Raw genomic sequence first — 1,125,507 nt, forward strand, 5'->3', positions numbered from 1 at the left:
TTAATAGTGTGACATCATAACAATGGGGAGCCTGAAAGAAAAGTAGCACAACACAGTCCCCCATCGGATAACTTTTTCAGTTTGATGTGAAAGGAATTGACACGGAATGGCTTGGAGGGTAGCACCGTAGCCGTTTTAGGGGCATGACGGCGTCTGTGTGGAAAATAATTGGGTGTATGCTAACATGCTAGCCGTATAAAATCTCAGCCAGCCCAACTATTCTCAATTGTCATTTCAGCCTCCTGTTAAGATTTTTTTAATGCATTGAAGGAAAATAAAAAGTTTGTTCATAAAACAAAGCACCACTTCCACGCCATTTTAGTTTTTCTTACATTAGCCGTGGATGAGGAGATTCAATGTCAATGGATCGCTGCCATTGGCAGGGACAACTTCAGCATGACACTTCAGATCCAGGTAGCTGGCATTTGAACAAAGACTACTACCGAGTACGATATTGTCAACCTCACACTTGACAAAAAGAAGCTGTCAGGTGGGCGGCAGTGGTAGAAGGATGGTGGTGGACCCAAATGCGGGCATGCAAGGCAGTGAGACAGGAAGTGCAATATGAGGAACTTTAATGAAATATAGGGAGAATGGTGAGCAGACAACCATGAATGGATGGGACGTGAGTGGACTGGTCGCCATGGATGGAACGAGCGTGGTGCGACAGGACCTGATTTGCCTTGACTTGACTTGACTTGCTGTGGAGTGACTTGGGCCAAGTTCGGTCCTTTCGGTTTTGATGTCTCCCTCCTTGAACACAGCTGAGAGGCTCCTACCGAACGTAATTATGAGCTGATGATTTGAAACACCTGGGTTGGAGTCAGGAGGCACCGAAAACATGCTCTCTTGGCTACGGCTTTTGGCTGTGACGAGGACGACTTGGTTATGGCGATGATGACTTGGTGGGGACAAAGGCTACTTGGCTGTGACTAAGACGACTTGGCTGTGACAAAGACGACTTGGCTGTGACAAAGACGACTTGGCTGTGACAAAGACGACTTGGCTATGACTAAGACGACTTGACTGTGACAAAGACGACTTGGCTGTGACAAAGACTTGTCACACGAACTTCCACACATGACATAGGCAATGCACCCACACAGACTGGACAAACACAACAGATTAAATACACTAACTAACACTAATGAGACTCACCTGGGGAAGGGAAGACACACACACAGGTGGACGTGGTAAGACATAACGAGACAAGGGAAGAAACCAGGAACACACGACAAAAAAACACCAACCACAGACAAAAACAACAAGAACACCCATAACAAACAAAATCGAAACATGACAAAAGCTAAGGTTTGGAATTCATTGTTTGGCATCCTCGGATAAAGACATTCGGATCTTCCTCGGGTAAGACAAATTCACTTAACACCAATAACAACTATAAAATGCAGCACTTGAAAACCGGATATATTGAACATTAAGATGTGAGGTGCCGGTTATTGCAACCGGGTTTTGGGTTTTGTTAATGATGATATAGATCAGTGGTCCCCAACCACCGGGCCGCAGACCTTTACCGGGCCGTGGGCACCTTTGGACCGGCCCGCACAGTTGAAAGAATAATTTTTTTTTTACTGTACTTCCGGTTAATAGATTAGCCGAGGCTTAAAAATATTTTATTTTGAAAAGTGACCAGATTCTCTCTGTTTACGACGGGCTCTTGACACGTCAAGATGCTAATCATCTCAGTCGCGTTTTGTTACCTTTGTTATGGTAGTGGACTTGCGTTTGTTGTCGTAGCCTTTTATTAATCAGCCGACGAACAGCCAAGCACCCCCCCCCCCCCCCCACACACACACACACACCCTCAACCCACTGGGTTGCCGGTCCGCCAAAGTTGTGGACATGTATGAACCGGTCCGTGGTGAAAAAAAGGTTGGGGTCCACTGAAATGGTCCAGGCTACATGACATCTGACAGTTAGCAGAGTATTTTTTACGGGAATGTCTCAGTAAATGATCCTACTGAAGATAACGTGCATAAACAGACGATAAACCACATCCGCGCTAAACCGAAGACCGTGTTTGGTAAGTTAATGACAGTCTCAACCGTTTACGGCAGAGGTTATGTTTAGTGTCTGCCCATACGTGTTAAGACTGCTTGATTTGGTCGCCAGTTGAGTTTTACTACTTTGTTCACACCTGACCAGACAAATGGCAGGCAGGGGGAAAACGATCAAGACTTTGATTTGACACTAAAGAATGTGAAAGTAGGCTAGCAGGGGGAAAATATGTGATGACAAAAAGGAGACCTCGAGCTACGTCGCACGCCACCTACGTGGTTTCGACTTTTTTCGTCCATCAGGCGCGTCACATTTAAGCTTAAACTTGAATTAGCTCCGCTCTGCCGTCCGTCAGCAATGATTGCCCGTGCGGAAACACGAAATATTGGTTCCGGCGTCTTCCGGGGTCACGCAAATATCTCCCAAAAAAAAATTACCGTACAAAGTATTTTGACGTAAATATCGTCTTTAACGGGGAAATCTGACTCAAGTTGGAATTCGGGTTTTATCGCCGTAACTTGAGGACTCCCTGTAAGAATCGCAGTTGCAGTTACAGTCCTCTGCCACAGGCGGCCCACTCAGCTCATGACGTGAAAGCTAGCGTGCTTTTAACATGTAAAGGTTCAAATTAGCGTAAAAGGTGTTAGCTTGACAACTAATAACAGGGATGTGATTTGACCAAAGTGAAATTATCTGAAAATTTAGCCGGGGGTCTGGGGGCCGCTGGCACCAAGCTAGGTCCAGGTGTTTTTAAGTACTTTCAATGCACTCACATGACAAAGAAATAGACAAAACAACAGCATAAATTTTCAATGTTTATTGAACTATCCCATATAAAATGGCAGTTTTAGTCAACTCAAAATCAGTCACATTCAAAAACATTGGACTGCCTTTGCTTTTAAAAACTATCACTGAGAATATCATCATATCTAACTAATGTGATTACTAAGTTAACACATAAATAATGTTGAAGAGTTCAAATTTCATGAACAAATAATTGTATCATGACCAAATGAAAAGTAACTCATATTAGAGCATACCACAAATGTCTTTGTTATAGCAGAAGATGTTATCTGTCGGAGTCATGTGCATACACAATGAACTACTAAAAAAAAAAAAAAAAAAAAAAAAAAAAATCGGATTTTTTTTTTGGGGGGGGAGATAAAAAAAGCGGAATTCCGCGAATTAGCGGAAAAATCACATCCCTGTAATAAACGAGCTTGGAGAATCAAAGGCGAGAAGAACTAAAAGGATTGTTTGTTAAATGAACCCAAGACAGTTGACTGGTTTGCTCTCTGGCAATACTACGGCAAAAAAAAAAAAAACAATGACAAAAGCCAGGGATGGATTTTGTCCACACAATCTGAGGCATCGGGGGTCTCTTACAAAAGGGAATTGATTTTGTGACCTCTTTAATTGGTTGGCTGCGTCCGTGGTCCTCCAAGCAGATGGCAAAAGGCCATGACATCGATAGACACGCCGCAGGGGATGCAGCGCCAGTTTGGAGCACTGACGTGTGCCCTTGAGTTACAAGCGCTAAATTCTGCCGCTCAACAAACAATCAACGCTGCAGGGTCAGTGGCAGAAAAGCGATTACAGTTCATCACACATAATATCCTCTATAGTGACAAGGGTTCTTGTCCTGTGTTGATGTGTGGAGGGGAGAGGTTGGAGGGGGCAAAAGCTCAGACTGACCTGCCTCCTGAGACTTGGTCTAGGTCAGGGGTCAGCAATCTTTACTGTCAAATAAATAACAAAGTCTGTCTGGGGCCGAAAAAAACATTTGAACATTATGATCAGATTCATTTTCTTCTACATTTCGTCTTCCACTTTGGGATTTTATTTTTGGCCTTTTTTGCTATCCAGTCCCAAGGTGTACCCCTATCTAGTAGTATCTGGTGGTTCTGAACAGGATCAGTTGTGAAGTAAAAGGATGGATGGAATATTTGGCATTTTGATAATGAGATATAATATTTGTAAAATAGCAATGCCCGTCCATTTTGGACGGTAGTGAACAATACATTTATCCTTAGAATTCTGTCTGAACTTGAAATTGATCTTCGGGTGTCTTCTGTTATGGTACTGGCAAGAAAACAACAGTTCAGAACATTCAGAGAGCTTCACCCATTATTTTAGAAAATAATATTTCTAAAATGATACTGAAGAGGGTCTTCTGCCCGGATTTAGTCATAACTGTTTTAATTTCCTTATTTCCTCAGTAGAACTTTTATCTGTGGATGTGTCTTTGTGAGTGTTGTCGCGATTTCTGCCGGCCATGTCTGGAAGGCCTCTATTTCCACAACAATAGACAATTTGTCTGTGGTTGAAGTCAATGTGTTAGTAGGATGCCTTTAAAGTATCTCATGTGCGGTGAACTCCGGGGTGGGCTGTTTCCTGGGGCCTTTGTGGTACCGCCCTTCAAGATAGTATAAGAATGTTGTAAGTCCTCTGTAACTTCCCACTTGTGAGAGGCTACAGCCATTGTCTGGAACTCACTTGTGCCCGGAATATTCTGTAGAAATAAAAGCTTTGAAGTAACTGTTCGTCGATCTCCAGCCTGCATTCGGATAACCAACATTCTCACTACCCGATAGAAAACGAACATGCGAAGAAAAAGATTATTTTTCTTCAACAATACCTATTTTGGAGAGTAGTGCACAATAAATGTTTTTCAATTTACTGAGTGTTTTCTGGCCTCAAGATTGTTTGCAGTGTTCCGTTTTTCACTGATTTGTTTAGTGCCAATGTTCTCCATTTTTATTAATATTGAAATTAGCTTCCCCGCAAATTTTTTTTTAATAAATACTGCAGTGTTATTAATGTTCTATCACTGGACACTGTTGTTTTGGAGCGATACATGGGAGAGAGAAAAAAAGTTACTGTGATCCATTACCGCAATAAGGGAGCGTTAAATGGGAATTTTACTCAAGGCTGCTCGTTAACTGCTGAGCAGCAAAAATGTGAAGGGAAAAAAAATGTGGGCGAAGGGAAGTCTGTGTGACAGCCGTGATGAATGGCAAGATAGATGAATAGATAAACACAGTGCAATGAGAATGAAAAATGGTACAGATTTTCTCTCTGCTTTTAATTTAATGGCAAAGAATGGCCTGCCACCTTCTGTAATAACTTTTAGCGAGCATGTTATAAAAATGTAAAAATGTACCCAGCAGTGTCCTTTGCCACGTCCCCGGGGGGGGGGGTGGGGGGGGGGGGGTTGAGTTGCAGACGCACGCCGCGGCGTCACATCCCGGCATTGAGCGCGACTCCGTCACAAGAGACTCGTCTTTGCGCCGCTCGTGTCAGCACGCGCTTCTTCTGCTCCTTGCTAAAAATAAGATGTTAAGCCTTTTAAAAAAAAAAAAAAAAAAAAAAAAAAAAAAAAAAATCGCTGCCTGCCTCCCTTCTCACTTCGTTTGCAAAGTTGTCTCAACAGGGAGATCCTTTAGATTGCGGCTCCGGTTGCAAGCCTCCTCAACAACCACCAGCGCCAAAGAATGAACTGCTGCTATCAAAAGAAGGGCTTTACATCTTTGCAAAGGCTTTTGTTGCCAACACGGCTTTTCCTCACCGCTGATTTGAAACAATTCCAAAAAAAGAGCGCTGTGATGTGGAGAATTTGTAAACCAGGAAGATCCGACTGTTTGCCACAGCTGGAGATCCGTAAATCATCACCGGGCGCCGTCTGTGCACTACGTGATGTTTTCTCATCACGTCACATCTTTTGACATCTTGTCCATCTGACCTCCGCACGAGACGTTACGAAAGGTCAGTGAGTATGTACAACATCTAATACACACGCACAGTCTTGTGAAATCCAAAAAAAAAAAAACGAGCTGCATCATTAAGACCATTAGAATGGCACAAAGGAAACGGAAAACTCCAACAACCCTAAACACATTCATCTAATTAAAAGAGTTTTGGTCAATTCTGTTCCTGTGGTATTTACTATATACTTATTAGGTCAACCACACAATGTATTCAACTGAACTGTTGCGCTATGGGCAGGGTTTTCAAAAATTCCGAAATCGGCAACTGAGAACCGACTGAATGAAGCAGGTTTTTGTTTTTGATCCTTCTCAGTCCATGTATTTGTTTAAGGCTATCAAAGTTAAAGCTTAAAAGCTTTAACTCGGGACAAATTTTTATGAGGCTTTGCGTCAAAAAAGCACTCGGCGAAAGGTGGGCTAGGCTGGAACCTCCCTCGATAAACGGGCTTTCACTGTTTACTAGGGGTGTTAGAAAAAATCGATTCGGCAACATATCGCGATATTACAGCGCGCAATTCTCGAATCGATTCAATATGTGGCCAAATCGATTTTTAAACATCAATTTTTTTTATGGGAATATTCAACAAAACATCTTACTTAGGGTTAGGATTTACACATTAAGCATGGAAGAATGTTATGTTAATGGAACATTAAGCCTTAATATTTGATTTCAGAAACATGAAACGGACTGCAACCTGAATTTTCAGATAAATAAATACATTTTCATACAAATCTTACAGTGTGCATGTACAAGTTTACTGATTAGTATTTTCTAAATTTAAGTTTTAAAAAAAATCGCAATAATCAATTTATGGATTCGTATCGGAATTAATCGGTATCAAATCGAATCGTGACCTATGAATCGGGATACGAATCGAATCGCCAGGGACGGGGGGGCAATTCACACCCCTACTGTTTACATAATAGCACTCAAATACTAATTTGAAACCGTCCTTGCGTGATGAGCCTGTAAATCAAATATTTTCTTGAAAAGACGTCGAGAGTTTTCAAAGACTTTTGCAGACGCGCCGGCAGAATCAGAAGTCTCCGCTCGACACCACCAAACAAAAGGAAACGGACGCTGCCTTGCGTGCGCTCTCGAATCCTCTCACGTATCTTCTGTAGTCCCATCTTGGTAAATTAAAGTCAAGGCTGTCAGATCAAACGGACCACCTTTGCCTTTGCGTCCCCTTTAGAACACGTAACAACCTTTGACAAGGATGGCGGTCAGCGAGACCAAGACATTAATGAGTCTGTTTTCAGGTGAAGTTAGAGGGAATTTTGGCAAAAATGACGAGATTGAATTTTAGTAGTTTTTTTTTGTTTTTTTACATCAGAAATTTGAATCCCAAGGTCGTACTATTCGTTCAATGTAAATTCCACCTCTAAAGTGACAAAAAAATGCAAAACGTGATTGTGGGTCACTCGTGAGACAGGTTCAAGTGTTTTGCATTTATTTGAGCTTTAGAAAGGACAATATGACTATTTCACTCTCCTTTCTTTTCTTTGGTCCTTCCTCGGGTCTCCTGACGGCCTCCCGACTCTGGCTGGAAGTGTGAACTAATGAATACACGCACACTCGCACATACAAAAAAAATTAATAATATTTTTTTTTTTTTTAAAAAAAGGAGAGCAATGATGATGACATGTCAAATCGGTAAAATTACCGAATGAACAATACTGAGCTCTCCAGAAAAAGAGAAAAAAAAGAAAAAAGAAAGGACAATATGACAACTGCTGGCATGATGGACAGAACCACATGATATCGCCAATACGGTGTTAACGTCATTTTTATCTCAGCATGTGGAAGGTGTTCCAGCAGCAGCACTTTTGTTCTATTGTCATGAATGGAAAACGGTCAAGCGGCTGTAATATTCCCCCCCCCCCCGCAAAAAAAACATGCTGATTTAATTTATGTCAGGAAACAAAAGGCCGCCGATATTTCTCTTTTCTTTTTTGTATGAGTCACACGCACGCCTGCTGTCCAGCGCACTCACTGTGAAAGCCTCTGATGGGCTTTTATTGTCGAAGCTCAGCATCTGTTGCGCAATGCTCGCACCTACGTACATCTACCCACAAGTGTAAGAACACGACGTCCGCACAAGCTCGCAACCCACACGCGCGCACACACACACACACACACACAGGAAAACATCGATGTTGTCAATGTTAAAAGTCAGCAGCCCTGGGGAAAAAAATGAATTTAAAAAAAAAAAAAAAAAAAAAAAAAAAAAAAAGGTTGTTGTTTTTAGATTGATAGAATACTGAAGACTGCACTAAACTGACACTCTTGATAGGCCTTGCACATTCTCACCGCGGCTCAGAGGTGCTACCTCAGGCAAGGTCAGGCGAAGGTCAGGCTGATTGAAACCTCAACGCACGCGGGCGCGCGCGCGCGATGCATTAAAAATGAACGACGGGCGACGGCAAAAATACTTAACAGGATCCGGCTTTTTATCGTTAGTATAAAGTGAACTGCTGCCTCCGCCGCTTGGATTTACTGCGGCGTTAAAGTCGAACAAACAAGGCGATGAGCGATCGTAACGGCGAGCGATAAACACGACAGCAGTCGAATGAGCTCGGAATTAGCGCATAACTGTTGTGCGTAATGGCTCGTCTGTTACTTGCTGACACAACGGCAGAGGGTAATTACAGGACGGTGAGGATGTGACAAGGCTGAAATGTTGCTGGAAAAACTCAAAGCCAAAAGTTGCAATGCTTCGTATGTACATTCATTAGCTTTGTTTTTATTATGCCACTTTTTGCACTGGGTATACAAAATTGGACAGTAAATAAAATAGTCAAATGTACTGTATGTTTATGGACCAGGTGTGAATATGAGCGTAAGTGTAAATGTCTTGCTTCACCATGTGTTGCTAATAAAGCTACGACTATTGATGCTAACTGTTAGCATATCAATGGCATTTTGTTTTGTTAATGCAAGGATGAGCAAACTTTTTCAAAGCAAAGTTATGTAATAAAACCGCAACGCTTATGCTAGCATCGTGTCAATGACGTTTTCCCTTCTGTTAGCGTTAAGCTAACACGCCGGCCCTTGAGGCAGCGTTTGTGGTCGTTTTAAACGCATTAATTACGATAAAATTTTTAATCACCTGACGTCCCAAAGTTTTAATAATCTTTTCTTTTTTTATTCATTCACGGCTATAAACGTCAAAAATTCATTTTAATTATTTCTATTAGTTAACATTTTTTTCCACTTTTAACAAGAGTATGAAAACTTATAAAAAAAATTCATTGTACATTTAGAACAGATATCAAATTTGCGATTAATCGTGAGTTAACTAGTGAAATCATACGATTAAATACCATAAAAAAATTTAATTGCCTGTCGCCCTTCATTTTTTTTTAAATTAATTTATGGCAGTGAATGAGTTAAGGACTTCTCTGGTCTGAATACACCCGTAGGCAAATGGACGCAATTAATTCTGTTCTCGCATAATTTACTCACGTTTCCTTGTTGAATGTTGAACAGCGAGAGGCATTTCGTGCATTCTTATCCGGTAAAGATGTTAGTTCTTTTATTTATTTTTTCCCTAAGAAGTTGATTCCGGCTTGTTGGGCATCATATTGAGTGTCAGTGTTTACACATTAATAAATGTCATTGATGACCACATTGTATGATGTTATTTGATGATTTTATCAACTTGAACCAGATTTAATTTCGCCATTAAATACAAACAATAATAAGTCGACACAAACCACCTCCACGGCTCAGCCATAATGTGACCAAAACATTGCCGAGTTGGCGCTCGGAGGATGCATTGGCAGCGGCAGCCCGAGTCAATAAAAGTCATTAGAGCTTCTACAAACAACTGTTTGTAAAAAGAGCGCGAGCAATCAGTCAAACAGCTGCCATCAATTAGGACGCCGGGAACTGGTCTGTGCAATCAGCGCCTCGCTACCGCCCGAGCGCAACAACACTCGCGCCCCATGAATGTTTAATAACGTCCAGCATTCCCCTAACTGTTCATTAACTCATTTACTGCCATTGACGGCTAAAAACGTCAAAAATACATTTGAACTATTTTTATTAGTTTAACTTTTTTTCCCCTCTTTTGTTAACAAGAGTATGAAAAGCTAGAATTTTTTTTGTAGTCATGCAATTAATCACGATTAAAATTGTAATCACCTGACGCCCCAAATTTTTAATAATATTTTCTTCTTTTTTTATTTTATTCATTCGCTGCCATTGACGGCTATTAACGTCAAAAATTCATTTTAACTAATTTCTATTAGTTTAAGTTTTTTCCACTTTTGTTAACAAGAGTATGAAAAGCTATGATTTTTTTGGTACATTTAGAACAGATATAAAATTTGTGATTAATCCTGAGTTAACTAGTAAAGTCCTGCGATTAATCACGATTAAAATTGTAATCACCTGACGCCCCTAATTTTTAATAATATTTTCTTTTTTCTTATTCATTCGCTGCATTGACAGCTATAAACGTCAAAAAATCATTTTGACTAATTTCTATTAGTTTAAGTTTTTTCAACTTTTGTTAACTAGAGTATGAAAAGCTATGATTTTTTTGGTACATTTAGAGCAGATATAAAATTTGTGATTAATCGTGAGTTAACTCGTAAAGTCATGCGATTAAAATTGTAATCACCTGACGCCCCAAATTTTTAATAATATTTTCTTCTTTTTTTTTTATTTTATTCATTCGCTGCATTGACGGCTATAAACGTCAAAAATTCATTTGAACTCATTTCTATTAATTGAAGTTTTTTCCACTTTTGTTAACAAGAGTATGAAAAGCTAGAATTTTTTGGTACATTTAGAACACATAAAATTTGTGATTAATCATGAGTTAACTAATAAAGTCATGCGATCAATCACGATTAACATTTTAATCACCTGACGCCCCAAATTTTTAATACTATTTTCTTCTTTCTTTTTTAAATTCATTCGCTGCCATTGACGGCTATATACGTCAAAAATTCATTTGAACTAATTTCTATTAGTTTAAGTTTTTTCCACTTTTGTTAACCAGAGTACGAAAACCTAGATTTTTTCATTGTACATTTAGAACAGATATAAAATTTGCGATTAATCGTGAGTTAACTAGTGAAGTCATACGATTAATTACAATTAAAAATGTAATTGCCTGTCGCCCCTAATTTTTTAATATATATTTTTTAAATGAATTTATGGCAGTGAATGAGTTAACTGGAAGTGCAATTTATTTTATTTTTTTAAATGCTAATCTTATCATAAAATCAAAATAAGATAAAATGTGTCTAATTTCGACAATTTGCTTTCAAAACAAAAGGGTGGCAAATATGAGTGTTACGTACAGTTCGTACGTGCATATCAGGAAGATCATTCCGGAAAAAGGTACAAATTGTATCCAATTGATACACGAGGTGTTTATTTGGTAGCAACTTTTTGTTCTTGCCACCAGGCTTTAAGTGTAGTTCACAGTTAATGTGATAATAGCTTGCTTAATTAGTCTCTAGGTAAGTAGTACATAAAAGATGTCCCACTTAATGAGAACTCATTTAAATAAAAGTGTTTCCTGTTAGTGGTTTCGCTGGGAAAATAAAAAATAAATAAATAAAAAGATGAATACAAAGGATTTTTTCTGCCAACAGAATTGTCCGTCATTCTCTGATCTTGAAATTCAACACAAGGTCACTGTGGGTTACCGGGGAAAAAAAGGGGGGAAGAAATCCTTTTATCCCTTTGGAATTGATTTTCCAGAAAACACCAACATTGAAGAGGGAACTATTTGTAAATTGAGGCCAGCCGGCCTTCGCTGGCTCCTCGGAATTCTTTCATCAGACGTGGCAGTGTTGATCTTGACCTTGACCTTTTGGCTTGATCTTCCAAATGATTTTGTGTCACACACTCAGCTAAAATGAAGCTTCTTGTTTGGCGGCTCCGATACTCTTTACTCCTTGGGGTGTCCAAACTGAACAAGGATTAGCGGAGTCCCTGCTCCTTGATGCGCCGTTGTGGGAGGGAACACAAGGCGAACAGAGTTTGATTCAAAAGGAAAAATGTCTAAGTCCAAGGATAAAAAAAAATAAATAAAGAAAACTGATGAATGCTTTTGTTTTCTTGCCACTCCGGTTCGCCCCCGTTGCCAACCCAGGACTGTTGCACGTGAGGGCAAATGCTCTTGCAGCTATTATCAGCCACCCCCAGACAGAGATCGGGTCAAATGTGCTTCGGCGTTGCCTCGCCGCGCTAAATAATTGTCAGCGTGTGCCACAAATGCATACATTGGACATGACAGAGGCCTCCGACCCGCAGGTGGAAGGTTTCTCGTCTGCCACTCATCATTCCAAATTGGGCCCTTTAAGTGAACGGGGTCGAGTCGTAATGAGATTTAATCACGCTCGTTTTCATCCGGCTGAACCGCTTGAAGACGTTAAGTTAAATGTACTACTGCTCAAATTGGAAGTTCTTGAAAGCTGTTGTTAATTTCTAAAGTGCAGGACACGTTTTTACAGCGCACCAATAATCGAAACGTTTATGTTGGATGTGTATATTTCTATTATAGTTCTCAAAATACTTCACGAGTTGAAATACTACAAACACAACAAAATGTCGGCTGAATAGCTGCATTCAAGATTTTGGGAAATCTTAAAAATGGCTTTCCTTAAAATGACATCGTGGAATACTTAGCACCATCTAGTGGTGAACTAATCCATTAAAAAAAACACTATTGATTTTAATATATAAAGGCATTAACGTACTTTTTTCTTTTTTTTTTTACATTATTGTAGATCTAATAATAACTAATTATACTACCTCATTAACTCCCAGCCATTTTCACTGAAGCAATCCCCTTCACTCACGGCGGCTTTACTGGATTTTGACTAATTTTGCAAGGCCCACAGAATATTGTGTTCCATTGCTATAAAAACATGGAACCTGCCAAAAGAAAGATTAGAGTCTCTTCTTTCATCAGGAAAAAAGTACATCTCTATCTGTTTCCGTTTTGCAGCAATTAGCATTAGAATATAGCTAAATGTCATCTTTATTCACAAATCTATTTAGAAATGTGAGTAAAAGAGCTTTTTTTTCAACATGGCCCTGGTTGATGTCTTTTGCTCTGCTGCCACCTGCTGGCCGTTTGTGTAATAACTACCATTTCTTCAACCGTTCTTTGCAGTTGAGAGGCTGCGTCAAAGCTGTCTGTATGCGCTAGCATCAAAAAACGTATAAATACGTCTTTGGGACAAATAAAATGTATTTAAACATTCGCGAACGTAGCACTGGGTTGACCGCCGCTTACCTTCCATAGCTGGAGCAGGCATGTCGAGGTCGTCATCGCTTAGTCCCGGGGTTCGGGCTCCCATGCTTGTCACCTTCTCCTTTGCTCTCTCAACCTTTTACTAGAATTTTTTTTTTTTTACTAGCTTCTCTCGCTAGCCACTCTTATTAGCCGCGCAGGCTAACTCCCGCTAGCCACTCTCGTTAGCTGCTGCAGCTAAATCTGGATTGAAAACAAACGTGAATGCAGGAGACGTGATCACCAGCAGAAGTATAACATTTTGATACTTGCCGTTTACAAAACATATTGTCATTGGTTGTTTAGCGAGACGATTGTTTTTCACTGTACAGTGATGATGTGGAAGTTAGAAAACACAAGAGCCTCTTCACCAACGCGGTCCATCGCCGCATTGCTAAGACGCGCTAATGTGTGACATTATGGTGAAATATTGATTGAAGCAGCTTTTAGATGTTTGAATCTTTAATGAAACCGCAGGGTCGCATTAAAGTTTACTGGAGCACTTAATATGGCGTCGTTAAAACTATGCGAATGTTTGCTTGCTTGTTTGAAGACTTGGAGAGGCTAAAACTAGCATCTAAACAATCCACAATGCAGTTGTACGCTATACATACACACACACAAAAGCTGACCAAGATCAATGGACACGATAATTAAGAGGCAGCTTCGGCTCAGCTCTTCTTATCCTGCGCATGAATAATGATGGTTAATTAGAGGCAGCTTCCAATGAAAGCCCAGATTGTAGCTAACCCGAGCCAGGTGCCACTAAACACAGCCTCGCGCACAGATTCTTATTGATTAGTGGGGACGCGCTCTGTCACACTCCATTTAAAGCGGCTAATATCGTCTTGTGAGTCTAGTGAGAAGGGTGTGGGGGAAAAAAAGAGCTAATTCAGGTATTGGGTTCTGTTGGACCACAAAAGCATGTTAATGTCAAGTTTTGCTCAAAACAAAATCCGATCATGGTCACTAAAATTTTAGCCATGCCCCCCCCAAAAAAAATCAGGACAACTGTTGTAGTAGTAGTAGTAACTATTGGTAGTATGGAACAGGAATACATTCAAGAAGCTAACGGTTAGCTTGTCTGGTGATTACCAGAGCTGGGCATTCTACAAAATTTTATCAGGAAAACTAGTAGTAGTAGTAGTAGAACGAGAGGAAATTAAAAACTTCCAACTTCCAAACACAAGGTGTTGGAGGCAAATGTAAACAACTCGTGAGACAACCTATATAAACACAAGTAGTCGTAGTAGTGGGAAATCAAAGAAGCTAGGCTAACTGTTATCTTGTCTGGGGACTACATTTTAAGTTGTGAGACAACACATACACACACAAGTAGTAGTAAATTGAAGAAGCTAGGCTAACTTTTAGCTTGTCCGGTAACAACATTTTGACTTGCGAGACAACTTATAGGCTACAAACACAAGTAATAGAGAATTGAAGAAGCTAGGCTAACTATTAGCTTGTCTAGTGAGCGGTGACTACATTTTAACTTGTGTTGGTAGTTGTTGCAGTATTTCAGTATCAGTATTTGCTCCTCTTATTTGCAGTACAAGCTACAGGTCGCTTCATAGTTGGCTATTTTTCTTTCTTTCTCTTTTTTTTATGTCACAATAAGAGTCGGTGATCTCCAGAAAAAAAAAAAAAACTTGCCGTTCACCCCACATGTAAGGGCCTGGACTTTCAATCTGTTGACTTTTAAACTGTAAAGCGTCTTTTGAAAAGCGCTTATATTAAATGTATTATTATTATTATTTCGAGCCCAATGAGCCTTGCGCTACATCTTGTACCAATCCTTCATTTTACAGCCATTAAAACACCATTTAAATTCGTTATCAATTTGGATCATCAATAAGCTTGCTTCGGATGCATATAATATTAAACCAAAATTCATTCTGAGTGCACTGTGGGAGGGGGAATCCAAAACCAAATACAAATAACTAAAAGACTTGACATGGGCCGCCGCCTCTACATTTGCTCATCATTAAGCAGCATGAAGCTTTCGGTTGGAGACGCTTTAGCTTATTTTTGTGTTTAATTCTGAAACTACTACAAAACAGTTGCAGGAAAGGCAGCTTGTTTATTACATTTGTTGCTGCAGTATTACAGATAATGTGGCCCAGTGTGCTATGCAGTCGGAATGAATGACGTGTTTCACCAAAATAATTGCTTTTTGCTTGCATATGCATAAAGATTCCAGGAAGTGCACAGCCAATCTCATCCGTATTACACACTGTACACCCCCTCGGGCATTTTATTTTTCCAGTAACCATCACAACAAAAAATACCTTCATCTCCACAACATAAAATAACTATTTATGGTCCCCCCCCAAGTAAAAGTCTCCAAGAACGATAATGACAACAGGGTTGCAGTAAATAGACAAAGTGACCTCACGAATGGCTGGGGGGGGGGTTTGGGGGGGGAGTTAGCAAAATGGCAGAAATAATCAAATGCCACTTTTTTGTTGTTGTACGGAGCACGCAGTGTGTCAAAGATAAGGCAAGGATTGACACTTTTACACAACTGGTTGGTTTGAAATCCACGTTACAACTTAGCTCGTAGTAGCTTCATCCTCGCTAAAGCTAAGCTAGTTCGGCTTTCGTCCTCGCTAAAGCTAAGCTAGTTCGGCTTTCGTCCTCGCTGATGCTAAGCTAGTTCGGCTTTCGTCCTCGCTAATGCTAAGCTACTTCGGCTTTCGTCCTCGCTGATGCTAAGCTAGTTCGGCTTTCGTCCTCGCTGATGCTAAGCTAGTTCGGCTTTCGTCCTCGCTGATGCTAAGCTAGTTCGGCTTTCGTCCTCGCTGATGCTAAGCTAGTTCGGCTTTCGTCCTCGCTGATGCTAAGCTAGTTCGGCTTTCGTCCTCGCTGATGCTAAGATAGTTCGGCTTTCGTCCTCACTGATGCTAAGCTAGTTCGGCTTTCGTCCTCGCTAATGCTAAGCTAGTTCGGCTTTCGTCCTCGCTAATACTAAGCTAGTTCGGCTTTCGTCCTCGCTGATGCTAAGCTAGTTCGGCTTTCGTCCTCGCTAATGCTAAGCTAATTCGGCTTTCGTCCTCGCTAATGCTAAGCTAGTTCGGCTTTCGTCCTCGCTAATGCTAAGCTAGTTCGGCTTTCGTCCTCGCTAATGCTAAGCTAGTTCGTCTTTTACGCTTCATATGTGCAAACTGCTCCCTTTTCGTCTGTTGCTAAGAAGACGTCTTGCGAGAAGCGGCTAGCGTCCACGTTTGCAAATCATTATCTACTGTGTGTTTTTATAAATATTGTACACTGATTTTTTTTTTAATTGGACTAAACTAAAAGAAAATGCTGTTATTTGTTACAGCTAAATTTGTTCTTGTCATATTCATGATTTGGTTGAAAGCATCATTTTCAATTTAAGTTTAACCAACTCAGGTTGAACCCCACAAATGTTGTTCATACTGAATTAGAAATTCTATTTGGGGTAAAGTCGTAAAATTGGCTTTAATTACTTAGTAAAAAAGTTACTTGGATGTAACTTTTTGTATTTGGCTTGGAAAAAGTAAATGTATCTGATTTATATTAAATTGAAAATCATGAATATAACGAGAAAAACAAAAAATTAGCTGTCACATATTACAGCATTTTATTTTATTTTTTTAAGTTTAGTCCAATAAAAAAAAAATCAGTGTAGTGATATATCTCATTTTGGTTCCTGGATTTTTGTACAAAAAAAACCCCAAAACATCCATTTTTGTTCCGAGGGTCTGTATTTCTTCACTAAGCTTTATTGACAGTAGTCCCCACGATCTAACAGTAACAATCCCGATAACACCGGACCCTGGCCTCCATTTTCTTTTATCTGTGCGCCCAACACGGCAGGGACAACCGAGTGTGTCGCAGTCTTCGAGGGTGCTCGCCAATTCCAGGCGTGACAGACATGAAAGAAAGGATGAAGTTGTTGACCCGAACATCTTCACACCTGCTTTGATGGCTGCGACTGAAGTCTGGATTGGCTCGCCGCCGCCGCCCTCTCGCTCTCTTCCCGCTCCCAAATCTAATCCTGTACAGGGTGCGATGTGACATCTTTTCTATAAGCACCTCCGCTCTTGTAAGGTTTCCCGTGTGGCTTAACGTGCAGCCACGGAAGGGATAAAGCATCCAAATGCGACGGGACCATTTAAATTCCCCCCCCGACGGGCCCGTAAACTCGGGTCACTGCTGGGTCAAAGGACTTACTCGAATTAGGAATGGAGTGCGGCTGCTGGTCGTGGAAGAGACATTCCCACCCACACTGGAGCGTTATCTGCGCCGCTACAGACAAGCATGCATCGCCTCGGGTCCTTCACATGACAGAGTTGGCATTCTGACATTCTTCAGTAATTACCGTTTACCTCTTTAAAGTCATGTCGCACCTTTTATTTGTGCCACCAAAGAAGTGTCACAAAGCATCCCTTGGCTTGGCCAGCGATCTTTTCGTTTGTCAAATGTGAAGCCAAATGTCTCGCATGTGACGAGGTGAAAACACAGCTGCGGGGCATCTGCCGAATTAAAGGCGGCGGAGAGTTGGCAGAGCGCAACGCGAGGTCCCTTGACAGACGGCCGCCAATTGCTGGGTTATTCACTTAAAACACAATCAAGTTCAAGTCTCACGTCAGGAAAAATGAAGCAAGCGCCTGCGCTGCCGGGACTTGCCGTGCTCCGCTTAGTGGCTCGGACCAAACTGATGTTAGATGTGTCACAACAAAGAGGTCATGCTGAAGAGGCTCCCGTTGGTTTGCATTTTCCTTAAAGCGTATCCTGAAGTCGAACCCGGGTGGACGACACACGGGGTTGTTGTGAGCAGCGCGCAGGCGTGAGAATGGATCCCACTGCTGCTGCTGCTGGAAGTAAGCTGTTAACCACTTTGATATTGGTGACCCATAAACATAAAATGTTGGCGTCTCACCGAGGGAGAGAGGAAGGGGTGGTGGTGGTGGTGTGGGGGGAGGGGCAGCGGAAGGAAGGAAGTGAGGGAGAGAGAAAGATTGGGTGGAAGGAAGGAAGGAAGAGGGGAAGAGAGAGATCAGGTGGAAGGAAGGATGGAAGGAAGGAAGAGAGATCAGGTGGAAGTAAGGAAGGAAGAGAGAGATCGGGTCTAAGGAAGGAAGGAAGGAAAGAAGATAGAGATTGGGTGGAAGGAAAGAAGGAAGGAAGGGAGGAAAAGAGAGAGATCGGGTGGAAGGAAGGAAGAGAGAGAGAGATCAGGTCTAAGGAAGGAAGGAAGGAAAGAAGATAGAGATTGGGTGGAAGGAAAGAAGGAAGGGAGGGAGGGAAAGAGAGAGATCGGGTGGAAGGAAGGAGGGAAGAAAGAGAGATCGGGTGGAAGGAAGGAAGGGAGGAATTAAAGGAGGGTAGGAATGAAGTGAGGGAGAGAGATTGGGTGGAAAAAAGGAAGGAAGCAATGAAGTGATGAAGGAAGGAAGGAAGGAAAGAAGATAAGAGATTGGGTGGAAGGAAAGAAGGAAGGAAGGGAGGAAAAGAGAGAGATCGGGTGGAAGGAAGGAAGGGAGGAAAGAAGATAGAGATTGGGTGGAAGGAAAGAAGGAAGGAAGGGAGGAAAAGAGAGAGATCGGGTGGAAGGAAGGAAGGGAGGAATTAAAGGAGGGTAGGAATGAAGTGAGGGAGAGAGATTGGGTGGAAAAAAGGAAGGAAGCAATGAAGTGATGAAGGAAGGAAAGAAGATAGAGATTGGGTGGAAGGAAAGAAGGAAGCAAGGGAGGAAAAGAGAGAGATCGGGTGGAAGAAAGGAAGGAAGGAAGAGAGAGATCGGGTGGAAGGAAGGAAGGGAGGAAAGAAGATAGAGATTGGGTGGAAGGAAAGAAGGAAGGAAGGGAGGAAAAGAGAGAGATTGGGTGGAAGGAAGGAAGGGAGGAATTAAAGGAGGGTAGGAATGAAGTGAGGGAGAGAGATTGGGTGGAAAAAAGCAAGGAAGCAATGAAGTGATGAAGGAAGGAAGGAGGGAAGGAAGGAAGATGGTAAGGAAGTAAGGAAGGAATAAAAAAAAAAAAAACTACTCGTGGAAGCTTGAGAGTAATATAGTATAAACAATGCAGGTGGATCGGGTTCGGGGCCGGGTCATGTTGGTTGGTTAGTTGGTTTGGTCGAGCCGGGTTGGGTGATTTGAGTTTGTTAGTGGGTTTGATTGGGTTGGATTTGTGCTGGTTGGTTGGATTGGAGTTAGTTGGTTGGGTCGGTTGTTTAGTTTGTGTGGTTTTGGATCGGTTGGGTTGGTATGTTTAGTTTTGGTGAGTTGACTTGATTGGCATTGGGTTGGTTGGTGGGTTTGGTTGGGTGGGGTCGGTTGGTTAGGTCAGGTTGGTTGAGTGGGTGAATTGTTTGGCATCAGGTATGGCTGGTTGGTTAGGGGGGGTTTAGGTTAGTTACTGATTTTCCATGTTTAATAAATGTGTGCGTGTGTGTGTGTGTGGGGTTGGACAAAAATAGGACACATTTGTATCAAATTGAAGACGTAATGGTACGATCAAGTATTACAGTAAGTACTTGGTGTAAAAACCCATCCCAGGTCCTCTGCATCATATTTTGAAGCGGCGACATCAACAGTCTGTTTCAGCTTATACCGACTAACCCACAAAGTTACTAATGGCCGTGAATATTTGATACGTTTTGGGCTTTGCATTCATCTGAATATAGCCTGAAAAGGAATTTGCAAGTCATTCTGTTTTGATGTTTTTACACAGTGGCCCAATTACCGCATTGCAGTTTTGAGTTTTTGGGGATTCAAAATCTCTCCGTTTCAAAGCGGGTCGTGTCTCTTGTTAACACCTTCAAGGAAAACGCGGTCACCATGTGAACGCACCCGAAGCGCCGGAATGAAACCAGTGGAGAACATTTCGGACTTACTTCTTGAATTCAGCTGCGTAGCGTTCACACCAACGACTTTTAGATCCCGCCTGGCCTTCAAGAATCAGCGGCGACATGTCAAACCATCATCGACGGCAAAACGCGCCGTCAGCTCCTGCAGCCATTAACCCCCCCCCCCCCCCCTTCTATTTGACAGTAAGTTAAGAAGCCAGGAGCTCTGCGGTTTGAAGGAGGGGGGGGGGGGGGCTGTGTAAATGTGACACAGTGTTACTGCGGCAAGGAAAATGACTGTGTCACTACGGTGCATCAATCACAGCGAGGAAGGGGCTGAACTATTCCGATGTTTTGTAACCGGGGGGCCCGAGGCCACGGCCTCTCCTCGAGGTGGGGTCTCGCTCCTCTCCGAGCCTACTTGACATGGAGATATAATCTGTAAGGCCGGGAGAACGGCGGGGCGGCACGCAAATGTTGTTTTCCAAAAAAACGAGCCCACGCTTGGCATAAATTTGAGCAAACATGCGAGAAACGCACGCTTTTGGACTTCTGCTGCAGTTAGCAGATAACGTGCAGTCTCCAATTCAGCTGTGCTAACGATGGGTAATGGTGTGTAGTGTCATAGTATAAATTGTGAGAAGGGAGAATGATGCATGGCGATTAATCGACAAAGATTCATCGATTTTTTTTTTGTTAGTTGCCGCCGTAAATAAAAAAACTCAAGAGTTCAAACTAAAAAAATTTAACTGATTCACTGACAGTCCAGTTAAAATGGATTTTTGACGTGTATAGCCGTCAATGGCAGTGAACGAGTTAAAAAAAAAAAAAAAAAAAGTGAGGCGGATGAGATGGGAAGGAGGCCGGAAAACAGAGCTTTAACTGCTAGAATTTGTCTATGTACGACACCCGTCTCAAAATATTTTAATTGAATTTATATTAACTCTTTGACTGCCACGGACGTTAAAAGACGTCAAGTAAAAACCTACGGAGGGCCGCCAATGACGTTAACTCTTTGACTGCCAGACGTTTTCAAAAACGGGTTGTCGCCAGGGCCAGCCGATTTAAGCATTTTGACTGATCTTTCAAGGTCCACAGAAAATGTTGTGTTTGGACTATGGAAACACACATACTACCAAATGAAAGATTGGACTCTCATCTTTCATCAGAAAAAAAAAAGTTTGTTTCTACCTTATTCTGTTCTTCAGTAATCAACAATAGAAAATGGTTACTTTCGCCGAAATTCTCTCTTTTGAAACAAAAAATGGAGAAAAAGAGCTTTTTGTGAAACGATGTTATTTCATGCACTCTAGTGAATTGTACACTTCTTTTTGTCCATGAATGATGCCACAAACACCTAAATAGTGCTTTACTTCTGTAAAACGCTTTCACCAACAATGAAAAAGTGTTTTTTGATTGCAAAATACGTTTATTTCCATTCAACAGTGTAACAATTTAACAAAACAATTTCGCAAACTATTTACAAATGTGTGCAACTGTGGTACTACTTACAATTATGTGGATGTTTCAAATACAGTTTTTCTTTTTGCACAAAAGTTTACTTTCACTTTCGCAATTGTCCGTTCCGCGTGCAAACGTTACACTTTCTTGACGGCCTTTTTTTCCGTGGAATAAATAGCAAGTAGCAGACTATACACACTCCTCCGATGAATATGCATTGGACTCGGGGCACTCTTCGTCGTCCGATTGAACGTCCGCCTGAGCGTTGTGCTCCGTGTTTTCCGGTGTCAGCATCGCTCGCCCGTGAACCTTTATGACGTCGTCATAGCCGCCGCGTCAGCGCTTCCAACTTCGCCGTCAACCTCGGAGTCACCATCATCATCATCGATGATGATCATCGTCGTCATCAATGTGCTCTTTATCGTTGGTCGATGTCTTTGAAAAAAATGGCTCGACCGTGAGCTGCTTGCAAGCGGCCGCCATTATGGCTTCTTCAGCCAATGTCCCCTCAACACTCTAGCCCCGCCTCACGTCTTCTACCGACGCCCACCCAATCTTGTCAAAAGAGAGTCATCGCTGCTCTCTAGGGGCCAAAAATAGTCATTAGGCACAACAGACTTGATGGAAACTTTCACCTAAGATGCGGAAGGGTTCCCTCTACCCGTTTCAAAAAAAAAATTTAAAAAATGGGTGTACGTCTTTTAACGTCTTTGGCGGTCCGTAGGTTTTTGCAGAACGTCATTTAACGTCTTTGGCAGTAAAAGAGTTAAAATTAAAAAAAATTGTTTTACTTTGGGTTGTGCAAAAACAGATAACTGGCACTCAGCTCACAATATTTTCTTAGACAGTAAACCCCTGACCATTTATACCAAGAAAACTAGTATTCCACTTTTTCATTGCGCCCTCTGGTGGAGAAGAAAATTGCAATGTGACAACTTACTAGCCCATCTCCCTATATAAAGTAATAGTAACAGTAATAGAGAGTAGATACTGAGTAGTGGAAAGAGGACATCCTTCACTCAACAACAAATTCTCGACCGGAGGCCATGTTGCAAGATGGCCGTCTTTTTACTGCGACATCCATAATAAAGCCGTCGGGTCCTTCAAAGCGGCAATCTAATCACGTGTTGTTTTGACACTTTTCGCGAACCCGCAGAAAATGACGCCCCACTGAAGAGCAGCCTTTTGTGCACAGCCATCCAATTAAAGCCCCCCCCCCCCCCCCCGCTAGAGATAAGGTCACCTGCGCCCGTACGCGCGCAATGACAACCTGATGATCTCGCCGCCGCCTTTGAGGGGCTTTACAAAAGACTAACATGAAACTTCAAAGTTATTTTCATATCGGTCGGCGTACTCGGAATAGTAATTTCTGCCCGGGTGATGCCGAAGCTTTGATGTGTCTTCTTTTATATTTATTTCTTTACCCTTCTTCAATGTAATGAGGATGTGAAAATGATTCCACTGGCGCCATTCAAGGCGCCCCCGTGGTGCCGATACTAGTATTCTCCAAAATAAAATGGCCGCAGGACATCCCACTACTATTATCAATCATTCATATGGAAATTACACTCAAGACTCACATTAGATCTCACACTTTCCCAAAAATCAGATTTTGACTTTGACCTTGATGGGGAGGGGTGGGGGAGGGGGGGGGGTTCCCGGGTTCCCATTGGATTAACTGCCTAATATGATTAGTTTTAGATATTAAAAATGCATTAGATATAAAATAAATACAAAAACTGGACTGCCAGTATGGTAATGCAGCAATGCCGTTAAAATCAAATTAACGCTTTACTCATGAAGATATACATATACTGACATAAAACCGCTTTTTTTTGGTTGTTGCTCATTTTGTGCTATAAATTTTCAGCAAAAAAAAAAAAAAAAGCTCCAGTACAGTAGTTTCATTTTATAAAAGTTCATTACATAGTCTTTGTTTTATTTCACAGCTTTTTTCCAACTTCATTTAGTTTTGTCTCATTTATAAATGTAATTTCAATGTCGACCACAAGATGGCGGAACACTAGCTTGACACACAGTATTACTATTTATATAGTACCTTTCAAGCAATACAACACAAAATGCTTTACAAACAAAAAATACACATAAAAGCAATCGAACAGCTACAAGGAAATTGGAAAGAAAGAACGAAAACAGGAAGTACTTTTGGCTACGCCTCGTTTTTGCTGAGAGTTAAAGGGGAAGTCAACCACAAAAAACATTTCTTGACAGTAATATGTTCTATGCAGCTCCACTAGTCTAAATGTGGTATTCTTGTTAATATTGCGTTAGTGGAATACGAGTTAAGCAGCAAAATCCAGCCGTTTTTATCCATCTCAGGGGGCGGCCATTTTGCCACTTGCTGTCCACTGAAGATGACATCAATGTTGCTCAGCGATCAGGCAATAACTAATCACAGCTCAGCTTCAGAAAACAGGTGAGCTGTGATTGGTTGTTACCTGAGCAACTGTGATATCATCTTCAGTCACCAGCAAGTGTCAAAATGGCCGCCACCGGAGATGGATAAAAAAGGGCTGGATTTTGCTGCATAACTCATATTCCACAAACGTAATATTAACCAGAATGTCATGTTTAGACTAGTGAGGTCACATAGAACATATTATTGTAAATGCAACAAAAACATACCTACATAATATGTAAAGTCGTTGTCGTGATGGTGGAGAGGGGCGGATGATTTCGAGCTACACCCGCTGCATAAACAAAAAGCGCCTCGGGTCCATGGCTAGCTGGATTGCGCTCCACACCGCCTCGGGACGCATTGGTCATAAGACAAATGGCCGCTTAACAAGCTGCAGAGTGGGCAAGGTCACAGCTTGACACTCTTTCAGCACAATAACTCAACACGTGCACACCGGGGCTGCGTCAACAGAAGTCGAGGAGAGCACAGTGGGGAGCTTTTATTGTAGTCGTCGGGATCAATGTTTGACTTGTTTACTATTCGCTCTCCTATTCCAGGGGCCATTTGTGGCCCACAGCAAAAATTTCATTGGCCTACTCTGTATTATAGTACCCGACCGATCAATTGACCGGCCGTTATTTGAAATAAGATCAAGAGAGTGGTAAAAGGGTCATGAGAAAAAAATGAAAATGCTGAAAGATAGCACACAATTTTTGCAAAAAGTTGAATTTTTTGTTTTAATTGTCAGCTGTACAAAAATTAGAGATAGACCGATATGCTTTTTTTCCAGGGCCGATACGATACCGATTATCGGTAGTCAGGGAGGCCGATAACCGATATTTGAAGCCGATATACATTTACAGAAAAAAAAAGAAAAGTTGGGAGTCCAAATTTTTATTAATAAAATAATAATAAAAACTCCAGCACTTGACTGCTTAAATTCCTTCAAGGACATGTTTATTAAACAGCTTTTGTGATATGCAACATGTTAAAGGTTTTTGTTTGCCATCAGCTTTTGCACCAACTATAATGTGGCTTCCGCACACTAACTCCCAAATAGCCGCTAATTTGCGGGCTAACTTAGCTTGTGGGCTAACCATTCACCCACACACTAACCCCCCCGGATAACTCCCAAATAGAGGCTAAAAAACGGCTATTAGCATTTAATTTGCGAGCTAGCCGGTTAGCTTGCGGGCTAATAGCAGCAACCATTCACCCACATGCTAACTCCCAAATAGCTACTAATTCGTGAGCTGTTAGCTCGCGGGCTAATAGCAGCAACCATTCACCCACATGCTAACTCCCAAATAGCTACTAATTCGTGAGCTGTTAGCTCGCGGGCTAACCGTTCACCCACATGCTAACCCAGGGATAACTCCCAAATAGCCGCTAAAAATTGGCTATTAGGTTAGCCTGCGAGCTAACCTAAAAGCCAGCAAGCTAACGGTTAGCTCGCGGGCTAATAGCCGTTAATTGCTGCTTATTGGCTGTTAGCACTCCGCGAGCAACCAAACAGATGGTGCTGTGGGCGGGCCAATGCTGCAGGGAGTCAACAGCCGCTGACTCAGAGCAGCCGGAGGAGAAAAGCGCCCGTCAGAGCAAAAATAACAGTTTTTTAATTTATCGGCCATCAAAACCACCGATTATCAGTCCATCCCTAACAAAAATATGAAAAATCAACTTGAACAATGAAAACCACATCTACTAAAACGTGCAAAAGAAAATATTTTTATTTTTTGTTGGCGCAACTAACAACATCATACAAAACCTAACGAATGACCCCAGAAATTGTGTCTTGCTTACACGACAAACAAGTCGAAAGTACACGTGAAAAGTCGTACAGAAACATTTTCAATCAAAGATCTCCTGCGCTTGCAAGTCAGAAGAGGAACAGTGAGCATAAACAAGACTTATCAGGGCGAGCGCAGCCTCTTGCAGCTTGTGAAAAAGGGGGCATGGGGGGGGGGGCGGGGGGGCATTGGGGGTCTCCCGCCATGACCGCGGCACCGTGAAGCGACAACGGGCGGACTTAAAACAGACGCGAAGCTTGCGCTGGCGTGACCGCGCTTGCAAAACAAGAACCGTTCAAACAAGACAGGCCCAACATTCACTTGCTTTCGGGCCAAGAGGATTACACACAAGAACACGAAGAAAAACAGAGGAGGGAAAAAAAATAAAGAGGAATACGTTTTAGAGCCGTTTCTTGCGGCTTTCTACTTGCCGGCCATTTTCCTGATGTTTAGGATCAACCTTTTGCTGTATTCCTTGTGGTCCACGGGCTTCACGTCCATCACCGTGGCCTTGATCCTGGACTCGTCCTGGCGCACGACAACAAAATATGTTCATTAGGAACTTGAAAACATCACGTCGAGCAGTGCTGCGGTCCCCGACGTGGAGGATTGAAGACTAAGGGCCTGACCGATATGATTTTTTTTTTTTTGGTCGATTCCGATATTTGGCAGAATAAAATTTTAATAGCCAAATTAATCAGCTGAATAATAAAAAAAATTATAATCTAAAATTAGTAAATTAACTTTTGTTTTGGTCCCTTAATGTGTACAACAATAACAATTTTAATGAAGGCAAAACATTTGACTGTTTTGTCAAAAATTGGGGGTAAAAATGAATGTTATTGTAATCTGTTAATGTGGTGGTGGTGGTGGTGGTGGTGGGGGGGGTGTTTACAGATCAGCTTGATGAAATCGGGAGGATGATTAATCTGTTGGGCCCTAACTGGAGAATCCAAATATTCCAAAAGGTGCAAATCAACGGTTATATGTACAGACGTACCAAATTGGAACCGATTGGAGGCATTCTAATTCGTTTCAATGGGGAAAATGTATTTGATATGGCTATATTGAGTTAAACTTGTATATCAAGGTACCACTGTACTTGCAAGGTGGCTTAAAAGGGGACCAACATCTAAAATGATTGCTTGTTAAAAAAAATATACATACATGGGAAGGTCACCTTGCAAAAAAAAATGCATATCAAATAGCAATCGCAATATGGAGGAGAAAAAAAAATTGCAATAATTTCTCTTTCAAAATCATTCAAACCCTAGTGAATCCAGTGCCTGAAACACGACCCTTTTATGAACCGACCCACTCTGGATGAAAATGCATCCCGATGTAACAATAGTGCAAATGCAGCGTATATGACAGCTAATGGATAATGGGCTGTTCTATTTCTCCACTTCAAAGTGCTGAATGCGACACACGCGGTTAATGTGACAGCAAGCAGCGGGCCAGCCAAAATGCCACCAGCGCCCCCGCAGCCGTCTAGACGCCGAAGGTCAGCCATTATTCCCCGCAAGTAAACAGGTTGTGCTCATTTTTGTCTCCATTAATCCCTCCTCCGCCGCTTCAAAAGAACATTTCCATCAAGTTCCGGGCCACTTGTACAATTCTGATTTAGCGACTTTGTTGTAATTTATTTTTATTCATTTCTTTTTTTAAAGTTGGGTGGAGACTTTTCTCTTTATGGCTATCGGGATGAAACGACCTTCAAAATATGCCGAGAAAGCATATTTGTGCCTTTATGGTGTTCCGATGAGGTTATGCCTCTGAAAAGGGCAGCTATAAAACAAGTGAAAGTTGCTCATTTACTCCCAGCAATTTTCACTGAAGCAACCCCCTTCTCCCGTCGGTTTGACTGGATTTCGACTGATTTTGCAAAGCCCGCAGAATATTGTGTTCTATTGCTATAAAAACATGGAACCTACCAAAAGAAAGATTAGTCTCTTCTTTCATCAGAAAAAAAAAATCTGTGTTTGTTTTTGCAGCAATTAGCATTAGAATATAGCCAAGTTTCATCATTATTCACAAATCTGTTTAAAACTGTGGGGGAAATAATTTTTTGCACCATGGCCCTGGTTGATCTCTTATACTCTGTTGCCGCCTGCTGGCCGTTTGTTTAATAACTACCACTGCTTCAACCGTTCTCTTCAGTTCAGAGGCTGCATCAAAGCCTTCTTTAAACTCTGGCATGAAAAACATAAGTAAATTTTTGGGACACTGGTAATATTTAAAATAGAACGTATTTATACGTTTTTGGGAGAAAATGAGCTGAACAATCTGAGAATATGTTATTCCGCGGGTTGCAAACCTCAAGTACAGTATGAAGGGTTCCACTGTAAAACTGTACATAACACATTGCTAATGAATTATGCTAATCACTTAGCATCTCTTTATTTATCCCGATGGATGAATTTTTGCGTTTCAAATCAATTCAATGTGAAGACCGTCAGACCGTTTCTTTCGATTTCTCTGGAGGACAAAGTTTGGACAGACCTTCTTCAAACCCGAAGATGATGACGGCGGCAGAGCTCGGGTCACACAATGGCTGGCCCGCAGTAGTGAAAAGGAGGCGTGTTTGCAGGTGCCTCTGCTGAAGAAGCATCAAGTTTTGGCGGCGAGAGTCACACACACACACAAACACACTGGCCTGGTCTGTGCGACACGGGCGGATGCGGCCGCTGGCTGAGCTCCAGACTTCCTGCTCAGAGGCCCAGCCCAATCAATTCTTTTATGCGCCGCAAAACAAAACTCGATCTGTGTGACTGCGACAAAGCTGTGTGTGTCGTTCCTAAAAAGCCGTGGAAAAATGAGCAGCATTGGCAAGGCCAAAAGGAGAGCGCTGGGCCGTGTTAATGAATGCGAAACCATCCGCGACCTGCTGTACTTACATTATAAGTTTCGAGCTTGACTCTGTTGCGGAACACAAACGTGTTGAAGTTTGCCTGCTGGAAGATCTCGTCGAACGCCGCTTCATTCTGAAAAACAAGCGCATCATTTTTACAGCTCTGGCAATACGCAGCTGAAGACTTCATGCACAGGATTATAGCAAAAAAAAAAAAAGAAAGAAAAACGTGTCCTACAGAGTCCTTGAGCTGTCCCAGGTAAGCCGCGTTTTGGCCCAAAATGGCCTCGGCGCTCTCCTGGAAGCAAGTCACCCACTGGTTGTCGCCGTAATCGGAAACGTTGGCCTGGCAAAAAGAAAAATGGAACACGGCTCAGGAGGTTCTTTTTTACTTTTAGGGTGTGAATTATTTTCTCCAGAGAGAAATTCATTCATGTTTTGTTTCAGGCAATAAAGTTGGAGAAAAAACAAAAAAAAGAGAGAGAGGGAAAAAAAAAAGACAATTAAACAGCACCCCTTGTGGTTTGAGCCAAGCAGTGCAGTTCAACAACAATTCCACGCAATCAAGCAAAATCTGACTCGGACAACAAAGAAGGAAAGAGGACATGGCCGCTTCATACCGCAGAAGAAGATAGATGCTTAAATAGACGTCTCGAGTGAAGGACACACATTTGCTTATATCAGCATTTCTATGACAGGAAGGTCTCGTCTCAATTCACATGGGGGCATTTGCCTCCAACAGCATTTTTAACACAACCCCATTTATCGCCATGTGGATGTGATATTTTTTTTTTGCATTCTTTTAGTGCATAATCTATCATCCAGACCAAAAATAAATAAAAGCAAGCACATCACAATGGCTGTGGCCTGAGGGAGCCCGGAGTCACTCACTGATAGGATGAGGCGGTACTTGAAGTTGGGGAATTCTTTGTCGCACTTCTCGCATCGGAACATCCCGTTCTGCTGGTCCACCACTTTCTTGTTGCAGTCTTGGCTCGGGCACGCCTGGTAGAGGCAGTTCTCTTTGCGCAGGTACACGATGGTGCCGATGCACGTGAAGTAGTCGGCCTAAAAAATAGACAAAAACATACGATGGGGGGGGGGGGGGGTCAAAGGTGGATTGCGCGCATACTGACAACCGGGGCCGAGTTTAAAGGGGGAGTCCATCCGGCGGCGGCCGTTTTGCAACTTGCCGCTGACTAAAAATGACATCAAGGTTGCTCGGCTCCGGTACTGACCAATCACGGCTCAGCTGCCATGTGTAGAGCTGACAAATTGAATCGATTAATCAACAAGTAATCGATTATTAAATTAATCGACAACTACAATCGAGTAATGGTTTGGAGCCATTTATTTTATTTATAATTGTCCAAATCCTCGGATTTCAGCCTATGAACAATAACTGTTCAATGATTTCTGTAGTCCTTCATGAAAGACGACTGATTAATAATAAACATAAAAATAATCAAAATGAAAATGAAAAATGCTCTTGTAATAGACTTTAATGCAAAATTAAAAGGAATCTGTTAAGTTGATCAATCGATTGAATAACCGGTGGGTAGTAGGTGATGGTCGGTGCTGGATTTCACTTTCTTTTCTTTGATCCTTCCTCGGGTCTCCTGACAACTTCACGACTCTCGCTGGATTCTGAAGTATTCGGTTTAGGTGAACGCTTTGGGATTTTTAATAGGTTTTAGGTGAATTAATGAGCACACGCTTACACGCACACCCGCAAATGCACATACAAAACAAAAAAAAAAAAGAGAGAGAGAGAGAGAGCAATGATGATGACATGTCGAATCGGTAAGATTACCAAATGAACAATACTGAGCTATCTCTTAAAAAAGAAGAAAAGAAAAAAAAGAATAATCGATTCTAAATATATTCGATTGGTCACTACCTGAGCTCTAAGCGGCTGTGATGTCATTTTCAGGTGACAGCAATTGGCAAAATGGCCATCCCCTGGGTTTGGAAAAAATAGGTCGATTTTGCTGCTGAATTCATATTCCACAAACACAATTTTAATCAAAATGCTTTGTTTAGACTAGTGAGAGCACATACAAAATTGTAAATATATTTTTGGGATCGACTTCCCCTTTAAGTCAGAAAAGGTCTGATTATCGGGTCGCTCTTAAAAAAAAAAAAAAAAAAGTTGGTATGTGTACTGCAGCTTTCATGACCTTTCTATGCTCCTAGCATGAAGAGTGCAGAACATACATGAGAACGACTTTCAAGACGTGTGGGTGGGTTGTTGTTGTTGTTTTGTTTTGTTTTAGCGCACGGGGTGCAGTGGAATCCTAATGGCGGGGATGCAAATGAGCGCTCGCTGCCTCTCCAAGCCCGAGACACCGGCTGCACATAAATAGCTTTTAGGAGGCATCCCTCGTCGGCATGGAAAATACCCAAAGCAGGGGAAATGGATTTCACATTCACAAATAGATGAATGTGAAAAAAAAGAGTGGAGGTGCAGAAATGAAGAAATGCAAACTGGGAGGCGCCTTTCCTGTGGATTCATCCTATTAAGTCATTGTTCTACAGCAATCCATTTAACTCTTTGACTGCCAGACGTTTTCAGAAAAGGGATGCCGTGGGTGCCAGCCGATTTAAGCATTTTTGACTGATCTTTCAAGGTCCACAGAAAATTATGTGTTTGGACTATGGAAACACACATACTACCAAATGAAAGATTGAACTCGCATCTTTCATCAGAAAAAAAAAAGTTTGTTTCTACCTTATTCCGTTTTTCAGTAATCAACAATAGAAAATGGTTAGTTTCACCTCTGTTTTGAAAAAAAAAAAAAAAACGTCTTTTAACGTCTTTGGCACTCCTCCATAGGATTTTACTGAACGTTATGTAACGTTTTTGGCAGTCAAAGAGTTAACCGGAAGAGCTTTTTGGAAGTGAGACGTCACTGATGCTGGACCTGAATGATGTCCTACTTGTTTTTGTTTTTATCCAAAAGGTGTTTGATGAGGTCTTTTTTTCCTCGACCTTATTTGGAACAAAAGTGTTTCTAAAAGTGTTCCCAGAAAGTTGGAAGGACTTAATTGTCCAATATCTCTTGCTGACTGTGTGAGAGGCGGGGCACACCCTGCTCAACAATCAAAGCTTCTTAAAGTGGAAGTCAACCTCAAACATTTCTTGACAAAAAATATGTTATATGTGACCTCACTAGTCTAAAGATAACATTCTAATGAATATTAAGTTTGTGGAATTTGAGTTATGAAGCAAAATCCAACTTGCTGTCGACTGAAGATGACATCACCGTTGCTCAGGGATCAGGCAGCGACCAATCACAGCTCAGCTTCAGCAAACAGGTGAGCTGCGATTGGTCGTTACCTGATCACGGAGCAACGGTGATGTCATCTTCAGTGGACAGCATGTGGCAAAATGGCCGCCCCCCTGAGATGGATAAAAACGGCTGGATTTTGCTGCTTAACTCATATTCCACTAACATATTATTAACCCAGTGTTTGAAACAGATTTGAAATCTACTTCATTGAGTGGACGTCTCTTCTAGCCTCACGATCCACAAGTGAGTTACGCCAAACTAATGTTACATGTGCTATTATATCCTGTCGCGATATTTTTAAAACATTTTCTTGAAAATGTCTTGGGTGGTGGCCCGCCCAAGTATTAACTCTTGGATGACGTCTTTTGACGTCATTGGCAGTGCTCCGTAGGTTTTTACTTGACGTCTTTAAACGTCAGTGGCAGTGAAAGAGTTAACATGGCTAACCAGGGCAACGCATTTTAGACTAGTGGTGCTGCATTGAACACATTGCCCAAAAATTTTTTTTGAGGGGGGGGGGGGGGGGGGTTGACTTCGATCATAACTCTTTGACTGCCAGACGTTTTCAGAAAAGGGATGCCGTGGGTGCCAGCCGATTTTAAGCATTTTGACTGATCTTTCAAGGTCCATAGAAAATTATGTGTTTGGACTATGGAAACACACATACTACCAAAAAAAGATTGGACTCTCATCTTTCATCAGAAAAAAAAAGTTTGTTTCTACCTTATTCCGTTTTTCAGTAATCCACAATAGAAAATGGTTAGTTTCACCTCTGTTTTGAAACAAACGTCTTTTAACGTCTTTGGCACTCCTCCATAGGATTTTATTAAACGTTATTTAACGTTTTTGGCAGTCAAAGAGTTAAGATACATCGTTCACAAAATCCAACCAATAGGAGAGGCTGGTATGAGCTCAAGGTCAAACCAGGAAAAAAAATGAATAAATCAACTCAACGTACGAAAAGACGATTGGAGTTTGAAATAAAGCAAGAAAAGCTCCCTGAAATTGAAAGAGTCCACATTAAAGCGCTTCATGATGTTGGACGGCCATTACAGTTGTTATGTCAACAAATGAATCTGTTATAAAGAGGGGGTCACTGTGAAATGTTTGGCTCATGTTGAGATTTTCCAAGCACGGTTCCAAAAACTCACAATTTGTTCCAAATAAAACCGACTTGTGTCCCGGGCACAAAAAAGCTTTGTGGCGACGGTCAGTCCAATGTCTCCCCCACTGGGTCGGCCTCAGTGGGATACAATAGAAAGGATTGTTCCAAAAGACAAACATCCCCACTGAAGCCCATCTCACGTTCCCGTTTTCCAGCCATTGTGTTGTAGCACGGCTGACATTTAACCCTAATTAACGTGCTGCAGAAAACGGAAATGTCACTTTTGATAAACCGGGGGGGGGGTCTTGGGAGGAAGGACAGTGCATGTTTGTCGCCAAGGCAGGTTACTGTCACAGTGGGGGGCAAGGAGGTGGGCGCGAGGAGTTTGCGGCACTGACACTTGCTGACAGGAGCAATTAATCGCAGCGGACTTCCTTAGGGGAAGCGGGCCCTTCAGGGGCCTTGACCGCAATGTTGGGTTCGACAGCCTGGGCTCCTCTGTCATCACGTGGGACGAGCGCGAGCTTCCATAGGCCGGGGTCAAACCCTTTTCCTCTGTGGAAGCATGAGAAAGCCTTCACCTGACAGCCGGCTAAATGCTCGCAGTCTCGGTGTGGACGGGGGGGGGGGGGGGGGGGGGGGGATACCAAGAGGGCTTGTTGGGCTCCAGATGACAGAAGAGTTTTAAAAGGCAACTCAAAAAGGTGAAGCCATAAGTAATTTCTTAGTGACGGGGAATTTGGACAGACTAGACTAACAATAACATTTTATGACGCATTTTATGCTGACAGCATTTGCAGCATGAAATAAATAAATATGAGAGCACAACGTTTTTGGATTGATATTTAATTATACGATTACCTATTTTTATTTTTGCACTTATTTCCACATTTTTGGATAAAAAATAAATAAATTTCCATTTATATATATTTTTAATGACATTTTTGAATTAAATAATTTTTTTGATTTTTACATTTTTACTTACACTTTTATAATTTTTTTATTTTGTCAGTTTTCGTCCTCCACAATACTGATCCTGGTCGGTGCACCCCTACAAAAGTTTTTTTCAAATGTACAAAAACCAAAACATAATTTCATCAAAAAAAAAATTATTTTCATAAGAATCGCGATTCTCTTTAAGTATGATTAAGAATCGATTTTAAATGTCCCAAAATCTATTTTATTTCAATTATTTTATACTGTCTTGCCCTTGTTTGTGTGTGCCTTTATTGGGAGCACTGTTCATGTTGTATATGATTTGGCCACTTAGGGGCAGTGTGGTTCCGCTCGTTCTGATACACTGTTAAGTTGTAGCCACATAGAAGCGAAAAGTCATGATCAAGTTATTCCAATAAAAGTTTTTTTTTGTTTTTTTTTTTGCAGTGTCTGATGCTTCTCTGTATACATTCCTGAAGCGTTTTGAATGAATAGTCGTGCTTTTGAGTGATAAGTGCCACGAGTAGCTAATTAGCATTAGCGAGTCAGACTGGAGTAGATCATGACAATTCTTTGCATATCTATAAATTGAAGCAGAAATCAATGTCAATTAAAGAATTTTTTTTAACTAAAATCGTTCTGAATCAAATCGCAGGCCCAAAAATCGGAATCGAATCGTGAAACAGTCAAAGATTCCCAACCCTAATAATTTCGGCCCAAAATAAATAGAACATACGAAGGTCAATATCGCACTGTTTAGTGCATGTCGGGAGCTCTGTGGGCTAATTAGCATGAAAATGACCAGAGATTTTGGCCAGCCAACGCCATGACTAAAATGCATACAAAAATTACAGCTATATCCATGAACTGCTATGGTAGGAAAAATATGAAACAGAAATAATCATGCTAAAAGAAGTAGAAACAAAAATAATAATAAAAAAAAATAGAAAGAAAGAAAAAGTAATCTGGTGTATTTTTTTTGCGTGTGTTTCCATTATTTTTAGTCCATGAATAAACAACTGTCCCATGTTTTAGCACCCTGACAGGTCACAGTATTGTGGTATGAAATGTGGCAGATTCCTCCCCCCCCCCCAATTTTATTTTGAAGGAATTCCACAAGCTCAAGACTGATGTTTGCACCCGGGCTTCACATGTCCGTGTCATCGCTCCGCAATTTGCTCTTTAAACTTAATCCCCTTCAACATATCGTGATTCCGAAACGCGGCGCGCATGCTAAATCAAGTTAAATGGCGTCTGCTAATACCTCAGAGCCGGTCATTTTCCGCTCCAGTTGATTTATACACTCCCGCGAACACCATTTCCCTTTGCAGTGCAAACAAGCAGCGAGGAAATTAAAGAGCACATATTATTGTACTTATCCACGGGCGGTAATTTCATTACAGAGGGCAAAGAAGAGGAGGGGGGGGGGGGGGGTATGTAATCGATAGCAGAGATAAATGTGACTTTCAGCAAGAGCAAACAGGCAGCCGGAGAAGACGGCAGATTAATGAGCTGGAAGAGGAGATCAGGAACCTTTTCGGTATACATAACGGCTGTTGCGGCGATTTAATAAGTTAATGATTAGAAAGGATGATCGGGGCTGCTGGCGGAAAAGAACCTTCGCGATGTGACAAGGTGACACCGGGGAGGGACTTTACACCTGCAGTGTGCACGTTGGCCTTTGTGTGGCCGCGGGTTTCACGGCGACAAACCTCTGCGCGTGGCGTACCTTCTCTCCGTGTCCCAGGTGCTCCGTCTTCACGTCAGACAGGGTCTTCCAGTTGGCGTTTCCTCCCATGCCGCCGCCGCCGCCGCCTTTGGACTCGGTCAGAGACTGTCCTTCCACGCTGTGGCCTTCCTTGTCGTACCTGCACGACAACAACAGAAGAAGCTGAATGTTTCTTGCTCTGACTAATGGTCAGAAATTTCCAGAAAAGTTAACAATATTGAAGGTGGACAGATGTTGGGTATTCACAATATCATTCTATTCTATGTTGAGCCCCAAAAAAAAAAAAAAAAAAAAAAAAAGTGGTCGGACGGCTATGTGTATAAATTCGAACGGGAGGAGTTCCGCAGGGTTCAATTCTGGGGCCTCTTCCGTTTCCATTGTATCTGTTGCCCCTGGGTTCCATATCAAGAAAACAGTGGTGGTTGTTTTAAAGTGCTTTACAAATGTAGAGTGATGGGAGTCAGCATATTAACTGCATGATTTGCAATGCCAAGTTGACCAATTTTAATGCAGCACAACTAAGCTATCTAGCAAAACTAAAGGAACACTTCCTAAAGCTGCATGGAGATGGGGAATACAACATTTTCTGATTTCAAGGTGAAGAGAGCCTAATTCACCGAAAAAAAAAGCTCTCTTAGTTCATTTTGGTCACCAGTAAACCCGGTCTTGAATTTGAAAAAATAAATAAATATATTTTTCAATAAAGAAGGTTCGGTGAATGCGCATAGGAAACTGGTCGGTTTCAGGAACTCCAACAGGGATCGTGTGTACTCACTGCGACAGAAGTAATCCTGCTTCACTCATTTGCTCCCAAAAACATATAGATACGTTCTATTTTAAATATTACCAGTGTCCCAAAAACGTATTTAATGTTTTTTTTTTTATGCTAGAGCGTACAGAAGGCTTTGATGCAGCCTCTGAACTGAAGAGAAAGGTTCAAGCAATGGTAGTTATTACAAAAACGACCAGCAGGTGGCAACAGAGTATAAGAGATCAACCAGGGCCATGTTGCAAAAAGCTGTTTTCCCCCACAGTTTTGTGAATAATGATGAAACTTGGCTATATTCTAATGCAAATTGATGCAAAAACGGAAACAAATACAAATATACTTTTTTTTTTAATATTATATACAGGGATGTGATTTGACCAAAGTGAAATTATCTGAAAATTTAGCCGGGGGTCTGGGGGCCGCTGGCACCCAGCTAGGTCCAGGGCAGTGCCCTGGTGGGGGGACAAGGGGGGTGAAGCCCCCCGGAGCTCATGGGTTTTCCGTGTTTTTAAGTACTTTCAATGCACTCACATGACAAAGAAATAGACAAAACAACAGCATAAATTTTCAATGTATATTGAACTATCCCATATAAAATGGCAGTTTTAGTCAACTCAAAATCAGTCACATTCAAAAACATTGGACTGCCTTTGCTTTTAAAAACTATCACTGAGAATATAATCATATCTAACTAATGTGATTACTAAGTTAACACATAAATAATGTTGAAGAGTTCAAATTTCATGAACAAATAATTGTATCATGACCAAATGAAAAGTAACTCATATTAGAGCATACCACAAATGTCTTTGTTATAGCAGAAGATGTTATCTGTCGGAGTCATGTGCATACACAATGAAATACAAAAAAAACAACAAAAAAAAAAAATCGGATTTTTTTTTTTTGGGGGGGGAGATAAAAAAGCGGAATTCCGCGAATTAGCGGAAAAATCACATCCCTGTATATAATATTCTGTGGGTCTTGCGAAATCGAGTAAAACAGCCGGGAGTGAAGGGGGTTGCTTCAGTGAAAATGGCTGGGAGTAAATGAGTTCTCTCCACTTCCTTGTTATAATAAAGAGGTACCAGATTGGCCATGTATCCCATGAAAATGCCCGTTTAGGGATTGGCATAAATCGGACCATTTTGGACAAGGTACCCGAGTCAGATGGACGATGCTAACGCAAGAAAGATGTTCGCCTTCTCTTTGGCTTAAAATACCCCCACCTACTTGGTTGGTTTGGGCGCTTAGACCCGTCGTGTAAATCCAACCTAATTGAGGCAGGGGGTCTATTAGAGTGGAGTGAGTGCTTCTTCAATCCATCGCAACCAAAACGCAACACCCACCCCCCCCCCCCTCCCCCACGTCTGCCAACCAGCAGCAGTCGGAACATTCATTTTTGTGTGTTGTTTGATGGCTTTGTGGAAAGCGAGGAAGGCTCGAGAAATAAATCAAGAGAAGAGGGATAGCCAAGTCATCCAATGTCGGGCTTGTTGCCGCCATATCAAAAAAGCCATTTTCGCACAGTCTCCCCTGTAATCCGGAGAAGACAACGGCAAGAGGGAAGAAAAAAAAGAGCGAGAGGGGAAAATAGCGGTAAAAAGCAACGATTGGCGAGGAGGGGACAGGTTAAAATGGTTGCAGAGATCGAAAATGTTGGCTAATGTGTTGGGCCACGAGGCACGGCAGCGCACGGGGTCAGGTTGTAAATGCATGCCTTGCTCCTGAAGGCGTGACTAATTGAAAGCAGTGTTGCCAAGGCAACGCGCCAGCTGCCATGTTCCACTTCTCGCTGACTAACGCCGGCAAACCGATTCACGCAAATGCAGGCTTTGCTTGAAATTGTGCATGTGAGATGTAGCCGCCTCGGTGTTAGCCTGACTTGTGGAACGACACCGCGCGGATGCGCATGACGTCCTTGCTCAACATCCACTGCAGGTACTCAGTGGAAGGTCAGAGTTCAACATGGATTTTCGGTGAAAATGTGCCTTTTAACTCTTTGACTGCCAGACGTTTTCAGAAACGGGATGTCGCCAGTGCCAGCCGATTTGAGCATTTTGACTGATCTTTCAAGGTCCACAGAAAATGTTGTGTTTGGACTATGGAAACACACATACTACCAAATGAAAGATTGAACTCTCATCTTTCATCAGAAAAAAAAGTTTGTTTCTACCTTATTCCGTTCTTCAGTAATCAACAATAGAAAATAGTTACTTTCACCGAAATTCTCTGTTTTGAAAAAAAAAGCGGAGAAAAAGAGCTTTTTGTGAAACGATGTTATTTCATGCACTCTAGTGAATTGTACACTTCTTTTTGTCCATGAATGATGCCACAAACACCTAAATAGTGCTTTACTTCTGTAAAACGCTTTCACCAACAATGAAAAAGTGTTTTTAGTTTGCAAAATACTTTTATTTCCATTCAACAGTGTAACAATTTAACAAAACAATTTCGCAAACTATTTACAAATGTGTGCAACTGTGGTACTACTTACAATTATTTGGATGTTTCAAATACAGTTTTTCTTTTTGTAACGCTCTCCTGCGTGCAAGGAGACGCCGCTGGACTCGCACAACAGTTTGCTTTCACTTTCGCATTTGTCCGTTTCGCGTGCAGACGTTACACTTTATGACGGCCTTTTTTTCCGGGGAATAGCAAGTAGCAGACTGTACACACTCCTCCGATGAATATGCATTGGACTCGGGGCACTCTCCGTCGTCCGATTGAACGTCCGCCTGAACGTGCTCGGTTGTGCTCCGCGTTATGACGTGGTCATAGCCGCCGCGTCAGCGCTCCCAGCGCCGTCAACTTCGGATTCACCATCATCATCATCGATGATGATCATCGTCGTCATCAATGTGCTCTTTTCGCGTTGGTCGATGCCTTTCGTCTTGTAAGTGTAGAGCTGCTTGCAACCGCTCGCCTTGTCCGTTTCCTCCTCCTCCATCGAGCTCCCCCCCACGTCTCCTACTGCCGCGTCAATGCTTTCCAACCACGAGTCACCATCATCATCGATGATGATCATCGTCGTCATCAATGTGCTCTTTATCGTTGGTCGATGCTTTTGGTCTTTGAAAAAAACGGCTCGGCCGTGAGCTGCTCGCAACCGGTCGGCAGTTTTCCTTTGTCTTCCATTCTCATCTCCTGCTCGACGCTCTAGCTCCGCCTCTACTGACGCCCACCCGATCTTGTCAAAAGAGAGTCATCGCTGCCCTCTAGGGGCCAAAGATAGTCATTAGGCACAACAGACCGGCTGTAAACTTTCACCACAGCTCCGGAAGGCTTGCCCGCACCCGTTTCAAAAAATAAATAAATAAATAAAATTGGATGACGTCATTTAACGTCATTGGCAGCCCTCCGTAGGTTTTTACTTGACGTCTTTTAACGTCAGTGGCAGTAAAAGAGTTAAAGTCAGATCAAATTTGGGGGGGTAACCCCATAAAGCCTGAACCATGAAATATATGAGCTAAAATTCAAATTCTTTGTACATAGATCATTTATTGGTACTTTTGAGCAAACAAAAAAACGTTTTCACATATAACTTTAGATTTGTGTCATATTTGATACATCCGGTCGCAACAATGCTTTAAATTCGTACGTTTCTAACTGTGAGAAATATCATAATAAACAAGACTTATCAAAAATATTGATATTTCCAAAAATCTGAAAGAACATTTCCCACTATTGATAAACATAGGTGGTCTCTCCGTTCTCATTATTGAGGTCCAGACGTTGGACTTTACGCGTTCCAAAATGGTCGTTGGCGCTACCAATTTGGCAGCATAGAAAGCGCGTCTGTCATTTTGCGTAAATGTCAAACGCCACTCGGGGTCTGCTCAAAAAATTGATGCGGCGATACGTCGTTTCGGGCCTCATTAGAATAGCCTTTTTATTCCTTGCTGTCAACCAACAATGGAAAAATGTGAGAGTTTAAGGCCACTTTATTAGGTACACCGGCACACCACATTAAACCCAAAACGGAAAGAAAAAAAAAAAATCCTTCCTATTGTGAAAATGATGGCCCAGCTGACTTTTTGAGGGAGGCCCGATGCAGGTATAATAAAGTTCTGATAACCGATTAATTGGTCTGTTAATTTAAAAAAATCTATACAAGTATAAAATAACGTTTTGGTCCCTTAATTATTATTAGAATAATTATGTAATTAGAATTACAGGCAGATCGTTTGACGGCTTTACAATACTTTGTTCAATAGTATTTGTTAAACTGAGTTAAAAAAATATTAAGAATAATTTTGAAAAAAATGGCTAATTAAAATGGTCAGGCTTGAAAATGACTTGGGTATGCATAGTAAATATTTTAAGTTATTAAGTAAAATATGTGCCTTGGCTCGATAAGATTTGGGAAACGCTTCCATTAAGAATGAAAAAAAAAAGGGGGAATTTGTGGGAAAGTTGAGATCCTCAAACAGCGATTCACTGGTTGCAATCATTTAAATAAACTGTTTATTTCTTACTCCAAGTAGATTTATGTTTTTAATATGCGCAGTAAACAGCCAGTATAACATGTGCAAGGACCCGTATGAAAGAAGCGGGAGCTTATTTATTGCATGTGCGAGCAGTCGAGTGCACGCGCGAGTGCACTCGCACCAGGCTTGCCACCACACTTGAATTTTGAAGAGTTCTCTCTCATAAACAGGAAAATCAAGCACAAGCAAATGGGAGTCCCTGGCCACAAATTCCGCCGGCGCTGCTCTACAAAAACGTTAGCATATCAGGCTAATAATAAGAGCAGAATGATAACGAAGCGTGAGGGTCACCGGGCTTCGCCGAAGGCGCCTCGTTTGCTTCCCCCCAACCCCACCCGCCCTCCCCTGCACGGCGGATGAGTGAAGGGCAGGAGCGCCGGCGAGGCTGACACGGAACGTCGGCATGGCCTTGAGTGACAACGTGGAAAGCTTTTGACGCCATCCGCATGTGGGAGGAAACACGCCAAAGTGAGAGGCTGTACCGACTGTGAGGGTTGAGGTTGCTTTCTAGAGGTGCTGTTGCCACCTACTGGCACAAAATAGTAATGCGTGTGTGATTTTTTTTTTATTTTATTTTTTTTTTTACCCAGGAAAAAGGAGCAACTTTGTTCTGTTTGACTGGAACGCATGGAATGTATTTGAGCTGGGACAGACAGAGGAAAGGGTGGACTTTAAAACCACAATCTAACATCAACAGCCCATTTTGCTGTCAAACCAGTCTCGGGGTGGACGCATTCTCCTCTTTCGCTAGTTCGGGATAAGTGGCGCTTGTCTTCATGTCGAGCACGTTGCCCCAAACACCACTTGAGGCCAGACTCAAAGGGGCGAGCGCAGGAAAACTTAGAGGGAGACGCGTAGATGCGTACTTTGATGTCAATCCTCAAACTTTTTAAATGACATTTTATGTGGCCCAAACGATATCGATAGAGTAATCCTGCTAACCAAACAAACGAGAAAACAAACTCCCTCACAAAGGTAATTCGCAGAAGAAATGCTAATACTGAGTAAAGACAATTCTTCAGACAAAAGTCTCACAGGCGTGTGTGCGTGTGTGTGTGTGACGCCAACAGCACAATGGCTGAAAGGGCCGCGCTGAAAAGAATCATCGCAAGAGTCTTTGGAAGCTTAATTGATTTGCTCCCTTCTTCAGTTCGCCATCACGGACAGGGCGTGTGGCGGCCGCATAGAGACCAAGGGATTATTAGAATTGCAACAAAGCGCGCCGGCCTTGCGAGGTCTGAATGAAACGGGCACAATGGCACACTGCGCATCGGCAGACTGTATGAATGTGAGGCAGCCTTGGAATGAAGACTCTTTTCTCGCTAGAGGCACGTTTGCTTCGGTTTAGAGCAGTAAGATGTGACATTTGTTGTGGGCTACATGCTAGGGACAGACCGATTATCGCTGCAGATGTTTGGCATTGTGACCGATGTCAGCATCGGCCTCATTACGAATCTGAAAGCCGACAAAAGCTGGTATCTCGCAAATTTAGGGTTTTCATCAGGATTTGTAAGATGGTCACAGACTAGTTTTTACTGTCTGCGAAGATCTTTTGAACCCTTTTACAACCCCTGACAAAAAAACAACTAATTAGCTACATTTGCATGCATTTGTCGTCAGTGGGATACAGGGGACTTTAATTGATTGATTGGAATTTCCACTTTATAAAAAAAAATGATGCTGGCACTGGAAACGCCCTACATTTTTTTTTTTTATTAAAATTTGGAAAATTTTCACAACTTTATTTACAGCAGAAAACTTTAGGGGACTATTTACATCCTGGAACTTACCCACAATTTAAAAAAAATAATTTTAAACAAAGCTGGCAATTCTTTATATTTGATATATTTAAAAGTAAAAGAAAAAAATACACATATAGCGTGTATTTTTTTTCTTTTACTTTTAAATAAATAAATATAAATAAATATAAAAATAAAAATAAATATAACGCTAATATTCTCGCTTTTACTGCAAAAGAATATCGGCTTAAAATATCGGTTATCAGTCGACTTGAATGCTAAATGCTAATAATCGGTATCTCTTGAAAAACCATACCTGTCTAATCACTACTACATGCCGAACATTTGACTGTTTTACAATACTTAGTCCTTTAGTATTTAACTTTGCTGTGCGTCACAAGTTGGGTTTCCATCCACCCATTTTTATTAAAATTTTCAAGATACAGTGATACCTCGGCTGACGAACGCTTCAGCTCACGAACATTAAATTCGCGAGCATATAATCTCAGCTGACGAACTAGTTTTCGGCGGACGAACCAAATCACGCGACACGAGAAATCACGAGAACCTGACGCACTCTCACGGCGTCCCAAATCGTCACCCCCTTTTCTTTGAGTGCGGACGTGGTTTGTGTTCGGTAGACATTTTGGACCATTTTGGAGTGTACTTTTGCTATCATGGGACCGAAAAAGACCCCACCACAGGCCAGTGGTAAGCCTAAGAAGACATTAAAGAAAATGACGGTCGAGCAGAAGAAGGAGATCATCGAGAAACACGAACGAGGTGTGCAGGCTTTTATCGAACAGCACCATTCAGAAAAGACTGTGGCTATGAGAATCATCAACATGATGAATGATAATGTGATGCCTCAGTTTCGTAAGACTTTACAACTCAGAAAGCAACAGGTGTCAATTAAGAGGTTTTTAGTCAGCACAAAGGATAAAGAGTCTCCTAAGAAGCAAAGAAGAGAAGCCGCACCGGAGGTTGAGTTACCTACAGTCCTTATGGAAGGTGACTCTCCTTCCAAACAGTAACTCCCTCCCTCCCTCCCTCCCTCCTCCCACTCCATTCCATCAAGCCATCAACTACTGTACCATCACAAAGGCAAATAAAACGACTTTATTATACAGTACAGTGTATTTCTTTAATTACAATACAATAGCGCATTTATTATACATAAAATAAAGGTATATTTTGTGTAGTTTTAAGGCTTATTTAGTAGAAAATTATGTTTTATGGAGACCTGGGAACGGATTATTCTCATTTTAATGGTTTCCTATGGGAAATAAATGTTTGGAAGACAAACTTTTCGCCTCACACACACTTCCTGGGAACCAATTAAGTTTGTGAGCTGAGGTATCACTGTATGTGAAAATGAAACTGAAAGGAAACGAGAAAAAAAAAAAAAATTACGCTTAGAAAGGGTTGATTTTGAAGCGTACCGAAAAAAAGCCACTTTTGGCTAATGAAACACTTCCGGAACGTCACGCGTACGTTTGTCGTCCCAAAGCAATGTCCAACAACCGAATGCAATTTTAGACGGAAAACAGCAAAGAAATGCTACGGTTGATCAAGAACTAGAAAAGAAAACTCGTACGCTTCCTGGTCTTCTTCTTCTTCTTTTAAATTACTGGTGGATCACATCTCTAAGGTGTATACCGCCACCTGCAGCTTGTAATGTGTTAACACACTCCACTATTAAAAGAACAAAATCCGCCTGGGTCGTGCCCTAGTCACGTGGACTCTGGAGGTCTTGTTGGTCGCTCTCAATCAGCAAAGACAAACGACTGTCTCCCACTACATGAAGCGTCGTCTACAATTGGGAGAGAAGCTGCGGGGCGAACACAGAAAGCCGCCATCAAACAATTAGAGCGAGTCAAGATGTCCGATTTAAGCAGTGCTCTTAATTTGTCTCCTCCTCAGCTGCAAAGTAGAGTCACAACTCAATTGTGATCAAGCCCATAAAAGCTCTCGCGATGGAGCGGAAAACACTTAACGGCGCACGAGGAAGCGAGCCGCGATGCACTCCAAAACGTGCGCGCTCGTTTCGATGGGACCGTCGTAAGAAACTGCTCAAATGTCGGGTACTGGATTATTGATGACGGTATTCACGTAGCCTAGTTGAGCCGCGGAAGGCAGCACTGCTCGAAACCTCTCGTTAGCCTTTGCAAGAATGTGGTCGATGATGTAAACAAACCCTTTGGGTTCCAGTAAGTAGACGCAGGAGAGAGGTTACGTGCCAAGCAAAGTTTCTGAACTGGAAATCAGCGTTGTTACAAGGACATGAGTATGGATTTCATTCCACCTGCAGATACATATGCGATAAGGACGCCGATAAAGAATGACTTCCATTTCCATGCAATGCGCTCACTGGAGCGAGCAAGCCCGTCCGCCCCTCCCTCAACCACAGCACAATGCGGGGAAATCTTTTCCACTTTTCTTAACAAGAGTATGAAAACCTAGACTTTTTTTTTAACTGTACATTTAGAACAAATCGTGAGTTAACTATTGAAGTAATGCGATTAATTACAATTAAAAAATTTAATTGCCTGACGTGATTAAAGAAAAGAAAAGATTATTAAAAATTCGGAGCGTCAGGCGATTACATTTTTTTTAATCGTAATTAACTCTTTGACTGCCAAGAATTTTCAGAAAAGAGAACATGTGGGTGCCAGCTGATTTAAGCATTTTGACTGATCTTTCAAGGTCCACAGAAAATGTTGTGTTTGGACTATGGAAACACAGATACTACCAAATGAAAGATTGAACTCTCATCATTCATCGAAAAAAAAAAAGTTTGTTTCTACCTTATTCAGTTTTTCAGTAATCAACAATAGAAAATAGGTTAGTTTAACCCAAATGCTCTGTTTTGGACCAAAATACGGAGAAATCAAGCTTTTTGTGAAACGATATTATTTCATGCACTCTAGTGAATTTGACACTTTTTTTTTCCCATGAATGATGCCACAAACACCTAAACAGTACTTTACTGTAAAACATACTTTCAGCACAGCTGGCCAGAGCTTTCCTCCACCCGTTTCCCAAAAAAAACAAAAACACATAGTTAACGTCTTTTAACGTTTTTGGCGGCACTCATTTGGATTTTACTAAACGTTATTAAACGTTTTTGGCATTCAAAGAGTTAATTGCATGAGTTAACTCACGATTAATCACAAATTTTATATCTGTTCTAAATGTACAATAAAAAAAATCTAGGTTTTCATACTCTTGTTAACAAAATTGAAAAAAAAAAAAAAAAGTTAAACTAATAGAAATAGTTCAAATGAATATTTGACGTCTATAACCGTCAATGGCAGTGAACGAGTTAACTTGAGAATTGAAAACGCATCATTCCTTGTGCTTCGTCCAACCATAACAAGGATGCAAAGAATGTAAATTGTATAAGATGTCGCCTACTTCCTGTTCAAAAGCACCTCGTCGCACGTGTACGAGGAGGAAGATGGGAAGCAATTTCCCAAAGGCGCATCGCATCGTGTGCGAGCCTCGTGCGGACTTACCAGCCTCGCAGCTTGTGCGCCTCGGGGACGTCCGGGTTGATCATCATGGTGCTGCTGAAGGACGCCGAGAGCGAGCGGCCGCCGAAGTCAGAAACCTTGGCGCTCTTAATGGCCACGATGGGCTGGGAGGTGCCGTCGAACTGCTCCGCCTGCGTCCCGAAGGACAAAAATCATTATCAACGCAACAAATGAGGCATCGCATCTGTTTTGATCCACATTTGAAAAAGGTCCAATTCTAATCTATGAATATCCAACTGCAGGTGTTTTATTTTTTCCTATTTATGCTGGCATGAGTCATATTCCATTCGTGCCACCAGGAAAAGAATCACAATTGTATCACCTGAACCCGCCTAAGAGACGGGACAGTTTACTTGGATTTTAGCCGTACACAAAGAATTTAGGAACTAAATGTTAGCACAAACAAAGCAAGCAGGGGGGGAGGGGGATCCTTAGCACTTGTTGTTTGGCATAAACCAACTTGTGTGGCTTCAGCGGGTCCCTTCGGTGAAGAGCGGATAAACAAACAGGAGAAGCTTGCCCCCCCCCCCACCCCCGTCGGAAACAGATAAAAACGGGCAAACTGAGCACAGTCCCAGCGAGCTGCAGGTAAAGAGTCAACATCTGGAGCGACTATAAGCGTCAATAACGCAGCATTTGGAATGTGGAGTTGTGAAGGTAAGAACAGAAAATAAGGCCATAGCGAGAGGGGATAAGCGGTATTGTACATATGTGGAGTTGTATAATAAATGACTGAATAGATTATGAGCATGTCATCCTAATGTAGCCGAAAAAAAATGAATAAAAATCTGCCCAAAAGATTAGCATTGGCCGATTAAATTAGGCGGTGCAATTAATCAAACTTCAAATACAATTAATTTCACTTAATTACAAAATCAGGATAATTGTAAATAATAATTAAAAAAAGATTAATATGAAAGTACGGAGCTACCTACCTTCTCTTTAAACCTAACTGTTTTGGGAAAAATGGATTGTTTTCTAAATTTAAAAAAGTGACTCTTGAGCCACTGCTGTAAAAAAAAAAAGGACCTGTCATTACTGTACTTTATTTTTCTGCTATTTGAAATTGATGACCAAATGTATTTTTGTTCTATCTGAAAAGTTACAAAAAAAATAAAAAAAAAAGAGATGAATACTCTTTTTTTTTTTTTTTATAAATACGTGCATTTGCATTAATTTTAAATAATTTCATAAATTGGTTTCATCCAAAAGAAACTTGCATAATTATTAGGGGTGTTAGAAAAAAATTGATTCTGCAATATATCGCGATATTACAGCGCGCAATTCGCGAATCGATTCGATATGCGGCGAAATCGATTTTTATACATCAGTTTTTTTTATGGCAATATTCAACAAAACGTCTTACTTAGGGTTAGAATTCACACATTAAGCATGGAAGAATGTTATATTAATGGAACATTAAGCCTTAATATTTGATTTCAGTGCTGTTTAAACATGAAACAGACTGCAACCTGTTTGTTAAATGCGGTGGCTCAGTTATAAGCCAGAATTTTCAGATAAATAAATAGATAAATACATTTTCATACAAATCTTACAGTATACATGTATTTTCTAAATTTGAGTTAAAAAAATAAAATTAAAAAAACCGCAATGATCAATTTATAGATTCGTATCAGGATTAATCGGTATCAAATCGTGACCTATAAATCGAATCGCTAGGTACCAGGCAATTCACACCCCTAATAATTATAGTTTCAAACAATCTTAATATTTTTTTTACTTTTAAACATTTTCTTGTTTTGTACAAAAAAATAAACGATCGTCCAAATCGTGATTTCAACTATTACCAAAATAATCACGATCACTATTTTCTTCCTAATCGAGCAGCCCTAATTCCTAGCAACTACTAATCTGTACTCACGTCTTCTCCCCACAACGTGAGCGTCACCATCTTGCCCGACGCGTCCATCAGGCTGAGCGTCCGCTTGGACACTTCCCGGTTGGTCTTTGTGGTGAGACGGGTCACTTCGTCCACACTCTTGCACACGCCGATCACGTCTGTAGGGTCGGCGGTCATTGAAGCGAGAAGGACCCGGCGGGAGGGGGAAAAAAAAAAAAAAAGCGGCTTTGACCGGGCAGACGTCTCGTCTCCTTACCCACAACGGAATCCTTCTCCTTGTTCTCCAGGTCGCCGATGGAGATGAAGTCGCACTGCAGTACGGGGACGTCGCAGTTGTCCTCGCAGGGAATGATGGAGGTCTCGCCGTTCAGCGTGATCTCGTAGTCGTTCTTCACCGAAGTGTACTGCTTGTTGGCCACCTTTAGGGAGCCCTTGGAGATGTAGTAGACCTGACCGCGTCGTTAAAGACACCGTTCAGAATTTTTCTCGCGCCCCACTGGCACACAAATTGGATACAATAATAATAATAATAATAATAATAATAATAATAATCAGCAAGGCGATGTTAGGGGCACGTGTGACGACCTCAAGGAGCTTCTTTTGTTTGTACTACAATAAAGTGTAATTGCACATCCAACACAGTAGGTGGCAGTGGTGCACAAGGAGTATTAGCGCCTCTGTAGAGTTGTACTCAACAATTGTATAGACAAATAATACTATTTCTAGTGGTGGCGGAGTGTTGGGTGGGCACAAAACATTTTGGGTACTTGTTAATCCAGCCAAATGCTGACACACGACTTGAAAGCCAAATTCAGCTCTCTAAATAATTAAATTATAAGGTCATCATCATCATCATCATCATCAGGAAGAAAAAGCCCCACCTTGCCGACCTCAATGAGCCCGAAATACTTGTCCACTTCTTGGTTGAAGCCGGTCACCCTTATCTCTCCCTGGCACCGCAATAAAAGTTGAACGTTACAACATTTCCACACTAAAAAAAAAAAAAAAAAAAAAAAAAAAAAACGTGCACAAGTAACACTTACGCTCTCGTCCACGATCTCCATGGAGAAAAGTTTGCCTTCGCCGCGCGAGTTGCTCCACGTGCGGATGCTGCTCTTGTTGGTGACGCGGACGCGGATGGTCCATCTGAGGGCGGACACCTCCTCATTTATAATATTTGACTCTGCTGGCCAAAGGCTGCATTTTTCATCATTAACTCATTCACTGCCATTGACGGCCATAGACGTAAAAAAAAAATCATTTGAACTATTTCTATTAGTTTAAAATGTTTTCCACTTTTGTTAACAAGAGAATGAAAACCTAGAAAAAAAATATTGTATATTTAGAACAGATATAAAATTTGTGATTAATTGTGAGTGAAGTCGTGATTAATTACGGAAAAAAATTCTCGCCTGATGCCTCTAATTTTTAATAATCTTTTCTTCTTCTTTAAAAAAAAAGGTTCTTTTAATTATTATTTTTAATAATCTTTTTTCTTTTTTTTAAGAAAAGTTTATTAAAAAATTAGGGGAATCAGGCGATTATTTTTTTTTTTTAATCATTATTAATCGCATGACTTCACTAGTTAACTCACGATTAATCACAAATGTGATGTCTGTTCTAAATGTACAATAATTTCTCCCCTATGTTTTCATTCAAGTGGGAAAAAAAATGTAACTACTAGAAATAGTTCAAATGAATTTTTGACATAGAAAGCCGTGAGTTAATATCCACTCGCTGTCAAATAAGGATAACGTTGAAACATTGTGCATGCGCAGACGTTTGAGTGAGCGCTCACTTTGACAGGTACGGGTTGAGGCTGGCGATGGGCACCACTTTGGCGGCGGCGGCGGCCCCCGCCGGCGTCTTCCCGAAATCTCTGCCGGCCGCTCGGTTCACTGGGGGGGGGAAGGAGGCGGAGGAGGGCGCTAAATGGCGTGTGAAGAAGAGCGGAGTGAGATGTACTCGCTTGATGCTGCAATGACCTTTTTCCCAGCAGTCATTTTGGCACAGTGACACAGAAAAGGAGGAGCAGAGACACAGTAGCTTTGTGTCATAATACATGCTCAAATATAATGAAAAAAATAAAAATAAATATAAAAAAAAAAAAAGTTCTCCCAGGCAGGGCTGAACGATTTTGAATATTAATCCAATTGTGATTATTCCTCCCTCACTATTGTCATTGCTATTTAATATGCAATTTTTTTTAAAGGTCTTTTCCATATATTTTTTAACAAACAAGCCAATACATTAATTTGTATTTAAATTTGGGATGGACTAGTTCCAATTCCAGGTACCTGTTTTGAGTCGATACCACCCTTATTTTATGGGTACTCAAAAAAAATAATAATTACATCAAATAAGTCACCCTTTGCAGTAGTTGGGGTTATAGGCTGGAAGTTTGACAAACAAAGTTAATTTTAATCGTGGTCAAAATGATTTCCCACGGTTTCAAGGTACCAGTACTGATGATCAGCCCTCTTGTGCCTGTTTCACTATCAGGAACTAGAAGAATATAAAATTCCAATTAATTACATGCAATTTTAAGGTAAAATGCTATATTCAGGGATGTGATTTGACCAAAGTGAAATTATCTGAAAATTTAGCCGGGGGTCTGGGGGCCGCTGGCACCCAGCTAGGTCCAGGGTAAATTTTCAATGTATATTGAACTATCCCATATAAAATGGCAGTTTTAGTCAACTCAAAATCAGTCACATTCAAAAACATTGGACTCCCTTTGCTTTTAAAAACTATCACTGAGAATATCATTATATCTAACTAATGTGATTACTAAGTTAACACATAAATAATGTTGAAGAGTTCAAATTTCATGAACAAATAATTGTATCATGACCAAATGAAAAGTAACTCATATTAGAGCATACCACAAATGTCTTTGTTATAGCAGAACATGTTATCTGTCGGAGTCATGTGCATACACAATGAACTACAAAAAAAAAATAAAATAAAAAAAAAAAATCAGATTTTTTTTTTGGGGGGGAGATTAAAAAAAAGCGGAATTCCACGAATTAGCGGAAAAATCACATCCCTGTATATTTTGATATGCAGTAGTCTTTTCTTTTCTTTTTTTTTTACCCGTCTAGAAAATGTATGTTTCAAAAGTAGTAGTGGTATCAGTTAAAGTTGTCAGGTGATTAAATTTTGTAATAATAATAATTAAATCACATGACTTCAATAGTTAACTCATGATTAATCACAAATTTTAAATCTCTTCTAAATGTACATTTTTTTTGTTTTCAGTCTTGTTAACATAAAAGTGGAAAAAAAAAGTTAAACTAATAAAAACACGGCTGCATCTTTTAGTCATTGATGCAGTCATTTCATAATTCATAAAATTGTACTGTAATTTTTTTCTGCCATTAGATGGCATAATTGCATTTGCAAGACGTTAGCGTCTGACAGCTCAGTGCATTTTTTCTTTTCATATGAAGATCCATCCAATCTGTAACATGAACTTTTTTTTTTTTTTTTAATTGCAAAACAACTTGACCCCAGTCTCCACAAATATATTATTATTATTATTATTATTATTCCGGCTAAATTTTGACAGACGTGTCTTCTGCATTGCGACAGGAATTCCTCCAGTGCAGGCTCTCCAAGTAAGGGATGGTCATTCATCGCGGGTTAAAGGAACTCAAAATTAAGACAGCCCTAGTATCGGTACATGGTATCAGATTCTGTGACTCGTACTGGTATCTGTCTGAAAAAAGACAAGTGCTATGGAACATCACAATTTTTTTTAAGCAGTACTTGGTGTAAAAAAAATTGAGAGTCCCTGTATTAGAGGAAATACGGTACTTGCCACTTGCTTTATGGAAACCGTTTCAACTGAATTACACCACTTGCAATGGTGGCCCGAACTGTCATGTGCGTTTCGAATTGGGCACAAAAAAAAAAATATATGTCATCAATGATCATTTAAATGATGTACAGTTTGGCGGCTCAAGTACAGCAGAAGGAAGCAGCACATAAAAAGGGTGCGAGATGGCAGCCTGGCATTGCGAAAGATGATTCACAGAACAGAGGCGAGTGTGAAACGCTGTTACCTCCACCCAGGGAGCGCGAAAGAGCGGTCCAAACACGTGAGCCTCCCCCGTTTTGACGGTTGGATTTTTTTTTTTTTTTTTTTGCCTGCAGCTCACGCGGAGGATTAGAGTTCAAAGTGTCCGCTTAAATCCTCCCACTTGGTCAGCGGCTGCACTTGCGGTAATTAAGCCCCCGGCTTGAGGCGCCAACAATGACCGCGCTGATGAGGAGGATGCTCGGCCCGAAACTCAAATCCTCCTCCGCACGGCAGATTAGAGGGATGAAGGAGACGCGATGACATTAGAGAGCCGAGAAGAGAGAGAGAGAGGGGAAAAAAAAGAAGAAGAAGAAGAAGAAAAAAAACACCTTCCTCAGAGCTGGATTACTCCTGGTGCAGGTTCTGCATTGAGGAGCTCATCCAGTACCGTCGTATTCAAAAGACACTCACAGTTTCAACAGTTATTCATGTGGGACTGTCTCGCTTTTTTTTTTTGCAAAAAAAAAAAAATGGAGACGTCTTCTTCAAAGGGGTTGACAAAATGTCCTGCCTGCCACCTTGTATTTAGAAGAGTGAAGAGATGCTCCCATCTGGTGGTTGATATTAAATATAAATGCATTTTTAAGATTTTAGCAAAGTTTTAAAAATCATTTTTGAGGTTGTCTATTCTAAGTATTAAGGGCAAGGCATTTATCAGGTAGGAGGCCTTTTACTTACTTTTCAAGATGACCTCTTAACTACAAAATCCCAATTCCATATACAGACGCTCCCCACCTTACGAACGAGTTACGTTCCGGACGATCGTTCGTAAGTTGCTTCAGTGCTATATTTTGTATTATAATTTATGTTTAAAGCCTATATAAGTATATTGAAGGTTTATATAAGTATGTTTAAGGCTTGTACAAGTAACCTGCATTGGTTTGTACTGAAAAAAACTTTTAATAAAATGGAGAGAATACGTACAGTACTGTACTACGTATGTTAGAGAGAGAGAGAGCGAGAGACACACACAGTATGTACATGTACGTAATAAGATAAATAAAATGAAGTTTAACTTACTTTTGGAAGATGTACTCGATGCTTAAGGAGATGATGGAGGAGGAGGAAGAGGAGGATTTTATATCATGAGAGATTCTTCGTCGTCGCTGGAATCGGCTTCAAAAGTTATTTCCTGCTTCATGGGGACCGGCGTTTTCTTCCTCCTCCTCCTCGCCACGTTGCTCAGCCTCCAATGAGCTCTCACAGCGCCAAGCGTCGGTATTAGCGGCGGAAAGAAGCACTACGCGCAATACAAAATCGAACTTACAGCATCTCTTTCCGAACATTTTTCGACATACTGTACGCGCAGACATGTTCGTATGTACCGTTGTTCGTAACTCGAATGTTCGTAAGTAGGGGAGCGTCTGTAACCGAATAGAATAATTTGCAATTCCTTTTCAACCTATATTCCAACGGAATAACTACAAACTAAGACGAGATATTTAATGTTCAAACTGATTCACGTTACTGTCTTCTGCAAATATGCCCAAAAAAAAAAGCTGGGACCGGGGCAACAAAAAGTTCAAAAACTGCAAATAATCCAACGGTGAGTTTAAGAACATTTCTTTCAGAGCTGTTACTCTTATGTAGAGTGGGAAAGTGTGCTGTGGTCTGACGAGTCCAAGAAAATCATGGACGTCGTATCTAATATTTGTTTTTCTTTATAAAAAATAATAATATGAAAACTAAAGAAAGCATTAAGCAAGCAACACTCACTGTCATTCCCAATTTGAGCCTGAAGTGGAGGACGGCTGACGGGCGCGGCTGGGGGCGGGGCCTGCTGGGCGGGGGCTTTAGTCGGTCCTGCACGCACGACCATTCGAGACACGTCGTCCAGATGACGAAACAATTTCACTTCTAGTTCCACATGAAAATATTTTGGGCCGCGCTGAAGCGTTACCGTCGGTGTAAGGCGTCGGGTTGCCGATTCGGCCGTTGACGTCTGCCGCGGGCCTGACGACCTCGATCTCCAAAATGATTACCACACGTCTGGCATGGCGATTAGAACACACAAAATGAGCTTCCGTATTACCAAAGGGAAGAAGAAATTTTAAATGAAAGACATTCAATCCATTTGTTAATTGTATAATAAAGTCTACCGAGTAAACAAATCTCAAAAGACAAAAAATAAAGCGACATCAAAAAATTTGAAAATAGGAAAGGGAAAAAAATAGAAGATTTTACATTTTTTGTTTTGCTAAGAAAAACCCAAATATTCTGTCCAATAAAAAAATTAAACTATATATGAATATTTAGTTTTTTTTGGTTTGAAGCATGTTTGCTAATGACAAAACAATATGTTCATTACTGCTTACATACCTCGACACTTTGTATTCCATTCTCATATAAAATTTCCTACTTGCCCAAATTCAACATTGTTTGTAAAATTAACTCATTCACTGCCATTGACGGCTATAGACGTCAAAAATTAATTTGAACTATTTCTATTAGTTTAACATTTTTTCCCACTTTTGTTAAGAGTATGAAAACCTAGAATATGTTTTATTGTATTAGAACAGACATAAAATTTGTGATTAATCGTGAGTTAACTTGTGAAGTCATGCGATTAATCACGATTACAAATTTTAATCGCCTGGCGCCCCTAATTTTTAATAATCTTTTCTTTAAAAGAAAAAAAAGATTAAAATTTTTTTTTTGTTTGTTTAAAATAAAAGATTAATAAAAATTAGGGGCATCAGGCGATTAAAATTTGTAATCGTGATTAATCGCATGACTTCACTAGTTAACTCACGATTAATCACAATTTTTAAATCTGTTCTAAATGTACAACATTTTCTAGGTTTTCATACTCTCGTTAACAAAAATGGGGAAAAAAAGTTAAACTAATAGAAATTGTTAAAATTATTATTTTTAAAGTCTATAGCTGTCAATGGCAGCGAATGAGTTAACAAGCACAACTTCTCATCAGAAGCATCCACAACATGTCCAAAAAAGAGAGACAAGATGAGACGTTACCGTCCATCCTTGAGAATATTGGTCACGTGTCTCTTGAGAAGAACGACACAGTTGGGGGCCAGTCGGTTGTCTTCGGCCATGCAGTTGAGTTGTGTGCAAAGCATGAATGCTGCGTAAGGAGGGGAAGAGTAAAAAACACTTTTTATAACCATGCCACATTTTATCTTACAATACAGACGACCGAGTCCAGGGAAACATGATCCTAATAGTAAATGGTGAATAAAGGGGGGTGGGGGCCACATTTACTTACAAGACATGGTATGTCGTCCATCGCTCATCATCACACGAAAACGAGCTGGACCGCTTCCACCCTCAATTTTACGGATGCTCTGAAATAAGAGAAGTAGTTTAGGGTGTGTATTATCTGTTTTCTATAGTGATTGTTCCCATTAACTCATTCACTGTCATTGACGGTTCTAGACGTAAAAAAAATCATTTTAACTATTTCTATTAGTTTAACCTTTTTTTCTACTTTTGTTAACAAGAATATGAAAACCTAGATTTTTTTATTGTACATATAGAACGGATATAAAATGTGTGATTAATCGTGAGTTAACAATTGAATTAATGCTAATAATTATGAGTAAAAATGTTAATCGCCTGACGTCCCTAATTTTTAAAAATCATCTCGTCAGGCTTTTTTTTTTTTTTTAATTGTAATTAATCGCATGACTTCACGAGTTAACTCATGATTAATCACAAATTTTATATCTGTTCAAAATGTACATTTTCATACTCTTGTTAACAAAAGTGGGAAAAAATTTAAACTAATAGAAATAGTTCAAATGAATTTTTGACGTCTATCGCCGTCAATGGCAGTGAATGAGTTAATGATTCAAGACTTTTTAATTCCATGTTAAATTAAATTTAAGACCAACTTCTAAATATTCCCAAACTAAGTGGATATTTTGCCATGACTGGCAACTCACCACTTAGTGCTATTTTTGCTGTGAATACAAGTACCAATAATGCGCCAGAGAATGTGTACTACCTTTGCGGCCCTGAAAGTGCCAGGTGATGAGTTAAATTGCTGCTTTGTGCATTTTTTTTTTTACTACTTTCTTACTGCCTGATAACCTTGCTCTAGGGGTTATGGTTCGGCTGGCAATGCCTATCTTTGGTAGCAAAACAAAATGGAAACTTTGTGAAAAGACTTTCTGACTGGTGTTAGATATTATTAACATTTAAATTCTTTATTTTCATATATTAACCATTGTTATACATTATTAACATCTTAATTCTTTATATTAACCATGTTGAAAGGTTTTATAGACGTGTAAAGCAAGTAGTGTTGAACTCAGTATAATTTGACCTTAAGCTGGGATATATTTGGTCTAGAAGTTCCTTCTCTGTGGGAAAACACATTTGGTCCTTGAGAACAGAATCTGTTTCGAACACGCACCCCTGACTCTGTTTTCGCCATCGCTCATGGAAAAGTACCCAGAGAGTATGTTTTGTCTACAAATGAAAGAGAGGCGGTCGGTTTTAACTATAAGAAGCCATTTTACACGCGGAAGAGGCACATTCGGCACTCTGAAATTCCACCTGTTATGTGATGTTTGGAGACTGTCACGATGTCCAGAGATCTCTGTTAGATTAAAATCATTTTTGCAAAGGTGTTTTTTCTTACATTAAATCTGTCTTCAAGTTTTGGAACACGCAAAGAGGACAAATAATTGTATTCCTCTTCACTGGGTGTGAAGCATTTCACGGCGAAATAGAGCTAGCAGGAGAGTTGCCGGTGTTGTGCTGTAGAATACACCCCTGGCCTTAAATTATCATTAGCTATTTTAGGCTAGGATGCTCATAGGTGCCTCATGATCACTCCGGTTATGCTTACTAACACCATGAATAAACAACGGAAAGCATTGATTTCGCAAAGGGATGAACAAAACCGGTTTTAAAGGTGGGGGCATGCCTGATGTTTTGTACCCATCGGTTGATAAGAAGAACCTGGTTCATTAAATTCATGCGTTAAATTCATTAAAGCTGCTTAAAAAAAAAAGAGCAAACTAACTTCACCTCAGTAAGGGAATTTTCAGGTAGGGTGCATTCTACGGCACAACACCTGTCCGATCACGGCAAAATGCCTAGACTCAAAAAAGACCGTGAACTATTGTGTTGAATCATAACACTCACCACCAATTGAAGCACAGCGTCGTTTCCACCGTTTCCACTGGACAAGGCCTGGGAAGCAGCAGTTAATCGAGTCAATAATGTACGTTAGTCCACAACACATTTCAAAACTCCTTTTTGCTTGACGTTCATGTAAATATCAGTTTTTGTAAGGCACGACGACAACAGCAAAAGTTGAATACATATTCTAACGTTTGACAATTTAAGCTAGCTGACGTTATCGATGGAGACGCCACACAAATAAAGTAAGTCAGCCATACCTCTATCGCTCCTTCCGTCAGCGTAATCATGTCTGCGAAGAAGATGTACTGTTTTTAAACACTGTATTTTAAAGAATGAGAAACACTCCGGACTTTGGATGTCTTCTTTCTTCCAGATTGTGAACGCAAGTCAACTGAACGGTTATCAATGGCGCCAACGCTTCGGACCGTCCCGCCAGGCAGCGTCTACTTCCTGTTTCCGCTTTATTTTACTGATCCCGTTGCAGTGGCGTTCAATGGTGCCAATCGGCAATAAATGCGTCCCGAGACCAAGGAACTGACCGTAGATCAGCACCGTGACAGAGCCGGGAAAACGCAAAGCGCATTCGTTGTACGTCACCACGATGCGTTCGATGACATCGAAAACATTGGAAATTTCTGAATGCAGCCCTGCAGAGTGAACTTTTGCTGATAAAAATCGGTGCTGCGTCATTTTTGGGCTGATATATTGTTCTGTGGGAGGAAAGCAAGTGCAGTAAACACCTTTTGTTTTAATAAGAAAAAGATTTGTGGTAAAGAAGGAAGGCTACGACGAAAATAAGGATAGGAAACCCTAATTTGGTCTTTCTTGATACTACTGTCAAGACCCAATGGGGTCGATACCACGTACTTCCGACTTCCGGGTTTCACACATCAACGTCGTTTCCTGCCACTGATGGCCGAGTTCCAACACTCGCACCCCCACCCCTGCGCCCCCCAACCGCGTCTCAACTCTCTGAAATGCTTCGGACAACCGAGACAGACACACTACACACTCGCACCCGTCAACGCGCAACTGAGGGGCACAAAGGCGGAAGCGCAAAGGAAGTCCCGCCTCCTCCCTGGCATATACCCCATTAAAACTTTCAACTGAATTTTTTGCAGTTCTGTGTGTTTTAGAGTTCTGGAAAGATTTGAGGAATTTATGTAAAGCCTGAGCATTTAAATACATTTTAAAAATGAAAAAGTGTTTACCTACCTTTCTCCCATCCTGTATATAAATAATTGACATAAAAGTCAATTTTCAAGTTTAATATGTATTTAATTTAGTATATTGATGGCAAGTATGACTCAAATGTTACCCACGGTTTATGAATTAGTTCAGCGTTTCCCAAATATCGAACCAAGGTACATATTTTACAATGGAAAAATCTCTCAGGGGAGCGGTAAACAACAATGCCACAACAAGTTTAGACATTGACTTAATGACGATCTTGTATTCATTTACTCACATGTGAAATGTGGGCTTGTCGAGTTGAACACGAAGCGATGAAAGCATTCGGTTACAAAAAGTAAGGTTAATTGCGCCTTGCCTGTCATTATTTGTCACAACCAAAAAGATACATCGTTTTTTTTGTAATTCAATAATATTGGGACCAATTACGTAAAATTTCCAAAGCACACACACACACAACAAAGCAATTTAATAATGACAGATTATTCAAAATCAACCACACGTGTTTATTTGATGTATTTTAGGATGTAAAATTATGCCCACACATTTTCACATATGAAATAAAGTCAAGAGGGATATACATAATGTTACTTTTTTTGTACTATGATTTGGAAAAAAATATAATAACCATCATTTTGCATCTACAACATTTTCTACTGGAATATCAAGGTCGTACACAACGGCGGAACCCTCAACAAAGGAAAGACAGAATGACGGTTTTGACATTTTAATCGAGCTATCTCATATTGTACAATCACAATGCTCTTGTTTTATGTGTTTGTTTTTGTACCAGGTGACAGTCCCTACTTGGGGGCGGTCATTTGATTCTTATCGTTTTGCAGAATATCCTTAGGATCCAGGCTTTTGGTTTCTCCTCTGGGCAAGACCGGCGCACCGGGATTGGGGTTGTTGATGACGCCCATGAAGATCGGCACTTGCGTCTTATCGTCCACGAGGGCGAAGAGGAAGGGATGGCTCAGGTAGAAGACGGGATTGGACGAACGCGAGATGACCACGGTGGTGGCGGCCGAAGCCTCCGCTCCCTCCTCGTTGAGCTCCATGGCGGATTTGTGCAGGATGCTGGACACCAGCAGGGGGCCGTCGGCCATGTCGGCCAGATTGGGGCCGGAAAAGATGCTGCCCAAGCCTAGTGTGGAGGACGTTGGCATTTATTTCAGTGAAAAATAAAGTCCGAGGTTCGAAATGAGCCACCTGATGATCTGACTTGTGACGCGTTTAACCCAAGTAATGGCTTGACTTAGTTTTTGCCAAAGTATCCGGACTTATTTGAAATTTGAAAGTTAACTCTTTCACTGCCATTGACGGCTATAGACGTCATACATTCATTTGAACTTTTTTTATTAGTTTAACATTTTTTTCCACTTTTGTTAAGATGAGTGTGAAAACCTAGAAAAAATGATTGTACATTTAGAACAGATATAAAATTTGTGATTAATCGTGAGCTAACTATTGAAGTCATGTGATTAATTCCGATTACAAATTTAAATTTTACAATCCAAAAATTTAATCGCGTGACGCAATAAAAAAAAAAGAAGAAGATTATTATCTCATTAACTGCCATTGACGGCTATAGACGTCAGAAATTAATTTAAACTATTTCTATTAGTTTAACATTTTTTCTGCTTTTGTTAACAAAAGTATGAAAACCTAGAAAAAAAAAATACATTTAGAACAGATATAAAATTTGTGATTAATCGTGAGCTAACTATTGAAGTCATGTGATTAATGACGATTACAAATTTAAATTTTACAATCCAAAAATTTAATCGCGTGACGCAATAAAAAAAAAAAAAGAAGATTATTATCTCATTCACTGCTATTGACGGCTATAGACGTCATAAATTTATTTAAACTATTTCTATTAGTTTAACATTTTTTTCTACTTTTGTTAACAAAAGTATGAAAACCTAGAAGAAAAAAAATTACATTTAGAACAGATATAAAATTTGTGATTAATCGTGAGCTAACTATTGAAGTCATTCCGATTACAAATTAAAATTTTACAATCCAAAAATTTAATCGCGTGACGCAATAAAAAAAAAAAGATTATTATCTCATTCACTGCCATTGACGACTATAGACGTCATACAGTCATTTGAACTTTTTCTATTAGTTTAACATTTTTTTCTACTTTTGTTAACAAAAGTATGAAAACCTAGAAGAAAAAAAAATACATTTAGAACGGATATAAAATTTGTGATTAATCGTGAGCTAACTATTGAAGTCATGTGATTAATTCCGATTACAAATTTAAATTTTACAATCCAAAAATTGAATCGCATGACGCAATAAAAAAAAAGAAAAAAGAAGAAGATTATTATCTCATTCACTGCCATTGATGGCTATAGACGTCATAAATTAATTTAAACTATTTCTATTAGTTTAACATTTTTTCTGCTTTTGTTAACAAAAGTATGAAAACCTAGAAGAAAAAAAAAATCAAAAATTGAATCGCATGACGCAATAAAAAAAAAGAAAAAAGAAGAAGATTATTATCTCATTCACTGCCATTGACGGCTATAGACGTCATAAATTAATTTAAACTATTTCTATTAGTTTAACATTTTTTCTGCTTTTGTTAACAAAAGTATGAAAACCTAGAAGAAAAAAAATTACATTTAGAACAGATATAAAATTTGTGATTAATCGTGAGTTAACTAGTGAAGTCATGTGATTAATTACGATTACAAATTTTAATCACCTGACACACCTAATTTTTAATAATCTTTTCTTTAAAAAAATAATAATAATTGTAATTATTATTTTTTCCAATTTTTAATAATCTTTTTTTTTTAAGAAAAGATTATTTAAAAATTAGGGGTGTCAGGCGATTACCATTTTTAATCGTAATTAATCGCATGACTTCACTGGTTAACTATTAACTAACAATTATGCACACATTTTATATCTGTTCTAATACAATAAAAAACAATTCTAGGTTTTCATACTCTTGTTAACAAAAGTGGGAACATTTTTAAACTAATAGAAATAGTTCAAACGAATTTTCGACGTCTATAGCCGCCGTCAATGACAGTGAATGAGTTAAGATGAACGACTTGCACCTTGTGTGACTTCCTCCCACCTCTGTCGCTTACCCATTTTCATGAAGACCTCCTGCAGCTCCTGAGCGTACTCCAGCTTGAATTTGGGGATTTTAACGTGAACGACTCTTTGCTTGGGCAGACGGGCGTAGATGCTGGAAATGTTCAGCTTGGGAGCAAGCGAGGACACGTTCACGTGTCCCGACAGGGGCATGATTACTAAAAAGCTCATCCCCTTCACAAATGGAAAGCTTGCTACCTGCATTGGAAGAAGAAAAGATGTCATAAAAATGTAAATCGACGGGTTGGAGGCAGATTTGTTTGTGAGGAGACTGAGATGAAAGTAGTGGCGTGTTTTTTTTTTTTTTTTATGGAAGGCTAACAGCTAAATCAGACAACTATAGAACATTTTAATTGCCGAAATTGCAGGCAGCAATACTAAAAGAAAGCTATGCTAGCAACAAATTGAGAAGTTGTTGCAAGGCTTTTGTGAAATTTAACTCATTCACAACCATTGACGGTTATAGACGTAAAAAAATCATTTGAACTATTTCTATTAGTTTAAATTTTTTTTCTACTTTTGTTAACAAGAGTATGAAAACCTAGATTTTTCTTATTGTAGATTTAGAACAGATATAAAATTTGTGATTAATCGTGAGTTAACAATTGAATTCATGTTAATTACGAGTAAAAATTTGAATCGCCTGACGCCCCTAATTTTTAAGAATCATCTTAGGCGATTTATTTTTTTTGTTATTAATCGAATGACTAGTGAAGTCATGATTAATCATACATTTTATATCTGTTGTAAATGTACATTTTCATACTCTTGTTAACAAAAGTGGATTTTTTTTTTAAACTAATAGAAATAGTTCGAATTAATTTTTGACGTTTATAGCCGTCAATGGCAGTGAATGAGTTAATGTCAGATCAGACACTAGAATAGCTGCGTAATTATTATTATATTAATAAAAAATAATAAATTCAATTTAAAATGATTTTTTTTCTCTCTAAAATGTGTCACTTTATAGCTTGCAAAGTTTTTATTCATGCAATTTTTTTTCGGAATATCGCCCCCACCCTCTAAAAAAATATATTTACACGTGACCCTAATACGCCATCGTACAAACTAGACAACATTGGAAAAAATTTATTTATTTTTTTTTCACATGCTGCTCCACCTCCCCAACCGTTGAAACTTGTTGCTAGGCAGATTTACACATGCACACTGACATTAACTGGGTAGGTACAAAAAGGATCATCTGAAGAATGAGGAAAGGATTTAAAAGGCTGACTAAAATAATTTTAAATTGACTGCTCTTCCACCACAGTGCCATCCGGTGGCTCGGATAGGGCACTGCAACACCTGCCCCCAATGCAAAAATGTCCCACAATCAACATCCTCTCACCTGAGAGTCAAGTTCACTGTCGACACGTGAACTCAAAGGATGCTTGGAACTCTCCATGACTTCGACGTTGACCATGTGCTTGTCGTCCAGGAAAAACGCACCCGTGGTGGTGAAGCGCGGGTCGAAACGAGCCTCCCATTCGCCTGAGGCAAAAACAGTAACGACGTCAGGGTTAAAGAGGGTCCCGTCGCCGGCTGGCTCGACGGTTCACCTTTGAAGTGGACGGCGTTGATGAGCATGAGCAGCATGTTGGGCGGCAACGCAGACAGGAAGTCGGTCATCATCCCGTTGGTGGCGTTCTCCACCCAATCGTTGAGCTGCTTCACGCTCTCCAGGACGGCCGGCTCGGAGTCGTACAGGCGCTTGGATTCCTCCAGGAAGTCCTCTTTTGGCTTGAACCCTAAAAGAGAATATTTGAACGTAAATCTACAATTATGAATAATGAATAAAATACATATACGGTATGTATGTTTTAGGACCTTGACGTAGGAAGATGCGTGTGGCGATTTTCAGGTCACTGTTTCGGAGCTGCCCCATGATGTGATTGACGGCATGGTGGTAGCATGTGATGTTGTTGCCATGGAGATGTTGCATCAGCAGCTCCTCGGTCTCATTGACGGCACCTGGGAAGAAGACAGACGGCGGAGAGAGAGAGAGAGAGAGAGAGGGAGAGAACAGGTGACAAATCTATCAAATTCAAGTGTCACACAAGTCCACAGCCAAGATAGACGGACGGATGGATGGGCAGTTGGTAGCTAATTACATGGATCGATAGATGTTAACCAGACAGACAACAAATATAAATCAATTAGAATTGCTCAGCCTTGCCAATCTCGGTGGAAATTTACTGTGAAGCTAAACATGAAACAAAGAGAATTACACTTTGTGTACTTAAAACAACCAGAAAGCTTACCCTATCAGTTCACTAGCTTAAAGCTAACCCTAAATACTACTACTAACCTACTGTATGTTGCAGTATACTCCTTTGATTGAGCACAACAGGCAGTGAATGAGTGAACATTCACTGCCATTGACGGCTATAGACGTCAAAAATTAATTTTAACTATTTCTATTAGTTGAACATTTTTCCCACTTTTGTTAACAAGAGTATGAAAACCTATAATTTTTTTTTATTGTATTAGAACATAGAAAATTGGTGATTAATCGTGAGTTAACTAGTTAAGTCATGCGATTAATTACAATTAAAAATGGTAATCGCCTGACGCCCTCAATTTTTAAATATTTTCTTTTAAAAAAAAAAAAAATATATATATATATATATATATATATATATATATTAAAAATTTGAAAAAAAAATACAATTATTTTATTTATTTTAAAAAAAGAAAAAAAATTTGTGGTGTCAGGTGATTCAATTTTTTAATCGTAATTAATCGCATGACTTCACTAGTTAACTTATGATTAATCACAAATGTTATATCTGTTCTAAATGTACAAAAAAAATCTAGGTTTTCATACTCTTGTTAGCAAAAGTGGGAAAAAAAATGTTTAACTAATAGAAAGTTCAAATGCATTTATGACGTCTATAGCCGTCAATGGCAGTGAATGAGTTAAGAATGACTATTATTAGTGTCATACTGATGAAGTAGGAAGAGTTGAGAGAATGCAATGAACAGTATATCATCACACTTATACTGCCCCCAGGTGGTCACACCAGAAAGAGCAAGACAATGACACATTGAAATACAACACTGCAATAATTTAGGGTTGTCAAAATGAGTGCGGTAATTTTGACTTAATTTAAAGTAACGGTACAAATTAAGGTTGCACCTCAAGACACCATTGTATTATAATTACCAACCGCGGTCCCTTCAAATCAGAGGGGCAACTATTAATCCACAACGAATTGATCATTAAATTAAATGCTAACCAAAATCGACACATTCATTGATCAAAAAAATTACCATCAGTGGCAGCCGTCATTTTAACACGCCATGTGTCAAATTGTGCAAAAACCTCCATTTGCGAGGCTGTCACAAGCCTACCTAGAGCCAGCTGGGAGAGAGCCAGTGCGATGCTGAACGGCGATATGATGACATTGGGCTTCTCGGGCGTCGTCTTGAGATTCTGCAGCAGCTGCAAGCCCAAATTCTGAAGGGCGGCGGCGATGGCCTCCCTGGCCTCGGCGTCCCGGCCGATGGACGCGCAGCCCCCGTCTTCTTCCGACGAGTCCTCCTCGCCGGGTGCGCTCGTTGTCGGTATGGATGGAAGCGGACCGGGGGTGGCGCTCACCGACTCCGGCGTGCTTTCGTTTATCTGGAAGTCATTTTTAAAAAGACTGGTAAAAAAGTACAGATTCAAATCCTGTCCAAAAAGCAAAAGCACAAAATGTACCGAATCTGATGTATGTACTTTGTACTTGTTTGGATAACTTAGCACAAACAATTTCTGTAAAAAATCGATTTACATCTGGCTTGTTCTAAGAAATAACACATCGCTAATGTTATTTAAGCTTGCCTTTTATGCTATCAAAACCACTTGTTCCTGTAGCTTTGCTAACATTATGAATTACAAAAAAAAAATGCTAAGCTAGCTAACAAAGACAACTAAAGTCATTATATATATATATATATGTATGTATATATATATATACGCATATATATATATATATATATACGTATATATATGTACGTATATATATATATATATATATAAATATATATATATATATATATATATAATTACTTTAGTTGTCTTTGTTAGCTAGTCGTATATGTATAGATATATATGTACGTATGTATATATATATGTACGTATGTATATATATATATGTACGTATATATATGTACGTATATATATGTACGTATATATATATATATATATATATATATATATATATATATATATATATATATATATATAAAACTTTAGTTGTCTATGTTAGCTAGCTTAGCATTTTAAGACTTTATATATATATATATATATATATATATATATATATATATATATATGTGTGTGTTAAAAAATGTCAGGAAAATAAAATACTTAAAGACAGTGACAAGTTTGACAACGTATTTCTACTTGGTTACTTGGCAGTCATTGAAAACTGAGGAGGCCACAAATGGAAAGACTGACCTGTTGGCTGGGGATTAACGGAATCAGAGGCATCAATGGCGTCACCTCTTCGTCTGCTACCTGTTGTGTTGATAAATTAAATTGCGTGAAATTGAGGATAGGAAAGATTGAGAATTTGAGTGCCACGCGGCCGTCTTACGGTCACTCCTCGGTTGTAGAGACAGATGAAGACGAGCGTCAAGCGAAGATCCATGTTCTAATGTAACGTAGCTGCAAAAGACCGCCTTTTTAGTATCACGCACAAAATGTTTTACGGTGAGAGTAGATTACCTTTGTTTGTAGATTTTCTGTAAATTCTTCTTTTCTTAAAAAAAATAATCTAGTTGCCCTTTTTTTTGTAGGAAACCAAGTTACCTGAAACATCAGAATCACAAAACATGATTCTGGATTTTGAAATTTCTCGATCCCAAGGTATCACATTAAATGTTACGCAACACTCACTAAAACATTTCTTGGGAGTGTTTTATTTCTATTTTTTTAGCTGTGAGAAAACATCCAGTAGTTTAGTTGGATGATGAGTTTGTCGTGAGCTTATCGTGTCCCAACGCACGAACGATCAACAAAAGCAAAGCAAACATTCAACACACAACTGTCAAAGAAGCAACATTTTCGATATAATCGGTATTTTCACTTTACCTTATATTTAAATAAGTATAAAAACAAAATGCAAAAAAAAAAAAAAAAAAAAAAGCTGGCGTCTTGTCCAAAAAAAGGCGCGAGTAAGTGAGTGCGGATGGCAGAATTCCTGAGAGTCAAAGATTGGCCATTGCACGGGAAACGGTTAAAGATCAACCCCCATTGATCGGGGCCTCATTTAAGCCACTATTTGTTTGGAAATGCAGCACTTCGAACCTCGTGCACAGTTAAATATCAAAGCGCCACAGATATACATGACTAACATACAATCATACATCAAAAAGTCTTTTTCGTTTCCTGTTGGGATGTGCGACTGCCAAAGTGAATCAAATGCGGGGAAAGAACATGTTGAGTCACACCGGATTTTTCCTAGAAATGACTGGTCGCACACCTTTTTTTTTTTCTTTTTTTTTTTAATGGTCTCGACCACCGTTTCTCAATTAGAATTCCTAAGTAAGCGAACACGACGCTCGCTCCTCTGCAAACACGCCAGAAGACTTTGTCCAGTATGATTTAACCCAAGTGGAAATACCGAACAACACGTACACACAAACACACACAAAATAGCCCCCAAAAAAGCACATTAAGGCATTTTTTTTTTTTTTTTTACCTAAATGATAAATAAGGGTTACCATAGACCTCTTGATCAATACGCAACTACAAATGAGAGTTTAAAACACACCACTTGGTCAATTCATCAATATTGAGCTTCGGTGGGAGTCGTCCCCCCCCCCCCCCCCCCCCGGAAAAAAAAAAAGCTACGCTGACGTGTCAGGGCTTTTGAGATTAGAAAAATACGATAGACAGCAGAAGCATACAAAATAACATACAAAGCCGTTTGAAGTGAAACCCAGGCCGTGTTTTAAGAGTGCATTTTCTATACAATTGACCTTATATGAATGATCGAAGCCGTTTGGTAGAAATGTTCAAGTACAAAATCTTGGCCTTGACTGAAAAGAATATATAAAAATAAAATAAAAAACGGACTAAAATCATTCAACTTTCGAATCTAAATGTTGACGTGAGGCAGCTTGCACTTTTTTTCCTCAACACGAGATGAAACAAAAATTCAAAACAAAATAAAGACTTGACCTACAAATACTGCATAGTTTAATCAGTGCATTGAAGACAGGTAAAGGGTAAGTCAAGATGTCGCCTTTTTTTTTTTGGTGTGTCGATTTCAGTGGTGGGCTACTAAAAATGTGTGACAAAAAAAAAACATGACTGAATAACACGATCATATATTATAAGAATTTGTGGGTTAAATATTATGGAGCATTTTAAATAATAGTTCCTCTGAGGTTTCATGTACTTTTACAATTGCATCCAGGCTGCATATGGCCCACGGGCCGCAAGTTGCCCACCCCTGTGGAAAAAGACGAAAGAAGAGGTCCCTGAGCAAGCCTGTTCTGAAACACAATCACAGACCAGGTCCAAAAATTGTTGAGAATTTCGAAACTGTACGAGACTTACTATACGGGAACATTTTCAACCGAGCGCCGCTTGTTCGAGTGGTTGGGGCGGGCAAATCAAGCCAGTAAGCGGATGGCGCCGTTGTCGGAGCCCAGCAGCAGCAGCCGCTTCGTGGGCAGCACGGCCAGGCTGGCCAGCGTGCCGCGGAAGTTCTCCGAGCTCAGCTTGGTGCTGCTGACGGGGCTCAGCGAGATGTCCGCCGCCGAGTACACGCCCACCTTGTTGGCCATGGTGCCCGTCACGATCTCGGAGGCGTACAAGTCCAGGGCGTGGACGGGGTCCGACTGGGACTTGTACAGGCGGAGGGGCTTGTGTTCCAGGTCTTTCCACACGGCGAGGGTGTAGTCGGTGGCCGAGCTGATGACCAAGTTGCCTTCCGCCGCCTGGAGGGTGAAACGTAGCGGTTACCTACAGAATGGCGGGTGTTTCCCCTATGCCGAATTCTAGTGGTGGACCAGCAAGGCCTAAACACTATCACAGTGGTTCTTGACTCATTCACTGCCATTGACGGCTATAGACGTCAAAAATTCATTTGAACTAGTTCTATTAGTTTAACATTTGTTTCCAATTTTGGTAACAAGAGTATGAAAACCTAGAAAAAAAATATTGAGAACAGATATAAAATGTGTGATTAATCGTGAGTTAACTATTGAAGTCATGCAATTAATTACAATAAAAAAATGTAATCGCCTGACGTGATTAAAAAAAGAAAAGATTATTAACTCATTCACTGCCATTGACGGCTATAGACGTCAAAAATTCATTTGAACTAGTTCTATTAGTTTAACAAAAAAAATCACACTTTTGTTAACAAGAGTATGAAAACCTAGAAAAAAAAATATTGAGAACAGATATAAAATGTGTGATTAATCGCGAGTTAACTATTGAAGTCATGCAATTAATTACAATTAAAAAATGTAATCGCCTGACGTGATTAAAAAAAAGAAAAGATTATTAACTCATTCACTGCCATTGACGGCTATAGACGTCAAAAATTCATTTGAACTAGTTCTATTAGTTTAACAAAAAAAATCACACTTTTGTTAACAAGAGTATGAAAACCTAGAAAAAAAAATATTGAGAACAGATATAAAATGTGTGATTAATCGCGAGTTAACTATTGAAGTCATGCAATTAATTACAATTAAAAAATGTAATCGCCTGACGTGATTAAAAAAAAGAAAAGATTATTAACTCATTCACTGCCATTGACGGCTATAGACGTCAAAAATTCATTTGAACTAGTTCTATTAGTTTAACAAAAAAAATCACACTTTTGTTAACAAGAGTATGAAAACCTAGAAAAAAAAATATTGAGAACAGATATAAAATGTGTGATTAATCGCGAGTTAACTATTGAAGTCATGCAATTAATTACAATTAAAAAATGTAATCGCCTGACGTGATTAAAAAAAAGAAAAGATTATTAACTCATTCACTGCCATTGACGGCTATAGACGTCAAAAATTCATTTGAACTAGTTCTATTAGTTTAACATTTGTTTCCAATTTTGGTAACAAGAGTATGAAAACCTAGAAAAAAAAATATTGAGAACAGATATAAAATGCGTGATTAATCGCGAGTTAACTATTGAAGTCATGCAATTAATTACAATTAAAAAATGTAATCGCCTGACGTGATTAAAAAAAAGAAAAGATTATTAACTCATTCACTGCCATTAACGGCTATAGACGTCAAAAATTCATTTGAACTAGTTCTATTAGTTTAACAAAAAAATCCCCACTTTTGTTAACAAGAGTATGAAAACCTAGAAAAAAAAATATTGAGAACAGATATAAAATGTGTGATTAATCGCGAGTTAACTATTGAAGTCATGCAATTAATTACAATAAAAAAAATTAATCGCCTGACGTGATTAAAAAAAGAAAAGATCATTAACTCATTCACTGCCATTGACGGCTATAGACGTCAAAAATTCATTTGAACTATTTCTATTAGTTTAACATTTTTTCCCCACACAAATACGCTGCCCGCCACTGCCCAATTCCCTTGAAATACAAGCTATTCTGTCTAACTACTTTTAAAAAAAAAAATGCAAGAAACTGCAAAAACCACACCACACTGACAAAAACATAAATAAACAAAAAATAATAATCATTAAGTTCTCCTGCATTTTTATTTTTTTTACAGGTTATAGGTCGCATTATTTTTTTACTTTTCAAAATTCATTATTCATCTCTTAGAAAAAGCTGCTATAATCACAGGAACCTCCTCACAATGTTGTCAATGAAATGACTCCTGGTATGTATTTTTCTCAATTGAAAGCCACGTGGGTTATCAGTATCCGAGTTTGAGACCGAATGCAAAAATACCAAATGTTCACCATCCTGTATTCAGACACCAACGAAGCGGCGTGCGTGCACGTACGTTTGCGTTACTTAACACTAAACAGTCACCGGTTGTAATCTCAAGTCCGACGGTGCCAACGGGAGCCGCTGTGCTCCTTCTAATGAGTAACCTGTGTCCATATTTGCATAAACCTGAGCCTTTAAAAGCACAGGCACAATCCTTGACCCAATCTGGGGTTAAATAAAGTTTGCTCATCCTTTTGGTCTGTTGACAGCAGATTGGCAGGGTACAACATTCGCCCACCCTCCCTGCATCCGCAAGCTGCCACCCTGTCAAAATAAAAGCTTGCACATGAGCCGTACGAACGCGTCTGACGCAATCGGATTAACTCGTTCACTGCCATTGACTGCTATAGATGTCAAAAATTCATTTGAACTATTTCTAGTAGTTTCACAACCTATATTTTTTTTTATTGTACATTTAGAACGGATATAAAATGTCTGATTAATTGTGATGTGTCATGTGATTAATTACAATTAAAAAATGTAATCGTTTGACGGCCCTAATTATTAATAATCTTTCCTTTTTTTTATATTAGGGGCATCAGGTGATTATTATTTTTTAACTCTTTGACTGCCAGACGTTTTCAGAAAAGGGATGCCGTGGGTGCCAGCCGATTTAAGCATTTTTGACTGATCTTTCAAGGTCCACAGAAAATGTTGTGTTTGGACTATGGAAACACACATACTACCAAAAAAAGATTGGACTCTCATCTTTCATCAGAAAAAAAAGTTTGTTTCTACCTTATTCCGTTTTTCAGTAATCAACAATAGAAAATGGTTAGTTTCACCTCTGTTTTGGAAAAAAAACGTCTTTTAACGTCTTTGGCACTCCTCCATAGGATTTTACTAAACGTTATTTAACGTTTTTGGCAGTCAAAGAGTTAATTGTAATTAATCGCATGACTTCACGAGTTAACTCTTAACAAATTTTATATCTGTTGTAAATGTCCAATAAAAAAAATTCTACCTTTTCGCACTCTTTGTTAACAAAAGTGGGAAAAAATTTGAAACTAATAGAAATAGTTCACATGAATTTTTGACGTCTATAGCCGTGTCAAGGGCAGTGAATGAGTTAATAATAATAATGATAATAATAAAACTATAGTGATGAACCTTCATTCTGTCATTCTCTTTCTCTGATTGCTCCCCTCTGTGGTGACATCATAAATTAGCACAATGAGGTTTTCTCGCACTAATTGAAGCACATTTTTCCATAAATTTTGGGCTGAACTCCAAATTGTTCCTGCTGGAGTTTGGAGTTCCCGTGTCTTTTTTTTTCCACATAATTATGTAAAGACCAATCCGTAACACATTTACACAAAATCACTTTCTGTACCAGGTTAGGATCCTAACCGAAGCAAAACTGTTTTGCCCAAATGCATGACAGGCGGTGTGACCCGAGGTCCTCCAGCCCACGCCTTGTTCAAACAGCTCGAGACGTATTCAGAGAATGGAGTTGCAAAAACACGCACATGCTCCAAAAAAAAAACAAAAAAAAAAACTCTAAGCTTAAGTGGCACATCTGTTTTTATCAGTATATGAAAAGGACAACATGTGATTTTGTTTGACCATTTTTCCCATATAGACTGTGTGACTTAAGTAACTTTTCATAAAGTTATTGAAAAAATGCCACAGTCGAGGCTAAGACGTCCTCGGTTCTGCCACACGTTTGGTAGAATTTTGTTGCGTTGTTATAGTGAAGGCTTAAAGAGTGCAAGTCTGAAAGTATTTACTAAATGAATAATTCATTGAAATAGCTATACGGACTGTTTTTTCATATTCATTAATGCTTCATTTGCCTTGAGTGCAATATGGATTTGTTTATTGTAGGGCTGTGCAATTAATCGAAATCCAATTACAATTTCAATTATTACACTGTACAATTACAAAATCAGCATAATCTTTAAAAAAAAAAAAAAGATTATTAAAACTATTTTTGGATTTGTTTAAGTTTATACATTTGCAACTTTTTTTTTAATTTTAAAATAACTAAAACATTTAGTTCCATCCAAAAGGAACTCACATAATTATAGTGTTTCAAAGAATTTTATTTGTCTTAATATTTTTGATTTGTTTACGTTTAAACATTTTCTTGTTTTGTACCAAAAAATTAATGATCGTTCTACTGCACAGTACACTGCAAGTTTTTGCCACCATAAATAAATACATATATATTACTGCAAATATATATTATTATAAATTCTGTTTGGTCCAAAAATAACTTACATAATTAGAGCGTTTCAATTTTTTTTTTTTTTTACTGGTCTTGTGTAAACATGTTCTTGTTTTGTACCCCAATTATTCTTTTCTATTCTTCCTACTGCACAGTAAACAAGCTGCACTCCAACTTCAAGTTTTTGCCTAAAATAAATAAATGAATAAATAAATACATTCTGTTTGGTTTAAAAGGAACTTGCATAATTATATTGTTTCTTTTTTTTTTTTTTTATTGGTCTTAATATCTTTAAATGCTTAAACATTTTTCTTGTTTTGCACCAAAAAGTAAATAGACGAAACAAGCTGCACTCCAACTTCAAGTTTTTGCCTAAAATAAATAAATAAATACATTCTGTTTGGTTTAAAAGGAACTTGCATAATTATATTGTTTCTTTTTTTTTTTTTTTTTTTTGGTCTTAATATTTTTAAATGCTTAAACATTTTTCTTGTTTTGCACCAAAAAGTAAATAAACGTTTGAATAATCGTCATTTCAATTATTGCCAAAATAATAGTGATTATTATTTTTTCCCCATAATCGAGCAGCCTTAATTCATTGCATGGTTGTTAAAAAAAATATATGGGAAGAGGGCCCTGGAGGGAAAAAAAAAAAAATCACATCGCAATATTGAGGATTTTTTTTTTTTTTTCTACTCCAACCCTGAATTTTACCAATCACAAATAGCAACAAAAAATAACCCCACTAGAAATCAATGTGACCGATAAATAATATTCAACTGCATATATTCATATTCTAACTGTAAATACACCACAAACTATGATCCTATAGCAGTTTCATATTAAAAATGAATGACAGATTATTTGACTTTTTTTTTTATGCACCCAAAAGTCAATTCTTCTACTACTATACCTTCATTTGGAGGATGTCTCCCTCGTGTGCAGGCCAGCCCCTCAGTACCAGACCCGTGCGCGCATCCAGCAGGACGATGAAGCCGGATGAGAACCCCGCCGCTACCGTGCGTCCCGTCGGGCTAACGGCCAAGTATCGGATGAGCCCGGCGCTTATGTTGTTGTACGCCAGCCGAAATTCATGCTGAGGGGATCGAATAGCAGACTTTTAGTCAAGTACTATCGGGACGTTTGTCTCAAGGGGGGGGGGGGGGGCACGTTTGTGCGGATAATTTAGTACCTGCAGTCCCGGCTTGCGGGGATCAATGAAGCGGAGGACGGAATCGGCGCTTCCAAACACGACGCTGCAGTGGGGCGCAGGCATGGTGGTGACGGCTGTAATTGGATTCTTCCCATCCACTGCTTCGTACGAGCGGATCTGTCTCCCTGGGACAAGAGAAAGATCGCATTCCCTGGCTTTTAGAAAAGAAGCGACGCACGTTCTTTTGACGCTATTCATGCCTTCGTAGCCTCATATACACTACATTAGGCACAAGTTGATGAGATGGGGGGGAAATAAAAAAAAACTAGCTCATATTCAGTTTTGAGTGACAGAGAGAGAGGTGCATATTACCGTGGTTGTTGCCTCATGTAGCTTAGTAAGCAGGGATGTGATTTGACCAAAGTGAAATTATCTGAAAATTTAGCCGGGGGTCTGGGGGCCGCTGGCACCCAGCTAGGTCCAGGGCAGTGCCCTGGTGGGGGGACAAGGCCGGAGCTCATGGGTTTTCTGTGTTTTTAAGTACTTTCAATGCACTCACATGACAAAGAAATAGACAAAACAACAGCATAAATTTTCAATGTATATTGAACTATCCCATATAAAATGGCAGTTTTAGTCAACTCAAAATCAGTCACATTCAAAAACATTGGACTGCCTTTGCTTTTAAAAACTATCACTGAGAATATCATCATATCTAACTAATGTGATTACTAAGTTAACACATAAATAATGTTGAGGGGTTCAAATTTCATGAACAAATAATTGTATCATGACCAAATGAAAAGTAACTCATATTAGAGCATACCACAAATGTCTTTGTTATAGCAGAAGATGTTATCTGTCGGAGTCATGTGCATACACAATGAACTACTACTAAAAAAAAAATTAAAAAATAAAAAATAAAAATTTGGGGGGGGAGATAAAAAAAAGCGGAATTCCGCGAATTAGCGGAAAAATCACATCCCTGAGTAAGGTTCTATAAGGTAACAAAATATTTTGAAGACTCAGCATGATGCAACATCCAGTAAATGTACCATATTTGCTGAAATAATAAAGCTGCCATGTTTACTATACCAGCATCATCGCTTCAAGTCAAATACTGTACATGGCTCAAATACATGCTTCCATTTTCCCAATTGTGCTAAATGTAATCATCTTAGTTGATCTTAACCAGGTGCTCCTGGTTTGAACCCGGTTGCTAAACAAAACAGCAGCACTTACTGAAAAGTCTGCAAAAAGTCTTTCAATACCTTAACGTTATGTGGAGATGATGGCTTTAAAGACGATGAACATTCCAGTTGAACCTGATGAAGAATCACTCGGCAACGTTGTGTTCCGGGGCAGCGAACAACCGTATTTGTTTTCACCTAGTTAGTCTCAGCATTTCTTTGCTATAGTCCATTTTATTTTAAACTCAATTTTTACCAGTTTGTGATTTTTTTTCCCCTGTGGAATCGATCCTCTGCTATTCGTTGAAAAGGGCACCCATCTATGTTTTTTTGTGCTCTTTCCTGTGTATTTTTTTGAATCATCTTTTAGCCATTTATTTTAAGAGTGATGTAAAATGAGCTTGAAATGATACATTATATAATACTATAAACTACTCGCTGTTTCTTGCCATTTGTGGCAGGGTTCTGTCCCTCTCCCAGGCAGAAAATAAAAAGGAAATTTACCGTGCATAATTTGCAAAATACAGATTACATACATTATTGGACAAACGCCTTCCACCTAAATCAATATTCTCCGGAATGCAATATTTCAGTTCTTATGGTGGAAACCAGAATTAACTCACACTACCGCAATAAAGTCATAATCAGAGTTACTATTTGTATGAAAAAATGTTTTTGTATTCCATAAATATTACAACAAGGCACTGAGCGTGCCTTCTTACGAGTAATGAGTTACATTTACTCCGCTACATTTACTTGAGCAACTTTTTGGAAAAAAAAATTACCACACAACACGTTTTACTTTTACTTGAGTAGATGTGTGAAGAAGAAATGCTACTCTTACTCGGCTACTCTACATTTAGACATTTTATATAAAATTTGCGATTAATCGTGAGTTAACTAGTGAAGTAATGCGATTAAATACAATAAAAAATGTTAATCACCTGACACCGCAAATTTTTAATAAACCTTTTTTTATATAAATAAATAAAATAGTTGTAATTTTTTTTTCCAATTTTTAATAAAAAATTACGAGCGCCAGGCAATTAGCATTTTTAATCGTAATTAATCGCATGACTTCATGAGTTAACTCACGATTGATCACAAATTTTATATCTGTTCTAATACAATAAAAAAAAAATCGAGGTTTTCATACTCTTGTTAGCAACAGTGGGAAAAATGTTAAGACCATAGAAATTTTTTTAATGAATTTTTTACGTCTATAGCCGTCAATGGCAGTGAATGAGTTAAGCATGATGTCCCTCACCTGTAAACTGGTCCCACAGGTGCACCGTGCCGTCACAGCTGACCACCTCCTGTGAAGCTTCCAGTTGTCCAACATAGAACACAGACTTCTTATGGTCCGCATACGTTAGCCTGGGCTCCACTTCCTGTGTGCCGTCGCCACGGTTATAGAGGGGCCACAGCTTCACGGTCTTATCTTTACCCCCGGAGAGGAAGTAATCCTCCCCCGCCAGCGGCGCCAAACACTTGGTGGCGCCCGAGTGACCGAGGAAGCTCTGCAGTCGTATCTGGTGAAAGTGGAAATGGGGATCTTGCTGGTTCAGGCCGATTTCGTACTGCCAGTAGGCCAGCCAGTTTCCCTGCAAGGAGCGGCCGCTACGAGCCAGCTCCTGCTTCAGGGCGCTGTCCTCCGGGGGGGGTCCCGTTAACCAGGATGATGAGAAAGGGCCTGTGCCGACAGATGGGGCGGTGATGGTGGAGGGGGCTGTGTTAATGGTGGCGCTAGGGTTGGAGCGTCTCCAAGAACTGGCCAAACTCATGCTAGAGTCTCGGGACACCTGGATTCGGTTTCCTACCAGGTGGCTCCCAAAAGTTCCCGACTCGGGGAGGGGTTCTCCGAGCGGGGTGGAACTAGTGGCAGGTGAGGGGAAGGGGCTGCAACCTGCCAGCCTGCTAAAACCAGAAGAGGAGGATGGAGGCATGTCCACCCGTGAGGCTGCGTGGCTTACGCTTTGATGGTACGAGGAGGCTAACTGCCAAACCAGCTCATGGTTGGGAACCAGTTTGCGGATCGCCATATCGCCTGGCGAACACAGCAGACACACTAATAAACGCAAACTCTACTCTTTGCAAGTCAAATGCTAGAACGAGGCGTTCCTTACCAATGAGGCAGTAAAAGGGGATGTATGAGGCATGCGCCATCTCTGCGCTAAACACCGACTGCAGTTCCTCCAGGACGGACAACTCGTAAGTCGCGGTGGACTCTTCGGGTGTGCTGACGTCCACCACCGTAACTTCCCCTACAACTCTGCGGGGCGCGCTTTCCATCTGCAGTTTGGAGGAATCGGTTGCAACTCAACACAAATGAAGAGCACTACAAAAGGAAAAAACTTTTCTAATTGTCGTGCACCGCACATCCTCACAAATACATTCCTACTCCTTCCTCTTCAAGTGCCTCCATTCCAACTTCCTGTCTCCCGTTTCTATTTTTAGCCTCGTTTTCATCTGGCTTGTGTGCTATTTGTTTCTTACAAAGCTCGCCTGGCTGCTGAAAGCCTTCTGGAAATAAACTCGACGAGACAGTCGTCAGTTGCTGTGAATTACAAATGCGCGAGTACCTGAGGCCGCAGACAGTGCAGCAGGGAGAAAACGGCAAAGAACCGGCGCAGCGTGTCAGCCATGTGCTGCTGCACCATCTCCCTCCCAATACGCAGGCAGATGAGAGCCATCAGGCTGAGTGTCTTGAGGCACACCACGGTTCGCGTCTGCCCTCCGCTGGGGAACCTGGGCACAGCAGGAAGTGCACAACCAGGGACGGGTAAACAAACTAATGCAGGAAGTAAAATAAAAACAATGCCTCGTTCCATGCGAAATCAGCCAGTGGGTTTAACCAAGCACATTTTGATTTTAAAAGGGGGAGCCAACCCAAAAACATTTTTTGACAATAATACGTTCTATGCAACCCCACTAATCTGTATTTTGCGTTAATGGAATATGAGTTAAGCAGCAAAATCCAGCAGCTTTTATCAATATCAGAAGGCGGCCATTTTGCCACTTGCAGCCGAATGAAAATGACATCACAGTTACTCAGGTAACAACCAATCACAGCTCGGCTTCAGAAAACAGGTGCGCTGTGATTGGTCGCTGAGCCCTGAGCAACTGTGATGAAGAAATGCTTAACTTATTTGCTCTCAAAAAACGTATAAATATGTTCTATTTCAAAAGTTTTAAGTGTCCCAAAGACGTGTTAATACGTTTTTTAAATTATTATTATTATTTTTAATGCAAGAGCATACAGAAGGCTTTGATGCAGCCTCTGAACTGGGGAAGAAATGGTAGTTATTACAACAACGGCCAGCAGGTGGCAGCAGAGTACAAGAGATCAACCAGGGCCATTTGCAAACAAGCTGATTTCCCCACAGTTCAAAACAAATTTGTGAATAATGATGAAACTTAGCTAAATTGTAATGCTAATTGCTGCTAAACGGAAACAGATAGAAATATACTTTTTTTCTGATGAAAGAAAATACTTTTGGTAGGTTCCATGTTTTTTATAGCAATTGAACACAATATTCTGTGGGCCTTGCTCAATCAGTCAAAGTCCAGTAAAACAGCCAGGAGCGAAGAGGGTTGCTTTAGTGAAAATGGCTGGTAGTGAATGAGTTAAGGTTGACTCACTACGTACTTGTTGATAGTGATGGCACAACACTAAATCTCAAATTTTAAGTCAATTGGAGCAGTGGTTTGGGGGCAAATGTTGACGTTTTTGGCACACCTTCCTTTGATCTATGATAGCTCAGGAACTACTGTGTCAATCTTCACAAAACAGGCATCATTTAGAAGGTGCATATACCTTAGTAACCTTTTAACCTAGTGACCCTACAAAATTTCTCATGAAATGCCATCTCTAACATGGTTTCTAAATATATAAGTTTTAGCAATGTAACATTGGCCATTGATTGGCCTAAAATTGTAGATTTAGTTTTGGCTCATCACTATAAACAAGTACACCAAGTTTGATTCAAATCAAAGTCTTCGGACTTTAATTGTTCAGATTGTGTGTGTGGTTTGGCATTGAATAACCCCGATATAGTGATTCAAAAAGTCTCTTACCCCATGCGGGGGTTGGTCAGCAGGTCGAGGAGTGGCAGTAGAACATCCCGATTGATTTTCATGAGCATGTCCATTAGCGTGGTATCAGAGAGGAAGACCACTATCTTCTGTGTAAGTGCAACAGCTCCCAGCAGGCTGGCCTCCTTACGCGTGTTAAGACGCTGCGAAGACGGCGGAGACACCTGCAGGCATTTCACAAAGATGCTTTTATATGCTACAAAGTGAGTGCTTGACTAAATCTGCTTAGTAGTGATAGATATTGTAACATTTTTAATACTTCATTTCATATATTAACCATTGTTACACATTATTAACATTTTAATTCTTTATATTAACCTTGTCGAAATGTTTTGTGTCCTGTGCAGAGCAAGTGGTGTTGATTTCGGTATAATCTGACCTTAAACTGGGACATACTATTTAGTCTAAAAAAGTTCCTTCTCAGCGTTTTGTGCGAAAACACATTTGGTCCTTGAGAACAGAATCTGTTTTGAACACCCACACCTGACTCTGTTTTCGCCATCGCTCATGGAAAATACCCAGAGAGTATGTTTTGTCTACAAATGAAAGAGAGGAGGTCTTTTAACTATAAGAAACCATTGTACATGCGGAAGAACTACATTTGACGCTCTGAATCCCACCTGTTTAAGTGATGAATTAGAGGCTGTTATCTGTCCAGAGATCTCTGACTGATTAAATCATTTTTGCAAAGGTGTATTTTTCTTACATTAAATCTATCTTCATTTTTGGAACACGCAAAGAGGACAAAATAATTTTATTCCTCTTACAGTAGTTAGGATTTACCAGGTATCCTATGTATGGCAGGTACTGATAGGTGAGCACGGGTTCGCCGTAAAGCTGAGCGATGTAAATGAGACAGTCCAGCACAGGCGCGGCAGTCTGGTCGCCCACCACGGGCCTCTTCTCATAGACGCTGCCCATGCCCACACTCTCCAGAGTGCTGTCTTCGGGTCCGGGAGTTACAAAATGATGACTGTCAGCGCCTGTGGGCAACAGTGCAAAAGGAAACTGCCTTCACTTCCACAAAAGTCAAAGATCCATTTGAACTGGACTGAGTTATGAAATGCTATCTACTGTATGTCTACGCACCAATGTAGCAATTTGTGAGTAATCTGAGCAGGTTCCTGGCCACGCATCGAGACGTCACGGTCGGTCCGAGTTTGGCTGAGAGCCACCGAATAGTTTTGCAGACTGTATCTGTGTGAAGAGATTTTCCTTTAAAACACAGTCTTGGAATGAACATCATCGTCACACGCTCGCGTTCTCACCGAGAAGGATTTTGTGCTCCTTCTCCTGTGATTCCTCTGACGGGTCCTGGTCTACCTCTTCCTCCTGCTCCCTCATAATCCCTTTCTCCGCTTCATCCAGTACCAGTCCGTTCACAAAGTCACTCTCCAGAGTGGCAACGGTAGCGGCCGAAACTTCTGTGCAGCCAGAGAACGAGAGCTCCAGCTTGGGGGTTGAAGGGTTGTCTGCCGCCACTTTGCAATCGTTAGACTCCGTCACCTCCTCTTCATCCAGCTCTGCCACCTCCTCTCCCTCACTGGCTTGTTTCAGGTCCTGACTGCTGTCAGCTGACTTAAGACTGGCTCGATCCCGCATGGAATCTCCGTCGCCTAATGAGAGTTCGCTTGCGCTGCTTTTGTCGCTAAGCTTGCCCACGCTCAAAGATTCCTGGTCCGGGTCCTTGGCAGCAGAGTTCTGGTCCGCCTGTTTTGCGCCGTCTCCCCCTGTGCCGTTAGCATAAAATTCGTTCTGAAAGTCCTCAGCCTCTGAGAGAAACACTTGGTCATTGAGACTGATGCCAGAGGAGTAGTCCACCAGCCCGGCGTCCCCAACCACACCGACGCCTCCGCTGGTCCCGCTGCCGCCGCCCATGTTCCCGCTGGCAGATCCGGATGAGGAGCGCACATCGCCAGCCTGGAAACACTCCTCCTCCTCTTCCCCCAGAGTACAAGTAGCGCTCCGCATCCCTTTGCAAGCTTCCCCGGCAGACCCGGAGGTCCCGCTTTCAAAGCCGGTGAGGACCAGCAGCACGTGTGGTAGCAGGTTGGACAAGAAGGCCTGCAGGCCGAGCCTCGCAATCAGTTGCAGGACGAAACAGTCGGTGTAGAGATAGAAGCGTCCCCGCAGGCAGTGAGGGTTCTCGAAGACATTGACCAGTGGCTTCAAAAGGTACTTGTTTGCATTTCTGGGACCCAGGACTCTCGAGATGGGTTCAAATAGGTACCAAGCAGCATAGACGGCGGTGGACTCTTCGAGCATGAGGGCCAGGATGAAGGGCAAGAGAATCTCAAGGCCCTCGGCTGTGATGTTGCCTCGCAGAAGCGTTTCTAATTGTTGCCACAAATGGAAGACTACGTCCCTCCCTTGAAGGCTACACACAGTCTCCATTTTGGCGTGGTAGGAGAAGATAAAGCGATGGAGTGCTGCAAAGTAGGACGGGAAAAGAAACGGGGTAATGAATGTGTTCAGTAACTGGGAGGGGTTTGGAGGGGGGAGGCCATCACAGATGGGATCATAGTTGAAAAGAAGCGGGCGTCGACACTGATGCGCTTCTCCGAGTGCTGCTCCAGAGTGCTTTTCTATTAGCAGCAGTTTCTCCAGAGCGTGATGCAAAGACAGCGGCACCTCCCGGAGGCCAAGGGAGCACATTTTCAAAACGGCGTGGAAACGTTGTCTGAGGGGAGCGCCCAGTTTCAAGCCTCTGACTTTCGACCAGTAAAATATCTCAGCAATGAGGACACCGAGGGCCTGCATGTCTCTTTCGTAGAGCATCGTGAGAGACAGCGGAGTTTGGATCGTCCCGAGCTCGCATTCAGAGGCTCCTTCCGGACGCAAGACTTCAGCGTGCAGACTCTTGACCAAGAAATTATTCAACTTCTCCAGCTCTTCTAAAGGTTGCAGCGAGTTGAAGCCCTCAGGGAGAAGGATCTTGACGTCCTCTGCATTGGTGGTGGTCACGCTTCCCTCCGCGTGCTTTTTGTTCACCGGCCCACCTCTTTGAAGCATAGCACTGCGTAAACCTGGGCCTAAAGCGCTCGTGAAATCGCCGGAGAATGAAGTCGGGGAGTGGGATATAATAAGTGGTGCGTCCCCGATCTTACCCCCCGTTGTGCTGATACTTGGCAGTGGGACAGAGCAAGCGGCGGAGTTAGAGGAGGCTGCGGACATTAAAGAGTCCAGGGCTTCAGTACCTTGTTCTAGCTCTTCGTCCCGGTCTACCATGGTCCAGCCGCTGGATTCGCACCCTGTGGTCTCCGGCACCATTCCATCCACAGAGTCAGCCGCCATGTCAATTTGTGGGATGTGTAGAGAAGGCACGTCGAGGGCGGCGAGGCCGGCGAGTGGAGGTTCTGCCGGGGCATACTGGGAAGCCGATAAGCGAGGCGGGTGGGGCTGGTCGAACAACTGGACAACACCAAAGGTGGTCAGATGGGTGTGGTTGTCCACGAGGTGCAAGCAAACATTCTTGGCTTTGACCGCGTCTTTGCCCGACAGCTTGAAGCCAAAATTGAGGTCTATCCAGTGGTGCAGGTTCTGAGACACCTCCCTGCTCTCCAGGAGGCGTCGATGGACCTCAATAAACTCCTCGCAGGACTTGCACCAGGAAGGCACCTCCAGGTCCGGCATGTCAGGGTGTATTGAGCGGAAAATAGAGGGGTCTGTGTAGAACTCGGGAATGCACTCGTCAGGGGTCCAGCTCTGCATGCGCTCCATACTGGAGGGGTATTCGTTCGGCTCCCACTGGGACCTCACGTGGCTGCACAGCACCCATTTGGGTGTCTGTCGGGCTTTGTAGACATAGTACGTAATGTCTGAGAGCACGTCAGATACGTGATGAGGTACGTGGAGGTGGTCCGGCTGTGCGGCTCCAGTGGCGCTGACCGATCCACATAAGTCTCCCCCAACACCAACTCCCCCTATACCGCTGCCCACTGCAGCCGCTAAAGCCTCTTTGGTCATTTCATAGGTGAAGTCCAGCTGCTTATCGCCCTTGTTGAGTCTGAACTTGGATCTTCGGAGGTCTCGGAATTTTCCAAATGGCACCGTGAAATCCACCACCCACGGCAGCACCGGGTGGTAATTTGGGTCTCCCTTTCGCCGCCCCGCTAACCTGTTGAGTTCCATCAAGTAGCAAAAGTTGCTTACGCGCCCATGCACCCAGTCCAGAACTAAAGTTTTGAGCTCGTCAAAGCAGTCCTTGCAAAGCATTTTGTCCTCCTGGCTTGAACACACGTCGACTTTTGGTGGAGCACTTTTGGGCACCGGCCTAGCAGAACCATCACCACTTGGAGTCTCCAGTTCCTCATAATGGGCAAGGTTGATCTTAAGACGGCTGCAGAGTTGCTCATCCACCGCTACGTCCAGCAGGGACAGATCCCCGCAGGACAGACCTGCAGCATGGCAGGCCTGCATGGCTGTCAGCAACTGGTAGAGAATGAACAACACTTTGGCGTGACTATTGGCGAGCTTGGCTGGGCTGAAGGACACGATGTCGTGAAGTGAATACTGCGTGTAAGGTAGAACCACGTAGAGCATCTCCGCTGTCTCCAGCAGACATTCCGCCGGTAGGACATTGGGACACAAGCGGTCCGATTTCAGCTTGGAGGAAGCGGAGATGGTCGACGGCAAGGAGTTCTCCTTCTCTTTGGCCGGCGAGAGAGAGGGCGAGACTTTTTCACATGAGATGAACGCAGAATTGAAGAGCTTTTGAAGGGCGTGGCGAACCGCGTCCACGGCTGCAACGTGCATCTGCTCGCTGGCTCCGGCGTACGGCTGCACAAGTCTGGAGTGAGCTTCACGCCACAGATTCCTGGGAGGGAAACAATGATTCTCATAATAACACATTTATGTCTAACATAGAAAACACAAAAAGTTATTTAGAGTTTCTGATGACATATTTTGATCAAACCCACAAACCACCCCAATATATCCAACAAAATGTCGGCCTTTGCAAAGATAATGCTCCATTTAGTTACTGTATCTAACTATCAGAGGGGTATTAATGTATTAATGTTTTTGAGCACATTTCATCAGACATGAGTTGTACAGACTACTATTCAACTTTACTATTCCACAATGATGTTCAGAACTTGACGTCTGCTAATTTCTAATGATGTGTTTTGGGCTTGAGGATGAAGCCGAGTCAACGTGCTGAATAAAAAAATGTGTCCGTCACCTTATTTGATTGATCGTGTTGCGGTAATCGTCCCTCCTTAGACGCAAACACATAACGACATCTGACATGCTATTAAATTTATTATTAGTACATTAGGAAAAAAGACTACACAAATTTCTAATAATAAAACTGTTGTTTTTTTTTTAAATAAAACTATAAATCACATTTTAAAAAGTACAAAAAATGACAGAAATATAACAAATGTAACTAATAAAAACTATACACAAGTCACAGTCCTGCTTTTTTTTTTTTACTTAAACGAAAAAGAACTACATGAGAAGTTACATTAACTCATTCACTGCCATTGACGGCTAAAGACGTCAAAAATTCATTTGAACTATTTCTATTAGTTTTTTGCTAACAAGAGTATGAAAACCTGAAAAAAAATGATTGTACATTTAGAACAGATATAAAAGTTGTGATTAATCGTGAGTTAACTAGTGAAGTCATGCGATTCATTCTGAAAAAAAATAATTGCCTGACGCCCCTAATTTTTAATAATCTTTTGTTCTTTTTTTAAAAGTTGTTTTTATTTATTATCTTTTTCTTTTTTTTTTTAAAGAAAAGATTAGTAAAATTAGGGGAGTTAAGCAATTAAATTTTTTAATCATAATTAATCGCATGACTTCACTAGTTAATTCACGATTAATCACAAATTTTATATCTGTTCTAAATGTACGATAAAAAAAAATATAGGTTTTCATACTCTTGTTAACAAAAGTGGGAAAAAAATGTTAAACTAATAGAAATAGTTCAAATGTTTTTTTTTTTACGTATATAGCAGTCAGTGGCAGTGAATGAGTTAATAGACAGTTGGAGTGTTGTGCAATTGCACAACACTCCAACTGAGAAGTAGCGCTTCCTGGTTATCATACCCCCCCCCCCCCAAAAAAAAAACACAAACAATACTTTTATGTGCTTCGTGTGCATTCAGTACCTGACATTATGCAGCGACACATGCTGCATGGTGCTAACGTAGGACTCCTTTGTTGACGAGTCATTTAGTTGAAGACACGGGTCTCTGACCAGCCTGTAGCTCAGCTTGCTTTTCCTCAAACCCTGCACGCACACTCGCGTCCAGCCATGCGGCAGCTTCGCCTGGGAACACTGAAGGCATGTGTGGATTTCCCCTTCGCTGATACTTTCCAGGCGGACGAAACGGACAAGCTTCCTCTCCCGGAGAGCGGCCAGCCACCGAACAGGCACCAGAGCCACAAGCTCCTGGCGACGCGGTGCGGCGCCCAGATGACGCCGGTCGATCCCCAGGTCTTTTTCGACAGCGCAAACCAGCCAATCCATTGTGACGTGCTCAGAGCTGCAAAATGTCCGGCTACATTCACATGTAGACAGAAGAAGATGGGCACATTTAATCGCTTCTCACACATGTCCTGAGAAGGTAAGGGGGGGAAAAAAAAAAAACATGATCGCCTAGAGAGAAAAAAAGGAGGTGGTCGCAATATTACAAGAGTCATACTAAGGTAGCCACATGACACTACGGGTGAGCTCACATGACAATGTGCCATAAACGTACACTCAAACTAAACTATTATTTTCTGTTACTTTAAAATGCAAAGTAATACTCTATTGAAAGGTTTTCATGACCCTTCTACCAACTATTTTATTTTGGCAGCAATCTTCGGTGGTATTATATTATTCATTATCAGATTGACGGTTTGTTTTATGAAGTTAAATTGTTGGACATTTTAAATATTAATTTATCAGTGATCATGTTCAAATTCATTTTGTTAAAAACTTTGATTATATTAATTGTTTTGTAGCAAGAGAAATAAAGCAAATCCCAGACCAGCAAAAGTATTCTATACAAAAAGGGAACTTCCTAAAATCGGAAGCTGAATTTTTTGACCACAAATTAGACGTTTTATTTCTTAAACGGCTAAATGAACAAGTTAGACTGTAAAGTCCTGGTTCCCTCCTCTTACTTTTAACTGCACAATCCAAAGAAATCTTGACTACATAGTAACGCAGTCAACAAACAGGCTCATCACTTTCACGTTCATTGGATTTACACAAGCTAGAAGCAACCTTGAGCTAGGAACGAGCTAACACCAACGTGCAATTCGTGCAATCCAGACACTCGATGTGGGCATTAATGTAACACGCATTTAAGGTACAACTAGTTACCCCCCAAAATAACAAATTCATGTTTAGCTCACCTGGGAGAACTTTGGAGCCCTTAACGACTTTGCCGAACGCGCCAGCTAGCGTCAAGCTACCAGCGCCGACTCGTCTCAAATCCCGACATTGTGAGTCTGTTGACTACCTAAAGTGAGACCAGGCACTAACGGCGATGGGTATCCGCTCCAACTGCTGTGGTAAGGGGATCCGTGTCAGCGACCAGACGGCGACCAACTGGTCAGCTTTCCTGCTAGACGCGAGTCGGGAGCCATGTTTGGAGAAGCGCGATGTCACGTGACACAACACTAGGCTCGGGTCATGTGACTCACGTGACCCGTAAAAAGCGGCACATTTTCCCTCGCATATTTTTAATTTTGCCTCGTTCAAGAAAAAAAAACTAAACTCTGCTTCTTGTGGTGCTGTTTGCAGTGTTTATAGTGAAAGTGTAAAACTAAAATAATAAACACAAATGGTGGTCGGTCGTGCGTCCATCTTGTAGAGTTTTGTTTTCACTCAGAAATTCTAATTAAACTCTCCCTATAAAATTTACCTAGTAATTCTGAGTGAATATGTTTTAAAAAAATACATAAATGTACAACATTAAATAACGTGAGACTGCATTATTTGGTTATTGAGTTTATATTTGACACGTAAATCAGGGGAGAGCGCGAACGCAGTCCCCCACTACCAGAAATTATGCAGTCGAGATTCCCACATTTGGGGAATTCGCAGGGGTCAGCACAGCCGGAGTGCAATGGCTGAGCCTCACCCTGGGTGAACCACCTTCTTGATCATGGTATCTCCCCTGCCAGGTAAGTATGAGTTGGATGGGGCGCAAGCACGAGAGTCATTCACGCGCACACTATGTGAAGCGATGGTTTCATATCACGTGAACAATCATACGGACACATCGGAACACATTGCACACATACGCAAATTTAAAAGGTAGTGTAAGCAAATACACTAACAAATATGCGTTTTATTTGAGTATTTGAAGTTGGAGTCGGGAGTCAGTGGCTTCCCATAATGCATAGCGGCATCAAGAGATGATATCCTGTCATTAAACGGCGTCTATTCACACATTAAAACATGCAACGTCTCAAATTGGAATAAAACAGAGAGAAATTACCCGACTACATTCAAAACAATAAACATAACCGTAATGAGGTGCGTGCGTGTGTGTGTGTGTGGCGGGGGGGTGGGGTGGGGGGACGTGTGTTGGATGTGCATCTGAAATGCTACTGCCACCTACAGGACCTCCATTCACATGACATGGCGTGTCTACTGTCACAATCACAAAACTTTTAATAACATGACAGCAAAAGTTGCACACAAATGAATTTCTTACTAAGATTAAACACTTTATTAGTTTTACCTTCTCCAATAAGGCTGGTGCAGCACCCACTGCACCGTAATGTTCATCTAAAATGATCCTGTCACCTCATCATGTAAATATCACGTTTCTATTATCGTACATACACGAATCAAAACGAAGTACTGATCGTTAGTATGTGATGTATTGCTTAAAGATTCTAGAGATTTTTATTTGACAACTTCAGGGGGTGCACCGTTCCTGGAAGTACTGCAATACCAGGTCGATGCGTGGAGTGGACGGAGCAAGCCCCTATTCCATCTCCCAGTTCCAAAAATCAATTTAATATATGGTCCCCGGGTAGGGGACGTATCAGATATTAAACTGATAAGAACAGATACTACACTTGATCTTAGCCAAAAGGCCGAGAAGCGATACCCACAAAGGTTCAGAGGCAAGAACTTAATTCCAGAGACTACAACTTTAAGTTGCGGTTGCGTACACAACACCCGACGCGCCAAACAACTACACACAGTTTAGAATGATAACGCGTCAACTGCGTTGTTTTCAACCTGCGCATCGAACGTGTTGAACATTAATGTGAACGTTTTCAGATGTTTGTGTATGTTTTGTGTCACGTGCTTCACGTCGACCCAATAGAATTCGGCAATAAACCATGGATGAATTAATAAACTGAACTCCTGCCGTATGAGAATAGTTTGTTTTTTTAACTAACGAAAATAATTACTAATTCGCAATAACAATAAGTTGGTATAATGCAGTGGCTGAAACAGAGTAGCCGTGTGACCAACATTTTGACAAAAATTTACTATGCGGCTACTATTGACTACTTCCTGTTTCCTGCTTGTTGGCAAAATGACAATAGCACTCGACCGCCATCAACGTAGTGGAGGTGAACTACACCCATTCATCAATTTGGTCGAGAACCAACGAACTGCAATATTCGTTACATTACGGTCTGGGAATATCTATGTGAAGCGATCTCACACTCTGATGTTACTTTGCGTCTCATATTATCTTTCACTTATTATCAGGGGAGAGCGCGAACGCAGTCCCCCACTACCAGAAATTGTGCAGTCGAGATTCCCACATTTGGGGAATTCGCAGAGGTCAGCACAGCCGGAGTGCAATGGCTGAGCCTCACCCTGGATGAACCACCTTCTTGATCATGGTATCTCCCCTGCCAGGTAAGTATGAGTTGTACAGATCACCAACGCTGAGGTCGTTAGCACACACACCATCTTCAGTCATGTTCTCTTTTTGCACACACGTGAAAATTCTAACACACACGCATACAACGCTGTATGCGGAAGCACTCGCACACCCGTTAGTAACCAGTTATTAACATTGACTAAACAATCGTCAAATTAGGGTTTAAGAATCTGCGAAAATCTTCCCATAATGCATTGCTCCTTACTCACAGTCCTATCCCCACGCCTTTACACCCCTCGCTTGCTTTGTCCTTGTCAGTAACAACATATCAATAAATTACCGCTGCTGACATCTAGTGGTATGTAGAAAACACTACACTCTTCAACAACAATGACTTTTTATTGTACTCATATTATTATGTATGTATTATTATTAATATAAGGCCATACATTGTAAATATTAAATAAACATCTCTGTGAGAAATTCAAGGTAAATATTCGCGAGAAAAGTATTAATCCCATAAGAATTACATTAAAAAGATAACGTCATATACGTTAAACAACCGCCTTCACAGATCATCACGTACAACACAAATATCAGAATAGAAATCCCAAGAGTTTTGTTTATTCGAGCTGATATCGATAGAGTTTGATTTGACATTTAAAGGGGGTGCACCGTTCCTGGAAGTACTGCAATACCAGGTCGATGCGTGGAGTGGACGGAGCAAGCCCCTATTCCATCTCCCAGTTCCAAAAATCAATTTAATATATGGTCCCCGGATAGGGGACGTATCAGATATTAAACTGATAAGAACAGATACTACACTTGATCTTAGCCAAAAGGCCGAGAAGCGATACCCACAAAGGGTCAGGAGCGACGTATTAATTCCAGAGACTACAAGTTAAAGTTACGGTGACAAACGTCAAATACACACAACAACACTCATTTCCCACAAAACAACAACTAAACACACTGTGAATGATAATAGGACAAACGCGTTGCTTTTCTGCCTTTAAATAATGGAACAATTGCTTCAAAAATGTAGAAACGTTTGAAACACGTGACAGGCGTTGGTCCAATAGAAAAGCAGGAATACATTTATCTCCTTTAACGGCATCACACCGTTTAGACAAGAAAATAAGCAATTGAGTCATTTTCAATAATAATATTTACATAATGAATCATAATACAACATGATCGTTGTTGTTTTTTAACCCCATAATGAAACCAGCGGAGACCTCGCTCGCAAGTCACGTGATACACGCCAGCCACATATAAACATCTCATATAATCGCGCCAAACCAGTCACATATATACAACCAAAGAAAAACAGGGTTTCATTTGTGAAACGTTGTGGCAAAAAGCAGTTTAGCAGCAGCTGTTTGATCAACATTTGACAAAAATGGTCGCGAAATCATACAGCCCGCCTCGCCAAAATACTTCTCGTTTCCTGTTCCCCAACTGTCAAGTTACTGCTATAGCGCCACCAACGCAGCGGAGGCGAACTAGCAAACACATTAATGACTTCCAACAATCGCTTTGCAAACACATTATTTTGCTATAAAGTGGATAAAAATACTGCGCAGTAAACATGCCCTGCCCTTATAAGTGCAAAAACATGCATATTCGCAACCAAGTGCCAATTAAGTTAGAGTATTATCGTGTGCTTCGGTATGCATCTCTTACCTGGTGTAAAATGACGTGTAGTCTCATTTTAACTTACTTAAAACCTCCCGACTTGTCACCTGAAGGACATTTTGTCAATTTACGGGAGACTTTTCGTCTGCAATAATATTTTTGAGTCAGTCTCGTGTCTGCGGCGAATATTCAAATTTGTAGCTGCTCGGCTCTATCTTAACCTTTTTTTAAGTGACGTTCAGGGTCATCCAGGACGTCTCGTTGTTCTTACGTAAAAGAAACTGCCCCAATAATACATTATTTAGAATAAATAAATCAAGCTATTTTTTTTTTTGCTTCATTTAAAATTACTGAAGGACATCTCATACAAGAAAGTATTTTTCTTTCCCGTGTGGCAATAATAATAATATATTATTTAATATTTTGTTATATGACTTTTATTGAATGATTGGGGGGGTAATTTTGTTGAAGTAGTTTTTGCAAGTTTCTTTAAAAAAAAACTATTGGAAAAACTTTGCTCAGATAAATCAAACTTTTATTGTTGTTAAAGAATTTTGAACAAAAATATTGACAAAATTACTACTTTGCAATGAAAATTTGAAGGTTCATTTTTGAAGAAAAAAAAAGTCGATTTTTTTTTTCCCCACATTAAAAAAATGCACATAGAATTCTTAAAAATGAAGCTTTCTTCCAGGAACACAAGAACCATTCTAGTACGACGGCATGATTTTTCTGGTGAGACTGTAACTTTATTCCCGTAAATGAAGTGATTTAATTTTGTATTGTGTGGTATGAATGAAGCAGTTTAGCAGAGCCAACAGAAACCGCAACTCAAAGCGTCTCGCTTACTTTTCCTCGAGCGGAAAGCTTCGGTTTCAGAGTTGCACAAAAACCACAAAGGGCGACACACTCGTGAACGGTCATCTCAACTGCACTACTGTACGACTGTATTGACAAATACAATAGAGCACCTCCTGTATTGTGTAGTTACATTAACAAAAAGGCAGCACGGTGCGCTAGTGGTTTCCATTTCTGCCTCACAACCTTGAATCGGGAGGGACAAGAAATTGTTTGTCTAAATCATTTGTTTGTTTCTTTTTTTGTGTGTGTGTGACATTTTATCTGTGATGAAAGTTGAGTGGAATGTATGTCAGCACTCAGATGGAATTCAACACTTCTGCCGAACTGGTTATTAATTACACTGTACTTGTTGGCTAAGCTGCTACCGCTAATGCTAAGCTAATGGCGGCATTGTACTGTATTGTGTACAGTGTGCGTGCACGCGCGTGTCAACGTTTTCCACCATTGAGTTGCGCGCTTAGAACACGCGCCTGCTGACATGTGATCCAAACAAAGCACTCAATTCTACTCCCCCCATTTTAGTGTATTTTGTATTGTTTCCCGCGGCTTATTGGACATTCTTTAGTCTAGTGTTCTAGGGTGAAATAAACTTCACATGTTTCTTGGGGCATTTATTCTTGCGAGTGATACCAGTGAGGATATTAACTCAATTACTGCCATTGACGGCTGTGGACGTAAAAAATACATTTGAACTATTTCCATTGGTTTTTATTAACAAGAGTATGAAAACCTAAAAAAATATATATTGTACATTTAGAACAGATATACAATTTGTGATTAATCGTGGGTTAACTTGTGAAGTCATGCGATTAATTCCGAAAAAAATTTAATTGCCTGACGCCCCTAATTTTTAATAATGTTTTGTTCTTTTTATAAAAGTTATTTTAATTATTTTTTTTAAATTTTAATTATCTTTTCTTTAATTAAATTATATTTTTTATTTGATTAATCGTGAGTTAACTAGTGAAGTCATGCGATTAATTACGGGAAAAAATGAATCCCCTGACGCTCCTAATTCTTAATAATCTTTTCTTCTTTTTTTTTTCTTTTTTTTCTTTTTAATAATCTGTTCTTCTTTAAAAATAAAAATAAAAATTCAAATTCCAAGTAAAGCAAAAGAATGAAAGGGGATGGAAGGAAGTCAAATTTGTTTTGTCTGCCCCTGATCAACTAAAAAACAAAAAAAACCTCACATTTAATCACAAATATTGTATCTGTTCTAAATGTACAATAAAAAAAAATGCGAGGTTTTCATACTCTTGTTAACAAAAGTGGGAAAAATGTTAAGCGAATAAAAATAGTTCAAATGAATTTTTGACGTCTATAGCCGTCAATGGCAGTGAATGAGTTTGGATTAGGCCAATGTAAGGTTAGTGTTAGCTTAAAAACTTTCCCCGATTCATGTCTTGTTTCCTTTTTGTTGCGAGTTTCTTCATGACAGAATTCTTTTTGCTCAGCACGCCTCTGAGAAATAGTGAGTTGTGAGAAGTGTTGACTCATTAGTGTTTTTTTTTTTTGTTTTTTTTTTAGGGTGGGTGGTGGGCGTCATACTGTAGGACCTGTTGAGTGATCAAGCTGTCAACTTGCTCGTCCGAGGACGGATTGAGTTTCATGTCCGTCCTCCTTAATGACCCGTCAGCGGAGAGCGTGATCTCTGTGTGATCCCCACCACACCCTCCTTCACATTCCCGCGTTCCGCTCAAATGCGACCAATCTGGCTGACATCTGCGCCCCCACCCCCGGCCTCACCGTATTATTAGCTATAGACCACTCGGACACCCCACTCGAGGGACCGGGCTCGTTCTTTCGGGGACAGCCCCAGGGAGATGAACCCTCTCCATTGAGGGGAGAAGTGGGGAGGCGGGTGTCTCCAGGGGAACCGTGGACCAACAACTGTTGTGAAACACCAGGAGGCGGTACTACGCCCGAGCTTGTAAGTGAGCTAAGGAGCGGCTAACATGCTAACGTGCTTCGGCGCAAATGCTTTCGATCAAACACTGAAATGATTCTTGCATTTTAATTCCAAATGTAATAAATGACTAGTCATTGTCATTTATGAACATATTTCTTTATGGTTTCTAAATTGTAATGACGAACTGTTCATTTTATTTTTATTTTTATTACTAGTCTCATTTTTGTTGTTTATAGCATAAAAAATGAAATACAACTTTTCATTATTTTTCTTTTTTTTAATAATTGGGATAGGTTCGTCACTACTGTTAATGTCAAAATTGTCATATCGATTTTCATAATTATTGTGCTGTTTTTAGCATTTAAACAAATATGAAATTATGACAATTTTACTGCTTCTGGTGTGTAATGACAATATTTCGCTATTATTATCATTATTATTATTTTTTACAATTACTAGTGTCTTTTCAGTTAAATTAAATGTTTTGCATGCATGTATGAATATGTGCTGTACATTATATTGACTTTTTTTTTTAACCAGTGAAATAATTATTTTGGTTATGGACAAGCACAAAAGTGTGAGTGTGGAAGTCATAAGTTAATTGAACAACATTTTTATTAAATCATAGAACTTTTCACTTGCTTTACAGGTGAAATGTTAGCTTAGCAACCAAGACACTCAACTAGTGGCCAAAAGGGACAAAATACATTTTATTTAGCTCTTCTGTGTAAAGCCAATCAGCGATACTATATTTATATTTCAAATACACATTACCATGTTTATTTCTTCCTACAAACAATCAATTTAGCAACCTAGACACCCGAGTACTGTGGCCTTAAAAGGACAGAAGGCAAAAGTCAAACGTGTTCTGATTTAGCTGACCACCAACTGACATGAAACCACAGCTATTAGCTTAGCAAGTTAAACATGCACCTACGGTGGCCTTAAAGGCTCAAAAGACGAGGGTGAAGCTCTCTATCGTAGTGTTAGAAGTTCAAATTCAAAACTACTTGTCATCCAAACTGTGTCAGTAGTTCACTAGAGCTAATTAGCTTAGCGACAGGAACCCTCTTGACTGTTTTTCCTGGTTCGCTGTCTAGTGACAAAGGTGCCGATACGTTTGGGCCATTAGCTTAGCAACAAAGAAGCCCAACTACGGTGGTGTTAAATAGACAAAATTAACTTAGTGAAGCCCTCCAATGTGTTCGGTGATGTTACAATTTCTATTCCAATGTACTTCAGTGTGACTCTTTTCATCAAGACTTTGCCAGGTAGTTGACTGCAGTTATTAGCTTAGCGACCGAGACGCTCAACTACGGTGAACTTGGAAGGATAAAAGGCACAAGTCAAACTTGTTCTAAGTTGGCGATAAGTAAGTTATTTGTGAGTATCCTTGAGTCAGCTCTACGGTTCTACGCCCTTCGAAAGTCCACCTCCTGGGTTCTGGTTTCTGGAGGTGTGTGCGTGGGCAACCAAGTGAAATTGCAGCGTCCTTGGGGGTCCCTCCTGACAAAAGCCTGCCCCTGAGGATAGCTGAGTGTCTTAACGCTAGTGGCAGGGCTCAGGGACATTGCGAAGGCCAAGTCCGAATGTCCACCTTCACAATGACCAAATTGTGATCGACTCTGCGGGGTCCAAGTCCAGTTTTGGACCGGAGACTGGCTGAAGTGAGTCCCCTCGGAGAACTGGGGTCCTGATGGCGGACTCGTGTGGTTAGGAGTGGACGTCGTGAGGGCAAGAGGGCTTTGTGGACCAGCGGTCCCGTAGCTGCAGTCTGACCGGTCGCTCTGGATTTGGCCGGCGACCGGTGAGACTGCTAAGTTTTGCTGGTACGCAGTTGGCAAAGATGATGTGTCTATGGTGTCTGGGTCCTTCAGACCAAGAGTCTTCAAAACCCAAAGGTCCAGTGTGGGATCGTAAGAGGAGAGACTGGACTCGGTGGAACTGAACTCAGCGCTGAGGTTTCGGCAGACACGCTTACTGACCTGAAGGTGGTGCCCAGAGGAGTTTTGGAAAGAGCCAACATGGTACGGCCTCTTCCTGTTTACATTCCTGGTCCTGTCGGAGCTCAACCTCTGCACAACATTGATTTGTGTTCTGAGTGACTGCTGTGTGCACCAACTCACCATCTGTCTCAAAACAGTGCCAAAGTGTAAAAGTTTGTCTCACTTTAGATTTGTCTCCCAAGTTCCTGACAAAAGGCGAGTTGAGGAATTTTCGCAGTTTGTCGTTCTCCTCCTGGAGGCGGCTCAGTTCCTCCTCCCGCTGCAGCAGCGTCTCCTCAAGCTGACAGCGACCATTCCATACACACACATACACTACATTTAGCATTTTTCTGTTCAAACAAACACATTTGAATTTGTTTTGTCATACAATTCACATGTTGCACATATTAGCATGCTACCTGTTTGTTCCTTTGGAGGTGAGGGGAGAACTGCTCTGACCACAGTCCACCAGCAGGGGGAGACCTGCTAAACACACACTCTGGCACACACGCACAATTAACTTTTAACATCAATTTAAGCCTGAATTTATTTACAATTGACCACCTGATTTCATTTTTTTTTTAAAATTACTTTAAAAAAAAATGCACATTTATTTTTCAACTGACCCCAGCCACGCGGGGAACTGTGACGCTTCTCTCCAACATTGGTGACGTCACATTGATCGATAGGGGACCACGTGGAGGTTAGAGTTTCCATGGAAACGGACGAGGAGCCAAGGATCTCTCTTAAAGGGGAATTAAAATATATGTACAAACTGTGCATTATTTAAAAAATGAAATACATACTAAAAAAAAAAAAATTACAATAAAACATTGTCGAATACAAAATATCTAAAAACAAGATTTACACATTTTTAATTTTAGAATAAAGCATCAAATGAAAAGAAAATACAAGAGAATACAAATAATACAGTTTAACATATTTAATGTATTTGTTATATTTTTAAAATAATTATTATAAATTATGTATGTAACTATTTTATTAAATTTATCGGTATTACTGCATACAAAACATTGACATTTACATATATTATACTACACAAATACTGTAAATATATTACACTACACTTCTTTTCCTTTCGGCTTTTCGCTTGAGGGGTCGCCACAGCGAATCAGTTGCCTCCATCTAACCCTGTCCTCTGCATCCTCTGCCATCACACCAACTACATTCATGTCCTCTTTAACTACATCCATAAAAATACTGCAAAATATGTTGAAACGAAACGAGTTTACGTGTACTACTGGTAATATATTGACGCAACATCAGGTGGGGGGAAAAAAAATACTAAAACATGTTCATAATTTATTTTTACGTTCATGTGGTTCACGTGCAATCAAAAGCATTGCAAAAAATATGTAGGTCTATACTACTAAACCCCTGGGCGTTATTTGACCATTTTTTGGCTTTTTGTTGGTTCTGACCAAGCCATTTCAAAATAAAATAACGCCCAGGGGTTAAGACGATTATCATGTAAAAACATTTGAAAGAGACTCCAAATGAATGTCGTCTTGAGTGATTCAGTAAATCGTATTTTTTTTTTTTAAAGATAAGCAAAGATAAACAATATAAATATTTCTTGCCACACCGTGAAGCATGAAAGGCACCGACATACAAGTGAAAGTGAACTCACCGCAGACACGCTGATGTTCCCCGCGTGCACGCGCGCCGCTAACGTCCAAAGTTACAGCAAGTTTAAAAACACAGTTCTAAATATTTAAACGTAATAAAAAATTAGCAGAATATAAAAAGGGCACGTGAAAATCCTCTGCTCACTATAAAAGTCACGCGCACACACACATACCCGCTACTTAAGACACGCAAGACAACTAATCACAGCTTGCCCAATCATATTCATTGCCTGCTTGTGACGTCATTCCTCCATGCATGTAGAAAATCACGTGAGCAGCCGAGGATCTTAATGCCAATTTACTGTCTGAAAAGATTTTAAGACAATTATATTTGCACACACATGACAGATGAAAACACAAAAAAAGGACAAAATGTGTAGGACACACACAAAAAAAAAGAGTAGATTTATGACACTCAAAAGAGAAAATGGGGGAAGTCGCTATAGGACACAAGTAGATCAGATGAGGACATAAAGCATGGACACAAATAAATGTAGGACATAAGGATATTACTGATGACACCATGTATTTACCGTGACATTTGCTGTCATGCTTTGCAGCTGTTAGGTTTATCTGTGTCATGTGTTGAGGTCCACGTTGTAACCATGCTTATTATTATGGGATGGCACGAGATGCTTGTGTTCACCATATGTACAAATCAAATTCAGTGGTCACTTTGTGAGTATGTGTCAGGTGGGCGTGTCACTCAGCAGGTTAGCCACTTTCATGTCCGGCTTGTTGCTGCGGCGACACGCTAGCTCGCTCCTTTTCCAATTAGCCCCCAAGTTGCCGTCGTCGGGACGAACGCCAGAGGCCTGCTGCGGGACGTGGGATTAGCCAGATGCTAGCCTGTAGCGGAACCTGGGCTAGGCGGGCCGGCGGGCAGACCCCAAGTTCAACTTTGGTTTCATCGAACCATTATATTACACGTTACTTTAAGGTTGTCTTAAAATGAGCGCTTGCTATGTGCTGTGAGGGTAAAAGTACATACTATATAGACTTGCTACACAGGCAAATAACTAGTTAAGTAGCATAAGAAACATCATTTATTTACCCTAACATTTCAAAACAATACATTTTAAAGCAGAATTTTTGCTCTCAGTTAGGATCCCGTCAGAATCTGACATTGGTCCATTGTCTAGTCCGGATTAAAATGTGTGTCCAAAATCCAAAATAAGCAATTTATGGAACAACAGGTTGTCTACCTGGTGGTCTAACTCCGGGTGTGAGCACAGATGCTAAATCCCGCCCGGCCCGCCTCCCGTTTTGCGTCCCCGCTGGGAACCTAATGACGGGAGGAGGACGGCCGACGGGATTTGTTGGACAACAACGCCGGCTGCCGGCAGTCTGCTCGCGGCTGGACTCCTTTGACGGGAGAGCGGCAGGCCCTTGACGCACGTCAACGTTAGCAGTTAGCGTTTGTTTTTTGGTCAACTTGGAATACAACGGGGGGTCTTGAACAAACCTAATGTGTTTTAGGAAACAGAGACAGCATAAACTTTAACTAACCTGATGTGTTTTTGAAAACATGGAGAACATTTAGTTATTATTACCGCAATGAATTCTACAACATAATCGCAAAACGATAGCATATTAGCGCGTTAGCCTGCCTGGTTAACCTTGAGTGACCCCTGTGGAGATGAACTAAAGACACTAAGATGGAGCGTTTGACTTCTGTACAGAAGGTCACTGCACAATTACAGACACTCACGCACACATCAACATTGTTTTCCGTGTATGTGCGTCCATAAGAAAGTAGTGATTATGTGAGAGCTTGTTGCCGCTAATCTCAGCTAAGACCCCCAAATAATGGTAGCCTGCTGAGAGCTGGAGGCCAATTAAAGCACCCATGAGGAAGAGCGAGCGACACGTTACCTACACACCTCCAAGCTCCCTCGCCCCGGGGTCCAAGCAGCTGCTTTCAAGAGGAAAAATTGACTTCTGGTGTTTATAAATAAGTTTGTGTGTCTAAGAGTGACTGCCCACCCATTGAGTGTCAAATTAAACCACAAAGTCAAACGTATGCTCCATCTGGAGAACTACGCTCACCTGGTCTTTTAGCCAGAGTTAAAACCAAGTCAAATTGACTGCTGCCTTCTGGATTTTGGCCTGTTTTACTGCCGCTTCTCCTCCGCAGCTCAGAGGGGTCGCTTGGTGGCGATGAGGTCAAAGTGAGGTTTTGCATCGATCAACCAGGACAAGATTTGAGACGGATGCTATGGAAGATTCTGCATCGACCGACCGCGACAGGTCCTGGCCCAAGCGAGAGCAAGTGTCATTTAAGAGATGCTAACATTGTTAGCTTCTTAAAAGCGAGCACAAATCGATTCCAGTGCAAAATCACTGGTGGATGTGAGTTTCTTCACCTAGCCACTAACTAAAAACACACTTGCCAATTAGTGTAGTGACATAGCAAAATTATTACATGATTATCAAAAGCTACTGCTGCTAACGCTAATATGTGCTAGCACTGCAGCTCTGCTTACCTTTGCCTTTGACATGTTAGTGCTTTGGCCGACGTGGTTATTTTGCCCTTAAATGCTGCAAAGTCATTGGCTGAGACACTCAGAGGATGCTTATGTTAGCTCATTCAATGCCAGGTGTTTACAAACCAGACTGGCAGCCATTTTGACTGATCCTTCAACACCCACAGAAGTGTTCTGCGAGAGCACAAAAGAAGAATAGCATTGCTTCTTTCTCCAAAAAAGAAATTTGCTTCAAGCTTTTTCTGTTCTTTAGAAGTCCAGAAGTACAACAAGGTTCGGTTTCACCCAAAATACCAAAAGACTCCTCAAACCTCAATGACTTCCAATCCGAGTTTCGACGACATTTTCTCCTGTCGGATGCTCCACCTTCACGCCTGCAAAAGAATTGCGGTCTTGTTACAATCATCCACAAACATTATATCATGAGGATTATTTCCACCGCGAGCGGCGACGTAATGACACGTTACTAACAGCGAGAAGGCTCGGGTGTCGCCCGGCGGCATGCCTACCCGCGCGCCGGACGACATCACCAGCCTGTGAGTCTTCTGATTGGTTGTTTGATAGAGGTCCCCGCCGGCGCGTGCCAGAGGTGAGCATTGTGAACGTCTTTTTGTTGAGTTAGAACAAGACCTTCAGAGATTGGATAAGTCTGCCTGTATGTGCGTGTGTATTGTGTTACAATTAAGTCCGCCATGAAAGAAACGCAATGAACACGAGGTCCTGTGATTGACATCCTCAAAGTCCAGTCAATGGCCCACATGACCTGTATCACATTAGCAATGCATGTGTGTGTGTGTGTGTGTTTCAACAATAATTTAGAATTACTGTAAAAAATATTTTTATCTTTTTTTTTTCTTTAGCGGCAACATCCCACCGTTGCGCTTCTAATTGGTCGGTCCGCTGATGCTAATCAGTATACCATCTTTTCGGCCACCTTCTATTGCGCTATCAAGTAATTATGTTGTAGGGTACTCGGTGAAAACAAATCTTTAGAATCCACATTTTAGACTCTTTATCGTCAACAGGAATCCAACACGCCAAGATAACCCGCATGACTTTACTAATTAGCATGCTGTGCTAACATAGCTTGGCAGAACCTCACAGCTGTCTCCTCGTTTCATCGCTGCCACCTACTGGACAGGAGGCGCACACACTGGAGTTGATATGGTGCTCTGACAGCAGCCATGCTAAGAAAACATGTCTTGTGCTAAAATTCTGGCTCATCTCAGGCTCTGAGTTCCTAATGTCAGGTTTGAACACGATACTGCAAAAAAAAACAAAAAAAAAAAACTACAGCACACCTAATGATTCAACTTCAATGTATTTAACACACTAAAGTTAGCCATTCTATTATGCACCGTTTGAAAACATCTATTCCAGTTTTACTTTTGCATACCACTAGTAGGAGCCCACGTACGTCTTGTGGTACTCGTGCCACATTTGGAGGATGACTGTTCTTCAGGATTTAAGTAAGAACCACAGATGGATTGACATCCTCAAAATCCAGTCAAGGGTTCAAGGGGATTTATGTCAGAATTCAATAAAGTTGACGTTTTAAGGGAGTTAAATCGGAGCCAGAGGGGATGTGGTTCAAAACCAGATAGACAGATTTAGACGTTAGAAACCGGATTAAGACTACATAGTCAAAAATTCTAGGTCGCAGGTGCAGAATAACCTGAAGTCCATCTGTGATTGCTCTTGGCTTTAAAGATCTGAATCATTCTTCTGAATTTATTACCTCATGGTGTCTAACTAGTTCCTGGCAAGCAATGCGCGTTTAATAAAGAACTGGAATGGAACAAGAAGAGGTGACGCATTGTCTTCCGGGTATTAGTCAGAGCTTGTGTCTCTTCTGGGAAAGGGGAAAAATGCTAGCATGTTGTTGTGACACTTAGATGCGAATGTGCGTTTTTATATTGGAATACATTTAAGAGGAAAATTGAAAAGTTCAAGCTCTTTATTAATGGAATGTGGGAATTTCTTCCGATTCTGTTCGGTACCCCCATTTCATGTCAGGGATAGAGGAATTTTGCGTACTATGTAGCTTAGCATCGCTGACGACAAACATCATTAAAGTGAACCTTGGCCTAGTCAAGACTCACCGTACACAAACTCAACAAGTCCGTTTTTCTGTTGTTGCTAACTAACAACTATTTGCTAAAAAAAAAAAAAAACACTTTCTAAGGTGGAATGCTAGCAAAGAAGCAGTTGGGGCTGATAGCTAGCGAACTTGATGGCAAAGAGCAGTACAATAAGCATCCAAATAAAGATTTGTTTTGCCTGGCTAAAAGGTTAAAAAATAAAATAAGTAAAAATAAAAAAATAAAAAGTGTGTATGTTTTCATTGTCTTCCCAACCAACTGATTATTCGTATAAGTGATCATAAACGCCCACACATGAAAAACGGAGCCTGATATGAATGTGTTCAAGAATGCAGCATAGAGGAAAAGTGGGGGCGTGGAGGGCGTGGAATGACATCAGTGCGACCCGAGAAGGTCGTCGCCAATTAGCGGTCCGGTTATTTCCGTCATTATTAGCGCGTTAGCCGCTATTAATAGCGCAGGTGTGTTTTCTCAATGAGGGCGAGCGAGACGAGGAGATGGAGGCCACAAGGCCCCCCGAGAGGGCTGACGGCTGACGGTGGAGGCTGCTGCCCGTGGCGACGGAAACACAAAGCAAAATCATGTCCACCGCTAAAGCCACGCAAGTCAGCTCTTATTAAAGTTGAATACAGACATATGGATACACATGGAGCTGGTGGAAACTTTCAGTAAGTTGCGGCAATGTTCATAGACGCTCCTCGCAGAGGATAAAGAAAAACACATGAACCCCAAAAAAAAATAACCCAACACAAATCAATCAATACTAGAGTGCATCAATATGTATGTATATATATATACATATATATATATATATTTTTTTTATTTTTTTTATTTTTTATGAAGCATCATTTGAAGTATTGACGAGACGAGGGAAAGAAAAGGAGACGTCCTATTATTAAGGGCTAATTCACCTGATGATGCCATCACACACACATTTACACATTACACAGTGGAAAGGGGGTACAGGAAGTGATGTCACATGAGAGGCTGCACATTGGAAAGACAGGCAGACAGCTGCTATAAAACCTGACATCAAGTCTGCACAGGGCAAAAGACAAGAGGACACGTTGAAGGTAACGCACGTCTCCAGGTGTGTGCATGCTGTTCCACTATACAAAAATTCTTCATTTTTAACCTTTCTAATTAATTTTCTCACCTGTTGCAGCATGATTCGCACTATTACTGATTATGTAAATGATTTCAAATGCCTGCCGCACATCATAGGCTGATATTGATTGATCTTAGATACGACACTTATTTTTACAGCTAAATAATTTGAGCTTTTTATTTGCATGATTTCGTGTTTGTGTTATTTTAATATTTGTAGCTTATCCTGGTGCATCAATCAGCACGTCTCAATGTGGAATCATCAACCAAGAAATATTTGATTCAGATACATAAATGTTAATGTATTCATCACTATACATCTGTTTTTTATATATTTATATAAAAAATGGCAATATTCAATGTTAGTTTTGACTTAAACATCTTTAACAAAGTCTGGCTGATATTGAAAATGAAGGTCAGGAAAGACCAGTGTATTTTTGTGAATGGAAGAATTCACTGTGTGTGCATGTGCGTCATGAATGGGACATGCATGAGCAGTGTGTGTGTGTGTGTGTGTGTGTGTGTGTGTGAGTGTGCACGTGAACCTACATTGTGCATCATCAAGAATGTGTTTGACGTCGGCGACGTGTGTCTTTCCTGGTGTGTGTGCGTGCACTAGCGTATGCGCGCGTGTGTCTTGAGGGAACTCGTTTTTGGACGGTCAAAAGGCGTTTATTTGCAGGGGATGGAAAATGCTAAAATTAGCCTGATGTTGCTGGACAATACGCATCCCAGTCAGCAGTGCTAAAAGTGGCCTGCGCGTGTACGTGTGTGCGTGTGCGTGTGCGTGTGCGTGAGTGTGTGCGTGAGTGTGCGGATTCTGCTCCAGGTGTTAGCGCGCGGCGCAAATGTGTTTGTAGGCTAATATGCTAACGTCCGGGTCGTAGGTGTCAGACTAGTGATGCGTTTTTGGGTGCCGTGTGTTGCAGATGCACTTGTGCGGCTCTCTGCTTTTCATCTGTCTGCTGTCCATCAATGCGCCTGAATGCAACGCCCGTGAGTCGACGGTTCGACAACAGGTCAGCTGTACGCCACTATGAAGAGAATTAAAAGAGGGGGTTTGCAGGGTTTTATTTTTAAAAAAACTCCATGCCCACGGAAGAACAAACTACCAGAGACATAAGACGTGACTGACAAGGTGTCGATCGTTTGCTGTGCACTCGCGAGCACATTCGTAATCCATCACCGGCACCTGTTAGCTTGGGATTCCCAAGCTTTGCTCAAAGTATCTCAGAATATGCACCATTAACAATTCACTTACGAATAATTCATGCAACCATAAAGACCTGGGGAGTTGCTGCCATTTTTCAATCATTATTTCATTGTAAAAAAATATATGATTGGGTGGTTTTAATTAATTAATTATTTATTTATTTATTTATTTTTTCCAGGAGAGCTCAGTATTGTTCATTCGATTTGACATCATCATTGCTCTCCTTTTTTTTTAAAAAAAAACAAACAAAAAAACAAATAAATTAAAAAAAAATTTTTAATAAATGTTTTTTTTTTTTTTTTTTTAAATATATATACATTTTTAATTTATTTCAATATCTCCGTTTTTTAGTAAAAGGTGATCGAAAGGTTATTATTGTAATTATTTGTAAATTTGTGAAGGAGATTGAAAAAATGTTGTCAATTATTACGGATTCCGACTTTGTGGTCATAACAGGAGACTTTTTTGAATAAGAACACCAAAAAGGACTTTCTAGCTATTTTTGGTCTGTCACGACACATGAAAAGTCAAGTATCAAGGTCATGTGCTTGGTCTATTTTTCTCTAAAGACATTTCATCTGCTGATGTAAAGGAGTTTATTTTTTTAATATAAGCCCTTTCTTTTTTTCGCAAAAAGGTCAAATTTTATAGATTTTTTTTTTTTAAATCAAAAAAGTAAAATAAAATAAAATAAATAAATATATTGTGGTTGTATTTTTTATGATTAAAATTAATATACTTAGCCAGGTGAATTCAATTAACGAAAAAGTTGAATTTATGAAAGTAAAAATGTTGTTTTCACTAATCAAATACGTACTTAAATTCAACAAAAATGTTGTATTAGTGTATCATTATTGTTAGTATGAGTGCTATTTATTTATATTGAATTACACTTTTATATCAATTAGACATTGGACAAGAGTCTTTATCATCAACTTTGTGCCCTTGCCCCCAAAGACCATATAAGTCGCTCATGGGCCTGTTCTAAAAATAGCTCACCTGTGATTTCCGGGGAATGCTGAAGAAGCGATCATTTGAATATGTCAACACTTGCCGAGATTTATAGAACTAAAATCTCGCATATCGGATATTTATCTCTTTTCAACTTTGTTGAAAATTTCTGTTACGTGGACGTCAATGTTTCACATAGATGAATATAATTAATTATTCAACACAAAAGGTAATTTGGGCAAATTTGTTATTGCTTTATTATTTTTACAGTGTATTATTACTGTTGTAGCCACAAAAAAAGAAAAAACTCCAGGTGTCCTAATACTTTTGTCCATGTGGGTGCACCTTGCACCAACCTGATCCCACCCACCTGTGTTGGTGTTTCCAGAATGTAGACGACGACGCGCCGATGTGGTCCGGGCCGGCCGCATTAGTCCACCCGGACAGGACCAAAATGCTCCGACCGGATCATCGAGCAAAGGCGGAGAACGACGTCACGGAGCCCAAGAGGAGGACGAGTTTCCCCGGGAACGGATCGCTGCTGGATCGGCTGTCCATCGGCACCGTCAATACCAAACATACGGCAAACAGGCAGAGGTCAGAATACACTGAAAAGAAAAAGAGCTCATGGAAAAAGTTGTTGTTGTTGTTTTTTTTAAAGAAAAAGGTAGTAATCTATAATTATTATATATAACAGCATATTATATTATAATTTATAGTTTTTCTTAATAGTTGTATGAAAAAACAAACAGCATTTAACCACTGAGGAAAAAGCAAGGTATTGAGAGGTAGTATTTTTTGGGGTTATATTTAGGGGAAAAAATATTAATGTTATTATTATTTTTAAAACAATGTAATCTATCAAGAGTAACAAAGAGTTGTATTCTGAGAAAAAGTGGAAAAAGTAGACATTTTCTGAGAATAGCTTGACGTTTCCATGTTACATTTTGACTTTATTCTCACGGCTTTTTAATTAGAAAATCATTTATCCTTATAAGATTATGACTTAGTTCTTGCTTGGTGCTTTCCCCCATAGTGTCTCTATTAGTGTGTAAAAAAAAAAAAGAAACTGAAAAAGATATTGGGTAGTACCTGAAGTATAGTTGTCATTTGTGTGGCTATCAGAGTGATTGAGTTGCCCCGGCAACGCCTCAGCCTTCCTCCCATGGACAGGATTGGGATGAGACACCTGCCAAACAGGAGAGGCTAAATAACCCCACCTCTGGACACTTAAGGTACTGCAAGTCACTGTCACATCACTCATTTCACGATTGATACTAAGTATGCTCCGCCCCTTGTCACAGATTGCAGCCAATCAGCAGCTGCAATGCTCGCCACCCGTCAATCAATGCACCTGGAAACCAAAGCAGAAAAGCAACTTTTTTTTTTATACTTTAAATACAAAATAAATGTTCCGAAATGTGTCGAAATCTGTTCCTGCTCCTTAAAAAAAATGTTTTGTTATATTTTTAATAAAGAAAAAAATTGTACTGTGTGTAATTGTACAAAAATATTAAAGAATTAAAGAAAGAAAGGCTGGTTTTGTTAAGTGTAATTACTGTATGTAGCCTACTGCTACTGTTAGCATGTGTTGGATGGCCTACTGAATGACTTCAGGATGTAGCTCATTGCCAGTGTATTCATTTTGTATTTGTGCTTAATTGTTTGTGGGGTTAACACTTTTGAAGATTTTAATACAAAAGACTACATAGTTTAGACGCAAAGAAAACAACACATTGGGGATGCCTTACCCAACACCAACAGCAAATGGCCGTTGTTGTTTTTTTAGACGCCACAAAGTACCCGGATGTTTTGTCTTCCACTTAAGTTCTCTAAAGGAACTCACACGCTCAGACGTTATTTTATGAAGCTGCCACCTAAACATTATTTGAAAAAAAAAACATGAATATACATTCTTCTGTGGTTTACTAAATGGCTATCTTATTAAAGTGGCCGGACATTTTGTTTTAGCAAGGATAACTTGTGTAACTTCTAACAGCAAGCTAACAATAACACACACAAATATGAAGTACAAAATACGTCCCTAACTTTACCACTGTGAAGACATCATGATGGTCGGTCCAACCACTTTGAACATTCACGTTGGGTGTTCAGGTAATTGTTCGTTCGACGGTCGTGTGAATTATGGAGGTTTCTAACCTAACAGGATAGAATCATCGCCATTTCTGTGTTTCTCAAAACACGACTCGGTCCTTCCCGCCACAACTGCAATGCGTTGCGATGACGTCATATCAGCGAGTGAAAAATATTCGGGGGGGAAATAAAATTTAAAAACCCATTCCTTTTATCATGTGGAATCTTTATATCTAGATATCCAGCATGTTTTTAAATGAATGTGTATCAGCGCAAGGAAGAGCGTGGTTACTTCAAGTACAATACGGAATTTCTCATGTCTCACATGTTACAACTGTATCTTAAGTCTCCCCCTAACATGAGCACCACATGTTTCAGAGGCATGAACAGATCATATTATGATGACAATGATATAATTTTATTTAAGCACGTGTGAGAAGAAGAGGCCAGTTGGTTTTATTTTTTTTGTTTTTATTTAGAAAATTATCCTGGACCCAGAAAAGAACAAAAATACTCTACAAAGTGACCCTGGACAAGCTGTGACATCAGCATTACTTGAGGAGGCCTGAATGGAGCAGCAGCAGAGAGGATGTGACATCACTCCCGTGTAATTTCTGCCTCTCTCAGGCTTAGACCATTATTTGATACTCTAGTCCTTTAGAATAGAGGACAGCATATTTTAATTCATGATGGAGACAACCAAGACCATGTGACCAAGCGGACAGTCCTAATGGATGGGACTTAAAAATGGCAACATTGTAGAGCTGAACCAAACATAAAAAAAAAAATAAAGTGAGAGAAGCAATTGAAATTCAACAAAAACAATTCCTATAGCGGTTCAAATCAGAGTGGCATGCGATTTCCCTCCACACTGATTTTAACGGCGTGACCCGTCTTGGTGAGGCGGCGGATGTCTGCAAAGCGGCGCATCTGCTTGTCCACCCGTGTCATCCCTTTCTTCATAGAACTCTGGGGAGAGAAACGCGGAACAAATTTTTCCCAAATTGCCAGGCATTTTAGATTTTTTATTTTTTTTTAAACCAGATTAACCAATGAAATAATTGATTTGCAAATCTCCACTGAAGATTATGATTGTGAAAGGTTTCAAAACAATCAGTCACCCTGCTGGACTCCATCTCCACGTTCCATTTGGGTCGGACGACGTAGTCTTTGTTGGAGGGCATCGGTACTCGAGCCCTGGCGCAGAAGCCCGGGTCGCCTGGTCGGAGCGCTCTGTGGACATGAGCACAAACATATTAACACATTTCTAAAGAATTATGTTATTATTTTTAAAAGGAACCCTGACTGTCATGACAAGTTTGCTTTGTATTATTCTCCAAATATGGTTGTTACTAACGTAACTATGAGATTCATTTTTCAAAAATGCGATGTTCAAGAAATGTTTTTGAAACATTGATGATTAAAATATTTTTTTTTTCCCACAATAGCAAGACATAATGGCATTATCAGATATTGGTACTCTGTCCCAGCGAGTACTCAAGTACTTTTACTCTTGTCTGGAAAAGGTGCATCCATAATAGCAGCACACCCATCACTGCTCATTCTTACAACACGGGGGGGGGGGGGGGGGTTACCATGGCAACAGATCACACTGAAACAACACTTTTAGTCCAATCTTCTCGACTAATCTTACTTCTCCTCTCCCGTCAGCTGTTTCTCCAGGTCTCGACGAGGAGTCTGTCCTCCGGCGCTGAGGAGACAAAGCATGTAGAAGGTGAGGTTAGCGTGGACGTGGATGGACACGACCGGATCTGCTCAGCCCAACTCGCATGCGGTTATTGGCCACTGCAAATCAGCCGGTGTGACGTCACACCCAAACACACATGAACCGTTTGGACCACCTTGAGTTACATTCGAACCTTGGTTTCACCCCAGCTACTGGGGGAAAAAAATGTTCCAATAAAATGTGAAAAGTGAATGCTCAACTTTAATAAAATATTAAAATGAAATAATTTTATAGATGCCTTTAGGTTATTTGATTTCTCTGTATGAGGCCCTGAGACGTACAATTTGGATTTAGTCAGACTTTTCGGAAACGATTAATCATGAAAACCAAGATTCCACCGTTGTTGCTCTGTCACTTCAAACCTGCGATGGCGGATTGAAACACACGCATGTTGGTGAACAAGCAACAACACACCAAATTCATCAACGTAACCTAACAGTTAGTAGTATAGTGCTACTCATCCGATTTGGACATCACCCAAAATCTTCCATGTCGCTATTTGGGGACCGTAAATGGACAAGTGGCCACACCCCGAACTCCAAATAAGGCGAAGGAATGAGAACAAGCAAGTCGAGTGAGGCGGTCACATGTTGTTCACATGTAACATGCGTGATGATAGCGATGAGAGAACCTGCTGGGTGGAGAGAAGACGTCCGGTTCCTCCGCCCTCTCCACCTTCTGAGGCTGACTGAGGAGGATGAAGAAGAGGAAGAGTAGGAAAAGGAAGGAAAGGGTGCGAAGAAGAGAGGACCGCAGACAATGAAAAGTAGGGCTGGGCGAATTATCCATTTATTGATTAGTTCTATTTGTCGGGTCGGGACGGGACACCCCCCACCTCCTCCAGGAGAGAAAATAATGTAATTTGCTTCCCCCCCCAGTGGTTTAAATCTGATGTTAAAAAAAAAAAGGGAAAAAAAGGCTTATTCTAAGGCCATTTCGCCCAGCCCTACTGTTGATGATGATGATGATGATGATGATGATGAAGTGAGGACTCAAGCTAGTCAGCGTATTACAGGAGGAAACGGAAACATTAAGGCAGGAAAGTGCAGCCGAGAAACAGGAAGTAAACGCTGGAGCTACCTGAGTCGCCTGCGCTGAGGCATCTGCTGGTCCAGGTCACGCTGCTGCCGCTCCTCTCGCGTCATTCCCTTGTAGTTGGACGTCAGGCCGAAGATGGGCCGCGACCACTCGTCTGTGACGCAACGGCGGGAAGTGAGTTTTTTTTTTTTTACGGGAATGAAGAGCAAGGAAGAGGCGGGCTGTGTGATGAGGGGAACTTACTAATGAGCTTGAGGGCCAGGTCTTTGTTGGATCTGGACTCTTTGGGGTGCTTGTACAGGAACATGACGGAGCGACCGATCCCACTGTGCTTCAGCGTTTCCTGACTGACGCTGGGCAGCTGAAGGCAACGATTGGGATTGCAAGGTAACCAGTTACCACAATGCAGGTTTTAATGGTCAAATCTAATGTTTTGCTCCCATCTAGGGGTGGCAGCGTGGTTGAGGTTGTCTCCATGGCAACGAGACGATGTGCCGGAGGCCTCAGGCTTACGCGCTCACACAAAGCAATACACAACCCTATCATAAACGCCTTTGTGCTCACTTCTTGCAGGATCCTGAGCAGCTCCTCTCGGATCCGAAGCGCCGGCAGCGACTTGTCGGGAAGCGGGCTGATCCACTCCTTGATGGCCGACATGACGCCGCTGTCGATAAATGTATCCTTCAGGTCCTGCCTGAGAACGCACATAATTAATAATTAATTAATTTGTAGAAATCTGCATATAGTCGCCTAAAGTCACTGTAAATTCATAAACAAACAAAACAAAATACTTTTTTAGGTGCATGACCACTTGGGGCAGTAGAGTGAGCTTCTTCAGCGCCGGTTTCTTGGCACTGTTCAACGTTCTGTCCTCCTGAAAGTAATGAAGTTGAGACTATTATTAAGTGGAAGCATCTTATAGTGGATTTTGGTTTCATTTGCCGGTCAGACCTCCGCGGCCTCGTTCATTTTGGTGATCATGGCGCTGACCACGTCGTCAGCGTCGCTGATAAATGTTCCCCCGTCACGGTGCCGCCGCCGCTTGCCGCTCATGGCCTTCTTGCGAGCCAGCATGATGTCAAAGTCAGACATGAAGCTGGTGCTGAATGCACACAAAGGTAAAAAGGGCGAGTTACAAACGATGAAATCCCTCTTGGCTTTACGACAGGGATGTGCAAAATGTTTTTGTGTTTATAAAAACAGGCCAAATATCAATTCAATATGCGGTAGATATGCGGTTCAACATATTTAAAGCACAAAATAATACAATATCAGCTTGTTTTTTGAAATTACAAATTGATTGACACATTGTACTTAACTTGAAAAATAAATACAAATGTAATGTGGTAATATTTATTTTATTATTTTGTATAAAGTTTTTTTTGTGTATAAAAAGATACCAACCATAAGCATTTTTTAAAAATAGTGTAATGTCAGAATATTTTTTATAAATAAAATGTATTTTTTTTTTAATAGAATTTTTCTTGAAACATTTATTCCATTATTGGTAGTTTCACAGAAAAAAACACCAAACAAACTTTTTCTCAACCGTGTTTATGCGGCCCAAGCTTAAATATGATCATTGGAGTGCGCGACAAGTGAGCAGACGTGGTGCGGCGCTTGTGTGACGCTTACTCTTGGCCTCCGCGGCGGACGCCCTCGTCAGAGTCCGAGTCCTCCACCTGATGCTGCTTCTCCTTAACCTCCTTCTTGTCGCCCTCCAGATCCTCCTGGTTGAAGCCCTGCACACACAAACACAGATGTAGCATTAGCATATAGCATCACCCATTCTTTACAAAGACTGTGGGGAAAAAAATATGATACAAAAGAGCATTTGAAAGATAGGAAAAAAAGTTGAAGCTTATTGCAGCGCAGTCTCACACAATATATTTCTTCATCTGCATCTTAATTCAGATAGTCATCAAAATGTAACTTAATTTCCTTTTATAAAAGCTTGTGCTGCACTATGTGGTACTCACCGTGAACTCTTCCTCCTCCTCATCTCCAGATTCTCCAAAGATGTCTGCGATCATTTTCCTTAAAAGACACACAAGGATCGGATCAGAGATATTAAATCACTTGAAGCCACACTGGTCTGAACTAAAGGTTAAGAAAAAAAAAAGTTTTACGAACACTGTGTGTGTGTGTTGTACGTCGCACTCACTCCTCCTGGTTGTCATCGTCGTCGCTGTCGCTCCCAAAGAGCGCCTTCTCGTCCTTGTTCTCCGACGCGACCTTGGAGCGGAGGTCGTCGTCGCTGCCGCTGTCGGAACCCAGCTCCCGAAGCTTGGCCGCCATGCTCTTATCGATCCCGCCCGACTCGGCGTCACTGTCTGAGTTGTTGTCATCGGAAACTGCGCGACTTCTCTTAACAGCTGACGATACAACAAGACCAGAAAACTTTGGTGCCACTTTGTATTTTTTTTTTTTTTTAAACTGACAGCTCAATCATGACATTCACAAATAAAAAATAAATAAAGAAAAAAAAGTGTTCTAATGTGGATGTAAACTAAAATAATAGAATATTAGTTCAAATGTTTTTAGTACTGTTATTGAAGATTACTTACGGTAAATTCTAATTATTTGTTAAAATAAATATAATAAACAAGGTTAAATGTTGGACTAAAAAAAAAAGTTATTTTATAACTATTTATATAAATTAAGAAATAAAGTAACCAATTATTTCATAGGACACATTAATTAAAAAAGTAACACATTTTAAAAAAATAAAAAAGGCTAACTAAATGCTGCCGTGTCGGACGTCTATTGTCTCACCTGGTTTTTCCGTCTCCTCGTCTTCCTCGCTGTCTGACAGGATGGCCTTCTTCCTCTTCACTACAACACATGAACATCCAATACTGACTGATTGATTGACTGATTGACTGATTACCACCTCCATTTACAACACGTTTGCACCAACACAACTTTCTCCTCAGGGCACAATCACACTTCTTCATCTAAGATTACGTGCTCACTTTTTTGGCATGTTGGACGAAAAACATACAACATGTAATCTCAGAGCCCAGATTCAAACCAGGGATCTCTCAGCTGCGAGGCAGCTATGCTTACCACTAACCCACCGTGCAGCCACCTCCTCCAAATCCCTGGATAGCAACTGTTCAACTTCATTCTATTTTCTACAAACGTCATAATGAAGCCTTGGGGGTGGTCGGCAGTATTTTGACATTGTTACCTGGCTGCTCATCGTCATCGTCGCTGTTGTCCGAGGCTTTCCGCGCAGCTTGCGCTTCGCCGTCACTTCCCGCGACATTGTCGGCGTTCTTCCTTCCCTTACCGCCGTCGTCGTCCTCCTCTTCCTCGCTGTCCGACCGCATGACGGCCTTCCACTTTCCTTCCCCCGCCTTCTCAACCTCTCCCTGTCGCATGTCGGACTCATCATCATCATCATCATCAGAGTCCAGCGCAGCTGCCGGCGTCTTGCGCCTGGCCGGCGTCTCTGTGTCAGAGTCACTGTCAGCGGCGGATTTAGCTTTGGCGTCCTCGTTATCAGAGTCACTCTCCACAGCTGCTGCTTTGCCGGCGCCCTCCTCCATGTCCGAGCTGCTTCCCCTGCGCTTCGCGGGGGAAGACGCCTCCTTTTCCTCGTTGTCCGAGGCGGCATGTTTGAACGCCCTCTCGTCGTCGTCCTCTGACACGCTCATCCTGCGTTTGCCCACAGAGTCGTCGTCATCGTCGCTGTCGGCGGGCCTTGGACGTTCCACCTCCGAGTCGCTCCCCTGGTCGTTGCGGCGAGCGGGAGCCTCAGCCTCTGAGTCGCTCCCCTTGTCATGACGGCGAACGGGGGCCTCTGATTCCGAGCCGCTTCCCTTGTTATTGTGACGACCGGGATCCTCAGCCTCCGAGTCGCTTCCATGGTCGTTGCGGTGAACGGGACCCTCAGCCTCTGAGTCGCTTCCATGGTCGTTGCGGCGAGCAACGGGAGCCTCCGCCTCCGAGTCGCTTCCCTGGCCGTTGTCGCCGTGGTGACGGGGCGCTTCACCCTCCGAGTCGCTGTCGCCACCTCGTCGGACGTCATTGTCGGAGTCACTGTCGTCCCGCCGTTTGTTGTAGGATGCCTCCTCGTCATTGCTGCCCTCGTCCTGACGACACAAACAATAAAATCATGTCACTGTTACTTTTTAAAACCCTGCTGCTCTGCTTCTGGCAAACAGCCCAAATATCAGAAGAAGTTAAGACACTCCAGAAGTATGTAAACCTCCTGGCTATGTGCAAAGATCGATGCATTGCACTTCTCTTTCAGTCTAATCAACGGGTTTGAAGAAAGTTGTATGTCAAAATACAGATTTTTTTAAAGCTTATTAATTTAGCAAATAATCAACAAGTTATGCATGCTTACACAAATCCTACTAAATGATTAGGTCTTACCTCAGAATGATGTTTGTTGCTGCTCATGTCCTCGCCGTCCGACGCCTGATGTTCATCCTGAACTGGAGTTCCACCACCGTCATCTGTGGAATAAACCATTTACAAAAAAAAAAAAAAAAAAAAGACAGTGGTTATTTTGTCTTGACCATCAACTCTCCTGCTAGTGTCAGTTTGCCTTTAACGTCTCTGATTGGTCAATTGGAATTCTTGGCCTGGCGTGAATGGCTATTTTACCGTGATAAGATTAGGTTGAGGATGCAGTGTTACGATCAAACTGTCTTTGAGATTAACCGACTTCTGATTCCAGCTGTGGCCGATAGGACAATATCAGTCCATTAATTTTGTTTGCAGATTCGTCACTAGCAACATCGAAAATGTTCATCTGCATAATCATTGAGTTTTTTAATAAACGAACAACAAAACGTCTCGATTACAACTCTCGACTGGCTGCACGAAACTGTAAACATAGTAAACAATTAAAAAGAATAAATAAAATGGTACAGAGCGGTAAGTAGCTCCTTCTGGGCGAGCAATCAGGAACACATTCACCAGTGCAGAATTTTTACTTTCAGTTCTCGCGCGATTCACGGCAAAATAACCACCGCGGGGAAAAAGTAACTTTAATCCTGACATCACTTATTAACTGTGACACATTGGGAAGACATGTACTATTACCAGTCAGAATAGTTAAGATTCCCAATATAGGAGATGGGCTCCAACTTCACTTTTAAATACATGAGGTGTATGCCCTGTTATACCGTTTCCTGGAGGATGAACAATACGCATTTTCTAAAACACTTCTTCCTAGGTGTAAAGTAGACGCAAGTAGGTCTCTACAGACGTGGTAAAATAAAATAAACACTGGGTGTATACGAATGCAAATGAGATTTAGTATTATGAAAGAACTGCGTGAGCTTGTTATGTAGCAAAGACAAAAGTGTTTACCGGAATGGCTCCCAGACATGAATTCGTCCTCTTCTCCGTCCATTTTTAGCCGAAGACGGCTTCGAGTTTAGACTAAAAGAAAGCGTGACAGCTCTTTTGTTATCCACGCTTTGTTTCTATCGAGGCAGTCAAACAAAACATAAAGCAAAAAAGACGATAGGCTGCCAACTCGGTGACCGCTTGAAGTAGGGAGACGACGAGCCAAAATGGAGCGGCCTGGCCATATACGCATGCGCAGAGGTCACCGGCGCCTTGTAGTGACGTAACAAACAAACGGACAATCATTTAGTTCTATTTATTTTAATGCTTCATAGAATAAATTGCACATTCAACTGTAAATACCAAAAAAGTCACATCAAAACAGTGCAAACTCAGAAAAGAAATGCCGCACACACCCATTTTAACGTCAAACTGCAGGTATGGTCCCGTTTTATAACATCATGTCTTTTAAGGAGTAACTGATTGATTGTATAGCCAATTTCAGTGTCTGACTCGCAAAGTTAAAAATAAAACAAAAACACAAACAAATCTACTTTTTTTTCGTGCTTTTATTTCTGCATTCAACCATTCCAGTAGGTGGCGATAAAGCACCAAACGCCACTAAACACCAAAGGAGAATAAATATTTTAAGGACGTCATTGACGAGCGACTCGGCACCGACGAGGAAACGCGTGTTTGGATCAAGAAGTCAACAAAGTGTTTCGAATCGAATCACGCCGCTTCAACGCGTAGACGCTGTCCTCGAACCCGCGTGATGGGCGAAAACAGCCGGCCGTGCACCGTGTGGCTGGGCTCGGAGACGGGCATCCTAAAGGGCGTCAGCGTCTCCCGCAGACAAGCCTTCAACTTCTGCGACAGCTCGCAGCTGAGCCGCCAGCACGAGGTCCGGACGCTGTGCTGGGCCGACGAGGCCGAGAGCGAGCTGCTGGTCGGCGCCGTGGACGGAACCGTCAAGACATTCAGCATGGAGAAGGGAGCCTTCACCGACATGCGTAGCTGCGGTGACCCTGCCGAGGGCAACTTCGTCGGGCTGGCGGTGCTGGATAGTGGCGCAACGTTGGTGACATGCGTGGAGAGCGGCTTGCTCCGAGTGTGGAGGGACGAGAGCAGCGAGCCCGCCACGGAGATCCGCGTAGGTAGCGACGTGGCCCGCATGAGGCAGAACCCGGAGCACCGGCACAAGGTGGCGACCGGCGGCAAGGACAATTGTCTTAAAGTGTGGGACCTGGAGAATCCCGAAAAGCCCGTGTTCACCGCTAAGAACCTGCGGGACGACTGGCTGAGTCTACGGCAGCCGCACTGGGTCAAAGACATGGCCTTCATACCGGGATCCGACAAAGTGGTCACCTGCACGGGATACCACCAAGTGAGTCCGCAAGTTGCTGGACTCCTTTGAAAAACAGACCCTTTTAACCTAAACAAAAAGACAAGGTTTACATAGTTTGAACATTTTGATATTTTTTTGTGTGTTAAAAAAAAAATGTATTTATCGCCATTCGTTATAGTTTCTTTTGGTCCTGGTCAGTGTGTATAATTACATCCGACCTCAACCGGCTCGTTTACCTGCCGATTGTAAGCACTTGTGGCTAAGGCCAAAGGGTTTTTAGTTTTGCCGATATTAATTTAATTATTCAGTCCTACTTATTATACATTATTTATATTTGCTTTGTCCCACCAGGTGCACGTGTACGACCCCTCAACACCTCAACGTCGCCCCGTCCTGGAGGCTACCTTCGGGGAGTATCCGCTGACGGCGTTGTCTCTTCCCGCCGCGGGAGGCTCGGCAGTGGTTGGCAACACGCATGGTCAGATCGCCGTACTGGACTTGCGAAAAGGCCTGGTGCGGGGGTGCTTCAAGGGCCTGTCCGGGGGTGTTAGAGCTCTGCAGTGCCATGCCTCGCAACCCCTGGTGGCGTCCTGCGGCCTGGACCGCTTCTTGCGGATCCACAGCCTGGAGGACCGGCGGGTGCAGCACAAGGTTTATCTGAAATCCCGCCTCAACTGCTTGCTGCTCGCCAGCCGGCAGCTGGAGGAGCCGGCGGACTCCCAGGGGGACGCCGAGCAGGAGGTGAAGGAGGAGGATGAAGCGGACGACGTGTGGGACGCCATGGAGCAGGTGGAGGAGCGAGAGGAGAATCTCAAGAGAAAAACATCGGAGGAGGAAGAGGACAATCCTAAAAGGAAAGCATCAGGTGATGAGAATCCCACGCAGAAAACAGCAGATGAGGAAGGAGAGAACTCCAAAAGGGAAGCATTGAGTGATACTTCAGGGGAGGGAGGAGAGAATCCAGGGAAAAAAACATCGGAGGAGGAAGAGGCGCAGACGCAGAAGAACAAGAGAAAGCGAAAGAAAGCTCAAGCCTGAGAGGCGTTTGTAGTGCACTCAGAGCGTAGGACATTTAAAAGTCCACGCTCCTCAGACTAAGAGCGAAATGGTGCCGTGCAAGTGTTTCTTGTAGGATTTGCATCATTTGTCATTTTATCACATGAATTAAAAACTTTTTTTTGGTCATTGTATTCAAGTGCCTACAGATGCTTTAACAGGAAAATACAACGGTCAATGAACGCATCAAGTCCAGGGAAGAGTCATTCAATTTGAAGGAAAGCATCAAAAATAATTTCTGATTTTAATAAATTTTTGTAAAAAACCTTATTGTATGTGGTTTTGTATAGACATTGCATTTTAGGTTCATCCTGAATTACTGTACACCCAAGACAAAACTTTTTGGAAGTAATGTATTTAAGACTTTGTGGTTTTAAATTGTGTTTAATACACAGATACATTAGTAACAGTCAAAAATGAAATGTATACAACCTAGTAGACATTGAAATTACTTTTTTTTTTTCACAGCAGCAACTCATTTGTAATTCCAAAGTAAGATGACCACAACAAACGTGTTAGCAGCAGTGTAAGAAGTTCGCTTTAAAACATCTAAATAAATAAATAAAAAAGGGCAATGTAGCTGCTAGGTAAATGTGACCTCCAAAGTGATGAAGTGGTTAAAAAAAACGAGGCAAAAGTTCCCTTTCTGACCTAGTAAACGTTGAAAATGCCACCTTTTTATGTTAGCTTAGCTGTGAGGCTAACAAGTATGTGTTCCCTCACAAAAGTTTTCACTTTTTACTGTTTGAGTGTAACATTCAGATGCATGATGGGTAACAAGAACGGCTTGCGCTAAAGTCAACTACTTCACAAACAATATTTATGTTCCCATAAAGCACAGATAGATAAACACACACGTTTGTGAAAAACACAAACATTGTTAATGTAATAACTAATAATAGTGGTAATAGTTAATATTGGTTAACTGATTTATTGTAAACATATTGGTAAAAATATTATTTTTACCCATACATCCAACATTTATTTTTATTAAATAATTGGTCAATTATTAACATTAACCAATAGTATTATTTTTACTAGGTAGGTTAAATATAATTACCTTAATTAAAAATACAATTGATTATATTAAAATGAACAATTTTATATTACACATTTAATGTGTATTTAAATTGGTTATTTATTATTCCAAATAAAGTTTAAAAAACTATGAAGTATTATTAAAATAAACATTCACTACATATGCAATTTTTTTTTAATTTACCTTCTACAAATGAGTTGACCCATCTATCTGTTTTAAAAAATCAACTGTGGCCCTTGAGCATTAAAGTTTTCAAAGCTCTGGTTGACCATGAGCGTGTTAGCAACTCAGCCAGATTAATGCAGTTCCTAGTTTTCACCTGATGGTGGCGCTAAAGGAAAAACTGATTCAAAGTACTACACAGGCTTATTGTTTGCTTATTGCTGTATTCAATTCCATCAGTCTGCTGGACACCCTGTATGTCCAAATATGGTCAATTTAATTTATTTTCACAAATCAATACTATTGGTCTTGCTCACATTTTAGTCGATATAATTCGGCAATAAATGAAAAAAAAAATCATTGTCTTAACTTAGTGATCAAACATGATTTTAGCGTGTTGTTGTATTGATGGGGGCGACATGGCTCAGTGGTAGAGTGGTCGTCTCCCAGGTTGTGGGTTGGTTCCTCACCCCTGGTGACCATGTCGAAGTGTCCTTGAGCAAGACACTGAACCCCGATTTGCTCCTAGTGGACCTGGCCGCGCCCTGCATGGCAACAGCCGACCACTGGTGTATAAATGGGTGAATGTGAGGCTTTGTAAAGCGCTTTGGGCACCATATGGTGTCGATAAAAGCGCTATGTAAAAAGCAGTCTATTCACCATTTTTACCAATGGATGGTGGTTTTGGTTGTTGTTGTTTTTTTCTCCAAATACCTGAAAAGTAGCCATTTTAGAGATGTGAGGATTCTGCCCCACAACGATGTCAGGTGACAAGACTGCGCATGAAAAGCAGATAACGCCTTCACGGGTTCTCGTCATCTCCTTCGCGGCTGAACGTACGCCTGGCAAGCCTCTCCGGGTCATGCGACGCCATGTCGCTGAAGTCTCGGAAAATGTCCTGAAAGGTTTGGTCGTCTCCTGGAAGGACCGCACGGACGCACGCTGGAGCGAATATCAAAGCTAAATGTTGGGAGTTTTGCGGACTCACCCGCAGCCCCGAACACGCCTTCGGAATCTCGCATCTCCTCGTTCATTCTGGCCATGCGCAGCCTGAAGTTACCAACATGGAAGAAATGCACAAAAAAATGGCACTCTTTACATATGATATCAAATTGACTTTTTAACATCCACTCATCAAAGTGTGAAATTAAGCAAGCCAGTCTTTTAACTGACCTTTTGCCCCCACTACAACATAACAATTGGGCTGATTTACATGGCCCCACCTCCACAGCTTCTCTGCCAATAACTTAAAAGCTAGGCTGTCTGACAATCCAGAGCCACTTTCAAGCAACGTTCAGAGTCCAGAGTCAATTAGTAAGTCTTAGCAAAGATTAGCATTAGCAAATAGTGTAAGCAGCATTAGCTTATGACAGACGTACTGGAAAAGTAAGCCGTTTATGTTGAGCGGTGACAACTGGGCGGCTTGGTGATGAAGTGCAGCCTCCACCAGGGAAAATTCAATCAACGATTTCGGAGGTGAATATGGTTAAATTATCCCTGAGAGTATTATCGTATGCTCTGTATGAAATATATAGTACTGTAACATTGATGCTAAATTCTGTTAGCCCATGTATGGAACATTGCACTATATGTTAACTGGGCGGCTTGGTGATGAAGTGCAGCCTCCACCAGGGAAAATTCAATCAACGATTTAGGAGGTGAATATGGTTAAATTATCCCTGAGAGTATTATCGTATGCTCTGTATGAAATATATAGTACTGTAACATTGATGCTAAATTCTGTTAGCCCATGTATGGAATAGTGCACTATATGTTAACTGGGCGGCTTGGTGATGAAGTGCAGCCTCCACCAGGGAAAATTCAATCAACGATTTCGGAGGTGAATATGGTTAAATTATCCCTGAGAGTATTATCGTATGCTCTGTATGAAATATATAGTACTGTAACATTGATGCTAAATTCTGTTAGCCCATGTATGGAACATTGCACTATATGTTAACTGGGCGGCTTGGTGATGAAGTGCAGCCTCCACCAGGGAAAATTCAATCAACGATTTAGGAGGTGAATATGGTTAAATTATCCCTGAGAGTATTATCGTATGCTCTGTATGAACTATATAGTACTGTAACATTGATGCTAAATTCTGTTAGCCCATGTATGGAATAGTGCACTATATGTTAGCATTAGGCTAGCAGACTTTTTGTTACAATGTGATCCGGTTGAACGTTTTGATTTTGGAATGTATCCCCCAGCGATAAATGACGGGTTCACTTTATAAACTTATTTGTTGACTTTTGACTATTTGACTCCTAAACAGCTCACAGCGTGACGATGTCCGCGTGCGTCGTCTCCACGGCGATGGCCAGTGGGTCGCGTCCGCTCTCGTCCACCGCGTACTGATTGGCTCCTCGCTTCAGCAGCAGACACACCTGCCTGTGGTGACCAATAGGAATGTCACATTCAGTGTGCGTGTGTGTGTGTGTGTGTGTGTGTGTGTGTGTGTGTGTGCGTGTGTGTGCATGTAGAGACCCTGTGTGTCCGGCGGTGGCTGCTGCGTGCAGAGCTCCTTGTCCTCTTCGGTCTCTGTGGTTGATGTTGGCGCCGTTCTGCAGCAGGAACTCCGATGCCAACAGCGACCCCTGCAGAGAAATGAGAGCTGATTGGTTCTCAACAATAATCGGTACCATAATGCGAATAGGCTTCCTGTTATTTTAGACTGATGTTTGGTTTTAATTATTTTAGTCAAATTATATTAGATTTTATCATGTTTTTTTTTTTAAATGTCTGAATGATATTTTGTTTCTTTTTGTAATACTTTTAATGTTTTGTGTAAAGAATTTTGAATTGTTGTGTGCATGAAATGTGCTACACAAATAAACTTGCCTTTAGTCTTGTGTCTCACAATATTCCAAATTGATACCAAAAAAAAGACAATCATTGTAATGACTTAATTGATTAAAAAAAAATTTTTTTTAAATGACTACTGCGATATTCTGAATTTATCAAAAATAATAGAATTATTCTGTTAATATTTTGAACTTGTTAAAAACCAAACACTTCATTCTCAATATATTCCAAATGTATTTTAACCCCATTAACATATATTACAACTGTAATATTACTCACTCTCTAATAAATGACTCGTACTATTAGAAATGTGTTACATTTCTTGTAAAACTCCAAATGGATTCTGGGAAAACTGACTTTACTGTTGTATTATTATGACTTTATTCCCCCTCCATAGAAGTTATGCTTTAAGAATTGTTTCTCCTATTATGCCTAATAAAAAGACCTAATAAAATGTATAAATATATATTTTTTTGATTTTTTTTTTTACCCCAACACCCCCCCCCCCCCGGAAAAATCTGTTGCTTCATGGCGACCGACTCATCCAAAAAGTAACCCCCGTGGCCTCACCCCTTGGGCCGCCCCGATGAGAGCGGTGCGTCCTTCTTCCTGGGCAACGCTTCCGTTCACCGCCGCCCCCTGGGCCAGCGCCGTCACCAATGCCACCATGTCTCCGGCCACCGCCGCTTTGTAGAGATGCAACAGCGGCGAGGCCTCAACGTCGTCATGATGCGCTTCAAACAAATTCGTAACTACACATTAACAACAACACATATGCAACACACAGTGGATGCAAAAAGTCGACGCCACGCCCTGTTAGATGACACCAATTAAAATCATTGTAAAATAATTTCTAAAAATAAAAATAATTTGGTTCATACAGTAAATGCATACCCTTTGGTTTAGTGTGGAACTAAATTTTAATCCTAATCTTAATTCTGTTAACACTTAACTCAGCCACATCCCCAGTTATAAGACAGGGAAGTGATTTGACCAAAGTGAAATTATCTGAAAATTTAGCCGGGGGTCTGGGGGCCGCTGGCACCGTGTTTCCGTGTTTTTAAGTACTTTCAATGCACTCACATGACAAAGAAATAGACAAAACAACAGCATAAATTTTCAACGTATATTGAACTATCCCATATAAAATGGCAGTTTTAGTCAACTCAAAATCAGTCACATTCAAAAACATTGGACTGCCTTTGCTTTTAAAAACTATCACTGAGAATATCATCATATCTAACTAATGTGATTACTAAGTTAACACATAAATAATGTTGAAGAGTTCAAATTTCATGAACAAATAATTGTATCATGACCAAATGAAAAGTAACTCATATTAGAGCATACCACAAATGTCTTTGTTATAGCAGAAGATGTTATCTGTCGGAGTCATGTGCATACACAATGAACTACTAAAAAAAATAAATAAATAAATAAAAAATCGGAATTTTTTTTTTTTGGGGGGGGGAGATAAAAAAAGCGGAATTCCGCGAATTAGCGGAAAAATCACATCCCTGTATAAGAGGGTGTGCACACTTACGCAACCCCATAACTGTATCTCTGTTATTTTTACTCCACCTCTGAAAAAGATTTTAGGCTATAGGTTTTCTATTCTTTTTTTACATCACACAACGTAGGCAATTAAAAAGCACCGCGTAGACATTTTATGACCACTGCCCAAAAACAACCACCATTTTGTTGATGAACCTTACGTGTGCCATCATCGTCGCCATTCCGCCTCACAAACGCCTTCTCCGCATACTTGTCTCGTATCCAGGCCTCCTTCTCCGCGCTGACAAAGAGATAGGCTGTCAATCATCCGGGATTGATTACAGAGTGATTGACAGGCGTGTGGCGTTTACTGCGGGCTCTCCGAGGTGGGTTTGACTCTGCGCAAACACTGCGCCTCGTAAATGTCGTTAATGGTGTCATTTCCCAGGACACACAGCAGCTATGACACAAACACAGAAGTCTTGTTGTTATGATACCATACTTCTTTGGAATGGTGAGCCCCTTTCACGCAGCCTCAGCCCCAGCTCATCAACACAGTCCTATCAACTCTAATTTGCGGCTTGCCTGCACTGTAAAAAAAAAAAAAGTGCAACCCCTAAAAACATGCTTAAAAATATGAGATCAAGTAGGGACGCAAACAGTGAACGGCAATATAGAGGAGGCGGGAGCGATGTGAAAGGAGCTAAAGAATGACCTTTCACCTTGAGTTGCTCCGCCTCCCACGAGTCCAGCGTGAGCGATCGCACCTTGGACACGTGGACACCCAGACTCCTGTATGCACCGTCACAGGGGAGAAAATAAATAAATATATATATATTTTTTTTTTAAATAAACCCTTCCTGCAATTGTCCTAATCCCTTATTTTTGGAAAACATTATTCTTGTAAAATTATGCCTTTTTTCTTCTGTAAAATTAACCACATATTCCCATATTTACAATAGATTTTTTTTGAAAAATTATACTACACTATGGTAATATAAAAAGGTAATATCTCCTTAATTTTTGTGATATTTAGAATTCATTTTGACAACATTTTAGGATTTTTAATGATAAAATGCAAATGCAACCATTAATATACAGTAAGTCTTAAAATAAAGTGACTTTATTCGCGTGAGATTACCATTTTTTTCTACATTTTTTTCCATAGTTTTATTATCATCGTATTACAGCTTTTCTCTGAAAAACATCCCTTTATTTTCAAAATGCACCCTTTTTCCTGAATGATTTTATTCTTAGTACATCTTTTTTGGTTTAAAATAAGACAAAAATATGTGTCATAATATTCTGAAATTCTTATTGTCGAAAGAAGACTTAATTCTCGTAACATACTTTTGAATAGACATGACATCTTCCATTTAATTATTTTCCTTTCTCAATATTGTGATAGAATTTTCGAAAAGTTTATTCTTGAAAATATATTTATTACTAGCTACAATTTTCTAAAAAATAAAATAAAATCAACCTTATTTGTATAGCACATTAAAAAATCCACAGGGGAACCAAAAAGTGCTGCACATAAAAACAGGAAAGTAAGACAAGATAATAAATAAAATTGAAAAATAAATGAATAAATAAAAATCACTTGACACATAAAATGAAATAATATAAACAGCTTCATGCCAGTTTGCTGTTTGCAAATATCAAAAACAGACTTGATTCTCATAACTTTTTCTTCCTGGTAAATACTTGCCATGTGTGTGTATCCGTGTGTGTGTGTGTGTGTGTGTGTGTGTACCGGTGTATCCCAGAGCACTGAATGCAAACGGTAACGCCCAAGTTGACGACCGCCCACCGCGGCTCCTGCTCGCCACAGTCACAGCATCGACTGTTGCCGGCGCCCTGCAGAGCCACGCCCAGCGCCGCTGTCCTTTTATTGGCCGCAGCGCTGTCGTCGCCGCCGCATGGCGAAAGGGGCTCCTGAGGCTACAGGAGACTTTTATGAATGTTCATCTTATTAGTTATTGGATCATTGTTGTGACGAGGAGCATGCCTGGGTGTGCGCGGCTTGGCCTCGCTCTCGATACGCCATATCGATGCTGCCCTGTAGTGCGCCCATCCATGCTAGCCTGGCGTGCTCAGAGTCTGCCTGAAGGGCACAACACCTGATGGGACATAATAGGGGGCATTATGGGAGAGTACAGCATAAAATTGTAAATACTGTAATGGGGACATTTGTGGGTGACTACTGGACCAAATATGGGACATAATGAGACAAAAATAGAACATGATGAGACACAATAGGAGACCCATAACAATAAACGGACTGTCATCCTCAAGTTTCGTCTTTGTGATTTTGTCTACTCAAACTCGTCCATCAATCTTCAGGTACAATTGTGTTAACTTCGGGTTACGTTTTTGTGTGTTTTGGTCTCACTTGTGCACAGACATCAGTTGGAAGCAGAAGCGTCGGTCCATGTCTTCCATAGATTTGACGGCACACAATCGCAGGTCCTCAAACAGAAGCATGGAAGCTTCCTGAGGAGCCAAATGAAAAATTAACCATCAACACCACTTCCTGTTCTCATTAAAAAAAACAATAACATACATGTATGACTATGATCAATAAGTGGATACAAATGTTTTACTTTGTGTGACTTCCTGTAGATGAGTTGGTTGTCTCTGATGGAAAACCAGCATCTATACATAAAAAAAAAAAAAAAACACCAAGATTTTTTTTGAAGGCTTTCATAAAATTTAGAAAGTCATCATTAATTATTTGACTGCCAAAAACGTTAAATAACGTTTAGTAAAATCCTATGGAGGAGTGCCAAAGACGTTAAAAGACGTTTTTTTTTCAAAACAGAGGTGAAACTAACCATTTTCTATTGTTGATTACTCAAAAACGGAATAAGGTAGAAACAAACTTTTTTTTCTGATGAAAGATGACAGTCCAATCTTTCATTTGGTAGTATGTGTGTTTCCATAGTCGAAACACATAATTTTCTGTGGACCTTGAAAGATCAGTCAAAATGCTTAAAATCGGCTGGCACCCACGGCATCCCTTTTCTGAAAATGTCTGGCAGTCAAAGAGTTCAGCAAATAGGACAGAACCGTAGCTGCCAAAATATAAGAAATTCACTTCCAGAACAATTAATCTACATTTCCATATATTTAAAATGATAAGGGAACACATTAAGGCCTCTATTTTTGCAATTCATTGTAAGGCACCAGGTTGTGTCACTTTGGCGTTACTGTCCATCTTATGCACGTCTGCATACACAAGACAACTTCATGCCTTAACATGATTTTTCCTCTGGATGAATAAAGGAACTAAGTACAATATAGGGTTCATCTTCATCAACACAAGAAGACGCGTGACCTCTTCCATGTTTTCGATTTCCTTCGGGAGCGTTTGAAGAGGTAACCTTGGATGATGTTGTCAGCCCCATGACACAAACGGAACATCGTCTCTCCTAAGGCATCCTACACACACACATGCACACATAATTAGATTTTTTTTCTCCCCAAAAAATAAAAAATAAATAAAAGATTATTTTTGTAAGATGGCTTTTATCCTTGAAAGAACATGTTTTCCCCCCGATTTTTTTTAAAACTGTTAATGCGAAAAAAATAGGACAGGACTTCTTCCTAGATACACTAACATTATTGTGAATTTTAATTGTAAGTTGCATATATAGAACACTGATGAATGTCCACCATAAACCGTAAGACATTGAAATGATTTCTTTCTATTCTACTTTCTCCATTGAGAACTGATGGCGGACATGTTATGATGTTCATTGCCACCACCTAGTGGCAGAAAGCCCAAAGTGCAAACATTTAAAAAAAAATGTGCGCTGGCCTGGTCATGTAGGTCAGAGGTCCCCAACCCTGGTCCTCAGGGACCGGTATCCAGCCTGTTTTCCACAGTCTCCCACAGCCAACACAGGTGGAGATCGTTATCAGCCTTCTCCAGAGATTGCTGATTAGCTGATGATATGAATCACCTGTGTTGGCTGTGGGAGGCATGGAAAACAGGCTGGATACCGGTCCCTGAGGACCAGGGTTGGGGACCTCTGATGTAGGTGACTTACTCGTTGCTGGATGAGCAGGTGAGCGTTCTCCAGCTCTTTCCTTTTGCTCACACACTCGGCCGACCGCTCGCACAACTAAGGACAGAGTCAAAAGATTCAACTTTAGTAGAGCACTCACAGAAGAACTGTACAGAACAAATGAACTTTGTGTCATATGTTTGTATGCAAGTGTGTGTTTGCATCGACCTGCGCGGCCATGACCTTCATGGCGGGCTCAAGGTCTCTGAGCAGGTCAAAGCCTTGATGGAAGAACGTCAGCTGAACGTTGACCAAGGAGAAGACCTCAACACAACAACATAACCTTACTTACACTTACTATAAATATCATTATTATTATTATTATGCATTGCTGATGTACAGTATGGCTTCATCTACATCAGTCTGCATGTTTGCATTAGCATTTGCATTGCTAAAAATAAATAACTAAAAACTTCTGGGGGGAAAAAGGCAAACGGATGCCAAGTCAAAAATGTTCTTTGCAGTAAAGACAGGACTTTGTATTCGCTAAATAAATAAAAGTAGGTCAATTTTTGATGTCAATTTTGGTTGACAGTAGGGGGCGCTAGCGCATAAAATGTCAGCTCTGTGGATTATTCTGCTCAATTCTTATTCCACAAACACAATAGTATTATTATTGCAAAAAAATATTTTTGACTTGGCTTCCGCTTTAAATCCAGATTAAGTAAGAGCTGCGTAAAATGTCAGCTCTGTGGATTATTCTGCTCAATTCTTATTCCACAAACACAATAGTATTATTATTGCAAAAAAATATTTTTGACTTGGCTTCCACTTTAAATCCAGATTAAGTAAGAGCTGCGTCCCAATATTAATGCTAAGCAAAGCTAAGCTAAATTCTGAATGCAGTCATAGTCATACCGAGTTCAAGATGTCCACCTTCTGCTGAGTCTTGAACGTGTTGAGCTGAATGACAAACAAATATTTAAAAATAATAATAATTAAAAAATAGAAAAGAAAAAAAATCAAAATATATGACAAAATGTGAAAAAAATCAAAAAGAAAATTTAAAAATTGGGCTAGTGGTCAGCATTAATGTTGTTTGGGTCTGTTTGTGCGTGTGCGGATGTATGTTTTTGTGTAAGGTGTACGTGTCGACATATTTGTGTATTTTTAACTAGAAACTATATTTACTGATTTATTTATTATTATTATTTTAATTAGCTTATGTTTTATATACAGTTGCTTGTTACAGCTGTGGTAGTTGTTAAAGTGCTATACACAATAAATTGAGTTGACAAGTGTTAGTGTGAGCGTGTGCATAAACTCTGCAAGTGCGTAAACGATGCTTGAAGATGTGAAATGCGGCACCTGCAGACAGTAATCCAGGGCAAAGTGCTGGTAGCATTTGCGTGTGGCTATGAGCAGGTGACTCGCTCTTTCGGCCTCCACAGTTTTGTGTCGAGACACCTGAGCGTTCTTCACAGCTGCCGTCTCCAGATCCTCACCGACACGCACAAACTCCTCACGCGTTTCTGACAGCTGAGGCAGGAACCTCAAAAACAATCAATCAAAGATAAGCATGTGGTACTTGTTCAGCAAAGATTGGCGTTTTAACCCTGGATTAGGATGTCAGGATTTGGGTTTCAAACCTGTATTGAGTGTTTTGAAGGAGGGTTTCTGTTAAAGACAGGGTTAGAGCTTAAAAGGAGAGTTTTTTTCCACTGAGAGTTTCAAGCCAGAGATGGAGTTTCATATTAGGGTTTCAAAGCAGAGATAGGGCTTCAATTTTTTTTTTTTAAAAGCCTGTAATAAGTTTTCAAATGAGAGTTTCAAGCCAAAGTTAGGGCTTCAAATTAGAGTTGCAAGTGCGTGTGTACTTACTGCTTGCATAGACTGCTGAGCTGATGGCTGATGGCTCGCTGGCTCTGATCCAGCAACATCTGACAGCACACACACACACACACACACAAGTATGACTAGTGTGTGTCTAAGTGTATGTGTGTGCATGAGTGCGTGCATTCTCACGGTGTGGAAAGTGAGCAGCTCCTGCAGGCCTTGCTTAAACTGGCTCAGACAGTTCTACGAAGACAAAGGGGAGAAAAAAAAGTTGTATGGCACTATTGTGTCAAATGAGCGCTCTCTAGTGGTATGTGAAAGAACTACTCCATAACATATATAATTACTGTGACTAACATGCAATAATCGTGTATGGCGATAAAAGGATTACTTTGAGGACTTTTTTTTTAAAACTAAATTAGATTACAAGCTAATTTATTAGTTATTCATCAGCTGCACAAGGCACATTAAAGGTTGGGTCTTTAGTTTTGACCGTTTTAGTGTTTGTAAAAAAAACAATTCAAAGCTGACTCCTCCCATGGCTCAATCCCCCCACTCTTCTGTCAACATTGCGCCTGCCTTCAGCGACACGCCCCTCGCTCTGTGATTGGCTGGAGGGGTAAACATTGACTTTCCCCACCTTTAAAGCGGTCCAAGATACATAAATGATAACAATCGTAGTATTATTTGAAGAGGCAAGTATTTTATTATTTTTTTCTAGAATTTTAGTGTAAAAACTCTGAGAGGCACTATTCTAGAAGGTTCTAGAAAGCCTATCAAACGGGTCCTCACCGCTATGACGCCGTCCTCCTTGTGCAGTGCGAAAAGCTCGGCCAAGCCGGCAAGGAACATCTGATTGGCTGCGTTGTACGCTTGTCCCGCCTCCACCATCTTCCCGCACAACCTTGTCACCTAAATGGTCGGATGACAAACACTGTTTCGACCAGTTGGATGTTGACAATTTAAAGAAACATGTAAAAATTAATATGGCAGGACCATATTTAAAAATGTTTTTTTGACATAGTTTTACCCCTCCTATACACTTTACACTAATTAAATAAACCCACTGTAAATATTTGAACACACATAACAAAAACTAATTGCAAACATAAAGGATTATACAGTATTTTCTTGCAACCATATTGTGGCATCGTTATCAAGGAACTGTATGTTGAAATGAGTTAAGGAGCTTCATTTTGAAAAAAGTAGCGCGTAGCCACTATGTTGTGGTATCTATAGGCAATTTTAAAGCATTGCTATGGATTTTGTCTATTTGAGGTTGACTGTAGTGTACAGTCCAAAATCGTACCTTGTCCAGCTGTGTCTGTAGCAGAGAAACATCCTCCTCACACTGATCCAGGTTCAGCCTGAACAACACAACATAAGAAAGTTGAGTCACCAGCGCATGCGCGTTGACGAGGCCAATTTATTTCAGCGACAGCTGCTCACCTGAAGCCCGGAGAATCCGCGACGCACTCGGAGAAGTCCAGCAGCGCGTCCATGTCGAGTAAAGGCACTTGGAAAATTGACTGCCACCACAGAGTGTGCTGCCCCCACACTAACCTGTTAGCCGGATACCTAACACTCACTCACCAAGACTGCTCATAATAGGAACAAAAGTTCGTCCAACATGCACGTTAACGACAAAGACGAAACCTACTGAGTTTTATGGTTGCTGTGACGCATAATGTCTTATCAGCTAAACTTGTGTAGTGGTAGGACAGTTGTCTGCATCCCACACTCAAAGTGATGCTAACGCTGACCGTAGTACTGTAACCGCGCCTCCAGCCCACATCCGGGTTGTATTCAGCCTGCAGAGACACCACCTGGCGAACGGGAGTAGTACTGCGTCTGTTTGGACTCAAAACTGGGCTGTTTTCTTAATTTTAATGTAAATATTTTTACACTAATGTATATATTAAATAAATGTGATGTGATATGTACAGTCAGTATACATCTTACGCCGCTCTAATTCCGTATACAGTTTGGGTAAGTAAGTACAAACGCCAGCCGAGAGCGCCAAAGGTCGTCGCACGTAGCAGCGCCGCTATATTGCTCCGGGCAAACTGCTTTTAACGCAAGCCCCATGTATGGGGTAGATGCCACGTACTTTCGACTTTTACACATCAGCGCAGTTTCCAGCCACTGCTGGCCGCGTTCCAACACTCGCACCCCCACCCCTGCGCCCCCCAACCGCGCGCTCCTGCTAATCGGCTGGAGGGCTATCTGAAACGGGTAAGCGGCCCAAACTTCGCAAACTGGAAACAGAAACAAAGTTGATGGGTGAAAACCCGGAAGTCCCGCCTCCTGCGTGGCATATGGTCTATTGAATACAGGAATTGGTGATGTGGGCTCAATATTATATGGTTCCAAGTTTGTTTTTGGTCTAGTACTCATTTGTATTGTATACAAGTAACACAGGACTAGACTTTGACAGTGGAAGTCAAGTATTTTATTGTAAAACAAAGTCAAAGCATAATTGTGTGTGCGTGTTCAGAAGTCAATAGAAACAAGGATGACGGTGACATTGTCAGCGCAGCCCCGTCGGACCGCTTCGCTGGCCAACTGTTGGCAGGCCGCTTCAAACTGGTCCTCCTTGTCTGTCAACTTGCTTTCCTATAACCACACAATGCAACGCGCACATACGCACAAGACACGAGCAGTATAGATGAAAACAAGATGCAGAATAGAACAAAGCTGAACTAAAAGGAACTTCCTTTTCGGTACCTGCAGGACGTCAAGGACGAATCTAACGGCTTCATCTGCGGAAAACACTTTGAACAAGCCGTCGCAGGCGAGGATGATGAACCTGAGGTCAAAAGTCACATGTTCTTTTTCTGCTTATTTGTGCACGTGTGTGCGTGTGTCCCTGCTCTTGCCTGTCATTGGCCGTCAGTTGACACCTCCTCAGGTCTGGGGTAGAAATGACGCCGCATCGCTTATATTGGCCGTCTCCAATGGAGCGCGAAACCTCTAGTACGCCCAACACCCGCCCATCCCTGCAACAAACATATCCACCATCCATCTCAAAAATATTCATAAAACAAGTTTATTAGCAGTTCCTACTTTGGGATGTTACATTGCAGATTGTGCCTTTGAAGTGTCATACAGAATTCTACATACTAAAAGAAAACGTCCTCCACACTAAAAGAGTCAAATGTGGATGTAGATGTTGGTACCTGACAGTTCCGCCTGCTCTCTGGATTCTCATCCTCTCTTCGTAGATGGTGGGGTTGTGTTCTCGACTGAGCGCTAGCGTGGTCGGTCGCCTCCGCCGCCCCTCTGGGGATTCTCCCTCATCCTCCATGCGACACAACACCGCCTGCAGTACCACAACACACCATTAGGAACACTGAAAGCCGTTTGAGCGTTTACTCCATGTCCATGATATCCAGCACTACAAGTGATGACAAAGCGCATACGAGTTCATGGACCTTCAACTAGATATCAAATAAATGCATTAACAATTTAATCACAAGCCATTGTAGCGCAGTAGTTACCTTGCTGTCTCCCAGGTTGGCCACGTAGACCACGTCGTCCAGCACCAGCATGCAGGTTGCCGTCGAACCATCTTTCCACGCTGGCTTCCTGTTTGACAAAGATCCAAAATGATTAATTCATGAACAAATGCAAAAAACACAAACGTTTTAAATCATCTATAAAGATAGTGTCCAATAGGACTGGACCATTATGTAGTAGTTAAGGAATACGGTCACTTTCTACTTAACACTTTAGCAGCAGATAATCAGGAGGCTTACTGGCTGGTCGCTTTCTTCAGAAAGTCCTCGTCTGTCTGGCGGAAAGTGTCCACCAGGCATTTTTTAATCAGCTTGTCCAGGTTCTCACTTTCACCTTAAAAGAAACACACAAATTTATAGACTGTGTAGATCTCGATAGCTTTTCAAAATCATATTTTTCTAGGCATTTTGCCCATTTTCCCCCACACGCAAGTTAGGTTTTTTTTTTTCTAGTCAGGTCTTGCTTCTTCTTACATTGGGGTTTTGTGTGGTTTTAATTCATTTTAACCATTTTATAATTTGTTTGGAAGATGCCCTTTTGCACATTGGTGGAGGATTTTAAACAGAATTGTGTGATTTTAATTAAACAATTTACAACTAAGGTGATTATTTTAAGCTAAAATTAGCATTTTAAGGGATGACGTACATCAAGATTATTTTAGACATAATTTACTGTAAATCCAAAGCGATGATGACATTTTAGATGTTAAGGAAGTAAACAAAGGCAGAAATAATTTAGGCATAACTCATCAACTATTTCATATGTACATAGATTTTGGTGTGTCCGTAATAGATTTTTACTTTCTGCAACTAGGAAACTAGAGCTTTTTAAAAAATATTAATGCATCCGTGGACTCGGCCTTAATCCTGTATTTCTTTACACAGACTGTGTTCTTTCTGCTCACCTCGGGGAAATTTCTTTGCCAGAATGTGATGAAGATGTTCAGCCGCAAAGCTTGATGCCCGAGTGCCGCCATGGCCGTCAAACACGGCAAAATACGACGCCCCAGATCTTCGGAAACAGCAGAAAATGTTCACAAACAATGGCATCAGGCAGAATTTTTTTTTTCAATATCACACTTGAGTGTGTAAATGAAGGTGTTGTGTTACATTTGAGCAGGTAGATTTGATAGACAGCCACTCATGTCGGGAAGTAGAACGTGAGCATCCTGCATTTCTTCACGCTCCCCACGCCTCGCAGCCACGTAGCCTCGTAGCATGGGGAGACCTAAAAATGCATGCGTGGACCCACACACACACATGCACAGAATAAGCCAAGCTGCATCATGGACGCTGTGCATTATCAGACATGGTGGCAAAAGTGAAAACCTTCTCTACAAACTTTCTTGGTCTCCTCTTCATCTTTCGTAGGCACTTCACATTCTTCATCCTCTCGTTTTCGTTTGACGGTCTTCTCCTCCTCATCGATGTCTTTGGCTGATCGGGGGGAGACTGGACCTGACAACATACAAAATACTAAAAGTCACAACAATGCTGATCATGACTTAAAATTTTACGATTTCATGATATCCTGTAATTATCCCTTGTGGGGACATTTTGATGTTACAGTAGTATATCTACTATTACTGTACGTTGACAATAATACATTAATGTTTCAATGGAACTCTTCATTTATTTCTTATCCGTCGTAATAAAAAGACTTTAAATGAACCAAAACGAGCATTTATGAGGTGAAAAGTGAAAACCACCTTATAAGTTGTTAGTGGATCGGGGTGATCGTCAGCGTTAAGCCGAGAAACCTGCGTCACTCACCGGTCTGAGCGGGCTCCGGTAGGTCGTCAAATAGATCCATTCTTCTCCGGAGCTAGCCTAGCCTAGCTTATTTTAGCCGCCTCTCAGTCTGAACCGCCGAACGTCGTACTCGCGAAAGCAAGTATGGTTTACCAACAGGTAAGATTACTATACAAATCACTGCCAGGATGACAATTTTATCGGCGTTTGTATTTGTACTTGTAGTATTTTTTCATAATCTAAATCTTGAACGACAGCCACACTGCTTGAAAACAGCAGGCGCAGTCTTCTTCGTAATCATTTTTAAAATGTTGAGGCGGACGCGTTGGCGACAATTACTGCCCCCCAACGCTTTGTCTGTTAACTGCATGGAATTTCCTTTTTAGTTTGGTAATATTTTAAAGTGGGACTGAAATATCGGTAATAAGTATAAAAATATATTATTTAGGCTTTGTCTAATCTAATAATGAAATTAATCTAGCACTAACAGGTGGCGTCCTACGCCGAATATTCCCCCCCATTTCGGGTTTGGAAATACTGTATTTATTTATATGTGTTTTGACGTGTAATTATGCATAAAAATAAGATTTTTTAGTAGTTTTTGTGTTTATTAAACAAAAACAAAGATGTGATTTGGTTTGAGTTGCTGAGTACTACATCTCCCATAATGCCTTTCGGCCAAACAGTCATGGTTCCGCACATCACCCGCCGCCACTCATGGCTTTAAATATGTGTTCAACCAAAGCGTTTGCAGTAATGCACGCATTTATCGTCCTGGCCATCCTTTTTGGAACTTGTGCGACTACCTCCAATACAAAAGGTGAGCTTATTTAAATTTGTATTCAGCAGGAAACAAAAGTTATGTTCACAAAACGAAGGGGACGCTTTTAGCTAGCATACATGACATAAACTTCACAAAGCAACAGCGCGTTTGTGTGGTGCTTTAGACCAATTTAACCCGTATCCTACTTTCAGTCGTCGAAATAAACATGTATCTTTTGTGAGGAAAGGTCTTTTAATGATTAAATAGCCGTAATAGTTTCCTCTCTACATCAAAGTATCATTAAACTAATGAATTAGCGCCTCCTACTTTTTTGTCATCATCGTAAATTAAACACAATACTATTTTTAAAAGCGACATTCAATGGGAAATTGACTTATTATTTGTATGCAGATAGTCGAGTCTTCAGAGTGCCTGCCTACCCAACACAAGTAAAATTAGGCTTGCCTAGTTTACATAATCCCGCCCTCGCACCAAGTTTAATCAACAAAGACTTGATAGTGATCATATTGACAAAAACATATCACAAGTGCAATACTAACTCTTTTAAATTATAAAACAAATTGCATATCATCCAAATCTCAAAAAACAACTCGGTGTAATAAAAGGTCACCGACATGGTCTTTTCCATTTGCTTCACATTTTCTTAGGCAAATCTTGCTCATGGTGCATTTGTGTTGATTGTGATGTGCCCCCCCCCCCCCCCCCCAGTTTCACACTCTTCGCACAGTGCCTACGAAAACTACGCCACGTACATATGGCACAACCGGCTCTACTTGTACATGGCTGCTGCACTCGCCTTTGCGCTTTGGGTTTCCCTCAAGATGATCCTAAAGAAGGTACATTGGCCAATGTATTCAGAGCAAAACCTGTGTCATCAGTAATATTGTTTTCATAACAGTACAATAACACCTTTTTTGCTTTTTTTTTTTATTATTTAGAAAAGCCTCTCAAAGGAAGTCAGCTCCCAGGTGCAAGAAGATATGAAGAAAGATGAGTGCTGTGATAAACGTGCTGAAGTTCACGTGTCAGGAGTGAAAATCTTCTTTGGATCTCAGACTGGAACGGCTCTAGTACGAATATTGTTAACACTTGTCACTAATCCACAAAGCTGAACTTTGCTTTTTGATTTGGGTTGCAGAATACTGTGGATTTTCAAAATGGAAAAGTTTCCATGGGAATTAACAGGAATTCGGCTGTTAATAGGGAATTTAAATGTACACCTAGACACGTTTAATCCGTTTTGTGACCAAGCTTGTAATTTAATTGGCCTATAAAATAAACCTGTAAACATTCTCAAAATTTACCGGTAATATTCCAGCGCTTTGACACTGTAACGGTGACACTAGCTCCCCCAACCACTCCCCGCAGAGTTTCGCAAAGGAGCTTTCAGCAGACGTGAGGAGCTTGGACCTTGCGACGGAGGTGATTAACATGAAGGAGTACGATCCAGACGATCGGCTGGCTGACGAGGTAAGACGGAGGCTCCTCTGGCAGAGGTCCCATTAGGACTAAGAAAATATTTATTATATTAATGTGTAATTTATTGATCTTCAATTAAAATATAAAGTGTTCCATCTACGGGTGTGCTGCAACATTTTGAACAGGTGCATCATAATAAATCAGAATATTGTAGACATTACAGTTCATTTAGTTCAGTAGTTGAATTGAAAACTTGTTTAATACAGATTCATTTAAGGCAATTCCTGCTTTGTTTCTATCAAATCATTTTGGGTCTTTTTTGAGATTGTGAATTTGGCATGTTTGTTAGTTGTAAGCTATAATCATCAAAATTATAAGTATATGATACAGCAATGTTTTGCTTGATTTGAGATGGCACGCTTATAACTCCAAACTTTTTAAAGTGTCATTTTTAATAAGTGCTTAAGAATTCCACACTGTAGTATCTTTGACTTTGAACGTGTGTGGCCTGGTGAGTGACGTGGGTGTCAGCGCATGAGTGTGTAGTGTTTGCTGGCTGTTAACTGGCTAACCTTGTTAAAAAAAACTTAAAAAAAAACTGTTGTGAAACTTGTGCTTGCAAAAGTTTACACAAGGTCAAATTAAATCCCCCCGTAGAGGTTATAGTGCATTTTCAGTCCATCTTGAAATTTCACCCAAAAGCGTCATGTTCCGAAGGGGAATTCCTTTGCTCGTGTTGTCTCATTTGTGCCACCCAGTGCGGCAGCAAGTGTGTGTGCGTGTTCCTGGTGTCCACCTACACAGATGGGCAGCCCACCGACAACGCCGAGTGGTTCTGCAAGTGGCTGGAGGAAGCGTCCACCGACTTCCGCTACGGGAAAACGTACCTGAAGGGCCTCCGCTACGCCGTGTTCGGCCTAGGCAACTCACTTTACGCTGCACACTACAACACGGTAAGGCATGGGCCTTATGGACTCAAAATAAAATCCAACCTCTTTTTCACACATACAAAAATAATCTGAAATTCATATCATCCATCCATCCATTTTCTTAACATTTTATTTCAATATCAAAATTTTGTCTTGAGAAGTTGCAACTGTCTCTGAACTAAAAACGCATCCACAAATAGCTGTATACAACTTTTTGTTTTTTTAAAAAGGTATTTGTTATCTTGATAATATATGAATGTTTTTGTCGAAAAACACAAGTTTTATCTCAAAACTACAAATATTTTCTCAAATATGTGACTTTCTCTGAAAAATTAAAAATTTTTGCTCACCTTTTTCCTCAAAAACACAACTTTTCCCCCTATATTAAAAAACTTTTTAATGTTCAATTTATCCTTGAAAATAGAAGTCATATCTTGAAAACTTGAAATACTTTTAAGTTTCCCCCCCCTCCCCTCAAAACTATACTCTCAAATCTACAATGTTTCTATCAAGAATATGTGACTTTCTGTCATAATATCTGTTTCCATTTAACAGCGATTAGCATTAGAATATAGCTAAGTTTCATCATTATTCACAAATTTGTTTAAAACTCTGGGTAAATGAACTTTTTTCAACATGGCCCCGGTTGATCTCTTATACTCTGCTGCCACCTGCTGGCCGTTTTTGTAATAACTACCATTGCTTCAAGCATTCTCTTCAGTTCTCAGGCTGCATCAAAGCCTTCTGTATGCTCTAGCATAAAAATACATTAAAAACGTATAAATACGTCTTTGGAAGCATGGTAATATTTAAACACTTTCTCATGTGATTGTAAACTGTCCAAACTTGCGCCTGGTATTGTATAAGTTTTTATCAATATACAACTATGTTTTTCTCATGTTAAACCTTCCTTCAATTATGCTTTTTTTTTTCTCTAAACAACGTTTCTCCTTGGACTCTCAAAACGAAACTCTTTTCTCGAATATGTGACATCTTTCTCCCAAAAATATGACATATGAAGCACAATTTTCTTAAAATACTACAACTTCTACTAGAATTTGTGAATGACTGCATACACTCTCTGTCCAGGTGGGCAAAAATGTGGACAAGTGGCTGTGGATGCTGAGTGCCTCTCGCATCTTAACCCGCGGCGAAGGCGACTGCAACGTTACCAAGAGCGTCAACGGCAGCATCCAGGCCGACTTCCTGGCCTGGAAGCTCAAGTTCCTCAAACGGCTGCGGGTTCTTTGCCAGGCCGACGACAATTGTTGCGGGAAACGCAAGGAGGGCACTTCCTGCGTCAAGACGGATGGACAGGAAGTAGAAGAGGAGGAGAATGCCGCTCTGGATAATAACGACTCTGAGGTAAGGTGTTCTAAGAACAACTACAAATTTAAACGTATTCAAAGACTTTTTCAATTACTGTACAGCGTTACGCGAGTAAACATCTCCCAATGAATATGAAATGAGTTAGCAGCTTTATTTAAGCAAGAGTAGAAATGCTTTTCTGTCATTTATATAAAACACTTTTTTTTTTAAGTTGCACATTGTGTCATCAGATTTTAAAGTTAAACATGAAATAAATGGATGTTTTATGCTAATAGAAGCAATGGACGTTCTCACAACAAAATAAGCAAATAACATTAAGTGTTTAAAATGACAGATAGCATTTACTGTACCAAAAAATGGCAACAAATTAGCTGAAAGAATTAATAAAATCCAACAAGGTCTGAAGGTTAAGTATCAAGTATATACATAATGCTGCTGTGCGTCTGTATTTAGTCGCGTTGGTTACAAAATGTCCTACACGCCTCACATGTGACATTTCTGTCAACTCCGCCGTCCGTCCTCCAGACACACTCTTTGCTCTTCTCACCAATCACTGCATTTTCACACACACACGCTCGCTCGCGCGCACGCACACACACACGCAGTGTGACAGCTCACAGATGACCCGTTGTCATGGCAGCGGACACCTCGGGAGACGACTGTGTCGCCGGGGACTTGTTCCTGGCAGCAGCTGACAAGCGTGGCCGTCATCTTTTTTCCTTGTATGAATTTTAGTTTTACACTAATTTCAGTTTTTAATTTGGCAGCCTAATAATGGTGAGAGGCAGGTTCAACACAGACATGGTTTTGGGGTCTTTAAGGGGGATTAGTGTTGCTAATGACATGTTTCATGTCTGTCAGGATGTGGCATTTACAAACCAGTGTGTCACACCTACACAAAGGCTTCCAGTTTTGTCATCAGTTAGCGGCTGAGAAAGGAGACAAGGTGTTATTATTTGAAGCAAACGTTTGTGCTCAAGGTCCACATTTAATTTTGAACTTGTTCACTTTTCTGTGGACGTTCATATTTGTGGAAATTGGATGAGTTTACACTTGAACAGGACTGTGTATGTACGGTTTAAACGGAATATGTGTTGCAAAAGAGTGAATGAGGACTGCCATGTAAAAAAAAAAAAAAAAAGAAAAGAAAAGAAAAAAAAGCTACACTTAAGCCATGTGGTGAGTCGATGTCACTCATGGTGCATTTCTTGGCACCCAAACAATTTTTGGCTTGTTTCGTATAAAATAACCCAGAAATTTGGGTCAAATTGACCCAAGTTATCAGGTCGGTCCGATTTTGACCCAAACAGTTTTTTGTTTTTTTTGATCCAGAGTCTATGTTCAATATATTTACAGTTGACCAATTAGTGGATGAACTAAGAGTTTCTCATGAATTTATTTACATAAAGTTCTTTTTTTTAGTTGGTTTATAATTCCATTGTTTCTAAACAATCTATCCGTTTTTATTGGGCTTTTCATAACTAATGTCGCAGGTGGGACGGGGCCTTTCCCCTGTTACTGGTCATCAGCCAATCGCAGGGCTCATATAAACAAAAAAAAACATTCACACTGGGATTTGCACCTCATCCTATCTTCAGTGAACCAAACATGCATTTTTTTTTTTTATATGTTTAAACCGTCAACCAACTCAGTAGCTGTTAGCATGTACTGTAGCATGTTGTTTCTAATTTGTGCTAATTAATTAATTAATAATTAACTAATTAATTTTGTGATGACCTTCTTCAGGAGGAGCCGGTGGAGTCCAGCAGTGAAGAAGACGACTCGTCAACCTCCCCCTCCGTGTTGGACGTGGAGGATCTGGGCAGCCTGATGAGCAGCGTCAAACAGGTCAGCGTGCGGCCGGTCTTATTTTTGCGTTCCTTCGCCTTTCCGCGGAAACGGCAGATGGCCCGGTAGACTCCACACACCAGGCCCTGGCGTCAAGACGGAGCTTGCGTAAGAGCGCAGACGCCCACTAACATGATAAGTGACTCAAGGGACATTTATTGTGGAAAATTATTTTTGATTTTTTTTTTTCTTTAATTCAGCTTTCTTGACAAAAATAAAAACACGTTGTATAGGAATTCTGAATATAATTGTATGTTTCAGAGGGGGGAAAAATTGTACTGTATTGATGGTGGTTCGCCCCACACCAAGCTTGCGTTGTGAACTGGGATCAGTGCCAACATGAGCAATTAAGGCCTGCTAATCCAACCTCTTGATTGATTTGGAATAGCGTCTTGATACTGGATAATTTATCAGAAGAGCAGACTTGTGTCCATGTCGTCAAATAATGATTCTGGCCCTTGGTTAAATTTCTGATTCACCATCCTCAATTTGCCGAATATATGGTAATAATTAAAAAGTAACCGCGTTAAAAATGGAGTCTTCGGCAAGCTCTGCTCCTAGCAACAGGGATGTGATTTTTCCGCTAATTCGCGGAATTCCGCTTTTTTTTATCTCCCCCCCCCCCCCAAAAAAAAATCCGATATTTTTTTTTTTTGTTTTTTTGTAGTAGTAGTAGAAGATCATTGTGTATGCACATGACTCCGACAGATAACATCTTCTGCTATAACAAAGACATTTGTGGTATGCTCTAATATGAGTTACTTTTCATTTGGTCATGATACAATTATTTGTTCATGAAATTTGAACTCTTCAACATTATTTATGTGTTAACTTAGTAATCACATTAGTTAGATATGATGATATTCTCAGTGATAGTTTTTTAAAAGCAAAGGCAGTTTTTGAATGTGACTGATTTTGAGTTGACTAAAACTGCCATTTTATATGGGATAGTTCAATATACATTGAAAATTTATGCTGTTGTTTTGTCTATTTCTTTGTCATGTGAGTGCATTGAAAGTACTTAAAAACACGGAAACACGGTGCCAGCGGCCCCCAGACCCCCGGCTAAATTTTCAGATAATTTCACTTTGGTCAAATCACATCCCTGTAGCAATGACTGGTGTTTGTCTTCCTGCTTTCTTCTTTTTCCCTCTCTCCTTCCATCAGTTAGCATGTCTTCCGGCGACGACATCACATTCTGTGTGAAGAGAGTTTGCAACCGCTCATATTCGTTGCCCTTTGTTCCTGCAAACCATTACATCCATCCATTACAAGACAGATGCTCCAATCCATAATGTCTTCTATGTCTTGATACAATTTTCCTCCCCCACAATAGAATGTTGATGGATCAGTATAACCCGTGACTGTCTCTGGCCTGTTTATATCAATCAGTCAATTATTGTACTCAATAAATACACGACATAGATTGTTAGCAAAATTGAGTGCAAACAACGCTCTTGTCTTGTCCATTAGCAAGTATCATTTACGGTTTGTATGTGTTCCCAGGTTCCTTCAGATGGCGGGCAGGTAGCCAAGCGCTCCAGGAAAGTGGCGAGGAAGACCCAAGACGAAAAAGAAGAGCGACGGGAGATGATCACGCCCGCCCTGAGAGAAGCTCTGAGCAAACAAGGTAACGGCGTGCCAGCGCGCTCCACTGAGTTCCTAATGTAGCGGCGAATAGCTTTTTCTCCATAGGAGCATCTGCCAGGTGTTTGTGCATCATCATGATGATGATGATGATGATGGAGCAAGAGCATCATTGCTTGGTAGTAATAAAAATCACAGGCCATCCCCGAGGGAAGGCAGCCAGATGTTTGCCGCCACTTGCCTCACCTTGTCGCCACAAGGACGACAAAGTTTGTTGACTTATAAGTCATCAAACTTCTCTTCATTTCAACCGTGGATCAATCACAATGTGGTTAACTCTGCCAGAGGCTGCGTGTTGTTGATTGTTTATTAAGTGCTAAATCCAGTGGATCAGAGCTGTAATGCGAGAGCCGTGACTCGAGAACCGCACCGCGACAGACCCACTTGAGAGCCGTGATACTGCAAGAGGCCTAACATTTGTGAGCTTTGACTTGTGTTAGAGATAGCAAGAGGCGAAAGAATACAAACGCAACCGCAAAAAAGTTACCGGTAGTCACCTTTTCCCCACACTAAGATCTCGCCAAATTGACATCAAACTGAAGAAGTAAAAGAATCCGATGCCTCTATCAGAAGTCTGACATTTTCTTAATGTTGCTGCTTCACCTTGTCATTTGAATTATTAACTCTTTGACTGCCAGACATTTTCAGAAAAGGGATGCCGTGGGTGCCAGCCGTTTTAAGCATTTTTGACTGATCTTTCAAGGTCTATAGAAAATTATGTGTTTGGACTATGGAAACACACATACTACCAAATGAAAGATTGGACTCTCATCTTTCATCAGAACAAAAAGTTTGGTTCTACCTTATTCCGTTTTTCAGTAATCAACAATAGAAAAGGGTTAGTTTCACCTCTGTTTTGAAAAAAAAACCGTCTTTTAACGTCTTTGGCACTCCTCCATAGGATTTTACTAAACGTTATTTAACGTTTTTGGCAGTCAAAGAGTTAAGCACTTTATTTGTTGTTTTTTTTTCCCCACCCAATATTTTTAATCAAGGTGTCTGGAACATTTTTATTTAGGACCGGAGCGACCGGTTTGGCTCACTTACCTGTGGAAGTCATTGAGCAGCCTCTGGCAGCAATTCAGCTTCTGCTCCTGCCGCTACGCTATAAATAGCAACATGTCACTCCCGTCCACCCCAAATGTTGACCTGCTGCGTTTTTTAAGGAACGCGGGACATTACTTGCCGTTAGTGAGCAGCACGGCTGGACAACGCAATGCCGTTCGCCATCATGAAACCTTTCCTTTGTTTTAACTTTGTGAAATGTCATACAGGTATCAACTGTAGAAGAAGTTAGCAGTTAGCAAGAAGCTAATGTAGCACTAAGCAGTCTACATCCATACTCTGTGTTTCTTCTTGTCAAGTAGCCTATCACAAGATAAACTCAAAAGATGCAATTGACAAGCCTATGGCTAGCTCGTGGTTAGAATGAGAAGCTAACAATACAGTCTAAATCTTAGCTCCATGCTCCTTCTTGTCAAACGTCACAAACAATATTGGACCCAAAATTCAATATCCTTGTTAGTGGCTAGTGCAAGAAGCTAACGTAGCAGTGTAGATAATTTTTCAGTGGTCCTTCTTGTCTAAGATAACAAACAAGATGGACTTAAATGCAAGATCCATATAACGAGAATATGACAGCTAGCAAGCCAGACTAGCCTGTTAGTGGCTACTGAAAAAAGCTAGCTACCTAGCGGCTTTGCAGTTCGTGCTTTTGATTAAAACTAAAATCAGTACTTGAGTAGTTATTTTTTTTAACTACAGAATGCTTAATCAAGTAATTTTTTGAGGATTACTTTTAAATTTTAGTGTAGTCATATTATTGTAGCTATGGGTACTCTCTGACTTGAGTACAGTTTCTGGCTACTGTACCCAACTCTGGTTATAGTGCTGTTTAGTTTAATCTTGAAATGTTACCGCAAAGCACAATATCCCAAACTTTTTTGGGAATATCGTATGTCATGTCCAGATCATGTCTCGTCATTCAGAGTGTCTGTACCTAATATACTGTCCTGTTTGTTGTCTCTACTCAGGGTATAAACTGATTGGAAGTCACTCAGGAGTGAAGCTTTGCCGCTGGACCAAGGTACGAGACGTGAGCTTTTAAAACCCTTTTGAGTAGCATGATTGACAGCTAAAGTTTTTTTAAATTTTTTTTTAATTTAAAGTCAATGTTGCGAGGACGAGGCGGCTGCTACAAGCACACCTTCTACGGCATTCAGTCCCATCGTTGCATGGAGACCACGCCCAGCCTGGCCTGCGCCAACAAGTGCGTCTTCTGTTGGAGGTAAAACCACCATCGACTTCACTCCACATTCCTCGCGTATGTCCTTAGTGGGATTTGGAAGAAATCTACTTGAGTCAAAGCTATATCGTAAAACTTAAAGTTTATAGAAAAACTTTCCGCTATTTTGGACTGTAGGATACCTTTATCTCCAAACTTGTGTTTGCTAGGGACCTAACAACAACTGACTTACCACATAAACGATTTTAACCTACACTTGTAGCCCTTACTATCGCTAAAAAAACAATTCTTGTTAACTGGAAAAATAAACAAACTCCGAATATCGACCAATGGTCTAACCTCCTCATAAATCACATTTTAATGGAAAAAATATCTGCCTCAAATAAAAACCAAATATCAAAATTTATAGAAACATGGTCTACGTATATAGAATTTTTTAACCTAATTCTGGTTACTTAATTCTGTCTGTTAGCGAGAGCCACCACATCGTGATAACTTACATTGATGTTTCTGCATTTGGCAATTTATTATTATATTATATTATTAGTATGGGATTTTTTTTTAATGGGCTTTAGGTGAACTGATGAATACACACACGCACGCACATGCACATGCTCACCCACATACAAAAAAAAAATATGGGTGTGTGTATATGTATATATATTTAAAAAAAAAATAAAAAAGGAGAGCAATGATGATGTCAAATCGAATGAACAATACTGAGCTCTCCTGGGGAAAAAAAAAAAAAAAAAAAAAAAAAAAGCTAAATCGTAAAGGCATCAGTCTGAGGCTCCGAGCTAATTGAAATGTCAAAAGAGTAAGTCGATTATTGCTATAACAAATTTTTAATTGATAATTTATTCATGGGATTGTACATATATTAGAAATCAGCAGTAGAATGTACAAAAAAAATGTTTGAATGAAATTTGTGTCATCGCCGTAAGTAAGCAGCATGCGGTGAGAATGAGGCAAAAACACTAAAAGGTGGATGCTGCTGAGTCATTGCAGCGTTGGCGACTGGCGAAGTGTTTGTCACCCCCCGCTGAAAGGTTGCTGTCAGCGTGCCGCTCCCCCTGTCGCCACATGTACGACATTTTGTCCAGACGTGGCAATGAATGGCGACAGGAAATCAGCAGCCACGCACCCCCCCCCGTGTGCAACCACCGTGCGCCCCCTCCGTGCTGACAACCTGTAGAAAATGTCTTGGGTCATCGTAGGGTCAGCTTGCTGACATTTGAACAAGTGTTAATATCCAAAGGACAACTGGACTTTTTTGGAATGTAGAATCATTGAATCAAACAATGACGTTTTTTTCTTTTCTTCTGGTATTGCATTGTGAAGATTACAGTAAAGTGGTCTCCAGGTAGTGCCAAAGTTAATAGAGATCCTAATAAATGAAATGACTTTGTACTTATCTTACTGTTACTTTTAAGATTATGACTTCAGTGCATTATATATTTTTTTAAATGCAGCTTTATTCTTGTTAGGTTGGAACTCTTTTTCACTTTTGCAATTTTTTTTCTCCAGTGGGATGAGATTACTGTAATTTTTGTAAAATTACATTTTCTTTACTTAAAAATGTATGTGTTTTTTATCTCGCTATTAAAAAAACAAATCTAGATAGATAGTGACTATATTGTTTTGAACAACTTTATTTCCGCAATATTACATCATCACAAAAAATCTCGTAAAAAAACAATTTTGTGTTTAGGCTCGTAAAATGTCACTTTTTTCCCCCGTCAAAATAATGTGACTTTATTATCTTTTTTTTCTTTTTTCTTTTTTCTCAGGGAAGCTCAGTATTGTTCATTCGATTTGACATTATTATCTTAAGTTTGCAGCTTTTTTCTCTCTCACATTTAGAATATATTTGTTTTGTTTTGGTAATATATAAATTCATCTCATAAGATGACAACTTTTTTTTTTTATTGAATTTTTTTTTTAGTTTTAAAGGTGCACTGTGCCGTTTAAAAAGGTAATATTAAAGCTTTTTCTACATCATGCATGCTCCGCCTATACCCAGACGAGTACGACGAGCCCTGACTGTTTTACCCTGACTGCACCTGTCAGCTTTTATCTTCCCTTTCTAGTAGAGTGTGCGGACCCTGCACACTTCACAGTTTCTTTGGGGAGGGGAGGGGCGAAGTTTTTCTTACATCATTTGAAGTCATATCTTCCTTTGTCAACTGCGGCTGTTGCTTTAAGATCGTGCATGTACTCGCACGCGCACCATGAACGAGCCTGACACAGATGCTGCAGTTACACTTTGGGCCATAGGTGGCAGTCGCGAGTATAAAAAAAAAAAGTGGCAAACTGCAAGATGCTTTAATCTCCTAAATACAACTTTGTTATAAAATGCAACTCCATTCTTGAAAGATTACATATTTTAAGACCCTTTAATTAAAAAAGTGACTTTAATTAGCAAAATGTGACTATATATAGGAGAACTGGGCCGGTTAGCGGAAAATCCACGTACAATTAACAAACATTAAAAAGCATTGAGTAAAGTAAAAGCGTCGATGAAACCTATTTTGACTTTTTTTGTTTGTTTTGTGTGTGCGTGCTTGACTTCAAGGCACCACACAAACCCAGTAGGCACCGAGTGGCGTTGGAAGATGGACCCCGCTGAGAAGATCCTGCAGGACGCACTGGAGAAGCATCAGAACATGATCCGACAATTTCGAGGTCAGTGGTGCAACGTGCAAAGAGAAGCTGAAGTTGAAATGACGGCACTCGTGCGTTTTGGCCCACCAGGCGTCCCCGGCGTGAAGTCGGATCGTTACGAGGAGGGTCTGACGGTGCAGCACTGCGCTCTGTCCCTGGTGGGCGAGCCCATCATGTACCCTGAAATCAACCGCTTTGTCCGCCTTCTTCACTCTCAACGCATTTCCAGCTTCCTGGTCACCAACGCTCAGTTCCCCGAGGAAATCAGGTAGCATTGGCGTTTGGTATCATGACTTGCATCGGTTTATTTGTCAGATTAAATTCAATTAAAGGTAAAAATGTTAATTTTTCATAGAGCCATTTCATTGGTCCTTTATGTTTATTTCAAATTGCTTTTCGTATGTTAAACTGTAAATATTATCTAAAAAAATAAAATAAAATAAAAAGTATATTTTTGTTAATATAGTTATCCGGAACAGATTAATTGAATTTACATTATTTACAATGAGAGGTATTGCTTTGTTTTTTTTTTTGGTACAATTCGGTTATAGTCAAACTTTTTGGACCGGATTAATTGCAAAATCTTCTATATGTATGGCAAATCGAGGTACCCCATTGAAATGAATTAAAATGCCATTAATCCTTTCCACGAGACTCTGCTTCTCCATCCTCCTCCTCCTCCTCCTCCTCCTCCTCAACAATGTCTGTGGGAGTTAGTAATTGTTGAAGGCTGAGTAGTAAGTAGGCTATGCGTTGCTTTCAGGAGCTTGGAGCCTGTCACTCAGCTATACGTTAGTGTGGACGCCAGCACCAAGGAGAGCCTGAAGAAGATCGACAGGCCGCTCTTTAAGGACTTCTGGACACGATTCCTGGACAGCCTCAAGGCTCTAACTGAGAAGGTCAGACCACTTAACCACATGACATGACAAACTCGATTCCTATCATTATTGTAGTTGGTTGCCGTTTTTTTTACTTGGAAAAAGATGACCTTTTAAAGAATGCAATCCCAGTATTAGGGAATAAAGTCCACATTAGCATTTTGGCAGTCACTAATTAAAAAGTTCATTTTTATTTTTATTTTTTACGTATCTGAGAAAAAAAGATTTTTTTTTATTGGTCTTCATTTTTAAAGAAAAGTCATTAAGTTGATTTAATTTTCCCACAAAGAATCAAGTCACATTACCAGAACAAGAATAAAATTTTGTCCTGGAAAAAAAAGTATTACTTTGATAGTATTTTTTTTTTTTAGCTTGGGGTGGAAAGTTGTAACATTCTCAGAACAAAAGTATATTTTTTAGACATATTAAAAAAAAAAAAGTTGCACATTTCTTGTCAGGTTGGAGGAGGGAGGGATCATTGATCATTTTCTGTTTTTGTGGGTTTTCAAGAAGCTGTTTTTTGTTTTTTTGCCAAAATTTTATTTTTTTTTATTTTTAAGAAAGTCTTATTTCAGATTTGAAAAAAAGTTATATTTTTGGGAAAAATTATTATTTCAATAGTCATAATTTTCCAAAATAAGATATGATACGAAAATAGTAAAATTGTATGCCTTTTATTAGGAGTGGTCTTATTTTTCCTACTGGTATTTTGAATCGGTTATATAAGTTTTTAGAGAAAAAAAACATAATTATGTTTAAGTTAAACTATACTACAAGTGTAATATTTTTTTTCATTAAAAAAATCCACAAACTTGTTCCTTAAATCATGAAAAAGGAATTTATGTTTTTTAAAGTTATTTCAATAGTGTGTTTCAGAGAATAAAGTTACATTTTTTATTTTTTGCAGTCTTTTCAGTCTTAAAAAGTTTTTTCTCAGTCATTTTTTAAAATTCATTTTCTAAAGAAAAAAAGACTTTCTTTTAGTCAAACTCGTATTTTAAGTTCAGGTTTTTGACAGGTTTATCTTTTTCAAGAAGTTCTTTCTTATTCAGAATTTTTGAATTTGACTTTTTTTTTTCTTTTCTTTTTTAAGAAACGCTACGCATATTTCTGATAGTCATTACACATTTCCATTAATCATAATTTGCGAGTGATGTTTGTGTTGCTTGACCACAGCACTGACATTCATTGGCGACTACCTATAAAGTGTGTGTTTATGTTTGACTGCGTCAGACAGTAAATGCCAAAACACTTTACCGGCTTCGATCCACTCTTATCAATGGCTTTAAAACGTCAGATTTTTGTGTTCGTTCCCACTCCATGTGAGGCTGTGCCAGCGTGCGTCCATTTCTATTTACAACATATCCGTGTCTCGCGGGACCCCCCCGGATAAAAGGTCGTGCTAGCCTTTTTCTTTTCAAGAAAAGAAACAAAAGTCCATTAGGACAGCCGGCATCCTGCGGCTGCCTGGCCCGCCTCAGTCGATACGTACTCTAAAGACAGAGTTGTTTACATTTGACCCCAGTTTAACATTGGGGATATGTTCCTGGCCCATCCGGTACAGGAAAAAATTTAGAGTAAGGTTGAACAATGGATTAAATTCAAATTCAAATTAACATTGCAATGTACTAGTATACCGTATTTTCCGCACTATAACCGACAGTGTGCCTTATAATCCGATGCGCCTTATATGTGGATCAATATTGGTTAAGTAAGCTTACTAAATTGCAATCACATTATTAAGGGCGGGAAATTGCAATGAGATTACTTTTCGAAATCGTTTAGCCCTACTCTAGAGAGGAAAAAAAAAAAAGAAGTTTTAGCAAGGCAATGACCAGTATCATCTGATGGTATGATAACGCGCAAAAATATTGCAGTTTCACCCGTCACGACATTGCAATTACAGCTCTAACATCGCTCTCCCTCTCCCTCTCTCCATCCGTTTCTTCTTGCTACTCTCTTCCACCTGTTCACTCTCCTCCACCACCTGTTCTCTCTCTCTCTCTCCCTCCCGCCTGCTTTCGTCTCCCCTCTAGAGTGAGTGTGGCTTTCAAGCTGCTAGTACATTTTTTTTTTCAGTGTGTTGCAGGTTGTCAACAGGTTTTTAAAACCGGTCTTATTTATAGAAGGGTTGCACAGTATTAGAAAAGGACATCGCCGTCAAACATGAAACAATGATATGCATTTTCAGTGCCAGCACTTGTAAATACTTTGGCAGAACATAAGCAGTTGTCCAAAATAGATGCTTAGAGCACTTGCTTCAAGCTGTTACTTCCACCCCCCCCGTAAGATGTGTGTGTGTGTGTGTGTGTGTGTGTGTGTGTGTGTGTGTGTGTGTGTGTGTGTGTGTGTGCGCGTGTGTGCGCGTGTGTGAAAAAGCAAAACAATAAAGAACAGAAAGGAAAGTGAAAAAATATCTCCCATTTTATTTTACTAGGGTGTTAATGTATATTTATATTCCGTACAACACTGTAGAGTGATTTATTTATTTTTTTAAGGTACAGTTTTTGTGAGGTGTTATTGGGGGCTAGAACGGATTACATATTTGCAGTTCTACACTCACAAATTTATCTGTTGGCAGATTTTTTGAGGGAACCCATTTGCTGAAAAACTCAGACCAAAGCCATGTCCAATATATTAACATAGCTTTGGCGCCATCTTGTGGCAGAGAAATTATTAAAGTGAGGGAAGAACCATTTTGTCAGGCCATAGCCTTGTCTAATAGGGAAAAACAAAAGTTTTTGGACCTTTTTGGATGGGCATCATTTACTCGCAGATTTTTGCTCTTGGGGGCAAAGTGAATCTATTTTTTAATTGATTACCAATCTTCCCAACAATAACTTGACTAATGCCATATAAATTGATTTTGCATTATTATTAAACAACAAAACCACAACAGATATTGGTATTTTTGTCCACTTTTGGGTCACCATCCTAGCTAGCCATTCGCCGGTGTGCGCGTTGAGTTCCTCTTGGCATCATTTGTGGCTATGCAGTTACTTTACGAATGTGCTTGTTAAGTGGTTGTTTTGATTTGAAAAGTAGTCACTGCCAAATCCGACAAAATTCAGAAAACTCTACGATTATAATATCTACGATTAAAAATCTGTGATGCAGTGAGAAAATGAAAATTGAACCAAAATATAAAAGGATGAAATGCGAGGGGCAATTGCTTATACGCAATCACATGAGGTGATTATACATTTTATGTGATTTTTCACAGTCATTACAGCCCTTTGAGGGAAAACACAAATACCATGTGGACCATGGTGAAAATGAGTTTGACGCCCCGGCCTACGTCATCCTGCACCATTCAAACACCAGTCGTCCATTTTTTTTCGCCTCGTTTTTGTAATCCGCCCAGGGAAAGTTCACAGTGTACAACATATTCCCTCATCCAATTGCTTTTGTTGCAGCATTAAAATGCCGGGCGACCCCTCCTTTTCCATTCTATTTCCATTCCCTCTCTCCGGGCTCACTGCAGCGTCTTTCACGTGGAACATCAAGAGTTGTGTTCCTGGAATCAACAATCAACTTCTGGCTAGGCACCAAAGGGGAAGCTGTTTTGTTTTATTGCAATTTACATTTCAGGACGACCTTGATCGTTCCCCTACCCAGCCTACTCTTGTGCTCCAAACAATCTTCCGCTTTGTGTAGCATTTCTAATGCATATGAGTGGAGTCATGTTGATGTAATATTTGTACTAATATATGAATATTTTTAAAATTTCTTTTTCTAATACAATGGAACCCTGTATACTTTGTCAGACATGGATTTGCATATAAAAAATGTAATAATAATAAATAAAAAGATCTTAAGGTGTTTTTTTTTCCATTTACCCCTGTTTAGTGTGGAAAACGCATATTGAATCTTTTATCAGCATTATTATTTTTTTTAATGTTTAGGGGTTTTACCCCCCAAGTGCATTTCAATTGTCGTCAATTACAGTATATGCAGATTTTTGCTATTTGTGGGCGGGGCTGGTCCCCATCCCATTGTATTTAGATTTTTTTTTTTTTTGGCGGTATTGTAGTTTTAGATTTGCTTTGTAGTATTATTTGGCTAATATTATTCTGCTTTTAATTTTGTTTTGTAAAAAAAAAAACTCCAATATTTTTGTTGTAATATTTTGATATATTTCTCCTATTTCTGTTTGTTTGTTCTTTTTACAACAATGTTTATATTTTCCTTATTTTTTTACTACTAATTAAAATGCTTGAAAGTAAGCATTTTAGTCAGATTTGTGTATTTTTTCCCCCAAAATATTTTGTTGTAATCTTATTTTTTTTTATTTTTAACTATGATTTTCTTCTAATAATTTGTATACTTTTGTGTAATATTTGCCGTATTTTTGCATTTTCCTAATGCGTGTGTATGTGTTTTGTCTGGTTCAGAGGCAAAGGACGGTGTACCGGCTGACGCTGGTCAAGGCGTGGAACGTGGAGGAGATGACGGCCTACTCAGAGCTCGTCGCTTTAGGCCAGCCCGACTTTATCGAGGTTAAGGTAGGATATGGTTTTGTTATTGTTCTTGTGTGTTTGTGTGCGCGCTTTTATTGGAGTGCATCCACATGGCAAGCGTCTTGAGAGACATCAGACAGCAAAGCCTCTTTTGATAATGCGCGTGAATGCCAAGAGCGGCTGGCTGAAGAAAACTGGCTGGCAAGAAATCTGTCGTCTGTGTTCATTTCAAAGTTCTACAATTAAAGAGCTGGAAGCGAATTTTGATTATTATTTTTTTTCCTGCAGATTGTCCAAATCTGTCTAAATACTTATGTTGAACTTTAGAAATTTTAAAATATTCTTTTATTAGTAGATATTTGTAAGATTTTTGTTGCAATACTTTTGTCATAAACTTTCATATATTTGTATTATGTAATTGTAACATTTTTGTATGTTTAAAATGTTTTTTTTGTCAGAATAGTAATAGACAGATTTTTATATTTTTTGTTTTAACTTTAACGATTGCTAATATTACAGTAATGTTTTTGCATTTTCTTCATTTTTTTTAGTGCTCAGGTATTTTTGTGACAAATTATTTTTCTCAATATTTTTAGATTTTATTTTATTTTATTTTAATTCTAATATTTTGTCATGCTGCTTTTGTGATATTTTAGTTTTTAATATATTTTTCACATATTTTTATGTTGTATACTGTATTTGTCAATATTTGTTTTTTATATTTAAAAAAAAATCTTCATATTTTTCTAATTCTAATTGTAAAAAAAATAGATATTTTAAATTGTAACTATTAACTGTCATTTTTTCGTTGAAGTTGAGCATTATTGCTAAGGCTCATTTATGTCGGCACAAAAGATTTGCAATGAGTTAAAAGTATTAGAATAAACTAAACTAAAAGCATCTGAAACGAAATGTAAAAACTCAAATCACAACTTGTTGTCTTCCAAGTATAAAAAGCCCAGGAAAATCGTATCTTGTCAAGTATTAGGATTCCTTTTTAGCGCAGCCAAACAGACAAGAAGGTTTTATTATTTAACAACATGCGGTTCCTTTTGCATGCGAGTCTATTTATTTTTGAACAAGTAGATGAATAATTGACTCAGTGAGGGACTGTGACACGTGTCCTCATCAGACAGCGTTTGCCCTGTTGTCAGCAGCTCAGGCTGGATTTCTCAAGTGTCGCAATTGGGTATGCGTAAAGAGAAAAAAATCGGATGTACAAATCGCCCGCTTTCAAATGTGGATAAAAATACGATAAGCTCAGATCTGATTTTTTGTGTGGGTAAAGAAACCATATACTGTATGTCCAAATATGATCAATTTAATATTTGCATGCATCCAAGCCTGACCAGGATGTTGACTATAATGTAATAACACCGCCTGAAACATTTACCCTGCGTTTGCTGTGAACATAGCATTAGAAATATAATAAAAAAAAAGGTGGTATTTAATACAGTGTTGCTCAATGTTGGCAGGGGATTGTTCCTGATCTGTGCAGCCAAAAGGGAAAATCTGTGAGTCATTGCCCTCTCCCCCCACCAAAAAGGTATAGAATTACCTACAGATACCAAAAGATGGTGGCAAAGCACTACTTTTGTCTAAATGAAGCTAATCGCTTCACTTCAACTTCCTTGTACCACGATGCCATAAAATGATTCCAGTGCACTACTTTTGTCTAAATGAAGCTCTTAAACTCAGTTCAGCTTAGTTCCTTGATGCCACAAGATGGTGGCAAAGCACTACTTTTGTCTAAATGAAGCTCCTCAATTTAGCTTCTTGACGCCAAGTTTCCTCAAGGTCATTCCAAAATGCTACTTTTGTCTAAATGAAGCTCTTAAACTCAGTTCAGCTTAGTTCTTTGATGCCACAAGATGGTGGCAAAGCACTACTTTTGTCTAAATGAAGCTCCTCAATTTAGCTTCTTGACGCCAAGTTGCCTCAAGGTCATTCCAAAATGCTACTTTTGTCTAAATGAAGCTCTTAAACTCAGTTCAGCTTAGTTCTTTGATGCCACAAGATGGTGGCAAAGCACTACTTTTGTCTAAATGAAGCTCCTCAATTTAGCTTCTTGACGCCAAGTTGCCTCAAGGTCATTCCAAAATGCTACTTTTGTCTGAATGAAGTTCCTCCATTTAATTCAGCTTACTTTGTTGGCACCAAAATGTTACAAGCTGGCAACAAAGCACTACTTTTGTCTTAATGAAGCCCTTCAATACACTTCAACGTAGTTCCTTCACACCAAGCTACCACATGATGGGAACAGAGCACTACTTTTAAGTAAATGACTGTTCTCAAGTCACTTCAACTTAGTTCCTTGGCACCAAGTTGCCACAAGATCGTTCCAAAACAATACTTTTGTCTTACTGAAGCTCTTCAATTCAGTTCAACTTAGTTACTTGATACCAAGATGAATTTTTTTATTTTTTTTTTAATGCAGGCCACTCTGTTTCTGTACCAGATCAAAAATGTCGACAAACAGATTTAAAGGTTCGTAAAATCCAAGTCCTTATGATTAAATAAATCACCAAACTGGCAAATGCATTTTTTTCCTTCCAGGTACTGACGTGGTCTCACAATGCACCCCAATTTTTTTTTGTGTTATGCCATTGCAGAAGCAAAAGAGCATGCAAGGCTCTTTGTTAGCATTCACGAGGCAGCCTCTCGCGGGAACATGTCCTCTTTTGCTCTCATTCGTAATCAAGAGCCCGCCGCATTCCCCCCAGCCTATTACTTCCCCGAGGGTGAGCCCGGAGTCCATCCGTGGTAATCAGGCAGCAGAAGGGCCCCCAAATGATGATGGAGGGCGGGAGCGAATGGCCGCCTCGCACGTGTGACAAACTGGAGTAAATAATTGAACAAGTTGTTACGCCACGGCTTCATTTTTCTTGAAAGTCTCGCGTGAGGCTTTTTGTTTTTGTGCAGGTGCAGGAGGAAAAGCTCCTCGCAGGTGTTTGCGCTGTGGTTGTTTTGTCATTGGAAAAAGAGGAATTGTAGAGTAGATGGAATAACACTGGAGGGGCAGTGCAACACAACTGCGAAGCATTTGTCAACAACAGTGTTTACACACCTAATTAGTTCAGTGATTCGCAGGAAAGCCAAATATTACAAGCTTTTTGGGGCTAATATTAGTTTTGTTGGTCAAAACAAATATTTTGTATTTCTAATATTTTTATAATGTATTTTTGTCATATGAGTTAGATTTTTTTTGTAAATGTATATTTTTTCTTAACTCTTTGACTGCCAGACATTTTCAGAAAAGGGATGCCGTGGGTGCCAGCCGATTTAAGCATTTTGACTGATCTTTTGACTGATCTTTCAAGGTCCACAGAAAATTATGTGTTTGGACTATGGAAACACACATTCTACCAAATGAAAGATTGGACTCTCATCTTTAATCAGAAAAAAAAGTTTGTTTCTACCTTATTCCGTTTTTGAGTAATCAACAATAGAAAATGGTTAGTTTCACCTCTGTTTTGAAACAAACGTCTTTTAACGTCTTTGGCACTCCTCCATAGGATTTTACTAAACGTTATTTAACGTTTTTGGCAGTCAAAGAGTTTATGTTATTTTTTGCTTCTTTTTTTTATTTTTTTTTTAAATTTCTGCTTTTTTAAATGTTAGATATTTTTATAATGCATTTTTGTTTTATTGTAATTTTATTACTTTTTATAACTTTTTTTGCCGTTGTGCATGTTTTGCGTAATTATTACGTTTTTATATATTTATATATCATTTGTTGATTTTTTAAAAAAATATATTTGTCATTTTCTTGCATGCTTAGATCATTTTGTAATCTGATTCATATCAGTTTTTAATATATTAGATTTTTTTTACAATTTCTCCTTTTTGACTTTTTTGTTGATATTTATTTATAATATATTTGTAATTTTAGATTTATTTGTTTATTTTTGTCATAAAATAGATTTAAAAAAAAAAAATCCTAATGTTTTTCTTTTTTGTTTTGTTTTGTTTGATATCTAATTGATTTTAGGTATTTTGTTGTTACTTAATTTATTTTAAATCATCTCTCCCGATAGTTGATGATTGCTGTTCAGCATTTTGTGGCATATCATGGTCCTACACTCAAGACGCAATTCTAAATTCAGCCTTCAGAAAGGACTGTAATACTGTGAGGATTTGCCGCAACGCACAGTTCTGTTTATACTGTGAATTTTCTATTGCTGAAGAAAAATGCGGACGCTGCTGCATAATATATAAAGTGTATGTGCGTATCCATGTGAGGAGAGGAGAACACTGTAGTGCATATAAAGTACAGTCGTGAGTCCAGGGACGTATCACTGTAGTTAGAAACAAAACTTTCTGGCTCAGTGACAAGCATGTGTGTGTGTGTGTGTGTATGTGCGTGTTTGCTGTAATGAATTGCGTTTTTGGAATCTTGCTTGCTTGCATTGCACTTTGCTACCATATTAAAGCTAACAAGCTAAACCCGTGTTAGCTCATCCATCTTCTTCTAAGCTCTCCGTCAACAGACGGGGACAATCTGCGTTTTGTTTGCTCGTCTCAGAGCTTTTTCCCATTGGCCCGTCGTGTGTGTTTGCGTACCCAGTGGGAACAAGTAGACCTCAGTGATGATTCTGATTAGGATGATGTCATCAATTGCATATCATACAGTCAGCAAGTACTTTATTGGGAACACACTCGCTCTATGTAACGATAGCCAATGGAGTTGTAAAAGTTGGTTTAAGACTTTATCTTAGTCATATTGAATTTATGTTTTCAATTTGATATAAATAATTTTGTAATTAATTTTTTTTTTTTTTTTAATCCAGTTCATCAATTAATCAACAAAATAATGGACAGGATTAATCGATTATTAACTCATTCACTGCCATTGACAGCTATAGACGTCAAAAATTAATTTGAACTATTGCTATTAGTTTCACATTTTTTTCCACTTTTGTTAAGAGTATGAAAACCTAGAAAAAAATAACTATTGAAGTCATGCGATTAATTACAATTTTTTAAAAATTAATCGTCTGATTTAAAAATAGTAATAATCGTCTGAAGCCCCTAATTTTTTAGTAATATTTTCTTTCTTTTTAATTAGGGGCATCAGGCGATTAAAATGTTTTATTGTAATTAATCACATGACTTCACTAGTTAACTCAATAGTAATCAATACTTTTATATCTGTTCTAAATGTACAATAAAAAACATTCTAGGTTACCATACTCTTGTTAACAAAAGTGGAAAAAATGTGAAACTAATAAAAAAAAAAGTTCAAATGAATTTTTGACGTCTATAGCCGTCATTGGCAGTGAATGAGTTAAAATAATCGTTAGTTGCAGCCCTAAAATAATTTTCACATTTATTTCACACTTTTTTCTTTATTTGTCTTTATTCTTTTTGTCTGAGTATTTTTTTTATTTTTTTCATCTTTTTCATCATCTTTTGCGCATTATTACTGATGTGAGCGAAGGAACTGGGGAACGAGGTCGCGAGGGAGAGAAGGCGTGCGTGTGCTGGTGCTCGTTATCTCTCGCCGGCTGACTGATGTTGTCCCCGCAGTTCTGCCGTTTAGCAGCAAAAACCAACTGTGATTAGCAGCCTCTTCATTTTTTTATTGCCCCTCAAAGGACGTCCTTTGCTCAAGTCACTTTCTGTCATTTGAAAAACTGCTTACGCGGCGCACCGGGTGCTGCTGTTTTGGTCGGCAAATGGGCTCGGCAGTTAACTCATTTGTAAATGCTGAACCGCAACTATGCAGGGGTTCACTGTGGTATTAGCGATCTCATGGCGTCCCAAGACTTTTGCACAATCCTACTAGCTTCATTTTGGCGCCACCGTGGTTTGAATGTTGAATGCAACTTTGTGAGTCATGAGTCAATGTGCGCTGCTTGCAGACAAAGTGATTGAATTTTAAAGAGCTCCCTAATATCTTTTTTTTTTTTCTTTTTAAATATTGATTTAACCATGCTGTGTTTACAAGTCCGTCGCCCCAGTGTTGCCTGTGGAGAATGTCGCTGTGCTCCTGCGAAATGATATCCGCTATCGATTAGCACCGAAACCTTCTCATTTGTCACTTGGCAACAAGTGCTGACTAATGTTTATATCAATACTGCTACTACGTGACTCGCTCATTGATTGCGGACATTTGAGCCACTGAGAACTAGAGTGGGCTTACTCCATTCATATATTTTTAGCTTTTAAAAGATGACACTTTTTGTAACAACAATTACATTCTAAAGTTACGTTTATGGGATGATGATCTGAACGGCGTATATCAGAGAAAATGTGTTCTGTTGCGTATGCATGTCCGTGCACATGCGAATACCTCCGTCTTTTGATCTGCGCGGCAAAAAACAAAATGATGGCTACTAGCTTGAAGGGCGGATGGATGGATAGTCGGACATGTTTGTTTACATCCCTGTACTGGCACATGTATGGGGCGTGTATATGGGATAATTCACATTTTCTATTCTGGAGGGTGGTTTCAAATTTTTGAGTATTCAAGCCCCCAGAACGCCATCACCGTCTAAACAAAAGGCACTTTTGAGTTTTTACCCGCAAGCGTTTTCTTATAAATCTTTCAACGCGTCCCTAATATCCCTTCGTACAAAATGGATCGTTTTCAGTCTCCACAGTATTATTTTGTCACATTTTATTTCCAAGAATATTAGCACAAACTAGGATCTTAACTGAACATTTAGATCACAAAAATAACATCAAGCAATTCACAGCAAAACTAGTGCAGTGTTATTGCATTCCTGGTGTGCCTAATGAAGCGTCCAATGAGTGTACATAATGTGTTCTTTAATTTATCAGGATGTGTGCGCATTTTTGCGTGTGTGTGCTTGCGGTGCAGAACGCAGGCAATAATTGAATTCAGTGTCACATTTTCTTCCGTTTTTCTAAGGATAACCCCCACCCCCCCCATGAATCATTTTCTTCTTTTGGTGTCTTGTGCTCATTGGAGGCCTGATAGATCGTCTCCCTGCTGCATCAATAACGTTATTGATTATACAGACAGTGCTTTCAACACATCCCCCTGGACATTTGTGCTCCTTAAGGATTCCCAGACCTAAAATGGAGGTGAAAAACATTTTATAGTGGCCGAAAAATAACATGCACAAAATGTTAATTTGTGGCTATGGAATGCAATGGTGCTTGATTTTTATTTTTGTTTTTATTTTTATTTTTATTTTTATTTTTATTTTTATTTTTATTTTTATTTTTATTTTTATTTTTATTTTTATTTTTTATTTTTATTTTTTTGTAATTTCACCTCACTCGACTCAAATTTTTAGTACTCTCATTTCTTGACAGCGAGAAAATGAGAACATTTGCTAAGGAATACTTTAATAAGTTCAATGTTAATGTGTTTAAAGTGCACTTTATGTTGATATTGTGACTCAAATTAAAGTGGAAATCAACCTTAAACATTTCTTGACCATAATATGTTATATGTTAAATATGACATTCTAATCAATATGAAGCAAAATCAAGCCGTTTTGATCCATCTCCTAGGGCGGCCATCTTGCCACTTGATGACAAATGAAGATGATGTTGAAGTTGCTCAGTGATCAGGCAACGACCAATTACAGCTCACCTGTTTTCTGAAGCTGAGCTGTGATTGGTTGTTACCTGTGACCTGAGCGACTGTGATGTCATCTTCAGTCGACAGCAAGGGTCAAAATGGCCGCCCCCTGAGATGGACAAAAACAGCTGGATTTTGCTTCATAACTCATATTCCACAAATGTAATATTAATCAGAATGTCATGTTTAGACAGTGAAGTCACATATAACATATTGTTGTCAAGAAATGTTTACGGTTGACTTCTCCTTTAAAACGTTTCTTTTTCGCCATGTCGGGGTTAAAGCAGAAAATCCGCTTGGAGACAAGAACACAGACTAGAGTCCAATACTTTTTATTTTGCAAAAGGAGAAGGTAATTTCTTTGATTCATTCCAATGCCTTCTGGCCAGAAAAGCCGCTCTCCTTGTTTTTTTATTTTCTTATCTCTCAGACAGGGTGTGTTTCACAAGCTATCACAAAGGAATTCAAGTGACCCACTCGTCTCCACCAGTTTAGGAAATTCCACAACACGTCCGTCCCCTTGTAGCATTCTCTTATCTAAACAATGTAAAACAACATTCTAATGCCTTCTTACTAAAATAATACACAGGTTTATATGTGTGATCATTCCATCACCCGTCATGTTTGAAGATCACTGATTGGAGCAAAGCCAGCAGCCTGAACGGATGCGCGGCTTTTCATATATCACGGTTATCATCCACCCTGCCGCCAAAAAACACGCCACCAATCCCGCCGGCCGTCGTCTGGGCCTCTACCAAGTGATTTATGGCGACGACGGTGTGCCGGGCTGTTACGCCAGGTGCAGCCCGCTGCCATCAATTGCGTCCCGAATGCACAAACAATCTGCAAAGGGAAGGAATGTCAGCTGTAAAAAAAAAAAAAAAAAAAAACATAAAATAAACGTGTCACCTCTAAACTCAGATTTCCAATCGATACTCCAGCAAGGAGCTGCGGGTTGCGTGCGACTTGCTGTTTCCTCATGATGCACTTTTCACAAAAAACGTTTGGGATATTGGGGCTTTGAGGTCAAATTTAAGGATGAATCTAAAATGCATGCATAGGATTCACACCTTCACCTTTCCGTATTGTTCTTCATAATAATAGTGATGCATTGGGGCAGGCTGACAGAAAAGTGGCGGCCAGTGTGCGCCTATGGCCCCTCCCACCACCACCAAACATTCGCACCAGTGTGAGTGGCACTCACACGCAGTTCAGTTTTCATTGACGTCCCTGACGTTGTTTGGTTACCTTTCGTGTTCGCATCATTCTGGTTTTGAAAGCAGCCGAACTTGGATTGTATCCAGATTGACAAAACGTGAGCTGTTCCTTATTTAGTGTGTGCGTGTGTTTTCAGGGTGTGACGTACTGCGGTGAGAGCTCAGCCAGCAGTCTGACCATGGCCAACGTCCCGTGGCACCAGGAAGTGGTCGCCTTTGTGCAGCAGCTGGTCGACATGCTGAGCGACTACGAAATCGCCTGTGAACACGAACATTCCAACTGTCTGCTCATTGCCCACAAGAAGGTAACGCTTTTCTTACCGCCCTGTCCGGCGTCCTGTTTTGTCCTACCCTGTCCTGCCCTGTCCTGTCTCATGGTGGCTTTTCCAGTCCTTTCTTGCCATTTTTCTTGTTTTGTTCAGTCTTGAGATATTGTCTTTTTCTATCCCGAGTCCTGTTTTGTCCTGGCCTGTCCTATGTTCTGTCCTATGTTCTGTTTTGTCCTGCCTTTTTGGCCTTAGGTGGCTTTTTCCAGTCCTTTCTTGCCATTTTTCTTGTTTTATTCAATCTTGAGATATTGTCTTTTTCTATCCCGAGTCCTGTTTTGTCCTGGCCTGTCCTATGTTCTGTCCTATGTTCTGTTTTGTCCTGCCTTTTTGGCCTTAGGTGGCTTTTTCCAGTCCTTTCTTGCCATTTTTCTTGTTTTATTCAATCTTGAGATATTGTCTTTTTCTATCCCGAGTCCTGTTTTGTCCTGGCCTGTCCTATGTTCTGTTTTGTCCTGCCTTTTTGGCCTTAGGTGGCTTTTTCCAGTCCTTTATTGCCATTTTTCTTGTTTTGTTCAGTCTTGAGATATTGTCTTTTTCTATCCTCCTGTCCTGGCCTGTCCTGGGTACTCTTTTATCCTAACCTGTCCTATCTTTTGGTGGCCTTTCCAGTCCGTTCTTCCCATTTTTCCTGTTTAGTTCTGTTTTAAGAGATTGACTTTTTCTATCCTGAGTCCTGATTTGTCCTGGCCTGTCCTGTTTTGTCCTGCCTTTTTGGCCTTAGGTGGCTTTTTCCAGTCCTTTCTTGTAATTTTTCCTGTTTTATTCTGTCATGAGATATTGTCTTTTTCTGTCCCGTGTCCTGTTTTGTCCTGCCTTTTTGGCCTTAGGTGGCTTTTTCCAGTCCTTTCTTGTCATTTTCCTGTTTTGATCCGTCATGAGATATTCTCTCTTTTTAATTTTTTTATTCTGAGTCCTGTTTGGTCCCGCCCTGCCTTGCAGCGTTTTATCCTGCCCTGCCCTGTCATACGGTGGCCTTTCCAGTCCTTTATTGTCATTTTAGTCTGTTATTTTCGGTCCTTACTTTTCTTTCTTTTTTCTTTCCTGCCTTGTCTTGATGTCTCATAATCAGTTGTCCTGCCCTTTCCCACCCTGTCTTGCTGTTTCCTGTCCCACCATGAATTGTCCTGTCTTACCCTGCCCTGTTCTATCCACCTTACTGTATTTAGTCTTGTCTTGTCCCCTGCTGTCCTGCCCTGTCTTATTTGGTCGTCCCCTGTTCTGTCTTGCCCTGCCCCCAAACTTTTGTTCTCTAGTTGACCATCATCATGACCACCAATAAATCCAGTTTGACAGTTTTTAAATTGAGCTTTACACATTTCTCACGGGCCGCTGCCGTTAATGTGTGACGCTTGGTTTCTTGTTGCTGCGGCTCATTTTCTTAAATCGTGTCATTATTTCTTTGATGGGGATACAGTCCAGTTGAGGCGTGGGCAGATGTTTGAGTATTTAATGGTGAGTCATTGTCTTGCAGTGCACGCGCATACGCACACAATATATAGAATTTTTAAAGTGTCTTATTTTGTGGTGTTTTACTTTTGGCCACCAATTTGGCCATTCAGTCATTCTCTGAAACTGTGTCTCTCACTCACTCTTCCACACGATCCATATTCCAACCCCTTCGTTTTTCCTCTCCTGCGCCGCGGTGGCCATTTGCGCGACAGCTTCAGACTTTGCTTCATTTGCGCGCCCTTCTCGCCCACGCCTGTCAGCGTTTCCTAATATACTTGTGCGCGCGCACTCACACGCACACTCAAAATCTTTGCACTTGTGGCCCAGATTGTTGTGTTGCGGCGGTGATGCTTTCTCGGAGCTGTCGTCCTCCGTCTTCCTTTCAAAATGGACGCTTCCTTTTTTTGGAGAGTCAACATTAAACAACATTAAACAAAATAAATATGGATGTGGAAAATGCAAAATTGTTCATTTTAATAATTAAATAATTTATTTTTTTCATTTTGTTACTTATAATTAATTTAAATTAACTGATTATTTAATAAAAATCAGTCAATGCTTATGTGCAGTAGACTCTCACTGACTCCCTCTCTCACGCTCAAACACACACAATCACATTTGATCACTCACACACACACTCATAAACACTCTCACAACTTGCTTACTCAATTGTAGTGACTCTAAGGTACCCACTTACTCTCACAAACACACACGGGCACACGCATACCGCCCCACAATGTCGTGGGCGTTTACTTCACACCCCTGACAACTAATATGACAAGTATTAAGAATAGGGGTGTCAGGCAATTTTTTTTTTTTATTGTAATTAATCGCATGACTTCAATAGTTAATTCACGATTAATCGCAAATTTTATATCTGTTCTAAATGTACTATAATTTGTCAGTTTTCATACTAAAAGTGGGGAAAAAATGTTTAGTAGAAATGTGGCTGCATGTTTTAGTCACCAATACACAAATTTTATAATAATTCATAAAATTTATTTAAAAGGAAAAAGATGTACAGTAAAAAAAAACAAGTGATATTGATTTGTGTTGAGGTCATTTTTCTGCCACTAGATGGCATAATTGCATTTGTAAGGCGATGACAGTTCAGTGCATTTTTCTTCTTATATTAAGAGCTATCTAATCTTTAACATGAAGTAACTTGTGAAATTCTGCACATTTTTAAAATGATAAAATGCAACTTGCCCCCAGTCTCCACAAATATATGCATTATTATTTATTTTATTACTGCAAAAATGTTGCAGTTGCAACTGGAAATCCCCCAGTACAGGCTTTCCAAGGAAGGAGTGTTAATCAATCACGTGTTAATTTTTTGGGTGGTATTAAAGGAACTAATTAACACACTCATTTTGACACCCCTAATTAAGAGTACAGTATTTTTAATTGCATTCAAAAGACGATTTGAGATGATGAGAGGGCAAATATGTCGCGTTACTTTACAAATTGCCAGCATGTGGCCTGACATGCACATGACCGTTTTCACTGTATGAACGTTGGTACGTTGACACATTACATGTTGAGTGCAAAAGTGACGCATTGACGTGCTCTCGCATTATTTTTGTCAACGTTCTGCCCTAAAAGCTCATAGAACCTTCCGTTTACTTCCAATGAATGAATGAATGAGGCCCAATGAGACGGCAGTACCGCAGCTGGATCGTCCTCTGCATGTTCTTTACATGCTCGCTACGTGTTCACTGCATGTGACATGTGGAGCGCACCGGACACGTCATTAGGTTCACCTGTACATTACAAAAGTTGTCCATGTGAGAGAGCACAGCTGTCGGCCGTCTTGCCTGTTTTGTCCCGTCCATCTTGTATTGCGTTGTCCTGTCATTTCTTCTTCTGTCATGACCTCAAAAAGGAAATTGCGCCACTTCCTTTTCCTTCCAGTTTGCATGCCAGACTCAATTAGTAGTCTCTTCCACACTGTCCACTGAATTCTTCACCGCCAATCAATCAGTCAATTGATTTTTCTCTCTGGTGTTTCGTGTGACTTTTAAACTTTTTTTTTTGTTTTACCTCTCACCTCCAATGGGCCATTTTTTGTATTAAACATGACTGCAAATCTCATTATAGGACATATGGCATGTTCGCCCCGTTAGCTTTTAGCGCCTCGGTGGCCGCTTATTGAATCTGGCTTATTGGATCGTCATCACTGGTGCATTGTGGGAGAGACGAGCGGTCACTTGCTTGCCTGATTTGCTTGGATTGTATGCGAGACACGCACGCACGCACGCACGCACGCACACACACCTCCAAACGCATACAGGTCCACGTATCGGCCTCCCGTGGGCCCTTTAACAAGATGGATGACGGCCTGTGCTGTGAGAGTCGTGATTGATATGGAGGAGGAAGTCTTAACAAAATGCAGCACAACCTTGAAACATTTATTCTGAAGGACGACAGAAGAGAAATGACCACAGAAGTTCGAATATATGTCGGCGGTTAAAAGATTGTGGTTGTGTCCAAGTACGCTCGTCCACAGGGTTTGTGTTGATCTTACTTTTTTTGTTCATAGAGAATTTTATGATTCACTTCTCGTCAAACTTTTTGACAGGTGTGACGTCACTCCCTATCCCGCCCATTTACTTCTGGTCTAAGTCCCGCCCCTTCAGGTCTAGCTCCCGCCCCCTTGACCCAAATATGGGCGTATTATATATGACATCATACTTTGACATGTAATAATGAGTAAAGAAGTAGACTGCATCCAAAGATTGTTGACCTGTTTTCTTGTGAAATGTCTATTTTATTATTATCAGTTTTTCTTGTATTGTATCTTTAACTCATTCACTGACATAAATAAATTTTTAATAAAGATTATTAAAAATTTGGGGCGAGAGGCGATGACATTTTTTAACTCATTCACTGCCATTGACGGCTATAGACGTCAAAAATTATTTTTTATTTTCATTCGTAACTATTTCTAGTTTAACATTTGTTCCCACTTTGGTTAACAAAAGTATAAAAACCTAGATTTTTTGGGTATTAGAACGGATATAAAATTTGTGATTAATCGTGAGTTAACTCGTGAAGTCATGCAATTAATTCCGTTTAAAAATTGTAATCGCCCAACGCCCCTAATTTAAAAAAAAAAAATCTTTAAAAAAACTATTAAAAATGAAGTTTTTTTTTTTTTGTTTTTTTTTTTAAAGAAAAGGTTATTGAAAATAGGGGCAACAGGTGACTGAAATTTGTAATCGTAATTAATTGCATGACTTCACTGGTTAACTCACGATTAATCACAAATTTTTTATCTGTTCTAAATGTACAAAAAAATCTAGGTTTTCATACTCTCGTTAACAAAAATGGAAAAAAAAATGCTAAACTAATAAAAATTGTTCAAATGAATTTTTGACGTCCATAGCTGTCAATGGCAGTGAATGAGTTAATTGTAATTAATAGCATGACTTCAATAGTTAACTCACGATTAATCACAAATTTTATATCGGTTCTAAATGTACAATAAACAATTCTAGGTTTCCATACTCTTGTTAACAAAAGTGGGGAAAAAATGTTAAACTAATAGAAATAGTTAAAATCGTCAATGGCAGTGAATGAATTAAAAAGAAAAAGAAAAGAAATGATAAAAAAATTGGGGCGTCAGGCGATTAAAGTTTTTAATCGTAATTAATCGCATGACTTCACTAGTTAACTCGTGATTAATCACAAATTTCATATCTGTTCTAAAAGTACAATAAAAAAAATCTAGGTTTTCATACTCTTGTTAACAAAAGCGGGAAAAAATCTTAAACTAATAGAAATGGTTAAAAGCAATTTTGACGTTTATAGCCGTCAATGGCAGTGAATGAGTTAAGATGAACAAAGATTTTGTCAGATATCTTTGCAAGACATGTTCGTATGTTCTAGAATGTAAAGTTGTGTTAATAGAAGCATTAAAAAAAAAAAAAGTAGACTGCTATGTTAGCATCGCACTAGCCACAAGCTAGCTAGCTAAACTAGCTAATCTAACTATCCATATGCTTGTCCTTTGTGTCTCGCATGTTGAGTCCATCTCATTAGTGACGTTTGACATGAAGCACCAAGTAACGATCGAGACTACTACGTTGCCATCCGCTCATCCTTTACACTCCTGTTTTCAGTTCAAGGTGGACGGCGAGTGGCGTACGTGGATCGACTACGAACGTTTTCAGGATCTGGTCCAGGCCTACCAGGAGAGCAGCGGCCAAAAGGTTTTCTCCTCGTCGGACTACACGGCGCGGACCCCCGACTGGGCGCTCTTCGGGGCTAGTCAGCAGGGCTTCGACCCGGCCGAAACCCGCTTCCAAAGACGCAACAAAGGCAAAGATGTTTCTGGATGCTGATTGCACCACTTGGACGAGGGCTTTTAATTGGCTTTTATTTTTCAAGACATTCCCTTCCTCATTACTGCGCTTCTTTCTCTCTCTCTCTCTCTTTTTTTCAAGTTTTTCCTAATGAACTGACAGAATTTAATCTGGTGAGCGTCTAATGCTGGTTGATTAAGTCAAATTGATCCTCTCTGTAGCTTCATTAGCGGTCTCGTTATAGAGCACAGTTGTCAAACTCGAGGCCCGGGAGCCGGATCTGACCCACTACTGATTGCTAAATGGATTTTTTTCCTTTGCATTTTAGCAAAAAGGCACATTTTTCCTCACGTTTTGCCGATACTACAAGCTTTTTTTCCCCCCTCACCCAGACCCTTCTAAACATAAATTGACAAACAAATTAATGTTTGGCAGCATCCATATTGAATGCACTGTGTGGTATTCGGCATTTTACAAATGGATTTTTTTTCCAGTTGAAAAAAAAAAATCTAGCCTCACTTTATTGGGGAAAATGAGCTATGCTGAACTGAGTTGAGGATTTTCATTTGGTCAAAAGTAGTTTTTTGTCTTCACCCTGTGGCATGTAGTTGTCAATGAATTTTGTTCAAGTTAGTTGAGAAGCCTCATTTAATCAAAAGTAGCTTCTTTGCCACCATCATTTGGCATCCATAGACAATTATAAACTTTTTTTTTTTTTTTTTGCCTTTTTATTAGATTTTCGTTTTTCGTGTCAGGGCTCAGTCGTTAGCCTCTGCCTACAGTAGGGAAACATAATTCGTGGGTGCTATCATCTCTTATTTGCTGTTTTTGTGCTCAGGCCAAAGCACTGTCAAATAAAATGTATGCTGAAGTGAGTTGAGGATCTTCACAAAGTGCTTTGACGCCATTAATGGCATCTTAAAGCAATTTTAAACCTTTTTGGAGGGAACTGATTTAAAATTGAGTTTTGGTAAAAAATATATAACATTTAAATATTTAGCTCTACATAATATGATTAGGTGACGTAATTTTTAGTCATTTGGGGTGTTTTACCATGAACTCATTGGATTAGGTTACTGATAAATTACATTCGCTTTTAAGCTTAGAAATGTTGAAACGAGCATAAAATACTGGTGATGTATGAAAAGTGAGCACATAATTTGGAATTATTATCTATGTTATTTTTCTACTTTTATGGTGACCTATGGCGACATTAAATTCAATGTCATCCATCTGCCGCAGAGATTTTCTTTCCTGTCTGTAACACAAGTTAGCATTTTGTTAATGTTATCTTAAAAAAATGAATATATGGCTTTTGTAATGTCATTCACATGATGGTTAAAAGTTGCATTGAACTGACCTTATTATAGCAACCTGTTATGCTACATAAACAAGTTTTTCCCATTTCTCTCTATTTTTATACAAATGTGTTTGTTTGGCTACTGATGGAAAATCAAAGTAGGGATATGTCATTGTTGTATTGTAGTCGTGCATTTCTCTTTCAAATACAAGCAGAATGTAGAAGTTGCTTTTCTCTGAATTTTGCACAAAGAAATGTGGTAACACACGCACATACAGTACATTCACCGATGCATCCGCTTTAAAATGTTGCGTTGCGCTTGGTGTGTTCTTTTGACTTACTTTTGGTCTTTGATTGACAGCAAGCTGAGGGATTGACATTCGGGAGGAAGTGCTCTGACTGACCTCATCATCTTTATAATCACCAGAACGTCTTTGCTCAAAGTGGTACCACGGAACGCTCTTTATACATTCTTTTATATGTTTATATTCCAATTTAATAACCAAGAAAGGAATTGAATTGAATTAAAAAAAATATTACAAATATGAAATAAATAAAGGTTATAGGGTATATGCTTAAATTAGGAGCAAACATATTACAAATATGAAATAAATATAAAATGTTTGTAAATACCATAACACGTTGCATAGGCCTATACTGTATTCATAAAATATATAAAACTGTTTTTCTATATTGTGCTTTAAATATAGAAATATTTTACAGACATTGCATTATTTATAATTTAGCCAACATTAAAAAAATATATTTTTTTAATTCTACAATTCCTTTCGTATTTACAAACATTTTATATTTATTTCATATTTGTAATATGTTTGCTCCAAATTTAAGCATATGCCCTATAACCTTTATATATTTACTTGCATTATATTGATAATATATTAAGCTATAATATATATAATATATAAGCTATGACAAACACGCACACCTTATTTTTTTTCAAAAATTTAAGCTCATTTTAATAGCAAAGAAGCTTGTAATGTAAAAAAAAAAATTATAAGAAAACTTTAAATTTTGAATTAAACCAAATTTATTGTATTTCTTGTTACACCCACCCCTAGAATAAAGTAAAATAATATATATGTATATAAATATATATATATATTGTAATTTGTGAAACATGCACTTTAACTCCTAAGCTTATAGCAAAGAAACTAAGAGGAACAAGTAAGTAAGTATAAAGACCCCCAAACAACACAAATTGCCTGAATCAAAATCCGGGCCACTTCATTAGTTACACAAACTCAGGCTCAAAATGTAATGTTTATTTTTGATTGACACGGTGAGCTATTCGTTCGACAAAGTCTTTAATGTGAACACACAGTGAACGGTTTGTCATATTTTAATCATGTGAGTTGTGTTGGGACGTGTTTAGTCATCACAGTGAATGCAGGGAGTGTGAAATTATAAAGCACGTTGTTTAATTGTGGGCGTGGTTTCCCGTGCGAGTGAGCACTTTACTACGTATGATTCACGTGTGTGTGTGTGTGCGTGCGTGCGTGCGCGTGCGCGCGCGCGCGCCTGACAGTAAACCTACATTGTTGACTGCCTCCATTTTGTGACTTTCTTTATGAGTATGTGTACGTGTTCATTGGCTCATTTGCCAATTTTCCAGGGGACAGGACTGAAGGAATGCCCCCAAAATGGCTGACTTCCTGCTCAGTTTGGAACATGAGTCTTGTTACGATTTGTCATGCCCAACCAATTTTGTGTGGATAGGTAAAGTCATCAACTATTTTCTCTTAACTTTCCACAGTGTGCTAGTGAATTTAAGACTAACGTCAATTACGTCTTTATTTGTAATCATTATTATTAGATGAGTAAGTGGTTAAATTAGTCTTGCGTGTTGACGGCAGTGCGTTAGCTTAGCATAGTGCTAAAGGCCAGCAGTAGTGCGATGACTCACAGGCGAGTGTGGGATGATTGACAACTGTCATATGGTCTGCTAGAATATTCCTTTCACACCTTTTTAGAGAACGCTATGCTAAATGAGCTCCTGGCTAAATGTAGACTAGAGCACGATTAGCATAATGTGAAATAGTGGATGTTGCTGCCTGATGTGTCTTGCGCGTCCATCTGTATGTGTCCCTTCTTTTTCTTTGTGTGTGTGTGTTTTATTTTTTATAGAGCAGAGTAGAGAAGACTTTTTACACAGGAAGTGACATCATATCCATATTTCTTGCCACTTTTGCCCCATCCTTAACTCATTCTCTGCCATTAACGGGTATAGACGTCAAAAATTCATTTGAACTATTTCTATTAGTTTCACATATTTTTCTACACTTGTTAACAAGAGTATGAAAACCTAGAAAACATTTTTTTATTGTACATTTAGAACAGATGTAAAATTTGTGATTAATCGTGAGTTAACTTGTGAAGTCATGTGATTAATTACAATTTTAAAAAATTTATCGCCTGATGCCCCGGATAAAAAAAGAAAAGATTATTGAAAATTAGGGGCATCAGACGATTACAATTTTTTATTGTATTTGATCGAATGACTTCAATAGTTAACTCACAATTAATCACAAATTTTATATCTGTTCTAAATGTACAATAAAACAAATTCTAGGTTTTCATACTCTTCTTAAAAGTGGGAAAAATGTGAAACTAATAGAAATAATTATACAAAAAAAAAAGTTTTTTTTTCTTTCTCTCTTTTTTTTTTTTAAATATATATATATATTTTGTATGTGGGTGAGCATGTGTATGTGCGTGCGTGCGTGTGTGTATTCATCAGTTCACCTAAAGCCCATTAAAAAAAATCCCATACTAATATAATATAATATAATATAATAATATAATAATAAATTGGCAAATGCAGAAACATCAATGTAAGTTATCACGATGTAGTGGCTCTCGCTAACAGACAGAATTAAGTAACCAGAATTAGGTTAAAAAATTCTATATACGTAGACCATGTTTCTATAAATTTTGATGATTTTTTTTTTTTAATTATTTGTTTTTTTTTAAAAGGAGAGCAATGATGATGTCAAATCGAATGAACTGAGCTCTCCTGGAAAAGAAAAAAAAAAAAAAGAAATAGTTATACAAATAGAATTTTTTTACGTCTATACCCGTCAATGGCAGTGAATGAGTTAATGTGGCTCACTAGCTTCTCTCCATCTTTGTTTCCATAACATCCGTCCTTGATTTTTCTTGCTACCTTCTCTTCATTTCAAAATTTCTCTTTTAGCGTCTCTTCATTTTAAATTTTTATCACGCTACCTTCTGCGGGTCTCGCTAGCTTCTCTTTGTCTCGCTCGAATTTTCTCGCTAACGTCTATGCGGCTCGCTAGCTTCAATCCCCTGTATTTGTTTTGCTACCTTCTGTATTTAATTTTTCTCACTAACTTCTATCTAACTCTCATGTGGCCCGCCAGCTTCTATCCGTCTTTGCACATTTTTTGTTTACCATCTTGTCTCCGTCTCTCGCTATCTTCTCTCCATCTCGAGTGTGTCGTGCTAGCTTCTCGCCTTTGTTTTGCTACATTCAATATTTCTTGCTAGCTTTGCCACGTGCCATCTTTGTTTTGCTACCTTCTCTCTCGTTTTTCTCTTGTCTACTTTCTCTTCCTTGTCTTGCGTCCTTCTTTCTTTATCTTCTGTCTTTACCTTCTCTCTAAAATGAGTCTGCTAGTTTCTTTACCTTCTCTCTGTCTCCCTCTGAAGTGTTGTAAATAACGTTTTAATTGTCCCATAGACTAAATTGGTCATTCGGCTAGATTTAATTTCCGCTCTACAACAAATAGGACAGACTCAAACTTTCCCTCCGTATGATTTGCGTGGGAAACCCATGCGCGCAGTTCCGAAAGTCTTTGAAAGTCCCCATTTCGTGCCTTTTAAACTAACAAACATGTAACCACAGTTAGCGGTAAATCCACACCGGACACGCGCGCGGCATATCAACAAAAAAAAAAAAAGTGTGTCATTGACAGAGAGAAAACCAACGGGGCGACGACGTCACCGCCAGCAGCCAATGGCGCCGGCTCTCTCATCCGTCTTCTTCATCATCATCCTCACCATCACCTTCATCATCTTCTTTTTCCCGCCGCAGGAGGAGGAGGAGGTGGAGAAGGAGGATGGAGGGAGAGCAGCCCGCAACACGTCGTCACGGGAATGTAATATTCATATTTTTTGTTTTATGAGACACGTTGGAGACATGGAGGCAACAGACGGCTGCGAATTTTAGGAAGTAGGACAAGAAGAAGAAGAAGACAAGAACCTGGAGGGATCGGATCACAGCAGTACTGAAATAACAGAGGACGTTGCCGCCGCACTCACACTGGTAAGTTGGCACCGTTCATGGATGGGTTATCTTCCAACACCTGTTGGTTGATTGACGTGGTGTGTGTGTTTTGTTTTTGGGGTGGGGGGGGGGGGCACTGTCTGTGTACTCACTCCCCCCAACTAGAGGGTTGCACCATAGGTTGTTGCTTCAAACTGTCTGTCTGTGTGGTGTCCGCAGAACCACATTTGACATTCTTTGACGTGGTACTTTTTTTTTTTTTTTTGCAAGGTTTTCTCTGTCTTCTTGTTTGTGTCTCTCCACGACCGACTCTCTTGTCTTTTTTCTTTACTACATTCTCTCCAACGGGATCCACCGCTGACGGTAGTCACCACTTGACTTTTTTTTTTTTTTTCAAAAAAAAAAAAAAAAAGAAGTCAATTTATTGATTATAAAATCAAAATATTCCGAAATATTAAAGTGGAGTGAAACCCAAGATTTCTAGATGTAAAATGAATAAATGATCAAAACGTCACATCTACTTGCTTACAGTGCCACCATTTTAGCTGTTTTCACTCTGGCGAGAGTGCGAATTTGCCAGATTGTGGCACATTTTCAACAATTCCTCAGTTTAATTTACTCTCAAGTAGTAGTAGGGGTGTGAATTGCCTCGTACCTGGCGATTCGTATCCCGATTCTTAGATCACGATTCGATACCGATTAATCCCGATACGAATCTATAAATGGATTATTGTGATTTATTTATTTTTTACTCAAATTTAGAAAATACAAATCAGTAAACTAGTACATGTGCACTGTAAGATTTGTATGAAAATGTATTTTTTTAACTGAAAATTCAGGCTTGTAACTGAGCCACTGTATTTACCAAACAGGTTGCAGTCTGTTTCATGTTTGAACAGCACTGAAATCAACTATTAAGGCTTAATGTTCCATTAATATAACATTCTTCCATGCTTAATGTGTGAATCCAAACCCTAAGTAAGACGTTTTGTTGAATATTTTCCTAAAAAATTGATGTTTAAATATCGATATATCGCGATATATTGCCGAATCGATTTTTTTTTTCTAACACCCCTACTAACAAGTTACATATTAGATTTAACGCCATATGTAAAAACGACATAATAATCCATGATCAGAAACTTCATCATCTACAGAGCTTTGAGCCAATCAGAATTTTTTTTGGGGGGGGGGGCCTAACTCTTTCACATCAAGACATCGATGGGACCGTCTTTTTACTCAATGATCGCAATATGTTTTCCGTCCCAGCCATGATCATCGTACCCAGAATCGAATGATGAAACCTGTCACTCTCCAAATAATCTGTCAGTGGACGTACACGGTAATTCAATAGCAGCAGGCAAGGCGACATCACTTCCGGTCTGCAGCCGAACCCGAGCGTTGATCAACTATTCCGGTTAAATTCACGTAAAATTAATCACAGTGCTGGCACATACAAAATATTCAAAAAATTTAAAGGGATAGTGTGTAGAAATTTTTGATTTGTTCATTTAAAAAAAAAAAAAAAAAACGTTATGAATTTGAAAATATGTTGTTATTAATATTTTTTATATAATCGTAGGTCTCGTAATCGCTAATTATACTAGACGTGTAATTTCTGGAGAAATTCCGTGTGAATGCTAATATTTGAATGCATGTTGAATGTTGTGTAAAGCTGCGATTGTTGTCGTTGAAAATCCATCCATCCGTCCATCATCGTGACCGCTCATTCCTGTCATTGAAAATATGGAATGATATTGCGGAGGAAAAAAATTATGTGAAAGGACATTGAATATAATGGATGTTAAATATTTGGACAATGATTATTTAATGACACACTGTCCCTTTAAATAATTTTTTTTTAAACTCTTTAAATGTGTGATGTGCAGTCGCTGCTTTTCAATGCAAGCGAAACCACCAAAACGGCGTACTGTATTTTTTGCACCCCGAGCTGGCTGACTTTGGCGTTCCGTGTTGGCATGTCAACTTGACGTCTCATCTACTTCCTGTCTAGTTCAAATTCCCAACTACCTTCTCTTGCTTTGTAAAGTCTCTCCACTGTCTCCAATGTGTCTTGCTTGCTGTTCTTAACGTCTCTATCTTGTCGTTATCTACTTCCTCCCCATCTTTAACGCCACCCTACATTTCCCTCCATCTCTAAAGCTTCTCTCGTCTGTAATTCGTCTCGCTACCGTCTCTAATGCCTCCTCTTTTGGTCTCCGTTTCTTTCTACCTTCCGTCCTCCTTGTTTGCAATATGTCTCTCTGTCCGTCTCTACCTTTTTCCATTTCACGTGTCCTTCTATTTTCTGCATCCTACATTTGCTCAAGCGTCAGTTTCTCTCATCTCTCATCACCTGTCTTTCAAAACTGTCAACAGTCTGTCTGTATCTCATGTGTCCCTCTACCTTGTCTCTGTCTCTACCTTCTTCCCGTTCTCGCGTCCCATTTCTACTTTCTCTGTCTTTTGGCATATCTGTTTCGAATGACCTTATCTCTGCTTCTCGTGTGTCTCTTTCTCATCTGTTTACATTCTCTCGTTTTCAAGCTCGTCCCTGTACCTTGTCTCACGGGTCTCTACCATTCTCTCCTGCGTCTCTAAATGTTTGCGTCTCTGTCTGGAGTACGTCTCATTGTTTCGCAGTGTTTAAGTGGGACTCGGGGAGTGCGTCTTGCATCTGTAGGAATGGCAGCAGGGTGGGAGGGAGTCGCTTTGAGGATGAAGAGGGAGAGAGGGAGGGGAGCGATGATGAAGAGGCGGCGGGGGAGAGCGGGGACGAGGAGTCGGCGTTCGGTACCTGCTGCTTCCACGCTCAAATATTCAAAGCCGTGCGGCGGCCCGGGAAGGCGAGCGGCGAGCATGCTGGTCGTGGTGGTCGTGTCGTCGTGGGTGCCGAGGCTGCGGGGCTGCCGGTCGGAGTTGTGATGGAGGAGGAAGGAGGGGGAGCGGTCGAGGCGAACGGCGACCTGCCGGGCTACCTGAGGGACGGCGGGGCTTCCAACCACGTTCTTGCGCAGCATCCCGCCGATTTGCACGGCGGGCATTGTGGGTAAGGACCCCGCTGGTTTGTCACGGTACACTCGAACCGGGTCACAGGTGGCTTTGAGAGATTGAAACCGTGTTTGCTGCAGTGTTGGAGTCGGACCGCTCGCTTTGCTGTTGAATGTCATCCATCCGCTCGTTTTCAGTGGCATTTGTCCTCTTTAAGGTTGATCCCAGTTGATTTGGGGCAGTAGGCGGGGCATATCCCGGACTGGTCCCCACTCCCCAGTCAATGCCAGGGTGGGTCCTGACATTGACTTTGCCTAAATGTGTTTAGAGAAAAAATTTACTGTTTGGCAATCAATGGTATGATGTAGTGTTCGCCAGTCAATATCAAGACATGTATTGACAAATAATAGACTGGTCGCCAGTCAAAGTCAGGGCACACAAACCAAAAATGGACTGGTCACCAGCCAATGACAAAGAGCAGATCAACAATTCCCTGGTCGCCAGTTGGTGTCGGCGAACAGATAGGCACGCTATTGAGTGGTCGCCAGTCAACATCCGGGCACATGGGGACTGGTCGCCAGCCACAACGTCAAGACATATATACAAACGATTGGTCGCTAGTCGACATCAGGGCACATATAGAGAAGCAATTGACTGTTCGCCAGTCAACAACAGAGAGAAAAAAACTATTGACTGGACGACTTTCAACAATGGACTGGTCACCAGTGAGTTCAGGATACCCACAGACAAACAAAGGATTGGTCACCAGTCAACATCCGGGCACATGGAGACTGGTTGCCAGACATATATACAAATGATTGGTCGCTAGTCGACATCAAGGCACATATAGAGAAACAATTGACTGTTCGCCAGTCAACATCAGAGAGAAAAAAACTATTGACTGGACGACTTTCAAGAATGGACTGGTCACCAGTGAGTTCAGGATACCCACAGACAAACAAAGGATTGGTCACCAGTCAACATCCGGGCACATGGAGACTGGTCGCCAGCCACTATGTCAAGACATATATACAAACGATTGGTCGCTAGTCGACATCAGGGCACATATAGAGAAACAATTGACTGGTCGCCAGCCAATGTCAACACAAAGACAAACAGCGGACTGGTCACCAGTCGTGTCAGTACATATAGACAAACAATTGGTCGCCAGACAACATCACGGCTCATACAGTCTAACAATAGACTGGTCGCCAGCCAATGACAACGCAAAGACAAACAGTGGACTGGTTGCCAGTCAACATCAAAGGAACATAATAGATTCCTTTGTGGCCAATCGTCTAGCGGCGTGTTGTCATCCATCAGGAAGTGACATCCAGGGGGTGGGGCTTGTACCAGCTGACCAATCGCAACTATGGAGACACCTGGAGGTGCAAAAAATAAATAAATAACACCACCACATGAATGGAACGCCATCCTGTTGCTGTTACATTCATGTGTTATTTTGTGTTTGTGATTCTGTGCGTGCGTTCGTTTCGCAGCCAGTGAATTGTTGAGGTGATTTACTATTATATGATGTCAGAGGCGCTGAGGCTCGGGCGGCGTTAAACGGCGTCGTATTTAAGGGCTTTTATGCCGCACATAAAACACTTTCACGCTGTTTTAGTGCACAAATGATTAAATTTAGTTAATACACACACATTACATCAAGTGTGTAATATGCAAATATTGGAGATGAGATGAGGAAGAACAATCAGTCTTTTGGAAGAGAATATTGTATATTTTATAACGTATACTAGTTGAGATCAACCAATATATATATTTTTTCAATATTTCTTTATGTCTTTTTTAAGGGCTGATAATGATACTGATTATTAGTGTGCCAAAAAATTGTGATTCTCATTTAGTACGATTCAGAAACGATTTTAAATGTCCCAAAATCGATTTTATTTAAATGATTTTAGATTGTCTTGCCTTTGTTTGTGTGTGCCTTTATTGGGAGCGCTGTTCATGTTGTACTCTATTTGGCCACTTAGGGGCAGTGTGGTTCCACGCGGTCTGATACACTGTTCAATTGTAGCAGGAAGGAAGTAGAAGGAAAAAGTCCCGATCAAGTAATTTCAATAAAAGTTGTTTTTTTTTGCTGCGTGGAGCCGTTCTTTTGAGTGATAAAAGTGCCGCGAGTAGCGCGCTAATTAGCATTAGCGAGTCAGACTGGAGTAGATCATTACGATTCCTTGAACATCTATAAATTGAAGCAAAAATCATTTTGAATCAAAAATCCTTCTTAATCAAATCGAATTGCAGACCCAAAAATCGGAATCGACTCAAATCGTGAGACATTCAAAGATTCCCACCCCGACTGATTTTTAAAACTCCAGGAGGCCGATAATCAATAATTGGAGCCATTGAAAGGGAAAATACAGTTGTCAAATATTGTTGAAAAGTGTTTTAACAAATGTTTATTGAACAACTTTTCAGATTTGTTGAAGTCTTGTAACAATAAAGTAAAAAATAATTATTACGTTTTTTTGTTCAGGAAACTAAAAACTTAGCAATGCTGTGCATCTGTTCCCCTAAAAAATATACAAATATTGAGTAATGTTATCAACAAGTTAAAACTTCATGATAGTAAAGTTATTTTTTATTTTTTTTCGAAATTTTTTCAAGGAAAAAGTAGAAAATGTTTTCGTAAAATATCATAATTTTTTTGAAGAAACAAAACTTGTTCTTTCCAAGAAAAATAATAATAAATAATCTTCATTTTAAGTTCTGTCATACAGCAATGCATTTAAAAAAAAAATTGTAATCTGCCAAAAATACAGATGTATTGTATGGTTTAGTTTTTTCTAAAAAAAAAAATAAAATACAGTAGGTATCTTGCAAGAAAAATCATATTGCATCCCGGAGACCATCTTCCTCTGGATCCCCACAAGTCCATGCAACACAAACACACACTCACACGGAGTCGTCTAGTAGTGTGTCCCGCCCGCTGTGTGACTTTTCCATTTAGCGGATGAGTTGCGCTTGTTTTATTGTTGTTTACGGCCCTCTTTATGGAAGCGCTTGTTTTAGCTGGCACTCCATCCCCAAGAGCCCCGGGAGGCCGTTCATCACCTCTGTGAACATTTCACTTTCACGGAACAAATTTCAAGACACTAAAAAGTCAACTTCCAGATAACTAGGGTAACACTCTATCAGAACCTTCATCCCTACAACACATTCCCAATTCAATGTAAAGAATTTCTTTGAAAATTCAAACCAGGTTGGATTTACCGGTAATTTGGTAGACATTGAGTAGACCCACAAAAAGTCTCAAGCAGCCATTCTGGTTCGAAGTGGCCATTTTGTAGCCCAGTTGCGCCCAACTGGATTTATTAAAAGAAAAAAGACTGAAGCCTGTTTGACATAGCATCAGGAATTTTGGTAGACATGTCTGTCATATTTAGACCCACAAAAAAACTGTTTTGGTGTCTTGGAGACATTGAATTTGGTTCACATAAACGACTCAGCGAATGGATGGATTAATGTCTAATCATTAATAGACCCACAAAAATAATCTCAAGAAGTCATGTTTGAAAATAAACAGAAAGGGTGTCAATTTGGTTTACAGCGGCCATTTTCACTGAAGCAACCCCCTTCGCTCCTGGCTGTTTTACTGGATTTTGACTGTTTTTTTTGCAAAAAAAAGTGTATTTGTTTACATTTTGCAGCAATTAGTATTAGAATATAGCTAAGTTTCATCATTATACACAAATCTGTTGAAAACACTAACAAAAACAGCTTGTAGCAACATGGCCCTGGCTGATCTCTTATACTCTGCTGCCACCTGCTGGTTGTTTTTGTAATAACTACCATTACTTTAAGCCACCTCTTCATGTCAGGAGCTGCATCAAAGCCTTCTGTAAAAAAAAAAAATAATAATTTTTTAAAACACACACATTGAATAAAAACGTTTTTGGACAAAGTATTTTAAAAAAAACTCATTTACACATTTTTGGGTTTGAATGAGTAATTATCAGCCTCTGGAGCCAGTTTGACAAACCTGACATTTGGTAGACATGTTTATCTTGACCTAAAAAAAAAAGTCTCAAAAAGCAATGTCTGAAAAGACACAAGAAGCCATTTTGTTTTGAAGTAGCCATTTTGTGGCCATTTTCAACACCACTCTTATCTTTTTTTCCCCTTTTTATCTAATTGCTATCAATTTTGAATCATGTATGCTATATTGCTAAAAAACACATGAACTCTTTGACTGCCAAAAACGTTAAATAACGTTTAGTAAAATCCTATGGAGGAGTGCCAAAGACGTTAAAAGACGTTTTTTTCAAAACAGGTGAAACCAACCATTTTCTATTGTTGATTACTGAAAAACGGAATAAGGTAGAAACAAACTTTTTTTTTCTGATGATAGATGTTTCCTTAGTCCAAACACATAATTTTCTGTGGACCTTGAAAGATCAGTCAAAAATGCTTAAATCGGCTGGCACCCACGGCATCCCTTTTCTAAAAACGTCTGGCAGTCAAAGAGTTAAACACAAAACTAGCTCATGAATATTTTTAAACCAACAACCCCCCCCCCCCCCCCAGCCCCACCCCATTTGGTAGTCACGTCTATCATGAATAGACCCACAAAAAAGTCTCAAAGCAGACACTTCGGGTTATAATAACCACTTTTGGACCACGAGCCACATGCTGCTTCACCGAGAAGCTCAACCTGATAGCGTTGTTGTGTGTTGCCAGGGAGAAGATGCCGTTCCACCACGTGACCGCAGGCCTACTGTACAAAGGCAACTACCTGAGCCGCTCGCTCTCCGACACCGACAGCGACGTGCTGGCCAGCATCTCCGTGGAAGAGCTGCACGGTGAGTCGCATCTAATCTCATTTCCATTTCGTATTTCTCTTTGATGTGACCTACCTGAGACGAACGCTCACACCATTCCAAACAGTACCACACGAGCGAATTAAGAAACTTTTTTTTTTTTTTAAATCTCATTATGAACCCAAAGCACGAGCTTTTGCGCATCGTTCATCTTTTCCGTCAGGAGTTTCAAATTAGCCTGAAGATGTTTTGGGTGATTTTCTATCAAGCTTGTTATAATAATCCAAAAGTGGAGTGTCTGTTTGTGTGTGCGTGCGCGTATGCGGCACAGCTTTTCCGTTTTTTCCAGACGAAGCCGGCGAGCGGTGCAACTAAACACATCAAAGTCAGAGCAGAAAAATATGGGCTGCATACTAATCAACACGCGCACGCATGCACACGCACACTCGCGCACGCTGACTGCTGCACCATGACAAGCAAATGCATGCTATATACGCAACAAAAATAAACTACCGTATTGCAATGTCTGCATCAAAATATAAAATATAAAAGCATATTTGTCTCAAATTTAGTTCCTCAACTCATTCACTGCCATTGACGGCTATAGACGTCAAAAATGTATTTGAACTATTTCTAGTTAAACATTTTTTCCCACTTTTGTTAGCAAAAGTATAAAAACCTAGAATTTTTTTTGTATTAGAACAGATATAAAAACCTAGAAAGTTTATTTGTATTAGAACAGATATAAAATTTGTGATTAATCGTGAGTTAACTAGTGAAGTCAGGCGATTAATTACGATTACAAATCGCCTGATGCCCCTAATTTTTAATAACCCTTTCTTAAAAACAAACAAACATCTTTTAAATTTTTAATAATGTTTCTTTTTTTTTTGAAAAAAATATTTTAAAAAATCGAGGCGTCGGGCGATTACATTTTTTAAACGTAATTAACTCATTCACTGCCATCGACGGCTATAGACGTCTATAATTCATTTGAACTATTTCTAGTTAAACATTTTTTCCCACTTTTGTTAGCAAAAGTATAAAAACCTAGAATTTTTTTTGTATTAGAACAGATATAAAAACCTAGAAAGTTTGTTTGTATTAGAACAGATATAAAATTTGTGATTAATCGTGAGTTAACTAGTGAAGTCAGGCGATTAATTACGATTACAAATCGCCTGATGCCCCTAATTTTTAATAACCTTTTCTTAAAAACAAACAAACATCTTTTAAATTTTTAATAATGTTTCTTTTTTTTTGGAAAAAATTATAAAAAAAAATTGAGGCGTCGGGTAATTAACTCATTCACTGCCATTGACGGCTATAGACGTCAATAATTCATTTGAACTATTTATTTTAGTTTTTTTTCCACTTTTTTAACAAGAGTATGAAAACCTAGAGTTTGTTGTTTGTTTGTTTTTAAGAAAAGGTTATTAAAAATTAGGGGCATCAGGTGATTAAAATTTGTAATCGTAATTAATCGCATGACTTCACTAGTTAACTCACGATTAATCACAAATTTTATATCTGTTCTATATGTACAAAAACAATCTAGGTTTTCATACTCTTGTTAACAAAAATGGGGGAAAAAAATGAATAAAAATAGTTAAAATGAATTTTTGACGTCTATAGTTGTCAATGGCAGTGAATGAGTTAATTTGCCTAAATCTGTGTCAGTAAGCACCTCTTCTTTGCCGAGATAATCCAACCACCTCACAAAGCAGTTCAAATTAGGAACGCAACAATCTGGCAAAGTCATTGGGTCACAGGCTGGATGCTGTGATTTTAAGTGAATTTAATAAGTGTGAAGGTCGTTTGAAGGCCATCAGCCTCTCTGTGCTCCGGCGGCCATTTTGACGATAATTCCGTCCCCGACTTTTTTAGTCATTGACTTTTTATTTACATAGTTAATAATGGCATTGGCCGCTAATCGCTAACATTAACTTTTATTTTACAGGCTGATGTCGAGTATTTTGTTTAGCACTGTGACCGCTAAGAGGCTCCATCACCTGATGGATTATACTGCGCCACACTCGCGCGCACACGCACACACATAATGGGAATCCAATGGTGTCACATTAGAGCACCACCTGGAAAATTGCTTGTGCAGAGAGAGCGAGAGTGAGAGACTGTGTCAAGAGTGTTAATATGCTGGAAAGCATCAGCGCCGCATTAAATCCGTATTCCATTCATATTCATATGCGTGGACAGTATCTGCACAGCATTGATAAATCCATATTTTATATATCATAACGTTTTCCCCTGCTATATCGCTGTTCTACCTTTGCACCGTTGATATTGCGGATGTTTTTTAATAGGTTTTTACAGTCGACAGGAATTCCCAATTAAGTTTAGTTTTTGCTGTCAAGAAAAATGGGAGACTAATCCATAACATCTACTTGAGGTAATGAAAATAAGACAGGTGACCAAATAAGAGCAAAGAATGCTTGCTTCAATTTGTTCATTTGTCACTCCCAGTTGACGTTTACTGTATAGTTGACAAATAAAACAAAAGAAAATTAAACATTGTATATTTAATCACCAAAATGTTCAGCTAAAACTAGCAGTCCACTCGCTTTTTGATAAAGTTATCGATGGGCTAACATAAATTAGCATTGATGTTACAGTAAATTTAACGTTCAAACAATTGCCATTTTAACACACATAATGATCATAAAAATAAATTGAATTCAATTTTGCGTATTGTAACACCAAAATGTTCAACCACACCATACAGTGCAATATTATTCACAATCACAAACATAAAGTAACCTCTCGGCTCTGTGAGCTTACTTGGGAACCGTCTCTACTTTTAAATCCACGGTATCTCTTTCAATAGAGCTCAGTGCTGCCAGACCCTGGTGTGGTGCAACGTGGTACTACAGTCAAGGCACGCAACTTTAAATTTAATTTTTTTTTTTTTTTTTTTTTTACTGTACTGTAAAAACTCATTAACCCTCTTGTTACGTTACGGGTCAAATTGACCTGTTTGGAAATTGTAGGGGAGAAAATGGATTAAACATAGTCTGCTGCCCTCCGTTTTTTCATTTTTGTGTTTTTAACTCATTCACTGCTATTGACAGCTATAGACTTTAAAAAATTCATTTTAACATTTTTTTCCTTTTTTCTTAACAAGAGTATGAAAACCTATAAAAAAATTGTACATTTAGAACAGATATAAAATTTGTGATTATTTGTGGGTTAACTAGTGAAGTCATGCGATTAATTACGATTACAAATTTTAATGGCCTGATGCCCCTAATTTTTAATAATCTTTTCTTTTTTTCAAACAAACAAACAAACATTTTTTTTTTTCAACAAAAGATTATTAAGAATTAGGGCGCCAGGCAATTACAATTTTTAATCTTAGTTAATCGCATGACTTCACTAGTTAACTCACGATTTTTCACAAATTTTATATCTGTTCTAATACAATTTTTTTTTAATTCTAGGTTTTCATACTCTTAATTAAGAAAGTGGGAAAAAAATGTTAAACTAATAGAAAAAGTTCAAATAATTTTTTTACGTCAATGGCAGTGAATGAGTTAATATTAGAAATATTGATTGTGTTATTTTTTTGATGATTAAACATTAGAGCAAGTCACATTGACCCATGAACATCATTAAGAAACAAAGACATGAGGATTTTATTTTTTTAACTCACTTAATTTTTTTAAACTAATATAATTTAACATATTTGGATAAATGTGTCAACATGTGTTTTTTTTTTAAAATACCATTTAAATGTTTTAGACAATCAGAAGGTGTAATCTCTGCACATTTAACATGAAATAACTTCAAACAAGTGGAATGTTGCGTGAGACAGGAAGTGGATGGACCTCGTCAACTTCCTGTTTGTGTGGCAGAGATCCGGGAGGCCTTCAAGGTTCTGGATCGCGATGGCAACGGTTTCATCTCCAAGCAGGAGCTGGGAATGGCCATGCGCTCCCTGGGATACATGCCCAGCGAGGTGGAGCTCGCTATCATCATGCAGAGGCTCGACATGGATGGTGAGGAAGGCTCACACGCACACACACACACACACACACACACACACACACACACACACACACACACGCACACACACTTTTGCATGTCTGGTTAATAATTCATCAATAGTTGTCACTCCAGACGGAAACCAGCATTCGCTTGATGATGCAACAGAGCAAGGGAGCCAGCGATGTGTGAGCTTTTATTTTGAAGTGATGACAAATCGGCTGCCTTGCGACAGACATTCTTGTGTGGCAATTTTTATTGAGAAAAAATGGCTGCTTGACCTTGTTGATTAGCAACTTTTGTTTTGAATGCATGACGAGCCTTTTATTTTGAAAGGATGAAGAACCAGCCACTGCTTGACCTTGTGTTTTTATTTTGGAACGATAAAGAACAAAATGTGCCACTTGTGTTGTGGTATCTTTTGTTTTGGAAGGTTGAAGAACTTGCAGCCTTGTGGTCTTTTGGTTCATCAGCTTTTATTCTGAAAGAATGAATAATCAGCCAATGGGTGGGTGACCTTGTGATTTGACTGCTTTTATTTTCAAAGGATTGAGAATTAGTCAGGATATGACCTTTTTATTGTATGTGTTAACTTTTATTTTGAAAGGATGAAAAACCAGCCTGGCAGGTAGCTTTTATTTTGAATGCATGAAGCAGCCTTGTGGTGTACACACTTTTATTTTGGAAGGATGAATAAATAATCAGGGTGACCTTGTCGTCTGTTTACTTTTATTTTGAAAGGGTAAAGAACCTGCCACCATATGACCTTGTAGAGTGTTGACTTTTATTTTGAAAGCATGAAGAACCTGCTACCATGTGACCTTGTGGCGTGTCAGCTTCTATTTTGAAAGGATGAATAGTCAGTTGATGTGTGATCTTGTAGCATGGCTGCTTTTATTTTGATAGGACGCACAATTAGCCATTATGTGACCTTGTACTATGGTAGCTTTTATTTTTGGAAGAATGAAGAACCAGCCTCCACGTGCTCAGGCAACTTTATTTTGAAAAGGGGATGCACCATCCACGACATGACCATGTGAATGAAGCATTACATTTTATTTTGAAAGGATGAAGTAACAGCCTGCGTGTAGTGGCTTCGCTAGGCTTTTATTTTGAAAGGATGAAGCCCCCCATCTGTTGAATCTAAAAAATATATATGTTTTTTAATCTACCAAGTTTATTTCCAGGTGCTAATTTGTGTTTTATTGTGAAGGTGACGGCCAGGTGGACTTTGAGGAGTTCATGACCATCCTGGGGCCAAAACTTCTCTCTTCCGAGACTAGAGAAGGTTTCCTGGGAAGCACCATAGACACCATCTTCTGGCAGGTATTGTAACTGAATCAACACCACCATTTGGCCTGACACTTCTTGTGTTACACGCGTCGGTTAAACGTGTTTGTGTTACACGTTTACGTCACACCTATTTGTGTTACATGTCAGTGTGACGCATTTCTTTGTAGTTCGCCATGTGTTTGTGTTACATATTTTACACGTTTGTGTTCAGCGTGTTAGTAACAGACTTTCTTGTGTTACGCTTTTGCGTTACACGTCAATAAAAGGGAGCACGGTCACCCTTTGCCCGTCTTGCTTTCTGTTTCTCATTTGGTGAGCGTTAAGAGACCCCCCCCTGGTAGCTTTTATTGCGCTAATCGTCGTCCGTGTGATGATGATCAGACGCCCTTTGACTGCCTGCTCCCACATGAAGGCTTTTTTTTTTAATTAGAGCTTAGTGTGGCGTACTCCGATGATCTAATTCATCCATATGCAAATGAGGTGTCACACGCAACACAGCACAATGAGCGCATGCAAATGAACCGCATACGTTCATAATGACGTTGTGATTACCATTTTTTTTGTTTTTTTTTAGTCATATTGATGACATGTCTTAGCTTTATCACAAACATAGCTGTATTGTTTTAGAATTTTGGTGCTGAACAAAATACTGTCTGTGTCATAGTTAATTAAACCAACTGGCGAGGCTGCACTTGAATGCAAATAAGCCTGGGTGAAGATGAGATATGCAAGTGTGTGTTTGTGTCTTCTGGCCGACATAACATTGTTTACATTTTATTTCAAGTTAAAATGTGAAAGACGTGCAATCCTCCAAGTCATTGTCGTTTTTCCTGCCCCTAAGTATAAATGTATTGTTACCTCCGCCAAGGACAAAGAAATGTGAGGCAGAAGATTTGTTTGTTTGTTTGCAGCAGCGTTTATCGAGCGTGGCTGAATCTGCGGCGCGGTCGGCTAACGAGCGACGAGGCCTCCGGGTTTAATAGCGCTAATAATGAATCACGCTGACACTAATTGGCTATTGATGACTTTGCTCTTCACCTTCGAGCTGCTAAACGACGTTGGGAGATACAGAGGGCTCTCCATCTCATGCACTACCCCCCCCCACCCCCGACCCCCACCCTTTCCTCGCTCACGTGTGCTCTCCGTGGGAAACATAGAATACCACACATGATTTTGAGAAGTCGTTTCTTGTCGTCGTACTTGTTTATCTGGAAACACGATGTAATTATTTAATAGACTGGTCATTTCCCGATTGGACGCTTTTGATCGTGGTCCATAATTTGATTGATTTATACGTCGGCCTCTATATTCACGGCGGCCCTGTTGTCCCGTAAAGGCCGCTGGGCTCTGCGGAGGACAGTGGACGCTGGCTGGCGCAGGAAAATAAATTTTTCATACTTTGCTTATCTGCCACCACCTGCTTCTCCCCGTCGCTGGGGGCAACCAGCTTCAGGCAGCAGCAATCAGTCCACTGACCTCCCCCAAGGACAGGTGACATGCAGGTTTGGCTTGGATGGTGCCAGACATGCGTCACTCTGTTTAGGGCAAGTCAGCAGATTTTATTTTTTTTCTTGACACTACTCATGGAGTCCATTAGGAGGCCAAACTTCAATCTGGATCCTAGGCTAACTTGATTGTGTTTACCTAAAAAAACACATATAGCAGATTTTTTTAAATTTTTTTTTTGATGCAGTACCATGTTGCGCCACAATTGTGTGTTTGTGTGCAGTTCGACATGCAGAGGATCACGCTGGAGGAGCTGAAGCACGTCCTCTTCTACGCCTTCCGAGACCACCTGACCATGAAGGACATCGAGAACATCATCATCAACGAGGAAGAGAGCCTCAAGGAGAACGCGGGAAACTGTCAGACGGAATTTGAAGGAGGTACCTAGTGTACATCCGTGTGTGTGTGTGTGTGTGTGTGTATGAGAGTGTCTGTCAGAAAGTATTTGACATTTCCTCGTCAAATCTCCCGTCACCTGCTGATTTATTGATTTGAAGTTGCTGTCATCTGGGGGAGGAGGAGAGGATGAGAAGAAGATGGATAGGAGGTGAGGATGGGGTGGTGAGGAGGATGAGCAGATGGATGGAAGGAGATGAGGATTGGAAAATAGGGCTCAGGAGATGAGTAAGGTGAGGTTGGGAGGAGGAGGAGGAGGATGTTCAATGGATAGACAGAGAGATGGATACAGTAGATGATAGACAGCTAGATACAGTAGAAGATGGATGGATGGATGGTCCGTCCGATCGGACAGACAGGTGTAGATAAGCGGACAGCTAGTTGGCGAATAGATAGGCAGAAGGATAACTAGCTTGCTAGCTTCTTAACATTCCAACTAGCTATTTAGCTATCACTATAACAAAAAGAAAAAATGGGGAGTAATATTTACTTGAAAAAATGTTACTACATTTTTTCACCCAGAAATTCTAAATACATTTTACAAGGAGAATTTTTAGTACATTTTACTAGTTTCTTGAAAAAAAGAAAAGAAAAAAAAAAGCTATGTAAGCGTTGAGGAACGACGTCATGACCTTCAGTTTGGGAGACAGACATGCTAGCACCTGAGCCATGCCACGCTTGCCGTTTGCCACTGTACTGCGTTGCTGGTGTGTCCAAAACGAGACCAAAACCGGTCTCGTGGAGGTACGAGGATTCCACCTGACTCAAGCAATATACTAATATACGGAAGTAGTGGCATGGCTCAGGTGGTAGAGTGGCTGTCACCCAAGCTGAAGGTCATGAGTTCGTTCCTCAACGCTTACATAGCTTTTTTTTAAATATATATATATATATATATATATATATATATATATATATATATATATATATATATATATATATATATATATATATATATAAAGTCAGAAAATGTACTCAAAACTCTCCTTGTAAAAGTTATTTGGAATTTCTGAGTGAAAAAGTAAATATTACTCTTTATTTATTTATTTTTATTTTTTTTACTGTGTAGTTGGAAAATAGCGCCCCATCATGGTCCTTTCTATTGCATTGCTGAGAAGCTATTGTACATGTCAAGCTTTTAACCCCAGGTAGACGGATCGCTAGCTCGCTGCTAGCTAGCTTGTTAACATTCCAGCTAGCTAGTTAGCAAGTTGCGCCCCACCTTGGTCCTTTCTGTTGCATTGCTGAGACGCTATTGTGAATGTCAAGCTTTTAACGCCAGGAAGATGGATAACTAGCTAGCTAGCTAGCTTGTTAACATTCCAGCTAGCTAGTTAGCAAGTTGGAATGTTGCGCCCCTATTGCATGGCTGAGAAGTTGAGCATGTCAAGCTTTTAACAACAGTCAATGGGTAACAACTTTACTCATTAATTATATTGAAAAATATCAAAACATATGATTAATTATGTACTATTTATCCTGGTCATTTTTTTTATAATCAGTATTATTATTTTTTTATTTTTGGTCTTCAAGAAAGTTAAAATGGCCACCATTTTAACTTTCTTGAAAACCGCCAAACGTGGGTCGGTGTCCTAGCGCCGTCTATTGCCCACCTGCCACTGACGGATATCTGTATTGATAGAAATGAAAAGTGATGAACCGTGAAATGATTTCAGGTTGTGACTGACACGCTGCATTCAAGGACATGCCGTAAACTCTGCGGCTTGACTGTTGTTCTTTCGTCCTTAGTGCACCCGTCCAAGAAAAACCGTCAGACGTGCGTGAGGAAGAGCCTGATCTGCGCCTTCGCCATGGCGTTCATCATCAGCGTCATGCTGATCGCAGCCAATCAGATGCTGAGGAACGGCATGGAGTAGCCACGCCCACTGTGACATTAATACACACACACACACGTACACACACTTCCGTATTTTCTCGCGCTCCACCCCTTTACTTCGACAGCAGGGACTCTCAAGGGCTGCCGTTACCCACAATCCTCCTCTGTCCTCTTCTGATGATGCAATAACACGGCACCGGCGGCAGGAAGGAGCGCTTGAATTTTTGTTTGTGCAGATGGACCCCACTTACGGGAAGGAGCGCTTGATTCTGAAGATCCGCGCTCTGCGTATGGAGGGACAGGACACAGCCAACCTGGCAACCTCACACAAGTATGGTGAACACACGTGCTGGCTGCCACAAGGAATGCTGGGAATTGTTGTTTTTTAATACAGACTGGCTGTTTGGACTGTAATTCCTCCGAGCGGGGATCGAACAGGGATTTCTTTGAGACAAGGGCCCCCGAACACCTAACGTCCTCCTTTCTTGTCTTCCTCCCTGGTTCTCCTCCTGATCTTGTCCTTCAACTTAACTGTGGTCCCTTGTCCAGTCCTCTTTTCCTCCTAGGCTTCCTTGTCCTCCTTCATCCTCTCATTCTTCTTTCTTGTCCTCCTTTATCCTGCTCCTTTAATTCTCTCTCCTCCTCCTCGCTTGTCCCCCCCACCAGTCTTCTTCTCCTCCTAGGCTTCCCTGTCCTTTCCTTTCCTGTCTTCCTCCCTTTGTACTCTCATTCTTCTCTCTAGTCCTCCTTCATTCTCTCTAATCCTCATTTTGTCCTCCTCCCTCATCCTCTTTTCTCCTACTCTCTTGCATCCTCCTTTCTTCTCCTCCTGCCTTCTCCTTTCTACTCTTCCATTCCTCCTCTTTTCTCCTCAACATCATCCTTGCATTTATTTTTCCTACTCCTTTCTTTTCCTCTGCTCCTCGTTATTGTCCTCCTTCATCCTTGCGGCATACTCTTTTTTTTGTACTCTCCTGCATCCTCCTTTCTCTTCTTCCTCTTGTCATCCCTTGTTTTTCTCCTTCTCCTTCTCCTCCCTTTTCCCTCCTCTTCTCTTCCTTTATTTTTTTCTGCTCCCTCCATCCTTGCTCATCCACCTTTCTTGTCCTCTCTTTTAGTCTTTCTAATCCTCCCCTCATCTTCCTTTCCGTCCTCCCTTGTCTTCCTTTCTTCTCCTCCTCTCTTCCTCTCGTCCTCCACCTTTCTCCTCCTCCCCGGACGGCATGAATATTCTTCCCATTTGTCGCCATCTTCTGACTTCCTGTTTCACACGGCGACCGAGTGTGTTGAGGAGACCAGGCGGCGCTGTCCCGTCTCGTCCATCTGTGCTGTTTCTGCGCGCGCGTCCACTTCCATCTTCTGACTTCATGAATCAATTCAGTGTTACTAATTGACTGATTAATGATTGATTGACGAGTGAGGTGACTTTGCATAATAAGCTTTACACATGATCAAGCACATTAAGCAGCAATACCGATATCACAATACATTTTGCAATGACAAAGTCTAAACGTAAACCTTTAAGTTATAGTAGTCAGTAGAATAATGTATATTAAACTTTATTATAACTACAGCTCATCAAAGGAAAGTGGAGCTTAACAATAAATTAGTTCAAATTCAACTGCATCATTTTATTTTTATCTGTATATTGGTGGTACTGTTCAGGCCACAGAAACAATTGTGGTACTACACTGAACTCTAAATTGGTTCATGACTGTATAGTACAGTGTACAGTTGTTGTTTTTTTACAGTACACAGTGTATACTGTACTGTAAAAAACATTCAAAACGATGGCTTCTAAATCTGCGCTATAACGGGGGGGTTCATTCAAGAACCGAGTCTGAAAAGCAGCATAAAAGTCACCACACCTTCACGGCACTTATAACAAGGAGGAAGCCACGTGGTCGCTTTGGCCCCGCCCACACGCCATACGTGGCGTTGTATGTGAGTTCTATGAAGTAACAAAACACTGTGACCGCACAACTACAGCAACACGTTTGCGCCAGATGACGTCACTCTGAGGCGAAATGCGTGTTTCAAGCCATAACCGAAACAAAACAGGATGACCAGCAAGCTTTTGTGCAGGCGCGCCCTCTAGTGGACATCAAGCAAACAGCGTGTTGGTAACTAATGACATTAATATAACAAAAGATTAGAATTTAAAGATGTGTTTATTATCGTCATTATGATACAATATTTTGTTATATTAATAATATTCAAGGGCGAATCTTTACTTTTTTTCTTTTCTTTTTTATTCTTTTTAAAAATGGAATGTGTACCTAATGATGTGTCCAGTGAGAAGGATCAAGGGGTGGGCAAAAAAGATTTTCAAAATGGACAGATGGGCCACGTCATTTGTAGATAAGATACAGTTAAAACGTGTATGTAAAACATGTTAAACAGTTTTATAAAGTAATGGAATAATAGAAATTATGCTACATTTGTTAATGAATTGCCAATTAGGCTATTCATGAAAACCAACAATGACATGTATGCATAATTCAAATTGTTTATTTTAATGATATACTAATAATTAATTCTCATTTTTTTCATTTTATGCTTAGTATATTTATAATGAACCAATTATGTATTTAAAATAATTAATATCTAATGCATGTGTGAACTATTTTAGTGATAAAATAGTTAATTTTTATTGTTTTATTTGATAGTTTATACTAAATGTAATTAATATGAATGAACCAATTATTTATTAAAAACAAATAATTACCTAGTAAATGCATGACTAAAATTGTTTAATAAACAAACTAATTCTATTTTTATTTTATTATTCACAATGAATGGATTAAAGAACATAGCGGGCTGCACTTTGCCCACCCCTGGTCTTACAGCAACGTTTGTTTTCAAAGCATCAAAACACAAATATTAAAAAATGTACAGAAAACCACACTTTTTTTTTTTTTTTTTTTAGTTTTTACCTCCAACAGTTTGTGTGTGCGCTCCTACCATTCAGAGTAACTTCTTATTTTGGAAACTAGCCTTGCGGGAATGTTTGCATGCCTTCATTCCTGGGCTTTTATTTTGGCAGGGAAAAGGACGAGGGGGTGTCTCTGGAGTAGCATGGACACACTCACCACAATATATTAACCAAGCACATACACACACTTTGCATGTGCGACACTGAACAAACGCGTATAGACTTTAAATTGTCATATTTAACAAGGCTCAGTGTGTAAATACTGAACATGTGTACAAGATGATGCAATAAAACTTTGTTTTTCTAATACCCACTGTGTGGCTCAATTTTTTTTTAAACGGTACTAGTACATGGAACTTACGATGAATATCAAGCCTATCAAATATTGTAAATGTTTAAATGGCTTTGGGAACTATGTTGAAGTTTGCTGAGGAACTTCATTTAGATTAAATATTGCTTTGCTCTTGTGGCATCCATAGGCAATTCTAAAACTTTTGGCAGAGGTACATCAATTACTTGGTAGATTTTCGCTATTCGAGGCAGGTCCCTATCCCAACTCTGTGGTCTGTATGCATGTTAGCAACAAGCTAAACCAGGAAGTGAGGCACAAAAACATGGTTTAAAGTATCAAGAACTTAGTTTATTGGAAGACGGTCTTGTTTGGCACAGCAAGTGACATCATTGAGACATAACAATACAATCTTTCATGTATATACATTTGTTCATGTCTCAAAAGCACACTGAAATTAGGTTTATTTTGAAAATCAGGTGCATCGCAGTCACACGACATGGAACAAAACCCACAATATTTGCTTCCATTCACACCGGTTGGGTTTGTTGCTATTTGACTGGCACGCACCGAACCCGCTTTGCATAATATGTCACGAAAGGCTTGCAAATTTGGCAATGAAGCTATTAAAACGGCTTCAGTGCGTGGAGCTCAAGCACCCAGAATTAAAAAAAAAACAAGCCTTTGCAGTTTTTTGAAAGAAAAAAAGAGTACCCCAAAATGAGACTGGCTTGTTGAAGAGAAATGTGGAAAAACTAACTTCAGTCTTATGTAAAGTTGTATTTTCAATAAATTGTTTTAATGATGTTGCATCAAAATATGACTTCAAAACGGTCAGAAGAGAGAAAAAAAAGTTGGGGATTTCTGTTCTCTAAGAACCCGCTTCAACATCTTAACCAACCAGATTCATGTTTTTCCCCAATTCACTGTCCTGCTAGAAGTCGACTGACGCATTTGCCAACTTCATATCTGAGGCGATCATCACTGTCCCAAAAACTGTCCCTGACGTCCCCATGTATCGAATCATCTGAATGTGTGACGCTGCAACGGCCCTGCTAACCAGACACAGCAACCTCCTTCATAGTGTTCTTTATGGTCCACTGCTGTCCAGAACATGCCTTTAGCACCACCTGGTGGCCAAAGTGCGATTTGGCGGGCACCACCTCCAAGCAGCGGCCCGTGGCAGAGTTTACCACGGAAGAACCCTACAGGAGAAAACCACGAAGGTCAGTTTTATGGACCAAAAAGACCTCAACCTTTAGAAGTAGTAGTAGTAGTAGTGACTATAGGTAGTATAAGTAGTAGTAGTTAGTTGTGAAGAGTATGATTACAAATAGAGGAATTAAGCTAGGCTAACAGCAGTGTAGACGGACCAAACACGCTGCCCTTGCTAAGTAGTGGTAGTAGATGCATGTAAAAAAAAAAAAAAAAAATACTGTCAAAGAAGCTAGGCTAACTTGGCTAATTAAACATAACAGCTTAGCTTAAATAGCTTAGTTAAAAGTATGATAGACCAACCAAGCCCTCAACATTCATGAGAAGAAGTAGTGGTAGTAGTAGTAGTTGAAATAGAAGAAGCTAGGCTAACACTATTAGCTTAGCAAGCTGTATACAGTCACGTGGTAGTTAGACGTAGTAGTAGTACGTGGAGAATAAGCAATAGAAGCTAGACTAAGAGTATTTTAGAACACACAAGCCCTGGCCTCAACCTTCATGAAAAGTAGTAGTAGTAGAAGAAGAAATAGAAGACGCTAAGCTAAAAGACCAAGCAAACTGTAAGCATTTGTTCGAAGAAGCTGTCACCTGAGAGAAAATCCACTTGGTGCCATGTTTTTCTTTGTCGCAGTCCAGGAGTTGCGGTAACGTGGAGTTGGCGTCGTCCTCCACACAGAGTGTGTCCTCCCCGGTGCTGCCCAGCGGGCCCACGAACAGATGACCCTCTTTGGTGTAACGTGCTATCTGAGAGACATGAACACATGAACATGACATTAGTAGCAGGAGCCAGGTAACGTGTACAAATTTGTACAAAAACATAATTTTTTTTGGGGGGGGGGGGGTGTCTCTAAAGTATGTTTTTCTAATAACTTTTTACTTCTACTTGCATCCTTTCATATCAATATGATATCAATACTTCCACTTTTACCAGTCTTTGCACGTGTAGGATTTGTACTTCTACTTAATTACAGAGTATGAGTACTTTTGACAGCCCCAGAGAGTACTCTGTTGCCAAGCGCATACTTCAGCTAATTGCCAATCCTACCTGTGGACCCCAGCCATGGCAGGGGTGCAGGATGGCCGTGTGGTTGTCCTTCACACCCTGGTCCAAACACAGGTGGCTCGCTTTAGAGTTGCGCATCTGAAATGACAAACAAGCAGTTTTGACTTACGAGATGCTAAAAAAACCCAAAAAAAACACGTTTGAGTAGTTTAGCAAAACATTACTAGTCAGGGCTAATTCTAACACTTGCCCAGCAAGTAAGTTCAGATAATGTCTAGGCCAGGGATCGGCAACCTTTCCTGTTAAAAGAGCCATTTTAGGCCAAATAAAGAACAAAAAATCTGTCTGGAGATGCAAAACATTAGAACATAGTGATGAAGTAAACAGTGTGTGAGTGAAAAATATGCAGCATCAAATACCTTGAGATTCATTTTCTTATCTTTTGTCTTCTTTTTATTATTACTATTATGATGATGATTATTCTTATAATTGTTATTATCATTATTATTCATCCTTTGTTTTTCACATTTTTAAAAAAAAAATTCTGCTTTTCTATCAAATTTCTGACATATTTGGCATATTATTATTATTTTCTGCCTCTTCTTTCTTTTTTGGACATGTTATGGCTATTTTTTTTATTTCTGTCTGTTTTGCTATCAATTTCACACATTTTTGGACATAGTGGAGGTTTTATGGTAATTTTTGTTTTGGGACATTTTATAGTCTTTTTTTATGTTCTTTCCTGCTTTTTCTTAAACCAATTTTCTGACTTTTTTTGGGCAATTTTGTGGACATTTCATGTTAATTTTCAAGATTTCTCCTTTTGTTTTTTGATATTATATAGGTACTTTTAAAATGTTTTCATTTCTGCCTTTAAAAAAAAATAAATTCTCTGACGTTTTTGACAACTTCATGGACATTTTATGCTAATTTCCCTCTTTTTCCTGTTCCTTTTTGGACATGTTATGGCTATTTTATGAAAAACATTTCTGACGTTTTTGCTATCAATTTCAGACATTGTCAATTTTGGGGGACATTTTATGGTAATTTTTGTTTTTGGACATTTTAAAGTTACTTTTTTAATCTTTTTGTTTTCCCGCCTTTTCTTAAATCAATTTTCAGACTTTTTTGTTGTCAATTTTGCGAACATTTCATGGTCATTTTCAGGATTTCTTCTTTTATTTTTGAACATTTTATACCTCCTTATAAAATGTTTTAATTTCTGCCTTTCTTATTCAATTCTCTGACATTTTTGGCAATTTCATGGAGGTTTTATGCTAATTTCCCTCTTTTTCCTCTTCCTTTTTGGACACGTTATGGCTATTTTTTGAAAAACATTTCTGCTGGTTTTGCTATCAATTTCAGACATTGGCAATTTGGGGGGACATTTTATGCTAATTTTTGTTTTTGGACATTTTAAAGTTACTTTTTGAATTTTTTTCTTTTCCCGCCTTTTCTTAAATCAATTTTCAGACTTTTTTGTTGTCAATTTTGCGAACATTTCATGGTCATTTTCAGGATTTCTTCTTTTATTTTTGAACATTTTATACCTCCTTATAAAATGTTTTAATTTCTGCCTTTCTTATTCAATTCTCTGACATTTTTGGCAATTTCATGGAGGTTTTATGCTAATTTCCCTCTTTTTCCTCTTCCTTTTTGGACACGTTATGGCTATTTTTTGAAAAACATTTCTGCTGGTTTTGCTATCAATTTCAGACATTGGCAATTTGGGGGGACATTTTATGCTAATTTTTGTTTTTGGACTTTTTAAAGTTACTTTTTTAATCTTTTTCTTTTCCCGCCTTTTCTTAAATCAATTTTCAGACTTTTTTGTTGTCAATTTTGCGAACATTTCATGGTCATTTTCAGGATTTCTTCTTTTATTTTTGAACATTTTCTAACTCCTTATAAAATGTTTTAATTTTTGCCACATTCAATTCTCTGACATTTTTGGCAATTTCATGGAGGTTTTATGCTAATTTCCCTCTTTTTCCTCTTCCTTTTTGGACATGTTATGGCTATTTTTTGAAAAACATTTCTGCCGTTTTTGCTATCAATTTCAGACATTGTCAATTTTGGGGGACATTTTATGCTAATTTTTGTTTTTGGACATTTTAAAGTTACTTTTTGAATTTTTTTCTTTTCCCGCCTTTTCTTAAATCAATTTTCAGACTTTTTTGTTGTCAATTTTGCGAACATTTCATGGTCATTTTCAGGATTTCTTCTTTTATTTTTGAACATTTTATAGCTCCTTATAAAATGTTTTAATTTCTGCCTTTCTTATTCAATTCTCTGACTTTTTTGGCAATTTCATGGAGGTTTTATGGTAATTTCCCCCCCATTCCTCATCCTTTTTGGACATTTTATGATCACTTTTTGGACATATTTCTGTAATTTAAAAATGTATATATTTTTGATCTACCCTTTGTCTCTCTTTTTCTGCCATCTTAAAACATTTGGAATCTGACATTTTTTGAATATTTAATAAAATAAAAAAAATCTTAATCATTTTAAGAATATTTTATCTAAAAAATAAAAATGTTTCTACCAATTTTTTTAAAGATCCATATGGCTTCAGGTCTAGGCTAACAATGGTTTCCCATTGGTTAAGATGACTGCAATGGTTTCGTCATCATTGTGAGTTTCGTTTGAGTCTATGCATATATATGAAATCCATATCGGCATCAGCCTCAATTTTTTGACGCTGAGATGATGATGGATGATTTTATGTGGACTCACCTCACCATAGTACAGCATGTTGCCATACGTCCTCATCTCGGGGTAAATGTTATCCAGGTACCACTGGAAATCCTTACACTGCAGATTCTTCCTGAGCGCCGCCCTCTCGGAGATGTCTCCAAAGTCGATGCCGTGATTCTGCGGCGGTTTTGTCACATTTTTACACCAGGTCGAGCGCTTGACATGCTTGTCGTAACGAGATCCTAGATGATGTGGGCGTCACCTCTACGGGGATGTTCCAGGCCACGTAGACATTGGTCTTGAAGTGGTCCATCCAGACCTCAGCCACGCGCAGGGAATTGCGGCGCGTGTGTAAGGCGATGTTGGTGAGGTAGGGCTTCTTCGTGCGGGTGATGTGAGCCACGCGGGAACATGGCAACACCTCCATGCTGCCCCCGCATGTCCACACCTACAAGCGAAAATAGCTCATTTTTTGGTCATCAGTATAGATGAGGAATCACACTAAATAATACACATTGCTATAATATTTGGGCTGAGCAGCAGAAGGATGCCGATAGACTAACCCTGATGCCCAGTTCGATGTTCTCTCCCCCGTAGAATTCCATGCCAGGGTCCAGTAACCCAATCTCGCCAAAGAAGTGCCGATTGGCCACGAAGGAGCAGCCAATCATGGCGGGACTCCTGTCACATGACCAAAACACATAATCATTTACGAGTCGCCCACTGGTTCACACATTTTGAATACCATTGATTTTAGGATTTTGGACAGAAAAATGTTTGTCCGATTAAGTCTGGATTTGGAGTTACATGTGTAGTACCATGTTGGGCCACCACAATACTGGGCAGCACTGAGCTCTACTAGCTCTCAGAGATGCAACGTAGCCGAAACATCGATGCTCATTTCTATTAGCCTGTCTATGGAGTTCCCCATTATATGTTAGCATTGAGCTAGTGGAGGTTTGTTGGATGAAATGATATAAATGACATTCTCTACGTGAGGCGTGCCCACCTGATGGGTGCCGTCACGTCCCCGTCGTCCCACCACTGTTTTGGTGGGTTGATGTACATGCACCACAGCTCCCAGTTGAAGCCGTGACCCGAGTTCTCGTAACGCTCCACCTCAAAGGTGTCGTGATTAATGTTGTCGATGGATGGGAGGACAATCCTCCTGCGGTCCTCCTTGATTCGGGTCAGAACCGGCTCGGCCCTGGTGAGTAAATGTGAAGGAAAACACACACGGCAGTGACTAATCAGGTCACGGCATCTATTGAAAGGACGATACACGATACACTTGAATGCCTCACCAGAAGGGTGTGAACTCCACGTGGGCATCAAAAATTCCCATCACCTCGGCAGTGGCGGCCTTCCAACCCTCGATCCTGGCCCGAATCAGACCCTCCCTCTTGTGGTTCCTGACGATCTTGACCAGACCGGGGTAGCGCTTATTCACGTAGTCCTCCAGAGGTCCTTTCAGCTGCTCTACAACACAACAACACCTTCAACTTCTTCTTTACGTTAAAGACAATAATACTGTACACTAGCATAAAATGTCGCTACACTAGCAGGTATCGATATTATATAATTAAATGTCCGTCCGCTAACATCAGATATGGATACACTAGCATCATATATGCGTACGTTAGCATCAGGAAGCGATTTACTAGCATCGGGTGTCGCTACACTAGCATGTATTGATATTGTAGCATCAAATGTCCATCCGCTAGCATCAGATATTGTCACACTAGCATTAGATAGCAATACGTTAGCATCAGGAAACGATACAATAGCATCAGGAATTGCTACACTAGCAGGTATCGATATTCTAGTGTCAAATGTCCATCCGCTGACATCAGATATGGATATGTTAGCATCGGATAGCAATACGTTAGCATCAGGAACCGGATTTTATATTCTTACATGTCACCGTTTCGAAAAGAGGACGTTTTTCTGGACTACTTAAAAAAAAAAAGGTAAAAGTTGAGAGTATGCCCACTTGTCGAGGGACCACTACACCATTTTTATGCTCTGCCAATCTCATCATTCTTATCCCAGAGCCTTTTGTAATGTAAACCCTATTCGGAGACTAAACAACAGACGAGCTCCTTTTGATCTGTGGCTCAACCCGTCAGATGCTTCCTGCTCAGCCCAAACGCTCGCACGCACGCACGCACTCACTTCCTCCTCTTCGTCATCATCTTCCTAATTAGCAAACAGTTCCCAAACAAAATAGCACAATAACGAATTTTCCACCTAAACTTTCTTTGTACTCCTTCAATAAGAATCTCTCTCGTTTGTTTGCCGTACCGTCGTCGCTGTGGTCGTCCACCAGGATGATTTCCTTGAGCAGGTGGGCCGGCGTGTGATTGACAGCCGAGTGGACCGAGCGCAGGATGACGGACAGGGCCTCGTTGACAAAGATGAAGATCAGCGCTATCTGGGGGAGGTCCCGGGGGTGGCTGACATCTCTGCACCTGTACGTACAGACGATATATATATAAGAATGAGCACAAAAGAAAAATACAAACAAATCAATTAACCGAAAAAGGACATCATTCTTAAATGTTTTACATCTGTTGGTACTAGTGTCGACAAACGCTCGTTTTGCGCAGTGGTTTTAAACTGACCTGTCGGGTCTGTGGTCCGGGATGGTTCGGTCCAGAGAGATGGCGTTGCTCAGGTGGGCGTTGTAGCCGTATTTGTTCTTCAGGTACTTGACGTCGCTCTCCTCACCCGGAGAAAGGCTGGCGGGCAGGCCGCCGGCCCCCCGGCTCCCGAAACCCTCGACGAGGCCCAACGATTTGGACAAGCCTCAACACAACACATGAGGAGATTGTTAGCTTAGCAGTTAGCACATTCCAAGCCACGATCATTCCAACTTCACTCATTCACTGCCATTGGCGGCTATAGACGTCAAAAATTCTTGGGAACTATTTCCATTAGTTTCACATTTTTTTCCCACATTTGTTAACAAGAGTATGAAAGCCCAGAAAAAAAATGTATTGTACGTTTCGAACAGATATTAAATTTGTGATTAATTGTGAGTTAACTAGTGAAGTAATGTGATTAATTACAATTAAAAAGTTGAATCGCCTGATGCCCCTAATTTAAAAAAAGAAAAGAAAAGATTATTAAAAAATTAGGGGAGTCAGACAATTAATTATTTTTAAATTGTAATTAATCGCATAACTTCACTAGTTAACTTACGATTAATCACAAATTTTATATCTGTTCTAAATGAACAATAATAAAAACAATTCTAGGTCTTCATATTCTTGTTAACAAAAGTGGAACAAAATCTTAAACTAATCCCAATTCTAAACTAAGAAATAGTGTTAATATTGAATTTTTGACGTCAATGGGTAAATTATTCAGGACATTTTCATTATTTCACAAATTCCCGCTGTAAAATTCGGCCATTTTTTGCGCATTTACTTCCTCCGTGCACGTTCCTTGACCATTCAAACCGACTTCAACTTCACTGTGCTGAACCATTTAACTGATTTTAGCATCATATATTATTTGTTATATCCTCTTGTTTGGGCTGTGTTTGTTGATGGCGCTGTGAGTTGGCAGCTGTCTTCGTCTTTCTTCTCGTCATGCGGTGTTTTGTCCTTGGTGTGGACCCGTTGTGGAGTGGACTGTTGTCGGCGTTTTGGCCGTAAACATTCCTCGAGGGACGGTGTTTGAGCTGGTTGAGCTGAGGACGAGAATGTCGGCGCGAAGCGCGACGGCGTGCGCGGGATGCGGAGATGGCGGTTCGGCGCTTGAAAGTGAATCCGATTAGATGGGACTGGAAAATTGGACCATTCTTTTATATGTGTACACTGTGACAAATTTCTGTAAAATCTACAGTAAAAAAAATTTTTGCAGCATTTTCTTGTTTTTTAATTGACTGCCAGACGTTTTCAGAAAAGGGATGCCGTGGGTGCCAGCCGATTTAAGCATTTTTGACTGATCTTTCAAGGTCCACAGAAAATGATGTGTTTGGACTATGGAAACACACATACTACCAAATGAAAGATTGGACTCTCATCTTTCATCAGAAAAAAAAGTTTGTTTCTACCTTATTCCGTTTTTCAGTAATCAACAATAGAAAATGGTTAGTTTCACCTCTGTTTTGAAAAAACGTCTTTTAACGTCTTTGGCACTCCTCCATAGGATTTTACTAAACGTTATTTAACGTTTTTGGCAGTCAAAGAGTTAATGTTACAGTATATAACTATACAGCAATGCATTGTGGGTAAAACAAAGTACAGTAAATGACTGTATATTTTACAGCAACTATGTTTTGGCACGTATATCTGCGGATTACAGGTAAATACTAAATACTGTAAAGATTGTTGGATTTTGGCGGGTATCTCTATAGGAAAAGAAGCAAATAGCGGACCCTGTATTGTCAGCGGAGCAAGGACAAGAACAATATTTTAGCGCGAGGGCAGTCTGCGTTGTCTTCACGTCGCATTTCTCCGATAAACAGGCAACATTCATGGATGCACTCGGCTGCAGAACGAGGATTGATTTTACGACGAGGGTGGGACAGTGGTTAGCACATCCGCCTCCCAGCGCTGAGGGCGTGAGATCGAGTTCGGGCTTCGGCCTTCCTGGGTGGGGTTTGCATGTTCTCCCCCTTGCCTGTGTGGGGCTTTTCATCTCCCCCCACATTCCAAAGACGTGCATGGCCGGTTAATTGAGCACTCTAAATTGTCCCAAGGTGTGCATGGTTGTTCGTCTCTGTGTGCCCTGTGATTGGCTACCAACCAGCTCCGGGTGTTCCTGCCTACTGTATACTGCCCAGAGCCTCAAGGACCGGAGTTTGACACCTATGTTGTAAAGCGCTTTGTGACGGCTACGGCTCTTTGAAAGCGCTATATAAATAAAGATGACTTGACTTGACTATTTCTCAACCATTTCAAAACATTCCAGCTTCAAGCTGTTCATCTTATTGAATTTTGTGAAGCTATTAAATAGCCGCATTTTCATAATTTCTCAGCAAAAGTAAATAACTAAGACATTTAAAAAAACAACATATTTACCAATTCCTTCACATTCTACATTACAACAATTCGATTCATTCCCCAGCTTTTGAGTCAGCTCTTTGACATTTACACGCACATTCTCTTCAAATTGGATTCTCCAGTGGCATATGTAGGCTTAGCTATGATTTTGTTTTATATCATTCCAATTCTAGGCAAAAAAAAAAATGCTTAAATAAATGCTCAAACGTTGCAATTTGCTATACCGTTCAGCTGCCGGTAAACGACGTCCTCCAGCAAGCTGAGCCTGCTGAGCAGCTCTTGGTGGCTGACGGCGGCGGTTCCGTTAGCCCGGCTCGGCCTCCTGCGCTCGGGTTCGGCGTCCGGAGCGTCCGCATATTCCGGAGCGCGCACGCTGCTCCAGCGGCTCAACAGCGTCATGATCCCGGCCACCGCGAGCACGTTGAGCACCAGCAGAAGCCTCCGTCTTTTCCATTTCAAAGCCATGGACAGCCTGTGATGGAGGTTCGGGTTCCGGCAACCAGCAGAATACGAGGAGAACTCAATGCGACGAGCGTGGGGTTGAGCTACAGTGGGGGGGGGGATCAACATTGATTTGATTGAAGATGGTGTCTCCGTGGTTTGACTCCACGGTTTGGGGGTCTTTAACCGGGTCGGCGTCGGCGAGGCATCCCGCGGACGGCGCGCTCTCAGGCGGGCAGCAGATGTCCGTTCCTCGGTACCGGTGCCACCCACCTCGCGTTCGTGTTCATGCTCGTGTTCATGTTCGAGTTCGCTCGCTTCCGTCGTCGCTCCTTCTGCTCTGCTGATGACGGTGAGGATGATAAGGAGAATGCGCGTGCACGCGATCAGCGTCCGTGCGTGCCGAGCAGACGGTAACATAGGCGCGCATGCGCAATCACAGATGATACACGCTACAAGTTTTTATTAAAATTATATAACCACTTTTTTTTTTTATATTGTATACCTTTGATAAACATTAATTATTCAATGTAGGCTATCCATTGTATTTCGGACTGGGTTCTTCTTTACCTATTTAACTCAAATCAAGTTCTAAAGTCTAAACTGAAACTTTTCTATAGAAATATATACAAATCCAAATAAATCAATTTGCATTTAAAACGCCTTGCTCCTGACAAGAATGTGGACTCGTGGCCGGTCGATGTCGACGTCGGCTTCAATTCGAGAAATGCTTTAACTTCCACATTTAGCTCCACAAACGTCCAACTTTCAATTTGGTGTATGGCATGTTACCATTTTTAAAATACATATATTTGTAAGTGAAGAACCAGGTGTTTAATGAGACTTTTTTTGTTGTTGAGTTTATATATATGTATATTATACTTTTAATAATGCACTATAAAATAACACATTCAATCATATACTGTGCTGTAAAATACGACAGTGTACTACACATAACCGTGCTGTTGTATAGAAATGTATAATTATTTATAATTTACATCGACGATATATTTTGCATATGCACAGATTCCTCTAAATTATAAAATAATTTGTACTTTAATGTAATGTGTAAATGCGGATGGCTGAGTAATATAATCATTCGTATACACTGTATCATTTGCATAAGTTACACCTTTTTCTTTTTTTTTAATCAATTGATGACTTCAATCTGGGAAAAAAAAAAGGAGTTAATCCTATCCAAAAATGAGGACGACAAAACATGAAGCTGAAGATGCAACTGAGTGAAGGAGACAACACGAGCATGGGAAGTTTCCCGCACAACTCTGAGATCACATCAAGCAGACCCAAACAATAACACAAAATATATCACAACACACAACAAGCGTGGTAATTGACGTGTGTCAGTATCAGTTCAATCATTTTCATGGCCGAGGTGTGACTTGTCTAATTCATAAACACGGCGAGGCTCATTTTACGGCTATAGTGAATGTCTTGGCTTGTGAGAAAATATACATCTTAATTCACGTAATATTATGAACTTAATCGTGAAAATACATCACTTTAAATATCCAACATTTTTGTCAAAATATTTGACTTTATTCTTGTAAAATTTTCAACACTTTAATCTAAAATCTTATAAATGTAAATTTTTTCTCAGTTTAAAAAAAAATATATGTCTGATTTTGCTCTTTCCAACTTCAGCTCTTAAATGATATCAGTAATACACTGTGTTCAATCAAATTGTACATTTTGTCCAGTTGAAAGCCATGAAAACTACATTTTTGAATTGTTTTCTTAGTAATTGAATCATACTAGTGTGTTTCATTCTACAGTCACCACAAGTTTTTATTTCTTTTTAATGTTTTTTTTATTTAATTTTTTTAATATTCATCATTTCCGAAAGAGACGTTTAATCAAGGTCTTGCTCCACTCTAAAGGCGGAAATGAATGACACGATTTTGATTTTCAGAAGTAGAGAACAATTATGTTTTGATTTAATAAGTGGAAGTTCAATCCCTCTGCTGGCTGTTGAAAGACTGACCAAATAGCAAAAAAAAAAACAAGTAATTTTTTAGGTTGTTTTACAAACAAATTGGAAATTAAAGGGTTTTTAAAAATTAAAAAAAAAGATCGGGTATACTAATGACAAGCTCTGGTATGTAAAAAACTTTGTACAGTTAAAGAATCCCTAAAAAATCTTTAAAATCATGATAATGATGATGTCAGTACGTGGCCAAAAAATGTCTCTGAACAACCTTGAACGGTAATAAAATCCAGGAAAGGGTTAAACGTGCCCTTTTTCCATCTCAAGCGCAGACGCAATAAATATAGAAAAACAGTTCGGCACACAAAAAGATGTCTGTGCCAGACCCGAGACCAGGACAATGCAATAACTGCGCCAGCGTTTAGGACGAGCCCGATCCAGCGAGTCCGCCGGACGCTTTGCGCAGAGTCCGGGAAGTAAAAGTAGATGACGACTCAGAAACGTACGTCAGGAATCGTCAAGTTCCAACTCTGGCCGGAGCATGGCTGCATCACCACTTCGTAGAACGGCTTTTTTGGACTGGGCACCACCTCCATGCAGCGCCCCGTGAACAGGTTTCGGACTGACTGACCCTGGAGGTTGACAGAGTGAAGCCAAATCAGACTAGTCTGACCTCTCGAATTTGATGCGGTAAGAACAAGGTGTCACCTGATTGAAAATCCACTTGGTCTTCGTGATGTAAGTCACGGTGCTGCAGTCCAGGAGTTGCGGCCTGGTGTTGGGGAGACTATCCGCCAGGCACCTGGTGTCTTCTCTGCTGCTGCCTAACGCGCCCACGAACAGTTGCTTGTTTTTCGTGTAGCGTACCAACTGTAGAGATGACAGGGAATGAGGGCAAGATCAAGATAAAAAAAAAACACCAAAAAAGCGCCAGGTTGTTTTTAGAACTGGATGTGTAGGTATGGATTTTGATCAATTTGGGTTGACTCCAGCATCGCCATCACTTGTGTTTTTTCAAGTGCTTTATAAACAAATTGACTCCTGTGAAGGCAGCGTTGTGTTGTTTGTATAAGGAAGTGCTACCTGAGGAGACAGGCCGTGGCATTCGAACAAGATGGGGGCGTGGTTTGTTTTTTCACCCTGGTCCAAACACAGATTGGTGACGTTGAAGTTGTACATCTGGTGTGACAAATAAATCCAGTTTTCATCTCCAAGCCATCAACAATGCCAAAGATGTGACTATATAGTGTGCAATGGAATTGTTTGAACAATTTGACTTAGCAACATAGAAGCTTGTCTATCATGAGTAGACTCATAAAAAAAAAGTCTCAGGAAACCATCTCAGAAAAGACACAGGATGTCTGCCATTTTGATTTGAAACCTCCATTTTAGTTTCAAATATCGCAGTTGTGCCCAACCAGATTAAACCAGCAAAAATTCAGCCCGTGAAGCCGGTTTAACTAAAAATCATAAAATTTGGTAGATATGTCCATGTTGAGTGGACTTACAAAAAAAGTCTCAAGAAGGAATCCAAGAAAGAAAAAAAATAACATTCATGATTTTTTTTTTTTTTTACTAGCCATTTTTGGCTCAATTTGTTCAGTTGCGCCAAACCACATTAAAATCTAAAAAAAAGTTTGACTAAGCAACATAAAATTTGGTAGACATGTCCATGTTGAGTGGACTTACAAAAAAAGTCTCAAGAAGGAATCCAAGAAAGAAAAAAAAAATAACATTCCTGATTTTTTTTTTTTTTACTGGCCATTTTTGGCTCAATTTGTTCAGTTGCGCCAAACCACATTAAAATCTAAAAAAAAGTTTGACTAAGCAACATAAAATTTGGTAGACATGTTTAACATGAGTAAACCCACAAAAAAAGTCTAAAGAAGCAAAATCTGAAACGACCCAGGAAGTCCGCCAAAATTGGAATGGCATATTTTAGACGCATGGACGACACTAAATTGAGACGAGTGGACTCACCACGCCGTAGAGGTCCGTGTTGCTGTGCGTCCTCATCTCAGGGTAAACATTTTCCATGTACCACTTGAAGTTCTTACACTGCAGTCTCTTCCTGAGTTCTACCCTCTCAGAGATGTTTCCATAGTCGATGCCATGATTCTGGACCAGATATCAGGTCAAGTTAGTATGTCGCACACATAGCATCACTTGATTAACTTGAATTGGAAGATTATTATTTTATAATAACCCTAACCCTAACCCTAACCCTATTTGGATTGGGTTGGATGAGTGAGCGTTACCTGCATTGGAATGTTCCAAGCCATGTAGAAGTTGGGCTTGTACTCGTCAAACCAAACCTCGGCCACGCGAAGGCCGTTGCGCCGCATGTGGGTTGATAGGGAGTTTTCCAGGTAAGGTTTCTTGAAGCGCGTGATATGAGCTACGCGGGAGCATGGCAGCATCTCCATACTGCCACCACACAGCCACACCTGCAGAAAACGCAAAAATATCAACAAAAAACGTAGATGACTACTTTTTGTGAACAACGGTTGATTAATTGGGATTTTGTTCCACTGCTGCGTTTTAGTCCAGCTTTTTCTTTTTTCTTTTTAATGTTTGACAAGAACGAGCACTGAGTAACTGTCGACTCCTTTGTGTTAACTTTTGTGCTGGCCGCTAAGTAGCTAGCTTTTGTGTTAGTCACTATCTAGTTAGACTGGCCTTCTATGCCTTATGCTATTCACATTTTCAGTCCATTTTGTTTGTGATGTTTGACAAGACGGTTATGTTAACGACTTCTAGCTTTTGTGTTAGTCACTAGCTAGCTCGACTGGCTTGCTTGCTGCCTTGTGCTTTTCACATTTTCACTCCATCTTGGTTGTGATGTTCGACAACATGGCGTAAGGAGTGAGTGTCGCCTGCTACATTTGCTTTTGTGCAAGTCAGCCACTAGCTAGACGTGACTTGCTAGCTACCATATGCGTGCTACATTTTCAGCCCATCTTGTTTGGGATGTTTGACAATTCAAAGTGATTATGTCAACTACTTTAGCTTTTGTGTTAGCCACTAGCTAACTCGACTGGCTTGCTAGGCTAGCTGCCTTATCCTTTTTTACATTTCAACTCCATCTTGTTTGTGACGTTCGACAACATGGTGCACGGAGTGAGTGTCGTGTGCTACATTTGCTTTTGTGCTAGCCCCTAGCTAGCTCGGCTGGCTTGCTAGCTACCACATGTGTGTCATATTTTCAGCCCATCTTGTTTGTAATGTTTGACAAGACAGTGATTATGCCAGTTACTTTAGCTTTTGTGTTAGCCACTAACTTGAAATCATTTGAGATACGAACCCTGATCCCGAGTTCCACATTCTCTCCCCCGTAGACTTCCATTTCAGGGTCAAACAGGCCTATTTCGCCAAAGTAGACCCGGTGGACCGCGAAGGAGCAGCCAATCATGGCAGGACTTCTGTCGCATAACCCAAAAAAAACAAAAACATGTTTACGATTCTAACATCACATCGTATTTCCATGAGTCCATCCATACATAATATCTGACGGTGCAAACGTTAACACAAGTTTTTGACATGGCGTATTGTGGGTTACACGTAGTGGTCTCGGCCCACCTGATGGGGGCAGAGTCATCATTCAGTTTCTTCCAAGCTGCGGGGGCGCTGATGTATTTACACCACAGCTGCCAGTCGTAGCCGTGGGATGGTTGCCCATAGGAGCCCACCTGGAAAGTGTCGTATTCGATGTTGTCGATGGCAGGCAAGATGATCCTGGTGCGGTCCTCCTTGATCCGGGTCAGAACCGGTTCGGCCCTGAGTGGAGAGCAAGCACATTACTTGTTTTTTAATGTAATGTAAGAACTGATAGGACCATCTGATCATGAATGACACCTGTTTTCATCTTTCACATTATATTTTACTTCATCTGAGACACTGTTTTTTTTGTCTCAGTGGGTGCTGTTGTTTTGATTAGCAACAGAGGTCCAATGGGTTTCAGTTACCAATTAGCACCAGTTTTTGTTTTGATGGGAACAAGGGAGGCGTCTGAGGGAGGTGTTCATTTGTCTTCAGTGGTTGACACACGCCATGCTTCATCTGTGAGACCGTTTACATTCCAACCAGGTGCTGCTCTTTTGGTTAGCAATACAGTTCCGATAGGTTACAGTTACCGCCTGTTTTTGTCTGCTTGAGCGAGCAAGGTATTTTTTTGGAGGTAGACGCATTCCACATTTTATTTCGGCATAGGAACTCTTAACGTGCCTTGCTAGGTGCTCCTGTTTTGGTTAGCAACAGGATTCCAACGGATTTGTCATGTCTTATTTCATTCTGCCCTCTGCTGGTCATTTGTTTCCTGTCTTTTTTTTTTGTTTTCCTGGAGTGTCGGTGGGCGGAGTTCCTGTGTCTCAGCTGCAGGCAATCCTAATCAGCAGGCTATTTAGACACAGGACTCACGTGAGGAAGATTGCCAAGTTATGGTTCTTGCTGCGTGCCATTGCCTCAGCATTATGTTACTCTCGTGCTTTTACCGGTTTTCTCCTAGTTCCTGTCAGCAGTGCTTTTTGTCTTCTGTTGTTTCTTGTAAGTACTGCTGTGGTTGTTCTAGTTGTTGATTTGTACGTACCTTGTGTTGGGCTTTTTGTTTTCATTCTTCCTCCCGTGGTACTCCGCCTACCTTCCTTGGTTAGTTATTTTGTTTTTCTGTAGGTACACGTTGACCTTTTTGTCACGTCGCTTTTTGTTAGTGTTCAGTAAATGCGTCAAGCTCCTTTTGTTCAATAAAACCTGTAAACCTTGCCCACTATTTGAGTCGCATTTTGCATCTTTCACCTGCGCTTTTGCGCCGCCTAACAGGATTACCGTATACTCTTACTGCTTTACAATTATTACCTTTTTTTTGTTTGTTTGGTGGAACAAGGGAGGCATTTATCTGTCTGAAGTGGGTGGCTTACAACCCAGATCACACTTAGGCACGTTCTCATCTTGGAAACTCTTGACGTGCCTTAATAGGTACTGCTGTTTTGGTTTACCAGAAATGGTTCCAGTTATTATATTACAGTTTACTACCCAATTTTTGTGAGGCATCTATTACAAAATTAGTTTGATGGCCTCACCATAAGGGGGTGAACTCCATGTGGGCATCGAAGAATGCCGTCACCTCGGCGGTGGCCACCTTCCAGCCAATGATTCTGGCCCGAATTAGACCCTCCCTTTTTTGGTTCCTGATGATCTTGACCAGATCAGGGTAGCGCTTATTCACATACGTCTCCAAAGGTCCTTTAAGCTGCTCTGCAACAAAAAAAGCAAAAGCAGACATTTGTTCTATGGATTACAGTTTGATTGCTAATTTGTGAAGCAGAAGAACAGGTAACATTTTCATGGAAATCAAATTGAAACGGTTTTGCTTAGATTAGTTCACTTCAGTAGCATAACATTGACATTCGGAGCAAGATGTGATGGCCAAACTCGTCTGTCCTGTTGAAAAACAAGCTTGTTGTGAGCACACTCGCAAAATAAGGTCAAACCTCAAGTAATGATGTCTGCTGAACTACACGTGTTGGGTTTGGTCATCACAGAATTATTAGCATGTTATTTATGTCCTGTCTGACTCTTGTCCCAACCTTTTCCATCTTTTTTTTCTGTTATATGGGCCTAGAAAGGTTTATATGGAAACGCTGCTCTCCTTACAAACTGGATAAGACCATATGAGGGAAATAAAGACAATGTCCCAGTGAGCTGCGCTAGTTAGCCTTCTCAGTGCTCATTTTGACTGGCCGTACCGTCATCGCTGCAATCATCGACCAGGATGATTTCTTTGAGCAGGTGGGCCGGCGTGTGATTGACAGCTGAGTGGATGGAGCGCAGGATGACGGACAGGGCCTCGTTGACGAAGATGAAGATGAGGGAGATCTGCGGTAGAGCCGTCGGGTAGGTGTACTCTTTGCATCTACAGAAACGCACACACGCGTCGTTTCGCGATGCATTATGAATGAATCAGGTGTTCACCCGTTCGTTACAAAGTCGGAAGTCAAGTTGACTGGCATGAGCTCAAGAACGACGCAGTGCGCTTGTCCTCATGTGAAATGTGGTCTTTCGTCAGGCATGACATTACCGTCCATATGGTGCCGCCATAATCAACATAAACTGAAAGTTGCTTAGTGTTGCTTTAATCAGAGTATCATGTTTAGACTAGTAAGGTCACATATAACATATTGTTGAGAAATGTTTAAGGTTGACTTCCCCTTTAAGTCAGTAGGATGTTACCAATTTGAGCTAACAATACCATAGCATTATTTTATTATCTGTATAGCATTTTTAAAAGCCGTTAATCACAAATGCTTTTGTTCATTGTAGAAAATACTCTTTTCCGTTTAGTGGCAGATGTGTACTCACTTGCTGGGTCTGTAATCCGGTATGTTTCGGTCCAGGGAGATCTTGTTGCTCATGATGATGTCATAGCCGTATTTGTCCTGTAGGATGTTGGCTTTGCGCTTGTCTTCCGGGGACAGTGTAAAGGGAGCGCCATCTGCGCCCGGAGCCCCAAAGCCCTCGACCAGGCCAAGAGGTCTGGAAAGACCTGAACACAACACAACCATTGTGTTGTGTTGATGACCATGATTCCGTCATCCGGAAATCAGCTAAAGGATTATACTTGTGAACAATTTGAGGAAAAAAAAAATCTCTTGCGTTACATTTTTAAATGGCACAATTTTAAAAATAAAAATAAAAAATAGCAACTTCATTCATCATCGTAATTATTTAGGTGTGTGGGAGCAGAAAGGAATTACACATCTCCACCATCTCTTCTCAGATTATATGTTTATATCATATACATCCTTGCTCCAAAAAATACAAAATAAAAAAACTGATTTTTTTTTTACATTATCTAAAAGTTAAAAATATGATAAAGAAAAAAATTCCAACACTTCGGGGTACGCTCCAACCGCCTGTTTTAGCTAAAGATATTAACAAGCTTTCTCCGACAACAACAAAAAAACTCAAAAATATATAAATTACTTTCATATACTGATAAAATGTCTTTACCCATCTCGAAATGGGAGACAGACTTGTCTATAGCAGCGGAATCTGACTTTTGGATTCAAGTTTGTGAAAACGCATTTAAAATGACAAAACACACAAATTTACAACTTATCCAATATAAAATTATTCACAGAACATACATTACTCAATATATGATGAAGAAAATGGGACTCTCAGACTCCGACATTTGTCTCCAATGCTTACAAAACACTACAGACACTTATGTTCATGCTTTATGGTTATGTACTCCGGTTATGTATTTCTGGACTAAAGTCTTAGAAAAACTTTCCGCTATTTTGGACTGTAGGATACCTTGATCTCCAAACTTGTGTTTGCTAGGTGACCTAACAACAACTGACTTACCACATAAACAATTTCAATCTACACTTGTAGCCCTTACTATCGCTAAAAAAAACAATTCTTGTTAACTGGAAAAATAAACAAACTCTGAATATCGACCAATGGTCTAACCTCCTCATAAATCACATTTTAATGGAAAAAATATCTGCCTCAAATAAAAACCAAATATCAAAATTTATAGAAACATGGTCTACGTATATAGAATTTTTTAACCTAATTCTGTCTGTTAGCGAGAGCCACTACATCGTGATAACTTACATTGATGTTTCTGCATTTGGCAATTTATTATTATATTATATTATTAGTATGGGATTTTTTTTTTAATGGGCTTTAGGTGAACTGATGAATACACACACGCACGCACACACCCACATACACTTTCTCACCCACATACAAAAAAAAAAAAAAAATATATATATATATATATATATAAGGAGCGCAATGATGACATGTCAAATCGAATGAAAAATACTGAGCTCTCCAGGAAAAAATAAATAAAAAAATAGCAACGTCAATGTTGTTGAATTTGGTTACGTAACCAGGAAGTATGTCAATATAGGTTGAATCCTACCACTCATTTGTTTGTACACGATGTCCTCCAGGTAGCGGAGCCTCTCCTTCAGATCGTTCTGCTCACTCTCATTGGTCCTCTCCGACTCAGTCTTTGTCTCCGGCTCCGTCTGCGGCAACTTTTCTACTATCTGAGGAGCATCCAGAACCGGAGCTTCTAAAGCCGGAAGCAAATGCCCAATTTTGGACCATCTAGTGTTGGTCAAGAGAACAAAAATTCCCGCCAGCCCCAGCACATTGAGCAGAAGTAGAAGCTTCCAGTGCCTACACCTGAAAGCCATGGCGAGAAGACAGCAGCGACGTGTGCGTAAGTGAGCAAACTGGATGAGATTGTGTGTCTTAAAGTATTGAGTCAGATCACCTCGCACACGCCCAAGCCATTAACTTGTAATTAGTGAACTGGTGTTGCCGGCAGAATGTGAACAATGAGCTGACGTCACGCCCCTTGCATGAAGTGGTGCATCCAGAAAGCCACGGTGTTTCTATTTTTTCACATATTATATTACAGGAATATTTCCCATCTCTTAATTCTACATACAACCTCATAATGAACTGAAGAATCATTTTTGTTCAATGATTTCTACAAATGTATTCTTAAAAACGAGTTCATAAGTATCCACGGCCTTTGCCTCAACTTATTTTTGCTGAAAGCTATTGGTCTGAACAGTTAAAGAAATTAACAATTTTCAATATGCGAACCTTTGGTTACATGGCGTACACTTTAACGGCCTTCCATTTCTTGCCAAACGTTTTGAAAGTTCCATCCAAAATCTGCGTTAAACACCAGTCATTCTTGTAAAATGCAATGAAATCAGTCCAAACGACATTTTTGAGACGCAACAATGGCCTGACAAGACCGCCGCAACTGAGCTCACGCCAGTCAAATTGACTTCCGAGTTTGTGACGAATGGGGCAAGCGACGTATGCCGTAAAGCAGTCAGCACATTTGTAGTTTTTTTTTGTGGGGCAGTGTTCCTACCATCCTCCTCAAAGTTGTTTAGTGCCAGTAAAACTGACACACACCCCCTCAGGTCATAGCAAAGCTACCATTCAAATAGTTTTAAGTCGATGTTTCATCGGAAGAGTTGTGAAAATATTTTATAAAGGTTGAAAAGTTCCTTAGTGTCACTTTAAGTCAAGTTGGGTGAGGCAGAACTAAAGCTAAAACTAACGACATTTCTCGCAGGGATGCATTTTTGTCATTCTTTTGTGGGGGGGAAAAAACATTCCATTGCTCAGCGAATTTATGTTGAACAAAAACAAACGCAACACTTGTTTGTGCTGCCATTTTTTGTGAGCTGGACTCAAAGATCTCAAACTAAAAGTTCTACATACCGGTACGCAAAAGGCTCACATATTATTAAAAAATTTGTCTAAAGCTTTACTAAGCATTTCTTGTTTGTTAAATTAATCCAATCCACCTGGCAGGTGTTGATTAGACATAATTATATCACAGGTGTGTATGATTACACTTTCCAAAAATAATAGGCCATTTTGGCCACATAATGAATGCAATGCCACAAGTTTTTAGGGAGTTTCTCTAAAGGCGTACCAGACAATTTGGCAGTACATCCGACCGGCCTCACAACCACATGACATCCAGCATGTTCACCTCCAACATCGACTGTGACCAGCCATCCGCACAGTTCAGTGTAGAATGGACAAAAGCCATTATTGGCTGGCGACCAATCCAAAATGAACCGAAATTCGTTTTTGGTTAAATGAACATTCAAAAATGATCCCGAAGTTTGAATTTGAGTGTGAATGCTTGTTTGTTGTTTCACATGATTCCAAAAAGGCCTCCCTCCAATATCCAATCGATGCCTCCTCTCTCTGCAGTTGAGCGAGTATTAGCTAACCACGACGCTCACCGCTGCGTCATTCCCAACAGTTTAAAATGACAATCATGCGTCATAACTTGGAGGAAACGAAAGGAACTTTACATGGGTTACCTCACCAAACAAGAAGTTCCACTTATGAGATGGAGCTAATTACTGAGTATGAGGCCTTCTATCAGCAACTCAACACAGTGATGAACTCGTCGAAATCATCTTTTAGTCGGGGGTAGTACTATTTTTAGACTTATAGATGGGACCAAAAATGTTTTCTGCGTCTGACCTCTACAATGTAGATGAGGTAAGACTTTTTTTTTTTTTTTTTTTCCTCAGGAAAGCTCAGTATTGTTCATTCGATTTGACATCATCATTGCGCTCCTTTTTTTTTAAAACAAACAAACAAATCAATTAAAAAAAATTTAATAAATGTTTTTTTTTTTAAATATATATACATATATATATACATATACACACATATATATATATATTTTTTTTTTATTTTTTTTTTGTATGTGGGTGAGTATGTGTATGTGTGTGTGCGTGCGTGCGTGCGAGCGTGTGTGTATTCATCAGTTCACCTAAAGCCCATTAAAAAAAATCCCATACTAATAATATAATATAATAATAAATTGGCAAATGCAGAAACATCAATGTAAGTTATCACGATGTAGTGGCTCTCGCTAACAGACAGAATTAAGTAACCGGAATTAGGTTAAAAAATTCTATATACGGAGACCATGTTTCTATAAATTTTGATATTTGGTTTTTATTTGAGGCAGATATTTTTTCCATTAAAATGTGATTTATGATTTATGAGGTAAGACTTCTGACATTTAGTTCCTGGAACTACTTGGTTCCCAATCAGATGTGCAAAACCTTGTCCCAAAGATACTAAGTAACTGATATTAAAATACACATTCATCCTTGAGATATGGAAGAGAATGAACAATGGAGTCTAATGACATATTTCCATGATTTTTACCCAGGAACTAGTTACTGTAGTGTTTGGACTACAGGAATGACTAAATATAGTTTCAGAAACCTTTACCTCAGAACTAAATTTAGACAGTCATTCCTATAGTCCAAATCCAAAATAATCCTCCAAAAAGTTCCCAGGGATGTGATTTTTCCGCTAATTCGCGGAATTACGCTTTTTTTTTTATCTCCCCTTCCCCCCCAAAAAAAAAATCCGATTTATTTATTTATTTATTTTTGTATTTCATTGTGTATGACTCCGACAGATAACATCTTCTGCTATAACAAAGACATTTGTGGTATGCTCTAATATGAGTTACTTTTCATTTGGTCATGATACAATTATTTGTTCATGAAATTTGAACTCTTCAACATTATTTATGTGTTAACTTAGTAATCACATTAGTTAGATATGATGATATTCTCAGTGATAGTTTTTAAAAGCAAAGGCAGTCCAATGTTTTTGAATGTGACTGATTTTGAGTTGACTAAAACTGCCGTTTTATATGGGATAGTTCAATATACATTGAAAATTTATGCTGTTGTTTTGTCTATTTCTTTGTCATGTGAGTGCATTGAAAGTACTTAAAAACACGGAAAACCCATGAGCTCCGGGGGGCTACGCCCCCCTTGTCCCCCCACCAGGGACCTAGCTGGGTGCCAACGGCCCCCAGACCCCCGGCTATGTTTTCAGATAATTTCACTTTGGTCAAATCACATCCCTGAGTTCCCCGTTTGTCAAAAATGCACTTTTGTTTATTTCTTTATTTTTATTACAAAAGTAAATTATCAAGAGCCATTAGCAGATAAATAGGACAAAAAGACAAAAAAAGTAATACAAAAAAAGTGCTTCTCAAACTTCATATTAAGAAGTTTCTTAAAGGCCAAAGCTCATCAGTTCTCCCGTGGTCAACGCAACACGCAGATCCTCTTCTTCTCGTTCACTCTTTCACATGAAGTTGTCCAATCGCGTCAGCCTTCTGGCACGGAGCTCCTCATCCGTCAGGCGGAAGCCGTAAGGAGGTGGGGCCGCAAACTGAGCCGGACCGTATCCGTGGCGTTGCCGTCCTGACAAACACATTAGCATAGAGATATGTTGTTAGATTTTTGCGCTAGCTGCTACGTATGTAGCTCAACTGGGTAGCTAGCTACCATATGCTAGTCACTTGGCTACCGCATTTGAGTCCATCTTGTTTGTGATGTTTGGAAATAAAAGAGCACAGAGTAACAATGTAGCCTACTAGCTACTTAACTTTTGGAAGTTTAGTCCATCTTAACTCTTTGACTGCCAGACGTTTTCAGAAACGGGATGTCGCCGGTGCCAGTCGATTTAAGCATTTTGACTGATCTTTCAAGGTCCACAGAAAATTATGTGTTTGGACTATGGAAACACACATACTACCAAATGAAAGATTGGACTCTCATCTTTCATCAGAAAAAAAAAGTTTGTTTCTACCTTACTCCGTTTTTCAGTAATCAACAATAGAAAATGGTTAGTTTCACCTCTGTTTTGAAACAAACGTCTTTTAACGTCTTTGGCACTCCTCCATAGGATTTTACTAAATGTTATTTAACGTTTTTGGCAGTCAAAGAGTTAACTGCTAAGTTAGCATTTAGCCTTAATTGCTCTTAATGAGAAATGTCGTCACTGTGGTAAGAGTAATAATAGAGCTATATAGTCCCCTTGAGGTAACTAGCCTGTGTCATGCAAACTGTTCCTGATGGCCGCCGCCAGCTGCTCCTCCTCTGTCATTTCACCGGTGTACGTCGATGACCCATCACCTGCCGTGTGCGGATTGTTTCTAGAGTCTCTGCCACTGTAACCTACACACACACACACACACACACACACGTACACACACCTACAGTGACTGTTTGATGGGCCAATTTGTGGTTTGACAGCTTACTGCGGTTCATCAACGGCTGTCACCGCCCTCTAATTAACACTTTCGTTTATTTAGTTAAGTCTAAGCACGTAACACCTTGCAGATAATGAATAAAGGAATCTAGGTTAGTTGGCTCCAGTTAACATTTTTTTCCCTTCTCAGCATGTGGAGGTAAATGGAGGGCGATACTCTAAACACGGATGCCTTTTTGTTCTGATTAATGTGCATTGTCCTAAAAAAAACAAAAAAACAGCAGTACTAGTTGGCCCTAAGGACATCATGAGTAGCACCGGGGGGTCTGTTCTAAAAATAGCTCGCCAGTGATTTGGACACTGAGTTAATTAGAGGAATTAAAATAGAAGGAAAATGTTATTTATTTATTTACACTTAACATGCTACACGTCAAGACAAGTAAAACAAAACAAAATAGATTGCATTCAATGAGGAATTTTAATAATATATTTTTGCTCACGGTTAGCATACCGTCAGAATTTAATATCAGCGCATGCCTTAGTACAGGGTTTGTTTTTTGTTTGTTTTTTAAAAAGTGGCGTTATGTGGTGAGCGTGTTACCTGAAGATCTGTAATACGTTCTGGATGAGAAGATGCTGGATGGCATCAGTCCTGATGAGAAGAGCAAAAATAGTATGTGCAGTAGTCTGCTACGTTTGTAATATAATATTGTATATTTAATCATGTAAAGTACAGTGTTGCCAAGCTATATGGCGATTTGTCATTCCCGCCCCCAGCTATTGCAGATTTTTAAGTGATTGTTGTTCGATGGGTTCTTATCCTGGCTATTATTCACATTATTGCTTTAGCTCTCGTTCACCTGCACACATCTTCATCATCATCTTCAGTGGACCAGCAGTGTAGAGCAGGCCCACCAGGATACCGGCTAAATGACCAATCAGGGAGGTCCTGTTGGGGAGGATGAACAAAGGTTAATGCCGCCCCCTGCTGGCCGCTTCACTCCATAGCGACTAGGACTCACCCCGGTGCCGTGATGTGGATGAGGACCAGCTCCACCCAGCTGGCGTAGCGATTAGACACCGGGAAGCCCATCACGTATGTCACACCACCAGGGTGGTAGTGGTTGTTAAGGACCTTCAGTGCAAAAATCACACCTAAGACATGTCAAAATAAATATGAATACAAAATCAAAGACAAGATCAGTTCACATTGTTACTTAATTCTGCTTTCATTTTTTCCCCACACGGTGAATGCAGTGAGCTTGAGCATTACATATTTTGTCTGTCTTCCTTTAATTTGTCAACTGTGTCAAATTCAGCCAATATTTATAATTGTTACATAGCTACTTTGTGTGTCAAGTCCAGACTGCTAGGTTGATTTGTAATGTATTGATGCTTTAATTTGTTCATTGTGTCGAGCAAAGTCAATATTATTATTATTATTAATATTTCTAGTTTGCCTTCTATGTTGTTTGCATAGAAATCCGACCTGAGAATCCGACGGCGCAGGCGGCGCTGTACGACTGGTCCTCGGTCAGCTGGGTGAGCCCCGCCTCCATGGCCAGGTAGAGCACGCCGGTGAGCAGCGAGAAGACGGCCAGCACGTACGCGAACCAAACGCCGCCCATACGCCGCTCCAGTCGGATGCCCTTCATGACGAACGACACCATGTTGAAGTAGAGGTGCATGTCGTCGGCGTGGTGGAAAGGAGACAGGAGGAGGCGAAGCCACTCGCCCGACCTGTAGGCCTGATTGACGCTCACGCACGCCTGCGAGGGAGAGCCAGCTGGTGAGTGTCACAATCCTTGTTTTTAGTTGGAGTTGTTTTTTCCATGTTTTTTGTTCCTGTCTAATACATATTTTTACGAATATTTTTGTATTTCTCATGTTTGTATTTTTTTCACCAATTTTGTATTTTCTAATGTTTTTTTTTTTATTGTCTTGTAATTTTTTAAGTATTTTTTCACCAATTTTGTAAAACAAAAATTCAAATATGCTTTTGACCATCCATCCATCCATTCACGCATCAATTTTTCAAATATTTAAAATCTTTCAAATACACTTATTTATTTATTTTCATTTTTATCTCTTTTTTTCCAACTAATATTGTCTATTTTATTTTATTTTTTATTTTTTTGGGGGGGGGGGGGGGATTCTGTATTTTCTCATCTGATATCAAAATTCTAAAATGTGATTAATCTGATTTTTAAAAATAATCATTTGATTTATGTATTTTAGTCTTCTTAAAAGGGCAAAAAGCAATTGCTATTATTGTAATTATTCAGAATGACACTCAACTTTTGAGCTGTCATCAAAACTATGCTATGGTACTTTGTGTCTTATTGGTTCTATATCGTGTTTTCTTTTCTAGTTTTGATCTTAAATATTACTCAGATTTGTATCCCATGTGTTTTAAATAAGTTGTAGAGCACTTTGGTCCACAATGTTGTTGAGAAATGTGCTATATAAAACAGGATCAGATAAATCTGTGTCACGTACCTTCATCAGTGGAGCTGCGGGGTAGAGGAAGAGGTATGCATTGAGGGCCAGCACGGTCAGGGTGACGGGGGGGATGTTGTCCAAGCCCATCTGGTAGAGCTGCGAAGCCAGCAGCAGCAGGCCGAAATGCGAGCTTCTGTAACGGCCCCGCATCCTCAAAAGCCGCGTTTATCTGATTCGGAGCATCAACACAAAATGTCAGCCATCATTCATGACCATCCACTGGTAAAACTACATGTGGCTTATAAAATGCAAATATAGTATTTTGGGTTAAAAAAATAATATTCATATTCAAGTAAATTTAACGCAGCACAGGGACTATCGGTAGAAGGCAGCAGGATTGTTTAGTGTTTATTAACGAATGTTTTTGCATTTTTTTCTATTCTCTTCCAGTATTTTTATTTATTTTTTGGTCTTATATGTTTGTACATGTGTCATCATATAGTATTTTCTATTATTGTCTGATATCTTTGTCGTAATAATTGTTTACATTTTTGTAATACATTTGTGTTTTTTCCTCCCCATTAGACCCTCATTAGAGATATTTAAACCTTGTTTATATTCCTCCATGCCTTCCACACGTTCCAAAATGCAGCGACAGCTTGATGATTAATACTGTGTTGCATCACTTTTCCGTGTAATAATAATGCTTAGTAACGCTTGTCTTACGGTACAATATGCAGTTTTTTTCCTAACGTGTACTGTTGTAGTATTGTATTTACCGTACTATTTACGCAACAACGTTGAGTTTAAAGTTTTAAAGTACTCGTGCATCGATTAAATAAACACAAAACAAATCTCTGACGGTTTTCTCAAAGTAACTGCAGGTACTTGTTTTGTGTCGTTAACTCGTAATATAGAAAATGGACTTACTTTCGGTTTAGTGCTGTTTCTATGTCGAATGCTAATGCTAAATAATGAAGTATTCAAACTGACGCTGCTCGAAGCGTGTGGCGACGAATCCAGGAAGTCCGCGTCATCGTTGATGGTGACGTCACAGGTTACGTTCGTTCGGGTGACTCCAACCGGAAAGCAAATATATATTTAAAAAACAAAACTAAAAACTAAAATCCTTCCAACCGGGAAGACAAGTCATTTTTTCTGTTTCATCTGAATTACTTTTTATTTGATTAAAAATAATAATAATACTGTTGCTTAAATTGAAAACGTTTGTCTCGGTTGTTGTGGTACGTGATTTTTTTAAGTTTTTTTTCCAACTTTATTTAACAAACGTAATTACAATGAACAATTAACTTACAATAATGAATTATATTTTAATATTTATGAACACTGAACATATTGCTAGGAGTTTACATATGTTACATACATTCCCAAAAAATTGATACAAACATATTACACTCAGCACAAGCCTGCTGTCATCACTGTGACATCACTTCCTGGTTTGATTTTGGCGCTCCTTTTGATTTTTTTTAAACCAAATTATCTTTATTTAATATAGCGCTTTCACAACGCCTGCAATTGTGATAGAGCACTTTACAGAACAGTAGTTCATTTAGTTAAAATGGGCGAATCCTGCTAAAAAAATGTCTTGCATGTTTCTTATCAAGGGGGTAAATTAAATTTAAACTTTTGTAGATTTTTTTTTTACGATATTTCAATATTCATTCATTGTAAATAAAAATACTTGTATTATTTCAAAATAATATTTAGTACGTCCTTCAAAAAAGAAAAACAGTATCACATATGTACTAGTTTGGTGTGAAAGACCCTGCCCGCTCAGAGATTGAAAAGGTCCGTTCTTGTTGACTCATAAATGACATATTTTTATATTTTTGTCTGACCTCGGGGGAAGTTTCATCATCCGTGAACCTTTCTGCCACTTCCTGCTTGGTTATGTGACATTAACAACAAAGATCCACATTGCTGTTGTCGCACTCACAAAATCTACTTTTCCATTACAGGTGCCAGAATAGCCCGCCCTGCACTGCTACAGCCTAGCTTGGCCTGACCTCCAATTTCCAGGCCAATTTCTAATTAAACAAGCACTAATCAATTAAGTCAGGATCAACTGAAACTACATTTTATGTTTAGAAAGCTAACTAAAACTAACTATAATTATAGCAAAAATGTCCTTTGCTTTAGTTTTTGGTAATTAAGTTAATGCACCTTTGGGGATGATTTTAAATGTGATTTTAGGCATATTTATTTAACCGGAATAAGGACGTTTGAAAGTGTCACACAGAAGTGACGTCATCTAGCAGCAGCAAATAGAAAAGCACCTTCAGATGACGTCGCTTTGAGGCGACAACAAAATGCAACGCTAGGTAAGAAATTAGTTACTTTTTTCATTTTACCATGGTGTTTATTAAATATTGCGCAATAGCAGAGGTGGCAAATCCAGGTCCAGAAAGTAAAAACTTAACCCCAGGTGCTAGGTAGCTAGCTAGCTAGCTCCCATGGTGCTCGTTTACCTGCTAGGGAGCAAGCTAGCTAGCATCAATGGCTAAAGTCAAACTGTGGCAGGGTTTTTACTCTCTGGACCTGGATTTGCCACCTCTGCGCACAAGTAATACCCTTTTCTTAAATAAAATAAAAAAACTAATACTGAAACTAACTAAAACTAAGCATTTTTAAGTAACTAAAACTAATAAAAACGAACAGAACCACCCTAAAAACTAATTTAAACTAACTTAAATTAGAAAACAATCCCAACATGGCCGCCCACACCCGACGCCCGGCGTCCTCAATTCTTCTCAATCCACATGACGTCACGTGACGCTCGTTGGCCTCTGATGCCGTCAGTCATTTGAATGTCAAACGTGGGACAGTTTTCCCCTAGCCGTTGCTGACTCAGACACCACCGGCGGTGTGACTCAACCTCGCACGACACGTTTTTAAGAACTGAAAATAGAAAAACATGAAGTGTCTATTTTCTTGCTTCGTCATTATTTTTAGCACCAGCATCAGCTACAGTTGCAATGATGCTAGTGCTAACAGCGCAAGAGGCGTCCGGGTTGGTCCACTTTTCCAAATGATTATAATTTTTTCCCATTAAGTCAAATGCAGCCAATATTTTGAGGTTGCGTTGTTACATCATACTTTGATTTGTCAATATGATGGAAGTGTTGTTAACATAATATGGATCAAATGTTGGTTAGTGCAGTGTGATGGAAGTGTTCCCCCCTGCGTTATTTATGACCGCAGAAAACTTCCTGCTTCCTTATAAGGAAACAGGACACTTCCTGCATCCTTATAAGGGAGCATGCGTGTGTGCGTGTCCTACTATATACATCTCCTCAGCTTCCTCTACTGGTCCACTCAAAGGTGGACGTCCATCAGATGGTGAGTGGACCTGCATATATATATTTCATAATAACAACAATGCTGTCGAACAAAATGTAATTTCTCGAGAATGCAATTTGTCTAGAAATTGCGTGTGAATGCTAAAGAGCTGAATTGAAATGCTTTGCAATTCATTGAATTGTAGAATGTGATAGTTTTAATGGAAGGTGTTGGTAAAATAGCTCTTAAATTTGGGAATTTTATTGGAAAGTGTAGGAATTTATAGGGAATGTCATAAATAGTTTAAAGCTGTAATGATTTGAATAGGTCAAGAAATTTGGAACGAGGAAGTAAATAGGTCAAATATCTCTTAAAAAGGAGAAGTCAACTCAAAAATTGTTTTTATTATTTTTTATTCTCATTAGAATTTTTGGAATATGAATTAAGCAGCAAAATCCACCTATTTATATCCATAAATCTGATGCATTATTATTATTATTATTATTATCTCAGGGGGCAGCCATTTTGCCACTTTTTGTTGACTAAAAATGACATCACAGTGCCTCAGGGCTCATCTTGTAAATGTCACATGACCAAACCCAGGAAACCGGTGAGCCGTGATTGGTCGTTACCTGAGCCTTGAGAAACTGTGATGTCATTTTCAGTTGACAGCAAGTGGCAAAATGACCGCCCCCTGAGAGAGATAAAAACGGGTGGATTTTGTTGCGTAATTCATTTTTCACAAAGTCAATATTAATCAGAATACATTGTTTAGACAATTCTGGGCATATATAACATATCATTGTATTATTATATATTATGTACAGTATATTATTGCATTAAGATTTTTTTTGTTTGACTTGATTTCCCTTTCAATTTGGGAATTTTACTGTGCAAAACTGGGAATTTTGGGAATATGATAAATTGGCCCAAAAATGTCCAGAATCATCAGAATATTTTGAATTTGAAATTGTTTCAATTGGTTAAAAAATGTGGAATGAGAAGATCAGTATGTGAAAAATCTCTTTATTTGGGAATTTTATTGTAATGCATGTGGAATTTTAGTAATGTCAAAAAGTAGCTTCCAAAATTTCCTGAATGAGATTATTTGAAGTTGAAGTTGGAATGAGTTAAATCGATCAAGAAATGTGGAAGGAGGTTGTTAATATGCCAAATATTTCTGAAATTGAAACATTTTGGGAATGTGATTGCTTTGCCGCGACGTGTCTCAGATCCCAGGATGTGCGTGGCCAGGTGTCTGCGCTGCGTGGGCGTGGCTCTGCTTGCCCTGGCGACCGTGTGCGCCGTGGCTAACGTCCTGCTGCTGCTGCCGGAGCTGAAGGTCCACTTCCTGTTGGAGGGTCACGTGACCAGAGAGGCCTCCTGGGCCACGGGACTCTGGAGCTCCGGACTCCTGGTGAGACATGCACAACAGGACTGTCATCGTGGTCATGTCGTTGTTGTGTGACTTGCTTGCGTCTTGTGATGTTTTGGCTTTTCAGAGATTCTTGTGGTGCTTGGAAAGCCGCTTGGATTGCATATTGTTGCTTTATTTTTTGGGGTCATGCATTGTTACATGTTTCGGCTTTAATTTTGTTCCTTCATTTGGTAACGTATTGTTGCGTTAATTTATTCCTTAATTAGGTGTTGCATGTTTTTTTCTTTAAAGGGATACTTGACTCAATGAGCCATTTTTAGCAGCAAAAAAAAGTTATTTATTTTGTCCAGAAATAATTTGATAACTTCATTATTTTTCATGTACAGTTAATACCTTTAAAAACAAATTTTGCTAAGGAAATAAGTAACGACCAATCACCTTACTTCCTCAGCACAGACGATGTCATCTTCAGTCAACAGCAAGAGGCAAAATAATTTTTTAAAGGTTTTAATTCTACATGAAAAATAATGAAGTTGTCAAATTATTTCTGGACAAAATACTGTATTATCTTCTTAATGCTGAAAATTTTATGAATTGATGGAGTTTAACCACCTTAAAATATTGTGCAAAGCCCATCATTAAATTTTACCAGTTAATATACAAACTAAACTTATAAAAAGGGGAAAATTAAGAGGAACTGATTGCATTGTCACATTTGGTTGATTTAATTTGTTCCTTAATTTGGTTGTATTTGTTTAACATGTGAAATGCTGCAAATTATTATTTATTTTATTTATCATTATTATTACAGGGATGTGATTTTTCCGCTAATTCGCGGAATTCCGCTTTTTCTATCTCCCCCCCAAAAAAAATAATTCCGTTTCTTTTTTTCTTTTTTTTTTGTAGTTCATTGTGTATGCACATGACTCCGACAGATAACATCTTCTTCTATAACAAAGACATTTGTGGTATGCTCTAATATGAGTTACTTTTCATTTGGTCATGATACAATTATTTGTTCATGAAATTTGAACTCTTCAACATTATTTATGTGTTAACTTAGTAATCACATTAGTTAGATATGATGATATTCTCAGTGATAGTTTTTAAAAGCAAAGGCAGTCCAATGTTTTTGAATGTGACTGATTTTGAGTTGACTAAAACTGCCATTTTATATGGGATAGTTCAATATACATTGAAAATTTATGCTGTTGTTTTGTCTATTTCTTTGTCATGTGAGTGCATTGAAAGTACTTAAAAACACGGAAAACCCATGAGCTCCGGGGGGCTTCGCCCTCCTTGTCCCCCCACCAGGGCACTGCCCTGGACCTGGACCCAGCGGCCCCCAGACCCCCGGCTAAATTTTCAGATAATTTCACTTTGGTCAAATCACATCCCTGTTATTATTATTAATATAATTTGTAGCTTTAGTTTCTTCTTTGTTTTTACCTAGCAGTGGTACATATTGTAATTTGTTACTTTAATTAGTTCTTGTGTCGAATGCACCAAATGTGTTTATGTTCTGTAACGACATAATGACACGTTAGTTTCTTGATTGTGTCCAACACGTAGTGTGACGTCGTGTTTTTAGGTCGTGCTCGGCGCCCGAGCGTTTTTGCAGAGCAGCCAAACACCAGGATGCTGCGCCTTCAGGACACAGGTAAGCAACAGTCTCAAGTAGTCATTTATTAGTAAGGGTAGAAGTAGTAGTTTGTATAATAGTAGTTTTGGGTTAGAAACAGTAATATTTTGTTTCTGTGCACATACACGCTACTTGTTTACATGAACGAGCCGCTGAGAACGCTTTTGTTTTTTTTGTAATAGCAATGTGCAGTAGTCGTAGTAGTAATTGAATTGTTGTTATGTTGTGCGCAGATGTTGCGTCAGGCGTTGTACTCGTGCGCGTGTCTGCTGTCTTCTGCTTTCTGCTGTCTGGTTAGCGCCACAGGGCTGGTCCAAGGTCCTCTTTGTCTCTACAACACCACAAGTGGACCAGCCTGGGGCGTGCCGCTTAAACCCACCGCCGACAGGTAGCAAACACAACCTCACGTGCTCTCATACACACACACACACGCACACACACATGCACGCACAAATGCTGCTACTTCTACTAAGAGAGGCCCAACACATGAGCATGTGTCACGCACTAGTAGCCTCCTGGAAACTACTAGTAACACCAAAATGCCAACTAGTAGTTTTGCCTCACTAGCAACATGTAGTTGTCCTACAAGCATGCCAAAGTTGCCCTATGCAGAGAAATATAGGAAGTAGTAGAATTTTTGTTTACTAGTGCTGCTACTACTACTACAAAATGTACTTACTAGTACAACTGTTGCATCACTACAGAGACGCTGGGTACCTCTACAACAGAAGTTTGTGGTCGGGCGTGTGTTTGGAGCCCAGAGGGGTGGTCCAGTGGAATGTAGTTCTCTTTAGCATACTAGGGGGCGCCAGTGGGCTGCAGGCGCTCCTCTGCGCCGGCAACGTCATCAACACCCTGCTGGGCGTGGTCTTGGGACGCGGTGTGGGCGACAATAAGGTGATACCGTGACTGATGTTGACGTCACGTTTTGACAACTACAGTGGGCTAGCTCTATTTTTATCATGTTGCCATCTCCCTATTAGAGCGTAATGTTTGTGTTTTTCAGGTGAGCCCCGTTTCAGTGTGACATCACGGAGACGTCATCAGGTCAAAGACACTTTAAAAAAAAAATCCTTTCTATATACTGGTGCACTTTACAATTAATGAAGCTAAATTATACAAAACTTGAAGAAAATAAGCTTATCGACGTGCAATGAACTTGTTTTTGTACTTATCGTCATCATTAATTTAAGTTGATTTCATAAAAAATATAACATGACAGCAGAATGATTTAAGTGGTGACATGATTGTTTGTTTAGTGTTTTTCCCCCATATGCGGTAATTATTTATTTATTGTTAGTATTTTTTTTAATGTCAATTATAATAGATTTTACATTCAAATCAAGTACTCTATTACTTTTGTATGGTTACCAAGTTTCACTGATTTAACTGTGTATTTATTCTTATATCAATTCTCTTATTATATTTTATTTTTAATTACATATTTTGTAGTTTTCACAGACCAAGAAGTTGTTTAAAACATATTCATAATGTATTCTTATAATTTAAATACTAGTTTATTAGCATCCTCATGTTTACACTTGTGAATGGCAGTACCGTATTACGCCTGTAGGTGGTGGTGTTTCCTCCTTTATAACACAGCAAAAGTGTTGGACTTTAATTTCCTCTTATTTTCCTACATTTAAATGTTTTAATTTAATTTCCTCCTATTTTACGAGTACATTTGAATGTTTCTGTCACCCAATTGATTAATTTTGGTCAAATGATAACTCTTGTCTGAAGTACCAAATAAAATATACAGTGTGCAACGTGACTCTTTTCAAACTAAAATAGGTTGTTTTTTGTTGTTTTTTATTTCAAAACATGTACAAACAGCTGGAACCTCACAAAGGTGTGTGTATTACAGTATGTATAATTTATGAACCGTGTGTGTGAGTGTGTGTTATGTGTGCATGACGTTATGTGTGGCAGTAAACAAGACTTGAGGCTGAAGTGTGTGATAAATATTTCTGTGCGAAACAGGAGGCCGCACACGCACACACACGACCTTGTGAAGGTCTGTGAGGTGACATCACACGTTTACAGATCAAACAGACGTCTGTGTGTGAGAGACACCAGGAAATGAAACCAGTAAGAGTATAAGAGTGATCAGATTATTTGTCAAGCATCACAAATACTTTTGGATCATCATCAAAGTTCTGAGGGTCCACTTCCTTTTGTGCTTCAAGGTTCTTGCTGGTTCTGAGGTGCGCTTGTTTTGCCTCACGGCTGAGGTGTTTGGAGTAAGGAGGTGGAAGGATGCGGGATTTGGATGCGCTTGTTTTGTAGTCCAGCTCCTTCCTGGCAGGTGGTCGGGCCGGAGTGGGGTTGGTCGAAGGGGTGCGCTTGCTTCCTCAGTGCAACACCTCCCTGTCGGCCGATCCGGGGCGGGTGGGGTAGATGTGGAGCTGCGGTAGGTCGATGCCGTCATTGTGTAGCTCCTCCTGCTTCTGGAGGCCGTGAAGTTTGGACACCAAGTCGCCGATGAAAACCTGCCAGGACCACACATGCACACAAGCATTACATATAAACAAACTACAAGCAGATTTGCTGATGAATCACGAAGAAGACTGTTGCAAGTGTGCAACTAAGTTGCAGTAATAATATTTTTTTTGCAGAGGATAAGAATACATGCCTCTGAGTATTGTTACATGCTCCGTCCATATTTGTTGTGCACTGTTGGTGTTCAAACATCAGTTATTTAATGTTTGAAAAGTACCCCAATATTGATGCTATTTTTGTTAGCACAGCTATAGCATTTCACATGTGTTAGCATTACGCTAACAAACTTTTGTGGGTCAAAGTTATGTGGTTTAGTTAAACACACTACACTACTTGTATTTTTTTCTCTTAAATACACAATGTGTCTTTTTATTTTCTTACAACATGAAGCAAACAATCAACCAAGTGACATCTCAAAACTCGTCGGGGTATTTGTAAGTCAAGGTACCACTTTGATACTAAATTTGCAAAATGGTTACAAGTTGCAAGCTGGGATGTTTTGTTTACCTCCGTGTTGTTGTTGCAAGAGTGAAGAATCTCCTGGAATGAATACACACACATGCAGAGTCAGATACACACACGTGAGGATACAACACACACAATGATTTTTACAATTAGTAGTATTTTGTGTATTTAATTAACTCAAGGAAACGAGAAGCAGTAAAAGAGCGCCACCTGCAGTCTGTGCGTCCTCTCAGCGTCCGTCTTCAGGTCCAGAAGATCGTCGATGTTCACCTCCTCTGGCATGTCCTCCTCCTGATCATCACCAATAACAAACAGTCAGTACACAATTACAAGTTAGCACAACAGCTAAAAGGGCTAATTGCACTTCCCGTGTGTGCCTACAGAGGGAGACAAACAACAGAAGGGCGATGAATGAAAATGGCTATAGCGGCAGGTATGTTTCATGCTTTCATCTGCGCATGCGTGTCGTGCGCATGTTTACCATTCTCACACATTCTCAGTTCTGTCTATATATGGTCAATATAGCCAAGGACACTTGTGCGTGTGTGTGCGTGCTATTTGTGTGTGACAAATTTGTGTTTATACTAATGAGTGGCGGTCTCACCAACTGTGACATTGCAACAAACATGTCTTGAGATTTGATTTGTAAGCACACAACTTTTCTCACCAAAATCATTAGGAGGTAGCAGGTGTGCGTGCTTGTGTGCGGGTGCAATAGGCTCCGCCCCTGTTGTTTATCTGCTGCAGACATCAGTGTGACGTCATCACGTCAAACTGATGAAGTGTGTGCGTGTTCAGATTATTGTTCAATGACTGATTTGTGGTGTCAGCAAGTGTGGCTGTACACACAAGGCCACTCACACACCCACGCTGCACACAAACACACACACTAATCTGCGCGTTGGGCCATAATAGAAGCTCTATTTGACCTCGTTAGGTTAATGCTGACTTCTTTGTGCGTGTGTGTGTGTGTGTGTGTGTGTGTGTGTGTGTGTGGGGGGGGGGGGGGGGGGGGGTTATGGTGTGGGGGAAGGTACAAACTAGGAAAAACACGACCAAACAAAGACAAAAACACACGCCCACATTCATCAGGGACACATTTTAACATAACATAACACAAGTAGGAGTACAAATAGTTTTAGTAGTTTAGTTATATTAGTTTTGGTTTAACATTATAGTAATAGCAGTAGGAGGAGGAGGAAGAGTAACGTAGAAACATAGTTTTAGTAGTACCAGTAACAATGCAACAACAAATGTAGTTTTAGTCAGTTTTCGTTTTTTGAAAAGCATTTTCTTTTTTTAAATTTCATTAATGAAGATGTTGTGTTGTGCTATTTTTTTTAGTTTTCGTTTACTGTAATAACATTGACGGGGGGATGAAGGATATATCCATATATTTCCACTGACAACACACACACACAACACAGGCAGATGTCAAGCTGATAAATCAATAGCGCTAAGAGCTGTTAGCATCTGTCTTCGTCTTTGTCTTCTTCCCGTTGGTCTTCATTTGCATGTGAGAGGCTTCCTCAATTGGCTGTTCCATTCTTTTATTGATTGATGACTAATTGGACAAACACTCTCATCATCACTATGACATCACCAATGGAACATCATCAACCAAGCTAGCGGCCAGCGTTAGCGCGTCATCACCACTGTGGGTGTGTTTTTGATACGCACTGATGGATTACTAGTGTGAGTGTATTTGTGTGTGTGTGTGTGTATGTGTGTGAGACTTGTGTATATGTGTGTATTTATGTCCGTCTGTATATATAAGCATTAGTGTGTGTACTTTATTTTTGACAAAGTGTGTCTAAGTGTACAAACGTATATATGTGTGTCTTAAATTAATTTGTGTATATTTGTGTATGAGTGTGTTTATACAGTATGTGTGTGTACTATGGGTGTGCGCAGTGTGACTTTGTGTACAAATAGTCACAACATTCTCAGCTCTAGTGCGCGTGTGTGTACCCAGATGGGATGTCTGACAGGAAATGAAGCAAACGGGCAGATGTAATTATCTATTTATCAGCGGACACATGCTTGCAGACGCACACACACATACAGTACACATGCGCACACACGCATGCACACACAAACTGGGTAATATCAGGGGACAAATAATTGTCTTCCTTCTTACCTTCATCTATTATGCATCATTTCGTGTGTGTGTGTGTGTGTGTGTGCGCTTGTACATACTACATTGTGATGACCAAAATATGTCTTTAACCAACAGAATGAATACATTTTTGTGAATTGAGGACATTTTGGCCGGTCCTCACAACTCAAGACCTCTTTTTGAGGGTCAAGACTTGGTTTTAGAGTTTAGGTGTGAATTGGGTTATGATTGAGGTTAGGGTAAGGAATGGGGGTAGGCAATCATTTTTGATGGTTGGAGTTAGGGCAAGGGGCTAGGAAATGCATTATGTCTGTAGATGTCCTCACAATTATATAAGTACAAGGATTTTTTTTTATAAATGGAAAGGAAAGGAAAGGGGAAACGAATACATTGTTACGAAGTCAACAACATACTATTCAAACTCATCTTCAGGAAGTATTTTGACATTTCCATTACAAAATGGTGATACAAATAGCAGTACAACTACTAGTATTAGTGTGTCTAGTAGTAGCATTAATGTAGTTGTAGTAATAGCCGTACTAGTCCTCGGATTAAATTAATAGTATATCCAGTTATCCACCCATTTGATACTGCACAATAAAACCCTCAAGATGAACACGAGTGGCAACCCAACGTCAACGGAACAAAATCTCCTCCGTGTCTTGTCAAAAAGTGCTACTAGGATGTCTGCACACACACACACACACACACTTTGTATCATCGTGGGGACATCTCATAAACTTTTCTTTGCCCCTTGCCTTAACCCCAACGCTCAAAAATAATTGTCTACCCCCTTCCCTACCCTAACCTTAACCATAACCCAATTCAAACCTAAACTCTAAAACCAAGTCTTAACCCTCAAAAAGAGGTCTGAACTAGTGGGGACTACCAAATCCCCATAATTTCAAGTCGGTCCTCACAATGGTCGTTAAACCTGGAAAAACATGCGTGTATGGACCCCACAATGTAGCGAAGACAAAACCACACACAGCCTGCAGCTGCGTCTGCGCTGTCAGCTCCACTTTGCGTCCTCGCATCCAATCCTCCGTGTGACCTTTAACAATGCTTCTACTGCGCTCATTTCATCATTGTCTTCAACTATATTTTTCCAACTAGCAACCTATTTATTTTGATATTGTGACAAACAGTAAAAAAATTAAATAAATCCTCCCTGTTTTTAAAGGCATTAGACAGTAGTTACACAATATAGATAGATAGACTAATTTAAGACTCCACACTTTTTTCCTCACACTTTCTCTGTGTGCTGCTGTTTTGGTTAGCAACAACAGTTTAGTGGTGCCACTAAAGCAGAATACAGTAAAAGTCCAGTACTCACCCGGCCCCTGTAGAGCTCGTCCAGGCCGCAGTCGATCCACTTCTCCACGTCCAGCCTCCTCTGGAGCTCCTTGCGGTTGTACTTAACGGTGACTCGTGCCTGGCGCCGCTGCAAGCTGTGGCCGCTGGGCTCCCGCCCGCCCACGCCCCTGCCTCCGCCTCCGCTGCTGCCGCGCGCCCGGTTGGGTGACTGGTGGTTGCACACCTTGTTGACCCGCCGTCCCACCCGGTTGGCCGCCATCGGGAATGCGCAATAACCGAGAGAATGACTACTGGTTATCTAAAATTAATAAATAAATACGCAAATAAAATATCTGGAGAAAGTAACACAGTGGGTGTTATTTTACTTCAGGTATTAAGAAAACTGCGTGTGAAAATATTTAGAAAATACAGGAAAAATAAATGATAAGTAATGATGCACACTGGCTGAGGCGCGTCCACACACGCAGGACTGAGCAGCCGGGTGGGAAACCACGCGGTGGCTCACGTTGCCTTCAAATGCTTCGGGAATCAAGGCTTATACATATTCTATCAGATTTTTGATATTACCAACAATTGGAATTTTCATGTTTACTTTGAATAGAATAGGTGTGCAATTAAAGCTATGGAATAATTAACTTTATAGTTGTCAAATTTCCGGTCGGAGTGCTGCTACAAAACGGATTTACCTTGTATTGTATAATGTACGAGTAAGCCTTAACGCACCATCAAGGCATGCTCTCTAAGGTCCTAGCGCCGATCGTGTTCAAAGGGGCCACACGTGAAAAATCCTCAAAAGCGCAGCAACAGCGCTACCAGCGGGCTTAATTTAGCAAGTACACGAATGACTGCTAGTTAATTACGTCACTGATTAACTCTCAACAAAAGTCAGATAGATGGGTGTCTCAAATTTGTAGACAAGGTAAGAGTAAAATTTTAACATACTATTTGTTTATTTCAAGTCTGTCTATATAATCTATATTAATTTACTTTATTTTTTATTATGTAATATGTAATCATGTTTTATGATTTTGTAACTGAACTACCATGTCTGAATGTGTATACAATATTTATTGAGTCTGTTTTAATTAGTTATATTGGCAAAGTTTATGTTACTGTATTGTATCGTTTGGCGCAAGCCCAGCTTTATTTTACATTGTATTCTTAAAATGGCGAGTTAACTGCCTATCGTAGCGTTTCATTGTTCCGACTCTCGAAATAAAAGAAAATATAATTTAAATATAATCGACTTGGTGTGGAAAACGTCACAAAGTTTCTGTGGGCGTGGCCATGAGAGCCGCCTCACCTGTTGAGTCAGGTTGAAATCTGCTGCGACATAAAGAAGCAGGAAGTGAATCCGCTCGACCACGATCTTCCTTTCCTCCTCGGGAGAGAATTATTTTCAACTGTAACATAAAATAAGAAGATGAACGTGAAGTGCGCGCCCCTCCGTTGTGCTTTGTGGTTTTTCTTTGTGGGTCTGGTGTGGTCTCGCCTGCCCTGCGGGTGGAAGCCATTAGTTGACAATGACATGAAAGAACCATCTTTCGAAAACGGAGCGAAACACCTGCGCTGGATAATGGACGTCTCTGACCCGGAAGCCTGTCGGGATGCCTGCTGCTTGGACAAGCACTGTCATATGGCTCTGCTGGGTTTCCCGATGGACGCCCCGGCGCAGTGCCGACTGGTGAATTGCGTGGTCAACGGCACCAACGTTTGCGTGCTGCAAAACAGCTCCGCGTTTCAACTGGTGGGATGGAAGACTCGGCCGCTGACGGCCGAGCTGCTTGATGGCAACTCGGAACTTTCCAGACAAAAGGCAGACGACGAGACCCTCGCCGTCCCACTTGTGGAGACCTCCAAAAACAACAGCTCAGGTCAGAACCGTTTTGTTGTTAAGCGACACTTTAAAGTACGAATACTCCGTTACTCTACTTACTCTAAGTAGTAACTTTTTTTTCTCTCCATTGTGCTAGTTAATTAAAACGTTTTTTTTTGTTGACAGTTAACATTCGTTTTTACTTTTGTACTTTGTTTGTTTCGGCTTTGTTACTTAAGTAAAAGATATGGCTCAGTGAGTCTACTTTTTTTTGTACTTTTCCCATATCTCAACTTTATTTATAGAGCACTTTAAAAACAACCTTTATAGTATTAAAAGTCCTGTACATGGAACAAAGACCAATAAAGCACATCCTGAGTTGCAAATAGACTTGCCTTGCCTTAAACTAAGCAGTAAACATAATAAAACGCCATAAAAGCATTATGTAATGCCACTGTACTTGTACAATAGCCTACATATCCTTCCATTAACCATCACATTCTCTTATATTAATTTAGAAAAAAAATTAAATCCTTAATTTTGGAAATGTTGCTCATTTGGCCATTTATTTTATGTTTAAGTCTACCAAGTATAAAACATTCTTTACAGTTCACAGTTGATTATTAGTGTTCTAAATGAATGATTTATTTGGTTAGTTAATGAAAATGTTAAGTTTTGACTAGAACGACACTCAAGTAAAGTTAACCTTTCTCAAGGCCCAGCAATCCTAATTTAGACCGCACCCATTGTAAGTGACTATTTTCTCTCTTTTTTTTTTTTTTTACTCACAAATGATGTAACATGGAAAACATGTCAAATGTATGTCAAACAATTAATACGGGATTGTGTAATCCCTCTAATAAACAAACAAGATCGACAACATAGCTTCCTTGGTGGGGGTTGAGATAACGTGTGTGTGTGTGTGTGTGTGTGTGTGTGCAGCAGCAGTTCACTTCTTCTAAGAGCTGGAGAAGGAAGTCAATTAATTAATTCATCGGCACTGAAGAGGCAAAACCGTACTATTTCCTTACTGAAAACACCGCAGTGGTGCCTTGATTTACGAATGTTCCAACTACAGAGTTTACGAGTTAGATGTTATTTGGTCACTTTGGTAAAATACATTGCTATTTTTTAAAAAAAAATTAAAATTTCGAAACATGTATTTCTTTTTGTGGCGTTGGAACAGTTTCAGTTCATTTCAATCTGGAAAATTGATTTGATATTCCAGTAAATGTAGTCGGGAATGCTCCCAAACACGTCGTTGAGTAAATTGTTTTTCATTTTGAAATGACGACCTCAAAGTTTGTGTTTCGTTTGTATCGTGAATTCATATTTTCAAGTACGACGTGTGAACTGTTGAGGTGACTCAACAGGAAGTGTTTCAAGATACTTAGATCAACACCAGCACACCCTTCCTCGAACCCATTTTGATGTATTTATTTTTGCCCTCAAACAATCGAACGGGAACATTTTTGTCATTCTCGCCGACCGCGGGCTTGTTATACCGGTCGGTCGGGTTCCTTCCAGCTTGCAAGACGACGCCTGTAAATAGAAACAAAGGCGATCCGAGCACAAATAAAAGGATTGAGGTGAGATGTCACCTCCGTGGTCATTTTTGTGTGTTTGTTTTCTTTCCTGAGCGTCTGCGTCGATACGAATGCAGACATTGAAAACATCAATGTGAACTCTGGCCCGACCGATTTAATCAACCGGTATTAGCAATTAAAAATATTTTTTATTTTTTTTTTGCTGATTTTTTTTAATTTTTTAACTTTCAAATGTTATGCCCATATTTTATAGTTTTTTTAAGCATTAAAGAAGTTATTGTAGTTATATATTTTTAAATAAATCAACCAAGTAATCAGATACCAGAATTGTATTAAAAAAATAATAATAATAATTAGATTGTGTCTACCACTTTAAAGCGGACATAAAATTTGACCACTGTATATGAATTCTTGTTTCAGATTTGTGTCACCAGCCCATGAAGGTCGGATCATGTCGCGCCGCCTTCCCCAGATTCTACTACGACATCAACACCCAAACGTGCCGCGGCTTCACGTACGGCGGCTGCGACAGCAACGCCAACAACTTCGAGACTCTCCAGGAGTGCGAGGCCGCTTGTAGTGGAGTCACAGGTGACCTATTTTTTTTTTTTTTTTCATCCTGGAATGTGATGTCAGAGCAGAAGTTGGGCAAAATATGTCCTGCAAGTTTGACACGAATTCCATCATTCTTTTAAATCAGGGGGTCTGCAACTTGCGCCTCTGGAGACACATTTGGCTCTTTATTCCTTCTCTTGTGGATCTCTGGGGGAAAAAATACTCTAAATTAATATATTTTTTTACATATTTATTTTAAATTACCCTCTTTAATTCTTGTTGATATCATGTCACTTCCTGTTGAAATCAGGTCTCTTCATGTTGAAACGGGTCACTTCCTGCTAATTTTAGGCCACTTATGGATCACTTCCTGTTGTGATTGGGTCACTTTCCGGGTCACTTCCTGTTAAAAACAGGTCACTTCCGGGTCACTTCCTGTTGAAATCAAGTCTCTTTGTGTTAAAACAGGTCTTCTGTTGAAATTGTTTAATAAAGTTATATGAGAGGGAAAAAAACGCTACGCTAAAATGCAAAAAAAAAAAATATATATATATATATATATATATATATATATATATATATATATATATATATACAAAGTTAAAACGGGTCACTTCCTACTAATTTTAGGCCTCTTATGGTTCACTTCCTGTTGTGATTGGGCCGTTTCCGGGTCACTTCCTGTTTAAATCAAGTCTCTTTGTGTTAAAACAGGTCTTCTGTTGAAATTGTTAAATAAAGTTATATGAGAGGGGGAAAAGCGCTACGCTAAAATGCCCAAAAAAAGTGTATATTAAGTTAAAACAGGTCACTTCCCATTTTAGGCCTCTCATGGGTCACTTATGTTTAGACGTGTGAAAACAAAAAAAGTTAAAAGTCGACTCTGGTGGGACTCGAACCCACAACCTTTGAATATCTGCTTCCAATTCACTAGAAGTCCAACGCGCTATCCATTGCGCCACAGAGCCTCAAGTTACAGAGGGAAAGGGGGTGGGGGAGTTGTCGGAACACAAACACCAGCTATAAACCCTGAGAAGCGACGCATATGGAAAGCATTTGAGCATTTATTCCATTTCCTTGATCCTTTAAAAAAAAATAATAATAAGATATGAGGTCTATGCAGTACTAATAGTGCACAGTTGAAGAGCTCAAACAGTTTGCCGTAGTACTTCTGATATAAAAAATTTAAAAAAAAGTCTAAGGTAAAGAAATATATGATATTGTCCTGTAAAGCTAAGCTAGCTGTCCCTGGTTGTGTCCTCAGGTTCAGTTAACCCCGAAGAGTCGAAAACAGCGGCATCTGGAGGTTCAGCTAAATCTGCTCGAATGGCGCAGCCCATTGCCGATCTAAGTAAATATTTACAACCATACGAAATGATACAAGGCGTAGCGGCGGGAGCTATGCTAACAGGGGGTTAGCATGTTGTTGAGACTTGACTACAACACAAGCGCAGTCACTGTAGCAGTGTTAGCATGTGGCTAACTAAAGTAGCGCCACAGTGAAAGCTGAACACAGCAACAATAACAGTGCTAGGCTAGTAATCTTCATGCTAGCTTAGCCTATTACGAGGGTTCGTAGTAGACTTAGTGCAACTATCGTACAGTACCAGGGTCAATACTAGGATCAGTACCTGGATCTGTACTAGATTCAGGACTACTATTGACGTTTGGACCAGTAGGCTTACCAGCATTGGTATTGGAATTTAGGACCAGGATCATAGTACAGACCTAGTACCATTATTGATACCTGTACCCGGATTGGTTGTATATTTAGTGGCAGGTTCTGTACTAGGATAAGCACCAAAATTTGTCCTAAATTCAGTATCGGTACTCGAGCCAGTACCAGGATTGATAATTGTATTATTTCTCAGTTTGGTACTATATTTAGTACCAGTGCCGGTACTAGATTTGAGTACATCTAGTACTCAGTCCATTACCGGGGTTGGTACTAGAATAGTTACTTAGTTTGGTACTACCTAACAAGGTTGGTACAAGACCAGTACTGTATTTAGTATCAGTCTGTCCTAGGGTCAGCACCAGGGATGAGTCAGATTTGACACAAGTATAAATATTTGGACCAGCATCTGGATCGGTACTTACGGTGTGTCTTTGCAGGTGCACTGCGGTACGATGACGAGGTCCAGGATGAAGGTAAAGTCGCCTTGATACTGAGAGATGATTGATTTATTGATAAATTCCGTGAATGCGACACATAGTTGTCTCTCTCTCTCTCTCTTTCCTGTAGTGTTGTTCTCTGCCGAGGACTATTCTGGTATGTAACACTTAAAAAAATAAAAATAAATAAATATAAAAAAAAATTATATATATATATATATATATATATATATATATATTTTTAATATAGAAGTTGTCGAGCATTCTCTGCATTTGGCGGCCATTGGTAACGTTCCAATGTGGTTGACTTTGACTCGCTGTGGGCCAATCAGGTCGTTGTGAGGCGGAGCCGGATACGGGCCTGTGCAGGGCGGCGTTCCGCCGCTGGTACTACGACAGCCAGCAGCGCGATTGCAAGCTCTTCATCTACGGAGGCTGCGAAGGCAACAAGAACAACTACTACACCAAAAAGAGCTGCTTGGAAGCCTGCTATGGTAAAATTAATTAAAAAAAAAACTGCCTATTATTATTATTATTTTAAATTTAAGATGTTGGTGAACAAAACGTCTTACGTCAAATGATTACAATTTTGACATGTATTTTAATTATTTATTCATTTTAGTGACAGAAGAAGAATGTCTGTCCTCTCCCGACCCGGGTCCTTGCCGCGCCGCCTTCCCCAAATTCTACTACGACTCGGCCACCAGCAGCTGCCAATCCTTCACCTACGGGGGTTGCCGCGGCAACAAAAACCGATACGGCAGCGCCGAGGAGTGTCAGGCCCGATGCGGCGCCGCATTCGGTAATCGCGTGTGTTTATTTTCACTCTCACCGCCGTCCTCAGTAGCGGGGTCGCTACTTAAATCAGGACCCTGATGAAGTACTCCGTTCGGTACTGCAATTGCAGTGATGGGAAAATGAAGCTTCATCAAGCACCTGCGATATTTTTGGACTCCTCTAGATGGTGCTCTTGGCTTTAAGATGTAATGGAAACTAATCACATTTCCACAAAGTCTTTATAGTGGAAGTCAACCTTAAATATTTCTTGATTATGTTATATGTGACCTCACTAGTCGAAACCACGGTTATTATAGTTTGAGTTTTGTTTTTTAAATTTAGTTAGTTTTAATTAATTTTCAGGGCACTTCTCTTAGTTTTTATTAATTTATTAGCAGATTTTTCATTTTAAAAAATGCTTAGTTTTCGTTTTGTTTTAATTAGGTTCAGTATTATTTTTTTATTTTTTATTTTATTTTTTTAAATGTGTATTCATTACTTGTGGCAAATCTAGGTCCAGAGAGTAAAAACCCTGCCACAGTTTTGGCTTTAGCCATTGATGCTAGCTCCCTAGCAGGTAAACGAACACCATGGGAGCTAGCCATGGAACTAGCTAGCACCTCGGGTTAGGTTTTTGCTTTCTGGACCTGGATTTGCCACCTCTGGTTGTGCGCTGCCTTGTTGCTATAATTATAGTTAGTCTTAGTTAGTTTTATAAACATAAAATGTAGTTTCATCCATCTCATGGGGCGGCCATTTTGCCACTTGCTGTCAACTGAAGTCGACATAACAGCTGCTCAGGGCTCAGGCAACGACCACTCACAGCTCAGCTGTCTTCTGAAGCTGCGCTGTGATTGGTTGTCACCTGAGCAACTGTGATGTCATTTTTAGTCGGCAGCAAGTGGCAAAATGGCCGCCTTCTGAGATTGATAAAAACTGCTGGATTTTGCTCCTTAACTCATATTCCGTTAACGCAATATTAACCAGAATACCATATTTTGACTAGTGAGGCTGCACAGAACATATTATTGTAAAAAAAAAAAAAGAAGAAGTTTGGGGATGACTTCCCGTTTAAAAGCAATAGTGCCATCTAGAGGAGTCAAAAAATATGACAAGTGCTTCATGAAGCTTCACTTGCCCTCATTTTCCTCGCTTACGATGTCTCCCGTTGTTGTTCCGTCAGGTTCCCTTGCGGGTCGGGAGCAAACACGCACCCGCTGGACCGCAGGTAGGTCCTCGCCATCCGGCGTCGTCGTCTTGGTTTTCCGCGTTACTTCCGCGTTGTCCGTCCAGATGGAACTACTATTCCGTCTTCATTTTCTTGACATTACTCGCGCTGTGTTTATCTTCCCCTCAGCCTTCTTTGTTCTCCTGACCCTGGCGGCCATTTGCACCCTGCTGGTGTCCGCCCTGGTGGTGACCGTACTGAGACGCCTGACAGTGACCCGCAGAGCCTCCGTCTTCAGGTAGGTGGCGACATCGCGCAAGACACCATTGTGACAAGATCCGTACTAGGATGAGTATCGGGGTCGATCGAGAATTATTCTCGGTGTCAGCGCTTTAAGTATGTGGGTTGGTCTGTCCCGCAGCGCCTCTGCCATCAGGTAGGTGGCGCTGTGACGCCAGTCCTCAACCGCCTTGTGTGTGATTTGTGATGTTTGTTTTTTTTTTGTCTGCAGCGACAAGGAGGAACTTCTTCCAGAGGTGCGCTCGTCTTTGGAGTCTCTGAACCTCCCACCCTCGCCCACCGTTGGCAAAGCCTGATAAGTTGGGGGTTAGTCACTTTATTAGGTACACCCTCTCATCAGAACTCGCGCAAATTAAATGTTCAGATTTAAAGGAGAAGTCAAGACTTGCATTTATTTACAATATGTTCCTTTGTTTAAAATGCGAATATTAGTAACAGTCGCCAGTGTTACATAATCCGTAAAAAACGATTATAAACAATATTGTTACATTCAAATTTTTTCATCTTGGGCTTTTGAGGTGGTGTGCCTAATAAAGTGACTTCTGCTTGGTTGTCTACTTCTTGTCTTTATGCTAAGCTAAACAAATGAGTACAAACTTAAATTAAAGGATTTGTTGTCTTTTTTTTAATGCTGGTTAGTGGTTAAAAGTGTTGATTTGCACCACTTAAGTGTTTTGTTTTTAATGTTTTTATTTAATTGCTGATGATCAGTAAGCAGCTCGAGTCGAGTGACCTTCAAAACATTTAATCACTTTTATCAGCAGCATTTAATTGAACAATTTGTTTGCGTTGTTGATGTTTTTTCTTGCATTAAACATGTTACAGCACATTGCATTAATATACTCATTATTAAACATTTATTTGTATGTGACGGTTTTGACAAATAAAGTTTTAGTTGCATTTAATCACCTTTCATGATCGAATTTGAAATTTCCGTCAGATTTTCAGGTAGATTGAATGTAAAAAGTTGATTTGCTGTTGATGGAATCATTAATAAACTCAACTGATTTCAACCAGTTGTCTGCCATTGGTCATGAAAAATAAACATTTTATTCATAAAAAACAAACAAACCACTGTACATGGAAAAAAACATTTAGAGATGCTTCTCATTGACAAAATAATGCAGTACAAACTTTGAATTACTTCAACCCTAGCCCTTGAAATGATTTTACATCAAAGTTATTTTTCAAGAATACACAAAAAAAAGCATTTTTTTTAAATATATATATATTTTCAAACTTCGGTTTCAAGGCAGCATTAAGGACCACGGTAGGGTTTCATACCAAAGTTAGGGTTTCAAATTAGTTATAGGGTTTTAAGTATTGGGTTCAAAGGGTTGCAAGGCACTTTGGGATTCAAATTCGGGTTTCTAAATGGGCTTCAAGTCAGCATGAAGGTTTAACACAGGATTAAAGTTTCCAATTAGTGCTTCAAGCCAGAGTTCAATTGTGGTTCCAAATATGGGTTAGGGTTTCAAACTAGGGTTTTCAAAGTTGGGATAGGGTTTCAATATAGGGTTAGGGTTTTAAATTAGGGTTTCAAGCCAGTTTCATGCAATTATTCAGGTGTTAAATGAGGATTTGAAGGCAAAGTTAGGGTTTCAAACTAGGGTTTTCAACGTTGGGATAGGGTTTCAATATAGGGTTAGGGTTTAAAATTAGGGTTTCAAGGCCAGTTTCTAGCAATTATTCAGGTGCTAAATGAGGATTTGAAGGCAAAGTTAGGTTTTAAATTAGGGTTTCAAGATATTCATTTTTCAAAGTAGGGTTTCAAAGTGGTCTGAGCATTTTAAACGATTGTTAGGGTATCAAACTAGGATTTTAAGGCAAAATTGGGCTTTTGAATTGGGGTTTCAAGCAATTATTCAGGTGTTAAATGAGGATATCAAGGCAAAGTTAGGGTTTCAAATTGGGGTTTCAAGCCAGAGTTTCAAGCAATTTTTCAGGTGTTAAACGAGGATTTCAAGGCAAAGTTAGGGTTTCAAACTTGGGTTATGGTTTTAAAAAAAGGTTTCAAACGAAAATTTCAAACTGGGTTTAGGATTTCAAACCAAAGTTATTGTTACAAACAAGGGTCGGGTTTCAAGCTTTCCAACAGTTGCGGAGTGAGTAGCAAATAAAAGTCTGAAGTTTCACAATCGAGTGCAGTCAAGACGAATGCTCCGGCGCTGCTGCTCTTGCGCCAACGCCACTTCCTGTTTGGACGGCTGTGCAGTGTTGTCATGGTGAACATTGTCACCGCTGGGGGAGGTGGAAGGGCCGATGGGTACGGCGTTGAAGGTGATGAAGCCAGCGAAGATGAGGACCAGAGACACCACGTACAAACCTGAGAACTGAAGCAAACATGGCTTTCGGAGTAGGGTTTACGGGGTAAGGTATAAAAATAGGTTAGGTTTTTAAATTATGGTTTCAATTCAAACGAGGGGTAATATTTCAACTTTGGGTTAGGATTTCAAAATATGATTATTAAGTTTTCAAAGTAGGGTTTTTAACATTGATTATGGTTTCAAAGTAGGGTCTCAAATTTGGGTTTGACACAAATGGTAGAGTTTCAACTTCTAAAGTAGAGAAGTTTTTTTTAGCCAAGTTAGGGCTTTCAAATTTGGTTTAAAATGTTCATAGTCGGGTTTTAAACAAGAGTGAGGGTTTCAAGGCATGGTTAGGGTTTCTCATCTTCCTCTTCATCGCCATCTTCACCATCACCTTCATCATCTTCACCCTCATCTTCGTCATCATGGCCTGCGTCAGTACTCACGTTGTAGCGGAAGATGAAGATTCCGCAGAAGATGCTGAAGATGTCGGCGGTGAGCATCGAGAGGTTGACGGCGGCGGCGCTGCTTTCCTTCATGACGACGGGCATCAGGCTGTACAAGCTCAACATGCAACACGCGAAGGCTCCAAATAGCACAGCTGACCACAAAATAAACATGACAGACATTTAAAAAAAAAAAACTAAAAAAAAAACAGGTCATGTGACATGATGCTGTCATGTGACACTGACCGACTTGCCAGCTCCATTGGATGGCTGACACTTGATGAAGCTCCACCAGCACCCTGAGCAACACACACCATAAGACTTCATGCTTTCTTGTGAACACACACTTACATATGTTCACTTGACGTGCGTGTAACCTTACATTTGTACGCTGCTTATGACGCTACCAAAGAGTCCGAGCATACCCAGGAACTCGAGGCGGCTTCGGTTCTTGACGGCGTACTCTTGCCATACGTTGGACAGGCCGTAGAGGGCAGCACTGAGCAGCACCAGGCCGTCACCAAGCAGCATGTTGGAGGCTGCGCTCACCAGGACAAAACACATCAAGAGAATGATTTTGTGTGAGGTTTTTTTTGGAAGTGTGAAAAACTTACTGGCTCTGTGAAAGTTTTGCTGTGTGTGTGTTTTGGTTTGTGTAAGTTTTTTTGGTAGATGTGAGAGTGTTGTGAGAAAGTTTGTGTGAGTATGAGATTTATTTGGTATTGTGAAAGTTTTTTTCTTTGTCAATGTGAGAATTTTGTTGGGATATGAGAGTTTTTAGCTTACAAGTGATTTCTGGGGTATGTGTGTGAGAGTTTGGGGTACTAGTGAGAGGTTTTTGTGTTTGTGAGAGACAAGTTGTTTTTTGGGTGAGTGAAGTTTTTTTTTAATTTTAGTAATTGTGTTATGAGAGAGTATACTGAAAGATAGTGAGAGATTTTTGGGTCTGTGTGGTTTATTTATTTTGTTTATTTATCAATTAATTTTTTTATTTGGGTGTGCGTGAGGTTTTTGGTACAGTATATATGAGTGTTTTGTTGGGTGTAAGAGGTTTTAGGGTCAAAGTGATTTTCGGGATATACGTGAGAGTTTTTGACCTGAGATATGAGTGAGTTTAAGTTTTTTGGTGAGACCTTTTTGGGTATTGTGAGAGTTTTTTTGTTTGTGTTTTTTAATTTTGGTACAGTAAATGTGAGAGTTTTGTTAAGTGTGTGAGAGTTTTTAGCTTCAATGTAATTTTTTGGGGTAAATGTGAGTTTTTGAACCTGAGAATTTTTAATATGAGTGAGAGATTTGTGTGTTTGTATGTGTAAGAGAGAGGTTTATTAAGGCTGGGAGTTTTTTTGTTTTTTGTTTATGTGATTTTTGGGGGTAAATATGAATTTTTGGTACCAGTGATAGTTTTTTTTTTTTTTTAAGTGATTGTTTTTTTAGTTAAGTATGAAAGTTTCTGGTGAGCCTGAAAGTTTTTTTGGGGTGTGTGTGAGAGAGGTAAATGTTATTTTGGGCCTATCGGCACCCAATAACAACTCAACACATCACCACACGTCGTTTCCATGTTGTTTGCATTGATGCAGACGCGGTTAAGGAAAGTAGTAATCTTACAGGACCCCTGGTCTCGACTCGCCAGCAGGTCGGCTCCCACCATGGCGCCCACGCCCAGCAAACAGATGCAGACAGACACGTAGTGAGCGGGACGGTAGCGCGTCTTCAGGAGCCACCAGGACAGAAACATCACCACCGGGATCACAAAGCAGTCCAAAAGCTAAAAACAAAAAAAATCCCCATAACCAATTAATCGGCCTGGCCGATTATAAGTTGATGGGTGGGGTTTGTCTCACCTGTATGCTGGTGAGTGTGGTGTACTGGTAGGCTTTGACCACGGCGTAATTTGCCTCTACATCCACCAGGCCAAGCACGGAGTACTGCAGCCAGTGTCGGTGACCCATCTGGAACACACTCTCGGGACCTCTCCATTCAAAAGGTCTCAGATTTAGTGACCGATTAGTTCCGACGTGCTTGAACACATCGCAATCAGACTATATCAATGAATCCTGATGTAGGCTAACAGTGGACTGGTCGCCATAAGATCAGGGCACACAGAACAACAACAGACTGGTCGCCCATCAAAGGCTGAAAAAAATGACTGGTCGTAAAAAAAAGTTAGGACTCATAAGGACAAACTTTAACATAAATTAAAAATAAAATTAACTGGTCAGACTGGTCGCCGTAATGTTAGAACACACAGAGACAAACAGATTGGTCTCCATAATGTCACAACACATTGAGACAAAGACTGGTCGCCATAATGATAGAAGACATATTGACAAACAACAGACTTCTCGTCAATCAATGTCAGGACACAGGTAGACAAAAAATGACTGGTAAAAGCACTGATTGGTCCCCAGCCAAAATCAGGGTTCATAAAGACAAACAGTGACTGGTCGTCAGTCAATATCAGAATTCAAATAGACAAACAACTGACTGGTCGCCATAATGTCCTGGCACACACACACACACACACACACAAAACGGACTGGTTATCACTAGAAGAGGACATATAGAAAAGTCACTGACTGTTCGCGAGAATGTCACAACACATTGAGACAAACAGAGTGGTCGCCATAACATCAAGTCACATAGAGACAGAATGGTCACCATAATGTCAGAACACATATTGACAAACAACAGACTGGTCGCCAATCAATATCGGGGCACAGGTAGACAAAAAATGACTGGTCGTTAGAAAAAAAGCACTGATTGGTCACCAGCTAAAATCAGGGCTCATGAAGACAAACAAGGACTGGTCGTCAGTCGATATCAGGACACAAATACAAAAACTACAGACTCGTCGCCATGATGTCAAGTCACAGAGACAAACCAGACTGATCGCCAAAAAGTTCAAAATGGACAGGTCGCCATTGATTGCGATTGATTAATCACCTGTCCTGCAGAGCAGCGCCGGCGTGTAGGCGGCGCAAAGGAGCACGTAATGCAGGACACTTTGCAACAGGGGCGCATCCACCCGGAAGGCGGAGCTTAAATACTGAGACGACACGGCCGTGCCGCACACCAGCACCGCCAGGACCTGACCCAGCGCCAGGGTCCGAGCCAGACGCCTGCCGCCAAAACAGCTCACAGGTCAGAGGTCACATTTGCTCGCCTTTCCCGGCGGACTCACCACGTCAACGCCTCCCTGATCCTGGCCGGCCCAAAACGGAACGCCGGCAGATCCGCGTCGGGAGACATCTGGGAAGAGTCGCTTGCTGCCAGGGACTGACTGGATGTCTTCAATGACTTTCGGTGTCTTTACCCACTCAATGATTAACTACGAGAGGGCAATAGTCACACGCTAGCTTATCTAGAAGTGTGTGAGTGCGCATAATGACATGACATGACATAGCTACTGTTTACATAAATGAGCCACTGACAACTAGCTCGGGATAGAATTTGGTTAGAATGCATCTGGTTCGGATGCCTCCAGGACGCCTCCCTGGAGAGGTGTTGTCCCACCGGCGGCAGGCCCCGGGGACGACCCAGGACACGCTGGACAGACTAGCCGGGTTTACATGGAATTTTTAGTGATTCCGATTGAAATCATTCCGAATAAAGATCTCTGGTCACCTGTTTACATGTGACGTGATCCATCCGTGGCAGCCGCGGGACGCACGGACATCGATCACGTGATTTATAAAGATGGAGTTCATTCGTCATTTAGCACAGTAGTTGTGATAGTGTTAACACTTTTATTGAAGCAACGTCTTGATAAAAAACAAGTTTTAAGTGCTTAAAAACAAGTTCTCCCCTCGCAGACAAGCTTTGGGGAGACGCCGCCATATATGTGGGCGGGAACGATGACGTCAAGACGCGTTTACGTCAAGACAGCGCATGCGCATGCCGGACGGAGCCTCGCCATTCTGAATGAAGTGGACATGACGTTCGTTCGGATTGACGAAAAGAATATACCACCCCTGTGATTCCGAATGGAATTCTATTCGGATTCAGCCTTTTCATTTCGATTGAGGTGTTTATATGGAACATTTCCGTTTGGCCGTTTGGATTCATTCTAATCGGAATACATGGCTCCATGTAAACCATATGTCTCTCGGCTGGCGCGGGAACGCTTTGGGATCCCGTCGGAGGAGCTGGTTGAAGTGGCTGGGGAGAGGGAAGTCTAGGCTTCCCTGCTGAAGCTGCTGCCCCTGCGACCCGAACCCGGATAATCGGTAGATGATGGATGGATGGAGTAGCCATAAATACATTAAAACCATGATACGTTTGGAAATGAGTAATAATCAAGTAATACGTGACTTATTCATAAGAACAGTTATGGATGAATAAAAATAAATAAGTAATAAATGAGTTTAATAAAAGAGTGGACAAAGCAGATATTGGCATTTTGAAATGTATACACGCGTAAACAATGGCATCAAAGTGCAAAGCATTCTGGGCTATTTCATGGTTATAAACCTACAATTGAACATTTAAAATGTTGACATTTTGACACTTTACTTCATATTTTTGCATCAATAATAATAGTGGTACTTGTAACAGCTCCAGACACTCAAGTGGGCGGAGACAAAGGTAAAACAACAACCAACCATCGGTAAGGTGCCTGATGATTGACAGATGACAAGTCACTGCCGAAAGAAATTGTCATAATGTACTGCATGTAAACTGGCTACTTGAAAAAATCATTCTTGATAACAACATGAAATCATTTAAATTCATAAAAAGTTGAATAATAATAATAATCTTCAAATGAATGAAATGTGTCACTACAGTAAACGTGTTTCAAGATAAAAAATGTTTTTAAAGATACATTTAAAAAAAATTTAAAAAAGATGATATTTATAAAATATATAAGAAATGAAATATTAATTGAATGAAATTAAAGTTAATGAAAAGTCAAATGTAATTATTTTAAAATTACAACATAGAATAAAGGTTAAAATATAAATTTGATATAAAAATAAAGTATTGGAATAAAGAATAATTTATAAGTTGCAATATTTTTGGTTAAAAATTTGGAAAAAAATGAATGAAATAAAAAAATGAAATAAAATTAAAACAAAATTAAAGATAAAATGGAAAAAACAAAAAAATGTGAAATACAAAGATAAAACAATAAACATAAAAAAAACAGATAAAAGTAAAACGGAAACCAAATCAAATACGTGAAAAAAAAATAAAACTGTTACAAAATAAAAGTAAACAATAGAATGAAATACAATATAATTTAAAAGATGGAATAATCAAAAAATTAAAAACTAATCAAATTAAGTAAAGCAAAAATGAAATTAAAAACTCAAATTAAAGAAAGAAGACATCAACAAAATTAAGTAAAGGAAAAAATAAAATGCAATGTGTTTTGAATGAACAAATGAACTTACAAAATTAAACAATGAAAAATAAAACTCAATGAAATGACAAACAACAATGTAAAATAAAAAAAAAACAAAGAAATGTAATGGGGGAAAAAAACAATTAAAAAAAGAGAATCAAGTGGAATAAAGAGGAAGAGAGTAGTGGTGGCGATGTCTCAGATGCTAGTGAGCACGGCGCTGGTCACCATGGCGATGTTGAGGGTGCCAGGCAGCTCGTCCCGGCGGCCGCTTTTGGCCCGCAGGTGCAACGTCTGCCTGATGTCGCCCGGCTTGGTGGACAGCGTCACCTCGCCCAGGAACGAGTCCGTCAGCCTGTTGCTGTTGTACACCTGACACCACAACAAGGTCAACATTTTCAACAACACGCGCACACGCACGCGCACGCACCTGAATGACGATCGACCCGCTGTCGTCCTTGCGGTAGAAGATCCCCTTGGTGTCGAAGTCGGGATTGCGCGTGCCGCTGTGGACGGCGGAGCGAACCGTGTGGCCTTCGCAGCGAATGGTCAAGTACGTGTCGCTACCTGCGCACGCACATGAACACACAAAAGATCGTGAAATTACAAAATGGATCAGTCCAAGTAAAATGCCAAACAATAGAAATCAAATCGGAGTAAAACATGAACATTAAAAACACAAATGCAATAAAATGAACTAAATGACAATTAAATAACTAAATGCATTGAACTTAATTGGGTGAAAACGTATTGTAGTGGAACAGAAATAAAATGTCAAGAAATGATAGAATGAAATGAAAAACAACAAAATATAAATGCAAACCCCCCAAAAAATAATATTGCATAAAAGATTAAACAAATTAATGATTTAAAACTAGATAAGGGAAATATTAAAGAATATATATTTTAAAAAAATAAAATGAATCAATGCAATAAAAGTGAAACTAAACCAAATTAATTAAATTAAACATTTAATTTGCTAAATAAAACACATTCAATTTGAAATATCATCATGGTTTAAAATTTTACTAATAATAATGCAGTTAAGTCTATAAACTACAAAAAATATTTTAAAATATCTTGGGAGGAAAAAAAGAAAAATAAATTCAATATTTCAAAATAAATATATAAATGTTCTTACAAGGAAGGATTTTTTTAAATCCATCAAAATAAAATTTAAAATTATACGATGAAACATAGATAAATAAAAATACATTTAATTTTTTTTTTTTTTTTTAGTTTAAGTAAAGACATCATTACTCAAGAAAATATTTTCTTCAAAGGAACAAAAATGAAATAAAGTTAAGGAAATAAGTTAATGTAGTGGCTCCACCTAGTGGTGAATTACACTTTCACCAACATTACCTTCCATCGATTATCTAAAACACTTATCCTCATTTATTCCTAATTCACAATCACCAAAATGTCAACTTAATATTTCTCTAAAAATATTACAGGTCCACTATAATCTTGCAATCTTACCACCCAGTGACTTGGCTTGGAGGACATGTACTTGCGTGACCAGCGTTGGGAAACCACACAAACCCGTCCAGCAGGTGCGAGGGGGCTCATCCTCACGCAGCTCCCTGCAGCACACGACACATGAAACTCATTATAGTCAACCCCCAAAATTTCGTCCTTTTTGCTTAGCGACGCTTTCAGCCATGAGAGATTTCAACCTACAGTAAGTGGCCGCTACAACAACAAATCTCAAAAGTAAACAAACAGCAACTGAACCGTCCACAGTTCGTTTGAAGTGCATGAGGAGTTTATATACCGTACTGTGCTGTGTTTGTTATATTTGTAATATTAAAATCTTAAAAAAATTTAATTAAAAATTTAATTCACTTTTATTTTCTTGTGTTTAAAAAAAAATATCTATTGCATGTCCATATTACACACACACACAAATATCGCCTTCATACTTGCAGTGTGAAGGCACATCGGTGAAGACGCGCAACAGGAAGTCTCCCTCCTGGTTGGGGTCAAAGGTGGTTGGCAGGATGACGTAGCGGCCCTCTTTCAGGTCCACGCGCAGGAACGCAGACCTATGGAAAGACATTTGAGATTTGATTTCATATCCATGTACTAGTAGACTCTTTTTCTTCACTAGTAAGACAATTCGGCGCACTAATAGAATAATATTGTCAGAAAAAAAATACATTTGCAACATTCTGATTAATATTACATTTGTGGATTATGAGTTATGCAGCAAAATCCAGCGTTTTTTATCCATCTCAGGGGGCGGCCATTTTGTCACTTGCTGTCGACTGAAGATGACATCACAGTTGCGCAGGGCTCAGGCAATGACCAATCACAGCTCACCTGTTTTCTGTAGCTGAGCTGTGATTGGTCGTTACCTGAGAGCTGAGCACCTGTGATGCCATCTTCAGTCGACAGCAAGTAGCAAAATGGCCACTAGTTTTTGTTTGGTTTTGTAAACATAAAATGTAGTTTCATCCATCTCATGAGGCGGCCATTTTGCCACTTGCTGTCGACTGAAGATGACATCACAGTTGCGCAGGGCTCAGGCAACGACCAATCACAGCTCACCTGTTTTCTGTAGCTGAGCTTTGATTGGTTGTTAGCTGAGAGCTGAGCAAGTGGCAAAACGGCCGCCTTCTGATATTGATAAAAACTGCTGGATTTTGCTGCTGAACTCCTAATCCACTAATGCAATATTAACCAAAATACCGTATTTAGACTAGCGGGGCTGACAAGAATTTTTTTTTGGGGGGGCGGTTCGGCTTTTCCATACAGACCTGGCGTTGCTATAGGGACTGCCAGCCACCTTTTGCTGGGGGGCGTGCATACGGTACTTCCGATTCAACTCCACCTGTAAACACCACGAGGAACACGCAGTTAAATGTTACTAGTGTTCTGCACTGGAAATGTTAACAGGCGAACTAGTACGCATGTGTCGTGCACTAGTAGCCTTCTTGGCCTACTAGTACCACCAAAAAAAAAACATTATTACCGGTAGCTTACTTTATTAGCAACATGTAGTTGTCCCACTAGTAAGCCGAAGCTGTCCTTACTAGTGTGTGCTACTAGTAGTAGTCACACACAATTGTTCTACTAGTGCAGGGGTGGCCAAGTTCGGTCCTCGAGAGCCACTATCCAGCCTGTTTTCCATGTCTTCCTCCTTCAGCGCAGCTGATTCTAATGATCAGCTCATCAGCAAGCTTTGCAGAAGCCTGACAACGATCCTGATCATGAATCAGGTGTGTTAGTGGAGAGAAACATGGAAAACAGGCTGGATAGTGGCTCTCGAGGACCGAACTTGGCCACCCCTGTGCTAGTGCACCATTAGGCGATATAGGTGTCACTAGTAAGACAACTGTATGCTACTAGTGAAGCAGAACTGCACCTCAGTCGACATTTGCCCTGTGATTGGCTGGCGAGCAGTCGAGGGTTAACCCCGCCTCCCCGACCTTGTGTATTTCAAAGCCGATGGCCAGGTTCTCTCCTCGTCCTTCTCTCAGCGAGGCCCTGCGGTCCTTCTGCTGCAGACAGATGAGAGCCTCGTCCTCGCTTTTGGTCACGTCGAAGATGTACTGCGACACAAACACGCCAAACGTTGGACAATCGAGCAATTTGTGGACCGATTGGGGCAACTGTGCCAATTATTGGAAAGTAGTGTGCACCTGAGGGTTTTGGAGGAAGGTGTGCTTATTGTTAGCGCACCCCCCGGCCCGGTTCTGCAGCGCGTCGCCATGGCGACTCCAGGAGCCGCGCAGGCTCACCTCCGCCCAGGTCTTGTGGACGCTCAGGTACGACGTGTTGATCAAGCGGCACAGGATGAGGTGCGTGAAGTTGGAGATGAAGTCGCTGAACGTCATCCTGCGTGAGGACGAGCCGGGCAAGAGATGACGTCGGGGGTGTCAATAAACATGGCCGCCCACCAGGGGGCGACATTGCGGGGACGCTCACCAGAACTCTCCATCGTTCTGCATGACGACGCCCATCTTCTCACGTTCACTGCTACTGACCTTTTTCCACTCTTCTGAACTGTGAGCACAGAATATATATATATATATATATATATATATATATATATTAGGGGTGTCAAAATTACGTTAATTTTGAGTTAATATGAAAAGAAAAATGCACTGAGCTCTCACCAATGTGTTACAAATGCAATTATGCCATCTAGTAGCAGAAGAATTACTTCTACTTAAATAAATATTACACTCGTTTAGTACATCTTTTTGAATTTTAGCTCATTTTTATGAATTATTATGAAATTACTGTATCATTGACTAAAAGATGCAGCCATATTTCAATTAGTTAAACATTTTTTCCCACTTTAATTTAACAAGAGTACTCTCTAAAAACAGTTGGGTAAAAAATGGATCGATCCTCTACTTGAGTCAATTTGACCCAACTTTGAGTCAAGAAATTGGGTCTTTTAGTTTAAAATAAGTACTTATTACTAATACAAAAAAATGGGTCACTTTGTATAAAACAACCAAGAAAGTTGGGTCAAATTAACCCATAAAGTGGATCGGCCCATTTTTGATCCATAATTGGGTTACTTTTGACCCAACAGTTTTTAGAGTGTATGAACTCAGAGAGAATTTTTTTTATTGTACATTTAGAAAAGATGTAACATTTGCGATTAATTGTGAGTTAATTATTGAAGTCATGCGATTAATTACGATTAGAAATTTTAATCACCTGTCGCTCCAGGGTCCGTTCCACTCGCTGCGCCCCCAAGGGTTCCTCAGCCGTATCATTTCGAGTTTATTTGACTTGAAAAAGGCCAGCAAGCCGTGACCTAGACGCACGCGACGAACGTCCGTCACGCCGTAGGCGTGACCTTTGACCAGGCCGTTGGGCATGCGGGCCTCCATGTCGGACGAGCTGCTCGCCTAAAGGACATCAAAATATGGTAAGTGACATTAGCGCCACCCACTGGCGGTTAACGACAAGTCTTGAAAGGAGAGTTCCATGGGTACCGAGACTTACGGGTTTAATTGGTTCTGCGACAGAGTTCGTAACTGTAAAATCATTACTCCTCATTGAAGTTAATTAAAAACCAACCACCAAACCGTTCCACTATTCCTTGTCATCAATTTTGTGTCTTATTTTTGCAAAAATCAACTCACTCAAAATTTTGGCCAACTCGGTTTCGGAGGGTAACAAGATGGCGTCCATATGTCATGTATGTGACCAGCAGTTGACCAATTACAGCATGATTGGTCAAATGCTTGAGAAACTCTCTCTATATATAGCTCTGGTGCAACTAAGCCATGTCTGCCATTTAGTGGTGAATGGTGATAACTGATATTACAAGATTCGAGATTTGCACGTTTTTTTAATTCAATTTTTTTCCCTATATTTTGAGTATTTTCCCCACAATTTTTTCTAGGATTTATTTCCCCATTATTTTATTTTATTTACATTTTGTGAGGTTAGTAATAAAAAAATAAGCACTTAATTAATTATAAAAATGTATTTTTTTAAATTATTATCCAATATATATAAATATATATATATTTTTTTTTTAAAAGACTACCTTGTTTTTTTTTTAAATTGAACCACAAAAACATGGTGTGATTGTCATAAAATAAGCAGATGGATTTCATTTGCCTGAATACTGTTAAAAAAAAAAAAATGAAATCTATTTTTATAGCAGGGTACAATAGGAAATGTTGGGAGTTCACAATTAAAAATCCATCCAATCAGATGTTCACCTCTACGGAGGCGCTGATGAGCCCTCCTCTCTCGTGTACTTTGACGACTCGCTTGAACAGCTCGGCTTGATTCTCCTCGCTGTCGTTGGAGCCGCTTTCACTGATGCATATGGACTGCGACACGCCGCCCGTGAAGTCCACCAGCGCGTCTGCCGTGTTGCCGCCGTCCAGCGCCTCGTAGCAGCCGCACGTCCTGGAACGATGACCGGACTTCAGTTCACGCCGCAGCGAAAGGATGTCCACATTTTTGGGAGTAAAGATGTGGATTGCAAGTATGCTACGTTACCTTTTTCACGCTAACCATGATGAAAACACAAGCGTGTTGTATTTTGCTGGTGTGAGAGCTAACGCTAACAGGAAGTGGGCGTCGGCTTACGTACTTGGCGTAGGCCTTCTCCACCAGGGCGCTCCAGAACTCGTTGGAGTCGTTAGAGTGGCAGTAGACCAGCTTGCCGTTGATGGTGGGCAGCCGGTCGTCGATCACCACGTCGGCCCACTCGCCGAATCTCCAGAAGCGGAAGTGGAAGATGCCGGCGTACAATGCAGGACGGTTTTTGTCCCACTCCTGATCTTGCCAGTCGGGAATGACCTGTCACGGGAAATCACAATCATTTGTACTGCACTGTGTAATGGGCGGCAGTTTGGGAAAGTAACTAATTACATGTAATGAGATTATATAATTCAATTACAATTTTAGATACATTTGAAAAATTACCTCAAAAGCAAGCATTGTTTTTGTTTTTTAATCACTTCCTGCTTCTAAAAGCTGAAGCTTGTGATTGGTTCACTTTGGTCATGTGCCGTCTCAAACGTGACATTTTTCCAAATAAAATGTAAAAAAGTGATGAAATGTGGTGAAATTTATTAGTTTGTCTGACATTTCCAAAAGGTTAGACTCTTCACTTGAACACATAAGAGAATATTGACTATTGACTTTCAAATGTTGTCTTTGTTTTAATCCACAAGGTTCTTTGTGAGACATTCATTCAAAATTAACTCATTCACTGCCATTGACGGCTATAGACGTCAAAAATTCATTTGAACTATTCCTATTAGTTGAACATTTTTTCTGCTTTTGTTAACAAGAGTATGAAAACCTCAATTTTTTATTGTACATTTAGAACAGATACAACATTTGGCGCCAAAGCAATATTTTTTTTTATTAGACATGGCTTTGTCTTGAGCACAAATAACGAGTAATATGTTGCACCAAAAGAAATTTCGCAAATGCCAAACCATGAACATGCGAGGGTTCGGTTCGCTCGGCAAGCTGCTTTCCAAAAGGCGACATCATCCCGACGCATCATGGTGACACACCAACATGTTCGCTGGAGCGCACACACTCAGATTGATATAAATAAAGAAATAAGTGATCCATTGAGCAGAGGCATCCCCAGGAGGCGCCGGGAAACTCCCAGAGTTCCCTGCTGTACGTCATCAGCGCCACCTGTTGCCTGGCAACAACACACACACACACGCGACTCCCTCATTCTTACTTTACACCCCCAATTTAAATTGTTTTTTTTTTTGGGGGGGGGGAACTATTGTGCCATTTACAAAGTTACATAAGTTGACAAAAACATTGATGTCATGTCCTCTCTGCTAATGTGAGGGTCAATCAATGCAATGTCGCCTGCGGGCCTGCGTGCGTGCGTGTGTGTGTGTGTGTGTGTGTGTGTGTGTGTGTGTGTGTGTGTGTGTGTGTGTGTGTGTGTGTGTGTGTGTGTGTGTGATGGAAATAGATGTGGAAATGGAAGGTGGGAGGTGCAAAAGTGGAGAGGAGAGAGAGACAAAAAGCAAAAAGTCCATCAGAGATGCCTCATAGCATCCGATCCGTCATCACATCCACCCACTCATCCGTCCGTCCGTCCGTCCGTCCATCCGCATTCAGCCATTCAGAACTATTCAGACATCCATCCCGAGAGGACGGCGGCGGGACATGGAGGAAGCGGGAGCGGCGTCCGACTTCATCGTACTGGAATTTAAAGAGGACGTGGCGCTGACGGAGGTGAAGGTTTTGCTTTTTCAGCAAAAAATGTAATACAATTATTCAAACAAATATGGAAATGGAAGCATTTCAAATCTTCTTACTACATTTTTCTAAATGACTGCTTTACTTAATAATGTACTGTGAGAATGCCTTATAATATTATAAATATTTAATAATATTATTTAATCATTTTCTCAATAGAATAATAGTGTCTCTGACTGGTTTAATCATAATTAATTAATTAATTTCTCTTTCTTTCTTTATTATTTTTTACTATATTTTTCTATATTTTATTTTATATTTTATTTTGACTGCTTCACTTAATGTAAAGTGAGAATGCCTCAATATTATTTAATAATTTTCCTAATAGATTAATAGTGTCTTGGACTGGTTTAATCATACCATAATTATTTATGTATTTATTATTTATTTCTTACTATATTTTTCTATATTTTATTTTCTATATTATTTTTTAATATTTTATTTTATATTTTATTTTGACTGCTTTACTTAATAATGTAATGTGAGAATGCCTCATAATATTATAAATATTTAATAATATTATCTAATCATGTTCTTAATAGATTAATAGTGTCTTGTACTGGTTTAATCATACCATAATTATTTATTTAATTTACTTATTATTTAAATATTTATTTATTGACCCTACCGCAAATGGTGAAAATTCAGAAGTAATTGACAATCGCACTAAAAAGTTTTATGATTACATATAGCTGCCACAAGATGGCCCCAACTTGCCACAAGATGGCAGTAAACTACGATTTTAGTCTAAATGAAGCTCCTCAACTCGCTTCAAAATAGTTCCTTGGTACCAAAATGATACAAGATGGCAAAAAAAGTGTACTTTTGTCAGAATGAAACGCCTGAACTCACTTCAATTTCCCTGGCAAAGAGATAATACAAGATAGTTAAGAAAACACTACTTTTGTCTAAATGAAGCTCCTCAACTCACTTCAATACAGCACCAACATCCCACAAGATAGCAGCAAATCACTATTTTTATCTAAATGAAACTCAACTTACTTGAGAGTTCCTCACTACTAACATGGCATAAAATAGTGCCAAAGCACTATTTTTGTCTAAATGACGCTCCTCCGCTCACTTCCACAAAGTCCCTTGACACAAATATGCAACAAGATGGTGGCAAAGCACCACTTCTATCGAAATGAATCCCCTCCATTCACTTCAACATAGTCCCTTGACCAGCATGCCACAAGATGGCGGAAAATCACAGCAACAAAATGGCCTAAGCAACCACAGCCGTGACTGATTGAGTGTTGAAAATGAATCTGTTGCTGCGATCCCACAGAAGATGCGTCGGCGCGTGTCGTCTCTTCAGTGCTCGGCCCAAAAGCGTCAGGACGGCGAGCGGCTGCTGCTGCCCCACGAGGCCGTCTACCGGCTGGACTTCCGGCAGCAGGATTTGAGCTTCCGCCGCTGGAACGTGTCGATGGGCGGGCGCGGGCGGTTCACCGTCACGGGCATCTCGCAGCACTGGACGCCCGACCTCACCCACCTGATGACGCGCCAGCTCCTGGAGCCCGTCGGCACCTTCTGGCGCGGCGCCGACGACCCCGACGGCGCCGGGCTCAAGTGGCTGGAGGCCGACATGCAGGAGTTCGGGGAGAGGATCGCCGAACTGGCCAAGGTGCGCAAGGTCATGTACTTCCTGTTCGCCTTCAAGGACGGCGCCGAGGCGGCCGAGCTGCAGTGCTCGCTGGCTTTTTCCTCCCACGAATGAAGCTTGTGTTCCGGCCAGTCAACTAGAAACACTTGTGTCGTAAAACTGATGATTTGTGTATGGAAATATATGAATAAATCTTATGTAAGCACACCTGTATTTGTTTTATTAATACTGTCTGATTTAATCACAATGATTATTTAATCATTTTTTAATTCAGGTGTATAATTATTTTTAACATCTTATTTATTCATGGTATAATTTCCTTATTTTTTTTTATTTTATATATATATATTTTTTAATATGTCACAATTATTCATCTTAAATTAAATATGTTGTAATTGCTCAGGCTAAAATTTATTTTTAATGTCTAAAATTAATTGAATCATGTATCAAGTATTTTTAGATCTTATTTAAACATGCTAGAATTAAAAAATAAATAATATTATTCAATTTTATTTCAATTTTAAAAAATGTCATTATTATTCAGGCTAAATACATTTTTTTAAATAATTACTTACTTAATTATCTTATTTAATACTTAATTTAATAATGCTATAATTGTATTAAAACTCTGATTTAATAATGCTTTAATTTTTAATCACGTCTGATGTAATATAATTATTTATATAATATATTATAATTATTTAATAATATCTTGCTTAATTTTGCTATTATCATTTAATCGTGTCAGATTTTACAATGCTACAAAGATTTAATTATCTAATTTAATCATGCTACAATTGTATGGTAATATCTGATTAAATTGTGCTATAATTCATTGAATCATGCATTAAGTATTTTTAGATCTTATTTAAACACGCTACAATTTTTTAAATAATTTCTTATTCAATCATATTCCATTTAAAAATGTCACAATTATTCATGCTAAATTTGTATTTTTTAATAATATCTTATGCTCTAATTATTTAATACCTGATTCAACAATGCTATAACTGTATATAAAAATCAGATTTACTAATGCTTTAATTTTTAATCATGTCTGATTTAATCAGGCTATAAATATTTAATAACATCTTTCTTAATTTTGCTATTATCACTTAATCATGTCAGATTTGACAATGCTACAAAGATTTGCGTAGCTTGTCAACGATGTAGGTGAGGGCTGCTGTTGTGTGTGGCGAATCGGTTAGCGTGTTAACAAACAAGATGGCTGACCTTCTGCCATAGGCTATCTCGTGACGCCAGCGTGGAGCAGGCTGCCACGAACCAACAGTTTCCCAGCTGGCCTTGGTGGAGGTCATGTGCACTCAGGCCGTCCACAAAAAGGTGCGGCTCTCGGCATAACTCCTGCTCAAAGTGGGAAAGAAAAGAAAAGTCAATAAGAGAAGAACGTTAAACGCCTGCTGCTACTTTTTTTACTTAGCTTGTACAAGGATGTCATCTTAGTGGGCGGCGCAGTCACTCAACCAAGGCGAAGCAAGCACATACATGCGTTTATTTACGATATACACACACACGCACCTGATCAATTTGTTAAGGAAATGCACAAACAATCAAGGAAACGACACAAGGACATATACAAAGGAAACAAGGAAACAAAGACACACTAAAGAAGGGAACATGGGAAAAGGAAACACAGTGAGGAAAGGAACCAAGAAACAGAACAAGGAAACACCCCTCTTATTATGTCGCATGAACCACACGGAGCCTGAAAGCTTGGCAACTAAATGACAGAGAACATAAAAACCACACACACACACACACACTCTCACTCTCACTCTCACTCTCATACACTATTGCCATTTTGTCCGATTTGAACATTCGCACAAATGGCAAGCGGTACCTGCGGCCTCTTCCAGACGACGTTGCCGATGCGGTTGCCCTGGTAGAAGAGCGATTGGTCAGTGGCGGGGAACAGGGGGTCCTCAAACAGGAGGCCATTTTGGCGACACTGTTTCCGCAAGGCGGTGAACGATTGGCCCTCGTAAGCCACCACCATCCCGACGCTTCTGACATACATCAGAGATGACAAAATACGCTTCTTTTTTTTTCTACATGTGTGAAGTTAAACAGTTTATGAAGACATGAAGATAAGGCAAGAGATAGAGAGTGTGGCTCAAAGCGGCCACCACCCGCAGAACAGATGTTCAAACTTCATATTCTTCCCTTTTTTTTTAATCACATGCCACCAAAATAGAACTTTTGCTTTAAGTTGTCTTGTGACTGAAAAGGGAACTTTTTCCCCCCCTTTCAAGTGGTTTGGAGCCGTGTCAAGTCACATGTAAAAAGATGGCAGCCAAAGGAAATCCATCTTCAAAATAAACAAGACTTAAAAGAGCTGTACAGTTTTATCGTGGACCATCAAACTGCGTTGTGTTCAAGGACCACCAGATGGAATCTGACTGAATATTCAAAGAGTAGCTGAGAACATGGGCCCAAACTGTAGTTTACTGTAACTAGCTTGTGGTGCGTTCAAGGACCATGTTATGTGACTGAACGACTGCTCGAAAGGTGCATTCCAGGGGAATCCGGCCAAATAGGACAGAACAACTTTGTTTAGGTTTACTGATTGATTGTTAGTACAACTGCAGGTGAGTTCCAAGGTAATCAGATAATGTGACTGAACGAATGAATTCATTTGCATACGAAACGCCAACTTTATGACTTTTCTCTACAATGAAAAAAAAAGCACTGTTTTCGGTCATACATTATTAAAATGTGGTAAACTGATGGAATACAACCCTAAACTGATCCCCACCACTTTCGATGTACATGTTCAAATTAGGTCATAGTTAAAAAAACAAATCCCCCTAAAAAAAACGTGAAATAAATAGTAACAGCTGAAACCGCTACCAAAAAACAAAAACAAAACAAAAAAAAACACTAGCAACGAGTTTTCACTTTTAATTTGAAATTTCGTACAGGAAGTGATCTTGTTTACACGAATTTATCAATACAACTTTTTTTTCTTTCACGATGTGCCACATTCTTTTGACGATTTTTCCGATGTCAACATGTCCAATTTTAACGACTTCAATCCATTTAACTTACTTCACAGTGATGTGAACTTTGTCAAGGCGACAAGAGTGAAAGTAAACTCATACGTGGCAAAAGAACAGACATTTAAAACATGTAAAAGATTAAAAAGTTAAGAAAAGCCAGGCGCTTACCTCAAAAATGCCTGTGACGTCGGCAGTGGGATTTCTTGTCTTCTTTAGCAGGACAATTTTCCGTCTTATTCTTTGTGTGGTGAGGAAGACGATAAGTTTTTAGCGTTGCTCTCAACCGAGAGAGAACGTCAGGGAGCTCGCAGGCACACGACACCGTGACAAGCCCACCGACGACCACAACAGCAACCAGCACGCCTCCTCTCACATCTGGGGGCAAGACAAGACAAGAGCTGGGCTGCGTTCAAAGGCGATATGACAATCTGGTACCAGAAAACGGCTTCATTGAACGTGACAACAGGCCTTCGTTCAAGGTCCACATACTTTATCAAACTGGGGTCGAACAAGTTACTATTACTAATACTAACTAGCAACTATTTGTTTTTACGGTGTACGGTATTGTAATGAGGTAGACAACATTTTACTGGATGCAATTAATTTATTGGTGCGTTCAAGCGCTTTTTCACTGGAACTGAACACATGCTTAAATGTTGTGGAAAGAGGTTGGCGCTGCGTTCAAAGACGATCTGACATGAATGAAGTGTCAGGAAGTTGGGGGCGCATTCAAGGACCATCTTGACAAAATTGGACTAAACAATAATGTAAGGAAGTCAGTGTTGCATTCAAGGACCAAATTACATATATATGTGTCTACATATGTATATATGTACAGCAATTAAGTTGTGCATTCCAGGATCCACTAACAAAATTGGACCGAAAAAAATTATGAAATGGAGTGGTGGTACGTTCAAGGGACATTGGACTTCCATAGAATAACTGTAGATGAATCTATGTACTGTATATTAATAATGTTGGTGGTACATTAAAAAATCACTGATAAAATATGATGGATTGACTATGGTTAGATCAACGTAATAGTGGTTGGTGGTGCCTTCAAATACATTTGACAAATTGAAACCGAACAACCTGAACTGGTAGGTTTGTTTAACGTACAGATGTGTTACACGGTTTTGACCACTAGATAGAAGCAAAGGCTGGAAGACAAAAGATGTTGCGGCGGAGGCGAGCATGGATGTCCCTGTGTAGATATTAATCTTTAACATCTTCATCAGAAACACAGTTTATGGGTCATGTGAGAAAGTTGCACTTTACACTCGAATGCTTCCAGCAGGCGACATACTCACATGTCAATATCAGGTAAACAAAGAACAATTCTTTCATTGAACTCATTATTACAAGGCCGTAGTTTGTGTACTGTATTTATTTTAATCTGTGTACTTTTTTATTTATTTAACATTCTTATTACTGCTTCGGGGAACCATAATGTCATTTACATCACTGAATCACTACAGATGTGTTATTGATAAATAAATGCATTATCTTATTTATTCTAAAATGTATATACGTACGTACTACCCTTTTTAGTGAATAATTTTACATATTTTTTTTAATTTTGCGGTTTTTGATGTGGTTGATTTTTTTACTGGTATTGTTGCTGCAGGATGCCAACATTTTGTTTACAACTGGAAATACATTTTTTAAAGAATATATTAAACTTCTTGTATTTTATGTATTATTACACAAATTCCTCATTTTTTGTGTTTTATGAATACAGGTATATATTTTTAAATGTAATTTATTTGACTGTTTCTTACAACAATTTTCATCAACAATATGTTCCTAATCTTTTAAGCTCAGCGTGGCTTTAAAGGTTAAAGAAGAATCTGTAGTTAAAGTGAACGCTTTTTTTTTTTGTCAATGATTGAACGCTTGAAAAAGAAAAAATGATCATTCTGTTTGTCTTTTTGTTGTTGTTGCTCATCTCATGATCCGTGCTGCCATGCAGCTTTAAAATGTTGGCCTGCTGCTTCATGGTCACAACATTCCTGGCTGTGTCGTTCTATCCTGGGGTAGAAGGACGGCCCAACGTCCTGATGGTGGCCCCCACCGTCGTGATGGACGCTCACCCACAGGCGGAGGTGACAATCAAGTGTGGAGATGGCGACAAGGCAGGTTAGTGATGTAATAAATCCACATTTGTTTACATTTTCACTCTAAAAAACAAACAAACAGCTGGGTTAAAACCTAATTATAGTTGAAAAAGTGACCAACCCGCACTTTTTGGGTTATCACTTAACTTAAAAAGTTAGGTCAATTAATAACCCACAAAACAATCAAACACATATTGCATGTAATCAACCCCGGAAATTCACGTCTTCTTTCACCATCAGGTGTGGTGCTGTACTGGCACACGCCTTTCGGCCCCCTCCGCAGACCCGGCATCCGCACCAAACCGGTCCCGGTCCACATGCGCCAGGACGGCAGCCTGGTGGTCCATAATCTGAGCGACCTCCACCAGGGTTTGTACTACTGCCTGCTGCGGCATGACGACGGAGGGTCCACGCTGTTCCCCTACCAGCTACACACAAACCCACAAGACGGCGGACGTGGTCCGAGGTTCAGGAGGGGTCTGGGGAGACAGGAAACGGTTTCTGACGAGCTCTTTGTGGGAGCTGTGACGGCGGCCGTGCTGCTGACTTTCGTGTTCGGGTTCAGCGCAGGTGCAGCGAGCAGAGCCCAAATTCTCAGGTGAGACAAACGTTCTGTTTTTCTGCCTATACGTGGATTTTTGTAGACATTTTTTCGAGTCACATGTAGATGACAAATTGTGAAAAATCAATCGGCCATCATCCCTCCCAAATGCTATTTGGTTTACATTAGCCAACGATCATGAATACATGCATTATCCAAATCAGCCAGCAGATGGCAGTGTATTACTAGTCCTGTCATTCAAGGTATAAAAGTATTGGGACAACTACCAAGGAAAAACGTTTCAATGTCTTGCAGTCTTATCAGAACCATTCCAACTTTGTTCCTGCAGATGCTTGAGTGCAGTCACTAAGCGGCTACCACCACCACGGCAACGCCGACCTGACATCACCATGACGACGCTCACCAGCTGGCCTTCATCGCCATCCTCGCCCTCATCGTCGTTATCATCCTCTTGTCCACCTGCCAAACCTCAGAGAAGTTTCCGCGACAAACGCGGCCTGGAAGAGAAGCAGGAAGACAATCGCGTCGCCGCCTACCTGGAAGCCTGCGACCACGGGGATGACGGGAAAGGAAGAGCAACAGGGGGAGGAGGTGAGGATGAGGAAGGGAGGAGGAAGAGGAGCAGGGTGAAAGACGAGCAGGAAGTGCGGGAAGATGGATCTTTTGTTGGGATGGTGGAGAAGATTGAGAGCGGAGGAGAAGGGGATGATGAGGATAAACAAGAGAAGAAGAATGATAAAGATGACAGAAAGAACACAAATGATGATGAAGATGAAAGAAAGAATCGGATGGACGATGAAGAAAAAAATGTCATCTGCCAATCTTCACAACCAGATGAAGATGAAAACCAGGAAGTAGAATATTCTCCTCCTCAGCCCCGTACAAGTCGGGTCATCCGCGTCTATCAGTACGACCAAGATGGCCGCCGTTACGGCCACCTTCCTGACCCCGAGCCAAGCCCCGCCCCCAGAATCAAGCAACGCTCAGTCTCCCTAACCCGCCTTAACGCCATCATGGCTGCCGCATCACCGGGGCCCATGGACGCCACGCCCCAAAAGGTGCTCTCTGACGTAGAATTTTAAAACAGGTCATACTGATCACGTGCCAGCAGTTAACTTCCACTGATCCACTTCTGAGCCACTTGTGATATAAGTGTATTCCACTTTGGGTTCACTTATGATCTATTTCCAGTCCACTTGTGATTTACTCATTATCCACTTGTAGTCCACTTTTGATCCATTTGGAGTCGAAGACTAGATCTACACACATTCCACTTTCGGTTCACTTACGATCCATTTGCAGTTCACTTGTGATTCACTTATTTTTGTTGTATATTCCACTTTTGGTCCACTTATTTGTGATTCACTTGTGATCTATTTATTGTGATTAATTTATAATCCATTTGTAGCCCACTTGTGATTCACTTAAGATCCACATGTAGTCCACTCTTATTCCACTTCTGATCCATTTGCAGTCGACTTGTATTACAATTGTGCTGAACTTTTATTCCACTTGAAGTCCATTTATGATCCAGTTGTCTTACATTTGTGGTCTATTTCCAAACTATTTGCAGTCCACTTATGATCTACTTTTATTACAATTGTAATCCACTTGTGGTTGATTTGCATTCCACTTTTCGTCCACTTATGATCCACTTGTATTATATTTGTGATCCACTTAAAGTCTCCTCATTTGAGTGTAACGTGCAACTTGTGACACGTAGATTCTTGATTCTATTTACACTCCACTTGTGATCCAGTTTTAATCCACTTTTACTCCATTTGCAGTCAATGTGATTTTACTTGACATGTTTTGCACTTTTGGTCCACTTTTAGTGCACTTGTTTGCTACTTCGGTCAAACTTTGTTACACTTTTGGTCCCATTATGATCCACTTGTCGTCCATCTCAGTCACCATTCTGGTAAATCAAAAAAAACCAAACAAGGATTACTATTCTGCATTCTTCAACACAAATGTTGCTAAAGTTTGAATATTTTGTTCAATATGGATGGATGAATTAATTGAATATTCTAGTTTTTTTGCAACCATATTAGATTTAGCTGGAATAAATGTAAAACTGGATCTTGTTGTCAACTTAAAAACAAGCAAGCATCCAAATCAACGTGTGTGTGCGTGTGTGTCTGATTACACCCCCCCTGTAGTGTCGTCGTGTGCCAGTAACATGGGTCAGTGACAGTGAATGAGTTGCTCACATGACGCCTTAATAGCCATGAGGAAGAGGGAGGAAGAAGAGGAAGAAGTCAAACGCTCTTTAAACACACGCGCACACACACACAATTGGCAACAGGAGGACAAGGATGGAGATTACGTAGCGACCGAGAAGAAATGAAGGACATGAATGGAATGGACTGAAGACGAAGCATAGGAATGTGATTTCTTCCCCCACCGCCCTTCAATTTTGGACTAAATTCTTATTTTTCATTACCCGTGTCTTTTTCATCGTCCTTTGATTGACACATCATGAACGGTGAGAACTCGAGAATAAGCTCTTCAGATAAATTAGCTAAGAGCTGTGCCTAATATTTTTCTGTCCATATCTGTGATTCCCAAAAATAGTGTGCTGTGAGAGATCATCAATATCCGATTTTACTTAATTGGTCTAAAAATCATTTCTTTTCGAATTACAATAGTCATCCATCTGTGCCAGAACATTATGCAAGGCTCTTGCATAAGATGGCAGAAAGTACAATTAATTAAACTTATTTGATATTTTTTTTAATATATGCGCTATATAAATCTAAGGCATGAAATATTAGAATCATACCTCAGTATGAAGCAGGACAACATGCTCAAAAATATTCCCACAGAATTTGAAAACAGCCTTCTACACGTTCCAAGTCTGAAACCCGAAGTTGTCGCAGTTGAACTATTTTAAACTTTGACCTCAACCAAATAAAAAGCCTTACAATAGTCTAATTGTGAATGACTGTCGCTAAAATGCTAACAGTTGGTATGCTAACATATACCAATACTATCATGATCAGTATACAAAGGCATACAAATTGATGGCCTGTGGTCAGGAACTACGGTAAAACATATTAGCTCAAATGTTAGCATGATAAAGGTTATTGTGCTAACATAGCAAGATAGCATCTAAGGTACAAAACAAAAAGACATTTTGTTAACGATTTAACTTTGTGTCCTGTGGTTGGGTACTATATTGTGAAACGGAATAGCTCAAATGCTAACATGCTAACAGTCATTGTGCTAACATTTAGCAAGTTAGCGACCGGAGTCATTTTGCGGTGGATCTCATTGGATGGTGTACCTAATGAAGTGTCCAGTCATACTGAACCATTTGGTGGGCCCATGTCATGCCATAGGGGTTCTTCATGTGATTTGCAACAAAATTGTCAATACATTGACATTGAAAAAGTCCTTCACCTTACATTTGTGCCGCCCCAGAAAGTTCCCATAATGCATTGCTGCCGAACATTAGCAGCTCACACTGGGCCAGTGTGTCCCTCAGTGGGGGGGCGCAGGACGGGTGTGGGGCTGATGATGGAGATACCCTCAGGCTGCATGGTGACTGGATCAGGTTCTGGGGCGTAGACAGGAAGTGAGCCGGACAAGTCTGCATGTTGGCGAGACAGCAAAGTGGGTCAGCTAGTTCTGGTTGGCCCTTTGAAAACACCAGAACACAAATGTTTATGTGACATGATACAGGTAAGCCTGCATGCAAGCTAGCTGATGCTAAAAGCGAAAAGCTATGGCTGATGTCCAGTTTTGGTCCACTTCGGTCATCCATAGCTAAAAGTTAACAATGATCCATTGCAGTCAACTTTAAGTCCACTTAAGATCCACTTGCAGTCAACTTCTAGTTCACTTTTGATCCAATTAAATTTTTATTCCACTTCTAATCCATCTATATTCCACTTATGGTCCAGTTGTTGCCATCGAATGTTTGTTGTATTCACGTTGGCCCCTCCCTACTCTGTGGTGGCCATTTTGTGGTGTGATGGAATTTCAGACGGCATCCAATCAGACGCTTCGCTGCCCACGCACAAAGACAACATGGAAGGATACATCCAAAGTCCTTTCACACTGCCTGGAAAAAGTCTTTTTACCCCGACTTTGCTCAAATGTGACTTTTGTAACGTAAAGCTAACACGCTAAATGTGGCTTTCACTATCATGCTAACATCATGTTAGCATGCTAAGATGTGACTTTCACTACCAAGCTAACATGATGCCAACATGCTAAAATGTGACTTTCACTATCATGCTAATATGATGTTAGCATGCTAAAATGTGACTTTCTCCATCATGCTAACATGATGCTAGCATGCTAAAATGTAACTTTCGCTATCACGCTAACATGATGCCAACATGCTAAAAAGTGACTTTTAATGAGACGCTAACATGCTAAAATGTGACTCACTGTCATGCTAGCATGATGCTAGCATGCTAAAATGTGACTTTGAATGAAGCGCTAACATGCTAAAACGTGACAAATAAGACAACCATTACCGAGCACACTTTTTTGTTGTTGCCCAGGCTGCGTTTAAGTACAAAGAGAGGCTCAAACAAAATGTCGGGTTGCCAAGAAAGTCAAAGGATCAAAGTGACAGCTCATAAATGGCAACATCAATTATACACACACTGTAATTGTAACCGTGTCCTAGCTAAATAATACAAGGAGAATACACACCACAATACAAAGAGCAAAATAGATGTACGGTAATTAGCTTCATTACGTGTAAGCTCATTTTACAGTCACACCAGATAAAAATGATGACTCAGCAAAACATTAACATTGGGCTATATGTTGTTGTTTTAACACAACAATACTGAAATGCAACTGGAAATGACAAGATCGGCATAGAGGTCCGAATGACTAAAATGTTGCTAATTATGTCGTAACGTGAATGTATGTGCAGCGCACCATACTGTATGTCCCAAGATGTCTGCTATGTGTTTGTCAGAAGCAACACACCGCTGCTGATGTCCTGGGGGCAGGAACAAGAACCAGAACAGCAACCATGGTCATCCTGCAGCAGGTTAGCATGCGCACACTCACACACACACTCCAACATTAATTGATATGAAAAACTCACTAGTCAATGTTTATCTATAAAACATTATAAACACTCATTTTCACTCTCTGCTCACCTTGCATACCACCACCCCCATTTTCTATTCCAGCAGTTTCATTAAAATCTTAGTTCGCACTACTTTTGGTCGATCTTCTGCATTTGTGTGTTTGTTTGTGTGAAAGTGAATGTGTGTGTTGTGCTCATTAGGGAGCAGACAGTCATTAGGCTGCACTGTAGCCACTTTGTATTTCATTCATTTTTGTGTGTGTGTGTGTGTGTGTGTGCACCTATGTGTTTGTATGTGTGTGTGTTCATACGTGTGTGTGTGTTGTGGGCCTCTTCAAGAGTCAGTGAACGCGCTGATGGACTCGTCAGTCTTTCTGACAGACTAATTTGCTGGGACAGCGGCCCCCTTTGATTGGGGGTTGCTTTAGTAGGGCGAGCCAATAAAATCAGGCAACACTCACGCAACACACACGCACGCACACACACACGGATCATTAGATATCCTGCGTTGTGGCCATTTGACTTGTGTGTTCACATTGAGCGCGACAGCAAGTTGTTTAGTTACTTTTAAAGTACTCGAAACTACGGTGGTTCCGTTCTACGGCCGCGCATGTTGTAACCATGGCGACCACGTCCAAGAGAAGGGGCTCCAATTGGCCCCTGGAGGGTTGGGACCCCAACGTCCGCCGTCTGAGCTACATGTACACAGCTGTCATCAAGGTAAACGCTTTGTGGACTTTAGCGTTAGCATTATTATTAGGCGGCTATTTGTCATGCTGTGACCTGTGTCTGACATGTCTATCTATATGCAAATGAGTCACATGACCAATTCAATTATACATGATGCTGCTGCTTGACTTAACCGCGCACATCTGCACTGGCGGGGTTCACCTGCAGGGCGTACAAACGTACCGTCTACATGCGTGTGCGCATTCAGCCACAACTCTTTTTTAATTGTAAATAGCATGAACATTTCGTGACTCTTATTTAATCGTCAATATCCAATTTTTTTATATTTAGTTTCTTCGTCACATTCCTCTAATTTAAATGTGGGCAAACCGGGTCATTTGTGGATTAAGTGAAAAATAATAGCTATATTATGCCGGGTATATGATATATGACTTTGTGTTGTATTATTTATATGTAATTGAATTATAATTAATGAAGTAATTATTTAACAAAATAAATACATGTTCTCACTAATATTTTTTATTTGAATTAAATAGCTATTGTTCATAATTAAGTAATAATTCACTTTTTTAATTGTTATTTATAGTTAATGTAATTAATTATAATTAAGCATTTTTTTGTAATTCTTTTTATATTTATATTTTTTATGGATATAATTAACTGTTTTTAATTGTATTATTTAGAATTAATTAAAATAGAATTAATGAAACCCTAGTTTCATCCAAAATGCATATCGTACTAATATTTTAGTATTATATAAAAAAAAAGTTTTTGGAATTATGAGTCATTTGCATGTTTAAATTGTATAAATTAATTATTTTTGCTAAAATATGAATATTTTACCGTTATTTTAATGTAAAATTAATCAATTAATAATTGATTGCCAAGTTTAAATGTTATTTACAAGGAATTTAATTATAATTCATTAGCCATTTTTTAATAAAATAATTTTGTTTCACCATTTTCATTTTTTTCATTTTTTAAACTTTCAATAAACCAGTTAATTGTTAATTTAGTGAGTTTAATTAATTAAATCAAATAATTGTTAAATACATTTGAAAACATTAATGCATCAAATATTACGGACATGTAGTTTTTAGGTTTTTTGTTTGTTTGCATTTGATACACTCTGATGTATTTCTCGTAAGCGAACACCTGCTTGAATAATTTAATGGAAGAAATAGATGCGCATGAGGTGCATAAACAGTCCTGGGATCCGTGGGCGTAAATGCTACATGTGTCATCAATGTTACTTTCTGCATAAAGAAAAGTAAAGTGGCCTATTAAAGAAAAAAAAAAGCGTTCATTATTTTGGACAGTTGGTCAACATGTTGACAGCGTGTGTCGTCATGGTGATGGCAGAATGCGACTGGGAGACTCACTTCAATAATGAATGCAGAGCAACCGATCGCCATTGCAAACAAACACGTGTTGATCTTTGACAATGCACCCCCCCCCCCCCACACACACACACACACACACAGACTCATTACTCCAATAATATTAGCATGTAGCATGTGCTTCGTTTAGCATTAGGTTTAGGTTGGGTTCAAATTAAAGTTAGGTTTGAAGTTGGTTTCAGGTTTAGAGTTGGGTTTCATTTTGAGTTTGTGTAATGCTAAAGTTGGCGCTGGATTAACTTTCTAATCTATTTAATCATTTAATGTTAAGGCTGAGGCTGTTTTTAAGTTAAGTTTAACTTTAAACCAGTTTACTAAATTTAAATCCACTTAGAAATTACATTTCTAAATGGATTAAACTTTGCATTACATTTAGGCTTGAAGTTAAGTTTATAACTGGTTTAAAGTTTATAGTTGGTCTTAAAGTTAGGTTTGGAGGTGGTTCAACTTCACTTCAGATTTGGATTTGAAGATACATTTAGAAATTGGTTTAAAACTCAGGTTGAAGTTGAATTTCAGTTTGAAGGCTACAGTCGGGTAGAAACTTTAAATTGGAGTTGGGTGACGGTGTGAAGTTTGAATGCGGGAAGAAGCAGATAAGTAAAAATTGGTGAAGCAATAATAATACAATTCAAGTTTTTTTTTATGCAGAATAACATGCACGTGAATGGTTTTCATTCTAATGATCTTTAGTTGAGTTGCTCTCGTCACAAGTCACAACTTCCTGTCAGGATAAGCTTGTAGTGTCTTCTATCCAGAAATCCAACACCTGCTTGACACACCTAAAAGGAGGAAGCGGCTTCCTGTTGCCAATGACGACCGAGGAGAGCGTGTGGGAGTCAGACTCAACACACAGCAAAATATTGATGGACCTGAAAACGAGGCTGAACATTTGCAGCAGGTTTCTTCGAATCTTGATCAAGACAGAAGAGAAAACCAGGATGGTCATCATTTCGGACTTTTTGATGGATAAGTGAATAAGTGGACGCTGGACCGGTTCAGGAAGAAACTTCGTGATCACTGAGTGCGTGTGTGTCTGTGAGTGTGTTCGAAAACCATGTACAAACGACGGGACTATGTGGATCTTTACGAGAAGGATCCGGCCAAATGGGCTCTGCTCCGAAATGTCAACACTGTCGTGAAACAAAGCACGCTGCTACCGGTATGATGCAGCCTCGCCACTGTTCGGATATACTGTGTGTAACATTTTATAATGTTTGTCAACAGTAGGCAGGAGGATACTTCCAGGTGGCGAAATGTTTCTTCTCTGTAATACTGGCTAACGCTGGCATCACTGAAATGTCTTTGCCAGGGCGACTACGTGTGGTTGGACCTGAAGAGTGGTCGGGAGTTTGAAGTCCCCATTGGCGCAGTGGTCAAACTCTGCGACTCGGGACAGATCCAGGTGGTTGATGATGAAGGAAATGTAAGTTGGAAATGTAAAATGTTTTCCTAAGATCGCAAACATTACGATTACAAGAATTCCTTTGTACATTAGTTCGCAGGGTCAAAATGTTTTAGATCTGGGTTCAAGTTCTGTGTCGAAGGATGTTAAAGATCCATGAAGACCATGAGGCCCTAATGTTACTGTGGCTACTGCATGAGTATTACCCCCCAAGGAGGGTCATCTTACAATCCCCCGGAACTACATTTTAGGAAGAGTACCCAACATCAAAAGTAGTCCAGATCTGGGTTCATGTTCTTGCCCTTCATTTGATGCTGAAGATCTGAAGTGTCCTCAACCTATGAAGATCATTAATATGTAATCCTTACTGACCTCCAGGAGCACTGGATCTCCCCCCAGAACGCCACCAACATCAAACCCATGCATCCCACCTCCATCCATGGCGTGGAGGACATGATCCGTCTGGGGGACCTCAACGAGGCCGGAATCCTGCGCAACCTGCTCATCAGATACAGCGAGAAACTCATTTACGTGAGTCATGCGCCACGTTCTTGCCCCCGTCCTGGCCAATCTATTCATACCAGACAGACTTCTAGCTCATCTTGCATTTTACTCATGTACTATTTTCTGCTCTTTTCACCTTTTTGTTCTTTTCTTTTGCCTTTTTGTCACTCCTCCACCTGTTTCCTCCAAAGACAAACTGTGGTGGTAGGGTAAGTCCACACATGAATGAGACACCACTGACAGAGGCTTAACATCCTTTTTGTGGCATGTTTAAAAGCTAGAAACGACAAAAGTTGCGCTTGATAGATGAACCGCGTAGTTACAACGATGCCTGGTCGTAAGCGAGATGGGCATGCGTGCATGTTGAGCGCTTCCAATATGGCCGCCTCTTCTCTCATGGCCGACGGCGATACGCTCATCGTCCACCTGAGATGCCAGATGCATGTTACATCATCCGTCCTCCGTCGGCCCTGATGTGCCCGTCCTACAACACACGCAGCACTTGTTATTGTTGGGTGAATGTTGAGAGACAGCTTGGTAGGCTTGTTATCCAAAATAAGAGTCCTTGTTTGGCGGCATGAATATTCTACAGGGGGTTTCAGAGTCTTCCAGACAGACTTTCGGGTGTCTTCTTGGTGCACAGCACCTCCAAGGTAGTGAAAGATCACTGCGTTATTTCTGGCTTTAAACCGAGTTGAACCAAAAGAGGCCAAGGTCAGAAATTGGTGAGTTTGGCCCAAGGGTTGGGAGTCAAGCCCTTCCTTAGATGCAGGAGTTCACATATTAAAGATTCTTCTTCAAAACTGTTCCTAACCCTCTCACCTCTAAGTCGGGAATCCGAGACTCCCATGTCTCTGGTGACCAAACTTCCAACGGAGATACCAAGGCTTTTCCAGGTCAACTGTGAGACAATGTCCCTACAGGGTGTCTTTGGTCTTCCTGTCTGGACATACCAGAAACACTTCACCAGAGAGTTATCTGAAGGGCCTTCTGAATTACTAAATCTAGCTCCTCAATATTTCTCTTAGCAACAGTCACAGTGTTGTTTTGTCAATCACTCCAGTTGCAGTTAATTGCTCACCCTTATAGGAAGAGGGGCCAGTTGAGGTGACTCGAGCAGCTGTTTCAGTTGCCCTTAGGACAACTCCCTGGCATGTTTAACCGGGAGGAGACACCAAAGGCTAGATTGAGTACTGTGTCTCAAAGCTGGCCTGGGACCAACACCCTGTTGACCAGGTGGTACTAGAAGAGGTGTCCAAAGATATGGAAATCTGGATTACGGCAAGACTGCTGCAAGGGTCTGGTCTTCCCTACTCAGATAGCTTGATGAACCTCCAGTCTTGGCTCATGTTAGCTTTCCCGTTTTCTTCTAGACATACACGGGTTCCATCCTGGTGGCCATCAACCCATATCAACTGCTTCCCATCTACACTGCAGACCAGATCCGCCTGTATACCAACAAGAAGATCGGCGAGATGCCTCCTCACATCTTTGCCATCGCAGACAACTGTTACTTCAACATGCAGAGGAACAACCGCGACCAGTGCTGCATCATCAGGTATGCTTGGAGTCTTACTTGCTTTAGTCGGGTTCCTAAATGTTCCCTACTCAATAGTGGGGAGTCCGGAGCGGGAAAGACTGAAAGCACCAAACTGATCCTACAGTTCCTGGCAGCCATCAGCGGTCAACACTCGTGGATCGAGCAGCAGGTCCTCGAGGCCAACCCTATTCTGGAGGGTAAGTCCAGTGTTACTCTGTCTTAAGAGTGCCCCACCTTGTATTGGCCAAGTCTGAATGGTTGATGATTTCAGCCTCACTGCTCGCTCGTTTGCCCCGCAGCCTTCGGAAACGCAAAGACCATTCGCAACGACAACTCGTCCCGCTTTGGCAAATACATCGACATCCACTTCAACAAGAGAGGAGCCATCGAGGGAGCCAAGATTGAACAGTACCTGCTGGAGAAGTCGCGAGTCTGTCGGCAGGTATGACTCATTCCAGCCTCGCCTGGTGTCAATCGAAGACTGTTCTGCCACACCCGAACTCAAAAACTGACATGTCAGTCTTGGGACTGTTAACCAAACTGCGTGTGTGCGCTCAGGCTCAGGATGAGAGGAACTACCACATCTTCTACTGCATGTTGAAGGGCATGGCGGCGGACGAGAAAAAGAAGCTGGGCCTCAGCAAGGCCACGGACTACACCTACCTCACCATAGTCAGTAAACACCTTAGTACTGTCTCCTTCTTCTAAGTCTCAAGACGAGGTATACGTAAAACCATAAATCCTGCGGTTTGATGTTACAATAAAGTGTGTTTGTGTGCAGGGAAAGTGTACCGTATGTGATGGCCGCGATGACATGAAGGAATACTCCAACATACGCTCGGCAATGAAGGTAACACAGGGTACACCTTACTTCCTGTGTTAAATCTGACTTCCTGTATGCCACCTGATTTCCTGTGTTTCACCAGACTTGATGTATGACACCTGAATTCTTGTGTTACATCACTTTTCCTGGATGATACCTGACTTCCTGTATAACATCTGACTTCCTGTGTTATCTTGACTTAGTGAATCTTGACTTTGTGTATGATACTCAAAGGTGGCAAATCCAGGTCCAGAAAGTAAAAACCCTGACACAGTTTGGCTTTAGCCCCAGGTGCTAGCTAGCTAGCTAGCTAGCTAGCTAGCTCCTCGGATGCTCGGTTACCTGCTAGAGAGCCAGCTAGCTAGCACAAGGGGCTAAAGCCAAACTGTGGCAGGGTTTTTACTTTCTGGACCTGGATTTGCCACCTCTAATAATACTAGAGTTCCTGCGTTACACCAGACTTCCTGTGTTATACCAGCTTTCCTATATGACACCCGAATTCCCGTACAACACCTGACTTTTACACCTGACTTCCTATATTCCATCTGACTTCCTGTATGAATCCTTACTTCCAGTATGACACTTGATTGCCTATGTTCCTGCGCACCCATTTTTCTATCTGAAAGCTGACTTCCTTTACAACACCCAACTTCCAAATTCCGCCTAACTTACCTTACTGACTTCCTGTTACATCAAGACATCCTGTATGACGCCTGACTTCCTGTCTTACACCTGACTTCTAGTATGATATCTGACCTCTTGTTACAGAATTTTTCTCGCATGATACCTGACTTCCGGTGTTACTCTTGACTTCCTGTTTCCCACCAGACTTCCTGTATGACACCTCATTACCAGTTTTCCTGTATGAACTTGGCTTCCACTTACACACCTGACTTCCTGTACAATTGTGATAGTAATATTACAATTATGAATATGGCACATTGCAATGTGTTTTCTTTCTTTCTTTTCTTTTACAGGTTCTGATGTTCACAGACAAAGAAAATTCGGAGATCTCCAAATTATTGGCCTCCATTTTACACATGGGCAACCTGCGCTATGAAGGTCTTTCCAAACTCTTCTATATTTTCTTGATCTGAATTCAAAGTCAGATGTTTATAGTCATTTAAACACACAATTAAACTCCATTTAACCCTTTTTGCTTTTATGCCGACAATGTATGGATCTGTAGCGCGTACGTACGACAACCTGGATGCTTGTGAGGTCGTACGCAGCCCGCATCTTTCCACGACGTCAACACTGCTGGAGGTCAGCATGTTTTGTCACTTAATAGACTACTACTAGTTAAACTACTCTGAGTATGAATCATTGTGAACAACTACTTAAGAATGTGCTTGTCATCATCATTAACTCATTCACTCATAGCCATTTTCATTGAAGCAACCCCCTTCGCTCCTGGCTGTTTTACTGGATTTTGGCTGATTTTGCAAGGCCCACAGAATATTGTGTTCTATTGCCATAAAAACATGGAACCTACCTAAAGAAAGATTAGAGTCTCTTCTTTCATCAGGAAAAAAAAATTGTATCTGTTTCCGTTTTGCAGCAATTAGCATTAGAATATAGCCAAGTTAGCTGATCTTTTATACTCTGCTGCCACCTGCTGACCATTTTTTGTAATAACTACCATTGCTTTAAGCCACCTCTTCATGTCAGGAGCTGCATCAAAGCCTTCTGTTTGCTCTTGCATTAAATTTTTTTAAATAAAAGTATAAATACGTTTTTGGGAGTGAAGGACAAAGTATTAAAACACGTATTTACACGTTTTTGTGTTTGAATGAGTTAATCAGTATTTTTGATATTTTATATATATATATATATATGTGAACAGTTTTCGTTTCAGTTGAGCATGTGTAAAATTGTAACAAGTACGATCAAAACTGACCTGTGAATGTTAGTTTTAATGTCACTATAATACGCACGCGTGTGCGTGCAGGTGGACGGCAAGGACCTGATGAACTGTCTAACGAGCAGGACGTTGATCACCAGAGGAGAAACCGTGTCCACGCCGCTCAGCATGGAACAAGCTCTGGACGTGCGAGACGCCTTCGTCAAGGTGAGACACTCACACAAAACGACTCTTTTTTACTGTGACGACTGACACTTTTTGCGTGCGTGTGTGTGTGTGTGTGTGTGTGTGTGTGTGTGTGTAGGGTATTTACGGGCGTCTCTTTGTGTGGATCGTGGAGAAGATCAACGCCGCCATCTACAAGCCTTCGTCCTCGCACAGCAAAGTTGTCAGGCGTTCCATTGGACTGCTGGACATCTTTGGCTTTGAGAACTTTACCGTCAACAGGTCAACACACACACACACACACACACACACACACACACACACACACACACACACACACACACACACACACCATTGTGCATTTGCCTAACCCTAACTCCAACCAGAACCCAATTCAAACCTAAACTCTAAAATCAGGTCTTGACCCTTAAAAAGAAGTCTGAAGTTGTGGGGCCCACCAAAATGTCCCCACAAAAATAAATAGGTCCCCACAATGATAGTTAGACCAGAAATATGGGCCCCATAATGTAGCAAACATTCCCCTCAAGCAAAACCCAATTCAAACCTAAACTCTAAAACCAAGTCTTGACCCTTAAATAAGTCTGAACTTGTGGAGCCCACTAAAATGTTCCCACAAAAATGTTCGTCCCCACAATGATAGTTAGACAGATAATATAGGCCCCATAATTTAGCAAGCACACACACACACACACCCCAAGCAAAACCCAATTTAAACCTAAAGTCTTAAGCCAGGTCTTTGCCCTCAAAAAGAGGTCTGAACTTGTGGGGCCCATCGAAATGTCCTCACAAAAATGTCGGTCCCCACAATGATAGTAAGACCAGGAATATGGGCCCCAGAAGGTAGCAAACAGACACACACACGATGTTAAGCGTGTGTGTTTATGGCCGCAGTTTTGAGCAGCTGTGCATCAACTTCGCCAACGAGAACCTGCAGCAGTTCTTCGTGCGTCACGTATTCAAACTGGAGCAGGAGGAGTACAACCTGGAGAACATCAACTGGCAGCACATCGAGTTCACCGACAACCAGGACGCCCTGGACATGATCGCCATCAAGCCCATGAACATCATCTCGCTCATCGACGAGGAGAGTCGATTCCCCAAGGTACGTGCCAATAGGTTCGACGACCAATTCATTGATTCTGCTGGAATCAATAAATGTGTGTGTGTGTGTTTTAGGGTACAGACAACACCATGTTGAACAAACTTAACTTCCAGCACAAAGTCAACAGCAACTACATTCCACCCAAGAACAACCACGAGACTCAGTTTGGCATCCAGCACTTTGCCGGGGTGGTCTACTATGAAACCAGAGGTACTAACGTTTAGATGACATCAATGAAAAATGGTGCAGATAAGGATGTGTAAGGCCCTGGCATGTGGGCAAGGAGAGCCACAGATGCACATCAACTTTTAGGACTTGATTGAGACAGCTAAACACAAAACTCACACTCACGCAGACTAAACAGCCGGCTTTTGAAGCCACACCCCTTAAAGGCACACATCAGGTTGGATTCTTTACATTTTTTCATGCAATAAAAAATATTTTTCCTTATGAAAAACAGAAAAAAATGTGATTTTTTTGGGGAGGCTGGAACGGATTAACGGCATTTCAATTCATTTCAATGGGGAATTTTGATTTGATTAACTGTACCAGTAAATTACGTCACAAATTTGCTCACAGAACCAGACCACAAACGCTCATAAGCTTTCACTGTGTGTGTGTGTGTGTGTAATATGTGTGTGTGTTTTCCAGGCTTCCTTGAAAAGAACAGGGACACATTATACGGTGACATCATCCAGCTGGTTCACTCGTCCAAGAACAAGTTCATCAAGCAGATTTTCCAGGCTGACGTTGCTATGGTAACGCGGATATTTGATTTAAACGTGATGACTTGAAGAAAACATGAGCAGAAATGGAAGTAGATGTGTGTAACTTTTTCCTCTTGCATGTTTTCAAACGTCTCCTTCTGTGTTGTTTGCATGATTTGTTGGTTTCCTGACAGTTTCTGTGTGGTTTTGCTCCTTGTCTACATCTTCCATCCAGTCCTCTCCCAAAGGTAAAAAGTAAAAATAAATAATAATACATGAGCTGATTCATTCTCTTTTCTGCATGAAACTTATTACATTTTTGCCAAAAAACGTACCGGGAGTTACTCATTTAAGCAAAATGTAAGGGGAAAAAACTCAGTGTACATCATTATGGCAATGCTTGTTGGGCCAGATTAAAGAACGGAACACGGGCCATACTTTGTCCACCTCTGTTCTACACTCACCGGACACATTCACTTTTTTTTTTTTTTTTAACTTTTAGACACAAAGAGGAAGAAGCTCAGGAAGGACAAAATGACCAACTATGTGTGTGTGTTTGTAGGGGGCAGAAACCAGGAAGCGTTCTCCTACTCTCAGCAGTCAGTTCAAAAAATCTCTGGAGCTGCTGATGCGAACGTTGAGCGTCTGTCAGCCTTTTTTCGTCCGCTGCATCAAACCCAACGAGTACAAGAAGCCCATGGTGAGTCGCCGTGTGTGATTGTCTTGCAACGCTGCTTTACAGTGGATCTGTTACGTTTTCCAGCTAGCTGTGTACGTTATCTGTAACAAGTTACAACACGCAAGTCCTAGCTGTTACGCATAAGTAACCGTAAGTAGCTGTTACGTGTTACACACCACATTCACAGATGAGTTGTATCATAAAATAACTAGTTACAAACTTGCTTTTACATATTAAAAAAAGTAGCTGTTGCATTAACTCGTTGCTACATGTAGTAACTGTGTTATTACACATGAATAGGTGGTTACATGTACTTAATAGGGGTCACATCTGATAAGTAGCTGTAAAATGTAACATCTACTTGTTTATTGCATAAAACTGAGCATGTACTGTAAGTGCTACTTAGTGCACGTGGCAGTGATTTATTTGTTAGCTGTAACGTCTGCCAATTTATTGACTGTAACAGCCAGTTAGTACTTCTACTTATTTATTACATGTAACAACAGATTCACACCAAATGGTTACAGCATTAAAATGCAGTTGGCAGTTCCATGTTGATTTTTGTTTGCAAGTGTAACAGCTCGTTAGTAATGTAACAGCAAGTTTGTAACATCTCGCTAAAGCATGAAAATTCAGTCACAGCTTGTTTGCAACAGCTAGTTAGTAGCTGTAATTGATATTTATGTAACAACAGTCGTTATTACATGTCACAGCTACTTATGTGTAATAACTTGTTCTTACCTGTAATATAAAAGATAATCCTTCTAAGCACTAATTATTTTTTTACAATAACTGTCTGTGACATATGATGCCTAACTATTACATATGCAAAGTGTTACACATGCACTAACTAGTTATTACATGTAATAACTTGCTTTCACACACAAACAGTGCGCAACAGTAGCTTGTGTGTGCGTGTTGCAGCTGTTTGATCGGGATCTGTGCGTGCGCCAGCTGAGGTACTCCGGAATGATGGAGACCATTCGCATCCGCCGCGCAGGCTATCCTATCCGCTACACCTTTGTGGAGTTTGTGGACCGCTACCGCGTGCTCATGCCTGGAGTCAAACCCGCCTACAAGCAGGTAGCCTTTCCAGACCACGTGACCTTGATGTACAAGGGACTTGACTTACAAGCTTTTGTTTGACCGGTTGTTTGCTTTGGCTTATAAGTACAGACTTCACATACAAGTGCATTTTCAATCCGCTAAAGTAATGCTAATACTAAATAGCATCTATGATGCAGTAACACATTGAACACAAACGTGCTGCAACACATGTAGACAGACAATATAACAGTACTCACAGTCATTTATTCTTTGTCCTCTGCGTAGAATGATCATTATTAGCGCCGTACTGATGAGCTGACAACCTCAGATACGCCGCTGCTTGAGTGAAGGGGAAACAAATGAAGCAATTAAGTTAGTGTAATACCCTGGCATATGAGCAAGAGATATTATTTGCATGCGTGTCTTCCAGGAGGATCTGAGGGGAACCTGCCAGAGGATCGCAGAGGCCGTGCTTGGCCGAGACGACGACTGGCAGATGGGTAAAACCAAGATATTCCTCAAGGTGATAACCCCAACGTTAATAAATAAGTAGCCGTTACATGCACTAACTAGCTCTAGCACTATAGGGACAAATGTATTGGGATGAGTTTTATTATTATTATTATGTAGTCAGGGACATGTTGCTGGTCCTTCTACGTAAACACAGCTGACTAGGAAAAATCTAACAACTGCAGATTCCACTGCGTGAGAAGTTCTGTTGTGATTGTTTCCAACCATGGCAATTGCTGACAGGAAGTAGTGCGTGTTGGTGTTCCCCTATCTTTATGTGTGTTTGAACTGTAGATGACCAGCCTAATATTTTCTGTTTTGATGTAGTTTTATCTCAGTGCTGCCTCACTTTGGTGAGTTCCAATGACACACTTAGGGAAGGTTACTTTGTGTCGTTCCACACGAGTCTCTGGACTGGTGTTTGCTCACAGGCTGTCCTCCAGAAGGCCTGACAGGAAGTAGAAAGTGCAGGAAGGAGCCTCATGCTCATTTTCCTGACAGGAACTCGACTGACAAAACCGCAGTTCAAAGGGTTGAATAATGAGAAAAGACGGACAATTACTCAGAAATTGTCTCAGGAATCGTTCATGGCTTTTTGGCACAGTCTGCCCCGTGTTCCGCAAATGGCCTCGTTGCATTTTTCTAATCCGGCCCACCGAGCATGGGATGGTCTCCATGGAGATAGCTAATGAATTGTTGGTTCCTCAGGATCATCACGACATGCTGCTAGAGATCGAGAGAGACAAGGCCATCACGGACAAGGTCATCCTCATACAGAAGGTGGTCCGAGGTTTCAAGGACAGGTAGGGTCCTCAACTAGTTTGTTTCGACATCGGAATTCCACGATTTAAGTCTTTTCATCCATCCATTTTCTATAACAACACAATGAAACAGCACCATCTACAGGGATCCGGCAGTTATTACAATGCTTCGTCTATGTCTCGTCAGATCAAACTTCCTGAGAATGAGGAAGTCGGCTATGTTGATCCAGAAGACGTGGCGAGGATATCAGTGCAGGAAGAACTACGGCGCTGTGAGAATCATCATAACCATCATCACACCATAAAAAGTAGGTAATCTAGTCCCGATGTGGTCCCTAAATCCTGGTCCTTACCCTTTCAGATGCGGGCGGGCTTTTCTCGTCTCCAGGCGCTGGTGCGCTCCAGGAAACTGTGCGCGTCGTACCACGTGGCCCGCCAGCGCATCAGCGGGTTCCAGGGTCGATGCCGAGGCTTTCTGGTGCGCCGCGCCTTCAGACACCGACTTTGGGCCGTCATCACCATCCAGGCGTACACCCGAGGGATGATCGCACGCAGGCTTTACCGCAGGCTCAGGGGCGAGGTAGAGGGCATTCCGTAATGTTTGTAAACAATAGCTGGAGGATACTTCTGTGCATGTTCGTAGTTTGGAATTTAGAAATATGCCAAACCAAATATCCGTCATCGGGGTTTGTGGAAGACATTTTGTCCTATTTGACATTTTCCCATTGTGTTCCGTATGTCAAGAAGCAAAGAAAATCCCAGAAAGGAAAAAGTCATAGTCATCGATTTTATTTTAAGGCCGTATTACCCAGTCCTAAGGTACACTCACTTACTTACTTGTATTCTTTTCTGTGTCGTCGTCAGTACCGAAGGAGGCTGGAGGCCGAGAAGTTGCGTCTGGCCGAGGAGACCAAGCTGAGGAACCAGATGTCTGCCAAGAAAGCCAAAGCTGAAGCGGAACGCAAACATCAGGTAAGCTTTCAAATTTTAGGACATATTAAGCTTTTTGGGGATATAAGTCGACACAACACTTGTTTAACAAACCAACAGTTCTTAGGAAGACACATTTAGTCCCAGAGGTAGGCACTTCCGTCTCTCCGTCAGCCCCGTCGTTGATGGATGGCTACCTTTTGACGCATACTTCCACATTTTTGGCGAATACTTTATGACGCGAAGCCTTGAAAATAGTTCACGGACTGAGCACGGACCGATTCAGGTTTTCGTCCGTCAAGCCAGGTAAGTACAGATGGTTCTTCTCAGTCCGTGTATTTTTTGGACGCTTCACGTCATAAAGCACCCGCTGAAAATGTGGGCATCCGTCAACGGACAGATGGGAGTGTCCACCATTTTTTTCCCATTTGAAATCATCGTGTCTTCTGCAGGAACGTCTAGTCCAGCTGGCCAAAGAGGACGCCGAGCGCGAGAAGAAGGAAAAAGAAGAGGCGAGGAGGAAGAAGGAACTGGTAGAGCAGACGCAGCGAGCCCGTTTGGAACCTGTCAACGATTCGGACATGGTGGACAAGATGTTCGGTTTCCTGGGGACCACCAGCTCCTTTCCCGGTCAGGAGGGACAAGCTCCTGCCGGCTTTGAGGTAAGTTTCCTTGTTGGATTTTACCACCCTTTCAGCTTTTAGCCATTTTTGTTTTTCCTTCTTTTACTGTGCAGTTTTTAATCAACATCAGCTGAGCTGGACTTTTGTCTCTTGTCTGCAGGACTTGGAGCGAACCCACCGGGAGCTGGAAGAGGAGGACCTGGACGAGGCTCTTCCTCTGCCGGAGGACGACGACGAGGAGGATTTGTCGGAATACAAGTTTGCCAAGTTTGCCGCCACCTACTTCCAGGGAACCACCACACATACGTACGTCCGGCGACCACTCAAGCAGCCGCTGCTTTTTCACGAGGATGAAGGAGACCAGCTGGTGGGCCAAAGACGTCATGTCCAATCGCCAAGTTTTTGAAATGATGATGACCATCTGGACCTTATCCCCGGTTTTAGGCGGCTCTGGCCGTGTGGATCACGGTGCTGAGGTTCATGGGGGACCTGCCCGAGCCTAAATACCATACAGCAATCAGTGATGGGAGTGAGAAGATTCCGGTCATGACCAAGATCTACGAGACCCTAGGGAAGAAGACGTACAAGAGGGAGCTGCAGGCTCTTCAGGTGGAGGCGGAGGTAAGGTGGGTGAGGATCAGAACAGGGGACACGAAAAAAACGGGAAAAAAAAAAATTATTAAATTTTTTTTTAATTGATTTGTTGGATTTAAAAAAAAAAAAAAAAAAAAAAAAAGGAGAGCAATGATGATGTCAAATCGAATGAACAATACTGAGCTCTCCTGTAAAAAGAAAAAAAGAAAAAAAAAAAAAAAGCAAAGGGGACACGAGCTTCTGACAAACTGTAATGATTAACGTACAGCATTCAATTAATGCTACCTGGTCTGGGAACCATAGTGTTCTGGTTCTTCTAGGAACTGAACATACGTGTTTCATTTTGCTGTTCTGGCATTTCAGGAAACCAAACTATATTACTTATCTCTGATTGCTTGAGAAACTGAGCGTATTCATTTTGAGGTCTATCTTCAGTCCCAAATTCTGTTTTCTTGTCTCCAGACTCCTCAATCTGACAGCCATCGCAAGAGCAGCATCCGACACAAGCTGGTGTCTCTCACCCTGAAGAAGAAATCTAAGATCACAGAGGAGGTAAGAGAAAAGATCATTTTGATCTTCTCATGCAACTTAAGTTAAAAAGCGACGGACAACTTTTAGGTCACTAAGCGTCTCAATGATGGCGAGCCCGGTCTCCATGGCAACAGCATGTTGGAGGACCGGCCAACGTCAAACCTGGAGAAACTTCACTTCATCATCGGCAACGGCATCCTGAGGCCAACGCTGAGGTGAAAATTTTTAATCTAAGATTTCATCCCATATATAATAATAGTGGTTTTCCCGGGTTAGACTTTAGGGTCATTTTGGACCAGGTCATGGTTTTTGAGGAACATATTAAAACTAAAAACCTTCCTGCTTTATCTTTTTTTTTTTTTTTTTACAGGAGAGCTCAGTATTGTTCATTCGATTTGACATCATCATTGCTCTCCTTTTTTTTTTTTTTTTTTTAAAAATCCAACAAATCAATTAAAAAAAATTTAATAAATGTTTTTTTTTTTTAAAATACATATACATATATATATACATATACACACATATATATATATATATATATATATATATATATACTTTTTTTTTGTATGTGGGTGAGTATGTGTATGTGCGTGTGTGTGTGCGTGCGTGCGAGCGTGTGTGTATTCATCAGTTCACCAAAAGCCCATTAAAAAAAAAATCCCATACTAATAATATAATATAATAATAAATTGCCAAATGCAGAAACATCAATGTAAGTTATCACGATGTGGTGGCTCTCGCTAACAGACAGAATTAAGTAACCTTCCTGCTTTATCTAAGTCCAAGTTCATGCCTTCTGGACTACAACTGATCATTTGTGCCTTTATCTCCTTGGCTTGCAATTGACTATTGCAATTGTCTCTTCACCTATAAGATATTTACAATCCTCTCACAATACAATCCCATGAATTTTGTCTAGATCCCCAGTCCAGCCAGGATCCTAATGACGATAAGCGCTATAGGAATGTATGTCCGGACTTAACTTTTCACTCAGGTGGCCTGGGTTCAATAATAATGTTGCGGGTTGGCAACAATTCACTATGTCTGTGCGTTAGGGATGAGATCTACTGTCAGATCTGCAAACAGCTGAGTCAGAACCCGTCCAAGAGCTCGCACGCTCGAGGTTGGATCCTCATCAGTTTGTGTGTCGGCTGCTTCGCACCGTCCGACAAGTTCCTCAAGGTCGGGGCAAAGACTGTTTTATCCAGATGTGATGATGATACCTGATAGTGCGGTGACAGTACGGTCTTGCACATTCACCTGCAGTACCTGAGGAACTTCATTAACAGTGGGCCGCCAGGTTACGCTCCATATTGTGAAGAACGACTGAGAAGAACATTTGTGAATGGCACCAGAACACAACCTCCATCCTGGCTGGAGCTACAGGTACACACTCATATGCTACTCACAAAAAAAGTTTAGCATAGTTAGCTGGTTTGGAATTTCAGGATAAGTCTAAAATGCATCGCAATCTTTACGGGTGAAATTCCGTCACATAACAGTTGTTAAATGCGTATCCAGGCAACCAAGTCCAAGAAACCCATCATGCTTCCGGTGACGTTCATGGACGGAACCACCAAAACACTGCTGACGGACTCGGCGACCACCGCCAAGGAGCTCTGCAAAACACTGTCCGACAAGATCAGTCTGAACGACCGATTCGGCTTCTCTCTCTACATCGCACTTTTCGATAAGGTTCTGCGATATGAACACACGATCTTGGTGTTCAAGAGTTTCTTCTTGGCGGAAGTGCTTTCCATCATTAAGATGTGATCCGATGGCGTTGTCCAGGTGTCATCTCTGGGCAGCGGGCACGACCATGTGATGGACGCCGTGTCGCAGTGCGAGCAGTACGCCAAGGAGCAAGGAGCCCAGGAGAGGAACGCCCCCTGGAGGCTGTTCTTCAGGAAGGAGATCTTCACACCATGGCACTGCGCCTCTGACGACACCGTTGCCACCAATCTCATCTACCAGCAAACCGTCAGGGGTGTCAAATTTGGAGAGTACCGCTGTGACCGGGTAAGTGCTTCCACCATACAGAGTATTTCTTCTCATCTTCAGTGGCCATGATCTTTCTTTTCTTCTGTTGACATGCTTCTTCTCATCCATGGAAATTGTCTTTCTTCTTCTTTAGAGATAAATCTAATCTTCCCTAGAAATGATCCTTCTGCGGACCTGTTCCTTCTCTTCTTTTTTTTTTTTTTTTTTTTTCAGGAGAGCTCAGTATTGTTCATTCGATTTGACATCATCATTGCTCTCCTTTTTTTTTAAAAAAACAAACAAACAAATAAATTTAAAAAATTTAATAAATGTTTTTTTTTTTTTTTTTAAATATATATACATATATATATACATATACACACACATATATATATATATATATATATATATATTTTTTTTTTTTGTATGTGGGTGAGTATGTGTATGTGCGTGTGTGTGCGTGCGTGCGAGCGTGTGTGTATTCATCAGTTCACCTAAAGCCCATTAAAAAAAAAAATCCCATACTAATAATATAATATAATAATAAATTGCCAAATGCAGAAACATCAATGTAAGTTATCACGATGTAGTGGCTCTCGCTAACAGACAGAATTAAGTAACCGGAATTAGGTTAAAAAATTCTATATACGTAGACCATGTTTCTATAAATTTTGATATTTGGTTTTTATTTGAGGCAGATATTTTTTCCATTAAAATGTGATTTATGAGGAGGTTAGACCATTGGTCGATATTCAGAGTTTGTTTATTTTTCCAGTTAACAAGAATTGTTTTTTTTTAGCGATAGTAAGGGCTACAAGTGTAGATTGAAATTGTTTATGTGGTAAGTCAGTTGTTGTTAGGTCACCTAGCAAACACAAGTTTGGAGATAAAGGTATCCTACAGTCCAAAATAGCGGAAAGTTTTTCTAAGACTTTAGTCCAGAAATACATAGCCGGAGTACATAACCATAAAGCATGAACATAAGTGTTTTGTAAGCATTGGAGACAAATGTCGGAGTCTGAGAGTCCCATTTTCTTCATCATATATTGAGTAATGTATGTTCTGTGAATAATTTTATATTGGATAAGTTGTAAATTTGTGTGTTTTGTCATTTTAAATGCGTTTTCACAAACTTGAATCCAAAAGTCAGGTTCCGGTGCTACAGACAAGTCCGTCTCCCATTTCGAGATGGGTAAAGACATTTTATCAGTATATGAAAGTAACTTATATCTTTTTGAAAGTTTTTTTGTTGTTGTCGGAGAAAGCTTGTTAATATCTTTAGCTAAAACAGGCGGTTGGAGCGTACCCCGAAGTGTTGGAATTTTTTTTCTTTATCATATTTTTAACTTGTAGATAATGTAAAAAAATTCCGTTTTTTATATTGTATTTTTGGAGCAAGGATGTATATGATATAAACATATTATCTGTTCCTTCCCTTCTGTAGACATGCTCCTCTATTTCCTCGACACATGCTCCTTATCTTCTTCTGTAGCTAGTTGTTTTTATTCTTCTGTGGAGAGGCTTCTTCTCTTCTTTTGCAGACAAACTACATCTCTCCTGTAGAAATGGTCTTTCTCTACTGTAGACATGGTCCTTCTTCCATTCTGAAGGATGATCTTTTTATGTAGACAAGCTCCTTCCACTCTCCTTTTCTTAAGAAATGTTCCTTTTCTTATTAAGCCGAACCTTGACACAAGACTCTTGTCTTTTCATTGGCCTAGGACGATCTAGCAGAACTGGCGTCCCAGCAGTACTACGTGGACTATGGCTCAGAGGTCCTGCTGGAGCGCCTGCTGAGCCTCATCCCATCCTACATCCCCGATAGAGAGATTAGCACAACCCGAACGGTGGAGAAGTGGGCTCACTTCATCATGGCAGCACACAAAAAGGTGCACTTCATAAGTGGTTGTGATTAATTCTTTGACTGACAGACGTTTTCAGAAAAGGGATGCCGTGGGTGCCAGCCGATTTAAGCATTTTTGACTGATCTTTCAAGGTCCACAGAAAATTATGTGTTTGGACTATGGAAACACACATACTACCAAATGAAAGATTGGACTCTCATCTTTCATCAGAAAAAATAAGTTTGTTTCTACCTTATTCCGTTTTTCAGTAATCAACAATAGAAAATGGTTAGTTTCACCTCTGTTTTGAAACAAACGTCTTTTAACGTCTTTGGCACTCCTCCATAGGATTTTACTAAACGTTAGTTAACGTTTTTGGCAGTCAAAGAGTTAATTTCATGAGTGAAGGAACTGAATTTTCTTTTATCTTTGTTGTTCAGGGCATATACACTCAGAAGAGATTTGATCCCCAGAAAGTGAAAGAGGAAGTGGTGGACTTTGCTCGCCACAAGTGGCCTCTGCTCTTCTCTCGATTCTATGAAGCCTTTAAGTTATCTGGTAAGAATCAACCACCAAGTCTGCCCAAGTATTGAGCCTGGACATACCTGATGATTTGGTTTCCTTTGTTAACAGGTCCAAGTTTACCCAAAAACGACCTCATCGTCGCCGTCAACTGGACCGGCGTTTACTTTGTGGATGAACAGGAGCAAGTCCTGCTAGAACTCGCCTTCCCAGAAATCACTGCTGTGTCCAGCAGCAGGTGAGGCATGCTGGGAAATGTAGTCCCTCTTGTGGCATTTGAACTGGGAACTGTTGGTGCAACAGTTCCTCAACTCTGAAAGAACTTTGGAGACTAGAAGGTTGAAAGCTTAGGAGAAGGTACTTCAAGAACTTCTTCAGAGGAATCACTGGTGGTGGTACGCCAGGAACTGTAGTCCATATTTTGGTCGTAGCGATAGTTATCTGTTTTGACTTTGTGGTGGGGCGACAATCCCTCATGTCTGTAAGGACTTACCTGGAAACCACAGGATTGAAGGCCCAAGGACCAACGGTATTGGTCAAGACTGGTTGGAAGGCTTGCTGAAATTCTTAGCAACAATGCCATGGATCATTAAACTTCGTGTACGCAAGTAACTAACGATAAATATTCTTGTCTTTCAAGGGGCGGAAAGTTGCAAAGTCAGAGCTTCACTCTGGCAACCATCAAAGGAGAGGAATATACCTTCACCTCCAACAATGCCGAGGATATTCGTGACCTGGTGGTGACCTTCCTGGAAGGCCTGAGGAACAGGTCCAAGTTCGTGGTGGCACTACAAGACAGCCCGAACCAGAGTATGCTCTCGCTGGACTTGGGGACGGCGGGTTCTTGTACATGTCGAAGTCACAAGTTGTCCTCTGACTGTTTGGCAGATGGTGAACCATCCACATTCCTGAGTTTCCAGAAGGGAGACCTGATTCTGCTGGACCAGGACACCGGTGAGCATGTTCTTAATTCAGGCTGGGCGCATGGCGTCAATGAGCGGACCAATCAGAGAGGAGACTTCCCGGCGGACTCGGTCTACGTCTTGCCCACTATGACGCGACCGCAGCAGGAGATTGTGGTGGGATAACGAGGCCTGGTATAATTATGAATCAGGCAGATGACTTGCTGTTGATGATGGTTATGTCATCCAACCAATCAGGCACTGGTTACCATGACACCGGATCAGAGGCAACAGTCGGTGAGGGTCTCACAGCTTGTCCTGCCTGACAGTGAAGACTCCGTCAAACCTTACACACTAGAGGAATTCTCCTATGACTACTTTAGGTACACACCCAGAACACTTAAATAGTCACAAAGTATTTATTAGTAATTACATAGCGTGAACTAAAGTCTACAACAAGTGGAGTTTCCTCTTCCATCCCAGCTCATACCTTCCCCTTACAGTTAGGGTTTCAATATTTAAAATGTAGGCTTAAAACCAGGGTTTCGAATCAGGTTTGAGCGTAGTACTGTAATCAGTGTTCTTGGTGCAGGCCTCCCCCCAAACACACTCTGAGCAGGGTGATGGTGACCAAGAATCGAGGCAAGGACAAATTGTGGAGCTGCACCAGAGAGCCTCTCAAACAGCCACTGCTGAAGAAGGTGGTCCACCACGAGGAGCTCGGTCAGGAGGCCTGCATGGCCTTCATTGATATCCTTTCCCATCTTGTTACTATATTACGATGTTATAAACTTCTTACCATATTGCATTCCAATGGTAATACTGTTACTACCAAGTTGTTTCAATTCCATTACTGTCAGTACTATGTTTTTAACATGTTCCCATTTCGCAATGTTATTGTATTGCTGCATGTTATTATTACTATGTTGTTACTATGTTACAGTACATTGTTATCATGTTACAATGTTTTTACTGTCACATATATTACATATTACGCCACTTCCATGTTAGAAGCATGTTGTTACCACGTTATCACCATATTAGCAGCTTGTTACAATGTTATTACACATTAAGCAGTTATTAAATGCGTTACCATGTTGTTAGCATACTATTAACAAGTGATTACCGTGCTAGTTATTACACTGTTGTTACCATTTTTTTTTAAATTATATTACTACTGTGTTATTACTAAATAATTTCCACATTGCGACCATGCTTTTAACTGTACCAATCAAAAGCAACACCTTCCTTAGCAAGTGTCCTTACCTGTGATGAAGTACATGGGCGACTACCCATCCAAGCGCACTCGCTCAGTCAACGAGTTGACGGACCAGATCTTCGAGGGCGCACTAAAGGCCGAACCCCTGAAGGACGAGATTTTCTGCCAGATCATCAAGCAGCTAACAGACAACCACGTCAAGTGCGTACTCACCTTTGACGTAGACGTAGGGCAGGTAGAAGCTGACCTTCCTACACTTGACCCCCCCATGGCTGCGTCCTGACTTTGTTTTGAACAGAGACGTTGGAAAATGACAGAAACCGTCAGTGGATGCCACAAAAATGGAATCGCCCACGACTTTCTCTTTTGTACATTAAGAATGATAAACGAAACTGAACTATGTGAGTTTGTGCTGGCAGGTACAGTGAGGAGAGAGGTTGGGAGCTTCTGTGGCTGTGCACCGGCCTCTTTCCTCCAAGCAACGTTCTGCTGCCGCATGTCCAGCGCTTTTTGCAGTCCAAAAAGCATCACCCGCTCTCGACCGACTGCATGCACCGGCTGCACAAGGCCTTACGGTAAAAGCGCAATTACAAATCACAGTGTATGACTTGATAGGTTGTGCGCAAGGGTCATAACTGATTTTCCAAAAAATAAAATAAAAGCCGGGTCACCTCATTTGTAAATAAGGTAAAAAAATATATATAATTTGAAATGTGTACGTAAAATAGTCTATTTCAACAATAAAATCATTTATTCTCATGTTTAATTGATTATACTTAAACTTTTGAAGAATTTACTAATATTTTTTATTTTATTTATAATAAACATATATATATAAAATCTATGAATCTGTTGCATAAATACAGTAAAATGTAACATACAAATAAATGTTCTTTAATTTACTGGAATCAAAAAATTAAAAATAAATAATAAAATAAACTATTTACCATGTATATTTTAAATTTCTTTCTGTACTAACAATAAATAAAATGTTTTAGGTAAAATACATTTTGAAAGTGTTAAATATATATCTATAAATGTTAATTTTAGTAATATATTTCCCTTTATTAGTTACAATAAATAAATTAACCAATAATTAAATTAAACAATGTTTTAAAATGTTTTTATTAGAATATTTTATTTTACTTTGTAAAATAAATTCACCAATTGCAATGTGTCATTATTTTTTTTTAATGCATATTTAAAAAGTTATTTAATTTAAAAATATTTTTATCTTACTTAAATGCACTCACACATACTAATACTAAATAAAATAAAATTATTTGACAATTTTTTTTTTCATGATTTCCAATAAATTACCCAATTTTTTTTTTTTAAGTGTTGAATGAATATTTAAAAATGTTTATTTCACTAATAATTATTGTGTTATTATTTACAGTAAATATTTTAAATGATTAAGTTAAAAAATGCATTTTAAAAAATATATATTTGTTGTGCGTTTTCCTTCTATTATTTTTAATCTGAATAAATACATTTGACCTCTTGATAATGTAAATGCATGGTGGGCCTGAATTTGCACATCCCAGCTGTAGACTTTAAAAAAACTAAAACGTCTTCAACGCGAACCAAACTTCATTTGTGTGGTGGTGGTGGTTGCCGTGGTAACAGAAACGGCTCCAGGAAGTACCCTCCTCATCTGGTGGAAGTGGAGGCCATCCAGCACAAAACCACGCAGATCTTCCACAAGGTTTACTTCCCTGACGACACGGACGAGGTGTGACACAAAACACACGACGCCAGGTAACATCAATCTTGTGAGAACACGTTAAGCTTACATATGAACCGTGGCAGGCCTTTGAGGTGGAGTCCAGCACCAAAGCCAGGGATTTCTGCCAGAACATCTCCGCCAGACTGCTGCTCAAATCCCCGGAAGGTTTCAGCCTCTTTGTCAAGATCTCTGACAAGGTGCCTTTTCAATTCTCATCAAAACGGCTTCATTTTGAGTCTTCGTGAGATTCATTGAGCGTCTATGTCGGTGTGTCAGGTGATAAGTGTTCCAGAGGGAGACTTCTTCTTTGACTTTGTCCGACATTTGACGGACTGGATCAAGAAATCGCGGCCAGTAAAAGACGGTATGAGCATATTTTTTTTAGAACAGCCCTCGAAGCCGGTTAAGCTTGGGCTGGCAAGCATGAAATTTGGTTGGACCAACAAAAAAAAAGTCTTCGGAAGCCGTTCCCGAAATGACACAGGAAGTCAGCCATTTTGGTTTAAAGTATCTATTTTGGGCCCAAATAGCTCATTTGCACAAATTTAGCCAAAGAATACCATTTGACAAAGCAACATGAATTTTGGTAGACATGTCTATCATGAGCAGACCCACACAAAAAACTCAGTAAATATGGGATAACTTGGATACAGAAATGTTCACCATTTCAGGTTAAACGTTGCCATTTCCAGGGATCCTTGGAATATTTTTTTTTTTTAAAAAGTTAGCTCCCAATGCCAGTTTGACTTGGCAACATGAAATTTGGTAGGCATGTCTATTACGAGTAGACCCACCAAAAAGTCTTTAAAAAAAAAGTGTTGCCTAAAACCAAAAAGACACAGGAAATCAGCCATTTTGGTTGGAATCGCCAATTTTTGGCTTAGTTGCGCCCATTTAGCAACATGAAATTCGGTTGACGTCTTTAATGTGTAGACCCACAAAAAGGCCTTAAGTAGACATGCCCGAAATGACACAAATTTGACATTTGATTTGATTTGGGTTCAAAGTGGACATTCTAGGCAATTTTGGTCCGGAGGTCATTTGATTATTTCGAATATTCAGCCCCTCAAAGTAGTTTGACTTCCGAACATCAAGATTGGTAAGGATGTCTTGTCATGAGTAGAACCCACAAAAAAAGTCTGAAAAGTCCATTTCTGAAAAAAAACAGGAAGTCCGCCATTTTGTTTTGTGTGGTCAATCTTGGTTAAAATGTCTGTTTAGCCCCAAATTCAACCCCCAAAGCCATCTTGACTTTGCACCGTAGGCCTCCTCTAAGTTTGATAGGCATGTCTATCATGACCCACAAAAATGTCTCATGAAGCTGGCTTATGCCTAAAAAGACAGTAAATCTACCATTTTTGAATATTTGTTCAAAGCAGCCATTTTAGAGGCCTAACCAAAGATCCTTTGATTCACCCTGTAGGAGCAGTTCCCTCTCTGACCTATCAGGTGTTCTTCATGAAGAAGTTGTGGACCAGTACCGTTCCGGGAAAGGACTCTTTCGCCGACTCCATTTTCCACTACTACCAGGTCAGCCCTGCTCGGCAGAAGACAAGCAAAGAAGGAAGCACGACTTCTTATATTTTTGTGACGACCACTCCAACCAGGAGCTGCCCAAATACCTGCGTGGCTACCACAAGTGTTCACGAGACGAAGTCTTCCAGCTGGCGGCGCTCATCTACCGCGTCAAGTTCGAGGACGACAAGTCCCACTTTCCTACCATTCCCAAGATGCTACGTGAGCTGGTCCCTCAGGATCTCATCCGGCAAATGTCCCCGGACGACTGGAAGAGGGTCAACCTGGATATTCTATGATATCATTAACTCATTCACTGCCATTGACGGCTATTGATGTCAAAAATTCAATTGAACTATTTCTGTTAGTTTAACATTTTTTCAAGTTTTGTTAACAAGAGTATGAAAACCTAGGATTTTTTTATTGTACATTTAGAACAGATATCAAATGTATGATTAATCGTGAGTTAACTATTGAAGTTATGCGAATACAATTAAAAAATGTTAATCACCTTATGCGATTTTTTTTTTTAAATAGAAAATATTTAAAAATTAGCAGCGTCAGGTGATATTTTTTTATTGTAATTAATTGTATGACTTCACGAGTTAACTTGCGATTAATCACAAATTTGATATCTGTTCTAAATGTACAATAAATAAATAAAAATCCTAGGTTTTCATACTCTTGTTAACAAAAGTGTAAAAAAAAATAACTAATAGAAATAGGTCAAATAAATATTTGACGTATATAACCGTCAATGGCAGTGAATGAGTTAATTAAATTGAAACAGTAAATTGACTTATTTTGAAAAATGGTGTGTGTGTGTGTGTGTGTGTGTGTGTGTATATATATATATATAGTCCGTGGTCGCCTTCTTCAACAAGCAAGCCGGTAAATCCAGAGAAGAAGCCAAGTTGATGTTTCTTAAAATCATCTACAAATGGCCGACATTTGGCTCCGCCTTCTTTGAAGTCAAGGTAAAAATGGGAAGCGTCCTCTCTTTTGAACCCAATGCTGCTTCATGCCCAGATTGAGCACGATTTTGTCTTCAGCAAACGACAGAGCCCAACTACCCAGAGATCCTCCTGATCGCCATCAACAAACATGGAGTCAGTCTCATAGATCCAAAGAACAAGGTTGGTTTTCGGATCAAATAAGCACAATATGGTTGCCAAATATCAGGAATTTTCAAAATTAGAAAATTTCCATGGGAATTAACAGGAAATTACTGGAAATGTTCCACATTATGCAACCCTAGCAACACAGCCACACGATGTGACTGATGATGTCATTGTTTTGTCACGGCAGGACGTTCTGGTCACACATCCCTTCACCAAAATCTCCAACTGGAGCAGCGGGAACACGTACTTCCACATCACCATCGGAAACCTCGTCAGGGGAAGCAAACTCCTCTGCGAGACCTCCCTGGTGGGTCACAACATATTTTAAAAGGAAAAAAGTCAATCTATAAATGAGAGGTGACCACAAATTCTGCCTAGTAATAAAGAGGAAATACGGGAAATACGTTTTTTCAATTAGCATTTCTTTAAGTACGTTAATACGCTTTCTGCCTAGCAACAAGGAGCAAAAACAGGATTTTTTTTTTTCAAAATTACAATTTTGTTTTATTTTAGGGCTTACAGGCACAAAATCTGCCTAGCAACAAAGGGCAACCAGGAAATCATTTTTTTTTTGTATTTGCAACAAATTCTGCTTAGAAACAATTCCACAGAATTGTGCGAACAACTCCATGTTTTCTTAAACTTTCACAAAAAAAGCCTATCAAAGCCCTAATTCCTTATTTGTGATCCGCATTCCTCTCAGGGCTACAAGATGGACGACCTGCTGACTTCATACATCAGTCAGATGTTGACCGCCATGAACAAGCAGCGGTCCGATCGCACGCACACCAAGTGAACGTCTTATTGGCAGGAGGCCGCCGAGCTCGCTCGCCTGCTGCGCCCCATTGGCCAGCACTGCAGCTGGGGGCGGACCTTCAGCCACCAGCTGTGGTGGATGAGTCATCGGCCTTCTGTCAGCTCTGAACCCTGGAAGCTCCCCGGCGAGAGTTCGATCGGAAGTGAAAGCGACGATGACCCCGGTGAAGGTCCCAGCAACTACCACATGCATTACCATGACGACAAGGACGAGACGTCCAGTGAGGACGATTACCTCTGAGAAGAACAACACACTTGGGTGAGATCATGGCTAAGCTAACTATTCCTAGCAACAAGAAGCTCAATGCTAAGGTAACTCAACTACTGAGCTTGTAGAACCAAATTCTGCCTAGCAACAAGTAGCAAACTTGTCATGTGACCAGGAAATAAAATTGGCAATTTTCTTTTGACACAAATTCGGCCCAGCAACAAACCGCAAACATAACATGTGGCTGGAAAATACTTTCATTTGTACTCTGTTTCTTTTCTTTTCTTTGAATGAGGAATTATAGGCAGGAAACTGTGCACAGCAACATGGGATAAACGCGTCATGTGACCAGACTTTTGGCATTTAGAGTGTATGAAATATTTTGTAAATGGGCTTCTGCCTAGTAACAAGTAGCATGTGCATCATGTGACCATTGATGTTAGCACGGATGTTTTTTGTGTGCGACAAAAAAAACATTGAGTGGGTTTATTAACTCTAACTTATTTAGTTGAGTAAATTAAAATAGATAATAGATAACTTGCTTTTTGGGGTGTTATTAACGTGCTTACGTTTTTGGATTGTAGCATCTTTGTTAGCTTAAGAGGTAGCTGGCGCATTTGTTAATGTGCTAAATTTACTTAAAGCAAGGAGCTGTCCTTGAATGCTTGGAAAATGTTACAAAAAGTTTCACCGTGCCAAACTTTACATTATTCTTTTGTTGCTCAGTTTGTTTTTCTTTGCAAAATGTTGTGATTTTAATAGCATTTGACCAGTGCAAAATATTAAAATGTACTCACAAAGAAAATGTAGCGCATTTATTTATTGATTGAGGTAACGGCTATTTATGTGTTATGCTATGCTAGTGTTTGTTTTATTGTTTTACCACGTAAAGTACAGTAATATATTTTTCATCACATTAGTATACAGATTTTTTTTCCCGCTGTGATATTCATTACTCTTGCTAGCCTTTCAAAACATGCTAGTCACAAATAAAAGTACAAAAAAGTGCTTTCAATGTCCCCAAATTTTATTTTTGTTTGATAGCAGTTGACATTGTAAGAACATTTAATTGAGAATCTAACATGGATCTTTCCACAGAGGACCACAGAAACTTTAGTAAGTGCAGCACTATTTTGTCCGTTTTTTAAAAGCTGATTCTTACTCAGTCTTTTGGTAGTTTTCTGATAGTTTCAAGTTCAACACAAGTCATTTTTGTATTTTGTTGTGTAAAACATGCATAGTAGTGTGCATGTTGAAATACTCACACAAAGCAATCTATTGCCGTTAAGTCGTCGTATCCTACAATACGTACTACTGGAACAAGCTTTTATTTGGGGAAATGACTCATACAACGAGAAGGATAATGCTAAGACTGAATAAGGTTGACAAACACGTTCAGAGTGTTACGAAAGAATGTTGAAATACATTTTTAGGGGAGCTACTTCCTGTCATGTAACAGCAAATGTTAATGGCACACGCTGTTTTTGTAACAATAAAGTTCTACTTACGCTTGCATTTTCATCAAGATTGCCAGGTTTCGTTAAGACTTCCAGGAGAACACCCGACTAAACACACAGCAAACCCATCTCTCACATGTAGGGGGATAGCTGCCTTATTTGGCAACCCAAACAACCAAGACCCGCATGGCCCGCATGTGACGTCAAAATGTAAAGCATGATGGTAGCTTGGAGGCGGGGGAACTACGGACTACTACTGACTTCATTAGAGAGAGAAACTTTCTCATTAGGACAAGAAAACTCTTGATCAAAGCTAGCGCATGTGTAGTGTGGTGCAAAATGCAATCTGTCGCTACACATTTAATTTTTGTGGGTTTTTATTTCGAGTTTCTGGAAAACGCAAAATTATGTTTAATTCACGACTGTTTCCTCTTTCCACATTGCGTGTGGCTCTTCTTCGCTTTAGAATGCGAAGCTTCCCTTAAGGCCATGCACACAATGTAGCAAATGCTGCCCTCTGCTGGTCAGCGTTAGTAATTACAACCTCCTTATAAACTACCACATTTTTCTAATTTCCCTCAACTATTTAGCAATGACGCAAGATGACCACCCTTTTAACATGGGCTGCACTATAAATTAACATCAAATACCCGTAGGAAACCATATATTTCTAAATATAATAATTTTGAATGTAGCTGTGTACTACACACGCACGTCCAGACGTTTATCATCCCAATAATGATGAAATAGGGAACAGCAACACATTGAAAACAACCACCAACAAGTTCATTATATTGAATTGCGACAACAGAAGATCATAAAATGGCGTTGGCTTGACTAATTTGGCACAAAATGGAGTATTCCATTACCAACTAAGTTGAGTACTACATTCACCTTGTAGATCAATATGAACTAGTAGCTACCTTGTGGAGCGTCCTGTGGTACATTCACTTTGTCAGTCCATCGAGCAGCGTCCATTAAAATCAGGCTAAAAGGACAGTTCAAGTTTTGGTCTAATGCAGCTGGTACCTGTACACATCTAAGAAAAAAAAAGAGAGGTCTTTATCTTCTCCATCAGCTTTGAGTTCATCCTGTCCATGATGATGTGTACTTTTATCCACTGGGAAACTGAGAGCTTAGTTGATCCAATGGTGCTAGAAACGTGGAGAACAAGGTGCGACCAAAGAGTTCAGCAGTGCAGTCACTTTTTGAAAAGATGTCTGTAATTCTGCTTTTCTTCTTTCTTTTTTTGTCTTCACTGCAACATCTCAGAATTCAACTGTGCTTGTGGTTTGAATTCCTGTGAATCCGGAAATTATACACAGTGCTTCCCTATTTACACATTTTGTTTTGTTGCAGCCTTATTCCAAAATTAATTTATGTCATTTGTCCTCAGAATTCTATACACATCCTGTCATTAAATGAGATGCTCCGGATGAACACGTTCTGTAGCAGTTGTGTATAAGTTAAGAATTGCGGTCGTCTTTGCTAATAACCAATAGCCTCTCTATGGCTTTTCACATTATTTATTAGCATTAAGCTAGCAGACTTTGGTTAGCTCTGTTTATATGTATCAAAATGATTGTTTGAAAGTTGATAATTACTGTAACATTGCTTCTATAGTGCCTTTAGCCTCACTAAGGAATTTCACATTTTAAGTTAGCATTAAGCTAACAGTCTTTCATAGATGAAATGTTTGGTTGAACATTTGGTGTTTAAATGCACAATATGTATGATTCTCAACATTTGATCTCTTTTAGAGTAATAAACTGGTTATTTAGTGAATTATGCAAGCAAACTATTTAAAAAAAATAAAATATGGAGGGGTAGTTACCCTTTCAATAAACAGAGGCTCACTATATGTGATTTCTCATTTTAGAATTGATCCCAATTTGGAAAAAGGCTGTAATGTGTTGCAAAAGTGAAATGCTGTGTATACTTTGTGGATGCGCATGTTGTCGTTACTCCTCAGCGATGGTGGGCAGATGGGCGTGCGCTGGCGACGTGGGCGGGCTACGCTGGTCCGGTGCAGCGTTGACACTGGAGATGGACCAGACGTCGCTCAGCTCTGGAAAAAGTTGAAATGAGAGGTCAACGAAGTCAATGATAGCTACAGTGTGGGGAAATGAAGACATTCATGTTGATGACTTTCGGGTTGTATACACAGTGTGAACCTACAAAGTTGAACACTGGAGAGAAAAAAAAATCTTTCACAATTTGGGCCAAATTATATATATATAAAAAAAAATTCCTCAATTGTTCCTACAGGGTTTGGACATGCGGGGGCTCATGCAAGATGCGATTGGGTGAGGACCAAAGGGATGGAGATGAGGGATCCGGTGGGGGGGTCGGAGTGGAAAGGACTCCAACGAATGCAGATCACCTCAAAGGAGTCTAACACACGACACATACACAGAATACAAACACATTTAGGACACTTGAATATGGAGGGCTCTCCCATTAAAAGAAAAAAAAAAAAAGCTTTCCCAGCTCTGAAGTAAAAGACAGTCATCAAGTCCGAATGATGAACAAATTGGTCATACCCGTTCTAAACTTGCTGTATGGTCCGTTTTCATGAGCCTGACGACTGCCAGACAGGAAGGGCAGACCTCTCTCTCGCCACCTGTATCGCACACAAGCAGGTTTGATTTGCTGTATTGTTGCTCTAAAAATATCTACAGAATATGAGCACAATATTTTTGCCTGTCTGTGTGTGTATGTACGCACCAATGGAAAATGAAAATGGCGATGATGAGGACTGCAGAAATGGCGTCAGTGAGAATCCATATCATGTTGTACTCCTCAGGAGTCTGGAAAGAGACAAACAGTGAAGGAGCGTTTATGTGAATATGATCATTTACACTGCAGACTAACTGTATTCTTGACTCAGGGAATAATTATGCATTTGAAAGATCACTTTTTGACAACGTTGGGTACTTTTGTCTATTTTATTTATACATATTTAAAACATATTACATATTTTTCCTATTTTATGATTAACTATCATTATCTTTGTCTTATATTAATGTCATCACGTGAAAATAAATAAATAAAAATACATTCTGCAAAATTTTTGGGTTGATTTCAAAACAGCTAATATTGGCCAGCTGGGTCCTAATTTCTTCTAATATTGTGTATTCTTCCTCTAGATTGAGCTGAATTGAATACAAATGACGTGTTCACCATGAGAAAGAGCGGCCTTTGGACTTTCGCCAGGATGTGTATGGAGTTGGTGGTGACCGAGTGCGCCCCAGCACACCAGGCCAGCGTGTAGAGCCACGGCTGGCTGATCACAAACAAGTTGGTGCTGATATTCACCGAGCTGTACTTGCTGCGGGCACACAAAAGAGAGAGACGAACCTCTTACACACAGCGTTGCCGCCAAACCGCCTCGCTAATCCGGTTTTGCCCGTGTGTACCTGATCTGTTGTTGTGACATGCGGCTGTAGTGAAGATTGAGAGTGGTGATGTGCTCGGCCATCAGATCCGGAATGGACAAGCGTTGTCCTGAAGTCTGCTGCAGCTCAGGGTCAGCGGACTGTACCTGATCCCTCCCCTCAGATGGCAGCCATAGTACCTACAAACACAGCCATAGAAAACTTACCTTTAAAATCAGGGGTGTCAGGCGATTCAAATTTTGAATCATGAATTCAATAGTTAACTCACGATTAATCGCATTTTTATTTTCTAGCTTCCATACGATGGTTAACATAAAAGTGGAGAAAGAAATTGAACTTGTAGAAATAGGGCTGCATCTTTTAGTCATTTCATAATAATTAGTTAAAATTAACTCATTCACTCCCAGTCATTTTCACTGAAGCAACCCCCTTCGCTCCTGGTTGTTTTACTGGATTTTGCAAGGCCCACAGAATATTGTGTTTTATTGCTATAAAAACATGCAACCTACCAAAAGAACGTTTAGACTCTCTTCTTTCGTCAGGAAAAAAAAAGCAATTTTGTATCTGTTTCCATTTTGCATCAATTAGCGTTAGAATATAGCTAAGTTTCATCATCATTCACAATCCTGTTTAAAACACTGGCAAAAAGAGCTTTTTGAAACATGACGCTGGTTGATCTTGTATACTCTGCTGCCACCTGCTGGCCGTTTTTGTAATAACTACCATTGCTTTAAGCATTATCTTCAGTTCAGAGGCTGCATCAAAGCCTTCTGTATGCTCTAGCATAAAAAAACATTTAAAAACATTTATAAATAAGTTTTTGGGAGCATGGTAATATTTAAAATAGAACGTATTTATATGTTTTTGGGAGCAAATGAGTTAAAAGTAGTGCACTGTGTTGAGGTCATTTTCCTGCCACTAGATGGCATAATTGCATTTGTAAGACGGTGAGAGGGCATTTTTCTTTTCATATTAAGAGCTATCTAATCTTTAGAGTAACTTGTGAAATTCTGCAAATTTTTATATAACTTGACCCCAGTCTCCATAAATATATGCATTATTATTACATTTATTACTGTTAAATTAAAACAAATGTGTTGTGACTGGAATTCCCACAGTACAGGCTTTCCCAGTAAGGGGCGTTAAAGGAATTTTAATTAACGCACTAATTTTGACACCCCTATTTAAAATACTAGATGGAAAAATATGCAATTAGTGCAGAGGACTGCTTATAGTCTAATATTGTTAGCCTGGTTATTTTTCGACTTGTTTCCAAATAAACAAAAAATACCATTTATTTTTCCTTCTTTTCCCAAAAACATGACTTAAGCTAACTATGCTATCAAGCTACGGCTATTTCCGATTGGACACTTACCTGAGAGGAGTTAATATGTTCCAACACCACTTGCAGGGTGACGTTTATGTACGAGTCCTCGAAAGGATGCCCCGAAGGCGGCTTACGCAGGTCAAAGAGAACGCGTCGGTCGCTGCGTGACGCCACATCCAGGAAGTTAGCCAGCGAGGGAACCGATTGGTTCTTCGCCCGCTCGCGGTCTGCCTCGCTCAAGGAAGACACGCTGCCAAATGGATCCCTCTGTAACAAACAGCCAGAGAGGAGGGATTCTGGGTTGTGCCACAATATGCAGGCCAACTCTCACTTTTTTTTCTTCTTTTTTTTTACAACTAATCCATGAGATTGTTATCAATATTGGCAGATCTCAGTAATTTTGATCGAATCAGAATCGACAATATAATACTTTGATCAAAAAACACCCCTAAAAAAACTTTCAAAATAAATACCAAAAGGATTTTTTTTTAAAGAGAAAAACTTATTTTGAATCATGTCATTGTCGTTTTTTTTCAATTTTTTTTAATAACCTAAGGATGGGGGGAATCCATCAAAATCCGATTTTGGTGCTAAAAACGTATTTTTATTTGAAGGCCATACAGCCCAGCTGTATCAGTATGTTTATCTGCGTGTTTCCCTTACAGATAAGAACCATTCGCCAGCGTTCAGCTGCTGTAGCTCGGCCCAGGAGAACATGGAGGCTTCTGCGTCCGTTCTGTTTGGGAAAACTTCTGCGACGTTGGTGGTTCTTTTTAGGGTGGAGTCGTGCATCAGGAAGGGAACGCCGTCATAGCTGGAATGTGCAAACAACCACAATAATGAGCATTCATGGCAAATCCATCATTCCTACACTCACAGTGTGGAAAGTAGCGCTTTGTTGCCATTTTGGTGCCAAGGAACTATGTTGGAATGAGCTTAACTCATTTGCTCCCAAAGACGTATTTATAAGTTTTTATGTTTGTTTGTTTTTTTACACTAGAGCATACAGAAGGCTTTCGATGCAGCCTCTAAACTGAACAAAATGCTTGAAGCAATGGTAGTTATTGCAAAAACGGCCTGCAGGTGGCAGCAGAGTATAAGAGATCAACCAGGGCCGTGTTGCAAAAAGCTCTTTCCCCTACTATTTTAAACAGATTGGTGAATAATGATTAAACTTAGCTATATTCTAATGCTAATTTCTGCAAAATGGAAACAGATATAAATATTTTTTTTCCTGATGAAAGAGACTCTAATCTTTCTTTTGGTAGGTTCCATGTTTTCATAGCAATAGAACACAATATTCTGTGGGCCTTGCAAAATTTGTCAAAATCCAGTAAAACAGCCAGCAGCGAAGGGGTCAGTGAAAAATTGCTGGGAGTCAATGAGTTAAATTAGACAAAAGTAATCCTTTGTTGACATTTTTCTGAACTATGTTTAAGTTAAATGAAGAGCTTCACGCAGACATCTGTAGTGCTTTGACAGCATCAATTCCTGGCGGATTTTCGCTCTTCACAGCAGGACTAAAAAATTGAGATGACTCTCCTTGCCCACATGTGAGGGCATTAGTACTTTATAATAACTCTACTTTCCTCCACCATTACACTTGAGCGACAGTGTTTCTGAAATAACCCAATGAACGAAGTTGGGTCTGCTCCACTGAACCCGTTTCTGTTTTCCGCTAACCTGCCATGAGTTGTAGGTGTGCGAGAGGGCCAAGGGCTAACTGGATTAGCGTGGCGCTAAGATGATTAGAGCCACGGGCAGCACGCTAGCTTCAGGGCACGCCGCATCCGCTCATTCGCCACCCGTGAGGTTGCCCCGTTAATTATAGCAGTGAGAGAGAACCAACATAAGCTGACCCCGATTCTGCTGCATCATTCAGCGGATCACGGACATTTTCTCTCTCTTACACACGCACACACACGCAGAAGAGCACCTGATGGAGACATCCGTTTCCAGTCCGACACCTCCGGCCTCCACCGCCTTCTCAAAGGACATGAGCGTGTTCTCAGGAGCCAGCTGCAACAAAAAAAGCAGGAGAAACATCTTCAGGCTCTTCACACACGTTCAAGTGAGAGTCACACTTGTGATCGGGTGCGACCATCTTACCATGGGCACTCCTCGGTGTCCGATGAGCGCCGGGGCGGCTCCCAGCGTCCCCTCGACTTTAATGCACGGCGAGTACATTCCCAGAGGGACCAGGTAGAGGGAGAACAGCCCGGACAGGTAGAGGCCCAAAACAGCCACCTGGCGCGCTGTCGAAGAAGTTTTTTGTTTCAATTTGACAGTTTAGACAAGTATTTACAGTGTCAGTCATCGACTCGTGGCTGTTGTGATTCTTTTATTATTGTAACCCCTTCATACTATGTCAAACAAAACAAAAAGTGGTCAGACGAAGGTTTCAAGTGTATAACAGAACGCATGGTGTTCCGCAGGGTTCAATTCTGGGGCCCCTGCTGTTCTCATTTGAACTGCTGCCACTAGGTTCCATCTTAAGAAAACAGTGGTGGTTGTTTTGGTTAAAAACCACTGCGTTAGCATTAAGCTAGCTGACTTTAGTTATAAATATACCATGCTTAATTCCTTATAAATCCAATTCCTTACTGATTTGATCTAATAATATTGACTAGAGGTGTGAATTGCCTAGTACCTGGTGATTCGATTCGTATCACGATTCATAGGTCACGATTCAATTCGATACCGATTAATCCCGATACAAATCTAAAAACTTATCAGTAAACTTGTACATGTAAACTGTAAGATCTGTATGAAAATTTATCTGAAAATTCAGGTTGCAGTCTGTTTCATGTTTGAACAGCACTGAAATCAAATATTAAGGCTTAATGTTCCATTAATATAACTTTCTTCCATGCTTAATGTTTGAATCCTAACCCTACGTAAGACGTTTTGTTGAATATTCCCATAAAAAATTGATGTAAAAAAATAAATTCGGCCGCATATCGAATTGATTCGAGAATTGCGCGCTGTAATATCGCGATGTATTGCCGAATCGATTTTTTCTAACACCCCTAATATTGACAGTGATTTATAACGACATAATGTGGCGACATACCTCTTTTGTTCATGCGAAAAAAGTGCAAAGCGACGGGCCAGGCGATGATTGACATGAGTAAGACGGCAGCCACGTGAAGCACAGGCGCAGTCACCTGATGACACACCCAAATGGCACAATTAGTCACAGATGAGGGACGGAAAAGTCATTTCTTTTTTTCCTTTTTTTTGTCAACCTGAAGCGAAAGCAACAGCGTGGTCCATTCGTTGCTCCACAGGTTGGACAAGATGATCGTGGCAAGCATGTAGAAGGCCAAAGTCACCGTGATGCCAGTCTGAGATAAACAGGCCACAAAAAGCACATTTAGGTACAGTGGTAGCTTGAATTACATCTTTCATTTTCATTTTGCAATGCTGATTCCGTATTTGGCTGATAATATTTGTTCTTGTTTGGAGAACATCAAGTGTACAAAGTGGTGATGGTCTACCTTGTGGCTCCAGTGAAGGTACAACCGCTGGCCCTCAGACAGAAGACACACAGCCAACACCTAAGGGACATTCATACATTTCTTGTTATTATTATTAGAAGACATCTATGAAAGGTTATGTTTGTAAATAAAATAAAACACAAAACCACAGGCCACAAAATTAGGGATACACAAACACAATCTCTTGATACATTAAAATAAAATAACCCATTTAACATATACATTTAACTTTTTTATTATTATTATTAAATAACTGGTTAACTGATTATTATTAAACGATTTATAAAAAATTTAAAAATTGGAATAATTTTTTTAACTCAACATTTGTATGCACATTTCAATTATTTAATTAGTTGTATTAAATAATTGGATTAAATAATTATTTTACAATTTGATAAAACCATTAAAAATACAATGTTATTGCAATATTAAAATAAACCACATATCAATGTAAATTTTGATTACATCATTGGTTAATAAATTTCAGTAGTGGGCGCTGCCTTTTAAACGTAGGCCTTTACTAAGCACTCCTGCGTCTGAAGGTCTTGGGAAGTTTATGCTGATATAGCAACACACAGAAGCAGAAATCCAATTGGATAAATAATACTGATGATAATCCACAAACGACTGTAAAAAGCACAGCCAAGACACATGCCATTAAATGAAGATAAAAGATTGTTGGAAATACATTTTTTACAGTGCTTGAAATGCTCTGTGCTTTTGATGTTTAGGCCAGCAGAGAAGGCCTTGAAGGCTTTGACGACACGCCGCTTAGAAATGTAGCAACTTTAAAATGAGACAAAATGTTATTATTGAAAATAACCATGTTACAGATTCTCACTGTAATGTATCAAGCATACCAGTAAGAGTGCAATGTATGTGAAGAGCGCAGCAGCCACCACCAGCAAAACCAGCGACCAAGGGAACCAGAAACCCAAAATGCCAAAGTTGAACCTAACAATATAAGATAGGGAGGAAAAATGAATCTCATTCACTGCCATTGACGGCTATAGACGTCAAAAATTCATTTGGACTATTTCTATTAGTTTCACTTACACCCCCCACACACACTTTTCTTTACAAGAGTATGAAAACCTAGATTTTTTTTTATTGTTCATTTAGAACAGATATAAAAAATTATGATTAGTTAACTATTCAAGTCATTAAAAAATGTAATGTCTGATGACCCTAATTTTTAATAATCTTTTCTTTTTCTTTTTTTTAATTAGTGCCATCAGGCGATTACAATTTTTAATTGTAATTAATCACATGACTTCACTAGATAACTCACGATTAATCACAAATTTTATATCTGTTCTAAATGTACAATATTTTTTTTCTAGGTTTTCATACTCTTGTTAACAAAAGTGGGAAAAAAATGTGAAACTAATAGAAATAGTTCAAATGAATTTTTGACGTCTATAGCCGTCAATGGCAGTGAATGAGTTTTGAGGACAAATGTGTTTGTGTGTCGTGACGAGCACCCACCAGTCAAAATCATTGTAGTCATTTTGAGCTTCGATCCAGAAATATAGAAACATTAAACTCACAAGGAAGGTGAGCATCAGGAGGCCCAAACTGCTGCACTCCACCTGTAAACACACAGAGACTCATCTAGAATCATTCCAAATATGAACAGACAACATGAAAGGAATCACTCTGGTGTGTGCGCACCTTGCCGCAGCAGCATTCTCCCGGCTGTACTCGAGCTCTTTGGTATCGTCTCCACTGGCAACCGTACAAGCCGGCCAGGCAGGAGACAAAGGGCTGGTGTTCATACCTGAAAGAAACGGGCAGTGATGTCATCAATATGGCGCGGTCGCCAGGAGGTCGGAGCGCCGAGCTCAGCAAACGGGCTACCTTTGCAGCAGCTGCCGCCGCACCACCTTTAGCTTCCCCAGCTTGGGACTGGTCGCGGGCCGCCCTCAACCGCAGGCCGGCATCACAGGACGGCGAGGGTACGCGATGGACTTGAAGCTTGTCCACCTTATGAGCTTGAAAGGGAAGTCAACCCAATAAAAAAAAAAAATTGACAATATGTTCTATGCAGCCTGAATAAGGTATTCTGGTTAATATTGTGTTAGTGGAATATCAGTTAAGCAGCAAAATCAAGCAGTTTTTTATCAATATCAGAAGGTGGCCATTTTGAAAATGACATCACGGTTGCTCGGGTGTCAGGTAACAACCAATCACAGCTCAGCTTCAGAATACAGGTGAGCTGTGATTGGTCGTTGCCTTTCCGTCGACAGCAAGTGGCAAAATGGCCGCCCCTTGATTTTGCTGCACAACTCATATTCTACAAATGTAATATTAATCAGAATGTCTAGAATAGTGAAGTCACATCTAACATATTGTCAAGAAATGTTGTAGGCTGACGTCCCTTTTAAACGGGAAAAACACGCACAGTACAATTTGCTAGCAACTCTTATTAATCAAGAATCGAGTTTACAAATGGCTACTTCCAACCAAAATGGCCGACTTGCTTTTATTCGTGCGGAACATTATCATAGACATGTCCACCCAATTTTGGTACCACTAAGATATTTTTGGATGTGCCAATGTGACTGGCCAAATTGACCCAAACTGGCTGCTTTGAAACAAAATGGTAGACTTCCTTGAGACTTTTTGGTACAACCTGTTACGATAGACACCTTAACCCAATTTAGGGTCAATCTATAAAACCGGTGTCAGGGGCTCTTTTTTCACATTTGTAAATATGGCCAAATTGACCCTTACAATGGCTGCTCAAACCAAAATGGCAGACATCCTGTTGAATTTCGGGGCAAGGGTCCTTCAGACTTTTTCATGCCTTCGGCAGGCTGATTCAAGTGGAGTCATTGTTCGTTGGCGTGGCAACTGTGACGTCACATTGTTATTACTGCTGCTGCTGCTGCTGGGAGGGGAGAGGAGGGGAGGGGAAGGGAGGAAACAGCGCAGCAGATGGACGAATAAAGAATAGCAAGTGAGGTAGGAGTCGTAAAAAAAAAGGCAATGAACATGCGATAAAACTCAATGAGGTCTGCAAAGAATATCCTCTCAGGAGGAAGAGGACAGAAGAGAAAAAGAAAGTTGAAAAAGAGAGAAAGGTGAGATCAAGCTTGACAAATTCCAAATAGCAAATTCCATGTTATGTATTTAAACAGCCACATAGATTTGCCTTTAAAAAACAAACTAACAAAAAATTATATTATATTATATTATATTATATTCCATTTATTTTAAGGCTGACAAACAATGCAAAACGTCACAGGCATGCTAATAAGTGGAGTAAATACACAACAATCTAATTGTAATTTTTGATTGCCATGCGATTCTTTTTATCAAGGTTTTCTTCCCACATTTTTTTTAAATAAACACAATTAATAAATTAATCTATATTACAATAAACAATATCAGATTATATTATTATAAATAAATATATAATAAATAAAAAAAATTACTGTATACAATAATAAAAATAGTAAATAATAATACATTAAAATATATAAATATTTTTAGTTTTAAAGGTTAAGCTTATGCTAAAATAAAAGGCAAATAAACCACGAATTAATATGAAATGATCTACTTCAATTACAGCCGCTAACATTTTTTTGTTGTTTATTATTGTTGCAAGACAGCTTTTAAAATATCACACATTAGACTGATTTGTGTCATTCTTCTGTTTAGTTTGTGTTCATTTCTGTTTTTGATGTGGGCCTAAAAATACACAATAATATGGCACAATTGAGAGAGAAACACATGAGGTCAAAATGTAAATACTGTAGGTTAGATTGTGTGGACACTAGCAGGAGACAGGACGCATGATACAATGCTCCACTGTGTGTTTGTGTGTCTGTGCATGAGTACGACACATTTCCTCACTTTCGACACGCAGAGCGGCGGACTATTTGCAAGTTAGCTTAATAAAATGCTAACAATCATTGGTTTTACTTTACATAGCTACACTGTGTGAGAAGAACATGAAGTCACTGTAATTAAAAATGAATCCGGTAACAGACTTAAAGTAGGATTTTAGTAAGCTCCTTACAAAAACAATAAAGACGGGGAGGCCGGATTTATTTGTTCCAAAAGGTGTGCCAATGCTCACAGCAGCACACAAAATTAATAAACCCGCTGAGAGGAGATCAAAGTGTGATGGAAATAATAATCTGTTCCAGAAAAAGTTCCAGTGGGGAAACTGCAAGCAATTGAGCACTGCACATCAACATGCACGCTGCAATGTATCAGTTTTTCGGGCACTGCAAACAACATACTGTGCAGTATTATTGTTTCATGGAACCACAAAAACATGGTGCGATTGTCAAAGTACATTATAATGTGAGATTATGTAAAATAAGAAAGGATGTATGAGATTGTGATTTTGTCAGCGAAACATTGTGGTCAAATCTGATGACACACCATTTCACAGGAAACTAATAAGTCAACAACACAACGTCACAACCTGACCGAATGTTTCACTGAGCAACATGAAATTTGGTACGCATGACTATCATGAGAAGACGCACAAAAAAGTCTCAAAAAGTTATTAGTAATATTGTCATTTTTCTGGGGTTAGAATAAGTAGTTCAAAGAATGAATGAATCAATGCTCTTCTCAAGTTTGACTACTCTTTGAAGTGCCTTCAGGGACTTTGTTTTAAAAATGCAGCCCTTGAAGTCTGCAATTTGAAGCTCAACTGAATCTATTGGACAAGAAAAAAAATAATCTGCCCTAAAGACAGATTCGAATTTTCGAAGCCACACCTGACAAGACACGTGCTAGTTTGAAGCCGCAATTTTACACTAATTGACTCAGTTGTGTGTTAGAAAAATATATATTTTTAAACCCACCACCAAAGCCAGCTTCACTTAGCAACGTTAAATTTGGTAGACATGTTTATCAAGTGGACAAGAAAGGGTGACATTTTGTCTTGAAGCGGTAGAGTTCTGTTCTGTTTATTTGTTTGTTTGGTTCTACGTAAGTACATAGTGCAGTTGGTCATCTCTGGAAACACCACATTTAAGTTGTAGTTTTAGAGAGGTACTAGTGATTATATTAGGCAAAATCAATCAGAAGTGCTACGGTACAGAATACTGTATTATATTTTCACATAGTTAGCTAAAAGTATGACGACATTCGCTCATAAAAAAACACACACACAAATATTTACCTTTTTAAAGGCACGACAGATGACTGACTGGCGTGTGGGACGTTTAAGTCTTAATAAACTACAACACGTGAGCACAACTCAACATTTTAGCAAGAAAAACGTTCATATTTTGTCCTTACCGAAAAACGCCGCCGCTTGACCGCTGTTGCATTTCGAGGAGCTCGAAGCGCGCCGCCGCTGTCGCCGCCGCCGCAGTGCTCTCTTGCTTGATGCTTGTGCGCGCGCCTGCTGCCACCGTTTCTTTTTTTTAGTGGCCGACAGTATTCATGTTTTTCCTGTTTTCCAACTTTATTTAAACAAACGTAATTAACAATAAAAATGTGTATAGGCCTACTGCATTGTTGTTTGTGCTCTAATCTCAGAGGGTGAGCACAAAAAAAAAAAAATCTGAAAAACGTGAAAAATATTCAGATAAACAGGAAAAAAAATTCTGAAAAACTTTTTTTAAACAAAAAAATACGAGAAAGAAAAAATCTGATTCACCAAAAAATTTCAATAAAACAGAAAATAGTTTTTTTGTATTTTCTACAAGTGAACGCAATACGTTTCCATAATAATAAAAAATACTAACATTTATGAACACCGAACATAACATTATGGGATACATATTTATTTAATATTATTCATGACTACCAAATGCTCCGTTGCAGAGTAAAAATAATTTGTTTTGCAAAATATTACAAAACTTTTATCAATATAATTTCTTACAAAAGTACATCGATTATACAAGAAATTTTTCACACAGGGTTATTGCCAAAATAGATTAACCACAGTTTCTGGAGTCAGAGCATAAGATACAACTTACATCAACGTTTTTCTTAAACGTTTTTATAATAAATACAACGTATTATTTTAAATGAGGTTTCTTTAATCTTATTTGTAATCAAGTCTCAAATAGCCAAGAGCCGGACTTTCTTCCAAATATCATCCACAAAACTAGACCAAAATGCAATGACATGAGGTAATGTGCAATATATTTTTGAAAAAGCATTCTTATTTTGTTCTTACGAGCAGATTAGGAAAAACGTTCTTTACCTACAAATCTGGGCATCAAGCCTGGTTTGGGAATTAAAAGCATACATACCGCACCTTCCTTTCAAGTGAGATCTCTCAACAGCCATTTTTTTTTTTTTATGTTTTGTAGGCTAGGCTTAAAATTCAGAGGTTCTCTTTACTTCATTTTTGATTGGGATACCATGAAGTGCAGATTCAGCATATTCCTCATATTATTACAATATAATTGTGCATTTTTTTGCAGCACAAAGTGCTGGCATCTTTTTTTTTTTCCTGTTGTCCATACAAATTTGCCCCTCCTAGCTTAGCTAGCTAGCGAGAGAGAGAAAGAGAGAGAGCGAGAGCGAGTCTGTCTTTTATGCGTATGTGTGTGATTCTTCATCTCTCTGCAGTGCTCTTCCTCTGCAGTGGAGGATGTTATATAATACAATGAAAGTGGGGGTGTGTGATTGAGGGGGTATTCCACTGCAATACAAAGGCACCGCCGATCAGTACACACGCACAAATTGCACCAAATGACTGCTGCAACTGCTCCATTATTTTATGCTTTTATGATTTGGGCCATTTACAGGGATCTTTCAAAACTTTTGAAAATGAATCCCCCATAGCCATTTTGACTCAGCAAAGGAGCTCTTAGTAGTCTTGACGTCAATACAAAAAAAGTCTCAATAAGTCATGCTGGAAAAGACGCAGGAAGTTAGCCATTTTGGTTTGATGTTTTCCGGGGTCCTTCAAGAACATCATATGAGGAAAATGTAATTTGTAGTATTGAGAATGTGGTGCCATGTGATTTGTATTCAAGGCAGGAAGCCAAATCCGAGGTTGACTCATCGCAGTTTATTTCTTCATTTGTACACAAGCGTTCTTGAAAGGAGTCATCACTTTACTATCGTACCGAGAATTTTTTTTCAAAATGTAAGGAAAATGTAAAGAAAAACATGCACATTCTTCACACCGACTGCGCTGACGGAAGCCGTTTGAGATGGGTAATCACCAGTTAGCTTTCATGAATTAAAGGAGACATAATATGTTTTCTTTCTTTTGGTCGTCTCATGCAAATAAGCCACTGCTCACCTCGCCGCATTTTCAGATTCAGTCAAAATTGCAAAAGTGTAATTTCATACTTGACAGCATGTCAGGCTCACCAGATATACAACTATTTGGATACAAGACAAAAAATACATCAATTGAGCATAATATGTCCCCTTTAAATTTTGACTTGTTTTATGCCAACGAGTCCTACGACTTCATTTGCCTTCTTTTGCGTCAACGCTGAAGAGCATTCGCACGCGATTTCTTCATTGCACACTCTAGCTCAGGGGTTCTCAAACTTTTGAGTCCAGGGACACGTTGCAGGGGACACATGGACACGAAGCCACAAAGCTAAAGTAGTTATTTATTTTTACAGACCCCCAAGCTATGGCTTGTGGACCCCAGTTTGAGAACCCGTGCACTTGTTATTATTATCTCTATTATTATTTTTCATCTTCTCTAACTCACAGTGCAGACTGGACCACGGACGCAGCTATGCTAAGCTAAGCTGCATCGATGCTACAATCACTTGATATCCCAGCATTAACCTTTTCCCCCACGTACACACACTCAATAATACAAAAAAAAAATACAATAAAAACAACAGATGCACATCCTGACAGCAGACAACACGCACACGCACATAGAAAACAGTGAATTGAGTCCTTCTCTGCTGATGACATCACTGATCGGACCAATGACATCATTGGCTTGGTCCCCGCCCCCTCTAAGAGTCCAGTGTAGAGGAAGAGAAAGAAGAAGAGGAGGAGGAGTGGCAGGCGCGAGCTAGCGGTTGTTCTTGGCCGCCTCCTTAGCGGCCACGATGAGCGGAGTCAGACTGGAGAGAGGTTTCGCCATCTTCAGGAACTGGTGCTGAGCAGGAAGGGCGAATACAGTTAATGCCTGCGCGTGCGTGTACTGCAGATAATTATTTTAAATGGGTTTTAATATTTCTTGAAGTGTAATGAGGACCTTCATTTAGAGAAAAGTAGTGCTTTGCTGCTATTTTGGTGTCAAGAAACTGTGTTGAAGTGTGTTGTGGAGCTTCAATTAGACAAAAGTAGTGTAAATGGGTTTTAATATTCCTTGAAGTGTAACGAGGACCTTCATTTAGAGAAAAGTAGCGCTTTGCTGCTATTTTGGTGTCAAGAAACTGTGTTGAAGTGTGTTGTGGAGCTTCAATTAGACAAAAGTAGTGTAAATGGGTTTTAATATTTCTTGAAGTGTAACGAGGACCTTCATTTAGAGAAAAGTAGTGCTTTGCTGCTATTTTGGTGTCAAGAAACTGTGTTGAAGTGTGTTGTGGAGCTTCAATTAGACAAAAGTAGTGTAAATGGGTTTTAATATTCCTTGAAGTGTAACGAGGACCTTCATTTAGAGAAAAGTAGCGCTTTGCTGCTATTTTGGTGTCAAGAAACTGTGTTGAAGTGTGTTGTGGAGCTTCAATTAGACAAAAGTAGTGTAAATGGGTTTTAATATTTCTTGAAGTGTAACGAGGACCTTCATTTAGAGAAAAGTAGTGCTTTGCTGCTATTTTGGTGTCAAGAAACTGTGTTGAAGTGTGTTGTGGAGCTTCAATTAGACAAAAGTAGTGTAAATGGGTTTTAATATTCCTTGAAGTGTAACGAGGACCTTCATTTAGAGAAAAGTAGCGCTTTGCTGCTATTTTGGTGTCAAGAAACTGTGTTGAAGTGTGTTGTGGAGCTTCAATTAGACAAAAGTAGTGTAAATGGGTTTTAATATTTCTTGAAGTGTAACGAGGACCTTCATTTAGAGAAAAGTAGTGCTTTGCTGCTATTTTGGTGTCAAGAAACTGTGTTGAAGTGTGTTGTGGAGCTTCAATTAGACAAAAGTAGTGTAAATGGGTTTTAATATTCCTTGAAGTGTAACGAGGACCTTCATTTAGAGAAAAGTAGCGCTTTGCTGCTATTTTGGTGTCAAGAAACTGTGTTGAAGTGTGTTGTGGAGCTTCAATTAGACAAAAGTAGTGTAAATGGGTTTTAATATTTCTTGAAGTGTAACGAGGACCTTCATTTAGAGAAAAGTAGTGCTTTGCTGCTATTTTGGTGTCAAGAAACTGTGTTGAAGTGTGTTGTGGAGCTTCAATTAGACAAAAGTAGTGTAAATGGGTTTTAATATTTCTTGAAGTGTAACGAGGACCTTCATTTAGAGAAAAGTAGTGCTTTGCTGCTATTTTGGTGTCAAGAAACTGTGTTGAAGTGTGTTGTGGAGCTTCAATTAGACAAAAGTAGTGTAAATGGGTTTTAATATTCCTTGAAGTGTAACGAGGACCTTCATTTAGAGAAAAGTAGCGCTTTGCTGCTATTTTGGTGTCAAGAAACTGTGTTGAAGTGTGTTGTGGAGCTTCAATTAGACAAAAGTAGTGTAAATGGGTTTTAATATTTCTTGGAGTGTAACGAGGACCTTCATTTAGAGAAAAGTAGCGCTTTGCTGCTATTTTGGTGTCAAGAAACTGTGTTGAAGTGTGTTGTGGAGCTTCAATTAGACAAAAGTAGTGTTTTGTTGCCATCTTGTGATATTCTGGCACACAAGAAAAATGCTGTGTCGTCATGGTGTCAAGGAATGATGTTGAAGGGGGTGGATGGGCGTCATTTGGACAAAAATAGCGGTTTGCCGCCATCTTGTGGCATCTTTAGGCAATTGTAGAAAAAAAATGTGATAAATACTATGGTAGACTGGAACTTACAAAAAAATAAATAATTGGAACACATTGTAAATATTCCACAATTTAACATCATACAATGAGCCATCATCTCCAAAAAATTATTTCGGCTTGGAAAGACAGACCTCGGATCAAAAGTTTCCAACATGTGGATAAGTCACCGACCATGGAATTTATCAATCCGTTTTTTGTTTTTTTTCTCTCCGTACCTGCAGCAATTCCTTGGCCGAGCCTCTCTTCTCCACGTCCATCTCCAGACATCGATTCAGGAAGTCCCTGAAGGTGCCCGACAGTTTCTCGGGGTTCTGTAGCTCCGGTGTCCCGTTGGTGGCGATCAGATAGAGTGCCTGGACGCAAAATGATACTTATAGTACACTAACATCCGGTGATGACGTCAAGAAGTCTGCAGTCAACTAAGCTGGCGGCTCTCAAAACTGGGGCCCAACAAACATACTAAACCAATGGCGCTTACCCTGAGCGGGTTTTCGTTGAGGTACGGCGGCTCGCCCTCCACCATCTCTATGGCCATGATGCCAAGGGACCAAATGTCCACTTTGGGGCCGTAGGCTTTGCGGGTCACCACCTCCGGAGCCATCCAGTAGGGCGTGCCCACCATGGTGCTCCGTTTACTCTGCTCCGGAGTGATCTGAGCGCAGAAGCCAAAGTCGGCTGCAAACAAAATTGAAAGAAAAAAAAAAAGGGGGGGGGGGGGGAATTTACAACAAATATATAAATAAGTTCAAGTGTGTACTTAAAAAGGAACATCAGAAGCTGCAAAAGTTGTTTAAATGGAACCAGAGCACCCCCTACTGGTATAAATAAGAAACTAATAATAACCACAGTTTGTTTAATTACACCCAAATAATGATCAAACAAAAATAAATAAATCACTTACTTCAAAATGATGAACTGACCAACTAAGTTAATGGCCAACTAATTAACATCCTAACAACCAATGAGCTAACTAACCAAATAATGACGACTATAATGCACTAACAGACCTAATGGCTTGCATACATTCAAAATGTCCAAAATACTGTAATAATAATAATAATAATAATAATAATAATTTAAAAAATGGATGAAAAGTGGTCCACTGACTGAGCTTGACAGATCCGTCCATCCCAAGGAGGATGTTGTCACTTTTGATGTCTCTGTGGATGACTTGGTTGGAGTGGAGGAACTCCAGCGCTTGCAGACACTAGGGGGCGACACAGGCCATCAAAATCTTCTCGTGCTACTGTTACTACGAGTAATTATCATGAATTAATTATAATTGGCCTTCTTTTTTCTTACCTCTCTGCATACAGCCGCAATCTGCGCTTCGTCCATGCAGGTTTCTGTGACGACATCCGTCAATGAGCCGCCAGCCAGGTACTCCATCACCACCCACAGCTCGTCACCCACCAGGTAACTATGGCGACCGATTGCAGAAGATGACATGAGACGTATGTTCCGTTTGGTGGCACCGAAAAGTCGGGCCGAAGAAAAAGTGACTCACCTGTCCAGGTAGTTGACGATATTGGGATTCTTGTTTTCCCTCATGACCAGGATCTCGTTGATGATGAGTTCTTTCTTGGGCTGCTGTTGCAAGTTCATCTGCTTGATGGCCACCTGATGTATAATTAATAATTATTATCATCGCATCTTGTGTAACATTTACACAGCTCAATGATGACCCATTTGGCTCCAAGATAAGTGGAATGAAACAACTAAAATTATAGTCATCTTTTAGTTAGAGGGAACCAAGTGCAAATAAACTCATAACTAACTAACTAACTAACTAACTAACTAACTAACTAACACCAACAAACAAATGAATTGATCACCTAACTACCAACTGCACAGATAAACCAACCAAATGGCCAGCCAATCAGCCAACAAACTAACCGAATAACAAGTGTACTAACTAGATTAACGAACAAACAAACCAAAACTTCCTTATACCAACCAAACAACAATGTAACTAAATTGCCAATTAATCAAATAACTGACCAAAAAACAGCCACAAAAGATCAAACTAACTAAAGACATAATTAATGAATCAATTAACTAAATAATTAACCAAATAATCAAACTAACTAAACTGAAAACCTAAATAACAACCAACTAGCTAACTAATTAACTAGCTAGCAAACTAATTAATCAGGCAAAATAACGATCAACGTAATAAATTAACTAAATTACTGAGTAATCAAGTAAATTAATTGACCAATTAATGGAATACCTAACAAAATTAACTAACTACCCAACCAAGTCCCTCACCAAGTAAACAACTAGCCAACCAGTGAACAATCAAACTAACAAACACAATAACAAACAACTATACTAAACAAATAAACTAAGTAGCCAATAAGTGGATTAGCTTACAAAATAACAAAACAACTAGCCGGTAAACTAATTAAGAAAAAAATAATGGAACTAACTCAGAAACGAACCAAAAACAAATAACAGTCACCACTGTACATGTACAAACTAACCAAATTAGCAACTAACTAACCAACTAAAATAATAACTGACAAAACCAATAACCAAATAATGATCTAACTAATTACCCCATTTTACGAATACAGGCTTTTACCATTTGTCTTCACATTTTAATCATATATTCTGCCCCCCAATCAACACACAGCACTGTCTAGCTCCACCTTTTTTACAAAAATGAACTGACCTCTTGTCCGGTGGCAACATCGATGGCCGTGTAAACCGTCCCGGACGCGCTGGCACCACAAAACAATTAGACAATTAACTTTTGGTACTAGAATTTGACTTTCCAAAAGTCAAGAAAACAACACCAGAGATCTACTCACCCCTGTCCAATCTTTTCAAAGCGATTGTATTTCTTCTTTGGGTCTCCGACACTCACGATGGTCCCTGCATCACACGCACACACATTTTTTGGGGGCATTAATTAGGTAGTAAAAAATAAATAAAAAATCTCTATTGGGATCGAATCATGATGATAGAACAGCGATACGTGTCTATCATCCTTGTTTATCTGTGACACTCTGTAGCATGCTGACTGACATGAAGAACAAAATGGAGAGAGAGAGAGGGGGGGAGAGAGAGAGAATTGAAATAGTAAATACATTAGAAATGTATTCAATATAAAATAGCAGTACAACAGAGAAAGAATTTAAATAGAAACAAGTTTAAAAAAAAAAAAACATAAAAAATCTAAATATTACCAGAATAGGATAGCAATAAAATGTCAGAAATAAAGATGAAAAGAGCAATAAAAATAAAATAAAGAGAAAAAAAACACTATTAATGGAAATAATAGATTAGAAATACAATAGGAGTAAACAAATATAGAAGCAGAATATTTGCTTAGTGAATTAGGTCATCACAGCAAGAAAGTTTTGGATAAAACCCTGGAAAAACAACCAATCAGATAAGAGGATTGGACAAAAGGGGCGGGGACAGTGTGCAGGGTAGATATCTGGACTGTCAATCATAGAGGCAGACAGACAGTATCCTCATCTTACCAGCAGAGGGCGGCCTGAGCACATCTGGACAGGCATGTGCAGTTCAGGAAAATATACAAGCATACACTTTTTAAAAATGTATTTTTTTTAATTCTTTTCTATATTTTCAAGGCCAATTTTTCAATTTCATTGATTTTTTTTTTTTTTTTAAAGACACGTGAAACTTACTGAGCTTTTCCAGGATCTCCTCATCAGACATCTTCTTCTTGCGTCCTTTGTCCTGAGGGCGGGGCAGGGAGGGCCCAGGCGCAGGGGCGGCCCCCGGGGGGCTCCCGGGTGGGGCGCCCTCCGCTGCGGGGCAGCCGGGCGGGGTGACGGCCGTGGCGGACGTCGTAGAGGAGGTTGGCGCCACGATGGGGGAGGTGGCCGCGTCTTTGGTGGGAGGAGGCGGCAGGGGCTCGATCACGGAGCGGGTGTAAATCTGACAACAATCATTTCAATATTTATCTTATTATATTTTTAAATGACAATATGTGTGTGTTTGCGTGTTTAAATGTTTTGGTGTCATTGCAGAGCGTTGTTATGCATTTGCTTTTGTGTGTTTCTTTTTGTGTGTATGTGTCGTGCTGTTGATTCTGACCAACAGTCACGTGGTGAGGAAATAAGTTCCCACAATGTAAATCATTAGTGAAAGTTTGTCTAAAAGCTTTAATGAATGTGTGTGTGTTCCAATCAGGTCCAATAAAGTCATCGCCATGGAGACGCTGGAGGGTACCATAGCAGCAGCCTGTCAACCGCCAACGTGTCTGAGAGCAACTATGTGCGTGCGCGCGCTTGTAGGGTCATTTGTTATTAGTCATTGCCTAATATTGTGTAATTTGTGTGTGTGTGTGTGGTGTTTTTGTGTCAGTGTGTTTGTATTTTTGTTTTCAATAGGTATTTGCACATCAGTTTGTGTGTGTTTGTGTATGTAACTTGTATTTCTATGCAGTTTTAAAGTTTTTTTTTTTTTTTATCAAAAAGTTATTTTATTTTTTGTGTTTCTCTTCTTTTGTGTGCGTGTCCTCTTACCGATTTGGTGTGTTCCGGCCGTGGGGCGATGATGGGCGGCGGCTCGGCTTCATCCTCGTCTTCATCTTCTGACACGGTAGCGATGGCAGGCGTCTCCGAGATGCTCTTAGAGTTCTGAGACAAACGCAGACATGCAAGCATCAGTGACATCACTTCCTGTTGGTCATCCTATTCTAAGACACACTTTTCTCTCCCTGCCACTGACTGAATGTTTTCTTCGTCATGTTACTTTTACTCTTCAACACTCTCATCAAACGCATCCGTGTACTAGAACACAAGGAGACTAGTTTACAAGAATACTAGAACACAAGTAGATTGGGGGAAAAAGTCGACCAAGTCAGATAAGTCGACTTTAAAAATAGATTGAAATTTTCTGCACGTAGTACTGAAATGACTCCTGTTATTTCATTTGTTAGTGCACCATCTAGTGGCCGAATGGCAGATGTTATTTGTCTGCTGGAAAAAGCTCACTGACTTTGTACTTAGTGGGTTTTTATTAAAGACAATACAGCGCATCGAGCTTCCCAAAACACAGGAAAGTAATTTCTGAACGTTCTAAAAAGAACTTGAGCTGTAAATATTCAAAAATATAACCTCTCACTCAGGTTTTAGGTGTTCATAATTTTACCAGTAGAGGGAAGTCATGCACTAAACGTGCCCAGAAGAAGACAGGAACAGGAAGTTATTGCCCTCATGCGGCTAACAGATAGCTACCTTTGTTTGCTAATGGAATAATATATAGTGATTGATTGATTGATCAATATTGAGTATCCGACTGACTTTTAAGACACTATTACGTGTGTAATGTTAGTTAGTGTTTGTTTACCTTAAGTGGTAATCGCTAGCGCGCTAATGCTAATCGCGATTTCTAACCTGTTAGCATAGGCTAATTTTGCTGGTGTTTAATAATGGCTATGTATTGAAGATAACTTATGAGTACTTATATCCTATCAATTCAACTCATGTCCAAAATTTGTGGATTAACAAAATAATAATTTTTTAATTGATTATTTGATGGAATAATCGGCAGGATTTTATTATTTTTTTTTTTTACAAATTGAGGATGCAAGGATGTTAAAAGACTACGATGCAAGGACACAATTGTATTAGGATGCTTGAATGCTTGCTGGGCTTGCGTCCAAGCTGCATATGCAAGGAGATCAAATGTGCTGATTCACGTTGCAGGGAAAAGCAACAAACAGCTTCTCATCACTTTTTGTCCTCGTCTTCATTGTCACCTTGTCAGCACACCATCAACACATCAATAAAAACTAATACATGCAACGGGAGATAAAGACGACGCATTTGCTTGATGATCACGTTATCTTACCGCTGTGGTGGACGATGCGAAGGCGTCTGCACTTTTGTCTGTGTGAAAACAAATAGATTAGGTCAGGTTGCTTGAGTGTGTGCGCATGCGTGCGTAATTGCGTACCTGTGAAGCTCATGTATTTCTGGCTGTTGCTGGTCTCCTTGGAGTCGTAGAACTTGAGAACATCCAACACAGCCTGGAAGAACAAGGCAGGCATGGTAGTCAGGGTGGGTAGGTAGCTAGTGTAGGTAGTTACTGTCAGTAGTTATGGTAACTAGCTCTTTAGTTATGATAGGCAGGTAGGTAATTAAGTACATTTTGGTTTACTTATACTCCGAAGCTATTTGTTTTTTCTCCTTCATGAAGTATTTTTTGACTCTTGTGACGAAAATTACAGTCAGTAGGTAGGCAGGTAGTTACGGCAGGTACCTGTAGGTAGTTATGTTAGGTAATCACAGGTCGGTGGGCTGTTATTGATAGATAGCAGGCCTCTAGTTATGCCAGGTATATTTACCTGAGGATTCTTCTTCTGCTCCAGTTTGGTGATGTTGGACGTCTGCAGGAGGCGGGCCCATTGCTCGGGCATGCCCTACACACACGCACGCACACACACCATAGAAGATGCCCTATTTGTCATCACATAAATGGGTTACACAAACTTGCTCTCAGACTGGGTCAGCACATCAAAGTTTACACTTCACTTCTTCCCTGCTAAAACAATTCAACCGGAGTGACTTGACTACAAAAATACACACAGACACACACACACACACAGACTCAGACGCGCGCACACACTCACGCAGCAGCTAAAAGAGCTCAGTGAGGCAGATCAAGATTGAAACTAAACAAGGCCCCTTTGTCTGATGGGATTATTCAAAGCAAAAAAAAAGTTCAGTGGTGTGAGACCAACACACTTTTATACACACACTTACAGTAAATTCCCCCGTGACGGCGTCAAATCCGACATGGATGGTGTGTTCGAAATCAGACGGCAAAGAAATCTCAGGCCGCTCTTTCTTTTTGTACGCTGAAACACAAACATTGGTTCTATGATGGTTAACGATACAAAAAAATAATAATAATAATAATTCCCATGCATGTGCATGCCAGATTAACAGGGGGCGCTATAGTCCATAATTGGGAGGCCATTTTAGCCAATCGGAAGTGTTTGTAAGTAGGCAGGTAGGTAGTTATGGTAAATAGGTAGTTATCGCAGGGAGGTATATAGTAATGGTGGTGATATAGCTAGTTAGTTAGCTAGTAGGTCGTTTGGTAGTTATGTATGGAAATTATATTAGGTATGTAGGTAATTGCGGTATTTAGTAAAGTAAACAATTTTGAAAAAATCTAATCCCCCCTCAGTATTGCGATTTAATGTGATTTTTTTTTCTTCATGCTCCTCCTCCCATGATTTTTTTTTGAACAAACTAACACCTAAGTAGAAATTATAAAGCCCTTTCACATTACACACATTGTGGTGTCTGTGTGAAAGGTACAATGTGATTTTGTGGCCTCTCTGTATAAAAGGTTTAAAAATAAATAAATAATTAAACTCACTCTTGTCACCGCCGCCTGTCAAGATGAAGCGAATAGATCGGTCTTTCTTCTTCTTGTCCTCGGGGTTGGGGGGCAGGGGTTTGGAGCCGTGATTGGCGGGGGCGGGGTCTTTGCCGCACGAGCCAATCATGGTGCTGGTGTTCCTCATGGGCGGGGCTGGAGGCTTGTCCTCCACCTCCCCGTTGTCGCACATTTTCTGTTACTGCCTGCACAACATCATTACGAATTAACAGCCTGCACAATAAAGTCATTTATAAACAATAGTAAATTACTACTACTTTTCACTCAAGTAATTTTTCCACATGAAAGTGCAGCAATCATTTCACAGTTAGCAACCTTTACATTCATTAAATACATAAAAACAATTTTCCACATTCAACTTGAGTATCACTTCACACTAAACTTAATTTTTCCATGCTCAACTAAAGCCCTTTTTTTTTGTTAACAAGTATATTTCCACAAAAACAAAACAACTAGTCACTGATTACACAAAATCAAATAAAGTACATTTTCAAACTTAAAGTAGAGTAGTTTTCTGCATCACAGCAAGTTACGCACAAAACTTTGCTCTTAAAAAAGTAAGCAAAATTTTGCAGACTAAATTAAAAATAATTTTCACACATAACTGAAAAGTTTGTCTTAAAAGCCAAAAGGAGGATCCATGGAAGTTTATGTGTTAAACACATTTACACTGCTGTGCAATCTGCATCCAATCTGGATTCAACTTGTTACCCCACATACACACAATACAGACATTACTTTTGCACTAAATAACAACATTTGATATAAACATTTTTGCTTCATCATAGCAACATTTGGCTAATTAAAATTCATGCAGTATTATTTTTTTTATTTCCTTGTTATTCACATTCACTGGATGGAATCATACAATTATACCGTGGAAATTCGGTTGTATTCTAGACTCAACAATGGAAAATTGTATATATATATTTTTAATCTATTTTTGGGCAATGGAGTAATGTCATGTAATATTCTTATTTTTCCAAAAAGGGATTTAATGCGTTACTGCATTTCAATGGAGCAAATGAATGATTAAATTTGGATTTTAAGAAGTAGAGATTCACTCTGCGTTTTTACTTGTTTGTATCCGAAAATGGCCACAAACAAGCGGAAAGTAAAATCATACAAAGCATGAGGGTGAAAAGATAAAGAGGTGTTTTTATTTTAAACATAAATACACCAATAAAATAGAAAATGAATATCTCACCTGAGAGGAGACACAACCACCACAAGAAACAAACCACAAGTGTATAGCACGAGCACCTCGGACATCTTTTTACACAACCCATGTGTGATGTCACACACTGATGTCACCATGTGAGTCAAATGACACACAAACAAACGCACACATAATGATATAGTGTCACGTGGAGTTTCCCCCCAAAGAGAAAATATGACAGTTGCGTGTCTCAGACAACAATCAAGTGACACATTAAATAAAACACTTTTGAACTTTGCTCATATTGATTCTTCCTGAAATTTACAGAGAGACTGGAAGAGTTACAGAAAGTCACACACGCACACAAAGCTCACTTTGTTGACACTTGTCAAGACGTTCAAACGTTTGCCGTTTGCGAGGAAGTGGCTATCTCTGTGTTGTTTGTTGGTCTTGAACACACACACAAACACGGGTGTAAAGATAGTGTATTTGGTCTGAGCTCTTATAGGAAGTGCCACAATAGAATGTAACATGATACAGTTGAGTCGTGTTACTACTGTCACTATTCCATCACACGCACGACCGTACGTACAGCGAACCGTCTGTACTCATGGTCGATCGGGAATATCTATCCGCCAGCCGCAATACAGTCTTTGCAACATCTTGACGTGCTTACCACCCCTGCTTTCTCCACTCAAACCATTCAAACTTAAAAAATATTCACAAAAGTCAGAACATGTGAGGACATAACATTGCAAAATACACTGACCTTTTTCCAACCGAAAAACTCGCCGGTAGGTGAGGTCATCAATGAGCCGTTCGCCAGTCAACAAGATTTTATTGCTAATGTACTTTGAAATTAACCGCCAGGACGACTATGTCCGTGTGTGTGCAAAGTTCAAAGGTAAAACGCACACTGCAGAAGTGTCACTTGATTGTTGTCTGGGACACACAAACTGTCATATTGTCTTTTTGGAGGAAACGGCACATGATACTGTGTTCGTGTGCACCTGACGGCAGCGTCTGAAATGAGACACTCCATCTGCACCTCCCTGCGAGCTTCTGTGTGTGTGTGTGTGTCTTTGTGTTGTATAATGTTGGTAAGGACCACACCTACTTGTTCGTCTTCACAAAGCTGTACTTGTTCTCCTGCTGGTAAACCTGAGGCCATGTCAGTAGACAGAGTTTGAAATCAAATGAAGAACCAAGATGGAGCTATGGCTTGCTATTGAGCCAGTGGGGGGCGCCGATGAGTCTCCTCACTTGTGGGACATTTGTCACACGGAAAACATTTGGTTGAATTTAGTACTTACCTCATTGACTCCCAGCCATTTTCACTAAAGCAACCCCCTTCACTTACTAGATTTTGACTGATTTTGCAAGGTCCACAGAATATTGTGTTCTATTGCCATAAAAACATGGAACCTACCAAAAGAAAGATTAGAGTCTCTTTTTTTCATCAGGAAAAAAATATGCTACTATCCGTTTCCGTTTTGCAGCAATTATCAGTAGAATTTAGCTAAGTTTCATCATTATTCACAAATCTGTTTAAAACACTGGGGAAAATAGCTTTTTTGCAGCATGGCCCTGGTTGATCATTAATGCTCTGCTGCCACCTGCTGACTGCCGTTTTTTGTAATAACTACCATTGCTTTAAGTGAACTCTTCTGGCCAAAGGCTGCATCGAAACTTTCTGTATAGCATATTAAAAATAAAAAAAATAAAGTTTTTTTTTTATTTAAAAAAAACGTATAAATACGTTTTTGGTACCATGGCAATACTTAAAATAGAACGTTTTTATACGTTTTGGGGAGCAAATTAGTTAATTTATCAAATTTTGCCACTATGCTGTACCTGGAAATGACCGCTACAAACCAAAATGGTTTACCTCGTGTGTGTTTGGGCATGACTTTTTTGTAGGTCTAAGGTACTCATCATTATATATATGACTCCGATATTTCATGTTAGGTCAAACTGTCATGAGAGGCTAAAATTTCAAAAGACAAGGACAACTAGAAATGATCAAAAATACTAAAAATATATATATTTTTAAACCAAAATTCCTGACTTTCAATGAATGGCTTCTTGAGATATTTTTGTGACGCTACTCATGATCGACATGTCTACCAAACTTTGTGTTGCTAAGTCAAACTGGCTTCAGGGACAGAATTTTCAAAAGATTCAAAGAAACTAAAATTTCTGACTACTACTCTTTAAAGGCATGGCCTCCTGAGACTTTTTATTTTTAATGAATCTACTCATGATAGACATGTCTACCAAACTTTGTGTTGCTAAGTCAAACTGGCTTCAGGAGCTGGATTTTCCAAAGAGGGCACAAGAAGAAAAAGAAATGGGCCATCAAGTGAAATGGCCCAAGAAACCAAAGTCTTCATCACTGTGACACACACACACACACACACACCCGTGTGTATGTGTGTGTATGTGTGTGTGTGTGTGTTTGTGTGACAGCTTCCTGGAAGGAGGCATCGCGGAGTCACAGCCAAGAAGAGCTCATCGTCTGAGAGGATGCACGACGCTACGCCCAACAACAACAACGTTGCCAAGGCAACCACAACCTCTGTATGTACGTGTGACAGGTCATCAAGGCTATGCAATAAAACAATGAGGAAGTTGCAAGTTAGGAGTAAAAACTAACACGTCAATAAAACTACCACATAAATAAAAAGGAGAAAAATCTCAAACAGGCACACTTAACGTCACACCCATGTACTTAACATATCACACACTGTAGTCTCAGCTGGTCCCTAAATGCAATATAGATGGGGGTGCATGACAGATGGCTGAATGTAACTGCATGAGTGTGTGTGTGTGTGTGTGTGTGTGCGCGCGCGCACATGTGTCTGTGTGCATGCATGTGTGTGTGTGTGTTCAGTTAAAAATGAAAAAGTATGACATCATTAGAATATAATGTCATATAATACCACTGTGTCTGTTTCACATCAGGTTTATTATTTGACAGACACGCCCAGATGGAACAACATCATTCATAAGTCAACATTACACACAATATGTCAATATTAATATACTCCAAGTGTGAATGATATACTTATACACTCACTGTAAGTGCTGCCCAAAAACAGGCCTCCTGGCTGAGGAGCTAGGAAGCTAGCAGTTGCTAATGCTGGAAATGTTGTTTGACAGTCAGCTTGGAAAGAGTTTAAAAGTTAGTACCCGCAATAGAAACCAAAAGTAGAAGTTACTACCAAAAAAGTAGCACAAAGTAACAAGTCACGGAAACAAGTAAATGCTACAGTTGCTATCAAGGCCATAAGTAGAAGCTAGTGGCAAAAAAATAATAATAATAATTAATGGGAACATGTAAATAAAGTGGTTGCTTTAGAGGACAAATGTAGCTGTTACGGGAAATAAAATGACAGAAAATAACAAATAATAGCAAAACAAAGTTAGAAGTTGCCATTGAGGCCATAAGTCGAAGCTAGTAGCAAGAAGTAGTAGAAACAAATCTGAGCTAGAAGCCACCACTAGTGTTATCTGCAAGCAAGCTAACATTGATGAACTGCTAATAGCAACGAATAGAGGCTAGTAGGTTTCAGTAGCGGGCTCAGAAAGGCCAAGAGCATAACATAGAAGCCAAGATTAGCAGAAAAAAATAGCATGTAATAGCAACAAGAAGCTAGAAGTCACTAATATCCAAGACTATCAGAAATAAGTCATAAAACCAACAAATTAAAGCTACTAACAAGTAGCAGCCAAAAGCAGATTCTAGTACCCAAGAACAGTAACACGTACATGCTAGTAGTTGCTAATAGCAGCAAAGAATACAAACTTGTTGTCACTAATAGTAAAAAAGAAAAGAAAAGAAAAAGTAATAAACGAGCAAAAGCTAGTAGTTGCTAGCATCAGCAAAAAGTAGACACTAGTAGCCCAGATTAGCAAGAAAAACAAGTAGTATTGTCCCAAGAAAAGTGAGCGGACACTAGTATCAACTTGAAGCGGCCAAGAAGAGAAGCTTGTCGCTAGATACAGTATAAAGTAGTAGTCAGTCATTAGCAGCCAAGAATAAAAGCTAGTAAGCAAAGACTAGCAGAAATTAAGTAATAAAAGCAAGTAGCCACCAATTACAGAAAAAAAGCAGAGAGTAGCCAAAAGTAGAAGCTAGTGGCCAAGAACAGCAGAAACGAATCATTTGAAGCTAGTAGAGGTTAGCTTTGGTTAGTAGAATTTAGCGCAAGGTGTTCACCAAGGTGAGAGAGTTTGTAAGACGCCATAGAGGAGAAGAGGCGACATGCTGATGGACTGTGATTGTGGCTCGCTGTCACACTCAACTAAAATCACATTTATGCTCCAGTTCACTCTAACAACACTCCTGATAATAGCATAGCAAGCGCACCTCTGCTTTCTGAAGTGTAACATTCAAGATGTAGTGTCTTGTTTGTGTTTTAGTCATCGGGCTACTTCCTGGTTCTTGGAGGATGATGTTGGATTGTAACATTCAATCATCCCTTTGACATTTGCTATCAAAGTTAAAACTTAGTGTGTTTTTTCTTAACAGTACTTAACTGTCCGGTTCTCTTATCTTATTGTTAACAAACAATGCTAAGCATCATTGACAAACAACAATTTGACATTTTAATTGGGTAACAATGAGCGTTTTAAAATTTATGGATTTTTTTTAAACACAAACACAAATGTAAACAGATAATATAACAATACTCACATTCAAATATTCTTTGAATTTTCTGTATTTGTAAATACAACAAACATACATTATTATTTCTGCCACTTCAATGCAGTCAGTCTGCTATTTATCATGCGAGTGAGTGAACGAATGAATGACAGCGTGAAGGAACAAATGAAGTGCATTAGTATAGAAACAACAATGGCAAGTGTGAAAAACACACAAAAGGACAAAGGTAAAAAAAAAAAGAAAAAAAGTAAGTGATGATACAAAAGCAAAAAAGTGACGCTGATTGAAACCTCTCGCTCGCACTTGTTCTGTGTTGCTGAACCTCACGGGCCCCTCTCTCCATCCTTTTAACACATTGTTACGCTTTTTAAAGACTCGCTTACATTCATTATTACACACACACACGCAGCTGTCGGGTGGTTACCATGGCAACCTCATCAATAATGGAGGCCACCCCAGTGCATGATGGGCGGGGTCTAGCTTGTTAGAAGGTGAACATAAACAACATCAAAATTCAATGGAATTTTACTTGGACATAGAGCTATTTGATTGTTTGTTTGTATTTGGTTGAGAATTTTTTTTTTTTTTTTTTGCCGAAATTTTGTCCCATTTCGTTCATTTGAAAATGCTCTGTACTAAACTTGCTCAGACTTAAACATATAGATTTTTTAAAAATAACTATTATACTAGGACCTTATCAAATTTGTCAAATTTTGACTATTTTCGCTGATTTATTTTTAGGGCCAAGTTGTCACACCCGACTGTCCTCTCTGCTCTCAGCCATGTTGTTAGTGTAAGCAGTGCACATCAGCAGTGACGCACTTTCAACTCTAAGAAAAACACAAACATGAACAGAAGGCTGACAGCTGTGCACAGGTTCACACCTCGCAGACACAATAAACACACACAAATCACCACACACACACACAGCCGAGATTTAGCCGCCGCTAAGCTCTCATTACAGCAGGCTAATGCTACATTTCGCCACCTGTGAATCTACTTTTCGTGTACAAGTGTGTGTGTCTGTGTGTCTTGATCACTTATGTTAAATACTAGTACACACACATTGAAAGTCTCAGTGACAGTCGGCTCATCTGAAGCTTTTGCTAATCATACCGCATGCTAATCAATGGAGACACACGCACATGCACGCACACGTATTTATTCAAGAAAATTTATGAAGTGTAAAAGTGTACTGTATGTATGTGTGCCAGTGCGTGTGTCTGTGTGTGTGCGTGTGTTAGAGTGCACATGGAGGGCACGTAAAAGGTGTGGCGTGTCGGCGTCGTTTGCTACTGAGGTGTGAATAAATCGCATGTCCCCTTTGGTTTGGGGTGGCGGGGCTTCAGAATGTGTCAAAGTAAGAAAAGAAAAAAAAGGAAGTAGGTCAAGACAGTAACACTAAAGTTACTAATTGACAGTCTACCTATCTTGCTGCCAACTGACTAACTGGATAACTGACTAACATACTATGACTGCTTGATTACCTGACCAACTGACTGACCTAATGGCTAAGTAGCTGACTAGCATAATAATTGACACTAACTACCAGACCAAAATACTGACTGACTAACCAACTGACTGACTAGTACTACAGGCCAATTAACTGACAAACTAACCAAATGACTAAAAGAATAACTGACTGAATGAATGACTGATCAAGTGACTAAAAGTTAACTGACTGACAGTCTAGTTGAATAACTAACCAACTGACTTACCAACTGGGACAAACAGACTGACAACCTACTCAACTGGCTAACTGACCCAACGGCTGGCCAACTTACTGACTGACACTAATTAACCAACTGACTAACAGACTAACCAATTGACCAAATAACTTAATAACTAATTAACTGGCTAACCTACCAGCCAAGTACCTGACTGAACTAACTAGCCGACTGATTAAATAGCAGGCTAATAGACCAATTAATTGAAAGACTAATCAAGTGACTAGCTAAGTGACTGACCGATAGACTTTCCTGCTTTGCTACAGGATCTTTTGTCATACCTCTGTGTCGCCAACTTTGCAGCTTGAAATCTACTATTACTACTAGAACATGTACACCATGGTAGATTTCTCTGATCAATCCTATTCCACTCCAGTACTGCAGGTGGCAGTAAAGAGAATTTTAAACTGCGTGAAGACTGAAGAAGACAGCTACTGTTTGTCTTTTTTGACGTTAACCTAAATTCTCACGGAAACACTCAGTGGCTTCTTGCTTTTGCTGGAGGTCCTAAACGTCGTTTTAAATTCTTTTCAGCAACGAGAGCAGGAGAGACTTCCTGTGTGATGGGAGTATTTATAGATGACGAAGTTAGCGTTGCTCCACTGCACACGTCAGACACACAAGAGCCGGAAAAGAGCTTGCAAAAGCCTGAGGAGCAACACACCCAGCATCTAAGATAACATTGGGCTGGGTTTAATTCATCCATATTAACAACAATTCACAATGATGTCACAAATTCTTCCGGGTGGCAAAAATGGAGGTTTTTCTGATTTGTAAACAAACATGTCCATGTCATTTAACCTGAGATTTTATTTTAAGGCACCCAGCCCAACAAAAATATTGACATTAGACACTAAAACACAGAAGAAGAAACAATTAGGTCATTCTGTTGCCATTGCAAAGTACAAGACAAGCCAAGATATAGTTTTACTAACAAATTTGTCTCCATCCAAGAAGAAGAGACAAGTCACCACAGTTGCATTCTTTCACTCATTGCTTCATTAACTTATCCATCGATTGATCGATTATGTAAATGAGTGACTGGGCACTTTGTGCTGAGGCGTGCGGAAACATCAGAGTCTCGTGACCATCTGGGAACGTTCTCCGCCATTAATCAGCTCCTCCAAGAGCACCGCAGACACCCACTGAATCACTCCAGATTAAAGCGGCAACTTGTTATATCCGCCAAGGAAGAGCATCTTTATTAATCTACTTGTTTATGTGCAACTTCCTGTCGAGTTTATGATTAAAGTCAACCTGGTGTTATTCCCGCCATGGGAATCCACACACTAGTCACACCATTATAAGTATTGACAAAGTTTTTTTTTTTTTAAATCACTAAATCAATTAAATTCGACATGTGCATACTGTCATAATGAATCCGAAAATGTGATCCGGATTGCATCATTTACAGTTTACACTAATCTAATATTGCAAATACATTTATTGATTCTACCTATCATCCATCCCTATCTCTATGTATCGATTTATCTCGTTAGCCTATAGTACGCCTGTCTCGTATCTATCTATTTATCTATCTATCAGTTATTTCTTATAGTTATCTCAACCCAATGATCCATCCACACATTTGTCAGTCTGTCCACCCATTAGTCAGTCTGTCTGCCTGTCTAACTAAGTATCTATTCATCTGTCTCGCCACATTAAACAAAGATGAATCTGGATCTGATCCCAATTGCATTTACACTTATTTAAAACAACAATGCCATTTATCACTTTTCTGTGCCCTTGCTGAGGTATCTGCGGTGCCAAATTAAACTTCAGCGCGTGTTCACAGGACACTTTGTCATCTTTTTATTTATTTAATGAACACAACGTGACCACAACACTTCAATTAACAGCCAATTTGACCACAGCATTTTTTTTGTTCTAATTGGAGTTGATATGACCATATCAAGCACAGTTCACTTGTATAAAAAATGAGAACAGTAAGAGAAAAACAATAAATAAAACGAAACTAAAAGATATGGTCCATGTGATATGTGTTTTTAACCCTTCTTGTGCTTCTGGTCCGCCACACCTCACCTCGTTCGAACACTGATCACAAGTTGAATGAAAAAGTAGAGAAACGAAGCTCACCTTTCGTCTGCTGTCTCGTCAAAATCCACGGGGAGTGGAATAGGAATAGGAATGGTACGGATCCAACACGGGGCCACGCTGTGTGAGGTGGCCGCTAAAGTGTCTCCACCACCAGGGCTGCTTCGTCCTGCTCCCCCAAGCCGAGCCCAGCCGCCTCTCCCGGCCTATTGTTAGCTAGCCACCAGGGACCCTCCCCGGCGACGTAATCCCCGCCCCTTTCTCGTCAGAGCGGCCACGTCATTGGCCGGTGCGTCCTCTCCCTCGCTGTCGATTGGCTGTCGTGAATGTTCCTTAAACACCACGAGGTTTTCACAGAATCAAAAGGAGGGAGCGCAGGTGGTGCGTTCAGGGACAATAGGAAATTAACGGCGGCGGCATGCGCATCAACCGGCAACGCCTTCCTGGCTGTCATCCACGTGCTATTTTTTTCTTCTTGTTTCATGGCACCCGGTCACGTGACACGTTCATAACCAAAATAATAATGAATAATGTGTCGTAGCTCCCATGAGTAAATGTTTTGTTGTTATTGTTTGTCGATCGTTGTTTTTCTTTTATTTACGGATGAAACAAAACAGAACATTTTATTGAAAGGCGTTTTGTCACAAAAATAATCCCGAGTTGCTGAGTCTGTAATTATTCCGATTTGGAGTCTGTAGTGTTAACTAAAACCACCAGAAGCTCTTTGGAAGGGAGGAATGGAAGAAGGGAAGAAGGAAGGAAAAAAGGAAGGAAGAAAGGACGTCAGTCTGTCTGTCTATCTATCTAGCTATCTATCTATCTATCTATCTATCTCACGTTCTGAGTGAGACCTTGATTACCCCCCCCCCCCCCCTTTTTTTAATGGTATATGTAGGGCTTTGAAAATTCTCGCGAGAATGGATCCAAATTCCAACGAGAACAACCCAGGCGCACTTGTGCGGCCAAGTCGCTGTGACAAAGTGACAGCAATCTGATGGAAGATACTGCCCTCTAAAGGATTGTCCGTGCAATGCATCTATCTGATCAATACATCAAGCTTTTTAGGACGTTAAATGGTGATAAGTGTGGATTTTCTAAATAAGCTAAACCGACCGTTTTGATTTCAATCTCTTTATTCAAGACCAAAAGAACATTACAAAATGAATGTGCAAAATGTGCGCAAGTCTCAGGTTGCTGCTTGAACTTTCCTGAGCATCAGCAGACGGAGGACAACACGGACACTTCCGCACCATGTGACCTAGCCTGCGCACCCATACTTCTCTGGCATTGAGGAGCATCAAGACCACGCTGCGGCAGAGGCGGCCAGGTCACCCAGAATGTCCGCGGACGTCGCGGTGTCCCTGGCGGTGATGGGGTCGGCTGTCCTTCTGAGCGACGCCGCGCGCCGGATCTCTAAGCGGCTCCTCCGGGGCACGGCCATGCGCGCGTACGCGGCGGAGTTTGCGTCCGCCTTCCAGCTGTGCTGCTGCACGCACGAGCTTCGGCTCCTGGGCGAGACTGGCACGCTCCGAGCCGGAGGTGGAGCCGCGCTGGCGTTGACGTACGCGGCGGCTGTGGTGCACGCGCTCACCTTCCGCGGCGCCACCGGAAACCCCATTGGCGCGCTCGAACACGCGTACCGCAGCGGGACGTCGGGAGCGCGCGCTCTGCTGGGGATCGTCTGCCAGTTGTCGGCCGCCGCCGCCGCGCGCCCCGCCATGCAGGTGCTCTGGGGGCGGGGCCTTTCCGGGATGCACGCCCAGCACGCGCTCAACAACTTCCGATGCCTGAGCGCCATTCGCGCGCTGCTGCCCGAGGCCTTGTGCGTGGAGCTGGCATGCTCGTTCGCCGTCCAGAGTGCCCACGCACACACGCGCAAAATACAGGAGAAGTACCGCGTGCACGTCGTGGCCGCCGTCATCACGTCTGTTGTCTATGCAGGTATGACGTCAACACTGACCATGCAGTTACTGTGTTTTGATGTTACTGTCTCTATTCCTGCGTATGATATGACGTGAGTGCTATTACTGTTTGTCAAACTTGCTGTACTGTCCTTGTCAAGGTGTGCTGTTATTGTACAGTTGCAGTAATCGTGTGTTCATGTTACTGTGCATTTTCCTGTATGCTCATGTTACAATGTATATGAGAGAAAGAAGAGAGAGAATACTGTGTTTGTCACTGTATATGATTTTCACTTTGCTTGTTCCTGTGTTGATGTAACTGTACCTGCTCCTGTGTATGTTTTTAGTGTTTATTGATGTTACTGTGCCTGTTTCTGTGTATGTTGTGACTGTGTTGATGCTACAATAGTGCCTGTTTCCTGTTTGCTTGTGACTGTGTCCATTCCTGTCTATGTTGTTAATGTGCTCCTGTTCCTGTTACTGTGCCAATTTCTGTATGTGTGGATGTTACTGTACTTGTTGATGCTACTTTTACTTTGCATGTTTTTACTGTGCCTGTTCCTGTACACGTTGGCAGTGTGTTGTAACTGTGTGTGTGGATGTTGTGCCTATGTTAGAGTGTTACTGTTCCTGTGTTGACTTGACTTGTTATTGTCCATGTCACTGTGTGTTGATTTTGTTGGACAGTGACACAGTAATGGTGCGTGCATGTTACTGTGCCTATTCCTCCGTTACTGTGTCTTTGCATGTGCTGTTGTTACTTTCCAGCTCGGTGTATTAATGCCAACGTGCAGACTACTGTGAGTGTAAATGTTCCTGTGTAGTGATAAGTGACCTGTGTAGTGTGTGTTCCTGCAGGTGGCAGTGTGACAGGAGCAGTCTTCAACCCTGCATTGGCATTCTCAACTCAATTTGGCTGCAGCGGAAACTCTTTTGCAGAATACTGCCTGGTTTATTGGATGGGACCCCTGATGGGTGAGACACACACCGTCCTGCTAAGGAAAGTCCTTTTGAGCATGTTCTCCATATCCTTGATATCCATTTTTTGGGTGCATATATGGACCTTAAGATGGACATCAGGGACGCGGAAGACGTACTTTTCCATCCTCCTGCTTCCTCTGCCTTAACTTGTCCTTGTATTGCAGGCATGATGGCTTCCGTGTTGGTTTTTGACCTCATGTCCAGCCAATCGTCTCCTCAGTATGCCACCAAGAGGAAATGAATCTTCAATAATGGCACATCACAGGAAGCGCACAAACTAAAGACATATATGTTCGGCGTTCCACCTCAAGTTTAAGGAACTTTTAGGTCTTGTTACTAATAGTTCCTGGAACTACTGATATGTTCTCTTGAAAGTACAATGTTATACAAATGTTAATTATGTCGAGTATTTGCATTTTCAGGGTAGCTATTTCTAATAATTAATTAAAATTGCACATTATCATTTACTAACAAAATTAATTTAGCGCAATCATTAGCCGTGCTTTTTGTTCAATAAAGTTTTCAATTCAAATCAATTATAGGGTGGAATTCCCATGAATGCAGCACAAGTTTTGTAAATAAAAGATCAATAAAAAATATATATAAATAGAAAAAGTAATCTTTTATTGATAATTGACTAAGGACACCACATTGTTACATTTGTTAACACACACAAAGTAACTTAAAAACGGGAATGAACTAGTTTGCTTCACAACACGAGTTGGGATGATTGAACGAGACAAACAAGAAGTGCCTGGGACAAACAGGAAGTGCTCAGGAGGCCTTGAAGCAGCGCGGCTCCCATGATGCACGTGTGGTCCATCTACAAACAGGAAACAATTATGTCTTTTTTTGGTCCCTCAACGGTGAGGTCAATAAAAGATGTGAATTACAGGCAGAACATTCGACTCTTTCACAACTTTAAAACATAAAGCAACACAAAATTTGACAAAAAATTGCTTTTCTTCCTTCTCAATCCACATCATTTTAACCCATTGAAATGAATGCAAATTACCATTAATCTGTTCCAGAACTGTTTTTTTATTTAAAGAAAAATAGTAATCTATAATATTATACTTTATAAAATGCATATAGCGACAACAATTAAATACAAAGAATGAAGCAGTTTGTTCATCATGAGTGATTCATTATTGCACCTTCCGGGGTAAGTGACTTGACTGACTGCCCGTCTATGGATTGCATTTCCAGCTATGTATAGTTCTATCAATAGTATTTTTACCTCTGAATCTCAGTCATATCCATATTAATTCTGTGTTTATTAGTTATATAGAGTGTGGATCCATGTATATCTATATATGTATTAACTCTTTGACTGCCAAAAACGTTAAATAACGTTTAGTAAAATCCTATGGCGGAGTGCCAAAGACGTTAAAATACGTTTTTTTCTTCAAAACAGAGGTGAAACTAACCATTTTCTATTGTTGATTACTGAAAAACGGAATAAGGTAGAAACAAACTTTTTTTTCCTGATGAAAGATGAGGGTCCAATCTTTCATTTGGTAGTATGTGTGTTTCCATAGTCCAAACACATAATTTTCTGTGGACCTTGAAAGATCAGTCAAAAATGCTTAAATCGGCTGGCACCCACGGCATCCCTTTTCTGAAAACGTCTGGCAGTCAAAGAGGTAAATGTGTGTGACTAACCAGTGGTCAACGTCTGCGTCCTCAAATTGTCCCGCCTCTGCGTTGGCATCTCCATCCACCTCCATGCCATCTACACACACATACAAAAACACATCAATGTCCACAAGTGTCTATCAAACCATAACTTCAATTTGCTTAGATCAGGAAGTAAACGTTTTATAATGTCTATTTAAATCTAATACACAGATCATTAGCATATAACATGAACAGTTTGGGACCCAGGATTGACCCCTGAGGGACTCTACAGGCAATCTCCAATCAGAGCGTCAGTATGAATTCAACTAATTGCCCATTCTCTACACTTAACTGGTACATAAAAATTGTTCTTAAAGTGGAAAAGCCGTTAAGTTGGGCACCGGTAAGTCACGTACTATGTACTTTCGGCCCACCTTCAAAGCGGGAGTCTCCCTGCTCGGTGCGTACGCCGCCCATGTGAAATCTCTGCGCCGCGCTCTGCGCCAACATGCCCTCCAGCCTCTCAAGCGTGGCCTGGCCCTCCTGGGTTAGCGCAGACAGACCCTCGTCGCACGTGTAGAACGTCGGGATGTCGGCGTGGCCGTGCTCTGGTCCAGACATCAATATAGATACACCGTGTTTAAAATGGGTGACGTTGTCGTGGAGACAATGGGTTCAAGGTCAGCGAGTGTGATGGATGCTCTTACCAGCTTCTGTAAACACATTAAAGGAAAGACAAATAAATAAATAAATGAGGAATTCACGTTACTGTAGTAGCTTTAGTGAGTAGGTAAGTAGTTATGGTGTATGTCTTACCGGCCTCCTCCACGTCATACTCTTCTCCTTCAAAGTCGTTGTCAGAGTCGTCCTCGTCTTCAGGGTCGGGATGCAGCGCTTGACACTCGCACATAGCTGCAAACATTGACTCCACTGGAGACACACAGACACAAACGTGTAGACACCAGGACAGACAGACCGAGGGAGGCATAAGAACAGATAGACAGATACAAGGATGTAAGGTTGTGACACACGCTGATAGGATTTTGTCTCTTAAAAGTCTTAAAATAAGAAGAGAAATTATCATGGGGTTCCTAAATAAAAGAAATAAAGGACTCACATGCTGCTTTGTCATCGGGCACAAATCGAATCTCCGTGATACCGCCTTCCTCTTCATTATCGCCACCATCTTCATTCTCTTCCTCACTACCCACTCCATCATCCTCCTCATCATCTGCCGGCTTCTCTGCCATTTCTGCCTCATTCTCCTCTGGAAAGAATGTAGCATATTAAAAAAATGTTTTGATTAAAGAATTTATTTCATATCCTTGAAATACAGTTTAAGATCTTTCTACTTGTACATTATTTGTCATCACAAAAAAAGACAATTCCACCTTGTCTGTCTTGCAAAGTTTATTTTCCCCCACGAGTGCCACTTTTGGCCTAAATAAATGCTCAAATAGCTTTAAAGCCATTTAAGCATGTGCTCTGTATCATTGATATCCAGTTTAAGTTCCATGCATTAGAATGCTTTGTCATGTATTCCGTATCTGCCTGGTGAGTGACATGGGTGTCAGCGCAAAAGAGAGTAAAGCAATTCAAAATGCACCAACTACTGTGTTGACGGAGTCACATGAGTTATTTGATTAATCGTTTCAGCCAAACATACGCCAACATCTTTCCATAGAAGCAAAGACCAAATAATAAGTTCATAGGAATGAACAGAGTGTTAAAGAGTGTGAAGAGTCCCAACCGCTGAGTTTTCCATTGACCATGACGTAGAGATGTTCTTGGGGGTACGCGCTGACGTCTCTGGAGATGGCATGCAGGCCAATGGTAGGGTACTCCAGACAGAAACCCAATCCCGCGCCGTCAAACCACGACAGACGCCTGCAAACAGTGCAATCAATGTGTCAATTTCATCTCTACCACGCATGTAATGTTTTGTCTTAATAAACTTATATCCAAAATATTAACACAGGGAATGCCTGGATATTCATGGTTCAACATTTCCTTAAAAAAATTCACCTTCACCGTTTTTGTGCTCAGGTCAAAACCAACACAAGTAAAACTGTTACTAGTGCCAACAAAAGTGCGTTCTGTCTGAATTGAACTTCAACGTACAAAACAAAGTTTGGATTTGTTTTGTTATTACTTTACTCTACTTACTAAGTTTTCTATTGATAGCGTTACCGGAAGTTCCTGTTGCTGCTAGCGTGTGCGTGTGTGTGTGTGTAGTGTAAAACTGACATTTGTATCCTAAATAGCTTAAACACCAACAGCTTTCAACACTGCTATAATAATTTCAAAATAAGTTTAAAACACGTACACATGCTAAAAATAAGAAGTTGAAAATGAAAAGTAGCATTAGCAATAGCATTCCGAATGCTCCACAGACTTACGTTTCGGCTACATAGAGCGTTCCGTTGCCCAGCTTGTGTCCGTCCAGGACGGCGGCTGTGTCGGCCTGCTGTAACCGAACTCCCTCGGTAGGAGGTCGAAGGTTCTTCAACAAAACCATGGCGCGTTTCCACAAATGAGGACGACAACAATCCAAAAATCTCTCCGAGTGGCTAAACCTTAGCTAAGTGTGGGTGCGTGTGTGGAGCAGAAAAAAAGCCCGAAATTTATTTAGGCCTACCCCGCGGAGAACACGAACCAGCCAACCGGGCTGTGCGTGGGTCTGCCGAGCTTTAAAACCCGAACTCGTCGTGTCCGAAAAACTCCGAGACGAATAAGAAACTGGGTCGATCGACGTAAATTAATGCGTGCATGAAATCTCGCGAGAACACGATAAAACGTGGCCTTGCGTTGTCAAGTTGCGAGTGATAACCGGAAACGACAAACGTAAATTCCCGCCCTTGAGTTGGTACGATGGATTATATATTTTAAAGTAGTTGACAAAGTGAATAATTAACTAACTTGAATAACAACCAACACTAAAAGTTCACATACATCGTATGTTTTAATAGGATTAAATTTTCTAAGCAGTAGTGACATAATTTGCACTAGTGTGGTTTCCATATGTTAAAACAATAGTTTAAAAAACACAAACACACACACAAGCTTTTAATTAAACAACTATTTATTTATTAGAAAACTAAACAGCAGCCAAAACAGGAAGTGAACCGTGAATATGCTGGAGCTTATTGTGGTTGCTTGGCACCAAGATACCAAGACAAGATTGGCACCGAAGCAATGTTATTATTTTTCAATATTTTCCAGTGAGTAATGAAGGATAAGTTTTCCCCAAAATATTATGAATAACTCATGACTAGGCAAATTTATGAACAAACTAAAAAGTGAATAGGTGGGGGTTCATTGAAAATTCCACAACATGGCGGGAAAACAATTATTTTCTGTTAGACTTGCTTTTGCCCAGAACACAAATACAGCAAAGAGGTAAGTTTTCAGTGAACAACATCATATAGGTCTCTGACCAACAAAAACGTCACGAGACAAAATGTCGAACCGAGAATTCACTGTAAATGCTATACGTTGTGTCAAAATAATATTTTCACGTTAAACATGCCTCAGGCCTGAACACAAAAGCAGCAAATACATGTTTTTTTTTCAGTCAACAACAGAAAATAGGTCCCCCACCCCAACACCTCAACCAAAATTAGCAAATAGGCTAACTTGCGAATGGCAAACTACAAATGTATGCAGGTTCACTGTATTAAGGCTAAAACTGGTCTCTTTGTTGTCTCTGGAACTTGGAAGCAGCTTTTAGACCCCATTGTGGGGCGAAGGCACAGGGGCCAACGAAGGGGCTCTTTTATGGGGAGGGGCTTCAGCTTCCCAGGCCAGAAAACATGTCAGTGAGGGTGGTCTGTCGGCCATCTCCGTTTTGTGAGGACGAGGTGGACGCTTCCAGAGAGGAGGAGGAGGGTGAGGATGATGAGGACGACAGGGACGTATGGGAGATTTTAGTCCAGGACGTTCTCCTGTGGGGGTTGATGGAATTGCGTCTGAGCTGATACGCGTCGGCCGAGCCTTTCCTCCGGTCCGTTTGCTGCTTCTTCTCCTCCTGGTTGAGCTCCTCTTGCAGGAGCAGCGCCATCTCCCGGTCGGCCTCCTCCTGCTCACGGCGGCTCTCCAGCTGGGCCTCCAGTTCTGCGTGTAACAACAGGGCGCCCTCTAGGGGCAAAGATGAAGAAGATGAAGGGGGCAAAAGGTGGCACCCTCGCTTGGCCTCCTCCTCCTCCTCGTAGTCAGAGCTCTTCCTCTTTGACGTTCCTTCTTCAGCGTGATGACTTCTGTAGCGCCGCACCTCCAACGGCGAGGCCGGACCCGGGCGAGAAGGTTCCGGTTGGTCCTGCTGAGTCCCGTAGAGGTCGGCATGAGGGACACGATGGCCAGGAGAGAGGAGGATATTCTCCTGGAAAACGTCAAGCAGTCAGAGTGACATGCAGTTATGACAATGATCTTATCTTAATAAGCAATCCATTTGGTTTTTGTCATTTTAAATAGGAACTCAATAAAAAAAATATTTGCCATAATATTCATGCTCTATGTGCTCTCACTAATCTAAACAGTATTTTTATTAAAAATAAGAACTCAGAAAATTAATCCAGCGTTTATCCCATGCTCAATTTTGACATTATACCGCCCTCTGCTGGCCATTAAAATTGACATCAACGCACCCTCGGACATCATTTTTGTTCGAAATTAAAACTAGAAATGTGAAAGTTTAAGATTTAAGGTATTTCTTAATTTTGGAAAAAACGATTTACTGTAGAAAACTATAGAGAGCTATGGCATTGTTCCATGTAACCTTTTAAGACGTACTGATAATCTTGGGAGCTCCCTGAACATTTTGTCAGAAAGGATGTCTATTGTCTACGATTAAAAAAAAAAAAAAAAAACTTTAAAATGTTTGTAAAGTCTGAAAAATTCTTCAAAAAACATGCTTTAAGATAATACAACAAAGATAATATTAGCAGTTGTATATAAAAAAAAAAAAATTAAGCCAAATATTTTCCCCCACCGTACTGAAAATGAGTATTGGCTCCAAACATCGGTTATCGGCCTCCTTGACTACTAATAATCGGCATCAGCCCTGAAAAAAACATATCTGAATGCATTAAAGGACTTGCTACAGACTTAAAAAAAAAGTTCAATTTCATTGTACCTCTTACAACGACAAAGACATTCTTATTCAGGGGTTTTGGACTGACCTTGTTAGAAATCAAAGTGGAAGCCGAGCTGGAATCAGACGTGCTCGACTTGGATGGAAGACGACACAAGAACCTGAACACACGCAAACACGCATGCAAAGGATAAGAATGTTTTAGACGTGTGTCAATAATTTGAGTTGTATCAAAATTTTTTTTGCCTTTAGCTAATACAAAAAAAATAATAAAATCATTGTCTCATATATTTGCATATGTGTTTAATGAATTTGTACAAGTTTTACTATTGGAACTATTGAAACGAACTTCTCTATAATATTCTGAATTTACTAAGCTGCACATAAATGAAAACACACACACACACAAAATGGTGGACCTGACAAATTAAGCAAAAAAAATAAAATAAAATTGGAAAAAGATCCAAATAAGTCACTCACTTTTCAATACATCCCACCGTGTTGACTTTCTTCTTGGCTGGAGTGTTGTCAGCAGGATGACGTTTATCCTGGGTGACGGGAGCAGCGTTCTACAAGAGACGCGAAAGACTCGCAACACTGGATCTTTTTGTCTGACCTTCGACATCATTTACAGTGAACCCCCGTTTCGTCACGGGGGTTACGTTCCAGATCCACAAGAGTGACTGACCAGCTCTTTGCTGAGCACCCTGGCCAACCTCTCGTCCTCCTCGCTCCGCCTCTGCTCTTCCTGCATCATCATCTCCTCCTCGGCCAGGAGTCTGTGGATGTACTCCTCGCTGGCACGCTGCTCCTCCTCGTCCAGCTCTCGCTTCTCCTCGTCCAGCTGACAACAAACAAGTTAAGAGTGACCCAGTGTAGTGTGACCTCACTAGTCTAAACATGACATTCTGATTAATATTGCCTTTGTAATATGAGTTATGCACCAAAATCCAGCCGTTTTTATACATCGCAGGGGCGGCCATTTTGCCACTTGGTGTCGACTGAAGATGACATCACAGTTGATCAGGGCTCAGGCAACGACCAATCATACCTCAGCTGTTTTCTGAAGCTCAGCTGTGATTGGCTGTCACCTGAGAACTGAGCAACTGCGTTGTCATTTTCACTCGACAGCAAGTGGCAAAATGGCCGCCTCTGATATTGATTTAAAAAAAAAAAAACTGCTGGATTTTGCTGCTTAACTCTTTGACTGCCAAAAACGTTAAATAACGTTTAGTAAAATCCTATGGTGGAGTGCCAAAGACGTTAAAAGACGTTTTTTCAAAACAGAGGTGAAACTAACCATTTTCTATTGTTGATTACTGAAAAACGGAATAAGGTAGAAACAAACTTTTTTTTCTGATGAAAGATGAGAGTTCAATCTTTCATTTGGTAGTATGTGTGTTTCCATAGTCCAAACACATAATTTTCTGTGGACCTTGAAAGATCAGTCAAAAGATCAGTCAAAATGCTTAAATCGGCTGGCACCCACGGCATCCCTTTTCTGAAAACGTCTGGCAGTCAAAGAGTTAACTCATATTCCACTAACACAATATTAACCAAAATATCGTATTTATACTAGTGGGGCTGCACAGTACATATTATTGTCAAATTTTGGGGGGTTGACGTTCCCTTTAACTCATTCACTGCCACAAATTAATAATATTTTTCTTTAAAAACAGCTTATTAAAAATTAGGGGCGACAGGCGATTAACATTTTTAATCGTAATTAATCGCATGACTTCACTAGTTAACTCACAATTAATCACACATTTTATATCTGTTCTAAGTGTACAATAAAAAATTCTAGGTTTTCATACTCTTGTTAACAAAAGTGGATTTTTTTATACTAATAGAAATAGTTTAAATGATTTTTTTTACGTTTATAGCCGTCAATAGCAGCAATGAATTAAAAATAAAATAAAATAAAATAAAATAAAATAAAAAAATATATATATTCTAAATGTACAATAAAATAATCTAGGTTTTCATACTCTTGTTAACAAAAGTGGAAAAAAATCTTAAACTAATAGAAATAGTTAAAATTAATTTTTAACGTCGATAGCCGTCAACGGCAGTGAATGAGTTAAAGATTAGGTGTCATCTTTAAAGAGGATTAAGTAAGAACATCATGTAAAAAAAAAAAATCATTAACTTTGCATGTGGTCTGTTGAATATAGTTACTATGACTATTATGATGATGATTAGACGTGCTTTTTATGGCTATCAAACTTACTTTGCTGATCTGGTCCTGATATTCTTGTCTCACCTCACCAGGCTGACTCATCCTGGGAAAAAAAACTAACACACACGCACAAGGATGGACAGACATTTGTAAACCAACACAAAAAAAAACACACACAGATGCAAAGTTGGGGGGCGTACCCGCCACGTCGTCCTCGTTGACGGCGTCCTGTCCGCCGAGGCGTCGCTGGCAATGCTGCGGGAAGTTGACCTGAATCTGCGTCCACAGCTGTTGGTTGACCAGAGTCTTGTTCTTGCTGTTCTGGCGGGCCCAAGTGGACACGCGCTTCCTGCACATGGGACAGCACAGCGTGCTCTTGTCCACCGACTCCAGGAAGCAGCCCTGACCACAAAAACAAAAATACGTTCATTTCTCCGTTCCTGGATTGGCGGCACGGTGTGTTAGTGGTTGGCCCATCCGCCCTGCAATTCTGAGGTCTGGGTTTTGAAATTGGGCTCTTTCCTCCCGTATTGCAAAAACATGTTATTTTCATTGAAGGCTAAATAGTTCATAGGCGTCAAAGTAGGAGTAAATGCTTTTTTTGTCTTCATGAGCCCCGAAAATGACTGACAATGACCTCTCGACTCCAGCTCACCTCAACCCTAACCACAACGTATTCATGGCGTTCGTGCCTGCGAGTGCGAGTGCTCACCTTACAGAAAGTGTGCTTGCAGGGTAGGGTCACCGGCTCCAGAAACAAATCCAAACACACGGGACACAGACAGTCGTCCAGGGACAGCGTCTCCTCTCTCTTCCCTTTGCCCTTCTCCTTGCCTTTACCACTCGATGCAGTTGGGGCTGCCAACTCGCCGTCCGGATCCGGCAACATCATTTTCCTCTTCTCCTCCTTGTTTTGGTCAGGCACAGAGACAGAGTATTATATATATATATATAGGCACAGCAGAAGGAGCGGCACAATTAATTGAATTGCAGCATTTCAGCAGGTTGGACGTAGATGTTTATTGCTATACAATTTATTTCATTACTGTATATTACTACTCTGTTTTTATCAACTGTAATATAGTATTTTTTTTCCTTATATAAAAAAAAAATATTTAATTTTAAGAAAACAACATTGAATGCTAACTTGACTTTATACAGTGGACCTCCGCAAATAGAGACCGGAAATCCACGGGTGCCGAACGGTGAATATACGATTTGGTCAAGGAAGATCCATTCGCAAACTTACATATTTTTCTCTCATGTTTCTGTATAACATAAAACTATTGGCACATCTCCATTTAGGGGCCTAAACTAATAATATAGGCTGCGATGGGGAATCCAATTCCAACAAGTAGAAACCCTCTAACAGTTCGGGTCTTGTTTAACTGTCAGTTGAACTTTGGATAAAGCCTATCTGTGACAGGTTTTGTACTTTCTGGAACTGGATTTCCCATCCTTGAATATAGACAATTCCAAACATCTGGGCATTTCTGTTATTCACGTAATGCAACGCTTACTTTACCAGTGGTGTCAAAGTCTGGTCCTCTAGGGCCTGAGTCCTACATGTTTTGCATGTGGCCCTCCTCCCAACGCAGCTTAATCCAAAAATCAGATAATCAGCAAGCTTCGCAGAAGCCTGATAACGATCCTGGTCATGCATCAGGTGTGTTGGTGGAGAGAAACATGGAAAACAGGCAGGACTCAGGCCCTCAAGGACCGGACTCTAACACCTGTGCAGGTTTATACAGTGAAAACAAACGGCATATTGTGTTGCTCTTGCCTGTGACTAGCATACAAACCAGGCAGATTGTTATAGAAAGAACTTGAACATTCCTTGAGACATTACATATTCCCCAAATCAAATTATGTACATTGACACGTTAGTTGTAAGAAAGTAGTCAATAGAATACAAGTAGAGAAGAAATACTGGATATAGTGCAAACGTGTGTCAAAGTTGAGCTGCTAACTTTAGCAAAACACTGCAAAATGAACCTCGAACGGCAACGAGTCACAACTTTTCTCCTGAAAAATTACAAATCTAGACACTTTTACAAAACATCTTCTTACCGGTCCTAACTTGTATTAGCTCCAGCGTTATCTCCCCTCCGTAGCTTTTTCTGCTGGTCCCAAACAAGCAGAGTTAGCCGTTAGCTCTCCAGCTAACACGACTAACGGCCACCCGGCCGGACACAGCTCCAGCTCGGACGGACGAACAAACCCCAAAGTGCTCCCCACCCCCCCAAAAAAAAGGTTAAAAAAAATTGTTGTCCCCTCACGCTGACACTTCTTTTATTAGATTTGAGAGTAAAAATCTGACATTAACCGCCCAAGCTAGGCGGTAACGTCTGCGCACGCGCAATCAGCACGAAACGTAAACGTATGACGAGTAGTGTCGCAAAAAGCTGATGACAACAGTTTCGAGAGTTGCTTATAAAATGTGTTTTAAACAGATTCAAACATCGCATGTATCAGGAGTTGCTGCTGCAAGGTAAAGACAACATGGTCCTTTTCAATTTGGTTAAATATTTTTATTGTTTTATTTTTTTTTTTTTAATGCTGGTGTTTGTTTTTATTATATTATTCAACTAAATCTCATAAATACTGTACATCAAATGTAGGTTAGTCCATTCCTGGACACAAAATGTTCTTTGGACTGTGATTGGCTAAAAGCAGCCGTAATGTCATCATTGTAATAAACTGGCATTAATGTGGAAGTCTTGATGCTAATCAGTCATGTCGCTAATCACTAAATCACCCACAGTTCAGGCAAGCTTTTGCTTTAAAAAACTGAATCCTTGTGCCTTTTTTATTATTGATGACAAGTTAACCACATCTTTATTTTGCTGAGTCTCTCGTTGAATCACTCAGCTGTCCCTCTGTGAGAAAACACTCTTCTGGTCTCAGAATCCAAGCACTATTCGCTCTGGAGGAGGGAATCATAGCGTTGTCTTCGAACTGGCACTTTCCCACCTTCTGATGTATCTGTTGTGGATACAAATCACTCGTTGACAAAACTATCACTCCAGGGGAAAACTGCGCTCTTCTCTTCCTTGCATTTGCTTCCGGACCCGAGCGAGTCCTTCAGCCCGTCGCCGCACCTGTGCTTCTTGAGCTGCCTGGAGTCGGAGAAACCGCGGCCGCAGCTCTGGCACGAGTACAGCTTGACGCCCGTGTGGATCTGCATGTGCGACTTGAGCTGGTTGGACTGGCGGAACTTGCGGCCGCACGTGACGCACTCGTACGGCTTCTCGCCCGTGTGGACCAGCAGGTGTCGGTGGTAGTTCTGCGGAGTCCTGAAGGCTTTATTGCACTGCTGGCACTGGTGCGGCTTGGCGCCCGTGTGCAGCAGCTCGTGCTGGCGCAGCTGCGACTGAAGCAGGAAGGCCTTCTGGCAAACGCCGCAGACGTGCGGCCGGTCGCCGTTGTGCTGCCGCATGTGGTAGATGTACAGGTGGCGCAGGTGGAAGGACTTCCCGCACGTCTCGCAGACAAACTCTTTGTGCTCGGCGTGGCTCTTCTCGTGCGTGCGAAGCGTGCTGACGCTGCTGAAGCTCTTGCCGCAACTCTTGCAGCTGAAGGCCTTCATGCCCGCCGATGGCCGCCGACGGCTCCTGCTGCCGCTCGCCTTGGTGTGCTCCTTGTTCTCGTGGACCACGAGCTGGTGCTTCTGCAGTTGGCAGTTGTAGAAGAAGGTCTTTCCGCACAGGTCGCACATGAAGGGCTTCTCCACACCGTGCACCAGCATGTGCGTCTTCAAGGCCCACGTCCCCGAGAAGCCTTCGCCGCACTTCTCGCACCTGCCACACAATTACAATTAATCCAATTATAATTGAAATCACAATGTAGTAGAAAGTAATTTTCAAATCACAAAAAAATAAAATAAATACATTATAATTTAAATTTAATTTAAAAATATATATATAATTTATTATTTAAAAATACAAATAAAAAGCTCACTAGACTATTTTTTATATGCATGAATATTTTATTGATTAATTTAGTGTCTAGATAAGTTTATTGCTTAAGAAGTGACTTCATGAAACAAAAACGTGTAGCGTGATAAAGCCAAGTTTTAAGTTGTTGTAGTGAACGCTTAGAAGACTGCAAGTCAAAATGTAAGAAAATAAAAAAAAACTCTAATTGAAGTAGATAAACTAGAGATAAACCAATTATAATCTGGGCCAATATTCAGCTATTTAGGCATCTGCCTTAAAAAAAAAAAATCTGATGGCCTATAAAAGATTAATTTAAAACAGTCTTTACTTCAGGGAATTAATTAAATTTTTGGTTAAAAGCTATACGTATCTTTTGTTTTTGTTTGACATTAAATCAAAGGTAAGTGAAAGTTTAACATTTCAGTTACTTAAAAAAATTTGAAAACTATTTACCGTAGAAAATAGTAGCGAAATATTGACTTGCTAAGCTTTCATACACTTTTTTTAAGTCATGCTGATTATCCTTTGAGCTCTCTAACATTTTTCTTAGAATTTTAAAATAAAAATGTTTAAAATAAAAATTGTCGATAGCCTCGTTTAAAGATATTTCAACAAATTTAAGTTGGATTTTTTTTTTAATACCAAGATTTTTCCTTTACTGAAAATGAATATCAGCTCCAAAATTCAGTTACCGGCCTCCTTGACTACTCATAATTGCTGTCAGCCCTCAATCTATCTCTAAAAAAAAATATATGCCTTCTTTATCAAATGGGTGCCACTGGGAAATTCTTGCCGTATTGTGTAAAAAGGGTCTAACATACAGGAAGTCACACGAGTAATTGGTAATGTCTCCCGGTCGGCTCGGCATAATTCAAGTTGGGGCAACACTAGTGTCAAAATTCAGGCCTTCAAAATAAAAGCACGACGGCACACTTTTTTGGCCCTGTGGTGGCATATTCAGCTGTCAATGTGTTATAACGGCTGCTTTTATTTTGAAGGACTGACTTGACAAGATGTGCTATGAGTTGTTCATCAAATCTTGCATTGTGGAAAGTGCTTTCCTATTTGTTGAACCCTTTTTACACAAAACACGAATAGAAAACCTAATCATACGTCATCATATATATTAAATACACTAGGTTTTTTAAGAACAATAAATATTACTTGAAAGGTTTTTCTCCGCTGTGGAGGCGCAGATGTCTCTGGAAGTTGTACTTGAGTCCGAAGCTAAGTCCGCAGGTCTGACAGACGAAAGGCTTCTCCCCCGTGTGGACCACGCGGTGCTGCAGCAGGCCCATGCGGCACTTGAAGGCCTTGTTGCACTCGCCGCACTTGAACGGCCGCTCGTCCGAGTGCGAGCGCTTGTGCACGCGCAGGTTTCCGGCGGTGGAAAAACGTTTGCCGCACATCTGGCAGGGGTACGGCCGCGCCCCCGTGTGGACTGTCTGGTGCTCGCGCAGACTTTTCTTCCTCAGGAAGCCTTTTCCGCACACGTCGCACATGAAGGGCTTGACGTCGGCGTGCGAGATCTCGTGGTAGCGCAGCACGGCCGCCGAGGTGAAGGTGCGGCCGCAGGTGGCGCAACGCAGGGGCGCTTTCTCCAGCCTGTGCGACGCTTGGTGGGCGCGGAGCTGCCGGGCCAGACGGAATTTACGATCGCACTGCTCGCACGCCAGCATGTTGTCGGGGTCTCGCTCCTGGGCCTCGCGTAGCCGGTGGGCCTGCTGGTGTTTGTGCAGCGTTTTGGCCTGTGTAATGAAATAAATATATATATATATATCAAGCCATCAGCTTTCGCTACAGACATGTGACCCAGACAAGATTTTTTTTTAAATTAAAACTTATACTAAAATACTCTCCAAAAGTTACCAAACACTCTTAAAAACTACAAAAACTCCCTATCTAAATATTTTTAAAACCTATTAAATACTACCTAAATACTCTTGAACTCATTCACTCCCAGCCATTTCCACTGAAGAAACCCCCTTTGCTCCCGGTTGTTTTACTGGATTTTGACTGATTTTGCAAGGCCCACAGAATATTGTGTTCTATTGCTATAAAAACATGAAACCTACCAAAAGAAAGATGAAAGTCTCTTTTATCAGGAAAAAAGTACATTTATATCTGATTCCGTTTTGCAGCAATTAGCATTAGAATATAGCTAAGTCTCATCGATATTCACATCCCTGGTGAAAATACTGTCAAAAAGAGCATTGCCCTGGTTGATCTCTTATACTCTGCTGCCACCTGCTCGCCGTTTTTTTGTAATAACTATCATTGCTTTAAGCCACCTCTTCATAGCAGAAGCTGCATCAAAGCAGTCTGTATGCTCTTGCATGTTTTAAAAAAAACGTATAAATACGTTTTTGGGAGTAAAGGATAAAATATAAAAAAAACTTATTTACACGAATTTGGGTTTGAATGAATTAAATGACTGAAATACGTAGTTTGTAGATTTCACTGGTTATGATCCATCACATTCACCCTGTATCAGCACCAAGGTTATTATAGTTTTGGAATGTTCATTTTAGTTTAGTTTTTATTTCGTTTTGAGTTTAGTTTTTTAAGTTTAGTTTTCATTAGCTTTCAGGGTGGTTGTGTTAGTTTTTATTAGCTTTAGTTTTTTTTTTTTTTTAATGCTTAGTTTTAGTTAGTTTCAATATTAGTTTTTGTAATAAAAAAAAACTGCATTACTTGTGCGCAATATTTAACAAACACGATGGTAAAATGGAAAAAGTAACACCTAAGCATTGCATTTCGGCTGAGTTGGCAAATTTGTCTCCTAGGAGCAACGTCATGTGAAGGTGCTTTTCTATTGGCTGCTGCTAGATGATATTGACTCACTTCTGTGTGACACACTTTCAAACGTCTTCATTCCGGTTTATATCAAAAATAATAAATATACTTAAAATCATCCCCAAAGGCTCATATATTAAATTAATTACCAAAGACTAAAACGAAGGACGCTTTTGCTATAATTATAGTTAGTTTTGTGAACATAAAATGTAGTCTCAGTTATTTATTTATTTATTTTTTAATAATTTTCATTTGTATTTTATTTCGTTAACAAAATTGGTTTTTGAATTTTAGTTTTAGTCTTTCCCGTTTTTGTTTTCGTTAACTAAAATAACCTTGATCAGCACAAGTATGTTTTTTCCACAACACCTGGTAGAAGCCTTTGTCACACAGCGTGCATGGGAAAGGCTTGACGTGGCGCAACACGTGTTTCCTCAGCTGGTGTTGCTGGTGGAAGCCTCTGTCGCACAGCTCGCAGAAGAAGCGCTTGTGCTTGTAGAGCTCGCGCCGGCGCTTATTCTCCTGCTCCTTCACGTCTTCTTCGCTCGCAGCTGTCATGAAGAAGACGTTTTCATCAAGTCCAAGGTGATAACACGCATAGATAGGCATGCCACATGTGTTAACATGGCAGGGTTACATATTTGAAAATTTTACAAATTTACTCCAATTCGTGTATGTTTACTTCTCACTGAATCCAATTTAAATCAATCAAAATTGAATTGCAACATAAAGAACTGAAATTGAATGGAATCCTGAGATACTTAACAATACCCAGCGTTAGAATTTATATTTAAAATATTTGTGTTATTTATATTATAAAATAATCAAATTGTATAAAATCATGGATCAGAAATTGAATTTGGACTGATCAATAGACAAACGGACAGACAGACGGGAGTCAATGATTTTATTCATCGCATGAGGGAAATTGAAATTGAATCCATCACCTCACCTGGTTGTGCGAGGGCCACCAGCTCCGTTTCGATTTTCACTTCAACTGGTTCTGCTGTTTTCTCAGCCTCCTGAACAATAAATAAATATACAGTACATCATTAGTCTAGCAAAAACTAACATCATAGTGTGAAGGAAATTATTATTATTATCTCTTTGACTGCCAAAAACGTTAAATAACGTTTAGTAAAATCCTATGGAGGAGTGCCAAAGACGTTAAAAGACGTTTTTTTTTTTTTCAAAACAGAGGTGAAACTAACCATTTTCTATTGTTGATTACTGAAAAACGGAATAGGGTAGAAACAAACTTTTTTTCTGATGAAAGATGAGAGTCCAATCTTTCATTTGGTAGTATGTGTGTTTCCATAGTCCAAACACATAATTTTCTGTGGACCTTGAAAGATCAGTCAAAAATGCTTAAATCGGCTGGCACCCACGGCATCCCTTTTCTGAAAACGGTTGGCAGTCAAAGAGTTATTATTATTATTTTACTTCAAGCCAGTAGTGTCTATAAATTTCTACCACCCATAAATATCACCCTGCCACCTTTTTTTTGCAAATATTATGAAATGGCCAATAAAACATATCCAACCATTGCATGAAGTGCCATCTCATATTTGCCGTCCGCCAACGCCTCAGTCTCCTGCTGCTCATCCGTCGCAGGAAGTGACATCACTTCATCCTGTGTGTGATCCTCAAGGTTGTCCTCAGATGGCGTCCCCGAGGGGCTGCTCGGCACCCTGAATGCGGCGTGAAGCGGCGAGCTGATGATGACCAGAGGAACTTGTGCCGTACCACCGCTGTCACCGCTCGCTTTTCCAGATGACATCCTGGCCGAGTTGATGATGGACATGGCGAGGCTCATGGGGGCGGCGACAGGTCGCTTGGCATCTGTTGCTGAGAGACAAAAGCAAATATGTTCACTTACCGGCAACCCTGACAAACTGTTTGAATTGAAATTATACCTGTTTTGACGTAATTATTTTTCAAGGTCCTCTTACCATGTATTTTTTTCTTTACAAACACAAGCAATAAATAAAGCTGTATTCAAATGAACAATATCAGATTTATTAAAAATAAATGTTTAGGCTTATGCTAAAATACAGGCAAATGAACCATGTTTGTATCTGGCGGCAGTGTTCATGGGGGATCTTAAAAAAGTCCCCTATAAAAATCTGTAGTTCATAATTTGACATTAGACAATTCTTATGAGAATATTCTTGGCCTGGGTCAAAACTGATCTGAAACATTCCATGTGTGCATGAAAAATGACTTGTCTTAATCTATAACATCCTGTTTCTTACTCTTTGTTTTCTCTGTTGTAGACGTTTGCTTTTCCCTTGAACTCAGCTCAGCCTCCAGCTGCGGCATTTTGTCTCGCAGGGTGTCATTCTCCTTCATCAAGCTTGCCAGGAGCTGTTTGAACATGCTGCATATTTGGCGGAGGGCCTCCTTCACCCCCACATTTAAGATGGCTGTTAGCTGATGCTGCGGAGAGAGAGGACAAGATGATGCTCTGAGTATTCGTTTCATTTCATTTTCTTTTAAAAGGGACAATGCACATTAATGAACAACAAATTAAGTTGTAAAGATGCTAGATCCTAATTTGCATCTGTAATCCCCTATACATAAATACATTAAAATACACATCACAAAGCAATACAAAGTCAATATAAAACAAATAAGAACATTGCAATAAGACAACAGAATGTCACAGTAACACGACAAGATAAAAACAAAACAATATAAAAAGAGTTAATTTAAGATTTCCTTTGGCAGACTGTTCCAAATGTTGAAATTTGACAAATGAAATGGCGCCCTCTTCTGTAGTGGAGCGCAAAGGATGTATCACCAATTAGAATCGATTTAATGAAATATATAAAAATAATCCATTATAATATGGGATATTAGATATTTTATTTGCGTAAATGAAAAAGAAAGTACTTGGTGTTGGCGGTGTTGTTGATTTATTCGTCTCGGCGAAAAGGGAAGTGACGACGGGATAATTATCTGGCCCTCTTTACTCTTCTCGGATAAACTTCCAGCCCTCGCTTCGTTCGTCTTCATGCTGTGATTTACAGCAAAACACAGCCGCTCACCTTCAGCTCGACGCCGTCTGCAGCCTCCATCTGCCCACCGACGAGTCTCCTGTGCAGAACCTCCACGGCTGCCTCCACCGCCACCTCCATAATGAGCGCAGCCTGCGAGCGGAAAGTTTCGGCGGTTGTCGCCTCGTCGTCGCTCGGTCGCTCCATTCAGACTTAAGGCAGCTCACCGGAACAAATGTTAAGTTTTTAAAATATCCTTATATTGAACCTCAAAACTACGTCTGAGGAATGTGGGTGCCGTCTTGAACAAAAACAGAATCAAGCTTTTGGGATGGTTATCTGCATTCGGGAGGTCCAATATGGCTGCGATGTTTACTTCCGGGTCACTGTTGAGTCTGACGTGTGACGTAATTACGCATAAATGTAGCCACGCCCCTCTGTCTATTCCCATGTTTTGGAGTCAGCGGAGGAGTCCCTAAAATACGAACAGTAGAGGCGCATAGAACATATTGCATTTTTGGGGACTTGACAAAAAAAATTCTGCGTTCAGAATCCTTCTTCAATCTTCATTGCCCACTCCTTATAACATTTTTTGAGGAGACCATTGGATAGACATAATCTGCTTTTATTGTTGTTAATCAATTTACATAAATCCACATATACAAAGTCAACAGAAGAGCGGTCAGTAAACTTCAATTTCTTTTCACCTGGAAAGAGTGCGCAGTGCTGGGCAGATATCTACTGAGTAGCTCTTAATTTTCAACAAGATGTTCATTAACAGTAAATATTTCCACCAACGTGTCACATTCACTACTAATAACTGTGTAAGTTAATGTCTTATTTCCCCACTGTTGATCTTAGAAATCCTTAAGAATAAATCTGCATGTACATTAAAAGGTAATCATTAGAAGGTCAGTTATTTGTTTTCCCCATATTTTTTTCATTCAATGATCATAATTAACCACTCAAAAAAAATCTTGTTTGTCCCACATTTTACATTTTAAATACAATCAGTATGACGTCATCTAGTACCATGATTTATATTTCTAGGCATTTTTCTTCATGTGCAACAAAAGAAGTGAGAAGAAAAAGAAAGACAGGGATCCATCCTGCTGGCTAAAGTGCTCTCCGGAAATTTGAGAATGTTGGTAAAAAGATGATTGCATCAAAAATTTAGTCAAAAAAATCTCTTTAAGACAATAGGAAGCATCTGCAAGTGGAGTTTGCCACAAATCGAATAGAATAGCTATCTATTGACTTTCATGGTGATCCAGTCATCCATCATTGATCTTTCTTGGATGTCTTAATCATCCATCATGAATCCATCTATCCCCTAATCTTTCACCATCCAATTACATGCCTTTGCTTTTCGGAGGGTGCACTAACTCTGTCGGAGAAATGTGCAACGTTTCTTAAAAACCTTCGGAAAGTTTATCTTAGCTTAGCTTAGGTTAGCTTAGCATCAAGGTGGCCTGAGTAGAAACAGAAGGAATAGAAATTGTGGAAGCAATGAGTCGAAAGTGATGAAATTGCATCAAACTCATAAGAATGCTTTGAAGTCTTTGTTCGGAAAGCGCAAGAGATTCCCAATCGATCTCGCCTCCACCTCAGAGGACGTCGTCCGGGTTGTCGTGCGTCGACGTCCGAGCCTTTCGTCCGCGGGGTCGCAGTGCAGCATAGCAGGAGGAAGCGGTGAGGGCCATGCGGCTCAGGCCCACATTCAGGCAGTGAACCTCAGAAGTCACGGGGACCTCGGAGAAGAGGGCGCGGTCCCGGGTAATACGGGCCGGACCCCCGCCACATGCGGCGCCGTCACCCGCCCCTGCGCCGCTCTCGATGTCTTTGACGATGTTGAGGATTTCCTGACGCTCGCGTTGCCGCGTCATACCGCGGATGTTCAGAATGGCTGATACGTGCTTCTTTCTGGAAAGGGGAACAAAATGGTGCGTTAACAGCTAGTTGACTGGTTGTCTAACAATGTCAATGTACAAACAATGGACTGGTTGGCAGTCAATCTCATTGCACGGATAGACAAACAATGGAGTGCGCTAAAGAAGAAACTTTAGACTGACCTGACGTCTGGAAACTCTCGGACCAGAACGCCGACCTCCATCTGGATAGAGGGAACGTCCTCCAGCTGGATGAGCTCCGAGATGTGAGACAAAGCTCCATCCAACCAGCTCGACGGAGACTCCTGACACACACACACAATTATTGATTTATTATTTCACATCACTGATGAGTCTTCATACATCTAAATGTAGCTAGCTAACATGGCGTAAAAACAATTAGCATGTAGCTAGCGTGAGTTTAGCTAGTTTTAACAAGCGTGCTTGAGATGCATTCTGTCTATATGGAATACATCCTGTTAACTAATATGAATGACGATAAAGCTATCTAATCTTAACTAATGTATTGCTAAAGTTAGCTAACTTTTCCCACTCTAGATTTAGCTCATTTGGGCTACATGTTCACAATACAACCTATTCTGAATACAGTCAGCTGGCTTTTATTAATGTATACAGTTAACTAGAGTTTACCACTTCATGTTCAGTTAGCTAGTTTAAAGTAATCTGTATAAAATTAGCTCGCTTTGTCTACTTTATATCTAGCCAGTGACGGCGTTCAACAACCCATCTTAACAATGTCCACTTTTTCTTAAAAAATAATTTTTGTGTATGACCTTCCTCTGTCACCTTTAGCCACTTAGCAGGTTTAGCAGTGCACATCTCAAGACTACTAAAATCAACCAATCAGAGGAGTGAAGATTGCAAGGCTATTAAGTTCAGCCAATCAGAAGGCAGAAGAATGCTGACATCACATCAGTGGTGAATTTGAAATCTGATTGGTAAAAAAAACAACAAAAACAAAAAACAGCCATAGCTAATGGTTTGTATGTATCATGGGCCACAAACAAAGAAGCTAAAATCTGATCTCAATCTCAATTATAAACAGATTTTCACGATTCGTGGGCTGGCCTGGACGCTATCCATGTCAGAGAAGAACGCAAACCACTGCTGGTAACTATCATTTGGCTACTTGAACTGTTTCATATGTCTTAAGCTAAATTAGCGCATTAGCTTTGCTGAATGTAAGTGTCAATCAGCAGTCATTTAAAAACAAAATAAGGATTTCCTGAAATAAAAGTTATGCTTTTCGTAAACGGCGACGCACTGACCAGGTCCTTGAAGAGCACTTTGATCTGCCGCCCTTCGTCTCGGAGGCGTCCGGCCATCCTCTTCCTTGTCTTCAGCGATGTGCAGATGACCCGACCTCGCATTACCGAGCGAAGGTACTCCATCAGGACACGCCGGTGAACCTCCGCCACCAGCAGCTAAACGCAACAATCAGTCACACACGGCACCCCAAAAAGTTTCTGTACATGTGTGTGTGTGTGTGTGTGTGTGTGCGTGTGTGTGTGTGTGTGTGTACCTGGTAGGGAGGGGCATCCATCCTACGATATTTCTTAAAGTGTTCCTTGATGGCCGCTTCGATTTGTTCGTACGCCTCCGTGTTGCTCAACCACTTTTTCTTCACCAAGCGCTCGAAGAACGGCTGACGCACAACACACACGAGCAAACACACACACACACAAATTAGCATTTAAACATGGTAATTACTGGTGTTGATCATGAGACGTAAGCAATATTTTTTGATTTTTTTTGTGTGTGTGTGTGTTACCCTGATGTGGAGAAAGAGGCGCTCTGAGAGCACTCGCACCCCCTGCTGGACGATGTGGTCAAGCGCTCTGTTGGCCCGCCGCAGTGAATCGTCACTGGCCGTTGACGTTATCTCGCACGGAATGCAACGCTGAACGAAACCTCTGTGCGCACACACACACACACACACAGGTTAAAATGGCATATGGGGGGGCAGCAGTGGCAAATTAGCGCACTCGTGTGGCCACTATCTGAAACAACATCTTGCCATAAACTTTTGCTATCAAATGCAGTCTGTATCAAGAACCATCCAGTCATCTGGTTAAAAGTTTTTAATGACATTTGACGGGCACGTCTCTCATCTTGTGTGCGTGAGGTCAAAAGTAAAAACCTGAAGGGCGGGCAGCAGTTAACGAGCGCCACCGTTTTGGACACGTAGCCATCCTCATGCTCTTCGAACATTCCGCTCTGCATCCCCTCGTGAAACATCTCCACTTTACGCTGGAAACTGAGACCACAACATCACCAATAAAGAGAATGTGAGAGAGACCGTGTGGTTGAGTGTGTGCGTGTGTGTACCTGTAGAGGAAGTCCGCCAAGCCGTTGAGGCTGCACTGAGCCACTCTGGAGCCCAAACTTCTGTTGATGGAGGCAGAACGTTCCAGGTCAACTTGCAGCCTCTGCAAAAGAAAAAAATAAATAAAACTGTATTATGTAAAAACAAAACATTTACTCTATATTTGAGATAACATTTATGGTCAAATATTTACTGTATACAGGTATATGGAAAATTATATTTACTGTATATTAAAAACATTTACTATACTTGTAAAGCATTTACTGCACATGTGTGGCAAAAAAAAAATCAAAATTAAAAAAAGACAAGTTACCATAATTCAAACAAAATTTAAAACCTGTTTTTATGTGGCTCCCTGTGTGTGGGTGGGTGTGTGTGAGGGGGAGGGCTCAAAAAAAAAAAAATATATATATAATCGAAATAAAAATAATAATATTATCATGACTAACAAAATTCTAAAACGTTCTTTTTTGCTCTGTCCTTTCGGTGGCCACTGGAGGGCGATGTCTGCTCCCGTGATGATGTTCAAGTGAGTGTTTGCGTGCGCGTAAGAGGAAGCTGCTTATGTTGATTTTGGCATCAACTGAAGGACAAAGCCAGATGATAATCAGAGAACAAAACCAAGCGGAATGCACCTTTACGCAACAACATTTCAATTGCTCAGGAGACCAAACAGAGCGAGTGTGGCGGCTGTGGCTCAGGGTGCAGAGACGGTAGTCCAGTAACCAGAAGGTCGGCTGTTCGAGCGCCGCTCTCCCCATGTCACTGTGTCCTTTGGCAAGGCACTTCACACACCCTCCAGTGCTACTCACACCGGTGTATGAAAGGTGCAAATGTTTGGTGTGAATGTGTGAGTTCATGAATAATCTATCCATTCCGTTGTAAAGCGTTTTTGAGTGTCTAATTAGATAGAAAAGCGCTATATAAATCTGATGCATTATTATTATGTTATGTTACCGTGAAAACAAAAGTAGTGCGGATGGTCACCTGTATGATGGTTTTTGCCAGAGGGATGTGGTACTCCTCCACATTTAGCGTCTCCATCCATCTCCTTTCCTCTTCGTCCAGTACCTGACTCAACTCGGTGGTCACTTTCGCCTGTAGGGGCAAGCCAGAAGTTAAAACAAACGCACCTTGCAGCCGGCTGGGAAATCAGACATTTTGCTTTTCATTGTCCTGCTAAATGAGCACGTGGCCCTTTATCATCAAAAAACTCAAGCTGTCAATCAAACACAGACACACCCATTAACTACGGCTAATCAAATAGACACGCTACAGCTTTCAATCAAGATCAGACCTAGAGCAGAAGTATTGCTTTGGTGCCATCTTGTGGCCAAGAAACCACGTTGAAGTGAGCTGAGGAGGCTAAATCAAACACAAGTAGTGCTTTGGAATCACAAATAGATGAAGTACAGTACAAAGTACTTCTTTTATTAGACAAGATGACAGCCTGACAAAATGAAGCTCCTCCCCTGGCTTCAACAGAGCTCCTTGGCCACATGGTGGCGCCAAATCTATATATTTGCATTAGACATGACTAACTTGCCAAAAGAAAAGAGAAAAACGAAAAGACCTTCCTCGGAAGTTCCCGTCAATCAAACCCACAAATGTCCACGTTCAGTTAACCGTCAATGAAAGCCATCTTGGTGTGTAGTTGTCGCGTGCGTCTCACCCTGACAGAGTTGAGGCAGTCTTGTTCCAGCCTGTCCACGACATCTGAAGGCAGCAGAGGTCCCAGTTGAGCGCCTCTCAAAGGATCTGATACGCACACTTTTGCCAAAACATCCCTAACACACACACAACATGATTAAGCACACGTACGCAAGTTTTGCCGTGATCCGGGTTTGTGCGTACCTGTTGTATATGTTGTGTAGCCAGTCCAGCAGTGAGTAAATGTCGGTGATCTGCAGCTGCTGCTTGGTGATGGCCTGCAGTCGCCGAGCAACCGCCTGGTGGTAACTTTGCATGTACACCTGGAAGGTCACAAATAAAAATAAAAAAAAATGTAAAAATATATATTTTTATGAAAGCACTAACATACTAAAAATAAGCCAATCATATTTTATAAATATATTATTTTTTTTATTGATAATAATAAAATTAACATATATTACAAGTGAGTTATTTTACAAAACATTGTAGTTAATTATTATAAGTCTACACACCCTTGTTCCTATACGATTTTTGTGACATAATTTTTTTTTACCAAGATAAATAATTTAAAAACTTTTTCCACCATTGATGTGACCTGTACAACTCAAATGAAAAATATATATACAATTTTAGAAATAAAAATAAATCAAGATCAAGCGGTTGAAACCAACACACGTCTGACATGCAGTGGATATTAAAAGTCTACACACCCCTGTTCAAATGTCAGGTTTTTGTGATATATATATATATATATTTTTTTTAATATATTTTTTAAATCCACTACACTATTAATGTGGTCTATAAACTTTACAACTAAATTCCATTTTTTAAAGAAAATAAACTTTTTGAGAAGAGAAGTCAAAATAACAAAAATAATATGGTTGCACAAATCATCAGAATTTTAAACACATAAGTTCACCTACATTTGGTTTAAACTAATATAAACAATTATTAAAATAGAATAATTTAGGCAGCTCTTGATCAGCCAATATATTGCGTCGGTCCATGACTGAATCCCTTATTTGCCATCTCACCTGCCAGGCCTGGTACTCCTCGGGGTAGATTTTGACCACGTTCCTCTTAGCAGCGTCCAGGTCGTCTACCACGCGAGCCCGGATGCGGTCCAGGTACCCGGCTAGCTCCCCGGCCGTAAACTCGGCCCTCTGAGGCAGCGACCCGTCAGCCGCGTCCTCCACCGCCTCCCTCCAGCGCCGCTTCAGCTGCCGCGGTCTCGGCCCGCCCGGCGAGGACCAGTCCACATCTACCAGCTCCTCCTGCTGCAGAACCTGCACGAGATCCCATAAAGTTGAGTCAAGCCATAAATGAAGTCATCCAATCCAAAACTGGAGTGAAGTGCTTTGGCGCCCTCACCTGAACCACCAAGCCGAGGTTAGGCCCGGCGGTGGGCGAGCGCAGTGACTCCCGGACCACCGCCCACAGCTCCTTCTGCAGCTCCTCGTACAGCAGCTCCACGTCTTTGGCCTTCCGCCGCCCGCCGTCCTTCACGCCAACGGACGGGCTGCCCAGCTCCTCTGGGGATGAGCCACCCTCGGGCCCGTTACACTCCTGCTCCAGCTCCAGGATGTGAGTGTCGGCCAGGAGGAGGTCGCGCTTTTTCACCAGCTGAAGGATCTCCAGCACTGGAGGACGCAAGGACATGAGAAGATGAGGACACAGGAAGACAAGTAGCTGAGGAAACCAGGAGGTCTCTAAGAACAGTTGGGTAAAAAATAACCCAATTTGAGTAAACAAAAAAAAAAAGGGAAAAAAAGACCAATCCCCTACTTTGGCCAATTTAACTAAACTTACCCCAAAAAATGGGTTATTTGTATAAAACAAAAGAAAAAAATTGGGTCTTAGTTTCTGGTTTTGGCGTTCTGGCATTCTACAAAATGACCCAGTAATGGATCAGTCCATTGTAGACCCAAATTGGGTGTGTGAGGTCACGAAGAGGGTTAGAAGGAAACAAGGAGCTGGGGACACAAGGACACAAGAAGACAAGGTCACAAGGAGGTATGGACATAAGGAGGAGTGGACATATGTTTACAAGGGGACAAAGACAAATCGATGAGGACACAAGTAGTTGATGATACTGGGTGACAAGGAGCTGAGAAAACCACAAAGAGACAAGGAACTGAGGAAATGAGGAGGCAAGGAGCTAAAGACAATAGCATAAGCAAATGAGGACAAAAAGGAAATAAGACAAAAGATGACAAGGGCATGAGGACACAAGGACATAAAGGGATGAGGATAGAAGGAAATAAGGAGCTGAGAACAAATACACAAGAAGACAAGGTCACAAGGAGACAAGGAAGTGTGGACACAAGGAGCTATGAACATAGGGGACAAAGACAAAGCGATGAGGCCAGGAGATAAGGTCACAAAGAGACAAGGAGGCAAGAAGATAAAGACACCACTAGGAGATAAGACACAAGGTAACAAGGACATGAGGACACAAGGAAATAATTAGATGAGGACAGATGGAGACAAGGACATGAGGACATAAGGAGACAATGTTATAGTCATACAGTACAAGGAGAAAAGGACATGAATTGAAAAGGGGACAAAGACACAAAGAAACAGACGCTAGGATGAGAACATGAGAAGACAAGGGGACAAGGACACAAGAGACGCAAGCATACAATGTACATGTCAGCCCTAAATGTGTGTATTCGCGTGAGCGAGGATGTGCAGATGTTGTGGTGTTTGCCTCAGCGTCCACAGAGGAAGACAGGATGGCACACGCACACGCACACACAGGAAGAGTACGAGTAAAACGGAACAATGTGGGTCCAACATGGCAGGTTTGAACTTCCACTCAAATGCACATGTTTAAATGTTTAAATGTGGAATGCGTCCATGTCCACTTCCTGGTCATTTTCCTGGCCGGGAAAGTGACATGGGAGCCAACGAACGAGAGTCTATAGAGCTGGCTGTTGATTGGCTCAGGAGAATAGCGGCTGGCTGTTAGCTGTTAGCTGGCTAACCGTTAGCTGGTCTGCGTGCTGAGTACCGGCTGTGGCCATGCAGATAGTGCTGTGCTTGTTTCACGTTCACTTGTTTGATACGGCGATTAAAAACCTGTGATACCATGAAACCGCAATATGGCGAGGGCTGACTGAACCTTTTGGGATTAGTGTACATTGACTGGAAGAACCGTGGACGTCAGCACTGACAGGGCAGGGCCACTGTAAGGCGATATTACACGCACACATATGTTATGTCATGGTGGTGCATGGACACTACTTTTATTGTTCCGCTGCAGGAAATGTCTTCCATCTGGGTGGGTTTACGATGCCACATCCACCTACACCTGCTTCCTTATACCGTAGTCGCCATACACTGAATTTCATTTTCTGACAGCTGAGTCGACATTTCCTTGGGCGGTAACCAAGAGGGCTATGATAAATGTATTGGAGTAAAAGTATACCGTTGAGTTAGGTAATGTTGTGGATTAAAAGTTATCGCCGAGATGGAATGCCTTAGCTCCACCCATGGCCAGAATTGTAAAAAAAAAAAAAAAAACTAATATGGAACAAACTGTTAATGCGCTATAATTTATAAATCATTTTCAAATTTTGTGGCGTCATCCCCAGGGGCGGACTTTGAACAGAACACCTTTCTCTACTCGGAGGCGTGTTTTGAGTGATTAACGGAGGGTCACACTTTTATGGCGGCGCTGACCTGCGTCAAGGCAGTGAAAGACATGCTAATCATTGACCGGCCCCATTAGACGGAATGTGAGCGTCTTATCCACAACTGAAAAGTTACGCAACCGGGAACCAGATAGAACACCACGAAAACTCCATGGAAACGCTTAACGGAGTTTTATAGCATCCACTGCTCAATGATTTTTGACATTTCAGATTTTATTGGCAGTTTAAAAGGAATGTTGGGAGTCATGTTAGGATTAGCTAACTTAAAACAGACAGTGATAGTGATCAGCATTAGCAATAGCATTAGAATTAGCTGTGTATTCCAATAGATGAAACCTTGGGATGAGTTAAGTTTGGCCTGCCATTTTGAGACAAATTTTAGTATTAACATTAGCCTACTATTAGAATTAGATGTGTGTTTCAAAGAGATAGTGATCTCATTAGCATTAGCAATAGCATTAGAATTAGCTGCGTAGTCCAGTAGAAGAAACTTTGGGTTGAGTTGAGTCTGAGCTACCGTTTTGAGACAAATTTTAGCATTAGCATTAGAATTAGCTGTGTGTTTTTAGTAGCGGAAAACCTTGGGTTGAGGCGAGTTTGGGCTCTGTTTTGACTTAAATTTTAGGGTTAACATTATTAGCATTGGCATTAACATTATAAGCAGAATTCGTTGTGTGTTGGTGGATGAACCCTTAGGTAGAATTGAGTTTGGGCTGCTATTTTGGGTTAAATTTCAGGGTTAGCATTAGCATTAGTTGTGTGTTCCGATGTATAAAACCCAGGGTTGAGTTGAGCTTGTGTTGCTGTTTTGAGTTACATTTTTTCCCTCCTCATTATCTCGGTGTGGCCACCAGAAGCCTGCAGAGAACTTCATCTCCATCTTTTCTTCTTCTATTTTTTCATCATTGCATTCTTCACGCTAACGTGCATGACCGCAACGAGCACAACAACAACTTGTTAGTTCTTGTTGGCTTCTAAAGGTCCTCTGAAGGACACGTTTCGCCAGGCGGCTTTCAGCGTGGACACAGCGTGAAAGGGTAGAAAGTAGGCGTGGGCGCGTCCTTGCTATCGCCTGTGTGTCAACGGTACACAACCCTGATGAAGGTGCAAACAGGATCATGTTTGGAAATCACACATCATCACACGTCAGCGGATCTGATGGCAACAAGCCCAAACTTGAACGAACTTACTGTTGAACATTCCCAGTCGGAACAAACACTAAGAGAAGATTCAAAACATTTATAGTAGAAGAAAATCGTCAACATTCCCAGGATGGGCAAACACAAGTAGGACATCAAGAACATTAGCTTACCAGTAGCAACAAACACTAGGAGTCCTGCATGTTTTTGAGGTTTCTCTAATCCAACACACCTGATTCAATGATCAGGATAATTAACAGGCTCCTGCAGAGCTTACTGATGGGCTTAAATATGAATCAGCTGTGTTGAACGTGGGAAACCTCTAAAACATGCAGGACTATGGCCCTTGAGGTCCGGACTTTGACAGCACTGCACTAGGAGAACATCTAGAACAGGGTTTACCAATTTCAGTCCTCAAGGTCCGGAGTCCTGCAGGTTTTGGGTGTTTCCGCCCACTAGCACACCTGATTCATATAATCAGCTCATCAGCATGCCTGATAACGATCCTGATCTTTAGTATCAGGTGCGTTGGTAGGTGGAAACATCTCAAACCTGCAGGACCCCAGGACCGGAATTGGTGAACCCCAATCTAGAACATTTCCAGTAAAAACAGACCTTAGAACAACAATCTGTAACATTCCCTATAGGAACAAACACAAAGAACATCTAGAACATTCCCAGAAAGAACAAGCAGGAGTAAATATCTAAAACATTCCCAGTGGTAAGAAGTTAGAACCATCTTCCACATGTCCATGTTACCTGACAACGGCTCCCTGGGCTTGACTTCCACTACGGGCTCCTTGTGTACCGGCTGGTCCTCGGGACCATGCATGGAGGGGTCCGCCCCCGGCTCTCGCTTGGTCTTGCCCAGGCCGACCATCTTCATGAAGGACAGACGGCGGCTGGATGAGTCGCACTCGCTCTCCGAACAATTCACGTCGCCGTTGGCTAAAGACTCTTTGCGGAAGCTTAGGGTGTCGCGATATTTGCCCGCAAACCTGCAAAGGAGCCAGAGTTTGCAGTTACTATGACTGTCCCATGTCCCAGACTCTGATTTTTTCCTGTCACTAATGTTTTCCAAACCAATAATTGTTTTGTCAGTGCATCTGTTGTTAAGTAGAAACTGTAGACCAGGGTTCACCAATTCCGGTCCAGGAGGACCGGAGTCCTGCAGGTTTTAGATGATTCCGCGCACTAGCACACCTGATTCATATAATCACCTCATCGGCATGCCTGATTACGATCCTGATCTTTAGTATCAGGTGTGTTGGTAGGCGGAGATATCTAAAACCTGCAGGACTCCAGACCTCGAGGACCGGAATTGGTGAACCCTGCTAAAGACCTCCAGTAACTGTGCCTGTGTAACATTACGACTATTTTTGCCAAATTAATACCTTTTCCCATTATTGTGCCTGCGCAGTCATGATGACATTTTGCAAACTTTTCAGTCTTTTCGTCACAAGTCCTGCACAAGGTTATGACTACATATTCCAAACTCAGATGTGTCTTGTTCCTGCGCCTGTACAAATACCATGTGACATTTTCCAAAATGTTCAGTTCTTTTCAGTTATTGCGCCTGCGCAAAGTGATGCAAGCAATTTCCTAGACTTTGAGACTTTTTCAAGTCGCTGAGACAGTGCAGACTAAAAATTCTGATCTTTCAAGTTTTTCAGTGACTGTGCCTGTATATAGTTGTGACGACATTTTTCAAAGTTTGAAACTTTTTCCCGTAACTGTGCCTGTGTGTAGTTAGGATTACACATTCCGATTTTTTTCCTGTTATGTTCCTAACTGAAACATTTCCTGTGAAGGACTACATGCATGTTTTGCAGTCATTGCACCAGTGCAATTATGACTGTAGATTCCGATTTTGGAAGCCAAGTTGGAAGCTAAACGCTAAGTTCTGACATTTTCCCAACTTTATGACTTGTTCCTGTTACTGCACCTGCACAAAATTCTGACTAAATTTCCTCAACTTTGAGTCTTCCCGTTACTGACTCTGATTCTTTTCCCGTGAGTGTATGTTTACTTGAGAAGACTTCCTTCTGAGCTCCTGCGACCTCTCTTCTTCTTGTCCGCTGGCGACGGCGTCCCCTGCGGTGACGGCGTGCTGTCCTTTCCTCGTCCCGACAACCTCAAATTCTTCCCCAGCTTCCCCAAACTCTTCAGGGGCGACTTAATGAAGGATCCCTTCCCCGAGCCCCCTCCTCCCCCTTTGGCCTTCTTGCCCTCGTTGGCCTCATTCTCATCCTCCTCGTCCTCGAAGGGGTTGCGGTCGCCGGGAACGTTGCCGTCCAGGAAGGATCCGGCCGGGGACCAGGATCGGTCGCCGCGGCTGTCGTCGTCATCGTCGTCGTGGTTGAAGGGGTTGTGGTGGCGGGGGTTGATGTTAAGGCTCATTCTGCGAATGAACAGGGCGTTGTCCAAAGTGGGGCCGCCACCCTTCAGGCGCACCGGAAGGTTCTTGAGGATGGGCATGGTGGAGCTGGGGGCGGGGAGGAACCTGAAACAGAGACGCGTGGCAGGTTAGGGCATACACTTGACGACTGTGTGAGAATTGCACATGTATGCATGGGTGCGAATGCGGATGTTGTTGTCATGTAGTTAGTTTCCAGTCTCACCAGCGCAGGACACACTGCCGCTGCCAGAAATAGACACGCACACACAAACGTGTCAATGCAGAGCGGGAAACGATTCCGCGGCGTGGCTTCCATAAATACCCAGCAGCCCCGACGGCAGGCCAGGAAACGCACGCCGAGCCACCGCGCTGTTTTCTTCAAGAGGGTCGCAGGGCATCGCGGAAGCGTGCCGACACAAACAATGAAGCGGAAAGGACAGCGATAGTGTGAAGGACATCAACAGACGGCGGGGCGGAGGAAGGGGGCGCCACTGAGACGCTCAGGGTGCCCGTCGGTGGCAAATGGCCAGGGGCGGTGCAGCACGCCGTGTTTATCAATTTGGTCATTCATGTGAATTTGAAAAACGGGCCCAAGCAACATGTGGGGCATGTCTATCATAACAAGACGCATCAAAAAGTCTTAAGGGGGAAGTCAACCCCCACTAATTTTTTTTTTTTTTACAATAGTATGTTCTATGCAGCCCCACTAGTCTAAATATAACATTCTGCTTAATATGGCGTTAGTGGAATACGAGTTAAGCAGCAAAATCCAGCAGTTGTCATCAACATCAGAAGGCGGCCATTTTGCCACTTGCTGTCGAGTGAAAATGACATCACAGTTTGTCAGGTCTCAGTTAACAACCAATCACAGCTCAGCTTCAGAAAACAGGTACGCTGTGATTGGTCGTTGCCTGAGCCCGAGCAACTGTGATGTCATTTTAAGTCATCAACAAGCGACAAAATGGCCGCCCCCGTAAAATGGATAAAAACAGCCAGATTTTGCTTCATAACTCATATTCCACAAATGAGGTCACATACAACATATTGTTGTCAAGAAATGTTTAAAGTTTACTTCCCCTTTAATAACTCGAGCCTAAAACTCAACAGAAAGTTGACGATTTTTGTTTGAAGCAGCCATTTTGTGCAAATTCCTTCAGTAGCATCCACTAAGAAGTTAAAAGAAAAACAATTAAGCCCCAACACGCGTTTTCCCCAATCAACACCAAAATCGTTGGACATGTCAATCATAACAGGGTGCACCAAAAAGTCTCAAGGACCCAGGACTGAAATTAAACAGGAAGTCAGCCATTTTGGTTTGAAGTAACTGTTTAACAGTCAATTTGGCCATTCACGCAAATTTTTACAAATTAGCCTTCAACACCATTTTCACAGATCATTGTGAAATTGGGTGAACACGTCTATCAAAATGTAAAAAAAAAAAAAAAAAGGGCCGTACCAATAGGCCTGAATGACCCATGGGCAAAATTTTACAGCCAGCCATTTTAGGTTTGAAGAAGGAAATTTTGGTTAAAACTGAGTCAGCCAGTCGTTTTGGTTAAAAGCAGCTATTTTTGTGTCAATTTGGTCATTCACACAACTTCAGCATATTAGCCTCCCACACTAGACTCACCAAACAACATTAGAGGGACATGTCCATCATAACAGGACCCACGAAAAAGTATGAACACCCATGCCAAAAATTGAACAGGAATTTGACCATGTTGGTTTCAAGTGATCATTTTAGGCAAATTCCTTCAGTGGTGCCCCTTGGAAAGTTAGCCAAAATTAGCTAACGACTTCAGTTCCACCAACGGACAAGAAATTGGGTGATCATGCCCATCATAACAGGATGCATTAAAAAGTCTGAAGAACTTGACTTGTAGCCACTTTTGTTCATCTCCAATAGTGAGCCTCCGTTTAAGGAGGCCAAGAGGTTGTCACCTTCCAGTCTCAACGCACAAACAGGAAACCAGGAAGAGAAGACGATAGCCAATCAGACGGCAGCCCAAACCTCATTCTTGACCTGACTAATGTGCATTTGTGTGCGTGTGTGTGTGTGTGTGTGTGTGTGTGTCCATGACTAATGACAGTGCAGATAAGCTGCCAATGTCAAAGGAAGCAGCCGGGAACACACAACAGGCACAAATAAGTCATAAGCACTTCCTGTAAACTTTATCATCACTTCCTCTTCAGCGCTTGTCTTTTATTTGCGCAGCAAACACCTAACATGGCGTCACATGTTATGTGACGTGTGAAAGTGATATTATTAGTACAATGAAGACGGATGCTTTCGAGGAGTGTTATCTAAGAGCCGAGACATGAAGAATTTAAGGTAAACAAGAGCCACATTTTAAAGTGGAAGTCAACCTTGAACATTTCTTGACAATAATATGTTATACGTGTCCAAACATAACATTCTAATTAATATTATATTTGTGGAATAAGAGTTAAGCAGTCATTTTTTTTATCCATCTCAGGGGGCGGCCATTTTGCCACTTGCTGTCCACTGAAGATGACATCATAGTTGCTCAGGTCTCAGGCAACAACCAATCACAGCTCAGATTCAGAAAACAGGTGAGCTGTGGTTGGTTGTTGCCTGAGCAACTGTGATGTCATCTTCAGTCGACAGCAAGTGGCAAAATGGCCGCCCCCTGAGATGGATAAACACGGCTGGATTTGTTTGTGGGTCTACTACGCATCTTCCAAATGTCATGTTGCTCGGTCAAACTGGATTTCGGGCAGATTTATTTATTCATTTTTTTTAACCTGCTAGGCACAACTGAGTCAATTAGGCTAAAATAGCTGCTGGCCAGCTTCCTGTCTTTTTAGACCTGGCTTCTTCAACCTCTTTTTCTTGGGTGTACTCATGATAAACATGACCAAATTTCATGTTTCTAAATCAAACTGGTATCAGGGGCTGAATTCTAAAAGAACTCTGGGAGGAGCTAGCAAGTCAATTTATAATAAATAATGATAAATGACTATAAATAAAACGACTCATTCAGGTAAGAATTGTGCATTTACCATGTGTACTGAAGTGGAAAATCCCATAATAATCCCAGGCACCAGTGCGCCACATGATGAATGCAGCCTGCAGGCTGACATTCCAAAAGGATCAATGAGTCATTCTTTGGGATCTTTGGTGACTTTGGCCGAAGAAAAATGTCTGCTCAGCATCAAAACGTGAGCAGAAACATCTGCGGCCAATACCCCAAAGTCACATGACCGGAATGACGGCCACACCCAGGAAGTCTGTCAAGTTGAGCTTCGGTGTCGCGGGATAGCATGCCCCGCCCACAATCGGTGTGCGGAGGTTGCATTCCGGACTGATCAGCAGTCAATCATTGATCATGGATCAAAGTCAAAACTACTGTATGTACATGGATATCTATGAATATATACTGTCAAGAAACACCTGTTCAAATGGCAGGTTTTTTTTGTGATCGAAAAAAAGAGCAAAATAAAACGAAATACAATAAGAATAAATAATAATTCTAAAAAATACTTATCGGTTTTTCGGTCGCATTAATGGTGGAAACAATTTTGCTGTCATTTTTTTTTATACTGTATCACAAAAAACAGCCAATTGAACTTGGATGTGTCAACTTTTTACAACCACTGCTTGTTATTGTGTTGCTTTCATTGGCAACAAGTCTGCATTGAGACTGCGTTTACAGTCGGGTGTGTCGGCATTTATTACAGCTCAAAGTCCGCATGAAATTAGCTAGGTGATACGGCCAAAAAATTATATCTGAGATTTCTTTTTTCTTTTATACACAAAGTCCGATTTCTGGTTATAATTCTCTTATAGAAAAAGTAAATGACAATTTATTAATGGACCAGTACAACAGTGGCGGACACCAACAGCTAGTAGCTAGCAGTTAGCGGCTAGCGCTGAGGTCAACAGTGAGCTCTCAGCCACCGGGGTCATGCGAGTTCAATGGAAAGTTCTTTGATTTTCACCAGGAAGTGAAACATGCCAACCTCAGCAAAAAGAAAAACACACCCCAGGGGGCTTTTTCTTTATAAAAAATATTTTAAAAAAACATCATTCATAAGAGCTTTTGATTTTTTTTCTGGCTCATTCATTCATTCATTCATTCATTGGTTCACTGCTGGACAAAAAGTCAGGAAATGGAGAGATGAAAAAGACGGATGTCAACTTTCAACTGCGTTTTCTTTCATGTGCCAGCAAACGCAGCGTGAACACGTCATTGAAAGGGACACACACACACACACACACGCACACACACGCTTTTTGCCTTTCTTTGACAAGTGAGAAAATTCCAGGGAATGTTTTGTCTGAGTCATTCCGCATGCAAACAAGCTCCATTGTCTATCACAGTCAATCATTTATTCCGCTTGTCAGCCTGCAAACCATTAAACACTTATCACTTGTCGCAACCAGCTTTTTTTTTACCAATTTAGCTCAAGACACCTGAACACACCACCAGCAACACACACTTAATTAGGTACACTCAAAAGCAGCATGACAATAACAATGCCCAGAGGGGGTATATATATATAATTATTATTATTATTATTATTATTATTATGCTTGGAGACTCAAAATCTTACAAACATCAACCACTAAATGAAATGAATGATGAAAAGTGTCCATTATTATCCATTTTTCTATTGGCTGTCATTGGACGGTGCACCTAATGAGTGAACATTCCAGTATTGAGTATTTGAAGGCAAACACACCAGACACACTTGTTAAGCCATTAACCTTCAAGTGCACACAACAAACATCAAAGTGTCAAATACAACTCAAATAGGCGTTTTTTGGATGGACGTGAAATAAAAAGTTTAACCATGCCTGTCAATGATCAGCAAGTAGTTAATATGCAAGTTTCTTACAATCTGAACGCAGCCAGTGATTATGAAATTGCACATTTCAACAATAAAAATGTGAATATATGAATACGAAGTATTTGCACATTTAGTTATAATAATTAAAATAACTAAAGTAAATATTCAAAACTAATCGCACAAGCTCTAAACATTCCAAAACAAACATCTGACAATTCTTAATAACTACAAATGTTACGTTCACTGACCATTAATAAATTAATTATTGTGCAAATAAGAATGACGTAAATATCACTTTAATTCCTCCCCTAAATGGAAAAGTTAGGCGTGTTGATTAGATAAAATGTGTTACGTGAAGCCGTTCAAACAGAATGCACTAATTTTAAACTACTTTCTGCACTGTTTTCACTCTTAATTGAAAGAAAAGTGAACGATGGAGTTCGAACACCCTCACTCACCGCTGTAAGCCATGTTGGAGGCTCGGTGGTTCAAATGCTCACGACAAGAAGAAGTACCGAATGAGTGAGACTCCCGGGAAGAAGGTGGTGGGCTCGGGTTCGAGGAATAAGAAGCAAAAGCTGCAGAAGAATTGTGGGACTCAGCTGTGTGCCGTGCCGCGTTCACGGCTGCTCGTAAATGTCGGACTCGAAATTGGGTGACGCTGAGTGACAAGTCTACTTCCTGTTTCTGGAGGTCACATGCTCGTCCTCTAAACGCCCACTCTACGGACAGGAAAAGTACAGTGAGTGTGCGCGAGCGCGCTCGTGTGTGTATGTATAAGCAGCTGATGACTGATGTATGAGGTGATGCGAGCGCCCCCTACCCCCACACACACACACACATACACACACACATTGACAACAATGCTGACACAATACTTGGGACACCGCTGCACACATAAAATATGAACACACGCATATATGAACACGCGTATACTGTATGAACAATTGAACACACAGCAACAGACAAATATAATACATATTACACAAATACGCACGTAATGTCTCAATGCGCACACGCACATAAACATTTAGTCACACATGCTCACGAACACGCTTAGTGTGGTGTCGCACACATAAACACAAACTGCGGGAATACACGCATTTGAACACGCGCTAAACACGTAGCGTGAACATACGCGCGCGCGTGTGTGTGGGCGTGTACATGTAGCTTTAAACTAGAATGTATCTCTCCATCTCATCTTCACTACTCTTCTGCCCTCATGGCATGACTGTTACGTAACATGTCTGCACACACGCACGCAAACACATGCGCGCACACCACACACACATGCACACAATGCAACCTGTTGAACTGAAGCTTGCCACCTTGATTTGAAACCACAATTTGGAAGCCTAAACCCCAACTTGAAACCCTTTGACAGAAATTGACACCCAAACCCAGGCTCAAAACACTAATTCAACACTCCAAACCCTAATTTGACACTCTTACCCTTGTTTGTGAGTCCCCTAACCCAGTCTTAAAGCCCAACCCTAATTGGCACCATGACCCGGGTTCAAAACCCGACCTGCTGCCACTTCAAGTACATTACCGCAGAGTATACACAAACTGTGAATTGAATCTGATCCAGAATCAGCCGGTTTGCACTCAGCCATTCATTCATCAGCCAATCAGTGAAGAGAAGCAACTTCTTACCTTTCTTCTTCTTGTGTTGTGATGATCAGAGGAACATTCCGAGATGTTTCCTCACGACTTCAACATTTCTCCCACAAGTGTGATTGTGTGTGTGTATGCAAGTGAAGTTCTGGTCTGGAATGGTGGTTCTGGTCCTGGTGCCCGATGGTCTCCTCTGGTTCCCGGTCAGGCTCTCGGAAAGTTGTGCTACTCATTTCCTGTTTGCTTTATTTTCTAGCTGCAACAGGAAATGGTCATGCTTTCCTCTTCCTCCACTATTGACACACGGACACACACAAAAACACACGCACACACACAATAACACACATCCAAGTGTGTCTATAAATAAACGTGATGCATATACAGTAAGGAGTGAGCTGGAAATAGACAAAACAATGATGTCATGTCATGATTGGGGCATCCCTGGGGGTTGCTACAAGATGCTGTGATAGGTTTGTGTCTGACTTGAAGTCCGTATTTCACACCCAAGGCCAGGCTTGAAACCATAATTACGTCTATAGACGTCAAAAAAATTTATTTTAAGTATTTCTATTAGTTTAACATTTTTTCCACTTTTGTTAACAAGAGTATGAAAACCTAGAATGTTTTATTGTATTAGAACAGATGTAAAAATTGTGATTAATCGTGAGGTAACTAGTGAAGTCATGCAATTAATTACGATTAAAAATTGTAATCGCCCGAGGCCCCTGATATTTAATAATATTTTCTTAAAAAAAAAAAAAGATTACATTTTTTTATTTATTTTTTTATTTATTTTATTTTTTAAAGAAAAGATTTTTGAAAAATTAGGGGCGTCAGGCAATTAATTTTTTAAATCGTAATTAATCGCATGACTTCACTAGTTAACTCACGATTAATCACAAATTTTATATCTGCTCTAAAGGTGCAAAAAAAATCTAGGTTTTCCTACTCTTGTTAACAAAAGTAGAAAAAAATGTTAAACTAATAGAAATAGTTCAAATGAATCTATGACGTCTATAGCCGTCAATGGCAGTGAATGAGTTAATACCAAACAGATCATGAGATAAAATTCAATAAAGTTGTAAGTCATCATTTTTATTTACACAAAAAAAGGTATGTGATCCTCATCTAAATTATGACAAACGTGATAGAAAAGTCAAATAATAAAATGGTTACAAAAACATGCATGCTCAAACGTGACGATTCCTCGTGGAACTGCGATGGTGCGTTCAGGGACCGGCTCACACGTAAGCTTTGGCGCTGCTGCTACTGCCGCCGATGCCGTCTGAAGCGTGTGCTGCTCTATAGATGTTCATGTTATGACCTTGACTGCTTTTGGAGTAGTTATACGAAAAATGTCTGTTGGGCCAAATGACGTCATCACATGAAGTCAAAATCACATGTACAAATGGATGAAAGCACAAAAAGAATGAGCAGCCTGGCAGCGCCCCCCTATGTGCAGAAAGGTGTACTGCAGGATGGATTTGCTGCTTACCGTGCAGGTGGGAAGGATGAGGAGGAGGAAGAGCTCCTCCTGTAGGAGCAACACAGCATTGCGCCTCCCAGCAACGCCAGACCGGAAGCTGCCCAGCCCAGATACAGACCCGTGCCCAGCTCGAACCTGTAACACACGCATGTCTTCATCATCATCATCATCATCATCATCACCATGTCATCAGTCATTGTCATCATTATCATAATCAACTTAATTATGATTGTCATCATCATGGTCACCTGACTCCACTGTACAAAGGATTGTAGAAGTCATGGATCACTCTGCCAGCATACCAAGACACTGCAATCAGGGTGGACATGCCTGAATAGACAGACAAAAAAAAAAAAAGAGAACAGACATGTAGGATGACAGTCAGACAGAAAGACCGACATGTTGTCATTTGCTGGTCGTCGTCGAAATTGCGTGCCGATGTTTGTCCCGAGCGTCCATTCACCTGACAGGATTAACATGATGCCTCCACTCAGGAGAAATTGTCCTTTCACTTGTTCGGAGTCTCCGCCCACTTTGCTGCACTTCAGACCCAAAATGGACACGATGATGGAGGCCAGGCCCACCACCAGAGATGACATCATCAGAGCGCGACACACCTGCACGTATACTGGCAAAACATACACACGTGTGGGCACACTCTCGTAGACACATGATCGACATGTTAAAAACATCCATGTACATGTTAACACGTTGTAGTGTCAGATGCACGTGGACATGTCGGATATACACGCGGACACATGTGGAGGAAGTAAAAAGTGTAGTTACAGTATATTAATAAACAACGTAAATTATAAATGTTACGTTTTACCATTATAGTATTAACAATTATATGCCAGCTCCAAAAAGACTGCCCTTATTTTATATTATACGGGGATGAGCAGTTCACAGAATGGATCAATGGAAATTTTAAAAATGTATTTATGTTCAGTGAAAAAAAAAAGCAACAATTACTTATGTAAGACCTAAAAGGTTGTCTTTATTTTACTTATTTATTTTTTTAAACCCACAACTTTATAATTAAACATTACAGTTAAAAATTGACTTCCAATAAAGTATTGGCAAAAACAGCTGCCAGTTTTATGTTAAGTTGAGTTGTCGACATCTGCTAAAAGTAACTTGTAATCCAAGAGAGTTACTTTTAAAATCAAGTAATCAGTAAAGTAACTAAGTTATTAAAACAGAGTATTCAGTAAAGCACCTAAGTTACTTTCAAAATCAAGTAATCAGCAAAATACCTAATTTACTTTCAAATTCAAGTAATGAGTAAAGTAACTAAGATGCTTTTAAAATCAAGTGATCGGCAAAGGAACTAAGTTACTCTTAAAATCAAGTCATGAGTAAAGTAACTAATTTACTCTTAAAATCCAGTAATCAGCATAGTACCTAATTTACTTTCAAAATCAAGTAATGAGTAAAGTAACCAAGTTACTTTTAAAATCTAGTAATTAGTCAAGTAACTTAAATTCATTTTAAAATCAAGTGATCAGTAAAGTAACTGTTACTTTCAAAACCAAGTAATCAGTAAAGTATCTATAAGCTACTTTTAAAATTAAATAATCAGTAAAGTAGCTAAATTACTTTTTCAAGGTAAGCGTGGCAACGCTGTGGACGTCGTGGAGTTTCCGATGCTGGCCAACTGACCTGGCAGGCCGAGCAGCGTCTTGAACTTGTGGCACTGCAGCGTTCCCAGCGAGGTGGCCGCGCAGCTCATCCACAGGCCCTCAAACTGCCACTGGCTGCTACTCAGAGACTCCGCCTGACTCCGAACCTTCCACAACTGCGACGACGTGCAGCTGGACTCAAGACACCACGCCAGCACGCCCGCTACAAGGCCGCAAATCTGCAGGCCCATCGACATGATGCGCTGCGCCCACAAACACGACACAAATTTCAGGGTCTGGTTGCCTTGGCTTCCAGATAAAGGTAAAGCAATTCAGTTCTGACTTCGAAAATAATAAAGGGACCCAAATGGTTGAGTTCTTACCGCTCAAGTCTGGAGGTGGAGTGCGATGAGTTGTGGTTTATTATCCTCTTCTGCGGTGCTTTCAGGTGGCCTGTGTGATGTGACGGCTGGCTGGTGAGGCCTTGAGGCTCTGAGTCGCGTTTCGGGTCGACGAACTCTGTGGAAGGCCGACCCTCCAGAACACACGTTAGTGTTTACCCGCCAAAATCGCAGTTTCACCTTAAAAAATCTGCAACAGGCTAAAACAAACATCATCGTTTACAGTTTTTGGTCACGTAAGGGGAAATTCAAATAAATGATTTGGAACGACAGCTCATTAGCTAAGTTGAATTTATTTTTTATTTTTTTACAAATTTTATTTAAAAAAAAAAAAACCTTGTGTATGTGTGAGAGACAGTTTGTGGACTTCAGACCATCAAACAGATTTTGTTTGCAGGTCATCAGCTGTCAGTTAAAGTGAACTCCATCCAAAATAAGACTTCAAGTCTCACTTGATGTTTCTGCATTTGGCAATTTATTATTATATTATATTATTAATATGGGATTTTTTTTTAATGGGCTTTAGGTGAACTGATGAATACTGTACACACACGCACGCACATGCTCACCCACATACACACAAAAAAAAAAAAAAAAAAAATATATATATATATATATATATATATGTGTGTATATGCATATCTCTGTATATATATTTAAAAAAAAAAAAAGAGAAAGAAAGAAAAAAAACTTTTTTTTTTTTTTTTTTTAAAAGGAGAGCAATGATGATGTCAAATCGAATGAACAATACTGAGCTCTCCTGGGAAAAACAAAAAAAAAAGACTTCAAAATGACTATGGGCCTACTGACCGGACATGTTAACCAATTTAATGCTGATTTGTGATGTTAAAAAAAAAAAAAATAGAGAGAGTCAAGATTGATGGCATTTTCAAGCATGTTCATTTTCTGTTTATATTTATTCATTTATTTAACCTAATATAAGTGTAAATTTCAGAAGTGGCTACATTATACAAATAAATAACCTCACGAGCCAGATTGTTCATGTGAATCACTCAAGGGAGTTCTTCACATGATCAATCTGGAACTTCCCTTGGCAGATCCATTGGGGAAAGGAGGGACTTGCTGTACAATACTTGAAGCTGATTGGACGATGCGGCATCTTTGTACGTCAGGGCACTTTTTTCATCTGCTGTCTGTCCGAGCGGACTAAAGTTAAATATTAAAAAATTTAAAAAATCCAAATTCCTTTCACAATATAAAAACTCGATCACATTGGTATAGTAACGATACCTTTCCTTCAAGACGGTTCCAAATTGTGGCTTTATTGGTGTTTCATAAATACATAAAATATTAAGTCTATAAACGTCACCCATAGGGTGAGTGAGTATCTTGCCAAAGTGCCACGCCTGCTCACTTAACATGATTTTGTGGTGAATGGTAACCTAAACTAAATAAAACACATATTGGGCCATTATGTCCTTATTTATTTAAATAATTAATTTTTTTGAATGCCCCCATCCAAGGCTTTAATTTGACATGTGACTTGAAGTGGTTTGGTCCAAATATTTTTTTGACCTCGTGACTGATGAACTCAATCCCCACCAAATGTGAATCATCTTGTAGTGTCTTGGCTTACACTTTGGCAAGACAATCAAGAAAAAAAAGAAAGAAAAAAAGATGAACATTTATGAATCATGTTAAGAAACCTCATTTTCAGGACTTCAACGAAAAAATAAGGAAGAAGTTCTGACATCCTCATGGGGAAGTACGCCAAGTGGCCGATCTGTACATGAACTACATTTAGCAAGTTTACAACAAGTATCGATCAAGTTGGGGAACTTAATCGTTCCCATGAGTCCATTCAAATGTCCTACACGGAGCCTCCACCCTCGCCTCCGTTTCCGCCACCACTGCCAGTCCGCAGCTTGTGCCAAAACTTGACGAAAGGCTCGCGGTTCTTCCAAATGAGCTCGTGTCCGAAGAGGATGTACCAGCTGGGGGAGGAAACCGGATTTGATACTTTGATGACATATTTCACCCACAAATGATTGTGTGTCTGAGGTTTTGTTAGAAGGTTCAGTATTTTATTTTTTTTAATAAATCTACCTAACATATTTAAACTGTTTTCTGCCTATTTACTTTACTTCAAAATATAACACAATACATGAGAATGCATTATTTACTTAACGAATAATAATGGTATATAATGTTCCCCTGCTATTAGAGGAGGATAAGGACCAAGGTTAATAATTGGCAAGAGATATTTTTTCTAAATGAAGCTCCTCAACTCACTACAACGTAGTTCGTAGGCACTGAAATGTACACTAGATGACTCCAAAACACTATTTTTGACTAAATGACACTTCCAAGCTCACCTCAACAGAGTTTCTTAATATTGCGATGCCACAAGATGGCGACAAAGCACTACTTTTGTCTAAAAGAAGACCCTCAACTCACCTCAACATTGTTCATTGGGACTGAAATATCACAAGATGGCGCTAAAGTGAATGATGTGGTGGCGCTGGACGTCGGCAAGTGTGTGTGTGTGTGTCTGAATGTGAGCCGTGGACCACAGCAGCACCTGCATGACTGTTCTCATTGTCTTTATGTACTAACAGCATTCAATAAACCGCGACTGTTCAGTGACCGAAACCAATCTGATACCCATAATTCGATGTTAGTTTTCGGCACCCTCGTGTGGAGGGTAGGTGTACTGCAGCACGAACCGCTTTCAACTCACATGCCAAACATGGCGCCTCCCAGGTGAGCCGCGTGGTCGAAAAGCCGCCAACCCAGCACCAAACCTGCCGTATCCATGGCAATAATCGCCTTCAGGGCCTGCGCAGAGATAAGGCAAAGATGAGTGAATGGACAGACGGGTGGATGGATGGATGGACAGATAAGATTAGTCAATGGGTGGCACAGATGAGCGAATGAACTGATGGAAAAGTGAATAGAGAGACAGACGAGCGAATGGGCAAACAGTCTTACGTTGGCCGCGCTGAATGTGAACATTGGGAGGAAGACGATGGCCAGTTTGGCTTCAGGGATTTTGGTGCAAACTGCAGCCAGGATGGTCATGATGGCGCCCGACTGAAAACACACACACATCATATCACATTTCATATTCAGTACCATGTGATACTGTATGTATTTGTGACCATGGCGCTTCATGACACAGGACGTGGCTCACCGCTCCCAGAGATGGACCAAATCTCCCGGTGGCCGTTTTGCACACATAGCTGAAGAAGGTGGAAATCACCCCTAGGCACACACGCACGCACACACACAACCAGATCAGCACTAGCGTGCATGTTCACGCGCATTGTGTGTGTGTGTTGCGTTATTACCAGCTGACATGTAGACGGCCACAAACTGCTCCCTTCCCAGCATGGAGACGGCGCTGGTGGAGAAGCTCCACAGGACGTACATGTTGGCGGCCATGTGGAAGAAGGACACATGGCTGAAGGTGGACAGCAACATGGGAGCGCACAACGTCTCTAGAGTCAAACACACACACACGCACGATATATTAACATGAATATGAATTTGAATGCGATTATAAAATGCCAATAATGATGTTTGTCTGACTGGAGGCGGGGTCTGCGGTGAAGTACTTCAACATGGAGCGTTGAAGCCACGGAACTCGCCAGCAGCAGAACACGACGACGTTAGCGGCCAGGATGGCTGAGGGACAAACATAGATAGATACATAAACATTCTTATTCTTTTTTTAGTCTTAGTAAGTCCTAGTGTCCAATCACTGGTGAGCTATTTTTAGAACAGAACCATAGGCTGCTTTTGTTGTCCTTGGGGCTAACAAGAACCGTTAGCGCCATGTTTTTTTCTTCTTCTTCTTTTTTTAGGACAATGCACATTTATCAACAAAGCAAAAAAACATCCATGTTTGCTCTTGTCTTCATCCCCCCCCGTCCCGTCCACTCCTACCCACCTGTGTGCGAATAAACGCCCCTCCCCTCTCTGCTCAGCCAAGAAGGAGAGAAAAATAAAGCTTCTGGATCATATTGCAGTGAAATACTCATCACCGGTGACGGAGAGTTTTAGCAATAATTGAAACCATGACTTTTTAAAACCACGGTAAATTGGAAATTAGCTCATGCCTAATAGACCGATAAGAGGATGGGCAGACAGTTGAGCGAATGGTTAGACAGATGAATGAAAGGACAGTCACTCACCTGTGACCGTCCTCTGTCCCACACTCAAATGGTTCCACCACTGGTTGACCTGAGACACAACCAACTAATCAGAGATGAAATCAAAACACGTGTGGGCGGGGCACGGATGTCGCTCGAACTGCTCACCTCCTTGCGGACGTCCCCTCGCTTCTGCGGCTGCACCTTCTCCAACCAATCGGCTCGCATATCGTTAAAGTAGCTCTGCACCCGAGATTTGAGCGACTCGTACTGCCAGATGGCCGCCGTGCCGAAGGAGCAGCCTGTAAACTGACAGGAAGTCAGCACACGTGTCGCTTGGAGGCATGTATGCACTGCAAGGACAGCCACAGTTGCCAAAGTGCTTTCAGACAATTATTGAACGGGACAGAAATAAATACAAAATGAGAATTGGTTTCTGTCAAACTGCTGCTTGTTGTGAGTGTATTGATTTAATTTATTGTCACTATACAGTGCTTGGATCTCAAATATTTGCTTGCACGTTAAAGCGAGAAAAAAAACAATAAATCGCCCCGAGTGACAGCTCAGTTCTCAAAGAATCGCTGTACGTCCACTGTGTATGTGTCTATGGCGCCACATACCCCTACAGTGAAGAGCAGCGGGCGCACCAGCCGGCCAAACGCCCGCGGCGAGCTAGATGACGGAGGTGGAGGTGATTCCCAGTGAGGGCTGGGCGTCTGCCGGTGGGACGCCACTTCTGATGAGTCCAAGTGTCCAAGTTCATCCTCCACTTTTTTGTTTTCAGGCTTCCTGGCGACTTTGCGGAAGCCGCAACGCTGCTGGAAGCTGTGAGTCCACCTGCTAGACACAGGCACAGGAGAACAACATAACTCATCATGATTGATAAGATGGTTTGAACCCGTCAAGAATGTGGAATTTGGAAGGATGAGGTCGATATGTAAAATAACTTTTAGTTTGGTAATTTTATTGTGAAATGTTGAGAATGTTGTGTTAAATTGCTCCCAACTTAGAAAATGTCGCCATTCATTTTATTGAAAGTAATTTTTATAGGCGAAGTAGGATTTTTGATAAAGTGGAAAATGGTTCACTTGGGGTGAAAATGAAGTTTGAACGATTTAAAATAGGTGAAAAAATGGGACAGCACTAGAACTGTAAATATTGGCGGAATAATAATAAAAAAACGCACTCTGTAGCATTTACACTACCGTACGTAGAAATGTCAAAGTAACTTTACAAACACAGCTCCCTCTCAAACATTCTCCCCTTTGCCGGCTAGCTAGCACCCGTTTCTAAGATGCTAACATTGTTAACTTAGAGCAACGGGCGTCTGCCTGTTACAGCCGGTGAGGGCTCCCTTCCTTCGGCCATGTCTCTCACCTGCTGCCCCGAACGCTCCAGAGAACGTCTTCGCCGGTCCGGGAGAGCAAGACAGCGTAGTTCCTCCACGCCGCCATGTTGGAGCGACTGTTCCTTTCCGGGTCAGGGACAACCGTCAAGAGCCACCCGAGAAGCTGAAGGCGGTTGACTGAACAAGTACAGCGACACCATGCGGAAAACACACAAAAATACACAAATAAATAAAGTAAATACAAGTACAAATACTTAGTTACTGTGCTTCATAAGATTTTTCAGATACAGTATCTTTGAGTATTCATTTTATTGACGACTAATTACTTATACTCCTGACATTGTCAAAATAGTCTCGCTACTAACAAGTAATGCACACAATTGAAGGTTTAAAAAAAAAACTTTTTTGTTCGGTCTTTTTTTCTTCTTTTTTTAACTAAAGGCGTCTTCTAACCCCAGTGTTCTCAGCGTAAACGTACCTTGCCAATACTTTCACAATAAAACATTTACAGAGGTTGTTTTCAATACGTTGTGTGAAATTAGTAGGACGACGATATTATATCAATGTGTTTATTTTATTTGTTTTAATTTATGTTATACCGCGTACATTTAAAAACGGTAGACACACTCCCGATGAAGCTAGTACACTTATTGTGAAGACGCCTTTAGCGAAAGCGCAGTCTTTCCGGTTGTTGTGTTAGCTGATGTGGATGTGATTTTGGATGCCGTCCGCTGGTGTCGGTTCGGTTCGTTAACGCCCATTTCGGCTCACCATCCCGGGGAGCAGCAAAGTGTGAAGGACCACTGTGGAGGAGGAAATCATGGCCGCCCCCGCTCTCTCCAGTCGTGCCGGCTCGGTGGGAAGCCTCGGGAACAGCCCCACCATGGCCGCCGCCGGCAGGCTGCCCCAGGGCAGCGGTGGCGTCGGGCCCGAGTTGGACTTCAGGTCGGCGGCCCGCATGGAGGATCTGAACAGACTCATCCAGGAGTTCAGCAAGCACGACCAGCGCGAGTACGACGACCAGCGGGCCCTGGAGATACACACAGCCAAGGACTTCATCTTCTCCATGCTGGGTGCGGAGCCTACAATACACACATTTAAAAATACATAAACATGAATATACACAATCATAAATTACACTTAAACATAGACACAAAAATAATATAGAGATCTTAACAGTGACGCGCACATATATAAATGTGTCGAAGTTAATTGAAAATGCATTTTCCAGGTTCTTGAAAAGCAGATGAAAAATAACATTTTCTGCAAAGTTTTGGAAAAGACGTGGAAATATTTTGTGGAATATTGCTATGGCTTGTGAATAGTGAATATTCACTGCACTTCCTTTCTTCAATCTTTTATTGTGTTGGTCCTACTTGGTCCCCCAGGAATGGTCCAAAAACTGGACCAGAAGCTGCCCGTGGCCAACGAATACCTGCTTCTGTCGGGCAGCGTGCGCGAGGGCGTGGTGGACATGGACCCGGACGAGCTGAGCATGTATGCGCGTGGCGCCGATTTCGACATGGACTTCACGCTGCTGGTGCCGGCACTCAAACTGCACGACCGAAACCAGCCGGTCACGCTGGACATGAGGCACTCGGCGCTGGGACACTCCTGGCTCAGCCTGCGTCTCTTCGACGAGGGCACCATCAGCAAGTGGAAGGACTGCTGCACGGTGGTGGAGCACATCAGCGGAGCCGCAAACTACTTCTTCTCGCCCACGCTGGTGGCTGACTGGTTCTACCAGGCCGTTTCGCTGGTGCTTCTGGAGGTCTGTTGTTGTCTTATTGTAACATAACAGAATAATAATAATTCGAATTGGCGTCATCTTTTTGCGTCTCGGAGTGTTACAGAAAGAGCATGAAATTGTACAGAGAATTTTTACCTATAGCTAAGGATGGACTCAGTAAAAAAAAATGTGAATAGCAATGTTAGTGAATAGTTAAGCTGCAACTAACGATTATTGTGACAATTGATTAACCTATCAATTATTTTGTCAATTAATCGATGCATTATTATCCACTTTAAAAATGTTTTAATTTCCATTCTAATATTCAAAAACAGGACATTATTTCAAATATGTAGTGATGAAAGTGCACAGACATAAATTCATTATGATTGAGTTACTGGTTTGGTCCTTAACATGTCAAAAAATAGGAACAAAAATATTGTAAAAGCAGATGATTCAACACAAAGATAATACGTTTGCTACTTTTCTTTAATGGAGGACAAAATAAATCTAAGCATACTTACTGTTGAGAGGCTGAAATTCCAACAGTTTGGGCAACTTTAAATTAAACAACTTCTCTAAATGATTAATTGATTATCAAAATAATCTAGTGAACAGCAAGTGTGCTGAGCTTCTCTGTATTGATTGTAAATAGGTGATGTAACAAAACATTTAGGGCCAAGCTTTGACCTCTGAGGCACACCAGTTTCGACCTTAGAGTTGTCAAAATTAGTTAATCAGTTTTTGATGATCAAATTAATCGATAACTATTTTAATAATTGAGCAATCGATTGCAGCCATCTTTTTTATTAATATAAAAAAATATATATTTTGGAGAAAACATTTTTATAATGACTATCATGCAATATAATGTGATTACAGTATTGCTTTGAAGGAAGTAATAACAACCTATGTTTCAAGTACCGACCCTTGAGATGCACTTCCAATTGTCACAAGGTGCGTCTGCCCATACAGGTGCAGAAGAAGCCGCAGAGGGGCGTTCCCCGCGTGGAGAAGGTGGAGCGCAACGGCACGGTGGTGTCGGTCATCCTCGGCGTGGGCAGCAGCCGCATGCTCTACGACGTCGTGCCCGTAGTGTCCTTCAAGGGCTGGCCGGCCGTGGCCCAGAGCTGGCTGATGGAGAACCACTTCTGGGACGGCAAGATCACCGAGGAGGAGGTGATCAGCGGCTTCTACCTGGTGCCCGCCTGCTCGCACAAGGGCCGGCGAGAGAACGAGTGGCGGCTGTCGTTCGCCCGCAGCGAGGTGCAGCTGAAGAAGTGCATCTCGCCCGGCCTCATGCAAGCCTACCAGGCGTGCAAGGCCATCATCGTCAAGCTGCTATCGCGACCCAAGGCGGTGAGCCCCTACCACCTGCGCAGCGTCATGCTGTGGGCCTGCGACCGGCTGCCCGCCAACTACCTGGCGCAGGACGACTTCTCCGCCCACTTCCTGTTGGGCCTGATCGACGACCTGCAACACTGCTTGGTCAACAAAACCTGCCCCAACTACTTCATTCCGCAGTGCAACATGCTGGAGCACCTGTCGGACGACACCGCCGTGCTGCACGCCCGCAAGCTCTCCTCGGTGCGCTCCGACCCGGCCGAGCATCTGCGCACCACCATCGAGCACGCCAAAGCCGCCAACAGGCTGACGGTGGAGCTGCAGTGGCGCGGCAGCACCGGCAATCTGCCGTCGCCGCAGTCGGACGCCGGCGGAGAAAACCAGCCGGACGACCGCCTGGCTAAGAAGCTCCAGCAACTGGTCACGGAGAACCCCGGGAAGTCCATCTCGGTCTTCATCAACCCGGATGACGTCACGCGGCCGCATTTCCGCATCGACGACAAGTTCTTCTAAACAACCCCCCCACGTTTTTATTTTTATTTTTTATGTTCCTTTGCCACGCTGTCAATCAGGTGTTTATTTTGTAGTCTTCTTACTTATCCTCACTCACTGTGTTCTTACCTGCTGGAACTATTTCTGACATCCATAAATCCATCTGGATGTCTGCTCAGCTTCCAGGCTGATGTGCACAAATCTACCTGGTGAACCAAAAGAAATCCACCTGGCAAATTCTACCTGGAGCAATCGACAAGAGAGTCATCTACCAGAAGAAGTCGATTTGCAAAAATGGACCTGGACTTGGGCCTTCGGAATCGTCCACCTGCAGAAACTGACCCGGAATTTTGCACCCAGAGACACCCAGCTGCTGAAATCCAACTGGACGAATTAGGGGTGGGAATCTTTGACTGTCTCATGATTCGATTCCGATTTTTGGGTCTGCGATTTGATTCAGAATTGATTTTTGATTCAGAATCGATTTTCGATTCAAAATGATTGGATTGACAATAATTTGTGCTTCAAATTATAGATGTGCAAAGAATCGTCATGATCTACTCCAGTAAGACTCGCTAATGCTAATTAGCGCGCTGCTTGCGGCACTCTTATCACTCAAAAAGAACGGCTATTTATACAAAACACTTCAGGAATGTTTACAGAGAACCATCTTAACATTACTCATCGGCATATGCTCTTTCTACGCTGCAAACCCCCACAACTTCTCTTCTACTCTCTAATGTGGATACAACGTAACAGTGTATCAGAGCGTGTGGAACCACACTGCCCCTAAGTGGCCAAATCATGTACAACATGAACGGCGCTCTCAATAAAGGCACACACAAACAAGGGCAAGACAGTATAAAATAATTCAAATAAAATCGATTTTGGGACATTTAAAATCGATTCTGAATCGTACTAAATAAGGGGGGGGGGGGGCAGACCCCTAGGACGAATCATCCAAGAGAAATGGACCTGGAGAAATAGCCCCGGAGAAGTCATGCACTTGTGGAAAAAAATCAAAGAAATCCACCTGCAGGCATCCGCTCCGAGGAATCCAGGACATCCGCTTGGCTATTTGATGGGAAATGACACCACACCGGTCAGCAGAAAATAAACGATCAGATCGTCACCGAGTTGCTCCGTGTTCACCCATCAGGACCGCATCACGGTACGCGTACGTCAGCTCGTTACGGTAACAAATGTGGTACGCGTTTTGTTGTTGTTGTTCAGTGCGGCCCTGTATGGGGAGAAAAAGCATATCTTATACTTCACAACGTGCACCTAAAAACATGTAAGAGTTAAACTGGCAAAAGTAAAAATATTCTCACACTTTTATTTTATGAAAAAACGATCAGCTACAATGACTGTGATTGCAAGTGCGTTTTTCACTCATGATCGCAATTTGATCATGTATTGATTGTTACGAACCGAATGTGAAACGGCTTCTTATTTTCAAACCACAATGTGTGAATGTAATATCAGACGCTACCTTTTCAACTCCGTTTTGGCCTCCACGTGTAGCTGTGTGGCAAATGTGTGACTTGTGTTTTTCTTTTTTGATTCCACGTTTGAACAGCAGACAGATGCTTCACTGTACGATTGTCAACAAGCAGCTTTGTTAAAAATGTCGATTGTCCGGACGGTACACAAATGTAAATAATCCCAAGAAGCCAGTAAGATGACAACTAGTGCTTATCATCTAATTCTTATTTTGCACAGAATGTAAAAAGCACCATCCACACTCGATTGTAGTCACGCTAGTGAGCCACGGTGCTAAATGCGTGTGCTAGCATGTTTGTGTGCTAGTGCATATGTTTGTCAGTGAGCGAGCGTCTTGGCGTATGTATGTTAATGTGTTTTTATTTTCATGTGTGTACGTTAGCACGTGTTTAGTGCACATGTGCTAGCGTGTCAATGTTGGCATATGTGGTGATTTGAGTGTGTTGTGTTAGCATGTGTATGCTAGTAGCGCGCATGGTCGTGTGAGCGTGTTGTTGCGTTTGTGAATGTTCGGGTGTTTGTTGGTATGTGTGTGTTTGTGTTATGCACGTGTAAGTGTGCGAGTGTGTTAGCGTGTGTGTATGCGAGCGAGCAAACTTTTTTTTTTAGTGTAGAGCGCGCGCGTTAGCCCGAGGAGACACAGCCGGTACATAGCCACGTGAGCTTAACACTCTGAAACTATGGAGTACCAAAACCGCCAAAATTCTAAATAAATCAATCGATGACAAAAAGTGAAAATAAAAACGGATATAAATAAATAATATTCAAAAATTAAACCCAAAAAATAAATATCAATGGAAATAAAAATCTCTTCTCTCTCTCTCTTTCTCTCCTCAACATTTATTTTTATATTTTTCAATCTCATTTTTTATTTTTGTATTTATTTTTGATTATTTATGTGTGTGTATGTATGTGTGTATACATATATATATATATATATATATATATATATATATAGTTATATATATATATATATATAGTTATATATATATATAGTTATATATATATATATAGTTATATATATAGTTATTTTATTTCCATTTATATTTTTTGCTATTTAATTTTTTAATAAAATTGTTTATAACCATTTTTATTTTCACTTTTAGTCATTTATTTGTTTATTTAGTCATTTATTTATTTTTGATTTTGGCAGTTTTGGTCCTCCATACGAAACCACCAACATTCCCGCTTAGTGACACCATTTAAAACCAATTAAAAACACTTTCACACTTTTAGCCGGGCCTCATTTTGAAAATGACCTTTTGTGAGTGAGACGAGTAAGAGAGCATCCTTTATGCTTTAATGCGGAATATTTCCATTGCTGTATCCGTGTTTTTGCGTTTTGGAACAGGAATGAATTGAATTTCAATCTCAGTTCACCTTTTCCTATATGGTGGTACCTTGACTTACGAGTGTCCCAACTTCTGAGTTTTTCCAGGTACGAGCTTGTTTGATTGATTTATTTTTGTCTTGCAGCCTAATGCTTGGGTTGTGATTGAGCTTTAGATATGCTGCCACTAGAGTGAACTTAAAAAACAGAAAGAAAAAAAACAGACTACTGTTAGTTGAAGTACTTAAATATGAAGTCAAGAGACCACTGTATTCAAAAGAAGCTTTCATCTGGGAACAAATGTGTTGTTAGGTCACACCACTACCTACTAGTGGCCTGGCATGCTTATTACACTCTTCACGTGTTTTTTTTATTTGTGCGTGAAAGTTTTTAAAGCTGCCTCCCCTTTTTCGCACGTGTATGGTAAACGCGGCAGGATTGGTCTTTATGCAAACACCGGAGCTCAGCTTTGATTGTACGCCCAATCCCGGTTTTAACCGCCGCATCTCGTACCCGCTGCTCGTCAGCACTCAGGTTTGAAAATCTGCTGCATCATGACAGAATGTTCCTTTTCGACAACGTGCACTAATCTCTCCGTTTTGTGTGTGATTTTTTGTTGTTGTTATGCACCGCTGCAGCTATAAATCACTTTTTTGTATGTTTTATTGTCCAAAATGACATATCTGCTGTATATTGTGGACTTTGAATTCACTTTTGTTGCGCCTCAATGACCTAGAGTATTTTTCTTTTTTCTTTTATGTTGTATTTTGAGCTAATTTGTTTGTTTTTGTTCTTCCGTTGTCATCGTTCAACACAACCTGCTCAGACACGCCCACATATTGAGCCCTATCATATTAACCCTAACCCTAACCAAATCGTTCTGGAGTAATATATCTGTTATTTGTTACAACCTAGTTCAGGGTGCGTATTTTTTTGGAAGTTAACCAATTATTGAATGAGATAGAAGAATCATTAAAAAAATACATTTCAATTAATTTAGGGACACTAAATGAATGCATCAAATGTATTATTAATACAAGAGCCTTGTAGCAAAGCATCATGGGAGTTGTAGTCCTTCCTGGGCTGGTTGGTTTGAACACCATTTTTGTAACTCTTTTTTTTTTTTTATGTTTGTGTTGTGAAAAGGCTGATACATTTCCATCAATAATGCAACAAAAAAAGGCTAAGAAAATCGAATCATTTGGTCTTGTGATTCCCATTCCCTTACCCTCAAGTGCAATTAGTGAAGAAAAAAAAACAGTTTCACAAACACACACAATGTATGACCCTCCTCACCACAAACACAACATAGAAGTGCCACACAAACAGACACACTCACTTGTGGTTGGTTGCGATGTAATCCATATGTTGTGCCCTTTTCTTGAGAACATTTGAACTGTGATTTGTTGTGTTGCTGCTCTGCCATGAATTTCTTTATGCAAACGTCCACCATAGAGCTCGGCTCTCACTCCTCCACTTCACTGTACAGTAGAGTCACTATAAAAGTCTTTTAACAACAACTCGCTCGTTTGTGAAGCCTGCTTTCTTACTTCCCTCCAAGCAGTCAGTGAAGTCCTTTAATGCAATTTTAATAGGCATCATTGATTTTGCATTGGCTGCAAGCTGAAGTTTGAATGCAAACAGCGCCCGATTATTTGCATTAATGCAATTAATAGTGAGTTAAAATGAATGGACATTGAAGGGAAAACATGACATGGAGTGTAAATGTTAACTATTGTCATGGACATTATCTTCATGGGGGGGGGGGGGTGGACATTAGGTAGAGGGGTAAATTGATTGAAAAGGAGGGTGGAAGGGATCTAGAGACAGACATTTGAAAGGAGAGAGATTGGAAGACGGGAGAGTGACTGGATGACAGAGACAGAAAATAGACATGTAAAGAGATGGTTGGGTGAGAGAGACGTTGGAAACAAGAGAGGGGTGAAAAAGAGATAATGAAGCAAAGGGAGAGATTGAAAAAGCGAATAGGGATAATGTGATTGGATGAGAGAAAAAGGGGGGCGGGGGGATTGGAGGAATAGAGAGAGGGGGTGAGAGAGTCAGAGAGTGAGTGAGAGCGGCACAGGTGAACACACGAGCATCGGCGGGAAAACAAGCCGTCTTCTCCGCCGCGTCTCGACTATTTTTCCCCGCTCTTTAACCTCCATTTTGGCCCGTTCGCTCTCCTCCGGGGCGGTGATTGACGACCGGGCACGTCGAGCCACCGGCTACGCGTGTCGACTCGCCCAGCTGAGTCAGGGAGAAGGTTGAAACGAAGAAGAAGGAGACGACCAGTGGATTTCCGCCAAGACTTCGGGTCTGACTGAGCCGCCAGTCGAAGCTTAGCCGAACCAAGCCGAGCCTAGCGTGAGATGGAAGGCAAAGAGAAAGCACCGGCAGGTAAGGAAGGGAGATGTGGACGACGATGCAAGTTTGTGGTGGTGGGATGTCGGGCAGGGAAGTTGGGGAACGGAGGGTGGGGACGACCGCGATGGGAGGGGAGTGATGCATGTTGGGTAGAAGTGGACTACACTGCGGTATCCTCAATGCAGCTGCTCATCACCAGATCCTAGGTGTGGTTATTATAGGATGGGGTGAAGCCGTGCGGGAAGTCTGAGTGTGCGTATGTGCTGGGTTTGTTATGTTATGGGCCCAGCGGTTAAAAAAAAAAAAAAAAAATCCTGATGCAGCAAAACACAGTAAGACAGGTGGGCCAAGGGGAGATAGACAGGCAAGCTCGACAGAATGAGCGATACGAGGACAGAGAGACATTCATAAAGATAAAAATGTAGAGAAGTAAGGGAGACAAGTATGAGGCGGCGAGACAGAGAGTCTAAAGAGACGGGGTTGTAAATAAAGACAGTAAGACAGGTAGGGATAGTGAGAGACAGACAGGAGGATGGGTCGCCAGAGAGACGTCATTGTAAAACAAAAAACGGTGACTTCTAGGAAGTTAGACAGACAATATCAACAGAAAACGAGACGTTCATGGAGATTTTAATGAAGGCAGAAAGACTGGTGAGAGTAGCAAGGGGCGGACAGGCCAAGGGGAAGAGAGACAGACAGACAGACAGGCAGGTAGGCAGTTGGTACAGAATGACAGACAGGCTGGGAAGATGACAGAGATGGGCAAGAGGACATAGAAACATTCTTGAGGAAATAAAATGGAGACTAGAAGTAAGGAAGACAAGATTTTAACTAACTGGTAAAAATATGGGCAGAGAGTCAGAAAGGAGGTAAGACAATTGGGTTGTAAGTTGATGGAAAATGTACAACTAAAACTGTATGTCTCACACTTGCTGATATGTTTCAAATATGACTAATGACCTGTTTGATTAGAATCATAGCATTGTCCATGTTTAGTGATGATAGCAGGGCGTGACTTTCAAATGTATAAAAGAGAAGCTCATAGAAGTATTTTCTTAACAACTGTGTACGCTGCTGTTGTTGGGTGTTGTTTCTCCTTGCATTAAAATGCAACATAATCACAATCATCTTTGTATTTACTAGCCAAATTTGAGGAAACACAAGAGGAATTTGTGTCCGGTAGTTGGAGCTGCTTTAGTACTGCAGCCACTATAACTAAATATACATCTAGGAAATAAACACTAAAGTACAGTGCATCATTAAGTGATATAAAATGACCCGTGGGGAGGTTAGTACTGATACAACAAGTGTGCAAATAATGCAGTCATTAAACAATGTAATGTCAAAGTAAGCAATGTACGGATTCTATGGAAATTAGTTAAGGTAAGTGGAGAGACAGACAGCAGGACCAAGGAAAGAGAGACAAGTAGATGGTTAGCGCTATTAATGAGGATTCTAACTGAAATAGACACTTATTAATTATTTATTAGGGCAAACAATGGTAAGACATGCCTGCGTGACTGCATGAGAATCCAAAATAGAGCATTCTGGGAAATGTAGTTGTTCTTTACTGTCAACCAATGGCAAGCCGTTTGAGCATTTATTTGGTTTCTTTGAGACACAGCTAAAGCTAAATGCTGTTTGTCCTGATGAATAGGACAACTTTGGCATACTAGTTGGACAACTAACTACTTGTTACAAGTGAGGCAAAACTGAGCATACAAAAGTGGGAAAAAAAAACGTTACTTGTAAAACACCGTTGGTCTACTAGGGGCTGAATTGTCTTACTATTGAGGACAAAACGTACGTACTGTAGTACAAATCAAGGGTATGGAATAAATAGCTTTCAATATAACCGAGAGAAGAAAGAACAATTTATCGTTGGTTATGTGACATGGTGATTCACATGGTCAAATGAATCAGCTCAAAGGTGAGCATTAAAACACTTTTTTACTAAGTATCCAGTGATATTTCTTGGCCTATCTATGGATTACTACGAAATGCTGTGACATATCAAGTTTTTCTTTACTGGAATTCCACTCCAGTCGACGTGAGGTGGAATAAGAAGCCACTTAGTAGCCGGAATTATATCTCCGAAGAGCAGACTGCTGAGTCATCCCTACTCTTGATTTTAAGTGTTTCGCTGACATGGGCACAGCCTTCGTTCACTTCATGTCCTGCGGGACGTCCCGACCTCAACATGGCTGTCCCCCGAACCCGCCACAAGAACATGCAGGGAAGCACCATAAAAATGTGAAGCAAGTTAAAGTTGAGTTTTTCAGAATATGGATGTAAAGTGAACCGTCATCCTCGGTGTGAGTGCGGGTTTGTTTACGGCAGACATCGGTGTGTGCGTGTTGTATTGATTGTGGGATGGGATCGACACCATTATGGAATGTTGTGACCCACTGCCGGTAACCTGAGCGACTCCATCCCAGAGGACGAGTGTGTTCTTCTTGTTGTCGTGCTGTTGAGACACACCCAAACATGATATGTGGCGAACCCTGTAAATCGCAGGGGATAACCGTCCATACCCACCCGTGATAGGTTAGTTGGGGACCTTCTTGCTGCTAATTATAATTATTGTGATGTGTCTTTTCCAGTGTGTGTGCGTGATTGTCACCCGCTAAACTTGTAAACGGTTTGCAGATGTCAGTGCCAAGTGCACTCTGCTACCATCAATGACAGACTGTTGAAATAATTGCGCTAATAAGCTTCAAATGGATATTTAGCAGTCAGTCATGATGAAGATGTTGTTGCTGTTTTTGTGGGATTCAATATAGTCTCAAGAGTCACTAGTAGCGCATCTCATCTTGAAAAGTGTCTGTATTTCTTGTTCAGTCTTTCCAATACAGTGTGAAGGATTACAACGATATTGATATTGTTGTATACGTTTATGTACTTTAGTTATGCTAATGCTAATAATTGAGATGGTGGAAGTGCAGCTAAAACGCTCACTGCTAGCCTTTAAAAAATAAATACTGTTTTGATCAAAACAGGCAGTCAAGCAATCTTCCACTACCTTCTATCAATTTGAGCTAACGTCCACTACTTCAATAATGTCAATTTCCAATCCCTTCCAATCTTTCCCACTAAGGTCAATCAACTTTCAGTGCTTTCAATCAATGCTAATTTCCTCGATTTAGTGTCCACTACCTTGCATTCACTCGCTCCATTTCACTGGTACTTCTAAAGGCCACTTACTTCAATCAACTCCTATTAACGATGTCCACAAGCATTCAATAACTTCCATTATATTCACTCAACTTTCACTCGACTCAATCAGCTTCCATTCACGTCAACCATCTTCCTTTTGTCTTCAGTCAACTTCCATTTTCTAAAGTCAACCATGTCCTTTAATCCGGTACCTTCCATTCACTTCCGTGATCTTCAATAAGCTTCCATTACTTTCAATTAACTTCCAATACTTCTAATTAGCTTCTATTTCCATCAATCAACTTCCGCTAGCTTCCTTTGCCTTAAGCCAACCTCCTCCATCTTCTATTAAATTCATTGTAAAGTTCAGATGGCGACTTTCACCGGTTCATTTATCTTGAATACTCGCTATACTAATAATAACAACCAGGAGACCACATATTCTCAGTTGAACTATTTACTGGATGCCAGAAAGATCGAGTTACACAGCTGTGGAGCCTTTCCAGCTAAATGCGGAAGAAGGTCTCATCTATTCAAAATGGTCTCTACTCTTACAGTATATTGTCTTGGCCGCCCAACCACACGGGTGCGGCTTAGCCTAGCCCATGTAAAAAATGTGTGACCTGATGGTCTTAACTAGTTTCAACTGGATAAGTGTGCAGATAGATAGGAACGCGCCAAGCCAGGACAGGTCACAGCGACAACGGCCTAGCTCAAGTCACCTATCAAATCATTAAGAGACCTAATCTAACATCATCTAACGTCAGTCCACTTCCAAGAATTTCATTTTCCTTCTGTCAAGTTCTACTATCATCCATTAACTTCCCCTGTTTAATTAGCTTAACTAGCTTCCACTCACTTCCATTAGCTTTCTGGTTCCAGTTGCTTTAATCAACTGCCATTTTCCATTCACCTTACTTCAGTTAGCTTCCAGTACCTTCCATTTCCTTCAGTCAACTTCCACTGTCATCCATTAACGTTCACTATGTTCAGCTATCTTCCACTAGCTTACATTGGCTTTTATGAAAATAAGACTTCAACTTTATTTCAACTTTGAACTTTACTCAGCTTACACTGCCTTATATAAAATTAAACATACCTCCCATTTGCTTTCTCGTAATTGAATTAACCACTATTTCCCCATAAAGCAACACTAACAAACTTTCAGTTTACGTTGATGATGGCGGTGCCATATGGACAAAAGCGGTAATGGTATGCCTGAAGGAAGACCTCATTTCCCATGAGGACGAGCGCATTGTGTTGTTTTTGAGCTCACGCCAGCGAGTGAAAGCCTGGTCAATGTTGATCCTTGACTGTTCTCCTCGGACAAAACTTTTCAGTTGTTTTGCAGCTTCTGCCAGGAAAGCAGTAAACGGGAGTCGACATTCAAATACACTTCCGACTTCTAATATCAATTACTCCTTTTACTGACCCTCTACCTCATTCTTTGAACTATTTTACACCAAGTACACAATACACAGCAGTACAAAAGTTGAAGCTTCTCGTCCTCTGCGGGTGATCATGAACCTGATTTTCAATGCGGCGTGTTGCAGTAGCAGCTTCGGTTATAGGGAGGGGATGAGGTTATGTGCTAGAAGCCAGAGGAGAGACTCTTACGGGCGTTGAGTGTTCTCCATCGATTAAAAAGTCCCATTAAGTTTAAAATATGTTGCTGCGCTGGCATGGATCATCAGTGCAAGGACGACGTGACCGCCGAGCCTTGTGCAAATGCTTTTGCAGTCGTGTCGGGAACTCAAACGGACACCATTGTGACCGTTTGGGCTGGACGCTTTACTCCTTTAACACTGTCGCCATGGTGACCAGTGAGGGATGGCAAATGAAAGCGGTGATAGTCTGAAAGTGTACGTCTTCATGTAGCGACACTCCGCGGACCTCCCAATTATTTATGACACACACGCTATAATATAATAAACCGTGAGTCAGTCTTGATGCGGTTTAATGTAATGCGACTACGTGGCTGCAGCAGATGGAGGGCAGAGCTGCAGTAACGCTCCAATCAGCCCCGGCGGCTTCACCGCCACCACTGCTGCAACGCATCACTTCCTGAATGAGGAAGCATTTTCCTTATTGCGGCATCAACGTGCACCAATAGGCCTGCAGCTAATCGCTTATTTTACCAGTCGATTATTTTTTCCGATTAATCGATGAAGAAAATGTGATAAAGTGGCATTATTTCAAATTGACAGTGCAGGTTTGGTCTGTAACGGAAAACAGGTTGTCGTTTTGGCCAAATGAAACCTTTAGAAACTACATTAAAAAATTTTTTTTACTCAATTGGATCATACAGTTTGGGCAAAGTAAGTTTACTTATAAATTATAGGGCTGGGTTAAAAAAAAAAAAATCAAATAATCGATATAGAATTGATTCTCCTTTTCGAGCATGATATCGATTCATAAAACCATGAATCGATTATTTTAATATCTCTTTTGCCCATAAATTAACAACAAAATAGAATTTTAAAGACCATTTTTTTTGTATCTTACTGTTCTCTTGAAATTCACTGTTTACATGAATTTAAAAGTATTTTCTTATATTTATTATTATTTACAATTCTGAATCTTTTCAATGCATATTTAATGTTTTTGGAGTTTTTCTATCGTGTCCTTGTTACTTAAGAAGAATTTATGTTCCATAATTAATAAATATCGGATCAAACCAAGTGAATCGAATCGGGAAAAATCGGAATAGAATGGAACTGAACTCTTGTGAATCGAAATCGAATTGATTGAGGAAATTTGAATCGATACCCGGCCCTAATAGATTAAAGATGCAACGATTAATCAACAAATAAAGAATTGAAAAGTCACTCAAGGGTTGAGGAACGAGATATAAAATTTGTGATTAATCGTGAGGTAACTATTGAAGTCATGTGATTAATTATAATTAAAAAATTAAATCGTCTGACGCCCCTCATTTTTTAATAATATTTTCTCTTTAATTACTTAATTATTTAAACTTAAGATTAATCACAAATGTTATATCTGTTCTATATGTACAATACATTTTTTTCTAGGTTTTCATACATACAAAAGTGGAAAAAAATGAAACTAATAGAAATAGTTCAAATTAATTTTTGACGTTGATAGCCGTCAATGGCAGTGAATGAGTTCAAATGAAACAAGGCTTGAGTTTTCAACTGTGATGCTTCCTGACATCACGGTGCAGTTTGGATACGCATCGCGAAAGGAGCTACAGGGACGACAGCGCCCTCTGACAGTGTTTGTTGAACGCTCCCGATATAAATAGCCACCGCTTCACCTTCCAGTCCCAGAATAGCTGCTCTCTTTACTGACACGTCACGTTCTCCAACCTCAACACGCATCGCAGAATCGCAGGCTCCACAGACAAATTTGACTTTACTATGTGTGCACCAGTAGATCTTTATCTAGCAGACTTGCTCCATGTTAGTTGAACACCAAAATAGCCACAAGCAAAAGTTCTGGCCAAGTGTCAGACGTCTGGTCAGTTGCCATGGTTGGCCTTTTATTACCTCAGCGTGTTGACACTGTTGGTGGCTAAAAGCGTTACAGTGAAAACAGCTGAGAAGTGTTTTGTCAGGCCGACATAACGAGCTGAGGAAAGCGGCGCTCGACTCACAATCTGGCCCGTCCATCGACCGAATGAGTCCGTACTGCGGTCTTTGCGAGAAGACGAGCGAGGAGGTGCCCCGGGATGAAAGCAACGTTGTCAAAGAGAGCTGCAAGCCCAGTAAGTCGTCACGGCAGCCACGTCACTCACATCAGTCAAAGTCAGTTAGGTCAGTGGATTCGATGTCACTGCTGTTTCAGACGCTTGCTGTTCTGTAACAAGGAGTTGAATGGAAAAAAAAAATCACAACTAATTTCCTGGTTTAATTAGAATTTGTTAGATTGTTACAATAGAGGCTGGATCATTCCTTGACAATTTTCATGCTTGATTCAATTTCCCCTGCGTATAACCCATTTTCAAATTTGCATATTCTGTATACCCATGATTTCCTTTGGGAAAAGTAATTGTGAAATGAAAACGACTTGAAAGTGAACCAGTGTCATGAAAAGCTCTTTGGAGCTTATCTTGAGTTTGTCTCCCTCTAGTGTCGTTAATAATGCTGCATCTTTATGCTGGGAAACTTCAAGTTGCCCTGGATGCAGAGTGCAGTTCAGTTCAAAACGTTTGACTCAGATTTTTCAAAGTGGTTTAAAAAAAAAAATAAATAAAAAATCCCAACAAAATTTGCTGAATTAATTATGCGCCGTCTTATGACGTAAAGTTATTATTACTTTTAAACACATTATGGAGCATGGAAAATTACAAACACTCAAGCCTCAGTCAGCCGGGGCGGAGCTAACTAAAGGGAGTGCAGTACTACATGTCCCCAGCAGATAGCGCATCCCTGGACGGTTGAGGTTAACTTATTCACAGCCATTGACGGCTATAGACGTCAAAAATAAATTGTAACTATTTGTATGTGTTTAACATTTTTTTCCACTTTTTTAAATAAGAGTATGAAAACCTAGGGGAAAAAAATATTGTACATTTAGACCAGATATAAAATTTGTGATTAATCACTATTGAAGTCATGTCATTAATTTCAATGAAAAAATTTAACCGTCTGACGACCTAATTAAAAAAAAATATATATATATATATATTCTTTTTTTAAATAATCTTTTTTCAAAAATTAAAATATTAAAATTAAATAAAAAAATTACCCACCTGACGACCTAATTTTTAATAATCTTTTCTTAAAAAATACAAAAAATTAGGTCGTCAGGTTGTTAAAAATGTTTTATTTAATTATTAAATAATCTTTTTTCAAAAAAAGAAAAGATTATAAAAAATTAGGGCGTCAGGCGATTTAAAATTTTAAATTGTAATTAATCGCATGACTTCAATAGTTAACTCACGATTAATCACAAATTTTATATCTGTTCTAAATGTACAATAAAAACTTTTTTTTCTAGGTTTTCATACAAAAAATGTTAAATAGAAATAGTTCAAATGATTTTTTGACGTCTAAAGCCGTCAATGGCAGAGAATGAGATAATATTTGGGTTTTGGCCAGTTTTTAATTTTTGTTGTTCAATAAAGTGTTCAAAACATACTGTAATTGTTATGTGGTAGGTTTAGTGTTATGGTTAGGGGTTAGGTTTAACAACAAGGAAAGAGAGAAGGTGCTTCAAGGTCGAAAATCCCTGTGGGCGGAGTCAAATGTTTAGGTCCACCCGACATTGAGGCACGCCTCGAAATGCGCTATGCATCCAGGGCTTACTCGGAAATCCACACCAAAAAAGTGATGATCCGTATTTCAGTGAATTTGACAGCCATGCAGTGAAACGTGAGAACACTGAGATCACTCAGTGCTTCTTCTTCTTTTTCTTTTTGTTTTCACGTTCATAAATGTTGCAGTAGCAGAATGTCCTTCCTCAATTAAGGATTTGCCATCAAATATTTAAAACGCGCGCACACACACTCAAGATGTACTACACTGCTGTGCACTTTGCGCGTGTGCTAGCTATCTCACTTAGCTTAAAGTTGACTCAGGAATTGATGTAGTTACAAGGAGAGCAGAAGCAAAAAGTTAGCCATGTCTAAAAGGTTCTAGTGCAACTTTTGGCCTACTAGTATGCAATTATACCTTACAAGCGAACTACTGTGTGTCGTTAGTAACATTACTAGGCTCAATTAGTCGACATGTGTGTTAGCCTGCTTAGCAAGATTTACCTGTACATTGATGTCCAGTTTAAGGGCCATGCACTAGTACACTCTTATGACAATTCAATGCAATAGTATAACAAATTTGTGTTACTACTAGTATTGTTTTCCCACTACTACGTCTCCACTTTTGATCTCATAGTATGCAATTAAACCCTACTACTAAACTACTGGACTGTACTAGTAACACTCCTAGGCCCAACTAGTAGGCTAACCAACTAGTAAAGTTTTTCCACAACTGGATGACATTTTTGTACACTAGTAGGATATGTTTGGGATACTAGTAAGACAATTGTGTGTTACTTGTGACACTAGTTGATATTCTGCATGACACTAGTACAATACTACTAGTGAAGTGCCATATGTTAACTAGTAGGATTTTAAGAAATGCCGTTTGTAGTATTGGTAGAACTTGTCAACTAGTGCAAAGTTTTCCCTCACTAGTAACATGTAGTTTACCTACTGTTCAGAAGTTTAGTGGGTTATTGTTATTATTATTATTACTAGTAGTAAGGCAGTCATTCCACTCGTCACGTGCGCTAAATAATTTGACTAGTGAGGACGAAGAGTGTGCATGTACTAGTTTGCTCTCCTCACTAATAGGATAACTTTGCCAACTATGCAACAGCATGCTATTAGTACTATGAGCGTCATTGTAAAATGCTACTAGTTAAAATGTAGCAGTTCAATCACTACTACTATGCAGCATGCAGATGTCAACTAGTGTACAGATTTTACCATTATGTACTTGTCATACCAAAGTCGCCCAGTCACCCAGCTGTGGAAAAAAATTAACTAGTAGGACACAGTCATTTTACTAGTGTGCTGAATTGTCTTACTAGTGAGCTGGATGCTAAGGATATGGAAAAAACAAAAGGCCAATGGGCTTTCCATAGAAGTTGCAATGTGAGTAGTACACTTGCAGTTATGCTTGCGTCCAGCAGATGGCGACGTGTCCCCACTCTCCACCACCCTGCATTTCTTCTTTGGAGTCAACTGAAATCGATTTGGGCAGTACAGTGTTTAGCACGACTGCCTCACAGTCAAAAGGTTCAAATCAGCTTCCACCATTTTGTCTATATGTTCTCTGATATTGACTAGCGACTAATCCAGGTAAATTCAGCCACATAGTTAACTAAGTCACATTACCCTCAAACAAAAACAACCCCCTCCACACTCCTGTGTTGAAAAATCAGAAGAAGGCTTTAAATATCAACTACGTGTGCCCCTGACTTTTAAAAATAATATATTGCTAACACTGCTAATAATAACTCATTATTAAGCTGACATCATCTTTCATCATTGATTATTGGCGTGTGCGTGTGTGAGCCGCATGGAGGTTTCGTCTTTACCTGACGACTTTATTCTGCCCTCTAATGTTGGCACTTTGTGTATTGATCAGGAAACATACCTGCATCAACAGTGTGTGTGTGTGTGTGTGTGATGATACAGCAGGTCAGGTTCATCTTGGCAGTAAGTAATTCACAAACGACACTTTGCAAAAGTCTCACGTCGCCATTAAATGTGTTGTTGTGTTGACGCTGACCTCCACCAAGGCAAAAAATACCCCATAGAGCAGATAGGTAAACTTTTGCACTCAAGGGCTGTATTAGTTTTTTAACACGGACAAATGTAATATAAATGATAAAATATAGTAGTCTGTACATATTCAATTCTTTTTCATCATGTTTTTATGTTTATATTTTGCAATTCAGTGTCATAAAAAGTAGTGTTGTTCCGATACCGGTATCGGCAGAGGCCCCGATACTGCATAAAATCAGTGGTATTGGCATCGGCAAGTACTAACAAGTAACATGCCGATACTATTATTTCCGACGCTAATATAGGACTTTGGATGCAGCATCTTGCGTTTTACTTGTGCGCAACATTCACTGATGTGTGACGTGTTCACTGCATGCCAAGCTAGGATATCCTATTGGCTCTTGGATGCTCTGAACCAATGGCAGGGCAGCTTTTTTTATGTTGAAAAAAACAACAACAATCCAGGTATCTGAATGGCATCGGCCTAATAAAAAGTTTGATTTGGAAAACCAATGCTCAAGAAGTTTACACTGTCGGAGTTAATGAGACTGTAATTATGGTCTCTATTAGTCATGCTGATTGGTGTTAAAAGCAAAGTGGTGCCACATTGAGGAGTAAAATATCCAAGCGGCTGGTCCCAGTGCGCAGGTACACAAATACACGATGATAATTGAAAGTGCTGACCTGTTTTTTTTTTTTTTTAATACCATTCTTCCTTCCTGATGATGAAGTTCTACTTTATCTTGGCATTGTGGTCGCCGTGGCGTGCGTGTGGCCGCCTCGGGCAAACTGATTGGTTGTGGTGGATTAGTTTTTAATAGCATCAAAGTGTTTGTGCTGCTTGCTGAAATATTCAGTGAACGGCGAATGAGTATTTGGAGCTTGAAAATCTGCGTCTGCTTGTGTAACGCCGGTCACTACAAGATTGTGGACGGGGGCGTCTGCATCCAAACACACGGCTTCTTCAACTTTTTGGGTTCAGGTGAGGAAGATTTCCAAGGGCTCCATCAGCATGTGTACCAAAAATATTTTTGTTCATGTTTTGAGAACAAACTGATTTTCTCTGCAGAAAAATGTGACAGGTTGTAATCTTCACCAGAACAAAGACACATATTGTAAAAAAAAAAAGAAAAGGAAAAAAAGACAGATTTACCTCAATGCAATTTTTTTGTCTAACATCCTTTATTTGCTGAAAAACTAATAAAATCATTGCTTTGCCATTTTGTAGTGCCAATGAGCTACTGTATGTTAAAGTGTGTCGAGGAGCTTCATTTAAACAAAAGTAGTGCTTTGTTGTCATCTTGTCAGCAAGAAACTCTAGTGAAGTGAGTTGAGGAGTTTCATTTGTGGCTTTTCAGGCAAATATAAACCTTTTTTTGTGGGGGTGGTCCTTAATTTTGTACAGATTTGTACTTTTATACGCGGCAAGTCCCGATCTTTGCGTTTCAAATTAAAATGGACAAAAGTGAATTTCAAAATGCAACTTTATTCTTGTAATATTCTGCCTTTTATTCTGGAAAATCATCACTGAAAAACAGGGCTATATTCTCGAAAAATTACTTTAACTGTAATCGGCCAAAGTTAAAAGTAGAGAAGAGTAATCAGTTGGTTGCCGCTCTTTAGGTGAAGCAGCATGTGGTTCATTTTCCGTAGTTGTTTTTAATGATGTTTCAATAAATGGAAACTGTCAAATGTTTGTGACCACGAGGGAGCGCAATAGTTGGTCTAAGCATGACTGCAGGATACCGCAGTGCTTTCCTTGCATTACATTTGAGTATTTCTCGCAAGAAATCAACTTAAAGAAGACGTGAAAAATTCTTGACATTTGCTTGGAAGTGCTTTCAAAGGGGTCCGTCCCCAGACGTGACATTTCAGGAGTATGTCTTTGGTGTAGCAGCAGTCTTTGAGGAGAACCAAGTTGCTTCTGCTGCATCCACTTTTTTTTGATCCTCTTAGTTTCTGAATCACTCCACTGCATCAGAGTGGACTGAATTCCTTCACGTTCTTAACAAACTGGATTTTTATTTTATTTTTTGTCCACTAAGAGTTGGCGTTTGTGTCGATGGAGAGAAACGTTGTGATGTGGGAGCAACATGAAACATCAGGCTGACTATTTTTAGGAGCTTCTTCCACACCTCCACCTCCCTCCCCTCTCTCTCTCGCACTCTCTCTCTCTCGCCCTTCTTCTTCCCCATCCGTCGGAATCCCGCCACTCTGGGCAGCGTTCTGCCGACGGTGAGGACCGGGACCGACGCGAGTGTCTGTGCCGTGTCAAAGCTGCCGTATTTTGGATTTGGCTGTTTTCCCCTCCATCAACTTCTCGTGTTGCCGCATTGAGGTGGTTGAAGTTGAAGCCGCAGAAAAAACTCCTGCCAGGCATGTAGACACGCTTGCTCATGAATATTGATGAAGAAAGCTAAAGCAGAGGCTCATTTTTTTTTTTTGCGGTGCATCTTCTTCTTTGCGCTTCCGAGAGATGGCTACCAAGGATGCATCGTGACTGCCAACTTGGATGAAGGGAAGTTTTGACCGTTAGCTCCCGCTCATCAGTCATCACAATTATCTTTTTGCTTTTCCTACATCCATCAGACAAGATTCAATCGAGGTCGGCTACCTCGGTTTTCAGCTTCTTCACGGCGGGATGCGGCTTTTTTCAAACTTCCCATCAACAGTGGATTATAATACATCGTTTGATTCCGCATCATCAAGAGGAAACATTATTGACATTTCAGTCTAGGAGGAAAAAATGATAGAAGCCCACAAAGTAATCAAGGATCCTTCAGATAATGTCGTGGTGGAACAGCAGGATATACTGTAATTAGTCTTAGGCTTGTGACTAAACTCTCTCTTGCGTGACAAATTTTCCACAAACAAATTGTCTGGATCAAAATGAAAGTTTGTCATCCCCAAGGATCCTTCATGTGTACTAGAAACTTCTCCAGGTCCCTCCGCTTGATCTTGTGACATGACAGCTAAAACCAGAATAAAAAATCTCTGGCTGATCCAACAAGCTGAATCATCAGGATTTTAAACAGAAACAGAAGTCAACAATGTAAATTATTCTAAGGCACCTTCAGGTGATGATTCTCCAAGAAAATAAAACTATTCTTAAGATTGCGACGCTGAATGCAGAACTGCTTATCAGCTTTTTTCGACAAACGAGCTGAATCACCATCTGGTTTGAAACAGAAGTCCAGAAACTAAAGTTTGTCATCATCAAAGATCCTTCAGCTGCTGTAGAGTCTTAATCGGGTTCCTCTGCTTGATGTCATGATGCAAAAATATTCTTCATTTTGTGGCTGAAACTGTCGCAGAAGCATCTGGATGTCAACTTTTTCACAAACAAGCAGAATCGTCATCTGTAAAATTAGTCACCAAAGATCCTTCAGATGTTCTTGAATCTTCTCCAGATTCCTCTGCTTGATGTTGTGGCATGACGGCCCTTAGTGAGGGAAAAAAAAAAAATCAAGATTTGTGACGTATCTGGATGTTAACCTCGCAATAAAACAAACTCAATCATCTGGAATGAAACAGAAGTCCAAAAATTTCAATTTGACATCAAGGATCCTTCAGGTGTTGTAGAACCTTCTCCAGCTCCTTCTGCTTGATGTCGTGACGGGACAGCGGTGGACATTTCAGGCTCTCGGACAATGACGCCTGTCCTGGACTGAAAACCAAGAGGGGATGGCGGCGGCCATCGCCAGCTCCCTGATCCGCCAGAAGCGTCAGGCCCGCGAGTGCAACAGCGAGAAGGTCGCCACCAACAAGAGACGCTCCAGTCCCACCAAGGACACCAGGTCTTTGAGACACATCTTCAGTGTCTTTAGCAAAGTCCGCTTCTGTAGTAGCGGCGGCAAGAAGAAACCGGTGCGACGGAAACCAGGTGAGTTGCCGGATGCCGTAATCCGATCCGTCAATTCGCAAAAAACTTTGGACTTTTGGGCTTACCTGAAATGTGCATAACTTAAACTGAACTGTTTTCAAATTTCAAATGAAGCTTAGTGGCACTTCCACCATCATTAATCAATGTGGTATTGACAAGTGTTGTGGTGTGATCAATGGCCGACATATCCATGTCTAAGTGACTGCTTGATGCCTATTGAGTAATCGCTTGTTTTTGTCTTTTGTTTGATCACAACGGTGGAAAGAGCTCAGTACAACACCCGATACTTTGGTCGGGATCACGTTAAAGGATCGGGTTCAATCCTCTTGTAGCATCCATCCTTTCATTTTCTAGATCCTTTGTTCTCTTGGGGTCAGATGTGAGCTGGAATCTATCCCAGTTGAGTTCAGCATTTATTCATTAAGATAAAAGTATCAACAATTGGTTGGACTATTTTTAATTATAAAACTGTTTGATGTCAAACATCTGTTTGGATTTGACTTGATGATAAGAAAACTAATTATTTTCCCAGCTGTAATTGTGAAGCCTGGTTTTTATCGTCACGTTTTCCTCTGGAGGAGCGTCAAGTCGGCGCATGTGACAGATTTCATGTTACACATTTATGAGCTGCATGTGTTTCCACGGCGATACCACAAGCAGCTTCTTAAAGGGACAGGACACAAAAAAATGAAGTAGCTTAGCATTTAGCTCCACACCAACCAACAACAACACACATTTTCACCAACATTTCTAAAGTATTATAATGCCTTAGTTGTCTGGACTTGTCATGTGTGCTCTTCATTGGCCTAAGTTCCCTATTAAAAGCTAGCCGCCAGTTTAGTAAATTCCTCTTTTATTCCCAAATGTCCGTTAAATCCCATGAAAAATTGAGAACTTTGAATATTCCCGGAATTTTGCGACCCTATTAGTTACATGGCGCATCATCTGCACTCCAGTGTGTTGCCTTTCTCTGTGTTCTTTGCAAATGTTTGGACAGTCCTGTTACTTTTCATGCTTGATTGAGAATCTAAAAAGCAGAACAGCACACTAAAGGTAAAACAAGGGAACACCAAAAAGCACTGAGAAGGCACGGTTGGGGGTGGTCGGGGTGAGGAGGTCCACCGACATGGCGGCGCATGTAGCTCGCTGCGCTAACCTCAAATATAATCCTACACTTGAATTATAAATGCGCTGAGAGTGTTTAGAGTGGACAGATGGGTGCCGATGGCTTTGTAGCACTCGCCCAAACGATACATTTTTATATATTTTTTGTGTGTGTTGGGTTGCAGAGCCGCAGCTGAAGGGAATAGTGACGCGTCTCTTCAGCGAGCAGGGCTTCTTCCTCCAGATGCAACCTGATGGAACCATCAGCGGGAACAAGGATGAGAACAGCGACAACAGTGAGTCTTGTCATCTTAAAGCTGAACAGAAACCTGTTAAAAGAAGCTACCTAAACTCGCCGGAATTCCTACCGGCACATGTTGGCATTTTTCTCCCTCATAATGTGCTGATCTAAAATCCAAAGCGATGAAATACCGCCATCTACAGGGATCTGTTAGTCATTACAGTGGTTGAAAGAGTTTCACAGACAAGCTGACGAGACCCTCTTCCACACCTGCCCGTTGAAAAACATACTCGGTGAATATTAACAATGGTGGCGGTAAACGGTTGGGTTCCAAATGATGTATACAAACAAATGAGTTTAAAAGACTTTTCAGAAAGCAATGAGGAGGAAAAAAAACAGAAATGAAATAAGATCATAATAATAAAATAAATACACAGAAAAGAAAGCTGTTGACAAAAATTGACAAATTAAAAAAAGTAAACTCAATATTTCATAAGATAATAAATAAATAAATAAATAAAAATACAATAATATTTTATTATAGAAAAAAAGATGGATGGAAGTCTTAGATTTGAATTTCCCAATAAGTGGCTAAATTGGGGGGGGCTAGAATTCTCTATCTTATGCAATTTATTTTAGAAAATGTTATGCTCATGCCTCACTGTATTTCATTTTTTGACCTACTTTAACCCAAAAAACATAAAGCGTAGATACTGTATGTGTTTCATATCCAATTTACATAACATATAAACAGTAGATGTGAATAGACCAAAACCCACTAAAAGGGAATTGCATGTTATAATATGGAATATAAATGCATGTTACGCATATTCCGCAGCTTTCCAAAAAGAAGAGGCGAGCAAGAGAGGTGAGATTTTTTTTTCCCCCCTTCCATTTCACATGCTTTTTTGTCTCCCGGTTCTCCCGGAGAGGATTAACGCCACGGGCTTCTTCCTCCTCCTCCTCCTCACCCATAATGCCGCGCTCTCTTTTTATCTTTGAGCGTGTCGACGGCGTTTAGAATCATAGCGTCCTTCCAAAAACTGCACAGATGTTGATGTTCCTTTGTGGAGCAGGTTCATCATCCCGGATCCTGATTGGCTGCAGGGGTCTTAAAGCAGACTTATGCAACTATCGAGGCTTACGTAGACCTCCACCAAGGCTTAAGCGTTCAAACAGATACGAGTCTAATTGGATTATGTGTTCTAAATTTGAATTGCTGACAAATGGAAATGAACTGGTTTGTATCTTTACATACCAAATTATTGGAAAAAAAAATAGGGATAAACCACCAATAAGCCTTTTCAACTCCCCACTCCCAAATTAAAAAAAAAAAATAAATATAAATCTTGGAGGAAAATTCCTATCTGGGATGAGTCATTTCACATTTTCACCTCAAAATGTGTCTCATGATTGTGTGCGTTTTTGCAGCTCTCTTCAACCTGATCCCGGTGGGTCTGCGGGTGGTGGCCATGCAGGGCGTCAAGGCGGGTCTCTACATGGCCATGAACGCAGAGGGCTTCCTTTACACGTCGGTAAGAACAGCATTCATTCATTCAGTTGATCCCCACACTTGAGGCTGCCCAAAGTAATGTCTTGGTGAAGCAGCATGTGGCTCATCATCACCTTTGGTTATTTTGAGCCAGTGGCAGGTGGTTCTTTTGGTACCTAGCCCTTTTTAATTGCACATGACAATTATAGAAACCATCCATACTATACAAAAGTGAAATATAACAGCAGGCAACTGTGCCTCGACATCATTCAGATTAGAAAATGTTCTAATAACTTGACAGAACATAAAACATTCATATAAAATACATCATACTCACCAGGGATGTGGATTATTAAATGTATTATTAATATGTGGAGATTGCTACTGACGTGCTTTGCTGACATCATCAACGTGAGGATGAATTTGAAATGTGATTGGTTAAAAGAAACAGTTGTCAAGTTATATGGGCCAACACTACTGATTGTGAAGGTCCTGGGCAGAGTAAATTGACATGGCAACACAGAGAGGCTGCAATCTAATTGGACAAAAAATAATTAACATCCACATGCATGTATTGGAAGCAGCACAGCCAAGAGAAACACTACAAAATGCATTATTGATTGTTATACAATCTTTCAGGCCCTTTCAGTCATCTTGCTTCTTCATTTAACATGTACATTTCTTTACGTCTTTCTTACTGATGTCAATTGGGATATGTTGCCTGAAAGAAAGAAAGAAAGAATCTCATAGAACAAATATTTCAATTTAGGTCAGCGCTTCTAATAGTCTTCAGGCCAGCAGAGTTTGCTTTTCCCATTTAGAGTTCAATTTAAGATATATATTTTTTTAGAGTCATATATAACATTGCCAGTGAGAACACACTCAAATGTTTTCGTCCTCCATCTTCGCGGTCCTCGTAACAGCTCCTTCTCAGTGGAGCTCATGCTGCTGCGTTATACATTATTCAGCCTTCTGCTCACATGAAACTTTAAAATGTCATTCTTTGCTGACGGATGCATGCTGGTTGGAGAATGTTGTTTTGCGGTCACGTGTGCTCAGAATGTCTTCAAAAATTAAATGCAGCGAACCCCCGTTATTTCGCGGCTCATTTTACGCCCATACTAGTTTCAGTTTTCAGCAATCGTTTTTTATGGGTTTTTACAGTACAAGGGCAAGTGTGATTTTAGAATTGCAGTGTAGTACCAGGTTGTGCCGGGCGGCACTGAGCTTTAATGGAAGACATAGTTAAACTCATTCAAACCCCAAAATGTATAAATACGTTTTTAATACTTTGTCCTGCACTCCCAAAAACGTATTTATACGTTAAATAAATAAATAAATAAATAATAATAATAATTATGCTAGAGCATACAGATACAGCTTCTGACATAAGAGGTCACTTAAAGCAATGGCATTTATTACTAAAAACGGCCAGCAGGTGGCAGCAGAGTATAAGAGATCAGCCAGGGCCATGTTGCAACAAGCTCTTTTTGCCAATGTTTTCAACAGATTTGTGACTATTGATGAAACTTAGCTATATTCTATTGTCAATTGCTGCAAAATGGAAACAGATACAAATATGCATTTTTTTCCCCTGATGATATAAGAGACTCTAATCTGTTGGTAGGTTCCATGTTTTTATAGCAATAGAACTGAATATTCTGTGGACCTTGCAAAATCAACCAAAATCTAGTAAAACAGCCGGGAGCAAAGGGGGTTGCTTCAGTGAAGTGAATGAGTTAAGAGCAAGAAGAAGAGGCAGAGAAGGGCTCCAACTAAGCCGAAGTGATAGTGGCTGTTCCCATAAAACAGAAAAACTATACGGCTGTGAGTATTTTTCTATGCTCTGTTAGTTTGTATGTGTTCTTGTAAAATAGTAGTTTATTTAACTGCTATAACTTCTATGATAATTTACATGAGCCCCTCTGAGGGATTATGCATTGTATGTCAACATTAAGACAGTGGACTTTTATGAGATGAAATTATATGGTTTGGTTGAACATTTTGGTGTTTAAGTATACCATTTTTAATTCTCTTTTTATGTGTCAGTTTTACAATAAACTACAGGAAGTGACAAATAGCTGGAAGCAAGCACGCTCGGCTAGCATGTTGGAGGGGCAAAACTGTACATTTGAAGAATCATATGGTCTCTATATTGTGGATTTTATATTGTGGGTCTGTTAGGGGGGTTCACCATACACCTGGAATACTCAAGTGTGTGTGTTTGTGTCATTCAGGACATCTTCACAGCCGAGTGTAAGTTCAAGGAGTCTGTGTTTGAGAACTACTACGTCATCTACTCGTCCACGATGTACCGGCAGCACGAGTCGGGCCGGGCCTGGTTCCTGGGCCTCACTAAGGAGGGCGTCATCATGAAAGGCAACCGGGTCAAGAAAACCAAACCCTGCTCGCACTTTGTCCCCAGACCCATTGAAGGTACCACTCGGGCGCCGTTCCTATTCTGATGTACTGTAGGAGGGGTTGAATCGAAAGGAATGAAAATTCCCACGGGCGGGGGTTTTGTCTCATTTTGTCATTTCCAACTTTTGCTCTTTAAATGAATATGGTATTTACATCAAATTGTACGTTTTGACTATATCATTACCACTTTCGGCCAATTGAAACCCATGAATTTTTTTTTTTAAAATTCAATGTTCATCACTTGAATTCAATCAAACAATGTGTTTAATTCAAGACTCACCACTAGAAAATATATTAGTGGGTCAACCCATTTGTCACCCGTCGTTGATTTAGCACGCTGGATGCAGGCGGACGTCGTCCGGTTTTCACTTCCTGCCATTCCGAGGACAAAGTGCCGCTCCAGTGTCACACTTGGAAGTTTCAAGCAACAACGTCGACCTCCGTCTCCGCTTTCAGCGCTCGAGCCCCTCACCCTCCCTCTCTCCATCCCGGCTCCCATAGCGTCATTTAAAAATATCCGTCAACTACCTTCTCCTATTCGTCCTTCAACCTTGTCCTCTTACACTTCTCGCTTCATCTCATCATTATCACGCGCAGCACTCGAGGACAAAACCTAATGTTTGTAAACAACAAATGAAATGATTATTAAGTTACTGGCTGATTAATTGCTTTTCTGTTGCTCAGATTAATGGCACAGGTGTGCTGATTTGGCATAGACATGGATAGTGCACTGTTGAGCTGACGTTAGCTAGCAAGCTAGCTATTATGTTTTGCTAAACTAAGGCAAAAAAAGACGACACAAACAAACTTTTTCTACATACGGAGGAAATTACTTCCACTAACCTGATGATGGAGGTTTGATTCCCAGTGTATAATTTTTAGAAGAGGCTACTACGCCACCAATCAGTCTTGCCATCTTACCATTTGACTTTACTCATCCACAGTTTTTTTAAGAGAAATTTACGAATATGAAATAAACTAATTTAAAACATTTAAAAACAAAGTAGACAAATAAGAAATAGCTTACAAAAACTGCTAAGACACTAAAGGAACACTTTTTTGGAAAAAAAATTACAAATATGAAATAAACAATTTTAAAACATTTAAAAGCAAAGTAGAGAAATAGGAAGTCGTTTACAAAAACTACTAAGACACTAAAGGAACACAATTTAAAAAACACATTTGAAAAATGCTTTAAAAGGCTTTAACTCTTTTACCGTCATAAATGGCAATTGACGTTAAGGACACGCCCACTGTATACTGCCAATAACGTCAATTGACATCGACTACGTTTTTTTTTTTTTCTCAATGGGCAGCACTGCTTTGTGAATGCGGTGGGAAAATCCCAAAACACCCACTATTTATGGCCAGCAGATGGCAGCATTGTATCTCTTTTCAACGGGCTCACGGGTATCAAATTACATGAAAACATAGCGGATCTTAGGAAATAGAACGTTTTCAAGGATGACATGAATGATTAAAGCGTTTGTCACATTAAATCTAATTCACAGACCGTCAGTAAACAAAACATATTAGTGTCAGAGTCACTGTTGTGCAGAAAATGTATCTTTTCAGAAATTATTCAGAATATGTTTTTTCTAATTGCCTATTTTCAAATGGTGATTACTAAAGAACTGAATAAAGTAGAAACACACTTTTTTTTCTGATGAAAGAATGGAATCCAATCTTTCCTATGGTTTCCACAATGTTTATGTAGTCTTAGCACACAATGTTCTGTTTGCCTTGAAAGATGAGTGAAAATAATAATAGTAGGGGTTGTTTTAATCATCGGTAAGGGGGAAAAAATAATGATTTTAACCTTGAATTAAAAGCATTTAGACATACTTCAATTCTGTTGGCAGTTTATTCCATTTGAGTGCAGCATAACAGCTAAATGCTGATTCACCATGTTTACTTGGAACTCTGGGCTCCGCTAATTGACCCAAGTCAATGAGTATCGTTATGGCTGGTACAAAAACTTTTAGTGTTGCTTAAACGAAAAGACCAAAACATTTATCTGTAATAATCTGATATTGTTTACTAAAATACAGATTACTTGTGTTCGCAAAAAAAAAATACACGGCAAAAGCACTTTGAAAAAAATTGCAATTATAATATTGAAGAAAAAAATATATTTTCAAAATCACTCCCGAGACTGGAACGATGAGGATAACATTTTTCTATTGTGCATGTTTTTGTGCTCAGTGTGCATGTACAAGGAGCCGTCGCTGCACGAGCTGGAGGAGAAGCTGCTCAAGTCCTCACGGAGTCCCACCTTGAACGGCGAGGAGCCAGCCCGGTTAGCCACGGAGGGCCAGGACGAGGACGGGCAGCGGGAAGACGACGACGAGGACTGCACAGAGCGGGAGGGCTCGTAGCCTGCAGCGCCCCCCGCTGGAGAACTCCCATGTAACACTCCCCACTGTTCAGCACCAAACAACCAACGCCATGATGACGGAAATGCCAACCCAAACAAGCAGAAAAAAAGAAGCGAAAAAAAGGGCAAGAATCCTCTTTCAATCTTCTTTTGGTGATGACGATTTCCATTTTATGCAAAAAGCCAGGAGGCTAGCACATCTTCTCTTCATCGCGTCATCGTCACCGTGATGACAAAGCGTTTTTTTTTTTCCGAGTCGGGCGAGCGCTGAGAACTTTAAGCCATGTAGAAACATCATCGTCGTTGCCATTAGCATCGTGCGCTTCTTTTTCTTTAGCGATGCAAACACTTGAGCACTTTTTTAGCACTGCAGCTTCTTCTTCTTCTTCTTCTTCTTCTTGTGGCTAATCACACTTGAGCGTTTTGTGTTGCCACATCACAGCCTATATGTATGTTCTTTATTTCTGAATAGCTAGTGATGCAAGTGCGTGTCCTGACGAGAGGAAGTTGTACATGCTTTGGTTTTGATTGCGTCTCTACTGGTCATCAATCACATGTTAATCTCACAGGCTGTGGTTTGACTCACTTCCTGTTTGAAAAACGTAACTCTGAGGCCACGTCCACATGTACACGCAAACCATGATACATCCCAATAAAACCATATACCATAAAATTCATAAAATATAACACACACACATGTATAATACATCCCACCAACAATCACCCTTAGAAATATTTTTTTCTTTGTACTTGCATATGATATAATCCCTCGATTTGCTAGCATCCTTTATTATCAGAATAAATAAATCTTTCGTATGTTAATAGGATTAGCCCAAAAATGTTAGATCTTTTTTTTTTTGTTGTTGCAAAAAAGCAACAACAAAAAGACAGGAAATCACAGGATTTTACAGTAACTAACAAAAGTCCACTAGCCAAATGCTAACATGCTAATGTGAAGCTCAATTGACAAGCTAACAGAAACTAGCATAGAAGTTAAAGTAATTTTAAACTTTTAAACAACGTTCGCACTCACACACACACACAAAGCAGCAACACATGCAACAGAAGAGGAAAAATGTATATTGAAACACTAAAACATTCGGACAAACCATATAGCTAACAAAAGCTCACTAGCCAAATGCTAACATGTAATGTGAAACTCTTTTGACCAGCTAACAGAAACTAGCATAGTTAAAGTCATTTTTACTGAACTTTTAAACAACGTTCACACATACACATGACAGAGCAGCAACAAATACAACACAAGAAAAAAACAGTGTATATTGAAACACTAAAATGTTCAGACAAACCATATAGCTAACAATAGCTTACTAGCTGAACGCTAACATATAATGTGAAACTCCATAGAATGTGTGTCGTTTATACTTGAGCAACAGCAAGATAATGCTATTTTTAAAAAGCCCGTTCTGTGGGTGACACCAAAACCGATTCGAAAATAGGTTTTGATTTAAAAGATGTCAAGCCCAATGAAATCGCACTCCTTGAGTTGAGATACATATCTGATCGTCTTTTATAGATTGGCGCTCCGGGTGGATGTAGATTTTATCCTCTCTAATCTACCATGATAAAAATATCCTTATACATACGGACGTGGCCTTAGATGGAAAATTCCGTCAAAGTACGGCATTAAGATACAGAGAATGTCCATGTATCTCATATCAAGTATATTTTTTTGCTAACATTTCATTCACAAAGTTTCCCATGTCATCTGCTTCACTGCTTCCCGAATGAACGTTCTTTTCTTTTTTTTTTTCAAGAGAGCGTCAGGACTGGACGACGCTGCAGTGTGCATGCCAGGCCACAAGTGGGCACCATTAAGCAGATGAGTGAGTGTGCAATCAACACAACTTCTTCTTTTTTTTTTTTTACCTCGTGTACTGGCTTCTGATTGGTTCAAATGGGAGGGGGAAAGCGTATGGGCGGATTACGCGGAAGCATTGATGATGTCATCAGGCTCCGGCAATCAATTTTCATCTATTTGCCTCCAGGTCCATGTACTAGTGTGCTCTTTGTCCTCACTGCTGTAGTAGGATATAGAATCGAATATTTTTCCATGTCCTACTAATGCCCTGAATGAAAATTGTGTAGTAGAAATGTCATAAAGTAATGAGAAAAAAACATTACTAGACACAGTTGTTCTCCCAGTGGCTTAGTAGTGAGAACAAAGAGAATACTAGTCTAAAAGGATCAATTTTTTTTAAACCATCACGACACTCGTAAGTCTTAAAGGGGGCGCTGAAATGTGCACGTCAGGAAGACATGACACCTTCTTGTGTGTTTTTAACCCTCTGCTGCTACTGTGCGATGTTGGCTGATGGGAGGTAAGAATTTATTAATAGGGAATCAAAACCGCTATGGATTTTTCCCCCCCAATTCCAATATTTGCCAGAATAAAATTCTGATTCTGAGAATTCTGGCCAATTAATCGATCAGAATTATTTCTGTGATTAATGAAAAGGAACATGTAATGAATAAGTGGTTAAAAAGATGTATGGACGTAATTAATAAAATAACTTATTTGGTCGTTTAATGCTTAAAACAATAAGCATAGGAATTACAGTTATACAATATGTTGCTCATCAATATGTGTTTCACTTTACAACAGAGACAAAAATCAGCTAGAAAGTTAGCAAAAGTTAGATTTTTGCAGATTTTATTTTAGTTAGTTTGTTTGAATGTCTTAATATTTGTATTATGGTGAAAAGTGTTAATATATAATAAATTAAAAATAGTTTGGCTAATTGGGCCCTAAAAAATAATAATTACTAGGTGTTTTCTTCGTTTATTTTCAGGTGACTGAAGCAGATTAATGCCATTAAAAAAATAACGTTTGTATTGTAATATATTGAAATTTACATTTCCTGTAAATTCATTAGAAAAAAGTTTTTGATTTAATGATATTTTACGAAAAGCTTGATGTGTTTTGTTTTTATTTATTTCTCTTAAGAATATTGTAAGCACATTTATTTGGCATGGTAAGAAAAAAGTATAGTTAGTTTTCATCTGAAACACAAATTCTATTTTATTTTTATTTTTTGATTTCCCTATAAAAAAAAAATATATATATATATATTCTACCTCCCATTAGCCTCCCTCCGACACATAAACTTTTTTTTTTTTTTTGGAGCAGCAAGAACCAAAAAACTAACAAACCACAGAATATTTGCATGTGACTCCAAATAATGTGTCCATCCACCTGACAGCTGAATTGTTGACGCATGCTTTGTTGTACGTCGTTTTGTTTGTCGAGCACTGACACGGGCAACGGACCAATCACAATCCACGTCGCGCTGCCTCGGAGAAAGTCTTCCAATCAGAGTTTTTGGCATCATTGAAGAACGTCGGACATTTGTGAACGATCTTGAACTAGTCGTGCGTTCCCTTCTAGGGTTGCAAAATCAAAAGTTTAATTTTTCGTGGGAATGAAGCAGATGCCAAGCAAGTACAGTGTACCGTGACTACCCCGATTTACAAGTTCTTCCAGTGACAAGCTAGCGTGTGCTCAGCAGCATATCTGAAACTCACTTGTCACTCTAATTTTGAGTGGAATGGGGAGAAAAAAAATTAAATTTCACTTTCTTATTACCCATGATGAGAAATTCCGTAAAATTGCTGCAGACACAAAACACAACAGAGACCTCTACGTTCCCTACGAACCTGGTACCCAACTAGAACCGACGTTGTCGAGATTGTGGGGAATTTCACTGCCGCCATCTAGTGGTTGAGTGTCTGAAGTTCATGTGTAAGCCATTTCCGGGCAGCAATTAAACAAAGCAAAAAAATAAAATAAAAGAGTGATGGCTTGAAACTGGAAAATCTAAAATTGTGTAAATTTGGTGTAATTGTTAGTTAAGGTGACACTGTAATCACTAGAGTGTCTTACTAATATTTTGTATTCTGTATTTAGAACAACCTTGCTCACTTTAAAATCATTTTAGCTGTTAAAATGATTGGGGGAGGAAAAAGATGATGTCATAACCGAGCAACCAGAGGCAGCTGGTCGTGCTGTCGGCCATGTTGAACCGTTGTTGAACCCGCCACAGCCTGAACTATTTATTTATTTTTTGTCGTTCTTGTGTTTGCTGATGTTTACGCCTTAACCAAGACACGCTCATCATGTAGTAGAAAATATCATCGCAAATACTCAGCAGCAGGATGGAAAGATTATTGAAAAATAAAATTTAAAAAGGAATGATATAACATGTATTTCCTGGTGTGCTTTTTTTATTCACAAAATTTGTCGTGCATGAGAAATAGCCAAATATTCTATGAAGATTTATTGCCATTAAGTATTGTTACAATTAAATAATCTACCAAATTTCCTTTCTTTTTCATGTATGCTGTTTGAAAAGGCATCAAAAAATAAATTAACATGTACTTTAATTTTAAATAAGCACAAAAACTAAGATGCAAAGCACTTAAGCAGCTACTTTATTTTCTAAATGACAGACAACATAATAAAAATGCATATTCAAAGTCAACACGAAGCACAAAAGGTACCACTTCAAAAAGTCATGCAAAACATCCCAAGTAACTTCACGAGGGTGTTAAATATTTTTTTACATTCATGCGGCCAGTATTAAAGATGCACCAAAACAACTTGAGCCCTTCCAGTGTTAAGGCGTTGTACCGTACATTTTTACAGTATTCCTCTATATCCAAACTCCAAATACCATTATGATTATTACATTACATACATGAGAATATTTGCTTCATAACAATCATAAAACACAAGAAAAACAGTGCAAATAAATGCATCAAGTCTCATTCTGATGATGTCATTCTAGTTTATGGATGGTAGAAATGATCAGTCACATGATCCCTTGGTAGTGGTACATCCCATAATTGAGCTAAGGCAGCACACACAAACGCACACAAGTAAAGAAACAACATGCAAATGAGCTGGATGGATACGCAGATATCATGACATCATGTGGCTCTGGCGGGAAAGCCGGCAGCCAATCACATTGCTCGCTGCCGCAGAGCCCCGCCCTCGCTGTTTGTTCTGCCAGTCACATCACCGTTGCCCGGCAACAAGGGAGTCAACTCTGGAAAGAAATGATGGGATGTTGGACCTTTCAAAATAAAACTTACTGTAAAGGATCTAACCTTTCCTCTCAGTTTGAATTTCCAAAGTAAAAAAATCCGGTTCAGAATTTCAACTTTCACGCTTTTGTAATGACATTTCAAAATAAAACTCCCTATTGAGCCTCTCACCTGTATTTTTACTTTTCCTCTATTATAATCCTTCCTTAAAATTTGAATTTTTCTAAATAAAATTTCCTGCATCCTGTCTAATCTCAGGATCTATTCTTTAGTCAGGTTTGACCTTTCAAAATAAAGCTGTAATTTCACTTTTACCATCACATCTTATGATTTTCTATAACATTTGACTTTTTAAAATAAGCTTCCTATCCAGAATCTCACCTTTCAATTCAGTTTCCATACTTGGATAACTTGTATCTTTTCAAAATAAAACTTCCTGTCCAGCATCCTACCTTTCATCTCAGTTCCCATCGTGCTTTCATCCTCGTGCTTGTTGTGTCTCGTGCTGTTGTTCTTGTCCGACTCTTCCTCGTGGATGACGAGCTGGTCGGGTTTGGCCGCCACTTTGGCCGTTTTCTTCGCGTCCACCGTGTCCATCTTGACAAGACACAGCGTCTGCAGCAGACCCATGGCGTCAAAGTCCTCGCCTGAGCATTCTTCTCCTTTCTTCAGCAACTCCAGCACCTACACACAATTAAGACATCATTACAGAATGTCATAGGGGACACGATTGGCCCAAAAGAAAAAAGGACAAAATGGGCATTAATGAAGACAACATAGGAACCATGCTATGTGGAAACATAATGGGGACCTTACACAAAAGAGTAATATGTTTAGGATACATCCAGACCTTGATGTATTTGTAGGACTTGAGCTCGCTGATGTTCTCCTCCAAGAAGAGCAGATAGAGCGAGAGGTCGTCCCATTGGCCGCTGGGCATGGGCAGGACGCTCACCGTGGGCAGCGATTGGTAGGTTTCCAGGAAGTGGGCGTAGCGGTGACACAAAAGGGGGCGGAGACTGGCGTAGATCACCACGGGGATCAGCGCAGAGAAGATGATCAAGTTGACCAGGCTGGGAGGAAAACGCTTCCGGGTGAGTTTCAAATTAAAACTTCATGCCCAGCAGCTTGTCTTTGATTTTAGTGTCCAGCCTTCTGACTTTTCAAAGTAAAACTTCATGTACAGCATCTGAGGCTCCAGATTTCTCAACTGTTTGGCTTTTCTCCCCAAAAATATTCCTGCTTAGTATTTTTCTTTTCATCTCGACCACCCTTCTGTAGTGTTTGGCTTTTCAAAATAAAACTTCCTGCCCAGCAGCTAAACTTTCCTCTCAGTTCCATTCCTTTGTCACATTTAACTTTTAATAACAATACTTTCTGTCCAGTATCTCGGCTCTCTCAGTTTCGATTTGTCTCACCTTTCAAAATAAAATGTCCTTTGCAACATCTTTGCCCATCTGACTTGTCAAAATAAACATCCTTCTTCTCAGTCTCTAGCCTTCTCCAGTGTTTGGCTTTTTAAAATTAAACTTCCTGCCCAGTAGCTTGACTTCTATTGCAGCTTCCATCTTATTGTAAAATTAAGATTTTTCATCAAATTTTCGTTCTTTTGACTTTTCAAAATAAAACTTCTTGCCCGGTATAGTTCACATTTCATTTCATCTTTCATTCTTTTCGTCTCCTTTCACGGCAGTTCCCATCCTTCTGTACCATTTGACCTTTCAAAATAAAACTTCCTGCTGAGAATTTCCCCCTTTTTCCCTAACTTTCAAACATTTTTGTAACATATTCCTTTTCAAAATAAAATATACGTGCGTTTTTTTTTTGTAGCGTGAAGCGGAGCGCGTACCTGAGCAGCGTGAAGACTCCCACGGCGATGAGCTTGCACTGCACCTTGTCCGGGACGGCCGAGTCGTTGGCCAGCAGGCCCACTCTCAGCGTGCAGCCAAAGTCGTCGGTGAGCGAGGCCAAGCGCAGGTAGTACGCCAGGTAGAGGCAAGCGCACAGCAGCGTGGCCAACGTCAGACCTCGGCACAGCAGGTAGCGAGCCAGCAGGACGCGAGAGCAACGCTTGGTCATCAGGAACTTCTCAACTAGCGGGTAGTTGAAGCAGCCCTCCGTCAGGTCGCTGCAACTTTACGATAACAATGAGCATTGAAAATAGGTGACTGAAGGAAGGAAGTTTTATTTTGAAAGGGTACGTGTTATAGTAAGACTAAGTGATGTAAGTTAAAAGACGGAAAGTTAATAAGGCAAACTTTACAGGATGTTAACTGATGGGGAACAAAGTAAAACACACAAAATTAAAATATAAAAAAAAATATATATATATATATATATATATATATATATATATAAATAAATGAAGTGAAGTAAACATTTTAAAATTACAGTAAAGCAAGAGAAAAGAAATCAAATCCAGCAAAATAAAATAGTAATGTATAGTAAAAATCAAATAAAGTAAAGTGCAATAAAATAGAGTAAAATAAGATAGAATCCAGTTAAAAGTAAGGTAATTTTAATTAATAAGAAAAACTTTTTTTTTTTTTTAAAAAAGGGAAAGTAAAAATATTCTAAATAAATCAATTAAAATTAATAACTAAAGCAACGTAATTACCTTTTATTTTTTAAAGTAAGTACAGTAAAGTAAATACGTTGGAACGATGCATGACATCACTCACGATGGCTGCAAACTGAAGTTTCAATGAAAACAAAAAATAAAGTCAAGTAAGATAAACTACACTAAAAGCGAAATGAAAAAAATTCTATATATATATATTCTATATAGAACGTACCTGTCGGCCCCCTGCAAAGCGTTGGTGGTCATGCGCTTGGCGAGCGTGACGGCTCGGTTGTAGCATCGGTCCAGCTCCTCCATGATGAAGCCGAGGTCCGACTGCAGCAACGGCGCCGACCAGAACCTCCAGAACAGAGCCGGACTGTACGTCACCATGGCCACCAGCAGCAGGATGTACGGGAAGAACTACGCCGGAAAGACACACGAGTGTCAACAGTGACGGCGAGAGAGGAAGAGTGTGTGTGTGCGCGTGTACCTTGTGCAGCCATAGAGGCAGCGTGTGCGTGTGCACAGACGCCCAGCAGTACGAGTCCACGTACGCCGCCTGCCTCCACGAGAAGTTGCTGGGAGCGAAGCAGCTGATTTGAGTTCCTGAAGTAACACAAATGGCAAAAAAAGTAAATTAAATTCCACAACTTGTATTTGTGTTTGCTAGCTAGTTAGCAAGCTACTTCCTGGTTCTCGGAGGATGATAGATAAGGATTGTACCAATTTTGGATCTGAGGCAGGGGAGAACTGTTTAATGATGAAACTAATGTAAATAGAGAAAATTTATTCCTTTTGAGAAAATTTCAAATATGTATTGTATACGGTTGTTTTTTTCATCTGGGCGGAAAAGGCCCATTTAAGAAGTGTGAAGACATTTGTATTTGTTTGCTTGTTAGCAATTTAGCTAATTCCTAGTCAGATGTGACATAAGACTAGGGACCAATTTTGATTCTATCATAGGGGGGGGATTTTTTTTTAATTATGTTAAATGCACCAAAATCTTAAAATAAGTCCCTTTTGTAAAATTAATAAATATCGTGCAGTTCCACATCTCTGGTTGTTACCAGGCTACTTCAGGGTTCACGGAGGGCGATATGGGTCAATAGGACAGTACAAATTCTGGTTCTGAGGAGAACCGTTTAATCTTGAAACTAACTAAATAAAATTAATTAAATAATATCTCTATATATATTTTTTTAAAATACATTCATTTTCAAAGAGTTTCAACTATGTGTACATATGTATTGTTTATTAGCTAGCATACTACTTCCTGGTTCACAGAGTAAGACATTTGGACTGTATCAGTTTTTATTATGCTGGAGGGGAGGCATTTGGGTTGGGGTTACACACATCTTAAAAACAAACAAATTCCTGTTGTTGAATAATTTTGCCATTTTTGTTGTTGTTGTTTGCTAGTAAGCACACAACTTCCTGGCCCATGGATTGTACCATTTACACTGCGTTTCCTAGTGAACAAGCGACAAACCAACAACCCAATCTGCGTTTTCATGCTTGGCGGAGGTAATAAAAGGGCGCTGACCGACGGATACTTCCTGCGCGAAGGCCAGCGAGATGAGGAGGAGAGGAAGGCCCACGGCCACGCAAGTGACCATCTTGTCCACAGCCAGCTCGGTGCGCACGCTGCGGTATCGAGCCTGGGTGGGATCCTTCAAGAGGAAGTCGCTGAACACGTACTCGGTGGCTACGTGGGCGATGGCCATGATCACGCTCTGGGATGCAAGATGAGGTACAGCACAATAACATACATCTTGTTACATGATACATCAAGGAATAGTTTTTTTTTTTTATGCCTGAAATAGCACTCTACAGTAACGTACTATACATTTTTTATTTTAAAAAATCATACCGTAATAACATTAAATAGTTAACAGTCACCGATTAACACCAAATTGGGTGGACAAATCTATGATAGCAGGACGCGCCAAAAAGTGTTGAAGAGCCATCCCCAAAATTGGACACAAGTCAGCCATTTTGGTTTAAAGCAGCCATTTTGACCAAGTCTGAAAGCCATGACATAATTTTTACCGATCGACACAAAATTGAGGGGACAACAAACAGTCTCAAGGACCTATGCCCCAAATTAAAAATAAATTGAGCCATTTTGAGTGAATACTAGTGCACCTACGGTGACAAAATTAGACTAGGCATTTGCCCAAATGAGCTTCGATTAAGAATCCTAGACAGATGAGTGACACTAAATTATAATGCTTTTGAGCATACGCCATCTAAAGTGGATGAAAAACGACATCAATATTAATTAAGCTTCACTGCGAAGCTGTGAGGGCACATTGCAACTTTTTATTTTATTTTATTTTTGTGAACATGGCATGCTGCCATGGAAGCATCACTGACACTAGTCACAGGTATGCAGACTAAAAGACGTGTGGTTAATGTTGCCAAAACATGCAAGCAAAACACCCAGTGTGACTCATGACTTGAGATACGAAGGACACACGACAGCCATCACATGGAGCATTGTGTGTTTGTGTTTTTAAACATGATGCCAAGGAAACTTCCTTAAATTCTTGCATGATCAGTAAATTAAATACAGTCATCTTTTTCATGTGAGTAACACTGGTTCATTCAATCTAATGACACCTTTGGAATCAATACAGTGTCTGACTGTGTGTATAAACATTGTGTACAAAGTGCAATAATAATACATTTTAAAAATGCCTGCAGGGGTGACACTTCCCATTTATTATTATGCATTTGCAAGATTTTTTAATAGTCAGCATGCAGCCTGTGTCACAAAAACATCATTTTGCACCACCCAAACACGCTAAAAAATGTTATAAAAATACAGCAGACATGAACGAGCTTGTCTGAGGCATCGGTCAGCATCGCTGCATTGCATGTGCAGCTGTCTGCTTGCAAGTTAAAAATAAAAGCAAGTACAAAACAAGCCGTGACAACAAACAGCTTCTACATGAACAACATTAGCTTTTTGTCCTAAGTGGTCTACGTTTGCTTTCTATTTTATTTTATTTTAAAATGTGCAGTGGAACGGATTTTTTTTTTTACACTGAATTCACTGGCAATCATAACAAGCCTAATCTAATTTTACAATGTTAATTTGACAGAATGTACATGAATGCATCACTCAAGATTTACTGAAAATTGATTAGCAAAAGCGGCTAGTTTAAATTTAATAAAAGCGGCGAAATGGATAACTCACCTTTCCGTTCTTTACGAGTCGTTTACTACTCCAACATGGCTGTGTGTACAACACTTTTGGCGTTAACGAGGGTGAGTTAAAGAAGTTAGAACATGTGCCCAGCGAGACATTCAACAGTTGAAACAAAAGATAACTTTCACTTCCATAACACTTCCGGTATTTTTATGGCGATGCCTCCACGGACCAGAGACTGGCTCGGACTTCCTAAAATGTTGCCTTGAGGTCCATCGGAAATTGTCTTTCCAACAACGACGGCGTTGCATTCGCGATTTACTGTAATTTGATTTCGTTGTTAGGATTTATTCGGGGTTATGAAATTGTGACTTTGCTTTGGCGAAGAACAACGTTGAGTATTGTTTATGGGTATTTTTAAGGAGTCTGGGAATGCAGCAACATCCAGTTAGGGCTCTAAAATGCTGTATTGTTTTAATGGCAAGGAGATTTGAATTTCAAAATCCACCGAAATCCATTTTTTTTGTGAACATTGCTAATCTCACAAATTCTATCTATCTATCTATCTATCTATCTATCTATCTATCTATCTATCTATCTATCTATCTATCTATCTATCTATCTATCCGTCTATACGCTACATAGCACTCAGTTTTAATGTTATAAAAGTCGGTGTGCCACGGAAAAGTAAATTAGTTTGCATTGACCAGTTTAAACTTGGTTTAGAGCACGTTTGGTGAAAGAAAAAAAAACATCCTGGACTGCCTGAACTCCTAACTTGTCACATTGTAGTCAAGTTACAATTACACCAAAATACCAGTACATATTTGCTGTCAATGTAAGAAAAAATATCAACTACAAAAAAAAAAAAAATACGGGTTTATGAGATTGGTGGTTTTACGCCCAAAAGCTTACCCGGAAGTTTTAGTCGATCCACAATCACTGCTTTGCCCGCCCGCTTCTCCCATTCATTCCCTTTTGACTCGCATCCCTCCCAGCCGCGACCGGCCCTCCCCTCCCGCTTCACTCCGCCTGGAAAGATGGCTGCTCCGGCGTTGCTCAGGAGCTCCGAGCCGGCGCTGTGCCCGAGCTTCGCGGAGGTCTGCTCGTTCATGGAGCGCTACGGGGCCGTCCTCGACCTGCCCGAGATGACGTACCCGCAAATGGAGGGTTACCTGCGCGATAAGACGTCAGGTGAGAGGCTCATTTTTGGTAATATTGTGACGAAGGGAAGAAGTGGCGGAAAAGCTGCGACACTCGGAGGATAAGGAGGAGGAGAAGGGGGGCACCCGGGCACCATCACCAATATCATCGCGAGGATGGTGAGGGTGATGAAGATGTGTGTTGGCCCTGGTGAACATCATCATCATCGTGACTATAACGACGTTGCTACACATAGCGACATTTTAGCCTCGCTTTTCATTCTTCCGCCATTAGACAAACAAACAACCAGAAATGAGTTCCCAAGTTTGGAACAGGAGAAACCGTCGAAGCTAACATCGAGCTCAGCTAGCGCACCCCTAAAAAAAAAAGAAGAACCTTCACGCTCATTTGGCGTGGACATAATAACGCCAACGAGGTTAAGTTAGTGGCTCAGTGGTGTCCAGTGTTATTTAGAAGTGGCGAGATGTGGTGAATGTTGTGTGAGGAGAAGACGAGCAACAACAAGACTTGAAATGGGTGAATGTGAAGAGAAGGTAGCCATGATGCAGCCTGGTTAGCTCTTCCGAGTCGACTCGAGTCTTGTCAGGTGTACTTTTTTTTGCTTCAATTCACCGGTAGCGGGAGCTCAATTTTAAACTGACGTCCAACTTCACGTTTGTTGGTTATTTGACAATAATGTAATCGTCACGGTTTAAAAAAAAAAGGAGGGGGGATAGCTAAAAACAGAATGGATGAGAATTGGTGGCTGTCAAATGTGCGCATGCGCAGTAGATACTTTCACAGCTCGCTAGCTCGCCATGCTAGCATTGATGCTGAGAGTTGATACAAGCTGGATTTATGATGTTTGTCATATTTTTGCCCCAATAAATCTTAACGAATCCCATTTAAAGTGTTACGTTTGTACTGTACATCGCTTGAGCTTGCTTTATAAATCGAGTCGTTTAGTTTCAGTTTTAATGTCTTGTGACGTCGTAACAGCGATTTACGACAATACTGTCGAGCCCAGTGGAGGATGTAAATTTATTTATTGATATAATAAGTATCTAGTTGTCTGATAGCACTTAAATTTACTGGTAATATCATGTTACTGTACATCAATTCAAAACTCAGTTGTTGCATCCAGGGACAGTCTGAAATCATAGCTTGTTCATAAAAAGACCAGTCTCTCTCTGTCTCTCTTTCTGTCTCTTCTAAATACATTTTATTTGTTTGAAGGTGGTCCAAACAAGTGGACCATGGGTGCATACGTTTAAAGTTTTGAATATCTTACCAATTTCTTTCTTTTTTTCCAGTTCCCAAACCTCTCATAGAACTTCATGTGAAGCTGCTCCGAAAACTCGGCAAGACCGTGACGACGGAGCGCTGGGAAAAATACCTGGCCAAAGCAAGTGAAGCACATAGTCGGTTGACTTGACTTGTGATCAGGGTGAGAGTGAGATTTCAAAGAGGTAAATCTGTTGTTTGTTTTCTTGTAGAGTTGTCAGGAGCTGAACAGCGCCTGGGCATGGGAGCTGGAACAGAATGGTTACCAGGACATGTCCATGGAGTGCAAATCCAGCATCCTTAAAGTACGACATGTATGCTAGTGTCCCGGTGCCACATCAATGTGTGATTGATAAACCTGTGTTTTTTTTAATTTCTGCCTATCTTGAAAAAGACTTAAAAAGTCCTTAAGAATGACATTTAATACTAGAATTTGCTATTCAACGGTCTCAAAATCCTTATTGTAGTCCAGTTGTGTCAAAGTAGCTTGTAAAAAATGTCAATACTTTGTTTTGTTGCATGTGGATGAGGTGAATGTAAGTAATCTTTCTTAAATGAGATGAAACCACTACAAATATTAAATTTGAAGTATTCTTGCAACTTTTCCTAATTTATATCAATATCAAGCCTGTTTCATCCACTCAGCACACACATTTATTGATGAGTGGTTTTAAGATTGATCAAATTGACTTTTTAATTTTTTAATTTACCCCAACAGTTTTTGTGGCTATGAAAATTGATTGTATTCTCCTCTTTTATTTTCTCAGTATCTTTGTGAGTGCCAGTTTGATGACAACATCAAGTTCAAAGCTGTGATCAATGAGGAAGAGCCAGACAAGATGCGCCTGCAGCCCATCGGGCGGGACAAGCAAGGCCTCATGTACTGGCTACAGCTGGACCAAGAGCAAAACATCCGGCTGTACACGGAGGAGCAGGACGACCTTGACGGTTCCACCTGGAGGTGCATCGTCAGGTACCGTAACCAAACGGAAGGCCTGATTTGCCATCGGAATTGTGTTTTTCTCAACTTGTGTCCTTCCTGATGGTCCCCCTCAGGACCCGCAATGACCTGGCTGATGCTCTGGAGCTCCTGAAGGCCCAAGTGTTTCCGAACCTGAACCAGGATCAAGAGCAGAAACTGGTTGATTCTGAATGCAGCAGTCCTGATCACAGAGATGCAGGTAAGTGAATAAACAATGCTTTAATATTTTCAATTTGCTATCAAAAAATGCCTTGCATAAGGAAAATAAAGTGACACACACCGAGTCCAGCTAACTCCCGTTACTTAAGGAGGAAAAATGCTAAATAAGATGGATGGATTTTATGTATGTGAGTGAAAATTACAGCAACCTGAGCACATCATTTGTTCTTGTGTGACATCAAAGTAGACGAAGAGGATGGCAAACTCCACAAGACCTCAGAGGATGTCAAGGACAAGGTGAAAGTTGAAAAAGAGGAAAAAACCCTCAAACAAGGTTAGATTAACATTCTACTGGCTGGGTCACACCAATTTTATCGATTAATTTAAGTTTATTTTTCAGGACAATTTTCATTTGAATCTTTTTTTTGTTAAAGCAGCTTTTTAAAGTGTGGTGTGTAATTCCAACTTGCCTCACCGATATAATTGTATGTGGGAAAAAAAGGACTTTAGTGGGAAATAAATCGTTGTCATTTTCTGATTCTAGCGAGAAACGAGGAGGAGACAGCGAGTATCAAGCAGGAGGAAAAAGAGGAGAAGACCAGCGATCGAGTGCCCCCCATCGACAACCATGTGAGCACCATCACCTCTGTCATCAAATCCGAGTGCAGAGACGCGCCTGTCGTCATGACGACGGCACCCAAGCAGGAAGCGAACAAGGAAGAGGAGGCTGAGCGTGCCGTGGTCAGGAGCAGCCAGCAGGCTAAGATACCACTGAAGAAGAGAGAGCTGAAGTTGGCCGAAAGCTACCATGGCAGCCACCTAAACAACAACAACAGCAGCAACAGCAGCAGCAGCAGCAGCAGCATCATAGTGTGTAACCCCTCAGTCATACAGAACAAGGACAGCTCATTAGCGCCAGCTGGTGGCCAGGCGGTATCACAAGAACACCCTGAGCTGACAAATGGGAGGTCGACAATAGTGTCGCATCACGTGGGGGTCATCCGTGGACCGACGTCCAACGATGAGAACGGCTGCAAAGTGGCGGAGGAAGAGAAGAACGTGCAGGGTTCCAACACAAGTACGGAAAGTATAACATTTGATTTGATTCATTTCCAAGTCTGGAAAACAGTAATCCCTCATTGTTTAGAAATGTGAATTTGCCTATTTCCGTTTTTTTTTTCTTGTGGAACAAATAGAATAATGATAACAATTACAGATATTAAAATCTCACAAATTATTTTATTTAACCAAGAATTATCAGATTTATTTAGTTACTTTTGAAAAAAAAACAAATGGTAATTATTATGGTCTGGAAAAGGCATGGCAATTTTTGACATTTGAAATTTGTAGGAACCTTGGAGGTGGGACGCCAGTCAGTGCTGGTGAGGAACGAGCCCGTCGTCATGGAGACGGCACGCATCGACCAGGATGCGAAAACAAGTGCTGACAAGGAAACCGATGAAAGTGTCCTTCAGGGAGATAACACTGACTTGGGAACACGAGAACTTGACGTGGAAAAAGAAGGAAGCGAAGATGAACATCACAAGGATGTGAGCACTTCAGGAAAAGTCGAAGCAGAGTTGAAGGTAAAGGACAAGGAAGAGGAAAGTGTCAATGGTGGTCTACCGGATCAGTCCGGTGATAAGGATGCCGGTGAGAAGGATGCCGGGGAGAAGCCGCGGCCACGAGAGGAGGCCTCCTCAGAGCTCCAGAAGGAAGGGATCCGCTTGAAGATCAAAATCCCGCCTCATCGCAGGAACAAGATGAAGGCCAAGGAGCAGCAGAAAGAGACGTCGGAGGGGAGGTCCCTCAGGAGGTCTGCCAGGATCTGCAGGTTTGTCAGATACATCAAACATCAACTTGTTAAAAATAACCCTGAGCAATATGACTTGAAAACATCTCAGACTTATTTCACGAATATACGATTTTCAATTCTAGTCTGTTTTTCCCCCTTTGCTCATGCAAAAAAAAACATGACAATGACATTCAAAACAAGTATAGCATATAGTATACCGGTAGCTTTTTAGCAGTCATCTGCTTTGTCAACTTTTCAGGCCAAGCTCCAAGGCAGCCGACAGCCCGAAAAAAAAGAAAGGCCAGCGACCGGAGACAAGAGAAGAAGAAGAGGAGGAGGAGGAGGAGGAAGAAGATGAAGATGATGAAGAGCAGAGTGTTGCTGACAAGAAAGACGAAAAAGCAAAAGCTGTCATCCAAATGAGGAAGCGAAGGGTATTGTCACTTTACCTTATTCTACGGACAGATTAGATGAACATGGCAACACAGACTAAAATCTGATTGGACAAAAAAAATATATATATCTAAGATCCTCCCCTGTGCAGCTGAGAGAAAAGCTACCAAATGAAGAGAATACATTCATGCAAGTTCACAGAACTAATATTCAAATTTTGGTTGTAAATGTAGGTTGGTCCTTTTTTCCACATGTTCAGGGTAAGCGGAGACACCGACACCCCCGCTGGTCCAACATAAAGCGCCACAAACAGAACGAAGAAGATCCGGAGGCATCGAATAAGGCTGGAGGAGGCGGGGAGGCCAGCGAAGCAGGAAGCCACTCGGACAACTCGTGCCAGTCCGAGGACCTTCCCAAGGAGGACGCTTGCACTCACTGCGGCCTTCCCAACCACCCGGAGCTGGTGCGTAACTGTTTTCTTTTTAACCTGAATGATGTCATCGCCGGGCGCTTGCGGTGGCTTCAGCTTGTTTGCCCGTGTCATCATTAGATTCTGTTGTGCGACTCGTGCGACAGCGGATATCACACGGCCTGTCTACGACCGCCACTCATGCTCATCCCGGATGGCGAGTGGTTCTGCCCGCCCTGCCAGCATGTAAGTCACCCTCAAGAGAGCTTCTACGACTGCATTTTCACTCCAGGGCCAAATGGACAATTCAAATTCAACACCTTTGCCTGATCTTATTTCTATGTACATTTCAGTGACACATATCCCTGTCTACAAACAATACAAAATATTGTACGTAAATTAGTGCGCATCACTGATAAAGCGTCAAAAATAGTCACTAATGGTTTTAGTAATGCTAGCTAATTAGCGATGCTGCTAATAAGCTGTTTTGTGTGTGCAGAAACTGTTGTGTGAGAGACTGGAGGAGCAGCTTCTGAACCTGGACAGTGCGCTGAAGAAGCGAGAGCGAGCTGAGAGGAGGTAAACACACACACACACACACACACACTTTCTATGAGATCATTAAAAACTTAAAAACTAGCCAAACAGCATATACACTAACGAGTTGATGAGTGAAATCTGTCTGCGTCAGGCGGGAGCGGCTGGTGTACGTGGGCATCAGCGTAGAGAACATCATCCCTGTGAGTCCGGCGCAAAAATGGCGGACACCTTAAAAATCCGCAGGAGAGAGATTTGAGACTGAATTTTCTCCTCACAGGGAAACGAGGAAGACGAAAAGACCCCCAAGAAGAAAGATGCCAAGAAGAGTAAAAATCTGGGGAGGAGGTCAACCAGAACCAGGAAGCACATCAGTTACAGGTTGGTTTGTAACTGCTGACTCGGCCTCCTTAACTGGTTAAATGTATTTTGTCGGTTTCATTTGTAGCACTGGTTTAACGTTTCAAATTGTTTCATGACCATTTCTGCTCCAGATTTGACGACTTTGACGACGCCATCGACGAGGCCATTGAGGAAGACGTTGGCGACATAAACAGTGGTGAGTGGGCCATGTTACTATTAAAAATATAATATTAATAATAATACTTGACTTGCTTTTGTTTTTTTTATTTATTTTTGCCACTGCCTTATTTCCTTATATTGTGGCCAGGGGCCGTTTATCCACACAAATGCAGAGTCCCCCGCTCACCCCCTAATTTTCCAAATGCATTTCAATGGCCAATCATATTTGCCGGCCGGCATGAATTTTGCCCATATTTAAAAGGGTTAGAAAGTCCCTCTTTGTGTCCAAAAACAATGGCACTGATGGAAAAATTATGGCCCCCTCCTTCACCTCTGGAATATACCATATAAACCAAATAACATGCAAATACACACAATATGTACAGTGGTACATTGAGAAACGAATGAAGCGTTATAATGTCACCAATTACTCACCATATAGAGGTTATTTGTTAGCCCGTCTAATGCATTTTTCCCACTATGTGTTAGCATTAAGCTAGTCGACTAGAAACAAAGCTAAGTTTTTTTTAAATATATTAATATGCACGGTGCATTAGAGAAAGGACCATAATCTATTTGCTTCACGCTAAAACCCCTCTTGTAATAACACCAAGTGGTTCCGATGTCACATCAGGGGGAGGCAGAGACTTTGCCGCCGGCGCGGCATTGCCGGAGCACGGCACGGCAAATCGCAACCGGCCGATGACGCTCGCCTCACGTCCTCGTCATCGTCGTCGGCTCAACGACCTAGAGAGCGACAGCACGGCAGCAGAGAGCGAGGACGACTTCATGCTCAGCAACAGGTGACATCATCATCGCTACAAGATGTTGGACATTTGGAGCAGGAGAATACTTTTTAGATTTGAACCACATCAGTGAATTGCTGTGACCCATCTGTCCCGTAATTAAAAAAAAAAATAAATCATGTTTGGTATTTGGCCGCAGAAGTTTTTTCTCGCCCCTGGTTTAGCTTATTTGTGACTTTAACGTCCTAATTGTCCTTGTTCAGCTCTGAGGATGAAGAATTTGGAGGATCGGGGGCCGACGACGATGATGAGGACGGCGCTAGCTGGGACAGCGCGTCGCGGCCCAAACGGCCGGCAAGAGTTGCGCTCAAGCACAAAGCCGGCAGGACCAAACACAGAGTCGGGAGGCCACCGGGACGGCGGCGGCGGAGACGCTCTTCTGAGGAAGAGGAGGAGGGCAGCGACGAAGGTGAGTGCCATTGATGTCATGAAGTGATCGCATTCAAATTTGCTCACGCGCTTTCCTCCGACAGACTCCGATATGTACAGCGACATGTCGGACAAAAAGCGCGGCGGGCTGAGGCGCGGCCACCGGCAGCAGGTCAACTACAGGGAGACGTCGGAGTCGTCGGACAATTCGCGGACGTCCGCCAAAAAAAAGAAAGAAGTGAAACCGAGAGGTCGGCCGCGTAAGGAGCGTCTCTCCAGCGACTACAGCGATGGTCAGTACTCCCCACAGAATCAAATTTCCAAAGCGAAGACCTCTTGTAATTTTTCAGTTCATGTTTTTTTTTATATCGCTTGTCTAATATTTTCCCCCCTTTTTTCTTGATTTCTAACATTTTAGCAAAGTATTTAAAAAAAATTGTTTTTTATTCTCACTCAATTTTTCTATTTCTCTCTAATATAGTATTTTCATATTTCTTTCATCTCATATTTGTCTGTTTTCCTATTATTTATGTATTTTTGTCTGTTTTTTTTGTGTACTTTTCATCTCTGTGTCACATATTTGTTTTATTTGTGTATTTCTTTTGTGTGATATTTGTATTTTTTTAATAGAATAGGGTTCTAATATTTATGTGTTCTTCCGTGTAATATTTTGGCATTTATATAGCATATTCTACTTCTATCTGATTTTTTTCCCTTCAATGTTTTTTCGATTTGGGGGGAGAGATTATGTAAATCAACCACATTGTGACATCACAGTGCGGAAGAAGTTCAGAACAGCTCACTTAGAGACATATTTTTAGTCATATAATAATGTATAATTTCACACGTGACCATCCACAAGCACATCTGTATTAAGATATTAAAAAGTCAATTTTACATCATATATCTCCTTCAAATTGTGAAATAATATGCAATACATCCCCTTTTAAAATCACTGCTCCATGTCTAATGTGTTTCAAATAATCATACTTGTTCTTCCAGCATCACCTTCCTCACGGGACTCTGAAGAGGAGGAAGATGAAGATGGTCGGGGGAAAAGAAAGCGGCAAGGACTAAGAGAAGAGGAAGACGTCAGCGCTCGCCGCTCCAAAGCCAAGCGAAGACGACGTGACCAAGAGGACGAGGAAGAAGAAGACGGCCAGGCGAGAGGGAAACGGCGCCGACGGAAATCCTCGGAGGAAGACGAGGACGAGGACGAAAGGAGGGAAGTCCGGAGGATGGGCAAAGAGGAGGACGACCCGGAGAAGATGGGCAGAGGGAAGAGGCGGGAGATGTTGTCCATACAGCGGCGTAAGCGTCTGGCTCAGATGCTAAAGAAGCGAAGACCTTCCACGGACGAGGACGAGTCCCAAGAATCGGAGTCTTCATCTGAAGAGGACCGACCCGTCCGCAAAAGACTCAACCGCATCGACTCGGATGACGACGACGACGAGGAGGAGGAGGAGGAGGAAGAAGAAGAAGGGGAGTCGGAGGAGACGAAAAACGACAGTGACTCTGGGGACAAGGTGCGAGGACAAAGCAGACACCGGAGCGACAGGGGGGCCGCACGTGGCACTGCCCCGAGGGACGCTGCAGCAGCGGGCGGGCATGACAAACACAATGGCCCCTCGCATACTGAGGAAGAGGAGGAGGAGGAGGATGAAGAAGAGGCCAAGTCAGACTCGTTAAACTCTGTCCACAACAGTCCACACTCGTGATCCATTCTTCGTCGGGTCTACTTTGTAGACCGGTTGTTCTCAAACTTTATAAGTCCAGGGGAGACGTTTTCCCAGATTTAAACATAACTTCCATGTCCACCCCGTAATTGTCTGAGGAGTTAAAAAAAAAAAAAGTAAAGTTATGACAACAAATTCATATTTTTTCGAGAAAAACAGTTGAAACGTTATGAGAATTAAAAAAAAAAATCCTGTTGTTTACAAGGAGAAAAATTCATAATCTTTACAAGAACAAAGATGTATTTTGACTTGTTTAAAAAGTTGTAGTCTTACATGGGTTAAGTCGTATTTTGCCAAGATGAAGTTGGAATATTCATTTCAATGAAAAGCTTTACAAAAGCGGCACAGTTAAAATTAAGTGAAGAAATATACAACTTATGGTGGTGTCTTATGAATGAGGATTTAAAATAACATTTTCTTAGTATTATTTTTGATATATTCAAGTTTTAACAAGGGAAAAATATCACAAGTGAACTTCTATTAGAAAAAAGACATCTTTATACTCGAAAATTCTCCAATTTCATTGTAACTGTGAAACGGCAATAAAAATTATAACTAAAAAAAAAAAAATCGGACTACAGTGAGCCTCTGCATTGGAACCCTGCCACGAATAACCAAAATCCACGAGAAAGTTTGAATCTAAGGAGAATTTAAAAAGTCAGTTTAACGAGCGAAGAACGTCATCACAAGTCTCAACTGAATTCCAAAAACAACTTTATTCTCATAATATTATGCCTTTTATTTTGGGAAAGACGCCTTATCAAGGAAAATAAAAATAAAAAATAGTACTACATTCTTGAAAAAAAAATGCCTTTTATTCTTTTATTCCTGTATTTCTACGCCTTTTGTTAAAAAAAAAAAAAAAAGACTATTTATGCAGGGATGTCAGATTTATGTGATGATACATCACAAAGTTTTTAATACTTGTAATTAGTTTATTATGTTTGTTTTATTGGCGCACTGGTCCCTACACGTAGGTAATCACTTTTTCTTTGTTTTTTACGTTATAACATTATTTAATACAAATTATTTTACAGACCCCCCCCTGATAACTAGCATCCCTCTCTTTTCAAATAAATGCACAAGTAGTGAGTGACCCTGCAGGTTGTCGTGACCATAAAAGGGACGACCTGACTCTCCCCTCAAGCCTCGTGGTCCTTCTCGCAGCACTTGTTCAATAGCCTCCGCACTCTGGATCATGTGACTTGAAGTGACTTTTCATTTTGAACACTGCTGTACATAGCGTGTGGCCCAGCCGTGCGCTTTCTCTATGCTTCTTTTGTAAAAAAAAATATTAGATGTTGCGTTTTAGTCTTCTTGTAAAATATAGTCTTCTATTTTCCCAATGAAGGAGGAGCAGACGAACGCCAAGTTTGATGTGTTAACTTGGGACCCCATGGATGCAGTTAAAAAGCAAAGTAAAGAGATGGCCATGATTATGTCAGGTAGAAAGAGATCCTTCATTTGACTTTAATCGGATTGGAAAACTGATGGTCAATTTCCATGAGGATTTATGATTAGGACTTAGTGGAACTTTCCAAATTTGAAGCTGTGTGTGGGAATTAACTGGGAATTGAGGGGAATTTAATAAAAAGCTCGGGATGAATGATTTTTTTTTAAATAATTGTAATTTTACCCCACCCCAACTCACCCTCAATATTTTGATTTGATATGCAATTATTTTTCCCATGTATTTTTTTTTAACAAGCACTGAGCCCATGGGCGCTGTGACGTCAATTTCATTTGACAGCAGGTGGCAGTACACAGCAAAATTGCAGCATCCTGAGATGGATAAAAACAGGTGGATGTGTCTGCATAATTCATATTCCACAAAGACAATATTAATCAGAACACCCAAGTTTACACTAGTGGGGGCGGACAGAACATGTTGCAAAGAATTGTTTGGGCTTCCACTGAAAGGTCACACTTACTTGTATGCATTTTGTCCTGTGCTAAATTGTTTTACTAGTGAGGATACAGTGTGTACTAGTACATGGATCTTACACTAGTTCAGCTGGATATCCACGATATTGAATAAATGCTCAAACAACGTTCCATACACCTTCTAACCGCTGTACTATTTTATTTTATTTTAAGATTATTATTATTTTTTTTTCACAAGTGCGAGCAATAATTTGGCTTACAGAAAAATATCCCACTGGAATAAAATGTAATTATTTGTCACACACACAAAATATATATACTCTTTCTGCATCTCATACTTTATATACAAGCTTCCCAGTTAAAAAAAAAAAAAAATCTATCCAATCAGAGCTGATCATGGCAGTTTTTGTTAGAGAATTCACTTTGTCTTTTGTTTTTACACGTGGACAAATCCGCCGACTCTGAATCAAGACATAAAAAAAGAAGAAAAAGTAGTGGTGGTCATGTTTCCAAAGTGCACCTTAATCGGGATTGAAACAGACTGGACATGGATGTGTGACTGTTGTTTTGTTACTGTAGTGTCACAATAATGTCACCTCAATGTTGTCTAAGTTATTAAAAACCAGCACTGCGAGCATCTCCTCAAAACATACTGCAGCTGTCTTGTTTGTTTTCTTCTTTATTAGTCCTTTGTATGGTCAAATGTCACTTTCCCTGCAGTAAATGTAAGAAATCACAGGAGTAGTTTCTTTTATTACTTAACATTTATTTTATTACAAAAAGCAGTATTTAATTGTATTAATTATTTTTAGTTTAAGGTGGTGTCTTGGGGCGGGGGTCACTAGCAAAAGTCTCCTAAAACTCACCCACCAGCTGCGTAGAATGTAAAGTTGTTAACACCACCCGAAATAAAGTTGGACGCCATAATTAATGCGTCATTTCCGTTTGTCACAAAAAAACGAGGGCGCCACGTTTTATGTCGTCTAACTATGATATAAACGTCAAACCAAACTATCCGCTAAATTCATACTCTATCATGTTCCGTCGAACTTTAGAGCTTCTGTCTGGAAGGACATGTTGCGCAACTCTTAAAAAAATCACTCCCAGGAAGAACGGAGACGCAAGAGCTGTACCTTCAAAATAAAAACTATTGCGAGTTAATAAAGAGTTCACAACAAACATACTACAACCCCATTACAAAAAGGAATCCAGATAATCTTTTTGGCTTAATCACTAATTGGCTGTTAGATGTTGTTTAATAATAAATTGAGTTTTATAACGTTAAAGGAGTTGTCAAGTTTATTTTGAAGTCTCTTTAATGTTTAACATCCGGCAGGGATTTGGCTCACTGATTGGCTGACTGAGTTTCATGTGGCAAAAAGGTCGAACGAGTGGATTTTAAATTCTAAACAGTCAACTTTTAACTTTATTCTTTTACGGCAACTTCGTGGCATCTACGAGGCTTATTCCAGGTAAGCTATCGTGACATCTGAACATTAAATTCTCTATTTAATGTCATTTAGTACAGTTGCCCCCCCCCCCCCCCCCCCCAGTCGACGCGTGTTGAAGAAAGTAACTGTTTATTTGTGTTCATCGTTATTAATGGTATGTTACATTCAATTGACCTACATGCGTTCATTTAGTTTTAAATGATAGTTTGCGACAGCGAAGCGGATGGGAGTCTGTCGATGAGACGGTGATGTCATCGTGTTGGAATTACGGCGACTCAACGTGCATTAAAACACGCCAGTTAATCAAACGTAACGGTAGGAAATCACTGATTGTTGATCATCGTTGACTCAGATTGTTATTCCATCATCCATCATCAGCTTTTTGGCGTAAAAACGGCCACTGTAGGCCTGTCTTGATAAAACAACATTACCCATGATGCACCTCGCCAACACCAGACATGTTTTTTGCGGCGGAGCTCAAATCGCAGGCGGGAGAAGAAGGAAGCAAGAAAATGGTGGCAACATTTAAACTTTAAACGCGGACGAGTTGTTGCTGTAATCATTGTATTAATTTTTTTAACGTGTTAACATTGCTGCTCGTTACGTTGGGCGTTTTAATGAACACTTTTTGACGTTAGCTCAGAAGTCGCAGCCTCCCGAGGAGACGCAACAGGTCGGTTTTTTACCTTTGAAAAGTTAACGTTTTCCTAACGTCTCGCTTTTAAAAATGTCCGTCTACCGGTCAATTACGGAAGCATGTGGAGTTTATTTTGTGTTTTTTCTTTTTACTATTTACATAATATTCACATACCTATGACGTCATTTAGGACTAGAGCACGGAACATTTGTCTCCTGTTTTAACGATTTTTTTCTTTTCTATTTTACACGCACCAAACGATTAAAATAAACGATGTAATCTATAAGGATGCTCAAAAAGTTACATTTGGAATGTTTTTGGCGGGGCAGATGCTAAAGCTAACCACGTTAGCATCGTGTGAACTTATAATGTATTTTTAAATTTGTTTTTTCAAGCACAAGTACAGCACATGTGGCACAGCGACGCCTACAAGAGTGCTTTGACATTTTATTGGAACGACCATCATTTCTTTATTTTTAAAAAAGTTCGTTTTTATGTTAAACTGTTTGTTTTGAGCCGCCATGTTGCGGAAATGACATCGGGTTTCTTCGACTTCCCGAAGTGGAGAAATTCGAACGTTGCCTTCCGAACGACTCAAGACTTGGAATTGATGACTTAATATATTTCTTATTTTTAGTATTAGTTAATTGTAAGGAGTTCACATAGAGAAAAAGCTCATGTCAATGGCATTATTCCAAACAAGATTTAATAAAAAAATGTATAACTTGATTTGCGCCATTTTCTTTTCCTCTCCTGCAGTTTGAAGATGATCATGAAGCCACACAAGCGCAAGCTTCAGCCGGACTCATCTGATGATTCTTCGGGTGGTGGCTGCGGCGGCGCCCTGTCATGGGAGCATCAGCGTCAGTTTGTGTTCAGCGTCTCCCTTCACAAGTACCAGCGGGACCAGGAGCTGGCCGAGCCCAGCTTGCGGCGGTCCGTCCTCATCAGCAACACCCTGCGGCAGGTGGAAGCGTGTCAAGTGCCGTCCCTCGACCTCCAGCCACCTCACCCACCTGTTACCCATCCGCCGCACGAGCAGCCGATAGCCAGCGTCACGAATGACCTGCCATCCGCCGCTAAATGCCAGCGGCTGGCATCCGGTCGCGCATCATCCGAGGAAGCCGAGGACTGGAGCTCCCTGTCCGCCGACCCAGATTTCACCATTTCGCCCGCCGTCTCGTCCATCCTCACCGGCCTGGATTCCAGCCTGGACACGAGCGTGTCGCCGCAGTTTCCCTCCCCACGGCCGGCCCTGAGGTCCCTGGAGAACCTGCAGGCCTGTACGGACGCCGGCGGGTTCTGGCTGAGGCAACAGATCCGAGGGGCTCATAGCCAGGACCTGATGGAGTGGGAGGTTGGCGTGGAAGCGGCGCGCTCCAGCTACCTGAAGGACGTCACGGCCGAGGACATGTTCCATGACATAGACACGTCCCAGCTAGAGAGGGACATGGGGATTCTGGGCCTGAGGAGCGACGGGGGCCCGCCTGAGGAGGACCTCGTGTACCACAGCACTAAGGGCCTGCCATCCATCTCGTCTTTCAGCTCGCCGCCGACCTCCTTCAAGGACGGACTGGATCTGGAGCACCTGATGACCATGCTGGTGGAGTCTTGAGAGGAGACCAGGGCGTCTGATTTTACCTATCGCTGCCAAGCAGTATAGAAAGCCATTTGAGCATTCTTGATATCCAGGTTAGTGAGACAATTCCACCCCTGGTAGAATAAATATCCTACTAGTAATGTTTTCTTTCCCTATACCTTTAACCATGCTAGTAGGACAACTACAAGTGACTCAAAATGGGCACTACTGGGCAAGTGTACTACTAGTGCAGTAAACACAAAAAAGGATTGTAATTGCCTGTAGGTGCCACAAGATGGCAGCGAAGCACTTTCTGACCAAATGAACGCTTATAACACTTAAGATGCCACCAAAGCTAGACTTTTATTTTAGAAAAACAAGTGACAAACGGAGGTTCGGTTACCCCAAAAATGTAATTCACAGGTTACTAGCCAACACCTCAGAATACTACTGGTTGCACAAAGATGTCAAGTGCACAGTTTTTGCCTCACTCAAATGTGATTGTCCTGCTAGTATGCAAAAATGTCACAGTGGAAAATTATTACTAGCAAGTCAGTGATTCTACTCGTGTGGGTAAAAAAAAAAAAACTAGTACATGGAATAAATGCTCAGAGGGCTTCCCAGAAAGCAGCGAGCCCGTGGACAAATGAAGCAACTTTAATGTGTCTGTTACCGTACGAATCTTTGAGCTGACAGCCGTCAAGTGTCTTGACACTAAAGTGTTGTGTGGAATCTTCTGTGAAGAAAAGTTTCACTTCTTATTTATCAAGCAGTTTTCGTGAAGATGTTGCCTTGTACTTTTGGTCCATGTTTTTTTTGTATTCACAATAGTTCCAGTAAAGATGACCTGAGCTCAGTTTCCTTGTTGGAATTACCGGTAATGCACTTTCCTTAATTTGTTGCGAATATGCATCATTTTGTTTGTCCAATGACACCAAGTGTTTACGTCCACGTGTTCCATTAAGCCTCAAACTGGTCTGTCTGTTTTAGAAGAACTCACCACTTTGGCAGTTGTTATATTTTTCATGCTTGTTTTAAAATAAAGTGGACAATGTCTGCTTTGTAGTTTTTTTTCTAAAAGAGATTTGTAATTGTTTTTTTCTACCTGTTCTAATTTTTTTTAATTAAAATATGATACTGTAAATTTAGTCTTGGGCCTTTTTCCACCACCACAATACTTATTTCAACATCTTTATTACCAAGCAAACAATCTGCATTAAATTCAAACAAGTTATTGAACAATATCTTAGTTAAAATATGAACATTAAAGTGCATCTCAAGTGTAGAAATCTGGAAAAACTTCCCCCCCACCCCCCAAAAAATTCAAAACTTTTGCCATCAATAATTCAAACTGCTGGGGAAGGAGCAGCGAGATGCAACAAAAACAAACAGACATGAAAAACATACTTTGGTGTTGCGGGATCCGTCCTCATGATGTGAGGCTTCCTTTGGAAGTTCATTGGAAAAACCGCGAACTTCAAATCTTGCCCCGAACAGTCAAGACTTCCCGTTCAGTCACATTTAAGTTCCTAAGGAGAGCGTGCGTTCACGTGTCACCGGTCGCTGATGGAGTTGTACGAGGGCCGCTTCTGGGCGGCGGCGGCGGCGGACTGCCCGTTCTCCACGATGGGCTCGCGGTCCTCTTCCTGGTCGGACTCCTCGCAGCGCGGCAGCTGCAGGAAAGTGGTCAGACCGTGCAGGTCGGCCATCTTGTGGAAGGTGCGCAGCAGAAGGTACATCATCATCAGGCCCACAAAAAGGTAGACTGCAAGAGGGAGAGGAGACATTATGCATAAGTGTTTTTTTAACTCATTCACTGCCATTGACGGCTATAGACGTCAAAAATGACTTTCTATTAGTTTAACATTTTTCCCCACTTTTGTTAACAAGAGTATGAAAACCTAGAATGTTTTTATTGTATTAGAACAGATATCAAATTTGTGATTAATCATGAGGTAACTAGTGAAGTCATGCGATTAATTACGATTAAAAATTGTAATTGCCTGACCCCCCTAATTTTTGATAATCTTTTCTTTAAAAAAAAATATATATAAAAAATGTAATTTTTTTAAATTTTTTATTTATTTTCTTTAAAAAGAAAACATTTTTTTTTCAATTAGGGGCGTCAGGCAATTAAATTGTTTTAATCATAAATTATCGCATGATTTCACTAGTTACCTCACAATCACAAATTTAAAAAATCTGCTCTAAATGTACAAAAAAAAATGTTTTTCTTACTCTTGTTAGCAAAAGTGGGAAAAAATGTTAAGCTAATAGAAATAGTTCAAATGAATTTATGACGTCTATAGCCGTCAATGGCAGTGAATGAGTTAATTGTTCTGTTTTAGCTAGTTTTTAGAGCAGGTCTGTTTATTCTTTGAAAAGGCTTCAAGTTTGTCCTTTCTTTAGTTTTAACTATAATAACCTTAGTTGGCAAACCCTCCTGTCCTACAATTCTTTGTATTTAACATCAACTTTCCATAATATGTCCTTTTTCAATCTCAAAGATTGAAGTGAAATTTATGGCAAAGGTGACAATAACAAGGTATGTTATTCCTCATCTGAAGGCCACGCGGTCACATGCATGCATGCAAAAAAAAAAAAAAAAACTCCGCCCACATCTCAGCGGCCAATCATACTGAGGGATTATGACAAAGCGTGAACACCAGCTGGGGGATTAGTTCACTTTTTTTGTCCCGTTTAAAATGAATTTAAAGTAACAGTGACACGCTTATTAAACACCAAAATTAGCATCAAGCACGTGTGATGAAATCAACAAATAAAAACTTGGAAACTAACAGCCAATGCGCTGACAAGCTACAGCGCCTACTACTGGCCTGGCATGCACACAATGTTTTTGACATCTAGAAATGTTTGCATTTTTTTAAATATTCCAACAAATTAACTTCGTTGGGTGTCTACTCTTGACATTTTTCATTGACAAGCATGTTCTAAAGAGCAGGACAAATATAAAGCTCCGACACCAGTTTCACTGATCAATACAAAATTGGTATCAACAAGATTTCCCCCCCCAATTTTTTTTTTTAAAGTTAATAAAATTCTGTGGTGACCTCATACAACACTGAGATGAGAAAATGTCTGCCAGTGGCATTCTGTTGCCAGACTACTCGGTTGGCATGTGGCAGCTCTGTGTGACGCCAGCCTCCTAATGGCCGCCAGCTTCCTAATGGCCGCTTCGAGGAATTTGAATGGCTAGCCAGGGTTTCTCTGTCTCTGATGCAAATTGGCTGTTTGACTAGTCGGAGACATGTTTAATTAAACTTTTGTTTTGACCTCATCTGACCCATTTATCTGGTGAAATAATTGTTTTTTAAATAACGAAATATTAGTAAAACAAAGCATTTTAAATTTACACTTAAAATGTGTCATTGAATGAAATAATTGTTCAATTATAACCACGCAACAAATATAAATGAGGGAGGCTTATTCTGAAACGATTTTACATATACATAACTTATCTACTTTTATAAAACAGAAGAATGTTAACATGATAAACATTTCTTCTGTACCAAATATTCTACATTTTATTTAAAAATAAAGATTCTGTTCAATGGAGAGAAAAAAAATGTAGTTTTTGTTTACCTAAATATTTCAAAAACTATTTTATTGGTATTATTATATATTATATATGTATTTTATGGCAATAGAACAAAATATTCTGTGGCCCTTGCAAAATCAGTCAAAATCTTAAAAAAACAGCCAGGAGCGAAGGGGGTTGCTTCGGTGAAAATAGCTGGGAGTGAATAAGTTTTAATATTGTGCAGTGTGCTCACAGCTATCGGCCCATGCTTACAGCCTACCTGTCCATTTAACAAATCAAATGGATCACTGAAGCCCTAAAATTTTCCCAGCTGTCCTAAAATGCTCACCGTAAAAAACATTTTGTTTTATTTTTTTTAAAAGACTGGCAACCTGGCGTGACGTGTACTCACCCATGACGGCGACCTGGTAGAGCTGTTTGAAATCCTGCTCAGGCTTGGCGGCAGGCACAAAGTCCCCCAGGCCGATGGTGCACAGCGAGATGAAGCAGAAGTAGAAGCCGTCCAGGAAGGACCAGCCGCCCTCCAAGGCGCTGAACACGGCCGCCGGGGCCGCGAACAGACACAGTAGCACCAGCGTCAGCAGCGACAGGAAGTGCACGCCGGCCGCCGGCCGGGCCTCCAGGCCGCAGCGCTGCAGTTGGTGGAGGGGGGCCGCCACCAGGGGGTACATCAGCCTCTGCACGCACGCCGTCAGGACAAGCATGGTGAAGGGAACGCCCAGCAGAGCGTACACGATGGAGAAGACCTTGCCCACATCGGACAGCGGCGTAGTGTGACCGTAACCTGAACGCAAAAGATTTAAAGTAAATATCGTAGCCGATTGTTTGGCCTTTTCCCCCACATTCATTTTTTTGTATTTACGATGACCCTTTTGTATTTATTCTAGTATTTTTCTTTTACCGTTTTTGCAATATAAATTTTTTTCTTCACAATTCATTGATATTTCCCCCCTAATATTCATTTTTTTCCATGTAGTATTTTATTACCCCAAAATTTGGGTATTCTGGTATGTTGCATATTTACACCCCCCCCCCAATACCTTGCTATGTTTTCTAGCAATTAATTTTTTATTATTTTTCAGTTGTTTTTTTACTTTGTCAGGCATTTTTTTTAATGATCCTTTTTTTACGTCTAACATTTTGCTAATTTTCCAAAATTTGGATTTTTTATCTAATATATTTTTTATATTATTTTTTTCTAACATTCATTCATTTTTCATCTTATTTATTATTGATTATCATTTCCACTGCTTTGTAATATTTATTTTTCCCAATTTTAATTTTTCAAATATTCATGTATTTTTCATCTCCAGTTCCCTTAATTATTGTATTTGATTATTTTAGTTATACGGTACATTTTTCTAGCATTTATTTTAAATTGCCCCTAAATTTCTCTTTTTAATTATTTTCAGTTCTTTAAATATGTGTATTGTTTGGTGCAGTATTTAGTTTTTCCCAATAATATACCATTATTTCTATAATTTACATATTTTTCAAAGATTATATTAATAATCTTCACTTCCTCTTTCACGAACCCTGTGATGCTTGGTTCACAATATCTTGACATCTTCACTAGCTCATTTTTTTTTCCAGATCTGACGTTAAGGTGACATTTGTTAGGCTTGAACGCTCAATGACCAAGATTAGGCAACGAAGACAAAGATTGAGTATTAAAATCAATTAACAAATGTCACATACCATCAAATACCATCGATTAAGATTTGACTTTAGCTTCAGTACAACGTCATCAGTTTACGTCTATAAGCAGCATCACGACCTTTCTGCTTGCATCTATCTGATAAACTCTAAACAAGACTCTGGTCATGAAGACATCACGTCTTGGTGATTTGAGTCTGGCGTGGCTAAAAAGCACAAAAGGTCACCGTGAATGTTCATCTGGGAGCACATTTCCTGCGAAACGTTAGCTGTCTGGGAACATATTTTCAGGAGGAAACTGTCTGCCGTCCATGTGTGTTTGCGATAATTGATTAAATCGACTGATTAACTAGTTTGTCAGTTCTACACAAGCCTATAGTAACAGTGTTTAGTTCAAGTGTCTCTACAGTCTTTGCTGTCTATACTGACAGTCTGAAATTGCATAATTGTTTGTTCCAGGTGTCCCTAGGTTCAAGTCTCTTGTTAATTTGCCACAATGAAGTTGTGTGTTGCCTTCAGAAAGCGTCTGAAATTACAGAACTCCTCAATTTATCGTTCCAAATCGCCCTAAATGTCGAGTTCAGTTACCACTTGTCTATCAAAGTCCAAATCAGATAACATCTCCTACTCAATGGCACAAATTAACGAAGCCAATTAAAGCACTTGAAGAACCATTGAGCCTGGCAGGTCTTAATTCGTTTTAGCGATAGAGCGTGATCAGATGCACTTTCGTTGGCTTTTATCTGTTTTCACATGAATGCGACGAGACGAAAACACCCACGTGGCAAAATTTGGTCACATTAGAGCTTCTTCCTGAAGCTTCTTGACGTAGGGTTGAGGTCTTCGAGAAGATGTCGAGATTTAAAGGAAGCGGGAGGAAGTTAAAAAAAAAAAAAAAAAGTTTGCCTGACTCACCCACGGTAGTGACCAGCGTGTTGGCGAAGAACATGGCCGAGGTCAAGTCCCAGTTGGACGCGTCAGAGGAGGCGTTCGGGTTGACCGCCACGCCGTACCTGTTGGCGGCCAGCACCTGGCCAACAAAGTGCTCCAGGGCAGCGGCCGACACGCAGCTCTGGTTGAGAAAACGCCGCTTCAGGGCGTCCAGGTCCCGGCGGAGCTGCTCCTCGACGGGCCGCTCGAGGCTGGAGAAGACGAGGCCGCCGAAAAGGAGGTAGATGACGTAGAAGAGGACGAAACCGCTGAGGAGCAGCCACGACCTGCCGAGGGGATTCATGTCTGCTGCCGATCCGGGACGGAGACAGTCCAGCTTCTCCGATGGAACTTTGAGGGGGCCGAGCCCGGCCTGCGACGCCCCCACCCCCGCGTCCTCCTCCCACAGGCGGGGAGGAGGAGGAGGAGGAGGAGGGGTTCGTCCTGGTGGTTCATCCTGGATCCTGGTATGATACGATCACGTTACACAATCGACAAACTATTAAACATTTTTAACAAGGCTTTGTCGATACTCGTACGAAAAGAAACACTAATTTGCTCCTTTTATATGTTTGATCATGTTTTTCACGAAAGTGCCCATTGGACACTTCATTAGGTACACCTGCACCAAGAGAGATTTAATCAGACAAAACCAAGATATTACTGTTCACTGTCTAAGTTAAATGTATTGATTTAACAACATTTTTTAAACGTAAATATTGTACTTTTGCTGTGTTGTTTTTCCACAGACATACGAATTCACTTTATTAGGTACACCTACACCATCAACTTTTAGGTCCAAGAACCCGGAAGTGTAAAAGCCCTCTCTACCTGTTTTATTACAATTTTATGAAATTGGGAGGCCATGTCTATCATAACAGAACACACCAAAGGATACATGCTTGAAAAATGAATAGGAAGTCTGACATTTTGGATTAAAGGGCAGCCATTTTGAATTTCAGGGCTCGAACTTCCACAAACTCCTACTAGGGAATTTGCCCAAATGGACAAATATAGGCCACATTAAATAGCAAAAGGTTTTAGCCGATGCCAGCTCATGTGAGCAGAGCATCCGTTTTTGATGATCATTTCAAGAATTCTCACAAAAAAAGAGAGAATATACCTACACTAACACAAACGTTAACTTGCAAACTATGAGCAAACTTTTGGAAAATTCAGTACTCTGTACTGTATTATACTAAGAAGTGTTTGTAATATTTTAACTCATTTGGTGACACGATTACTTGCTTGTTAGCATCAGCGCAGAACCGGTTTCCATGCAAATGTCTCGCGTGTTGGCTAGCATTCTTTAGACACATGCTAACAAATCCATTACAACGCATGCAGTTGCTTTCTTGTGACTGACACGCATGACAGAGATGTCAACCAATTGATGTTGTTTTCCACTCAAATTGTCCTCAGGATCACATGAGCATTTGTTCACACATCTCTTGTTTGCCTTAGTTTTTTTTTCTCTCTCTCTCCTGGTGTGTTCTTTTCATGCAACCTTGTTTTGCTTCCTCTGTAGCTTAAAGCGCTTCTCTTCATCCTGCTGCTGAGCTGACTCAGCAAATTTTACGCTTAACTCTTTCCTCGCAGCTCAAAGGAGAAGCACAAATAAAACACACTTTGACTAGTGATTAGCGGAGAGATGAGAAAAACGCCACATCCCCGAAGCACAATCTTAGCATCCATGTGTGAGAAACAATCTCGAGACGTTTGAAAATGTCGAATAGGCCGCAATGTCGAGCGTGTGTAGACTGTAAATCGCTGCTGACTATTGTTGTTGCTGAACTATGGAGAGTAATTGTGATTAGTTGCTTAAGTTCCACTTATATGGAAAGTCTCCTTTCACGTTGTTCTCACTCATGACTTTGACACGTGAATCCTGTTTGTACAAATGAGTTCAAAATGTGTGTTCACGTTTCGTTTGCCTTCATGTATCTGGACATGTGATGTAACTCATACATGTGCCATTTAGATAGATGGATAGATAGATAGACTTCACATTTAAGGTCATTTGTAGCTATGACAGATATTTTATATGGAAAACTGTGATTTCAGACTGTCCCTGAAGGCAACACGACCGCTAAACAGATAGACGTTATATCGTGTATCATTTTGTAAGGCGAGTGATTTTAGACCCTTAATTTAGTTAAAACAATACATAGAAGTCCATTGTTTTTCTTGGCTATTTACCAACGCTAAATTTACTGCATCCAAGCCTCTCGCCTCTTCAGTACTGTAGTCTTGTGAGTCTTATGTTCATGATCAGAGCTCTTCTGTTTCCCACTTTAAAACAGACGCTCATTAAACAGGTCTGACTTGAGTTAAGATTTTTAATTTTTTTTAATGTCATCTGATCAACAAGACGCAGAGCATGTGACGAGGAAGCAGGATCAATTTATTGATTATCTGGTCAAGGCTGTCCTCATTGCAATGGAAACTGTGATGATACAAACACAGCAGGACAACACAAAACAAAACCAGTGAGAGCCATCCCAGTCCACAAAGTAAACATAGCACGTTGCCATTAGCAACACACTTTGATTGACAACATGGAAACGACAAGAAATGTAACACAGCCAATGGAGATTTGAGTCCACGTTGGAAGCTAGGCGACTTCCTGCTCGGGTCACCTTGTAAATGTGGAGGAGCAAACCCAAAAAAAACAAGCCATGGCCTTATATAAACACATGACGACGGAAACATCATGTGAGTGCTCCTTAGCGCCATCTGCTGTATCGAGGTGACAAATGAGGATTGAGCATTGGAGCAGGCATGATACCAACTTCAACTGACTCTGACTTGTATTCAGTGTTTTCTTTGAAAACACAAAATGGTGGTTGTGGTCCTCATTTTTAAAAAGTCTACTTCCCGAAAATAGGAGCTGTGAAACTTTGTAGCAGAGTTCTGTGTGTGACAACAATCTTCCATATTCGTTGCGGGGAAAAGACAATTGCTCAAATAAAACACACCAAAAAAAATAAATCCACCGACAAATTGAAAAGACAAAAGGATTAATGGCAACATGGAATTTCTGGCAAGCGCTCCTCGTGTCCTACATGTGACAACAATCTCCAATGTTAGCTAATAAGCGTACAAATAAATATTCTTCTATTCCCGTGTTAAAACAATACAAGTTAGCAGTGAGGCCTACATAAATAGAACTGAGGACATTTATATTGACACGTCCCACAATTGACAACACTCTCATCTTCAATCTCCTGTCTGGGCCTTGGGGAGTCTTGCATTCCACAGTTTCAACATTGGTGGTGCAAACAAATAAACACTTAGGGAAAGGATGAGAAAAGTAAAGGCTCTGTGGGAACGTGCAGCCGTCCTACACATGACAACAATCTGCCATATTGAATCTCCTGTCTGGCCTCTGGGGAATCTTGTAATTAAGTACTTTTCAAAAACATAAAATGGTGATTGCGGTTCTCTTAAAAAAAAAAAAAAAATCCACTTCTTGAAAAGACCAGAAAAAGTAAGCTGCAGAAATTACTGGCCATGTCCTACATGTGACAACAATCTCCCTAACTTTTCATGTCTGGGCTACAGTGAAGGTAAAATAGTGTCAAAAAGGTGGTCCGACAATCTATTATATTGAAATAAAACTTGTATATAAATTTAACAAAAACACAAATACCATTTACTGAACAAAATATTAGAAACATGGCAACAAAGTTGCAGTGATTTCTAGCAAGTAGTGGCTGTGTCCTCTATGTGACAGCAATCTCCTGTATTAAGGGGATTCTTGTAACTCACAGTTTAAATAACACAAGGTGCAAGATGGAAAAGTACACTACATGAAAAAGACGAGAACAAAGGCGAACAAGAATTTCGGTTTCCTACATGTAACAACAATCTGCCATATTCTCTATACGCCTTGGCTATGATGAAACATAATAGTGTAGAACTTAATTGTCAATTTTAGAAAATCACTGAAGAGGTGAGAGAAAACTTCTGCAAATTTCTGGCAAGTGCTGGCTGTGTCCTACACGTGACACCAGTCTCCTGTATTTTTATTTTTTTATTCATGTGGTGAATATGTTAAAGATTTGCATTCCTCACCTAAGAATCAACTTTCTGTTTTTATGTCCCAACAGCCACCACCGACCGTATTGAATTAAAAAATAAGTAAAGGTATCGTGGGTAAGTCTGTGCCATCACCAGGTTAAAAAAAAAAACAGCTGGGCGTCACTCCGGGACGCTCCTGTTGTAGTCACATGACAGCCGCCGCTTGGCCGCCGCGTTGCGAGCGTTCTGATTGGGTGAGTGCAGGCCGGGGGAGGGGCGGCGATTTGACCACCAATTGGCGGCGCGGCTCTCCTGTGATGACAACGTCAATCAAAATTCAATCGATTAATCAATTAAGAATGTAGCGTCTGAAACTCAAACAATTCTGATCACACTAATGGATTATTTGTTTGCTCTTGGTTTTATATCACAAAAACCTGGCATTTGAACAAGGGTGTGTAGACTTTTTATACCCACTGTAGGTGTGTGCACTTACGCAAGTTACGCTGTTGGGCTGCTCCACGTGTAATGAACTCAGCAGAAGGCCTCGGGACACGTTGACATCACCGCCACCTCGCTTGTATTTGTGGATGGACATTTTGCTCACATCGTGAAAGACTTCCAACAGCCTGAGGAGTCCGCCATAAAAAAATGTTTTCATGAACAAAATGTCATTATGAGTATCATTGAACACCACCTAGTGGAGGGGCGGGCAAAGTGTTTCATTATCAAGAGTACTGTGAAATTTGTTGTATTCATTTTGGCATTTCTTTGAATGTATTTAAGATTTTTTTTTTCATGTATCCAATTAAAAACGGCGTTAACAAATTTACTGTAAATAAATTAAAAAGATATACTGTCATCTTTTTGAACTTTAATACGTACATAATTTTAATTATCAATATAAAAAAAACTTCTAATCTACATCAAGTAAAAATCTAATAGTAGAATTTACAATTTTACATTTTTGTATTAGGTAAATAATTGGATAATAATAATAAATGATTTAATAATTGTATTTTTAAAATGATTATCTTATTTCAACATTATTAATTATAATAAAATTCTAAATATTAAAACTAAAAGATGCAAATAAATTACTATTTCATTTTTAATCTTAACCTGCCTTTTTTTTAATGTTGCAGTTCACCACATGGCCACACGGGGCGGTGTCATTTACACCAACGTAAACAAGTTCGAAGTTTCATGTGAGTGTGAATGGTTGTTTGACTACATGTGTGTTTGACTGACCGCTGCTCCTGGCTGCTGCTTCCTCCGAGGAGCTGTGTCAATGTGGGAATGACGTCGGTAGGATGACGGTCTGCTGAGGTGGGCAGCGAGGGGAAGGCTGCGGCAAAGAGAAGATCCTGCAGGAGCGAGAGAGAGAGAGAGAGAGAGAGAGAGAGCAGTATAACAAGTCAGGAAGAGGACTACAAGTGAAATGGAAGTGACGACGTTTTACGAAAGAGGATTTTGAATGGTCAAGGAAGTGGCCTTGGGAATTTTTCAGTTTCGGGAATGTTGTGGATGTGTAGGAGAAGGTCATGGGAATGGTCCTGGCCCTGGTAGTGGCCTGTTTAGTATCATTTAGAGCGGCATAAATGTAATGAAGTAGACTGGCAATGTCACGAATGATCTGGAAGTCTTGAGGAGGTGGAGTGGGAATGGCAAAAAAGTGTTATTGAAGTAGAATAACATGTGAAGGGAAGTCTTGCGAAGTAGACTGGGAATGTCATGAGAATAGTCTGGAAGTGTTATGGGAGTGGACTGAGAGTGACAAATTGTCATGTGAGTTGACTGGGAATGTCAGGGAAATAGCTGAAGTGGCACACAGTAGAAGCGGACGGGGAATTTCAAGATGTGAGTTGGACTGGGAATGTTATGGGAGTTATCTGGAAAGGTCATGGAAGTGTACTGGGAATGTTGTGGGAGTTGTTTGGGAACATTGAAATCTAGTAATGGATGTGTTATTTAAGTGCTAGGAAGTGTAGTAGGAATGTCATGGGGTCGATATTTTCATTTCAAGGGATTGGCATGGAAGTGGTCTGGGAATGGTCTAGATCAGAGGTCCCCAACCCTGGTCCTCAGGGACCGGTATCCAGCCTGTTTTCCATGCCTCCCACAGCCAACACAGGTGATTCATATCATCAGCTAATCAGCAATCTCTGGAGAAGGCTGATAACGATCTCCACCTGTGTTGGCTGTGGGAGACATGGAAAACAGGCTGGATACCGGCCCCTGAGGATCAGGGTTGAGGACCACTGGTCTAGATGTGTTCTAGAAGTGACGTGGAAATTGTCATGGACTGGGAGTGTAACGGAAATGACCTGGAAGTATTTTTGGGAAATCAAACTGGCCTTGGGTGTAGAAGTGTCATGGGAGTGCCGTTATGAGAAGCGGAATGGTAAAGTCATGGGACTGTCAAGGGTCATGGGAGTGGTATAAAGTTGTTACAGGAGTGTACTAGGAATGTCACAGGGTGTACTGACCATTTCTTAGGATTGGACTGGAAGTGGTCTGAGAATGATCTGAAAGTGTTATGGATGCAATTGACCTGGAACTGTAATGATCCTGGTATTGGGACTAGTCGGGAATTGTACTGGGAACAGCCTGGTTGTGGCCTGCGAATAACCTCCTTACCAATTCGTGATCGACCATGTCCGTCCTTTCCTCGTCGGGCCACCACTGTCCCACGACATCCCGACCCTCATCCCATACGTCTTGAGGAAAGGCCGTCCACGAGTCACATGACTCTCCAGAGACGTCACCGCTTCCGAACGCTGTTTTAAGAACAAAAACATTATAATGTTGAAAAATGAGTTTTGTCCACTTGCTGGAACAACTGGAGGTGTCCCAATGCTTTTGTCCATTATAGTCTTAAAAATAGAAGCTAATCCCTTTGAAACAAGCCTGCCTAATCCTGAGCAATAATTCCAAAAATGTTATTAGGCGGATCAAAGGAGTAAACAAGAGTGTAATCCAATAACTCAGCTTCTTGGTCTGATCTCGCTTGGAATCTTTTTCAATTTGTCAAACATACGGGAAGATTTAAAATAAATTTGGGGGAACGTATAGAAGAACTAGATGTATGTCAGAGAGAAAAAGTTCAATATTTTGATTTTACATATTGGTAATCTGAGTCTTCTGTTTTTGATCCAACTCTTGTGCTGTATTAGGATTTAGTGGCTGGTGTACCTGTTGTCTAAACATACGCTAAAAGTTTTGTAAACTCACCCACTGAGCTCTCACATGGCAACGGGACAGGAACGGTGACGCCCTGGCTGCACTCTTCTCCTCCCTCCGCTTGCATGAACCCTCCAAACTCATCTTCCTCTTCCTCCTGTTTTTCATCCCGGCTCTCCAGCTCGATCCCGTCTTGGCCTCCCTTTTCTACTTCTTCTGCCCCGGCGCAGGGCTGACTGGTTGCCATGGTGCCCGAAGTGGGCAGGGCGGGGGTGGGATTATGCAGGCGGGGACCAGCGGGAACTACCATGCATACGGGTGCAAACTCATTTGGCGTCCAGTCAGCTTCTTTCCCCTCCACAAAGTTCACTCTGAAGTTTGTTGTTGGAGATGAAGAGGAAGAAGAGTCTTTTGTTGTGTTTGTCACATTGTGCTCCGGCACTGGGTGCGCCCCACTGTTTCTGATTGACCGCCCAACCAGGCAAAGCTCAACTTCTGCTTGGCCAGTGCTGCCCCCTGCGGGATAGGAGTCCTTGATGCAGCTGCTTGTGGCTGTGATGTCATCAAAAGGCGTCTGGATGGGGTCGTTGCCGCCCTTACGTTCCGTGTGACAGTGAGTCGATTCCAGGTCCGGGTTGGGCCTCAACAAAATAGATGGATCATTCTGGCAGAGTTCCTTCCTCTCCTCGTCCTCCTCTGCATTCCCTTCCCACTCCCTCTTCATTCCTGTTATCTCCCCACTCGGAGTGTCTTCTCTCCTCGCAAGGAATCCACGACTCCTTTGCAGTTCTCGGCTTTTCTGGCAGAGTCCCCCTTCGGGACTCGCAAGGCGCTCCGGACTGACTTTGTTTGGCTCTTCCTGTTTGTCTGTGACTTCCCCATCGGGAAGTCTTTTGTCTTGGCGGGCCACATGACTGGACTTCCTCTCACTTTCTTCTCCGACAGCGATCTGAAAGCATCCAGGACTCCGGGACGGTCCTCGGCTTTTGCGGCAGGGTCCCTCATCGGGACTGACCAGGTCCAATTTATTTCCACCTTCTTGCTTCTCTGTGACGTCCTCATCAGGAAGTCTTTTGTCTTGGCTGGTCACGTGGCTGGACTTCCTCAGACTTTCTTCATTGGAAGCATTTTGAAGGCATTCAGGACTCTCACCTGGTCCACAGTTTTTCTGATCGGCTCCCTCGTCGGGACTGGTGACGCGCTGCGGGTCCGCTTTATGTGGCTCAATCTGTTTCTCAGCAACTTCCTCCTCAGGAAGTCTTTTGTCCACGTGACAGGATTTTCTCTGGCTTTCCTCATTGGAGGGATTCTGACGGAATCCAGGACTCTCCTTGGGTTCTCCTTCAGGACTGACGAGGCAGTCCAGACACAGCTTATCGGGCTCTTCCTGTTTCACTTTGACTTCCTCATCAGGAAGTGTTTCGTCCTCTTGGCTAGCGCCGTGACTGGACTTCCTCGTGCTTTCCTCATTGGACATATTCTGAAGGCATTCAGAAGACCCTCGCGGTCCTCTTTGTTCCAGACAGGCTTTCCCTTCAGGACCGGCTTTGCTTTGTCTCTCCAGTTTCTCTGCGACTTCCTCATCAGGATGTCTTTTATCTCGACCAACCACGTGTGTGGACTTTCTCCATCTGCGGGCTGACCGCACTCGAACTCGGCTCGCCGGAGCCTGCGTTTGGACAGCGGAAACGTCCCGCCGCCCAGTACTGGTACCAGACTTCCCTCTGAGCCATCCTCCGGCCCCGCTTGTCCCGCCAGATGTGGAATACAAACAACTTCCTTTCTCATTCCGCAGAAAGAGGCACTGCGTCTGCGTCTTCCCGTTGCCTTCGGATGTCTTCAGAGTGGCCACCGTCACCAGGGCGCCCACCCCGGCCTGAGGGAGGCCGTACCCCGAACCCCATGCCGACCTGGGACAAGAAGTCCTCCGACTGGTGGGGGGTGTCACTGGTGCTCGTCCCCCGCTCGGTGGGGCGCCGCCCTTCTGCCGGTTCTTGGAGCACAGTGCCCAAGCCCGCAGGCCCCGGATGAGCGGTAGGTCCGCCAAGCCCAGCTCCAGCCTGCTGGGGAGTGGCTGGGTGGCCGAGGAGCACTTCAGGGGCGCCTCGTGGGGGGTGGCCTTCAGGCACGGGTAGTTGTTGTTGTTGTTGTGCTGCAACATGGCGCTCCACGTGAGCCTCATCTAGAGAGGCGTTCGCTGTCGTTTAATAATCGCAGTACAGATAATGATGCTCTTCAGACACAAGCCATTCAAACGGTCTCTAAAGAGGGCAGCATCGCTTGTAAAATTTCATTCAGCAAAAGTGCTGCAACAACAACAACGCCTCTGCGTGGTCCTCTGTGGTCCTCCCGGTGACGACGCCCAGGAGATAACAAGACGTTTATATAGATGAGTTCAAGATCCAGAGTCGTTCCTGCCCACTTTTATGAACAACCTGGAGAGAGAAAACATAAAACATTTTTAATTACATCTTTAAGCTATAATTTCCAATTTATAAAGGAGTGCCACAGAGAATATAAAAAGTAATCATAATACAGTGGTTTGTAATCTTGAGAGAAAATGTACTGTTTTGGTTCAAGAAAAAAAAATCTGGTTTGTGAGAAAATTAGCTATATATTTTAGAGATATTTTAACGTTGCATATGACTAGAAGCCATTTAAAAAAAATCTCTCACAATATAGACTAAAACTAAAAGAGAAAAATTATATTATTTAACAAAAGTATTTAATTTATTTTGAGGATAAAGTCACATATTTTCAAATTTTCAAATATATTGTATATTCAAAAAAGCATTTTCTAGAAAAAAATATTACTTTCAACAGGAAAGTCTTTTTTTCAAGAAAAAGTCAATGTTCTCAAGAAAATGAATAGTAAAAAAAAAAAGTATACACTTTTGAGAAAGTCTTGTAAAGTTGTAATTTCCAACAAAAAGTTTTATTTTTTTAAAATAAAAATGCCCTAATCTTAGTTACAGTACAAGTTAATATTTAATATTTCTGATTCTGAATAAGTCTGTTTTCAATACATTTTATTCATCAGCTAACATTTAATCAACCTTACTGTTTGATGACCAGCATGTTTATTACGCTGTGTTTATTATTCAGCTTTTTTTAATGTACACCAAATGTCTAATATGTCTGTTTCGACCCGTGAGCGTAATTTAATAAGTCAGAATGTCAGAATGCAGCAATACACCCTATTAGATGGACTGTAGTCAACACCCACAGATCAATTTTAGTGCTTATCCATCCTCGCACATACAAACACTCATATTCACATGATCTAGAATCTTCCGGTTCTCAAATTCATGTTTTTAAAATTTGAAACTGTGATGTCATTTTCAGTCGACAGCAAGTGGCAAAATGGCCGCCCCTTTAGATGGACAAAAATGGGAGGATTTTCTCTTTAACTCATTATACCACAAGCACAATATACCGTGTTTAGACTAGTAGGGCTGCATAGAACATTTTTATTGTAAAGAAATTTTTGGGGCTTATTTTCCCATTAAATAAGGAAATTGTATGATGAAATGAAACTAGCTTGGTCAATCATAAGTGAATGTGTTCTTGCTCCATATCTGTTTTGGATGTCAAGAGGTGGAGTGAGTGTGTAGTCCACAAAAAAAAAAGGCAATCATGCTGAAGGATGGCCCTTGTGTGCATGAAGAAGACCATGTGATGCAATAGACGTTCGTGGGCCGTCACGCTCGTTCATATACACGCGTGCACGTCACTTACGTCATTTGAAGAAGAAAAACAACATTTTATACAAATATTTCTCACCCAATTCGATGAATAAAATGTCCCTCCGGCTCTATTATGTTCACAGGCGGGGGATGTGCGTCCTCTTCGGGGTGTGCAGCATCCTCATCCTCGCAGTGGGCCTTGATGATCCACCGAATGTTGGCCCGGTCCACGCTGGCTTAAAATAGATACGACAACACCACAAAGGCGTCCTTCCTCCTCCTCCTCCTCCCCCTCCCCGCTCCGTCAGCATAGTCAGCCTCTCCCCCCCACCGGCACCAGCACCAGTAGCAGCACCACTGCGGCCATTGCGCGTCATCTGCGACACGCACTGCATGCGAGCAGCCGCATCATCGCCGCAGCTCGCCTCCACGCACTCGCGAGCCCCAGCCAGCCTCCCCCCGTGCAGCCTAGGACAGCCCACCAGCTAACGAGTGGCTGGGGCTGCAGGCGGAGCTAAGCGATCTGTCACTCAGAAGGGAGAAATTCGTCACAAAAGTAGATGTCAGGTAATGCTTACAATTAAATGGCTCAATGTTGGTCACTGAGCAGTGTTAACGCTACCAACAATTTTTTAGGTCACGTTGCAATTGCTAAAAGTCTCCAAAAAAAATGACGTCCCGTTGCGTGAACTTCGCGATGACGTCGTTTTATTACGTGGGAGAAGATATCGCTCTGTGGCGCTGGTCATCTAAAAAAAAAAATCTTCTTAAAAGATGATTTTTGGGGGGACAAGTATTTTCTATCGCTGTAAAAAAAAATGTTAAATGCAGTTGTTCATTGAAAGTAACCATTTCCATTCAAAACAGGATCAAGTTGTTGATTTAATTGTGAATACCATTTATTTTGCATTGGCAGACATCAAGTTTGATTTCTACGGAACTAAATATACGTCCAAAGGAGCCAAAATAAAATATTAATTAAATATAAATAAATAAATAAAAGTGAAATAAGTCTGAATATTGGTTAATGAGAGTACTTCCACGTGTTGTTTGCGGTATCGAGTCACCGAATCCATTGTGCAGCGATTGATTGGCAGTGCTTTGGCTTCCGACCCAGCCATTGAGCTGTCACTCAATATGTTATGTTTTCCATTCTACATAATTGTTTATTATAAATAGCAGTGAAATGCCTCTGCGAGTTAGTTAATAAGCCACTCATGAGTGTATCATTGCTTAATTCGCCATCTTTGCCACATCGATGCTTTCTCTTCATCCATTGTGCAGTGATCTAATAGCAGTGCTTTGACTCCATGGGTGGCGCCGCCGCTTAGCCTTGATTGATTCCAGACGCCGAGTTACGAATTCTACCATCATTTTCACCTTTTAAAAGGTATTTAATGGATAACATACACTATCATTCCATTTATGTGTTGTTAGCAAACGGTGTGTGTTCTGGAATACTTGTGTAAGATGAGTTTGTGACAATGTGTTGCTATTTCTTTGCTAAATGTGCTAATGCTAATAATCGTTGGACAAACTTTTTCACAACCTAGCAGAAAGTCAAGTCATCTTTAATTACGTAGCACTTTCAAGGAGCCGCAACTAGCACAACCTTGTGAGTTTATTGTTTTAAATACATTGTATTAATGACATCACATATGCAAATAAATGGTGTCCATTTTGATTCAGTCGTGATATGTTTCTTTTGGGGTACATTTGATTGGTTGGGTACTTTAAATTCTGCCTAGTAACAAGTGCCAGAAGAATTCTGTTGAGCCACGGCATCTGATAACTAGTTAAATAGTTATTTCATTTTTGTGTTGAATCACAAATGATTTGTGCAGCAGCTTATTATACTGTCATGGAAATATACATGATGTGTAAATATATTATTTTATTTATTTAATATCTTCACCAACAATCTCTCAAATGCAGTTGTGTGATAACACATTTACTGTAGCACTTAACAAATACATACACGTTCAAACCAGGAAAGTCATCGTTTCTACACAAACATCTCAGTGTGTATTGACTTATACACTTTATCCAGCATTTGAAAATTGTAAAATAAATGTAAAATTTCACCTGCAAAACAGGCACAGCAACCAAAGTCAAAAATATAAATGCATATACATTCTGAAATGTCTCTCATAAGAAATGTGATGATGGGCTGTAGTGCTGTCATATTTTTCCATCAGTTTTCTATTATTACAGAATCTAATCTCTTAAAAAACAGTAATTTGTACTAAAAAAACACACACTATTAACATTGTAAATATGAAGGTGAGGTGTATATTAATTATATGGACGACCGACCATTCATTTGTATTCTATACTGCTTATTCCACACAAACTGTGTCCATATAGTAGTATATATGAGAAGAATAAGTCAAATTTAGCAAGGTATTCCTAATTCAAGATGTATGGAAACAAAAAAAAGAAGAACTAGAACAGCAGCATTTTGGTCTAAATGGTTGACCAATGCCAGATGTATACAGGTATTCTCCACACACACACAAAATATTTTACAGCATGACTGACATGCTAAAAATACAAAATGTGTCACCATCTCAAAGAATCCTCAAAGACACACAAACCAAAGTGACAAAAACTTTACCATTGCTACTCTCGGGGAGTACAGTATGGTAATAAGAATAAACTGCCTCCACAAGGGACAAACTTGTATGTACATCGTCCTCTGGCAGTTACTGTCAAATATAACTAAAACTACAATGAAATTGCTTCACAATAAATCCCCTTTGACATAGCGTGTAAAATCTTGAAAATACCTCAAAATACACTAACACACTTGGAGATGCAGTAACAAAAAATATGTAACAATTAAAAATTAAAATGTAAATATATATTACTCTGCTAATAATGCTGCTTGGTTGCATATTCATCACATGAATGCAGACACTCCCCTACCTATGAACATTCTACTCGCATTCGGACATGGGAAAACCTCCATGTTAGTAAAAAAAAACAAAATCATTTTAAAGCTGTCTGTTTTATTTGACCATTTATGACTGAAACATCTTCTAATTACAGTAGTAGATTAACAGCTTAGTTGTTCACAATGGGTACTCCTGCAAGCCTCTGGCCAATAGTTTTAAGACTGGATTCGGGTTCGAATTTCCAGCCCTCTGTCTGCGGATGTGACGTCGTTTGCGCATTGTGTCATTTTTCGTCAACAGGTGGCAGTAGTGATTCGTAATTTAATTTTCTACATTCAGTATCTTTAAAGTGTATGTTCTGGTATGAGGGGAGGAGACTGTAGTGACTAGGTATTCAACGAACATAGGTGTGCAAGAGAGAACAGGCGCTAAATAATGCATAGCGAAAATAGAAAAATGGCAACAATTCACAAACAATTTAAAATACGAACAACCTTCTGTAGCATATTTTGTTCGTACATTGGGGCATGTCTGTAACCCAACTTTTCATTTTGCAGGCGTGCCTGGCTCCTCAGAGGTCTGACGGCGGGTGAGTGATTACCACCGATTCACCCTCTGAGGTCCCGGCTGCTGTGGAGTGCCGCGTCGTCCTGGCGGTCTTGGTCACCATTGTAACTGAGCCTCCTCCCCCCGGGGAGGAAACTTCCCTCGTGGTGACGTCAGAAGAGTGCTGGCAGAAGGATCCCGACACGTTGGCCTCGCCTCCCAGTTCTCCCCGTCGCTGTGCCCGAGGAGAGCCTTCCGGCGTGATCTGGAGGAAGCCTGCCAGGCAGGAGGCCAGGCCAAAAAGGACAGGCGGCGAGGAGGGAAAACAGCAGGAGAAGCGTGTAAGACAGAAGGGAAGGTTAGTCTTTGTAGCAGAGAGATGAAACAAGATGGGATAGATAGTTAATAAAAGAGACAAAACATCACAAATCTAAGTCCATCTATGCTATTCACTGGTGTTAGGGACCAAGCCGTCGGGGCAAAGAGTGAAAATTCATGTGTCATGGATGGCCCCTTAGTATTTTTAACCAATTGCTTACATTAATAGTTAGCCCTTAAATATACCCCAAACTATAACCACTTAACGCTTCAATATGATTTCAAACTGATCCAACTACATCCCACGTAGAAATAAATGCCTTGTGATTTAGCGAAGATTTAATTTTTGAAAATATGAACCGAAACGTGTGAGGATTGTGCAAAGGGCTCTTTATTTTTGGTTGGGCATGTACTGTACCCCAAGTTAAGCAACTCACCGTTAGTCTCTGTATGTCACATGCATTTATTCCCTGGCACTATGGTTATTAACTCATTCACTTCCAGCCATTTTCACTGAAGCAACCCCCTTCGCTCCCTGCTGTTTTACTGGATTTTGACTGATTTTAGAAGGTCAGAATATTGTGTTCTATTGCTGTAAAAACATGGAACCTACCAAACTAAAGATTACAGTCTCTTCTTTCATCAGGTAAAAAAAAAAGTAAATTTCTATCTGTTTCCGTTTTGCGGCAATTAGCATTAGAATATAGCTAGGTTTCATCATTATTCACAAATATTTTTGCAATAACTACCGTTGCTTCAACCATTCTCTTCAGTTCAGAGGCTGCGTCAAAGGCTTCTGTATGCTCTAGCATATATATATATATATTTTAAAGTATAAATACGGAGCATGGTAATATTTAAAATAGAACGTATTTATACGTTTTTCGGGAGAAAATGAGTTAAAACAAAGTGACGATGTTCAGCATCTTGTCTTGGCTTATCTAAACAAAGTGAATGGAGGCGGTATGGTCTGAAGAGATGCCAGTGGAGATACTCATTAAAAACATGACCTCTTTTCATTCGTTGCTTATCTACACACAGAGAAGGTCTAAATCATCCGAAAGTTGACTAAAACTCCATACACCATTTTTGACATCTAAGACATTTTTGTAAGACTTTTTTTGTATGTGAGAGGTTATGTGTTTACTGCACAATTCTAGTGGAGAGGGAAGATTGTACACGTATTGTTTTCTCTTTAAGTACAGTATCTACTGTATACACAAACATCAAATACCTAGATTAGTTGTTTGCGGTTTAAGTACTATTTAACAAACAAAAAAAAAGTCATGAAAATAACGGCTTTCAAGGTGAGAAACCAGGCCTACCTGTGGAGTGAGGCTTCAGGGTGAACTTGGGGACCTTGAACCAGGGGGGAGTCTCTATCCCCTGGGGCTCTCCTCTGGTGTCTCCCTCGCTCCAGGTTTGGACCTTTGTCGAGCTGAATTCCATGGTAAAGGCAGCTGGTGATCCTGAACTTTCCCGATCCAGCCTTTCCGTCCTGGAGTGGTGTGAGACAACTTCCTTTGAGGAGTCCTCAACGAAACCTTCAAATGAAACCTTGCTGGGTTTTATCTGTAGCCCTGTAGGAGTTTCCCCTGACCATAAAGGTTTGCCCAATCTGGTTGCCATTTCCAAGTTGGCGTCACCCGCAGCTTTCTTTCCATAAGGGGAAGTGAATTCCACATTTGGAAGTTTGACTTTTCCACGAGATGCCATTTCTTCATATTTGAAGCCCTTGTGAGGACTTGAGTGTTCTTCAAAGTGCAACCTTGAACTTGGACCTTCTGTCTTGAATGTGACGTCAGTTGACCTTAATGGGCTGGCACACGCTGACATTCCAGGTGTGCTAACAGATGTCTCTATGGACTTTGTTTGAAACTTGGGAATCTTCACCTTGGCATCACCTGTATTTAAAGTCACGTCATCTGGTTGAGGTGGATTTACTAAAACAAAAACGGCTTTCTTTACTTTGGGGCCCTCGTATTTGATCTCTGGTCCACAGATCTCCCTTCTCCCTTCTGGGGAGGACAAGGAGGGTAGCGGGACACCAAACTTGGGTATTTTTATCTTCTTGCCTAATTTGTCCTCTTCTTCATCCTGTGCCGCGCCAATATCAAAGTCTATGTCTGGAATCCTGGGGATTGCACTCGATGATGATGGAAGGCCACATTCTGCTGAACCTTGTTTGCTTTTCACACTTGCACTTGTTAACGTAACACCTGGCATTTGAATGTTAATATTTCCCTCTTTGTGTCCGTTGTGATTTGTGGATGTCAGACCAGAGACCCCTGGATGAGTAATCTCAATGTCGTGCTCAGCTTTGACACCACCACCGTATTTTTTTTTGGGCATTCCAATGTTGAACTTTGTTCCCTTCACTTTGGGCCCTTTGATTTTGCTGTTGGTTTCTACATCAGGTACTTCCACCTTGGTGTCTCCTTTTTGAAGTCGCAAGTCCAGCTCCAGGTCTCCTTTTGGACCTGTGATATCCAGTTTTGGCAACTTCAGTTTCAGACCCGTATGCTCTCCTTTTAAATGCAAATCACCTTTGTCTTTTGGGATGGATATGTCTGTCTTTGGCATTGTCACTTCTGGAATGCCAGTGTCGGCATATACTGTCTTAAAGTCCGTTTCTGGTGCCTTGGGAAGGGACACGTCTATTGACTGCATTTTGAGTTCAACTTCTGGTGGTTCAATGTTTGCGGATTTGCCTTTTGGCATGCTTCTGACTTTTCCCTTTGGTAGGGATAAGTCCACATCAGGCATCTTGAATTTCGTCCCTTCTCTCTCATAACTGGAGTCGAGTTTTATTTTTGGAAGTGTCACGAACAGGTCTACTTTGGGGACAGTCACGTCAATAACAGGCTTTTTGGGAATTTTTAGGTCTCCCTCATAGGTTCGGATGTCACACTCTGATACGTCCACCTCTGCTTTTGGGAGAAGAACTTCCATTTCTGGTGATTTAGTGGCTGGAAGTGATAGCTCAACTGAGGGCATCTTTGCCTTGGTCTTGGCTTCAAAGTCACTACTTGGCTTTCCCAAATCACCATCTTTTGAAACAAATCCTGGCATGGAGAACTTTGGGAGTTTGATAGTGACATCGGGTGCATGGAAGCGACCTTTCCCTTCCACATCAACACTGGTATCTGGTTTAGGAATGCCAATGTCTGCACTTTTTAAATTGACATCTAATTCAGGACAAGACACACAGACATCTGTATCTGTTTTGGATATTCCAAAAGAGGGCTTTTTGACTTTCGCTTTTTTGCCCTTGACTTTGCTGTCCAAGCCCAACTCCACAGATGGCGCCCTGAGAGAAATGTCACCCTCAGAGCTTTGTCCTGACACCTCCAACTGCCCACTCTTGGACTTTCCACCAAACCTGGGAAGTGTAAAACTGGGGACTTTGAGAGAAACATTGGGCAAATCAAAACTTCCTCCAGAAGAAGGCCGGCTTCCCTCTCCTTTCAGGAGCGCCACTTCCACATCATCACCTTTTGGTTTGGTGAGGCCAAAGTCAAGATCCACCTTCGGAGCTGAAATGTCAACAGTAGGAAGTTTGACTGTGCCACGTTTAAGAGAACCTGAACTTGCGCCTTCTTCTGTCATTCCAGCCAGTGCTGGGATGGCGACTTCTCCACCTTTTACGTCACAACCCTCCAAACTGACATCTACAGCTGGAGATTTAATTTTAGGAAGGGAAATATCAACTGTTGGAATTGTGACTTTTCCAACTTTAATGTCAGGACCTTCAATATCTATTTCTGGACCTTTTGGTTTCATTTTAGGAAGAGAAATATCCACAGAAGGCATATGGAACTTTCCTCCTCCTTTGTCAACATGCCCTTCAAATCTTTTTTCTCCTGCTTCTACTTTGGGAAGTGAGACATTGATGCCTGGCATATCAATCTTTTGTCCACCAAGGTCTTGACCTTTTATTTTAACATCACCCTCTGGAAGTTTGACTTTTGGTAAAGAAACATCCAATGTCGGCATTTTCAACTTCCTTCCTTTGATGTCAGGGCCTTCAATGTCAACATCTCCCTCAACTTTGGGAAGTGAGACATCGACATCTGGTATTACTATGTTTCCTTCCTTAATTTCTGGACCTTTAATTTTGATATCACCCTGTGGAAGTCTGACCTTTGGTACGGAAACCTCAAATGTTGGTATTTTGAACTTTCCTCCTTTGACCTCAGGACCTTCAATATCCAGGTTTCCTTCAACTTTGGGAAGAGAAACATCAACAGTTGGCATGGTGACATTTCCACGATATTTAACATCAGCACCTTCAATATTGATTTCTGGACCTTTTGGTTTCATTTTAGGAAGAGATATATCAACAGAGGGCATGTGAAACTTTCCCCCTTTACCAAGATTACCTTCAATCCCTATTTCTCCTTCTGCTTTTCCTTGAGGCAATGACATATCTAAGTCTGGCATTTCAATATTCCCTCCACTGAACTCTGAGGCTTTTAATTTGACACCACCCTCTGGAAGCTTGACTTTTGGCAAAGATACATCAACTCTAGGCATTTTAAATTTTCCTCCCTTGACATCAGGGTCTTGAAGACCAACACCACCCTCAACTTTTCCTTTAGGAATTGATACATCGATGTTTGGAATTTCCACCTGACCTCCCTTTAGATCTTGACCTTTTATTCTAAGACCACCTTCTGGAAGATTGACTTTTGGTAAAGAAACATCCAACGTTGGCATTTTGAACTTTCCTCCTTTGACTTCAGGGCTTTCAATTTCAAACTCTTCCTCAACTTTTGGAAGTGAAACATCAATGTCTGGAATTTCCATCTTCCCTCCCCTTAGGTCTGGACCTTTTAGTTTTATACCACTCTGTGGAAGATTGACTTTTGGTAAAGAAACATCAAATGTTGGTGTTTTGAACTTTCCTCTTTTGACATTAGGGCCTTCAAGGTCTAGGTCTCCTTCAACTTTTGGAAGAGAAAGGTCAACCGTTGGCTTGGTAACTTGTGCACTTTTAACATCAGGGCCTTCAATATTTATCTCTGGACATTTTGTTTTCATTTTGGGAACAGAAATATCAACAGAAGGCATATGAAACTTTCCTCCTTTACCACCACGCCCTTCAATTCCTATTTCTCCTTCTGCTTTTCCTTTAGGGAGTGACATATCTAAGTCTGGCATGTCAATTTTACCCCCACTAAACCCTGGGCCTTTTATTTTAACACCACCCTCTGGGAGATTGACTTTTGGTAAAGAAACATCAATTGTTGGCATTTTAAACTTTCCTCCTTTGACATCAGGGCCTTCAAGCTCAATGCCACCATCAAAATTTCCTTTGGGAAGTGACACATCGACATCTGGAGTTTCCATCTTTCCTTTGAATTGTGGACCTTTTAGTTTACCACCACCCTCTGGAAGATGGACTTTTGGTAAAGAAACATCTAATGTTGGCATTTTGAACTTTCCTTCTTTGACATCAGGGCCTTCAATGTCAAAATCTCCTTCAACTTTTGGAAGTGAGACATCATTGTCTGCAATTCCCATCGTTCCTCTGAGTTTTGGACCTTTCAGTTTGACACCACCCTCTGGAAGTTTAACTTTTGGTAAAGAAACATCCAATGATGGCATTTTGAACTTTCCTCCTTTGACATCAGGGCCTTCAGTGTCAAATTCTCCTTCAACTTTTGGAAGAGAGACATCAACGTCTGGAGTTTCCATCTTTCCTTTGAATTGTGGACCTCTTAGTTTACCACCACCCTCTGGAAGATTGACTTTTGGTAAAGAAACATCTAATGTGGGCATTTTGAACTTTCCTCCTTTGACTTCAGGGCCTTCAAGCTCAACGCCACCTTCAAATTTTCCTTTAGGAAGTGAGACATCGATGTCTGGCATTTCCATCTTCCCTCCCTTGAGTTCTGGACCTTTCAGTTTGACACCACCCTCTGGAAGATTAACCTTTGGTAAAGAAACATCTAATGTTGGCATTTTGAACTTTCCTCCTTTAACATCAGGGCCCTTAACTTCAACGCCACCTTCAAATCTTCCTTTAGGAAGTGAAACATCGATGTCTGGCATTTCAATCTTCTTTCCCTTGAGTTCTGGACCTTGTATATTAACTCCAGCCTCTGGAAGATTGACTTTTGGTAAAGAAACATCCAATGTTGGCATTTTGAACTTTCCACCTTTGACATCAGGGCCTTTAACCTCAATGTCACCTTCAAATTTTCCTTTAGGAAGTGAAACATCGATGTCTGGCATTTCGATCTTCTTTCCCTTGAGTTCAGGGCCTTTTATTTTGACACCACCCTCTGGAAGATTCATTTTTGGCAGTGAAACATCCAACGTTGGCATTTTTAACTTTCCTCCTCTAATTTTAGGGCCTTCAATGTCAAAATCTCCCTCAACTTTGGGAAGTGAGACATCAATGTCTGGAATTTCAATCTTTCCTCTCTCGAGATCTGGACCTTTTACTTTAACACCACCCTCTGGAAGACTGACTTTGGGTAAAGATACATCAAAAGTAGGCATTTTAAGCTTTTCTCCTTTGAAATCAGGGCCTTCAAGATCCAGGTCACTTTCAACTTTGGGAACAGACACATCTGCAGTTGGGATGGGGACTTTTCCACCTTTAAATTCAGGACCTTCAATATTAATCTCTGGACCTTTTGTTTTCATTTTAGGAAGAGAAAGATCAACAGAGGGCATGTGAAACTTTCCTCCCTTGCCAGCATGTCCTTCAATTCCTATTTTTCCTTCGGCTTTTCCTTTAGGGAAGGAAATATCTAAGTCTGGCATTTCAATCTTTCGTCCCTCAAGTTCTGGACCTTTTAGTTTCACACCACCCTCTGGAAGTTTGACTTTTGGTAAAGAAACATCCAATGATGGCATTTTGAACTTTCCTCCTTTGATATCAGGGCCTTCAATGTCAAATTCTCCTTCAACTTTTGGAAGAGAGACATCAACGTCTGGAGTTTCCATCTTTCCTTTGAATTGTGGACCTCTTAGTTTACCACCACCCTCTGGAAGATTGACTTTTGGTAAAGAAACATCTAATGTTGGCATTTTGAACTTTCCTCCTTTGACTTCAGGGCCTTCAAGCTCAACGCCACCTTCAAAATTTCCTTTTGGAAGTGAGACATCGACATCTGGGGTTTCCATCTTTCCTTTGAATTGTGGACCTCTTAGTTTACCACCACCTTCTGGAAGATTGACTTTTGGTAAAGAAACATCTAATGTGGGCATTTTGAACTTTCCTCCTTTAACATCAGGGCCTTCAAGCTCAATGCCACCTTCAAGATTTCCTTTCGGAAGTGAGACATCGACGTCTGGAGTTACCATCTTTCCTTTGAACTGTGGACCTTTTAGTTTACCTCCACCCTCTGGAAGATGGACTTTTGGGAAAGAAACATCTAATGTTGGCATTTTGAACTTTCTACCTTTGACATCAGGGCCTTCAATCTCAACCCCACCTTCAAATTTTCCTTTAGGAAGTGAGACATCAATGTCTGGCATTTCCATCTTCCCTCCCTTGAGTTCTGGACCTTTCAGTTTGACATCACCCTCTGGAAGATTGACCTTTGGTAAAGAAACATCTAATGTTGGCATTTTGAACTTTCCTCCTTTAACATCAGGGCCTTCAAGCTCAATGCCACCTTCAAGATTTCCTTTCGGAAGTGAGACATCGACGTCTGGAGTTACCATCTTTCCTTTGAACTGTGGACCTTTTAGTTTACCTCCACCCTCTGGAAGATTGACCTTTGGTAAAGAAACATCTAATGTTGGCATTTTGAACTTTCCTCCTTTAACATCAGGGCCCTTAACCTCAATGTCACCTTCAAATCTTCCTTTAGGAAGTGAAACATCGATGTCTGGCATTTCAATCTTCTTTCCCTTGAGTTCTGGACCTTGTATATTAACACCACCCTCTGGAAGATTGACTTTCGGTAAAGAAACATCTAATATGGGCATTTTGAACTTTCCTCCTTTGACATCAGGGCCTTCAAGCTCAACCCCACCTTCAAATTTTCCTTTAGGAAGTGAGACATCAATGTCTGGCATTTCCATCTTCCCTCCCTTAAGCTCTGGACCTTTCAGTCTGACACCACCCTCTGGAAGATTGACCTTTGGTAAAGAAACATCTAATGTTGGCATTTTGAACTTTCCTCCTTTAACATCAGGGCCTTCAAGCTCAATGCCACCTTCAAGATTTCCTTTCGGAAGTGAGACATCGACGTCTGGAGTTACCATCTTTCCTTTGAACTGTGGACCTTTTAGTTTACCTCCACCCTCTGGAAGATTGACCTTTGGTAAAGAAACATCTAATGTTGGCATTTTGAACTTTCCTCCTTTAACATCAGGGCCCTTAACCTCAATGTCACCTTCAAATCTTCCTTTAGGAAGTGAAACATCGATGTCTGGCATTTCAATCTTCTTTCCCTTGAGTTCTGGACCTTGTATATTAACACCACCCTCTGGAAGATTGACTTTCGGTAAAGAAATATCTAATGTGGGCATTTTGAACTTTCCTCCTTTGACATCAGGGCCTTCAAGCTCAACCCCACCTTCAAATTTTCCTTTAGGAAGTGAGACATCAATGTCTGGCATTTCCATCTTCCCTCCCTTAAGCTCTGGACCTTTCAGTCTGACACCACCCTCTGGAAGATTGACTTTTGGAAAAGAAACATCCAATGTTGGCATTTTGAACTTCCCCCCTTTGACATCAGGGCCTTCAAGCTCAATGCCACCTTCAAATCTTCCTTTGGGAAGTGAGACATCGACGTCTGGAGTTACCATCTTTCCTTTGAACTGTGGACCTTTTAGTTTACCTCCACCCTCTGGAAGATGGACTTTTGGTAAAGAAACATCTAATATTGGCATTTTGAACTTTCTACCTTTGACATCAGGGCCTTCAATCTCAACGCCACCTTCAAATTTTCCTTCAGGAAGTGAGACATCGATGTCTGGCATTTCCATCTTCCCTCCCTTGAGTTCTGGACCTTTCAGTTTGACACCACCCTCTGGAAGATTGACCTTTGGTAAAGAAACATCTAATGTTGGCATTTTGAACTTTCCTCCTTTAACATCGGGGCCCTTAACCTGAATGTCACCTTCAAATCTTCCTTTAGGAAGTGAAACATCGATGTCTGGCATTTCAATCTTCTTTCCCTTGAGTTCTGGACCTTGTATATTAACTCCACCCTCTGGAAGATTGACTTTTGGTAAAGAAACATCTAATGTGGGCATTTTGAACTTTCCTCCTTTGACATCAGGGCCTTCAAGCTCAACGCCACCTTCAAATTTTCCTTCAGGAATTGAAACATCGACGTCTGGAGTTACCATCTTTCCTTTGAACTGTGGACCTTTCAGTTTGACACCACCCTCTGGAAGATGGACTTTTGGTAAAGAAACATCTAATGTTGGCATTTTGAACTTTCTACCTTTGACATCAGGGCCTTCAATCTCAACGCCACCTTTAAATTTTCCTTTAGGAAGTGAGACATCGATATCTGGCATTTCCATCTTCCCTCCCTTAAGCTCTGGACCTTTCAGTCTGACACCACCCTCTGGAAGATTGACTTTTGGTAAAGAAACATCCAATGTTGGCATTTTGAACTTCCCCCCTTTGACATCAGGGCCTTCAAGCTCAACACCACCTTCAAATTTTCCTTTGGGAAGTGAGACATCGACATCTGGTGTTACCATCTTTCCTTTGAACTGTGGACCTTTTAGTTTACCTCCACCCTCTGGAAGATGGACTTTTGGTAAAGAAACGTCCAATGTCGGTGTTTTGAACTTTCCTCCTTTGACATCAGGGCCTTCAAGCTCAATGCCACCTTCAAATTTTCCTTTAGGAAGTGAAACATCGATGTCTGGCATTTCAATCTTCTTTCCCTTGAGTTCTGGACCTTGTATATTAACACCACCCTCTGGAAGATTGACTTTCGGTAAAGAAACATCTAATGTTGGCATTTTGAACTTTCCACCTTTGACATCAGGTCCTTCAAGCTCAATGCCACCTTCAAAATTTCCTTTTGGAAGTGAGACATCGACGTCTGGCATTTCCATCTTCTTTCCCTTGAGTTCAGGGCCTTTTATTTTGACACCACCCTCTGGAAGATTCATTTTTGGCAATGAAACATCCAACGTTGGCATTGTAAACTTTCCTCCTCTTATTTTAGGGCCTTCAATGTCAAAATCTCCCTCAACTTTGGGAATTGAAACATCAATGTCTGGAACTTCAATCTTTCCTTCTTTAAGTTCTGGACCTTGCAGTTTGACACCACCCTCTGGAAGATTGAATTTTGGTAAAGAAACATCCAATGTTGGTGTTTTGAACTTTCCTCCTTTGACATCAGGGCCTTCAAGCTCAATGCCACCTTCAAATTTTCCTTTGGGAAGTGACACATCGACATCTAGAGTTTCCATCTTTCCTTTGAATTGTGGACCTTTTAGTTTACGTCCACCCTCTGGAAGATGGACTTTTGTTAAAGAAACATCTAATGCTGGCATTTTCAACTTTCCTCCTTTGACATCAGGGCCTTCAAACGTAATGCCACCTTCAAGTTTTCCCTTGGGAAGTGTGACATCACTGTCTGGCATTTCCATTTCGAGGTCCACATCTTTGCCTTTGGGAAATGTCAGGTCCACACTGGGCAGCTTGAATTCTCCTTGAATATCTGGTCCTTTCAGATTAACTTTTTGTGATTGGGATTCATTAAAATTAGGTAGGGTGAACTTCCCCTCTCCACCAATGTAATGGCTCATGTCTACTCCTACCTCAGCAGAAGGAAGATGGAATTTCCCTACACTTTCTGCACCATCAACATTCAGATCAGATGATCTCATCTTTGGTAAAGAGATATCAAGTGCGGGCATGGACTTTTCTGGTCCTTTAAAAGTGCCCTCCACCTCGTCAGGAAGTCTCCTAACATGGAGGTCCACGTCTGGCATAGAGAAGTCCATTTCAGGCTTCTTAACCGTCTTTACGTCCATGTCTGATGTTCCTTTAATTTTGGGTAAAGAGATGTCAACAGAAGGCATTTGAAGCGATGGAACGTTTCCTGAGATGTCTCCTTTGGCATGTCCTTCTGGGAGAACTATACCACTTCCTCCTTTTATTTCCACAGTTGGAACGCTGATTTCTCCTGGTTTGACCTTAATCTTGTCATCACCAATCTCATCCAAATGACGTGACAGTCTCATTTTGGGAAATTTCAACTTTGGCATTCGCAGTTTTCCATCACCTTTCCCTGTTTCGATGTCAATTTTTCCCATTGTAACTTCGGCATCACCTTCCCTTACTTCAATTTTCGGAGCTTTGATTTCCACCTTTCCCTTCTCAGCGGGTAAAGATACGTCAGCTTTGGTGGAGGGGAGGGCAAACTCCACATTCGGGGAATTCAATGATGCGCCCCCCAGCTCCACATCTACACCTTTCCCAGCAGGCAAACTGAACTCCAAAGATGGCGACGGAATGTTTACCTCCGGCTTCTTCAGTTCTATGGAAGCGGACTTGTCATCCTTACTCTTGGGAAAGTTGATTCCAAACTTGGGGCTTTTTCCTTTGACTTTCACCTTGGCTCCGTGAATCTCAGCCGGGGAGACCTTCACCTTCGCGTCCAGTCCTCCGCTGTCCTCTTTTCCTCCACTCTGACCTTTTATCTTCATCCGAGGAAACCTGTGAATACATTTGTGTTAGGATGAAAGCTGCCACTGAAAATAGAGAGAACAAAAATCCTTATTACACAAACGGCCAGCAGGTGGCAGCAGAGCAAAAGAGATCAAGTAGGGCCATGTTGAAAAAAAGCTATTTTACTCACATTTCTAAAATTATTACTATACTATTAAATAATTACACTTCAAGTCCCTGTGAAGTCAAAGTAAATGTCTTCTAAATTTGACACACCACAGAGAGGATTGTTAAAAGAACAAAACAGATGAGGCTTGGAAAATAATGAAAAATCAAGCCATTGTCTCCGCTCTCAGACACTGTGGGTGTTTCCTCTGACACTGAAACCATGCTCTGCAACTTTCAGCTGTCAATCACACATCTACTACGACCTGGAAAAATGGATGCTACTCGTCTAGCATCTTACTTTTGACTACACATAACCAATCTACATGTTTGAGCTATGAAAATACTTTGTATAGATGCATAAAGCCCCCAGCTGGCTGGAATATATGCGAGCCGGTCATTGTGGGGTTTTTCCATGGCATGACAATGAGGCACTCTAAAGCGAACACAGATCTATGCGTCTACAATGAAAAATGACTCAGGACAATATTCTAGAAGACGTTATGTAGTTCACTTAGACCAACCTGATTTTCCTCTTCGCCTTCACTGCAGCACCCCCTTCTGCCTCCAGGTGGTCGCTCCGCCTTTGTTTGAACTTGGGGAGGCAAAATTCTACATCCACATCGCTCATCTCCAGCCGGGGCGGTGTTCCCTCGATCACCAGCTCCTCGCGCCGCTTCTCCTTCAGTCTCTTCAGTCCAAAGCGACCGCCTCTCTTCTTCTTGGCCTTGAATGGCTTCATGGCCTTTACGCTCTGAAACATAAGAGGTCATCTTTTTGTAACTATCACATATCAATGACAATCTTACTGTGACTTACAAAAGGCAATATGTTTCTTAAGAATAAGAAGTCGGTAGTGTGCAGTCACTCTACAGTAGGATGAACAATGTCCTCTTTTGCCCGGACATGTTTGACACTTTTTTTACTTCTTGTCCCGGCGTACTTTTTTTGTTTTGTTACAAATTTATAAAAAATGTCCTGTTTAGAGTTAAAATATTGTCAAACTAGTAAAAGTTCCTTCATTCAAAGTAGAATTCATGCATGGCATGTCCCTGATTAGCCAATAATAATGTCATATTTAACAAGCTAGACACCCAGTAAAGTGAGGACAAATTCAAAATTTTAATTACCATTTTGGCCATCTTGGCTTTGGGAGCTTTGATGTCCATGCTGGGCAGGCGGGGGCGCAAGCAGACCTCCTCCCCTTGGACCGTCCTCTTCACCAAGAAACTGACTTTATAGGGTTCGGCGCACTGGAGAATCTTTAGAGCGTCTTCATAGCGCACGTTGTCAAAGTAGACCTTGGCACTTAGGAGCTGGTCACCTGGTGTGGATAAAAGGGGAGGGGTCAGCAAGAAAAAATTTTGGACTCCTGGAATGTGGCTGCAAGCCGTTCTTGGATATTGTTGTAGATGTTTTAATGAAAATAGTTTTGTTTTTTTAGAGATATGACTTATTTTTTTTAAATGACAATTCTTGCAAATATACAACTTTTTCCTAAATAAGCTATATGAATTTTTGGGGGAAATACACAACTTTTTTACTATGTACATCTTGTTTTCAGAAATATAACACTTTTCTGGGGAATATATATTTTTTGAAAACATTAGCTTTTTTTCAGAAATGTAAGTCATTCTTTGGGAATGTACAGAACTATATATATATATATATATATATACATACAACCTTTCCTGGAAACTTATAACTTTTTTTCCCCCCTGATTAAAAAGAAAAAAAAACTGAAATATAGAGTACTTTTCCCTTAGAAAATTATTTTTTTCCCCCAGAAACATCACTTCTCAATAAAAGATAAACTTTTATGGAAGTATACAATTTTTTGCTAATTGGAAGACAATAAATATTAGCTATTATTAGTAGTGGTATTTTTACTGGTTTAGAAGTGGCGACACGCACACATGATCCTTGCATTTCCTTTCCATTTTTTCCACCCAAGTCAAATAATCTGTAAGCCATTTATTTTTAAGAGTAATGTAAAATGAGTTTGAAATGACAAATTGTTTGGGGCTCGAAGTTTGTGGTCTTTTTATTCCTAAAACTGTTAATGTTGGAAAAACGTTTTAGGGAGTATCTACTTTTCAACTACGTCTTGATCCATAACCACTGCAAATAGCGAGTGTTGACTGTAATGGGGAGCAGTCGTGTAGCATGCGTGCACCTTGCTGCAGGCTGAGATGTTTTGCGGCCGGCGAGTCCTTGAGGACATCTTTGATGAAGATGCCTCGCTCTCCGCCGCCTGTCACGCTGTAGCCACTAGCTCCAGCCTCTGCCTCCGTCTCCACCACGATCTCCATCGGAGGCTCGGCAGCTTTAACCGTGGTCTGGTCCTCAACCACAAATAAATGCAACGTTTTTCAGTCTCAAGTGTTACAGTCCATGAAGCTAAAAGTGTATGTGAAATGGAATGATGAGCAGTACTTCTTTTAAAGCTTAGATCCACCATATCAGTATAACCCAAGGAAACCATTCAAAACAAATCAACATGCTAAAAAGCTAGCATTAAAGTGCAAAAGTCGGCCAAAGCATCAAACGCAACACTCTCAGGACTTTATCATTAAGGGCAACACCGTGAACTCATGGCTAGCATGTCTGCCTCCCAGTTGTGAGGTCCGGGTTTCAAATCTCTCCTCTTCTTCCCATGCTTATGTAGGTTATTTTCTCACATTCCAAAAATATCTTCATGTGTTAGCGTCACTGAAGACTCTAAATTATCCATATGCATGAATATAAGTGTGAATTCTAGTTTGTAATTTTTTCCTACATTAGTATTCTAAAGTGCTGAGTCTACGTCATTTTATGTATTTTTAGGAGATGACTTCAAAGTTTGTAGTTCAATACGGATCGTTGTTAGATTGATGGCTAAGGGGACTTACTGTCTGCTCGTTAGAAGGTTCCGGGTCCATCTCGGGTTGGGCCAATAGGCAGGTGGACGCTCTCAGGTGACTTCTCTTCTGACTCAGCACCTTTTTCAACTCTGCATGGAGCTTCTCCTTCTGCTCCTGTACACAACACAAATGCTTTTTGGAGGGAGGAAATATTTGATTTTTTTTTTTACAAATATACAACTTTTTTCCCCCCCAACAAATATAAAACTTTTTAAATCTGGAATTCTACTACTTTTGATTCTGAAATAATAAACTTTTTCTGAAATGTATGACATTTTTCAGAAATATTTGACTTTTTGGGACTTTTTGTGAAATGTGCTATTTTTTTCTAAAAGTATTACTTCTTTGGGAAATATACAACTTTTTGGGGAAATATGTGTATAGATTCGTATTCTTTGGAAAACATTACAAGACTTTTTCAGAAATATATAACTTAATCTATAATACAATTTTTCCTGGATACATCCTAATATTTTCCAAAAATATACAATTTTGCTGGGAATTATCAACATTTTTATTCCCAGAAATAAGTTTTCTCCAGAAAATATACGACTTTACTTTTTTACAAATATGCAACTTTTTGCCCTGGAAATAAAGTGTACTTTTTCTGAAATATACGTGACTCTTTGAAATATATATTTTTTTCCTTTGAAATACTTAAAAAAAAAAAATTCCAAATAAACAACTTTTTCTTGGAAATGTAAAACTTTTTTTTTATTGTACATTTTGCGAAAATGAACTTTTCCTTTTGAGTTTTTCTGAAAACATACAACTATCTTCAAAAATAAATATTTTTTTCAGAAATATATGACTTATTCTAATATACTTGTAACTTTAACTTTTAACTTGAAAAAAAGTACACCATTTGGAAAAATGCCATATTAACTAAGTTTCATCTCCTATTCTATGGTAATTCATCAAAAATAAGCCACATTGTTTGTTGTTGATGCCCTGGTGAAAAAGACCACTGACATCTCTGCTGACTGCGCACAAATGAAAGTTGTTTATGTGGCCCGACTATTGTGGTCCACAGTAGTGTAGTGATTAAGCGGAGGCTGTGCCAGCAGGGCTCATCAGTAGCAGCCAACAAAACTATCTGTAGACACTTTTATATTTCCTCAATTGTAGAAAGTCTTTCCAGAAGAATGGAAAGTGTTTGATTGTGGAAGCAACTCCACACTGTCCCAACATTTTTGTATGTATGCATATGTGCATGTATGTATGGAGATGTTGATAAATAGGCTACAGTAAGTCTGTATTTGCGTCTCACCACTCTCTCTGGACTCTCGTGTTCCTCTGCAGAGGTGCTGTGGTGAGGGTTGCGTTGTGGGCCAGTGTGGGGACTGCTGGAGGGGGGAGACCGCTTCTTATCTTTCACCTGTGCAGAGGAACAACAATGTGATGGGCCTCATATTTTACAATGTGTGTCACTCAATCTTTTTTATTGTCTTCGTTAATGATAGAATGTTTGTATTGACCCGCACTGAAATTATATTCAGTAATCGTCATTTTAGTTTGAGTCTCACCGTGGTCTCTACGTTTGAAATAAAAATCGCTAGTCACTTTTATATATATTAAAAAAAGAGTTACTAGGTGGGTGGGGAAAATTGCTATGAAATGGAAGTCAAGTTAAAAAAAATGAGTTTTTGTCCCCACGTGTCCCCAAATGAACCTTTTTCAACATGGCCCTGGTTGATCTCTTATACTCTGCTGCCACCTGCTGGCCGTTTTTGTAATAACTACCATTGCTTCAACCATTCTCTTCATTTCAGAGGTTGCATCAAAGTCTTCTGTATGCTCTAGCATAAAAAAAAGCCCATAAAACGTATAAATATGTCTTTGGGACACCTCAAACATTTAAAATATTTCAAATAGAACGTATTTATACGATTTTGTATTTTGTATAAATACGTCTTTGGGAGCATGGTAATATTGAAAATTGGACGTATTATATGTTTTTGGGAGCAAATGAGTTAAACTACAGAGGTTGCTACAAAAAAAAGTGAAAAAAAATGACCTGAGCAATAAACTCTAATTGTTGTGGGGTCGTAACTAGTCATTTGAGATGTCTGCGTTTTCCTTACAGCGTGATCTCTGCTGGCGCTGTAAACATGGCTGTCCTCGTCTTCTCTGTCAGAATCTGGAAGGGGAACAACAGAACACATCATGGAAGCATATTCAAGCATATTGGTGGTATATAACAACAGTTGATTTGTGAAAGCGGTGTTAAAAGAAAAAAAAAATTCATCACCATACATCAGAGTCTCCTGGAGCGCTAATGGTCTTTAAAGACATAATCTCATCTTTAACACTACTGATGGAACTCGATTACAACAACATTCTAAACTTAAGATCATCTTTCAGACTGTTCATGCGCCTTGCTTTTTTTGCTGCTGTTTTGGTTAGCAACACATTTCAAATGGACTTGGCGGTTAACTCGTGTGTGAACAATTTCCTCTGTGAACTTGCAATGCAATTTTTCTGCGATGGGGTGAAAAGGAAGGCGTTTATCTGCCTTAAGTAGATGACGCACCTACCGACTTATTCGGGGGTTTATTGCAGCGAGGGCCGCTCAATCTTAAAGTGAGCGGCACAGAATGCGAGTTATGTCATCTTGTGACCCGCTGGAAACCAGACACCCACCTACACACCCCAAACGGGCTCGCCATTCCACACGCGCAAATACACACACACACACACACACACGCACATACACGCACATACATAGCCAAAGCGAAAAAGTGATCACATGAAATAGCTGTAGGTCTGCAGAGCCAAGCCATTCCTAAAATGTTGAGGGGCTGGGATGTCAGGTTCTACACACTCTCAACTCAACTGAACTTAATTTATGAAGCACTTTAAAAACCACCACCGCTGGAAGAAATTGCTGTACACAAACAAGAATCAAACATATGTTAAAAATAGGTGCAGATTGTTATGCCGAGTGGATTTCCAGAGTACGTAATTTGGGTTTTATGATGAGTTTTAAAAAAAAATGGTCATTGATGGTCTTTGCAGAAGTTGCACCAACAACAGAAAAAGTTCCAGGAACAGCTGGTCGGCTGATCTGAGGCACTGGGCAGGAAGCGTGTGGGGATGGAGAAGCTCAGAAAGGTACGGCAGGCGAAGACAATTTACAGCCGGGGTCTCAAACTCAATTTATGTGGGGGTCGCTTGGGCGTGTCTGGGCCGCATCAACTATCCCACAAATAGGGTTCAAGTATTAGAAAAAAGTACATCTAATTAGATTTTTAAAATCTTTATTTAGTAACAGTTCAGAACATTAACGGTTCTTCAGAACGTGACCAAGATTGGTGACCCTGGTCCTCTCGTTTAGATGAGTAATGACGTCTAAATTCTTGAACACCGCAGCTTTCAAAAAAGGCGGAGGCCCACACTAACAATCAACTTTGATGTCAAGTAGGGGGCCACGAAAAAATCATCCTGTCGGATGCAGACACCTGATTTAGAGATACAATATACAGTAAAAATAAATAATACAATCTTAAAATAAATTTTAAAATGCACAGGTCGCCAGTGGAGGGAAGGTCAGAATTTGAATTATATGGAATAATAAGCCCTTTCTGACACAGTAAGGAATAGAAAAGCACAGAAACCTTGTTTCAAATGTAGGCAGTAAAAATTAAAAGTCGTCAGAAAATGACAATCTTGTAAAGTATGGATGCCAGGAAAATATTCAATAATTTAATTTAATTGTAACTTTTTTTATCTCCCAACACTGACACACAAAACACGTCCTCTGACTTCCCGTTTGACTCATGAGACAAGAAAATAAGTGCTGACAAAATCGTCATCCTCATGATCAAGTGCGGAAAGCAAGCTTTCGTTCTGGTGTTCCAAAAAATCAAATCAGACCATCTCGCAGGAAGTGGCTCCATGTAAACAGGAAAGTGAAATTTCTTAGAAAGATGCCCGCCTATTTTGTTAGTCAACAGAGTGGTACAACATTCACTCATAAGTTCAATTAGTGCCCTGGCCAAACTCAACTAAATTTACTCCTTTATCAAAATAATTCCATTTGAGCGTCTTCTCAATGCTCCACTTATGTGTTTTCATTTTGTATTCATGGGTTTGGCTGTTTGTCCCAACAGCTGAAAGGCTACCATGGCTCTCATTTGACTCAAGCAGCGTCATATCTGAGGCTCACTCGTAACTCAGACTTTTGCACAAACCAAAAAATGGAGAGAAAAAAAATCAACCAAGGGACAAAACATAGAACTAAAAACTTGTAAATCAAGCTGCCCCTGTAAATACATGCTAAGAGTCGCATGGTGCGTAATGGCGTGTTTACAAGGCCCTTCCTCCACTGGCATGTGCCGGGAAGTTCACCCTCCATCAGATGTCAAACTTTGTTTCCTCCCTCCCAAGCCCCAGATCCACTCTTGACCCAACTTCCTGCTCGAAAATTAACCCCGCTCACCACCACCACCGCCCAAAGGAGGACGCCAGGAAACCACCATCGCGATCCATCATGTCACTTTTGGTCTTTGTTTACGCTGAAGCCTCAAAGAGTTCATGCGATGTCGTTGAGCTGCGTACACGACCCTGCCATGCTCTGACTCTGAAGTAGAGTCCAGTTCTTGGCCTCCATCACACCAGCTGGAGGCTTCAGATGTCTCACATGTCAGAAGCAGCATGACACCACATCTGATCCACCTTCAACCAGACAGGAATAAAATTCCAAACGTGTTGCGACCAGGGGTCGGTAGTAACAATAGATTTTTCGGACAACAGTCTACATTTGAAGACAGCTGCCTTTGCTTTTCTTCTTCCCACCAGGATTTCAAAGACACCCTTAACAGGTGTCTAAACCAACGGTAGCATCTTCAGCTAGCATGTAGTTTGTCCTAGCGGTGTCGTTGCAGCAGTCCTGCTGTGGCTCGTGTTGCAACAGTAATGATTAGCATGCTGAGCCCCGGAGCGCGGAAAATGTCTGCTTGCACCTCGATCAAATTCACCAAAATACTATTCCAGTACTTCCGCCACAACTTAAGATGCATACTGCGTACGGAGAAAAAAAAAAAAAGTCCATAGACTGACAATGGCTTTAATAGTGACTTACAGTGCAGTGAAGACGAAGAATGCATGCTGGCTGAGAGCGTGAAATACCATGTGATTTTTTTTTAAATTCAGATATTCTGCAGATCTTGTACAGTACAATTCAGTGGTACCTTGACTTACGAGTGCCCCAGCTTGTGAGTTTTTCCAGTTATGAGCTGTTCTTTTGTGTTGTGAGCTAAACATTTGAAGAGCAAGGAAGGCACTGTGATGCACGGCCATGTGGGCACGTCGAGTTTATCTGTTAAGCATGAACCGCTGCATAAACCCAACCAGAAACTTTCACACCTTGACAATCCTGGTAAGGGTCCAAAAGAAGGAACGTTTTTGAGGATACCACCCTAGCGACAAAACAATGGAAACCCTACAAATACAATGACGGTGTACAAAGAAGACATTTTAGTACAGACGCAAACTACATATCTTGGGTGTCATCGTTGTGCCCTCGCCTTGCGACATACCAGGCTGGGGCGGGTAAGGTGGGGGGGGGGGTCCATTACGGTGTAGGAGGGGGCAAACATATCCAATGACCATCATGCCGCAGCTGTCACTGGTGTGTAACGCTAAGACCAAGGCTAAACGAAGTCAATGCCATGCCAGAACCTCTGACAGCTCTGCGTCACTTTTCTGACTTTCCGCTGATTTTCGGACCTCGACAAAAGCTGTTTTATCCCGACAATCTGCAAAACCTACCCAGTGTGGCTTGTCTAAATACTGAAATGAGGTAGTTAGTTTGCATTTAGTATTTCCATGAACTCTTTAGGCCAGCCCCTTTTACAAAACACTCTAAAAGTCATGGTTACACACACTACTCAAGTGTTTGTTGAAACAGCAATGCTATTGTTCTGCCATGTGCAGTCATTCCGCACTGTGCAGGCCAAGCAACTTTTTTGCAAAACTTCCCATGACAACTACAGGACAAAAAAAAAAACTGACATTTTTCCCCAGCTACTAATTAGAGCGTTAAAGAAAGCTTGAAGGCACATCCTACCTTCTCAGGGTCTCCCTTCAGAGCTTCAATCTCAGCCTCTCTCTTCTTCCCGCCTTAAAACTTTCAGTCTCTCACTCTTGTTGGTTGTATTTCTTAAAATTGCCCCCCCTCTCTGTCGATAACGTTCACCCCTCGTCACCAACCAGCCCGTGGCTCCCCTCACTGAAAGCCTCGGGCCCGACACGGGACCACAGCATCTCCGGGAGGGACGGGGCCAACTACCTGATTGGCCAGTGGGCAGGAAGATGCCCCCATATTAGGTCAGCGGGAGGCGGGGGCTGCGTTACTGATAAAGTAGGGAAGGAGAACAAGATAACAAACTTTGAGACACGGCGAAGCGTCTATGTAAGAAGATTGAGTGCGTTTCTACTCACTCAACTAGCACTGATTTCAACAGAGGTTTTCATTATTTTTTTTTAGCTAATGTTGTCAGACTGGTCATTTTAGGAATGCGGAGAGAAAGTTCTGATGGGCTCGCAGAATGCCGGTCCCGGCGGCGGGGGATGTTGTTTAGAGATTATTTTTAAAGCAAAGGTTCAAAAATAGAAAGAGCAGGATTTGGAGAAAGGGTGAAGCTTCCTCTCACTATGCTCGAGCAGCTGCAACAGTGTGTGTGTGTGTGTGTGTGTGTGTGCGCGCGCACGCGGCTCTCTATTATTAGTGTGCGTCTGTGTGTGTATTATTAGTGGGGTAAACAGTGAGTCCTCCGAACTGCACAAATTGAACCAGCATAAAATTCCTGCTTTGTGATGAGGTGGATTGATGTCAAAACACAAGACGTGTTCCCAGACTTCCCTTCATCTGAAACGGAGAGCGTAAAGTCATCCAGAAGCTACGAATCGAATCCCGCACCATACTGCAGCCGTACTGGGTTTGGAATGTCCTTGGGATTGTTGTTGTGAGGGTAGTTAGGGTGATACAGTATTGGGATGTTGTCGCTGTGGATGCTGGAATTTGGTCAGGTAGGAATTGTGGTGTTTCCAGAAGGCTGCTTACATTTGTTGAGAGGATGTTGTGGTGAGGATACTATTTGGATGTTGACATCGGGATGGTATCAGATATTTGTTGGCATGCTTTCAGTTTGGTGTTGGAATAGAGTTCAGTTCTGTTGAAAGGGTGTGGTTGAGGTTTTGGATATTGTAGACATGGAGATTTCAGGGGTGGGTGTTAGATTGGTCAGTTTTGACGGGATTTTTTGAGATTTTGTTGGGATGGTATTATGTTTTTTTTTCAGGATGTTGTGGGTAAGGTATCTAGTTTGTGTTGGGATTTTATTTGGATGTTGAGATTTTGTTGGGATGATATTGGCATTTTGTCTGGATGTTCTGGAGATTTGACGGGGATAGCTTTGGGATTTATACAGGATGTGAAAATGGTGATGGAATTTTGTCAGGAAGTTTAAGAGATGACATCCGTATAGTGTTAGGATTCAGCCGAGATGCTTTGGGGATAATGTTAGGTTAGGTATGCTTTTTGAGATGGTGTTGGTATCGGGCTAGGATGTCATGACTTGGGGATTTTGATGGGATGTTGTGGGGATTGTCTCAATAAAGTCTTACAATTGAGATGTTTTATCATAATTAATCCTTTATTGATCCCCAGAGGATAAATTCAAGAATAGTTTTATCAGTGTAGTGTCTGGATGTTGTGAAGATTTTGTGGGAATGTTGTTTAGTTTGTGTTGGGATGTTATTTGAATGAAGGGATTTTGTGAGGAGATATTGGGATTTTACCAGGATGTTCTGTTAATCTTTGGGAAATTACTTTGGGATTTAATCATGATGTTATGACGATTTTTTGAGAAGGTGTTGGGATTTTGTCAAGATTTTGTAGAGATTGCATTCCTAGTGTTAAGATTTTGCCAAGATGTTCAGGGGACAATGTACTGGTGTGGTAATTTTTGGGAGGTGGTGTTGGGAGAGTGTTAGGATGTTGGGGGCATAATGTTGGGATTCTGAGGGGATGTTGGGGGGAGATGGCCTCAGTATAGTGTTCGAATGTTGTCTAGATGTTTTATGATAACATAACATCAGAGGATAAATCCAAGGATATCATCAGGATAGTATTTGGCTGTTGCTGGCTTTGTGTTGGTCTGGTATCAGGATTGTGTTGGGATGCGGCGGCTGCCATGACTGTGTCAGCAAACATGGACTTTGATCCACAAAGTCTGGATTTCCATTTATTCAGCGATAAGTTTGGGGTATCTGGGCTTGGATGCGGTTCAAGCATTGATCCAGCTCGGATACCGTTGTTTAGTTTTGTAGCGGCCATGTTGGTTTACTTCCCCAAAGAGAAATAGTCTAAGGATTAACGCCATCTAGCTGTGTAGACAGTTACGTATTGCAATCAAGAATGTAGACAAGCCATCAAGCCAAAAGCCATTCAACAAATGTATGTCTAGTTGAGTTGACTCGCAATTTTAAATGACCTCATAAAACTGTATCCCCTTTACGAGGTAACACTATTCTGGAAACATGGCCACAACTTGTTAGTAAAATCAACAGATATCAAGTGCCTTTTTCTAGTACACAGCAAACTAGTAAGAGAAGTGCGAACATGGATTAATGGTGACAATGTCAACTAACTGTTGTCACATTTTACATCTTAGCTTGATTGATGCAACCCGCTGTCGTTAATAGCTCATCACCCAAGAGACAATATGACGTCTTTGGCGGTACTCAAACTTTGGTACTTTGTGCCGATCCAGACCGAAAGTTATTCATCCTGACCTGCATCAGAGGAAGGTGTCCAGGTGACTCGGAATATTCCACGGAGACACTCACACATGGTCTGCAGGAGGATGCCACTGGAGCACACCAACACAGCAGCCTGCACTCGGGAGGCTCTCGAGGTGGAGGCGATCCCGGGGTGGCTTTGACGCTTTGGGGCCGGCACACCAGCGACGCTCTCAGTGTGGCTCACACCGGAGGATGGAAAAGAGGGAGGGGGTCCAATCCAATACCCAACTTTGCATCCTCAACCCACTGCGTGTGCGTGTATAGACAGAACAGAATAGGTGTGCATTAGCAGTTGAGGACAGTCAGCACTTTGCTCAGTGTCCATGCAAAGCTCTCATTGTTGTTAGCGTTGGAGGCTTTAGCGCAGGCTGTTGTTGGTGGGCTTAGTGGGGGCTGCATGCTGGAAGGCAGACTGTGACCCCCAACGCAGAGCACAAAGCTCAGCGCGTTGATTACTGCAGCATCAGAACACCTTTTTAATCAACACATTATTCTCCATTGTTGGCCTGATAAGACCCACCCACGGCTGAAATATGTCCAGTTTGGTTTGGACCACAAATAGTGAGGCAGAAGGTTTGCTCAGAAACGCCTAACAATTCATTCTAGAATTGCGATCCCCGGTCCCCTGAGGGTCCCAAGCCATAATTTGAGGGTAGAAAAAAACAATTTGCAACACAGTGTTCACCCTCGCTCGCACTCTCACCATATTGTGAGCGTTTTTTCATGGGTTCTTACAGTATAGAGGCAAGTCTGAATTTACAGTCTAGTACCACATTTAGCCACAACATGCCGGGCAGCACTGAGCTATACTGGAAGAGATGCAGCCAAATTACAAGAAAGGAGAAATGCCATTAATCTATTCCAGTCTCCCACAATAAAAAACAAAAAAAAAGGAAAATAGCACTCTATAATGCTGTACTTTCTAAAAACATACAGTAATGACACAATTAAATATATATATAATAAGTAAAGAATTAAACTGACTTTTTTTTTTTTTTGCTTCAAATCAATGGACTTTGTGCTGCCCCTTCTGGTTTTGCGCACCTTGGGGGAAGTCTTTTTTTTTTTTTTGTTGGAAGAACTGTTTACCATATCTGCCAAACTGCTGCTTGTATCTCAAATTTTTGCTCATTATTCTAAGCAACAACAAAACAAAAAAAAGCTGAACGACAGCTCTGGAATGTAAAGGTGATAACCAGCACGGATACAGAAATAGAACCTCTGCTGCATTCCAAGCTTTGAGGAAGGAGGGGGACATGTTGGACGGAACCTGGAGGAAAAGCGTGTTGTGATGAACATCCTTGGAGTGTTTAGGTGCACTCATATAACATTTTAAAGAGTATGTTTCAGGATTAAAAGGAGTGTTCAAGGCATATTATTACCTTTCTTGTGGAGAACCTGATCAAGTTTTCTAATGGTGCAAAAATCGGGAATCACTAACTGATTAGCCCCTTTCTGTCAATTAAGGTCGGAAATTTGACACATTTTTGCCTGGAACCAGGGAAACGTGGAATTCAACATGAATTTACTGGCTTCGGAGGTACAGTGATGCTGGTACTTTGAAAAAACGAGGCCCCCTTGAGTTGGATCTTACTCAGCACTGTGTCCTCCTGAATCCTTAGTGTATATACGAGCAGTAAGAGCGCCCCCTGGTGACAGTTTCAGTCGCTAACTCCTGCACCCAAATACGATTAAAGTAACATAAGTGTTTCAATCGTGAGAACAAGTTTAAGAGTACTAGACAAAGTACAATTTCTGCAGAAATTGCATGGGAATGCTGAAAAGCTGAATGCTAATATATGAATGCATGTGCTTAAATAATTTCAGTGAAATTATAATCAATTTCCTGATATGATAGTTGGTATCGAACCATCGAATGTACTAAAATGTAGTCCTTTATGCTTCAGTCGACAGTTGCCACGACAACCGCAACTAAGCCAACAAAATCAATGACGTAATGAATTCAATTAGAAGCAAGTGGTCAGTCAGTTCCTTTTAATTCATTTTCAATTGTGATCTCATGTATTACATACACACACACAGCAGACTCCATAACAAAAAAAATCTCAAATTTCTCCCTGAGATGAACTATAATGGATGATGTCTTAATGCTGACATCACGGGTGATGTGTCAGGTCTTTAAAATGTTTTTTATTTTTTTTATTTTTAAGTATTGTCAAAAGCAGCTTTCTTAGTGTTGAAAATGCTCCCCCACCTCGGCGGTATCGGCTCTTCAACGATGTACCTGCACAAGTTTTTAACGTATGGACGGACAGGCATCTTTGATGTTGGATTGCTGTGTTAGGGGGACGCTGTAGTCGGAGTTCCAGTCTCTCTCGAAAATGTCCCTCAGCTGCGATTGAACGCTGGGCTCCAGGGACGAGGATGCCGTCTGGTTGACCACCAGGGCAGAGCCTGCAGTATTCACAAAGTAGTCGCCGGACCAATTGGATGTGCCTGAGGAAATTAATACAAGCAATATAACATTTATTATTATTATTATTATAACTTTTTAAAAAAATTGTTAGGACAGTTTGCTTAATGGTGAGCAGGAAATTAGCCGCCGGCCAGCCCCAATTTTCTTCACTTGTGTTTGGGCCCAGTGGTGTCAGATCCACTAGAGGGCGCTGCGATTTTCCCGACATCAATTACGTAAGTAAGTCAAGTTGGCTAACATTAGCAATCATGTCTTACCAATATAAGCAACCTGATCCGTCACCATGTACTTGTTGTGGTTGACCCTGGCGAAGGGGATCTGCTTTTGCTCGGCGCTGGCGGGAACCACGAAGAGTCTCTGTTAACGAGAGACACAAGGCGGCTGTTCTTAGCTTGTTACAAACATCGTGACTACTCACCACAAATATGGCGTCCGCTGTACTCACCACCTGGATGTCCAGCTTGCTCTTTGGCTCGTAGACCGACGCCAGGGACTTGAGGAAGGGGAACATGGCGGGCGGCGTACTGGACCAGCAGCTGATCAGCAGGCGCACTCGCACGTTTTTCTCGTAGGCCACCCGACGCAGCTGGGTGTCAATGTCCGCCCAATACCTGCAGGCATGCCACATTCGACCGGTTACCTTTCAAAATAACGAGAATGCTTCTCCAAGAACAACGTTAACACTTGACCAACAATAAGGCCACATGTGAGCATTTTCCCTACCCTATGATGAAAAACAATAACAGAAAAGGTTATCGTGTGTGGAGGACCAAAATTGCCAACATTAAAAATAAATAAGTAAATAAATAAGTAAATGGCTAAACGTGAAAATAAAAACGGATATAAAAAATATATAATTCGAAAATTAAATCCCCCAAAATAAATAAAAATGGAAATAAAAACAAATTATATATATATATATATATATATATATAAATACATTTGTATTTAATTTTTATTATATTTTTTATATTCGTTTTTATTGTCACTTTTAGTCATGTAGCACGTTATTACCCACCTCTGCGAATAAGCATTCCCACAATTTAACATTAAATATCAACTTTTCCCCATTCATTAAGTACCACTTTCCACGTCCAGTTCCATACATACAACTAATTGATCATCATTACCAGCTCTCTGATACTACTCAGTCGCGCAGTTGGTAAAGTGCCTTGCCCAGTAACCAGGAGGTCACGGAGATTGATTCCCACTTGAAGCTCCTTAATGCAGTTTTCTTTTCTTTTTTTTAACTACAATTAACAATTTGTAATTTTCATGTAACTTATCTTTCGATTTACTTTATAACAGGGATGTGATTTGACCAAAGTGAAATTATCTGAAAATTTAGCCGGGGGTCTGGCACCCAGCTAGGTCCAGGGGTTTTCCGTGTTTTTAAGTACTTTCAATGCACTCACATGACAAAGAAATAGACAAAACAACAGCATAAATTTTCAATGTATATTGAACTATCCCATATAAAATGGCAGTTTTAGTCAACTCAAAATCAGTCACATTCAAAAACATTGGACTGCCTTTGCTTTTAAAAACTATCACTGAGAATATCATCATATCTAACTAATGTGATTACTAAGTTAACACATAAATAATGTTGAAGAGTTCAAATTTCATGAACAAATAATTGTATCATGACCAAATGAAAAGTAACTCATATTAGAGCATACCACAAATGTCTTTGTTATAGCAGAAGATGTTATCTGTCGGAGTCATGTGCATACACAATGAACTACTATATATATATATATAAAAAAAAAAATAATCAGATTTTTTTTTTGGGGGGGGGGGGGATAAAAAAAAGCGGAATTCCGCGAATTAGCGGAAAAATCACATCCCTGTTTATAAGCATTTCACAAGCATTCCACATACATTCAGCTTTTATTAGCTTTCAGCATTCCCACGCAATTTCTGCAGAAATTGCACTTTTGTTTTTCTAGTTAATTTCTACTGAAACTATCGTGAATGGTTATTTGGGAATAGGCTGGGGTTCTCTGTACCACCTATGCTAAAAGATAACCTAGCTTCTTCTATAACATTTTAAAAATGAGATAACATTTTGGAAATGACCTTCTGGGGTGTGAGAACTCCAGGGTCGGCATGTAGTTCATGACGGCGATGTAGATGAAACTCTGGGCGTCCTCCATCACATTCAGGATGGACTCCAGGTCAGATGTCCTACCGGAGGCGCAAAAGGAACGAGGAGAACTCTGAAAGAAGAAGTAGTTGACATAACAACACACAATAACACAAAGTTGAATTTGGTGGCGTTACTCACCGTCAAGTAGACGCGGGACGGGGTGTTGTTAAGTGTCAGCTGAAGCGGCGTTTCTTTGTTGTAGAGGGTGGAGAAGCTGGAGGGCCAGGGTGATGGGATGGACTTGCTCTCCCCCAGGAACCAGTAGGCCTCAAAGATCTTGCCCAGGTCTGCGGCCAGGCAGCTGCAGTTGTACACCACCACGCCCAACTCTTTCACCTGACAATCACATTCAAACACAACTTATATTGAGTTTGCTTGAAAACAAACAATGATCCTAGTGTTTTGATTTCATCATAAAGTGGTGCTTTGAGATGTGAGTGACCCAAATTATGCGTTTTTCAAGGAATGAGAAATCATCAGACATTTAAAACAACTACATAACTTTGCCGTAGCGTCCGCTAGCTTAATGCTAACACAAACATTGGTACAACATATGTAGACGGATAATATTACAATACTCACTGACCTATTTTTTATATCCTCTGGAGAATGAGTAATATTATTTGCGGCTTACAGAGTCACTTGTGACTGTCTTCTACTGCCCTCGGGAGCAGCACAATGCCCATTGAATTGAAGCAACAACAAAAAAAAGTGGCAAAAACTGTTTTAATTTGTTTACACTCCTTTTCATTGTGTGTTTTTATAAAGCACGCAATTATAGAGGGCTATTATTACAAAAGCACATTTACAAATTGTTTTTCTTGATTTTTTTTTGGGGGGGGAGGGGTCTGCCATAATGCCATTACCATTCATATCAATGGGAAATGATCATTTGAGGAAGATAATACACATTTATCTCAACACACCACTGTATAGAAAAATATATCAACCACTGTTTCCTAATGTAACTAAACTGAAGTAAATTTACTCATCCTTAAGCCAGAAGACATTTTCACAGCAATACTGACAGCTGGCTGTGTTCTGTAGGCACTCGTGGAATTATTAATTATGTACCTGTGTGAGGGCTCTCCAGTCCATGTTTGCGCTTCCTATGTAAATGTGTTTCTTGTCCACCACCCAGAATTTGGTGTGCAGGACCCCCGAGGTCAGCTCCTGCATCTTCACCATCCTGATTGCTGCCCCTAACGCACACAAATCCAACTGTTACTTTTTTTAAGAACAAACTGAGTCACTATGACCCCAAACATAATAGGAGGGTTAAAACATTGCCTGTACAGTAAATCCGCATTACTACGCATCGTCACTTTGCTTTAATTTAAAGATTGAAATGTCTGATATTTACATTATATTTAATATCTACATCTACACCTCTAATTATGTTTGCTAAACTGTATTTTACATGGTAGTCACCTGAAGCATTGAGCCGTCGGAGGTCTTCGGTCAGCTGACTGCGTTGCGGCGCACTGACGGCGATGCGGACCGACAAGGAGCCGGAAAGCTCGGCCAGGTTCTTCAGAACCTTTTCACCCTGCGCTCACGTGCAGAAGACATTAGAGAGCCGACAGATAGACAAGAAAAGAAGTGCTCGCACCTGATCTGCGCTGGGCTCGTGGGTGCCCGTGTCTTGGTTGGTGAGCGTCCAGTAGAAGGAGGCGATGTCCACGCTACTGCGGGCCTGGACCATCAGCTGCAGCCAAGCCTGGTAGATGGAACCGTGAGGCGGGTCGCTGGAGTTGAAATGCATGCCCACGGGGATGCTCTCCACCAGGGAGATCCTAAAGTGGTGAGAGAGATGACAGATCGCGTCACATTTTTCATAAGAGCATTTTTTAAATACCTATTAGGATTTTTGTCGTTGTCATTTTCAGATTTCCTTGAAAGCAACACTTGGGGGGGGACTCAGATTATGAAGTTTTATTGAAAGCAGCATTCCCAACAAAGCAATGAAGTTATTTGTAGGCTTCTTAGTTTTCTTGAAAGCAGCATTTTTCCAATTAACTTGTGTTTTTTGGAACGCAGTATTCTGATTTCCCAGTTTTTTCCAAAGCATTTTTCCAGTTGACCTATTTTCTGGAATTTCAATCGTCTTAGTTTTTTTTGGGAGCTGTTGGTAGAGGAAGGGTCAGTGGTTCGATTCGTGTCTTTCTTTGGGCAAAACACTGAACCCTAAATTGTGTCTAGTTCTGCATTGTAAATGAGAAAATATTCTCAATTGCCTTAGGTGTGCAAATTTTGTTCTTCTATTCTTGAAAGCAGCATGATTCAAATTGTTCCAGATTGCATTCTTACAGTATGTTGTAATTTTCTATACTTCCTTATTTCCTTGAGAGTAGCAGTTTTCAATTTCCACTTTTCGAGTTTTCCTATTACGTTTTTTTTAATCAATATTCTGTTTTCCACATTTGATCAAAAGCAGCATTTTCCCAATTAACCTATTATAATTTATGAAATATTCAGACTTTCCAGTTTTCTTGAAAGTAATTTTTTTCCAATTGTCCTCTATTATATTTTGTTGTTGTTGTAATTTTCACCAGCGGCACGGCACAAAAATACAGTACGTGTACCAGCCAAAGCGGCAGTAACCAACAGCGGCGAATTTTGAAATTCACAGATGTTGGCAACTACTGTACTGTACAAAGGGCCGATTTAAGTTCACTTTAACTGTCAGTTAAATGCAAAATCCATTAAATCAAGGTTCCTTTTTTTATTTATTTATGCAAAATTCATTAAGTCAAGGTTCCTTTAAAAAAAATAAAAAATTTTTAGAGAGAGCTCAGTATTGTTCATTCGGTAATCTTACCGTTTAAATCACGGTTTAAATCAAGGTTACAGTGAATTTGACTTTTTGCTATATCAATTTCCTTGTAGTACTCTTCTTAAACCATATTCGTAAACAGTATTTATTTTGATGCTGTTTTCTTACTTGCAGGGATCTGAGCAGGACTCCAGGCCAATTCGCAGATCAACACTGGTTTTGGGCATCGGGGTGGAAGTGGTGGGCGCGAGCAGATTGTAGAGCGCCGTGGCGGTGAGAAGCAAAGAGGCGGTGGTGGCCAATGCCACCAGACAACAGGAGTACTGTCAGTAGAGAGGCCAAAAATGTTATTGTGAGGTGAGGTGACTTCTGAACAGGCATCAAGTTTCATATTCTGTCGTACCGTTTGAGCTTTGCCGTTTAAGTCCAGCCGCCTCCGGTTAATGTCCGCCAACTGGGGAACAACACACAGACAATTAGTAAGGAAAGATTCAGCGAGCATCAACAGATTCAACTTTGACTTTTTTCCCCAACACTTATTCTAAAAAGAGAGCTATATTAGCCACATCCAGCCCAGTCAGATATAGTCACAAATGTTCCTAGACCACTTTGAAAGTTCTACCCCTATCAGCAAGGCTTTTTTGGGGGGTGCAATTTAGAGCAGAGGTGGGCCAACATTTATTCTCAAGGGTCCAATAGATTTAAAATAAACAAACAAAAAACAGACTGGCCAGATAATTCACAGATGCTATAAAAATAAAAATAAAGTTATGTGTGGTAAAATGACACATTTTTAAATTTCAATAAAACAATTCTTTCAATTGTATTATTTATACTTCATGTAATTTACCAGTGATTTGATAATTGTATGTACAAATTATTCAATTTATACATTTGTATTTGTATTTACATGACATATTTATATTTACAATAACCCAATTAACTAATTACTTAGAGAGAAAAAAAATGTTTTGAATGTGCAAATGCTCAGAGGGGCAGGGTATTTCATGGAGGTTGTCAGGGTAAAGTTCCAAAAAGTGATTAACACTAAACTTGTGGGAGGCTTACGAAAAGCCTATTGCATTTTCAGTTTGGTTCCAGGATTTTAAAATACCCCCCCCCCCCAAACTTTTTACAAAACCATTGATTGATGCTCTCAGTGAGTAATAGATGAACGTTACAGATGCCATGCAGAAGTTGTGCATATCACACTTGAGACACAAGTAATAATTCATTTCTCTCTGTACCTTCTCATATGGGACGTCAATCTTCATGTTCACTCAGGAAGTCTCACTGCTTTAATGCCTCAAACGATTTTAAATGTCTTCACTAAACATGAGGAAGGAAAAAAGTAACATGTGATGTAACAAAGAATCACATGATCTCACAGTCACTCACAAAGAGAAGCTTCTAGACTAGACCTCCATTCACATCACACCGCACATCTAGAAATATTAACAATAATTGATGTTTTGAAGTGATTTTGAAGTAATCATGAGGAATAGAAAGTAGAATGTGTGTTTTTGTAGCTCAAAAGATGGGAAAGAGCAAGTCTTCCATTTTTCAGTTTGACTTTATCTGACGTCGTCATTAATTATATTCACATGCATTACATTAAATAGGAAAACATTTGCAGATTATTGCATATTTCCGTTGTGACTAACTGCAACAATGCAAATGTACATTTGATGACTAATAAATCACTTTAGTCACCTCTAACTTGTTTCCAGATTAATATAACATTATGATAATTATCAAATCTAATTACTTTTAAAAAAGTGTTTTATATTATTACTTTTCCTTTTTTACCTTTACTTGTTGCTTTTACTGGTGCATTTTGCTATTAAACATTTATTCGTTTTAAAACTATTTTACAATTACTTAAAAAATACTTCTCGCCTTTTTTTTGTGTAACTTAATACATTTAAAATTAAATTCGTTTACATCGAATAAGAGTCCGCAAAATGACAAAATAACTACTGTACAGCATTCCCCCTTTTCTCCTAGAAAAAAAAACATAATAATGCAATGATTACTTTGCAGGTACAACAGAGACAAGCAATTCTAATGGCCACAAAAGACCAAATCAAAGCTTTAAATTATTATTATTTTTTTAAGTACACATACACGACGTAATACTAATATGTAAGCATAATTCAATGAAATTGCCTTCATTGAGACTCGCTAGTTTTGCTGAACCGGCACAAACACGTCGCCTTAAAAAAGTGATTAAAAACTATTTGACGCACCTGATCTCAAGCTTGTCGTTTAACTGAAGTCCACGCAATAGCGTCGCCCTCTCCACATGACACAAAATGTCATTCAAAGTCACGTTTGCCCACGATTTATTCTAACAAAAACAAAGAAAAATAGGTCACAACAGACGAGGGGCGAATAGCTTCAAACTGTTTACAGTACCAGTGACAGTCATGTGACCTGAGTGAGCCAATGAGAGGGGAGGAGAGTCATGTGACGCGCGAGGGCGAGTTGTATTTATGTGCATGGAGTTTTCAAAAATACCGCTAGATGTCGTTGTAATGTCGTGGATGACAGACTAAACCAGAGAGTAAAAGTGACTCCCACAAGCCAGGTTTGTATCAGCCCGGAGGCTACATGACTTTCTCACAACAAATGTCGACTTACATACAACGTAATACATTAGAATGGCGGGGGAAATGTTACGTGAGCCCTGAAGGTAAATAAGTCATTATCTATGTGTAATTAATCACATAAGGCCAACTAGGAAATGTTTAAGAAAATGATTCACAAACCGTTCAACGAATAAATCAGATATATTGTTTTTCATTATGTTCATTAGAAGTTAACCATACGTGTACTTTACAACCATGCATAAAGATGGTTACTGGATACTGGAAGAACTATACAAAAACGTCAATGAAACTACTTTAAAGCGACCTATACGTACACCTATTAATACAGTATAACAATTTTAACAAGTAAATATGACCGAGAAAAGAAGAACCTGCAAACTAAGTGTAAAAAAACCCACAAGGAAAACTGCCAGACTGGATGATAATTATCTTGCGTTTACTCTGGCAGGATACTGAAGATGCCATTGAAGGACCGTACGTACATAAACGTAAATAAAGCTACTTCTACTTCTTGAAGGAGCTTGGTGAGTACACAATCATTTATATGGTGAAAGTGTTTTTTGTATCTAGTGAAAGTATTTTTGGTTTGTAAGTGTACTAGACATAAGTTAACATTAAGTTAGCTTAACTGAGAAGAACGCCATGTTGAAAGAAGTGGCGATAGCTCAAGGACGCCATCTTGGGAGTACACTTTTAATGTTTCCTCCTGTATCAATGATTACTTGTATGTTGTTGTGTTTGAATACATAGTACAGTGCACCACAGTCACTCAATTTGACAGAAACTCTAGACCATCCTTTGCAGTCTACAGTACAGATTTGTAAATATACTATAAATATTATGCACATATGTGTTTTGGAGAACTAAAAACAAATGGTGAATTGTTAAACTAGCTAAATAGCTAGCAGGACAGCAGAGATTAGGCTGCGTGATATGATCTTATAATGAAATTTCAGATGTAATCACATTTTTACTCCATATAGAAAAAAAACAAATACAATGTTGAGCACCATAATCATCCGCTTCAAATCAGTTCGCAAGGGAATGATTTACTTACAAAAACTGTAAAGCCTAAATTGTCAAAGCCTGACTGCCTCACACGTATGCTTTCAATGTCAGCCAGGGTTAATAGTGCGGAATGTGTGTCTACGATAGGTCATTTGTTTTGTCGGGAGCTGAAACTTAACGTTTGATAAGAAAGAAAAGAAATTCCAAGATTATCACTTAAGAAACGTAAAAAAATAAAATAAAATCCCGCCCCCATTTAATTGAGAGTTAAAATAAGTACGATGAGGCAATTTACTTGAGAAGGCCGTATGTGCTATTATGTATTGTGAGAGACAATGTGTGTCATCTGTGCTTCCCAGACTCATTTAACGTTTATGGCCGCTACGAAGCGTCATAAACGTCAACTTCCACAATCAGGGTGCCCAACCCTCACCCGGAATAATCCTGATGATGCATTTCTGTCCTTTTTAAACCGTATTGTTTGTATTATTTGCTGTACAGTTATAGCTAGTTTGGTAACACAGTGAAAATTGTGTTGTTGTTTTTTTTATGACATAATTCCAACATGAATTGATTTTTAGAATTCAGGTAATTAATCGTTTTGATGATAAATTCCATACAAGGTTGTTATAAAATGACTCATTGGTGACGTCACTGCATCAGTATTACTTATACAACTGATTATCTACTTCCTGTTGCATGTGCGTGCACAATCCCCTTGTATACAAGCTGTTAATATATGAATAGTTGTTTGACGTCATGGGAGGTGTGTTTTCATCCTGTAACACAGTAGTGGGGCACAAACCGGGAACATGAGCAAAATGCAGTGGTGGGGGTGTCAGGACTAGGCCTTCCTCCCATGAGAACTACATGTTAATTCAAATATTTGTCTCATCATTTATTTATTTTTTCACAAAAGTGTATATATTTCTCTTGGCTGCACTGCTTCCAGTCTATTTGTGTGGATGTTAGATTTTTGTGTCCAGTCAGATTTCAGCCTCTATCTAATCTAATCTAATCTGCCAGTGGCCTTTAAAATCTGCAGTCAACTTTTGCTTTAGGAAAGCTAACAAATGCTTACAAAAATACAAAATGATGCCAGAGATGGGTGAATGAATATCATTGTTGTGCACTGCTTTACCTCCTTGCTCTTAAGGGAAAGTTTAGTCAACTATGTATTATTACATTAAATTAAACAATAAAATGGACAATAATGGACAGCGGGATTAAATCAGAATTGGGCACTTGGACCTGCATGCATCTAGTACTTTACAAGTGAAAAACCGCATAAAAGCCTGATGAACGTTTCAACTAGTTCAGCTTTGCAAATAGGTTATCTGTCAACCTTCACCTGATGCTGAATGGCCAGTTCGTTTCCCCCTACACCCCCCCCCCCACCCCAACCCTACACCCCTTCCCACCATCCGTTTCACCGGCGTACCTCCTACCATGTTCCCACCTCCCTGGTCTCAGAGTCCAGCTCACATAGAAGTGGGCGGCGGGGGTCAGAAAGAACTGGATAAGCGTCAAAATCGATTCCTGGTCACGTGCACTTCACTCTCCAAATTGCTCAAGGAAGTGAAGTGACACTTTAGCCCTAGAACAGCGTGGAACTGGACCAACAGGAAATAGACCACCCTGGCATCGAGATGGAGGGGTGCCGGGATTAGGTGACAGAATTAAAGGAGCAACGCAACCTCCCCAAAAAATTGAGGTGGCTTGATGTTTGAAGGACCATATTTGGGTGGGATGGATTCCGAGACTAGCGCAGTTCTTTGGACTTTTGGACCAATTACGGCAAAGCGGGGATGGGCCTGAATGATTACAAAATAGAAGATCAATAAACACACCAGAGAGTAAAGATACGCCTCTGTAGTACAAAGAACAGGAAGACACGTACGATGCAGACCCCGCTAACCCCCTTACAAAGTTTGGTGGAAATCTGCACTGCATTTCTTGTGCAATCTTGCCAGCAGAATCTGTCCTTGGTTTGATAGTTCTAACCATTACAAAATAATGGATGAACTAATGAATACACACACACACGCACGCACACACACACATACACACGCACATACAGATACTCACCCACATACAAAAAAAAAAAAAGAGAGCAATGATGATGACATGTCAAATCGGTAAAATTACCGAATGAACAATATTGAGCTCTCCAGGAAAAAAATATTAAAAATAAGAATAAAAAAAAGAATGGATGAACAGCATTGAAGTGGTTCACATTTCTGCCTTGCAGTCAAGATGTTCTGGGTTCGAGGCAGCCCTGTGTGTAGTTTTAATGTAACCTAAAAAAAAAATAGGGAGGGAACTATTAACAAGTACGTTTTGGTGAAGGACTGGATGCAGAATCACACAAACGATTGAAAAAAAAAAAGCTTTCTTGGCAGATGTTATTTATGCATGTATTAAAAAAAAATCAATACAGTGTGATACTTAACACTAAAACTATTTATTTTGCAATGACAAAAAAGTATTTGAGTGCGAGTGTGCCTCGTCTCTCATGTCCACGTTGAAACGGTGCCCAAGTGGACTTTGGGGGATGGGGGGGGGGGGGGGCTCGCCGTATGATGTGAGTGTGTGTGTGCGAGGTCCGATAGAGCAGGTAACTGATTCACCAATGGTCGAAGCGGGTGCGGGTGGACAGAGGAGGGCCCTGTCCTCAACTCTTTGGGAGTTTTAACCCTTAAAGCTTTTACACATTCGAGGATTTCCTTTGCATTGTTGAGCTAAGACGCAAGAATTACAAACACTGCGGGAGTCCACCTCTTAAAGGAGGAGTCCACTGACCGCTTTAGCAAACAAGATTTGGAGCCTTGGGATGGTTTCAGGTGACAAACCTGTTGCCATGGAGGATTTTTTTACACCTTTTCATGACAACCGGGAAGTTTGTCATGTATACACACAATTCTATTCCCACGTTTGGCCATTCAGAATGAGGAAGTTGAAGCTCCGGCGAGGTTAAAAGTGAGCGGGTTGTCACGGCAACCCCTTTTAGGTCACTATCAGCGGCCTTATCAGTCTCAATGTCATCAATCACCCTCACATTCCACCGTTTTATTCTTTTGTAATCGTGCATGGGCCGTACATTATGGGATGTCCTGTGCTGTGATTGGCCAACATTACTTCCTTGTGAAACGTCAATTGTGTTTCTAGTGCTGTTGTTAAGGTTCATATGGTCTTGAATTGCAAGGAATCGTTTTCGACCTTTGATAGGTACTTTAAGGTATCACATCAGACAGGAAGTACAAGGTAGTTGTTTATTATTCTCAGTGTGACCATTAATCAACTTTAAGCAACTTTCCTAAAGGGCCGTCATCCTGTCACATTATTGACGTTTTTCCATCTTTAACCGCTTGCTTCTTTCCTCCTTGCTCGCCGCTGACGTGAGCATGGATGCGCTAATGTGAGGCAACAGTCTTTTACTGCCTTTAACCCCCCCCCCCCCCCACCCCTTTTAAAAGTCACTCTGTCGTCCCACCCTTATCAGCGCGGCGTCCCGGCCGAAAGCCCCCACGCCCGCCCCACCTGTAGCGCCAGGCTCATTACTCATTAACCAGGACTTCCTTTATCAAGCCCAGACAACCAGCAGGTCACTAGCCGACCCGCAGCGTATGCTTTCGGGCGCGCCTCAAATCTTTGCTTATATTTACAGGTGCGGAAAATTTGTCCTACAATATGAAGGCCTCAATCATCTCATACATGCACTAGATGGAGGACTTTTATGTCTTTTTAGGCATGGCTTCTTGAGTCTGCTCATGATAGACATGTTCATTAAATGTCGAGTTGCCAAGCAAAACTAGCTATAGGGGCTGAAGATTCAGGTGATTATTGCGTTTGATTTGGTTCTGCGTTTTATGGTGAATCATCCACATGCAGTGACAAAAACAAATCCTTTTTTGTGTGAAACCCATCTGTCTAGCTTGTATGTGTGCGTTAAATTGGGTAGCAATTGAGCTGCCCTATAAATTAGGAACCAGGGTTTTTCCTGTGTACAAAATTCAGAGGCGCCCACCTCCACCTTATTTATTTGCTCGCCACCTCCAGCCTGGAGTGACTGATAATGAATGAATGCTTTACAATGATAATAGTCATATTCTTATTGGAACTATAATTCTTATTATTGAAACGTGAAATTATTATATGTTTCCTGTAAAAAATGAAAGCGTGTCAGTTGAATATACAGAATACATGCACGTCATGGCAACATGGTCAGGAGTAGGGATGTTTTTCCTGACTGATACCCAACTCTTGATTAGTCACCGCTACTGATACGAAATACCGATACCACTAGTAAATAAAATTCCCCACCCATAAATGACAGCTGATTTTAAAGAAAGACTTACATATCCCGATATATAATTTTTCCTTAAAATTGCATGACGTTAAGGGCAACTTTGTATTCATAGCATTTTTAATTTCTTGTCCCTGATCGTAAAACGGCCGCAATAATGGTATCGGTCATCGCTGTGAGTACCGATACCTTAACATAAGACTGGTATTGGCACCGATACCAATACCTCGTATTGGTAGTCACCCATCATAGTCAGGATGATACCACCTCTGCCTCAATTTGAGACAGGAAAAACCCTGGCGAATGCTGGAAATTGACAAAATGACCCTAAAATGTCCGCTTTGAACCATAATGGCTGACTTAACTGTGTCTTTTTAGTCATAGGCTACCTTCTTGAAACTATTTTGAGGACTACTCATGATACTGTGGATGTATCTACCAAATCTTATATTGCACACTGGCTGAGTAGACTGAATTTAAGAAATTCCAAGAGGCGTGACCAAGTTTAATCAACCCCGAAAATGGCTGCTTCAAACCAAAATGAAAACCTTCCTGCGTCTTTCCGTACATTGATCTTCTCAGGATAGACACGCCTACCGTAGTTTATGTTGGTAAGAAAAACTGGCTTTGGGGGCTGAGAATGTGATGTCACATGGCGGGCATCCGGGCATCCACTAGCAGCTAGCCGGGTGCGCGCCGCTGTGACCTGATGGCGCTCGAGATAACGACCCCGCGCCCCCCACCCTTCTACTCAGTTAGTGCCCACTCAAATCTGTTTGATGTTAATGGCCGCCGGCTGGAGCTGACTGTCTGCAATAATCCGCACTCATGTGGCCTGAGAGGCTCCCTGGTTATTGCCTGAACAGAAATATGAAAATAAAGGCAAGTTGAGTAATCATTAATGCGGCAGGTATGCATCGCGTCAGCCTTATCAGCTGGCGGGCAGCCTGGATCGGGATTTTGAAAAGCGTAAAAACATTTTTTATCAGTAGTGGCCTCTGATTGGTCGAAACTAGGACAGGGTGGGCAAATCGTTGTGCTTAAGGCCCACGTTTGTTGGTTTTTAAATCAACTAGATGAGCCATGTCATTTGTAGATGAGGTTAAATTGAAATTGGTAAAACATTACTTTTATAATAAAATAGTCTAATGTTTTCATTGTATTTGTACATACAGTACATTACAATTGAATTAGTGTTTGTGTAGATGGCGTTTGTGTTCACGTTGGTATCTGCTGTAAATCCTTCATATTTCACACACACATGCACGCCGACACACACAGTGCACACGTGTACATATAGGGGGGGGGGGGGGGGGATCTGACCAAATTTATACCCTTTGTGTGTGTGCGTGCATGCATAACTTTTATGTTTATATTGGTGTCCATTGTTGTCAAAATCCAAATAATCTCATAATGTCACACACTTGCACAGACACACACACCCATCTTCTCTGGATCAAGCAAGGGCGGGGGTTAGGGCAGGGTCAGTGTAAGGCTTCCAACTGATCCCATCAGACCTATCAACTGTGTGTGTGTGTGTGTGAGTGTGTGAGTGTGTGTGTGTGTGTGGTCTTGTTTTTGTTACATAGTGGGGCCAACATTTCAGGGTTTCACGGAGTTGTGAGGCCCACCTGTCCATGTGGGGCCATTTTGCTGGGCCCCACAAGTTTAGACCTCTTTTTGAGGGTCAAGACTTGGTTTAAGAGTTTGGGTTTGAATTGGGTTATGGTTGAAGTTAGGGCAAGGAATAGGGTAGGCAATCATTTTTGAGGGTTGGAGTTAGGGGAAGGGGCTAGGAAATGTATTATGTCGATGAGATGGTCCCACAAAGATAGTAAAACAAACTTGTGTATGTGTGCTGGTGTGTGTGTGTGTGTGTGTGTGTTTGCACAGTAGTAAAAACCTGAAAGAATCCCCCTTTACCTCCTCCCACCTCCCCCCAACTTCACCTCTTTCTCCTCCATAAACCCTCCTCTACCACCACCGTAACTCCCGGGACACCCAGGTGTGACTACACGCACGCACACACACACACACACACAAACACACACACACGCCAAGCAACATAGAATGAAATACACGCCTTTTAACAGTCATAATGCATCCTCGGAAATTGACGCATAGAGTTCTTTATTTGTGTGTGTGTGGGGGGGGGGGGGGGGGTTGATGATTGGCGATTCCCCCCTGGACTGATAGATAGAGCGTGTGCTATTAGCTCAGTGCCAGGTGAGTCTGTGAGTAAACACAGCAGACAATGGATCCAGCCCATCTCCTCCTGTCAGTCGGCCTCTGTCAAAGCCGACCATTGTTCGGGGACTCCACCGTGTGTGTGTGCGCGTGCGTGTGTGAGAGAGAATATACCCCGTCCCCCCCACCCCCACCCCCATGTGCACGCGCCAACACGCAATAGCTCGCATGCGATGACTCAAGCCGGTTTCAGGCATTAGAAGCCACGCGTCTGTCTTTTTATTTATTTATTTGTTGGAGGAGAGCCACTGTTTGCGAAACGCACGTCGGCGTCGCCTTTAAACTCCATAACCGCAACAGCAAAAAGCACTTAACGGTAGCGCCGCTTTGCATTCAAACCCGGCGGCTCCAGAGTTGACCCCAGCGTGGGCTTTCACTTACTGCTGCTGAATAAGTGTTTGATCGTTTTGTTTTCTCTTGTTTTACTTGACCAAAACATAATAGAGAGACCTTTATTTACATACACACTGCACTTATTGGCATTAAAAACAGGCATGACACGACATTGAGGCTAAATTAAACACATGGCTTAGCTTTAGAAGAGTTGTAGGTAGCAACCTGCTACAGACCACCTCCAAGTTTTGCTACGGCCTCTCAGTTGTGTTCACTCCGTTTTACTCCAGCCAACAAGGTTCCTTGTCCCATATGTATACGTAGCATTAGCAGGATTCATGTAGCATCCTCTAGAAGAATGTTTTCAAAAATGTACATTCTTCTATCCATAGCTTTTTGCTCACTTTTGTTTTTGTTTGCAGTTTACTGATCAACTGTGGTAAAATTTCACATTGCTTGTATTGCAATTTGAAATCCTACCGGTAATTTAAGTACAGACGAACTAACACTTTTTTTTTTAGTCATTCAGGACAATTACGATTTTAATCTAATGAACCCAACAAACATTCATTCAAAGGTTTCATTCATTTAACCGTAATTTCTGTACAAAATGTTCAGACAACAATAATGTATGCTGATCCTAAATCAGTTTTAAAATAAACTTAACATTCATAGTTTGTTTTTTTTATGCCACATTTAAGTAGCTGATAGCTATTGTAATCCATTCAGCATTCTAACAATGTGTAACAAAATTACAACTCACAATAACATTTGGATGTGACAGAACATAGGAACAACAGCTTTTAATAATCCAGAAGACAAAATTCAATATCACAATTTAGCAAATTTTAAACTATTTTATTTTTAAATTGACGATTAACTCATTCACTCCCAGGCATTTTCACTGAAGCAACCCCCTTCGCTCCCGAGACTGTTTAACTGGATTTTGACTGATTTTGTAAAGCCCACAGAATATTGTGTTCTATTGCTATTAAAACATGGAACCTACCAAAAGAAAGATTAGAGTCTCTTCTTTCATCAGGAAAAAAAAAATATTTCTATCTTTTTCCGTTTTGCAGTAATTAGCATTGGAATATAGCTAAGTTTCATCATTATTCACAAACTTGTTGAAAACAGTGGGGGAAAGAGCTTGGCAACATGGCTCTGGTTAATCTCTTATACTCTCCTGCCATATGCTGGCCATTTTTTGTAATAACAACCATTGCTTTAAGCGACCTCTTCAGGTCAGAGGCTGCATCAAAGCCTTGTGTTTGCTTTAGCATGAAAAAAAACCACATTAAAAGCGTATAAATACGTTTTTTGGGACCATGGCGATATTTATTAAATTGAACATTTTTATAAATTTTTGGGAGGAAATGAGTTAAACAAATAAATTCAATTTATTGCCCAGCCCTAACTTGATCACGTTCTTTTGGTATCCGCAAGACAAAATGGTTGCTTCGAACCAAAATGGCTGAATTTCTCATCATTTTCCTACACGGGTCCTGGAGACTTTTTGTAGCGTGCTATTATGACTTAACCACCCAATTTTGTGTAAACCACTGTAAAAGCCTACAGTTCAGAGAAATATTGCCACAAAAAAAAAGCAGCCCTACATACAAGAGAGGCACAAAAGTATCAATTTCATTACACTGCTATGCATCACGACGATCAATATTTGTATTATGTATCTTCTCGCCACCGCTACTTCTTGCATCAGAGCTTGGTTGTTAGAAGTGCAGAAGCTGAGCATCCCTGCGGGGAGGGGAACATCCCTGCTCCTCCCCTGTCACCATATTGTGCAAACACACCATGCAAACATGGCTGTGCTCGCCATATGTGTGCGTGTGTGTGTGTGTGTGTGTGTGCTTGTGTGAGACGTAGCAAGTAGCAAGTGTTGGACCAAGCTTAGAAGCAAAGGAAAAGAGTCCAAGATTAAAAGTGGGAGATAGGCATGGAGAAACACAGAGGCCTTTGTGTGTCTTATCCTCTCCTCAAAAGTTGTCTCACACTTTAACCCCGTGACTTGTTCACAAGGCACCCCCCCCCCCCCCCCACCCCCCAACATGGCCTCCCTCCACACCCCGTCCCATTCATCCCAGTGCAAACACTCCCGCTTGCCGCAGGAACAAAAGCCGCTGTGAATAATGGCAGCCAAATGTCACCGTTTTCTTTCGCCGCCGCCGCCGCCGCCACCCAGCTCGCCCCGCCAGGGCCCAGCCCGCCGTTAACCATTAACACAGCACCTGAAGCGGCAACAATGAACAGAAACTCAGGGTGGAGTCAAGATAGAGCTAGAATCGAAGCCGTAAAAAAACAAAAAAAAAAAACATCCTTGTCTCCTCTTCAAACTTACAAAATGTTCAATTACAGTATTAGCATCAGTTTTGAATTGTAAAATAGAACTTTTCAAAAATTCTACCCCCGAAGCGAGATTCACTTTTCAATGTGAAACTTGGTAGATATGACCCAAAAAATTGTCTCAAAATGCCATACCTGAAAAGACACAGGAAGTCTGCCATTTTGGTTTGGAATAAACATTTTCGTGTCATTTTGGCCATTTCCAAGTGTTTGATTTGATGACTCTCGGTAGCACGTCATAGAAAGTTTTGAAAATTCAGGCCCTGAAACTAGTTTGACTTGGAAACATTAAACTTGCTAATTATGTTTATCATGAGTTGACTGACAAAAAAAGTCTCAAGAAGCCATGCCAGAAAAGACACTGGAAGTCTGACATTGACATTTTCAACTGGTTATTTTCTTAGTATGTTCAAATGTGATGATTTTTCAAATCTTCCTGAGTTTTTTTTTGGCGGGGGGGGGGGGGGTGCAGCCCCCAAAGCAAGTTTGACTTGGCAACATCAAACTCGGTAGGCGTGTCTATCATAAGCAGACCCACAAAAAAGTCTAAAGAAGCCATAGCAGAAAAGGTACAGGCGGTCAGCCATTTTGGTTTGAAGTGGCTTGAAGTGACATCCAAAACAATTTCCTTTGGATGTTTCACTTTTTTCAATCATGAACTTGAGGATTACTTGTCATCTTCTCAAGTTCATATTACTTCACGCATCCCAGACGGTGGTGACAAAACTGCAACCTTTCTCTCCGCCCGCGTCTTCTTCTTCTTGCTGACTTCCCTCCACAGGAGACTGCGGCCATCGGCATCAATACCTCGCTGTGTTCCGTCCCTTTCGGGCCAACACTGCTACCTTTGTGCCAGCACCATGCCAGATGAGACTAAAATTAAATGCACTTTAATTGCAGCCTTGTGGGGCTGCTGTGCGCGTGTGTGTGTGTGTGTGCGTGTGTGTGTGTGCCCATGTGTGGATAAAGTGTACAAAGTGAAGAGAGGAAACGATATTTTTAGCTTGTGTTTTGGAGACGACATGCCGTTGAATGTGGAGACAGGGAAATAATCGTCTTGCAATGTTAAGCTAAATTTCTAGCTGTGTTAGACAGGGGTCGCTGTGGGCCGCACAGATCGCGTGGCTTGTTCCGTAGAAGCTTTTTTTATTATTAAACTGACTGCCTGCTGCAAAGATTGTGGTCCATACACTATTTTACACAGAGATCCTGCAAAACAATAGCTGTTGTAATAAAATTAATTAACTGTATTGTGCTCCCTAAGCACTTATTTGTGGTATATCCCTGCATCGCGTTAAGATCGTGCACGTACTCGCACACGCGCCATGAACGAGCCTGACACAGATGCTGCAATTACACTTTGGGCCAGAGGTGGCAGTCACGAGTAAAAAAAAGTTAATAAAATGTTAAATAATTAATCGAATCTGAAAAAAATCGAAATCGAATCAAACTGAACTCTTGTGAATCGAAATTGAATCGAGGAAATTAGATTTGATACACAGCCCTAGTTGTCATGGATGTCAATTATACACTGATTTCCACTATTAAAAAAAGGCTTATATCCTTTATGAAAGGCCACAGTTGAATAAATATTCGATCTGCACTTTTATGCAGCAGTCCTGCAAGATATCTGTGTGAAATATCTTAAAATTTGAGTATCGCTTTGATGTTGTTTATGCACTTCATTAAAAAAGTCATCAGCTGATGTTGTAAAAATCAATTTCAGCGTGGTAACCATGCTTGTTTATTGAGTCTGATGGCCACTTTTACAACTCTTTGGGCCTCTTTGAGAGAAAAAAAAAAAAATGCTGCCGCTCTAACTCAAAACCTTTCAAGAAGGGACGGGAGGGGCCAACGGGTGGAGGCTGCTGGTGAAATAAGACGTTTTAATTCATGCGGCGGATGTTTTGAAGGAAACGTACGGAGGATGGAGCAGGGAGCTGCACTAACTGTACCCTCGGGCTCAACTGGACCCGCTCTGTTTAGCTCTTGCCCGCAGTACTTTCAGCCTCGTTAGCTTGTTAGCATAGCATCTTGTTTTTTTTCTCTCACTTTATCGCCATATTTAAATAAACGGGCACGCTATTGACGCACAGTCACGCTCGCTTCTCTGTTGATTTAAATGATTAACGCCAAATGAGGATCCAGTCCGACTGCGTTCACTGCCAGAACCCGTCAACATCATCATTAGCATCTTGATCGTCATCCCTGTTGTCCTCAATTTCACCTTCCATTATTTGTATTTCAGAACTCTTATTCCTCTTAATGAATCGTGGGAATCGTAAATGGATTCTGTCTGCATCTAAACAGTTTTTCATTGTTTTCTAAACAGTGCAGACCATGTTTTAAGGATTAAGTTGTATTTTCTAGTAAAAAGTTCACACTGGAATATTTTTTTCATAATCATGTTATTCGAGAATAAAGTCATGCTATAGAATTGTGTTTTTGTGTAATTTGAAGTCGTGATTTTTTTTCCCACAAATAAGTAATTTTTCAGAAAAAAGTTGTAATATTAGGAGAATAAAGTAGTAATTTTTGGAGGGAAACTGAGGGGAGGAAGATTTTTCATAGCATACATATACATAAAATATTATAACATTTTGTCCTAATTATATTTTATCAAAAAAAAATGAACTTTTTCTTGATTATGAAACAATTCAAGAATTTTTTTTGTTCACAACTTTATTCTGTAATATTGTGACTTTTTCCTCAAATATGCAGCCTTTTATTTTGAAAACGTATAACTGTATTCTAGTTAAGACTACAACTTTATTTTCTTTTTCTGTAACTGAATTTAAAAAAGAGAAAATTGACCAAAATTCCTACCGTTGGCTCACCATGTGGACTTGTACAATTTTATCATGACTTTGAATTTGTGAGGAGAAAACAATGTTATTAAACTTGATTCATTGGGTTGTTTTCAGGAGTAAAAAAATTGTAGTTTGTCCAAAATGAATTGATAACTACATTATTTTTTGTATGCAATTAATACCTTTAAAAACTAATTTTTCCACTTGCCGGCAACTGAAGACGACATCACCTGTGCTGAGGAAGTAGGTAATGACCAATCATGGCTCACCTGTTTTCTGGGTTTGATCAGCAAACTAAGCCATGATTGATGAAAAAAAAAGAAGAAGTTTTTAAAGGTATTAATTCTACATTGAAAATAATGAAGTTATCAAATTCATTTTAGACAAAATAATCACTTTTTACTGCTGAAAATGGCTCAATGAGTCAAGTATCCTTTTAAGGTTATATAATTTTGGAAGAGGCCTAATTGGGCCCAAATTTTTTTTTTTTTTTGTTTCACTAAGGGGTGTACTCACTTTTGTTGCCAGCAGTTTTCACATTGAGGGCTGTGGCTTCAGTTATTTTGCTGCAGTTATACAAGCTGCACATTGACAACTTTAAAGTACAGCATAGTCACTTCTTCATTGTTTTCCCATGGAGCGATTTAATAAAACCTTTACAAAAGTTGAGGGCTGTGCTCACTTTTGTAAAATACTTTAGAGGAAAAAAGAAAAGAAAGAAAGAAAATTCCTATTGCGCTGGTGTAGGTGATTTTGTTTTGGTCCTGCTGGGGTCAAGTGAGGTTTGTTTTCCTCTTTGCTGCCTGCGAACCACTCTGACCTTTTTCCTTTCAGCTAACATCTTTCTGTTTATTTTGCTATTTCTGGCCAAAAGTGGGGAACAAGTGTAAGAGTGTGTGTATGTGTATATGCACTTGTACAATTGTATATCTGTGTGTGTGCGTGGAGGTCCGCCGTGTGATTCCTCTGTTGTTGTTTTCATTGACGCAGCCGAGGAAAGTCAATGTTGTTGTTTGGCGGAATTCTCCTTTAGCAGCGAGAGATCGCGCGCCCAATCACGAATTCCGTCTCGCCTGTAAAGCACTGCTGTCAGAGTTGAGCGTGAAAAGAAAGTCAAACATGTGGCTGACATGTTGTAAAGGTGAATATTAAAGTGCTTCCTGTTCCGTGACTCATTTCAGACCGGAATTGACCTTTGAATAGGTTTCAGTGATATTTATATCATATTGCTGTATTTACGTACGCAACACACGAAACAACTTTACCGCTTACACGCTGGCCTGAAATTCATGTAAACAAAGAATAAAAACTAAGAAAAATTTAAACAAACAAAGATAACATCAAAGTAGATGCAGGTAAACAATTTATGAAACGTTCGGTATCGTTTACTTTCGTCTGGATCGACTCAACCTCCCTCGATTGGTTTAAAATAATTATCCTCGACTGTAGCATAGTCGCGTCAAATGTCATGTTTATATACTGTTACAGTACCTCTAATGTATCATATTTAGATTACTTGTAATATTGGTATACATATAATGTAGCCTATACACCTGTATTGTACTATATTGACACCATATTTATAAAAATGTTCTATTTTAAATATTGCCATGGACCCAAAAATGGATTTATGTTTTTTTTATGCTAGAGCTTAGAGAAGGCTTTGATGCAGCCTCTGACCTAAAGAGGTCGCTTAAAGCAATGGTCGTTATTACACAAAACGGCCAGCAGGTGGCAGCAGAGTATAAGAGACCAACCAGGGCCATGTTGCAACAAGCTCTTTTCCCCAGTGTTTTAAACAGGTTTGTAAACAATGATGAAACTTGGCTATATTCTCCTGCTAATTGCTGCAAAACGGAAACAGATACAAATATACTTTGTTTTCCCGATGAAAGAAGAGACTCAAATCTTTCTTTTGGTAGGTTCCATGTTTTTATAGCAGTAGAACAGACAACTGTGGGCCTTGCAAAATCAGTCAAAATCCAGTAAAACAGACGGGAGTGAAGGAGGTTGCTTCAGTGAAAATGGCTGGGAGTGAATAAGTTAATATGTATGCACCTCTAATGTAGTACAATTACAATAATGTCTAAAAAAAATGTTTGAATGTAGCGTAATTGTTTATCATTATTAATCAATCGTAGCTTGTAGCACATGGATGTTGATAAGTCCATCCTGTCCCTGGCAGTAACTTTCCTACGGCTTCCACAAAATCTTCCCTGCAGTAACCAGTTAAACCAGTCATGTTTGCTCACAACCAGCGGCTCTGTTCCCTCCTTCACTTTGTCTTGTTTTCTTTCCAAGTACTCAACGGGAACTACCCGTGTTTGCTTTTAGGATGATGGGATAGCTCCGCATTTTAACATTTGAACATTCTTAACGGCCATGCAAGTGTAATAAGAAATGGCTGCTATACGCTCCTTCTTTTGCTCTCCTTCTCAATAAAACATGCACAAATCCAAATCCTTTGAGCAGAACTGAAATTTTCGCCAACTTTGTCCATATGTTTTTTCTTAGAAAAGTGAGAATTGGAGAATTTTACGACAGAGGGGATGTTCAGTTTTGTCACGTAAGAGTGATAAATGATGAAATTGAGTGTGATGCCCATTTTATGCCAAATATGGCGGACTTCCATTCTGTTTGCAGCTATGACTTTGTGAGACTTTTGTTTTGGTTTACTCATGAGAGAAATGTCCTCCAAATTTCATGATGCTAAGTCAAACTGGCTTTGGGGGCTAGATTTGCTAAGAATCCTTATCGTTAAATCATCAGGGGCGAGTCTAAAGCAGCATGAAATGTCCACTTCCAACCAAAATGGAGGACTTCCTGTGTCTTTTCGAGTATGGTTTCTTGACACTTTTTGGTGGATCTACTCATGAGAGACGTACTTACCAAATTCCATGTTGCTAAGTCAAACTGATTTTGGGGGCTGATTTTTTTGGGGGGGTGAATCCTTTGGGTTCAGGGGCTGGTCTGAAGGAGCATGAAATGTCCACTTCCAACCAAAATGGCGGACTTCCTGTGTCTTTTCGAGTATGGTTTCTTGACACTTTTTGGTGGATCTACTAATGAGAGAGATACCTAACAAATTCCACGTTGCTAAGTCAAACTGGCTTTGGGGGCTGATTTTTTTTGGAATCTTTACCATGAAATCATCGACTCCACTGGCCTACTTCAAACCAAAATGGCAGAATTTCTGTGTCTTTTTAGGCATGGCTTCTTGAGACTTTTTTGTGTATCTTCTCATGATAGACATGTCTACTAAGTGTTACAAAGTTGCTAAGGAAGGGAGCTTTGGGAGCAGACTTTTGAAAGAATTCTTCCGGTTCAGTCATTGGCGTCAGGGGCTGATCAAGAATAAGCCTAAAATGGCCACTTTAAACCAAAATGGCTTTCTATGTCTTTTCAAGCATGACTTCTTGAGACTTTTTTTTCATATTGTCAAGTCAGTATGGGAGGACACTCGCCTGACAAACCATCAAACTGCCAATTTTTACCACTTGTGTGTCAGAGTGCGTCTTACAAAACGAGAGGGAGACGTCTTCGAAAGCAGAACAGAATTCTTCATTTGTGAGAAGTTGGCAGACGTGGTGCGGCGGGCGGCATGACAGTGATACGCTTGGCGGCACGGCGTGCGCTGAAAGAGCCCATAGATACCCACCTACCATAGATACCTGGCCATAGATACTCCGGCTTACAGCCACGCGCAGCCGTGAAAGACACATTAAGTGTGTTGCGAATCATTCCCATCCATATCCACTATACTGGAGTGCCTTAAATAGCCAGTTTGCCCGTTTGTAGTACTGTTGCAATCATAGGTTGCATTTACTTCGTTTGGCTTAATAAAGCAACTTTTTTGGATAAACTGTACTTGTACTTTCTTTTCCCCCCCAGATGATACTGACTGAGATCAAATCCATGAAACTAAGGTTGATGGCAGTACCTCAGTTGTGGGTAAGTGTCATTATATCTCATCAAAATCATTATATTTTAAAAATGCCAAAATCCAAAATTTCTACAAAAATAAATATCCAGAAGATGTAATCATTGCCATATAAATCGTCAAGATATAAACGGGCCCACATTTTTTTGCTTTCAACTTTCAATCACTACTGCATAATGATTTTTAAAAAATGGAGTTAGCCCACTATAGTTCTCGGTGACCCAAAAAATTTCCATTGGACATTGTACCTCCATTACCAACTAGCCAATCAATATATATTAGTTATTTTTTACGTTTAATTCTTTGAAAGTAACTACTTTCAAATAGTATCAACTGGTCCGGTCTAGTTCGCACTGGCTCACTCAAAGTACTACACTGAAGAAATATCAATGATGTCATCAGCGGCTAGCCGACGTCGACTCATCTTTCATCGCATTACTGTAGTGTCAACCCCAAAAATCTGAAGTCGTACCGTCCCCCTAATGCACACACACACACACACACACACACACAGGTTTGAGGCTCCGAGTGAGTGAGTCATGTGTGAGTACACATTGTCAAGGGTGAAAACCCAGGCAAGTTCCTGGAAGGGCTCAAGAACGGCTGACGTGACAACAGGATGCAGGGCGGCGTGCCTCGGGCCCTCAGAATGGAACCACCATCAAAAATGATAAGCTACCAGTCGCATATATGATCAATTTCAATATCACGCCCTCCTTTCGTAGGCTATTTAACCTCTCCTGACTAATGTTGTGAAATTCTGGGAATTCCTTTTTGTGGCCAGATGTCCGCATTTGCCAGAAGGACACATTCTTTTTGTGGGTGTTGGGCCTGGTTTTCATGACGTCAAATTTTGAATTCTAAAATAATTGGAAAAAGAAGTCAGACTTCTTAGCTCCTCACAATTTGCATGTTGTAACTGTAATTGGACAACATTTCAGTTATTAGCACATCAGGACAAACACTGGATAATAATTTAAAAAAAAAAAAAAAAGGAGTCTGGCCGGAAAGTTGGAATATCTGGGCAGTAAAATGTCTTCGTTGACCACCAAAAACTGTAATTTGGTAAAAAATAATAATACTACCACTTATCACAAAAAAAGAACAACAAAAGACACAAAATTTTGTATTCTTCACATACTACTAAATTAGGTGGTGACTTTTGGTGATTTTTGTAAAGTACAAAATTATTGATAGCTATTTTCTTTTGCTCACAAAAGTCTATCTTTGACAGTGAAAATGTTTATCTTCAAAAACACGCAATTTTTCCATTTAAACATTATTTATTCACAATAAAGTTTTATGCCCCCCCCCCCCCAAAAAAAAAAAAAAAAAAGAGGCAGAGTATCACCACTAAGACACTGTAATTGTACACTAAAATGCTTATAATTCCTAACATCTTGTTGTTCAATGTCTTTCCACTAGAGGGTCGTAGCTATGTCCATAACACTCCACTCTACTTTGAGTGATAGATATAGCTCACATAGTGTTTTTTCCCGTAATTTGTTCCTGGACATTTTCCGGGTCCCAGGTGGCTTGGATCCTTACTCAACCTCACCCTATTTCTACCACTTCCCTTCCTCCATCCACATTGATGCCATCTTTATTTGGATCTTTTTCTTACCGCAGCTCTTTGAATAACGCCACTCAGCGTCCTTACGGGAACAGCAACAGCGGCATCTTCCAAAAAACGTTCCCAAATATGAGAGAGCGAAAAAGAGAGCCTCCTTCCCTCCCTCGCTCACTACTACTGCAGCACGTTCTAATTTTAAACGCGCTAAAAGGTAGCTTTGTGGAGCTCAAGGTGGGGGCACGAGGGGAGATTATGGGGGGGGGGGGGGGAAGTTGCGGATGAAGGAATGTTTTGAAGCTACGGCAGAACATGACATACAAGAGGAATATTCATATGTTCGCGTTCTTACAGGGAGGCTGATGGCTCCTACACAAAGTGGTAGAAGAACCTGAGCGGAGGGATGACCTCCGCCAAGGCCATCAAACTCTGATCGACCAGTCACGGTTCAACTTTACACATAATAAATATCAGTTATATGAAGGGATTATATTATATATTAAGGGATTTTTAAAGAACACTCTAAAACATATTTGTCCAAAGTATGGCCCAGGGGCCCATTTGCGGCCCGCATTAAAATTATTAGCGGCCCACAACATATATTTACAGTAACGTTTGGCACGGCCCACATCACTATTTTCTTTCTTTTTTTTTTTCAAAGGGTGGCATGAAAAGTGTCAAAAAAAGATATGCTAAAATTACTACTAACTAAAATAGCAACAACATTTCTCGTTATTAAGGTGAATAAAATTAATAAGCAAAAATGTTTTACTCCATTTTCTGCTTTAAGAAATCCCCCCTTTTTTTTTTAAATAAATGTCATTTCACTGCACATTTCTCTTGTTTTGGTTCTCATTTTGGAGATCACCATAATACTGGGGCGGATCTTTTCTAGTGGGTCACAAGGCTGCTGACCACCCCAAAATTTGCTTATGACCTCTTCAGGTGGGACAGCTTCTGTTTAAATTTATTTCAAGGATATCAGAATAGCCTCCAAGTGAAGCTGTTTGGATGCCTTCGAACCCCATACAGAACACCTTTTGCTACTGCCTTCGAACCTCATAGACCTAGGTTCTAAATAGTGTTGCTGGTCAGGGGAGGATGGGGGGGCCACACACACAAATTTCTCTCCTTTGATGTCAAAAGCATCCCACGATGCAGAGGAATTTCTTGCAGCATAAGATCATAAGATGGCTTTGTTTCACAAAGTTCTGTTCTTAATTTTGTACCAAAATAAAAAAAAGATGCTGAGTGCCATTTGCATAGACCAGGGGTGGCCAAGTTCGGTCCTCGAGAGCCACTATCCAGCCTGTTTTCCATGTCTTCCTCCTTCAGCGCAGCTGATTCTAATGATCAGCTCATCAGCAAGCTTTGCAGAAGCCCGACAACGATCCTGATCATGAATCAGGTGTGTTAGTGGAGAGAAACATGGAAAACAGGCTGGATAGTGGCTCTCGAGGACCGAACTTGGCCACCCCTGGCATAGACTATAAAAATCTGAGAAAAACATCAATTGCATGATAATTTATAGCATCCCCCACAAATAGCAGGGGTCCACTGTACTGTATTTAGTATTGCCGACAGAACGGCGGAGAAGTGGAATGAGGACATCCTGATTTGTGTTGGGGGAGCAGGGCGGGTTTTGGGCAGTGGTAGAGAGGTAGAGAGAGAGAGAGAGTGAGCGAGAGAGACATTCCCCGGGCCTGTGGCGGCAGTGTTCTCTCCGGCCCCCATGAAAGGTGGGATTGTCCCGAGGCTTCCCCGAGCCAGGAAAGTTCCCCCCACCGGGCTGTGGGCCGGCCGACCGGCGGCCCCTCTATCTGCCAGGAAGGCCCAACGCCGCCGCTTATGTCAGATACCACGCCGCGTGTTATAAATACTCACGCGCGCGCGCACACACACACACACACACACATGCTAAATGAGCTGGCAATATGTTTATTTTGACAGGAGGTAGTGAGAGTGAAAGGGGGGTTTCTTTCTTGGGAATGGCCAGAGTTGGAATATTTAGCTCAGGTAGGACCTTTCTCTCTCTCTCTCACTCTGGTAGAGTCAATGTTTGACAGGGAAGGACGAAAAGACCAAGGTGATGGTCGAGTCTGGTTTGGTTTTATCTGCTGGGAGTGGAGAAGAATAAAGATGGCTGTAGGCAGGCAGGCGGCGGCAACTATTCAAATACAACAAGGCCCGTCATGCGGCCCGGGGGGTTAACAGTTGACTCTTCGTTAACGCCACACACTTTGAAAAAAAATAATCTTCTATGACAGTTTAAACCAAGGTAGAAAAGATTGGCAAATAGTCTGTTGGGGGCACATCCAGCTCGGCTACATGGACTTTCTACTTTATTTTAAGTTTTATTTTTAATTTGAATTGCTTTTCTTTCACAAAAATGAATTTTTTATTTTATTTTACAAACTTCTATTTAATATGAAGTTAACAAAAAAAAAAATTCAGATTTTTAAATTAATTTCCCCAAATCTTATTTTTTTTATTTTACAAAAAAGTCATTTTTTTTCACTCCCAAAAAATACTTCACCCCCGCCCCCATTTGACCAAATCTGACTTCTCCACCCCATAACCCAGTTTCCAATTTTATTTTATTTTTTCATGAATTTTTTTTCACCATTTTTTTTCACACAAATAATTTATTTATGACTTTTGTTTGATTATTTTTCACACAAAAAACAATTAAGCAAATAATTTTCAGATAAATCAGAGTTCTAGTTTTTATTTTTATTTTCCCCTTATAAAAATCTAAATTCTGTTTTTGCTAAAACATTTTCACACATGTTCAAATTGTTTCCCCACAAAAATACATGAATTTTTTTGCACACAAACCGGATGAATAAATGTAATCTTTTTTTTTCACACATAAAATCTTCTTTTTTTTACCCGCAAATATCCAATTTCAAATTGTACTCATTTCTTTTCCACAACACAACCCCGGGGGCTAACTGTTGCCAAGCTCTGGTGGCTTGTTAACTTGCTGATGTCATCAGTTTTTCAGCAGTTTTATCTCTGATGGTTTAAACCTACGCTGAGGAGATAATCATTGAGTTTGAGGGCCACTTTCTGTGAAGAGTGTTGACCTCATGGACTCACATTTTTCACACAAAAATACGATTTTAATAGAAAAATCAGATGGCAATGACATTATTCAAATCAAGTTTTTCCCTCCACTCTGGTATTTGCTTTATTTCTCCTAAACAAACTTTTAAAGGGCTTTTCATCTTCCACAGAAATAATAGAAATGAATATTTTTCTTCATGTTAAAGTCCTTTTTTTCTTTGGGAAAAAAAAGTAAAAAAAAATTGACATGACAATAATGGTTAATGTGCCTCTGAAAACCATCTCTAAAAACAGTTTGACAGATTTTACAAACATGAAAAACTGTTTTTGTCACTTATCAATGGTGTTCATGTAGGTCAGCGGTGCCATAAACCTGACATCGCCGACTACTGGCCTGGCATGCATATTACACTCTTTTCAGTAACATTACGTTATGTCTACGGTGGCTGTTGAGGGCCAAACTGCATGTGTCCGCTTGGAAATAAGAAGAGCTTGTGTACCTGGCTGTAACACACACACACTGAAGACACAGCGGCATTCATTCGTTCATCCCCTCCTCCCCCCTTCTTCCTCCCTCTCATTTTTTTCATGTTTCCACCCTGCTCGCCCATCACTGATCTCAACAAGCTAGCGTAGCGACTTAGCTGATACTCACCAAAACCTCTGTTATTAACCTCAGTTTTGGTGTCATCATTGCAGAACCACTGATCACTTCGGATGCTGGAACACGCAGGCTAACGTTAGCTTAGCATGGTGCTGCGCCTTAGCTCTGGACGCTGCCGTACTGTAGCCCGCCGTCACCGTTTTGCTGCATTTGGCCCATAATAAACAGAATTGATACCGTGTGGGTAATGATAAGACGGCAAGAATAAATACATGTGCTAACATTAGCTTAGTCTGTTGATGTACCTTAGCATTAGACACTGCCGTTTTGTACTCCGCAGTCGCTTTGGACGCTGTAATGTTATACTACATAGTATCCATTTTGTTACACTTTATCGTCTGTCTCTTCTTATTGTGACTGCCGCGTCGAGAAGTAAATATCAGAGTGCATTGTTTGTAGTCATTATTGTTGTTTGTTAGCATGTTGCTAACTTGAGCTTAATCTGTTTCCTTGTCTCACTTTGCCCTAAATGAACTGAGCCAATACTATGCAGGTTAAGTGCACCACCAACATTGATAGGAAATTAGCCAAAATAAGCAGACATGCTAACGTTAGCTTAATTGCCATGCCTTAGCTTCGGGCTTCACACTTTGCTATGCTTTTGCCATCTGTCTCTTCTCAAAATAAATAAATAATGTGTCTCCAACATACCAAAATGTCAATACGGAAAAACACCAGTCTTGTTTGTTATCTACCTTATTATACCTCGTGGGGTTTTTAGTCGGACCAGACACAACGGTGGCGTCACATCCTCCTCAGGTGACACATGTCCTCTTCACAGTTTTTTTTTTTTTTTTTTTGTCTCTGTGGTGTGTGAGTGTTAATTTCAAAGCTCCCATCTTAATGGCCTGGGTGGAGGCCATCTAATCTGACACAGCTGGGTGCCACACTCAAATGCATCTGTATGTGTGTGGGAAGCGGGGGGGTGGCAACGGGGGGTTGTTAATTGGGGCAGGCCGGGGGTCCTGCGATAGGAGGCGGCGTACAAACAACATCAAGTCACAGAGGGGTGAAAGTAAGAATGGAATTCCTGTGAGGATGGAAGAGCATTTCTGGAGGTCTGCAGCTGTCATTAATTGCCTCCCCTCACTCAATATTCTTTAAAATAATCCACTTTTAGAAACAAGAAAGAAAATATTGGAAGATATGGAATGATATTGAACTATATGGAATGATGTAGAAGGATATCGGTGAAAAAATGTTGGGCGACAAATGGGGTTGCCATCTTGGAACTTCAATCAACAATAACAGCATCCGGATTTGTTCAGTCCTTCCCTTCTGCTTAATCTCTACAAATAGGTTTTTATTTAGTTTTGGAACACTATTCAGGCTCTTTTGCATAATCACAACATCTGCTGGAGATTCTATAATAAATATTGAACAACTAAATCAATTTTAAAAAATACAACAGTTAAAACAAAGGAAAAAAAAAACACTTTATGCCCATCCATGTTTTGAAAAATTTGCTTCATTCGTCTTCATTTTTCAAAGTCGTGCACACTTTTAAATGGACCTCATGGACATATAAAGCTGTAAGGTGAGAGGGTTTTGCTATTATTGTGCATCGCATGCACTCATTCCGCCAGCTGTTGACGACCTGTCCTATTGTTGTGTGTGCGTGTAAGTGTATGTGTGTTTTATGTGTCCAGCTGTACACACACACACAGTTAATGAAGTGTGTTGTCACGCCGGTGCGACCGCCTCTGCTCCTCACTTCCTTCTGGTGCTACCCTAGCACGCTAGCGACTCACCGTTGTTCGGTCTGTATGTGGCGACATTCTGGCCTGGTGATGATGTCGTCGCGGAAAAAAATTCTCTTGGGGTTCGACCGATTAATCCCAACGCCTACGCTACAGGACACGTCGTTCGCTACGCTGTTATCTAATGCACACAATTGTTGGATCAAACATTTAATCGATCTCAATTTTCACGTTGTACTTATGTGGGAAAAGAGTCAAAATCAGCAACAACAACAAAAATAATTGCCCAGCAGAAAAAAAGGCAGGTCTTAAGGGGTTACTGAACGTATTCACCTAGAAAATGTATATTGGGCCCTTTCACATGTAAAGGTTTGGGTGCTGACCTCTTTATTTGAGACAAGTTTTGGTGCTAATGGGAAAATGTGGGTGTCAGTGACCTCTTTTACCAGAAAAAAAATGTGGGTGCTGAGCCCCTTCACCAGGGAATGTGTGGATGTTAAACCCTTGCATTTCCAAAAATGTGTAGATGTGGCACCTTTTCACTGGGAAAAATGTGGCTATTGATGAAGTCAGTTGCTTGGAAAAGTATGGGTGTTGAATCGTCACCAGATAAAAAAAGTGTGGGTGTTGATGAACCCTTTCTTTTTTTGTTGTTGTTGTTGTAAAGTGAAACAAATACCGGTACTAAAGGACAAGGTATTGCAAACCAGTCACATCATATCATACCTATTTTTGTCAGTGTTTAAAGACCAAGAAAGAAGTTTTCCTATTCAAAATATATATATTTTAAATTAATTGGCATATTAGTTATGGGGATTTTATTTTGGCAAATATCGGATTCTGTTTCTGCCTCAAAAAAGGTGTTATGAAAATCATTCTGACATTTTTTTTTATACAGTATATTTATTTGTATTGTTCGTTAATATCATTATTATTTATTATTTTTATTAATTATTTTATTTGGTCAATTTGTCTATGTCATGATAGATGCTGTACAGTATGGTTAGAGGGACCGTGTTGAGCTGAAAATATATTTTTCTCCCATACTTATGTTTTATGTGTGTACCCAGCTTTTACACACACACACACACACACACACACACACACACACACACTGTACAAGCGAGTGATTTCCAGATGGAAACCGGTAATGGGTGGGGTCCCCTCACCGTGCACACCTGTGATGAGCGATAAGATAACTTCAGGGCTTGATGCGTTTGCGAGTGTGTGTGTACTCCTCCTCGCACGGCATAAAATACACCCTCTGGCCACTTTATTAGGTACACTTAAAGAAACCCGGATCTCCAGTAACCCGACTATTCGAAACTTGTGCAAGAACAATAGCAAACATGGAGTGTGTCTATGGCATTGCCATGTAAAAGTGTGCATGATTTTATTTCTATTTTTTTTTTACTGAAACTCATGAGTTGGTGTACCTAATAAAGTGGCCAGCGACAGAGTTGGTTGAGTCAATGAGATGTTGCGCCGGTGTCGTATTAAACAATCAGAGTTTGTCTGTGCTGCTCTCAAACAACACAAATTATCTGATTTGCAGCAAATATTTGCAGCTAACTAATCTGTGTTGTCGGCATATTTGCAAAGCCACACTTGTGATACTTCATTACACACATACACGTACGTACGTGTGTACACATACACACCATATCAACATTTTATTATGTATCGCGGCTCTATTGATTTAAATACGTGAAATTTTCCCCCCTTTTTGTATAAAACAACATAGACACAAAATAACAGCAGTATCAAAGGCGAGTTGTGTCTGTGTGTAAGGTAATGCCGGGACGGGGGCTTGAAGTTCAACACCTAACACTCATGTCTTCTTTCCTGTTGTATTGAAAGCAGTCAGACGACTTGTTTATAATCTGATGATGGCCTTTTTGTGACATACACTAAACTCAGCCCAATCACTAGTTGGGCCTGGAGGTGTAGTAACAGTGGAGTGCTGTAAATTTTAACACAGGGCACTCTCTTGTCTTGTGTGAAAGCCACCAAAGCTCAGTCCAAGGACTAGTCGGGTCTGGAAGTATACTCTTGGCTTCCATTGAAAACAGTTGTCAATGTCACAGCTATTTTATGATCTCATAATGTCATTGCGGGTGAAAACATAAAAGTGTATTTGTGTGGAAGATAGTAAACCTCAGACGAAGGACTGGTCGGGTATGGAGAAGTTCTTTTGGGTTGTGCTGAAAGCAGTCATCACTATCAGACAACTCTTTAATAATCTAAATATCTGATTGTGGGTGAAATGCATTCCGGAATCTCGTTTGAAAGCCACTAAAGCAAAAATCCAGGGACTTGTCGGGTCTGAAGGTGTGTTCTCAAGTTGTTTTGAAGTCAGTCATCACTGTCAGACAACTCATGTATTATCTAAATATCTGATTGTGGGTGAAATGCATTTCGGAATCTCGTTTGAAAGCCAATAAAGCGAAATCCAGGGACTTGTCGGGTCTGAAGATGTGCTCTCAGGTTGTGTTGAAGTCAGCCATCACTGTCAGACAACTCATTTACAATCTAATCGTCTGACTGGGTGAAATGTACACATGGATATCTGAGTCAAAGACACCAATGCTCAATCCAAGGAATAGTCGGGTTTGAAGGAAGTCTCTCAAGTTGTGTTGAAAGCAGTCATCGCAGTCAGACAGCTACTTTATCTTCTGATTGCGGGGGCGAAACATACACATGGATCTTTGTGTGAAAGACACAAAAGTGCACTCCAAGGACTAGTTGGGTCTGAAAGTGGGCTCTTTGGTCGTGTTGAAAGCAGTTGACAACTGTTTTACAACCTAATTATATGAATTGTAGGACATTTTGGCTGTTTATTGTTCCGATCAACCCAAACCGTAATAGAATGGTGCCAAACGAGTTATTGTGTTAGTTGGCATGTAGCTTGTGGTAGTTGCAAACTATTCATGAGAGTCGATTACCTTGACAAAAAAGTGTTATTGTCGTTTTTTATCGTTGCTTGAGCTGCTCTCGCACCTCAACCTCATCAAATCCTCCCCCCCCCTCCCTCCTTGGGTCCTGAGGATATTTGCCTTAACATCTCCTGTCTGACGCATGAGCAAACATCCCCAAGACAGCGGCAGAACATGGCCCAGCTCAGCGCAGCAGGTTAGCGCCAGTGCGCTAGGAACCAGATTTTACCAAAGGTTTGCATGCACATGAACATTTTTGAAATGCCAGAAACAAGAAGTATCGTGTAATATTGTCTATTCGGCAATGCGATTGTGAATGATGGAAGGGCTTTCTTGGAGACAATCACAAGAAGGAGTCATGCTGTTTTATTTACTCTGCTATGTTGCAGACCTGCATGGCAAACACAATACATAATTTTACACAAGTGACTATGTAGACCACTACACAATTTAATACTTCTCTACTATTCTTAGATCTAGTACTGAAGCTGAATTGATCGTCTCTCGGGTGTTTAGAAATATCCAACGTTTTATTCTGAAATGTTTGCGAGCAATTCGGTGTGCAGGTGTGCCGTCATAACAGAGCAGAATGCCGATAAGGACAAAAGCGTTTAATGATTCTGAGAAGGCGAGAAAGTGGGTCAGCGGCAAACGGGAAGTTGCGACAAAGAGCGGCGCGACGCGGCGACTCGCGTATGCCAAAAGGCGCAAAAGATGAAGGAAATGGTGCGTTTTCAACCATAAAGTTGTGACGAGGATTGTGTAGAAAGGTTCGAGCAGCAACCTTTTGGTCACCTTTCCCCTGCCTTTTGTCGATCCATCTATACTGTACACTCACACACACACATACACACAAACACACACACACACACGCCTTTAGTGTTTAACGCAATCACTCTGGTCTCTCGGGAACGTTCTTTTTTTTATCAGGCCTCTCTTTGCCCGACAGGACAAAGTCCAAACGTTTATCTGAACGTCTGACTGACACACTAACTCGCCGTGTGTGTGCGTGTCTATGCGCTTTTTTTTTTTTTTTTTTAATTTAGGGTTGAAATGTTGTTCAAATGGACTTTCATTTGCGATGTCACTTTTTTCTCTTTCTGGTTAGTGTGTATGTGTGCGCGTTGGTTGGCGCTACACAACGTGCGTGTTCACCAATCAGACCAAAGTTGGATTGTGACATATATTTCTCATTATTCACCATTGAAAGCCGACTTAGTCACTAAATAATGATTAACTCTGTCCGCTCTTGTATTTTCATCAAAGTGAGCCGGGTTACAGGATTCCATGCTAAAAAGATTGTAAAATGACTGATGCGGAGACCAAAGAAGAAGCGAGTGCGTTTTTATATAGAGCTATTGTAGCTGGTTAGGTAATTGGTTGGTTGGTTGGCTGGTTGGTTGTTTGGAGTGCTTTATGGCACGAAGCCTCGAAAAAAAAAATACATATACTGAGCACTGACTGAAGCAGGTTTTCGTCCGTTGATCTGGGTCGGTAAAGACGGACCTTCTTTTTGTATTTGTACTGTTTTTTTTACAAGGCTTTGCGTCCTTAAGCACTCGCAGAAAAAAATGTGGACATCCGTCAACCATGGGGAGGGACGGAAGTATAGACCAAGGAAGAAGACATTACTTTTTGATACAGTTAGTTAGTTAGTTAGTTAGTTGGTTGGTTGGTTAGCTATTTGGTTGGTTGGTTGGTTGGTGGAGCAATGAAGAAGACATTATTCACTGGGTGGTTGCTTGGTTTGTCAGTTGACTGTTAGTTTGGCTTGTTTATTGTTTATTTAGTTAGTGGGTACTAGGACTACACACACACGCACACACACACACACACTCGAACAAAAAATAGTAAAAGGGTAGCACATGGATCAAGGAGGAAACCACATTTTGGTGCGCCAACCGTCCACTTTAGTCTGGTTGGTTGAGTGAGTGATCGATTGATTGGTTGGAAGTAGAGCTGGTTGGTTGTTTATTAGTCAGTCGGTGGGTCGGTTTGTTGGTTTTTAGCGGTCGGCGGGTTAGGTTGGGTGTCGGCGCATTGACTAATGAAGCACGCCTCCCATTTTAAAGTGTTCTGTTTCGATGTGTCGGTTGGTTGGTTATTTGGATGGTTTGTCGGTTAGTGCAGAATTACGTTAGTTGGTGAGTTACTCAGGACTACTTTTCTTCTTGACTACTTTGTGTGGGCACGTACTTGACTTCAAGTCAACATCCTTGTTCAAATACAACATGTTATACCTACGGTATATGTACGACATGTACAGTATGTATGCCGTTATGGTGTGTGCGCGCACGTGTGTATTCGTGTGCGTGTGTCTCTTCATGTCGTCCATGAAGACAGGGAGTGTATGTCCCGAAGGCAGAACTGTAAGTGCTGCTTCCCTCCTCCTCAACCCTCCGGCCTTCCCACCTCCTCCCTCCATCTTTCACTCTTACCCCCCCCCCCCCCTCCTCACCCTTCCCTCCCCACAGGCAATAAGCAGAGTAAACACAGCATCCACCTAACAGGATCCAGGATGCATCGCTTCATTTGCATCCTAGCGCCTGAAAACACACACACGCACACGCACACACCTTTCTCTTTTTCTTCCTTCTCATTTTTTAATTTTAGGACTTTCTTTCCAAACGTCTTGACTTTTTTTGTTTCTTTAGTTCCCTCCATTTTTTTGTTATTGTTGTTTTTTTCGTCTTCCTATTTCTCAGTTTTAGTTGTGTATTTGCGTGCATGAGTGCAAGTTGTCTGTTGCGCCTCGGGGGTCAAATATTCAACAAGATGACAAGACGGTCGCTGGTGCACTTTCCCTCCTCTTCCTCCTCTTCTTACGCCTCCTGTTCTTCTTCTTGTCGGTACATATGCAAAACTTCATCTTTTGCCTCAGGCCAATCTTCTCCTTCCACTTTTCCCTTTAAAAAAAAAAAAAAACGTTCATCCCAAGATTTGAACAAGCTTTTTTTTATTTCTATAACAAGCTTGTGAGTTCAAGTGAAAGTCCTGCTTTGAGATACGGCTTAATTTTGTTTCCATGACATGTAAATTATTTCTCCCTGATGAAATGCCCCCCCCCCCCCAACAAAAAAAACTACCAAAAAACTTTATTATTTTGTACTTTATAAAAACACACAGTAATGACATAGCAAAATAGATAAATATACATTTATCTATTTTATATATATATAAATATAAACTTTTTGTTTTTTTGCTTCAATTTAATTGGTCAACTGAGGGCAATATAATATTGATACAATATTTGTCACTCCTCAAAAAGCTACAGTAATATTAGTCGTTCTTCCCAGAGAATATGCGCCTCTGACTATTACCTGTCCATTGCTTAACGGGTTACAACACAGTGACACCAATGCTATTTGTTAGCCCTTCTGTGGCGTTTTACATTGTTTGTTAGCATTAAGCTAAACTGAATTCCCTGGCTTTACTTACTATGTCTATTATATCTAGCTACTTACTGTACTTACCGAACTACCTATTTACTTGTTGCCTACCTAACAACCCACCTACCTGCCTGCCAAGAGTGGATATCAAAAGTGTACACACCCCTGTTCAAATGCCCAAATTTTGTGGGGAAAAAAAGGGACCCAACATTAATGTGACGTATAATCTCTACAATGCAGTTTTTTAAAATGTTCAAAGAAAATGCAATCTTTTGCCGTAGAATATTTGCGTCATCTTTACATATTTTTCAAAATTTGTGCACGAAACATTTTGCACACAATTTGCTATTTTGCACACAAAATATTATACAGTATATTGTCACAAAAATGTTGAGAGAGAAATGCTGAATGTTAAACAGTAAAACAGCATATTTGCACACAAAAAAAGCTACACATATATAATTAAGATACATTTGTTCACAAAGAGAAATATTTGTATGGGAAAAAATATATAATTGTCCGCAAAAAGTAAATTCCTCATCATTGATATCGCAACGCCATCCCATACCCGATCAATGCCCGTTGAGGAGAGGAAAATCAGCAGCGTTCCTCCTCCCACCGTCTTTGTTGACTCGTCGGCGGGGTCGTGCCGGGGTCAGGATCCGCGCGCCGACAGCCCTCGCCCAGATCGCACTTTGAGGCTCTCAGTGTGAGGCGGCCATGTTTAGTCTGCTGCACGCCGCGTCCATTTGGCCCCGAGCTGTCTCAACAAGAAAACGGGGCATCCGACCACCTCGGTGGCGCTTCTGGGCCCACCATCACTCGCAGTCAACTTCGGCACTTCAAACAGTTGTACAAAATCTAATCATGCTGTTTTATGACGCAAAATTGCACATCTGGCCACACGAGGGCAAATTGAGCATGAAATTGCGATACTTTGATTGATTTCCACACTTTCGATTAGTGGTGCAATGGATCACCATTGATCCGTGGTCGGCTCGGATCAGGCCCCACGGTTCGGATTACGCCCGATCCGGCGATTGGTTGTAAAATAAAAACATTCACAGTCCATTGTGACATGTCAAGCAAGCTGAAACATACTCAATGAAGTATACACGCTAAGTCTGACTTCACAATAAAGTTGACCAAATACAGTAATACACTGACGGCAAAGCAAGTAGCCTTAATACACTTTTATTTTGAAGTTCGCTAGCTTGACTTTCCTTTTAGATGTTACTTTATCGTAGTTGATTGACATTGTAGTTGCGACCAACGTCAACGCAACGCTCTCCCGAACACATATTCAATCGCAAATTTAGCACGCTAAAAAAAAACGCTTATTAATTACCCTGTCATTGTATGACTTGGCAAAAGTCTCCGACGTAAGTGGCTAGCGGCTACCTGTTAGCATGACCAACGACTGTCTGAGTGTCTGGCTGCCAGCTGATGAGTAAGTTTGACAGCTTACTTTGAATTATTTTTCAATATTCTGGAACAAAGCTACTTTGTAATTTAATCCTTAAATTGCACGTTGAGATCTTCTCATTATTATCATCATCATTTACATTATAAAACACTTTTTCCCTTTAAAAAAGAAAAACATTCAACTCAAATGTCAAACTTAGCTATTTAGATTATAAGAACACAACTTTAAGCCATTAATAGCATGTTATTTTTACACATCAACCATGTAAAAATAAGAATGTTTTTGTCTCATATTGCACTTAAAAGTTGTGTTCCTAAATACCTTTATTAGACATTTTGAATTGATTTTTTTGTTATTTGATGTAACAAGCGCTTTACAAAATAAATGAAGACAAAGCACTATTTATCTTTTATTTGTGTGTGGCTGATCTGAAAAACGATTTGACCCGTGACTCAAATCCGTGATCCAATCTGAACCGTGACTTTTGTGACCACTAGTTTTGATGCATGCTGTTGTCGTGTTTATGATTGAAATTGTCAGGTGCGATGGGACGTCCAGCAAGTTCCCAGACACGCTAAACGAGACTTGCACCTGATCCTCAATGCAACCTTTTTTTTTTTTTTTAACAATTTGTACATATGTACGCTGCCTGCAAAAATAGAGCCATCTAGATCAGGCAAAAACTTATTTTGCTTTCAGAGACTAAACTGTCATTCAGCTGCGATATTATGCCACTAAAAAAACGGAATTTTATCGCAAAATTCTTCACTGCCTGATCAAAATGTCATGAAAACGAAACAAAGCAGTTGCCCATTTGAACCTTTTTTTTTATTAAGAAACATGATTGATGGCCATCACATTGAGAAGAACAAACAATATAAGGAAACACACAGTTAAAAAAAAAAAAAAAAAAAAAAGAAGTAGCTTGTGAAAACAATAAGCGACCACGTAGCTTAAATATGACATTTTCTCTTCCATCATGTGACCTGAACGTTTATCATCCTTCACTTTATTGATAAGCGATCAGTGGAAAGAGGGGTAAAAAGGCACTTTTGGACCGCAATGTGATACCTTTGGTTAAACTCGGAGAGACCACCTCCCTCAGTATTGTAACACACGCACACACTCACGCACGCACATACACACACTATCAGCCCACCTGGCTAGTAGGAGCTCCATAGTGCAAAGTACTGTATGTAAATCTCCCATAGTGCATCTCTCCACCCCTCTCGTTTTAGTAACTGGCTTCAGGCACACACATACACACACAGGACCGCTCAATAAATGGTCTGGTCCGAGCCAACCCACTCAACAGGTAACAAGGGGGGAAAGAAATGCGAAAATTTGCTGTTTTAAAGTCTACCACAGTTTACTTTGCCTCCTTCCCCCAAACATCCCCATTTTACAGAATAACATTGTTCTTTCGAAACATTCCTCATTCTAGAATATTTCTACCCCAGAATGGTCCCGTTTAAGAATTTTGCCATACCAGAATATTCCTGTCCCATAATTATGCCAGAATAGTTATCTATTCAGGAACAGTACTATTGCAGAACATTTTCATACCAGAACATGCCCATGTTCCAAAGATATTTCTATTCTCAAACATTCATTATTCCACTATATTCCTATTCTGGAATAGTACTATCCTAGAATTTACTCATACTAGAATTCCCCAATGTTCCAGAACATTTCTTTACCCAAATATTACTTAATATTTCAGAACATTCCTATTGTAATTTTTTTCCACACCAGAACATTCCTGTCCCATTACATTTCTTTATTCCAGAACATTCCCAAATTCCAGTACATCTATTCCCAAAGAATCCTCATCCCAGGACACTACAATTCCAGAACATTCCTATTCCACTGTAGATCTTTCCCATACCAGAATATTCCTGTCCCATAACATTACCAATTTCTTAACATTTTCTATTCCTGAACATCCGCATATTCCAGAACATTCCAATTACATAACTTTTCCATGCCAGAATATCCCTGCCCCATAACATTTCTTATTCCAGAATATTCATTTATTCCAGAACATATTCCAGAACATTCCTATTCCGAAACCGTCCCTTACCAGAACATCCATGTCCCATAACATTCCACATTCTAGAATATTCAACCCTTCCTGGAACCCCTTATTCCAGATTAATTCCAAAGGGGGCACACGGTGCCGGATGAAATGAAAGTTTTTTTTTGTAACATGAAGCGTGAAAGTAACACCTGAAGCACACGTTTGTAACCGTTTGGACAAAGCAGAATATAAGATATATTAAAATTTATTCCCTTTATAAATAAATGCAAATACCCCTTTTACACACTCACGCACACACACATTGCCGCTATTTACACTTTGTACAAAGTCCATCTTCATCGTCGTCATCATCTTCATCATTGTGTGTAACCAGAGAGTCTCCATAGAGGGCAAAGAAAAACATGTGGTCCTTCAAAACGTGGCTAGGGAAAGCCGTCGGAGCATTTATTCCTGATCTTTGACAGCCAGCGTAGGGTCCATGAACTAGTATGCTCTTTGGCCGCACTAGTAGCACAGCCTTGGCATAAGATATGGAATAAATACTCAAATGGCCATTTGAGCGTTTATTCCATACCCTTGATAAGGAGTCTACTAGTGTATGCCACTTGGCTATGAATTGGGCCTAGTAGTGTTACAAGTGCAGCACAGTGGTTCACTAGTAAGGTAAGCCTGTACTAGTAGGCCAAATAGGATTCTAGTAGTGGGGAAAAACATTACTTCATTTGTAACACAGTCGTCGATCTTCTAGTACACTAAATTGTCTTGTTGGGCCATTCAGTATTTCTGTTCGGCTAAGTAGTTTAAGAGTAAGATTTATGGGTACCAGTAGGACAGCAGTCATGGAAAAAAAACGGTACTACTGTCGTAAGCACTACTAGGGGCAGAATGCCAAAGATCGTACGAGTACACAGACATTAAAATGGATCTCAAGGATATGGGATACAAGGTCAGACGGCTTTCCATACGAGTTGGCCATTTTAGAATCTGTTCAGAAAGCATCCATCTTGCATTGTGTTAGATTAGGACGCGTTGAGCACGGAGCGGCTGTAGAGAGTCTGGTAATAGGCACCAGAGTCCATGGCTGCCGGTCCGGGGCTGTCGTAGATCTGCTTGGCGGCCACGGGTGAGCCGCTAGAGGCGTAGCTGTTGTACGCCATCACCTGGTCCTGGTAGGACTTGAGGTCCATCTTCTGCTCGTTGGACATGAGGTTGGTGATGGAGAAGGGGTGGTTGAAGTTGTAGTGGGGGTCCAGGGACTTGAGGGCGTCGTTCTGCAGGTCCATGTGCTGCCCCATGGTGCCGGGTAGGAGGTGGGTGGACTGGGAGTGGAAAATGGCGGCGGAGGAGGTGGGCGGCATGGCGGTGGGGGCAGGTGGCGGTGGTGGGCAGTCAAGTGGCACTAGCAAGGCGTTGCCCGCGGTCCCGCGGGGCAGCGACTGGTCGTCGGATGAGCCCGGGTGGGAGTTGTCCGAGTGGGCCGAGTCTGCTTCGTCTGAGCCGCCGCCTGCCGGGCTGCGGTCGCCCAACGCGTCGCCCCCCTTGCCGCCCTCCTTTCCTGCCTTCTTGGACAGCTTGTCGTCGATTTTGAAGCGTTTCTGGCGTCGTAGGTAGCAACCATTCTCAAACATGTTGCCCGACTGCGGGTGCAGAGTCCAGTAGGAGCCTTTGCCCGGTTTGTCGGGCGAGCGGGCCACCTTGACGAAGCAGTCGTTGAAAGACAGCGAGTGGCGGATGGAGTTCTGCCAACGCTGCTGGTTCTCCCGGTAGTACGGGAACAAGTCCATGATCCACTGGTAGATCTCGTTAAGGGTTAGCATCTTGCTGCCGCTCTGCTGGATGGCCATTGTGATGAGCGAAATGTACGAGTAGGGTGGCTTGGCGTGGGTCAGCGAGCGGCGGTACGGCTTGGGTGGGATCTCCTTGGGCCCGGCGCGGCTCAGAGAGGCGCCCGACGGGTAGCTCAGCTGGCTCATGGACTGGCCCATGTTCCCGTAGTGAGACAGGGAACCCGGCGCGGTGCTGGGGCCCAGCTGGGTAAGCGAGCCCGAGCCCAGGGAGGGCACTACCGGGGACAGCGGCATGTGGGCCGGGCCCGAGCCCATGGAGCCTAGCGGGGACGTGCTGAGGCCTGAGCCGGGGTACGACATGTTCAGGCAGCCGCCAGCGCCGCCACCCGCCGGGTTGAGGTTGATGTAACTGTTGATGGGCCCCATGGAGCTTACGGAAGCCAGGGCCGAGTTCATGCCGGACGAGGAATACATCTGGAACACAAACACAACACCATTAACCATACAGACATCTACGCTTTTCCTCATTAGGGATGCAAGTGAACTAGCGCCGATCACGGCTGGCTTCTTGTACTTCGAGGACTGGTCGCCAGTCAATCGCAGGGCATGTGTAGACAAACAATCACTCACACTCACACTCACACCTACGGACAATTAAGAGTCTTGAATGAACGGGTTTTTGAAATGTACTGTCGGAGCTTCACCCGCTGGGTCACCAGTTCTTTTCAGGGCACAGAAAGACAATCTGCCGGTCATCAATCCACAGCTGGGCACAGAAATCTTTTTGTCGTGAGCCAAAATATGAGTTGCAATTGAGCTTCAGATCTGCCGCCGCTTGAGTGAAGTGACAAACAAATGGAGCACTGTGTGATGCCCCGCATGTGGGCAAGGAGAGACACAGGTGCCCGTCTACTTTCAGACATTTATTGAAGAGAACAGTCAAACACACTCATTGAAATTGAAAGCACTCGAGCGACTCCGACTTCCGACATCTCCTAGTGTCCACTAGCCACGCCCCCTTTTAAAGACGTATAGTACACTCATAATATACACGTAAAATACACTTTATGAACCAGTTTATCGTTATACATTTGCTTTTGTTATAATTTATGTTTATATATTTACATTTAATATTATGCTGCTATATTTCCTTATTAAGACTGTTCATGGGGGGGGGGGGGTTACCCCGTTGAACCCCCTTCCCTCCCCACCGCCTTGCACACCACTGCATTAAACGTTCTACGTGCCAACAAAAACCCATTTGATAAAGAAAACTAGTTGTGTGATCACTGCAGTATCGCGTGTTGGATATGTGCCTTTAAGGGGTGTGGTCTCGCAAGTGTCACCCCAAGATGGAGATGCCAGTGTTCTTTTTTGTATTTAGCTCCTTTTTTTCCTAAATCCAATTCAGCCAATTAAGATTAAATATTGTATCAATTAAACGTGTGTAGTTTTTTTTTTTTTTTTTCAAATTGAGAAGGAGTCTTTTCGTGAGTGGCTTCTCCTTCTTCTCCTTGTCAATGCACAATGAAGCTCTCAGTGCGCACTGAATTCACACTCACGCGTGAACGTCAAAGTGCGTAAAAAGCGCGTCACGCAGACCCCCCCCCCCCTCCCCCTTTCCCTCACCGTGCACGGAAAAAACGCAAGCAGCTCCAAAAAGTTTTCGAAATTTTCTTTTTTTTTTGAAAGAGGAAGAAGAAAAGAAATGTAACGATAATATATCGCTTAAAGTTGGAAGTGAGGAAATTTGAGCCTTCACGCGCACTTCGGGTTAACTATTAGCAAGGTGGTAATTTCATCAGCTGCTGATGACATTAACTTTTAATTTAATTATCACCTCAACATTAACGTTTGAATTGCTTTAGTTTGAATGCATCCGAAATCCAGTTTGTCTCTGTAAATGGAACAGCGGTTACGTCACCAAATGTGAACGATTACTTCATTTTTATATGACTTAAAACAATTGTAATATTTTGTTTGTTTCATGAAATATTTTGTGATTCTTTTATTTTATTTTATTATATAAAACGGAGAACCATTTGTTCTTTTTGACGTATGAAATATATTTATGTTTTTTGAGGGCCTGTAAAGTGAATGCATTTGTTTCGAAGTTTTGTCAAGTCAAATTTATTATTAAATCTTATTTACATAAAAAAAAGAGTTATGTAATAGTGTGATGTTTGGCCAGTAAAATATGTATTACGTATTTTATGTTTTACAGTATAAACAAAATACACATTTAATTATTTGTGCCATTCCTGTAAAGTGTTTATGTATTTTTTTTCTTTTCTGTATTGACACGTATTCTTTTTGTTGTTTTCTGCCTTTATACATTTATATTTAATTGTTCAATATGTTGTTTTGGTATATAAAATATGTATTGCTGAGTGTTTTTTTTAATGCTCTCTTTTTAGCCTGTAATGCATTTATATTAAATAATTGTTTATGATCTCTTTGGCTCTTATCTTGCTTTAGTATTTTTACTACAACCAACATTAAGTATTGTTTCTTTTAAAATACTCTGTATTTATTATGTAAATTTAATGAGAATGAAGTAAATAAGTGAATTGAAGTCATTTTTTCCCAAGTTAAAAAAGTACAGCTGGAATCTGTTTTACTGCATGGACAATAATATTAACACATTTTTATGTAACCTGCGTGTTTTTTTGTTTTTTTGTAGCAGTATTGTGTTAACAACAACGACAACAAAAAAAGGAAACAATTTCAGTGTTTCTGTTACCTCGCTGGCCTCGCTGTAAAAAGTATTCCACTCAGGTAGGTCGTGCGCTTCCATCTTCACAGAGCTCAACATCCCCACAAAGAAACACTTTGAGTGGAACTGGACGAGCTTCTCGCACCTTCACACTTTTTTCCCCCCCTTACAATCCTTGGTGACACGTAAAAAAAAAAAAAAAAAAAAGCTCCGTTGTCGTGAAAAGTTGTGTCAAGTCAGTGAAAGTTCATTGGTCCATTGTTTGCCAGCTGCTTGCAGACGTGGAGGCCCGTTGATGGGAAGTGCGGGCCAGGAAGGACGGAGCGTGTCAGGCAGACGTGAGGCGAGCGCAGGACGGCGTGAGGACTGCCGCCACTGCCACCCCTTTATAAGGTACAGCCGGGACCCCGCCCACGCCCAAAACGCCCCCTCCTTCCCCCCCTCCCGTCCTGCACATTTCAATATGGAGCCGTCAGGAAGGAGGCTCCAGCAAAAAAGGCCTATGTGGCCCCCTGGCGTGCTGTTTATTGGCCCGGTCGGACCGGCGGCCACCCCGGCTGCGTCAAGACCCCCAAATGCTCCTCCCCCTCCTCCCGACTCCTGCACCCCTCTAAACCACATTAAAAGTTAAGCTAGAACATTTACGCGCTTGACATCTGAAATCAAGATAAAAAGTGAGCATGGGAAGAGGTGGGCCCGGTCCGTCAGTTTGCAGCCTGAGGTTTATGTTGTGGGTGGGGGGTGAAAGTTCGTTAATTCCCGCGGCTGTCACCTACTTGGAACCTTTAACACATTGGCAAAACGATTTTTTATTTTTTATTTACAATGTTACAAATTCGCTTAAAAAGCGCCAGAAAATCAACCAAAGTCACTCATGCACGTGCTTGATATTAATAATATGTAAATGCATTAACAAGGATTATTTTGATTACATTCAACTCTATTGACATGACTCAAGTCATAAGTAGCCTACAACACGCCAAGTAGGCCTATATGCATTGACAAACATAATTTTTTTTAAAAATACAGTATTTTAAATGAAAATAAAATATAATTGAGTGGTTTATTTCAAACTGCACATGAAAAATATAATAATCTCGAAAAATTAACAATTTCAATTTCATTTAAAATCAATAAAATATATATTTAATTAGTTTTTAATGTTTTGGGCCCATAACATATACATTTAATGATTAATGATTGTTTTTTTTATTCTTTCTGCAATATTTAACTTCTTTTTTGCATATTTGTTTTGTTATTTTGCGTTTGTTAATATATAATTTAACAATTTATGTATTTTTGGCATATGAAATTATTTATTGCTTGCTTCTTAGCCTGCAACATCTATATTTAATTACTTTTATATTATTTTTGCCAATAGAAAAAAAAACTATATTCAATTGTTTTATGTTCGCCTTTGGCCTTTGACTTTAATTTATTTTCTTGTGGACCTATTGCATTACAAGTTTAATATAAATTGAAGACTACTGCTTTTTAAGGATAATAAATAAATCGTTGCTTTCTCACAGCATGATTCTGTCTTGTTGGTCAACTAAAATGCCACACAATATAGGCTAATATATAGTGGAACATAAAATAGTATAATTAGTATGTTGTAATTTATGTGCAAGGCCGGAATACACAAGACAGCCAGGCGTGTGCATGTGAATGGCTGCCAGCTCAAATTCTCAAAGCTCATGTAATGACGCGCGCGCGGGAGGTCGGCGGAGGGGATTCGGGTGCGTGTGTGGGGGGTGGGGTCACGCGCTCGCACCTGCATCGGGGAAGGCCTTGGATCAGGAGGGTCGGGGACGCCGACGTGCGTAATTATGTAATTTGCAAAAGCTAATCCTGTTAGTGACGTCATCATATGGATAATCATGATTAGAAATGACAATATATTAGCGTGATTATTAATGTGATAAACGTAAAATTAAGTATATGTAGTGGTTTTTTTTTACATATCAGCGTTTTAAGACTAAACAATATCACCCAGGTGATTATAAAAATAAAACACCTTATTAGTTATTTTCCCTGGGGAAATTTTCTTGAAAAGCATGTTGTAAAAACAAAAACAAAAAATATGTCAACATGTTTTCGTGTAGTCTCCACCTAACTTTTTGTCAAAAGAAAAAAAGTTGAATATATATATATATATATATATATATATATATATATATATATATGTATATATATATATATATATATATGTAGAGGCATGATGCATGACGCAAAGAACTAAATCGATTTTGGCGAGTTTGCACATGTTCAAAGTAAAGTCAGCTGCTTGTAGGTGACGTCACCAACTGCTGTCTTTAATACGCATCTTGCAGCGTGCGTGGCCTCCCTGCACGCCGCCTTTGCATGTGAATGCGCCCTGCGTGGCCATTAGCACGTGCATAATTGTCCCCACAATGGCAGTAATGACTTGACACTAATGGAGGAAGCCACACATTCTCTCTTTTTTTTTTTTATCTCCCCATTCTTTTTTTCTCATTGACAATGAACATCAATTTTCAACAGCACGTCACAAAATGGCAAGAATGCAGCAAGTGCAGTACAAAATATGTTTCGGTACAACCGCGACATCTGGTGGCCACAATTATACGGACAATATTCCCAGTCAAGTCAAGTATCGAAAAACTGCACAAGGTCAGTAGAAGATTAGAGATCAACAACAACGTTTATTATAAAGAAAGAAAAAACAAGACAAGCGTGACTTTTTCAATCTGTTTTATTCCCACCTAGGTGGTTTTGTACAAGCGGCAGTCAAAAGACGAGAGAGCAGATTGGTTGTCGTCATGGCGACGCCGCGAGGAGGCGGGACACTTCTGCACAAGGCACTTACTTGTCTTACACCGTTAGCATTAGCATATAGCCGTAGAGATTGTATACACATACATTGGCTTTGGTTTGGTTCATCTGTGCGAAGAACATTCTGGTTCTGAGAGAGAAAAAAAAGCTCCAAAAAACTACAAAATTACTTTCATTTGCAAAAAAAAAGAAAGAAGAAGACGACAACTATTTTAAGGTCAGGTCTTATGAAATGACGTGTAACCGTTTTCAATGACAGCTTGTAAAATGGAGGACTGCAATTGAAACAACCAGGAACTTTCTACAAGGAAACACACATTTGTCTTGGATATTCACCCACTGGCAGGCAGGTCACATGACATGTAATTTTGTGTGCGCGTGTGTGTGTCAGTCCATTGGATGTTAGTGTGGCACTTGTCATCCCATTTTTAATTTTTATTTTGCAAGTGGGATGTATTTCTTTGCAGGGACATTTTGACCGGTAATGGTGCCAAGGGACTACATTGAAGTGAGTTAAGGGGCTTCATTGAAACAGTGCTTTGCTGCCATCTATAGGCAACTAGAAACCATTTTAGGAGGGCATCAATTAATTGCAGGTTGGACTGGTCATCAGCCAATCGTGGACTGTATTCTTGTCTTTCTATCTTTGTGTGCCACATTTGTTGACATTCAGTTTTTATTAGGGGGACATTTTTCCTAGTGGCAACATTGTGGCTGATCCAATCTGGAACTTGCCAGCACCCTAAACATCCAGTGTTCAACATATAGAAACCGTGTTTTGTGTTTTTTCATGTCTTTCAATCTTTGTGTGGCACCAAACCTGATTTCCCCCAAAAAGCTTGTGTGTGTGTGTAAGTAACTGTTCTTGTCTTGCCCCGTTAGTGTGGCACGACATTTGACATACCGTTTTTCTTAGTGGCGGACATTTTGACTAATCTACACAAGAAAACAATGTGTGGCCATACAAAGACAATGGTAAAATGTGCTCACCCTATGTGTACACTTCATAAACAAGAGGTTATAAAGAGTAGTAAATGTATGTAGTAATGTTTGTGTGTGTCCCGCCTGCCTGCCTTTGTTCCAGGTTGCCATGGAAACCACCATCACGTCTCCCGCTCCTTCTTGACGGTGACATCGCTGCTATGCGCTGCGGCCCCGTTGGCACCGCCGCCACCGGGCCCCCCGGGTCCACCGGGCCCGGCTCCGGGTGGAGCGGACGATGGGGCGCCCGCCACGCCGGTGCCCAGGATGGTGGACACCTCACCCTGCATGAATGCCCAGGGGGGGCTGTTTACCGACGTGTCCAGCGGGCAGCGGTCGCCGCTCGGGCAGTACACATCGCCGTCACCCCGCCGGCTCTGGATATACACTCTGGTGCATGGGAAGCAGAACCTGTACGTATATACAAACACACATTATACTTTGATGTAATATACTTTATAAATTCTCTAATACATATGTATTTTACCAACCTTATGTTTTTATTAATAATTAACATTGCTTAACTTTACCACGTTAGACAGTTACTGTTAATTAAAAAAAAAAAAAAAAAAAGTACCCACCTGTGTCCCGGCACAGACGGACACTGAACAAAGTGTGTGTCCTCCAGCCTCTCGTGGCACAGCGTGCAGGACAAGGTGCTTCCGGTCAGGCTGCTGCTAGCCGAGGTGGAGCCCAGCTCAGAAGCTCCACTGTGAGGCAGCGCGGCCGCTGCGGTGGTGGCGGCCTCGGACGAGCTGCCGGATGACAGCGGCTCCCCACCGGCGCGGGCGGCGAGGGGCCGCGGCTGCCTGGCCGGCGACGACGCGGGCTTGGGGCTTGTCTGACTGACTGAGGCCGATGATGAGGGCAGGCCGGCGTTCTTGCCGGAGCCGGCGTGGCCCTGGGTCTGTGACTTGGGCTGGGACGAGCTCAGCTCCCGCTCGAGCTCCGGCGTGATGAAGGGGCCGATGCCCATGCCGATGCCCAGCTGGCGGCGATTCATCTCGGCGAGCACCGGCGCCGGGAAGATCATCGGGCTGCTCATGGGGGCCGTCCTAGCGGTCAGGCCGGCCGGCATGCCCGCCAGCAACCCGTGGGGGATCCCCGCTATGCTCTGAGTCACTAGATTCGGGGGTATGGCCGCCCCGATCATGGGTCTCCGGCTCCCGCTGGGACTCTGGCGATTCACCTCTTGCGGCAGCTGCCCGTCGCGGTGCAGCCCGTTGGGCGGCACGCGAGCGGCGGCCACGCTGCCGCCATCCCCTCGGCCACCCCGGTCGAAACGCTCACCGTGCGATCGACCACCGTCCGTAGCCGGCTCCCCGCGGCCCGGCACGGCGTGTTTGTGGGGCGAGGGTCCCGGACCCGGTGAGCGAACATTTCCGTCCTGCATGCTGTGGCTGCGCTTCAGCTGCCGCGCGCTAGCGATCAGGAACTCGATCTGGTTGGCGCCCTCGTAGTTGACGCAGCCGCGGCACACCACCTCGCTGAAGTCCCACACCACCGTCCAAGGCATCTTGGGCAGGTCGCACAAGTAACACCACTGGCGCCGTGACGACGAGGAAGGCGACGACATGACGGCCGGACTGCGAGCCAGTGGGCTGCCGAGCTAGCCGGCTAACCCGAGCTAGCACACGTTAGCTGATTTAACCTATTTATCTTAAAAGTGGCGTTAAGAGCGCTGTTTGCTAACTAGCTTAACCTTCAGCTTCCTCCGACCCGTTTTGGAGCAACCGCGAACATACTAACAATAGAAAGCGATACAAAACTTTGTTGATTTTGACAATGTCCCCCACACATATTCCTAATTTGTTTACCCACTTTGGCCTGCTCCTGACTGCTGTCAACCCGCTCTCGCGAACAACGCTGGTGAGTTACTTAACCAGTTTAGGTGCATTATGGGCGATGTAGTTTGTTTTGTCGGACTTGTTCAAGTCATTCCAATGCACCAACGTCTGCTTGTTGGACTACAAACAGAGTTGCCACAAGGAAGCAAGGCAACCAAGTGCTTTCGACTGTTCTCGCGATTTCTTCCTCGCAGTTAACCCTTTTCGTGAAAAAAATGCTGTAACCTTATGTAACCTGACACGATGATTTCTGGGTCATGTAGTTTATTTGTAGGACTCTTTTAAAACAAACCAACACACTGCGTCTGGTTGTTGGACTACAAACAAGGCCGACGCAGGAAGTGCGGTACCCAAAGGTCACAGTTCATTCGTGGCCACACGCACACGTGCATTTTAGCTTTTCACTCACGCGTCCTTGCATTAAAACGATAACAAAGTTTGGACGACTTTTCGGTAATCTTTCAACAATATTAAAATGCCTCGAGATGTTTCATCCTCATCGAGCGAGGACGAAGCGGATAACATCCTCGCGGAAGAGTCGTTAAGGCCAAAGGAAATCGGTAAGTTGGCACTTCATTATGTTTCTTTTTCGAAAGTGAGAAATGCTCGAATATACTTTATTTGGTGTTGAATGGTGTTTTGGCAGAGAAGAGCAGCAAGTATCAGTGTCCCGGTGACTTTGTGTGCTTCAGCCACAAGCCTTGCAGCAGCACACTGACTGAGAGCCTGAAGAGGAGCAAGAGCGAACTGTGGCTAATTAAAGCCCCTGCTAGCTTTGATCCACGATGGTCTGTCCTTTAATATTTTTAGGCTACTTTTCACTCACGTTTGGGTCTAAATAAGCTCAAAGAAAGTAAAACCCGTTTACCCTTTGACACTGGTCCCCCATGATTATCATATATGACGTTTGGTGGGTTTAAGGGGGTGTGAAGGTAAAGAAACGCTCAGAACTTACCTGCTTAGGTGTGCTATGCCATAGCACACTTAAGCGCAAACGAACCACCTTCACATGATACTTGTCAACGGGTTTAGCTAAGATACGAGGCTAAATAACAAGCACAAACATTTGCACACTAACAATGTATGCCATTAATTCATCAAAATCACTGCTTAACACACACAAAATGTGAATAACTGAGGATCGATCCCCCATGCTGACTTTTTTAAAAATGTACTTTGTTAGTATGAAGTGTAACCCCTGTTTTTTGCCTTCACAGTTTGCGTGGCGCAAGCTTGAATCTTTCCGGCTTTCAAACGCTGAAACTTCGTTCTGCCGCGGGCGACGGGCGGAGCCAGCAGGTGTACAACATCTTGGCATCCAATCACGGCATCTCCGACCTCCGCTTGCTCACCACTGATTCGTCGGCCCCAGGGTTGGGGCCCGCCTTCTCTGGTCTACTGAGCGTGGGCGAGAGCTACGGTGGCGACTGCATGCAGCCCTGCGTCGTCCACGCCGCCCCCGCGCCCGCACTTCCGCCCGGTCTCAAACAGAGATTCCAGCCCTTCGGAAGCAAGACGCCCATCACGGCGCAGGTGACGCAGGTCGAGGACAGGAAGAGGAAAAAGAAGAAAAAGAAAGACAAGCATATTAAAGTAAAGGAAGAGGAGGAGGAAGTGACGGTCAAACAGGAAGTTGAGGAAAAAGGCCAGGAACACACTGAGGAGAGGAGCAGGAAGAAGAGGAAAAAAAACAGGGAGAAGGCGGCCATTGTAGAAGTGAAAGAAGAAGTGATGAGTGAAGTGGATGTGGACACTCCGCACAAAGAGACAAAGAAGAAGAAAAAGAAGAAAACCAAAACTGAGGATGACTAAATGTCATCAAATCAGACTGAACTTTGATTTATTTTTTTGATTTTTTTTTTTAAGAGTGAGCCCAAAACAAACATTTTCCATCATCTTGTCCTCACAAACAAGCATTTTTGGAATGTGGGAGAAAAAAAAAACACTTTCAAGCTCGAGGAAAACATCCAAACTCTACACAGGAATTGAACCCAGAACCTCTTGACTTTGAGGCACACGTGGAAACCAGTGGTTCTCTGTGCTGCCCCAAAATTTAATGTTATAATAAAGTGTTTGTCTTATTAGCACATCTGTGTCATGCTTTCTCCTTCCAATGTGTTGGTTCTAGATATTTGTTTATATTGTGAAGCTAATATTGCATTTTTTTTAAAGTAATATTACACTGGCCAACAACAAATTGTTTAATTATTTAGGACAATTTTGCCAAATCTAGTATAACATTGATTTCGCTCAATGAGATAAACTTTTTGAACTCTTGCCATGGTTGTTTTTGCTGTACTATATTTAGGTACTTTTACCAATGTCTTAATGTTTGTAATATTTAGGTAACCGGAAAATAATCTAAAAAAAAAAAATCAGCTGATAGTCACAAAAACGTATGTTATTTTTTGTCTTATTAGACAATTCCATGACCAAAACTTCTTCCCCGAAATTTATGCGGATGTGTTTATGCCCAGTTCTGCTGCAAATATTAGAATAACTGGCCCAATATTTTTGATTTTAGGGACGGTAAGAGTTTACCAAAGAATCTTTTTGCGTAAAATGCTTAACGTCCAAAAGAAGTATGATTATTTATTGTAGTTTTCTGGCGTTTATTAACTTGAATATGTTTCTCTATAGTGAGAGTCTTCAGACATGTGAGGGAGATAAAGTCATAGCCATAGTCATCTATGAAATCCAAACTATTGCCTGTGATACTTCCGTTTTCAGATGTTAATTTTTTGTCATGGTTGATCCCTGTTTTCTGACATTAAGAAATGCACTACGCTCACGTTAGACAGTCATTGAAGCGTCACGTCCTTATTTCAGATCACTAACTCATCAGTGACTTGAGTCCGTTTCCAATCCATGAACCCGTCCTGGCGTGTCCACCAGGTGGCGCTGCAGCGCCACAGCTCACGTTCAGTTGACCTGTAATTCCACGTAACCAATTGTTTTGTTCACGTATTCTTTTGTTATTTCCTAAGTCAATGTGTGTTTCTCCCTCGTGTGTTTTCAAGTGTTAAGCGGAAGAGAGAATATTTGGGCTTGCGCATCCTCCCGCCGCTTCTTGGCCGTCGCCATGTTGGTGCTTCTCTGAATTCTGCACCGGTGTGTGGTCCTGACTCCTAATGAGCTCAAGCATCTGCTCTTGTGGAGACTGAGACCAACAGCAAACGTCACTCATAACATAAGTTGACGCAATACACATTGGCAACAACACAGGTCAGCAACATCTCATTGTTACCTTTTATGTTTCGTGTATTAATATCTCTGCATCGTGGTGAAGATGTATGTTTGGTAACTAAGAAGATGAACAGAAACGTTGTGCCATTTTGTTTCACAGGCTCATATTGGCCATTTCCAAGTTTCCTTCAAACAGACTACACCAGATTTGGGGGAAACATAAGAAATAAAATCACCCCCTGAAACCAGTTTGACTTAGCAATTTTATTTGATTAATTTTCACGTTAAATGTCTATCATGAGTATACCTGCAAAAAAGCTTTTAAAAAAGCCTTGCCAAAAATGTTACACGAAGTCCGCCATTTTTGTTCAAAGGGGCCATTTTCGGGTCATTTAGTAGGCTTGTCTAGTCTGCTGTTGAGGTTTGGAGCGTTTTCAACATTTCCAGGGGTCCTTAAAAGACACACTACAGCATTTGGGATTTAGAAAATTCAGCCCCAGAAGTCAGTTTGAGCTGCAAGTCACGTCTACCTTGAGTGGACCAACAAAAAAAGTTCACATTTTGGTCCAACGAGCCTATTTTAGGCACATTTGGCTAAAAGCGGAAAAGTTTGATAGCTCGCTATAAAACATGAATTCGTTATAATACTGACCGTGAGTGTGACGGGTTGTATCGTGTCCGCCTTTCTGACGTCAGGCTTCCGATTTGTACGTATTTTGTGTGTGCGTGCGCATATATGGAAGGATGAATAATAAATGTAGCTTGGAAGTTTGGCTGCAACGTGTTCAGACTGCTGAGCAGATGCCGAGCGAGGCCTTTGCGGAGCTCGGCTGATGCTTGTGATGGGATGTGAGGGTTGGGGGGGGGTCGTTATAGAGGTAATGAATTGGAGAGCCAACCCCCCCCCCTCCCATTCCTCCCCCTCACTTTCTTTTATTTCCAAACAGCGCTGCACATCGCTCCAGCTAGCCTGCGGCAACGGGAGCGTTGCTATGGCAACGGGGATCTGCCAAGGAAGTGTGATGGTGAGAAAGAGGGGGTTCATGGTGGTGTGGGGGTGGTTGATTCATCAATGCCCCCCCCCCACCCCCAATTTAACAAAAAAAATTGTATGCAGTGGATCAATATGTGCATGAATGAACACAAACTCAAATTCTTTTCACTTTCTTGTACACAACAGACGAAACACTCGGTACTCCTGTGTGTGTTTATGCGTGAGACTGCGGCAGACATCAATAGCCGATCCTTGCTGCAGCAGCGACTTGATGGCCTGCTAATGTTGTGCCTCCCCCTGAACCACTCTCGCTCGCCTCTTTTAGGTTTGCACACCCCCAACCCACTCACTTACTGATTGTAATTAATATGGCCCAGACCACCAGAACACGCTTGTAGACGCACGCACACGCAAAGAGGAAGAGGCGGGCAGGTGTCAATCATGTCTGCGTGAAATGATTTTATTAGAAACAAAGACATTTTTTTTTAAAGCTTACCAACAATATGGAAGTTATAATAAACGAGAAATGGGGCAAAAACCAGGATTAGGACTATAGGACTGGAAAAGGTTCAGGATCTGTGTCACAGTCAGGACCAGGGTGGGGGACCATGACTCGGAATCGGAAATGGACCAGAGTGCGGTTCCGGACAGAAATCAACACAAGGATGAAGAACAGGACTAAGAAATGTCTCAAGGTAAAAACCTGGACTACTAGGAAATGGACCCGTATCAGGATGAGGGTCAGGAGTTGGAAATGAAAATGGACCGGGTTCAGGATAAGGTTCATGACCTGGAAATCAAGCTGACTCAGCAAATTGACCAAATTGAGGACCCGTGAGTCTCAGGACTGGAAAATGGGGCCTGAATTCGGGAGCGGGAAATTCTCTAGAATCAGGAAATCGAAATGGACCAGGGTTCGGAAATGGCCCATGATCAAGTACACGACTTGGGACCACGTTGAGCAACAAGGGCTAGATTGAGGATCGAGAAAATAGATGACGATGATAAAGACCAAGACCAGGATGAGGATCAGGAGTGAGTCAAGTATTGCCTGCATACAGGACTCGGGAGTCCTGAGACTGAAAGTATTAAGGCCTCAACGATCTGTGATTGGCTGCACTCACAAAAAACGTGTTGCCAGGTTGTGTGTGTGTGAAATCAGTCAAGAGTGACATATGTTCTCCAAGCAGTCTTTTTGCAGCTTGCTGCTGTTGCCATGGAAACCACATCATCACCACCACCACGTCCCCCCATTGTGTGGACCTCTCTACTTGTGTGTGTGTGTGTGTCCCCTTCATGTGTCCTTCATAGCAGATGCATCCAAGCAAGACCGAGCATATTTCATTTGTCCTGCTGCCTCCTCACACTCACAGGTGCAATGAACGGTGCGAGTAGAAGGGCATTTAGGAGGAGGGGTTTTCAGGGGGGCTTTGTATGCATGTATTCATGTATTGCGTGCAAGGAAAAACAAAAAAAAACATGTTTTCATCCATTTAGACATTTGTGGTCCTTTGTCATATGATAGATGCATAGAAAGAAAGAAGTGTCCTCTTTTTTGTAAATGGGAATATGGTCACCCTAAAATAGATAGATAAATGCTAATTAGCTTAGCTTGTGTCACAGTTGGATAGATAGCGATCTATCTCCTGAGAGAGATTCGTTTTGGTTGAATTGAACTGTCTTTGATTTGATGTGGTTTACATCATCGCATGAAACAATATTTGATTTTGTTTGGTTTTAATTCAAACACATTTGGTTTAGTCTGGTTTAAATCAAGCCACCTTTTGCTGCATTCGTCGGGACTTTTCCAAGTTCAAACCAGGAAGTGGAACCTTGAATGGTAACACACAATTTACTAGATAGCTTTCTTCATTCATAAATATTCAACATCATTTCACCTAACACAATGTACAATTTATCACTATCCGCCATTTTGGTTTACTTTCGCCTCGAACGCTTTTAGGTCGGAACTGGGGGGAAAACACCATCCTCGAATGCAGCATTAATACACGTATTTCCGAGCTGCTCCTGAAGGCACCAATCAGTGGCGTACAGGTGCTTCGACGACATTCAGTAGCTAGCACAATTGCCTGTCATCTTATGTTTTGTCCTGTCTTTGGTTTACTATGTCTTAAGTTTAGTACTAGCCTTTTTTAGAGTAAATCTGTTTAAGTCTACAGTATTTTATGTTTAGTCCTGTTTTGTCTGGTTTTATCTGTTAGTCCTACTGTCTCGTTTTAGTGTATTTTAGGTTCAGCATGTCTTGCATTAATTGTTTTAGGTTGAGACCCCCCCCGGTTTTGTCCTGTTACTTTATTGCCTCAGGTTTAGTCCTCGTCCTGCTTTAGCTTTAGTGTTTTAGGGTCTTAGTTTAGTCCAGTTTTATATTTTGTACGTTTAGTTTATTTTAGGTTTGGACTCCTAGTCCTGTTTTAGGTTTACTTTGTCTTGCATTAATTCCAGGTCCTGTTTCTAGGTTAAGTCCTTCTGTCTTATGTTTAGTCCATCTCATGTTCAGCCGCAGTCCTGTTTTAAGTTTTGTCCGTCGTACTTTTAGTCTTAGTCCTCTTTTAAGTTTACTCTGTTTTAAGTTTAGTCTATTTTAGGTTTAGCCCTACTTCTGTCTTAAGTCTAGTAACAAAACCTTAAACAAACTACTGTACTGTCTAATTTTTTCAAGGTTTTGGGTTTTGTCTGTCCAACATTTAGTTTGAGTTTAATCTCTTCCTGCTTTCGTTTTATTCAGTAAAGTGATGTAAGCTTTAGCTTCATTTATGTAGCATGTTGCTATAGCTTCTTCATTCAGGTCACATGACTGTTTCACTGTTCATGTTATTGCTTGATGGCGCCACAGGTTCCACATACCACCAAAGGGGGCGCCATTGTTTAACTAAGCATCATCTTACCTTCCTTCAGCACTTCTGTTTGCTACTGCTGTTGGTCCCGCCCCGCATGAAGCACCCACTGGGGAAAAAAAAAATCTTTCTTTTTTTTTATTACAACAAACATTTATAGGCACATCATTTTTTTAAACCAAAAATCACAAACTTTCACAAAAACTTTATTTCTTATTTTACACAACTTTAAGATCACTTTGTGAGCTTAGGTTTTAGCTGCCAATATTGATTATTTATTTACAAAGGCCACCAATCTGAGTTTAATGTAAACGTATTGCTTTTTGGGAGATAATATTAAAAGATCAGCATCATATCTGGTAAAAAGTGCTACGCACACACACACACACACACACAGTGTTTTTTTCAATGATTACAACTGATTTTCATGTGTATTCTTTTTTGGTGGGTAGCACAAACGTTAAGTGGCTAGCATTCCTGCCTCACAGTTTTTAGGTGCAGGCAGGGTTCAAATCTTGATTTGACCTTCCTGTGAGTTCCCACGTCGTCCCTGCGTGAGATTTTCTTTACTTCGCTGACGTCTCTTAGTTGTCCACTGGTGTTAGTGTGAATGTTTGTCTGTCTGTCTGCGTGACTGACCATTTGGCTGACCACCAATTCAGGGTGTACTTCACTTTTCTTGTCCAAAGTCCTGGGCTGGACTGGACATCTGGCATACAGGGCAGATGCCCGGTGGGCCGGCGTCTTTTGGGGCTGATGCAGTGCTTTTTAGTTATTATTTTTCCTCCATTTTACCCCAAGAGACTGGCCCACAATTTAGAGGGACTAGTCCATAATCTATTTTGAATATATACAGCAAACTGAACCAACATCAGTCAAATTATCAGTGGCAGAAAAATGTGTTAGAGCCGGGCCGGTGGGCATAAGCCAAAATGTAAAGTTGTGAACACATTTTTAACACGTCAGATCGACTTGTCAAGCCAATTTATCTTTCTTGCACCTCACTTCCCAGGAGCGTTATGGGAATTCCGGTGAGCGTCTCGACGTCCTCCCCGCACGGTCTATTCTTAGCCAGCTTCTTAAAAGGTTGGAGTCCAATCAATCTGCGGCCTCCTGTCCCCAAGCGGCTAATGGCGCTAGCAGCTGCCGGGCCCGCGTTGACAAAGGCAGAAAAGCAGACGTAAAGGAAGCGCTTGTACGCTTGGGAAGACGAGGCTTTAAGCTAAAGCTAGTTGCCCGCAGCGCCGGGGTCACATCCAAGCGCCCCTTTTTCGTGATGGTCCACTGCTCTGATGCAGCAAAAATATAATTTCCTGATATGAGCAAGTGGAATCCGGATTAAATGTTCATCTGTTTTCTATAGCGTTTATCCTCATTAGCCTCACAGGTGAGCTGGAGTTTATCCTGACTAATTGGTGAGAGAAGCTGGGTTCATTCAGGCTTGTTGCCGGGAAATGTCAAGGCACATACCGACAAAAAAAAGCTTGCATGCATGTTTTTGGTAGCTGCAGTACTTGCAGATTCAAACCCAGAATTAGTCTGTGAGGCAGATCTGCTAACCACTATTTGTCGATGTCACCCCTGGATTCAATGTGAATTTTATTGTCAAAATGACGTTGCTGTGCTTGCAGAGTCGAGAGGAAACTGCTCCCACGATGCACTTCAGCAGACTTCAAGCTTTACTTGATTCCTGGAAAAATGTCGTTTTGGGAACAGATGAAAATACGACCATGCATCGCACCTCACAGTGAGTGACAAAGAATTATTTTTCTTGTTCTTTGGCTTTTTGGTGGCACTAGTTCAAAAAAACAAACGTTCAAAACAGTTGAACGACAACATGAGCGACCTTGTCGCTTGTTACCAAATTTGAGATGTTGAGATGTCGTTTCCTACCATCAGTGGTGCTCTTGTAATTACACTTGTATCTCTGTGGCGACATTATTTTTGGTGAGCCAAAAACAAAAGTCAATAGTCAGCGTGTTAATGACTGTCTTGAACTACTTGTGTTGCACTCAATGTGTTGGAAGTTACTATAGATTTGAAAAAGTCCGTTTCAAAACCACAAAAACTTTTTTTTCTTTTTAGTCATCAGTGCATGCCCTCCACCTCTCATTGTTGAAAAAACAAAGTTATTTACCCGAACGTTTCGAATGAATTCAAACTCTTTGACTGCCAGACGTTTTCAGAAAAGGGATGCCGTGGGTGCCAGCCGATTTAAGCATTTTTGACTGATCTTTCAAGGTCCACAGAAAATTATGTGTTTGGACTATGGAAACACACATACTACCAAATGAAAGATTGGACTCTCATCTTTCATCAGAAAAAAAGTTTGTTTCTACCTTATTCCGTTTTTCAGTAATCAACAATTGAAAATGGTTAGTTTCACCAATGTTTTGAAAAAACATATTTTAACGTCTTTGGCACTCCTCCATAAGATTTTACAAAACGTTATTTAACGTTTTTGGCAGTCAAAGAGTTATAGAGCTGTAATTGCAATACTACAAAACCGCAATATGCAGATGCCTAACGATGATTATCTCTTAAACTCTATTTTAAATGATGTTATTTACGTCATCCTATGGGGGCATATTGAAAACATAAGTCATCTAATAACCCCTCAAGACATTTTTTGATTCATGGCGATCAATTTTTTACCTGGTTTTTGATCAACTAAATTGCACCACCACACATTCAACCAAAAGCTGCGCCTAGCGACTTCCTTCATGTCCACCAAGGCTGTGGACGATCCTATGAAAATTGTGCAAGAATTTGGAATCTGTGTGACATGTCTGCCATTGGCTTTTGAGCTAGACCTCGATCCTTTGGCACATCCAAAGCCCTGAATCCAAAGAACCTACATAGCAAATATGGAATGTTTTGGTGCTGATTTATACATATGAGACACTGAAATGTGTAACAAAGACGTTGTCCACTTTACCCTCATGGACAAAATGCTATTTGCTAAAACGTTGAAAACCAAAATGGCCTCTGTTAGGATGTGATTACATTCTACAAGCGCGCCTTGTCGCCGGAGGAGCTTCTTTATCTGGCGGATGAGGAGGAAGGAGGAATAGTGTGGGAGGAGGAAAGTGACAGGAGGTTGGTCAGACCATGCTGTGAATGAGGACTCCGTTTCCCAGGAGGCTTTGCGACAACCGCCGGGAAGAAGCCGCTCGGCCGATGGCATGGAGAGGAGGCGGAGGCGGAGGTGCCCGCAGGAACCCGGCGTGTTGTGGAGTCATGGCGGATGTGGCGGTGTTGGCTGATCAGATGGCTCTGGTGCACAGGAGGATTGTGGGGGGGATGGATATGTCAAGAGGACGGACGGACGGACCCTTCCGGACTGATGCGTCCCAATGAGACCACCTCCGCTCCACTTACCTGTGGTCACATGACTAAAGATGGCGACTTTGCTTCAATGGTTTATTGGACCATGTACAAATCAACAAAACTTGACAGCTTTGCATGGTCACACATTAGCATTCATTGGTCCACGAGCGGTCGCCGGACGGACGTCACAGAAAAGGGTACCTTCATCATTATCGTCCGGCCCCACAGTTTCATTGCACACCCTCACAGTCACATGCAATGGTTTCAACACAAAAAAGTACACGAGCTCACGTCACAGACAAAGTAAGCGGAAAAGTTCACGGTCGGTCGACAAAGAAGCGTCCGCTCGCTTCCTCTGTCGCTTGACATTCTTTCCACAGCGTTGTTGGTCTCGTTTTGGGTTGTAAACATTAAGTTAGTAGCGTCTCTCTGCGGAAAAAATCGATGCTATCAATTGACGGCTGGTTCTGAGAAAAGGGCGGTTCTTTGGGCTTGGTCGGGAGGAGACGCGCTAAGGTCGCTTTTGAACGAACTACGACGACACCCTGAGAATTGGCAGCACGCCTCTGACTTTGTCTTCCTTCCTCCGGGCCTCTACCGGCGGCTGGTTGCCGTGCAACTGACTACGCTGCGGTTGGCATGGAAACGGGTTAAGGTGGACCTCGTGGAGGAGGATTCGGCACATACACGAATATGAACACTAGTGTGGTCTGCAGCTCCGGGGGAGGACAACGCGGAACCCTGACACCTTTTCCACCAAGCAGTTCAGTTTCCAGTTTGGAAGTGAACGTTGCGCGTCTTGTGTTTGTAAGCAGGACCGCAAGAATTCGGAGCGGGGTAACCTTGACTTCCCTTTGACCTGTCGAGGTGTTTCCAACCTCACGGAGCGATCTTCCCTACATCCTGGCAGGATATGCCTCACCTGGTATATGACTAGGAAGCATCCCAAATAAAGCCTGATCCAGATGACCAAGGCCCGAACCCTCTTGCAGTCACTTGTGATCTTGTCTGTGATCTGTCATGAGGTCTCATCTGGGAACTCCTTAGGAGGCTTAAGACCCTGGTCTGGAGTACCCCTATCCAGCCTGTTTTCCATGTCTCCTACAGCCAACACAGCTGAGGATCGTTATCAGGCTTCATGCAGAGCTTGCTGATTAGCTGATCGTTTGAAACACCTGTGTTGGCCGTGGGGGACACGGAAACCGCGGTTGCCTTAAGAAATGGTAGGATATGCTACAGTGAGCACGTCACTGGGATCCATCGCAACCCGTGATCATCCTTCCCTCACTCACGAATAAGAAGTCGAGGTACTAAGCCTGCATTCGCACTTCTTACGTTTGGTCCTGTTAAAATGAATTCTGGTGCGATTGCTCTGCCAGTTCTTGGCGTTTTTGGTCAAGATCGTATGATGAAAGCCAGACACACCTTGTATATTTTTGTAAGACTTTGGTCCAGACCAGACTACCTAACCACAAGTCTGTTCAAACTCCTCCACCTGAGAGGCAGGAGTTGGTGGATTCTAACCTGCCATGAGCTTCGGGGGTCACATCGGGTTCCGGTCTTTGGTTGCCAAATGCGGTTTTTGGGATACAAGATACTTTGTACTTCTGCACTGCTTAGTGGAAAGTCAAAATGTTGCGGTATGTAATCTTGACGTTAGTTTGCATTAACAGAAACGGAGATTGGGCCAATTGTTGTCCTTAAAGGGACATACTTTGCGCCAACTCTTGATGGAGCTGATTGTTGTCCTTAAGGGTCGTACATGGAGCCGATTGTTGTTTTCCTTTCAGGGGCATGCAGACAGAGGGGATTGTTGCCAATTTAAAGGACATATACAGAGGCAATCCTTAGAAGGAGATTCATGAAAATACTTTTTTTACATTGAAACATAAACAGAGTTGATTGTTGTCATTTTAAAGGATATACTGAACATAGAGCTGATTGTTGTCCTTAAAGGGATGTTAAACGGAAGTGATATTTGTCCTTAAAGGGACTCAAGAGGTGATTAGGTGTACAAGGGATTCAGAGGCGTTTATTGTTTTTTTTCTTCTTTTTTTTCCCCCTGGAGGTTTATTGTTCTTAAAGGGGACATCGATCAAGCCAATTGTTGTCCTGTAATGGGCTTTACGCACTTTCTTCCCCAGACCTGCAGACACGTGAGCGCATATGGTGCCACTAAGTACTACAGTAGTATGTTATTAATGGAGAACATCACATGGTGCAGCAGTAGCAGCAGCAGCAGTGGAGGAGGACAGTGATTGGTTGATTTTGATTTGGTCAGGTGACTTGAAAGGTGGTGCGGCGGTGGTGGTTGGTTGGTGGTGGGTTGGGGGGTTTTGGGGAGGGGGCGGGGTTATGGACAGTCAGCTGAGTCGGATCACATGATGGTCACATGGTTGGCAGCTATAACGACGTCAGGAGCTTCCATGAGGAGATATGGAAGCCTGACTGGTTTTAGCTTGTTGGTGGACACTGGACACGACAACAAACCCCCCCCCGCCACCCCCAGCCCACCCACCACCGATCCATTCGTTCAGCCCGCCCTACTTACACACACACACACACGCGCGCGCACACGCACACACGCTCAGCCCCTGATGTGTTAAAGTGTGATGATGCAGAGTGTGGTGGAAGGTGAAGAATAAGACAACAGAAGACAGGTGATGCTAAAATGAACATTTATAATGACTGCTGTTGCTGTGGCAAAATAAGAATCCTTAGAAAATGACCTCATATATCATTATGATAATAATAATAGTAGTTATTATTAATATTATTATTGTTAGCACTAGATGGCCTTCACTTCACTGGTAATCCACAAGTCAACAAACACAAACTCACTAAGTTGTTTTTTTTTTTTTGTCTCTTTACAAACACAATGCTACAGTTACATTTAATATTCAATACTCTTTTTTTTTGTTTTACGTCAGCTCATCAACGGTGTTAAAAAGCAACCACTACTTAATACTTAAAAAAAAAAAAATCAAAATATTTTCTCTTCTTCCAGTCATTCCCTTTTTGACTCATTTGTTATTTTTGAATGAGTTAGGAAATAAATAGCTCGTATGTGTGTGGAAATGGGGCGACGGGCAGCATAAAATCAGGGGGGTGGAAGTCAGAGAGAGCCATGCGGTGAAATGAAAAATTATCATCATCACTGGTGGCGTTATTAATACTTTTGATCATGTGATGGCATGGAGGAGGAAGATATGTGCTGATGGCTGGCTGGAAACCCGACTGTATTGCACAAAGTTAGCAGCGCCGCGAGCCAGCAAAAAAAAACAAAAAAAAACGAGTGACGTGATATGTCTGGCGATGTCTGACGGGGGACTTACTAAACGAGGGGGGGGGGGGGGGGATACAGCAGCTATGACGAACACGACTAACAAGAGCACAGCTAAACTCTTTATGCTGCCCCGCCCTGTACAAAAAAAAAGATTATTTACAATGACAACACAAAAGGTGAAGAAACAACTTTTTTGTGTTTAAATTTCCCTTTTTTTCTTTTTTTTTTTTTTGTCCCCGATGATGAGCCACAAATTACAGAGCTCCAGACATGACACGGGGGGAAAAAAATTCAATTGTAGTGACAATGGGGATATCATGTGGACACAAAGTGCTAATTTGTGGCCACAAAGTATGCATTACATGCGTGCAAAATACAAATTATTCTTTAACAAAGCAGGATTTTACTGGTCACAATTTTGCGGCTACAAGTTTGCATGTTGTGCGCACTAAATACTAATCTGTGCCCACGATGTATGAATAACGTGCAAACAAAATACAAAAGAACAATAGTAAGTATTAGTTTTGTGGCCACGTTCATATTTTATGGTCCCAAATTAGTATATTGTGGTCCACAATTTAGGATTTTGTGGCTAAAAATTAGTATGTTGTGACCATAATTTAGTATTTGGTGGCCACAAGTTAATATTTTGCAGCCACAATTTAGTAATCCGAGGAAACAAATTAGCATTTTGTGCCCCCAGTTATATCTTTAGCTAGCCACAATCAAACCATTTGCCCCCCATGTCATGTCTGGGGTTCCATAACAAAGAAAAGAAACCAAGAAAAAACAAACAAAATAGAATCATATCAGCGAGCATTGCACAGTCTCACAGAGGTTTTTTTTTTTTTCTTCCTTTTTTTTTTTTTTTTTGGACTTATGGAATGGAGAGTTATTGTCCCGACAGCTGGAGATGAACACAGGAGGAGGCGGAGGAAGAGGAGGAGGAAGATCAATAATAAAGTTCATGAGCGAGCAAGGGGTGGTGGCGTGGTGGAGGAGGAGGAGGAGGAGGGGGTGAAAATCGGCTCCAAAAAACGTCTTCGTCGTTAGAAAAAATTGGGAGTATTCAATCTTTCTTTTTTTTTTTTTCTTTTTTCAACAAATGGAGCGAAAGAGGAGACAGAGAGAAAGGGTGAGGAAGGGGTGACAGGTGCCCCCCGACACTATGGCACACGATCAATGAGGAGCTCCACAGCTGAAGAACAACATGATAAGAGTTAGGAAAGCAGCTGGCGGGGATGGGCGGCTCCTTGGCCAGACCTGGGCCAGGGACGGACGGACGGACGGACGGACGGGCGGGAGGGTTAATCCTGCTGGAGGAGGAGGAGGAGGTGGTGGTAGGGGTGGTGGTGATAGTGGTGGTAAAGGTAGGGGAGGGGGAGGGTGTTGTCATGTGATGAAGGGGGGGGCGGAGCATGCTGGCTTCACGGGCTGTCCCGACACAAGAGCGACGCGAAGCTCGGAATGATCGGCGGCGCCCCTTTTTGGGGGTGGGTGAGGATGTGTGCGGGGGCGTCCTCCGGAAGTTTGGCACTGGTGACGAGGAAGGGGAGCAAAGTGTGTGTGTGGGCAGTGAAGTGCAAAAAAAAAAAAGAGGGCATGAATAAAGTCCCTTTCACACCAACTTTTAACTCGAAACTGAAAGGTAGCGACACGGAATGGAGGGCCAAAGGTAGTTTATACATTTGCGAGTCACTCTACCTGTTACTGCTGTGCCAATATACCCCTTTCACACTGCTTAGTTGCGCAGTGTGAATGTGCCCCCCCCCCCCCCCCCAGCTCCGTGCAAAAGTTACCGATACGGAGTAGGGATGTGAGGTCAAGCTGCAAATTTGATAACTTTTTTTCAAAGGCTGTCTGTTAGACCCTTTCACACTGCCTGTCAAACCTTGCCTTTTTTAAGCTTTTACCCAATGTGTGAAAGGTGCCAATACGGAATGGGGGTGTTGGAAGTTGACCTGAATTGAATTTGCCGGCCTCTATCATAGAATTAGAGCTGAGACAAAGGCAGGACAGCAGCAAACGGAAAAATTCAGAGCGAATCATAAGCACAGTGCTAATCACAGCCAACTTTTCCCGTGCAAAAGGTACCATCATGGAAAAGGGGCGTTTCATGGCTTTGATGACTTTTTAAATAGTATCAAGGGTAGGATGGCCAAAAACGTTTCACTTGTAATGTCACTGATGCTACTTAATTCATTCACTGCTAATCCAGTTAAAAAAGGATCTTTGACGTCTATAGTCGTCAGTGGCAGCGAATGAGTTAAAGCAGCTTTTTCTCAGTGTGAAAATACTAACCGAATGTAGTCAACCCCCAAATTTTGGCGGCATGCTGGCTGGCTGACCGCGGGAAGTTGTTGGGAGCAAGGAAAACGTGTTGATGAAATTGTCATCAATTGTTGCGAAAACTTTGTGTGAAAGGGACTTACTTACATATGTGTTTTTAGGGGGTGTAAACTGGATACACACACACTCACACAAATGGCATCTTGTTGTCAGTTAGTCGGGACACAGGCGAGCAAAATAAACCACAGAAGAAGAAAAAACATTAATCAGTGATATGACAAATGCAATTGACACTTGCTGGTGTTTCAAAGTGGTAGTTTTGAGAGGGGTGATTGGTGGCGAGTGTGGGAGGGGGGGGGTATGCATGGGGGCAGATAAGGGTCCCATAATATGTGTGGTGAGAGTAGAAGTTGTTGTTTTTGTCCTAAACGTCGCAAACATCTAGTTAGCATATTAGCATGCTAGCGACAAGGTGTAGCAAGTGACTGTTGCTGGCCGCTCACAAGAGTTGCCGGTGGGAAAAAAAATGGCATGAAAAAGAGCGAGTGGACAGAGCATGCACTACACAAACCCCGGCAACCGCTCCCCAAACCCCCAGCTCGGACCCTTGCCACATGACATTTAGTGCAAACGTCTTTTTTTTGTTCGAATTAGACAGGAAAGGGATACTTCATCGCAACTTAAATACTGCTTTGACTAAAAATGTCTTGTGGTTTGATGATTCCAAACATTTTGTGTGGAATTTTTTTTCAAGGCTCGCAAACCTGTGTGAAAGTTGCTGACATGGAATTGCCGGTTGAAGTTAACCACAAATTTGCCGTCATAGGCATTTGTTCTTTTCATTTGGTTTTGACAAATTAAAAAAATAAATAAATTTGTGCCTGAAATACTGATTGACTTAAAAACTGAAAAAAAGGAAATAAGAAAAGAGGAAGCCTGTGTTAAGGCCGAGCTCTTAAGTGATGTTAGCTTCCATGCTAGCAACGTTAGCGTACACATAAAAAAAAAAAAAAACGTGATTTGGGACTTTTGGGGTGTGTCGGATTTTGTTCGATACTTTAGTTGACAATGAACGACAAAATCTAAAATGGTTTTTTTTTCACGTTTTTTTTTGTCCACATTTGACGTCATGCAATATATACGTGCAAAAAAGGTTAACATCTATTCCCACAAAATACATTTTCACTAGAAAAGGTTTAAGAATGCTATGGTGTCACATTATTTTTCCTCTCTGTATTCCATAATGGTAATGCTAAGCTACCGCTATGTTTTATTGATTCCCTCTACTGTTGCATTGTGGGAGTGTCCAGGCTAACACTGATGAAATGCTTCCACGCTTTTTGATAGAAAGGATATGGAATACGCTTCATTCATTTGGCACTTTTTCACATTTTTCCTGGTATAAAAAGTACTGTACGTCTGCGATATCAAAAACAAACGGAAAAATTTGGCACAGCTTTCGACTACTTACAAGTTCGAGTTTTTTTTTCTTTAAACTTGCTCTCGATATGTTTTTTTTTTGTGTTGTTTTTTTTCAGTTAGCATTTCTTAGCAGCAGCATTTTCCACCAATACAAGAACAATGAAACAACCAAACTACGATCAGTCGGGGGAGGGGGGGGGGAAGCGTCGCGACGGGAAAACGGACGTGACGAGACAACACATATCGCTTCCGCTGCATCATCATCATGAAATCAAATCAAGGAGAAGAAGAATGTTGTCTTCCCGCTGTGGCTGCACAACACTGCCCCCCATAGGAAGTCCACAATGTTGCATGCTAACCTGTCAAAACGCTGATCTAGCCACCACTCTGCCGAGAAGTCGTCAATACAGTGAACCTGCAAAAATCTGCAAAAATCTGCAAAAAATTGACACCCTCACTCCTCCCCTAAAGGTTTATAATTGTCTAAAGATGCCACAAGATATGTGGAAACATGCATTGTCTAAATGGAACCCTCAACTTAGTGTCAAGATCGCATCAAAACACTGTAAGTGAAACTCCTGGATGCGCTTCAACATAGTTCCTTGACACCAAAATGCCACAAGATGGCAGCAAAGCACTATTAGAGTGTAAACGGAGCTCTTCAACTCACTTCAATGTAATTGCTTTGGCCTGAGCACAAAACAAGCAAATAAGAGAGGAGGGGGGGGAGATTTACAAATACCCTAACCCGTGAATATGCATTGGTTCACCGTATTCCTGCTTGGCGCACCCAAGCTAGTGGAGCCATCCCATGTTCGCCACGACAGCAACTACAAGAAGAAGAGTGGGACCCCCTGCTCGACCCCCCCAAAGATCCTCAGCAGCAGCAGCAGCACAAGAAGAAGAAGAAGAAGAAGAAGACAACGACGACGAGAAGAGGAGGCATGCATCATGGCCGCCGCCGCCCCGTGGAGCGATGTGGTAGGGGGGGACGTGGGGAGGGCGGCGTCGGGATGGGGGTTGTTTAGGCGGGTGGGGGTGCGTGAGGATGGAGTTAAAGATGGAGTAAAGAAGCCTCCTTACCAGAGAGCCTCGCCGGCCCAGCGACGCCTCCGAAAGACAAACTACCGAAGAGGAAGGAGAGGAGTCCCCAGTCGGGCGCGCTCGCCAGGGTGAATGAATCCAACGCACCCCCGCTGCTTACTTATTACATTCACTTCAATAAGACCTTTTTCTGAATGTTTGTAAACAATTAGCGCCAGGGTGCTTCCGGGTGGCAGAAAAGCGAGTGGCTACCGTTGACTTGAAATGAAACCATGACAAAAACTAGTGAAAGGTTTTGGTTGGTTGGTTTTTTTCATTTCCACCGTCAAAAGGACATGTCTACACCATTCATCTGAACCACTGTAATGACAAACAGATGGCGGCACTTTGGATTTTAGAGCCGCAAAACTTTTTGAGTAGAGGATAAAGATCAAGCGGCGAATCTCGGCCGGTCACGCCGGTGAAGACGGAGAAAAATGTGCTGGAAGTTGGACAATTGGAGACACACTCGAGCAGAGTATGCCTATCGATGGTATAAACAGTGCGTCACGTGTGTGAGATAAGATGTCGCAGTTCATGTAGTGACTGACAAATGCATGCAAATGAGCCGCTGACAACGCATCATCAAGTAGTTCGCCATCCCGGGGCTTTCTTTGTGAAACAAAGATCCCAATTATTAAAGAACGGAAAAGGCTGCAAAAAATGTTTTTTTTTTTTTAGTGAAAGAAGAGAATCTCTTGTTTGAAATGCTTCATTCTAATATTTTCTCAGAACCCCCAAATTTGGGAGTTCAGCTCCCTCAATAGTGACGTGATATGTCTTGATTTCGTACGGCATTCCGTCTCATTTGACCTTCCGTAACATTCTTTTTCAACCGACGCTTCACACATTCAAAGTGTTTCATTCAACCAACGCCGTCTTTTGCCACCCGGAAGTACGCGTTGACGTAACGGGGAAGTGTCCAATTGATGAAGGAACAAGTTTTCCCACCACCCCCTCCCGGCGCTCCCACCGGACGTCCCGTCCTTTCCCAAGGACCCCCGTCGATTGACGACCGGCTCTCCGTATGCCTTCCAAAGCGGAATATTCATATATAATAATTGATATTTCATATTCGTTAGTGTTCCCTGCCATACAAAAAGTTGTCCAGTTGCGTCCCCTCGCTTCACAGTGCATTAAGACAACAATTCAGTGTACTCCGACTGTAAAAAAAAACAAAACAAAACAACAAAAACAGCACAAAAGAACACACAAAAAGAGCACGCCAGTAACCGCTGCCAACCTCGCCGCTTGTTTTTCAGTAGTTAGTCCCGAGTGCTTTTAGCCAGCAGGGACTCCATTTCATGGTTTAGCGAGCGCCAGGGAGGATAAGCCGGGTCAAGATAAGGGGGGGGGGGGGGACGCTAAGGAGGAGACCTCTAACAGGTGGCGCCCCCCCCTGGCTTAAATAAGACATATATTACACTATGTGGCGTTAGCATTCATCTGCAGTCCAAAAACATTAAATTAAAACATTTACATTCAACTCCTCTGGATAAGAATAAATAGTGATGATGTCATCACGCCGCGCAGCACAGTATCGCGCGCTACGTGAGGTCATCAACGTGGGACGGAAGATTTGGGGGGCGGAGTGGGGTCAGGGATTTGGGGTTAGTGGGGTGCGTTTGTTCTGTCATACGCACAACCTTTGCAGTCAGAACCCTCGCAAGGGGGGCAAAAAGGGGAGGAAAGTGGCTAATTGAACCAAGAAAAACCCTGCAGGAGGTGGGCGGGGAGGCTGGAGGGGGGCGGGGGGAGGCTCCCCCTCCCTTCCCCTACTTCCTGTCATTCAGCGTGTCCACAGTACACAAACAAAACAAACATTTTAATTTACGCAACAAAAAGGAATAAAAAGTCCATAAAGACGTTAAGTAATAAAACTTATTTACATTTTACATGTTTTTTTTTCTCGTCATCTCAGCACTTTTTTTTTTTCAAGGGGGGATACTGAGAAGACGACGCAGATGGGGTGGAAAAAAAAAAAAAAACGCTCTCCTCTCCTCTTCCCTCTTGCGATTCCTGGTGGGCGTGTGAGGGGTTAGCCCACCTTCTGGGGGTTGGTGGCACGCACTCCCTGCTCGTAGGTGATCCTCTGGCTGATCAGGTACTGCGCCGCCTGGGTGGCCGCCTGCGATCCCGTGATGGTCACCTTCCTGTTTCGGGTTCCCGGGATGAACTCGCCCTTCTTGGAGATCTGGATGCGAGCGCCGGTCAGCTCCTGGTACTCCACTAGCGTCTTGCCGCCTTTGCCCAGGATGGCGCCCACCAGGTTCTCTGGCACTGCGATCTCCACCACCTCCTTGGCACCTTCTGCCAGCTTTTCGGTTGCCAGCAACGAGGATGCCATCAGGGGTGAGGCGGCGCTCAGGTAGCCGTTGGTCGCACCGGTGGCGGCGGCCAGTGAGCCCAAGGAGAAGCCGCCTAACCCCGCGGCCTGGTGGGCGACGCTAGTGGACGCGTCGCTGGTGTAGGACGCTAGTAAGTTGGCGGCGGCAGCGGCGGCGGGATTGGAGTTGGCGGCCACGGCGGCGAGGACCCCCGAGGCGGCGGCCGGGTTGAGCCCCAGTCCCAGAGAGTTGGTATTGTAGCCGTAGCTGGCCAGTGTGTTGAGGGCGGACGTGATGGTGAGCAGGTCGTTGCCCGACAGGCTGGACATGGTCGTAGGGAAGGCGCCCACCCCCGCCAGCCCCGCCTGGCCGAGGAGCGAGGAAGCGGTAGCTGCCGCCGCCGCCGCCGCCGGCATGACCTCGGCCGAGTTGGCGTACGGCGAGCCCGTGGGGTTAGAGTTGGCCACGGGCCCGGTGATGTTGGAGTAAGAGATGTTGAGGCAGGACGAGCTCTGCGGGTCCTCTTGGATCTTCTGCACGATGATCTCGACCGCCTTGCGGTTCTGCTCAGGCTCGCCACTGATGGTGACCACGCGCTCCTGCAGGTTGATGCCTTCGGGCTTCTGCGACAGCTGCACCCAAGCTCCCGACTGCTCCATCACCGCTTTGACGGTGGCGCCGCCCTTGCCGATGATCAGGCCCGCCGTGCTGTTGGGCACGATCAACTTGGCCTGCCAAACAGGACCACAACCAAACATTACACACTTTGCATATAAGACCCGATTTAGTAAAGGATGAGGCAAAAACAGACGTGGACGCTGATCTACAAATCTGTGCAGTTCATTGTGCGCATTCATAATAAATTTATTAATTTAGCATGTGATCTATCAAACCTGAGAAATTGCTGTGGCTTTTATATATTTATCTCGTATTTTTATGTTTTTTTTTATGTATCATATTTAGGTTACTTGTAATGTTGGTATTAATGTAGCTTATACACCTGTATTGTGCTATATTGACACCATAACTCATTTGCTCCCAACAACGTATAAAAACGTTTTATTTTAAATATGGCCATGGTCCCAAAAACGTATTTATGTTTTTTTGATGTTTTTTTTTAATGCTAGAGCATAGAGAAGGCTCTGACCTAAAGAGATTGCTTAAAGTAATGGTAGTTATTACAATAAACTGCCAGCAGGTGGCATCAGCGTATATGAGCTCAACCAGGGCCATGTTGCAACAAGCTCTTTTCCCCAGTGTTTTAAACAGGTTTATGAATAATGATGATCTCAGCTATCTTGTTATTTGCTGCAAAAAAACTGAAACAGATATATTTATATAAGAGACCCTAATCTTTCTTTTGTTAGGTTCCATGTTTTATAGCAAAAGAACACAAAATTCTGTGGGCCTGGCAAAATCAGTCAAAATCTCGTAAAAACAACAACAACAAAAACAGGCGGGAGCGAAGGTGTTTGCTTCAGTGAAAATGGCTGGGAGCGAATGAGTTAAACAGCGCAACTGAAAGCCAGGTGCAAACGGCATAACCACGACATGGAGTCATCGATATTTTTTGAATACATCAAGTGCGTGTGGATGTCGTGTCTGACGGCCTTGAAGGCGGCTGCCTCTTGCCATACGTGAACTGACGTTTGAATGCAACGAGCGAGAGCGCTCGGCATCAAGGAGAGTGCGCGGAGGAGATGTGGAGGACTATGCGGCGTCGCCACGGCAACAAGGTGAAAAACAAAACACTGATGATAGAGAGCAGAGGACACTGCTGAGTTGAGGGAGGGGGGTGTAAAAAGCTGCTTCAGAACAAAAAAAAAAGAAGAAGAAAGATTCAGGGGTTCACTGTTGCCATGGAAACAGCTCCAGTACCATATTGAGACTAGAGGCTGGTGAACGCCAGCCACACACAGCACAGTGCTTTTAGTGCAGTCCAGTTCATTTGAACGAAAAATAAAAGTATAGGGATGACTTTATCTTCTCAAACATATTTTTAAAGCGTTTTGCAACGTACATATTTTTTTCTTAAAATATTTGTTCAAAAACATTTCCATAGATTTTTTTTAATGATTTTTTCCCCCTTAAAATGTATATATATATATATATATATATATATATATATATATATTTTTTTTTTATTGGAACAGGTCACTTCGTTTTTTCTTTAGAAAATACATGTTGGCCATTATTTCTTCTTTGCAATTTTTATTATGACTAATATTTCTCTGTTTGAAAATAAACAGGCAAACATTACTGTGATTTTTTTAGGATAGATATGTGAATTTTTAGGAATACAAATATTTTTAGTTAATTTTTGGTTATTATTATTATTATTTATTATTATTTGGTTTGGCTATTTTCTTTTTTTGTTTTCTTCTTTTTGAAAAGTGTACAGTACTGTGCATTCTTTTAATCAAGTGAGCGACTGAAGCGTGTTGAGCATAAAGTGAGTGTGGGAGTGACTCGGTGACTGAATGCCGACCTTTGCGATGAATAACTTCAGCTTTGAGTTGAGTGAAAAGATGCAGTGCAAATGAAAAGACTTTTGGCCTTGTTGGAGGAGGAGGAGATGGAACAAGAGGGGGGGTGTTATGGTGAGGAGAAAGGAGGAGGAGAAAATGCTCACATTTGGTGGTGTGGCCTTAAACTAGTGACATCTAGTGGTCACAAGTGGAACAAAAACTTGTTTTTGACGCTTCACTGTAGTTAATGAACTAAAAATTATTACAGTTAATTAAAATTTAAATCAATTAAACCAAAGGTTTTTGAAGGGTGCGGGACAAAGAAGCAAATAATTAAAACAAAAACTATTTTGAAAAAATGAACAGGCACTGAGGGAGGTAGTCGAAAATATTGTATCCAACGGCCTTTTTCTCCCACGCACACAGAGAAGAAGAAGAGGTGGGAGAATAAACAGAAGCCATGTCTGATCCCTCAGTAACGATCGCATCCACCATCTTTTATTTGCTGGTGGTGTTCTGCACTAATGAGCTCCTCCTCCTTTTCCTAACACTTTTACGACACTCTCCTTTTTCCTACAACTACGTACAGTTCAACCAGTGGTGGCGGTGGATTTGCTAGCTCCACCATCGTGACACATTTATAGAAATCATCAATACTATACAAAACACTTGCACCTGTGCCACATACATAATACTGTATATTAATATTTATTTGATAGCATGACTAAAACATAAGCCGTAAAAAATACATCAAACTTGTCTCATCTCGTTTTTAGATTTGACGTCAACTAAAGCACAAGTCTGCATCTAACGTGAGATTTTGTGGACTTCCTGCCAGGAGAGGCAATAACAGGAAGTAGGAAACAGGTGTCCAAGGCTGAGGTCAAAGGTTATACTGACAGGAAATAGACACAGGAAGTGACCAGACTGCAGTCTACACTTAGTGTGTGTGTGTTAAGACTTCACAGCCCAAAATAGCCAACGTGAAAATCAGAAGCGTCAGACGCTAGTAGCTCACCGTTGAACAGCTAGCATGTTTTAGTCTACAAGTACTTAAAGGGAACATATTGTAGAAAAGTTACTTTTCATGTTAGTATTCAAATAATTGTCTGCCTGTGTCCACCCTTCAAATGTGAAATTAAACATGAAAAGTCGATCTTTTGTTATCTGACCCTTACAGAAAAAAATTACTCATTTACATAATCCTACCCGTACACTATTTTTAGCTTTTAACAGAGGGAGAAGCCTCCTGTCTCCCAGGACGATTTATCAAAAATGTGCAAAACAAAGTACACCTTTTTAATGTTATTACACATTCTCTACTTTGGCGAGCTAATAGCTATGCTAGCTAGCTATACTAGTCAGCTATTTTTAGTTTGTTATGGAGGGAGAGGCCTCCTATCACTCTAGGTGCCATTTAGCCAAAGTGGGTATTATAAACAACTCAATTTGAATGTTGATGAAATTTAGCAAGCTAATAGCTACTCTTGTAAGCTATTGCCTGGCTTGTCATAAAAGGAGAAGGTTACTGTCATTGAAGACTAATTGGCTGTAAAGTGTAAAATGAGCTATGCCATTTTAATGTTCTTGTAAGACATTTTATGCTCTAGAGAGCTAATAGCTACGCTAGTTTGCTACATTTAGCTTTGTCACTCTTGGTACTATTTAGTTGCAGCAGGGTTATAATAAACTAGACCATGTTAATGTTCGTGTAGGACATTTTCTGCTTTAGCAAGCTAATAGCTAACCTGGTTAGCTATGCTACTTAGTTATCTTTAGCTTGTAATGGAGGGAGAAGCCTCTTGTCTCGTTGGAGACTATTTATAGCCGCTCTCGCTCTCTTGCGCGCGCACACACACACACAGACGAATAATGGAGTGTGTTGAGTCTATTTCAAGTGGTGGCTAAAGTTTCTTTTCATTCATGTCGACGGCGGCGAGACGAAAGCAAAGGGGACACGTTTTTCGTGATGATTGATAGGCGGCGACCGCTCTTGTTAGCCGACAGCCGCCACCGTGACCATCAGTTGGTGTTAACTGAGATGATTTACGAGGTGCACAAATTCCTTGATTTAACCTTGACTGCGGGGCCACAAATTGTTGACGTGCGTATTCATGTAATGCTAGTGATGTATTTGTGTTTAATTGTTAGCATGTTAATGTTGATGTCACTAGTCAGGTTCAAACCATCAACAAACTCACTAGCTTTTTGCATGTAGCATGTTTGATTCGTTACATGTCCAAACCATCGACAAACGTATTAGCTGTTAGCATGTAGTTTTTTTGTTTGACGATGTGTCCCCATGAATCCACTACACTAATTGACTAAGTGTAATTGGGCTGTTTGGCGATAAATTGCTATTTGCACCAGGGAAAATGCAATGGCCGCTGGCTTTATGGGGACATATGGTTAAATTAGCAAGTGAAGGCTTTGGTGGGAACATCCCCTGTGGGAGTCTCGGCGTATCCACAAGACTCCATTAACATCACAAAAAGTAGCTAGATTTGTTCTAATCGTGTTAGCATCATTAGCCTCTAACTGCTAAACCGGCCTTTTAATTATACACGTGCTGTTTATGTGAGTGTGTGCACCCTTTGGCAGACCTGATCTGTCAATAGACACTATTAGTGCCAGACCCGACTAGTCGATAAGCAGCAATCATGAAGAGAGAGAGCTAATGGTCAAGTTAGCGATCAATGAGAGTAATTGCTAACTTGAGCAGGGGCCATTTTTTTTGGGCGCGCGCGCATGTCTGCGTGTTTTTTTTTCTGACTCGCGCCAGCACGCCGTCCTCAATCTCCTCCCTTCACAATCACTTCCTGTTTCCTGCCCCTGCTTTCCCGCCAGACTTGAGGTTTCAGTTTTGACGCCTCGCTAACACACTCCCCGCTATTTGTGGGGAGAAAAAAGGCTTACACACAGAACGAAATAGACAACACTAGAATAGACTAGTAGAGATTAAATAGACTAGTGGAGAACGTGTGACAGTAGGTTAGAATAGTTAACTAGACACGAACAATAAAAGACTAGAATTGACGAGAACACTAGATACAAACTAGACTGTAGACAGCAACACAAAAGTCTAGAACCCCAACTAGAATAGTCTAGCACAGACCTGTTTGATGCGGTCAGGGTTGACGGTGGTCTGTGGTTGTAAGATGCTGACGGGTTCGGACTTCTGGCTGCTTTGCGGCATCTCTCGTACTTTCTCTGCGATGAAGTCGTGGACGCCATTGAGCGCCTCCACCGTGCCCTGAACCAGACATACCCGCTCCGTGGTGCCTGCACACACAAACGCAACAAAGACACTATCATCATCAACTTTTGTATTCGTGGGAAATTGGCTCTTGAACAATTTATGCATGCAACCATACAAAGGAAAAATCAGTAGGAAGGGCCAGTGATTACAAAATAAGTTTGGTAGACTCGTCGAGCACGAGTAGACACAAAAAAAGTCCCAGGAAGCCATGCACAAAAAGACGTGAATTCTGCCATTTTGGTTTGAAGCTGCTATTTTAGCCTAATTTTCCAGGGGTCTTTCAAAGACCAACTTGCCCTATGAAAGTCAGTGTTGTGACTTTGAACCGTCGACTTGCTAGTGTGATGAAAATGTGGTGAAGCTCATATATGTTGAGGATGGATGGTCGGAAAAAGGCCAGGCTAAGAATCAGGGATGTGATTTGACCAAAGTGAAATTATCTGAAAATTTAGCCGGGGGTCTGGGGGCCGCTGGCACCCAGCTAGGTCCAGGGCAGTGCCCTGGTGGGGGGACAAGGCCCGGAGCTCATGGGTTTTCCGTGTTTTTAAGTACTTTCAATGCACTCACATGACAAAGAAATAGACAAAACAACAGCATAAATTTTCAATGTTTATTGAACTATCCCATATAAAATGGCAGTTTTAGTCAACTCAAAATCAGTCACATTCAAAAACATTGGACTGCCTTTGCTTTTAAAAACTATCACTGAGAATATCATCATATCTAACTAATGTGATTACTAAGTTAACACATAAATAATGTTGAAGAGTTCAAATTTCATGAACAAATAATTGTATCATGACCAAATAAAAAGTAACTCATATTAGAGCATACCACAAATGTCTTTGTTATAGCAGAAGATGTTATCTGTCGGAGTCACAATGAACTACTAAAAAAAAAAAAAAAAAAAAAAAAAAAAAAAAAAAAAATTAAAAAAATTTTTTTTGGGGGGGAGATAAAAAAAAAGCGGAATTCCGCGAATTAGCGGAAAAATCACATCCCTGAAGAATCCAAGCCGGAGCTGCCGCATTATTTTAAATTCTGCAGCGTTTTCATCGACCCGCCTGCTTGTCCCTTTACGGGACGTCGACAAACATGCGTCACCGTTAGCATTTGAGCAGTGACATGGCTGCCAGTGTGTGTTTGTGTGTGCGTGTAGGAGACACGGAGGAGGAAACTGGGCCTTGCCTCTACCCGACAGCTGGTGCCCTCTGGGTAATCTGCTCTCGTCCAATCGGGAGCAAGGATTAGCAGGCCATTGTCTTGGCATGAGTATGTGTGTGTTTGCCCGTGCGTGTGTGAGAACGGGACACTGTCGGGGGAGCTCGACGCCAGGCTTCAGCACAGCTGTGCTGCCGCATCTTCATGCCGACCATTCCCCCCCCTCAGGGACCAGCCACTAATCTAATAAAGTCATTCAAATCACTAAATTGAATCAATAACGAATGATTAACATAATTAAATCATGCTTAGTGGCTCGATTGGCAAGGTTGCTTTGATTCACAAGCTCAATTAATTCTCAATTTATTTGTATGTCGAATGAATTTTTGCTGCATGCTCCTTTGCGAGTGTTCTCATTTTACAAGTCGTTTTGAGTGTCACGTCCTGTCCTGCGCACGGTGACCATGCGGAACACTCATCATCATCATCATCATCATCATCATGAAGGCTGCTTTTTATTAAACGCCTGCTCATATGACTCAGTCCTTCCTCCTCTTTCTCTTCCTCCTCCTCTTCACCTCCCTGATGACCCCAAAGCTTCACTGCTGATTGTATGAGCGCTAATATGCTAGCACGCTAATAATAGTGGAACACGATCCATTTGGCATGACACTGCTGGATTCTTAGTCGTTTTTATTTCAAAACTCAAATATTGTCCCCACTGGAAAAAATGTCAAGTGAATTCTGTGACCATCGTAAAACCTTTAATTGCTTAGGCAATATTTGGAGTGAAAATTTAATTGTGGCACAAAAGAAAAGTACTAATATATCAAAGCAAAACTACTCACACTTTTGCGTCTTCAATATTTTAGGTTCCTCTGTATGCTAACCATGTTGCTAACTACTAGCAGAAACTACTGTCATGTGACTGCCAGCCCCCCAAAAACACAACTTACAACTAACCACAGGCAAGACAGTGGCGCTCACTCTGAAGCTAGCCACCATGCTAATGCTAGCAGCCATTTCCAGCAGAAGATCCATGATGAATTGTTTTGAGCAGCGTTAGCTTTCTTCATCGTTGATCATTCATTATTCATAATTAAGGTTTGCGAGCACAAACATAAACACTCTCTCAGTAAAACAAAATGGAGCCATTAGGATCGTCATCAAAATGAAAAAGCTCCACTCGGTGTTTCTCACGGCGTCCACGCAAGTCACGTTCCCGGAAGTAACAAACGATGGCGCTAAAAAAGAGGCGTCCATTACTTTAAGCTCATTAAGAAGATCTCCTCAAGGTGGAGGATTAGCCGGCGTTAGTTGGCTACCTTTGATCGCATCTGACGGATTAGCCGCCTGTTAGCGACGCCTTCTGCTAAACTCCTCATCCTCTTCCTCCTCCTTTACTTCCTTCCTTGCTTCAGAAGTTTCAGAATGCGAGTTTGTCTTCTGTTTATTTACATAGGTGTAGATAAGAACATTTATGTTTTTGGCTGTTGTCTACTTTTACATATTGATTTGGGTTGTCACTTTTTTAGAAAAAGTATTCTGAGAATTAATCTATTTTGTCTTATTTCTAGAAATATGCAAATTTAGAAAATTGTGCTTTTTTAAAATAATTATTTTTGTAATATTTTTATTTTTCAAGTTTTCTGGGGTTAAATCTGTATTTCCCCTCTATAGAAATAAGACAACAAATCTTTAAAAAATGAAATAATAATAAAAATAAAAAAAGTTTATTAAGGAATAAGCGGTTTAGAAAATGGATGGATTTGCAGTACATTTTTCTAATATTTTTATTTTAAAGTTTTTTCTTTTCCTGAAATACGCAAACACATTTAGCAAACAGTACTTTTCTTCAGAATTTATTTTTCTGGAATTTTTATGTTTTTTCTTCTTCTTAAAAATATGACTTTTTTCTACAAAATAAACAATTTATTAAGCTAGAAAACAAGATTTATTTCTTGAAAAACACTTTAAAAATACACTTTAAAAATACACTTTTTCTTACACAACTAATAAAAAAATGAAAAAAATCTAGAAATATAATTTTTATTCTAGAGTATATAAAACATTTTTTAAAAGATGTAGAAAGATTTTGTTCTAGAGAATATACTTTGTTCTTTGTAAAATAAGACAATTTAATAGAAAAAATACTTTTTCTTTTTACTACATGTAATATTTTCTCAGAAAATTTGTTTTTTAAACTAGAAAATGTGACCTAATAATGAAAACATATTTTTTTCCTGCTACACATAATTTTTTCCCACAAAAATGACTTTTTATATAATACACATTAAATGATTTGTAAAAAAATAAATAAGTAATAATTTTCAAGAAATGTTTTTAATTTTCTAGGGGTGGGGTGGGGGGGTGAGTGGCTTCTTTAATAACAAATATGACTTTGGGAAACGTTTGCGCCAACAGTGTTTAAGACCCTGAAAAGGCAACTAACATCACATGACACATAAAACCTGATTGGATGGAGGCCGTCTGCTGCTGTAACCGTGGCGACAAACTCCCATTCTCAAACTGTGTAAATGTACCAATTGCACTCGCACACACGATTTTATGCAGCTGCTGGTGATGTCATAAGAGTGTGTGTGTGTGTGTGTGTGCGTGCGCGATCATGTGCTGATGTAATCATGAGCAGGAAGGAAAGTTGGACGTGTTCTCGCTGAAGTCTTATGCGGATGAAAATGTGATGGTTGCCTTGGAACACACACACGCACACACACACACACTTGGGGGTGGAGCTCAGGGGTACAAATGAGGGGCCAATTAGGAAAAGGCCATAGAAAAAGTGACGGCTGGGGTCATTTTAGTGGTCTGTACAAGAAGAAGAGAGGAAGTGAAATTCTTTTGCTGTGGCGTGTGCACCTGACAGTTTCCACATGTTGCTGCATGTGTGCGTGTGCGATCAACTTTTATCAAAAACAAATAAAAGGCTTTGCTACTTTCTACAGTGCAAGGACCCCCCCCCCTTTAACACCCCCCCTTTTTTTTTTCATGTGTCAACAGCGTGAATGTAAAGAATAAAGGCAAACAAAAGAAGCTGGAAGAAAAGGAGAGAATTCCTCCCCACTGATGTCACCTTTTCATTTGCTGCAGCTGCTGCCTCGAACCCCCCCCCCCCCCCCCAATATACAAACCAGTCCCTCTTAAGACACCTACAAGCCCCCCTAAATTACCATAAGGCCCTTGGAAAAGAACATTTAAATGAAGTCTGTAAAAGTCTCTTAAGGGCGCCATAATAACAATAAAGTTGACGGAACGGTCATGGTGGATATGTCGACAATGTCAATGAGCATAGCAGAGACCTCCCCCAAGGCCAATTAGTTAATAAAAGTGAGTTAGTATTTCCTAGTTAGTAAAGAACGTTTATCTGATAGGAACCTTTTTATTCCAGGAAATACATATAGTTTTTTCGAGACACGATAATCACCCGATTTTTTTTTGTCTTTAGTTGAAAGCAAAAAAAGTGACATATAGCGCTACGTTACTATGTTTGTAGCAGATACAATTGTGAACAATTCTTCCACAAAAAAATCTTCAAGCTGTTTACTGCTACTCTGTTGAAGCATACTGTTAAATTAATTCATTTTACTTAATTGGTCTGGCCCTAACTTCAACTTGTCTCAGTCGGATGTTGACTTCAACTCATGCGCTCCTCCTCCCCCGTTTCCCATCACACTCAGGACGTCCCCCTTACCCTCACCCCCCACCCCTGGAGACCCCCCTCATAATCTCCCATGATTCCCTTGTGCTCTTTTATTTTGGAAGCAGGATGTCTGTTGTTGCCCCGAGTGACCGCACCGGTGGCGAGCAAACAACTCGAACCCCCTCCCACTCCCGACAGCCCTCCTAAATCTCGTGTTATACCTGCTGTCACATCAATGTGAAATCTGCCTAGCGACAAGACACAGTTGAGGATGTTTTAAAAAATATTTTTTGGATTTTTTTTTTCAAGAATATTTTGAAAGAAAAAAAAGTTATTTTAAGATTTTGTATATTTGAGGAATTTTATTTTTTTTTTTACGGCTAGTATATTTTAAATATTTTTTTAGGGAAAAAGTGGTTATTTTGTATGTAATATAATAATAATAATAATAATAAAAAAAATATTTTTTCATAGTTAAAAAAAAGTAAACTATCTTTGAGGAAAATTTGTACACTGTATTTAAAAAAAAAATTTTAACGAAAGTTTTTGAAGAAAATTTATATTTTTTTAGAAAGAAGCTGTAATTTTTTTAGAACTTTAAAAAGAAAACAATTTAAAAATTTATTTATTTCTGAGAAAGTTGTACATTTTTAATATATCTGAGAGAAATGTTTTCTAATTTAAGGAAATAAAATTGTGTATTTTTTAAGAAAAAATATTTTTTGACAAATTATTTTTAAATGTTTAAAAAGAATGTCAAAAAAAATCTTAAAAAATCACTTAAGGTTTGAAGTTTGAGTAATTTAACATTTTATATATATATATTTTAGTATTTTGAAAACAAAATTTGCATATTCATGAGAAAAATGCTGAAAATTCTGATTTCAAGAACATGTTTTAATAGCTAATACAGGTTTCTCGATGGCCACAATTCAAGCCTAGAACCGACCATTTGCATTTTCCATGGAAAAAATGTAGATCTTTGCTCTTTGCTCACGGCTGCTTATCTGAGCACACACAACTATATATACACGCCTAATCACCCGCGGACTCATCTGTCACACACACGGGCTCAGTAACTGGACCTGGTGTGAATTCCTACCCAAACCAAATGAGTTGAATGATGTTCTGATTTTACTCGCACATTGACGCACGCACACATAGTGGTACCACAAATGGACTCTCGGTGTTGCGAGCTAAATGAGAAAAATGGAGCAAACAATAACGTAAATACTGTGATGCCCTCGCACATGGGCAAGGAGAGCCGCAGCCGCCGATACAATTTCAGTCGCTGGCTGAACGTGATAAACGCACATACAAAATGAAAACACAGGAAGCAACTGTAGGCCACAACCTAACAAGCTCTTGACATCACTCAATAGGCCACGCCCCTAAAGACAAAGTACCAATGAATTGCCATTATGCAAAACTTGTTTGGTATCAAGACAAATGAAACAAATCCCTGAGCAAAGAGCAGAAGTAGCTTTCAATAAAGTTATGGAGGTGAAATTTCAAATTTCTGTTCATCTTTTTTTTTCTCCTTTCTTTTTTTTATGGCTGTCTCGCCCATGCCTCAAAAGAAGTGAAAAGTTCACGCCTTTCCAGCCGAGTGATTTACGCGTCCTTACGCTGACTCGAAGTTGGACAAGACGCGCCAAACTTGCCGGCAGGAATGCGGCGGCTCGCTCGCAGACACGTTTCCTCTTCCCTCCCCACTCGTCCACGTGCAACGTTTGCTTGTTGTCGCTCACGCCGCCCTGCAGAGGGCCGCGCCGGGTCACCCTTAGCGCGCTGACCTTCTGCGCGCGTGCATATGTGTGCGTGTCTTTTGTGTCATCACACACGCAAGCGCACACACTCCATAATAAGAGTGGCTGTCTGCAGCTCGTTGAGCGTTATCTCCCTCGTCGGTGTCTAGTGTCGCACAACTGTAATAATGGACTCGCACCTGTCTTTCCACGGGCCGACATATGCGCGCGCGCACACACGCACACACGTCTATTCCAGCGTCTACGCTTCTTGACATCCCAAGGCCTCAAAGTTATCTTAACATTCCCCTATAACCTCATCTCTAATGCGTGCATGTGTTTCTATCTTTGGCATTGAGTGTGTGCGTGTGTGTGTGTGTGTGTGTGTGTGTGTGTGTGTGTGTGCGCGCAGCTGACAGGACACAGGGGCAGTCACATGGGGGGGGGGGGGGGGGTGAAGAGTTGGATTTGGGGGGATTGCAGTCTGTAAGGTCGAGATAGGGGGCTTAAAACAGCTGACACTGTCCACCACGCACGCACACAAAGTACACGCGCACACACACACACAAACCAGGAAACATGAATGTTCCATTACAAGTCCACTGGGCCGAACGGAAAAAAACAATTTAGCAAACAAAAACACAATTTTTCAAAATGGCATTATCTTGGATCGTCTGCTTCAATTTTTATTCAGGGTTTTTCCTGTGTACGAAATTCAGGGGCGGCCGCCTCCATCTTATTTGCTCGCCACCTCCAGCCTGAGTGACTGTTAATGAATGAATGCTTTAACGTGAAAATAGTCAAATTCTTATTGGAACTATTATTCTTATTATTGAAACATGGAATTATTATATGTTGCCTGTAAAAAATGAAAGCGAGTCAGCTGAATTTACACAATACATGTATCGGTCACCGCTGTGATTACCGATACCTTAAAATAAGACTGGTATTGCCACTGATACCGATACCTGGTATAGTCAGGATGATACCACATCTGCCTCAATTTGAGCTACGATGTAACCTGTTATCATATGTAATATATATGACTTGTGGTTTTATTTCTTAACCTTATTATTATCATTATTGTCTTCACTTTATTTCTGTGATTTAGTGTTTATATTTTTTTAGATTGAGTTTTTAAAAAAACTTTTTTTTCCCCCCCCTTTTGTACTTTGTACAACCAGTTGACGCCAGAACATCATGTAAATTCATAAATTAGCGTCTATAATTGGTGGTCCGGGTTCGAAAAAAAAACAATGACGCAGCATGAAATGGTTTACATTTTGGCGTGGAAAATATGCGCACACACCCCCGCCCACAAACACAGGCCAACTGTCTAATTAACTTATTGAACGACTTAATGACTCCAAACTAAATATAACAAGGATCAAATATCTCCACAAAAGTCTCGCACACACTTTGGTGCGCACACAAGCACAGCTGCTTCGCAAACACCTCAACAACATTTTAACAAGTTCACACCCGTTTGAACCCGGGCCTCCGCTGGAGCCTCGCTCCCCTAAACGCGCCATACCGTGACATCGCGCATTTTACGACGTGTTGGTTATGACGTGGCTAACAGTTTGTTAGCATCTGGCTAACATGTCAACACTGTGTAACAGACAACAGTGCATCCTTTTTTCTTTCTTAGGTTAGTAATTTTTTGTTGTTGTAAATTTGCAGACTACAAAGATCATTTTCATGCTCTTATGTGGCTATGTATGTGTGTACAATTTTGAAGAAAAAAAAATTGGAATACGGCTGTAACATAAAATGTGGAAAAAGTGTAACAGTGTAAAAAAAAAAAAACGTGAGAATTTAGTACATTTTACAAAAATGTTAATATTTCTAGGAAAGAAAATTTTATAATTTCATATAAAAGACATTTTTAATACACTTTCTGAAGACTTAAAAATCATAAATGGTCATTGTGTTTTAATTTTATTTTTTATGAATTTTTTGATGGGTGGGGGGGTTGTTCTAATAAATCCGATTGTTTTCATTTAATTTAACTATTAATATTTGAATACAAGTTATACATTTTTAATATTTTTGGGAGAAACATTGTCTTTTTTTTTGACCATTTTGTTTTTACCTTGAATTTACTTTTTTTTATGAATATATATATTCATATATATATATATATATATATATATATATATATTCATATATATACATATATATATATTAGAAATAATGCTTATATTTAAATTAAATTAAACAAGATTCTTTCTGCGATTGAGTGCAAAAAAAGCCACACACAAAAAACATTTTTTTTATAACCCGCACATATCACGCATACTAGCGAAAACAATTGCGACTATTTATGATTTTGCACAACCTCATTTAATTGTTTAGCAATTCAAGATACATCCAGCCTCCCTTTCATTTGAAACCACATCGTCAACATCAGCTTTACAGATGCTACGTCCAAGTTACCACTGACAAGCTATGTCAGCATAAACAACACGTTGACGCCAATGAACTGAAATCATATTTTCAGCCTCCAAAGTCCAACTAAAATCGGATGTTTTCCAAAATGTGTTGCCATGATGACACCCTACACACACACACGCGCACACACACAAACACAGGCATGCACGCACACACCAATGAAGACGTCACCTTTGAGTTGCATAACGAAGGTTTCTTTTGCGCAACTTGTACAAAAAGTGCATAAAATGAGTTTGTGATTGGCTGCTTTAATAGCTCGCTGACCTCCGCACGCACGCGCGCGCACACACGCAAGATTTACTCAACATGTTTGCTGGCCATGGAGACCGACATGCCTGCTCCTTTACATCATCTTCGTCAACAATCTGGTCCCCATTTGTTCCAGGGTGTGTGCGTGCGCGCGTGCGTGCGTGTGCGTGTGAGTTTCACGTAGGTATGAGGGGCCATCAGGGACATAATATAAGATTACCTCTCATACGCGCACAAATGAAACATGCACACACAGTAATCAAACACTCACAGGTACACTACTAAAGCTCTCACTGGATTTTTTTGCAATACGCATATGAGACATTCTCACACACACCACTAAAATACTCTCACACGAATATTGAAACACAGACTTACTGGAATGCTCTCACAGGCACTACTGGGCACACCTACTCCTGAATTTCGCACAAAAATGAAACATTAACGAGCACTACTAAAAAGCTGTCACACACTCAAATTACTGCATAAATGCTCTCACACGTTACTGAAAAACTGAAAATGCTCCTACACTAACTACTCATGCACAAACTACTGAAATTTGTCATACATGCTACAAAAATTTTCACTCATATGCACTCCCGAAAAACTCACACATAACTGAAACACACACTCACTACCAAAAGGCTCTCACACAATCCACTGAAATTGCTCTCGCACTCGCTAATAAAACACTCTCACAAAGACAGTAACTTAAATGCTCTCACACACTACTGAAACACTCACACATAACTGAAACACACACTCACTACCAAAAAGCTCTCACACATACTTTACTAAAATGCTCTCACAGTCACTAATGAAACACTCTCACACTTACAGTAAGTGAAACACTCATGCACACTACTACAACACACTACAGAATTTTGTTTTGCTCACATTCTCTACTTAAACACAAACTTCAATATGAAGTATGTGAGAGGATTTCTGTAAAGCGTGTAAGAGCCTTTCAGTTGTAAAAGAGATAATCGTAAATTACTGTATGTCCCTGCTGGCTTTTGTGTGCAGCAGCTGTGACATTGACACACACACTGAATGTCACAACATCCTCACTGCTTCTTCCCTTCCAAAAAGAAAAAGAAAAAGTCGGACATGACATTCTCAATTCCAAACCAAGAAAAACAAAAGCGGCGCTTGGTGCCGTGGACTTTCTCCAAAGCGTCTTTTTGCAGGCTGCCGAGCCCAGAGCGGAGCCATATTGTTTCACTTTGTTGGGCGCGTGAATCATCGACCTGGACGTCGCCAACACAACTTTTTGGAGGATGATGTCATTGCTGCAAGTGACCACACAACTCCCAACATGGACGCTTGTTAGGAACGTTCTCCTTGATGATGTTTTCTCTCACAGCCGACCTTGATAATGTATTCGTACCTGGATTGCATATGAGCTTCAGTTTTGTAGTTCCTTTTCTTTTTTTATTTCGCGTTTGTGAGTTTTGTAGGTCCTTTTCTTTTTTTTATTTTGTGTCTGTGAGTGCATCGTGGGCTGTGGCTCTCCTTGCCCACATGTAAGGGCATTTCAGTGCCTCAATTGCTCCATTTTTATTTGCTTCACTCAAAGTTTGAGGTGCGCTGATTTGTAACTTCGAAAACGTGTATGTTGGGGCACTCTTTCGGTTAGAGTGCCGATGATCAATTGACAACTAAACGATGAGCAAATTCCGACAATCTTTCTAATAATCATAGTCATTGTTTCGAGGCATTAAAATTTCGCAAATTCTCAGACTCCAGCCTGTAATTCTCGGTAATTCTCAGATTTGTGTATTTCTTCATGAAATCAGATCAATCGTCTGCGTTTACTCAAAACAGCATTTGCAAACATCTGCTTTGACTTTGGAAAACAAAGAGCAAATCAGTCAAGTTTCAAAACGGTTGGTAAGCACATCATCAGCAACTCTCTGTGTGATATTAATTGTTGTTTATTAACAGTAATTAGGAAAATATGATGCTGTCATACATTTCAATGCAAAAGAAAATGTTATCCAGGGGCGAAGGCCAAATCCATCCATCCATTTTCCGAGCCGCTTATTATATTGTACTCATATTTTTATAATAGACATGTTTCAAATGGTATGCATACTGTACGTACATATGTTCTATATTGAAACATGACGAATGTAATCCATACAGTATACAGTATGTATACATTACCCCCCCCCCCCCCCCCCACACACACACACTATTTAAAACAGGGCCCAGAAGTCTTGTTTTCAACCAAACACCCCCAAAAATTTAAATTTTATAGCACGGCATAGTTCGGGCTGCCTCAGATACATTAGCTCACCCTAAGAGTGTGTGTTTGTGTGTGTGTGTATTTGTGTGTGTGAGCTCATCGCTGTGAATGAAAAGCACATGGAGGGCGATTACTTCTGATTTATGTCAAGACAAACAACAACACACACACAAAATAACAGACGGAAAATACTTAAAAGATGTCAGCAGAAATGACTTGAAGAGGTGAAAGCAAGTGAAGAAAGACAAGTGAGGGGAAAAAGAAAAAACAGGACAGGAAAGAAATGTGGAAAGGGAGGACAAGAACATGGAAAAGTGGAATGAGGATAAGGAAGGAGAGAGGGAGGTGGGGAAAAAAAGAGGAAGAGACAAGGAAAGGGAGAACAAATGAAGGAGGAGGGGAAGATTGAAATGAGAGGCAACGAAAGAGAAACGAATAAATAAGGAAAATTCAAGAAAGCAAGGAAGAGGAAAGGATGAAAAAAAAATCATAGGTCAAAGGATGGAAGGAACGAAGGAGAAAGAAGTCAAAACAATCAAATGAGTCCAAGTCAGGACCAAAGAAATTTATTAAAGACTAGTGACAGAACTGTAAAATCCCAAATGTCCTTAAACGCACCACAGACACGCGCACATAATTAAAGGGAAAGTCCAGTGGTCGTGACAGCTGACGGCTTTGTGGGATCCCAGACTAAAAAAGTGAGGGGGGGTTTAATCATAAGGGGGGGGGGGGTATTTGAGGCAGGGAGATTGAATAAGTGGGGGTGAGCATGGTATTTGGGTGGGGGGGGGGGGGCTGTAAGGACGGGGGTTTGAGTAGGGCATTGGAGGCTTTCACTAGGGGAGGATTAAAAATAATGGAAGAAGGGGTGGGAGGGGCAGCTGTGGAAGTAGCTCTATTGTCAAGTGTGTGCGTGTGCTAAAGGGGTCGCCCCCCCTCCCTCACCACAGATGAGAAAGCATCATCAATACACCTCTTTGTTTGCCGCACTCACCTTCTTCTTCTCCTTCCTCTACGCCCACTCCACGCCGTAAAAAGAATAAAAAAGGACACGCTGCCCCTTTAAGAGCACACATCTGTGGCAGGCGAGCGAGTGAGCGCAAGAGAGAAAGTACTCAGAAGAAGAGACATTAGCCCATTTGGACCTTTTAAATGTGACCCCTTTGTGCCAGCCGGGGGAGGTTGCCATGGCGACCGGCGACGCTGAGTGTCATTGTTGTGGAGGGCCAATCAGGATGCGGCAAATACACTCTTGATGTGTGTGTGTTGGGATTGCTTTGAACATGCTGTTTTCATTTGAATTTTTGGATTGCAGCCTTTGCTCACACACACACACACAAACACACCACTGAAGTATTTGATTGTGTTGCGTTCAATCCGCAAAGTAGAAAAGTGTCCCTTTAAGAGGTTTGTGTTGTGTTGCGTTTCTCGTTTCAGAATAAATGCATGTGGAGAAACTGATATGTCACACACACTTATTTTTTTTGTTGTGTGTGTTGCATTTAATTTTACAGTGTCCTTTAACAGCTTTGTGTTGTTTCCAAATGCTCCTCATGAATGTTGTCTTGTTTCATAATGATTTAATACATAATTATAATAATCTAATACATAATTATAGATGTTTTTGCTTGTGTTGCAGTAGTAGTCATCACATGTCTTTTTTTTTTACTGCAGTATTAATTTGGAGGAACTGATGATGTCTTATTAAGTAGCTCAAAATACACACACACACACACACACACACACGTAATGTGGGGGAGGGGGTGCGGAAGGCGAGAGGGTCTGGACGTGGACCAAGACGTGAAGAAAGACGTCTCTCTCGGCTGCTCTTACACCTGCTAGGGGGCTTGGGGGGCACGGGTGGGGGAGGGGGCCTCCAGGAGGAAGGAGTGGGCGTGGGTGGGGACGGGGGGTTGATAGCGACACGGTGGTTGTCACTTTAATTCCCATCACCACGGCGATGGGCGTCCCACAATCCTCTGCTTTGTCCCACTGAGGTGAATGCCGTGTATGCGAGTGTCGCCTCGGAAACACGGCAACAAATCAAGGCATGTGCGCTATTTACAGGAAGCTAATGTGCTAGCCTGTGTGCTTTGCGTGTGCGTGCGTGCGTGACAAAGATGCATGGTGACAGTGGTGTAGCTTAGCAAGCAGTAACGTCGAGCGTGGTCATGAGAAGTGACATCACGGCGGCGGCAGCCGTCACTTTAAACCCCGCTGACTCCATGTGCCCCGTGGCTCTACTTTTCTCAAAGGGAGGGGGGGAGGGGGGGTCAAGGGGGGTCGTGGAGGGTTCACCATAGCATTTGTTGTCTAGTCATGTCACCACGATTGAGCACGTGTACAACACATGGTTAAAAATGATCTCGTTTGAGGTTTTGATATGACGTGATACACTACTACCACCATTCAAACCAAAATGGCTGACATTCTGTGTATTTCTGTCATGGCTTCTTGAAACTTTTTTTTATGGGTCTACTCATGATGGACATGTCAACCAAATTACTTGTAGTTACACAAGCTTTGGGAGCTGTATTATTTATTCATTTATTTTACTCTAGAGGGCAGGAGGGCCTGCAAATGACCTTTAAAATGATTTTGTTCAAATCAAAATGGCCGACTTCCTGTCTCTTTTCTGTCATGGCTTCTCGAGACTTTTTTTGTGAGTCCACTCATAATTGACATGTCATGTTGCCAAGTGACTCATGGTTGAATAAAAAAAAAAAAACACTTCCAGGGGGCAGGAATTTCCTGGAAATGACCTTTAAAATGAATTCTCCCAAAACAAAAATGACAGACTTCCTGTTTCTGTCCCATCATTGCTTTATGAGACTTTTTTGTGGGGCTACTCATGATAAACCAGCCTACCAAATTTCATGTTGGCTAAGCTAAACTGTCTTCCGGGGCTGAATTTTCAAATCATGTTATCATGTTTCTTATTTGCTTTCTATTTCTACTTGCTGTTGTTGTTAAGCAGAATCAGCCTGCCCCCCCCACCCCCCCCAACCCTCATGAAGGCTTATTGGAGTCTTTATTGCGTTCCATTCTAAGACACTTTCTCCCTTGCACCACAGCAGATGGGGATCCCGCCCCCTCCTCCTCATGACCGGGGGTCAAAGGCGCTATTGTCATACGGGGAGCCCCGCCCCCTCTGTTGTCCCCGACAGTTGGTGGCCATTGAAGCTCCCAGAAAACTCTGCACATTCAACTTTCCTCTCCTTTCTCTTTTTTTTTTTTTTTTTGCCCTCCATTGGCCGTTCCTCCTCCTCCTCCTCTTCGTCATCATCACATGCACAGCTGGACACGAATGATGAAAAACGAAACCTTTTCATCAGCACAAAGTCTCAGAAAGTGAGAGCAGCAGGAGACACAAATATATTACTTGGGCCTGACCGATTTAATTGTCCAATATTAGCTCTTATCTTTAAGTAAAGTTATTTTATTCATTATATATTTTGTAATTTAATCGCCATATCAATCCTTACCTAATTTGCTCAATTTTTTTTGTTCACTTCACCCCAAATATCAGACACTTGATAGTCAAGGTAATAACTTTGAAGCAGGTGATCTGCATGGCTTCCACTACCAACATGGCTGCCAACAGCCCTGAGCTAGTTTACAAAAGCAGAGTTAGCGACTTTTCTGACATCTCCGCTGACTATTTTTCCAAAAACCGACAAGCAACATTCATTTGGTAACGTAACAGGAGCACTGACGTTTGTTTGTTTTTAAATGCACAGCAAAAAATGTCAGTTGCTGGTTTTGAAGCGAACGCGTTGCACAGGCCGACTGTAAAGGGTTAAATAGGATTTGCTGGTCCGCGCTCAGCACAAGAACATCTTTTTCATTTGTTTTGGATAGTTCTGCTTCAAACTTTCGCTTGGCTGACAACAATGTGCTAAGGCCCGAGCCTCACTACTGTGATGACCTGGCACACACACACACACACACACACACACACACGCGACCGCACACAATGCGATATGTATTTGATGATTTGGGTTTGGAGCAGTGTGGAGAGAGGCGGGCTGAGGTTGGATCATTCACAATTGGATCAAAGTTTTGGGGAATGATAGGCCGCACAAAAGCGTTTTCTGGCATTTTTGCGGCCCTGATTCCAAAAGAAAAATATACACAGAAAGTGATGTCACACCTAATGCAGCAAGATTATTATATTGCTGTTAGGGCACTTTTTTTTTGCCATTTGCTTATTTTACATAGTAGCATCTTACTCCATAAAATAAAGATAAGGATATTTATACAAAGATTTTTGCAGAGATTTTTTTTTTTTAATCTCTGTTGTAAAGCCAAACAAATACTAGATATTTGAAAGTATTTGAAACAGTGAAATGTTCTGCCTGTAATATTTTTTTTATTGGTATAAATACTGGTAAGGGACCAAATTTTTATTATTTTTTTTAAATTATATAGATTTTTTTATTATTAATAATTGGCCAAATAATACATTTTATTCTCACAAATATCAAATTGGCATTGGCCTAAAAAAAATCAATTATATTACAGCAAATAGACCCTTAAAAGTGTAGTTTTTTTAATCTAATGTGCTAATGTACTTTAATTATTTTATTTTATTTTTTGAATTATTTTTGACAATTTCTGAGGATTAACACTTGTTTTTGTTTCTAACCTTCCATGTTCATGGGTCAATTTGACCACCTTTTTTTTTTTTTTTAAAGAGCATTTTAAAAGGAAAAAAGTAATCAAAAGACTGTTAAGACCATTTTTTTCTCATAATTCTCAAACGTAGGTTTTTTTTAAATTTTTTTTTTAAAGATGAATCCAAATGTTATTAAACCTTTAAAGCCACTTTTAGGGACCAATATCAATTCTACAAAGTGATTTTACTCAGATTTCATTGTTTTCACACGCAAGTATTTTTCTTTATATTCCTTTTTAGCACTTTGGTTAGTGGTTGTTGTTTTTATAGTGCAGGGCAATTTCAGTTTTACTTGGCTAAAATATAGAAGAGATTATTTCCATTACTTCCTTATGGGGGGAAATATTTGGTTTCCATACAGATTGGATGTTGACAGATTACATTTCTACTAAATAATGACTGATACAACGTGCAGTACTTTGCGGAGTGTCCTGCTAGAAGCTGGAAGTCTTCAATACGATCACGTGAGGTTTCTTACTGCACACGCTCATGAATCATGTCAGCTCCGGCTTGAGCGTGTGCATGCGCGCCTTACGTTTTGACTTTTATTTCCAACATGTGCTGCACTTTTCATGTCTCGCGGTTAGGACGCCAACATTTTGACGAGCGGACGCGCACACGCAGGCAAACTACCAACAGAGTCGAGCAGCGCCATACTCCTTTTACAACATTACACGAGACATGTTGTGCATTTTTATCCCAATTTTAAAGAGAGTCCCTGGTGTCTTCATCAAATCTTTCTGACGTTGTGTCAAAACGTGCAAAGGGTGACGACATACAGCTGTGGTTTTTGGCAATTCTGTCAAATTCAGAGAACGTTTTTGTTACCATGACAACCGGGGGTGAAGCTAGGGCGTCGCGACAAGGCCAGAGTCTGTTTGACTGTAAACAGTCCAATCTGAAGAATACTACAAGTGGGCACCCGGATTAAAGCAACACTAAGGAACTTTCGGTTTACGTTGATTATGGCGGCGCCATATGCACAAAAGCGGTATTGTTATGCCTGAAGGAAGACTTCATTTCCCATGAGGACAAGCGCATTGCGATGTCTTTGAGCTGAAAGCAACCAATGTTGATCCTTGAATGTTCTTTTATCCGGGTTCCCTTTTTCTTTTTTTTTCTCCTCAGACAAAACTTTGCAGTTGTTTTGCAGATTCTGTCATGAAAGCAGTAATCATGCGTCGACATTCAAATTGACTTCCGTCTTTGTAACGAATAGGGAAAGGGGGAAGCGACGTATGCTATAAAGCAGTCAGCACAATTGTAGTTTTTTTTTTCTGTGGCAGTGTTCCTACCATCCTCCTCAAAGTTGCTTAGTGCCAGTAAAAATGAGACTAATTTTTTATTAAGATTGAAAAGTTCCTTAGTGCTACTTTAAGACTTTTGTGTTTTTTTTTAAATAATTTTTCACTGGTGGAGCAGCACTTCATCACCAAGCCACCCAATCAAACTTGGTTGGTTAGTGAAGCGGATCCGTGCATGTGGAGCATGCAGCGAACCCAACACCAAACAGAAAAGCACATTGGCAACTTTTGAGTATGTGCCACTAATCAGAAGCTGAATCTACAGCTTTCATCTGAAAATTGGCTCTGGATCTTCCCCACATTTTAGCCGGATTATGTCAATCATAGCAGCTTGCTTGCAGACACCTTTTCAGAAATAGGGAGATAAAAGTGATTCAATTTGACACTTGATGGGTGAGCACACTCCAGAAACAAAACAATTTGTATGCAAGACAATGAAAAAGTCAATTCTAAAACAGTATGTCCACATTCTGCTGACAAAATCCGCAAAAGATAAGGAAGATCCGACTAGCCATTTTCACTGGTGAAGGCAGAACTTCATTACCAAACTACCATTTACACTTTATCAAATAGTGTACTACGTAGCGCATGCACACGACACTAATACTAATGCCCCAACTACCACTTCAACAACTTTGCCAATCCTTTAAGTAGGTGTCCCCTTATCAGAAGCTAAATTTGCAGCTCTGCTTAGCTTTACATGTGACGCATTAAAAAAAAAACAATAGTAAGAGTGCGTGTTTCATTAGTGTATGAGACTTTCAGAAATTAACGTTTCATTGTGTATTTGAGAGGGTTTCTGTAGTGGACACAAAATGTTTTAGTAGTGAGTATTTCTGTAGTCTTTCTGACAGTTTCAGTAGCGTGTGTGTGCGCTGTGGGAGTGATGAAAGGCAGCGAAAGTGTTTGAGGGTTTACAAAGGTCGTATTTCACTGGAAGACTACATTATCCCACCGCACACACGCATGCGAAATGCACACAAACACACTCTTACTCGCACACGCACGCGCACTTATGCAGCAGCATCGATTGCCAGGCTGCAGTCCCGCCGTTCTATTTACGCTCGGGCCTCTCTGGGACCCTCAACACTTCCTCATTAAAAGGCCAAACGCAACGAGCAGCGAGTGCCATCCGTCATCCTTCCGCGCTCTGCTATCAGTCACGAAAGTTGCGACGGCGACGTTGACCGTTGCGGAAGAGGAAGATGAGGAGGAGGAAGAGGAAGGGGGCGTCCAGTCCTGACCCCGTTGGGGAGGCAGATGCTGCGCACTGATCGATTAGTCGTGCCTGTCAGCGGGGGCGTGCTGACTGATGTGCATCGTGAATAAGGAGGCGCGCACCTGTCCTGTCCTGTCCTGTCTGACATCTAGATAGGACATGTGTAAAGGAAGCCTTGAAAAATACACACATGAATAAAAAATGTGACAGCTACCCACTAACTGCAGTGGGGTCAAAGGTGGCCACTATTTGCATTATAGATATATATTATATATATGTCGTATTTATTGTATACAGATAGATAGAAAGAGCTCGACAGACAAAAAGTGGTTCGAGAAAGCCGGCCAATCAGCTTGCGCGGTCTGCCCGGCGAGTTCCACGCTGCACATCACAGGGCGAGGCCAACGGCGGCCATGTTTGCCTCGCTCTGTGATGTTTTTTGCGGCCCCAGAGCTTAGCGGTGCCGTAAGAGGCTTACAGAGCTGAAAACAGCGTGTGTGAGTGTGCGTGTCAGGTGTGTGCGTCACAATGTTAGTGTGTGACAGATGTGAGTGTGTGTTTGTGTAGGAAGCTGCAATCATGGCGTGGGATTAGAGGCAACGTTCTAAAATGGTGGCGTGCTGTGACTGCGGTGGGAGATAATGAGGACTAAACATATGACATGGGCAAAAGAACAGTGTGTTTAAAAAAAAAAAATTTGAAGGTTTTTCTACATACTTTATCAAATTTATCAAATAACATTATGAAAAATTCTAATCCAAAAACGTATAAATACGTTTTTTATATGTTTTTTATGCTAGAGCATACAGAAGGCTTTGATACAGCTTCTGACTTGAAGAGGTGGCTTAAAGCAATGGTAGTTATTACAACAAAAAAATGAGAGTATAAGAGATCAGCCATCGTCATGTTGCAACAAGCTTTTTTTTTGCCAGTGTTTTCAATAGGTTTACGAATAATGGTGGGAAGGGGGTTGCTTCAGTGAAAACGGCTGAGAGTGAATGAGTTCACTAGCAGCGTTGCACCAAGTTGGGCGTCATCTTTAATTGCTGTTGTGGTATTACGCCACAAGGTGGCGATGTATCAGAAACAGTTGGAAGTCACTCCTAAAACTCAACCGTCAAAGAAGAGCCACAAATGACACACGTCAGTTGCATTAACACCACACGCAAAAAAAAAAGTGAAATAGGATTTGTTTACTAGCATGTTGATAAAATGTATCTTACGTAACCACAATAAGAATATTGATTTATTGTTCGTATATTATCTGTAGACTCAAGAATAGGCGCCCTTCTCCAATTTGCTGCTCTGAGATATAGACGACGATTACGAAGACAACGTACGTCTGTGGCGGGTAGTTCGGGGCAAGTCCCGTAAAAACGTCACGTTGAAGAACACTAAGTTCAAAACCAGGAATTTCGGCAACGCGGCAGATTTTGTTCAAAGCGCACATTCGCTGAAAAAATATGAAGCCAAGATTAGTATAGCGATGTTGTAATCTGCCAAACTTCATTTTTAACTGTACCGTTAAAAATAGAAATGCAAAAAAAAAAGGTGTCACACAAAAACACTGCTGGTCTACAAGTTTGATAGAATAAAGGTTGTGTAAAGAATGCTTTGAGGGAAAATCCTTCTTTGGACTAAAAGGAGTGCACAAGGACATTTTACCGGTTAAAAATAGGAGCCTTAAATATAAGTGAACAGAAGTCTACAGCAAATAGACAGATATATAGTCAGACAAATGGATTTGATTGATAGGTTGATTGACTGAGGGAACAATCAGTGAGTTGTGAGGAAAAACTGCAATGTCAGACTGTCCCTGAAGGCAACACCAGACATCAATGGCACATACAGTATGTATAGAAAGATAGACGTTTTCCATAAAGACTCAAGTGATCATCCAAGGGTTTTAGTGACGTAACGACACCGAGTTAGGCTTTTAAATTAAGCCGCAGCCATAAAGTATGTGTGTGTGGGTGTATTGGGGGGGGGGCCATCGATAGTAATTCATTTGCTGCTTTTTAGTTTTAAGTTTACGACTTTGCCTCCGCACGTGTGTGCGCGCGTGCGAGCGAGCGTGTGGTCAATATCGCGAGAGGAAGCAAACGGGTCGATTGTAATTAAAAAGGAAACAGGTGTAAGGGATGAATATTTAATGCAGAGAGGCCTCGGCTTCATTAGCGCAAAGTGATGAAGCGGCAAATGTCGCATCGGCTGCAACCAAGTCATGTCGAAAGGCAGAAAAATGACAAGATGTGTGCCAAATAAATAAAAAATAAAAATCGCTCCTCATGTGAGTCCTCGTTCCGCTCACACGTTTGTTGCGTTTCCCACATTGTGACTGCGGCTTTGTCCTTTGAGACGCTGAGGTTATATTTGGACTAGCATCAACTCACACTGTAATAAAGCTGTCATACTGTGTGTGTGTGTGCGTGCGCGCGTGCGTGCGTGCGTGAGCGAGAGAGAGAGAGAGGATGAATGGCGTCTCATGCGCTCACAGTGCCGACTTCTAATTGGCCGACACAGGCCGATGTGCTGCTGCGGCACTTTTCTCCTCAGAGACGTGATGGATGAGCACGAGAACCGGCGAAAGAAGGAAGGAGAGATGGATGAAAGGAAGGATAAGAAGCAGAAGAGTAAGAAGTAGGTCTTGAGGGAAGGAAGGTAAAAGCGTAAAAAAAGCAGAGAAGGATGCCAGGCTACAAAAAATGATTGTATAGAAGGAAGGAAGGAAGGTTGGAAAAATGAGGGAAACAAAGAAGGAAGGCAGAAAAGTAGGTTATAAGTGAAGGGATGACGGATGCAAAAAGGAGGTCTGAGAGAAAGGAAGGCAGAAAAGTAGGTTGAAATGAAGGAAGGAGGGAATAAAAGAATGAGGCAGGACATCAGGAAGGATGGAAAGAAAAGCAGGTTGAGCTGAAGAAAGAAAGGAGGTAACAATGCACAAATTAAAAAAAACAAAACAGATAGCAAATATGAGAGGGGACGGCACGGAGGCAAGAAAGTAGATTTGAGGGATGGAAGGATGCAGGAATTGTAAGCAGGTGTATAAAAGTAGGTGTTCTCGTGTTGCCATGGTAACGACACATGCGCCTCTCCTCATTGGAAGCCAAGGTTATTTTCATGCTTCAATGTCTCTCATTCAACATAAGAGAAAAAGTGGTACGCTCCGTTTTAGGGGGAACACGGAAAGGAGGGAGGAAGGGGATGTGTTAGTGAGTGTGTGTGCGTGCGTGCGTGAGACTGAGTGTGTGTTATTGGGTGTGTGTGTGTGTGTGTGTGCGTGTGTGTGAATGTGAGTGGGGGAGGAAAGTGACTAATGTCTTCCGAGGAGCGAGAGAGGACAGGAATGAGACGCTCCGGCCAAGACGTTGCAGTAGATGTCCTTTTTGTCTTCATTAAACGCGACGCGCACGTACACACACACGCAAAAGCACCAGCATCATACATTTAGACGGGATCCCATACATTTAACATTTGTGGGAAGTGCAGCATATAAATATTATTTACACAAACTGCACACTGGCAAAATAGCTGCGACGCTTTGAGGGGCTGAACGAGTGAAGGGGAGGAAGGACGGCAAGTGAAAGAGACGCTTGTACGCTCGTCCTGTCTCGACTGAAGGAGCAGTGCGTGTGCGTGTGCGCGCGTGCTGCTGAAGGGGGCATCTGTATGCAAATGAGACAGGGTTCTTCCTGGGTGACAAATCAAAAGGCCCACCTGCTGCAGTGTGTGTGTGCACATGCATCTGTCGTAGCTGGCAAGGCGAATCTAGCATGCAACAACAACGCTGCCTTGTTTGCTGCGGCCAAGCCATCGGTACAAACAAACAAAATGGCTGCCTATGTAACCCATAAACAAATAGCGACATTAATTAGCATGATGCTACATAAAAGAGTTCAATGTGTAAACACGCAAACAGAAACACAAAGTCACCTAGCCTGGCGCTATGATTGGTTGGGAAATGGCAATTGCGGCACATACAGAGGGCAGCCGTCGCCATGACAACACTGCAGTGGAATAGCATGCGGCGGGAATTTTAAGCAAGTAGCCATGAGCACACTGTTTCTCCACAATTCTATTCATTCTTCCAGAAACATGGTCTTTCCTGTTTCAGATTATCATCATGTTGTAATTTATAATCCCACTAACCAATGAAGGTCATTTTAAAGGCACCCTTCAAACATCCCAAAATCCAATATCACTTATCCATAAATTACAGAAAACCAACCATCTTTGATCAATGCAACCATACATCAGATCATTATTAATCCATAATCTCACTATTCAGCCATCAATCCATAATTTCAAGATCCAGTCACTATTGATCATCCACAATTCCCGTTTTCCAGCAACCAAAGCGATTAACCGAGCAAGCAATCGTTTGTCGCTGGGATGCCAGTTCTTACCGGGATAGAAGTCTTTGGATTTGGACAGTTTGATGGTGGCTCCGGTCTCCTTCTGCAGCTGGACGATGGTCTGTCCGCCCTTGCCGATGATGGAGCCCGCCGCGTAGCTGGGGATCAAAACCTTCAGGAAGTACTCTCCTTCCTCTGTGGCGGGAAAACAGGAAACAGGAAGTTAGAGGAGGGAAACTTTCCCTTCAAGTGCAATCTAGCTAGCCTGGAGTCTGTTTATACCTTTGTCCTCATGCCAGACATTTTTTTTTATTTCAACATTAGAGATTTTTTATGCAATGGTCTTTATAGTTGTGTGTATGTGTTTAAGCAGAGTTTATTTTACAAAATTGCATGCCTTCAGTGCAGTACCATGTTGTGCCACAACATGCTCGGCAGCACTGAGCGCTACTGGAAGCGATGCAGCGTCATTAAACGCAAGAAGAAGCAGAAAAGTCGTTCTCACAGGGCAGCGAGTTATAGAGCGGAGTTTTGCATGACACGAGCATTTAGCTAGCAAAATTATGGTTTGGTTGAATATTTTGGCAAATTTTTTTTTTGGGGGGGGGGGGTGGGGGGTATAGTTATATAACTGTATTGTGTTCTGTCATGTTTATTTTGGATGTAATTCCACTGTCGGCCTCCAGATGGTGGCAAACTTGTGTGACATTGTAAATTTGAAAGAAGAGTGAAAACAGGAAGTATTTCTAACTCAGCCTAGCTTTTGCTAAAGACTATTGAATGTAAAACCCTTTTCAATCCTGCTTTTTACACCTACGAAAAGTGACAGTTGTAGGCTCATTTTACAATGCAGATCTTTTGGCATGATGCATTTTGTGAGATGATCATTAAAATATGTTAATCACAGTAAACGGGGGGTTCACAATGCAATGGAAGGGAAGTGATTCTGATCACAGCCTGTTTGTACCTTATTCCTCATGCCTGCCATCTTTTTTTTTCATCCCAATTACATTTCATGGAAATTGAATTGCAGCAAGCTCCCGTTTGTGTCAAGAGACGGGGGAAGCGAGGATCAAACGATGACCGATGCCCACGACAAGTCATTATTTCCATAATGTGAGGATTCCCTGCCGGCGTTATTACTCGCTTTTCCCGCGAAGCCTTTGAACGCGGCGGCCTCCGCATCGGCCCTGATCTAATTTCGGCGTCGGGCCCGAGGAATCTGGTCCTCGTCAGCGTGTTGGCACAGCGACAAGGAGCCGAGGAGTGAGCTTCTAATCGGATCCGAGCCAGCCCCCGCCGCTGGACGCATAGCTTTACAGGATCGCGCGGGTTTTGGCGTGGGAGGGTCCTCCCGGCACAAAAAAAAGAAGAAGACAAAAGCAAGGAATTTTTATTTTGCGTGGTGCCTGCAATGCGGAACGTGAGCAAGATGTTTGTGTTCCACGATGAGATAATAACAGATTTACATAAAAACGTCTGTGAGTTGGGGCTGCGCCGAGAACTTTTGGGGGAGAAAAATGAGACTTGGAGATGATCTCGGAACGGAAACAAACACATAAATATTTAAATAAATACATAAATTGATAAATAAACGAAGACACATGTAGTGCTCTTTCCTGTCTGCTGACTGGCTGTAGCGTCATCGGCTAGCTTCTTGGGTACTTTTGACCAAGGGTGGGAAAAGGATGCAAAACTAAAAAATAAATAAAATATCTTTCTCCTTTATTTAATCAGGCCCACCCAGCATTTACACAATTAAGACTCCTAAAATATTTGTTGCATTGATTTAGCCTATTTATAAATTTAAATGTATGACTTTTGTGTTATTATTGTCTTCATTTATCTCAATAAATGAGAATATAGTATTAATAATAGCCGTCATAAGTTATGTTTGGATGTTTTTGGACATCAAGAAAATTCACAACAAAGTCAACAAACTCCAAGAGACCAGTTGCCTCGATTCAACCTTTGCAGAGCATCATGATCTGGATCTACATTTTACATCAACAAAGAAAAACAAGACTTTTTAGCTAACATATTGTTGTTGTTGTTATTGTTTACTTGTACTGTGGCAGTAGGCTAAAAATGCAAATAATGGCAATTAAACTGTTAGGCCGGATGGTTCATTTATTTTTAATTCCCTTTTACACAAAAGAAATGCAATTTTGTCTTTGGCCTTTTGTTCCCTGAAATTTGTGCTACAGTTATACACCTAGTAAATATTAATAGGTAACATAATATTACGCAACAATGATGTTAACACAGCAGGTGTGTAAGGAACCCCTCGAGTGGAGAAACACTCTTAGCTACTAAATCATGTTTAATCGTTATTTATTTAAAAAAAAAAAAAAAGAGAGAGAGAGATGAAGAAGCAATTAAGAAGCATATCCGGTGGTCAGGAAAGAGTGTATAGGTCAGTGAGCGAGTGTATCACATCAGATTTGAGTCCATGTGCCATCCTCATGTTTGATAATCCAGGACACGCAACCTCGGGGGGTAGCAGATTAAAATAGGATTATTATTACAGGGCCACACTTCCACGCAAAGGCGGGGCCGCTGTGCTCTTCCGAGTGGAGCGTAAAAAAAAATATCCTGACCTGTTCCACTCCAGTCCTGTAGGTGGCGGTAATGTTTTTACAAGGTCATTTGTGGACAAGGAAGGAGGAATTTATTTGAACTATCATTTGTTTATATTATTATTTCCTATTGTTACAACAAGGTTAAAGGAATTTACAAGGAAAAAACAGGATACCATGCCTAATTTTTGTGTGTACTATTCCTTTTTTGTCCGTTAATTTATTTTGTTACTTCTGAATTTGATTTATATTTTACATATATTTTTGTGTTTTTACAATGTTTTTATTTAATTTTTTTGTGTGACATTTAAAAAAAAATTATATTAAAAATTTATTTTATGTAATTATTTATTTTTTCTTTCCTTTTTTTTTTTTTACTGACAATTTCTCTATTTGTGCAATACTTGACCAGTCTAATATTTTTCTAGTTTTCTAAATATTTTTCAAATGTATATGTATTTTTAACACTTTTCATTTTTTCCTAAGTGTTTAAGTATTTTTTTCCAATATTAGTGTATTTTTCTTTGATGTTTTTTACTAAAAGAATTTATTTTGTAATAGTTCTTTGTTAATTTTTTTATGTGCATTCATAATAAGTTAATATTTGCATTAAACACACTTATAGGCCATAGTGCGAAAACAACCAAATGAACACACTTGAATGTAAAGCTATGAACATTTTGATCTAAATACTGTCATGTAAAAACAAAAAGGCAGAGGTGACCAAAGTCCACACATGTTCAGCCCATATTTTTAATTATCCTACGGTATATTAAAAAAAAAAAAAAAAAAAGTCTCACCTAGTCCTTCCGCAGGTGTTTCCCCAAAAGGGAGACAGGACTTTAGCTACCAACTTCCTGTCTACGGCCACAACCCTCTCACAGACTCACACACAAAACCATGCGGTGACCGCTGGACAGAAATAAACAAAACCCGGCGACGTTCCATCGTATTGACTGCATATTAAAAAAAGAAACAGGCGTCATTGTTTCACATACTCCATTTGACGAGTCAAACAAACGACGTGTCAGCGAGCTTCTCGAGTTGTGTCAGGTCACATGAGGCAGGAAACAAGTTACGCCTCAACCGTTTTTTTTTTCCTCGACACTCACTGACGCCGATGAAAGACAAAGAGCAGGGAGTGCATACGTGCATCAGACACCATTTTTTTCACAGTTGGACTTTATTGACTCCAACATTACCGCTAAAATTTTCTTTCATTTTTACCTTCTACAGTCATCTTTTAAAATTATGTCTAACGATAGAGCTAAGGAAGACCGTTAGCTTGTCTGGGGTTAACTGTATTTTATCACATTTTTGCCTCGGCGATGTTATTTTATTTTTCACACCAACAACTGCGCTATGTTGCTAATTAGCAACTATGTTTTTGTGTCACACTGTGGCCTACTTTTTTGACATTTAGCTGTAGCCTGATGAAAAAAAAAACTGGCGTCTTCTTATGCTCCCAAACAAGGCGATTTGCATTTTCCCAACATTAGCGACAATTGGGCTACGTTGATAAGTAGCTGCTAGTCATCCTGATAGATGTCCAGTGTGCAAAGCAAATGGCAGCATCTTGAACTCTTAGTGTAGCCAATCTTTGTGTTTTTACCAGTCGGATGCACAGCAGACAAGCTTAGGTTTTTTTTTTTTTGATGATTTGAATTTGCACAATTCGAGTCTTCCTGGATTCTTAAGTGAAGCTAAAACAGTATTTTTGTTTTGAACAATTTTATTGTGTTTTTTGAGTCGATGTTCACAAAATAAACAATTGTAGACCAGTTGTTATTTCTAATTAGCTTCTAGTGCTAATTAAATCTTAGCATCCTGGACTGGTTTATGGTTGTTGTTTTTTTTCCAAAAGTGATATTCGCAGGACACAAGCTTGTGTTGAGGTGATTTGCCTTTTCACAACATTAGCAACAACAAGGCTGTATTGCTAATTAGCTGCTAACACCAGAGCAGACACGTCCCCTACACAAGTGCGCTAATGCTAACTGAACACTAGCATATCAGACTCTTACGTAAAGCCAGTCCTTTTGTTTACTGAACTTAAATTCGCAACAACTGTGCTATGTTGCTACTTAGCTACTAGCATCAAGACACACTAGCACCTCAAAATGTCATGCAAACCTTCCAGTGATACACAGTTTTGGTAGCGTTGTCGAATCTCTTATATAAGAAATTAATGTGTTTTCTCATTCCCTGTGCGTTTCCCATCATGCACTTGATCCTCGTCTCCTCATCGCATTGACCCACTTGTGTGCGGCGCGAAGCCTTGGCGCTGACCTGCTTTAGATGGAGGCTAGCTAATTATAACCAGCCAGGGCAAACAAGGCGGGGGAATTGGTAAATCGGAATGGCGCAAAAAAAAAAAAAATTAAAAAAAAATTACCCTTCCATAAAGAATAAACAATACACTAAAAGACAACTTTATTTTTACAACACATTCCTTGTCATTTTGTGGCATTCTTGCTCTCTCAAATCTCTAATTTTGCGACTTTACTCCTATTATTTTATGATTTTTTTTGTGTTGCATTACAACATTTCCTACTTGTAAATTTCTGACTTGATTCTCTTTGCATTTCGACTTTTTTTCCCCCTGTTAATCCCATCGATTTAATTCTATTCTGCAAATTGTATGACTTCATTGTTGTACTTTTATGACTTTATTCTTGGACTTAATCTGGACTTCTTTTTAGGCAGCACAGTCCAAACGGGGACGCATGCTTTTGCCAGTTGCACTTGTGGATTTAAGAGCTAATAAACTCTGCTGAGAGCTTTTATGACAAACAAATCTTGTATCTCAAATCACCGTGGTCTTCTTTCCAAAACAGGATAAATCCCGTCGCACGTGCGAACACTGTAGGTCTGACCAAGGTCGCCCGGGCCAAGGAGCTGTTCGAGAAAAGAAAAGCCTCCAGAATGAAGAAAAAGTTGATGTTATTTACTATACTGTATATATTGGTAATTTAGTTTCTTTATTTTTTTATTGGACATCCCGCATCTCAATTCTTGAAATTGTATTACTTTATTGTTATTTTAAGATGTATGGTTGTAAAAATGTTCTCATATTAAAACTTTGTAATTATTTTACTTTATATTTCTTGTAAATTATATTTTTTTATTATCATTCTTTCTTTGTATTATTTTATTTTTGTTCTAATAATTTTACTACATCAAACATCATTCTTGCAATTTAACCTTTTTTTAATGTTTTTTTTTAAAATTATTTTTATATACCATAAATGTAATGTTTTTGTCTCATATTCCAAAATTACTCTCCCCTTTTCTGCCCATTTTATAACCATATTTTGGTAAAATGACCCATGAATTATATTTATTGTCATTTTAATACCTTCTTGTGGCATTCTCGATTCTTTCCGACTTGATTTGTGTCTTTTCAGGACTATTCCTATCATTTTATTACCTGTTTTTATTCTTTTTGTCTTTTTATTTTATTTTATTATCCTTATCACACGAACCGAAAGCCACTCCATAGGGTGGCGCTTCAGTTGGCTCTCGATGCTGAAACACAACATCAGTACTTTACTGTGATTAACGGGAACATCCTGTATTTAAAAGTATAAAAAATCTAGATGTTTTTCGGTGACTTTGTTATACCAAAAATCAGGATTTTGTGCATTACGGCAACAAATTGCCCCACCGTGCAGGTCAACTTAGCCCCGCTGTCATGAGTGCTGCGTGCTATTTGCAGGTTTTATAAGCAGAGCTCAACATGTGTGTGGGTGCTCCATCATAAATAATACACCATCACGGTGCGAGTAAACAGTGCAATCTGTTGCTAAGGCCCGCGCCGACCCAGCGGGCCCAGAATAGGCGCCACATGCTGCGGGATTGAGGGCTTAAATCCTGGGGATCTTGTGTCCCCAGGGGAAAGGAAAAGGGGCTCCTCTTTCTCCGAGCCGCTCCACCGTGCTCATCATCACGGGCCGCACACATACAAATTAAAAACTTCAAGACCCTGTTAAGTGGATCGGGACATTCGTTGGTGAATACATTTTACCTGTTTATGGATAAGTTGGAAACATGTACAGACTGAGAACTAGTACTCAATGGCGGAGGTATGGCTATAAACTGCTTTCCCACCATTTTGTGATTTATTTATTTATTTATTTTGGCATGGTCAAAACGGCCCAGGCGTGAGTCGCCCCTCAACCACTATATAAGAAGTAGCTAGCAAGCTAGCTATGCCACCCATCCATCCATCTTCCACCCCAAAATGAATCATTCCGTCGGATAGTGCACTGGAATGAGTGCTTTAGAGCGCCACGTTGTCAGCCGAGCGCGTGCGCACGTCAGAGACAAAAGGCAGAATGGCGAAGGTGTTTTTTATTTATAAGTCCCAACGTGTGGATAGGGGCTTTGCACTGGTGTGACTGTTTTAGCTTGGAAAAGACCACCAGAGCGGGAGGAGGCTTTAAAGCTAAATTCCAGTTCAGCATCTTTGTCAGCCAGTTCAAAGTGCTAGCAAAGCCATGTGAACATGTTCATTTGATAGCATAAAAGCCGAGCCAAAGCTAGCTTGCGTCTAAACAACAAGCAACATGTAACTTTTTTTTCCTTTAATTCTTAGTATGAGTATATTGAAATTAATAAATGAAGGGGGGAAAAAAAATTAAAAATATATTTTCTACCTTTGTGCTTAGCATTTATATACATGTTCCGTGAACACAGTACACTCTAAAAACAGTTGGGTCAAAAATGGACTGATCCATTTTATGCGTCAAATTTGACCCAAATTTCTGGGTTGTTTTATACGAAATGAGCCAATTTTTTTTGACCCAAGTAAAGGATATGACCAATATTTATGAGTTATTTTACTCTAAAAGACCCATTTCTTGACTCAAAGTTGGGTCAAAAAGACCCAAGTAGAGGATCAGTCCATTTTTGACCAACTGTTTTTAGAGTGTTCCCAAGAATATTCTCTTAATAATTGTAAATATGAAATTATGAACTACACATCTATTTGTTCGTCTGAAATTAATAAACAGATAACTCATCTTTAGTGTTTCAGAGAAAAGAGAAGAGTTTATTTTCTTTTACATCGTTATTATTATTTTTTTAACCAAAGCAATCACAATCCGTTTTTAATATTTAGTATGTACGATCATTCTTTTGCTGTTTCACTCTTTTCACAGTTTTTAGATTCCCACATCACCCGTCAAAGACCAACAAGTGCATATTCCAACGAGAAACTGTGCAAATGTGGTGGAAACAGGTTCAAGTTCTCTCTTGAACACTCTCACCACTGTGCCGTAAAAAACACACACTTTTATGGCATGCACAGTTTCATATTTCTGACTCTTACTTAGCATTTTTCTTGTTTTTGCACACTGGCAAATCCAAAAATTTGTTTCGACGGACGCGGGTACACAACTTTGTAGCACCTGTACAAGAGAATAATATATTTGGATATTTTAATTTTGGGATGTTTTGGAAGAATGACATCTACGGGTATTTTTTTTTTCTGGCTGTTTTTAACAGAATATAATTGTTTAATATATTTTTGAGTCTACTTTTTACAACAAGAATTGAGTCAGTACTTCTACTGTTACCAAAGTATTTTTTTTTTTCAGTACAAGTACCGGTATTGAGCATGAGTACTTTTGCCACCTCTGCCTCGTTCTTTTAGGCGTAATACGGATTTTTGGCAGGAATACTTTTGGGGCTAAAATGTTGCGGTTTGAGCGCCGCAATGTCCACCAGGCTCTCGGATTACAACCGGATTAACCGTGCGCTCGTAACGCGCAAAACCAGACGGGACAGCGCCCACTTTATGAGCTCGTTAATGCTCGCCGCTTTGATCGCATTTCTTAAACACCAGTTTGGAAGCCATGCGATATATTCGTAAACATCGGTAAATTTAAAACAAACAAAAAAAGAAAAAATGCACATTTCGCTTTGTGTGTATATTTAGGCTGGACAGCGGTGGGGGATTCTGTGGCGGGTTCGTGGCCTCTGGGGAATTCAAATATTCATCTCCTTTAAGGGAGTGGGAAGTCGGGGGACGTGCTTTGTCTAACACCCCCTGCTCCTGGGGGTCTTTTGTTGGGGGGGTTGCCCGCAGAGACACACAAACACACACACACACACTCAAACAGCAGTGAGGCTCCACCAGCTGTCTACGGCCAGAAAGAAACGCCAAAATACACTTGGAGCTCATCAAGAGCTTTTGGGAGGTTTGTCTGATGCTTCATCGAGGCGTTGAACTTCTGACGTCTCCACGCCAGCCGTCGTGGCAAGCGACATGAATCTGAACGGGACAATTGCAAACTTCATATCTACTTTTAGGCTCCACATAATGTATTTTTTTTATTTTTTATATTGAACCACAAAAACATGCCACGTTTGTCAAAGAAAAAGCTCTTTAAGACATTTTGCTATTGCGAGGGGTCGCTATTTACAATTATTTCAAGCAATGTAACACTTCATCAGATAAGATAGAAGCAGCTATGCTAACAATGCTAACAGCCTCACTCTCTGTAGTGTGTGTGTGTGGGGGGGGGGGGGGATTGGGATGAGGGGGAGGTGCACAATGGTCTTCCTTGCTTGGCTCAGCCTTTTTTTTTTTATCGCCCCCCCTCTCATCTATATTCCCTGAACAGCCAATCATGCGGCTTGTTCAGCCACAAAGTGCCCGCCTCCTGCCTTTTTTTTTTTTTTTAATGCAGTATTTTGAAAAAAATAATAAAATAAGGCGTAGGAGGAGGAGAGGTCGAAGCGATTGGCTTCACCGCCCTGCCCGATCGATTGGCGGCGGCGGTCGTTGCCGGGCGATGGATGGATGGAGGAGGAGGAAGAGGAGGGCGAGGGCGTGAGGGTCTGGAACACTGCCTGATTAGAATGCATGAGGAGGACGAAGGGAAGGAGAACACTGGCCGGGAACGCCGTGTTCTCCCACCCTACGACGTTCGGCGACTCGTACGTTTCTTGTTTGTCTCTTTGAAAAGCGAAAAAGAAGACACTCCCATCTGAATAGCTAGCATCTCTGATACTACTGTATGCGTGTGTGCGCGCCTGTATTCCTGGGGGGGGGGGGGGGGGGGAATTGCTGCGTCAGTCCAACAATTTACAGATTGAACTGGAACACGTCGCACAGCCGAGAGTGGAAAGTCAAGGAAAAAGAGAAGACAAAGGGATTAAGGAATGAAAAAAAAAACTGGGACGAAAGGACAATAAATGGAAAACGGAAAGGAAGGGGTGGAAATAGCTGAAAAAGATGAAAGACAAGGAATAATGAGGAAAGGATAGAAAATGAGGGAATGAAAGGATACTGAGGAATAAAATCTGTGAGAGAGAAAAGTAAAAAGGAAAACAGAAGGGAAAAGGAAATGTTTGAGGAGAGAAAAATAAATGTTAAAGATATAGAATTGGAAAAAAGAAACCCGACAGCTAATGAGGAAGTAAAAGAAGAAATGTAAATAATATGAAAAAAAAGAGTCAAAGAACAAATGTAAAGAAAAGTAGAAAGAAAAAGGTAACAATAATTAGAAAAAGAAAGAAATGCTGAAAAAGTTATTTAAAAAAAAAAGAGAAACTGATCAAAAATAAAAGATGTAAAAGTAAAAGGAGAAAAAGAAAAGATGCGTAATCAAACGAAAACGAAAAGAAAGAAAAATGTGAAAAAAATAAAAACGCAAAGGATGAAGGTAAACGGGAAGGGGAGCAAGATCGAGCTCTGATCCAGTTTTGGTTTCCATGGCAACTGAAAGTTCAGACCTTCCTCTAGAGGCCATCTTTGCTCCTCCGCCGCATGCACAAGAGAGAGAACAAAAACAAGAACAAGAAAAACCCGCCTCCGCCTCATCCTCATCATCATCTTCATCATCATCATGGTAGCGCTTGCTAACTTGTCGAACGGTCACGACCCAGCGCGCTTGCTAATGGCCGACGCGCTCGTTAGCATCTCGACTGTTAGCGCAAATGTCAATCGCCCGCTTCGCTCATTTATCTCATCACTCCTTCCCTGAACTTCTGCAGCTGCCGAATGGGAATCCGTCCATAATACACCTTTGGATTCATTTGTTTAGGTTTTAAACAAATGGCTATTATTAATTCCAGAATTATTTAAAGTGCGGCACAACTTGTTGCAGCTAACGCCACTTATTAGCTGCGTCTTGAATTGCTCTTGTGAATAATTCGGTCATTTTGCTTGGAGATGGATTTACAGGAAGAAATTGAGCTGGCTTAATACAGAAGCACTTAGCAGTTAGCACATAGCATATTAATGTTGGTAGTCACTTAAAAAAATGGGTCTTGAGAGGGATTGTAAAAGTGACTAAAAATAGAGATCAAAATGCTAAGTTGCTAACACTGACTGCACTTTTGTTAACTAGCTCCTCTCTGTCTTGTCTCTTTTGTTAGTTAGTGCACATCAGCGAGAACCCGTTTTGAACTACGGAAGTTGCAAAAAAAAAAAAAATTAATTGTCTTAACATATCCATTAATTCCCAAGCCCTAGCTAGCAGCTAATTTGACATCCTTTAGCCTCGAATGTGCTAAATCGCGCGTAAGCAATACATTTTTAATTCCTGCTTTCATAGGGTGAGCTGAGCTCGACGTGACGGTGAGTTCAGGGTCTGTGGATTAAAGCGGCGTTGGGGGGCTTGTAGAGGCTGACGTGTCGGGGTTGCTCGGAACAGCGGCTCCTCATTGAGCTTTTCATCTTCGAGACCTTCACCTCTTTATGTGACGTTTGCCGTGATTTATGAGCTGCAGGCGGCCATTTGGATCACGCACAGACCACCTGACAGCGGACTAACACACACACGGGAACACACGCACATTCGCATACATGTACCTAAGCACACACGCATACACGTGTACAGTGACTTCATATGACTCTCGCTTTCTCATTGAGTCTCTACACAGCAGGGGTTGTTGGCTTTTATGGTTTGAGTGAAGACTGGCCAAGACTTTTTTCCTATTTCAGTCCACTGAAATGATCAACTATGATATATACAATGAGCATTTTTAAGTTTTTTTTTTTTTTTTTATTATTTTGGGATTTTTTTTTTTAATAACTGTTGATTTGAAGTTTTATTTGTGGGCTGCATAGATCACCATAGATCACTGATTGCCATGCACTGGCTTATAATTTTGTCATTTTGACAAACCTGTCTATTCTAATTAATCGACCAGCAAATTTGTTCGTTCATTCATTTGTTGTTGTTTTTTTTCTTCTTTTTTAATTGGCAGATTTTTTAGCATATAATAACATAAGGCAAAGATAATGACATTCCCCCAAAAATTTGGGAGGAAAAAAAAAGACCTGACCATGAAATAAAAGAGTAGCTTTCATTATTTTTTCTACTTTTAACTCATTCACTGCCATTGACGGCTATAGACGTCAAAAATTCATTTGAACTATTTCTAGTTTCACATTTTCCCACTTTTGTTAACAAGAGTATGAAAACCTAAAATGAAAAAAATATTGTACATTTAGAACAGATATAAAATTTGTAATTAATCGTGAGTTAACTATTGAAGTCATGCGATTAATTATAATTAAAACATTTAATTGTCTGACACCCCTAATTTTTAATAGTCTTTTCTTCTTCTTTTTAAATTAGGGGCATCAGACAATTATTATTTTTTTATTGTAATTAACTCATTTACTGCCATTGAAGGCTATAGAAGTCACAAATTAATTTGAACTATTTCTGTTAGTTTAACATATTTTCCCACTTTTGTTAACAAGAGTATGAAAACCTAGAAAACAAATTTATTGCATATTTACAACAGATTGATTTAGAACAGATTTACAAATTTTGGATTAATTGTGAGTTAACTATTGAGGTCACGCCGTTAATTACCATCAAAAATTTAAATCGCCTGACACGATTTGAAAAAGAAAAGATTATTAAAAAATTAGGGGCGTCAGGCGATTAAAATTTGTAATCGTAATCAATCGCATGACTTCACTAGTTAACTCACGATTAATCACAAATTTTATATCTGTTCTAAATGTACAATATATTTTTTTAGGTTTTCATACTCTCGTTAACAAAAGTGGAAAAAATTGTGAAACTAATAGAAATAGTTCAAATGAATTTTTGACGTCTATAGCCATCACTGGCAGTGAATGAGTTAATTTATAGAGGTAAAATGCCACTTCTAAACCTTGTTAAAGGAGGTTTTGTACAGCACCAGTTTATTTAAAATTTTTCATTTTTTTCCCAATTTCATGTTTTTTTTCTCTCCACATCTTTTGTAGACTTGGCTATTTTATACATGCATGATTTCTAAGAGATAAAAAAAAAAATATTTTATCTCTTAGAAATCCTGACATGGCAAAATCCTAAACAGAGTTTTAATTTGCTTGTGACGGTTAAAAAACAAACAAAAACAAGCCCAAATGATGGCATGGCTGGCATGAGTTCAAAGTTCATGAAGACTCACCAGCTTGGCGGTGTGGAGAAAAGAAACACACATGGAATAAAAAAATGGATGTCATGGGTACAAGAGAAAGCACATTACATGCCTTGGTATGCCGTGTGTGTGTGTGTGTGCGTGTGTGTGTGTCTGGATAAAGGTTAGGTATTGGTAGAAAGAAGCAGTCTTACCATGACTCTCAGTGTCTTGGTGTGGGAAAACAATGCCTTCGCTTTCAAAAAGGGGCTGCAGGAAGGCCACTACAGAGAGAGGAAGCAGAGGGGGTGGGGGCGGGTGGAGGGATGGAGGGGGGGATTTTTGTGGCGTCAACTAATTTGTTCACAGAAATCAGCAAAAGAGGATGGCTAAGCTAAACGCCAACACGCTGAGGCTAGCAATTGCACTTGATTTAGCATTAGCATCAGACTGTGCTGAAATCAAAAGGCATTTGGTCAACAAATAAACTACAATCTTTCGCTTTCAGTCTGCTGGCTGAGGTAGCTAAGTCGCTCCTCATCCTCCTCTTCATCCTGCTCTTCATCATCATCCCAACCTTTTCATTTGTCTAAATGGACGGGCTGCCTGCCTGCCGCACTCCGCATCCCCAGAGAGAGGGGGGGTGGGGGGGGGGGCTTTTACATGCAGCGCACTAAGCTGCACTAAAACCTCACTGGTTTTAAGTCCGCCGTCAAAACATCGCTGATTCAAGTCGCTATCAGAATATCACCGGTGTTACGCACTCATCAAAACTCGCCAATAACCAACTGAATTTACGAAACGGAATATTAGCTTTCACTCGTAAAATATTACAGATTTAATTTTACGAATTAGAACATCACAGATTTAACTCATCACCGATTTATGCCCATGATCAAAACAAAACGGATTTAAATCAAGAATCAAAATATTATGGACTTAATCCATTTGTAGAAATATCACCGATTTGACTTACTCGTCAAAACATTACTGATTTAGGTCAATAATAACAATTTTAAAGATTTAATTTACCAGGCAAAATATTACATTTAACTCACTCAACAAAACAACTATTTAAGTCACTAATCAAAACATTCATTTTAACCCAATCGTAACATAACCGACTTAGGTCACTTATAAGATCATCCGAGAGTTAAGTCAGTCAAAAAATCACTGATTTGACTCCATCAAAACATCACTGATGTAAGTCATAAATAGAAACGTGAATTTAACTCAGTCATAGCTTAACTGACTTAAGTCACTCATCAAAACAATACTCATTTACGTCAGTCATCAACACATCACCGATTTAAGTCACTAATCAAAATATAACTGACTTTATTCCATCACAACAATAGTGGTTTAAGTCACTCATGAAAACATCAGTAATTGACGTCACTATTTTTTAAAAAAATTACCAACTTCCCTCCATTAGAACATAACTGACTTAACTCGCTCATTATAAATGCCGACGTAAACATCACTCATTTCAGTACATCAACTTTAATAGTAACCACCGAAACAGGACATCTTTAAACATGACTGACTTAAACATGACCGACTTAACTCGCTTATTCAAAACATCACTGACTCAAACGCCAAATTACTGCCCAACATTGCTTGCGTGGTCTCCATGAGGTTTTCGGCAAGTAGGTCACGCAGACCTTCTCGGCAAATGTTTTGATGCGGCGCAGATTTAGCGGATTTGAGACGATTTAAATGTTCCGCCAGTTTTTTCTTTTTTAATCATAGGCCAGTATAGTCTCGCCTGAAGATCTCTTCAGCCAACTGCGTAAGAAACCACTTTTTTTTTTCTTTTAAAACATCAGTCTAATTTGGACTAAACAATGCTGACTTGGCAAGAATCTGGAACCTTCCGCTGACCTCTTATTAACAAGCTACCACTCGTATTTTTAGGCTCATAACGCATAATTCAAAAGGATAACTTAAGATGTGTGCAATAGTTATTTTGTCACATTGTACAAGGATTGTCAGCATAAACATTGCAGTAGAAACAGATTTGCACATTTCTCACTTTCTTAGCGATATTTCAAAACACATTCCACTCGACTGCTCTGCACATTTGTTTGCTTTGACATTTTCTGACACCTAAAGATGTATTTCTATTCTTAGCTGTAATTTTGTGTTTAGTGTCAAATAAGATCCTAAATGTGTGACTGCATGATGGTTGAAATGCTGTGATGGGATGCATGACAGCATGTAAACACAAAAAGAAAACAAGAATGAAGATTGCCATGGCAACATAAACTGACCATCAGAATAGTCATCATCATCATAATCATAATAAGAGGCACTCGCTGGCGTGAGTGCACACTGACGCACTTGCTTGTTAATCGGGCGATGGCGGCTGATGTGTGAGATTATCTCACTCACTCTCACACACGCACACAAGGTCATGATGCCTTCACGCACCAGCCGCATCCGGATTTCACTTGTTTACGTCCCACTTGTTCCTCGGCGCGGAGAAAAAGGAGAGCCCGGGTGAAGGCGAGGCTTCCGCGGCCGCCTCACCTCCGCATCCCCCCGGTCGTGCCTCATTGTCTCATTCCCGTCACGCAGCCACTAAAACGCTCCGTTAAGCAGTAGCAGCACAATCACGACGATAATAATAATAATAAACGGCATCATAATAAAGCGGCGCCATTCCGAGGGCCAGACGACAACCGAGCCGATCGCTTCCTCACCCCGCGCGCATCTCTTACCTCCCGTGTTGGTGCGCTTGGTGCTGCTGGCTTCGGTGGGGGTCTCCAGGGGTCTTTTGCGCGAGTCCGGCGGGTCGGCCTCCATGTGCGGCTGCTGGCCGAGGTGGTGCGGGGTAGCGAAGAGGCCGTTCTGCTGCACTGCTCCGCCGGCCATCATGTTTGCGCTCGCTCGGATGTCGCCTCGCTCCGCTTCAATCCCCCCCCCCTCGCCTTATATTTTTTTTCGCACCCTTTCTCTTCTTGACGCAGCGTGGCCGCGCGGGCGAGTTCTCGAGAGGGTGGCGCGCGCGCGTGTCCGCACTAGACAAAAAAGCGGTGCGGGGCTCTCGCGCACGCGCGTAGGAGAGATGCTGCGCGCGAGGGAGTCGGGAGGGTGGGTCGGAGGAGAAGGTGGACAAGGGAGGGGAGGGGGGGGGAGAAGAAGATTCCAGGAGAGGCTGGTGAAGCGCGTTCACGTCAGTCCTCCATCACGCGCGTGTCATTGCGACGAAACGGGTCGAATCCGAGCGAAAAAAGATGGCAAAAGCTGCAGGGCATGCGCAGTGGGAAAAGAGGAGAGATCCGGCGTGTGCGTGCGTGACGTCGGGAGCGCGCAGGCGGAGGAAAAAGAGCGACGTGCTGCTGCTGTGCGTCGTCTCGCTGAAGATGCTGCAGTCACTCTCGCGTTTGGAGAGCATCCCTACTCTCGCTCGATGCTAAGGGAGGAGGGGGCGGGGAAGGGAAGAAGGGGGGCGGTGACGTCACAGGCCCTCGCGGTGCCTTCAGTGGCTCTCCGTAAACTCTGGATTCACGAAGGGGAACATCTTTGGAATGTTTTTGTTGATTTTACGTTTATAATATAACATACATAGTAACATACATACATTAACATGAACAAAAATCCTGTTATATTTGCAGTAGTCGTTTAGCCGTTTTTCCCTTATATTATAGCATTTATTCATTTACAGCATTAAGTAATTGATAATGAATGTATTACTGTATATTGCTCAAATGTTAGTGAAATTAACACTTTTAGTCTTTTAACATTTCTAACTTCTGTTTATAAATAAAATGTTCAAATAATTTATTGTAATTAACAAAATAAAAATATTTGTAAAACAAACAATTTTACCTGAGGTAACAGCCAATCACAGCTCACCTGTTTTTAGGCTAGTGGAGGGTTGTAAAAATTGTAAAGAAGAGTTCCCCTTTACGAACACACTTCTTTTTTTAAATAAACTAAACAGTATTGAACAAACCATTTGGACTTGATTGGATTTTCTTAAAAATCAGCTTTATGAATAATTTTCACTTTTGATTGACCCCGTCAGTGATGTATTCATTTAGCTGTTCCTAATAATATTTTTATTTAGCCGCAATGTCTTGATTTCGTTTTCACCTTTAGCCTTTCAGATAAGACAACTGTGTACCTTCTCAAAACCCCAAAAACAAACGTCTCTACCAGTGCAAGCTGCCAGTACAATACTAAATATATTTGGACATTATTACAGCTCAGAAGTGAAAATTTATTAAAAAAAATTATATTGAACTGCATTCCATGAAGTAGCAAATGACCGTTTGTGTGTGTCACTCGCACACTTACACAAATCAAAAGAAACATTGCAATCTCCATTCTTGTTCACCCTAGCAGGTGTTTGATTGACTTTTTTTCTTCCACACCAAACACATCCCAACACATCTTTAGTGGAACTTTATGGAAGTTCCCTAAAATGCGAAGATGTATTTTTGAGCAATGAAGCAGGATGTGATGCGATGACATGAGATGGATGCCATGTGACTGGTCACGTGACCCACCTGAGTGCGTTGACATGTCGGCGCCGCTGTGAAGAGAGGTGAATCTCCGGTCGCTGCTTGATCTTCCTGGGAGCGCCCGAATCTCCTCGCTCGTCCTCTTCGGCTGTTTGTCACGCACACACGCACACACACGTACACACTAGCAGACAGACAGGCAATCACTCTCGCTCCTCTGTCCAGTGCACAGATGCACCCTCACCGCCTCCTGTAGCTTGTAGTCAAGGTGACATTTCCTGAATGCGCACACTCACACACACATACACTCACACACAGTGAACACCCACTACATGGTAGATTATATAGCGATTGTTTAAAAAAATATTTTTTACAGTGTAGTCCAAATTCAGAGTTGTGCACGTTTTGCCACAGCATCCAGGGCAGCGCTGAGTCCTATTGGAAGCGATGCAGTGTAATTAAAAGCAAGAAGAAAAGGTGGAGCTGCTCCCCAACTACACTCTAAAAACAGTTGGGTAAAAAATAACCCAACTATGGGTCAAAAATGGACCGATCCACTACTTGGGTCAATTTGACACAAATTTGACTGAAGAAATGGGTCTTTTAGTGTAAAACAACTCATAAATATTGGTCAGATCCATTATTTGATTAAAAAAAAAAAAAAAAGAAAGTTGGGTCAAATTGACCCATTAAGTGAATCATTCCTTTTTTGAGCCATAATTGTGTTACTTTTGACCCAACTGTTTTTAGAGTGTAATCTCTACTAATACTGGTGGTTTCCCCCAAAAAATAGAGAATATATTCCAGTGAGTATTATTGCATTGCTGTGTTTTTATGTGTTGCTGCTCCATGTGTATTAAAACAGCAGTTGTTTGAAGATTTAGCGTAACAGCTATGCTAACTTCCGTTAGCCAGTCTATGGCATTTAAAATGAGTGTCGCCCCGATTTTGAACGGGAATGTCGACTCAGTTCTGCCGTGGATAGTGAAATTATGCGAGTAATTGATGCACGCCAACAAAAGAAAAGGTTTATAAATAACTATAGATGCCACAAGATGGCATCAAAGCACTACTTTTGTCTAAATGAAGCACCCCAAGTCACTCCAACATAGTTCCTTGGCACCAAGTTGCCACAAGATGGCGCTGAAATAATGCTTCTATCGCTTGTTTGCATAAAAACAGCAAATTGGTGAGACTTTTCCAGAAAATAATGTAGGATAGGATCCCCAAAACAAAATCTGCAAATAGGTGACTTTGCAGATAACAACCTGTGAATATGCAGAGGTTCAGTTTTAGGTTAGCATTAAATTAGTGGATTTTTGAATTTTTTAAAATTATAGATATGGTTTGGTTGATTGTTGTTTAAATTAAACGTTTATTATCTTTTTGCTTGATGTGTCAGATTTACAGTAAACTTAATTGAAAGTGACACGCGAGTTGAAGCTTGGCCTCTTTTTGCAAAACTCATTTTCTCAAAGTAATATGTGATAGTCTTGAATTTGACAAAAATGTGTTTTAAGAAGTGACTTAAAAGTGTTCAAAACATGTTTTTTTTTTATGTATATATGGTTTCGCTATAGTGAGATTTCCCATGTCCACGAAAGAATGCAAGTGCATGAAAGCGGACCACGTGGCAGCTCATTTGGGGCTGGCATGGCCAATGGGCACCATTCACGTTCCCAAGCTCCGTCCAGATGTTTCACCAGACGCTCCTGCCAGCCAACGCCGCCGCCATGTGGAAAAAGTCAAGCGGGAAGGTGAGCAATAAAAACACACGCCGGCCAGGCAGTGTTTTGGGCTTTTTACAAGCAGATGTGCTGTTTTTGTAAGCTCCTGTTTGACACCTGTGACGTAAGGAGAGTCCGAAAAGCACAACATCATTAAGCTAAAAATGTTTTTCCTTTAAATGCTGTTGATTAGTCAACACAGAATGTGTCAAGAAGTGTTTTAATTTGGACTGGAAAAACATCTGTGCAGGTAATGTTCAGTTGAAGTCTGTATTGAACGGACTCTACTTGCAGATGTTCATCCTCTGGCGCCATCTGTAGGTAGTGAGGCGCAACAGCAGCACTTCATTTTTATGGGGGTAGTTTAGAGTTTTAGCCACAAAATACAAACTTTTTTCCCTATGTTTTTTCTCTTTGTTATCAATATTAGTGTGTTTGTCATCTATTTTTTACATTTAACCTTTTTTCTTTTGATTTATTTGAGGGAGGGTTTAAGCTATAAAATTTTGTCTTTCAAGACTGATTTTTTTCCCCAATATTTTTTGTGTAATATTTTATTTTTCTTGATATTTTACTGTATTTTGCATCTCACACTTTTACATTTTTTCCGTAATTAAAATATGTGGGTATTCTTTTGAAATAGTACCGTATTATATACTGGCCTTCAAGATATTAATTTTTTTGTTTTTTGTTTTTTAATTTTCCAACATTAGTTTTTTTTTTTCATATAGCATATAATAGTTTCATTTTCATTTAACATTTTTTACTGATACATAATTAAGTGTTTTAATTCAACATCATTATTATTTTTAAATAATTGAAGGAAACATATACGGGGTTGCACATTTGTACTTCCATTACTTCTTGTGGGTAAAATAATTTTAAATCCTTCACTAAATCAGAGGTTGACCGACATCCCAGAACGTTTTCTGTTTAACTAATTGGTTCTAGTGTACAGTGCTAATGGCACAAGGTTTATTTTTAGCCAGATGACATTAATGAATCATCAGCAATCTGCTTCCTTTTCCTGGTTTGGTACAAGGAAATAACAAAAACAATATTCTGGTGTCATTCAGGATGGATGCTTTCCACTTTGAGATAACAATTACCTCAAGTGAACCAGTTTCCTCTCTCAAAAAAAAAAGTAAACTGCTTTAGTGTTTGTCCTCTGGGTGTTGTGAGCATAAAAACCAAATCATAGAACCAAACCAAGGGGGTGAAACTCACCGACAGGACACTTTCTTGATCCAAGTGGAGGACATTTCTGTGACGTCTCGTCTGTCCTTCCCCCACTTCGCATTTACATGATTGCCCTCCCTCGTGTGCACTCAAAGATCGATAGAAGAGTCGATGGGGAGGAGGAAGAGGAGGAGGTAGCACTCAGTGAGATTGAAAGGATGACATCATTTAATTCACAAAATGACTGATGGGACCCTTTAAAAAAAAAAGTTTAACTCTTTTAAAATCATGTATCAAGAAGAATCGGTTAAAAGTTTAAATGAGAATAGAATCCGGTTTTATTAGACTCACAATGTGAAAATTCTCTTGATTATTATTATTTTATTTTTAGCTTTCTCTTGGCTGCAGTGGCTTCAGTAATGTACTGTATGTGGACGCTCGATATATACAAATAAAAACAAAAACGGTATTCATACATAAAAACTTGACATTTGCATTTTAATATACAAAAGGAGCATATACAGTACAAGGAGTGAAACTTGTTCCTTACCTGCCAAGAAGTCCAAGTTTTGGCTTGGATATGACATCATGGTCGCCATGTTGAGAACTTTGTCGCTGAGTTTTATTATTCGCTGAATTAATGTATTCCCATAACTGTCGGATGAAAAGTTTTACAAAGATAACACTAACACTTAAAGGTTGGCAAAAGGCTACTAATTGCAGTAGGCTACTGTAGTCTGTTTCTTATTAGCTTAGCAGCTAATGTAGTTGAGATGAAGTGGACAAGTTCGCGGCAAAGCAGTTTGTCCGCTTAGCCAATTAATAAAGTTTTTTTCCCCTCCTCCGGTGCGTGACGATAGTGACGTCATCTACAGGTGGATGACAACTGCCAATCAAATGAAGGAGAAAATATCACGATGCCCCTGTTATTTATTTCTTTATTTATAGGTTTAGGGCCGTGATCTATGCACTTTTGTTTTTTTGTCTTTTTTAAATAGGCGCTCGAAGTGATACATGCTTATTTATATCCTTTCTGTGGCATTATGTTAATCAAACACAAGATGGCGGTATTGGACAAAATTTAGTACATTTCTGATTTGTTGACATTTTAAAAATTATTTTTTTTTTCAATCTAGTACGCAGGGAGAACGTGACATTATTACACAGTTCTTATAACTGTGTGTGTGTGTTTAAGTTATTAAAATATTAGTTATTGAGTTCAAAGTGTATTCAAATGGTCAAACCAATTTCCATGGTGTCTCTGTGGTAAGGTAAACACCAAAAGTCACGTAGGCTATTATTCTTTACGGCAGCGTTTGTTTGTTCAACATGCGAGCCTTCCGGCTACCGTGAGAAAGTTTCCTTACTATGCGCGTTCAAAACAGATACGTTTACTGACGGACAGGAATTGACAGGTTTGATCAAGGCCCGCGAGGGGTCAAAGGTCCATCACGCCAACGTCATCTCGATTGGCTATCGAATGTCCGACGATTTGAGTGCATCCACTGTAGTGTTGACATTAACAGACTTCATGCTGACACAGCCGAGACAGTCTCTGACAGGAAGTTGTGTTTTTCTCCCCCCTATAGAGCAACCACAATAGCATTCCCATGCTGGAATTGACCAGGACTGTCTCTAAGAGGGTCCGAACAACATTTGAAGAAGCTGGGTGGGCACTTGTTTAGACTCTGGGATATGTCTCATTCAATGTTCCCCTTTATGTCAAAAAATAACATATGGAAGTGACTTGAAGAGCTTCAGGTTGACAAAACTAGTGTTTTGCTGGCGTCTTAGACAAATAGAGACGAGAACAGCTGTGAAAATAGTTTTGATTTTAAGGCGTTGTTGGCCAGCCTTCCAAGATCCAATAGAATATTTTCACATGAATGTGTTTGTGGTTAGCAGTGTTGCTTTTCTGCTTTTGATCTCCAAATGGATTCTGGGTCACATTGGGCACGCTGGTAGAAGGAATAAATGGCGCCTATTCTTTAGCCGTAACAACGTGATTAAACCTGTTTGCATTTTTTTTCAAACATCAACCCAAGAATAAATACACAGTCGTTGTCCAATGACAAGCATGTGTTCTTGGAAAACATATTTTTTTACTGTACATGCGTTTCTGCCGGGGTGGCTGTGGGGCTTTCACAAGTCTTACATTCCACACAGGTCGTTAATTATACTTAAAAATGACACACACACAAAAATATCTTAAGTCAATATTCCACTTTGTTGAATGGAGCTGAAGAAAATTGAGTTGGTTTGAATAAATATTTGATTTTTTTTTATGAATACTGTAAAAGTGAAAAAATAATAATCATTTGAAACCCTAATTTGAACCTCAATTTGAAAATGACTTGAAGCCCTGACCCAGGCTTAAAACCCAAATTTGACAACAAAGCTTAAAACCTTAACTTGAAACCCTAACCCTGAAAACCCCTATTTTGAAACCCTACAATCTATTTTGCAACCCTACTTACAAACCCTAACCCTAGTTTAATTCTGGCAAATCTCTGGCCAATTCTGGCCTCCCTTCACTGGCTCACTACATTGTTGAGTTCAACTTAACCCTAATTTAAAACCTTACTTGGAAATCCTAACCCCAGTTCGAAGCCCTACTTTGGAACCAAAACCCTACTTTAAAACCTCACTTTGGAACCCGAGTTTGAAGTCCCCGTTTGAAATATATCTACCTGTATAGCATCTATATATATTTATACATGTAAAATTCATTGCCGAGGTGACAGTATGGTTTATTCTGCTCACAAACAAAATAATGAATAACTTACAAACTTGACTTTCAACATTAAAAAAACTTAAACAAAGACCAAACATCAACTCGAGAGTCCACGCGTGCTTTAAAAGTGTGGACATAGGCTGACGTGGTGGAAAAGTTCCAATTGACGCAGGAAGAAAGACGCCAACCAAACTTCCTGATTCCCTCCAATCAAGCGTTGGCCAATCAGCTCGCTTCCTCTACAACAGGAAGCGGCGTGTCCTCCGTCGAGCCGCTTGCTCCACAGCACCAACATGTCTCTGGTGTGCGCCCCTTTAGTACCCTACCACTGCGCTTGGCCTCGCTTGGTACCCTTCACAACTTCTGACAAAAATTGTGGATGATTCGGGCTTGATTGGAACCCTAATTTAAAATTTCAGGCCTTTGTCGAATTGTAATGTGAAATCCCAAATCGGTCTTTTTTTAATCGGTTATCGGAATTGTATCCGATAGAATCAGCATTGACCACCCCAAAAAAATCCATGCTATAAAATCCTAAAGCCTGAAACCCTAATTTGAAAGCCCAACACTTGTTTGAATCCCTAATCCTACTTTGAAACCAAAACCTTCATTTGAAGCCCTAACGTACGCGTCAAAGCACTTTTTTCTCAAGTCGAGACCGAGTCACTTCCTGCCGGTGAGGATGCTCATCTGGAGACATTCCTCCTTGAGCGCCACCAGTTCCGTCTTGTACCCGCCGGCCTGATTGCCGTCGGCGTAGACGCACGGCTGCTTCTTGGCCGCCAGGGGCGTTTCCATGGTGACGGAGGCGGCGTTGAGCGCGTCGGCCGGCGACGGCGAGGAAGCGCAGACCCTGCGGCACGCCGCCGACACCAGCGCGGCCAGAGCCCGGCCCACGTCGTGCCTCGCACCCTCGTTGACGAAGCAGTACAAAATGGGGTCGGCCACGCAGTTGAGGCTGGTGAGCGCCAGCGAGACGTGGTAGGCGGCGAACAAGCGCTCCTCCGAACCGCAGTCGCACGGCTTCCTGAGAAACATCACGCTCCGCACCAGCAGGAGGACGTGATACGGCCCGAAGCAGAACAAGACGATGAGAATCAAACTCAGCGCCAGCCGCTGGATCTTGGCCTTCTCCTGCCGCTCGGTGGAGACGTTGCAACGCACGGCGGCCAGGATGCCGCGGTAGGCCACCAGCATGGCGGTCCACGGAGCCAGGAAGCCCAGGAAGACCCGGTACAGGTTCATGCCCGCCACCCAGTCCTGCATGGGGTACTTCTCGAAGCAGAACGTGTGGTTGAAGCGGCCCTGGAAGAGCTCGTCGTGGAAAAGCGGCGCCGAGTTGGCCACAATCTCGATGAGCCACACCGTGGCGCTCACCAGGATTGCTGCACGGGTGACAAAAAAAAAAAAACGTGGTCACTTACTGGAGGCGTCCCAATACTTGTGTCAGCTTTCCAGCAATAATACCACAATATTGATTACAAAATTGAATGATATCGCCGTTTTGTCCCACCCAGCTACTAAGCACCGAACGGGACGTACCTGTCTTGACGCGTCGCACCTTGACGAACCTGAGCGGGTAGGCCACCGCCAGGTATCGGTCCAGCGAGATGCAGCAGAGGAAAGCGATGCTGACGTAGATGTTGGTGTAGAAGATGAAGCCGAAGAGTTTGCAGCTCTCCTGGCCGTGGATCCAGTTGTCGCGCTGCAGGAAGTAATCGATCCACAGCGGCAGCGTGCCGATATACAGCAGGTCCGCCACGGACAGGTTGATCAGGTACACGCCCAGCTCGTTGTGCTGTCGCACCTGGATGCGGCGGGACAAGGGGACGACAACAATGAATGGTTTGTTTGTGCATTTTCTACACTGTCAATTTGAATTAAAATGAACTGTGTTTGAATAAAGGAATGGAAATTAAAACTTTTTTTTTTTTAATTCATGGATCAATTGACAAAATATTCAACAGATTGATCATTAAAATAATCGGTAGTTTATTTTTTAGTTAGTTTTCCTAATTTATTTTTGATGTTTTTATTTGGATATTAGCTACTGTACAGAAGATGGTATGGAAATTGTAGTGTACTTTATTACATAATACTTGGTGAAATTTTTTTCTCCTTACACTCCGCAATATATGTTAAGACCCTAAAACTACAAGCAGTTAAAAAAATATATTTTTTAAACCCCGAAATAAACTAATAAACCCACTCTAAAAACTAATTCTAAAACAGCTGCTTTTTGTTTGAAATCCTTGCTTGTGTGTTTGTGTTGCCGAATCCCTGCTGACTTTGTGCTTACAGCAGCCACTAGTGGCCTGGCATGCACACTGACGGCAGCGAGCGCGTTTTGCTGACTTTGTAGACGCTCACCTGCATGTAGGCGGCCCACAAGGCCAAGCAGTTGGTGGGCAAGCCCAGCACCATGACGATGATGTAGAGCGTGGGCTGGAAGTACTGATCCACTTTGCTGTCCACATTACACACGGAGATGTTGCACATTGTCCTGAACGTATGTGTGTGTTTAACGTGCGTTAAATCAGCCTCAGCTCTGCGGCTTCCTGCTCGTCCGCCATTTTAACAACAACATGGCGTCCTCCTCCCCCTCCCAAACGGCCCGAGCCGAGGCGCGCTTCCCGCGGCTTGTCATGGCTCCCGATTCCCGTCCAAGGCCCCTAAATTTATCATCGTCCGCCGCCTCTGCCACGCCCTCGTGTCAAGGCGCCGCGTCTGATTGGAGGAGGAGGAGGGTTGAATGGCGGTGAAATGGAAGCCGCCTTATCGACGCTGGACCAGGCCTGGCGGGGCCTGAGTGGACCTCATCAATCTTTTAGAGATTAGTGCGCTTGATGCGTGCGTCTGCAGTCACTGATGCTCTCGCTGGCAGACGTGTGATGACTTGTCACAGCCGCACGGTTTCTTGCGCACGTCGCCTGGAACACAAACATTTTGGAATATCGTTGGAATTGCAACAGCACGGCTGGGAAAATGTGGACAAAAAGGCCACATCATTCATAGATAAAGGTACACAAAATCAAACTTTTGTGTCTGAAAAATTATTAAAATAATGTTCTCATTATTTATTCACCACACTTTTTTTGCCGTGTAATAACTCCCGCATAATACGTCCGATTTACACCATTCGAATTTGAAAATTCTTCAAAAATTCACACCTTCCGGGGTATTCCACATTACTTACAGTATTAGCACAATTTAACGTTAAATATCAACTTTTCCCCCATTCATTTTCCATTGGATATCATTAGTTCCACTTTTCCATTGAAATGAATGGAGGGTACTGCATGCCTAGGTGGCGCTATAGAGTGAATCATTTTTTATTTATTTATTTTGCATTTTTCCATTGGATATCATTCGTTCCACTTTTCCATCTAAATGAATGGAGGGTACTGCATGCCTAGGTGGCACTATTGAGTGAATTTTTTTTATTTATTTATTTTGCATTTTTCCATTGGATATCATTAGTTTCACTTTTCCATCTAAATGAATGGAGGGTACTTTCAGATAACACTTTTCCATACAAATTTCAACTTGCTTCAAAAGTTCACGCCTACCGGGTTGAAAGGGTTATTTTTTTATTCATTTATCTTTCAACAACAATTAATACTTTGTAATTTTCACATAATTTATCTTTCAATGTACTCCATAAGCATTCAGTTTTTCAGCATTCCCATGCAATTTCTGCAGAAATTTCACTTAGTCTAGTTTTATTGTCATGTTTATAAATCATTTAATTATAATTTAATTGTCAATAAGGTAAATTAAATGTTATATGAATATTTATTGCATTAACATGAGTTTTTTTTCTTAAATGTGATTATTTAAATTTATGTACTTCTGAATTATTTGGATTTGGTTAACTTCATGAAATAATTTGTTAGTGTATTTATGGTAAATAAAAAACATGATTTTTTTATGTACTTTTTATGCACAATTTAATAATTCTACATTTTTTATTTCATGATTTATAATGAAAATATATAAATAGATAAATACAAAAAAAACAGCTGTCATTGTCATCATTTTTATTTGACACATTTTAAAATAACAGCTAACTAATTAACAACTCATATTTAGAGCCATTATTTAAAACAAACAAAAATAAAATAAACATCTCATTTTTAAAAATAAAAACATAATATGTTATAATCCATCCCTCAGCTTTTAGCCTAATTAGGAAGAACCCGGACGGTTCTCTATTGATTTTCCGATTGAGTCAGCCAAGAAGTGGTTATGGGAAGAGCCGAAATGAACCGTGCTTGTCATTGTGAGTTTAAAATGGCGTTGTATGATTTTGTTGGGTAAAACCCGGCTGCGTCTGATCCTGTGCCAGAGCAGGTCAAACAAAGACTCAGTCGACATGTCGTTTTGTTTTCACAAAGCTAAACTAACAACTCAAGGGGCGGCGGGCTTGTTCTTAGTATTCTTTGTATCATGTTTCCAACAACTGTGGCATGTTTGGATCTTTGATAAATGCTAACATTTGTTGTGTATTAGTTTAAAGGGCACATGTGGAAAAGTGACTTTGTCAGGTCTTGTTACAAATGAAGCGCGTCTGGAGAGTAAATGTTTCGTTATCTGTCTATTTCTGAAAATGTGTCTGTGAGCGAGCCATTCTGGATTTTGCTGGATTGTGACATTGCAGTGGGAATAATTAATATAATAACCACTCCCAGATAGTTTTTCAGCCAATGAAAGGTCACCTTAGCTGGAAAAAGTTCCAGAGTTTGGCAGCCTAAGCGCTGCCAAAGCCCAAAGGTAAGCAGAGTTGCAATGTTTACATAGATTAGCATTAGTTTATCATAGTAATGTTTGGCTAAGTTGTCGACATGGTGGCGGGGATTTGTGTTTGGCCATATCGAATTAAATGACAATTGGACATTTGTCTTAAAAAGGTAAGACACTCCCCATTGTTTATCTCATCATTGGTCTCGTTATGGGGATGACACATGGGACGTTAAGTTGCTATTATTGGACCGCATCTTCCACATTAAAGACGACGGAGGCCTGTCTGCGTGTGGGGGTTTTCTGTAAAGCCCCCCCCCCACGCAGACCATTACTCGTGTGTTTTGACTCAGACCACACACGGAAACACAAACCGGGCGTTATCAGAACCCGACAGAGACACAGCTGATAATATTTCAACCAGCAAACATGCCAAAAATAAAGAACTCAAAACCTCAGCTTGTCGTTTGTATAAAAAATAAAAAAAAAATAAAAAATAAAAAAAAATAAAAATAAAAATAAAAATAAAAATAAAAATAAAAATAAAAATAAAAATAAAAATAAAATTAAAAATTAAAAAATATATTAAAAAAAAATAAAAAATAAAAATAAAAATAAAAATAAAAATAAAAATAAAAATAAAAATAAAAATAAAAATAAAAATAAAAAAAATGAAGAAAAAAAAAATTACCAAAAAAATTAAATTACAAATTAAAAAATTAAAAAATGCATCTAGTTACAGGAGGGACAAAAGTGAGTTGGATGAGAGAGAGAAAAAAGTGTCTGACGCAACAATATTGGCATGACGGCTGAGAAACTGAAGGATTTTTAAACAACACAACATTCCGGTACACTTTGAACCTGTTAACACTCTGAGAGAGGGGCTGGTACAACCCAAAGACCGGAACCCCCGTACCCATAAAAAACAATCTGGTGAGGAATGCACGGATGTATATATTGGGGAGAGACCAAAATGTGCTAATATGCTAGACAGAGAAGACAGAAGGTTGAAAAGACATCTAAGGTTCTCTTACAAGAAATGTAGCAAAATGCAAACAGTTAGCCACCGGGCTGGCTCTCCTGAGATGGAACTCTAGAAAAGCTTTCAAGGATCAAGCATGTCAACAATGCGCTATCTATAAATAGACGTGAGCAGACCCAGGTGCTCAGACCAGACTTGACTGGAGAGCCAAACAAAGACGGGAAGTCCAACACGGTTGCACAACTGCGACAGACGGTGGAACCTGACTGTCTCACTCACTTTTAACACAAAGAAACTGACCTGCATTTGGACCTCAGTCACACAGGTGAGAGGCGCTACGTTAGCTAAGCGCTACAAAAAGAAGTGAACAGATACTCAAACTTACTCATAGTCTCGGAGATTGAAACTCACGATATGATCAATATCAGGATATTGTGGGGAAGTAGGCGATATATAGTAAAAAAAAAAAAAAAAGCTCACAATAAAATACGGTATAAAAACTCACAATATTATATAAATAAATAGACACTGGAAAAACAAGCTCAATATTGTGTTTTTCTACATAAATAGCAGTGACAAAGAAATAGGATTGGCCATGTCATGTCACGTTATTGTCATGTGCTCCTATTGGCTCAGCGGCGCAAAGCATCATGGTCTATGTTTGTAAGACTGAATTTATGGGAGTGACAACCACTGCAGTGGCCAAAACATTCCTAATCAAAATTAAACTGCACTAATAAACTAACCACCAGAGGGTGCTAGAATTGCCCGAATGGAATACAACATCGCCTTTTTAACAGATATGCTGCTTTTAGTATCGTGACATCAACTATCGACAACAATATCGTGGCAATTTTAAAAATGCAATATTGCGATTTTGCCGTTATCGTTACATCCCTTTTGTATTAGTGAAGGAATGTAAAGTATTGTTATTGTGATCAGCCTCTATTTTACTAGAATCATTAAGGTCAGCCACTTGTACTGGTACGGAAATGTAAAATATCAATATTGGTGTCGGTAAGGATTTGTAAAGTATAAATATTGACGATACCAGTCTACATTTTGCCGAAGGAAATGTCAAATTAAATGAACTGTCGGTATCAGTGATACGAGCCTCAACATCGGTGATGCTGCTGCTCTATTTGATCTGTATCAGCAGTATTGGTTTGACGTAAAGTCTTGATTTGATCAATGTTGCTTTCTGTAATACCAGCTTCTGTTGGACTTTTATTCGTTAGGAACTGCAAAGCGCCTTGATCAAAAGCACCGCGTCAGCCGATCTCACGTAGGAGACGCAAATGTCTGCAGCACACACTCCAGCTTGTTGTTAATGTTTTCGCATTTAATCGCGTCGACGTGGGGGCGCGCGCGCACGTCTATGCTGAGTGCTTACCTGCATGCGAACGCCCACCACCGTCATCTTGCCTTATCATGTTAATTGTCAACAATAACGCCATTTAGAAGCAGCTGGACTGTAAGCACGAGTGTCTACTTTGTGTGTGTGAAGTTATGACTCTCAGCACACACACTTCCTTCCTTCCTTCCTTCCTGCAAAAGCATTTGTGGAATTTCAGGTGCGGTGCCAGACAAGGAATACAAACACGATGACATCAGTCAACTGCTTGAATATGTCACTTCCTGTGTGGAAGTCCAAACTCTGGACAGAAAGCCAGTGACCAAATAAATACTCAAAGTATGTCAGTATGATGGAGTACAATTGCTGCCTTTATTAATCCCCTGAGGGAAATGCCTAAAAAGTGTTTGCAGCCATTTTTGCAACCTGATGAAAAATTGGTTTAACCCCTAAAACTCATTAGAGGCCCTAGAAAGTTAGAGAAAATCAGCGCCCGACACAAAATTGGCCGGAAAATGACATGCCGAAAGTCTCAAAAATCACTGCCTAAAATTGAACAGGAAGTCGGCCATTTTGGTTCAAAGTAGCCATTTTGAGGGAATTCTCTCAGCAGGAGCCCGCGATAAGTTAGAAAAATGAGCCGCTGCCACCAAAATTCATCTCCATCATAACATGACGGATAAAAGAGTCTCAAGGACCCATGCAGGATGTGTAACAGGAAGTCGGCCATTTTGGTTTGAACAACAGAGTGTAGGTGATTTCTGGAGCTCGTACTAAAAAATTGACCCAAATCAGCCCCATTTGGTAGCAGGTATCCTGAGGGTTCGCAGAAAGTAAAAAAAAAAAAAATAATTCAATTTAATAAATAATATTTTTTAATTAAACTAAATTGAATTGAATTTCACCAATTGGCACAAAATAGTGTCTATCACAACAAAAAAGAACAAAAATGTCTCAAGAAACCATGTTGAGCCAATCTGAATAGGAGGTCAGCCATTTTGTTATGAAGCAGCCATTTTTAATGGAACTCCAGCGCTTGGAATTCACACAAATGAGCATCGAACCGAGTATCATGTCAGAGTTTGATGACCATTTGGAAGATGGATGGATGGATGGATAGGTTTAGTCATATCTATGAATTAAAGGTTAGATTCAGCAACAGGTGGATTTTTTTCACTAAAATCCATATTGCACAAGCTTTGACAATTCAAACTTATAAAACAAAACATAGAATATATCTATAAAAAAAAGTGAATCATTTTTTTCCAATTTGCTGTTGACCAGTGTTATCTTGTATCGGATGCGATTGGAAATAGTGTCCTCGATGAAGCGTGCAGTGAGTATATGCTCCAAACAGCACATGGGCACAGGTTGTAAATAACAAATATTAATTTCACGCACAGGTGGACGACACGTTACACGTCTAGCAAGCCCGAAAATGAACGACTTTAATAAATGTGCACCCTCTGCTCCATTCATCTCATCATGATCAGATAAACGTGTGTGTGTGTGTGTGTGTGTGTTTGAGATGATGTATGAAACCTAGAGGGTCATTTCATTTGGCGTGTAGCATCTGATTTGTTGCCGGACAAGACCAGCCAGCTTCCTAATAAGCACTATACACACCCACCCGTGCACGCACACACACACACGCACACACACACATGCGCTTGTGAGTAAAGGCCAATAAACATGAACGGTGCCTGGCAAGAAGCCGCACCTCAAACAAAGGACGTGAACCTGAATGGAAGGTTACACAATGTTTTGATACACAACATGAGGAGAAACTTGAGTCTTTTCACACAAAATTTTCATGCGAGCGAGAGGAGAAGAAGCCAAGAAGAATTTTCGGAGGCATCGCACTAGCAATACTTTCTTGTCGAATCCTCTCTCCTGCGGTGTACTCGTGTTACAACGATACAATAGTATGAGCTACAATAGCGTCGTGCTTGTGCGTGTTTGTCAATGTGCTTCCTGTCTCCCTTCCTGTGTTCTGTCTTCTTTGTCTGATTGGTCGCTTGTGTTGTGGTTGCGCGTGATGAGAGACGCGGTCACGTTATTTCCTCTTTGCTTTCCCGTTGCTGCGCAGGGCTGACGTGATCGAACCCAACCACTGCAACTTTACGAGCTACGTGGTCATTGATGGATTCTGATTTAATGGCGGTCCATTTATGATGCTAGACGTTATTATGCCACGGATTCTACAAACAACAGATTAAAGATGCAAGCCGCGATAAACAGGACCTGGCACGCCTTTTCATGACGAACACTCAAATTGATCTTCAATTGTTGACGCCGTGCTTGCGATGGTGTAGGCAAAAAAAACTGGGCAACTCTAAAAACAGTTGGGTCAAAAAATAACCCAACTATGGGTCAAAAATGGACCGATCCTCTACTTGGGTCGATTTGTATAAAACAACCCTAAAAATTGAGTCAAATTGCCCATAAAGTGGATCAGTCCATTTTTTATCCATAATTGGGTTACTTTTGACCCAGCTGTTAGAGTGTACGTGCTGCCGACTGGGGCCTGGTACGAGCCCTGGAATTTGCCCAAAATGGCTGTTTTTAATCAAAATGGCCACCTTCCTGTTGAATCCCGAGCACGGGTCCCAGAGTTATCATACTTCAACGAAAACTAACAAAATAAAACAAAAATTGAAAAAAACTAACAAAAAACATTTGTTAATAAAATAACAATAAAAACGAAAATGTTTGATTCATTTTAATTTACATTTATGTATTTTTGATATTTGGTCCGTACAGAAGAAGGAAGGTGAAACAGTCGTTTGAGAATTTTTGTTGACTTAACTGTATTCCACAGTACTTAGTGACCTCTTTCATTTATCTTGAACTTGAAAAATACTCCATATATTTAAAAAGAAAAAACTAAAACTAACATTAAAACTAATAAAAACTAAAATGATGTATTTTCAAAAATATGCAAACTAATTTAAAAAAATTAAAATAAACCTGCTCTAAAGTCAATCAAAATAAATGAATAAAAAACAAAATCAAAAGTCAAAACGATATAAAAACTAATTATAATGAAATTTCCCAAACTATTATATAACTGATGATTCCTTGAGACGTTTTCATATATCTTGTTATCGAGTGAGTTTTGGGGGGGGGGGGGGTCATTTTCATTTTCACCAGGTCGCGACCTTCCTCTCACACACAAAAATAAGATCAACCTCTGACCTTGTGGCGCTGACTGATTGAATTAAACAATTAACATAATGATGTTATTACAGTTTCCTGTTATACGGTGAGTCATCAAACTTCATTCAATGACCAAAATTCGAATGTTTCACAATTGCGAGTCATCCAACTGTCTCGATTCAGTGATTCAACTCTGGTGACAATCAGAAAATTTCCTCTTGGTGGAGTTTGCCTCGAACGACCCTAAAATGGTCGCCTCTAAGCAAAATGGCTGTCTTTGTTTGTCTTTTCAGGCTTGGCTTCTTAAGATGATTATGTGAGTCTATTTGTGATGAACATCTCGCTTTTGAGGGATGAATTGTCAAAAAAAATCATATTTGGTGTTTTATGGCAACTCATCACACTTGAGAAACACAGAGATGAAAAATATCATTCTTTGCAACAAAAAAAAAAGTTGTTGCTTTGTCTAGTAAATGTGCTTCAAATGTAGCAGCAGTTAGATAAAATATCTAGGACAAGTTTGTCTTGGCATGTCTTGCCTGGAATTGGCCAAAATTACCCTAAAAAGGTTGCTTCAAACCAAAATGTGTGTTTTCCTGTTCCATTTCTGGCATGGGACCTTAAAACTTTCTGGGTGATCTACTCATGATAGGCAGGACTAACAAATCGTAACAATAAGTCAGAATTTTCCAGGCTGACGGTTCCATTTGAGATGCCAAGGACAAAAATAGCCACTCCTTTTTTTTATTGAAGTCAAACTTATTGATAATTTAAACGTTAAGTTCTGACTGACAGCAAACAAGTTGAGTTTCCGAGCATCCCCGCCTGCTGAATACATTTGTACCCGCTATAAATAAATCCCATTAAAATAATTTGTTTTGTTTCTTCAAGAGGCGCATTAGAGTTTCATTGAATCATCATTGATGCTTTTCAAAAGTGCAGAAGACAAACATCAGCAGTCAGGAATTTCCCCATGCTGGCTTTTCCCGCATCACGGGACTCATTAAGGCTTGATTACTAATTTTTATAGTCCTTCAACTGCGCACTTACGTAACTAGAGTTTAGAGTTTATCTAAATAATACATAGAAATCAGTGAGAGTAAACTTTTGAAGACCACCCATGTCTCCTTGACTTCAATGCAAACCGTTAACCTCTCATCCCGACCTTGCAATCAATTGAAAGACGTCATATTGATGTTCTATCGCGATGACAACAAAGCAGTCGATCAATTGGCTCGATGTTATTGATGTACAACTGTGCGAAAGAGAAGAAAATGGCATGTTAAGACGAGATGACACAATTGCACACGAAAGAGAGGACATGTCATTCGTCAAACGGGAGTAGCTTTCCTCCAACATGTAAAAACTCTCCACTTCCTTTAAAGAGGCAGTACAGGAAGTAACAGCTCCCCTTTAACGGGACATAACGGTTTGTAACAGCGCTCCGCAAACGGAAAGTAACAACTCTCGTATTCTTTTACAATGTAAGAGAAAGAACAGGAAGTCATCGCTCTCCTCTAATAAGAAGCGACGACTCCATCTACTAGTAAGTAATGTCTCTGCTCGAACAGTAATGCTGCATTCAAGGAAGGTCGGAAATCTGAATTATCCCAGTTGGCTTTTCCTAGTTCCGACCTGAAAGTTATCAACTTTTGTTTCGGACGTTTGTGGTTTAGTGACGCAAGGTCTGGGGCTTTTCTTAAGGTGGTGTTGTTTGGCTGGCTAACGATGTTAGCTAGCTGTGCGGGCTAGCGAGTTGACTACTACTGAGCTGAGTTGTAAACAAAACATAAGTAGTAATCTTGCTGGCACAACACACTGGCACGTTCGGAAATGAACGGGAGAGGAGCGCACTTTGCAACAGGAAGTAACAAGGCTCCTTGAACAGGAAGTGACATCTGCATTCTAACAGGAAGTAGCAACCTTCCACTTCCTCTTTCAGCAACACAGATAGCAAGCAACAGTGGAAAGAAAATAGCAACTCTAAAGACTCTAACAGGAAGTAACAACTGTAACGACTCTCTCTTTTTAAGAAAATAAAAGCACTTTTCCAACAGGAAGTACAGAAAGTAACGGCTTTTCTGTGACAGAACGTGACAACCTAACATGGCCTACCTACACCTCACAACCTACTGTCACCACCAGGTGGCATTGTTTTGGGGAACAGCAACGTTAGTGAGCCAGGACACAAGGAGTTAAAAAAAAATAAAATAGGATGGGATATTCACCAGTGCTTCAGTACAGGCGTGGGTGTGGATCATCATCATCATCATCCTCAGTTGTTCATCATCAGCATTAGTAAACCACAGATGCTCTTAAGTATACCTCGTCTCCTCATCATTACATCAGTAAATGGACAAAACATCAATTATGGCTCTCCTCAATGACTCAATTGTCAACAACAACATGACAGCCATTCTGCTTGTCTCACATACATTGCTTTGTATGTTTTAAACACGCAAATATCATAGATGAAAAGACGCAACAGTTAAATACATGGTAGGTTGCTGCTGTACGGTCCATTTCACAATCTAGAATGACAATTATTATTATTATTATGTTTGTACGGGTTCTGACGGAAGCATTTTGGATCAGCTGCAACTGCCTGATTGTTTTTTGTTGTTATTATTAAGACCTGAAAGACACCATTACAGTGCAAGTTTGTCCGTCTTGAGACAGACAACCTTTAATTTGAGTTTTAGTGCTGTTAAAATTCCGGTTTGAGTCAATAAAGTCCCACTTTTGCCCAACTTCTGGGTGTGATTTTGGTTTGATTGCGACATAAGAGATTTTCCACTGAACTTGCTCAATTTGAATGCAAAAAAGATTTGATGCAAGCCAGGGAACAAGTCGGTCCTGACGTCCTGGTGACTTCCTGTCCAGGAGTCATTAGCGATGGAAGTATTGCGCAATCGTAAAGAGCTGGTGCTGCTTTTATCTAATCGCCAATGAGACGTGACGTAATAACATCTGGCAGTCTTCCTTTCCCATGACATCCTGGCAAAAACTTTGACTTTTATTATCTTCATGATCCATGTACAGAGGAGGCTCAAGACAAATGTTTTTATTTTGGTATTTAAATGATCTTTTTAACCCCTTTTATTTATTTTTATATTTTGAGTTCCCAGTCCATTTTATTGCCTTTTATCTTTATTTTAGTTTTTATTCTGTTTTCTTTTAGTTTTTAATTGTTTTTATTTTGTTGTCTTTTAGTTTTTAGATCCAGTGTTTCCTGGGTGCCTTTCCTCACATGGTTTCTCTATGCCCCACCATGTTTTTGTTTTTTTTGTTTTGTTTTGGCTGGGGGGGGGGGGTCTTTTCATTATTATTATTATTATTATTATTATTATGGATGTTTTAATTGTTTAACACCTTGAGTTGCATTTTAATTGATTGATTGAGTGCCAAAGACGTTAAAAGACGTTTTTTCAAAACAGAGGTGAAACAAACCATTTTCTATTGTTGATTACTGAAAAACGGAATAAGGTAGAAACAAACTTTTTGTTCTGATGAAAGATGAGAGTCCAATCTTTCATTTGGTAGTATGTGTGTTTCCATAGTCCAAACACATAATTTTCTATGGACCTTGAAAGATCAGTCAAAAACGCTTAAATCGGCTGGCACCCACGGCATCCCTTTTCTGAAAACGTCTGGCAGTCATTAAAAAAATTGTAAAAAAAAAAAGAACATCTGAACTTAAAAAATTATTTATCTTAGTCTCACTTTTTATATCCCACAAACCCCGGCATTTGATCAAGGGTGTGTAGACTTTTTTTTTAATCCACTCTATCAGAGGCCGTTGTTGTCTGTTCTCGAGTGTTCCAGTCGCAATTCGCACGGGTGAACGGAGCAAAAAAAGATCTCACACGTGGACCGCAGACGTCCGTCCGGCTTGGAGGGCGCAGCTCCAATTTCACAAAGCGTCCTCACGGGGAGACGTTTGCACAAAATGGCACTTTTATGTATTATTTTTTTCAACTTACTTGCCACGGGGGGGGGGGGGATATAAATCACATTTATTTCCCAGGCCTTACTCAACGTCAGTGCTGTAATGATTGCCATCTATTTGGTCCAATGATGCGTCAACACGAATAAATGAATGAGGTGAGACTTACTATAACTAATCCGGGTCACAACAAGAGGAGTAAGACATGTCGACTGCCAACTTTACATTACAAGTAAGGCTGAAAACATTGTTTTGTGGTCACTCGTATTTCTTCTTCTCAATGAAGCAGAAGAAGAAGTAAAAGGTGACGAGGGTGTTGACTTGAGGACAAAGACAAGCAGAAGAAGATTGGCAGGAATTCTGGAGGAGGAACTGAGTGCGCATTGTTGATTGTTGGGAACGCCGGGACACGTTTGGGATTACCAGACACGCACACGCGCTTGCTATTGTCTTCTGCTTGACTTGTTGGACTATATTAGATGGACTATTTAATAACCAAAGGTCACCGACGTGGTGTCTGCGGGCACCGTAGTGGCAACAAAAGATCACAAAAATAGCTCACCACCATGGGATGGGACATTGTGATTTCCTAGGAAGTGGTGTAGAAGTGGTTAATTGAGAATGTAAACACACAGATATATACGGAAGTAAGTGCAACAAATAGATAGATAGAGTTTGAAGCCAATGACGCAGCCATTATTTTTGTTTCCTGAGCAGTTTATGGCAAGTGTTTCACATCTGTGTTGCACTGAGCCCAAGTCAAGCTACCAGAGTTTTTTTTTGCGGAGTGTCGTCCTATTTGCAGTTTGTTTGTACTCGTCGTTGTCGGCCTTCCCCTGGCGCTAGCAACATACTCTTTAATGTTTGTTGTGTGGACAGGTTTTCTTTGAAGCGCACACAAGCGCACCAGATGAGGAGGATTTTCTGTTTTAAAGCCACAACACTAATCCAAGTCTCGACACAGAACTGGTTTGTGTGCCACAAGTCCTCTAATTACAATCATTAAAAAACATTTGTCTCCATCAAACACATTAGAAAGACATTAGAATTTTGTGTCATGGCTTTGTTTGCTGTGTCTGCGTGTTTTAAAAAGCCATTAAAAATCGATAAAAACATGGATAGCTATTGCTTAAACGCTAAGTCCATAACAATAATAACGATATAAAAGAAATATACAGAATTACAGCAGAGTATGTGGCAGTTGCATAGGATCAATAAAATGTGTATATATGAGGCCTGGGACTACTGAAGTGCACGTGAAAAAAAAAACAATATGGAAACAATAGCAGCAACATTAGTCGGCCACAGATGAGTTGAAGGATGGATAGACAGATGAACTAAGTTTGTACTCACGTTCACTTTTTGGTCCGCCACCAAACACGCTGCAAAAAGAAAAGAAAAGCAAACAGCTATAATCCAACACAGATTTACCAAAAAAAAAAAAAAGTCAAACTTATTTGCCGCAGTTAAAAGTGAAACGAATGAAGAGTAACATGCACGACAGTCAACGTGAGCTGAGTGGTGACCGCCTGGACGCCGAGAGAGAGAGAGAGAGAGAGCGAAAGGGAGGGAGAGAAAGAGGGAGGGGGAGAGTCGAGGGGGAGAATGAGTGAATAATGAGAGAGGAGGTGTAGAACTACTGCTACGCGACACGACATCACTTCCTCTGAAGGGCTCGGCCTGCACGTGCAACCAACCTCCTTTACATTTATGTGACTAAATTGATTGCCTGATTGCGTAACCCTAACCCCACCAAAATCCAATTCAAACCTAAAGTCTTGACCCTCAAAAAGAGGTCTGAACTTGTGAGGCCCACCAAAAATGTCCCCAAAATATGATAAACCGGGAATACGGGCCCCATAATGTAGCAAAAACACACACTACTCACAGTCACACATTCAGTCACTCACAACACGCACGCAGTCACATGTCCAACTTCTTAAGATGGTCGCCAGCAATGAAAACGATGTGCGGGAATGTGAAGAAGCGCCTTCAAGTTGAACGAGTTCGCCTGTGGGCCTTTTTCATTGGAGTGGTCCACAAGTGATGACAACTTTGCTTTCCACGCAGAATGCCATACCATCATTCATCACAAGTGTGCACTTTCACGCAGAAATGCAGCCCAACGAGTCCTCCAATTGGCTTCCTCGCAAAGGGATCCCACTCCAAAGCCACATCGGAGCTCTAACAGACAATCCGACATTTTTACACGGGACAGGATGTCAGTGTGACTGTGTGCACTTTTACACAACCCGAGAGTGAGATTGTGTTTGGGGGGGCTACGCATAGTGAGTTTAAACACTTGAGAAAATATCAATGACGTCATCCATTAGCTTATCATGAGTGACGACTACAAGTCCATCACACCCAACATTACTAGTCAGGCAAATTTGCACTAGTTAACATTTGCGCTACTAGTCGGCTACTACTAGCGAGGAGCTGGACGTCCACAAAGCATTACCAGTAGGTTACAGGACTAAACGATTTGGGAAAATCATTTAATTCATGTTTTTCCCCGCTCAATACTGCGATTACAATTTAACATGCGATTAGTTTTTTCAAAGTCCTCTTCCCGTGTATGTTTTTTGTACAAACACAAGCATTAAATTCACCTGTATTACACTGTTAGTTGTATGCATTTTCAAAACGGCAACCTTTAAAAATTGCATTCTACTACAGTGTCGATTTGAATTTGATCAATTTGTTCAGCGAACAAACCAAAACACATGTGCCCATTATGCTATGCACGAGTGTGTGTAAAAATGAGGTCTGAGCCTCGGGCAACCGCAATATTCCAATTAAATTAAATTAAATGTTCCAGAATGTTTGCTATTCCCACGACTTGTTGTAGTCTTGGGAGTTCCATTCACATAAACACACAGTGAACAAAAGTGTTGGAACACTTACGTCAAACGTGAAGAAAATGGCAGCAATAACATGCTACTGGGAAGTCATGGGAAGATGGTCCAAAAGATACTGTGAAGTTCTGGTCCATTTGTTCTTGGTTCTTATCCACATTAAACTCATCTGGGCATGCATTTTATGGAACTCGCTTTGAGTACCCTAAAGGTTTCTAAGAGTGAAAAAAAATAAAAGTTCCTAAGAGTGCAATCAGCCATTACAAAATGTCTTTAACGGCTAACTTCATCAGCTCTTTCATTTTTAAATGCGTGTACAAGCCGAACATCGAATGTTACAATAACACTCTATTACGATTACCTTTGCCGTGGCTAGTGCTAATGCTAGCTTTGTATTGCTAGCGTTGCTATTTGTTGAAGCTGATACCTCATTCTGTGAATTTTCATGACTATGCACTTTTCGTGTGCCATTATTAAAATGAATGTTCATGCTTGCGCTCATCACTGAGGCTGTGGTCCGAGACTAGCGAATTGGGCTACAATCAAATCTTGCTAGCAGTTCCAACGCTGTAAACTCCCCTTAGGTGTAAATACTGAACAGGCACATGTGCGCCCTCTCGTGTTACAAACAGTCACTGCAATATAATTTTCACATTTGCGCTTAAGTGAGAACATAATGTAGTATTTAATTTGCATTTTCTTAGCTTATCAATGTCTCAATACAAATTTGACATGCGCTGACATTTTGTATATATATATTTTTGCCTCCACTCCAAAGAAAATCTAAAGAAGCGCATCACAGGTTTTAGAAGGAGAGAAAAATATCAATACATATAACCTATATCAACATTTATTTTAATGTTTGTTGATGAGAAGACAAAATGAGAGAACAAATGACATAATTGGGTAAAAACTGTATTAAATAAGATGGCCAAACAGTTAATCTGTCAATCACTACACGTGACACGTCCTCATCAGACATTCTATGACCTTATATTATATGCTTCATTATTAAAATAGCACGACTTCTTGGATACACTGCATTACACATATGTATATTATCATCATTTGTATATAGTGCATAATATTGAATTTATTGACCACTTTAGAAGCAATTCGCTCATGCACTTGTTGCACTGTAGCGCCACTTGGTGCACATTTTGCACTTATATGAACGGCATGAAAGCAGGTCATAACATCGAGACAATCATCATTCGACCTGAAGGAGGAAATGAAGAGGAGTTGGTGGTAGTGGAGGAGGAGGAGGAGGAGGAGAAAGGTGGAAGAGAAGGAAGAGGTGAATAGGAAAGGAAGAAGAGAGCAACTCTCAGTGGAGACGAGTGACAAGGCAGCCGGGTCGCTTTTAAAGGGACATGACGCCGTTTTTGTTGATTACATTCACAATTATGTGTGTCAGCGATCTATTCTTTAGCATTAGCATCTACAATGTTCTAAAAGGAGCCCATAAGCGAGCCACCGCACATCTTCATCTCATCAGTGAGTGACAACAAAACAAAGTCCACATTAGGATCATATAACTTAATAATAAACGTCATCCAGGCACAGTTAGCGCATTAATGCTATTTTTGTTACATTTCACGTCCTGAAGCTCATTTAAACACTAAACACGATTTAATGCACCGAAGTAAACATTCATTTTTATCCAGCGTATGCGTGTGTTAACGTGCAGGCACGTAAGGAAAGAAGAGGCTGCTGCCCCCTGGTGGACAGGAGGCCACCAAGCAGGCGTGTCCTAAGCAACCAGCCACTGCAGGATGCTGGCGTCCTTTCCTCCGGTGGAGATGAGGCGGCTGTCGTCGTGCAGAAAGGCCACGCTGGTCACGTGACTGCTGTGTCCGCCGTACTCGTGGCCAGGTGCCTGGAGGTTGCCATTTTGTAAATAAAAAAAAACAAAACAAAGGTTCGAAGGTTAGCTTAGGACTTGGCATAACTTGAATGCAGGCAAATTGGACTGTCATTGTTTGATGTTTGAAACTACTGTAGTGTTGAAGTGCATACTAAGACCACACTTTCAAGCCTTTAGGAATAATTGAAACATCAATCAACAACCAAGAAAAGTCTGATTGCCTCAGTTTGTCTTTTATAAATGACCACGACGTAGATGACTGAGAATCGACACAGAGGTTAGTGTAGCAAGTTAGCGCGGAAAGCGACAGAGAGGGAGGCAGCTCACCCTGGGCTGGGAGCACGGGTACGACAGCAAGTGCACTTTGCCAAAGTCGTCAGCAGACGCCAGCAGGGAGTCGTCGTGTGACCGGCACACGCCGTTGATGTCTGTGCCGTCCGCGCCGTCCGGCCAAATGCCTGTAAACACAATATTATTTTAAATGTCGACGTAAAAAGCAGCTTACCTAGTGAGCGACAGTGAAATTACACCCAGATATAAGTAACAGACTAAAATAAATTTTAAAAAGTACTATCTACTAAGAAAAAACAAATCTGCAAAATAGCAGGACCGCAAACCTGAATCCCGCAATGGACTGGGGTTAACCATATATTGCTAATTGCGAATACACAATGGCCTTAATTTACCAAAGGTGTTGAAGCTCAGCGTGCAGGTGGACGCGGCCCACGTGAGGTTTCGCACGGTGTCCATGCTGGTCACGTGTTTGCCACTGGGTGCCTCCCCTGGAACACGCAACATCTTTACGGTTTATTCATGTACACAAATATACACACAAACAGGAAATGGAAGAGTCCACTCACAGAAGAGGATCTCATAGTCTCCCGAGTTGGTGACCAGGTAGCGACCGTCAGCGGACCAGTCCACATGTGTCACAAAGCTGGAGTGACCCTGAAGAACACATTCAGATACAAATCATCATAATAAGCATAATTCAAGCTACAAACAGAAATAAATGACCCTAGCATCTCCTTTCACCCTATTCACACAAAATGGCTGCTTTGAACCAAAATGGAAGACTTCCTGCCCATACTTGCTTCCAATTGGTGCTCTTTTGGACATGTTTGCTACTTCTTGATAGGCGATTTTTTTTTATTTTTTTTTGATACTCACGGTACATTTTCCCACGCGATTGTACTTGCGTCCATTCTCTGTCACGGCGTAGATGTAAATGAAGTTGTCATGGGAAGACACCGCCAGGAAGTTGCCGTCTGACACGTCGGCACACCCACACACGCATTGTGGTTAGCATCAAATGCTAGCAACGTGACGGTCTGTTGGTGTTTTACCTGGAGAATATTTGACATTGGAGATGATCTCATTGCCGTCTGTGTGCATGGACACGAGGTCACGAGTGTCTGTGTCCAACACGAGCCATCTGAATCGCACAGAGACACACAAACATCAAATTAACATATAAACTAACAACAAAAGCACACAATCTCACAAATACAGACAGACGATAACAAAAACATAATTGCAATTAAAGAATATTAACATCGCATACCTTCCAGTCATGGTGCCGACCGCCAGAACTTCTCCATTTGGATGAAAACTTGCACATCTTCCAGGATCCTGCCAGCAACAAACAACTATTTTGTGATATTGAGGAGACATTTTTAACAGCCTTTTAATAGTATAAACATTTTTAATGACCTCGATGCTCTTGGTCCAGATGGGCTGGTGGGAGTTTGTGTCCCACAGATGCACTTGTTTGTCCTGACAGCAGGTGACGAACTGATCCAGACGCGAATGCACTGCCAGACCCCAAAGCTCGTCCGTGTGACCCTGCGCACGACGACACATTTGGCAAGGCAAAAACACGAATAATGTAAGTATATACCCAAGTACTCAAATCTTGGGCAGTTAGGGGGTATAGCCCACAGTCAATTCAGTATGTTAGCTGTTAGCATTTTAGCTGAATGTGCAGTTTAACCTCTAGCGCGGTAGCTGAACAGTTCGTTTAGCACGTTAGCCTCTAAAGTGTCAGGCAAACAGTCAGTTGAGCATATTAACTGCTATCAAATTAGCATTTAGCATAGTGTCTTAGCCAAGCTATTAGATAGCATGTTGAAAATGTATCTAAAATGTGAAGTTTAGCATGTTAGCATCTAAAATGTCAGCAGTTAACATGCTCATCTGACTGTTTGGCTGACATTTTAGATGCCAACATGCTAAACTGCACATTTTAGATACATTTTCAACATGCTATCTAATAGCTTGGCTAAGACACTATTCTGCTATCAAATTAGAATAGTGTCTTAGCCAAGCTATTAGTTAGCATGTTGGAAATTTATCTAAAATGTGCAGTTTATCATGTTAGCATATTCTATTGTAATGATGTTAAGGATGGGTTTACCTGTACAATGGGCGTCAGTGTGTCAGGGAAGGCTGCTTTGAGGATGGCATTCTTGGTGGTTCCGATGAAGAGTTCACCCACTTTGCCTTCTGCGATGGCTCGGACCGGACCGAACGCGTCCCCTACCTTTACAGACGCACATTTAAAAAAAAAAAAAAAAAGTACATTTATTGATGCGGTAATGGTAAACATGGCTTTACCACTTATCCTAACCTCCATGTCCGCCTGCTTGCGGTATTCACGGCCCCACAGCACCACCTTGCGGTCCTTCCCTCCCCCAGACACCATGGTGCCGTCCTTCAGGACGCAGATGGAGAAGATGCCGCCCTCGTGGGCCCCCGGCAACACCTGGCTGATGCGATTCCCACCTGTTTTTTTCATCACAACGCGATCACACTTGCTCTTATTTATCGCTTCGTATATAAATAATGCGGTGTACCTTTGGCCCAAACGTAGATGTTTCCACTGGAGTCTCCGGTGATGGCGTCTCCGTTTTCAGCAAACGCAACGCACAACACGTACTTTGGTTTCTCATGTTTCTACAGTGAAAACAAATATTTGTATATATATTTCATATTCACTTATTAGTCCAGCTGACCACAGCTAAAAGGAGAAAAAACATAAGTGATCTAAGACATGAGGAGTACCACAAGGCTCAATACTAATCCCACTGCTATTCTCCATGTTACATGTTTTTGACAACATTTCACTTCTGTTTTAACAAAGCATAACGTTCACAATATTAATACCAAGTAATTTTGTTGTAGTGATTACCTCAAAGAGTCCTTGTCTCTTGGCCAGCGTGCTTCCCTCCAGGCTCCAGAAGTTAATGTGCGACTTTCCACAAGTGACAATCAGGTTAGCGTCCATCGGGTGGAAGACGGCCGCCAGCACAGAGTCGTTAGAGCACTGCGAAGACGTCAGGACATGTTTAGCGTTCCGAAAACCAACATCAAGTTGGACGTCAGACGCTAACCTTGACGTCAGCCAGTTGTTTCTCCTTCTGCCAGTTCCACACCGATAGGATGTGGTCATTGGCGTCATCTACAGCACAGAGGAAACTGCCGCCATTCTACAGGGTCGACGTCACACTGGAGGTTTACATCTTTGACCAAAGGGAATTTGAACACTATGTGGCGCTACTCACCGACTTGGAGAAGGACACGCAGGTGACTGCTCGGTCGAACACGCCAAAACCCAGCACGTGAAGTGTATTCAGGCTGACCGAGTCCCACACTCGAACATGAGGCGCTAGCAGCTGAACACACACATTACTATGCTAGCGACCTCTTTGTCCCGCATATTAGCTAAATGTGCAGTTTGGCCTCCATGTTAACTGAACAGTCATTTTAGCATGTTAGCCAAATGAACAGTTTAGTGTATTAGCTACTAATATGTTATGCAAATGTACAATTTAGCATGTTAGCCTCAAGCGTTTTAGCCAAATGGGCAGAATTTTAGCATCAAACATGTAAAGCAACAATGTAGTCCAGCATCTAACATATCGTAAACATTTATTTTTAGAATGTTAGCCTCCAGCATGTCATCCAAATGTGCACTTTAGCCTGTGGCCTGATAGCCCACAACATATCATGTTAGCGAGAAATCAGTTTTAGCATGTTAGTATGTTGTGTTAAGTACCTTTCCATCTTTAGTATTTCCTGCCACTTGTCCTGTTGCTATGGTAACCATGTCAGGATGTACACTCAAGCTGAGAAGATAAAGGTTTTCACGTTAGCTCATTGTGCAGTTTAGCCTCTAGCATGTATTTATTAGCATGCTATGGTAGTTGATATGAGAATTGCATAGATTAGCCTCTAGCATGCTAGCTGAATGTGTAGTTTAACCGCTTGCATGTTAGCCAAATGTTAAATTTTAGCATGTTAGTGTCTTCTGTGTTAGCTTAGCTTCTAGCTAGTCAGGTTAGCATGTGAGGCAACTTTGCAATTTAGCATCTCACCACTTGACGTCGTCATTGTGTCCCAGGTAGTGTCTCTGCTGCTGTTCTTCGGTGTTGTACAGGACCACCACGGAAGCGTTGAAATAGACAATCTCTCCAGTGGGCAGAAGGTACAAATTGGAGCGGCAGTCACGTCCGCGGTAGCCGTAGCTGTAGCCGTGTCGTCACGGGAAATAAACACTAATATATCATAGTATAGAATCTCCATATGAAATTGTTAGTTGCTGCAGAGAATAAACTCAGTCCAGTCAGTCTTAAATTACTGGTTATGAAGATAGAATAGGATATCTTATTTTAGCATAGCATCTCTGTATCAACTTTATTTTCTAGCTGCTATGGGGTATACACACACTCCACTTTAAAGGATAACTCAACACTAAATAAACTTCTTTTTTTTTTGCTGATAAACTGTATAAGCATGTGTCTACAAATGCGGTCTACACGTCCTGGTCATTACTTTGACATTTTAGCGCATGTTTGTTGAAAGTTTAAATTTCCGATTTCAAATTTTAGTGAGGGGTGGAGCAAGAGTCTCACTTCCTGTTGAGTTATCCTTTAACTGATAGTTTACCTCGACAGCCTAGCCTAGCATAGGTTAGCATCGTCATTGAAGGATACACCCACTCCAGCTTGAGCTTGTGGTCCGGTAGCGCCCCCTTGTTGTCCAAGCTGTAGCTGTCTCTCAGCTGGTCGGGCACATGCATGGTGACAGGACGGCCGCGCAGGAACATTCTCACGTAGCCGTCCTCTGATGGCGGCAGAGAAGAGGGGAGGGAAATGAAGATACATTTTGAAAATGCTATCTTGCTTTAACCATAATACATAACACAAGGGAAGGCCTCTTACCTGCATTATATGTGCATTCTTTGGATTTACTGAAATGAGGGGGAAAAGCATGTTAGCCTCTAGCATGTTAGCCAAATATGCTTTTTTAGCCTGTTAGCCCCAATTGTCCAGTTTAGCCTGTATAGCATGAGGTTTATTCAGCATGTTAGCCTCTCCTATGTTATCCAAATGTACAGATTAGCCTCAAGCATGTAAGACGAACGCGCAGTTTCAACATGTCAGCTGCTAGCGTGTTAACCCAACATGTAGTTTAGCATGTTAGCCTCGAACTTATTGGCCAAATGTTCCTTAGCCTTCCATGTATTAGCCTCACTTCAGTGACACTGATTGTCTTGTTTTTCTGTTCTGTGTCAGGATTGGAATGAAAGTGTTTGACTTTTCTTCTGGTGGTTTCTGCGGAAACACTGACAGGACGCCAGGCAAAGAGCAAAAAAAAGAAAAGAAAAAAAAGTCTCATCAAACACACAAAGACATGTTTTGTCTCCAACAACGTGTATGTGCGTGTGTCCCAGTCCTCGCCAATGAGAGCAGTGCATGCCGAGTACTTGACCACAGCTAGGGTCTAAATGGGCGGGACCATCATTAGCACTCACTTGACGAGCGCTTCTCACAACCAGTCAGAGTTTCGCAATTCAGTCATGTGTGCACATCATTATCATAATAACAAAATCCCTCCCAAGACATTAACACACGTACACACACACGCTTATCGTCTCTTACCAGGTTTGTGTTGCGTTCAAGTTCTCCTCACGTTGTTTGTTGCTGTTCTATTAATTGGTTGGCAGAGAAAATTACAGTTGGGGATAGAGACAAAATGTTGAAAAATGGGGATAAACCACCATAAATGGGAGTTCTCCCTTAACGCATTCACTGCCATTGACGGCTATAGACGTCAAAAATTCATTTGTACTATTTCTGTTAATTTCACTTTTTTTTTCCCAGTTTTGTTAACAAGGGTATGAAAACCTAGAATTTTTTTTATTGTACATTTAGAACAGATATAAAATTTGTGATTAATCTTGAGTTAACTAGTGAAGTCATGTGATTAATTACAATTAAAAAAAATTATAAAAAAAAAAGAAAATATTATTAAAAATTAGGGGCGTCAGACGATGAATTTTTAAAATTGTAATTAATCGCATAACTTCAATAGTTAACTCACAATTAATCACAAATTTTATATCTGTTCTAAATATACAATAAAAAAATTCTAGGTTTTATACTCTTGTTAACAAAAGTGGGGGAAAAAAGTGAAACTAATAGAAATAGTTCAAATGAATTTTTGACGTCTATAGCCGTCAATGGCAGTGAATGAGTTAAAGAATTGAATCCGTGAATAGGTATCAACGCGCACGCATGCAGGCACGCACACATTTGAGTGCGTTTGTGCTGAGCTTGCACTAAACACATTAAATTGATTAGATCTTAAATTTCTGCTCTGTGCTTGTTTGTTTATCGCCGTTTCTTCCCACACTGGATTCAACCAGTTCTTGCATGTGCATGAAATTATTCACTTTTTTTTTTTAGTTTTGATCAAATTCAGATTGGAAGGGTGTGACTGACTTGATGTTTTTCTTTCTCGGCCATGTGGGAATGTTAATGCGTTGTTACTTTGCTTCTAATGGACTCGCAAGAACCACACACTGCACTCAGTTGGTTACTTTTTCTGAGTGTCTGTCCGTGTGTGATGTAATCATCCTATTCAAATAACAGAACACTGCGGTAACACTAATTCTTTCCACACGAATTGTTACAAAGTAATAAAGAAATAATACACGCAAGGAGCACTTGAACGCAACACAATTCATCCTCAATTTTCTAAAGTGCGTTCAGACGGTCGCCTTCCAGCAATGCCTACGCCAATTAATAAAGCCACAACAGTATAAATAATGCACACGCACACATGCAACTTTGCGACACAAAAACCTACAAAAAAAAGGATTCCGTGTGCGTGTGTTGTCCCCGCCCTCCACCACGCACCCCCGTTTCGTCTGTCATTAAAAGTTAAAATTACACTCGACAAACATCAACACACAAGACCGGGAGGAACTTGAATGCAACACATGCGACGTCCTTCACTCAAAACACAACTATGATGCAATAGATTGATTATAAGTTCTAAAACATCATCAAATTTACCTGCTTGCTTTCTTCATGGCTTCTTGCGTCCGTTACAAGTTAGAGCAAACCCTGACTAGGCTGTGACCGAGTGCGTGCGTGCGTGTGTGTGTGTGGTGCTCAGCAACACTTTCTCACTTCCTCCTTTCAGCCTGCCAACTCATTTGTTGCTCTCGACCAATCAGGAGTCACTTCCTCACCTCGGCAACCCCCACCCCCGCCCCTTTTCCAAACAGAAATGTGATGCCATCAGCAGCGGCAACATGGACCACTGCACCATCTCATCATGTTCACTCTTCATGCGACATCAGGTTAATTTGTTGTTACAAATGTTCAATTATCATATTGGCAGCTCTTCCTAATGTTTTGAACATCTCATGTAGCTATATAAGCAGAATACAAGCACGCAAATAATGCTCAAGTAACACTGAGCTGTCAATCGAATGTGAGCAGGAAGTGAGCAAACGTGCTGCGTTCACTGACACTTGGACATGTGCAAATTTTACAAAAACATTCCATTAAAATATGTCGTGTCATGCTACACAGTATTGAATAATGGTTACTCTAAGTAAGGTAAAAAAAAAAAAAAAACATACATTAAATTGTTTGAAAATGTTGCTACGTGAGTGTAACGTTCAATAAAAGTAATTGGTGACCTTTTCCCGCCTGTGGAACTGCTGGATGAAGTTGTCCGACTTCGACTCTCGGCCGCCGCTGCTTCCCTCCTGACCAGCGTGAGGCGCTCTGTCGACATGCTTTTCCTGGACAGACACGTCACATTATATGTAAATCTCTATCAATATGCATAATATACGTCCATATCTACCTCTTGATGGAGTTCAGCACGTCCTTCTTGGGTGAGGACGGTGATGAGAGAAGACGTTTGTGTTGCACATATCCGTTGCTTAGCGGCTTGGAAGGAAGCGTCTGAAGTAGCTGACGAACTGAACACGCATGCAAAACAGGATAGTTTTAGCGGACCTGTGATGCTAATGCTAGTCCAGGATGCTAGTGGCTCCTGAGAAAGGTTGTTTTGGTTAACAAAAACTAACAAAAAAATAAAATTCAAAAAAACTATTTGGTTAACTAAATAAAATAAACGAAACTGTTTAAAAAAAAAAAAAAAAAAAAAACTAAAACTACAATTATAGCAAAAATGCCCTTCATTTTTAGTCTTTAGTAATTATTTACATTAGCCTTTGGAGATGATTTAAAATGTGATTTTAAGTAGATTCATTTCAATATTAACCGGAATAAAGACATTTGAAAGTGTGTCACACAGAAGTGATGTCATCTAGCAGCAGCCAATAGAAAAGCACCTTCAGATGATGTCGCTCCTCGGCGGCAAATTTGCCTGCTTGACTTTTGGCCCCAATGGCTTGACTCACCTGCTTTTTCCTTTAACTCAGCCAAAATGAAACGCTAGGTACTGAACCACCCTGAAAACTAATTAAAACAAATAAAAAAAAAAACAAAACTCAAAACAAACAAAATTTTTTTACTAAAATGAAAATTCCCAAACCATAATAACCCTGCTCCTAAGTAATTTCAATGCCAAGAGCAAAAACGGTCATATGCGGAGAAGCTAATTAGCCGTAGCCACTCTGTATTGTACTCACCTTTAGCGGGCGGAGCCGTGCCGGGCACAGACCGCCTCCCGGTGGCGTGGGCGCCCCCTGGCTGTTGCGAGGCCAGACTCTGCTCCTCGCAGCAGCCCAGGCGGCGCAGGGCGTCGGCCAGAGCCGCCTTCAGGAGCTGGATGTCGTCCTCCTGAAGCTGAAGCCGCTGCTCAAGGTGAGACACGCGGTCCTCCATGTCCATATTGCTGGCTGCCGACATGGTGTCATCTGCAGACAAGAAAACCAATTTTAGGTGGAAATTAACTCATTCACAGCCATTGACGGCTATAGACGTCAAAAATTCATTTGAACTATTTCTATTAATTTTCCACTTTTGTTAAGAGTATGAAAACCTAAAAAAAATATTATTTACTGTACATTTAGAACAGATATAACATTTGTGATTAATCGTGAGTTAATTATTGAAGTCATGTGATTAATTACAATTAAAAAAAAATAATCGCCTGATGCGATTTAAAAAAAGAAAAGAAAATTAAAAATTAGGGGCGTCAGGCGATTATTATTTTTTTATTGTAATTAATCACATGACTTCACTAGTTAACTCACGATTAATCACAAATTTGATATCTGTTCTACATGTACAATAAAAACAATTCTAGGTTTTCACACTCTTGTTAACAAAAGTGGGGGGGGGGGATGTTAAACTAATAAAAATAGTTCAAATTAATTTTTTATAGCCGTCAATGGCAGTGAATGAGTAAATAGTAAGTCACCAAGTTTGTAAATTGGGCAAAATCAGCCTAAAATGGCCGCTTCAAACCAAAATGGTAGACTTCTTGTGTCTTTTCGGGAATGTTCGATCAAACTAGCTTCGGGGCTTTAACTCTTTTGAAAATTCTGCGAAGTGCTTCAAAGCCAAAATGGCTGACTTCAAAACAAAATGGCAGACTCCACATTTCCTGTGTCTTTTCAATCATGAGACTTTTTTTGTGAGTCTACTCATGATAGATGTGTCTATAAAATTTAATGTTGCTATATGAAACTGCATTCTTTAATACATTGAGCTGAGTGACTTTCCTGTGTGCTTACTCATGAAAAAAATGGGAGTGTGGGGGGGGGGAGGTTTTAAGTTTTCTCAAAGGTTGGAGGAACAATAAGAGCCTACAGGAAACCTGATCGTGTTTAATAATTCAGATGTAAGAGAAAAGAAAGCAACTCTTCTGTTCTTGAAAGAAACAAGAGTCACGTAAATTATCAAACAACTTGAGAATCAGACAAAATTCGATAAACAGTATTACAAAACAACATTAACTCTAGCCATCTAAATCGAAACACGCAAATTTTTCCAAAACTGTCTCTGACCTTTTAGTCCAATTGCATATCACCGATAAAGTAGACAGGAAGTAGTGGGAGCCTCTTTTGCATAAACCACATCAAGATGGTGAACGTATGACAGATCTTCAACGGACCAGTTTATTCAAAACGTCTCACTTCCTCAACACAATCGCTCCTACTGTTGCTTCGAAACGCATGTAACCGCTTGTATAATTTAACAGGTTCCTGGTACGAGCCAAATGTCTTACACCACGACTCCTAACATGCTAATATGCTAACATCTACTTACGACTGTATACCGCATCTAAATGACACTGGAAAATATTCATGCTAAGGTTTTATCAACCATAATGTGTTATTTTTGCAGCATAAGCAAGTTGGTCGGCTAAAATCTTTTCGAGGTTTGGTCATGTGACATTCTGCATAGAGCAGACATAATGCTAATTTTGGTCAACAGCAGCAACAACATGGCGCCCCCTTGAGACTGATTCATGCAACAACAAACAAAAACAAATAAACAACTGCTATTTAATTTCCATTAAAAGGAGCACCATTTTGGGCAGTCATTTGAAATTGGTTCAGGTTTGCAGTGTCAACTTGCCCTCGCCCAGATTTTGGTGAGAATTGTGAGCCTATTAAAACTCTTTGACTTGATAGTAAAAAACAAAACATTTTTTTTTTTTAAAGCACACAAGCTCGCAAAAATGAGTAAGAAACAAATGTCTTTGGTGAGGGGAAACTAATAGTTATACTGGGGACTTTCTCTGCCTCTTCATCTTAGTCTTAATTCCGCTCAATTTCATCCAGGAGAGCTCGGTGCTGCCGGGCATGATGTGGCAAAACATGGTACTACGCTGAAGGCTCACTACGCTAAATTGGGACTCGCCTGTATTTTGTACCAACATGAAAACATAATTTCTCAACAATCTTCAATATAACGGGACCGCTAATCTATGACACCTCGAACCGCACGCAATAACGTGTAGTATCTGCTTGCTATTCATCCTGCGCCGCAGATTGCACCGTGGCGAGGTGAGATAAGGTCACATGATCACTGTCAGGAAGCACAACAATGAGGAAAAAGAGGATGAAGATGAGGAAGGAAGACATTATTATTGATGATGATGATGATGATGATGATGATGGAGAAGGTGGCGCTGGTCCGGCCTACCTGCCATCTTGCTGGTTTGCTGGCTCCTGTCCATCAGAGAGTCTGCAGAGCAACAGTCAGGGAGGAGTCCCGTACACTCAGCAAAAACCCCTCCCCCAGCCTCTATGCTCCTCAATCGACCTCCCCCACCCCACCCCTGCTCCGTCTCTGGACCATTCCGTGACACCACGCCCACTTTCTCCTCCTACCTTATTGGCCTCGTTGGCACACGTGCACTCACACCATCATGAGCAATGGCACACAGACACAAATAATTTACACAAACATTCATCATTTACACACTCACACACATTTGCACACACACAGACGCACAAACATAATTTACACAATCACGCACGCAAATAAAGTCGAGACACACAAACAAAATAATTACACTCACATTTGGCACACACACAAACGACAAAAAAAACACACAATTCACATTTGTGCATACACATGATAATCAGGCAAATATGCACAGATTGCACAAACAAGGACACACAAATCTACAATATCGTTTGTACACACGTTCATACACACACAAATGAGCAAACAATCAACAAACACACACACACACGGGTAAAGCATAAACTTCTTGTTCTTTTACAACTGTTGCCTTTTCAGGAGGGGGGACATACTACGGCAATCTCTCTTCCCAAATGAACCCCCTGAGAATATTTGGACATGAAAGGAGATCACATATGATCATAGCATATGAAAAAATATATAAAGAAGACGATGACGCAACGGATGCTCACTATGTTATACATATAAATAAATCGTTACATAAACCCACCACCACAAGGAAATATTAACTGGCACATAGGCGCCGAGACTGCATGACACTAAACAACCAGCAGGTGACGCTGCCTTGTAAAAGTCACCCTTTCAGAGAGGAAGACGACAATCAATCACAGACGTTGACGAACCAATCATGTTTGAACTCACCGACCATTTCATTAGGTACACCAACATTAAACAAGATTCTGGCTGAAACTAAAACCAAGGGCCTTGAATGTAACAGCAAGTGTAATGAATGCACTGTTCTAAAAAATTAAGGTCAAAACAACAAAGCGCCTAAATAGCACCTTAAAGACAAGAATCATTGACTGTAATGCTCAACACCGCAAAATTTCGTAAGGCTAACAGGCAACAGAAAAAAACTGCCCAAATGTAACACTCAAAACTGTAAAGCTTTATATTAAAAAATACACTTTAAATATTTAAAGCAACCATGTTCATTGCCTGTAATGATTTAAATAAGAAAACTTTAATATAACGCGCAATTTAAAAAAAAAAGGAAAAAAAAGACCCAACTGTAACATTCAAGACAGTAAAACTCTTTGAATTAAACGTTCAAAACAAAGCTAGCATAACATTCAGTGGTCAAACCCCTTAAATGTAACACTATAAAATGTCTTTCATCCTCTCGGCTGAACGTCTAAAAGGGCCGTGCAGTTCGGGGCAACAGCGCCACCTGTTGCTTTAATTTGCACGCCACAAACTGGATGCGTTTTCAAGCCAAACATGTTTTTAAAAATACTTACTGGTTGCAGCAGCAAATACACACGTTTAGAGAAAAAGTAAAAAGTAAAGACAAATTGCAGTTGATGCAAATTCAACCAGAGATCAAATGGGGGCATTTTAGGGAGCTCTAGTTATTTTGTATGTCGTTTGATGCCAATTTGAATGTGAGAAATTCATAAATAAAACGCCACAGATGCGTCAATTACAGACAACGTTGTATATTGTGTTTCGCAGTGTGTGTGTACTGACCGTTATTGTTGCAGTACTGCATGAGCAGGTTGTTGCTGTCGAACAAGCTCCCGCACGAAGACATCATCTTCCTCTTGTCCAGCTCTCTTCTGCCGTCCATTATTTCTTTCCTTTTTCTTTCTCACCTTTACCTGCTGCCGCCTTATCACGCTGTCCTCTCGACCTGAGTCCAAGTCAAACCGACACAAGTAGCCGCACTTCCGCCGAGGCACTTTTCAAAGTAAGAAATACACGAAAACATCCTTTATTTCATTATCAGTTCAATCTTTTCAAAAGGACTTCATAAACCCTCCTTTGAAAATAATTTCATACTCCAATGAGCAACTTTTAATTTCTCTGGAAACCCCTATTCAAATCATGAAATCCTAATCCAGGTTACAAATACTAATTTGAAATTATAACATTTTTTTTAAAATTGTAAAGTCTAACGCAGGATTGAGAATGTAAATATTATTCCTTAACCTGGTTTACAATTCGACATCAAATTTGAAACCCTAATTAAAGAAAGCTTGAAACACTCGTTTTAAGTCCTACTTTAAAAACCTAGGTGGGTAAATTTCAAACCTCACCCTATTGTTTTCAGGTATAATCCACACTGAAGTAAGATTCCTAAACCATGTGTGGCATACTTGCAGGCTTAGAACCCTATTTGGTGCTTCTGGTAATCTGATTTTTACACCATTTTCTTTTAATTTGAAAATCAAGCATTTTGTAGTTCCAGGGTGCTTTCCGTTAACTTGATGAGTCTTCCTCGCGTCCATCTGCCTCGTGCAGCAGTCCTGCTGTTTCCATGGCAACAACTGCCTTCTCATGTTCACCAGTTGAGGCAAAACGTGTCATGTGACTTAGGTTCAATTACAACACCAAAAGTGTCGCGAGACCAATGTGATGACATCAGTAGTGAATAATTCACACGTGCTTCTAATTAAGCCCGAAACCACGCAGCCAATGCAAGCAAATTGCAGTTTAAAATTGAAGTACAGTCCAGTACTTTTTTTTTAGCACCATATTGACCATTAGTGACGTTTAAAAACCTTATTGTATTTTAACTATCTTTTGATTGGATCAGTCGATCATATTGCAGCTCTTCAGGTGACCACATGATGGCAGCAAACATCCTTGTTTAAAAAATGATAACAGCGCAGTATTTTCTACAAGAGCTTTTCTACTTGCAAAAACGACTGTTGTATTACTATCAGCCACAAAGCAATTTTAAAATACACTCCAGTGTATGCAGCACAACAACAAACAAAAACAATTTTTTTTTTCACCATTTCCGGATGCGACGAAACCCGGAGCAGCACACCTGCGCATGCATAACATTAATTATATTTGGTCACGTGATGCCTATAGTGCTTTCCGTCATTTTCTTACCTTATGTAATACGATTAAACAATAAGTATACTAAAGTAAAAAAAACATTGATAAACAACAACAATGTGCCCCCCCCCAGATTATTATTATAATTATTAAACTAAACATTTTTCGAAAATTGATGGACAGACAAATACTTTGACAGATGACAGACATATACTTTTAAAAACAAGTACAGAAAACACATTTCCAAAGCGAAGTGTTTTTATTTTCTCGCAAATCCCAGTGACAACACAGACAGGCGCTGATGATGTCATCAGCTACCAAAGTGAAACTCTTGCTCTCTCTATTTACACTGGTTTACCCATCATGACCCATCATTTCGCCAGCGAAGACGTAAAAAGCGTCCACACATGGCAAGGAAGGCACTCGAACCCTTAACAGCTACACTGCTGTGAAGCTGGCAACGGAAGAAAAGATTTGTGAACAAGAGCCGAAGGGAACATTTATGGAAGATTGGTCGCGCTGTCATGTCCTGCTTCTTAGATGCCAGATTGTTGCTCAAAAACACAAGGAAAATATTTTCAAATATATTGTCATGCGTATTGCAGTATTGTAGGGCGTCGCATGAAACTAGCTAGTGTTATTAAGCCACATTCTACTTCTTTAGACACCAGGTTGTTGCACTAAACGAGAAAACATTTCAACGTGCAAGGAATGTTGACGCACGTCACAGCACGTGGTGTAAAAACTAGCTAGTTGTGGTCGGAAGTGTTAGCTAAGCAACTCAACTTTTTGCTGCAGCCATGCCAGCCTTCTTGTGGCTCAAAAGCACGAGATATTTTCTACATGTGAGCTGGCCTTTTTCGGTGATTAGCACAGCAGCATTGAGAAGCAGGTAACTATGTTCTACTTCTTAGACACAATCTTGCCGCCCAAAAAGAACAGGAAACATTTTGAAGGTGTGAGAAATGGTGTTGTACAAGTAGTAGTGTCTTTGATCTTGACGTAAAACTAGCTAGTCGCCAGTGTTAGCTAGCCTAGTCCTTTTGTCCAATGTTCTGCTTTATGAAAATCATTTAGCAACTCAAAAGCATGAAAAACATTTTCAAAGCGCAAGGAACATCTTTACAAACAACAATGGTCTAAAATTTCATATAACTAGCTAGTTGTAGTCACCAGTGATAGCTCGCCTTTTTCCGCAAAACGTTAGCGTGCCAGCAACAAGATGGAGCTACCTCCTACTTCTTGCACGCCAAGTTGGCACTTTTAAAAATTTCTTACGTTCACTGCAACGGTCTAAAAAGGTTGTGATGTAGAAGTATTTGTAGTCATTCATGTTAGCTAGCCTTTTTCCGCAGCATGCTAGCTCGCCATCACTGAGCAAGACTAAGTTATAAGTTGCCTCATTACCTCTTCACCAAGGAAGTTTTTTTTTTGTCTGTATTTTGTTTAAAAGAAGACAAAAAACACCTTTTGTACTTTGACTTGTACTCTTATTTTGAGGGCATATTGTACAAATGTTAATTACACAATTTAGATACACAAATTTTTGGGCCTCAGCTAAGGTTTCAGCTCTAAAGAGTGTCTTCTTTGTTTTTAGTGTTACCGATTTCAAGTGCACCTGATTGTCGCTTCACTCGCGAGTTGTCAAACTACACACACTCACAAAATCTTAATTGCAGACTCGCTGATTGGTTAGTTTTCTGGAGCTAAAAACTACACATGATCTAACGTTCTGTTCCAGCCAGGAAGAAGAAAAAAGACAAAGGAATGATAGGTGCGCACGCTGCCCCCTGCTGCTTGGGAGGTGAACCGGGACGTACCAGCTAGTTCTGCTACATAAGCACATTTCCATGTATAAAAATAACAACACATATGTTTTGTACTACACGCCAAAGCCACGCTTGCTTTTGTTTGGTATCAAATCACGTTTGTTGTTTGTGTCAGAGAGGGAAAAGGAAGCACCGTTTATAAAGTTGTTACAAATCGTCACCATCAGCTTCATCTAGTTTCTTTTTTTTTGTACAAAACTTGTATGATCTAAAAAGTTAATTAAAAAAACAGTATGTACACTCAGCAGCCACAACATGACAATCTGTTTGTGTGTGAGTGTGTGTGTGTCATAATTTTTTGTCTCAAAGTCATTATATTGCAGTCATGTTGTGGCTTTCTTGCGTGTGTGTATGTGTGCAGCTTCTAGTGTTGACAGTGCTTGAAAATTCATCTTCATCATCATCATCATCATCATCATCACCACATCAAACTATCAAACATTAAAATCAAATCAAGATCACATGATAGTGACACTCCTCATACGAACACACAGAAAAGCAACAAAATCATCTCCAGTGTTTACCTCTGACTTCATGTTTTGTTTTTTGTTCCCGCTGGCGTGTGTCCCTCAGTAGTCAAAAGTCCAGGCGGGACCGGGCCCAGGCCCAAGGTTTCCCGTCTGCTCTTAAAATCCAAGCCAGGTCCAAATAATAATAAAAGTTCCAGGTTAGGCAGGTTACAGTATGTGTTCTTTTCATTAACAGTAAGAATCGTGCTTGAGTCGTGTACGCACACTCACTCACACACTCAGCCCCAATTATTACTTTGTATCCAGGGGAGAACAAACGCACATGCACGTCGCAACCCCCACACCTTCCCCCCACAGTAGAAAAGCCCAAAATGTGTACAAGTAGTCCTCATCTGATGCGGTTCTGCCGCATGAGGGGCACGATGCAGGACGGCGGGCCAGCCTTGCTTAGGAAGCTGTGCTTCAGCAGCTCACTAGCAGAGGCGCGCTGGGACGGGTCACGCACCAACATGCGGTCCAGGAAGCCCTTCAGCACTGGCGATACCTGGAAAGCAATAACATGGGGGGAAATTAAATAAATCATTTTACATAACTCATTTACTCCCAAAAATGTATGAATACGTTCTATTGTAAATATGACCATGCTCCCAAAGATGTATTTAATTTAAAAAAAAATTGCAGCCTCTGAACTGAAGAGAATGTTTGAAGCAAAGGTAGTTATTATAAAAAATGGCCAGCAGGTGGCAGCAGAGTATAGAGATCAACCAGGGCCATTTTGCAAAAAGCTCTTTTACCCACTGTTTTAAACTGATTTGTGAATAATGATAAAACTTCTTGGATGAAACATTCTAATGCTAATTGCTGCAAAACGGAAACTGATAGAAAAAAAAATCCTGATGAAAGAAGAGACTAATCTTTCTTTTGGTCGGTTCCATGTTCTTATAGCAATAGAACACAATATTTTATGGGCCTTGCAAAATCAGTCAAAATCCAGTAAAACAACCGAGAGTGAAGGGGATTGCTTCAGTGAAAAAGGCTGGGAGTGAATGGGTTATGTTATTCAAAATATAATAGATAAAAAAAATAATTCTAAAACAAGATAATAAACAAATTGATTTATTAACACTTTTGTTTTCTAAAAAAGGTAATACAGTAGCATAATATACTATAACAAAAAACATTTTTTAATGACATGTAATGAATCACATTACACCTCCTCACATTTATTGTTAATGCTAAGATTGAATGTTTGTTTTTACTAGCAATGAACCGTGTTGAACTTTTAACATCTGTATGACCATTTAAAAAAAAAAAAGAAGGAAAAACTCTTGTAGGACACTTAAGACTGTTCAAACATTATTTCAAACATTGTAACAGTTAATAAAAGCTTTATGATGGTGATACTTCCTGACTTTGAGGACTATTATTTCCTGTGGGAGAACAATTGCTCCATGTAATGGCTTCCACTGAAGAACGGATAATTCCGAGCTTCTACATTAAAGACATTTCACACACCCTTAGTTCTTCAAAACTAAGCCACAGTCGAATTTTGACTTGTGAGACCCCCTTTCCCCGCATGTCCACTCTGTATTTCGCAGTGACAGTACCTTGTGCAGGTTCTTGAGTTTGGGTGGCAGGTTGTCTCGGATCATCTTCATGGCCTTCAGCGGCGGCTCATTGAAGTACGGCGGCTCCCCGTCCACCATCTCGATGACCATGATGCCCAGGGACCAGATGTCCACCTGGACGGAGCAGGGGGACCAAAGAGAGATAAAAAGTGGTCTTTTGGAGGTCCAAACAAAAAGTGGAAAAAAAGAAAGCAGGAACGGTACCTCTGGTCCATAAGGAAGTCGTGATATGAGCTCGGGCGCCATCCAGTACGGCGTGCCCACCAAAGACTTCCTGCGCTGCACTTCCTTCGACACCTGAGCGCAGAAACCGAAGTCGGACAGCTTCACCTGTACACACGCACGAGATAAGCATCAGCCAGTTTATTTTTCCCAGCCACCTTAAAGGGGACGCATTAAGTTACACTTTCAAAGTATTGTACCCGGCCGTCGTGCGTGAGCAGGATGGAGTCGCTCTTGATGTCGCGGTGGATGACGCCCTGCGTGTGCAGCACCGACAAGGCCTTCAGGACGGACAGACACACGGTGGCGATCTGTTCCTCGTTCATCCTGGAGCAGACATGTTTTAACAAAAACAATCAAGTGGGGACAAAATGTAACAGGACGGTCTAGCACTATTTAAGAAGTGTACTGCCCTCTATGTTTAATGCAATGACAATTTTTGTTGCCCATTTCTTCATTTCAATTCTACAGTATGAATTCTGCCTTTACTTCTGGAGTGTTTCTTGTCAAGTAACTTTCCAATTTGCAGAGGAGTCCTCAGCTCTCACCTGGTGTGCGTAACAATGTCCGTGAGCGCGCCTCCCTCCAAAAACTCCATGACCACCCAGAGCTCGTCACCCACCAGGTAGCTGTTGTACATCTCCACCACGTTCTCATGGTGGTAGTCACGCATGATAACCACCTGAAATTCACAGACACACAGAAAGAGATGAATGGTAAATATACAGTACAGCTGGAATGTTTTACGTGCTACACTTTTGACATTTACATGTTACCGCAAAATGAAATGAATTCATTTTTCTCCTCAGATTTCAACAGAGAACCCATCTTTACATGAATAAGGTTTTTATTTTTATTGTTGCACTATGAATATATATATATTTTTTTCAAATGAATGTCTTTTTTCACTTAGTCATTTTAGGTTGAGAACTTGGAGTAAAAAAAAGAATGTTGCCAATTTGGGAAAAAAGCTGTAAATAACACTGTATGGGGGATCTTGAAAATAATTCACAGTGGTTAACTGCACATGTAGTTAAAAAAAACTAGCAAAAATCTATAGAAGAAAAAAGTTTTCACATTGTCATGATGGGGTGTTCAAAATGTGGAAAGAGTGAAGCTCTGTGTTGTTACCTCATTGAAGAGCAGCTCTCTGCGCTGCTGCTTCCTCAGGTCCATCTTCTTCACTGCGACCAGTTTTCCCGTCGTCTTAACGGTGGCGATGCAAACGATGCCGGTGGACCCCTCTCCGATCTTAATGTAGTGGTCCAAGTAGGTGCGCGGGTCGCCGGGATCCACCACCATCTGCAGAGCGGTCCGAAACTGCTCGTGGGACACTCTCTGCGGCTCTCTCTGTGGGGAACGGGCATCGGGCGGAGGCGGCAGGCCAGAGGGGGCCGGCGGGCGTGGGGCTGGTACATTGGGGTGAGGGGTGTGTGGGTGCTGGCCTGCCTCGGGCGTCAGGCTTGGATGCGACGAAGTGTGGTGAGGGTGCGGGTGGTTGACGGGGGGCTTGGAGGCGGAAGACCTTCGGAGAGGGACGGAGGGGCCGTTTTGAGGGGACGACTCGTGGGGACGCACCGGCTGGAAGAGAGAAAATAAAACATGGACCACGGGAGGGAGAACAACGGTGAGAAGCACGGAGGCCAGAAAGAACAAACCGACGGCCAGCATTACGGAGGAGAAGACGTCCCATCCAGGTTTTGTCCTGTCATGCTTACCAATCCAGTGGGGCTGCGCCCCCCGTCGCTCTCTGCCCGAGGATATGTGTTGAACGGCCGCGTCGTCTGCTGTGTGGTCTTCATCACACCGTCGGTCACCGGTAGGTTAGGTGTGCGGATGTTGGGCCCTGAGAGGGGCCTCTTTTCCCGGGGGGACTGGGGGCTGCCATCCCGCACCTGATAGCTGGACTTTGGCCTGTATTCACCATGTGGATCACGGCGGACAACCTGATCCTGAAGGGAGCCAATCAGAAAAATATTACATGGCAAAAAATATATATAACTATCAGAAAAATAGAAACATATTTGGAAAAAACTGAACATTTGGGGGGGAAAGGAAAAATATGAAAAAAAAAAAAAACTTATAAAAAACTTTAAACTGTAAACGGAAAACTTTAAAATATTGAAAAATATTGGGGAAAAACATAGACATGAATAAGAAAATACACAAATCTTAGAAAAACATGAGGAAAAACCAAAATATTAGACAAAAAAAAAAATTAAACTATTTCTCTAGCTTCACAATGGCCAGAGGGCTGCCATACTTACTGTTTTTCGTTTAACTTAAAAAAATGTTTTATCTAGACACTACACTACACTAGTATTAGAAAAACATTAGGAATAAATGAAAAATATTAGACAAGAATAAAAAATATTTGGAAAAAAAAACATTTACACATGTTTGATATTAGGAAAAAAGAAAAATAATAAGCAAAAAACAACAACACAGAATTACAACGGGTCAGGTGTGGCATGACTCTCTGGTCTAACCTGGTTCTGGTCCCGATGCTGTCTGTCTCTGTGAGGAGGTGGCGGCGGAGGACCGGAACCTGGTCTGTCTCTGTGTCCCCGACCTGGCTCTTGGCCTCGGGGCTGTTGCTGAGGCCGAGGGTGGATTCCATCTTCGCGCTGAGAGCCTCGGAGGGGTTGCTGATTGTGGCGGGGGTCACCTATGCCTGGGTGGTCTGGCCCGAGGCGCTCTCTATAAAACAAAATACAGAAATGGTCTCCAAGGATTCTTTGATGTTTTTTTATAATTCAATTTGTGGACTGGAATCCAGTGGTCCTTTTGTGGCTCACCTGTCTGTTTGCGAGGGCCGTCGTTGGTTGGGTTCTCCGTTCTCCTGGCGAGGATGCACGGGGGGGCTGCTCCGTCGCAGTGAGTTGGAGCGAGTCACCGACATGGTGTCAAACTCATCCAGAAGCCAAGTGAGTGAGCCGTCCACCCCCAGCTTAGTGCCGCGCACGATGGTCTGAAGACAAAGAAGAATTTTAAAATGATGAGACGTGTAGAAAGGGGTCCTCTGTTTATATGGGTCCTGATATGCAAAGTGTTGAGGTTACAAACTCGTTTGCTTGTCAGGTCATGCGGCACAAGAAGGCATGCTAAATTAGTGTTGCACATACAAAAAATACGGAAGAAGAATATAGTAATAAATATAACATCAGAAAATTTTAAATTATTAGTAAAATATATACTATAATAATATAGAAAATTGAATTATTAAAAATAATAATTATTACTAAAATATGTAATAAAATAAAAAACAGTAGATGAAACAAGACTAAACATAACAAAAAGGAGAAAAAAATATATTACGCAAGTACACAATTATCGGAAAAAACAGAAACCAAAATGCATGCATGCTCAATTAGCACCACAATTACTGTTTTTGCATTTGATCATTTCATATATATGGCCTACAAACTGAAAGTCAGTTTTTAAGCCACAGCCCTCATCCCACCTTGTGCGGATCCATGGTAGTGATTACGGTGGCGTCGATAAAAGGCTTGGGCCTCTTGGCCGTGTCCTCGATGAGCGACTGCCATTGGCGGGGCAGGCCCACAAACTTCTGCTCCTGCTCATCAAAGTCGGTGTGCACACGGTGCTCAAAGTTGGACGGCGCCGAGATCTGTATGCGGGACTTCTTCTTCTTGGTGAACATGGCGGCGGCCAGGGCGGCAAACAGCCGAGCATCAGAGCTGCGGGGGAGAGAAATGATGACGTCAAGGTGTGTAAATCTTTCTGATGCAGAATCACAACAACAGATGAATGTGTCACGCAGATGTTCAGCACATGCAGTGAGGATGAAGCACCTGCATGCCGACTTTGCCAAAAAGAGCTTTTTGACTTGACAAATGTTACTCCCCAAAAGAGATCCATCATACTGGAAAAAAATAGCTAAGTTCACAGCTTCATGACAGCAGAACCAGAGGACAACAGCAAAAGACCATGAATGTAAAGGCTAGGGCCATAAAGAAAAACACAATAGAAGCTAGGACAGTGAAAGAGAGAACCTTAGAGAACAGGGCCATGGAAGGTAGAACTATGAAGTAGGGGAAAATGCAGGCTCAAACAATGGAGGGCAGATTCATGAAGGTCAGGATGTTAGGAAGAAGGAAATCCAGTCCAGGATCACATAGGAGGGGAACAGGCTAGGATCATGACGGTGAGGATCATCGGACCTAAGCAGAGAGGAACAGATAGCCTAAAAGTTCTTAACACTGGGACCATAAAGGAGAGGAGTAGGTTGACTATGATCATGCCAGGCCAGTAACACGAAGGTGAGGATCCTTGGAGGGTAGGATCAAGGAGGAGTGGAACAAGTGGCCAAGGAGCAGAAGACCATAGAGACTAGGACCAGAAAAGGAGAAGAGCGTGGAGGCAAGGATCACAAATGTGAGGGCAGTGGAGGACAGGACCAAAAGGCCAAGGGGAACAGGTAGACCAGGAGCATAAAGGAGAAAACCATAGAGTTTAGGACCATCGAGGCCATTAACCACGAAGGAGAAGACCATGAACACTAGGACCCGGGGGGGGGGGGGGGGGGTTAGCCTAGGACCATGAAGAGTAAGACCATAAAGGTAGACTACGACCATGGAGGCAAGGACAATGAAGAGAGAAACGATTAGGCTAAGATCACTAAAGTGAGGATTGTGGAGGTTAGGACCAAGGCCGAGTACTACAGCTCATCTATCACAATGAAGGAAGGATTTTAACAGGGATGTGATTTGACCAAAGTGAAATTATCTGAAAATTTAGCCGGGGGTCTGGGGGCAGGTCCAGGGCAGTGCCCTGGTGGGGGGACAAGGGGGGCATAGCCCCCCGGAGCTCATGGGTTTTCCGTGTTTTTAAGTACTTTCAATGCACTCACATGACAAAGAAATAGACAAAACAACAGCATAAATTTTCAATGTATATTGAACTATCCCATATAAAATGGCAGTTTTAGTCAACTCAAAATCAGTCACATTCAAAAACATTGGACTGTCTTTGCTTTTAAAAACTATCACTGAGAATATCATCATATCTAACTAATGTGATTACTAAGTTAACACATAAATAATGTTGAAGAGTTCAAATTTCATGAACAAATAATTGTATCATGACCAAATGAAAAGTAACTCATATTAGAGCATACCACAAATGTCTTTGTTATAGCAGAAGATGTTATCTGTCGGAGTCATGTGCATACACAATGAAATACAAAAAAAAAAAAAAAAAAAAATCTGTTTTTTTTGGGGGGGGGGTAAAAAAAAGCGGAATTCCGCGAATTAGCGGAAAAATCACATCCCTGTTTTAATTTCTAACACTATGAGGGAGAATATCAGGGATGCTCGGCCCATGATGGAGGGGAACATGGAGGTAAGTAAGTAAGGATCGAGAAGAATAGAACTCTGGGGACAAGGATCAGGAAGATTAGGACCAAAAAGCATGTAGCAGGGACACTAGGACCATGAGGGAAACAGGATCATGAAGGTTAGGGCCATGAAGGAGCAGGACTATGAAAGCGAAGATCATGATTGAGAAGACTATGGCAGCCAGTAACTTGGTGGCCAGGGCCACATAAACTAGGGAGGCAGATGACGACAGCTAAAAACATGAACAAAATGAACAGGTAGGCTAGGACCATGAAACGGAGAACCATGGAGGCTCGGACAATAGAAAGAGTGACCTCGCGACCAGTCAGCCGCTGAGTCATACAGTGACAACATTTGAGGTTAGCAGCACTTTGATGACATAAAATGCTAAAGACATGTCTGCCTATTGACAGTACTTAACCACGGGACTTTTTTTAAACTAATAATTAAGTTGAAAGCATACAATTAGAGTTAGAAGCTCACAGTGAAAGTATCTGGTAGCCCTGCTCTTACATGTCTCTCTGCTCAGCTAATGAGTTTGTCGAAAAGCTCACACACAGGTGACAAACCTCCCTCATTACTGCATCATGCGCCCAGCCAGCTCCATTCACTGTGAAGGCCGTTTATTGCCGGGGATACTTTCCAGACACACCCTGAGTGGGTAAAAATTATGACACCAAATGAACTGGTCGGCCAGCCAATCCCAGGGCACAAATAGACAAACCAAGACAAACATCCATAAACCAGAGTCGGTATGACGTTTGTTTTTTCTCTTACTTTGCCCTTAGCCATTCAGCTGTTTTTAGACACTTCCCACAAGGAAGTGGTGACAGCTCTGACGAAGGCTCGAGTGACAGCCAAAACTGTCAGCAAGAGAACAGAATTTTCTCTTTATTGAAAAAAAGTTTTGCTTGGGAAAGAAACTTCAAATCTATTTAAAAAATAAAAATAAAAAAAAGACGTCGTAAACCAGAGTACCAGAGAAAATCTATGCAAGCACGGGAGGACATGCAAACTTTCAATTAACTGCTATTTTAACAACATTGCATTAACAACGACGTTCTGAAGGAACAACTCCTACTGGAGTTTAGTAGGGGAAAGGCGTGGGCCAATTACCGGTTTCAAGTAACTTGTTTCAGGTAGTTGCGTACTTAACTTTTCCTTTAATATTTATGTATTGTAGAGGAAGGATAACTTCCAAAACTACCTGTATAATTAGTGAAATACTGTAAATGCTTCAGACTTGCTTCCCAGGCAGATATAAAACCTTGCTAACTAGGACGGCTATCGTTATCTCATTTCATCAACGATTGCGGGGCAACACTGTACTCCTCATTACCCATAATCCCCTCAACTCAACCACCAAAGATACCACCGGTCTCGCTCTCCCAGGCGCATGTTCGCCTGGCCGAGCAGTGAGAAAGGATGTCGAAAATCATCTGAGGAGCACGCTGACCTCATTCCACTTCTATACATGGATGGATGGACAGAAAATGGACACAAAACCCAAATGTACTCAAATGCAGCATCCCAGAACATATTGTGTTGGACTTTTGAGTGATTTGCAAAGTATTTACTCTTTATTTTCAAGAATGTATTCATCTTTTAATAAGTCACATAAGGAAAGTGAGGTGCTGTGAATAATATGTGTCCCAGATGCAACGTACGTACGTGCTAATTATCTAAAAATTAGTACATGAGCTCCCCTGTCATTAGATTGAAGTTTGAGTGGTAAAACATTTAGCACGTTTCCTTGCTGGCAAGGAATGATTTTCAGTTGGAGGCTCTTCAGAGGCATATCTTTCATAGTTAGCCGTCTGAATGCCAGAATTGGACTTGCCTCAGCTGATTGTGCCGCCGTAAACAACTCATCGCACTTATCCTTGCTCGAACGCACTCGAGGACAAAAGCCACAACTTGACCTTCAAGACCAGACAGCCACTTGATGAAATCATGTTAGTAACCTGCGCATTGGAATGGAGAAAATGTGATGATCGTTACACTAGAAACAGAAATAAAATCAGCTAAATAAAGGTGAGTTCACAGGATTCCAGTAAAATATTTTTTTTTTGAAAAAAGGCATCAATTTGTTTTTTCAAAATGAGAGGAACAAAAGGAAGAAGGACTGACTAAATGCTTCAAAAAGTCCCTAATGCAGAAGGATTTTTATTCTTTCAAATATAGTATGGACAAGCAGGTAAAAGCAATGTAAATACACCTGAGGGCAGGAAGTCCAAACTACTCCTCTAGGTTAAATATCAGTAAGGACAAAAGTTAGGCAACTACAGTGGTATTTTTTTTACCATCTCCTTTAGCTAATAATAAGGTAAGATAAGGAAGTTGTGAATATGATGCAGTACAGTTGTACAGGCAAAAAAAAAAAGAAGTTTATATATATATATATATATATATATATATATATATATATATATATATATACGGTTTCATAGAGCAATTGGATATTGCGTCAATAGTTACAGTGATGTGTTTGAAAAGTATTTACAGATCAATGTGACCTGTTGTATTTCACCTTAAAGTTCAGAAACAAAAACATATACCAGGTGAATTTGAATTATTGTTTTTAAATGTATAAAAGAACTGTTTTAAAGTTTAAAAGTAGGGGGAAAAAATACATTAAAAAAGGAAAAGAAAAAACAAAGGTATAAAATTATTCTGCTGGTCTTGTTTTTTTCTTTTTCATTTCATCACATTTTGAATGAGGTTTTTTTAAATATATATTTTTAATGACATAATATTGCCACATCCAAGAAACAACACAATGGTTACATTTCATAACAGGTAAATTTAACCCGCAACATACCAGGGCGGTTTTAAATGACTGCCTAATATAATCACATGACTGAGACTAATGACAAGTGGCCTTTGTTTACCATTTAAAAGACACTTTTGGCAGCTAATCAGGTGTGTGTGAAAACTAACGTGTACGCGGCAACACAAACACAACAGGCACAAGTCAATTTCCTTCCAAATAAATACATATATTGAAGGAAAAAAAGAAGAGGAAGGCCTCAAAGGTCAAAAAAAGACAAATAGTCCAGGTTGGCTCAAGAGCAGCCAATCAGGATGCTTCTTTCAAACAAAAGCATGCAGGGCCGTGGCCAATGAGGGCAAGCTTCTGGTTGCGGAATGCGAGATAGCCAATGTCACACACACACGCACGCACGCACACCTCACAAGGTAGTATGTGCTATGAGGAAGGTTAGTTAATCTCATGCTACCGTCATCACATGACATAGCAAACAATATAGTGACTCATGAATGATCAAGTAAGGCAACTTTCAATCATAATTAATGGGCTGTAGGCTGATACTAACTTCAAATCTGGTTCAAAAGCTGGATCAACCTTGTCTGGCCGTTCCATGTCAATGCCATTTATACAGTGGGCTTAGACCGGATCCTTGATGGAGTCCAACCTAAAGTTGGCAAAGCGCTATATAAATGAAGTACCATTTACCTTACTTGGAAACGTTCCCTTGTTCCTTCCAACTGTGCTTCCCACTCTAGTTGTAGCATTCCTATAGGATTCCTTGATTATGCTCACATACTTCTCTAGTACTCCTCGTTCTTGCAGTCCTCTCACACACCCTAACATAGACCTTCCTTGGGTCAATGAATGCCAGATGCAGGACTTTCTGCTCCTTCCAGCACTTGTCTGTAGTTACCCTTTGGGAGAATATTCCATCTGCCGTACCTTTACCGTCTTTTCATGAACACTAACCGTTATCTGCAAATGACAAAGTTCTGTTTATACGAAAGAGTAAGATAAGGAAAATTTAACAAAAAGGAGTTGACAGACTCTGACAGCTGTCATACGACCACTTAAGCCAGAAAATTGCTGGGTCGATTTTATACATCCTCACCAAATGGTGGTTAAGAACAGAATAGCAACAGAGGTAGAAGACGAGGAAATGTTGGCTTTTACAGTCGCCACATAGCTCTGATATTACCTGCAAAGCCAGAAAATTCATTCATTGTATGTCTGCGATTTACGAAGAACAGCGAAAAATTCTGGGCAAAACGGGGACTGCAGATGCTCTTTTATGGCTGATACAACCTCCGAAGACAGAAAATTGCCAGGTCAACTTTGGTCACGTTCGCACTGCCGATAAAAAAACGACATTTTCTAGACTTTTTCCACGCACTGTTGTTCTGTATAAAGTGTACCAACATGGAATGGCAATCCAAAGTCAACCCAGCAATTTTGTGATGTTTAGAGGTAGTATCAAGAGCTGTAAAAGAGACGGGTTGCTTCTGTAGCTGCTTTTAAAGTTCATTTTTGCTGCATCACTGTTCTGTAAAAATAGCTCTGATCCAGTACTAAAACCACACAATGCCAGGTCAAGTTTGTGCCCCCATTGGATCTCCATACTGTGAGAACAGCGACATGTGGATAATCCGGAAAATTGCCAAGTCGACCTTGTCTCTCTTTTCCATGTTGATGTTTATGCAAAAGAGCAACAGAAAAATTCAGCTTTTAACCCATTAAGGCCTAAAGCACCTGACAAAAAACATGCCTCTAAAACCTATGGGTGACTTTTGAGTCACTCCCAAAAACCTGAAGTTTTCCTGGAAATTCAACAATATTAAAAATAATTGATGTCTCAGCTCCTAGGGGTAATTATTCATCGTAAATTCCATTATAAAGCCGACAAAAATTTCCAGCATTCTCATTGTCTACAAACATATTTCTTAACAGTATGTCACTGTCGACTCCGTTACACTGATTCAAATTCCTCCCGCGCCGTCGTCAATCGCGTCATTTCTTTAATAACTCCCGCCAATCTGCGTTAACACTCAAATAAAATTCCAGGACATGCTATGAGGCCCACGTCACCCTATCGTGCATATTCTGATGCATTTCATCGGCTAAGAGACCAAGAATTTGTCAAAATCAAAACACAACAAAATGACATAGCCGCCCTACCGGGTTTGAAGGGAGTAGCGCGGTCACGCGCTCCCGGCCCAAATGGGTTAACGGACAGCATGAAAGTTGCTGTAAAAAAAAAAAAAGAAGCCTCTGTGATGACTCTGATACTATCTCAGAAGCCAAAAAATTTCTGACTTGACATGGCAAAAATAAATAAATTTTTCAAATAAATTGAGTTTTGATGAGAAACTTCGTGCATTTTCTGCCAATGCGCCAACTCATTTCTACACCGTAACACCGCAGTAACAGTCCAAAGCTTCGAGGCAGACATTTTGCATTGACAGTTTTTTAGTATCAGTAATTGAAATATTCAAGTTTTTTGATGAGCCCTAATACAATGCTGTGGTGTACAATCACAGTCAGAACATTCCGGTCAAACGAAGTTCAAAAAAAAAAAAAAAAAAAACAGCTCTTGTTTACTCCCACCACTGCTCTCTGCTGTTACAACACCACTGAGGCTCAAGTCAGACCATCTAGAACTTTCTCACTCCGTGTGTTGTGTGATTGTAAAGAGCACATCCTAGCTTGCCTTTTTAAAATTGGCATTAAAACAGTCTCATTTAGCATTATTAGCACATGTGAATGTTTGGAATAAAAAATAAATTAAAAAAAACCCTGACAGCAACACGAAGGAATGCAGCGGGAGCGTTCAGCAGCCTTGATAAGAGCGCCGCTAGCTCACTCTCACACACATTCGTGTGTACCTTTTGTGTATTTTAGCCTCTGTTCCTGAACGTCCACAGCGTTGGGGGGGTGTTGATGTTGGCTCCTGTGGTCATTCCACTGAAGACCCCCCCCCCCCCCCCCCCCCCAAATCCGGCCCTTCAAAGGCAACAAACCTGGCCGTACCTCCCTGCCTTTGTGCTGCTTACATACTCACTGAATTTTATGTGTGTTTATTTCATCAGCTTAACTTGCCGCTTCATGCCTCCCCGGTGCTGCGGGCCACATCCTTGAACAATTTTGCGATTGGCGCGGACGCGGCAGTGCTCCAGCTTTCACTCAGCAACAAGTTATGAGATTAAAAACGCAAGATAAAGCTGAGTAAATTAGACCTGTTACATAAGGTAAGGCGGTATGGCCTCCAAACTCTAATTTCCATCAAGGCAAATGACAATCACATTAATCTGTCTTTTTTGTTTTTCTACCCTCTGGAATTTATTCCTCCTTATATCAAGCCAGCTTTGAAACTTTTTCTTTTCTTTTTGCATTAACAAAAATGTAAAATACATAGAACTTTTCCTCAACCAAATGTCAGACTTAAATAGCAAAGACATGAGGGACTGTTATATGTCCCTACTGTTTTGGTTAGCAACAGCAAATGGCCACAGTAGTTAGAACATCAGTATTTACAGTGTGAACTCAGATGCTTAAACTTATTACCTGTTTTTCTCCCTGAAAAGGATATGACGGAGGTGTTACTTTCTCTTAACCACCTCACCTGGCCACTAATTGGTGTACGGCTTCTAATTGGAAGTTTGTGAAGAGTCTGGCCTTCCAGGCACAAGGATGGACGCGGATGCTCATCATCATGCAAGTGTGCATGTTAATGTTCTTCTGGTTTAATATTAACAGCAGGTTTTTTTTTTAAATATAAATCTTCCCAATTCTACTGGACTACTGCCTTGCGGTCAAACAGCAGCTGTGTTTGCCTCAAAGCGACCCGCGGGTCAGTTCACTTCAAACTAACCACAACACAGCACACCAACACACTTCCAGCAGAAGTCTCCCTGCTGATATTATCCTTATTTCTAAAGAACCCAACCCAAACTTTGATCTGCTAGGAAGTGTAAATAAAAGATCATTATTAAATACGACCTTAAAAGACAGTGTGAAAGGGGCTTGAGAGGTTATCCCATCTCTGACACTGCTGGGAGCCTGGGACGATTGTCACCGCGTCATTCCGACTTTTTATAAAAAGTGTGACAAGGATCCAGCCACCTTCTCATCTTTAATGCAGCTCTCAGTAGCCTGAAAATTTCCGGCTCACCTCATTAACAAAAAAAGAGGTTTTCATGATTTTTTTCCATTTGCATAACACTCAAATGTGCTATCCCTATTTAATAACTATAATGCGAACATGTCAAATATAATATGCAGTATATATATATTAATGTGTGTGTGTGAGTGTGTGTCAAAATAGGGCGCGACCACCCGCTCTTCCGTGGCATCCCGGGAATGTGTGATACTCCCAACACACGGACACACGCACGCGCACAGGAAGAGGAAGATATTTTATCATTGCGCTTCGCTTTTAGCCCTGATTGAAATTAAACAGCTGTAATTCTATTGGTCCGACAACTCCACCAGGAAGTGTCTCGTCATTTTATTGAGTACACTAAACCCGCTTCGAAAGAATAGTAAACATCACCAATAGAGCATTTTACTACATCATATCGAGGCACAAACTCGGGAAAAGTGAGCGAGCAAAGTCTCCTCGATGGAGTAGTAGTAGTAGTGGGCTAACGTTAGCAACGGCTAGCAGGTAAAAGGAGAAAAGCGCCCCCACCCCTCCTCCCCTCAACTCAAACTCGGACACAAGCCGCTGAAGTTGTGCTTTTTAGAACAATAAAAGAGAGCTTACTCACCACGTAAGATACCCGGTCAATTGTTTGTGGTGCCGCAGACAGCGCGAGAGAGCCCAGGGATGACTTTTAAAAGAGCCGTGAACTATTAGCCCAAAGTCTCACTTTGCCGACGCCATGTTGGAAGCGTCAGGAGGGGGCGGGGGGAGGAGGAGGGAGAGGGAGACTACATCCGGGAAACTACTGGGCCGCTGCCATGGTAACCTCGCATTGATTCGATGGGAACACGACATGCGACGTTTCCAATTTACGACGGTACACAATTAAAAATAGAAAGCTACTAGAGAAAAAAAAGACAAATATCAGGAAATACTGTGCGTGATAAATATTATATTAAAAATACAAATGTACTGGAGAAAGAGAAATTTCTGAAAAATACTAAAACAACTGTAAAAAGGTATATTTTTTAAAACCTGTTCGTGATTTTTTTCCCTTTATGTAATGAGTAAAAAAAACACCATTAGAAAAACATACCAAAATACTGGGTAAAAATCAAAATATGACGCTATGACACTAATATTAGAAAAATTTTAAAAAAAAAAGAAGAAGAAAAATACACCCCCCAAAAAAACTAATTAGATGGATCAGCGTTACAGCAGTCGCAATTCACACTATTTCGTGGTTATGACGACAGCATCAAAAATGTAAAATCCTGAATGTTTCTTTTTGAGATTATCTGAGTTCCCTGAGACACGCAAGATTTGGAAATAGGCGTCTCCGCACACTACTTTGGTTTCAGTCTTGTTCCAGCATGCCATTATAAGCCAGGCTTGCAGATGCAAAAAAAACAAAACAAAAAAACAGCAGGAGCACAAGAAACAAAAACATAATTGCTTTGCGATGGGTGGTGCAAGAGAATCAACATGAGAGTTTGTTTTGTTTGCTAAAAAACTGTATCTGGCTGATGTTGACATATTTTCACGAAGCAGGCATCACATTTTCTTCCTTCTGAGTTAGAGCTACCGTAAAAAAAAAAAAACAGTTATTGTTATGATAATGCAAGGGTTATAGTAGTTGCATATGATATTTGTGAGGCTAGGTTTCCATTGAAGTATTTCATTTTGATGCAAGTTACGGGCACTGCTCCCACGGTGAAACACCACCACACTGTGTTCAAAACATGTACTGCATAATTGAGTATTATTTTAGTTTATCTTAACCAAAGTACAGTAAACGTCCCTTCGTCATGGGTTCTGGATTTGCTGTCCCACAATTTGGCAGATTTTTATTTTTGTCTAGCAACAACAGTATTTTGGTCTAACTTTTTTTTAGATTTTTTTTAAAGAACAAAAAGCAGGAATATTTTCATTGTTAAAATAATACATTTTAACTAAGTAGTGTATTGTTATACACTATTCTAGTGTGTAGCCTGTAGGACATACAGTAAAAACAAAACAAAAAACAAACAAAAAATCTCTCAAATTTTAGGAGTGGAGATACTGGGATCTGGTACAAACCAAGGGATGGGCAAGAAAACAATACCAGGTAACGTATCAGGCCGATACCAGCCTTATTTCAAGGTATCAGATACTCATCAAGGCTGCCGATACTGCCCACTGATGCTAAAGGCAAAAAAATCTGACATTGAGTTAGTGCTCCTCACCAGTAAGATGGAATAAAAATTTCAAATGCACTGTATTTTCTTTTTTCTCACGTATAAACTCCTACAGGCTTATTCATTATTTGGTCAGTTTTGTTTAGGAGACCATACACCACGGTGCACCAGATCACGGTGACATCACAATAAAGACACATACACAGGAATAAATGCATAGTTTATCATCATAATCATTGTCGCAATCAACAAAACAGTCACTCCAAGCAGAGACAGTGCTGTCACATCGTACAGTCGAGCTCCATCCACAGCGACGCTACAGTGGGGGGGTGGTTGCCCAACCCGCCTGAAATACAAAGATACTAGATTATACCGAGGCTACGTCTTCCGCTACACTGGAGATATTACCTGAATAGTACGGCCAACAAGTCTTAAATCAGTGCACAGAGTGAGACGTTGGCTCATTAGTGACAAGCTATGTTCTAAAAGGGCTACGGCATTCCGCTGTGAAAGGCAAGTTTCCCCAAACAGAAGATCCCAGGTCTATTATGAAAGGGGTTTGAGTCGTCGGCAAGATCACAAAGGCTGAATTATTTGAAGCCACTTGTATTAAATTTAAGACATTATATGAATAAAATGTGATCTAAATGTGTGAAGAAAAAAAATGTATGGCTATGGTTTATCGTGTTTGATCATCAAGTTCAAAGCTTATTTGCCGGCCTAAATTGTCAAATTCAGGTCTTATTAGTGGGGCCCAAGTGATTTTTATTTTATTAAATTTTTTAAGTCAATGTCATTACCAATATTTGGCAGAATAAAAAATCTGATAACCAATTAATTATAAAAAATATATGACAAATTAATTCAAAAGTGTTAATAGCCAATTATATTGGCGGCGAATTAATCGGTCAGGCCTACTTATTAAAGCCCATTTTTGATCAAATGAATGACATTACTAGAAGAAAATGTGGTGACTCCCATTGCATAGTTCTGCAAAATCTGAATTTATAAACCAAATTTGTATTAGTCAAATTTTAAAACCCTCTAAAGTGAATTCAAGATCATTTTTTCCCCCTCAAATATCAAACATTTGAAGGTAATTGCTTAAAACGTGTGCAAGGACTGACATCTAAGTAGGACTCACGAGCGGTGATATGGCGTTTAACTGTTTTTCATTGTTTCAGTTTTCTTGACTTTTTTGGTATATGAATCCCCTACTATATACAGCACAGTAAGAATTTGAGCATATTCGTTCGCATCAGCACTTATCTGGCACAATTGCATCATGAAGTTAGCTTGCTAGCTCTGCTGGTGTGGCTGCTTTAGAGCGCCTTGTTGTGAGAGGTTAACAACACTTCTTTTCTGTGGTGTATCAAATGCGGATATAATTTTTTTTTTTTACTTTACACAGATTTTAAGGACTTTTCTTGACTTTGTAGGCCAATTTTGATCAAATTTGAAGGTAGTGGTAAGGGTCCACAGGAAGGTTTTTCATGGTCAATAAAGTGTTCAATAAACTTTGGAGCAGGGGGTGGGGGGCTTCTTGATTGCAGAATTGGGATTTATACATTTTAAATAAAAACCTCAGCCTTAGAGATAATTTACGGTATAAATAAAGTGTTGAACAAGCTTTAAATTGAGCTGCATGGTTGCAAGTCAGGGTCTGTAAAAATTAAAAGTGGATGGGCAATCATAGAGGTCCTTCAAGGACAGTAGAAGGTTCAGGGCACTTTCTTGGCGCATCTTCCAGGAGATTATAATTACTTACAAATTCATCAACACACCTCCACTAAACCACTATAATAGGAGAGAATGGGGAAATGTTCGATTAAAAAAATAAAGCTACTGGAGGTAGCAGTAAGGGTCCACAGGGAGGTCCTTCAAGGTAAACAAAGTGTTTAACTATCTTTAAAAGATGGTTGGGGGTACAAAGTTGCTGAAACAGGATTTGTACATAATAAAAATAACCCTTTTGGGGCGCCATTCCTGAAGGTCTTTCAAGGTAAATACATTGTTTAACTAGCTTTAAGGGGATGGCTACATAGCTGCTGAGTCAGGATTTGTAAATAACAGAAACCTTTAGGAGTCCATTCCTGGAGGTCCTTCAAGGTAAATAAACCGTTTAACTAGCGTCACTGCAAGGTCAATGTTAAATCCTGGACGTCCTTCAAGGACAGAAAAAGGTTGAGGGCACTTCGGAGTCTTTTTGATGCATCCTTCACCATCACCCTCCCCTCCTTCCTCCGGTGCCCCCCATCCACCCGTGCGTGCTCCTGCCGCAGCCTCCTCACCTCACGCAAAGCCCGCTCGGTCATCCGAATTTAGGCGCGCAGTCGGTGCGGTTGTGCGGCTCGGTGACAGCAGAGCCGCTGATGCTGGTGCTGTTGTTGTGCGGGCCAGGCTTCCAGAAGAAGACGTAGTAGATGACCAAGATGAAAGCGGCCACGGACACGCACATGAAATAGGCGATGGCCATAGCCACTTTGACCCACACCTTGGCGGACATGCTGGCGTGCTTGGCGCGCGGCTCCCCCGGGTAGCTGGGCCTCCGCTTGGGGTCGCCGTTCAGCTTGTCCACGGTGATGCTGGCCCCTCCGTCGGCTGCTTTCATCTTGCGAGTGGAGCCACTTCCCCCACCGGCGTGGAGCTCATCTGAGGCGGGACGGTGTACGGAGCCGAGACGCCCCCTCGGTTCCTCGATCTCCAGCACTGGCCGGGACGCAGGGTGGGCGGCGTGGCGAGACGCTCGACTGCCAACAGTTCCAGTGATGCTGCTTCGGTCGCTCGTCCTCTGCGTGGTGCGGGACAAGTGAACTCAAGCAGAATCTCATCCGCGGGACGGGACAGCTGTCAAGCCCGCCTTAAGATGGTCAGTCGTTTCCGGGACTCGTTTCAAAATAAAAGTAACTCCAGGAAATTAAAAACAAAGGCTCCCAAACCACAACTCGCCTCACAGTTGAGTTCTTATGAACACTTACTTGATTTGTCTGTGAAGTTATTGGCGGGGAGGTGTGTCCATGTTCCACAAAAATACTATCGTCTTGAGCACTCGGTTGTTTTCTATTCTAATCCAAGCTCTGCTTCCACTACTACTAGTGGTTCTCAAACTTCTTCCATCAAGGTCTACCACCTCACAAAAAAAAAAAATCCTTAACACTTCAAGTACTATAGTCCTTTTATTCTCTCACTCAATGTTTTATCCCCCACACTTTCCCATGTTTTATCATTGTTCACATTTCACTTTTTTACTTATTTAATTTTTTAACTAGCATTAAATAGTATATTGCTTTAAATATTGTTGCTGCTGTAAAGAACTGCGTGAAAATTTTTCCTTGAGTAAAGGTTGGTCAGGAGTAAAACAAATTATGCTAAAGGTCGCGTCAAGGTTGTATTGAGGCACTTTTACTAAACATTTTCAGATTTAGAATAACCTATACTAAGAATAATTCTGGGTCATCTCATTAGGATAGGAAACTAATACTATTGTTCTTAAGAAAGAGGAGCATCATTTCCGGCTCACCTAAACTTGACGCAGACGGACAAGAAACGATTGGGTCCTAATTTTGTCCCACAGTTTTTGTTGATAAACGTGCACCGCAACATAACAACACAAGTGGAGGCTGTAATCAAAAGCTAAATAAACACTCTTGCACCGATGAGTCACTTGCTTTGTTTCTGTCTTGCAAGGTCAAAATGGTCCACTGGCTGCAGCTTTAAACGCGTCAACGTGACGGATGAACAATGGTGGTTTGCATCGTAGCAAAAATTGACAAAGGTGGTCTCAAATGTTGCCATTTCAGTGTTTTTGTTTTTTTACTCAGATCTACATTTTAATTGAAGGCATGAGACAACAAAGCAGCTTCTTTTCATGAATGAGTCTTTCAACATATACATGACAGAAAAGCAGTTTCTATGTATGCATATCTTGCATTATAAAAAGCTCAATTTATATCTGCCCCCCCCCCCCCCTTACATGTTCCATTCTGAGTGTCAATTATTGCAGTGATATGGGCGTTGCAGCAAACACTTTTAAATGTTCTTTTCGGACGGCAAACCTGATAAAAATGTATTTTGGTTACATTTTCAGATGTTAAAATGTACAAACGACTACAGAATGGTCATACATCAGAAAATGTATCATAATATTTGCCCAAAAGCGATAAAAAACTGGTATAAAAGTGTCTTGAAACAACCAAAGCCCATTAAAGGGTTTCTGTAAATAAAAGCTCACTACAGACTGATTGGCCTCTGCAGCCTTGTGATTGGTTGACCTCAGGTGAGGGGGGCGTTGGATTCAGCTGATTCCAGCAGCTCCATTTCAAGATTTTTTTTTTCTCTTCCCGCCGCTGATAGGGGGGCAAAAGAAAGAGTGAGACATAAAAACGACGACGGTGAGATAACCTTCTCCGCAGACAGACTGTGTGAATGCAAACACGGTTTGAGAGTCCCCTCCCGCCCTTCTTTCTTGGAAACGCGTGACATCACTCCAGCGATGGTGTCATCTTTAGACTGTTGACACAAAGAAAATTAGGAGTGGAAAATATTTGTTGTTTTTCACCAAAAAATAAAAGAGCCTTTTGCGTCACAGTTTTTGAGGTTCCGAGTTTGAATGTGGGCTAATGAAGTCATCGTGGACACGTAACCGTCTCTGGGCCTCAAATCAGCCAGCATTTTGTTTCCATTTGGCTCTCAGATGTATTTTGGTTCTTGTGTGACAACGTGGACTGCTATGTTAGCGATAGCGAGCTAGCTAGCGATAACACTTGGACATTTTATGTTAAAGAAGGTTACATTGCTTCCAACGCATGAACATTAGACTTCTGCAATCATGTAAGAATTTGACTTACACATTTCCAGTGCAGTTAATGAATTACAGTATTGTAACTAGAACTGATCTAAATGGATTTTTTTTTTTAATTTTTTTTTTTTTTTATTGAAGTCAACCAACCAAATGGACGTTCAGAGTTCCGTTTTCGTGGTAGCTGTGCATAGTATCAAGTAGTAAGCAAATTATATTTATACAAATGAAAGTCTGCTGTAATTTTGCAACACGCTTTAGTGTTGGTGTGTCATCCATCTTGTGACTTAATCCAATCGCGCTTCAGCACTTTGCTCATTTCCTGGCAAAAACCTAATTGTGCCTCTCATCTCAGCAATTCTCTGGTTTCCTGTTCCCCCGCCCTGAGCCGGCATAACAACAAAAACAGCGAGGAGGAGACACCACAATGAGGTCGATTGACTTCTCAATCAAACGAGGGCTTTTAAAGCTAGCAAAGACACCACTAGGTCCCGACAGCAAAGTATTTTGTTCTATGTCAATCAATCAGTCAGCAAATCAATAGTAGCATGGGCGCTTCTGCGACAACTTCTCAAGTCGTCCATTAGCCCAAGTGATGCCACCGCAGCCGCAAGCTGAGTGCGAGCGGCAGTGCTCGCTAATGGTCGTCCCAATGGGCTGGGAAAACACATTATGCAACTCAAGAGACTTTACTTTGCCACTTTTGATTCCTGGGAAATGTGACTGGACACATTGCTTAATACAACCACAGTTAAAGTGCAACCCTTAGTTGAACCTAAATTATAAATTGTTTGTCTTTCAATGTGTTTGTTGTCTTTCAATTTTTCCCTCCCAATTGTTCTAGTCTTCAAAGACATTTTGGACAATTCTATGCTTCCGATTTTGTGGGGCCACTTTGAAAAAGATCTTTTTTGGGTGCCAGAATTCAGTGTGGAAGAATATACATATCCAGCAAGATGCTGAGATAAAAAAATAAAAATAAAAATCAGTTCACTTCTGGGTGGTAAGTATAGTAATTTATTGAGAATTGAGTTTGCATGGAATTTATGATTAATGGTGCCTTGAAGAAACTGTCGCAAAATGTAATCAAATGTCCCTCCCTCATCGCAACAGCTTTATGTTTGTCATTGAATCGGCAGTAGCAAACCTGTGGAGGGCTGCTCTGAGGACGCCTGCTCTGAGGACGCCTCCGCTGTGGTAGCGGCACCCGCGTTCACATCGTCCGTGTCGTCGTCTTTGACATCTTTGTTGTCTTTCTCGCCTTCCGCTTCAGTTGTGCTTTCTGCTTCGGTGGGCTCGCTTACCAGGACGGTGGGTGCTGATGGACTTTCTGCTTTGTCTACAAACAAACAAATGACTGGTCGATGGACGCTTGAGAAAAATAATTTAACTGATCTTTTTTTTTTCAAGGTTCACTTTTCCATGTATTTTTTAACACACAAAAGCAATAAATTAATCTGTATATTACAACAGACAATATCAGATTTATTTTCCATAAGTGTTTTGGTCCAAAATAAACACAAACGAAAATGAAAGAGTTTATCTAATTCAATTATCGTTGCTAACTAAACACTTTGACCAGCGATCTTTTAAGCGTGCACTACGACAGCTTCACAATATTCTACAAAGTGCAGCGCAAACAAAAGTCGGTAAATCATAAATCATATATATGCAAATAAATATGTGGCTTTTATCACTTCAACTTTCCATGTTTCATGAAATAATCATGTGGACTGCACTTCAGCCCTGAAATCATTTAGACATGGTAACTAACTAACAAACTAAATAAATAAATAAACTAAAAAATATACATTAAAAAAATAAGGCCTAACAACCCACGGAAATAAAGCATTTGTTTTTTCCAAATTGCAGATTTTGCGATTTGAAAGCTGCAATCTGCTACATTGCGATGTCGATTTCAACTTAATTAAATGGTTCAGCCCTCGTCTGATTCATGCTGCTTAAAACACACACACACACACACACACACACACACACACACACACACACACACACACACACACACACACACACACACACACACACACACACACACACACACACACACACACACACACACACACACACACACACACACACACACACACACACACACACACACACACACACACACACACACACACACACACACACACACACACACACACACACACACACACACACACACACACAGGAGTCATTGATAACCTTGCGAGGGGGTGTCAGGCACATCTTGATGGTCTTCAGCGACATCCGGGGCGGTGGCGTCGGAGACATCTGATGGAGCGTGTTCAGACGGCGATGCCTCTGACGTGACCAAGGGAACAACAGCCTCCGGCTCAGATTCCAGGACGACTTCTGTCGTTTCCGGAGGTGCTGGAACCGATGTGGTGCCAGAGGGAACTGAAAGGGAGAGTTAAAATAATGCATTTACATGTATGAGATGTGACAATATATTTATATATTTTTTAAAGATGACAATGCTAGTTGGCCGGCTTCTGATGTCATGGGGAATATCTTGCCCACTGGTCTGCTATCATATTGTTCACTTCTCTCACTCTGTGAACCTTTTTCAGGCCTTTGTGTATCATACTGTAGTCACTTTGTCACTTCTATTACCCTGTGCTTTTTTCAGGCATTCCATGCGGCACACACACTACTGTTACTCTGTGATTGTCTTTCCAGACTCAAAATAAGAATAATCAGGCGTGTGTCAGAAGTACCCGTGTTCTCCTTGATGGGTTCGGCGGTCTCCTCCTGCTCCTTCTTTTGTGGAGGGCTGCTCTCAGTACTAGGAGGTTTCAAGGGGCTCTCCGCTCCCATGCTGCTCCGTGGCGACAGCATCTCCATTTCCTCCCCCCAGTCCGACACAGGTTGGTGTCCTTCCAGCAGCTGGAATGGGCTGATGGGCTTTCCCACCTCTGGGGGATTCTGTGAAGTCGCCTGGGGTGAGGGGATGTGGACCTTGGGTCTTGGTGTACGCTGCTCCTGAGGGCTTTCGGCAGACACCGGCGGGGAGCGAGGCGAGGGGGACGCGGGGGAGCCGTGGTCCTTGTCGGCTTCCTCTTTCCCTGCGTCTTTCTTCTCGTCTTCGTCGGACACTTCCTCCTCACCCTCGCTGGTGTCCTCCCACTGGTCGTCGTCCTGCTCTTCGTCTTCTGCCTGCTCCACCTGAGAAAAGACGGGAGGGAGTTACAGGATGTTATAACGCAAGCATGTCCTCCCTCCCTTCCTGCTGCCCACCTTCTGTGTTGGCTCAGGTGTGGACGTCTCCTTTTTCTTGGGTTTGTCTTTTTTCTCATTCTCCTCATCTTCCTTCTCTCCTTCCCAGCGATTGTCATGCATACTGTAAAAAAAAAAAAAAAAAGTCCATGTCCACTTAATGACATTCTGTTTTTCCACATGTAGCATTAAATATGTAGCCAAACAACCAGTGAAAGCATCTTTTAGAACAGTACATTTTGAATGAGCATCTCCATTGGCTGTTAAAACTGTCAATCAAAACATGCACTTTTTTTAGACTCCAGTCCTGATGTTTAAACTAATGGTTTAATTAAAGGATGTAAAAAAAAAAAGCCTTTTATTGGCTTCCCCTCCTTGACGACTGGTTGCTAATATTGCTAATGTTGCTAAAGTGGAATCCAAAGTTAAGCTCCCCAAAAGTGGAACAACCTGGTGTTCACCCAGACTGTTGAGGTAAAATTCTGCTTCAGAAGTCAAACGCAATAGAGCTCAAAGCAAGGTTTTAGCTCGTGAAATATTAAATGTGATTTAAAAAACATACCAACTGATAAAATCATTTATAGCAACACTAGAACAGATAAATTGTTTTGAAAAGCAATCTGGGATGCATGTATTGTGTTCCACTGCAACGTTGCTAAAGTTTAAAATCGGTGTTCTACCTGTAGCTTGGCTTCCATCCTCTCCCTTTCCCTCGGCTCCGCTCCCCTCGAGGCCCCTGGGACAGGAAGTCGCCGAATGTGGGCGTCTTTGGGGGACGCTTGCCATCATCTGCTGGAGGGAAACGTCGCAAAATGTCAAACACAAAGCACATGTCGTGTCAGTAGGACAGGTCACACACGCATGCAACTCAACACACGATGACAGTGAGTTTATATCAAGGGTGAGTTTTAAAACGGGCAGTTGAAGCAGCTCATTTATAGGAGTAAAAACAAACAACCAAAAACAGTGAATATATAAAATTGTTTATTTTTATGTTAAAATAATTCATTCCCGTTTTAGAATCATCCATCAATTCTCGGAACTTATTGTAATTAACCAATTGCTAAAAAAGTCAAATAAAATGTGATTTCCTTCAATAATATTAATTTATTTTATTAGTTACAATAAATAAATCAACCAATTGTTCAATGAAATAAATAAATAGTACTGAATAAGACCCCAGAGGGAGTGGCACAGGCACAATGAATTAATTGATGCAGAAGCTGTTTAATTCTTCACATTCTATAATTCTTTAGGATGCAATTTTTCTTAATAAAAAAAAAAAAACATTACAACCATTTCTGTATTTTTTTTTGGGGGGGGGGGGACAGATTAAAGGCTTTTCTATTTATTTCAATGGTGAAAGATGATTTGAGATACAAATGTTTTCATTTACATATGCTGTAACAGCGAATTAAACCCGTACCTCAAGGCGCGCCGCTACTGCATATGCTCGGGGGGTTGAACTAAAAAAAAAAAAAACTTAATGGGCCTCATTTAGCTGGCGGGCCATACTTCGCTCAACCCTGGTTGACCTTAACTACGCTGAGGTCTGCATGAAAGATTGTGATTAAGAAGAGACAACCAGTCAACAAAACGTCACATATGGAACTTCAGAACCTTCCGGGATTTGCCTTTTCTGACAAAAGGATGGTAGGAAATTGTCATCTTAACCAAGAAATGGGGAAAAAAAATGGACATAAAGATAAGTATAAAGCAAAGAAGTGGGAGGTAAGGATGAGCAGTAGAGAGGAAGGTCACAGCCTAAAAGCTTTGCAGGGATGGAGGAGGAGAGGCGGGATAAGTGCTTGAAGAGCGAGGCGGGAGGTGATGAAAAGGTTACAAAGAGAAGGCGGGAAGCGGTATCAGCCAGGGGAGCAAAAAGTCTCAAAGAGACGCGAGCTGAGGACATCGGAGTCATTCGGCCAATTAAGAGGCAGTGAGTGATGTAATACAGACGCCACTTCTTCCACTTAAGAGTCTGGCAAACGCTCAGAAAGCGGCGCTAAAAATAATTCTCAGCTTTGAACCTTCATACCCATCATGGCTAATGCCGACCACTCTTCACCCACATCTCTCTCGCGTGTGAGTAAATGAGAGCGAGAGACCAACAATGGGAGTGAGTGAGTGCGTGTGAGAGACAGCGAGTAAGCAAATGAAAGGAATGAATTCTGTCTGTTAGCGAGAGCCACTACATCGTGATAACTTACATTGATGTTTCTGCATCTGGCAATTTATTATTATATTATATTATTAGTATGGGATTTTTTTTTAATGGGCTTTAGGTGAACTGATGAATACACACACGCTCGCACGCACATACACATACTCACCCACATATAAAAAAAAGGGCATATATATATATATATATATATATATATATATATATATATATATATATATATATATATATATATATATATATATGTGTGTATATGTGTATATATATATATATGTATATGTATTTAAAAAAAAATAAAAATAAAAAAATAAAAATTATTAAATTTTTTTTAATTGATTTGTTGGATTTTTAAAAAAAAAAAAAAAAAAAAGGAGAGCAATGATGATGTCAAATCGAATGAACAATACTGAGCTCTCCTGTAAAAAAAAAAAAAAAAAAAAAAGCAAATGAAAGGTTATGGACATGAGGGCGTGTGCAATAGGGCCCAGCGCTAGTTTATTTTGTTAATATAAATAAAAAATAATAAAAAAATGTTAGAAAGAAATCCATCCATCCGTTCACTCATTCATTTCCCCTGCTTATCTGGGATCGGGTCATAGAGGCAGAAGCTTTAGTACAGTGTTAGTTAGTGAATGTGAATTGGCAGATGTGTGATTGAGATTCACCCACATACAACGCGAGTCTGAATGGGACAGCGTGAGCGAGAAATGAGAGTGAATGAATGAGGGAGCGCGCGAGTATCTGTGCATGGTGGGTCCCAGTGTGACCCAATGCTCAACATGCCAGAAACCGACAGCTACTAAATCACCAAAACACTTCCGGACTGAATCCTTCTACAAAAGTTCAACATTTTACCACTTGAAACAACCTCTAAGGTCTTATTACGTGTCTCTTATCGCCATTTCCCTTCAGGAAGTGTCCCAAAAAGCCAAATACACATGCAGAGTTAATCCTTTAATGCCGGCTGAAATGAAGCTGAGTGAGGAGCACATTGAAGGCATTTGATCTTGAAGGCACCACAGAGCTTGATTTAACTCTTTGACTGCCAAAAACGTTAAATAACGTTTAGTAAAATCCTATGGAGTGCCAAAGACGTTAAAAGACGTTTGTTTCAAAACAGAGGTGAAACTAACTATTTTCTATTGTTGATTACTGAAAAACGGAATAAGGTAGAAACAAACTTTTTTTTCTGATGAAAGATGAGAGTCCAATCTTTCATTTGGTAGTATGTGTGTTTCCATAGTCCAAACACATAATCTTCTATGGACCTTGAAAGATCAGTCAAAATGCTTAAAATCGGCTGGCACCCACGGCATCCCTTTTCTGAAAAAGTCTGGCAGTCAAAGAGTTAAACAGCCCATAAGATGATTTGATGTCGGCTCATCAGGTGGCCTGGCTGTGTGATACCACTCATCTCCTTACGAGGCATCGACGAGTCAGTGTTGCGTGAAGGGGGAATGTAATTACAGCTGGAGACCATAAACATGATGAGTGCCACTACTTTCATTTGGCTGCTCGGATGAAAATGTCACCCTCTCAAGTAATGACAAAACCTGGTGGTGTGCTGCCACCTGCTGGATTGGGGTGTAAAACGAGGCAACAAAATGGAGGAAAACGAAGAGGTTTGGTCCTGTGATGCATGCACAACACAAACTCACGCTCGAAACACAACACGCACAATGCACCAGCCACAAACACACAGTCGTGCAAACACACACACACACACACCATGAATACATGCAAGCACGCACACACCACAGTGCAACCGTCAGCAGCCCACACTGGGGTCTAACCTGAGGCTCTGCCCCGAGGCTCGCTGCCAAAGTTACGCCCTCGGACTGCAGGGAGGACACACAAAGACACCTCCGCATCACTCATCAGGGGGGAATGACATCACAGATGCATTGTGGGTAATCGGTCATTACTCAGTATGGGTCCAGGACCCTTATGAGGTCTCCAGGAAGAACTCAACGCCACTTAGCTAATGAGCTTAATTAACGGCCGCACACATCAATCGGTACATGCTGTGTGGTATTTGTGACAAAAGTGTTGGGACACCGACAGGAAGAACATGGGACGCTCGTGTTCCCTGCTTCTGGGGAGATATTGGGAAAGACGTTCGGAGTGTATGCGACGTTTCCTTAGCCCATTTGTAAGAGTGGAGAATCAAGATTGCATTAATGGACCTAGTTTTATGCAGGGGGAACAGAAGAGGAAACAAACAGTGAGTGAGTGAGTGAGTCTGGGCAAGAATGTGTGACAGTGAGTGAGCGAGTAAGAGTATGTGTATGACAGGGATGTGATTTGACCAAAGTGAAATTATCTGAAAATTTAGTCGGGGGTCTGGGGGCAAAGTACTTTCAATGCACTCACTCACATGACAAAGAAATAGACAAAACAACAGCATAAATTTTCAATGTATATTGAACTATCCCATATAAAATGGCAGTTTTAGTCAACTCAAAATCAGTCACATTCAAAAACATTGGACTGCCTTTGCTTTTAAAAACTATCACTGAGAATATCATCATATCTAACTAATGTGATTACTAAGTTAACACATAAATAATGTTGAGGGGTTCAAATTTCATGAATAAATAATTGTATCATGACCAAATGAAAAGTAACTCATATTAGAGCATACCACAAATGTCTTTGTTATAGCAGAAGATGTTATCTGTCGGAGTCATGTGCATAGACAATGAAATACAAAAACAAAACAAAAAAAAAAACGGATTTTTTTTTTGGGGGGGGGGGGGGAGATAAAAAAAAAAAGCGGAATTCCGCGAATTAGCGGAAAAATCACATCCCTGGAGCAAGTTAATGTGAGAGCAAGCAAAGGTGATCGTGTGAGAGCCCCAGGGAAGAGTGATTGAGTGGGCGACCAGGATCACAAACTCTTATAAAAAGATCCAAATCACATTCAACCCACAAATGTTAATCATGTGATGAAAAAAAAAAGAAAAAAAGGCTCCAATTGGAAAACAACCCCAATTTTAAGCACGTCCCAATACTTCTGCCCCTAAAGTATATGGTGTGTTATGTTACCACGGCAACAGTAACATACCTCTCCTGCCACCCTGCTCTGGCGTGCCGCCCTCTGCCACCACATTTGCTTCCTCTTTGAACCTGTCAACGAAAAAAAAAAAAAAAAGAGGTTTTGGTCTGTACATAGATTTAATGAGCATGCATTTCAGTGGAGGCCGCCACCACTGCTTCATGTCTTACATGTTGTCCGTCTTCTGTGCGTCCCACTCCCGCCTCCACTGTCCCGTGGCGTTGCGGTGGCGCGCCAGTCGCTCCTCATCGATCTGCTCGCGCTCCTTTTTCCAGCGCAGGTACTCAGCTCGCTCGCGGCCCGTCATGGACATGGTCATATCCATCGAACCTTTGGGGCCAGGACGCCGACTCTGTAGGGGGGAAATACAACATTTAAGTGTTTTTGACTCACAGTGTCATAATTGCATGCCTCCTGGATTTATTAGGAAAATTTAGTCCCTGAGGTCAGGATAAAGTTTTTTGTTTTAAATGGAGTCCCAGTGGGCTGAAGCGGGATATATTTTCCTTTTTTTTTTTTTTTTATCCATCTCTGCGTTTGACTCACGGTCCATTCTTTCTCCAGGTCGCCGCCGGTCTTGACATTGTCAAAGTCCAGCCCGCCCCAGTTGCGCACGTGTCTCCTGCTGCCCTCCTTGCGGTCCATGTCCGGGGCCGGGCCAGAGCGACGCGGGTCGTCTAGAAAGTTGCGGAGGGGCTTATCGCTGTCTGCCTGAGGACGGAAAATGTCAGCACTGTAAATAGACAAGGTGGGCCATATATTTTTTTTACACATAGGGTATGTATACCTACAATACCTAAGGTATCTAAAACATAAAAAATATATATATTTCACATTTTTCGATGTATGGAAACACCCTGAATATTGTAAGAAAACAACCAGTTGCGGCCCCTACTGGCACGTGTACTGATACATATACATACATTGCTGACCATAATCATGTTTTTTTTGTTGACGGGTTCCAGGAGCAAGCGAATGTGGATGTAGGTTAAGGCAAGGTGGCAGGAGGGTTAAATTAATGTTGCCATGGTAACACAGCACACCATACATTTGAGTTAACAAATGTACTGGGACACACAAATAAGGGGCACATTTTAGGGATGTGATTTGACCAAAGTGAAATTATCTGAAAATTTAGCCGGGGGTCTGGGGACCGCTGGCACCCAGCTAGGTCCAGGGCAGTGCCCTGGTGGGGGGACACGGGGGGCAAAGCCCCCCGGAGCTCATGGGTTTTCCGTGTTTTTAAGTACTTTCAATGCACTCACATGACAAAGAAATAGACAAAACAACAGCATAAATTTTCAATGTATATTAAACTATCCCATATAAAATGGCAGTTTTAGTCAACTCAAAATCAGTCACATTCAAAAACATTGGACTGCCTTTGCTTTTAAAAACTATCACTGAGAATATCATCATATCTAACTAATGTGATTACTAAGTTAACACATAAATAATGTTGAAGAGTTCAAATTTCATGAACAAATAATTGTATCATGACCAAATGAAAAGTAACTCATATTAGAGCATACCACAAATGTCTTTGTTATAGCAGAAGATGTTATCTGTCAGAGTCATGTGCATACACAATGAACTACAAAAAAAAAAAAATAATAATAATAAAAAAAATAATAATAATATTTTTTTTGGGGGGGGGGGATAAAAAAAAATCGGAATTCCGCGAATTAGCGGAAAAATCACATCCCTGGTTTTCGTTTATTTAAAGGCCTCCAAAGAACTGTTTTTCCATCTAGGCACCCGTATGTGTGCCAGTGCTCTGCGTTCCACTGGGCTCTTTTTCTCATGTGCAAACAATATGAAAACTATTCTGCTGCTGTTGTCTGTTTCTTAGTAGGAATTAAAACAGCGACTTCATTTTTATTACTTATTTACGTTAAAACAGTCGCTGGAAGGGTTGTAAAAAGTACCTTTTGTATAGCAACCGAATCACAAACTTGAAAATAGTGACTCTGCTTTCATAAGCTATGGCCTCTCTGTTCACAGCCAAGTTGTTAGTGTAAGCAGTTCATGTCAGCAGATGCTTTTTGAACTACAGAAGCTGTAAAAATAAATAAATAAAAGTCCTGACAAGACAAATTAGCTAATAAAATGGATAAATCCTCCAAGATGGGCAAAAATGAATACATATGTAATCCAAATGTGTTTGTTACCCGCTGTCCTCTCTCATATTCCGCTATTTTCTCCATTTCTTCATTCATCTTTTCAATGTTATGTCGCCTCTTCTCTTCCCATTCCTGCTCAGGATGAAGGAAACGTGTCACAACTAGTAAAAAAAACAAAAAGACAACACAATACAATTTTATAAAAAGTAGATTCACCTTGGACTTCCTGTCCCCGCCACCTGGTGTCCCTCCTGCGTCTCCTCCTCCTCCGCCGCCGCCTCCTACTCCTCCTTCGCCTCCTCCGGGTCCTCCCCTTCCCCTCCTTCTTCCTCTTCGTCCTCCTGCTTCACCCGGCTCTCCATCTCTGGGTGTGCGTGGTTCCCACGCTCTCCTCTCTTGGCGGACCCCGCCTCCTCCTCTGGGGGTCCCCCCCCCCCTTGGCATCCGGCCGGAGCCCATCCTCCTGGGGGGGCTGTGGCCGTCGCTGGGCCCTCGGGGGCCGTCATTCTCCTCAGAAGCTCTGCGGCCGCGGGGCGTGGAGGCCTTCCAGTCGTCCACCACTCGCTTGTCCTGCAGCAAACAAGAAGTGGTTGGCCTTTTAGTGCTATTAGCGAGGTAGTTGAGTGTGGCATTTTTAAATATTTGAACCAGAAAGCGGAATTAATCCTCCCTTGGTGCTTTTTAATGAGCTCTTCTGTCTGTGAGATGGATTATGCAAAAACACAATGTGATACTGATGATGGGGGGAGGAAAAAGGGAAGAAAGACTCATGAAACATGGCTGAACATTTTAGTACACGCACTTGCTTTACAAAACTTTTTATTAAACAGTTTTTCTTCCACCTCGATTTTTTGGCCATTTTCTGCATGACATGCACGCAACTCACGGCCAACAACAAGGCGCTCTAAAGCAGTCACAACAGAAGACTGTCTGAAGGGTAGAGTGGCTGTCTTTCAAAGGCCAACTTGCCCTAGAGATTTTATTTGATTCCCTTTAAACGCTGTATACACGCATGACGTACAATCTGTCCATGACATATAATCAATGCGACTGCTCCTCCTACCAGCTATGAATGATAACTGCAACCTTAAATGATATAAATAAACAACAGATGAGGCAAGTTGTAGTTGTGCATATGAAGTGATGGCAAAAGTAGATGTGTTGCAATGTGGATGAGTCCAGTGCCATTTTTCTTCATAAATACATTTTTATATTGACATGCAGACCACAATTGTTCCACCTTCATGAAGGTCTGCACTCAAAAAGTGCCTCTATCGTTTCTAGTCTCAGCCTTTGGCTTTATTAATAAATCTAATTTTCTTTAAGGTATAGTTGTACACTTAGTAGATGTAAAACATAAAATACATTCGATGAATGAATGAAAACGTTTTTAAACAAGCGCCGGATTTCTGGAGGCTCAACTTCCAGATCAAACTGGCGATCAAAATTGAAGCGTGGCCTACCTTCTGGCGAGCGTGTGACGCATACAGAACAGGACATAAACGCGAGATATAAACAAATTACAGCTCGTGTGTGGACTTTATAGCATTATGTTGATGCCGCTGTCGGGGAAGGTTGTTCCGTGTAATGTTTATCTTTTTACAAGGCACGCTGACAGCCTTACAAGAACACAGGCTAGGCCCTCCATGAAGCAAACGGCAAAACTACTCCAATGCCAGGCAATCTGATTGATAAATTATTTGATGCACTGCACTAGACAATTACATATTTCATGTTTTCCCCTGTTTACAAATTCCATAGATGGGCACTGTCTGTGCCTGGTCTTCATTAAAAACAATGATCAGATTTTTTTTATTTAACTATTGAGACTGTTTATGTACTGATTATAAGCAAACTCTGTAAGTGAAAAGTTCAAACACAATCTGTGACATGATGACAATTTTTACATCACAAGTTAATTAATTCATTTAAATTGAATCAATACCCAGCCCATTAAATGTCCATCATTTGTCATGAGTGCAGCTTTGTGTGAATGACAGAGTAAAAGATGACTGAAGTAATGACAACATAAACAGCAATGTTTCCAGGAAAAGAAAATCCCGGGTTCTACATTCTTACCCCCGTCGCCGGCGACTTGGACAGGTCAACCGTGACTGTGAAGTTTTCTTTCTCCAGCCTCCTACGGTATGGCTCTGCTGGTTCCTGGGCCCGGGGCTTGCGTGGCGTGGTGATGGCGATGCCCTCCTGCTCAGCCTTCTTCTTATCTTCTTCTATTTCCTGTTGGCAACAAGAACGCAGGCCAATGAGTCAACATTAAATGGCCCCAGGCATCCATTTTGTCTCTAACAGGAACATCTGTGAGTGTCGGCCACGTACTTGATAGCGCTTGACCAGAGCTTCGTTCTTCTTCCTCAGCGCTTCGATCCTTCGGTCCAACTCTGCGTCCTTCTCCTCCTTGGTTTTGAGGTCCACTGCTGAAGACTGACACACAAAAAGAATAAGAAAGTTATTAAATAGGAAAAAAGAACTAAACAGCAAAACGAGATATAAGAAGACAGAAAACAGATAAAGATACATGAGGTTTAGATGTTGGTAGACAAGAAAGGACACCAAAGACAGAAGAAGAGAAAAATAAGTAGACAGATTATGAAAAAAAGACACAACAGCATAAGAAAGACAGAAGATCACAAAAAGAAAAACTGACAAAAGACAGAATAAGATAGACAGAAGAAAAAAAAAACAGAACAACAAAGGAGTAAGTATAAGTATAAAAAACTTCTCATAAACACAAGCCAATGGGTGATTCATTCGAAACATGTCACTAGTGAAACAGCACCGACTAGTGGACGGGAAAACCTCTACATCAATGCCCCATGCCCCAAATAGACACCACCCATTTCACAACAGGGAAAATAAAACGGGTACAAAATTTAAATTACCTCAACTTATAGACACTATCATTCACAAAGAGGCAAGTGAGCCAAACCCTTTTGAAACTTGTTAATTAAAACAAAGCAGCACCTACCATAGCATTAAGGCAGCCTGATGATAAATTCCAGTGTGGCACTTGTTCCTCTAATGTTGCCTCATATCAAGACTTGCGCATTGTTACAGTCGAATGGTGTGTGTTCACGCCACGATGTTGTTATTTATTAGGGCCTGACTGATTAATTGACTCCTCTCTCCTGCTTCTTGTCTCTACTTTAACTGTTCCGCCCATTAAAAGGCAAAAAGCCCCCCCCCCCAAAAAAAATACTAAACAGAAGAAAAAAGGATGAACTCACCATGGCTGCTTCTGTTTTGTTGTTATACACGGGCGGCAGGCTGACTGTTTCTGAGATAATGCACTGAAAAAGAGACAACAGTCCATCAGTTCTTGAGAAAAGCATGTACATCTTACCACTATGCAGTTATATTTAAGTAACCAGCTTTACAACATTTACTCCGTATGTTTCGGTAGGTAGCAGAAAGTGTGTCAAAGCCACTGACGTTCTACTTGTGCTATGCAACGCTTACAGCACGTTTCTTAGATACATATATGTAATAAATTATTATTTTGAAATTTGCAATATTGTTTTACACCAAGTCACCATTCTGTTCACTACTACCTAACTTTATTTGCTTAGTTAGCAATTAATAATGTTTCACATTGACGAAGTAGTCATGCTGTCTGCATTATAATGGCAGTGGCAAGGCCATGCGAAGCTATTTTAAATCAAGCTAAACTAATCGGAGCTCAGGTGAGGTTAAGACAGATTTGCGCATGCGTGGAGGCAAATCCTTCACGAGGACCCGCGGCCAGGCGGCCAAAGTAGGGCGAATACGAGTCTCCAAATACACCATTTACATAATTTCAAACGCAACTTAAACAACCACATGTTTGAGAAACATCGTCGTCTACAGAGAGAGCTTTCCCGCTCTTTCCCAGACGCTTCGTAGGACAAATGTTTGACTTTAACGTAACGTAAGCACGAAGAGCCATGACACAAAGCGAGCCAGACAAACCAAGCCATAACGCCAATACGGACGACGTGCAGTAAAACAAACGAGTTAAACGACAACGCTGGCGGAATTAAAGTCGTGCTTTTTACAAAAATAATTACCTCGTCTAGACGTGCTGACGATGAATTTATACTAGCAGCCCCTTGCCACTTTCAGCACCCCAGGATGCCCACGTTATTTGGATTCCGGTGAGGTAAACTTCATTTCCTGCTAAAAAGTGAGACATGCTCAGCGGATTTAAAGGAACAGTGGCGCTAGTCTTGAACATGCTTGAGCGCTGATCTAGTTTATTTACATTTTAGCTGTAATATAATGTTTCATGTATAATTCACTGTTACGTTTCCGCTGTTTGTTTTGTTACTGTCTCCAATAAGCAAAAGTTGGCGTTAGAAAGCATTTTTTAAGGAACCCCAGAAAATGTAGTGCGGGCGTTTTCCAACGGATGGCGCTAGATGTCTACAAAGCCTACCTGTCTGTCTGTCTGTCTGTCTGCCTGCCTGCCTGCCTGCCTGCCTGCCTGCCTGCCTGCCTGCCTGTCTGTCTGTCTGTCTATCTATCCATCTATCCATCTATCTATCTATCTATCTATCTATCTATCTATCTATCTATCTATCTATCTATCTATCTATGTTGCTATCTAATCAAACTATGTTGCATTCAGGCACAGTCTGAAATTGCACCAAATTACAGTGAAAATGCTTAACCTAATAATTTATACATTAAATTGCATTTTGTCATTTAAATTACCTCCACGTTTATCATCATATGACACATTTCATTGTACTCCAATTGTGCATCAGAATGTCAATAAGGGTCTACCACTGCTGGATTGTTGTTGTCAATGCATGAGGAACATAGCATATTTTCACTGGGGGGGTCACACAAAGGTTACACCGTGGTGGCACATGATTTTGAATGGCATACCATCAGGTGACCAATATGATATAATGTGTAGAAACTGAACATAACATGTTTGCAAGAGTCAGTGGTCGTCCATTTATGTCAGTCATGCTCATCACTTCTCTGTTGAAGGAGGTGGAAGAAGGTTTTGGTGGTGGTGGTGGGGGGGGGGGGGGGTGCTGGGCAATGATCTCATTGTTGAATGAGCCAAACAAGCTCCCCGGAGACAACACCGGAGCCCTTGAGGTTGTGATCACGGAGAGATGACACCAACGCCGGCCACTTTTGTTTATACACAAGACCGTCTCCAGGGTGGATGGTAATGGAAATGGCTGTAGTGTGTGTCTCCGGGCAGTTTACAGATGCAATAGCCAATAGCAATAACATTTCCTCCAGCTTTAAGCCACCTAGTGTGAAGTTTTTGGCTTGTTAATTCCCATTTCCGCACACCTGCAAAAATGACAAAAACAATTTAAAATGTATGCAAGGCCACATGCTGGCAATCAACTTGCTCTAGGGCTGTGACGACTATTTGAATAACCCAAATAAGACTGACCGTAGAAGCAACTGGAGCCGCGCGTTAAGATTAAAATACTGAATCAATTAATCATTTATTATGTCTCGGCTGAAATGATGACATTTTATGTTAATAATGACCAACAGTCCAAACGTCCACATATGAACTGTTCAAAAAAAGGTCAAACTACATGTTGTTGCCTGAATATTACGATTTTCAAACTAATACTTCAAAAGCAGAGGATTATGTTTACTGTTTTAACCTATTTGATTTAGATTTTATTTAGAACAATTCAATTGTTTATTATACAGTATTTTATATTTACTAATGTACCTATGTACTAATGTTGTCTATTCATTCCTGCACTTAACTAAAAATGGCAGTCGTATTCTAACAATTGCATTTACGTAGTTTGTAACAACGAGATAAATTGTAACAAGGTCAATTATTCAATTTATTCAGATCCACAACGCAGAGTCAGACACCACTGGTTTCACATGATTTTGTTTGTCTGCGTGAAACGATGATAGATGATACTTGTCCGGGCATGTACCTGACACCCCCCAGAAACCCCCAATTCAGCAGCCCGAGAATGGCGGGTGGGGAGGTAGAGGTTTGGGGTGGGGGGTAGTGGTGGTGGTAGGGGTTCATTTCCAGCTGATTAGACCGCCTTTAACCCTGCAACAACCCACCCCCTTTCTTCCCTCTCTGCCCTGCAGCTGGGGTAGACAATGTGAGTGGGGTTAAAGGTTGCCCAGTGGGGGTGTAACTAGTCATTTGTGATGCTAATGCTATTCTGTGATGTCACTGTAAACACTACTACTACTACCACTACTACTACTGCTGCTGCTGCTCCAAGTGACATCATGTTTTTCCTGCATTGCAGCACACATGTTTTGTCACAACAATACAAACAACACAGAAAAAAAAAACTGGCTGTGGCTAAAGCTATGCAGCCATTCTGCATTGTCATTTGAATCTGCTAATTAGCTTAGCAACAGTAACCAAGCAAAAGCGCAATTAGATTGAAGTCACGCTATATGTGAGTTTCTTATCCAGTCACATGAAGTCGAACATGACTGCTCCAGGCCACAACAATCACATGATGGAATGATAGAAATAAATTTGTGTGGTTAGTCATATGGTAGCCAAAAAGACAAAAAGTTATATTACATAATACATTTACTGTTGAAAAGATGTCAAATGATTGTATTGTATATCTCACCAGTCATTATACAATGAACCTCCACTATTTATGGGGACTAGGGATGAAGCCCTGAAACAAAGAGTAAAAATCTGCAAATACTGTAATTGAAGCCCTCATCCAAAATGTTTATAACTATATTAATAGTTTAAACTCTGAATATATAGCAAACTATTATCCAAAAACACTTAATGTCATTTCAAACTCATCTTACAACATTACACAAAAATAACTGGCTTCAATGTTCCATGCTGCTGTTTGTGGTCAAGCCTGCTAAGAGCCCGTGGCCAACGCTTGCTAGGCCTTAGCACAGGCGTCACCAACCTTTAAGAGAACTACTTCTTGGGTACTGATTACTGCAAAAAGGATACCACTTTGAGTCACACTTCTGAAATAATAAATTGAATTTGCTCAAATTTCTGTTTTTAGAAGTAATTCATCTCCTTATCGTTGTTGTGCCCGCTAGCTAGTCTTCATGTATGCTAGGGTTTAGTCGTGGGCTGCACTACTGACCTTTGAACTATATATTTTTAAAAGAAATATTGTCATTTCCAAATTTTCACCAACGCAAGTGTGATTCTAACAAGAATAGCAACAATAAAAAGTTAAATGTAATTCACTGGAAACTGGTGCTATTTTTTTTTAGCATAGCAACACAAAACTAATTGGACGATTATGATTTATTTTTGTTTCAATAGCATTTAATTGGTAGTTTAATGATGCAAATCTGTGGTTTGGAACACGTTTTAGTCCTATTCCTTGTCCTAATCCAATAAAGATTAGGCCAACTATTTTGCTAGTTCCTATTTCATGATGTGTGAGTGCAGTGCCCATTGAGGGTCAAGTCAGCACTCCCTTAATTTCGATGATTGGTCAATTCACATTTTTGACAATACTGACAATAAATCGGCAATATAGACAATTAGTGGAACTTGAGATGGAAATGCAGCACAAGGTAACTGATGCTATGCAGTCATTAGGCTCTCCTGAACCGAAAGCATTACACTACGAGCATACACCTAGTAGCCTAGCCCTAGATAATATCTGAGGACACTTATTGCCAGTAGCAAGCACATGTGCCTCAGGCCATTCGGGGATTCCCAAGTCATATAAGTGACGTCAAATTACACTTGTTTATGCACCGTGATCCCATGTGTCTTTCACCTTTCTGGTTACTGCCTTAAATTGAGCCTCAAGCACATATGTCAATTGATTATTATTATTATATGGCAAGCTTGTGCAGCACAACACAGAGAAACATGACACCCTAGGCTGACTCATTGTTAGGAAGTGAAGGGGAAAGTCAGCTGGGGGGTTGGGGGATAAAACTCAGCATGGGTGAAGTTTGTTTACATGCCGAAGAAGAAACCAACTGTTAAAATGCAAATCCCTGCAGGCCCTGTTTCATGACAGTGACAGTTTGCATGCAATGAGTTGAGTTAGTGACATGCAAGTGTGAGTAAATAAAAAAAAAGAAGAAAAACTGTGAATGAGGATTGCAAGTAAAGAGGGGGCGGAGGCAGCAGCTGGTGTCAGGGAGCATGTCAGCACTTGTTGTGGACCAGGAAAAACCAAACAACGGAAGTCAAGACCATACTCCGTCAAAATTAAAGCACCACACATGGAGTGCTGCAGTGTTTGTATACAACAAATCACCACGTGCACTAGACATACTACTACAACTACATGATACTACATACTATAATGTTACTCTTAAAATCTGAAAACTATGTTACTTTATTCTGTAAAGTATGCAACTTTATTGTATTCTCATAGTATTTTGATATTTGTTTGTCGTCTTTCCAGCTTGGCCCTAATAAAGAAGTTGTTTTAAAAATAGAATAATTCGATCATTTAGGCATTTTTGGTGAATTTCTGCCACTGTTATTGACGTTGTAGTGTTGTTTTAAGCTTTTAAAACACAAATGACCACAATATTCAATCAGTCACACAGTCAATGTGTTCTTTTATGTTGAAACCCCAGACCGGATGTTGCTGCCAAGTATAAAACTGAGGAAAACCCCACTAGGCGGCAAAGACTCAAAAGACGAAGACCAACAAACATGTCACGCACTCGTCGGTAGCGGCCAAACGAATGGACGCGTAACAAATTTATTCGACTAGTCATCTAAAGTCGTCGGGCGAGGTCGTCTGACATGAAGTGACACTCGTGGACCGACCGCATGACACTTTTTTTCGCAGCGGCCCGCTTCTGATGTGCCCGGGTTTGCGCCTCTCTACTCACCGGCCCTGAAGAACAACTCATTACGGAGAAACACCACTCACCGGTAAGACAAAATGGTCGACACACAACTGCTCTACATATAGTGCAAGACTGTATGTACTCTTGGTATTTTAACATGCTAGCCGTGCTACGAACTAGCACTTTACAATCATCAATGGCCTGTTATCGCCATTGTAGTAAACCCCACGTACAAATGTAGTGGCAATGTCGCTAAATGTACATGATGGGGTAGAGTAAGTGGATGTATTATTATTATTTAAATAGAATTGTTAAAATGGTGCGCGTGCATTTTGTTTACAAACACTGGAATCCAAAATGGCACATGTGCTGCCCCCTGGCGACCGATGAAGGAATCTAGGTCAGACATGCAACGTAAGTGCATTTTTGCATGATAAATACTCGGCAGTGTTGGACTTTTTCTGACACTTGCAACGCTTAATTCAGTTAAGTGAATGATTCTTGAACTTTTTAGACCAAGAGTCACACCAAAAAAGACCTAATTTAACATTAAAATGCAGTAGTGTAGTAGGTCATGATGTTAATAAATAAAAAAAAAGTAATTTATTTTAAGACACGGTAATATTTTACTGGTTAAATGGTACGTTTCAATATAGGAAAATTAAAAATATAGGAAAATAAAAGCAATTTAAATAATGATTCAATTATAATGGATTGCTCATAATAAATAAATAAATACTTTTTCTGCATAAATGTATATAAAATCAACTGTTCTTAAAGATGAAATGCATTTAAAAGTTGGATGCAATATGTATTTAGACATTTTTGGTTAAATTGGTGGTGTAGAGCGTTATGTTTTTGTTTTTAGAAAAAAGCTATCCTAATGGATTTGATGTATTGACTGTATTTAAACACCATTTAAATCACTCAAATTGTTGTAACAAAATGGGGGGAGGGGTCAAGATAAATTGAAGACAAGAAAGCAGAGTAGCAACTACATGTCTGTGCATTGTCATAAATATAGAGGAATAGTGTACATGGTGACTACGCTAACTCATTGTAAAAATGTGATTTTTAATTTTCTTTCAGGCTACCAGTAAGATGGCACGCGCTGAGACCGTAGAGAGCGTAGGTGAGGCTGCCGGAGGGGCAAGTGGCCCTCTGCCCCACCAACACCTCAGCGCTTGTCACTCCTTCTTGCACAACTCTCCCAGCAATCACCGCCAGAACCAGCAGCAGAACTGCCGGGAACAACCCAATCTGCCTACGCCACCGCCTTCACCACCCAGCCAGCTAAACGCCGTCTTTGGAGAACAATCAGGTAGGGTCATGAAATTCAGAGGCAAATGTGCTCCAGAAGGGCACAAAAATGTGTGGATTGGTAATGATTGCAGTCAACTTCATTGCACCAGGGCAGAGGTCAAATATTAACATTGGGGCCTGACAGATTAATCGGCCCGGCAATTTTATGGGCTCATATTACCTCCTTTTGAAATGGAGAGAATCAGCACTTTTTTACACATTACAACACAAGATAAAGATAATAATGACATGCAACTACAACCAACTAAACCCCACCCCGCAACCCCAAAAAATTATAGAGAAAAATTGGCAAATTTTTGCTAGTTTTTCTCTCTATAATAAAGTTAAACAAATACTGTGGGACAGAGTATTGTAAAACACTCAAATGTTCTGCCTGTAATTCATATCTTTATTGTTGTAGGCGTTTAGGAACCAAAATATAAGTTATTTTACTCATGATATAGTTTTTGAATTAAAGGGCCAATTAATCGGTTATCAGAATTTTATTCGGCCAAATATCGGAATCGGCCTAAAAAAAAAAACCATACCGTAAGCTGCAACTGTGGGAATACTTAAACATATAATTAAATATAATTAGGTGTGTACACAACTGTGGGGTATATTGTAATTTAGGATAATTGTGTGTGCGTGTGTGTGTGTGTGTGTGTGTGTGTGTGTGTGTGTGTGTGTGTGTGTGTGTGTGTGTGTGTGTGTGTGTGTGTGTGTGTGTGTGTGTGTGTGTGTGTGTGTGTGTGTGTGTAATGTTGGCAAGGAATGTGCAAAAGTACAGACAGTGCATATAGAGCCATGTGTGACATAGTATAATGATGGAATCTTTGAAGGTATAACCATGCGTACAGTATATAAATATGTCAGTACATAACCGACGGGTATGTAGGCGTATTTACTAATCGCTTTCCAAATCAACAGAAATGTACGTTGGTTGGAAAAGTGTAATGGTGTTACAGATGAATATGAAATGAGCAGTGAGGGGTCTGCGCAGATGTTATGCCCAATACCAAACTACCCGTAGTGAGGGGCATCAAACCCAAGGGTCACCACAGCTACAACTTGTAACTGTTTACTGTTTTAGGCATTACAATTCCAAATGTACCTCGTGGCTTTCTCTCGGGACCACTGATGGTCCGCAAGTCATGCTTTGAAACCCCCCAGGTGCGAATTGTTGCTACTCTGCGGTTGGTCTTCCCCGCCTCATCATTCCCACGTAATAAACTTGAGTTCAAAAGGTGTACCGTGAGGTGTTTGTTTGTAGATTGACGTACATTGGCGTACTTTGTTGACGCAAGTGGAAGCCAAAAGTGCTCCGACCAGTTTGAAGAGCAGATTATATCGTTGACAGATGAGAATAAAAGTTGACACATGCTTTCTGTTTCTTCACGGCGCGTAAAAATGCAAACCCATCTCAGTTTACAAGATGATGTTCGTTTTATTGTTAATATTTTTAATAATATGCAATAGTAAAAAAAACTAAATAAAACAAGTATCAGGCTGCGCTTTGGACACCCTGATTTAGTACTTGTGGGATTATAAATATACCAAAAGTGTTTTTTTTTTTTTAAATTATTATTATTAATGAGCATTTTAATTCATGCCTTTTATTTGTAATTAATTCTTCTTTGTCAGGCAGTTGCTAGCCTGCCATTAACTGGCTGGAGACTTTATAACAAGTACATTTGTGTACAAATAATTAAAAAAAAAACTAAGAATATTTTTAGCCTGATATCCTAATTTCCCATGTCATTTTAAACTTAATTATTATAGTATTTTTTTGTTGCTTTTACAATGTTGTATTTTAAAAAATAAAGAGAATTTGTGTTTAATTACTAATTATTTTTTTGTAAAAAATATTATTGGGGAAAATCTCGGTAATTACTAACTTAATTTTGAGCAAAAATTACTTTTTATTTTCTTACTGACCCATATTTTCTGACCATTTCTGTAAGAAGTACAGCTTTTAGTGACCTGTACTATTTGTTTGTATAAAGAAAAGGTTGATAATTAATTAATAATTATCTTTTTCAAGAGCAGGGCTTTGCAAAATCGTGTTGTTGTTTGTTTTTTTTGCCGTTCCGATATTTGGCAGAATAAAGGTTTGTTAACCGATTAACCAGCCCATTAATTAAAAAAACAAATCTAATCTTTTTTTTTTTTTTTAAAGAGATATTTTTTGGGTCCTTTAACACTTAAAACAAATAAAGATACAGCATAAATAACAGGCAGAACGTTTGCCCATTTTATCATGCTTTGTATTTTATTATTTGCGTAACGTTACAGCAGAGACAAAAACTGGCAGATTGAGATTAATTTGAGAAGACTAAATCAGTCTGGCTCTAATTAATATTTTAGTACAAAAAAAATCTTAAAGGAAAAATGGGGTAACTGCTCAGTTCATTTTAAATAAAATAACATTAAAATATTTTTATTGACACACAATTTTTTTCAAGAACATGAATTCCCAAAAATGATGTCTTATGTAAGTAGGGCAAGAATGGAAACTTGAGGAGTTTTTTTTTTTTGTGTATCTTTTTGCAGCTTGTCTCCCTTCCTTCCTGCCTCCCTCCCTCCCTCCCTTCCCTTCTCTGTGCTGCATCTCAGCTGTGGGGCATGTTGAGACTTGTCCTGCACCTGCACTCACGCCAGCAGCCTGCATTTCCTGCATTTCCTGCTACCTCACACATTCAATTAAAATATACAAGAATAAAATAAACACAAAATTAACATGCCATGTAATTTTGTAAAAAAAATAATTATTGAACAATTAATCCTCGAAAACTTTATATTTAGGAGCTTTTAGGTGCATTAAGCATTGTTTAAAATGTAGCCAACAGAACATTTTCATCATTTGATCTCTGGTATAAAATTATTCAATAAAACTTTAAATTTAGGGGAATTTGATTTATCATACTTAATGTTGTAAATGAGTCATAACTTCTGTTCAACCCTGTCGATGATTAAAGTTAGTCAGGGAGTTGTCCAATCAGAGTGCAGCACCCGCCAGCTCCACTGCCAATCAAGGCGGAGCGTACTGTCAGTCTTCCAGTCGCCTTGGCAACAAGTCACGGCCCTTTCTCATTTTGTTTTGTTTTGTTTGCTTTTCTCCCGTCTAGTCACCTTCCGCTAATCCTCCTGTCTCAAAAAGCCGATCGGGGTGCCGGGGGTATTGTTTCCATGGCAACCGTACAGAAACGCAAAGAAAATAAATCATAAGTCGACCCAGAAAAAGTCTAACTTCCTGTTTGGGACTTCTTTCTGCATAGACGGCGGGCAGCAACGTCAGGAGGCGGCCCATCAGCGCGGTCCCCTGCCGGACCTGCTGCCTCGCGACCCACGCCCGTTTGGGGGTCGGTCGCATCCCAGAGGCGAGGCCACGCTGGAGGCGAGGCACGTAGACACCACCGCCGTGGCCCAGCAGCTCCGGACCATCGGGGATCAATTTAACGCCTCCATGATGAGAGCGGTAAGATATCTGCAGATATGAAAATATGTCATGCCGTGCGCCATGATATTGTGTGACATCATTGCGTGACGTAACGTGATGTGAGAGGCTAGGCGCGATGACATCATAGCATAGCTTGATGTCTTCGTGTGACACCTGGCGTCACATGATGCAACAATCATCCGTGATGTCATCAGAGAGTTAGTTAGCTGGAATCGTGGCCAACCTCATAGTTCCAAGCGTGACATCAGACCGCGATTGGCTCCTCACTGAGCTGAGCGCTGGTGTGGTTCGCTGATAAAGGGAGTGACAGGCCAAAGGTCAATGTAGGATACACGTGACTGACTGCTGTGACTCCGCCTCTTTCTTTTGACATCCATGTGACTTTTAGGCTGACACATGGACTTTGTTGTTGTTGTTGAAGTAATAATTAACTAAACATCACACAAACACAGTGTGTGTGGTCTTGACTTTATATTATGAATGAGCTCACTTTACTCTGAGCAAATGTTGAACTACTGTGCTGCTTTTCTTATCTCCTCCCCCCTCTCACCCCTCCTCATCCCTCCTCACACTGGCTCGCGTGAGGACTTGTCAACAGACTCGCTCCCCCTCCCCCCCTCCTCCTCACACATGCTCACAGGCTGCATGTCTGAGTGAGGCCGGCGATGACATCATCTTTGTTTACGTGCTCAAGGCTGTGTGTGTACGTGTGTATATAGACATCTTTGAATGGCGTCTGCATGTGTGTGTGTATGTTATGCTTATTTTTGATTGGCCTGTGTGCGCACACACATAAAATTATACACACTTCTGTTTTGTATTGTAATTGTCTTTTGGTTTTTGATTTGGGCATATTGTCTCAATTCATATCCTTCAACTGGGTGGCTAATCTAGTTAGCACGTTAGCTTACCAGTATGTGTCTGCCCTCAGCACGACGCCCCCCAATGGCAAGACTGGATAGACGCCGGCCGAGGCTTCCTCAACTTGGCGGCGCGCACCCTCAGCGCCCTCTACAGGCTGGCCTAGGCGTAGGCCCGGCTGGGTTACCACGGCAACCACTAGACGGGTGCGAGGCGTCGGTGCGTCTGCTGGTTCGGACCGCAGACGACACTTGCTGACCTTTTTTGTTTTTTTGTCAACTGTGAAAGTGGATCCAAAACCTTTGACGGTTGTCCACACCGGATGCTAAAGCTAATGGCTAGCCAGTTACGTTCAATGAGCTTTTTTGGGCAAATGTTTAATGATGGCTTTTTTTCCCCGTATGAAATTGGTTTGGTTCATCGTGTGACACATTGAGTGCCTTTGTCCTGACCAATTACACACACGCATATTTTTGGTACAGTAAAATGTCCATACAACACACACTAACAGACACAACACAGACAGACACACACACATGCACTATTGGTACTCCATGTTGTGACTTTCAAGAGTGTAAATATTTGTTACCAATCCTAAACGATGCGATGATGGTTAGAAACTAAATCCAGTGGATTTGAGATGTATGTCACGCAAAACATGATTTGATTTGAGTCCCGAAAAAGTATTTCATCATGTTTTGAAATGATTGTCTGATAGGTAATTTATTTTGCGGTAGCATATTTGTAGCCTTCTTTTGTTGTTTGTCATTTGTTTTCCATGACGTTTTTTAATTTATTTTGTGTTCCGGACATTCCTGTTGCGCGTGACAAAACGGGAAGCCACAAATCACAAATGAGCTTGGCATACTACATACTACAGGATTTGCCACTCTTGATGTACTTTAACTCAAAGTGCACTTTCTATTTTCTGTTTTGTTTTCAGCAATTGTTGACGTTTAGCATGTTTACGCGACCGCTTTGCTTTGGTACCTTTGCTAGCCGCACGTTTGCTAATAACGTGGTTAGTTCCCGTTGGGCCGTTTCGTTAGCAGCCAGTCAACTGAACTCATCCAGTTGTTTTGTTTTTTACTGTTGTAAAGTTTCTACTGGAATTTTCTACTTTGTTCTTTTATATAATAAAGTTAATTCAATAAAGTCTTGGTTTGTGTTGTTTTTTTTATTTACATAATGTACATAGACTGCTCTCCAAAAGTATTGGAACAGTAAGTGAAAGTCTTGGTTTGATTTAACCTACAGTGGATATAAAAAGTCTACACACCCCTGTTCAATTGTGATGTTTTTGTAATATATACAACTGAGACCAGGATTTTGTTTTTATCCTCCATTAATGTGACCTATAAACTGTACATACCAATTGAAAAAAAATCTATTCTCGTCAAGGCAAGTAAAAAAAAATGTAGTTGCAGAAGTGTGCACACCCTCATAACTTGGGTGTGGCTATGTTCGGAATGAACTAACCACATTCAAACTCACATTAAACGGAATTAAACACTTGCTAACATTTAAAGCGCCTTTGATTGACCCCCAAAAAGTTCTAAGGTTCCCTCAGGCTTTTTCTGACATCTTAGCACAAACCATGGCGTACAGAAAGCTTGCATATGGCATCAGAGCGATCTCATAAGGTAGCCAGTCAGCTACAAAATAATTTCCAAGGGCTTAATCAGAGACTTTAAATGGTGTCAGGTGATAGAAGCAGACAAAACAACTGAAAATAATCTGTTTTCTTTGTAACGTACATCACAGGCAATTTTGAGATGACCCATTTAGGAGGCCCGAACCAACCAGCCAATGAGGGCGGCCTCAATAAGAGCACTAGATAAAGCAGGGTCATTAACGTGTTTTTAATTGGCTGACAGCGATGGCGTCCCAGGGGAGGAATCCACATGTAATTGCTGTTCTTGATCTATTTCACACTCATGAATAGGAGCAACATGAAATGTCTCTTGGGCTTTTGTTTTAGCAGGTCCATCATGGCCACTCACTGGCCCACGGTGGCAGGGCCGCAGCCATCATTTTAAACTTCAATGAGCAAACGCTCAACTCGCATTTAACGGATCCTCATCATAGTGGCTAAAGACCTAAAAGCGGCAAAACATAGTAGCTACTAGAACTTGGAAAAGGACAGACTGGGAATCAAAACTTGTGGTTTGTAGGAGACATTTTCTCATAAGTGCAGTATGCAAAAAATAAAATAAAAATGCTTTGGTCGGGTTGTCTTTGAGTAATTTAGCTAAACATACTGGCTAGCCTGCTAACATCAGCGTCTGAGGTTGGAGCTATAGCGCAGCCATAAAACTTTAAATCACTCTCCTGAAAAATGACAAAATGGCGTCAGCCCACTGTCGTTCTCAGTGGCTCAATTCACCTCATGCATCTTTTTTTGTAATTTTTTTTTATCTGACACAATTTCAAACTGAGGCAGTAGAAAAGAAGGCTAAACTCATCTCATGCTTTCTCAAGGCTCTTCCTTGGTCAAATGACAGAAGTATTTGTGGTGCTCTCCGAAACTCCACGACGACGTGACATCACGGTGGAAAGGTCTACGACTTTCAATTTCTCATTCACTGTTCAAACCTCACATGAGAAGTTGATGAATTGCTTTGAGACTGTTGGAAAGACCTGTGATGATTCCAGGGTGAGGACCCAAATAGCAGGAGGGTTGACCACAGCCTCCCAAGGGAGATTTGTGCTAATTAGAATATAAATAGCAATTCCGCTAAAGGCTCAAATTGGGTTGCTTGAGGCTTCTTAATTCAATAATTTGTCCATGGACGTCTTGTTAAATTTGACATTTACAGATAATGTTGCATTTATTTCATAGTCAAGTGGCTTTTATTTTATTATTATTATGATTGGAAAAGAGCAATGGTTGTGCACAATTGTGATGCCCTTATTTGGTGTGAGCGATATGGCAAGCAAGCTCCGCCCACAGTGCTGGATTCAGAGAAAAGGCCACCACCGTCTCCCTCTCCTCCCATCACAGAGAACTGCCACACGCTTCATTTCCTGTCAAGGTAGGAAATATTTGCTGCTCTTTTTTTCTTCTTCTTTCAAAGTAAAGCATCCTTAGGCAAACTGGAAAGTGGCAATTTAAGCCAGGAAATCAGTAGTTTGATTTACGTGTTTCGTTTTTAGAACATTAATTTAATATGTGATATATGTATTAAATTTAAAATCATGGTGTTTTCATTTTAATGCATTTTAAAACAAAAATATTGATGTAATCTTGCTATTATTGATTTTGAGAGTTAACTTGGACTTTTTAAAATTTTCGTGTTTTATTTAAATGCATGTATTTAATATTGTATGTTTTAATTTTTAAAGCAACGTCAGGAATGGATTTTTTAAAAATGTATTTAGTTTTTAAAATAAAGTATAATTGATTCCCATTTTTATTTTTATTTTTTTACCCAAAACATTCTTGAATAAGAGGAGATAAACCTCCAATAAAATAAGCATTTTAGCCCAAAAACATTGGTTGGCTTTAAAAACAACATTTTTTTTTTTAATAAAAAACAAAAGATGCAAATAGGTGAATGGGTGTATGCAGTGGTCCACTGTATTTGTTTATTTTTATGTGAAGAAATTTTTTTAATTAATTAGTTTTTAAATGTACATTTTTATTTTTTGTTAAGTATTTTAAAATATTAACGTTTTTTTTAAACCCAATACATTTCATTTCAAAACTTTGTATATTTATTTTATTTAAAAAAAAAATGCATTTGTGTTCATCATTTTAACATTTTTGTCTGTTTTTATGAAGTAAAAGCTTTAACCCATATTTGATATTAAGTTAAAATGGTTGCTGCATACCTCACTATACACCATCAAAATCGTTGCATCATCATCATCAAGTTTATTGATGTACTGGACAGGAATCCCCACAAAATTGCATTTCACCTTTATGGTAATATAGAAATTATGACCTTTTTAAACACTTTTACTGTGGGCAGAACACTTAGCCATTCTTTTTTTTTTTGTTAATTGGCTTTACAGTGATTACTCAGTGGTGCCCTTTATTAAAGGTAGCACAGTTCTCCAACATGACGCACCAGTTCGCCACCCTGTCCGAGGCTCAGAAGAAGGAACTCCACGAGTCCGCCATGCGCATCGTCTCTCCGGGGAAGGGCATCCTGGCTGCGGACGAGTCAGTGGGTACGTATGTACACGACTCTACCGCGCTACCTTGAGTTCTCTTTTTTTTTTACAGTGGAGACAAGCAGCCAGAAAAAAAAAAAATACAAAATGAAAACACTCGCAAGGAGCATGGAACAGACATTTCTATTGGGAAAATGTATTTTGTTTGAATTCTACGAGTTTTTGAGCTTTGATGTTTTCGGCAGGCAGCATGGCCAAGCGTTTGGCCCAGGTGGGCGTGGAGAACACCGAGGAGAACCGTCGTCAGTTCCGTCAAATCCTGTTTAGCGCAGATGAGCGCGTCAACGGCTGCATCGGCGGCATCATCTTCTTCCACGAGACGCTCTACCAGCACTCGGACGCAGGGGTCGGCTTTGTCAAAATGATCCGAGATAGAGGCATCCTGGTTGGCGTCAAGGTACGGTTACAATTAGGGTTCGCTTAGGGCAGGGGTGTCCAAACTACGGCTCGGGAACCATTTGCCACCTGCCGTCCTTTTTTTTTTTGTGGATTGCGGCCCGAGCTGAATTAAATGTAAAACTTTTTTCTATGTAATTTTAAAGTGGAAGTCAACTTTAAACATTTCTTGAAAATAATATGTGACTAAACATGACATTCTGATTAATATTACATTTGTGGAATATGAGAGCCAGCCGTTTTATCCATCTCAGGGGGCGGCCATTTTCCTACTTCCTGTCGACTGAAGATGACATCAATGGGTGAGCTGTGATTGGTCGTTGCCTGAGTCGACAGCAAGTGGCAAAATGGCCGCCCACTGAGATGGATAAAAACAGCTGGATTTTGCTGCTTAACTCATATTCCACTAACACAATACTAACCAGAATACCATATTTAGACCAATGGGACTGCATGGAACATATTATTGTCAAAAAATAAATAAATGGGGGGTTGACTTCCGCTTTAAAACTGCTGGGTCAAAATAACCCAAATTGGGCACAATAGCCTAGCGCAGCTCTGAATCCAAAAAGAATAAGCGTTGGTTATTTATACCCAATGCATTGGGTTGAGGATGTTTTCTTTTCTTGCTCAGGTTGACAAAGGTGTTGTCCCTCTGCCAGGAACCTGCGGAGAAACCACCAGCCAAGGTGAGTACCGGAAATGTATCAGACTGTACAACTCCTCCTCTTGCCTATTAAGGAATAAACAACAAACCTGTATAAAATGTTTGTCCGTAGGTCTGGACGGCTTGGCAGAGCGCTGCGCCCAGTACAAAAAAGATGGCGCCTCCTTCGCCAAGTGGCGCTGCGTGATGAAGATCAGTGACGCCAACCCATCCAAGCTAGCCATCAGTGAGAACGCCAACGTACTGGCTCGCTATTCCAGCATCTGCCAGCAGGTGGGTGTACACAGCCCGCACGCTAAATAGACCTTTTCATCATGGCGTTGCTGATGAGTAGTTTGAATTTAATTAACTTGAATAGTTTTTTGGCTATGGATCGTGTTTTCATGTTGTTACAAACTGTAGTATGTATAAAATAATATGGAGATACGGTTTATCCAGTATTGGTACAGCTTGGATCATATTTGAATCTCCTGCGAACCTTATTTTTGTTGTAAAAGGTTATGTGATATAACATTGTCATTCTTGATTGGCTGTTACATCTTCGACTTTGCGATGCCTTCTCCTCCAGCAAGGCATGGTGCCCATCATCGAGCCCGAGCTCTTACCTGACGGAGATCACGACCTCAAGCGCTGCCAATATGTCACAGAGAAGGTGAGCGACTAATCTCTCATATTTAGACTTAAAGACATTTCAATAAAGCAACTATTGTTTTGGAGTTCAGGTGCTGACGGCGGTTTACCAAGCCATGTCGGACCACCACGTATACCTGGAGGGCACGCTGCTCAAACCCAACATGGTGACACCGGGACATGGCTGCAGCAAAAAGTACAGCCCGGAGGACGTCGCCATGGCAACACTCACCGCCCTGCGTCGCACTGTTCCTCCGGCGGTGGCGGGTAAGTCAACCCTAACACCAAGACGTCACTCGTACTTCCGCTTGTTCTTCGTTTTTGCCAACAACCTTATTTCCGGGTAGGCGTGGCCTTCCTCTCAGGGGGCCAGAGCGAAGAGGAGGCGTCCGTGCACCTGAACGCCATCAATAACTGCCCGCTGGCCAAACCCTGGACCCTCACCTTCTCCTTCGGACGTGCCCTGCAGGCCTCGGCGCTGCGGGCCTGGCGCGGACACAAGGAGAACGAGAAGGCCGCCACGGAGCAGTTCATCAAGAGGGCCGAGGTCAGAGGGGGCAAAAGATCACACGATGCTCTTAATGTACAAGTAGAGATTTTCTTTGTTTTTACTTCACTTTCCTCAAGTCTGGCCTCTCTAACTTAGCCTGCAAATATTCAAACCGTGGCTCAGTTTTTGATGCAAGTGCAGTTTCAACTCATTTACTTACTGTAACTCTAGTGTGAATAGCGAAAATCAGAAATTGACCCCCACCCAAAGAGGTTTGTAATTGTCTATTGATGCCACAAGATGGCGGCAAAACAATTTACTCCATTAGACAAGGCTAAGGCCTGACTAAATGAAGCTCCTCCCCTTACTTCAACATAGTATCTTGGTCAAGCAGCCACCAGATGTTGGCTAAGTAATATTTTTATATTAGACATGGCTTGGGCCTGATCAGTTCAGTTTTTTGGCAAATTAAAAGTAGAAGGTACAAATATCTGTTTTTGAGTGTTGGTGGGTCAGAAAATTTAATATTCAGGTGCAGGCCGCCCGCTGCTCTCTCCAAATACACAGCATTACAGTATGTGAATTTTTCGAAAATTGTTCATGATGTAGTTGTTGTGTGTGTGTCTGTGTCAGGTCAACAGCCTGGCGTGTCGAGGAAAGTACAAGGGCGCCGACAACTACGCTGATTCTGCGCACGGCGTCTACGGATCCTGTTACTCATACTAAACACGCTCATAAAGCTGAGACGCCTCCATCAACATACAAACGTGAATAGAAACTGTTGTGATATAGTCAGGGGGATTTCACTTATTGTTACCACCTAGCAAACTTACTTGAAAACAGTAGCTTTAAATTTAAATTGATAACCATGCTTGAAAGCAGAACCCAGACTATAACCCAATCGAGTCATTATACCTCAACTTGAGACCCTAAACCTAGCTTGACACGCCTAAATTGAAATAAATCAGTTGTAATGAAAGAGATGTTAATGCTTCCCGTTACAAAACCAACATATCAGTGTGCATACTGTTTCTGAGAGACTCCATTCCAAATAAAAGTGTTCTCACTCTCTGGCGTTTTGCTTTCCTGAAAGTTAAAGTACATGACGAGTTCAACACTGCTTTCAATGAACGTTTTAGTGTTAACTGTTGGCTACGATGGCGGTATTTGGAGCAATACCATGCACTATTCTTAGCTCCTGAAAGAGGAGCTTAACTCACACTCTTTATATGAACAAGATTAGGGGAAAATGGATGGCTGGATGGAAGTGGAGACGCCCTTTGCTGGCATGGAGAATATTTTAATTTAAGAAGTGGTTAGCGCCCTCTTCTGGCCGTACAAAGACTGCAGCGGTCACAAACGGTAAAACTGAGAACTGTGGACTGATTAATCCATGATAGAACTGCCTGTTTGATACACACTTGTTTACCGTTTTATGTTATAATTAATAATTATATCCATTTATGTTAGACAAATCACAACACTTCTCTGTCAGTGTTTACATTTTCAAATGATCGCTCTAGAAAATCACAATCCTGCATGGAGAGAAGGCCTAATTTTTAACACCATAATGATGACCCCTGGACTGAGGCCTGTCAAGTGATATCAACAGATCTTCTGAGTTTTTAGAGTATATGAGCAATAAATGTAATTTCCTTGTACAAGAAAACAGGTGCACAGCATATCTGCATGGGTACTAGGAATATAGAAATGTCATTTTGAGGTTGCTTTTCAAACAAACCGAATTTTGATGGAGTTATAACAAAGATTATTTGATATTAGTTTTGAAAAAACTTGATACAATATGAAAGAAGCAAACAACAAAATAAAAATGGGATACAAGTGTAATAAAATCACCCAAGGCCAGAGGATTAATACATTACAAAAGCTACTACAAAATCAAAATAAATAAAAATCAAAATAATAAAAAAAATTGTATATATCACCGGGAGGACTGCCTAATAATAATAAGCACGTCTTTCTAACTGCTTTTTAAAAATGTCGAGTGAAAATTAAGTGCTTAAATCAGACGGAAATAAATTACAAAATTTGTCATTCAATGATGAATCGAATCAAATGTTCAAATGAATACTGATAAATAACAATTCACTTAAACTAATGTGTCAATACTCTTTTATAACAAATAAATAAGTTGCCCGTGGACGCGGCGGACTACTTTACGTTACGCGGATGTAGTTGAGTTTCTGAGCCACACTGGAACTTCGGTGAGTGGCGGAGGGAAAAAGTAAGAAGGCTTCCTTGGTGGCAAAGAGAGGCTGAGGCGAGGCAAGAATTTCTAGTAACTCGTAAAGCGCAAAGTAAAACGAAACAACCCGACGGAGCGTGACCAACCATATCGTTCCTTGCGGGGAATTGAACGCATTTTCCCCGCTCGTGGCGGCATATCCAGTAGGAATTTTATTTTATTTATTCAAACCCGTCCAGCGGCAGCAGCAGAAGAAGTAGTAGTAGCAGCAGCAGCGAACTAGCCCCCATCCACAAACGATGTCTGGCGTTGTGCGAGGCCCGGCGGGGAACAACGATTGCCGAATTTACGTGGGCAACCTCCCGCCTGATATCCGCACCAAAGACGTGGAGGAGGTCTTCTACAAGTACGGCACAATTCGAGACATCGACCTAAAAAACCGCAGAGGAGGACCGCCGTTCGCTTTTATTGAGTTCGAAGATCCAAGGTAAGGCGCTCTGATAGCTTAGCTTAAGGCTTTTTCATTCAGTAAACCGCCATTTTGTGGCTAAATGCTATCATTTGTTTTCGCGGGCCGAAACAACACATTTGCACAGTTTTACTGGAATTGGACTATTTTTTTTTGTATATTGTGTCTTACTACTGCGTAATTGCCAAAATAATGTTTAACTTATTGACATGGTATCTGTAAAAGATACCAACGTGTGTGCTTAGAAGTTGTTTCTCTTTGTGTTGATTCTCAGTCTCCCAGGTAATGGTAACCCGTAAAGGTTGAATTGAGGCAACTTGACTCTTCCTCATTGTTTTAGTTAGTTATTGTGATAAGATATGACTTGGGAAATTATGCTACTACACCAACAACTTATTTGTAAAATAGATGCCCCCCCCCCACCCCCCCAAAAAAATGTGCACAACTTTTATACCAGCCTAGCTCTTTGTTTAGTGATTAGCATTAAATTGGCCATTTACAAATAGGAAATTCTCCATGGGCATAATTGGGAATAAACCAGAAATGTTTTACTTAAAGCTACTGGACGTAGAATATTCAATTTCGAATCGCTACTGCCACCTGCTGACGAAAAATGAAACTGCACGTACCGTTCTTCACATACACACCACGCACATTACGTCACATCCGCAGACAGTGCGTGAGAAATTCTAACCCGAATCCAGTCTGAAAACTATTGGCCAGACGCTTGCAGGAGTACCCATTGTGAACAGATAAGGTAAAAAGCTTGTTGTAAAGTTATTTTGGGGGAAAAAAGTTCCATATTGCAACTTTAAATGAAAGCTTGATTATCCTAATTAAAAGTAGTTGTGGAAATTTGCCAAATTCTTGATTAAAACAACCACATTTCTCATTTCATCTTACTTTAATAGATCATGTCGATTGTTGGTAAATGGTGTGCGACATGATTCAAGGATGCTGCTACATTTTGTGCAATAGTTTTTTTTTGCCGTGACCGGCAACTGGCCACCTACCGTCAATCGCTAGAGAACTGCCAATTCTGCGCCAGTGAATGTGTATCAGCTTGTTTTGTGTTGGATAGAGGGGTTGCCCCAAAAATATTGCGTCACGGGTTCAAATCCCGCTCTGTACCATTTATTTTATTTTAATATATTTATGGAGTATTTTTTTTATTTTTTTTTTTTACTATGTTTCTATTTCTTGCAGCCAATCCTAAATTGTAAACGCGCCATTTTGTTTCTTGTGTTTATTGAAGAATTGATGCCGTATTTGCCACATTTAACTATTATTGCTGCCGCGCTGTAGTTTGATTTGCACGCAGTTGCTGAATTATCCACAGTTAAAGCCGCCGAAGGCGCGATTGTTGCATTTTAAGACATAAAGTTTGTTCTACTACCTGATAAGCCTGTTCTGAGTGTTAGGGTTAGCTAATAACAGCTTGTTTTTGGTGGCAAAGCAAAACGTAAACTTTGTGAAAAGTGACAGAACGGGGTTAAGCGAGGCAGGAACCACGCACAGTGCATGACTACGCTGAAATAACCTATTCACGGCCAATCTTCTTTGATCAATCAATTAATTTCCCTTTTGTTTTTGTGAGCTGAAATTTTCCTTTTACACGCAAACAAGCTTCAGGTGCGTCGCCGCTTGAGTGAAGTAAAAAAGAAATGGAATTAAAGCAATTAAGGTACTTTAATGCACTCACATGTGGGCAAGAAGAGCCATTAATTTTGCCGAGAAGACTTATAACAAAACAAAATGTTGTTCACTCCCATCAATTCCCATGGAAAATTCCCATTTTGGATTATTTACAAATGTCCTCAATTTAACTTCCCATGGAAATATACCCAAAATGTTCCAGAAATTGTCCAACTCTCTGCAACCCATCCATCATTCAAAATGGACGAATACACGATTTTAATGCTCTCATTTCCATTGTGACGCGCATCTTCCGTTTCGTGCGCAGGGATGCCGGAGATGCCGTCTACGGCCGGGACGGATACGACTACGACGGCTACCGGCTGCGTGTCGAGTTCCCCCGGAGCGGCAGGGGGTCCAGAGGCAGCAGCTTCAGCGGGGCCGGTGGTGGTGGCGGCGGTGGCGGCGGCGGAGCCCCCAGAGGCCGATACGGGCCCCCATCCAGACGCTCTGAGTACAGGGTGGTTGTGTCGGGTAAGCCTGCTGCATTTTTGTTCTGTTTTAATTTATTTTTTGGTCTAAAAGCAACTTGTCGTTTATATGTGCTACTGCTGTATATTCTTAGTCGTATTAATCAAATAAAGCGAGTGCATGTTCAGGACATCTTTGAAGAGCTTTGGTTTGAGGTGAAAACCATTGTGTGTCTGTGAGACGTTGATGAGTGGCAGCAGCACTAGGACAACCCACAGAAGTATTTGAGGCCAAACAACTTTGATGCTAAAAAAAAGCACAGCGCGTTTTGTTGCTACCGCAGATGTGACAAATCCGCATCGGTATGAATATCCGAGAACAATAGGATGCGCACAGAACTGAATACAAAGGAAACTGAATGATCCCAGGGGCTTAACTTTTTTTTTGTAACTTTACAAGTATAACAAAACTAAACAACAATCATACATTTGGCCATCAATTTCACATTACAGAAAAATAAAATACAGTAATTATTATTTTTTTTAAATATACAGCAATGGTTCAAGAGTCACTTTTTTGATTTTTAAACACAATTTATTTTTCCCAAAACAGAATTAATGTTTCCATTTTTTGGTTTGAAAAGAAGGTAATTATCTCCATACTTTCAATTGTGTTCATAATACTTATCCAATCATTAAAACCCTAACGCTGGAAAAACACTAGCGTTTCCGTTTCTGTTAAGTTAGCGGTTCGAGCCGGTGAAGCGCTGAGCCAAATGGCATTCCGAGCTCCGGGAACCAATTACTGTAATATCCGCATTCGGACATCATTCATATATCACACAGTCAGCATCATGGTGAGATGATGGGGGCCATCTTGTGTGTTCAGGGCTCCCCCAGAGTGGCAGCTGGCAGGACCTGAAGGACCACATGCGCGAGGCGGGCGATGTGTGCTACGCAGACGTGTACCGGGACGGCACCGGCGTTGTAGAGTTTGTGCGCAAGGAAGACATGACCTATGCCGTCCGAAAGCTGGACAACTCCAAATTCCGCTCGCATGAGGTATGTTGTTAGCGCTTTGGTCTCTTGGCACTGTGGATTTGTGTGCGTGTGCCATGTGAGGTGAGTACCGCTTTCCGGCCACGCTCCCCACACACACACACACACACACACACACCACCTGTTCCTCACCCTCTCCCCCCTCCAAATCGGCACCCTTCCACCTACAATGTGCAGTTCTCTTGTGTGCCGCCAGGGAGAGACGGCGTACGTTCGCGTGAAATTAGACGGTCCCCGCAGCCCGAGTTACGGACGATCCCGCTCCCGCAGCCGCGGCAGCCGGAGCAGGAGCCGCAGTCGCACCCCCAGCCGCAGCCGGAGCCGCAGCGACTCCCGAGGACGCGGACGGGCGTCGCCACGCTACTCGCCGAGACACAGCTGCTCTCGATCCCGATCACGCTCCTAGAAAATCTGGTGGCGTTGTGCCCTTTTTGACCTCCCTCCCGCCCAGTGATGTAACTAGGGTTGCAAAGGGGTAGGGAATTTCCGGCATGTTTCCGGAACATTTCCAGTAAATTGTCATGGAAAGTTAAGCTGGGGAATTTTTGGAAAAGGTATTGTTGACGAACTTAAATGTTAATGTTTTGTCATAAGCAGATGTTCATGCTTTCTTTCATGAAGTTGTAAACAATTTCTAGTCATTAAAAAAAAAAAAAAAAAAACAGTAATTCAATTTTACTCGCCTCCCAGCCGTTTTAAACAATCCAGGATGCGGATGCAATTTGTGCAATCTAAAAAAAAAAGGGCCAATTAAAAAAAATTAATGGGGAGTTCGCAGATAATGTTCTTATTTCTTGTGTATCAAATTGGAGACTTTAGAAAGGGAGAGAAGACTGAATCCCCTCTCTGTCCCACCCACACTGATTGCAAGCTACAATTCCCACAAATTCCCGTTTATTCCCATGAAAACTTTGAGAGAGAGAAACCCTCACAAAACCTGAATTTTGCAACCCTAGATATAACCCCAACACCATTTTTTTAACCTCTATTTTTTGTCCTTGTACAGTAGATGAATTTGGTATGTAGTTGTACACCCCCTCCCTCCCTTTTCTTCCCTTCTCGCCCCAAAAATGTTGAGCCACACAATGTTTTTTGCAAGTTTTAGGAGGGGGAAAAAAAAAAGGAAAAATGGCTTGTCATAGGATATTTGGACAGAGACACCAACGCTTTAACTATATTTTACCTTGTGTCTTCCTTTAGACTTCAGAAGAGAAGGATTAAAGTGATTTGGAATAAAAACCCATTGTGGTGGAGCACATTTCATTTGTATGGTCAGGATAGGACATCAAATGGAGGCCATGGTATGCTTCACATTCCGTCAATCATGTCATTGCTTTATTCTTGTTGTCGTGCATGTCATAGATTTGAAACACGCCTCTTTGGCCTGTTACAGACAAAAAGTGTTGTGATGTAAATGTAACATCTTTGCTGTCATCTGTAAATGAAAACTCTGACTTGATGCACCATGTTAGGGATTTTTTTCCCTGCTCGCTCGCATTTTTTTTTTTTTTGCCCCAAATTTGTATACGTTCTGTTCTAACGGTCTGCCTCTGATTTTCTTCCTGGTATTTCAAGGTTTTGATTGGAGAGGAGTGGCTCAGTGGATCGCAATCCTTTGGAGCTGGATCGATTTTTAGGAAAGGGATTATAGGCAAGGATGGATGCTCGGGAACGGGATCAGTTTTCCAGGATTTCCCAGCAAAATTTTCAGAACTAATTAACGGGGGACCTCCCGGAGCAACATTTTTCTTTACTTTTTAATTTTTTTAAATAGCCTGCCACCTGCCTATCTTTTATAAAGTTTTTCAGTGATAATGGCGAGAAAATTGACGAGAGCAAAACAGAGGACCAGGAAGTTGGATCAAAGGATGGAATCGTAGATGCCTGGTATGCGGGAAAATTTGGGGAGGGTTTCATATGGGGTACTAGTTTGAATGTTGATTTCTTTGCTTAATCAATCCTTTTTTTCTTCTAGCATTTTCAATAAAAACACTTTACAAACGACCCAAAATGCCTCTTTGATTTTGTTTGTGCCATAAGCAAGTAATGTATGGAGAAACGAGCTAGCACACAGATGGAGAAGACCGTTTTAAATATATGTTTTTTTTGTTGCAGCACGGTGTTAATATTTACTTAAATTTAAACATATTAAAACGATTCAATTGTAGAATTAACGCAATTTAATGGGGAAAAAATGATATGTGAAAATACTGTTTTTACGCCACGGGCGAATGTTGCATTGTGGGAGGAAATAAGATGCCGGCATAGAGGGGCTGCTGAAAAACGCCTGCACAGCGCGGGGAGGCGGTGACTCTGGCCAATAGGAAGCCGCAACTCGCAACGGAGGGGCAGGGCGGTCCAGCGGAACAAGCGAGAGTAGAGCGCAAACGTACCTTTCTACAACAAGCTCATTGCGCCTTAAAAAGAACAAAAATTGAACAGCAATTAGAAGCAAGAACATCTTGACAAACTTGCCCAGCTCCATTAACGTTTGCGAGACTCCGTTTCCTTTAGTCTCATACAAAGGTAAGATCCTATTGTGATTTATTTGAAGGGTTGGACTGAAATGAATGTCTTGTTTAGTATTTGACGTTTTTCTTACAAAACGTGTAACTCGTGAAATACGTGAATAATGGTATTTTTGAAAATGGCGAATACCGAATGTGCTTCTCTGCGGAATTGATTTGGCGAAGTAATGTCACTCCACCTGTATCAAGTTTCCCCAAGTCATGTCTGTGACGCGTTAAAAAAATAAGTTGTAAAACGCATGAACGACTCCATCGGCTATATTATTAGCTAGGCTACATGTAATTCGGCCGTGCGTATCGTCTTGCGTTTGAATGACATGTCATTAATGCTTGTGTGTGTTGATTCGCGCTCCGTCACAATGTGCGTGCTCCCTCTTCCCCATACAGGCTCCATCAACCTCCTGCTCTTCTTCCTCATCCTCGTCTTCGTCATGACTGACAGGAAGGCCGTCATCAAAAACGCAGACATGTCCGAGGACATGCAGCAGGACGCCGTGGACTGCGCCACGCAGGCCATGGAGAAGTATAACATCGAGAAGGACATCGCAGCCTACATCAAGAAGGTGACTGAAGGGACGCAGTTACTTTTCAAGGAAGTCAAAGAAAGAAAATATGCCTCAGTTACAACAGCATACAGCTATTAAAAAACATTTTTATTTTAGCATTATTTTTTCATCAGTGCATGACTACAGTAGACAGCAAATCTGAGGCTAGTTCTGTATGAATGAGGCTTTCATATCAAAATCTGCCACACACATTTTAGACTCATGCATATAGGAGAAAATAGCATTTGAAAAGCTGTTCACTGTAACTGATGCACACCAGTGCTACTAAGACTCATTCATATAGAAGACATGTATAATTGCTGTCCACTTTAATGCCTGGTGCACAACATTAGTACTCCTACATATGGAAGAAAACAGCTTTTGAACAGCTGTATATTGTGACTGTTCCTTATATTCCTCTTTTGGTGTTTTTGTCAGGAATTTGACAAGAAGTACAACCCCACTTGGCACTGCATCGTGGGCCGGAACTTCGGCAGCTACGTGACTCACGAGACCAAACATTTCATTTACTTCTACTTGGGCCAAGTCGCCATCTTGCTCTTCAAGTCGGGCTGAGACCTTTCTTCCCCGACCCCCCCCCTATTCCCCTTCCTTTTTTTTTTGTTCTGCTCCTCGAAGATATCCAAGGCTAACGCATCTCGTTCTCTAATAATAATGACAACATAACGTAATGATGCAGCGCTGCATGGGCGACAACTTTATTTCGTATGTACGTCTAAGTGAGATGACTTATCGGTTGCCAGTTCAACGCAACTCACACTTTTAGTTTTTGTTATTATTAAATTCCGAGGTGTTGGCATGTTAAAATGGTGGCCCCTGATTGTGCAACAAAGGGAAGGCTGTAGAACGTAGCAATTTTCATTTCAAGTTTGATTAACGTGGTTGTTAGTAATCCAGTTGCAACATCGTCACAATTATCGCTAATTTGTTTACATGAAGAAGAAGAAGAAGAAAAAAAAAAGGAGATGAGGTTGTTGAACATAATCATTAATGCCAATTTTCATCTAAGTTTCATTTGAAGATTGTTGATGAACATACTGACACTGATCTTTATTGGTCACATTTGTTCTTCACATCTTAGTAATTAGCGCTAATTTGTTTATTTAAATAAGAAATGTTGGGAAGTTTAGATGTGTTCTACCAAATGGTATGAGCATAAAGATTTGCGCTAAGCCGTTAACTTTTCCTTTAATAACCAAAACAAAAATGCTCCAATTTCTTAGATAATGTCTAAACTTTTCTAATTTCCTTAGACTTTTGTTCATTTAACATAGCTGGTAACAGTTGTTCATCGTTGTCTTACAAAAAAACATAACGATTAGCGCCAATTTGTTAATTCTATAAAAAAATGTTTAAAAGTTTGGATTGCTTTTACCACATTTTTTCATTCCTTTGAAGGTTGCGGATACACATGATCAATAGATTTCATTTTCAGTGTATCAAAATATTTGCTACATCTTAAAAGTTAAACGCTAATTTGTTTATTTGGCAGAAGCTATTGGAACTTTTAATTTCCCCACAATGTGAAAAAAAGAATGTTCTCGAGCGCTTTCGTTTGTCTCCACATACATCAGCATTGTTGAACTAGCCTGTTGCAAGATTTTTTATGTTCATGCATGTTTTGCAAACAAATAGCACAATTACATTCTCTTTCGTTATGTATGCTAACAAAACAATCGCACACTACATATTGGATATAGCCCATAACATTGTTTTCAGTTTAAAACGTCTGCAGCTAGCTTGCGTCAGGTGCTCATGTGGTCTTAACATTATGCCGCATTTTAGTTGTGTCTGCAAAAACCAAGCATTTTGACTTTGTATGTCTGTCGTCGTATCTGAATTCCGACTTTTCCCCTACAATGTTAACACAAGCTAAATGTTAGCTCTGACTGTGATTTTTTTTTTTTTTTTTTCTTCAAAAGGGAAGTCTTCCTATTGTCGTTGTCACTGTTGTAAATATTGGAGCTGCTCCTCGCACAAAGCGCATCCGGCTTGAGAACAGTCAGTCGATCATCATTTACAGTTAGCTGTTGCTAAAAACCAAAACAGCATAGAAAACACAAGGAAATAAAAAATAATTGTTGACTAATAAACTGGTCTATTGCGTATTATTGTTATCGTAAGCCTGTATCCCACTGAGGGATGAACGTTTGCGAGTGCTGGCGAAGGTAGCAAATGTATGCTTCCGTCAGGGTTCGTTCAATGTTTGCTAAACTTTCGCCTAGTGTTTTAATAGAAAAAAACCCCATTAAAACTAGGTGAACGTTTGCGAAGTTAAACAAACCCTGACAAGAAATAAATAGTTGCTAGTGTTGCAAACATTTGCCTCCCCCAATAGCTTAGCCTTGGCTTCTTATGGTCTGCCTTAGCAAAGCAATGCAAACAAGACGATTGTTTCATACGTGGATTATTAACGATGTTAAACTCATTTAAAAAAAAAAAAAAAAAAGTTCAATTTAGCAGAAAGCCAAACTATTTGCCAATAGGCTTAGCAACAAGGGAGTTGTTATAAATGGTGGATTAAAACTAAAGTATCTTTACAATCAAAGTTGTTTAAAGTAGGAAAAAGTCACCATTTTAGCCAATTACCTTATAACCATAGCTTAACCAATGGACTGGCAAGATAGGATGTCCAAAGACTGCTGACGTTCATCAATCGCTAATGCTAAATGCTATCTTGGTTGAGTGTTCAACAGTGCTAAGCAAGTCAATGCACTCACCATTATCCAACCTTTTTTTGGTTCGGTCCCAACAGCTACTGGAAGCTGGCTGTGCTGTTTATCTCGCAGTGGATAGTAAGTACTACATTTCCCATGATTCTTAGATGCGAAAATAGGAAGTAGTTCTAGTTCCGTTCAACGCACCTGCTACGTAAGTTCATCCTGCCACTGATTCGATGCAAATGAGAGCGCAAACTGAATTTGGAAGTAAATTGATTAAATTAATTTAACATTTAAATTTCCCTTGAATGGGTTTACCTATGAATCACTATGACAACGGAGTGATTAACGTGCACATAGCAAAAAACACAGGACGCGACGCGGGTATAATGGGGAGAAAATCCGCTTTGACGTGTGACCCAAGGCTCAAAATTGGATGATACTTTGTTGTTGCCATTAGCTTAGCATAGTCTACCGAGGCTATTGCTATCAAAGATAGATAAGAAATGTCTTAATCCTTTCTTTTCATAAACCAACAGGTTTGGATTAATTTAACGTTTTCCATCAGAAAACCAATAGTTTGCGGAAGCTAGCTAGCCTAGCTTATCATAGTTTTTCTGGGCCTAATTTATTGCAAGAATAGGCTTAAAATCTTCTAAATGTTTGTATAGCTACTAATTAGTTAACATTTGTCTGTCTTAATGTAGTATTTTCCTGGGTTAAAAAAGAAAAAGACTATCCTCTTTTTCAAGACTGGCAACCAATAGTTTTCCATTAGTTTTTCTAATGGAAAACTAACACTGTACTTGGCTTATCCAATTAGTTTAGTATTAGCAGCCTTTGCTTGCCTAGCGCAACAGATTCTAGTCATCGTCCAAATGACCGATTTCTGAGTTCCCAGGAAAACATCACAAGTGAGTAAAGGATGACAGTGGGCCTATTTGAGTACAACAAATGAATCAAAACGTTGAAAGGGTCAACGGAAGAGGAAATGCCAAGTTAAACAAATGCCAACGCATGTGTGGGTAAAACAGCTAATTGCATCAATTAACTAGTCAGTATGCATGTCGTTTACTTGCTGGGGGCATTAGTGGTAATCAGGAGCACAACTGATTCATTTTTGTTTAATTATTTATTTTTTTTAAATGAAAAACAATCATGAAACTAGAAAAAGAAGTAGTAGTTTTGTTTGAATGTTGTAATTAATTCTTGAAAAGTAAAACTTGCTTCTCATCTTGTTAAAACCTAAATACAAAAGTATGCTTTTTTGTGCAATTTAAAGTTTGACTTATCTTGTAATATGCAATGTTTTTGTCTGTTTGTGATGTGACAACTGAAAAAAAAACTACTTTAATCTCGTAATGTCCACTTTAAATATCACAATCTTACAAAGCGTTATTCCCGTAATACAGTGGTGTCCAAACTCGGTCCTCGGGGGCCGGTAGTCCCGCAGGTTTTGGAGGTTTCCCTGCTCCAACGCACCTGTTTCAATCAACAGGATTGTTATCAGGCTTAGTAGAGCTTGCTGATGAGCTTCAGCTGTGTTGGAGGAGAGAAATATCCAAAACCTGCGGGACTACCGGCCCCCGAGGACCGAGTTTGGACACCACTGCCGTAATAAAATATAAAATGTGTGTGTTATAGTCTATCTATGCAGCTCTGAATTCTGACCACAAGAGGGCAGCTTTGTCTGTCACCCACAGTCCATTTACTCCAAAGTGTAGTGAGACCTTACACACAGTAAATAAATAGTGTTTATACACTCTGTGAGGGCCACATAGTTTTTCAAAATGGTAAAAAAAAAAACGCCCCGTGGACATTAACATTAACAAATGACTGTAATTAATTAGTAAATGTATGTCTTTCTTAAAATAATAATTATATGCTACCATAAAAATAAAACATACTTGCATACACGCACATTAGTGACTAATGCACAACTTTGACATCATAACTCATATATCCCAAAAGCTTTTTTGAGTAGCTGTCCACTGTCATGAGGATTTTTGAAGTGTTATTACAATATGGTAAAATAGAAAATATATAACACATTATTTAGTTAGTTATGCTTGATAGACGTCATACAAATCTCACTCAAAGGTCAATGGACGACCTATTATAACTTAATAGTCGATGATCGTATCTGAATGTATGTATGTGTGTTTTTGTCCTTGTGTGTAGGGCACCCAGAGGGGGTTGGCGGGGGCGAGACTATCGAGGCATGCTTCATAAATGACGCCCTCCCTACCCCGGTCTGCTTTGCTGCACCATGGAGCAAGTCTCTGAGGCCGAGGCGGTCACCCCATGCGGTTTCGCTCAGGTGCGGTATCGCTCACATGCCATTAGGCTCATTAATGGAGCCATTCAACAGATTAAGGAAGGAACCGAAGGGCCCCAGTTTAGAAGACATTTGCATTGTCGCAATGTCTTGTTGACTTTTCATTGTTATTGAGACACCAAAACATGGGTCTTTCCAGAACGAAAGGACAATTTAGGTACCATCATTTTTGGAAAAACAAACCTTTTATCTGCTATTTTTTGTTATGTTTAAAAAATAAAGTATAAATGGTAATAAATCATCATATTATCAGCACAACAATCACTGGTACATTTTTGATGAAATATTTACTTGGTCATATGCTGTATTTTATTTTATTATTTACAATTTCTCAAATCAACCCTGTCTACCTGAGGGCAGTATAATACAGACATGCAGATATATGAAAGACAAATGGCTGAAAAGCGTTGAAAAAATTTGGAAAAACAGAAGCGAGGACTTAAATTAGATCTGGAGCAGTTATTTGATAATGTCATTTCTGCTGAGTCATGTAACACATTTTATTCTCTCCTTCAAGAGGGTTATAAAGATTTTAGTAACAGTGGCAACGTATGTTAAGAGACCCAACTTCGGAGTGTTTCAAATGTAAAACGTCTGTGATTAAACAATTGCCACTCAAACAGCACAAATTCAATATAAAATCCTCTTACCAAGGGGCTTATTTTCCTTCAAATTTTAAAAGGAGAAAAAAAACAATCTAATGGCATTTTCAAGCAGATTTCCAATTAACCAATCACAAATCTGTAGCTTGGCGGAGGTAGCAAGTGTCTTTTTGGCCAAAGCCAATGTTGTGCGGGCCTCTCGTAAAGCTTTATGGCTTTATGTTACCCAACATCACATGCCTGCCTGCGGTGCCGCGATAGGTCGGAAGATAAGAACACAATGTCACCCGCAATGCGATGTCAGAACCGGTGAATGAGTTTTTTTAAGGTGACATTTTGAAAGAAAACAAGCTTTTCTCTTGACATTGTCAGAGGAGAGGACAGATAATGTAACTATATAGAGACATATTCTTTATCCTCTGCGAAGAATGTACCCCGCCTACTGCCATAAAACAGCTGGGATTGACTAAAAAAAAGAGGTTCTGATAATGGATGGATGGCGCTTTGATTTGTGATGAATGCACGGTATCGTCTGCATTTATTGATTTTTCCCATGTCCTGATTACCCTGTTAGAAATGAGCTCGCAGCAAAGATGCGTGCGCTGTTCTTTTTCTTCTTCTTCTATTATTTAACCCACATAAATGCCAATCTCATGCACAGCAAGTCAATTTCTGCGTTTGCAATATCAAGCACTGCGTGCGCTTTGACCGCCTCGTTTTTCAAGGGAATGAGGGGAGCCGCTTCGATTGGCTGGGAGTCGGCTCCCTTCCATCCCACTTTATGCGCTCGTCAAGCCAAATAGCAAAAGAAAGAAAACTTCACCCACGTGTAGTTAGACTGCGCTTTTCACTAGACTTGCACTGGGCATGAAAATCGGGCCCATTGAATTGATAGCATAAAAGATTTTCATCGGGCTAGATGATCAAGTCGGATATAGTGTAGTATAATTGACAATAAAGTTTTGTACTGACCAGTTTTTCTTTTTTACATAAATATCCATACTTCACCTTAAGTACCAAGTAAGTGTGAGTACGTTTTCTGCATCTGAGTGCTTGTATAAATCATGTGTTTATGATAAGTGGATGATCTTATCCTTGACAGCAGCGGGATTACGAGTAGATGAGATTATGAGGTGATGAGGTGATGGTCCATAAAGGGTTCGGCTCAGATAAGAAAGCTTTTGTTTGAGGGAGGGGAGGAAGACTTCAGATCGCTTTCTTGACTTCCAACAGACTACGGAAAAAACAAAACACATGCTATGATTTTGTGATCCAATGTACTGTACATATGTTGACATATTTGTTGAGTGTTGTGTGTCACATGTGCTATCAGCTCGAACCATAAAAAGATGGCGGCCCCATGAAAGAAAGTCGTTTTTGTACCTTTGGACCCTTACTCCGGCTGTGTTGGGAACTCACTTCCTATCCACCATACAATGGTGGTTAAACTTGGGAGTTGAATTCATTCCATAACTACGCTCGTAACTCAAATCATTTATATCTCAAATCAGGTTTCCCCTTTGAAATGAATAGAGATGTCATAATTGAACCGTTCCCTCTACCACGGAATTAAAAAATAAATGGTAGGTTCACTTGAACCTCCTTGAAGGAGGAAGTTACCTGCTAACGTGCTTTGAAAAATCTTTTCTAAGTTATTTATAGCTTGATTCACATTAAGCTAGCATTCATTTGCAAAGGTTGCGAATGTTGATTTCTCGTTAGGGTTCGCTCAAGGTCGCAACGTTCTCTAAACAGTTTTAATGGTTCGCTAAACAATTTCTTGCGATAAGAAAAAACAAAACATTAAGTATGTCCAAAAATCAGAAAGAACATTTGCCACTATTCATAAGTATGAGTGTCTCTCCTTTCTCAATTGGGGCGATCTTGCAAGGTAGCTGGAAAAGCCATTAGATGGGTGATACTGCCCTCTAATGGATTATCTGTGCAATGCATGTGTCAGATCATATACGTCAGGGTTTTAATGAGAAAAAAATATTATACTCATGAAATAGAGGGCTCAAAATCTCTTGCATATAATATGATACGTTTGGTTTAATAGGGTTAAATTAGTATTTGTTAGCTAAACTTCGCACACAATCAGTTGGATTTTTCCTAAGCTTAGCATTATTCATTTTAAATTAATTAATTAATTTTAATTGAATATTTTTTTTATTATATTTTGTTCCTTTTGTCTTGTAGTCATTTTACTTAAGATTTAAATGTTTTTGTTGTGGAAACTTTGCTGCTATTCATGCATCATTTGTAGTTGTTTAGCGCTTAATCCAATTAAGATAACTAGCATTTATTCATGCAGGAGGAAATCCTCTGGTTCTGGTGAGTATGCATTATCCATCATGTTGTTTTATATCCTCATTTATAAAACACTGGTTCTTATAAAGTTCTTGTATTTTTGAGCTGCATAGTTAGATTTTAATTCTTAATTTTAGCTATGCATCTTTTATGAGCCCTTGAAATAATCAATGGAATTTAAAAAAGAAGACGCTCAAAACTCAAGACAGAGCGTTGCAGGTGGTGTCAGACAGGTAAATAATGGTCTATAGATTGCCCCCAAGTGCCATAAAAGTGACTTTTTTATTTGATTGCTTTTTAGTCTGTCCCTGACTCTAGTCAAGGTTTATTTAAAGACAAAGGACATGGCGAGGTATGTGTTGTGTTGGAAAGGTCACGCAGGGGTAAGTCGCACAGGTAGGGGACACGGACACGGACACGGGCGGTGGGACTGTGCAGTCACCATGTTCTCAATCTACAAACTGGATGTGCATGAGTGGCCCTAGCCAAGCCGCCTAATGGCCCCCAATTATAGTTTCTCTGTCCTCCACAAAGCAGCCAGTGTTGCGTAACCCCACACTCCCCCAATAAGTCTTCCCCACCAGCCCATAGCAACAAATGACATGCTAAGAAAGCCATGGACACCAGCGCTAATGGCTAGTTTGTCTAGTTTTGGAAAATTCAGCCTCTGAAGGCGGTTTGAGTTAGCATCTTGACATCTGGTTTTCATATCTTTCATGAGTAGATCCATTAAAAAAAAGGCTTGAGGAGCCTGCCTGAAAAGACAGAGTCAGGAAGGCTTCCATTTTGGTTTTAGGTCGCCATTTTAGGGTTTGATGATTGAACTCGGTGGGTTGGGGCCTTAATGTGCTGGTGGGCTACTCAAAGATGTGCATGTGAATTAATTTTCAGGATGAGCAGAGGTGCGTGGAGGCTGAGGGACAGAGTCCACTGGAAGAAAGGTGCTGGCTTGTGTCTGGGAGGGCCTGAGTGTTATATGTGCCCATCTGAGTTTGAAAGAAATGAGAATTGTCATCTTCAGGAAGTAGACATGTCCCGGGCTCTACGTTTGTGACTGACTAAGGCGGAAGAGTGACAAAATTTTCTTAAATTTATTTTAAATCTCAACGTTACAACCTGTGTAACGCTGGTGTGGCGGCTGTAGAGCGCCTCGTTGTTGCGGTGTGATCTATTCCTGCTCCCACGCTCTCACTTTGTTCATCATTTCAGGTTTTTGTGTGGCAGACTGTTGTCACGCTTTGGCAAGTTTTCAAACTGTGCTCGTTTTTCAGGCTTTTGTGTAGCAAGTTAACGTTTGTTTCACTCTAACAGAAATTGGGTGAAAAATAACACAATTTGACCCAACTTGTTGTTTTGAACTAGCAACCCATAAAAAAGAGGGTCATTTTGTTTAAAACAACCCAAACAATTGTGTCATTTTGTACAAATCAGTTACCTAAAATTGGGTTGTTCAGTGCAGAGCACCCCCAAAAATTGTGTGATTATGTTTAAAACAACCCCAAAATTGGGTTGTTTTGAATTTTCACATAACACTTTTTTTTTTTTGAAACACCTCCCAACATTTTTTTTATCGTATTGTGCTAAACAACCTAAAAAAATGGGTCATTTTGTTAAAAACAACCCAAAGAATTGGGTCATTTAGGGCAAAACAACCCAAAGGTTTGGGTAATTTTTTAAAGGGGAAGTCAACCCATTTTTTGGGGGACAATACTATGTTCAATGTAGCCCCAATAGTCTAAATATGGTATTTTGGTTAATATTACATTAGTGGAATATGAGTTAAGCAGCAAAATCCAGCCGTTTTTATCCATCTCAGGGGGCGGCCATTTTGCCACTTGCCGAAGATGACATAAATGTTGCTCAGGTCTCAGGTAACAACCAATCACAGCACTGCTTCAGAAAACAGGTGAGCTCTGATTGGTTGTTGCATGAGCCCTGAGCAACTGTGATGTCATCTTCTTCATCTTCATCTTGCAAGTGGCAAAACGGCTGCCCCCTAAGATGGATAAAAACAGCTGGATTTTGCTTCATAACTCATATTCCAAAAATGTAATAATAATCAGCATGTCACATATAACATATTATTGTCAAGCAATATTTAAGGTTGACTTCCACTTTAAAACAACCCCAACAATTGGGTTGCTTTGTACAAAACAACCCAGAAAGTTTGATCAAATTTATCCAAGTAGTGGATCGGTCCATTTTTGACCCAGATTGTGTTAATTTTGACCCATGTGTTTTTAGTGTTCCATCTGTGTTTTGTTAGGCTTTTTTTTGTGGTGTAAATATGTTACGCTTTTTGTCACTTCTATAACTCTGTGCTCTTTTTAGACCTTCAAACCCCCAAATCACCAAAAACTTGTCAACAGATCATTTTGTCGACGTGTCAGGTGTCATCCCTCACACTTGAACCGCTCATCTTCCTCGCCCACTCCTCGCCTGCTGTTTGCCCTTCACGTCCATCATCACCTTCATCATCGACGCATCCCGAAAAAAAACTGAACTTTGAGCAGCCGCCGATGCCGGTGAGTGTCGCCAATTGTCCGTTTAAAGAGTAACAGACACTCGACTGGATTGGAGAGATTAGACAGTGAACGTGAGCGGACGACGCTTAGGACGCCACACCGGGACAGGACAGACGTTGCGGTCCAGTGAGTGTGAGGCCATTTGTCTTCACTCATGAAATAATAGATAACTGCGGTTTGCACATTAGGTGGCGCCGGGCCAGAATCTTAATCATTCTGTAACTGACTTGAATAAACGCACACACAACAAGTTGATTCAAGAGGATTATATTCCATGTCAAAATTATAACATTTATCAATCTAATGAAGGTTTGGGCCATTTTGGTTTAAATTTACATTTCAAACTACTACTGTACTAAATTGAATATGTAAAGTAGTTAATAGTGAAAAAATTATATATAGAGAATTGAGTAGTCGGAAAGAATAGTCAGCAACGTTCAAAATCTAATCAGTGCAAAAAAACAAAACAAAAAAAACAACCTTTGGCACATTTGAGCGGATGCATATCTTTATGATCTACAATCGCACTTTTTTTTAGCTTTGAATATTGACAATGACAGCGCTTAGATGGCCCACATCGATCTGCGTATGACGAGGAGGAAATGTGCTGATTCCTCCATGGTCAGGTTAAATATTAACCATCAACACCGAACAAGAAAGACGGAAATAAAATTTAAAAAAAAAACGAGGCTAGGCTGCTACTTGAGATAACCTGCTACTGCGTCTTGTCGCACCAATGGCTGACAGAAAGAATAATCTCCACACACTAAAGGTCGACGCGGCTACCGTCACATTTTTCTGCTTATTGGACATTTTATGGGCCAAAATAAAAAGAGACGCTTTGCTCGTAAATTTAATTGAGGCCGAGAAATATGTCAGTGACTGCTTTGTTACACATACACACACACACACACTAAAAGAAGAAGGTAAAGGTAAGCATGAAACAATAATTTTAGGAAAAAACAGTATCTTAGTAATAATTCCAATTTCTTTTGCGTAAAAAAAAATAAAGTTAAATAAAGCTAAATAAAATCAAATTCAAGTCAGAGAACTAGAGTGGGCCGGCTCCCTGTTTGTCATTTTTAATTTGCAATTTTTTGCAATAATTTGAAAAGAAGACGTTTCCAAATGAATACTGGTCTAAGTCGAAGTTTATTTCCATTGTTGACATATAGGGGGCAGTCCTTTATTACTATCAACATTTTTTTTTATCAGTGCAACACTGGGCCAGCAAACCAGAAAGTGAGCTTCAATGACTCAGAAAGTAAGTCATGCTTTACCTTCTGTGCACATCAGTGTAACTAAATGTTATGAATCATTATTCATGTGATATTATACCCAACTTTTGAAGTCTAATCCTTGTATGTTTCCTTTCTTTCAGTAGTATCCAATCTATGAAATTGAAAATGATGAAAGTGCAAGCAATATAGTCCGGTATGAATATCCAATGTGATCCAAGTTCGAAATGCCAAAATCTGAGGAAAATCCCAATTTGTATGAAAATAAGTGTTGTGAAAAAGCAATTGAGATCACCAACATAAAAATCCTCCGGATTTTACTGCAACCATAAAACTTGACCCACTATAATTCTCGACAGCTACGATTTACATTCATCAGATAAACTGATTCAAAAAATAGACGGGATGGAAATTCCGACTTGGTTAACGTGATTATTGCAGGACTGGCTAGTTAATGGACTTTTCTGTTGCTAGGATGAAAATCTTGACACTGCTACATTTTCCTTTTACCGTTCACCTGTGACAGTCGGATTATTTGGAGCTTCCCGCTCCCTCCTTTCCTTCCCCGTGCATCTCGTGCTCGTGTTTTTCTTTGTGAGAAAAGTCATTACCTGCTCGGCTTCCTCGGCCGCTTAACGCTGGGTTCACGGCGCGGCTCATTAATGCGGCAGCACGCACGCACGCCGTTAGCGCCACGTTAGCACCACGCTAGCAGCCCGCCACGGATGGAATGTTCTGGACAAACATTGCATGCTAAAGGCCACTCAAAATCTATATGACAACATTTGACATTGAATTTTCTGTATTTGTTCTTAATATTATGAAATATTAAATGTTGTTTTTGTTGAGTAGGCAAACTTTTGTACTCTCGGGCCACATTTGGGTTTTAAAGTTCAAATGTGCATGGAAAATATATACACAGTTTGTTTTAAATGCTAAATGCTAAATGTATCTGTTTTTATTTTTGTAAATTTCTTTTGATCTCATATAAATTCTGTAATAATTCATTCTAATTTTTGAATATTCAATTATGTATTCCTACCAAATTGTTTCATTTAAAATGTTATCAAATAAAAATAAAAAAGTCAAATGAATAATGATTGTAAATCTTTGAAAATACATAAACAAACCAGTAAACAAAAATAATAAATAAATAAAAATTATACTAGTAAAAAATCTAAATGTGTAAGAAATTAATGAATAATGATAGAAATTCCAACAAATAATAGTAATAATAATAATGATGGATGCGTCCTAGAAAATACAGTAATTTGACGTCATTGGATTGTGCAAGTGTTTATTCCCTGTGGTGCACTAGGGGGCAGCAGTGAGTTCAGCCACAGAACCATCCAAAAAGCTTCTTAGTTCATAACAAAAGATGACTGTATTGTACTGCACCGTTTCTGTACTGTACTCCACTAGCACAAAACTATGCAAAGTTTGAGCTTATGACAGTTTCACCGGCTGCATGCAAATCTCAATCCTCACTCATGGGTAACCGAGCAACACATTTGAATGTGCAGCTACTTGCATCATATGTACATTTTTATCCCTCCTTTATTTAACCAGTTGAAAAAAGTGACTTGACCAGGGTTGAAGCATCACAGATGATGATGATGAAATTACGGAAGTTATATTATAAATTACGGGGGAATAAAAGATAAAAACACTTTAAAATGTATACAAAAAAAGAGGAACCACATTAATAATTATCCACAACAAGCTCATGAATCTTTTAGGACTTATATGAGAAAATACCAGGATTATTGCAAATACACTTTACTTTGAACACTACTTAAATATTATCAACAGAAAAATAATAACAACAACAATAGTTAAAAAAAATGTTAGTAATAAAATTTAAAGTCAGAATTTAATGTATAGTTGTTGTTGTTGTTTTTTTAATAATCATATTCACATTAATGTGAACAATGACCTGTCCCTGTTAAGTTACACTGAATTGTTTTTATTTTTGGCTCACATTTATTATTTCTTGAAAAATCTATCCTGTAAAATTTGTAAACATAAATAACATATTTTATTTATTTTTGTTTCATACTTTTCTATTTATCTTTTCAACATAATTTTTTTTTTTTGGGGGGGGGGGGATTTTATTTAAAATTGAATTCATTCTTATGGTGCTTGCATTGTTTTTTTACTACAAGCAAGCTTGAATAAAATTGAGCCACCAACAACTGTAATGGGCTAAATCAATTTCTTCATTTTCATTTTATTAATTAATTTATGCTAAGTACCAAAATGAATAAAATACATACTTCAAATCTAAATGACAAAAATGGAGTTAGCCCACTCAAATTCTCAGTGGCTCAATTGTTCAGTGCGAGCCAGTTTTGTCTCAAGGGCATGGGTGCAGGTGTACCTAATGTCGTGTCCCGCCTTAGCAGTGCGTCTAGTCACGGTGAAACCAAAGCAGCAACATGGAAGCGTGACAAAGTGCTTCTCGCTTCCATCCCTGAGTCAATATTGACCAGCGGCCAGCACGCAGGAGAGAGTGGCGGAGTTTGGCGGTAGGGGGGGGGTCCCAGTGAGGCTGTCCAAAAAATAGTGTCCAGTCCACGACAAATGGCAATTTGTACAGTAGTTGTAAAAAAAAAAACAATCTGTTAGTTCCAGGTTTGTCCGCTGTTGTTAACAAGCACTATGGCGCAATCAACAGGCAGAATCTGGTCCGCGTGTTCTGGGTTATGCCTACATGGCGGCCATGTTGGCAGGTTGCAACTTTCCCATTAAAGGAAATAGAAAGCATGGACATCATCATCAATATGAAATGTGTCTATCATAAGTAGCCATACCTGAATAGACAGGAAGTCTGCCATCTTGTCTTAAAGCCTCCATTTTAGGGTCATTTCCGGGGACCCTCTACAAAAAGAAAGTTGTCCTTGAGATTTTGTTTCATTACCAAACGTGACACATTCAGTCTTTGAAACGAGTTTAACTAAGCAACATGAAATTCGGGCATGGTCGTAAGGAGCCATGCCCAAAAACAGGAAGCCTGCCATTTTGGTTTGAAACGGCCATTTTAAGGTTATTTTGGCAATTTCCAGGAGTACCGTACCTAAAAAATGGGCTACGCTTAGTGGGTTGAGGTGGTGTCAAAGCCCCCCAAAAGGCAATTTAGTTGGCAGAATGTGAGCAATCATTATGCATGTATGCTCTTGTGACATATTGTTCAGCATTATGACTCAGAAAGTTCAAAGCTGATGCGATGTGACTCAATTTAAGAAAAGAAAAGGGCAGGAAATGCTCAATCCTTGACCACACACACACACAAACTTTGTACAGAGCAAATACATCTAAGCGACTTTCAAGTCTTGGGCCTGATTCCAATCTGCGCGCACACACACACACACACACACACACACATTTTGTTGTGTTGACAGAGCGCACACGTCGCGGCCCACAAGATCGGTCGCCTCAGGGCTCAGCGTAGCCAAAGATCACTGACAGGTCATGTTTAGGAATCGGGAGGAGCACTTGGATGCCAACCTCCTCCATCACTTTCCTCCGGAAAAAAAAAAAGCCTCTTGTGTGTCAGAAGATTCAAATTTGGTCGCAATCAGATCAAATCTCAAGAACACATTCATATTTGAATGAAATTCGAAATGGCCAAAATGATCCTACTGTAAAATCAGTCAAAAATGGCAGACTTGCTGTGTGTTTTTAGACTTTTTTTTTTTGTGGGTCTACTTTATGATGGACAACCTTACCAATTTTCATGTTGCTAAGTCAAACTGGCTTCAGGGGCAGACTTTTTTCCCCCCCCCGTTTTTATTCCTGGGGCCAACCGAACTTGTCAGATTGTTAGAAACCCTGGAGATGAGCCCAAAATGTCTGACGTTTTTTTGTGGTTCTGTTTATGATAGACAAGCCTACCAAATTTCATGTTGCTCAGTGAAACTGGCTTTGGGAGGATGATGACTTTGAAGGAGCCAGAGTGGCTAAAATCAAAATGGCAGACTTCCTGTGCCTTCTCAGGCATAGCTTTTCTTGAGATATTTTTTTTTATAAGTTTTTTCATTCCTACCAAATTTCATGCTCCTAAACACACCTGGATTTGTTTTTTTTGTTGTTTTTTTTAAAATTCCAGGCGATGATGAAACCAAGTTTGTCTTTGGAGAACCTCTGTAAATTAGCCTAAAATGGCAGTTTCAAAGCAAATTTTTTGGGGGGTGGGGTGTCTTTTCAGATTCTTGTGACATTTTTGTGGGTCTACTCATGATATACCAAATTTCATTTTGCAAAGTCAAACTGGCTTTTGAAGCTGATTTTTTTTTTCCTTTAATTGCTCTGCTTTCACTGGCACAAATAGATGAACAGAGATGCATTATTTGGAGTAAATAAAGCATTTTTCTTGGAAATAAAATAATGAAAAAAAGTGAAATTGGATCATTTCCCACGCCCATGGGATAATCTCCCATGATTGTTGTAGGCGACCTGATGATTAAATCTCGTGAGCTTGTCTGGGATCAAAGTTGCTGCCAGTGTCGGAAGGCCGTGATGCAATCACAGCGCTTTATGGCACATAACAAGATGGCCGCCGCGTGATTTGCATGATTAATTGGGTTTTTGTGCGATCTTGACAACGACGACTGGGTCTTATCTTAGACTTTTACGAGGCGTTCTGTCCTCGCAGGAATCTTTTCCCTGGCTGCCACTCCCTGTTGTGTGCCTGAGTGAGTGGACAAAAGCTATCGAAACACAAAGAGGAGGTGCAGAAACTTTCTTTGCTTCCTGGAGGCAAGAAAGCAAAAAAAAAAAAAAAAAAAAAGTTCAAGTTGGATGACTAAAGGAGGAAAAAGTGATACGTGCAACCATTTCCATGATCAATGCCAATAAAGTTTTTTTTTTTCAGACATTGATGACAATATTAAAAATATATACTGAACAATTAAATACATTCACTTATTTTAAATTTGCACAATAATTGCACATTTAATAATTAAATAGATAAATACACACTTATAAATTAATAGAAAAAAGACTAATAATGTAAATAAATCTGCATGAAATTCCAAATGTATACTTAAAAAACATGGAAAAATTCATATTCAAAATAGTAATGACAAATCTTAAGTAGGCCCTAAATAAAAAGTAAATAAAAAAATACAACACCTTTGAATAAAAAAATGAGGATATATACAGTATTATTTATAAAATAAATAATACTGTCACATTTATGAATCAACCAATCAATTCATGTTAGTAAAAATACATAAATTGATCAATCCACACTATAAAAACAAACAAATCCTGGCCCAAACTTCTTGGCTACTTTTGTATTTGTACATGTTTAGGGTTCGCGTTTTCAAAAATGAAGACACCACTACAAAAAATAAAATAATTTCTCTGATTAATGGGGCATTTTAATTCCATGAATTGCTCAAACGGAGGATTTATCAATCACAAAGGAAGTGATCAGGTGTGTGTGTGTGTGGGGGGGGGGGGGGGTCATAATGGAAGCGAGGGGTGTTGTCTGATACTGGCAGAGAGTTCAGGTTGAGGCTAAGGTCCGACTCACTGTGCGGAACGTTACATGGCTGCTGCTTCCTGAATCTCACGCACACGCAATGTAGCCCTTGCCCTTTGGAGCTCGCTAACGCCCCCAATGTTCCGCTCCGTGCACCCACGCGGCTTGCAAGCCACGGAGGGACCAAAAAGGTTGCAAGAGGTCATTGGAGCTCCTGGGACGTGTCCCTGGCACCTGCTTGCCTTTTATCGTGACACTTAAATTAAATATGACCAATAATGTCCATTTGGGCAACTTCCCTAGACAAATTCACCTGAAAATGGCTGATTCAAACCAAAATGGCAGACATCCAGTGTGTCTTCAGGCAAGTCAAAAGGGCTTCCAGGGTCTGATTTGTCTTTCTTTTCTTTTTTTTCTTTTTTAATGTGTGTATATATTTTTTTAATCCATGTAATGTGACCCAGATGGAAAGCTTATCAATGAAGAACCTTAGGAATTGAGTGTCTTTTCAGGCATGCCTACTTGAGACTTTTTTTGTAGGTCTATTCATGAAAGACATGTTTACCAAATTTCATATAGATCAGTGGAACATCATTTCGGGGCTGAATTTTCTATACAAATAGCCAAATTGACCCTAAAATGGCCGCTTCAAGACAAACTGGAAGACTTCCCATGTCTTTTCAGACATGACCTCTGGAGACGTTTTTTTTTTGTGAGTCTACTCATGGCAGACATTTCTACCAAATTTTATATAAATCAGTGAAACAGAATTTTGGAGCTGAATTTTCAAAAAAATAATTGAAAGAACCCTCCAAAAAGCCAAAATTACCCTAAAACGGGCGCTTCAAGCTAAACTGGTAGACTTGCTCGGCCTTTTCAGGAATAGCTTCTTGACTTTTTTGTGGGTCTACTTATTGTAGACATGCCAAATTTCTTGTTGCAACATCAAACCAAATTTCTTGTTGCAACAACAAACTGGGTTGTGTAGCTGAACTTCTAAAAGAAACAAAATCATTATGAGCTACTGAAGCAAGTTTTGCCATATTGAATATGAGAACGCATTTAAAAATGTCAATTGTCTTGTCCCAAAATAATAAAGTGGAGTTTACGTAAACAGAGGACACGTGTGGCGAGCAGTGGATGTTCTGAGGCTCGCTCCAGTGCGCAGGTCGCTTTCACAACAGGGCGGGATGCTCCTCCGAGTACTGGATCAACTTTTCCCAGACTTTTGTTATTATTTGCTGTTAATGGTTGATGGATTTTTACATCATGGAGACTTGAGAAAGTGTCACTGCGTTTGCGTGTGTGTGTGTGTGTGTGTGTGTCATCCAGACAGGTGTGTGTTGGCTTTCTTCTGACTGACCTCCTGGCCTCTGAGTCATGCTTAAAAAACAAATTCTCTCCAAATGTATCAAAAATTCTGCTTTTACAAAAATAAATCTAACTGACCATAACTTTACTTTTACTTAACTAATCATAACTCTATCTGAACAGATTTTTACCTTCATAAACCTTAACAACCAAACCCCTGTTTTACCTACCTCTAAGACTAACTAACCCTAACCCAACTGTTTTTTTGGGTAGTCTTTACCCTAACACTTACCCCTAACTATCCCAAACCCGAACTAATCATTACGTCATCATTATCGAATAACTGAGTAATGCCCCCCCCCCCACCCCCCACACACACACACACTATGCGCCATTTTGTTTTTTAATTTGTTGGATGAGTCGAACTGAGTGGATATTGAACACAAACAAAATTTGCGTATGCCAAACTGTTAGCAATTGCAATTAGCATTAGCGCATTAGCGATTACCATTAAAGGTAAACAAACGCTAACTACCATTTAGTTCACACCTAGGCCTACATCATTATAGCTACATTAATGTAATAGTGTCTTAAAAGTCTCTTACAGACGATGCTTCACGAATAGTCCATGAGAAAACACGAGTGGAGCTCCGTTAGCTACAATGAGCTCAATAACTTCCCGTTGACCGCGTGCATCGGCAAAAAAGGTCCAAGTAGAAACATGGACGGCGGCACAAACATGGTTGCGGCGGAGCTTTGACACAGACATTTTTAGGCTTTTTTCCCCCCCATCCCTAAACCAAACCATATTTGTAAACGGCTGCTAGCTCTTTGACTGCCAGACGTTTTCAGAAAAGGGATGCCGTGGGTGCCAGCCGATTTTAAGCATTTTGACTGATCTTTCAAGGTCCATAGAAAATTATGTGTTTGGATTATGGAAACACACATACTGCCAAAACAAGATTGGACTCTCATCTTCCATCAGAAAAAAAAAGTTTGTTTCTACCTTATTCCGTTTTTGAGTAATCAACAATAGAAAATGGTTAGTTTCACCTGTTTTGAAAAAAAAACGTCTTTTAACGTCTTTGGCACTCCTCCATAGGATTTTACGAAACGTTATTTAACGTTTTTGGCAGTCAAAGAGTTAACTTAATGTTAACGTGCAATGCAAAATAAAAAAGTAAGCAAGGGTTGACTTTTTTTATTCTTTTATTTTATTTTATTTTATTATTTTTTTACAGCGGAGAGAAGGGCAGCTCAGGTGTGTACCTGCAATTTTATATCACAATAACAACAATAGGAGCAGATAAGAGAACACGCCATCAGGTCTTTGAAGGTGCAAGACAATAAAATTGCATTTGTTTCAGTCACCATCTCATCATGGCCTTGTGTTTACGTGTAAGGTGGCTAATTTAGCAGATAATTCACAACTGCACGCAGTATTAGTAATGATCAACCGTATTGATACTACATCCAGCAGGTGCTTATTTTAGCCCGCAGTCGTGGGAGGGAGCGTCTGTTCCTGTTTGTTTGTCATGCAAACAAAAATAGAGGAATACGAGTATAGTCGGTGGAAACGTCAAGATAAATACGTGTTTCCATAGCAACTGCTGCTTGCATTTTATAGACCCAGGTATGACCTGCTTGGATATTTGATACCAATTAAAAAATAATAATTCTATATGTTATTTCGTCACCTGGGAATTTGTTGACTTTTCCTGAAGGTACCAAAAATACACAAAATAAACAATTACAAATGTTTTATTTTTTTAAATTTGTACAAGTGCTATGAAATTTGTCGGCATTAAGGCAGGGGGGTGCTTGAAACAGTGCCGAGAACTGTATGTGTCCCCACCACATTTGCACAGATTCCCGCCAAAACGTGACCCTAAGGGTCGTGGGGGAATCTCAAAACAGTCAGAGGAACTTTTTTAAATGGTAAAACTTTTATGCAGAAATATGCGCACACGCAACTTTAAACCTTTTTTTCATTGTCATAATTTAGTGTTTAGTTTTCTTTCATGTTACTGTTTTTTTTGTGTGTGTGTGTGGTTTGTTTCATGTCTGTCTCGTTCTCGTCAGCACCTTGTTGTCTAGTTTGTTTGTATTTAGTTACCCGCTTTTCAGTCTTTTGAAATCACTGCTTTGGTAGTTCATGTTAGGTCTGTGTCCATGTTTGAGTGAGTTTTCTGTGATTGTTTATTATTTTGACAATATGGAATTTAACTCTTTTTTTTTTTTTATGATTCCAAACTACCTTGTTTTCTTTAAGTTTTTATACTTAAATACTTAGACAGCACACCTGCATCAACTCCTAGCTTCCCTGCACTTGGGTGTTCAACCCTGCCACACATACGTTTGAAAAAAATAAATCTATGAGAAATATTTTTAAATAAACTGTTTTAATCGTAAAAAAAAAAAAAATGAGACTTGGAAAAAGGCAATGGGATATTTGATATGATTGAACATTCAAAAAAATGAAATAAAAAAATATAAAAGTGACATTTAAATTAAAGAATGGCAAAAGTGTAATGCAATACAATTTACCCAATGCTACACACAAATATAGCCCCCCCCCCCCCCTTTCATTTGTAAAATTTCCAGATTTGAACATGAGGCCTAATTTGATAGCAGGAGTAGACGTCGTGCTCTTCAGACGATGCCGAGAAGCTCCCTGCAGTCCTCACGGAGCCTTAGTGGCAAAATGTGTCGCCGCGCTCTCTCGTTTTATGGCTCACAAAAAGCCGTCCAAAGTCCAGCAAAGTCGCTCTGATAAGCGGAACCAATAAAAGCTGCAGCAGCTTCGCAGTGTAAACACCTCGGGCCGGGAGAGGCCCTCCACCTCCTCCTTTTTCTTCGTTTTCTTCTTCTACTCAAACCTTCTCCGCCGTCTTCTTCTTTTCCTTCTTCTTGTGTTGCATTTACATATGGACCATCAGCCGGCCCACTCATTAGCATCTTTTATATCCCTCGAGCCAGACGGCAGCATCATGGCAAAGTAGATCCATCCTCCTCGCCTTCCAACAGGTGTCAGGCGGACAGGAGAGCCCGAACGGAACTTACACACCTCTTTTTTTCCCTTCATTCTTTTTTTTTATTTTTTTGATGTTCTCCAACATGGTGTCCAAGCTCACGTCCCTGCAGCAGGAGCTCCTGAGCGCCCTGCTGGACTCCGGGCTCACCAGGGAGGTCCTGATCCAGGCGCTGGACGACATGGACCCCAACCCGGCGGCCACCTTCGGGGTGAAGCTGGAGAGGCTGCAGCCCCCGCCGTCCCCCCGCCACAAAAGCAACCCGAACGGCGAGCCGTGCGACACCAAGCCGGTGTTCCACACGCTGACCAACGGCCACGGGAAGGCGGCCACCAAGCTGTCCGGCGACGAGTGCTCGGAAGACGGCGACGACTACGACACGCCGCCCATCCTCAAGGAGCTCCAGTCGCTCAACACCGAGGAGGCCGCGGAGCAGCGCGCCGAGGTCGAGCGCATGTTGGCGTGAGTCACTCGGCAACGACCATCACCTTCCGTACACTTCACATCATTATATATATATATATTTTTTTTAATTAATAGCAAAAATTGGTGAAAGTGCCTCCAAGCAATGCCGCACTATTTTACTTGGATTTTCATTCAAGAAGTGACGAGATTATCTAGGTCACGAGTACTCCTCACATTTTGAACGCTTCGGCATGCTTAGGACATGTTTTATTTAGTACAAATTATTATTTATCAGGTCAATAATAATCATTTTCAATAATTATAACAGTAGTAAAATATTTTCCCCTCGTAATGACAACATAAAGGAAATCTAAGGGACTTTAAAAAAAAAAGAGCAAAAGTCCTATACACATCGACTAACTTGCTAATTAATACGAATACCGATGATGCTAATAATAATAATAATAATAATAAGCATAACAAAATGGAAGTTGAAGACAGCGTTGGGGTAAAAAAAAAAAAAACTACAGTAGGCCTATACAGTAAATAACATCTAGTCTTAAAACAACTAGTATCACTAGGACTGCAGCTACTACGACTACTAATAAGAATATTTTCTACTTTCCACCTCACTAGGGTAAAAAAAAGAAGTTGAAGTGTTAGAAAATAATACGGCCTCATGCTACTTCTAGGCCTACTGCTGTTGCTGCTGCTGTTAGTAGCCTACTAGTGCAAGAATTTACGATATTAGAAAAAAGTCCACGACTGCTACTGTTATTAATACTACTGCTTGTTATTACTAATACTAGTACTTGTACTACAACATCTAAAAAAAAATGAGAATAATTTGTACTTTTCACCTCAAAATGATAAAAAAAAAGAAGTTAAGAAAAAGTGTGGATAAAAAAACGGTACATATATATACTACTATTATTGCTACTAAAAAAAAAGACTAATATATATTTTCTACCTAGCAAGGATCATAAAATGGAAGCTGAAGAGAACATGTTACGAAAAAAATATGAATACTACTGTACTTGAAGTACTGCTGCTACTATACTACGATTAATAATAACATTAAAATGATAATAATTTCTGCTTTCTACCTCTCAATGATAATGTAACAAGTTGAATGGAAAATGAGGAAATAATAATGACGTACAGGCCTTACTTACCACCACGAAATGATAGCCATGGAGAAATGGTACAAAAAGGTGTACAGTAACGATATTAGCCCATTAAAAAAGATTAATAATTGTTATATATATATTTAAAAAAAAAAACACAGGAGTAAATTGAATTTTCCTCGAGTGTATGGAGCCGACAGAGAAAATAATCCGAGCAGCAGCAACTCCAAAACCACGTGGAGCCAGCGAGTGAGCCGTGGACTTCTTATTAATTTTATTCTATAAATCATCAACTGGAAGATACACAGTGTCGCGATTAGGCTTCAATGGACATCAGGTTATTCATTGTCAAAAAAAAAAAGAAGTTATAAACTAACATCTCTCACACTTCCACACGCGGGCCTCCACATTCTCAAAACAAACACACACGCGTGCGTGTTGTTTTTTTTCCCCGTTAATAACTGATGAAAAAGTGTCAGACAAGTGACGTCATGTATATTTTGACCAATTAATTTAATTGTTTTAATTACGTGACTCATTCTCTTTAAGAAAAAATGTTTTATGTTGGGCATTGCCCGTTCACAAAATGGCTGACAGCCTGCATTGAAAAGTCCATTTCAAACTCTATCATGATTAGACTTACTGTATTACATATTTATAACGACGATTAGTCAAAGTGATGCATTTTCTTGACATTCTCAACGCAGATTCTTAATGGCGTTTTATGGGAAATTTCAGGTGTTTTCCAATCTGATGCTACTCTGTAAAGTCCAAAGTTTTCCATGCAGCACTTGAACGCACCTTTTGAAAATATTTACAGCAGCTTGTTCAAGCTGCAGTGATAGAGTGGCCTCGTTTTTTTTTTGTTTTGTTATATAGCTCCTCCAAACAGGTCACAGGGACGTTGTAGTAAAAACTATGGATACCAAAAGTGTATTATGATAAACAGCTGTGGAGAAATCAATGTTTCTCTGATTTGTTGGAGTCAAATGTGCGTTTGTGTGTGTGTGTGTCATTTAGATCATTGGTTATCAAACTTTTTTGAGCGTGTCCACCTACCTAAAGAGTTGGCTCTCAAAGTGCCACAATAACGACCAACATTGAAATACAGGAGTGTAATAGGCCTGAATGTATCTCCAAAAATGAGAACTGAGGTTGTGTTTCTAAAGTTGTAATATTACAAGACAAAACTGAGCGTAGTTTGTCAACGGGGAAAGTGGCCGGGTGACATGCAGCAACTACTATTCATCAATGGAGGGCTGCTTAACTTAGCATGGCGCCGCCAGGCTTTTAAAACACTAGGGGAAACCCTGTGATTTTTTTTTCCCATAAAACAAATATTCAAACATTCAAACATCACCCACCCCCCAAATTGGTTGGAAAGTTAAAGGAACATTAAAGGACAAAATATTTTCTATATGTATTAAATGTTGCTGTAATTCAATGAGAAACCAACAGAGAAGTTATCGGCCAATTAATCGGAATATCGGAATTTTATTCTGCCAGTCGGCCTCGGCCTAAAGAAAAATCCGTATGGTCAACCCCTACTATTGAACTTAAAATTTAAAAACAACTCAACTGTACTTAAACAGTGATTCTTTTGCGTACCACTAGAGGGCGCCCACGTCCCACCAGCGGTCCCCATACTAGCCAAAAAATGCAGTGTGTCGTTTTCATGTTGTTGCTGTCGTTGAGCCGAACGTGTTTTTTTTTGTGTGTGTAGGGAGGATCCGTGGCGGGCCGCCCGCATGATCAAAGGTTACATGCAGCAGCACAACATCCCGCAGCGGGAGGTGGTGGACATCACGGGCCTCAACCAGTCGCACCTGTCGCAGCACCTCAACAAGGGCACGCCCATGAAGACCCAGAAGCGCGCTGCCCTCTACACCTGGTACGTGCGCAAGCAGCGGGAGATCCTCAGACGTAAGTCACCAGACAGATGGATTGAGTAAAATGCAAATCAATAAATAAACTTCATTCGCCCAATCACACAGTCATGTGTCACTTACCTATTCCATAGATTTACTGTTATTTGTTATGAAGATAAATTGTATTATTTTATTGTCAATTTTAACATATATATATATATATATATATATATATATATATATATATATATATATATATATATATATATATATATATAATTATCTGTAAACCATGGTGCGACATTTACTTCCTCTAGAAACTCAATTTTGATCATCTTCTCCGTTATGTTATAAGAATAATATTTAAAATTTATTTTATCATTATTTACTTCTTGTTTTTAGTTTTAATTGTATTATTTTTTAATATCTTGGATTCAATTAAATGTTTGTTATTATTAGTTTGTTCATATTTATTTATAACACAAACATTTTCATTATTAATAGATAATTTTCTCATTATTAAAAAAATATTAAAATCTTATACTATTTTTAAGTGTATTTATTAAAGTTGTATACATTTTATTAATTGTATTCTTATTATTACTGGTATTAATTAAATTGTTTAAAAATATTTAACACTACTATAATGTATTAATTATGATATTTCAATCAGTAATTATATAATTGCTTATAATCTTATTTTTTGTTAAAAATATTTTTATTTTAATGTACATGTGTATATTTTATTTGCATTATTGTGAATGATATTCTTTTTAGTTTTAGTACTAATAATATATTTGATTTCATAAAAAATATTTCCACTTATAGGCCTACACTTATTTGTATACACACGCATATGAATATTTCTTATTGTGGAGAAAAAAAAGTAATCTAATTAATAATGCATATATTTATTGAATATATTTCTATTTCTTTACTGTTTGTTTTATTTCTATAGTGTGCAAAAGTCTTGGGCCACTATTTGCCTTTGGTGTTTTTTCTCAGCAGACCACTCTAAAAACAGTTGGGTCAAAAATAACCCATAACTCTACTTGGGTCAATTTGACCCAACTTTGAGTCAAGAAATGGGTCTTTTAGTAGAAAACAACTTATAAATATTGTTCAAATCCTTTACTTGGGTCAAAAAATTGGGTCGTTTTGTATAAAACAACCCAAAAAGTTGGATCGATCCATTTTAAAAAAATCTATAATTGAGTTACTTTTAGAGTAAATGTGCAGTACAATTGTCCTATACTGCAATACTGTATACAACATTTCTATAACAATTAGCGAGAAACTGGATTACTTCCTTTATGACATGCACCCTCTTGGCTGTCCTCCATGAAACAGGAAGTGGCTCACTGCTAACTGCTAACGTGCAAAATGTGGCTCAATGGCACGCCCCCGATAGCACCCAATGCTTGTTATACGTCAAAGGTTAACCAGCCCTGCTCCAGTGTGTTGTTGTCGTCATGTTATTGGATTGTCTTGGAGTGTTCCTTGAGTGTCTTCGCAAACATTGCGCAAAGCCATCCCCAGCCGTCATAACGAGCGCGTGCGTGCTTCTTCTTATTTCCGCAGAGTTCAACCAAGCTGTGCAAGGTTCTGGCAGCAATATGACAGACAAAGGCAATCAGGATCCGGTGTTCTTTTTCCCAGAGTTCAACCCGTCCGGGCAAACCATGGGTCAGCCCGGCGGCGACGAGGTCGGCGGCGAGCCCTCCTCCAAGAAAATGAGACGTAATCGTTTCAAATGGGGGCCCGCCTCGCAACAGATTCTCTACCAGGCCTACGAGAGGCAGAAGAACCCCAGCAAGGAGGAGCGGGAGGCGCTGGTAGAGGAATGCAACAGGTTGGTATCACCGATATGCATTTTTTGAGGTGGATGCCGATACCGGTTCTTAGCAGAAAAAATCTAGATTTTTCAAAAAATATGTTGAATGCATAAAATTATCCCCTCCGCCCTATTGCTAACTTTCGCTATGATTTACTCTCCTTTGAATGACAAGTCCATACTACAAGTGTCATCGTAGCGTCATGCCCATTCATTTTCGTTTTAATTCTAAGCATTAACCTTTTATTTTATATATTATTATCTTGTGTTATTTTCACAAGTCTTGGGACTTACTGGGCTAACCTGGAAACCTCTGGGATTTATTTCAAGCCCTTTCCTTCCTTTGAATTCGGAGGGAAAAAATATTCAAATAATTGAAATATCAACTTTAAATATAACTTGAAAGGAAAATGACAAAAAAAATAAATAAGAACGTGAAATAAGAATATAATATAATCGTATAATAGCAACTGAAAAAACAGTAAGAACAAATACTGACTGTTACTGTGCGTTTTGGCCTCTTGGGGGCAGCGTGGTGCCGTACATCAATGGTGTACACACTTAAAGTGAGCACAGAAGAAAGTTACAATTGAAATCTATTAAAATAACTTGTTTTTCACACATTGGAAAGAATTTGTGCCTTTGCGTGGTGTTATCTTATATGTGGGTATGTGTTCCCACAGCATTTGTGTGTGAATATTTGTTATTTGAAGGAAAAACACTCCCGAAGTCGATGCTAACTTCCAGGTTAGCATTTGAAGGGGATCCACCCTTCGCTTTTAGCATTAGCGCTAGGCTAGCGATGTTTTAAAAACGAAACATGTTTTGTATTTAAATATACAGTGGATGTTGTTCTTATTGTCGTGTGTTTAGTTTTACAGTTAACGGTGTCATTAAACAGCTTAAAAGACGCTTGGGGAACGACAGAATAACCAGAATAACAAACGCTACGCACTTCCTAGCTGCTAAGGTTACGCAAGCAAAATGGTGCATTCAGGGTACTTTCTTAGCGTCGGAAATTTCTTCGATTATAACGTTGGCCCAATCGGCCAATTGTTTTGGCAGATGTTTGAAGGGCAATAATCGGCCGGGCCCTTATCACTTATGAAATTCAGCCCCAGAATACAGTTTGTATGTCTGTCAGGAGTTGACCCTCAAAAAAGTCTCCCCAGCCAGACACCCTGCGGAGGAAACATATTTAGTCTTTTTCTACCCGGGATATTGTTCTTTCAGTCACGACCCACAGCTTGTGACCATAGTTGAGGTTAGGAATGTAGATCCACATTCGAGTTTTTGCCTTGGCAACAGCCAAAGCTGCGTTCCGATTGGCCAGCCGGAACCCGTCTGCTGCTTCAGGAGTCCTACAGGCCAAAAAGGCCCGATTGGACTCCTTCAAGAAAAGCACGTTGCGCAATCATGGACTGTCCCCATATTTCAAAACTGCACCTTGCTTTTAAATTAAGTCAGCCCACTCTGGTTCTCAAGGTCATAGGTGACCCTTCCCGGCTGTCTACTATATGTACAGATGCAAATATCTCGACCCTTCATAATCAACGTGGATATTCCCTTAGAGCCGAGTGCCTCCAGAGGGGCGTGTCGCCATCCAAAGCTCAGGGCCTGGGCTCCAACCTGGTGACGGAGGTGCGCGTGTACAACTGGTTTGCCAACCGACGCAAGGAGGAGGCGTTCAGGCAAAAGCTGGCCATGGACGCCTACAGCACGCCGACCACGCACAGCATCAACCCGCTGCTGTCCCACGGCTCGCCGCACCATCCACAGACCAGTGCTTCACCCCCAAGTAAGATGATACTGATTGTAAAAAAAAAAAAATGGATGGGTCATTTACTAATTGGCTAAATAATCATTTACTGCTAACTGCCTCCTTTAAAACATACAGTTGTGGCTATAATAAACAGAACATTTAGTTTTTTCTGTATTAAATATGAAATAATATGGTAGAATTGCTCCTTTTTCATATGTCATGTTGCACCTTGTTGCTAGGCAGAATTTGTAGGCCAGATAATTCAAGTCGCCGTTTCCGGGACAACTCAGGGGCAGGTTGACTTTGATGACACACACACCACAGAAAAAGGTCAGCGATAGGTCAATAAATAATAAATGTAGGAGTTTTGAAAATAAATATCATTATTTACGGCATTTCTAAAATAATAATTGTGCAATTATCAAAATACCAGTGAATAAATTAAATTACACAAAATATAAATACCTTAAAAGTAAATTTGATCAAATTAAACATTTGTAACAAGAGCTCACATTAAATAACAATTAAAGTAGAATGACAAAAACACAAATATTAATTAATATTAAGTAATTATAGAAATAAATATTAATATAATGCAAAAATAAAATAAATAAAATAAAGATATTTAAACATGACTAAAATGTTAAAATTAAAATTAAATGAAAAAAATTAATTAAAATGCATGTTAGAATAAATAAAAAAATATTTATTTAGGTATCTAAAAGTAATTGTAATGTAAATTAAAAAAAAACAGCCAGAATAAAATAAATAATAGTTGAAATTCGATATATATCTATACTGTATATATATATAAACAAACAAACATAGTTCTGTGGATAATCCAACAAGTTTATTCATATAAAACACAGTCTTGAATAAAAACAAATGAAAGAATAAATACATAAATAAATGCATTAAAAAAGTAATAATAAAAATGAATGAAAAATTAATAAAACTAAAGAAAATTAGAACTATACGGATAGTGTAACAAGTTTATTCGTCTGCAGTACGTCGTATTAAATAGAATCATCAAACTCATAACAATAAATTACAAACATGAATACAAAATAAATAAAACGCATAATTGAACCGTATGATCATGTGACAAGATTATTTATCCACACCACGTTAAAAGAAAGTCATAAAAAGAGTTGTATACATAGATGCAAAAACTAAATAAAAAAGAACTATAAGGATAATGTGACAAGTTTCCGCAGTATTCTGTATTTAAAAAAATAAAAAAAAACGAAAGATGAGAGACGCATACCCATAAAGTACAGTATATACAGTATATAGAATATTGAAATAGTTGAAATTGCTGTAGGCAGGTCCGAGAGCTGTTGTTTGACGAGGCCGCGTGCGTTGATGCGATCAGAGAGCGAAAGAAAGACAGACGAGTGATCAATGAGCGTGAGTGAGTGGAACTGAGCAAATGCCTTTGTCATTCGGCTCTTTGACAACACGCTGAGAACAATCCGCATTGTACCTGCAATCTCCACTCCAAAGTCAGCGCGCCGGCCCGAGAGGACACAAAGGGCGGCCGTCCTGATGACGGGCTCGGGGTCGGCCCGGGGTCAGCGGGGTGGTTTCGGGGAGGGGCCGGCGGCGGCGGGTCGCCGCCCCACCGCGACGCCACTTCCGCGTTTGATCGCGAGGAAAGGCGGTCGCCGTACCGCCGTGACCATTTCACCCCGACGCTGGTGTTTGCCTTGCGAGTGATTGGTGTTGACAAAGTCTACCTGGCGTGTATACGACATAACAACATAGCTGATAGCTTTATCCGCCGCGCCATCACTCAGCCGCCATAAAAGTGGCGGCGAGCGGCCTATTGTGTCCACTCGTGTCCGTACACGAGGGAAAACAAACTGTTTGCCTTGGCTTTGCTCTTTTACCTTTTGATAAACCACTCGCTACGTTGTCTATTTGCCTTCTTTTCTTGTTGTTGGGCAGAGCGATATGGCCTGGAAAGAAAATCCCACACATTTTTTCCACAAAAATTCCATTTTCAATTTTAATCAATTTGACCTCAAATAAAACACAAAGGCAAATGATATGATTCAAATCAGATTCCATTGAGAGAAAAGAAATACAGTAATCATTATTTTTAATCATTATTTAATGTCAGGAAAAGCCTACTTGAACAGCTGAACTTTATTTGGGGTTAATCAGCGGCACTTTAAATGATGGCAGGTGTGTGCTGACTACCATGTGATTGTAATTGGTTAATTCTGAACCCGGCCACATGCTTAGTTTAAGAGGGTGTGCACACTTGTGCAACCACTTTATCTCAGTTGTTCATTTCTACTTCCCCTCTCGAAAAGATCAATTGCAAAGGTCATGGTAACGGTGGAATAAGTTTTGAATTGATTAATCTCGACCTCGTGTTTTGTTATATCACAAAAACCTTTTTTTGGGGTGTGAAGACTTTTTATATCTATAATTTTGGACATGCAACAGTCTTGGACCTTTTTTTTTTTTTTTGCTCATTATATTGCAACCCACAATCAATCCCAAATGACGGACCAATTTTTTTTGCTGAACTAGCACATCCCTTTTTGCAGCAATTCTAGTTTTAAGCAGTGTACATTAGCATGGACTCGCTTTAAGACGCTGAGTATGAAAATTGTTTTTTCACCAATTAACTTGATTAATCAATTATATGGGGATCAATAACTCTATAATGTGCCTTTGGTTTGCTCGTCAAAATTACTCAATCATCATGGAAATGTAGGAGAATTATGAAACCGCTAACTTCCAATTGCAGTGTGTGTTATTTGATCAAATGAGTCATTTTGATCATGTCGATTCTATTTTTATAATATTGAACATTTTGCACATGTCCATACTGTCATGGGGTAACTGCCCCCCCCCCCACCCCAATAAAAAAAAAAGGTGATGTTTTCAGTAACTTTACCTCTCCAATAGATGCTAAAATGGTGGCTAGTTCCAGACTAAATATTTACACTTAAAACATTTTTTTTATCGTTTTACGTGTAGTAGGATGTTGCTAACGTCCACCCTGTCACAGTGAAACATCAAATGATACACTACACGGTCAGCAGCTTGTTAACTGAATCTTGTTGCTAGGTGAAGGTCCACCTTGTGCTTTTTAAATACTAACATTAGCCAAAAATATCCACCCTGTCATCGCCCATTATAATAATATTGAACATTTTGCACGTCCGTACTTTCATGGGGTAACTGTCCCGTATATATATATATATATATATATATATATGTGTGTGTGTGTATATATATATATATATATATATATATATATATATATATGTGTATGTGTATATATATATATATATATATATATATATATATATATATTTTTTTTATATATATTTTTTTAAAATTCTGTGATATTTCCAATAACTTCACTACCAGCACTTTGTCTTTCTTGCTTTTTTAACCCAAAACATATTACATGTGTAGTTGGATGTTGCTTAACATGTCCACCCTGTCACAGTGAAACATCAAATGATAAACTACACAGCTTGTTAACTGAATCTTGTTGCTAAGTGAAAGTCCACCATGTGCTCTTTAAATACTAAATTAGCCAAAAACATCCACCCTGTCATTGTCCATCCCGTCAGCAAGATCACAAATTTCATTATCTGCATGTAAATGGTCTGCTTGCAATGAATTAAAAAAAAAAAAAAAAAAAAAGAGAATATATATTTTTTTGTATATAATGCATATAAATTCCCTGGAAAATCAAAATTTTTCTTGAATGAAAATCGGCAGTCTCAAAGTTGATATTGACCGGCCATCCTTAGGTTGTTGCGTTGGCCGGGCTCACCTGACCAGGCGCTGACCTCCGCGTTGGGCCCGGCTCTCAGCTGGCCGCTTACAAGGTGTCCTGCTGGCGTCCCTCCGACGGCATCAGCTGTTTTTCAGTGTCGGGCCATAATGTCCCGGCGGGGTGTCTCATTGCGTTGCTGGGGCACGGCCTGTATTATGCATGCTTAATGGACAATTAAAATCCTTTGCTACTACATCTCCCGGGCCTTTGATAAGGGGCTGCTTGGACTATACCCTTCCTCGGCAGGGGTCCCCATTGTTTGCTGTATTAGAAGACTGCACTGACTGCAAACTAGGTTCATTTATCTCTGCTGGTCCCTCAAGGAGTGGGGGTCACATTTTACACCCCCCTCCATCCTTTTACCTTTATGGGCTGCAAAGGCTGGTTGCAGACTTGGAGCAGCAGGAGCTGTCCACTGCGGTATTGGCTCTTTTTGGCCCAGACAGGACTGATGAGCCCCGAGAAGAGGGTGAGAGATGCTAATCCACGCCCCCCCCCCCCCACTCCGCTTCGCTCCCCGTCCCTCCCCACTCTCTCTCCTTCCTTCGCCGCACCTTCACTCGCGCCCGAGAGTTCACCGGTGGGTCGGATCAAAGAATTCCCTTCTCGCTTTGGGAGTTTTCATTGATTCCGATGGCTCCGCCGAACAATCAGATCAGATCATTTGGATTTTTCCAGGGGTCATTTTGGCTCGATTTGAACTCAATTGCCAAACATTTGAGTTTTCACTATTGTATGTGGCAGCACACTGACGTCATAAAACCTAATACTCAATCACAATATAGTATATATATTAGAGCTGTACAATTAATTTAAATTCAATTACACTCCACAATTACAACATTTGCATAATCGGGAAAAAAGATGACTAATACAAATTTTTGAGTTGTTTAAATTTATACATTTGCACCTTTATTAAATTTTAAAATAATTAATTTAATACATTTTGTTTCATCCAAAATGAACTTGCATAATAGTGTTTCAAAGAATATTAATTGTCTTAATATTTTTTTACAATGTTGTTTTTTTACCAAAAAATAAAAAGATTGTCTTAACCGTGATTTCAATTATTACCAAAATAATTGTGATGAATATTTTCTTCATAATCAAAAACTCTAATATATATATATATATATATATTTTTTTCTTTTTATATATATATATATTTTTTCTCTCTCTCGAAAATTTAGCCCCCACAGCTAATTTTACTTAGCAACATGACATTTGGTAGTCATGTCAATCGTGCATGGACGTACAAAAAAGTCTCAAGAAGACATGCCCGAAAAAGACACAGGAAGTCTGCCGTTTGCCAAGTCACCGTTTTTTAAGTCATTATGGGCGTTTGTAGGGGTCCTTCAAAAACAAGCTACTACAGATTTTCTGTAGTATTAAGAAATACTTGATTTTTTCATTATGTGGGCCTAGCTTGGCGGCAAAGTTTGATGACTCAATAAAACACAAAATGAATCATAACTCAGCAGATTTTTTTCTGGAAAATTCAGTCCCCAAAATGTTTACAATTGCAAACCTGATTTTTGGCAAGAAAAATATATAAAAAAATGGGAATTTTATCTCAAGGCCATAAGGTCAAGCAGCCTCTAGATAATCGCTATGCTAAGACAACACAACATGAGGGACCATTAAGCTTCAAAACGTCAAATCCAAAGACAAACCAGTCATTTAACTGTGATTCATTGTCCCCGAGCGCCCGTCCTCCAGTTTGTCCGACTTCATATTGTCTGGCGCGGGCATACTGGAGGCCCCCGCAACACTCGGCCGGGCCTTGTAAACATGGCAGTGGGACAATAAAGCACTCCATTGGACCGCTGACCCCCGGCTCGGCACACAATGGAAGGTCGCTCATAAAAGGGCAGTTATCTGGACCTCTTAAAGCATCAGGATGCCATTCAGGTCCGCTTTGTTCAGGGACGGTCATAACTCCAATTGCTGGGAGGCGACTTGAGGGACAGATTCTGCAAGTACACTTGACAAGTTTCAGTCAAAAGTTGCTTTTTTTTCCCATACGGGAATCGGCCATGTCGCCATCACAACAATAAAAGCTTTCCCGTGACTTCACATCGTACTTCCGGGTGGAACAAGATGGCGCTTTCCACTTGTAAACAAACCATGTCATCCTAACCAAGGAAGAGCCACTCTTAATCCGCAGACACTTTTCTGCCACCTGGAAGTACCTATCAACATTAACAGCACAAATTCAAATTCAAACCAATCCCCGGTGAATTAACCTCTATCTTGTAATTCCTCCGAGAGCCACGTAGTAGCAATAAGTGCCTGCCCAACCCCAGGCTGCGCTCATTGTGTCCGGCCCCGCATTTGACAGACCTCCTGGGTCTCGACAGGACGAGCCTTCTCTTTTCTCAATACAGCTAGCCTGAGGTGGCCCACGGATGCCTCGTCAACCACCAGGTGCTTACATGGCGCTGACTCATTTGGATTCGAGGAAATCTGGCTTTTCTCAAACTGGTTCTCAAAAGACTAACTACTACTAACTAAATATCTAACTACTCTGAATGGCCCAACCCATGTAACAATTTTTGTGGCCCTTGAGCGCAAACATTTGTCCAACCATAATACATTTTGATTTCAATCAAATAAATGTTTTAATTCATTTCTGTTAATCAGGTCATGAATATTTAGGTTGATTGAGAGATTATGAGTTGCTCCTAAGGGGGAAAAAAAAAAAAAGTTTGCAAACCCCTGTTCGACAGTGTTTGGTTGCTAAGTTGAGAGCAAATGAAGTGAAGCGAGCGTGTTTGTGGAGATTCACACCTCACCGTGAACACCCCCCCAAAAACAAGATGGATGACTTAATTAACCTCAGTCAACACAATTAGCAGTTAGTGCACAGTTGGGCAAATATTGCATCAGGGCACGCAAGGTACACGCTCAATGCACGTGGCTCCTCAGACACAATACTGTATCTAGATCATGTACCTGTACTACGCAATTACACACTAAACACGTGTATTCAAAATTTGTGGTGGCAAAAGTACTCATACTATGTACTTAATTAAATAGAAATAGAGAGTCGATTGTAGACAAAGACTGTGGCAAAAATAAAAGTACTGATTCAACTTCTCTACTTACATTGTTAAATTGAGTCATAAAATTAACAGCATGGAAGCTAATTTTAGTGAGCTACGTAAACAAGTGCAGACTATGAAGCTTAAAACAACATGTTCTCTTGGAGTGAAATGTATTGATATCGAAAAAAATCTACTGCGAACAGTTGCTATGTTAATTAAGACCTAAGAACAGATTATGACATGTATGATGGATGAAGATTTTACATCACAGCCTGTTATTGACAATTCTGTCAAAAGACAATTGAACAAATGCTAACATGCTAACAGCCGCTGTGCTAGCTTCGATGCCACCCAGGCCGCTGTGTGTGCGCGTGTTTGTGTTAGCGGTTGGATAACTTCAAGTTTCTTCAAGTCAACACTAATTTGAGTCGACGAGTTGCTGTTGACGTTATGTAAAGAACTATGGTTAAAAATAAATCATAGTAGGAGGGAATGCTTTATAAAATTCATTTACACTGAACAGTTCATACAGCAAATTTACACAGAACATCCATGTTAGAATGCAAGAGCATAAATATAGGCTGGTAAAAACCACAAAATATTTTTGATCAGAAGTGCTTTTCGTTTGGATGCTGACGGCAATATCCTCAAACCAACATCCTCAATGTCCTTGTTAAGTAATTAAGTCAACTAGTCTGTACAACCACTAGTGTGAGTTTGTGCGTGTTTGGTAGGTAGGTAAGTAGGGTGTTCCGCTGTCACACCTGGGGTCATGGACAGAGAGGAAGATGGGAGATCTGGAGCGCAAACATTGTCTGTGAGATTGTGTGTGTGCGCGTGTGTGGATAAGAATGTGTTTGACATTGCTTGTAATTGTGTAATGTTGACTCTGTTGATATCACAGCGGGGGCCTTGCATCGGCAAACAGTCGACTGTCAGTCAGCGTTGTCGCCTAGCATTCCACAGCATTAGCTTAGCTTAGCCTAGCTTAGCTTATGGCAGTGAGAGGAAGAGTCCATGTTGTCACACGGCCTTGGCCGAACGAGGTAGATAGCAGAGAGCAGGGCAACGGGGGCAATGTGTTTGTTTGCTCTGTCAGTCTAAGGTAAAGAAGCAGTGTTAGCGGGATAGCTGGCGCGATGTAACGCTCTTATGCTGACATACGAAACGAAACCTGTTGTTTTTAAAAGTGCCTTTATTATTCAGCTGGTCTACGCTAGTATACAAGAATCACTCAGAATTAACTTTCTTGTTAAATTGAGTCATAAAATGAACAGCATGGAAGCTAATATTAGTGAGCTAGCCACCCCACGTTAACAAATGTTGTTTTGCTAACGTACAATATCAGTTATTTTCAGACACCTTTTTAATTGGTGGTTTACATTGAGTCAGTCTAGATTAGCATAGGCATTGGCAAGCTAGCCAACACGTGACATTTGTGTTGCTTCCAATCCCATAGGCTACTACAAACTTACTCTTTTTGTGTTATTTTTTTCATAATAATAACATTGAAGGAAAATGTTCTGTTGTTTCGAGTAATTGTTAAGTAAACATAGTCACGACTGTGTGCTTATGTAAGTTTTGTTTTCTGTGCATTTTAGTGCGGTACAGCCAAGGCCCCGGCGAAGTGACGTCGTCCACTAGCATTAGCCACCACGCTAGCAGCGGCATGTCCACCGGTCAATCGGTGCTCCAGCAGGTGTCTCCGGGGGGACTGGACCCCAGCCACAGTCTGCTGTCACCCGACGCCAAGATGGTGAGTGAGCGCATCTGGTGCCCCGCACCTCCCCCACCTTCAACACCGCGGCCCTCAGATTAGATAAGAGCCGCTCCGCGTTTTAGCACAATTAGCACATTATGCTGCCAAGTTGGTCCTTCGGCGGACAAAGAAACATTCTGTCCTCATCGATTAAACGCCACGCCGACGGATAGATGAAGCATACGTTTATGTTTTTTTTTTTTTGTAGGTTCTCCAGTCTCCACTGTGTCCTGTTCAAATATTTGCTTTTTGACAAGGAAATGTTAGAAAGATGCAACACCGTGGATATTTCAGATTTTAGAAGGGACATTTAAAGGACATGTTATTTAGTTTCAGAGAATTATTTATTTTTTGGGGCAGGGAGGGTTTGGCGTACCGGTAATTGTGTTAGTAGTAAGTGTTAGCAGATGCTAACGTTAGCGATCTAGCAAGGCTACCTTGTCTCAGTGTCTCCAGCTGACAGAAGACAAATATGCGAGTCTTCAGATATTTTTAACGTAAATGTTTTTTTTAAACGCCTTTTGTTCGTTATCTCTGTTTGATTTTGTGAATGTCTGCTTGTTTGTAGTTACCCAAGCATACATACACACCCTTTTATAGAAGAATTTGAACTTGTGTACATTCAGCGGACACATTTAAATGCATCACAATAGATTTTCCAAAAATATTTTTTGTACCGTATTTTTTGGGGTACATATTTGAACGTTTTTTTCCCTCTCCTTTTCCTTTGCCAAAGTACAAGAAATGATGTGACTCTAAACATTTTTGGTGGAAGTAATAATGGTCCTGTTTGGTTTTCAGATTTCAGGTTCGGGCGGCGGTCTTCCTCCAGTGAGCACGCTGACCAACATACACAGTTCGCATCACAGCCACCAGCAGACGCAAAACCTCATCATGCCGCTTTCTGGAGTCATGGCCATCGCTCAAAGTAAAAAAAAAAAATGGACACCAAAACTGCAACCATAGCATTACTTGAAATCTGACTAGTTCAAATCCTCAGGCTGACTTACTTTGAAGCCCTAACCGGCGGCGCGCTTTTGCCCTCAGGTTTAAACACGTCGCAGTCCCAGTCGGTGCCGGTGATCAACAGCGTGGCGGGCAGCCTGGCGGCCCTGCAGCCCGTCCAGTTCTCGCAGCAGCTTCACAGTCCTCACCAGCAGAGCCTCATGCAGCACTCGCCCAGTCACATGAGCCAGCAGCCCTTCATGGCCGCCGTCACGCACTCGCACAGTCAGTAGCAACATTTCTCTTCTTTTAGCTACACAATGTACACTCGTGTCTTGAGATACATCAAGACTACGTTCATAACTCAAAACAAAGTTGTTTTTTTTCTCCATTCATTCTAAATGGAAGCTTTTTTTCCCATCTGCCTACAGTGTACCCTCATAAGCAGGAGCCGCCGCAATATTCGCACCCGTCGCGCTTCCCGTCGGCCATGGTGGTGACGGACGCCAACAGCATCGGCACACTAAGCTCCATGTCGGCCAGCAAGACGGTCAGTCCGAACGCCAAAAATGTCTCTTGTGTGCATACTCTATACTTCCTGTGCCTCCTCCGCACTTCCTGTCGTCCCGCTTTTCTCATGATCACGTCTCTTTTAGTGTTTGCGTAGCGATTGCATTGTTTTAAATCACAAAAAGACAATATTGGCAGTGCGTTTCTATGCCACTAAAATCTACCAGCACAATAATTAACATACTAACATCACGCCACCATTTTTTTTTGCAAAAATTCAGCTTTTTTTATGAGGAAGTTGTGATGTGGGCCAAGGAAGAACTTTTCTACTTTCTTTTTAGAAATACAGCTCTGCGAAAATTAAGAGATCAAAAAACATTGGACATTTTTTGGTATTTCGACCATTTTTCTTTTTGTTTTGTTTTGTTTGCAATAAATGCTCTGAATAACGATGTGTGTTTTGGGAATTTGTGAGTTATTGTATAATAACTTTTTTTGTTATAAGATAAAACCCAAATTCTCATTTGAATAAAAATATATACAGTGCCTATAAATAGCTAAATTAAAAAAAAAACTGATTATTTTTGCAATGATCTCTTAATTTTTCCTGATCTGTATATATGTCTATTATTATAACTTTTTTTAATAATAGATTGATAGACTGGGTTGTCATCAATTGTGCCAGTTATTTTTATGTTTTGAAGACAATATTACATTTAAGAACTAATATATTAAGATATGTTCTTTCAAATTTAATATATAATACAAAGATAAATTTATTTATTCATTTATTTTTTCTTTTCTATGATTTTTTTGTCCACGTACCAGTTATTTTCTTGAGGGACACATTTAAAAAATATATATATTTGAATTTTATAAAGATCACTTTTTTAGAAATATGAATTTATTATTTTTATGTTTTGAATAAAATATGTTTGAAGATAATTATATATTTAAACATTTTTTTTTTACATGGTTTTTAACTAATCTATGCATTTAAAAATGAGAGACTATTCGACTACTATGTTTAAAAAATATTTTATAATTATTTCTCACTCACTCACTGTGCTTATTAATTTCCATTTTCCCTAATTTCTCAGTGACTAACACATGAATCAACATTTTTAAATGATTATTTTTAAAGTTACTCTCTTCAAATGTTTATTTTATTATATAGAGAAATGGGCAGAATAAAAAAAAAAAACATGTTTAAATTTCTTCTTTCTTTTTTTTTTGCATAACATTTCCCCTAATTTCCCATTGATTAACTCACGCATCTTCATGAGTACACACACACACACACACACACACACACACACACACACGCACACACACACACACACACACACACACACACACACACACACACACACACAGTGTTTTCCTCTGATGGCGTGTTGACTTGTTGACTTCCTGTCACACATTAGGATGCTTCGGTAAACAAGATGGTGCAACTCGGGGGTCTCTCCTGGGTAAATACTTTGTTTTATTCTTGCAGTAAATGCACACACACACACGCGCACACACACAAATAATACTCCTCCGTCCTTCCATTTCCTGTCCAATCTGCGTCTCGTTCCTTGGAGCTGAACGCGCGTTGATTGATGGCGTGAGGAAATGAGGCTCTTAATCCAACTTCTCAAGCTTGGCGTCATGCTACAGTAGATAGCGAGGCGCACGTGGGGGGAGGCTTAGCATCGGCTGCTTCTTTTTTTCCTCAATTCAGTGCATTTCAGTGCTTTGAACAAATCTGAACTTGTCGAATTGCATTTTCTAAACACCCAAAAATTGTCTGAAATTAATAAAGTGGATAAACATTTATCATTACTTTTACTTTTAGTGAAGACTCTTGATGGCTTACAGTGAGGGCGAGGAGACAGGGGCCATTTTCTGACCTTGATCTTAAATTTGAAAATTGGTGTTTCTCGCCTTCGTTATCAAATACTGTGAAAAAAAACGGCAAAGCTTATTATTGTCTTGCATTAACAACTCGAGGCAATAACAAGCCACCTTTATTTTTTTTCTCTCACAAAAATGGATTTGTACAGGGGTGTGTAGACTTTTTATATCCATTGTAAACATGCGTAATCTCTTTCAAAAATAAAAAAAAAAATACACTAAGGAGTCCGAAACCAAATTGATAGTTTTCAACTGCACTACTTCCTCGTCCGCCTGCGGCCGAAGGATGTCGTCAGTGCGTTCACACGCTCAATTTCCCACGCTGAGCCAGGCCGAGCGCTGATGGCTCCACACCGCGTGACAGATGGGACGGGAGGGCAAAGGAAAGAAGCGTTAGTCCAGTGCTCACCGTCCAAAAGATGCTCCATTAGATGTTCCTAATTTGACCCTTTCACATGAAATGAATTTTAAAGTGTATCATTATTATAACGGTGTAAATGGACATTCTCTTGATTTCATCAGAAATGAAGTACCTGGCAGTTTATTTTCATTTTTTTGTGATGGAAAAGGAAATGAATAAATAAATAAATAAATATATATATATATATATATATATATATATATATATATATATATATATATATATATATATATATATATATATGAAATCAAAACCATTTTTAATTATAAATAATTGAAAAGAAAAATGGAATAAATAGTTCTCTTACTTTTTTATTATTGTAAATTGTTATATAAGAGAATAATTGACATGAATTTAAAAAAAATGATTTTTAATAAAAAAAATTGAAAAGAAAAATAGAATAAATCGTTCTCACCGTTTTATTGCTGTAAATTGCTGTATTATAAGAATAATTGAAATTGAGACAAATAATTATGAATTAAAAATACCAATTAAAAACATTTAACTTTATGCAAATACTTTTGATACAGAACAAAAGTAAATAATTTGAATTAAGAAAACCCCTCATCATAGTTTCCTCTTACTTTTAATGATTTTTTAAAATGTATTTAAATTGAAGGAAATAATAGAAAATCATTAAAATGTTATTAATAAAATGTAATGTCTTAAGTAATAATAAGTAGAATAGAAAGTAAAAAGTAAACTAAAAACTAAAAACTAAACTAAAATAATTGTCAAAAATACGTTTTATGATTGTAAAATAAAATTCATGACTAATTAAAAAAACAAAAATGTCTGTAATGAAATGTAAAGTTGCTAACTTTTTCACCAAATAATTTTCAAAAAATGCGTCTTCTTACTTTTCATGATTTCATTTTTTTAAATTACACAAATAATGAATATAACAATCTTTAGAAATAAATCAATTTGTTGAAATAATGGAGTGCTCAAATGCACCAAGTGCAATCAAGTACTTCGTGTCATTTATTTAAGTAACAATTAGCTGACGGGCCCTCCCAAGTATTTCCTTATCAGGGCTTTCTATGACTGGGCCCACCTTCTTCTCACGACACTTTTTTTTTTTTAACAACACTCCCTGTTTACCCACAAAGCCTCCATTATTGCACCTGACGCTGACCACTCCGCCCTGCGGGTCACCTTGTTATCAGCTGTTTGCGCCGCCAGCCAGGTCCAAATAAATTCCACAAACAATCCCAAACAGGCTTCATCTATTTGGCCAGGTGTGTGGCAAAAGTACTCACACTCGGTACACAAGAAGAAGTCAATGAAGAAGAAGAAGAATTAAAAACATTTACTATTCTTGCACTAGCTTTACTTTTAAAGCAATATAAAAATGGAAAACTAATGGATTGCTATTGGTGGGTAAATGGTTAGCACATCCGCCAGTTCTGAGGTATAATTTGAATCCATGTTCCAGCCTTTCTGTGTTCCATATTTCTTTCCATGAAAAAAGTGGAAGCCATTTTGTGCCCCCGAGCCTCATCTTGTAAACCGTTGCCCTACTTCTTGTCTCACGTCTGCTGTTTTTCTTCCACAGTGTCCTCTTCAAGCGTGGTGAGAGCGTGTGCACCTGACCTCCCCGCTGCCCGGCAACCCCAGTGCATTTTTTTCCTCCTCTTTTTTTTCCCCCCACCCTACCCGCTTGCCCGTCCCCGTGGCGACGGATGACAAATCGGGTGGGCCGAAGCAAAACCAAGGCGGCGAGGACCACGCGGCAGCCACGTCCGAGTGGACCAGAATGCCTGCCAGGCGAGGATCGGGGCCTCAGTGGCGCTGTCAAGTGATCAAGCAGGACGTACGATTGGTTAGCGCAGCGTAAACTTTTACACTGTGATGTCACACGTACTTCCGGGTGGCAGAAGATGGATATTTTAAGTGGGAAACAAATCCGTCTCTGTCATTTGATCAAAACAGAGGAACATGAATTTGAAAGAACTGAGGAAATGACTTAAATTACGATTTTGGCCTTCCTATAAAAGTATATAAAATGAGGCTTCAAAATCGTAAAACTCTGAACACGCTCAAACCCTAGCTAGCAACTGAACTTTGTCTATCATCTTTCAATGCCTACACATTCTTATATCTTTGAGCTGCGAAAATATATCCGCTTAAATATAACCCATCGCAACGACAAGGCGCTCTAAAGTGGCCACGCCCGCACACAGCTCCTATGCACGTGCTGGCCGTCTCGTCTGCACGTCCGACTTTTTATTTTTCGCTTTGCTCTTCAGCATTCCCTTTATCATGTGTGTGCACTTATAGCAGACAACGAGGCGCTCTAAGGTGACCGGCGGACTATCACAAGGGAAAATTTATTTGTCGCAATTGTGGCGGATAGTGGCTAATTTGAAAAAACTCACTCGGTTTCTTATATATTTGGTACGACGGCGTATTAGGGCCATTTTTATTTTTTTACAGGGCGGGGGCAATATTTCAAGAAAAAAAAATCACAAATTTGCGACTTTATAAAGTGGCAGACTTGCGAGAGAGAAAAATTCAGATACTTATGACAAATACATGTAGCGTAGCTATAGTCTAATATGAGGATTCGTTGGTAGTTAATTGGACACTGAAAAGGCAAGATGGAGACGGATTCATTCTTAATTTAAATTTAACACTTCCTGATCTCCTATCAGCTGACTAACACTAACCAATCAGAAGCTAGCATACTTTAGGTAAATGCAAGTGAATGACGGAGAGCAGAAGATTCGACACATCAACTTAGCTACTTGTACAAAATAAATACCAAAATGTAAATGATAATTCTGGAAACATAAATGTACAAGTAAATATACATTTTAACAATTTAACTTAAATGCTTGATCCTACAATTACTACCTCCTTATTTGAAAACCCGACCGAAAAGTATTGGCACAGTCAGTTTTTTTCCGCACACATTTGCTACTTTATAAAAATGTACGAGTTTTTTTTTTCTCAGAATATTGCCCCCGCCCTCTAAAAGAAATATATTTATACGTGGCCATAATACTCTGTCGTAATTTGTTAGGTTTGATTAAGACATCCACTCCAAATAAAATCCTACTCACAGCAAGTTTTTGTCGTTTTCTGTTGAGGTCAAAGGTCGCCGCTCACTTTCTGCTACCCGGAAGTACCCTGGCGCCTTGTTGTTTACAAACATGATGAAAAGGTCCATTCACTTGCCAAGCCCACTTTTTTTGTCCAAAGTGACCACACGAGGAAAACGAATCATGCCTTTGGACTGCGTGACAATCCCGACGCTTGCTGATCTGGCGTTTTACCGCCACCACAAAGTCTTCCTGTTTGGCGCTCACTTGTGTGTGTATGTGTGTATATACTGTGATTTTTTTTTGTTTGTTTGTTTGTTTGTTTGTTTGACAATCTTCAGAGGACTATGCAAGGTTTCAGAGCAGGAAGATGAGACAATTATATGTATATAGACGAGGTGTGAAAATAGGACCGCGGTCTCGTTTCTTCCTTGCCACACCGCATACGGTATGCACTACGTAAGTGACAGCATCAACAACGCGCACAAGCGTGTATTTTTATTTTTTATTTTTTTATTTTTTGCTGAACGCTACCTGCAGGAAGAAAAAAAAAAAGGCCAAAGTAGACAAGAATTTTCTCCTCATCATCCATGTTTTGGTATGAATATTGTTGATGATAAACTTGGACCGCCCCCAGTTTGAGAAGCAACCACTCCTTTCGCGTTGTGACAGCAGCTCAATGGAATCCAGTGGAGTGCGGGTTGGGGGGAAAGGGGGGGGGGGGGCGTCCCCACACCCAACAGTATTAGACATTCCCATGGAAACATTAGGTCATGATGTTGGGAGCGCCGTGACGCTTTCTTGACTGTTATGAGGTGCATGTGCTTACTGCCGTCCAATCCAGGGGGCGCTCATCATACCCACATTACGTGTGTGCGCGCGTGCGTGTGATTTTCTTCTCCTCTTAATGTATTATTTTTGTATAAAATGGAAATCAATCTTAAATCATTATTTATACGTGCTGAGGAAATGTTGATATTTTGAGTAAAAGTTTTTCAAAGTGAACATTAAAGTCTGCTTGTTGTTATTTTGTTTGACCATGCTGACCTTTTGAATTGGAATGCTTTATTATGATTTGTTTTTTCTTTTTATTATTTTGATTTTAATTTAGTTGAGAGTGAGACATTTTATTATGCAGTGTGGTTTTTTTTTTTTGTTTATATTAACCGTTTTTTATTTTTTTTACTTCCTATTCAAGTTTCTTTTTTTTTTAAATTATTTTTCCATTACGAACAAAATGGCCTTTTCTAAGCAAACTGGCAGACTTTCTGTGCATTTTCAAGTATGACTTTTCTGGGTCTACTTAGGAAAAACATGACCACCAAATTTCATGTTTTTCAGTTCAACTGCATTTAGGGGCTGGATTTTTTTTTTTTAAACACCACGAATAATAATAAACCCCTTCCACATCATTGGGAAAACTAAAGAAATTGCTTGAATGATCATTTTTAGCCATCGTATCAGTCGAAAAGAAGACATTCCGTGAGGTAAACAACTTGGAGGGGTACCAATTGTTTAAAAACATTATGAAAGTGTTTATAGTAGACTGATGACGGCTGTTAAATTATGACTTGTGGTTTCCATAATTACATTGTGTGCAAAGCATGGCGGCAAACTTTGAGGACTCGCCCTAAACCCCTCCTCAAATGTGGTTGTAGTTACTAGTGCAACTTGTATCTCCCCGCAGTGTGTCCTCGTATCCCCACGTTGACCTGAAGCCCGGTGTCCCGCTGGGTTCAGTCTTGTAATCCCCTGATGTTGCTCAATTTGCTTTTCAATGACTCCTTTGATTTTCACACCCAGGAAGCCTGCAAAGATCTGAGCAAGCCCCTTTTTTTGTAACCTTTTTTCTCCTAGCTACAAAGGGGCCCTGCAAGCATCTGTTTTCATGTATTAGAGAGAGAGAGAGATAGATAGATAGATAGATAGATAGATAGATAGATAGATAGATAGATAGATAGATAGATAGATAGATAGATAGATAGATAGATAGATAGATAGATAGATAGATAGATAGATAGAGTTATCTGGCGAGATAGACAGATTGCTAACTAGCTAGCGAACTAGCTAGCTAGCGATCTGTCTAATGCTGCATTCAAGGAAAGTAGGAAGTCAGACTTCTCCAACCTCATACCACAAAGTGTGCACTGGAATGACCCTTTGAACTCGGGAGATCTGAGTTGCAAAATCGGGGGCTGGGGGTGGGGGGTGGGGGACCGCGGGAGTCATTTGACCAGCTTCAATATGACATCACTCAACAATTGTGAAACCTCGTAGAGTCTCAGACTGTGAAAATTGTGCTTGCAGAAGTTCGCGTGTGGAAACACAAGTCGTGTAAGTTATACACCTACCACCATTTTAAGCATACCTGTTTAAACCCAAATAAAGTTCAGCTGTTCCAATAGATTTTTGTGATCTTATTTTCTTGCTAGCAAAACCCATTGACTAATAATTCCCTCCACCTTGACTAAGGCACCAAATTCATACATACTGTTTATGTCACATAAACCCAGAGGGATGGATGAATATAAATAGATTCCACAAAAAGCAACAAAATAACATCCCGAAAAGAGGTTTTGTCGACGTCACTGTAGGTGGTGCTACACAGCGTTACCACGGCGACCACCCTCATCTCCATGACTGTTCATGCATCATCATGAGCAGCATAACAACAACAAGAAAAGAGGAGGCGTGATGATGGAAGAGCTCCGTGTCCTGCGCAAGTGTTTAGAGCGTCAAAGATGAGTCTCGGTCCCGGGGTCGCAGTGGTGACCAATTAGCCCCCTGACCCCTGACCCCCGCTGGGCCGCCTCCTCCGTGAGGCCCTTTGGGGCCCAGCTGGAGTTGATGTAGCATCCTTTCTTGTGACGCTGCTAAACACGCCGCCGCATTCAGCGCGCGCCTTCCACTTTCCGTCTCGTTGCATGCGCCTCTCAATGTGTCGCCGCAAGGTCAATTGTCATTGTTGTTTGTATTCTATTATTATTTCCAAATTGTGTTGTATCTGTCTTATAAAATGCCCAAAAAGCTTTTTCCTCTATTGTGATGCGAGGTGTTAAAACTGCTCACACGTTTCGAGGAGAATGTCTGACAGATTGATGTCGTCATGCTGATGCTGTCGCAACTTTGGCGTGATTTACGGCACACCGGTTAATGTTCACCTTTTTCGGCCCACCACCATTCACCCAGACGGGGGTATAATGGGTACAGGGGGGCCCAACCTGGAGGGGGGTCCACTCTGATCTGATCCCAGATCTGCGGATGGCCTCCCAGCAGAGGAGGAGGAGAAGACAGCTACAGCTACAGAGTGATGGAGCCTCATCGGGCTTCTAATGAACCTCAATTGGGGGCGTGAAGACATGCAAACATCTGTAATGAGCTGCCGTCTAATCACTAATGGGCAACGCCATTAATCACTCTTGCGGGGCTAATAATGGATATTCAGCTATTGACATTTAAAGTGGTGAAAATATGGTGCCTCCATGCCAAGGGAGCTCCACATAATGTGCCTGCTCACATTGTTGCCCAGCCAAGACACATGTGCTCATTCAAGCCCTCCGAAATCAGTTTTTTCCCCAATCCCTTGCTTATTTCTTTATTCCCTGAAGCAATTGCATTAATGACATCATCATCATCCTATTTCATGACAATTACATGGTTGGGGGTTCAAACTTGGATTAGGTTTCAAGCCTGAATTGGGGATTGCACCAATGGTTAGGGTTAGGTTTAAAATGTGTGATTTAAAGCCTGGGTTAGGGTTTCAAACTTTGTATTTCAATCTAGGGTATTATCCTTTTAGGGTTGCAAACAAGTATTAGTGTTCCAAACCATGTTTAATGTTTAAAATGAGGGTTTTAAGCCTGGATTCAAAACGGGCGAAGGTTGGGTCAGGGTTTCAAATGAAAGTTTCAAGACAAGTTTTCTTCGTTTTAACACACAACGGCCGACGCGGTTGTCAGACAGATAAACAGTGACACTTATTGGTCAATAGATGCACTGCAACAACACAGATTAAAGCGCGCCTGCGAGACTCAACACGGGGTTTAGAAGTTATTGTTCCCTTTTTGAATGACGTCATCTCCAGCCTGTGGCAACTGCCCTTCTCAAGATGGCGCTGCGGCCGGGATCATCTGGAGGTGGCAGGTACTCGAGCGCATTTACAATCCTCCTTATCTCCATTTTGTCATGGTTTTTCGACATTTATCCACCAACTACATCCGTCTAGCCTCTAAGCGGTCAATCGTGACGGCTTTAAAAGGGCGTCGACATCAGTGGGTTTGATGGTGGAAGCCGGCTGACGAGCTGGCTGGTTGCCATAGCTAACGTTAGCAGATGGGTCCTGTCACAAGAGGATTCGACCACGATGATTTAAGACAGTCTGACAGTCATGTCGTTATTTTTATGAACTATAATACAAATCGAGACTACTTTAATGTGTGGTTATGTCGTTTTATGTGAGTGATGTCGCCTCAATAGCGCCAATACGTACATTCGCGGGCCTATAGTGGTTTAATATTCAAATATGCCAGTATTATACTCCAATATTCAAAACAAAATGTCCCTTTCATTCAAAACAACAAAGATAACAAATTGAATAAAATCTGTTTTTGAGTGCAGTAAAATAAATAAAAAATCTATGCAGCCATTCAGCCATTTTCCCAACCGACCCCTGTCAAAACGTACTGGAGTTGGTGTTTATGAGCACTTTTTAAATAAAAGAAAGATAAATAACAAAGAGCACATGTACAAACGATAACAACCATGAATACTGCTCAGGTACCAAAGCATTTTCACTGTGGTAACAGCGCTACCTGTAAAATGCTCTTATTCTGAAAGCGCAAGCGCATTACTTCCGGTGCTGGATTGCTGATAAAGTCATTACTAACTTTAACAACTAATATCCATGGATTTATATGGAATTATAAATTCGTATTAATGTCACATGAAATACTCATTACGCAGTCACCGCAGGGTGAAATGCTGGAAGGCAACAGTGTATTTGATATTGTTACAATGGAAAGCTCTTAGTTATACAATAAAGTGGTAACCACTATGGAGGAGAAGTTGGCCAATAAGCGTCAGTCAGCATCCTCTCAATATTTAGTGTTAAGTACTAGTGAGCAAGCAGCATGAGAACTATTTCTTCATTTTCATGTATTTTTCATGCCGTGAGCCTGAGCCGTGTAAATAATGAATGGATGACACTGATACAGCAGAGGTGAAACTCAAGTCCAGCCCGTGTGGTGGAAATAATAATGGACACAATTACAGAAAGTGTGCGTCACATTGTTTATCAGCAAAGTCCGTTAAGGTTTATTTGAGACAAAAAGTTGCTATTTTTCTGTTCTGTTCAGCATAAACAGCAAAATGTGATAAAACAGGACTTTTTCTGTCCTTGGATGTTGTATAAGAGTTGTGAGGCTCATTCACTGGCGGTTGCTTTAAAAAACAACAACTGTCGAGCTGTCGATAAATGTATTAGACGAATAAACACTTCAGTGGCAGTAAATGGTTGGATTCCAATTGATGAATATAAACATATGGTACATGGCAGTGAATGGGTTAATATTTCAATATTTTAATATTTAATTTCTTAATATTTGTCATTTCTAAGTACGCCCACCACACAAATGAAAAACTTAAAATTGTTTGGTTGATGACATCGTATATTGAGCCATAAAATGCCACATGAGAAATATACTTACACATGTTTTTTTTCACCCCCTTTAGTTTCATGTATCCCGTTGGAGGGAGTTTGGGACCGCCGCAAGGTGAGTCACAATATTATGTTACCAAGCTTTTATTATATTTTTTTCTTAATTCTTTTTTTTTGACAGAGATTTCTTTTAATCTGATGTGCACAAAGATGTAATGTAATATTAAAATGTGTATGTTTTAAATGACTAGGGGAAAAGTCCATCATTTACTAAAATATTAACCTATGAATGTTTAAATAAATTTCTACCGAATATTTTATTAAATTTATTTATTATAATTTTTTGGGTGGGGCATTGGGGGGGGGGGGGGGCATATTGATTTTCTTTTATTTTTTTAATTGGAAAAAAATGAATATTTTCTTAGCAGTTTATGTAGTTTGGCTGATGATGGGGAAGAGATTACAAAAACTCTAATGTGATTGATACTCTTTATTTATTAGCAATAAATGCCACCTTACACAATTGAAATAAACACAACTACTAGATATTATCTACAGTCAAGTCTGCAAAGTTACGTTGTTTTTTTTTGCCCTTCTCCTAAAATGGGTGAATCACACTGCGGCTCCATAAGGCCCAGGCTGTTATTTAACCCAAACGTCTGCGGGTTTTTTTTTCCCCTCTCCTCTCATTTTGCTCCAAGCTGTTGAATAACAGATTGGCTTCTTGCTGGCCTCATCTTTCCCCAACTGCTCGGCAAATTCAATCACAAAGTCATCAACTCTATATTTCTATCAATTTTTCCTTCAGTGTGTATCAGGGGTGGGAAGTAGTGAAGTACACATATTCTGTTACTGTACATAGGTGGATTTAGACATCATTCTGTAAATAAATATACATCAAAATGTCATTTTTGCTGTTTGTTGTTTTTGTGCAGGCATGGTGCCCATGCAGCAGCAACAGCAACAACAACAGCCACAGCAACAGCAGCAGGGCTTCCCAATGGTCATGCAGCCAAATATGCAAAGCATGATGGGAATGAACTTTGGGGGACAGATGCCGCCAGGAGCCATGCCAATTCAGGTAGGTTCTAGACACATCCAATCATTCACTATTGCAGTGGACCGGTGCCCCCCAAAAAACAGAAACAAAAAAACAGTGGCAGGAACGGATTAATAGCATTTCCATTCATTTCAGTGGGGAAAGATGATTTGAGATATGATTGCCTTGCATTACAAGCACGCTCGCAGAATGAAATCAACTTGCATCTCGAGCACCGTTCACTGTATGTCGCAGGCCGGGATGGCGATCGGGATGCAGACCCCCGGGATGCCGTTTTTGGGCCAGCCCCAGTTTATGGGCATGAGAGCTGCTGGCCCACAGTATACCGCTGACATGCAGAAGCAAATGGCCGAGGAGCACCAGTAAGAAACACACACCTTTTCTCTATCATAATTAATAATGTGCACACTCAGTACATTCTTAGTCACTTTTGACCTGGGCCAAGAAAACCCATATAATAATAGTCTCGACCAAATCATGAATTATAGATCTTTTTGCGACTTTTGTTTTGCGCCACACTTGTTTGGTAGAATTTTGTGAATTTGTCATAGTAAAAATTATGTTGCAAGTTATAAAGTTCTTAATAATTTAGACATTGTAATTGAAGTAGATAAATAAACTCATTTATATTAATTAATGGTTCATTTGCACTTATTTTAGTGTAAGCCTAACCGATAAAACCAAAACATTTACATATCCTAAATCTAATTTTTTGGGGGAAAAAGCATATTAAATCGTAATCGCAAAAAGATTGCACACAGATTATTTAAAAAAAGAAGAAAAAAAAAGTTAAACACGAGCTGCTAATGACCCCACTCAACTTTTAGAGTTAACTCTCTACACTCTTATTTGCTGACGCCCATATCACCCACCAGGTCAGGCCCCGCCTTTAAAGCCATACACACTCAAAAGTCAGAAACCACAGTAGAACATGAGGCTTGGGGGGAGAAAACACCTGCAATATCAATTATTTATCCCATTACTTGATAAGTCAATTGGCAGAATACTAGAAATTAAAATACCGGTAATCGATGCAGCTCTAATTTCCGCCATTGCCACCATTTCTTTAACTTATACCGGTAAATCTAAAATGCGGAACAACCTCACTGTACAAAGTGTTCATATATTTTGTACCACCAGTACAAAAGAATGACATTTTCAAATTTTTGTTCATTTTGGGTCACTCGAGGTAAAGTCATCAAATTTCAGGGTACTTTTTTACTAATGTCAAATATCAAAAGAAGTCAGATTTGACCAAAATAGTAGGTAAGGATAAAACAAAGAAAGTAGTCCGCTTTCCATTGTTTGCAGCAAGAACACCTTTGATCTATTTTTAGAATGGCATTCTCAAGGGTGTCTGCGTTACAATTCCATTTGATTGTTTGTAGGAAGCGTCTGGAGCAGCAGCAGAAGATGCTGGAAGAGGACAGGAAACGGCGACAGTTCGAGGAGCAGAAGCAGAAGCTCAGGCTGCTCAGTAGCGTCAAACCCAAGGTGAGAAATCCGACTGTCTCTGGCATTCTTTATCCCGCTTTTCATCCACTCGCTCGCTCACCGGTTTTTCTTTTTTTGTGTGCACTCAGATGGGGGAAAAGAGCCGGGACGACGCCCTGGAGGCGATAAAGGGGAACCTGGACGGTTTCAGCAGGGACGCCAAGATGCACCCCACGCCGTCGTCGCAGAGCAAGAAGCCAGGTACAGCTTGGCAAACAAAAATAAACGATAGACAAAGAAATAAATAATCATTCATTCTCATTAATACAGCATTACAGGGCTCGCAATGTAAATAATGAAAATGCTTGGTGACCCGGGCTAAAGAATGGAGCGGGCTGCATGTGTCCCGTACTTTCCCCACCCATGCCCTAGAATCTACTATAGCGCCCCCTTCTGGGAGGTCTAATTGAATTTTGCTGTTTGATCCTAACGTCTTCATTTTTCGTGCGTGTGTGCGCGCGTCTTCCATCGTCACGATTTGCTCATTCTTGCAGACTCGACTTCATCATCATCATCATCGTCATCACCCCACTCGTCTGTCGCCACTCCCTCCCTCCCCCCGCCATTGTCCGAGGACAATGATGAATTTAGTGACTTTCAAGGGCCCGCCTCTTCCTCCTCCTCCTCCTCTTCCTCCGCGGCCTCCTCCCGCAGGACCGTCACGATCGGCTCCCTCGCCGCCGCTTTCCCCGAGGAGGACGAGGAGTTTAGTGGCTTTGTTCAGGGTCCCGTCGGTTGCGCACACTCGCCCCTTTCCTCTCAAGTCCGCGCTTCCCTCCCTTCCTCTGTGTCCATTCCCATTGCCGCTCCTCCGCACTCCGCCATCAACAGCGGCTCTCAAACTTCGCTTCAAGGTAAATTGTTTCTTTTGCTCATTTTCCATCCGTCTTTATGTACGCGTTGGATTAGCGGAAGGTTTTCATTGTTTAGTGCACGCGACCTCCGTCGGTAGCTTTAAAGCAAGGGTGGGCTACATTTGATATTTAAAAATGAACTGGCAGGTCATTCATTGATGGGGTAAAGAAAAATAATTTTAAAATGTGGCTGTAAAATTTTCCAAATAGTTTTTCAATAATGAAAGTATTCTTTCAAGTTTTGTTTTATTACCTGCGTTTAATTAGAATGAATTTGCAACGGCGTATTAAGGCTACGTATAAATATACACATTTTTATAGAGGGGGTTAATATTCCGTGAAAAAAACTCCCAAATTCACGAGAGAAAAAAATAGAATATTTGCAACCTTATAAAATGGCAAATTTGCGAGATGACTCGATGGCCCTCCCTAGGCAGTGCCTTTTTGAAAGTGAAAATGATTAATATGATGGTTTTATCTCTGCTAAAGCAATTACTATCTCCTTATTTGAAAACCCGACCGAAAAGTATAATTTAACGAGTTCTTCCGAGGCAGGCATTTTGCACACTTGGGAATTGTGACTTTGCACAAGCATCCTAGTAGGGCTATGCGTATTTCTGACAAGTTTTTTTCCCCCACACAAATATGCGAGTTTATTTCACAAAAATTTGTCAATTTTTTATTTGAAAATGTTCCACTTTATAATGTCACAAATTTACGGGTTTATTTCTCATAAATCTGTGTGGGTTTTTTTCTCGCAAATTTGCCACATTATAATGTCGCAACTATTCAAGTTTGGTGATTTTTGTTTCTCTAAGTAATAAAAAAATATATATAATTATACGTGGCCCAAATACGCCGTTGCATAAATTAACCAATTATTCAATGTGATCTTTTTTATTGTACGCCTAACATTATAGTTGCTAGTCCTTTTTTGCATTTGGAAGTCTTCAGAAAACAAGGGACTTTTTTTTTTTTTAATCAAGCACACTTGATATTTTTTATGTGACAGTAAGTTAAAAATACACTTCTAATCTTAACAATATGCTTGTTAAAAAAAAATATTTTAAGCAAGCACGGCCGAATAATATATTCATTCATTATTAACAATACAAAAAGTCATTTATTAAGATTTTTTATTTTTTTTTTGGTGAGTAATTCTTATTTTTGGGTATTGATGTTGTGACAGGAAGTTAAAAATGACTGGCTCTATTAATTACGTTCAAACTAGCATGTACCATGTAAGAGATTGTTTACTAGTGGTGCAAATCTCAGACTACCTAAACTTTTGCCACCTGTAAGTATGTACCGATATGTTGAAAGGTTTTATATTCCAAGCAACGAACAGCTGCATTCAAACATTTGTGCATCGCAGCAACTCTAAACATTCTTAGCAGCTGTCACATTTGAATGAAAAAGGCAGGTTGTCAGATGAAAAAAAGATGCTTGTTCCCCATTCGCACCTTTTTCTAGGCCCGTCCCTGGAAGAGAAACTTTTCTCCTCTTGCGACCTCACGGCCGGCAAGACGGCGCACTTGAACTTTAAAGCCAGGCAGACTTTGACAGCAATGAGTCCCAAAGCTCGAGTTTCCGCCCAGTTTCAAAGCAGCAGTAAGGCCAGGAACTGGGCGGCGGCTTCCGGGGACTTGGGTCTCAAGTCGGTCTTCGTCACGGAGAGGCTACCCGAGGCCCCCCCGACTTGCGCCAAGCCCTCCCCTCAAAGCGGTGGCGGCAGCGGTGAGAGAAGCCCGTTTCTTATGAGACCGCCGCAGTGTCTTCTGCCACTAAAATCGCAGCTTCCTCTCTTCTACTACGCCGTTGTCGGCTTTTCTAGCAATTTTTGTTGGCGTTTGAATCAAATCAAGCTGACGTCTTTTTGAAGAAATCGGATCGTTGTAAAGTGGGGCAAACCTTTACTCTCTTCCTCCTACATTTATTTCCAGGTTTTCTGCATTCAATGTGTCTGTCGGACTCTTGTGGAAATAATTGCTGCCGCTTCCTGCTGCCTGCTTTGGCCTAACATTGACTTTTTGCTCTATGCTGATGTTTTTATTTATCTTTCACGTCAAGGCAAACACTGAGGCTCTTCATAGAAATGACAAGATATAAATTGACAATGATGTGCAATGCTACCTTGTTTTACAAGTTTAATTTGTTCCAACTTTAACTTACTTGAATCATATAGTTGACTTTTTTAACCTTTATTCCAGAATATTTTTTATTCTATATGTAAATACCAATTGTTGAGTTTGATGACTTAATAGCGTTTGTGCACAGTACTAGTACGCACATTTGTTTGCTCGTGTGATGTCACATCAGTTTGTGCAAGCACGTTATTGAGGGGTAGCATGCTAGCTAATATCGTTGATGAGGCAAGCAGGTATTTATGAATGTAACACGGGTTCGTGATTCTGTTGGCGTTAATGCTTTATGATACTCTCTGCTTTAGTGCATTGCTGTCATTGTGGAATCTACTGCATATGAAATGACAAGCCCATTTTTAGTGAGGGCGTAGTCATTATTGGTTTTGGTTAAAGAAATATAAAGAAAAAAATTAAACCTAGCGATGGCTTGTAAGCTGAAAAGCTCGTAACTTAAGGTACCATTGCATTGTATTAACCTAAAACAACAATCTGGGTCAGTACAATCAAATGGTAAATCCCATTTTTGTGCGTTACATCTGCACGAGCTTTCCAGTGATGATTTTTGTGGATTTTTTTGGATACCAGCAGGGGCTCTGCTGCCAAGAGGCTTGGCAACTGGCAACTCGTATTCCCTTACAAAGCTGATACTACAACAACAAAAATAACTGTGTGTGTGTGTTTGATTGCCACAGGGGGTGTTGGCGTGTATCCACAACAAGAACACATCCAGTCCATCCCGCCAGCTTGGCTTTACAACGACAGCCTCATCCCAGGTAATCTTTGGATTTTGATATGTTGTAATGGTGCCAAGTTTAAATAAATACATTCTTTAGGGGTTAAAAAAATAAAAAATCTGAAAAAGTAATGAAATAACCACATTCTGGTACATGTGGCTAAGGGGTCAAATTGACTCCGAAACGTTTAGTCAGTTCTCAAAAAGCAACATTTTCTTGCTTTTCTGCCCTCAGAGATGTTCAAGAAGGTTCTAGAGTTCAGCATGACCCCGGCCGGGATCGACACGGCCAAGCTGTATCCGCTTCTCATGTCGTCGGGTCTTCCGCGGGAGGCCTTGGGCCAAATCTGGGCGTCGGCCAACCGCACAACACCTGGCATGCTGACAAAGGAGGAGTTGTACACCGTGCTGGCGCTGATTGGTGTGGCGCAGGTGAAACTGTAGTGACAAGAACGGCCATTTTGATGCATTTAATGGATTTTTTTAAAAATTTATAATTTATGTAATTTGTTTTTATTAGGCCGTTTATTTCATTATGCTATTTATATTTGTTGTTGTTTGTGCCAACATTTTAGGCTATGTAAGTAGATGAAATAAAGTTAATTTAAACTGCATTAATTAATGACATTGAAAAATATATTTACTAGTATTTATCCCAGAACGTGATTTCATAACCAATATGTAATTTATCTGTTGTTTTAAACTTGCATAGAAAATACAAACTGCTAAATTATAATGTAAAATCATTATTTAAATGGTCAATTAATTTATTAAATTGTCAAATAGAATTTTAATTGTTTAATATTTATTACATTGAACGTATTTAATGATCATTTAATTTAATTTTTTAATTTTAATTTTTTTTTGTAAATTTTTTATTTATTTACCGACGTTTGTATTCCGACTTGAATTTCATAAACTGGAAAGTACTATTAAAATAATGCACCTTGAGAGAAATCTATCATCAAGGACGTGGCGGGCGAGATCAGTGATTTGTCAAACTGTATTGTTGATGAAAAATAATATTTGTGCGTTTCAGAGCGGCCTACCAGCGATGAATGTGGAAATCCTCAGTCAGTTCCCGTCTCCGCCGGTGCCCAATCTGCATGCCCTCGCTATGGCCTTAGCACCTGTCATGCCCCAGCATCAGCAGCCCATGATGACCCACCCGCCAGTGTCCATGCCCATGCCCATGCCCACCCCACCCCCGACTGGCATGCCTCCCATGACGGCGGCGCCGCCGGCTCCCGCACCCGCCAACTTCATTGCGACTTTCCCTCCTCAGGTAACACTTGTGACTTACGAGTGCCCCAAAAAAAATTTCCACGTAGGTTTTTCTCGCGAGAAGATTGAGATGTTATTCTGCTATTATTGTGCAATTTGGCAGATGGTGAGCGGGTCTTCAAAAATGATGCTAGGCCAGTTAAAAATTTACTGTAAAACTCAACAAAAAATAGGATTATATGTTGTGTATTTACTCAAACCAGATTCGTTTGCTAGCTCAATGCTAACACAAAATGCTAAATGTGGACTAATAAAACTGTTACTATAGCTGTACTATAAAGTTACTTGTTCTTCCACACCTTAAGGGGACCAAAGTAGAAGACGACGACTTCCAGGACTTCCAGGAGGCACCCAAGGCCGGAACCGGTGACCAGGCATTCACTGACTTCCAGGGGGAGTCGAGCGCAAAATTCCCCGCCAGCGCAGCGGCGCAGCATCAAAACAGGTAACGCGTTCATATTCAGCCCCAGCGCTTCCTCATTAAAGCGTGGTCATCCTGCATATTGTGCTCCGTTAAGTCTCATTTCTACCTTGGCCGAAGCTCTTCGCCATAACAATGAGTTTGGGTCAGCTCCTAATGAATTAATTTCAGCGGGCGCTCGATTAGTTCATTCCTCCGTATTACTTCACCAGCCGAAACGGAAAGGCAATTATACATCAAGAGATGAAGATGAGGCGGAACTAAATTATCTGGCATCTCAGCGGTGTTAAGTTTCCTTCACGTTTGTAAGGACGGTGGAGACTTTTGGACTGACATTGTAGTTTAATAAAGAGCGCGACAAAAAAAAGCTTGTTAGGAATCGACAACAATTGTATGCTTGTCATCACAAAGCGTCTCGGTGTTGAGCCCTTTTCACGCTGCACTTACCACAGTCAACCACCTCTTTACTACTTTAATTCCGACATACCCTAAAAACTTTCCATAAAACTTCATCTTCAGCCCATAGATGCTTATTAACTCATTCACTGCCATTGACGGCTATAGACGTCAAAAATTCATTTGAACTATTTCTATTAGTCTAACTTTTTTTTTTGTCAACAAGAGTATGAAAATCTAGATTTTTTACTGTACATTTAGAACAGCTATAACATTTGTGATTAACTCTTTGACTGCCAAAAACGTTAAATAACGTTTAGTAAAATCCTACAGAGGAGTGCCAAGGACGTTAAAAGACGTTTGTTTCAAAACAGAGCATTTCGGTGAAAGTAACCATTTTCTATTGTTGATTACTGAAGAACGGAATAAGGTAGAAACAAACTTTTTTTTTTCTGATGAAAGATGAGAGTCCAATCTTTCATTTGGTAGTATGTGTGTTTCCATAGTCCAAACACATACTTTTCTGTGGACCTTGAAAGATCAGTCAAAATGCTTAAATCGGCTGGCACCCACGGCATCCCTTTTCTAAAAACGTCTGGCAGTCAAAGAGTTAATTGTGAGTTAACTAGTGAAGTCATGCGATTAATTACGAGTAAAAAAATTAATCGCGCTAATTTTTTTAAATTGTAATTAATCGCATGACTTCAATAGTTAACTCACGATTAATCACACAATTTATATCTGTTCTAAATTTACAATAGGTTTTTATACTCTTGTTAACAAAAGTGGGAAAAAAATGTTAAACTAATAGAAATAGTTCAAATGAATTTTTGACGTCTATAGCCGTCAATGGCAGTGAATGAGTTAATGTGATGGTCTCGCACCTGCCTAATATCTTTCAGCGCACCTGCCATGTTGACACCTCTGTCTGGGGCCTCCTCAGCCTCTTCTGATAAGTACGCCGTCTTCAAGCAGCTTTCTGTAGATCAGCCCACCGAAGTCACGCTCCCGACCTCAGGTACAAGTTTGACATCCTGTGTGTGTGTTAGTATTTGTTTGATGCTTCTTCTTTTTTTTTTTTTTTCAACCTTACATTCCATTTTTTTCCCTCCACTTAGATGGGGGGGACAAATACAGCGTGTTTAGACACTTAGAAAATCCTACTGACAAGAAACCACTAGGTAAGAAGTTTTTACTTCCATGTTTACATACCCACACTAGCGCAAATTTTTTACACTAACTACCACCCGACGTTTAAGACCAACGTTACTTTGTATTTTAAGTTTTGTAAAGATGAAACGAAGTAGGGTGTGCTGTAATTCACTTGTTACGTTAGATTGTTTTCTACAGCTTCAATGTTGATCCCATTTTTTCCCCTTCCCCGTTTCATTAGAACAGTTTGCAATATGGACCAGTCTTACAAGTCCAGTAAGTCGTGCTCTTAGTCTGCAGTGTGTCTCTTCCATTTCATTCAACATTGGATGAGCTACTGATTATTTCTAGAGTGTATTCTGAGTGTTTTTACTTCATGACTGACTGTGGACGGTCTTGCAATCTTCTCCGGATAACTATTGACGACATCCTCACACACGGGCCACGTATAAATATTTTCTTTTTAGAGGATGGTGGCAATATTCAGAGAAAAAAAACTTTGCGACTATAAAGTGGCAGGTTTGCGAGAAAAAAACCCTCAGAAACTTACGAGAAATACATGTATCATAGCTATAATGTAATCATGTGAGGATTCGTTGGTTAATAGGACACTTTTTATAAAATGAAAAGGCAGGATGGAGACTGATTCATTCTTAAATTAAACTTTACTCGTCATACACGGCAGCTTGAGCGACAACACTTCCTGATCCCCTATCAGCTGACTAACACGAACCAATCAGAAGCTAGCACACTTTAGGTAAATGCAAGTGAATGACGGAGACGACACGTGTACAAAAAAATACCAAAATGTATGAATGTGTAAATAATAATTCTGGAAACATAAATGTACATGTAAATATACATTTGAACAAATTAACTTAAATGCTTGATCCTCAGGGTTCGCAAAGCAAGGCGTCCTTGCCCAACACTTCAAAATGGGAATGCTTAACATGATATGGTTAAAGCCATTACTATCTCCATTTTTGAAAACCCGACCGGAAAGTATTGGCAAAACATCCGAGTAGTACGCTACGTGTATTTATTTTTCTCGCAAATCTGCCACTTTATAAAGTCGCAAATTTGCCACTTAATAAACTCGCAAAAGTGGCAAATTTACATTTTTTTTTTTCTCAGAATATTGCCCTCACCCTCGCCCTCTAAAAAATATATATTTATACGTGGCCCTAATACACCGTCGTAATATCTGGCAGTGCAACACTATACGCAAGTTTTTGTCATCATTTTCAGTTCAGGTCAGGGGTAGCCACCTGGAAGTACACTGGCGCCGAATTGTTAAATTTGTCACTGGCAGACCTTTTTAATGAGTCAGGCTTTCCTCAGATCCTCCCCTGGAAGTGTTTTTCCAGTATGTGCAGTGTGACGATCTCTTTTTTGAGCGTTTCTAAGTTAGTGGTAGATGCTCTCTTTCTGTACACTACAGTTTTGTTGTGTTTTTTTGGTTCGCAGGCGAGGGATTTGCCGATTTCAAGTCCGTCCGAACTGACGACGGCTTCACGGACTTTAAAACCGCAGACAGCGTCTCCCCACTAGAGCCTTCGGATCAGGCCAAAATCTTCCAGCCCGCCTTCCCTTCTGCTTTCCCCAACTCACAATCTCTACAGCAGCCACCGGCCGCTTCTGTTTCTCAAGCCAAAAACCCTCTCAACATGGCAGACCTGGATCTTTTCTCTTCCATCGCTCCCTCCGCGCTGCCTGCCGCCGACACGCAAACCGGTACATTACCTCCTTCTCTGGTGCTCGCGCCGGGTGGCGCCAAGCCCGCCGGCTTTGGGGACTTCGCCTTATTTGGCTCTTCGTCCTCAGAGGCCTCTCAAGCTCCGGCGGTGGCACCACAGGACGATTTTGCGGACTTCATGGCATTCGGGAGTTCTGGCGGGGAGCCCAAAAGCGAGAGCAGCGCGGCGGTCCAAAGCGAGACCTCCTCTCAGCAGAGCTCGGACAAGTACGACGTGTTCAAGCAGCTGTCCTTAGAAGGCGGCGGCCTGGCCTACGACGACACTAAGGACAGCGGCGACGACTTTGCCGACTTCCAGTCGTCCAAATTCTGCACGGCGCTCGGCGCCTCGGAAAAGACCCTGGTGGACAAGGTGGCCGCCTTCAAGCAGGGCAAGGAGGACTGCGCCTCGGTCAAATCCCTGGACCTCCCGTCCATCGGGGGCAGCAGCGCCGGGAAGGACGACTCTGAGGACGCGCTGTCGGTGCAGCTGGACATGAAGCTCACCGACGTGGGCGGGGACTTGAAGCACGTGATGTCGGACAGCTCGCTGGATCTGACGGGGCTCTCGTCTCACCAGCCGCCCGCTACAGGTGAGGAACTAGTGCGCTTGCTCTGGTGAGGGGCCCTCACACTCATGCGCACAAACACACACACACACAGTATGTTCAAAACACTCACAATATAGTAACATATCAGATTGGATGTCAAGCATCATCCTCCATTTCAACTTTTAGCATTCATCTCATTTATCTATCTAGCTATCTCTCTATCTATCTCTATATCTATTTATTTATTTATTTATTTAAATCCTCTTAATTCTAGTAGTTGTTGCTCCATTGATGTCCACATTGTCTTGCCTCCTTTGTTGTCATCATTTAAGATGTCCACTTGAAGGGGAAATTAATGTTTTAAAACCGCTAGAAAGATTTGAAAATCGCCCCGGTAATTTATTGTTTATATTTGCAATAGAGTGTTTAGAGGTCGAGCTCTGCCATTAGTAATTGACACCTACCGAAAAAGGTTTGTCATTTCGCTATAGATACCACAAGATGGCAGCAAAGCAGTTTTTCCCATTAGACAAGGTTGACAAGGCCTGATGAGCTAAAGCTGCCCTCACTTCAGCATCCTTGCCAGCAACATGCCATGAGATGGCGTCAAAGTAATATTTTCATATTAGACATGGCTTTGGCCTGAGCACAAATGAGCAAATAGGAGAGTTTTTTCAGCAAATAACAGAGAATAGGTTCCCCCCCAAAAATATCAGCAAATATGCACGTTCACAACTGCTTAAACCAGTGGTGTTCAAACTACGGCCCGGGAGCCATTTGTGGTCTGCCATTCAAGAAAAATCACAAAAAATTACACTTGACACTGCGTGGAAGGCTATTTAAAAGAAGGTGGGCGGAGTGCCTCAGCCAAATTTAATATTGGGGTCTAAGGAACTGAGCGATTTAAAAGAAAAAGGGGTTCTTAAAAGCAGCACATATTGTCCACTTGTTATTTTTATTTATTTTTTTACTTTCTAAAAATTTGTGACCACCCCGGCACAAACCCCCGCACTCCTGCCCCCGCCCCCGCACCCGCCCTTGGCCCTATACTAACTGCCTACGAGCTGTATATGTATAATCTGTACGTATACCATGCAGTTTATACAGTAGTCTGTTTGTGAGATGGGAGGAGCAAGATGGCCGCCCTGTGACTTCAACGGCTTGCAGGGCCGTGTATGGGCTATCGGCTATCCGGTCATATATTCAGACCAGTGGGTCGACCTCATCCCAGCGAAATTGCGTGTTCAAATCATGCCCTTTCTATCCGGACCATTTACTTATCCGTTCACTTATTCATTCAGTCATTCATTTAGAACCTTCATCAGTCATGTTTTCATGAACAACATGATTCAATCCAGTTGTGCATCGCCATTGCCTTATAGATGAAGACATTTAGGACACCGAAGCATTAACACAAACATGGACGCATTCCAACAAAGCTCTTGTTTTTCTGTAACGGCTCCTTTCAAGTCTATTTTTATCTAAAAGCGTTTTTTGGAGAGCCACAGAGCATCTTGTGTTGTTCAGCCCAGTTTGACGCGCCGCCTGTTTCTGAACATGCACGCGTGCTCGACACTCTTAAAGAGACAGTATTCCTTTTGTCAAGTGGCTTTCCGATACAGTGCACAGAAGGAATCTGTTATCGTTTTTTTTGTTGTTGTTGTTTTGGCTCTGAATTGTCATGTCCGCTTTGACGATATGTTCCTCGTCCGCTATTTACCCATCATGCCCTGCTTCCTGCTGCCTTTTTCAATTTGTGAAATTGACAAGTACACAGACCACCCCAGATGCCATTTTATGTGTTAGGGAGAAAAATGTATTGAATTTTATTTTGATGACAAGAGATAGACGCTCTTAGTTTGTCATGAAGACACAAGTTGTTGTGATATCCGGTAGATTAAAAGTTTGCTTTTACTATAGAGTACTAGTCGTACTAAGACTGCTCTTACAAACCGTCACTAAAACAAGAGGAAAAAAGGATACTGTCTCTTTAAATATTCTTTTTGGATGTAATTTAAAGTCCTTTTTGGGGGATGTTAAGAATGTTTGGCTGCTTTATAACCCTTTGAGTGCTTGATAACGTCACATAATTGTTTAAAAGCATACAACATGACCAATTTATAGCCTCTGCATTGCGTTTTTCAATGTCTTTTGAGTCCTCAAAGGGTACTAAATGTAGTTTTTCCTAAACAAAAAAAGTGTTGCTTTCCAACCTGGTAGCTGAATGGATTTTGTCACTTCCTCCTCCGAATGACTGATTCGAGTCTGTGAACGTGCCTTCTCACTTTGGTGTTTGTGCTTTTCTTTCTCTTTGGTTTCACTTGTTTCTTTTCTGCCCCTTTGCTCTGCATGCCCTTGTATAACGCAACAAATCTGAAGTCTAGTTTTACACGTGTTAGTTTGCCGAAAGTCTCTTCTTGTAACGAGAGACCTCTCTTCTACTTTGTGACCTTTTCTGGCTCTCTTCTCTCATGTTGTGGTAATAAATATTCCTCTTGGTATGGCTCAAAAATGGGTGCCGTCTTATTTTTCCTTCTTTTCTTCCTTTCAGTGTTTCACATAAAGCACTAAATCCTTGTCAATTTCACAAATTGTTTTTTTTGGGGGGGCTGCATTGGACACTGCAAAAAAAAAGAAGTTTGGGCGGCATTTAACGATGCTGCTGTTTTTTTGTGTGTCTGTGTGTTTTATTATTATTTATTCGAGAGTTAGGCTTTTATTTGTAGATTTTGTTTTTATATCTACTAAAATGTATGTTTTCATTTTTCACAATTACTATTTAATTTCGATAATATTTTTGTTCAAATGACTGAATCAGCACACCAGCACAATTTCCCCCCAAATCCGTACAGCACGAGCACCGCCACCAGGCTGCGCTGTTGACAAGATTGAATGAGTCATGCTCTCTTGTCGATAGTCTCGTATTGTCACCTGACCATATGACTCATCGCGCTACTACTGTAAATACCTTTAAGCTGCTGATATCAGCTATGATACTTAATTGGGACAAATTTATTCTGCTCTCCAGGCAAAACAAGATTTTTACTGAAAAACTGACACATAAAACAGAATTGAACATTGTTTATTTGAAAGAAACTCTGGGTGTGTAGACTTTTTATATCCACTGTATACTGTAGTAACCTAAACACCATGACTTTATAATGTGTGATACAGATGATGCTCACTGTATATTTTCATCTGTCAGAGGTAAGTCTACCATTAGAAAAGAAGAGCGATCACTTGAAGACTCGGCACCCTTTGAAAGGACACGAATGTCTGTCATCGGTCTTCAGTTTGTCACTCAGCATCTTCGCTTTTCCCAGGACGCACTGGCATGTCTGTGTTGTCATTGCAGAGGGAGACGACATGAAATTTGACCCGTTCGGGACCTCGGGCCTCAGCAGCCTGGCCAATTATGACTGGTCTGACCGGGAGGAGTGCGTCACTGGCGAGCCCCAGAAGCCGCAGGGCAACGGTGGGGCCGCCCCGCCGCCCTTTACGCCGACTCGAAAAGCCCAACTGAACACGGACAGCATCTCGGCCGCCTCACCTGCCAAGATCGCCTCGTCCGTCCGCGCCGAGGTCGAGAAATTCCAAGCCTTCGCCGACTTCGCCGGTAGGGAACAGCAGGGCGGCGAAGACGAAGACGACTTTGGGGACTTCGCCGGCACCGTTTCTGAGAAACCCGACTCGCCCGGCGACGTTGGCTCGGAGGCCAACCCGAGCGAGACCTCGGACGACTTTGGTGCCTTCCAGGGAGACAAGCCGAAGTTTGGCAAGTCCGACTTCCTGAAGGCTAGCGCGCAGCCTAAAGTCAAATCCAGCGAGGAGATGATCAAGAACGAGCTGGCCACATTTGACTTGTCTGTTCAAGGTGAGATCTTTTTGTTTGTTTGTCTGTTTTTCAATCATGATAGCACATATTCCCATAACCTTATTATCATTGTTAAAAAACCCAAACTTGTGTCCCGACTAATGTTGCAAAAGGTTTGAACATTTCAGGAAAATGTCCAAGGAATGAAAAGCTCTTTAACGAAAACACAGGTGTCCAAAATACAGTAGGCAATAAACTTATGTTAATATGTGCTGAATAATTATTTTCCATAACAGAACTAAATGGTAGTTATGTTTACCTTAAATGGTAATCACTAGTGCGCTAATGCTAATCGCGATTGCTAACGTTTAGCATAAGCTAACGGGGTATATGCCACGGAGGAGGCGGGACTTCCTACTTCCTGGTTTTTAGTAGTTGTATCCACTATGTAGTTAAAATGATGTATGTGTGAACTAAATGGTGGTTTGTGTTTGTTTACTTTAAAAGGTAAGTGCTAGCGCGCTAATGCTCATTGTGATTGCTAAACGTATAGCATAGGCTAATTTTGGTGTTCAATAATGCATATGTACAGAAAATAATGAGTAGTTGTACCGATTCAATTCAACTCATGTTCAACCCTAGTAGATTAACAAAAAATAAATACATGAAAAAATGTATACATTTTTTAAGGGAGGTGGTTAGTGACAGCCCTAATCTGTTCGGTGAAGTGATGTATTTGTCATTGCGTTTGTTACTTAACACCCTGTGGCCTTTTGATTTACAAGTAGTCACTTGCGTTTTGCTGTTCTAAAAACCCGTTGTTTACAAACATTATGAAAAGGTTTGTATAATAGCGTAGAAACATGGAAGTGTGTACCCTCGCTGGCCCTCCCTCCCGCTCCCCCTTCAGGGTGCAATAAAGCTGTCAGGCATTAGATGGCGGCGTTGAGATGACAGGCTTAATGGCACTGATGATTGCTGAGAATGGCTCGGCAAAGGGCAACGCGTTGATGAACCGCATCACTTTGAGGACGGCGTTATGCGCTGTGAATAATTTATTTAACGTTTCCCGCGCATTTGCTAAAGATTGATCTACCTCAGCTGCATTTTATTTGTTTTCGCGTTGTCTTGTTTGCCAAGTGCAAGTGTAAGAGGATCATATATGGGGAGGGTGACGCATGTCTCTGCAGGGGGTGAGGCTGATGGGTAGCGGTGGTGCTCGTGTTACCTCAGCCAAGACATTTTGCTCACGTGCCTCACCTGGCATAAGCTTGCTCGCATTCCAGTGGCGGCCTGCTAGTATTTGCGTGCCAATCAATTATTCATTGATGACTATTTATGCATCCATCTGGTGTGTCATTATTGTTTGTCCCAAATTGTTTAGTCATTCTGCTTTTTTTCCAGGCAGAATGAAGCGCTGATAACTCAAACAATTCATATCGCAAATCACCTTTACTCAATGGAATGAATGGAAATGCTATTAATTCATTCCAGCCCTACCAAATACTCCCCTTAAAAATACCACTGCGGCAAAAATACCTGAACATTAAATGGAAAATGTGAGCACAAAGCACACCTGTACTTTCATGTCGTGAAATTTGCTGCCGTCATCTAGTGGCGGAGTATCTGAAGCTCAAAGTGTCACATTTTTGCTCGTAACACAAAGCCAGCTACTGTATGTGATTAAACTCAATGAAAATGTGTCCCATTTCTGACCTTCAGGCTCCCACAAGCGCAGTCACAGCCTGGGAGAGAAGGAGATCGGTCGCCTGCCCGCTTCGCTGCCTCCAGAGCAGCCCTTTCGAGACCGATCGAGCACCCTGAGCGAGAAGCCCACCTTGCCCGTCATCCGAGACAAGTACAAGGATCTGACCGGGGAGGTGGAGGTAACCCATCAGGACCACTAAATATCAGGTTTTTCAAAATACTTTTATTGACGGCTCTCGGTTTGTGATGTTGCAGGAGAGCGAGCGCTATGCTTACGAGTGGCAGCGGTGTTTGGAAAGTGCTCTTGAGGTTTGTACTTATTCAACACCTCAACATCATTTCATGTACCTGAAGGTACTTCCATCATTGATAATTTTTTTTTTATAATACTTTATTTCCAAAATTTAAAATGACAATACAACAAAAGAGCATAATTTGACAATTGTGTCAAAAAACAAACAGCAAACGGAGACGTTAAACCAGCTACTCCACAAAACAAGTGTGAAATATAACTGTTTTTGTTCTTCTTAAATAATAAAAACTGACTACAAAATAAAAAACATTTACAAAAGAAAAAAATTGCTGTTCGAAATGGAATAGGATGAAGCAACTAGTCCTATCCCGGTTTTACCTCACTTTTTACTTTATTAACTCATTATTTGTAAATGTCTTAACAAACATTGTACTTTCAAGGACTGTTTTGTTATTATTCCTCCCTAGTGTATTTAGCAAAATGATTTTTTTTATAAAAAAATTTAAATTGACAAATACTTGTACTTTTTAAAATATTTTTCCTCTTATTACAGTAGCTGTCCAATGTTGGTCTGAACCACTTTGAAAAATAATTTAATTCCGATTTTTATCCCTCAATATTGCGATTATGATTTAATATACAATTGTTTTTCAAAGTCTACTTCCCATGTATATAGGTTAGGCTTATGCTAGAAAAGAAAATGAATCATGAATTAATATAAAAGAGAAATTATTTATCTACTATTATTATTATGATCTACTTTCGCTAAGAATAACAAATTTAATTCAGTGATTCTTTCACGTACCACTAGAGGGAGCCCATCTACCACTAGTGCCAGAGCCATGTATAGAGAGAGTTTGGCCAATAAGATGGTGTCCATATATCATGTGACCAGCAGCTGTGATTGGTCAACTGTTGGTCACATGACATATGGACGCCATGTTGTTACCCTGCTGAAGCCGAGTTGGCCAAACTTTCTCTATTTACGGCTCTTATTTACATGTTGGCAAAGTACACTTGCATTTTTCAGCCTTGGCGAAAATAAACATGTTAAACTGCTTTTTTATGACACATCTGCATGCCCTATCTTCCCGCATCAAGGTCATCACCAAAGCCAACAACACGCTGAACGGCATCAGCAGCTCCTCCGTGTGCACCGAGGTCATCCAATCCGCTCAGGGTATGGAGTATCTGCTGGGTAAGCGCACACATTGCACACGTTCGCACTCATTTCCATGCTACATGCTACATGCTACAACGCACGTGCGTGCGTGCGTATGCGTCAGGTGTGGTGGAGGTGTACCGCGTGACCAGGCGGGTGGAGCTGGGCGTCAAGGCGACGGCGGTGTGCTCGGAGAAGCTGCAGCAGCTGCTGAAGGACATCAGCCGCGTGTGGAACAACCTCACCAGCTTCATGTCGCTGGCCAAGCTGGTGGTGAGACACGCCCACATGGACACACCCACATGGACACGCCCCGTCCAGTCATTTCTTTCATGACTTGAGAACTAACATTGAGACTGATTGACAGTTAAGAGCTCGACTTGATGACTTGATTGTTGTTCATTTTATGTATTTATGGATAAATGTGTTTATCTCAGGCAGGGGTTGGCAACCTTTACTGTCAAAAGAGCCATTCTAGGCCAAATAAATAAACACACAAAAATCTGCCCGGAGACACAAAATAATTGACGATTTTGATCAAGGAAACAGTTAGTGTTAGTCGAATGTAATGAGGGCCCTAGACAGTGCTAATTGGAACAGAAAAATATGCAGCATCTAATACTTTTGAGATTCATTTTCTTCTATCTTTTAAGCTTCCGTTTTTGAATTTTTATTTTGTAATTTTTCAGACTTTGTTTTTCATACATTTTTAGACTTTTTCGCTTTTCTGTCAAATTTTTGACAATTTTATGGACATAATATGGTTGTTTTCTGCCTATTCTTCCTTTTTGGACATTTTATGATGTTTTTTTTCCTGCCTTTTTTTGCTATCTATTTTCTGACATTTTTGTCGACATTTTATGGTAATTTTTTAACATTTTCTTCCCTGCCTTTAGATCAGTTTTCAGACTTTTTGGGCAATGTTGTGGACATTAATTAGAAATTTTCTGCTTTTCCTCTTCCTTTTTGGACATTTTTAGGTCATTTAAAAAAAGGTTTTCCATCTACCTTTCGTCTTTCTTTTTAAAAATTTAATTAAAATTAAATTAAATAAAAAATCTAGACGCTGACATTTTTGGAATATTTAATTTTTAGTTTTTTTTATCTAAATCATATTAATTTAAAGAATATTTTATCTAAAAATAAATATAAATATGTAAAAAAATATATATATATTTTTTCAGTTTTCAGACTTTTTGGGCAATGTTGTGGACATTAATTAGCAATTTTCTGCTTTTCCTCTTCCTTTTTGGACATTTTTAGGTCATTTAAAAAAAGTTTTCCATCTACCTTTCGTCTTTCTTTTTAAAAATTAAATTAAAATTAAATTAAATAAAAAATCTAGACTCTGACATTTTTGGAATATTTAATTTTTAGTTTTTTTTATCTAAATCATATTAATTTAAAGAATATTTTATCTAAAAATAAATATAAATATGTAAAAAAAAGAAAATAATATTTTCTGACATTTTTGTGGACATTTTATGGTAATTTTTTAACATTTTCTTCCCTGCCTTTAGATCAGTTTTCAGACTTTTTGGGCAATGTTGTGGACATTAATTAGCAATTTTCTGCTTTTCCTCTTCCTTTTTGGACATTTTTAGGTCATTTAAAAAAAGTGTTTCCATCTACCTTTCGTCTTTCTTTTTAAAAATTAAATTAAATAAAAAATCTAGACTGACATTTTTGGAATATTTAATTTTTAGTTTTTTTTATCTAAATCATATTAATTTAAAGAATATTTTATCTAAAAATAAATATAAATATGTAAAAAATATATATATATATTTTCTGACATTTTTGTGGACATTTTATGGTAATTTTTTAACATTTTCTTCCCTGCCTTTAGATCAGTTTTCAGACTTTTTGGGCAATGTTGTGGACATTAATTAGCAATTTTCTGCTTTTCCTCTTCCTTTTTGGACATTTTTAGGTCATTTAAAAAAAGTGTTTCCATCTACCTTTCGTCTTTCTTTTTAAAAATTAAATTAAATAAAAAATCTAGACTGACATTTTTGGAATATTTAATTTTTAGTTTTTTTTATCTAAATCATATTAATTTAAAGAATATTTTATCTAAAAATAAATATAAATATGTAAAAAATATATATATATATTTTCTGACATTTTTGTGGACATTTTATGGTAATTTTTTAACATTTTCTTCCCTGCCTTTAGATCAGTTTTCAGACTTTTTGGGCAATGTTGTGGACATTAATTAGCAATTTTCTGCTTTTCCTCTTCCTTTTTGGACATTTTTAGGTCATTTAAAAAAAGTGTTTCCATCTACCTTTCGTCTTTCTTTTTAAAAATTAAATTAAATAAAAAATCTAGACTGACATTTTTGGAATATTTAATTTTTAGTTTTTTTTATCTAAATCATATTAATTTAAAGAATATTTTATCTAAAAATAAATATAAATATGTAAAAAATATATATATATATTTTCTGACATTTTTGTGGACATTTTATGGTAATTTTTTAACATTTTCTTCCCTGCCTTTAGATCAGTTTTCAGACTTTTTGGGCAATGTTGTGGACATTAATTAGCAATTTTCTGCTTTTCCTCTTCCTTTTTGGACATTTTTAGGTCATTTAAAAAAAGTGTTTCCATCTACCTTTCGTCTTTCTTTTTAAAAATTAAATTAAATAAAAAATCTAGACTGACATTTTTGGAATATTTAATTTTTAGTTTTTTTTTATCTAAATCATATTAATTTAAAGAATATTTTATCTAAAAATAAATATAAATATGTAAAAAATATATATATATATTTTCTGACATTTTTGTGGACATTTTATGGTAATTTTTTAACATTTTCTTCCCTGCCTTTAGATCAGTTTTCAGACTTTTTGGGCAATGTTGTGGACATTAATTAGCAATTTTCTGCTTTTCCTCTTCCTTTTTGGACATTTTTAGGTCATTTAAAAAAAGTTTTCCATCTACCTTTCGTCTTTCTTTTTAAAAATTTAATTAAAATTAAATTAAATAAAAAATCTAGACACATTTTTGGAATATTTAATTTTTAGTTTTTGTATCTAAATCATATTAATTTAAAGAATATTTTATCTAAAAATAAATATAAATATGTAAAAAAAAGAAAATAATATTTTCTGACATTTTTGTGGACATTTTATGGTAATTTTTTAACATTTTCTTCCCTGCCTTTAGATCAGTTTTCAGACTTTTTGGGCAATGTTGTGGACATTAATTAGCAATTTTCTGCTTTTCCTCTTCCTTTTTGGACATTTTTAGGTCATTTAAAAAAAGTTTCCCATCTACCTTTCGTCTTTATTTTTAAAAATTAAATTAAAATTAAATTAAATAAAAAATCTAGACTCTGACAATTTTGGAATATTTAATTTTTAGTTTTTTTATCTAAATCATATTAATTTAAAGAATATTTTATCTAAAAATAAATATAAATATGTAAAAAAAAAAAAAAAAAAAATCTACAGGTTAGTTTTTATTTTATTTGAGAGATCTACATGTGGCTCCAAAGCCACAGCTGGCAGACCTCTGATCTAAAGAAGTTGACAGTTTACGTTAAAACATCTTCAAATACAAACCAAAAAATGTTTGCTTTACTTATAGATCACATACTTCAAGTTGATAAACTGACTCGACTTGGGACTTGCTTGAAACTTGCACCCGTGCGGCTTGATGGCATCTCTGTCCGACTGACACACGCCTCCGCTTCAAACACTCGCCCACACACGCACGCTGCCAACGGAGCGGCAAACGATGGCGCCTTCCCAACAAAAATGTTGCCGATAGCATCACGAAATGTTAGCCAATGCACCGCGGTCCCGCTTCATTAGCCCCGGATCGATCGGCGATCGATTCGGGTGCGGTGCGGCGGATGACAAAGAACGGCATTGGATTGACTTAAGCACTTGTGTGTAAACAGAACACACGATGAGATTGAGCGTGCTCATCCACGCGGACCGGCAAATTGAGCACAAATATCTGATGCTGTTTATTGATGGGCAAAGATGAGCCGTTGCCAGCCGGTTTGGAGCCGTTTGATTGGTCATTCAAGACAGACACGATACTGTGACAATTTAAGCACCAATTTTACCAAAAAGAAAAGTAGATCGTTTTTTTTCATGCTCAAGTTTAATGCCTGATTTGTAATTATTATTTTTCCAGCCCTTATAGTTTAAAACCTATTTTTGAACACAGCGAGTGATTCACACTTTTTCAATTGTTCCATAAATGAACACCTTTTACAGAAACACACATTTTCTTTGTTTGTTCTCTTATTGTTATCTTGGATTTTTTTTTTTTAAGTGGAAGTCAACCGCAAACATTTCCTTGACAATATGTTATATGTGACCTCAATAGTCTAAACGTGACATTCTGATTAATATTACATTTGTGGAATATGAATTATGCAGCAAAATCCAGATGTTTTTATCCATCGCAGGGGACGGCCATTTTTCCACTTGCTGTCGACTGAAGATGACATCACAGTAGCTCAGGGCTCGGTGAACGACCAATCACAGCTCACCTGTTTTTTGAAGCTGAGCTGTGATTGGTTGTTGCCTGAGCCCTGATCAACTGTGATGTCATTTTTTTTTATGCTAGAGCATACAGAAGGCTTTGATGCAGCCTCTCAACTGCAGAGAATGGTTAAAAAAAATGATAATTACAAAAACGGCCAGCAGGTGGCAGCAGAGCAAATGAGATCAAACAGGGCCATGTTGAAAAAATATCATTTACCCAAAGTTCTAAACAGGTTCATGAATAATGATGAAACTTAGCTATATTCTAATGCTAATTTCTGCAAAACGGAAACAGATACAAATATACTTTTTTTTCCTGATGAAAGAAGAGAGTCTAAACGTTCTTTTGGTAGGTTGCATGTGTTTATAGCAATAAAACACAATATTCTGTGGGCCTGGCAAAATCCAGTAAAACAGCCAGGAGCGAAGGGGGTTGCTTCAGTGAAAATGACTCTCAGTGAATGCGTTAAGTTGTACTGAGTATGAGTTTTGTATTTTTTTTTTTACCTCCACGTCGCCACACAATGTCATATCATTTTTTTGGGTAAACATATTTTCAAGTGCAATTTCCTCATGTCTCGTTTAGCCCGACGAAAGCTCTCTGGATTTCACCTCCTGCATTCTGCGGCACGGCATCAAGAACGCCAAGGAGTTGGCGTGCGGCGTGTGCCTGCTCAACGTCGACTCTCGCAGCAAGGTCCGTCGCACACACACACACACACACACACACACACACACACACACACACACACACACACACACACACACACACACACACACACACACACACACACACACACACACACACACACACACACACACACGCACGTACGCTCGCACGCACGTACACACAGTGTTGTGACTTTTCTCCCGACTGGAACGTGTTTGCAGATCAAAGACGTGAGCGCGCTCGGACGCCTTTTTAAACGAGTAGGACAATTAAATGTCATTGTTTGCCTGTGGTGGGGGGGGGTGAGGTGTCGGCTGCCCTGTCGCTCGCTTGTGGATCAGCTTTTGGTGCGCGGGGCTATTTGGGCACTTTTTCCAACTTCTCTTCAATTGTTCTCCATTATCTCTTTGACTGCCAGACGTTTTCAGAAAAGGGATGCCGTGGGTGCCAGCCGATTTAAGCATTTTGACTGATCTTTCAAGGTTCACAGAAAATTATGTGTTTGGACTATGGAAACACACATACTACCAAATGAAAGATTGGACTCTCATCTTTCATCAGAAAAAAAAAGTTTGTTTCTACCTTATTCCGTTTTTCAGTAATCAACAATAGAAAATGGTTAGTTTCACCTCTGTTTTGAAACAAACGTTTTTTAACGTCTTTGGCACTCCTCCATAGGATTTTACTAAACGTTATTTAACGTTTTTGGCAGTCAAAGAGTTATCATTTAGTAACATGAAATTTGCTAGACATAAAGAAAAGTCATCAAGTCTTACATGTCCGCTGAGATGCTAGAAGTCATCCATTTTGCGTCAAAGCGGCCATTTTAGGGTCATTTGGGTCTTTGTTCCACTTGTTGACTTTTCTATTCAAATCTTCAACTTGCAAGTCGTCTCTGCCGGCAGTGCATAAATGTCAGGTAAGGCCCTCGCTGCAGCAGTGGGAGGAGTCTAAAGCTTTGACATTGCGCCGTAGTAACTGTTGCTACGTTAGCGATTGAGCAATCAGCGGTTGGCGGGGTGCTTTTAGCACACAATCAATGCGGGTCATTGTTGTCTGCTCGCTCTATACTGGAGGACAGTTTCTTGGAAGGTGAGGAGAGGGAGAAAGCACACTAGTTGCCACTTTGGCCTCCTTTGTGTGGATTCTTGAAGGTTTCAGGAACAAGTTTGTGTTCATATCCAATTCGTGCAGGCTTGACGTTACACTGGTTTGGATTTCTTCTTTATAGTTTACAGGACAGATGGATACAAAAAGTTGTAATAAAGACGTTTCAGGTGACATTTCAGCAAGGCTCTGAAAATACCCTGCAATTGAATCTTTAATATTTGCTAGTGCCTTCAAGCCCTTTCGAAAATTGCGGAAATCTGTGAATAATTGAGCCTTGATGATCAATCCTCGATGTGGATTTTTTTTTTATGCCAATTTTGATTGGGCAGAATAAAATTCTGATAGCAGATTAACTCATTTGCTCCCAAAAACGTACAATTACGTTCTATTTTTAATGTTTTAAGTTTCCCAAAGACGTATCTATACGTTTTTTTATTTTTATTTTTTTAATGCTAGAGCATACAGAAAGTTTTGATGCAGCCTCTCAACTGCAGAGAACGGTTAAATAAATAGTACTTCTTACACAAACGGCCAGCAGGTGGCTGCAAAGTATAAGAGATCAACCAGGGCCATGTTGGAAAAAAATGCTTTTACTCACAATTCTAAATAGTTTGTGAATAATGATGAAACTTAGCTATATTCTAATGCTATTTGCTAAAAATGTGCTTTTTTTCCCCCTGATGAAATAAGAGACTTTCTTTTGCTAGGTTCCATGTTTTTATAGCAATAGAACACAATATTCTGTGGGCCTTCAGTCAAATCAGTCAAAATCCAGTAAAACAGCCGTGAGCGAAGGGGGTTACTTCAGTGAAAATGGCTGGGAGTGAATGAGTTAAATGGTTGATTAATAAAAAAAATTAAAAAATGAATATAATAACTTATTTTTGATCACTTAATTCATACAACAGAACATTTTATGATGTTTTTCCTTTAATAATTGTTTTACCACAGACAGAGAAATGGACAAAAAATGGTCTATTTCATTCTTTTTTTTTTTCCTCAGCGGGGTTGAACGTGTAAAAAAAATAATAATAATTTTTGCAGATTTTAAAGAAGCTAATATCAGCCATTGGCTGAATCAATCAGGCCCAAATAGAGAGAAAAAAAGCAGACAATATTGGCCGCAGCAAAATCCTGGAGGGTCCGATTTGTTAACGAGAAGAGCACACAAGACGGATGGTTGACGTCGCGCTCGCTTATTAGCGTCTCCCCCTGCGCTCGTTTGTCTTGTTGTTGTAACGTCACATGATTCTTCCATCAAGTGGAATGGGAGCGTCCTCGGGCTCACCTTGACGCCTTATTGGATGTCGTCACGCTGGCAGCTCAGCCAAAGCGTCTCGTGAAACCACAACAAGGATGGTTTGGAGATTTTGCATTCTCAAAAGTGGAGGACGCTAAAGTAGCACTTATCACGTACAGGTTGCGTTTATTTCACTTTAAAGTTCAATACGATTGTTTAGAGAAGAGCATTGAGGTAGGGGGGAGACAACCTTGTATAATGAGCCACGTGCTGCTTCACCAAGCCTAAAGATGAGCTTTCTGTTTTGAGGCTCTATTTTAACTCTTTGACTGCCAGACGTTTTTAGAAAAGGGATGCCGTGGGTGCCAGCCGATTTAAGCATTTTGACTGATCTTTCAAGGTCCACAGAAAATTATGTGTTTGGACTATGGAAACACACATACTACCAAATGAAAGATTGGACTCTCATCTTTCATCAGAAAAAAAAAGTTTGTTTCTACCTTATTCCGTTCTTCAGTAATCAACAATAGAAAATGGTTACTTTCACCGAAATGCTCTGTTTTGAAACAAACGTCTTTTAACGTCCTTGGCACTCCTCTGTAGGATTTTACTAAACGTTATTTAACGTTTTTGGCAGTCAAAGAGTTAATCACAAATGTTATAGTTGTTCTAAATGTACAGTAAAAAATCTAGGTTTTCATACTCTTGTTGACAAAAAAAAAAGTTAAACTAATAGAAATAGTTCAAATGAATTTTTGACGTCTATAGCCGTCAATGGCAGTGAATGAGTTAATATCGCCCTCTTCTTCTCCGCCTTCTTCTCCACCTTCTTCTTCTTTCCCTTCTTCTTCTTCCTCTCCGTCTTCTTCTTTGCCTTATTTTTCTTTTCCTTCTTCATCTTCTTCTTCGCCTTCTTCATCTTTTCCTTCTTCGTCTTCTCCTTCTTCCTCTTCTTCTTTGCCCTCTTCTCCGCCTTCTTCTTCTTCTCCGCCTTCTTCTTCTTCTCCGCCTTCTTCTTCTTCTCCGCCTTCTTCTTGTGTTGACTGTGTTGTTGTGATTTCAGGCTTTGACTCCAGAAAGTGTTCGGAGGTCCACGGTAAATATTGACTTGACTTTTTTACGAACACGTTCATTTTTGTAGCTTTGAACCCCAATTTGGAATCCTAGTAACCTTTCCTTCACACCCTAATCTGAAATCCTACTTGAACCTCTAACCCAGGCAATAAACCCAAACCTAGGTTTTAAACACTAATTTGAAAAGCCTACCCTTGGATTGAAAGCATAATCCTGATTTGAAACCCCAACCCTAGGCTTCAAAACCCTACCTTGAAACCCAAGTACTGACTTTTCACCTTAATTAGAAACCCTGACTTTAAATCAGAACTCTTGTTTGAAACCCTAACTTGTACTCCAAACCCTGATTTAAAACCCTAACTTGGTCTTTAAAAAAAAACGAAATTTTGAAATGCACAAAATGTGAAGTTCCATTTTTACTTTTGTGTAAAAACATGTAGGTTTGCGCAACTAGTGGATTTGTCTCCGGATATGGTGAAGCAGCATGAGGCTCATTAGGCAAGGTTGCCGAGAAATAAATTAGTTTTAATATCATCAAGCTTTTCTAGATATGGAAAGATACGACGGCGTATATAAGGGCCACGTATAAAAAAATTTTTTTAGAGGGCAGGGGTAATATTGACAGAAAAAAATCGTAAATTTGCGACTTTATAAAATGGCAGATTTGCGAGAAAAAAAACTCTGCAATTTAAGAAATACACGTAGCGTAGCTATAGTCTAACGTGAGGATTCGTTGGTGGTTGATTGGACACCGTTTATAAAATGAAAAGGCAGGACGGAGACGGATTCATTCTTAATTGAAACTTTACTCGTCATACACGGCAGCTAGAGCGACAGCACTTCCTGGTCCCCTATCAGCTGACTAACACGAACCAATCAGAAGCTAGCACACTTTAGGTAAATGCAAGCGAATGACGGAGAGCAGCAGATTCAATTCGTACAAAAAACTAAATGTATGAACGTGTAAATAATAATTCTGGAAACATAAATGTAGAAGTAGATATTTATTTTAACAAATTAACTTTTTTTTTCTCGCAAATCTGCCACTTTATAAAGTCGCAAATTTAAGAGTTTTTTTCTCGCAATTTTTTTTTCTCGCAGTTTTTCTTAATTTTTTATGTGTGGCTAAGATACAAATAAAGTATGTACGACAAAATTTTCTGGCTGTTGGGTGCAGGGCCGAAGCCACCCCAAAATCATGAAAACCCTCAACTATTATTTACCTAATGTAGCAATTTTACAAAATGACCAGAAAAGAAAAACAATACAATCATTTTTTTCTTTATTAATTTTACTGTATTTAACAAATATCAGTAAAATCATTTCAAGCTCCCCTTGCATCTTTCCCTTTTTTTTTTTTTTTTGTACGTAACCCTGAAATGAAAAAAAAAGTTTGCGCACCTTTGATGCAATGGACGCAAGGATTGTGTCGTCCTCTTCATCTTGCCCGACGTGTCCGTGCGTCTTCAGGCGTTCAACTCCGAGACGGACAACTTGAAGCTGGCGTACGGCGGCCACCAGTACCACGCCAGCTGCGCCAACTTCTGGATCAACTGCGTGGAGCCCAAACCGCCGGGACTCATCCTGCCCGACTTGCTCTGAGCGACCAACTTTCCACTTTTTTTTTTTATTTTTTATTTACTGAGTCACGTCCACTGGCGGCCATTTTACCTTTGTGACCTGATCCTGTTTAAAGCTTGAAGTTGTTCATTGCGCTTTGGACTGTAACAAAATGGATGCCGACTTGAATGTGCTCTTGTTTTTAAATGTCACTTTCAATGTTTTTAATTCTTCTTGGCTGGAAGACACATTTATTTTTATTTTACGTTTTATTTGTAGTTTTGAGTCTCCCTGGGTATTTAACTGGTGTACATTTTTAGCTTATTGGGGGTTTATTTGGAGGGAACGTAATTTAATTGAGTTTTTGTGTGTGTTTGTCTTGTGTGAATGTGATGTAAATAAACAGACCGTTTAAATTTCTCGTGATTTTGTTTTCCACGAGCCTTTCCGCGTCTGCCAGTGCTCACGTTTCCCAGCATGCACTGCAGCGCCATCAGTCTAACCGTCGGGTTTGTGCGTGTGGCTCACGTTTTCTACTGATAGCCTTGTGCTTGTATTCAAATGGAAATGTGGTGGAGTGGATACTCAAAGGAGTAGAGTGGCTCATCATACCATATACTGGTACACAGTGGATAGAAAAAGTCTACACACCCCTGTTTAAATGCCTTTATGATGTGACAATGACGAATTATTTCAAAACCTTTTCCACCATTTATGAGACCTACAACAACAAAAATACAATCTTTTCAAGACGAATGAGAGATTGTGGTTGCAAAAGTGTACACACCCTTACGACCGGCACACGCGTGATCAGAAAATGTCTGTCTTGAGACCTGGTTGAGGCAGCACGTGGCTGCGCGCTTTCTTCCAAATTAAACAATTGGACATTTGTGTAAACAATTGTTTGCTCCCGAGGCGGCTCTATGTTTAGTGACACCAGCTGCCTCGTTAAGCCAAAGCCCTCGTGTGCTGCGTTCCATGCTCGTGTCTTCTCAATGCAATCTCGCCCGACACTCAAAAAGCACCAGTCATGCTGCGTGGAAGTCTTTATTCTTTTTTTTTTTTCCAAATTCAAACACAAACATTGGCACAAGCGCTTCACGTTTTTTGGGTCAAGTTATTTATTTTTAATTTAACATCATGTTTTATTTGTGCTTGTATTGGTAGTTTGACTCAAAAAGCCAAACATGAATCATCGTTTGTCATTATTCCTTTACATTATTTTTAGTACACAATCCTAGAATGCTATTTTCTATAATAGTAATATTTTATAATAATAATACTTTTTTTTTGTTGGTATTTCAATTGTGGCTAGAACGGATTAATGTCATTTCCATTCTTTTCAATGGGAAAAGTTGATTTGCGATGTTGACTATGTTTGGAGGTGCGAACGCGGTCACATGCAAATCAAGGTACACCAAACAAATTCAACTCGGGTTCACTGTACACTGCTGTCAAAAAAGTGCTACCGTACACGTGACATCATGACAAGCACAGTCAACACCACGAGACCAACCGCGTCCTCGTCCAGCTCTACGTCTCCAGAGTTGGTTAAAAAGGTTTTTTCACAGTCCCCAGTAGGGTGCCAGACTGCGGCGGTCCCTCTGGTAGATGTCCGGGATGGCCCCGTAGGGCGTCTGCACCATCTTGACCGAGTTCCTTCCGAAGAGCTTGCGCTCGTACTCGATGAGCTGGCGCCAGAATCCGCCGTTGGGCCGGATGACGGGTCGGCGGGCCTTGACCCAGGCGTGGGCGTCGGCCAGCGATACGCGGTGGTACTTCATGAGGTAGGCCAGGCACAGCGATGCGGAGCGGCTGACGCCGGCGGCGCAGTGCACCAGGACGGCGCCCCGCTTGCGGCCCACGCTGTGGATTTTGTCGGCCACGCCGTCGAAGTAGAGCGAGATGGGCGAGTGCGGCGCGTCGGCCAGCGGCACCTTCACGTACTCCACGTGCGGCCAGTTGAAGTTGGGCAGCTCCAGCGTGGCGTTGACCACGCACGTGATGCCCTTGGACAGGAGCAGGCCGCGGTTGGACGCCACGTTGCCGCGGCTCAGGAACAGGCTCGGCGTGATCTGGGCTATGCCGCCCTCGGGCAGCAGCCGGGGCACCGCCGGCGCCAAAGACAAGCTACGATGATGATGGTGGTGGCTTTGGTGGGGCGGGAAGAAGCCTTGGCTGCGGGAACCCATGGACGAAGATGACGAGACGTTTAACAGGAGAATCCCTCGGAACGCAAAGTCATAGTAGAGAAGGAAGACTCCTGGAAAACAACAAAACATCAGGTACTACAGTCCCCGTTAAAATGAACAGAAATGTTATTAGATTGTTCCAGAAAACATTTTTGGTCATTTCCACACCGTGACTATGAGGCGCTCTAAAGTGGACATACAAGCCTAAAGACCCATTCCACATACTGGCAGCTAAGTCTGACTTAAAAAAAAAAAAAAGCCACCTCAGAAGAAATTCCGCCTTTCTCATTGTGATATGCGCACACTCGCAAATGACAATGAGGCACTCTTAACAAGAAAAGAGAAGGATGTAACTATATGTGTGAGCCACAAAATACATCCACTTCAAACCCCCTGAGTCCAGTTGCTGGAACATATCTCACCAAGTTGTCATGGGGGTTTTCCATGCCGCTGTGACAACGAGGCGCTCTAAATTGGCCAGACCATCCCAAAGCCCTGGGCCATACATTGATTGACAAGTCGGAGTTATTTATTTATCTATTTATTTATTTACAAATTTCCCCCTCCTGCACACACTTGCGGCCAACAACGAGGCGCTCTAAAGGAGCCATGCCAACAAACTACTCAAAATGATGGTGCATTTTCAGGTGTAGGAATCGCTAGCTAGCACGCTAACTGCACTTTCACAAATCACAGCGCTCAAGTTGTTATATAATAGGGGAGGGGCAACTCGTGCTGAACTCCAAAGTGCAGTTTTAACCACACCCCCAAAAATTTGGAAAACTGTAGGCTACCTTTAAATTAAACAAGCACTTAAAAATAACAAAACAAACCTTTTTTTTTGTGTGTGTGTGTGTGTTAATTTTTCCCGGAGCTGTGCATGCTTGCGTCTTGACATCAGTCACTACTGCGGGCAGCTTTTCAAAAGCGGTTATCTTCAACACGTGAGCCGACTAATCCTGACTGGTCGCTGCTGTCGACATGAAAAGCGCGCTGAGACAGAAGGTTGCAGGTGTTGCCATGGCAACCCACAGAGCACAATATACATATAAACATGCTGGCTCATCTGTAATCTTCTGCTCTCTACTGTCTATCAATCACTATCTCTTGTCACTTGCATCTTTCAACAAGTGTGTGTTGATGCGTGTGTGTAAAGATTCCGCAGGGCTCGGGTTCCACTGGTCGCACAAACTGGGAAACTTGAGCCAGCAGGCGATGAGATAGAAAAGCAGAGCGTGCAATGACTTTCCCTGGAATATCAGGAATAACGTTTGGAATTCCTCCGCTTGATTGACACTGTAGTCTGCATGAGAGCAGCTAAAATGGAACTGAGCGCAGCGCAGACCTCCCCCAAGGCTCAACTGTGTTTAGTGTCCATATAGTAGCAGGCCACTTCCTGGTTCACTCATTCACTTTGGATTCCACAATGGGGGTAATAATTATATTAGTTAAATGGCAAAAAATATATATAAATAAAATAAAATTACTGTAAGTTTAAGTTTAAAGTCAGGCTTAGGGTTTTAAATCAGGTTCCCTAGCAAAAGTCTGGGTTTCAAGCCTGTGTAGGGTTTTCAAATTCAATTTCATTCATTATCTATAATGCAATACAGTACAACATATTTTTGTGTCTGGTAAATTAATACATCTATGTATAAGTTGTAGTTTGTAAATGTATTGTACAAAATATACCTTAGCTTAGCAAACATATTTTTATTTGTAAAAGGAGTCGAAATGCAAAAAAAAACAAAAAAAGTCGCTCTCTTTTTTTCTTTTTTTTTGGTCTCTTAATTTTTCCCAGAGCCCGACATGTAAATTGATACGCACACAAACAAAACACGTTTTTAAAGCAAGAAGTATTGTTGCATAAATGTCAATCGGAACACTCACCACTCCAAATGAAGACGATGATGGTTTGTTCTTCAATGCAACGCCCGCATCAGCATCAGCGCCGCGTGTTCGGCCGTCGGCACTCAGCGTCCACTCAGTCTGCGGAATCGCGCCGAGGGGCCGCTGGGAAAGAGTGGGAGGGAGTTGGAGGGGTGGGGGGGTGGGGTGGGGGTAGTCGACGCGAGGAGCACGACACGCAAACATGACGACAAAAGTCCACGCAAGGCGCCGTCCGCCTTCTTCTTGCTCTGCTCCTCCCCTTTCTCGATGTTTGAGGGAACAACGGCGACACACAGAGGACACGACCAGTACTGCAATCCCCCCACTTCCTTTTTTTGTTTTACTACTATTGTCGCTACCACTAATGTAAGTGGTCGATAAAAACCTAGTAAACTTTGTGAAAGTCTGAAAAAAAAATACTGTACTAACATTTGGCTAGGTCAGGTTTGTTAGAGGGTTAAGGTTAGCCCCCATCCACGCCCTTGTTTTCAAAACCCTCATTTGAAACCCCAACACGATCTTAAAACCCTAATTTGAAACCCTAGCGCTACTTTATACTTCAATTCAAACTCCTAAGCCTAGTTTAAAACCCTACTTTGAAAATTCTATGTAATTTTAAAAAAGGGAAATCCAACTACTTGAACTAAAATATATTGATATATATTATTGATATATTTCATTCATAAAATATTGTATTATTTTAAAACCAGAAAATAAGTAAAGTAAATAAAAATTCTAACATTTTTTTTTAAAAACAAAATCACAATTTTCAATGTAATGGTTCTCCTTTGAACACGTTCGTTGGTTATTCAAATGATGCAAAAATAAACCAACCAAATCTATTTATTTCGTTTAAAAAAAACCTATTCAAAACAAAAATTGTATTTATTTAATTTAAATTCAAAAGCATTAAAAAAAAACGTGTAATTTTAATTAAAAAGAAAACTAAATCATGTATTTCAAATGAGTATCATGTATTTATTAAAGACAAAACAAGAATATAACTACAAATGAACAAAAAACATTTATTATACAAGTGTAAAAATGTCAAGATGCATTCTGGGCGATGACGGCGGCCGTCGCCATGACGACTAGCACCTGCAGCCAGTCACGCCAGCTGACATTCAATTGACCTTGACACTCCCAACGACAGTCACGTGACCGCTCACCCAAAGTACGCCCAATCACATCCATGACATTTTGCTTTTGCAACGGAGCACAACTGAGATCTTCAAAGCATTACAAATAATAGTTTAAGTTGAGGTTGCCACTCTTAACAGTTGTGTAGTGTGCCAGGGAAAGGTTGACTTTTAACCTCCCCTCAACATATACACACAGTGACAAGATTGTTGCCATGGTGATAGACAAATATGGTCACTGACTAGATACACTACACACTGGGGGGCACGAGTGGGAGGACGGGTGGGGTGCTGCTCTTCTCTTCCAGCTTGGGGCGTCAATCTGGTGCACGCATGTATGAGTGTGCATGCTTGCCACGGTGAAAAAATTATTTATTTTTTTGAGAGCCAAAATCAAGTGTAAAATTTTGGGGCTGATGGAAAAAAAAATGGAGCTATGAAGTAAATGCTACATTAAATATAGTGAATATTCCCATGGAAATGTACTTTAAAGTTTCTATCCCTATTAAGAACCCATCTTCAATTTTGTAAATTCCTATTCATTCCGATGGAAGGTTTTTAAGTTTGGAATAATTCCAAAATTCCTTAGCTACATTTTTAAGGGAAATTTACCAGACACAAATCTGCCCGAAAGTACCACCGCTATTTAGGAGTCAAACTTCAATGGTGTAAATTCCCAACAAAACAATTCTTATCATTTCAAAGCATTTTTGAATATTTCTAAAATTCTAAAACTCAACTTCCCATCAATTTTTCACATCTACTATGAGCTAACCTATTATTTTGTAAATTCCTGTTTTTTTCCCCTCATGTATTCACATGGAAAGCTTCCAATTTGGAATATTTACAACATTCCAATTCACAGGAATGATCATGGACCTCTTCTCCATCTTTAATTTAGTCAATTCTGAATTAATTAATTCCATAATAATTTCAAAAATTCCGCACCTTAAACTTCCCAAAGGAATTTTCCACCACTATTGAGAGCTAGCATTCAATTTTGTAAATTCCTGTTTTATTTCTGTGTTTTCATAAACTCCCATCCAGTGGAGAGTTTACAATTCGCGATATTTCCAAAATGTCCCCAACTCAACTTGGCATGAAAATTGACCGTGAACATCGAGGAAATGTCACAGCCTTTCGCAAGCCGAGTGTTCGCGGTTGAGCTTTCAGAGCTTTTGAGAGTCCCAGTTGAAGTCCGTCTGCGGAAATGACACTTCGTGCACATTGTATGCTGCAGCGATCGTGTACGAAAAAGAAGCGCCGGCGCACGCGCGTGCGCCGCTAGGCCTTGGTGATGCAACCCTCCTTGATGAGGAAGTCGTAGATCTTGCGCGTCTTGTTGACGTCGATCTTGATGAGCGCTCGCGCCTGAGCCAGTCGCAGGCCGCCTTGACGCCGACACTCGTTCAGCAGGGCCTGCTTGTACTCCAGGTACGCGCCGGGCACCAAGCGCACCACCTGGCACAACTGCACGCAAGACAACAACATCCGAGGGATATTCACAACATCCCATGACAACTTGTGTGGAATCCGAACCTCGACTTGAAACTTCGGTTGAATGGTTTTCATTGTTCAGCCCTCGTAGAAACCAGACTGTTAAAGCCTAACACTTGCTGAAACTCTGGCTTGATCCTACATCAAAAGTCTGTTTGAAACCTTAACTCAGGTTGAAAAACCTTATATTGAAATCCTAACCCTTTCTTAAAACCCAAACACTGGCTAGAAACTCTAATGCGAAACCCTAATCACTGCTTGAAACCCTTACTTGAAACACAAACCCTAACTTGAAACCCTTGAAACCCCAACCCTGCCTAATTTAGGCCATGAAACCCTAACCCTGGCGTAAAACCCTAAAATGAAAAACTAACCCCGTCTTCAAACCCTAACTCAGGCATGAAGCTGCTAATTTGAAACTTTTAAGACAGGCTTGAAACACCAATTTAAAAACCTAACCATGTGTTAAAACCCAAAGTCAGGTTTCAAATCTTAATTTGAAACATCAAACCTGTCTTGAAAAGTAAACCCTGGCTCAAAAACATAACTGTCTCGAAATCCTGATTTGAAACCCTAATCAAAGTTTAAAAACGCTACATTGTAGCCCAAACACCGTATTGAAACCTTAACAGCTGTTTGAAACCTTAACAGCTGTTTGAAACCCCAACCCTGCCTTGCAACACTAATTTAGGCCATCAAACCCTAACCCTGGCGTGAAACCCTATACCTTTTCTAAACAATATCACCTGGCTTGAAACCCTAACCCTGGCATGAAACCCCAAAATGAAAAACTAATTCTGTTTTCAAACCCTAAGTCAGGCATGAATTTTCTAATTTGAAAACTTTAAGTCAGGCTTGAAACGCCAGTTTCAAACCCTAAACTTGGTCTGAAACCCTAAAATGAAAAACAAACTCTGTCTTCAAACCCTAACTCAGGCACAAAGTTGCTCATTTGAAACTTTAAGTCAGGCTTAAAGTACAAATTCAAAACCCTAACCTTGGTCTAAAACCTGTGTTAAAACCCAAAGTCAGGCTTCAAATCCTAATTTGAAACATCAAACCTTCTTGAAAAGTAAACCCCAGCTCAAAAAAATAACCGTCTTGAAATCCCGATTTGAAACCCTAATCAAAGTTTAAAACGCTACGTTGAAGCCCAAACACTGTATTGAAATATAGATTTTGCTCAAAATCCTAACCCTTGCTTTAAACCCAGCCTTGACACCACAACTTGACTTGAAACCCTATCCTTATCCTGTAACCCAAGTTTGACACCCTAATTGGAAATCCTAACCCTAGCTTGAAACCCTACTTTTTATTTATTTATTTATTTTTTTACATCAGTCTGCATACCTCTTTCTCTCGCTCGTTGAGCTTCTCTGTACCAGGCAGTCCGGTCAGGTTGAGGGGAGGCGCGCTCCTTCTGCCTGTTGCTATGGAGACAAACACACACACAACACAATGAGACCTCTAACACAACACGCTTGGTCGCTTGGTTTTATAATCCGCGCGACCGCTCCTCTCGCCGGTCACTCGTCACATTCAACACAATGGACAAATAAACAACTCCAAATAGCCGCTAACCTGACGTCGTGATCGTGGTGACAGCCGGTGTGATGCCGGCATCTCTGCAGTCGGGAGATTTAAAAGTCACACTATTAATAAACGCCGCGCACGCAGAGAGTCACAAGCAGATTGGATCAAACAGAGAAAAAAGGACTGGCTTGTTTTGAAGGCTAAAAATACAAAATGGCGGCGAGCATACGCTTACATGGCGGCCTGCTTGCTGAGCCACTGCTGGCACGCTCGTCCGTCCTGGATGTACTGCAACACGTCGCACAGCATGGTCCTCTTGCGGCGCTCGTCCTCGCGCATACGCTTGGCACGTTCGTACACTTTGGCGCCTGATCGATGCAAAAAAAACAAAACAAACGTCAGCACTCATTTCAACGCCGGTCGCAACGAGCGGGCCCCGATGCGTCCGGTCTGGGACTCACTGCAGAAAGATTTGATCCCGGCTTTGCGGTACTCCTGCAGCCTGCGGATCTCCCGCCGCAGCTCAAACTCCACTACAAGAAAAAAGAAAAAAAAAAAAAAAAACACACAACATGTATAGAATATGCAATGGATTCAAGGTAAAAAAGTACAGCCATGCGGTCATGTGAGGGATCCCGAAAATGTGTTTTCATCACGTTTAAAACATGCAAAATACTTTCAAAAATTTGGTGCATCACATCAGAATGCAATTTATGGCAAAATAATCAATGGATGAATTAAACATTAAAATAAATGTTAGTTGGTGTCCTAGATTGAATCAGTTGAGAAATGAGAAAGCAGAAAAAAAACATAATGTGGAATAATAAAAATAATTTTAATTTTTTTTTATTTATTTTTTCCCTGGAGAGCTCAATATTGTTCATTCAGTAACTTTACCGATTTGACATGTCATCATCATTGCTCTCCTTTTTTTTTTTTTTTTTTTTAATATATATATATTTTTTTTGTATTAATTTATTTTTTTGTATGTGGGTGAATGTGTGTATGTGCGTGTGTGCATAATAAATATTTTTGGATGATGATCAGATAGATGAGATACAGACGCGCGTGACTCTCGATAAATTTGTCGTGTTCAACAGGTCCGGTGACTCGGGCGAATCGTCTCATGATGTCATACAGATCCTGAACCTCCTTCGGGTAGCAATGCTCCAGGACTGTGAGAGAGGAAAGCGAGAGAGCAGCGTGAGAAGTGATGTCACGCTCGTCAGGGATGAAGGTCACAACAATCAGCCAGAGAGAAAACACACTTCTTTTTTAAATTGTGGCTGCAAAAATGTCAGGAATAGCCTGCTAGAACACCTCGAGTTTATTTGGGGTTAATTAGAAGCATTTTAACTCATTCACTGCCATTGACGGTGTAACATTATTATCATTTTTAATTCTTTATTTCATATTTTAACCACGTTGGATTTAGTTATAGATGTGTAGAGCAGGTGAAATAATGTTAAACTCAATATAACTCGACCTTGGCCTATCTGTTATCTTGTTTTGGTCTCAATTCCCTTTCGAGTGAGTGTCTTGCCTGAGAGAGCACACACACACGCTGTTCCCACTACTATACTACTACTGTCAAGCTCAATCTGTTTACTGAGAACATATTCTGTTTTGAGAAAATGCACACTGAGAATCTGCTATGTCTAAAAAATGAACAGGTGCAGATCAACATAACATATTGTGAGAACCAATCTGTTGTCTTATTCAAAGGGGAGGAGAAGAGGCGTTTTCTGTACAAACTGGGATTGTAATAAAGGGCTGTGTTTCATGGGGGGGGGGGGGGGGGGGACACACACAATTTGGATGAAACTGATTTGGTGATATTCAGTTATGTGACCAGAGATCTCTGTAATAAATCCTTGCAAGGGCCTTTCCACAAAGAAGTCTCATCTCCAATTTTTTGGAACACGCAAAAGATTACAAATTATTGTTCACGCCTTCAACGGTTATAGACGTCAAATATAAATTTGAACTATCTCTATTAATTTAACATTTTTTTTACACTTTTGTTAACAAGAGTATGAAAACCTAGAATTTTTTTTATTGTACATTTAGAACAGATATAAAATTTGTGATTAATCGCGAGTTAACTTGTGAAGTCATACAATTAATTACAATAAAAAAAATTAATTGCCTGACGCTGCAATTTTTTAAAATATTTTCTTTTTTTTTTCAAATCACGTCAGGCAATTAAAATGTTTCATATTAATTAATCGCATAACTTCAATAGTTAACTCACGATTAATCATAAATTTTATATCTGTTCTAAATGTACAATAAAAAAAAAAATTCTAGGTTTTCATACTCTTGTTAACATAAGTGGAAAAAAATGCTAAGCTAACAGAAATAGTTCAAATGAATTTTTGACGTCAATAGCCGTCAATGGCAGTGAATGAGTTAAATGGCGGCATCATGATCTTAGCGTGTGGCGCATTGGCCACCTCGGAGCTCGTTTGTCTCCAAACTGAAGAACACAGTAGAGGAAAGCTGCTGAGGGGGCGTTAGAGAGGAGGTGTGTGTGCCTCTCAGGCTCGGGTATCAACACACACACACACACACAATCTGACAGTCTCCATGACGACCGTTCAGCAGCTCGCCAGCTAGCGGGACTTGTCTTTTGTCTCCAGAGGGCTGCGAGAGATAAGGAGTGATGCGATTTTTTTCTGTGGGGGGGGGGGGGGGGGCGACATGAATAAATCATAAGCGCTCAACTTCAACCTCCGCCGACCAATCGCAGCAACAGGTGGCGTGGACGCGTCGCGTCTTACAGGCATCGTGCGACATCATGCGTTGACTAATTCACCCTGCGGCTGTTAGCTTGTAGCCATAGCAACCGTGTGTGTGTGTGTGCGCGAAGTGTGTCAAAGGTCAACTCACTCTGGAATTTGCGCATGTTGATGAGTCCGTGATCGCGAATAATCCTGGGGGGGGGGGGGAAAGATGGAATTCTGTCATTGTAGAATATCATGAACAAATAAATTCAACCAAAACAGCAGTAACCTGTTGACTAGGTTGTTTGTAGTTGTTTTGCACAAGAAGAATTGAATGCCGCAAATTCAATCATTAATTCTCTCATTCACTGCCATTGACGCCTATAAACGTAAAAAAAAAAAAAAAAAAACTGACGCCCCAATTTTTTTATTATGCATTCACTGCCATTGACGGCTATAAACATCAATTTAAAAAAATATATATTTCTATTAGTTTAACATTTTTTTCCCCACTTTTGTTAACATGAGTATGAAAACCCAATTTTTTTTATTGTACATTTAGAACCGATATAAAATTTGCGATTAATCGTGAGTTAACTAGTGAAATCATGCGATAAATTACAGTTAAAAAAAAAAATCCTTGCCCCTAATTTTTAATCTTTTTTTTTTTTTTAATGAATTTATGGCAGTGAATGAGTTTAAAAAAAAAAACATGTCGCAACCAGATATACCGCATATAACATAAGTTCGCCGTCACTCACTTGTGGATCATGAGGTTAGAGGAGACGCAAGTAGCAGGATTGAGAAATTTGTTATTGATGCATGGATATTGAAAAAAAAAAAAAAAAGATACTTGAGATGCCAAGGATGCCACCTGGTGACAAACTGGCGTCATCAACTGGCGTCCTGCCAACCTACTTCTTCCTTCGTTGTCGCTCCTTTAATCTTGAATGATAAATATCCACCACAGCCAGCTTGAGTGCTGAAACACAATCAAATCATTTGATCGTATCAAAATATCATGTGCAAAGACGTCGGTAACGCGTGACTCTACACGTTCAAACCCAGTAATCCGATTACAGTTACTCTTCAAATGCCCCTGACAGTGACTTTAAAGAATGCATCGAAAGTACGTAATGAAGGCGTGTAAGAAATGAGCTCTATGCCCCTAAATTGCTTTTCCAAGGTAACCGTGGCAACGCTGCATGCGTGGCCGAGCCTCTACGAGCGCTACTCACCGCGCAGGATGTCTGAGTCATCGTCCACAAAGTCGATGTCTTTCAGATCCCATTCGGCGTAGTTGTCAAACTCCTGCGTGTCCAGAGAGAGAGAAGTCATTATTAGTATTTTTTGGGGGGATTTTCATTCAGAGTCATGTGGTGATAAAAACAAGTTCCTTTCTTGCTGAAATTCAATTGCTCACCTCCATGAAGTCCGCTCTGGCCGGCATGTATCCCGCCATGTCTCTGGACAGCACCGAGTCAAACGTGGGCCGAGGCGGGTCTTCGGTCGCTGTCGGTTTAAATCATATTAGGATTACTTTCGTGGCGCTTATTAGGGCTGAGTTTTAAAACTCGAATAATCGATATTGAATCGAGCTTTATTTTTGAGCCTGATATTGATAATATAAAACCATGAATCAATTATTTTAATCTTTTTTTCCCATAAATTTATAAGAAAATACTATTTTAAAGGCTGAGTTTTTATTTTATTTTTTTGGGGGCGGGGGGTTATTTGACTGTTTTCTTGACATTTACTGTTCACATGAATTTAAAAGTATTTTCTTACATTTATGAAAGACCTGACTTATTGTACTTAAAGACAATTCAGAATATTTTACATTTATATTTACAATTACTGAATTAGATTAATGAAAATATTCTCATCTCATCCTTGCTGATGCCAGTTTGTGTAACTCTTAAGTGATTATAACACTAAATCAGTTAACCATTTACTTCCGCCGCAAAATTTAATTTGGAATTCAAAGCTACTGAACGCTGAAACTTGAATTCCGAATCGCTACTGCCACCTGTGGCCAGAAAATGAAACTGCCGTTTCCCTTCTTCACGTACAGAACGCGCAGATGATGTCACATTCGCAGACAGAGGGCGGGAAATTCTAACCCGAATCCAATCTGAAAACTATTGGCTAGAGGCTTGCAGGAGTTTAACCCCCCCCCAAAAAAAAGCATTGGTGTGGTGTCACTGACGTTTAAACGGAATGGCGCCGTCCGCAAAGCGAGCGTCTTTGGTCTTGCGCAGGCTGAGCAGCGTGGAGGAGAAGAGAGGATTGTTGATGAAGTTCTTCATGTAGTGAGTCTCGCACTCCTCCTTGCTTTTGCTGCGCATCTGGTAGGCCACGTCCTGCCTGGCGAGGACACGCACATCAACAATAGTCAAAAGAAGGAAAACCAAAGGCATGTATTTCATTTGGATGTTTTGGAAGGCTGACAAAACGTTTCTCTGTGAATTGCATCCTTCTCTTGAACTTCCCTAACCACTCTTCGTCAATAATTATCAATACTTTACTGACCAGTTGCCAAAGCCACAATCCATCACAGCCTCAAGCAGAGCCATCTCTTCCTGCGCCGTCCAGCTGGGCTCCAGAACAGGGAAGTCGGACGTCTGGATAAACAACATTGAACATTACTCAAACTGATCGTGTTGATTGTTTCTAATGTGTTGATTTCTATTGTGCAATGTGGCGGTTGTCACGAGTAACTGCTGAGAGGAGCAACTGCACTGGTTTTGACTTTTTTTTTTTCTCTCCGCTCACGCAAATGATTGGAAATACATAAAAACTACTACTACTCATAAGCACTCCTGAAATATTTAAACACTACTGAAACACAAATAAAATGCTCATCGTTTTAGTTGTGTGTGAGCAAAAAATAATTTCTGTGATGTGCGTTAGGGCTTTTCAATAAATTGTATGAGTGTAGCAAGAGCATTTTAGTAGTGCGTGTAAAAAAAGTTTCAGTAGTGTGATAGAAGTCATCCAGAATTCTGTCCTTGACGGCCCCTCCAAATTTACCATGATTTCATACTTGTGATCACTTTGATGTTTCTTGTATTCGAAGCCTCTAGTGAAACACTGGAGAGAAAAATAGAAAGAGAAGCCATTTAAGGGGTTATTAGGCATCCAGAAGAATGTATTTACCTGGAGTGGACGAATTGTCACCTGGAGGCAAAGCAGGAAAGGTGAAGGTCCACATTCCGCACACTTGATGTAAGGCTCGGTGAGGTACGACGAGCAGCCTCTGCATGGCGGCTTATCGAAGGGGTCGTCTGAAGGGAACATGTACAAAAAAATTTACAACAAAAGTTAGTTGGCGGTCAAAGTGGGCATGCTACTGTTTAATAATTCATAACTACAATAATGTAATGACAATCGTTTAATTAAAATAAACTATTATAGTTGTTGCATTAATTTAGCTGTTTTCCCACAAATATTGGTCAATTAAAATATTTTCTTTTTTTTGGCTCATTTAGCTAAATAATGCGTTAATGGTGTTAGAGTTAAACTGTAAACAAAATAAAGTTAATATAGTTTTTTTTTTAACATATTCTCATAGTCATCATATAATTGGTAATACTATTAGATAAATTCTAAATAATATAATAAAAATTAACATGATTATTTTCTATACTTTTAGGGGGGAATTGGTCCTTGACCTGAAATTTTAGGATTGCAGAAGTACAAAAACAACAAAAACTAAATCAAGAATTAATCAACAAAACATAACAAAAAAAGCAAACAATGGATATATTGGTCAAACATGCACGAATACATGAAAGATTTTGTTGCCCTGCCTCAAATTTTAGAGCCAAAATGCCACCCTTTTAGGGCACTCTGGAGCTCGGCCACATTCATTCCACGAATGATGCAGCTTGTCTATCCGTTTTATAAATCAAATGGCACAATATTTACAAAAAATAAAATCCAATTTGATTATTGTTTGTTGAATTTATTTCTTCTTCTTTTTTCTACACCATGAAGCAACTACGCTTTTAGGCTAACAGTCTGGAGATGCTTGCAGTTCTCCAAAGAAAACACATTTACAGCCGAGCTACTAGCGAGCTGCGCTAAGGCTACCCAACTAGCAGCCTCGAATACCACCAGATAATTTCGAAAAAAATATCATTTATACAACAAATTAAGAGTAACAAATTTGTTTTTAACGACACACTTTCCACTAAAACATAACTACGCAATATCAAACAAATTCAGTTGTCTATCACCGTACGATAATGCTAGCATAATAATGCTAACTCGGTTGTTGTGCGATGTAAGGACCACAAAACGGTTAACATGACTCGGACAACAATTTAACCTACTTGCGAAAGAAGAAAGATGATCCATGTGACTTTGCTTAGGATCGTATTCTGAGGGGGAGGTTAAATTTCACTGAAAAGAATAAGTGAGGCGAAATCGTTTTTTCTCGACTCGATACGTCGCCCTGTAGTTGGGTTCTTCAGTCCAAAGTAGTAGAACACAGATCGCGAATTTTAACATAAATTGTGGTATTTTTCGAGTTGACCACCAGATGGTACAGTAGTCTTTTTTCTTCATTTGAAAGAAGTATGGAACATTAGAGTTTTTATAGCTGTCAACACAGAGCCAACCAACGACAATAGTTATGTTTAGGCTTTGTTCGCATCTACAAACATAAACACCATTGCATAAGAGATACATTTAACTTTTGTCTGAAGACACCAGCCAGACACAAATATTTTTCATTTTACTTTTATATACTCCGCAAGTATACATGGAATACACATAGTATTACGTACACGTACAAATGCTCTATCTAAAATTCCACTTGGAGAAACAAAAATCAATCATTCAGGTTCACGCAACCAGCTTTTAATGTACCTATTTGATTTTTTTTATCTTGCTTCTAACATGCTTATCAGGGGAGAGCGCGGACGCAGTCCCCCACTACCAGAAATTATGCAGTCGAGATTCCCACATTTGGGGAATTCGCAGAGGTCAGCACAGCCGGAGTGCAATGGCTGAGCCTCACCCTGGGTGAACCACCTTCTTGATCATGGTATCTCCCCTGCCAGGTAAGTATGAGTTGGATGCGGCGCGAGCACGAGAGTCATTCACGCGCACACTATGTGAAGCGATGGTTTCATATCACGTGAACATATCCAAGTAATGCTTTTTTGACGTCACAAGCAGACCAACACATTCGGTTAGGAGTGTGTTGGATGTGCATCTAAAATGCTACTGCCACCTACAGGACCTCCATTCACATGACATGTATACTGTCACGATCATAAAACTTTTAATAACATGACAGCAAAAGTTGCACACAAATGAATATCTTACTAAGATTAAACACTTTATTAGTTTAACCTTCTCCAACAAGGCTGGTACAGCACCCACTGCACCGTAATGTCCATCTAAAATGCTCCTGTCACCTCACAATGTCAATATCGCGTTTCTATTATTATACATACACGAATCAAAACGACTTACTGATTAGTAGTAAGTACCGAACCATCTAAAATTTCTAGTGTTTTTTATTTGACAATGTCAGGGGGTGCACCGTTCCTGGAAGTACTGCAATACCAGGTCGATGCGTGGAGTGGACGGAGCAAGCCCCTATTCCATCTCCCAGTTCCAAAAATCAATTTAATATATGGTCCCCGGGTAGGGGACGTATCAGATATTAAACTGATAAGAACAGATACTACACTTGATCTTAGCCAAAAGGCCGAGAAGCGATAGCCACAAAGGGTCAGAGGCAAGAACTCAATTCCAGAGACTACAACTTTAAGTTGCGGTTACACACATCACCCGACACGCCAAACAACGCATCGAGCGTGTTGAACATTAATGTGAACGTTTTCAGATGTTCGTGTGTGTTTTGTGTCACGTGCTTCACGTCGACCCAATAGAATTCGGCATTAAACCATGGATGAATAAATAAACTGAACTCCTTCTGCCGTATGAGAATAGATTTTTAACTGACGAAAATAATTAGTCATTTGCAATAACACTCGGTTGGTATAATGCTGTGGCTGAAACAGAGTAGCCGTTTAGTCAACATTTTGACAAAAAGACAACTTATTTGGCTACTATTGACTACTTCCTGTTTCCTGCTTGTTGGCAAAATGACAGTAGCACTCGATCGCGGTTAACGTAGTGGAGCTGAACTACCTCTATTCATCAATTTGGACGAGAGCCCTTCAAATTATTATAATTATTCCTTACTACAGCTGAAATGTTTTTCAAATTACGGTCAGGGTGATGCTGTGACGAGCGAAATCACATCCTCATTTCTCTCTTATATTATTATTGACATTTTGATCAGGGGAGAGCGCGAACGCAGTCCCCCACTACCAGAAATTATGCAGTCGAGATTCCCACATTTGGGGAATTCGCAGGGGTCAGCACAGCCGGAGTGCAATGGCTGAGCCTCACCCTGGGTGAACCACCTTCTTGATCATGGTATCTCCCCTGCCAGGTAAGTATGAGTTGTAAAGATCACCAACGCTCAAGTCATTAGCACACGCGCCATCCTCAGTCACGGTTTGATCTGCTGAACACACATAAACACGCTAAATGGATGAGGAAAAACTCGTATAACAGTTTAATTAGTACATTCGAGCCATTACATTAGCTGAACCATGATAAATTGATTTTTTTATGTTAAAAAGATTCCCATAATGCATTACACACGCACAAACAGGAAATGCGTAATCACCGGGATTTCAACTTCCGGTCCTTCACATTTGCTGAAAATCACATTTGCCGAAAATCACATTTGCCGAAAATCACATTTGCCGACATTGTTCAAGAAAACTGCAACACGAAAAAATTTATAATAAAAATGGGTACGCATTTTTCCACGTGAAATCTGACAAAGGGCTATCCACTCAAAATCCATCGACAAGTACGAAGGTAAGTAAAGAACTGCTAACTCTGCACATGTTCAGTTCCCCACTCTGGTGGCTTCTTGCTGTCGTTGCAGTACTTTTGTGCATAAGCCGTTGTTCACATCACTCTATGGGATTGTCCCTTGTAGGGTGATTTGGTTTGCAGCAGTTCACAGCGGCATACAACAACTCAGTCACATATATATCAGAATAATAGTAGCAACAAATGCGCTAGCCCTCACTGCTGTGTCGTCAACACACTACAACAGCGCCGCCTAGCGGTCACATTCGTAACAATACAGCACGGCTGGGTTGCTGCAAACTTTGTTTGTGTTGAGTTGCTGGTCCCAGGAGTGCTGTTTAGTGACATTTCTATAAAGAGTACGGTAATTTCATTTGAGAGTAACAGAAGGCAATTTCTACCATTAGTCTGAATCTACCTTGACTATATGTGCAGGAGCCTTCCTTTACCCACCTTTTTTTTTTCTTCCGTAAAATTTCAGCTAATCCTTTAAACTATACTTCACACAAACTGCCCTGATCAACTAGCAGGTAAACCTGTGGTGATGCTCAAGTGCCCTCCCTTTTGGGTTCCGACCTAGATGAGTGCCCTTATTGTGTGCCACCTAATGTGATTACATTCTTCCATCCAGAGCCTGTGAGTGATATGGCGGTGCAAAAGTCAACAGCAGCTGGCAAGAGTGGACTCCGGTCCACATTGTACCAGGCTCATTCAGGTAACAGTATACTTGAATTTAGTTCACTATGTCGCTTCAGTATAATATCTTTAAAGTGGCAGTGAACCCCCCCCCAAAAAAAATCTTGACAATATGTTCAATGCAGCCCCACTAGTCGAAATACGGGAATTCTGGTTAACATTGCGTTAGTGGAATATGAGTTAAGCAGGAAAATCCTGCAGTTTTTATCAACAATAGAAGGCGGCCATTTTGCCACTTGCTGTCGAGTGAAAATGACATCACAGTTGCTCAGGTCTCAGGTAACAACCAATCACAGCTCAGCTTCAGAAAACAGGTGACAAAAAGACAACAGTACCTAATACTAGTATCAACCAATCACAGCCCAGCTTCAGAAAACAGGTGAGATGTGATTGGTTGTTGCCGGGCCCTGAGCAACTGCGATGTCATCTTCAATCAACAGCAAGGGGAAGTCAACCTTAAACATTTCTTGACCACAATATGTTATATGTGACCTCACTACTCAGTAATATTACATTTTTGGAAAAGGAGTTATGCATCAAAATCCAGCCGTTTTTTATTCATCTCAGGTAACGACCAATCACAGCTCAGCTTCAGAAAACTGGTGAGCTGTGATTGGTCGTTACTTGAGACCTGAGCGACTGTGATGTCATCTTCAGCCCACAGCAAGTGACAAAATGTCCACCCCCTGAGATGGATAAAAACGGCTGTTATTTTGATGCATAACTTATTCCACAACTGTAATATTAATCAAAATGTCATGTTTAGACTAGTGAGGTCACATATTATTGTTAAGAAATGTTTAAGGTTGACTTCCTTTTTAACAATTAAAGACAGCTATTGTGGACAAGATGCCACAGCGAGAAGAGGCAAAAAAAATAGGAAATGTTTTGTTTGCTAATTGTGGAAAAAAAAGTTTTTTGAAGCATTTTATTGGACAAACAGCAACATTTTGCATGCTTGCAAAACCCAAATAACCAAGAAGGATGCTCTGTATCTTTTCTCTCTGCAGGACCTTTTCCTGACCCTGATTTCATGGCTGCTGGAGACAAGCTACGCAAGGAAGAACCCCAGCCTCTCATAGCTCTTGTATTGGATCACTTGTCAGACATAGATCTGGTTCCATCTAGATTTGGCCCCGTCCCTCGTAAGTGTCCCATATCATACCTCTGTCCACCTAAAACATCCGGCGACCTCATCCTGCACCATTTGGCTCCTGAATTCCCAGCGCTTCCTCTTCCTCGGAGTCGGCATCTCGTCTCCAACTTGGACTTTGTTCCTACCTTGCGCCAGCAGTCGTACCTAGAATCCTTGAAAGTGTCACCACAAATGGCCAGCGAAATTGAGAAGGGAACCCGACAGCAATCCAAATGTCCAGCGTGGGCGTTGTTACGGCAACCACGGTTAACTGACGGTCGCTTCCGAGAGGCGTGCGCCTCCTCGGGTCAGTGGCGTGAAGATCCGGAGGCGGCAGCAAAAACCCTTGCGATCCAAATGATAAACGGGCCGAGCAACAAAACCGCGGCAATGAGACGCAAACTAAGTGTGCAGATGAAATCGGAAGTCCTGGCAAGTTATGCTAATTTGAAGAGAGTTAACGTGCTAGCTATCGGATTTGTTATCCCTCCAGAAGCACCGCATCTCGGGGCCAGTTCCGACGGGAGGGTCTATGACCCTGGAGAGTCACCGCCGTTTGGACTCGTTGAAGCGAAAAGCACCACAAAACCTGACGCTTCACAGGTTGGATACCTGAAAATGGAAAACGGGAATGTCACTCTCAGACGGTCACATCGGTACTACTGGCAGGTCCAGGGACAGTTGGCGGTAACCGGCTTGCGTTGGTGTGACTTTGTCACGGACACTCAGGAGATTTTGTACGTTGAGAGAATTTGGAGAGATGATGCTTTCATCCGCAAAATGAAGGATAAATTAGACATTTTCTATTACATCGCATACATGAATGAGTACTTGAAATCACACTGAACTTTTGTGGACTCTCACCGTGTATTGAAAATATTTTATCTTCATTTTTTTTTCCCTAAGTGCATTTGTCGTGCTTTTCCACTTACCTGTCTTACTGGTAATACTGTAAATGTGATTTGCAATAAATGTTTGAAGTTTCATTTCAGATAATGGCAAGTGGCACTAAGGAACTTTTTAACCTTAATAAAATATTTTCATAACTCTTTTGATGAAACATTGACTTAAAACTAGTTGAACGGTACCTTTTTCATGGCCTGAGGGGGTCTGTCTCATTTTTACTGGCACTAAACAACTTTGAGGAGGATGGTAGGAACACTGCCACACACAAAAACTACAAATGCGCTGACTGCTTTATGGCATACGTCGCTTCCCCCTTTCCCCATTTGTTACAAAGACGGAAGTCTTTTCTTTGGTCCTTCCTCGGGTCTCCTGACGGCCTCACGACTCTGGCTGGAAGTGTTCGGTTTAGGTGAACGGTATGGGATTTTTTAATAGGTTTTAGGTGAACTAATGAATACACACACACACGCACATACACATACAAAAAAAAAAAAAAAGAAACAGAGCAATGATGATGACATGTCAAATCGGTAAAATTACCGAATGAACAATACTGAGCTCTAAAAAAACAAACAGACGGAAGTCAATATGAATGTCGTGAGCTAAAAAAAATAAATGCCGCAATGCGCTTGTCCTCATGAGAAAGGTGGTCTTCCTTCAGGCATAACGTTACCGACTTTCTCCATATGGCGGCGCCATAATCAATGTTAACTGAAAGTTCCTTAGTGTTGCTTTAATTATTTTACATTACATCCACTCTCCAGATTTCAATCGTCTTCCAAAGACAAAGGTCCTTGGAAATTAACCATTACACAGCAGTTGTACCAGATTTGGTTGATAGTGCCTATTAAAGTGGGTGGTACAGGCGAGTCCCAGATATGATTTGATTTAATTCTGCCTACCACCCTCTCGGCCACTCTCCTAAAACGGGCGATGGCTTGTCTCTTCTCAGTATCCTCTCTTGTAAATTTGGCTGAACGCTTCAATGGCGGAATAATGAGTTTTGCCCCGATACCAGAGAGGAGATCCTCAACCTGACAGCCTTTGTCGGCCAACACTTCATCACCCGGCTCGAGCAAGGTCAGGATTCCGCAGAGCTTTGTCATCTCCTTCACAGAGATGCTTCCGGCGTACAGTGGCGAGAAGAATGTCACTAAACCGTGGGGGGTGACTGCAATCAGTCCCTTCAGGGTCGTCCTGTTTGTGTAATGGGAGGACATTTCGGATCTCAAGGTGAGTGAAGACGCTGTTGCCACAGCAATCTCAGCGCAGTCTAGTATCACGCGGACATTGGAACAGTGCTTTTTGAATTTTTCTGGCACGACTGACCTTATTTTCTCCCTACTCACCCAAAGAGGAATTGTCCCCAGAATGGAGAATAGGTAATTGGCCCAAGTGATGGTCACTTGGCTAACAATGGCCACGCTTGTCTGGAACATGTCCGCCATTAGCTGCTCCTTCATGCCAACAGCTACTCTCATACAGTACATGAGGAACTCATCAATCAACGGCAAGTTGCGAGAGGAGCTGGCTGTCACGTCCCCGGTGGCGTCCTCGCCTACTCTCTTGGCTTCGCTCCAGTAAGTCAGTCGAGAGGCAGATGGTGCAATGTGTTCCCAAAAGATCGTGAACACACGCTCAGATGGAAATTTAGTGTAAAATCTCATCTGCGCATCTGACACGCAGTATCGACTGAAGAGAGTTGGTGGTGGCAAGACTGCCATCTTCAATTTGGCTTGCAAGTGCTGGATGTAATCCGCTGCCTCGTCTAGAACACCTGTGAAGTTGAAGTGCAAAGAATTACAACAAACACAATAGCATAGACAGGTAAAACACCGCAGCACCATGACACATTTGACCACATGCCAGAAGGTAGAATTTCTTACATACCCGCGCTAGGTGACGTTGCATAATCATGGTCCAGTTTAGTCATCTTAGCAATTCTTTCTTTCATTTCGTTTTCCAACGCCTGAAGAGAAAACTCTACACACTGCCGTTTGCGGCACGGACCCAACACATATTCCGTCGTAGGTGGTGTGTAGTTGTTCCAAGGGAAAAGGCTTGGAACAATCTCGGGTTTCAAGCGTCGGACAGTTATCCCCAGCACGTAATCATCGGTAGTGAAATGCCTGCTACAGACAAATGTGCTGCCCTTTCTGATAACAAAATGTGGTCCTTCCTCCCGCCTAACCGCTTGTATCCACTTCTGTTTTAGTTCAGTGTCGCTGGGAAATGCATGAAAGGAAAGGTATGGTTGCTTGAAAGCATTGGAAGAGCAGCCCGGTACGCTACAGTGGCATCTACTTTTAGATTGTGCCATTTTAAAGTCGCCGCACGGTGTACACCACACCGGAAGTCGAGATCCACAACGATGAAGTATTCCCGGCGAAACTCACTTCCTGTTTCTTTGTGAACATAATTTAATAGTGCTGCCATCTAGTGGTGTACCTTATACATTGTTTAGCGACACTTAATGTTGTTTTTGATTAGTCAGCCACGACTCCATTACAGTTTTTCGCAAAAATAAAAGCCATATTTCTACAATTTCTCCTTAAAGTAAAATTTCTACTTGTAGGTGTTTCCATTGTAGAGTGTTTGCCGATGGAGAACATAAAAAAACACAAATTAAAGGTGAGTGATCTGTGATTCTCTAAGGAAAAAAAAATAAATTCGTCCTCGCAGGGATACTCTTTCATTGACATCCATTCAACTAAGCACAAATATTTGGACAAATGTGTATATTTATATGAAAAATGGTGAGCCACTATTACATTAATTAGAAGAATAGCTTCTATATTGACAAAGGCGTCCCACCACTTCTTTGTAGAAAGTTTTACATTGATTTTGACAGAGAGAGGGGATGCACCGTTCCTGGATGTACTGCAATACCAGGTCGATGCGTGGAGTGGACGGAGCAAGCCCCTATTCCATCACCCAGTTCCAAAAATCAATTTAATATATGGTCCCCGGATAGAGGACGTATCAGATATTAAACTGATAAGAACAGATACTACACTTGATCTTAGCCAAAAGGCCGAGAAGCGATACCCTCAAAGGATCAGAGGCAAGAACTCAATTCCAGAGACTACAACTTTAAGTTGCGGTTACACACATCACCCGACACGCCAAACAACGCATCGAACGTGTTGAACATTAATGTGAACGTTTTCAGATGTTCGTGTGTGTTTTGTGTCACGTGCTTCACGTCGACCCAATATAATTCGGCATTAAACCATGGATGAATAAATAAACTGAACTCCTTCTGCCCTATGAGAATAGATTTTTAACTGACGAAAATAATTAGTCATTTGCAATAACACTCGGTTGGTATAATGCTGTGGCTGAAACAGAGTAGCCGTTTAATCAACATTTTGACAAAAAGACACTTATTGGCTACTATTGACTACTTCCTGTTTCCTGCTTGTTGGCAAACTGACAGTAGCACTCCATCGCCGTTAACGTAGTGGAGCTGAACTACCTCTATTCATCAATTTGGACGAGAGCCCTTCAAATTATTATAATTATTCCTAACTACAGCTGAAGTACTTTTTAAATTACGGTCAGGGTGTTTCTGTGCCGAGCGAATTCATATGAATCCTATCCTGATTTCTCTCTTGTATTATTATTCACACATAGGTCAGGGGAGAGCGCGAACGCAGTCCCCCACTATCAGAAATTATGCAGTCGAGATTCCCACATTTGGGGAATTCGCAGAGGTCAGCACAGCCGGAGTGCAATGGCTGAGCCTCACCCTGGGTGAACCACCTTCTTGATCATGGTATCTCCCCTGCCAGGTAAGTATGAGTTGGATGCGGCGCGAGCACGAGAGTCATTCACGCGCACACTATGTGAAGCGATGGTTTCATATCACGTGAACATATCCAAGTAATGCTTTTTTGACGTCACAAGCAGACCAACACATTCGGTTAGGAGTGTGTTGGATGTGCATCTAAAATGCTACTGCCACCTACAGGACCTCCATTCACATGACATGTATACTGTCACGATCACAAAACTTTTAATAACATGACAGCAAAAGTTGCACACAAATGAATATCTTACTAAGATTAAACACTTTATTAGTTTAACCTTCTCCAACAAGGCTGGTACAGCACCCACTGCACCGTAATGTCCATCTAAAATGCTCCTGTCACCTTATAATGTAAACATCGCGTTTCTATTATTACGCGTACACTAATCAAAATGGCTAACTAATACTTAACAAGTACCGAATGATCCCAAAGTTCTAGCGGTTTTTATTTGACAATTTCAGGGGGTGCACCGTTCCTGGAAGTACTGCAATACCAGGTCGATGCGTGGAGTGGACGGAGCAAGCCCCTATTCCATCTCCCAGTTCCAAAAATCAATTTAATATATGGTCCCCGGGTAGGGGACGTATCAGATATTAAACTGATAAGAACAGATACTACACTTGATCTTAGCCAAAAGGCCGAGAAGCGATACCCACAATTGGTCACTGAGGAACATTTGATCCCCAAAAACACGAGCTACAGAGACGGTGACAATATGGAAAACGTCAAATAGCGACATATACATACATTTACAAGCAAGAAAACAACAACCTCAGACATGTTAAGTAATAGTGAGATCATATGTGTAGTTTGCCAGGCATATAACTTAAACAAATGCCGACCAATTTCTGGGTACTGTCTGTCATGTGACCTACGGTGGTCCAATAGAAAAACAACAAGAAACTTAATCACTTTTAATGCCATCGCAATGTTCTTAACAAGTATATATTCCAAATGAGTACTTTTCAAGAATATTACAGACGCATTACGAATCGTAATAGGATTGTGTTCGCTGTTTTAGCAACATTTGACGAGTTTATTATTATTCACCAAAGTACTTCCCGTTTCCTGTTTATCAACTGACAAGTATTACTAGAGCGCCATTCCTGCAGTGGAGGTGAACTACACACACGTCATTGACTCGCAACAATCGCTTTGCAAATACTGTACGTCTATGAAGTAGATCATTTCTCCTTCCACGACCGAAATAAGAATATTAACACTTCAGCCCGTCAAATGGGTAGCGTTAATAATGAAGCGGAGTCGGAAAACCCAGTATTAACCACTTGTTTCCAGTACTTATAGTATGTAACACTTAGAAAAAAACACATAAATAAAGCATTTACATTTGTTATCAAGTGTCACCTGAGTCATACTCGTGTAGATATGTTGAGTAAAATGGAGGTCATAATTCAACTTCAGCATCGTTCATAAATGTGGGCCTAAAATAATTAATCTGGTTTGCAAGGATTTATTTATTTCCCAAGGTAAAGTACCGAATGTAAAGTGGTCGTTCGCTCTTTAGTTCTCCTTTGTTTTAAAAGTGAAACAAGTGAGTGCGTGAAGTGTGAAAACATATACAGTACTTCCTGTTTGGCACGTTCGCCAGGTGTGTCACAATCGGGGGCGAGGGCCTTTCAACCTATGCTGGTGGTTCGTGTGGCCACAAAGTGCCCGTAACTCAGTAAAGCGAGTAGGCCCGATGCTGTTTGGACTTCTTTTTTTTTTTTTTTTATGTGTGAGTGCGCGACTGTAGGTACATGTTTACTCAGTAATCTCCGGCTCAACCTGTCTGATCGGTGCGTGCTGGCCGTGCAGGTATGAACACACACTCACCAAGCACACGAGAAGACAAGGAAGCACGAGGAGGAAGACTCCAAGAAAATGCCAGGATCGCTGGGCAAGGACTGAAAAAGCCCACAAGATCAGGTCAAGTGTGTTGGACGAGATTCTTCTTGATTCTCTTCAACAAACCGATGGCACTGAGATGCTAATGTTGTACTACAGACTCTGGGATGTCCACGACGTTGCTGTGCTGCTATGCTTCACTTTGTACATGTGTCACCAAGGTAAGCACTCAATTTTATATTAGGACGGGAATTCCTGATTTTTCTCTCTCCATTGGCCACATAAAAACAGGAAATAAAAGAAAGTCTACCTCAGCTTGGTGTTGTTGGTGACAGAGTGAAAAGTTAGTAGTTATAGACTCTTATTATTCTTTTTTTTTTTTTATTATAACATTTTAAAAACAGACAAATTGTTATATTGCCTTTACCGTAAAAAAAGTAAAATTATATGTTAAGTCTTAACACTTATTTAAAGTTTAGTATTAAAAATATTCAACTTTATTCTCATATTTTTAATCTGAAATATACAACTTTTTCGCAAAACTATTTGAAGTTCGTCTTGTGAAATGACTAAATTAATGTAAAAAAAAAATGCCCACTTTATTAAAAAAAAAAAGTTTCCCCCCTCAAAGGTAGGCCTTTATGGATTATTGTAAACTATGACTATATTCAAAAATGTACTACTTTATTATTCCCTGTAAAAATTATACATCTTTATGTTCTGGTGGTTTGTCTCTTTAATACTATTGAATTAGTTCACAATCTCTTCACTTAACCTCGTTTTAGCAACTGTTTACCTGCTCTGGTGCTGCTGTTTTGGTTAGCAAAATAGTTCAAATTGTCTCTTGATATTCACGTGTGAGCGGCAGTTTTCCCATGAGAGTTCCAGTCATGACCTGTTATTTTTCTTATTGAGGAAGAAGTAAAGGGGACGCGCATATCAGGGTTCAAATCCGGGCTCATGCCTGTGTTGCGTTTGCATCTTCTCTCCATCCCGCCATTTTCAAAACATGCATGTTAGCTTCATCATTTAAATAACTATCTGTACTGTACTTCTATTTAAGTAAGGAGTGTGACTACAATTACCTCCTGTGTACTATTATCATGTTTATATCCGCGTCACTGAGGCTGTTTAATCGATGAGCAATGGCGCACCTTGCACTTCTTTTTTCTTTTCTTTTTTTTTCCCACAGCGCTTGGCATTCTTGGGTGAAATTCTTTCTCCATGCCTCACTGAGCAAACAGCAGAACCAGAAGGTCCACTGAAATGCTTTTGGACAAACTTGATGAGGGGTTGGGGTTGCCCAACCACACTTAGCGGAAATGGGTGCCCCTCAGCCTGTTGGGCAGGTTTTAGACTCTCTGCCAGCATCCTGTCATTTGAAATAGCACAATGTTGCATGCCAGGGTTTTTTTTTGGCTCAAATGTTCTGGGCTTAGTATTTCAAAAATTTAAATCCAGTTTAAACTGATCCAGATTTACAAATCCCATGTTCCTGATCCATGGATCAGGATTTTCTAGCCTCTCCTCTTGGATTGTGATTTCCAAATCCATCCAGCATCACAGACGGGACTCAAAAAATGTGTTCTGTAGACCTTAAAGGCTTTGATAAGTCAATACACCAAATGCAAAAGGGGCGGCCATTTTTTTCACTTGCTGTCCAATGAAAATGACATCACAATTGCTCAGGGTAAACGTAATATTAATCTGAATGCCGTATTAGACTAGTGGAGCACATACAACATGTTGTTAAGAAAATTGTGGGGTTCACTTTCTTTTTAAGTTTTTTTGCTTGCTGGTAAATTTTGGGTTGAAGCATTTTTTTTTCTCGTTATTGGTATTTTTGGGGACATTTGTTGGAATTTGGAACATTTTAGTTTAAAAAAAAAAAGGTTGAAGCATTTTTTTTTCTTTATTTGGATTTTTTGGCGACATTTGTTGGAATTTGTAATATTTTAGTTTATAAAAAGTACATAATGAGGTTTCATTTGTTAAGAATATCTCTTTTACACTATTTATTGATGAGTATACGCAAAACAAAAATATGGCATCACAGTCTAATCCTACCCTGAGGTGGGATTAATTTAATGCTAATTTTCAGGATCAAACTGATCCAGATTTGGGATTTAAGTTTTGAAATCCCCAACACTGGCTCAAATCTGGATTAAAGGCAGAATTGGATTTCCAAATCTAGATTTTAATTTTTCAAGATGTGTTTGGAACTCAATTTTGGATCAGATCAGATTATGTTTAAAATACTTATTTAAAAATAATTATTTAAAAAATAGGTAGCAGTTTTAATTTCATTTTATTACATTACAAAGCATGTGCTCCAGGAAATGTAAGGGAAAGGTTTTCAATTATTAAAAGCTTCTTTTTTTTTTATTATTATTACCTGGAGGTGACCCACCATGAAATCCGAAAAACTTTTGAGAACTAACGTGCTTCCTCAATCTCTTTCCAAGCCAGGGCCGTCTCCATCCAGTCCACCCAGCACAGCCTCACCCGGTCCGTGCAGGAAGATGCGTTCTTCTCCGTGGACGTGGCCTGCAATTGCACTCCCACCATCCAGTGGACCTTCATGTCCAGCTCGGTGAGCCGCGCCATCGGCGTCTGGCGGCCGGGCGTCTTCATCAACATCACGGACGACTACAGCAGCCGCGTGGAGGCGCACGACAACGGCTCCATGGGCCTGTCGGACCTGCGGCTGCAGGACGCCGGCTACTACGTGGTGACGGTCACCGACGACATGGGCGGCAGCAAGGATGCCGGATATGTCCTTAAAGTCAACGGTGAGTGAAAGGAGAACTGTTATATATTTTTCCCCTACCATATAAAAAACAACAACAAAAAAACCTAAAAAAACAGCACTTTCTGTGTGCTGACTCACATTTAATTTGAATTTGAATGTGATTCTGATAAACAAATTTGGAAAATAATGTAATTGGAATGTTTTTTTCTCAATATTACGATTGTGATTTAATATGTGATTATTTTTTTCACGGTAATTTCTTAATACACCATCAATACATTAACTCATTCACTGCCATAAATTCATAAAAGAAAACAATAATTATTAAAAATGAGGGGCGACTTTTAATAGTAATTAATCGCATGACTTCACGAGTTAATTCCCGATTAATCGCAGATTTTATATCTTTTTAAATGTACAATAAAAAAAATCTAAGTTTTTATACTCTTGTTAACAAAAGTGGGAAAAAATGTTAAACTAATAGAAATAGTTAAAAATATTTTTTGACATTTATAGCAGTTAATGGCAGCGAATGAATTAAAAAAAGAAAAGATTATAAAAAATTTGGGGCGACAGGCAATACGTTTTTTTTTATTGTAATTAATTGCATGACTTCACTAGTTAAATCACGAATAATCACACACTTTATATCTGTTCTAAATGTACAATAAAAAAATCTAGGTTTTCATACTCTTGTTAACAAAAGCGGAAAAAAATGTTAAACTAATAGAAATAGTTCAAATAAATTGTTGACGTTTATAGCCGTCAATGGCAGTGAATGAGTTAATCTGCATCACAATGCAAAAAAATCAAATTTATTATCTAAAAATGTTTTTATAGATTAGGCTTGCGCTAACGTAATGGGAAATTAACCTTGAATTAACATGACAGTTGATTTATCAATTAAGAGTTGTTAACTTATCAAACATATCAAGGGTGTGCAAAAATCACTCATACAGCTTTTCGCATTGTCTTCCCCAGAGGTTCTGTACGAGGACCTGCAGTACCTGTCGGTGTCGGCCTTGGCGCTGGCCTGCTTGGCGGCCCTCCTCATGCTGGCCATGTGGCTCTTGGACAAAGCCTACAGGAAGATAGTAGCGTGGAGACGCAGGAAGCAGATGCCAGGTAGGAATTTTCATTCATCAAGGGTTCGAGAAACTTTTAATTTCTTACTTCAATTTTTTTGTCAAGTTTAAAATGGCTTACCTTACTTAACTAGAGTCCCGCATTGCATTGTGGCCAAAGCTCCTGGTCGCCTTTTATTGCGCCTTTTGGTGCTGTAAATAGTAACTCCTTGTTTCGACAGAAGATGGCGGTATTGCACCAAAAGTATTTGCCAACAGCCGAAAGAAAGTAGAAGAAGAAATGGAAGACTAAATGGAAGTATTAGTGCTAATCTTAGCTACTAACTTGTTGTGGTTAGGTTACTACAGTGGACAGCTATTAAAACGTTGTTTTCTCCTGTATAAATGAATATTTTTTGCCACAGTTGACCATAGCCACTGTAGTGGACACTAATGTAGTCTTGACATGCACTGCCATCCAGTGGTCAACCTTTGTAAGTGCAAAAAAAAAAAAGACCGACAACAAGATGGCCGACAGAAGTTCAGATGTGAGTGGAAGGAAGTGTCTATTTCGCCCTTGCAAGTAAATAGTTGTTAAAATATCAAAGTATTGATTTTGTAATTTGAGGATTGATCATGAGTCCACTAAATTGGATTTTGGATATCATTCGCTGTATTGTGACTACAACTTGACAAGTGTTCCTGTTTAATCGTAATTAATCGCATGACTTCACTAGTTAACTCACAATTAATCACACATTTTATATCTGCTCTAAATGAACGATAAAAAATATAGGTTTTCATACTCTTGTTAACAAAAGTGGAAAAAAATGTTAAACTAATAGAAATAGTTCAAATGAATATTTGACGTCTATAGCCGTCAATGGCAGTCAATGAGTTAAAAACAAAAGAAGGTGCTTTTTTTTATGCCTAAAGAGTAATAAAAACACTTGAGAAAAAAAATCCTGATGTACTGTAGGTCATCATTTGTGGATTAAAGTTTTTTTTTTTAAATCTTTTGTGACAGTTCTTCTAACATATTAAATGGTTTCATTCTATAAAACAGCAAAAACATTTAGGGATAGATTTTGATAGGAAAATAACGTAACAATACAAATTAATTTAGTGTGAGGGAAGAAGGGGAAGAGGACCTGGGAAAATAAATCGTTCAACTCTACTGCTTATTGTGAAATGAGTTGAATTCATTGCCACGACACGTCGCCCCAATCAAAAAAATTGGCCCAACAACTCGCACCTTAAGGCACCATTGTACTGGAAAAAACACGACAGTATTTGCACAGTACTTGGTTTATTCCCACAAATACTATTCCTAAGCTTGTTTACTCAGATTGCTACAGTTACAATGTGTTGTGGAAAGCCATAAATAATAAAGGCCGTCTGGCTGTGAATACAGGTTATCTATTGTATTGCACTTAGGGCGTGCATTTGAGTACAAAGGTTGCTGAGCGTCTCAAGTGACTCGGCTACTGACAAACCCTTTTGTGTATTTTATTTAATTTTTTTCAGAAAATGACGCGACGGAGCTGCAGCCTCTATGACACGTTTGTCGGAACTACTTTTTTTTTTACATGTAAAAGGAAGGACTGGTTTTTTTCCGACACTGCAATGCAATTGCCGTACTGAAACTGAGACTGAGGCGCTCTCAGAGGATTTTTTTTTTTTTTTATATACATGGACATCACTGTAAATATATGTATTGTACTGTATTTATTGCCAAAACACATGATTGTTTGGAGTAGCTGCCTGCTCACTAGGTCAAATGAGTGACGTCCTCCCCGCAACGCACACACATCGTTGGTCATGTGACATCAACAAAGGACATACAACAGGGGTTTTCAAAATTTTTGAACCAGGGACCATTTACAAGGATTTTTTTTTCTAAAAATGTGGAAATTCAGGAAATAATTCCCAAAATGTTCTGGGCTGAATGAGCTGAATAGTTTTAATTTGAAATGGGAATTTGAAATTTAGCAAGATGTCTTATTCAATTGAAATAGTGAGTGACAAAATTTGGTAAAATAGTTCTCTCCATGTCCTGAAGTTTAAATTATTTAAATTGGTTGAGAAATGTAGAAGGAGAAGCAGTGTCATAAAAGTGGAGGGAATAAAAATAAAAAACTAGAGAATGCAATTTCTGCAGAAATTGTTACGTGAATGCTGAAGAACTGAGCTCGAAATGAAAAGTTGAAATGTGGCATGTGAGACTTGGAATGGGTTTAGAAATGTGAAAGGAGGAGATCAATACATATGCAGTATCTGAATTTGGGAATTTTGGTGACAATTTGAAAATTGTGGGAATGGGAATCATCCACAGGATGTCCTGATGGATGGGAACAAATTGAAGATGGACTGCTTTAAATTTGGTCAAGACGTAGAAGGAGGAGATAAATCATGGAAAGTAGCTGTTAAATGTGGCAATTTTACTGTGGGAAGAAGAGAATTTGGGGAATGTGAGAATTTTGAGAATGTTTGAATGCATGTCGTGACATTTGAAAGGTCTGAGAAAGGTGGAAAGAGAACAAAAAAATAAGTGAGTTATTTAAAAGAAATGCATTTTTTGGGTGCAGAATAAAATGTGTATATGTTCTTCAGCATTCACATAAAGTGAATTTCAAATATACAACTTGGAATATTAAATTAATTTAAAAAATACTTATCTAGAAAATAGGACTGCATTCTCAAAAACGACACCTTTACTTTTATAAAACAAATATTCTTGAAAAATACCAATATGACACTTTCTAGCAAAATACACCTTTATTTTCTAAATGTCCCGATGTATCGTAAGTGTTCATAAATCAAACTTTTATCAGCAGCTGAATCGGCCTAAAGCTAAAGTAGGGACAAATACCACCGTCTATTATGACTGTATGATACTATAATTTATTGCAAATTATTTCCTGGATGCCCCGAATTTGAGAAGCACTGCAATAGAAGGCCACAGAGGAACACCAGCAGACTTTTTAGCTCTTTATTTCCTCTCTAAGTCAAAAGTGTACAGACGTGAGCAACATGTGAGCAGGCAGCCAACACAACAAGTCTTGTAAAAGTCCTCCTTGGAAAAATAAAAGAGAAAGGGGCGTGGATGATATATATATTTTTTTGTAGTAACATGGCTATAATTGCTGATCCATTTGTAGTGAGTTGCGTTTAAGGGCACGGGGTCAGGGCGGCCATGAGGAGCTCCATCTTGTAGACAAAGTTGCGTCCCTCCATCTTGTTCCAGTGGACCTCCTTGTACGGACCCCTGAGGTGGCTCCACTTGCCGTCCTGGATGACCTCACTCTTGGGCAGCTCCTTGGTCTGGCTGCGGGGGAACTGGACCAAAACCCTGCACCCACTCTCGGGACCATTACGTACTTGGGGGGGGACAAAAGAGACAGACGCTTTATTGACCACTATGCTAAAATTCATCGTGTTGCATAAATTTCCATAGAACGTTAAGATGGGGAAACTTTGCAAATATTTGAAATCAGAAGCTTTTTGTGTATATTATTAGTAGCAATTAAGGGGAATTTAAATACATTTAAATTCCTCCACCCACACTCTCCTTCAAAAAGAAGGACATTCGTAAGTGACCACAAACTTTTGAGAAGCTGTCGTTTGTCTCACCTGAGATGGCGTACTCTCCGTTGGGGGACGCCACGGTGACGGCCGAAGCGTTTCCGATGCTCTCCACCGGGCCGAGGCCGACGTGGTTGCTGAAGCTCAGTACGTGCCAGCCCATCACTTTGGCCAGCTGCTGCACCGCGTGCACCTGGTGCTGGGACATCTGGCGGGAGGGGCGAATGGGGGATATCCAAAATGTGGGCAAGGGACGTTTATTTGGTTGGGGTGGGTGGACTTGAGTATTTTAGCAAAACAAAACAGCTTGTTTACTGTATTTCACGGGGAAACGTATATTGAATGCTTATCAGCGTGAGTTCAAGATATTTTGGGGTTCGTATAAAAAAAAAAATCTCTCCACAATTAATTTTTTTTTTTTTTAAATTATGTCCCATCCCCGGTTAAAAAATTAAATCGCCTGGCTGATTTAATCGGCTGTTATTAGTCATTTTTAAATCCACAAAAATCAGCAAATTTTTTGTTGATTGTTTTTTTCGCATCAACACGACAACATACGAAAAAAATGACATAAAAAAAGGCAAAATAATCTGGTGACTTTTGCCAATTTTTCTCTATTGTAAAGTTCAATACTTAAGGACAAAGTTTTGTATGGCAATCAAATATTCTGCCTGTAGAGGTACAAAGACACTAATTAACGTATTCACTGCCATTGACGACTATAGACGTCAAAAAATCATTTGAACTATTTCTATTAGTTAAACAGTAACATGAAAACCTTTTTTTTTTTTCATTTAGATATACAATTTGTGATTAATCGTGAGTTAAGTAGTGAATTCATGCGATTAATTACAATAAAAAAAATTAATCACCTGACGCCCCTAATTTTTAGTAATCTTTTTTTTTTTTATATCACATCAGTCGATTAATTTTTTCAATTGTAATTAATCGCATGACTTCAATAGTTAACTCCCGATTAATCAAAAATTTTCTATCTGTTATAAATGATCAATATTTTTTTTCTAGGTGTTCATATTGTTAACAAAATTAGAAAAAAATGTTAAACAAATTGAAATAGTTACAATGAATTTTTTACATCTATAGCCGTAAATGGCAGTGAATGAGGTAATTAACAACTACTTGCTTATCAAATTTATAAAAAAATGGAGTTTGACAATTAATTTATCGTTAACCTTAAAATTGTCCAAGTCCTCAGAATTTCAGCCTCTCGTGAGTAAATGTTGTCCGATTTCTTTAGTCCTCCATGTTCCGGTTTGAGAACCACTAAACTAGAGCTTGGCGGGAGAAGCGGCGATACCTGTGAGAGGAGGAAGTCCTGCAGTTCCTGCTCCTGATGCGACAGAGTGACAACGCGACCGTCTCGGTGCACCACTCGGATCTGCTCCACGCCGATGTTGAGCTGCAGCTGGATGGACCTGAACAATAAACATCACACACACACAGTCGTAGTCCATTACAGCAGCGTCTCCAAACCTTTATTGAGCCACATATAGGCACATCAAAACGCTGCTTTGTGCTTTCCTTCTACCGCTTACTTGCAGATTTGCTCGTAGCTCTGAGAGGTGATCAGCACTTTGACGCTGGACTCGTACACGTCGTTGATGTTGGACCAGTGAGCTTGAATTTGAGGGTCTTCGATACGACTGGCCAGGCTGTCGATGGTGCGCGCCGTCCTGACAAATGACAAATGCACACAAGTTGTTTACGAAGCATTACGGGTCTAGGATTGGATTGAAATGATGGATCTCAAAGTGGGGTTTACAAGTTGGTAATCCACAAAATAATTTGGAAAAGTCCATAAGGAGACTGGCATGGCAAATAGAACAAACCACTTCATCCTCACTACCTGAATTAAAAGCTATGATGTACAGTAATTCTGACGTAGCATTTAAATCTGACACAGTACCGGCATGAATAAAGTCCCCTCCCTTTTTTTCCCCCCCAATAAAAAGGCATATTTTTACAGTAATAGAGTCTCTTTTTTTGTGTGTGAATAAGGCCCTATGTAGAGAATAATGATGCCCCCCCCAAAAAAAAAGATGCTTTTTTTTTTTTAATTCACTTGTAAAGTATTACTTTTTTCCCTTCTTAAGGTTTGACTTTAATATTACAACTAGTCTCATAAGATTAATGTGTTATGGGCACATTGTGACTTCTTTTTTTTTTGGGGGGGGGGGATAGGCACCGTTTTTATTCCTATGACATTTAAGGATACACGTTATAGTGTTTTCATGTGCAATTGCCGTATGGAGTCTTTGGATCCAAAAAAGTTGTAATATGTGCGGCCGCTCCAGTCACTATAGTTAAGGACCAGAAATATGTACAGAGTAAATATTGCAGAGGACCTCTATCACCTGCAAGCCACTACAGATACTGAGATATTTGACATAGTTCCACTTTGTACCCATGCCATTATTTACTAGCGAGACTGAAAGCAAATTTAAGACCTCTATTGACTTAACATGACAACTAGGGAAGAGTAAAGAGAGTTTTTTTTAACAGCTTTTGTAGAAATAGCTGGGTCTCTGGTTTGCCTGCCCAGCCTCCATAAGTGAAATTGAACAATCAAATAAATCTTTTATCTCCCTAATTCTGACCATGTATATGTGAGCGAACCCTTGTGCACTCTGCCCCGCTGTGATGCCACAATACGGCTAATTAACATGATGAGAATCATTCTGCGTCCGTGATGAGACTAGCGAGGCTGTGGGACGTCGGTATGACTAGATAGCTTTTTTTTTTCTTCTTCTTTTAAAAAAAATAAAAATAATATATATAATAAAAATAAAAAAATAAAATAAAAAAATAAAATAATAATAATAATAATAATAATAATAATAAAAATAAAATAAAAATAAATAAAGATAGAAAAAAAGGTATGACTAGATATCATGGTCAATTATTTTTCTCACAAATGTGTCACTGCACAGGGGTGACGAACCCCTGACGTAGTAGAAGCCGCCTTACCGGCTCCGTAGGAAGATATGCTTGGCCTGTTTGATGATCTTCTCCAGGAGACCCTCTCTTTGCTGCAAGCCGCTGATCTCGGCTTTGTCGTAGGCCAGCGGGCCGGCCAGGCGAAGGCGCTTGTGGCCAAACGGGGCGGTGGCGGGATGTGGCATCACCATGGAACTCAACTGCTGCTTGTGGAACTGTGAGATGGACAGGAAGGAAACCAGTGAGGCTACTTAAAGCACAAAAAATCATCCAGATGATAATATATAATAACAAAATGTAACCTTAAATATAACTTGAAATAACAACCAGAAAATAAAAGGATCAATTATTAATCAGAGTGTTTAATAGGCTAAACTGCAGATAAGTAAATAAAGAGCCCAGCCATTATTTGAGAAAATTCATTCATACGAGGAAATCAAATTATTACTGCCCTGAACCTAACCTCAGGGAAACAAAATAAATAATAAAAACGTTTCACCTCTCGCATCATCTGATGCAGGTTATGTTCTAGTACATAAAGATGGTCATCTGGTTTGGGTTTCTCCGGAGACACCCGGTGGTTCCTCTTCTCTGTCGTTGAGTGGCATAACGAGATGGAGAGTTGCAGGCCTGCAGAAGCGCAAATAGGATCAAATAGTCAGCAGTGCTAAATGGAGAAAAAGGCAAATTGCTTTTTGTCACGAGTAGGGCCCAACCGATAAGGATGTTTTTTTGAAACCCGTGCCGATTCTCATACATGGTAGAATAAAATTCCAATAACCGATTAATCGTCTGATTAATAATACAATTATATAATCAAATAACTTCTGTTTTTGGTCCCTCAACACTTACAACTATAAAATATATAAATTACAGGCAGCACATTAATTTTTTGCTTACATTTCTTTTTGGGGAGGGATGTTTGAATGTCATTATCTTTGTTTATGTTGTAATGATCTTAAAAAAAAAGAAAGGAAAAAAATCTTCAAAAATGTAACAACAAAATTTTTTTTTTAAAAAATGATCAGCCCCTTTTCAGAGTTGGCTGATTAATCGGTCGGGCCCTAATCACGAGCACTCTGAGGACCTGGGAAGGGCTGTGAGATGATCTGATTCTTCACGACAATGTGAGGGATTTGGGACTTGATCTGGACGGCTTCCCTGGACAGCTGCGCAAAGATCTCCTTGCAGAGCAGAACGTTCTGAGCCGCCTCCAGTTTCACGTGCCACGACTGCGAACCTGGCAATGTGACATATTACTATTAGAGGATGTCCAGAATATATATATATATATATATATATATATATATATATATATATATGTTTAAAAAAAAATGTGATAGCTTCATGACAGACAATAAGGAAATCGCTTAAGTATTGTCGACTGATCCCACACCTCCTTTGGTTTTTGGTTGTTTCCTAAACAAGTTGACTGTTCCGAGATCACCGATGTCTGGAGCTTGCTTCTGAATGGAAACCTGCAGACATTCCCAGTCGTAATTAGATTGATCAGTTAGTGTTTCTGCATACAGTCTGTGTTTAGTGTTTGCAAGTGAATTTAGCACTGAAACAGGCAATATAACGAGCAATGTGATGAGCCACAAAATGATGTCAATTTGAGACTTAGACAATTATTGAAAAACAACAAAAGGCAATAAGTTTTTCACTGAATAATAAGTTGCCAACCCCAAGAAAAACTGATAAGGCAAATTTGTGAACAATAAATTGCAAATAAATGTTAAATGCAAAGACTGTACAGAACCATTTTAATGAAAAAAAAGCAAGTCTCACTCATTTACTTTTATATAGGCGGATCCCTCGAGATCACTGGGGATCTGTACGTCAAGGGGACAGTAGTCATCCGGGATCTTTTTGTTCAGATCGATATCCGTGTTCTTGATCACCTCGAACGAACCGTGATGAGGAAACAGGGAGCCTGCATGGATAATGACACCGTGCAGCTTTTACAGACTCGCTTGGCAACACAATCATTTTTGCAAAGGTTTTAATCACCTGCGCTCCGGTAGCTGAGGTCCCCCAAGATCTTGTCGCCGACTTTGCGCAGCTTCCACTGCGAACGCAGCCGCAGCAGCTCCGCGTTGAAGTCTCGCTGTCTCCGGTTCTCAAGATTCTCGGCGACCGACTTATTAAGCTTCTCGGCACCCTTCAGGATGAGCTGTGCTGCAGTGGCCAGTGATTTCTTTTTGCTCATCAGCTGGAACACCTGAGGGGTCTGAACCAAAGCAAGAGGATGTGGAAATTGAACTTCCCAAGTATGTTTTTGAAAAAAAAAAATTTGGGCCTAAGTGATATGGATTTTTTTGGGGCAGATGCCGATATTCAACAGAAAGAAATTCAGGGGAAAAAATATGAACAAAAGAAAAAAAGTCTTTTTTTTGGTTGTTTAGCACTTTAAAAACTATAATATGCATGAGTATTGTTATATTATCTGCATTGCTCCACTGTTGCAAATATCTGCTTTAAACGGTTGTAACGCCAAAACACTGATGCTATTTGTTAGCCCATCAATGGCATTCTACATTGTTTGTTAGCATTTAGCTAAACTGACTTTTACTGAGGCAAAGCTATCCATTTCTTCAGGGGAAAATAAAACACAAACCTATCTATCAATTCCACATACTGCATTTTTTCACTTCACCTTGCTCATGGACGGATCTTGAGACACTGGGTCTAGCGCCATGTACTTCTTCTCTTTCACCACGCAGAGCACGTCATAGAGGACACACATTTCGGTCAGGGCACTGCGCAAGTTGTTCCGTACCGAGTCCCAAGGCCACAGGGACGGTTGGAACTTCACAGTTCCTGCGGAAATCGACACGGTAGAAAAGAAAATCACTCACTGCGCATACAACACATACTTGTCGTTGTGATACCTTCTTCTTCCTCCGGCTCCTGCTTGCACCATTCACGATCCCGGGATTCGCTGTCGGCTCCCTCTTCCTCAGAGTCGGATCCCTGGCTGAAGTCAATCCGTTGTGCCAACTTGGCCAAATTCTGGGACATGGACAGGGGCGGCACGTATGTCTCAGTTCCATCCAGGGCTACTTCCTGCACCTGCTTCTCACAGGAAGACTCGATGCTGACCCTCACACCCGGACCGCTGGCCATGATGACAGGGCTGACAGCAAGAAAAGGACAGCATCATATGACTGTGACAATGTAAAAATATGTGGTATTTGTAAAATCTAGCTTCTTGCTCAACTGTCCTTTTCAGGGATTGCAGCAGCGAAAAATTATCTTCTATCTTGTCTTATACACCTTGTGTTCTACAGCTATTTGCAAGTCATTCCTCACCACATAACATTTCCTCTCTGGTCCTTTTCTTTACCTCTGCCACCTCCAGATATAGCTCATGGTCATCAAACATCATGGCAGGTTTCACTAGCGTCCTTTAAACCTTACCTTTCAATTTAGCTGGTGGTCTTCTGCCACACATCATCCCTTACTCTTCCCTCCACCTGCTTTATTTTATTTAACGTTGTTTACTCGCTCAATCTCCAGTAATACTTTCCCATACTGCGATTTGAAGGATGCCCTGTTCGTTACTAGGACGAATTTACTCGTTATATGCAATTAAAAATCCAGCTAGCGTTAGCTCTATGCTAATCCCGGCGTTTATAGTTAGAGCACCAAATAGCGAAACAAAAACCTTAACGGAAATAATAACATATTTGATTTAACCATCTCTTACCTCTATTTTCTAAGCAAAGGTTAGGAATGATAAGGTTATTCCTTTAGGTTGTGTTATTGTTTCTGCTGTGATTACTAGTTCATTCTTCGCACGGCTACATGCTCTTCTTCATTCTCCATATGAGGGAGTTGCCAACCCCGCTCGGGAACAATAGCTCCACTCGAGGTGAAAGGTGTCACTGCAGCTGCTAAAGTTATTAAAATACTAGACACATTTATGCTGCATTTTTAGAATATATCCATGATAGAATCATCGGCTAATATTATATAACAACATAAATAATTGATAATGACATATAATACTTTAAATAATACAACTTAGCGTCGCGACAAAGCGCACAAGGCACGGCGGGACGTTTAAACCACCGGATGTGACGTAGTAACATTCAAAGCGAACTCTTGCGATCGCACAGATTTGTGTGCTGCAAGAATATGTCTTTCCATTTGAGTTGACTGCATCTTTAAAACGTATGCGTGTCAGCCACAACTTGATAAGACTCCATTTTTTTCATTTAACTTGCGTTTGAGTGGAGGATCGTTGCGATCCTGCGAAGTTGACCAACTCCGGCTAATTAGCAGAGCTGCTAGCTGCCTATGTTGCTACAGAGAAATGTTTACGCTGAGAGACAATGGCGAGACGGATGGGAAAATTACGACTGAGCCCCAACGAAGAGGCCCAGTTGATACAAGAAGAAAGGGAAAGGAGGAGAATACTGCGAATACAACAGGTAAATGAGAAAACAAGAGAATTTGTTTCGCTTTTTGACGTCGCACTTTATTGTGATGTCATATGTATTCAAGTGAAGTTAACCACGATCGAAATTGGCATTGTTTTTGAGAGTCAAACATACATTTTCACGTTCTCAAACTCATAATCGTCGTGTTGATCGGTTCTCTCCTTTCCAGCATTTTCCCAAGCATGCGAACTAATTGTGTTCTGCTCAACCAGTTACTGTACTTTCAAACTCACTTTACAAGTGAGATCAAGGGCCAGATCATGGACAGGATTTTACCTTTTTCTCATTTGCAGAGTAAAAACAAAGCCAAAGAAAAGCAAATGGTGAATAAAAGGTTTCCAACAGGCCAAAAACAGGTCCAGCGACAATGTTGTACATTATTCCTTACAATAATATAAAATTGGAATAAATTATGTGAGTTTTATAAATTGTTGCGGTTTTTCAGTCATTTGGGGCAGAAAATTGAAAAGAAAATGAACCAAAAGTACTGCGGACTTTGGGAATGAAGACTGTTGAAAAAGAGAATGGGGGGGGGGGGGGGTTGTGATTTGCATCGTGAATGAGCCAACAGGGTGAGGTCTTGCCAATGAATCTTTTATAAGTACTAGTAGCAGAGACATAAATTATATTGACAATCTACTTCTAAAAATCTAGAATTGAAGAAATATGCTTTCTGCAGAACATTTTGGCATTTCTGCTACTGAAAAATACTTACAAAACATCTCTGATGCTTATTTATGAGACCTCTGAAAAGCCAAAAGTGAAAATGTTACGCTTCTTCAAGATTATTTCTATTCTTAGGAATCAGGTGTTCTTGGTTACAAAAGAAACAATGTATCATTCTGTTAGTCTGTATTTGACACCCACCAACCTGTCCCTCTCCCTAGGTTCGTGAGCAGCAGAAGTACTTTGCGCTGCAGACGCGGCAGAATGTTGAGCAGAGGCGCCAGCGTGAGTTGGAGCTGCTGGGACAGGAGCTGCGGGAGGAATGGGAGCAGCAGCAGAGGCAGAAACTGCGCACGCTGCAGATGCTGTACGAACAGAGTCTCCAAATGGTCGGCCAAGGACAGAGGATGGCCAAGGAAAATGTAATGCAATATGACATGATAAATTTCAGCTAGTTAACATTTACACAGGCAGATGTCAATGTTTGCACACAAAAAAAATCCTCAAACAGCTTTCCAGAGAACAATATACACAAAAAAAGTGTCTCACTTTTATTGAAATCTCATTTGATCTGAAAAAGGAGCCTGATTTGGCGGCCATAACTCATAGGGAGGCGCTGAATCATGCCAAAGCGGAGGAACGCTTTCGAGATGCCCTCAAGGAGCTCAAGTCGCAGAGGCTTAAAGATACCGAGATGCAAAGCCGGTAAGAATTTTTCCACTTTTGAGTGCGTCTATCAGACCAGAACAGTATGAGAAATGTGCACATTGTTTTTGTTTCCTTTCCAGAACAATCAATGCTAGAAAGAAGGCGCTGGAGGTAGAAAAGGAGCGATCGACCAAAGTGGCCAACCTCCCGGCGCCTCCCCCAAATCCAATTCTGGTTAGTTGTATGTACTAAAAGGTTGTGTTTGAAATGGTATGAAATGTTTAAACAAACTATATTTTGTTCAAATGTTTACTAGTAGGCCAAACTATAGTGAATTACATTGCATGTCTTCAATTATACCTCAGTTTTGCTAGGGATTTTTCGGAAAAATATGGTGCAACTCAAAATTGGGACTTGCCTGTGTACTATAAAAAACGAAGAAACTTGGAAAAATGATCACTTTAAAATACACTGTGAATGATGAACCATGTTTTTTTACAATAAACTGTATTGTCTTCTCCTTTCCAGCAAGCTATTGAGTCCGGGAAATCTAACGTAGGAAATAAATCCGACGTCAGTGCCTTTGCGTCCACACGCTACCACATGTCCGCATTCACGGTGGACCGGGAGGAGGACACGGAGCAGGTAAAACCCTTGTCATTAATCGTATGTTCCTCTTTCGTGTTGTACTAAAAGTCATGTTTACAAAAATAGGCAGATGCCCACGAGGGAGCTGAGCTGGCGATGAAGACGCTTCTGGACTTCCAGAGGGACGGTGAGAGGAAAAGAGCCGAGCAGATGGAGACAGCTCGTCTTCGAGGGAAAACGGCTCTGAGGAAAGAGCACCAAGCGCTGGTATGACTTTCCATGCACTTGCCATCACTGACCAATCTAAAATGTTGAAAATGGCTTATATGCATTGATGATGCAATGTCATATGGTTCAATAACCATGCCATGTTTTGTTTTTTTTTGGTCTCTTGAAAAGTGCTAAGTTTGGATGTACGGAAATTTGCCCATTGCCAGTGCTATGCAAAATAAATGTCTCTCCTTGCCCACCTTAGATGACATAACAGTACTTATAGATTACCATTATCGGTAATTTATTTGGAAAGATTTCTGTAATTTTGTAGTTCAAGTCATACGATAGTAGAAAAAGTGTTGCTAGACAATCTTTATTTTAGCCTAGTGAGGACAAAAATCTTACAAGTAAACAAATCTGACCAAATGCAGAATGTGTTAATTTCTTTGTATTTATTCATTTGTAAGCTACATGGTGGCCCGACACAGTGGCGTATTGTTATTATCAGGCCCTGTTTTGACCCCTGCAGGACCGTGATCGACTTCTTGTTGAATTGGAGCACATGCAGCAGGCGGACATGCTGAGGAGGCGGCAGCAGGCATCCCAGATGCCGCCACAGATGTTTCAGCCGGCTCACAGGAGACAGGAGATGAAGGAGGACTTCCAAAGGGACATGGAGTTTGCCTTTGAGGACATGTACACCAGGGAAAGAAGTAAGAACTAGATACATAAAAATCGGTTGAAAAAATGTAGTTCGTATCTTTCTTGCTTCAAGCCTAAAGGGACCAAATTCATTATTTATTTATTTATTTGTTTTTGTTTTTTTCACTGAAGCAATCCTCTTCACTCCTAGCTGTTTTACTGGATTTTGACTGCTTTTGCAAGGCCCACAGAATATTGTGTCATATTGTTATAAAAACATGGAACATACCAAAGGAAAGATTAGAGTCTCTTCTTTCACCAGGAAAAAAAGTAGAATTCTATTTGTTTCCATTTTGCAGCAATTAGCATTAGAATATAGCTATGGCTTATCATTATTCACAAATCTATTTAGAAATGTGAGTAAAAGAGCTTCTTTTTTTTTCAACATGGCCCTGTTTGATCTCTTTTGCTCTGCTGACACCTGCTAGCCGTTTGTGTAATAACTTCCATTTCTTTAACAGTTCTTTGCAGTTGAGAGGCTGCATCAAAGCCCTTTGTATGCTCTAACATAAAAAAACTTTTATGTCTTTGGGACACTTCAAACATTTAAAGTAAAACACATTTATACGTTTTTGGGAGCAAATGGGTTAATCTGATTATTAATTGAGTATTGGAATTTTATTAGGCCAAATATCAGAATTGGCTTCCTCTTTGTGCTCCACGGAAAATAAAAACGCAACTAGGTAAATTTTATCTGTGAACTATGATTTCTGTATCCATGTTTTTTACATGGAATGGCTACATTCTACATAACTAACTCACCTCAAATGATACAAGCTTTTTAATGTGCCTGATTCCAGAAATCAAAGGTGACCTGGTGGAACGGCTGGTCCCCGAACCTCTTCCTGTTATGTCCACTAACAGGCAAGACCCTGACCTGGATGTCACACTGGACGAGGCCATCACATCCGAACATGAAACGTCGAAAATCGACACTGGATCGCAGGAATCAGCTTGTGGTACAATACAATAAAAAACTTTTTTTTATTTAATTTTTTATTTTTTACTTAGAATGCACAGAAGATGCTTTGTGGGCAGAATTAAATAAAATAATTAAAGGTTTAATTGTGTACTAATTGGCCAAAAGTGGCACAAATAGTAAGGGAAAAACATTACTATTAAATAGGGGTGTCAAAATTAGTGCATTACAGTAATTTCTGGATTATAAGGCGCACCTGACTATAAGCCGCGCTGGGTAAATTTAGGGAATACTCGAGTTTGTTTGTTACACATATAAGCCGCACCTGACTGTAAGCCGCAGGTGTTTTAATGTTATCGCACTGGGTTCCCGCTACTTTCTTTTCCATAATGATTGCGCAAATTGTCTCACTCTCGTTCCGTCTCTCCTGCTGTATTTGGGCTCACTTGGTTTGGTTTGCTCTGCCTGACGCTCTTGCGCGTCCTTTAGAGTACGCCCCCTTGTGATCTGATGGATAAGCCGCACCTTTGTATTAGCCGCAGGGTCGAATGCAAGTGAAAAAAGTAGAGGCTTATAGTCCAGGCATTACTGTCATTTTATGTTAATTTAAAGTTCCTTTAACATCACAAAAATGCACAATTAATGACCGTCCCTGACTTGGAAAGCCTGTACTGGGAGAATTTCAGTCGCAACGCAGCTACCAAAATTTAACAGTAATAAATTTTATAATAATGCAGATATTTGTGGAGACTGGGGTCAAGTTGTATTTTACAATTTAAATGTGCAGAATTTCACAAGTTACTTCATGTTAAAGACTAAATAGCTCTTAATATGAAAAGGAAGATGCACTGAGCTATCGCTGTCTTACAAATGCAATTATGCCATCTAGTGGCAGAAAATGACCATAACACAAATAAATATCACACTCGTTTTTTTTTTTTTTTTACAATACAGTACCTCTTTTTAATTTTAACTCAATTTTATGAATTATTTTGAAATTACTGTATCAGTTACTAAAAGATGCAGCCATTTTTCTATTAGTTAAACATTTTATTTATGTTAATAAGCGTATGAAAAATTTGGGGGGGAAATTATTGTACATTTTATTGTAGATTTTTTTGGGGTGCAAATTTGTTATTAATCGTGAGTTAATTTTTTAAGTCATGCGATTAATTACGTAAAAAAATAAATAATCGCCTGACACCCCTACTGTTAAATCACCTGTCCTTCTTAGCTGAATTTACTTATTAGTGAGGGCAAAGTGCATACTAGTACGTGAACCTTAAGATGACTAAGGATATCGAATAAATGCTCAAATAACTTTCCATACCCCTTCTAAACTTGCAGTGGACACTGTCAGAGCAGCTCCCAGACAGGCCCTGACAAATCTCCTCGACCGCATCAGGAACCAAAGGAATGAGTCGACAAGCCACAACGGCGGTATCACTGATGCCCATTCTCTCGTCACCGTTGCCAGTCGGGTCTCAGAGCGGGACGCAGAAGTGATCCCAGAGCGGGATGCCGTCGTCAGGCCTGAGGGAGTTGCGGAGAGGGACGCGCTCGCCGATAAAGAGGCGATCTCGGAGCGAGAGACGACCATCGACACGGGTTCCCTCAGCAGCCAGCCCACCCGACCTCCATCGTCATCTCAAGGTAATGATGCATTGAAAATGTTTCACTTTGAGCTAAGAGAGAAATTCTGGTTAAGTTTTGGTTGGACTGGACCAGTCCAAATTTCATAAATAACTATGACGCAATCAACACGCTGTGGATAAAAAAATAACATAAAAAAAATTCAATAAGCGTTTTCCGTGACAAACCAGGGTTTCTTTTGTTTCTGTAAGCAGTGAAGCAAACTGCTCAGCCAGTCCCAGCAGAAACTCCACACCGAGATGCCCTTTCCTCCAAAATCCTGGAATTTGAAGCAGAGCGAAAGAAAAGGGTAAGCGATCATTCAGGGACTGGTAGTCCACTTTGTGGAGAATCATTTTTCCACTAACGATTTTTTTTTACAGTGCATTTTGCTTTTCGTTTTAATTCCGTAGGTGAGCCTTTTTCTTGACTTTTTCTTCTTCTGCAGGAGATGGAGCTGGAGAAGGAGAAACAGCAGCAGATGGCCTTGCTACAGGAGCTGGAAGACCAGAAGGCCCAATTGGAGCAGATGCTGCTTGAGGCTCAGCAGGAAGAAAAACACCCGAAAGCTGACGTGATCCAAGAAATCCCTCTTAACGAAGCAGAGGTGCCGCCGGTTCGTGGCCAGGAAGTTTACCAACGTCCAGAGGTAAGCCGATGTTTGAGTACGATTTTATTTATTTATTTTCTGTCATGACTCATTTCTGGATTGATACGACAGCTGCTAATTCCTGAGCACACCCGAAAAATCCGAGAATGTCAAGAGCGCCTTCTGGAGCAAAACAGGTGTGTCACATTAAACCTCATTAAAACTTACATAATTGTTGTGACCTTCCCTAAAATGTGTTTGTGATTGCATTTTGTAACGTTCTCGAAGAGAAGCCATGCTAATTGCTAAGCTAACCTAAAGCCTGTATGAAATTTATATTTGTGTTTGAAATTGCCCCACTGAAAATATTTCTGGACAGGAAAATGCAGTTTGCCACAATGCACATAAAAAGAAAATCAGTAGTTTATAAATAAATTGAATAAAACTCATGCTTCATGCTTCAAACTTCATGTCCCTGGGATTAGCCTGCAAAAATAAACTCCTCAATATTAGAAAGTTGCTACACAAATAAAGTCATTGATTAGCCCAATTTGATTAAACCGACTTTTTAAACACATTGTGAACATATTTGAACACCTAAAATGTATAGAAAATGTCTTCTAGTGTCTGATTCGTATTCCATCTTTATTATTTGCCTATTTAAAGAAGTCATCAGCATTCTATGGACCTGGCTCGACAACGCCTGGAAGAATACCAGCGATCTCTTCAGAGTCGTCACAACGTGGCCACTCCGCCGCCTCCTCTGCATTTACCCTCCGCAAAGCCACAAATCGCTGCCGAGGTCACCTCACGAGGATTCGCCGGTCCATCCTCGCCACCCAGTCTTCCCTCATCCAGTGTCGGCCTTGTTTCCAGCCTGCATCCTTTAGAACCCTTTGAAAGTTTCAACATTCCTAGACACCACACACAGGACGTCTCCGATCCTGCACTTTTGACGCGAAAAGTTGTTTTGAAAGTCGCAGAGCGAGCTCGAAGCCAGTCGGCCACCGCGACGTCACATCCTGCTAACGCGGCCATCAGGAAGGTACTTCCTCCTAAAATGGTCACCAGAGAGTTACTTCCTCCTGACGTGGTCACCAGAGTGCCAAGTCCTCCTCAAGTGGTCACCAGAGTGCCAAGTCCTCCTCAAGTGGTCACCAGAGAGTCACTCCCATTTAAAATGGTCACTACACAGCCAATTCCTCCTCGAGTGAGCGCCACAGAGTCACGTCCTCCTCAAGGGGTCACCAGAGAGTCACGTCCTCCTCAAGTGATCACCAGAGAGTCACGTCCTCCTCAAGGGATCACCAGAGAGTCATGTCCTCCTCAAGTGGTCACCAGAGAGTCACGTCCTCCTCAAGGGGTCACCAGAGAGTCACGTCCTCCTCAAGGGGTCACCAGAGAGTCATGTCCTCCTCAAGTGGTCACCAGAGAGTCACGTCCTCCTCAAGGGGTCACCAGAGAGTCACGTCCTCCTCAAGGGGTCACCAGAGAGTCACGTCCTCCTCAAGTGGTCACCAGAGAGTCACGTCCTCCTCAAGGGGTCACCAGAGAGTCACTCCCATTTAAAATGGTCACCAGAGAGTCACTCAGTCTTAAACCAGTCACCAGAGAGCCGATTCCTCAAGTGGTCGTCACCGAACCATCTCCTTCTCAAGTTGTCACCAGAAAGTCTCTTCCTCCTAAACCAGTCACCGCAGAATCGCTCCCTCTTAACATGGTCACCATAGAGTCACATCATCCTAAACCAGTCACCAGAGAAGTCCTTCCTCCTCAAGCGCTCATCAGAGAGTCCTTCACTCTTAAACCACTCGCCGCAGAGGTCGTCTCCTCCAAAGGGGTCACCGCCAGCTTTCCATTCCGGCCCATCCAAACGGTCACGGAGAAACGCCCCCCGCGGTTTGGATCACCCGCAGAAGACGTTTCAGACCAGCGGAGGCCTCACGGCTCCCACGAGCGGCAGCAGGACGGCGAGAGGAAAAGCCTCGACGAGCTGCGGCAAAGACAGCGAGAAAGCTTGGACATCCTGAGACAGCAAAAGGAAACATTGCGGGCTCTGATGCATGTCGATGCGCAGGTGAGTTTCGTCCATGGCTGTCGATGTCAATTCATCCCCCGTTGCCGCTGTTGTGCAATACCATCGCGCGTTTCCAATTCGCAGCCACACAGTGAAGTCTCGGCCCCAGAGGACACCGGTCGAACCCGCTTGGAACTACTTTCCTCCCTGCTCAAAATCATAGAAAAATCGAATGGGGGGAGTTTGTCCCACTCGGGGCATCTGACAAAAGACACCCCAAGTCTTCAACTCCCTTCCACCAGTGAGACAGGTAATGTATTTGTTATATTTATAGAACGCACTATTGTGGATGTTGACCTCATACCTTGACCCACATTTTCTGTTATGTGGATTTCACTTTGTGTTGTTACTTGATTCTCTTCCAGCCTCTCGAGCAGCAAAACCCCCCGTGACCCGCGTCCGGCTCGACATGATGAGGGACCGGCACGAGCTCAGCGCAATTCAGGAAGTCGAGACGCCAGTGGACACCAGCCAGGTGACGGGTCAGTACCAGATTTCGTCACCCATACCAAAATTCCATCTTTGGTACAACCTGTATTAAGTATTTGATGCTAAAACCTGAAATGGCAAGATGTGTCACTTAATCACTGACACGGTTTCTGTTCTCAGGTCCAGAGGATGTTTTCTCTGTGCCACAACATGCAATGGATTGGTCTCTCCAGGAGCCGTATGAATCCCCTGGAACCAGCCAACAAAGTCTCCAGATTTCCTCTATGTCAAGTTCAAGGAGGTCCACTCCATCACTCTGTCGAGAAAAGCCGGCGATGGGGACCGGAACATCCCCAGGCACTTCTGAGCATGGTAAGTAAAGTGCTATTTGTTTTTATTTATTTTTTGCCACTCGGAGGCACCTGATTTTTAGACTCTTTATGGCGACCCATTTCTTCATTGACAACCACGCTATGTTTTTGTGGTTCAATTAAATTAATACAGTCGGTGATTTTCGGGTTCAATCCAAAATGGAATTTCTGTCTTCCAGGTTCATACCACCGCCTCTCATCCGACTCTGAGAGGGGAACCGAGTACTTTGTCCCGCCACTCACGATCAGCAGAACCCTCCCAGATCATACCAGGCCGCCAAGAGAGGCAAGTCAATTGCTAGGGCTGTTATTTGAACTCAAGGGGTGTGCCAATTTATCCAGGTACGCTTTGTCAAGCCCTGTGAGGTTCACAAGTTGTGGATCAACGATGACAAATAGCCAAATCTGTGTGTGTTGTCTTTTTGTCTGTACTGAGCGATGATGTCAACAAAATTACCTGAAGTGTATTTTACAACAAAATACATTTTATGAAGGTTTCTACACTTGAACTGAGCTCAGTGTGCGTGTGTGTGTGTGTGTGTGTGTGTGTGTGTGTGTGTGAGTGTGAGTGTGAGAGAATCTTGAATGTGTTTTTGTGTACTGAGTGATGATGTAAAACTCCCCGACCTGAAGTGTATTTTCAACGAAAAATACATTTTTATGAGGGTTTCTACACTTGAACTGAGCTCAGTTGCTTTGCGTGTCTGTTTAATCTTGACCAAGTTTGTTTTTTTGAGGGAGGGGTTAAAACTCTTTGGAGAAAAAAAAAAGTTTTTTTTACAAACTTTAAAAGCATATTATTTGATCTCTCTATATTGTAGTGTATCAATAGAGATTATGATAAATGTTGGTACGCTAAATTACTATTAGTGAAGGTGAATATATAATATAAGTCATCCATCCGCCGCCTACCCTAACTAAATATGTTTTTGTGGTGTCAGTCTGCACATGGACCTCCTGATCTGGACAGCCTGTCAACCACCACCCTATCCACTGGTAGCTACATCACTACTGACCCAGAGGCCAACGCAGGTGAGAAATCGGTGGACTGAAGTCCGACTCGGGTCATGCGTCTCAAGTCTCTCCTCTGATCCAAACCTGTCTTTGTGTCCTTATCAGGTAAATCTCCAACCCTTGGCGCCACGGAGACTTTTCGACTTGGCAGCTCTTCCACTTCTGCTGCAGGCCGGCCCCAACCGGCTGTGCTCGGCGGCAGCAACGTCCAGCGCATCATCGACCAATATGCCGAAGAGCTCGACGTCTCTTTAAGCGCGGCGGGTAAAAGCACAGGTACAGCGTGCCAGGCTGCTTCTTCCACCGAGTGGGCAGATTTTATTCACCATGGTACGCTTTAAAAATTGGGCCAGGTAATTAATAGAATACTGGTAAAAAATAAAAAATAAATAAAAATATTTATTATTTAATTATAATTAACTAAACAACATTCAGAAAAAAAATATTTACACAGAAATAATAATAATAAATGAAGAAATTCATTTTAATTCACCAGTTTTGGGGTGGGGGAAATGTCAAAATGAATGCTACATGAACTCATTCACTCCCAGCCATTTTTACTGAAGCAACCCCCTTCGCTCCCGGCTGTTTTACTGTAATGTGACTGATTTTGCAAGGCCCACAGAATATTGTGTTATTTTGCTATAAAAAACATGGAACCTACCAAAAGAAAGATTAGAGTCTCTTCTTTCATCAGGAAAAAAAAAGTATATTTGTATTAGTGTTTCCGTTTTGCAGCAAATAGCATCAGAATAAAGCTAAGTTTCATGATTATTCACATTCCTGTTGAAAACACTGGAAAAAGAGCTTGTTGCAACTTGGCCCTGGCTGAGCTCTTATACTCTGTCGCCACCTGCTGGTCATTTTTTGTAATAACTACCATTGCTTTAAGCGATGTCTTTGGGTCAGAATTTGCATCAAAGCCTTCTATATGTTCTAGCATGAAAAAAAAAACGTATAAATTCGTTTTTGGTAGTGAAATACAAAGTACTAAAACATTATTCATACATTTTTGGCATTGAATGAGTAATGCCGATTAAACGTACCTTAACTACCTTATGTACCCCTAAATTCCATAGGGATCAAAAAGTTAGGTCATTCTTAGGAGAATAGTTGTATTTGTTCAAGAAAACAATGTTTTTTTTTGTCTGTATAAAAAGTTCCAATTCTATGAGAATCATCTTCTGCAATTTTCCCTGTCAGCAGATAACGAAGGCTCGGTTTCAGAAGAGCTTCACTCCTCACTTTCCCAGCAGTCTTTACACGTAGTCTCTGAGAGTCGAGGGGAGGACGACGAAGCGTCTTGCGCGACTCTTCCCTCTCAAGCCGCCCGCACAAGTGACATGGTCAGTGAGCCGTAAAGCCGTCTAAAAATATTGCTATAAAAACTTGGAACCTACCAAAAAAAGATTAGTCTCTCTTCTTTCATGCGTTGGAGCAATTAGCATTAGAATATAGCTAAGTTTCATCATTATTCACAAATCTGTGACAACGGGGAAAGCTTTTTGCAACATGGCCATGGTTGATATCTTATACTCTGTTGCCACCTGCTGGCCGTTTTTGTAATAACTACCACCTCTTACAGTTCAGTGCATGCCTTATGTATGCTCTAGCATTAAAAAAAAAAAAAAGTATAAATACGTCTTTGGGAGCATGGTAATATTTAAAATAGAACGTATTTATACGTTTTTGGGAGGAAGTTAGTTAAAGTGCATTGTTTCACATAACATCAAAAGTTGTCATAGTGAACACTTAAAAGACTGCAAGTCAATTCGTTTAGTAATTTAACAACTGTAATTGAAGTACGTACGTAAACGGTCTTTCATATCAAGTCATGGTTCATCTGTCTTTATTTTAGCATTAGCCTAACCTATAAACCAAAACCTTCCTAAAAAATACACGGAAAGAGGACCTTGAGAAAAAGAATTAAGTCCGCCCAATTACAATTTTTTCTTTCTCTCTTGTTTATCTTCCAGAATCTTGACCAGACGGTCCACCCAATTCTAGAGCCGCTCCCAGTCTGCGATGATCAGGACTCGTTCAGACCTCTAACCGGTCAAGTGGGCGACCAGTCCTCCTGCCTCCTCCCCGACCAAAGAGAAACCACCATGGAGTGGCTGGTGGGTCAGCCATCGGCGTACTCGTCCATGATCGGCCCGCCAGCCGGCCCGCCGCCTTCTGCCGGGTGGGACTTGACTCTGAGTCGCATCATGGAACAAGCCTCCCAAGAATCAAGCCAGCGTTGGCGGAGTGGCGAGCGGGATCTTTGTGCCGGTCAGTTGACGTCTCGGACAGAACAGTTGTGGTTGGACGAGCGTCCGGAGGAGAGCCCGATGAGACCGCTTGTCGGGGTGTTGGACATGTCTTCTGGCCAGGACACTGGAAGCTCAGGTTTGAGGATTTAAGAGGCACCTTTAAAAAGCTAGAGGCAACACGACTCATTGCATCTGCTTTTTTTTAGGTGAAAGAACTGGCGTCGGTCTCAGTGCCTTGACGGAGGCCACCATACCTCCGTTTCCATCATTACCTCCCGAAGCCTCCTATCAAACTGCTTCCGTCCCTGGTCGGAATCTTCTCACGCCCGACGCACACTCCTTTCACCCCCTCCCGGTCGAGGTCACCAACAACGAGACGGCGGACCCGTCCGCCGCATTTGCTGACTCCTCCACTGGTCAACTCTCCAGCGGCGAGTTCAGCGTGTCGCCGCATTCTGACTTGCCGTCACAAGGTGACGCCTCTGAAAGCGAGCTGTCCACCGAGGGCTTGAGGACGGAGGGGGGCTCCCGCCAGAGGTCCACTTGGCATTGCGGCGACTCTCCGCAGGTCGTGTGTGTGATTTATATTATTTTTTTTAAATATACTTTTTGGGGGTGGGAATCTTTGAATGTCTCACAATTTGATTCGATTATGATTTTTGGGTGTGCGATTTGATTCAGAATCGGTTTTCGGTTAAAAAAGATTTTTGATTCAAAATGATTTGACTGACAATGATTTTTGCTTCAATTTATAGATGTTCAAGGAATCGTAATTATCTACTCCAGTCCGACTCGCTAATGCTAATTAGCGCGCTACCCGCGGCACTTTTATCGCTCAAAAGAACGGCTCCACGCTGAAAAAAGAAAACTTTTATTGGAACAACTTGATCGTGACTTTTTCCTTCTACTCTCTAATGTGGCTACAACTTAACAGTGCATCAGACTGTGTGGAACCACACTGCCCCCAAGTGGCCAAATCGGGTACAACATGAACAGCGCTCCCAATAAAGGCACACATAAACAAAGGAAAGACAGTATAAAATGATTTAAATAAAATAAATTTTGGGGCATTTAAAATCAATTCTGAATCGTATTGAATGAGAATCGATTTTTTTGGCACACCCCTAATATTTTTTTTGTTAGTTTTTGTGTATTTTTTTGGTTACCTATGTATTTATGTCTTTTTTTTCCATGTATACCGTCACCTAAATAAGCTTAACAGTAATTAAATAAGTATTTTGGTCCTTTCTGATTTCAGGTTTTACGGTTCTCGCAATCTGACGCGAGCAACACTTCGTCTGCATTCATCATGCTGTCAGAGGAAGACGAGGAAGAAGAGCATCAGCGAGTGGAAGTTCCAATTGCAGAAGTGAAGCCGGAGCACAGTTTGAACCTGAGGATGCGACTCACTGCTAAGCTGCTGGTACGTTTTTATTAGGGGTGTGCCAAAAAATCGATTTTAAATGTCCCAAAATCGATTCTATTTAAATTATTTTATACTGTCTTGCCTTTGTCTGTGTGTGCCTTTATTTGGAGCGCTGTTCATGTTGTACCCAATTTGGCCACTTAGGGGCAGTGTGGTTCCACGCGGTCTATTACACTGTTAAGTTGTAGCCACATTAGAGGTAGAGAGTAGAAGGAAAAAGTCACGATCAAATTATTCCAATAAAAGTTTTTTGGCGGTGTGGAGCCGTTCTTTTGAGTGATAAAAGTGCAGCGAGTAGCGCGCTAATTAGCATTAGCGAGTCAGACTGGAGTAGATCATTACAATTTCTTGCATATCTATAGATTGGAGTAAAAATCATTGTCAATGAAATCATTTGAGTCGAAAATCGTTCCTAACCGAAAATCGATTCTGAATCGAATCGCAGACCCAAAAATCAGAATCGAATCGTGAGACATTCAAAGATTCCCACCCCTAGTTTTTAATGCTGCCTGATTGTGGACACATCTTTTGTTTGTGTCTGTGTGTGCCTTTGTTTTGGTCTTTCTCCCAAACAGGACCAACTGTATGGGTTTGATAATTGCATTTGTGTATTTTATTTTTATTTTTTTTACCTCAACACTGCAATTTGAGATACCTGATTTTCATTGTGCCTGTAGCAGTGGCAATAAAGTTTTATTTAATTCTATTTCCAGGAAGCAGGCAGTACGGAGGGCATCCTGGAGCAGTCCGAAATAACACTGTTGAGCTTGACGGACACCACGCTGCAGGACAGCGTGGCGCCTGAGGAAGATGTAAGGTGGGAGGAGGAAGAACAGAAAGACCTTGAGGTACTTTGTGTTGCTATTCTAGAACCTTTTCAATTCTATCTTACATATAAACTTCTTGTTCTCTTATCGTAGGAGTGCCAAACAACCATAATGGAGGAGCCTTCAGAGGACCAGAGCCCAACACATGCTGGTAAAGTCCGCCATTTTTTAGCATTCCAATATAGTGTGGGAAAGACCAAGTCCTGAAAATCCAGAGTAATTGACACACCCTCTCTTAAAAAGGTTTATTATTACCTATATGTGTCACAATATGGTGGAAAAAAAACTACTTTTGTCCAAATGAAGCTCCTCAACTCACGTTACTTGAAGGTGTTCAAGTCATTTCTATCTGTTCAGAAGTTTACCATCTGATCTGTTTTCTGGCATCAGGCGTGCTCCTCGAGTTCAACTGGGGGTCCCGGCGGCAGCAGGGGGTCTTTGAGGAGAAGCGCCAAGCCCTACAGGAGCGCTCAGCCCGCCGGGCGGAGCAAGTCAAGGCTAAAGGAGTGCTGGCCAGGACTGGAGGGGCGGCGGCGGAGGAGGGCGGCAAGGTTATTATATAGAACCAAAACTACTGAAATAACTCAAACTAAATTTGACATAATATTTAAAAAAGTGTTTTAAAAACAATTACCAACAAACTAAATTTTACATTTACAAAAAATCTTGCACCCAACAAATACCTCACAGTAAAAACACTCAGCTTCAAATGAAGCATTAAACAAAAAAAAATTGCTCCAAAATCTAATTAAAAATGACTGAATTTGGAAAACAAAAGTCAAAGCGAATTAAAAAGTAGCTCTAATTATTATAACCCTGCTGCAGCTTCCGTCGGCCCACCGGACAGAACAAGTCAAGGGTAAAGGGGCGCCGGGCAAGACCGGAGCGACGGTGGCAGAGGTCGGCGTGCACTTCGGGGAACGACCTCCGCAGACTCGACAGGGAGCCAAAGTTCACAAGTCCATACCGGCAAAGTCCACTATGGTCAAGCAAATCAAGTCCCCGACTCCTCCAGGTTCGAAAATGGGATGAGATGGTAGATAGAACTCGGTGCCCCAGAAGTTGAGTATTCATTTGTTTTTTTCTAGCAGTGAGCACGTCAACAAAGCTGAACAAGCAAAGCCAAGTCAAGAAAAGCAAACAGAAAGTTGCCGAGATGCACAGACGAACTCAAAGGTACTTTATTATTATTATTATTTTTTTTTATTTTTTTTTAAAGGAGACACTACATATTTTTGTCAATTTCAAACACCACTAGGGGCTTTACAGTTTAATGGCATTTCAATGATGAAAAATGATTTGACATACAACCGCATTGAGTTACAAGCTTGGTCACAGAACAAATCCAACTGTTTAATTAAATGTAATCTTTCAGACTTTACGAGCAGCTGGAGGAGGTGAAGCAGCGGAAGGCGGTCCAAAACCAACAGGAGGTTTACGCCAGCAACAGACAGAAAGCCAAAGCCTTCCACATCGTAAACCATCACTCACGTTTTTTTCAGCCATTACACTCCGTTCACTCATCTGACGCAAAATTATTATTTTTTTTCCCCGCACAGAAAACCCTCCAGAAGCTCCGCGGCAAGCAGACTCGTGAATGAGCGACTCTGAATGTACTTTTATACCTGTGTAAATTTTTTTCATGAATAAACCTTTTAACTTATTTAAAGATCATGGTGCCTTGTGACATAGGACTTTTTTTTACACCGAGTGGTCACAAGATGGCAGCAAAGTACAAGGAGCGTCTCATGAACATCAAATATGTTTACAAGGCTTGAACGTGACTTTTATGAAATGTTTTTAAATTGTGTGGTGGAGTTACACAATAAGTCGACTTTAACTTTCAGCAGCATTTAATAGATTAATAAACATTCAAATTATGTATTTTACAATGGCAACAAAGAAATGGACTTGATCGTTAAGTCAGCCCACTGAATTTGGCTGCTGTTTGTCAAAAGTGCACTTTCAAGCTTATTTGTCTAAAATGTACACACGGATTAAAAACAACAAGCACCAGGTCACATTAATCATGAGATTGTACACATTCTTTTTTTTTTTTTGTTTAGTTCAGCAATGTTGTTGGCTCTTTGGACACCCCCCTCTAAAGGGACGATCTGGAGACCCTAGTTTGAGAACCACTGGTCGAAAGAGCTTGTTCAGTGGATGGGACCTCCTGAGCTCTCTTCACAGTTTGGAGAAAGTTATGCTTTTGACGCTCTTCTTCTCCATGGAGGCCTGAGCGGATTTCATCAAGTCTGCTGTCTGAAGCATGCTCATGTTCCACGTAGCCTGGTATAAAAAAAAAAAAACAGTCAATAAATTAACTCTTTGACTGCCAGACGTTTTCAGAAAAGGGATGTCGCCAGTGCCAGCCGATTTAGGTAACTAGTGAAGTCATGCGGTTAATTACGATTAAAAATTGTAATCGCCTGACGCCCCTAATTTTTATTAATCGTTTCTTTAAAAAAAAAAAAGATTTAAAAATTAACTCTTTGACTGCCAGACGTTTTCAGAAAAGGGATGCCGTGGGTGCCAGCCGATTTTAAGCATTTTGACTGATCTTTCAAGGTCCACAGAAAATTATGTGTTTGGAAACACACATACTACCAAATGAAAGATTGAACTCTCATCTTTCATCAGAAAAAAAAGTTTGTTTCTACCTTATTCCGTTTCTGAGTAATCAACAATAGAAAATGGTTAGTTTCACCTCAGTTTTGAAACAAACGTCTTTTAACGTCTTTGGCACTCCTCCATAGGATTTTACTAAACGTTATTTAACGTTTTTGGCAGTCAAAGAGTTAACAAAAATACGTAAAAAAAATCTAAAATTGGCGAAACAAGGATAAATAAATGTAAAGAGTAACATTTCAAAACAAATTATTTTATCTATGTAATTTTTCATTCTCATGGCTTGATTGCATGTAAAGTTTTCGTTACCATGTAGTCGAGTCCCTCGGCGACACTGTGGTCTCGAGAGTAGACGAGGTTGATTTTAGTGCCCTGCACGGCTACAGGGCTGCGGGCGGCCATCTCCCCGGCCATCTCCAGCGCGCTCGCCAACATGGCCTCCTTATCTGCAAACACTCGGCTGAAAAGACAAACAAAAAAAACAAACAGTTTCATTCAATTCATATGGAAAGCTGCTTTAGTGTTTAGTCCATATCCTTGATATCCATTTTAAGCCTGGAGAACCCACGGGGTCAAATTTGCCCACTATAAATTCTACTCAAATAACAAAGATCTTTTTTTTTTTTTTTACAAATTTAACTTCAAAAGTCCAGAGTGCCACTTCTGACCCCTGCATGGGGCCATCTAGTGGATGAATATTGCACTTACATGAGCCAGAGTGGTGGTGACAAGATGGCTAAAATGAAACAAATAAAACAAAAAAAATTATATTGTTCAATGTAGCTGTGTATTTGATTGATTATTTTCTTAAATTCTAAATAGTTTACTGACAGTTTTTGTTATTCTGATTTTTCGAAATGATACCCCTAAATCCCAAAAGGGTCAAATTTCACCCTAATCCTAAATTAGGGAATAAAGGGTTAAAATTGAAAAAACATATTTTGGTGTATATGGTGTATAATGTATATTTCATAATTTTCCAAAGAAGAAAAGGGTTCTCCAGGGTTAAGGATACTTTAACATACTATTTACAAAAAAAAAAAATCAAAAACAGTTTACCTGACAAGCCCGCTGGTCAGGGCCTCATCAGCGTACATCTTCCTCGCAGTCAAAGCCAGATCGTTCACCAGGCTTGAGAAAACGCACCAAAGACAAACCTCCCATTTATTTTGAAACATAACCCCCCCCCCATGAACTGGGGGGTTCACCGTCATTATTTTCTGTGTGATTTCGAGCCGTTCACCTGCGGCTGCCGATGACCTTTGGGAGCCTCTGCAGCGTTCCAACGTCTGCCGCCAGCCCAATATCCACTTCCTGCAACACAGTAACCACGGCAACAACCTCATTACTCATTACACTTGGATGTCAACAAAAACCTAAATCCCCAGAAAATATGAGTACTGTAGTATTGGTGTGTTGGATGCGTGCCTTTAAGGGTGTGGCCTAGTGAGTGATGAAAGTCATGTGACGGTCTAATTTAAACGGGACATACCTTGACTTGGAACCAGGCGTCCTGGGTGCACAGGCGAATGTCACAGGCGGTGATCAGGTCCACACCTGACGGAGCATTGATTTTTTTTTAGATCAAATTCAAAATGATGACCTCCTCCAAGGTTCTTTTCATCATTGTTATGATTGCTAACTTGGAGGAACTCTTGTGTTCTATTGCATGTCATTCTTGGTTGTCTATAAACTCCCCATTCATTTCCTATGGGAGATTTCGACCCCTGGTCGCCCGCCATTAATTTCAATGGGGGATTTCGACCCCTGGTCGCCCGCCATTCATTTCAATGGGAGATTTCGACCCCTGGTCGCCCGCCATTCATTTCAATGGGGGATTTCGACCCCCGGTAAGTCCAAAAGGACACGTGACTGTCATGAGATTTATACATGTCAAAAATGATGCCTTAGTTACAACCAAGCTCTTCATCGAATCTAGATTCAGATAAGCTTAGACTTCAGTCAAAAGTAGTTTCATATAGCGTACATTTAGGGTGTATTATATAATTCATCAATTACTCAATACTGTTTATACAACAAAAGTGAATTTTGCTGCTGTGACCAATTTTATTTCACTCGCTGGATGCATAAATTATCTAATTTTAAATGATTCGTTTTTCAAACTTTTTTTTTCCCCTTTCTGGAGAGCTCAGTATTGTTCATTCGGTAATTTTACCAATTTGACATGTCATCATCATTGCCCCCCCTTCTTTTTTAACTATTTGACTGCCAAAAACGTTAAATAACGTTTCGTAAAATCCTATGGAGGAGTGCCAAAGACGTTAAAAGACGTTTGTTTCAAAACAGAGGTGAAACTAACCATTTTCTATTGTTGATTACTGAAAAACGGAATAAGGTAGAAACAAACTTTTTTTTCTGATGAAAGATGAGAGTCCAATCTTTCATTTGGTAGTATGTGTGTTTCCATAGTCCAAACACATAATTTTCTATGGACCTTGAAAGATCAGTCAAAATGCTTAAAATCGGCTGGCACCCACGGCATCCCTTTTCTGAAAACGTCTGGCAGTCAAAGAGTTAAATTTTATTTTATTTTATTTATTTATTTATTTTTTAAATGTTATTTTATTTTATTTATTTATTTATTTTTTAAATGTTATTTTATTTTATTATTTTATTTATTTATTTTATTTTATGTGCATGTGTGCGTGCGTGCGTGCGTGTATTCATTAGTTCACCTAAAACCTATTAAAAAATCCCATACCGTTCACCTAAACCGAACACTTCCAGCAACACTTTTTCAAACTTCTAATGTGATGACGTCCTCTTACCTCCTCCCACACAGGCTCCGTGGACTGCCACCACAACTGGCTTTGGACACTTAAGAGCAAGAAAATTCTCAGATAAGTCATAATAAAAAATAAGAAACAAAATCCTCATCATTTGTGTGACAGACCCTCTCGATGACTGAGAATGTGTCCTGGTATTTGCTGATGGTCTTTCTGAGGTTCCAAGAAATCCGGGCCGTGTCGTCGCCGTCGGGTTGCAGCACGTCAGCCGCCATGTCCATCAGGTCGATGCCTTGACGAACGCACACACAGACATGGACGCACCACTGAGAATGACATTTGTTCTTAAATCCGCATAAAAATGTGCAGCTTTGACACTTGCAACACCTGCTGTGAAGACCTTCCCTGCGGCAGAGACCACCACCACTCTGCAGTCCGGGTCACCCGAGATCTCGTTAAAACAATCCACCATCTCACTGAGCGGGAACACAACCATGGTCATGAGGACAATAATGCTCTGCGGGAATCCCAATTCGATTATTTTTCTAAATCATTCAGCTCTTGACACGATTAAAAATGATTTTCCCCATGTAATTGTTTTAGGGGGGTCTCGATATAAAGTGATTCCTGCCTCCAGAAAGCTTTGTTCATGGCGTTGCGCTTGTTGGGACGGTGGAGCTCCACATGCGTGATCGCCTGTGCTGGGCGGCTGATGGCCAGGGTGGTGTAAGGAGCTGTGGGACCGCCGGACGACGACATGGCTCGGATGATTGTTTGGTTGCAGGGCCCGAATCCCCTGTCTTTTAAAATAAGGAAACACATGGGGGAAAAAAATCTGTAGTTAGTTAGTGATTACTTTAGAAAGAATTAGTTAACTAAAAATTTGTTAGAACTAAATTTGATTATATTATTACAAAGAACATTTATATAGTAGTAGTTTTTTACTCAGTCAACACATAGTTTTGTTGTTGTTGTGGATTAATATATATATGGATTTTTTTTCATGAACTTCGCTTCTGCCTTTTAATTTTAAGATGCACATATTTCAATTTCATTGTACTGTATTTACAACTTCTTCCAACTGCAAGGATGCATTGTGTGATACATTGAAGGCGGAGTGATAACGACTCGGTGGTTTATCAACGTAAACTTTTACAAAAACACCCAACAAAAATAGCAAATTAAAACACAACAGCTGTTAGATGTTGACAAGACTGACTTTACGTTTAATAACGTAACAGAGCACTGGTCACTTACATGTTGTGAGAGCAGACCTGGCAAAGAGTGACAACATCGCCCTAGAAACGACGACGGTAGGGTGGGAAGAAAAACAAACAAAGTAGAACCCCAGCAAACACGATTTGAGCGGACGCGACGTTTTGCAGATCGACAGAAAAGTAAAATTACGTGACCTGTGGAGAGATTTTAAACAGGCGTCTCACCGAAACTCTTTTAGGTCCTTCCAGGCAGGCAGCGTCTTCGCTCTACTTCTCGTTTTGTTTTGCTTCTTCTTGCGTTTAGGCACAATAGCGCCCTCTAGATTCAAATTGATTGGAAATTTCTCTGTACCTTTCACCTACTTTGCTGTTTAATTTGATCCAAAACCAGACATACCAGCTTTTTTATTATAAAACATATTACGATTATAAAATTATGTTTTGTTGATTTAAATTCTGTATTTGCGACATTTGTGGAAAGAAAATAACGCTATCATAAACGGAACCTAGTTCGCCATTAATGTTTCTCGACGGTTTCTACGTCTTCGGTGACTGGAAATTTGCCTTTAAGCTACTTTGTGATTTGCTGTTATCACAAACCATTTAGATAGTTTTCTTAACATTAAGAAAATATATATTAGATTTTTGTGGATTTAATGTTTTTGACTTCCGTTTGAAAATTGACTACCTTGGTAAAACAGCGGTACCGTTGTTAATCATTGATTGTTCTTGACGGACTTTAGTTCTGGTAGCACAGTGGAAGGTTCATCGCGGAAGCGAGCATTTTGACAACACACGTATCCTCAATACAACTATTGATAGACGTGAAAATGTCTATATTTACACCGACCAACCAAATCCGGCTGACGAATGTGGCGGTGGTGCGCATAAAGAAAGGAGGCAAGCGTTACGAAATCGCCTGTTATAAGAATAAAGTTGTCAGCTGGCGCTCCGGAGCGTAAGTAAAATGTCAAATGTTGATTTTTAACAATTCTGCACAATCCCCTATCCCTAGGTTCATGTTTGTTGTCTTTATACGTTTTTTTTAAAAAATGTTTAATCCCGGGGGCACAGTGCTGACTGGTCCGAGTGCAGAGGACGTGAGATCGAGTCCGGGCTTTGGCCTTCCTGGGTGGAGTTTGCATGTTTTCCCCGTGCTTGCGTGGGTTTTTTCCGGGTACTCAGATTTCCTCCCACATTCCAAAAACATGCATGGCAGTTGAATTGAACACTCCAAATTGTCCATAGGTGTGATTGTGAGTGTGGATGGTTGTTCGTTTCTGTGTGCCCTGCGATTGGGTGGCAACCAGTTCAGGGTGTACCCCGCCTACTGCCCGAAGCTAGCTGGGATAGGCTCCAGCGCTCCCGCGACCCTTGTGAGGACAAGCGGTTAAAAAAAAAATGGATGTTTAATCCCAGTGTTAATTGAGCCAAGGGACAATTAACAAACGAACTGCGCATGTCGATCATAAACGTGCCACCTGTGTGTTTTTGTCTGCAGAGAGAAAGATCTGGACGAGGTTTTGCAGACCAACTCTGTTTTCGTCAATGTCTCCAAAGGGCAGGTGGCCAAAAAGGATGACTTGTGCAAAGCTTTCGGCACAGATGACCTCACCGAAATCTGCAAACAGGTCCAGTAACAATCTCCAATAGTAACGTTTACATTCTAAATAAGGCACCCCTGTTTAAAAATACCATCACGCAACCTGCACAGATCCTGGCCAAAGGGGAGCTCCAGGTGTCCGACAAGGAGCGGCAGTGTCAGCTGGAGACCATGTTCAGGGACATTGCCACCATCGTGGCCGACAAGTGTGTCAACCCTGACACCAAGAGGCCATACACAGTCAACCTGATTGAACGCGGCATGAAGGACATCCACTACTCAGTCAAGGCCAACAAGAGCACCAAGCAGCAGGTGATGGGATTAGAAAATCATGAAAAAAGTTATAGTACTAGAAGTCAGAATTTATATGGAGAAAGCTAGAATTTTAGCTAAATTTTACAACAGTGACATATGAGGATAATATAGAAGGGGATTAGGGTCAGTGAAGAAAAAAAGCTAATCATTTCATAAAGTTATGAGATTTTTAATTAATGACAATCTAAATACTGCAATAAAAATAGTAATTTTGTGGAATAATGTCAACCTTTCCAAGAGAATTTCAGGGGGGGAAATATCACAGTAAACTTTACAACATTGACATCATTTGAGAATGAACTAGAAATATGAGGGGGGGGGGGAAGCAATTTTATGAGGAAAATGACATAATGTTATAAGAATAAAGTTGACATTTAATGAAAATAAAATTGTAACATCACAATTTTATGAGACTGAGACTAGAATTTGCAAGTCAAGAGTCAGAATTTCGCAAAATTCAAGCTAAATATTATAATGGTTACATTATGAGAATATAGTAGTAAAATGATGAGGATTTTTTTTGTGCATTCTTTCATAATTTTATGGTGAAATAATTTGAGAGTGTCATATTAGAAGGAAAAAAATCCATAATAAAACTTAATACTTTATGAAAAGCAAAACAAAAGATAATAATAATAACTTTTTAGAAGAACAGAATTTTCGAGAAATAGGTCAAAATCTTACAAGATTGAAGTCTTTGCTTATGTTGTATGATAATCTACGTTATTGTGTTGCTTGCAGGCTCTGGAGGTCATCCGACAGCTGAAGGAGTCTATGCAGATTCAGCGGGCCCACATGAGGTTGCGGCTTCTGCTGCCGGGCAAAGAGGCCAAACGGCTGAAGGAGAAGATCAAACCTTTCATGCAGGTCGTGGAGAGCGAAGATTTTGAGGAGAACCTGCAAATTGTGAGCTGGCCATCCTCCTGCACCTCTCAGGGTAATGTTGTCGAAATGTTAAGGAAATCACTTTTTTTTTTCTTTTTTTTTTGTTCTTAGGTTTGTCTGGTAGATCCCGGCTGCTACAGGGAGCTTTGCGAGCTGGTCCGCTGCGAGACCAAAGGCAGAGGCGCCGTGGAGGTCATCAGTCTGAAGGACATGGAGGAGGGTGACGAGAAGCTGTAGGAAATCTCTTAAACAATTTAAAAAAAAAAACATTCATTACTAATTAAGTTTAAATAAAAAATTATCTGCCTGTATGTTTTCCCTCTATGCATCAGGCGTACTGTTTGGAAATCTGTTTTGCAGCACTTTTTCTTTTATTTATTTTTGCAGACAAATGTAAAATGTAAATGCATATTTAATAATGTCACTTTATTTTCAATCAGGAACAAGTGAAAAGTGCTTTGTCATGATGTCCACAGGTTAAGAATTGGAAAGTCTTTTTGGCCACGTATGTTACAACTTAACTCTAGTACAATAGCAAAAAAAAAAGACTATACATTAGAGTCATTTGGTAATATGAGCCCATTTTGAAATCTTCATAAATTGTCAAATTTACAAGAATGTAGTTAAGACTGTTATGTAAATGAGAAATTAACTTGAAATACTGCAAAAAAAAAAAAGTTAACATGATAGAGGTACATTTATGAGAAAAAGCAATATTACAAGAAAAAAGTATGAACTAATTCTATTGTGTTTACACGAGGAGCCTGCTCTGTTGCAAATACATTTCGTAACATCACTCAAGTTCAAGCAAAAAGTTTTGTACTGTATTTTTTTCACAAATGCCCACATTTTATTAGATCACAACTACTTGCATACAGTAAATTGAATTAAATAACATTCTGTTTATTGATTTTATATGCTTCGGATCATCACAACCTGCTCACCGTAACACGTGTATGTAAAAGATACTGGTATGGTCTCAAGTGGAGCAACAAAAAGCAATAATGGAGGAGAAAGATGCTTGAATGGTAAACATCGTAACCTTGATAGAAAAACATGTACAGTATATACCCAAATTCCAGTTAATAAATCTGTAATACACTAATAAATGCTGGGTTGTTTTTCTAACCCACACCCTGGGGTAGTTGCGGATTTTGAGAGGGTTGGGGTACTTTTACCCAAAGGTTCGGGTTATGTTGACCCAGCAAGTTGGGTTGAAAATTGTATTTGGGTTTGCTCAAGAGAGGACGCTAGTTTTATGTACTTTTTTCCTTATTGTGTTTGTACTCTATATGCATTCTATAAATTATACATATTACAGCAATGCGCTACATAAAATGCTACCTATACTCGCTCAATATAAACATACACAACTTTAGTGTTTTCAGTATTCATACAATTAGCGATGACACATATAAAATTGCACACAGTACGGTACCCTAGTGGTTTGCACATTTGCCTCACAGTTCTATGTTGTTTACTACAGTACGTTCTACCACATTCCAAAAACATGTTTTTACACTCTAATGACAGTTGGATCAAAAATATCCAAATTTTGGGTCAAAAAAGGGCAAACCTCTTAATTGGGTCAGTCTGACCCAACTGTCTTTTTTTCCTTCACAAAACAGGTAAAACGATTGGATTGTTTTTGTAAAAACAAAAAAAAGTTGGGTCAAATTGACCCAGGCGGTAGGACCCTTTTTGACCCATTACTGGGTTATTTCGACCCAACAATTTTTTAGAGTGTAGATTCATTTAAGGCTCTAAATTCCCCATAGGTGTGAATATGGGTTGCCCTGCGATTGGCTTGTCACCAGTCCAGGGTGTACCCAACATCTTGCCCAAAGTCAACTGGGATTGGCTCCAGCCGGTCTGTGTTTGAATCTCAGTTTTGTCCCTCCTGTGGGGGGTTCCAAAAACATAAAACATGTAGATTTGAAATTGAAATTTGAAAACTAGTTATATATGTTACTTGACAATATAAATATTTTTTTTTACTTGACCTTCAAAAAGGAGGCTTTGAGTTGTTTAATTCCACCTGCAGTTTAAGTTTACTGTCAAACTAAACTAAGCATTTCACATTGTGTATTTAAAATGACAGTTGTTCAGCACCGCTGGCGGTCGGGAGGGATGAAATAGAAGGACAGTTTAGCTTAATGCTAACAAAATATGCTAAACACCATAGACTGGCTAATAAGCAGCATTTATGTCAATGGTGCATCAACACTTGGACTTAAAACAACTTTTGCAGGTATATATTCGTTATAATTTGCAAATAATTCAGTTTTCTGATGAGCTGTGTACTCATGTCTATTAAACGCACAAAAAGTGTAAAAAACAAAACAACAACTTTGCATTCTGTTTAATGAGTTTACCACATTATTTTATAAAATACAATATTATAGAGTGCTATTTTTCTTACAATAAACAAATATTTGTTGTGTTTTCTTGGCTACCTGGAACGGATTAATGACATTTCCATTCTTTTCAATGGGGAAAGATGATTTGAGATTTTCACCTAGTGCGTGTGGGTTTAGAACCAATCACACACGGATCACTGATCGATCCAACCCCAAATATTCTCACCTGTGGCTGAAGACGTCCAGCTGTGTCGAAAACTGGTGGATGGCTATCCCACTTTCCCCACATCAGATGGGCATGGACCCACGTTGGTACTGGCTGTTTGTGAAGGTGGCCCTGTTAATTCTGTTTAGCGGATGCGTCGCCTCCTCCTCCGGGTGATGCGGCCTCGCAGCACGAGGTGGCCCCTCGGCAGCCCGCGGTGGTCCCTCGGAGGCGGTGGGACACAACGTGGTTAGAATGCTCCCCCCTGCTATCATCAGCGCAAATGAGACCCACCCCAAATACAGTGCCGGTCCCCACTGCCTCCTCAGGTGCACGGCTCCCTCAAGCGGCTGGCTGGTGTGGTGGCAAGTCCAGGCGATGGGTACCAGAATGAGAATCCCAGATAAAACATAACTGGCCCCGGAGACCACTTTAACCTGCCCCCGCCTGGGGAACCACCCGGCTCCGGCCCCTCCCACTAAGGTGGCGAAAGCCCCGGCCCCCACTGCCGCCATGATGAAGGCCCTCCACGTTCGGAAACTCCCAGAGAGGGACATGAGCGAGCGGTAGAAGGAGCAGTGCAGCTGCCCGTTGTGGGCCAGGTCCCAGTGGTCCCATTCCAGCCACACCCCATCCCAGTAGGCCGGTAACGTGGCGGTGGAGTTGTCCAGGGTTCCGCTCACTGTCCACAAGGCCATGCAGCGAGTCAAGATGGCGCAGAGCCATCCAGAGAGGGCCAGACCCAGGCCCGCCAGTTCCAGATGCCGGCGCATGTCGACTCGGGAACCCAAACAGACGGGGTGGGGCGTCCCAACCGCTGTCAGGCCGAGTTTGTCATAGGAAACCGGTTGGACGGCGTTAGAGAGCAGAGGAAGGCGTAGCCCGAGAGGAATTCTCTGTTTGTTCTGACATCGTATCAAAACAATCCCGACTCTCCCAGTCTGAGCCGTCAGCAGGCAGGACAAAAGCTCCTCTGTGGGCTTTTCTACTCTCTGACAAGAAGCTGATTTAAAGGAAAAGATTGTTTTTTTTGCACTATGACAGTGAATGTTCAAAAGTTAGACCGAGATAGCTCATATCAAAACTTTTGTCCAGTGAGTTTTGATTCCTATGGCATTCCAACAGTCCCTTTCATAGCAGCTGTTGATGTTCATTTTTTTCCCATCCAATCAGATTTCAGCCTCCGTGTGTTGCCATGTCAATTTATATGTCCTTGGGAATTAGTTTTGCTGTCCGATGTAACTTCACCTATATGAGCAATGGGAATGTTTTGATAATCAAATTTCATAGAGCAAGCCAGGCCCTCAATGACATCAGCATTTTTCCTACCTCTGATTGGCTGGCCAGAGGAAAACTTGTTAGAACTTAGAGCTAAGTTGGACTAGCATACATTTGACAATTAGCATCTCTGATGAGTACACAGCACAAAGTCCAGTGTTTATTTAACTCTTGATTGATTTTTAACACTTTTTGGAGTTAATATAGCTCCCCACATTCAAGAGTTATATCAACACTTTTACAATAGTTAAATGTGATCAGCTAGCAAAAGCACATAAGCTAGCAAAAGTACATCAGTTATTCGACTACTGTGTACGCTAAAGTCCAACTTTGTATTCAACTGGTGACCCAGTTCTCAAATGCAAGACTTGCTACTGCTATTCTAGACATAGTTTTTGATAGCGTAGCTGCTGTTTGTGGCCGTTTTAGCCGGGGTGTACCCATGAGAATGTATCACGGCCCTGGGTGGCGGCCTACTCGAACACAAGATGCCGCCTCCGCAAAGTAGCAATCCCGATGCGATAAAGCCGATATAAATGGCTGCCCCGAGCTCCCGCTTGAGTACATCGGGAACGCGCGGATTATGGAAGTCTCTGATCACGCTGTTGGCCGTCCAGGACACGGCCACCACGTTGGCGAGACCCGCCAGGCCGAAGACGAGGCCCGAACCCAGCACCACCCTGGTCTTGATGCGCGGGTGGCTCAGGCACTTGGTGCAGCGGGCGCCCAGGAGGAAGACCAGGAAGCCGAGGCACCCCAGGAACAGGCTGATGCAGACCAGACCGCGAGCCGCCTGCAGCTCTGGAGACAGATCCAGAAGAGCGTCGTAGAGCTTGCACTGCATCTGGCCCGTGTACTCGCTGACGCACGTCATCCACAGACCCTCCCAGAACACCTGCATGACCACCAGGCGGGTCCCAATGAAGGCTGTTACCTTCCACATGGGAAGGCCGCAGATCAGCATGGAACCAGCCAGGCCCAGCATGGCCAGGACGATGCCGAGCTCCTGCAGGGCCATGTTGCACCTAAAACCGGAGGTGGGGGTAAGTCACATGTTTTAACATTCAAGTTTTAAGGTACGCTGTCCCCACAAAATTTCAGTTTGGAGTGAAGTAATGACTTCAGTTTAGCAAATCATTAGCACATTAGCAGCTAATGGGCTATATGTTGCGTGCAAAGTGGCTAATTAGCCGCTTTGCATTCAATATCTCATTACATTAATACATTCAATGAAATGTAAACAGGCAAGACGCAGATCAATTCATGTAAACCGAGAGTATCTCACATCTGCCTAGGCTAAATTACACAAAATAAGCATAGTCTAACATGGCTGCAATTACGGCTAAATGAATTAGCTCATCAATTCAATTCAATGAATCAATTCCACAAGTTAGGTCTTCGACGTCACATGACACAGTGAACTCACCGAACCACAACATTTGGAATCTCAAACACACTAGACGAGTTTGCAAATATTTGGGGTGCAGGGACCCCTTGAAGAGGAGAAAAACTGCCAAGGTTATGGCAACAAATTGTTGTATTTCTAACAAGAATAAATCAAATGCTAACACGCTAGCAGTTTATATGCTAACGTACAACAAGATGATCACCATATTCTGGCCATTATTTAATAACTTTTCTGTAGGATACTTTTTTTTTTTTTTATGAAACATGTCTCTGTATGTCACCATTTTGTGTTATGATGAACTTGGATGGATCAGATTAGCCACGAAGAAGCTAAAGACCAGAGGCTAACACTGTACTTAATAACTTAGGGATATTGACTGAAAGGAATTACATATGCTTCTATAATTATTGACCCTCATATTTTATTTAAATAAGGTGAATTCAGTTCAAAATAAGAAGGCTGCATTTCTGATCCAAATTGGGAAAACGTGGCAAGCTCATTGTAATGTGAAAAATCTGAAAGAATGTCACGATGCTGAATGTTGGTTATTTTTGTTAGGTCGTCGGATACACTTTTTTTTTACAATAAGTACTGCCTCAAATAAATTCAATACCACCATCATGACATAACAGTAGGCCTGAGACCCAAGTGTTCGTCAAAAAAAAAAGTGTTTTTTTTGTTTGTTTTTTTAAATACTAGTATTAAATGCCATCATAAGATCATTCATAACACTGCACTTGATTTAAATATGATTTAAATAACATTTATTGCACACTGGTAAAATAAAAATTGTATCTAAATAAATGTTTGAGAACAATCAGTTCTAAAATCAAATGCTTCCGTACTTAAAAGTTAAATGCAAATTAACTGTACTGTATCTGCATTTGACCGTAAGAACTCTTAATTCAGTGAGTTACATACCACTAGAGGGAGACCTCAAATCACATGACTTAGGCAATTATTATAAGAGGGTGACGATATTGTTAGTTTAATTGGGTGGCTCTCCCCTCCCCATATGTAAGAATGTATTTGTTTAAAATGATACAACATAATTATTTGTAGCTAATTATTTTGTGGACCCCAAAGCTATGGCTAGCAGGACCCCCGTTTGAGAATCACCGCTTTAGTTTGCCAAAACGGAGAGAGAGTGCGATACTCTGTTTGATAGGAGAACCGGCGAACTGGTTCTACCGGAGCTGATGTCAACAGACAACAGGCATGTGATCCGAAAAAAGAAAACCGACTTTGATGAGAAACAACACACATGGAAAAGCACATGAACAAATACTGAGTACAAATATTGAGTCCCAGTGGTTTGTGTCTTTGAAAGCATGCCAAACAAGGGAACATCATCCAAGTCTTTTTAAACGGCAGAGTAAAACGAGGACGTGTCATAGCTGTCCATTCAAGGTCTGACACTCGGAACGGTAAGTCACAGAAGTAAAGCGAGAAAATATCGTAGCTGTCCAATCGACATGTGAAATCTCAAACAGTGGGTAACAGAAGTGAAACAAGAACATGTCATAACTTTTCAGCCAATGTCCAATACTTGGAACAGTGGGTCAAAGGGTAAAACGAGAAAATGTCATAAGTGTCCTTCGACTCTTGCCTAACATATAGTTCTCCTCTGATGTTTATTGATGATGTTTCAGTTTGCTATCTATATTCGAAAAGGATTAGCGGACTAGTCCCTCTAAATTGTAGGCCAGTCTCTTGTGGTAAAATGTAGGAAAATAATCATTAAAAAGCACTACATCGGCCCAAAAGAGGCCAGCCCACTGGGCATCTGCCCTATAATCCAGATGGCCAGTCCAGCCCTGGCTAGATCAGAGATGTAAAACGAGAACATTTTATAACTGTCCTTCCGACATGTGAAATACACGCCTGGCAAGCAAAAATAGGTACACAGTTAAGAGTTCTACTGAATTCTTTATTCATGACCTCACCCCAATAGATTACACCTGCCTTGTATGTACAAAAAGTAAATCCAGTCAGACAGCAACTTTTTTCCTTCATGTTCCATTTTGAAGTTTTACTCGACTCGCCTCAAATGTACGTTTTTGTCGGCGTGTACGAGCCCATCGAGTCGGCTTTGCTGTATGCTGCCATAGACCTGTCCGGCACGTAGTGCACGGATGGCGCCTCGGCCCCCTTGGGGGGGCAGCTGGCGCAAAGGAGGGCCCCTCCCAACAACAGAAGCCCCCCCGCCCCCCAGCCGATGTATAGAGAAGCCCCCAGTTCCCTCTTCTGGGCGTCCACCACCGCCGAGTTGTAGAAGTTCCTGATGATGATACTGGCGGTCCAGGACACGGCGATGATGCAGAGGAACCCGCTGATGATCAGAAGAACCCCGCCAGCCACCGACGCCCTCGCTTTAGCCCTTTTGTCCGGGATGAAGCTGGTGCACTTGCCGCTGGCGAAGGCCACCAGGACGCCGGCCAGCCCGACGATGATGGAGACCACCACCAGGGCCCGGGCGGCCTGGAGGTCCCGGGTGAGGGCCAGCATGGAGTCGTAGACCTTGCACTGCATCTGACCCGTGCTCTGGACCACGCAGCTCATCCACAAACCCTCCCACATGACCTGCGACGTGACAATGCTGCTGCCGATGAAGGCGGTGACGCGCCACATGGGCGAGCCGCATGTGATCAGCACCCCGATCCAGCCCAGGAGGCCCAGGGCGCAGCCGGCCATCTGCATGCCCATGGAGGGCATGATGGCGAGAGGTTTGGCGAGGAGACGATAGCGGGAAGGCGATCGGCTGCCCGAATGCGGCGCAGACAACAGAATGGGAGGCGTGAAAGTCGAGGACGCATCAGAGGGCCGCACAAAAGAAGACCTGCCGTTCAAGATTCTTTGCCGGTTGTCAAGGGCGTTATTATTAGCTCTCTGAATGGAGGATTGTGTTACTCAGTCTGCTCGATACTCGCAACAAAAAGACACCAAGTCAACATTTGAGTACAGTTTAATAAGAAAGTCTCACGAAAGTGAGTACTGTATACTTTTTGCGAATATTTTATTAGATCTTTTCATGCGACGACACTAAAGAAAGGACATTTTTCTCCCATGTAGTCAATGTACAGCGTGCATTAATCATTAACTCTTTCACTGCCATTGACGACTGTAGACGTCAAAAATTCATGCGAACTCTTTCGATTAGTTTAACAATGTTTCATTTTTTATGAAAACCTGTATTTTTTTATTATACATTAATAAAACAGATAAAAAAATTATCATGCAATTACTTACGATTAAACGCCCCTTATTTTTAATATATATTTTTAAAATTAGGCCCGTCAGGCGATTAATATTTTTTTAATTGTAATTAATCACATGACGTCACTAGTTAACTAACGATTAATCACAAATTTTATATCTGTTCTAAATTTACAGTATTTTTTTCTAGGTTTTCATACTCTTGTTAGCAAAAGTGGATTTTTTTTAAACTAATAGAAATAGTTAAAAATGAATTTTTGACGTCTATAGCCGTCAATGGCAGTGAATGAGTTAATGTCAAAACCACTGGCAACAAAAGCGAGTAAACCTCTATGTGAAACCCCATTCACACCTGAGACCTTGAACACTGACACAGAGGAAAAAAAATTGCCAAGTGGGTCTAACATGTACTCACTTTTGCTTTGGCAAACAGTTCTTAACAAATTAAATGCTTATATGTCGTACTGAGTTAAATACAAGTGAGCCGTTCTGTGAGTCTTATGTGCACCACTAGAGGGAGCCAATACGATAAAATAATCACGGATCTGGAATTTTTTAAACAAGACCATATTTAGATTTTCAACCAACTTAACAATTAGATTTAATTAGTTTTGTTGGTAATTTATAGTCTTTGAAAAACATACCATTTGATGCATTATACTTTTGAAAATAAATCGAACAGTATTTTTGTACTGGATTGCTGTATTTAATTTTGCTGACAGATTAGAGTTTTCACAACAATTTGGTGTACATTCCTTAAAACAACATACTTACTTTTCATAAGCATCAAACACGATTTGCAGTATCCCACTAACCCAACATACCAGTTTTCACAAACATTAAGGACAATTTTCAATGACGAAAAGGGCAAAATTCTATGTAAAAGTGTGTAAAATGTTATAAGTTGTTATGATAAATTAAGTACATCTGTGTTGTTCAACAACAAAAACAAAATCTCACTACGTAATGTTGACTGGAATGTCTGACGAAATGATATAAATGCATGCCGGCCCGAAAGTGATACTTTTGTAAATATTACAACGTGACTTGCATGTGAGGTATTAACGTGAATGACGCGAGAAGAATGCGAAAATTAGTCAGAGGTGTGTTCACATAATAAAACTGCATGTCATGCTGCAATAGCAGCCAGCTCAAGTGAAGCAGCTGAAGGTGTGATTCATACTGGAACGCTTGTGGACGGATGTTGTCCAGCTGACATGAAATAAATCATTTGACTGAAACCAAAGTCTCCGCCAAGATTGAACTGAGCAATTTGTGTGTGTTTGTATGGTAGCGGGACACTTCCTGGTTCACTATGAACAACAGGGTTTTTTTTAACTCAGGGGTTGCTGGAACGATAATCAAAAACATGAACAGTGAAGCAACACGGAAAAAGATAATAATAAACCAATACTCACAGGCATATATTCTTTATCACCTGCAAAGAATGACGATTATTACTGCATCTTGTTAAAGAGCTGTAACTATCTCCTGTATGATATTGACACTGAATTATATTGTTTTTTAAAAAATATATATATTTTTTAAATAAATATGTTGCTGGAAAACGTGCACGATATAAATTTATATGCAATGTTATATGAAATAATGTGGAAGAGTTTAGCGAAAAAGGTGCACGTTTTTGAAGGATATGCAGTGATGATGATGTGGAATGATATTGGTGAAAAAAATTACAATTTGATGAAATAAATTGAACAATGTAGAATTATATGGAATGATGCAGAATGATAAAAATGTGCAATATGTTGAAAAATATGGATTTTTTATGTGGGAATTTTCTCATGGTTGAAAATGATTTCCAAGGTGAACTGAATGTGACTGATGTGAATGTCTTCTGTTGAATGTGTCATTGGGGATATGGGAAATTGTTGGGTGAAATTGTGGAGAAACTGCACATTTTTGGAATGGGAAAAATAGTAAGTAGCCCGCATGGTGTGAAATTTTGGAAATTGTTGAAGTTGGAATGGTGACAATCGGTTAAGAAATGTGGAAGTAAAAGACCATCAAAAATGTGAGTAACCAATACATATATCATTTATCAAAGTGGTTGCCGTGGTAGCATTAATCAGTACGCAAGAAGTAGCTGTCAGCTTCCAAAAGGTTGTTGACCCCCGTTCTAGCATGTTTGGTGCAAAAGTTTCATGAGGATGTTGTCGAACTGGCTGAACTAAAAAAAAATATATAAAAAAAAAACTGGCTGAACTGGTTGAACATCTGCTTGAAAAGCAACTCACATTCCGGCTCATCTGAGCCTCCACCTTGGTGACCTACTTCAATATAAATTGACAAAGCCTGACAATCAAAGGAAGCACTGGTAGTTTATAGAAATATATTTGGTAATATGAGGACTTGAAAAAATGGTGTCATTCACAAACAGGCACCATTTTAATAATGATTCTAATTCTGATGTGGTAGAAAAAAAGCACAATAACAAAATGGTGTAAGTGTAAGTAAATGCTTTATTAAATATCAGTAAAATTGGTTTAAAAAAAAAATATGGAAGAGGAACATTTATACACAAAATACATTCACAAGATAATATGTGTGGCTGTACAAATAGCTTCCATTTGTAGTTGTTATTTTTTTGGTACAAGATGAATAAAAACTGGAGCTCAGTCCTGAGCCTCGTCGAAAATGTGGAATTTCTCCCAAAAGTTGCTCAAAGCTGCTTTGGGAAAGATTACCTTTGTTCACAAACTTCATTCGATCAGAAACTGAAGGAAGATTGAATGAATCCATTCCAGGACTAGATTACATTTGTCTTGTTTTTTTATGGATTTTTTTTTTAAGAATTACAAAAATAAATGTCAACACACTGCCAAAGTGAGTAGCAAGATCACAAACACAATTCTCATGTTTGGCTACTAGTTACTTTATACTTTTGGGAGCCCACCCTCCTGAGGGGTCTTTTTTGAGCAAAAAAAAAAAAAAAAAGATACCTGCATGTGAGATACGTAAGAGAAAGCACAACTGATGGTTCCGCGTGGATGCAAGACTTGCCGGAAAATCGATTTGTCCATGAACGCGCTCGTCTGTGAACCGAGGTTTGATTGTACTTCAAAGTCTTTTCCTGGCCTGGGTCAGTCCTCAGACGTAGGCCCGACTGGTGGCGGTGGATCTTGCACCCGAGTACTTGACGGGGTACTCCGGTCCGTCCTTAGGTGGGCACGAGCTGCACAAGAGCGCCCCGCCCAGGAGGAGCAGCGCCGCCGTACCCCAGCCGATGTAGAGCGCCGCGCCCAGCTCCCTCCTCTGCGCGTTGGTCAGGATGGGGTTGTAGAAATCCCGGATGATGGTGTTGGCCGACCAGCACACGGGGATGAGCACCATGACCCCCGCGCAGATGAAGACCACGCCCGCCGCGATCGCCACCTTAGCTTTGGCCGTCGGGTCGTTCACGAAGTTGGTACACTTTCCTCCGGCGATCCCCAGGATGACCCCGAAGGCGGCCAGGATGATGGCGATGACCACCAGGGCCCGGGCGGCCTGGAGGTCCTGGGGAAGAGCCAGCAGGGAGTCGTAGATCTTGCACTGCATCTGGCCCGTGCTCTGCGTGACGCAGTTCATCCACAAGCCCTCCCAGATGACCTGCGCCGTCACGATGTTGGCGCCGATGAAGGCGGTCACCTTCCACATGGGAAGGGCGCACACGATGATGGTTCCCAAGAAGCCGATGATGGCCAGGATGAAGCCCAGCATCTGGCGGCCCAGCGACACCATGATGACGTCTTTTGTGTTTGGTACTCACGGGAGAAGGACGGAAGAACTGAACGAGTCGGTTATCACGTAAGAATAAACACGCGGGAGTGTTTGACTTGGTTTTAAGGACGGCAAAGCATAAGTGGGGCGGAGTCTTAACTGAAACCGGCGGGCCTGGCTTTGAACCTGCCTGACCAGATTCCTCACGGAGGACCAAGAAGAGTTTCGACGAGATTAAATCGGTTCCACTTTATGTACATGAGGTGGCATTCTTGATTCAAACGACGCTCTGACACCTGATTGGTGGGTCGTCACCTACTTTCTTTTCAAAGTGGCACAGCTTGGAGGCGTGGTAGTCTCAGGGGGTTTTGGTGGCTTTGGTTTTGGGGAAGTGGTGAGTTTTAGCAAGAAAAAGACCCCCAAAAATCCTAAGGATTTTCTTTACTGATGTTTTAACATTAGTTAAAAATGACTTATGCTCTCATGCTAACAACTTGCAAGAGTTCTACCAAGTTGTTTATCATTTCCTTCTTTATTAATTTATTTTTTTATATTTCATGTATGTGTATATTTAGTTGAATGGTCCCCACAATTGCTGTACCTTACCCCAAAAGATTTCTTCCTTTGGGGTGTGTTTTGGGCTGTTAAAGATAAAGCCTATTTGAAAAAAAAAAAAAATCTCCCATGATTGATGACGCGTAAATTCACAAAAGAAGCATGCCATGAAATTGATAACAAAAAAAAAAAAACATCTTTCTATCAACACGTGCTTGAGTGCAGAAACTAGACTTGCGGAATTTGTAAATGCCAAACACTCACATTGTACTCAATGTTACGTTATTGCAATTGTGATTGAAAAACATTTGTGAGGCTATCTGTAGATATATTCATATTTCATTCCATATGTGAAATCATTTAAAAATATATTTTTAACAAAGAAATATGTACACAATAAATACAATACAGTATGTTACCAATGGAATCAATATTGAAATAATAATAATTATAATCATTTATTTTAGGTTTTTGCATTTATTATAACACATTCATTTCCATCCCAAAGAATTGTGTTCAAAAAACATAGACACAAATGTAGTCCTAAAAATAATCACCTAAGTCAAAGTATTCTGTGGGGAAAAACTACTCAATTATTGAGTAACTGGTGAGTAATTTTCGATTTAACTACTATACATAACTATATAACTACTACTATAAGCAAACTATGAACATCAACTATACAAAATATAAGAGGTTCTGCAAATGTAGCTATTGCCAGCAATATCACTTTAACTGCAACAGGAACAGAATAGAAAAGGAAAAAATGGGAAGTCAACCCAATAACAAAATTTTTCTTTACAATAATGTTGTGTGCTCCCCCACTAGTTTAAACACGGCATTCGGATGAGTTGTGAGTTTGTGCAATATGAATTAAGCAGCAAAATCCACCCGTTTTCAGTACGTTTTTGTTACTGACTGAAAATAACATTGCAGTTGCTCAGAGTTCAGATATTGACCAATCAAAGCTCACTTTTTCTGAGTGTAATCATGTGACACTCATTCACAGCCGTGATTGGCCGTTACCTGAGCAACTATGATGTCATTTTCAGCCGAAACCAAGTGAGAAAATGGCCGCCCCCTGAAATGGGTATTGACAATCCCTTTATTCTTTAATCTTTTTTTATTTTTTTATTTACACTTTTGGAAAAGTACTAGCTACAAAAGCTAATCGTTTTCCTTTGTTTTGTTTTGGAACATACACTTAACTGACACCACAAAAAAAAAGTCTGGTTGTTCACTCAAAATTTTTATTACACATTCAAAGTTATTTACACAAAATCAACAGCTCAAGAGTACGATTGCTTTTTTAAATGGAGCTAATTACACAACGATGGTAAACTCCAGTGGAAAGGCCGTTCATATGAAGCATGTTAGGTTCATTGGAGACTACATTCAATTGTCCATAGGTGTGAATAGACTCATAATTAAAAATGAAAAAGTTCCATTTCAAAAATACAAAAAGTACAGTGGACACTTGATATTGGCGGGGATAGCGACAGAAAATTACGCAAAAAATTAGCAAATAAGTGACACTCACTATAATTGCCATGAAAAAGTTATATTTTGGGGGGAGATTTTTTTTCAGAAAATAGGCAAATAAGCAAGGATTGTGTAAAAAAAAAAAAATACAAACAAGAGGGGGATCGGGAAAAAGATACTAGAAATAAGCAAGGGGGTCCACTGTACAATGTCACCAAGTTCCCCCATCTTAACCTCCCATGGAAATTTACCAGCAAATTTCCACTTTTAAAACATTCTCATAACAAGGCCACATTCCAGTCATTTTCCTTTACTTTCCACGTTCTTCATTGTTTTGATGCAGGACTAGAACAATCCGGTCTGCAGTTTACATTTGGGTCCACTGCTTAAATGTACTGCCGCGGCGAGTATCCCGAGGGCGCCGCATACGGCTTGGCGGGATTATACGAGCCACTCGGCGTGTAGGGCTGGCTGGAGGCCGGCGCGTAAACGGGGGCGTACGTGGACCCGTTGGCGTAGGCTGACCCGTTGCCGTAGGCTGACCTGTTGGCGTAGGGCGCCTGGTAACCGGGGTATCCGTACGTGGGCGTCTGCGGCGGGCACGAGGTGGTGAGTATGATGCCGCCCACCAAGAGGATGGCAGCCGACCCCCAACCGATGTAGATGGACGCCCCGATCTCTCTACGCTGCGTGTTGATGGTCAAGGGGTTCACAAAGTCGGTGATGGTGATGCTGGCCGACCACGTGACCGGGATGAGGACGAGCACGGCGGCCACGATGACCAGGCAGCCGCCGATGATCACCACCTTGGCCTTGGAGGTCTCCTTGTTCAGGCAGCTGGTGCACTTGGCGCCGATGAAGGTGACCATGAAGCCGATGAAGCCGAAAACCAGCGAGATAATGACCAGCGCCCGAGCCGCCTGCAGGTCAGGGGTCAACCTCATCACCGACTCGTTGAGACTGCACTGCATCTGGCCCGTGCTCTGCATCACGCAGTTCATCCACAGGCCGTCCCAGATGATCTGGCCCGTCACGATGTTGGCGCCGATGAAGGAGGTGACCCTCCACAGGGGGATGCCGGTGGTCACCGCCACTCCCACCAGCCCGATGAAACTGATGATCTGACCCGCCGTCTCCTTGCCGATTCTCCCCATGGCCAAGAAGCTGCGTACTGGAGCGGTCGACGCTCGGAAGCCGGCAGCTGCCTGTCTCTCGCTCTCTGTCTCGGGACGACGACGGAGGGGGCGGGCCCTTGCTTGTGGTCGTCGGGTGAGTTCTTCTCGCCAAACCGGATTGCCCTCTCCCAGTCACAGGAGTGGTATTGAGGAAAAACATGCTTTCTTATGCGCACCAAGGGTGTTTACGACTCTGTGACGTCAAAGTTTTCAGCTTGGTAAAAAAAACTGGTTGCTCACATATTATTATATTTATTTTAAAAAGGAGGATTGTAACAAAAATGGCTTGCAATAGCTCAGCGTTTTTAAAAGTGAAGACAATTTGTAGTGTTTAGCAAGAAACATAAAGTGGATGCACATAATTTGCTTTTTTTTAGGACCACATAAAATGATTCAGTGGAGCACATCTGGCCTCCATGCCTTGAGTTTAACACAAGTGGCATAAATCCCTCTTTTTTGTGTGTCCTTAAACATCTCACGATGCTGGTCAGCTCTGCTAAAATTGGCTACATCCTTAGTTAAACAGATAATACAATTCTACCACTGAAAATATATATTTTTAAATTATTATTTGAAGCTAAATTGTCATTTAAAAAGTTTGTGAAACCGTAAATTTAAACGCTTACTTGAAACCCTGCTTCGAATCCTAATTTGGAACCCTAAGCCTGGCTTCAAACCCAACCCTGAAAACTTGAAACTTTCATCCTGCCTTAAAACCCTAAAAAATAAACTCCAACCCTGTCTCATCACACCAATTTGAAACGCTAATCCTGAATTGGAATCCTAATTTGAAACGTTGACCTTGTCTTGAATTGGTTGGATATTTTCAAAGAAATGTGGTATAATTTTGGGGGGAAAAGTTACATATTTTCAGACTTTTTTTGTACACTTACTCATGACAGATTTTTCTTTTCTTTTCTTCTTTTTTTTAACGCAAATTTGTGGCTTTAACCCAATTAAAACAATGTCGATGTCTGGGTAAGCAAATGGAGCGCACCTTTGCTAGTGTTTCTTGAGAAGGTGCACTCCATTTGCTTACCTGATTGTCCAGGAATGATAATGACATTCTTTATTTGTATTTTGTGCGCACAATTTGTATATTGTGGTCACAATTCGATCTTATTTCTCCCATATCAAATATGGGATTCCAACCCTCCAACATTCCTTGCCCAACTGAAACCCTCTAGTCTCTCATCTCAATGTATGGACAAGGAAGATCGGGCTTTTCATATGCTAAGTAATTATATTCACACGAGTGTCTTCCACATTTTCTTACAGACATGCCTTGTGTGGTCAAGTGGTAAAAGCTAGTATCACTTCCTGTGAGACATTTTTCCGATAGCGTGCACAGTCAACAAAGTACGCAAGCAAAAGCGTTGCACAATTTCTTGGCCGTGACATCAGCAGTCGTCAGAAGTTTGTGATCCAAGATGGCACACTGCCGCCCGCCGGGCATCAAATGACACACACGTTCCGTGTTTACACAAACATTTGTTTCGTTCGCTTTCGTTTTAAAATGTCAGTCCATTCATCCAATCAATGGTGCATGTGGCAGTAAAACATATCAAATACAAATAGTAGGATGAATTGTAGAGGTCCTCGTTTTGAAGAATAAAAGATTACAGAGAGGCAATAGAAGGTGGTAAAAGTTGTATATATTTTTGATAAGTAGTAATTTTCATGGGGTAAAAAAAGTACTCGCCCTCCTCACATTTCACACTGTAGTATCTGTAACATTTAATGTGTGCATGCCTTTAAATGCCTTGTCTGTTGAGTGATGTGAAAGTCTACAAATGATTGGCCAGTTGGCGCCACCTTGTGGTGCATTTCCGAAAGAGCACAACAAGAAATACCCCAAAAGATAATTTTAAAAATCCAATCAGTCAAAAAGTGAACACATTATTTGTGGGGAATGCAGAAATTCACAGCTATAATGCCGCATGTTTTTTTTTTAAACTTCCAAGTCCCATCCGTCAACAACCTTTCACATGTACTCCCTCGAAGTAGACACCGACTTCACAGGTGTGAATTTGGCGACGTAATGGGGGTTCTGGTGGCGTTTGGGGGGGCAGTTCCAGCACAGCAGCCCCCCGCCGATAAGCAGCAGCACGGCGGCCGCCCAGCCCACGTACAACGCCGCCCCCAGCTCGTAACGCTGGGACGCGATGACCAGAGGGTTGTAGAAGTCGGTGACGATGGTGTGGGCCGACCACGACACGGGGATGAGGCACAGGAGACCGGAAACGAGGAACAGGACCCCGGCCAGGATACACGCCCTGGACTTGGAGACCTCCTCCTCCATGCAGTTGGTGCACTTGCCGCCCACGATGGACAGCATCACGCCGAAAATCCCGGTGAGGATGGCGATGATAATCATGGCCCGGGCGGCCTGCAGGTCTTGCGCCAGCGCCAGCATGGAGTCGTAGACCTTTTAGAGTTCAAATGACTAATAATATCCAGAGGAGTATGGCCAGATTTTTCTGATGTAAAATAAGTGCCCTGGCTCAATGATGTTGGTAAAAGTTGGTAATTAAAACATTCAAAATACTAATTTATTGAATTACGATGTGGATATTGCTTAAATTGTATACAGAAAATTGACAAGTGGAGATACACGGGTGCTTCAAGTTATTATGCTAGCATTAGCATTTATGTTAGCGGACTAAATGCTAAGCTTTGTGGTTGTTTTAATTACGCAAGGTGTAATTATCTTTGTTTTATACTTAGTTTGATGGTAAACTTCAAGTGGGAGTGGCAAAAAACAGGTGAATGTTTTATTTATTTTTATTTTTATTAATTGTTCACTAGCTGCTTGTTTTGAAGTGAGTCAAGTTGAGTTCACTGCCACCATACAGTGTTAATATCTCAAGTTAGCGTTAGCATGTCAAAGCAAAAACAAATGAAATATGACATTTATGCCAAAAACTCATGAATTAGGTCACTCACTCGTATCTCAAAGCACCACTTTAGCTTCTCTTTTATACATTTCGTTAGCCTACTAGCATAATTGCATCAATCATTTTAGAGTTACTGTCGTGATACAGTATCAATAAAATATTGTATTATAATACTGTCAATTCTTGGCTCCAGGTCATGGTAATCTGCAAAGGTTGAATCGAGGCAACTGTCTGAAAACATTCAAACATAATTTTGACAATTATGCTACTAAGCTAACTTTTTGTACATCACACCTCATTGTCTTAGCTCTCTCTCACTACCATTTTGTCCTGCCTCTCATAGATGGTCTTGTCAGCCTCTGATTTTGTCAGACAGGAACTGTCGCCTCAACCGCACAAAAAAACTCACCTTAGCCATTATTCCGTATTCAGCAAGTGCCGTATCGTTTGCCAAATAGTTACCGAGTCATATTTGAACATTTGTGGAAACTAAGCAAAAGTTTTACATTTCAACCCATGACCTATGTGACTAAAAAAAAATACAGACATGAAGAAAAAATTTGGCAATTCTACTATTAGGCTAATGATATGCAATTTTCAGTTCCCTCACTATCTATCTAAGATTACAGAAATTTTCCATTAACCTTGCACTGCATCTGTCCCGTACTCTGCACCACGCAGTTCATCCACAGGCCCTGCCAGACGGTCTGCGCCGTAATGATGTTGGCTCCCACGAAGGCCGTCACTTTCCACATGGGCAACGCGCACACCACGATGACCATCAACCAGCCCACCGTCGCCACGGAAATGCCGATCATCTGAATGCCCTGAGACACCATTTTGCCGGTGTACGTCCAGAGAGACTAGCGGGACGCGGTGAGATTCTGTTTTTGTAGTTTGTTGTGGGAGAAGTGGCAACGACAACAGGGAGGCGTGTGACCCGCGCAATCCTGGCCTTCTATTGGCTGGGGTGAGTTTATACATAAACACGGGTCTAGTCATCTTCAGTAGTGCTGACCTTGGAAATACTCCATGGTCAGAAGGTTCCCATTGTTGTGGTCAGGTCTTCTTTTACATGAGAAAAATCTCACAGGAACCACAAATCAAAAATGCTTCAAAAAGTATACGGTGGTGCCTTGAGATACAAGTTTTTTATTTATTTATTCCGTAACACGATTGCAACATAAAACAACTGAATCTCAAAATCAACTTTCTTTATTGAATGGAAATGCCATTAATATGTTACAGCCCCCCCCCCCCCCAAAAAAAAAAAATATTTTCATAGATTTAATTTTCAAAGATTTTTATAAAAACATCCATTGTTTACATAATTAAGTACAATATAAAGAAATAAACTTTTTTTGCCACTTTTTGTTGTTGCTACAATTCTATTGACGCCGTGCTCCTCCTTCTGGTGTGCACACCTTGGCCACCTGGGGGCAGCATATTACAGACATACCGCAGTGTACAAAGTCAATTTGTCCTCAGTAAGCCGCAATAATATTAGCTGTTCTTCACAGAGGAAAAAAAAAAAATATATACTGTATATCTGAGAGTATTTGTTATTTGTCTATGTGATGTGTCACTGATTGTTTTCATTTATCCGTTGTTTTAAAGGGTTATAATGCAACTGATGCTATTCTTCTGCCCTTCTAAAATACATTTCCAATTGTGAGTTAGCATTGAGCTAGCATACTTCACTCACTCGTATGAGTTTTTAAGCCGTATGCCCTTTCTGACACATGGACAATAGATACACTGTCAAAAACAGGCCTGATGTTGTTGTTGTTGTTGTACTCAGGCCAGTACAATAATATTGCTTTAGCGCCATCTGGTGGGGTCTTTGTATCAAGCATTTATGTTGAAACGAGTTGATACGTTCACAACACATGCATTCAGTTTGACATAAGTAGTGTTTTACTACCATATTATGGCATCTACAAACCTTTTTGGGTAGTGTCTACTATTTGCGATACGGCTCGGTCCCTACAAATAGTGGAGGTTCACTCTAATGTACTTGACTAAATATGTAAAATATGCCCTGTGATGGCAGCTAAGCACTACTTGAGTTGCAAGGAGTGTTTAAGTACATTTAAGCGGTTTAGGTAACTTTTAGGGAGTTTTTCAGTAGCTTTAATAGTATTTCTGTAACTTTTATGGATTATTTTGTGATTTAAGATTATTAAGAGAATTTATAGAGCAGTACATTTGAGCGTATAGGTGACTTGAAGGGAGTATTACAGTAGATTTAAGGGAGTAGTTTTTACATTTAAGAGTATTTAGGTAACTTTTAGGGAGTCCTTTGCATTTAAGAGTGTTTTGGTAATTTTTCAGACGTATTTGTGAATTTAAGAGTATTTCCTAAATTCAAGAGTATTTAGGTAACATGGAGTATTTCATAAATGTAAGAGTATCTAGGAAACTTTTAGGGAGTAGTTCCTAAATTTATATAAGTATTTAAGTAACTTTCAGGGAATACTTTGTAAATTGAAGAGTGTTTAGGTAAACTTTAGGGAGTATTTCATAGATTTAAGAGTTTTTAGATAACTTTTAGGTAACATTTTGCCAATTAACTTTTGTGAAGCATAACAGAGAGTATTTAAACAACATTTAGGGAGCATTTCAGTATCTACTACAAAACTGTATTTTAATGTTGGTCATTATGGTGGTAGTTGGAAAGCAAATATTTTTTGATGTGGTGCTAAGAGTAAAAAGTTTGAGAATCGTTGGTCACTATTTTTCTCTTTCAAATGTGCAATAATATCTAGCCAAAATCAAAACAAAACAATAGAATACAAATCTTTTTGACAATTTATTTACAAATACTGTCAATAGACAATAATACGAACCAAAGAAAGGAAACGGAGTGCATGAAACACATGGAAATGATCAAATAAAGAGAAATGTAACATTGTCTACTTTCCAGTCAAGAAGCAAATTCTGTTTGGAAGTTGCAACCCGTTATGTTGGCCCTGATGAAACGCTAGACATCCTTCAGATGTAGTCTTTGGGCGCAGACGCTTGGCTGGGCGGGTACTTGGTGGGGTAGTCGTCCTTGGGCGGGCAGTTGGCGCACAGCAGGGCGCCGCCTACGATGAGCAGGCCCGAAGCCGCCCAGCCGATGAACAAGGCGGCCCCCAGCTCCCTCTTCTGGAAGTCCTGAGTCAGTGGGTCGTTAAAGTCTCGAATGATACCGTTGGCCGTCCAGGACACGGGGACGAGGCACATCACCCCCGCCAGGATAAAAACCACGCCGGACGCCACGCAGATTTTGACCTTGGTGCCTTGATCCCGCACGCAGTTGGTGCACTTGCCGCCCGCCAGGCACAGCAGCACCCCCAGCACGCCCAGCAGGATGGCAATGATGATCATGGCCCGGGCGGCCTGGAGGTCCCGACTGAGGACCAGCAGGGAATCGTAGACCTTACACTGCACCTGACCCGTGCTCTGCTTCACGCAGGTCATCCAGATGCCCTCCCACGTCCTCTGCGCCGTCACGATGTTGCTGCCCACGAAGGCCTTCACCTTCCACTGAGGCAGGGCACACGTTATGATGGTCCCGATCCAGCCCAGGGCGCACAGGGCGCCGCCCAGCATCTGTAAGCACGCCGAAACCATGTCCAAAAATCCTCTTGAAGTTCTCTTGAGTGTTGCTGCTTGACGAAATGTTCAGGTGAGGCTGTCGCGTCTCTTTTATGCACACCTGTCGGCAGTGCCCCCCACGGCATGTGTCAACACGTCGGGTGACTGTTACAGATGTCATGGCCGCCGGTGACTCACTTATAGAAGCTAAAAAAAGACTTCAGTGCAGGAGTGGGAAACTTACTTGCGTCATGAACCGTGTTGTAGTTACGGTTGCCCTTAGGGGTTTGTTATAACGGTAAATGGATAATCATGGGAGGTGTATGATAACATGACACCCCCCCCCCCCCAAAAAAAAAAATGCACAATACTCACAAGAGGTGTTTTGCTAGCTGTAACAAGTTTTGATGAATTTGAAATCTGATTGGTTCATGAAACAGGCCCAATGCTAATATAGCTACATGAGCTAGCACTCGTGATCGTTAAGGCAGATTAGATTGACATGGCAACACATAAAAGCTGAAATCTGATTGGACAAAATTATTATTACATCCAAAATTGAAATGACATTTTCTATAAGCAGATCCCAATTGAGTTTGGACGGATGGCCCAGCCAATAGCAGGGCACAAATGGACAAACCAGCACACAAACTCACATTCACACCTCCGGATAGTCGTCAGTGAACCGAACATATGCGTGTTGATGGAATGTAGAAGGAAGCATGCGAAAAAGCCACGCAAGCACGGGGAGAACATGTACATTCAAAAACAAGATGGTGGAAGCTGAATTATGAGGCAGATGTGAAACCACTAGTAGGAACATATACAGTACATCCATATACATACTGTACACATACTAACTTTCAAAGAGTTGGACTGTAATTCTAAAATTTTTCATATTTTTTATTATCAAGTCATTTTCCAAGCATGTTAACTACGTCTACTGTACTGTATACTGTATTTCTGATTAATTTAATGTTATATTTATTTGAGAAAAAAAACAAGTAACCCCAAACATTTTAAAATTGAATAAATATGGAAATTAAGAGACTGCTGGACAATTATCGGTTTCTTTGATGTTGCTATTTATATTTTAGTCAAATGAGCAAACAACCTAACTACCAAATTACAAATATTGTTATTTTTATTTATTTATTTATATTTATTTATTTTTTATTTTATTGTTTTTTAGAGCATGTTTTTTTTGTTTTGTTTTTTTGGTCGATTACACCAAACAAACCCATTTTCTTTAATACTTTTTCTGGTGCAACACAAACTTTTTAACAACCCTGCATATATTTAATTCAAATATATCTGGAACTCAACACAATATTATTGATTTACAGATGATTTTTAAATATGTTGTTCTGAACCATTTTTTTTTTGTCATCCTTTCGGATCATAACATGAACCAATAGTGTAGAAAAACATATGATACCAAGCTATCAAATTAAGTCATAAAATTCAACCTAACCTGTGGGTGTAGCCGTCCAGTCAAGTCCAGTCTCCAGTTTTGTCAATGATGAAAACACGAGTGGTCCTAAACGCGAGTGAGTCCGCCCGACAACGAATGTGCGGCCACGAGTGCCGTCCAGGGAATCAGATTGTGCCACAAATGAATGGAGGCAGTGTCCCACAGCCCAAAAAAGTGGACTACAATCCCTCCGTTTGATCCACGCTGGGATGGTTGGACATATTGAGTTCCACCAACCAGGAGGAATGTCCACAATTAATAATCTGAGGAGAGATGCTTTCAGAGCATGGGAGAAAGCTCGTTGCGCTTCTATATGATTCAAAAGTTAAAGAAATGCGACCATTTTTTTTATTTTATTGAACGGATGAATTAATTACTAAAAAAAACTGACATGAAAAAAAACAATTGCAACTCATAATTAGTCACTCCACCATCATTAGCTTAACGGTCAAACTTGAAATGAACCCAAACCTATATGCATACATACACAATATAAATATATGTATAAGTATATATATGCCTTTTTTGATAAGCAATGGCTATAAAATTCTTCAAAATGAAAACATGTTCCACCTTCAGGACTCAAACAAAAGCTGATAGTGCCTCAGACTGAAGAGACTTTCAAAGGTGTGAGTCATGTGCGGACACGCCGAGTGATGCCATCACAGTGAGACTGTCCTTCAGGCCTCATCACAGTTTCAGTGTGCAAGTGGCAGTTTTGAGTCAAACGTACAGGCGCTAATATCTTGTGCTGATTTATCTCATGAAATACTTGTTTAACTCATTCAACTGCCATTGACGGTTGTAGACGTCGAAAATTCATTTGAACTATTTTTATGAGTTTAACATTTTTTTTCCCGCTTTTGTTAACAAGAGTATGAAAACGTAGAATTTTTTTATTGTACATTTAGAACAGATATAAAAATTGTGATTAATTGTGAGTTAACTCATGAAGTCATGCAATTAATTGTGATAAAAAAAAGTAATCACCTGACGCTCCTAATTTTTAATAATCTTTTCTTTTTTTTAAATCGCCTCAGGCGATTAAATTTTTCAATTGTAATTAATCGCATCCAGTGGATGGATGGATGGACTTCAATAGTTAACTCACGATTAATCAAAAATCTGTTCTAAATCTACAATATAAAAATTCTAGTTGTCATACTCTTGTTAACAAAATTGGAATGTTAATCTAATAAAAATAGTTCAAATGAATTTTTGACGTCAATAGCCGTCAATGGCAGTGAATGAGTTTATCGCTTTATTGAAAATAAAATAAATACAGACATATATAGACAGTAAACACTTAATGTGATTAAATAATTGGAATGAAACTTTGCCATTACAACTTTTTTTTGTCCCCCCAAAATATTTTTCTTCCATTATGACTTTTCTCTTGAAAATAGGCAAATGTTTATTTCCAACGGTACAAGTGTTAATTGTTTAATTGGAATTAGGATGATGAGGGGACCCGTGAGAAGATTCCTCGCTAGACCCAAAAAGTTTGAGCACCCTGATGTAAGGCTTTGAAATTGAGCGGGTCGTCCGTTAAAAACAAGTCGGAGAAGCGGTCAGACCGGCTCCCGCTCCCACGACAGGTGAATGTTGGCAAGCGGCGACATGTTGACGTTTTGAAATGTTTGTACTGAATCCCCCTTTATGCTCACATACCAAGAACGCATCCTCAAACAGATCAGCCCCAACCGTTCCACTTTTTGTTTTTTTTTTAATCCCACTCGGTCTTGTTTTTGCACAAAATTGTTGACGGCCTTCCATCAAATGCCAGAAGATTCCAGCAAGCGTGAGCCAATAAAACTGTTATGATTCACCTCGTATTTGGATTTTGATCATCTGCAGACGCGTACTTCTCTGATAAAGCAAGATTCCAAGTTGTTAAATAAATATTTTTGCGTCTTCAACTGCGTGTTGCTTTGCAAACACGCGGACCAAATATGAAAATGATGATGATTATTAGGTTGTGTTTATGTGAGAAGGAGGTGTGCCAACTTTGTTGAGATTTTGATTAAGGAGGTGCGTGACTTCAGAAGTTTGAGAAAGGCTACCATGACGTGAGCATGCTGAAGTGATCCTAACATATTTTTAGGGTGTATTTGAGGGATCGGGGGTGCGCCAACTCTGTTGGGATGTTGAAGGGGTGCACGATTTAAAAACTCTCCAAAAGGCTCAGAGAAGCTGACCAGTGGCATCCATAAGGGTAAAAATTAAGTTTTAATTGACAATGTGTGGGGGGTGCGCCAACTTTAGCAGTGTGTTGAAGGCTGTTCTTAACTAAAAAGTTTGAGAAAGGCTACTATAAGATCTACTATAAGATCATCAGAAACGTGCCTAGTAATTATTTTTAGGGTGTGCTCAGGTTAGAGGGGGTGCGCAAACCCCGTCATGATATTGAAGTTTGAGAAATGCTGCTAAAAGGCGCTCATGAATGTCAAGAAAGGTGCCTAATATTTTTCTTAGGGTGTATGTCGAGAGAAAGGGGGTGCGCCAACTATTTCTGGATTTTGAAGGGGGTACAAGGTTGAACATTTTTTAGGAAGGCTGCCAAAAGGTGACTAATGGGAACCATAAATGTGACTTTTATGTTTGTATTTAAGATGTGTGTAGAAAAGGAGGTGCGCCAAATCTGTGGAAATGTTGAAAGAGGTGTGTGGCTTCAAAAGTTTGTGAAAGGGTGTTGAGGGGTGACCATGGACGTCCAAAAAGCTGCTAAATAAATTTTTTTTAGGGTGTGTCTGGATTATAGAGGGGGTGCGCCAACTCCATCGTGATGTCAAATTGGGTGCGTAGCTTAAAAATTATGGGAAATTCACTGATGGGTGTCCCGATGTGTACCAATAAAATTATTAATCTTTTTAGTTATGTCCGGGACAGAGGGGGTGCACCACCTACGTCAGAATTTTGCACTCAACTTTAAATCTCCCCGCTTTGGCTAAGTGCTTTTCAGATTCGAGAGATGTCGGCGCAATGTCTGCTTAGCATCGCCGCTCGACATTTTGATGGCGTAAAAAGTGAAAGCCAATAATCCTGTCAAGTTAATTTCAGATGCTGCGCACCGCTCAACATCATGTTTTGCGCAATGGGGAAAGTGGTTCTCAGTCAGCATTTTGAAGGCATTCACACCATTGTTTTCTGTTGACGTGTAATCTTCGGAGAAGAAGCAGGTGCGGGATTTAGGGAAATGATCACCCTGATCGGTGATCCAGGGTGACCTTAGTAAATGAGAAGAATGCTCTTAATGACAGAGTTCACCTTACACTAAGAATACTTTTACTCATTCGCAAGAAGGCCCGAGGCGAGTATTGTCGCCATATAAATAATTGGCTCCTTAACATTTTCAACAACTTGGGAGCAGTATAGTCTGCATGGAAGCACACAAGGAAGCGTATTGTTGTTCTTTTTTCCCCCCTCTGAAGTACACAGATCTCATTTCAAGAGTGATTCAGCATTTTTCCGCATTCATATAGTTCTTTAAGTGAAATCTACATAGTGGATGTTGATCCCCCTGATTGGTTGAGCTTAAAATGCACACCAAAGGTTTGCTTTACAGGGGAGGATGGTGTTGGACATGATTAAAAATAATAATAATTCAAGAAAAACTGGAAAAGGTCAACAACTCTGTTGCTGGGTGCTGTGTTCTCAACACGGAAATTATTATTTTTGGGCAGTATGTATGAGCGCTACATCTAGCTAAACCACACAGGCAGCAAATCAAGGAGGCCTGTTGCGCCTACATCAGCTTAGTATGACATATTTTACTTCTTTTTTTTTTTTTTTTGCATTTCAACGCCTTCTTAAAATAATCACCTAAGTAAAAAAAAATTCAGATTTTTTAGGAAACACAAAAAAATTTACCCATTTGCAAAAAAAAATTTACAAAAAAAAATACTTTTTTTAGTTATTTTAAGAGGGTGACGATTTGTTTGTTTTTCTTAAAGATATCTGTGGGGCCAAGTACCAGTCCAGGGACCAGTAGTTTGGGACTACTGCTGTACTGGACAAAAAAAAAAAAAAAGTTGAAACCCTTGTAATGTTGTGCAAAAATTCCACATTTAATGTAGAGATTTTTTTTGCGTACCACCAGAGGGAGACCGCGTACCATTAATAGTACCTAATTAATCTACACACACTGGAAAGTCATTTTTCTAATGTGTTTCTAAATTCATGAAATATGTTTGAAGGCAAGTGCTTAAAAACGTGCAAAGAACGAGAAGAATTTAGTACTGATTGCTGAGATTTCTTGTTTGGCTTCTCAAAATCTTAAAAACACTATAATAGGAAAAAAAACACTTAACGTGCTATCGTGTTGTTTGGGCAGCAAGCGTGTCATCAATGTTATTCTTGTTTATTGCTTTGAGTTGCTTAATGACACCTGAGTTGGAGTTTATTGTAAAACTAAACACACAACAAAAAATGATTACACACATTGTATTTTTAAATAGGTTACGGACATAGCTAGTTTTAGAAACATCGCCAGCGCTAATGCTAGTAGTCAATGTAAAATCCCACTAACAAGCTCACAGCAAAATTAGCATTGAATTTCAGGAGTGATATTCCTTCAAATAACGAATATTCACACACAAACCATGTAGGGAAACATACAGACAGGTAATATAACACTACTCAAAGGCGTATAATCTTCCTAATCTGTGAAAAAATTACTTAGATTAACATAGCAAACCCGCAACTTCTTGTACCCTTTTTTTTTTCAATGTAAGTGTGTGCTCCATGCATGCACGGCACCACACTGCCCCTATGAGGCCAAGACGCGCACAGCAGGAACAAGCTTTTTTTTGGAATTGCTATTATTTTAATATATTGTTATTTTAACCTTGTTTCTTATTTATTTGAAGGTTGTTCTTACAAGTTATATTTGAAGATGAGTTTTGTTAGTTTGGGAGTTTTAAGATCAGATGCACGTCATTTATGTACAATATCAACATCGGACAACATGAGAGATGAAGGAACTCGGCACAACATTTTAAAATCAATGGATATTGATGATTCCAGTAATCTCTCGATTTCGCTCTCAATATCTGTCTGGAGTATTTCCTAGCATACCTCAACGCCAGGTTGACACCACCTGGCGCTGACTCCACCTTCAAGCCGTATAAAGAAGGTCCAATCAGTTTCTCCCTCAAGTGGGACTCGGGACCTGCAACCGAGGGGATCTCATATCACCTGCGAGGCGGCGCGCACTCCGACACACAGAGGGTCTTCTCTCCTCAAGTGATGGCCTCTTCCGGCGTGGAGATCCTGGGCCTGACGCTGGCCGTGGCGGGCTGGCTTGGGGTGATGGTGGCGTGCGGCCTTCCCATGTGGCGGGTGGCCGCCTACGTGGGCCAGAACGTGGTCATGTCCCAGGTGATCTGGGAGGGCCTGTGGATGAACTGCTCGGTGCAGAGCACGGGCCAGATGCACTGCAAAGTCCACGACTCCATGTTGGGGCTCCCCCGGGAACTCCAGGCGGCCCGAGCCTTGGTGGTGGTCTCGGTGGCGCTGGGCGTAGTTGGCATCGCCCTGGCGACGGCGGGGGCTCAGTGCACTGACTGCAGCCGGGACGCGAAGGGGAAACGGTGCCTGGCGGCGGCGGGTGGGCTCGCCTTGACCCTGGCGGGGGTCTTGACGCTGGCGGCCGTGTCCTGGACGGCCCACGCCATCGTGTCGGGCTTCTACGATCCGCTTCTGGAGGAGACGGGGAAGCGGGACTTCGGCAACGCGCTGTACTTCGGCTGGGCCGCCTCCTGCCTGCTCATTCTGGGGGGGGCGATGCTGTGGTGCACCTGTAGTCCCCGGGGAAACGGGGGGCCCGCCCCAGTGGACTACTCGACTGTTTCTCACCGTAGATACGACAGACGAGACTATGTGTGATGAAAGTGTTGCCAATGTGACCAGCAGGGGGGAGCAATGAGCAGTGGGTGAATGCTTGAAGGACCTTGGACCGTTTTTTTTTTTTGGGCAATGTTTCTATGGTGGTGGGTGTCATTGTTTGCTTTTATATTCTATGTCAGCAGACCATGAGGGCATTTCTAGAGGTGCGCCACTTTTGAAGTAAAATGGTGGTTTGGACTTAGAATCTATATTTTATGTTACTATATACTATAAAATTGTACTTTGTACAAGCAGTAATTATATGATAATGAGTAATTAAATTGAATGCAAATAATTAACTCATTCACTGCCATTGATGGCTATAGACGTCAAAAATTAATTTGAACTATTTCTATTAGTTTCACATTTTTTTTCCACTTTTGTTAACAAGAGTATGAAAACTTAGAAAAAATGTATTGTATATTTAGAACAGATATAAAATTTGTGTTTAATCTTGAGTTAACTAGTTGTCATGTGATTAATTACAATTAAAAATTTTAAACGCCTGATGCTCCTAATTAAAAAAACAAAAAGATTTTTAAAAATTAGGGACGTCAGACAATAATTTTTTTCTTATTGTAATTAATTGCATGACTTCAATAGTTAACTCACGATTAATCACAAATCTTATATCTGTTCTAAATGTACAATATATTTTTTTAATGTTTTCATACTCTTGTTAACAAAAGTGGAAAAAATGTGAAACTAATAGAAATAGTTCAAATGAATTTTTGACGTCCATAGCCGTCAATGGCAGTGAATGAGTTAAAAGGTTTTGACCACTTTTTTTTTTTTTTGCCTCAATTCAATGGACATTGGGCTGCTCCTTTTGGTGTGCATGTTTTGGCCACCTGAGGGCAGTATAATACAGACATACAACTACCCATGAAGCAGATCAGTCGTCTGTAAGCCACAGTAATAATAATAATAATAATAAAATTATATCTGCCCATGAGTATTGCTTTATTGTTTGTGTTCAAATATTGTTTGCTTTTAGGTTTGTAACGCCGCGTCTATCAATGCTAACCATTAGCCCGCCAAAATGGTGTTTACTATTTTGTGTTAGCATTAAGCTAACGTATGCATTCTTGAAGTTGTTTGTTTGTTTTTGAATACACAACACCAATTTCTCTTAGTCATATCTAGAGTTTGACAGTAAACAGCTTGAAGCCTCTTTTTAAAGAACTTGTGAAGTGAGCCGAGTTGGGTTCTGCGCTCGTATCTCATAGCAGCACTGAATTCCGCTTATTTTTTAGCGCTATAGTAAAACTTTGATGTTGTTCAGGCTATAACTGAACATGATGCGTTTACAGTGAACCTTCTCGTATTCGTGGTTCGGCGATCACATATTTTTTGGAGCACCCGATACTCGGTAATTAGGTTAAAAAAACTCAAATATTTTTGTACAACATATTTGGTTGCATTAGACAGTTAAAAGTCTGCCAAGTCATGAAATCCATTAAAGTCACTTCCACTATGATAAGCGCCTCACCTGTGTGAGTTGTTATGCAGAGCGCACATACCAGCTGCAGCCCCCCCCCGACATGAGATATTTAGTTTCGGGGAAAACTTCGCAAGGAGACAAAAGGGGTCTTGTTGGCCTCGTCTTCCTTTGTAACCTGTCCTGAAACCTGGTCTGGGATAATCGGACTAATGTGCAACAGAAACCCTCACAAAGACTTCATTGATTACCTGGCCCACCTTACCAACCCCCTCCACCACCTCAATGGGACTCTGTAAAATAATAGTAAATTTCTCCATTTAGACCAAATGTATGGCCTTTTTTTTTTTTTGTTCCTCAATATTTAATATGCTTTTTTTTTTTTACGCCATCTTTCAAAGTATTTTTTTTTATAAACACAAACAATACATGAATCTTTATTACAGAAAAAACTATGGGGTGGGGGTGGGGGGGGGGGGGGTGGCTCATTTATTAAACAAATATTTTGGAATACAAACCCTTTAAAAAAAAGAAGTCATTCTATTATATTGCAATGTTGACCTGCATTCAATGAATTGTTGAGCCCAACTAGTACTGACTGAGTGACCCATTTGATGCACTCTAAACAAATAGAAGTGACCTACTTGCTTGTTTTTGAGAGTTGTTTTGCAAACTAAACTTTAGTTCCAGCATGAGCTGGTTAATCATTCGTACAGGTTTGTTTCCAAATATGTGGGAACGTTTGTCTGATTGAGCACAAATCCTCTCCGCTTTCATCACTTAAAGGGGATGGATTATGAATTTACATTTTAATAGCTTGTATACAGATAGCTGTGTCCTTAGATCAGGTCATCTCAAATTTTTTGACCATTTGCAGTACAGTGATTTTTTCCCCCCTCAAAGGCTCCCTGATATTCTGAATGGAAATTTAATATAACTGCCATGTCACAGGAATGAAAAAGTTGCTTGTTTTTTCGGAAAAAAAAACTACAGGCTACAATTGCATTTTTCATTGTTAAAAAAGTGAAAACAGAACAGATGTATTTTGTCAGGATAAAAATAACCCCCCACTCTTTGCAGAAGATAGCCTAAGGACTGAATTATGTTGAGAATAGAAAACGCGATTGACTTCCAGAATTGCCTATATTAACTCATTCACTGCCATTGACGGCAAAAATTCATTTAAACTATTTCTACTAATTAAATTTTTTTTCCACTTTTGGTAACAAGAGTATGAAAAACTAGAATTTTTTATTTTATTTTACATTTAGAACAGATATAAAATGTATGATTAATCGTGAGTTAAGAATTGAAGTCATGCGATTAATTACAATTAAAATTTTTAATCGCCTGACGCGATTAAAAAAAAAAGATTATTAAAAATTAGGGGCGTCAGGCGATTAAAATTTCGAGTCGTAATTAATTGCATGACTTCACTAGTTAACTCACGATTAATCACAAATGTTTATATATGTTCTAAATGTACAATAAAAAAAATCTAGGTTTTCATACTCTTGTTAACAAAAGTGGAAAAAAAATGTTAAACTAATAGAAACAGCTGTCGATGGCAGTGAATGAATTAATAGTTTAAATGAGGCCTCACCAAGATGCTGCTTTGAAAACTGCACTAGGAAACAAACCCAATGAAGCAAAGTCTCGTTGATATCAACCCAGGCTCCTCCCCAACAAAGTCGCCCAGTTAAAATGCACCACTTCAACATACTTCCTTGAGACTAATGTACTACTTTCCTATTAGACAGGGTTTTGGCAGTCTGCACATCTGCTAATCTTGAGGGAGTCTCCAAAAGCCTCAAATAACTCCACAAAAGGCCACTAATGGTTGCTCATCGTCATCGCTTTTTAAAAAATAAATACATGACTGAAAAGTCCCTCAAGGGGTCAGAAAGTCTCCAAAACGCCAAGCAAAGCAGAAGATAAACTTGCTACATAGTTCTTATAGCAAAAGGCCATGTGATGCGTTTAAAAAAAAACCTGAGGGCAAATAAACCTTTAAAAACACTATGACCTTCAAAACAAGGACGCTGATAAGACCCCAAACCCCCCACCCCCCCTCGCCCCCTCCCACCACCCGGCCCCATTGTGCACACTGGTAATTGTCTATTGACTTCCTGACAAGAATTGTGTGAACATTCAAACGTTTTCACCAAGGAGGAAATTGCTTTCAAGATGATGTCACACTGACTGGTCACTTCATTCGGTACACACGTTTATCAATGAGAGTCAATAAAAGAGCTGCGGCAACTGAACAACTCTGTGGAAACAAAATAAAATATTTGCAAAAACGCTGGAAAACAATCAACATTTTTACAGATTTTCTGACATGTTAGGGAGGCGTTAATTTGGAATAATGTCCTGTTTTGAATGAAGAGATAGAAAATAAAAATACATTTTTTAAATTGATTAATCGACAAAATAATCGGCAGATGAATCAAGTATTAAAATAATTCATAATTAATTACAGCCCTGTATCAAACATAAAAAAAAGAGATAATTACATGTGTCTGCCTCACAAGAGTCTCTTTAGCTTCATGCTAACGTAAATGGAAAACGTCATTTACATGCTAGCAGTTAGCAGAACGGCTATCTCAACGCAATCAGTAACAAGTTGAGTAACACATTTAGACAGATTGTATAACAATTATTTATCCTATAATAGCCTTTTACTGAATCACTTTTTCTTCTTCATTTGTGTCTGCATGACTTACTGTACTGCCTCCTGGTGGCCAAGGCAGGCACAGCGCATTAAATTGGATCGCAGCATTAAATCATGCTACATAAACTGCTTCATTGTGTACATTCTATTCATTACGGTGTAATATTATAGAAGGCTACATTTCACTTTTTTTGTCAGGGGGGGCTGGATTTGCATACTAGAGTTGGAAATCAAGCCGTATCTCAAGACAGCACCAGGCAGTATTTCCTATAAAAAAAATTGTTTGACCTTTAGAGGTTCCGCTAGCTGAAAAAGTTGAAAGTGATACCAAACAGCCGTGGATGCTGATAGTCACTTTCAATCATTCATCGACAGGTTCTCGACCACCTCTGTTACTCTTTAACCGTTCCAGATTTGAGATACCCACTCAGCGTGTACTCTCCCCTCTCCCAAAACAGCTGGGAGCGCTACCGAGGGGTTGAATGATTAAGCCGAGTCCGTTTTCCTGAGCTGCTACAGTTTTTGACAGTTTGAATTTTTGAGACTCCGCCTTCCATCGCCTATACGAGCGCCGAGGCCCGTTGGCGGCACAACGGAAAAAAACAAACTTCTAAGGATGACTTCGGCGGGACTGGAGATACTCGGAGTGGTGCTGGCCGTCTTGGGATGGATCCTGAGCCTGACCTCGTGCGTCGTGCCCATGTGGAGGGTGTCGGCCTTCATCGGGGTCAACATCGTCACGGCGCTCACCATCTGGGAGGGCATCTGGATGAACTGCGTGGTGCAGAGCACGGGTCAGATGCAGTGCAAGACGCACGACTCCATGCTGGCCCTCAGCGGCGACCTGCAGGCCGCCCGGGCTCTCACCGTCGTCTCCATCGTGGTGGGCCTGGTGGGCTTAATGGCGGCCATGATGGGGGCCAAGTGCACCAACTGCGTGGCGGAGGAGAGGGCCAAAGCTCGGGTGATGATGGGGGCCGGGGCGGCGTTCATCCTGGCGTCCGTGACGCAGCTCATCCCGGTGTCGTGGTCGGCCAACGCCATCATCAGCGACTTCTACAATCCCGTCATCCCCGAGGCCCAGAAAAGGGAAATCGGGGCGGCCCTGTACATGGGATGGGCCGCCGCCGCCTTCCTGCTCCTCGGCGGGGTTTTCCTGTGCTCCAGTTGCCCTCCTCAGCCCGGGAAGAGGTACGGGCCCCCGTCAAAGATCATATACCCGCCCAGCAGATCCATCCCGCAGAGTGGTTATGAGCAGAGAAACTACGTCTAATGTGGCTTTTAATGGACAATTTTGAACTTTTTAACTGTGTTCCAAATTTTGCTGAATTTACTGTTTATGAATTCACCTATTCCCAGCTAATAGGAAAGTAGTAATTGGTGTCAAGGTAGTATGTTGAAGTGCCCCTTAAGACATTTGTATTCGGCAAAAGGCGTCCTCGCACTTCTAGTGCATTTTTCTTCAAAAATATTTTATGATCACAATTTGGGGTATATTCAATATTTACAATATTCAATAAAAAGAAAACACATTTTCAACACAATTATAAGACGTAATGACATAACTGAGGATCATTAGTCGGTATCTGTGAATACGTCCTAAATACTCGTACTCGGTCTAAAAAAAAATTGGCATTGCCGCATCCTTAGTTTAAATTACTGTCAAAGAACATTCTGAACATTTTTTTGTAGTGTCAATTACTCACAGTTTTTTGCTATTGGCGGAAGCGCACGTTTTATTATGATAAACTAACTCACTGTTTTGATATCAAAGTTAAAAAAAAAAAAGAAGTTTGTAATGTGCACAATTATTATTTTGTATTAAAGATTTGTTTGGATGGTTGAAAGCCTGAATCTTCCTTTCTCATTTTAGGACCTACGATGGAAACGCTAACAAAAATCCTATGCACAAAAATCTCCACGAGGGGTTTGAATTTGTATTGGGTTTAATCCATTCCTTAACCTAACCTTTGCCCCCTTCTCACTCACCATTTTAAGACAAAAAAAATATGTATTTCTGGAATGTAAACGGTCTTTTTTTTCCGTTCTGACAGAGATCTTCAGAAGTAGATTGAAATGAATGGAGGCTCGGACCGCATCAGAGCAGCCGTCTACCTGGCTGTTTGCTCCCAGATAGTCCGTCTAACTTTGTCAGCTTCTCAAACAAAGGACTTGCTTCATGGCTGGGAGAAAAGGAAGGGGGTTTGAGGGGTGGACAGAAGGCGGCCGTGGGTGCAGCTGCTGGGGAGGGGGGGCTCCATTTCTAGAGAGACGGTCGTTGCGCCAAAGAATTCCAAGGGCATCCCGCAGACAGACAGTGATTAAAGGCCATCAAACACTGTTTGCTGGCGGGGGTGAATGCTCGAAAAGTGACCGTTTGTGAAGTTTGAGAAAGTGCCAGAAGTCCTTGTTTGTAACCGTCGTGCATGTGTGAATGCAGCATAACTCATTCGCTGCCATTGACGGCTATAGACGTCAAAAATTCATTTGAACTATTTCTATTAGTTTTAACATTTTTTTCCCACTTTTGTTAACAAGAGTATGAAAACCTATAATGTTTTTATTGTATTAGAACAGATATAAAATTTGTGATTAATCGTGAGGTAACTAGTGAAGTCATGCGGTTAATTACGATTAAAAATTGTAATCGCCTGACGCCCCTAATTTTTATTAATCGTTTCTTTAAAAAAAAAAAAAAAAAGATTTAAAAATTAACTCTTTGACTGCCAGACGTTTTCAGAAAAGGGATGCCGTGGGTGCCAGCCGATTTTAAGCATTTTGACTGATCTTTCAAGTTCCACAGAAAATTATGTGTTTGGACTATGGAAACACACATACTACCAAATGAAAGATTGGACTGTCATCTTTCATCAGAAAAAAAAGTTTGTTTCTACCGTATTCCGTTTTTGAGTAATCAACAATAGAAAATGGTTAGTTTCACCCCTTTTTTTTGTAAAAAACGTCTTTTAACGTCTTTGGCACTCCTCCATAAGATTTTACTAAACGTTATATAACGTTTTTGGCAGTCAAAGAGATAATAATAATTTAAATTATTCTATTTTATTTTTTAAAAATAAATGATTTTTAAGAATTAGGGGCGTCAGGCAATTTTTTTTTTAATCGTAATTAATCGCATGACTTCACTAGTTAAGTCACGATTAATCACAAATTTTATATCTGCTCTAAACGTAAAAAAAATAAATTCTAGGTTTTCATACTCTTGTTAACAAAAGTGGGGGAAAAATTAAACTAGTAGAAATAGTTCAAATGAATTTATGACGTCTATAGCCGTCAATGGCAGTGAACGAGATAAACAGCAGCTCAAACGTCTGTAAAAGCCTCAATGTCCAGATGATGTTTGTTCGCTAAATCCAAAACCAAATTTAAAGTCCAGTTTCATTTCTTTTGAAATCCACATTGGACTTCCTTCCTTTCTTCACTGCCAACCAATCAAATGCTTTCTGGGTGATCACGCGTACTCATGAGGTCTTCGGCAGTGAGTCACTCACAATACTTAATCAAGTCCTTATCTGAACCCGAATCATAATAGTGGTCAAGGTGGACACATTCAATGTACTCTCTTAAAACTGCTGGGTCATAAGTAACCCAAATTGGGTGAAATAGTTAACCAGCGCCAGGTCCAAAAGAAAGGATTTCACTTGCCACATTTGGTCAAGATTTTTGATCCAAGAATGAGTCAAAACAAAAACTACCCATAGTGATGAGTTCAAGCTACTAAGACAACGGTTACCAGGTTATCAATATACCGGTGGTTAATAAAACTAATTTTACTAACATTTTCTACAAACTTTCCTCTGTTAGGGGTTGCCACGGCAACGCACTCGCATATGTTGTTTCAGTGCAGTGCTTGTGTGTCTTGGACCAGATTGGATTTTGCAAATAAGTAGAGACGAGCCAAACAAGTTTTAGGAACAAGGTTTTACGGACTGATGAAACCAAGACGGTGGAAAGTTTACAAAAACGATTTTGTGTGGGAAATTTACAGAAAAATGCATCTAAACTCATCGGGAGACCCCAAAAACACACTAAGGACTTCATCGGGGATGGGAAAGTCACTCACCCAACCTGAACCCAATAGAGAATGCATTTTACTTTCTGAAGACTCAACTGAAGGCAGAACCCCATAGAAACAAAGGAGAACTGAAAGAGGCTGCTGGAAAAGCAGTTTGGTGAAATTTAAGAACCACCGAATGATTACTGTCTTAAAAAAGCCCAGTGAAGAAACCTGTGATTTTCAGCTTAGAAAAGTGTTTATCCGCCTTCCACACTTGCTGTGATTAAAGGCCTCTTTGTGGCCCAGTGAAAGCCGAGAGCGGAGTCTCTTCTTCTCCACCCCCCCCCCCCCCTTTTGGAGTGATGTCATCTCCTCCAAGGACTCCTCCCATCCACCTGACCCTACTTTATAAAGCATAGTGCTCTCGTCTTTGGCTGCACACACACACACACACAAACACACACACACGCAAGGCCGCCAACTTCCTCAAGAGTTTCTCCCGGCGCGACGTTGGTGGAAGAGCCCGCAGGATGTCCGTCGGCCTGGAGTTGCTGGGCATCTCCCTGTGCATCCTGGGATGGATCATCGGCATCGTGGCGTGCGCCCTGCCCATGTGGAGGGTGACGGCGTTCATCGGCAGCAACATCGTGACGGCGCAGATCATCTGGGAGGGGCTGTGGATGACCTGCGTGGTGCAGAGCACGGGTCAGATGCAGTGCAAGGTCTACGACTCCATGCTGGCCCTGTCGCAGGATCTCCAGGCCGCCCGGGCCCTCACCGTCATTTCCATCCTGCTCGCCATCATGGCCGTGTTGATCGCCATCACCGGCGCCAAGTGCACCAACTGCATCGAGGAGGAGGCGTCCAAAGCCAAGGTGATGATCGTCTCCGGGGTGTTCTTCATCGTGTCGGGGGTCATGCAGCTCATCCCCGTGTCCTGGTCGGCCAACACCATCATCCGGGACTTCTACAACCCCTTGGTGACCGACGCGCAGAGGCGGGAACTGGGCGCCGGCCTCTACATCGGGTGGGCGGCGGCCGCCCTCTTGATCCTGGGCGGCGGCTTGCTGTGCTGCTCGTGCCCGCCCAGCCAGGCCCGCTACAACAACTCCCGGATGGCGTACTCGGCCTCCAGGTCGGCGGGGGGGCAGGGGATGGAGAGGAAAGACTACGTGTGAGCGAGGACGTGGACCCAAAGACTGCAAGGGGCGGGAAATTCGTACAATGGTGGCTTGATTTCTGTATATTTTGATCTAACTGAAAGTCTCATGTGTGACTTGCTTAATACTCACTAATGACCGATTCGACCAATTTTGCCCAAAATCTTTTAAGCCAAGGCTGATATTTTAGAAAAACCTTATTAGATAGCCAAGAACAACATTGAAGTGGAATTAAAAGAAATTTAAAGCGAGAAGAATTCTACTTATGTCATGATGACTTCACAGTTTTTGTGGAAGAGTATTTCATTGTTTTGCCCGTCACTACACGTCGCAATTCTTCAGTGAACCAGATGCACATTTTTTTGAGTCTACGATGAAACTTTACGAGCGTACGTGTTTTTGTCAACTTTGAGGACAATTTTGAATCTTTAATGCAGTCGTTTCCTAACATTTATTGAGCCATCGGACAAATTTTACATGAAAAAATTCCCACGGCATTCCACCAAACAAAAAATTACCAATTGATTAACTCATTCACTGCCAATGACGGCTATGGACGTCAAAAATTAATTTGAACCATTTCTATTAGTTTAACATTTTTTCCCCACTTTTGTCAACTAGTATATGAAAAACTATTGTTGTGTGTTGTTAATGTCATTTTTATTTTTATTTTTTTTTATCGCGTCAGGCGATTACATTTTTTTAATATGAATTAATCGCTTGACTTCAATAGCTAACTCACGATTAATCACAAATGTTATATCTGTTCTAAATGTACAATAAAAAAAATTCTAGGTTTTCATACTCTTGTTAACAAAAGTGGGGAAAAAAATAGTTAAAATAATAGAAATAGTTCAAATGAATTTTTGACGTTTATAGCCGTCAATGGCAGTGAATGAGTTAATAATAAGAATAATTATGATTCGCCAGTGAGAGAAGCGGGCGTGTTTAGCTGAACACAAAGCTATCATTTGATTGTATCAAAGTCAACAGTTGGATACAAATTCTGCCATCTAGTGGATGAGTATGTAATCGTTCTCCATGTCCTTATATGTCACTGGCAAAGATAGACGAACAAAGATGCATTATTTGCTGTAAATAAATACATTTTTGGGGGACAATTCTTTCCCCTTCACTTTTAACATATTATCTTTCGAGCAAATCGCTTCTTAACATCAATCGAACGATACTTGCGCACTGAAATATTTGTGTGCCAGAATTTTACATGACTTCTGATTTTATATTAACTTTGTTGTGACCATATATTTAACAATTAATTGCAGGGACAATTACATACATGTAATGATAAAGTGTGATGTGATGAAGTGACAACATTGTACATTTATGTTTTTTACAGTCATAACAACCCTGTTGAGTATTTTTGTGGTTATGGAGAATCGTTTCTATTTTTTTTTTTTCTTCTTCTGCCTGTCACTATACAAACGATTGTCATTTTCGCCTCAAGAAACGAAACAGTACAGACAGGACTACAGTATCTCCGCACCCGTGCTGAAATGTTATGATCGCTTTTTAAATTTCCCAAATGTGTTCCAGCTAACTTGAAATAATCCAGCGGGGTTATCAACAAGGATGTGTTTAATAAACAGAGCAGTAAGTGCATCATTAATATCATCTCATGACATGTGCGCCACGTGACGCGATGTCTGCTATGCCGCTTTTCTGTGCTTGCATCTTCTGACAATAAACATCCTCATGTTTTAATTAAGGAAATATGCTTCCCTTTCTTGATTTTTTTTTTACCATAATGTCCGACATTCAGAGCCGCGGGATCGTTTCAGAGCCGCGGGATCGTTTCAGAGGCGCGGAGACCTTTAGTTTTTTTTTATGTGGTGATAAATCATGGGAGGCCAACTCAAATAAAGCGCTTTCATTCGCGGGAGGTGCGCTCGTTTGTGGAAAGGGGTCGTGAAATAGTGCACTCAAAGCAGAGTCGCTTAAGTAAAAGTGAACATTGGAAAATGTTTCTTTTTAATGTGAGGATCCTATGTACTCCTACTATAAGGAAAAAACATTTATATGTATATTAAATGAAGCAATAATACCCTTAGAAATACAATAATGGACACAGATGATTATGGATAAAACCGGAAGAGAAGACTGCGGAAGTAAATTTTCAACTTTAAAAAAAATAAAATAAATGTAATCCATTACTTTTCGCCAAAATAGAATTCAACTTCACACATAATAAAGTACTTTGTGAGTGTCAATAGGTGGTTGGAGCCAGCATGTCACACCCAGCAGGTGGCGGCTTTTTTAAAATATTGATGAACGACTGATAGGCAAGTGTGTCAAGTTACGGTTGTGTATCGCGTCGCCGCCGCCGACAAAGACTCAGTGTGACGTAGTCAAGGTAATTAAAGCGCCGACGTCGGCCTGACACAGCCATGAAAATAAATAAATAATTGAAATAATGATGCCATTTCTGTAGAAATCAATCAGTGGGAAAACGTGGAAGTAGGAGGTCAAAATGTTATAATAAACAGTTTTTTTTTTTAAATAAAAAAAAGTCTTAATTTGGGAGTTGTATTGTACAAATGTGAGAATTTCTTTGTTCTCTACTTGTCCGGAATGAGTTGAACAGCTTCAAGTTGGACAGATGCCAAAATGTAAAATGCATCAAATTGAGAATGTTTACAAAAATGTGGTACGATTATTCATTTCAATGGGATTCATTTCAGGGGAAATGTGGAATTGTGGGGAAACGTGGAACGGTTTGAATCCGTTGAAAAAATGTGCAAGGAAAATAAGGATATAAACAAAAAGCATCAGAACAATAAAAATAAAGAATTTCCGGCCAGAAAATTAAACATTAGTATCTTGTTATCCTTTTTTTATTGAATCGTACCTACATAGCTGGCGAGAGGATAAAGCCAAAAGTGAAACAACGGGACCAGTCTGCACGCAAACATGACATAGCGTGTTTAATTTCCTGTCCTTTAGTCTTGTGTATTTTGTGTTGCCGTGTGATCCACTGACTCGAGTCCGAGCCCCAGGCGTGTTTAACCAGCGTTGAGCTAATCATTGACTCTCACCGCACCAAATACAAAACCGTTGGGAATTAATTGTAGCGGCGCAGTTCAATTACACTTAAGCGTTATATCTGCTGTTTTATTTTTGTCATCTTATCCACATTGCGTTTCTATGTACAAACCGCGAGTGTGTGTTTGTGTGTGTGTGCGTGCGTTCTACTTATTTAAGACGAGGGTTCTGGTCACGTTAGGCTGCCTCTGGCTAACAAGTGGTCACGTGACCGAAACTGGGGAATGCGGAGGGCCGAGAGGTTGCCTGGCACCTGAAGTTGGAATGAAAATGCCCCCCCCCCCCCGCCCCCCCTCTCGCCCCCCCCCCCCAACTGCCAGTGAAAATACACAAGCGCACTGTCTTTTCACGGAGACCCAATAAAGTGCTCATCTGCAACAGCAAGACGGCATTTGTCCTTTTAACAATGCAAACACTGCTGTTAAAATCTTCCAGCAAGACTTTGGCAGGCAACAAGAAATTACCTAGATGGGACCAAATACAGGCATTCTAAAAGGCAAAAAAAATATAAAAAAAAAAAAAATCAGTCCAACGCGACACAAACAAATCACACTATTGAACGATTTACAAAACACAAAAAAATCTGGCCATCTAGCTAGACCAGGAAAAAAAAAATCCATTCAAAATTCACATTGACACACACGAGAGAACTAAAGCCAAAAAAGAAAAAGAAAATAATATTTACAGCAGCTATATTGGGGGGGAGGGGGCGGTGATATTATCGACAGTATAGACAAGCGTCTCCACACTAAAACCATCAGACTGTTTTTTTCCACTCTGCTCAACCATCACTCCCCATGAAATCACAAGGCGGGACGGTAACTTCTATCAGAATGATGAGATATGAATTAGCTCACGATCATTTACCAAGTAATGAACGGCAACCTGCCACCGTACATCTGCACTTTATTAAAATGGAATCCCCTAGCGTAAGACAAAATTTAGTAAAAGCACTTTTATTTTTTTCAGAGGATTTTAGCCTATTGTAACAGAACCAATATGGCAGATGAATTGGTCAATTCTATAATTTCAGGGTGGTATCAAGTCCTTATGTCCCTTCTGAAGGCCTGAGCGCCCGTCACGTAAGACGATTGCAACAAGTAAAAATCCAATTCTTGACGAGACATGCGTTTAACGGCAAAAACTAACGTACGTTTGAACAAATACAAATAGGGACGCTCGAGTGCAGACAAAGTAGGGAGGACAGAACGCAGTGTGTTGACTGTCGGGTCAGATTGTACCGGCAACCTTTACGCGCATCCATGCGTGTGTGTGTGTGTGTGTGTGGTGTCTGGGTGTGTTCTGGTCTGGTGGAACGTTAGGCCCATTAGCTCTGTGCTGCAGAGGCAGATGTGAGTTAATGCCTGCTGATAAAAGCTTTAGGACAGATTAAAAGAGGCATACAAATCCCTCCCTTAAATTCCAGCAGTGAGAACAGATAACAGCCCAGCGCCGCGACGCTCGGGTCGGGACGGAAGCTGGACGGGAGACCAGGTTCTTGGGTTAAAAGGAAGGAAGAAAAAAAAAAAAAAAAAAAAAAAGCAGCTGGCCCTCTGTGACCTTGGAGAGGAGCCACTGGTGGATATGAACAAATATGTTCACACTGCTGACATTTAGTTGGCAAAACAAGCAGTAAAGGTATTTGCTGCCCACTAGTGGTCACGCAGATATCAGCAGTCTACACAATCTTAGGGTCATCGAGGGTTTTTGAAATCCAGAAATTTTACTGGTACCAATAGATCTGAATTTTAACTGCTGTTTTATGTGGAACTAATAGAGTAGAAATGTAACAAAATGAGAACACAACCAGCAAGTACATCAATGAAAGTTAGTTTTAATTGACAAAGACAAAAAGAGGTTGCAGGAAAATAAGAGTGAAAACCTTAAAAAAAAAAAACAACAACAAAAAAAGCATACACATTGAGAACAGTCTCCCGATATCATCCGTAGTTGTGCAAATCAGTGATTCATGTTTTCATTACTGAGAAAAAAAAAAAACTTGTGGCACTTAAATGTGACCTTCACAGTTTCTCCTCGCCGTCGCTGAGAGTGTAGAAATACGCTGCGTCGTCCTCCCCGTAGATGATGGCCACCGTCTCGCCAGTGTTGCACACGCTAGCGCTGCTTTGGACGTACGCCTGAAAGAGTCAGCAGAATATAAAATATACACAGCTGTACAGCACCATCTTGTGAAAGACAGAATGTGAGAGAGTGTGTGAGAGACAGGGTATGTTTGAGATATGTGTGTCTATGAGCAAGTTTGCCTGTGTGCGTTTGAGAGAGAGACTGTGGTTGTGAGAGGAATGAGAGTGAATTATGAGAATTAATCTGTGAAAGACAGTAGTGAGAGTGAAAGTGTGAGAGCATGGTAGAGATAGTGGTGAGAGTAAATTATGAAATGGAATGTTCAACAGTAAATGTGTGAGAGTTAATGTGTCAGACACAGCGTGAGTTTCAGCGTGAATGAGAGTGAAGGTGTGGGATAATTTGTGCGCAATAGTTGTGGGAGTGACTGTGAGAGATTTTGTCTGAGTGAAATAGTGAGAGATGTGAGAGATAGTGTGTGTGAGAGTAAATTCTAAAAATTCATGTTTGACAGTAAATGTGTGAGAATGAATGCGTGAGACTGAGTTACAGTGCGAATGAGAGTGAAGGTGTGGGATAGAATCTGAGAGTGCCGTGAGAGATTTTATCTGAGTAAAATAGTGAGATATGTGAGAGTGAACATGTGAGAGGATGGGAGAGATAGTGTGTGTGAGAGTAAATTGTGAAAATGAATGTTTAATAGTAAACGCGTGAGAGTGAATGTGGGAGACTGAGTTACAGTGCAAATGAGAGTGATTGTGAGAGATTTTGTCTGAGTGAAATAGTGAGAGATGTGAGAGGATGGGAGAGATAGTGTGTGTGAGAGTAAATTCTAAAAATTCATGTTTGACAGTAAATGTGTGATAGTGAATGTGTGAGACTGAGTTACAGTGCGAATGAGAGTGAAGGTGTGGGATAGGATGTGAGAGTGACTGTGAGAGATTTTATCTGAGTAAAATAGTGAGATATGTGAGAGTGAATATGTGAGAGGATGGGAGAGATAGTGTGTGTGAGAGTAAATGAAAAAAAATCATGTTTGACAGTAAATGTGTGAGAGTGAAGGCGTGAGACTGAGTTACAGTGCGAATGAGATTGAAGGTGTGGGATAGGATGTGAGAGTGACCGTGAGAGATTTTATCTGAGTAAAATAGTGATACGTGAGAGTGAACATGTGAGATGATGGGAGAGATAGTGTGTGAGAGTAAATTGTGAAAATTAATGTTTAATAGTAAACGTGTGAGAGTGAATGTGGGAGACTGAGTTACAGTGCAAATGAGAGTGACTGTGAGAGATTTTGTCTGAGTGAAAAAGTGAGAGTGAATGCGTGTGAGTAAATATGTGACAGTGAACGTGTGAGAGTAAGTGTCCTCACCCTTTCCAGGAGCTGTAGTCGTTCTTCAGTCATGAGATTTTTCTGCCTGAGCTGACTGACGGCGTTCTCCAGGTCCAGCAGTCTGTCCAGGTTGCGCCGGTGCCTCTGCTGCAGAACCTTCACCTTCTTCTGCAGCTCGGACACGACCGCCTCCAGCTGCTCCTTGCTCAGACGGTGCTTGTGGTAGCTGCAAGTAGGAAAGTCATCTCAATCAATCACTTCCTATTGCTTTATATCTGGAGCAATTATCTCTCTCTCATAGTCATTTTCAAATTCATTCATAATAATCTCACTCCCTCATTCGCACACAGACTTTCACACGCACAATCATGTGTACATTTCAGTTCTGCTGAGAAATCCTAGCCTGCACTGGCTGAAAAAAACAACAACAACAAACCCTCATATCTCACCAGTGCTCCTCCAGTTGGTGGTCCCAGCTACCTGCGTCATCATCATCATCATCATCATCATCCTGCAGGTCGTAGCCTCCATCCACCTCAAGTGGGAGGGGCATCGAAAGTGGCGTGGGCGCATGTTTGGACACAATAGGCACCGTGGACACGATGGGTTCGGGGCTTAGAGCGGATGATAGCACCGTGTCCGACGAGACCAGCAGGTGGCCGGGTAGAACGTCCGATATGGACTCCACGTAGGCGATGACCTGAGTTTGGCACGGGTCGCCCTCGGAAATCTCTTGAACCGCAAGTCTATGAGCGGGGGTGAGAAAGGCGCCCGCCAGCTCCTCTTGGCCATCGGCGGGCAGCAGAAACACCTCGCCTTGGCTGTGCCCATCCACTGGCTGCATTAAGGGAGCTATGGTCGCTAGCGTAGGTGGGTACGGGAGGTTAGCGGCCGCGTTAGACCCGCCCACCGCAGCCCACTGGCTGGGGTCCTCCACCAAGACGGCTTCCATGCGAAGCACTTTGGCTTTTCCATCATTGTCATCCATCACTTTGCGTTTCTACAAAGATGCGGAAAACTGTTTGTAGGTGGAACTAGTGGATTAGAAAAGTAACAAATGCTTGTGGGTGGATGGAACCAGCAAGATTAGAAACTAAATGGAGGTGAGATAGGAATTAGTAGATTACAAAACATAACTAAAACCAGTGCATCAGAGAGGATAGTGGTTGTAAATGGAACTACTAGATTAGAAAAGTAAATGGAGCTTGTTGATGGTATACTGTCCGTAGATTAGAAATGACTCAAAAATTGTATTACATCCGTGTTGGGTGCGTTTTGTTTTCGCGTTACCTCGACCCCCCGGAAAATGGTAGGCACGGCGTCACTCTCCAGGTAACGAATCCCCCAGCGTACCTTGAAGCATGACGACGCAAAGTGCTCGTGGCAGATGTACTGGTGTCGAGACGGCGTCCAGTTGTCCCGGCCGATGTTTCTCAGCCACAGCTGCAGCCGCTCGGGATCCTGCAGCGGGAACCTGGGACCAAGTGCAAGATGTGGAACAGGTGGATTAGGAGTCAAATGGACATTGGATGGGAACAAGGGGAAGCATTGGATTAAAAATGTAACAAATGGTTGTATATGGACCCAGAAGATTATTTTGGGGGGCAGATGTTCAACTAGTAGATGAGAAATGTTAATTTATGCATGGAACTGGTAAATTAGAAATATAACACAAGTTGTAATTGGAACTAGTAGGTCAGAAAGATAACAAAAGGAGTTAATAAAAGGCTGTTTATGTAATTGATATATTAGAAATGAAACCTAGAAAAATAGTAGATTAGAAATTAATTCCAGGTACTATTTAGAAAAATTAGAAATGTAAGAAAAATATGGATATGGGCCAGAGACAGAAGATTAGAAATTAAATAAGACAAAAATGTTAACATGGATTCGAAATGTGTGGCTATTTCGTTCGGTTATCCTTCACTCCAGAAGTAACACGTCACTTAATAAAAAAATGACTGTATAGTGACTCGAAATTACTCCAGTCTCAAAGGTCAAAAAGCAGGAGGCGTAAAAATCATCAAGTGGGCTTTAGAAATAACAACCGTCCATGTTTTGCTTAGCAATAAATGTGTGAAACAGACAAGTTAATAGCAGTTTGAATTTAAAACAAGAAGACGAAAAAGACGCGCGGTCACCCAGACGACCGTAAACGACTACTGGTCACGCGACGTTTATCCAAGATACCTTACTTGTAAAAGCTTTTTCGGTCGCTGCCGCTCGTCGAGTCATTCTTACAGTTTGGCACCGAACAATATTTGGGCATGTTGCCGGGCCTTCTCGTCGTCGTCGGGTCAGCTTTATCTGCGCGTCCAGGCAGGTTGACAACAAGGTGAAACTCGTGCAGTGTTGACAACGCGGTGCGTATATGTGACGACACATTGCCGCGACCAGATCAGCTGCTTGGCGACGTCATATACCAGCAACTGACACCGTAGCGTTAATACAAAATTTGGCGCCAAAGGTTTCTCCGCACCTCCTTGTATTTTCGCCATCTTTATTTTATACTTCATATATAAAGTTGTTTTTTGTCTGGATAATAATGCTAGTCTTCCAATTATTGAAGCTATTTTTTTTTTAAGAATGACTGTCCTGTATTCTTGTTATACGTTTTATGGACAATTCTGAACATCCGGACATTTATGATATTTCCACAACGAATCTCCGTGGTGAAAACAAACGGCGTATTGTACTACATAACTTTTGCCTGTGGCTAGCATACAAACTCATGCCTAAAAGTTGTTGTGCAGTTGGATGTTCCAAGTACCATAACATGAAGGAAACTAGATTATTATACCATGTTTTTCCAATGAACCCTGAAAATTGGCGAACATTTGTAAAAGCAGAAAACTAAATTTAAAATGTGTATTTTCTTCCTGCTTGGATGTAAAAATTTTCTAATTTCCCCCCATCGGATGAATAAAATATCTATTGTACTTTGTTACCAAGTAGTTTTTCCATCAGGCCAGTTACATGTACTTAGGTATTTTTTGGACTTTGACACCCTACATTTGAAAACACATTAAGACTGCTATATGGATACGCACATTTATAAAATCTCTGGACAGATTTTTTTAATTGATTTTTTTTCTCCAAACGTTACATGTAATCTCAATAAATGATACATTATATATACATACACATCAGTGTATTTCTTCAGCTAAAAAGGAGAGGGTCATCAGACCATGCGGCTGTGCGTTTTCAAGACATTACATTTTGGACGTTTATTTTTGTGTGTGTGTTTTACTGGTGTAATCCACAATTCCAGGTGACGTCAGGTGTTTGGGTCCAGAGAGTGGTGGGCAGTGTGCAAGCTGCCGGGTAAAATGACGGAGGGGCGGAAGGGGAGCAGCAGTATCTTCCTCCGAAAGAAGAAGCAGTGCAAATTAAACATTGACCACAACCGTTCTAGCTAACACGTCACAAATGGCAAACAGCACCTCGGTGTGAACCCAGAGTCAGTCTCTCTTTTCGAGCTGGGATCATAACGTGTACAGAGATCTCGCAAACCTGAAAAGTAATACAACGTGAAAAATATGACGTACTGTTAAGAAACACTGATAGAAATGCCGCTCTGGAACCATCTTGGCTGTGTGCATGTGCTAAACTTTTCCGGTGCTTTTCCATTAGCCCGGTTCCACGGCGAGATGGGCTTTCGTTGCCCAGAGTGGTTGCTTTTCCATTAAACATTTTTTTGGGGCTTTCAGAACCATCTCGGTGGTTCTAAAACACAGACTAGACTGTCTGAGGCTGTGTCATCGCTGTCACGCCATCATCTGATTGGCCGACAGCGCTGCCCATTTTCGAGGATTACATAAGGGAGACAAAGCCACCCGCTGGTCGTTGCCAAAGTTATAAAATATAGTATATAGAATAAAGATAATTGTTCGAACCATATTTACAACTGCACATGTACTAATTGACAAAATATTGTACCTTGGGGCAAAAAAAAAAAAAAAATTAAATAAGGTCTTCAACAGCAGAGCTGGGTCCGCTCCGATCGCCGCGGAGTGAGGACGAGGGTCGTTGACCCTGAGAGGCGGCCGAATGAATGAGAGAGCTCTCCATGGCGGCGAGCGTTTACAATATTACATTCATGGTGTGAATTTGTAAATACGCTGTTGTTGTGAAGGACAATACTGTATATATTGTATTTTGGTCTTGATGGCAACCGGCTCTGTCTCACTGGCTTAAACCCGGAAATGTATTCATTTATTTAAACCTCTATGTGAACGCATCTGTGCATTCGAGACCCTGATCCCATCCCAACCTCTCCCACTTTTTGTTCCGCACCTGTTTTAATGGAAAAGCAACTGAGTGTGTGTGGTGGTGTGATGCTGTCTGGGGCTAATGGAAAAGCAGAATTTGAGAGTCGCTCCTGGCTGAAACCTTGACTATCATTCCATTACAGATCTTTGGTACAGACCAGATAGGTGATCCATTTAAAACAGTTCAAACAAAAACTTAAGAGACACATCCGGGATTCTGAGTGTTGAATTTGTGTACGAGGCGAGCTAAACGGTGGAAGTGTTTTCCAGTTTGAAAAGTGGTAACCGTGTGGACCAGGCGAGGGTGTCTAAGGGATCGCCCTCAGAAAGTGAGGGGGAGCGGGATCCCTTAGGCCCAAGTGGGAGACGGGGAGCACTGAAGGGAGTCACGTGTGACGCTTCCGGTGGCCTCGGCGGACCCACTCTGTCCGGGGTCTACATCATTCCCAGCTGCATTAGCGTGTTGGCATACGCCATGGGCTTGACATTCGGATGAGGCTGGAAGACAAAGTGAGGAAGAGGTCAACCGTAAGAAACCAATGCAATTAACTCTTTGACTGCCAGACGTTTTCAGAAAAGGGATGCCGTGGGTGCCAGCCGATTTAAGCATTTTGACTGATCTTTCAAGGTCCACAGAAAATTATGTGTTTGGACTATGGAAACACACATACTACCAAATGAAAGATTGGACTCTCATCTTTCATCAGAAAAAAAAAGTTTGTTTCTACCTTATTCCGTTTTTGAGTAATCAACAATAGAAAATGGTTAGTTTCACCTCTGTTTTGAAACAAACGTCTTTGGCACTCCTCCATAGGATTTTACTAAACGTTATTTAACGTTTTTGGCAGTCAAAGAGTTAATAATTACTTTGATTGGCAAAGTGAGGTCCCACGAGCATTAGCTTGGAGGCCCACAAAAATCTGCTGTAGCAATACCACATTTTATAATGTGATAAATGTCCTTCCATCTGCCCTAAGACTTGTCATTTTATTTAACTTTGGTTTTCTGAATGGTTGGCTCAGCAAATTTTTGGACCTGCATCCTTACAATTTTATTTTATTAAAATTTTTTCCAGGGTGAAAAAAGAAGAAGAGAAAAGAAGAGAAGAGAAAAAAAAAAGGGGGGGGAGAAAAAAATGTTCATGCACCCTGTAAAAAAGTAATATCTTGTTTGAAGATTAAAGGCATCTGGGTGCTTGGTTCACAGCGGTCCTGACAAATGAGGTCACAAAGCCCCTAAAACGACCTCATTTCACCACGGCAAGAAAAAAAATGAAAGCAGTTTTCACCCTATAGAGTGTGAATCTGCATGATACTGACCACAGCAGTGAACTGGTGGAACTCTGGCTTGAGATCGGATCCCCTGAGGTGTATAAAAGCTCCTTTGTTTCCCATCTGGTCACTGGGGAACGACAGAAGGCCAATGTTAAGGGCTGGCGGCGCTCAGGCGTCAAAAAAAAAAAAACGGGTCGAGGGGTCCTCACCAGTAGTTGGGCGCCGAGAACACGGTGATACACTTTCCTGAGTGAGTGACCTCGTAGCCGTCCGCCTTGACTTCGTGACTCCGGATGATGAAGTCCAGCTTGTTCTGATCGAGGAAGCGCTCCGTCACGTCGGGCCCGAACTGGCAGCTCACGCCTCGCTTGCTGATCGATCGGCCGCTCTGCAGCAACAAGACACACGTTCACTCTTTCATGACGTCATCTAAGGACCAGGTTAAAAGAGGCATGTGAGGTTTTAGGGCGCCGCTGACCTGAGGCTGGGGGTCGGACCACAGGAGGTCACACATGGGGCCTGTGAGATGGACACAGAAAGAAGATGCTGAGAAATACACATCAACACACACATGCTCACGTCACCCCCTCACCCGATATATATACTATACACAATTAATCAAATTAGAATTGACATTGTAATTTAGTAGAATGAAACTTTAACCAAAAATGATCTATATTGATTTATAGTCTCTAAATAAGAAGCTGAGTCCACATGTTTACATATCATTTTATGCACTAATTTACGTTTAGTTGAGTTTTAATTACAATTAAAATTGCTTTTCAAAATTGTTTAGCTCTATTACACACACACACTGGCTGTACCCGAGTCTGGAGGTTGTCTGTTTCTTTCTATCTTCCGGAGGTCCTCCAGCGTGACGCCATCTTCGCTGAAGAGCCCACCGTGCATCACCTGGCGCACAACAAAATCATATCCTGGCTGTTACCGCTTACAAGAAATTAAATATGTTACTGACAAAATACCAGACTTTAGCATAGCGTGTTTTGCTAACTTAAAAATTGTTCAAATCCTCAGAAATTCTGCCTCTCAAGAGGAAATATTATTTTTATCCTTTTAGTCCTCCAAAAAGGCAAACACTTAAAACATCTTCTTTTACTTAATCAATGACCAACAATGATCAAAGTCGCAAAATCTGTCAATGTCAATTTCCACATTGCAGCTCTGCCTACCAGTATTTTGCTGTTGATGCACTGCGCGAGCGGCAGCCACTGGAAGACCTCGCTGAACAGCTGGAACATCTGTGCCGTGTACTTCGCCTTCACCTCGCCCTCAAAGCCGTACATCTGATTCATATTGTCCGTCTCGTGGTTGCCTGCGGGTCGGCCATCTTAGTAGGTTAACGCCGAAAATGGGCCGGCGCGTGCGCTTCCGCTACGACGCTCACCTCGAAGCAGATGAAAGTTGTCGGGGAAGAGCAGCTTGAAGCCAAACAAGGTGAGGATGACCTCCACGGAGAAAGAGCCACGGTCCACAAAGTCGCCATTAAACAGCTGAGTTTTAGCTCAGTTAAGAACGTTCATTAGTTTCGTGACGTACTTGTAACTCAAAACAATGGTATCGCAAATCATCTTTCCCCACTGAAATAAATGTAAAATGCCATTAATTTGCTCAAGCCAAAAAAAAGTGCATTTGTTACTGTAAACAACTCAGTATGATACTCTAATATTAGTAATTTTTCATAAAGGTTAAATAATATATGCCTGAGAGTATATATTATCTGTCTACATGTTCTGGTGAACCATTTTTATCTTTTGATTAAAGAGTTGTAAAATACTGACTAATGCTAACCGTTAGCTTGTCAATGGAATTTGCCCATTTATGTTAGCACAAAGCTAGCAGACTGCTCTAAAGCCAACAGTTTGCTTGTTTTAACTACGTTAACATGTAATCCTCAATTCTATTTCGGCCCTTCTGACCGCCATTTGGTAAACGTCATCTGGGAGCGGCATACGAACACGATAATGTTCAGAATGCAACCACCTCGTTCTCGAACCAGGAAGAACCCACATTCAGAGACAAAAAAGGATACGTAAGGGTTGCACACCGACGGAAGGCCATTCAACTCGAAAATGTTGAGCAGATCGTAATACTGCCCGTGCGTGTCGCCACAAATGGTTATTTTTTCTGCCTATTGGGAAAAACACATCACATTTATTGAGAGCATAAACAAAAGTACAAATGAAGGATTTTGTTGGTGGTAGATTAAGAAAACGAGAAAAAAAAAGTTATCCTCACGTCTTGTAATGTGACTTCAACGAGACTTGGTAGTTTGGAGAAAAGATCTTTCACTTGCACTAAAATCTGCAAAAAGACAACAGTTCTTTCCACATCTGCTCGTTTCGCTCAGCGCTTCTCAATGCGGGCGACTTCTTACCTGATACGCGCACTTTCTGTGCAGTTTCTTCTGCTCTTTAAACCAGTCCATCATTTCCTCCATGAACTTCAGGCTGACCTTGCCTTCCTCCAGTTTGGGGCCCGTGTAGTCGTCCTCGATCACTGCGGCATTAGGGCGGCATCATTTCAGAGCGAACGTGACGTAATGCTTCAGAATCTGCACATTAACCTTCAAAAATCTATGCTAAGTTATCAACTTGAGTTTCTTGCTTGTGTTAGTTTGTGGGCACGACATTTGCCTTTGTGACAGTTTGTGTGCATCATAGTTATAAGTATCTTGGCAATTACGAGGTCTTCATAGGCAATAATAAATGTATTTGTTTTTATGCTTTTTGTTACGCTATTGAGCAAGGGTGTAGGAGGTGTGCACCAAATCTGTCAGTATGTTGAAGGGCGAGTGTGGCTAATGTGTGTCTGATCCCAGCCGTCCTAATCAGCCGGAGAATGTAATTTCTCATGACAATAAATGCCGTTACGTGTCAGTCCAGCAGTTTTGGCCACTACGTGGAGCTCTGACTCTGATATTTGGGAGAATAAAATTCTGATAGCCGATTAATAAAAATATGATACATGAACTGCAGGCAGAACATTTGACAATACCCGAGTACTTTAGTGTATAATTCTCCAACAGAGAGAAAAATCATAAAGGGAAGAAGGGATGCACAAATACTGTTGGAGGGGGTCTAAGAATAGAAATTAAATGAAATAATGTACATGATTGCTGGCAGCAACTGTATTTGATCCCACTTACTCATGCTTTCTATGTCCAGAGAGTCGACGACTGACTTTTTGATCTCGTCGCTGGCGATGGCTCTCTCGAAGGCCTTCTGCTTGACAATCTTATTACATTCCTGGTACTTCATTTTGGCGTCCTTGTCGTTCGGTCGAACGCGCACTACCTGTCGTCACACAACACACATTAAAAAGCAGCTCTTGTTTTGATTTTTATTACAGTATTCCCCCAAAATAGGGAAGAACCTTTGTGTTAAAAACGGTGAGCAATCGACACCTCTAAAATTTTGACCGCTAAACAGAATTATGCTGTTACTGTCAAACTGAATTGCTTTATTTTAGTCAGATTTTATTAGTCAAGGTCTTTCTTCAAAGAGATTGCAGAGGGCCTCAAGCGGATTACTTGCATTACTCTTAATATGCCAACGGAAGGCATGACACCGACATGCGCACGCTTGACACTGTGGCATCACACCAGGATTAGCAAATAATCCCTCTTTCAAAGCGTGAAGATTAGCTGCGTGTGGATGATTCCCCTTCTCAAGCCCCGCCTTACCGTCTCATAGTCCTTGAGTGCAGCTTTGAATTTGCCCAGCGCCATGTTGGAGGTGGCCCGGCGGTAATAGCCTTTGATGTAGTTCTTGTCAATATCCAGCGCCTTGGTCGCATCTGCCAAGGCGTAGCCGTAGCACTCAGTGCGCAGGTACGCCAGGCTGCGGTTGCTGTAGTAGATTGCATTGGACGGATTGAGCTCCAAGGCCTCCGAGTAGTACTTGATTGCATTTTCGTAGTCTTTATCTGCAAAACATAGATGCATAGTAGAGTGCGAAATGTATTTAGTTAATACAAATAATGTATATTTGTTGATCTATTGATGCCAGCGATGTAAAGGGACAGTCAAAACAATTAAATGCTCTTCTTCTAGATGGCAGAAGGTTGAATTAACGTGTGTAATGTGTATGCACCCATTACCATTCATATAACAGAGCAGCTTTGTTCAATTAAACAGGCCCAGATTTCAAATTATGTAATTTATTTGATGGATGGATGGATGGATCAAGGTATACAGTAAACAAGCATTTTGTTGTCGCCATCTTCGGAGAACTCTGTTGAAGTGAGTTGAGGAATATATATATGATTAATAAGATATAATTAGATTTTTTAAAATTTTCAATTCACGAGTTAAAGAATGACTTTATCCCATTGTTAAACGTTTATTTTAATATTTTGACTTTATCTTAAAAATGCAACTTTATTCTCGTAACATTAAGACGACTCGACGAGACAAATGTACTGTATTCAACTGCTGACCGATTGTATTTGGGGTGCATAGCATGGTAGTTATGTTTAACTGGCATTGGGTAAAGAATATATTTAAATGTGGCCAGCTCAATAATAAAGTATGGGCAACAAGGGGATGCAGTTGGCGTTGATCGCCGTTGATCACATGACGCTTCCGTTGAATAACGGAATATTCCAGCAATTTCTAGGCACGCCAAGTAACGTCAATTGATTTGAATATCTTGCAGAACTATCGATCAGGGTAGCTAGCGAATCGGGACCAAAGTGACTGTGAAGTGAACTTGACTTACGCGGCACAATGACTCACGCGGTTTTTAAGACGTCGTTAGCTGGAGCTAGCCGCTTTCAAGAATCCAATGAATGGGCTTCACGCGTTAGCATGTCTCACTAGCCTAGCTTCACATTGACGTGGGACTGCCATCGGGGCCGTTTAAAAGGCAACATTTCTTTCCCCAAGGCGAACGGCGGAGACACTCTCGTCTGCGTTGGGTCGCCGACGCGAGTCGCCAACTTGACAGTGTTGCCAGCTTACCTTTAAAGTATTTATTGGCCTTCTCCTTGAGTAGCTCGGCATCGTTTACTCCATCCGCCATCTTCTCCACGCTGCCGTATTCCGACGCGTGCGCCATTGACGGTCTGTCGCAAAAGTCGCAAAGTTGTGACATGAATTTTTCTTGCTCGAGCCGAACGAACTTTTTTTTCTTCTGAAACGTATTTCTTTCTTTAAAGAAGACAAGATATATACGAATCTACCGTTTACTTAACTAAAATCTAAGTAAAATTAGTGAATGTGTTCGTTAACATTGCCTAGAACACAAAACACCAAGGTATGACATAAAAAAGGGCGCCGCACAGGTAAAGACTAGTTTTTATTATTGTCATATTATTTTTAAACAAATTTAGATGGATTGAATCTAAAACCGTAAGTTGTCGGTATTGTCTAATGGTATTTCGCGTTATTAACCAGCAGGGAGCACTACTGACATGGACACTTATCATTACTTCACTCCACTGTCGTAACTCCAAAAGGAAACAGAATGAATGTGTTAGTTACGTTGCCTAGAACACAAAATTAGAAAACAAACGCCTCATACCACACCACCAAACGTCCGTCCGTCCGTCCGTCTTCTTCCGCTTATCCGGGGTCGGGTCGCGGGGGCAGCAGCTTTAGCAGGGAAGCCCACACCACCAAACGTATCACTGATATATACAATACAGTATACTGTCGGAAATAATAAGGATTTACTCAGTGTGGACTCTTGGCCTGTTAAGTTGAACACAAACTTATTAAGCTGTTCTGTTATGTTGTATGCAATTGTAGCTTTTGCCATCTTGTGTGGAAGAGCATTTTACTGTTTTGCTTGTACGCTGTCACTACATCCCTGGCATAGAAAGATGACCCAAGATACATGAATAAATCCTGATTTTATAACCAATTAAGTCTAATTGGATAATAAAACAGTGGTTGGAAATCACAAAACCAAACGTAGTAGACACTAGACAACATTCTATATGTGAATATGCTCGGAGTCAACCACATTGTGAAATGTTTGCTCTAACCATATCATTTGCTAACATTACTAATTTGGAGGAAATTTATGGCTTGAAGTGCTGTGAAATGACGTATTAAAAACAACAAAAAAACAAGTCTGAGAACAACAACAAAAATATGTACTTCTTCACACATAACTTTTTCTTTTGGTCTTCTTCCAGGTGCCTCCAGGGTTGAGAATGTTGTTCGGGAAGTTTCCTTCCATCTGAGCGCAGCAGGTGGCCTCTAGCCTCCACAGATGTCGGAGTGATGGGGACAAACAAAGCGCAGGTGCGCATCTACACAAATACATACACAGTAACACGCATACAATATTTATAAAAAGTTAGCGATATTTAACTTTAGAGTGACATGTCAGGATGAACCTAAAATGCACCTTAACCTTTACAGGTGAATTTTTGTTGAAACTTTTGAATACACGCTCAATTGTTTCAGTATTTTATTTAATTTTTTTCCATGAATTGCTGTTCTATTTAAAAGTAATAGCAAGTTGTGCTGAAAGTACTTGGACATTTGCATTTAAAGTAAGGATAGACTGATTATCAGCCAGGTTGATTATTAATAAACTTGAAGACCTTTCTACAAAGAGTTGGAGTTTGTATATATTTTTTTAACTTCTATATTTTCCCTTTTACTGGAGATTAATATCGGCTCCAAATATCGGTTATCAGCCTACTTGACTACTAAAAAGCAGTATCCATATTGGGCCCGGAAAAAACATCGGTCTCTGTTCAAAAAGTAGAAGGTCAAATGAAGTTCACCTCTTAAGAATTTTAGTGCATTGTAGGTTCATCCTGAAATGTCACCAGAACGGCCACTGGCCAGTATCCCTAACGTCGTGTTTGCGCGCACATAAAATGCCATCTGACGCACTGTCGCCTTAAAATAAGTCGTTTGCCAAAAACATAACGCAACCTGGGACAAAAAAGGCTCGCTTTTCTACGCCAGAACTCCAGTGGACAGACTAATGAGTATGGCGCCCGGGAAGAAAAAGGCGACTTTTGATTTAAAAGTTTGTGGCTTTCTTCGTTAATGAGGAGACTATGAGAAGTTTCATAAATTACTATGACATGGAGGAGTATGTATGACCCGGTCGGCTCTCCTGGCTCTGACTCACTAAGCACATCCCGGAGTCAAGAGTAAGAGGCCCAGCAGCCAGGTGAGTCACTCCCGGTGACCCCCCGGTGAACACTTACTAACCCCACAGTGTGAGTTCACTAACTTTCCCCTAAGCCAGAAGACAGATGACTCGTGTCTCCCTCCGAGTCATATAACCAGAGGTGGTGAAAGTACTCTCACTCTGTACTTAAGTAAGGTAAAAAAAAAAACGTACATACATAAAAATTATATTTCAGTGAAATCTCGATTTAATGGACTCATGAATTCATTTAGTAAATTGAGTTTCATGATCGGTCAAGGGTCAAATTAAACAATTAAGTCAAGGTACCACTGTGTTTGTTATTTCCCACCCCCGCATACAGTGTAACATGCCTCCTGTCTGTTTTACTAGTAGGTGGGAAAAAAATAGACTAAGGTGGGCCAGGAGCTGACGTGAGCGCCTCACGCGAGAGTAAACGCAGACAGTGAGTGGGAGAGACGGTGTGGGAGGGAATCTGGCAAGCCGGGTAGCAGAGGAGGATGATTGCTGTCCTCTCGGGCGCTCGATGCTCCAGCACGAAGCCTCTGGGGGGTCCTGAGAAAGTTAAACAAACATAAAGGGAGCAAGCCAACACAGAGACAGATGAAGGTCGCCGGGAATGTGAGTGACATTCCTGGGCCGCGGGCCAGTGAAGGATGATGAGGCCTTTAGATTGAGGGCGGTCTACATTACATTCACTATTTATTATTGTGGAGCACGGAAAACCACAGACAAATCGTGTTTTCTCTTAAATCCCCTGGGGCTGTTTTTCAGAGGCTTCCTCTCCCGAGCTGAAAGATAAGATGAGTTTTCCAAAGTTTACATACTTTAGGGATCCCAACTTATCTTATCGCTGGTTATGCAATCTTAAATACTTGATCCGTCAGCGGTTATCAGCACTTGCGTGTTACACTTCTTGTTTTTTTGTTTTTCAAACAAAACAACTTTCTCACCGAAACATTCAAAATATGTGGTACTTATATAAACCATTGCCACTGAACTTTCCCTAGTTCATGGCGAATTCACTTTAGTAACCTAAGTTGTTATTTAGCAGGTTAATCAGTTAATTTAAAATATACAGTTAGTTAGGCTCCAGCGCCCCCCGAGACCCTTGTGAGGACAAGCGGTTAAGAAAATGGATGGATGGATGGATATACAGGTAGTAGGGGTGTGCCAAAAAATCGATTCTCATTTAGTACGATTCAGAATCGATTGTAAATGTCCCAAAATCGATTATTTAAATTTTATACTGTCTTGCCCTTGTTTGTGTGTGCCTTTATTGGGAGCGCTGTTTATGTTGTACACGATTTGGCCATTATGGGCAGTGTGGTTCCGCGTGTTCTGATGCACTGTTAAGTTGTAGCTACATTAGAGAGTAGAAGGAAAAAGTCACGATCATGTGATGGCAATAAAAGTTGTTGTTGTTTTTGCAGCGTAGGAGGAGCATATGCCGGTGAGTAATATTAAGATGCTTCTCTGTATACATTCCTGAAACGTTTTGTATAAATAGCCGTTTTTTTGATACGAGTGATAAGTGATAAAAGTGCCGCGAGTAGCGCGCTAATTAGCGTTAGCGAGGCAGATGCATGTCATTTATCTACTATAGCAACTTTGGATAGCATGGGATGATGGGACATTGAGAACATTGGGAAGTTAGCCTTAAATTCAATTTGAAATGGAATTTAACAGTCTTGACTTTATCTTGCTAAGTTGTAGGAACTCTTTAAGGGTGAGCCAGGAGGAAAGACCGCTTTAAAGAAATCAGAATTGGAATCGTTTCACACTTAATGAAAGAAGCTGGAGTGCAGTGTGCCTATTGGAAAGTATAAACGGCTTAAGTTACACATCTGCGGTAAAGTAAACATAATTAGCTAATTGAATATAGCTTAGCTAGTTAGCCGTGTATTTGTTTTATACCACACCATTTTGGAGACTGAAAATTCACACGTTTGAAAGAATGTGTCAAAGTGGGAGTTTTTTTAATTTGAAAAAAAAAAAGAACTGCATGTCAGAGAAAGTTAAGGAAGTTTATGATTAATATTTTCACAATTTAGGAAGTGTGTCATTTCCTTTCTAGTGTTCTAGACACAATGTTGACTCAGGAACAGTTCATCAGTCATTTTTCTGGAAATCCCATCTCACCACCATGGGTACCAAATAATGAACGGAATACCGACCTAACTTTTTAATTATGTCAGCTATTATTGTTGAGTCTTCTTTCCCTCGTCCTTGTCTCCCCTTTGATCAAATAGGTCACCAGTGAGAGCTCAGCTTCAGCAGTATGCAGGGGTCGCACTTTAAATGTAAACCATGTGTTTTTTCCTCCAGTGGGCTGGACTTTCGAAACTAAATTTAACATAAATTAGGAAGAGCGTTTATCGTTTCTTGCACCACCCTTCCTTGTGTGCTATTTCCCCGCTCTATCTTGCCGGGCTCAGACTTTGGGTTCCTGGAGAAGTCTGCATTTTTAGGTCCCTTTTGAGTCATAAATGAATCCATCTAGCCAACCTCCTGTTGATCAGTAAATCAACATCCTGAAGTGACACATTGCACGCTGAGCCACAGGGGAGGCAGAGCACGGAAATTTCGTGTAAGAGGAAAAAGAAATGTGGCACATTACCTGCCCAAGGAGTCTGCTGCTGCCTTTTTTTTTTTTTAACCTTTCCACATTAAATGTTGTTTTTTAAACCAGTTGAAGAAAGGATCAGCTTATGTCGCTCTCAGTCTTTATGGGGGGGATGTTGTAAGTAATAAGAAGGATAATTAAAGATGGAGCAAGCACCAATTTAAATATATCGTTTTTTTTACAGCGGGGTTGTACAAAAAAAAAGTATTGTTTTTAAGGTTATGTTTCGGTTCACATGGCGTACAAATTAAATTCTAAAAACAATAAAATATTCCAAAAATAAGTAACGTAAAATATAGGTACCAATATGGAGGGCAGTGTTTTATATATATAAGACACTTAAATGTAATTTCAAACTAATTTACATCATTACTCTTATTAATAAAAGGTTTGCCGATTGATCATTTTGAAAAGTCATACTTTACTTTTAAAATAGGCGAAATTGTGAATATGCGGGGGATGACCGTAATCCCTTTAACACAGCCGCCGTCCCGCTTCTTTTTACGCTTCTGATACATACCTGTGAAGAGGGCACGTTTGCATATCGACTTTGAACTCCCCGCATTGTGTTTCAATGCTGTTCGTACAGAACAGAGATCCGGGGGAAAAAGTGTAAGAATCTAGGCCGTGTGAAAGGGGTTTATGAGTCACAACCAGCACCCCCGCTTGTCACAGAGTGGCCTTGTTAAAAGAAAGGTAGAAAACGGCGGATAATTAAAACAAATAAAAAGTAATTGCTCAGGGAAGTGAAAGCGGCCCAGATTCCTCATAAATTAAATTAGGATGGAAAACAATCCGAATGAGCTCAGCTGCAAGCCCGAGCTTGTGGTTATTAGCATAATCAACCACTTTATATTTCCAACCCTTTTTATTTTACATTTGCTTTTTAGTGTGTCTATGTCATCTCTCAGGATTTTTTTCCCCCTCCCCTCATCTCTTCCTCTCTTCCTTCCCGGTCACATTCCCACAGACCTCGTGCCACTCCTCTGCTCCGTCTCGTTCTCATCGCGAGCTTTACGTCTGTGCACGAGGACACATCATCTGATGCACGCCCCAAACAGGAAATGAGAAACTGAAGCAACAACTACGCATGAGAATAGAACATATATGTGAGAAGACGCTTGTTTTTTTTTTCCAAGCGGGATTAAAGAAAGGAAGCATATGAACCTATCATCAAAATTCTAGGTTGTTCTCCCAACCCACTTAACTGTGGATTTTGAGCAAATTGGGTTACTTTTACTCAAGATTGAGTTCATTATTTTTGACCCAGCAGAGTGGGTTGAAGATTTGAATTTGGATCATCTGAAAAGCTGAAGCTGGTTGCCGTTTTTTGTACTCAAGTTGAAGTATTGTAACATTCTATTCTTAGGTCCCAAGAAGGGTTGTTTGTGTCAGGAAGGGCATCCGGTGTAAAAACGATGTCAAACATTATGTGAGTGACTCGCTGTGGTGACCCCTAACAGCAGAAATAAACTTTTTCTTCTTCTTCTTCTTCTTAGAATATGTTTGCTGATAAAATTTGTATTATTTTTAACATTAACCCATTTCATGATTTTTTTTTATTTATTGTGCATTTATAACAGATATAAAATTTGTGATTAATCGATTAATTACAATTAAAAAAGTGTAATCATCTCACGCCCCTAATTTTTTTTACAATCTTTTCTTTCTTTTTTTAAATTAGGGGCATTAGGCGATTACAATTTTTAATTGTAATTAATCACATGACTTCACTAGTTAACTCAAGATTAATCACAAATTTTTTATCTGTTCTAAATGTACAATACATTTTTTTTCTATGTTTTCATACTCTTGTTAACAAAAGTGGGAAAAAATGCGAAACTAATCATTTTTTACGTCTATAGCCGTCAATGGCAGTGAATGAGTTAACATGACATCAAATTTTAAATGGAGTGACTGATTAATATTGCATTTGTAGAATATGAATTAAGCAGCAAAATCTATACATTTTTAATCCATCTCAGGAGGCGGCCATTTTGCCACTTGCTTTCGAGTTAAAATGACATCACAGTAACTCAGGGCAGTTCAGCTTGCGAACATCACATGACCAAACTCAAAAAACAGGTGAACCCTGATTGGTCGTTACCTGAACCCTGAGCAACTGTGTGGCAAAATGGCCGCCCTGTGAGATGGATTAAAATCGGTTGATTTTGATGCTTAATTAAAGGGGACATAATACATATTATAGTAAAAAAAAACTGGATTAGCTTCTTCCTTAAAGCCTCAATCATTATTAACAGTTGTTTTAATGAGGACTCATAAACACTGTGAGCGAAAAGCTCAAAAGCTTCGCTGATGATCATTGTGACACATTTAAGAGTTTCTTGCATCCGTCACCATGGAGCCGTACTTTTTGCGAGGAGCTGTTGAAACAGCTCACTTGGAGTCAGACAGGGCGGTTGTGTGTTTGCTTGCCACCACGCTGCATAGTCGTACCAAAGTGCCAGACGGCGACCAGTTAGCAGCAGAGCTCATAAAACAAGCGAGAATACCCCAGGATTACCGTTCAAAGCGACGTTGGCGCGCCGGCGGGTCCTCCAGCAAAGCTTTCATCCGCCCGTGCGGTCGGCGTTTTCGCACCGGGGGCGACGGCGTGTTGTTGTAGTGCGTTTGTTTTACTCCCATTGGACTTGAGCATTGCACACATGGTTCTAAGCTTTCCCACAGAGAGGACCCCCATTATCAAGAGTGAGTCAAGGGGTGTGGTTCCACAACACTATAATATCGTTTTTTTGTTTTTTTACTACAAGTCACAGTTTGTTTTCATAATTTGGCTGGTTCTCCGACTTATACGCAGATGCAGCTTGTATATATTAAAATGAGAGCTTACACTGACAACTAAAATCCCTGTTCCCTAATCTTGTTGACTTGGAAAAGCCCTGTGACGACTAAGTGAGATATGCTCCAGATACTTTAATTGGACCAAAGCTAGTTAAGATAGGGAAGAGTAATTAGTTTGAGGATATTTAGTATATTGGCTTTATTGGCACATCGGTTCACATATGCATGCGCTTGAAATTAAGAATTAAAAATAGCCATGTTTGTATGCCATGTGTATACCAGCTGTGACGCTCAAATTCAGCTTCTGAAAATATCCAGTTTCACACTGACAAACCATTCAGGATGTTGTGGTGGGGGGGTGTTTCCTCTTCCTGTTGCTGTTACTGTTGGACTTTCCTGTCAGTTAGTATTAACTACTAATAGAGCTTTGGGCGCCTTCCAGACCCTCCTTAAAGATACTTCTTCTTTTTTTCCCCTTAATCTCCAGTGAGTTTGATTCCTCCCAGAGCAGTATTAGATCACATCCTGTACACTTGGGTGGCCAGCATGAAGATGAGAGAGCAGGTAAATGAGTAGGACACGTGTGCATCAGATGCAACGTGATTGTCTTCTTGTTCATCTCAAATGCATCTCTTCAAGGAGGTTGCTGAAGCTAGTGGGGGGGGGGGGGGGTGAAATGAGCTGTTTGTTGTTTGTTGTGCATGTGGTTTCCAAGGACCAATGTAATGTTCAATAAACTGCTTTCAATTCACTGCTCTGCTAAGGCCCCAAGATAAGTGGTGATTAAAGTATGGCCCGCGGGCCACCTAAGGCCCGATCCGTTCTTTAATCCAGCCCACACATTTACATTGCCAAAGAGTCCTGTGACATGCGTTGGTTTAATTGAGCATTTTTTTTCCCCCTCAAAATTGCTTAAATAAAATGTGTTTGAGGCTACAGCTATTTCTTGTAAGTTTCATGCGTATATTCAGTACATACATGTGAGGTGCAGCTATTATTTTTGTCCACTTGGAGTTGCCATCCTCATGTTCTACACTGTAGGATCTATGAAATTGAATGTGTGTGTGTGTGTACCTTTAAAGGGCGGGCCTGGCCTATTGAGTGATGTGGAAGTGAATGAATAAGGATGTACAGTTAGCCGGATGTTAACTAGCTTTAGTGGTAGCCACTGTGAGTGTAGAGCGACGGCGTCCGTTGAGGTCATCGGCAGGTCATCTTAGAATGTGCATGTGTTGTAGTTGTTTTACGGTTAGGGTTAGTAAATAATGCTTTAATAATTCAAAACATAATTACCAACATGTACAGCGAAATGCCATGGGAATTTTTAAAGCCTATTTTTGAGAAGAAGAAAAAAACTTGTGTGACAATAACAAATTTGTATAGTTTTAGGGAAGTTTATCATGTCCATCAGGAAGACTCTTGGTGATCTCTCACAAGCGGGGGAATCTGCGTGAAATGATGTGGACTAGTTTTCATCAGATACCACTGCTGACTGTGTAGACTAAACTGTGGCCACTCCCCCCGTTTATTTACACAGCAGTGCCAAAGTGCTGCCCGGCGGCATTACCAAGATGGCTGCCAAATGGTGGTGTTGTACTTGTACTAAGTGCCATCATTTTGAATTAACTTGACCGCATCGTTAGAGAGATTAGCGTTGATGTTTGATTTAATGCAGGGATGGGCGAGGTTTCAGTCTCTAGGGCCGCATTTGGCTTCTAAAACTCATCGACCAGCCAGCCTAGGAAATTTATTAGACCACCACCCAATGTAAAGTTTAGGACACAGCTGCCCTACATTAACAGAGTTGGTAATTACACAGATCATTTTTGTGTTTCGTAATACAGTACACCTGTGTATCAGAATGTTTCTCCGCTATAGGTAAAGCAAATAGTCTGTGACCGGTAATATAAGTGGGAGGGGAAAAAAAGCTACATTAGAGCAAGAACATGGTTGATTTTTAAATATTCAGCAACTCCGAAGTTCAAAAGTTTAAGATCGGATCTAGTCTGAGGCTAAATTTAGCATTGACACAAATAAGGCACTGATGGAAGGTAGCATGCGTTCAGTTGTTGGTGGTGTGAATGTGAATGCTTGTACTCTGTGTCTACTGTATATGTGTCCTGTGATTGGCTGTCGATCTGTCCAGGTGCCCTGCCACTTCCCCAAAAGTCATTTGGGATAAGCTACAGCTCACCTGCAACCCAGTTGAGTGCTCAAGAAAATGGATCGACAGACATTTTCTCTTCATCGCTTAAAAAAGAAAATTATATATATACTGTACATACTGTACATGGCTTTCGTTCAAGCGGAATTGGAATCATTGGCAAAATTTTGTGATAATATACCATTATGAGTTACTCTCACCACTAACATGTACCTAAGAAGTGAGTGTTGTGTTGTGAATGAGATTTTATGGAATGTTGCAAAAAGGACTTACAGACTAAACACTTAATTTTCCCTCGTGGCGCCCCGATCACAGGAAGTGGGCGTAGATGGATGACTCAGCATACTTTGACCTCCATCGCCCACGACAACACCCTGACACCCACGCCCTCTCTAATTAGACAACTTGTTTGTTTGTTTTTCACCCTGTCTGAGGCTCGCGATGCTCGTCCTCAGAGGGGAGCGTGTCCCGGGATTATAGCGGTGATGACTCATGGAGACGCCCCCCCCCCCCCCCCCCCGCCCTGCCTTGTCAGGCAGGGTGACTGACTGGGGCTCTCAGACCCCCTTATAATGCATATTAAATATAACTCGCATAACTAGCATTTAAATGGGTTTAAAATCAGATTATTTCAACGGTGATTAACAAATTACATATATTTTTCTTTTGTGATCCTGCTCACTTGAATGTTTACACTGTGTGATACCAATTGCAATATTTGAATAGCGGAATGCACATTATATACATACTTTTCTTTTTGAACTAACTAGACTATTACCGCTGCCAAACCCGAATACATCAGCTCGGGGACCTTCCTTGCCTACCTTGCTGCCATCTGAGCGTGGTCTACTGGAATTTTTGGGCGGTTGGATTTAGACACGGAGAGATACACATGCAGCTTCAAAGGGTAGTGTGTCATAAACGGAGGGATGGGAATGAGGAATGTGGTGTTGATTTGGGAATTCAGAGCCAGCGGGAAGGAGATGGTGGTGGGCAGTGCGGGGAGTAAACCTCCGCCTCTTTGCAGTTTGCTCTTCACAAATTCATAGATTGATGTTTTTTTTCCTCTGGAACCAACTGTCAGCTATTTTCTGAAAATGTCACCTATTAGTGTTTTTTGGGTGCTTTTTCATCAACATTGTAAGATGCTACAAGATAGCACTACAGCAATGGTTAATAGGAAAGTAGTATTGGTGTCAAGGAAGTATGTTGAAGGGATGCATATTGACTGTTTGACCATCTTTGTCTATGCACACATGTTGAAGGAAGATAAATGATCTCCAACAAAATATCTTGAGTGATCCTGTCACCCTTTGAGGATTTGTTCCAGATCCGTGGTCCTTAAAGTCTTAAGGATGCTTCTCCCTGTGTATTGTTTTGCCCGCTGCCCCGGTTACCAGTAGGGACGCTACCAAGTTCGGACTCGTGTCCATGCATCATCATCAATCACTGTGAACCTCGTCTTCATCCCTTCAGTCAGATCCCACTTTTGTCCCTCTGAGAGCGGAGAGGGGCCCTTTGTGGGCCGCATTGACAAGATGGAAGAAACTGAGGGGTGGAGGAGTGGGAATGTGAGGATCCAGATGTAATTGGTACCTTCCCTTTTTTTTTTTGCAAACATTTCTCTCTCAGCCTGAGTGAGTCAGAGCAGTTTGTTTTATAAGCACTCAGGCATACTTTCCCTTTGTACGTTTCTCTTTGAAGAGTTTCTCCTCTGTGTTTTTACACCCCGGTGTTCGCTGACAATGATGATGAAGATGAACAAAATCCTTGGACAGGAACATTGAACCCGTATGCGACGTGTCTCAGAAGCACATCCGTGTGTGGTCTTTGAGTTCTATCTCGCCCTCGTTGGCGTTCTCTGCCCCCATCGGCCACAGTGTTTTGCTGTGGTGATAACTCAGAATGATCTTGGGTGCGTGTCTTCAAAGAGCTGCCAAGCTTTTGGCCACAGACGTTTGAGAGAAGACTTAAAAGAAAGGAAATGCGATGAGGCTGTCAAAAAGACCCTGATAAGCATCTTGAGGTAAACTGCAGGTGTGAGCAGAGTGAAGAGGGGAAGTTTGTTTCAACAAGACAGGTGGATGAGGGACAACCCTTACTTCTCTTGTTAGGCAACCACATCAAGGACAGATATGGCAATAAACAAAAGCCAAACAAAAATACATGTACCTGCCGCAATATTATCAACACATGGACAATCTCATGTAATCCAATGCAAGAGATGTATGGGCGTTCTCTGTCAGTCTTATTCTGACCATCTGGTAATGTTTCCCTGTGCTATCTCCCCAAAGATGGTCAAATTAGCCAGGGTCATATGAGTTTTTTCGACCGGATCTCTTTCCCATCAAAAAGTTGAGTGAAACGTCTTTGCTACACTTCTTCTGGTGACCGATGCCTGTTTTCCATCTCAGAGATGGTTTACACAGGAAGGAATGATTAAATCTATCGAACTCGACAATCTCTCAGACGACAACATGTAATAGGTCATTGTATATGCATGCAAGGCGTGGCACATAAATACAAAATGAGAACAAGAACACTCACAAGGTTCTGCTGTTGACCACAACTCACGCTCAGATGCTAGCGCGGGGGCTAACCGGCCTATCCGACTTCAGCTCGAGACGTCACTTACTTTGCCACGCCCCTTAACTTTGTGAATAGTGATAGATAGATAAGCTGGAGTTCAATGCAGTGTAGTTAAATTAATGAGTAGTTCTTGGTTGGTCCATTTGTACGCAAGTTGGGCAACTGATGATGTTATTCTTTTAACAGTTGTTTTTATTGTTACATGTCGTGAAGATACAATGCCAAAGGAACTGAAACAAGCTCAAAGCATTCGGGCCAACATGTTTGATGCCGCATTTTTTTTTTTTTTTTACACACACACTGGCCACCTGTAGCATCAATAGCCGCAGGCAAGCAGCTGTATGCAGAAGGACATCAAAGTGTGTTTTTTAGGTCGCACGCAAGCAGGAGTTACTCCGCGCCGCTTAATGAATGACCTGTTGCTGTACGAATGCAAATGTCATCGACCTGGCTGTGAGTCAGAAGGCCAAGAATAGCAACCTGTGATGCCTGCACTATGTCAAATCGGCGCACATGTTGCGTGATTATTAGCTTTGCACGCTCAACAAGTAAAATTGTGCTGGGCCACGTTCCATTTTAGTTACAGCTGATGACAGAGCAGAAAGTACACTGACTTTCCTAAAGGCCCCATTGAGTGAAACCAAACAACAGTAATTCCCGTATATTCTCAGTTCACTATTCTCCTAATTGCGTTTGCTGTTTCAGAATTGAATAGTTTAAAGAAGCCTTTTAGATTTTTGGGGACTTTCTGGTTGTTAAGGTTGTGTTGTCTTTTTGTCAAAAGGCTTTTTCAGAACTGAAATGACTGAAAAATGCAAAAACAACAAAATAGTATTAGTATTGGACTCGTATAGATTGTTAAATAAATGTAGCCTTTAAATCAGGTGTCTCCACGTCCTGTCCTTGAGAGACCCTATTCAGCATGTTTTCCACATCTCCCTCCTCCAACACGCCTGACTCAAATAATCAGGATCGTTATCAGGCTTGTGCAGAGCTTGCTAATGAGCTGATCATTTGATTCAGGTGAAGTTAGAAAACAAGCTGACCTAACCCTAACCCTAACACCAGACTTTGGAGACACCTGCTTTAAACCAGCTCTTATTAGAACTGAAAATACTGAAGAACGTAAAAAACTAATTAATAGTTCTATAATATTACCATAACAATACTTAAAATGAAGAAGCCATCTGGCTTAAATGTGAAATGTCTTCAACAACTAAAATGAGTCCAGTTGCCTCGATTAAATGTTGCTGAAAGTTCATACTATTTTGTCTTTTTTTTTTTTTAGTTTACTTGCACTTCGAAATCTAAACTCTAACCAAGATTAAAAAAAAAAAAGTGAAATCATAAAATATCCTTTTAGGGCTAGTCCAATAGCTGCAGACCCCACCCACCCGGGACACGAACTCTTGGTACAGAAGTATCAGGACTCGCACCAACAGACTGTTGCATAATTTTTTCCCCAGAGCGGTGAATTGCATCACCCCATCTCCAAATATACGCTGATATACGGATTATGTATTTTAAACTGCAAAGACCCACATAATACACTTTAACAAAATGTTGCAATATCTGCCTATTTGCACAATTCGTCTGCACTTTTAAATGATTGATTATGTAGTCTAGGTTAGTGTTTTTATACTATGTGCCTTTTTCAGTTGTGCCGAAAGCTGCTGGAACAAAAGATTCTTGATTCTTATAAAATAATACATTTGTCTTACAGTCAGAATTTGTCTAGGTGTTAGTAGTATAAATAATACAATAATTAATAGACATTGGTGGGGGGCTTTTGAGGAAAAATAGCTACGTGTACTCAGAAATTTTGCCAAGCCAATTTTTCTTGTTCTATTGGCAGATTATTTGTGCTTAAGTTAAGTAATACATTCCCCTTTTCATGATGTTTTTCTACTTTTTTCAAGCCCATTTTTTTTTGCATTTCTTAATAGTGCCTGCACAGTGAGTGCACTTTGATTCTGGAAAACTATAAAACCTGTCCCCCAGTGCACTGCCTTATGACCCAAGGTTCCACACTCTGCCTTCACTGTGGATGAGATGCAGCCACACTCACTCATTCATCATGTCCAGTCATGAGTGCTGACACAACACCTGCTTGACGATGATTATGTGGAAACACTCAAGATTTAAGTGTCCCCCCACTGTTCTCCACATGTTCGGGTGGTGTCAGCAATTTTTCAGGGGCCCCTTCATCAAAAGCCGGAGGGCCCAGCAGGAAGCAGCTGCTGAGAAACGAGCGATGCCTTCGAGGATGAGCCCACTTGAGTTCGACTCCCCTATGGGAGCGTTCCATTTACACCGTGACAGATTTATGAGCCTCCTCACTTTGTCGTGCTTAGTTAGTCATCGCAGGGAGAACTGCAGCACAATTTCAATGTTGTTGCCCCCTACCTCCGCCTCCCCCAAAACTGCTTGTTTTGCTTGTTGTGGTTTGTTAATGATGCCCTTTTCTCCTTGTAACATTCCAATTACATCTGCCTTGCCAAGGCACCACAGAACATCATGTACCTCGGGAGCGGTAATTTTTAATTTTTTTTATTTTTCTCTTTTTTTTTTTCGGGAGCGGTAAAATTTAAAAACTGGCAACACATCTCGTCTTGTTTAGTCAGAATTTTACTACCCTCAAAAGCGTTGGCGCTTCTGAGGAATTTGGGGTACCACTTTTGGAACAAGACGACGCAGATTGTCGTCACTTTATAAGCCACGTGAAATTACGTAAATCGATGGGAACCAGTGAGGGCGGGGGATTCATGTCAGTGGGTTCAGTGTTTTCACCCGTGCTTCATTTTCCATGTAGTCACGGCCCCTCAAGTCTGGGCTGTACCAACGGGTCTGGACCTGCGCTCGTCATTCCCAATCCAGCCTCATGTGTTGTCAGTAATCCCCGGCGTTGTGAGGCAGAGAGGTAGGGCCCCATTAGGTGTGAGGTGCGCACAAAAATGTTGCCGTGACATGCGTCCAAGGCCTTGGTGCCAAGAATGGCGCTGTGCATCCAGGAATGTTAGTGTTAGCTGTGTTATACGCAGTCGTGGTCAGTCAGGGCAAACAAGGCCTTCTCTGCTTGCCTAAACACTATCGGAAGCACTGACCTATATTTACAACCTAACTAAGCATGGAATTATAAACATTTATTCCCAGCAATCTATTCTCTTCATCTCGTAGTATTGGCTGGACTGATTCCAGTATGTGTATGTTGTAATTTTGTCCAATCAGAGTTGAGCCTCTATGTGTTGCAATGTTAATCTAATCTGCCGAGGGCCCTCTAAATAAATCCAGATGTTGTCCAAAGTAAAAAGGCTTCTCTAGCTCAACACATACACAAGTACACATGTAACATCAGTGTTTATTTCTTTTTTTATGTATTTACAAAATATGAACTTGAAACTATGAAACATGTTGTTGCTTCATTCCGAAAACACATGCAGTCAACCATTTCTCCTACTGTATTTGTGTTTTTTGTGGAACCGTTTCCCAGCTTGCTGAAATGTACATATTCATGTGTTTGTGCTCTTTCTGTAACACACTAAAATCCCACTCAATGGTACTAAAGCCCTGGCTAATTGGAAAATAGTAATTAGTAAAAGCAATATGTTGAGGTGATACATCACGACTGTTCTCTGACCTTTTTATGCCAGGGAGGAGCGACGTTTTGCCTGGGTTGTTAGCAGAAAAAAGTAATTACAGTCTTCACCACATGTGTATGTTTTTTTTCTGCAAGCTAACAAACGAGAGAGGTCTCATTATTGCTTGACAAGCCGCCAAACAAGTGCATTTTCAGTGCATTGTTCAAAGATGTAATCCTCTGTAAGATGTTTATTTTTAATGAACGTCACTCTGGGATTTTCAGAATCGGTGAGTGATATGGAACAAACCCTGGTGCGAAGCAGGGGTTTACTATAGTGCAAAAAACAAAAACAAAAAAAACTGTTCAGATAAAAGACAAACCAGAATTTGAAACTGACTATGGTGGCAAATGAGTCTATTTTTGACAGGATGGAAAAAGCTTCATTTGGACATGCTCAAGCTGACATTCATTCATGAAAAGAAACCAAATAACAATGACATAAAAACACTATAAACACTTACACGAGTTGAAAAAGAAAAAAAGTCTGAGGGAGTTTCCGTGGAGCGAAGCATCCCTCGTGCACTCGCCTGCTGTCCTTTGTAAACACACCTGCTGCAATGTCCTCTGGGAAACCCCCCAATAACGACAGCAGCTGTTTTCCATGCCTTCAGCTACGCGACCTTGGTGGCAGATATCCATCGTCCAATCGACACCACTTGGGTTCTGATATGACACTTGCATGTGTCTGATCATCTCAAAATAAATTATTCCTTTTCAAAAGTCACTAATGCAATGGAAAAGTATATACAGTACACTATTATTAATGACATCAATGAAAGGTTGAATCACGGTTTGATTCCAACATGGCGATGGGCGACTTCCTAGAGTTCCTGCTTGGATCTCCTTTCATCATTTCCATCAGTGTTCCAAAAGAGGGATTCTTCCATGTCATTTCCAAGTCTTGTCATCTTTTAGCTACACTTGCAGGACTTGACAATCATGTTGGAAAGCTGCTCCACCTAAAATCAAAATAAAGCCATTAGGTACATCACATGGGGTGCTCTCTCACGTTTAAAAGTGAATTTCGGACTGACCTTGTGTTGCCTGCCGACGTAGTAGAGAATCGGAAGGGGCTCCAGCGCCTGGGGGACGCAGCATGGCTGGGCCGATGCTCCCGGGTTGTGGTGCTTGTACAGGGCCAGAATCTGAAGACAAGGCACGTTAATTTGTATAGCATGATTCATACACAAGTGCTTTACAGAGGATAATGGATAAAAACGCCATTAAAGTCTTTGTTATTAAAGTGGAATTAAATTTCTTGTAAATTTGACAGACCCCAGAGAAGAGTGTTTTTTATAATCCTGACAAATTTGAATGTTTGAAAAAATATCGCCTTGTTTTCATTGGCTGGGATTTAACCTGGAATATAACGCTCATCACAGGGCTTTTAGACACCACACCACCCTGGAACTTTCCTCACCCATTCCCAGAATATGGATATCAATTTCAATGGCAGTGGCGGCAACAACCCTACGGAACATACCCAGAAGAGGAAACAAATAGTGGGAGTTCACACCTAACATTTAGAATCTAGGAAGACTTTTGAATGAAAGGCGAGACTTCTTCAAGAATCGTGTCCAGTCCTGTTGCCTTGATACACCTTTTTGTGGATTTCCATCTGCAGTTTCAGGAATTCTTAGTTTCTGAGTCATGGACTTGAAGGGATCAATCAGAGGGAGTTTCCGTGGAGCAGAACCAATTCAAAAAGGTTGTTGTATCTCTGGAAAGACTACCCCTTTTGACCCTGATAAATGACCCTGTAACTAAATTTAGACAGTAGTTTCCATGGTACAAGCACACAATAGTCCGCCAAAAGTTCAGTAGTAAAGCCTTCCTGCAGTCAAAATACTGTAAACAGTGCCCCAGTCGGGGGCAGTGATTTCTGATTGCTCTTTAAATTTGTCAGGCAGAGTCTGCGGTGCTAAACAAATCCAAGTGGAGCACTGCTGCATTCATCTGCCATTTTCATTCAGTTAAGACAAGCAGTTTTTGATTCACAGAGGATTCAAAGCAATATTTAATCGACTCACCCACCACAAGGTGATCAGTAGTGAACAGCTTCTGCCGTTGCTCCCTACCTGAGAGTATTTGTTCTCAGCATTCCAGATGTAAGTGCAGGAACCCATGCAGTAGTTGGCATGGTAACCGGTCGGCCGGTGGATCCACTTCCAGCCCAAGTCTTTCCTGAAGTCAATGTAGAGGCTCCTTACGCAGCAAGTCTCTGTCTGGCTGCATTGAAAACATACGAAGATGTACTTTATGATTATGGATTTGGACTCTGCCCCTGTGCATCGTGAAACAATGAGGTTGACTTACGCCGTGCAGGTGTCTCGCGTGTCTGTGGAGCGTCTTTTCCGCGAGCTAAGCTGGCCAGTGGCACTTTGCGGAATGGAGCTGGTCAGGATGAAGGGAGGCTGCTGGGTCATCATCTTTAGCATTCCGATGTCGCTGCGGTCGCTGTCGATCCCGGAGATGGAAAAACTGAAAGTGGCATCGGCGCTCCCCTGGTTGCATTCGCAGAATAGATGAAGTTCGAATCCCTGCTCGTCCTCTGCAAGGACAGACATTCCAAACGGAAACGTTTTGACCACGGGTGTGAATAAGACACACATGTTCAAGTCATTAGTACGTCTTGAATTGACTTTAAGTCTTGACTTTCAAGTTTGAAGCTACTGTGGCAAAAAAATCAAGCAATAAACAACAATAAAATCTGCATTCCATCCAACCATCCATTCATCCATTTTCTTAACCGCGTATTCAAATTTGTCAATATTATTTAAGTTAATATGAATCCTTGGAGTAGAGTACTGTTCTATGTTGTTTTTGGCATGGAAAAAACTAATTTTCTTTCAAAAGCAAACCAAATGACACACAATGTTGAAAATGCAGATTTTCAACTGTAAACAGGAAAAACTTTGTGTGTTTCAAGTCTAAGTTAAGTTGTGTGCATGAATACCAAATCAAAGTTGAGTCGAGTCTTTCCTAAGTTTTAGCCAAACACGTCCCAAGCCCTAAAATTGGCGAATCGAGTCAACGTCGTCTGGTTTTGACACAATGGTGTGATGTCTCAAACACACCTTTGCCTTGGAGCCAGTTCTGTAAGGTCTCTGTTACATCAAACGAGAGCCACTTGTCCTTCCACTGGTTGGTGATAAAGCGGGATGCCAGGTATCGAGCTGTCGGTCCCACGCCACGGTACAGCTCGACCCGCTCCTCGGTGGGTATGGTGGGCTGCTTGATGAGCATCCGCAGCTCGGCGCTGGTCAGCAGGTGGAAATCGCCCACACTGCTCCGAATCTCTGAGACGTTGAAGGGTAGCGTGACGCTTCTGGAGTTCTTGGTGGTCTCAGAGTAGTTTTTTCCTGCGGGATTTAAAGGAAAGGGTTCGTCTGTGACGTGGAATTTCATTTCTCAACGCCGCATGGATGTGAAACGTTTGGTATCATATTTAAATATTTCATCATTTACTTTGGACTGCTCTGATTCTTCCCCTGTCTGTTTGCAAAGCACATGCGCTGAATCCTACTCGTCGACAGGGTCCGGGGTAAGGGCGGCGAGCAGCCGACATCCAGCGATTAATATTCATCGACGGGGGAAGGTAGAGGGGGTGCGACCAGCCCGAAAATGGATGGCTAGCCCGCCCGCCCTAGAGTCTACCATATTTTACATCGTAGTTTATGGCCGTCTTATATTTAATGACCTATTTATGTATACCTTATTAGCATCATTTTAGTGTCATACTGTACGTATGTGTCCATAATGTCTCATATTCACATCACATTTAATGGTCTCTTTAACTCAACAGTCACAATGGCAGATATCTCATTCATATCACATAACATTGATTTTTATTCATTCTGGTAATTGCAGGCAGGCTCAAGTATCACAGTTAACATCTGTCGGCACGTTTTGGCTGTGTACCCTAAAGTTACGATTTCATATGTTTACCTTATGATATTCACTGATTGGTCACACTGGAGGGTCCAAATGTACGCATGACATAACATAACTGTTTTTCATCGCCAATGTCTTTTCCAGCTGCACACACACATTAGCCAAATTGAATAAGTGCACGCATGCAGAGTGTGACGGCAGCCAAATAGGAATCGATTCCACCTGCGGCAATGTTGAGCTTAAAGAATGAGGGTTTTGTTTTCTTACTTCTATTTTTTGGGGGTGGAAGTTGGGAACACACTCACGGCCCCCCTTCCCTTCAGAGGCAGACATAATACAGAACCATACCATAAATCAGGGGTGTCCAAAATCTGCATTTGCAGCTCCCTACCATTTCATTTATTTTGTTAGTAGCCTGCCACATATTCTAATAATAACACTGCATATGGCCTGCATCAAAAGGGAATTTTTTTGAATATAAAACACTAGTTTTCTTAAACTAAAATTATAAAGTTAATAAAAATGTAATGTTATTTCACACTTTTTAATTAAAATGTACATTATACCGGTAAATAAGTTTCTTTAGCCTTACGTTCTTTAGCACAATTGCAATGTCATTGTTAACTTAAATTAACAGTAAAATACCAATGTGCTTGCAAATTTTTTTTTTTATGTCTATGTAGATTATCAATCATCCAGGTCATGGTAATCCGCAAGGGATGAAACCAGGCAATTGGGCTCTTTTTAATGTCCAAAAACATTGTTTTTAAAATGACTCGGGCATGATTACTGTATGTTAGGCTATAGATTTGCATGTAACACAGTTAAATGTGGTAAGATACTATATATTTTGGGGGGTAAAACTAGTTTAATTAACATTTCTAATGCAGTTCTTCTATTTAAAATTGTAAATCTAGTCTTAAAAAAAAAAATTCAGATTAAAAATGTAAAAAAAAGTTTAAAATTACAAGATACCTACATGTAAAATGCTTTATATTTAACGACAATAACATTTTGCTTTGTGAACAATAGCGATTTTTACAAATATGTATATGTTTTACTGCTTTGCATGTGTTACAGCATATTGAATTGTTTTTCTAGCCTGTTTCTGAAACACAAGTTGACATGAGCCCCCCCCTCTTGCCCATTTTTCTGCATGTTGCCCTAAGTGAAAAAAAAAAAGTTTGGACATCCCCGCCATTAATCTAAACGTTCGAAAGGATGAAACTGCGCATAAATGGGTTAAGGTGAGCAGGAAAGGCACAACATGGTTGAAGAAGAAGAATGTATGTGGGATTAGTAGTAAAGTAAAGGAGGGGGGCAGAGGTGGATGGGAGGGAGGATTGCGATGGAATGTTTATCGATGCTGCCTGGTCTTGGCCTGCGACCAAAATCCTCTATTTTGCTTGGGAATGCCAAAGCTATGATTCTCTTCCCTCCTCGTTTCACGCATACTTCCCGGACTTGGATCTGAGCTGTACCAGGATCGCAGGTCCGCTTCTTGTGTAATACTTTTACCAGAATTTGTGCTGGCGCTTTGACATGAACAAGCGAGTCCAAAAAGGCCCAAAAGAAGCTGTCGGCTTGTGAGGGGAAACCAGATGACATTTTGGCGGGCGCCGCCCATGTCAGAGGAGCACTCACTATACTACAGTGAAAGCGAGCGGTAATTGTGTGAACTGAGATAAATGTGCCAAGTGTTAGAGAAGTGAAGTGAAACAGGAAGTGAGGTCACTTCCGCTCTGAGGCATATTGGCTGCAGCGCCAGTCGTCACTTCTACTTTTTAATTAACAAACCAGACCTTTGATTGAACTTCTCCATGAACAAACTGAACGCAAATATATTTGCCTTTTGCCTCCACGCTCACGCATAACACCAGAGTTGGGGGATTTGAGTCACATGACTTGGCTTGAGTCCGATTTGAGCCGACTTGGGAATTGCTTGGCTAAAGCAAATGAGAAACTTGGATTCAAAGATAAGAGAAGTACAGCATTTAACTTCTTCTGACACTATAAAATCTAGAAAAAAATTCTAATTTTCCCCTAACTGACCGAAGATGACAAACGGCAAATTATTTTAGGCCTAATAAACACATTGATTTGTCAAATCTTAAAAGATGGTTCATCTGTTGGACCCTACTCATGAATATACAAAAAAAAAATCTGGCATTTAGTAGTACGTATTTTGACTGTACTTTGTGTGGTGTGCTCCACATAAAGATTCGGTTCTATCACCAATCTAGAATGTAGTCCCCCAAGACAGAACTCTCACTGTGATCTAACAAAATGAAGTAAAATAAACGACGTATAATGGAAGAGGGCACACGAGAGGCGGGAATGATAGTACTCTTGAGACTTTTTTTTTTACAGGAAAAAATCCTAAACTAAATAAAAGGAAGGACCATGGGAAAAAAATCCTGGTGACAGTTTGAAAGTGGACTTTATAGTCTGTTTCATGAGCTCGAGGCAAATTCTCAGACTAAGGCAATGGCTGGTGTTATTATGCTTTGTGCTTTGTGCATGACATGTTTGTTTTTATGTACTGTACACCCGCTTCCTTGTTCTTCAGTCTAGTCGCGTCTTGATTAGCTCCATTTTTTCACGTCACAATTCGCACATGACTCGGGAGTCAGCGACTTTGCACAGTTGCACACACAATACTGTATTTTGGGTTGTAAATATTGAACATATTTAAGATAACAAATTAAAGTGTGGGTCTGGACCAGATAACAGTTAAAATATCTCTTTAAGATTGAAAACAATCCTTGTGCCCCAGTCAAGTCGAGTCTCATAAATACCAAGTCAAAGTCAGGTTTTAGCTAAGCAAATCCCAAATCCTAAAATTGACAACTTAAAACCGACTTGACTTGAGTCCACCTCTGCCAAAACACAAACTAAAATGATTACATCCTGAAATTCAAATCGTTGAAGAATGGTGTGTGTGGAAAGTGTTAGTCATCCGGTTAAAAAAAAAAAAAAAGACACACACAGGGCAATTTGAAAAACAGGAGAGTTAATGAAAAGAACAGAGAGAGGTTAGCTGGTGTCCCACGCCCTCTGCCTCCTCCTGTGTTTTTCTTACAATTGCAAAATATTCCTCCACACGTACACTCATGCGGGGCTGGCCGGGGCCCAGCACGAGCCAGCGAGCATGAACAGGGTTTGTTTTAAGAGGAAGCCGTGCCGAGGCCGGGACTGTTCTCTGGCATTCCATACAAGTAGGAAACATGCGCTCCCCACGGGCACCGGACCCGAGTCACCCTGGAGATATCGGCGGCCATCAGCCTGCCTTCCTTCCTGCCGAGCTGACCTGTCACGCTCGCCAACATGCGAGCACGCTGATAGCCAGCTCAGGAAGCTTGGCGAGGAGGAATAACTCGAAGATTGAGGGCCAAACTTATGTGCATAACTTGGGTAGAGGGTGGGAAGATATTATATATATATATATATATATATATATATTCAGATATCTGTACTTTCGAGACCTTGCTTTTTCAAAATAGGCTGGCTTCTTTCCTTAAGCCCGTATCCCACTGAGGACGCAAACATTTGCGATGCTTACGATTGTTAATTTCACATTCAGGTTTGTTCAAAAGTCCCAGCGTTTCCAAAATGTTCTCTAAACAGTTTTAATGGTCTTTATTCCATAATTATCTTCTAACATCGATGATGAATTTCAAAACAAATCTCTGAATTTACTTTATTGAGTCTTATTAAAACTCTTTGACTGCCAGACGTTTTCAGAAAAGGGATGCCATGGGTGCCAGCCGATTTAAGCATTTTTGACTGATCTTTCAAGGTCCACAGAAAATTATGTGTTTGGACTATGGAAACACACATACTACCAAATGAAAGATTGGACTCTCATCTTTCATCAGAAAAAAAAATTTGTATCTACCTTATTCAGTTTTTCAGTAATCAACAATAGAAAATGGTTAGTTTCACCTCTGTTTTGAAAAAACGTCTTTTAACGTCTTTGGCACTCCCCCATAGGATTTTACTAAACGTTATTTAACGTTTTTGGCAGTCAAAGAGTTAAGTAAATTTCAGTCTGTTTTTCAATACACGAGTATCTGCACTGCTACTTGCTACAGAGTACAGAGTTTGAATACCTTTGCCACCTCTGAAGGGGGGGTTATATGGAAAGTGTCCATAAAAATCCATGATGGAGAACAAGTGACAGGATATGCAAAGGGAGAACCTGACGCTCGAGTTACAGGAAACCCCCAATCCCTCAGGAGAAAATGAAAGAGGGAATGAAGCCGGTTGAAAGAGTGCACGTCATGTCTTCATTTCCCAGTCTGCTCTTTTCCAATCTGAATCCTCGCAGGGGAGGGAAAAAAAAAAATCATTTTTAAAAGCTCCTTTGTTCTCCTTCTGGATGGAGTCTTTCTTTTGAAGTGGTGGAGAAGGGAGGTGAACGTGGATGCGCAATGACGCATACAAACAAATGAAGATGTGTTTATGGTCAAAGATTGCGAGGCCAGATGCTTGGTGGTGCTAACATGTAGAGCGTGCGATCTGGGAAGCCATCGTGTTGCCTGGAGATGTTGGGTGGAGATCAGAAGATGGTTTATGAGCCAACGTACGTTTGAATCGCAGCCATCGAACATGAGCTGGTGCGTTGAAATGTGGATATTCAACCAGATGCTCGATGATGACATGCGGCTGGCGAGCTTTTACACTTTTCAACATCGATAAGACACAGATAATTTTTACCTTGGCAAGGCATGACAGTGGACTGAAAAAAAACACCACCTGATTTCCACAAAAGTGGAGCGTGACTCAAGACGAAAAACAAAACAACTTTGATCAGCATCTTGTTAATTGATTATGATTTTTTCCCCACGGCTTCTTCCTCAGTTGTCAACTACTTTGTAATGATCATTATCGCCACCTACAGGACTGGCAAGCCAATCGCTCCATCCATGCATCCATTTTCTGAAACGCTTATGACTAATTCACAAAACTGTAAAAATTGAGTTTTTCTTCAGTAGCTGACAGGGTTAGGCGAATACTACAGAAAATGTACGCACAATTTTAGAGGAACTGCATAGGATACTTGGTATGAAAGCAATACACCATCCACGTTCATACATAACCCGCAGCACAAGAAGCTCCTGTATCTAGTTTAGTGGGACTAACACATTCATAATCAAGTGCTTTTTATTGGTCCAAATATTGTTTATTACTTCATTGCCTTCTCAGTCAAATGTAATACCGACGTGAAGCTTAAGTGAGATGGGCCTGCCATCAGTTAGCCTAACTGTGAAGTTAACAGACTGCTATTCTCTTTTTCATGATTTTATCAAACTTGATCTTGCATCCAAATGTGATCATCTTGAGAGCTCCGTCTGGATTACCTTTGGATTAATCTAATTTAATTCAATCGGGTGTTACCAATTGAAACAAGTTGGTCAACAATTACATTTGTAATCTTAAATTGGTTCAACAATTCTCTTTTTGGAGTGAAATACCAAGTCAAGTCGATTCATTCATAAACTTTAGCAAATTTAGTAAATCACTAGTCTCAAAAGTGAAGTGTGACTCGATTTAAGTCACCTAACCGAGTCACTCGCCTCTGATATTTAGTTTGATCGATATGTCAGCCATCTTGGATGAAGTCAAAGAACAAGGTAGTACTCACTGGTCATGTTAAACTTGTGCAGCACTTTGGCAAAGTACTCCTCCTCCTCTTGCTCCGTGGAGATGTCTGTGGTGACCTGGGCTTGCTGCTCCCTCAGCATCTCCTTGGTGCTGTTGTAGAGCGACATCAGCGTGGGGGGGATCTCCTCCTCGTCTCCCTCCTGGTCCTCCTCGGGCTCGTTGGGCAGACGCAGCTTGCTGAGGATCTGACTCCTGATGGCCTCGATGCGCTTCTTCTTCACCATCTCCAAGTCCAGAGTCTTGCACGTGGACATGCTGCTCCCCCGGGCCACCATGTAGACGGCCACCGCCATCAGGAGGGCCAGCTTCATGGCGCACCGCTGGAGATGTGCCTGGGGCGAGTCCTGCCCCCGCGCTTCTCTCCTTGGATGAAGTGAACGGAAAGGTGCGACTGACGCAAGGTGTTTACCCTCGGGGGAGAACAATTAAAGCAGTGTGGAGAGTCTTTGAGGTTCAGGACTGTGAATAGCTCCTAACATTTGGGTCTTCTGAAGGGCGGGCTACTGAAAGCCCCTGACTCAGCAAGGCAGGTAATACAATGACGTGTGAGCTGTCAAAAGCCTTGCACTCACACACGAGCAGACTCCAATATTTAGATAACCTCCACACACTCTATTCGGACCTTCTCCTTGCAGACGACCGCCCTCCCTCCATGTGTTGGTTCAGCGTTGTTCAGCTCACCAGACAGTTTCTCTTCACATGTTTTTTTTTACACTCAGCCGAGCAAAAAATCCACTTCCTCTGCTCCTTAACACATCTTAACACACCACCCGGGACTATTCAGGTCCAGTAAAACTGAACTACGGAGCCCAGAAATGGACAATAGGATGAGTCTTGTCAGAATTGTTTGATTTAAAAGTCACTCACAAGCTGATGTCGAGGCCATCAATGAAAATGATCTTCTCCCTGTTGTGAGCAACAACATCATGTGACCTGCTGCAGCTTCACATACATCCTTCGGTCGCAATAGCTAAAAATGCTCTATGCTGAACTTTGACACCTTCTCCTCCAGACTCAGCAGCAGCACTGGGGGTTGGGGGGTGCGTCCGTGCGTGTCCTTCGTCTATCCATGCGTTTGGCTTCCACCTCAGTTTTGTTGCATCTCCGCCTCCCCCGTGACAAAGCTCCCTCTACACGCCTCTTTTTTTGTGGAGGGTTGGCGGGGGACTACTTTCTGCCTCTGCTTGTCACAGCTTGCTGGTGACAAAGTGATTTGTGGGATCTTGTGAGCTCAGCTAACTTTTCACCCCACCCTCCGCCTCCTCTCACTCTCGAGCCATTTCTGGTTCCTGTTAGTCGTCGAATCGAGCACAGTACTCTCCGCCCAGGAAATGAGGCTAACGGTTGCAGTGTGTAAAACATCTGCTCTGCTGCCTGCTAGCACACATTGTGGCGGCTTGACTGAATGGTTGGCATTGGCATTGGCATTGGCATTGGCATTGGCATTGGCATTGGCATGGGCTGTAACCCCCACGCTTGGTTTGACTGACATGTCAACAAGCTATGTACAGCGCCGGCGTCTCAATGACTGACCACCACATTTACCCGGTGTCTGTGAAAGTCCAACGTCTGCCAGGCCAGAAAGCCTAACGGCCTGATCTAAAAGTGGAGAGATAAAAAGGCTGGGCCTGATGGTGCTCTCTTGTTGGTACTGCTACTGGTAGTAGGTTCGGTTAGGTTAGGTTAGGTAAGCACTAAGCAGGGCAGATGAGTGGTTAAGTTAGGTTAGGTAGTAAGACAGGTGGGTAGGTAGGTAGTTAGGTAGTAGCTAGTTAAGTTTGGTAGGTGGGTCGTTAGGTTAGGTTTGGTAGCTTTGGTATGTAAGTTAGGTTATGTGGTTAGGTCGGGAGGTAGGTAGGTAGGTATTTAAGTTGGTTGGGTTAGGTTAGGTTAAGTTTATTTCGGTTTAGTAAGTATGTTATGCTAAGTAGGTTTGTAAGTTAGCTTGGTAGGTAGGTTAGGTAGTTCAGGTTAGGATCGGTAGGCAGATAGGTTTGATTAGGTTAGGTAGGTTAGGTTAGAAATATACATACTTTCTAATTCTCAAGGAAAATTCCAGAGAGTAGGTAGGTTGCTTCATTAGGCTATAGCAAAGAAGTGAAGAAAAAAAAAAGGTTATAGGTATAGCTTGATCAGGTTAAGTAAGTAAGTAACAGGTTTGTGGGTTAGATAATGTATATATATGTATATATATATATATATATATATATATATGTATATATATATATATATATATATATATATATATAGGTTGGGTTAGGATCATTTTGTTTAGTTACGTAAGTAGATTGTTTAGGTGTTTGCTATGTAGGTAGATTAGGTACATGAGGTAGGTTAGGTTGAGTGAAAGAGTTTATTTCTCAATCTCAAGGGAAATTTTAGAAGGTATGTCGGAAAGTTGGTTAGGTTGTAGGTAGTTCAGTGATGTTGAATTAAGTTAGGTAAATTAGTACTTTTAATTAAATTGGGGTAGGTTTGTAGGTAATTTGGTCAATTCATCCCAAATAAATTTATTCTATCCAGTAGCAGCAATCACAGTTAAAGAAAATCCCAAACGTAACACAACAAATGTAATTTAAAAGACAAACATTTAGTGATAATAAAACTAACAGCTAATAACATGGAAATGCAATTGTGAAAGTGAAAAATAATGAAAAGTTGACATACAAATCCACAAAAAGTAGCCAAGGTAAACTCTGCAATAATCATGCCAGGACAGTTGGTGGTGGGACAAAATATTCAGATTGTTATTATTCGCTCACACTTAAGTCTTGTATCGACACACCAACATCAGATACATATTCATATTTGCACTTACAATATACTGTTACTGTACATACAGCTGATGTATCGAATGTAGCTTTTGCAATGCTTATCGTATAATTGCTGTATCACTGGCAATAAATGTGATACATATATTCAAGTAACGATGCAATTGGCACTTACCAAATGTGACTTTGCAAAGACACACTTCTATTCATTTAGAATTTGACGTAGGTTTTCCTCCTACAAAACGAAGAAACAAACCACTTTTATCCCTTTGAGTTGTAAATGAGCCATAAACGTAACCAGTGAGGATTTTGTTCAGTGATTCATCAAGGAAGCAGAGCAACTCAATCGACTTTGAAGGACATACAGTTTACTACATTGCCATCTGCCACTGTTTGATGTGGCACTTTTTGAGGCAAGGCTGGTCTGGCGGCCTTTTCCCATGAGTGTCGCTTGTCATCTCTCCGCTGTAAAGAATGAGCCATTCATCAGACTCTGACACTGAATGGGTGTCTTTAATAGCAGGAGAGGCCAGACAAAATCCCCTAAAACATCCACTTTAACACAAACAGAAAGACAAAGATGAGACATAACATTTCCACTGAGTCAACAGATGATGTGTGACAGTACACAAAATAATCGCAGTTCCCATCGAAAGCATGTGTTATAATATAACAACATATTGTGATTATTATTAAATAATAGTCACACATGACTGTCACGAATGTTAGTTTACTTTGAAAAAATAAATAAAATAAAATCTTGTCTAACTGATGTCCATGATCGATTAATTCAATTCAAATATGCCCCCCCCCCCCAAAAAAAAAAAAAACACACACACACACACACACACAACCCCCACTGTAGTATCTGTTACGTGGTTTTAAGTTAATAAATTAATGTGTGTGTTTTTATGTGGTAATATACTGCCCCCTGGTGGAAAGTCAGACAGCAACCGACTGTTTAAATGTGCAGGATTTAGCACATACACGACTATGTAACATATTCTACTAATTAGGAAAATAAAAACAGATTTCCTGCACACAATAAAACTCAATAATGAGGAAAATAAAAAACACAATTTTAAATCAAATTCAGAGGTGTACATACAATGTTCTATAACGGTTTTTGAACTTTTTACACTGAGTATCCATCAAACACAAGATAAAGGTTTTATTCCTAAAAATAATTTTAAAAAATCATTTAATATTGTTAAGCAAGTGCATTTGAACACTAACACTGCCTTTCAATATTTAAAATGTATTGTAAGTTAAATAAAATATTTACCTAAATACAACTATAAAAACGAAGTCTGTTCTAATAATAAATATAAACGTATGAAATGTTAAATACAACTGAACTTAATGTGACTTTTTGTGGGTCATTAAAGGGACCCTGTACCACACTTTGATAACAATGTACAATATTTTGAATTTTTTTATTTTTTTTATACAGTTGTCGCCTGTCACCCTGGTGACAATAACTGATTCAGAGAAGAAATTAATTATTTTTTAAAATACATTTTTTAGTTCCCGAGTATACGTAACACAGCAATAGCAAAGTATGACAAATAAAAAATGTCATTAAAAAAAACTGGACCATTTATGGTTGAGCTCGACAAATCAAATGATATGACGGAACCAAAAAATAAGATAAATAGATTATATTATGTTAAAATGAGATGCCGAAATTGTCCTCCAATTTTGGAATCACTTATAGTTAAAAAATAAAATTAAAAAAATAACAGAATTTTATATAGCATTTAACAATAGAAACGAACAACAACAATGACTAATATTCCTAAAACAATGTTTTTGAAGCTCTCGTCTCATTGAAGCTGTCTCCATGGTTACCGCGCAACTAGCGACGTGAATGGCACTTTTACGCCGCTAATCGCGCTTTACGCGTTGTTTCTAGGAAGCAGCCCCCAAACGTCGTCCATTTGTTTGCCACTTTTTGTGTTTATGTTGACGACGACCAAGAAAACGTACTCAAGTATTTGCCCGTGGGACGCACGAGCGAGAGGCGGACGGAGCAGAGAGAGACAGCCGTGCACGGCTCATCTCACTCCGGGAGGCATTTTGGAAGACTGTCGGTGGTCCATGCGGTGGACAGGTGAGACTTGTATGTTGGCCATTTGTGCATTTTTGAGGCGTTATAGCTTTGTTAATGCAGATGTCATGAAAGGGTGGAGATTTTTTCTTTCTGATCCTGTTCGTCAGCTCTTTATGTTAACATGTTACTCAATGGTTCTATACCGTGATCACTTTTGGCCAATTGAAACCCATGAAAACTTTTTTATTTTTTAAGTGTTCGATGGATTCTCGAATATTTTTCAACAAGCACCACCTAAAAAATGCTTGCAAAAAAATGCAAAGTATATTTAATATTATTGTAAGACAATGCAAGTGTATGCAGTTTGAACAGCACTGCACTTTAATATAGTGAGAAAACAGTATTTGAAATAATGATTCAATCTTTGCTCATATAATTTGTTTCAATGCCTAAATATTTTGAAAAAAAATACTGTTGTTAAAAGTTGAATCTAATTGAATATAAATGTACTGTACTGGATTAAAAATGCTTAAATTCATTAAATTAAAAATTAATAAATAAATATATTTCAGCCTGTGCATTGTGCAAACAAACAATAACTTCTGCACAGTAAATTCTGTGGAGTAAATTTGCTTCTATTTAGAGTGGGACTAAATTAACTCAGTTTTAGAGAAATATCTACACTTGGAAGAGAGTAAAATAAAGAATTGAAAAAATAAAAATAAAAGTCACTCAAGGGTTGAAGAACAGCCGATCTACTTTCTGAGCCACGCAGCTTCTGCTGTGTGTTAGCATATCGCTCACGTCAGCTGGAATCTTCCTAACTCAAACATCGTTTTTGGTCTCTTCCTCCTCCCAAGCTGAAGGTCGTGATTGTTCCTCAACCCTTGAGCGACTATTATTTTTCAATTCTTAATTTTTACTCTCTTTAAAGTGTAAATATTACTCTAAAACTGAGTCAAATTTACTCTAAATACATTCAAATTTACTCTACAGTGTGTTAATGATAAAAAGCGATTCTGTATTCATATTCGTTTTTTAGTATAACTTATTAAAAACGTAACTTTTTTTTTTCTTTTTCCAGCTGTTATCCAGTCACTGCCCGATGGAGAAATACGAGAAACTGGCCAAAATTGGAGAAGGTTCCTATGGCGTGGTGTTCAAGTGCAGAAACAGAGACACTGACCAAATCGTCGCCATCAAGAAATTTGTGGAATCGGAAGACGATCCCATGATTAAGAAAATTGCGCTGAGGGAAATTCGCATGCTAAAGGTGAGCAGATGATGAGATACAACATAACGTACTGTAGGCGGCGCTGTTTTTCAATGACGTAACATACAGTTGTACACCGAAATTAAACTGCTGTACGATGAACTTTTGCCACCTTCTCGGGGAAGATGTACAGTAGGTCAAGCTCACGTAGATGAAATTGTTCCTCATGGTTGACGCTGCATCCTCTGCTTGTCCCGCAGCAGCTGAAACACGTCAATCTGGTCAACCTGCTGGAAGTGTTCCGCAGGAAACGACGCCTCCACCTGGTCTTTGAGTTCTGCGAGCAGACGGTCCTCAATGAACTGGAAAAACACCCTCGAGGGTGAGTGACGTGCTCCAGTCGGGAATTCTGAAATTAAGACGCCTGGTTGAAGCTTACTTTCAAATAAAATAGAAATAGTCCGTCAACGATAGTTAAAACACTTGTTTTGACAAACTCTCGACTCTTGTTTTCCTTCTGATATATGTTTTTTAATGCTTACTAAATACTAGGGGTGTGCCAAAAAATCTATTCTCATTTAGTACGATTCAGAATCGATTTTAAATGTCCCCAAATCGATTTTATTTAAATTATTTTATACTGTCTTGCCTTTGTCTGTGCGCCTTTATTTGGAGCGCTGTTCATGTTGTACACGGTTTGGCCACTGAGGGGCAGTGTGGTTCCATGCAGTCTAATACACTGTTAAGTTGTAGCCACATTAGATAGTAGAAAGAAAAAAATCACGATCAAGGTATTCCAATAAAAAAAAATAAAATTCAGCGTGGAGCCGTTCTTTTGAGTGATAAAAGTGCCGCGAGTAGCGAGCTTATTAGCATTAGCGAGTCAGACTGGAGTAGATCATTACAATTCCTTGCACATCTATAGATTGAAGCAGAAATCATTGTCAATCAAATCATTTTGAATTAAAAAAAATCGTTCCCAATCGAAAATCGATTCGCAGACCCAAAAATCTGAATCGTGAGACATTCAAAGATTCCCACCCCTACTAAATACATATGTCGTTCGTGTGTTATAGATTTTTTTTTTTACTACGTTACGTTAATTGGCCAAAAGCTAAAGTGGGCAGGAGTAATGATACAACATTATCATTTTTTACAAATAATTATGTAAGGCCCCAATTTGAGACCAATTGAAATAGAAAGTACAGCCTCTGCTAAGTAATGAAGGTCAGTGGTTGGCTCAATGTTTGCAATGTATACTCGTTGCGTGTGCGTGGAAACCTGCTTATGTAATCTAACGTCACACAAAAGTCAGCTGTTTCTGGCCGTCCGACCTTTTTTTCCCCTACGAGGCCACGCGGCAGAAACCGTAGCCGCCCTTGGTAACAAAGGACTGGCGATCAACGGCGCTTCCTCTTTTCAAATTGAGTAGGTTGATTGTGATTCCCAACCAGCGCTGCCATGAGGAGTGATGTTGGATACCGATTTCCTTTCATATCCGATGTTGCTGGTATCGGCGATACCCATCCGATACAGATACTTTTGTGCAAGGTGCTTGAAGAGCAGAAATAGCCCCCTGCAAAAGTATTATACTGAAGAAATTTGGGTTTCAGTTCATAATTCCATCTTTTATTTTATGGTACTTTCATCTAGATGTGTACTTAACTCATTCACTGCCATTGACGGCTATAGACGTCAAAAATTCATTTGAGCTATTTCTATTTGTTTAACTTTTTTTTCTTTCCACTTTTTACAAGAGTATGAAGACCTAGAAAAAAATATTGTACATTTAGAACAGATATAAAATGTGTGATTAATCGTGAGGTAACTATTGAAGTCATGCGATTAATTACAATTAAAAAAATTAACCGCCTGACGCGATTTAAAAAAAAAAAGATTATTAAAAATTAGGGGCGTCAGGTGATTAAAATGTATTTAATTAATCGCATGACTTCACTAGTTAACTCTTGATTAATTGCAAATTTTATATCTGTTCTAAATGTACAATAAAAAAAATTATAGGTTTTCATACTCTTGTTAACAAAAGTGGAAAAAAAAAGTTTAACTAATAGAAATAGTTCAAAGAAATTTTTGACGTCCATAGCCGTCAATGGCAGTGAATGAGTTAACAATGCAAGACTTCTGTTTGAAGCCACCCACTTTCTAAGTTTAGCAAAACTATTGGGACGGACATTATTAAGTTATCTTAAAGTGAATAACATTTTATATTTGGTGGCTTAACCCTTACTTGTAATATGTGTATCGAGCCTGTGACCCACTGACTTACCCAGACTTTTGCATTCTTTAATTCAGAATTTTTTCCAGGCCTTTATTTATCTATTTATTTTTACCCCTGATGAAATCCTTGAAGATTGGGGGAAACATTCCCGTTCACATTCCTCGTGTTGTCTCCTCCCACAGTGTTCCAGAGGCTCAGCTGAAGAGCATCGTGTGGCAGACGCTGCAGGCCGTCAACTTCTGCCACAAGCACAACGTCAGTAGACTTAACAAAGAATCCACCAAATGTCTTGCGCCGTGCATTTCTAGACACAATCCCGAACGCAGCTCTTCTATTTGATGTTGTTTCATTGCTTATTGATAGAGATGGGAGTAGTCACATATCTATGTATGAGCAATTGAAGTCTGACTCAAGTCATGTGACTCCAGTCCCCCACCTCAGGTCTTTAGCCAGTAAGTGTATAAATAGCGCAGCGCGGTGTTGAGTATCAGCCTTAACATGAGACGCGTGTTGTGTTTGTGTCGCAGTGCATCCACCGCGACGTCAAGCCCGAGAACATCCTCCTCACCAAGACGGGCGTCATCAAATTGTGCGACTTTGGCTTCGCTCGCATTCTGAGTAGGTCCATTGTGCGTGTGTGGCCTTTACCTGCATTTACAGACTCTTAATGACTTATTCAGCAGCGCCTCCTCACTTTCAATGCTTCACCCCGAGTCAATTAGTGCGACCCTGTGAGCCGTGTGGACCGTTGACCCTTCCTGTGTTGGGTTTCCGCGTTGTGTTACCGTACGAGCTGTCAGGGGGCCTTGTAATCCCTCCACAATGTTGTCTTATTTATTGCTCACGTTGAACATAAGACCCTGTCAAACCCTCTGTCAAAGCAGGCTTTTTCCTGTAGGAATGGAGAAATAGGAAAATGACCCCCACGTACCACCCCCCCTAGTTTTGTCAGGTAACAGACTTAAGGTATTCTCATAAGTAAAACAGTATTGTAGCTTCTACCACGTACAGTGTGTAGAATGTAGTGCCATCTAGTGGTGAAATCATAGAATTCAATGACAGCGAGCAAGAACGAGCTGGAGTGGCTAACAAGAGCAGCTAGCAAGAACGAGCTGGAGTGGCTAACAAGAGCAGCTAGCAAGAACGAGCTGGAGCGGCTAATAAGAGCAGCTAGCGGGAGAAGCTAACAAAAGCTAGCGAGAGCAAAGCAGAGAGAGACAAGCCCGCTTCACGGGATTCAGCGAAGAACCACCCACGGTCTCCCGCTAGCGACCAATTGGGTCCGACACAAGCTGCGGCTACCACCAGAGGCTAACTACGTTTGTAAAGTTCTTTTCCTTTGGGTATCTGTAGCAGAAAGATGGCTTTTGTAGTATAATTAGTGATTACTAGGCCTACGATTATATATATATATAAAAATGTTTATCACATATGTTAATTTTTTTTTGTGCATATTATTGAGATCAATCGTGGGCTTTTTAAATGGATGGATTATTTCACCCCCCCCCCCCCCAAAAAAAAAATTAAATGTCGTCATCCGCCCTGCCCCCACCTCCAATTTAATTACATTTTAATCTAATTTAAATTTAGTTTATTTCATTAAATTAAATAATTGATGATTAAATTAAATTAAATTAAATTAGTCTTGTTAAAAATTTGAATGTGTACCGAATGTGGTTTTGTATGTCTTGCATGTTCTTGTGTGCTCAGCGGGCCCAGAGGACGACTACACGGACTACGTGGCGACCCGCTGGTACCGGGCTCCCGAGCTGCTGGTCGGGGACACTCAGTACGGCCCCCCCGTGGACGTGTGGGCGCTGGGGTGCGTCTTCGCCGAGCTGCTCAGCGGCAATCCGCTCTGGCCCGGGAAGTCCGACGTGGACCAGCTCTACCTCATTCGCAAAACTCTCGGTACACCGCCGACCGTGCCGTAAAGATTCCACATGTGAGACTGTGGAATTGGTCCATGATTCTTCCGTCGTTGCAGGGGACCTCATCCCTCGACACCAGCAGGTGTTCAGGTCCAACGTTTTTTTCAGCGGAGTCAGTATTCCCGAACCTGACACCACGGTGTGATTCATATCTGCACCTTTGTTTCTCCATATTTGAAGGAGTGCTGATGTTATGGCGCTTGTTCTTATGAATAGGAAACTCTGGAAAAGCGATTCTGTGGCGCATCACCCCTCGCTCTTCAAGTCATGAAGGTATGTACACATTTTCCGCACATCCTGGCCACACATTCACACTCAAATTGACATCTGTGGACAATCACAAGTCTTCAATGAACCCAATGCATTACTGATTACGAGCCAATCTTCCGCAACATACAAAGCTAGTCTTTCAGTCGAGATTTGTCACTTCAACGTACTTCCTTGACACCAATTACTGTTCTAAATCTCTTATTTTTTGGTCTCTCGGAAAACGGTTGGATGGATGTATTTGTGCGTAGTCGTGCGTGGTGATGGATCCCTCGCTCAGGCTGTCGTGCGAGGAGCTGCTGGCGTTACCCTACATCCACGAGGGAGGTGGTTCCGGTTGGGCCCGCGATGGGGAACAGCGCCCCACGAGACGCCATGACAAAGGTCCCCGTCGCAGACAAATGGGGGTGAGTGGGGCGAGCGAGGGTTCTCAAAACTTTTTGGGGCTAGAGAGGAAACCCCATTGACTTAATACTAAATTAAATTAAACATAATTACAATGTGTACCTGTAAACGCCATAGGAATTTGTTATCATAACACAATATATTTTTTTCATCAACTTGTGAATTTTGTATATATATATATTTTTTTTTTTTTGGAAAAATTGAATGTTATAAAAATGAAGGCATTTTTTTTTCTTTTTTTCTTTTAAGGACCTAAATGCCATAGGAATTTAAAAGTTACCAGTTAACAAAATAAACTAAAGTTGTAATATTACAATCAGTAGAATAAAAAGTTTAAATGAAAATTTAGTTGTATTTTTTTTTTAATCCCATACACAGCTACATACGCACTTTTAAAAAAAATGATACAAAGTATTGCAAATAATTTGAGAGCTAAAGTGTACACCTAGCTACATAAGGCAGCTGAAATTTAGTTGTAAAAAAGCCAAGAAATGACACTTTTACACTGATCCAATTTCTACTTGTGTGTCTAGGCTCAATACCTGCCACAGTTAACAAACAGCAACATGTCGCCGGCGCCGGATGTCAAGAAGCCGGCGAAGCACAAGTATCACCTGCCTAACATTTAGCCAATAACCAGCAGCCATCTTCCTCCTCTTCTTCTTCTTCTTCTTCTTCATGTGGAAGTGACACTCCAGTTTGCTAACAACGATGACACCAAGCTGTAGATCTGAGAATCGTGACAGTGGTACGTTGACTTCATTTTAACGTAGGCCTACTAGTAAGTTTCGGATACACTTCCCCTCAAAATAAGTGAAAAAAAATCCTCTCCATGATATATTTTTTTGTACAATACAGTGCTTTTTTTCCTTTATTAAAACATAGCAAAAAGGATGGTAGCGTTTTTGGGGCTTAAACCGATTAATGGAATTTCAATTAATGTCAGTTGCGACACCTGATTTAATATCAAGTCAAGGTACCACTGTATTTTCTTGTGGTGCTTTCAGGGACTGCACCTGAAACCAGCTAAATGTACATTCAGCGTTCACAATCACAATGAACACTTGCATGTATATTAAGTCTTCAAGTTTGCAATAATGTCATATATTTTTACTACAATATTTAATCCAATCATTAAGCTTAGTAAAAAAAAAAAAAAAAAAGTGTATTTTTTTTATGCACTAACTGGATATTACAAACTATGGCATCATTAATGTTACCAATGAGTCAAGCTTATGTAGTTTTAATAAAACCTGCCACGATGCGATGTTGATGTCTCACTATTGTCCATAATCATAAAGTAATCATTCAATAGTCACAGAGATTTCTCGCTTATTTTCATTGTTTCTTGTAATGTGTTTTAGTATCAAAAGAAGAGACGGTCTTATATATTGTAATATTCATATCAGTATATTAGAAATGTAAAATTTGTAAATTGCTATTGTGTGACATTACGTAGATCACTACAATAATTTCACAGTGGCGTTTAAATTGACCGGCAAAATTTATATAGTTTATAATTGTATATGTCAAAAACACATTGGTTTGTTTTATCCGCATTTATCTCATCTATTGTATTTACAGTTTTAACTGTGGTTGTTTGACTATTTAAACAAAGTAAGTTACGCCACTAACAATGCACTTATGTAGTATGTAACAGGAAATGTGTTTTTTTCATCATTCATTTCGAGTTGTGACGGCAAATGCATGCACTTTAGTGTTTGAGTCACTTGACTTTGAAATATTCCTTCAAAAAAAAGTACGGTAAGTCGTTTGAAGGGAAGTCATGTCAGGGTAGTCTGAAAAGTTGCTAAACCTAGCAACAAATGTGCTAAATTGGTATCAATGCATTCAAATAGCAAAATACACACACTCAATAATTTGCTAAATGAAAACCAGACACTAAATAACGTCTGAATCCCAACTTTATTTTTCACATACAGTGTCAAAAAACAACTGATGAGCTAGACCGGATTACATACCATGGAAATCATACGCACTAGGTGGCGCTCATTGCGAAATCAAGAGCGAGGCGTGGCGACGATGTCGTACCTGCGCGGCACGTTAGCAAAGCTGCTGTACTCGGGACTCAGGTCCACGCCGTCGGGTCCGCCGGCATGAGAAAAGACAAAGTTCTGCAGAAGTGACACCAGGAAGAGGAAAATCTCCATGCGGGCCAACGACTCCCCGACGCACGCCCTTTTCCCTGACGGGACGAGCCACAAAGACAAGCAGGTGAGCTAACCTGATGTACGCGTCATTTCGTTTTGTGTTCCTAAGCTTGTCCTGTTCAGGATCATGAGTTGTATGCTTGTATTTTTTAAAGTGTGTTTTAAAACCTTAAGTGCTCTTAACTCATTCACTGCCGTTGACGGCTATAGACGTCAAAAATTCATTTAAACTATTTCTATTAGTTTCACTTTTTTCCCCCATTTTTGTTAGCAAGAGTATGAAAACCTAGAAAAAAAATGTATTGTACATTTAGAACAGATGTAAAATTTGTTGTTGATCTTGAGTTAACGAGTGAAGTCATGTGATTAATTACAATTAAATTTTTTTAAAAAAGATGAAAAATTAGGGGCGTCAGACGATAATTTTTTAAAATTGTAATCGATAAATCACAAATTTTATACGTATATACGTACCTACGTACGTATTTATACGTTCTAAATGTACAGTAAAAAAAATCTAGGTTTTCATACCCTTGTTAACAAAAGTGGAAAAAAAAACTACTAGAAATAGTTCAAAATTAATTTTTTACTTCTATAGCCGTCAATGCCAGTGAATGAGTTAACGCTATAAAAACATGACATTTAAAAAGTGTGTTTCTATAGCGCACATTTTACTTATTGCAGAGGTGGTCTGGAACGTAACCCCCAAGATTTGTAAGAGAACAAATAAACGATTGGATGAACAGTTGATGAATTTGAACAGCTGAGAGTGGGTCAAAGGTCACTTTTTGTGCACCCGTTTTACCTGCGGAGAACGGAAGAAACGCCGGATTCTTCTTGAAGTTGCCATTGAGGTCCAGGAAGTGTTGAGGGTTGAAGGTCCACGGTGTGGCCCACTGCTTCTCCTCTTTGAGCACCGAGTGTAACAAAGGGATGATTATTGTGTCCTGTGGATGACAAACACAAATGTTCATCATCATCATCATCATTATCTTCATCATCTGGATGAGATTTGACGCCGACCTTGGGAATGCGGTAGCCCCTGAAGGAAATGTCCCGGAGGGCGTAATGAGGAATGCCCATGGGCACGAGGTCCATCAAACGTTGGGCTTCGTGGAGGACGGCGTCAGTGAAGGGGAGGGACTTCCTGTCCTCCATAGCGGGACGACGTCGTCCGATCACGGTGTCGATCTCCTGCTGCATGCTCTCTGCCAGACGATGACAGTTAAGCCAGTGACTGAATGCCAAATTCAACTACAGTCAATTCTCAATATTTGCACAGTAATATCCAAGGTTATTATAATTAATGAAATAAAGCAAAAATTATCAAATATATGATATAAAAATGCTTTAAAAAAAATAAATAAAATTAGCTGAAAATATCTCACCTTTTTATAATCAACTCAAATTTTATAAAACTAACTAGTTAAAATGTTCTCTTTTTTTTTTATCTTTGTCAATTAATATCATACATGAGCTTTCGGGGTGAATTTTATTTATTTCGGTATTGCTGTACGTCCGTACAGAAGAAAGAAGGTCAAACAGTCGTTTGTGAATTGTAGTTCGCTTTATCACACTATAATTAGTGACCTTTCTTTCACTCAACAAATACCAATAAAAACTAAAATGAAGCATTTTCCCAATAAATAAAAAATAAGGAAAATTAACAAACCCTGCTCTATAAACCTAATTAAAACTAACGGAGGAAAAAAGTAAAATCAAGATGAAAACTAGCATAATGAAATATCCCCAACTATTATAACCCAGGTAACTCAATTTACTTCTTTTTTATGCGGTGTATTTCCACTTTAGGCCACTAGGTGGTGACAGTATTGCATATGTACAGTATTAGTAAATTTGAAAGAAGATCCCTACCATGTATGGTCGTCAACAACAAAATAAATTTAAATACTGATAGTAAAAAACAAATATTTTTGATCTGCTGGAAATGCGCTGTATTTATTTCAACTTTAACATCTCATCGTACCGCTGAAACTTTGAAGCTAAGTTTGCTAACAGTAGCCGCTAGCATCCTCTCTTGACTTTGTGTCACTCTTACTCAATCATAGGCTTTGGAAAAATTGACCACTTAGTCCTGGGTCTTTTGTGACAGCTTCCTGTGTCTGACCTTGGACTTTGGGGTATTTGATGAGCACGCTGAGGGCGAATCGGATGGTGGAGCTGGTGGTTTCTGTTCCCGCCAGGTACAGATTCAGCACCGTGGACACCAAGTTGTCGTAGTGAAACTCTGTGGCGGGGTTCTGTTTGTCCTAAAGACGCAAAGCAAAAAAGCCATGATTTCAAAAACAACAAAAACAGGATTTCGGACCGGGAAGCGGAGGTTTGGATTTGACACCTGATCCAGTCTGATCAGGAAGCAGTCGATGTAATCTCGAGGGCACCCGGGGCTCAGCGTGTTGCGGTGCTCCTCAATCTTCTCCGTGATGAAAGCTCTCAGCTCTTCAACCCAGGCAAACGTTTTGTGGTGCTTACCGGGCAGCCACTCCATCAACCGAGGGAAGACGTTGTACAGCTGTGATGGCAAGGAATGCAATAATGATATAATAAAAAATAATTTGCAAAAAAACGTTTTTAAAGTAATCAAAAATCCGAACATCCATTTTTGTCCAATTGGCGCTTGACGGCTTTTCCGTTTAAACTCCTCTCTATTCCTCCCTTCCTTAAAAACTGTCACGCACTCGCACAGGTGAGCACATTTTAAGAACCCGCTGTTTTTTTAGCACCTGCCCCCGGGGGCTGCTGCCGAATCTGATGGTCTCGGAGAGGATCTGCAGAAGGTGCAGGAAGTGCTCGTCGTCGTAGGCGAAGCGCTGACCAAACACCAGGCAGCAGATCACGTTGGACACGCTACAGCTCAGGAAGTAGCTCGGGTCGAAGGGCGTGGCTGGAGAACAAAAGGCTCATTAAAAACAGCCCATGAACGTACAGTGGACCGCTACCTCAATTATGTCCTATTAGCCAGGGATTTGGCGCCCCCTCATGGCATTTTATGGCATGACAAGAGTCAAAAAATATGCAGAGTGCAAATCGGCAGTCATTCACTATAGATAAATGGATAACTGTCTCCTACAAACCTTGGGTGGTGTTGAAGCGAGCCGCCAGGTGTTTGCTTTCCTCCTGGATCCACTCCTCTATCCCCTTGCGGCCCATCCCGAAGTCCCGGAGGGTCGTCAGGGTGAAGCGACGCAGTTGGCGCCAGCGCTCGCCGTTGCTGATAGCCAAACCTTAAATGGCACGTATTTACATACGGCGCATACAGTACAGTGGTACCTTGGCTTACAAAAGTGCCTCAAGTTTTTTATTCATCCATCTATCATCCCATCCATCCATCAAGGATTGATGATGGTACATCACAATTATATTAGGGCTTATATTGGCCCAAAGCTAATGTGGCGAGGAGTAATTATTTTAGTTTTATTGTCATGCCCCATATTAGGTACGTACTTTTTGAAATGATAGCGCAATCATTTCTTGCAAATCCTTTTGTGGACCCCCAATTGACAACTCATAGACCCCAGGAGGTTTTGGGGACCCCTGCTTGCAAACCGCTGTTTCAAAGGGTAACAAGTCTACAAAACGTTACCATAGCCTTTGGTGGCCCGGACCAGGAACGGAACCGGTCCTCTTCCGGTGAAGTCATCCGCTTGGTCTACAAGCGCTTCCTTGACGGTGTCGAAACCGACCAGGACAACGGCTCTCCGCCAGCCCAGATGCACGGTCAAGACTGGCCCGTAGCGCTTACTCAGCTGCAGATACAACACAAAATGCATTTATAATCAGTGTCAAATAGAATTCTATTTATCTATCTATCTATCTATTAGAGGTGGGAATCTTTGAATGTCTCATGATTCGATTCCAATTTTTGGGATTCAGAATCGATTTTCGGTTAGGGACGATTTTTTATTCAAAATGATTTGATTGACAATAATTTTTGCTTCAATCTATAGATGTGCAAGGAATTGTAATGATCTACTCCAGTCTGACTCGCTACTGCTAATTAGCGCGCTACTCGCGGCACTTTTATCACTCAAAAGAACGGCTCCACGCTGAAAAAAAAACTTTTACTTGATTAACTTGAGCGTGACTTTTTCCTTCTACTCTCTAATGTGGCTACAACTTAACAGTGTATTAGACTGCGTGGAACCACACTGCCCCTCAGTGGCCAAACCGGGTACAACATGAACAAGGCAAGACAGTATAAAATTATTTTAATAAAATCGTTTTTGGGACATTTAAAATCCATTCTGAATGCTGAAAGGCATCCTAGGAAAAATGGATCAAAACAGTATGAGAAGCCCTACAATGGAGGAGTAAAAATAAACTGCACAAAAAGTAGACGCCTTCTATTCCAATTGTTGTTGCTCACCTCGAGGAAGGTTTTAAAAGGCGCTTTCTTGTCCAGCTGGTGCAGGTTTCCAACGAGAGGAAGACGAGGAGGTCCTGGAGGGAGTAAAGTCGCTGTCAAGTTGCTGCGATGCTGCTTAAGTAAGCACAGACACAGCAAAAGCACAATTCCGCCCAAAAGCAAAACAAGATCCATGCTTGCTGCTCTCCCGTCGTCCTGCGGCAGATCTCAGGTCAGCAGACTAACCCGAAAGCACCTTTATCCCACATTCGTGCTGCAAGCTACATTGTAGTGTTAAAAACAACAACAAACAAATCAGATTTGAACATTGCCTTGGGTGTCAACGCCCACTTTCAGACTTTGTTTTGCACAGACCTCCAAACGTGCAGTAATAATAGGCTACAGATTAACGCCATTCACAACTGGAGCCGCCACAATGTTTATTGTTAAACAAATGTGTTTGAATAACATTTGAACACAGTTTAAATGAGTGGTTACGTGACTACTGAAATTGAGGAAGTGATAAGAGACACAGTAAGGCGGGTTTGAGGATTTGGCGGCAATATAGCAACTGGCCCACAGAGGGCGCGCGAGACACAGCCGACACATCATTAGGTACACCTGGACATTCCGATACATCGATCATGAATATATGTATACTATACTACAATATATGTTTTGCTATGCATGATTTGTATTTGATTTTTTTTAAAGCATATTCCTTTTCCATGTTTTGTAATACTTCCAGTGATTTAAATGAATAGTTTTCATTAGAAAATAATAATATATTTAAAAAAAAAAAAATATATATATATATATATACCAGTAGCTAATAATAACTTGTTTCGACTCTAATATCATAGTGTAACTTTATCTTGGAAAAGTATTGCTTTATTTTTGTCAGATTTAAAAAATATATATATTTATTTGTTATTGTGACAGTAGAGTTTTTTTTCTTTCTTTCAAAAATACAATAGCCACACGCTTCATTCCTATCACATTTCACATGCAAGGTTTATGAGGAGGCTCCTTTGAAATTTTCTCCCTGGATCCAAAAGAGCGGCTGCATTCAAAATGAATAGCGAATTCTCTGATTGGCTGATTGGGAGGCGGTCGGTGTCAGCGTGGCGTGGCGACGAGCTGGTGTCGACGCGGCATATTGGCGAAGCTGGTGTACTCTGGGGTCAGGTCCACGCTGTCGGGACCTCCCGGGCAGGAGAAGCTAAAATGTTGGAGTAGCGTCACAAGGAAGATGAACAATTCCATGCGAGCCAGAGACTCGCCGACGCAAGCTCGTTTTCCTGGGAGGGCACACACACACACACACACACACACAAGATAGCAACAAATGGAATCCTCTCTGTCTTGTTTGTCTGGATCTGATTGCAGCATTTGATAAGGTGGACTACAGACAGTATTCTGTTGGCTCTTTTGCAGCACCAGGTGGACATTAGTGGTAGTGCTCTTGAGTGGTTTAGATCCTATTTGGCTGACGGAACTTTCCATTTTAGCCTCGGGTGCTCTCTGTCCCGCACAGCCTCACTGGTGTTCCACAGGGTTCTATTTTAGGGCCCCTCCGGTTTTCATTCTTTTTCCGATATGACCCAAGGCTGAGTCCCGCACAGCCTCACTGGTGTTCCACAGGGTTCTATTTTAGGGCCCCTCCGGTTTTCATTCTTTTTCAGATCACAACCAAGACTCCTCCATATTTTAATATTTCTGAAACAAGGCCCGCCTTCTGATCCAGAATTACACGATACTCTTGAAATGTCATCGTAGCCTTCTCAGAGTGAAGACACCCGTTGCCAGTGGCACATACCTGCCGCGAAAGGCATGAACGCCGGGTTCTTCTTAAAGTTGCCGTTGTGGTCCAGGAAGTGTTGCGGATTGAAGGACTGAGGCTCGGCCCATTGCGTCTCGTCTTTCAGCACAGAGTGCAACATGGGCACGATGATGGTGTTCTGTTGAAGACTGACATTAAGACAACAAGAACCCAACCAGTACGTGAGGGCTGAGGGCTACCTTGGGAATGGTGTAACCTCGGAAGGAGATGTCACGGAGCGCGTAATGCGGCAAACTGAAGGGCACGATATCCAGGAAGCGCTGCACCTCGTGGATGACGGCGTCCGTGAAGGGCAGCGACTTCCTGTCGCCCATGTTGACGCAGCGCTCTCGTCCAATTACTGTGTCGATCTCCTGTTGCATTTTTTCTGCACAAAACAACCACCCAAAAAACACGCAAGTTGCTTTTTTTGTCTGTCAGACATTCATGTCATGGAGAGATCTTCAAACAAGATGAATTTCATTTTTTTTTTCATTAGACAAATATTTTTTGGGGTTAGGAGAAGTTTTCTTAACTCATTCATTGCCATCGACGGCTATAGACGTAAAAAATTCTTTTAAACTATTTCTATTAGTTTGACTTTTTTTTTCACTTTTACCGTCACGAGTATGAAAACCTAGACTTTTTTTTTATTGTAAATTTAGAACAGATATAAAAAATTGTGATTAATTGTGAGTTAACTACGATTAAAAATTTTAATCATAGTTGACTCACGATTAATCACAAATTTTAAATCTGTAATAAAAAAATTCTAGGTTTTCATAAAAAATGAAATGAAATGGATTTTTTTTTTTAACTAATAGAAATAGTTCACATGAATTTTTGACGTCTATAGTCGTCAATGGATTGAATTGCCTTCAAAAACCAACAAGTGTCCATTTGTCTCCATTCAACTTTTTACAGATCACATTTTTAGCTCTTAGGTGCTAGCCATTTATCTTTGTCCTTGCGGGAGCTTCAACCTTGTACTCCGGGATGCTTGATGAGCACGCTGAGGGCGTATCGGATGGTGGAGCTGGTGGTTTCGGTTCCCGCCAAGAAGAGATTCATTACTGTGGCCATCAGGTTCTCGTAGAAGAACTCAGTGGACTCGTTGTGCTTCTCCTGAGGGAACAAATGTGGTTACAACTGGTCTACCAAAAAAAAAAACAGTCAACATTCCAGGGGCTCGTCGATCAGTTCTTTCCGACCTGTTGGATGCGGTTGAGGAAGCAGTCGATGTAGTCTCGGGGCGCGTCGGGCTCGAGGGAGTCTTGGTGCTGCTGGACCTTCTCCTCGATAAAAGATCTCACAACTTCGATGTAGCCAAACACCTTGTGATGACGACCGGGAAGGCACTCGGTCAGCCACGGGAAAAGGTTGTACATCTGTGGAAGAATCCAGTTGTCGATATACTGTAAAGTACTCACAAAAAGTTTGATATTGGATTTTGGGGTGAAAATTTAGGATCGAGCTAAAATGCACTATAGCTAGCCTTTATAGGTGAATTTAATTTAGGATAAACTGGAGTGACACTCACCTGTCCAAGAGGGCTGGCTATAAACTGTACCATTTCTGAAATAATGGCGAGCATCCGCAGGAAGTCGGCGTCCTCGTAGTCAAAGCGTTGGCCAAAGACCAGGCAGCAAACCACATTGGACACAGTGCAGCTCAGCAGGAATGAGGGGTCGAAGGGGGCGGCTGGGAAAAAAAAAATGAAAAAGGGCATCGACATGGAGTTTGTACACTGATGACATCATCAGAGGCAGCCAAGGGCTTTGTATTATGTAAGGAATGAACTGTTTTCAATAACACAGCAACATAATCCATTTCAAAATGACTTGAAGATCTGCATTCAATGGATTGTGGACCTCAAGATTAGGGTCCGGGGACCCTATTTGGAGTCAGGTAATTGCCACGGAGATTTCCAAAAGCACCTTTGTAAGTCTCAATGCGGGCCGTCATGTGTTGGCTCTCCTCCTGGATCCACGCTTCCATCCCTTTGCGGCCCATTCCGAAATCTCGGAGCGTGGTCAGGGTGAAACGCCGCAGCTGGCGCCAGCGCTCGCCATTTGCGATGCCCAAACCTGACAAAAGGAAGCCCATTTTGGCAGCGCATAGAAGTCAACTTTTTGGGGCGCAACTCACCGTAGCCCCTGGTGGCTTTGTGGATGAAGGGAAGCTGCATTCTGCCAGTGAAGTCGTCGGCCCGGTCCACCAGAGCCTCTTTGACGGCCTCGTAACCCACCAGGACCACCGTACGCTGCCAGCCCAGATGCACTGTTATCACCGGGCCGTACGTTTCACTCAGCTCCATAAAAAAAAAAAAAAAGAAGTCACATTTTCAAGAAACGGTGTCATCATGAAATGTTGAATCATACCTGCTATTTAGGGTTTATAAAAACAAAAAAAGATTATTTTTCCAACTCATTCTGCCCTAGATTGAAATAACATTAAATGCGTGAAATCATCTCACCTTAAGGAAGCTTTTAAAAGGAAGGTGTTTGTCTATTTGTGGCAGGTTTCCGACGAGAGGCAGTGCGAGCGGGCCCGGAGGAAGCCCCCCCTTCCCGCCACTCTTCTTTTTGCCGTTCAGTAACCACAACAGAGCCAGCAGGACCCCCAGCAGCAAGACGGCCACGGAGAGATCCATGACGGACGCTCACACGGACGGCAGACGAATTCTCATTCGGGATGACTTTCGCCCGCTTTGTATCGACCGGAACAATCAAGTGAAGTTTGACCTCAACCAACACGGACGGGCCAGAACACGCCTTTCGCTTACACGTCAGGTGATCTCAGGTCAGGAAGATTCAAATGATTACTTTTAATTTTTTTTTTTAATGTTGCATTGAGATGAGAGTACATTATTTTTTTAGAGGTGGGGTATACGCCTCTGCAGAGGAGCCATTACACCTTGCACACTCTCAGACAATGCCACCTACTGTAGTGGATGTGCAATTACATTTTATCCATCCATCCATCATCTACCGCTTATCCGGGTTCGGGTCGCGGGGGCAGCAGCTTTAGCTTTACATTTTATGTATTTATGTATTTTTTTTAATTATTTTTAATTATTTTTATTTTTTTCATTTTTTTCATTTTTTTATTTTTTCATTCATTTTTATTTATTTATTTTTTTTAAAATTTTTATTTCTTTATTTACTTACTGTTTTTAGGTATACTATCTTGCTATACAAGATTAAAGTCTTATTTATCCAGGTTTAAAAGTCTTAGTTTTGGAGAAAAAGACAGACTTTATTTTCCCAAATTATTATTATTTTTTAATTTATAATATGACATTCAATAAAGTTGCTTTTATGATGTAAAAAAAAAAAAAATCATGCTATACGACAATAAGGTTTTAGGTCTCAGAGGTAAAAATTCTTGATGAGTTTAAAAACATCTAATTTATTGAGGAGAATCATTTTCTATCTTTGAAATAACAAAGAGGCTTAACCTGCCCATGCATCGAACGAGGGCTTGACCTTATTTCCGTCGTCATCGTCTCGCTCAATCAAATCTGAACTGTGAGATCCGACACGTGAGCCAGTTACATAATGCATCAAAATATGGAATCAATAAATAGAGATTATAGCAGCAATACTGCATGGAAATTGTTGCTTTTGTGTGAGTGTGTGTATATATATTTTTTCACTAGTGCATTTGTAATGGTTGTCAATCATACCCGTGCCAGCCCGTTGCCGCCCCATCCCCCACTACAGTAAACATGCGATCGTGTGTTTGCTTGTCAGAAAACCACAAACTAGTATTGCACAGCTTTTAATATAAAATGGAGGGAACGTCTCATGTTCAACAGAAACACCAAAGGGGGGATGTTTAGACCCAAAAAAAAGACCAAAGGCTCCAGCACAACAAACGGAAATGGAAAATGGTTGGATCGTGAATGATTTACCTGAGGTGCGTCGGCATATCAAGCCAGGAAGAACGCCGGCATTCATTTCGTATTCAAGGGGAACCAAAACCCAAGATGCCAAAATGTTAAAACTTCAAATGTGCGTATCTTCTTTATCATCTCTCTTAAAAAAAAAAGCATTTAGTCTAAAAATTACATTTAAAACATGACTTCTACTCACATTTTATATTTTTTTCTGTCCCGCCCCGCAAGTGTTTGAATTAGCGAATTATTTCGCTGCCCGTGATGATAAATTATTCTGTTTAATTCTTATTCCACAAACCCAATATTAATCAGAATACAGTACTGTGTTTTGGCTAATGCTGGCCCATGCAATTGCTTTAAAAACTTTTGGGTTTAGTTCCCCTTTAAGAAGACATTTTAAAGCAGTGTTTCTCAAATGATTGTCCCCCGAACCCTCAGGAGTTCCTAAATTGTAGTTTAAGAGTCCTTAAAAATAATCCAACAAATTATGTTTTATCATTTAAAAAAAGCGCATACCTCAAGGCGCCAGACCAAGGACGTGGATCTGGACTTTTAGGTGAGCCCCAAGCCTTTTGGGGCTCCGTATGAAGCCCCGCCCACTCCCTTTGATTGATAAAATATTGATTATGTGGGTGTCTTGTGGCTAACATTGTTTCATCATTTGTGGCTGGATAAAAAAAAAAAAAAATACAAATAAAATTTTTTTTTTTTCAAAATTTCATGTTGACGTTGCAGAACCTGTTCACTTTTTCCCCTAAATTTAGGCAACTGTTTACTACCTTTGATCGTTTAGAGCTACACATGGCAATTACAATGTTGAATAAGCTTTAATATTACGAGGTGGTCTTTGATAGAATTATTCCCCTGGACCCCAAAAGTTTGAGAAGCCCCGCGTTAATCTCCCGCCAACACAAGCGTCATCTAAAAGGCAAACCCCCCGCAGTCAAACGCGTCAAAATCGGAGTCGCCCTCAAAGTCGAAGCTGTTGAAGTGCGTGTCGGAGTCCACGTCCTGGCCGCAGGCGTGAAACGAGCCCCCGGCCGGCATCTCCGAGAAGCCCCCCGAGCCGGCGTGGACCATCTCTGGCGCTCTGCCGACCAACGGCGAAGACGGCGAGCAGGAGTTGAGGTAGCCCAGGGCCGAGGAGGCGGCCGCCCCGCCCATCAGCAGGCACACCGCCCGCACCGCCCGGGCGTCGCTGCTATTGCCGTGGCGAAGACAATCCGACACCCGGTGAGGGGGGGCCACCGAGACGCTGCGTTGGGGTCGCCGGGGGCCGCCAACTGATGGGAAAGTGAGAAGAGTCGTATTTATGCTCAAGTGTGATCAAAATCCATATTGTATTGAACATTTTGTTTTGGTATCTACAAAAAAATTAAAAAATTGGCAATATAACTTTGCCCATCTTTCAATTGTACCAATTTGTAATTTGGTACTGATTGGATGAATTATAAATTAAGTGCAAAGCTTGCAAATGTCCAAATTGGACTACTTTCTAGTCAACATTTTTGTGCATCTCATAGTTATACATTATGAATTTTATTCGTTAGCTAATTCGCTAGTAAACTGTTATGAAGCCTGCAAAAATCGCCATAAAATAAACACTTAACTTGCCACTTAGCAGCAAAATGGCCGCCTTCCTGTTCGTTTGCCGGCTTGGGTTTCTGAGACTTTTTTGTGCATCTCAATGTGATAGACATGCCTCTCCAATTTTTGTTTTGATTTCTGATACTTTTTTTTTGTTGTTTTGGATAACTCTAGGAAAGCAAATGTCCAAAACTAAGCAACAAAAAATGCTCACTTCCTGTTTGTTTTAATTCTCATGTCCAAAAACTGACCTTGACTGTGACCTCTCTCTCTCAGTGAGCCGCCCCTCTCCGTGACGTGTGCCGACGGCGGCGGGGTACCCTCGCTCGGTCGGGGCGAGCCGGGGTCCTTGTCGCTGGCGGAGTCGGGCAGCGGGTCCCTGTCGATGATGCAGCGTGTGATGCTACGCTGCCTCTGCAGGCTGGCAGGTGACATGACACCCTGGAAACCGACACAGACCACCATGGCTAGTAAAAGATGTCAGTGCAAGATGAAACAAAAACGAAAACACTCACCTCTCTCACTTTCCTGATCAGCTTCAGCCACAGACTGCAAAAGGGAAACGTGACAAGTCATTTTGTTTGAAGGTCTACGTTTTGATGCATTTCTGTGTAGATGGCACTGTTTGTCATTTTGAATTAATTTTACATTTAATACAAGCAGTGATAATAGTGGATATAGAAATTAATCATTTCTGCTTTCCTCTCACACTATTTGCTTAGTGGGCGTGGCTAACTTATGATGTTGTTGTTTTTTTGCCAATGGCCAATCATGATGGAGTCTGGGGAAATCTGCCTAGCAACAAGTGTGAGTTATGAGGCCCTCTATACAGTCTATTGACTGAGTATAGAAAATGGGCGAAAGGATGTTGCGGCGAGACCCACGCGCAGTCATCCGGGTTGTCGGCGAGCATCAGCAAAAATTTGCTCTGCTGCATAATGAGGGCGAAGCAGCAGTCCCTGCGGCCCCCCGCCGGCAGCCTGGGCAGGTCCAGGATCTCGCGGCCCTCCACGATCATCTCGCAGTGGCTCTGCAGGTCCACCACCTGGTCGGGCGGGGACTCGCCGTCTCGGCACACCAGCAGGCTTCCCTCCACGCTGAGAACCACGTACTTGTCCTTCCACTGCTTGAACATGAAGCCCCCTGTCGGAGGAATTGGAACAGACTGTGAGTGGCTTCATTTTGATCTTTTTACACCAGAAATGGCAACAGTTTTGTTTGTGTTTTTGTTAAGGAAAAATGTTGATTAGTAACATAATTTTATAGAATGTGTGTATATATATATATATATATATATATATATATATATATAAAATAATAACTTGCGCAACATGATTGTGGTGTGCCCACTTGGGCCACCAGGAGGCAGTATAATACAGTCAAGCAGACAAATGATGAAAAAAAAGTACACTTACTACAACTGTAAATGACTCGAAAGATGAAAAATATTATATATGCCAGTGAGCACTTTTATATGATCTGTCTACATATATTGTTGACCTATTTCTATTTAAATATCCGTTGCTATAAGTTTTGTAGAATCATGACCATCGACGCTAACTGTTAGCTTGTCAATGGCATATTTCATTCATGCTAGCTTTAAGCTAGTGGGCCGTTCTTTCGTCATTTTCCATAGAGGTTAAATAATGCGTATACATGTACGTCCGTGAGCGTTGTTATATGATGTCATCATTAGCATGTAAATGGCACTTTGTGAGCTTTAAGCTAAATTGACTTTTGTAACTTCATTAAGGCAAAGTTGTGACGTGTGAAAGTAAATTTAAACTTTTGATTAATTAAAAGTGCTGCTTTTTGTGAACTGAGTTTAACGCAATAAAAATTTTCAGTATTAAGAGATTAAAGTCGCTTTTTTTTTAGGAACACACTTCATAACAGTAGACGAATAAAGTATTTCACAATGTAGCCATTTATAATAATCTTAATGTCAATTCAACAAAATTACCACATGGACCCCTAAATTCCTTAAAAAAAAAGACTATTTCCAAAAGCAAAGAGTAATAAAAAGAAAAAGAAAAAGGAATATTACAGCTTATGTCCCCCTGGGTCCCGCTACGCCAATTTGAGAACCACCGTCCTGTGTGTATATACATGGCTATTGTTTAACAAATCTACCATGACTAACTCTCTGACAACACAATGCTGTCCATTTCCAGGATAGGGCACACGTGACAACGTCAGACTGCGAGCGTTCCAGACAGACCTTCATCCTGTAATAGCCATGATGATGAAGATCCGCTCTACTTCTCTACGTGGAGGATTAAACATGAATGGGATTTGACAAAAAGCGAGAGCGGAGAGACAGAAAGGTTTGACTTAAAAGCATGTAGGCAAAAGTATTAGGATTCACGTCGCTGTTCACTTCATCCGGTGCTTCCAAATTTATGAACTAAGACTTTTGGCCAAATAGTGCTGTAGTGTCCTTATATGGGGTGTCCAAAAAGTCTCTTTAAAATTTCAAGAAATGTATTACAAAAGCATGGAATGAGTAACACTAATGCACCATCATTTTTTATTTATGTATTTTTTTTAGAGCATAAACGCCATGATATATCGACCGATATTTTCAAAATGAAGTTAGTGTGTTTTTGTCATGTGTCTGCAAAGTGCTAGGTTGCAATGTTCTCATCCTGACAAAATGAATGATGAGATTAGTCGGGGTGGGACAGAAGTGTCTAAAGTCAGACTCATGTCATCATCAAAAAAACACCCAAAAAAACAAGGGAGTGACCACACTCAGAGACATTTTGACCTTCAGTTTACTGCCACTTAACCTTTCAGTCCAGTAGCTAATGCTAATGCTGAACATGTTGAGCAACAGATTGAACCCAAATAATGCACAAGACATGTTGACTGACAATGTAACAGTACTCAGTCATATATTATTTATCCTCTGCAAAGAATGGCTTATATTAGTGTCTTACTGATGATCTGAGAGGAGTTGAGATGTCTCAATGTAATTAATTATATTTAACTGTGTCCCTACTGTATTTTTTTTATTTTTTATTAAGTACAATATTATGGAGTATTACAACTTTTTAATATTTTTTTTTTTGGGGAGGCTAGAACAGATTAATGGCATTTGCATTCATTTCAATGGAAAAAGATATGAGATGTATTTTTTGGAGTGCCATTGAGGTCACCAAAATACACTTTATCATGATATTGACCCTATGCTATTTCAAATGCCAGCCAAGAATTCTAACATTAGCATGTAGCAACATTGAAAGACTCTTTTTTTTTTTTTGGGCAGAAACACACTCAAACACAGTTCAAATTGAATCCGATGCCGAAATGACCCATGCGGCCTCTGAACGCACTCGTTTATGACATTAAGATATTGAATTACGGCCTCTGAGACGACACAGGATTGTAGAGTGAATGTCCGCCGAGCAGCCTACCGTATTTCTTGAGGTAGCCTCGGTGAACGCCGCCAACTGTATTATTCATGGCTGCTCCAAAAGTATACAAATGAAGGCCAGAACACGGGACGCTGGAAAATAGGGTAAAAGAGAGCGAGAGAGAAAGAGAAAGAGCGAGAGGGAATAATCCCCACGATTTAGGCCCTTCCTTTTTTACTCCTGATGCTTGTGGCGGGACGACATCCACAATCATCCTGTTACCCCAGCAGATTAAAACAGGGATTATCAAGCGGGCTACAGATGGAGGCCAGTCACCATCAAAATATATGCATCTATACATTGGTTGTTGTCGTCCGCAGTGCCCACTGTTGCCAGTTCCTCTGGTGTTTATTCACCACCAATATGTCAGGCTGGATCCGATCCACAGAATCAGAATCTTGGCCTTGGTTTCGGAGGTGACGGCCATCTTGGTTCTGGGACCCCTAGTCAATATTTGGTACAGATAAACTGTGATGTGCTGCACCGTTTCCTGGACTTCATTTCGCTATCCTGCACCCGGGTCCTGTCTGATGTGATAAAACCCGGCCTCTATAGAGCTTCGACTCTCTGCTGTCTTTCAGTTCAGCCTTTTCCAGACACTGTTGTATTTTCTGGATGTCAACCAGAGGTAGAGGTTTGTCTTTCCATGCATGACTGTCCATCTGGCTCCTTCTCCTTATTGGGCTTCTGTTGCATTCACGAAGCAGGGCCATCATCTTGTTCTATTTTTGGAGGCCTGTAGTTTCCTCCTAGATAGTAAAACAGAACTGTAGTGAGCTGCACACATGAACAATTTTAATAATAACCATATTTGGTGTGTATGACACATTTAATTTGTTGCTTTTTTTGGTCACATAATTAGATAAGTATTGATTCGGAACTGCTGAACAATAATAATGATAATTCTAAATAACTGTGATGTGATTGTGGCGGTATTAAGTTGGATTAATTCAATATTGAAATATTTTCATTGTGTCAAAATCCAGAAAATCTCATGCAACATGTGCCACTGGACTCCTAGTGCCAAGTGCAAATGTTTTTTTTGTATCCTCTTGTCACTGCCTGTAAAAGTAATATATGGAGATGATCTTCTGTTTTTACGTGTGAATAATGAAAAACAGACGCGCTCTCTCTCTATTTTTTTTTCTTTTTGAAAGCCAGTAGCCATTACTCATCACAGTTCTCGCGAGCTAAACTGAACACATGTACGACAGTAAAACCAAACAGATGTTTCTGCGCTGGCTACACATTCGGCTCTCACGATACAAAATCGTTGGGACAAAAAGAAAAATATTACTATTATTATTCTTATTATATTTTAACATTATTATTATTATTATATATTATTATTATTTATTGAATTTAAAAAACATTGCACATTACTTTTTGCAGTTAATGTTATTGCATAACAGTGGTAAAAATAATAGTCACCCACCATCAGGGGGCGCAAGAGTCTCTGAATCCTCAGGGCTCTGTGGTCACGTGTTAAGCGGACCCTGTGACGTCTCAGCAGGTTTGGAGGGTGGCGGGCAGGCTGTTTGACTGCAAATAGAGGTTGGATTTCATTGTGTGCCCAAAGTTTCCTGTGTGTAACTAACAGTTTTGTTTTGGTGTCCGGGCCTGATAACCTGACTGGCGCAACAATGTGCTTTCAAACCTCTTAATCCACTTTACCCTCGCCGCCAAATCCTTGTAAATCTTGCAATCAGGAATGCCCACACACACATTGGAAGTCTCAAAACACCCCTCTTTCTTGTCCACGACTCCCCCACCTTACCTCACCCCCCCCCCTCCCTCCTCCCTACTTCCCTGCTCCTATCTGGGAGCAGCGCCTGGCGCTCCAATTGAAAAGGCCGGCCTGTATACAATGAGGCTCTTTTAAAGGGCCCCGGGGCCATTCTTAAAGGGCCCAATCTGCAGGCCCCCGGCGTGGGAACGAGAAGGGATGAGGGGTGTAGGGGCTGAGACACACAAAAGAAAGACACAACAAACATAGCAGTTATTGATTAAAGTCACGTGACCTGTACACGGTCAAGTGCGACACCTCCTTAAAAGGGGAGTTAACAGTTTTATTTGTATTATTAAAAAAATAATAATAATCACCATGCTTGAGGGAGAAATGGGCTCCATGATTTCCCAATACTATTTGAAACGCGGACTCATCAGACCGCAGTTTTCGGAAGTGTTGCGGAGCTCTTGTGGCAATATCCTGTTAATGCAGTGCTGAGGTCACAAAGGTCACCGGCATTCTATGTTGGTTTTTGGCCTTTCCTCCAGATTCTCTAAATCTCTTTGATGATATTATGGACCCTTAGATGATGAAATCCTGAAATTTGTTGCAAAATAAATGTTCTTTAACTGTTGGACTGTTTGCTCACGTAGTTATTCACCTCGCCTCATTCATGCTAGTGAACAACTGAGCTTTTGGGGAGTGCTCCTTTTTATACCCAATCATGACTCTCACCTGTTTCAAATGAACCCGTTCACCTGTCTAATATGTTTTTTGAGCATGTGTCACTTTTGGGGTGAAAGTGTTGCAGGCAACAAAGTCCAAATGAGACAATATTTGTTTAATTTGAGCTTTAATCAGAGGAAATCAATTATTTTCATGTAATAGAGGATTAGCAACCACTGCGTTGATGTCTTTGATTATCATCAGAAAGGTTTATTTTTTTTTATATATTTTTTTTTAGTTACATTTCTCTTTTAAGATTAAAGCACTTTAATTATCATCAGAAAGGTTTTTTTTTTTTTTTTTAAAGTTAAATTTCTCTTTTTACGTTTTACTCTCGCCTTTGAATGTTTTGAAGTTTTGACGCTGCTTGGGCGGAGCTTAGTTCCAAGTTAGTTCCAAGTTGACCAACTCGACTGGGTGGTTCGGTTCAGGGGAACCTCCGTGGTGCAATTAAAAAGCCGATTGTGTGTGCAGACAATCAGCAGCCTGCGGGGGCTCGGGCATCCTCGGAAGAAAAGAAGGAGGAGGAGGACGACGGAGAAGACAAGGAGGAGGGTGCAAAGAAGCTGACTTGTGGAATTTGAGTCCTGCTTCGAAAGAGGAGGAGGAAGAGGAGGAGGAAGGCGGGAGTGGAGGAATGTACGTGCGCTGTGTCGGAATCGCACATTACAAACAGTCGCTCGCTAAAGTGGACTAAAAGTTGACTTGGAGTTTATTTTGGTTGACTTGTGATCTCTTTTTTTTTTTTTTTGGGTGGGGGCAGCAAGAGGACTTGGTTCGCGTGGCGGACGACTTTCTCCCACTTTGAAAAGTGCGACAGGATGAAGAGATGATGGGACGACAGAGGGCGATGACTCAATCGAAAAAGGAGCCGACTTTTCGGGGGGGACCGTTCGGCTCTTGTGGGTTCGTCTCGCTTCTGGTGTTCGTCTTGGTGGTCACCTGTGGCTCGGGGAAGGTGGCTTGCCTGCGAGGTAAGCAAAAGGGAGAAGCGCTCCAGCTTCTTTACTTTCGTTCTTTTCCCCCCTCCTTTGTTTTTTTTTCCATGGCGAAGCTCGTAAAGAGAAATGAGCTGGGGAAGTCAATTAGCTTTGGTTGGACTTCAAAGGAGGAGGAGAAAGTTGTGGATGAGGGTGAAGAGGAGCGGCAGGTAAACATCTGGATAGTCTAGCTCCAGAGGCTGCAGCGTCCCTGTTTAATATTAATAAAGTATCATAAATATGAAATAATGAAAACATTTGAAAACAATATTCACGTGTAAATACTATTTAAAGTATTTATACTCAGTTAAAAAAAAGCAGAACATTTGAAAGTTGAATATAAAAATATGTAAATAGAAATAATAAAATGTGTATAAGCATATACAAACTACATTTTTACATAATTTTTTAGACGTAATTATTCACTTTCATATTGGGTTTTAACGCATTTTTTTTGTTGCTTTGTTTCGAATGCTTCTGTTCAGTTACATCATTTATGTATTTCTTTGACATTTTATTTAATAGCCCATGTGTTTTTGTGCTTTCATGTGTTGTTGCACTTTAATTTTATTTTGCAGCATCACAGCTACGACTTAATGGAGGATTTAATGATAAATAGTGCATTTTATAAAATAAAAATTAGCATAAATATATCAAGTATCGTTTAATGCATAAAATGGAAGATATATATAGAAATAAAAATACATTTATGACAACTAAGTATATAAAAAAAATAAGACAACAGTTAAACATTAGATTAGTAAAATGTAGACTTGTTTTAGTATGCCTAAAATATGTCAAAGTAAATAAATATCTAAAAATATTTATATTAAAGCTTTTTCACATTTTTTACTTTTAAGACTTATTCAACTCCATATTTTTCTTAACCCAATTTGTCAACTCGGTAATGGGGCTCCCTCTAGTGGTACGCAAAATAATTACTCAAATGCCGAACTTTTAATATGCAAGACATTGCAACTGGTACATAATAGTTTTTATTGAACTTTTACATGCAAGACATTTTTTTGTTGAATTATTAGGAAGGTTTTATTTTTCTTTATTTAAGATCAGTGTATACTGCTTTTAAATTTACTGTTTCTCTCTTTTTTTTTATGAACACTTATGAACAAACAGGCCTGCTATGCTCCTGCTTTTTAATGTTGTTCATGTTTGTGGTCCAGCGCTATATAGGAAAGATGAAGGACTTAGTCAAAATGGGAGAACCTCCAGGAAATGTTGGGAAAGTCATAATGCACATTGCTGGAATTATTCACTCATTGACACATGGAATGTTTAGGTCGCCTTCATCGGGTGAAACAAGAATTACTGGTTACCATTTCAAGCAGGGGTGTCCGACCCTTTTATTGCCAGTGACAGTGAGCTGCTTTCATATAACGAAAGTGCTGAGGAGCTCCTCATGTTTAGTAATATTTCATAGTGGATGAGTTGCTTGCTAGATTGGGGTTTGAAATTGAATCTGGGCTCCAGTCTTCCATTCTCACTCTTAACTTTTTTTTTGTTTTACAATAAAAAAGAAGCAAAGTTTGCTCCCCTTAATTAAATGGAACAAGTGTTGTGTAGAGTCGAGCCCCGTATCAAACTCACATGGCTCTCAGGTGACGCTTGTAAATCAATAAGCTTCCACATTTTTCCCCAATGTCTCAGAGCTCCGATTTGGAGCCGCAGAATTAAAAGAGGAGGATGAGGAGGGTCTGATGGTGAGTCACCGGCGCGCTCTGCGGTGACTCAAGACTGGAGCATGATGGATGCTCGGACAGATGGATGGATCCAAATAATGAAAACAAAAAGTGGATGAGGCAGTGAATGAATGGCGAGGCTGAATGGGGAGGAAGGGGTGAAGAAGGCACCGTGTGGGCGCATGTTTGCTTGTGTGCCACTTGGCAGAGAAACACACGCAGTGAGACCCAGAGGGACTTTTTGACGGGGCACAAGGGGAGAGAAATGGAGCATTTAAAGGCACATGCACGCCATCCCATCAAAAAGCCTTTTGGGTTTATTACTTTCATCTCAATACTTTTATACAAAAGCTCTGCACTGGGGGGTCAGATGAACACTCGAGTACCTTACATGTTTTATATCCAACGTCAGAAAAAAACGTCCGTTTTTTGTTTTCCACGCTACGAGGTTCACGTTTGAACATATTAGTACAAATAAGTTGCATAAATGGTTTAATTTACTTGTCTGCCACTGTTGTATCCAAAATAAAATAAACGATGTTGGCAGTAATGTAGACCAGGGATGGGCAACTTAATGCACTAGAAACGAATTGTTATCAGTTCTTGTGAGAATACAGTCACAGTTGTTTATGTATTTTTGTACTATTCAGCCGCAATTCATGTAATGCTGAACTTTTTCCATTATGAGCTTGTTCATTATTATTGTTGAAGTGTATTAACGTTACTGTTAGTTCGTTGAATAAGTCTATTAAGTAGCTGTCATGTTAAATTCAAGTTGCACACTGTTAACCTGAAACCGTGACATCTTGTGCAAAAAAAAAATGGAATCCCTCTTTCAGTTCTGTCCTAAAAGAGTCTCTATTAACTTATTTTTCTTCTCTAATTGAGATGAAACATGGAAGTGTACTTGGTGAAGCCTGACATCTAGTGGTGAGCACCGTTATTACAACATAAAACTGATCAGGCATTTTTTTTTTTTTTTAATCATGTTGCCCATCCCTGACCGAGACAGTACCCTTTACAGTACAAACTTAAAGGGCCCCAATATGGACCCTTGAGGATACTGTCCCAATGAATAGCCATTAAACCCTTAAAGTTACAAACATAGCCCCATGTTCTGTCAGTGTACTGTAAGTAGAAAGCATGTGGCTCCACATTTTGTGGTGGTTTAAGGTTGTTTTTGACAACATGTTAGTTTCCCATCATTGAATTATGGGCATTCACGCACGTCAGCTGTACGAGGGTGGGTCGAGCAGCTTAGTACCAAACAGAGAAACACTCACTGGAGAACATTTTGAAACTCATGTTCGGCTCTATTTTCAATCTGGCGCAGTGCAGTGACGTATCTCTACGTGGGGGCAGGTTAGACCTGGTGTTGGCATTTTGCAGATGATCACAGCCGACTTCAATCGTGGCCAATCAAAGTGGATCCTTTTAGCACCTTGATGTCACTTTTTTAAAGCATGTGCAGATTGTGTGCGTGTGTTTTAAGGGGAACTCAAGCCCAAGCTTGTTTTTGACGGCGTGTTTGTTTTCTACTACGTGTAAGATGTGCAGCGGTGGAGTCACCCGGGGTCAGAGGTGGAAGGTCAGCAGTGAAGTAGACGAAGGGGTAATGGGGAGGGGCGGGTCGAGCGTCTTGAGAAAATCTGCACACACGTCACTCACGAGATTTATTGTAGCTCAGTGTGTGTGTTAGCGTTTTCCGCCTTTGCCAGGGGGCGGCGACCTCTTGCTTTCTGGGGCAGAAAGCAAATTTTCCTAATGGCTTCCTTTGCACTGAATGCATCATTTGTCTGCCTTTCAATTCTAAATACCCCGATGATGAATTTAGAAGGATGTTTCGATGCAGTGCCATGAGAATGAAAATATTCCACCCCATAGAAGGACATAATTGCTAACATAAAAAAACAGAAGAAGAAACCGATTGAACACCAATTGAGCAGCACTTTGCTGCCGCTCGTCAGCTCACAAGCGGCCTTTGTCCCGCTATCAAGGTCAGCTCGTCATCTATCAGTGTGTGTGTGTGCGCGCGCGTGCCAGATAACCGTAACCAGAGCCAGCGCAATTAGTTGACTTGTTTGTCGTGTCCCCGACAATCTTTCACACTCTTTAATACGATCATGCTTCTCGCAAAAATGTATTTATTCTTTTCATTTCGGCAGGAAATCTGTTGTGAAATTGCAATTTTTCTTCACTTTTATTACAATGATTTTGTTCACTAAATTCAATTTTAACATGACTTGAACAATTGTTGTATACTAAAATATATATCATATATTTTTTATTTTTTTTTTTAATTTTTTCTGGAGAAATCTAATATATATATTTTTAATGTGTATCCAGAGGTGCTGCATCAAAAAAAATGTTTGTTTTGTTTTGTAATTCCAATCCATTCCTCTTTTGCTGAGGGCTTTATCATATTTGATTGATTAATCACAGACTTTACCCCAAAACTTTGTGCTTCTCTTATAGAAATTGGGTTTGAATACACAAAAATGTTAAATTCATTCAAACACTAAGAATGTCAATTTCCAAATCGTTTCCACTGTACAACATTATGTGGCTCGCAATGGCAAGTAAAATGTGTCGAATTTATGTTTTTTGCTGAATGGATTTGATTCATTTTGGCAGGAAATCCAGAGCGAAATTGTCATTTTTATTCACTTTTAACAGTTATTAAAAACATTTTCCTATATTTTCCACATCACAATTTTACACGACGTTTGATTTCAACTTCAGTTTTTTTATTTTTTATTTTATTTTTTTGTGTTTGTATGTCATAATTCACAAGGCAACTATATATTTACTCCATAATGGCCCTCTGAGGCAAACTGACTATGATGTGTCCCATCATGAAAATTAATTTGACAATTATTTAAATTTAACTGATTATTTAATTAGTTTTTTTTTTTAATGTAGTATCCTATTCTCCCCCATAACTGATTCCTACTTATTCCAGATTTGGCGTTTGAGAAACAACTGGCCGCCGTGGTCTCGTCCATGGGCAAACCCGTGAGGCTGGAGTGCAGCCTGTTGGCCACGGTTGACGACGACGAGATTCCGCCCAACGTGTACTGGCTGAAAGACGGCGCGACGCTTCCCTACGCCGAGTACGACGACTACCAAATGCCGGTTTTTAACACGGACCGCTGGATTGTACACAGCACCCTCAGGTAGTCGGCGTCACCGCACGTCTTGTTAAGCACAACTGGAATGAAATCAGATAAAAGTTTGTCTCCTGTGGCTTGGCTCCGTTGTGATTTTTAATCCCACAGTGATGGAACTGGAGCGCCATCGGGATGTGGTTGATCTCTTGCTCTTCTTTCCGCACTGTTTTTTTTATAATATTTAAAAATATTGGGTTGAGGTTTAAGGGGAAAAAATACAAGAATTTTCTGCAATCAGGAATCACTTATTCAGAAGGAATAAGAAGAACATCTTGTTCATGTACTCCGTTTAAAATCAAATGTATTCAAATTTACTATTAATGTATAAAATCACAAAAAAAATTCTACCGTTTCAAAATAGGGAAGGGAAATTACCATTTGATGGTCAATACAACGTTGGAATTTTTAACATATGCACAACCAGGAAACATTTGTGTTGTGTGAAACTGGAACAGAATGACTGAGAAAGTAAAGCAATGGTACAAAAACAAACCAGATTCAAAGAATATATTTTTTAAAAATATGTTGTACACAGAATATCTCCAAATAAGCGGCACGGTGTGCTTGCTTCAACTTTTTTGTCACTTCTAGTTTTATTTTTTCGGAAAAACTGACACATAAAACAAAAGAGAATTTCACATTTGATAAACCGTGCACCCAAACTACATTTCATCTAACCAAGGTCTACTAGCTTTACGCTAACATAGGTGAAACACTATAAATGGGCTAACAACACAAGTTAGCATTATGCTACAGCAATAATAAAACTACTGCTACTCTATCATTCACTTCTAGTGATATAATTCCGCTCCCAGTTGAAGTTTACTGTCAAATTAAACCGAAAACACACATACACGCAGCTTAGCCTTTAGTGTGCTAGCTTAATGCTAATGCTAACATATACGGTACTGTAATGTGAAATACTCCTAGCAACTGATATTTGAACACAGACAGTGCAGCAACATTTTTAGGCATTCAATATAGTAGTACTCAACAGTCATATAATAATGATGATAATAATAATAAAAAACATTTAATTAAGTCTTGATGTCTATGAAGTGCAGCATTATCAAGTGCTATTTTTCTCATTCAAACTTCAACATTCAAGGCACCACCGTACCGTAAAAAAAAAAAAAACAATACAATTGTTTACAAATCTGAAATCAAAATAAAGGGTTACTCAGTCTAAACAAATTTTCCTCTCCACAGGATTAACAGCGTCCAACTTTCAGACATGGGAACCTACCAGTGCGCAGCCGACGTCGGAAGCGAGCAGATTTTGTCCACGGAGGGAAGCATCATGCTGGAAGGTGAGCCCGCCTCCCTCCTCTAATCCGGCACCAGCGCACTGGACCCATCATGACGCCAATTCTGCTCTTCCTCAGGTCTTCCTCACTTCTCCGCCGAGCCGCAGCACATGTCCGTGGTGGCCAACGCGCCGCTGAGCTTGCACTGCGTTGCCCACGGGCCGCCGGAACCGGTCCGAGTCATCTGGCTTCGGGACGGCGCTCCTCTCAACACCGTGGACGACCCGGTGGCCCTGTCGCCCTCTACGCTCAACATCACAGGTGCCAACCATCCATCTCAGTTTATTTATACCGGAAAACTTTTACTGGGGTCAAATGCTAATGCGCTAAGTGCCAATTCGTCGAGGAGCAAAACTACACCCGTGTCTAGCTGTTTTCTACGAATGAATTAATTATTAGATCAGAACCTTGGAGGAACTTTGGAATATTTTGAGCCTGGAAAAAAACACTGTCGAAATTTGTAACATTCTTCAAGTAAACTCCGCCTCCCTTCCAACACATCTTGGCTCAAACACAACAAGGAGATTATCAGGGAGGAGAAGCCAGAGGCTATCAGGCCGATGGCCAGCCGAGGCTGGGCTCGCGGTCGTGTGGTCGCCGGCTCAGGCACAAGGGGGGGGGGGGGGGGGGGGGATGGGGGGGTGCTTTAGGGGAGAGCACAAATAGCTCGGCTGAGGACTCGACGAGATAAAAAGTCTGAAAAGAAAGGACGGAGGTGCTCGAGTCACACAGGAGAGGATTTGGGAGCTGGTACCGGGATCTGGTTTGACTCATCGGAACAGTTGGGACGGTTGCTGAGCAGGAACCGACACTCACCTCTGTGGAATGGGCAGCTGCTCCAAACCTCATAAACCATCGTCCAGTAGGCACAGGGAAAACGTGAGAGAGGCTCTGAGAAAATTGAAAGAACAAAGTCACACCTGCACAGGCATCTGGCCATTAGATTGTTGGAATCCAGATCTTCTGGCATTACCAAATATGGGCATACTGTATGCAGGAATTGGACATGAATTCAGGAGGGACGCCTCAGCCTTGGCAGAGGTCAACTGAATGCCGTTCTAGTTTACTCATAGTTTGCATGTTTGTCATATTTTAACTCTCAAGTACAGTAGCTAGTATATACAGTTAGGTCTGCCTCACAATTATGAGGTTGGGGGTTTGAATCTCGACTTCCTGCTTCCTTCCATCCCACGTTCAAAAAAAACTTGCATCCATATTAGGTTCATTGAAGACTCTAAAATTGTCCTCAGGTGCGAATGTGAGCGTGAACATCCACGTGACTTCGAGATGCAAAGTCCTGCTACTTGGCTACGCTTTTATCTTGGTGGACTTTAGCTCCAGTAAACTCCGCTTAACTGTGTCACTAATATATATACGCATACCCGCTTTTGTGTTCCTGCACAACAAACCTCTTGAACAAAGGACAGCGTGAATCACATGTTTATTGTTGTCAAGTGCAAAAGAAGCTGCTCCATTTAAAAAGCAGATGTTGGTCAACATCCACGCGCCAGTGTGTGTCTGCGCGCGAGACTTGAGGGCAAGTTGCGCAATCGCCAGATGAGGGTCTGTCGGCACACGGCGGAAATCAGCATTCTTTTTTTCCTCCCGCCTTACAATAGAGCCTTTGGTGCGTCCAGCTTGCCATGAATGACACACTGGTAGCAGTGTGTGTGTGTGTGTGTGTGTGTGGCTAACTGGCACCACTTGAGAACATTTGACAACACAGGGAGGTCACATGATGTGAATGTTGTGGAATGTCTCGAGTGTGTGAGCACGCTGATGTCGGGATTTGAGACACTTGTCGAAGCTGTGTGGCGGGAACGTGGACCACTTACTCATCGCTGATGCTTGTATGGAACTATTGTCACAAAAGTGCCGCATTTGGGATACTTTATTATGAAATTATGAATTTCTTGTAGTTTTGGGACGTGTTGTTTGCGTGGTCACAGAATCCTTGTGATGTTGTTTACAACAGTGTTTCCCAACCTTTAATTAACCAAGGCACATGTTTTTCATTGGAAAAATCTCACTTAAAGTGTCTCTACACTGAATTAACTCATTTGCTCCCAGAAACGTATAAATACGTTCTATTTTAATGTTTTAACTCTTTTACCGCAAAATACGTTTAATGACGTTTACTAAAATCCAAAAGAATGCCGCCAAAAACGTTAAACGACGTTTACTAAATTTTTGTCTTTTTCCTACTTTTTTTTTCCTGATGGAAGAAGTCTCAAATTTTTATTTTGGTAGGTTCCATGTTTTTATAGCAATAGAACACAATACAGTATTCTGTGGGCCTTGCAAAATCAGTCAAAATCCAGTAAAGCAGCCGGGAGCGAAGGGGGTTGCTTCAATGAAAATGGCTGCGAGTGAATGAGTTAATCAAGAATTCAGTGCAAAATGTAGTAGTCAAACAAAAGCAACGTAATCCCTAATTTATACCTCAGACCAATACAAAGCTTCCAAAATAAATGCATGTAAAATCCAAGTGTTATTTTTGTCCACTGTATTATTTGTTACATTGAACGTGTCTGTGCCTTTAAGAGGCGGGGCCTTGTTTAGTGACAAGTCAACGAATGAGTTAGCTTGCTAAAACTGTTAGCCACTCAGGTAAGGCAAATTTACAGTAGAATAAATTTTCGGCCCTGCCAATGACATTTGAAGTGGTTTTGTAAATACCAAATAAACAAACAAAGCAGGATTTTTATTTTTAGGATTTAAAATTCTGTAGACAAAATTTTGTATTCGCCAAAAATTCAGTCAATCTTCCTGGGCAGTCTATTTTTTAGCATTGCTGAGGTTCCGGGTTTGATTCTGCTCAGTCCTAATGAGGACAAGCGCTCTACAAAATGAATAGATGGAAAATTTGTGCTGACTGCCGCCGCACAGTCATCCACTGACTCACGTTGCCACGGAAACCACAACTCTCTTCTCTACCTTTTTTCGTCTCGCATCAGCTCAAACTGCATCTCACTCATTTTCTTTTTCTAAGAAAATGCTGAGTGGGGCGTTTGGACCGCCAAAAGTTTTGCCTTCTCATGCCCGTTTTTCCCCCCACTCAGGTTTGAACCGAACCAGCAGTTTTTCCTGCGAGGCCCAGAACCGCAAGGGCGTGGCCGCCTCTGGATCCGGCACCATTACCGGTAAGGAGAAAAGGGGGGTCCGAGCCACGTGACTTGACTCAAGTCAGACTTAATTGGATTACTTGGCTAAAAAAAATGTCAACTACATTTTCAAATAAGATACCTGTGTCTTTATCAGTGCTGCCGTCCGTACCTCACCACCTGAGAGCCGTCAACATCACGCCCACCAGTCTCCAGTTGTCATGGCAACCTGGCTTCGGCGGCGACTACCCGGTCATCCGCTGCACAGTGCAGGTGAATTTTCCGAATGAGTTCCTTCTCCAGAAAAAGAAAAGACAGCCCCCCCTCCCCCCTCCCGAGCCACACCCACCTTTGTCCCCCTGGAGCAACGGGCTCGGGTTTCGCTCGGGGAAAGTGGGCCTCCCTAAACGAATCTGACGCAGCGGGCCCTCCCTCTTGGTGGCCATTACGGCGAGCAGCGCCACCCCTAAACGTCTGCTTCTAATAAAGTTGCTCCTCGTACCTCTTGCGCAAACCCTCCAACCCTTCGTCCCTCTCCCCCATTTCTCTCTCGCTCGGACGGGGAAACAACAAGTTGAGGGGCCAGGCCTGGCAGAATAGGGGGTGGGGGGGATTTTTAATACTTCGCTGGAGAAGGCTGAGAATAGAAAGTCGATGATGTCAATTATGAGAGAGAAACTTTTTTTTAAAAAAATGGGGCTTCATTATTCTTTTGTACCATTAGAGATGTATCATAATGTTCTACATTTATGCCATTACATTTACTCAAATAACATTTTGGGTGAATGGTGCTTATCAGAGTAGTGTTAATGCAACATACTTTTAACTTTTACTTGAGTAGTTTTTTCTAAAGAATAAACAATACTTTTGCTCCATTACATTGAGCCACTACTTTTATTTTTGACAAAAGCGGACCCCCGCTATTGACCGGATATGGGCACCGAGCCCGATTGTGAATTGGGAAAATTTGCGTATAATTGACACACATTATGAATGCACTGAAAGACAAAAACAACTTTTTTTCCAAAACATTTTTGAAAAACAAGGTTTACACAAAAACAAGGGTTGTTGACTTCAGGATTCTGCCACCTGGTGGCCAAGGTGGGAACACCAGAAGGAGCAACAGAATTAATTGAATTGAAGCATGAAATCGTGATGCACAAACTATTTGAAAGAATTTTTCTTTTAAATGATGTTATTACTCCATGTTTTTGTTATAAAATATGAATTTGTGTTTTAATACAACTTGGACATCTGGGTAAGTAAATGGAGCGCACCTTCACTTGAAACTGCAATAGCCAGATGTCCTCTAACCGTTCCTAGAGAAGGTGCGCTCCATTCAATATACTACAGCTACATTATGTCCACACTCAAAACACTTTTCCCCAAGTCATGTCTGGGGCTCCGAATGAGTCAGAAGAAAAGTAGAAAAAAAAAAAGAAAAGAACATCTTAAAAACAGGAAAAGGCGTCAGTAATGATGTGTGAGCCGTACGAGGGGGAATGTGCGGTGACTCAATGAGATTAAATGCTTGTTTGCAGCCTGGACGTGACTCACGGGGTCAGGAATGACACACATGCGGCTTAGCCCGGTGGGGTGGGGGTCGGACACGCCCCCAAATTTACGCTAACTTGTGCAAATGGGAGTGAGTGCGGCAATTGTTTGAAAGCTCAGTCACCTGCTCACGCACCCCCCACACACTGATTTACCTGCAAGGACACACCTATTACCCCACCACCGCATACACCTCCCTCCCATACACACAAACGTGCACACAGACACTAAACACAAACTGCTGACTTCCAGCACATGTGCGCTCCAAAAGCCGCAGCGGGGAAGTCGCATGTGGTCGGAGCGCTCCAAGTGGACCGCAGCGAGGACAGCGAGCGCCGCAGAGATTCTGCCGATGCAGCACTCAGGATGTTTGCTTGCGTCCCCACAAAGATGCAGACAAAAACACACACACAAAAATTGTCCTCCAATCAGCATCAAGCGCACATACTCATGAAGAAGAAGAAGAATTCATGACTTTTAAGATAAATGTGATTTATAACATGAATGTGGTATTTTTTTCTTTTATCTTCGCTCTTGTCATTTTGGACATCCGTTTGGACTCTTCCAGGTCAAACATGCTGACGAGCTGTTCTCCAGAGGTCCAGATGAGATGATCCGCAATCAGAACGTGAACGTCCCTCCGCCCGAGTACCTGGTGGAGGACTTGACGCCGCACAGCCGCTACGCTGCCAGGGTGGCGTGTCACAGCAGCCAGGGCCCGTCAAACTGGACTTCCTGGGTGGAGATGCGCACGGCGGAAGGAGGTGAGTTCGCGAAAAATAGCCTACTTCGCACTCGCCACATGACTGCAGTGGTCTGGGTTTCCTGCTTGCCCTCAGTCTCCGCTTGGATAAATCTGCCTCCTTAGTCTGTTCCGACATCTACATGCTTAGAAGTTAAATCAAGTAGACCTGTTAGCTAAGCTTACCTTACTCCACAGGCCTCACTTGCTGCAGCGCTTCGGTTTTTCTGCTTGCCCTCAGTCTCTACTTGGATATAGCGGTTCAAACAGTGGTCAGTCTAATAAAGGCGACTCTTTAACATGCCATACTCCATAGTCTCCGCTTGGCTGCAGTGCTGTTTTTTTTTAACTTGCCCTCAGTCTCCATTTGGATAAATCTCCCTCTTTATCATGCTCAATATCGACATGTTGAGAAGACTTAATAAAGGAGACCCACTAGCTTGGCTACAGCGCCCCGGTTTTCCTGCTTGCCCTCAGTCTCCACCTGAATACATTTCTCTCTTCATCATCAACGTCCTCATGCTGTGAAGTTTAAATAAAGTAGACAGACAGCTTTCTCTACTGTAGCAGTCTGTTCTTTTCCTTTTTTAACTTTGCCCTCAGTCTCCACTTGGCTAAATTATGACTCTATTGATGTGCCCAATATGGACTAAAGTAATGTAGACAGTCAGCTTTCTCTACTGTTTAAGCAGTCTGTTTTTGTTTAGTTTGTTTTTCGTTTAACTTTGCCCTCAATCTCCACTTGGATAAATTATGACTCTATTGAAGTGCCCAATATGGACTAAAGTAATGTAAACAGTCAGCTTTCTCTACTGTTTAAGCAGCCTGTTTTGTTTAGTTTGTTATTTGTTTAACTTTGCCCTCAGTCTCCACTTGGATAAATTATGACTCTAATGAAGTGCCCAATATGGACTAAAGTAATGTAGACAGTCAGCTTTCTCTACTGTTTAAGCAGTCTGTTTTTGTTTAGTTTGTTTTTTGTTTAACTTTGCCCTCAGTCTCCACTTGGATAAATTATGACTCTAATGAAGTGCCCAATATGGACTAAAGTAATGTAGACAGTCAGCTTTCTCTACTGTTTAAGCAGTCTGTTTTTGTTTAGTTTGTTTTTCGTTTAACTTTGCCCTCAGTCTCCACTTGGATAAATTATGACTCTATTGAAGTGCCCAATATGGACTAAAGTAATGGGACACATGTTACTTAAAACTACAGGAAGGAACAAGTATAGTAAAAAAGTAATGGGACGTGCATAAAGTGACAAATATGGACAAAAGTAATGGGACACATTCCCACTCGGTGACTGTTGTGAATGTGAGCGTGTCCTCTTGCGAGACTTCAGCTGGGTTAGCAGCACCAGCAGAAAAAAAGATGGATGGAGGACATCCAAAGTGTGGTTAGTGTGGGTCACGATATTTCCATCCCACAGTCCTCGAACACAACACGGTATGTTTAGGGACAGTGCTGCATTTAGAAAGGAGGGACGGCGGAAACGTTACTAGCCGTGAAAGCCGAATGTTTGGATCTCGTGTTTGCCATTTTCCATGCCAGCGACCAGCATGCACTGCGAGTAGAAATCAAGGCAGGACAAGTGAGGGAGGCAAGCGACAGATGAACAGTGCTTTCCATACCCCCCCCCCCCCAAAAAAAAGAAAAAAAAGAAAAAGAGAAGTGATGACAGCATGCAATTGAGATGTTTGTGCTAAAAAAAACAACTGTCGAGTTTCACTTCTTCACCAATCAAGCTTTTTGTTCCTTTTCACAGGAAAATACAAAGTGTGGTCACTTTGCGTTTCCCCCTTTTTTGTTCAAATTCTCAGCAAGGTCACGAAAAGCCAAGACGGGAGGTTATCTTGTCACAGCGCCGCCATATTTTAAAAGGCCCTCACGCTTTACGTCTTTGTCAAACATCTCTGCACGCTACATGTGGTTCTCATTGGGCAGACGCACAACTCAAATATGGACACAAGAAGTCAGGCATGTGTCCACTAAAAGTAAATCTTGATGGGAAAAAAAAAAAACCCGTGTACACTAAAACTACAGTGTGGACCAAAAGTACTACGACATATGTACACGGAAACAAAAAATACATACTAAGTACCGGGACATGTTAAGACTACACAAGGTGATAAATGTGGACAAAAAGTGACATGTATCCATTAAAAGTCCAGGAAGTGACAAATATGGACAAAAGTAATGGGGGTGCATGTCTACTAGTATTACACAAATTGAATATAATGGACAAATGTGTCTGCTAAAATTACAGAAAGGGAAAATATATAGACAAAAGTACTAGATAAAAATAATGGTACGCATATCTAATAAAACTGCAGGAAGTGCCAAATATGGACAAAAGTAATGGGATTAATGTCTGCTAAAATGACAAAAAATACAGACATACAGAATGGAACGCAACGTCAACATGAACAAAACTACAGGAAGTGGCAAATATGGTAAAAAGTACCAGGACGCATGTTTTACAGGAAGTGGTAAATATAGATGAGTACAGTACTGGGACTACAGGAAGTGACAAATATGGGCATAAATACAGCATGGACCAAAAGCAATGGGACACCTTAGAAATATGGCCAAAAATAATCATGGGGTCGCGTGTCCACTAAAACTACAGCAAGTAATTGGTCACATGTCCAGTTTTGTTTGTATTGTCAGAGCAAGAGTGCGAGTCCTGTAACGGCATACAAATGTTTTGATGACATGAACAATTAAGCTTAAGTCTTTGTCTGTTCCGCATGTGTTTCTCATTGGGCAACAAATGTTCTTGACTGTCCTTATTCAAAAGTGTCATCCAGACGCAAACGTTTCCCTCCTGCGCGCTGCTATTTGTGCGCTAACCACTTGTTGAGTTGACTGGCCTTCTTCAGACGCCACCGACGGCACCACCGAGGAATTCTACAAAAACAATCCGGCCTCTTTCTCGTGCTCGCTCTTTTTCTCGCTTCCCCCATTTTGGCTTCGACCTCACATGAGCTCACATGTAGCAAGGCACTGTGGGAAAACAACAGAAAGGGGTGGAAAAAAAAGAGAAAGAGGCGAGTTGGTGGGAGTAGGGGAAAGGGGAGGTGGGAATACTCTGAGGAACATTTACTATTTTCCCATTACTGCCTCCCACCACCCAAAGGGGAGAATAGCAGTGGGGGGTGCACAGAGGGAGTGGAAGCAGCCATTTTCATCTTTAAGACACTTTTAACAGGATTCAAGTATCTAACTAATCCAAAACCCAAATGTTTGAATAGTTTAACTTGAGGACATTGCCATATATTTTTTATCCTCTGCAAAGAATGCCTAATATTAGTGCCGTACTGATGAGCTATTGAAGACAGTAGTTGGGACGTTATGAATCTCGCAAGGCAGGACTCATCCTGCTGCAACTTGATTGGTTATAAAGAGGCAAGGACTAAAATTCAATATTCAATATTAAAATTAACTCATTCACTGCCATTGACGGCTATAGACGTAAAAAAAAAATCTTCTGAACTAGTACTATTAGTTTCACCTTTTTTTCCACTTTCGTTACCAAGAGTATGAAAACGTAGAAAAAATGTATTGTACATTTAGAACAGATATAAAATCCGTGATTACTCTTGAGTTAACTAGTGAAGTCATGTGATTAATTACAATTAACGATTTTAATCGCCTGATGCCCCTAATTAAAAAGAAAAAAAATGTTCAAAAAATTAGGGCCGTCAGACGATTACATTTTTTCAATGATAATTAATCGCATGACTTCAATAGTTAACTCGCGAATAATCACAAATTTTTATAACTGTTCTAAATGTACAATTTTTTTCGAGGTTTTTATACTCTTGTTAACAAAAGTGGAAAAATATGTGAAACTAATAGCAATAGTTCAAATACATTTTTGACGTCTATACCCGTCAATGGCAGTTAATGTTATAAAACCAAAATATTGGTTGTAAGGTTTTTTTTTTTTTGTTTTGTTTGTTTTTGGAAACTTTCTTCTTATTTTTTGTGTGAAAAGGCAAAGTTTTGAGACATCCTGTTTAGCCAAATTGATCATGTTTTTCAATTGTTTGTCATGTTTGTACTCATGTTACACACGTGTGCGTGTGCGCATCCGAACATGACACAACTATTGTTGACATATTCTCTCCGGCCTGTTTGTGAGGAACACTTGTTGCCTCTCCGGCCAAAATGCAAACGATTAAACGCGGCTGCTTCTTCAAGTTGTGAAGTTGACGTGAATGTTGGACCTGCCGTGGGAGCGCTCGTTTTATTTTCGGAGTCTCTCAGCTTTTGGCCTCGCTCTGACCTTTTTCCAAGACGAGAAACAGCCACACAGTCACACACACACACAAACACACACGCAACAGCGCCGCCGTCAGTGTGTGTGTTGCGTTTGTGCCGAGAAGATCCACAGCTGACTGCATCTGTGCTGGAAATGAATCCAGGAGACCTGTTGGGAAACATGACACGTTTTGTTTTCTCGGGGGGGGGGGGGTCGTCTTTCTTCGTCTCTTTGCAAACTCGTTTTTTTGCAACAATGTCGTCTTTGTTCACTTGAATGTCCCTCGCAGAAAAGAAAAGAGGCGAGGTGGAAAGGGGAGAGGAAAAGTTGGGAAGGGAGGGGGGGGGTGGTTGGGACATGGAGGGAGGGGCGCTTGACTTGTTTTGGCTGCCGTGCCAGAGGCCAGCGCATGTGGAAACAATCAAACGCCAAACACTTCCTGATTTACATCACGCTCCGCCTGGAACGCCTTTCACACACTGTATCATTCAATAACACACAAACAGAAACACACACACAAAACAAACACACAAATAGTATTCTTTGTGAACTTGATTAGTTGGTTGGTTGGCTAGTTCGTTGCTCATGCTAACTGTATATATACCAAAATGTTAATTTTGTTCTTTACCAGTTCAGTCCAAAAAGGTCGTTTGTTAAACAGTCAGTTCTGATTAATTCATTCCAGATCCAGCAGATGGCGCTGTTTTGGCAAACACAAACTACAAATTATTGAGCCTTGGCAGAGGTAGTTGAGGTTGTCCAATGGTGAAGTAACGAAGTACAAATACTTTGTTACTTGACTTGAGTAGTTTTTTATTTTTTAGTCTGCTTTTTACTTTTCTCCGTTACATTTTAACATGAGTATTTGTACTTTTTACATGATACATTTTTTTCAAAACAAGGTCATTACTTTTGTTTTTAACTCTTTGACTGCCAAAAACGTTAAATAACGTTTAGTAAAATCCTATGGGGGAGTGCCAAAGACGTTAAAAGACGTTTGTTTCAAAACAGAGGTGAAACTAACCATTTTCTATTGTTGATTACTGAAAAACGGAATAAGGTAGAAACAAACTTTTTTTTCTGATGAAAGATGAGAGTCCAATCTTTCATTTGGTAGTTTGTGTGTTTCCATAGTCCGAACACATAATTTTCTATGGACCTTGAAAGATCAGTCAAAATGCTTAAAATCAGCTGGCACTGGGGACAACCCGTTTCTGAAAACGTCTGGCAGTCAAAGAGTTAAATGCATGAAAACGATTAAAATACTTGACCTGGAAGAAAAATCATCCGTCAATGTATCCTGGCTCCGCCAATCATATCAAGCATTTCACACGGTTCCGTACATCCCAGCCTGTGATTGGCTCTATGACACGCGATCACATGACGTGCAATTGGATAATTAGATCGACCCGTAAATATGAGGGTAATATTTTTGCTCTATTCGCTAATATCTTCCAAATTGATGTAGGAGGAAACATCCGGTAAAAATACTTTTTACTTCTATTACATTTCAGAGCCTGTACTTTTACTTTTACTTGAGTAATTATTTGGGTGAGTACTTTTACTTTTACCAAAGTTGATTTTTACACAAGTAACTGTACTTTTACTCAAGTACAGAATGGCAGTACTTCTCCGAATTTCTTTGTGGTGATGTTGTGCGCTTGCGTTGTGTGTTTCAGTCCCCGAGGAGGCGCCGGGCAACGTGACGGCGCTGAGGAACGACAGCAACGTGTTGCTGTCTTGGGACCAGCCGGCGGGGAAGCTCAACGGGGACCTGCGCGGGTACTTGGTGGAGTTGAGCGTGCCGCCCGCCGACAAGCAGGTGCACTCATGCGTACAAAAACGCTCACACGCTCACACATTCACACTCACGCGTGCGCTCTCTTCCCCCTCGGCCAGTTTGTCGTGGATGCCGGCCTGGACACGGAGCTGTCAATCAACCTTTCCCTCCCGCTCGCCAACATCACCTTCAGGGTGTGCGCATACACGGGGGCGGGCCAAGGACCCTGGAGCCCCATGCAGACGCTCACGCTCGTCTCTCCTGGTTGGTAAAAAAAAAAGAATACAATATATCACATCGTAAACTAGTGGGTCCTAATCTTGTTGGAGGTACTGAACCTGAAGTTTCCGATGCACATTCACCAAATCCTTTTCTAATGAGGTCATTAGTTACAATGAAAACAGCAGAGGCCCCAGAATTGAACCCTGTGGAACACCATATGGAAGATAATTATAATTATTTGAAGTAAATGAAAAATAACAAAAACTAAAACGATTGTTTGAAAGAAATCAGACCCTTTTGTCCTATAAATACAATTAGTGACTTTTAAATGATACTCCGTAAGCAGTGTAAAGGAAATAAAGTTAGCCGTGTTAGGCTAACACTAACGTCAATGTTTATTTGTTTTTATATTCCCAGAGTTCCGAGGTGAGTGATGACCTACAAACCCGGTGACAAACTTCCCTTTCTTCTTTCATCTGTGGGAGAAGAAAAGAGCGGCGAGGTTGCGCGGGGGTGAACCGGGACGTCGCTTCATAAATATTTAGAGCGCTCGCCATCTCTGTTTGCTTCGTCTAATGGAGCCAGACAGACTGACAAAAGAGGCTGTGCCAGATAAAGACGTGGAAGACTGAGCAGGCTTTATTTAGTATCGGTGTGGCCAAAGTATGGCCTGTGGGCCACATGCGGGCCCCTCTATTTTGGTATCCGGAGATTTTTGGTTAAATGTCTTTATTTTGAACATGTAGGCAATAAAGTAGAGTAGAAATAAAGAAGAAGCAACAGGAGAGGTCAACTGCAATGGATAAAACACAAGCAAACAGATACATTTTTGACATGCTTGAAAGTAGTACGAATAAAAATAAACTACTAAAAATTTAAAGTTATTTCGTCCTACCCATTCACTCAGAACCATTTAACCTAAATAGTTTTTATATTGTTACGTGTCAGAATATATAATAAAAATCGATATCATTCGATTGTAATTTCTTAAATGGTCTCATGTAATTGGTGCTTTAATTTTAAAAAAAAAAGTACCCTAAAATTATTCTCATATTTTTCATATGCATTTATTTCCTTCATTAATTACATTGGTCATTGCGAATCGAAATGGTCAAATAAAAAGAAACTGCATATGAATTTAACAATTTTGTATTCATTTTATTAAATTTATTTTGTAAAATTATATTAAATAATTATCAATATTGTAATTAAAAAATAGTGACTTATTTCTTTTTATTTTGTATTCACCCATTGGTATTTTTTTTATTGTAAATTAGATTAACAGAATTTTGCATTGACTTTTTTTTTTAATAAAATATCCAATCAAAAATAATCAGTTCATTAGAATAAGAAAGCATAGTTTTTTATTCTTTCTGATATGAGATCAGATTTGTACATATTTTTTGCGTTAATGAGGTCATAAATCGAAATATTGTTCCTTTATTGTGAAATCTTGCTTTTATTTTTTGAGATCAGATTTGACATATTGTTTTACTGAGGTCAGATTTTCACTCTACTTTTGTTTTGTTTTGTTAGGTCTGTCATCTCCGCCGGCCTTCTCGTGGCACTGGTGGTATGTGGTGATGGCCGCCACCGGCGCCGTGGCCCTCGGCGCACTTATGGCCGTGTACGTGGCCAAACTGCGGCGCAAGGAGACACGATTTGGGTGCGTATGGACCACGGTTCAGAATAATGTCGCATTTTTCTTTATAGTTCCAGTTTTTATTTCGTTTATACTTTGTTAGTTTTAACTCATTCACTGCCATTGTCGGCTATTGGCGTCACAAAAAGAAAAATCATTTGAACTATTTCTATTTAACATTTTTTTCCACTTTTGTTAACAAGAGTATGAAAACCTAGAAAAAAAATATTGTTCATTTAGAACAGATATCAAATTTATGATTAATCGTGAGTTAACTATTGAAGTCATGCAATTAATTACAATTAAAAATTAGGCGCGTCGGGCAATTAAAATCGTAATTAATTGCATGACTTCATGAGTTAACTCACGATTAATCACAAATTTGATGTCTGTTCTAAATGTACAGTAAAAAAAATTCTAGGTTTTCATACTCTTGTTAATAAAAGTGGAAAAAAATGTTAAACTAATAGAAATTGTTATTTTTGACGTCTATAGCCGTCAATGGCAGTGAATGAGTTAATCAGTATTTAAACCAAGTTTATTTGTTTTTGTTTTTGTTTTGTGGGGAAAATGCTTCATTTTAGATTATTTTTTTATTAGGTTTAGTTTTATAAGATATGTATAAGATGAGTATTTGAGTGTAAGATTAAAAAAAAGGGTCTAAAATATTGTTTAAAAAAAAGTAAATTAAAACAAAATTCTCAAACTACTGTTTGACCTTCCTCTTCTGTACGGATTTGCAGAAATAACAAAATACGTAAATACATTTCAAATGACAAAGACAAAACGGAATTTTTGTTAAAATTTTTGTTCATGCCAAGTAAAGTATATTTTTGTGATTGTTTTTAGTGACGTGTTCGAACCCATGATGCAGAGCGGAGAGCTGGTGGTCCGCTACCGCGCGCGACGCTCGTACAGCCGCAGGACCACCGAAGCCACATGTGAGTTTTGACAGCCTCGGAATGCTAACATGCTCTGACATGCTGCTAGCTCGCATTGCATACGGCAAAGAGACAACAAAGTGTGATCGGGAAAAAAATTAAAAGTGTGTGATACGCATTTTTCTGTGTACAAATTTCAGAAAAAATCAAGCATAGCTGCAATTAAGGAAATTTACCTACGTTTGTCTGTACGAGGTTGTGAAAAAGGTGTGCTTTCATTCCAATATGATATGTAATGTCTAATGTTACACATTTTTTTAAATATATAAATAACACAATATACAAATTATATAATAATAGATAAAATACAGAAATAAATATGATCTACATAAAAAATAAAATTCATAAGTAAATATAAAAAATAAATATAAACAATATATAAATAATACAGTAATACATTGATATGTTACCATAGTCATTGATATGTTAGCGCCTCCCTGTGGCGTAAACATAGTACTGCACAGAAACCAAGGTTTCCTTTTGTTTTTCATTATACAACTTTTTTTGTAATGACCCCTACAGGGTTCACAATGGAAGTGCAGCTTATGGTTTGAAATGGTACACATTGAAGTGCTGGGCCTATTTGAATGCCTTTCAAGAGCCCACTGTTGTATGGAATGCAGTTTAAAGATAGTCGTAATCTAACTTTAAGCACTTCAAACGAACTGTCAACGGGTTCTTAGGAAGAAAAAGAATTGCCCTGGAAGGTACGAATGTGGTACCTTTTTTCTGACGGTGTTTCTAAACAAATGAGGACTTGAGTAGAAATTGACAGGAAGTGACAGGACCAGCAGTCACAACATAAAGTGGATAAACTCGACTGATCTTAATGCTTATTTTGATGTTTAGTCTTGTGCCGTAATGTGGACGCTTATCATCAGCAGGAATCTAGCCTGCAAAAACAACACGTGCGTTTCCACAAACGGAATTCCAGGACGTCTCGCAATCATTCCAGACAGCAACAAAGACGCAGACGCGCACGCACATTTCCACACACACACACACACCTGTGTGACAGTGATTATGGCGACGGGGCTTACAAGTCCCGGCTCGCCTCCAAACGAGTCTCACAGATGAAGATGCGGTGAAGGAATGTCCCAGCATTCAACACTGCATCTTTTGAAGTCGAACCTCAGACTTGTGCATAGGCTTGCTGTGCACTTTGGGCAAATCGACCATGTTTCAAACGGCACATCAAATGGATGCCTTGTCATTTTTTAACCATAAAAAAAAAAAAAACAGTCAATGAGATAAAAATCAAAATAATAACCCAAAATAGAAACCAGCCACGGAATTTTTTTTTTTTTTTTTTAAGGAAGGTTTTGAGTAATACAGCAACGGATTTTTTATATTACTACTACTAATATGCTATTTTTTAATATGATTTAAATAGTAATGTCACATATTATTAGGAAGCCTGCTAACATATTATGCTAACTAATAACAATATAGAACAACAGCGGAAGCAACATTTAAGAACTATCTATTTATACAGTACATGTTTAAATGTATAGTATGATCAGAAATAATATATATAATCTTAGTATTTAAAATATAACAGAATCATATTTCGTTATTGTCATGCATAATTTGAAACTTTCAATGACAAAACAATACTTCAGTGAGAGCCGATAAAAATGATTCATTTATATTTGTATATTTTCATTATGTTACACAGTAAGTGCAAATATGTGAAATGAAATGTTTTTATATTTTAACTTGGGTTTCTATTTCTTATTATTTTACATTTATTTAAAACATTATTTTTTAATTTTTTTAAATTATGACGATATAAAATCGTTATTGTCATGCATAATTTGAAACTTTCAATGACAAAACAATACTTCAGTGAGAGCCGATAAAAATGATTCATTTATATTTCTATATTTTCATTAATTTATAACATATTATTTTAATTATGTTACACAGTAAGTGCAAATATGTGAAATGAAATGTTTTTATATTTTAACTTGGCTTTCTATTTCTTATTAACGTATTATTTTTAATGTTTTTAAATTATGACAATATAAAATTAAAATAAAATAAAATATATTATTTTAGTATTTTTAATTTTATGTTATAAAAATACTGTATCAAAAAATGATTTGTACATACCCTGTTTTCATGTTTTCAGCTTTACTCTGGTCAAATGTAGTCTTTAATGCAGCCAGATTTATTATTATTATACTATTACTTTTATTACTGTACATATTTCTGCCTTATAATGGTCAGATTTTTATGTATCTTGCTAGAATGCCCTCATATTTCTCTATATTACTTCTTTCCTGACATGTACATATCGTACATATTGTCATGTGAATTTTTTAAATTTTTATTATTATTATTTTTTGTGCACCCAGTGAACAGTCTGGGCATCAGCGACGAGCTGAGGCAGAAGCTCCAAGACGTGATGGTGGACCGACACAAGTTGACGCTGGGCAAGACGCTGGGAGAAGGTTAGCAACATTAGCATTCAAATATCCAATAAAAGCGCTTCCTATTGCAACATTAATGCGTCAGGCTTTTGGTAGAAATGGCCGCTGATTTTGTGAGGCTTGTTGGTGATGTTTTTTGCGTGTGTTTCTGTTTGTGTGGCGCCTGCAGGGGAGTTTGGCTCCGTGATGGAGGGTCAGCTTTTGCAGGAGGATTCTGTTCTCCGAGTGGCCGTCAAGACTATGAAGAGTGAGTGGACGACCATCTTGTATACATTAACAGACAGTAATACCCCCAAAAATGGGGAAATAATAATCCAAATATCAGCTAATAGGAAAGTGGTCACCAATTTGTTTCTTGCGTTTCTCAGTCGCCATCTGCACGCGTACAGAAATGGAGGATTTCCTGCGAGAGGCCACCTGCATGAAGGAGTTTGACCACGCCAACGTTATGAGGCTGCTCGGTGAGAAGCCGCCTCGCCTCATTACAGATTCGAATTGATCAGCAATGATTTGATGCTTGGATATTTATGCAGTGTGCATTTATATTTTTGTAAAATTCCAATATATATTAATAAAAAAATATATATTTTTTTTTTATATATTTTGCATTCATTTAATTATATATATATCTTTTTTTAAAAAATATTTTTGCATTCATTTAATTATTTGAATTTATTTTATATTGGTATTTTATATAAATTCATAGTGTATTATTTTAAATGTTTCAAAAATGATGATTTAAAATAAAAATAAAATAAAATGTATTTTCTAATCTTGTAAGTTGTTATAATGAAAAATTATGTAAATAATAAAAACAAACTGATGCTAATCCAAGCAATAATTAACTCATTCACTGCCATTGACGGCTTTAGACGTAAAAAAATCATTTGAACTATTTTTGTTAGTTTACATTATTTTTCCACTTTTAACAAGAGTATGAAAACCTAGAAAAAAGTTGTTATTGTACATTTAGAACAGATATAAAATTTGTGATTAATCGTGAGTTAACTATTGAAGTAATGTGATTAATTACAATTAAAAAATGTAATCGCCTGACCTAATTTATAATAATATATTATTTTCTTTTTTTAAATAATCTTTTTAAAAGTAATCTTTTATTAAAAAAAGAAAAGATAAAATTAGGGTGTCAGGCGATTAAAATTTTAATTGTAATTAATCGCACGACTTCAATAGTTAACTCACGATTAATCACAAATTTTATATGTCTAACCCTAACCCTAACCCTGTCTAAATGAACAATATTTTTTTTCATATTCTTGTTAACTAAATTGGGGAAAAAAATGTAAACTAATAGAAATAGTTCAAATGTTTTTTTGACATCTATAGCCGTCAATGGTAGTGAATGAGTTAAAAATGTTAAAATAGAAAGTAAAAATAATTTTGAAAAAAAACCCCCGTCTTACACAATTTTATTTTCTGTTCCTCATTCATTGACAAAAATGAAACCGAGCAAACAACAGCAAATATCACAATGTTTGGCCCAAGTGCAGAATTTCACATTGTGTTGAAACGGCCGACTGCTACGTTGACGTATTGTGCGTCCGCACAGGTGTGTGTCTGCAGACGGTGGAGAGCGAAGGCTTCCCCTCGCCCGTGGTCATCCTGCCCTACATGAAACATGGCGACCTGCACACTTACCTGCTCTACTCGCGCCTGGGGGATTGTCCCGTGGTGAGTGACGCGACACGACGAGGGGAGGGGGAGGGGACATATACAGTACCACACTTGAGAATGACTGTGGACTGTTTTATGTGGCGGCGCAGTACCTGCCGTCCCAGATGTTGGTGCGCTTCATGACGGACATCGCCCGCGGCATGGAATACCTCAGCAACAAGAACTTCATCCACAGAGACTTGGCCGCACGCAATTGCATGTACGGCCCTCATCCGCTTGCTCTTTTCACTTCCTGTCTGAGGTCACCGTTGGGTCAGTTTAATGATAATCGAGGTTGCTTTTAGCAAGAGAGAAGCAGGGTCAGCATTTGGAACAGGGGTGTCCAACATAGGGCCCGGGAGCATCAGGTGGAATCCTCCTCCTATGTCCAAATTTGGTCCATTTCAAATTTCTTCTGATTATTATTATTATTATCATCATCATCATCACCATTATATTATTATAATTATCACAATTTTATTTTTATTATTATTATCATCATTATTATCATTATTATTATTATTATAAACATCCTGAGAACTTTCCAATATAATATTAACTTATTCACTGCCATTGACAGCAATAGACGTCAAAAATTAATTTTAACTATTTCTATTAGTTTAACATTTTTTTCCCATTTTTGTTAACAAGAGTATGAAAGTCTAGATTTTTTTTTTTGTACATTTAGAACAGATTGATGTGATTAATCGTGTGTTAAGTAGTGCAGTCGTGCGATTAATTACAATTAGAAATTTTAGTCGTCTGATGCCCCTAATTTTTGATAATCTTTTCTTTCAATTTATTATTTTATTTTTTTAATAATCTTTTCTTTCAATTTATTTTTTTAATAATGTTTTAAAAAATTTTAAGAAAAGATTATTAAAAAATAGGGGTGTCAGGCGATTACAATTTTTAATCATAATTACTCGCATGACTGCGCTAGTTAACTCACGATTAATCACAAATTTTTTATCTGTTCTAATACAATAAAAACAATTCTAGGGATTCATACTCTTGTTAAACTAATAGAAATATTTCAAAATTAATTTTTAAAGTCTATAGTCGTCGATGGCAGTGAATGAGTTAAAATAACTCCCGTTTTTTTCTTATTAATTTTTATTTTAAATAATTGTTTATTTTCTCTTCATAATGTTGAATGTTAGGAAATAGTTTATTTAAAATTTTGTAAAAAAAAAGAAAGAAATTAAAATTATAAATAAAGTTACACATACTTGGACACCAATTACAGTTCTACTTTCCTATTAGCCATCTTGCGGCATTTGTAGATGGGCGGGGCTTAAATCCGAATAAAACACCCTAAATAACGCATTCCAGGCTGAACGAGAACATGAACGTGTGCGTGGCCGACTTCGGCCTCTCCAAGAAGATCTACAACGGCGACTACTACCGGCAGGGGCGCATCTCCAAGATGCCCGTCAAGTGGATCGCCATCGAGAGCTTGGCCGACCGAGTCTACACCACCAAGAGCGACGTGGTCGGTTCCGCTCACGCGTGACGTCACCTTCATCTCTCTCTCCATCCCAAAAAATCTCACATCGTCTTCCTCTTGTTGCCGCCCAGTGGTCGTTTGGCGTCACCATGTGGGAAATCGCCACCAGGGGGCAGACGCCGTATCCCGGCGTGGAGAACAGCGAGATCTACGATTATTTGAGGCAGGGAAACCGTCTCAAACAGCCTCCGGATTGTCTGGACAACATGTGAGTGGTAGTTTGTTTTTTAGCTAGCCTGGCTATTTTGTTAGCTTATTCCATTTGTGTGCAGCATAACAGCTAATTGCTGCTTCACCGTGTTTGCTTTAAATGCTAATTAACCCAAGCCTACAAGCCAAGCTATTTTGTTAGCTTATTCCATTTGTGTGCAGCATAACAGCTAATTGCTGCTTCACCGTGTTTGCTTTAAATGCTAATTAACCCAAGCCTGCAAGAAAAAACTGATTATTCAAAAATAATGAGCTAATTTTGAGCATTGGTGCTGTTCCTCAGCTACGCTCTGATGTTCTCCTGCTGGCTGCTGAGTCCCAAAGATCGTCCGCCCTTCGAGTCGCTTCGCTGCGAGCTGGAAAAAGCCCTGGACGACCTGCCCGACGGCCAGGACCCGGACGAGATTCTTTACGTCAACATGGAGGATTCCTCCATGGAACTGGGGGCGGTGGGCGGTTGCGACCCCCTGGGGGGCTCCTCCCCCCTAGGCCTGAAGGGCCTGGAGGTGACCACGGCGGAGGTGCACCAGCCCAACCGCTACGTGCTGTGTCCGCAGCACGACAGCGGTCGAGCCCTGGCCGACTCCCTGGAGAGTCTGGACGCTCCGTCGGTTTTCTCGGCCGCCACGCTGCCCCTGCGCTATTCGCGACATTCCGCGCTCGACGTCAACGGCGCATCGACGCCGGAGGTGGCCCGGGCGGCCACGCCCGTTACGGAGCTGCTGGATGAGCGCGAGTTGACCCATAAGGTCGCCTGGCAGTGACCAGTGCAACTGGACTGAATCGGACCCACCAAGTCAGGGAATGGAAGCTCCTTATATTGTGTGCCTTTGCGAGCACAGTTTGCACACGCACGCACGCATTCCAGGATATACGCTAGTGAAAAGAATGTATCACCAATTTTTTTTTTTTTTTTTTTTTGCCAAAACACCCCAAAAATTGGGCCAAATTGAAGTTGGTGTCAATCCTAAAACATAATTCTCCTTCATGATTTTGGGGATTAAAAAAAAAAATACACTTACCTGAAAACATTTCATGAATATATACGCTAATAACAAAAAATTATTCCCAAAGTTCATTTTTATCCAAAAATGCAACAAAAATGGATTCATTTACAAAATTTGCAAAGCATGCCGAGATGTCAAAAACTGTGGTAATAGTTTATCCATTTTCCGCGCACACAAAAACCTGAAGGCATTCCAAGATGGAATTGAAAATCCTGCATCACCAAATTTTGATAATTTTAAAATTTTACAAAAACAAGTTACGGAAGCGTATTGCATTCACTTGAAAAAAAAAAATGTTTTTCTGACGTTTTTTGGGGGGGGGGGGCTTTTTCTTTTCTTTTCTTTTTTTAAATTCTGTTTTTCCTGAATATTTTTTTTTTCTGTTTTACTGAGTACTTTTTCCCTGTTTTATAAAATATTTTTTTCAGTTTTTCTGAATATTTAAAAAAAAAAAATTCTTAATACCTTACACTAAAACTATAAATTATACTGTGTGTGTTACTAATTACGGTACATGCCTTACCTCACCTGAGCCAGAAGGTACGTTGGAGGTATGCGGGAAAGTGTCCGCTTCCGCTATTAGCGAGTCTGCAACAAGCCACTTGGAGTTCAGAGGTTAAAAAAATACACCGAAAAACAGAAGCACCAGCTCTGCGTTTTTCGGAATATTTTTTTTTCTGTTTTTCGGAATATTTTTTAATGACAGAAAAAAATAGTCAGAAAAACTAAATTTTTAAAAATTACTAAAAAAAAAAACTTACCCCCAAAAATTGTCAGAAAAACAGGAGTTGAATGCAATAAACACTTACGTAAACAAGTCACTTTTTCTTTGCATTCATCCATGAGATAACATTTTCTTCCGTTTGCACATATATATAATAAATACACAATTAATTGTTTTGTGAAAATTTCAACTTTTTGGGCGGTATGCTCACAAAATGTGGTGATACATACTTTTCATTGGAGCGTAATCAAATGAAGAAAATTGCATTTCCTCTCGTCCCGCTCACGTTATTCCCCTAAAAATGGCACATTTTGGTTGGGAAAATTTGTCTCCAGACATGGAACCCCCCCCCCCCCCCCCCCCCCTCACTGATGATCTCTTCCCAAACTGGGAAAAATGGGAAAATAACACTGCCAGGACTCCTTTCGGCCTTTGCTCCACCGAGGTACCAAAGAGTTCAAGGTCCGAATATTCCGAGGCGGACTTTAAAAACAAACAAAAAGCACATTGACTTTTATTTTGTACGATGATTCTTTTTCTACTTTTCCAACTTTGCACTAATGTCTTTTTTTTTATATCATCGTGTACGGATACTTTTTTTTTCTTTTTTGACTTTGTGAATCCATGTGATGGATGAGACCTTAATGTTGTTTTTTATTGACGTCAAAATTTCTGTTACGAGTCGCTGAAAACGCTTCACCAGCTGCCATCATCAACGCACTTACTGTATTTGACATATGATATATGATGTATTGTAAATATTGTTCACCATATCCAGCTTAAGGTACTAGTATGCCCTTTGACCTCGCTAGTAAGACAATTCAACACACTAGTAGAACAACTTTCTTACAAAAAAGTAGCTTATAACTAGTAGCTAGTAGTAATGTCATTTTATGAAACGTTTTGCTTTTTCATTTTGGTCCATTTTAGGAGGCCGCCATTTTGGCATCGACGGAAATTGCCGCCCTCGGGCTCGCATTGCGGACGTCACGGCTCACCTGTTTTCTGGCTTTGGTCACATGACATTGGCAATGCGAGCACAAAAGCTCACTTTGATGTCAGTTTCAGTCACCAGCAGAGGGCGATGCAAGGAAAGGAATGAAAATGATCGGATTCATCCGCTTCATTCTTATTCCACAGGCGAGATTTTAATCCGGATATTGCGAGAATTGCAAAGAATGTTTTGGCTTGAGTTGCCCTTGAAAAATGGTGCTCTGCATTGTTGCCTTTTTACAAGCGTCGTTTCATGTGGAATGTACAGCAAATATTCATCTTTCCATTATAAGCTGAATTCAGGAAGTGCCTTCACAGAGCCAGTACGATGCGTCCCGTCCACACCTTGACTGAAAACAATGACCTTTATTTGTCATGTTTTGATAAAAGTATCTCCAGTATTTTGTACAAAGAAAACAATAAATCTTTTGTTTTGAAGTTGGTTGCCGTGGCGACGGCGCACACGTGCGACGCCGAGTGCAAAGCGGGCGCGCTTTCAGAAGTGAATGTAGGAAATCTGCACGTCGCCCTTCACCTCCAGCTGGTCGATCTCGTTGACGGCGTGCGTGCGGTGAGCGAAATCGAACAGCGGCTGCCCGTTCATGAACACCTTGAAGCGGTCGCGCCCGCAGCGGATGGACATCTTGAAAAGAAAGGAAAAAAAATGTTTTTGTTATGAAGACAAAAGAGTATATGAAAACGAAAACCCCCAATGGTCCGGGACCCTCATTTTGAATACTCACGTCAAAATACTGGCCCTCCTTGAAGGGGTTGGCGCCGAGCTGGCGTTCTTCTTGACCCCAGTGGCCGCCAATCATGCTGTTCCGCACCACCATGTCATCCTTCACGCGCGGGTTCAAGTGGAACGCGACGTCACCAGATCTGCTCGCCAGGAAGTTGATGCTGAACCTAAAACAAAAAAAAAAATCCTGCTACCAACAATGAGGCCTGTAAGTCACTCCTTCTGTTCCGCCACTGCAATGAAAATCTGCATCCACCAGATGGCGCCAGATGTGACGTGCCATCTAGTGGAAGAGAATTCAATTGCTCTTCCTGTCATACTTTTTTTTAAATGGTCAGTGGGTGATTTCCGCACAGCAAACACATCAAATGAATGTACCTGTTTGCCCGATTGGGCACCATGCCTCGGATGACGATGGTCCTCTTGGAGAACATTCCTCCTGGGATCACGCCCGTGAACGGGATCGGCTGCAGGTGCACAGTACGCATGACATCACATGATGGACTGCAAGCAAACTGGCCAGACTAGCATTTGTTTGGATAATGTCAGTGATGATTTAAAAAAATAACAATTTTTTACACACGTCAGCCATTTTCACTGAAGCAATCCCCTTCCCTCCCGGCTGTTTTACTGGATTTTGACTGATTTTGCACGGCCCACAGAATATTTTGTTCTACTGCTCTAAAAACATGGAACGTACCAAAAGAAAGATTAGAGTCTCTTCTTTAATAAGAAAAAAAAGTATATTTCTATCTGTTTCCGTTTTGCAGCAATTAGCATTAGAATATAGCTAAGTTTCATCATTATTCACAAATCTATTTCAAACTGTGGGGAAAACAGTTTTGTTTCATGTTTGATCTCTTTTGCTCTGCTGCCACCTGCTGGCCGTTTTTGTAATGACTACCATTTCTTCAACCATTCTGTGCAGTTGAGAGGCTGCATCAAAGCCTTCTGTATGCTCTAGCTAGCATAACAAAACATTAAAAAAAACGTACAAATACGTCTTTGGGAGACTCGAAACATTTAAATAGAACGTATTTATACATTTTTGGTAGCAAGTTAACTGCAGCCCTGGAAAAAAAACCTCTAAAAATTGGTTAATTAAAATCTATAAAATGGATGGATGATTCATTTGTACTTCATTAAATAAATAAAATAAATCATCAATGTTAATTATTTATTCATGAACAATTGTACATATGCATTGTAATTTATAAAATAAAACAAAACAATTATTTATAAATTATAACTATATTCATTAAAAATCACAATTTAAAAATTTGCTATAATCATTTTATTAAACTTAATGTTGCATCACTTTAGCCCATTTTGTGAGAATTGTTCAGTAAAAATATAATTATGTAATTAATTAACGTGTGAATGGAGTAAAATTTAAGTTTGTAAAAAAAACATACACATTATAAAATATTTTAAATTAAAGTTTAATAATGAGATACAGTGAAAGCAATTAAATTAAACAAAAAGTAATGGCAAAAAAATATAAAAAATGCTCCCCTTGCATTTTGTTTTTCAGTTTTTGACTGATGAATAATTGATTGTATCCCAGTACTTATAATAGTATAATATTAATAATTTATCTTCTCAAAAGGATAGTAAACAGTAAAATTACAAGAAACAGCCATTTAAACAATCTAAAGAACTACTTGAGTAGAGCACTTACAGGGTTGTAGATCGGCTGGCCGCCCATACTCTGCAGTCAAATTAACACAAGACATGAGATCAAGCATAAAAAACAAAAACAAAAAGTCACACGTGTACTTGTGTGTCCTCACCGGCAGGTTTGATCCTGGGAAGACGCCCTGACCGAAAAATAAGAGACAGAATTCATTAAGTGTACCTAATGTAGTGGCCAGTACATGTATGTCCACATACACATGCGTGTCTTGGAATTATTGCACCCTGAAACTCACAATTCATTAATGATGTCATTTTTTTTTGGGGTGAGGGTTCCAAAGTTGGGTTTTAAAATAGGGTAAGGGTTCCAAAGTAGGGTTTCCAACTAGGGTTAGGGTTCCAAAGTAGGGTTTTGAAATAGGGTTAGGGTTCAAAAATAGGGTTTCCAACTAGGGTTAGGGTTCCAAAGTAGGATTTCAAACTAGGGTTAGGGTTCCAAAGTAGGGTTTTAAAATAGGGTTTGGGTTCCAAAGTAGGGTTTCAAATTAGGGTTAGGGTTCCAAAGTAGGGTTTCCAACTAGGGTTAGGGTTCCAAACTAGGGTTAGGGTTCCAAAGTAGGGTTTCAAATTAGGGTTAGGGTTCCAAAGTAGGGTTTAAAATAGGGTTTGGGTTCCAAAGTAGGGTTTCAAATTAGGGTTAGGGTTCCAAGGTAGGGTTTCCAACTAGGGTTAGGGTTCCAAACTAGAGTTTCATCCTAGGGTTAGGGTTCAAAGTAGGGTTTTAAAATAGGGTTAGGGTTCCAAAGTAGGGTTTCAAATTAGGGTTGGGGTTCCAAGGTAGGGTTTCCAACTAGGGTTAGGGTTCCAAACTAGAGTTTCATCCTAGGGTTAGGGTTCAAAGTAGGGTTTTAAAATAGGGTTAGGGTTCCAAAGTAGGGTTTCCAACTAGGGTTAGGGTTCCAAAGTAGGGTTAGGGTTCCAAAATAGGCTTTTAAAATAGGGTGAGGGTTCAAAGTAGATTTTCCAACTAGGGTTAGGGTTCCAAATTAGGGTTAGGGTTCCAAAGTAGGGTTTCCAACTAGGGTTAGGGTTCCAAAATAGGCTTTTAAAATAGGGTTAGGGTTCCAAAGTAGGGTTTCAAATTAGGGTTAGGGTTCCAAAGTAGGGTTTTAAAATAGGGTTAGGGTTCCAAAGTAGGGTTTCAAATTAGGGTTAAGGTTCCAAAGTAGGGTTTAAAATAGGGTTTGGGTTCCAAAGTAGGGTTTCAAATTAGGGTTAGGGTTCCAAGGTAGGGTTTCCAACTAGGGTTAGGGTTCCAAACTAGAGTTTCATCCTAGGGTTAGGGTTCAAAGTAGGGTTTTAAAATAGGGTTAGGGTTCCAAAGTAGGGTTTCCAACTAGGGTTAGGGTTCCAAAGTAGGGTTAGGGTTCCAAAATAGGCTTTTAAAATAGGGTGAGGGTTCAAAGTAGATTTTCCAACTAGGGTTAGGGTTCCAAATTAGGGTTAGGGTTCCAAACTAGGGTTAGGGTTCCAAAATAGGCTTTTAAAATAGGGTTAGGGTTCCAAAGTAGGGTTTTAAAATAGGGTGAGGGTTCAAAGTAGATTTTTAAATTAGGGTTAGGGTTCCAAAGTAGGGTTTCAAACTAGGGTTTCAAACTAGGGTTAGGGTTCCAAAATAGGGTTTTAAAATAGGGTTAGGGTTCCAAAGTAGGGTTTTAAATTAGGGTTAGGGTTCCAAAGTAGGGTTTCCAACTAGGGTTAGGGTTCCAAAATAGGCTTTTAAAATAGGGTTAGGGTTCCAAAGTAGGGTTTCAAATTAGGGTTAGGGTTCCAAAGTAGGGTTTTAAAATAGGGTTAGGGTTCCAAAGTAGGGTTTCAAATTAGGGTTAAGGTTCCAAAGTAGGGTTTAAAATAGGGTTTGGGTTCCAAAGTAGGGTTTCAAATTAGGGTTAGGGTTCCAAGGTAGGGTTTCCAACTAGGGTTAGGGTTCCAAACTAGAGTTTCATCCTAGGGTTAGGGTTCAAAGTAGGGTTTTAAAATAGGGTTAGGGTTCCAAAGTAGGGTTTCCAACTAGGGTTAGGGTTCCAAAGTAGGGTTAGGGTTCCAAAATAGGCTTTTAAAATAGGGTGAGGGTTCAAAGTAGATTTTCCAACTAGGGTTAGGGTTCCAAATTAGGGTTAGGGTTCCAAACTAGGGTTAGGGTTCCAAAATAGGCTTTTAAAATAGGGTTAGGGTTCCAAAGTAGGGTTTTAAAATAGGGTGAGGGTTCAAAGTAGATTTTTAAATTAGGGTTAGGGTTCCAAAGTAGGGTTTCAAACTAGGGTTTCAAACTAGGGTTAGGGTTCCAAAATAGGGTTTTAAAATAGGGTTAGGGTTCCAAAGTAGGGTTTTAAATTAGGGTTAGGGTTCCAAAGTAGGGTTTCCAACTAGGGTTAGGGTTCCAAAGAATAATAATCCCCTCATAGCAACTAAACATTATGGGTACCTCTGATTTCCACCGGAATTAAACGGTACAGGCAGAATGTTTTAGAACACTGAGTCCTTTTTATAAAAATAAAAAAAAATGTTTGTTTGAATATCATTATCTTTGTCTTATGTTGTAATGTGCTAAACGAAACAAAACAAAAAAAATCAGATGGAGGCCAATTAAATTGCTTCTCCAATCAATCAGTCAGGCCTTAATAATAATACAAACAGCCTAATAAAGCAAATCTTACCCCTAAACAATCTCCTGGATAGTCGCCCTATAGGAAAAAACATGACTCGATCAATCAATTTTCAAATGCTTAAATATATGAAGAATAAAATCTCACAGGGCCTGCGCCGCATCCTGGCCATCCTCCCGGGAAACCTTCCTGCTGCTGCTGCATGTGACAAAAGTTGAAAAAATGACTTTGGAAGAATCATTTTTACAAAGCCACATATATGACATAAGGAAAAAAATCATTTTATTTGTGGTAATGCCACACACAATATAGCTCTGTGGTCACAAAATGCTAATGCTGAATGTTAATATAAATCCTGGACAATCAGGTTGAGCAAATGGAGCGCACCTTCTTTAGAAACAAAAGGTGAGGGAGCTTCGGGTATTGCAGAGTCTAGCAAAGGTGCGCTCCATTCGCTTACCTGAATGTCCTTTTTTTTTTTTTTTTGGAATGACATTAAAGCCACAATTTAGTATTCCGTGTGCGCCTTAAATCTACATTGTACTCATAATTCCAAGTGTTTTCCCTGTGTTATGCTTCTGGGATCTGAAAATGTTCTCCATATTGAATTGAAAGACAATACTCGTGTCAAAAAAAGAAAAGTAACGCACCCCCATGCAACCTCCTGGGTATCCTCCCTGCTGCTCCTGGAAGGATAGAACAAAGCTTACGTTTCAATATAAAATACATGTTGCATCATATAAGAGGAAAAGCAATATTAGTTAGAAACACAAAAAAAAAGTAATAATGGAGCCTGAAAATGGACTTACCCCGCCACCCATGCCGCCAGCCTAAAAAAAAAAAGCATCATTCTGGTTAAACAGGCACTTTTTGAAGTTCTAATTTTGAACGCCCCGTCCTGCTGAGCACAACAGGCAACCCATCTATCTTGGAAATACCATTGGCATCCGTGTAAATAAAAGTGCTATCAAACTGTAATTCCGCCTAGCAACAAACCCAAGGTCATCTCACCCCAATGACGTTAATAGTCTGTATGGAAACGTCTCCCCCAATCTGCAAGCCGCGCACTCTGGCCAAAGGGAGGCGATGCTTGAAGGTGTGGAAGTCCTTCCCGTTGATTTTGAACTGCCGAGACGGTCAAAGGTCAAAGGTCAGGTTGAAGACGCGCCCCCCCGCCGACGCATGGGCCGAAGTCGCTCAGACCTGGTAGCCCTCCGGGGAGCACACGATGACCATCTCGAAGGCCTTGCCCTTGCTGAAGGGCATGTCGCGGATCTTCTCCTCCGCATCCCAGGTGGCGTCGTGGCGGCTGTTGAAGACCACCTTGTCCCAGCCGTCGAAGCGCGGGTTGAAGTGGAGCGCGACGTCGCTGGACTCGGACTGTCCGCACAGCAGGTTGATAAAGAACCTGAAAGAGACGGAAATAGCGTGAAATACGTCAATCCCAATTTGGTGTAATAGGTGACTAGGCAAAAAGCTACTAAAATTTGTGAGGTAGTAAAAAAGGGGGGAAATCATCATATCTTTTAATATTCAAAATGATTTACAATTTTAAACTATAAAATGTGTTACAATTTGAAATAATTTTTTAATTCTCTTTTTGCCGTGCTTCTCCTTCCACATTTCTCGACCAATTCTCACCATTCCAACTTTAATATATTCCCAAAATTCACACCATGCGGGCTATTATTTCCTCATTCCGACATTTGAGTTTTCCCCAAATTCCCTATTCTTTCCCAATGACGCATTCAACATAACAGATTCACATCATTTTGATCTGAAATTCAAAAAAACTCATTCACCTCATCTTGGGAACGATTTTCAACATTTTCACAATTCCGACATGCCCCCCAAAAAAAATCTACATTTTCACCTACAAATTTGCACATTTTTCACCAATATCATGCAACATCATTTTATATCTTTCAATATCATTCCACGTCATTCCATGTTTTTCCAACATCATGCCACATTTTTTACAATATTGCACATTCCACACCAATATAATTCTACATTATTACATATTCTAGCTCATATTATAGTTTTAAATATAATTTCATATCAGTTAATACATTCCACATTATTCAACAAATAATTGCACATTTTCCCCAATGTCATTCCATATCATTAAATTTCATTGCATAGCTTTCAATATCATTCCATATCAATCCACCTGATTCATTTTTTTTTTTTACATTCAGCATTCACAGGCAATTTCTCCCGAAATTACATTTCCTAGTAAGAACATGCAGCGGGCCGAAAATGACTTTTGGACACCCGTGCCATTAGTAAACAGTTCGGGTTGGGCCTCCCGGAAAACATCGCCAAAGGTGCGGTTTGCTATGTTTGCTCTGCCTGCTAATGGCGACGCACACGTTGGAATCGAGGGACATGTGATAAGAAAAAAAAAGAGAAAAAAATGCCACACCCAATCCAGGTGTGACAACCCATCACAAGCTGAACTCACCTGGTGATTTCATCCGGAACCGACCCCTGGATGTAGATGGACGCTCCCTCCCTCAGACCTCCGTAGATGGGCCCCAGATACGGAATGGACTGGACACCATTTAAGCAAGAAATGAGCACGTTTTACAAATAACCTCTTTTGTTCGAGAATACAAAATGCCCAAACACACCCGTCAAATGCCATCATTTTTATATAAAAAAAAAATGAGAGCATCTTTCGAGAGGAGGTAAACACTTGCGGTTGCACAAGTGTGCACACCCTCTTTTAAACTTGGGCTGTGATCAGATCGGACCAATCGTGTTCACATTTGTGATGCGAGGCAGAAAACCAAATCGGCAAAGCGCAAGGAGAAGAAGCACGAGGTCTACTCACGGGGCCGTAGACGGGCTGGTAACCAGGAGGAGCGAGGAAGGACATGGCGGTGGTCGTTGCAAACAGGTGGGAAAGCAGGACGTCGCTGCCGGATGTTTTATAGCGAGCGGCCCGGCAGGGAGGGGCGGCGTGCGTGTACGTAAGGGAGCAGGGCTGGCAAACATTCCTTTTGCAAACGGACCGATGGGACGACTCATTCATAGATAAGAAAAACATGTGGATATAAAATATGTATAATATTTATGTTATTATAAAAGTATTGATTACAATTAATTTACCTTTATGTAAAAATATTTTCAATGTGCAGCTAATTTATAACAAAAAATGTTGAGAATTCCTGATTCAAAAATAAATATGTTTTTTCATGAAACAGAAACTCTAGATTTTTTTTAATACATACAAAATCAAGATTTTATTTGTTTAAGAGTAGAGATTAGTTGATGAATTAACCGATTTACTTTTCAGCCAGTTATGTATTAATTAAAATATATTTTCAAAATATTTGAATGCATTTTTTTTTTACAGAATTCTGGATAATAATAAAAAATCAATGACTTAATTTTTTGTTATTTATTTATTTGTTATTAAATACAATTTAAATAATTAACTTTAAAAAAAAATAGCCAATTTACTCTTCAATAATCAATAAATTAATTAATTAAACTTTTGTGTATTCATTTAAATAAAGTGTCCTGCAATGTTACGGTACTTGAATTAAATTAGCTACTTTTTTGTTGTTGCCGTTCTTGTTTACAAAATGTGGACAACCCTCGGGGCGGTGTTCATATTTTTGTATCTCACCAAATTTCTGTAGCTCTGATGGATCTGGCTTGATCAAAATGTATTGATTATTCATTATTTTACACCGATAATGTATATATTCGATGAGCTGGAGTAAAGAACAGGTACGAGATGCTAATTAATCTTTGACCCGAACTAAATAGTATGTGTGTGTGTGTGTGTGTGTGTGTGTGTGTGAACTATGAAGTGCTGTAAAAGAACATAATGGTTCTTTCAAGTGCAGGAATGTGGCACACCCAAGATAAACACAAAAGCTCTTATCTTGCTATCGTGCACAGCTCCTTATTGGTGCACAAGTTTCGCACCGAAGCAGGATTTGATAAAGGACAATTTCCAGAAAGTCAAAGGTGGCAAAAAAAAATAAAAAATCTAAATGCAGCAAAATGTCTCTCTTATGACTATTGCATTTGCGGAATCCAAATGAAAGAGACTAATCCAAATGCAATTCAGATTCCGAAGACGACTTCACGCGTCAAAGTAGAGGTGCGCATGCAAATGAGGACACTTGCTCCCACGCTTGTTTGAGCGAACCCGTTTATTGTGAGAGTTCAGTCAACGTGTCGGCTTCGAAGGCTGCCCCGAAATTGCTCTGTGGCAGCGTCTTCGCACCTGAGAGTCAGCACGCACTCCAAAGTCATCTTCCTCCACACGTCACGCACACGTCACACACATCACAGCCGCCCACTAACAACATGTGACATGTCGGAATCCTCCAAAAGAAAAAAGAAAAAAAATAGATGTTCATCTTGTATGTAAAATATGCTTCTTGTGTACATTCGCTCTCGCCCGCTCGCCGTTTAGAAAACAGTCGTCGGCGTAGAAACAATAAATAAATCCATAAGACTTCAAAGTGTCTGTACAGCCGATTCATACTGAATGGCGTCGATTGCACGTGGTGATGATGTTCTGCTCATTCCTCTGTGAGCAATCTTCTCAAACTGGGGGTCCGCAAAATTGCAGTAAAAATGATGCCGTATCTTAAAAAAATAAATAAAATAAAAATTCATATAAACAAGCTTTTTAATTCAACAGACTTCTGCCTATCTTAGCTTTGGGCCAATTAAAAGCTATTCGAGGGGGATCGAGACCGAGTCGCGAGTAATTAACATCCTCCAAAGAGGTTTATCATCGTTTATGAATGCCACAAGATGGCGGCAAAGCGCATTTTTGCATTAGAACTAAAGCTGTGGCCTGATTAAATGAAGCTCCTCCCTTTAATTCAACATATGTCGTTGGCGCCACCAGATGGCGCCAGAGTAATATTTAATCTCACCCTTCAAACTGCTGCGTTAAAAATAACTCAGTATGAGTGATTTTTAACCCATATTGGGGTATTTTTAAACTGCTTAGTGGCTTAAAACTGCTGGATTGTTTTTTTAACCTGTATTGGGTTATTTTTAAACTGTTAGCTGCTTAAAATTGGTGGGTTGAAAATAACCCAATAAAGATTGTTGTTGTTTTTTTTAAACCTTTAATGAGTTATTTTTTTAACTGCTTAAAAACATCTAGGGTTGGCCAAATTCTGGAGAAAAAAAAGAATAATACATAAAACAATGTGAAAATAATTCCACTCATCTTTTGACTTAGCGGGAATTAAACTTTCTAGTTATTTTTTTGAAAAATATTTACGAGGGAAAAATGACTAAATATAGCAAACAAATGTCTACGTTGGCAACACTGACTTCTTTTGTAAACGAGCTTCTCTGTTCTCAGCCATGTTAATGTCAGTTAGTGAGCATGGATGCATATTAAAATGAATTCAATTTCATTTGGTTGAACTCCTTTCTACTAAACATGTCGAAAACATTGAATTTTAAAATTAGTTGTATTTCATTGAGCCACTGAGAACGAGAGTGGGCCCAGTTCATTTTTTTGTCATTTTGAAGGAAAAAGGCATCATTCAGATGAATAATGGTCCAAATCAAGGTTTACTTCCTATTTTGACAAACATCACCGAGATATAAATCCCCAGATTCTATTGCAGCCATAAAACTTCAAGGGGAACGCAATGCTAAAATCATCTTTGCAATAATATGTTCTATTTGCATCCACAATTAATAGTACATTTGTGCAAGAAAAATTACATGAAAGTGTCTTCGGGCTCGCATTGCAAACCACACGGCTCAACTGTTTTCTGGGTTTGACCACAAGATGCTTGCAATGCGAGCTCGAGGGCACTTTGACAATTACTTTCCTTGAGTTCTCCTTTAAAAATCACTCTCCTGCAAAACGAAAAAAAAACAAAAAAAAAACAATGCCATTAGCCCATTTCGTTCTCAGTGGTTGAATTGATGTTAGGATTATAACTGGGTTCTTTGAAAAAAAAATGTTATGGAACACTGGGCCCCAAAATTTTGAGAACCCTTCTTAAACATTCCCTCGATAAATAAAGCATCTTGGCTCTCATCTAAACAAAGAAAAAAAAGTAAAAAGCAGTGGCTTTGCTATAGGCACTAAAACACAGCGTCTCCTCGCTCACATTCAGTCTGCTGGATGAACACGATGCGTTCAGGCACAGTTCGGAGTGTAGACGAGCCGCGATGCTGCTGACAACAGTATCCAGTGTGCGTGCGCGCGCGTGTGTAGTAGCAAGGCAATCTACGGACATGGTGGTTTAAAAAAAAAAAAAAGAACAATTTCCCGTCACGTCATTGTTTGCTCGAATTGGATGCCGCAGTCAAAGTGTGCATAGCTTTTGTTGATGGGTCTGCTCGTCTCAATCCTGCCCCGCGTTATCCCAGCTGATCCTCATACTGCTTTCGGAAGCAGTCCCCGGCGGGGAAGAAGTCCCAGCAGCGCTCCTGGTACATCTTCCACACGTACGACTCCTAAGAAACAAAAAAAATAAGAGGTGAGAATTGCACGGTGGCGAGTGTAGTGGAAGGTTGCAAATTGACATGACGTCGTTGGCTGACCTGTCCCGTGTGCTCCGTTTCGTCCTTGTTGATCAGATACATGAGGAAGAACCTACAAAACAATCATTCAAATTAAAAACAAATATTTCACAGAAATGAAAGGGAACAGAAAGAAGTAAAAAAAATTTTTTTTTATATCAACAAAAAAATCAACACAAAATGAATGATAGCGAACAGTCAATTCTATAAAATAATTCAACAGCATGTCCTTGTGCTATATATATTTTTCCAGTAATTGTGCTTTTATACAGACTGAGAAGATTTTGTTTTACAATCCAGATTGTTCCACAAACTGACACCTTGAGTTGAAATACATCGTGCTTTTTGTTTTGTTCTATATATAGGTTTGGAAAAAATGTATTTTAATTTGTACTCAATTCCCCTTTTTTTTTTTTTATTTGACCGGTAAAATTTCATGATGGGCTTTATACGTTATTTTAAGGCGGTTAAACTCCATCAATTTATTAAATTTTAAAGTTTTTAGTTAAATAATGGATTAGTGTGGTTTCTGTATCCACAACCGACGACACGAATAGCAATGAGGGAGAAACAGAGCATACGATAAATCTGAAATAAAATGCAGTGCACAAGCTTGCACATAAAACAAAAGAGATACATCAAAACTTCCATTTACATCATACAGTGAAATTAAATATTACATAAAAATGTTAAATTAAATTGAACATAGCTTTAAATTTGATACAAATATGTTTAATTAAATATGGAAAAAAATACAGGTGCACAGATTGTTAAATCTGATGAACTCATTCACTCGCAGCCATTTTCTCTGAAGCAACCCCCTTCGCTCCCGGCTGTTTTACTCGATTTTGACAGATTTTGCAAGGCCCACAAAATATTGTGTTCTATTGCTATAAAAACATGAAATATTAGAGTCTCCTCTTTCATCAGGAAAAAAAAGTATATTTGTATCTGATTTCGTTTTGCAGCAATTATCATTGAAATATAGCTAAGTTTCGTCATTAGTCACAAAAGAGCTTGTTGCAACATGGCGTGGCTGATCTCTTATACTCTGCTGCCACCTGCTGGCCGTTTTTTTTGTAATAACTACCATTGCTTTAAGCCATCAAAGCCTTCTGTATGCTCAAGCATAAAAAAAAAACATAAAAAATGTATAAATATGTTTTGGGGAGTGAAGGAAAAATGATTAAAAAATATATTTATCTGTTTTTGGGTTTGAATGAGTTAAAAGAAACAATTTTATTATATATGGGTTCATTTTTAAAAAATGTAAAAAGTCCTAATACATACACTAATTGGGATTCAACCGCACCTGCAAATCGAAGACATGCCGTCAAACCTAAGCGACACTCACATGTAGTTGGCCAAGTTGTGTTCTTCTAAAGTGTGCGTCTCGAAGCCGTGCGGCGTCGTGTCAAAATAGTCGCTGCCGATTCCGCAGATGAAGCACTTTGTCTTTGGGACGAGAGACAGGACGCCGCGTCAAACGGAAGAACGTAAACGACAAGCGGAAGCAAGACGGGTCAACTCACCTCCATGTCCTCCCTGACTTGCTCCTGCTGGTCTCTCAACTCCCCGAAGGCATCGATGATCAAACCTGAACGAGTGCACGTGCACAACAAAAGTCGCAGTCAAGTGTTGCGCGTCTCAAACTGGTGCCAGCGAGCCGTCGACTCCCGTACCCTGAATAATAGCCAGCAGGATGACGATGACAAAGAAGAAGAAGGTGATGTCGAAGACCACTCGGTAGAGCTCGTATTCGTCCCCGGCCGGGTCCTCGATCTCGTCCCCGATGCCGCCGCCGGCCCGCACGCCGACGTACATGTGGAACAAATAGCACTGGGGAGGGAAAGAACCAGAAAATGTACAACACACAATAAAGTACATCTTTGTTTGTCGATCTATTACAGCACAAATAAATGACTAAATAAATAAATAAATAAAAGATGGGCGCTGACGGTCGGGTGCGTCCGCTACGCACCGTCATCATGTCGTCGCACTTCATGTCGGGCTCGTCCTCGTCCTCGCTCTTGTTGTAGAACTTGCGGAAGAAGTTGAAGGCCACCACGGTGTAGAGGTAGACCACCACGGCCAGCAGGCCCACCGTCATCATCAGCTGTTCGAGGACACAGGAAGTAAGAAGAAGTCTTTTTTTTTGGTCTCTGCATTAGTTAGTCAGATTTTTTTTTAGGATTATTATGCTTAAAAAAAACCCCCAACAAACTAGATTTTATATTTATAAAGCTAAATATACAGCAAAAATGTCCTATGTTTTCATCTTTGTCATATCATACATGAGCTTTTGGGTTAATGTTCATTTTTAATTATTTTTAAATTATTAAATTTTATGTCTGTATAGAAATTACACAATACTTTTTTTTCTTACACCCACCAAAAAAAAAAAAAAATTTTTTTTTTTAAAACATATACTAAAACTAATACTAAAACTAATACTAAAACTAATAAAAACCAAACTAAAATATAGCCTTTAAAAAAACTAAACTAACAAACCTGCTCTAAAAACGAATTAAAACCGAAAAACAAAATAAAAACGAATTCATACGAAAAATCCAGTATTTCTTCTGTCACCTGCTTTCCGTTGTGGGTGACGGAGGACAGGATGGTGCGCAGGGTTTTGACACCCATGGCGATGTCCAACAGGTGAGCGGCGAAGAAGAAGTTGTTGTAGTGGCCGAGCATAGACATGAGCATGTACCAGACCAGGTACAGGAAGGTCTGCCAGGAGAAGAAAGTAACACTTAATTTCAATCTTCAAATCGGACGCTTTGCTTTCCTGAACTCACATTGTCCGTGAACACAACGCCAAACTTCCAGATCTGGTACTTGATGTCAATGGATGTTATCCTGCAGAGAAGACGATGTCGATTGTCAGTTCGGTCTTGTTAATGGGCAAAGGTCGAATTGAGGCAACTGGACTTGTTTTATTGAACAGAAAAACAACAAGTTCAAATCCGAGTCAAATCATACCAGCTGAAGACGGAGTTGTCGGGCTCGGGCTTCTTATCGTGCGTCATGGCGCTGACGTCCAGGGAGGCCAAGTCCATGCCCAGCAGCTCGGCGATCCTCTCTCGTCCGTAGATGTCGCCGTATTTATCCAACACCTATCAACCGTGCCGCCCCCACCCCCCAAAAAAAAAGTCCTTTCAGTGGCAGTTCTTTCAATGAAAACACTTAGGCCAAAAACGGAAGAACTCACTTTTCTTTTGACAAACTTGTCCCAGTAGTTGTTGGGGAAAGATCTGCAGAAAAAACGAGTGGTATCAATTCATATTTTCACTCTTTTGCATGCAGCATTGCGAATACTGAAATGGTCAAAAACAGAGCCTGTTTTTTTAAATTGGATTTTGTGTTAGACGGCTGCAATTGTGGACACTACAGCATTGTCATCAATTGTATCGATTTAATTGCAAAAGGCAGCACATCCATTAAGAGATGCTTTACACAAAAAGTGATAAAAAAAAAATGGGCTACTGATATGATTTCGGCCGGCTAAAAGTAACAAAATAAACCTGCATGCTATAAAAGTGTCTCCTAGTGTCATTATTTTTGTTTTTTAAATACTGTGACAGCAATCTGCAACAATGTGTCGAACAAGACAACAATAATGACAAAAATAATTTCTTTTTTGCTTCCGTTTACAACAAAGAGAGGATAGATATTACAGAATAATAACTTTACAAAAGAGAGAAAAAATCCAGTGATTTTTTTTGTGTGTGTTTGAAAAAATAATAATTTGAATACGTCATACGTCTTATGGTGTAATGAGGTAATGTGAAAAAAAAAACTGCATATTTGCTATTAGCCTCTGATTAAACCGGCCGGCCAATTTCAGATCAACAACAAACAAAACACACAATACAAAAACAATATCAAAATATTTGGCAAGTACTTCATTAGTGATTCAGATGTACCTGAAACAAAGTGATATAAACGGTTTGAAAAAAAAAAAGTTTTGTAATAAGGTTATATAAAAATAGGAAAGTAGGAAAATTCCAAATAGACTCGGTTAATCCAAACATGAACTTTTCATCTTTCTTGCTACTCCAGGCCCCCCCCCTTGGGGCCGTATGGCTTCTACCGGCCCTGGTGAAACATGCGCTCTTACGGCGTGTTGAGCACCAGTCGGTCCCACTGGCCCTTGATATCGTCGTCTTCCGGCTGCTCCGTCACATAGACGCCGTCAAACTCCAGCTTTCGGGCCAGCTCCTTCTCTCTCTTGAAGATAACCAGAGGAACCTGCAATGTGACATGAGCCAAGAAAAAAAAAAACAATTACCAATTAATTTCATGTAAAAAAATAAATAAAAAAAATCTGAATAATGTAAGTCAGCGTTTCTGACTGTTTAAGAGCAAGCAAACGTTTCACCTTGAGGCAGTTGTAGCCGATGATGCACAGGAAGGAGATGATGGTGTGGACGATGCTGAGGAAGGCCAACGCCGGCTCCATGTAACCAGTGCTCTCTTCCAGGAAGTAGTATAGAGGGCCGTCGTCTTCATCGTCCTCTCCTCCATCTTCGAATCCGGATCCTTCCTCATCAGCGCCGGAACCTTCAAACATTCCCGAGCCACCCTCGAACAGACCGGATCCTTCAAATTCCTCCTCGCCCGGCGGACTGTCGGACACCTGGAGGGGTTGGACACACGGGGATGCCGACCGACGTCCGTGGATATTTTAGTATGATTATTTGCATTTATGAATCAAATAAAAAAACTAAATGCAAATGTCATTATCAAAGTTTCCCCCTCTCCGAAGTCAGTCATCTCAAAAGCAAACCTTGTAGAAGAGCAGGATGAAGTTGAGGGCAAAAGCGATGAAGAGGGCCAAGAAACGCAGGTTGTAGAAGTTTCTCGAGAGGTAGTTCTGCAAGGAAGTATATTAGGTGCAATTAATGAACCAGCAACCCTTTTTTTTATTCAATGTCCAGTCATTGTGAAAGTGTTGTACACAAAAAATAATCACTGAAATCAATATGATAAAAAATATACCTTTAACTCATTTTCTCAGCTGTTTACTGGATTTTGACTGATTTTGCAAGGCCCGCAGAATATTGTGTTCTATGACTATAAAAACATGGAACCTGCCAAAAGAAAGATTAGAGTCTCTTCTTTCATCAGGAAAAAAAAAGTATATTTGTATCTGTTTCCGTTTTGCAGTAATTAGTATTGGACTATAGCTAAGTTTCGTCATTGTTCACCTTCCTGGTGAAAACACTGACAAAAAGAGCTTGTTGCAACATGGGCCTGGTTGATCTCTTATACTCTGCTGCCACCTGCTGGCCATTTGTTGCAATAACTACCATTGCTTTAGGAAGCTGCATCAAAACATTCTGTATAAAAAAAAACGCGTTTTGGGGTTTGAATAAGAAATAAGAAATTTATAAAAGGCAATACAACCAAATGAATAATCGATCCTAAAAATAAATGACCCTTGAACCCATTTTGAGAAGCGCAAATTGCTCACCATGAATTTAATTCTCTGGACCTCCAGCTCGTTCCACAGCTCAAAGCCTTCCTCTTCCGCTTTCTTCTCCTTCTTCACCTTTGTCGTCGCCGCCGGCTCCTCGGGCTCCTCGGGTTCTTCCTCCTTGACTTCAGGCTCAGGTTCGGCCTTCTCGGGCTTCTTCTCGTCACTCTCGGTGCTGCATACGTGACATGTGAAGTGTTATAAACTCCGCTATGGACAAGGGATACTTGGCTCATTTAGCCAACAGTACGAAGATAACATTTGGTCTATAATTATTGTGATCATTTCATTATTTTCATGAACAATTAATACCTCTGAAAAGTAATTTTGCCACTTGCTGTCGACTGAAGATGACATCAGCTGTGCTGAGGAAACAGGTAACGACCAATCATGGCTCAGTTTGCTGATCAAACCCAGAAAACAGGTGAGCTGTGATTTGACATTACGTATTTCTTCAGCACAGGTGATGTCATCTTCATTTGACAGCAAGTGGCAAAATGTGTTCTTAAATGTATTAATTGTACATGAAAAATAATGAAGTTATCAAATTAATTCTAGACAAAATATTAACTTTTTACTGCTGAAAGTATCCTTTTAACTGCAATGCATGAAATGAATGAGAATATGAATATTTAATGTAACTCATTCACTCCCAGCCATTTTCACTGAAAGCAACCCCCTTCGCTCCCGGCGGTTTTACTGGATTTAGACTGATTTTGCAAGGCCCACAGAATATTGTGTTCTATGGCTATAAAAGAAAAGATTGGAGTCTCTTTTTTCATCTGGTAAAAAAGTATATTTTTGTTTCCGTCTAATTAGCATTAGAATATAGCTTTAGTTTCATCATAATTCACAAATCTGTTTGAAACTGTGGTGAAAACAGCTTCTTTGCAGCATAGCCCTGGTTGATCTCTTATAGTCTGCTGCCAACTGCTGGCCGTTTTTTGTAATAACTAACATTGCTTCAACCGTTCTCTTCGGTTCAGAGGCTGCATCAAAGCCTTCTGTATGCTCTAGCATAAAAAAAAGCATTAAAAAAAAAAAGCAGAAATACGTTTTTGGGACACTGGTAATATTTAAAATAGAACAAATTTATACGTTTCTATGAAATTAAAGTAAAAGACATGCCAGCTAGTCACTCATAGAATTGAACAAAAATGGAAACAAAGATGGTCGACACAATCACCACTTACTCTGCTTTCTCCGTCTCTGGAGGAGGGGCCTCTTCTGCAGTTTCAGCAATTACTCCGCCTCCTCCTCCTCCTCCTCCTCCTTCCTCTTGCTGTTCTTCACCCTCCGCAGTCTGTGGCAATGAAAGCACAATTCACTGACAGCCACTACTGTATCTGAGGAAGTACGCTATTAATTGAGTTGTCTTCCTACCAGTTTCCTCTTGATCAGTGGCGTGCCCTCAGGAGTGGGCGGTTCTTCCGGCGTCGTCTCCCCAAAGTCTCCAAGTCCGCCAGGAGCGTTGAAACCAGGCAGGCGTCCCCCTTCCCGCTCCTCGCCGTCCTCCTCTTCCTCCTCACCTCCCCCCGCATCCAAGTCGGCCGCTCCGTCTGCATCTTGAACCTCTCTGGCTCCAGGCTCGGGTGGCAGGTCGCCGTGAACTTCGTCCTGCGTGGGGTCCGGCATGCTGGCGAGGATCTCGGTCACCGTCATCTTCTTGGCGCCCTCCACCAGGCCTCCGCCGAAGAGCGCTTTCCAAATGAGCGTGAAGAAGCCCTTGCAGATGCTGTAGATGAACATGAGGATGCCCATGAGGACGGTGTAGACGAAGGTGGCCAGGCCGACAACCATCTCCTTCACGGTCATCTTGCGCAGTTTGCGGTAGCGCCGGCGCATGTTCCGGAAGGTGAACATGCTGAAGAAGTTGACCATGCTGGCGATGAAGTCGGCGAAGGCCGAGGTGGACTCCGGGGGTATGGCTTCGCCGTTGCCTTCCTCCCCTTCGCCGGCGTCGCCCTCCTTGGCCACCTCCTCTTCCTCTTCCTCGTCGTCTTCCTCTTCGGCGCCGTCCCCCTCGGGCTCCGAGATGGAGGCGGCGATGTTCATTTCAAAGATGGTGTCCTCGCAGAAGTTAACAAAGAGCTCCATCTTCTCGCTCTCGCCGCCCTCGTTGACCACGTCGAAGATGAACTGCCGCTTGGACTCGCGCACCTGCGGCATCTCCCACTGGTTGCGGTTGGCCTCGCTGATCTCAAAGTAGATGCGCTCGATCTTGCGGCTGGCGCCCATGATCTCGATGCGGCCCAGGAAGGGGCGGAAGTAGTTGAGCACGCTCTCGGCCTGCTCCAGGAAGTTCTGCAGGCGGGTGTCGTGCGGCACGTGTTCGGACAGGTTGGTGAGGAGGACGGCGATGTTGAAACCGATGTCCTTGGCCGGCTCTTGGAAGCGGTCGGCAAACTCCTCAAAGTTGATCATCTCGTTCTCGTCGGCCTCTGAGCAAGACAAGAGGAACTGGATTTCCGAAGGGGAGTACTGCTTCTGGCTGTCCATGGCTTTGGAGAAGTCCTTCTTGGAGATGAGCCCGCGGGGATCGCTGACGTAGTCGCGGAAAGCATCGGACGCCACGATGTCCTTCAGCTTGAGGAACATGTCAAAGAACTTGAGGATCATCTCCACATTGCTGGAGGACTCCACCAACATGTCCACCATCTGCTTGGCGATGGTGCCGTTCACAACATTGCCTGGAAGGTGAGATGAACCGGGTTTCATTCACTGTAGAGCTTTTCCACCAGAAAAAAATCTTTGTTTCTAGCGTTCTCCCTTCTTTAGTAATCAGCATGCACTGATTTCACTAAAAAGCGGCTTTTTAGTCTGGTTTACAAACCTGACTTTCACAGAAAGTCTATCCGAGACTCTTCCATGTAAAAAAAAAAAAACGTGACGAGTATATACGTCAGTGGCAGTAAACGTTTGGATTCCATTTGACGAAACAAAACATCTACTTCAGTCAATAAGTTAACCAGAGGTGGCAAAACTCTTTTATTGCCCCCACCAACTGTTTAGTCACACGACAGTGACGTCTCACCTTCCAGGAGAGACAGAAGCATGACCACCATGTCCTTCTGCAGATCCAACAGCTCCTTCAACAGCCCGATTTGACTCGAGTCCTAAAGAGAAGCCGAAACATGGAAAAGAACAAACGGTAGAGAGAAAATATTCCTTTGAGATTCTCCATTTAAGAATAGACCAGGTCCTTTGAGAGGAGTTGTTAATTCCACAATCAGTATTGAAGGTAAAGCATTGAGAGACGCTACCTCACAGGGGGCTCGACTCCAAAAATGATCCTGGGTTTGCAGTTATTAGGAAGAAGAAAACATTTTTAACACAGCAACGAGCACACATGAAAGTAAGTGGGACAGAAAGGACAGACATTGGGAATTCTGACATCTCAGCCTCTCCGCTTTATCCTGAAACTGATCACAGCCCGGGAGCTAAGAAGACATATACAGCACATGGAAGCAGATCGTGAACTTGAGCACTTGCTAAAAGCCTGCACCAGGTCATAGAAAGACGCAAAAGGACAACGTAGAGACAAAAGCACTGAGACTCCTGATGAGATCAGTCTCATACAAAGACTTCTGGAGTATCATGTAGGATTTTTTTTATGTCATTCATGATGATGAAATTTTGCATTAAGAATAAAAAATCAGCTTTTCCAAACTGTTCCCACTTAGTTGAACTCCAGAGGTGTGACACATGAATAGCACGACTTGATTTGAGTTAGAATTAAGTAACGATTTTAGGATTTGCCTGGATAAAATTGACTATGTTAGGATTAATGGAATATTTTGCTATTGAACTTTTGAAGCTTTGACTTTGAAACTTTCAGTGCTGAAGAAAAACATGTCTACATTATTTATTATCTGCACGATGACTTGTATCCGTGACTGCTTTGAGGTTGCTGTTGTGTATAACCCTCCCCTTTAGAACAGCAATCGCTATGTAACCTGACACTTCATGGTAGAATAAACTAAGGTGAGCCCGCATCAGAGAATTAAGGTTACTTTGCAACACTTCCACGTTTACACAGTTTTTAAGTGAATAAGTATCCTCGTGGGTTAGCGTGTTCTCATCATTCCAAAAATCGGAGTGGGCTTCTTTGAGTTGTTTGCACACTAAGAATCTATATAAAGTCTCTGGGTTCAATAGTCATATCAGATCACTACTCGTAATTGCCTGTGTCTGAGTCTTACCGAGCCATTAATTCATCCACGACTACTTTGACTTGGTATTTATTCACGAGACTTGACTTGACTCTTCCAATATCTAAACTCAAAGAATGACATCAGAATATTATACTTCTTCCTGATGTTTTACATTTATGGGTGGAAGAATTGAATAAAACAAGACTAAAACTATATGTTGTGATTATTAGCTTGAGAGAATTTCTCCGCTGATAGGAAAAGTCCATAAAGGGGAAGGGAAATGGATACATGTCAACACGGCAGAAGCGTAGTGTAACTGGTGTGGGATGAAATGTAGTAGCATTTAGTAGATGTTTCAAATGGGATGGCGTTGCTGGGGGTTGGACAAAAGAGTCTTACGCCATTTTGTTGTCCTGGATCAGGATGCATCTAGCAGGGATACAAAAAATGTGACCTATCAATTTTCACTACTTTGTAGTTAATACTCTATCTGCCTCAAGATGAAATTCAATCACAGCCTTTAAGAAGCAAAATAAGTATACATTGTACTAGTAACTAGTGGAAATATGTTTTTCGGAACTTTTTGAGTTAGCAACGCGGCACATGTCAAAAACATTAGCGGCTTGTTAGAAGAGTTACAGACACACCAGTAAAAGCAAGCGCAAGACACCAGGAGACTTGGATTAGGTCGGCTGCATTACTGTAAATCCATCAACATGATCAGAAAATAGACAAAGTTTCAGGAAGTACTGTAGTCAATGATTACGTTCATTATTTCAGATTGTTTTGACCATCTTTACTGGATTTGACACCAACATCAACGTGATGGCAAGACATTAAGTTCTTCACTAAATGGCAGTAAAATTAAATTATACGTTTATGGAGGCCAATTAATATTACAACTTACTATTTTTTAAAATATTTCCTCATCAATATGAGTTGCTGAAAAGGATGGAGGTTCCGTATGTGTGTTTTTCACTATTTTGTCAACATCCAACGTCCCAGTAAAGCGGTCAAAACAACCTGGCAAAGGTGAAAAAAAGAAGAATAAAAACTAGTATTGAAAGGGATGGAGGGGCAAAAGTTAATTAAACCAGATTGTAATAATTCAAATTGATACATACTTTAGTCTGGAGGACAAGGGAGGGAATTGACAAATATTAGTCATTTCAAAAATCATTAATAATGTAATGCTGTGTACATTTTCGTGTGATGTGATTGTATTTTACAAAGACAGTCAAGGAAAGCTAACCAATAATTTTTTACATTTTACTTCAGTTAATAGTTTAAATCAAAGACTGTATGATCTAAAACACTTTAAAATCATTTCAAACACTCTTGATGCATCGACATACTTCATTGATGCCAATTACATTTTTTTTAATTATTATTATCATCCAGGACTTTGGCCTCATCTTACAGCATTTTAGATGCTGAGAGAAAGAATCAGTGTTGTAGGAATATATTCCCCCCAAAATATAAATAGCGCAAATATGTGAATTAACAAACCGCAAACGACGAATATGCAGCTCTTACCTGAGCTAGTTTCATCATCATGTGAGCAAAGACGTGCAGGAAGCCCACCACGGCGTCCCACAGCCGGCTGTGCGCCAACGACTGCTGGTTGCCCGTGCACGGACCCTGAAAGACGAGACAGGTTTTTAAGTTTGACTTCCTACCACTAGAGGGGGCAAAAGTAGTCACAAACTGTACTTAAGTAGCAGGAAACACGCTTGTGTTTAAAAAAAGAACGTTTTAACCCACATACAAAAAAAAGTGTATATATATATATATATATATATATATATATATATATATATATATATATACATGTGTGTATATGTATATATATGTATATATATTTAAAAAATGAAAAAAAAAGAAAAAAAAAACTTTTTATTTTTATTTTTATTTTTTTTTAAAAAAGGAGAGCAATGATGATGTCAAATCGAATGGACAATACTGAGCTCTCAGAAAAGAAAAAAGAAAAAAAAACGTTTTAAAAAAAAATATATACAAATTGACAGAATTGTTTTCAAAAGTAAAAAGTCATCAGAGAAAAAAAATATTCAGACACCCCAAAAAAAAAAAGCGTAACAAGTTGCTTTGTTACTTCGAACCACTGGCCAAAAGACACAGCAAGGCGGTCAGAGTGTTTCCCCAGCATTTCGTACCTGGATGTACTCAGTCAAGCTGTTGAAGACCTGCTTGGCCACCGTCATGGCTTTGGAGAAGTTCCTCTTGCCGGGCTCGTCAATGATGTCCTTGCCCGAGTAGTACCAGTAGAAGTCGCTGATGGATTCCTGCCCGACAACAATTTGTTCATTACATCAAGGGGACTCAACCATATGCAGATTTAACCCTGGAGAACCCACGGGGTCAAATTTGGCCCCTATAAATTCTGCTACTCAAATAACAAAGACCTTCTTTTTTTTTCCAGCAGTGATTTTGTCCCTGTGTTCTCGTTTCCATTGGCCAAAGTGTGTTTGTACATTCAAAATCCAGTTCTAAAATGCAACAAATAAAACAAAAAAATTATATTGTTCAACGTAGCTGTGTATTTGATTGATTATTTTCTTAAATTCTAAATAGTTTACTGACAGTTTTTGTTATTCAGATTTTTCGAAATGATATCCCTAAATCCCAAAGGGTCAAATTTCGCCCTAATCCTAAATTAGGGAATAAAGGGTTAAAATAAAATAAAAAACATATATTTTGGTGTTCAGTGAACTTATAGCAGTCATTTAATGTATAATTCATAATTTTCCAAAGAAGAAAAGGGTTCTTGGGTTCTCCAGGGTTAATAAAAATAATAATTAAAATAAATAAATCGATTTAAAAAAGCAAAAGACTAGGATCACAAAAACCAAGCATTGACATTTAATTAAAGTCTATACTATTTTTATTGTTGCTTGTGTAATAACTTGCAAGAAATAAAGTTAATGAAAAGCTTTTTTGGTAAAACTTCATCCAGGGTGCTCACCTGTAGTCGCAGCAGGTAGTCCACCGTGCAAATGATGACGTTGATGGTGGTGGTGCTACCGGTCTGGGTCCTCAGATAGTTCTGGAAGTCTAGCGGATTGACAGGAGATGCACACAAATGATTGACATGTAATTCCGTCACGAGTGTCTTCACGTGTTCCGGTGAGTGTAAATGCAGCCGGATAGAAGTAAACTTTTAATATATACGTGGAAATACCGTAGTTGGAATTCAGCCTTTGGTCAAAACGTTCACTCACCGTTATTGTGGCCCTCGCAGAGAAGCTGCAGGAAGCGGAAGAGGTCGCATGTGAATTCGTCGTCCGCCATCACTTTCTCATCTAAACGGACAAATTTGATGCAAATGAATCCATCATGTCGAGCAAATAACCTTTTAGCCATATTTAGAGGATTAGAGTGTTAGAACTGCAAACAACTTTTTGAAGCAATTTGCTTTACCGAATCTCTCATATTTGAGAACAAAAAAAGAATACATTTACGGACACTGGACTGAAGACACACACAGCATTCATTGTACATGCAACCCAACAAATGACATGTGAGGGCACGCCGTCATGCAGGACAGATCTACTCAACTCTGAAAAGCATCTGTAAGGTGATCAAACGTGGTATTACGAGTCAGTCCACATGTACGGAGGGGCTGGCAAAAACGTACAAACGATCTGTGATGTCAACACAACGGGGCTAACGGGGCTAACTGCTCTAATTTATTCATTATGTACATCTTTTTTTTAATTCATCATCTTATTCTGCAGTTGCAATTTTATCCTGCCAAGTACTGTAATCACCATCGGCCACAGAAATTTTTTTTCAGTTTCCTCCTCTTTTTTTCTTCTTCTTCTTTTTTTTCACAGCGTCGGACCCTAGTTCAAACTCTTACTGTTGCACTTTCCTAAAAAGAAGACAAAACGTTTGATGTCACACTTTCTTAAAAGAAAAAATGTCAGCAGTCAACGTTTTCACTTTTTCACCCAATTTACACAAAAGATACGCAGTTTTTTTTTTGGGCATTTTCTGCCTCCACTGTACTCAATGTACACTGAATCACGTTCTGAAAATCAAGGTGATTCGAAACATCTCTCGGCCTACCCCAAAGCCTGAGAAAAGTTACATCTGGAAAACAAGAATAGAAATCAATAAATCGTGGAATAAATGGAATGGAATGAAACCACAGTAACTCCTTGTGGGATACAATAAACCCCAAAATATTTTTTGCCCATTAATCACTCTTAAATGTTTCACATACAAAAAATGTGCGTGGCCGTGGTCTGAGTTGCAGTAGATCCGCGATCAAACACTCAAGTCACTCCACAAGGAAGCAGCCAGATGACGACGATGACCAAAACGAAGATGATGAAGCAGAGCTAGTCAGCGTTGAACAAAAAAAAAAAAAAAAAAAAAAAAAAAGTTTAGTTCTACTGGGGCTCTTGAGCGGGAGATGAGAAGCGGATTAATTTCTCACGGCAAGGCGGCTAAGCGACGTCCATTTACCACGTTCGAGCTTCTTATCTGACGGCAGCGGCGCGGGAGGGAGGAGAGAAAAGACAAGAGATGCGGTGAGTGCACAAACCTCGAAGCAGTCAGTGGACGGAGGACATTCGTCGATCCCATGAACATTTCCCAGCACAATACGCGCATACACGTACACACACACACAGATGCACATGAGAACACATTGACGTATGACTTTCTTACATATTAATGTTGGATTTTAATATCAAGTGAACCCCCACATTTTCACAGTTGAAGATTTGAAAATGTGCCTAATTTTGGGGTCACGGGGTCACCTATCCCTTATTATTTGCTTAAAAAACTAATTCATTGAATTTGTGCCCAGGCAAAGAAATCTTGTTCCATCAGTGGCATTTTGGGGCCAAAGAATTATGGTAAAGTAAGTAATAGTCAGGCCATAGCCTTGTCTAATAGGGAAAAGTGCTTTGCTGCCCTCTGGCATTTACAAACCATTTTAGATGGGCGGCTATTACTCGAGATTTTTTCAGTTTCACGGGGGTTTACTTTAAACCTATTATTCATTCCTCCCTTAGCTTAGGGGTTTATTAAAAATTCTGATATGATTCTAATGAATCCTCACATAAATCGGACATTTTTGCATTAATAAAGGTTTTCCTAGAACAAAAGTCAGATTTTTTGGGAGTGAATAAAGATGCCTTTTACCAGACAAGGTATAATTTGTCTGTTGAAATATGACTATTTTCCCTTGTTAAACTCTGACTTTAAAGCAACACTAAGGAACTTTCAGTTTATGTTGATTATGGCGGCGCCATATGGACAAAAGCAGTAATGTTATGCCTGAAGGAAGACCACATTTCCCATGAGGACCTTTTATCTGAGTAGCTTCCCTTTTTCTTTTTTGTCTCCTCAGACAAAACTTTTCAGTTGTTTTGCAGCTTCTGCCAGGAAAGCAGTAATCGTGCATCGACATTCAAATTGACTTCCAACTTTGTAACGAATGGTGAAAGGCGGAAGTGTCTTTTTTCATAGAGCATTCAGCACATTCGTAGTTTTTTTTGTGTGGCCAGTGTTCATACCATTCGCCTCAAATTTCTTTAGTGGCAGTAAAAATAATACAGATCCCCTCAGGCCATGGAAAAGGTACTAGTTTTAAGTCAATGTTTCATCAGAAGAGTTATGAAAATATTTTATCAAGGTTCAAAAGTTCCTTAGTGGTACTTTAATGTCATAATATTCTGACTTTATCTTAGAAAAATTCTTATTATTATTATTTAATATTTCTGTCTTGCTGACAAACACACCTCAGCCGATTTTTCAGTAATATAATGAAAATGTGCGGAAATGTGAATATTTACTTCACCAGTCAATTTTCAATGTGCACCCCTAAATTTTCTACTTGCGTCCCTAAAATTTCAGGCTAGAGGCCACTGTGCTCCTAGCAAAAAAAAAATAATAAAAAATCAGTGTGTAGCGCTGTGTAACATCGCATTTTTTTCTCTATAAAAAACATCATTTTGCTATTGCAATATTGCCTTTTTTTTCTCAACATGTAGCAATTAGGGCTATATATGGTAGCTACCGGTATGCTTAATTAAAAAAAATAATAAGAATTTCTCCTGCATGTTTTTGGACAGTTTTGTACATGTGTGTGGGTTGTACTCACTAGTGCCCTCTTCTGACACCATTCCAAGTCCTTCTGCTTTGTTCTGTCTCTCGAAAGCATTCAGGTCCAGAACGCTGGTCACAAACCACACACGGTTAGTTATTCAATAAACGCATCTAAACACCAATCATGTGCAATATTTGGGCTAATAGTTCTCAACAGATGGGGCTCTTAATGATGCTTCTTTTTTAATTCTGCACAGAGAACTGATCTGATCTGCCATACTGGTTAAATGTCTTGGTAGGTTCTGCTGTTATGGTTAGCAACAAAATTCTAATGGGATCCATGGGTCTCTTTCATGATGCTGCAGCTTATCAACTATCAACAAATATCGAAAGTAAAGTAACATCAAAGAGACACTTTGTTAAGAGACCTGCAGGTTTGCATCAGCGCTTGAACGCTCAGGAAGAAGCCCACGTCCTTTTTGTCCTTCAGGTAGTCCAGCATTCTCTGCGCGTAGACAAAAAGCAAAGAATAGGATTGTATAGCATTGTATTTGTTAAAAATGGAATAACCATGCACAGACGAATTGCGCTGAAATCCAAACAGTATGAAAATATGCCCACTAATGGCTGCGAGTGCATCATGACCTGACCTGTTGCACGTCACAGTTGCCGCCATTGAGGATGGAGATTCCTAGCTTGAGAGTGGACGAAACCATGGATCCGGGCTCACCTGAAACAAACAAGTGGACTCAATAGCTGTATGGATTTGAAAACATTCTGAATGGAAAAAAAGACAAAAAACATGACAATAAGAAATCAAACAATAGGTTTTAGGTGAACTAATGAATACACACACACACCCTCACACATACAAAATAAAAAAAAATAATAAAAAATTATATTAAAAAAAAAAAGAGAGAGCAATGATGATGACATGTAAAATCAGTAAAATTACCAAACGAACAATACTGAGCTCTCCAAAAAAAGAAAAAAAAAAGAAAAATCAAACAACCAACCAAACAACTAAAAAACTCAAACTAAAATGGCTGCCGAAAACAACAGGGCAAATGAAAAAAAATTGTATGCGCACCTTTGCAGGCGCTAATCATCTGCAGCACCATCTCGGCAGCTCCGCGGTTGTGCAGGCGGGACTGCTGGTACAGGAGCCTCTGCTTCTCCATCTCCTTTTCCTGGTGGGGCGCAGAGCAGGAGGGAGGCGGGCTGTAACCAATGCCCGTGCAGAGTGCACTGCCCCCCCCCCCCAGACACACACACACACACACTCACTCTCGCTCTCTTCACACGCACGCACAGAGCCGGCCCATGCCTCCATGAGGACCTGAGCAAAATCGCATTTTGAGGCCTTCTATTTCTGCCAATATGATTGATTATTGATCTCATGTACTTACTATAATCTCGATGAAGAGCTGGCACAGATGTTTACATCATTTTTCTGCTGTCAGCTTTACAATGTCTTTATGAATTTAAATCTCAAAAGGCGGTACATTTAGCTAGAAGAGTAGACTTTGTTTGCAAAACATTCCAAGCAATACAACAGTAAGTGGAATATTGAATATCATTGAGGCTTAACAACAATAAACCAGCATATCTGGTTTATTATTTTGGTTAAAAAAAAAAAAATACTGGTAAAAATAATTTGTAAAATTACTTATATCATGTATATATAAAAAAAAAACATGTACAAAACTATGCCTTGGGCCCGCTCTGCTCGCACCCACGCACACACATTCTCGCCCTCCCACACGCACTTGCTTCTACCGTGTGCATTAGTTTTCGGAAGCCTATCGCAGCAGCTTGATAACTTCCGCAGGTTACAAAACGGCAGCCAACATTTGGGCCAAAAGCAAAACACACACACTCGCATACACACACTCAACGTACATTCATGTCCAGCATGCAACTCTCACTACCAAGAGTGCAAAAATACGAGTGCAACATTTGTACCATTCATTAGTGTCGGCAGTTAAAAGGGACATAACTGTCGTTTCTGATCTTTGTGCCTCAGAATGAAAGTTGTGATGCATCAATGTCAAATGTTATGTTACAACATATCCCCTTTAACTTGTTTGTTTGATGGTAAACTGGATATACTGTAGAAGTGACATACCGTAGTTCCTCAAAAAGTGGCCATATCTCGAATAAAGGGCTTTTGAGGTCTAGCATACAGCAAGGGCCTCCTCATGATGTATGTACCGCTAATTGACATTCAAATTAAAAAAAAGTTGCCTTATTTTCAGGGAGAAAAAGAAAGTATATTATGAAAACAAATTCCTATTTTTTTTAGACAAAAAAAAAATCCTTTATGAGAATAAAGTAGTTTTTTTTTTTTTTACCGCAAAGACATATTTTGTTGGGTTGACAAGCTCTAGTCTTCAGAGAATTAAGTTGTATTATTCCACGATAAAGTTGTCCGATTGTGACATTAAAATTGAATTCTAATGAGGAAAAAAAAGTCTGAAGTAGGCTAAACCACACACAAAAAAAACATCTTATTTACTTATATTCCACCTTTTGTTCTGGAATTGGCACTAACATAAAAAAGGGACTATATTCTTGGAAAAAAAAATCAACAAAATATGTAATTAATTTGTTATTACCTCTTTGACTGCCAAAAACGTTAAATAACGTTTAGTAAAATCCTACAGAGGAGTGCCAAAGACGTTAAAAGACGTTTGTTTCAAAACAGAGGTGAAACTAACCATTTTCTATTGTGGATTACTGAAAAACGGAATAAGGTAGAAACAAGCTTTTTTTTTCTGGTGAAAGATGAGAGTCCAATCTTTTTTTGGTAGTATGTGTGTTTCCATAGTCCAAACACATAATTTTCTATGGACCTTGAAAGATCAGTCAAAATGCTTAAAATCGGCTGGCACCCACGGCATCCCTTTTCTGAAAACGTCTGGCAGTCAAAGAGTTACTTAAATAATTTTTTGATGTTTTTTTTATTTATTTATTTCTAGTACTGAATAAATAATATTGGCCTTCCCCTACTACCGTTGCGTAAATAAGCACTCTCAGCCACAGTATGCGGAACTACGGTACTTCAAAACATTGGTGCATAATATTCCACTATCAAAGCAGCCCTAATGTACAGCGGTGCCGTGAGATATGCGAGTTTCATTTGTTCTGGTTTGCACACCGTGGCCAGCTGGGGGCAGTATAATCCAAATACAGTATACATAGAGACAGAGGAGGTGTCAAAGTTAAGTTAAAGTACCTCTGATTGTCACACCTCACAAGTCCTCAGCCGTAATATTTTTTATTTTATTTTATTTTTTTTAGAAAATTCAATTTGAGTTTTACTTAATTGGTTAGTTTTGATTAATTGGAGTTTCCTAAGGCGTCCTCAAAGTTTCACGTGTTTTCAAAACATGTATGATTCTCTTTGTTTTTCGTGTAGTTTGCCAGTAAACTGGGCTCTTTTTGAAGAATTGTTTCCTAACTGCCAAAGTGTTGCTTATTGTGAAGTGAGTTGAGCTAAGTCCGATGCCACCATCCAGTGCTCGCCAAGTCAGAGCCAGAGAAATCTAAACCTGCCGGAAAAACTGGAAGTTGTGTCACTCATATCTCAAGGCATCACTGTATACTATTATTATAATGCAGCTGTACAACATTGTGTCACACTTCATTATTGCACATTACTAGCCTTTGGAACACATGACTCATTTACCCACCCACTGTACATCATGCCCGAGAACCCGAACCCACTCTCTCGCCCTATTATGCTGACCTGACTGCCTGGTTGTAAACGTCATGAACCTCTTTTCCGATTGTTTGGCTCACCTTGCAGCTAAGGGTGTTGTAAGCATTGTGAACGTGAAAGTGTGTGTGGGAGCATGCACCAGGGTTCAACAATTCATTACATTTAAATTGACATTGCAGCGTCGTAGAATGCAATTTTGAAAAAAAAATACATTGCAGCAAATCGGGGGGAGTTGGGACAAACAAAATCAAACGGATGTCACGGTTAGTTTTCCTGTTATCAAGTGAGACACGTTCCAATGAGAAAGTGAGTAAAAGGGTGTGAGTGGGTGCCACGGAAATCTGGTTGGACCCGCAACTTGGGACTGGGGGGATGAAAATAAAGACTCTGCGATGTTCCGATCTAGCAAGGGCATGCACAGCTCAGTTCGCCATCGCAGGATGTGTTGTGAGTGAGACCACAAGAAGATTATTTAAAAAAAAAAATAAGACGACTGTAGTTGTCTGTTGTGTTGTGGGCTTTGGATGGGGGTGGGGGGGGGGGGGCGAGGGTGTTGATGCCGTGTGTGGTCACTGGTGGCGCGGGGAGCTGCTTCTCTGCTGACTCCCCTGTCTCCCCTTCCCCTGGTCCCCCCATACCATCTCTGTCTGCCGCACCTCAAAGGATGGCTCCTCCCCCTCCTGCTCTCCCCCTTCGTCATCCTCACCAATATGGCAACTCTGCAAGTAGACGACAAAAAAAAAAAAAAACATGAAATTATATTCAAGGTCCATGAGGAAAATGTTGGATATGTAACCTCAGAGTTAGAAGAGAATTTTTTTTACAAATACCCCCAAAAGCAATTACTGAGTTGCAAATTGTTGAGAAAAATGTCATAATAACGTTGTAAAAAGTTATAAAAGATTCAAGTCGTATTATTTTAAGAAGAAAAATAATTCTTACAGAAAAAGATTTTTACAAACAAAAATGTTTTTTGTTGTGATGAAAAGTTGTGATCTTACCATTGTGGTAAAAAAAAAAAAGCCTCATTAACTGTCTTAAAAACCACTAGAGTGATATCTGCCAAGACTGACATTATTATTTTCTAGCAGATTCTACCTTTTTTTCCGCATTATAGTCCAACTCATGATAATTCTTCTATTTTTTGCCAATTGTATTATGCCCAAATTGTCCAGAGGGAAACTAAATAGAAAAATATTAATATAGTTAAATACATTTTATTGGTAATGTTTGTAACATTTACCAAAGTCCCATCACCCTGCCATTTACTATGATGGAATTTAAAAATAATAAACATTTAATATATTAAAAAAAAAAAAAAATTGGGTTTTGAGCAGTTTTTTAATTGAAAACAGATACAAATAGTGCTTTATAGCTTTTTGCTTGTGTACTTTGTCTCAGTACTTTTGTCCATTTTCCTGTACATCGTGAACACCAACCTGCGGGACACACCTTACCTCTGCCATGATGTCAGCGTATGACATATAGAGGTGGTCGACGTCAAGTTTCCTGCGACAGGAAAACAGTCAAAGAGTCTTGGTTAAAAGAAGAGGAAGGAGGAGAAAAAAAAACGAGACGCTCTTACGTTTTCTCCGTGAGAGCGGTTCGGCTGAAATGCAGAATGAGCTGATGAAGCGGGTCGGGCTTGGTCTCCGTCTCTTCTTCTTCTTCCTCCTCTTCCTCCAAGGCTTTCTATTAAAAGTGCATGCAGCGTAACCTTTACATACTCTTCATTTTCCATGCATATACATTTTGAATATTCTCATGATAATTGTCTATATGAAATAAGTTTCCCCAAAAATATTTAAATATTTTCATGGTTCTCTTGTCTGGGTCACTTTCATAAAAGTCATCTAATTTAAGGTTGAAATAAAATTATTTTTTTTTTTTGTGTTGCCAAATGGATGAATGACACGAAAATCGGAAAAGGATAAAGATTGTAATGGGAAGATGACAAACCGATAAGTCGTCAATCATCTTGTCTTCAAACGAGTAGCCCTCCGTAATCAACCAGTTGCGCTTGTAGGCGTCCAGAAACATGTTGGTGGCTCTGTGCCTGTCGGAGGACGTGCTGTTAGCATCATATCAAAACACATCTTTGCCTATTAGGCCATTGCTTCTCAAACTTTATAGGTCCGGGGACCCTTTACCAGCGACAAGTATTTCCAAGAACCCCACTCAAAATATAACCGTCAATTAAAACCCTGGAGAACCCACCGGGTCAAATTTGGCCCCTATAAATTCTGCTACTCAAATAACAAACACCTTTTTTTTTTTTTTGAAATTTAACTTCAAAAGTCCAGAGTGCCACTTCTGACCCCTGAATGGGGCCATCTAGTGGATGAATATTGCACTTACATGAGCCAGAGTGGTGGTGACAAGATGGCTGGCAACATGCTGTTTTGTTGAGCTGGAAATCAATCCAAACAAAACCATCTTCTCAGCAAAGCATCAGATGGTAAAATTGTGGGATTTTTTTGTTAATCTATTTCATATTTTCCAAAGAAGAAAAGGGTTCTTGGGTTCTCCAGGGTTAAACATATGTGTGCCCTGGGACGCTTTGTGATTGCAAAAAAAACAAAAAAAAAACCGCCATATTGTTGTGATAATAATAAAATTGTATTTATTAGAGAAGAAAAGCTGTAATGTTATGAGAGGCAAAAGTGACCCCAGTTTGAGAAGCAGTGTATCTAGGGGGAATGTTTACGTGGGGATATTGTAGAGGGGCGTCATCCTGAAACAGGCCACCACGGCCCTCCGGCGCTGTTTGGACAGCAGCTTGTGCCACACCATCTTCTTGGACTTGAAGGGATGCTCTGTCTACGATACATAAGAACGGAAAAGCCTGGACTGTCACTGTGATGTGCAGATGCAAGAAAATAGCTCGGGGTCAAGTTTGTGTTTACAAAATACTGCACAATTAATAAACTATACCAAGACAGTTAGCAAGAAAAATCTACTGCTAGATTTGTGTATTCTTTGTGCTCACCACTTCAATGTGGTACAGGACCGCAGAAACTTCTTGGACCCTTTTGACCACCTTCTCGGGGTCCTCGGCATCTTCAGCTTTTCCAGACATCTCCTTGTACAGGGACATCTGCCAGCGCATGGCCGGGTCCTCCACCTGCAAGCCACACATTTGCATTTTGTATTGATTTATTTTGGATTTATTGTATTCATTTTTTTTTTTTTTTACTTATCAAGCCGATGTTTCACAGCCTTAAATAAACCAAAGGTGCACACCAACAAATAAAAAATGTCTTAAAACTGCTGGTCTAAAAGTGACCCAAATGAAATAGCTAACCCGGATGGGTCCAAAAGCAACCAAGGAAATGCATTGGGTTGAAGATTTGACCCAGCACGTTGGGTCAAGATTTTGAACCAACGAGAAGTTATTGATGAGTTAAAGCTACCTAGAAATGAGTTACCGGATTATCAGTCCAGCTGTGGTTAAAAAAATATTGTATTGACAACATTATCTAAGAAGCAGCAACTTTGCCCTGTCGGTAGTATATGCTCCTCAATTTTTTCCATTTTTTTTTTAAACTCATTTGCTCCCCAAAACGTTTATATAGGTTCTATTTTAAATGTGTCCCAAAAAACGTATTTATATGTTTTTTCTATGTTTTTTCATTTTTATGCTAGAGCATACAGAAGGCTTTGATGCATCCTCTCAACTGCCATGAACGTTTGAAGAAATGGTAGTTATTACAAAAACGGCCAGCAGGTGCCAGCAGAGCAAAAGAGATCAACCAGGGCCATGTTGCAAAAAGCTCTTTAACTGTTTAATGATGAAACTTAGCTATATTCTAATGCTAATTGCTGCAAAACGGAAACAAATACTTTTTTCCTTTTGAAAGAAGAGACTCTAATTTAATCTTTCTTTTGTTAGATACCATGTTTTTATAGCAACAGAACACAATATTCTTTGGACCGTGCAAAATCTGTCCAAATCCAGTGAAACAGCTGGGAGCAAAGGGGGTTGCTTCAGTGAAAATGGCTGGGAGTGAATTAAGGTTGAGCAAGGTTTTTTGCAGTGAATGAGTTAACAATAAGTGACTTACTTTGCCTTGGAGATGAATATTGTTGTGTAAAAATTCCCTCACTTCTTCATCAGTGTCTTTCTACACGAGAGAGCAAAGCAGTGAGTTAATAACGTCCAGAGTTGGACTGGGCTGCTTTTTATATCGCACAGTACCAGTGAGTATCTGATCTTGGCCAGGTTGATGAGCTCCTGGTCGGCGGGTGAGCACATGTTGAGGCCGATGGGAAGCATCTTCTTCAGCGCCGCCACGATGAGCGAGGTCTGCACCGAGTAGCGATCCCCCCGACGCTTCTTTTTGGTACGCTCCTGCTCGGAGCCTCCGGACTAGAACGGGCAAAAAGAAAACGTTCACGCCGGGCCGACGCATTCTGCACATTCTGGAGACGCTTTTCATTCACGTCGTAGCACTTCGGCTCAATTCAACTTCAAGATGCGCTGTCTGACATTTCAAAGGGAGTCAATAATGAAAGGTAAAGTAAGATCTACAATGTTGATATTATCAATTTCATATGAATATTTGAGTTCAGCAACTGAGCAATCAGATCACGGTGATTAAAGTGCGCTTAAAGCTGGATGCCTATTTGTTGTACCTTCTGTCATCTAATGGAAGAGCATTTAATTGTTCTGACTGTCAGTATAACTCACTGGTATCATTATGATGGATATAAAAAGTTTACACACCCCTGTTCAAATGGCAGGTTTTTGTGATATAAATAGGAAGTAATTATGAATGGTTCCAAATAGCAGTCATTGCTAGTGCAAAAACTTCAGGATTCTGCTAGAAAGTGAATGAAACAATCTCAAGAAAAGCCTACTAAAAAAAATATGAACTATATTTGGGGTTAATCAGAGATACTTCAAATGTTGGCAGGTGTGTGTTGACATCCACTCAACACAGCCATATTACCTGCCATGGGTGTGCACACTTTTGCAACCCCATTATCCATCACATTATTTTTACTTCCTCTTTTTTATTGAATATAAAGGTTATAGGTCAGATTAAGGATGGGAAAATTTTGGAAATTATTTATCTTTATTTAATTATTTATTTATTTTTAAACACAAAAACCTGGCATTTAAAAACAGGGGAGGTCTAGACTTTTTAGGATATATATTTTTTAATGGTAATAATTTTTATGATTAAAAAAAATGGAGGTCAGACTATCAAGGCCTGCTACTGTTATCTTTGATAATAAATAATCTCACTTGACATTTCATTATTGATTTGTCTAATATGCTGGAAGTAGACGTCATCACATGTAAGGGGTCTACTACATACATCCAAAAATAAAAAAAATCTAAAAAAATCACCAACTAAGTGCAAAGGGTTGAAAATGGAACAAGCAACATTTGCAATGTGATGGCCGGATTCACATCATGCAGAGTTGGCACCGCATGCGCACAAAATGACTCGTCAAGAAACGGAAAAGTTGTTCCTCAGAGCTACGAGTACGCGTTCTTGCCCACGCAACTTTCTGATAGGCTCGTTTGAAGCTGCTTTTCTCACACGCTGTTGTCCTGAGACTTGCGGCTTTCATAACAATCTGTTGTCTGAGTGCCACAGTAACGCTCGCGCATTTGCCACGGACGCTCGCCTCTCGTTTTCAAGCCGCCAAGGGACAAACACGTGATGACATCATCAATGGTTGAACGTTTTTAATGGTGTCAATGAATTAGACGTGGTGGTGGGGGTTGGGGGTCCAGTTAGTAAGTGCGATGGAGGCTACCTGCAGGCCGACGCTAACTTTTAAATCCCCCTTGCATAGATCCATTGGTGACAGCAAAGGAATGTCCAAAAACCAACAATACTAAAAAATAACATTTGATTTAGCCCACAAGATATTTTTTTTAATGCAGCAAAAAAAAAGGTGAGCAAATGTGTGCATTTGTATTTTTGTTTAGTATATAATTGATTATTTTGTATGCGGGCCTGAATGGAAAATAACCATGGTTTGATATGTCCTCATGTAACCTCTTATATGAGGCTGGACTGTTGGCGGAATCGAGCCTGGGAACTCTTAAGTTGAATGCCTTGTTTATACTGCAGTCCTCCCTATTTCAGAAACATGTTTTCGAAGCAGGACACGACTCATAGGAAGGGTGCCTGGGAGAGGGCGTGGCCAACCCGGCTTCTCACGCTCATCCCTACTTGTTAACGAATAAAAGACGGAGCGCCGCGCGGTTTGGGTAGAGTCAGCTGAGGGAAGCGTACGTTCGCCCAACCGTTAAGCAGCTCGTTCTACCCGGACCGTCGGCTCTCCGGTCTAGTGTCAAGGTAAGCGCTGATGATGATTATATTATGCTGCTTAGCGTTGACGTGTGTTGATTGCTGTTTGCGGGGAGTAAAGGACACAATTATTCTAGCGCAGTATATCAGTCTCTGTGTATTCATTGTTGCCGCCGAGGAAAAAAGTTTGGACACCCCTGGACTAAGAAAAAGCTCATGTTGTTGAGGATGACAACGGAGAAGAGTCCGCCAGTGGTATTTGACATAAAAAGCTGTAAGAAATCCAACATCAGAACAACCCTCCTCTACCCCAACTATCTGCACACAAACTGTTTTATTGATCAAACCAAGTTGGAATGATGGCGCTCGGCTGCAGGCGGGCACGCTTCGAAATGACGAGAAACTGCTAAGCCGAGCGCCATGACACCCGTCAGGCCACTACAATCTACAACAGCGCAGAGATTTCATCAAGCCACTGCAGACCCCTGCTCGCTGACACACACACACACACACACACACACGCTAAACGCTTTTGAAAGCTAATCGAATTGTGACTTTTCTTTCCCGCAGTATTGCTGCTTTTTTTCCTACCCATGTATTTTTTTTTTACTAACATAAGCAGTAAATTAATCATATGCAAATGTTTTATTCTCATAGTTTAGGCGTATGTTACAAGGGAAGGGGAAGGGTTTCGGTTGATATAGATTGCCGATCAAGACTATGCAACTAATCGATGAGTCAGATTAAAAAAAAAAAAAAGTTTTACTTTCCATTGCTTTATTAATAAACGGAGCAGTATTTCACTTTGCGAGTGAAGAAAATGCACAAATGTAAATTAATTATGAAAAGTAAAAGTAGCTGTTTGCAAAAGGTTATTGAAAAAACATAATCAGTCTGCTTTAATGGCAGTTTAAAGAAATCGGAGAATTTTTACTGTCCAGAGGCAAAAATTCTGAGGATTTTCACTAGTTTAGCACAGTTAATCTATAAGCAAAAATCATTGATTAATTTGCTAATCGATTATATGTCGATTAATCATTGCACCTGCACCATTGCATATATATATATATATATATATTAGAGGTGTCAAAATTAGTGTGTTCATTTAAAGTTCTTTTAATGCCACAAATTTTTTAAACACATGATTAATGACTTATTTGGAAAGCCTGTACTGGGAGAATTCCGGTCGCAACGCAGCAGACATGTAAATAAAATAATTAAATATAAATAAATAAATAAATATAATGCATATATTTGTGAAAACTGAGGTCAAGTTGTATTTTACAATTTTAAAAATGCTCAGAATTTCACAAGTTACTTACTTCATGTTAAAGATTAGACAGCTCTTAATATGAAAAGAAAAATACACTGAGCTGTCACCGTTTTACAAACGCAATTATGCCATCTAGTGGCAGAAAAATGACCTTAACACAAATCAATATCACACTCGTTTTTTTACAGTACAGTACAGCTTTGTAATTTTAACTACCATAAGAACCATATTTTTCCACTATGTATGAAAACTTATATATATATATATATTTTATTATACATTTAGAACAGATGTAAAATTTGCAATTAATCATGAGTTAACTATTGAAGTCTTACGATTAATTGCGATTAAACATTTTAATCACCTGACACCCCTAATAAATATACACAAATTTTGAGCTACAGTGTGTGTGTTTCTGTGCATGAGCGAGTGTGTGTGTGTGTGTGCGTGAGAGCACGTGACGGGGGTCTGCGTGGCAACAAGTGTGGCGTTCCACGGCGTGAAGCTTGACGAGAAGCCTGGCCCAAACCCAGTGGGTGCCCATGCGGTCAGCCCAGCGCTCGTGCACAAACACAGTCTAACCTCTCCGTCTCCGGCCTAGCGGCCCGCCGTCCGACCCCGACCCAGGATACAAGGAGAGAGCACAGTTAGCGACACGCCACCGTCCGTCCTCGACCACCACAAACTGCCTCTCAACAAACGCGCCTGGGAGTTTGGCGTGTTAATGTGGTGAAAGTCAATGGCGTCTCATGAGTTACAGTGCATCCGCAAAACAAACCGTTTATGTTACATCCTTATTCCAAATTCAATCAAATAATTTTTTTCCTAAAAAAACAAAAAAAAACATAATGAGGATGAGGTAGATGTTGAAACTGTGTGGCTGCGAGTGCAGTAGAGATAAACACATCATAAAGAACTATGTTGATGAGAGTTGAGTTGACTTTGCTGCCACCTTGTGGCTTCTATAAGACATTACAAAGCTTTATTGGTAAGGTCATCAATCAATCGGAAAATTTATTTTCATGTTATCAATATGTGGTGTGTTTTGGGAAGAAGAGTGTAACAGAACAAAATGTGCAAAAAGAGAATCACTGTCAATATTTTCCGGATGCACTGTCGACACAATAAGAACGCAAGATTGTGGCTGGTTCGGCTGTGGGGGCGAGACCGTCTTATTATCCACAGAGGAAAAGACGCACATGGCTGATATGAGAATGTGTTGTATGTTTTGCAGCATGTGCAAATGTTAGTAAGTTGATCAGAGATTAGTTCCGTAATGTGTTACTGTTACAGCATATGGAGTGACTGACATGTCTTTGGCTGGATTTACACTGCATGTGTACAATTTGGATTTTTTTTTCTTCCTATTTCTATTTTCTTAAACTTACATATCATATTTATAAGCAATAAAACAAGTTAACCTATTGATTTAAATGAAGATAACGACCACATCACTTACAGTATGTTCCTCTAATATGCCATATTTACAAAAACCTCAATAAAGTTATTTATTTATTTATTATATTTATTCACAACACATCCTGCGTACATATCAGTTGTACACATTTTAACTTTTAACTTCAGCACATTTTTTATTTAACATTCCTGTGCATTACATTTTGATTTAATGAGTAACAGTGGACTATTTATAAGTCAAATTTTGGGGGAAAATGTATTTGACAAAAATTGCAAGAGGAGTAGAGCTTGGACTTGCATCCAAAATCGACGTTCCCTTATCGCATAGGTGTCAAACTCCGGTCCTGGAGGGCCGCAGTCCTGCAGGTTATGGATGTTTCCGTTCCCCAACACAGCTGATATATGATCAGCTCATCAGCAAGCTCTGCATAAGCCTGATAACGAACCTGCTGATTGGAATCAGCTTGTGTTGGAAGAGGGAAACCTCCAAAACCTGCAGGACGCTGGCCCACGCGGACCGGAGTTTGACACCTCTGCCTTATCGTGTTGAACATCAGTGAAATTTTTCTTTTTTTAATTTTTCAAAATTATAATAATATGAATCATACTTTTGACCTGAAATCTATTATGGTTTTAGAACCACTATATGTACTTCTAATGTGACTTATATTTTTGTTATTTATTATATTTGACACTTCGAATTTACCAAATTGACATAATATTTAATGGTCTATGGACCCCTAACACACTGCCACTAATCATTTGTGTCATTTAAAAGACACACCCTCAATTACCGTATTTTCATTTGGAAATCGGAATATAATTCCATATCCAACTTGTGCCAAATAAGAGCAAAAAAAAAAAAAAATCAAATTTGTGCTTCCTGAACCACGCAGTGTGAATCCAGCTTAATGGTGAATAAAAATGTGTGTTGGCGCTGGACATTTGTGCGTGAGTGTGTGTGTGTGTGTCCTCTCTCACCTTGCTCATCTTGCTCTTACTATCAGCGGTCAGGAAGGACATGTTGTTGATCTCATTCATCACAACAAAGTTCTGCTCCTCACGCTTGAAATTCTGCAGAGATAACCACACGCACACGCAAAAACGCACGTGACAGCAGGTGGGAAGTGACCAAGAAAAAATATTTTGTTACTGTACTGTACTTCTTAACTCAGTCACTGCCATAAATTCATTAAAAAAACAAAACAAAAAGAATATTAAAAATTAAGGGCAACAAGCAATATTTTTTTTTTATTGTAATTAATCGCATGACTTAACTAGTTAACTCACGATTAATCACAAATTTTATATCTGTTCTAAAAGTACAATAAATAAAAAATATAGAGATTTTTATACTCTTGTTAACAAAAGTGGAAAAAAAAAGTTAAAGTAATAGAAATAGTTCAAATGAATTTATGACGTTTATAGCCGTCAATGGCAGTGAATGAGTTAAATGATCGATTGTTTGCTTCGATTCGAAGGAAAAATCGGGGCAAAACTCACGTGAGATTTGGACCAGAAAATGAAGACCTCGCCCACCATCCTGAAGAGCTCCTCGGCGTCGGGATCGGGACACGTCAGCCATCTCGCCCTGCAGACGAACAGCGATGACATCACAACACGAGCTTTCACGTCAACCTCATGAATAATTCTATGGATTCGCGTACCTGTTGTTGTCCACATAGCGGATGAGCAAAGGGTAGAGGGCGTAGAGGTCCCGGCACAGCACGGCAAACTCGTCTCGGATGGTTCCGTTCTCGCTGTCCACCTCCGACTTGCCTTCCATGCGCAGATGGTCCTCCTCGGCCACCACCTTGCCCGAGCGCTTCTTCAGCTTCTCCATGGTGGGGATGAAGTGGGACTTGAGCATCTCCGGCTTGGCCCGGCTCACGATGGGCTGAGCGAACACTGCACGCAGCATCATATCAAAGCTACAGATGATATACTGCCCATTTTTTACGAGGTGAACTCAAACTTCTTCCACATAAACAATATCACCATTTCTCTTAAAAAATTGTTCACGCAGCAGTCTAAATCTGTGATAGTGAGCACTTCTTCTTTGCCGAGATAATCCATCCCACCTCACAGGTGTTCCATATCAAGACGCTGATTAGACACCATGATTAGTGCACAGGTGTGCCTTAGGTTGACCACAATAAAAGGCCACTCTGAAAGGTGCACTTTTGGTCCGGGCACTCCGAAAACAGCTAAAACAAGTGTTGCATTTATATTTTTTTGTTAAGTTTATAAATTCAAAACATGGCCTGCAACAGAAGGTCATGGGGAAAAAATATTTATGTGTTTTTTTTACTTTTAACCCCTACGCGTTATTGTGACCATTTTTTGGCTTTTTCAAAATAAAATACTGCCCACGGGTTAAAAGAGCATTTAAACATTTCAAAATACTGCTTTTATTTTGAATTACAAATTTAAAAAAAAGAAGTTTTCGTACCAAATTTTGAGAATCACTAGTTTCATAAACACAAGATCGCATGAATATTGATGTTGAAATGTGAATTATAAAAAAAAATTTAAAAAAAAGTTTTTCGTACCAAATTTTGAGAATCACTAGCTTGGTTATAGTACGTTTCATAAACACAAGATCGCATGAATATTGATTTGAAATCTTCCAAAAACACCTCAAATAATTCCCATGGCATTTCGGGGTCATAATGCTCCCACTGACCTGCCAACCTCTTCATCCAGGACGCCTCGTCGATACCCAGATTGTTGACCACAATCTTCATGATGCTACCCAGGAGCTGGTTGAGGTGCTCGGAGGTGACCGAAGTGCAGATCTGGCCCTCCAGTTCGGGGAAGTTCTCCAGGCCCCTCTCCCACCAGCGCGGGAGGTAATTGCACAGCATGGGCAGCGTGATCTCGATCACGTGAGGCATTTCCGTGTAGCGCGCGCCCGACTCGGCCAGGTCGTGGATTTCCTTCATGAGGATATCCAGCTCGGGGATGTCCGGACACAACTCCTCCACTTGGTTGGGAAGACCCAAAACTGAAGGAGGCAAAAAACGTTCACAAAAACACACGTTTTTTTTTTTTGCCACACTGTCTTTAAAGCAACAATTATTTTTCGGCTCTTCAGAGACTTCTTTGTGGTGACAAATTGAACTTCTGTTGACCAGTATTACAGCGTGCAGACATTTTCACATAGGGGTGCACTCACTTTTGTTGCCAGCACTTTTGACATGAATGGCTATGTGTTGAGTTGTTTTAACGGGAAAGGAAATTTACACAGTTTTTCAAGTTGTACGCAGAATACTTTATTATGGGATAGCTTTTTACGCAACAGGAGTTTGATATACTTCTTTTCTGGTTACTTGTACTGGAAAATGAATCAAACGATTCCACAAATTAATAGGGCTGGTTATCGGTTCTAATTTCCTCAATCGATTCGATTTCGATTCACAAAAGTTACATTCGATACGATTTTCGATTTTTCTTTTCTTTCTTTTCCTTTTTTCCCCCGATTCGATTCACTTCAGTTCAATCTGATAGCGGTTAATCATGGAACATCAATTCTTCTTAAATGTCAAGGAAATGATAAAAAGTTACAAAGTAAATTTTGCGTAGGCATAACTGGTCAAATGATTTAGTTTATTAATGAAAGTAACACGTGTTTTAATCAGTTAAGTGTTACACAGACATTGACATCAGCAAGGATCAGATGAAAATATTTTCATAATTCAAAATTTAATAGTTGTAAATATAAACTTAAAATATTCTAAATGGTCTTATATAAGTCAGGTCTTTCATAAATTTAAGAAAATACTTTTAAATTCATGTGGAGAGTAAATATCAAGAAAATACAAAATATACAAAAACATTTGCCTTTAAACTTCAAATTTCTTCCAAATTTATGGGAAAAAATTAGATATTTAAATAATAGATTCATGGTTTTATGAATCGATATTGGGCTCAAAAAGTTTTTAAACCCAGCCCTAAAAGTATATATATAATATTTATAAAGGGTGATGATGATGATGATGAAGATGATGATGCGTTGTCATTAGACTCACTGGTTCTTTCCCGGGGAGTCTTGGTGGTGTAAACCGAAAATGCGTTGAACTCATTCAGCTCCGGCTCAAGGAAGGCGACCGGCATCGCAGCGGCGAGGTGGGCCAAACACTCGCCAAGGGCGGGACGCTGTCTGCACAGGAGGACGAGCAAGAGGGAGAAGGACAATAACGGATGAGAGGCAGGCGGCAGGACGAAGAATAGTTTGAAGAGGGAAAGGAGGAGGAGGGAAAGAAAGGAGAAGGGCGGGAAGAAGAGAAGAGAGAAAAAGAAGAGGAGTGAAGATGGAGGTTCCCTCTCACTTTTCCACATGCGGCGTTTTCACCGTCCCCAGCGAGTAGATGCTGCACATGATCCGATAACAGGAGATTTGCAAGTCGTCCACTGAGGAGAAGAAAGCCAAAGCGTCACCTCGGTTGCGTGTGGACCACAAGCGGACCCCACCCGACCGGACTCACTCATGACGTCGTCTCCAAACTGGTGCTGAGCGATGTGGTCGAAGAGCGACGTGAGGACGGGCAGGAGAGCGTTGGTGGTGTAGTTGATGTTTTGGGCCACGCCTTTCACCTACGGCAAGCAGCGAGGCTCATTTCTCAGGTACGGTTGGGGTTGAGTATCGCACCTTTGGCCTCTATGACTTCATCGGGTTCATCTGACCTGGTTGCGGCTGGACAATTTGCCCAGCTTGAGATTCTCCACCATCTTCTCAATGTCGTCGGCGGCGCTCTCGAAGAACTGACGCAAGCCGGCCTTGACGATCTCAGGCCCCGACTTCATTACGGTCCTAAGAGCAGAAATATTATTATTATTATTGATTGATTTATTAACTCGAAGCACGCGTTAAAGGAGACGCCAGGACGAGACGCACCGGGCATCCAGCGAGCGGGACAGAATGTGAAGGCAGTTGACCACGGCGCTTGCATCCGTTCCTAGAAACAGCAGGCGGGAGGTCAAGAGGTGCTTAACTGCAGCTTCTCGTCTTCTCAATTTACTCACAAATGGACTCATTCAGAGTGAAATCTGGGCCTGTTTAGTTGAACAACAAGTTATAGTAGCTTATTATAAAATTATTCTACTGGCAACGCCGGTCCTCGAGGGCCACTATCCTGCATGTTTTCCAAGTTTCCCACCTTCCGGCACACCTGATTCAAATGATCAGCTCTGAAACATGCAGGCTTGGACCTCGAGGACCAGAGTTGCCCACCCCTGGCTTAGATCCTGAATACATGCAAATTGAATATAAATCCAGTAGTGTGCAAACTTTGAGTCAATTAGCGGAGCCCAGAGTTCAAAGCAAACATGGTGCATCAGCATTTAGCTCTTATGCTGCACACAAATGGAATAAGCTGCCAACGGAAGTGACGTCAGCCCCAAGTGAAAATGCTTCTAAATTTAAATGAAAAATATTATTTTTTACCCATACCTATGATTAAAATCTATTAAAGCTTTTCAATAATCAGTTTTTCCCAAATCTTATTCTTTGCTTTTAAATGTCTTCAATTATTCCAATCACACTTATAGGCTGTTAGCGGCAAACAAACAAAAACAAACAAAAACATGCGCTAGATGAGAGCACGAGAGGGCAAAAACTCAATGTGATCGGCACAAAGGAAGAGGAAAGAGAAGATGCAGAGGACAGACACACTCGCGCCGTGCTGATCGCTTACCAAAAAGAGAAACTCTGTGCCTCACCAAAGCGGCCAACTTACAGAAGATACTGACACGGAGGAGAAAATAAGAGGACGAGGAGAAAACCGGGGAAGGAGAGATGTTGGAGGTGACATGGAAAGCCAACATTAGGAGGGGGCGTGGAAGAGGGCAGACACATCACACACCAGTTGTTTTTCTCTTTGCTTGCTTGGTTTTAGTAAGAAGTGTGTCAAATAATTGACATAAAAATCAGTGGAACCTTCAAAGTCAAACACTACTATTTATCAACGGTTAACCCAAAGGTGGGCAAATCCTTGTACTCAAGTGGCACATTTAATCTTTTTTTTTTTTTTTTTAATGGACGAATGGGCCTGGCCAATAATAGCGGTAAAAATTCAAATATGTATGAGTATTTTCTCATTTTTAAATTGCATTATTTAACAAATGTATTTATAACCAACCAACCACAGTATGTTTTAAAATTGACAATTTTACTAATATGCTTGATTTTATTTTTATTGCATCATTTATTATTTATTTAGTTATTGTCAACATGCTATCCCATTGTCAAACACACATATGTAATTTTTTCATAAATAGTATATTATTTATTATTTAAAGAAATGAGCCAATTACTGTATATAATGAGGAAAAAAAGCAAATAGGGAATCTTAAAACAAAAAATAGCAAATAAAATATATTTACAATGAATAACCAATTATTTAATAAGAAAATAGATAAAAATGAATTTGAAATGAGTAGATATAAACTCAATAACCAACCAAAAAACTATATTAGGGGGGGGGGAGGGCTAAATGAATGCAATCAATATTACAAGACTCTTGATGATGTAAATGATTGGTAAAGAATAATTAATATGACCACCGGGCCACCATAGGGGTAACATATTTTCACACTATAGCGTACATTATTTAAAAAAATAAATACGTAAAAATGCCTCTGTGACACAAATCATCCTGCTAATACGCCTTTATCATTTAAGTCGACTACTTATACTGTACTTACATGACTGTTAAAATTATTAAAATAAAAACAGTTAATGCAAAATATTACGACTATTTCCAATAGTTCTTCCGGTTCTTGTGTTTCACCTTCGAAGTTCCACCGTCATTCTAAGATGGCTGCGAACCTACCTTGCAATCATTTCCTTCTCCTTGTTGGACGAATGTCCTCCACTTCCCAGGACTTTAGCAGGAGTGGACAGGAAGTAGAGACAGTGGTTCTTGAAGTACTGATTTACAAGTGGCAAGAGAATCTATGGGCAAAAAAAACAAGGTTTAACAAAACAGTAACACAAATCACTCAAATATAACCCAAGTGACATTCAGTTCTTTGGAAAATGGTGGCTACGAGAAATAGTCCAGAAATACTCAGTTCGCAAACTTTTGGGGTCCAGGAACCACTAGGGCTCGTCAAGCACTGGTTATAAAGTACAAGTGGTGCACCTTGGCAAAAAACTTGATTTCTTGCTCGTGTGGCGACTTTTCCACTCGACCGCTGCTAACCACGGCCTCTGTTCAAAGAAACATCGGGAACAAAACGTCACAGAAAAAAAAGAAGAAAGAAAAAAGAAAAGAAAAAAAAAGGAACAAAGGTCACGTCAACGTTCATGTTGTGAACTTGCTTCTGTTTTGCTTACCCAGATGAGCGATGAACTCTTGGGCGATGTCCATCCATTTGAGAAGCTTCTGCAGGAAGCCGTAGGCAAAGCGCTTTTCGATGGACGAGATGTCCTGCTCCATGTCCTTCATGCCCCTGACCACGGAGAAATAAAATAGAACAAAAATCTTTTTATTGATGTAAAGATGCTTTTTTCGTTTTGTGATCATTGAATAATCATTTTTTTTGTGCATTGATTTTTTCACATCAAAGCGGGCATTGTATATAATTGGCAGTAAACATTAACTAACAGCCAGCGTGTGGGCTGTGGTTTTGAGCGGTTGTGACCATTTTAGAGTGCCTCGTTGTCTGCCACGAGTGCGCATACAATACATAAAGAAGGGGAAAGAGCAAGGCAAAATTAAGTACATTAAGTACAACTTGACAACCAGTGTGAACTGGGGCTTCAAGCGGGTGTGGCCTCTTTAGAGCGCCTTGTTGTTGCAGCAGGAAGAAGCATTGAAAAGCCCAGTGATGCTCAAGAGATGTACTAGTCTAGTGGACAACAGCAACCATGTTTTCTGTTTCTCAGAACTTTTCTAGGCATTTAACTCATTTGCTCCCAAAAACGTATAAAAACATTCTATTTTAAATATTACCATGGTCCCCAAAAGTATTGATGTTTTTTTTTATGCTAGAGCATACAGAAGGCTTTGATGCAGCTTCTGACCTGAAGAGAATGCTTGAAGCAACTGTCGTTATTACAAAAACGGCCAGCAGGTGGCAGCAGGGTATAAGTGATCAACTAGGGCCATGTTGCAATAAGCTGTTTTCCCCACAGTTCTAAACAGATTCGTGAATAATGATGAAACTTAGCTATATTTTAATGCTAATTGCTGCAAAACAGAAACAGATTGAAATATACTTTTTTTTCCTGATGAAAGAAGAGACTAATCTTTCTTTTGGTAGGTTCCATGTTTTAGCAATAGAACACAATATTCTGTGGGGCTTGCAAAATCAGTCAAAATTCAGTAAAATGGCCGGGAGAGAAGAGGATTGCTTCAGTAAAAATGGCTGGGAGTGAACGAGTTAATAGTCAATGACGTCCAGCGTCAGTACGTCTGCCATCTTTGACCAAAACAAAAACAATGATTACTTTGAGCTGAAAAAGTGAGAATAAACAGCCGACCTGGTTACGGAGTATCCGTTGAGTTGGAGGAACTTGAGCGCGTCCTGGGCTTTTTCTCGGTCCCTCGCCTTCTCCTTAGCAGTCAGAGTGTCATAAGGCACCAGCAAAGGATGCGTGCCGCCACCTGAAAGGACACGTTTGGTTTAGCAACTTGCAACTGGCGCAAGCACGGCACAGAGAAAGTTTCTCACCTTTGGATTGAAGCTCCAACTTCTTCTTCCGGCCCCACGTGTTGTGGTAATTTTCCGCCAGCTGCTCGGCCATGGACTGCATAGAGAGGGCGAGAAGCACTTCATCTGGTGGAGCTGGAAGTGAAAAAAACTAACTAACAAGAGAGACATGTCTGATACAAACCTGCAGCTCTCTGGACAGAGCCATTCCTGTTATGTCAATGGGTTGAGGGCTGTAACCATGGCTGGGATCATACGTAGCCTGGACACAGAGATGTTTTTTTTTTCCCTCCCCCCACTTTTTGTCCATAACAAACTACAAGCATGAAAATAGCCTGAGAGTACCTGAGCAGTTTGGGATATTTTCCGCGTGGCGGCCTTCTTCTCGACGTCTCCCTCGCCATCTCGGGCTTTCTCCAAAGTCCACTCCCAAGCCAGCATGGCTTTGATGGATTCTTTTATTGGCCAACGATAAATCTCCTTGTCCTGAGGAGCACAAGCAAGTGGGAGAAGTATTCAGTTCAAAACTCTCCATGTTTGTTTATTTGGTATGCCGAAAATATTCATGGGTCAATGTGACCCACTGTGCATATTTACAAACATTTAAAAAAAAAAAAAGCGTACAAAATTGACATTTCATTTTGGTGCCTGTATATTTAACATACAATATTAATTAAAAAATAATCAAAAAAGGGCAAAAAAAAAATCTAATTTCAAAAAAATATATATATTTTTTTTTATAATATTTTGACCCACAACATCACAGGATGGTTAATCAAATAACCACATAGAAATAATAGAAGTGAAAATAGATTTCCAAGGCCTCTAACTAATGTAAATTGTTGGCAGGCCACATTAAAGAATGTCACAATCCAGTTAGCTCACAGAACCAGAACTCCTCCTTACCTTTTCAGAGAATGTTTTGTACGGCCTCAGCATTGGGTGAGTCTTCGCGTTCTCATCTAACACCTCTCCGTAGGTCCAGTTGTTCTGAATCTGTAAATAAAGAAAGCCATTGGAGCAACAACACTAGCACATTAGCAATGAAAAAAGAACTGATAAATTGATGTTGCCAAAACTGACCTTTTCAAATGCCCATTTGTCATGCGTATGCTCTGCGTACTTGTTGATGAAGACATCCAACCTCTCAGGGATTATGGTGCTGTCGACAGATTGACTCGGGTTAGCATTAATACAGAACTTTGACAAATTACAATTATGAGCAAAAGATGCATCAAGTGTTTTTTTCCCCACAGTTTACACAAATACTGTATTGGCAGCAGAGTAGACTATTGGTTGGAAGCTTCTGCCTCACAGTCTAGAGTTCCCAGGTTCGAACCTCGACGTGTTCTCCCCATGCTTGGACTACAACTTTCATGGGCGAGTGATATGGATGGCTTGGATGTTTTCACTTTTCAGCATGTATTTGTCAAATCTCACTTGGTGGTCTCCACTGGTTTGGGATCAAAGTTGCCCTCGGCATCCACGGACGCTTTCTTTTCGGTGTGAGAGGAGTAGCTGGCATCCACGTAGTCGGGCGGGATGGCTCCTGCTATCGCACACAGGCACGGCATGGCGATCTTGAAGAGTTCTGCTTCAAATTTCTACAGTGTGAGGATGAATGCAGAGCGGAGTTATTAAAGGAATCACAAATTCAGATGAAAAACAGTTGATCACCTTCAAGTAGTTGTTAACTTAACACTTTGACTTGTAGGCTTTTAACCCTGGAGAACCCACGGGGTCAAATTTGGCCCCTATAAATCCTGCTACTCAAATAACAAAGACCTATTTTTTTTTTTTACAAATTTAACTTCAAAAGTCCAGAGTGCCACTTCTGACCCCTGCATGGGGCCATCTAGTGGATGAATATTGCACTTACATGAGGTGGTGACAAGATGGCTAAAATGCAACAAATAAAACAAAAAAATTAGATTGTTCAATGTAGCTGTGTATTTGATTGATTATTTTCTTAAATTCTTAATAGTTTACTGACAGTTTTTGTTATTCTGATTTTTCGAAATGATACCACTAAATCCCAAAGGGTCAAATTTCGCCCTAATCCTAAATTAGGGAATAAATTGAAAAAAACATTGAAAAAACATATATTTTGGTGTTAAGTGAATTTATAGCAGTCATTTAATGTATAATTCATAATTTTCCAAAGATGAAAAGGGTTCTTGGGTTCTCCAGGGTTAAGTATTCACTAGGACAACAATTCCACCAAACAAGTAACCGAAAATGGATTTGAAAATTGCATTCTACTACATTGTAATGTCAATCTGAAATTGATTAATTGTTCAGCTCTAATTTCTACCTTTACTATTTGTTTACACAAGATCATGTACTTCTATTTACATACATAGTATGAGTACTTATGCCAACTCTGACTAAAGGTGAGCACGCAAAGGAAACGGAAAAGAAAGAAGGTCAGATCTCACCTTGTGAGCCAAAGACTCAAAGATTCCCCAGAAAAGTTTCCGGGAAAGATGCAGCTCCTCCTCTGAAGTCACCCCAAAGTTGGCCCAGCCGTTAGGCAAGCAGTAGTACTTCCAGCAGCGCTCATAGTGATTGGTCAGAAGCTATAGGATAATCATCCATGTTAGTAGAGTTCAAACTTCTGTACAATACACAAAAGTGAATCCTTGCATATTTGTGGTTTGGCATCGGCAAATTCACTGTTTTTGTGCTCAGACTAAATCCATGTCCAATAAAAACATTGTAACTGCCTTTTTACAATATTTCTCTTCTAAAATGATCATTTTGACAGAGAAACAAAAAAAGATGTGAAATTGAAAAACAAGAGGCGAATTTCATGCCAATTTTGAGTCCACAGGTCACATGACCTTGAAGCTACTGAGCTAAAATGCTAAATTTTATGTATAAAAACTCATAGGAAATATTGAGAAATGTGAAGTTGGAAAAACAAAAAGGCGTAAAAAAGGGTTAACTTAAAAAAAAAAGATTTAAAAAAATGGCAAAAAAAAACAACTTTGTTGGGGGGAGCGTTAGAAGTTAGAACATATTTATCTTTGTCTTATGTTGGAATGTGCTGATTTTGTGAAATTGGATAATTGCCCCTTGGCACAGTGGTTGGGAATCATTGCCCTTGTTTACCACTGCAACCAACATTCTGTATATCTTTTATTATTATTATTTATGTACAGCACTTTGGTGTCAACCTCTGTTGTCTTTTTAACGTACTATATACATAAAGTGGTATGGTATTTATCTTTAAGAATTCTACCTTGTGTTTGTGTACAACAAAATTGATGGAATCAATTAAAAAAAAAGTGAGGCAGACCTTGAGCGGCATCTTTGCATACTCGTTGAGGATGGGCACGTCAAACACCAGCCTCCTGAGCAGATGCTGAAGCATGGACGGCCGCAGGTACCTGCCAACAGCACGTCATGAATAATGACCATTTGTCACTTGGGCCATAAGCCATTTTTTTCCCCACACTGACTTGCAGAGCCACATGAGACACTCCTCGATGACATCCCTCTGGGCCTTAGTGAGGGCTCGGCCGCGGGACAGCCGGTAGATAGTGTGCAGCATGGAGTCGATCATGATGGCGCGGTGATCGGTACCGGCAAATAAGGGGGCGCACTTGGTGAGCAGAGGCAGGACGGCCGAGCAGAGGTAACGGTTTAGTGCCAGGGCCATTTCCGTGGTGCTGAAAGCCACCTAGAGATAAACGGACAAATAAGATCTCCCATACTTACGGTAACACCAACCGGTAGCTGGGTTGGGTAGATGAAAAATATCTCATCTCATCCCTAACGAGTGTACTCGAAGGGCCTACCGTGTCGAGAGAAGCCGCAGCTCTCATGTCGGGCAGGAAGCCGACCTCCAGCACGTGGAGCAGGAAGTCCTGGTTCTCGATACCGTATACTCTGTCCAGAAAGAGCACCATGGAAGCTTTGTGATCGGGCACGAAGCTGGCAGACATCTTGGGCTCGACAACCTGACCGTCTGCGTGTGGGCAGAGGGGGAAAAAACTCTCACAAGCATGTCCAAACAGTAAACTGTGAAACTCAGCCTGACTGTATTATACTGCCCCCAGTGGTCAAAACAAGGATATATAGAATAATACAGCACACACTTTATATTTCTTTACATTAAGACTAACTCGGACTTCAGATTGAGTGTCTTGTCCAGACTTCGTACTTCACCTTTGCCGTGAGAAGGAATCTGCACAGGTAAGCTGATGACTCCCACTAAATCCTCGATGGGCACCAGAGACCTCAGGATGGCTCGGATCCTCAGAGCTTCACCCTTTCCTGCTTGGATCAGCTAGTGGACAAATAAAATTGCATTACGAGTTCCGTTTTTACATCTGGAGTGCTGACAGAAAAGCAGCATTGTCAAAAGCGGCTCCGCTCACGTGCATCTCAGGAGCGCAGCGGCCCAGCAGGTCAATGAGAGCCGAGTAGAAGGACATGATGGCGTTGCCCAGATGTACGCGGCTCTCCTCCTGCTGCTCCTCACCACCAAACCTGACAAAAGAAAATAAAAAGATTAGGGTTTCTTTGGAGAAAATGTTCTCTGGACCCAAAAAGTTTGTGATGGAAACCCACATGAAGCGTCTGTCTTTTTTGACAGTTGGTCCGTCCCTTGCTGGATCCTCCGAGATCTTGATGGCCTCCTCCATGGCGGCCAGCAGACCGTTGCCGCCCTCTCCTCTGAGCGCCGGGCCGAAGCACTCGGGCCGGCGGATGAGAAGGCGCACCACCACGTTGGCGTTCTCCTCCACGCTCTCGCCTATAACGGGGCAGGAAGTCAATAACAAGAACTGAGAAGAGTGGAACTGCAGGGTGGCCTCTTGCTGGGATATTTGGATCAACTTATCAATAAATTTGAAGAGAATGTCTTCAAGTGACTACACTTTTCAGGACACCTTGTAGGAGACGTTACCATTCACAAAGACGGCAAAGCGCAGGAAGTCTAAATATCTCTCTCCTCCACAAGGGTTCCATCCGATGTCGGGGTAGCCCTTGGACAGCAGCATGGGGCACATCCGCAGGCCGCAGCCCGCCAAGTATGTCACCACCTACGTCATATAAGTACAATCATTAAAAATTCTACAGACGCTCCCTTACGTATGAATATTTAACTTTTCTTTTTGACTTGTGAAACTTGATTTACTTTTTTTAACAGCTGTCAAATGTTAAAATAGCAATAGATAGCAAAAGCATTCTGGAACGTAACTGCTTGATAAGTTGGGGCGTGTCTGTGTGTATTCATTTTGTTGTCATACCATTTCTAGGTCCTGCTCCTGTAGTGCCAAAGCCAGCTCATTGTTGTCAATGCAGGAGGCCGCCGCCACATCCAGAGGGGTGGAGCCCCGCATGCCTGCCAGTCAATTTGTTCATCATAATAACATCAGGTACAACTACACAATCATATCTAACACGTATAAGTATTATAGTGAACTTGATCCACTTGTTTGTTGCTGCTGTTTAAGTTTGCATCTTTTCCAAATTTCCAGCTCGTTCACATCTATGTATCATATTCCCCAAATTCCCATATTTTCCACAATAAAATTCCCAAATCTTGAGATATTTAACAAAATGGCTTTCTTTCTTAACTTGTTCAAACCCAGCCATTTCCACTGAAGCAACCCCCTTCGCTTACTGGATTTTGACTGATTTTACAAGCCCCACAGAATATTATGTTCTACTGTATTGCTATAAAAACATGGAGCCTACCAAAAGAAAATTTTGAGTCTCTTCTTTCATCAGGAAAAAAGTATATTTCTATCTGTTTCCATCTTGAAGCAATTAGCATTAGAATATAGCTAAGTTTTATCATTATTCACAAATAAGTTTAAGACAGTGGGGGAAAGAGCTTTTTGCAACATGGCCCTGATTGATCTCTTATATTCTGCTGCCACCTGCTGGCCTTTTTTGTAATAACGACCATTGCTTCAAGCATTCTCTTCAGTTCTGAGGCTGCATCAAACCCTTCTGTACGCTAATGCGTTAAAAAAAAAAAAAAACGTTAAAAAAGTATAAATACGTCTTTGGGAGCATGGTAATATTTAAAATAGAACGTATTTATAGGTTTTTGGGAGCAAATGAGTTAACTGATTCAAGCGCTTCAATCTGAAAAACGTTCAGCCCGTTTAGGATATCAATTTTTCCACATATGGTGACCCATTTTGGGCTTTTTAATGGTTTTGATTGTTCAAAACGTTATTGGTTTTGTCTATTTTAAAATAAAATACCAACCACGGATTAAAAAAATCAATCAGAATACAATTTCCCAAATTCCCTTTACAAAATTCACAAATAAATGCAAACATTGTATATATTTACAGTACATCGTCCTTCAACATTTCTGCAGTTGCACTGTACAGTACTAAATTAAAATGTCTATTTTATCAATACAGTACACTGACCCAGTCCGATGCCGCTGTTCTGCAACAGGTAGCTCAGATGGTCAAACATGGAGCGCTGGTTCTGTCGACTGATTCGGCAGAAGTAGCACAGGAAGCGGCAGCAGTTGGTCACCATTTGGGGGAAGCGGATTTCCTGTGGGGAAAAATGGGCAACGTGTTGCATAGTGAGTGACGGAACTCTAACCGCGACATTTGAATTTGCCCACCCCAGCTATAAACCCATCAACACTCAATGATGGAGATTTTTGGGGAAGGATACTCACCTTTGAATCTCCTCCACCACCCAACACGTTAACCATCACTTCCATGACCGTCTCATGCATACCAAGAGCTCTCATCAAATTGGGGTGCTGGTAGAACACCTTGTTGTTCATGATATTCCTAAAAAAAATATATAAACAAAAAGTTCAATTGGTTTGTATTCAAATTAGGGGTGTCGGGCGATTAGAAATTGTAATCATAATTAACAGCAGGACTTCAATAGTTAACTCACAATTAATCTCAATTTTTATATCTGTTCTAAATGTACAATAAAATGCACAATAAAATGTGTTTTCTAAGTTTTCATATTCTTGTTAACATAAAAATGGGAACTAAAATAAATATGGCTGCATCTTTTAGTCATTAATACAGTCATTTTATAACAATTCATAAAATTGAGTTGAAATTAAAAAGATGTACTGTACTGTAAAAAAAAACGAGTGTGATATTGATTTGTGTGTCATTTTTCTGCCACTAGATGGCATTATTGCATTTGCAAGATGTTGGTGATAGCTTAGTGCATTTTTCTTTTCATATGAAGAGCTATCTAATCTTTAATTTGAAAAAACTTTTTACATTTTTCTAAATTGTAAAATACAACTTGACCCCAGTCTCCACAAATATAGGCATTATTATTAAATGTATTAAAAAGTTCCCAATCTTTAAAGAAAAACGGATTTGGATCTAAATCAAGTGAAGGAAGTTAGACCCGATGCTCTGGATCATGAGGCGCTCCTCCTCCGGGCCCATCTGGACGATGAGCAGCGAGCGGATCTGGCCCAGACACTCCAGCAGGTCCATGGTGTCCTGGTAGGACACGGCGTTGATGGCGTATGCTTTGGGCAGCGCCCGGATCAGCTCGCCCAGGCCGTCGTACTGCCGGTGGAGCAGGCTGAACATCAGGCGCACAAGCTCCGGGTTCTGGATGAACGATTCCTGGGCCCAGTGGATCATAGTGTGAGAGATCAGCTCCTGAAGGGTGCCTGCGTATTGAGATATTTGACATATTGACCTCCACCTTCCACATCAGCTGAATCAGAAGACAAAAGTTAAATTATTATATTTGTGTTTCTTCTTACTGGGTTTGGGCTCCTCCTCTGCCTCAGGCTTCTCCTCCTCATCCTTCTTTCGCAAACTTTTCACTTTCTCCACCAGACTGAGGAGTCTTCCACTCAGCGAGGTGACCACTTCCTCCTCCTCGGTCTCCTCCTCGATATGTATGCCTTCGGGGGCGGTTTCAAGAGTGGCTTAGAATATAGGAAGTAAATTATATGCAGAATATGAGATCTTTCCTCACCGCAGTGGAGAAGGAGGTCATTGTGAAACTCTCCCAGGGTGTCTCGCACCTCCTCGGGCACAGGACAATCCTCATCCTCTGGACTGTGTTTGAAATTGGTCAGCAAAAGAACCTTTAAAAAAAAAAGGATGAATAATCAAATGAATAATTTTACATATACATTTGACATTTTTTGCTTGCATCATTAAATAACATTGTTATGAATAGGGGTGTCAGGCGATTAAGATTTTTAATGGTAAGTAATCGCATGACTTGAATTGTTAACTCACGATTATTTACAAAATTTTATATCTGTTCTAAATGTACAATGAAATGTACTTTTTTTTTTTCTAAGTGGGAACAAATGTTAAATTAATATTAAATATAAAGATATAAAGATTATGGCTGCATCTTTTAGTCATTGATACAGTAATTTCATAATAACTATAAAGTTAAAAGTTAGTTAAAATTAAAAAGATGTACTGTAAAAAATTAGTGTGATATTGATTTGTGTTGGTCATTTTTCCTACCACTAGATGGCATAATTGCATTTGTAAGACATTGATGCATTTTTCTTTTCATATTAAAATCTATCGAATCTTTAACATGAAGTAACTTGTGAAATTAAGCACACTTTTAAAAATGTAAAATTAAACTTTACCCAAGTCTCCACAAATATATGCATTATTAATACATTTATTACTGTTAAATTTTGACGTGGATGTGTCTGGTGCGTTGCGACTGGAATTCCCCCACTACAGGCTTTCCAAGTAAGGAGTGGTCATTAATCGGGCGCTAAAAAAAATTGTGGCATTAAAGGAACTTTAAATTAACTGAAAACTAACGCACTAATTTTGACACCCCTTGTTATGAATAATACAACACAAATATTATTTGGTGTGTATAATTGTTTTGCACCAGGTTGGTTCTTCCTAAATTCATACCTGGTCTTGCGGTGGCGAGCGGAACTCGCGAGTCTTGCGCGCCGTCTCGGCAGCCGACATGGTGAAGGCTCTCATCAGCTGGTTGTAACGGACGCGCTGGTTGCTCTGGATTTCGTGCACAAAGTTGTCCGAGTAGGCCACAATGGCCTCCACGCGATGTCGCAGCTCGCAGTCGCAAAAGTATTGAAGGAGCGCGCACATCTGAGAGGGAGAGCCACAGTTTGACATTTGATACTTCACAGAAGGCAAACGACTGTTTTATATCATATTCCCAAATTATTTTCCAAAGGTCTTAGAGCCATGAGTGATGCAATGCATTTTCAGTTATCAGACCAACCTGCAGCTTGACAGACTCCGGCAACTTCATCTGGAGCAATCCCTCTTCCAGACCCTCCTCTTCTTCTTTCAATTCTGCCTCCAGCATCTCTGCCTCCTTCTCCTCTTCTGCTTTTTCTCCATCCACTTTCCCACCTTTGGCCTCGCCTTCCTCCTTCTTCTCTTCTGCCTTCTCCTTCGGCTCAGCCTCTTCGCCGTCCTCGTGCCCTCCTTTCTCCAAAGCTTTCAGCTCCTCTTCCTCCTCTCCCACACCCTCGTCCTCCGGCTCGGCTTCGTCCCCCTCGCTTTCCCTATCCGCTTCAATTTTCGCTTCCTCCGCCTCTTCCTCCTTCACCTCCTTCCCGCTGAACACGTTGGGATCGATCATCTTCAGGATGTGTTTGGTGTCTTCGTCGTTGAAGATGCCCATGATGAGCAGCGTGCTGATCAGCTTGAGAATGGGGACAAAGTGGAACTCCACGCTGCCTCCCACTGGGTCGCGCATGGCCTGGCTACCATCCAGCACAGCCTCTGTTAACATGCTAATCGCCAGGGTCTTCAGCTCCTAAAGTAGGGGAAAGAAAGAAAATAGTAGGGGCTATCTGAAACCCAAAAAAGGCATAAAGACCCTGTGGAGCAGAGGTATCAAACTCATTAGTTTGCTGACCACATAAAAAGCAATTTCCTCCCAAGCGCGGCTGACCAGTATTTTTGTGGCTTCACAAGCTATGAATTATGGAGGACCAAAATTGCCAAAATTAAAAACAAATAAATGAATAAATAAATAAATTAATTAATTAATTAGTAAAAAATATATAATTCAAAATTAAACACAAAAAACAAATATAAATGGAAATAAAAACAACAAAAATATATGCATACAATACATGCACCCATAAATAAATAAATAAATAAAAGTAAAACTAAAAATAAATGTGGAAATAAATACAAAATAGAATATAATTAAATGATCAATAATTAAAAACGCCCTGTTCTGACATTTTATAATAATAAATGGCAACTACCGGTAATCCAAATATTTTCCATTGTTTTGGCACAAATAATTACAAGTAGACTAACATTTGGAAAATATTCACATTCATTGATTATTATCTTGTTGCATGACGAGCAATCTGAAATTTCTTAAAAAATAAAAATATGTTTTTTTTTTCATGTACACATGCAAATTACAGATAGAAAACAACTTAAGCGTAAATTTGCATACATTTCACATCCAATCTGGAAATTTTGACCACCTCAACTGATTCATCACAGCTTGCAATCTAAACTCGATAAAAATGAGGGTGCAGCTGTTTATCTGCCTTGTAAATGTATACAAGTTGTAGAAACATCTATAAGGGCTCAAATGGTCTGGAATGTCCTACAGTCACACATTTAGAAAATGACATCTCGTATGCAACTAGCCTCACCCAATGACATCTGGATTTTGGCCTGTTTTACTGCCACTTCTCTCATTTTCGATTGCGGGGGGTTTGGAACAGAGGATGTTGTTGATTGTTGTCATTTGTGGGCCAGTGAACTTCTTTGAAGATCTTTTGTGATTAAGGACTCAATATGACTTGATTTGGCACAAATATGTAGATTTTTATACGGAAAAAGGCAAGACTTGTCAAGTCATGTAGTTCAAGTCGAGGAGGAGTCTCATGACTACCAAAATCAAGTTGAGTTTTAAATTTTAGCCACCAGTGCTCAAGTCCTCAAATTGCCCACTCAAATAACGAAACTCAAATTTCCCCACCGTTAGAGATTAACTGCACTTTGCAACAACATTAAGGAACAGTGAGTAATATTTTTTTTATAAAGTGAATGCAACATCTCTTACCTGCAGTGGGAAAATGGGACTAAGCGTATACAAGTCAGGATCCATGCCCACAAAGTTGATAGAGGAGAAATGCAGTTTAGGTCGCAAGCAGGTGTTGAGACCCACACCGGGCAGGGAATGGGCCTTCTTGGCGTCCGGATAGAGGCTGATGCTGAGCGTGTCCTCTGTCATGGGCACGATGAACTCCTTGTTGGTGCCAAGTCGCGCCCGCTTGGCTGATTCCAGGTGGATGCTGATGAGGAGGTCGTAATAGCCGCTGCGGAGAGGACCGGGCAAGTAGGTGTTCTCGATGGCGTAGAAGAGCTGCGATTCGTCCACGTGGCTGCACAGCGCGTGGGCCACGCGGTTGTTGCCCAGGGCGCACACGGCGCAGTACAGCATGAGGGTGTGGTAGTGGAACTTCATCAGGTCCTGGCGCTCAGACAGCTCCAGGATGTCAATACACCTGAAAGCAGAGACACCTGCCTTTTAAGGCAACTGCATGATTACGACTAGGGCTGAACAGTTTATGGAATTCAACTTGATATTGACATTTTCAAATTAACCTCCAACGGTTGCTGATTAGATGGTGAAAGTTATTATAACATTTTTAATACTTCATTTTAATTTATTAACCATTGTTACACATTATTAACATTTTAATTCTTTATATTAACCTTGTCGAAATGTTTTGTGTCCTGTGCAGAGCAGATGGTGTTGATTTCGGTGTAGTCTGACCTTAAACTGGGTCATACTGTTTGGTCTAAAAAAGTTCCTTCTCAGCGCTTTGTGCGAAAACACATTTGGTCCTTGAGAACAGAATCTGTTTTGAGCACCCACACCTGACTCTGTTTTTGCCATCGCTCACGGAAAAGTACCAGAGAGTATGTTTTGTCTACAAATGAAAGAGAGGAGGTCTTTTTAACTATAAGAAACCGTTGTGCACGCGGAAGAGCTACATTTGAGGCTCTGAATCCCACGATGTTTAAGTGATGATAGAGGCTGTCATTTGTCCAGAGATTCTCTGTTTTTTATTAAAATCATTTTTGCAAAGGTGTATTTTTCTTACATTAAATCTATCTTCATTTTTGGAACACGCAAAGAGGACAAAATTCTAGATTCCTCTTCAATGGATGGATGGATGGATAGATAGATAGATAGATAGATAGATAGATAGATAGATAGATAGATAGATAGATAGATAGATAGCTAAATAGCTAAGTAGCTAAGATAGCTAGCTAGCTTGATAGATAGATAGATAGATAGATAGATAGATAGATAGATAGATAGATAGATAGATAGATAGATAGATAGATAGATAGATAGATAGATAGATAGATAGATAGATAGATAGATAGATAGTGTTGAGGGTCTTCTGCCCAGATTTAGTTATAACAGTTTTGATTTAGTTATAACTGTTTTAGTTGAGTCATAACTGTTTTTCCACATCAAAGGGCCATTTGTCAACGTGTATTGAATGATGTCTGTCTTAACTCAGGGCTGGGGGCTGTTTCCTGGGGGGTTTTCAAGATAGTATAAGAATGCTGTGAGTCCGCTGTAACTACACACTTGCGAGAGGAACTGCAGCCATTTGTCTGTAAACTTGCTTGTGTCCAGAATATTCTGTAAAATAAATCCTTCGGAGGACCTGTTCACCGATCTCCAGTCTGTATTCAGAAAATCAACATTCTCTCTACCCGAACAACAACGAACACGCGGAAGACAAAGATAGTCTTCTAACAATAGATAGATAGATAGATAGATAGCCTAATAAATTGCCTAATATATTTTTTTTATAATACAGATTTCAAATTACAAATACATCAGAGGGCCATAAAAAATGATTCACATATCAAACGGCAATTGCAATACTGCATTGCGGGGGAAAAAAAAAACATCACAATTAAATTATTTTTCAAACCCGTTTAGCCCTACTCAGCGCCCCCAGGAAGAAGGTTGATAGTGTATGATTCCACCCGGTTAGTGTTGCCTCCCACCTGTTCTCCTCCGGGATGTGCAGGGCCATCATGACGAGCGGCTCAGTACACTCCACCATCCAGCCCAGCTTCTCGCTCACTTTGCCCACCTCCGGGTTGAGGAAGCGATTGGGCATTCGGCTCCAGATGACCGGGGTCAACATCTGGACGTCCAGCCTCGGAGGGCACTGGGGCACCGGGTTCTTGCGCTCGCTGCGGAACATGGCGGCCGAGATGGGCATGATGTTCTGGAGGGCAGAGCGGGAAAGGTTTCAGACTCATGTAGGAAGTGAGAGGAGAAATGTGGGCGTCAGGGTCGCACCTTGAGTTTTCCTAGCTCCAGTTGTACCATGTTCTGACTGGAAGGCTGGATGAAGACGGCGGGGAAAAGCTTGGTGTTGGGTTCCACCTGAGATAGAACATGTGTGGTTTTACTACATAGGAACAGGACACGCTGCAAAAAAATAACTCTAACCAAGATCATACAATTACACTGGTACATTGACGTACAACAGTAAATTTGTGCCTTTGAGCCCTTTAGCTTAATGCTAACACATAATGGCAAACGTCACAGACAGGCTAACATGTAGCATCTACGTGGCCGCGTTGTAACAATAGCTATCTGAATACAAAGGCTACATTTGCAGTGCGGACATGCGTCTCCTCACCTGGTAGAAGGTGTTGATTTCCTTGCCGTTAGCCGTGAAGGTCATGAGGCCCGTGGCCAAGTCAATCAGGCAGCCGACCACCATGTCCTCCTGACTGAAGCGGGTCTGCTGAGTGCTGACCAGGTCCCCTCCCCAGACCATGTAACAGTTGCTGTGCTTCATACTGCACAGAAACATTCTCAGTCACAATCTTTCAACTTTTTTTTATTTCTGAGAATCCTCAAAATCATCACCAGACATTGAATAGTGTACAGACCAAAAAAAAGACAACATTCCAAAGGGTACTATTGAGTCACCAAAACAAAGAAATTGTTGAGCAAAAGTGATTAATTTATGAGAATAAGCATAAACACAGCAATTCCAAGTGGGCCCTGATGATAGTAAACAAGCAGTGGCGCCAGATGAACAAACAAACCTGTCGTGTATGTTGCCTTTGTCGTCGCCCACAGTGACGGTGACGTTCCTCACTTTGAAGAGATCGAAACTTGGATCAAACTGGTGGTAGTCGGGGGTAACCCAACCGATCCACACGCCGGTCGGCTCCTGCCCGGCAAAGATCCTCACAGAATAGTAATACTGGAGGGAAAATGGCAGGGAAAGTTTGAAGAATCATATCATAGTTCCTCAAATAGTGGGCTGTACATGTTGTGTTGTGTGTCTTACAGTGGTGGTGTTCTGAATGATCTCGGGGTCATCTCGGTCGTCGGGGACCACGTCTTCCACCAAGCGGGGCACGGTCGGCGGGGCAGGGGGAGGTGCAAGTGGTGTCATGGCCGCCTTCTTGGCTTTGAAGAAAAATCTGTGGTGCAGAGAGGAGATTACATTTTATTCCTTTTTTTCCCCTCCCTTTTTGGCTATAAATTTTCTGACATTTTGGGCAATTTTGGGCAATTTTTATGGTCATTTTCGGGATTCCCTTTTTTTGCTTTTGGACCTTTTATGGTAACTTTTTAAATTTGACTTTTTACAATTTCATGGACATTTCATGGTAATTTTCTGCTTTTCCTCTTTTTACATTTTATTGTATTTTTTTAAAAACGTATTCATCTACCTTAAACTGCAACTTAAACATTTGGTTATTTAATTATTCATTTTCTTATTTAATCATAAATTAATTTAAATATTTAATCTAAAAAATAAAAAACACATATCTAACAAAAAATTAATTATATATATTTTTTTTTAACAGATCCAAAGGAAGCTACAGTAGAGGGACTAAAGAGCCCCATGTGGCTCCAGAGCCGCAGGCTGCGCACCACTCAAATAGCCCTTAAACACAAAAGAGTCTTAAAGGGCTTCTTCACACACTCACATATTAACAACATCCCCTGATCTTAACCACACGAACCACAATCTTACCCTTTTTTCTTTCCTTTCTCTGTCATGGTGTCCTTCTCGTTTTCCACCGAGATCTCCTTAGGTACCGACGGCTCCTTCTTGTCTTCCTCCTGCTCCTTGCGGCTGGCCGACTTCTTAAGGACCTCGAACTCCGAGTCGGGCTCCACCACCACTACTTCATCTTCAGGAATGGTGAGCGCTCGGGTGAGCAGCGTGGTGCCCGCCGGGACCTTGAAGGTCTCATGGAACTGGACGGGCATGCTGAGCCTGAGGAACATCATGTCTGTGTTGGCATTCTGCGAGCCGAAGGTCTTGTGAGTCAGCTTCAGGCAGGGGGCGCTGTCCACGGTCCCATCCACGCGGGACACCTTAAGGGATTGATGACAAAATAGACGAGATTTCATCCATCTATTCATATATATTGTACTACAGTAATTCTGGAATGGATTAACTGCATTTCTATTCATTTTAATGGGAAATGATTATTTGACAGACGGTTTTGAGTTAATGAAATAAACTTGTATCTCAAGGCACCCTTGTATTAAGTTCAATACAGTTGCATTTAATCTTTAAGAACTGCTTGTTTTAAGCCTTTATTTTGAAACAATAGTTACTTGATTAGTATGTACAATACATTTAACTCATTCACTTCCAGCCATTTTCACTGAAGCAACCCCCTTTGCTCCCGCCTGTTTTACCGGATTTTGACTGATTTTGCAAGGTCCACAGAATATTGTGTCCTATTGCTATAAAAACATGCAACCTACCAAAATAAAAATTATAGTCTCTTCTTTCATCAGGAAAAAAAAGTATATTTGTATCTGTTTCCGCTTTGCAGCAATTAGTATTAAAATATAGCCAAGTTTCATCAACATTCACATTCCTGGTGAAAACACTGTCTCAATAGCTTGTTACATGGCCCTGGTTGATCTCTTATACTCTGCTGCCACCCGCTGGCTGTTTTTTGTAATAACTACCATTGCTTTAAGCCACCTCTTCATGTCACAAGTCGCACCAATGCCTTCTGTATACTCTTGCATTTAAAAAAAAAAAAAAAACATAACTTCATTTTTGGGAGTGAAGGACAAAGTATTTAAAAAAAAAAAAAAAACGTTTTTACACGTTTTTGTGTTTGAATCAGTTAAAAAGAAGACAAAACAGAGACCGGTTTGGGACAATTAAAAGACGACATGATTGTGAATATTGCATCTGTGCTCACCGCTATTCGTTCATTGTATAACAATTAAAAGAGCCAATCAACAGTTACCTCCAGGTGGTTGTGGTCGGTGGGAGCGGGCTGAAATTGGGGCAAGCTTTTGCTGAACCACATGGTAATGTCTCGCTTCATGTTGATGGCGAAGGGCTCGAAACCTTCCTGAAGGCCGCAGATGGCAAAGTAGCGCAGGCTGCTGACATTCTGGCCAAGATTAATCCTTCCAACCTGGGACAGGCCCAGTGCACACACTGGGATGAAACCTGAGGAGTTAGAAAAAAAAGAAAAAGAAAAAATTCATACCGTATAAATGATTTCAGTGTGATTTTATACCTTCTATAGTGAATAAAAACTCCCACCTTCTCCAATTTCAATATCTTTGAAAGCCATCTCCGAGCCAGAGTCGCTGATGAGCATTTCACCGTTGAGCGTGAACATGATGTTCATTTCCGTCAGGTCGATCATACATCCCACCACGTCGCCGGACAGCCACTGGCGGCCGAAGGGCTCGTTGCCGATGTGCCACCTTTGCGCCTGAAAACATCACATTTGCATTAACAATGAATATTTTTTTTTTTTTTTAATTCATGTTAAGCGGACTACACAAATACAGATAATCGGGTCTAATTTGAACAATGGGCACAGATGAGCACCAAGAACACACTCGACAAATCATATGCGGGGTCTTTTACATTTTAAATTGTGTTAACTTGACTTTCATTCAAATAGCACAAGAATTGGACTGACCTTGTTTCCGTTAAAGACGTAAGCAAGCTCATCCGCTCCCAGTTCGGTGTCGGAGCGGACGCTCGGCCGAGCCCAGCCCACTCGCATCTCACCCGTGGTGACGGCCTCGAACTCAAAGTACCACTTCCCCTGCGTAACGCCGTACGACCTCTCGGCCCTGAAGAGTCGAACCTTGTCGCCGCGGATGTTCTCCAGGCCGTGACCGGCTGCAGGAAGGTTGACGCAACATAGCATGAGGGCATATTTTTTCTAAAGAGAAAACACGTTTTAATCTTTATAAGAACAAAGACGTATTTTGCTGGGATAAAAAGTTGTCATTTTGTGAGAATAAAGTTGTGGCCAAATCAGAATATTGTGATATTAAAGTGGACGAAAGTCATATTTTAACAAAAGAACAGTTCTCTTTTTTACACAAAGTGACACCTAAATAAACTTAGCTCTCCAAGTACTGTATCAGGAAAATGACCAATGACTAACACAGTAGCATGGTAGGCCTAAGTATTAAATAATTAAATAAAAGTTAAAATAAATTGGAAAATAAAATTGCCGAAAAAAAAAGTTTTTAAAACAAACACTTCTTAAAAAATTAAAAGCAAATGTATTTTACTGAAAAGTTAAATACAAGTGAACCAGTAATTATTTTGCATACCACCAGTGAGTATTTGCCTAAGTACCACATTTTTTAAATCACTACAATAGAGTATCAAAAATGTGTTATAGTTGTAATATTTTGGCTTTATTCTGGAATATACACCTGTATTCTCTGAAAAAAAAAAGGGATTTTAGTATCAAAAATATGTATTTGTTGACTTTATTTCTATGATATTACCCCTTGTTAAAGAAAAAAAATTATAATTTTGTCGGGTTGTCAGATCTATGTAGTGTTAGGTCACAATAATATATTTTAATTGAATAGTCCCAAAGCTAAGGTAGAGAAGTGCTGTAATTGGATCATTAAACAGTATTGATTGTATTGGTTTGCACTTTTTTAAATGATCCAAAATTATTTCACGCAATTTTGCCGAGCTTTGGCTCACATCCTCCACCACCTGGGGTCTCGGGACCTCAGTTTGAGAACCACTTGCATAACTGTATGAAGACGACTCACTGCTCTCCTGGTCTGGAGGCTCGATGTTGTAGCCGTAGCCAATGAGTGTGCGGACGGCGTTGTTGACGCTGTCCCTGTTGGTCTTCTTGGTTCTCTCGTCCAGCAAGTTGTAAGGTACCAGACGAGGGTTTCGCTTATTCAGGATGTCCTGAGAATTTTTTTTTGCAAATAATGTAATGCAAGTATTCGCCACCACTGCGCCGTGGCACATTAGTAATATACTATGGAGGTAAATATGGTGCAAAACTAACGGATGAAAAAATTTGTACCTGTAGAAAAAAGTCTATATCTGTATCTGTAAAAGTCGTGATTTGTACCTGTATAAAAAAAAGTGTACCTGTAAAAAAAAATGTATCTGTAAAAAAAAAAAATGTTATCTGTAAAAACAAATTTGTACCTGTAAGTTAGTTTTGCACCATATTTACCTCCATAATATACTGTATTTTCTACATGTTATTAGTTGAATTTCTTACCTGCACTATACTGTAAGTCCAACCTTGTCGTACACGATCCCTTGCCCACACATTATGTCCGTTTTCCGCCAATTTTTCCACAAGTTGGTTCTGGTTGGGTGTCAGCTTGACATGGCTAAGGTCAAGTGGCGCGGGCTTGTATGCGTTGCTCATTATATAGCTACAGAAGGGACAAATCCGTTTTTTTTCCCACCTGTCAAATAATTTGTGACAACCTTAAAAAAATATTGGCCAACATACGTCTTTGGCAGCTTGATTTTCTTGAGGTTCTCTTCGGCTTTCTCGTCGCCCATGCCGACATGGCAGCCCAGAGCCAGGAGTGTCCTGTGAGAGGACGAGAAGTCGGATGTCAACAAAACTGACTTTCAGAGATGGGAACGAGTCATAACGCTGTCACTGGCTTAGAATCCAGTCATGACGCCTATATTCCTCAAGTACGTTTTTCAATGGGTAGACATGGACTGAAATGAGATTTAGGTTTCTTAACAACTGTAATGACTAACTGATCCATGTAGATGGCGATGTTGCATCACTTTGGATTCAAGATCAGTACAGCTTTTGAGTAGAAGATAATGATTTGGGGGTGAATCTCGATGTTGTTATTTACGAGGGAGAGAATGTCAAGTCGTTCCCAGTCGCAAATACTCAAGTCCGTATCTTTGTTGTCTTCTAACACCAGTTTCCAACTAACTGAAAGAACAAGAAGCTCACTTGAGAGTCTCTCCGGACATCTGCAGGTTGTAGTTCCTCTCGGGCTCTGGGAGACCCTGGAAGTCCACCAAACAGGGATGAAGCTTCTTGTTGTCATCTCTGAACTGTGAAAGTAATGACAGTGAGTAACTCATCAGCAAAAAAAAAAATTAAATAAAAATGAAATAAAAATAAAAATATTTTTTTAAACTAAATTGCCCAAACTGGTAGTTGGGGACCACTGTCGTGGTGGATAAATATTATTATTTATGTATAAATATATATATATATATATATATATATATATATATATATATATATATATATATATATATATATATATATATATATAATGTATTTATTTTTATTTATTTATTTTTATTTGAATTATTACATTCCTCCAATTCCATACTCACAGTCCCATAGGTCCATCCCTGTTCGATGCGGGTGATCGCCCACAACTCGTGAATATTCTCTGCCAGCCTCTCTCGAATTCTCTCAAGGTGTGGCGGCAACACAATCTACAGCCATAGAAATATATATATATATATTAAAATAATAAATTGCAATAAAGATAATATCATAATAATAATAATAATAATAATAATAATAATAACAATAATAATAATAAAATAATAATAATAACAAAAATAAACTGTTTTTTTTTTCAAAAATTGTTGATGTTTTCACCTGGACTGTGTCCACGGGACACGGGGTGAAAGAGGTGTGGGTGAGCGACAGGGTGGGCCCCAGCAGATTTCGCACGCCGCTGAAGTCGTGCTTGTACTCTTTGATGGGCTCGATGCGCATCCTCTCCCTGGGGAGGAGCGCCTCGTAGCACGGCGCGTAGCCCGGCGGGGGCATGAACTTGAAGTCTCCGTGGCGACCGCCCAGGAGGAAGCGAGCTCTGGAGAAGACAGGAAGTGAGAAGGCTAAATATGCTGCAGCTATGAAGAGATGTCAGTTACAGTATTAACAGTATTTCAAAGATCGTTGTACTTTTTCTCATTTCTGCTATCATAACACATATTTCCCTCTGCTGGTGGTTTGGCCTATTTCCACTCCTCAAACTGAAGAACCCACATCAGACCCATATCAATGCCTCCCAATGAAAAAAATAAATAAAACGACATAGGTCGACCTTGGCAATGAATGGACAAAAAAAAAAAAAATTATTATTTTTTTTTTTTAAAAAGGAGAGCAATGATGATGTCAAATCGAATGAACAATACAGAGCTCTGAAAGAGCTAAAAAAAAAAAAAAAGGCAATGAATGGACAAACAAACATTGCTCTTACTTGACTCCCGCTGAGAAGCTGATGACGGGGAAGAAAAGGGCATCCACGTTGAAGTTTTCAAACATGCCCTGAACCGGGTGTCCATTGATGCGGAAAGAGATACTCGGCACGCTCAGATCCAGACAACAACTGACCACGTCATCTGCGGCCAGAGTGTGCGCTTTGGGTGAAGCCACCTGACGCGCGACCGTGCCTGGTTGGAGAGAACAAAACACGTTATTGTTCTCATCACGGCTCATGAACAGGAAATGACACGAGTGCCGGTTCTGGCCTTGAACTTGACAAATGCGATCTTACCCGACCATAAGTGGAGGCCGTCGAAGCCGTACGAGTAGAGGTCATCCCCCACGCCGTTGCCTCCCCAGCCCTCCCCGCCTCCAGGGTAGGGGCTGTAACCTTCGGTCATGGCCCAGCCCACGCGTAGGTGCGACGCCTGCGCCGTCACGTAGGGTTCCACGTAGTCCACCATCATCTCGTAGTACCACTTCTTGTATTGTGTGGAACCCTCGCACGTGCCCAAGAAGATGTTTGGCCGGACACTGAGCACAGAAAAGATCATCATCATCATCATCATGATTAATAGAGCAGACATGTTTAACAGAAAAGGCTGCCATAAAAAGGTCCACGATAGGTGAACCGCTATATAAATACAGGACACACTAGCAATACTAAATACTATTGTTGCAGTATCAAGCCGTTTATTACACTCCAGTTGAGGTTAACTGTAAATCGAACATAGCTTATCGCAAGGCTAACGCACAATGGAAAGTCACATTGACTCGCTAATGCTAATTAGCACGCTACTCGCAGCACTCTTATCACTCAAAAGAACGTCTGTGTTCATTCAAAATGCTTCAGGAATGTATACACAGAAGCATCTTAACATTACTTGAAAGTGATTTTTTCCTTCTACTCTCTAATGTGGCTACAACTTAACAGTTATCAGAACGCGCGCAACCACAATGCCCTAAGTGGCCAAAAGTGTAGAACAGCGCTCCTAATAAAGGAACACACAAATAAATCAATTCAAATAAAATCGATTTTGGCACATTTAAAATCGATTGTGAATCGTAATAAATGAGAATCGTGATTTTTTTAATATAAACTGTACTTTTCAGAGTATTTTTAGTGAAACACTTTTTTTTTTTAAATTTTGAAGTATTTTTGCTAGGAAAAAAAAAGAGTACTGTAATTAAGATTACATTGAGCTACATTCCGACTACTTTTATTTTTAATAGTCTATGCTTTGGTTAGTCAGAGAGACTTTTGCCTTGGGTGCTGTCGCATGAGTCTGTTTCATCAATTTAACAAAACTAGGTGTAAAAAGGCATTAAATCAGAAGCTGCCACATGGATCTGTAAATCCAGCCGTACCTGGTTACGTAATTTACAATGTTGGTCTGCAGCAAGAGGTCGCGGGCCGGAAGCAGGTTCTCAGTGATGCGGTTCTGATTGGACCTCACAGCGACACCGTTACACACGCAGAGAGAGCGCAGGACATCGAGAACCTGCAGTCGGCGCATCCAAAAAATATGAGTACAATTCAATTTAAGGACGTTATAAAACCTCAAAAACACACCTTGTGGTTCCGTCCATGCTTGTCCAGGAGAGAGATGATGGACTTGATGTGGTTCTCTTGGATGATGTTTAGAACCTCGGGGCTTTCAATGAGCACACAGTAGAGCACCTCCAGAATACCTGAGTGTCAAATTACAGAAAGTAAATATCAAATATTACAATATTGTATAATAGCACTTTCTTAGCTTCATCAGTGAACTATAAATCCAATAACAAACCCGACGAGGCCTCCAGACGGTCCAGTTTGCTGACCAGCCAGTCCAGGTTGTCGCAGAACAAGGCGCAGTTGGAGCGGTTGCCCCTGATGAGCGAAGCTTTCCAAAAGAGGGGAAACCAATCATGTCAAATGCATCTGTTTGTTTGTCTTTACGAAGTGTGAATAATTCTTATACCGAGCAGCTCGTAGAGGAGGTTGACGATCTCCTTCCAGGACTCTGCTGCTTCCTCGCCAGCAAATTCTGAGAAATGGGCCGCCGTGTTGTACACATTGAGCCGATCGATGCACTCCAGCACGATGGTGATCATTCCCTGATGGAGAAACACATTTTAGATCATTGACAGCAAAAATTCATGTTTCCTTTTTTTCAACTTTAGTACTTTTTTGCTTTTACTTAAAGTAAGTGGCTTGAATAAGTTGTCCTACTTTGACCAGACCAAAAATCTCTGCATGTCGGCCATGCCACTGAAACATGCTCGCCGCGTACCTCCTCTTGAAAGAGATTCTGCCGGTTCCGGAGGGAGCGGAGCTTGGTCTGCTTCTCCTCATGCTCCAACTCCTCCTCTGGAGGACGGAAGTAAAAGATGAGATCCTGCAGGGAGAGGATGACGCCCTCCAGAGGGAGAGACAAAGGCCCCGGAGATTTGTTCTTCCCGCTCAGAGAGTCCAAACCCCTGAGACCAGACATTTTGGTTAATGCAATTAAAAAACTCTTTAGTAGATTCATGTGTGTATACACCTACTTGATAAACTGTCTGAAGAGACCCATGGTGCTATAAATCATCCGAGCTGCTTGAGACTCCTCAGTCTGGGAGCGAGACACAGTGAGGGCGTCGTCCATGTGTCCTTCTTGGTGCAGGATGACCTGGACGACATCATTGAATATTAGTGATATTATGTCACATTTGTAGTGGAATGAACTCTGACTTCAATATTAAAAGTTAAGTCAAACCCCCCAAAAATATTTTTTTTACATGTTCAATGCAGCCCCACTGGTCTAAATATGCTATTTTGGTTAACTCATTCACTGCCATTGACGGCTATAGACGTCAAAAATTCATTTGAACTATTTCTATTAGTTTGACATTTTCCCCCACTTTTGTTAACAAAAAAAAAACTACTTTTTTTTTTTGGGGGGGAGGGGGTATTAGAACAGATATAAAATTAGTGATTAATTGTATTTATTTATTATGTAATTAATTTTTGATTAATTAAAATATTTTTTTCTTAAAAAAAAACATTAAAATATATATTTTTTTAATTTAAATCGTGAGTTAACTAGTGAAGTCATGCGATTAATTACATTTAAAAACTGCAATCGCCCGACACCCCTATCCATCCATCCATCCATTTTCTTGACCGCTTTTCCTCACAAGGGTCGCGGGGGTGCTGGAGCCTATCCCCGACACCCCTAATTTTTGTTTATTTTTTCTTTAAAAAAAAAAGTAATGTTTTTTTTAAGAAAAAATAAATACAAATTAGGGGCATCAGGCAATTACAATTTGTAATCGTAATTAATCGCATGACTTCACTAGTTAACTCACAAATTTTATATCTGTTCTGAATGTACAAAAAAATTCTAGGTTTTCATACTCTTGTTAACAAAAATGAAAAAAAAAATTAAAAAATAATATTAAAATAATAAAAATAGTTCAAATGAATTTTTGACATCTATAGCTGTCAATGGCAGTGAATGAGTTAATGTTATATTAGTGGAATATGAATTAAGCAGAAAAATCCAGCCATCATCTCAGGGGCGGCCATTTTGCCACTTGCTGCTGACTGAAGATGACATCAATGTTGTTCAGGGCTCAGGCAACGATCAATCACAGCTCACCTGTTTTCTGAAGCTGAACTATGATTGGCTGTTACCTGAGCCCTGAGCAACTGTGATGTCATCTTCAGTCGACAGCAAATGAATAAAAAATGGCTGTATTTTGCTTCATAACTCTTATTCCACAAATGTAATGTTAATCAAAATGTCACGTTTAGACTAGTGAGGTCACATATAACATATTATTGTCAAGAAATGTTTAAGGTTGACTTTGACTTGAAATATGCATAAACAAACACACCTTCCTCTTCATCATTCCCAGACGTGCAGCTTTAGCGTCCAGTGCGGCGTACGTGAGCCATAAGCCGGTGGACACGTGCTGCACAAAGCACATCGACTCCCCATACTTGATCTCCGGAATGCCCATCCCCTCCACGTCTCGCTTGTGAGCCACGTCCACCTTCTCCTGCTCGGTGGAGACCAAACAGAGAAATATATCAACAGAGAGCAACACTACTCACAGAATATTCAGGATATTTTGATTTGAGGATGAATTTCAGAATGAACCTAAAATGGCGTACAGGAGTCCCTTGTTCCTTTACGAAATCCATGAAGTAGCAACCAAATGCTTATTTTTCTATTTATATTTACTGTATTTTAAAGCTTCATGGTATATATTACCATAACAAATACATGTGAGGTGCAGGAGTTATTTTTGTCCATTCTCACGTTCTACAAGTACTGTAGTATCTGTGCCGGATCTGTGACTGAATGCGTGTAAGATTAAATGGCGGGGCCTGGCAGGCTGAGACACATGGGAATAGTTGGACATTCAAACATTTAGAGAAAATCAAATTAAGGTTATCTATGAAGATTATAGTGCATTTTCGGTTCATCCTAAAATATCAACTTTTTGCGAATAGTGAATGACAAATACAGGCATGAGGGGAAAAAAAAACGTCATATCAGACCTTTGAGGCTCGGAAGCAGAAGGCAGATAGCTTAGTGTTGGCTCTGTCCGAGTCCAACACCATCAAGCCCTTTTCCTCATCCAGACACAGGTACCGGCCTGTGGTGATGTGGCGGACGCGGAAAGCTTGCCCCCACTTGAAGTGGCTACCGCTCCAACTGGAGGCAATGGAGGAAAAACATTCACAAATCTTTAAATCCGGCCGTTATCAAACTCGGGTAACCGGACCTGGGGGTCCACAAGCCGTAGCTTGGGAGGTAAAAAAAAAAAAAAAAAAAAAACTGAACGGAAGAAAATTCACTTCCATTACGTTACATTGTGTTCTAATGCATCTCTAATCACCTGATCCGCAAAGGCTCCAACCTCCACAGCGAACGAGCCTGGCTGCAAACAGCACCGCCCTCGTAGTGAGCCATCCTGGAACAAACACACATACGATAGACATACAAGATGATAGGCAATGAAAATAAATAAACATTTGTTGCATATTAACTCATTCACTCCCAGCATTTTTCACTGAAGCAACCCCCTTCGCTCCCAGCTGTTTTACTGGACTTTGACTGATTTTGCAAGTCCCACAGAATATTGTGCTCTATTGCTATAAAAACATGAAACCTACCAAAAGATTAGAGTCTCCTCTTTCGTCAGGAAAAAAAAGTATATTTGTTTCCGTTTTGCAGCAATTAGCATTAGAATACAGCTAAGTTTAATCAATATTCACATTCCTGGTGAAAACACTAGCAAAAAGAGCTTGTTGCAACATGACCCTGGCTGATCTTGCTTTAAGCGACCTCTTCATGTCAGAAGCTGCATCAAAGCCATCTGTATGCTCTTGCATTTAAAAAAAAAAAAAAAAACAACAAAACATATAAATACGTTTTTGGCAGTGAAGGACATAGTATAGAAAAACGTATTTACACGTTTTGGGTTGTAATGCGTTAAAGGTAGAGAATTTGTTTTAATTGATATATATAAAAAAAATTGAAATTATTTAATTCATACATAAATAAATGAATAGAGCGAGAAGGAGGAAAAAAAATTCCTCTGCTTCGACACCAATGTTTTGCGCCTTCTCACCTGCGCTTCTCCTCTCCTTCCTCCGGTGTGGCGATGGTCAGACACTCGTCCATGTGGCCGTGGAACAGCCTGAGAACATGACCGCCCGTCAGGAAGCCTGAAAACAGAAGAAAGGCACGTCTGATACTAGCAGGACAACAAAAACTTATTTGGATTGTAGTTTGGATAAAAAAAATTATTTCGATTTTTTTTTACTAAGGCTTTACAAAAAACACAATTATTCAACTTATTTAATTTGTTAAATACATTTTTGTCACATAGTATCAGTTACATCATTATTTACTTACAAAGTTATTGTTTTGGAAAATTGCAAGTTATGTTTATATATCTGCGCGTGTGTTTGCACTTTGCACCTTCAACTAGTTCACATCCAGAGCTGATGGGGTTCATATTCCACAGAGTCTGCATAAAGGAGGCGTCTACCATCAGATCTCCACTAGCGTAGGACAAGTGCTGAGGGAGGAGGGATGAAAGTCAGTTTTTGGGAAAAATCACTCAATTAAAAAAAAAAAAAAAAAAAGCTATATGCTGTATGTTTTTCAAGGAGTCTCACCAGGTATCTCTCAGAGGACACGCTGACAAGGATGAGGTCATCGCCCACCCGGACCTTTTCACCTTCAGACCTCTGCTTGGAGGCGGGATGAATGGTCCACCAACATGCCTCGCCTGACAAGAACACGGAGTCAGTCGACTTTGATTTTCACAAGGGACCGTAATAGATATCACCCGATTTTCTATTTAATAGCAATACTTGACAGTTTTTACATTATAGTTTTTCATTGTGTACTTAAAAAGTGTGTTTTAATAAGTTAAAGAAGTGGTTGACTGTCAAAACAAGCATAAAAATTCCAATTTACCAGTAGAATCTTCTTGGAGGCCCACGTCAAAGGCCAGCTTGTCTGTGAGCGAGCGGGATGTGGTCAAACAGCTCAGGTACTGGAGAGGGAGTCTGGATTTAGAACTTCGACATCAAGTTTGATGTAAAAAAAAAAAAAAAAAAAAAGATCAAAAGTGTTTAGCTTACCATCCCTGAGTGGTTGTGCCTGAGAAGGATGGCGTGGCCATACAACAAGGTGCGATGGCCGCCACCTTGCGAGGACTGGGGAAGTACAGGCAAGCAATAAAAACGTTTTTTTTTTTTTTTTAAATGGATAACTGTCGTTAACACACGACTTCCACAAGTCCGCTATAGAAGAGATCCCAAACCAATGTGCCAAAGAACTTTTTTTCCCTACACATTTTAATAAGAATTATAGTTCATTTCCTGCAAATAATGTACAGCGACAAGCAGAACAGTTAAACGAGATGCAGCTACAATCAACCTGCGTATCTGCCTGTTGTCATTCAAACGGAAGATGAAGTACATTTATGAGTAAATTGAGATGAGATCATTTTTTCAGCATATGTATGTATGTTTTTTTTTTTTGCTTACTAGTTCGTGTGTACTAAGATTGTTTTTTTTTTAAATGGAATTTAAAATATGTGCTTTGGCTCAGTAAAGGTTGGGAATCACTTCTTTATAGGGAACGGTAACAAAATGGCCACCACACGCGTCATATAAGACAGTAGAACAACATGGTTTCTCCCAGCCCATAAAAAAAAAGAGAGTTCATGAGCTATCAAAAAATGTATACTGTGTATACAATTACAATATACATTACAATATACATATACACATACATTACATACATCTTACATTACATGTACAATTACAAACACACATACAATTCCATAAAAAATATGGGCAGCACGGCGACCTAGTGGTTAAGACATCTGCCTCACAGTCCTGTGTGGATGACCCGATGTTCTCTGAGTACTTTGCATAACGATATGTAAAGTTTATTGAAAAGTAAAATGTCCACTGGTTAACGTTGAGTATTGTTATTTGTCTATACGTACAGTATGTGCTCTGCATTTTACTGGCAACCAGTCCAGCGTGTACCCCAACACTCGCGCAAAGTTATCTGGGATGAGCTAAGCTAAGGCTATATTACAAATGTGTATAATAACTACAAATACTAATAATACTGCAATTGATTACAAATTTGAGAAATGTTAATTGAACTAAAAAAAAAAGAAAAAAAAAGAGTACTACAAAAATCTACTATAATATGTTTAGGGGTACATAATAACATAATAATTATTGTTAATAATAAATAATAAAGATCACATGAATGACGAGATTTAAACCGGCATCATTTTTTCAACATGCCAGGATACATTGTTAAAAAATATATATATTTTGTCTTACTGTCAGTGGCGACAATAGACTTTTATGCAGGGTTAAATTCCTAATCCGCACGGATTACATGGGGGGGGGGTTAACGGGTGTCAAGTCAAGTACTACCGTCACTGTTAGTTCCGGTCGGCAATGGTGCTAACTTGGTCAGGACAGGTGGCAGTGCTTGTCTTTCTCAGTGTGTGTGTGTTGGAGTGGGGGGCACTCTTGTTGTTGCCCCTCTGACAGAGGTGGGCGGGACACTCCACTAGGCCGCATGCCATGCTATTCTCAACCTCGGGCTCGCCTTGTTAATCTTCATCTGGGATGCCCGACATGGAGCTAATGGTGCAAATGGAGAGCTTACATTGCATAAGCCTCCATACTGCCTCCATTTGTTTTGTCATTCTAATTCTATTTTTAACATGCAGGAAGGTTAACATACATTAGCTGGATGTGATTGTGGCGTGACAATGACTGTGCAAAATATTGCTGACATCAGGTGAGACACGGTACTGATGATATCACAGACAGAAAAGTATTTTGCAACCACAAGTAGAAGATTTCCATATTTCAGACTGAGCAAGATTAACCCGAGTAATGACTTGATATGTTTGCTTGTTTTTTCAGATTATCAAACCAATTTTAGTATCTCACAAAAAAATCTCAAGAACTCAAATACTGTGAAATATGAGATAAAACTCACCACATTTGTACTTTGATAGGTTCTACTGTTTTGATTAGCAGAGGTGCCAAATCCAGATCCAGAAAGTAAAAATCCTGCCACAATTTGGCTTCATCCTCAGGTGTTAGTTAGCTTGCTCCGTAACTAGCTTCCTTGCTAGCTCCCAGGGTGCTCGTTGACCTGCTAGGGAGTGAGCTAGCTAACAAGGTAGCACCCATGGTACTTGTTTACCTGCTAGGGAGCTAGCTAGCTAGCTATCACTAGGAGCTAAAGCCAAACGGTGGCAGGGTTTTTACTTTCTGGACCTGGATTTGCCACCTCTGTTGGTTAGCAAGGAACTAAAACAGTTAGAAGTAAATGTGTGAACAATAGTGAACATGTAATTAGTTTTTTTTTTACTACTTGAGTTTGAAAAATGTAAGATTTGTTGTAGTCGATTAATGATCATGACAGTACGTAAAGCGACTAAGTGTCGTGATGTTGGTTGGTGCATATTGTGAAATGAATACATTTGTCGTTATCAAAGTCCACGCATTATTGGACAGATAATTATGGTGGCAAAGATGGACTTCACTTTGAGCTGCTGCCCTTATTATCCTCACCGCCAGTCCTGAAATACGGCTAATACGAATCTTTTAACCCTAGCGGCAACCGGATTAGCCGAAGCTAGCGAGACTAACCACTGTTCTAACTCAAGACTATGTCATCTTGTTGGCTGGACATTTCGCTGCTCCACAGAGTGTTATAGTCTGGAGACAGCAGCAAAGAGACGAGGCAGTAGTTATCTGTAAAATGGCCGAGTGGAAAACGAGACTGGATTAGTGATTAGCAATTAGTTGACTTCAAGCTAATCGGTTCAACCCCTAGTATATGGCCATCTGAGGAAAAACTATGTTAAATAACAGATAACATTACACTACACCTCAAGTTCAAGTTTAACACATCAAAACAGAATTAACGACTTGTGATTCACACTGGCATTTGTAGATCTTAAATAAAACGGATGAAACATGACACTTGGACATTAGACCTGCTGGAAACGGACACAAATAGAGACCTTTTTTCATGTGTAAGGACAAGAACATGAAGATGTCACAGGAAGTGTCAACAGACACACAGAAACAGTAGATAGATGTTCACAGACATACCCATTTGTCCAAATCGACAGCCTGAAGGGAATATCATTAAAGACCTTTGTGAAATTAATGCAGCATGAGTATGCTACCTACATTTCATCAACTCTCAAACTGAATCTTAAAGTATCGAAATACCGTATTTCCTCAAATAGTGATCTACTCAATTCATGACTTGGTCACATAGCAGCAAACAGCTGAATAGGGGTTCACTGAAATACAAAACTGCTTTCAAACAAACCTTTCCCCATTTGCACTTGAAACCCACCCGAACAATATGTGCGGAAATACGGTATTCGCAAATATTTTGCGAGAACCTTTACACCACAGCAATCTCTTCCCCATGTCCTTTTCCGACTCCTACCTCGGTCATCTCCACCGTGTTGGCCAGCATCTCCTGCAGGGCACGCACTGACAACGACTGCTCCAGAATAAAGTTGCATATTGCCAAGTCTGGAGGCACTTTCTGCAAAAAAAAAAAAAGAAGGCAACGTCAGGTTGGAGACGGAAGAAGCAGAGATGGGGACAAGAGGAAGCTGACTTGACTTGGACTTAAGTTGCTGATTTTAGGACTCTCTCTCTCTCTCTCTCTCTCTCTCTATTCATCCATCCATCTATCTATCTATCCAGAAAAGGCAACTGATCATGTAAAAAAAAAAATAATAATCACGTAGTCTGAGTGTGGTATTACGTAATCAGCATTGAGCATTCTTCTAGGTGCGTAATGACTTACCTGGGCGTTGGACGTGGTCTCCAGGAAGCAGAGGCGGTTCCCGAAACCCTCGCAGGACAGACAAAGTTTAATCTGCTGCTCCTTCAGGACGGAGGCAGTGCACTGCAGAACCACCTGGTCATCCTGCACATGAAAAGCACACAAACAATACTATTTACTTTACGCGCCGGCGTTTCAGAAATGCTGACACAAGCGGAAAAGATCCATTCTTCCTGCCGTATCCCATGTTTGTCATTTAAATATCTTTAAATTAAAAAATGCAAGATCAGCAACAAGTCATCTTAGGTCTGATAATTCACGTTGTATGCGCTAAAATAATCTACATGTATTTGGACCTCCTCGTAGTATTTGGGTAGTAAATGTTTATAATTGCATACATGAATTTTAGGGGTGACAAATTTTAATTTAAAGTTAATAATTTAAAGTTCTTTGAACGCCACAAAAAATTTTAACGCGTGATTAAAGGCCGCCCCTTACTTGGTAAGCCTGTACTGGGGGAATTCCAGTGGCAACAGACATGTCCACATCAAAGTTTAGCAGTAAAAAATGTCATAATAATGCGTATATTTGTGGAGACTGGGGTTTTATTTTACAATTTAAAAAATATGCAGAATTTCACAAGTTACTTCATGTTAAAGATTAGATAGCTCTTAATATGAAAAGAAAAATGCACGTCTTACAAATGCAATTATGCCATCTAGTGGCAGATAATTGACCTCAACACAAATCAATATCACACTTGTTTTTTTTACAGTACAGTACATCTCTTTAATTTTTATCTAAATGTTATGAATTATTATGAAATTACTGCAGATGAAGCCATATTCCTATTTGGTTACCATTTTTTCCACTTTATGTCAACAAGATTATGGAAATATTTTATTGTACATTTAGAACAGATATAAAATTTGTGATTGAAGTAATGCGATTAAAAAATGTAATCGCCTGACACTCCTAATGAATTTTAATATTTGTATTGATTATTTACGTTTATTTGAAGTTTATAGTGCACTACAACAAACACGATCTGAAAAAATTATCTGCAGTATAAATATTCAAAAATGAAACATCATGAACCGCTAGTCCCAAAAAGTAGGAAATTCAACTCATTTAAATCCTCTTTCATGGAATAGTTTGGTTCTACTGTTTGTTTGTTTTTTGTGACGTGCGGGTGAAGGAAGGACGCAAAGTGTGTACACATCCCGAGCAGAGCGCTAACAGACAGTAATTTGACTGGTGCAAAAGACAGCGATAAACACTCCCTCCCCGGTCAAACCCCCACCCGACACTCGGCATTCTCAGCTGTTGCCTGCACTCAGCGATTACACAAGCAAGAAGATCCGCCACTTAACCTGACTCACGTTCCTCTCGCCTACTTCTGCTCAGATTTGTCACATTCCTCGTGTTCTCGGCTTGAGGATATTTCAGACCCGGAGCGTTTGACCCGTGATTGTGTTTTGGGTACAGGGCCACCCGCCGCTTGGAAGCGAGCTCGAGGACGTTTGCATGTTTATGACGCAGAGCGGGGAAATGGAAAGTGACTCAGATGGGTGACCTTGTAAAACGCTCAGGCCTGGAGAGTTTCCTTTGCCAAAGAGTGTCCCCTCTCAACCACCCGATCATCTATCTCTCGTCAGCCCCAAAATGTCTGCCCGCCTCTCAAGTGGATTATTGCAGCCACTCACACCAATAACATCACAGATGAGATTCAAATCTAACTACACGGGTGCCTAAATATACAACTTTTTTCAAGAAACGAGCCGTCTCTGACGATATTTTTGTCTTGAGTTGCAAGTGATGATGGTTGCAGCGACCTTCAAAACAAGAAGAAGTGAGGCAGTTTGGCAATTCTTCAAAAGAGGCTTCAAGCTCTTTATTGCCCACTCCCAGTTTAAGTTTATTATCAAATTAAACTTAAAACAGAGAGAATGACTTTAGGTATGTAACAAAACTACATAACTTTGCCTTAAGAAGATTTGCTGGCTAAATGCTAACACACGATGCAAAACGCCAAAGAGGGAATAGCACAACTAACATCAATTTTGCGGCAGTACTATATTTGAAGACAAATACGTGTAGAAAACAATACAGTAGAACCCAGTCCCACCATCATGGGTTCCGGGTTCACGGTACCGCTATTTCACAGATTTTTTTTTGACCAGTTGAACTGTTAAAATAAATGTACATAAGTTATCCCGCTATTCACTCTTATAGTATTGCAAAGCGTGGCTCATGCTCTTGCAACTGCAAAACAGGAACTGTGCCTTCATCACAAGATAGCGGTTGAAACACTTTGCGGATGGCCTGTTGAACTTTGACTGTTGGAACCTTCAGCGCCGAAGAAAGACACGTCTGTATTATTATCTGCACAGTGACTCATATCCGTGATGGTTGTTACTGTGTGTTCCCCAAACCTTTAGAGCAGCAACAGCCCTAAAAAAAAAAATAGAGGGCCCGGCAGAGTGTGCTTCAGAGCGGTAGGAGATTGTAACTTTGCACATCTCTGTCCATTCTCCTCGCGGGTAAAAATAATCTAAGTCTCTTGTCTTCCTTCCTTGTCTATTGTTTATTAATTGTTGTAGGTTGACTGAACCTGACAGTAACTCAATTTTGTTATTTACACTAGGTGGTAGCACACTACCTTGTTCTATCTCTCTATCACTATTTTTTTTTTAAATGAAAACAGGAAGTATTTCAAGATCATTCTCATTTTTGCTATAGAGATTAGTGAACGTCTCAATCCTCTACCATCCTATGTTATACGCCTACAGACAGGAAGAGCTTTAGATTCAATTTAAAATGTACATCTTTGGGTTGGATTTTTATTGTGTATGGGGGCGGGGGCAGGATTTGTTTACAAAGGGATTGGTACACTGTTAGTTAAAACTGTACAATAATTGTAGCAAAAATCAAGTACTTATACTTTTACCTGAGAATTTTTTAGACAAGCATATTACTGTACTTCCACTTTAGTAGAGTGTGAGTACTTTTGCCATTTCTCTGGATACATGACCACACACCTCACCACGTTGTAGCCAATATACAGCAGTCCCACTGAGTGAATATGGTCCAGGTTGACCACAGGGTAAGCTGGCACGGAGGCCGCGCAAACTCTGGAGCTTAACTCACCGCGTTATTAATAGAGACCGCCTTCCGCATTTGAAGGTTGACACTTTGCAGCGGGCCAAACACACGCCCTGATTATTTGATAATCTCCCCACGTTCCAAGGAGCCGAGAAGTTTCTGAGTGAAGGTCAGGATGTCCGGGTTATCGCCCGGCTGACCCAATGGGCTTGCACCCGCCACACATCCTAGCACAACAGAGCAAAATGGTAGGGAGGGGTGGGATTTGAGTCACATGACTTGACTCGATTTATACTTTAGCCGCCAATTTTAGGACTTGCTGGGCTCAAATCTACAAAATTCTTGATTTAACTCTTACTTGAGTCATGATACTTGTCAAGTATCATCTGTATACATTTGAAAATCTGCATTTTCAATGTAGTGTAAAAAAAAAAGAAGTATTTTTTTAATATATATAACTAGTCAGGAAAACCACCTATATGCTAACCAATTCGTAGGAAACAGTTTGCTTGCCTGCGAATTCTGCTTAGTGAGTCCTCGGCCGCTTAAAGCATCTCATTCTAGGCCATGATTTAGCTAAACCGGGTCAAATATGCTCTTTTTATTATTTTTTTTTTTTACAAAAAAAATATTTATGTTATGTCTGACATAGCTTTGGACCATCTTGAATGCTAAAGGAGCCCTGTAAATGTTTGCAAATGTCACTAGCTAAAGTGAGCCATATTGGGAAATGTAAAGGCACCCAAAAATGTTATCAAGCTTTTTGATATCTTGACATACTTTTGAAGTAACTTGCTTACTTTTCTTTTACTCCACCTTTTAAAGTTAAAGAATAATAAAAAATAATAATAATTAGAATTATGAATGAACACATTAATTAATCAAATTAAAATCATATTAAAATAAGGAAGTTCTTTGGAGGGAATCCAAAACAACTTATCTTCATGAGTGGTGTCTATCAAGACAAACAATCCTTTAAGATGTGAAAAATCAGAACGTGTTTAGCGAGCTTTACTCCCACCTCTACTGGATGGACTCAAATATGTGGACCACATGGAGCCAATTTGATACTCTGACACTTCAAGCCATGTAAAGTCGTCAAATCTAGTAAGAAGCCCGTGCCAAGTTATGCCAAATAGTCATGATGGGCTCCTCACTAGTTGGGTTTCCATCCATCCATTTTTATTCGAATTTACAAGAAATGCGAAAATAAAACGGAATGGAAACTCTAGAAATTCAAAAAAGAGGAAAAAAATCGCAAAACAAAAAAACAAAAAGTTTTACGCTTGGGGGGGTTATCGAAAAAAGGATAATGCAAATTTTGGCGATGGAAAGAGGTTTTGCGAATAACCGCTGGCAAGACAGGATACACGTCACAGGTTTTGACCGGATATTACGTCACACGTACGTTTGTAGTCCCAAAGCAATGTCGGGCGATTAAGTAAGGTATGTTTGGGTGGACGACAAAACAGAAATATTTTTGGAATTAATTAAAGAAGCGAATATTAATGCTATTTCAGATGGAAAACAGCAAAGAAACACTACGGTTGATCGAGAATTACAAATGTAAACTCACACGCCGTCATCACACGGCCCAGTCACTTCCTGTTTTTTTTTCTTTTACTTTTAAATTACGGGTGGCTCACATCTCAACGGTGTATACCGCCACCTACAGCGGCGGAGTCTCATCTCAATTTTCGCAAAAAAAGAACAGATGGAAACGGGCATAAGTCGCGTGTACGTTTTGCGTATTTTCAGTAAATTCGCTTTAAAAAATCGAAACAATTGGATGGAAACCAGACTACTCTTAACATAAACACCAACGTCAAGCTCCAGTAGGCACACCAGGACTTTTTACAGTTCTGTATATACTGTACAGACAATGGCATCCGTGCAGGACTGCATGCAGCAGCTAATCATGACGGCATGTCATTATCTGATCTCGTGAGTTTTTTTTTGTATGTGTTCCTCTGCGAAAGCACACACTATTTGCTCGGTGTAAAAGGTGCAAGAATCATGACAGATATGATAATTTTTTAGGATCTCTGTGTAAGAGAGGCTTTTAACAGATTGTACCACCATTTTAACTTAGTGACATGAATGAACAAAACCTGGGAGTCACAGTTGTCGCCTTATACGCATCATTTGTGGAACAAGGGTGCTGTCAAAACAAACCTTGTTTAAAAATTAATAAATAAATAATCACCTTGTATCACTCTCTCCTTTTATTGGGTCGAAATAATGAAACAGGACAAAAAAATTGTTGCATGGACTAGTGAGTGAAACAGTTCGCTATTTACAAGTTCACCTCTTCAGGAATTTTTCTGTGGAATTTACACTTTTCTGAAATTAAATAAGGGGTTATCTTCAAAGTATATGGGAGGGCAACGATATATATATTTTTTTGTATATTGAAAAACTACCGTATTATGCAGTGGTGCTTCATACTGAGAAGGGAATAAAAGGTCGTGCTCCACTTGTGTTGCTGCAAAAAAGCAAAGAAAAATCCATAATTGCACCGAAACAATGTTAACGTTTCTCTTTTGAAATGAGTCAGCGAGCAAGTAGCACGATGCATTCTGTTCTCTCTCGCTCTCTCTCTCTCTACATCAGCTCTTCCTCTGCGCTACGGGCCTCAGCCCTTCACTCCACTCCACTCCAACTATTTTCGGTGGCTGCACCTGTCGAGATCACGTTGCCTCCTTACGCTGACCAGCAGATACTTGGGCACTGGCTTCAGGGGACAGTGACATGTTTTAGGAGCAGGACCGAGCTCTTGACAAGTCAACTCAAATGGATGACAATTGACGAGAAGGCCACTCAATCAATATTTAGTAGTATTGGTGAAAATTTATACCGCTGGAAAGCTCAGTTATACCCAAGAGAAATAAGACTAAGACTACAGAGGGAGGATACAATACAGAAAAATGCAGAAATATTGGACAAAAAAAATTACACTATTGGGAAAAAATTTAAATAATATTCAAAAATAAAAACGACTAAACAAAAATACAACATATTAGAAGAAAATGCAAAAATATCAGAAAAAATACATAGAAATTTAAATGTGGAAATATTACACAGAAAATACGAGTTAAAAATGTGAAATAATTACACAATAATAAATAAATAAATAAATAAATAAATATAGGTCAAAATATGTGATTTTTTTTTAAAAAAAAGCACATTTTTTTCATCAAAAAAAACTAAAATATCACAAAAAAATTAAAATCTTATTCAACATTGTTTCTTTCAATTTAGGGAAAGCCAGAAAATACATGATATAAGACAAAATTACAAAATTTTAAAAACAATAAACAATAGATTAATAGACTTGAAATAAAAATAGAATTTTACAAATAGAAAATAATACAACATATTAGAAAAAATATGAAATACTGTATGAGATGCAAAACAAAAATATCTGGCAAAATAATAAATGGAAAATACATATAAAGAAAATCAAAGACAAAAAATGTGAGTCCAAAAAAGAGAAAACAATTTTAAACAGAAAAAGTATTAGAAGATAACAACGCACACCATACTAAAAAAAAATACAAATTAGCCGGAAATATTTTTAAAATTACTCAAATACTACATAAATAAGAAACGTTGAGTGAATTTCTTTTTAAATAGATGACAAATAGTTAAAAAAAAGAAAACAATACAAGCTACTCAACAAAATTATAACCGAAAAAATTATAAATATACAAATAAAAGAAAATACTAAACCAAACATACTCAAAAATACAAAAAAAAACTTAGACGAAAAAAAAAAAAAAGATGTTCTCATTAGGACAAAAAACTTTCTCATCCAAACGAGAAACTTTATCGTCCTAGCAAGAAACTTTTCTTGTTCTAACAAACAGTGTTTGTCAAACACATTACAACATAAGACAATGACAATGACATTCAAACATTCCCCCCGAGAAATCGCCCGAGGGGAAAAAAGCCAATTTTGGCAAATGTTTTACTCTGTTGTAAGGTTAAACAAATACCCCAAAGGACAATAAAATAAAATAAAATGTTTTTCATTGTTGTACGTGTAAAGCGACAAATAAAAGATACTATTTTATTATATGATGAATTTTGAACTAATCGGCCGATTAATTGGTTATGGCAATTTTATTCTGCCAAATATATAATATTGAGTTTTAAAAAAAAACACATCGGTCAGGACTCAGTACTGACCAGCTTTAGCAGAATGCCTCCCCAATTTGCCACAACCGTGGTGTCACACAAGCGAAGACCACCTGTTTATTGTGCAAGTGACCAACACGAACGCAACAACAGGTGCCTGGACGTGTTCATTTGCCGGGCTCAACACTTGTAGAGCTCGGCTTTGACAGCTAAATCCTCTGGATCAAGTCAGCATCTACGTCTCAGCCAAATGATTTTATCTTGTGTTTTTTTTAATATGGCCATTGAAAAACGCAACGCTACAGTGTCTGCGTGATGAAGATGAATTGACTTCATCAAACACGGGAGAGGAGGGATTGATGGTGAGGATTAACACATGTATTTATTGCACGGCGTGTCTTGAACACATTATCACACATCCAAAACACCCTCAGATAATAATACAAGATATTCAAGTCAAATACTGTAATAGATTAAAAAAAATACAAAAGAACTAGAGAGAAAAAAAAAAATATATATATATATATATATATATATTAGGGGGGTCAAAATTAGTGCATTAATTTTGAGTTAATTTAAAGTTCCTTTAATGCCACTCATTTTTTTTAACGCGCAATTAATGACCACCGCTGACTTGGAAAGCCTACCGGGGGGAATTCCAGTCACAATGCAGCAGACACGTCCATGTCAAAATTTAGCAGTAATACATTTAATAATAATTCATATATTTGTGGAAACTGGGGTCAGGTTGTATTTTACAATTATAAAAATGTGCAGAATTTCACAAGTGACTTCATGTTAAAGATTAGATAGCTCCTAATATGAAAACAAAAATGCACTGAGCTGTCACCAATGTCGTACAAACGCAGTTATGCCATCTAGTGGCAGAAAAATGACCTCAACACAAATCAATTTCACACGTTTTATACAGTACAGTATATCTTTTTTAATATTAACTCCATTATACGAATTATGAAATTACTGTATCAGTAACTAAAAGACTTTTGCCTTTTTTTTCCACTTTTATGTTAACAAGAGTATGAAAACTTAGTTTAAAAAAATACGTTATTGTACATTAAGAACAGATATAAAATTTGGGATTTATCTTGAGTTATTAGTTGATTAATAGTTAATTAGTAGAGTGATTAATTACGATTAAAAATTATTATATATATATATATATATATATATATATATATATATATATATATATATAGTAATTGCCGGACACCCCTAATATACAGTATATAAATAATATATATAGAGAGAGAGAGTTGTATTTAAAAATGCTCATTTTTTATTTTATTTTTTTATGTCATTCAAAAGGCTACTAAGAGTATCTCTCACACACACACACATCCCGATACATCCCAAAAGATGCTAGCAAGTAGGCCACTGGCTGCTCCAGCTACTCCCTCTAGGCTGCACTCTTATAGTGACACACTATAAAAAGAAGCTTCAATTATAGACTGAAACTCAAATACAACTTGAAAGTGTCTTCCTCGGCCATGTGAGGCATACGGTGCAAACCGTGACACTGCTTTTACATTCAATACAAATAAAAAATGCCCAAAACTAGGCCGAGACTGATGCAAGGCAATGTTGGCAATAAAAACAACATGAAACCATTTGGCGAGGAATTAACCAATGCAGAGCAGGGTGGTGAGTTCCAAAAGTGTCCAGACTCTGTTGGACCCTTAACCCTTAAAGCCCCACGGCGCCATTGAAGTGCACCACGCATTAAAAATTCATAAAAAGCCGCACTCTACTTTCATCGTGAATCGCATGGAGCACATCAGAAGACCACCAAAATCCTTTGGAGGACTACTTGAATAGCATATAGCAATGGATATTAAAAGTCTAAACACCCCTGTGCAGAGGCATTTGGGAGACCATGATAAATTATTTAATTCATTCACTCCCAGCCATTTTTACCGAAGCAATCCCCTTCACTCCTGACTGACTGATTTTGCAAGGCCCACAGAATATTGTGTTCTATTGCTATAAAAACATGGATGATGGAACCTAAAGAAAAGAAAGATCAGAGTCTCTTCTATCATCAGGAAAAAAAAAAATTCTATTTGGTTCTGTTTTGCAACAATTAGCTTTAGAATATAGCTAAGTTTCATTATTATTCACAAATCTACTTAGAACTGTGAGTTAGCTTTTTTTTCAACATGGCCCTGGTTGATCTCTTTTCCTCTGCTGCCACCTGCTGGCCGTTTGTGTAATAACTACAATTTCTTCAACCGTTCTTTGCGGTTAAGAGGCTGCATCTGTATGCTCTAGCATGAAAAAACAACAACATAAAAACATATAAATGCGTCCTTGGGACACTTAAAACATTTAAAATAAAACATATTTATGCCTTTTTGGGAGCAAATGAGTTAAAAATAAGCAGTTTTCACCATTCATATGACGTACTGTAAACCCTGATCAATTCAAATGAAAAACAACGTGAAATATTTTCAATAGGGCAAATAAAAGTAATAAATAACTGAGATTATGTGGTTGCACAATTGTGCACACCCCCTTACTACTGGGGGTGTGGCTGTGTTCGGAAACAACCAATCACACTCAAATTCAAGTTCAATGGAAGTCAGCACACATCTGCCACTATTTAAATCGCAGATGATTAACTCGAAAAAAATATTTTAGATGTTCTAGTCAGACAAATCCCGCCGTTTTCCTTTTTTCTAGCAGAATTCAAAAGATTTTTTTTTGCCAACACTGATATACGTCGAGATTAATTCACTTAACATTATTTATGATGTGAAACAGCTTTGGAGGTTCTACTGCAGCTGAGCAACATCTGGAAACCTCACAGAAACACTTCACTCCGCAATCTCCCTCTCCTCAACTTTTGGAAAGCACCGACCAGGTCAGCACTTTGGGGTCTTTTTTCGGGGGGGGGGTCTTCCCCCCACTGTGCGCGAAGCGGACGCGTCCACTGTGTCAGCTGTCTCTTACAGGCGTTCGCTAGCTGCTAGCTGCTCTGCCTCCTCCTCGAGCCCCGTAGCTCGCTCGCTCGGGCTCTGCTTTCCTCAGATAAAAATAGATAGCCATGCTAACAGATGCACCAGCCGCTGTCCGTCTGTCTGTCTGTTTGTCTGTCTACACATGTGTGTATAACAGTGATGATTTTTTTTTCTTTTTCTTTTTCTTTTTTTGCTGTCCAATGACATTTCAGCCTCAGTGTGCTTCCATGTCAATTTAATCCACCCGGGGACTTTGAAATAAGTCGTGCTGGCCAATGTTCATGTAACTATACTAGGCTGATATTAGATTCTGACATTATGATAACCATGAGTAAAAATATCACAGTATTAAAATTACAGCTCTATAATAACCCTTCTTTTTTAATATTTGGTTGAATAAAGACAGCATTTTTTTCCCACTGAGCACAAGCTATTTTATTTTTTAAACAAAATATAAGTAATTTGGTACATAATAAGTAATAATAACATGTTAAGATTAAATAAATGAATACATGTTAATATTCTTCTTCTCTTTGAATTCTTCTTCGTAAGTCACACACTCCCATCAGTGGTGAGCTATTTTTAGAACAGACCTGTCGGCTACTAATGTTGTCCTCGTGGCTAACTTGTACCCGCTGGCACCACTTTTTTAAAACTTTTTTTTTAAGACAATACATATGAATCAATCACACCTCCCCTCTGTCCCTCGATGACGTCAACGTTTTTCTGCCGTCTGATTGCTTGTTTGCAGCAAAACTTGCTACAGCCAATTTTATTTTTTTTTTAACGTCTGTAGTGATCTGCACACATTAACACATTTGATCATCTGCATTGCTAGTGCTATGTTATTTGATACGTAGGCTAAATGTTGATTCTGCTACAGATGATATACGTTGCACTTTTTTTGGGGCGGGGGGTGCATTTTTCAATACTCTACAGCACGTATTGATAGTTTCTATAACTGTGATGTTCTAGACAGTGAAAGTATTAACAGGTGGATGAAGTCGGGTAAGTCCCAAGTCCCACTAAAGGTCCTGCCACTGCGTGGCCTGCCAGTGGTGTAAATAAAGTACATTCACAGACATACGCGCATGCACAAGTGCCAAGTTTAAAGTCAGAATCTCGCCAACATGAAAGCAAGTCAACTTCCTTCCTTTTTTGGGGATGCACCAACATGTTCAACTATCGTTTGGACAGAAATGAAACGTCATCCAGATTGTTCCAGCCTCTCCCGGCCACCTCCAGGTTTGCGGTAGTGAAAAGTCAAGCGGACTCACCGTTCGCAGGAACTGGATCTCCTCCTCTCCCTCGCCCCCTTCCGCCATCCTTCGTTACTGGCAGCACCTCCAGAGACAAGACAAGATCCTTTAGTTTGCTGTCTCTTTCTAGTTTTGCGTTATCTCCTCTTCTTCCCCCTTTCTCTCTCTCCCTCTCTCTCTTTCGGTGTGAGAGCGTGTGGGTGTGCTGGAGGACAGCACCCGTCCGGGTCGACTCTCACAGGGCCGCGCGAGAGAGTGTGAGGGAGGGAGGGGCATCCCCCACCCCTGCATGGATGGCGCCCACCTTGCCATGCCACCATGTTTGTAAAAGAAGGAGTGGCACTCCTTCACGCCGACAGACACTCCTCCCTCCCCTCCTTCGTCATGTCTGAGGCTAAAAAAGGATTGAGTGGAAGGTGGCGGTGGAGTGGGGGGGGGGGGGGGGCAGCCTGTACATGTCCACAATCACATTCAGAAATTCATGTGAAATGGTTGGAAATTTTCCAATTTGACATTTTCTGGAAATTTTCAGCCTTTCAACAGCAAATATTTCTTACATTTTACGGACTAAGCCAGTAACTAAATCGTAGTCATACGGTTTTAAATGATGACTTGTTTTTTATTAAAGGAATGTAACAAATCCCGAGCAAAAATAAGTGACTGCTAACAACACAAGCTAAAATTAGCTCCTCCCCGATACAAAAAATATTTTAGAACGGTCAATACATATCACTTAAAAATACTTTATCATCACCAATTACTGCTTTCCAATTAGTTGGGGTTTTTAGCGACATCTTGTGGCATCTTACGGAAAAAACCCAGTAGGTGAGTTTAGAGGCTTCACAGACAAAAACTGGTATTTTTTGTTTTGTGAGTTTTGTTTTGTAAAAATAAGTAGCTTGACTCAATAAAGCTTCGGAAACACTGGAATGTATGAAGCATTTGGGGAAGGTGGATCCGCATGATTGTCATTGGCACAGTCCTCATGCAGATGCACCACATGCATGCGCACACATACACGCGCACATTCACGTTCTTACCTGCTCCGTATCCATCTGGCATCCGTCATCCTCTCCTCCATCTCCCACTGCGGCAGGGGGAAGGCGTTTTGGGGCCACAACTCTCTGGACACAATCCCCGCCTGCTGCCGGCTGAACGGAGACAAGCAAACACAGGCAGGCGGCTCTGGATGGAGACACGCCACCGAAGAAGACGACCCGAGGTGCACTATGGGAATTGGAGTTCCCGACGTTTAGCCGATCTCCCGCCTGTGGTTTCATTTTGCCCAAGTCATGACTTGGCGTCTGCTTGTAGTGCAGTTGCATTGTTGTGCCTGAGAGTGGCGACATTGTGTTAATATTTGGGCTGAGGGACGCGCACCTTTCTAGGAAGCTGGGAAGATTTGAAGGAAAAAAAGTAATAGCCACTACAGGGAAAACTGACGGTGGTCATTTTAAGCTAACGTCAAACGGCACCTAAAGTGTTACTTCCGGTCAATACCGGAAATGTCCAGTCCAACGCCTCATGCATAAATGAACCTGTACATTTTATTTAGTTGCCCTAATCATATTTGAACGTTTTCAGAAACAAGAAGAGAGAAAAAACAAATCAACAAACAACCAAGTCTAGTTGCCTCAATTAAACGGTTGTGGATTACCATGACCTGAATGACTAAAACACTACACTGACAGTCGGTTTAAAATTATTTATTATTTGATTTCTCACAGAGGACTCACAAAGTGCTTTGCATGGTTAAAATACATAAAACACACAGACTGTTTGAAGGAGAGAAAAAGCCAATTAATGACAGGGTTTTTTCTTCATGTTAGTTAGCATGTCATGGAAGTCACTCTTATAACCAGGGGCATGAGGGCCATCGGGAATTTCATTAGAATCCCAAACTGCCAGTCCATTCATTCCATCCTGAAATTGTCATCCTGAATCAGTGCCGGTCGCCTAATGCACTGAACCCGCAAAAAGTGAACCGCGATATAGGGAGGAATGACTATTGAACAACAAATCTGAATTGAGTCCAGTGTACCTTTAAAAGTCAATTTTCCATAATATACCCACTTTAAGAGGACTTCAGAAATGGCATTTTTGCAGCAGTATAACTAGCATTTCTTGCCCTCAGAGGCTCCGTCAATACACTGGCAGCGTGGGACTTGGCATGCACGGACTGTAGGACGCCTGCCTCGCTCGCTCTGCTTTGCATCTTTGCCTGCTTCTCGATGCCATATCGCCCTCTGTGCCAAGCCGGGTAGCTTCCTGCAGCAAAAAGAGGCCACCTCTGCGCATTAATGTCCCCTGTATGGTCGCCTCTTCCTCCTGGTGGCGTGTTCAAACAAGGATGCCATTGAGCCGCCCCTGTCCAGCTGCACGGCCACATTCACAAGTGCAAACACTATGTGCCCTGTGTGGTCGCTTGACACTCTCAGACATGACACTGGGGGGGAGAAGAAAGAAGAAATCAGGATGGGTGAGCTGATATGGGTATCATAGAGTAGGGGGTTCTCAAACCGTTGTCTCCGGAACAAAGGTGATCCACGAGCCACAGTTTGGGGGTGGGTCAAATAATTTGCAACTAATTATAATGTGGTATGATTTTTAAGTGAATAAAACAGAATAACCTTAAAGTAATTCCATATCAACTCCCCAAAAATATTTACAATAATATATTCTATGCAGCCCCACTGGTTGGTATTCTTAGCAAAATCCACCCATTTTGAATCCATCTCAGGTAACAACCAATCACGGCTCAGCTTGTAAATGTCACATGACCAAACTCAGATAACAGGTGAGCCGCGATTGGTCATTACCTGAGCCCAGAAACTGTGATGTCATCTTCAGTTGACAACAAGTGGCAAAATGGCCGCCTCCTGAAGTGACTAAAAACAGGTGTATTTTGTTTTTGTTGCCTAATTCATATTCCACAAACACAATATTAACCAGAATGGCATCTTTAGATTCATGGGGGACATATTATTGTCAGGAAAATGTTTCTAATGGATGCTTTCATTACAAAGTTAACTTTTATTTTCAGTTGTGTGATGGGAAAAAATGACAAAAGTCACATTAACAGTGAATAAAAGTTGCACCCTGGCAGCAGCTGGCCCATGGAAATAGATTTTTTTCTATTTCCATGATTTCCTATGGGAAGTGCCCAGCAAATGCTACTTCCTGGGGCACACTGATGATTGTTCATCACTCCCTCCCTCTTTGCCGGCCTGCCTGCCTGCAACTCTCCTCCTTCCTATACAAGTGCTGCATGTGTGCAACATTCTCTCTCTGTGGCCTCACCCCTCCCCCTTGCACACTCACAGAAACTGATGCAAGTTCCCCTATCTACCAGAGCGAGTTCCTCCATTTAAGATGCTGACTTGTTTATGTAGACACGACTAGTGATTTTTTTTTTTCTTTTGCTCCGTTCACCCAAACTGTTGCGAGGCCTTCTCTTCTCTTTCCACGTCTCCTTGATGGCAGGTGCATGAAGTCTGGCTCCACTGATTTGTGCTCACCGCACATGCTCAGAAGGGGGGCTTGACTGACTTTCAGGGTGAGGAGGGAGGGTGGGGGGGGGTCAGTTTTGCGGATGGCTGGAAGGTGAACACTTTTAAGAGGACAGAGAGGAGGAGGAGGAGGAGAAGGAAGAAGAAGAAGCGGAGGAGGAGGAGAAGGGGTCCAGCATGGAGCTGTAGGGACGCCGTGCTCAGATGCCGGGCAGGAGGAGGGGGAGGCCGCGGAGAGAAAACACCCGCAATGAACAAGCCCAAAAGGTAACGCTAACAAATAATTAAAACTTGTGTAAGTGTGTGTGTTTGTGTGCAGAGGTTTTGAGGTCATGACTCATACTGTGTATGGCATTGTGGTTAAAAAAAAAAAAAAAAAGAAAGTGTAAATTGATTTGGGGGTTTTTATGTTTGCGTCAGCCATTTCCGTGTTGCGGTGCAAGAGTAATAGCTTACAGGTTGCACACGCACGGTCACAGCTAATTTACCTGGCCTGAATATCAACATGCCGCACTATCGTCATAGTTCAACATTCAACAGTTGTGCGTCCTGAGCTCACCTTTATGAGTGAAAAATAGGCTATTGTTATAAAAATGAATAATTAAGTATTTGTTTCCCAACTATTACTGAGCCATTTTATATAAAAAATAATAATAATAATAATAAATCACCGCACAACATGAAACTGACATTTCTCAACAAGTAAATACTGTGACTTTTAGGCCCGTTTGATTAAACAGGAAGCTTTTTAGTTTTATAAATGGCAACAGGTGGATACACCTGCTATATGCTTCAATATACCTTCCGCCATCTAGTGGAAGAGCATATAATTGTTCTGCCAGTCCCTATACAGTTGACCCATTAATTTGTGTTGGAGAGAGAAAATCCGCGTATAATTGGCGTCCATTAAAATGCATTGGGGAGGAAATTAAACCCAAAATAATTCTCCCAAAAAACAATTATAAACTGCAAATATGCTTTTTCCACAAAAAAAAACGGGAAAAACTCCAGATCATTTTCATCCATCGATCAATCATGATAATTTTCAGACCAATGAAGTGAAATTGGATCATTTCCCGCAACACACCTGATAATCTTCCCCAGTTGGGAATCACTGCACTAGTGGTTTGCACGTCTGCCTCACAGTTGAGAGTTCCGGGTTCGACTCTTGGGGTTGCTGTGTGGAGTTTGCCCGGATTTCTCCCACATTCCCAATACATGTTCACTGAATCCAAATCAGCCGTTCGCAAACCTGTCCATAAATATGACAATAAATATGAAGTGTTTTTATATGTGTCCTTCCATTGGTTGGTTATTGAAGTTAAGCGCTATAAGGAAATGGATGCTTTTGGAGGGTTTTTTCATGATTGATCTATTTCAACTTTTGACGACGCAGCTTCCTTCTGTCCTGCTTGGGAACTTGTTTTGCTGCCGCTGTGGTTTTTTTCTTATCAGATGGTGCGACTGACACACTAAGCTTGTCGCAAAAATGAGTGACACCTCAGTTTCAATCCTGATTGCACAAGCAACCATGCAGTACATTTTTTCAATACGGTAAGCGGGAGTTGCATACAATTTGACGAATGCAACTGCAATAAACTAAAATCTACCCAAGGTAAATCTGGTCTGCTCAAATATTTTCATTTTTTGAGTAAGAGCATTTCATATGCTTTTAGCGTTTTATCCCTTAAAAATCAATAGGCTAGTTTGCTTTATGGAAATTGTATTACTGGTGTAGGCAGTATAAGTGCAGTAGCTTTAATGTTTCTTTACGCAGACTTTTTTGTTCTCTTGGTAGACAATTTTGTTCAATAAAGTAGATTACTTCTCAATGACTTTTTATGTTTTCCAAGCTTAGTTTGACCAGTCTGACCATCTGTGTTTGAGGAAGAAACATCAAGAGTTCATTTATAAAACATCCGTAAAAGAGTGTGGCTTTATTTATGTGACGTATTTCCTGCAGGCTATTTATACGACACTTCAAGAAAGAAAGAAAGAAAGAAAGAAAGAAAGAAAGAAAGAAAACCAATGCAGAGTCACAAAACTTCTCACTTAGACCATTTATCTTTACCTCAGTTCATCTTGGCAGCATGTGTAATTGCATCTGGCTGAACCTTAAAGATACAAAATTTAATATTCTAATTTAAATAGAGTATAGTCACACAATTATTGACATTGTCTAAACATGATAAAAACATAATAATAAACATAATAATATTAAATAAAAAATGCTGTGGAGAATTCAAATTTTTCGAAGATTTTATTTGAAACTGAAATTAATTTGTAAACAAAGTTGGTAGTATGATGCAACTAGAGCCATTTAAAAAAAGAAAATAAGCTAACATGGCCTGGAGAAGCTACAATAGCGCCTTGAGATTCAAATGGCTCCACTTCTGAGTTTTTCGGGATAAGAGCCATGGCTGGACTGATTTTATTTTTTATCTTTTACTTGTGAGCGCAGACTTGAGATACAAGCACTAAATGACAGCTCTGACTTAACTAGAAGAAGCACTTAGGCAGATATAGATTTAATGAACAATTTTTGAAAAGTGATTTTGGAATCTGTTTGATGTCACTCCCACTTTAGGTTTACTGTAAAACTTAACGAAAATCTAAGAGAATTACACCCTGACTGGATTGAAAAAAAACCATATAGCTTAGCTTTGAATCAGATAGCTTAATGCTAATGCTAAATAGCGCCTACGTTGCGGTGCTATAACCTTTTGGGCACCTGACTGAACAGTGAACACAGTGGAGTGCTATTTTAATTTAAATGAAAAATCCTAATAAAAATGTCTTACTTCCATATTGTATCTCAAAAATATCCCCCTATTATATATCTTTATTGGTTACATGCACATTAGCGATTTAGCGTTATGTTGTAGCAAATGAATGAAAGGCTAAGAAGTGTCCCCCTTCATGCAGGTTGTGAGAGGGCTGAAAAGGGACGAGGGGGGGCGGAGGGGGACAAGGGCACACAATCTCTGCCTTCAAAGGGGCTTCAATTAATCAATTAAATACAGAAAGCGAGGAATTTGCATATCCCTCGGCCTGTGTGGAAGCAGGAGAGGGAGGGCGGCAACGTATTGGGTGGGGGTGGGGGCGGGGGGGCTTGTGGCTCTGTTGCCAGGAGTCCTAACATAGATGGGAAGAAGAAAGGGGGGTTTCCAAAGGGGAAAGAAAAGGGGAAGCAGTTCAGCGTGCAGGGGGATGAAGAAAGAGGAAAGACGTCGGTGAGGAAAAGGTGAAGAACTTCCTCAGTCGCTAATGCGTTCACAGCCGCGCTGGTTAATTCTTAAGATCTTTCTCACCTGCTGTCTGTGTGCGTCTGTCTTGCAAATACAAGGGTGTGTGTGTGTGTGTGTGTGTGGGGGGGGGGGGGGGGGGGGTACCCAAAAACAACCTTATCAAGAAAAATCATCGCCCGATCCCATTTGCATTTACTCTGAGTCACAAAGTGTAGAGAAAAGGTCAAAAGACTTGTTCATTCTGAAGTGTGGGTTATTATTATTATTTTTAATTTGCGCTTCAAATAGTTTAATGCCACTCCAAGTTGAAATTCACCATCACCTTCACACAAAACAAGTATCTTTAAAATAACAAAATAGCTCCCCTTTCAGTCTGCTAGCTTAATGCTAGCCCTAATTAGCAAACATAATAACAAACGTAAAAGTATTTCAGGACTTTTTTGCACGATTTGTTTCACAACAAAGAGCCGAACGGCAAAATTCTCAACGTGAATTTTTGCAAGGACACTTCCAGAATGATAGAGGGGGGGCACAAGTTTTCATCATTGCTACTGGGGGGGCCCCATGTAAAAACGCCATTTTAAATATGGGCAAAACACAAGCATAGCTGCAAAATACGTGTTCTTTATATTTATTTCAATTTTCATAATGGATTTCTCAATATATATGTAAAAGATCCAGCCTTCAACTAGAAAGAGTTTGAACCATCAAAACTAACCACGTACTGTCATTCCCCTCACCCCAAAACAACATAAGACTAAACACAACAGCTCACCTGTAAAGTATTTAAAGTTCATCTCGATATTTAATTGCAGATTATTATCAAGTGGCTTAATTGCTGTGCCTCTGTCCTGCCTGTAGTAAAAATACGGAAGTAGTCATCATTGGAGCCGCATGTAATACTTCACGACTTGTGTAAGTAGGCGTGCTTGCGTGTGCGTGTGTAAGAGAAGGGGATGTAGGTCTGGCCGTTCAGGGAACTTGTTGTCATTTCTCTGAACTCGCGCAGTTTCCTGGTAATGTCACAATATTAGTTAGCAGCAGTGCTGTTGCACGCGCACATTTCTACACATTAGGCAGGACACGCCGGAGCCATACAGACGCACGAACCGGACATTTTATTAGCTCAGCACACGTAATTGGCACAGTACGACGATATTCTACTCGAATCCAATTTAGAATAACAAGTATGGCAAATGGCTCATTCTGATGTGTTTTTGTAGTTTGTAATAAATTGTGTGAAATACTTCGAGATTTGTCGATAAGATCAGATGTCAAATCCAGAGATATATTTGAATAACAGCAGTGGATGCGTCATCAAATTGCAGAATCTGAATAATTCCATTGTTATCACCTTGAAGTTTTGGAGATTTCTTTATCTTTGAATTATTGATTAGTTACAAAAGAAGCCAGGACACAATTCGACAAGGTTAATTGGTATATTGAGAGAGAGCGAGAGAGAGAGAGAGAGAGAGAGAGAACAAATTTTTATTTATTAATTCATTTGCTTGTTTATTTGAGTGCATTTATTTATTTGTATTGATAAAGTAAAACAAAAATAAAACGACACACTATACAATTTCTCCCTTAAAATGCACAAAATTATCCCACCAAAAATAATATAAAAATAACGAAAAATGAAAAAAAAAATCTTGAATATTCAATATATTTTTTAGATGTTTTAACAATATGTAAATAACTCCATGAATTATTCATTCATTCATTTTCCAGCTAAACTATTCACACACTATTATTTAAAAAAAAAAAATAATTTCATTTCTTGTCTGGAAAATTATCCTTAATTAAGAATAATATAATTTAAAAGGAAAAACAATTTGTGAAATAATTTAATATACCTATTCTATATCTACTTATTTATTCATCATACAGAGGAAGTTGTCACGTAAATCTGACATCCTGCGTGAATAAAGTCGTTTTGTTTTAATTTTTTAGAACAAAAGGACCTATTTTCAATTGTTAAAATGACTTTCTTCCTACTATAAACTTCAATATCATATTTCAACTTCATTTTGGTGGTATAATTTGTACAGCTTTTTATCCAGAAAAAGAATATTTAATTAGTGTTAAAAATAAATAAATAAATTAATTATTATTGTGACATTCAATTATGAAACTTTGAAAAATGACGTAAAAAAAAAAAAAAATTAATAACTGTCTCTAGGTTAAACTGGTGTTTGCATCACATGGGGGGACCCTTGGAAACATTTCCTGGCCCCCAACATTTTGACCTGTCAATGACTGTTTTGTTTTGTGCTCCACTTATCTGCCGCCTACTTGTTGTCAGGAAACCCAACTGCGAGAGTCCTGGCGCGCTGAAGAGCAGGAAGTCGCCACGGCAGAAAGTGCACAGACGCAACACATGTCCCAGTCCCCAGGACATCAGCCGGGCCCTGCAGGGCCCCTCGGCGGCCCCCAGCGCCAGTGCTGCCAGCCTGGATGAGCTCATACTGCGGTGCCTTGGCTGCTTCGGTCAGTCGCACGCATTTGGTGGCGACCCGGTTATGCAAATGAGGGCTGATACAAGGAAGTGGGGTACATGGGGGGGGGGGGGGGTTGATACAATGGAGGTTTTTGTTTTCCTAATGGCTTCTCAAACTTTTTGGGACCAGGGACTGCTTACAGGGGAGAATGTTTGGATTTTTTTTCTTTATCTCTCCCGTAACTCTCTACGCTGTTTACTTTTAGACAGTCAAATCAGATTTTTTTTTTATTTTCATGTTGATCAACTCAAAACCAAAAAGATGGGTTTTCTCGGGTTTTCCCCTCCCTCCCATGATGCAAATTTTTTTCTGGTTACTTTGATCACTTCTTGACGTGCCAATTACACTCATATACAACTTCCTTGGTGGAGGTAATGATGGAATGAGGCTCACATATCAACACTTAATCTGTGTTGCGCTTCTACGCCAGATTCTGAGGGGAAGCTGTGCAGCCCGCGAGGGTCCCAGATGGTCCACATGACGCTGATGATGCACAGTTGGGTGGTCTCGTCGCAGACCTTCGCTCAGAAGCTCCTCGCCTTATATCCTAATGGTCGCACGGTGGCGCCGCTCGATCAAATCTCAGTGAAACTCTTTTAAACACACTTTATAAAAACACGGTAGAATTATTTCAATGCAAAAAAAAAAAGGGATGTTTAACAAAAATAACGTGTTTAAGTTGCTACGGTTAGCAAGTTGACAGCCAGTTAGCCTGAGCTCACAACAGGCTAACGTTGCACTCTCATTTGCTGACTCACATGTCACTCATTTAAAAAAACAAAAGCATACATTCAAAGTCACAGATACTACAGTGTAGAATGTGTGAATAGTGACCCTAAACGGACAAAATAACAGCTGCACCTTTTAATTCATTCACTGCCATTGACGGCTATAAACGTCAAAAATTTATTTGAACTATTTCTATTAGTTTTTTTTCCCACTTTTGTTAACAAGAGTATGAAAACCTAGATTTTTTTTTTTTATTGTACATTTAGAACCAATATAAAATTTGTGATTAATCGTGAGTTAACAAGTGAAGTTGTGCGATTAATTAAAATAAATTAAATCGTGCCCCTAATTTTTTATATGTTTTTTTTTAATGAATTAGTTAAATATTCATATTTTGTATTGGTATTATTGCTTAATAATGCAAAATCTATTTTTATCGGATTACTTGAATAATTGATTCTAAAGATATCGGGTTGCCCCAGGCCCATATGCTATCAGATTTAAAAACATCACACCTCTGGCCATATGTGACGAATTTGGGGAATTTTGGTTGAACACAGTCAGTCATATTGGATGGTTTTCGCGCATGAGCTGCCAATTTAAGGTCATACCACAACATCAATTGGATTTAAGTCTATATTTTGACTTGGTCACTGCAAAACCTTTTTTATTTTGTTTCACCATTCAGAGGTGAGGTCACAAACTGATCGCCAGAAGGATTTAGTTGTTCAACGAATCACAGTAGGTCGTCCAGGTCCTGAAGATGCAAAGCTACCCCAAACCATGACCACGATCTTCCTTTAATCAAAATTCTACTCACAGTGACTTTGTTATGGTTGAGTTATAAACACTGATCATAACTAAGGCCAGTAAAGGTCTTCAGTTTTAGGGAGATTTTGGTCTGGTTCGTACTCTTCTGGATAATCTGTCTTTATAAATTTAATGGGGAGGTTCAGGTTGTTTTTTTAGAGATTTTGAAGCCGACTTCACTTTGCCTGACTATGTAAGCAACTGCTTGTCTCAACAAAAATGTCAGTAATTAGGGCTGGGTGTGACCAATGGAATTAAACTCAGCTTTCCAAAAACTGTGGTTAATCACAGTTAGCTAACATTTCCTTTTTCACGTAATGCCGACTAGTTTAAAAATCATCATTTGGATTAGCATTTTGCAAACACGGGGCTTGTCGGGCTGTCTTTGTGAGATATCAAAAATCATCATGAGTAAGCAATACTAAAAAAAATAAAAAATAAAAATCCGGAAGGAATGTGTTCTCCTTGACCGTCTCTCACATACAAGGACTGCCCCCCCGAAAAGAGAGGCCTGAGGCGGGGTCAAGTGTGCCACCTGGTCAGGTGAGCGAGAAGCACTCCAGTCCTGACAGAACCGGTTCTTTCTCCCGCCCAGTTTTGTGCTTACTAAACACGCTCTCCTGTCGCGCCCGGGTGGCCAGGACCTGGATCGGCCAGTTCCCCGCCGTCTTCGAGGCCGACCCCCTTCTGGAGCAGACCATGGGGGACCTGTGGGCGTTTGTACGCTCCGACAGGGAAGAGGCGCAGATCATCGACACGTCATGCCTGTAAGTTTTTTTTTTTGTTTTTTTGGACTACTCGGCTTCTGCAAGGGCTTGTTTTTAAATAAACACACACACACACATTTTGACTTGCGTCTTTCGGTGACACATTCTCAATGCGGTTGTGTGGGTTTTCCCCAGGTCAATGTTTACAGTCAAATGTACACGAATGTTGATTCTGACAACAGTGTCTCCAAGGTACATATGGTGAAATAATGTATGAATAGCAAAGGTACGATATTTGTCATAAAAAACAAATGTTACAAAATGTTGACATTAGCACATCTGTTGGGCTTATTAAAGACTAGAAATTGTCTTCAATGTATACAAAAAAAACGAAAGAGAAACCTTGGCACAGGCACTTCCTTTAACAGCCGCCTCTTGGAACTCTACTCTCTGCTAATTGGTCCTCACTTCCTCATACACACAAATTCACTGCTCCATGTTCATGCGGAAACCCGATGCTCACCGTGCATACAACCACCCGCACTCTCCGTTCCAGCAGGTTTGGGTCCTCACTTCCTCATACACACAAATTCACTGCTCCATGTTCATGCGGAAACCCGATGCTCACCGTGCATACAACCACCCGCACTCTCCGTACCAGCAGGTTTGGGTCCTCACTTCCTCATACACACAAATTCACTGCTCCATGTTCATGCGGAAACCCGATGCTCACCGTGCATACAACCACCCGCACTCTCCGTTCCAGCAGGTTTATAAAGATTTTCGTTCACAAAGTCTGCGCTACATTTAGCTGTTCGTCTTTGCAATTTTCTGCTCGCTGAGAGTCTGGCAATTCCCTTGCGTGGATAAATTAAGGTGAAATAAATAAATAAATAAATAACTTATATGATTCATTTTGGACTCTAAATAATATTTAGTTTGCAAATGTGAGTCTTGATGATTGGCTTGTTTGCTAAGGATTCTAAACGGTTTTTGCAAAAATTTGTACATTAGCTTAATTGAAAACAAACTTGTCTTTGATGCTTACAAAAATATGTACTTTAGCTTTGCGTGTGTGTGTGTGTGGGGGGGGGTTACCTACTCCCACGCTCCCCAAAACTTGTATACGTTACATTCATTTAGATTCTAAGTTGTCTCGGATATCTGCGAAACAAATGCATTTAAAGACATTTTAATCTTCACTGTTTTCAAAAACATGTATTTTACTTTTACATTTATTGAATTCTTTACCGTCAGCTTTTTTGCCGTTGTCTAAATTACCTTTGATGTTTACGAAGCACGTTAGGTTCGTTGGCAATTCTATATTGAGCCATTTTAAAACACACGTTAGGTTTGCTGAAAAGTTGAAATTCTGTCTTTGGTGTCCATGACAACACGCTACTACATTAGTTCTTTAAAAAAAAAAAATTAACTCATTTGTTTCTGATGTTGCCAAAATGTTGATCAAAAAACGAGACTAACTCGTCTTGTACATTTCACATTACACGCTGACCCCCCATCTTTTCCCAGAAGCCCCCACGTGAACGTGTCACAGGCCCCCTCGCCCTCCGTGAAGAAGAGGAAAGTGTCGCTCATCTTCGACCACATGGAGGCCGACCAGATGGCCGAGCACCTCAGCTACTTGGAGTTCAAGAACTTTTGCAGCGTTTCGGTGAGACCGTTCAAGCGACTTGAGTATTTGTTCCTCCGACCACATTTTTACTTGAGTTACAACACCTGCGTTCCTCTTGACGGGCGATCGGTCAGTTCCTGGATTACCGCAGCTACGTGGTGCGAGGCTCGGTGCGGGACAACCCGGCGCTGGAGCGCTCGGTCATGATGTGCAACGGCGTCTCCCAATGGGTCCAGTTCATGATCCTCAGCAGGCACACGGCCCAGCAGAGGGCGCAGGTCTTCACCAAGTTCATCCACGTGGCTCAGGTGGGCCACCGAGCCAGAGAATCGTCTTCAGCTTCTTCCGTCTGCACTTTGTTCGCACGATAACTACCACCAAGCCAAAACACGTGAACATCGTTTACGTTATCCGTTTGTATGGCCAGAAACTGCGAGCTCTGCAGAACTTCAACACGCTGATGGCCGTCACCGGAGGACTCTGCCACAGCGCCATCTCCCGCCTCAAAGACACGTACAACCTCTTGCCTCCTGACGTCACCAAGGTACGACTATTTCGCGGTAGATTTGACACCAGACTAACAAGAGAAGAGGCTGACTGGATCAAACTGAATTTGACAAAATAAGAACTAAACTCAAGATTAAAACTAGACCCGATTTTTTTTTTTAAATAGAAGAAACTTGCCTTACTATGTTAGATCAGTCGAGACTAAACTGAATTAGACGAGGTTAAAACAAACCTAAACTGCGATTGACTCAACTAAGATAGACTAAAAAAAAAGCCTAGACTAAACAAGACTAGAATCCCCAAAAAATTTGAAGAACCTAGATTTAACTACGTTAGACTAAAGACTAGAATAAATTGATTTAGGAGAGACTTTTCAAGACTAGATTACCTGGATTAGACTCGTTTTGATGGGACAACACTGGACTAGGCTAGACAACACTAGACTAGACTAAGATCGACAAAAATGAACTAGACAATAAAGGACGGGTTGAGACTAGATCACTAGACTAGATGAGACAACACTAGACTAGACTAGCCATGACTAAACAAGCTATGAAGAGAGAAGACAACACAGGACTAGTTAACTGTGGAAGTGACTACAAAACAAGACTAAGATAAGATATGACTAGTTTTAGTTGAGACTAGACTAGGATCAACAAAATTAAGTTAGACAAGGCAGGACATTTTGAGACGAGACTAGACGAGATGAGATGACACTATAGACTGGACTAGACAAAATAAGACTACACTAAATTAGACTAAACTAGATTAGAAGAAACAAAACAACACGGGACAAGTCAACTCTTGACAACAACACTGGCCCAGACTAGAAAAGACAAAACGGGACTAAACAACACCAAATGAAACAAAACTTGACTTGATAAAACTACAGTAAACATAAATGAAAACATGACTAAACCAATCTAAGCTAGCAAAACAAAACTGGAGTAAAAACTAAACAGTAGGCCTGTTTAGTTGGAGTGAACTCCAAAAGTCTTAACAAAACTCAACTAAACTAAGATTGGCCAGGCCTATGAAGAGTACACTAAACAAGACCAAACTGGATTAAACCAGCCTAAAGTGGACGACTACTATTAAAATGAGCGCCTTCTGTCCCGATGCTGTCAGGCACTGAGCGAGATGACGGAGCTACTGTCATCGCGCAGCAACTACAGCAACTACCGCCGTCTATACAGCGAGTGCTCGGGGTTCAAGGTGCCCATCCTGGGCGTGCACCTCAAGGACCTGATCTCCCTCAACGAGGCGCTGCCCGACTTCGTGGACGGCGACAAGATCAACCTGAGCAAGCTGCAGCATCTCCACAGCAACGTCAACGAGATCCTGGAGCTGCACAGACTCACGCCGCCGTTCGAAGCCAACAAAGACCTCCTGCATCTGTTGACGGTAGGAGACCCGGACCCGGTCCTGGACCCAAGAACCAGATCCCTACAAGGAGTTCTGCTGGAACGTCGCCAATGATGTCTTTAATGCTTCAGCTCTCTCTAGATCTCTACTACACTGAGGACCAGATCTATGAACTCTCCTACACCAAGGAACCGAAGAACCCCAAGATCCAGGTCAGTCAACTTCACGCTCAGCAAGTGTGGTATTCAGAAGAATCTGATTTTACTGTCACACTAAACATAATATCAAAAGTATATATTGTGTATTTAAAGCATGCATTGAAAAAAAAATGATGTGATGTATTTGGTACATTCCTATGCTTTAGGAAAGTCCACTTAGCTTGAAGCTAACAAAAAATGCACACACAAAACAAATTAGCCTCATTAGCCAGCTTTCAAACTGGCTAAACATAAAATCTAAACTAGGCCTACATGTTGTGTATTTAAAACACGCATTTAAAAAAATAAAATAAACGTTATGTATTTAAAACTACATACCTATACTTTAGGAAAGTCCACTTAGCTTGAAGCTAACAAACAATGCAAAAAAACCAAAACAAAAAAACAATGCTAACAGTTAGCATCATTAGCCAGCTTTCCAAATGGCTAAACATAAAATCTAAAGTACACGTTGTGTATTTAAAACACACATCTAAAAAAAATAAATGTGATGTATTTAAAACTACATACCTATGCTGTAGGAAAGTCCACTTAGCTTGAAGCTAACAAGCAAATGCAAAAAACAAACAAAAAACATTGCTAACAACTTAGCATCATTAGAAGCAACACTTTTTTTTTTATATAAACAAACTGTTTCAACACTGGTCAACACAAATTTTGGTGGCAAAACTTTCAACAATTTTACGGTATTTTGATGTCACTCAAATCAAAATTTAAAAAAAAATTCTGAATTGGCTCGAGGTTTTGAGATATTCCATATTTTTGTTTTTTTAAAAAGTGTTAATTAGTAAATAAGTGTTTGTATGATTAATATGACCTTTGGCACGCTTATGTTTAACAAGCAAACCCTTGTTTGGGTTAGCAGTGTGGGCGTGGTCGCTTCGCAAGAAAAAGCGCACCGCAACCGTCACTCAACCGCATCAAAGTGCCAAGTCGGGGTGTGACGCCGTGTACGTGTGCACATGCGTCTATGTGCATGTATCTGTGTAACTCTTTTTGGTTTTCTATCGTGGCTGCAGCCCGTCACTCCAGTCAAACCCCCAGTGGTGGCAGAGTGGGGGTCAGGGGTCGCCCACCGCCTAGACCCTGACACCATATCCAAACACGTCAAACAGATGGTGGATGTGAGTACAACATATACTGGATGAGGGGAGATATCATTCACTAATTATGACCAGTAATTGATTTGTTTATATGAGAGCATTCCAGTACTGTACTTTATGACAGCGTTTCAGTATGACGTGTGGGAGAATTTCAGTTTGTGTGTATGAGTGTTTCAGTAGTGTGCACGTGAGAGAATTTAGTATATTGTATGAGAGCATATAAGTAAACGTGAGAGGACTTCAATTCGTGTGGGCGGGTTTAACTTTTTGTATATGAGAGTGTTTCAATAGTGTAAAATAATTGGATGTGAGAGTGTTTCTATAGTATGTTTGAGAGCATTTCATATGGGAGTATTTCAGTATGTGTGGGAGGATTTCATTCGTGTGTATTAGAGCATTTCAAATGTGTGAATTAGGATGTGAGAGATATTCCTGAATTAGTGAACGTCATCGACACACACACACACGTTTGAGTTTCACTTCCTTATTAGCCGATAGCGCAAAGGAGAAGTGGCCAACAGTCTCTTGTGTTTGTCGCCCCCTTCAGTCCATCATGAAGAACTACGACCACAAGCAGGACGGCTACATCCCGCTGGAGGACTTTAAAAAAATCGCAGCCAACTTCCCCTTCTCCTTCCGCACGCAGCAAACTGACAGGTGACACTTTCCTCATGAATATTATATTATTACAGCAACGTAGTCACCTTCAAATAAAGAATCTGCCGGCAAACCGACAAAAATCGTCCTCGCGTTCAGGCAGGGTCAAATCAGCCGAGAGGAGATGGCGTCATACTTCATGCGCGGGATGTCCGTGTGCGCAAAACTGGGCTACAACTTTAACGACGCGCACAACTTCCACGAGACAACCTACAAGAGGCCCACCTTCTGCGACACCTGCGGCGGCTTTGTCAGTCTTCCCCATCAATCCACAAATAACACAAATACAAATAGAAATTGAGAACAAAAAAAAAAAAACTAACCTTGTTGGATCGTGTTGCAGGTGTGGGGAGCCATCAAGCAAGGCTATCACTGCAAAGGTAAGCATTCAAGACCACTTTGTGTTAACTCTCATCCATCCATTTTAAAATAATGCTTTTATTTTTATTTTATTTATTTATTGTTATAGCACCCAAATGAGTAACTGTGATATTTGTAATCATAATAATTAAAGCTGCAGATGCCTGTAAAAGAACACTTTCAATTAAAATGGCTTGTGGCGGCCATCTTACTTTTAACCCTTGACCTTTGCAACGAGTGCACACCTGTAAGTGCAGTAGCCACAAATGACCAGAGGGTGGCACACTTATCAAAAGCTACCATACTATGGTCGAAATTTCGCCAGCAGAACCGAAATAAAGGGGACCCTTGATTTGTTGGACCCTGATTTAATGGATTTTGGATTTAAGCATTTTAAAAAATTTCCTGGAGGACTACGGAAAAAAAAAAATACTGTTAACAATGTCGATTCTTAATTTTTATAAAAAAAATTTGTCCTGTCATGAGTTTTTGAGTGTGTTAAAACTCCCCAAATAAAAGCAATACTTGTAATAATTAAAGCTGCAAATCTCTTTAAAAACAACAACAAATCGGCTGATTACATGTCTTTCAGTGTTCTAGACTTTGGTGCATGATGCTTTAGTGCTTTTTTTGAGTGTGTTCGAGTCTCCACAAGACTAATAGAAATTATAATAATTAAAGTTGCGTTTCTTATCAGGCTGCGGAATGAACTGCCACAGACACTGCCGGGATCTGGTGGGAATTGAGTGCTTGAAGAAACATAAAAACACCAGCGGCTCCTGCCCGTGCACCCCGGCCCCCGACTTCCGAACCAAGGAGAGCCTGTGGAGTAGGTGTCCCAACCCCCCCCTCCGCAAAAACCCTTACCTCCCACCGCCAGTCACCCACACTTGTGTTCCTCCCGTCAGGTTCCGAGGAGGAAGCCTTTGTGTTCCCCCACGGCCACGACTCAGAACACCACAAGGGTTGCGCCCCCTTCGGGAAGAGCGCCGACTCGGGTTTGTCGGACTGCTCCACTCAGACGGACCCTGGAGTGTGGACCCCGCAGGAGAAGAAAGAGCGCAGGGTGTACAACCACAGCGCTCCGGGCCAAGTAAGACAACAAACTGGTACCTTGACTTGATGTGAATTTCAAAAGTCTACACTCCCCTGTTCAAATGCAAGGGTATTGCGATGGGGGTGGGGCCGGCGGGAGGGGGAATAAGATCAAGATACTAAAAAAAAAAAAGAATCCAATAGTCAATTAGGGGAAGAAAAAAAAAACTTTTAGCAAGGGCAAGTCAAAATAAACAGCTGAAATAATGTGGTTGCATTAGTGTGCACACCCTCAGATAATTAGGGATGTTCAGAATGAACCAGTCACATTCAAACGTGTAAATGGCACACACCTGCCGCCAACCAAATAAAGTTCAGTTGTTCTATTAGGCTTCTGGATGATTTTAACGGGGGGGGTGAAGACTTTTGATATCCACCCTACAGGTCTAAGGTTAATTTACTCAGAGAGTGGACCCCCTCATATTCACAATAATCACGTATTCACTGTTTTTTAAAATGTATTTAAGAATTTAGAAATTTTTTTGGGGGGGGTCAACCTCCGTTTTTCTTATTGGCAGTTTATCAAAATTTTTGTGTTTAGCTTTTAGCACGGTATTGTGTATAAAAAGTGAATGTAAAGAAATACCAGTGTGCTGTGATTTTTTTGTGACAGGCCAGCACGCTGCCCCCTCCCAGGAGTCGCGGGTGCTCCATGCCTGTCTCATTGGAGGAGAAGCTGGAGGAGTTTCACCTGTGCAAGGAAAAGAGCCGAGAACCCGATTGACCGACAGCAAAAGATGAACTTTCCCCACCACAAACGGACTCCTCCATTGTGTTTTTTTTGCTGCCGATTTAAATTAAGGACGGTCGTCATACTGCCTACCCACACCCCGTCATCTTGTCTCTGGTGCTACGTTTCTTGGGAATATCACGTGAGCAGTTTCGGATCCAGGATGGAGGGAAATGAACACTAAAGCAGAATTCCCTTTTTTTTTTTTTTGGTGTGTGGCAGCTACCCCAAAAAGCTTCAAAGTCTATTAAAGGAGACATGTATTTTGTTTTTGACAATTTCAAAGTTATTTTGTGTCTTAATATAATTTGTGATGTTTTTGTGAAAATACCCCAAGGATGAATAATAATAATAAAAAGTAAACGCTATAGAAAACGAATGGCTACATATAAGGTGAAAAGCACCCAAAAAATATAGAAAAATATAGAAAAGCCGACACGTTGGATCCAGGTGTATACAACTGCATTTAATTGTAGAAAGACAAGAAACAGATTTTTCACACTGGTACAAAAGAAAAGTTTTGGAAGCGTAATGGGATTTCAACTACAGCAACCACACGAGGATAAAAAAAACAACAAAAAAGCAAAATGCCTCTACTGACAAAGTGTCAACGCCTTTAATACGACGGCCTCTAAAATGGCGGTTTCGCTACGTATGACTGAAAAAGAAATGTGAAAGAAAAGCAAAAAGCATGCTTTTGCTCGCTAACCTCGCCATCTAAATTGTTACAAGCCGTCTGTCCTCTCATCCACCACACACAGCATTGTAAGGGTTAGCACTGGGCTAGCTAGCATCGATCACCACGCCGCCGCTTTATATAAGACTGATTTGGGGGGAAAGAAAACAAGATGGTGAGGAATAGTAGGGGGCAGGGGGGGATAGGTCGGCAAAGAGGAAGTAGTTTAGAGGTGGGGAGCTACTGGGAGCCTGAAGACGAGCCTTGGCTGCCCTGTCCAGGGTAGCCGCCGTATTGGCTGTAATACTGGTTCCACTGGCTCTGGTTCTGGTAGTACTGCTGCCACTGCTGAGCATACTGTGGACACATGCATACATACATTTCAGGACGGGATATTTATATTGTACATTTTCTTTTGGTTTTGGTACGGCATGCCAGGGTTATACATACATCTCATACTATCAATTTTAAAAATGTCGAGGTGTTCAGTATAGCGCCAACTAGTGCTGAGGAGGACTTAACGTCAGATTAACACAGACAACTTAATTATTTTTCATGTATAATTAATACATTTTGCCACTTGCTGTCAACGGAAAAGGACATAATGCGAGGTCAGAGGTGAGGTAACAACCAATCATGGCTCACCTGCTTTCTGTGTTTGGTTGTGTGACATTCACAAACTGCATATGGCAAAATGTCATCTTAACTCATTTGCACACAAAAGCGTCTAAATATTATTTTTTAGAAATATACTCTTTTGGTAGGTTCCATGTTTTTATATCAGTCAAAATCCAATAAAATAGCTGGGAGCAAAGGAGATTGCTTCAGTAAAAATGGCTGGGGAGTGAATGAGTTAAAGGTTTTAATTGTTGTTTTTACTATTTCAAAAAGGCTCCCTTTTAGTTGATTAGTTTTAGCATTACCCTTTTTTAAAAATGTATGTAGGATATTGACAAAGGTTAAAACAAACTTTTTTAAACTATAATTATAGTTTTAGTTATTTTTCCATTTGACTTTGTTAACAAAAGTGTTTTTTTTAGTTACTACTATTACAAGCATGCAGTGTTAGCGCACTTGCCTGCTGGTACTGCTGATTGTAGCTCTGCTGCTGTTGCTGCTGCGGCGGTGGGGCCTGATGCTGCGGCAGGGCTGCCTGATGCTGCTGAGGTGGGGGCTGGTGGTGGCCGTACGTCTGGGAGCCGGCGGCCGGCTGGCTGTAGCTCTGGCTGTAGCCCGGGTACTGACTGTAGTTGCCGTAGTAGTTCTGGTTGTAGCCGCCTTGGTTGTAGCCGCCGCCTTGGTTGTAGCTGTGGCCGTAGCCCTGTGAGGAGGCAGCGGGGTGGGAGGAAGAGGGGGCAAGCATGCAAAGTGGGTAAGTGGTTGAATGTGCAGCGCGGACACTTAACAACTCGGTAAATCGCCGCTACAAACAATGAAAATCAGCGAGTATTTTAAGAGCAACTGATGGCAAATGTTTCAAATAGCATATTAGCATTTCTCTCCCGTTGAAGCTTATCTCGAGAAATAGGAATTGGTGTCAACTGTTTCCTGACAACTGACTAGCAAAAAATCCCCCATATCTCTTGACGGATTATTTGATTTAGGAAAGAAAAAAACAACTTAAATTGCACTTCAAAATATTTCCTTTACATCAATTACTACCAGAGCCCCGCTGATGAGAACACAAAAGACACACAAATTCGTATTACCCAAAATATGATTTAAGACAAAAAGCAGAACACTACAAAATAAAGAAAATTAACTTTAATTAGTAATACTTGCAACACAAAGACTTTAAAATCAATAGTGATAAACTGAAAAAAAAAAGGCATACCGAAAACGCAACCCTAAAAAAAAATACTTCTTCAAACTACTTTTATCCGAGTTCTGGACCGGTAGTGGCTGGGAAGTGGGAATTGGGATCTAGCAAGTTGAGGGACCCACTCAGATGTTACCGTTTGTCAATGAGATTTCAAGCCTGGCGCCCTGTCCAAACTTAGCGCAGTCTAAGTGATGTGAAATTGTGGACCGCCGCACAACTCACTCGCTGGATCTTCTGGATCACTCAAGTTCATTCTCGCAAGTCAACTATAGCTCACATCTGAAAACATTTTTAAGTTGGGTCACTCGTACCTGAAAGCACCACTTTACATGAATATATATATATATATATATATATTTATTTTTTTAAAAAGGCACAATTGGAAATTCTCCCACAGTGTTGCCATTTTGCTCTCAATACTGCCAATTTAATCGCGGCATGTTATAATGCAGAAAACAGAGTTTTTCAATGTTCTCCCCTTTGAGGCAGCCCCACTTGTCGTCATAATTGTTGCCGTTTGCGCCGCCGGCCCTCTCGCTCGGCACAGACGAAGGAGGGCATGAGAGGTATCTCCTGGCCTGAACCGACAATCCCTGGAAGCGCTTGGCGTTCTGATCCCAATACTTGAGTGGCTCGCCTCTTCTTCGATCTATGACCGGCAGGTGCAGGTACGCGTCCAGGTCCTCCCGGATGCCCCTTGCAGCCTCTTCCAGACCAGGTGGGCTGAGCATTTGGTCCAAGAGGTTGTCCAGCAAACTACCGACTCCCTCGACGTCGTCATGGCCGGGGCCGCCGTTCTGTGGTGTGTTTTGTGCCGGCGTGCCGGCATCTTCCGTTAGCCACGCTGTGGCAAGGGCGAGAGTCTCCGGTGACAAAGGGCGGCCCTTAAACCGCGGGTCGAGTAAACACGCGAGAACCACCTGTTTGGATCTCATGACGTTAGCAAAACGCTTCTCCAGGCTCTCCAGCACGGTCTTGCGGAACGTCTGGAGTCCTGGAGCGACGGCCCCCTCGGACCTGAGCAGCCGTTTCAGCACACTGATGTTGGGTATAATGCAGCCGGTGGAGGCGCCCGCTTTGCTCAGGTCGTTGGTGACTTCTTCCAGAGGCGCGAGGGTCTCGACCAGCTTGGCCGCCAAATCCCACTCCTCTGCCGTTGGGCATACAAAATGTCCGTGGTCGTTGGAATAAGTGGTGACAGCGCTTTTTCGCTTCAGCACCCAGCTGAGCATGCGCAACGTAGAGTTCCATTTGGTCGGCACAGCCTGGGGGGAGTCCACTTCCTCCTGGATGGCGGCGAGCCGCTGCCGCGCCGCCGGCGAGCAGCTGAAGTGCGCGGCGATGGCTTTCGTTTTGCCCAACATGTCCGCTACCGTCCTCTGCGCCTTGAGCCCGTCGTCGATGCACAGTTGGAGCGTGCGGGCAACGCAGCTCAGTTCAGGAATGTGCGCCCGCCTCGTGCCGTTCACGACGGCGGCGGCGGCCTCGCCGTCCCCCAGCAACAAGTGGACACGCCGTGTGTCGATATCCCATTCTTGCAGCACGGTCGCAAACGCCTGCCGGTTGTAATCCCCCGTGTGGGACCCTGACATGATTTTGACATCGAGCACAAGTTGGACCCTCTTCCAGTGTTGATCAATGAAATGAGCCGTCAGGCTCATGAGCGCGTCGTCGGAACCCGGCCAACAGTCAGTGGTGAAGGAAATGAAGCTTCCGGCGTTGTCCTCCGAGAGAAGTTCTTTCATCTTCCCAACAACTTGCGTGTGCAAGTCAGACATGACCTGCGTACGGAAATACTTTGCACTCTTCGGTTGATATCCCTTTTCCATTTTGGCGAGTAATCTTTTGAATCCAACGCCCTCCACAAGTGAGTACGACAGGATGTCGGTTGCAATCATCTCCATAACGAGTTTGTCCACGTCTTGTGAACTCGGCTCATTTGGTGCGCGCACGCTTCCTTTGTCAACTGCTTGAACAATTATGGATTGCACCAGCTGCGCATCTAGTTCTCTGGCCCGCGCCGCTCTAGCATGTGCGTCATCGAATGCCTCTTTGTGATTTCGTTTGAGGTGACTCCACAAATTTGTCGTGTTCTTTCCTTTGCTGTTGACGGAGCCTTGGCTAACTAGCGCGCCGCAGTAGTTGCATCCGACGCCTGTGGGTTTTTTTGCGAAGTGGTTCCACACCTGACTCCTCCCCTCTACCTGTGAAGTGGAAATATATACATGTTCTGCATTTTGCTAACTAGCATACAATTTGATACTTTGGTTTTAACAAAGCTGAGCGTGATAACTCAAAGGCTACTGCTAAGTTTGATCAAACTTTTATAGTGGTGCTTTGAGATAAGAGTTGAATTTGTTCCATGACCTTGGCCATAACTCCAAACACATCTCAAATCATCTTTTCTCACTGAAATGAATAGACCATTAATCTGTTCCAGCCCCCACTCAAAAAAAAGTTAACGTGTTATTACTTACATCCAGGAATACATCCAGAAATAATTCATGTAGAATAATAATAAAAAAAAAATCACAATTTGTGTTCAGTTTCGCTGCTTAAAGCACCACAACATAGATGTGTTAGCATTAAGATGGAGCAGTGGTCCTCAACCTTTTTTTTTTTTTTTGCGCCAGACAACCAACCATGTGCCAACAGGGGAGTATTTAAAAAAAATTGCAATCATTATCACGACTTCACATTGATGTTGAACTTACTTCAAAATGTCATTTAACATAGGAAGTAAATTAAGATATGGTAGGGGAAAAAGAATGATGAACAGTGAAGGGAAAAAATGTAACAGTACTACAAATGTACAACAATATAAAATAACAGTGAACTACTAAAAATGTACCTCTCAGTAGTAATGAACATGCCTTAAAATGTAAACATTTTTATTTTCAAGTTATGCTCCGACATATGCACACACTTCTACTTGCAAATGTGCATCATCAAAGGATGACACGATTGATTACTGCTTTTGGTTCGGTTACTGCACGCCGACACCTTTTGCCGTTCGCAATGGTCGCTGTCACATTAACAGAGTGTGGACTCGTTCATGAATAGCGAGAAGTCAGTACAGGCTCTCTATCCTCCAAACAGGTAACACATTTGTTAATAATACCATGTTTGCTAATAGTTGGTGGCTAACGTTTGCTATTAGCTTCGCAGGAGGGGAAAATAGTAGCCTGATTTGGGAATGTGTCAAATACGTAATATTATGTCCACCTATATAGTGATAATGCAACCCTTGCTCAGGAGGTAGAGCGGGTCGTCCAGTAACCGAAGGATTGCCTGTTCAAATCACCGCTCTGTCCGAGTCATGTCCTTGTCTTTGGACAAGACTCTTCACCCACTTTTGCCGCCAGTGTCACTCATCACACTGGTGTACGTTAACATGCGAGTCCATGAATAATGAATCCATTGTGGGTGTTTTTGAGTGTCCAGCAAAAGCGCTACATAAACTCGATGATGCATTACAACATATTTCCTTGACACCAATTACTACTTTTCTTTTAGGCAGTTCTTCGGCACTTTCTTGTGGCATCTTATGGCGTTTTAGGAAGATCGCAAAAATAAGCCGGTAGGCTTGGATTGGTGAGATTGTCAGTAGTGATGCACCAAATATTCGGCCATTGAAAATGGGAAAAATTTGGATTTTCGGCATTTCGGACGAAATAAAATTCAAGCCGATTGGCTCGTGCAAAAAAATTTATTTATTTTTAAACGTTGGGGAATATGTGAATGTCCCAGGCACGTTTAATGTGTTAATGTTAACATGTCTCTGATGTCTGTGGTGTGGACGCATTTAAATTTATATTGTGCTTTGTTAAAATATCTGTGCTAAATAGGCCTAAATATTTTATAATAATATCATTTTAATTAATTATAATAAATACAATGATAATAAAAAATGGGAATTTTTTTTTTCTCTGCGTTAAATTTTTTTGTTTTTTGGCCAAGCATCTCATTTTCGGCTTCGGCCCAAAAATTTCATTTCGGTGCATCCTTAATTGTCAGCGACTCGCTGAGGATAGCTTTCACAGAAAAACTTGCAAGCAGTTGAATTTGTCAACAGTTCATTGGTAAAATGCGCGGGTTGACTGGAACTAACATTAGGTTACCTGGTTGTAGCCGCCCTTGTTATAAGGAGCCGGTCGGTTGTAGTTGCTTCCCGACGATTGACTGCGGTAGCCGGAGCGGGAATCGGAGCCGCCGTCACGGTAGCTGCCGCCGCTGCCGCTGTTGTTGTTGTTGCCCCCCCAGCGGCTCTGATTGTAGCTTCCGCGATTGTAGCCTGCAAAACAAGATTTCGGCCTGTTTGTCATTCTGCGGTTGACTTGACTGTCAGCCATTCGAGGAAGCTAACATTTTTTACGCAGCAGCGCCCGCTGCTGTTGACTGACATTGATGTTGAAGTGCCTTTGGGCTTGCATTGCGAACATTATGTGACCAAACCCAGAAAACAGGTAAGAATTTAAATGTTACTTAAAACATCAATGGCAACAGTTCGACCCTGGAACATGTTTAAACATATTAACATTATTTCCTACGGGGGAAGACAGCTTACCTCTGTATCCTCCATCTCCGCTGCGGTTCTGGTAGCCACCCCCGCCGCCTCCGCGGGGCGCGTCGCGGCTGTCGTAGCGCGGGAAGCTGCCACGGCCGCGGTAGCCGCCGCCCTGCCGGTTGTCGAACCGCTTTTCGGGCGGCGGGCCCGCCTTACGCCCGTCGTCGTTGTATTGCTTTAACAGCTTCTCGGCATCGTCGCACTGCAGCTCAACATAGGTGACCGCCTCCAGGAAGTCGCACGCTTCCGGCAGGGTGAAGTTTGCTTTGGGTGGGCGCGCCGAGCGAGGGATTGAGAGGGAGGAGGGATGGGGATGCAGTGAGGACCAGAGCAGCCGCACCACCAAAAGACAAAAAACAAAGTGGAAACTAATTAGTGTCGCACAGAGGAGGCGGGAAGAGCATAAAAATTAAGTGACAGGGAGCAAACATTCCCTCCGAAGGAGGCAACATTTGTGGAAACAGACACAGGAGGGGAGAGGATTTGGGGGGGGGGCTAGAAAAGAGCACTGCAAACCAAGGAGGGCAACCAAAAAGTGGATGGTAATCCCCCTTCGTAGGGACTGCCAGGAATGCCAAAAGTCACTGACGCCCATAAAGATGTTTATATATTAGTTTTAAAAATATCAAAAAAAATATCAACACAAAACAAATAGCAGACATCTAATTCCTCCATCCAGATGTAATATTCGCTTAAATAATAAATGGCAAAAGTGCCAAACAAATGCTTGGCTGAGTCAAATTTCACATTTTGCAGCTTAGTAAAAACACGACCAGATTTCCCAAGAAATTATTATTTTTCTTTGACAGAAAAAAAATAGCGTTTACAGACAGCTATACAAGTATCGATAATACATATAGAAAATCGGGTCCAAAAATGCCTTCAAATTAGTGTAACTTCATTATTACTTAACACATCTCCTCTATGCTATCGTTTCGTCTGCTACTTGGGGAGCTCTTTCTATGATTGGCTGACAAGTTTTATTTAAAAAATATTCACCAATCAGCTGGTACGGGCCGAAAAGGGGTCTCCATTTCTGCAATAAATGACGATTCGAAACATATCTCGATACCTGGGTGTGATAAGATACAATGATGGCTTGGTTTTTAAGGCCCAATGATTCGATTTGGGTGATTCAATGGGAAAATGATTCGATTCGATAAGGTACGGCTCAGTTCGAGAATGCATGATGCAATGAGGTTCTTGTCATTTTGCATCCAGCTTGTCACTTTTGTACTTTCTTCAAAGATATTGGTATGTCTGTCCAGTAAAAGACGATACAATACTTATCGATAAACATATTTTTTTTTAATTCTGTTTGATTCAATGCACTTGCATCTCTTAAATGAAAACTGATTTTCCGATTCAAACAGTTTTGTTTCATCCCTAGTGCAAACGAACAGTTTGGCTACGAAAATAGGCCATGTACTTAAGTCATAGAGGGCTTTTTTGTGAATTTGTTATTGAGGATTTCAGAGGCATTTGAAAGTTGCTTTCTTTTGTTTTGTCACATTGATTATTTTAGTGCTTTTCAGAAATGGCGCAAAAAACGAGACGAGTTTTTCGTCACATACGGTAAGCCGTCTTTCACTTCTATAGCACTTTTCTACCTTAGGTACTCAAAGTGCTTTAACACCACTTCCTCATTTTACCTACTGATAACACATCATATAGTATTTTGCTCAAAGACACTTCTACATCATCACAATAGCCGGGTATTGAACCCACAACCGCTGGTTTGAGGGACGACCAATATACCACTGATCCATACCGCCCCGTTGGCGGTACGTTGCGAAGAAAAAAAAAATGTGCATGTGTGGTCAATTCCAATTTATTCGGGATTATTGTAACTGAAATTATATTGGAATGAGGATGCCAACTCAGTTTGCAGCGCATGAGGCAAAAAAGAGGGAACATTGGGAAAAAAATAATCACGACTTAAAACATAAGTATGTCCAGTTGTGATAACTTGGTGGGGGGCGGGGGGGATGGAAAGAGAGGTAAGGGGAAAAACAGGGGGCATCTTCCAAGTTTGATTTTTACACATGGAAAAAAACAAAACAAAAACAAAAAGTAGATCTGGTGTTTTGTTGCTTGTATCCACAGCGGTCCTACCTTTCATTTCTAACACAGCATGATCGGGCACATCCTTCCCCTGCTCATTGGTTTGCTTTAATGTTCGCTCTTTAAAATCCTCGTCCGTGGGACAAATTACAATAGCCTTGCGTTGAAAACCCTCAAAAGGACGCATTTTTCGTCTCCTTGCTGATCCATATACATTTGTCTAGCAATGGCGACAAGAAAGAGGTAGAAGCTTGTTTGTTATTCGTTTTACTTGCAAAGGCGTTCCGCTGGAAAGGGAAGCTGGAACCCTGCAATCATCAAGTGACACAGGTTTGTTTGGCTGGGATGAGGCTACGCGTTAGCTCGGCTGCTACAGGCCGCGTCGCTCACGAGGCTTACCTGCTACGTCTGCCGCCCAACATTCAGTCAAGACCAACAAGGGGACGGGGAGACCCATAAAGTAATCAGCGCTTATTCAATAGTATGCTGATTCTGAGCCATGTTAGTAAGCTAAGCAGGTGAAAGGTGAAAACATGGATGAAAATGAGCGAATGTTACCATGCCGGGGAGATACTTTAGCGATTTAAACTCACAGCACGGTGAACTTAGCTGGTTAGCATGTCACTAAGGCAGGTCTAATGGTTAGCACACCTGTCTCGTAGTTCTCATATTGTGGGTTTGAATGTTGACTGCGATTAAACCCGGACGTGAGCCACCTCCGAAATCAAAACTGGATGGATGAAAATCGACAGATATCTGTAGAACGTGATTGTGTTGATGCATTGTACCATTAGCATTCTGAAGTTATAAACAGTCGAGAATACATTTTTAAAAAAGCAAGGGAAAATTAATCGTATTACGTTTAGATTCTTGACATGACATTTTGGCACGCAATGAACTACTTTGCAGATTAGTGTTTGACTGACTTGTCACGTTGTTGTGTATTGATTAGCCTTAAAGTATTTTGCATACAAATAAATGATGACTTATTTACTTTGTTAAAATTTAACCGCTTGTGAAATTTTCTTCAAAAGTGTGTTTCTAGCTAGTAGCACGCATGCACAGTGATGACACAAATTTAAGGATTACAGGATTTTCGTTTCAGTTGGTTAGTGTGATCGACGTTAGCTTCTGTATGTGGAAAAAAAAATAGGTTTCCTATTCTGGTATTTTAAACGACTCCTTCAGCCATTTAAAACAGCAACGCTATGACGTGAAGTAAAACGTGCTTAGCAAGTGCTAGGTAACTGTTACAATGTGACGACACGGATTTCATTACATGGTGTAGATGCTAATTATATGTCATTAAATACAGTACCTGTATGACATTTATGTTCTGCTGCTTCAAACAGACGGATCGATTTCAGCGCATGGGTGGTCGGTAAATGATTCTTTCAGAAGAGACAAAATGATTTAACTTGGTTTCATTAACTAGATTTCGTAACAGAGTAGAAAACGTCTACAGTCAAATCAGCAACACGCTGCTGCATTGCCCGTCCAGTGAAAACCTCCTACGTCTAAATCTGGTCAATTACACACAGCATTCTGCCACAAATCGGTACTATTGGATGGTCCCTAATTGATAATCTCTTCTCTTTATTGGACAATTACGGTGAGAAGTTTCTTAACTCTACCTCGTTTACACAGTGCGGGGGCCTCGCAGTATTATGTCACGTCAGGATTAAGAATCGCAACACCTAAGAAATGGTTGAACAATAAGGAGTAAAAATGGTTCAATTTGTGATCAAACATGATTTTGGGGCGTATGGATGTTAGTGGACAACAATAAACGATGCAATAAAAGGTATACTACCAATAGATAACCCAATATTCTGATTTGGGCCTTGATTAACGTGCAATACCCAATCTTCCATGCAAATGCGGGGAACGAATTCCGTCCCACTTAGGTGGGTGTGACAATCAGTGGTACTTTAACTTTAATAAACAACCTTGCAGAGTGACAAACATAACAAAACATCACGTGACACAGAACGGCTTGCTCAACCAAGTCGGCCTTACCGTTTTTTTCCATTTCATTATTGTAAATGTTTGACAGTGTTTTAATACAAATATTGACTGCAATTAAGACTTTACTATTGCACTAGCATAAGATTGTGATGGTCTGCGCCACGTTCCGAATTCAGGTTACAACAAGCAACTGAAAACGTCTTTCTCAGTGTTACAAAGTATAAATGGCTGTAGACAAAGAATAGCTCAGTTCTAAAGAATTATCAGTCCTCGTTCATCATTTAATATCATAGTCTGTGATTTTTAAAGTGGACATTTAGTAGCCTGGAAATCCAGGCTGGTCAACCCGTTCTATGAGTCGCATTTCTGAGGTGGGGCAAACCTGAGCTAATAGACAGTGGTATGAACCAATGAGCGAAGAGCGGATATGACTTCAGAAAAGCGACTCGTTGAAGTCTTTTGTTGTTGTTGCGGAGACGGAGTAAAAATTCAACATGGCTAATAGCCGAAGAGAGACAGTAGTGAATGACTTATGTCGTTGTGGCGGGAAAAACCTGAAGAGTGAAAAGTGACGTTGCTCACGAAGACGACATCACGCAAATAAACAAATTTCATTGGCTGGCCTGTTTTCGGCCGGTGCCGAATCGCTGTTTATGGACGCCGGTCCAGACCCTTGCCTGGCTAGACATTTAGTGGTGTCTGTGAGTACTTATGACACTCCAGATTCGAATTTTGCAAATTGTACAATCTTTTTGCGAAACAGGTAGAGACTACACATCATTTATGTGTAATTATTTACAAAAATGCAGTGCTACGGTGCCTGACGACAGGATCGCTTCAGAGAAAATCACGTGTATAAGCGCGCCAATGTCATATTGAATGTGTCAAAATGTAAGAAACGCCAGTGTTAGTAGGCAGAAAACAGCATAGTAGCAATTAATCATCATAGTTACAGGACACAAATGCCATGTTAAGTCCATAATGATGTCATTAATTATAACGCTTTTCTAGACATTAAACGAAGTCACGCAATTCATTTGGTACGGAGAACAAATTTCATTGTCCAGGCTAGCAAAAATAAGACCATACAATTAGCACTAACAAAGAAAAATGATCCCGCGGTAAGCCCTCATGAACAAATATTAGCACGAGTCAGTTGGTGTTAATACAGTGGGTCCCCCTCCATCCCCCGACCGACACTTACCTGGACTTACCTGATTTTCCAAGGAGCTCTCGTCCCACTTGACACGACAACACAAATACAACTTACCCGTGCATACTCACGTCTCCATGGCAACGTCGCCATCTGACCCTACCTACCTTTGTTGCCCCCGATACCAAAGGCCTGAAAATCTCAACTGTGGTTAGTCGCTACTTACCTTGGGGGGTCAATTCATTAAAACACACACTCAACAGTTCCACTTCTAGTTACAAAAATAGCTTTTAAAATGAAAAAGCTCTCTCTTAGTAATTAGCAACAGAAGGTGTTTTCTTACTCACCAGAGTCAGAGCTTACTTGTTTCTCAACATCTTTACAAAGTCATGGTCTACTTGTACATTGTCGCAGTTCACAAGACAAACAGTGTTGTATTATGACAGGAGATAGCAAGTGCAAAAAATATAAATATAGCGAGGGATGACAACATGGAGTAAATATTCTGTCACTTTTGTTTACAATACAAGACAAGCAAAGTGACAAAAGAGTGTGACATTCAATGCTGCTTCTACTACTTCTACAATACACAGAGCCTCCCTGAAAAATAAATAGATAGTCCATTAGAGAGCGTAATCATTGACTGACGGTGCTGAGTGTTGACAGTGTTGCGTGCGGCTGCCGTTACGCTACCTGGTCCAGAATGTAGTTGCGCCTCTTGCGTGCGGCGATCTCGATCAAGCGGTTGAGGCACTGCGTGGCCTGTTGGATCAGAACGTCCCAGCGGCCGGCGTAGTTCTTCTGGCGCCGCAGGCCCATCATCTGCACAACACAGGTCCACGAAAATAGGGATAAATCTGATGTTCATTTTACAAAAAAACAAAAACAAACTTGTGACATTTTACTATTTGTTTCTAATATAATTATACACCTTTAGCACCATCTGGTGGAAGTCTGGTAGTGTTAGATTTAATTTAGTGAGTTTTGTTCCCATCTGTTTTAAGAGTCCTGTATTATTGGTGGTTCTTAAATGTAGCTCATGCTCCATCCAAAGTGCAGTAAAGTATGTTTCTGATTCACTACATTACAACTTGCATTGATGTCTTAAGATTTTATTAGTGTGCAAAGGCTAAAAGGTGACTGACTATAATGACTTAATACTGTTTGTGTTAAGTGCTAGTGAGCATGTTCGTTTGCCCATGTGATCATTCACAACAGCTTATATATATGTGCTAGTTAACACGGTTGACATGCTTCAAGTGAAGGTGGTTTGTGAATAACTACTGAACACTGCCAACTTGCGGCATTCATAAAAAAAATACATTTTCTTCACCCACCTTCATCTTGTCCATGATAGCGTTGGTCCCGAGGATGTTGTACTTCTTCTCAGGGTTGGTCTCTGCATGCTTGATGGCCCAGGTGGTCTTTCCGCAGGCGGGCAGGCCCACCATCATCAGAATCTGGAAACAACCACACACAAAGTAGAAGCCTCCACTGGAAGTAGGCACCTTTCCCCAATTAACAGCCAGTTGGCGTTGTCCGCTTGAATAGCGCAATAAGCCTGGGCTGTTCATTCTCCGCATGACTCTACATGCACACTTGCAGGGCATTTCTTTGAAATTAAATAATCTGTAAACCGTTTATATTTTAAGAGTAATTTAAGATTTTTTTTTAAATGGCTGATAACCCCATTAAGGGTAATGGAAAGCATGGACACTAACTTCGAATTGCCGTAGGTCTGCTGCAGTTGATAAGCGTCAAGAGATCAGAGCTATCCAAAAGTCAGTAATAGGAAGTAAGCAGTTAGCATTGATTAACTTTTCTGCTAAGGTGTACATATAAACTTTATATTTTCATGTTGTATTTAAGCATAACAGATGATTAAGAACAATGTTCAATGACAAATAGAGAAAAAGTGTTTGTGCCAGCGGGGGAGCACGACGTGCAAAAGATCAGAGCAGAATTAGCTCAGGCTCAATTTGAGCCAGAACAAAGCATTACCACAAAGATATGTGATCTAATGTGGTATTTGTGTTGTATTTACCAACACACACAGCTGCATAGCGTGCATATGCCACACATGGCATCTGTAATGCTGCCATTTTATTTACAGTGTATACATCACATCGGGAGAGTATTTACAGCGGATCACTTTTCCCACATTTTGTTTCAGCCATATTCCAAAACAGTCAATTCAGTTCAATGGACTTGTACAAAGATGAAAGCATGTGCAAAATACTCCAACAATTCTCTCAACCATGTTGAGAAGTTTAAAATGATGACAAAGTCATTTCCACCGGCTTCTCGTCTTCATCAGACGTTTCGATAGGGGCAGTGTGTTTTGACGGAACTTCCTCCACGGGCTTGAGAAACATGATGATAGGCAGCTCCTGTCTCTGCTGCTTCATGGTGATAAAGAGGCTTTTATACATGTCCATGGTAGCGTCAACGGCTTTGGAGAATTTTATGGCGCGAACCCGATGAGGATCCCATGCTTCAGCCTTCTCTTGCAGTTCCCTCGATAGCCTCAAAAGTTCCGACAGACGTTTCAAAGACAGGCCCTCTTCCTCCTCAGGTTCTGTATCTGATGAATTGTCTTCGTCCTCGCTATCCCACTTGGTTAAATCTGCCAAATCCTCATCTGTCAGGGGATTGGAGTGGCCATCAATGAGGGTGCTGACGTCGCCTTTTGTGATGCCCTCAAAACCTACCCCACCGAGCAGTTTTGCTAATGTCACCGACGTATTAATGGCCAGGTTCTGCACTTCTTCAGGAGAGAAGCCCTTGTAATCCTTAACACACTCTGGCCACAATTTCTTCCAGCACGCAACAATGGTTTCCTTTTTCATGTCCTTAAGAGAATGGCCTATGATGGTGAGACACGTGGCTATCGAGAATTTATGCCAACACCTCTTCAGCGTAAATTCATTGTCCGTAAGCATCGCCGTCACAAGGTGACGGAACGCGTTGCAGGTGTAGAGCGCCTTGAAGGCACGGATCACGCCCTGGCCCATTGGCTGGAGAAGGGAGAAGGTGTTGGCAGGGAGGAACTCGATCCGGACGCCCCTGTAATGCAAGTTGATAGGGTGGCCGCAAGCACCGTCCAAGACCAACAACACCTTGAACTCCATGCACAAGTTACTGAGGTATTCCTTGACTTGAGGGATGAAACTCTGAAGAAACCAGTTTGTGGTAAGAGCTTTGCTGATCCAGGCCTTGGCGTTGTGCATCCAATACACGGGCAGCACATTCTTATTAATATTATTCTTGAGGGCCCTAGGGTTGGCAGATTTGTAGATAAGACCTGGTTTAAGCATGAATCCAGCTGCGTTGACACACATAATAAGCATCAGCCTGTCCTTGTGTGCCTTGCATGCTGCCGTTCTGTCTTCGTCTTTCACGAGGAATGATTGGGAAGAAGGAAGCCTCTTCCAGAACAAGACAGTCTCGTCCATATTAAACACCTGTTCCGGATGATATCCATTTTCTTTAATTAACTTATTGAAAGTCTTGGGGTACTTCTTGGCCGCTTCCATGTCAACAGATGCCGCTAAGGAAAGACTTCTAAGCTTGAACCGCTGCTGAAAGCGGAACAACCAACTGAGGCTCGCTTGAAAACCGATACGCTGTGGTGCCGATGGTCCCGCCTCTTCTTCGTTGGAGTCGCCAAGACCTTCATTAGAGAACTGCAGGTACAGTTTCTTTGCCTTATCACGGATGATGTTGCTGTCCAAGCTGATGCTCTTTTTCCTGCAGTCCATAATCCATATAGCCAAGGCGGACTCCATCCTCACTATGTGCTTATCTCGCACAATCATGACCATCTTGGCATTGCCGCACACCATAGCTTCCACCGTCTTCCTTATTGGCGTTTCGTTCTTCTTGATGTACCGTACGGTACTCTCGTTCACGCCGTAATGGCGGGATACTGCGGCGATACTTTTTCCTTCTCTGAGCATATCCAGGAGGTTTACCTTCTCCTGAAGCGTCATAACTCTCCTCTGGCGCTTAGGCTGTTTGCCAGGAGACTTAGGAGCACGGCGTTTGGCCAGCATCTTAAGGCATTAAAGAAAGAGCACAAAAATACGCGAAGATTTGCGGTAAATTACCTCGTCAAGCGTTACGTTTTAACAAAGTACAAACAGTAGTACCTTGACTCACGAGTTTAAATTCGGACTGTTCGCTACTCAATTTACTTACTATACAAATTTTCCTCATCACATTAATTGAAATGTGTTCCCATTTCGCATTGCTTGGCAGAGAGCCAGCCGCCATTCTACGTCACTATGCACTGAATGTGTTGCAATGTAAATAACAATGGCGGCGTACATGCAAATAAGGTTTCTACAAAATGTATAAAACTAGAAATGATTTTTGAAAATTTAATCTCATAGTTATGTTGGTAACAATTAAACGCATCATATAAAGCAAACTTGTCATTACAGTCAGGGTGCCTTTTAAGGAAAATGGTAAAATAAATAAATAAAAATCAAATACCAATTTCCTGGGACATGAACGAAAGAAAATTAAGACCTACAGCGGAACCTCAAGTTGCAAACTTAATTGGTTCCAGGAGCCCGTTTGTAACCTGAAATGTTCATAAATCCAGGTAATGTTCCCATTGGAATAAATGGAAATGTTGTTTTTTTAACTGTTGTGTGCTTCAGAATAAATACAATGCAATGTAGAAATAAGTGATACACACTACTATGAAGAAATACATTTAAAAAAACATGACAACCAATGTTCACTGACTTTCCTAAGGATGGGGAAAAGGTGAGGAGGGCTACAGCTCCTCCATTGAAAACGAATCTTCTATTATAACATGGGAAAATTCAGATTCTTTTGTAATTCATTGATTGATTTTGGCTTATCGATCCAGCTCATGCTATAACCAGGGAGGAGCTGCGTGGCTGCTTCTGGTATTTGTGACTGAGTGAATGTATTGTGCGTAGGTGGAACTTCCTCCTCACGACGTGTGGTACATTTACAGATTGTACTATTCATCAAGGAAATAACATATTTAGGGGACGGCGAATATTACTGCTATTTATTCGCTATTCATGAAAAGAGCTCAGTCTCTATCCCCCACTAATCTGCTATTTTACTAGACGCAGGTTGTCTTGTTGGAGTGTCTGAATGATGGACACATTGCTCCCAAAAGGGGAAAATAAGTGAAACGTGAGCCCATGTCTTACCTCACATTCGCCTTTGCTGGCTGGTCCTTTGGTGCCTCTGACTTTGTCCTCCAGGGCCACGCTGTGGATGTAGGTAAAGCCGCTGGGTGGCGGGAAGTAAGGCTGCTTCTGTCCAAAGTTGAACTCCACGGCGCAGTTCTTCACCAGCACGTGCGGGAAGAGCGCGCGGCCCTCCAGCGCCTTCTTGGTGGTCTTGAACGCTACGCCCAGTGCCACGCCGTTCTTGGAGAATCCCATCTCAACTTCTTCTTCTTGGTCAAAGTCCTGCCAATATCAGAGCGGATGTTAGCTTTATGGACAAAGTTGCTGAGGTTAGAGGTTGCGGACACTTACAATGTAGCAGCCGATAACATCATTTTCCCCAAACCGCTCTCCATAGTCAGCAAATTTACAGTCAGACGATTTCTTTCCAGTTCCTCCGTATCCAAAGGAAAAAGGCTCCTCTCCTAAAACAAGAATTAAAGGGAGTTTATAGAAAGTATGTCACAATAGAGGTTCTTTTTTTTTTTGGGTTATTTTTCCCCAGTGGATGCTCTCACCAAGCTGAGTGCTGCAGTTGTTGAGGGACCATCCGATTCGGACCACGTGTGGGTCCGGTTCTGAACTGGGAAGGTGCTTGACAGGAATTTCCTCATTGATCTGTAGAAAAAGAGTGGTTTTAAAGACTCTGTAAATAATTTTTTCACCAATAAACTATCATGGCTACCCAAAAATAAATTTTAAATCAAATTTCACTTCTTTTTTTTTTTTAAAGAGAACGACAGTGACGTTAGCATTTCAAATTACCTTCATCTCGTAGCACACGCGTCCACAGGTGACCCCGTGGGTGGCTCGTGCTCCCGCCCACAAGTAGGCGAAGCCCTCGATGGTCAGTGGGTAGCCGCTGTAGCGGTCTCGGGACACTTTGAAGTGCAGATCGCAGTTGTCTGAGACAAAAAAAAAAAGGTAGACCATCGTTCGAACGTTAGTATATCCTTAAAAAATGATGTGCTAATTCAGAGCACATTTTTACACTTACATGTGTCGATAGTAACGAGAGCATCATCAATGTTCTCTTCCTCGTCTTCTGCGGGAGGCTGAGGCGTGCGAGACCTTAAAATAGACACAGAAAGAATTTGAATATTTAAAAACGTAATTAAAAAACTTGCTCATTGACCGACGTGTGATGAAGTGTTTTCAGTGTAGCACCCATTACTTTTGAGAATTTTGGAAAACCTTAGAGACGCCCAGAATATTGTTTCATGACTTTAAACAATACCACCAAAATAGTAGACTCTTTTTTTTTCAACGGGAAAAAAATTAGTATCTCTTTCTGTTCTTTAGTATTCTGCAATAGCATGCATAAGGAGTTGATCCAATTAGTCGACTGGTCTCTACTTATTTCTCATTATCTAAAGCTGACCTGTGAGGCAAGTGAAGCGCATCACCCACTCTAACTTGTCTGTAACTTAGCAATTAGCATGGTTTCTTTTATCCCCACCCTCGTTTCGTGATGATACTCGTCACAAGTGCAGCTTATTCACTGCCACAGTAATGAATAGGAACTTGTGCTGTGTTGACACCATATGCAAAGTGAACAAAGTGCATCATGTTTAGCAACATGCCAGCCGTACCTCGCATGGAGCTGGGGCAGTGAAAAAAACAGCATGCGCCAAGCATTCCCTGATGCAAACCGTTGAAAGCATGGAGGTTGGATGTGCAGTTTTTGTTAAACAGTGTTCATTTTATCACATGAAATTATGAAATGTGTAAATGCCAGTGTCTTGGTGGCCTGATATTTGCTGTCACAAAAGTTGGATACGTTTTATTTTTTTTGAAATATCCGGAACAATCAGCGTTCCGGCTGTAATGGATGACAAGACAAAACACAGAGAAGGCTTTCAATGGCAACATTTTATTTTCAAAACAACTGTACAATTGTTTAATTCGACAAAGCGGGATGAACTTGTTTGGTGTTACAATTGCGTATGTATCCTGTCACAAAAATAAGTAGTGTGGGTGTGTTTTAACTCCTACTCTGCATAGTTCTGCTTTGTATGGTAAGCTGTAAAACATTCTCCTGGATGCAAGGCGACACAACAAGCCACACACCACATTCTGGTATCTTTGCGCACGCCTCTGCGAGAGCAGACCCGGCACCTTCTCGATCCACTTGGTGGGTGTTTGCCACTGGCAGCTATCCTCATGTTTTCGAGTTTGTGTCTGCAAATCAGTCCATCGAGCCTGCTGTCTGGGTCAGTTCTGTATGATGCCCTTCTAAATACCCTTTCCGCAGACTTCGCACACTCCTCAACCTCCACAATTGCAAGGTCATCGTCTTCCCTTTTTATCTGCACACTCAAATGTGGCTTTACAGTCCAGGACTTCACTACACTTCGAATGAACTCCAAGAGGGTTATACACGGCACTGGGTGCCTGGCTCTGTAGAGGACATGGGCATTGGACATGCATATTTGAAACAGATAGGCTACAAACTTCATGGGCCAGTTTGCTGACTTGCGTACAAAGGGATAGTGCGTAATGTTTTTGTCCAACTTTTGCACCGCAATCATGGAGGAGTTGTATGCAACAACGCACTCTGGCTTTAACCCTGGACCCTTGCCTTTGTGTCCCTTCTGCGACACGTCAACAATCTGCATTCTATCTTCGTGGCAAGTTGTCACCATCCGTTTGTCCTGCCACGCTACAACCATCACTCTCTTATTGTGCCGCACCAATTTCTCGGCCTCCCTCACGTCATTCTTTCTCACCTGCCTAAAGATCTTAGGTTCTCCCCTATTCTTCTTCAGCGTTCCACACACATTGGTTTCTGCTCCCAGTAAAAGCTCACACATTGCTACGGAATTGTAGGAATAGTCCATATACAGTGTATAACCATGACCTGGGAGACGGTCAAGGAGCGCAAACACCATCTCCGACGTAGTACGAGCTTCCCCAAGATCAGGCTGCATATTGAAACAATAGCCTGTGGCGGAATCGCATAGTATGTACGATTTGATTCCGCATTTCACAGCTTTTTTGGGGCTGTATGTTCTGAAGGATACACACGACCGACAGTTCAACATACTCTCATCAATACAAATGTTTTGCCCCGGTTGATACAGCCCCTTGAACTTCCCCACAATGTAGTCAAATACTGGGCGGACTTTGTACATTTTGTCAGTGTTATCATGTAACTCATTATTGTTGTAATTAAGGAACTTCCATATAATCTGAAATCTGTTCCTTGGCATGGTCTGGCCAAAATGGGGTGTCATGTCTACCTCGTCCACACTCCAATATTGTGAAATGTTTTGCTTTATGACATAACTGGTGAGAAAAGTGAGTCCAAAGAAAGTTTTCAGTTCTGGGACTGACACGGGTTTCCACAAATTACTTCTATGTGGCAGCTTCTCAGACGGATCTGCAAAACACTGAACAGCATACAGGTTGGTGTGATCTGCAATGTGTTGCAGTAGCTCGTCAGTTAGGAAGAGCTCCAAGAAGTCAGCTGGCATGTTGGAATCCAGCTCCGCGGCAGTACTCCGGGGTCCAGGGGTTGCAGTGAAGGAGAACTTATTTGGTTGCCAGTTGGCTTCATGCCAGCTACAATCTTCCTCATCATCTCTGCTCCATGCAGGTTCTGTAAATTAAATAAATTATTACCATAAAAATACTTGATTTTTTTTTTAAAAATTGCTGTAGTGAGCAGTGGAGTTGTTTTTTTGTACCTTCGTTCGCACGGTCAACAGATGCGGCACTGGAATCACTGTTTGATGCATGACATGCAAAATAGAAATACAAAATATTACTATGAAAATAAATGTTTTTTGCTGCAATGCAATGTGCACAATTTTTTTGTTTTGTTTTACCTTTCCTTTTCAGACTGCCAACTGGACGGGGATCTTAGCAGGTTCAACGATCTGAAAATTGAAGATTCCCTCACATCAGTTCTGATGACAAATGTTATAGTACCGTACATAAACTAGTGGGGCTAAATAGCATTAATGCATTTATTAGACATGGAGTGATAGACGGGAGGGGTTGCTTTGATTGCTTAAAATAAACACAATCCCCATTCTCCCCTTTATCAAAGTAGGCATGGGCTGGTTACCCGGGGGGGATGGGGGTCATCAATGCCTCTGACATTACTTTGCTGCCAGCCTCTCAGTCATCCGCGGCAAAAAAATAAATAAATCACAAATTGTTTTAACCGCTTTAGGCACAGTAGATGAAGCGCTATACAAGTACACCCCATTAACCATTTTCATCAAAATTTAATTTTCATTTGTTGGGCTATGACATGATTTTTTCAGAAAAGGACTACTGGTACCCATTCTATTTCATCACCAAAACACAAAAAGTAAATCAGGATTTAGAGGGCAATTCCGAGCTATGGTTGGTCGACAACTTTCAAAGATTATTTCATATTTAGCATATTGGTAGTGCATTATTTAAGCCCTTAAGAA

General features: G+C 40.7%; 84 protein-coding genes, 7 long non-coding RNA genes and 11 other non-coding genes across 203 annotated transcripts; 36 read left to right on the plus strand and 66 right to left on the minus strand.

Annotated features, from left to right (window-relative positions):
• Positions 1-25,453: 25,453 nt before the first annotated feature.
• Positions 25,454-57,537, minus strand: rpa1 (replication protein A1). Of its 2 annotated transcripts, none has more exons than XM_077566498.1 (17): positions 57,294-57,537; positions 57,037-57,084; positions 55,148-55,226; positions 54,898-55,006; positions 53,822-53,910; positions 53,638-53,724; positions 49,636-49,735; positions 48,881-48,983; positions 48,719-48,787; positions 48,094-48,286; positions 47,859-47,995; positions 45,959-46,107; positions 35,446-35,584; positions 29,274-29,450; positions 28,621-28,728; positions 28,429-28,515; positions 25,454-26,059 (listed from the first exon to the last, which is right to left on the minus strand). In XM_077566498.1, exons 1-17 carry the CDS (start codon positions 57,321-57,323, stop codon positions 25,955-25,957), a joined length of 1,809 nt encoding a protein of 602 aa, XP_077422624.1. In that variant the 5' UTR covers positions 57,324-57,537; the 3' UTR covers positions 25,454-25,954. The 2 variants fall into 2 exon arrangements, with proteins under 2 accessions (XP_077422624.1, XP_077422623.1); XM_077566497.1 differs by having other exon boundaries at positions 49,636-49,765.
• A 1,401-nt stretch (positions 57,538-58,938) lies between these two features.
• Positions 58,939-67,092, minus strand: serpinf2b (serpin peptidase inhibitor, clade F (alpha-2 antiplasmin, pigment epithelium derived factor), member 2b). 3 transcript variants are annotated; one of them, XM_077565735.1, is made up of 10 exons: positions 67,041-67,092; positions 66,065-66,148; positions 65,934-66,004; positions 65,795-65,854; positions 64,705-64,975; positions 63,178-63,321; positions 62,910-63,098; positions 62,699-62,841; positions 61,344-61,548; positions 58,939-59,374 (listed from the first exon to the last, which is right to left on the minus strand). In XM_077565735.1, exons 3-10 carry the CDS (start codon positions 65,985-65,987, stop codon positions 59,031-59,033), a joined length of 1,410 nt encoding a protein of 469 aa, XP_077421861.1. In that variant the 5' UTR covers positions 65,988-66,004; positions 66,065-66,148; positions 67,041-67,092; the 3' UTR covers positions 58,939-59,030. The 3 variants fall into 3 exon arrangements, with proteins under 3 accessions (XP_077421861.1, XP_077421860.1, XP_077421863.1); XM_077565734.1 differs by lacking the exon at positions 67,041-67,092 and adding an exon at positions 66,431-66,985; XM_077565737.1 differs by lacking the exons at positions 66,065-66,148; positions 67,041-67,092 and adding an exon at positions 66,431-66,986.
• A 431-nt stretch (positions 67,093-67,523) lies between these two features.
• On the minus strand, positions 67,524-86,557 carry wdr81 (WD repeat domain 81). Of its 2 annotated transcripts, XR_013294095.1 has the most exons (13): positions 86,243-86,557; positions 85,006-85,398; positions 80,155-83,702; positions 79,976-80,083; positions 79,670-79,869; positions 78,869-79,050; positions 77,374-77,539; positions 76,918-77,083; positions 76,059-76,838; positions 73,641-73,786; positions 73,362-73,544; positions 67,904-68,286; positions 67,524-67,796 (listed from the first exon to the last, which is right to left on the minus strand). XR_013294095.1 is itself a non-coding variant. In XM_077565733.1 (12 exons), exons 2-12 carry the CDS (start codon positions 85,365-85,367, stop codon positions 67,960-67,962), a joined length of 6,168 nt encoding a protein of 2,055 aa, XP_077421859.1. In that variant the 5' UTR covers positions 85,368-85,398; positions 86,243-86,557; the 3' UTR covers positions 67,524-67,959. The 2 variants fall into 2 exon arrangements, 1 of the variants encoding a protein (XP_077421859.1); XM_077565733.1 differs by having other exon boundaries at positions 67,524-68,286.
• Positions 86,558-86,860: 303 nt separating this feature from the next.
• On the minus strand, positions 86,861-87,024 carry LOC144052755 (U1 spliceosomal RNA). Its single transcript, XR_013294307.1, has one exon. It is a non-coding gene; the product is annotated as a U1 spliceosomal RNA (small nuclear RNA).
• A 737-nt stretch (positions 87,025-87,761) lies between these two features.
• On the minus strand, positions 87,762-87,952 carry LOC144052736 (U2 spliceosomal RNA). Its single transcript, XR_013294290.1, has one exon. It is a non-coding gene; the product is annotated as a U2 spliceosomal RNA (small nuclear RNA).
• Positions 87,953-88,568: 616 nt separating this feature from the next.
• On the minus strand, positions 88,569-88,732 carry LOC144052728 (U1 spliceosomal RNA). The gene has a single exon (XR_013294283.1). It is a non-coding gene; the product is annotated as a U1 spliceosomal RNA (small nuclear RNA).
• A 621-nt stretch (positions 88,733-89,353) lies between these two features.
• Positions 89,354-89,544, minus strand: LOC144052732 (U2 spliceosomal RNA). The gene has a single exon (XR_013294287.1). It is a non-coding gene; the product is annotated as a U2 spliceosomal RNA (small nuclear RNA).
• A 4,153-nt stretch (positions 89,545-93,697) lies between these two features.
• gmnc (geminin coiled-coil domain containing) lies at positions 93,698-106,833 on the minus strand. 12 transcript variants are annotated; one of them, XM_077565007.1, is made up of 11 exons: positions 106,648-106,833; positions 106,345-106,470; positions 105,686-105,947; positions 104,964-105,143; positions 99,532-99,594; positions 99,221-99,394; positions 96,172-98,987; positions 95,712-95,830; positions 95,505-95,584; positions 95,270-95,386; positions 93,698-95,175 (listed from the first exon to the last, which is right to left on the minus strand). In XM_077565007.1, exons 7-11 carry the CDS (start codon positions 96,297-96,299, stop codon positions 94,513-94,515), a joined length of 1,107 nt encoding a protein of 368 aa, XP_077421133.1. In that variant the 5' UTR covers positions 96,300-98,987; positions 99,221-99,394; positions 99,532-99,594; positions 104,964-105,143; positions 105,686-105,947; positions 106,345-106,470; positions 106,648-106,833; the 3' UTR covers positions 93,698-94,512. The 12 variants fall into 12 exon arrangements, with proteins under 12 accessions (XP_077421133.1, XP_077421132.1, XP_077421131.1 ...); XM_077565006.1 differs by having other exon boundaries at positions 105,686-106,470; XM_077565005.1 differs by having other exon boundaries at positions 105,686-106,470; positions 106,643-106,833.
• ostn (osteocrin) lies at positions 102,265-106,058 on the plus strand (the record flags this gene model as incomplete). The annotated part of the gene is given in 6 exon segments (XM_077565094.1): positions 102,265-102,319; positions 102,322-102,395; positions 103,359-103,436; positions 104,982-105,190; positions 105,719-105,828; positions 105,898-106,058. Coding segments are annotated over 5 exon segments (501 nt in total), but the record flags the coding sequence as incomplete, so codon positions are not given.
• A 304-nt stretch (positions 106,834-107,137) lies between the features above and the next one.
• Positions 107,138-115,017, minus strand: iws1 (interacts with SUPT6H, CTD assembly factor 1). Its single transcript, XM_077566673.1, has 15 exons — positions 114,804-115,017; positions 113,859-113,941; positions 112,666-113,572; positions 112,248-112,307; positions 111,637-111,847; positions 111,452-111,509; positions 111,108-111,214; positions 110,424-110,574; positions 110,264-110,346; positions 110,037-110,166; positions 109,716-109,833; positions 109,515-109,626; positions 108,342-108,398; positions 107,809-107,920; positions 107,138-107,656 (listed from the first exon to the last, which is right to left on the minus strand). Exons 1-15 carry the CDS (start codon positions 114,844-114,846, stop codon positions 107,531-107,533), a joined length of 2,358 nt encoding a protein of 785 aa, XP_077422799.1. The 5' UTR covers positions 114,847-115,017; the 3' UTR covers positions 107,138-107,530.
• A 397-nt stretch (positions 115,018-115,414) lies between these two features.
• wdr74 (WD repeat domain 74) lies at positions 115,415-117,320 on the plus strand. The gene is made up of 2 exons (XM_077565975.1): positions 115,415-116,169; positions 116,482-117,320. Exons 1-2 carry the CDS (start codon positions 115,558-115,560, stop codon positions 117,166-117,168), a joined length of 1,299 nt encoding a protein of 432 aa, XP_077422101.1. The 5' UTR covers positions 115,415-115,557; the 3' UTR covers positions 117,169-117,320.
• Positions 117,321-119,026: 1,706 nt separating this feature from the next.
• Positions 119,027-130,782, minus strand: LOC144052130 (arf-GAP with coiled-coil, ANK repeat and PH domain-containing protein 2). Its single transcript, XM_077565974.1, has 22 exons — positions 129,988-130,782; positions 129,848-129,905; positions 129,331-129,450; positions 128,728-128,781; positions 128,584-128,642; positions 128,071-128,254; positions 127,621-127,665; positions 126,931-127,026; positions 126,745-126,819; positions 126,030-126,133; positions 125,296-125,347; positions 125,085-125,185; positions 124,701-124,812; positions 124,446-124,633; positions 123,412-123,481; positions 123,061-123,149; positions 122,911-122,990; positions 121,766-121,929; positions 120,878-120,987; positions 120,671-120,781; positions 119,376-119,437; positions 119,027-119,305 (listed from the first exon to the last, which is right to left on the minus strand). Exons 1-22 carry the CDS (start codon positions 130,038-130,040, stop codon positions 119,190-119,192), a joined length of 2,103 nt encoding a protein of 700 aa, XP_077422100.1. The 5' UTR covers positions 130,041-130,782; the 3' UTR covers positions 119,027-119,189.
• A 185-nt stretch (positions 130,783-130,967) lies between these two features.
• On the minus strand, positions 130,968-134,101 carry ilkap (integrin-linked kinase-associated serine/threonine phosphatase). 2 transcript variants are annotated; one of them, XM_077566147.1, is made up of 10 exons: positions 133,830-134,101; positions 133,386-133,514; positions 133,167-133,284; positions 132,962-133,068; positions 132,297-132,390; positions 132,039-132,126; positions 131,718-131,860; positions 131,418-131,537; positions 131,266-131,347; positions 130,968-131,154 (listed from the first exon to the last, which is right to left on the minus strand). In XM_077566147.1, exons 1-10 carry the CDS (start codon positions 133,867-133,869, stop codon positions 131,032-131,034), a joined length of 1,044 nt encoding a protein of 347 aa, XP_077422273.1. In that variant the 5' UTR covers positions 133,870-134,101; the 3' UTR covers positions 130,968-131,031. The 2 variants fall into 2 exon arrangements, with proteins under 2 accessions (XP_077422273.1, XP_077422274.1); XM_077566148.1 differs by having other exon boundaries at positions 133,399-133,514; positions 133,830-133,848.
• A 389-nt stretch (positions 134,102-134,490) lies between these two features.
• tyw1 (tRNA-yW synthesizing protein 1 homolog (S. cerevisiae)) lies at positions 134,491-168,395 on the plus strand. Its single transcript, XM_077566734.1, has 16 exons — positions 134,491-134,628; positions 135,301-135,428; positions 135,531-135,662; positions 135,961-136,062; positions 136,770-136,964; positions 138,030-138,305; positions 140,016-140,117; positions 141,624-141,747; positions 143,798-143,850; positions 143,933-144,051; positions 146,585-146,694; positions 146,764-146,941; positions 147,437-147,572; positions 151,946-152,056; positions 160,924-161,091; positions 166,689-168,395. Exons 1-16 carry the CDS (start codon positions 134,526-134,528, stop codon positions 166,908-166,910), a joined length of 2,259 nt encoding a protein of 752 aa, XP_077422860.1. The 5' UTR covers positions 134,491-134,525; the 3' UTR covers positions 166,911-168,395.
• A 1,307-nt stretch (positions 168,396-169,702) lies between these two features.
• Positions 169,703-192,485, plus strand: caln1 (calneuron 1). Of its 4 annotated transcripts, none has more exons than XM_077566446.1 (7): positions 169,703-169,908; positions 172,128-172,477; positions 180,131-180,252; positions 184,080-184,223; positions 185,423-185,535; positions 187,232-187,388; positions 189,154-192,485. In XM_077566446.1, the coding sequence occupies exons 3-7, from the start codon at positions 180,138-180,140 to the stop codon at positions 189,279-189,281; spliced, it is 657 nt and encodes a 218-aa protein (XP_077422572.1). In that variant the 5' UTR covers positions 169,703-169,908; positions 172,128-172,477; positions 180,131-180,137; the 3' UTR covers positions 189,282-192,485. The 4 variants fall into 4 exon arrangements, with proteins under 4 accessions (XP_077422572.1, XP_077422573.1, XP_077422574.1 ...); XM_077566447.1 differs by having other exon boundaries at positions 172,247-172,477; XM_077566448.1 differs by having other exon boundaries at positions 172,339-172,477.
• A 309-nt stretch (positions 192,486-192,794) lies between these two features.
• Positions 192,795-203,217, minus strand: galnt17 (polypeptide N-acetylgalactosaminyltransferase 17). The gene is made up of 11 exons (XM_077566757.1): positions 202,623-203,217; positions 200,008-200,191; positions 199,688-199,854; positions 198,688-198,862; positions 198,393-198,590; positions 197,947-198,064; positions 197,646-197,831; positions 197,423-197,560; positions 194,726-194,821; positions 194,269-194,424; positions 192,795-193,670 (listed from the first exon to the last, which is right to left on the minus strand). The coding sequence occupies exons 1-11, from the start codon at positions 202,966-202,968 to the stop codon at positions 193,521-193,523; spliced, it is 1,914 nt and encodes a 637-aa protein (XP_077422883.1). The 5' UTR covers positions 202,969-203,217; the 3' UTR covers positions 192,795-193,520.
• A 1,539-nt stretch (positions 203,218-204,756) lies between these two features.
• Positions 204,757-213,095, minus strand: LOC144051883 (polypeptide N-acetylgalactosaminyltransferase 17-like). The gene is made up of 11 exons (XM_077565462.1): positions 212,718-213,095; positions 211,139-211,322; positions 210,526-210,692; positions 209,860-210,034; positions 208,364-208,561; positions 208,089-208,206; positions 207,043-207,231; positions 206,765-206,902; positions 205,868-205,963; positions 205,493-205,654; positions 204,757-205,416 (listed from the first exon to the last, which is right to left on the minus strand). Exons 1-11 carry the CDS (start codon positions 212,995-212,997, stop codon positions 205,279-205,281), a joined length of 1,845 nt encoding a protein of 614 aa, XP_077421588.1. The 5' UTR covers positions 212,998-213,095; the 3' UTR covers positions 204,757-205,278.
• LOC144051880 (transmembrane 4 L6 family member 1) lies at positions 209,171-227,936 on the plus strand. 5 transcript variants are annotated; one of them, XM_077565456.1, is made up of 11 exons: positions 209,171-209,326; positions 210,569-210,673; positions 212,749-213,023; positions 218,865-218,988; positions 219,065-219,173; positions 221,806-222,168; positions 224,359-224,543; positions 226,096-226,164; positions 226,380-226,534; positions 226,851-227,043; positions 227,153-227,935. In XM_077565456.1, exons 7-11 carry the CDS (start codon positions 224,367-224,369, stop codon positions 227,171-227,173), a joined length of 615 nt encoding a protein of 204 aa, XP_077421582.1. In that variant the 5' UTR covers positions 209,171-209,326; positions 210,569-210,673; positions 212,749-213,023; positions 218,865-218,988; positions 219,065-219,173; positions 221,806-222,168; positions 224,359-224,366; the 3' UTR covers positions 227,174-227,935. The 5 variants fall into 5 exon arrangements, 3 of the variants coding, with proteins under 3 accessions (XP_077421582.1, XP_077421583.1, XP_077421581.1); XM_077565457.1 differs by lacking the exons at positions 209,171-209,326; positions 210,569-210,673; positions 212,749-213,023; positions 218,865-218,988; positions 219,065-219,173 and having other exon boundaries at positions 219,560-222,168; XM_077565455.1 differs by lacking the exons at positions 209,171-209,326; positions 210,569-210,673; positions 212,749-213,023; ... (1 more) ...; positions 219,065-219,173; positions 221,806-222,168 and adding an exon at positions 222,316-223,186 and having other exon boundaries at positions 227,153-227,936.
• rhbdd1 (rhomboid domain containing 1) lies at positions 216,261-220,877 on the minus strand. Its single transcript, XM_077565454.1, has 8 exons — positions 220,757-220,877; positions 219,884-220,055; positions 218,874-219,153; positions 218,407-218,539; positions 218,245-218,333; positions 217,986-218,036; positions 217,225-217,350; positions 216,261-216,594 (listed from the first exon to the last, which is right to left on the minus strand). The coding sequence occupies exons 2-8, from the start codon at positions 220,034-220,036 to the stop codon at positions 216,476-216,478; spliced, it is 951 nt and encodes a 316-aa protein (XP_077421580.1). The 5' UTR covers positions 220,037-220,055; positions 220,757-220,877; the 3' UTR covers positions 216,261-216,475.
• Positions 227,937-227,941: 5 nt separating the features above from the next.
• LOC144051882 (protein phosphatase 1 regulatory subunit 14A-like) lies at positions 227,942-233,992 on the minus strand. Its single transcript, XM_077565461.1, has 5 exons — positions 233,853-233,992; positions 232,569-232,847; positions 229,324-229,404; positions 229,156-229,188; positions 227,942-228,638 (listed from the first exon to the last, which is right to left on the minus strand). Exons 2-5 carry the CDS (start codon positions 232,806-232,808, stop codon positions 228,501-228,503), a joined length of 492 nt encoding a protein of 163 aa, XP_077421587.1. The 5' UTR covers positions 232,809-232,847; positions 233,853-233,992; the 3' UTR covers positions 227,942-228,500.
• Positions 233,973-241,840, plus strand: spint2 (serine peptidase inhibitor, Kunitz type, 2). 2 transcript variants are annotated; one of them, XM_077565450.1, is made up of 10 exons: positions 233,973-234,423; positions 236,333-236,503; positions 237,732-237,818; positions 238,583-238,618; positions 238,713-238,739; positions 238,915-239,076; positions 239,205-239,384; positions 240,543-240,587; positions 240,717-240,825; positions 241,039-241,840. In XM_077565450.1, the coding sequence occupies exons 1-10, from the start codon at positions 233,973-233,975 to the stop codon at positions 241,121-241,123; spliced, it is 1,353 nt and encodes a 450-aa protein (XP_077421576.1). In that variant the 3' UTR covers positions 241,124-241,840. The 2 variants fall into 2 exon arrangements, with proteins under 2 accessions (XP_077421576.1, XP_077421577.1); XM_077565451.1 differs by lacking the exon at positions 237,732-237,818.
• Positions 237,346-237,435, minus strand: trnar-ucu (transfer RNA arginine (anticodon UCU)). Its single transcript is given in 2 exon segments — positions 237,346-237,381; positions 237,399-237,435. It is a non-coding gene; the product is annotated as a tRNA-Arg (tRNA).
• Positions 241,514-247,343, minus strand: LOC144051877 (solute carrier family 35 member F2-like). The gene is made up of 8 exons (XM_077565453.1): positions 246,764-247,343; positions 246,526-246,701; positions 245,424-245,551; positions 245,188-245,347; positions 243,965-244,121; positions 243,829-243,881; positions 243,583-243,737; positions 241,514-243,160 (listed from the first exon to the last, which is right to left on the minus strand). Exons 1-8 carry the CDS (start codon positions 246,829-246,831, stop codon positions 242,960-242,962), a joined length of 1,098 nt encoding a protein of 365 aa, XP_077421579.1. The 5' UTR covers positions 246,832-247,343; the 3' UTR covers positions 241,514-242,959.
• Positions 247,344-247,930: 587 nt separating this feature from the next.
• capn5a (calpain 5a) lies at positions 247,931-261,601 on the minus strand. 2 transcript variants are annotated; one of them, XM_077565443.1, is made up of 14 exons: positions 261,452-261,601; positions 260,125-260,287; positions 259,497-259,628; positions 255,006-255,214; positions 254,626-254,818; positions 253,607-253,800; positions 252,860-252,937; positions 252,574-252,769; positions 252,361-252,483; positions 251,689-251,762; positions 250,852-250,974; positions 250,409-250,512; positions 249,357-249,493; positions 247,931-249,298 (listed from the first exon to the last, which is right to left on the minus strand). In XM_077565443.1, exons 2-14 carry the CDS (start codon positions 260,278-260,280, stop codon positions 249,125-249,127), a joined length of 1,893 nt encoding a protein of 630 aa, XP_077421569.1. In that variant the 5' UTR covers positions 260,281-260,287; positions 261,452-261,601; the 3' UTR covers positions 247,931-249,124. The 2 variants fall into 2 exon arrangements, with proteins under 2 accessions (XP_077421569.1, XP_077421568.1); XM_077565442.1 differs by having other exon boundaries at positions 260,125-260,290; positions 261,452-261,600.
• On the plus strand, positions 256,423-258,470 carry ompa (olfactory marker protein a). Its single transcript, XM_077565460.1, has 2 exons — positions 256,423-256,633; positions 257,946-258,470. The coding sequence occupies exons 1-2, from the start codon at positions 256,565-256,567 to the stop codon at positions 258,375-258,377; spliced, it is 501 nt and encodes a 166-aa protein (XP_077421586.1). The 5' UTR covers positions 256,423-256,564; the 3' UTR covers positions 258,378-258,470.
• Positions 261,602-261,745: 144 nt separating the features above from the next.
• Positions 261,746-268,964, plus strand: LOC144051876 (uncharacterized). The gene is made up of 5 exons (XM_077565452.1): positions 261,746-262,606; positions 263,256-263,422; positions 263,641-263,998; positions 264,291-266,450; positions 268,908-268,964. The coding sequence occupies exons 1-4, from the start codon at positions 262,533-262,535 to the stop codon at positions 265,042-265,044; spliced, it is 1,353 nt and encodes a 450-aa protein (XP_077421578.1). The 5' UTR covers positions 261,746-262,532; the 3' UTR covers positions 265,045-266,450; positions 268,908-268,964.
• On the minus strand, positions 261,863-283,224 carry LOC144051884 (uncharacterized). The gene is made up of 4 exons (XR_013294063.1): positions 283,080-283,224; positions 281,229-281,307; positions 267,368-267,557; positions 261,863-265,880 (listed from the first exon to the last, which is right to left on the minus strand). It is a non-coding gene; the product is annotated as an uncharacterized LOC144051884 (long non-coding RNA).
• Positions 268,050-297,784, plus strand: myo7aa (myosin VIIAa). Of its 6 annotated transcripts, none has more exons than XM_077565436.1 (51): positions 268,050-268,982; positions 272,427-272,540; positions 272,898-273,050; positions 273,215-273,232; positions 274,397-274,581; positions 274,639-274,760; positions 274,863-275,005; positions 275,122-275,235; positions 275,345-275,413; positions 276,364-276,448; positions 276,576-276,652; positions 277,338-277,457; positions 277,555-277,697; positions 278,328-278,538; positions 278,613-278,748; positions 279,190-279,296; positions 279,440-279,493; positions 279,808-279,945; positions 280,849-281,007; positions 281,402-281,494; positions 282,190-282,284; positions 282,430-282,514; positions 282,604-282,822; positions 283,107-283,214; positions 283,625-283,834; positions 283,956-284,162; positions 284,240-284,416; positions 284,852-284,941; positions 285,008-285,135; positions 285,976-286,102; positions 286,187-286,306; positions 286,442-286,615; positions 286,712-286,939; positions 288,622-288,789; positions 289,185-289,302; positions 289,378-289,504; positions 289,907-290,076; positions 290,155-290,345; positions 290,427-290,551; positions 290,761-290,918; positions 291,435-291,588; positions 291,807-291,962; positions 293,017-293,122; positions 293,200-293,313; positions 293,393-293,480; positions 294,540-294,646; positions 294,724-294,909; positions 295,492-295,608; positions 295,684-295,767; positions 295,940-296,059; positions 296,456-297,784. In XM_077565436.1, exons 1-51 carry the CDS (start codon positions 268,851-268,853, stop codon positions 296,546-296,548), a joined length of 6,723 nt encoding a protein of 2,240 aa, XP_077421562.1. In that variant the 5' UTR covers positions 268,050-268,850; the 3' UTR covers positions 296,549-297,784. The 6 variants fall into 6 exon arrangements, with proteins under 6 accessions (XP_077421562.1, XP_077421565.1, XP_077421563.1 ...); XM_077565438.1 differs by lacking the exon at positions 268,050-268,982 and adding an exon at positions 269,534-269,744; XM_077565439.1 differs by lacking the exon at positions 279,440-279,493.
• Positions 297,783-311,875, minus strand: gdpd4a (glycerophosphodiester phosphodiesterase domain containing 4a). Of its 5 annotated transcripts, none has more exons than XM_077565448.1 (18): positions 311,727-311,875; positions 308,319-308,452; positions 308,133-308,238; positions 307,947-308,050; positions 307,319-307,412; positions 306,459-306,518; positions 306,207-306,305; positions 306,032-306,125; positions 305,068-305,213; positions 304,895-304,977; positions 303,622-303,772; positions 303,007-303,225; positions 301,653-301,810; positions 301,417-301,564; positions 300,961-301,043; positions 300,777-300,856; positions 300,173-300,301; positions 297,783-299,533 (listed from the first exon to the last, which is right to left on the minus strand). In XM_077565448.1, exons 4-17 carry the CDS (start codon positions 308,021-308,023, stop codon positions 300,195-300,197), a joined length of 1,599 nt encoding a protein of 532 aa, XP_077421574.1. In that variant the 5' UTR covers positions 308,024-308,050; positions 308,133-308,238; positions 308,319-308,452; positions 311,727-311,875; the 3' UTR covers positions 297,783-299,533; positions 300,173-300,194. The 5 variants fall into 5 exon arrangements, with proteins under 5 accessions (XP_077421574.1, XP_077421572.1, XP_077421575.1 ...); XM_077565446.1 differs by adding an exon at positions 300,500-300,627 and having other exon boundaries at positions 297,783-300,301; XM_077565449.1 differs by having other exon boundaries at positions 297,783-300,301; positions 307,319-307,384; positions 307,982-308,050.
• Positions 311,876-313,443: 1,568 nt separating this feature from the next.
• Positions 313,444-333,551, minus strand: pak1 (p21 protein (Cdc42/Rac)-activated kinase 1). Of its 2 annotated transcripts, XM_077566390.1 has the most exons (17): positions 333,378-333,551; positions 323,705-323,910; positions 323,080-323,174; positions 322,662-322,736; positions 322,271-322,343; positions 322,166-322,203; positions 320,836-320,949; positions 319,993-320,245; positions 319,825-319,848; positions 319,147-319,210; positions 319,008-319,056; positions 317,838-317,950; positions 317,633-317,750; positions 317,438-317,537; positions 316,809-317,005; positions 316,546-316,683; positions 313,444-314,526 (listed from the first exon to the last, which is right to left on the minus strand). In XM_077566390.1, the coding sequence occupies exons 2-17, from the start codon at positions 323,895-323,897 to the stop codon at positions 314,440-314,442; spliced, it is 1,731 nt and encodes a 576-aa protein (XP_077422516.1). In that variant the 5' UTR covers positions 323,898-323,910; positions 333,378-333,551; the 3' UTR covers positions 313,444-314,439. The 2 variants fall into 2 exon arrangements, with proteins under 2 accessions (XP_077422516.1, XP_077422518.1); XM_077566392.1 differs by lacking the exon at positions 319,825-319,848 and having other exon boundaries at positions 333,378-333,550.
• Positions 333,552-334,437: 886 nt separating this feature from the next.
• Positions 334,438-336,827, plus strand: aqp11 (aquaporin 11). The gene is made up of 3 exons (XM_077566631.1): positions 334,438-335,276; positions 336,095-336,211; positions 336,382-336,827. Exons 1-3 carry the CDS (start codon positions 334,673-334,675, stop codon positions 336,456-336,458), a joined length of 798 nt encoding a protein of 265 aa, XP_077422757.1. The 5' UTR covers positions 334,438-334,672; the 3' UTR covers positions 336,459-336,827.
• Positions 336,819-340,624, minus strand: clns1a (chloride channel, nucleotide-sensitive, 1A). Its single transcript, XM_077566634.1, has 8 exons — positions 340,237-340,624; positions 339,588-339,724; positions 338,955-339,104; positions 338,654-338,767; positions 338,545-338,550; positions 338,272-338,445; positions 337,883-337,952; positions 336,819-337,040 (listed from the first exon to the last, which is right to left on the minus strand). Coding segments are annotated over exons 1-8 (771 nt in total). The 5' UTR covers positions 340,356-340,624; the 3' UTR covers positions 336,819-337,039.
• Positions 340,625-340,907: 283 nt separating this feature from the next.
• On the minus strand, positions 340,908-347,486 carry rnf168 (ring finger protein 168). The gene is made up of 8 exons (XM_077565573.1): positions 347,179-347,486; positions 345,821-346,015; positions 345,309-345,510; positions 345,160-345,224; positions 343,615-343,770; positions 343,407-343,495; positions 343,015-343,087; positions 340,908-342,215 (listed from the first exon to the last, which is right to left on the minus strand). The coding sequence occupies exons 2-8, from the start codon at positions 345,998-346,000 to the stop codon at positions 341,628-341,630; spliced, it is 1,353 nt and encodes a 450-aa protein (XP_077421699.1). The 5' UTR covers positions 346,001-346,015; positions 347,179-347,486; the 3' UTR covers positions 340,908-341,627.
• On the plus strand, positions 347,454-353,829 carry LOC144051941 (uncharacterized). Its single transcript, XR_013294074.1, has 3 exons — positions 347,454-347,599; positions 352,281-352,427; positions 353,494-353,829. It is a non-coding gene; the product is annotated as an uncharacterized LOC144051941 (long non-coding RNA).
• LOC144051939 (uncharacterized) lies at positions 347,621-355,253 on the minus strand. Of its 2 annotated transcripts, XM_077565572.1 has the most exons (8): positions 354,893-355,253; positions 354,098-354,281; positions 353,386-353,690; positions 352,795-352,864; positions 352,212-352,393; positions 350,211-350,794; positions 348,210-348,908; positions 347,621-348,093 (listed from the first exon to the last, which is right to left on the minus strand). In XM_077565572.1, exons 1-8 carry the CDS (start codon positions 355,046-355,048, stop codon positions 348,048-348,050), a joined length of 2,226 nt encoding a protein of 741 aa, XP_077421698.1. In that variant the 5' UTR covers positions 355,049-355,253; the 3' UTR covers positions 347,621-348,047. The 2 variants fall into 2 exon arrangements, with proteins under 2 accessions (XP_077421698.1, XP_077421697.1); XM_077565571.1 differs by having other exon boundaries at positions 347,622-348,908; positions 354,893-355,251.
• Positions 355,254-355,450: 197 nt separating this feature from the next.
• Positions 355,451-374,573, minus strand: exoc3l2b (exocyst complex component 3-like 2b). Of its 2 annotated transcripts, none has more exons than XM_077565569.1 (15): positions 374,395-374,573; positions 367,555-368,028; positions 366,285-366,523; positions 362,102-362,370; positions 361,765-362,016; positions 360,932-361,050; positions 360,750-360,864; positions 360,065-360,175; positions 359,080-359,180; positions 358,892-359,008; positions 358,523-358,664; positions 358,274-358,396; positions 358,020-358,175; positions 356,914-357,035; positions 355,451-356,764 (listed from the first exon to the last, which is right to left on the minus strand). In XM_077565569.1, the coding sequence occupies exons 2-15, from the start codon at positions 368,001-368,003 to the stop codon at positions 356,449-356,451; spliced, it is 2,631 nt and encodes an 876-aa protein (XP_077421695.1). In that variant the 5' UTR covers positions 368,004-368,028; positions 374,395-374,573; the 3' UTR covers positions 355,451-356,448. The 2 variants fall into 2 exon arrangements, with proteins under 2 accessions (XP_077421695.1, XP_077421694.1); XM_077565568.1 differs by lacking the exon at positions 374,395-374,573 and adding an exon at positions 373,197-373,439.
• Positions 374,574-375,429: 856 nt separating this feature from the next.
• Positions 375,430-377,720, minus strand: LOC144052299 (claudin-7-like). The gene is made up of 5 exons (XM_077566232.1): positions 377,504-377,720; positions 376,305-376,469; positions 376,090-376,171; positions 375,851-375,976; positions 375,430-375,714 (listed from the first exon to the last, which is right to left on the minus strand). The coding sequence occupies exons 1-5, from the start codon at positions 377,718-377,720 to the stop codon at positions 375,597-375,599; spliced, it is 708 nt and encodes a 235-aa protein (XP_077422358.1). The 3' UTR covers positions 375,430-375,596.
• Positions 377,721-379,126: 1,406 nt separating this feature from the next.
• LOC144052692 (presenilin-associated rhomboid-like protein, mitochondrial) lies at positions 379,127-383,524 on the minus strand. 2 transcript variants are annotated; one of them, XM_077566978.1, is made up of 10 exons: positions 383,357-383,524; positions 382,600-382,819; positions 382,148-382,288; positions 382,022-382,070; positions 381,417-381,512; positions 381,176-381,325; positions 381,019-381,089; positions 380,817-380,918; positions 380,566-380,663; positions 379,127-379,819 (listed from the first exon to the last, which is right to left on the minus strand). In XM_077566978.1, the coding sequence occupies exons 1-10, from the start codon at positions 383,431-383,433 to the stop codon at positions 379,696-379,698; spliced, it is 1,128 nt and encodes a 375-aa protein (XP_077423104.1). In that variant the 5' UTR covers positions 383,434-383,524; the 3' UTR covers positions 379,127-379,695. The 2 variants fall into 2 exon arrangements, with proteins under 2 accessions (XP_077423104.1, XP_077423105.1); XM_077566979.1 differs by having other exon boundaries at positions 382,600-382,816; positions 383,357-383,474.
• Positions 383,525-384,023: 499 nt separating this feature from the next.
• Positions 384,024-391,245, plus strand: LOC144052554 (nucleotidyltransferase MB21D2). The gene is made up of 3 exons (XM_077566738.1): positions 384,024-384,400; positions 384,716-385,098; positions 386,032-391,245. Exons 1-3 carry the CDS (start codon positions 384,148-384,150, stop codon positions 386,911-386,913), a joined length of 1,518 nt encoding a protein of 505 aa, XP_077422864.1. The 5' UTR covers positions 384,024-384,147; the 3' UTR covers positions 386,914-391,245.
• A 548-nt stretch (positions 391,246-391,793) lies between these two features.
• Positions 391,794-418,251, plus strand: LOC144052118 (fibroblast growth factor 12-like). 3 transcript variants are annotated; one of them, XR_013294157.1, is made up of 6 exons: positions 404,721-406,389; positions 407,679-407,789; positions 409,166-409,269; positions 411,464-411,662; positions 413,853-414,149; positions 415,803-418,251. XR_013294157.1 is itself a non-coding variant. In XM_077565953.1 (5 exons), the coding sequence occupies exons 1-5, from the start codon at positions 392,098-392,100 to the stop codon at positions 414,023-414,025; spliced, it is 615 nt and encodes a 204-aa protein (XP_077422079.1). In that variant the 5' UTR covers positions 391,794-392,097; the 3' UTR covers positions 414,026-418,251. The 3 variants fall into 3 exon arrangements, 2 of the variants coding, with proteins under 2 accessions (XP_077422079.1, XP_077422078.1); XM_077565953.1 differs by lacking the exon at positions 404,721-406,389 and adding an exon at positions 391,794-392,125 and having other exon boundaries at positions 413,853-418,251; XM_077565952.1 differs by having other exon boundaries at positions 413,853-418,251.
• Positions 418,252-418,448: 197 nt separating this feature from the next.
• On the minus strand, positions 418,449-425,037 carry LOC144052117 (pannexin-1-like). 2 transcript variants are annotated; one of them, XM_077565951.1, is made up of 8 exons: positions 424,857-425,037; positions 423,198-423,387; positions 422,145-422,260; positions 421,887-422,074; positions 420,941-421,219; positions 419,942-420,164; positions 419,544-419,775; positions 418,449-419,093 (listed from the first exon to the last, which is right to left on the minus strand). In XM_077565951.1, the coding sequence occupies exons 2-8, from the start codon at positions 423,376-423,378 to the stop codon at positions 419,008-419,010; spliced, it is 1,305 nt and encodes a 434-aa protein (XP_077422077.1). In that variant the 5' UTR covers positions 423,379-423,387; positions 424,857-425,037; the 3' UTR covers positions 418,449-419,007. The 2 variants fall into 2 exon arrangements, with proteins under 2 accessions (XP_077422077.1, XP_077422076.1); XM_077565950.1 differs by having other exon boundaries at positions 420,941-421,225.
• A 708-nt stretch (positions 425,038-425,745) lies between these two features.
• rsf1a (remodeling and spacing factor 1a) lies at positions 425,746-436,552 on the plus strand. 2 transcript variants are annotated; one of them, XM_077566266.1, is made up of 19 exons: positions 425,746-426,002; positions 427,265-427,356; positions 427,448-427,540; positions 428,003-428,208; positions 428,292-428,416; positions 428,621-428,710; positions 428,921-429,454; positions 429,727-430,210; positions 430,431-430,605; positions 430,824-431,027; positions 431,115-431,219; positions 431,473-431,552; positions 431,665-431,713; positions 431,791-431,891; positions 432,005-432,069; positions 432,667-432,835; positions 433,042-433,247; positions 433,312-433,500; positions 434,210-436,552. In XM_077566266.1, the coding sequence occupies exons 1-19, from the start codon at positions 425,849-425,851 to the stop codon at positions 434,923-434,925; spliced, it is 3,837 nt and encodes a 1,278-aa protein (XP_077422392.1). In that variant the 5' UTR covers positions 425,746-425,848; the 3' UTR covers positions 434,926-436,552. The 2 variants fall into 2 exon arrangements, with proteins under 2 accessions (XP_077422392.1, XP_077422393.1); XM_077566267.1 differs by having other exon boundaries at positions 428,624-428,710.
• A 1,625-nt stretch (positions 436,553-438,177) lies between these two features.
• Positions 438,178-441,638, plus strand: sertad3 (SERTA domain containing 3). 3 transcript variants are annotated; one of them, XM_077566792.1, is made up of 2 exons: positions 438,178-438,299; positions 439,675-441,638. In XM_077566792.1, exon 2 carries the CDS (start codon positions 439,682-439,684, stop codon positions 440,528-440,530), a length of 849 nt encoding a protein of 282 aa, XP_077422918.1. In that variant the 5' UTR covers positions 438,178-438,299; positions 439,675-439,681; the 3' UTR covers positions 440,531-441,638. The 3 variants fall into 3 exon arrangements, with proteins under 3 accessions (XP_077422918.1, XP_077422917.1, XP_077422919.1); XM_077566791.1 differs by lacking the exon at positions 438,178-438,299 and adding an exon at positions 438,722-438,951; XM_077566793.1 differs by lacking the exon at positions 438,178-438,299 and adding an exon at positions 438,730-438,793.
• A 33-nt stretch (positions 441,639-441,671) lies between these two features.
• kcnk6 (potassium channel, subfamily K, member 6) lies at positions 441,672-446,946 on the minus strand. The gene is made up of 3 exons (XM_077566789.1): positions 446,628-446,946; positions 444,448-444,840; positions 441,672-442,259 (listed from the first exon to the last, which is right to left on the minus strand). Exons 1-3 carry the CDS (start codon positions 446,944-446,946, stop codon positions 442,048-442,050), a joined length of 924 nt encoding a protein of 307 aa, XP_077422915.1. The 3' UTR covers positions 441,672-442,047.
• An 8-nt stretch (positions 446,947-446,954) lies between these two features.
• On the plus strand, positions 446,955-478,337 carry LOC144052585 (uncharacterized). Of its 2 annotated transcripts, XR_013294249.1 has the most exons (6): positions 455,375-455,557; positions 455,644-455,882; positions 457,678-458,101; positions 458,819-458,924; positions 460,989-461,335; positions 478,061-478,337. It is a non-coding gene; the product is annotated as an uncharacterized LOC144052585 (long non-coding RNA). The 2 variants fall into 2 exon arrangements; XR_013294250.1 differs by lacking the exons at positions 455,375-455,557; positions 455,644-455,882 and adding an exon at positions 446,955-447,109.
• Positions 449,026-457,822, minus strand: LOC144052582 (uncharacterized). The gene is made up of 6 exons (XM_077566788.1): positions 457,632-457,822; positions 453,900-456,283; positions 453,306-453,445; positions 451,917-452,032; positions 451,162-451,294; positions 449,026-450,977 (listed from the first exon to the last, which is right to left on the minus strand). The coding sequence occupies exons 2-6, from the start codon at positions 456,028-456,030 to the stop codon at positions 450,846-450,848; spliced, it is 2,652 nt and encodes an 883-aa protein (XP_077422914.1). The 5' UTR covers positions 456,031-456,283; positions 457,632-457,822; the 3' UTR covers positions 449,026-450,845.
• Positions 459,409-485,010, minus strand: prx (periaxin). Of its 3 annotated transcripts, none has more exons than XM_077566785.1 (9): positions 484,774-485,010; positions 478,059-478,114; positions 477,245-477,352; positions 475,963-476,088; positions 475,248-475,416; positions 474,202-474,395; positions 473,596-473,825; positions 462,621-472,954; positions 459,409-461,253 (listed from the first exon to the last, which is right to left on the minus strand). In XM_077566785.1, the coding sequence occupies exons 1-9, from the start codon at positions 484,829-484,831 to the stop codon at positions 461,003-461,005; spliced, it is 11,526 nt and encodes a 3,841-aa protein (XP_077422911.1). In that variant the 5' UTR covers positions 484,832-485,010; the 3' UTR covers positions 459,409-461,002. The 3 variants fall into 3 exon arrangements, with proteins under 3 accessions (XP_077422911.1, XP_077422913.1, XP_077422912.1); XM_077566787.1 differs by lacking the exon at positions 484,774-485,010 and adding an exon at positions 482,045-482,130; XM_077566786.1 differs by having other exon boundaries at positions 461,196-461,341.
• Positions 485,011-486,762: 1,752 nt separating this feature from the next.
• On the minus strand, positions 486,763-494,585 carry pld3 (phospholipase D family member 3). The gene is made up of 12 exons (XM_077566068.1): positions 494,397-494,585; positions 493,395-493,476; positions 492,551-492,601; positions 492,316-492,470; positions 490,984-491,167; positions 490,803-490,920; positions 490,446-490,573; positions 489,510-489,707; positions 489,302-489,441; positions 487,665-487,830; positions 487,477-487,576; positions 486,763-487,239 (listed from the first exon to the last, which is right to left on the minus strand). The coding sequence occupies exons 2-12, from the start codon at positions 493,419-493,421 to the stop codon at positions 487,040-487,042; spliced, it is 1,467 nt and encodes a 488-aa protein (XP_077422194.1). The 5' UTR covers positions 493,422-493,476; positions 494,397-494,585; the 3' UTR covers positions 486,763-487,039.
• A 152-nt stretch (positions 494,586-494,737) lies between these two features.
• On the plus strand, positions 494,738-513,970 carry LOC144052191 (uncharacterized). The gene is made up of 4 exons (XR_013294175.1): positions 494,738-494,842; positions 495,208-495,283; positions 511,716-511,775; positions 513,689-513,970. It is a non-coding gene; the product is annotated as an uncharacterized LOC144052191 (long non-coding RNA).
• A 13,360-nt stretch (positions 513,971-527,330) lies between these two features.
• Positions 527,331-533,408, minus strand: foxa3 (forkhead box A3). Its single transcript, XM_077566069.1, has 2 exons — positions 533,090-533,408; positions 527,331-530,820 (listed from the first exon to the last, which is right to left on the minus strand). The coding sequence occupies exons 1-2, from the start codon at positions 533,159-533,161 to the stop codon at positions 529,579-529,581; spliced, it is 1,314 nt and encodes a 437-aa protein (XP_077422195.1). The 5' UTR covers positions 533,162-533,408; the 3' UTR covers positions 527,331-529,578.
• Positions 533,409-535,778: 2,370 nt separating this feature from the next.
• Positions 535,779-538,828, minus strand: irf2bp1 (interferon regulatory factor 2 binding protein 1). Its single transcript, XM_077566286.1, has 2 exons — positions 537,439-538,828; positions 535,779-537,268 (listed from the first exon to the last, which is right to left on the minus strand). The coding sequence occupies exons 1-2, from the start codon at positions 538,431-538,433 to the stop codon at positions 536,980-536,982; spliced, it is 1,284 nt and encodes a 427-aa protein (XP_077422412.1). The 5' UTR covers positions 538,434-538,828; the 3' UTR covers positions 535,779-536,979.
• Positions 538,829-538,904: 76 nt separating this feature from the next.
• polr1g (RNA polymerase I subunit G) lies at positions 538,905-540,791 on the plus strand. The gene is made up of 3 exons (XM_077566287.1): positions 538,905-539,264; positions 539,351-539,492; positions 539,922-540,791. Exons 1-3 carry the CDS (start codon positions 539,180-539,182, stop codon positions 540,514-540,516), a joined length of 822 nt encoding a protein of 273 aa, XP_077422413.1. The 5' UTR covers positions 538,905-539,179; the 3' UTR covers positions 540,517-540,791.
• Positions 540,792-545,924: 5,133 nt separating this feature from the next.
• On the minus strand, positions 545,925-605,997 carry nova2 (NOVA alternative splicing regulator 2). Of its 3 annotated transcripts, none has more exons than XM_077565196.1 (5): positions 605,751-605,997; positions 601,449-601,517; positions 588,332-588,475; positions 565,060-565,226; positions 545,925-560,207 (listed from the first exon to the last, which is right to left on the minus strand). In XM_077565196.1, exons 1-5 carry the CDS (start codon positions 605,764-605,766, stop codon positions 559,188-559,190), a joined length of 1,416 nt encoding a protein of 471 aa, XP_077421322.1. In that variant the 5' UTR covers positions 605,767-605,997; the 3' UTR covers positions 545,925-559,187. The 3 variants fall into 3 exon arrangements, with proteins under 3 accessions (XP_077421322.1, XP_077421320.1, XP_077421321.1); XM_077565194.1 differs by lacking the exon at positions 605,751-605,997 and adding an exon at positions 603,957-604,644; XM_077565195.1 differs by lacking the exons at positions 601,449-601,517; positions 605,751-605,997 and adding an exon at positions 603,957-604,644.
• A 521-nt stretch (positions 605,998-606,518) lies between these two features.
• Positions 606,519-609,389, minus strand: LOC144051785 (uncharacterized). Its single transcript, XR_013294036.1, has 3 exons — positions 609,162-609,389; positions 608,660-608,759; positions 606,519-607,417 (listed from the first exon to the last, which is right to left on the minus strand). It is a non-coding gene; the product is annotated as an uncharacterized LOC144051785 (long non-coding RNA).
• Positions 609,390-611,340: 1,951 nt separating this feature from the next.
• gpr4 (G protein-coupled receptor 4) lies at positions 611,341-627,687 on the minus strand. 2 transcript variants are annotated; one of them, XM_077565844.1, is made up of 5 exons: positions 627,607-627,687; positions 626,880-626,908; positions 613,716-614,275; positions 612,888-613,152; positions 611,341-612,730 (listed from the first exon to the last, which is right to left on the minus strand). In XM_077565844.1, exons 3-5 carry the CDS (start codon positions 613,842-613,844, stop codon positions 612,009-612,011), a joined length of 1,116 nt encoding a protein of 371 aa, XP_077421970.1. In that variant the 5' UTR covers positions 613,845-614,275; positions 626,880-626,908; positions 627,607-627,687; the 3' UTR covers positions 611,341-612,008. The 2 variants fall into 2 exon arrangements, with proteins under 2 accessions (XP_077421970.1, XP_077421969.1); XM_077565843.1 differs by lacking the exon at positions 627,607-627,687 and having other exon boundaries at positions 626,880-627,444.
• Positions 627,688-629,218: 1,531 nt separating this feature from the next.
• eml2 (EMAP like 2) lies at positions 629,219-643,633 on the minus strand. Of its 3 annotated transcripts, none has more exons than XM_077565840.1 (22): positions 643,433-643,633; positions 639,211-639,438; positions 638,418-638,535; positions 638,248-638,352; positions 635,474-635,502; positions 635,246-635,375; positions 634,628-634,777; positions 634,309-634,378; positions 633,815-633,925; positions 633,644-633,739; positions 633,442-633,576; positions 633,107-633,206; positions 632,881-633,035; positions 632,668-632,793; positions 631,965-632,096; positions 631,816-631,883; positions 631,598-631,686; positions 631,422-631,519; positions 631,112-631,199; positions 630,938-631,033; positions 630,579-630,709; positions 629,219-630,263 (listed from the first exon to the last, which is right to left on the minus strand). In XM_077565840.1, the coding sequence occupies exons 1-22, from the start codon at positions 643,530-643,532 to the stop codon at positions 630,138-630,140; spliced, it is 2,481 nt and encodes an 826-aa protein (XP_077421966.1). In that variant the 5' UTR covers positions 643,533-643,633; the 3' UTR covers positions 629,219-630,137. The 3 variants fall into 3 exon arrangements, with proteins under 3 accessions (XP_077421966.1, XP_077421967.1, XP_077421968.1); XM_077565841.1 differs by lacking the exon at positions 643,433-643,633 and adding an exon at positions 641,678-641,781; XM_077565842.1 differs by lacking the exons at positions 638,248-638,352; positions 638,418-638,535; positions 639,211-639,438; positions 643,433-643,633 and adding an exon at positions 637,613-637,763.
• Positions 643,634-644,992: 1,359 nt separating this feature from the next.
• pak4 (p21 protein (Cdc42/Rac)-activated kinase 4) lies at positions 644,993-661,941 on the minus strand. The gene is made up of 11 exons (XM_077566483.1): positions 661,798-661,941; positions 652,365-652,602; positions 651,700-651,872; positions 651,391-651,601; positions 650,620-650,853; positions 650,033-650,482; positions 649,450-649,583; positions 649,102-649,228; positions 648,884-649,009; positions 648,659-648,793; positions 644,993-647,595 (listed from the first exon to the last, which is right to left on the minus strand). Exons 2-11 carry the CDS (start codon positions 652,563-652,565, stop codon positions 647,440-647,442), a joined length of 1,947 nt encoding a protein of 648 aa, XP_077422609.1. The 5' UTR covers positions 652,566-652,602; positions 661,798-661,941; the 3' UTR covers positions 644,993-647,439.
• A 5,196-nt stretch (positions 661,942-667,137) lies between these two features.
• ccdc9 (coiled-coil domain containing 9) lies at positions 667,138-682,929 on the minus strand. Of its 5 annotated transcripts, XM_077566424.1 has the most exons (16): positions 682,797-682,929; positions 681,978-682,040; positions 681,070-681,174; positions 680,812-680,970; positions 678,949-679,302; positions 678,781-678,864; positions 677,156-677,320; positions 676,780-676,961; positions 676,619-676,680; positions 675,345-675,389; positions 672,050-672,161; positions 671,391-671,493; positions 670,871-671,318; positions 670,356-670,550; positions 669,295-669,486; positions 667,138-667,858 (listed from the first exon to the last, which is right to left on the minus strand). In XM_077566424.1, exons 2-16 carry the CDS (start codon positions 681,978-681,980, stop codon positions 667,854-667,856), a joined length of 2,214 nt encoding a protein of 737 aa, XP_077422550.1. In that variant the 5' UTR covers positions 681,981-682,040; positions 682,797-682,929; the 3' UTR covers positions 667,138-667,853. The 5 variants fall into 5 exon arrangements, with proteins under 5 accessions (XP_077422550.1, XP_077422549.1, XP_077422548.1 ...); XM_077566423.1 differs by lacking the exon at positions 667,138-667,858 and having other exon boundaries at positions 669,142-669,486; positions 672,050-672,158; XM_077566422.1 differs by lacking the exon at positions 667,138-667,858 and having other exon boundaries at positions 669,142-669,486.
• Positions 682,930-687,336: 4,407 nt separating this feature from the next.
• On the plus strand, positions 687,337-694,298 carry bbc3 (BCL2 binding component 3). Its single transcript, XM_077566803.1, has 4 exons — positions 687,337-687,604; positions 688,609-688,840; positions 692,100-692,299; positions 693,213-694,298. The coding sequence occupies exons 2-4, from the start codon at positions 688,621-688,623 to the stop codon at positions 693,306-693,308; spliced, it is 516 nt and encodes a 171-aa protein (XP_077422929.1). The 5' UTR covers positions 687,337-687,604; positions 688,609-688,620; the 3' UTR covers positions 693,309-694,298.
• Positions 694,299-696,119: 1,821 nt separating this feature from the next.
• On the plus strand, positions 696,120-700,575 carry aldoca (aldolase C, fructose-bisphosphate, a). 2 transcript variants are annotated; one of them, XM_077565830.1, is made up of 9 exons: positions 696,120-696,177; positions 697,189-697,318; positions 697,507-697,718; positions 698,352-698,406; positions 698,497-698,657; positions 698,953-699,036; positions 699,107-699,281; positions 699,362-699,561; positions 700,138-700,575. In XM_077565830.1, exons 2-9 carry the CDS (start codon positions 697,207-697,209, stop codon positions 700,228-700,230), a joined length of 1,092 nt encoding a protein of 363 aa, XP_077421956.1. In that variant the 5' UTR covers positions 696,120-696,177; positions 697,189-697,206; the 3' UTR covers positions 700,231-700,575. The 2 variants fall into 2 exon arrangements, with proteins under 2 accessions (XP_077421956.1, XP_077421955.1); XM_077565829.1 differs by having other exon boundaries at positions 696,155-696,177; positions 697,160-697,318.
• A 1,166-nt stretch (positions 700,576-701,741) lies between these two features.
• On the plus strand, positions 701,742-707,347 carry srsf1a (serine and arginine rich splicing factor 1a). 2 transcript variants are annotated; one of them, XR_013294084.1, is made up of 5 exons: positions 701,742-702,197; positions 704,143-704,348; positions 705,174-705,346; positions 705,540-706,644; positions 706,919-707,347. XR_013294084.1 is itself a non-coding variant. In XM_077565643.1 (4 exons), exons 1-4 carry the CDS (start codon positions 702,010-702,012, stop codon positions 705,747-705,749), a joined length of 777 nt encoding a protein of 258 aa, XP_077421769.1. In that variant the 5' UTR covers positions 701,742-702,009; the 3' UTR covers positions 705,750-707,347. The 2 variants fall into 2 exon arrangements, 1 of the variants encoding a protein (XP_077421769.1); XM_077565643.1 differs by having other exon boundaries at positions 705,540-707,347.
• Positions 707,348-707,674: 327 nt separating this feature from the next.
• dynll2a (dynein, light chain, LC8-type 2a) lies at positions 707,675-710,530 on the plus strand. Its single transcript, XM_077565646.1, has 3 exons — positions 707,675-707,869; positions 708,259-708,434; positions 708,855-710,530. The coding sequence occupies exons 2-3, from the start codon at positions 708,303-708,305 to the stop codon at positions 708,990-708,992; spliced, it is 270 nt and encodes an 89-aa protein (XP_077421772.1). The 5' UTR covers positions 707,675-707,869; positions 708,259-708,302; the 3' UTR covers positions 708,993-710,530.
• A 624-nt stretch (positions 710,531-711,154) lies between these two features.
• On the plus strand, positions 711,155-724,884 carry LOC144051971 (uncharacterized). 6 transcript variants are annotated; one of them, XR_013294089.1, is made up of 5 exons: positions 711,155-711,232; positions 713,279-713,417; positions 718,679-718,872; positions 720,088-720,136; positions 720,254-721,123. XR_013294089.1 is itself a non-coding variant. In XM_077565644.1 (5 exons), the coding sequence occupies exons 2-5, from the start codon at positions 713,402-713,404 to the stop codon at positions 724,806-724,808; spliced, it is 303 nt and encodes a 100-aa protein (XP_077421770.1). In that variant the 5' UTR covers positions 711,318-711,364; positions 713,279-713,401; the 3' UTR covers positions 724,809-724,884. The 6 variants fall into 6 exon arrangements, 1 of the variants encoding a protein (XP_077421770.1); XR_013294087.1 differs by having other exon boundaries at positions 718,717-718,872; XR_013294086.1 differs by lacking the exon at positions 711,155-711,232 and adding an exon at positions 711,247-711,308 and having other exon boundaries at positions 718,717-718,872.
• A 4,805-nt stretch (positions 724,885-729,689) lies between these two features.
• On the plus strand, positions 729,690-753,381 carry hnf1ba (HNF1 homeobox Ba). Of its 2 annotated transcripts, XM_077566815.1 has the most exons (10): positions 729,690-730,403; positions 733,197-733,396; positions 734,923-735,193; positions 736,747-736,973; positions 745,397-745,551; positions 746,356-746,482; positions 746,602-746,784; positions 746,931-747,049; positions 748,437-748,481; positions 750,888-753,381. In XM_077566815.1, exons 1-10 carry the CDS (start codon positions 730,015-730,017, stop codon positions 750,906-750,908), a joined length of 1,737 nt encoding a protein of 578 aa, XP_077422941.1. In that variant the 5' UTR covers positions 729,690-730,014; the 3' UTR covers positions 750,909-753,381. The 2 variants fall into 2 exon arrangements, with proteins under 2 accessions (XP_077422941.1, XP_077422940.1); XM_077566814.1 differs by lacking the exon at positions 748,437-748,481 and having other exon boundaries at positions 729,833-730,403.
• A 3,055-nt stretch (positions 753,382-756,436) lies between these two features.
• Positions 756,437-787,382, plus strand: synrg (synergin, gamma). 8 transcript variants are annotated; one of them, XM_077565487.1, is made up of 25 exons: positions 756,437-756,519; positions 758,107-758,147; positions 758,968-759,113; positions 759,327-759,454; positions 760,481-760,586; positions 760,676-760,787; positions 761,081-761,440; positions 762,914-763,177; positions 764,277-764,357; positions 764,553-764,749; positions 765,357-765,602; positions 765,907-766,046; positions 767,321-767,436; positions 767,537-767,599; positions 769,038-769,304; positions 769,395-769,898; positions 773,212-773,730; positions 775,393-775,556; positions 775,633-775,686; positions 776,732-776,828; positions 776,917-777,065; positions 781,889-781,999; positions 782,194-782,232; positions 785,386-785,418; positions 786,867-787,382. In XM_077565487.1, exons 1-25 carry the CDS (start codon positions 756,485-756,487, stop codon positions 786,996-786,998), a joined length of 4,104 nt encoding a protein of 1,367 aa, XP_077421613.1. In that variant the 5' UTR covers positions 756,437-756,484; the 3' UTR covers positions 786,999-787,382. The 8 variants fall into 8 exon arrangements, with proteins under 8 accessions (XP_077421613.1, XP_077421609.1, XP_077421610.1 ...); XM_077565483.1 differs by having other exon boundaries at positions 769,038-769,898; XM_077565484.1 differs by lacking the exon at positions 785,386-785,418 and having other exon boundaries at positions 769,038-769,898.
• A 542-nt stretch (positions 787,383-787,924) lies between these two features.
• dusp14 (dual specificity phosphatase 14) lies at positions 787,925-791,199 on the minus strand. The gene is made up of 2 exons (XM_077565491.1): positions 791,036-791,199; positions 787,925-789,219 (listed from the first exon to the last, which is right to left on the minus strand). Exon 2 carries the CDS (start codon positions 789,146-789,148, stop codon positions 788,522-788,524), a length of 627 nt encoding a protein of 208 aa, XP_077421617.1. The 5' UTR covers positions 789,149-789,219; positions 791,036-791,199; the 3' UTR covers positions 787,925-788,521.
• A 791-nt stretch (positions 791,200-791,990) lies between these two features.
• Positions 791,991-802,425, minus strand: tada2a (transcriptional adaptor 2A). The gene is made up of 15 exons (XM_077566658.1): positions 802,268-802,425; positions 801,111-801,217; positions 800,964-801,023; positions 800,463-800,554; positions 800,140-800,297; positions 799,354-799,442; positions 799,169-799,241; positions 798,849-798,912; positions 798,097-798,140; positions 796,269-796,379; positions 795,666-795,737; positions 795,440-795,572; positions 795,253-795,296; positions 795,022-795,101; positions 791,991-793,644 (listed from the first exon to the last, which is right to left on the minus strand). The coding sequence occupies exons 1-15, from the start codon at positions 802,290-802,292 to the stop codon at positions 793,459-793,461; spliced, it is 1,338 nt and encodes a 445-aa protein (XP_077422784.1). The 5' UTR covers positions 802,293-802,425; the 3' UTR covers positions 791,991-793,458.
• A 418-nt stretch (positions 802,426-802,843) lies between these two features.
• LOC144052726 (U1 spliceosomal RNA) lies at positions 802,844-803,007 on the minus strand. The gene has a single exon (XR_013294281.1). It is a non-coding gene; the product is annotated as a U1 spliceosomal RNA (small nuclear RNA).
• A 469-nt stretch (positions 803,008-803,476) lies between these two features.
• On the minus strand, positions 803,477-803,667 carry LOC144052737 (U2 spliceosomal RNA). Its single transcript, XR_013294291.1, has one exon. It is a non-coding gene; the product is annotated as a U2 spliceosomal RNA (small nuclear RNA).
• A 585-nt stretch (positions 803,668-804,252) lies between these two features.
• LOC144052761 (U1 spliceosomal RNA) lies at positions 804,253-804,416 on the minus strand. Its single transcript, XR_013294313.1, has one exon. It is a non-coding gene; the product is annotated as a U1 spliceosomal RNA (small nuclear RNA).
• A 47-nt stretch (positions 804,417-804,463) lies between these two features.
• On the plus strand, positions 804,464-807,669 carry LOC144051705 (uncharacterized). Of its 2 annotated transcripts, XM_077565045.1 has the most exons (4): positions 804,464-804,845; positions 805,474-805,557; positions 806,549-806,683; positions 806,765-807,669. In XM_077565045.1, exons 2-4 carry the CDS (start codon positions 805,488-805,490, stop codon positions 807,517-807,519), a joined length of 960 nt encoding a protein of 319 aa, XP_077421171.1. In that variant the 5' UTR covers positions 804,464-804,845; positions 805,474-805,487; the 3' UTR covers positions 807,520-807,669. The 2 variants fall into 2 exon arrangements, with proteins under 2 accessions (XP_077421171.1, XP_077421170.1); XM_077565044.1 differs by having other exon boundaries at positions 806,549-807,669.
• Positions 807,670-808,296: 627 nt separating this feature from the next.
• On the minus strand, positions 808,297-809,947 carry LOC144051704 (uncharacterized). The gene is made up of 2 exons (XM_077565042.1): positions 809,470-809,947; positions 808,297-809,356 (listed from the first exon to the last, which is right to left on the minus strand). The coding sequence occupies exons 1-2, from the start codon at positions 809,897-809,899 to the stop codon at positions 808,347-808,349; spliced, it is 1,440 nt and encodes a 479-aa protein (XP_077421168.1). The 5' UTR covers positions 809,900-809,947; the 3' UTR covers positions 808,297-808,346.
• A 487-nt stretch (positions 809,948-810,434) lies between these two features.
• LOC144052742 (U2 spliceosomal RNA) lies at positions 810,435-810,625 on the minus strand. The gene has a single exon (XR_013294296.1). It is a non-coding gene; the product is annotated as a U2 spliceosomal RNA (small nuclear RNA).
• A 592-nt stretch (positions 810,626-811,217) lies between these two features.
• On the minus strand, positions 811,218-811,381 carry LOC144052723 (U1 spliceosomal RNA). The gene has a single exon (XR_013294278.1). It is a non-coding gene; the product is annotated as a U1 spliceosomal RNA (small nuclear RNA).
• A 469-nt stretch (positions 811,382-811,850) lies between these two features.
• LOC144052738 (U2 spliceosomal RNA) lies at positions 811,851-812,041 on the minus strand. Its single transcript, XR_013294292.1, has one exon. It is a non-coding gene; the product is annotated as a U2 spliceosomal RNA (small nuclear RNA).
• An 817-nt stretch (positions 812,042-812,858) lies between these two features.
• Positions 812,859-822,630, plus strand: vstm5 (V-set and transmembrane domain containing 5). Of its 3 annotated transcripts, none has more exons than XM_077566777.1 (4): positions 812,859-813,460; positions 815,705-816,031; positions 816,973-817,116; positions 821,899-822,630. In XM_077566777.1, exons 1-4 carry the CDS (start codon positions 813,379-813,381, stop codon positions 821,916-821,918), a joined length of 573 nt encoding a protein of 190 aa, XP_077422903.1. In that variant the 5' UTR covers positions 812,859-813,378; the 3' UTR covers positions 821,919-822,630. The 3 variants fall into 3 exon arrangements, with proteins under 3 accessions (XP_077422903.1, XP_077422904.1, XP_077422902.1); XM_077566778.1 differs by lacking the exon at positions 821,899-822,630 and adding an exon at positions 818,583-821,571 and having other exon boundaries at positions 812,869-813,460; positions 815,709-816,031; XM_077566776.1 differs by lacking the exon at positions 821,899-822,630 and adding an exon at positions 818,583-821,571 and having other exon boundaries at positions 812,892-813,460.
• med17 (mediator complex subunit 17) lies at positions 820,034-827,476 on the minus strand. Its single transcript, XM_077566768.1, has 13 exons — positions 827,311-827,476; positions 826,493-826,737; positions 826,258-826,421; positions 825,612-825,831; positions 825,398-825,534; positions 824,995-825,076; positions 824,686-824,838; positions 824,098-824,228; positions 823,629-823,813; positions 822,197-822,334; positions 821,959-822,076; positions 820,689-820,848; positions 820,034-820,435 (listed from the first exon to the last, which is right to left on the minus strand). The coding sequence occupies exons 2-13, from the start codon at positions 826,725-826,727 to the stop codon at positions 820,227-820,229; spliced, it is 1,932 nt and encodes a 643-aa protein (XP_077422894.1). The 5' UTR covers positions 826,728-826,737; positions 827,311-827,476; the 3' UTR covers positions 820,034-820,226.
• A 211-nt stretch (positions 827,477-827,687) lies between these two features.
• On the plus strand, positions 827,688-844,076 carry cep295 (centrosomal protein 295). 7 transcript variants are annotated; one of them, XM_077566767.1, is made up of 30 exons: positions 827,688-828,037; positions 828,934-829,134; positions 829,293-829,417; positions 829,501-829,594; positions 829,889-830,005; positions 830,075-830,215; positions 830,691-830,874; positions 831,664-831,822; positions 833,130-833,435; positions 833,627-833,724; positions 833,863-834,063; positions 834,136-834,200; positions 834,670-836,080; positions 836,165-836,330; positions 836,446-836,562; positions 836,690-836,881; positions 837,060-837,166; positions 837,822-837,912; positions 838,000-838,224; positions 839,098-839,240; positions 839,871-840,285; positions 840,356-840,717; positions 841,408-841,572; positions 842,289-842,423; positions 842,496-842,553; positions 842,793-842,953; positions 843,228-843,417; positions 843,491-843,578; positions 843,778-843,877; positions 843,962-844,076. In XM_077566767.1, exons 1-30 carry the CDS (start codon positions 827,939-827,941, stop codon positions 844,001-844,003), a joined length of 5,958 nt encoding a protein of 1,985 aa, XP_077422893.1. In that variant the 5' UTR covers positions 827,688-827,938; the 3' UTR covers positions 844,004-844,076. The 7 variants fall into 7 exon arrangements, with proteins under 7 accessions (XP_077422893.1, XP_077422886.1, XP_077422890.1 ...); XM_077566760.1 differs by having other exon boundaries at positions 843,778-844,076; XM_077566764.1 differs by having other exon boundaries at positions 843,494-843,578; positions 843,778-844,076.
• Positions 844,077-844,237: 161 nt separating this feature from the next.
• Positions 844,238-849,498, minus strand: ech1 (enoyl CoA hydratase 1, peroxisomal). Of its 3 annotated transcripts, none has more exons than XM_077566769.1 (11): positions 849,220-849,317; positions 849,035-849,075; positions 848,409-848,577; positions 848,165-848,253; positions 847,945-848,069; positions 847,820-847,868; positions 846,523-846,587; positions 846,274-846,344; positions 846,090-846,161; positions 845,340-845,490; positions 844,238-844,691 (listed from the first exon to the last, which is right to left on the minus strand). In XM_077566769.1, the coding sequence occupies exons 2-11, from the start codon at positions 849,069-849,071 to the stop codon at positions 844,587-844,589; spliced, it is 933 nt and encodes a 310-aa protein (XP_077422895.1). In that variant the 5' UTR covers positions 849,072-849,075; positions 849,220-849,317; the 3' UTR covers positions 844,238-844,586. The 3 variants fall into 3 exon arrangements, with proteins under 3 accessions (XP_077422895.1, XP_077422896.1, XP_077422897.1); XM_077566770.1 differs by having other exon boundaries at positions 849,190-849,260; XM_077566771.1 differs by lacking the exon at positions 849,035-849,075 and having other exon boundaries at positions 849,220-849,498.
• A 37-nt stretch (positions 849,499-849,535) lies between these two features.
• sbds (SBDS ribosome maturation factor) lies at positions 849,536-852,703 on the plus strand. The gene is made up of 5 exons (XM_077566773.1): positions 849,536-849,952; positions 850,496-850,625; positions 850,709-850,909; positions 851,654-851,818; positions 851,909-852,703. Exons 1-5 carry the CDS (start codon positions 849,825-849,827, stop codon positions 852,032-852,034), a joined length of 750 nt encoding a protein of 249 aa, XP_077422899.1. The 5' UTR covers positions 849,536-849,824; the 3' UTR covers positions 852,035-852,703.
• LOC144052575 (claudin-4-like) lies at positions 851,504-855,878 on the minus strand. Of its 2 annotated transcripts, none has more exons than XM_077566775.1 (2): positions 854,384-855,878; positions 851,504-852,041 (listed from the first exon to the last, which is right to left on the minus strand). In XM_077566775.1, the coding sequence occupies exon 1, from the start codon at positions 855,133-855,135 to the stop codon at positions 854,446-854,448; it is 690 nt and encodes a 229-aa protein (XP_077422901.1). In that variant the 5' UTR covers positions 855,136-855,878; the 3' UTR covers positions 851,504-852,041; positions 854,384-854,445. The 2 variants fall into 2 exon arrangements, with proteins under 2 accessions (XP_077422901.1, XP_077422900.1); XM_077566774.1 differs by having other exon boundaries at positions 851,504-853,697.
• Positions 855,879-856,022: 144 nt separating this feature from the next.
• On the minus strand, positions 856,023-856,941 carry cldnj (claudin j). The gene has a single exon (XM_077565640.1). It carries the CDS (start codon positions 856,656-856,658, stop codon positions 856,023-856,025), a length of 636 nt encoding a protein of 211 aa, XP_077421766.1. The 5' UTR covers positions 856,659-856,941.
• Positions 856,942-857,797: 856 nt separating this feature from the next.
• LOC144051929 (claudin-4-like) lies at positions 857,798-859,849 on the minus strand. The gene has a single exon (XM_077565548.1). It carries the CDS (start codon positions 859,761-859,763, stop codon positions 859,095-859,097), a length of 669 nt encoding a protein of 222 aa, XP_077421674.1. The 5' UTR covers positions 859,764-859,849; the 3' UTR covers positions 857,798-859,094.
• Positions 859,850-862,726: 2,877 nt separating this feature from the next.
• On the minus strand, positions 862,727-864,094 carry LOC144051930 (claudin-4-like). The gene has a single exon (XM_077565549.1). The coding sequence runs from the start codon at positions 864,003-864,005 to the stop codon at positions 863,373-863,375; it is 633 nt and encodes a 210-aa protein (XP_077421675.1). The 5' UTR covers positions 864,006-864,094; the 3' UTR covers positions 862,727-863,372.
• Positions 864,095-865,767: 1,673 nt separating this feature from the next.
• LOC144051968 (uncharacterized) lies at positions 865,768-870,971 on the minus strand. The gene is made up of 3 exons (XM_077565642.1): positions 870,738-870,971; positions 869,351-869,624; positions 865,768-867,192 (listed from the first exon to the last, which is right to left on the minus strand). Exons 1-3 carry the CDS (start codon positions 870,930-870,932, stop codon positions 866,408-866,410), a joined length of 1,254 nt encoding a protein of 417 aa, XP_077421768.1. The 5' UTR covers positions 870,933-870,971; the 3' UTR covers positions 865,768-866,407.
• LOC144051965 (claudin-3-like) lies at positions 868,703-892,050 on the plus strand. The gene is made up of 3 exons (XM_077565639.1): positions 868,703-869,550; positions 870,775-870,969; positions 889,157-892,050. The coding sequence occupies exon 3, from the start codon at positions 889,696-889,698 to the stop codon at positions 890,341-890,343; it is 648 nt and encodes a 215-aa protein (XP_077421765.1). The 5' UTR covers positions 868,703-869,550; positions 870,775-870,969; positions 889,157-889,695; the 3' UTR covers positions 890,344-892,050.
• LOC144051967 (claudin-4-like) lies at positions 872,893-873,779 on the minus strand. The gene has a single exon (XM_077565641.1). It carries the CDS (start codon positions 873,709-873,711, stop codon positions 873,088-873,090), a length of 624 nt encoding a protein of 207 aa, XP_077421767.1. The 5' UTR covers positions 873,712-873,779; the 3' UTR covers positions 872,893-873,087.
• LOC144052440 (claudin-4-like) lies at positions 876,357-881,990 on the plus strand. Its single transcript, XM_077566499.1, has one exon. The coding sequence runs from the start codon at positions 880,397-880,399 to the stop codon at positions 881,033-881,035; it is 639 nt and encodes a 212-aa protein (XP_077422625.1). The 5' UTR covers positions 876,357-880,396; the 3' UTR covers positions 881,036-881,990.
• Positions 884,914-886,997, plus strand: LOC144051964 (claudin-4-like). The gene has a single exon (XM_077565638.1). The coding sequence runs from the start codon at positions 885,767-885,769 to the stop codon at positions 886,421-886,423; it is 657 nt and encodes a 218-aa protein (XP_077421764.1). The 5' UTR covers positions 884,914-885,766; the 3' UTR covers positions 886,424-886,997.
• A 3,149-nt stretch (positions 892,051-895,199) lies between the features above and the next one.
• LOC144051826 (THAP domain-containing protein 5-like) lies at positions 895,200-899,707 on the minus strand. Of its 2 annotated transcripts, none has more exons than XM_077565303.1 (5): positions 898,999-899,707; positions 898,157-898,277; positions 897,253-897,803; positions 896,843-897,029; positions 895,200-895,523 (listed from the first exon to the last, which is right to left on the minus strand). In XM_077565303.1, the coding sequence occupies exons 1-5, from the start codon at positions 899,070-899,072 to the stop codon at positions 895,407-895,409; spliced, it is 1,050 nt and encodes a 349-aa protein (XP_077421429.1). In that variant the 5' UTR covers positions 899,073-899,707; the 3' UTR covers positions 895,200-895,406. The 2 variants fall into 2 exon arrangements, with proteins under 2 accessions (XP_077421429.1, XP_077421427.1); XM_077565301.1 differs by having other exon boundaries at positions 898,094-898,277.
• Positions 899,708-899,846: 139 nt separating this feature from the next.
• Positions 899,847-908,001, minus strand: ppp5c (protein phosphatase 5, catalytic subunit). Its single transcript, XM_077565291.1, has 14 exons — positions 907,892-908,001; positions 907,330-907,433; positions 906,052-906,293; positions 905,515-905,662; positions 904,744-904,865; positions 904,605-904,670; positions 904,399-904,497; positions 903,754-903,859; positions 903,539-903,681; positions 903,173-903,260; positions 902,827-902,867; positions 902,558-902,736; positions 902,394-902,475; positions 899,847-901,572 (listed from the first exon to the last, which is right to left on the minus strand). The coding sequence occupies exons 2-14, from the start codon at positions 907,424-907,426 to the stop codon at positions 901,510-901,512; spliced, it is 1,476 nt and encodes a 491-aa protein (XP_077421417.1). The 5' UTR covers positions 907,427-907,433; positions 907,892-908,001; the 3' UTR covers positions 899,847-901,509.
• Positions 907,373-945,066, plus strand: LOC144051824 (cyclin-dependent kinase-like 1). 7 transcript variants are annotated; one of them, XM_077565294.1, is made up of 13 exons: positions 907,391-907,431; positions 908,511-908,619; positions 913,084-913,545; positions 937,621-937,753; positions 938,778-938,966; positions 939,167-939,288; positions 941,328-941,400; positions 941,673-941,763; positions 942,856-943,056; positions 943,133-943,215; positions 943,293-943,349; positions 943,595-943,750; positions 944,282-945,066. In XM_077565294.1, exons 3-13 carry the CDS (start codon positions 913,532-913,534, stop codon positions 944,375-944,377), a joined length of 1,215 nt encoding a protein of 404 aa, XP_077421420.1. In that variant the 5' UTR covers positions 907,391-907,431; positions 908,511-908,619; positions 913,084-913,531; the 3' UTR covers positions 944,378-945,066. The 7 variants fall into 7 exon arrangements, with proteins under 7 accessions (XP_077421424.1, XP_077421420.1, XP_077421419.1 ...); XM_077565293.1 differs by lacking the exon at positions 907,391-907,431 and adding an exon at positions 907,451-907,652; XM_077565296.1 differs by lacking the exon at positions 907,391-907,431 and adding an exon at positions 907,451-907,652 and having other exon boundaries at positions 943,133-943,188.
• tgfb1a (transforming growth factor, beta 1a) lies at positions 923,007-934,063 on the minus strand. The gene is made up of 6 exons (XM_077565300.1): positions 932,850-934,063; positions 926,386-926,670; positions 925,625-925,859; positions 925,387-925,537; positions 924,343-924,453; positions 923,007-924,267 (listed from the first exon to the last, which is right to left on the minus strand). Exons 1-6 carry the CDS (start codon positions 933,178-933,180, stop codon positions 924,220-924,222), a joined length of 1,161 nt encoding a protein of 386 aa, XP_077421426.1. The 5' UTR covers positions 933,181-934,063; the 3' UTR covers positions 923,007-924,219.
• A 589-nt stretch (positions 945,067-945,655) lies between the features above and the next one.
• Positions 945,656-950,629, minus strand: LOC144051775 (cytochrome P450 2G1-like). Its single transcript, XM_077565179.1, has 9 exons — positions 950,307-950,629; positions 949,524-949,686; positions 949,015-949,164; positions 948,664-948,824; positions 948,276-948,452; positions 948,048-948,189; positions 946,943-947,127; positions 946,725-946,866; positions 945,656-945,954 (listed from the first exon to the last, which is right to left on the minus strand). Exons 1-9 carry the CDS (start codon positions 950,478-950,480, stop codon positions 945,770-945,772), a joined length of 1,479 nt encoding a protein of 492 aa, XP_077421305.1. The 5' UTR covers positions 950,481-950,629; the 3' UTR covers positions 945,656-945,769.
• Positions 950,630-950,700: 71 nt separating this feature from the next.
• On the minus strand, positions 950,701-954,824 carry LOC144051773 (cytochrome P450 2F3-like). Its single transcript, XM_077565178.1, has 9 exons — positions 954,584-954,824; positions 954,256-954,418; positions 954,045-954,194; positions 953,648-953,808; positions 953,319-953,495; positions 953,091-953,232; positions 952,308-952,495; positions 952,105-952,246; positions 950,701-951,586 (listed from the first exon to the last, which is right to left on the minus strand). The coding sequence occupies exons 1-9, from the start codon at positions 954,758-954,760 to the stop codon at positions 951,405-951,407; spliced, it is 1,482 nt and encodes a 493-aa protein (XP_077421304.1). The 5' UTR covers positions 954,761-954,824; the 3' UTR covers positions 950,701-951,404.
• On the plus strand, positions 954,775-960,030 carry LOC144051777 (uncharacterized). The gene is made up of 3 exons (XR_013294029.1): positions 954,775-954,909; positions 957,872-958,762; positions 959,770-960,030. It is a non-coding gene; the product is annotated as an uncharacterized LOC144051777 (long non-coding RNA).
• LOC144051776 (uncharacterized) lies at positions 955,881-961,172 on the minus strand. The gene is made up of 5 exons (XM_077565180.1): positions 961,015-961,172; positions 958,480-958,738; positions 958,111-958,144; positions 957,847-958,036; positions 955,881-957,291 (listed from the first exon to the last, which is right to left on the minus strand). The coding sequence occupies exons 1-5, from the start codon at positions 961,061-961,063 to the stop codon at positions 956,930-956,932; spliced, it is 894 nt and encodes a 297-aa protein (XP_077421306.1). The 5' UTR covers positions 961,064-961,172; the 3' UTR covers positions 955,881-956,929.
• Positions 961,173-963,882: 2,710 nt separating this feature from the next.
• axl (AXL receptor tyrosine kinase) lies at positions 963,883-993,863 on the plus strand. The gene is made up of 21 exons (XM_077565945.1): positions 963,883-964,443; positions 969,109-969,322; positions 970,526-970,626; positions 970,702-970,884; positions 973,686-973,766; positions 973,885-974,000; positions 975,850-976,045; positions 981,967-982,109; positions 982,187-982,331; positions 982,707-982,719; positions 982,778-982,791; positions 983,826-983,955; positions 984,781-984,872; positions 987,233-987,328; positions 987,477-987,554; positions 987,676-987,768; positions 988,878-988,999; positions 989,092-989,201; positions 990,317-990,476; positions 990,563-990,699; positions 990,985-993,863. The coding sequence occupies exons 1-21, from the start codon at positions 964,299-964,301 to the stop codon at positions 991,463-991,465; spliced, it is 2,850 nt and encodes a 949-aa protein (XP_077422071.1). The 5' UTR covers positions 963,883-964,298; the 3' UTR covers positions 991,466-993,863.
• On the minus strand, positions 993,747-1,001,416 carry LOC144052112 (galectin-4-like). Its single transcript, XM_077565944.1, has 13 exons — positions 1,001,308-1,001,416; positions 1,000,936-1,001,024; positions 999,672-999,876; positions 999,480-999,593; positions 999,278-999,298; positions 999,119-999,154; positions 998,616-998,666; positions 998,520-998,546; positions 995,961-995,987; positions 995,849-995,878; positions 994,546-994,634; positions 994,169-994,334; positions 993,747-994,068 (listed from the first exon to the last, which is right to left on the minus strand). The coding sequence occupies exons 1-13, from the start codon at positions 1,001,350-1,001,352 to the stop codon at positions 993,922-993,924; spliced, it is 1,047 nt and encodes a 348-aa protein (XP_077422070.1). The 5' UTR covers positions 1,001,353-1,001,416; the 3' UTR covers positions 993,747-993,921.
• A 1,208-nt stretch (positions 1,001,417-1,002,624) lies between these two features.
• ryr1b (ryanodine receptor 1b (skeletal)) lies at positions 1,002,625-1,085,625 on the minus strand. Of its 11 annotated transcripts, none has more exons than XM_077565058.1 (110): positions 1,085,480-1,085,625; positions 1,084,458-1,084,524; positions 1,072,979-1,073,101; positions 1,072,610-1,072,711; positions 1,072,261-1,072,281; positions 1,069,234-1,069,308; positions 1,069,067-1,069,145; positions 1,068,763-1,068,875; positions 1,068,563-1,068,662; positions 1,068,210-1,068,306; positions 1,067,475-1,067,549; positions 1,067,134-1,067,290; positions 1,066,464-1,066,628; positions 1,065,132-1,065,253; positions 1,064,876-1,065,062; positions 1,064,564-1,064,699; positions 1,064,390-1,064,485; positions 1,064,173-1,064,291; positions 1,063,968-1,064,101; positions 1,062,892-1,063,133; positions 1,062,595-1,062,787; positions 1,061,988-1,062,204; positions 1,061,714-1,061,818; positions 1,061,319-1,061,422; positions 1,060,848-1,060,931; positions 1,060,608-1,060,767; positions 1,060,135-1,060,282; positions 1,059,027-1,059,232; positions 1,058,639-1,058,813; positions 1,058,334-1,058,542; positions 1,057,088-1,057,434; positions 1,056,392-1,056,527; positions 1,056,144-1,056,304; positions 1,055,729-1,055,891; positions 1,055,383-1,055,469; positions 1,055,082-1,055,308; positions 1,053,106-1,053,550; positions 1,051,285-1,051,827; positions 1,050,948-1,051,148; positions 1,050,025-1,050,136; positions 1,049,807-1,049,950; positions 1,049,437-1,049,710; positions 1,048,730-1,048,847; positions 1,048,467-1,048,599; positions 1,047,324-1,047,418; positions 1,046,981-1,047,116; positions 1,046,644-1,046,827; positions 1,046,451-1,046,562; positions 1,046,239-1,046,359; positions 1,045,869-1,046,038; positions 1,045,530-1,045,750; positions 1,045,367-1,045,457; positions 1,044,504-1,044,644; positions 1,043,506-1,043,669; positions 1,043,149-1,043,227; positions 1,042,972-1,043,061; positions 1,042,411-1,042,551; positions 1,042,250-1,042,327; positions 1,042,087-1,042,162; positions 1,041,896-1,042,019; positions 1,040,747-1,040,862; positions 1,040,553-1,040,620; positions 1,040,241-1,040,362; positions 1,039,104-1,039,153; positions 1,038,305-1,038,365; positions 1,038,094-1,038,220; positions 1,037,895-1,038,003; positions 1,037,739-1,037,820; positions 1,037,439-1,037,569; positions 1,036,094-1,036,414; positions 1,035,075-1,035,315; positions 1,034,911-1,034,998; positions 1,034,389-1,034,481; positions 1,032,574-1,032,588; positions 1,028,645-1,028,815; positions 1,028,511-1,028,570; positions 1,027,436-1,027,570; positions 1,027,154-1,027,266; positions 1,026,406-1,026,502; positions 1,026,032-1,026,138; positions 1,025,904-1,025,955; positions 1,025,103-1,025,165; positions 1,021,813-1,021,912; positions 1,021,373-1,021,452; positions 1,021,151-1,021,227; positions 1,020,778-1,020,851; positions 1,019,133-1,019,150; positions 1,017,881-1,017,961; positions 1,017,625-1,017,713; positions 1,016,816-1,016,944; positions 1,016,178-1,016,282; positions 1,015,041-1,015,070; positions 1,013,751-1,013,780; positions 1,013,522-1,013,603; positions 1,011,871-1,013,177; positions 1,011,681-1,011,790; positions 1,010,485-1,010,662; positions 1,009,798-1,009,884; positions 1,009,390-1,009,647; positions 1,009,129-1,009,259; positions 1,008,220-1,008,262; positions 1,007,991-1,008,124; positions 1,007,807-1,007,867; positions 1,007,592-1,007,738; positions 1,006,984-1,007,118; positions 1,006,685-1,006,841; positions 1,006,535-1,006,599; positions 1,006,357-1,006,457; positions 1,005,024-1,005,075; positions 1,002,625-1,004,936 (listed from the first exon to the last, which is right to left on the minus strand). In XM_077565058.1, exons 2-110 carry the CDS (start codon positions 1,084,503-1,084,505, stop codon positions 1,004,841-1,004,843), a joined length of 15,285 nt encoding a protein of 5,094 aa, XP_077421184.1. In that variant the 5' UTR covers positions 1,084,506-1,084,524; positions 1,085,480-1,085,625; the 3' UTR covers positions 1,002,625-1,004,840. The 11 variants fall into 11 exon arrangements, with proteins under 11 accessions (XP_077421184.1, XP_077421182.1, XP_077421185.1 ...); XM_077565056.1 differs by having other exon boundaries at positions 1,025,085-1,025,165; XM_077565059.1 differs by lacking the exon at positions 1,072,261-1,072,281 and having other exon boundaries at positions 1,025,085-1,025,165.
• A 579-nt stretch (positions 1,085,626-1,086,204) lies between these two features.
• LOC144052685 (uncharacterized) lies at positions 1,086,205-1,092,047 on the minus strand. The gene is made up of 3 exons (XR_013294270.1): positions 1,091,972-1,092,047; positions 1,090,020-1,090,062; positions 1,086,205-1,086,885 (listed from the first exon to the last, which is right to left on the minus strand). It is a non-coding gene; the product is annotated as an uncharacterized LOC144052685 (long non-coding RNA).
• Positions 1,088,033-1,103,889, plus strand: rasgrp4 (RAS guanyl releasing protein 4). Of its 2 annotated transcripts, none has more exons than XM_077566965.1 (17): positions 1,088,033-1,088,215; positions 1,093,502-1,093,686; positions 1,094,128-1,094,239; positions 1,095,717-1,095,779; positions 1,095,878-1,096,003; positions 1,097,477-1,097,615; positions 1,097,711-1,097,884; positions 1,098,004-1,098,120; positions 1,099,212-1,099,487; positions 1,099,580-1,099,660; positions 1,100,686-1,100,790; positions 1,101,317-1,101,426; positions 1,101,526-1,101,676; positions 1,101,770-1,101,806; positions 1,102,484-1,102,615; positions 1,102,695-1,102,879; positions 1,103,495-1,103,889. In XM_077566965.1, exons 1-17 carry the CDS (start codon positions 1,088,199-1,088,201, stop codon positions 1,103,603-1,103,605), a joined length of 2,121 nt encoding a protein of 706 aa, XP_077423091.1. In that variant the 5' UTR covers positions 1,088,033-1,088,198; the 3' UTR covers positions 1,103,606-1,103,889. The 2 variants fall into 2 exon arrangements, with proteins under 2 accessions (XP_077423091.1, XP_077423090.1); XM_077566964.1 differs by having other exon boundaries at positions 1,088,034-1,088,215; positions 1,097,474-1,097,615.
• The last annotated feature ends 21,618 nt before the right edge of the window (positions 1,103,890-1,125,507 follow it).

The sequence above is a fragment of the Vanacampus margaritifer genome, chromosome 5 (assembly GCF_051991255.1).
Source record: "Vanacampus margaritifer isolate UIUO_Vmar chromosome 5, RoL_Vmar_1.0, whole genome shotgun sequence".
NCBI lineage: Eukaryota > Metazoa > Chordata > Actinopteri > Syngnathiformes > Syngnathidae > Vanacampus > Vanacampus margaritifer.

What these genes read in the sequence shown, in the direction of transcription:
- tgfb1a (XM_077565300.1), bottom strand. Translation starts at nt 933,180, where the DNA reads ATGAAGCTGGCCCTCCTGATGGCGGTGGCCGTCTACATGGTGGCCCGG. An exon ending in GCACAAGTTTAACATGACCA is followed by an intron (nt 926,671 to 932,849) that starts GTGAGTACTACC and finishes TAAATCCCGCAG; the next exon opens with GAAAAAACTACTCTGAGACC. An exon ending in ACGTCGGCAGGCAACACAAG is followed by an intron (nt 924,268 to 924,342) that starts GTCAGTCCGAAA and finishes TTTTGATTTTAG; the next exon opens with GTGGAGCAGCTTTCCAACAT.
- rsf1a (XM_077566266.1), top strand. Translation starts at nt 425,849, where the DNA reads ATGGCTGCTCCGGCGTTGCTCAGGAGCTCCGAGCCGGCGCTGTGCCCG. An exon ending in TCCAAATGAGGAAGCGAAGG is followed by an intron (nt 430,606 to 430,823) that starts GTATTGTCACTT and finishes CCACATGTTCAG; the next exon opens with GGTAAGCGGAGACACCGACA. An exon ending in AGGAAGCACATCAGTTACAG is followed by an intron (nt 431,892 to 432,004) that starts GTTGGTTTGTAA and finishes TTTCTGCTCCAG; the next exon opens with ATTTGACGACTTTGACGACG.
- axl (XM_077565945.1), top strand. Translation starts at nt 964,299, where the DNA reads ATGATGGGACGACAGAGGGCGATGACTCAATCGAAAAAGGAGCCGACT. An exon ending in ATTGTACACAGCACCCTCAG is followed by an intron (nt 969,323 to 970,525) that starts GTAGTCGGCGTC and finishes TCCTCTCCACAG; the next exon opens with GATTAACAGCGTCCAACTTT. An exon ending in CTCTACGCTCAACATCACAG is followed by an intron (nt 970,885 to 973,685) that starts GTGCCAACCATC and finishes CCCCCCACTCAG; the next exon opens with GTTTGAACCGAACCAGCAGT.
- LOC144051705 (XM_077565044.1), top strand. Translation starts at nt 805,488, where the DNA reads ATGGCGGTGCAAAAGTCAACAGCAGCTGGCAAGAGTGGACTCCGGTCC. An exon ending in ATTGTACCAGGCTCATTCAG is followed by an intron (nt 805,558 to 806,548) that starts GTAACAGTATAC and finishes TTCTCTCTGCAG; the next exon opens with GACCTTTTCCTGACCCTGAT.
- LOC144052582 (XM_077566788.1), bottom strand. Translation starts at nt 456,030, where the DNA reads ATGAGGCTCACGTGGAGCGCCATGTTGCAGCACAACAACAACAACAAC. An exon ending in ACATGGTCGATCACGAATTG is followed by an intron (nt 452,033 to 453,305) that starts GTAAGGAGGTTA and finishes TCGCTCCTGCAG; the next exon opens with GATCTTCTCTTTGCCGCAGC. An exon ending in AGCAGCAGCCAGGAGCAGCG is followed by an intron (nt 451,295 to 451,916) that starts GTCAGTCAAACA and finishes CGGACTCCTCAG; the next exon opens with GCTGTTGGAAGTCTTTCACG.
- LOC144052130 (XM_077565974.1), bottom strand. Translation starts at nt 130,040, where the DNA reads ATGGACGCGCTGCTGGACTTCTCCGAGTGCGTCGCGGATTCTCCGGGC. An exon ending in AGGAGGACGGCGTCATAGCG is followed by an intron (nt 128,782 to 129,330) that starts GTGAGGACCCGT and finishes TTGTCTTCGTAG; the next exon opens with AACTGTCTGAGCCAGTTTAA. An exon ending in GCCACCGCCGGACACACAGG is followed by an intron (nt 120,782 to 120,877) that starts GTCTCTACATGC and finishes TGGTCACCACAG; the next exon opens with GCAGGTGTGTCTGCTGCTGA.
- wdr81 (XM_077565733.1), bottom strand. Translation starts at nt 85,367, where the DNA reads ATGGATTGGCTGGTTTGCGCTGTCGAAAAAGACCTGGGGATCGACCGG. An exon ending in GTGTCGCTGCATAATGTCAG is followed by an intron (nt 83,703 to 85,005) that starts GTACTGAATGCA and finishes TTTCCCTCCCAG; the next exon opens with GAATCTGTGGCGTGAAGCTC. An exon ending in GGAGCACAAAATCCTTCTCG is followed by an intron (nt 80,084 to 80,154) that starts GTGAGAACGCGA and finishes CTCTTCACACAG; the next exon opens with ATACAGTCTGCAAAACTATT.
- sertad3 (XM_077566792.1), top strand. Translation starts at nt 439,682, where the DNA reads ATGATCATGAAGCCACACAAGCGCAAGCTTCAGCCGGACTCATCTGAT.
- LOC144052118 (XM_077565952.1), top strand. Translation starts at nt 406,191, where the DNA reads ATGGCGGCGGCCATCGCCAGCTCCCTGATCCGCCAGAAGCGTCAGGCC. An exon ending in ACCGGTGCGACGGAAACCAG is followed by an intron (nt 406,390 to 407,678) that starts GTGAGTTGCCGG and finishes GTTGGGTTGCAG; the next exon opens with AGCCGCAGCTGAAGGGAATA. An exon ending in AGGGCTTCCTTTACACGTCG is followed by an intron (nt 409,270 to 411,463) that starts GTAAGAACAGCA and finishes TGTGTCATTCAG; the next exon opens with GACATCTTCACAGCCGAGTG.
- LOC144052554 (XM_077566738.1), top strand. Translation starts at nt 384,148, where the DNA reads ATGGCCGCCCCCGCTCTCTCCAGTCGTGCCGGCTCGGTGGGAAGCCTC. An exon ending in CTTCATCTTCTCCATGCTGG is followed by an intron (nt 384,401 to 384,715) that starts GTGCGGAGCCTA and finishes TTGGTCCCCCAG; the next exon opens with GAATGGTCCAAAAACTGGAC. An exon ending in TTTCGCTGGTGCTTCTGGAG is followed by an intron (nt 385,099 to 386,031) that starts GTCTGTTGTTGT and finishes CTGCCCATACAG; the next exon opens with GTGCAGAAGAAGCCGCAGAG.
- kcnk6 (XM_077566789.1), bottom strand. Translation starts at nt 446,946, where the DNA reads ATGAATCCCCTCGGCAGGTCGTGGCTGCTCCTCAGCGGTTTCGTCCTC. An exon ending in CACGCTGGTCACTACCGTGG is followed by an intron (nt 444,841 to 446,627) that starts GTGAGTCAGGCA and finishes TTTTGCGTTCAG; the next exon opens with GTTACGGTCACACTACGCCG. An exon ending in CTACCAGGTCGCCGTCATGG is followed by an intron (nt 442,260 to 444,447) that starts GTGAGTACACGT and finishes TCCCTCTTGCAG; the next exon opens with TCTACCTTTTTGTGGGCCTG.
- myo7aa (XM_077565436.1), top strand. Translation starts at nt 268,851, where the DNA reads ATGTATGTGCAGCGCACCATACTGTATGTCCCAAGATGTCTGCTATGT. An exon ending in TGGTTGATGATGAAGGAAAT is followed by an intron (nt 272,541 to 272,897) that starts GTAAGTTGGAAA and finishes ACTGACCTCCAG; the next exon opens with GAGCACTGGATCTCCCCCCA. An exon ending in AAGCGGAACGCAAACATCAG is followed by an intron (nt 283,215 to 283,624) that starts GTAAGCTTTCAA and finishes TGTCTTCTGCAG; the next exon opens with GAACGTCTAGTCCAGCTGGC.
- tyw1 (XM_077566734.1), top strand. Translation starts at nt 134,526, where the DNA reads ATGGCTTTAAATATGTGTTCAACCAAAGCGTTTGCAGTAATGCACGCA. An exon ending in CATGATCCGACAATTTCGAG is followed by an intron (nt 146,695 to 146,763) that starts GTCAGTGGTGCA and finishes TTGGCCCACCAG; the next exon opens with GCGTCCCCGGCGTGAAGTCG. An exon ending in TCAAGGCTCTAACTGAGAAG is followed by an intron (nt 147,573 to 151,945) that starts GTCAGACCACTT and finishes TGTCTGGTTCAG; the next exon opens with AGGCAAAGGACGGTGTACCG.
- bbc3 (XM_077566803.1), top strand. Translation starts at nt 688,621, where the DNA reads ATGGCACGCGCTGAGACCGTAGAGAGCGTAGGTGAGGCTGCCGGAGGG. An exon ending in CGTCTTTGGAGAACAATCAG is followed by an intron (nt 688,841 to 692,099) that starts GTAGGGTCATGA and finishes CTTTCTGCATAG; the next exon opens with ACGGCGGGCAGCAACGTCAG. An exon ending in ACGCCTCCATGATGAGAGCG is followed by an intron (nt 692,300 to 693,212) that starts GTAAGATATCTG and finishes GTCTGCCCTCAG; the next exon opens with CACGACGCCCCCCAATGGCA.
- iws1 (XM_077566673.1), bottom strand. Translation starts at nt 114,846, where the DNA reads ATGGACGGAGAAGAGGACGAATTCATGTCTGGGAGCCATTCCG. An exon ending in GTCCGCCGCGGAGGCCAAGA is followed by an intron (nt 110,575 to 111,107) that starts GTAAGCGTCACA and finishes GTGTGCATTCAG; the next exon opens with CACCAGCTTCATGTCTGACT. An exon ending in CCTGGCCCTCAAGCTCATTA is followed by an intron (nt 109,627 to 109,715) that starts GTAAGTTCCCCT and finishes GTTGCGTCACAG; the next exon opens with ACGAGTGGTCGCGGCCCATC.
- LOC144051929 (XM_077565548.1), bottom strand. Translation starts at nt 859,763, where the DNA reads ATGCCCTCCATGGGCATGCAGATGGCCGGCTGCGCCCTGGGCCTCCTG.
- LOC144051939 (XM_077565571.1), bottom strand. Translation starts at nt 355,048, where the DNA reads ATGGAGCGACCGAGCGACGACGAGGCGACAACCGCCGAAACTTTCCGC. An exon ending in TACAACAGAGAAAACAAAGA is followed by an intron (nt 353,691 to 354,097) that starts GTAAGAAACAGG and finishes TTTGTCTCTCAG; the next exon opens with CAACAGATGCCAAGCGACCT. An exon ending in AGATGGCACTTCATGCAATG is followed by an intron (nt 352,865 to 353,385) that starts GTTGGATATGTT and finishes TTTATTGTTCAG; the next exon opens with GAGGCTGAGAAAACAGCAGA.
- ompa (XM_077565460.1), top strand. Translation starts at nt 256,565, where the DNA reads ATGGAGGAAGCGGGAGCGGCGTCCGACTTCATCGTACTGGAATTTAAA. An exon ending in AGGACGTGGCGCTGACGGAG is followed by an intron (nt 256,634 to 257,945) that starts GTGAAGGTTTTG and finishes GCGATCCCACAG; the next exon opens with AAGATGCGTCGGCGCGTGTC.
- LOC144051704 (XM_077565042.1), bottom strand. Translation starts at nt 809,899, where the DNA reads ATGGCACAATCTAAAAGTAGATGCCACTGTAGCGTACCGGGCTGCTCT. An exon ending in TGCAACGTCACCTAGCGCGG is followed by an intron (nt 809,357 to 809,469) that starts GTATGTAAGAAA and finishes TCAACTTCACAG; the next exon opens with GTGTTCTAGACGAGGCAGCG.
- LOC144052440 (XM_077566499.1), top strand. Translation starts at nt 880,397, where the DNA reads ATGGCCTCTTCCGGCGTGGAGATCCTGGGCCTGACGCTGGCCGTGGCG.
- clns1a (XM_077566634.1), bottom strand. Translation starts at nt 340,355, where the DNA reads ATGGTTTTGTTGAAGAACCTTCGACCTCCTACCGAGGGAGTTCGGTTA. An exon ending in GGTCAATGGAAAACTCAGCG is followed by an intron (nt 339,105 to 339,587) that starts GTTGGGACTCTT and finishes CATTCTTTCCAG; the next exon opens with AGGAGAATGAGGCAGAAATG. An exon ending in GCCCGATGACAAAGCAGCAT is followed by an intron (nt 338,768 to 338,954) that starts GTGAGTCCTTTA and finishes GTGTGTCTCCAG; the next exon opens with TGGAGTCAATGTTTGCAGCT.
- pak4 (XM_077566483.1), bottom strand. Translation starts at nt 652,565, where the DNA reads ATGTTCACCAAGAAGAAGAAGTCCCGCATACAGATCTCGGCGCCGTCC. An exon ending in GGCGCAGCCCCACTGGATTG is followed by an intron (nt 650,483 to 650,619) that starts GTAAGCATGACA and finishes TCTCTCTTCCAG; the next exon opens with CCGGTGCGTCCCCACGAGTC. An exon ending in GACTTCCTTATGGACCAGAG is followed by an intron (nt 648,794 to 648,883) that starts GTACCGTTCCTG and finishes TGCTCCGTCCAG; the next exon opens with GTGGACATCTGGTCCCTGGG.
- LOC144051965 (XM_077565639.1), top strand. Translation starts at nt 889,696, where the DNA reads ATGTCCGTCGGCCTGGAGTTGCTGGGCATCTCCCTGTGCATCCTGGGA.
- dusp14 (XM_077565491.1), bottom strand. Translation starts at nt 789,148, where the DNA reads ATGGGTTCCCGCAGCCAAGGCTTCTTCCCGCCCCACCAAAGCCACCAC.
- LOC144051876 (XM_077565452.1), top strand. Translation starts at nt 262,533, where the DNA reads ATGGGTCATGTGAGAAAGTTGCACTTTACACTCGAATGCTTCCAGCAG. An exon ending in TACTCACATGTCAATATCAG is followed by an intron (nt 262,607 to 263,255) that starts GTAAACAAAGAA and finishes GCTGCCATGCAG; the next exon opens with CTTTAAAATGTTGGCCTGCT. An exon ending in TGGAGATGGCGACAAGGCAG is followed by an intron (nt 263,423 to 263,640) that starts GTTAGTGATGTA and finishes TTTCACCATCAG; the next exon opens with GTGTGGTGCTGTACTGGCAC.
- galnt17 (XM_077566757.1), bottom strand. Translation starts at nt 202,968, where the DNA reads ATGTTGATCCCCCCCCCCACTGTAGCTCAACCCCACGCTCGTCGCATT. An exon ending in GTGGAGTTCACACCCTTCTG is followed by an intron (nt 198,591 to 198,687) that starts GTGAGGCATTCA and finishes TTTACTCACCAG; the next exon opens with GGCCGAGCCGGTTCTGACCC. An exon ending in ACATGCTGTACTATGGTGAG is followed by an intron (nt 194,822 to 197,422) that starts GTGAGTCCACAT and finishes TTGTCATTTCAG; the next exon opens with ATGCGCAACTCTAAAGCGAG.
- gpr4 (XM_077565844.1), bottom strand. Translation starts at nt 613,844, where the DNA reads ATGTGCAACATCTCCGTGTGTAATGTGGACAGCAAAGTGGATCAGTAC. An exon ending in TGTGGGCCGCCTACATGCAG is followed by an intron (nt 613,153 to 613,715) that starts GTGAGCGTCTAC and finishes CGCCGCATCCAG; the next exon opens with GTGCGACAGCACAACGAGCT. An exon ending in GGTGCGACGCGTCAAGACAG is followed by an intron (nt 612,731 to 612,887) that starts GTACGTCCCGTT and finishes TCACCCGTGCAG; the next exon opens with CAATCCTGGTGAGCGCCACG.
- LOC144051773 (XM_077565178.1), bottom strand. Translation starts at nt 954,760, where the DNA reads ATGGATCTCTCCGTGGCCGTCTTGCTGCTGGGGGTCCTGCTGGCTCTG. An exon ending in TAGCCAGCCCTCTTGGACAG is followed by an intron (nt 953,496 to 953,647) that starts GTGAGTGTCACT and finishes ATTCTTCCACAG; the next exon opens with ATGTACAACCTTTTCCCGTG. An exon ending in GTTCATGCCTTTCGCGGCAG is followed by an intron (nt 951,587 to 952,104) that starts GTATGTGCCACT and finishes GTGCCCTCCCAG; the next exon opens with GAAAACGAGCTTGCGTCGGC.
- LOC144051775 (XM_077565179.1), bottom strand. Translation starts at nt 950,480, where the DNA reads ATGGATCTTGTTTTGCTTTTGGGCGGAATTGTGCTTTTGCTGTGTCTG. An exon ending in TCCTGATCAGACTGGATCAG is followed by an intron (nt 948,190 to 948,275) that starts GTGTCAAATCCA and finishes TTGCGTCTTTAG; the next exon opens with GACAAACAGAACCCCGCCAC. An exon ending in GTTTCTTCCGTTCTCCGCAG is followed by an intron (nt 945,955 to 946,724) that starts GTAAAACGGGTG and finishes TCGTCCCGTCAG; the next exon opens with GGAAAAGGGCGTGCGTCGGG.
- LOC144051968 (XM_077565642.1), bottom strand. Translation starts at nt 870,932, where the DNA reads ATGGTGTCTCAGGGCATTCAGATGATCGGCATTTCCGTGGCGACGGTG. An exon ending in CGGGACAGATGCAGTGCAAG is followed by an intron (nt 869,625 to 870,737) that starts GTTAATGGAAAA and finishes GAACTCTAAAAG; the next exon opens with GTCTACGACTCCATGCTGGC. An exon ending in TCTGGTCATCGCGTCCCAGC is followed by an intron (nt 867,193 to 869,350) that starts GTTACGAGCTGG and finishes CGACCGCTCCAG; the next exon opens with TACGCAGCTTCTTGGCCATG.
- hnf1ba (XM_077566815.1), top strand. Translation starts at nt 730,015, where the DNA reads ATGTTCTCCAACATGGTGTCCAAGCTCACGTCCCTGCAGCAGGAGCTC. An exon ending in GAGGTCGAGCGCATGTTGGC is followed by an intron (nt 730,404 to 733,196) that starts GTGAGTCACTCG and finishes TTGTGTGTGTAG; the next exon opens with GGAGGATCCGTGGCGGGCCG. An exon ending in AGTCATGGCCATCGCTCAAA is followed by an intron (nt 746,483 to 746,601) that starts GTAAAAAAAAAA and finishes TTTTGCCCTCAG; the next exon opens with GTTTAAACACGTCGCAGTCC.
- vstm5 (XM_077566776.1), top strand. Translation starts at nt 813,379, where the DNA reads ATGCTAATGTTGTACTACAGACTCTGGGATGTCCACGACGTTGCTGTG. An exon ending in TTTGTACATGTGTCACCAAG is followed by an intron (nt 813,461 to 815,704) that starts GTAAGCACTCAA and finishes TCTCTTTCCAAG; the next exon opens with CCAGGGCCGTCTCCATCCAG. An exon ending in ACGCAGGAAGCAGATGCCAG is followed by an intron (nt 817,117 to 818,582) that starts GTAGGAATTTTC and finishes AATTTTTTTCAG; the next exon opens with AAAATGACGCGACGGAGCTG.
- foxa3 (XM_077566069.1), bottom strand. Translation starts at nt 533,161, where the DNA reads ATGTTGAGCTCTGTGAAGATGGAAGCGCACGACCTACCTGAGTGGAAT. An exon ending in TTTACAGCGAGGCCAGCGAG is followed by an intron (nt 530,821 to 533,089) that starts GTAACAGAAACA and finishes TTTGTGTTCCAG; the next exon opens with ATGTATTCCTCGTCCGGCAT.
- dynll2a (XM_077565646.1), top strand. Translation starts at nt 708,303, where the DNA reads ATGACTGACAGGAAGGCCGTCATCAAAAACGCAGACATGTCCGAGGAC. An exon ending in TCGCAGCCTACATCAAGAAG is followed by an intron (nt 708,435 to 708,854) that starts GTGACTGAAGGG and finishes TGTTTTTGTCAG; the next exon opens with GAATTTGACAAGAAGTACAA.
- LOC144051882 (XM_077565461.1), bottom strand. Translation starts at nt 232,808, where the DNA reads ATGGCGGCCAACCGGGTGGGACGGCGGGTCAACAAGGTGTGCAACCAC. An exon ending in AGAGGACGCACAGACTGCAG is followed by an intron (nt 229,189 to 229,323) that starts GTGGCGCTCTTT and finishes TATTCATTCCAG; the next exon opens with GAGATTCTTCACTCTTGCAA. An exon ending in CTTGCAACAACAACACGGAG is followed by an intron (nt 228,639 to 229,155) that starts GTAAACAAAACA and finishes TGGTCCTGGCAG; the next exon opens with GTTTTCATCGGCGACTTGGT.
- LOC144051967 (XM_077565641.1), bottom strand. Translation starts at nt 873,711, where the DNA reads ATGGTTTCGGCGTGCTTACAGATGCTGGGCGGCGCCCTGTGCGCCCTG.
- ryr1b (XM_077565056.1), bottom strand. Translation starts at nt 1,084,505, where the DNA reads ATGGCGGAAGGGGGCGAGGGAGAGGAGGAGATCCAGTTCCTGCGAACG. An exon ending in ACACGGTGGAGATGACCGAG is followed by an intron (nt 1,072,282 to 1,072,609) that starts GTAGGAGTCGGA and finishes TATTCCCTTCAG; the next exon opens with GCTGTCGATTTGGACAAATG. An exon ending in GCAACTGTGACGTGCAACAG is followed by an intron (nt 1,021,228 to 1,021,372) that starts GTCAGGTCATGA and finishes GTCTACGCGCAG; the next exon opens with AGAATGCTGGACTACCTGAA.
- wdr74 (XM_077565975.1), top strand. Translation starts at nt 115,558, where the DNA reads ATGGGCGAAAACAGCCGGCCGTGCACCGTGTGGCTGGGCTCGGAGACG. An exon ending in CCTGCACGGGATACCACCAA is followed by an intron (nt 116,170 to 116,481) that starts GTGAGTCCGCAA and finishes TTGTCCCACCAG; the next exon opens with GTGCACGTGTACGACCCCTC.
- sbds (XM_077566773.1), top strand. Translation starts at nt 849,825, where the DNA reads ATGTCTATATTTACACCGACCAACCAAATCCGGCTGACGAATGTGGCG. An exon ending in TCACCGAAATCTGCAAACAG is followed by an intron (nt 850,626 to 850,708) that starts GTCCAGTAACAA and finishes CAACCTGCACAG; the next exon opens with ATCCTGGCCAAAGGGGAGCT. An exon ending in ACAAGAGCACCAAGCAGCAG is followed by an intron (nt 850,910 to 851,653) that starts GTGATGGGATTA and finishes TGTTGCTTGCAG; the next exon opens with GCTCTGGAGGTCATCCGACA.
- aqp11 (XM_077566631.1), top strand. Translation starts at nt 334,673, where the DNA reads ATGTCCGCGGACGTCGCGGTGTCCCTGGCGGTGATGGGGTCGGCTGTC. An exon ending in CACGTCTGTTGTCTATGCAG is followed by an intron (nt 335,277 to 336,094) that starts GTATGACGTCAA and finishes GTGTTCCTGCAG; the next exon opens with GTGGCAGTGTGACAGGAGCA. An exon ending in TTGGATGGGACCCCTGATGG is followed by an intron (nt 336,212 to 336,381) that starts GTGAGACACACA and finishes CTTGTATTGCAG; the next exon opens with GCATGATGGCTTCCGTGTTG.
- tada2a (XM_077566658.1), bottom strand. Translation starts at nt 802,292, where the DNA reads ATGGATCATCTTTCTTCTTTCGCAA. An exon ending in CTTTCCTGCTTTGCCTCCAG is followed by an intron (nt 801,024 to 801,110) that starts GTGACAATTCGT and finishes TTTTCTCTCCAG; the next exon opens with TGTTTCACTAGAGGCTTCGA. An exon ending in CCAGAGCGGACTTCATGGAG is followed by an intron (nt 799,242 to 799,353) that starts GTGAGCAATTGA and finishes CTGGACACGCAG; the next exon opens with GAGTTTGACAACTACGCCGA.
- LOC144052117 (XM_077565950.1), bottom strand. Translation starts at nt 423,378, where the DNA reads ATGGCCATCGCCCACGTAGCCACCGAGTACGTGTTCAGCGACTTCCTC. An exon ending in AGTCCTACAAATACATCAAG is followed by an intron (nt 419,776 to 419,941) that starts GTCTGGATGTAT and finishes AATTGTGTGTAG; the next exon opens with GTGCTGGAGTTGCTGAAGAA. An exon ending in GATGGGAACTGAGATGAAAG is followed by an intron (nt 419,094 to 419,543) that starts GTAGGATGCTGG and finishes ATTTCTTTCCAG; the next exon opens with AGTTGACTCCCTTGTTGCCG.
- LOC144051877 (XM_077565453.1), bottom strand. Translation starts at nt 246,831, where the DNA reads ATGTCTCCCGACGCGGATCTGCCGGCGTTCCGTTTTGGGCCGGCCAGG. An exon ending in ATCAGGGAGGCGTTGACGTG is followed by an intron (nt 246,702 to 246,763) that starts GTGAGTCCGCCG and finishes TTTTGGCGGCAG; the next exon opens with GCGTCTGGCTCGGACCCTGG. An exon ending in GTCATAAGCAGCGTACAAAT is followed by an intron (nt 243,882 to 243,964) that starts GTAAGGTTACAC and finishes TGTGTTGCTCAG; the next exon opens with GGTGCTGGTGGAGCTTCATC.
- LOC144051964 (XM_077565638.1), top strand. Translation starts at nt 885,767, where the DNA reads ATGACTTCGGCGGGACTGGAGATACTCGGAGTGGTGCTGGCCGTCTTG.
- LOC144052299 (XM_077566232.1), bottom strand. Translation starts at nt 377,720, where the DNA reads ATGTCGATGGGCCTGCAGATTTGCGGCCTTGTAGCGGGCGTGCTGGCG. An exon ending in CATCATGTTAATCCTGTCAG is followed by an intron (nt 376,172 to 376,304) that starts GTGAATGGACGC and finishes CTGTCTATTCAG; the next exon opens with GCATGTCCACCCTGATTGCA. An exon ending in TCATCCTTCCCACCTGCACG is followed by an intron (nt 375,715 to 375,850) that starts GTAAGCAGCAAA and finishes TTGGCCCAACAG; the next exon opens with ACATTTTTCGTATAACTACT.
- LOC144051826 (XM_077565301.1), bottom strand. Translation starts at nt 899,072, where the DNA reads ATGCCCAAATATTGTTCGGTGCCAAACTGTAAGAATGACTCGACGAGC. An exon ending in CACCAACTGGAGGAGCACTG is followed by an intron (nt 897,030 to 897,252) that starts GTGAGATATGAG and finishes TCCTACTTGCAG; the next exon opens with CTACCACAAGCACCGTCTGA. An exon ending in GACTACAGCTCCTGGAAAGG is followed by an intron (nt 895,524 to 896,842) that starts GTGAGGACACTT and finishes TGACTCTTTCAG; the next exon opens with GCGTACGTCCAAAGCAGCGC.
- spint2 (XM_077565450.1), top strand. Translation starts at nt 233,973, where the DNA reads ATGAACGTGAAGTGCGCGCCCCTCCGTTGTGCTTTGTGGTTTTTCTTT. An exon ending in CTCCAAAAACAACAGCTCAG is followed by an intron (nt 234,424 to 236,332) that starts GTCAGAACCGTT and finishes TTCTTGTTTCAG; the next exon opens with ATTTGTGTCACCAGCCCATG. An exon ending in CGCTTGTAGTGGAGTCACAG is followed by an intron (nt 236,504 to 237,731) that starts GTGACCTATTTT and finishes TTGTGTCCTCAG; the next exon opens with GTTCAGTTAACCCCGAAGAG.
- LOC144051883 (XM_077565462.1), bottom strand. Translation starts at nt 212,997, where the DNA reads ATGGCTTTCAGGTGTAGGCACTGGAAGCTTCTACTTCTGCTCAATGTG. An exon ending in CCGGATTACAGACCCAGCAA is followed by an intron (nt 210,693 to 211,138) that starts GTGAGTACACAT and finishes GCGTTTCTGTAG; the next exon opens with ATGCAAAGAGTACACCTACC. An exon ending in CTTGGAACATTCCAATGCAG is followed by an intron (nt 206,903 to 207,042) that starts GTAACGCTCACT and finishes TATCTGGTCCAG; the next exon opens with AATCATGGCATCGACTATGG.
- gmnc (XM_077565007.1), bottom strand. Translation starts at nt 96,299, where the DNA reads ATGGATGTAGTTAAAGAGGACATGAATGTAGTTGGTGTGATGGCAGAG. An exon ending in CAGTTCCCCGCGTGGCTGGG is followed by an intron (nt 95,585 to 95,711) that starts GTCAGTTGAAAA and finishes CGTGTGTGCCAG; the next exon opens with AGTGTGTGTTTAGCAGGTCT. An exon ending in ACCTCCAAAGGAACAAACAG is followed by an intron (nt 95,387 to 95,504) that starts GTAGCATGCTAA and finishes GGTCGCTGTCAG; the next exon opens with CTTGAGGAGACGCTGCTGCA.
- LOC144052112 (XM_077565944.1), bottom strand. Translation starts at nt 1,001,352, where the DNA reads ATGTCCTTCCTCGCTCCTCCTGGTTACCAGCCCGTCTACGGCCCC. An exon ending in GTTCCGGATGAAATCACCAG is followed by an intron (nt 999,877 to 1,000,935) that starts GTGAGTTCAGCT and finishes CGTCTCTTTCAG; the next exon opens with GTTCTTTATCAACCTGCTGT. An exon ending in TCCCAGGATCAAACCTGCCG is followed by an intron (nt 995,879 to 995,960) that starts GTGAGGACACAC and finishes ATTTGACTGCAG; the next exon opens with AGTATGGGCGGCCAGCCGAT.
- gdpd4a (XM_077565448.1), bottom strand. Translation starts at nt 308,023, where the DNA reads ATGCTCACCTTCCTTGTGAGTTTAATGTTTCTATATTTCTGGATCGAA. An exon ending in GACACCGAGGAGTGCCCATG is followed by an intron (nt 304,978 to 305,067) that starts GTAAGATGGTCG and finishes TTTTTGTTGCAG; the next exon opens with CTGGCTCCTGAGAACACGCT. An exon ending in CTGGCGAATGGTTCTTATCT is followed by an intron (nt 303,226 to 303,621) that starts GTAAGGGAAACA and finishes TGTTTGTTACAG; the next exon opens with AGGGATCCATTTGGCAGCGT.
- irf2bp1 (XM_077566286.1), bottom strand. Translation starts at nt 538,433, where the DNA reads ATGTCGTCGCCTTCCTCGTCGTCACGGCGCCAGTGGTGTTACTTGTGC. An exon ending in CCGTCTGTGCCGGGACACAG is followed by an intron (nt 537,269 to 537,438) that starts GTGGGTACTTTT and finishes ATATACGTACAG; the next exon opens with GTTCTGCTTCCCATGCACCA.
- serpinf2b (XM_077565735.1), bottom strand. Translation starts at nt 65,987, where the DNA reads ATGGATCTTCGCTTGACGCTCGTCTTCATCTGTCTCTACAACCGAGGA. An exon ending in TCTCTCCCAGCTGGCTCTAG is followed by an intron (nt 63,322 to 64,704) that starts GTAGGCTTGTGA and finishes TCTTCTTCCCAG; the next exon opens with GTGCCGTCAATGAGACCGAG. An exon ending in ACAGTGAACTTGACTCTCAG is followed by an intron (nt 61,549 to 62,698) that starts GTGAGAGGATGT and finishes CTTCCAATGCAG; the next exon opens with GTAGCAAGCTTTCCATTTGT.
- rasgrp4 (XM_077566964.1), top strand. An exon ending in TGCCTCCTGACGTCACCAAG is followed by an intron (nt 1,098,121 to 1,099,211) that starts GTACGACTATTT and finishes CGATGCTGTCAG; the next exon opens with GCACTGAGCGAGATGACGGA. An exon ending in ACGTCAAACAGATGGTGGAT is followed by an intron (nt 1,100,791 to 1,101,316) that starts GTGAGTACAACA and finishes CGCCCCCTTCAG; the next exon opens with TCCATCATGAAGAACTACGA.
- caln1 (XM_077566446.1), top strand. Translation starts at nt 180,138, where the DNA reads ATGCCGTTCCACCACGTGACCGCAGGCCTACTGTACAAAGGCAACTAC. An exon ending in GCAGAGGCTCGACATGGATG is followed by an intron (nt 184,224 to 185,422) that starts GTGAGGAAGGCT and finishes TTTATTGTGAAG; the next exon opens with GTGACGGCCAGGTGGACTTT. An exon ending in TCAGACGGAATTTGAAGGAG is followed by an intron (nt 187,389 to 189,153) that starts GTACCTAGTGTA and finishes TTTCGTCCTTAG; the next exon opens with TGCACCCGTCCAAGAAAAAC.
- synrg (XM_077565483.1), top strand. Translation starts at nt 756,485, where the DNA reads ATGGCGCTGCGGCCGGGATCATCTGGAGGTGGCAG. An exon ending in TCAGTAGCGTCAAACCCAAG is followed by an intron (nt 760,587 to 760,675) that starts GTGAGAAATCCG and finishes GTGTGCACTCAG; the next exon opens with ATGGGGGAAAAGAGCCGGGA. An exon ending in GCGGCGCAGCATCAAAACAG is followed by an intron (nt 766,047 to 767,320) that starts GTAACGCGTTCA and finishes AATATCTTTCAG; the next exon opens with CGCACCTGCCATGTTGACAC.
- ech1 (XM_077566769.1), bottom strand. Translation starts at nt 849,071, where the DNA reads ATGTTGTCACTCTTTGCCAGGTCTGCTCTCACAACAT. An exon ending in CATTCTCAGTCATCGAGAGG is followed by an intron (nt 847,869 to 847,944) that starts GTCTGTCACACA and finishes CTTGCTCTTAAG; the next exon opens with TGTCCAAAGCCAGTTGTGGT. An exon ending in ACGCCTGGTTCCAAGTCAAG is followed by an intron (nt 846,345 to 846,522) that starts GTATGTCCCGTT and finishes ACTGTGTTGCAG; the next exon opens with GAAGTGGATATTGGGCTGGC.
- pak1 (XM_077566390.1), bottom strand. Translation starts at nt 323,897, where the DNA reads ATGTGCGACAACGGGGAGGTGGAGGACAAGCCTCCAGCCCCGCCCATG. An exon ending in ATGTTGCCACCGGACAAGAG is followed by an intron (nt 317,951 to 319,007) that starts GTCAGTTCATTT and finishes ATTATACATCAG; the next exon opens with GTGGCCATCAAGCAGATGAA. An exon ending in ATCGTCAACTACCTGGACAG is followed by an intron (nt 317,751 to 317,837) that starts GTGAGTCACTTT and finishes CGGTCGCCATAG; the next exon opens with TTACCTGGTGGGTGACGAGC.
- cldnj (XM_077565640.1), bottom strand. Translation starts at nt 856,658, where the DNA reads ATGGCCCTGCAGGAGCTCGGCATCGTCCTGGCCATGCTGGGCCTGGCT.
- pld3 (XM_077566068.1), bottom strand. Translation starts at nt 493,421, where the DNA reads ATGAAGATTGACGTCCCATATGAGAAG. An exon ending in ACTGGAGAGCCCTCACACAG is followed by an intron (nt 489,708 to 490,445) that starts GTACATAATTAA and finishes TGTGATTGTCAG; the next exon opens with GTGAAAGAGTTGGGCGTGGT. An exon ending in GGATCAGGTTGCTTATATTG is followed by an intron (nt 487,240 to 487,476) that starts GTAAGACATGAT and finishes TAATTTCCTCAG; the next exon opens with GCACATCCAATTGGTCCGGC.
- rpa1 (XM_077566497.1), bottom strand. Translation starts at nt 57,323, where the DNA reads ATGATTACGCTGACGGAAGGAGCGATAGAG. An exon ending in GGCTCAAATTGGGAATGACA is followed by an intron (nt 49,766 to 53,637) that starts GTGAGTGTTGCT and finishes CACGCCATTTAG; the next exon opens with CGCCCTCCTCCGCCTCCTTC. An exon ending in TGGGACAGCTCAAGGACTCT is followed by an intron (nt 28,516 to 28,620) that starts GTAGGACACGTT and finishes CTTGTTTTTCAG; the next exon opens with AATGAAGCGGCGTTCGACGA.
- LOC144051880 (XM_077565455.1), top strand. Translation starts at nt 223,012, where the DNA reads ATGGAAGTGTTCCCCCCTGCGTTATTTATGACCGCAGAAAACTTCCTG. An exon ending in AGGTGGACGTCCATCAGATG is followed by an intron (nt 223,187 to 224,358) that starts GTGAGTGGACCT and finishes GACGTGTCTCAG; the next exon opens with ATCCCAGGATGTGCGTGGCC. An exon ending in TCTGGAGCTCCGGACTCCTG is followed by an intron (nt 224,544 to 226,095) that starts GTGAGACATGCA and finishes TCGTGTTTTTAG; the next exon opens with GTCGTGCTCGGCGCCCGAGC.
- LOC144051776 (XM_077565180.1), bottom strand. Translation starts at nt 961,063, where the DNA reads ATGAATAATACAGTTGGCGGCGTTCACCGAGGCTACCTCAAGAAATAC. An exon ending in AGGCTACCTCAAGAAATACG is followed by an intron (nt 958,739 to 961,014) that starts GTAGGCTGCTCG and finishes TTCCTCCGACAG; the next exon opens with GGGGCTTCATGTTCAAGCAG. An exon ending in TGATCAGGAAAGTGAGAGAG is followed by an intron (nt 958,037 to 958,110) that starts GTGAGTGTTTTC and finishes GTCGGTTTCCAG; the next exon opens with GGTGTCATGTCACCTGCCAG.
- ilkap (XM_077566147.1), bottom strand. Translation starts at nt 133,869, where the DNA reads ATGGATCTATTTGACGACCTACCGGAGCCCGCTCAGACCG. An exon ending in CTGAAGAAAGCGACCAGCCA is followed by an intron (nt 132,127 to 132,296) that starts GTAAGCCTCCTG and finishes TTTGTCAAACAG; the next exon opens with GAAGCCAGCGTGGAAAGATG. An exon ending in AGAGCAGGCGGAACTGTCAG is followed by an intron (nt 131,538 to 131,717) that starts GTACCAACATCT and finishes TGTTTGTTGCAG; the next exon opens with GGATGGGCGGGTGTTGGGCG.
- capn5a (XM_077565443.1), bottom strand. Translation starts at nt 260,280, where the DNA reads ATGGTGGTGGCTTACGAGGGCCAATCGTTCACCGCCTTGCGGAAACAG. An exon ending in TCGTCTGGAAGAGGCCGCAG is followed by an intron (nt 259,629 to 260,124) that starts GTACCGCTTGCC and finishes CACTTTGAGCAG; the next exon opens with GAGTTATGCCGAGAGCCGCA. An exon ending in GTGGAGAAGGCCTACGCCAA is followed by an intron (nt 254,819 to 255,005) that starts GTACGTAAGCCG and finishes TCATCGTTCCAG; the next exon opens with GACGTGCGGCTGCTACGAGG.
- rhbdd1 (XM_077565454.1), bottom strand. Translation starts at nt 220,036, where the DNA reads ATGCGGGGCCGTTACAGAAGCTCGCATTTCGGCCTGCTGCTGCTGGCT. An exon ending in ATCCACATCACGGCACCGGG is followed by an intron (nt 218,334 to 218,406) that starts GTGAGTCCTAGT and finishes CCTCCCCAACAG; the next exon opens with GACCTCCCTGATTGGTCATT. An exon ending in GAACAGTTTGCATGACACAG is followed by an intron (nt 216,595 to 217,224) that starts GCTAGTTACCTC and finishes TGTGTTTGTCAG; the next exon opens with GACGGCAACGCCACGGATAC.
- polr1g (XM_077566287.1), top strand. Translation starts at nt 539,180, where the DNA reads ATGCCTCGAGATGTTTCATCCTCATCGAGCGAGGACGAAGCGGATAAC. An exon ending in GTTAAGGCCAAAGGAAATCG is followed by an intron (nt 539,265 to 539,350) that starts GTAAGTTGGCAC and finishes GTGTTTTGGCAG; the next exon opens with AGAAGAGCAGCAAGTATCAG. An exon ending in GCTAGCTTTGATCCACGATG is followed by an intron (nt 539,493 to 539,921) that starts GTCTGTCCTTTA and finishes TTGCCTTCACAG; the next exon opens with TTTGCGTGGCGCAAGCTTGA.
- ccdc9 (XM_077566422.1), bottom strand. An exon ending in CTCTGGTCAAGCGCTATCAA is followed by an intron (nt 680,971 to 681,069) that starts GTACGTGGCCGA and finishes TGTTGCCAACAG; the next exon opens with GAAATAGAAGAAGATAAGAA. An exon ending in AGAGCAGGGTGGCAGGAGAG is followed by an intron (nt 675,390 to 676,618) that starts GTATGTTACTGT and finishes TCCTCCCTGCAG; the next exon opens with TCCGAGGGCGTAACTTTGGC.
- ppp5c (XM_077565291.1), bottom strand. Translation starts at nt 907,426, where the DNA reads ATGGCGCACGCGTCGGAATACGGCAGCGTGGAGAAGATGGCGGATGGA. An exon ending in GGCCAATAAATACTTTAAAG is followed by an intron (nt 906,294 to 907,329) that starts GTAAGCTGGCAA and finishes TATGTTTTGCAG; the next exon opens with ATAAAGACTACGAAAATGCA. An exon ending in TTGAAGTCACATTACAAGAC is followed by an intron (nt 904,498 to 904,604) that starts GTGAGGATAACT and finishes TTTTCCCAATAG; the next exon opens with GCAGAAAAAATAACCATTTG.
- LOC144052575 (XM_077566775.1), bottom strand. Translation starts at nt 855,135, where the DNA reads ATGCGCCGGCATCTGGAACTGGCGGGCCTGGGTCTGGCCCTCTCTGGA.
- srsf1a (XM_077565643.1), top strand. Translation starts at nt 702,010, where the DNA reads ATGTCTGGCGTTGTGCGAGGCCCGGCGGGGAACAACGATTGCCGAATT. An exon ending in ATTGAGTTCGAAGATCCAAG is followed by an intron (nt 702,198 to 704,142) that starts GTAAGGCGCTCT and finishes TTTCGTGCGCAG; the next exon opens with GGATGCCGGAGATGCCGTCT. An exon ending in GTACAGGGTGGTTGTGTCGG is followed by an intron (nt 704,349 to 705,173) that starts GTAAGCCTGCTG and finishes TTGTGTGTTCAG; the next exon opens with GGCTCCCCCAGAGTGGCAGC.
- LOC144052692 (XM_077566978.1), bottom strand. Translation starts at nt 383,433, where the DNA reads ATGGCGGCGTGGAGGAACTACGCTGTCTTGCTCTCCCGGACCGGCGAA. An exon ending in TTGGTCCATCTCTGGGAGCG is followed by an intron (nt 380,919 to 381,018) that starts GTGAGCCACGTC and finishes GTGTGTTTTCAG; the next exon opens with TCGGGCGCCATCATGACCAT. An exon ending in TCACATTCAGCGCGGCCAAC is followed by an intron (nt 380,664 to 380,816) that starts GTAAGACTGTTT and finishes ATCTCTGCGCAG; the next exon opens with GCCCTGAAGGCGATTATTGC.
- exoc3l2b (XM_077565569.1), bottom strand. Translation starts at nt 368,003, where the DNA reads ATGCCCATCCTCAAGAACCTTCCGGTGCGCCTGAAGGGTGGCGGCCCC. An exon ending in TCAGAAGGAAGTCTTCTCAA is followed by an intron (nt 366,524 to 367,554) that starts GTAAACATACAC and finishes GCTCCTTTGCAG; the next exon opens with GTTTGCGGGCAAATATCGCG. An exon ending in AACTGCTGCCCGCCCTTCAG is followed by an intron (nt 358,665 to 358,891) that starts GTTTTTACTTTT and finishes GTGTGCGCACAG; the next exon opens with AGGTTTCGTTCAGCGTTGCA.
- prx (XM_077566785.1), bottom strand. Translation starts at nt 484,831, where the DNA reads ATGTGTGAGTGTCTCCGTGGAATATTCCGAGTCACCTGGACACCTTCC. An exon ending in GACACCTTCCTCTGATGCAG is followed by an intron (nt 478,115 to 484,773) that starts GTCAGGATGAAT and finishes TTCCCCTTCCAG; the next exon opens with ATTCTGACAGAGAAGACGAG. An exon ending in AAGCCAAGATGGCCAAAATG is followed by an intron (nt 473,826 to 474,201) that starts GTAATTAAAATT and finishes CTTATGTTTCAG; the next exon opens with AGCGTAAAGGCCATGAAGCC.
- nova2 (XM_077565194.1), bottom strand. Translation starts at nt 604,113, where the DNA reads ATGATGGCCGGCGGAGCAGTGCAGCAGAACGGCCTCTTCGCTACCCCG. An exon ending in CAAGCGCACCAACACGGGAG is followed by an intron (nt 601,518 to 603,956) that starts GTAAGAGATGCG and finishes CTCTCTCTGTAG; the next exon opens with TGGCCTTCCTGCAGCCCCTT. An exon ending in ATCCAAAGACTTCTATCCCG is followed by an intron (nt 565,227 to 588,331) that starts GTAAGAACTGGC and finishes TTGTGTGTGCAG; the next exon opens with GCACCACGGAGCGGGTATGT.
- rnf168 (XM_077565573.1), bottom strand. Translation starts at nt 346,000, where the DNA reads ATGATGTTGCCGGATCCGGACGGCGAGTTGGCAGCCCCAACTGCATCG. An exon ending in CAACGAGGACGACGTGGCGG is followed by an intron (nt 345,225 to 345,308) that starts GTACGCCCCCCA and finishes CGTGTGTGTTAG; the next exon opens with TTTTTTTTCCCAGGATGAGT. An exon ending in ATCAGGACCAGATCAGCAAA is followed by an intron (nt 343,771 to 345,159) that starts GTAAGTTTGATA and finishes GTTTGTTGTCAG; the next exon opens with CTGGACGAGGAGAAGCGAGA.
- LOC144051824 (XM_077565294.1), top strand. An exon ending in ACTTCTGCCACAAGCACAAC is followed by an intron (nt 941,401 to 941,672) that starts GTCAGTAGACTT and finishes TTTGTGTCGCAG; the next exon opens with TGCATCCACCGCGACGTCAA. An exon ending in TTCCCGAACCTGACACCACG is followed by an intron (nt 943,216 to 943,292) that starts GTGTGATTCATA and finishes TCTTATGAATAG; the next exon opens with GAAACTCTGGAAAAGCGATT.
- LOC144051930 (XM_077565549.1), bottom strand. Translation starts at nt 864,005, where the DNA reads ATGGTGTCGCTGGGCCGCCAGATGCTGGGCTTCATCCTGGCCATCATC.
- cep295 (XM_077566760.1), top strand. Translation starts at nt 827,939, where the DNA reads ATGGCGAGACGGATGGGAAAATTACGACTGAGCCCCAACGAAGAGGCC. An exon ending in GAATACTGCGAATACAACAG is followed by an intron (nt 828,038 to 828,933) that starts GTAAATGAGAAA and finishes CCCTCTCCCTAG; the next exon opens with GTTCGTGAGCAGCAGAAGTA. An exon ending in CCGCCCGCACAAGTGACATG is followed by an intron (nt 839,241 to 839,870) that starts GTCAGTGAGCCG and finishes TTTATCTTCCAG; the next exon opens with AATCTTGACCAGACGGTCCA.
- med17 (XM_077566768.1), bottom strand. Translation starts at nt 826,727, where the DNA reads ATGGCCAGCGGTCCGGGTGTGAGGGTCAGCATCGAGTCTTCCTGTGAG. An exon ending in AGGGATCCGCCTATATAAAA is followed by an intron (nt 825,077 to 825,397) that starts GTAAATGAGTGA and finishes GAATGTCTGCAG; the next exon opens with GTTTCCATTCAGAAGCAAGC. An exon ending in TGCATCAGATGATGCGAGAG is followed by an intron (nt 823,814 to 824,097) that starts GTGAAACGTTTT and finishes TCCATCTCACAG; the next exon opens with TTCCACAAGCAGCAGTTGAG.
- eml2 (XM_077565840.1), bottom strand. Translation starts at nt 643,532, where the DNA reads ATGGACGGCAGAAGAGAGCTGGACAAGAGGAAGATGATGTCTTCGTGC. An exon ending in AAGCTCAAGCTGGAGTGGGT is followed by an intron (nt 634,778 to 635,245) that starts GTATCCTTCAAT and finishes ACACGGCTACAG; the next exon opens with CTACGGCTACCGCGGACGTG. An exon ending in GCTGAGCTTCAACACCTTTG is followed by an intron (nt 630,710 to 630,937) that starts GTAAATTAAGGC and finishes TTGTGTTTACAG; the next exon opens with GCATTTGGCCGGACGGCGCG.
- LOC144051971 (XM_077565644.1), top strand. An exon ending in TTGAGCAGCCGCCGATGCCG is followed by an intron (nt 718,873 to 720,087) that starts GTGAGTGTCGCC and finishes TTTTTTTATCAG; the next exon opens with TGCAACACTGGGCCAGCAAA. An exon ending in GAGCTTCAATGACTCAGAAA is followed by an intron (nt 720,137 to 724,764) that starts GTAAGTCATGCT and finishes CTGTCCTCGCAG; the next exon opens with GAATCTTTTCCCTGGCTGCC.
- aldoca (XM_077565830.1), top strand. Translation starts at nt 697,207, where the DNA reads ATGACGCACCAGTTCGCCACCCTGTCCGAGGCTCAGAAGAAGGAACTC. An exon ending in CGGAGAAACCACCAGCCAAG is followed by an intron (nt 698,407 to 698,496) that starts GTGAGTACCGGA and finishes GTTTGTCCGTAG; the next exon opens with GTCTGGACGGCTTGGCAGAG. An exon ending in GCCAATATGTCACAGAGAAG is followed by an intron (nt 699,037 to 699,106) that starts GTGAGCGACTAA and finishes TTTGGAGTTCAG; the next exon opens with GTGCTGACGGCGGTTTACCA.